Genomic DNA, 1153433 nt, shown 5'->3' with positions numbered 1-1153433 from the left:
TGTTTGTGATCTAGGGAAGCCCTTTCTAAGGTTGAACCATACCATGTTATGGTCACTGGTTGCCAGCGTTTCTCCTACCGAGACTTCTGTGACGCTTTCCCCATTCGTAAGTACCAGGTCCAGGATGGCCTGGGCCCTAGTGGGCTCTAGTACCATTTGTTTGAGCTGTACTCCCTTCATGGATGTTAATATCCTCCTGCTACTACAAGTTGTTGCTGAGAATGTGTTCCAGTCTACATCTGGCATGTTGAAGTCCCCTAGCAGGACAACGTCCCCCCGTAAGGTGATATTCTCAATGTCTTCAATTAATTCTGTGTCCTTGTCCTCCGATTGTCTTGGAGGTCTGTATACCACACCAAGGTATAGGCATTTCTCTCCACCTCTGGCCAGGTTTACCCAGATGGATTCCCCAGTGTAATTGACATCTGTGATCCTAGTTGTCTTGATGTTCTCTTTGATGTAAAGTGCTACCCCACTTTCCAACTTACCCTCTCTATCTTGGCGAAGCAGGTTGTATCCTGGTATAGTTATATCCCACCCATGAGAGTCTGTGAACCATGTTTCGGATATTGCTACCACGTCTAGGTCTGCATTTACTATTTCTGTTTCTAGTTCTAGAAATTTATTCCCTAGGCTGTGTGCATTTACATACATAGCTCTCCACTCTTTGTGTCTACTAAACTCCTTTAAAGAGTTACCCATCTGAATTAGAGTGTCTCCTAGCGAATCTTTTGCAGCAAGGGTACTTACCTCTGACTTAGAAGTGGAGTTTTGGTTCACCTCATCAGGATTGTTACTTACTGCTCCGGTATATAAATGGGTACCCTCCCCCAACTTACCTAGTTTAAAGCCCTTCGAAGCAGGCGGGCTACTCGGTGTCCGAAGACGTTCTTACCTCTGTTGGTCAGGTGGAGTCCGTCTGATCCCTGGAGTCCCTGTAGTGCCTCCCCGTGATTCAGGAATCCGAAGTTCATTTCCCGGCACCATCGTTGTAGCCATTCATTTGTCTTCAGAATACGTTCGTCCCTGTCTCTTCCCTTGCTCCTAACAGGAAGAATTGAAGAGAATACTACCTGTGCTCCTGTCTGCTTCAACCTCTCCCCCAGAGCGCCGAAGTCTCTAGCTATGCCTTCCAGAGTGTTCTTGGCAGTGTCATTCGTTCCGACGTGGATGAGCAGCATTGTGAAGTGGTCCTTGGGCCTGAGAAGCCTATCAAGACAGGCTGTCACATCTCGTATTCTGGCTCCAGGCAGACAGCAGACCTCCCTCGACTGCATATCTGGTCTGCATATTGGTCCCTCGGTGCCCCTCAACATGGAGTCCCCGATGACTATTACTCTGCGCTTCCTTTGGGGATGTTGATCAGATGTCCCCGGAACTGGAGTCGTGTGATGGGCGTCTTCCTGATTCTCGTCGGCCGTTCCTTCCTGTAAGATCTGGAATCTGTTCCTCAGGGTGAGTTGTGGGGTTGATGTGAAGCTACCCTGTGTACGAGAAAGAGAAGAAGATGAAACTAAATAAGGGGGGGGGGTCTTCTGCGCTTGCCTGTGGAGGAGGTTACTAGCTGCCAGGAGTCGGCGTCTCCAGCCATCTCCTGCACCCCAATCGGTCTCAAAGCTGAAGGTTTGGGCGTCTCGAGGATGGACTTATCGTGCACCTGCACGGTGATGTGGGACAGCTCCTGGACGACCTCATCGATGAATGCCTCATCCTCTCGGATGCTTCTCAAGCGTTTCACCTCCTCCCTCAGGTTCCATAGTTCCTGCAAGATGTCACCGTCCAGCTGTTCCACCTCCTCTGTCTGCGTAGAGACTGTGGTGTACTGCTGGGGGAAGGCCTCGGTCTGCACAGCGACCTCTGTCCACCGTCTCGGGTCTACCTCTGAGCGCAGGCCGTGGCCACCCCCTTCAACCCCTCGGTGACAGTAATGCTGTTCTTGATGGTAGTCTTAACGCTTCTTGTTCTCCCTGCCATATCCACGTTGTAAGCGAGATCTGCCGCTCTCCACGTGCTTGTATCTCTCCTCTGCTGATTTAGCTTTGTGGACCCTCCATTGGCTCGCGCCCTTTTATGGGGGGAGATCGGGTGTGTGACATCGGGGGGTGGGCGGAACTACTGTCTGCCGCTTCCCCTCTCCGAGTCTCGATCGCCTCCCACTCTCCTGCTACAGATCGCTGTACACCTCTCTTCTCCCCTTTCCAGCGATCTCTGCCTCCCAACTGCCTTTCTCTCCTCTCCGCTCACCTTGTGCAGCTTGCTCTGCCTCCCGACTGCTTTTTCCTCTCCTCGCAGCTATCTCAGCCCCAGCCTTACAAGCACCCACTCTCTCTGCTCACCACTCTCCACTTGCTTGTATCTCTCCTCTGCTGATTTAGCTTGCATATTCATTGGGGAAATCCTGAAAACCCAACTGGATTGCGGCCCTCCAGGACCGACTTTGACACCTGTGCCCTAGAGGATAGAGCCAAAGAATAGACAGCTTTTGTGACCCACCAGGGTTTATATCAGCTCACTGTTTTACCCTTTGGATTATATGGGGCCCTGGCTACTTTCCAACAAACCATGAATCACTTACTCTGACCCCATAGATGATATAGTAATTTTTTGAGACACATGGGAACAACGTGTACAAAATTTGGAGGCAATCTGTAGAACCCTTCAGCAACTAGGTCTTAAAACAAATCTATACAAATGTGCCCTAGGAAAATGGGAGGTGAAATACCTAGGGTATTGTGTTGGACAAGGGTAGGTTAAGCCATTGTCATCCTGTGTAGAGGCTATTCAAAAGGTTCTCATTACAAAAACAAAAAATACTTACAGCAATTTTTGGGTATGGTAGGATATTACCGTGGGTTTATACCCAAATTTGCCGAGGTAACCTCCAGTTTGACTGACTGAACTATTATGTAATACCTTCCTCAACACATTAACATGGATGACAGAAGCAGACAGAACATAAGAACATAAGAACATAAGAACTGCCTTCTCCGGATCAGACCTTCGGTCCATCAAGTCCGGCGATCCGCACACGCGGAGGCCCTGCCAGGTGTACACCTGGCGTAATTTATATTCCACCATATCCTTATATGCCTCTCTTAAGGAGATATGCATCTAGTTTGCTCTTGAAGCCTAGGACGGTAGATTCCGCAATAATCTCCTCTGGGAGAGCATTCCAGGTGTCAACCACTCTCTGAGTGAAGCAGAACTTCCTGACATTAGTCCTGAACCTGTCCCCCCTTAGCTTCATTACATGTCCTCTAGTCCGTGTCAAATTGGACAATGTAAATAATCTTCTCTGCTCTATTTTGTCGATTCCTTTCAGTATTTTGAAGGTCTCGATCATATCCCCACGCAGTCTCCTTTTCTCAAGGGAGAACAATCCTAGTGTTATAAGTCTGTCCTCGTATTCCAGTTTCTCCATACCCTTCACCAGTTTTGTTGCTCGTCTCTGCACCCTCTCCAGCAGTTTTATATCCTTCTTTAGGTAGGGAGACCAATGTTGGACGCAGTATTCCAAGTGTGGTCTGACCATTGCCCTATATAGCGGCATTATAACTTTCTCCGATCTACTCGAGATTCCTTTCTTTATCATGCCCAACATTCTATTTGCCTTCTTCGCCGCTGCCGCGCATTGTGCCGACGGCTTCAGGGTCCTATCTATCAGCACACCCAGGTCCTTTTCTTGTTCACTCTTCCCCAGAGTTGCACCTGACATTGTATACTCGTATTCCTTATTTTTATTGCCTAAATGCATTACCTTGCATTTCTCCACATTGAATTTCATCTGCCATTTCTCCGCCCATGTTTCTAACTGACACAAGTCGCTCTGGAGTTTCTCTCTATCATCCTGCGATCTGATTGCCCGGCATAGTTTTGTATCGTCTGCAAACTTGATGATCTCACTGGATGTTCCTTCCTCTAGGTCATTTATATAAATATTAAAAAGGATCGGCCCAAGTACCGAGCCCTGGGGCACACCACTAGTCACTTTCTCCCAGTCGGAGAACTTCCCATTTATGCCCACTCTCTGCTTTCGGTTTTCCAGCCATTTGCCTATCCATCTTTGTATATCCCCCTCTATGCCATGGCTATGTAGTTTCCTGAGAAGTCTTTCGTGTGGAACTTTGTCAAACGCTTTCTGGAAGTCCAAATATATTATGTCCACCGGCTTCCCACTATCGATTTGCTCGTTCACGGTCTCAAAAAATTGGAGTAAATTAGTCAAACATGATTTCCCTTTCCTGAATCCATGTTGACTGGGTTTCATTAAGTCATATGCGTCCAAGTGCCGGACTATGCTATCCTTGATCAGTGCTTCAACCATCTTGCCAGGGACAGACGTAAGACTCACAGGTCTATAGTTGCCCGGTTCCCCTCTCGATCCTTTTTTGAAAATTGGGGTGACGTTCGCTATCCTCCAGTCGTCCGGTATCTGTCCAGTTCTGATTGTCAGGTTTGCAAGTTTTTGCAATAACTCTCCGATTTCAACCTTCAATTCCTTTAAGACTCTCGGATGAATCCCATCCGGTCCAGGGGATTTGTCGCTTTTAAGTTTGTCGATCTGATAGTATATCTGGTCTAAGTCCACTTCAACTGTGGTGAGGCTGTCTTCTATTTCTCCTGCAAACACTTTCTCCGCTTCAGGTATTGTTGAGGTGTCCTCCTTCGTAAAGACGGACGCAAAGAAGGAATTTAGTTTGTCTGCGATTTGTTTATCTTCCTTGACGTACCCTTTTCTTCCCTGGTCGTCCAGGGGTCCCACTGCCTCTTTTGCAGGTTTTTTCCCTTTCACGTATCTAAAGAAGGGCTTGAAGTTTTTGGCCTCCTGGGCTATTTTTTCCTCATATTCCTGTTTTGCATTCCTCACCGCCTTGTGACATTTCTTCTGATCATCTTTATGTTTGTTCCAGGCTTCGGTTGTCTTTATGCATTTCCATTTTTTGAAAGAGTCCTTCTTTTCTTTTATGGCTTCCTTCACCTGTATGGTAAGCCATGCCGGTTCTCTTTTGCTCTTTGTTCTCCGATCTTTGGAAATCTTCGGAATGTAGAGATCTTGTGCTTCTGTGATAGTATTTTTCAGTAGTGTCCATGCCTGATCAACCGTTTCAAGTTTGTCCATCATCTTCTCGAGTCGTTTTTCTACCATGGCTCTCATGCTATCGTATTTACCCTTTTTAAAGTTCAAGGTGGTGGTTAAGGTTTTGGCATGTTTCCCTTTCCTGATGTGTAGTTTAAAGTTGATTACATTATGATCACTCGTTCCCAGTGGAACTATGACTTCCACTTCTGTTATCGGTCCCGTGAGGCCATTTAGGACCAAGTCCAAGGTGGCGTTGCCTCTTGTCGGCTCTTTTACCATTTGTTCCAGGAAGCAATCCCCTAGCACCTCCAGGAACTTGGCTTCCTTGCCGCAGTTGGAGGTTGCTAGTTTCCAGTCTATCCCTGGGAAATTGAAGTCTCCCAATATAATTACATTGCCTGTCTTGCATTCTTGTTTGATTTCCTCCATCATTTCTGTTCCCTAAAGGAGAGTTTGTGTAAGGGGCCTGTACTGAAGAAAGTTGACTGTAGTCAAAAATTCATACTTCAGACTGATGCCTGTGGAATAGGTTTAGGGGCGGTACTGAGCCAGGTGGAGGGAGAGAATGAGTATCCAGTGATGTTCCTCAGTAGAAAATTGTCTACAGCAGAACAGTATTCCATCACCGGAAAGGAATGTTTCAGCACTAAAATGGTATATCAGCATCCTTCAATATTATTTATCGGGATGCGAATTCACCCTTGTGGCCAGTGGCGTACCAAGGGGGGGGCGGGAGGGGCGGTCCGCCCCGGGTGCCAGCCATGAGGGGGTGCTCCCGGCCTTGACGTTCAGTCCCCCCCCCCGAAGGACCGCTCGCCCCACTGACCTTCCTGCACCACCTGTGAAGCAGCCCGCAGCAGGATCACGACATCAGCGATCCCTGAGCTGCTTGGGCGCTGCTTCCTGCGCCGCGGTTCCTCCCCCTCCTCTGACGTCAGAGGAGGGGCGGGACCGCGGCGCAGGAAGCAGTGCCTAAGCAGCGCAGGGATCGTTGACGTCGCGATACTGCTGCGACTGCTTCATAGGTGGTGCGGGGAGGCCAGGGGAGCGAGCGATCCTTCGGGGTGGGTCGGGGCATCAGGCCTTCAGGATGGGGCGGGCGGGCAGGCAGGTAGGCTTTCAAGGGGGAGGGGGGTGACAGGCAGGCATGCAGGCCTTCAAGGGAGGGACAGGCAGGCCTTCAAGGGAGGAGGCAGGCCTTTGGGGGTGTGTGCAGACCTTCAAGGGGTGCAGGCCTTCAAGGGGGAGGGACAAGCCTTCAAGGGGGGGACAGGCAGGCAGGCCTTCAAGGGGGGACAGTCCTACAAGGGGGTGGGACAGGCCTACAAGGGGGGGACAGGCCTTAGGGGGGTGTAGACCTTCAAGGGGGTGCAGGCCTTCAAGGGGGGGACAGGCCTTCAAGGAGTGGACAGGCAGGCAGGCCTTCAAGGGGGGGACAGGCCTTCAAGGGGGGGACAGGCCTCCAAGGGGGTGGGACAGGCCTTCAAGGGGGGTGCAGGCCTTTAAGGGGGGACAGGCCTTTGGGGGGGACTCTGGTTTAGAAGTACACGGAGGGAAGGGGTGTTCAAAGAGTCGTGCATATGCCAAACTTTGTGGGGGGAAGAAATAATGGGTCTGAAAATAGAGGAGAGGGAGAGAGATGATGGACCATGGGATTTAGGGAGGGAAGGAACAGAAAGGGAGAGAAATTGGACACAAGGGATGGTGTGGAGGAGGGATAGAGATACTGAATAGGAGGGTAATTGGGAAAAGAAAGTGAGAGATGGTGGACTCTGGGGTGGTGGGGAAGGAGGGAGAGATGCCGGATGAAAGGGTAGTTAAGAAAAGGTGGATCTGTGGAGGGAGATGAAAAAAAGGAAAGATACCAGACTTCCTGGGGAGGGAAGGGAAATGGAAAGGGAGGACAGAGTTGGCAGATGGATGGTTAGCATGCAGAAAGAAGAAAGAAGGAGACCCTGGCAAGCAAGTTATCAGAAGAAAACCAGAGCCTTGGACCAACAAGATTTGAAATATAACCAGACAACAAAAGGTAGAAAAATTAATTTTATTTTCTGTTTTGTGATTATAATATGTCAGATTTGAAATGTGTATCCTGCCAGAGCTGGTGTTGGACTGCAAACGTGAGCTAGGATTTAACAGAGAGAGGAAAAGTCCTTTTTCTTTCTTTATTTTATTTACACCACAGTGCCAGTGTGGTTAGGAGAAGCCAAAGGGGATGAAAAAGCTATAAAACCCACCAGGAGTTTTGAAAAAAATCACCCAACTGGGCAGGAAAATCGAATTGAAAAACCAATTCAATAGGCTGAATCGAATCGAAATTTTTTTTCCTGAATCTGGCAGCATTAGTTTGCACTACTGTCTTAGACTTTAGGACCTGGGATTGGGGAGAGATGGCATCCTCAGTACTTTATAATGCAAGTGAAACGAGGATTTGGTCAGACTTTTGAAGGGTCTGCAGAAAAAAAATATTGTATAGGCCGGGGACATGAGACAGCAGGAAATGGGAACTTTTCTTCCTTCTATTTTTGTGAATGGAAAGGCTGAGGATGTCAGAGAGTTCAGTTAAAATATGTGCTTTATAAGAAAATATAATAATGTGTTTTATAAAGTTTATAGCATTGCTGGCCTACCCAGTGAGGTGTTCCTAGTGGTGGTGGTGGCAGCATGTCAATGTGTTGAGAGGAAGAGGTGGTCTGGGAAATTCTGCTGAGCAAACTCTGGGCCCATTTCCACCCCCCAGTTAGTCCACTCCACTCAACTGGTTCACACACTGAGTGGGTCTTTGGGTGTTGTTTTGGGATTTCTTCCAGTGGTTTATCAGTATCTCCTTCTGGTCCAAGGAAGGAAACTTTGTTATCCTTAGCATTGACCTACAGAATATGTTTGTAACAACGCTGCTTGTGTGGCATTAGGCTATGTAGTGATCGAAAGAAAAAACCAGACCTTTGCACATTTTTGCACTATATGGTGGTTGTATGAGGAGATTCACATTTCCTGCACAGCTAAGTCCATGTGAAGTTACCTTGTGCTGTATTTGACATCTAGCAAGGTCTCTGTTTGAAAGGAATGATGTAAACTTAAAAATGAAGTGGCCAGAAGTTATGGTAAAAGCAGATAGTGTAGCTGGTTTTAATAAAGATTTGGACAAATTCCTGGAGGAAAAGTCCATAATCTGTTATTAAGACATGGGGTAAGTGTCTGCTTGCCCTGGATCGGTAGCATGGAATGTTGCTACTCTTTGGGTTTTGACCAGGTATTAGTGTCCTGGATTGGCTACCATGAGAATGGGCTACTGGGCATGATGGACCATTGGTCTGACCCAGTTAGGCTATTCTTATGTTATGTTCTCATCTGTAGGGGCCTTTGTTTTCACTTCTTATTTTAATGTATTTTTTTTCTGGGAACTTATCAGTGTTTTTTATAATGGGAACAAAAATGGAAGAAAATTAATGTGTGTGGGATGAGAGGGTAACTAATTTCTTCAGCTAAATAATTCAATCCACTTCAAACAGACATAGGAGAACTCACGCACCATTCACACACCCTCCAACCAAAAACGTCAAAAGAAAAAAACTGTTCGACATCCTCCTAGCCATTCAAGCTGCAACACTCGACCAACTCTACAACCAATTGACATCGACCACAGACTGCAAAACCTTCAAAAAGAAATAAAAACCCTTCTATTCAAAAAACACATAAAACCGAACTAACACAATCAGAACTGTCCCAAGCATCACCTGCGACTACTCCATATGTACTTCTGATGTCAGGACAATTCAGACATAATTTATGTTATGTTATGTTTGGAATATAAGAAAATTTTCACTGCCTGTTTCTATTCTGACCATTTATTCTGTTTCATGGTCATTACAAAAAATATTTTTTTACATGGGGGGGGTGTCAAAAAATGATGGGCCCCGGGTGCCACCTACTCTAGGTACGCCACTACTTGTGGCAGATCATTTTCCTCTCAAATAGTTACATTTAATGCTTCATAGCAAGTTTATACAGAGACCGTTGGTCAGCAATTACCCTTGATTTACACAGGCTCATGTTTATTTCTGTTTGCGGTTTAATTTGAAACCTTTTCAACCTTGGACCCCTGATGAAGGCGTGTTAATCAAAACACAGACCGTGTCAGAACCCTTGGTTTGTTGAAAGGTGATAACATTAACCGTATTTAATAATAGATATAATAAACATAGCCTGCATCTTGTACGCTTGTCTGCAGTTTTTCCTTGTTTTCCGTGTGCTGTTTTGTTTTCACTGTAGATTGTGTTGGATTTTCCCTTTGTTGTTTTTTTTACATTTAATGAAGAACAGCAGTGCTAGATTTATGCTATGGTATTTAATGCTGCAGGCCTACCAATTTACTGTTGTTCACAGGGCAGGGAAAGTCCAAGTTCATACAGATTATTTGTCCTGGGTGGTGGAGAGCACAGACTGCATATGCTCAACCTCATGGGATTGAGCTGAGGAGGTGTATGTCCCATCACAGGAGATGGGAGGATCTGATAAAGTGCCTTCCAAAGAAAAGGGGTATAGGAAGACAACCTGGGTGTAGGAAGGCCTAAATGAACTTTGGTTTCTCTCAGGGTGAAGACAGGAATCCTTCATGGGTGGTTGTAGCTGGATAGGTAAGCTATGTGGGAGGTGGTAGGGACAGGTTATCTTTTATAATCCCTTTCTAAATATTTCCTGAGTTATAGAACTGAAAGACTGTTGTACTATAATTGATCTGAGGAACATTTGCATAAAATTTCCATGCAAGAGGAACTCTGTGAACTTCTTACTGTAAAAAGGCTGATATGCCTTTACTCACTATAAGAGTGGTAGAAGCAACAACCCTGGACTGGTACATAAGATATGAGGTGTTTCTCAGACTGATAAGTACGTTTCTAACCCTAAACCAAAGGGTGGGTGAGAAACAGAAACTTCAAAGAGAGTTGTGGCTTGGAAATGAGGGAACACGGGGGGGGGGGGGAGAAAGGGCTTTTCAGAGGCTCTGTACTGCCCGTCCAGGTGAATGCTGGCACCCAGCCTAACCCTCAATAAGCCCAAACTTGATCAGTAGAGATTGGAGTGACTGAAAGATCCAGGAGAAAGCAAGAAGAACCAGGGATTGACAAGACAGGATCAGATCTGCCTTCACTCAGCCTATATTTTCAACTGCCTCTTTCCTGATTGGCCTTATCTTTCCTCCAGCAACTGGGTAGTCAGCAAGCAGATTGATCGCTCCATCTCCCATCTCTCTTGCAGTCCACAGATAGCCCCCCCCCCTCGCTGCCTCTGACTGGATGTCTGTAACCCCTCCCAAGCAAGCACTCAGGTGATCTCACTAGCTTTGCTATTTAATTTGAACCCTCTCTGGGCGGCACATGCCGCAACAAAAGAGCGCTCCTTTATGTGCCTTTTTTGGGCGCATCCATATTTTCTCTTCCTCTTATTGTATAGCTCTATTTCCTTTCTCTGTTCCCCTCCTTATGGGCTCCTATTCACTTTCTGCTAATACTCACTCTCCCCAATCTTACTCCCTTTCCCTTTCCTCTCCACACCATAAGCCCTCAATATCCTTCTTTTCCTATTCTCTCACCAGCCATCTTGTCATCTACCTTATTCACTGCACTCAAGCTCAAGCATTCTCTCTCTTCCATTCATCCATCTCATCTTCGTCATTGCCATCATTATTCCCCTTTGCTTCGACTTACTCTCTTACTCCTTCTGCTCTCTGCTGGGGATGTGAATCCAAACCCTGGCCCTCCATGCCAGCTGCTTTCCCATGTGTATAACTGCCTTAACCTTATACCTGTTCCTCTCCTTCAAACCTCCTCTCTCAAGTTTCAAGTTTATTGTATATTTGATTAATCGCTTACTCAAATTTCTAAGCGATGAACATATCATTAAAATTACATACAATTAAGGGAGCAGCAAAACAAGCAAAAACTAAGCATATGTAACATGTTAAAGACTAATATTACAAACATATAAAAACGAGAGGAAAGGATGGGTAGATAAATACAAATTGCTGATAGAAAAGAAGATAATTATGGTAAAAATCAATAGGGAGGGAATAAACAATGAACCTTAACAAGGTTATGGAAGTATAAGAAAGAATGTCACTGTGTGGTCGAAAAGAGAATATGAAGAGAGGCTAGCCAGGGAAGCACAAAATTTCAAACCGTTTTTTTAGATATGTTAAAGGAAAGCAGCCGGCAAGGGAGGAGGTGGGACCGCTGGATGACGGAGACAGGAAGGGAGTGGTGAAGGAGGAGAAAGAAGTCGCGGAAAGACTTAACATGTTCTTTTCATCTGTATATACAAACGAAGACACAACCAACATACCGGAACCTGAGCAATTCTACAATGGAAAACAAGCAGGAAAATTAACATCCATGGAAGTGAGCCTTAAACATGTGCGCAGGCAGATAGAAAAATTAAAAACTGACAAATCTCCGGGTCTGGACGGAATCCATCCAAGGGTTCTGAAGGAATTAAAGGAGGAGATAGCGGGACTACTGCAGCAAATTTGCAACCTATCCCTGAAAACAGGTGTGATCCCAGAGGATTGGAAGATAGCCAACGTTACGCCCATCTTTAAAAAGGGATCAAGAGATGACCCGGGAAACTACAGACCGGTGAGTCTGACCTCGGTTCCGGGGAAAATGGCAGAAGCACTGATAAAAGAAAACATCGATGAACATTTTGAAAGAAACGAACTTCTGCAAAGGGAGATTGTGCCTAACTTATTACACTTCTTCAAAGGAATTAACAAACGGATGGACAGAGGAGACCCCATAGACATCATATACCTAGATTTCCAAAAAGCCTTTGACAAGGTGCCTCATGAACGTCTACTCCGGAAGCTGAAGAGCCATGGGGTGGAAGGAGACGTACATAGATGGATCAGAAACTGGTTGGCGGATAGGAAACAGAAGGTAGGAGTGAAGGGCCACTACTCAGACTGGAGGAGGGTCACGAGTGGTGTTCCGCAGGGCTCGGTGCTTGGGCCGCTGCTATTTGATATATTCATAAATGATCTAGAAGCAGGGACGAAGAGTGAGATAATAAAATTTGCGGACGACACCAAACTATTTAGTGGAGCTCGGACTAAAGAGGGCTGCGAAGATTTGCAAAGGGACTTGAACAAACTAGAGGAATGGGCGACGAGATGGCAGATGAAGTTCAACGTTGAGAAATGTAAAGTATTACATGTGGGAAGCAGAAACCCGAGGCACAACTACACGATGGGAGGGATCTTATTGAATGAGAGTACCCAAGAAAGGGACTTGGGGGTAATGGTGGACATGACAATGAAGCCAACGGCACAGTGCGCAGCGGCCGCTAGGAGAGCAAATAGAATGCTAGGTATAATCAAGAAGGATATTACTACCAGAACGAAAGAAGTTATCCTGCCGTTGTATCGGGCGATGGTGTGCCTGCATCTGGAGTACTGCGTCCAGTACTGGTCCTTAAGAAGGATATGGCACTACTCGAGAGGGTTCAGAGGAGAGCGACACGTCTGATAAAAGGGATGGAAAACCTTTCATTCGCTGAGAGATTGGAGAAACTAGGTCTCTTTTCCCTGGAGAAAGGGAGACTTAGAGGGGATATGATAGAGACTTACAAGATCATGAAGGGCATAGAGAGAGTAGAGAGGGACAGATTCTTCAAACTTTCAAAAAATAAAAGAACAAGAGGGCATTCGGAAAAGTTAAAAGGGGACAGTTTCAAAACGAATGCTAGGAAGTTCTTCTTTATCCAACGTGTGGTGGACACCTGGAATGCGCTTCCAGAGGACATAATAAGGCAGAGTACGATACTGGGGTTTAAGAAAGGATTGGACAATTTCCTGCTGGAAAAGGGGATAGAAGGGTATAGATAGTAGATAGAAGATTACTGCACAGGTCCTGAACCTGTTGGGCCGCCGCGTGAGCGGACTGCTGGGCACGATGGACCTCAGGTTTGACCCAGCGGAGGCATTGCTTATGTTCTTATATAAGCTTTTTAAGTATCAAAAGCATCCTTGAAAAGAAAGCTTTTTAGTTTGCTTTTAAATTTATCTAAATTGTTTTCTCCTCTTAAGCAAATGGGAAGGGCATTCCATGTTTGAGGAGCCATGACAGAAATAAATGTTGATCATTAGACCTCAGTAATCTAGTTTGGGTATAGGGAATCAATGATTTGTAAATGAAAGCCGGAGTTTTATATAATAGAGACTTAAAGGTAAGCAGACTTAATTTATAATGTATACGATGCGCGACTGGGAGCCAGTGCGCTTTTTTAAGAAGGGGAGTGACGTGATCAAATTTCTTAGCTTTCATTATAAGTTTAATTGAAGCATTTTGAATGATCCCTTTCTTATGTGCCCTATGGAATGCTCATTCTGCCTCCAACAAACTGCCCTACATTCATGACATCTTTATCTCCCAGTCCCTCCACTTGCTTACTCTAACTGAAACATGGATTTGCCCTGAGGACTCTACTGCAGCTGCTGCCCTCTTCCATGCGGGCTACCACTTCTTCCCTCTTCCATGCTGGCTACCACTTCTTCCATACACTTCGCCCTGCTGGTTGAGGTGAAGGTATTGGGCTTCATCTCTCTGCTATTTGCAGATTCCAACCTCTTCACTCACAGCCTTTCCTTATTTGAAGTCCACTCCATCCACCTATTCACTCCCTTACCTCTGCAGATAGTGGTCATCTATTGCCCCCTAACAAGTCCTCTTCCTCCTTTTTCACTGAATTTGACTCCTGGCTTTTGAGTTTTCTTGAGTCATCTTCTCCTTCCCTCATTCTTGGGGACTTTAACTTTCACCCTGATGATCCCACTGACAAGTATGCTGCTAAGTTTCTTGCCTTAACCTCCTCATTTGACCTCCAGCTTTGCTCAACAACCCCCACCAGGATGGCTACCTCCTTGACCTCGTCTTTTCCTCCAACTGTTCTCTCTCTAACTTCTCTACCTCACTGCTTCCCATCTTTAATCACCATCTGATATCATTCACCATTACTCACCCTCCCCCTGCCCCACGCCGTCACCTCCAAGAGGTTTCAAAATTTTCAAGCCCTCTCCTTGCCTCAATTATATTATCTAAGTCTGTCCACGAGGCTGTCTCATCGTACAATTCTATTCTCTCCTCTGCTCTGGACTCCCTTGCTCTCCTTGTTTCTCACTCTGTCAGGCATACCAAACCTCAACCTTGGCTCACTCCCAGTGTCCGTTACTTACGTTCCTGCACCCACTCAAATCTCGCACATGTGCTGACTTTCTTCACTTTAAATTTATGACCAGAGGTCACGTGACATGCTCTGAGGAGGACGTGATTAGTTTTCTCTCCGGCCACCAGCCTACTTAATCTCAGCTTTTCTATTTAATCCACTCTCTTCCAGGACTACCCTGATCGCGGCACTTACTGTGCTTCCTTCATGCAGCTTGCCAGCATTTTGGGGGTTTGTTGGATGGCCTCCAAAACCCTACGGAAGGACAAGGATCGGGGCCGCGTGCAGGAGCCAAAGATGGCACAGGATGTGAGCCTGCTGGTCCGTTCTCGACGCCTACGTGGGTGGTGGCTATAACCCAGGAGGTGACCGTGGCAGTTGCCTTTATTTTAGATGCTTGCTTCCTTACCCTGGACACTAAACTGGACACGTTGCAGGGTAAATTGGAGGCAGTGGGTCACGATCTCACCCAATTCCAGCAGCAGGTGAGCAACCTGGAAGATTGCGTCGACAGCATGGTGGAGAGTCAGATAGCTTCAGGGCGCAGGTTGGAGGTACTGGAGCAGCGGCTGGATGATTTGGAGAATTGTGCCCGATGGAACAACCTTCACCTTGTGGATCTTCCGGAGACCCTGCCTGACTCGGAGCTCCGTGTTTTATTGAGCGCTGGCTGCCCGAGTCTCTGGAACTCCTGCGGAATTGAGCCCCCTGAGGGTGGAGCGTGCTCATCAGCTTGGTGCGTGGCGGGAAGGAGCTGAGAGACCATAAGCAATCATCTTGCATATCCTGAACTTTGCCCATAAGGAGGCGGTGTTGTGAGCACTTTGAGGTGGCCGCCAGCTGACTTATCAATCCCGCCGGGTGCTTTGCTTCCAGGATTACTCTTCGGGGGTGGCCTAGCAGAGGCGACGGTTTATCCCTATTTGTTCCAGATTGTTTGACCGCAAGATTCTTTCTCACCTCTGGTTTCTCTTTTTAAGTATTTTCCCCTAGCTGATGATTAGATGGATTTGCCATCTCAAACTCGCTTTCAGGGCACAGTAATTAGAGAATCTCCAGATTGGCTGTGCCATCCTTGCTATGCAGATCTGATGAGTCTTTCGACGGCTGAACTGTTGAGATTCCTGGCATCTCTGGATTTACTCACCTAGGATCTGATCAACATGGATATTCGTCCTATTTTGGTATTACGACCTAGCTTTTGAAAAGTCATGGCTGATGTGTAAGCTTTATGCGAAGCAGGTTATTTCTTCTCTTATCCAGGCGATACAGACGTCTTCACCTGTGGCTTCTGCTTCCTTTTGGAGGTTTTCCCTTTCTTGGGTACTTCTCAACATTTGCACCCTTCCAGAGTTCTTTTTTGGCACACGTGTATTGCCAAGGGCTTAGCGTTCAATTCCCTTCAGCTTCAAGTGCCATTCTTAGCTTGTTACAAGGGCTAGGTATCTTGCTCTTCGCTTACTTCTCAGCTTCATGTAGTTCAGTTCCTAAACCAAGTACGGTATATTCATACACCTCTTAGAAAGCCCTGTCCGGAGTACAGTCTTAAGGTACTTCTTCGCAGTTTACCGAAGGCTTCATTTCATCCTTGTCTTTTGAGACTCTAAAAATGTGCCATTGGACACGGGGCTTCTTGTGGCCATGGCTTCAGCTTGGCGGTTTTCAGAGTTATAGGTCTTGTTCGGCGGGGATTCCTATTTCTGATTTACAAAATCTGGGGTGTCAGTTCGGACGGTACCACAATTTCTTTCTAAGGTGTTGTCATCCTTTCTTTTATAACTCTCTCACTTTTCCTTCCTTCTTCCTGGGAGGAGAAATGGGGAGACGTGCTTTTATTCAATGCATTTTTTTGAAAGTGCGTAGTGTTCTCCGCGAGCTAGGTTTCTAACGACTTTTAGTTGTTTAGATCACCTTTTTGTATTCTTCAAGGGACAACTCAAACATCTGGCAGCGTCCAAAGCCTCCATCACTCAATGGGTCCAGGAGAACATTCTTTACGCTTGCTTGATGGCAGGGAAGCGGTTGGCGAAAGAACTTAATGACCATTCCATCAGAGCGATGGCTACTTCTTAGACTCGGTCCAGAGGTTTTTTCCTTGGAGGAGTTTTGTCTCGTGACTACTTGGTCTTCTGAGAGTGCTTTATCTCAGCATTACTGGTTGGATGTGGGGGCGCATGCGGTGGATGCATTTAGTGCTTCGGCTGTTGAGGAGGCGGCGTTTGCTTCCCACCCAGATTGAGGATTGCTTTGCTACATCCCATTGGTCTCTGGATTCATCTGCTGCTGTTGCTAAGGAAGGAAAAATTATGTTCTTACCTGTTAATTTTCTTTCCTTCAGATGCAGCAGATGAATCCAGAGCCCCACCCTTTCTGGATATTGTCTGTCGGTTTTTTCTTTTGCAACTTTCGAAGTTTGTTATTATTGATGGTTGTATTCTGTATGATTGCCTTTTGAGATTTGTTATGGGAAAGAAGTTTTTTACATGATATGCCTATTGATTGTTACGGATGCTTGGGCAAGGAGCTATACTGCAGATACAGGAGGAGTGCCAGCCAATAGGATCACCTGTTAATCAGTTTCTCTATCTCTGCCTGCTGGTAGATGTGCGCTATCCCATTGGTCTCTGGATTCATCTGCTGCGTCTAAAGGAAAGAAAATTAACAGATAAGAACATAATTTTTCCATATTTTTGCCGATCCTTTATCGTGTCTAGAAAAGCTCCTGAGGTGTTCTGGAACAAAGAAAGTATATTTCATCCCCAAATATTTGATGAGGCTTTTACATGGATATGCCAATTGAAAAGTAGCCCCCAAAATCCTTTGTTTCTTGCCTCATAAGTAGAAATAATTTCTTCCTTTCTTATGTCTCTTTATTAACATCAGGATAAACCCAAATACGCTGACCCATGAAAGGAGTCTGAGCATTATGGAAGTATAACTTCATTACAGCATTAAGATCCTGCTGAAATACAAATGAAGCAAGAAAGGTAGATCTCTCATCAATTTTTGGTGTAGTTGTTTCTAGAATTTACGATAGATTTCCCAAGTCAAGTGATTGTTCCACAGCTCATTGAGTAGCTCCTGGTATTTCACTCCTTATCTGTTTTTTGGAACCAGGCAAATAATAAATTTTATTTAAAGAAGGAATAGCTTCGGGAGTGAAGCCCAGTACTTGCTGAAGATAGTTCCTGAACATTTCAACAGGGGAAATTTCCAATGTTTTGGGGAAATTTAAAAGTTTCAAATTTAATCATCTGTTATAATTTTCTTTTTTTTTTTTTTTTTTTTAGTTCAAAACTGTTTATTGAGTTTTCAATGTACAGAAGAGAACAAAAACAAAGATGAATACAAATACAGTTCATGGTGCAAATCACATCCATATACAGAATATACTGATGGTTGTATGAATACGAGGTAATACTCTAGTACAATGCCAACATATAGTGATCACAATTGCAGTACTCATGCCCTAGATGCATTGTCTAAGAAAATAACTATTGAGGTATCAAGCAAGCTAGTGTACAAAAGCGTAAAAATGCAAGGGTTATATATTACAATATAGGAGAAGACGCTGCCATATAGCCAGAAATCTAGGCATAGAGTCAGTCCTTTCCGCATATACTTTTTCATATTTCCCTGTAAGGCAGAGAACATTCCACCACATATGGTAATCTATTTTGGTAAAATCTTTCCAGCAAAACAACACGGTCTGTATTGCCAGAGATAGCATAATAGTAAGTAAACGAGTATTGTCTGAATTCATGGGTGCAGCGATCGCTTGTGACATTATGATTAGTATAGAATAGGTCAGAGACTCTTTGATATCTAATATATCACATATTATATTCCACATTTTATTCCAATAATCCTTTAAGAGTGGGCACAAAAAAAGAAGGTGCTCTATAGTACCATCTGAGGTAGAGCAGGACCAACATAAAGTGGACATTGAGTGGTCTATCCTATGTGACAATATAGGCGTCCAAACCGCTCTGTGCAAAAGAAAGAATATGGATTGTAGTAGAGATGCTGAGCGGATGGATTTAAAAAAAAATTTGCCATAAGGACACCCAATCTATGGCATCAGAAGGTAAGTTGAGATCACTACACCATTTCACTTCCAATTCCAAGGGATCAGAGAAAGAGGTTCTTTGTAGTAGATGATACCAGGTAGAAGCTTTGACGTTACCATCTGGCAGAGAACGCAAAAATTGAAGCATATCGGGGTCCGCTGACTGCAAACCATCTTTCTGGACTGAGTGCTGTACACAATGTATTAGTTGAAGCCACCGGAAATATTGAGACCCATGTAGACCACGGTCAGTCGATAGATCTGAAAAAGATGCCCAGGCATCTTTTTTTCTGAGATCCTTCACCAGGCATATGTCACATTTTTGCCATTCCGGCCATGAGACTGGAGACTCTGCTATCTTGAACCGATCGTTGTTCCATAAGGGTAGTATGGTGGAATCCGACCATCTAGATGGGAAAGTAGAATCAGCGCTATCCACCGCTAGTTTATAAGCTACCAATATCTTATCCAGCTTGTCTGATTTGGAGAGAGTGATTCCAGCTAAGTATCTAATGCGTCTATCTCCATATAATGCATTTTCAACAGAGAGCCAAACAGGAGGATCATATGTATTAGGCCTATGATATCCCGATGTCCACTGTTTCAGGATGAAGGCTTGGTGATAATGTAGAAAACTAGGGAAATTGACTCCACCCAATATGCGAGGTGCTTTTAACTTAGCAAGAGCAATACGCGGCTGCTTGTTTTTCCACAGGAATTTTGTAAGCAGAGAATCCACTTGTTTGTGGAAGGTGAGTGGTAAATGAAAGGGTAACATAGATAATATATAATTAATCTTGGGAGCTATCATCATTTTGATCGTTTCCACTCTGCCCCACCACGTCAGAGTTAGCGGAGACCCTTTGGAGATGGAAGATTTAATAATGTCTAATATGTGCTCTACGTTAAGGAGGACAGTTTCATCAACACTCGGACCAAACAGAACTCCCAGGTATTTTATGGATGTTGCTGACCATTTCATTCCATATGAGTTTATGTCAGATTCCGCTGCCGGACAATTAAGAAGCATCACTTCGGTTTTACTCATATTGAGTTTGTACCCAGAGACTCTCGCATATCGAGCTATGTCTGATAACAGAAAAGGAAAAGATGCAGGTGTTATATAAAGTAAAATATCATCTGCATAGGCAGAGATTTTAATATCTTGCTCATGTTCTTGAAGTCTGAAACCAATAATATCAGGATTGTTACGTATTGTCTGAATCAGTGGTTCCAGTGCAAGATTAAATAGTAATGGGGATAGAGGGCATCCCTGTCTGGTGTCCCTATTAGGGTAAAAGGCATCAGATAATGTACCATTAATAAACGTTCTAGTGGTAGGCTTTGAGTAGAGTACCTTTATTTTATTGATGAAATCCTCCGAGAAGCCAAACCAGAGTAGGGTATTGAAAAGAAAAGGCCATTCAATACGGTCGAAGGCTTTCTCTGCATCTAATCCAACCGCAAGCAATTCTTTTTGCTGTTTTTGTGCTTGAGCTATGACATGTGAGAATGTTCGAGTATTGTCGCTAGATGACCGACCAGTGATAAAACCACTTTGAGTCGATGGAATTAGTTTAGTTATGACCCGTTGCAATCTATTTGACAATAGTTTAGCATATATTTTTGCGTCCACATTTATTAGAGAAAGCGGTCTGTAATTGGCAAGATGACGTGGATCTTTACCCGGTTTGGGCAGCACAATTATAGTAGCTTCGGTGAAAGAGCCAGTGACCTCTCCCGTAGAGATGAGATGTTCAAGAAATGGAAGGTAAAACGGGATCAAGACCTCTTGGAATGCCTTATAAAACTCAACCGTCAGACCATCTGGTCCAGATTTCTTGAGAGCCATTGAGTGAATAACCAGGGATATTTCAGACGGTGAGATCCGTTCATTTAGATGTTCGTTGTCAATCTCATCTAAGGTGGGGTGAGGAATATTTGCCAGAAATTCAGAAATCAATTGCGGATTATTTGACTCAGCAGTGTATAGTGACTTGTAGAAGGTCATGAATGCTTGAGAGATGGCCTTAGTTCCGGTAACTTCAGCCCCTGATTCCAATTTGATGGAGGCAATGTTAGATTTTGCCTCACGCCGTTTAAGAAGATTAGCCAATAAATGGCTGCATTTATTATTCTCAGCAAAGTAAGATGCAGATTGTTGAAATATCGCATGTGAGGCCTTGTTACTTAAGATTGAATTGTAGCGGAAGCGTGTTCTGTTCAATCTAAGCAGGAGGTCTATGTCGCAAGGTGTTTGTTGATGTTGAGATTCTAGGCTTCTAATTTCATCTTCTAGCTTATGTTGATCTTCTTTCAATTGTTTACTTTTATGAGCAGAATAAGTTATTATGATACCTCGAATGAAAGCTTTATAAGCATCCCAACAGCAAGACCAGGAAGTTTGTGCAGGAGTATAAAGCTGAAAATATTCTTGTGTTCTAGACCTTATCAACTCACAAAACTGTTCATCTTGTAAGAGGGCATTATTGAAACGCCATTGCCGTGTTTTTTGAGAAGAAGCTTTGACTTTTAGTTGAATTGTAATGGCCGCATGATCCGATATAGTGATTGGTGGAATAGCCGCATCCGTTATGGAAGAACACAAAGATTTGCTCACAAGAAAAAAATCGATCCTCGAGTACGATGAGTGGGGAGGAGAGAAGAAGGTGAAGGCCTCTGTGTCAGCATGTAAATGTCTCCATATATCCAAAAGGTGAACATAAGTTATGAGATCCTGTAATGCAAACCAAGCTTTGGTTTTCTTATACGTGCAGTTTGATTTTCTATCTATACTCGGATTCAAAACCAGATTGTAGTCTCCAGTGACAACCAGGTTAGCCGTGGATTCATCCAGAAGAGATTCATGCACAGAGTGAAAAAAGTCTGGTCTATCTAGATTCGGACCATACAAGTTAAATAAGCAATATACCTCACCTGCGCTATTAATTGTGACTTTAACCCAGCGTCCATTGAGATCATTTGAAGAGGAAATGATGGAAATATTACTGGATTTCTGAATCAAAGTAATAACTCCACCCTTTCTATCAATGGCAGGAGAATAATATGGTGGCAAGGCCCAGGGAAGAAAAACCTTAGCTGAAGCAGAAGCATCCAGATGTGACTCCTGTAACATTATAACATCGGGTTTAAGATTATCAAGATATGTTAAAACTTTTTTCAACTTAATTTTGTTATTTAGACCCTTTGCATTTAAAGATATAATTTTAAGAGACATTGCAGTTATGAAAAAGACATAAGAGCATGAGACACTGATATTCAAGTGTAAAAGGTGACCAGTAATACAGGCTTATTAAGTAAGACTAGGTGTGAGAAAGGAACCACATCAGTATATGACTCATAAAAAAATAATAGACCAAAACCATTGAGAAACATCCTGAACTGAGAAGAGTGATAAAACAGTCACTGCTATATAATAACCATGTGAGTGTAGCTGAGGGAGCCATAATGGCAGACAGATCCCAACGTGCCCTCATTAGTGTCAGAATTCAACATACAAACAGTTGTTAACAGCAAAACATTGTGCTGGCAGGAGCTAATAGCGTCACAGCATTCTCATATAATATAATATAGTAATTGGCTGTAATGTGTAGTGCAGACAGAATAACATCATCTAATACAGCAACATGTGAGAAACCATGTTATCAGACATTCAAACCTGATTGATTGGGGTAGGTGAATGTAGTTCAATAAATGAAGCCAGCTCTTCCGGGTTCATGAAGTCCTTGGTTGTATTATTCAGTGTTACTCTCATGCGAGCCGGGTAGAGTAAGCCAAATCTTGCATTTAGAGATTTCAATTGCGGTCTGTAGGAGAGAAGCAGCTTGCGTCGGCGGGCAGTAGTTTTACTCAGGTCAGGAACAAATAGGATGGTGGAACCCTCATGCTTGATTGGAGCTCTGATCTTAGCCCGCTGCATGATCTCCAAAACGTGTTGGTATCTAAGCAGCTTGAGTACAACCGGTCTGGGGCGAGGGTCTCTGGTAGAAGAGGAGGGTACCCTGTGGGCTCGCTCAATTTCAAATTCCCTATGGAAAGTAAGGTCAAGGAGCCGAGAAATTAGAGCTTCTAGATTTTTAATAAGCTCACCATCTCGGCCATTCTCCGGGAGCCCCAGGATGCGAATGTTACATCTTCGAGACCAGTCATTACTATCTTCCAGGTCTCTTTCTAATGCGGCTATGCGGGTGGCCTGTTTCCTGAAATCAGTCATCTGCACAGTGCTAGCCTCCATCTTGGATTCCAATGTGCTCACACGTGTTTGAAGCTGTGCAAAATCTTCTGCCATACCTGTTATTTTTTCCATTTATTTCATCTGTAGAGGCCTTTGTGTCTGTTACCAGCTCTTTGAGCTCTCTTAGCTCCGCCAGGATCTCGCGGCCCGAATTGCCGGTGGAAGGAGGGAGCGGCGCTTTTGATGGGGAAAGCGGCTCAGGCTTGTGCCGCTTCCCGACTTTTTTGTCCGACATCCGGTAATGATATCAGGGCCAGAAGAATGCGATTTAAGTCTATTAGACTTGCTGTGTCCTCTGCGGCTCGGTATTTGATTTTTTCAAACTGTTTGCCAAAGTATGAGGAGCAGCGCGGGAGCACGGAAATCAAGCCGTCATTTCGCTCGGGCTCAGCCATGCCTCTCCTGTTATAATTTTCTAATTGTTCTATTTTCCTGTGGATTAACAATTTGTCCTTAATTAAACTTTCATTGACAACTTTTAGAGCAGTTATTTCTTGATTAAGAGCCCCAATTCTTGATTTGTTTTCAATTTTTATATCCTCTAAAGCAGTATTTTTCAACCTTTTTACACCTGTGGACTGGCAGAAATAAAAGAATTATTTTGTGGACCGTCAAACTACTAGGACTAAAATTTAAAAACCGCGTTTCCGTCCCATCTCCTCGATCACCTCAGTAACTATAGAAAAATAGACAAATATAGTGCAAAATATGTCACATGGCTTCAAGTGGCAATCTTAGTTACAAGGGCTAGGTATCTTGCTCTTTGCTTACTTCTCAGCTTCATGTAGTTCAGTTCCTAAAAGGAGTATAGTATATTCATACACCTCTTAAGAAGCCCTGTCCAGAGTACAGTCTTAAGGTACTTCTTCGCAGTTTACAGAAGGCTTCGTTTCAACCTTGTCTTTTGAGACTCTAAAAGGCTGTGACATTGAACACGGTGTTTCTTGTGGCCATGGCTTCAGCCCAGCGGTTTTCTGAGTTGCGGGCCTTGTACGCGGGGATTCTTATTTCTGATTTACAAATTCTGGGGTGTCAGTTCAGACAATACCACAATTTCTTTCTAAGGTGGTGTCATCCTTTCTTTTATGCCGTTCTCACATTTCTTTCCTTCTTCCTGGGAGGAGGAATGGGGAGGTGAGCTTTTCATCACTACATTTTTTTAAAAGTGCGTAGCATACTCCGCAATCTATAGGTTTCTAATGACTTTTAGTCATTTAGATCACCTCTTTTTCAAGGGATGCGACAAATGTATGGCACTTTGTTGTATCCAGCGAGGCTGCGGGTCACACATAATGGTTCCACCTGCTTTTCTGCGACTGTGGTAGAGGCTCTGAATTTTGGAGGATTTTGGAATCTGGAGGATTCGGGTGGCTCCGCCTTTTCGACGGCGCCTTAATTGCCATCTTCCTACTACCAGTTGACTTTGCTACCTGCTGGACTGCCTGCCTTTATTTTTCTCTTTGTTTGGCTCTTTGCTGTCTTTGTTCGCTGCCCTCTTGACCTCCACTGTGACTGGGCTTTGGACTCCCACCTGGCTGCTACTCTGGGCACTATGCTAGAGCCGTCTCCCGGTTTCCTTTGCATCTCTGTGCCCGGTTCTGAGACCCACCTTTTCCTGGACTTGCCCTTCTGTGCTGGAATTACCTTTTGGCCTATGCCTGCCTATTGTGGCTGCCCTTCTTTGTGGCTCGCCTTGGCTTGCACCTCCTTTGGTCTGTGCTGCCGACTCTGACCTGCAGAGGCTTAAAGTGGATATTGCATTGTTGCAGGAGATACACCTTACTGACTTAGAGTATCCTAAACTATGGAGGGGTTGGGTTGAACACTGTATAACCTTTGCTGCGGTCGGGAAAAAGTGGGGAATTGCTATTCTTTTTTGTAAATCCGTGGCCTCCCAGATAACACCGGTGGCCGTTGACACAAATGGCCATTATGCCTTTTGTACAGCGGTGGTCGCAGGTGTTACAATGTTGGTTGGCTGTGTTTATGCTCCTAATACCTAGGATAAATCCTTCTATGCTGGTTTGAAGGCCCTCCTCTTGCAGCGCGCTCATCTTATTTTAGGCAGGGATTTCAACGTCGCTTGGGACTCCTCTGTGGATAAATCTCATTCCGCTCCAGGTGGTGTGGTGACTAAGACTAAAGGACTCCCCCAGTTGTGTCAGTGGCGTACCTAGCATATGTGACACCCGGGGCCCATCATTTTTTGGCACCCCCCCCATCTGTACGAAAAATATGATTTTTAATAACAATCCACAAGTTACACATGAGTACCTAGGAAAAGGCAACATCTTACATATGCAGTGAGCAGTACAACATCAATACTTGTAAAACTAAACAAGCCAGACTAGTACAGATCAATCCTACACCGTCAATCCTAACAGAAAACCATGTCTTTCGAACACACAGAACACAGAAAACATCTTTGCCTAGTATGGAATATGTCATTACAAACCCCTCCCCCTTTTATAAAGTAGTGTGTATTTTAGCCACGGTGGTAACAGCTCTGACGCTCATAGAATTCTGGGCATCAGAGCTGCTACCACCACGGCTGGTGCTAAAAAACGCTCCACAGTTTTGTAAAAGGGGGGATAAAATAGAAATACATAGACAAAGGTTAAATTGAACCAGCAAGAAGCTGGACTCTGCATACAATGCAACACCGCAGAAACAGTGACACATGTCTCCTAAAGCAATAAATAAATAGAAAATTTTTTCTACCTTTGTCTTCTCTGGTTTCTGCTTTCCTCATCTTCTTGTTACTCTCTTCCTTCCATCTACTGTCTGCCATCTTTTTGCCCTATAAGGCATCTTCTCTACTTCAATGCCCCTTCCAGAAACTGTATGCCTCCCCCTTCCATCTCTCCTTTCACCCCCCATTGGTCTGGCATCTCTCTCCTCTCCTTCCTTCTCCCACACCTCTCTTCTGCAATCCCTTTCTTCCCTCATTTTCCTTTTCAATTTATTTTCTGCATCCATCTAGGTTACGTTCTTACTACCCTCTCATCAATTTCCTTTTTTACTATCTACAGCTCGCCACCTCTTTCCCTCAGCCCCTCCAGTATTTCCCTAACTCAATCCTTTTCCCCCATCATGTGCTCTCCTTTTATTTATCCCCTCCTTCCATCATCTGCTCTCTTCTCTCTCCCCACTTCCATCATCTGCCCCTTCTCTCTCTTTCCCCCTCTTCCATCATCTGCCCCTTCTCTCTCTTTCCCCCTCCTTCCATCATCTGCCCTTTTCTCTCTCCCCACTTCCATCATCTGCCCCTTCTCTCTCTTTCCCCCCACTTCCATCAGCATCTGCCCCCTTTCACTCCCTACAACCCAATTCCATGTAGTATTGTTCCCCCTTATGTCTCTTTCTTTCCCTGCAATTCCATCAGCATCACCCCCTTTCTCTCCCTCCACCACGCATCCATACTACCCTGACCCCCTTTCTAACCCTTCACCATGATTCCATATCACCCTGACCCCCTTTGTCACCCTTCACCATGATTCCATACCACCCTGACTCCCCTTTGTCACCCTTCAGCATGATTCCCTACCACCCTGACCCCCCTTTGTCACCCTTCAGCATGATTCCCTACCACCCTGACCCCCCTTTCTCACCCTTCAGCATGATTCCATACCACTCTGACCTCCTTTCTTTCTGCATCCCAAAGGTCCCGCGATGACTGCTTCTGCTCGGGTGGAAGAGGTAAGTGGCGTCGGAGGGGGCTGGGCCGGCAGACGCAATTAGTTGCGACAAGATCCCGTGATGATTGCGGCTGCTGGTCCCCCCCCGACGTCACTTATCTCTTCCCAGTCATTGCGGGACCTTCTTCACTTCGGCGCAGCTGCCGACTCTGCTCTAAGTAAGGCAGCCGTGCTGAAGTGCTGTTTGAAGCAGCGTGGGAGGTTCCGGATCCAGCCAGCTGTGCACCCCCTTGGAGCGTGCACCCGGGGTGGACTGCCACCCTCCCCCCCCGGTACACCACTGAGTTGTGTCAACTTTTGGATCTTTTGGATGCTTGGTGACTTCATCACCCTGGGAAGCAGGATTATACCCATCTGTCTCGTGCTCACTCCACTCAATCTCGTATCGATTACGTGTTGATATCTCAGTCTCTTTTTTCCAAGGTACAGCGAGCGGAGATTGGGCCTTATGCGATTTCTGATCATGCCTGGGTATGGATGGACTGGGCTTTGGATGTGGAGTCTGGCCCCCCCCCCCGGGGTCCTGGGCCTACCCTCTATGGTTTCAGGAGGATCCTCGTTTCTTGTCTTATCTCATGAGAGAGTGGAAAGTTTACCAATTCCATAATAGCCAGCATGTGAAGGATCCCGTTTTATACTGGGAAATGGCAAAGGTGCGCTGTACGCTACTCCCCAAGCCACTCTGTGGGTTAATGGCTGTAGATCCTCATTATTTGAGATTCATAGAGGCACCTGTCAGGGCTGTCCTCTGTCCCCTTTGTTGTTTGTCCTGGCCCTTGACCCGCTTCTTCGTGATATTTACTCGAACCCGGATATTAAGGGGGTCACCCTGGTGTCTCAGAGTTTTAAAATTGCAGCTTTTGCGGACGACCTTTTGGCTCATCTGACGAACCCTAACCACTCTTTGCGAGCTCTTTTGGAAACTATTAGAGAATATGGGGATTATGCCAGTTTTCATTTGAATCTGCTTAAATCTGAGGCTTTACCCTCCTCTTTGGCTTTGAAGGCTCAGTGGGGCACCTCCTTTCCTTTACGGTGGGCTATGGGCTCTTTTAAATATTTGGGGGTGCATCTCTTCATCTCTACGACACAACTCTATTCCCTTAATATTTATCGGCTCGTGACTGATACTAGGCCTCAGCTTGAGACCTGGGGTGATCTTCCTCTGACCTTGATGGGCTGTATCGCCTTGATTCGCATGGTTATCTTCCCATGTTGGTGGTATGTGCTACAAACTTTGCTGGTTCACCTGTTGAAGAAGGATATTTCCAAATTACACAGATTATTGTCTCGATTCTGTTGGCGGTCTCATAAGCCGAAGATGCGCTTTCTTTATTTAGTGGGCAGATGGACGCAGGGGGGCCTTGGACTCCCAGATTTTGGTCTTTATAATGAAGCTTATTTGCTTAGGCACCTGAAAGACTGGTCACAGGGTACCCTTGGATTTTAAACGGGCTTTTTATGCACCTCATTCTTTCTCTAGCCTCTTGCATTTGCCTGCTCAGGAGTTTCCTGTCCTGTTCCGTTCTAGTGTTCTTTTGAGATCTATGCACGCTGTGTGGGGTAGTTTGATTGGGAGGGGACCCCCACATGATGAATCAGTTACCCTTCCGGGGGAGCTCAGCTTTTCTACTGGGTTGAGATAACCCTACTTTTCTTCGCTGGGCTGCCCGAGGCATTACTCTTGTGGAACACTTGTTGACTGCGGAAGAGAGTTTGCAACCTCTTACTACTTTGGCTGATCGTTTGGGTAGGTGTTGGGGTGATACTTTTGCCTATTGTCAAGCTAAGCACTATGTTCTCTTTCTTCCTCCAGATCGCCTCACACAGCCGATGGGAGTACATCTTCAGAGTTTCTTTGCTGGGGTGGAGATCTGTTCTACCTCGGTGTCTGTGCTGTATAAAGCCCTTTCTGGATTTGCACATCCTAAAGATGTCTCATGGATACAGGGGAATTGGGGGCAGGAGCTCCATCAAGACCTTGGCCACTGGGACATCCGGCGGGGGGTCCCTCACTTGATAACGGGAGTGATGGTTCGCGAATGCTATGTTCGAGTGATTTATAGAGCTTATTTTACTCAGGTCCAATTATATAAAGTGGTTGGCATCGATTCCCCTCTTTGTCTGAAATGTGGCGGGATCCCAATACCTTTGCTCACTCTTTTTGGGACTGTTGGACCATACAAGCTTTTTGGCAATCCATCGTCCATTATCTCCAGGGCTTATTTCGGAGTCCCATTTCGGGCACTATAGAGAACTTGGTTTTAGATCTCCCTGGGGCTTTCCGCGGCCTCCCCAAGGGGGGTCTCCAATGGTGTCGTAAGGTGTGTTACCTTGCTCGTAAGTGCATTTTGCAATCCTGGACTGTTTCTGAGCCTTCCTCTTATTGGACTTGGAGATCTCTGGTAGATACTTTGGCCGTCTGGGAGGCCCGAGAGGTGGTTGGTCGCCCTTGATGGCAGTGTAACTATCTGCTGATTTGGGGAGCCGACCTGGATTCCTTACCTCATAGAGGTCATAGCCTCCTTTTGAATCCTCTTGCTTAGCTTTACTTGTGTTCCCAACACTTGCTCCCATGGTCAGTCGCTGCCTGTCCCTTTCCTTTTTGGGGGGGGATTCCTCCTGATGTAGCCCAAGGACCACAAGAGTACGGGCCTTTGGCATTCAGGAGACCTCTTGTTCGTCTTTTGTATATTTCTGGAGGGGGGACTCTGGGGGGAGGTTGCAATGGGGGGAGGGGGGTTGGTGATTGGGTGGGGTGGGGGAGAGGGGTTGGGTTTGCTCCTTTGTCTGTTTCTGAAAATTATGTATTCGATGTTGATTCTTTGATCTTGTATTTCTTGTTCTTTGTTCTTTTCATATTTACAATAAATCAGATTTGAACATAAATTTATGATGACCTCCTTTAATTCTGCACTTACATGGGTCAAACAAGATTACTACATTCAACTAACTAACTTCCTTTCTTCCAACCCTTGTCATCTCTTTGCCACGCTTAACTCCCTCCTCAAACTTCCGACCCCTCCTCTCTCTCCCCAGATTATGGCTGATTACTTCCATGACAAGGTCCACAAGATCACCCTTGAGTTCACTACAGAGTCACATCCTTCTTCACTCTCCTGAACTTCAACCTCATACCTCCCCTTCATCCTTCACCCAAACAGCTCAGGAAGCTTCTGTCTGGCCCCGCCTGCTTGTTCCCGTCAACTACTGCTGACTTTTCTGCCTTCTCTGTAATCACAGAGCAAGAAACTGCGCAACTTCTGTCTTCAGCCAAACCTACTACATGACCCTCAGACTCTTATTCCCACCCCTCTACTCGACCCCATCTCACATACTGTTATCCCTCCCATATGCCATATTCTCAATCTATCTCTTTCCACTGCAACTGTCCCTGCTGCCTTCAAACATGCGGTAGTTAAGCCACTTCTCATAAAACCCTTGCTGGACCCTTCCTGCCTGTCCAACTATCGCCCTGTCTCCCTTTTTCCATTCCTAGTCAAGATACTCGAGCGTGCTATTCTCCGTAGCTGCCTGAAATGCCTTTCAATTCAACAGATTCTTGATCCTCTACAATCTGGTTTTCACCCTCAACTCTCCACAAAGACTGCCCTCACTAAAGTCTGCAGTGACTTGTTTATGGCCAGATCTAAGGGCCTTTACTCTATCCTTACCCTTCTTCACCTGTCTGCTGCCTTTGATACTGTAAATCACAGCTTACTCTTTGATATGCTATCCTCAGTTGGATTCCGTGATTCTGTCCTCTCCTGGTTTGCCTCCTACCTTTCCCAATGCACCTTTAGTGTATGTAATGGTGGGTCCTGTTCTGCTGCTACCCTGTTAGCGATTGGTGTACCCCAGGGTTCTGTCTTAGGACATTTTCTCTCTCTACACCTCTTCCCTTGGTGCCCTGATCTCCTCCCATGGCTTCCAGTATCACCTTTATGCTGATGACTCCCAGCTCTACCTCTCTACACCTGAAATTTCACCTAAAGTCCAAGAAAAAGTCTCTGCTTGTTTGGCTGACATTACTGCCTGGATGACTTGCTATCATCTGAAAGTATGACCAAGACTGAGCTGCTCTTCTTTCCTCCTAAACCTTCTGCTTCTCCGCCTCCTTTTTCCATCTCTGTAAATAATATTGTCATTGTTCCAGTCTCCTCTGCTCGCAACCTTGGAGTTGTCTTCAATTCTGACCTATCATTTTCTATGTATATCCAGCAAGCTGCTAAGACCTGTCGCTTCTATCTCTTCAATATCCCCAAAATTCACCCCTTCCTCTCTGAGCACACTACCCGGACCCTTGTCCAAGATCTCGTAATCTCACGCATAGATTAATAATAATAATAATTTTATTCTTATATACCGCCATACTGAAAAAGTTCTAGGTGGTTCACAACAAGCAGAGCTAGTACATGCAATGCAGATAAAATACAACAGATTAGAATAAAAGAAACTTATTAACAATTTATGTTTAAATGATTTTTATTGTGGCAGGTATGTGGTCCTGTCCCTTTAAGGCAAAGTGCTGTTAGAAGCATGGGAGGAAGCCTGCCAGGGAAATGCCTGAGTCTGCTTCCCCACCCTGGCTTAGGGGGTGTGGTCTTGAGATCTTAAAAGGCCAGGTCAGATTACAGGAAGACAGACAGAGACGGAGGCAGGAACACAGAAGGCAGCGTGACGAGAAACACAGAGACGGGGAAGCTGGAACCAGAGAAGGAAGCTGTAAGCAGGGCAAAGAAAGATGGTCTGAGCACAGACAAACTAGAAGCCCAGCTGAAAAGCAGTGCGAGTTACCTTCCAGAGATTACCCCCCTCTGACTGGGTTATGCAAGAAGAGGAGAAATCTCCTCTCAGCCCAGGAACAGAGGTTTTTTCATTGCCTGAGGATATGGAGGTTGGTGAAATCTTACTGGAATTCCAGGAACCAGCTGAGGCCATGCACATCAGGTAGATCAGTGAGTCTTGATTTTCACCTAACCTACCTGCCAGTTCATAGTCAGTAGCGCGCCGACAATGGAGGGCAGACAATTCAGTGCAAGACACCAGCGCGCCGCGGGAAAACTTAGTTTTAAAGAGCTCCGAAGTGGGATGTGAGTGGGGAATCTCCCCACTTTGCTGCATAGTGTTCGCGCTGCTGTTGGGGGGGGGGGGTTGGGGGGTTGGAACCCTCCATTATAGAGAAAATGCAACTTTTTCCGCTTTTGGGGGGGAAAAGTTCAGTTTTCTCTATAATGTGGAGGATTGAACCCCCCATATACCCCCAACGGCAGTGCAAGCAGTATTGTTTTGTTGATTTGTGGTTGCATGGTGCAGCATCTGTCTATCGTCATTCCCAGAAGTTTTAGAGTGGGTTGAATTGGGTATGTGATTGAGTTTATTATTAGGTTTGTTATGGTTGTGGTTTTACTTTTCGAGAAGTATGAATTTTATTTTGTCTGGGTTCAGTTTTAGTTTGTGGTCTTTCATCCATGTTGCCACTGTTTCTAGAGTTCTGTGTAGTGTCTGTCATGGTGGGTGTTGGCTGATCAAAAGGAAGGAGAATGGTGATGTCTGCATAGCTATAGGAGTTAAGCCTATTTTGTCTAGGCAGGTGCCGAGGGATGCAATGTAGAGATTGAAGAGTGTTGTGAAGTTTCAAATTTTATTGATGAGTTGCTGAGTCGCTTAATTTAATTTTTACTAAGCGAGTTACAACATAAAAAAAATAACATGGTTCTGATTTTTCTTTATTTGTCTTTACTCTGTAGGTCCTGGATTGTAGGAATCCTTGAAACCATGTGTTTACTTTGCCTGTGATTTCTATTGTATCTAGTATTTGCAGCAGGATGTTGTGGTCTACCAGGTCAAATGCTGCGGTGAGATCTAGTTGTATAATCAGCATTTTTTGCCTGTGCTGAGGTGTTGTCTAGCTGTGTCCATAAGGGAGCCTAGTAGTGTCTCAGTGCTGAAATTGGTTCTGAGTCCAGACTGTGTAGGGTGGAGCAAATTGTGGTTTTCTAGGTAGTTGGTGAGGAGTTTAGCTACGAGGCCTTCCATTAGCTTGACATATAGTGGAATTGAGGCTATGGGTCTGTAGTTGGATGGTAGATCTGTTGCTCCTTTTGGGACTTTCAAGATTGGGGTGACGATAATTTTGGAGAGGTCTTGTGGGAAAAGGCCATCTGTGAGCATTCTGTGGATGGCGCCACAGATGGAAGACTGAACTAGTCACGCTTCTCGTGTCTTTTTTTGATTTTCATTTAATTTCATGTAAACAGTAGCCTTTAATCGCCTTAATCACGCTTACCCGCCGGAATCCACCGACTTCTTCCCACCGCATCGCATCGGGATAGAAAGCCTTCGGGCGCCGCGGTGGAGAACCGCACGCCGCAAGCAGGAACTAAGGCAGGGAGGCGGCGGAGAGCCGAGGCCAGGATGCCGCAAAAACCATCTTTGCTGCTCTCCGTATGACATCAACCTGCCCAACATCCACCCGACCTTCAGCCCACCTGGCCTGCGCGTCTGTTAAAGAACGTCCACATGCCACGGTAGAGAGCCCACTCCGCGGCATAAAACCGAGGCAAGGGCGCGGCAGAGAGCCAGAACCAGGGCCGAGTCCCCCGCGGGAGGCCTGCAGCGGCGCCGTTCTCTTCCCCAGCACCATTGCCGCCCACAACAGTAGTGCTCCCCACCAGGACCAGGACCGAGACCACCGCGGGAGGCCTGCAGCAGCGCCGTTCTCCTCCCCAGCACCACTGCCACCCACAACAGCAGTGCTCCTCACCCGGATGCAGTGGTGGAGCAGAGAGTCACATTCTGAGGCTGATTTGGGATTCGAGCGACTGCGCTCCCAGGCGCTGCGTCGAGGAGCCGAACGTGGAGCATTACGGAGGTTGCTGCTGCCTTCGGTGGCCTTCGGTGGCATTGATCTTTATTGCAGAGCCATCGCGGTAGAGGAGAAGGAAAGCAGGAGCCCGATCCCGTGAGCAGATAATCCGCCCCCTCCCACGAACCGACGGGGGAACTTAAAAATCAACACTAATACCAGAAGGCAGGAGAGTGAAGCAGGAGCCCGATCCTACAAGCAAACAAATTGATTCGCCCACCCCCGAACCAGCGGGGAAACCTAAAAATCAACACCGATATCAGCGAGCAGGAGAGAGAAGCAGGTGCCCGCCCCTACAGGCAAGCGAATTGAGCCGCCCATCCTCCGAACCAGCGAGGAAACTCAAAAACCAAAAACCAGCACCGATACCAGCGGGCAAACTTAAAATCAACACCGATACCAGCGGGCAGGAGCCCAATCTCGCAAGCAAGCGATCCGCCCTTCCCCTGAACCAGAGAGGATACTTAAAATCAGCACCAATATCAGCAGGCAGGTGAGAGAAGCAAGAGCCCGACCCTGCTGGCAAACAAATCGATCTGACCATCCCCCGAACCAGCGGGGAAACTAAAAAAACAAACAAAAAAAAAAACAACCCAACACCGATACCAATGGGGAAACTTATAAATCAGCATCAATACCAGTGGGCAGGAGAGTGAGGCAAGAGCCCGATCCTGCAGGCAAGTGATCCGCCCCTCCCCCGAACCATTGGGAAACTTAAAATCAGTTATCTGATTCACTGTCAATTAATCATTCTATAAACGGGAAGTTACAGAAACACCAAACAGTCTTTAAAACTAGAAGGAGTCAATCTAACCTATAAGCATGCATCTCCTATTGCTCCTACTAATTTATTTAATATGCAATAACATTAAGGATGTTAAGTCACTCCATCCACAGCTATGCTCAATCCACTACCCCGCTTTACCCATTAGGTTTATAATCAACCAACAGGAAGACAGAGAAAATCATATCAAGGTAATCTCAAGCAACGGAAGACATCAGAATACACTGAAAACCACTACACCCACCAATCCTATCACATCTACTTCCGTTTCATGTGCATATCTTAACACCAGATCTGTTAGGAACAAAGCATTCTTAATCAAAGATTGGATCATCAACAAGCAAATAGCCTCTCTCTTTCTAACGGAAACATGGCTTCTGTCTGAAGCCGACCCAATAATAAATGATCTTATACCAGATAATTTTAAAATCCACAAGCTGAATCGCGAAGGGATAAGAGGGGGGAGGATTAGCAATTGTCGCCAAAGAAAGATTTATAGTCGAACTATTGGATTCCAAAATGACTAATCAATTAGAAATATTAGCCTGTAAAATAAGCAATAAGGAACTAGAAGACTCCCTTTCCTGTATACTATTCTATGTTCCGCCGAAAAGCTGGCCAAAAGCCAGAGAGGACTTCTGCAAATTCGTCCTACATAACTCGCTCACTTCATCACACAACCTAATCGCAGGAGACATAAACTTACATCTAGATGAAATAGACAATCCAGAAGCGAAAGACTTTAAAAACTTTCTTTCTTTACTCAATTACAATCTCCCTTCACCCACTCAAATGCATGAAAAGGCCATCATCTAGATATGGTAGCGATGTCCATAAAGGAAATCATAAACCCTCCCATCTCTCTCTTGAACGCTACTTGGTGCCATGATATCTGGTCCGACCATTTCACATATTATTTCAATCTAATTTGGACCTGGCTAAAATCTAAGACACGCCCACGGACAAAAAGAGAACACCTCACAAGAGGCCATATCAATCCAGAGGAATATTGGTCACAATGTAATAATAATAACAGTTTATATACCGCAATACCGTTAAGTTATATGATCTACAAGCAAAGAGAGAAGTAGAAGAAGAAGAAGTTGACTTCTATGCTGGATGAAAACTAGCACGTCCATCTTAGATAAAATTGCCCCAATACGAAAAGCAAAAGCCGCTCAAACAAATACAACAAATGGTTTGACGTCGAACTCCTAACAATGAAACAATCAGTAAGACAATTAGAGATAATCTGGAAAAAAAACGGGAAAACTGTCAGACTGAAACATCTGGAGATCCAACATAAAACTCTATAAACAACAGGTAACAGAAAAACGTAAAACTTTTTACTCATCCAAAATTAACTCATCTGAAAAGGAGCCAATACAAAAGAACTGTTCAACACAGTTTCAAATCTATTTGACACCACATGCCACACTCAACCCATGCTTATTACCAAACTACCCTCAGCAAATGAACTAGCATATTTCGACTCAAAAATCAAAAACCTAAGAAAAAACTACTTGGCAATTGCCACATATGAACACCAATCAATTGACATACCAAGAAATGAAATACCAGCGGACATGATCTGGAGTTCCTTCCACAACTTAGATTGGAATAACTACATCAAACTATATAACAAATACTCTAAATCATACTGCATCTTGGACTCATGTCCCTCAGAGATTATGAAAGCAGCTTCACTAGGCTTTAAATTATTCCTATTGAATTATCTAACCAATAACCTAAACAATGGTAAATTCCTCACCAACAATGGTCATATTGTAATAACCCCAATCCCAAAAAATTGTAAAGAATCAGCAATATCAATAACAAATTATAGACCAGTAGCATCAATTCCATTTATGGTAAAAATCATGGAAGGATTGGTACACACCCAACTAATGGAATACCTCGACCAATTCTCTCTTTTGCACGAAACTCAATCTGGTTTTAGGCCTCTATTCAGCACTGAAATAGTAATTGCGGCCATTCTGGACAATTTACATTACCTGTTCAGTAAGGGCCTCAACGCCCTAATCATGCAATTTGACATGAGTTCTGCCTTTGACTTGGTGGACCATGGAAAACTGTTACAATGCCTGGACGCAATCGGAATCAGAGGAGAATTACTGAACTGGTTTTGAGGTTTCCTTATATAACGCACCTACCAAATCCGTTTTAATCACGATCTCTCAGATACATGATACATGGAGCAATCCATCTGGCATGCCACAAGGATCACCATTATCCCCTCTGCTCTTCAATGTTTACATGTCCTCTTTGGGTGCACAACTGTCCCTGCTGGGGATAAAACTATTTAGCTACGCTGACGACTTCACGATAATTATCCCATTAACCAACTCTATCTCAGAAGTCACCCCCAAAGCAACGGAAGTATTAAATCGGATGGAGCAATGGATGACTGAATTCAGACTAAAACTAAACTCGGAGAAAACAAAATTTTTCATAGCATCGCCATACCCACTCGACACTAAGGCACCTGTGTGCATCAATAACCTTAGTTACCCCATTCAACCCACCATGAAGATATTGGGAGTAACACTAGACCAGAACCTGACCATGAAAGATCAGGTAGACTCCTTGATCAAAAAAATCTTTCTCACCCTCTGGAAGCTTCGGTCCATCAGAGCTTACTTTGATGCCTCATTTCGAATCCTAGTACAATCCCTTATACTGAGCGAACTCGATTACTGTAACATCGCCTACCTGGCACTTCCCCAGAAGTATATGCAACGATTGCAACTAGTTCAGAATGCAGAAGGTTAAATTACTTTGTGGACTGAAGAAGTTTGATCACATGACACCTTCCTATCGACTTTTACACTGGCTGCCGATGGAGGCACATGTGAAATTCAAGTTTGGCTGTTTTTGCTTCAAGGTTCTCTATGGATTAGCCCCTAAATACATAACAGACCTCTTCTCCTTCACAACCAACAGACACAAGCGAAGCTCACACCCGAACTTTGTTTCTCCACCGGTTAGAGGTTGCAAATTTAAAAGTCATCACCAACACCTTCTTGCACATCAAGCAGCATTATGGGGTAAAGACCTTGAACAATTACTCATGCCTACTACCTATGTAGAATACAGGAAATGCCTAAAAACACATCTGTTCCTGAAATACTTAGGAAACCAATCTATTCAATCTTAGTCCTCAACAAACGATTGCAAGAACTATCAATCACTAAATCTGTACTTTGTTTATTCATTCTTTATAACATTTCTAATCATTGTAAATCGCATAGAACTTCACGGTCCTGAGGTATATAAATTGTTATTATTATTATTATCCATTGCAAGAGGAGAGTGCAGAATTTTAGGCTGGAGGTTTTTAATAGGTATGGAGGGCATTGGTTGAGGTCGCAAGCTGCGTGGCTGTATTTTTTATAGAGTTTGTTAAGGTCTGACCATTGTATTGTGGAGAAGTGGGACCAGGTTCTATCTGCTGCAGCTGATTCTTTTTCTGTGGGGGGGAGGGGGGCATTGTGATCTCTTCTAGGTGGGTTAGGGTTCCTGCGAAGTTTGTCCTGGCAGTTAGTAATGGGATAACTAATGGACAGACTGGATGGACCATTCAGGTTTTTATCTGCCGTCATTTACTAGGTTACTATGTTGTTTGGACAACATCTGATACTAATAATTTTAAAACATTGTGGAAGCTTAGAAGGATTAGAGCTCATTTTTCATAAGAACATAAGAATTGCCGCTGCTGGGTCAGACCAGCGGTCCTTCATGCCCAGTAGTCCACTCTGTTATTAGTTCAAACTCTTGTTCTAGCTATCTTGGATTATTGTAACATTGTTTATTTAGGGTGTAAGCAAGGTATTTTAAGAAAACTTCAGACAGCTCAAAACACTTTGGCAAGATTGATTTGTAAAATATGAGAAAGTAACTCCCTCTATTGACATCAGTTCACTGGTTACCAGTAGAGGCTTGCTCAGAATTTAAGTTATGTACTTTAGTCCATCAAATTTTATATGGAGCAGCCCCATGGTATATGCAAGGTCTTGTTCTGCCTAAAAGAAATGTTAGAGCTGGCTTGAGGGAATATTTGATTCTCCATTATCTAAAATGTAACAAACTAGTCTACAAAACTGTTCATTTGGCCAGGTTTTCATTCTAAGCTACTAATGGTGGAATTCATTGCCTAGGGAAATAAGCTGTCAGAATAATTATTCTTCATTTAAAAAAATGTTAAAACCCATTTTATTTTGTACATTTGTCTTAAATTTGATTAGGCAACATAAATACATAGAAACATAGAAACATAGAAATAGACGGCAGATAAGGGCCCACGGCCCATCTAGTCTGCCCACCTTAATGTCCCTCCCCTACCTTTGCCCTGTGAATAGATCCCATGTGCCAATCCCATTTGGCCTTAAAATCAGGCACGCTGCTGGCCTCAATCACCTGTAGTGGAAGACTATTCCAGCGATCAACCACTCTTTCAGTGAAAAAGAATTTCCTGGTGTCACCTCGTAGTTTCCCGCCCCTGATTTTCAACGGATGCCCTCTTGTTGTCGTGGGACCCTTGAAAAAGAAGATATCTTCCTCCGCCTCGATGCGGTAAGGAGTTGCTTATTGGTAGAGCTGCTGCCTCTGCACCCAGAGGTTGTGAGATCAAATCCCTTGTGATCAGTAGTCACTTAATCCTCCAGTGCCTACCACTTTGAATGTCAGCTTTGAAATGCCAAAGCCGCAAAAAGAAGGTATACAAGTCCCCTTTTATAATTTTATTGCTTGATAACTTGGTTTTTTATTTTTGATGCTTTTTAAGATTGTAAGCCACATTGAACTCTTATAGGCTAATGAGAGATATGTGTTAATAAATGTAAATGTTGTTTGGAATAGTTGCAGGAAGAATAATAATGCCAGAGATGTATGTGGTCAGCTACTATTCTTGCAAATTATGCATGTCAACTGCTGAGAAAATTGTAAACAGGAATGGCAAACATTGTTTGAAATGTCTGTATGCAAATGTCAGAAACCTAAGAAACAAGATGAGAGAGTTAGAATATATTGCACTTTATGAAAAGATAGGTATATGGTAATAGGTATCTCTGAGACCTGGTGGAAGGAAGATAATCAATGGGACACTGTCATACCAGGGTACAAATTATATCACAGTAATAGGGTAGATTAAATTGGTGAAGGCGTAATTTATATTAAGGAGGGCCTTGAATTTAATAGACTAAAAATTTTACAGTAACACATCTTGGAATTCCTATGGGTAGAAATTCCATGTGTAAAGGGGAAAAGGATAGCGATAGGTCTGGTCAGGATAAAATAGACAGATGCTGAAATGTTATCAGAAATTAGGAAGGCTAACAAAGTGGATAATACAATAGTAATGGGTGATTTCAATTACTCACTATGGCCCTCTTTTATTAAGTTGCAGAAGATGTTTCTACTGTGGGCCAGGGTGCTAAATGGTCTGATGCTGCTCCAACACTCATAGCAATAATAAGAGTGTCGGAGTATGTAGTGTTACAGGCTGTGATAGAAACTCTACCGCAGATTAGTAAAAAAAAAAAAAAAGGGGGGTATATATAACACAATATCCAAACAACAAAGCAACCCCACAGACTATGGCTCCATGAAAAAATATGTTGAGAAAAAAGACTCGGTTTAAAAGGCGGAAAGTCCTGTTAAACTAAAGGACTAGCCCATTGTTTTTCTACCTTTTTACACCTGTGGACCGGCAGAAATAAAAGAATTATTTTGTGGACCGGCAAACTACGCTTCAGAAAACATTTGAAAACTTGGCTTTTCTCTAAAATGTAACTACTCCCTCCCTCTCCACTATACTAAGTCCCCTCTTTCTTTCCTTTTTACTAAGCCCTTCTTCTTTCCATTGGAGTTCCTTTCTTTATTAATTCCTGTAAACCATGTCGAGCTCCACTTCTGTGGAGATAAGAACATAAGCAATGCCTCTGCTGGGTCAGACCTGAGATCCATCGTGCCCAGCAGCCCGCTCACGCGGTGGCCCAACAGGTCCAGGACCTGTGTAGTAATCCTCTATCTATACCCTTCTATCCCCTTTTTCAGCAGGAAATTGTCCAATCCTTTCTTAAACCCCGGTACCGTACTCTGTCCTATTACATCTTCTGGAAGCGCATTCCAGGTGTCCACCACACGTTGGGTAAAGAAGAACTTCCTAGCATTTGTTTTGAATCTGTCCCCTTTCAATTTTTCTGAATGCCCTCTTGTACTTTTATTATTTGAAAGTTTGAAGAATCTGTCCCTCTCTACTCTCTCTATGCCCTTGATGATCTTGTAAGTCTCTATCATATCTCCTCTTCTCCAGGGAAAAGAGACCCAGTTTCTCCAATCTCTCAGAGTATGAAAGGCTTTCCATCCCTTTAATCAGACGTGTCGCTCTCCTCTGGACTCTCTCGAGTAACGCCATGTCCTTCTTAAGGTATTGCGACCAATATTGGACGCAGTACTCCAAATGCGGACGCACCATCGCCCGATACAATGGCAGGATGACCTGTTTCGTCCTGGTTGTAATACCCTTCTTGATTATACCTAGCATTCTATTCGCCCTCTTAGCAGCCGCTCCGCACTGTGCCGTCGCCTTCATTTTCATGTCCACCATTACGCTCAAGTCCCTTTCTTGGGTACTCTCCTTCAATAACATCCCTCCCATCGTGTAATTGAACCTCGGGTTTCTGCTTCCTACATGCAATACTTTACACTTCTCAACGTTGAACTTCATCTGCCATCTCGTCGCCCATTCCCCTAGTTTGTCCAAGTCCCTTTGCAATTCTTCGCAGTCCTCCTTTGTCAGAGCTCCATTAAATAGTTTAGTGTCATCTGCAAATTTTATTATCTCACACTTCGTCCCTGTTTCTAGATCATTTATAAATATATTAAATAGCATCGGCCCGAGCACCGAGCCCTGCGGAACACCACTCATGACCTTCCTCCAGTCCAAGTAGTGGCCCTTCACCCCTACCCTCTGTTTCCTACCCTCTAACCAGTTTCTGATCCATCTATGCACGTCTCCATCCACTCCATGGTTCTTCAGTTTCCGGAGTAGACGTTCATGAGGCACCTTATCGAAGGCTTTCTGGAAATCTAGGTATATGATGTCTATGGGGTCTCCTCTGTCCATTTGTTTGTTAATTCCCTCGAAGAAGTGCAATAAGTTAGTAAGGCATGATCTCCCCTTGCAGAATCCATGTTGGCTGGTTATCAGAAGTTTATTTTTTTCAAAATGTTCATCGATGTGTTCTTTTATCAGTGCTTCTGCCATTTTGCCTGGAACCGAAATCAAACTCACCGGTCTGTAGTTTCCCGGATCACCTCGTGATCCCTTTTTAAAGATGGGCGTAACGTTGGCTATCTTCCAATCCTCTGGGATCTCGCCTGTTTTCAGGGATAGATTGCAAATTTGCTGCAGTAGTTCCGCTATTTCCTCCTTTAGTTCCTTCAGAACCCTTGAATGGATTCCATCCGGACCCGGGGATTTGTCAATTTTTAGTTTTTCTATCTGCTTTCGCACATCGTCAAGGCACACTTCCATGGATGTTAACTTTTGTGCTTGATTTCCACTGAAGATTTGCTCTGGTTCCGGTATGTTTGTTGTGTCCTCGCTTGTAAATACAGACGAAAAGAACATGTTAAGTCTTTCTGTGACCTCTTTTTCCTCCTTCACCACTCCCTTCCTGTCTCCGTTGTCTAGCGGTCCCACCTCCTCCCTGGCCGGCTGCTTTCCTTTAACATATCTAAAGAACGGTTTGAAATTTCGTGGTTCCCTGGCTAGTCTCTCTTCATATTCTTTCTTGGCTTTTCGAACCACACGGTGACATTCTTTTTGATACCTCCTGTGCACTTTCCAGTTTTCCTCAGTTTTGTCTTTTTTCCATTTTCTGAATGAATTTCTCTTATTGCCTATCGTTTCCTTCACTACTTTAGTTATCCACACCGGGTCTTTTGTTCGACTCTTGTTGCACCCTTTTCTGAAACTGGGGATATACAGATTTTGTGCCTCGCACACCATGTCCTTGAAAAAAGACCAGGCATGTTCTACCGATTGCCATTTTTTGGAAGTGTTCCTAAGTTTCTTCTTTACCATTCCCCTCATTGCTTCGTAGTTTCCTTTCCTGAAATTAAAAGTTGTTGCTATGGTTGTCTTTCCTTTCGGCATTCCTACCTCAACCTTGAACTTGATCATATTATGATCACTTTTCCCAACTGTCCCACTACTTCCACTTCCTTTGCAGGTCTCCTTAGTCCATTTAGGATTAGATCCAGAGTGGCATTTCCTCTCGTCAGTTCCCTAACAAGTTGCTCCATGAAGCAATCTTGTATAGCCTCCAGGAATTCAGTCTCCCTAGCGCATCTTGAGCTTCCAAGACTCCAGTCTATCCCGGGATAGTTGAAGTCCCCCATAATGACCGTGTTACCACTTTTGCATTCTCGCTTCATCTCGGCTTCCATTTCCTCATCGATATCTCTGGTTTGTCCGGGTGGACGATAGTATAGGCCTATCTTTATTTCGGGCCCTTTCCTTCCCGATATTTTAACCCATAGTGATTCTAGCTTGTTGGTCGTCTCTGTTGTGTCCATTCTTGTCGATTGTATGCTTTCTTTTATGTATAGTGCTATTCCACCACCTTTCTGTCCTGACCTGTCCTGGCGATAGAGCTTGTACCCCGGCAGTGCTGTATCCCATATGCTTTCCTCATTCCACCATGTTTCAGAGATTCCAATGATGTCTATGTCCTCTGCATTGGCCATGGCTTCTAATTCTCCCATTTTGTTTCATAGGCTTCTTGCATTAGTATATGTGCAATTTAGCTCCTGGTATTTTGTTGCCTTCATTTCCTTTCCATGTGCTTCAGTCTTTAGTTTCTTCTCTTTTATTATATTTCTTCTAATCTCCTCTTCTGGGTTAGTTGACTCCTGTAATTTGTCTATTACTTCTTCCCAGCCTTTTTTCCCCTTGGTATCTTCACGGGATACCTTCTTCCGAATCGTCGACGCTTGGTTGACTGTCGGCTTTCCCCTTCTTCTTAGTTTAAAGCCTGTTCTATTCCCCTCCTGACGTTGTTTGCTAGAATACAAACTTAAGGTTTAGTTTAGTTTAGTTTAAAAAAAAGCACATTTTCTCCCCGTCTCTGCAAGCTTGGTCCCCGCAAACCATTTGATCCCATCCACACAAGCCTCAAGATTTTATATTGAATGTATTTTATAAAAGTATAAAAAGAAACAATATTCTGTACAATTGTCATTTTATAAATACAAATATACAGAGCAAGGACCAACAAAACCCCTGTCTCCCCTCCCCTTCACATATATCCCCTCTACTATCAAGAAAACTGAACAAGCCAAATTATTACAGAATGCTACACAGAAATATCATGCTAACAGAATACTGCAGTCACAAATAACAGGAACAGTGTTAGGGGAGTACCCCTTTGACAGAGAGAGCCCAAAGCCAGCTGGAAGCTAAAGAAGCACAGCCTGGACTTTGCAGTCCCCAGTTATGTCTCTAGCAGGATATATATTTCAAATCTGATATATTCTAATGACAAAATAGAAATAAAATGATTTCTTTCTACCTTTTGTTGTCTCTGGTTTCTGCTTTTATCTTCTTTTCACTCTTTTCCTTCCAGCAACTGCTCTGTCTCTTCAATCCAGCATCTGTCCATTCCATCCAATGTCTGCCCCTTCCAGAAACTGTCTCCCCCTGCCATCTCTCCTCTAGACCCCTCCACTTTTGGTCTGGCATTCATGATCTTCCCTCTGTTCCCTCATGGTCTGGCATCTTTCTCCTTTCATCTCTCTTTCCCTCCCCCCTGTGGTTTTTAGCATCTCTCTTTTCTCTTTCCTTCTCTGGTCTTCCTTCTTTATTTTCTGCCTCCATCTAAATTAAATTCTTTCTTACTATGCAGTCCTCAGTTTCCCTCTTTTCACTGTGTCTACCCACAGCATGCAACCCCTTTCCTTCACCCCTCCACTATATCACTAACTCTATCTTCTTCCCCATCCAGCATATGTCCTTTTTCTTTATCCCTCCTTCCATCCAGTATGTGTTCCCTTTCTCCACTTCCATTCAGTATTTGCTCTCCCTTCTCCCCACTTCCATCATCTGCCTTCTTCTCTGTCCCCACTTCCATCATCTGCCCCTTATCCCCACTTCCATCATCTGCCCTTTCTCCCCACGTCCATCATCTGCCCCTTCTCTCTCCTCCCCACTTCCATCATCTGCCCCTTCTCTCTCTTTCCCACTTCCATCATCTGCCCCTTCTCTCTCTTTCCCACTTCCATCATCTTCTCTCAATCTCTCCATCCACCACAGGACCATCTCTCTCCCTTCCTGTCACCTTTCTTTCTGATTTTGGCAACAAGATCGGCAACGCTCCCCTCCCCCCCCCGCGATGACACTCAAAATCGGCAACGGGCCTCCTTCTCCCCCAGCATCAACAGCACTTCAAATTGGCAATGCGGTGCTCAGTCCAAAGCTTCCCTCTGACTCGAACTGCCTGGGCGGAAACAGGAAGCTGAGTCAGAGGGAAGCTTTGGGCTGAGCACCGCGTTGCGAATTTGAAGTGCAGTTGATGCCAGGGGGAGAAGGAGGCCTTTTGCTTAATTTGAGTGCCGTCGTGGGAGGGGGGAGGCCCGTTGCTGATCTTGAGTGCTGGGGGGCCCGTTGCCGATCTTGAATTACAGGGGGGGGGCGCCAATGCCGCTCATCACCGTTGCAGCCCAGATGCTGCCGATGGCCCCAATCCGATCTTGCCAGCCCTGCGCGGATCGGCAGGAATTTTCTGAGGACTGTCACTGGTCCATGGACCAGCAGTTGAAGAACAGTGGACTAGCCCATATTCTTTCATCAGCATAAAAACTCCACATAGTGCAAAAACTGCTATACACTGAATACTTTCAAAGTTATAAAAACTGTATTTCCAAAGCTGTTCTGTTACTCATTTCAACAATTATATAAGATGCCTAGTTTCGTTAATGCAGAGCCATTGTATCATATCACAGTCCACTAATAACCATATTTTCAAAAATCAAAATGATCAAAAGTATCCAAAACACACTTATCGTGAAAGACACTCATGTCAAACTCTCAATAGGAATCTGGTTTTACGATGAAAAATTGCTGCTTCACAAAATACACCTTGGAATCCCTATGGGTAGAAATTCAATGTGTAAAGGCTCTCAGCAAAATTGCAAAAAGCAAAAAAAAATAAAATAAAAATAAAAGCTGACCTGTAATAAATGTGCATAACCCATGAAATGCTTCCACAACATGATGACATCATTAACTTCAGCACACGGTGATGACCAAGAATAACTCTCTCATCCAGATCAATCATAGGAAAGCCTTCAATTCCATAAACACATTTAGCCCCACAGGTATCACTGTATTTAATCTAAATATATATTTCTGTTCATATTGGCATAGCCAACATCAGACATTGCCCCAATGCTTGGAACTATGACTGGGTAAAGGTTCAGGGCATGCTAGATGACCGAGAGGTAAAAAGGGCACTCAAGGAAGACAAGGCCATAGCATTGAAACTAAATGAATTCTTTGCTTCATTCTTCATCGAGTAAGATATGGGGGAGAAATGGTATTTAATACTGATGAGGCAGAGAAACTGAAACAAATCTCTGTAACATTGGAAGATGTAATGGGGTAATTTAACAAACTGAAGAGTAGCAAATTACCTGGGCCTAATAGTATACATCCCAGAGTACTGATAGAATTGAAAAACTAACTTGCAGAGCCCCATGAACGCCTACTCCAGAAACTGAAGAACCATGGGGTGGAAGGAGAAGTACATAGATGGATCAGAAACTGGTTGGCAGGTAGGAAACAGAAGGTAGGAGTGAAGGGCCACTACTCGGATCACGAGTGGGGTCCCGCAGGGCTCGCTGCTCGGGCCGCTGCTATTTAATATATTCATAAATAATCTAGAATCAGGGACGAAGTGTGAGATAATAAAATTTGCAGACGACACCAAACTATTTAGTGGAGCTCGGACTATAGAGGACTGCGAAGAATTGCAAAGGGACTTAAACAAACTAGGAGAATAGGCGACGAGATGGCAGATGAAGTTCAATGTTGAGAAATGTAAAGTATTACATGTGGGAAGCAGAAACCCGAGGTACAACTATACGATGGGAGCAGGGGCGTACCTAGGGTATGTGGCACCCGGGGCCCATAATTTTTTGACACCCCCCCATGTAAAAAAATATTTTTTGTAATAACCATGAAACTGAATAAATGGTCATAATAGAAACAGGCAGTGAAAATTTTCTTTTATTGAACCTCATATATGTAACCATTATTCCAAACATACCATAACATAACATAAATTATGTCTGAATTGTCATGACATCAGAAGTACATGAGGAGTAGTTGCAGGTGATGCTTGGGACAGTTCTGATTGTGTTATTTCGGTTTTATGTGTTTTTTGAATAGAAAGGTTTTTATTTCTTTTTTGAAGGTTTTGTAGTTTGTGGTCGAGGTCAATAGGTTGTAGAGTTGGGGGTCAAGTGTTGCAGCTCGAATGGCTAGGAGGTTGTCGAACTGTTTTTTTCTTTTGACGTTTTTGGTTGGAGGGTGTGTGAATGGTGCGTGAGTTCTTCTATGTCTGGTTGAGGTGGATTGAATTATTTAGCTGAAGAAATTAGTTACACCCCCCCCCCCCCCCCATTCCACACACATTAATTCTCTTCCATTATAAAAAACTGATAAGTTCTCAGAAAAAAAATACATTAAAATAAGAAGTGAAAACAAAAGTCCCTACAGATGAGGACATAACATAAGAATAGCCTAACTGGGTCAGACCAATGGTCCATCATGCCCATGTCCATCATTCGCATGGAAGCCAATCCAGGTCACTAGTAACTGGTCAAAACTCAAAGAGTAGCAACATTCCATGCTACCGATCCAGGACAAGCAGATGTTTCCCCCATGTCTTAATAACAGACTATGAACTTTTCCTCCAGGAACCTTTCTTAAAACCAGCTACGCTATCTGCTTTTACCATAACTTCTAGCCACTTCATTTTTAAGCTGAGATCTTTCCTTCCAAACAGAGACTTTGCTAGATGTCAAATACAGCACAAGGTAACTTCACACGGACTTAGCTGTGCAGGAAATGTGAATCTCCTCATACACCCACCATATAGTGCAAAAATGTGCAAAGGTCTGGTTTTTTCTTTCGATCACTACATAGACTAATGCCACACATGCAGCGTTGTTACAAACATATTCTGTAGGTCAGTGCTAAGGTTAACAAAGTTTCCTTCCTTGGACCAGAAGGAGATACTGACAAACCACTGGAAGAGATCCCAAAACAACTACCCAGGAACAACACCCAAAGACCCACTCAGTGTGTGAACCAGTTGAGTGGAGTGGACTAACTGGGGGGTGGAAATGGGCCCGGAGTTTGCTCAGCAGAATTTCCCAGATCACCTCTTCCTCTTAACACATTGACACGCTGCCACCACCACCACTAGGAACACCTCACCGGGTAGGCCAGCAATGCTATAAACTTTATAAAACACATTATTATATTTTCTTATAAAGCACATATTTTAACTGAACTCTCTGACATCCTCAGCCTTTCCATTCACAAAAATAGAAGGAAGAAAAGTTCCCATTTCCTGCTGTCTCATGTCCCCAGCTTATACAATATTTTTCTTCTGCAGACCCTTCAAAAATCTGACCAAATCCTCGTTTCACTTGCATTATAAAGTACTGAGGATGCCATCTCTCCCCAATCCCAGGTCCTAAAATCTAAGACAGTAGCGCAAACTAGTGCTGCCAGATTCAGGAAAAAAAATTTCGATTCGATTCAACCTATTGAATTGGTTTATCGATTCGATTTTCCTGCCTATTTGGGTGTTTTTTTCAAACATCCTGGTGGGTTTATTTTATAGCTTTTTCACCCCCCTTTGGCTTCTCCTAACCACACTGGCGCTGTGGTATAAATAAAATAAAGAAACAAAAAGGACTTTTCCTCTCTCTGTTAAATCCTAGCTCACGTTTGCGGTCTAACACCAGCTCTGGCAGGATACACATTTCAAAGCTGACATATTGTAATCACAAAACAGAAAATAAAATTAGTTTTTCTACCTTTTGTTGTCTGATTATTTTTCAAATCTTGTTGGTCCAAGGCTCTGGTTGTCTTCTGATAACTTGCTTGCCAGGGTCTCCTTCTTTCTTCTTTCTCCGTGCTAACCATCCATCTGCCATCTCTGTCCTCCCCTTCCGTTTCCCTTCCCTCCCCCGGATGTCTGGCATCTTTCCTTTTTTTTTTTGTCTCCCTCCACAGATCCACCTTTTCTTAACTACCCTTTCATCCAGCAGCTCTCCCTCCTTCCCCACCACCCCAGGGTCCACCATCTCTCCCATTCTTTTCCCAACTACCCTCCTAACCAGTATCTCTATTCCCCCCTCCACACCATCCCTTGTGTCCAACTTCTCTCCCTTTCTGTTCCTTCCCTCCCTAAAACCCATGTCCATCATCTCTCTCTCTCTCCTCTATTTTCAGACCCATTATTTCTTCCCACGCAAAGTCCGGCATATGCACGTCTCTTTGAACCCGTCCCCCTTCCCTCTGTGTACTTCTACACCAGGGCCCCCCCTCCCCTGAAGGCCTGTCTCCCCCTTGAAGGCCTGCCCCCCCTTGAAGGCCTGTGCCCTCCCTTGAAGGCCTGTCCCCCTTGAAGGCCTGTCCCCCCCGAAGGCCTGCACCCCCCCCGACGGCCTGTCACCCCCCCCGAAGGCCTGCCTATCCCCCTTGAAGGCCTGCCCCCCCGAAGGCCTGCACACCCCCGAAGGCTTGTCCCCCCTTTGAAGGCTTGCCTGCCTGTTCTCCATGAAGGCCTGTACCCCCCCCTCCACAAGGTCTGCCTGCCCGCCCCACCCTGAAGGCCTGCTGCCCCTCCCCCCACTACCTCGAAGGACTGCTCGGCCCCACCACCACCACCACGAAGCACTGCTCATTCCCCCGGCCTCTCTGCTTCATTTCCCTGGGGAAACAGCCTGCAGCAAGATTACGCGATGCCAGCGATCTTTGCTTGCTTCGGCTGTTTCCTCCGCCACGGTCCTGCCCCTCCTCTGAAGTCAGAGGAGGGGCGGGACCGTGGCGGAGGAAACAGCCGAAGCAGGCAAAGATCGCTGGCATCGCGATCTTGCTGCAGGCTGTGTCCAGACACGACACCCGAAACAGGGGGGGGAACCGGACTGGACCGGGAGCACCCCCTCAGGGCTTGGCACCCGGGGCGGACCGCCCCCCACGCCCCCCCCTTGGTACGCCACTGGATGGGAGGGATGTTAGTGAAAGAGAGTACCCAAGAAAGGGACTTGGGGGTAATGGTGGACATGACAATGAAGCTGACGGCACAGTGCACAGTGGCCGCTAAGAGAGCGAATAGAATGCTGGGTATAATCAAGAAGGGTATTACTACCAGAACAAAAGAAGTTATCCTGCCGTTGTATCGGGCAATGGTGCGCCCGCATCTGGAGTACTGCGTCCAATATTGGTCGCCGTACCTTAAGAAAGACATGGCATTACTTGAGAGGGTTCAGAGGAGAGCGACATATCTGATAAAAGGGATGGAAAATCTTTCATACGCTGAAAGATTGGAGAAACTGGGACTCTTTTCCCTGGAGAAGAGGAGACTTAGATGGGATATGATAGAGACTTACAAGATCTTGAAGGGCATAGAGAAAGTAGAGAGGGACAGATTCTTCAAACTTTCGAAAAATAAAAGAACAAGAGGGCATTCGGAGAAGTTGAAAGGGGACAGATTCAAAACAAATGCTAGGAAGTTCTTCTTTACCCAACGTGTGGTGGACACCTAGAATGCGCTTCCAGAGGACATAATAGGGCAGAGTACGGTACTGGGGTTCAAGAAAGGATTGGACAATTTCCTGCTGTAAAAGGGGATAGAAGGGTATAGATAGAAGATTATTGTGCAGGTCTTGGACCTGTTGGGACACCGCGTGAGCGGACTGCTGGGCGCGATGGACCTCAGGTCTGACCCAGCGGATGCAATGCTTATGTTCTTATGTTATGTTCTTATTATTAGTAATATGTAATTTATCTTTAAAATCCAGCATGGTACTGGAAGATTGTAGGGTGACCAACATAACATCAATTTTTAGAAAGGGTTTCAGAGGTGATCTGGGAAATTATAGATTGATGAGTCTATTATGAAGAACAAAATTACAGAGCACATACATAAACATGGACTAATGAGACAAACCCAACATGAATTTAGTCAAGAGAAATCTTATGTCACCAATCAACTACATTTCTTCAAAAAGGTGCATAAATATGTGGATAAAGGTGAGTCGGTCGATATTTTATATCTGGATTTTCAAAAGGCATTATGTATCTCATGAAAAGCTCCTGAGGAAATAAGAAAGTCTTGTGATAGGAGATAATATCCTTATAATAATAATAATAATAATAATAATAACTTTATTCTTGTATACCGCAATACCATGGAAGTTCTATGCGGTTAACAATAGAAGAGACTGTACATTTACAGCGTTGTTACATTTACAGCGATGTTACATAAATGGCAGTGAAAATTAACAGCGAAGTTACATACATTTACAGTGAAGTTACATATTACAGCGTTTTTACAATTACAGCGATGTTGCATATATGGCAGTGAAAAGGCATGTGCTAAGAAGAGGCTGTACATTTACAGCGATGTTACAAATTATAACGGTGTTACATTTACAACGTTGTTGAATATAAGGCCGTGAAAAGGCATATGCTATGGAGGCCTGAGGGGCCTTTAGATCAAAACTGAGATTGGGTAAGAGGGTCATATCGAGGTAGAGAGGGAGCAGGGAAGGAGGGAAGGCAGAGTTAGCGGAATTTGTCGAAGAGGAAGGTTTTTAGTGACTTCCTGAACAGGTGATAAGGCGGGGAGTTGGAGATGAGGTCAGTTAGGCAATTGTTCCATTTGCCCGCTTGGAATGCTAGGGTTCTATCAATGAATCTCTTATAGAGGCAGCCTTTTAGGGAGGGAAAGGTGAATAAATGAGTGTTTCGTGTGCGAGAGGGGCCTGCTATTTCAAGATGCTCAGACAGGTAGATTGGGGAGGAGCCAGTTAGGGTTTTGAAACAAAGGCAGGCGAACTTAAAGATGATCCTTGCCTCAACTGGGAGCCAGTGGAGTTTGGTGTAGTAGGGGCTGACATGGTCATATTTTTTGAGATCGTAAATGAGGCGGACGGCTGCATTTTGGACTATTCTTAGACGTTTGATGGTGTTTTTATAGGTTCCGAGGTAAATAATGTTGCAGTAGTCTAATATGCTTAGCACCAGAGATTGAACGAGTAGTCGGAAGGCTTGGTGGTCGAAGTAACGTTTGATGGTGCGCAGTTTCCAGAGGGTGCAGAAACATTTTTTCACCTGGGCACTGGTATGGTCATCGAAGGTTAGAGTGCGGTCCAGGATGACTCCAAGGATTTTTATGGTGGGTAGGATAGGGTAATCTAGTCCATTCAGTTTGAGGGAGGTGTTTGTTAATTTATGGTTTGGACTCGCTAGGAAAATTTTGGTTTTTTCAGGGTTCAGTTTTAATTTGAATTTGGAGGTCCATATTTCTAACTTGGTGAGGATAGAAGAGATGAGTTCCGTTTCTAGAGTGAGTGAGGTGATGGGAATAATGATGGTGATGTCGTCTGCATATATGAACGATTTTAGGTTTGAGTCGGCTAGGGATCGTGCCAGAGGGGACAGGTAAATATTGAATAGGGAGGGGGAAAGAGGAGAGCCTTGTGGGACTCCACAAGGGTTACGCCAGTGGTGGGAGAAGGCTCCATTACTATGGACCTGGTAGGTACGGTTAGTTAGGAATGTGGATTAAGAACTGGTTAAAAAAAAACAACAGCAAAGAGTAGGGTTAAATGGTCAATACTCAATGGAGAAGGGTAAATAGTGAGGTAACTTGTGGAGGTTGTCTGATTAGACTAAATAGTGGTCTGTACTTGGACTAATGCTTTTTAACATATTTAACCCCCATATTGAAAAGTTTGCATTAGCTGCCAATTGAGCAAAGAATTCAATTTAAAAGTGTTGTCTTTGGTACATAAGATAGTTTATCAAACTGCCATTTTTGTTTCAATCTCTATGGGAGATTTATAAATCCCCAAGGGCATTACGGACTGAGGGGAAGATGAAATTGGTAGCACTGACAGCTAATAATGTAAGATATGTGACAACTCAACTCCAAAAGTTTTCCATTGCTGGAATATCATATTGGAACAATCTTACTGGGCATTGAGATTATGTGTCAATCGTTACAGCTTTAAGAAGATGTTGAAAACCAAGCAGTTTGTAGATGCCTATTTTTGATCTGTCTTTCCTAAAGTTGTTTTGATTACCTTAATACCATCTTTTAAACATGTTATTGAAGAATTTGTAAATTTGTTTTCCTATGTGTTGTTAATATTTTGTAGAATTATTTGTTTTGGGGGTTTTTTCTTTATGTAAGTTTATTTGGAAACTGCTGTGACTCCAGGCAGTATATTAAGTTTGGCTGAGTGTGGATGGTTGGTATGGATGTAGTGGAGTGTGTTCGTCAGCTGGGGAGGGTGGAGGTGGTTTCTGTGGGCGGTTGGTGGGGTTGGGGATGTCTCTGTTCAATGCTTGCTGAGTGGCATAAGAACACAGCTTGCTCAGCAATTCTTCTTTGGGGAGATGGGGAGGTATTGGGGGGGGGGATTCCAGTATGGGTGGAGGGTATGCAATCAGGAGTGGGCAGAGTGGGGGACGGGGGTTTATTTCCAAAACTTGTCTTGTTGTACATTGGTTTTCTCGACCTTGTTGTGCTATTGCTTTGTTCTATGTGTTTGCTGATTGTACAACAATAAAACACGATTTACACTAAATCACAACAGGATTGCGAAAAATTGTACCAGGACTTTGCAAGACTAGGAGACTGGGCATCAGAATAGCAGATGATGTTTAATGTGAACAAGCACAATGTGGAAAAGTAGAATATGAACTATACATAATGCAAGGTTCCACATTTGGAGTTACTGCCCTGGAAAAAGATCTAGGTGTCATCATTGAGGATATGTTGAAACCCTAAGCTAAGTGTGCAGCAGTAGCTAAGAAAGCAAATAGAATATTAGGAATTATCGGGAAAGGGAATGGAAAACATAACTGAGAATGTTTTAATGTCTTTGTATCATTCCATGGTGTGACCACACCTCAAACACTGTGAGCAATTCTGATCACCACATCTTAAAAAAGGTACAGAGAAGGGTAATGAAAATGATAGTGGATGGAATGACTTTCCTATGAGGAAATGCTAAAGTTTCAAGTTTATTTAAAATTTGTTATACCGCCCAATCAAGTCTTCTAGGCGGTGTACAAAAACACCAAAACAATGTGCCAAATAAAATATAATTTACACAGAAACAGACCAGCGGAAATGACAATTTTTAAAGACATTGACGAACGAGAACAAAAGGAAAGAAGGGTTAGAACTACAATTGATAGAAAGAAAGAGAACAAACAAGGGAAAGAATGACAAAGGGAGGGGGAACAGAAGGTAAAACCATTCTTGAATCTAAGTTGTCTTTAAAAGGACAGTTTAAGTTACACAACATCAAGGAAGAGAAAAGCAACTAGAGCTCTTCAGCTTGGAGAAGAAATGGCTCAGGGGAGATATGATAGATATCTATAAAATACTGGTGGAGTGTAACAGGTAGACATAATCGCTTTTTTAGTCTTTCCAAAAATATTAGAACTAAGAAACAGTGACACAGCAAGGAAGGTTGGCACCCAGGGCAGTGACACCTGGCATTGTTGCATTGTGTGCCCCCCACCTCTTTCCCGCCACCTAAATGCCTCCCCCTGTGTACTTCTTGAAATGTTCATCAGTGCGAGCAGCACCTTCCACATGCTGCTTGCACCAACCTTGACTCCCTTCTGATATCACATCCTGGTCACCTGACCAGGGAGCAACATTAGAAGGGTGCCGAGGCCGGCAGAGCAGCAAATAGAAAATAGAAATTTTTAAAGAGGTACACAGAGGGGCAGAGAGGAGAAGAGGAATCAGCCATGCACCCCCACGATGATGGTGCCAGGGGCATTCCACCCTCCTTACTACGCCACTGCTAAGAGGCATGCAATGAAGCTACTAAATAGAAAATTTAAAACAAACTAGAAAATATTTCTTCACTCACCTCTAAATTGTATAAATGGCGTCTTAAGTTATTTATTTCTTTTAAAAATTTCTATACCGTTTAAAACTAAATGATTTACATAATTTACATACATAAATTTAAAACAAAAAATGATAAAATGAACATACAAACAATCCTCAGAAATCATGACTACAAAATAATGCCATGGCTTTGCATAATAAAGATCATGAATAGTTCATCAACTCTGCCAGGGAGAAAAATTATTGACTAGAGAAAGACATCTACAAATAACTGCGTCTTAAGTAATTTTCTAAGCATGCCCTTTTCCCAACAATTTCATATCTGACCTACTAGAGAGTTTCATATCTTAACTCCTGTGCTCAACTTAATTGATTAATTGGCCACATCAGTGCTGGTAATTTGCAAATTACATCTCATAATTGATGCTAATTGGCACTAATTAAAAGTTACACAACTTGAAAAGCACAGTTCTATGGTCTAGATTCACTAATTTTCCAATCAGTGTCTGATCCGTGTGCAATTGGAGGCATGCCTACCGATTCACCAACCATCTTCATGCATATGGAGGTGATTGGAGGCACACCCCCAACCAACTGCACGGATCGGATTGAGTCGGGGAGAGCCCTGACAGTAGTGACAGGAGAAGCAGCTGTCAGGGCTCTGCCGGATTTGTTTGTTTTTCATTTATTTTAATAGGCCGAAAAACATGAGGCCTATAACAAAAAAAGAGAAAAAAAAAGCCTCCCATAAGAATTGCCATCTCCGGATCAGACCTTCGGTCCATCAAGTCCGGTGATCCGCACATGCGGAGGCCCAGCCAGGTGTACACCTGGCGTAATTTTAGTCACCCATATTCCTCTATGCCTCTCGTAAGGAGATGTGCATCTAGTTTGCTTTTAAATCCTAGAACGGTGGATTCCGCAATAACCTCCTCTGGGAGAGCATTCCAGGTGTCCGGTGTCAGGTCAAAAGCGTGCCGGGACAAAGGCGCGCACCGAAGAAAATTACTGGTTTTAGGGGCTCTGACGGGGGGGCGTGGGGGAGAACTCCCCCACTTTACTTAATACAGATCGCGCCACGTTGTGGGGGCATTGTGGAGGGGTTTGGGGGGTTGTAACCCCCCACATTTTACTGAAAACTTCACTTTTTCCCTGTTTTTCGGGAAAAAGTTAAGTTTCCAGTAAAATGTGGGGGGTTACAACCCCCAAACCCCCCACAACGCCACCGCGATCTGTATTAAGTAAAGTGGGGGGGGCTCCCCAACAAAACCCCCCGTCGGAGCCCCTAAAAACAGTAATTTTCTTCGGCACGCGCCTCCGTCTTGCGCTCAGTTGTCGGCACGCGCCTTTGTCTTCCGCGATTATGTCTATGAACCCAGGTGTCCACCACTCATTACGTCAGTGGTCTCAAACTCGCGGCCCGGGGGCCACATGAGGCCCGCCAGGTACTATTTTGAGGCCCTCAGTATGTTTATCATAATCACAAAAGTAAAATAAAACAGTTTCTGGATCATATCTCTTTAGCTATAAATGACAATATTATTATTAAGACTTAGCCAAAAGGAAAGATTTATAAACTATAAAGAGTTTTACCTCATGCAAAATTGTCATTTCTTTAATAAGACATTAACTATTTTTTTCTGCGGCCCTCCAAATATCGACAAATCCAAAATGTGGCCCTGCAAAGGGTTTGAGTTTGAGACCACTGCGTTACGTGAAGCAGAACTTCCTAATATTTCTCCTGGACTTGTCCCCCCTTAGCTTCAGTTCATGTCTTCTTGTCCATGTCACATTGGACATTGTAAACAATTTTTTTTCCTGCTCTATTTTGTCGATTCCTTTCAGTATTTTGAAAGTCTCGATCATATCCCCTCGCAGTCTCCTTTTCTCAAGGGAGAACAATCCCAGTCTCTTAAGTCATTCCTCATATTCCAAGTTCTCTATACCTTTTATTAGCTTCGTTGCTCGTCTCTGCACCCTCTCCAGCAGTTTTATATCTTTCTTTAGGTTGGGAGACCAATGTTGGACACAGTATTCCAAGTGTGGTCTAACCATTGCCCTATAAAGCGGCATTATAACTTTCTCTGATCTACTTGTGATTCCTTTCTTTATCATGCCTAACGTTCTATTTGCTTTCTTTGCCGCTGCCGCACATTGTGCCGACAGTTTCAGGGTTCTATCTATCAGTACATCCAGGTCCTTTTCTTGTTCGCTCCCCATGTGCGCCCGACCATGCACACACACACCCCCCCCCCCCCCCCCCCGACCGGCACAGCACACACCCTGACCAGTACGGTACAGCACACACACCCCGACTGGCCCGGCCCACCCCCGGCCTTACCTGACATCCCCCCTGTACCTAAAAGTTGGGAGGAGAGGTGCTCAGTCCTTCCTGTTCCATCTCCTCTGCCCTGCCTGACACAATGCCGGATTAGGCCCCGCCCCATTGTATTATGTGCTACACAGGGAGAAGCCTAATGTTTCTACCACAGGCTGGTGAGGTAAATGCTCCAGCACTCATAGGAATTCAATGAGCGTCGGAACATTTACCTCACCGGCCAGCAGTTGAAGTCTCTACCGCAGCTTTGTAAAAGCCAGCACAAATTCCTAGGGACACTCAATGAAGTTTCAGGAAAATATTTTTAAAACTAATAGGAGGAAATATTTTTTCACTCGGAGAATAGTTTAAGAAAGGTTTGGATAATTTCCTGGAGGAAAAGTCCATAGTCTGTTATTGAGAGAGACATGGGAGAAGCCACTACTTGCCCTGGATTGGTAGCTTGGAATGTTGCTACTATTTGGGTTTTTGCCAGGTACTAGTTACCTGAATTGGCCACCATGAGATAGGCTACTGGGCTAGATAGACCATTGGTTTGACCCAGTGAGTCTATTCTTATGTTCTTATATTCTTATGTTCCTTCCACCAGGTCTCAGAGATGCCTATTATATCTATTTTTTCATTTAGTGCAATATATTCTAACTCTCCCATCTTGTTTCTTAAGTTTCTCACATTTGCATACAGGCATTTCAAACAATGTTTGCCATATATATTTACAATTTGCTCAGCAATTGCTCAGCAGTTGGCATGGATAATTTACAAGAAATCACCATTTACAACTTGCTTTCACTTCTACTTTTTACTTTTAACTGCAAGCGTTAGATGTAACTGAGTAAAAGTAGTAAAAATTGGTGAAATTATTACTTCTATACATGGAATGGTAACAAAACTTTTACTTAAATCGCAGATTGTAGAGCAAGCCTGGTCTTTATTCAAGAACATGGTAAGCGAGGCGCAGAATCTGTATATCCCCAGATTTAAAAAAGGTTGCAAAAAGAGCCGAACAAAAGACCCGGCGTGGATAACTAAAGAAGTGAAGAAAGCAATAGGAGACAAGAAACATTCATTCCGGAAATGGAAAAAGGACAAAACCTGGGAGAACTGGAAAGAGCACAAGAAGCATCAAAAAGAATGTCACCCCCTGGTTAGAAGAGCAAAAAGAGAATACGAAGAGAGGATAGCCCAGGGATGCACAAAATTTCAAACCGTTCTTCAGATATGTTAAAGGGAACTATCCGGCAAGGGAGGAAGTGGGACCGCTGGATGACGGAGAAAGGAAAGGAGTGGTGAAGAAGGAAAAAGAAGTGGCGGATAGACTAAACGTTCTTTTCGTCAGTATTTACAAAAAAGGATACATCCAACGTGCTGGAACCTGAAAAAATCTTCAAAGGAGATCAAGCAGAAAAAGTAACATCCATGGAGGTAAGCCTTGAAGACGTACACAAGCAGATAGATAGATTAAAAACTGACAAATCTCCGGGCCCGGATGGAATCCACCCTAGGGTATTGAAAGAACTAAATGAGGAAATAGCAGAACTACAGCAGGTTTGTAATCTATCCCTGAAAACAGGCGTGATCCCGGAGAATTGGAAGATAGCTAATGTTACGCCCATCTTTAAAAAAGGATCGAGAGGTGACCCAGGGAACTACAGACCGGTAAGTCTGACTTCGGTTCCGGGGAAGTTGGCAGAAACACTGATAAAAGACAGCATCGACGAGCATCTAGAAAGGAATAAACTGATAAAAACAAGCCAACATGGCTTCTGCAAGGGAAGATTGTGCCTAACGAACTTATTGCACTTCTTTGAAGGAATTAACAAACAGATGGACAAAGGGGACCCCATAGACATCCTGCCATTGTATCGGGCGATGGTGCGCCCGCATCTGGAGTATTGCGTCCAATATTGGTCACCATACCTTAAGAAGGATATGGCGATACTCGAGAGGGTTCAGAAAAGAGCAACACGATTGATAAAAGGTATGTAAAACCTTTCATATGCTGTAAGATTAGAGAAACTGGGGCTCTTTTCCCTAGAAAAGCGGAGACTTAGAGGGGACATGATAGAGACTTACAAGATCATGAAGGGCATGGAGAAAGTGGAGAGGGTCAGATTCTTCAAACGTTAGAAAACTACATGAACGAGAGGACATTCGGAAAAATTAAGAGGGGACAGATTCAGAACCAATGCTAGGAAGTTCTTCTTCACCCAAAGGGTGGTGGATACCCGGAATGCGCTTCCAGAGAGTGTGATAGGACAGAGTACGGTTTTGGGGTTCAAGAAGGGATTAGATAATTTCCTGAAGGAAAAGGGGATAGAAGGGTATAGATAGAGGATTACTATACAGGTCCTGGACCTGATGGGCTGCCACATGAGCGGACTGCTGGGTATGATGGACCTCTGGTCTGACCCAGCAGAGGCACTGCTTATGTTCTTAGTTGCTTAGTTCTATATAACACTATCCTCAACCCACAGATTCCTTCCAGATCCACACACCCCTTGAATAGTGCATGCTTGAATGTGAATGCCAGAGTACCAAATAAGACAGTTATGCATGTAACTGTTAATTGGTGCTAATTTGTGCCAATTATGGCAAATTATATCTTATTATTTCTCGTTAACATAAAAACATAGAAACATGACAGCAGATAAAGGCCAAATGGCCCATATAGTCTGACCATCCACAGTAACCATTATCTCTTTCTCCCTCTGAGAGATCTCACGTGCCTATCCTAGGCCCTCTTGAATTCAGACAGTCTCTGTTTCTACCACTTCTTCCAGGAGACTGATCCACACATCTACCACTCTTTCTGTAAAAAAGTATTTCCACAGATTATTCAGGAGCCTATCACCTCTTAACTTCATCCTATGCCATCTCATTGCAGATTTTCCTTTCAAATGAGACTCGACTCATGAATATTTATATTATGTAGGTATTTAAATGTATCTATCATATCTCCCCTCTCTCGCCTTTCCACCAGAGTATACAAATTAAGATCTTTAAGTCTGTCCCTATACGCCTTATCATGAAGACCGCACACCATTTTAGTAGCCATCCTCTGGACTGACGCCATCCTTTTTATATCTTTTTGAAGGTGCGGCCTCCAAAATTGTACACAATATTCTAAATGAGGTCTCACCAGAGTCTTATACAGAGGCATCAATACCTCCTTTTTCCTACTGGCCATACCTCTCCCTATGCAACCTAGAATCCTTCTAGCTTTCGCCATCAACTTTTCAACCTGTTTGGCCACCTTAAGATTATCACATACAATCACACCCAAGTCCCGCTCTTCCATTGTGCACATTTCTTCACCCCTTAAATTGTACCGTTCCCTCTGGTTTTTGTAGCCCAAATACATGACCTTGCATTTCTTAGCATTAAATTTTAGCTGCCAAATTTCAAACCATTCTTCATATTATTCACACCATCCGGTGTGTCTACTCTATTGCAGATTTTGGTATCAACCACACAGAAGCAAATCTTACCCGACAACCCTTCAGCAATATCATTTATAAAATGTTAAAAAGAACAGGCCCAAGAACAGAACCTTGAGGCATACCACTGGTAACATCCCTTTTCTCAGAGCGATCTCCATTGATCACTACCCTCTGTCACCTTCCACTCAACCAGTTCCTGACCCAGCCTGTCACTTTGGGCAAGGGCACTCAATTTATTTATCAGATGTCTGTGTGAAACACTGTCAAAGGCTTTGCTAAAATCTAAATACACCACATCTAGTGCACATCCTCTATCCAATTTTCTGGTCACCCAAAGAAATTGATCAGGATTCCAGAAACTTGACCATTCTCTGTTTTAAAAGCGTTTCCATTAATTTTCTTACCACAGAAGTCAGAGTTACAGGCCTGTACTTCCCTACTTCTTTCTTACTTCCACTTTTGTGGAGAGGGACCATATCCGTCCCTCTCCAGTCCTCTGGTACCACTCCTGACTCTAGAGACTCATTGAAAAGGTCAGTCAGCGGAGCTACCAAAACTTCCCAAAGTTCCTTCAGCATCTTCAGATGTACACCATCCAGACCCATTGCTTTGTCTACCTTTATTTTAGCTAGTTCCTCACGATCACAACCCTCTATTACTCCTCCATCCCTGTTCACGTTTGTCTTCTGCAGTCCCACTACCGGCGCTGCCATGAACACAGAACAGAAATATTTGTTAAGTAATTCGGCCTTTTCTTTATCAGTTTCTACATATTCTTCCCTTCACCTTTGAGTCTCATAGTGGCACTTTTGCAATTCTTCCTATCACTAATATATCTAAAAAATGTCTTGTCTCCCCGTTTTACCATGTCAGCTATTTTTTCTTCCATTTGCATCTTTGCTTTCCTGACTACATGACCAGCCTTTCTTAATTTTTCCAGATATTTTTACCTGTCTTCCTCTTTCTGCAATCTTTTGTAGTTTATGAAAGCTAACCTCATATTCCTTACCTTCTCTGCTACTACTTTTGAGAACCAAAGAGGCCTTCTTATCTTCTTTCTTTTACTTACTTCCCTCACAAAAATGTTTGTCACCCTTACAATCGCTCCTTTCAGTTTTGCCCACCGCATTTACACTCCTTCCAGACATTCCCACCCAAACAACCATCTGAATAAAGTTAGTTGTTTTAAAGTCTAGAACCTTTGCTTTTGAATGAGCCCTCTCTATACCCATCTTAATATTAAACCATACCATGCAGTGATCACTGGATGCCAGATGATCAACCACTGTAACATCAGAAACACTTTCCCCGTTTGTAAGCACTAAGTCCAGTATGACTCCATCCTGCATGGGTTCCATTACCAACTGCTGGAGCAGTTCTCCTTGTAGAGAATCCAGAATATCCCTACTTCTAGAAGACCCCACAATAGGGATACCCGAATCAACATCCGGCATGTTAAAATCACCTATTAGCAAGACTTCTCCTTTTTAGCTATATTCTGAATGTCTACTATTAAATCTCTATCTACTTCTTCTGTCTGTGAAGGAGGCCTGTATATCACATCAATGTAAATATATTCACCATTCCCTCTTTCCAAATTGATCCACAGTGCTTCTTCCTTGCCCTGCAAATCCTGCAATTGTGTGGCTTTAATATGATCTTTAACATATAACACTACTCCCCCTCCTTTTCTTCCTACCGTATCTTTCCTTAACAGATTATATCCCGGTATAACTACATCCCAGTCATGCTTCTCCGTGAACCATGTCTCCCTGATCGCCACTATATCCAACCCCTCTTCTTCCATCACAGCTTCTAGATCCAGAATCTTGTTTCCCATACTTCAATCATATATACTGCTTTGCAGACATTGCCCCTTGTCCCATCTGTGTAGAGGTGTTCAGTGATTTACTTACATGAGGACTTATTCTTACCCGGAAGCTATGATCATCTTGCCCCTTCACTTCTAGTTTAAAGCCATCTTCAGTAGATTAGCCAGCCTGCCGGCAAAGCCACTTCTCCCTTCTTTGATAGATGCACACCATCCCTGCTCAGCAGCCCTTGGAAAATCATCCCATGGTCCAGGAAGCCAAAACGCTCTCGATGACACCATCCAAGTAGCCACAGTCCAATTATCAGCTCATTATTATATTAAGCTATATATGCAACTGATCTTATTCTGTAATGTGTCACAGCACCGCAAACATGGAATTCTCTACCACTTTATTTAAGGGAGGAGAAAAACCTCGACAAATTTAAAAGCCAACTCAAGAGTTTTCTGTTTATAGACGCTTTTAATCCTTAATTGAATTGCCAATTACTCTTTACAACTCCCTTTCACTTCAGTCAGCTATATATATATATTTTGTTTTCCCATCCATTCTGTGTATTTACCCTTATTGATCCCTCCTTTCCTATTATAAATTGTATTTCTTCCCCCTCTTTCCCAATGTTTCCTGTCCAAATTTGTCTAGTTTGTTTTAAATTGATTTTTAGATTTTATTATATTATTGTTAATTTTTATTATGTATTTTTTGTAAATGTAAATCGCTTAGTAGTTACGATAGGCGATTAATCAAATATTGAATAAAACTTGAAACTTGAAACTTGCACAAATTTGGGCACTAGTCATACATTTAGGCTCTCTAGAATTAGGCAATTGTTCATTAACATGAATAAATATCAAATTATCCCTCGGCTGAAAAATCTAAGACAGAGTTTTGCATTGTAAGACTCAGGCAGCTCTCATTGATCCAAATTGGGGATCTTTGACTACCTTCTCTAAAGAACACACTCTCTCCATCTCGTTTAGAAGCTTACAACCCATACTGCCTTCAGAACACATGTACTGTTTTCTTCTGGCATTGTACAACTTTCAGTGAGTTTAACCAATGTGATACCCTAACTTCCAAACTATTTTAAGACTGTGAGAATAGTGCAGAATTTCAGCACTTTAAGGTATGGGAAGAAAACAGAACAGCTGTTTTAGAAACAATACCAATATCAAGCCTCCGGAGAAGTGAATGGGCATTAACAAACTAGGAGGAGAGCCATTATGAAGGGGATGGGCTGAAAACAGGATGACAGAGTATTATTGGTAGAAAAGGTATACAGGCATTGAGATTAGTTGAGGATGAATTGAGGAAGAATGTACGAGGGTCATTTCATAAATAATGCACAGCTTGATGACATTGGGGAGTGGATGATGCAATTGCAGTAATTCTTGTTTCACTTTCACTTCAGTGCTTGAAGCAGCAGGACGTGTGCTTAGGAGGAGCTCTGTAATGTAAATATTGTGGCTGTTACAAGTGTGGGAAATGGAGGCTGCAGGTGTCTTGGGTACTGTGTCTGTTGATGATCAGAGGTTGTACATTAAGATTGAAACTCTTTGTGGCAAAAACCCGACAGAAATCCAAAGTACGTTACATGAAGTTTATGGTGAGTTAACAGTGGACCGTTGTACAGTTTCTTGGTGGGAAACTCGTTTTCGGAGTGGTCATGTGAGCATAGAAGATGATGCAAGGCCGAAATCAGCATCTGATGAACGATGTGTGATGCTCTTGAACAAGATTGTCGTGCGACATGCGAGGAACTTTCTGAAACCACAGGGATTCCTTTGACATCAGTATACTGAATTCTGACAAATGATTTAAAAAAAATTTATGTACGATGGGTCCCCCACTTCTTGACTGCTGAACAGCAGCAGAGACACCTGGACAATGCAACTGTGCTGAAACAAAGATTCGACATTGAAGGTCAGGCATTCTTGAATCGCATTGTTGCTATTGAAGAAACGTGGGTCAGAGACTTTGAGCCGGAGCTGAAATCATAAGAACATAAGAACATAAGAACATAAGAAGCGCCATCTCCGGATCAGACCTTCGGTCCATCAAGTCCGGCGATCCGCACACGCGGAGGCCCTGCTAGGTATTCACCTGGCTCATTTTATAGCCAACCATATCTTTATATGCCTCTCTCAAGGAGATATGCATCTAGTTTGCTTTTGAAGCCTAGGACTGTCGATTCCGCAATAATCTCCCCTGGGAGAGTATTCCAGATGTCAACCACTCTCTGTGTGAAGCAGAACTTCCTGACATTAGTCCTGAACTTGCCCCCCCTTAGCTTCATTTCATGTCCTCTTGTCCGTGTCAAATTGGACATTGTAAATAATCTTCTCTGCTCTATTTTGTCAATTCCTTTCAGTATTTTGAAGGTCTCGATCATATCCCCACGCAGTCTCCTTTTATCAAGGGAGAACAATCCCAGTGTTTTAAGTCGATCTTCATATTCCAGTTTCTCCATACCCTTCACTAGCTTAGTTGCTCGTCTCTGCACCCTCTCCAGCAGTTTTATATCCTTCTTTAGGTAGGGAGACCAATGTTGGACGCAGTATTCCAAGTGGGGTCTGACCATTGCCCTATAAAGCGGCATTATAACTTTCTCCGATCTACTCGAGATTCCTTTCTTTATCATGCCCAACATTCTATTTGCCTTATTTGCCGCTGCCGCGCATTGTGCCGACGGCTTCAGGGTCCTATCTATCAGTACACCCAGATCCCTTTCTTGTTCACTTTTCCCCAGAGTTGCACCTGACATTCTGTACTCGTATTCCTTATTTTTACTGCCTAAATGCATTACCTTGCATTTCTCCACGTTGAACTTCATCTGCCATTTCTCCGCCCATTTTTCTAACTGACACAAATCGCTCTGGAGTTCCTCACTGTCCTCCTGCGATCTGATTGCCCGGCAGAGTTTTGTGTCGTCTGCAAACTTGATGATCTCACTGGATGTTCCGTTTTCCAGGTCATTGATATAAATATTAAAAAGAATCGGCCCAAGTACCGAGCCCTGGGGCACACCACTAGTCACTCTCTCCCAGTCGGAGAACTTCCCATTTATGCCCACTCTCTGCTTTTGGTTTTCCAGCCATTTGCCTATCCATCTTTGTATATCTCCCTCTATGCCATGGCTTTGTAGCTTCCTGAGAAGTCTTTCGTGTGGAACTTTGTCAAATGCTTTCTGGAAGTCCAAGTATATTATGTCCACCGGCTTTCCACTATCAATTTGCTTGTTCACGGTCTCAAAGAATTGGAGTAAATTTGTCAGACACGATTTCCCTTTCCTGAATCCATGTTGACTGGGTTTCATCAAGTCGTGTGTGTCCAAGTGCTGAACTATGCTATCCTTGATCAGTGATTCAATCATCTTGCCGGGGACAGACGTAAGACTCACAGGTCTATAGTTGCCCGGTTCTCCTCTCGATCCTTTTTTGAAAATTGGCGTGACGTTCGCTTTCCTCCAGTCGTCTGGTATCTGACCAGTTCTGATTGACAGGTTTGCAAGTTTTTGCAATAACTCTCCAATTTCAATCTTCAATTCCTTCAAGACTCTCGGGTGAATTTCATCCGGTCCAGGGGATTTGTCACTTTTAAGTTTGTCGATCTGGTAGTATATCTGATCTAAGTTCACTTCGACTGTGGTGAGGCTGTCCTCTATTTCTCCTGTAAACAGTTTCTCCTCACGTGGAGAGCTCCATCTTCCCCACGACCAAAAAAAATTTGATGAGCTCAATCAAAAGTCAAACAAATGATGATCATGAAGGAATAATCATCACAGACAAAGTTCCATGTGGAAGAAGTGTCACAGCAGTGTATTATCGTGATTTTTTTGCAAAAAATATGCAGAAAAATGCACAAAACCCAACCTCAGTTGCTCTTGGCTGGACCTCTCATTCTGCACAACAATGCTCGCCTGCACATAGGGAATTTCGTCATCGAAAAATTATGCGAATACGGCTGGAAGGTGTTACCTCATGTTCCCTACAGTTCAGACATGAGTCCACCAGACTTCGACCTTTTTCCAAAGTTGAAACAACTTTTGCATGGACATCTTTTTGCATCTCTGGAAGAGCTTTCTTCTGCCGTTACCCAAGCCATTCGGCAACTGAACAAAAATGGTATCATGGATGGAATAATGAAGCTTCCTGGACGTTGGGACTCGGTCATTGCAAAGCAGGGAGACTATATTGAAGGATTGTAAAGAAATACTTGAAAAAAAATAGTGTACATTATTTATGAAATGACCCTCATATGTGGGGAAAGGAACTGGGGGAACTGAAAGTATGTGCGGGAGGAGAGTTGGGCTGAGGGAGAAATAGAGAATGTAGGGGCACATACTTCATTTTAATTACACAAGTTCTGAGTGGGCCCAAGCATGCAGGCTGGTTGCATCATTGAAGGGAAATGCCCTCAAAAGCAGATGCATTGTTGAAGGAAAACAATCCCTCCCCCTTGCCTAGGACATGTACCACTTTATTCCATGACAGTCCTGGATCTCACACTGTATAATTTTTTCCAAAGTGTTGTAATGTCTACTTGGAAAGCAGTGATCACTGAGCTGGGCCAATGGCTTGAAAATTGCAGATGGGCACCTTTCCATGACTGGCTGAGTAACTAGTATTTGCATATATATTTGAATCCAGTATGAAAGCTGAATCAATCATTTTCCCAAGCAATGAGCCCAGCCTGGTATTCATGGAGTGTGCAACATGGATGATAATGCATTGCTTCCCACAAAACCACTGCCAATCAGATAAAAATAACTATTATTTTCAGTCACAATTTTTCAGTCTCAATTTTTCAGGCCATCTCTAATTTAAAATACAGTGGTGCCTCACACAACGAACTTAATCCGTTCCAGGAGCAAGTTTGTTATGTGAAACGTTCGTTGTGTGAAACGCGTTTTCCCATAACAATACATGTTAAAAAAAATAATTCGTTCTGTAGCATAAAATATGCTAAGATGACATAAAAAAAGATAAATTTTTGGTTATTATTTTTATTTAGATACATCTAAAAACATAATTGTTTTTTAAAACAACACACATTTTTTAAATTTAAAGACAGACTAAGTAGAGTCTAATTTTACAGTGAGAGGGCAGAGTCTCAGCGGCAAAAACTGGGACTTAACTGTTCATTTTTTTTTTTTTTTCTACCGTGTTTCCCCGATAATAAGGCAGGGCCATCAAATAAGACAGCCCCCCCTTTTTAGAAAAAAATGTAAAATAAGGCACCCCCCCGCAAATAAGCCACCCACCGATACCTGCGCTTACCCGAATCGGGTGGTACGGTGGGTGACTCCGTGTAGTCCCTGGCACCCCCGACACGATCGGGGCAAGAGGGAGCTCAAGCCCTCTTGCCCCCCCGACTCCCCGACACGATCGGGGCAAGAGGGAGCTCAAGCCCTCTTGCCTCCCCGACTCCCCGACACGATCGGGGCAAGAGGGAGCTCAAGCCCTCTTGCCCCCCCGACTCCCCGACACGATCGGGGCAAAAGGGAGCTCAAGCCCTCTTGCCCCCCCGACTCCCCGACACGATCGGGGCAAAAGGGAGCCCAAGCCCTCTTGCCCCGCCGATTCCCCAACTCCCCGACAATATCGGGCCAGGAGGGAGCCCAAGTCCTCCTGGCCACGGCGACCCCCTAACCCCACCCTGCACTACATTACGGGCAGGAGGGATCCCAGGCCCTCCTGCCCTCGACGCAAACCCCCCCTCCCCCCAACGACCGCCCCCCCCCAAGAACCTCCGACCGCCCCCCCAGCCGACCCGCGACCCCCCTGGCCGACCCCCACGACACCCCCAACCCCCTTCCCCGTACCTTTCTGTAGTTGGCCGGACAGACTGGAGCCAAACCCGCCTGTCCGGCAGGCAGCCATCGACGGAATGAGGCCGGATTGGCCCATCCGTCCCAAAGCTCCGCCTACTGGTGGGGCCTAAGGCGCCTGGGCCAATCAGAATAGGCCCGGGAGCCTTAGGTCCCTCCTGGGGGCAGGGCCTGAGGCACATGGTCGGCATGGGGGCAGGGCCTGAGGCACATGGTCGGGTTGGGCCCATGTGCCTCAGGCCCCGCCCCCAGGAGGGACCTAAGGCTCCCGGGCCTATTCTGATTGGCCCAGGCGCCTTAGGCCCCACCAGTAGGCGGAGCTTTGGGACGGATGGGCCAATCCGGCCTCATTCCGTCGATGGCTGCCTGCCGGACAGGCGGGTTTGGCTCCCGTCTGTCCGGCCAACTACAGAAAGGTACGGGGAAGGGGGTTGGGGGTGTCGTGGGGGTCGGCCAGGGGGGTCGCGGGTCGGCTGGGGGGGCGGTCGGAGGTTCTTGGGGGGGGGCGGTCGTTGGGGGGAGGGGGGGTTTGCGTCGAGGGCAGGAGGGCCTGGGATCCCTCCTGCCCGTAATGTAGTGCAGGGTGGGGTTAGGGGGTCGCCGTGGCCAGGAGGACTTGGGCTCCCTCCTGGCCCGATATTGTCGGGGAGTTGGGGAATCGGCGGGGCAAGAGGGCTTGGGCTCCCTTTTGCCCCGATCGTGTCGGGGAGTCGGGGGGGCAAGAGGGCTTGAGCTCCCTCTTGCCCCGATCGTGTCGGGGAGTCGGGGGGGCAAGAGGGCTTGAGCTCCCTCTTGCCCCGATCGTGTCGGGGAGTCGGGGGGGGCAAGAGGGCTTGAGCTCCCTCTTGCCCCGATCGTGTCGGGGAGTCGGGGGGGCAAGAGGGAACCAGGCGGAGAGAGGGCAGTTAAGCGCAGTGCCTGCGCGGAAGGATGCAGCTCGGGCGACTTCGTTGTGTGAAACGAAGTTCGTTGTACGGATCAAGACATAAAGTTCGTTGTGCGCAGCGTTCGCTGTGCGAGGCGTCCGTTATGCGAGGCACCACTGTACTTTATTTTTCAACTTTGTTTCTCATGGTTAGAAGCAATAATGAACAAAGGAGATCTCTGTCAGGCTAGCAATTTAAGTAATTACATTACATTACATTAGAGATTTCTATTCCGCCATTACCTTGCGGTTCAAGGCGGCTTACAAAAGATTTATAAATGGGGGTTACAATAGAAGAACAATTGTCATTACTAGAGTAGTAAAGAGTAGATCATTTGACATTTCGAGAGTTGTTAAGAGTAAGGCGGCTTACAAAAGATTTATAAATGGGGGTTACAATGGAGGAACAATTGTCATTACTAGGGTATTAAAGAGTAGATCATTTGTCGTTTCTAGAGTTGTTAATAGTAAGAAAAGTTAGGGCTGATTCAGGAATTTCTTGAAAAGTATAGTTTTTATTTCTTTTCTGAATATCTTGTAGTCTGGGGTGGTCAACAGAAGGTTGGAGATCTGGTTATCTAGTTTTGCGGCTTGAGTGGCTAGGAGGACATCGTGTAGTTTTGACCATTCTACTTCTTTGATCGGAGGAGGTATGAACGGGGAATGTGTTTTTCTGTATCTGGTTGTGGATGCTTGGATGAGGTGGTTGTTCAGGTAGGATGGGCTGTCTCAGTTTAGGGTTTTAAATAACATGCAGTAGAATTTAAATTGTATTCTTTCTTGGATTGGTAGCCAATGTGAGTTGATGTAAGCTTCTGTGATATGGTCATGTTTCCTCAATGAGTAGATGAGTCTCAAAGCTGTATTTTGGATTGTTTGTAGTTGTTTGGTCATAGTAGCAGGGCATGGGAGGAAGAGGATGTTGCAGTAGTCCAGCAGTCCTAGGATTAGGGATTGGACTATAAGCTGGAATTGTGTTCTTTCAAAGAATTTCCTGACTAGTCTCAGATTTCTCATGATTGCGAAGGATTTCTGTATTGTTTTATTTATTTGCGGTTGCATGGTACAGCATCTGTCTATCGTCATTTCTAGTAGTTTTATGGTGGTTTGGATGGGATAGTGGATTGAATTGAGTTCTAAATTGGTTATGGTTGGGACTTTGTCATTTTCAAGGAGGATGAATTTAGTTTTGTCTGGGTTGAGTTTCAGTTTGTGATCTTTCATCCAGGTCGTAACTGTTTCTAGTGTTTGATGTAGTATATTTGTCATGGTGGACTTTGGTTGATCATATGGTATGAGAATGGTAATGTCATCCGTGTAACTATAGCAATCTATGCCTAGATTGTCCAGATATGTTCCGAGGGGGCAGTGTATAGGTTAAAGAGGGTAGGGGATAGTGGGGATCCCTGCGGTACGCCGCAGGGGTTTGACCAAGGTTCTGATTTTTCTTTGTTTGATTTTACACTGTAACATAGAAACATAGAAACATAGAAAAAGCGGCAGAAAAGGGCTATAGCCCACCAAGTCTGCCCATTCCAAGTATCCCCCCCCTGAGTTTACTCCCTTAAAGATCCCACGTGAGTATCCCATTTTCTCTTAAAATCCGTCACGCTGCTGGCCTCTATCACCTGGAGTGGGAGTCTGTTCCAATGATCCACAACTCTCTCGGTGAAGAAATACTTCCTGAAGTCTCCATGGAGCTTCCCTCCCCTGATTTTCAGCGGATGCCCTCTGGTGGTCGAGGGTCCCATGAGCCGGAAGATATCATCTTCTGACTTGATGCGTCCCGTGATATACTTATATGTTTCAATCATATCTCCCCGTTCTCTTCTTTCCTCAAGTGAGTACAGCCGCAATTTCTTTAGTCTTTCTTCATACGTGAGATCCTTGAGCCCCAAGACCATCCTGGTTGCTGTTCGCTGAACCGACTCGATCCTCAGCACGTCCTTTCGGTAGTGTGGTCTCCAAAACTGAACACAGTACTCCAAGTGAGGCCTCACCATGGCTCTGTACAATGGCATCATAACTTCAGGTCTCCTGCTGACGAAACCTCTGCGGATACACCCCATCATTTGTCTTGCCCTGGAGGAAGCCTTCTCCACTTGATTGGCAACCTTCATGTCCTCGCTAATGATCACTCCTAGATCGCGTTCCGCTGTGGTCCTAACCAAGGTCTCACCATTTAGTACATAAGTTCTACGCGGGTTTCTCTTTCCCAGGTGCATTATCTTGCATTTTTTAGCATTGAAGCCAAGCTGCCAAGTAGTTGACCATTGTTCCAGCAGCAGTAGATCGTGTGTCATATTATCAGGTAATATGCTTCTGTCTACTATGTTGCAAAGTTTGGCATCGTCGGCGAACAGTGATACCTTTCCTCTAAGTCCTTTCATCATATCTCTTATGAATAAGTTGAATAAAATCGGACCCAGGACCGAGCCCTGCGGCACTCCACTTATCACGTCCGATGCTTTGGATGGCGTACCGTTCACCACTACCCTCTGATGTCTGCCGCTCAGCCAATCCCCAACCCATGTAGTTAGTGTGTCTCCTAATCCTATCGATTTCAGCTTGTTCAGTAATCTTCGATGAGGGACGCTATCAAATGCTTTACTGAAGTCCAAATACACTACGTCCAGTGACTCTCCGGCATCCAGTTGTCTAGTAACCCAGTCAAAAAAGCTAATCAGATTAGATTGGCAGGATCTACCCTGGGTGAACCCGTGTTGGTGTGGATCACGCAGTTTTTCTTCGTCTAGGATTGTGTCAATATTCTGTTTGATCAGTGTTTCCATGAGTTTACACACTATAGACGTGAGACTCACTGGTCTATAGTTTGCTGTCTCTGTCCTGCAGCCCTTTTTGTGGAGTGGGATTACGTTGGCGGTTTTCCAGTCCGAGGGGACCCTTCCTGTGCTTAGGGAAAGATTGAAGAGAACAGATAATGGTTCTTCCAGGACTTCCCTTAACTCCCTTAGCATTCTGGGATGTAGGTTATCTGGTCCCATGGCTTTGTTTACTTTGAGTCTTTATAGTTCGTCGTAGACGCTACTGGGTGTAAATTCAAAATCTTGAAACGGGTCTTTCTGGTTATCTCCCGTCTGCAGCTGTGGACCAACTCCTGGCTCTTCTCGGGTGAATACTGAACAGAAGTATTGGTTTAGTAATTCTGTAGGTTCTGGATTTTAGGAAGCCTTCAAACCAAGAGTATGCTGTATCTGAGATACCTATTGCATCCAAGATTTGCAGAAGGATGTTATAGTTAACTAGGTCGAATGCTGCAGTCAGGTCCAGTTGTATGAGAAACATTTTTTTTCCCTGTGCTAAGTTGTTGTCTGACTGTGTCCATAAGGGAGCCTAGTAGTGTCTCTGTGCTGAAGTTGGTTCTGAAGCCAGATTGCATGGGGTGAAGTAGGTTATGGTCATCTAGATAGTTGGTGAGGAGTTTGGCTACTAGGCCTTCTGTAAGTTTGATGTATAGCGGTATTGAGGCAATAGGTCTGAAATTGGAAGGTTGGTCTGGTGGTCCTTTTGGGTCTTTTTGGATTGGGGTGATGATTTCGCTGAGGTCAGTAGGGAAAATGCCATCTGTGAGCATGGTTTGTATCCATTGCAGAAGTAGTGTACGGAATTTTACACTGGAGGTAGTAAGGAGATATGATGGACAGTGGTTGAGGTCACAGGAGGCGTGGCTGTATTTTTTGTAGAGTTTATTGAGTTCGGACCATTGTATGTTGGGAAATTGAGACCATGTTCTGTCTGTTGCAGTTGAATCTTTTTCTGTTGGGTGAATTGTGATTTTGTTTAGGTGGGATGGGGTAAAATTGAGGGTGGCTCTGGCGTTAGTAATTTTGTTCTTGAAGTGATCTGCTAAGAGGGTAGCTGAGGGGGGTGGGGTATTGTTAGTGGTTATGTAGGGTTTGGTGTCTATTAGATCTTTTAATATTTGGAATAGTTTTTTGGTATCTTGGGTTTCTGTGCCTATAAGATTTGTGTAATGAGTTTTCCTCTTGTCCTTTAGTAGAAGTTTATATTGTTTGTTAATTTTTTTCCAGGCGTTTTTTGTTTGATCTAGGTTTGTTTTTCTCCATTTTCTTTCTAATCGTCTACAATGTCTTTTAAGTTGGAGCAGTTCGTTGTCAAACCATTGGTCTAATCTCCTGCTCGTTCTGGTTTTGGTTTGTAGTGGGGCTAGTTCATCAAGAATATTGGTGGTCAGATTATTCCAGTGAGAGATGAAGTCTTTTGGGTCGCAGTCCTGGATTGTTTCATCTACTTTTGTCCAGAAAACTGTTGGCTCGATATGTTTGCGTGAGGTGTATGTTATTTTTTTGGATTTAGGTGTGGTTTTGGTCTTGGTCCAGTTGATGTTGAAATTGTATGCATGCAGATTGATAGGCTTAAAAACGATAAATCCCTGGGACCGGATGGCATCCATCCGAGGGTAATCAAGGAACTGAAAGGGGCTATAGCTGAACTACTTCAACTGATAGCCAATCTATCAATCAAATTGGGAAGGATTCCGGAAGACTGGAAAGTGGCAAATGATATGCTGATCTTCAAGAAAGGTCCTAGGGGAGATCCGAGAAACTACAGACCGGTGATTCTGACCTCGGCACCGGGAAAGATGGTAGAGACGCTGATAAAGGACCGCATCATTGATCACCTTGATGGACACAATCTGATGAGGAACAGCCATCACAACTTCAGCAAAGGAAGATCTTGCTTGACGAACTTACTGCACTTCTTCGAGGGAGTAAATAGGCAGACAGACAAGGGTGACCAGGTAGACATTGTATATCTGGATTTTCAGAAAGCGTTCAACAAGGTTTCACATGAACGACTACTTCAAAAAATTGCGAGCCATGGAATCGAGGGTGAAATACTCATCTGGATTAAAAACAGGCTGGCGGATAGGAAACAGAGAGTGTGGGTAAATGAACAATACTCGGACTGGAAAAGCGTCACGAGTGAAGTGCCGTAGGGTTCGGTGCTTGGACCCGTGCTTTTTGACATATTTATAAATGACCTGGAAATTGGTATGACAAGTAAGGTGATTTAATTTGCAGACGATACGAAGTTATTCAGAGTAGTGAAGACGTAGGAGGATTGTGAAGTCCTTCAATGTGACATAAACACGTTTGAGAAATAGGCTGCAACATGGCAAATGAGGTTTAATGTGGATAAGTGTAAGATGATGCATGTTGCTAACAAAAATCTTATACACAAATTCAGGATGTCCAGTGCAGTACTTGGAGAGACCCTCCAGGAAAGAGACTTGGGAGTACTGGTCAAGAAGTTGATGAAGTCGTCCGTGCAATGCGCAGCGGCGAAAAGGGTGAATAGAATGCTAGGAATGATTAAGGGGATCACGAACACCCTCACCTGGAATGCTGCATCCAGCACTGGTCGCCGTACATGAAGAAGGACACGGTACTACTCGAAAGGGTCCAGAGAAGAGCAACTAAAATGGTTAAGGAGACTGATAGGGGACATGATCGAAACATTCAAGATAATGAAGGGAATAGACTTAGTAGATAAAGACAGGTTGTTCACCCTCTCCAAGGTAGAGAGAACAAGAGGACACTCTCTAAAGTTAAAAGGGGATAGATTTCGTACAAACGTAAGGAAGTTCTTCTTCACCCAGAGAGTGGTAGAAAACTGGAACACTCCTACAGAGGTAGTTATAGGGGAAAACACCCTCCAGGGATTCAAGACAAAGTTAGACAAGTTCCTGCTGAACCAGAACATATGCAAGTAAAGCTAGTCTAAGTTAGGGCACCGGTCTTTGACCTAAGGTCTGCCGCATGAGCGGACTGCTGGGCATGATGGACCACTGGTCTGACCCAGCAGCGGCAATTCTTATGTTCTTATTGCTTAAGAGGTAACAAGAATTTTTTCTGGCATGTTATGGAATGGAGAAAAATCCCCTAGTCCCTAAAACAAAGCCCTTGTCAAATCAAATGAAAGGAAGATCTCAACTGAGATTGTTGCCCCAAACCAGGAAAGTGTACAAGGATAAATCAGTCTTAACCAAGAAAAAGGCAGACTTAGGTCCCATAGTACAAGACATAAGGAGAATTCCTGGCCATGGTATCAGGGCCAATCCTTTGAGAGCAGAGCTGAGCCAATCCCCTTTTGGGTATAAAGTAAAGGACTTTCAAATCTATCAATAGAAAGAGAGGAGCCCATGGAAGTGGGAGGAAAATGGGCAGAAAGGAAAAGAAAGGGGCCAGGAGGAAATAAGAACATAAGAACATAAGCAGTGCCTCCGCCGGGTCAGACCACAGGTCCATCCCGCCCAGCAGTCCGCTCCCGCGGCGGCCCAAAACAGGTCAAGACCTGTCTGAATCATCAGAAGGGGCTCCCTTGCCACCTTGGTTTCCCATTTAAGTCCTGCCTTCCTATCGAAGTCCTAGCCCTCCGGTCTTGCACATGCACGACCAGGTTAGTTTATACACATTACCTGATTTACTTCCTATACTTGTGTTACCTCCCAGCTCCTCCCTCAATATCCCACGATCCCTTTATCCCTCAGGAATCCATCCAATCCCTGTTTGAATCCTTGTACCGTATTCTGCCTGATCACTTCCTCCGGTAGCGCATTCCAAGTGTCCACGACCCTTTGGGTGAAAAAAAACTTCCTTGCATTTGTTTTGAACCTATCTCCCTTCAGTTTCTCAGAATGTCCCCTCGTATTTGCTGTCCCCTTCAGTCTAAAGAATCTGTCCCTATCCACCTTCTCTATGCCCCTCATGATCTTGAAAGTCTCTATCATATCTCCCCTGAGCCTCCTTTTCTCCAGAGAGAAGAGCCCCAGCCTATCCAGCCTCTCGGCGTATGAGCAGTGTTCCAGCCCTCTTACCAATTTTGTTGCTCTCCTTTGGACTCTCTCAAGTACCGCCATGTCCTTCTTGAGGTGCGGCGACCAATACTGAACGCAGTACTCCAGATGTGGACGTACCATCGCTCGATACGAAGGCATGATGACTTCCCGTGTTCTGGTTGCTATGCCCTTCTTTATGATGCCCAGCATCCTGTTGGCTTTTTTCGAGGCTGCTGCGCACTGTGCAGATGGCTTCAGTGATGCATCCACCAGCACACCGAAGCCATCTGCACAGTGCGCAGCAGCCTCGAAAAAAGCCAACAGGATGCTGGGCATCATAAAGAAGGGCATAGCAACCAGAACACGGGAAGTCATCATGCCTTTGTATCGAGCGATGGTACGTCCACATCCAGAAGTGGAAAACTGTCAGGAAAATCTATCTGGACTTTGAATAAAACATTAGAACCTAAGATAATACATGGTTTAAAAGTGTACCTGCTTGAGTTGCCAGAGATGGCCCTATAATGATGCTGGCTGAGGCGGAGGCCTCAGGTGGCACATTTCAGGGGATGGCATCTTGCCGCCAGCCAGCCTACTTACTTGTTGTCTCTGCTGCAATCCTTCTCTGACATCTTTTTTGCCATTGGTCCGATGTCTTTTCTTTACTGTGGCCTGCCCCAGCGGAAATAGGACATTATGTCAGAAAAGGCAGGCTGAATTACAGAGAAGACGTTGAACTGGCGGCAGAAGGGCAGCACGTGTGAATCAATATCTAGAGTTATTTATCTTTTTTTTTACTAAGGCACGCTGAAAAGTGCTGAAGTATCTAATGTGGCCCTCTTGGCGAAAAGTTTGGATACCCCTGGTCTAGACCCTTACCAAAAAGTATCTGCCCCTTATAAGGCAGTGTTGTTAAGTTTGCCTTAGATGCTGAGTCGCCACTGCCTGATTCGGAGCATAAGGTAATATAAGACATCTTTTTGTAATCCACCCCTTCAAGCACCAGTTGGGGGCAGACATTCTCCTCCACAGAGGGTTCACATCTCAGTCTTGTGTGACAGACCTGTGCAGATTCCCAGAGCTAGTGCTTTAAATTGTTTCTTCAAAACCATGTCCACCTTGCAATCTTGAGCATCTTTCAGCATAACTCCTCCCTCACTTGGGAGAGCTGTGCTTTTGATGACTTGAATCACTAGAGTCTACCTTCAGTTGATAAAACAGATGCTGGAACTCAGGTGCCATCAGGTAGAGTTTGGACATGGCTTTTGCAATCCTTAAAAATCCTTCAAGGGTCTCCCACTGCTCAGTAACTAGGGCAGTAATGTCCAGATGCACTTAAAAAGAGGAGGTTTGAGCAAAGGAGCTGCTCGTGACCACGAACTGGAAAGTGGAGGGCTGTGCCTCCAGCTTCAACTCTCCTAATAGCATCAACTATTTAATAGTGAACAGAGACTGACTTGAATAGCCTCAAAGGATCATCCCCAAATAGTGAACCAGATTCTTCCAGAACTGTCTCCGAGCCCTGAGATAAAAGAGGCATGGAGTCTGATTGCCAATCCTGCTAGTCTGGCTGCTGGAGCTAGGGGCTGTCTTGTTCTGGCCCCTTTTAAAAATGCTCTCCACATGAGATTACAAATTCTGGGAAAAAACCTTGTGAAGGGGAGATAAATGAACCCTGCAGAACCTCCGACATGGCTTTCATGGGCTCCAAGGATTCCACACATCTATGCTTTGTGCCTTCATGAAATTTGAGCTCTGGATGGGACTTTCTGCCCATTTCCTGGATGCACAGCAGTTCTCCAGCCCTGGAGGATAGGGATGGAACTAAGCATGAGGACCCTTTCTCTCCCTCATGGGCACTGTGGCACATGGTACATGGCTACTTCTCTGCTGACCATCCGGCACAAACTTCATATGAAATTGTGTCATCACACCGTGAGGAATCCATCCCTGTCGATTTTTTTTTAAATCAAGGTGGTTGGAGGCAGATTGAAGCTTCAGATAAAAAGATTGTTTATAACAGAAAATAAGAAAAATTAAACAGAGATCAGAAATACCTCTGCTCAGTTCTCTTGCACAAGAAAAAACTGAAGAGGGCACTACTCTCCACTGGCAAGTGGGAGGTGCTAAAAGTTGTAAACACACTTCTGTAAAATCCAGTTTGTGGGAATGGATTGTTTATGTTTATTAAAACTATTTATATAGCGCTTAGGCTACAAATAAGATCAAAACAGTTTACAAAATAATCCAACCATAAAATAAAAAAAAGAAATCCATGAAAAGTAGGAAAGAAAAAAATCAAACACACACCAAGTAAAATAAATAACATACGGGCTCCTGAGTAGATGCAACAGAAATGGCCATCTGAAAATCTTCCCACCCTGCGTTTGGTTAATGCATGTCAAACTTTTCTTCCATCTTTCATTCCATAGGAAATCTCCCAGTAAATTAATCACAGGCGATAATTTATTTCTAATTACCAGAATATACTGAACTAGCAAAATCTGATTGTAAATGTGCAAGTTGCTCATTATTTCTCTTTTTAAACCAGTGCATGATAAATAAAATGTCAAGATTCCACTGGCAGAAAATGTATACACAGGGGTTTATTGGTTCATTTCCTTTAGTTTCAAATTATTTTTGTGATTGGACCACCATCTAGTGGTAAATTGTCATTACTATCATCAGGATACATCTGTGCTATTTTCCTTAAAATACTCCCTGCCCTTACTCCTGTGCTGTACATATTATTTTCAGAAACTATCTGTTAACTTTATTAGTTTATGATTTGATAAATCACTTTTGTGGTTAAAACAAAATGGTTTACAATATAAATTAAGAAATAGTAAGAAATGTCATTTCATGTAAGAGTGTGAAATGGATTAGGAGTTAGAAAAATAAAAAGAACCTGATCGCATGAAGCGTGTAGGGATGGAGATCTGATAAGTTCTGATCCAGGGCATCAGAACACAGGCAAGGTTAACATGCAGGTGGTTCTGAACGCAGGCCAGGTCGGCACACCGACCTAGGCCCTGTGTGCGGATCGAGGCCTGTGTGTGGATCTAGGCCTGGGTTTGGTTCTGAGGCCCTGTTTCTCATTTCCTCTCCCTCCTGCCACGTATACATTCTAAGCAAGGACAAGGGTTGCACCTTTAGCAGAATGCTGAGGCATCCCTGACTCTGGCCACATATTAACCTGACCATACATTTACCCTTTTTCTCTTATCTTGTTTAAGCACCCTTATATGGGCAACAATCAGACTTTGCCTGAGCAAGGCTAATCAAGAGAGCTTAAGAAGCATGCATTATAACCTTTGGACTGTCACATGCCATAGTAAGATTTGAAAGATACAAAAAAGGCAACAGTGCCAAAAAGGACTCCATGAGTGTGTACGTCAGCCAATCACCGCTAACAAACCATACAACACTAACAATAAATATCAATTTAGAGATAGGGGCGCTCTCAGTGTGAGGTTTTTAGCGACGGGAGAACAAACTCCAGCGCTTCCACATACAAAGACGAAGGTGAATCACCCCCGCCTGCACACCATTATCGGGCGCCCCTTGTGTGCAAAATCAACTGTGCTGAATCAATGTCAATGAATGAATCACAAACTGTGAACTAATGAAAGAGTGAAAAACTGAAAACACACTCATAGAGTCCTCCCCAGCCTAATCCCCAAGATGCATAATGAAACCAAAGCCAACTTAGCTTTAAAACGAGCCAAATGATAATGAAGTCAATGAAGATTGAAGGAGACCAGAATAGTCATTAGATCTAAGATTGAAGGAGACTATTCTGGTCTCCTTCAATCTTCATTGACTTCATTATCATTTGGCTCGTTTTAAAGCTAAGTTGGCTGTGGTTTCATTATGCATCTTGGGGATTAGGCTGGGGAGGACTCTATGAGTGTGTTTTCAGTTTTTCACTCTTTCATTAGTTCACAGTTTGTGATTCATTCATTGACATTGATTCAGCACAGTTGATTTTGCACACAAGGGGCGCCCGATGATGGTGTGCAGGCGGGGGTGATTCACCTTCGTCTTTGTATGTGGAAGCGCTGGAGTTTGTTCTCCCGTCGCTAAAAACCTCACACTGAGAGCGCCCCTATCTCTAAATTGATATTTATTGTTAGTGTTGTATGGTTTGTTAGCAGTGATTGGCTGACGTACACACTCATGGAGTCCTTTTTGACATTGTTGCCTTTTTTATATCTTTCTAAGCACCTTTTGGCAAACGTTGAGGAGTTCATTGTGATAGTAAGATTTGAGACATATCAGAAATGTACACATTGGGAATCACTTTATTATAACTGTTATTATATATTCATATGTCACGTGAGATACTAGCTTTGATATAGATAAACAATATATTGCCTTGGTTTAATCCTCACAGTAAATGCATTATGAAATTATAACCTTGTAGAGCATTACCTAAGTAATTAATGGAGATATGATTCTCAATAAAAAGAGGGAGAGACCATTCATTTGGAGCATCTCCTCTCGACTCTAAGATTGCGTGTGTGTTTATTGTGGGGCATTCCTACAGAAGCGACCGCCCCCTGATTATTCTCCCCTTTACCTTTTATCTCTCAATGTATTTTTATCCTCCGGCCCAACAGCTCCCCTATATGTCAGTAAGTATCTCAGTCTCATGGTGGCAAGTCAAATGCACGCAAGACAAAAGCACGCGGACAAATGCGTGAAGACAAGTGAGCGCAAGACATGTGAGCGCAACGACAATTGAGCACAATAATTGCGCGCAAAACAATTGAGCGCAATGATAATTGCGCATAAGACAATTGAGCGCAATAATTGTGCACAAAGACAATTGTGCGCAATACAATTGAGCAGAAAGACAAATCAGCGCAACGACAATCATGCGCACGTTCACGTTACTATGGTTATGTTAGCTCCTTTTACGTGCTCGGAACAGCCCGCCTTCATTTCAATAGCCTCTTTGTGATTGGTTACGTTAGCTCCTTTTTTATGTGCTCGGAACAGCCTCCCTCCTTTCGCTAGCATCTTTGTGATTGGTTACATTTGCTCCATTTATACTTGCTCAGAAAAGTCCACCTTCCTTTCGCTGCCTAACTGTGTCCATTATAGGTCTTGTCTAGAACTTGCTCTATAACAAGTATTTCTCTTGCGCAGATTTCACTCGCCTTTGGTGAGAGTGATTCTACTTCCAAATTCAGATTTCACTCGCCTTTGGTGAGAGCGACACTACTCCCAAATTTCTTAATTTGCAAGGTATGTTTATATTTTTATTTTCTAACTTTTTTAACGTTGAAAGCTATATAAGATGCACGCAACATAATGGCTAGATAAGTGAGGGTATAAGAAAACACTGTGTAGCTCAAGTTTTGCTCAAAGTTTTGATGTTAGTAGCGATAAACGAGTGTAGCAAGTAATAGGGCGCTGTAGAAAAGTGCAGATCTAGGAGGGGTAAGGGGAAGATGGGAGGGAGTGTTGAAGGGGAAGGGAGGAGGGGTGGCAGTTGTTTTTTTTTTCTTTTTTTTGTTTTTTTTTCTAGGAGGGGTAAGGGAGAAGAGGGGAGGGAGGGAGGGTGTCCTTCTACGCTAACGGTTTTAGCTATATAAGATCCACGCTAGTGAATTGCAATATATAATAATAATAATAATAATATAATAATTATAATAAATTGTATGGTTTCAGCAGTGAACTGCCATAGAGATGGAAGTAATAACTTCACAGCATGGGAAAGAGCACTGGGTTCATGAAGGACATCGTTATCGTCGTGACTGAGTTTTGGCAGACGGTTCCACGTCCTGGAGGTATATGCGTCGTGACTGTGTAGGCAGAAGATAAAGGCACATGGATGGATCTTCTGTCGAGATAACGGTGCATGTGCATGCACCCAACAATGCCAAAATAGCTGCTGAAAGAATGATGGGAGAACTACGTGAAAGAGCTGTGACCACAGTTGAAAAGCCCCGACAGATCATTCTGGGGACAACAGCAGGTTCCATGTTAGAAGCATGCAGAGAACAATCAATCAAAAAAGAAAAGCAGAACATCTAGCAATGGGTAATCCCAGGTCACTAAGAGAGATCCAAATTCCTGAGCAGCTGCAGAAAACCACACGTGGTGAACAATTGCTTTTGTGGGATTCTGGTGAAAATGATGAAAGACGCATTTTTATTTTCACAACCCAAGCCAATCTTGAGGTGTTGAAGCAACATGGCCATTGATTCATGGATGGGACATTTAAAGTTGCCCCCCATTTGTTTGTACAAGTGTTTACCATCCATGCATTCGTGCACTTCCCATGGTGTATGTGTTGTTGAATAGTAAAATGGAGGAGGACTATGAATGTGTGCTAAAAAAACTGGTAGAAACCAGAAACACGTTGGCACCATTGACTATTCTCATGGACTTCGAGAGAGCAAACCTGCAAGCTGCAAGCAGAGTATTTCCAAATGCTGCAGTTTCTGGCTGTCTTTTCCATCTGGGTCAATCGTTGTGACAGAAAATTCAAGATGAGGGATTGACCGCTAACTACAGGGATGATGAGACAATAAGACTGTACACCAAAATGCTGTTAGCATTAAGTTTTGTTCCTGTTGAAGATGTTAGTGAGTGTTTTGAGGCGTTGGAGGATACCCGACCAGCTGAACTGCGCCCTGTGTATGAATATTGGGAAGACAATTACATCGGTAGATGGGGGCAAAATCGGAGAGGTGCCCCACTTTTCGCTATTTCTCTTTGGAATATGTGCTCCCATGTTGAAGATGGACTGCCTCGGACCAACAATTCGGTGGACGGTTGGCACCATGCATTCCAAACTTCGGTTTCATGTCATCATCCAATTGTCTTTAAACTCCTTGAGCATATACAGTGCGAGCAAGATCACACAGAACAGCTGGTTGCTCGTTTCCATGCTGGTAACCGTGCAGCACCCAGCAGTAAGAGCGTGTATGTGAGAGTGACTCAAAGACTAACAGCACTGCTGCCAACATATGGACATAAACCTCTTTTTCAATATCTCAGAGGTATAGCATATAATCTGGAACTTTAGAGTTTGATATTGAAGTTCAGGTTTTACTGTTGATATACTAACATCTACTGCTCTCTCCTTCTCCTCACACCCATTGCTCTTAGTCCTCCCTTGTGGTTCTGCTCCTTCTCCTGAAAGATTTTATGATGTTGACATAATGTTTGAACATATATGTTATCACAAGCCTGATTCCCTTTACGGCCTTGTGCCAGTAAAGAACCCCAGAAATCGCCTGGTGAAAATGATTAGAGCTGACCAGTATGTTCCTGCTGGGCAGGAACAGGACCAGCAAGCTCAGGCTGAGTTTAGGCAGGACTCAGTACATAGCCCTGGGAAAAACAGTTTGGTCCCTTTAAATCCTCCATCTTGGAAATTGCTGACCAAACAGGTTAGAAGGCAGCCTCAGGTGCAGAAAGCCCTTCCCCCGCGCAGGGCTGGGCATGGCACAGCAGCTCTTGAGGACTTAGAGAGCTGGCTGTCTGAGAGGAGAGGGCAGTCAAAGGAAGCTCTCATGTTGGAAGAGCCTGCACCTCCTCCAGAGCCCGCTAACGTGGAAATGTTGAACCCAGAGTGAGAAGAAGCAGCTCTGATAAACCAGGAACCTGAGGAAATGGACTGGAGTGCTTTGCCAGAATTTGTGTTTGCTGAAGAGATGGAAGTAAGCTGATTGAATTTTGGGGCTTGTGTTTTTGAAAAGTTTTCTTTTTGTGAACGTTTTGGGTTTTTGGATGTTTGACTGCTGGGACAAGGAAATGATTTAACTACTGTGATGTTTTGAAGGAAGTCACTGCTGAATAAGTTAATTCTCTGTGTATGCTAGCAGAGGGAAGCGTGCTAGTAATTTATTCTGCTTGTTTGGAAGTTGTTTTTTTTCTGTAGCCAAGATGGCTACTGCAAGCTGAGGCTTGGCTGCAGTGAGGAAATACTTGCAGTGTCCTTAGAGATGGAAAACCCTGAAGGCTGGGGCAGGATCTGCCCAACATCTGTGCAGAGGGATTTGAGGGTTCATTTTGCTCCTTGTCCTGATAAGGAGCCATTTTTGGCAAATCTGCCAACCTTCTACTCTGGAACTCTGAGGAGAAGGGAAGATCTATGGCATTGCAAGGTGATAAGATTTTTTTTCTGTTTGCATTGAGGACTACAAGAGACTGAATTAAGTTTTGTTGCAGTACTGCTACAAGGAAGTAGGACTTACCTGGGACATAAGGGCACTGATTCTCCAAAGTGCATCCCGATTTTAGGCAGCTGTAGGCGTCCTACAGCTGTCTAATCAGCCAATCGGGATGCACATTTAAAAAAAAAAAAATGCTTCCCAGGCAGGCCTGAAGGCACCTCCGGGAGCCTAGGGAGACCCGCAAGATGCCTAAGCTCGTCTAAGGGCCTTAGGCGGGTCTTAGGCTGAACCTAGGCGGCCCTACGCGTCTCCCTAGTAGATGAGAAGCTTAAAATGTAGGCCAGCAAAATGCTGGTCTACATTGTAAGTAGACGCGGCCGCTATACTTATCGCGGCAAGGGATCTTTCTGCCACTATAAGTATAGCGGGCCGCGGCCTGTCCGATCGCTGGAGGAGGGTGCCCAATCCCTCCTGCCCGAAGACGCACCCTCCCAACACTACCGACCGCCCCACCCCTGACACTACCGACCGCCCCCCCGACATTACCGATCTCCCCCCCGACAATATCGGTCGCTGGCAGGAGGGTGCCCAATCAGACCTTAGACTTAGTAGGGATGGGCGGGCCTGCTATGCCTAAGGCCTGGGCGGGATGGGTCAGGAAGGGGCGGGCCCGCCTCATTTTGACGAGGTGTGCCTACTTGCTCGACGTGCAAGACCCATCTGTAAGAACAGGTTTGGTGGAGTGGGGGTTGTTAGCGCCGGGGGGGGTGCGTCTTCGGCAGGAGGGATTGGGCACCCTCCTGCCAGCGACCGATATTGTCGGGGGGGGAGATCGTTAATGTCGGGGGGGAGCGGTCGGTAGTGTCGGGGGTGGGGCGGTCGGTAGTGTCGGGAGGGTGCGTCTTCGGGCAGGAGGGATTGGGCACCCTCCTGCCAGCGATCGGTAATGTCGAGGGGGGCGGTCGGTAGTGTTGGGGGGGCGGTCGGTAGTGTCGGGGAGGGGGGTGCGTCTTCGGGCAGGAGGGTTTGGGCACCCTCCTGCCAGCGATCGGTCAGGGGGCCACGGCCCGCTATACTTATAGCGGCAGAGAGATCCCTTGCCGCGATAAGTGTAGCGGGCTGTGTCTAATCTAACCCGATTCTCTAACCCGCGTCTGTAACATGGACGCCGGTTACAGAATCGGGGTTTAGTTTAGGCCGATTCTGAATAGGACGCCTCTCCCGGGCGTCCTATACAGAATCAGGGCCTAGGTGTCTTGCGGGCCTCGCCTTCAATATAGGCGGCCTGCCTGGGGAGCATTTTTTTTAAAAAAATGTGCATCCCGATTGGCTGATTAGACAGCTGTAGGACGCCTACAGCTGCCTAAAATTGGGACGCACTTTTAGAGAATCAGGCCCAAGGTGAACAGCTTTGAGTATTAATTAGACCAGGCTGATGAGTACAGCATTATTGAACTGTCAGTTGATGTTACTGTTATTTTTGCACTTTTGTTTTTTTCTTGCATTCTTTTTTGGTCCTGACTGGATAATAAATAAATTTAAATTTATCCTTTTGATACTTAACTGTGAGAGGCCATTCTGTTCAGTGTAAGCTATCCACCACAGGACTTCCTCCCATTTGACAAAGCACGCCGGGGCTATTTAGTGGTTGTGTGCCGGTCCCTGCTATGCCCTAAGAGACGGCCACGCTACACGTGGTATCAGGAGTGGATATAGCGCCCCCCTGTTGGTGGAAAATGTATTTTTTAAGGAAAAAAAATCTGTTGTTTTTTTTTGTTGTTTTGCTAACCATTGGATTTGTTGGAACTGTTTTGCAACTGTGGACTCAAACTGGTGGACTAGTGATTTACAGACACCGGTAGACAACCCATAGGAGGACCGGAAGTCAGCTGAGCTGTGACGTGAAAGCCGGTGATCTAGTCCTTAGGAGTGCAGTTCCAGTTTGGAGAGGCTCGGAGTCGGACGCAGGACCCTTCCTGGAGAGCAGTGGTATCCGGGAGTCGGAGTGTTCCTGAGTACCTGAGAGATAAAAGGTGCAGACTCATCAGTACTGCAGTTAAGAGTACCTAATTCAACAGGCTGTTGATAAGTATCATTCGGAGAGGCTGGTTGGATACGCTGTGGGAGGAGGGTCAGGTGAAAGTTAAAAGGAGCCACACTTGGTTGTTTTTTCTTTTTGGTTCCATTTCAGGTGTCAGAGATGGAGCAGCAGTAGGTGTTGGCCCTGATCGCTGGAGAATGCCAGAAGCAGATCCAGGAGATGCAGGACAAGCCAAGACTACTGGAACCAGGCACAGGACTGTGCGATGACACAGCACCAAGAACTCATGGCTGCTATGGGAGAACAATCAAAACTGTTTTTTCAGTTTTTGCAAGCACTGCAACAACTGATCCTGGATGTCCCGCTACCGCATCCAGTACACCAGCAACTGGTAGGAGCCAATCCTTTGGCTTGAATGCACTTAAACAAAATTACACCTAATGATGTTTAAAGGTCTGCCGCAAAAGGAAATTAGATGTCTTCAAATTATTCAAAATGCCTCTATTGAAATTATATATAAAGCCAAAAAATTTGATCATGTGTCTCCATTACTGAAAAAAGCACATTGGCTCCCAGTTGCTCATCGTATATTATATAAAATATGTCTGCTTACCTTTAAATCTTTATTATTTAAAACCCCTGCTTTCGTTTTTAGAGTTCTAATTCCATATTCAACCTCTAGACTATTGAGATCAAATGACCAACATTTGTTGGTCATTCCTTCGTTGAAAATTATTAACACGAGGCGTCATACTATTTTTTCGGTAACGGCTCCTCAATTGTGGAATGCCCTTCCACTATATATAAGAGAGGAAAAGAATTTGGACAAATTTAAGAGCAAACTTAAGAGTTTTCTTTTTAAAGATGCATTTAATGAGTAAACGGAATGCTATTGACTCTTTTTATCCATATATTTTATTTATAATCTACATTTGTTTCCCTTCCTCTTGTTTTTTACCTTAAATGTTTTTCCTTTAAACACCAATTGTAATCCTTTAATAATTTTCCCTTTTGTTTTGATATTGTTTGTATAAGTTATTATACCTAACAGATTTAGATTTAGCCTAGGATTGTTTGTATTTGTTGATTTAATTTGTCTTAACTCATGTTTGTGAGATATGTTTCCTATAATTTTGTATTTTTATTTAATGTACATCGCCTAGAACTTGGAATAGGCGAGTAATCAAATTTATAATAAACTTGAAACTTGATGCACCTGATGACTTTTTGTCAACCTTTGAAAGGACTGCCAATGCTGCTGGTTGGCCGCAGGAACAATGGGCAGCACGATTGTGTGCCGGTCCCTGCTATGCCCTAAGGGACGGCCACGCTACAATGTGTATTACATGTTTCATACATATGTTATATGTTAATAAACATTGTTGAAAAAGTTTTTCTCTTGTTTTATCTTAATATGAAATAAATAACCATGGCATTTATTGTTACTTTTATACGTGCAATTTTACAAACTAACTAATAAGGTATACAATTTAAACAATGAACTAAACACATCTAAAATCTTCCCTGGATTTTCAGCTGTTAGGTGATTACTTTTATGGTGATTACTTTTAAATGCCTACAATATTTTTCTAGGCATTTAAACTAGAAGGTGGGGGTGGTGTATGTACGAAGGACAATTATAGAGACCACCCCCGGCAAAAGAAAAGATGTGATAGTAGTAAAGGCTGTAACATAAGCAATATCAGCAACTCATTTCTTAGTATTGCAACGGAAAGTGAAACGACACAAAAATCCATACGAAAAAGGAGATTATCGCTGAAAAATAGCTGGAAAGAGATGACCACAAATGCTGGCAGTCTAAGTAACAAAGTTCATGATCTGCAAGCCCTGATGTTAGAGGCAGATCTAGATATTGTTGCTATCACAGAGACATAGTTCAGTGAATCACATGGATGGGATGCAAACATACCGGGATATAATCTTTTTAGGAAGGACAGAGATGGTCATAAAGGTGGAGGAGTAGCTCTCTATGTAAAGATCAATATCCAAGCGACCGAAATGCAAGGGACCTGGGGAGAGGAAGAAGCGATATGGATTGCTCTGAAAAGAGAAGATGGAACTTCTATCTACGTGGGTGTAGTCTACAGACTTCCGACTCAATCGCAGCAAATTGATAAGGATCTGATTGTGGATATCCAAAAGTTTGGAAGGAAAGAGGAGGTTCTGCTGTTGGGAGATTTCAACCTGCCGGATGTGGACTGGAATGTTCCGTCTGCGGAATCGGAAAGAAGTAGGGAGATTGTGGATGCCTTTCAAGAGACTCTGTTCAGACAAATGGTGACGGAACCCACAAGGGAAAAAGCGATATTGGATCTGGTCCTCACAAATGGAGAGAGTATCTCTAATGTTCGAGTGGGTGCTCACCTGGGAAGTAGCGATCATCAAACGGTTTGGTTTGATATAACGGCTAAAGTGGAGAGCGGCCACGATACTTAAAGTCCTAGATTTCAAACGTACGGACTTTAATGCAATGGGAAAGTACCTGAAGAAAGAGCTATTAGGATGGGAGGACATAAGAGAAGTGGAAAGACAGTGGTCTAAGCTGAAAGGAGCGATAAAAATGTGAAGAAAATCAATAAAAGCAAGAGAAAAAGGAAGCCGATATGGTTCTCCAACCTAGTGGCTGAGAAAATAAAGGCGAAAGAGTTGGCGTTCATGAAATATAAAAAAACCCAAGAAGAGGAGAGCAGAAAGGACTACAGGGTGAAACTGAAAAAAGCCAAGAGAGAGATACGTTTGGCGAAGGCACAGGCGGAAGAACAAATGGCTAAAAATGTAAATAAGGGAGATAAAAATTTTTTCAGATATATTAGTGAAAGGAGGAAGATAAAAAATGGAATTGCTAGGCTAAAAGATGCTGGGAACAAATATGTGGAGAGTGATGAGGAGAAAGCAAATGTGCTAAACAAATACTTCTGTTCTGTGTTCACAGAAGAAAATCCTGGAGAAGGACCGAGATTGTCTGGCAAAGTTACACGAGAAAATGGAGTAGATTCTGCGCCGTTCACGGAGGAGAGTGTTTATGAGCAACTTGAAAAACTGAAGGTGGACAAAGCGATGGGACCAGACAAGATCCATCCCAGGATACTAAGGGAGCTCAGAGAGGTTCTGGCGAGTCCTATTAAAGACTTGTTCAACAAATCTCTGGAGACGGGAGTGATTCCTGGGGATTGGAGGAGAGCGGATGTGGTCCCTATTCATAAAAGTGGTCACAGGGATGAAGCAGGAAACTACAGGCCGGTGAGCCTCACTTCAGTTGTTGGAAAAATAATGGAAGTGTTGCTGAAAGAAAGGATAGTGTACTTCCTTGAATCTAATGGGTTACAGGATCTGAGGCAACATGGCTTTAGAAAAGGTAAATCGTGCCAAACGAACCTGATTGAATTTTTTGATTGGGTGACCAGAGAGCTGGATCGAGGACATATGCTAGATGTAATTTACTTGGATTTCAGCAAAGCCTTTGATACAGTTCCTTATAGGAGGCTGTTGAACAAACTTGAAGGGCTGAAGTTAGGACCCAAAGTGATGAACTGGGTCAGAAACTGGCTGTCGGACAGATGCCAGAGGGTGGTGGTTAATGGAAGTCGCTCGAAGGAAGGAAAGGTGACTAGTGGAGTCCCTCAGGGTTCGGTGCTGGGGCCAATCCTGTTCAATATGTTTGTGAGTGACATTGCTGAAGGGTTAGAAGGAAAAGTGTGCCTTTTTACAGATGATACCAAGATTTGTAACAGAGTAGACACCGAAGAGGGAGTGGAAAATATGAAAAAGGATCTGCAAAAGTTAGAGGAATGGTCTAATGCCTGGCAACTAAAATTCAATGCAAAGAAATGCAGAGTAATGCATTTGGGGATTAATAATAGGAAGGAACCGTATATGCTGGGAGGAGAGAAGCTGATATGCACGGACGGGGAGAGGGACCTTGGGGTTATAGTGTCCGAAGATCTAAAGGCGAAAAAACAGTGTGACAAGGCAGCGGCTGCTGCCAGAAGGATGCTGGGCTGTATAAAGAGAGGCGTAGTCAGTAGAAGGAAGAAGGTGTTGATGCCCCTGTACAGGTCATTGGTGAGGCCCCACTTGGAGTATTGTATCAGTTTTGGAGACCGTATCTGGCGAAAGACATAAGAAGACTTGAGGCGGTCTAGAGGAGGGCGATGAAAATGATAGGAGGCTTGCGCCAGAAGACGTATGAGGAGAGACTGGAAGCCCTAAATATGTATACCCTAGAGGAAAGAAGAGACAGGGGAGATATGATTCAGACGTTCAAATACTTGAAGGGTATTAACGTAGAACAAAATCTTTTCTAGAGAAAGGAAAATGGTAAAACCAGAGGACATAATTTGAGGTTGAGGGGTGGTAGATTCAGGGGCAATGTTAGGAAATTCTACTTTACGGTGAGGGTAGTGGATGCCTGGAATGCGCTCTCGAGAGAGGTGGTGGAGAGTAAAACTGTGACTGAGTTCAAAGAAGCGTGGGATGAACACAGAAGATTTAGAATCAGAAAATAATATTAAATATTGAACTAGGCCAGTTACTGGGCAGACTTGCACGGTCTGTGTATGTATATGGCCATTTGGTGGAGGATGGGCAGGGGAGGGCTTCAATGGCTGGGAGGGTGTAGATGGGCTGGAGTAAGTCTTAACAGAGATTTCGGCAGTTGGAATCCAAGCACAGTACCGGGTAAAGCTTTGGATTCTTGCCCAGAAATAGCTAAGAAGAAAAAATTTAAAAAATAAAAATTTAAATTGAATCAGGTTGGATGGACCATTCGGGTCTTTATCTGCCGTCATCTACTATGTTACTATGTAAGTGAAATAAAGTGATCACATAACAGCTGTGCACATCCAATGAAACCTATACATAATTGGGTAATTATTAAAAGTGGTTATCAAACCTTGCAAATAAATGTGCACATGGTAACACTCCAAACGTGGAGTTCAAAAAAATCTAACTACTCCTGTCCACGTTAGTGTGGTTACACTCACTGACCTTCAAATGTTACTATAAACATTCTCCATCAACGTTCAAGAAATGTTGTGCATACAGAGCCTATAAAGTCCTCTCCATACATATAGGCAGATTGCTTATCTCCCTCTTATCCCCTTGTGTGTAATATATTCTGCCCTTTCCCAATAGCCCCATGTCCAGCTTTCAGACACTATCAGCCCTCTTGAACTGTATGCCACATATCATCATGCAATTACTCCAAAGCCATGCCCCAAATTCCCCCCCCCCTCTGTTTTAACTACTACACTATTATATTTACTGATTAACATATTGTGCTACCCGTTTCTTCTGCGCATGCGCATATGCGTCAGTCTCATAGCATCTGACTTGGCACCGTTCTGTTCCATAGTTATTTTATTGGGTCTCAACCAAATATGCGCAATACAGTTGCGAATATTTGATAGTAAATGACATGCATGCTGCATATTCATATATAGGCGACTCACATTAGTATCATAAGGAGCAATAAGCCAGCGCATGCATACTTCGGACATCATCTGCGCATGCGCAGTTTGGTCCCCCCACGTTGACACCTATGTATTCCTAGTTCACAGTAAACTGTTTTTGGAAGACAAACAAAGAAATTGCACGCATTTGATGTTTAACCCGTCAATTGCACGCAAAACAACGATAACTTTTAAATGAGGACAGACTTCATCACCATGCACAATGGATGCATGCTGATGTCATCACACGATTCATAGTCAAGACGTATGCGCGCCATGCTGATGCAAATTCTGTGAACATAAGAACATAAGCAATGCCTCTGCTGGGTCAGACCAGAGGTCTATCACGCCCAGCAATCTGCTCACGCGGCGGCCCATCAGGTCCAAGACCTGCATAGTAATCCTCTATCTGTACCGTTCAATCCCCTTCAATCTTCTTTTCCTTCAGGAAATCATCCAATCCCTTCTTGAAACCCAGTAGCATACTCTGTCATATCACATCCTCTGGAAGCGCATTCCAGGTGTCCACCACCCTTTGGGTGAAGAACTTCCTAGAATTGATTCTGAATCTGTCTCCTCTTAATTTTTCCGAATGCCTTCTCGTTCTTGTAGTTTTCGAAAGTTTGAAAAATCTGTCACTCTCTACTTTCTCGGTAAGTAAGACAAAACAATATATGCTTCATATTCACACATGCTTCATAATTCACACATGCTCATATTCAAATGCGTGCTTTCAACATAATATAATCTGTGCTTGACCTTTCAAATCAATAACGTTTGACGATTAACCATAGAACATGTGTTTTAGATAACCAATAGCAGCGCAGGAAGGGGAAATTTCACAATATTCACTCCCAATCAGTCATGTGAGTGGTATATAAGCTGCACAAAAATGTCATAGATGCACAGTGAATATGGCTTCCCAAGAAGTGCGAGGGTGAAAGCCCAACTTCACTGAGAGAGAAGTACTCCGTTTAACGGAGTACTTCTCTCTAAATGCGAAATTATTGTTCCCAAAGGCAGGCACAGGAACATCGTGCAAATGGACAGGGCGTGGAGGAAACTCCAGCACCTGTTCAATGCCAGTGCCCTGACACCGCGCTCAGTAAGTACCTATTAAATACATACGCGGTTTTAATATATTTATAATCAGCATGTTTTTTGCGCGGAAGCCAATAATATGTATGCATATTTCATCCACATTCCATGAAATCACGCACTGCATATTCATCCACCCGCAGGAAAATTGCGCAGTTCATAATTGCGCACCAACATTTCATTTGCGCGCTAAATATCATAAACAGCTCAAATAAAATTATTTTATTATGAAAATACAACGTTGTAAAAGTTTACACGCATGTGTAATGTGACACTACTGTGAAACATGTGATGCACACCTTATGTCCTCCACACACAACGGCAGATAGGGATGCAGTTCAGAGAGGTTAGGAGAGGGGTGTGTCCCTCCATATTTTACTTCTGTGACTTTAATATAATGTTCAACCTATCCCATATATATCATGCCTCACTCATTTCTGTCTATTATATAATAGTTGAAAGATTTGAAAAAATAGGCAAGGGAGCTCAGGCTCCATCATCCTGCCTGGGTGCAGTCCTTCAGGATGAACCTGGATAGCACTCCAGGTATGTTATAGTAACCTAAAGGTGGTGTGCAGTCATAATATCTCTGTTGACTAATAATTTTTTTTTAAGCATTAACAGTTCTTCATTTCATACATATATTTCAGACACTACATGCATTTATTTATTTCTTTAGATGACAGGGAGGAGGAGGAGGAAGAGGAAGCTGCTGCCCCTACCCTTGAGTGCCTCTTCATTCTCCCCCGCAGACGCCCCACTTCCCAACCCCCTTCCACCTCCGCCCAGTCCCTCTTCCCAACTCCCTTCCACCTTCGCCCAGTCCCTTCCCTCTTCCCAACTCCCTTCCACCTCCGCCCAGTCCCGTCCGTCTTCCCATCTCAATACCTCCACCCATAGTCCCACCCACCGACGCCCTCGCCCACCCCCATCCAAGATCCTCCTCAGAAAACACCCCAAACCCAGCCCTGCTCCTTCATTCCCAATGCCCGGTTCCCCCTCCTTCCTACGCCCTACCCCCCATTTTACCGTTGAAATTTTCCCCCACAACCTCCTCTGGGAGAGCATTCCAGGTGTCCACCACTCATTGCATGAAGCAGAACTTCCTGATATTTGTCCTGGACTTGTCCTCCCTTAGCTTCAGTCCATGTCCTCTTGTCCGTGTCACATTGGACATTGTAAATAATTTTTTTTCCTGCTCTATTTTGTCGATTCCTTTCAGTATTTTGAAAGTCTCGATCTTATCCCCTCGCAGTCTCCTTTTCTCAAGGGAGAACAATCCCAGTCTCTTAAGTCATTCCTCGAATTCCAAGTTCTCCATACCTTTTATTAGCTTTGTTGCTCGTCTCCGCACCCTCTCCAGCAGTTTAATATCCTTCTTTAGGTTGGGAGACCAATGTTGGACACAGTATTCCAAGTGTGGTCTGACCATTGCCCTATAAAGCGGCATTATAACTTTCTCCGATCTACTCGTGATTCCTTTCTTTATCATGCCTAACATTCTATTTGCTTTCTTTGCTGCTGCCACGCATTGTGCCGACGGTTTCGGGGTCCTATCTATCAGTACACCAAGGTCCTTTTCTTGTTCGCTCTTACCCAAAGTTGCACCTGACATTCTATATTCGTGTTCCTTGCTCTTTCTGCCTAAATGCAAACTTCAACTGCCATTTCTCTGCCCATTTCTCTAACTGACCCAAGTCACTCTGGAGTTCCTCGCTATCCTTCTGCGATCTGATTGCCCGACATAGCTTTGTGTCGTCTGCAAACTTGATGATCTCACTGGATGCTCCTTCTTCTAGGTTATTGATGAAAATATTAAATAAAATGGGCCCAAGTACTGAGCCCTGGGGCACACCGCTAGTTACTTTCTCCCAGTCTGAGAACTTCCCATTTATGCCCACTCTCTGCTTTCTGTTCTCCAGCCATTTGCCTATCCATCTTAGTATATCTCCCTATATTCCATGGCTTTGTAGTTTCCTGAGAAGTCTTTCATGTGGAACCTTGTCGAACGCTTTCTGGAAGTCCAAGTATATTATGTCCACCGGTTCTCCACTATCAATTTGTTTGTTCACGGTCTCAAAAAATTGAAGTAAATTCGTCAAACATGATTTCCCTTTCCTAAAGCCATGTTGACTGGCTCTCATCAGGTCATGTGTATCCAAGTGCCGGACTATGCTATCTTTAATCAGTGCTTCAACCATCTTTCCAGGGACAGACACTTATGTACTCATGTACATCACAGGATAGTTGTTATGTGATCATCTTTCTTTTCATAACCTAACAATGCGATTGCTGTATTTTATAAAAATATGATAAACTACCTTCCACTGATAAAATAGGGAAACAGGTCTCCTGAAGTAATAGCATGAGAATAATATTTTTCAGGAGGTATAAAATCCCTCTCCCCAAATGCACTCCTTCATCCCCCATAATGAAGTGGATTAAAGACCTCACAGTGGAGCGTAGTATGTTTTCCCCATTCCTATATTTTTTGCAATGTAAATGTAATAGGTACTTACTGAGCAAGGGGTCAAAGCACTGGCGTTGAACAGGCACTGGAGATTCCTCCACTCCCTGTCCATTTGTACGATGTTCCTGTGCTTGCCCTTGATGGGGAACAATACTTTCTCATTGAACGAGAAGTACTCTGTTAAACAGAATACTTCTCTTTCTGTGAAATTGGGTTTTCGCCCTCATCCCTCATATTAGTCTGTCTCCACCCTTACCAGTTTAAGTGATCATCTTTCCTTTCATTACCTAGCTTTCAACTTGTATTTCTAACAATAAATAAAACTTCATAAGTGCCATTGAACAAATTACATTGGTGCAAAAATTATGAAGGAATCTCCCTGCCCTGATAAGCTTAACAGCACCTATAATTTATTTTGTAAACTATTATGTGGTGGTCATATGGTAACATTTCAATGTTATTATTCACTCTTCACGTCATGTTTAATTGTGTTCATTAATACTTACATTGCATTTAACTTTGCCCTGAGGGACCTGTTTTGTCCATTCTATATGTTCACTGTATTATGCTTTGTTAAATGACACAGTTAAGAACATAAGAAGTTGCCTCCACTGGGTCAGACCAGAGGTCCATCCTACCCAGCGGTCCGCTCCCGCGGCGGCCCATCAGGTCCATGACCTGTAATGTGGTTCCTGACCATTCTTATAACCTACCTCTGCTTCTATCTGTACCCCTCAATCCCTTTATCCTTTAGGAACCTATCCAAACCTTCCTTGAACCCCTGTACTGTGCTCTGGCCTATCACAACCTCTGGAAGAGCGTTCCATGCGTCTACCACCCTCTGGATAAAAAAGAACTTCCTAGCATTAGTTCTAAACCTGTCCCCTTTCAATTTCTCTGAGTGACCCCTAGTGCTTGTGGTTCCCCACAGTTTGTCCTTATCAACTTTCTCTATGCCCTTCAGGATTTTGAAGGTTTCTATCATGTCTCCTCTAAGTCTCCTCTTCTCCAGGAAGAACAGCCCCAGCATTTTCAACCTGTCAGCGTACAAAAAGTTTTCCATACCTTTTATCAGTTTAGTCCAGGGGTCTGCAACCTTTAAGACATAAAGAGCCACTTGGACCCGTTTTCGAAAAGAAAAAAAAAACTTGGAGCCGCAAAACCATTATAAAACAAATCTAACACTGCATATATTGTTTCTTATCTTAATGCTATATACAGGATCACTAAATTGAAAATAAAATCATTTTTCCTACCTTTGCTATTTGGTGATTTCATGAGTCTCTGGTTGCACTTTCTTCTTCTGACTGTGCATCCAATCTTTCTTCCTTTCTTTCAGCCTCCTGTATGTTTCCTCTCCTCCAGACCTCATTCTCTCCCCCAACTTTTTCTTTCTGTCTCCCTGTTCCCCCTTCTTTCTGTCTCCGTGCCGTCCCCCAAGCCACTCGGTTTGCTGCCACCGCAATCGGGGAACAGCCCCCGCCGTCCCAAGCTTTCCCTGCAGAAGTGTTGCGCTGACCAGCATTCCGCTCCCTGACGTCAATTCTGACGTAGGAGAGGAAGTTCCGGGCCAACAAGGCATTTCTCCTCATTCCATCCAGCCTGAGCCCCATCTCTCCTTGATCCAGCATTTCCCTTCTGTGTCTGTCAGAATTACCATTCCACCTATTTTCCAGCATCACCCTTCTTTGTGTCCATCTCACCTATATCCCTATCTCACCACTTTTTCAGAATCTTCATTTGTCTCTGTCCTTATCTTTACGCCATGTTCACCATTTGCCCTTTCAATGTCTTTATCTCCCCCCCCCCACACTTTTTCAGCATTACTTCTATGTCTCTATTTCACCTCCTCTTCATGTCCCCTCTGTATCTCTATCCTTATTCAGTAGGTCCTGCTTACCCTTTCTCTTCTTTGTGTCACTATCTCCATTTTCAGCTTTCCCCCCCTTTTCCTTTAGCACCCTGTAGCTAGAATCTTTCCACCCTCCCTCCACTCCGGCCCAGCCCAGTATGAAAGATTCCCTTTTGTTTCCCTCCCCTCTCTCTTTCTCTCTCTCTTCTCCTCCCTCACCCACGAGTCCTGCATCTGGCCCTCTCCCTTCTACCTGCACCTGGCAACACCCCCCTGCTCCGCGGCTCTCTTCAGCAACTCGTCAGCAGCAGTGATCAAGACAAGCTGCCGACATCGAGGCCTTCCCTCTACGAGTCCCGCCTTTGTGGAAAAAGGAAGTTGAAACAAGCGGGACTCGCAGAGGGTAGGCCCCGACGTCAGAAGCTGCTGCTGAGTTGCCGAAGAGAGCCGCGGAGCAGGGGATGTGGCCGGAAGCAGGTAGAAGGGAGAGGGAGATAGGAAGGCTGTAGATCTCCGGAGCATGACACCGACCCCGGCCAGGATGATTTCTTTTTCAGGCGTCGCGGCGGGAAATAGCCATGCTGAGCAGTGAGCTCAGCACTACACAGATGAAAGCCTTGCTTGCTGATTGGTCCGGCGGCACGGCGGGGCGGGGCCGCCGGACCAATCAGCAAGCAAGGCTTTCATCTGTGTAGTGCTGAGCTCACTGCTCAGCATGGCTATTTCCCGCCGCGACGCCGGACTTGTAAGTGCCTGCGTGACACACTATCAGAGCCGCAGCAAAGGTGGAAAAGAGCCGCATGCGGCTCTGGAGCCGCAGGTTGCCGACCCCCGGTTTAGTCGCTCTTCTCTGGACCCCCTCAAGTACTGCCATGTCCTTCTTGAGGTGTGGCGACCAGTACTGGACACAGTACTCCAGGTCTGGGCGCACCATTGCACGATACAGCAGCATGATGACTTCCTTTGACCTGGCTGTGATACCCTTTTTGATGATGCCCAGCATTCTGTTTGCTTTCTTGGAGGCTATCGCACACTGTGCCGATGGTTTCAATGTTGTGTCCACCATCACCCCCAGGTCTCTTTCAAGGTTGCTCACCCCTAGCAATATTCCCCCCATTCTGTAGCTGAACATCGGGTTCTTTTTCCCCACATGCATGACCTTGCATTTCTCTATGTTAAAACTCATTTGCCACTTTTTTGCCCACTCCTCCAGCCTCGTCAGGTCCCTTTGCAGGTCTTCACAGTCTTCTGTGGTTTGGACCCTGCTACAGAGTTTTGTGTCATCAGCAAATTGAATGACTTCACATTTCGTCCCCGTCTCCAGGTCGTTGATAAATATATTGAACAGGAGCGGTCCCAAAACCGATCCCTGTGGAACTCCGCTCGTGACCCATTGCCAGTCTGAGTAATGGCCTTTTACTCCAACCCTCTGTTTTCTGCCTGCCAGCCAGTGTCTGATCCATCGGTGGACATCCCCTTTCACCCCATGATTCCACAGCTTCTTAATCAGACGTTCGTGGGGTACCTTGTCGAAGGCCTTTTGGAAGTCAAGGTAAATGATGTCCATGGCTTCCCCTTTATCCATCTGGCTGTTTATTCCCTCAAAGAAGTACAGTAAGTTTATGAGGCATGACCTACCCTTGCAGAAGCCGTGCTGGCTCGCCTTCAGTTGTCCATTTTTTTCTATGTGCTTGCAGATTGTGTCCTTGACCAGTGCTTCCATCATCTTTCCCGGGACCGAGGTCAAGCTCACCGGCCTGTAGTTTCCTGGGTCTCCCCTTGATCCCTTCTTAAAGATGGGCGTGACATTTGCTTTCTTCCAGTCCTCTGTGATCTCCCCAGTTTTCAAGGATAGATTACATATTTGCTGAAGTGTTTCCGCTATTTTGTTTCTTAGTTCTTTTAGTACCCTTGGGTGGATGCCGTCCGGACCTTGTGATTTGTCGCTCTTCAGTCTGTCTATCTGTCGGAGGACATCCTCTCGGCTCGCCTCTAGTTGGACCAGCTTTTCATCGTGGTCTCCGTTTATGATCTCTTCGGGTTCTAGGATATTGGATGTATCCTCTCTCGTGAAGACTGACGAGAAGAACTTGTTTAACCTGTCAGCTATCTCTTTTTCCCCCTTTACCACTCCTTTCCTGTCTCTGTCGTCCAATGGTCCCACTTCCTCCCTGGCTGGTTGCTTCCCCTTCACATACCTGAAGAATGGTTTGAAGTTTCTTGCTTCCCTTGCCAGTCTCTCCTCATACTCTCTTTTTGCTTTCCTAACCTCTCAGTGATATTCTTTTTGGTGCCTTTTGTGCTCCTTCTGGTTGTCCTTTGTTGGGTCCTTTTTCCATTTTCTGAAAGATGATTTCTTGTCACTTATCGCCTTTTTTACTGCCTTGGTTATCCACGCCGGGTTTCTAGCTCGATTCTTTTTGCACCCTTTCCTAAACCTGGGGATGTACAGGTCTTGTGCCTCATGCACCGTGCCCTTGAGTAGGGCCCAGGCTTCCTCTACGGTCTCCATCTTCCTTGAGCTGTTGCTGAGCTTTTTTCCCACCATTTTCCTCATGGCATCATAATTTCCTTTTCTGAAGTTGAGTGCTGTCGTTGTGGTTCTTTTCACCTTTGATGTTCCTATGTTTAGTTTGTACTGGATCATATTGTGATCGCTGTTTCCTAGTGGTGCTAGTACTACCACCTCCTTTGCGGGTCCCCCTAGCCTGTTGAGGATTAGGTCCAGAGTGGCATCCCCTCGCGTTGGTTCCGTGACCAGCTGTTCCATAAAGCAGTCCCTCACCGCCTCTAGGAATTTTGTTTCTCTCGTGCAATTTGAGTGTTCAATGCTCCAGTCTATTCCAGGGTAGTTGAAATCCTCCATAACCACCACACTTCCACTTTTGCATACCTGCCTCAATTCGGCCTCCAGGTCCTGGTCGTTAGCTTCTGGTTGTCCTGGTGGGCGATAGTACAGTCCCAATTTTATGTCTGCTCCATTTCCTCCTGTCAGCTTAACCCATAGTGATTCCAAGCTGTCCGCCCTGACTGTTGTTTCCATCCTGGTTGAAGGAATGGAGTCCTTTAAATACAGCGCTACTCCTCCACCCTTCTTGTGTGTCCTGTCTCTCCTATAGAGTTTGTACCCTGGTAGGGCCACATCCCATTTGTTGTCCTCAGACCACCATGTCTCTGTGACTCCCATTAAGTCTAGGTCCTCCTTACTGGCTATAACTTCTAGCTCTCCCATTTTGGTCCTTAGGCTCCTAGCATTTGTGTATAGACAATTTAAGTCCCGGTTGGTTACCTTCTCTGTTGGTTCTCCACGTGGTTTGGTGCTCCTGCTGATCCCCTCATGGGCTGCCAGTCCCCGAGCCTCGTTCTGTTCACCCTCCTCCTGTGGTGTGTCTGTTTCGCCTTCATCCCCCTCCTGTGGTGTGTCTATCCCGTCCTCTGTCTGCTTCCTCGTTTTTGGATATCCCTCTGGTTCCGGCTGTTTCCTCCTTTTCCCGCTCTTTAGTTTTATTAGTTTCTTGGGTCCCTGCAATGCGTCTTTGGGATTCTGTCCAAAAAATGTCCACTCAGTCTCGAGCCCTCTATCGCCATTTTCCGATTCAGTATCCTTGCTTGATACTGTGGTCCGATGTGTCGAGGTCAGATCGACTATCGGCTTTCCCCTTTTTATCAGTTTAAAACCATGTCTATGCTGGTCTGGATGTTGCGTGCCAGCATCCTCGTCCCAGCCGTGCTCAGGTGCAGTCCGTCTCTCCTGTAGAGCTTGTTTTTCCCCAGGAAGGTTGTCCAGTTCCGTACAAAGTGGAAGCCCTCCTCATCGCACCATCTCCTCAGCCATCCGTTTGTTGCTTGCAGCTCGATCTGCCTCCTTGCATCCACCCTCGGTACTGGCAGGATCTCTGAAAAGGCTATCTTCCTTGTCCTCAGCTTCAGTTTCCTCCCCAGGATCTTAAACTGCTCGGTCAGTGTAGTCCTATTGTAGTTCCTTCTGCTGACATCGTTGGTTCCAACGTGGATTATCACTGCTGTCTCCTCCTTCTCAACTCCCTCCAGGATTCTCTCGATTCTGTCGGAGATGCCCTTTGTCCTCGCCCCTGGGAGACATGTCACTAGGCGGACTACCCTGCCTCCTGCTATGTGACTGTCCACTTCTCTCAGGATTGAGTCTCCCACCACGATTGCAGATTTCCCCTTTCTCAGCTTCCTCCTGGGTCTCCATCTTCCTTGAGCTGTTGCTGAGCTTTTGATCCTCCAATCCTTCCTCTGCCTGTTTGGTTCCTCCGCAAGATCCTTCTCCCCTGGCTTCTGGTGGGTCCTGTCCTCCATCTGTTGGTTCCCTTCTGAGATGCTGGTGATCCTGTGTCTCTACCATCTTGCAGGCCTCCTCGATGAATCTCTCGAGCTCTCTGACCTGCTCGTTGATGTGGCTCTCTCTGGTATCCTCAGTTGCCTCAATTGCCCACGGTTCCTCTACGGCGCGGAGTCCCTCCAGCTCCTGGACTTTGATCTGCAGTCTCCCGACCTCCTTTTTTAGGCTATCCAGTTCCTGACATCGACTGCATATGTAAGCCTGCCCAGAGGGGAGTTAGACATACATGTGGCACTCGATGCAGTATACTGGAAAGCTCCGCTGGGCTTCTGCTGCCTCCATCTCTCTTTCCTTGTACCTAAAGTTCCTTGATGCGTTGGAATGTGGCCGGCGTGTAGCTAGATGGAAGAGTAGAGAGAAGAAAAGAATGAGAATAGAAGAAAAGTAAAGTTTAATTTTTTTTTTTTTAAGTAGTTATTTAAGAAGATTGAATTTGCTGCTGGGCAGCCTGGACTCCTGGCTCCTTCTCAAGGTTCCTTTGCAAAGGCGCCCTCGCTAAGGCGAGCGCCTTTGCCGCTCGCCTTTGCCGCACGCTGAACGGCCGCGCGCCGTTGGCACGCCCCTTTTTAAGGGGGGAGCCCGGGCACCGAAGCGACCTCTGACGCGGTGGGGGTGGGCGGAGCTTTCTCTCGCCGCTATCCCATCATGCTTCCGCCCCTCCTCGCTGGATTTTTCCCTCTGCCTTGCTGCCCTTGTGTCTCTCCTCTCAGCCCCGGCTTCCTCCCCTTTGTCTCCCAATTCTGCTCGCTCTCCTGCCTGTAAGTATGGAAAAGAAGCCTATTAGAATGCCGCCATGGTCTGCCTGGTGCTCTGGCTTCCTGCCTTTTAAGGGGGGAGCCCGGGCACCAAAGCGACCTCTGATGCGGTGGGGATGGGCGGAGCTTTCTCTCGCCGCTACTACGATCAAGCTTCCGCCCCTCCTCGCTGGATTTTGCTCTCTGCCTTGCTGCCCTTGTGTCTCTCCTCTCAGCCCCAGCTTCCTGCCCTTTGTCTCCCGATTCTGCTCGCTCTCCTGCTTGTAAGTAAGGAAAAGAAGCCTGTTAGAACGCCACCGCGGTCTGCCTGGTGCTCTGGCTTCCTGCCTTTTAAGGGGGGAGCCCGGGCACCGAAGCGACCTCTGATGCGGTGGGGGTGGGCGGAGCTTTCTCTCGCCGCTACCCCGATCAAGCTTCCGCCCCTCCTCGCTGGATTTTGCCCTCTGCCTTGCTGCCCTTGTGTCTCTCCTCTCAGCCCCGGCTTCCTCCCCTTTGTCTCCCAATTCTGCTCGCTCTCCTGCCTGTAAGTAAGGAAAAGAAGCCTGTTAGAACGCCACTGCGGTCTGCCTGGTGCTCTGGCTTCCTGCCTTTTAAGGGGGGAGCCCGGGCACCGAAGCGACCTCTGATGCAGTGGGGGTGGGCGGAGCTTTCTCGCGCCGCTACCCTGATCAAGCTTCCGCCCCTCCTCGCTGGATTTTGCCCTCTGCCTTGCTGCCCTTGTGTCTCTCCTCTCAGCCCCGGCTTCCTCCCCTTTGTCTCCCAATTCTGCTCGCTCTCCTGCCTGTAAGTAAGGAAAAGAAGCCTGTTAGAATGCTGCCGCGGTCTGCCTGGTGCTCTGGCTTCCTGCCTTTTAAGGGGGGAGCCCGGGCACTGAAGCGACCTCTGACGCGGTGGAGGTGGGCGGAGCTTTCTCTCACCGCTACCCCGATCAAGCATCCGCCCCTCCTCGCTGGATTTTGCCCTCTGCCTTGCTGCCCTTGTGTCTCTCCCTGAAATAAATACATTATTATACAACTACTGAGTCCTGAATTGTCATGGTCATTTATTTTAACCTCAAAAACTACAATGAGATAATGAACTTCATAAACACTTTAAAAATATATTCTGTCATGTAAAGATTATCATGCTAATATAATTAACCATTAGCTTTAACATGTTTTGTGAATTAATACAACAAAAATATCCTGCAAGATAAAAAGAAATAAATGATTACGGGTGGTAAACTTAGAATAACGTAAATATCAGAACTTAATGAATGTTACACGCATAGTAGGAGGCCTGGTTAAATTAGCATTTGACTATGAACTGGGAGAGAGGAGGGATGAATCAGATTAGCTTTGATCAGAGGAATAGACACTGCAGGCACAGGAAGATGGGACATCAAAACACAATATGTAAAGCACAATGACTTAGATTATGAATAGTGCGTTTAAACTTAGGCGTGGTTTAGACGTCCTCGCAGCGCAAGTAGCAATCAGCGATACTTAAGCGTTACATAGGCTTCTCCTAGATGTCTGTACAACGCTGAGCGCGAGTTAGATGTGGCTTTCTGAAACATTATCTAGACGTCTCTACAGTGCCATTCCAAGACACTAGATAGACGTCCCTACGATGTTATATATATTTCAGCATGTTATAATTATTTCACCATTGTAAGCTTTCACATAATTAACCCAAAGTATAGGATCATTAAAAGGATAATAAAAACACAGTATAGCATGTTTAAAGCAATATTTATAATATATTAGTTTCAGTGGGAGTTGATCTAGGAATATCAGTGAGTATATTGAAAAAATGTGACATGCTAACCTTCACTCTAATCCGCTGTGCTAGACAACAAACCATACAATAATAGCAGTTCTGATTTGATTATACTGCTTCTTATAGGTAGTAAATGGCAGTTAATTGTGCTAGGAGATAGAACACTGCCCTGTTATATCTTTTTACTTCATGATTTCAGAATTGTATACTTTACCATTATAAAAACTTAAAAAATATGCCATGTCCCGGTGAAATATAAGATGAGAAGTACTGAGTAGGAGTTGAATTCAAATTATCAGCATGGAAGGGGGAAACTTCAGATTTATGCTACACAGAAAGTTGTACAGAAATGTTATCAACTCCTATAAGAAGTGGAAAGCAAAGGACTTTGAACACCATATAGGCTTCTGACAAACCTCGTTTAAGCTCCAGAAATACTTTATAGGCAGCCTAAGTCGTCCAATGAGCTTTCTCTGGGCTTCCCAGAGACGTTATTTGAGAGAGGTTTTATACAAGTGATTCTTTGCTCTAAATAACACTCTCCTTGTCTTGAAACATTGCTACAATCAGTTCATTCTTCAGACCAGTCAAATCCCATAACTTCAATTGGCCAAGCTTAAAAACAGAATAAAAACACAGAACAAACCTAAATGTGGCTTCTAGTTCATTGCAAATGGAAGTATGAAGCTTGCACAATGATGACCTGTTGTGACATCATCAAGGTGCACCAGGAACGTAGAATGCCATAAGTAAAACACAAGCCGGGAGTTGAACTCACAACCTCCGGAAGATCAGTACAGTGCTTTTACTCTTTGAGCTACAGCACCTTTCACTCCAGTGTCTCAGGCTCCTCTGTCATATCATACCTTAGTGAACTGCTAAGGTAAAATCTGCTTAGCTATCATCTCACAGTAGGCTGAGACATAACAGTGGTAGCTCATGGTTTAAAGCGCTGCTTTCACTGGCCTGAAACCCATATTCTCAAGTATGGTTCAATAAACGTGTCATGGAGTCTAATAGTGCTGTTTTGATCGCTAGCCTTCATTCTAATCACTTGCTACTGAATGAGCTATAAATTTGTAACTTTCTATTCCGTTTAGGCGTCACATGCGAAATATTGGCGTGGATGTGAATCTCTCTGCACGCATAACTGTCCGTAGCATAACATGCCATTTTTAACCTTTTCTTATCATTATTTCAGGAATGTAAGCTTTCACATAATTAACCCAAAGGATAATGAAATCACAGTATAGCATGTTTAAAGCAATATTTATAATATATCAATTTCAGTGGGAGCTGATCTTGGAACATCAGTGTGCATATTGAAACACTAACCTTCACTCCAATCCACTGTGCTACACAGAAACTTGTATAACAATGCTATCATTAACTCCTATAAGAAGTGGAAAGCAGAGCACCATATAGACTTCTGATAGCTGTAGTTTAAGCTCCAGAAAGACTTTAACAGCATAGGTAGTCTAGGTCATCCAATAAGCTTTCTACACGCCTCCCAAAGACATTCTTTGAGAGAGGTGTTATAGAAGTGATTCCTTGCTCTAAATAACACTCTCTTTCTCATGAAACATCGCTACAATCAACTCATTCTTCAGACCAAAGGGAAATCCCATAACTTCAATTGGCCAAGTTTAAAAACAGAATAAAACACAGAACAGACTTGAATGTGGCTTCTAGTTCATAGCAAATGGAAGTAGCCAGCAGCACAATGCTGACCTCATTGTGACATTATCAAGGTGCACCTGGAAGGTAGAATGCCACAAATAAAAGACAGGCCATGAGATGAACTCACAACCTCCGGAAAATCAGGAAAGCGCTTTTACTCATTGAGCTACAGCACCTTTCACTCCAGTGTCTCAGGCTCCCCTGTCATATCATACCTTAGTGACCTGCTAAGGTAAAATCAGCTTAGCTATCATCTCAGAGTAAGCTGAGACAAAAGAGTGGTAGCTCAATGGTTTAAAATGCTGCTTTCACTGATCTGAAACCCATATGCTCAGTAAATGTGACATGGAGTCCAATAGTGCTGTTTTGATCAAACGCAAGCTCAACTTTTCTAATGCATTGTGACTTGTATTGCTAATGTGCTATTTGAGATGAAAATTTGATGGGATTGCTCTGTATCTTGTAAGTTTTATTAAAATGAGTACTGTGTCAGCTGAAGGACTTGAGGGAGTCGAACCCAACCATGCTCACACACTAACCTTCATTCTAACCACTGTGCTATTGAATGAGGAATAAAATTGAAGCTATTCTTCAATTGTACCTTTCCGTTTAGGCATCATATTTGATATATCGGCAGCCTTTTTGATGTCCTATGAATATCATAGTGGATCTTCTCGCATAGGCGTCATATGCGAATTATAGGCGCCGGTAGCAATTTTTCTTCTTATCGGCATCCGAAAGCTGTTCGCCATCATGCTGTTTTAGCGTTCTGACATCATGCATTCACCTCTTGTCTTTTTGTTTGTTTTATAACACATTTTATTAAGAGAAAATGGCAGCCAGGAGAAATCCTTATTTTACCACAGAGGACTCCAGGCTCCTAGCCAGTTTGTTCCACCCTAAGGAATATCTTTATTCATATTCAGGTGATCACTAAGAATAATGTTAAATTAGTTTGTGTATATAAACTTGTACAAAATAGTTCTTTTTACAAATATCCCCCCCCCCAAGGTGGCAGAGTGGGATTTGAACTTACAACTTCTAATTCTTCGTCAGGTTCTTTCACAATTTGTTGCTTTTAATTTTTGTGCCACATGCATGTGTTACCAAACAGCTCTTTTATAATAGAAACCTGTTGAAATCCACTTTGCGAAAAAAATATAAAAGACAAAAGATTTTAAATATTAAATGCCTGCCTGATTACACATATGTACCTATAATTTCACTTTGGCATACGTACACAGCAATCTGTTTTTAATATATATTTTAAAGATTTGATTTAAAAAAAAAGGTTTCTACTGGTTTATATGTTTCTTGTGTGGTTTTCTCGGATGTATAATCTAACAGTGCAGCAGGCGAGAGTAATGTTATGCAACTGTAGCTAGATGAGGTGAGATGATATGGAATATAAGCAGAAGGCTATGTGTGGAAGGGAAGAGAAGTGAAACCCAGGTGTGTAAAAAGGAAAATATTTCCCTACAAACCACAAAATGGAACAATACCACCTTGTCCATCCTCTCTAGTAATGCCATCTTCTTAATTATGCTATTTGTAGGCTCTGAGGTAGTGTCATTGGACTGGTGAGCAAATGGGAGACATGACAACCCCTAGTTCCCCCCCCCAATAGCACACAAACCCTGTTTGCTACCCCACTTCTCTCCTTTGCAACCTGGCCCTCATTAAACACTAGTTAAGACAAAGATCAATGTGATAACATTGATCTATTTACAGTGGGACTTAAGGAAACACTAATGCCTGAGCACTACTCAATGTATCAGAATGGGCCCTGGCATTCCTTTGCTAAGTAATCACAAGATCCATAAATGGTTTAAGAGTTTTATTGTAGAATATTATGTCATTTCATTGACACTCAAATGTACAATCCTTGCACAGTCCAGGAAAGCGGTGTGCAAGTGTAACATCATGCATCTGCAGTTCGATGAGATGGATCACAGCTACACCGGTATACAGAGTAAGCCACTCCTAGGTCCAAATCAACTGCCAGCCTACAGGAGGAAAGTGTGCTTGAATTATTAAAGTTAAATGTCAGTGCGCTTGAATTATTAAAGTTTCCTCATGGACCCCCGGTAGGATAAGGCAGATTGGAGGAAAAAGATGATGGATTCAGAGATGTAGGATGTTCTTCATTGCACTGGAAGAAACGGAAGTAAGGAGGTCAGAGAATAAAGGCCTGAGGTTTCTGCCAATAAAAGCAAGGGAAATAAATGCTGTCCTCCTTGTTACAAAGTCCATATGAGAGCTAGGAACCTACACAGACTGTTTGGAATGTTGAAGGTTAGTGGAAGTAAGCACAAATGTCTCATACCTACCTATGCACAAGTATCAGGAATAGGTCACAGGATCCGCCCGTATCACAGGAACAGCTTCACGATGAGATGCTAGCCACAGGAGGTCAGCTGGGCCAGAACACCTGCAAAGAGGGGAAGCACGTTAATAACATTGTAAAAGTCCCCCACCTCAAACTGTCAGAACACCTACAGTTACCCTATAGCTTCAGTTGAACTTGAATTATCAGCATGGAAAAGTGGGGGGGGAGAGCTTTAGTCTTATGCTACACAGAAACTTGTAGACCAATACCATCATTAACTCCTATAAGTGAAAAGCTGAGCACCATATAGGCTTCTGATAGCCGTAGTTTAACATTTTAGCAGTATAGGCCATCCTATCAGCTTTCTCTGAGCTTTCCAAAGACGTTCATTGAGAGAGGGTTTTTAGAACTATAGATGTGATTTATACTTAAAACTAAGGGGGTGTACTACACTAACACGTGCTAAACTAACACCAGCATGTGTTGATTTAGGACTTGTTGGTAAAAAACAGACAAACCAAGAGGTCCTAAACTGCTAGCTTTTACCAGGCCATCAAGAAGCATATTATGATGCCCTTGTAAGGTGACGATGAACATCTTGGACATCCAACCTGTAACAAGAATATGAAAGCTGTTAGCTATTTGAAATGTGGTCAATTCATCATAAAGCCTGCTAATGGAATGATATACAGGAGCAACATAGTGAATCAGGCCAAAAACAAAGATAGCTACATTCGATTCTCACCTATTATTCCACCTTTAATACTTGAGCTGCTACCAATTCTTGCTTTGGTGGTCAGGGACATCTGAGCTTTAACTGCTGCCTAGAGAAAGAGGCATGATCACATTCAGTCACATGAGACAGAGACAGACAGAGAGGGAAGCTTTTTGGGATTCACATAAATATACTCACCATTATCCCAAGAAATGGGCTCTTATTAGGTTGTCCCTGACCACCTGCCCTCTCCTATGCCCTCTCATACGCTCCTCTGTCTAGGTTGGATGTCCTCATCATTGTCACTGTCTTGGACCGGCTCAGGAGGGTCTGGCATCCTTCTTCTCACCACTAGGTTATGTAGCATGCAGCACGCAACAAACATCTTGGACACCTTGTCGTGGCTGTAGAGCAGTTGCACTTCTGAGCGGTGTAGACATCTAAAGCGGGACTTGAGCAACCCAAATGCACGTTCAACGATGGCCCTTGTGGTGTTCAGAGCCCGGTTATACCGCACCTCCTCCAGCTGTTGGGAACGCACAATTGGGGTCATCAACCACGCCCTCAGGGGATAGGCACGATCACCTGCAAGGAGAAAAGGGCCACATATCTGTTGTCCATTGTTCTGCATCATCCTCCAAAGTTTGCGATGACCCTGTGGTAAAATGAGAGAAAGGTGGTTCATGTAGCAAAGCTTTATTTGCAGTAGTATGTTAACTCACCAACCAGCCACCCACCGTGGATTTCTCCCCTCTGTAACCTGCCACCTAGGCTGGAGTGGGCCAGGATATAAGCGTCGTGGCAGGACCTGGGAAGCTGGCACACACATCCATCACCTCCATGGTAGCACTACAGAACACCTACATATTCATCGAATGATATGCACTCCAGTTCCTAAATTACCTTTCAGTCTCAGCAGGTGGGCTGAGTGCTACATGTGTGCAGTCTATAGCTCCCAGGACAGAGGGGAAATGTGCCAGTTCATCAAAACCCCTCATTGTGCGTTGCCGCTCTGCCTCACTAATCGGAAACTGTATATACATAGCAATACGCCTTAAAAAGACATCCAAAAACTTATTGATGATCCTGGATACAGACGGTTGACTGATGCCAGCCCCAGCTCCCAGGGGCCTTTGGAAGGTTCCTGTAGCCAAAACCCCCAGGGCTGTAGTTACTTGTACATAAACTGGATGGGAATGTCCCCTAAGAGTAGTGCGCTCCAAATCCTTCTGCAGTTGCTCACACAGATGAACTATGGTCTCCCGATTAAATCGAAAGAGACCAATACACTGCTCATCTGTCATATCAAGGAAGTTCGCCCTGGGCCTATATAATTGGAGAGCTGCCGCATGAAAGTGCCTTAACATGCTAAGCTAAAATATGTGTAAATCTCCTGAGATTATACTCTTAATTTATTGTCATTGTATTTGTTCAACTGTAGATTGTGTGAATGTAAATACATGGGGGGAGTTGAATTCCCATCAGGTTTACATGCTAAGGTTTATTCTAAGTGTTGTGCTATATTTGTTTTTATAAGTTCGGTTTTGGCGTGGTTAAATATGTAATTTACGGAGTTCATGGAGCGCGGAGCAGATGCTGCAAGCACACCCAAGCGGCACAAAAACGTCATTGCGTTTTTTGCATTGTGACATCATAGAATCGCCCATTCTTCATACGCAGTTATTTCTCCTAAAATGGCTGCCAGGAGACAGACAAATTTTTCAACCCAGGACTCCAGGCTGCTGGCCAGGCTGTTCCTGGCACACGAGCCCACTACTTTGTGGTTCCTGGCCACCGCAGGTCATACCTGCACTATAGACAATCCTGGACCCGCCTTACTCGGCGGTATAATAGAAGAGCGTCTTGTCCCAGGAAAGTAAGTATTCCTAATCAGGCTTTCACAAATAATCATGTAAAAAGTAATGATGATGGAAACCTGTCTCAATCAAATTGGTCATGTTTTTGTTGGTAAAACTTGATTCCTTTTTAAAACTACAATTGTGCATAATAAATCTTTTACATTGAATACTAAAATTAAAGCACTTCCCAAAGGAGTAGTAGTAGGATTTCAAATGACAAATTCAGCTCCTATAGCACATCTATCCCATTCACAACATGCACACAAGTAATTTTAGGGTCACCAGCATGGCATTTGTAATGGAATCATCTTGAAATCAACTTTGCCAAAGGAAAAAAATATATTAAAGTGCTCCTATGTCATTTCAAGTACCTACAACTTTCCTTTCCCACATGTATGTATCAATCTGCAGGTCTAGGGAGATAGTGGCATAACGTTTAAAGTGACAGCGTCAGTACCCTGACGTTGGGGGTTTAAAGCCACGCTGCTCCTTCTATTTTATTGCCCCTGTTGCATGATTGTAAGCTCACCAGGACAGGAAATATTGCTTGACTAGATTAATAAAGTCATGCAAACTTTAATATGGGACAGTGCTGAAAGGCTACAGCCTCAGCACCCTGGGGTTGTGGGTTCAAACCCACACTGCTCCTTGTGAGGATGGCCAGGTCACTTAATTCCACCCCCCCCCCTCCCCATTGTCCCAGGTACAGTATATAGATAATGAGGCCACCAGCACAGAAAGGGGAAACTGCTGGAGTATGTGAATACATTGATGTAAAACATGTGGCAGGAGGGGGTGGAGGCAGGCAACAAAGAGGATAAGGGCTCTTGGAGGCCAGCATATTGTGACAAATCTAGCTCTCTTCCTAGCTTTGACACAGGATCAATGTTCCCTGTAAGGATTGATGAGGTGTGTGCAAAAAAAAAAATGCATGAGAGACAAGTTACATACTCCACAAATTTATGAGCAGGCACGGAGGACGCATTTTTAAACAAATGTAGTTTATCCTTGTACTCCTTATGTATTTTTAATCATCTATGGATATGTTTGTATGTTTATTGTTCAAATGGTTTTATTTATTTCCCTAAATTTATTTTTGTTATACGCATTGAAAATATTTGATATTGCGTTTAAATCAAAATCTCAATAAACTTGAAACGAGTACCCATGAAATTGTGGGAGGGTTAAATACTCAAAACTTAGAAGAATAACAATTTACTTAAAGTTTTTGCTTCGCCAGCTTTCTGGTATCTTTACATACAGTGGCGTACCTAGCATATGTAATACCCAGGGCCCATCATTTTTTGGCACTCCTCCCATCTGTACGAAAAACATGATTTTTAGTAACAAGCCACACGTCACACATGAGTACCTAGGAAAAGGCAGCATCTTACATATTGCAGTGAGCAGTACATCAATACACCCATTGTAAAACTAAACAAGCCAGACCAGCACAGATCAATCCTACACCATCAATCCTAACAGAAAACTATATCTTTCGAACACACAGAACACAGAAAACACCTTCGCCTAGTATGGAATATGTCATCACAAACTAACCCCTCCCCCTTTTACAAAACTGTAGTGTGGATTTTAGCCACGGTGGTAACAGCTCTGACGCTCATAGAATTCTGAGCATCAGCGCTGCTACCACCACAGCTGGCGCTAAAAAACGCTCCAGTTTTGTAAAAGGGGGGATAAAATAGAAATACACAGCTTCAACGCTCTAGCTCAGGGGTGCCCAAACGTTTTGGGCTTGCGAGCTACTTTAAAATGACCAAGTCAAAATGATCTAACAACAATAAAATTAAAAAACACAAAGCACACTATACGCTGAGAAAATGTTAATTATCATTCCTATTCTGGGTTTTTTTCAGAGGTCAAGGCAGATGATTCTATGCATTGTCACCTCAGTAACAACCATACAAAAATAGACAAATATACCCCCTCTCTTTTTATTAAATCACAATAGCAGTTTTTAGTGCAGGGAACTGCGCTAAATACCCAGCGCTGCTCTCGACGCTCATAGACTCCCTGCGCTAAAAAACACTATTGCGGTTTAGTAAAAGGGGGCCATAGTGCAAAATATAGACACCATATATAAATTCAGACACATTTTGATCACTAAATTTAAAATAAAATCATTTTTCCTACCTTGTCTGGTGATTTCATGAGTCTCTGGTTGCACTTTCATCTTCTGACTATGCATCCAATCTTTCTTCCCTTCTTTCAGTCTGTATGCTTCCTCTCCTCCAGACCTCATTCCCTCCCCCAACTTTTTCTTCCTCTCTCCCTGCCCTTTCTTTCTTTTTTTTCTGTTTCCCTTCTATCTCCCTGCCTGTCCCCTTTCTTTCTCCCTACCCTCCACAAAGCTACTGCTGCCACCATCGGGGGAAACAGGCCCCAAAGCCACTGCCGCAACCATCGGGGGAAACAGGCCCCAAAGCCACCACCGTGGCTGCCCCAAGCTCTCTCTGCTTCCCACCGGGCCAACCAGCAATCCCCTGACGTCAATTCTGCCGTCGGAGAGAAAGTTCCGCCCAGCCAGGCAGCGATTGGCTGGCCCGAATTTCCTCTCCGACTGCAGCCTTAGGGCAGGTGCACAACCGGGGCAGACCGCCCTCCCCCCTTGGTATGACACCGAAGACATGGCAGCGGCTCCTCTCATGAATCCCCACCTGCGTCGGAAGTCCGATGCAGGCGGGGATCTTGAGAGGAGCCGCTGCTGCATCTTTCAACATTAAAATACAGGCTGTTTCCTCTCACCTCCGCCCGCCTTCGAGTGAGCGACAGGAGAAAGTGTATGAGCGACGCCACTGAAAATAGTGAGCGATCGCTCATGCGCTCACCTTAGAGGGAACACTGCAAAGATTATGGAAGAAGATTAGTAAACTCCAATGCAGGAGAGCTGACCAGATTGGCTCTGCTGAGGATTTTGAAAGCGCTGACTTCTCTTGGTCTAACGCTGATGAGCCAGACAGTAACTGCCAAGGAGCTATTAGGGCTCAAAGGAACCCAAGGGTTAAGAAACTACAGCTCCCAGAGGGCCAGACTCAGAACAGGAAGTGGTCACAAAGGCAGGCTCAGCTGCAGAGAGATTTGTCTCCCTTCCCCCTCTTGAGAGCATGGAGGGGGCGAATTGAAGGAAGTTAAAGCAGAGCAGCTGAGACACAGAGGGGAGGAGGAGCTGAGGAGGCTTCAGGGTGAGCTCGAGAGAAAGCTCACCTCTCCTGAACTGAATCCTGAGGAACTGAGCCACGACTGGGACATGGTAGACATGTCAGGAGTGCTTGAGACTAGAGAATGACACGGGGAGCGATCCCCGCAGCGAACCGCTGCGTGGCTGCGGTTTGGCTGCGGGTTATGGTGACCTCATTAGCAAATCGCCGCAGACGCGGGGACAAATCCTTTCACCGACCGCAAAAACGGTGAATAGATTTGTCCCCGCAGGCCAATGTCCCCCCCTCTAGGAACCGCAATTTACCTGTGTTTTCACCGTGCTCCTCATTTGTCAGATCAACCCTTCCTGCCAATAGAACCCGCCCCCCCCCGACGATCGCCCTCACTGGTAGGAGGGTGCCCAACCCCTCCTGCCGGCACCCCCAACGGCCCCCTATATCGCCAATAGGAGGGTGCCCAACCCCTCCTGCCGGTCCCTCCCCCAACAAACCCCGCCATCCCGAAACACCACCCTTAGTCTTACTTTCCAAGTTGGACCGGACAGCTCCTCGCTCGTCTGGCCAGCAGGCCTGCCTCCGTCCAAATGAGGCGGGCCCGCCCCTCCCCTCCCCTGCCTAACCCACAGGATCCTAGGGCCTGATTGGCCCAAGCACCTAAGGCCCCTCCTATAGCGGGCGTGGCTTTAGGTGCCTAGACCAATCAGGCCCTAGGATCCTGTGGGTTGGGCAGGGTAGGGGCGGGCCTGCCTCATTTGGATGGAGGCAAGCCTGCTGGCCATACGTGTGAGGAGCCGTCCGGTCCAACTTGGAAAGTAAGACTAAGGGGGTTCCGGGGTGGGAGGGTTCGTTGGGGGGGGGTCCAGCAGGAGGGGTTGGGTACCCTCCTGCCGGCGATCTTAGGGGAGGCCATTGGGAGGACCGGCAGGAGGGGTTGGGTACCCTTCTGCTGCGATTGTCGGGAGGGCCGTTGGGGGGGTCTACAGGAGGGGTTGGGTGCCCTCCTGCCGTGATCGCTGGGGGGAGGGGAGACTTGCAGCCGTAGCCGAGGTCACTATGCTAATCACGGCAGGGAGATCTTTGCCGCGATTAGGTACAGCATATAGGCTAACATTGTAAGCATTTAAAGTACATGTCGTGTTTGTTTTTGCATTGCTAGCCCCAGGGGTGGTGGAAGATTAGTGATTGAAAAACTGTATGAAAAATAACTATTTTAAATTTAGTGATCAAAATGTGTCAGTTTTGAGAATTTATATTAATTAATTTTTTCTCTGCGTGTTTTGTTTTTGTATAGTTATTAACTAATATTTAACTAAGTTTTAAAGTTTTAAAGAATGTTTCCTTTATACGTAAATAAAGAAAAGTGAATGGGATTGCAGTGGCGGTGACGGGGCGGTGAATGGGGTGGCAGTGGCGGTGACGGGGCGGTGAAGAGGATGGTGGGGCGGTGACGGGGATGGTGAGACGGGGACGGGGCGGTGACGGGGATGGTGAGACGGGGACGGGGCGGTGACGGGGACCAATTTTTTCACCGTGTCATTCTCTACTTGAGACCACAGCTGAGAGGGACCTGCAAAGCTGTGAACCGATGGACATCGGTGTGTCAACTCTGTCTACTGAAGGTTTGGAGGCAATGGACACAAACTGAGCAAAGATGGGGCAGGGTTTGGCTATTTTTGTTTCTTACCTGCTTTGCTTAATAGTTTTGAATCTAAAGTTTGGGATATGCTGGACTTTATGAGCTTATCACAGTTACTCTCTAAAACACTGCAATCCCTGAACTGGTGCATTAGACCAGTGTTTTTCAACCTTTTTACACCTATGGACCGGCAGAAATAAAACAATTATTCTGTGGACCAGCATCGGTCCGTGGATCGGCAGTTGAAGAACACTGGGCTAGTCGTGGGCCAGACCCCGCCCATCTCTACCCAATCTCCACCCCAGACCCCGCCCCCATAATAGTACTAATTGCACCTTGCATGTCCCTTGCCTCATCTGAAAGGCTTCCGGTTCAGGCGCAGGATGCCCGTAGGAGCCACTGTCTGTGGCTTTGTGCACTGAATCAGGAAGAGGGAGCTGGCTCGAAGATAACGCCGCATCGATCGTACCATGGACCGGCGGTTGAAGAACACTGTTTTGGGTCTGATGCATGTGCTGGCCCTGTGGACCGGCAGGAAATTTCTGTGGACCGGCACTGGTCCATGGACCGGTGGTTGAAGAACACTGCATTAGACGGTCTAACCTTTGTGTTTTCCCTCTTTGCACAGCTGGAGGTTAATTGGGAAAGATAAGAGTCTGCAGGAACATAAGACACAGTAGAATTCTCTTCTGTGTTGGAGGGAGAGTTCCTTTATCTGCAGGCACTCCATGAGAGAGCTACAACGCTAGCAGTTCCTTTTGTTGGTTTTGTTTCATTTGATGAACCTTTGTTTTTTTCCATACTGCAGGAGGGTTGTTTGCCCCTCTCTCCTGCTCTTTCCTAGTGAGGAAGTATTGTTTGGACTATCCTGAACACAGAAGACTGGTGAAGAGGACCGAGAGGCAAAGACAAGAGTCCAGCCCAATGTTTGTGTTTGAATTAATATTTTGAATTAGAACCAGGCTTATGTGGATGAAGCCAGGGTGACCAGGAGCTCTGTGTTTAAAGTGTGTTGCAAACTATATTGGAAATGCTGCAATTTGCTATCAATACCTGGGTGAATTATTTGGAAGTATAAAAATAAAATACATCTTGATTTTTCCTGACAATCCTGTGCATGTGTGGTTTTCTTTTCCCCTTGGCCTGATCTTACTTTGGACATTGATCCTGTGGTTTTCACCCTAGGCGGGTGCCTAGAAGGCCTGGAGGATTCCCCAGTGGTGGTGAATGCGCTGGGAGCCGCTAAGGTCACTTGGTCCACAGCTCACTGCAGTGATCAGGAGCTCGTGGATTGTGACAATATCTTTCACTCCGTATTTTATGTGATTATAGAGGTCAATACTTAAGTAAACGTGTTATGCCACTGTGCTATATGGCACTCATCATATCCCTCCCTCTCCTTTGTTTCGCTCTCTCCATTTCCAGATTGAGGATCTCAGGAAATGGGGTCGGCTGCTGAGGCGGCAGGAGCGCGCCTTCCTTGAGGGGGTGAGGGAGGAAATGCGAGCGGAAGCCGGTGAGTAATGAGAGTCTAGAGCAGGGGTGTCAAAGTCCCTCCTCGAGGGCCGCAAACCAGTCAGGTTTTCAGGATTTCCCCAATGAATATACATGAGATCCATTTGCATGCACTGCTTTCATTGTATGCTAATAGATCTCATGCATAGTTACTGGGGAAATCCTGAAAACCCGACTGGATTACGGCCCTTGAGGAGGGACTTTGACACCCATGGTCTAGAGTGTGGCTCTTTGTGATCAGCCTACCAGAATAAATACATGAAAATGCTTGATTAGCTGAAAACCATTCTTATTCATAACATCTGCGGAAAAGCTGCTATTGTGATATCATAACCGCCACCCTTCACTGTTATGTCACAATGGTTTTATGGTCTTCTACTTGCCTCACTTACTTACGCTACATTTTGATGTTTACAGTGGAGTACGTGCTCTGTGCGTCCTGTTATTAGCATTTGAAGAAAATAAAGTAGTAAAGAATGTCATGTTCAAAAGTGTTGTTTACATACCTGACTGTATCCTGTTTCCCTCTTGTCAAGCAGCAGCGCAGGCACCCCCTCAGGAGGAGGCATCGCCAGCAACCCCACCCTGGGCCCCGGAGGAGGGACACCATCAACTGATGGAGGGAGCCCCACCCTGGTCATCCCAAGATGAGGAGGAGGACGAGAAAGAATTGGGGGGAACCCCGTCTACCCCACCGCTGCCCCAAGGACCCCCGCTGGACCACCGCCTGCCCCACCGCTGCCCTAAGGACCCCCGCCTGCCCCACACTACCCCAAGGACCACCACCCCCAGGAACCCCACCACCATCCCCTGTCAGCCTTTCCCCTTCCCCCACCTATAGCCCTTCCCCTCACTCTCCTGCCCTTCCTGTTCCTGATCCCTTCCCACCCCCTTTCCTTGCTGTCTCCCCCCAGGAGCAGCCCGACCAGCCTCAGGAGGGGGTGGCCAGGCAGGTCTGGGAGGAGGTGCAGTTGTTGAGAGGGTGCCTGGAGAGGCTGGAACATGCCCTCTTTCGGCTGATAGCCGAAAGAGGGCATGGTTCCAGCAGCCATGAACCCTCTCTATGACTGCACCTCTTCCGCTCCCCTCTCCTGAGGTAGCTCAAGCTGCCCTTGGGGGGCACCCACCCTCTCTTTCCCTGCGTTATGTGGTTGTAAATAGTTTAAAAAAAAAAAAGTTAAAGGTTTAAGAAAAGTTTAAAAAGTTTATATTTGTTTATAACTTTCCTGTCTGGTTTTATCTTTGTACCATCTTCAGTTTAGTGGACAGAGTGCAAGGTAGATAGAGTTCATGAGGTACTGCCATTCCTTTTCAAAATAACAACGTGACATAAAGAAAGTTTGACAATCTTTATTGGTGTCTGTCACTCTATTACCTGCTAGCCACTCTGATATAGAATCGTTGCAGAATCCAGGAAAGAAGCAAGCAAGTGTAACGATATGCAACTGTAGATAGACGATATGAGATCCCAGCTATGATCTGCAAAGTAAGCCACTCCCGGTTGCAAAGCAGATGCCTACATCAAGAAGAGAAAATAAGACACTGGTAGAATTGTTGTTGAAGAAAAGGGCTACTGCTAGGAACAGGATATCCTAATGAGACATGTGGGTTTTTCTACCTTCCACTGAAAAAAATTCTAGAATGTTGCCTGAGTAAGACCTGGGCTTCAGTGCCTCTCTCTTATATTTTTAAGTTTTTAGTTATATTTAGTTTTCTTTGTTGATTTCTAGTTTATTTTGTTCCTTTCATATACCTTATTCATAGTTTTACAGGGTTCTGCACTTTTTTCTTTTAATTTTCACTCGGGTGAGTCAGAAAACATCTTGGAAAGGAGAAATTTGACAGTTATAGAATCGCAGCATAACTGTCTACAAACCTAAAGGCCTAGAATGGTGCATTTTCAGCAGAGGCCCTTCCTGCGTCCTTCCTTCCTTCTCCCCTGATTAAGTAGGGAATAACGGTGAGCATAAGTAGATGCTGGGGCCACACCGAAAACAGCGGCAGGCAGCAGAAGTAGCGGCGGGGACTTATGAGCACAGCTCCACCCCTTCTCCGATCCAGCAGGGACTAATGGTTGAGCACAAGGAGACGCCGGGGCCGCAACAAAACCAGCGACAGGCAGCAAAATCAGCAGTAGGGACTAAAGAGCACAGCTCCGACCCTCCCCCGATCCAGCAGGGGATAACGATGAGCATAAGGAGATGCCGGGGCCGCACCGAAAAGAGTGGCAGGCAGCAGAAGTAGCGGCGGGGACTTATGAGCACAGCTCCACCCCTCCCCCAATCCAGCAGGGGAAAACGGTGAGCATAAGGAGACGCCAGGGCTGCACCGAAACCAGCGGCTGGCAGAAGCAGAGGCGGGGACTTAAGAGCACAGCTCCGCCCCTCCCCCGATCCAGCAGGGGCTAATCGGTTGAGCACGAAGAGACACCGGGGCCGTATCGAAACCAGCGGCAGGCAGCAGAATCAGCAGTAGGGACTAAAGAGCACAGCTCCGACCCTCCCCCAATCCAGCAAGGGATAACGATGAGCATAAGGAGATGCCGGGGCCGCACCGAAAAGAGCGGCAGGCAGCAGAAGCAGCGGCTGGGACTTAAGAGCACAGCTCCGCCCTTCCCCGATCCAGCAGGGGCTAACGGTTAAGCATGAGGAGACACTGGGGCTGCACCGAAACCAGCCGCAGACAGCGGAATCAGCAGCAGGGACTTAATGAGCACAGCTACGCTCCTCCCCCGATCCAGCAGGGGATAACGGTGAGCACAAGGAGACGCCGGGGCCACACCGAAACCAGCAGCAGGTAACAGAAGCAGTGGCAGAGACTTAAGAACACAGCTCTGCCCCTCCCCCGATCACGCAGGGTTCTATACCATACTAGATATCGGATCTGAGAATGGTGGCAATTGACCGTTTAATGCAGCTGATGCACCGAGATGATAATGGCAGTTGTCTGGCTGTTGCAGAGGTCATCTGATCCAAATGACATGCCTGCATTTTAGCATTGCATTGATTCTGATCTAAATGACTAGCCTGTATTTTGGCACTCATTACTAGTTCCTGGGAAACCTCATGGCTGAAATATTGTGTGTTGGCTTGGCTACATACATCAGGGCTCAAGGAGCATACCAGCTTTCGCTCCTTGGCATATTGTCTTTATGAACTTCTAACATCAGATCCTATTGTCTGACTGGAATTTACTTTATTTGATTTTTATTCATTGTTTTCTCAGGTACTTTAGCTAGATTGTGAGCCTTCGGGACAGCTAGGGAAATCCAAAGTACCATTTTTATTTATTTTATTTTAATGTATCTTTAATCTAAACCTCACAGTATAGCGGTATATAAGAAATAAAATCAAAAATCAAATTTCTCAATCTATCCTCCTGGTTCTGGAGCTTTATGGTAACCTTCTGCTTGGAAAACTTCCATTGTAATACCAATTTTAAAAAACTTTAAGTCCAGCCAAGATGACTCATCTAACTACCGCCCCATTTCAAATCTTCCATTCCTAATGAAACTGACGGAAAAACTAGTTTTCGAACAACTATCTGACTTCATTGAATCCTCTAATGCGTTACATCCGAACCAAACAGGTTTTCGTAAATATCACAGTACCGAATATTCCATGATTGGTCTTGTCACTAACATTCACTACTTCCTTGACCATCACAAATCTGTAGCTCTCTTTTCCTTAGATCTATCCGCAGCCTTCGATACCATAGATCATGAAATTCTTCTCAATCGTCTACAATCACTAGGAGTAGAGGGCCAAGTCTTACAATGGCTAACCTCCTTTTTATCGGATTGTCTCTCTAGAGTTAAATTCAATGAATCCTATTCCGAATTTTTCCCCTCATCTTTTGGAGTTCCACAAGGATCAATACTTTCTCCTCTTCTATTCAACATTTTCCTATCCCCACTTATCACCATGTCACAGTCACTAGGATTTACAACCTTTTCTTATGCAGACGACATTCAACTGATGCACCCTCTCAATCCAGAAAACCCTGCAGAAATAAAAATTATCAATGACAAACTAGAAAAAATCAAAAACTGGCTAAACAATAACAAACTGGTTCTAAACACTCAAAAAACCAAATCCATGCTTTTCACTTGGAAAAGAGATATATCTCAAAAAATACCATTCACACTTGACAATATTTCTATAGAACCGGTACCTAAGCTAAAAATCCTAGGTGTAACACTTGATGTAGATCTATCTTATCACGATCATATCAGTGCAATAGTCAAATCATGCTTTTACAGACTACGGCTGTTACGTTCAATCTCTACATTCTTAGATACTAAATCCCTCAATATTTTAATTCACTCACTTATTATTTCCAAACTGGACTACTGCAATTCTCTTCTAATTAATATAACTCAAAAAGAAAATAGACGCCTCCAAATTATCCAAAATACAGCAATCAAACTAATCCATAACGCAAAGAAATTCGACCATGTCACCCCCTTACTAATTAAATCACACTGGCTTCCTATAACCCATAGAATTACGTTTAAAATTTTATTCCTGGTTTACAAAACTTTAACCTTCAATGAACCTCAATATATTGCTAAAATGATTGTCCCACACAAAACTTTACGTTCTCTTAGATCCTCTTCTTCACAATTGCTCTCAGTCCCCTCATTAAAAGTCATAGGCACTAGGCGAAATGATATATTTTCTGTAAAAGCCCCCTCATTGTGGAACTCCCTTCCAAATTTCATTAAAAACGAAACTGACCTCGTTGTTTTTAAGAAAATTTTAAAAACTTACCTATTTCAAGACGCGTTTGACTTATGAAATTCCACCTTTTAGCACCTTTTAGGTCCAATATTCTTTCTAACCCTTTTTTACCCAATGTGTTTCCCCTTCGATGTCATTCTCTAACAAAGAACAAGATTGTAACTTTTCCCCTTCCCTCCCACCTCCTCCTGTTCGTCTAATTTTGTCTGTCTTATGAGTAACTATTGTAAATTAATTGTATTACCACACTCTGATGGTTTTTATTACTGTACATCGCTTAGATGTTATTATAAGCGATTCATCAAATAAAGGTCAAACTTGAAACTTGAAACTTGAAACTACACCCTAAAAAAGCAGCCTGCACTGTTTTGATAAACCAGGTGTGGAAACAGGAACGTACTTCCCTATACACCACAAATATGCTCACGGCTGCACAGGTCTCAGCAAGACAAAACTGGATCTGACAATACCGCAGCAAGAACTACACTTGGCTGTCCAGGACTCAGAAACAGGAGGTTCAACCCCAAGGTCTAAATCTGCCCTCCATTCCCTGAAGCAATGTGTTAACCCCCCTTTATGTTGAGCTGGTTAGCTTACATTAATAATATGGGGTGGCACACTAATTAGATCTCACTATGGTGCAGTGGTTAGAGCAACAGCCTTAACATGCTGATGGTGTGGCTTCAAAACTCACCAAATCACTTGTAATGCTCCACTGCTCCAGGCCTATTACATAAAGTTGTGATAAATTCTTCAGCACCTGTTTAGAGCTCATTTGAGGGAAGAGAAAAAGAAAAATGTTAGGATTGTGAGCATTCCTTTTATTCATCGGAAGAGCTAGTCAGGTGTACTTCAGGTACTAACAGGTGTACTTCAGGTACTAACAGTCAAGTGAAGGATACTAGAGTAACATAACAAAGGGTACCATATATCATTCTCACTTAACTCTTTGCCCAGGTGCAAGCTGGTGTGCTGAGCTGCTCTTCTGGCCTCTGGCAAACACATTGGGGTGATGAGCATAGTCAACCTGAAATGAATAGTACAGAGGAACATGTTAGAAAGATCTATGTATCCAAAATGAAACACTGAAGTTGTGGCAGAATGTTACATCACAGTCTCCAAATAACACCTAGACTTAACAGAAGCAGGAACATACTTTTGGACTCCTTATTAGAAAAGGCATCTGCAGCTAACCCCTTTTTATAATAAGGATGCCTAACCCATTAGGCACCACTTAGGAGTTTTCCACCTGAACCATGTCCACTGAATGGAAGTGTTTCCCTCCCCCCAACACACCTGAGCTATTGTTATCAATGAGTTATTACACAGAACCATTCCTCAACTGATTTTAACCTGCCTGCAATTTGACTCTACAAATAATTAGATTTAGCTCTGAGTAAAACCTCTCAGGTGGGTGAGCACATTCATATTACTTACATATCCATTTTGCTGGCACCAAAGTTTCTAACAGCATTGGTGCTGTTGCAACTAACACACCTAGACTTTATTTATTATCACTCATTTTGTCAGCCCTGTGGAATAGAGAGAGAGATGTAGGAGATATAAGGAGAACAATTAAGTAACTTGCAATGTATATATATCATTCTTACCTGGACTTACTATCTGAGCTGCTAGCAAGCTGCTTCTAGAAATGACATCTATTACAAATTACTATAGCTGCTAATGGCTCTGTGGAATAGAGAGATTTGGGGGCAGATATATGAAAGAAAAAGGTAAAAGACTAAGAAAGAGTAAGGTCTCAAAAGTCAGCATAAGCAATAGGACAGAATAGAAAGGAAAAAACCCTACTCACCTGGACCTTCTTATACCCTAGCGTACCTATGTAGCATCTGATGTCACCCACGCTCAAGTTTTGGCGGGAAGCGTTAACGACGCCTATTGGTCGTTGAGGGGCTGCAGTTTGTTCCGCCTACTAACCATGCCCAGCACACCTCATTGGGTGTCCTATGGAAGTGTTTGTGAAAGTCTTCTATAAGTAGCTTGGAAAGCTGGCTGCATTTTGCAACATGGCTCCGAAGAGGAAATCTAATTTTCTGCCTGGAGAGTTGCAGATCCTTGTGGCCCAAGTCGGGGCCAACTATGATGCCCTCTTTGGGAGGGAAGCTGATAGCATTGGTACAGAAGGCCAGCAGGCTATCTGGAGGAGGATCTGCAGTGACATGGATGCAGTTCACCATCAGGGCCGTGATATAGAGGCTCTGAAAAAACGGTGGCGTGCCCTGCGGAGAGAGGTCCGGCGGAAGCAAGAACTGATCAATGCGCAGGGTCCTTGCGGCAACCTCCAACTGACTGTCCTGGAGAGTGAGGTGATGGACATAATGGGTCCTGGAATAGCACCTTTTGTGGGAGCCATTGATACTTCCCTGGGGCGCCAAGGTAAAAACATTTAACATAGAAGCCATTGCCTTTTGTTTTATTTTTTTTAACTCAAAATTTTCTATACTACAACAGTGCTATACAACCAATGCAACTCATAGTAATACAATAAAAGCCATTGCCTGTTTTGATACTCTTGCCAGCCTAACATATGGAATAAGTTGCCAATGTCTTAGCCTGCATACCTTGTAAATGACCAGATGCAAAGATGTACAGTATTGTGACCTGTGATGCAATTCAAATGAGGTTATCAGATGTACCGTTTTCAACTGATACCAATGTGTATTTTCTTGTCTTTTTACAGAGGCGTCCCATCCTCCTTCTGCTGCTGATAGGGATGAAAGGAAAGAGGAGGAGGAGGAGGAAGAGGCCAGGTCATTGTGCGCTGCCCCTCCTCCTCACAATACTGAAATTGAGCCTGCACCAGCGCCCCCCCCCCTTCATTCCCACAATGACAACTGGGCAGCAGAGGAGGAGGAAGAGTTGGAGGGAGACGAAGAGGTGGGTGAGGTTGGAGCCCTGGGGGAGGAGGATTTCCATCTGGGTGATGAGCTGGAAGCCCCCCCTGATGAGCACGCCCGTCTAATGGTGGAGGTTGGGAACAACATCCACCATAGACAGGGCTTGCTCATTAGGGAGGTGGCTGAGATTAAATAATCCAGGCCCAAACCATGAACCAGCACTTGGTCTCCCTGGTAGCAGAGCAGGCTGGGATGCGCTGTGCTCTGGAGGACATGTGTGGCATTCTTAGACACCTTCTCCCCCAGCTCATCACCCAAACTCACTCCCTTGGGGATCTTGAAACTCAAGCCACCTCCCAGCCCTCCTCCAGCCAAGCCCCCACCAGGCAGGGTTCCCCCCCGGCCACCCGTGCCTGGGGTCGTGGCCGGGGAAAGGGAAAAGGAAAGGGCCCCCATTAGACCCACTAAGTCCTTTTAACACTCCCAGGCCAGTCATGCCAAATGGACCCTGTGGCTCCGAAGGACCTCCTCTGCATGTAAATCACGGTTCAGTAACTGCAGATCTTTCATCCAGATATCCTCCTGGCCTGAGTGCCAATCCTCATCAGTTTCAACTCCCAATGAGGGCATCATAGTTGGATAATAACTACTACAACCTTCCAAAGATCTGCAACTCTCCAGGAACCATGTTGCCACCTTCATTCACCACTCCAATAGCAAGCGGTGGAAACAGTGCCATCTATTTGCACCCTATATTATGCATTTTTCCATCTATTATATAAACGGCAAGCCAATGGATATTTGTTTTACAATAAAATCAAACAAATAAATGAAACATATATAGCTGGCAGTGTGTTTGTGTTTCTGCATATATTTTATTTGTTAGGTGTTTCACTGAGCTACATTGCTGTATCGTATGCTTTACAGAGGTCTGTCCCAACCTTGTCATGAATCACCACCAGGCCAGTTAGGTTTTGAGGATACCCCTAATGGATATGCATGGGGGTAGATTGTATGGCTGACACCTCCATTAGATGCTGGTCTCTCATGCATACTCATATTAGGGCTATCCCTTACAATCTTCTTATCCCACCTTTCACAACCTAGCTCCCCATGCATCACCATCTGTCCCTCTATTTTCTGTTCTTCTCCTTGATGTATACCAATAGAGGGGGGGGGGGGGAGAGGAACCTACATGGCATCTTTCCTTTCCACCTCAAAACCTAGCGTTTCTCCCTACCCTCCCTCCATCCCTAGTGTCAACTTTTCACCCTTTCTGTTCCCAAATGCCCTCCCATCCCAGATCTCTCCTTGCCTCCATGACATCCACCATCTCTCTCTTTTATCTTTTCAGCATATCTCTCTCTCTCCCCTAACCTCTGTTTCTGGTCCCCGTCACTCCCCCCTCCCCCAAGTCTAGCCATTTCTAGACACCTCTCCTGCATTCAACTTAAGAAAATCATTAATATCTATCCCATTTGATGCAGTAGCCGCCTTGGTCCATAACATTTTTCCCATGTCTAAACACAGGTTCACATCCATTCCACTTGGAGTTAATTGAAAGCTGTGGGCCCCCTCTGCTCTTTCTTTTTGGTGTACTTTGCTGACATGGAAAATGGAGGTGGAGACATTGCGGGGGCAGACCATGACATAATGAAAGCAGAGAGAGTGGTGGGCGTGGGCACCTGTGTCTAACCTGGCCTGGCCCCTTCTTTTCCCTAACAATTGATTCCCCTTCACACTTAACACAAAAGCAAAGTTCTCAACAATTGCTCACACCCAACACCCAGAAAAATCCATAGAAAAAACAAATACAGATAATGGGGGTGGGGAGAAGTGGCAAAGCCATAAGGGAGTACAAAGGACAACAGCGAGGTCATAGCACAAAGTTTCATCATAGAGGAAACGGAACACCACAAGCACCAACTCACATGGGGGGTCTTAAAAGGCAAAAATTGGTGTGGCAAAGCCTTCTATATACTAAGCACACCGAATTAACGTCTGATGTCATAGGAACCGTTAGAACTTCCCGCCGAAATTATTCAAATCTGATTGAGCGACACGAATGATTAAGGGCATGGAAAATCTTTCATACACTGAAAGATTGGAGAGACTGGGGCTCTTCTCCCTGGAAAAGCGGAGACTCAGAGGAGACATGATAGAGACCTACAAGATCATGAAGGGCATAGAGAGAGTAGAGAGGGACAGATTCTTCAAACTTTCAAAACATAAAAGAACAAGAGGGCATTCGGAAAAGTTGGAAGGAGACAGATTCAGAACGAATGCTAGGAAGTTTTTCTTTACCCAGCGTGTGGTGGACACCTGGAATGCGCTTCCAGAAGATGTAATAGGACAGAGTACGGTATTGGAGTTCAAGAAAGGATTGGACAATTTCCTGCTGGAAAAAGGGATAGAGGGGTATAGATAGAGGGCTACTGCATAGGTCCTGGACCTGTTGGGCCGCCGCGTGAGCGGATTGCTGGGCACTATGGACCTCGGGTCTGACCCAGTAGAGGCACTGCTTATGTTCTTATGTTTTGCCGTTAATCCTTTCTTTCACATCTCTCAGCGTTGATACGAAGCTCTATATTCTAAACAAAGTTCCCTCTATAGCTCTATTTCTTAAGGCACTGCTTTTATCTTCCATACATCAGGGGTTCAAGTCTTGAGTGAGGTTAGCAAATAGTTTATATTAATTTTTCACCCAGGAAACCTGGAAACCCTTTACCCATGCCTTTACTTATAAATATTTTGCTTCACCTTTTATTATCTGCAGCCATTGTCTAATTTATAATGCAACCTGTTCTCTCTCATCCTAATTCCCCTCCCCCACCCCAACACCCCCCAAACTCTCAAGCCAAACTGCATTTACCAATACTAATGTCTCTAGGATCCATCTCAACACATTATCGTCCTTCAACACCTGTCCAAGCTCTCTGAAGTTTTCTTTAACTCTTATAGTTATTGCCCTATGCCTATATTACATCAAAAGAAACACATTCCTACTAGAAGGGCTTGTAGTTGAGAGCAAATTAATGTATCTCATGCACCTGTGCCTGCAGAATGCTATGAAAAACAGCAAATTCTACCACTTATGGGAGCTGTTAGGATGCTATTAAAAAGAGGGAAGATGAGGATGGAATTTGAACCAAGGTGCTTGAGAAGACAGACCTCAACAAGGCGCATTAACTTGGTGAGCCACTAATGGCTTTTTTTAGATAGGGGGGAGAGGTTTCCTCCCATGACAGCTTAGGGTATGTTAACCATGGCAGGATGTAAATAAAAGTGATCGCAAATTGCAGAATACTGTTGAAACACAGCAAAGTCCACCATATATATATGTTCCTTTGAGAGCTAATAGGAAGCTGTTAAAATGAGTGAAGGTGGGATTTGAACCAGGGGGCTTGAGAAGATGGACAATGCGCATTAACCTGGTGTGCCACAAATACTTTCTTTAGGGTAATTGTAATATCATTCCTAAGCATATGAAACATAGGCAGGTAAGTCAAGTATGATATGAAAGGGCAGTGAGATCCACCTGAGTAGAAGCTGATGTAGCTCTATGGATTAAAATTCTGTCCTAATCATACAGAGGTTGGGAGTTCAACACCCAGCACATCTTTTAATTGTGGCATACTACCTTGAAGGTGTAGCTTGATGATCTCACAATGAGGTCAGCTTTGTGAGGATGAAGAGCTCCATTTTGCAATGAAGGAAAATGCATGTTAAGGTCTGTATCTGTTTTTTTCTTTTTTTAAGCGCTGAGAAATGAAGTAATGTGTACAATAATGATATATGTCTCATCTTCTTTCTTTCCTCTCAAGAAAGAGCTGATTGCAGGACTGTTTGTTGAGAAAAAAAGGGGTTCTTTATAAGCTGGAAAACCAGAGGTGGTGTAATGAGCAAATGTTTTTATTTATGTGCTCTATTGATATGTTGGCTTATTAAATTAGGAGGGAGAAAAAAGAAGAAACAACCCATATTCAAAGTCACTATAGGAAATATCATGACGGAAGCAAGAAGTACGCCTAACTTGCGTCTAAAGGAATCGGCGGGACGAAAGCTGCAACTGCGTTGAAATGAAGAAAATACTACAGTTAGACCAGCTTTTCGTTCGCTTATATGTTAGATGCTAGTTAGACACACTGGACTGCCTAAGTAGCGTCTAAGTTGTGCCTAGCATTAACCACGCCCAGGTTATGCCCATGTCTAGAAGGTTGGACGCATCTAAGTGCTACCTCTGCGTCTAGGTTGCGCCTGCAAGGTATGAACGTCTAACCGACGTCTAAATTCCAATTAACGCTTGTTAAGACAATTAAATAGCTCGTTATCTACTTAAATCGGACGTCTAAAGCACGCCTAACTTTAGACGCACTATTCAGAATATAGGCCAATAAGTCTTGCACCCACTGGATTATGAACCCACTGAAAACACAATAAGGACCTACTACGCCTATTTACCTTACAATACAACATCCTGCACGCTATTGTCTGGTAATGGGATAAAAGTGCACGAGTTAAACTATGAACCATCTGGTGATGGGACAAAACGTGCGGGTCAAACGCGCGCTGACATAGTGTTCCCGCTGCCTTGCCATTATTACTGAAAACTGAACTTTTCCTCAGATGTCTTGCACTCACTTATCATGCACTCACTTGTCTGCGCTTGGATGTCTTGCGCGCTGAATTGTCTTGCGCTTAGATGTCTTGCGCTCACATGTCTTTTCGCTCATTTGTCCGTGCCCATTTGTTCACACGCTTATGTCTTGGCCCAGTTATCTTGCACTCACTTATCTTGCGCTTACTTATCTTGTGCTCACTTGTCTTTACGCTCACTTGTCTGCTCCCATTTGTCCATGCGCTTATGTCTTGCGCGCAACTGACTATGAACCCAGTCTCATCTACCCCCCACCTTTATTTTAACTGTGAAATCTTTTTTATTATCTTTTTAAACCAGTATTGTAAACCGTCTGGGTATATCAAGTACAGAATAAACTTGAAATTTGGAAACTTGGTCATTTCTAGCATGTCCTAAGCACCACCAAAGGCCTGGGTAAAAAAATGTAAGTCTTAAGAGCTAAGTTCTCACTGTGTGGTTTTCTGCACGATCGCTCATTCCCTGATCTGACCATGCAAATAAACTCATTAATGTTAAAATGCCATGTAAACTAGTAGAGCGACTGATGCTTTAACATGGCTTCCCAAAGTACTAAAAAAAGATTAATTTTAGTGATCCAAAAAAGTGACTGGTCAAGACCAGTTGCTTACCCCCTTTTTTTTTTAATGGACACAGATGCTATGCATATTACATATGCACAATATCTACCCCATTAGAAAAAAAAAGAAAAAAGCACACTTGCCCACTCCAATGAACCGCAAAACTATCCCCCCATGGCAGCGAAAATGGCAGGAGGGATGCCCACTTCCTCCTGCAATGATGACCCCCTGTGAAAGAAAATTGGCAGGAGGGATGCCCACTCGCAAAAAAAATTGGGAGGAGGGAAGACCACTTCCTCCTGCCAAAGGAGATAGCCCCCTTCCCTCCACTCCCAAAAAAAGGCAGGAGGGATGCCCTCTCCATCCTGCTACCGGATGCTCCCCTGAACTCACCCCCTCCTGGTATATTTGTCTATTGGAAGGAGGGAAGCACAGTCCCTCTTCCTTCAAGGCCTGCTGATCCTAAAAGGCGGGCCTTCCCTCCTTGTGCATCATGTGATGTACGGGGAGGAGCCTTAGGCATCTGAGCCAATCAGGGCCTTAAGCCCCTCCCCTGAGTGTTTAATGGTTCCCAGATCAGTCAATGATGGAGATGGAATGAAAAAAAAAAGTATATTGAATTAACTGAGAAGATGAGAAGATTAGTAGGAACTAATTTATTTATTTAGCCCGTCCTCCCAAAGGAGCCCAGAATGGGTTACAAGAGTACATTCACAGTAAAAGCGGAACAAACTTTTGTGAGAATACATAGAATTGGTGGACATAGGGGAATTAGATTACAGCATTTACAGTATAGGTATAACGCACAGACTAAAAGTGAGACTTGGTGGACACAGGACACAGTGTTTACAATAGAGACGTAATATACAGACTTAGGTACAGATGTGGTTTGAATTGCAGCATTTCCTGTATAGATGAGTATAACAGAGCTAACAAGTTTTCTTTTCAGGATAGTAATTCAAGAGATATTAGTGGTGACATAAGAGTTTTAGTGAGCTTCCATTTGATGTAATAGTCGGTCCCTTTAGGATCCATTTGGCAGGGGTGTAGGTGCGGGCTGTTAGGGAGCTGGGTTTGTAAAGAGGAAAGTTTTCTCAGCTTTCCTGAAGTTCCATTGACTGTCCAATGATCTAATGGGTATGGGGATAGTGTGCCATAATCTGGGTAAGTAATGAGAGTAAGAGCATTTTCTGGCTGTCTCAGATGACAGTGAGCGGCCAGGTGGTAGGACCAGCCATTTTTCTACTTGGGATCTCAGTGAACGATTGGGGATGTAAACTTGTAGTTTAGATGCTATGTAGAGTCATCATGTGGAATGTCTTGAAGGCTAAAACCAAGGCTTTAAAGGTGCATCGTTTTTGGATAGGCAGCCAGTGTATGGATGCTAATGCTGGGGTGACATGGTTGCGGAAGTCCAGGTTTTTCAGGAGTCGGATTGCGGCATTTTGCACACCTTGGAGACGGGACAGTGTTTTTGCGGGTAGCACGTTGAAGTAGTCTAAGCGGGATAATACAAACGCATATAGTAGTTGTGTGAAACCGCTTTCTGTAAAGTAAGCACGGATGATGATACAAATTTTGATACATGGTCTGATAGTAACAGATTTGAGTCAAGAATCACTCCTAGGCTGCAGACGTTGTCTTTAGCTGTAAGAATGTCATTCCCCCAGGAAAGGAATGGGCAGGAGTATGCACAGGTATCCTTGTGTATGTAGAGAAACTCTGTTTTTGACACATTGAGCTGTAGTTTGTTTGTAGTAAGAGATCCCAAGTATGGAGGGGAGGCAACCTATATAAATGGCTAGAATTTTAAACTGAATTCAAAATGTAATGGGGGGCAGTGATGTGGTGACAAAGTAAGGTAGGGCATTTCATAGCAAGGCAAAGAATACCAGTTGCTATGTTTCAAAGTTAGTCATTCCCATTCTCATTTTTTTTTGTGGATTTGAATGCTCTTTACATTCATCATATCCATTTCCATTTTTTAAAAATATAGAACTAAGGGTCAACATTCAAGATGCAAGTAATACTTTTTTAGTGGGCTAACAATATATCAGTGACAAGCATGCAAGAGTTATCCTTTCTTCATCAGGTACAGACTCATCTAGATCTTAGGATGTCTTCCTGGTCCACTACAATACAGTGAAAGAGGATACTGTAACAAACCCACTGCCAGCAGGGGTTTTGTTCCTGTGAAAGGTGTAAAGTTTAGACAGCCTCAGTGCAGAAGAGCTGACCAGGTCAGTACCCTGGAACATGCAGGCAATGATAGGGAAAGTTCTGCAGGAAAGCTTTGCACTCTTGTATAGAGCCTTGAAATCCTGACAGGAGACTTTTACCTGAAATGCTTGCTGTTCCTTTAAGAAAAGAGCAGGGAAATCTGTCCTCTGGCAGACCTATCAGTTCTCTAGAGCAGTGTTTTTCAACCGCTGTTCCGCGGCACACTAGTGTGCCGCGAGATGTTGCCTGGTGTGCCGTACAGTCAGGGCCGCCATCAGGGCAGTACCACCAGTCTAGGGAGAGGGGCGGTCCGCCCCACGTGGACAGAAGAGAGCTGGACGGGGGACCCGCGGAGTTCAATACATCTCGAGCCGCGAGGCTCGTCTTCTGTTCCTGCCTGCCCTGCAGCTAACATATAGCCGATCGCAAGCGTTCCCCAATGTCAGCGCTGACGTCGGAGGGAGGGCTTAAGCAAAGCCTGCCCTCCGACGTCAGCGCTGACGTCGGAGAATACTTCCGTTTGGCTATTTGTGCGCGGCAGGGCAGGCAGGAAGCAGAAGACAAGCCTCGCGGCTTGAGCTTCGTTTTGCTGAGAAAGTTGCAAAGATGGGCTGGGAGGCAAACACGGAACACAAAAGGGGGGAGGGAGTGCATTTTGGACACAAGGCATGAACTTGGGAGAGAGGAAGGGAGGGAAAGAGATGCTGAGGTGGGGGAGGGAATGGGTTTTTGGACACAGAAGGCATGGACTTGGGAGAGAGGAAGGGAGGGAAAGAGATGCTGAGGTGGGGGAGGGAATGCGTTTTTGGACACAGAAGAAATGGACTTGGGAGAGAGGAAGGGAGGGAAAGAGATGCTGAGGTGGGGGAGGGAATGAGTGTTTGGACACAGAAGGCATGGACTTTGGAGAGAGGAAGGGAGGGAAAGAGATGGTTGTGTACACGGGGAATAGAAGAAAGGAGAATTTTTGGTCATAGGGAGGGAGTGAGGTACAGATAGTGGCATACCAGGGTGGGGGGGGCGGTCTGCCCCACCCCGGGTTTACGTCCCAAGGGGATGCACAGCTGGCCACCCTCCAATGTTGTCCCTAGGCCGGCAAACTGCGGCTCTTTAGCCACTTGAGTGCCACCGCCGCCAACGGTGTTGTTGGCGGTGGCAGCATTATAAAATACTTTCTTTGTGTTTATTTGATTCCTATTCAAGAGAATTACTTTATATATAGTCAATATAGGCACAGAGTTAAATTTTTTAACATTTTCTAATGGTGGTGTGCCTCGTGATTTTTTTCATGAAACAAGTGTGCCTTTGCCCAAAAAAGGTTGAAAAACACTGCTCTAGAGAACTGATTCACCTCCCCTTAGCCAGACAGAGGGAGCTTGGTTTTGAGCTCCCTAGGGAGTCAAGTGAAGGAGAAGCTGGGAGGTGCCCAGCAGAAGGAGCAGGGGATGGAGAGAGGCAGAGAAAGACGTTTGTTTCCCAGCCAGACTGTGAGGCTAGAGGACAGGAACAGGTGAATAACATGGAGGTTATGGATTTTGAAGCACCGGGGAGTGTACCAGAGCCTAGTGTGGAACTGATGGAAATCAGCTGCTGTAAAAGTGAGTGTGCTGAGTTGTGCTATTAACTCTCTCAGGAGGACATTGCCGTGAACTGTGTTTTTGTTTTGAGTATTTGTGCCTGGAAGAAAGTGACTTGTGCTGGCAGGAGCAAACCTGCTTAGGAACTGTGACATTTGTCAGTTTGTGGGTTTTTCTTTCAAAACTAGCTCAGAGAAAACCTTGTTTGTTGCTATTTTTGTTTTGCTTGTTGGCTGGGGTTTTGGCACTGAGGTACATTTGAACAGAGGCAGATAATTAGCAGCAGTGCAGTATAACAGTTGTGCCTGGAAGCTGTTCTGAAGGCTGGAACAGCTTGTGCCTCAGAACTGTTCTTTGTATGACTACAAGTTGCTGGACTATAAGACTGAGAAGGTTATATTTGACTCTTTTGCTTCACTTACAAACAGAGTTATTTAAGAACTCTTTGGGCAAAAAGCTGCCTGATTGCAAAGAACCTGCTCAGCCCCGTATAATGGGGGCAAAATATATTGCTAAAATTAAGCATTGCTACTAGCTACCTTAAGAACCTGCCTAAAAGTATTTCTATCTTTGTATCTAGTGTCTTTACTGGCATAGTGCAGACAAAGAAGTTAAGATTGTTGGAAGTTTACCTAACTGCAACAGCTGAGGTGGCTGTTGTCCAGTTGCTGGAGGAAAAGCCGTATTTTTGTTTACTGCTGAAATTCTTTTTGATACTTTTGAAACAGTTGAATTGTTCTGTGAGAAACAGGGTGCTTTGAAACCAAACACAAAGTCTGGCCAATGGCCAAGAATAATAAATCTTTCTAAGAACTTGAACCTTTCTTTCTTTTTCTGGAAAGGGAAATACTACCCAAAATATTGGGGTTTGACCACAGCATAGCCATTGCCAGGCTAGAAGGGTACCCCAAGCTAAAGGAGACACGCCAGGCCAACATTTTGTCACAGCCCAGGTGGTCTGCTGCACTCATCAGAGACCCCAGGTTGTGACAATACTGATGTAAGCCCCCCCCTCGCTCCCGTTTAGAAGGGTGCTAGATGAACACCCTAGTCTCTGCTTGGATGGTGGGAGAAGGCATATAAACAATTTATTTGATAGGATCATTGCTGGGGCCAAGTATATAGCTAGAAAGCCGAGAAAGCTAGGCATCAGACTATCCATTCCACTCAGTAATCCGGCTGTCAACTTCTATACACAGATCCTCCTCTTTTCCTCCAGTTAAAAAAAAAAATAAAAAAGTTAGTTACAAGTTGTAGATGTTAGTATTTTTCTTTTAAGCACACATCTCCTTTTCTGAGGTCAAATGGGGAGCTTCTAGGGTTCCCAACCTGAAAGCTAAAACAAGCCAGCAACCTTCTGTAGGATCTGGTACTTGGCCTCGTGCCTCTGTGACAATACTTCTCTAGCAGTTGCCTAGATGGGACTAAAAGCAAAAAATAAAAGCAAAATCCAACTGGTTTGCAGTAAACAACAAAGAAAGCAAAACAAAGAAAAACTGCAGACAGAAGTACAAGAGGCAGGCTAAGTTTATTAAAATAATTATTAGTTATGGTTAGTGTCACCACCTATTTAAAACCAGGGAACCCGACACAAATACAAATAAAATTAATATAAAATATAAATAGATACATAAATAAGCATAATAGATAGATTTAGACAAAATATGCTTGGTGAACAACAACCATAAAGGATTAAAAGTGCGTAACGTAACGCAAACTCAAAGGGACATACAGCTAAAGTGGTGTGTATGTGTGAAATAATGTGCAAATGTCAACATGGATAAAATGTGAAGGTAATGATGTGCTGGTATCAGATGGGAACGGTGAAAGAAGACCAAGGAAAACAATAGATGATGCAGATAAAATATGGATGAAAAATTCTTACATACCCTAATTTGAAAGGTATCAGTTTGAACCGCAACAATAATAAACTTAAAAACTAAAAAAATAACGAACGAACAAATTTTTAAAGAAATGAGCAAGGAAATTTTTAAAGAATTCTAAATTTGTACATAATGATATACAATATGACAAGGATTAAAAAAATAAAAATTAAAACGCATGACTATTCTATGGTCAATAAGTGAACTAGAAAGGTAGCATAAAAAAATAATAATATGGGGGGGGGGTCTTAGGATTCTGAATGATCCCCTTTGGGTAAAAGACAAAATCACATATATGTTAATATTGTGCGAACAAAAAGACTGCCGACCCCAAATGGAGACAAGACTAAGCCTTGGATGTGGGTGCAAAAAACATAAGGTAAAATTGGGAAAAAAAGATAACCAACACCATAGAAATATTATAATGGACGATCTAGCATATCTTGAGAGGACACAGTGGGCAGGAAGTCCCACAACTAAGCTGAACATCGGGTGACAAATTAATTCCATACTCCTGGGCATGGGCGTCGGATCACAGCCAGGAAAAAAGCAAACTTACATTGTAACATATGGATGAGAAAAATGGAACGTACAGTAAAAATGCTTTTATATCAAAAATTACAATATCATCGTTATGGCAACCACGCAGGGAAGTTATTAGCCCAGTTGACAACACAGGCCCGGGGACATCGATATGTACTGGGACTGAGGATGGCATGGGATGTATGCAGCATTCTACAACACACATTGCACAGATCTTTCACGCCCATTTTCAGGAGATATATGGTCGCCAGGACTCAGGAGCCAACCCCCTTATTAGGGACTACTTAGCAGATTCTGGTTTACTACCACTCTCAGAGCCAGATGTAGAAATCCTCAACGCGGCAATTACCCCTAAAGAACTACACAAAGCAATCCAGCACCAAAGGAACTTCTCGGCTCCAGGGCCAGATGGTTTTACGGCAGAATTTTATAAACTTCTATCTGTACAACTTGGTCCCTTTCTAAGAGACTATTATTCTCAGGCAATACAGGACGGACACTTTCCTCTAGAAGCGAATGAGCCTTTAATTACTTTGATCTTGAAACCTGGTAAAGAAAGCACTGCTCCCGAGTCCTAACGTCCAATCTCTCTTTTAAATGTGGATATTAAAATCCTTTCCAAAATATTAGCTGATAGACTAGCAACTTTGCTCCCGAAAATCATCGCGTCGACACAGGTGGGCTTTGTAAAGGGAAGGCAGGCGGTGCATAATGTTCGCAAGGCACTACTATTGTTGGCACACACTCAATATCATCACTCCCCGATGCTGCTGCTTAGTTTGGATACTGTGCAAGCTTTTGACCAAGTCAATTGGATATTTCTATTTGAGGTGTTGAACTTCATGGGAATAACGGGGTGGTTTTCCACAGCGATACGCACGTTATATTCGTCACCGATGGCGAGACTACTGGTTAATGATATTATTACTGACCCAATCCTAATTGAAAGAGGCACCCGACAGGGATGTCCCTTGTCCCCTCTCTTATTCTTGTTATATTTGGAACCTTTTCTTCGCACTGTGTCCCTTCGCACTGTGTGGACTTCAGGACCACTCACTAAAAGTGTTAGCCTTTGCTGATCCCCTTTGGGTATGCTAACTAACCCTGCTCACTCCATTGAACATTTGTTACAGGCACTGAATGAATTTAGATTTTATTCGGGCTTCACTCTGAACTACCAGAAATCTGTTGCTTTAGCTAGCCCAGTGACACTACAACAGACATGGAGAGGCCGCTTTCCCTTCACTTGGGCAGCGACTTCGATTCGCTATCTAGGTATTTGGATTCCTAGAGACCTTAAGACTCTTTACGAAAGTAATATCTCCCCTTTGCTGCATGAAACGTTGCAAAACTTACAAAACTGGTCTACTTTCCCTCTATCAGTAGCGGGACGGGTGGCCCTTTTTAACATGGTGCTCTTTCCCAAATGGTTGTACCACTTCCAGGTCCTACCGCTGATTCTATCTTACACTCATAATTCACGTTTAACCAAGGGTCTCCAACGTTTCCTATGGGAGGGCAAGCGACCCCGTATGCAATTTCTTAGGATGTGTTTGCCCAGGGATAGGGGGGGGGGGTTACGGTTTATTAAATGTACGGTGGTATGCCATGGCCTGTCAGATGAGACATATTAATGACTGGTTTAGGGGGACATCTGACTTCACAGCCACTCCACTGGAGTTATCTTTGTTGGCTCCGTACCATGTCAGCTATTTTTTGCATGTGACGGATCCGAAGTTACGTCCTTTGGTGTCCCACTACCCGATATTTACGCCGGCTCGGCGAACCTGGATGTGGGTGTGTAAAACTGCTAACTTGTCTTCTGGGGTCTCATTATATTTACCCATCCAGGGCAATGGAGCCTTTCAACCTGGATTGCAAAATACCGCTTTCCAGAGGTGGAGTGTGCAGGGACTTCAATATCTTTTCCACATGTTCTTGGAGGAGGGGAGACTTGCAACCTTTGCGGAATTGCGTCAGACATTTGCTTTACAGCCTAATGATTTTTTTGCTTATTACGAGATCCGACATTATGTTCATTCTTTACCAGTAACCCACCTTACTGACGACAATAGAGATGCCCTTTCGGAACTCTTTAGCCTTTCTGCTCAACAGAGGATCCCTCTTCGTTTTCACATTGTAGGGGTCCGGGACTGCCAACCTGGCCCCAACTTGGACATTCTAGCGACAGCATGGGCAGAGGACCTGCAGTGCTCCCTTACGGCTCACCAGCTACAGCGGGTACTGACACATATCCAAAAGGTGTCTCCTAATATCACGCACTGGGAAATGCAACTGAAAATTGTTTTGAGACTCAGAACGCGCAGCCCGGATGGGGATTACGCCGTCACATTCATGCTTCCTTGGGTCACATGTTTTGGGCATGCCCCAAAATTTTACAGTTTTGGAGACACCTGGGCCACTATATCACGAGGCTTTGGGGGAGGCGCTGGCTACCGCAGCCGAGAGCATTATTTGGGTATTTCAATATAGCAACGCTCAAACCCAAGGGAATGTCAGCCTTCATATCCAGAGTTCTCTTGATGGGGAAGAAAGCAATTCTCACAAACTGGCTGTCCCGCAATCCCCCGACTTATGCCCAATGGAGATCATTGATGATAATCCATGGAACGCTAGAGCGGAGATTGATGGGAGATTTGGATCGTGGACCGGGTCGTAGATTCTGTCAGACCTGGGAATGTTTCTGGCAGGATCTCACCCCGCATGCCCGTAGCAGACTATTGAATCTTTAAGTTGGACTCGGACTCTCAATACGTGTTTTGGCACTGGACTCTTGGGGTGGGGAGGGTTAGGGAAGGGGGGGAGTAGTTGCATTGTTGTTTACTGGAAGACTATGCTACTTGTATTTGCTTGTTTATTGTTGAAACAATAAAAAATATTTGAATATAAATGAGAAAAATGGTACTATAAAAAACAGGACAGACGTCACCGATGTGGCAGGTCGCAAAAGGCTGAAGCTTCGTCGGGGCCGAGGTGCATTTGCATGATTGTGCTGTAATTTATGCTTCAATTTTTCCTCCCTCACCCTCCCAGGATGGTGTGGCATGGCGACTGCTATTTGCCGAAAATTGGACCCGTCTAGAGCAGCGGTCGGCAAGTCGGGGCTGGGACTGGATAAATCGCCGGTTTCCACTGGTGGATCCAAAATGGCGGCGGACCCGCCTGCAGCACAGCTTTCTGCTATGCAGACTGCCGGAGGCGCGTGTGGACTCTCTGAGCAAGGAGAGTTTGTCGAATTGCTGGCGATCCTTCGGAAGGATATCCTTTCTATCTGCACGGATATTAAACAGGCAGTAGTGGATATTAAACAAGATTTGCATGATATCACCCGTCGGCAGGAGGAGTTGGAGCAGCGGGTGGATGCAGTGGCGGAGGATGTAATCGACACTCAAGGTGCGGTGGCGGCCCTACAGAAAGATGGGGCGGACTTATGGGAGAAGATGGAGGATTTAGAAACCCGTACCCGGCGGTGTAATTTGCGGGTGTGTGGAGTGCCTGAGACTGATTTATATAAGGATGTGCGTAAGGTTGCACAAGCTATTTGTGAAGACCTATTGAGCCTGGCGCAAGGTGATGCTGCTGGAGGACCTGCAGTGCATATTGAACGAGCGCATCGTGCCCTGGGTCGGGCACAGGGGAATTATCCCAGAGACATTGTGATCTGTTTGTCCTCCTATGGTGTTAAAGAGACTATTCTGCAGACCGCCAGGCGACGCAGCGATTATCAATGGCAAGGGATGTCGATTACTATATTTCAAGACTTGGCTGCGGCTACCCTGAGAAAACGGAGAGAGTTTCAGGGGGTGACCCGCTCTTTGCGACAGGCTGGCTATAAGTATCGGTGGCAGTTCCCTTTTGCGATGGTCCTGACGGTTGGGACGGTTCATAAGAGGGTGAAATCCGCAGATGAGGCATGGACTGCCCTGAAAGAGCTGTTGGGTAATAAGCTGCCTGCGGAGCTGTCTGGTGCGGCCAGCGGGAGAACGGACGGGGACCGCCCTGCACGGTGGAAGCGAATGGGACCGCAGGGTTCCAGGAGAGGAGAGCTGTGCACTGCCGGGGGGCGACCGCCCTGAAGAAACAGTGTGGACTTTGTTGGACTTCTTGTAGCACGGGCCACGGCTGGAAACAAAGCAAAGCATGGAAGACCCATTTCAGAATTTTGAGTTCACAACAGCAGATGTTTACAGAGAACTGTCAAGACTCCAGGTGAACAAAGCCATGGGACCGGACAATTGGCACCCAAGAGTGCTCAGAGAGCTATGCGATGTTCTGGTGAAACCGTTTGCCATGCTCTTCAATCTCTCCCTAAGTACGGGGAGAGTCCCCCTGGACTGGAAAACAGCTAACGTCATTCCTCTGCACAAAAAGGGTTGCAGAGCAGAGGCTGCGAATTAGACCAGTGAGTCTCACATCAATAGTGTGTAAACTCATGGAAACTCTACTTAAAGGTAAATTAGACACGATATTGGATGAGGGGAATCTAAGGGATCCCTGTCAACATGGATTCACTAGGGGCAGGTCATGCCAATCCAATCTTATCAGCTTCTTTGATTGGGTGACAGGAAAGCTAGACTCGGGAGAGTCTCTGGACATAGTGTACTTGGATTTCAGTAAAGCTTTTGACAGTGTCCCACACCGTAGACTATTAAACAAGATGAAATCGATGGGGTTAGGTGAGAAACTAACTGCATGGATCAATGATTGGCTGAGTGGAAGACTTCAGAGGGTGATGGTCAACGGCACCCTCTCTGAGACATCGGAGGTGACTAGCGGAGTGCCGCAGGGCTCAGTCCTGGGACCATCCCTTTTCAACATATTCATAAGGGACTTGACCCGAGGGCTTCAGGGTAAAGTAGCACTGTTCGCCGACGACGCCAAACTGTGTAATACAGTAAGCGAAAGCAATCTCAAGGATAGTATGATGCAGGATCTGATCACGTTGGAAAACTGGTCCTCGACATGGCAGCTGGGCTTCAACGCTAAGAAGTGCAAGGTCATGCATCTCGGCAGCAGAAATCCATGCAGAATATACACCTTGAATGGAGAAACACTAGCTAGGACTTCAGAAGAACGGGACTTGGGAGTAATCATCAGTGCAGACATGAAGGCTGCTAAACAAGTAGAGAAGGCCTCATCCAAGGCAAGGCAAATGATGGGATGTATCAATAGAAGCTTCGTCAGCCGCAAACCTGAAGTCATAATGCCACTTTACAGAACCATGGTGAGACCTCATCTGGAATACTGTGTGCAATTCTGGAGGCCACATTACCGTAAAGATGTGCTTCGAGCTGAGTCGGTCCAGCGGATGGCCACTAGGATGGTCTCCGGACTCAAGGGTATCTCATACGAAGAAAGACTGGGCAAATTGCAGCTCTATACTCTAGAGGAGCGCAGGGAAAGGGGTGACATGATTGAGACATTTAAGTACGTCACTGGTCGTGTCGAGGTGGAAAATGACATATTCTTTCCCCTCGGTCACAAGGGGGCACCCGCTCAAACTCAGAGGAGGGAAATTTAGTGGTGACACCAGGAAGTATTTCTTCACAGAAAGGGTGGTGGATCACTGGAACAAACTTCCGGTGCAGGTGATCAAGGCCACCAGCGTGCTCGACTTTAAGAATAAGTGGGACATCCACGTGGGATCCCTACGAGGGTCGAGTTAAGGAACTAGGTCATTAGCACTCAGACTTAATGAGGTGGGTCAGTAGAGTGGGCAGACTTGATGGGCTTTAGCCCTTTTCTGCCGTCATCTTTCTGTGTTTCTACTTCCTGTTTCCAGGTCTTAGTTTGGGAGAGTGATTTGGGATCTCTCTGGGGGAATTGCTGTTTTGAGTTCGGGGTGCGTGGTCATTGTGGTTGTGTGGTTGATTGCGTGGGGTTGTGTGGTTTGAGTGTGAGGGTTTGGGGGAGTGTGGGGGAGGTTGGGGTGGTATGAATGGGGCTTGTCAGACTGAGCAATTGGTGGCGGCCCTGTCATTGGTGGGCCTTCCTTGTTTAGTTGGCTCCGGCCGTCTATAGGATTGGACAGGGAGGGGGGCTGGGGGAAGGGTGGGGGGTGGGGTGGGGGGAGGGTTTGGGAGGGGGTTTGGGTGGGTGGATGGGGCTGGGGTAGGTTCATTCTCATCCTGTGGGCTACACGACTGAAGGGGGGACTACAGCTGGGGGCTGGGCCGGCTGCAGCCCAGATTGCAGTGAAGGGTGTTTTTGGGACGGGGGTAGTGGTTTTGTCATGGTTACGGTGGTGACATGGAATGTGGGAGGTATTAATTCACCTATTAAGCGCTCCAAGATTTTGCAACATCTGCAACGACATAAGGTGGATGTGGCCCTGTTGCAGGAAACGCATTTAGATGCGCAGGAACATAGTAAGTTGAAATGGTGGTGGGTGGGGGATTATGTGGCGGTGGATGGGGTCGACAAGTCGAAAGGGGTAATTATTTTATTTCGTAAGGGGGTGTTGTCTAATTTGGAGGTTTTGGAAATTGACCGGGTGGGCGTTATGTTTTTTGTAGAGGGGAGATTGCTAAACAGAAATTGATTCTTGGCTGTTTGTATGCTCCCAACGTATATGATCCCCTGTTTCAGAAAAGGGTGCTGGCTGCCTTGATGCCCTATCAGGGGGAGCAGTTGCTCCTTGGGGGGGATTTTAATGCGGTTTGGGATCCTAGTATTGATTGTTCTGGGAAGGCCAGTCTGGGCCGCCTCCCTGGGGCACAGGGGTTGCAGAGTTTGAGTCACCTGCTTGATCTGGTTGATATATGGCGGGTGTTACACCCTGCTGAGAGGGATTATACCCACTTGTCAAAAGCGCACAATACACAGTCCCGTATTGATTATCTTTTAGTGTCTAGGTCCCTTTTTGGTATGGTGCGTCAGGCTGAACTTGGGGTTCCCGTTATTTCTGATCATGCTTGGGTGTGGTTGCAGTTGGACGTGGACAGTGGCAGGAACCGACGGCGGCGATGGGTGTTTCCTCTTTATCTTTATCGGAATGTTCGGTTTCAGGAGCTGTTAAGTGAGCACTGGCGATGTTATACCCAAGATAATGTGGAACATGCGGATAACCCGGTGCTCTATTAGGAGGCAGCAAAAGCGGTGTTACGTGGGGCCATCATTAGTTATACTAGTCATGTGCGAAAGATGCGAGACTGGGAGATCCTGCGGTTGGAAAAGGATTTGCGTCAGGCACGTAAGCTTTTTGGTAGCATTCGTCGGGATGTGGATAGGGCTAGGTATTTGGAAATCCAAGTGACTCTTAATGAGTTGTTACATCAGCGGACGCGTAAATCTCTGGCGTATTATAGATATCAGCTGTATCGACACGGCCAGAAAGGCGAGAAACTGATGGCCTGTTTGGTAGCGCCAGACTGGGGGGTCGAAACCGATAGTGATGCTGCAAGATTCCAGGGGGAAGAGGGTCCAAACTGATCAGGGCATCTGTAACATTTTTCAGCAATATTATCAGCATTTATATGGTGACCCGGATGGAGGTGGTTTGAGTGGCTCCCAGTATCTTCAGAATGTAAATCATCCACAGCTCAATTCGCTAGAGCGCGTGGCCTTGGAGGCTTCGGTAACGCCTGAGGAGGTGTATGCAGTGATTGTACAGAGCCCTTTGATGAAGGCTTCAGGTGAAGATGGGTTTTGGAATGAGTTCTATAAGATATTGGGAGTGGGTATAGTGCAGCCGTTGGCTCAAGCATTTAATGTTATGATACGGGCAGAGGCCTTACCAGAGCATATGAATATTGCCTGTATATTGGTTCTTCCTAAGCCAGGGAGGGACCCCACGGTGCCGGAGGCTTACCGACCTATCTCCTTGTTAAATGCGGAGGTTAAATTATTAGCAAAAATTAAGGCCAATAGATTGGCAAAGGTTTTATCCCGCATTTTGCATGAGGCACAAGTTGGATTTGTGCATGGACGGTCGATTGCTTGGAGTATGAGTAAATTATTGCTATCTTTGGAAATGCGAGCTCACCGACAACAACAGTCGATATTGGTGAGTTTTGATGCGGAAAAGGCTTTCGACCGGGTTCGTTGGGATTTTTTGTTTGCTACGTTGGAAGCGTATGGGTTTGGTGTTTTTTTTATCTTGGCTGTGCGTGCTCTTTATGCATTGCCGCAGGCGCGCATTTTGGTAAATGGTTTGGAGTCTGGTCTTTTTCCTATTCATTGTGGGACATGACAGGGATGTCCTATGTCGCTGCTCCTTTTTGCCCTGACTCTAGATCCCTTGATTAGGGACGTCTACGCAATGCCTACGGTGGGAGGGTTTCAGGTGGGGACCGATCAGTTTACGCTGGCGGCTTATGCTGATGACTTATTGGCGCATATAGTGGATCCCAAACGTTCGTTGCCGGTCTTATTGGACCTTTTGAGAGAATATGGTGATTATGCCGGCTTGCGGCTTAATTTGTCCAAGTCGGAAGTGTTGGCTTCCTCGGTTGATATTCAGGAGGGGTGGGGGACTCCGTTTCCATTACGGTGGGCTAAGGGGGCTTTTCGGTATCTTGAGGTATGGCTAGCCATGGATGTCAAGGGATTGTATAAATTGAATGTCCCGCGTTTGCTGCAGACTACACGTACTTGGTTGGAGCGTTGGCATTCGTTGCCTTTATCGTTGTCAGGGAAGATTCAGTTGCTTCGGATGATGATTTTGCCCAGATGGCTTTATTTGTTTCAGACTCTCCCCCTGCGTCTTCTTTGGAAGGTTTTGCAGACTGTGCAAGGGTTATTTTCTCGGTTTATATGGGCACGCAAAAAAGCTAAACTGTCATTGGTGTGCTTGCAGGGAGGGTGGGGGGAGGAGGGGTTGGGGTTGCCTGACTTGCAACGCTATAATTATGCTTGCTTATTAAGGCATATAGGGGATTGGATGTTGGGGTCTACTAAATTTACCCCGGTGCGGATGGAGCAGGCTTATTATGTGCCGGCTCACCTATTTTTGTTGTTGCATTTAACGCGTGGTCAGTTACCGGTGCATTTGCGCTCCAGAATGTTGGTGAAATCTTTGCAGGAGGCTTGGAGCTGGCTGGTGAGTCACCTGGATGGTGATCCAGTGGTCACTGACCAGATCCTGCTGCGGGGCCATGCTCCCTTTTCTCCGGGGAATGAAAATGTGGCTTTTGCTAATTGGGAACGGGAGGGGGTTTGGAAGTTGGAACATCTGATGACCCCGGAGGGTGATTTGGTAGGGTATGATGCGGTGCGGGGTCGGGTGGGTGATAAATGGGGTAATAGATTTGCTTACTGTCAGTTGAAGCATTTTTGGGCGTCTTTGGATCACGCTCATTTATGTACCCATATGGGTACTAGATTGCGGGATTTTTTCCATATGGAATTTGGGGAGGAACTTTCGGTTTCATTGATTGTCAAACGCTTGGCGTGGGTGGAACCGAGTAAAGAGTTAGTTCGTTATAGGAGGGGTTGGGAGACTGATTTACAGGTGTCTTTACGGGATTGGGATATTTTGGCTCATCTTAAGGAAGTTCCCTCGTTGACACGCAGTGCGGTTTTGCGGGAGTGCTATTATAGGGTGATCTTTCGTGCGTATTTAACGCCTCAACAATATTTTTACTGTTGAGGGGCTCTTAATATGATGTGTTCTAAATGTGGAGTGGGTGAAAGGACTTTTGGTCATATGTTTTGGAGTTGTAGCCTGGTTCAGTTGTTTTGGCGGGAGGTCCTGCATTTTATGCGGGCGGTGCTTCATTTTGCCTTGGAAGGCACCCCAGAGCAGTTGGTTTTGGATATCCCTGGGGCCTTGGGGTTGTTGGGAGGCACGCGCCGACTTTTGTGTCGGAAGCTTTGTCTAGTGGCGAGGAAAGGTATTTTGAAATGCTGGACTTCTGATGCTCCTCCTGGGTATTGGCTTTGGAGGGCGGACGTGCATCAATTGGCATGTTGGGAAGCCAGAGACTCGAAAGGGTCTCGGAAAAGGGGGCAGCTATTTCTGAAAGTTTGGGATCCTTATATTCGGCAATTGCACCCTAAGGGTCGCAGTCTCCTTTTGAATGATTTGGGAGAGGTGTGAGGTGGGAAGGGCTGATTGGGGGGGAGAGGCAGAGCCGTTTTGGGGGCATGGTAGGATAGTGTGTGTTGTGGTGGGGGAAGGGGTTTACCTAGTTTAAGGGGTGGCCTGTAGGTTGGGAGTTGTTTCTGGATGTATGAAGGATGGGAAGTTGGCGGGGGGGGGGGTTGAGGTGGTAGAGCATTGTTGGGGAAGGGGGGGGGGTTGGCACTGGGACCTGTATTTCCGGTGCGTGGGAATTCTAAGAGTCCAGATTTCCTGTTTCTTGGGTTTTGTAGGTCATGTGGGTCCTGGGCTACCCTTTCCTGATTGTTGTTGTGGGGAGATGGGTTGGGGGGGGATTTGGGGATAATGTTAGTGTTGTTCCTTTCTTCTGTATTGGTTTGTGATTAGTGATTTTTAATAAAAATTGTTTCAACACTAAAAAACAGGACATCTACTACAAGAGATACTACTTTAGAAGCACTGTGGCCCCGATTCTGCAAACCGTGCCTAACTTTAGGCGTGGTTTAGACATTCGATTTAAGGGTCTTAACAAGCGTTAATTGGGACTTAGACGGAGTTAAGCGTCAGGTTGGCATTCTCAGAATATAGATGCGAGTTTTTGGGAAAAGTCGTGTCCAAATATGTAGACATGGGCGTAACAACGGCTTGGTTAAGGATAGGCACCAGATAGACGCTAGTTGGGCAACAGACCGTGTCTAAACATCGCGGAAATTGTAGGTGAATGAAAAGCTGGTGTAAGTGTGGTTTCTGCTTGGGCTGAACGCGAGTTTCTATGGGCGAGTTTCTTTGGGCTTCCGAAATGATATTTTCTACATAGAATTCAGGAATCTGTATTTTCCTCTTTTTTCCCCTCCTAATAGATTTAATAAGCCACCATATCAATAGGGCACATCAATAAAAACATATTGAATGCAAAACATGGTACTTTTTTGCCCAAACAGCAAGATGATTTACTACTACTACTACTACTAATAATAACAACTTTATTCTTCTACTAGTGTTTTAGCCCGTTACATTCGTTACAGTAACGGGTGCTAGAATAGCCCTGATCCTGACTCTGACCCCACCCATGCTCTGGCTCTATCATACCCGTACCCTGCCTCCCACTGATCTCAGTCCCACCACCTCACCTTTCACCATTTCCTTTCTACCCTTTTGGCCCTCATAGATCCTCCATTGCATTTATCACCTGACAGGGTCTTTACTTACCCGAGGCGGCAGCAGCAGTCCTGACGTACCAACCTTTCCTCCCTCAGTGCCCCAAAGCAGCAGTGGTCCTACCATTTCCATCTCTCCCTACCCCCTTTCACACCCTCTACCATCTCTCTGGCCCTGTTTCACCCCTTTTGCCATCTTTCCCGTTCCCCTCTATCCCCTATTATCTCTCCTGGTCCCCCTAGTAGCCCCTCTGTCCTCATCCATCTGTCTCTCTCTCCTTTCCTCACTTGAGTCCAACATCTCTCCCTTCTCCCACTCCCTCCCCTGAATTCATCACCTCCTGCCTCTGCGGAGCTCTTGTAGCTCCTCCTCGTCCTCCTCTAGCCAAGCTTCAGCTATCTACACTGGCTCCAGCTCGGGGACAGAGAGAGAGATTAACGGGTGCTAGAATAGATGTGTCTGTGTTTCTTTTTCTCTCTCTCCTTGGCCGCTGTCTGTATCCTTCTGTCTCCCCCCCGAGCAAAGCTGTCTGCCCCCAGCACACACCTTCCCCCCAAAGCAGCCCCCTTTCCCTCTCCCTGTCTCTTCCCCCCAGAGCAAAGCTGTCTGTCCCCAGCACACCTCCCCCCAAAGCAGCCCCCTTTCCCTCTCCCTATCTCTCCATGGCCCCTTCTGTCTCCCCCCGCACACCCCTCCCCCCAAATCAGCTCCCTTTCCCTCTCTGTCTCTCCATGGCCCCTTCTGTCTTCCCCCCAGAGCAAAGCTGTTTGCCCCAAGCACACCCCTCCCCCCAAAGCAGCCCCCTTTCCCTCTCTCTCCAGGGCCCCTTCTGTCTTCCCAGAGCAAAGTTGTCTGTCCCCAGCACACCTCCCCCCAAAGCAGCCCCCTTTCCCTCTCCCTAACTGTCTCTTCCCCCCCAGAGCAAAGCTGTCTGTCCACAGCACCCTTCCCCCCAAAGCAGCCCCCTTTCCCTCCCCCTATCTCTCCATGGCCCCTTCTGTCTTCCCCCCACAGCAAAGCTGTTTGCCCCAAGCACACTCCTCCCCCCAAAGCAGCCCCCTTTCCCTCTCCCTGTCTCTCCAGGGCCCCTTCTGTCTTCCCCCCCGAGCAAAGCTGTCTGTTCCCAGCACACCTCCCCCCCAAAGCAGCCCCCTTTCCCTCTCCCTATCTCTCCATGGCCCCTTCTGTCTCCTCCAAAGAAAATAAATTATACTCTGCCCTGAACTTTTCCAGATAGGGCTGTATGTATATCAAATGCCAATAAACATTATATATTTTAAAAAAAAACCACACACGCAAAAACTTAAAAATGAGCGACATATTCTTAATGAGTGAAACCTGGCATCTCTGACAAATAGGCTGGTATGGATGAGAAGATGTAACCAGAAAGGCTTAATAAATTAGATGAGAGCATATGATAAGGAAACTGGCGTGCAAAAACAGACTGCTGTGGCTCTAGCAAGGGTGGTGGTGGTGGTAAGAGATGAAATGGACAAAGTTAAATAAGTAAAGGTAGGCGCATGCGATAAGAAACCCAGCGATGGGGGCAATAGGGTGAGGAGGGGAGGGTAAGGACAACAGTGTCCGTCGGTTGTTGGCTCAGGCCTCGCAGTGTCTACTCCCCTCCTCCCTGGCGATAGAAGCTGCAAGTCAGCGTGTGATCTCACAGACCGCAGTACAGCCGAGAGGGGAGGGAGAGAGAGAGAGCTTCAGGCGTCCAGCAGCCGCCGCGGCCGACATTCGCCTCGGGCCGCCGACAGCCGCAGAACTCATGCTCTCAGTATGATGCCGTCCGGGTTCGGCCGCTGCGGCCTGCAGCCGCCGACAGCCACCGTGGCCGACATCCGCCTCGGGCCGCTGCGGCCGACATCCGCCTCGGGGGGGAGGGAGAGAGAGAGCTTTGGGCGGACAGCAACCGCCGTGGCCGACATCCGCCTCGGGCCACCGACAGCCGCCGCGGCCGACATCCGCCTTGGGGGGGAGGGAGAGAGAGAGCTTCGCGCGCATGCGCACTCCTACCTGCGGTGCCCTACAGCTCACAGAAAACGGCGCACGCAGGTGGGAGTGCGCATGCGCGGCTTAGCGTTTTATTATATTAGATACCGCCACAATTGTGCGACTTCTAGGCGGTTTACAACTGAAGAGAGCTGGACAATCAGCGAGTTACAATATGAAGATAATTAATGAAATTACAGTATACAGAATCATGGAAAAGCAGCAATTACAATATACAGTTTGTTTAGAAATTCTGAGGGGTCCTTTTAGATAAAGTGGCGAAATACATAGTACAGTTTGTTTAGAATTTTTTCAGGGGGGACATGTTAGGAAAAATAAAAGGAAATAGTGATTGGTGTAGTTGAAGTTTAGGTGATATATTTGTCGAATAAGGCAGTTTTTATGGTTTTTCTAAAGGCGACGTAGGTCAGTCTAGCTCCATTTATGTAGTTGTCCAGCCAATGTTGTTGTTTGTTTACTTGGCAAATTTTTGTGAATCTCACTAAAATCCTTAAGATTAGGCTATCACACAAGTCTGTGAATTCTATACTACATAGTCTAGAGAAGAACCAGGGATCTCAAGTGCTCACAATCAGAAGCCTGATGTTTTTCTCAAGGCTGGTGACTTATTCGGTGAGCTATCATTGGCCCAGTTATTAAAATTATAGAGAACATAACTGGCCCGATGATAGCTCACCGAATAAGTCACCAGCCTTGAGAAAAACATCAGGCTTCTGATTGTGAGCACTTGAGATCCCTGGTTCTTCTCTAGACTATGTAGTATAGAATTCACAGACTTGTGTGATAGCCTAATCTTAAGGATTTTAGTTTGTTTACTTGGTACATAAAAGTTCTATCCAGGAAGGTTTTGTATTTACAGCCGGTAATGTTTGGATATGCGAATAGATTGCAATTTCTGGTTTGACTCGTGGGACTGTATAGTACGAAGTGTGATAATAAGTATGTGGGGGCTAGTCCCCATACTAGTTTGAAGCATATGCAAGTGAACTTGAATATTATTTGTGCTTTGACTGGCAGCCAGTGCAGTAGTCTGTAATAGGGGCTGACATGGTCACTTTTTTTAAATCCAAATATCAGTCGGACTGCTGTGTTCTGAACTAATCTAAGTTTACTCACTGTTTTTTTGGGTATACCCATATAAATGATGTTGCAGTAGTCCAGTGTAGAAAGTACTAGTGATTGGACTAGTAGTCTAAATGATAATGGGTTAAAGTATTTTTTGATGGTCTTTAATTTCCATAATGTCAGGAAACACTTTTTTACCACTGAGTTTGTGTGTTCAACCATTGTCAAATGTGTCTCCTAATATTTTTATTGTTTTGGTAATCGGGTACTCATGATCTTTTATATGTAACGTTGTTTTTGTAATTTTGTCCATTGGGCTTGCAAGGAAGACTTTAGTTTTTTTCTGTGTTTAGTTTCAGCTTGAAATTGATTGTCCAGTGTTTTATTTCGGTCATAATATGAGAAATGTATTCTGAAGTCTTGTTTGTTATGCTGTTCAGTGGGATTAAAATAGAAATGTCATCTGCGTATTGTGACAGGAATCTGGCTAGACCTGCGAGGACCAAGGAGAAAGACCCTGTAAACCCCAGTTAAAAACTCCCCAACCAGGTTTAGTAAACATCCTGATCAGGGTGAAAATCTTGTGTGGAACTTGGGGAAGGAGTCTGCCCCTTTAAGAGTGCCCAGAGCACAGGCTGAGATTGTAAAGACAGGGCCCTTTAAGAATTTGGCTAACCCTGCTAGATAGAGAGGAGAGATAGCTGGGACAAGGAGCTGAGCAGAAGCTGGGAAGGAAGCCAGTCCTTCCAATTGAACCATGGCCAGCACAAGAAAGTTTCCCTGAAGATTGAGAAATGGAGGAACCAGAAGTCCAGCTTGAGGACTAAGACATGGCATGCCAGGTGGACTATGACCTGCCTAACTGGGAGGAACACTTAATGGAGTGTGAGTAAGCTATTAAGCCCAGAAGTTTTTCCTTTTTGTTTTGAACTTTTGAATTTATGTTTTGGAGCAGCTTGTGCGCTACTCTGACTTGTGCTGGGAGTTGAAGAAGCCTGTCTCTTTGAGAGGGCAACACCTGTGGTGTGCAGGCTCACCTAAGAACATAAGAAGAACATAAGAAGTTGCCTCCACTGGGTCAGACCAGAGGTCCATCGCGCCCAGCGGTCCGCTCCTGTGGCGGCCTATCAGGTCTATAACCTGTGAAGTGGTTCCTGACCATTTTTATAACCTACCTCTGCTTCTATCTGTACCCCTCAATCCCCTAATCCTTTAGGAACCTATCTAAACCTTCCTTGAACCCCTGTACTGTGCTCTGGCCTATCACAACCTCTGGAAGCGCGTTCCATGTGTCCACCACCCTCTGGGTAAAAAAGAACTTCCTAGCATTTGTTCTAAACCTGTCCCCTTTCAATTTCTCCGAGTGACCCCTAGTACTTGTGGTTCCCCACAGTCTGAAGAATCTGTCCCTGTCTACCTTCTCTATGCTCTTCAGGATTTTGAAGGTTTCTATCATGTCTCCTCTAAGTCTCCTCTTCTCCAGGGAGAACAGCCCCAGCATTTTCAACCTGTCAGCGTACAAAAAGTTTTCCATACCTTTTATCAGTTTAGTCGCTCTTCTCTGGACCCCCTCAAGTACTGCCATGTCCTTCTTGAGGTGTGGCGACCAGTACTGGACACAGTACTCCAGGTGTGGGCGCACCATTGCACGATACAGCGGCATGATGACTTCCTTCGTCCTGGTTGTGATACCCTTTTTAATGATACCCAACATTCTGTTCGCTTTCTTTGAGGCTATCGCACATTGTGCCGATGCTTTCAATGTTGTATCCACCATCACCCCCAGGTCTCTTTCAAGGTTGCTCACCCCTAGTAATGATCCCCCCATTTTGTAGCTGAACATTGGGTTCTTTTTCCCTACCATGAATGACCTTGCATTTCTCTATGTTAAAACTCATTTGCCACTTTTTTGCCCACTCTTCCAGTCTCGTTAGGTCCCTTTGTAGGTCTTCGTAGTCTTCCGTGGTTCTAACCCTGCCGCAGAGTTTAGTCTCATCAGCAAATTTAACAACCTCACATTTCGTCACCGTCTCCAGGTCGTTAATAAATATATTGAACAGGAGCGGTCCCAGCAACGATCCCTGTGGAACTCCGCTCGTGACCCATTGCCAGTCTGAGTAATGGCCCTTTACTCCAACCCACTGTTTCCTGCCTGCCAGCCAGTGTTTGATCCATCGGTGGACATCCCCTTGCACCCCGTGGTTCCACAGCTTCTTGAGTAGTCGTTCGTGAGATACCTTGTCAAAGGCTATTTGAAAGTCAAGGTAAATGATGTCTATGGATTCCCCTTTATCCATCTGGCTGTTTATTCCCTCAAAGAAGTACAGTATGTTCGTGAGGCACGACCTTCCCTTGCAGAAGCCGTACTGGCTCGCCTTCAGTTGACCATTGTTTTCTATGTGTTCGCAGATTGTGTCCTTAACCAGTGCTTCCATCATCTTTCCCGGGACCGAGGTCAAGCTTACCGGCCTGTAGTTTCCTGGGTCACCCCTTGATCCCTTCTTAAAGATGGGCGTGACGTTTGCTATTTTCCAGTCCTCTGGGATCTCCCCAGTTTTTAAGGATAGGTTACATATTTGGCGAACTGTTTCCGCTATTTCATTTCTCAGTTCTTTTAGTACCCTTGGGTGGATGCCGTCTGGACCAGGTGATTTGTCGCTCTTCAGTCTGTCTACCTGTCGGAGGACATCCTCTCGGCTTACCTTTAGTTGGACCAGCTTTTCATCATGGTCTCCATTTATGATCTCCTCGGGTTCTGGGATATTGGATGTGTCCTCTCTCGTGAAGACTGACGAGAAGAACTTGTTTAACTTGTCAACTATCTCTTTTTCCTCCTTTACCACTTCCTTCCTGTCTCCATAGTCCAATGGTCCCACTTCCTCCCTGGCTGGTTGTTTCCCCTTCACATACCTGAAGAATGGTTTAAAGTTTCTTGCTTCCCCCGCCAGTCTCTCCTCATATTCTCTTTTTGCTTTTCTAACCACTCGGTGACAGTCTTTTTGTTGCCTTTTGTGCTCCTTCTGGTTGTCCTTTGTTGGGTCCTTTTTCCATTTTCTGAAAGATGTTTTCTTGTCCCTTATCGCCTTTTTCACTGCATTTGTTATCCACGCCGGGTTTTTTGTTCGATTCTTTTTGCACCCTTTCCTAAATCTGTGGACGTACAGGTTTTGTGCTTCGTGCACCGTGCTCTTGAGTAGGGCCCAGGCTTCCTTTACGGTCTCCATCTTCCCTGAGCTGTTGCTGAGCTTCTTTCCCACCATTTTCCTCATGACCTCGTAATTTCCTTTTCTGAAATTGAGTGCTGTCGTTGTGGTTCTTTTCACCTTTGATGTTCTTATTTTTAGCTTGCACTGGATCATGTTGTGATCGCTGTTTCCTAGTGGCGCTAGTACTACCACCTCCTTTGCGGATCCCCCTAGCTCGTTGAGGATTAGGTCAAGAGTGGCATCTCCTCGTGTTGGTTCCGTGACCAGCTGTTCCATGAAACAGTCCCTCACCGCCTCCAGGAATTTTGTTTCTCTCGTGCAATTTGAGTGTCCAATGCTCCAGTCTATTCCAGGGTAGTTGAAATCCCCCATAACCACCACACTTCCGCTTTTGCATACCTGCCTCAGTTCAGCCTCCAGGTCCTGGTCGTTTGCTTCCGGTTGTTCTGGTGGGTGATAGTACAGTCCCAATTTTATGTCTGCTCCATTTCCTCCTGTCAGCTTAACCCATAGTGATTCCAAGTCATCCACCCTTACTGTTTTTTCCATCCTGGTTGAAGGGATGGAGTCCTTTATATATAGCGCTAATCCTCCACCCTTCTTGTGTGTCCTGTCCCTCCTATAGAGTTTGTACCCTGGTAGGACCACATCCCATTTGTTGTCTTCGGACCACCATGTTTCTGTGACTCCAATTATGTCTAGGTCCTCCTTACTGGCTATAAATTCTAGCTCTCCCATTTTGGTTCTTAGGCTCCTAGCATTTGTGTATAGGCAAATTAAGTCCCGGCTGTTTACCTTCTCTGTTGGTTTCCCTCGTGGTTTGGTGCTCCTGCCAACCCCTTCATGGGCTGCCAGTCCCCGAGCCTCGTTCCGTTCATCCTCTTCCTGTGGTGTGTCTGTTTCGTCCTCATCCCCCTCCTGCGGTGTACCTATCTCATCCTCTACCTGCTTCCCCATTTCTGGATGTCCCTCTGGCTCCAGCTGTTTCCTCCTTTTCCTGCTCTTTAGCTTCATTAGTTCCTTGGCCCCTGCATTGCGTCTATGGGTTTTTTTTTCAAAAAATGTCCACTCAGTCTTGAGCCCTCTACCGCCTTTTCCCGGGTCAGCATCCTTGTTTGATACTGTAGTCCGATGTGTCGATGTCAGATCGACTATCGGCTTTCCCCTTGTCCTCCGTTTAAAGCCATGTCTATGCCGGTCTGGATGTTATGTGCCAGCATCCTCATCCCAGCCGCGCTCAGATTAAGTCCGTCCCTCCTGTAAAGCTTGTTTTTCCCCAGGAAGGTTGTCCAGTTCTGTACAAAGTGGAAACCCTCCTCTTCGCACCATCTCCTCAGCCAACCGTTTATTGCTTGCAGCTCGGTCTGCCTCCTTGCATCCGCCCTCGGTACTGGCAGGATCTCTGAGAAGGCTATCTTCCTTGTCCTCAGCTTCAGTCTCCTCCCCAGGATCTTAAACTGCTCGGTCAGTGTAGTCCTGTTGTAGTTCCTTCTGCTGACGTCGTTGGTTCCAACGTGGATTATCACTGGTGTCTCCTCCGTCTCAGCTCCTTTCAGGATTCTCTCGATTCTGTCGGAGATGTCCTTTGTCCTCACCCCTGGGAGACATGTCACTAGTCGGTCTTCTCTGCCTCCTGCTATGTGACTGTGCACCTCTCTCAGGATTGAGTCTCCCACCACGATTGCAGATTTCCCTTTTCTCAGCTTCCTCTTGGGTCTCAGGTCCGTATCAGTGACTCGATCCTCCAATCCATCCTCCTGGTTCTTATGGGTCTCTGCCTCCTCTGCCTGCTCGGTTCCCCCGCAAGGTCCTTCCCCCCTGGCGTCTGGTGGGTTCTGTCCATCATCTGTTGGTTCCCTTCTGAATTGCTGGTGATCCTGTGCCTCTACCATCTTGCAGGCCTCCTCGATGAATCTCTCGAGCTCTCTAACCTGCTCAATGATGTGGCTCTCTCTGGTGGTATCCTCAGCTGCTTCAGTTGCCCATGGTTCCTCTACAGTGCGGAGTCCCTCCAGCTCCTGGACCTTGACCTGCAGTCTCCTGACCTCCTTCTTTAAGCTATCCAGTTCCTAACATCGACTGCATATGTACGCCTGTCTCCCGGAGGGGAGGTAGTCATACATATGACACTTGATGCAGTATACTGGGAAGCTTCGCTGGGCTTCTGCTGCCTCCATTTCTCTTTTCTCGTACCTTGGTGTGTTGGAGTGTGCCCGGCGTGTAGCTAGCTGCTGCTGGTGTCCTCTCTCTCTCTGCCTGCTGCTGGTGTTCTCTGTTTCTCTCTTTCTCTGCCTGCTGCTGGTATCCTCTGTCTCTCTCTCTCTTTGTCTGCTGCTGGTGTCCTCACACTCTCTTTGCTGGTGTCCTCTCTCTCTCTCTCTCTCTCTGCTGCTGGTGTCCTCTCTGTCTCTCTCTCTCTGCTGGTATCCTCTCTCTCTGCCTGCTGCTGGTATCCTCTCTGTCTCTCTCTCTGCGCTGGTGTCCTCTCTGTCTCTCTCTATGCTGCTGGTGTCCTCTCTGTCTCTCTCTGCGCTGGTGTCCTCTCTCTCTCTCTGCCTGCTGCTGTTGTCCTCTCTGTCTCTCTCTCTGCTGCTGGTGTCCTCTCTGTCTCTACTGGTGTCGGGGGTAGGCGGAGCTATCTCGCGCCTCTTCCCTGACTATGTTCTGCCCATTCCGCCTCTGCTCCTCTCCTCTCCGCGATCTCTCTCTGCACCCTGCTCTGCTTTTACTGCTTCCTCCTCTCTGCTTTCACCTCCGATCTGCTCTCACTGCTCCTCCGCTGCCACGTGCTCGGCTCAGCCCTCCCAACCTCCTGCTGCAAGCCCGAGTGAGATCTCCTGCGTTGGCTCTCCCCTTTTATGGGAGAGATCAGCTGGTGATGTCGGGGGTAGGTGGAGCTGTATCGCACCTCTTCCCCGACTCTGTTCTGCCCGTTCCACCTCTGCTCCTCTCCTCTCCGCGATCTCTCTCTGCACCCCGCTCTGCTTTTACTGCTTCCTCCTCTCTGCTTTCACCTCCAATCTCCTCTCACTGCTCCTCCGCTGCCACGTGCTCGGCTCAGCCCTCCCAACCTCCTGCTGCAAGCCCGAGTCAACCTGTAGGGGATTTGGCTCTACCCAACAGAGACACAGTCAGAGCCAGAGCGAACATTTTACAAGAAAGTGGTGCTTGGACTGTTTTGTTAAGCCATGAGTATGGCCAGAAGACTAAATTAAGGATTTTTGTATTGATAGCCAGGACTAACTCTGAAAGCACGGTTTGTGCTAGAGCGGGACTTATTTGCTTCCTTAAGAAGAGTGAAGGAAATTCTTGGAAGTTTGTTTTTCACTCGTGCCAAATTCTGACATGGTGTTTGAAGTTTTATGTTACATTAAAGTGTTTTGTTTTGACCAACCAAGTCCTTTCCAGTATGCAATTCTTGGGAAACACTGGGAAACTGTGTTCCACTACCTTTCTTTAAACTTCAGGATGGGATTCAGCAAAGCACCTAGGCCTAGCCATGATCCTGTCCAACAAAGTGGTATCAGAATGGATTGTACTGCCTCCTAGTTGACACAGAAAATTTTATTTTTTGTGTTCCCTGCTAATCTTTTTTTTGGGGGGGACCTGGTAAACCATTTCTTTTTGCTTTTGTTCCTGCTGCTACGGTGTGTTTGGTGATCCGGCTGGAGGATTACAATGTGGGACTGACAGCTGTGGAGTGTGCGTGAGAGCGTGGCCAAGTGGCGTGGAGGACGCAGCGTAAGCCAGCAAGAGTTCCAGTTCCGGAGGAGCCAGAGACAGCAGTACTGTGGTTGGGGGATGCCCTAAGATCTCAAAGGCGCAGACTCTTCAGTCCCTAAGGTTAATAGGTACCTGGAAGGGGGCTGAAGAGGATACTTGGAGTAAGGGGATCTCCTAGCTAAATGGGGAAAGAATTCTTTGCCTTGAGGAGCCGCACTTGGTGTGCTTTTCTTGTTTGCTTTGTGTTCAGGATGGACGCCAAGCAGTTGGCCGTGATGGATGCCGGAAGACAACAGCTGACGGAGGACCTGCGTGCAATGATCCGCTCCAATCAGGAGATATGGAGAGCCAGCCAGGAGGCAGCGCAACACCGCCATGAGGAACTGATCAAAGTGATTTCTGCACAGCTAAGGACTGCTGGTTTTGGACCTACAAGCGTACAAGCAACCGTTGAGGCTAATATACCAGGCACAAGCGTCCAGAATCTGGTAGGATCTAATCATCTACAATTTTTGACTCTGTGTAAGATGGATCCGCAGGATGTGGCAGATGACTTCCTCAACACCTTTGAGCGTGTGGCTATGGCTGCAGGGTGGCCGAAGAGCCAGTGGGCCGTAAGATTGGCGCCCTGTCTGGCGGGGAAAGCTCTGTCAGCATACCAGACTCTAAGTCCAGATTATGTAACTGACTATGCCCGAGATAAGACCCACATTTTAGAAACTTTAGGTCTCACTAAAGAATATTACCGCCAACAATTTTGGGGTTCTCATATGTTACTGCAGCGCCTGCATCGCATGGCGGAAAGGTGGCTGAAGTCCTGTTTAACTGACCCACGGGCATTGTTTGCTGAGATCCTTAAAGAACAGTTTATAGAAGCGTTGCCCGAAATGGTTCAAGGGTGGGTCAAGAAGCAGGGAGGAAGAGATCTTGCTCAAGTGGTGGAAGCAACAGAAAATTTCATGGATGCCACTGCACCATACCGAGGCAGGAGGGGGTACTAGAATCCCAAGTAAAACACATTATGATAGTGAGATCAGACGAGTAGCAGCTCCCGGTATATCGCCCAAGATTAAGCGAGGAGGGCCTAGGAGGGAGGTAATATGCTATAAATGTGGGAAAAATGGTCACAGGCAAAAGGATTGTAGGCTGACTTGAAAGCAAGTTCTAGTAGGTGTCAGTGAAGCACTGGATCCTCTTACAAACACCTTGTACAAGTGGAGGGCCAAATGGTGGAAGCCTTATTGGACACAGGGGCTAACCAGTCCATGGTGGCTAGGTCCTGGTGGCGGGAGGCCATGAGGGGACAGTTAGAATCCCCAGTGGTAGGACAGGTGGGGATTAAATGTGTTCATGGAGCCACGGTGCGTTATCCCCTAAGGGAGGTTAGGGTGAAATATCAGGGACGTCTTCATAGGTTGAAGATAGCGGTGGTTCCCCGGGCCCCATACCCCTTGATTTTGGGGAAAGATTGAGGGGACTAGAATCCATGTTATCTCATAGAGAGGGGCTCGTTTCGACACGGGCCCAAGTGCATCAAGCTGAGGAAAGGAGAGACACCTCCCCGGGGGAAGAAGCCCCTCCTTTTCCTTTCCAGGAGGAGGTCTTTGGTAAGAATACTCGTACCCAACCCAGGAGACCCTGGGCGGGGAAAAAACAAGTGAAGCGCCAGTGAGGCCGAGGGTTACAGAAGGCCCAGCAGGCTGGATGTATGCCATGGTTGCCTGCGGATATTTTAGAGACCTTTCCTACCTTTAGGGAAGAACAGTGACGTGACCCTTCCCTAAGGGATAGCTGGCAACAAGTGGACCAGGGTTCAGAGAGAGGGGTCAGGTGGGTGGAGAAAAGGGGATTGCTTTATAGGGAAGTGCAGGAGGGTGAGGTTGATGTATTGGAGCAACTGGTGGTGCCGAAGGGATTCCGTGATAGGGTCCTTCAGATTGCTCATGATCACCCCATGTCCGGGCATAAAGCCCAGGAGGCCACGCGTATTCAAGTGGCTCACCGGTTTTACTGGCCCGGGATGGGGCCGGATGTGGCAGCTTTCTGTGCTTCCTATCCGTTGTGCCAAAAGCTGACACATCATGGGCGAAGTAAGGCTCCCTTAATACCCATCCCTGCTGTATAGTCTCCTTTGAGTAAGGTGGGAATGGATACTGTTGGGCCCCTGGAGAGTACGCCCAGAGGGTATCGGTTTATTTTGGTAATACTTGACTTTGGGACTAGGTTCCCATGGGCTTTCCCTTTAAGGACAATCTCAACTGGTAATATCATAAGTGAACTGATCAAATTATTTTACATGGTGGGGTTCCCGCAGGAGGTGCTTACGGATAAGGGAAGCAACTTCCTCTCCTGGGAGATGAGATGTTTCTGGGAGGCTTTCGGAGTGCGGCACCTAAAGACTGCAGCTTACCATCCCCAATGCAATGGCCTAGTGGAGCGCTTCAACCAATCCTTAAAATGGATGTTGCAGAGGCTGGGCAAAGAATGCCTTCGTGACTGGGATTTGTACCTCCCCTTAGTCCTGTATGCAGCTAGAGAGAAGGTCCAAGATTCTCTAAGGGTGAGTCCCTTTGAATTAATGTTCCGCGTGAGCGGACTGCCGGGCACGATGGACCTCCGGTCTGACCCGACAGAGGCAATTCTTATGTTCTAGATCCCCCAGGGGCCTCTTGGACCTGCTCAGAGAAACCTGGGACTCCCAGCAGGAGTCACCCTCCAACATTATATCTTATCTGGCAGACCTAAAGCAGAAGTTGGGAGCCTTGAGGGGAAAAGGACAACAGAGTTTGAAGCAAAGTCAAGCCCGTCAAAAGCGTTATTATGATAAGGGGGCCCAAGTCAGGCAACTGCAACCTTGCCAGAAAGTGTTGGTGCTATTTCCAGATGATCTGCATCGATTCCTGGCCCAATGGAAAGATCCCTATGTAGTTACCCACCAGCGCAGGCTGTGGATTATGAGGTCCGAGATTCCAGAGGACGTCATAAAACGTACCACATCAATCTGTTAAAACCGTGGAAAGAGCGACAGGCTCTAGCAGCCCAGGCAGAGGAGGAGGAGGAGGATTTCGGACCACAACTGGAGGACCTTATGCAGAAGGTAGAGATAGGGATCAACCCGAATTTGACCAGGAGCCAATTTCAAAGTGTGGAACGACTGGTGGCAGAATTTCAGGATGTGCTATCTCCTATTCCGGGATGCACCACGCTGGTTACCCATGACATCCAGACTGTGCCAGGAAAGGTGGTCAGGGTACGGCCATATAGGATGTTGGAAGCCCAAAAGAAATTGGTACAGGAGCTGGTAGAAAAGATGCTAAGCTTGGGGGTGATCGAAGAGTCTTGCAGTCCATGGAGCAGTCCTATTGTGATTGTCCCAAAAGCGATTTGGGACCCCACGATTTTGCATAGACTTTCGTAAAGTGAATGAGGTGTCAGCCTTTGATGCCTTCCCCTATTGGACAAACTCGGAACAGCCCAATACTTGTCCACTTTGGATCTTACAAAGGGATATTGGCAAATTCCCCTGACCTGTGAAGCTCAACCTAAGACAGCCTTCCAGACGCCACAAGGCCTATACCAATTCAGGCACATGCCCTTTGGCCTTCACGGGGCGGCGGCTTTTTGCCAACATGCAATGAATGAGGTTCTACGCCAGCGGTCTCAGACACGTGGCCCGCGGGCCGCAAGTGGCTCTCCAGGTTTTATTTGCGGCCCGCGGTCTGGAGGCGATCATTCTCTTCCTTTTGGAGCAGCAGCCGGCTTGTTCGTTCAAAGCCGCGGGTTGGCGGCTCCTTGCGCTATCCACTCCTGCATCGGAAGCCTCTCTGATGTCACATCAGATGCTTCAGACGCATGCACGGATCTCGCAAGGAGCCGCCACCCGTGGTTTTGAACGAACGAGCCGGCCAGACACGCTGCTGCTCCAGTGGCATACCAAGGGGGGGGGGCGGTCCACTGTTCTCCCTAGAGTGCGGCTCGCGGCTCATCTAGAGCAGTGGTGCCCAACCTGCTTCCCTTCCCTTCTCACTGCTGCCATCGGGGATCAGGCCGGCACCATGTTCTTTGATCTCCCTGCTTCTCTTCCCTGCGGGGCCGACCAACTCTTGTGGCCCGACATCAATTCTGACGTTGAGAGGACGTTCTGGCTAGCCAATCGCTGCCTGGCTGCCCGGAATATCCTTTCCAACGTTAGAATTGACGTCGGGCAGCGAGAGTTGGTCGGCCCCGTGCAGAGAAGCAGGGAGATCATGGCCTATTCCCGATAGCGGCAGCGGCAGAAGCCTATTTCGCGGCGGTGGTGGCATGGGGGAGGGCAGGAAGGAAGAAAGAAAGAAAGAAGGAAGGTGGGGTGGGGACAGGGAGCCAGAAAAAAAAAGCAAAAAATGGGGCACGGAGAAAGGAAGGAAGAAAGAAAGAAGGGGGGGAGGAAAGGGAACCAGAAACAAAGCAAAAACTGGGGCACGGAATCAGAGAAAGACAGACAGAGAAAGAAAGAAAAAGTTGGGGGAGGGAATGAGGTCTGGAGGAGAGGAAGCATACAGGAGGCTGAAAGAAGGGAAGAAGTATTGGATGCACAGTCAGAAGAATAAAGTGCAACCAGACTGATGAAATTAACAAAGGTAGGAAAATGATTTTATTTTCAATTTAGTGATTGAAATGTGCCAGTTTTGAGAAAGAAAAGATATTGAACTTTAAATGTGGGTGCTGCAGAAAAAAATAGAGTACTTGGAGGGCCGCAGAAAAAAATAGTTAATGTCTTATTAAAGAAATGACAATTTTGCATGAGGTAAAACTCTTTATAGTTTATAAATCTTTCCTTTAAAGGAAAGTTTTATAAACTATAAAGAGTTTTACCTCATGCAAAATTGTCATTTCTTTAATAAGACATTAACTATTTTTTTCTGCGGCCCTCCAAGTACCTACAAATCCAAAATGTGGCCCCGCAAACGGTTTGAGTTTGAGACCACTGTTCTACGCGGCCAACAGGCGCATGCAGCGGCCTACATGGACTGAAGGGACACGTGTAGTTTTCCTTAGGCTGTGTTTGTAACTGTAAAAAAACTAGACCCTGTTTGTTTTTCCTTCTCTTGTTGAAATACTGCAAGGCCATTTTGTTTGAAAGATGTGTGTTCTTATCTTGTTGTGAAGTGAATTCAATTGTTTTCATAATCGTATTTGCAAGAAGCTTTAGATAAGAAAAAGGCTCTGCTGACCAAAGCACCTTTAAACTTTGGCCTTTAGATAGTAAGATGCTTGTTATTTCTTTAAAGTTTCATGTGACCTGTGTCCATATATGGTTTGTATTTACGTCATATGCTGACAACACTGATTCATGTAAAATGATATAAAAAGGGTTACAGAACATTCAATAAACTGGACATGTTTGGGAGATTTTCTTGTCTCTAAGATATTGTCCCCAGATGCATCTGTCTTGCTAATGACAGAGAGAGAGTGTGGGGCAGTAATTGGGACCTAATCTTTTAAGTTGGGGGCCCGCCCGGGAGGGACAGATGACATCACCAATATTTTGTGAGTATTTCTGAATTTTTTCTGTTCTTTAATACTCACTGGTATTGGCGTCCTGTTCCCACCCTTTATTTTATGTTCAAGCTTTGGGTTCTATTACGGAGTTTTTTGGGAAAAATCTCGGGGTACTTTTGGGAAGCGCCCCTCGTGAATATAAGCAGCTGCCATTATTTTGGGAAGAATGAAATTATTTATAGAACCCCCTGCCCACTCTGTCATTTGTGAGGTTAAAAATTTTATAGAGTATAAGATTTTATTGTCTTTTATTACTGTACTTCGCTTATGCGGTAAGGTAAGCGAATATTTTTGCATTGTTATATTGTTTTTGTAATGAGTCATAAAGGTACTTAGGATTCTGCCCCTCCTAGACAGATGAGACTTGTAAGGCTTATGTTGCCTGTGTGTGTGACACTCTCCAGCTCATATCTTTCTGTGTCACCAATCCTTTCCCGTATACGTTTGCACTGTTTATATGTTTAACACTGAAGTTTTGCGTTTGCCGCTTTGAGCTGTTGGTTGAAAGTTATACCACTGCTCGACTCTGTGGCTAGTCATGGATGGTCCAAGAGTGTCTGTCCTTGACCAAATCCTTATTTTCTGAAGAAGCCTGATATAATATATTTCCGGGCGAAACGGAGATCTTCCATCTTATTGGATATTGGATTTATTGGATTATATCTATTGAGCGGGCTGGGTTGTGAAGTTCGACCCAAGCTAAGTATTTTTTCAGTATTATAATCGACAATCACTTAAGCAATAAGCACTAAAAAAAATTTGTCTTTGGTTATATCAGTCAAAATTGTTCACTTGAATAGTTTCTCTGAGAGAACATTTGATCAATGATATTCTGCACAGAAGTCTCTCCCTATGATTTGCTCTGAGGTTTGACTGCAGACACTTGAGATCTGTTCTCTTTACATAGTGAACTTTGACTGTCTGTACTCTTAAACAAAGTAAGCCTGACTATTTGTGATTTAGTGTGTTTTACACAACAACCGTAGAGACTGTGTTAACACTGAGGTAGGACATGCTGTTATGTGGAATGAATTGCAAGCGGTGTTTGAATCAGTCTAAGATCTTTCCCTCGCAGCTTGTACACAAGAACTGTTTCTTGTCTCCCTTTCAAACATACAATAGTTTGATCCTGACTAGAGAATGACACGGTGGCAGTTTACCTGCGGCCACCGCATTTTAGCCGCAGGTCACCCGCCGAAATGGGGAACGAAAACTAGCAGTTGCTGCGGCGACGGGGACAAGGCCATTCACCGCCCGTGGGGCGGTGAATGGTCTTGTCCCCGCAGTGAGGCATGAAGGATCGCGCAGTCCCCGCAGCACACACCCGTCTGCCCAATCGATCCTAGTGTTTGCCAGCTCTCTCCCTTCTCCTCATCTTAGTTTGTAGGTTTTCTTTTTCGGCGACCCGCACGCTATCAGAGAGCCGCGCACCTGCTGCTGCTCAGTTTCGATCTTCTGCTCTGATGCAACCGGAAACAGGAAGTTGCAGCAGAGCAGAAGATTGAACACTGAGCAGCCGCGCATGCGCAGCTCTTTGGGAAAGAGTGCAGGTCGCCGAAAAAGAAAACCTACAAACTAAGGTGAGGAGAAGGGAGAGAGCTGGCTAAACACTAGGATCGATTGGGCAGGCAGGTGGTGGCTGCGGGGACCGTGCGATCGCTCGTGTTCCCGGCTCAAATTGGAAGGAGGGAGTGAAAGGGAAAAGGATTCTGGGCTAAGGAGATGAAGACGGAAAGAAAAACCCACAGCAGGAAAGAAAGGGAAGGACAGGCAGGTGAGCCAGATGCTAGAAGCAAAGGGGGGGAGGGGAAGAAAGAGGGAAAAAAGCTAGATGGGGTTGAAAAGAAGAGACACACTGGTATGGAAGAGGAAGATAGGGGAAATCTGGACACAGGAAGGTAACAGAAAGAGGGAAAATTATGTGCATGGGGCATAGGGACAGTGACATAAAGGGGACATGCCATGGGGATGGTATATGGACACAGGGGGGGGGGCAATGACAGATACATAGGGGAGATATTAGAAATGGAGAAAATAGGAGCACAGAAGCGAGATGGTTTGTGGGGATGGGACAGGGACCGAGCTTGCAGGCTCCAGTGGCTTGCACAAATTACATTGTAACGTGCCATGAAAATAAGAGGGAGGAAGGTAGATAGATAGGCCACGCGAGAGGAGCTGAAGGGTAGTAGAAAGGAACAGATGGTAAAGGAGGGAGGGAAGGGTGGTGGTGGAAAGGAATAGGACAGACATTGAAGGAGGGTGGAGAGGAACAGACCCCAAAGGGAAATGTGGAAGACAGAGTGGGAAGAAGACAGATGCCAGACTATGGGGGAGCGGAGGGAAGAAGATGGGTGCTAGACCAATTGGAGGGGGGGGGGTGAAGGGAGAGGCACAGTAACAGCAAGTGGAAGACGCAGAGAGAAGACACACAGTGGATGGAAGGAATTGAATGAGAAGATGTGGAAAGCAGAAACCAGACAACAAAGGTAGAAAAAAAAATTATATTTATTTATTTATTTTTTGCTTTAGGATAAAATAGTATATTAGTTGTGTTGATAAAAATTTATAAACAAAGCCCTGCCAGCTGAACATCTCTTTCTCTAGTTCAGCAGCAGGAACTTTGATTTATAAGAAAGGAATAAACTAAATATTACAGTACTAAGGCTTATATAGATGCAGCGGGGACGGTGACGGGGCGGTGACGGGGATGGCGGTGACGGTGACGGGGCGGTGCAGAGGATGGTGGGCCGGTGACAGGGACAGATTTTTTCCCCGTGTCATTCTCTAATCCTGACTCATTTTGTGTGTTTCTTCTACGGCTGCTTCCTTTGTGTTCAGTGCTGGCAAAATTTTGTTTTTAGAAGATTAGCCAGTTGTAAATTTTCTCTGTGCTTATTTGGATACCTAGTTACTGACCTTAAGGAATGCGATTCTGGTTTTCTCTTTCTGACTGAAAGCCATATTTTTCTATTTGACAGTTTGAATTATATAAAGTACAAATGCACTTTTGATTGCCAGCCTTGATGTTGTCCTTTGCTTTCATTATCAGGGTCCGTGCATGAATGCTTTTGCCCCTTCCCCCAGACTTTCCGGTTTGGGCTTCAACTGACAATGTTGTAAGCAGTACGGTGAGAATCATGATTCCACTGATTGTCACTTTTCTTTCCTCCGGTATTATCAAAACTACCATCTCTTCTTACTCTTGTTGTCAAAGCTGATGGCATCCCCCGCTTCGTCCCAGACTTTAGGGCTGTTAATGTTTTGGTAATTCTCATTGCACCCATTGTCCCTGATGTTCCTTTCTTCTTCCTCTCCTCCATTCCACCGGCAGCCAATGCTTTTTTCTGTCATTGTCCTATAGAATGTTTTTTTTTTTTCAGTCCCTGTTGATGAGGCTTCTCAGCCCCTTTTTGCCTTCACCTTTAAGCAACAGTATACCTGGTGTGGAATGCCCCAGGGCTATGTTGACTCCCCTGTGGTGTTCTCCATTGTCCTCCGGGCTATTCTACAGCCATGGACTGCCCCTCATGGTTCTGTCCTCATCCTGTACCTCTTTTTGTGTTCCATAATTCAGGAGACCTGTCAGGCTGATAGTTTGCACCTTTTACAATGGTTGTCTGTGTGTGGTCACAAGGTGTCACGAAATAAACTGCACTGGTATAAATCTGAAGTGAAATACCTGGGTTTTGGGTGACGGGATAATCGCGCGCCAGACACCAGCGCGCCGACAATCCAGTGCCGACAATTCGGCGCAAGACAGAAGTGCGCGGGGGAAAAAGTAATTTTTAAAGAGCTCCGACTGGGGGCTTGGGGTGGCAACCCCCCCCACTTTATTGGTTAGTGTTCGCGCTGCCATTGCAGGAGGGTGTCGGGGGTGAAACCCCTCAAATTATAGAGAAAACAGAACTTTTCCTGAAAAAAATCAGAAAAAGTTCCGTTTTCGCTATAATGGAGGTTTCCAACCCCCCGAACCTCTTTCCAACAGCAGCGCGAACACTAACCAATAAAGTGGGGGGGTTGCTACCCCAAACCCCCCGTCGGACCTCTTTAAAAATTACTTTTTCCCCCGCGCGTTTCTGTCTTGCGCCGAATTGTCGGCGCTGGATTGTCAGTGCGCTGGCGTCTTGCGCGCCACTGTCTATGAACCGGGTTTTGTCCTGTCTCATGGTCAGAGGAAACTCTGCACTTTCCGCATTGCTGCTGTTCTGGGTCTGGCCCGCCCAGCTACCAAGAAAGACATGCTTACTTTTCTTGATATGATTGGTTACTGCCGCCAATGGATCTCTGATTGTTCCTTCTATGACCAGATTCTGAGACAGACCCTGGGTTCTGAAATGACTGATCTTATCAGATGGATTCATGAAATGTTGGACATTTGAAATGTGCTTTGGTTTCTAGCCCAGGCCTGGGTCTTCCTGATTATGACCATATGTTTCATCTCTTTGTTCGGGACCATTGTAACACCATGAAGGGAGAACATGGCGGTAAGTTACGCTCTGTTGCCTTTTTTTTCTACAGTCACTCCTGTTCAAGTTCAAGTTCATGGCATGCTTGCCTGCTTGAGAGCCCTGGCTGCATGTGCTATGGTGGTAGAGATGGTTACTCCTCTGACCCTTGGTCACCCCACTACCCTTCACACTTGTCACGATGTCCAAGCCCTTCTTTTAAATGGGCTCCTGGGTCTCAAGGGTGAACAGGATTCCCTTCTTCTTTTTTTCACAGCTTCAGTCCTTTGTTACCCCCCCTCTGAACTTGATGCCTGGCGTTTGGCAGGTGCCCAAAGCCGCCCTTTTGGACGGACTTTGGTACAAAGAGGGGAAACCCTGGATACCAGCTGCTAGCTCTCCCTTATTCATTGCCCAATATCATGGTATTGGTTATCGCAGTGCTCGCTCAACATTTTAACTTCTTGCTAATGCTATTTTCATTCTTGACCTTTTGCTCCTTGATACAGATATATATAGCTCGATAGCTACAGCTGGCACGTTTGTGAATTGAAAACAAATTGGAAAACACAATTCCTTTCTATTGTTTTAACTGAAATTAGGATGTTGCTAATTTAAAATGTTTTTTCTTTTTCTTAGCAATAGTTCGGATATATACATAGCCATCCCAGATCAGTTTTGGCACAGATATTTCTAATGTTTTCCAAGGGAGGACCCTTGGAAAACATTAGAATACTGCAGAGATAGAGACGCTCCAAAGAGACATTAGCTTTATGCCTTTTTCCGAATATGAGATTGTTATGATATACATTATTTGTAGTTTTGTTTTTTTATATCAATGTGTTTATTTGCAGAGTTAAATTCAGCCCTGCACACTTGAGATGGAATAATAGCTTCACGCTTAAAACTTTATGTTTTGTCTGTGTCATGCCTACTTGCTTTAGTTTAGTGGGTACCCCAGGATACATAACATTGGCCATTTCTAGAGCTCTTTATCCACTTCTTACTAGTCTAACTGCGCAATGTTCTTTTTCTTATAGCTTTCATATTCTAAATGTAGCTTAGTTAGGGGTTATATGTTTAAGAAAAAGTTTTACTTTATACAGCGTTTATTTCGTGGTGCTCCCTACATATGATCCATTCAGTGTACATTTCTGAATACATTCAGTACATCAGTATGGACTCTCTGAAGTGCCATAATAGCATAGCGGCACGCAAAAACATATCTTTTTGGAATGTTCAATTAAGAACCTTAAGTAACTGAGTATTGTATCTGTTTTGCCATAGCTATACCAAGTAAATGTATTGGTATTGTCACATGTTGCCACATTCAGTACAGGCAACATGGTTTCTCTCTTGTTTTCTATCTCTTATTTGGATCACACTGGAGTACAGCTGCTGAATATTTGGATTTTCAAGCCAGTGTATCTCTTTCTGTATGCACAGAAATCTGGCTGCTCTTCCTTTGAGATTCTCACGGGATGACCTTTCCCCGCTCCATGGGTAGACAATCCCTCAATAGTTGAGAGTAGTGATCTTCCCTTAATACAGGAGGAATACATCCAAAAGCTCATTGAAATATTAGGGCTTGTTCAAAGAAATGTGTCTTGCACTTCTCCTTTCTCTCCACAGATTCCTACCCATTTTTTCCAGCCTGGTGACAAAGTTATCGTCCAGAAGCTTTCCAAGGATAGGAAGCAGACGGATTTCCCCTTTGGCCTTCCCACTACTGTGATTGCTGTGACCAGGACCGCTGTACTCACTGAGGAGTTTCCTGTTTGGATCCACGCAAGTCGCTTGAAGAGGGTTAACCTAAAACCCCAGAAGCAAGTCTTCCCTGCGCAGATTTCACCTCCTCCAGTGGAACAACATGATGATCTCAATGCAGCATTCTACCAACTTTATCATTCTCTTACTGGCAACGCTGCTGCTAGATTTTCTTCCTGTATGGATCATTTCTAACTGTGTCTACAGGGATGATTTGTCCTGGGTCCACGACACTTTCTGCCCATACCCATCTGTAAATGACACTCCTGCTGTAAACAGCACCCCCGGCACCTCTTTGCGAACACGACGTCAAGCTGGACTCCTTCCAAGAGCTGCCCTTCAATTGGAATCCAGAAAGACAGACAGTATACTACCCTTTGTTATACTTCCAGCTGTGTGCATGTGGTCACCTTCACTTTTGAGTATTGTGACATTGTGGACTGTTCATCAATTGATATCCCAAGGCTGTGCCATTGGTCCTCAGAGATTCCTAAAACTAAAGACATATGTATATATGTGTGTTATTGACTCATCAGTTTTTCTTAAGGGATCTATCTACCTCCTCTAATTTTACCTATCCCCTTTGTGCACTGTGGCGTTCTAAATACCTTTTGTTGCCTGGACAGAAAAAGCTTGATATTGCCGTTACCATCTATAAGGGTAATTACACATATCATGTTTCTAATCTGACACAGGGTAGTTTTGAAGGTAATTTACCCCCAGGTTATTGTTCTATCTTGGAATATAGGTATGCCCCATTGTTGCAGCATCAGATTTTCACCCTAGGTGATATTTACTGGCTCTAGGGAGACTTTTGGCTCCCTGTTAAGCTACCCAGCCAGTGGATAGGTCAGTGCACTTTAGCTAAGGTTACCATGCTCCTGCATATTCTTTCTGAAGGGCACCCTTCCTATTCATATGGTTTTTCCTCTTCTCTGTCTCGACATAAATCTGATCTCCTTGGTAGTTTTGATCCGCATGTATACATAGATGCTATAGGGGTCCCAAGAGGGGTCCCAGATGAATTTAAGGCCCAAGATCAGTTTAAGGCTGGGTTTGAGTCCCTTATCCCTTTGTTACTATTAATAAGAATGTTGATTGGATTAATTAAATTTATTATAATCAGCAACGTGAACTACTCTAGGGACGCCTTGCAAGGTATTGCTGATCAATTAGGCCCCACTTCTCAGATGGTTTTCAAAATCGTATGGCCCTGGATATGATTCTAGCTGAGAAGAGGGGTGTCTGTAAAATTCTTCCCAGTACTTTATTGTGTTGCACTTTTATTCCTGACAATACAGGTCCTACAGGAAAGGTTACTATGGCCATTCAGAAATTAGAAAACCTCTTTGCTGAGCTCAAATGTAACTCTGGTTTATCTAATTCTTGGGATCAGTACTTTAGTTGAATGCAGGGTTGGGTAAAAGACCTTTTTATTGTTATAATCTCTATTATTATCTGCACTCTTGTCTCTTACGTAATTTTTCGACTGCTCATGCACTGTGTTATTTGTATTACAGCTCCTAAAACCCCTCCTCGAGAGACATATCTAGAGTACCTCTCCCTCCCAGCTCATGCTGTGCATTTATGACATCCTTTTCATGACGTAAGAGGGGATTGAAGGGACACGTGTAGTTTTCCTTAGGCTGTGTTTGTAACTGTAAAAAAACTAGACCCTGTTTGTTTTTCCTTCTCTTGTTGAAATACTGCAAGGCCATTTTATGTTTGAAAGATGTGTGTTCTTATCTTGTTGTGAAGTGAATTCAATTGTTTTCATAATCGTATTTGCAAGAAGCTTTAGATAAGAAAAAGGCTCTGCTGACCAAAGCACCTTTAAACTTTGGCCTTTAGATAGTAAGATGCTTGTTATTTCTTTAAAGTTTCATGTGACCTGTGTCCATATATGGTTTGTATTTACGTCATATGCTGACAACACTGATTCATGTAAAATGATATAAAAAGGGTTACAGAACATTCAATAAACTGGACACGTTTGGGAGATTTTCTTGTCTCTAAGATATTGTCCCCAGATGCATCTGTCTTGCTAATGACAGAGAGAGAGAGTGTGGGGCAGTAATTGGGACCTAATCTTTTCATGGACGATGTAGTCATTTTCTCCAATTCCTGGGACGACCATATGAGGCACTTAACGGGAAGTTTTGGAAGCACTACAGAGGGCAGGCTTCACGGGTGAATCTGAAGAAATGTGTTTTTGGGCAGAAGGAAGTGAAATATTTAGGCTATGTGGTGGGGAATGGCCATGTACGCCCTCTAGTGGACAAAGTACAATGTATACGAGACTTTCCTCTCCCTGAATCCAAAAGGCAGCTAAGGGGGTTCCTAGGTCTTGTAGGGTACAGCACCTTTGGCTTTCCTGCTTAAAAAGAACCCCTTTTATTCCTCACCAAACTGTGAAAGCAAAGAAAGAACATGAAAAAATGAAAATATTACATACATTACTTCATTTCTCAAAGCTTAAAAATAGAAAAACCAGATACAGACCTTAACATGCATTTTCCCTCATTGCAAAATAGAATTGTGCAGCTGCACAAAGCTGACCTCATTGTGAGATCAATGTGCATCTGCAAGGTAGAATGCCACAATTAAAAGATGTGCTGGGTGTTGAACTCACAACCTTTGGAAAATCAGCACAGGATTTTAACACATTGAGCTACACCACCTTCCACTCCAGTTTCTCTGACTCCCTTTCATATCATAGCTTACTGACCTGCCTATATATCATCTGCTTAGGAATGATATCACAGTCACCACAAAGAAAGCATTTCTGGCTCACCAAGTCAATGCACCTTGTTCCACCTTCTCAAGTTCACTGGTTCAAATCTCACCCTCACCTTCACTCATTTTAACAGCTTCCTAAACTCTCATAGGAGTGTATATATGGTGGACTTTGCTGTTTTTCAACAGCATTGTGGAATTTGCAGGCACATTTATTTAGATCGTGCCAAGGCTAGGGCATCCTAAGCTTTCATGGTAAGAAACCTCTCCACTGACTGAAAGAAGCAATTTGTGTTTCACCAAGTTAAAGCGCCTTGTTGCATCTTGTCTATCCTCTCCAGTTCACCGGTTCAAATCCCACCCTCACCTTCACTCATTTTAACAGCATCCTAACAGCTCTTATAAATGGTGGTCTTTGCTGTTTTTCATCAGCATTCTGCAGTTTACAGGCACAGGTGCATCAGATACATTCATCTGCTCTCAACTACAAGCCATTGTGTAAGAATGTATTTCTTTTTATGCAATATCCGCACAGGGCAACAGGTATAAGTTTACTAAAACTTCAGAGGGCTTGGACAGGTGTTGAAGGAAGATACATGTTTTGAGATGTATCCTAGAGACATTACTATTGGTAAATTCAGCTTGGCTTCAGAATTGCAGGTGTGGTTTCATGCCTGAAGAGTGTATGTTGGGGTGGGGGAGGGGGTTTAGGATGAGAGAACAGGCTGCTTTAGACATTTGAGAATTGCTGCAGATTATTTTAAAGCTCAACCCAAATATGTTTAAGCAAAGGAATGGCCAAAGAGTTGAAGGTTTTCTGGTAGAAAAATGAATATAAAATATTTGCTAACCGCACTCAAGACTTGAACCCCTGATGTAAGGAAGATAAAAGCAGTGCCTTAAGGCATAGAGCTATAGAGGGAACTTCGTTTAGAATTTGGTAACAGAGCCTCTACAGACTAAGCAGATGACAAATGGCTTCTTGTCAAAGCTTTGAGAAGTGAAGGAAATGATTAAAAGTCAGTACAGGTATGTTTGCCCAAACCACACCCAAAGCATGCCCAATCAGATTTGAAAGTTTTCTGGCAGGAAGTCCTAACAGTGCCTATGACATCAGACACTACTTAGGCGTGCTTAGTATAAGAAGGTCCATTGAAGCAGCATTTTCTCTTTTAGGACTCCTATTCTGTGTTATTTCTAATGCTGATTTCTGAGACCTTACCTTTCTTGATTATCTTTTAACCTTTTCTTTCCTATATCTGCCACAACTCTCTCCATTCCACAGGACCAATAGCAGCTATAGTAATTTGCAATTTTGATGTCTTTCTAACCTTTTTCATCTTTCCAGGTGAATATGCTGCACCTATGCATGGAACTCCTTGCTAGCAGCTCAGATACCAAATCCAGGTGAGAATGATATATTGCTAGCTACTTTATTAGATAAAAGCTCAGGCAGAACTGATTTCTTCTTTTGGATTCCCATTCTGTGTTATTGCTTATGGTGATTCTCCATTAACTTTTTGTTCCCCTGATATATGCCACAACTCTCTCCATTCCACAGGGTCATGAGCAGGTCTGAGAATTATTGATGATAAAATTTGGTTCCAGGTGTGTTGACTGAAAAAATACCCATGCTGTTTGAAACTTTGGTGCCAGGAAAATGGATATGCAAGTTACATGAATTTGTGGAACCTATAGCAGTGCTTTTCCTCTTATAACTAAAAGGTAACTCTTTTTAGAGTGATAATTGTTAGGCATCCTTATTATAAAAAGGAAACAGTGTTTGTGCTTCTGTTCATTCTAGCTGTTATTTTGAGTGTGCTGTGACATATTCTCTCACAAGTTCTGCTTTTTATTTTTGTCACAGATGTCTTTCTAACATTTTCCCACTTTTCTCCTGATTTCAGGTTCCCAGAGTGGTTAATGACTCCCCTTGTGTTTCCCAGAGGCCAGAGCAGGTCTGTTCAAACTGGGTTCAGCACACCAGCTTGCACCTGACCAAAGAGCCAGCAGCTCAAATACCAAAACAGAAAGAATAGGTGAGAATTATGTACTGCAACCTTTGTTTGCCCTTGTGATGAATTATATACATTTTCACAATACTAACATGTTTCACACTTTTTTCCTTCAGATGGGTGTAGTTATTGATGATTTTCTGAGAGAACAGTAAATTGGTGAGTTTTAGGCTCTCTTTTACAAAGGGGTGCTAAATCAACACATGCGCTAACTGTTAATGCGTCCATAGGATAACATGCACGTGTTAACATTTACCACATGCTTAAAGCGGTGCTGTTTAGGGCGCCGTTAGCATGTGCTAAATGTTAATGCTTGCATGTTATCCTATGGATGCATTAGCGTTAACGCATGCGTTGATTTAGCACACCTCTGTAAAAGAGAGCCTAAAACTCACCAATAAACTCTTAATTTGTCTCAATCCATCTTCCTTTTTCTACAGCCTGCCTTCTCCTACCAGGAGCAGATTATGGGACCTTCACAATTCTACCACAGTAACAACTTGGACCTAGGAGTGGCTTACTCTGCATACCTGTCATCCATCTCATCAGACTGCAGTTGCCTGATATTACATTTGCATTCTGCTTTCCTAGACTGCAATAAAAATCTTAAACCATTTTTTGCCTTGTGCTTATTTACATAAAGTAGCAGCCGGGCATTAGTGTTTCCTTAATAAGCACCACTTCAGCTACTTTGTCACATTGACCTTTGTCTTATTTTGTGTTCCACGAGGCCCAGGCTGCAAAGGAGAGAAGTGGGGAGGCCCTTAGGGGGTGGCAAACAGCGTAGCTGACATGCCTCCTGCCTCACAGCCTGCAACCAGCATATTTGAGAAAATGAGATTATGAGAGCTGGAGAGGCTGAATAAGGTGCAATGAGGTGCCTTAACTTGGTGAGCCAGAAATGGCTTCTATCGGTCAGAGAAGTTTCCTACCCTGACAACTTAAGATATGCTTAACTGTAGCCATTACGGTGTGCTTCTGGCGCTCCACTATGGAGCCGCAAGCACGCTGTAGCTACTGCAGTAACAACGCCTAAATGGAACAGTATAATCAAACCTGAATTCCTATGATTTTACGGCTCATTGTGTAGCACAGCGGTTAGAATGAAGGTTGGCCTGTTTGCCTGGTGTAGGTTTGACTCCCTCATATACTTCAGCTGACACAATACTCATTTTAATAAAAATTACAAGCTACAAACCAATCAAATCTAATTTTCATCTCAAACAGCCCAACATTAGCAATACTAAAAGCAATCAATTCCAAAAGTGGAGTTTGCATTTGATAAAAACAGTGGTATCTGACTCCATATCACATTTATTCAGCCATACTTGAGATTCTGGCTTTTGGGCCAATGAAACCAGTGCTTTAAGCTATTGAGCTAACAGTCTTTTGTCTCAGCTAACTGTGATCACTAAGCTATGATATGACAGGGGAGTCAGAAAAATTGAAATGGAAGGTGGTGTAGCTAAATGAGTAAAAGCTCTGTGATTTTGCAGAGGTTGTGGATTCAACTCCCAGCCGTCTTTTACTTGTGGCATTGTACCTTGCAGATGCAGACAGTGCAAGGCCAGCCGAAGGTAGACTGTAGGAGCTGTGCCTAGTCCTGAGCACATGGTAGCAGAGTTCTGAGCACATGGCAGAACAGTGAGCGGAGAGTGTGCTAGCAGGAAGAAGCAGAGAGAGGAGCAGAGAAGGCGGGGCTAGCAGGGGAAGAGGCGAGAGCTAACTCCGCCTACCCCTGACATCACCAGCCAAACTCCCCCCATAAAAGGGGACGAGCCAACGGCGCGCAGCCGTTCGGCGCGCGGCGAAGGCGAGCGGCAAAGGCGCTCGCCTTAGCGAGAGCGCCTTTGCGAAGAGCCTTAAGAAGAGCCAAACTACATAAGACAACGATACCTTAGGGCAACAAGCGGCCTCTCAAACACACTATCCCTTCACCCTAATCGTACAGGCTCTCATACTAACTCACAGACAGCAACCCTCTCAGACATCTCAAACTCTCAGTCTCTCAGACACCCTTATCTTTCAAGCACTAGATACCCCAATCTTCCAACTCTCAGACACCCTAACTTTCAAAATCTCACACCTGCTCACAGACAGATTTTTCTAATTTTCCTAATTCTCTTCCTTACTGACAGGCAGACCTCAAGTACAACTCAGCAATGGCAGGGAGGACAAGAAGCGCGAAGTCTACAATCAAGACCAGTATTCCAGTCGCTATGGGGATCCAGGAAGTGACCACGGACTGCGTGCAGAAGGAGGAAGACCCAGGACGGTGGACAGAGGTCTCTGTGCAGACCGAGACCATCCCCCAGCGCTACACTACAGTCTCTACACAGACAGAGGAGGCTGCGCAGCTGGATGGAGATCTCATGCAGGAACTAAGGAGCCTCAGGGAGGAGGTGATACGCCTGAGAAGCATCCGAGAGGACGAGGCCTACATCGACGGAGTCGTCCAGGAGCTGTCCCAAATCACCGAGCAGGCCCATGACAAGTCCATCCTCGAGACAAATCATCAGCTTTGAAACCAACAATTGGGATACAGGAAATGGCTAGCGGCACTGACTCCTGGCAGCTGGTGACCTCCTCCACGGGCAAACATAGGAGACCCCCCCCCCTTTTTTTCAATCTCTTCATCTTCTCCTTCTTCTTACAAACAGGGCAGCTATACATCAACCCCTCAACTCGCCCTGCGGAACAGATTCCAGATTCTTCAGGAAGGAACTGCCGATGAGGAACAGGAGCAGGAACAGGAGCAGGCCCAACACACAGCTCCATCTCCAGGGACAACTGACCGGCTCCCCCCAAAGAAGCACAGAGTAATAGTCATCGGGGATTCCATGCTGAGGGGCACCGAGGGACCAATTTGCAGACCGGATATGCAATCTAGGGAGGTCTGCTGTCTGCCTGGAGCCAGGATACGAGATGTCACCGCCAGTCTGGATAGACTATTCACGCCCCGAGACCACTTTCCTATGCTTCTTGTCCACATAGGAACCAACGACACTGCCAGGAACACACTGGAGACCATCACCAGAGACTTTGGAGCACTGGGTGAGAGGCTGAAGCGGACAGGAGCGCAGGTGGTTTTCTCATCAATCCTCCCAGTTAGAGGCAAGGGAAGAGCCAGAGATGAACGTATCCTGAGGACGAACGAGTGGCTACAGGGATGGTGCCGGGATATGAACTTCGGATTCCTAAACCATGGGGAAGCACTACAAGGACTTCAGGGACCAGACGGACTCCATCTGACCAGTAGGGGTAAGAACGTCTTCGGACACCGACTAGCCCGCCTGCTTCACAGGGCTTTAAACTAAGTAAGTCGGGGGAGGGTACCCATTCACATATTAGTGCAGAAAAGAATTATCCTGATGAGGTGAGTCGAAACTCCGCTTCCATGTCCAAGGTAAGTACCCACATTGCAAACAGTTCTTTGGGAGTCACACCGACTCGGGTAGGATACGCCTCACAGGGTCTTAGCAAACACAAGATATGGAGGGCCATGTATGTCAATGCACACAGTTTAGGTAACAAAATTCTAGAATTGGAGGCTGAAATAAGGAATGCCGACCTAGATGTGGTGGCAATATCTGAAACTTGGTTCACGGACTCACATGGGTGGGATATGGCTATACCGGGCTACAATCTACTTCGTCAGGACAGAGAGGGCAGGTTAGGAGGGGGGGTAGCTCTATACATTAAAGAGGACATCAAAACCACCAGGATCACAGATGTCAAGTACACCGGGAAGTCCCTCTGGGTAAACCTGGCAAGAGGCAGAGAAAAATGCCTGTATCTAGGTGTGGTATACAGACCCCCAAGACAACTGGAAGACATGGACGCAGAATTAATTGAAGACATAGAGAATATCACTCTACGAGGAGAAGCTGTACTGCTAGGGGACTTCAATATGCCTGATGCAGACTGGAACTCATTTTCAGCGACAACCAGCGGTAGCAGGAGGCTCTTAACCTCCATAAAGGGAGCACGTCTCAAACAAATGGTAACGGAGCCCACTAGGGCCCAGGCGATCCTCGACCTGGTACTCAGCAACGGGGAAAGTGTCTCAGAGGTCTCAGTAGGAGATACGCTAGCCTCCAGCGACCACAACATAGTATGGTTCAACCTTAGGAAAGGCTTCCCTAGATCAAACACGAAAACAAAGGTACTCAATTTCCGGGGCACAGACTTCGCACGCATGGGAGATTTCATCCATCGGACGCTGCAGGACCAAGCGGAGACCGATGATGTATAAGCTAAGTGGTTAACACTGAAATCAACCATACATGAAGCAACTAGCCGCTTCATAAAATCAGTAAATAAACGACAAAGAAACAATAAACCCCAATGGTTCACCGCGGAGATCTCGCACCTCATTAAGGAGAAGAAAAAAGCGTTTCTCTCCTACAAGCGCATGGAGAAAAGAGAGGCAAAAGTAGAATATAGGACCAGGTCTACAGCGGTCAAAATGGCAGTTAGGGAGGCAAAACTTCGAGTGGAAGAAATTCTGGCAAAAAACATTAAAAAGGGGGACAAATCCTTCTTCAGGTATATTAGTGACAGAAAAAGGAATACAAGCGGGATAGTACGCCTTAGAAGACCGGACGGAAGTTACGTGGAAGCAGATTCCGATAAAGCTGAACTACTGAATGAATACTTCTGCTCAGTCTTTACCTGTGAGGCACCGGGAAACGGTCCGCAGTTGAAGGCAACACAAAGCACAGAAGACCCGTTTCAGAATTTTGAGTTCACACCAGGTGAAGTTTACAGTGAACTGGCAAGACTCAAGGTGAACAAAGCCATGGGACCAGACAATTTGCACCCAAGAGTGCTCAGAGAATTGAGCGATGTCCTGGCGAAACCGTTGGCTGAGCTATTCAATCTCTCCCTAAGTAAGGGGAAAGTTCCCCTGGACTGGAAATTAGCTAATGTCGTTCCTCTGCATAAAAAGGGTTGCAAGGCAGAGGCTGCGAATTATAGACCGGTGAGTCTCACATCAATAGTGTGCAAACTCATGGAAACACTAATTAAAAGCAACTTGGACACGATCTTGAATGAAGGGAATCTTCGGGATCCCAGTCAGCATGGATTCACAAAGGGTAGGTCCTGCCAATCCAATCTCATCAGCTTCTTTGACTGGGTAACAAGAAAGTTGGACTTGGGAGAGTCTTTGGACGTCGTGTATCTGGACTTCAGTAAAGCTTTTGACAGTGTCCCACACCGCAGGCTGCTAAGCAAGATGGAATCGATGGGGTTAGGAGAGACACTAACTGCATGGGTCAATGATTGGCTGAGTGGCAGACTTCAGAGGGTGGAGGTTAATGGTACCCTCTCTAAAAACATCGGAGGTGACCAGTGGAGTGCTGCAGGGCTCGGTCCTGGGTCCACTCCTTTTCAACATATTCATAGGGGATCTGACTCAAGGGTTTCAAGGTAAAATAGCACTATTCGCCGATGACGCCAAACTATGTAATATAGTAAGTGAATGCAGTTTACAAAATTATATGGCGCAGGACCTGCTTACATTGGAAAGTTGGTCTTCAACCTGGCAGCTAGGCTTCAATGCTAAGAAATGTAAGGTCATGCACCTCGGAAGCGGAAATCCATGCAGGACGTACTTCTTGAACGGAGAAACTTTAACTAGGACTTCAGCAGAACGAGATTTAGGAGTAATCATCAGTGCAGACATGAAAACTGCCAATCAAGTGGAGAAGGCTTCATCTAAGGCAAAGCAGATATTGGGTTGTATCAATAGAAGTTTCGTCAGCCGAAAGCCTGAAGTCATAATGCCGTTGTACAGGGCCATGGTGAGACCTCATCTGGAGTACTGTGTGCAATTCTGGAGGCCACATTACAGTAAAGATGTGCGCAGAATTGAATCGGTTCAACGGACGGCCACCAGGATGATCTCGGAGCTCAAGGGTCTCTCGTACAAAGAGAGACTGAACAAATTGCAGCTCTACACTCTTGAGGAACGTAGGGAGAGGGGAGACATGATCAAAACATTTAAGTACCTCACGGGACGTGTCGAAGTGGAAGATGATATTTTCTTTCTCAAGGGACCCTCGGCCACAAGAGGGCACCCGCTCAAACTCAGGGGTGGAAAATTTCATGGCGACACCAGAAAGTATTTCTTCACAGAGAGAGTGGTTGATCATTGGAACAAGCTTCCAGTGCAGGTGATCGAGGCAGACAGCGTGCCAGACTTTAAGAATAAATGGGATACCCATGTGGGATCCCTACGAGGGTCAAGATAAGGAAATTGGGTCATTAGGGCATAGACAGGGGGTGGGTAAGCAGAGTGGGCAGACTTGATGGGCTGTAGCCCTTTTCTGCCGTCATCTTCTATGTTTCTATCTATGTTTCTATGCACCTTGATGATCTCACAATGAGGTCAGCATTGTGCAGCTGCACACCTCCCTTTTCAATGAACTAGAAGCCACATTCAGGTCTGTTCTGTGTTTTATTGTTTTTAAGCTTTGCCAACTGAAGTTATGGGCTTTCTTGGCTTTGAAGAATGAGCTGATTGGAGCAAAGTTTAGTGAGAAAGGAGGAGTTATTTGGAGTTTGAAACCTAAAGCTGTGATTTTCATGTGCTGTAATTAGCTAATAACATTGCTTCTTTAGGCAGTTTTAAATTCAATATGCTTGTATGGATGTGTCCTGTTTATGTGCTGGGTGAATAACAAAATAAAATGCATCAACTGTATTTAGAAGATCACTTTGGAAACGTCCAAAATCTGCCTAAACCCCATTCAGAGAAACGTCTATTTAAAGCCCAAACAAAGCTCAACAGATAACCTAGAGAAGTACCTATATAGCATCTATCCTAATGTTTTTCTGAAGCCCAAACCACGTCTATCTAAAGCCAAAAACAATGTTTAAACAGCTATGCTTCAAGGAGCTCATTTTACAGTTGTTATACAGTTTCCTATGTAGCACAGAGGTTAAACTTACACCCTTTTACACTGATGTTCACAGTTCAACTCCTAGTCAGTCAATACTTCTCACTGGAAATGAAATATTATAAATATCCTTTTAAAGATGGCATACTGTGTTACTTTTTTTGTTTTTATTATGTTAAAGCTTATAATCCTGATATAATGAAGAAAAAGAATATGACAAGGCAGTAAGATCAAGCTTGTGTTGTCTCCTGGCATCTATCCTAGAATTAACTGCCTACACGGAACAGTATAATATAACCAGAATTGCTATTCTTGTATGGCTCGTTGTCTAGAACAGCGGATTAGAATGAACATAAGAATTGCCCCTGCCGGGTCAGACCAGGGGTCCATCGTGCCCAGCAGTCCGCTCCCGCGGCGGCTCCCCCAGGTCCATGACCTGTAAGTGCTTCTTACCTAAGATGTTTATACCCTATTCATTTAATGTCCTGTAAGTAACCCTCTATCTGTACCCTGCTATCCTCTTCTCTTTCATGAAGTCATCCAGTCCCTTTTTGAACCCCAATAATGTACTCTGCCTATCACCTCTCCTGGAAGTGCATTACAGGTGTCCACCACCCTCTGAGTGAAGAAGAACCTCCTAGCATTCATTTTGAATCTGTCTCCTCTCAATTTTTCTGGATGACCTCTTGTTTTTGTTGACCCCGCTAGTCTGAAGAATCTGTCCCTCTCCACCTTCTCTATGCCCTTCATGATTTTATAAGTCTCTATCATGTTCCCTCTAAGTCTCCGCTTTTCCAGGGTAAAGAGCCCCAGCTTGTCCAACCTTTCGGCATATGAAAGGTTCTCCATGCCCTTTATCATCCTTGTTGCTCTCCTCTGGACCCTCTCGAGTATCGCTATATCCTTCTTAAGGCATGGCGACCAGAATTGAACGCAGTACTCCAGATGCGGGTGCACCATCGCTCGATATAGTGGCAGGATAACTTCCTTCGTTCTGGTAGTGATACCTTTTTTGATAATGCCTAACATTCTGTTTGCTTTCTTTGAGGCCGCTACACATTGCGCAGCCGGCTTCATTGTTTTATCCACCAATACCCCCAGGTCTTTTCTAGATTGCCTTCCCCATTACCCTCCCTCCTATTGTATAGCTATACATGGGGTTTCCTTTCCCTATGTGCAAGACCTTACATTTCTCTACATTGAAGCTCATCTGCCATCTATTTGCCCACTCACTCAGTTTGTTCAGGTCCCTCTGTAGTTCTTTGCATTCCTCAACAGTTCTGACCCTGCTGGAGAGTTTTGTGTTGTCCACGAATTTGATAACTTCACACTTTGTCCCTGTTTCCAGGTCATTGATGAATATATTGAACAGCAGTGGACCCATGTCACATTTTTTCAAGATACACTCTGATGTTCCCAGTTCAAGTCCCACTGAAAATAATATATTATAAATATCCTTTTAAAGATGGTATATTGTGTTTATATTATGTTAAAGCTTACAATCCTGAAATAATGGAACAGAATCGGTAAAAAACACAATAAAAAAAGTTTATACAAAAAAAAAAACACATTTTTACATAAGAACATAAGAACATAAGAAGTTGCCTCCACTGGGTCAGACCGAGGTCCATCTCGCCCAGCGGTCCGCTCCCGCGGCGGCCCATCAGGTCTGCGACCTGTGAAGTGGTTTCTGACCACTTTTATAACCTACCTCAAGTTCTATCTGTACCCCTCTATCCCTTTATCCTCCAGGAACCTATCCAAACCCTTCTTGAACCCCTGTACAGAGTTCTGGCCTATCACTTCCTCCGGAAGCGCGTTCCATGTGTCCACCACCCTCTGCGTAAAAAAGAATTTTCTAGCATTTGTTCTAAACCTGTCCCCTTTCAATTTCTCCGAGTGACCCCTAGTGCTTGTGGCTCCCCTCAGTTTGAAGAATCTGTCCTTATTTACTCTCTCTATGCCCTTAAGGATTTTGAAGGTTTCTATCATGTCCCCTCTAAGTCTCCTCTTCTCCAGGGAGAACAGCCCCAGCATTTTTAACCTGTCAGCGTATGGAAAATTTTCCATACCTTTTATCAGCTTAGTCGCCCTCCTCTGCACTCCCTCGAGTACCGCCATGTCCTTCTTGAGGTACGGCGACCAGTATTGAACACAGTACTCCAGGTGCGGGCGCACCATTGCGCGATACAGCGGCATGATGACTTCCTTCGTCCGGGTTGTGATACCCTTTTTGATGATGCCCAGCATTCTGTTTGCTTTCTTTGAGGCTGTCGCACATTGCGCCGATGGTTTCAGTGATGAGTCGACCATCACCCCCAAGTCCCTTTCCAGGTTACTCACCCCTAGCAGTGTTCCCCCCATTTTGTAGTTGAACATCGGGTTCTTTTTCCCTACATGCATGACCTTGCATTTCTCCACGTTAAAACTCATTTGCCACTTTTTTGCCCAGTCTTCCAGTCTCGTTAGGTCCTTTTGTAGGTCTTCACAGTCTTCCATGTTTCTAACCCTGCTGCAGAGTTTGGTGTCATCAGCAAATTTGATAACCTCACATTTTGTCCCCGTTTCCAGATCGTTAATAAATATATTGAATAGTAGAGGTCCCAGCACCGACCCCTGCGGAACTCCGCTCGTGACCCATTGCCAATCTGAGTATTGGCCCTTGACTCCAACCCTCTGTTTCCTGCCCGCTAGCCAGTGTTTGATCCATCGGTAGATATCCCCTTGCACCCCGTGGTTCCACAGTTTTTTAAGTAGCCGTTCGTGTGGTACCTTGTCGAAGGCTTTTTGGAAGTCAAGGTAAATGATGTCTATGGATTCACCCTTATCCATCTGACTGTTTATTCCCTCAAAGAAGTACAGCAAGTTCGTGAGGCACGACCTTCCCTTGTAGAAGCCATGCTGGCTCGCCTTCAGTTGTCCATTGTTTTCTATGTGTTCGCAGATTGTGTCCTTTACCATTGCTTCCAGCATCTTTCCAGGAACCGAGGTCAAGCTCACAGGCCTGTAGTTTCCCGGGTCACCCCTTGATCCCTTCTTAAAGATGGGCGTGACATTTGCTATTTTCCAGTCCTCTGGGATCTCCCCAGTTTTTAGGGAGAGGTTACATATTTGGCGAAGTGTCTCTGCTATTTCGTTTCTCAGTTCTTTTAGTACCCTTGGGTGGATGCCGTCCGGGCCTGGTGATTTGTCGCTCTTTAGTCTGTCTATCTGTCTGAGGACATCCTCTTTGCTTACCTCTAGTTGTACCAGCCTTTCGTCGTGTTCTCCGTTTATAATCACCTCGGGTTCTGGGATATTGGATGTGTCCTCTCTGGTGAAGACTGACGAGAAGAATTTGTTTAACCTTTCAGCTATCTCTTTTTCCTCCTTTATCGCTCCTTTCCTGTCTCCGTCGTCCAGTGGTCCCACTTCCTCTCTGGCTGGTTGTTTCCCTTTCACATACCTGAAGAAGGGTTTGAAGTTTCTTGCTTCTCCTGCCAGTCTTTCCTCATATTCTCTCTTTGCCTTCCTGACCTCTCGATGACATTCTTTCTGGTGTCTTTTGTGCTCTTCCTGGTTTTCCTTTGTTGGATCCTTTTTCCATATAACTAAATACATTGTAGGGACGTTCATCTAGAAGTGAAAAAAAATATTTTTGGAGACGCGTATCCGATGCCTATCTCACGTCTAAGTAATGCAAAGCGTGAGTTGCACTCCACGGACGTCTAAACCACGCCTAAAGTTAGGCGCAGTTTGCAGAATCGGGGCCTAAGTGGCCGCATTACAGGATAAAGATCTTAGTACAAAACATGCTGAGCTCAATAATTCTGAAACGGGGGAGGGGGACTGCGCAAGCTGATTACTGCTAAAAACACTAAGGAGTAAATTCTCTATAGTGCGTCTAAACTTAGGCGTGCTTTAGACGTCCAGTAAGCGCAAGTACCAATTAGGGATACTTAGATGTATCTTAGACATCTGTATAGACGCCGAGCGCGAATTAGACGCGGCTTTCTGAAACGTCATCTAGACGTCTGTATATGGCCGTTCTTAGACGCCAGATAGACGTCCCTATGATTTATATATATATATATAAAGAAGTACTCTTTACTGATTTATTATCATTATTTCAGCACTGTAAGCTTTCACATAATTAACCCAAAGTATAGGATGATTAAAAGGATAATCAAAACACAGTATACCATTTTGTAAACTATATAGTTTTTGTAATATATTAGTTTTAGTGGGAGTTGATCTGGGAATATCAGTGAGTATATTGAAAAGGATGACATGCTAACCGCTGTGCTAGACAACGAACCATGCAATAATAGCTATTCTAATTTGATTATGCTACGCCTTATAGGTAGGGAATGGCAGTTAATTCTGCTAGGAGACAGAAAACATTGCTGTGTTGTATCTTTTTCCTTTATGATTTCAGAATTGTAGAGTTTACCATTAATACAAACTAAAAAAATATGTTATGTTTAAAAGGAGAACTAGAAGATGAAACGTACCGAGTGGGTATTGAACTTAAATTATCAGTATGGAAGGTGGGAAACTGTAGATGTATGCTACAGAGAAATTTGTACAGTAATGTTATACTCACCTCCTATTAGAAGTGGAAAGGATAGGACTTTGCACACCATATAGGCTTCTGATAAACCTAGTTTAAGTTCCAGAAAGACTGGCAGGAAAGGCACCCTAAGTCATCCAATGAGCTTTCTCTGGATTTCCCAGAGACATTATTTGAGAGATGATAGTTTAGAAGTGATATCTTGCTCTAAATAACACTCTCCTGGTCTTAAAACATTGCTACAATCAGCTCATTCTTCAGACCAAAGGTAAATCCCATAACTTACACTGGCCCAACTTCAAAAAAAGAATAAAAACACAGATCAGACCTGAATGTGGCTTCTAGTTCATAGGAAGTAGCCAGCAGCACAATGCTGACCTCATGGTAACATCGTCAAGGTGCACCTGGAAGGTAGATATGCCACAAGTAAAAGACAAGCTGGGAGTTGAACCCACAACCTCCGGAAGATCGATACAGCGCTTTTACTCACTGAGCTACAGCACCTTTTACTCCAGTGTCTCTGGCTCCCCTGTCATAGCATACCTTAGTGATGTGCTAAGGTATAATCTGCTTAGCTATCATCTCAGAGTTAGTTGAGACAAAAGACTCAATGGTTTAAAGCACTGCAGTCACGGACGCAAAGCCCATGTTCTTAAGTATGGTTCAATAAATTTAACACAGAGTCAAATTATGCTCTTTTTTTATCAAACGCAAGCTCAACTTTGTAATGTATTGTCTGTAGTATTGCTAATGTGTTTGAGATGAAAATGAGATGCGATAGGTCTGTATCCTATATAATAAAACCCTAGCTGCACATGCGCACTTACCTGCGTGCTTCCGTGATCTCTGATCTGTGATCAGTAGGTCCGTGGCCAGCAGGAGTGCAGATGCGGCGGCCAGGCAACTCGGAGACACATGACACAGCCGGCGACTCCCCCCCTCCCGCCCTCACTCATCACCAAAACCATCACCGCCAAAGCCTCCTCCTTCTGCCCAGCCGGAAGGAGGGCTCTGAGCCGCTGAAGACTGTCTCTGATCAGCTTACAAGGTCCCTAAAAAATGAACTTTTTCAACTGAGGCGCGAGGCTGAGGTGACCTTTCTCCCCCGGCTCACTAAGGTTCCGTCTTGAGAAATTCAAATGCGTTGTTGAAAAAGCAAGTGACCGGAGGACGCTGGGAGAGAAGTTGAGCGGCCTGACAAAATGACATTGAGGCAGTCTGACTCTGAAGAGAACAGTGATTTGTCCTGCGTTTTCAGTGATGATGAGGTCATTAAAAAGGATTTCATTTTCTGATTCTGTGCCCTAAAATCTGAAATGAAAGAGGTACCTATGGATGTTGAGGCTGCTTTGATAGAGATTTGCCAAGAATTGAGTGAGATTGGCAGGACAGCTGAGCAGGTGGAGAATTGTGTGGATTTAGTGGAACACCTATCTGACTACTGTTTCCCAACATCAAAAGGACTAGCAATCAGGGAAAGAGACAGATAGATAGAAAGGGAGACAGAAAGAAAAGAAGAAAGACACAGGGGCAGGGAGAGACACAGAAAGACAGACAAAGGGGGCCAGGGAGAGAGACAGACAGAAAGAAAAACAGCAGGAGGGAAAGACAGACAGACATATAATTCTAGAACCCAGCGAGGGCTTCTTTTAGCCGAGGCGTCTGCTGCTTTTGCCGTTGGGTGAGAGCCGTCACTTGCTTGGTTTAGAAAAGTATGCAAGGCTGACAGGCATGCCCATTTCTGCCTTAAAATATCAGCATGAGAATAAGTGGCCACTTCATAACACTTTGGGGAGAGGCTTCTGTTTTGGGTGTGGGGGAGGGAAGTGGAGGAATGCCAAACTTATATAGTGGACTATATAGTGGACTTTGCTGGGGTTAGGGTTAGGGTTGGTGCTGTAGCTCAGTGAGTAAAAGCGCTGTACCAATCATCCGGAGGTTGTGAGTTCAATTCCCGGCTTGTCTTTTACTTGTGGCATATCTACCTTCCAGGTGCACCTTGATGATGCTTTCCACCTCTTATAGGAGTTGATTATAGTGGACTTTGCTGGGGTTAGGGTTAGGGTTGGTGCTGTAGCTCAGTGAGTAAAAGCGCTGTACCAATCATCCGGAGATTGTGAGTTCAATTCCCGGCTTGTCTTTTACTTGTGGCATATCTACCTTCCAGGTGCACCTTGATGATGCTTTCCACCTCTTATAGGAGTTGATTATAACATTAGGGTTAGGGCTAGGGTTTTTTATATATATAAAGTATATATATATATATATATATATATATATAAAGTATATATATATATATATATAGTGGACTTTGCTGGGGTTAGGGTTAGGGTTGGTGCTGTAGCTCAGTGAGTAAAAGCGCTGTACCAATCATCCGGAGGTTGTGAGTTCAATTCCCGGCTTGTCTTTTACTTGTGGCATATCTACCTTCCAGGTGCACCTTGATGAAGCTTTCCATGATGTATATATATATACCCCTTTGAAAGCTAATAGGTAGCTGTGAAAAAGAGGGATGGTGAAAGTGGGAGTTGAACCAGTGACCTTGAGAGGTTGGACCAGGCGCATTAACCTGGTGAGCCAGAAATGCTTTCTTTGAGCTGAGTGTGACATAATAGCTAATGAGATGATACATAGGCAGGTCAGTCAAGTATGATATGAAAGGGCAGTGAGATGCACCTTAATAGAAGCTGGTGTAGCTCTATGGGTTAAAAGCCTGTGCTAGTCATACAGAGATTGTGAGTTCTACACCCAGCACATCTTTTTAATTGTGGCATACTACCTTGAAGGTGCGGCTTGATGATCTCACAATGAGGTCTGCTAGGAGTCAAAACGCTGCTGTTTTATATATATTTTCTTCATGATTTCAGAATGGTATACCTTAACATTATAAAAACTAAAGCATATGTCATATTTAAAAGGAGATATATAAGATGAGTTGAACTCAAATTATCAGCATGGAAGTTTAGTTTTCATGCTACACAGAAAGTTCTACAATAATGTTATAATCAACTCCTATAAGAGGTGGAAAGCATCATCGAGGTGGAAAGCATCATCAAGGTGCACCTAGAAGGTAGATATGCCACAAGTAAAAGACAAGCTGGAAGTTGAACCCACAACCTCCGGAAGATCAGTACTTTTACTCACTGAGCTACAGCACCTTTTACTCCAGTGTCTCTGGCTCCCCTGTCATAGCATACCTTAGTGATGTGCTAAGGTATAATCTGCTTAGCTAGCTATCATCTCTCAGTTAGCTAACACAAAAGAGTGGTAGCTCAATGGTTTAAAGCGCTGCGTTCACTGACCCCAAACCCATATTCTCAAGTATGGTTGAATACATGTGACGTGGAGTCCAAAAGTACTGTTTTGATCAAACGTAAGCTCAACTTCTATAATGTTTTGTATCTGGTATTGCTAATGTGCTGTTTGAGATGAAAATGAGATGCGATTGGTCTGTATCTTGTAATTTGTATTCAAATGAGTATTGTGTCAGCTGAAGGAGTTGAGGGAGTCAAAACCGGACCATGTTCACACAATAATCTTTATTTATTGTGCTACTGAATGAATCTATTCCGTTTAGGCGTGTATACGGAAAAGAGACGTTCTTTGCGCTTAACGATCGGCGTCATCTATGCTGCAATAACGGCCTTACTGCAGATCTATAAGCACGCCTAGGGTTTGTTTTTTCAGCCAAGACTCCTGGAAAGAATTATCATCATTATCTCAGGAATGAATAATCACCAAAAGAAGAAATCAGTTTTGCCTGAGCTTTTCTCTAACAAAAGACACCTAAATAGCTACCCAAATATAATTCTCACCTAGATTTGTTCCTACAAAGATGAAAAAGGTTAGACAAACATCAAAATGATGTCATAGGCACCGTTTGGACTTCCCACCAGAAAACATTAAAATCTGAATGACCAAACACCTGACTTTTAATCAATTCCTTCCCTTCTCAAAGATTGTCCAATCCCTAGTCTTAGGTCTACTGGACTATTGCAATTCCCTCTATCTACCTTGTCCTGCCAACATGAAAAAACAACTTCAGACTATACAAAACACTGCCCTCAGACTGATCTACTCCCTGAGAAAATATGATCATATTACAACTGCCTTCCTAGACTCTCACTGGCTACCTATGCAAGCACGAATTCAATTCAAATTCTACTATTATTCAAAGCACTAAACGGCTCTGCCCCCCCCCCCCCTATCTAAACAACCGCCTAAACCAGATCCTCACCTCAAGACAAAGAAGAACTCCGAACCCTTTTGCCTTCCCTCCACTCAAGGGCACTCAGCGCAAAAAGATGTTTGATAACCTTCTGGCGACGCAAGCTGCAAAACTTAACCACTCCATCTCCAACCTGTTGACAGCAATGGGTGACTTCAAAACTTTTCGAAAATAAATCAAAACCCTACTTTTCAAAAAATTTATCCAGATATCTTAACCCAACCCTTCCCCCTCCTCCTAGATAAATTCTCCTCCAAAACCTCCACTTAAATAATCTCTTCCTCCCCAAAACACCAACCAAGTATTCAGATCCCTGAAATGTAACGTAATCTTATTTGTACTCTAACTGTAATCTATTTGTTATATCACACAGTAACGTACAGTCAATTTAATATACAATTTGCAAGTTCTTCCGGAATTAATCCAGGTACCTCTACTCCCTTGTAACCAAAAAAAAACAACAACCCAAAACTGTTGTAACTTCACTGGAAATGTCTAGTTAGCTCTTTTGTAATCCGCCTTGAACTGCAAGGTATAGACGGAATAGAAGTCCCTAATGTAATGTAATAGTACTAGAAGCCAGTTGTCATTTGCTTAGTCTGTAGAAGCTCTGTTACCAACTTCTAAATGAAGTTCCCTCTCTAGCTCTATGCCTTAAAGCACTGCATTTGTCTTCCATACGTCAGGGGTTCAGGTCTTGAGTGTGGTTAGCACATATTTGATATTCATTTTTCTACCAGAAAACCTTCAAACTCCTTAGCCATTCCTTTGCGTAATCATATTTGAGTTGATTTTTAAAATGATCTGCAACACTTCTCAGCAGCCTGTTCTCTGTCATCCTAAACCCCCCATCCCCCACTCCAACACACACTACTGCTGCCAAGCTGAATATACCAACCGGAATGTTTCTAGGATACATCTCAAAAACATGTACACCTTCCTACAATACCTGTCCATGCCCTCTGACGTTTTAGTAAACTCTTTTATCTGTTGCCCTGTGCGGATATTGCATAGCAGGAAATCCATTCCTACCACAATGGCTTGTAGCTGAGAGCAAATGAATGTATCTGATGCACAATGCTGATGAAAAACAATAAAGTCCACATACATACATACTCCTTTGAGAGCCAATAGGAAGCTGTGAAAAAGAGGGATGGTAAGGGTGGGAGTTGAACCGGCGAGCTTGAGATGTTGCACCAGGCACATTAACCTGGTGAGCCAGAAATGCTTTCTTTGAGCTGATTATGACATGATAGGTTTATACTGGTTTATGTTTCCTGTGTGGTTTTCTCGGATGTATAATCTAACAATGCAGCAGGCGAGGGTAATGTTATGCAACTGTAGCTAGATGAGGTGAGATGATATGCAATGTAAGCAGAAGGCTATGTGTGGAACGGAAGAGTAGTGAAACCCAGGTGTGTAAGAAGGAATATTTCCCTACAAACCACAAGATGGTCGATCCTCCCTAGTAATGGCATCTTCTTAATTATGCTATTTGCAGGCTCTGAGGTCATGTCATTGGACTGGTGAGCAACTGGTGAGACATGACAACCCCTAGTTCCTCCCCCCACACACACACACCTGTTTGCTACCCCACTTCTTACCTTTCCAACCTGGCCCTCAGACAAAGAACAATGTGATAAGAGTGATCAATTTACAGCGGTACCTAAGGAAACACTAATGCCTGTGTACTACTCAATGTATCTGACTGGGCCCTGCCATTCCTTTCGTAAGTAATCACAACATCCATAAATGGTTTAAGATTTTTATTGTAGAATATCATGTCATTTCATTGACACTCAAATGTACAATCCTTGCACAGTCCAGAAAAGCGGTGTGCAGTGTAACAGCATGCAACTGCAGTTTGCTGAGATGGATCATAGCTACACCGGTATACAGAGTAAGCCACTCCTAGGTCCAATTCAACTGCCAGACTACAGGAGGAAAGGGTACAAATGTCAGTGTGCTTTTAATTATTAAGGTTTCCTCACGGACCCCCCGGTAGGATAAGGCAGGTTGTAGGAAAAGGAAGATGGATTCAGAGATGCAGGATGTTCTTTCGGTGCACTGGAAGAAAGGGAAGTAAGGAGGTCAGAGAATAAAGGCCAGAGCTTTCTGCCATTGAAGCAAGGGAAATAAAAGTCGTCCTCCTTGTTACAGAGTCCATATGAGAACTAGGAACCTACACACACTGTTTGGAATGTTGAAGGTTAGTGGAGGTGAGTACAAGTATCAGAAATAGGTCACAGGATCCGCCCGTATCACAGGAACAGCTTCATGATGAGATGCTAGCCACAGGAGGAGGTCAGCTGGGCCCGAACACCTGCAAAGAGGGGAAGCATGTTAATACATTGGAGAAGTCTCCCACCTCAAACTGTCACAACACCTACAGTTACCCTATAGCTTCAGTTGAACTTGAAGTACCAGCATGGAGAAGGAGGGGGGTGCTATAGTTTTATGCTACACAAAAACTTGTAGACCAATACCATCATTAACTCCTACAAGATGTGGAAAGCTGAGCAGCATATAGGCTTCTGATAGTCGTAGTTCAAGATTTTAGCAGTATAGGTCATCCAATCAGCTTTCTCTGAGCTTCCACTATAGATGTCATTTATACCTAAAACTAAGGGGGGTGTTCAAACAACACATATGCTAACCTAACACCAGCATGTGTTGATTTACGAGTTGTTGTTGGTGGTAAAACAACAAAAAACCAAGAGGTCCTAAACTGCTAGCTCTTACCAGGCCATCAAGAAGCACATTACGATGCCCTTGTGTGGTGACAATGAAAGTCTTGGACATCCAACCTGCAACAAGAGTATGAAAGCTGTTAGCTATTTGACATGTGGGCAATTCATCATAAAGCCTGCTAATGGAATGATATACAGGAGCAACATAGTGAATGAGGCCAAAAACAAAGATAACTATATTCGATTCTCACTTATTAATCCACCTTTAATACTTGAGCTGCTACTAATAACTTCTTGCATTGGTGGTCAGGGACATCTGAGCTTTAACTGCTGCCTAGAGAAAGAGGCGTGATCACATTCAGTCACATAAGACAGAGACAGACAGAGAGAGAGAGGCTCTTTGGGGTTCACATAAATATACTCACCATTAGCCCAAGAAATGGGCTCTTATTAGGTTGTCCCTGACCACCTGCCCTCTCCTACGCTCCTCTTGCTCAGGTAGAGGCCTGCGTCTAGGTTGGATGTCCTCGTCATCGTTACTGTCTTGGACCGGCTCAGGAGGGTCTGGCATCCTTCTTCTCAGTGCTAGGTTATGTAGCATGCAGCAGGCAACAAACATCTTGGACACCTTGTCGGGCCTGTAGAGCAGTTGCCCTCCTGAGCAGTGTAGACATCTAAAGCAGTGTAGACATCTCTCTTACTGTTAAGAGCTGTTTCTTTAAATTACGACAGATTCGCTCAATCGCCAAATTTCTCAGTTTAACCTCGATAAAGATACTCATTCACTCCTTAGTAATATCAAAAATTGATTACTGCAATGCTCTCCTACTTAACATCACCCAGAAAGAAAAAAGGAGACTGCAGTTAATCCAAAATACGGCCATTAAATTAATATATAACGTGAAAAAATACGATCACGTTTCTCCATTACTAAAAGACGCCCATTGGCTGCCAATCAGCCATAGGATTACCTTTAAAATAATGTTACTAATCTTTAAAACACTAGCATCCAATGAACCACTATTTATTTCTCGATCTCTAATCCCACACTACTCTCAACGTTCTCTTCGATCATCTGGTCAAAACCTGCTTTCCGTACCCTCTTTGAAAATCATAGGTACAAGGAGATCAGATATGTTCACAGTGATGGGACCACAATGGTGGTTCATGTAGCAAAGCTTTATTTGCAGTAGTATGTTAACTCACCAACCAGCCACCCACCGTGGATTTCTCCCCTCTGGAACCTGCCACCTAGGCCGAAGTGGGCCAGGATATAAGCGTCGTGGCAGGACCCTGGGAAGCTGGCACACACATCGGTCACCTCCATGGTAGCACTACAGACCACCTGCATATTCATGGAATGATATGCCCTCCGGTTCCTAAATTGCCTTTCAGTTTCAGCAGATGGTCTGAGTGCTACATGTGTGCAGTCTATAGCTCCCAGGACAGAGGGGAAACGTGTCAGTTGAGCAAAACCCCTCATTGTGCATTGCCGCTCTGCCTCACTCATCGGAAACTGGATATACATAGCAATACGCCTTAAAAAGACTTCTAAAAACTTATTGATGATCCTGGATACAGACGATTGACAGATACCAGCCCCAGCTCCCAGGGGCCTTTGGAAGGTTCTTGTAGCCAAAACCCCCAGGGTTGTAGTTACTTGTACATAAACTGGAAGGGAATGTCCCCTAAAAGTGGTGCGCTCCAAATCCACCTGCAGTTGCTCATAGAGATGAACTATGGTCTCCCGATTAAATCTAAAGAGACCAATACACCGCTCATCTGTCATATCAAGGAAGTTCTCCCTGGGCCTATATACCCTGGTGGCCCGTCGTCGGGGTCGGCCTGGGTCTCTGCCTCTAACCTGGCCACGCCCCAGGGCCGGGGCTGGACCCCTTCCTCTGCCTCTAAGCTGGCCACGCCCCAGGAAAGGGGCCAGACCCCTTCCTCTGCGCAACAATCTATCGCTGGCAACCACATGTACGACAAACTCAAAGTAGTCAGCCATCTCTCAAACCAACACCAGACCAAAGATACCAACTGACAAGTACACAACAAAAGGGAGAAGATGGGGGAAAGGAGAAACAGTGAGATCACAGCACAAAGTCACAATATCACAAATCAAGCACCAGAAGCACGAACGCACAGGAGTCTAAAAGGAGACAAAAATATGCTGTTTTACAGTCCTCTATATACTAAGCACATCTAATTAGCGTCTGATATCTTAGGTGTCGTTAGAACTTCCCGCCAAAACATTCAAATCCGATTGGACGAAATTTGGGCGTTGTAAAACCTTTCACATGAATGAGGGTTAGGATTCATATAAAACCAGGCAATACTGGAACCTGCATTTGAAAACTGAACTTTTCAATTTTGTGTTGTATTACTAATGTGTTGTTTGAGATGAAAATTAGATGGGATTGCTCTGTATTTTGTAAGTCTTATTAAAAGAAGTAATGTGTAATCTGAAAGATGAGTGAGTGGAATGGAAATCATTCTCACAGGGTAACTTTCATTAGAATCCATGTGCCATTATAAATTTTACTCTGTTCCGCATATGCGGAAAAACGGCATCTTTTGCGTTTTGCGATCAGCGTCATTGCGGATCTATAAGCACGCCTAAGCGGCGCCGAGTGACGTCATGCTGTTTCAGCGTTGTGATGTCATAGAATTGCCGATTTTTACAACGCAATTGATTTTGCAAAACATGGCTGCTAGAAGAAGCTCCAACTTTAGCACAGCTGACTCCAGGATCCTAGCAAGCCTGTTCCTCCTGAAGGAACATCATTTTTTTAAGGTGGAAGGTCGGAGAAGGACCTTCCTCCAGTATCCTCCTGGGAGCGGCTGACCAGGAGGTACAACAGACTGGCATCCTTTCCCAGGAATGTAAGTATTCATATTCAAGTGATCAAAGAATAAAGTAAAAATATTTTCTTTTCATAAATCTGTACAGAATATTGCTTTCTTTTTAACCCCCCCCCCAAAGGTGGCAGAGTGGGATGTGAACTTACAACCTCCAGTTCTTAATCATGGTCATTCATAAAGTGCACTTTTTAATCTTTGTGCCACATGTAAGTGATTCCAAACAGCTCATTTATAGTACAAACTTATTGAAGTATTCAAGTGTGCCTGCCTGATTACATATGTACCTGTAATTTCTCTTTGCCATATGTATACAGCAATATATTCCAGCACACCCTCAGCACCTTGAGCTTGTAAGTTCATAACCATGCTGCTGCTTCTCATCTTAGCCAACCCATTTTATTGGCACACCAGGATAAGAGAAGAAGCCTGAATGCATTTATTTAAACTATTGCCATAATGGTGTACAAACCTAAATTTACTCATGTTGCTTCCTATAGCCCAGGCCGCAGCATTGTGGCCTGCTAACATCCATGTGTGCTCCCTATCCTATTATCACTGAAGGCCAGCAAATCTTGTCACCCATTTTTCTGTTATAGAGGTCAAGACATAAATAAGACAGTTAGGTCACACTGTGATATGACACTCATCCTCTCTCTCCCCCTCTCCTTCTCCATTATGCAGATGGAGGACCTCCGCAAACGTGGCCGGCTCCTGAGATGGGAGGAGCAGGCCTTTCTCAGGGGGTGTGGCGTGAACTTGCCGCTCAAGCTGGTGAGTAATAATATTGGAAACCATTCAGTGAGCACAGTAGACATAACCTTTTCATGAAATCATCTAATATAATAAAACCCTAAGCCGCGCATGCGCACTCCCACCCCATGATCCCATTTTCCATGAGCTATAGGGCCCCGCAGGTAGGAGTGCACATGCGCGCTTAGGATTCTGTGTACCATTTGTTGTTTGGTCTGGCCTGCTCCCTGCTCGCCTAGCCGTATTGTACTTTTTAGTACAATACAGCAAGGCGAGCAGGAAGCAGGCCAGACCGAAACTCCGAATTTAACTGCACGCATGCACGTGGATCTCCTCACTGTCTCCCGGATGTCAGCTTGAGGCGGCTGGAGGGCAGACGCGAGGTAAGGGGTGCTGCTGGACAGGGGAAGAAAAAGGAAGGGTGGCCTCTGCTGGACAGGGGGACAGGAAAGAGGTGCTGCTTAACAGGGGGAGATAAGAAAAAAAAAAAAAGGGAGAAGGACTGCTGCTGGATAAGGGGAGCAGTGAAGGGGTGGTGGTGGACACAGGGAAGGTAAAAGGAAGGGAGAATGGGTGGACAGACGAGGAAAAATAAAGACAGAAATACAGAAAGCGGCTAAGGAGAGAGAAAGAAATAAACACAGACACATATATTCTAGCACCCGTTAATGTAACAGGCTATGACACTAGTGACCAAAGATATGGCCTCATCAAAAACAATATGCATGAGAGAGATTTGCCTGCACTGCCTTCTTGGTATGCAAATCTCTCATGCATATCCTGAAAACCTTGTCTACAAGGAGATGTCGAGGACTGCAATTTCCCACCCTCTCTCTTAACCCCTCTTTTTCATGGCCAAATGTGGGCAAGGTGTAATAGTAGAAATCTAGTAGAACTCATTGTCTGTTGTCAAGACTTTAAGATTATGTCTCATTCCTCACAAATAGGCACTGCTTCGGCACAAGTAGAGCTAGCAGCAGGGCTTGCAGACGTCACCGGGTATTGCCTGTCTCCCAAATGTTTATAAAGTTCCTTTTAGGAGGTGCATGTTTTGCAGTTTTATTAATATTTCAAGGAAAGAAAGCAGTAAAAGAATGCCATGTTCAAAAGTTTACTTCACCTATCTGATGGTATCCTGTTTCCTTCCTGTCTAGACAAAGCAGCAGCTGCACCAACACCCCCTGAGAGTCCAGGAGCCGGCCATGGAGGCTGAGGAGGGGGAGGCTCCGGTGGCAGAGGAGCAGGCCCAGGAGATGGCGGAGGCCTGTGAGGCTGATGAGGCCGAAGCCCAAGAGAGGGCCGAAGCCCAGGGCGAGGCCTGGACGAGGGCACTGCCCAGAGGCCAGCAATCCCACACCCCTTCCCCCTCCTCGCCACCCCTTCTATTTTTAGACCCCACCCCATCCCCTTCCCTCTCTGGCTCCCCCCCAGAGCAGCATGAACAGCCTCAGGAGGAGGCCGGCCTCCTCCATGCACCCTCAACCTCTCCCACCCAGATGGTTCCAGGATTAGGGGCTGTGTTGGAGAGGTTGAGGATGATAGGAAGCCCTGATCATCCTAATTCAGGAGATCCAGTCATTGAGGGAACGGCTGGCTGGGGTGGAGCATGCCCAGGGACTCCAGGATGGGAAGGGAGGGCATGCTTCCACCCATGTGCCACCGTCCTCTCAATGACTGGCCTATTTGATACCTCCTGAATCCTCCTGAGGTAGCTCAAACTGCTCTTGGGAATTCACCCACCCTCTCTTTTCCATCCCTCTCTTCCCCTTTGTATATAGTTTTGTTTTCAAAGTTTTAAAACATATTTTATATTTAATTTAAAAAGTTTATATTGGTTTATAGGTTTCCTGTGTGGGTTCCTCTTTGGAGGTAGTGCTGAATGGGCCCTGCCATTCCCTTTAAAAATAAGAACAAGGTGACTTAGTAAAGATGTATAGGCCCTGATATGTATAATCTAAAAATATATAAGCACAAGGTGAAAAATTGTATAAGATTTTAATTTGACAGTCCAGGAAAACAGCAAGTAAGTGGAATATCAGCAGCTCCAGTTCAATGAGATGGATTGAGACAATGAAGAGTTGATTGGTTAATTTCTCTTTGTAAAAGAGAGCTTAACACTCACTCATGTACAGTTGTCTCATTAAATACCTGTGAAGGGAAAAAAAAAGTGTAGATAAGTAATCACAAGGGCAAAGAAAGGTTGCATGACATCATTCTCACCTATTTTAGTTGATGGTACTTGAGCTCTGGCCTCTTAGAAAAACACAAGGCCACACTGTGTTGGGGACAGATAGCTTTGCTCTGGGGGGGAGGTGTGTGCTAGGGGCAGGCAGCTTTGCTCTGGGTGGGGGGGGGACAGAAGGATACAGACAGCAGCCAAGGAGAGAGAGATAAAGAAACAGACACATCTATTCTAGCACCCGTTAATGTAACAGGCTTAAAGACTAGTGACTGCATATAACAGCAGGAATGCATGGCATGGTGTTCTATAAAGCCTAAATTATCATCAATTTACTATTGTCCCTGAAAGTCATCAAGGACACCTGTGTGAAGAGAACAATAAAAAAAAGAGTGAAACATGTTAGCTTTGTGAACTTTATTTCTCTCATCAGAAGAGAGACTCAGGTGTACCTCAGGTATAGTTCTAACAGTCAAGTGAAGAATAGTAGAGTAAGCAAATAAAGGTTACCATATAGCTTTCTCACCTACAACTGTTTGGCCAGGTGCAAGTTGATGTGCTGAGCTGCTCTTCTGGTCTCTGGCAAACACACTGGGGGTGATGAGCATAGTCAACCTGAAATTAAGAATAGAGAGAAACATGTTACAAAGACCTATGTCTCCAAAATTAAACACTGAAGTTGCGGCAGAATGTCACATCAGTCTCCAACACACACCTAGAAGTAACAGAAGTGCTAACATACCTTTGAACTCTTTATTAAAAAAAATAGCTACAGCTGACCCCTTTTTATAATAAAGATGCCTAACCCATTAGGCACTCATTAGGAGTTTCACACCTGAACCATATACACTGATTGGATGTCCACTGAATGGCAGTGTTCCCCCCCCCCCCACAACACACCCGAGCTATTGTTAACAATGAGTTAGTACACAGAACCATTCCTCAACTGATTTTAACTTGCCTGTAATTTGATTCTACAAAGAATTAACTTTAGCTCTATGAGTAAAACCTCTCAGATGTGTGAACACATACATATCCATTTTGCTGCCACCATAATTTCTAACAGCATGGGTGCTCTTACAACAAACACACCTTGACTTGAATGTCTTATCACTCTTTTTTGTCAGCCCTGTGGAATGGAGAGTAGGAGATATCAGAAGTAGAAGAACTATTTTAAACAATAACACACAATGAAAGTCCATAAAAAGAAGTCAGTTCTTGCTGGTTGGTTTCTTTGGTTCTATCATAGGGACACCTAAGTAGCTTACAAAATATCATTCTCACCTGGACTTACTAGCTGAGCTGACTAGCAAGCTGGTGCTGTGAAGCTGCTTCTAGAAAAGATAAAACAACATATTAGAATGATATGTAGCTGTTAATGGCTCTGTGGAATAGAGAGAGGTGGAAGGCAGAGATAGAAAAGAAAATTTAAAAGACTAAGACAGAGTAAAGTCTCAAACTTCTGCATAAGCAATAGGACAGAATAGAAAGGAAACAATACTCACCTGGACCTTCTTATACCCACTTAACCACGCCCAGCACACCTCATTGGTTGTCCTATGGGTGTGTGTATGAACATGTTCTAATGGTAGCTTGAAAAGCTGGCTGCACCTTGCAACTCTATATTCTAAGCAAAGTTTCCTCTATAGCTCTATGCCTTAAGGCACTGCTTTTATCTTCCATACATCAGGGGTTCAAGTTTTGAGTAAGGTTAGCAAATAGTTTATATTAATTTTTCAGGAAGGAAAACTGGTAACTTTTTAGCCATGCCTTTACTTAAATATATTTTGCTTCAGCTTTTATTATCTGCAGCCATTGTCTAATTTTTAATGCAACCTGCTCTCTCTCATGCTGAACACCCTCCCCCACCCCAACATCCCCCCATTAACTGTCAAGCCAAACTGCATTTAGTAATACTAATGTGTGTAGGATCCATCTCACCACATGTATCATCCTTCAACACCTGTCCAAGCCCTCTGAAGTTTGATTTAACTCATAGCTGTTGGCCAATGCCTATATTGCATCAAAAGAAACACATTCCTACTAGAATGGCTTGTAGTTGGGAGCAAATGAAAGTATCTCATGCACCTGTAGCTGCAGAATGCTGATGAGAAACAGCAAATTCCACCACTTATGAGAGCTGTTAGGATGCTATGAAAAAAAGGGAAGGTGAGGATGGGATTTGAACCAGGGTGCTTGAGAAGATGGACAAGGCATAATAGAGCACATTAGCCAGGCGAGCCACAAATGCCATCTTGCTGTTAGAGGAAAGGTTTCCTCTCATCACAGCTTAGGATGTCCTAGCCATGGTAAGGAGAAAATAGGTTTGCCTGGAAAGGGAAATGTGCACATTACAAATGGCAAAGTCCACCATGTAGACCCTGTTATAAGAGCTAATAGGAAGCTGTTAGGACCTTATTAAAATGAGCAAAGGTGGGAGTTGAACCAGGGAGCTTGAGAAGAAGGACACAGCGCATTAACCTGGTGAGCCAGAAATGCTTTCTTTGTGCTTAATGTGACATGATAGTTAATGAGATGATACATAGGCAGCTCAGTCAAGTATGATATGAAAGGGCGGTGAAATCCATCTAAGCAGAAGCTGCTGTAGGTCTATGTGTTAAACTCCTGTGCTAGTTGTACAGAGGTTGTGAGTTCTACACCCAGCACATCTTTTAATTGTCGCATAATACACTTGAAGGTGCTAGATAACAAACCGTACAATAGCAATTTTGATTTGCTTATACCGCTTCTTATAGACAGTTAATTCTGCTAGGAGACAAAACACTGCTGTTTTATATATTTTTTCTTCATGATTTCAGAATTGTATACTTTAACATTATAAAAACTAACAAAGTATGCCATGTTTAAAAGGCGAAATATAAGATGAGTTGAACTCAAATTCTTAGCATGGAAGGGGGAAAGTTTATTTTTCTGCTACACAGAAAGTTGTACAGTAATGTTATAATCAACTCCTATAAGAAGTGGAAAGCATCATCAAGGTGCACCTGGAAGGTAGAACGCCACAAGTAAAAGACAGGCTGGGAGTTGAACCCACAACCCCCGGAAGATCAGTACAGTGCTTTTACTCACTGAGCTACAGCACCTTTCACTCAAGTGTCTCTGGCTCCCCTGTCATATCATACATATCATGCTTTCACTGACCCCCAAACCCATATTTCCAAGTATGGTTGAATACATGGGAAGTGGAGTACAAAAGTGCTGTTTTGATAAAATACAAGCTCCATTTTTCTAATGTCAAACCCAGACCATGCTCACACGCTAATCTTCATTCTAAGCACTGTACTAATGAATGTATGACTGTAAGTAATCTGTTCCGTTTAGGCATCATATGTGGAAAAGCGGCGTTCTTTGAGCTTAACGATCAGCGTCATTTGTGCTGCAATTCCTTAATACATATTTGATATTTGTTTTTCTACCAGAAAACCTTCCAAATCTTTAGGCATTCCTTTGCTTAAACTTATTTGAGTTGATCCTTAAAATGATCTGCAGCAATTCTCAGCAGCCTGTTCTCTGTCATCCTAGACCTCCTCCCCCACCCCAACACACACTCCTGCAGCATAACATCCTAACCCTAACCCTGAAAAACAGCAAAGTCCACCATATATATATATATACACATATATACATATACCACTTTGAGAGCTAATAGGAAGCTGTGAAAAAGGTATGCTGAGGGTGGGTTTTGAACCAGGGAGCATGAGAAGATGGACAAGGTGTAATAGAGCACATTAACCAGGTGAGCCACAAATGCCATCTTGCTGTCAGAGGAAATGTTTCCTCCCATGACAGCTTAGGATGTCCTAGCCATGGTAAGGAGAAAATATGCTTGCCTGGAAAGGGAAATGTGTGCATAAATATGGCAAAGTCCACCATGTAGACCCTGTTATAACAGCTAATAGGAAGCTGTTAGGACCTTATTAAAATGAATGATGGTGGGATTTGAACCGGTGAGCGTGAGAGGTTGGACCAGGCGCATTAACCTGATGAGCCAGAAATGCTTTCTTTGTGTTGAATGTGATATGATCAGTCAAGTATGATATGAAAGGGCGGTGAGATGGATCTAAGTAGAAGATGCTGTAGCTCTATGAGTAAATATGCTGTGCTAGTCGTACAGAGGTTGTGAGTTCTACACCCAGCGCATTTTTTAATTGTGGCATACTACCTTGACGGTGCAGCTTGATGATGTCATAATGAGGTCAGTTTTGTGCAGCTGAAGAGCTCCATTTTGCAATGAGGGAAAATGAATGTTAAGGTGTGTATCTGTTTTTTCTCTTTTTAAGAGCTGAGAAATGAAGTAATGTGTGCAATAATGTTATGTTTTTCCTGTTCTTTCTTTGCTTTCAAAAAAGAGCTGATTGCAGAGCTGTTTGTTGAAAAACAAAGGGGGTTGTTTTTAAACAGGAAAGCCAAAGGTGGTGTAATGAGTAAATTATATTATTGTTTGGGCAGAAATGTACTTTATTATCCATGCAATATAATGTGCTCTATTGATATGGTGTCATTAAATTTATTAGGACAGAGAAAAGATGAAAAATACCTATTCAAACTCGCAATTGGAATTATAATTGCAAAAGCACAAAGGACGTCTAAGTCGCGTCTAACGGGGAGCTGGAATTATGAAAGTTGAAACTGCATTGAAATGAAGAAAAACCCACGTTAGACCAGCATTTCCTAAGCCTACATTGTAGACGATATTTAGATGCGGTCTGCCGCCTAAGTAGCATCTAAGTAGTGCATGCCCATAACCACGCCCATGTTACGCCCACGTCTACACAGTTGGACGCGAGTATCCTTTACTTAGACGTCTTCCCTGCATCTATCTTTCCTGGACGTCTAGCTAACGTCTAGCTCTCAATTAACGCTTATTAAGACCCTTAACTCCATCATTATTCAATTAATCTGGACGTCTAAAGCACGCCTAAGTTTAGACACACTATAGAGAATTTACTCCTGTATGCCTACTTTGCTCTTTTTGCATTTGGACACTCTTTCTGGCCTGAGAGAAAATGGAAAAATTATGTCCTGGTGAATTAATTTATATGTTTCTTATGTCATTTTATATTTGATCTTTTGTTAACCGCTTTGAACTTACAGTTAAGCGGTTTAAAAGTAAGATATTATGTTATGTCCTACCTGTTAATTTTCTTTCCTTTAGACGTGGCAGATGAATCCAGAGACCAGTGGGTCAGCACATACCTACCAGCAGGTGGAGATAGAGCCCTGATTTTCAGGAGTATATCTGGATGGAACTCCATCTTGCCAATCAGTACTGCTCTTGCCCAAGGATCCTGGACAATGCAGCTCAAATACTTTTCCATAAGAGAACAATAACAATAACAATAGCTAATCTACACCAACCCCAGCACTCATCCTCTCCCCACCAGGGAAGTCACCACAGAATCTAGCCCGGGTGGGGTTCTGGATTCATCTGCTGCATCTAAAGGAAAGAAAATTAACAGGTAGAACATCATTTTTCCTTTCTTAGTGCCGACAGCAGATGAATCCAGAGATCAGTGTGATGTAGCAAAGCTACTCATACTGGGTGGGGCTAAAGTGTGGCCTCTGCAACTGAAGCCCCGAAGGATGCCTCTGCTCGCTCAGCCACATCCAGGCGGTAATGCCTAGAGAAAGTGTTCGAGGATGACCATTTGGCCGCTCTGCAAATTTCCTCCATAGCAAAAACCCCTGGACTCTGCCCAGGATGTAGCTATTGCCCTGGTCAAGTGAGCATGGAGGGCTTCCAGCAGCCGTCTACCTGCTACCACATATGCAGAAGCAATAGCCTCTCGGACCCACCAGGTTACTGAAGCTTTTGAGGCCGCCAGGCCCTTCTTAGGCCCTGAAAATAGAACAAAGAGATGATCCGACCTACGAAAGTCATTAGTAACTTGAAGATAGTGTAAGAGAACTCTACGCACAACAAGCAAATGCAAAGACAGAAACCGCGACCCCCCCCCACACCTCTTCCCTAAATGCTGGAAGGAAGAGGGCCTGATTGACATGAAAAGGCAAAACTACCTTAGGCAGAAATAAAGGAACTGTCTGAATCGAGACCCCTTATTCCGAAAAACATAAGAACGGATCCCTGCAAGACAGAGCTTGCAACTCTGGCACACGCCTCGCTGAGGCCATAGCCACCAGAAAAATTACCTTCAAGGATACATCCTTGATGGTCACGGTACTCAAAGGTTCAAAAGGAGCCCCTATCAACCCCCCAAGAACCACCTTCAAACTCCAATCTGGACATGGTTTCTGCAGCGGCGGCCTAATATGGTTTACCCCCTTAAGGAACCTCACCACATCTGGCTGAGACCCTAAAGAAGTATGAGACTCCTTACCTCTGTTAAAGGCAATAGCCACTACCTGAACTCGAAGGGAATTGCATGCTAACTCTTTGGACACCCCTTCTTGCAAAAAAGAGAGAATATGAGATAAGGAAGCCTGAAAGGGCGAAAAGCAATGTTACTTATTGTAACAGTTGTTATCCAGGGACAGGAGGCAGCTATTCTCACTAATGGATGACCTCCAAGCTAACCACAATGGGATGGAGGGAAAGTTGGCAACTTAGGAGAATAAATTTTGCAATACTGTTTGGCCAAACTATTCATCCCGTCTGGAGAAAGTATCCAGACAATAATGAGAAGTGAAGGTATGAACCGAGGACCAAGTAGAAGCTTTACAAATCTCCTCAATCGGTGTCGATCTGAGGAAAGCTACAGAGGCTGCCATTGCTCTGACCTTATGGGCTGTGACTTTACTGTGAAGGGGTAATCCAGTCTGGGCATAGTAGAAAGAGATACAAGCCGCCATCCAGTTGGAGATGGTACACTTAGAGATAGGACGTCCCAACTTGTTCGGATCACAGGAGACGAAAAGTTGAGGAACAGTTCTGTGTGGCTTGGTGCGTTGCAGACAGAAAGCCAAAAGCACGTTTGCAGTCCAGAGTATGAAGGGCTGATTCTCCAGGATGAGAATGAGGCTTTGGAAAAAATACTGGGAGTAGAATGGATTGGTTGAGATGAAACTCTGAGACTTTAGGAAGGAATTTCGGATGAGTGCGAAGAACCACCTTGTCATGATGGAACACTGTAAAAGGCGGATCCGCAACCAATGCTTGAAGCTCACTGACTCGTCGAGCAGAAGTGAGGCCAATGAGAAACACCACTTTCCAAGTGAGATACTTCAGATGAGCCTTATCCATTGGTTCAAATGGAGGTTTCATCAGTTGAATAAGAACAATATTGAGGTTCCAAACCATTGGAGGTGGTTTGAGAGGAGGTTTGACATTGAAAAGTTCTTTCATGAACCTGGAAACCACAGGATGAGCAGAGAGAGGTTTCCCTTCAATAAGCTGATGGAAAGCAGCAATTGCACTAAGATGGACTCGGATCGAAGTAGACTTGAGACCAGACTGAGAAAGGTGCAACAGATAGTCCAAAACAGAAAACAAGGAGGAATGTTGAGGCTCCTTATAAGAACATAAAAACATAAGCAGTGCCTCAGCTGGGTCAGACCAGAGGTCCATCACACCCAGCAGCCCGCTCATGCGGCAGCCCATTAGGTCCAGGACCTGTATAGTAATCCTCTATCTATCCCCTTTTTCTTCAGGAAATCATCCAATCCCTTCTTGAACCCCAGTATCGTACTCTGTGATGATGAGAAAAACACCAAGCAGAAAATCTAGTCCATTTTTGGTGATAGCATTGTCTAGTAGCAGGCTTGCGTGAAGCTTCCAAAACATCCCTCACAGCTTGCGAAAACTGGAGAGGAGTTATATTGAGAAGAACCAGGCTGTCAGGTGGAGAGACTGCAGGTTGGGATGAAATAGAGATCCCTGATGCTGTGTAAGCAGCGAGGGAAACAGTGGTAGAAGGAAGGGCTCCCTGCTGCTGAGTTGAAGCAGAAGGGAGTACCAAGGTTGTCTGGGCCACCGAGGAGCAATCAGAATCATGGTGGCATGGTCGGACTTCAGCTTGACTAGAGTCTTTTGAATGAGAGGAGATGGAGGAAATGCATATAGAAAGAGATTCATCCAATCCAAAAGAAAGGCATCTGCCTCGAGGCGATGAGGAGTGTAGATCCTGGAGCAGAACTGAGGCAGTTTGAAGTTGTGGGGGTTGCAAAGAGGTCTATCTGAGGCGTTCCCTACAGAGAGAAAATGTGATGAAGGGGTGTGGAATGGAGAGCCCATTCGTGAAGTTGCAGAAGACGACTCAAGTTGTCCGCCAAGGCACTGTCCGCCCCCTGAATGTAGACAGCTTTGAGGAAGGTGTTGTGGCGAATCGCCCAATCCCAAACTTTCAGAGCTTCCTTACATGGGGAGGCTGATCCCGTGTCTCCCTGCTTGTTGACATAATACATGGTGACTTGATTGACCGTGTGAATGAGGACTACCACGTCGTGAAGCAGATGTTGAAAAGCATTGAGAGCATTGAAAATTGCTCTGAGTTCCAGGAGATTGATGTGGCATAGACGGTCTGCACTTGTCCAATAGCCTTGAGTGCATAGACCATCCAGATGAGCCCCCCCAAGCGTAAGTCGAAGAGTCGGTCGTGAGAACCTTCTGATGGGGGGGGCATGTGAAACAGCAAACCTCTGGAGAGATTTGAAGACAGCACCCACCAGCGAAGAGACTGTGTCAGAGCAGGAGTGACCTGGATGTGTCGAGACAGAGAGTCGGATATCTGCGTCCATTGAGATGCCAGGGTCCACTGAGGAATCCTGAGGTGAAGTCTGGCAAAAGGAGTCACGTGTACTGTAGAGGCCATGTGGCCCAAAAGAACCATCATGAGTCTCGCCGAGATGGACGGGTGAGAGGACACTAAATGACAAAATGAAGAAGAGCTTCCAGACGCTGAGGAGGGAGGAACGCTCTGAGTTGGATAGTATCCAGAACAGCTCCAATGAAGGGAAGAGTCTGGGAAGGTTGCAGATGGGATTTTGGAAAGTTGATCTCGAACCCCAGACTCTGCAGGAACCAGATAGTCCTTTGGGTCGCCAGGACGACTCCCTGAGACATGGAATCCTTGATGAGCCAGTCGTCCAGGTAGGGAAACACCTGAAGACCATGGTTCCTGAGCGCTGCGGCCACCACAACCAGATGAAGTAGACACATGGTGAAGACTCTGGGTGACGAGGTCAGGCTGAAAGGGAGCACTCGATATTGAAGATGAAGATGTCCCACCCGAAATCTGAGGTATTGACGAGAGGCCGGATGGATGGGAATATGAGTGCAGGCCTCCTTGAGATCTAGAAAGCATAACCAGTCGTTCTGCTCGAGGAGGGGATAGAGAGATGCCAGGGTGAACATGCAAAACTTTTCTATGACCAGATATTTGTTGAGCACCCTGAGATCCAAAATAGGGCGCAGATCGCCCGTCTTCTTCGGAACAAGAAAGTACCGGGAGTAAAACCCCTTGTTCTGTTGAGCCAAAGGAACCGGCTCGACAGCCCGGAGTTGCAACAAAGCCTGAGCTTCCTGAAGAAGAAGGGCGGTCTGGGTCAATTTGGAAGGATACTCTCTTGGAGGATGTTCCGGAGGAACTTGATGGAACTGAAGAGAGTATCCCTCCTTACGAAACTGGAAAGGGCAGAACGACGGACATTATGCTCTCCATGAGACAGTCAAAAAGGCTGAGGAGCCTTGGGGACAGCAGACGGCTGAGGCTTCTGGGGCTGCTTCTGTGAATGCTGCCTCTTCACAGGCTGACAGATGGCAGGAGCCTGTTTGGGCGGGAAACGCCGCTGGTATATCAAAGGTGGGCGAGATGGACGAGGGGGAGCAGGCTTGGGCTTCAGACAAAGGATAGATTGAAAAGATTTCTCATGGTCCGAGAGCTTCTTGGTTGCCGCCTTGATGGACTCGTCGAAGAGGTCGGTACCAGCACATGGGACATTGGCAAGCCTGTCTTGTAGATTGGGGTCCATGTAGATGGGATTGTCCTGAGCCATGCCAGGCGTCGCATGGCCACCGAGCAAGCAGTAGCCCGAGCAGATAATTCAAAGGCATCGTAGGAGGATTGCATCATCTGTAACCTAAGTTGGGACAACGAAGCCAGAACCTCCTGATACTCAAACTGGGCTCGGGAATCCAAATAGGGCATGAACTTTTGAAGGACAGACAGGAAAAATTCAAAATATGTGATGAAATGAAAGTTATAATTAAGAACTCTGGATGTCATCATTGAGTTCTGGTAAATGCGCCTGCCAAACCTGTCCATTGTCTTGCCCTCCCTGCCAGGTGGAACGGTGGCATAGACCTGGGAGGGGTGAGACCGCTTCAATGAGGACTCCACCAAGAGGAATTGATGGGAGAGTTGGGCACCATCAAACCCCTTATGGTGAACCATGCGGTACCTGGCATCTAATTTACCGGGCACCGCGGGGATGGAATAGGGTGTCTCAAGAAAGCGAACAAAGGTCTGATCCAGCAGCTTATGGAGAGGAAGCTTGAGGGATTCAGTAGGTGGTTGAGTGAGATGCATCGTCTCCAGATACTCTTTGGAAAATTTGGACCCAGTGTCCAGTTGAATGTCCAAATCCACTGCCATCTGTCGAAGAAAAGAGGAGAAAGATAGCTGGTCAGCTAGAGCAGGGCCTCGAGAAGGACTCTAGGACATCGAGGCCTCTGGTTCCAATGAGGACGGGGATCGAGATGGGGAAAACGATCCCATCGTGTCCTCGAGCTCCAGCAGAGGAAGAGGTGAAGTAGCCGGTGATGAATACTCGAGGAAAAGCTGCTTCCGATGAGGCGAGGCATGCTTGGAAGAGTGCCTCGAAGAATGTCTCGATCGATGATGCGAGCTGCGTCTGGAAGTAGGCCTCAATGCTCGAGGCGAGTGAGTCTTCGCCGAGGCCCCCAGCGAGTGGATGGGGATGGAAGCGGTGGATCGAAGCAGAGGTGGCTGGCTGGAAGCACCTCAAGGCACCCGCAAAGACTCAAGTCCTTGCATCGATGGGATTGGTTCCAATGGCGGCACTCGCAAAGACTCTGCTCCTTGCATTGAGTGAATCGGTTCCAGTGGAGGCATGGGCAAAGACTCTGCTTCTTGCGATGCATGCATCGATGCCAGACCAGACACTCGCAGAGACTCTGCTCCCTGTAGAGAGTGTGTGTATCTCTGAGACACTGGAGGCGGCTTGACCTCGCGGGAGGCCTCCGCATGCCCAGGCTGGATTTGAGAGAGAAGCTTCAGCCCCATGGTGGTAAAGAGCTCGATGAATTGCTTCTCAAGTAAGGTCTGGAACGAAGCCGGCATGGAGGGATCCGCATCAGCAATGGGACCACCTGCACGGGCTTCGCGCTCCCTTGAGGCAGTGAGAGTGCTTGGGCTTAGAAGCCTTGGGCACTTTAAGCACCACCGGAGGAATAGGCTGCTGCGCTACCTGACCTGAGGAGACAAAGGAAAGCATCGCAGCCTGTGTCGAAGACGGAGCTGGTACAAACGAAGCAGGTTTGATGAGGCTCGGAGCAGAAGATGTGGAAGCGTGGGGAGACTCAGGCAAGGCAGCTGGTGAAGCACCCTTCGATGACGACAGCTCCATTGAAGACTCCACAGTGAACAACTGCTCCCACAAGAAGCAACGACGCTTGAAAGCACGTGCTGTAAGTGTGGAGCAAGGCCGGCACGATTTCGGAAGGTGTTGAGGCCCGAGACACCGAAGACAGTGTCGATGAAGGTCCGTCAGCGAAATCGCGCGCTGGCACTTGGCACACTTTTTAAAACCGGTAATAGGCCGGGACATAGGCTGGAAAAGCTCCGCCGCATGATCGAAGCTGCGGAGCTGCGGCCACGTGGCCTGCCTGGTCGAACGGATGGAAGAAATTATTATTATTTTTTTTTTTGAAAAACAAGAAAAGGACGAAAATCAGCAATTAAGAGAAAATTAACCCAAAACTGCGGACTTTAGAAGGCATAAGTGAACGAACCACGCAGAGTCAAAGACGGACTTCTCGGCTCCGCGGAAAAGTAAGAACTGAGGAGACGCGCCCTGCGCTGGGAGGGAAGGCATTAACGCATGCACGGTGCAGGCGACTAGAAACTTTGAGTTTCTTCAAGCAAGACTGCTTGTGAGGCGTCCGCATCGGGGCTCCGTTGGATCCCTTCACCCATCAGTGCCTGCTTGTCCTGGGACAATTCCTATTCTGTTACACCAAGAGTTAAACACCCACCAGACCCTAGCATAGACCGTAGATGTAGAATTTTTCTTGGCCTGCAGAACAGTAGAAATAACCTGCTCTGAATACCCCTTCCACCTCAGCCTCGACCTTTCAATAGCCAGGCCATAAGACCAAAGCAGGAGGGATCTTCCATCTGCACCGGTCCTTGTGCGAGTAAGTCCGGTGTTACCGGGAACGAATTGAATAACTTAATCAGATCCGCATATCACGGACGGCTATGAACACTAATAATCCCGGGAAGTGCGCAATCCGATCTAATACCTGGCCTATCATCGATCAGGGAGGAAACACATACAGCAGACTGTGTGGAGGCCATGGAAAAACCAACGCATCCACCCATTCCGAGCTCTGTTCTCTGCGCCTGCTGAAGAACCGCGGGACTTTGGCGTTGCAATCTGAGGCCATAAGATCTATTTCTGGGAGCCCCCACTTACGAACAATAAACTGGAACACTTCTCGAGACAGCTCCCATTCCCCGGGATTCAACCGATTCCTGCTGAGGAAGTCTGCCTGAACGTTGTCCTTTCCTGCAATATGCGCCGCTGACAGCAGCGGAAGAAACATTTCCACCCACAGCAGAATTTTCATCTCTTGTGCCAACAACTGGCTTCTTGTGCCCCCCCTACCTGTTGATATAGGCTACTGCCTGACAAGACCCTGGTTGGTTTGTCCTGAATCAGTGGCTGAAACTCCTTCAGAGCTAGCCCTCAGTTCCAGAAGATTGATAGACCAGTGAGCCTTCATCTCACTACCCTCTAGCTCCTCTCTGCAGCTTGAGTTATCGAGCAAGGTCTTGGGTGTCATCATTGATTCCACATTGTCCTTTAATGACCACCTCCAATCCTTGGTAAAAAAATGCTTTTTCAGCCTTCACATGCTGAGGAAAGTTAGATCCTGCTTCCATCAAAAACATTTTACCCTCCTTGTCCAATCCATCATCCTTTCCAGATTGGACTATTGCAACGCTATCTACTTAAGCCTAACTAAGAAAAACCTCCACAGACTACAACGGATTCAGAATGCCGCGGCCAAGCTCATCTTCGCTAAAAATAAATTTGACCATGTCTCCCCGCTGCTGGCCAAGCTCCACTGGCTTCCGATAATCACCAGGGTCCACTATAAATGCGCCTGTTTAGCTTTCAAAATCCTACACGGTATCCTCCCTCCCTTTATCCCTCTTGGAATTCCTCAAACCCTAATACCACCAGAACCTCCCACAAATTAAAACTATCCTTCCCCTCGCTAAAAGGCATTTCCCACACAGGAAAGCTAGGGACCTCCCTCCACTTCAAAATCACTGAGCTCTGGAACAGCCTTACCTCCCCTCTTCGGAACTTGAGCTCTCTCCAAGTTTTCCGCAAGCATCTGAAAACCTGGCTTTTCTCAAAAATGTAAGTCTCCCTCCAAATTAGGAATCAAGGAAACTCTTTTATCTTGGCATCCCAAGTCCTCTAAATTTTCTTCTCACTTCTACCTCTAACCCTCTGTTGTAGTTCCTTCCTATTTCTTCTCTGTAACCGCGCCGAGCTCTACGAACATGGAGATGATGTGGTATACAAACCTAAGGATTAGATTAGATTAGATTCTCCGGGCTCCAACTGCTAGAGACACCGAGCCCCCCATCTGGTCAGGCTGGCATCCGTTGTTACTACTATCCAGTCTGTAGTGGCATGCTTTTGAACAGGTGTTCCTCTTGTAGCCACAAATGCATACTGCACGAGGCTGAATGGCTCCAGCTTAACCTTCTCTCGTAATCCTAAGACACCAGATACCACCTGGATAGGAGGAACTGCTGTAATGGCCTTAAATGGAACCGAGCCCAAGGAACCACCTCTAGAGTTGCTACCATGGAACCTAGGACCTGAACATAATCCCAAACTCTTGGATGGGGATCCTATAATAGAAGACGGATCTGTGCCTGCAATTTCTCGCCCCTGACTTGTGGCAAAAAGACTGCCCTGGACCATGTCGAAGAGGACACCCAGATGTTCCAACACCTGTGAAGGAACCAAGGAACTCTTTGCAAGTTTCAAGTTTATTAAGTATTTGATTAATCGCTTACTCAACCTATCTAGGGACTTGCAGAACTGAAAATCACTCTCTCTATGACCCTTAAACTCTCCTGATGGGATGAAGCCTGAATCAACCAATCGTCTAAATTCGTGTGAACCTGAATGCCCTCCCTGCGAAGAAATGCTGCCACTACCACCATCACTTTCGAAAACGTGCGAGGTGCTATGGCCAAGCCGAAGGGCATTGCCCGAAAATGACAATGCTGCCCTAGAATCGCAAAGCGAAGAAATCGGTGATGTGGAGGCCAAATGGGAATATGCAGGTACACTTCCTTGAGGTCCAACGCCATGAGAAACTCCTCTGGCTGAACGGCTGAAATGACTGATCTCACTGTTTCCATCCAGAAATGTATGACATTGAGAAACTGAATTACTCTCTTGAGGTCTAGCACGGGTCTGACTGACCCCCCTTTCTTGGGAACCACAAAATAAATGGAATAGCGACCCAGGCCCCATTGCTCCGGAGGCATCGGGACCACTACACCAAGCTCCAACCACCCCTGGAGTGAACTTCTCACTGCCTCTATTTTGTCCCCTGAACACCGGGATGCCAACAAAGAATCTATGACGGGACAGAAGAATTCCAACTTGTAACCTATGCAAATAATGTCGAGGACCCATTGATCTGACATTATTTTGACATTACACCAGGAAGGAGGACTGCCTCCCACCTATACGACCGACAGAAGGAGCTAACATCCCGTCATTGGGCCGGACGAGAAGATTGAGGATGGGCAGGCTGGGAAGAAATGGGTTTGACAGGACAAAATGACTGCTTTTGAGAATACCTAGACTTAGAATTATATGATGCACTAAGTGAGGCTTTGTATGTCGCCTTCCCTGGCCTATACCTCCTGGCATCCCTAAAGCGTAGCCTAGCTGATGACGACCTACTTGATCCTCTGTGACTTGGCATCACCAAAATCCTTCACTAGTTTATCCAGGTCTGCACCAAACAACAACTGGCCTTTAAAAGCAAGCCTCACTAAACGAGATTTAGAGGCAGTATCTGCTGCCCAATCTCGCAGCCACAAATGTCACCTGGAGACTACAGATAGAGCCATTGTTTCGCTGAGTCCCTGACGATATATAAAGCATCCGACAGATATGCCAGCCCTGACTCTACTTCCAGAAACTCCCGGGGCAAAGAGTCCCATGATGCCATCAGACCATCCGTGATCTGCTGGACCCACTGAAGACAAGCATAAGAACTGCACACGACTGCCTGTAGAGTCAGAGCTGTCATCCCAAAAAATGCTTTCAAGGAAGCTTCTATTCTCTTATCCTGAGGATCTCTAAGTGCCACTCCACCTTCTACAAGCACCTTTCTTAGCTATTGCGGCTACTAACGCATCTATCCTGGGCAGCCCGAAGTTCACCAAATCCTCCTGAACTACCGGAGCCCATATTCCGCAGAAATCAACTCCTGCATGGCCTCATGCACTGGAAATGACTTAGGAGGCTTCCTAATGCCTGCCATTAAGGGGCTGAGCACTGTCAAAACCCCTGGGTCTGGCTGAGAAATATGAAGGCACTCCAAAGCTTTAGAAATGAATGCTGGAAGCTCCTCTCTATGGAACAACCTCAGAACCGCCGGATCATCACCCCCTGCCCCTACCAACTCATGCAACTCTGCCTCGGGCCTGCTGGAATCTCCAGTGGTTCCAAACAAAGTGAGAGCTAGATTAGGGTGAGAATTCTGCTCTTCCTCTGCTTCTAGCATTACCCTGCGCCGCTTGGCCCTGTCTTCCCCCTCATCAACCTGAGGCTGGACTGGCAGAGCTGGAACGGAGGCATCTCCTGCCCCTTCTCCCTCTTTACTGGAGTTTCCTTTCTACAACAAAAAAGCTTTGTGCATTAAAAAGACAAACTCCGGGGAGAAAGGCAAAGAACCAAATTGCAAACCTTCAAACCCCAGTTCCCCCTGCACCTTCCCTCCCCCCTCCCCATCGGACTCTCTCAGGTAAACTGCTGTCGTCGAAGAGGCCCACTCCTGCAATGGAGCTTTCAAATCAGCAGCTGCGTCAGATGCGCGGGAAAGCATAGTTACTTACTGTAACAGTTGTTATCCAGGGACAGCAGGCAGCTATTCTCACAAGTGGGTGACGTGATCCAACGGAGCCCCAATGGAGACGCCTCACAAGCAGATTTGCTTGAAGAAAATCGAAGTTTCGAGTCGCCCGCACTGTGCATGCGCGAGTGCCTTCCCGCCCAGCACAGGGCGCGTCTCCTCAGTTCAGATAACTAGCAGAGAAGCCAACCCGGGGAGGTAGGTGGGATGTGAGAATAGCAGCCTGCTGTCCCTGGATAACAACTGTTACGGTAAGTAACTGTGCTTTATCCCAGGACAAGCAGGCAGGTATTCTCACAAGTGGGTGACCTCCAAGTTATCCAAAGTGGGATGGTGGGAGCAGGGCCGCCATCAGGGCAGTACCACCAGTCCTGCATTCAGGGGCCCGGAGCTGACAGGGGGCCGGGCTCCCCCAGGGTCCTAAGCCACAGTCTAGGGGGAGGGGCGGTCCACCCCACGTGGACAGGAGAGAGCTGGACGGGGGACCCGCGGAGTTCAATACATCTCGAGCCGCGAGGCTCGTCTTCTGTTCCTGCCTGCCCTGCCGCTCACATATAGCCGATCGCAAGTGTTCCCCGATGTCAGCGCTGACGTCGGAGGGAGGGCTTAAGCAAAGCCTGCCCTCCGACGTCAGCGTTGACGTCGGAGAATACTTCCGGTTGACTATTTGTGCGCGGCAGGGCAGGCAGGAAACAGAAGACGAGCCTCGCGGCTTGAGCTTCGTTTTGCTGAGAAAGTTGCAAAGATGGGCTGGGAGGCAAACGCGGAACACAAAAGGGGGGAGGGAGTGCGTTTTGGACACAAGGCATGAACTTGGGAGAGAGGAAGGGAGGGAAAGAGATGCTGAGGTGGGGGAGAAAATGGGTTTTTGGACACAGAAGGCATGGACTTGGGAGAGAGGAAGGGAGGGAAAGAGATGCTGAGGTGGGGGAGGGAATGGGTTTTTGGACACAGAAGGCATGGACTAGGGAGAGAGGAAGGGAGGGAAAGAGATGCTGAGGTGGGGGAGGGAATGAGTTTTTGGACACAGAAGGCATGGACTTGGGAGAGAGGAAGGGAGGGAAAGAGATGCTGAGGTGGGAGAGGGAATGGGTTTTTGGACACAGAAGGCATGGACTTGGGAGAGTGGAAGGGAGGGAAAGAGATGCTGAGGTGGGGGAGGGAATGAGTTTTTGGACACAGAAGGCATGGACTTGGGAGAGAGGAAGGGAGGGAAAGAGATGGTGTGTACACAGGGAATAGAAGAAAGGCAAATTTTTGGTCATAGGGAGGGAGTGAGGTACAGAAAGTGGCATACCAGGGTGGGGGGGGGGGCGGTCCGCCCTGCCCCGGGTTTACGTCCCAAGGGGGTGCACAGCTGGCCACCTTCCAGTGTTCTCCCTAGGCTGGCAAACTGCGGCTGTTTAGCCACTTGAGTGCCACCGCCGCCATCGGGAACAGGACGGCGCCAAGTTCTCCCTGCTTTTCCTTGTGGGGCCGGCCAACTCTTGCCACTCGCGTCAATTCTGACGTTCGAGAGGATGTTCTGGGCCAGCCAATCGCTGCCTGGCTGGCCTAGAACGTCCTCTCCGATGTTAGAATTGACGTCGGGTGGCGAGAGTTGGTCGGCCCCATGGGGAAGAGAAGCAGGGCGAACTTGGCGCCGGCCTGTTCCCGATGGCAGCAGTGGCAGCCTATTTCCCAGTGGCGGTGGCAGCATTTTCCCAATGGTGGTGGCATAGGGGAGGGCAGGGAGAAAGAAAGAAAGGGGGGACAGGAAGCCAGAAAGAAAGAAAGGGGGCAGGGTGAAACAAAGAAAAATGGGGCACGGAAAGAGAGAGAGAGAAAGACAGACATACAGAACGAAAGAGGGTGTGGAGAGAGAAAGAAGGGGGCAGGGTGAGAGAGAGAAAAACAGACATACAGAAAGAAAGGGGGTATGGAGAGAGAGAGAAAAAAAGAAGGGGCAAGGTGAAACAAAGAAAAAGTTTGGGGAGGGAATGAGGTCTGGAGGAGAGGAAGCATACAGGAGGCTGAAAGAAGGGAAGAAATATTGGATGCACAGTCAGAAGAATAAAGTACAACCAGAGACTGATGAAATTACCAAAGGTAGGAAAAATGGTTTTATTTTAAATTTAGTGATCAAAATGTGTCTGCTTTGAGAATTTATATATGCTGTCTATATTTTGCACTATGGCCCCCTTTTACTAAACCGCAATAGCGTTTTTTAGCGCAGGGAGCCTATGAGCGTTGAGAGCAACGTGGGGCATTCAGCGCAGCTCCCTGCACTAAAAACCGCTATCGCGTTTTAGTAAAAAGGGAGGGGGAATATTTTTCTATTTTTGTATAGTTGTTACTAAGGTGACATTGCATAAAGTCATCTGCCTTGACCTCTTTGAAAACCCGTGGAATATAAATGATAATTAACATTTTCTCTGCATACAGTGTGCTTTGTGTTTTTAAAATTTTATTGTTGGTAGATCATTTTGACTTGGCCACATAGGTAAGGGGGAGGGAGGTAGGGGATCTGCTGAAAGACATCTAGTAATCCTTGAAGGCTTGACTGTGCAGGGAATTATTTTTGCAAAATCATGTTTTGTTATGTGACTGGCATTATTTAGACTTTAATTTCTATGAATGAATAGAATGAAAATGATATAAATTACTTGCTTGTTTTTATGTGCGTGTGCTGAAGGAAAGTGGAGAGAGAGTGGGCTGAGGACGCTGAAGGGAAATGGGGAAGAGAGAATGGGGAGAAGACGCTGATTTATAAATTGACAATTGTACAGAATATTGTTTCTTTTTTATATTCATCCATAGCTGCATGTTAATGATGTGCTCATATGCACTTATTTATCATCATAACATATACATCATCATTAACATGCAGCTATGGATGTGTAAGGACAGGCTGAGGAGGATGGATGGGAAGGAAGGAAGGTGCACATATCAACATATCGTACATTTTTAACATGCATGATGCAGCTATAGGCAAGCAGAGGAGGATGGGATCATACAGATGTGTATGTTCAGATATGCGCTCAGATGTGTAGTTTTTTCTGATATATTTATTAAGATTACAGTATTTATAAAAACACATTTAATACTTGTTACAAAAAATATTGTGCAATTGTGATCTACTTCTGGCCTACAAAGGTCAAAAGAAATCAACTGAGATTTTACATTCAAAAGTGAATTATAGCTACTAGCACTATTATTTATTAGTTATTTATTATGCAGATGTTTGTTAGTTTGTTATTAGTTCAGTATTAGACATATGTTAGTTTAGAATAGATAGGTATAGATTAGTTTAGTTTAGGTTAGGTTAGGGCCCTGCTGAAAGAGTCTACCTTGACGTGGTTGCAGGCTTACAAATCTTTTGGTCAAAGAGTGCGGCGACAGAGAAAAGTATGTGTGTATTCGGCCCATGGAAGAAGGGGAGGTCGGGGGGGGAAGGGGTGCGTGGGGGGCCCAATAGGATTGCTCAGTAAGGGGCCCAGAAATTTCTGATGGCGGCCCTGGATGGGAGAGTTGGCAACTTAGGAAAATAAATTTTGCAATACTGTTTGGCCAAACTGTCCATCCCGTCTGGAGAAAGTATCCAGACAATAATGAGAAGTGAAGGTATGAACCGAGGACCAAGTGGCAGCTTTACAAATTTCCTCAATAGGTGTAGATCTGAGGAAAGCCACAGAAGCTGCCATTGCTCTGACCTTATGAGCTGTGAGTTTACTGTGAAGAGGAAATCCAGCCTGAGCATAGCAGAAAGAGATACAAGTTGCCATCCAATTGGAGATGGTACGCTTAGAGATAGGACGTCTCAACTTGTTCGGATCAAAGGAGACAAAAAGTTGAGGAGCAGTTCTATGCGGTTTGGTACGTTCCAAGTAGAATGCCAAAGCACATTTACAGTCCAGAGTATGAAGAGCTGATTCTCCAGGATGAGAATGAGGCTTTGGAAAAAACACTGGAAGAACAATGGATTGGTTGAGATGAAATTCAGAGACCACTTTAGGAAGGAATTTTGGATAAGTGCGAAGAACACCTTGTCATGATGGAACACTGTAAAAGGCGGATCAGTAACCATCGCTTGAAGCTCACTGACTCGTCGAGCAGAAGTAAGGCCAATGAGAAACACCTTTCCAAGTGAGATACTTCAGATGAGCCTTGTCCATTGGTTCAAATGGAGGTTTCATCAGTTGAGTAAGAACAATATTGAGGTCCCAAACCACTGAAGGCGGTTTGAGAGGAGGTTTGACATTGAAAAGTCCTTTCATGAACCTGGAAACCACAGGATGAGCAGAGAGAGGTTTCCCCTGGAGCGGCTGATGGAAAGCAGCAATTGCACTAAGATGGACTCGGATCGAAGTAGACTTGAGACCAGACTGAGAAAGGTGCAACAGATAGTCCAAAACTGAAGATAAGGAGGAAAGTTGAGGCTCCTTATGCTGAGAAAAACACCAAGCGGAAAATCTAGTCCATTTTTGGTGATAGCACTGTCTAGTAGTAGGCTTCCGTGAAGCTTCCAAAACATCCCTCACAGATTGAGAAAACTGGAGAGCAGCTAGGTTGAGAGGAACCAAGCTGTCAAGTGGAGAGACTGTAGGTTGGGATGAAGTAGAGATCCCTGATGCTGCGTAAGCAGAGAGGGAAAAACTGGTAGAAGGTATGGCTCCCTGCTGCTGAGTTGAAGAAGAAGGGAGTACCAGGGTTGTCTGGGCCACCGAGGAGCAACCAGAATCATGGTGGCATGGTCGGACTTCAGCTTGACCAGCGTCTTTTGAATGAGAGGAAATGGAGGAAATGCATATAGAAAGAGATTCGTCCAGTCCAGAAGAAAAGCATCTGCCTTGAGTCGATGAGGAGTGTAGATCCTGGAGCAGAACTGAGGCAGCTTGAAGTTTTGGGGGACTGCAGAGAGATCTATCTGAGGCGTTCCCCACTGAGAGAAGATGTGATGAAGGGGCATGGAATGGAGAGTCCATTTGTGAGGCTGTAGAAGACGACTCAAGTTGTCTGCTGAGGCATTGTCTGCCCCCTGAATGTAGACAGCTTTGAGGAAGGTGTTGTGGCGAATTGCCCAATCCCAAACTTTCAGAGCTTCCTGACAGAGGGAGGCAGAACCCGTCCCTCCTTGTTTGTTGACGTAATACATAGTGACTTGATTGTCCGTGCGAATGAGGACTACACGGTCGTGAAGCAGATGCTGAAAAGCATTGAGAGCATTGAAAATCATCCTGAGTTCCAGTAGATTGATGTGACATTGACGATCCAAACTGGTCCAATAGCCTTGAGTACGGAGACCATCTAGATGAGCCTCCCAAACGTAAGTTGAAGAATTGGTCGTGAGAACCTTCTGATGGGGGGGGCGTGTGAAAAAGTAAGCCTCTGGATAGATTGGAAGAGAGCATCCACCAGCGAAGAGACTGTGTCAGAGCAGGAGTGACCTGGATGTGTAGAGTCAGAGGGTCGGAAACCTGCGTCCATTGAGATGCCAGGGTCCACTGAGGAATTCTGAGGTGAAGTCTGGCAAAAGGAGTCACGTGTACTGTAGAAGCCATGTGACCCAGAAGAACCATCATGTGTCTCGCCGAGATGGACGGGCGAGAGGAGACCGAATGACAAAGATGGAGAAGAGCTTCCAGACGTTGTTGAGGAAGGAACGCTCTGAGTTGGACAGTATCCAGAACAGCTCCAATGAATGGAAGAGTCTGAGAAGGCTGGAGATGGGATTTCGGGAAGTTGATTTTGAATCCCAGACTCTGGAGGAACCAGATAGTCCGCTGGGTCGCTAGAACGACTCCTTGAGACGTGGAATCCTTGATGAGCCAGTCGTCCAGATAGGGAAACACCTGAAGACCATGGTTCCTGAGCGCAGCGGCCACCATTACCAGGCACTTGGTGAAGATTCTGGGTGACGAGGCCAGGCCGAAAGGGAGCACTCTGTATTGATAATGAAGATTGCCCACCCAAAATCTGAGGTACTGACGGGAGACCGGATGGATGGGAATGTGTGTGTAGGCCTCCTTGAGATCCAGAGAGCATAACCAATCGTTCTGTTCAAGGAGGGTATACAGAGATGTTAGTGTCAACATGCAAAATTTTTCTTTGACCAGAAATTTGTTGAGCACCCTGAGATCCAAATAAGGACGCAGATTGCCCGTCTTCTTCGGAACAAGGAAGTACCGGGAGTAAAATCCCTTGTTCTGTTGAGCCAAAGGAACTGGCTCGATGGCTCGGAGCTGCAGCAAAGCTTGAGCTTCCTGAAGAAGAAGGGCGGTCTGGGCAGAGGTGGAAGGATACTTTCTTGGAGGATGTTCCGGAGGAACTTGATGGAACTGAAGAAAGTATCCCTCCCTGACAATGGAAAGGACCCAGAGGTTGGTGGTGACAGTCGTCCATCGATGGTAAAAATGATGGAGACGACCTCCGATAGGGGGAAAAACGGGGAATGGCAGAACGACTGAGGTTATGCTTTCTACGAGACAGTCAAAAAGGCTGAGGAGCCTTGGGCACAGCAGGTGGCTGAGGCTTCTTCTGCTTCTGAGGATGTTGCCTCTTGACAGGCTGACGAATTGAAGGAGTCTGCTTCGGTGGAAAACGCCGTTAGTAAATTAGAGGAGGGCGTGCAGGAAGAGGAGTAGCTGGCTTCGGCTTTGGACGGAGAATGGATGCCTGTAAGTGATCTTTTGTCTAACCCTTGGATTCCTACTTCCTTATATCCTAAAAACCCTGTTCTTCCCTCTTATCTTTGCCCTTGGCTTGGCTTGGAATCACTATGGGTTAAGCTACAGGGAGGAACTGGGGCAGACATTAAAATGGGTCTGTACTACCGCCCACCAGGACAACCTGAAGAAATCGACCAGGACCTGGAGGCAGAACTGAGGCAGGTATGCAGAAGCGGAAAGGTGATGGTGATGGGGGACTTCAACTATCCAGGGATAGACTGGAGTATTGGGCACTCAAACTGCGCAAGGGAGACCAAATTCCTAGAGGTCATGAGGGACTGCTTCATGGAGCAACTGGTCAAGGAACCAACACGGGGTGACGCCACTCTTGACCTAATCTTCAACGGACTAGAGGGGCCAGCAAAGGAGGTGACAGTATTAGCCCCGCTAGGTAACAGTGATCACAACACGATCCAGTGCAGGCTAGAAATTGGATCATCAAAGGGGAAAAGAACCACAACGACAGCACTCAACTTCAAAAAAGGAAATTATGATGCCATGAGGGAAATGGTGGGAAAAAAACTCAAAGGTAACATAGGGAAGATGGATTCCGTAGAAAAAGCCTGGACCTTACTCAAGGGAACTGTGCACGAAGCGCAAAACCTGTGCATCCCCAAGTTCAGGAAAGGGTGCAAAAAAAATAGAACAAAAAACCCAGTGTGGATAACAAATGCAGTGAAGAAGGCGATAAGCGACAAGAAAGCATCGTTCAGAAAATGGAAAAAAGACAAAACAGAGGAGAACCAAAAAGTGCACAAAGAACACCAGAAGGAGTGTCACCGAGCGGTTAGAAAAGCAAAAAGAGAATATGAAGAGAGACTGGCAGAGGAAGCAACAAACTTCAAGTCGTTCTTCAGATACGTCAAGGGGAAGCAACCGGCAAGAGAAGAAGTGGGACCATTGGATGATGGAGACAGGAAGGGAGTGGTAAAGGAAGAGAAAGAAATAGCTGACAGGTTAAATGAGTTCTTCACGTCAGTTTTCACGAGGGAAGATATAACCAACATCCCAGAACCTGAAGAGAGCGTAAAAGGAGACCAAGATGTAAAACTGGTCAATTTAGAGGTAAGCCAAGAAGATGTACTCAAGCAGATAGACAGACTAAAGAGTGACAAATCTCCAGGTCCGGACGGCATTCACCCAAGGGTACTCAAGGAACTAAAAAACGAAATAGCGGAGCCACTTCGACAAATATACAGCCTATCCTTAAAAACCGGAGAGATCCCGAAGGACTGGAAAATAGCAAATGTCACGCCCATCTTCAAGAAGGGCTCAAGGGGAGACCCAGGAAACTACAGGCCAGTGAGCCTGACCTCAGTCCCAGGAAAGATGATGGAGGCACTGATTAAGGACAGCATCTGTGAACACATCGAAAACAATGAGCAGCTAAAACCGAGTCAGCATGGCTTCTGCAAGGGTAGGTCATGCCTCACAAACTTATTGCACTTCTTCGAGGGGGTAAACAGCCAGGTGGATAAAGGGGAATCTATAGACATCATTTACCTTGACTTCCAAAAAGCCTTCGACAAGGTACCACACGAAAGGCTGCTTAAGAAGATATGGAACCACGGGGTACAAGGGGTGATCCACCGATGGATCAAAAACTGGCTGGCGAACAGGGAACAGAGGGTTGGCGTAAAGGGCCATTACTCAGACTGGAAAGGGGTCACGAGCGGAGTTCCGCAGGGGTCGGTGCTGGGACCGCTCCTGTTCAATATCTACATAAACGACCTAGAGGCGGGAACCAAGTGTGAGGTTATTAAATTTGCAGATGACACCAAACTATACAGCAGGGCTCAAACCAGGGGAGACTGCGAAAATCTCCAAAAGGATCTAACGCAGCTGGAAAAGTGGGCCGAAAAAATGGCAAATGAGCTTCAACATAGGGAAATGCAAGGTCATGCACGTGGGGAAAAAGAACCCGATGTTCACATACAGAATGGGGGGAACACCGCTAGGGGTCAGTAACCTGGAGAGAGACCTGGGAGTGATGGTAGACGCAACACTGAAGGCATCAGCGCAGTGCGCTACAGCCTCAAAGAAAGCTAACAGAATGTTGGGTATCATTAAGAAGGGTATTACGACCAGGACGAAGGAAGTCATCATGCCGCTGTATCGTGCAATGGTGCGGCCGCATCTGGAGTACTGTGTCCAGTACTGGTCGCCGTACCTCAAGAAGGACATGGCAGTACTTGAGGGAGTACAGAGAAGAGCAACTAAACTGATAAAGGGAATGGAAAATCTCCCATATACCGACAGGTTGAAGCAGTTGGGACTTTTCTCACTGGAAAAGCGGAGACTTAGAGGAGACATGATAGAAACCTTCAAGATCCTGAAGGGCATAGAAAAAGTAGACAGGGACAGATTTTTCAAATTAAGGACCACCACAAGTACAAGGGGGCACTCGGAGAAATTGAAAGGGGACAGGTTTAGAACAAACGCTAGGAAGTTCTTTTTCACTCAGAGGGTGGTGGATACATGGAACGTGCTTCCAGAGGCTGTTGTAGACAAGAAAACATTAAATGGTTTCAAAGAAAGTTTGGATAGATTCCTAGAAGAAAAAGGGATTGAAGGGTATAGATAGGTATAGACCACTACTCAGGCAATGGGCCTGATGGGCCGCCGCGGGAGCGGACCGCTGGGCAGGATGGACCTATGGTCTGCCTCAGCGGAGGCAACTTCTTATGTTCTTATGTTCTTTTTGCTCCCGTGTCCTCCTTTATCTGTAGCCCTCAATCCCCTTATCTTTCAGGAATTTATCTAGTCCCTCTTTGAAACCCCTTAATGTAGTCTGTCCTATTACATCTTCCGGGAGTGCATTCCAGGTATCCACCACCTTCTGAGTGAGGAAGAATTTTCTGGCATTGGTTCTAAATCTGTTCCCTTTCAATTTCTCTGAGTGCCCTCTTGTTTTTGTAATTCCTAGTACGCTGAAGAACCTGTCCCTCTCCACCCTCTCTATACCTTTCATAATCTTGTAAGTTGCTATCATGTCACCTCTGAGTCTCTGCTTCTCCAGGGTGAAGAGCCCCAGCCTCTCTAACCTCTCAGCGTATGAAAGTTCTCCATACCTTTAATCATTTGTGTCGCTCTCCTCTGGACCCTCTCAAGTATTGCCATATCCTTCTTAAGGTATGGCGACCAATATTGGACACAGTACTCCAGGTGCGGGCGCACCATCGCCCGATACAGCGGTAGGATGACTTCCTTCGTTCTTGTTGCAATACCCTTCTTGATAATACCCAACATTTTGTTTGCTTTCTTCGAGGTTTCATTGTTGTATCCACCAACACTCCCATGTCCTTTTCAAGGTTACTTTCCCCCAGTACCAGCCCCCCCATTTTGTAGCTGAACATCGGGTTCTTTCTCCCTACATACATGACCTTGCATTTCTCTATATTGAAGCTCATCTGCCATTTGTTCACCCACTCCTCCAATGTTGTCAGGTCTCCTTGTAGTTCATCACATTCCCCTATAGTTTTAACCCTGCTATAGAGTTTAGTGTCATCTGCAAATTTTATAACTTCACACTTTGTCCCCGCTTCCAGGTCATTTATAAATACATTGAACAGCAGCGGCCCAAGCACAGACATCAGTGGGACACCGCTCGTTACCCTTCTCCAGCCCGAGTAGTGGCTCTTCACTGCAACCCTCTGCTTTCTGTCTGCCAACCAGTGTTTAACCCATCTGTATACGTCCCCTTCCACCCCGTGGTTCCACAGTTTCCTAAGTAGCCGCTCATGAGGTACCTTGTCAAAGGCTTTTTGAAAGTCGAGATATATGATGTCTACGGGGTCCCCTTTGTCCATCTGGCTGTTTATCCCTTCAAAGAAGTGTAGTAAGTTTGTTTGGCATGATCTTCCGACCCACTCAGCCTTCTCTGCAATGGTAGGGAAGGGACCTTGGTGGGCCCAGATGTTGCTCCTAAAGTTGGCCCAACTGAAGCCGCAGCAACAGGAGCAACTAGCCTTCCATCCTCAGGAGCATCAACCGACTGTGCCTAGTAATGAATTCCAATTCAACATTGATTTTGAGCTAATAATGCGTTGTGTTGAACTTAAACTATTTTTTTCAGAGAAAACATCTGAGGTAGGCAGGACCATTATTGCTCCGAAATCAGTTTGGAAACCTCCAGGTCAGATGGACGCTACTTTATCCATGTTTAAGCAACTGGTTAGTCATGATTGTAAATCTCTTTTTCAGCATCCCACTAAACAAAAATATAAATCCAATTTATCAACAGATGAACATAAAGCACTAACATCTCTTCAAAAAAATGATAAAATTATCATAAAAAATGAAGATAAAGATGGCGCTATAGCAATTCAAGACACATCGGAGTACAACCTGAAAGCTTTTGAACATCTCAGTGACACTGAAGCATATCTTCGAATCCAGCTTGATCCTACCAAACGACTATAAAATAATATACGCAATTTGACCAATAAAGGTTTAAAAGATGGATTGTTTACCAATTGAGATCATCGGTTTTTGAATAAAAAATTTCCAGTAATTCCTTACATTTATTTTTTACCGAAACTTCATAAGGACAATCGAAATCCTCCGTTTCGACCCATTATTTCAACACGTGGTTCCCTTTTGGAACCACTATCAATGTTTGTTGACGAATTCTTGAAAAAGGAGATCCCCAAATGTAAATCTTACATACGTGACTCTAAAGACTTTTTGAAAAAATTGGAATCTATAGATATATCTGAGGGTCCATTTATTATGGCAACATTAGATGTTTCCTCTCTATATATCTCAATACCTCAACAAGAAGCTTTAGAGGTAGTCAGAAATGTGTTTGAAGCACATGTTAGACCTCATGCTATCCCAACAGATTTTTTTAACATCCATCACCAGATTAGCAATGTGTGAAAACTATTTTTCTTTTGATGACAAACTTTATAAGCAAAAACAAGGTGCTGCGATGGGGGCAACGTTTGCCCCATCTATAGCCAACCTATTCATGATTTCATTTGAAAATTGTTGGATTTACCATTCTCCCTTTGAAAATCATATTCATATATGGTGGCGCTATATTGATGATATATTTCTTCTATGGACAGGCACCGAATTGGAATTACAAAATTTTGTTCATTGGCTAAATTCTTGCAATTGCAATATACAGTTTTCCATCAATTTTTCTCTTGCAAGCATTCATTTTTTAGATATTCAAATCAGCTACATGAACAATTCATTCATTACCAAAACTTTTGAAAAACCCTCTGCTAAAAACACCTTTCTTCAATATTCAAGTTGTCATCCTAAACATCTTAAAAAAAAATTACCGTTTTCTCAGATGCTCAGACTCAGAAGGAATTGCTCTGAGATTGAAGATTTTAAGATCCAAGCAAAGAACTTAAGTAATAAACTACAAGCAAGAGAATACCCCAAATCTGTTATCAAAAACGCCTACAAAAGAGCGAAATTCAACAATAGAGAATTATTACTATCTGACTCTAAAATTCCATCTACTAGTTCTGAGCATGTAATTACATGCATTTTAAAACATTCAACGTTGAGTTTTAAAATAACTAAAATTATTAAACATAGATGGGACATTGTTCAATCTCTTCCTTTTTTTCATCAGACTAATGTGAGATTTGCATTCTCCAGAGGTAAAAACCTAAAATAATTTTTGAGTCAAAAGAAAAATATTGATACATCTGCTCAAGTACTTCCAAAAGGGCATTTTAAATGTGGTCATTGCTCCTTTTGCGACTTCTCTCTTCAAATTAAAGAATTCAGTAACCCTATAAATTAAAGAATGTTTTCTTTAAAACATTTTAGTACATGTCAAACTGATTATGCAGTCTATGTAATTAGATGCCCTTGTTTGAAATTATATGTTGGTATGACCACCAGACCCTTCAAAACTCGATTATCTGAACACAAATCCAATATAAAGAGAGCTATTACTAACCTCTAGTTCAACACTACATTGATGCCTCTCATACTTTTAACAACCTTAAAGGGTTCATCATTGAAGTTATCAAAAAGAACACTAGAGGGGGTGATAAGTCTCATTAATTAAACGTGGGGAGTGTTACTGGATCTTTATGCTACAAACTTTATCCCGGTGTGGATTGAATGATAAGATTGACTGGTCAGCATTTTATTAATTTAACATCTATTAATCTAACATCTAATAATTTCAACTTAAGCTTACAAATCTTGTTAAAAATATTAAAAAAATCTTCTGAATATGATTTGAAATACTTTTGAAAGAATGCTTAGCACTTCCTCTTCTTTTGAATTTTGACGTAACACACTCTGATTGGCTCTATAAAATCTTGGCGTTCTTAGTTCTCGTCGCCATTTTGATTTCAATCTTGTGAGCCACGATTTAAAGTCGCGTTCCGTAAGTTGCAATGTTTTATGTTAAGCACTAATTTAAAGTTTATAATTTAGGTTATTAGAATAAACTCGGTGAATAACACTGCTTTTTGATTTAAGTACTGCTATATCTCTAAACCCCTTACGAAGCCGACTTGGGTGAAACGGCTGCCCCGTCGGGTTTCACAATGCAGTATCGTTGATTCATCCAGATTAAGATAAGGGCTTTTTGAACGTTATAGCACTATCTGGTTATAAAAATAAATTAAAAAAATATCTTAAAAATTGAATAGAAAAAGTTTACAAAAAATTTTAAAAATATTGACAAATTTACAACTGTTCTCTATACCTAGAAGGTAGAGCTAATGATTGAGATTTTGTCTGATCTGGAATCTTGGTAATTTTTTGCCTAATTTCAAGGTCTCTGAGGCTCCCTTCTATCTATCTAAATTATTATTAGCTGGTGCTAATCTTTTGGTGTATTTTGGCTGAGAAAGGAACCTCCGACCCACTCAGCCTTCTCTGCAATGGTAGGGAGAGTGGGGAAGGGACCTTGGTGGGCCCAGATGTTGCCCCTAAAGTTGGCCCAACTGAAGCCGCAGCAACAGGAGCAACTAGCCTTCCGTCCTCATGAGCAGCAACCAGGAACCAGAAAGCACAGTTACTTACTGTAACAGGTGTTATCCAGGGACAGCAGGCAGCTATTCTCACATATGGGTGACGTCATCAACGGAGCCCGGATGCGGATGCCTCACAAGCAGACTTGCTTAAAGAAACTAGAAGTTTTGAGTTGCCTGCACCGCGCATGCGCAAGTGCCTTCCTGCCTCAGTTCAGATAGCCAGCAGAGAAGCCAACCAGGGGAGGTGAGAATAGCTGCCTGCTGTCCCTGGATAACACCTGTTACGGTAAGTAACTGTGCTTTATCCCAGGACAAGCAGGCAGCCTATTCTTACATATGGGTGACCTCCAAGCTAACCAGAATGGGATGGTGGAAGTGTTGGCAATTTAGAATAAATTTTGTAATACTGTTTGTCCAAACTGTCCATCCCGTCTGGAGAAAGTATCCAGACAATAGTGAGAAGTGAATGTATGAACCGAGGACTAAAGTAAACTAAACTAAACTAAATCTTGGGTTTATATACCGCGCCATCTCCACATTTGTGGAGCTCGGCACGGTTTACAAGAATTGTAATGAGAAAGGAACTCCAAGGGAGGGATGGGTGAAGATCGGAGAGGGGAGAATGTTAGCGGGCTGGGATGTCAGAAGAGGAGGGAGTGTTAGGTTTTTGAGAAAAGCCAGGTTTTCAGATGTTTACGGAAGGGTTCGAGGGCACTCAGGTTCCAAAGAGGGGAGGCAAGGCTATTCCAGAGCTCGATGAATCTGAAGAGGAGGGAGGTCCCCAGTTTTCCTGGGTGGGAAATGTCTTTTAGTGAGGGGAAGGATAATTTTAGTTTTTGGGTAGGTCTGGTGGTATTAAGATTTGAGGAATTCCAAGAGAGTGGAATTAATGGAGGAAGGATGCCGTGGAGGATCTTGAAAGTTAGGCAGATGCATTTGAAGTGAACTCTGGAAATTATCGGGAACCAATGAAGCTTGGAAAGAAGCGGTGAGACGTGATCGAATTTACTTTTTGCAAAGATAAGCTTGGCCGCGGCATTTTGAATCCGTTGGAGTTTGTGAAGGTTTTTCTTCGTTAGGCTTATGAAAATAGAATTGCAGTAGTCCAGTCTGGAGAGGATGATGGATTGGACAAGAACAGCGAAATGTTTTTGATGGAAACAGGATCTTACTTTCCTCAACAAGTGTAGGCTGAAGTAGCATTTTTTTACCAGGGAGTTGAGGTGGTCATTGAAGGACAATGTAGAGTCAATGATGACGCCCAAGACTTTGCTGGAGAATTCTAGCTGCAAAGTGGAGTCAGAGGACAGTGGGATTGAGGTGGGTAGGTGAGCTAATTTTGGGCTGAGCCAAAGGAGTTTTGTCTTGGTTTCATTCAATTTCATTTGGACGGTGTGGGCCCAACATTGGAGGTTCGAGATAAAAGAAGATATGTTCTCTGAGAGATTGGTGAGGTTCGAGTCGGCCTCGAGAAGGACAAGGATGTCATCAGCGTAGGTGTAAATTGTTTCAAGGGGGGATAGATGGAAGAGTTTTAGAGAGGTCATATAAATGTTGAAAAGGATAGGAGATAAAGGTGAGCCTTGCGGGACTCCACAGATTGGTGTCCAGGGGGGGATGAGGTGCCATTCCTATTGACAATGTAGGATCGGGAACGGAGGAATTTTGAGAACCATTCAAGGACTGTAGAGGTGATGCCGATCTCGGAGAGATGGTAGATCAGAATATCGTGGTGAACAACGTCGAAAGCGGCGGAAAGATCGAATTGTAGGAGGACAGCGAACTTGTTACGGGAGTGAAGATGTTGAACCTTGGAGATTAGGGAGGTTAATAGGGATTCGGTGCTGAAATTGGGGCGAAAGCTTATTGGTAAGGTAGGAGAATGGAAAATTTCTCTAGATAGGATGAGAGTTGGGTCGATATGATGGTCTCGAGCATCTTGGTTAAAAGAGGAATATTTGCTATTGGGCGATAGCTGGATGGTGAGGAAGGGTCGAGGTCGGGTTTTTTCAATAGAGGGGTTAAGGCGATATGGCCTATTTCTGGGGAGAAAAGGCCCGAATGTAGGGCGGAGTTTAGGAGTATGGTAATGGAGGAGATGGCCTGAGTGGGTATTTCCTCGTAGAGGTAGGAGGGGAAAGGGTCTAAAGAACAATTGCATGATTTCAGTTTGAGACAGAGTTTGAGGATGAGGGATTCGGATATGTGTTCAAAGGCTGACCAGAGTCTTGTCAGTTGGGATATTGTTAGAGGCCGTTGGAGTAGAGTTGGAGTCAGTGCGAACTAGGGAGTTGTAGGAGATTGCAGGTGGGAAGGAGCAACGAAGGGTGGTGAACTTTTCATTGAAGAATTTTGCTAGAACTTCGGATGAGGGAGAGGAGGGGAGAGAGGTGGAGTCTTTTTTGGAGGTTAGAGAGCGCCAGATTTTGAAAAGTGTACTACTCTGGTTGTTGGATCTGGATATGTTCTCACCGTAGAAGTTCTTCCTAGCCTTTTTTAGTGCTGAATTGTAGAGGACCAAGTAACAGCCTTGCAAATTTCCTTCATAGGAGTAGAACTGAGGAAAACTACTGAAGTTGCCATTGCTCTAACTTTATGGGCTGTGACTCTACTGTGTAGGGGCAAACCAGCCTGAGCATAGCAGAATGAGATACAAGCTGCCATTCAGCTGGAGATGGTACGCTTAGAAATAGGATGTCCCAACTTTTTTGGATCAAAGGAGACAAAAAAATTGAGGAGCAGTTCTGTGTGGTTTGATGCATTCCAAATAGAAGGCCAAAGCACGTTTACAATCCAGAGTATGAAGAGCTATTTCTCCAGGATGAGAATGAGTCTTTGGAAAAAATACTGGAAGAGCAATGAATTGGTTGAGATGAAATTCCGATACCACTTTAGGGAGGAATTTAGGATGAGTACGGAGGACCACCTTGTCATGATGGAAGACAGTGAAAGGTGGATCAGCAACTAAAGCTTGTAGTTCACTAACTCGTCAAGCAGAAGTGAGGGCAATGAGAAGTGAGATATTTCAGATGAGCCTGGTCAGTTGGTTCAAATGGAGGCTTCATCAGTTAAGCAAGAACAACATTGAGGTAACAAACCACAGGAGGCGGTGAGAGAGGAGGTTTGACATTGAAAAGTCCTTTCATGAATCTGGAAACCACCGGATGAGTAGAGAGAGGTTTCCCTTGAATAGGCTGAAGAAAAGCCGCAATTGCACTGAGATGGACTCGGATCGATGTAGACTTGAGACCAGAATTGGATAAGTGCAAAGGTGATCCAAAACAGAAGATAAGGAGGAATGCTGAGGCTCCTGATCATGAGAAAAACACCATGTAGAAAATCTAGCCCATTTTTGGTGATAGCATTGTCTAGTAGTAGGCTTCCTAGAAACTTCTAAAACGTCTCTTACAGATTGAGAAAACTGAAGAGGAGTTATGTTGAGAGGTACCAAGCTGTCAGGTGTAGAGATTGCAGGTTGGGTTGAAGCAGAGATGCTTGACTCTGTGTAAGCAGAGATGGAAAAACTGGTAGAAGATATGGCTCCCTGCTGCTGAGTTGAAGTAGAAGGGAGTACCAAGGTTGTCTCGGCCACCAAGGAGCAATCAGAATCATGGTGGCATGATCGTTTTTCAACTTGACCAGTCTTGAGAATGAGAGGGAATGGAGGAAATGCATATAGGAATAGATTCGTCCATTCCAGAAGAAAAGCATCTGCCTCGAGGCGATGAGGAGAGTATATCCTGGAGCAGAACTGAGGCAGTTTGTAGTTGTGGGGAGCTGCAAAGAGGTCTATCTGAGGCGTTCCCAACTGTGAAAAAATGTGATGAAGAGGCGAGGAATGGAGTGTCCATTCGTGAGGTTGCAGAAGATGACTCAAGTTGTCTGCTAAGCAATTTGTCGCCCCTTGGATGTAGACAGCTTTGAGGAAGGTGTTGTGGCGGATTGCCCAGTCGCAAACCTTCAGAGCTTCTTGACAAAGGGAGGCAGATACCGTCCCTCCCTGTTTGTTGATATAATACATGGCAACTTTGTTGTCCGTCCGAATGAGGACTACCTAGTTGTGAAGAAGATGTTGAAAAGTGTTGAGAGCCTTGAGGATTGCTCTGAGTTCCAACAGATTGATATGACACCGACGGCCCGTACTCGTCCAAGGGCCTTGAGTATGGAGACCATCGAGATGAGCTCCCCAAGTGTAGGCTGAAGAATCTGTCGTGAGGACATTCTGATGGGGAGGCATTTGAAAAAGTAAGCCTCTGGAGAGATTGGAAGAGAGCATCCACCAATGGAGAGACTGCTTCATATGAAGGAATGACTGTTATGTGTTGAGAAAGTGGGTCGCAAACCTGTGTCCATTTTAGATGCCAGGGTCCAATGAGGAATTCTGAGGTGAAGTATGGCAAAAGAAGTCACGTGTACTGTGGATGCCATGTGACCCAGAAGTACCATCATGTGTTTCGCTGAGATGGAAGATTGGTAAGACACTACATGACAGAGTTGAAGTAGAGATTCCAGATGTTGTTGTGGAAGGAATGCTCTGATTTGAACAGTAGAGCAAACAAAACAAAACTGCAGAGTTGTACACGATGCAGGCAAATTTTATTTTGACAAATAAATCTTATCTAAAAACTTTTTACCAGGCAAGGGACCCAACACGGTCCGTGTTTCGCATAACCTTCATCAGGGGTCCTAATAGGTACAAATACAATATTAAAACAATCATATAAAAATATAAAATATAATAATAAAAAAATATATATAATATAAATATTGTGTGATATGATGATCCTATTTGTGCTTAAAATAAATGTGTGAAAAGAAAAAATGAAAAAGACAAAGAAAACTCCATGCATAAATATGAAAAGTATATAAAATATATATATAAAGAAGGAAGACATAAAGAGGTCCATATTTTACATAAACAAACCAAATAAAGTGTAAAGTTTGATTAATCCTAATGGACCAAAGAAAGTCAAATAAAAAGAGAAAAAAGAAAAAAAGAAAGGAGTGTAATCAGTATAGAATAAAGTGAATATCGTGAAGTGTGGTAGAGACAAGAATAAAAATAAAAAGAGAAAAGAAAATAGAAATATAAATATACAATACATACCATGGTAAAAAAGGAAAAATTGTGTCACAGATGAAATGTCACAAAAAATGTGTCATAAAAAGCTGGAGAAATAGCTATCAAGGGACATAAAGAAAAAAGCATATAAACATGGAATCATCTTAAACATATATCATGACCAAAAAAGTAATAGATAAGAAAGAATTGAACAAAATAATATATATAATATATAAATTAAAATATATAGATTAGTAATGAGTCAAACAGTCATCATAAATTGTCATATGGATTGAACAAACACAAATAAAAATTGGCTAAACAGACGGCAATAAGCCTAAAATGAACAACAATGGATATTTTTAACACCAACAAAACATATCAAATAATATTTAGCTAAAAAAACAAACAGTAAACCAATTTAGAAATCAGAAATACTCATCATATAAGAGATATTATAGGAGATATAAAGCCACCTCAAAAGCTATTGCATAATAATACTTTAAAACAAATGAATCCATACAGAAATACAGTTTTAAGGCTAGCTGCAAACGGGTTTCAAATCTGCAAACGTAGTTAAAAGTGAATACCACATAATATAAAGTGGGTAAACGCTAGATAGTGGGTAAAAAGTGTAGGCGGCAGCTAAGTATTAAAAGGAAGAGCAAGAAAAAGGAGCATGAATCGCCAAGATATTATAAAAAACTTACCGTTTGGTAGCACGCCGAGATTCGCCAAAATTACATTCAAAGTCCGTCACAGTAAAAATTGCTGTGAAGTTTCAACAGGCTATAAACGAGCTGGAGCCGTAAAGAAAAGTCATAAAAATGTCGTAAAAAATAAAAAAATAAAAAACGTCGGATCGATTATGTGAAAGACTGAAACATACTAATATCGGAAAAAACTAAATATTATAAAGCAGCAATGAAGATCCTTAATATATATAACAAATTTACATGAGAGATATACATGAAAACGGAACTAGCTAATCAACATAATTATGGGCGTGTCAGTTTAGTAGTATGTAGAGTTAAAAAAAGAAGAAGAGGGGGAGGGAGGGAGCACCAAACCATCTGAATTGCCTTAAATTGGCTGCATCGATCTGGCAAATGCATTAAAAGATCACAAATATATATATAAAAAATGATAAAAAACATAAATGTTTTTAATCATTTATTTATATATATTAAAAGATCACATTTGTGATTAAAAGATCACAAATTTTTTATATATATTTGTGATCTTTTAATGCATTTGCCAGATCGATGCAGCCAATTTAAGGCAATTCAGATGGTTTGGTGCTCCCTCCCTCCCCCTCTTCTTCTTTTTTTAACTCTACATACTACTAAACTGACATGCCCATAATTATGTTGATTAGCTAGTTCCGTTTTTCACTCTAAGTTTCTTTTCATGTATATCTCTCATGTAAATTTGTTATATATATTAAGGATCTTCATTGCTGCTTTATAATATTTAGTTTTTTCCGATATTAGTATGTTTCAGTCTTTCACATAATCGATCCGACGTTTTTTATTTTTTACGAACATAAGAACATAAGAAATGCCATCTCCGGATCAGACCTTCGGTCCATCAAGTCCGGCGATCCGCACACGCGGAGGCCCTGCCAGGTGTACACCTGTCGTAATTTATAGTCCACCATATCCTTACATGCCTCTCTTAAGGAGATATGCATCTAGTTTGCTCTTGAAGCCTAGGACGGTCAATTCCGCAATAATCTCATCTGGGAGGGCATTCCAGGTGTCAACCACTCTCTGAGTGAAGCAGAACTTCCTGACATTAGTCCTGAACCTGTCCCCCCTTAGCTTCATTACATGTCCTCTAGTCCGTGTCAAATTGGACAATGTAAATAATCTTCTCTGCTCTATTTTGTCGATTCCTTTCAGTATTTTGAAGGTCTCGATCATATCCCCACGCAGTCTCCTTTTCTCAAGGGAGAATAATCCCAGTGTTATAAGTCTGTCCTCGTATTCCAGTTTTTCCATACCCTTCACCAGTTTTGTTGCTCGTCTCTGCACCCTCTCCAGCAGTTTTATATCCTTCTTTAGGTAGGGAGACCAATGTTGGACGCAGTATTCCAAGTGTGGTCTGACCATTGCCCTATAAAGCGGCATTATAACTTTCTCCGATCTACTCGAGATTCCTTTCTTTATCATGCCCAACATTCTATTTGCCTTCTTTGCCGCTGCCGCGCACTGTGCCGACGGCTTCAGGGTCCTATCTATCAGTACACCCAGGTCCTTTTCTTGTTCACTCTTCCCCAGAGTTGCACCTGACATTGTATACTCGTATTCCTTATTCTTATTGCCTAAATGCATTACCTTGCATTTCTCCACATTGAACTTCATCTGCCATTTCTCCGCCCATGTTTCTAACCGACACAAGTCGCTCTGGAGTTTCTCTCTATCCTCATGCGATCTGATCGCCCGGCATAGTTTTGTATCGTCTGCAAACTTGATGATCTCACTGGATGTTCCTTCCTCCAGATCATTGATATAAATATTAAAAAGGATCGGTCCAAGTACTGAGCCCTGGGGTACACCACTAGTCACTTTCTCCCAGTCGGAGAACTTCCCATTTATGCCCACTCTCTGCTTTCGGTTTTCCAGCCATTTGCCTTTCCATCTTTGTATATCCCCCTCTATGCCATGGCTTTGTAGTTTCCTGAGAAGTCTTTCGTGTGGAACTTTGTCGAACGCTTTCTGGAAGTCCAAGTATATTATGTCCACCGGCTTCCCACTATCAATTTGCTCGTTCACGGTCTCAAAAAATTGGAGTAAATTCGTCAAACATGATTTCCCTTTCCTGAATCCGTGTTGACTGGGTTTCATCAAGTCGTGTGCGTCCAAGTGCCGGACCATGCTATCCTTGATCAGTGCTTCAACCATCTTGCCGGGGACAGACGTAAGACTCACAGGTCTATAGTTGCCCGGTTCCCCTCTCGATCCTTTTTTGAAAATTGGGGTGACGTTCGCTATCCTCCAGTCGTCCGGTATCTGTCCAGTTCTGATTGTCAGGTTTGCAAGTTTTTGCAATAACTCTCCGATTTCAACCTTCAATTCCTTTAAGACTCTCGGGTGAATTCCATCCGGTCCAGGGGATTTGTCACTTTTAAGTTTGTAGATCTGATAGTATATCTGGTCTAAGTCCACTTCAACTGTGGTGAGGCTGTCTTCTATTTCTCCTGCAAACACTTTCTCCGCTTCAGGTATTGTTGAGGTGTCCTCCTTCGTAAAGATGGACGCAAAGAAGGAATTTAGTTTGTCTGCGATTTGTTTATCTTCCTTGATGTACCCTTTTCTTCCCTGGTCGTCCAAGGGTCCGACTGCCTCTTTTGCAGGTTTTTTCCCTTTCACGTATCTAAAGAAGGGGTTGAAGTTTTTGGCCTCCTGGGCTATTTTTTCCTCTTATTCCTGTTTTGCATCTCTCACCGCCTTGTGACATTTCTTCTGATCATCTTTATGTTTGTTCCAGGCTTCGGTTGTCTTTATGTATTTCCATTTTTTGAAAGAGTCCTTCTTTTCTTTTATGGCTTCCTTCACCTGTTTGGTAAGCCATGCCGGTTCTCTTTTGCTCTTTGATCTCCGATCTTTGGAAATCCTCGGAATGTAGAGATCTTGTGCTTCTGTGATAGTATTTTTCAGTAGGGACCATGCCTGATCTACCGTTTCAAGTTTGTCCACCTTCTTTTCGAGTCGTTTTTCTACCATGGCTCTCATGCTATCGTATTTACCCTTTTTAAAGTTCAATGTGGTGGTTAAGGTTTTGGCATGTTTCCCTTTCCCGATGTCAAGTTTAAAGTTAATTACATTGTGATCACTCGTTCCCAGTGGAACCATGACTTCCACTACTGTTATCGGTCCCGTGAGGCCATTTAGGACCAAGTCCAAGGTGGCGTTGCCTCTTGTCGGCTCTTTTACCATTTGTTCCAGGAAGCAATCCCCTAGCACCTCCAGGAACTTGGCCTCCTTGCCGCAGTTGGAGGTTGCTAGTTTCCAGTCTATCCCTGGGAAATTGAAGTCTCCCAATATAATTACATTGCCTGTCTTGCATTCTTGTTTGATTTTCTCCATCATTTCTGAGTCAGTTTCCTCCGCCTGTCCTGGGGGACGATAGTAAAGGCCAATTTTCGTATCTGCTCCAAATTGACCAGGAATCTTGATCCAGAGTGACTCAAGCTTCTCTTTCATTTCTGTTGTAACCATTTCAACTGAATCTATTCCCTCCTTAATATATAGAGCAATACCTCCACCTTTCTGCCCTACTCGATCTCTTCTATACAGCTTGTATCCCTGTAGTACTGTGTCCCATTTGTTTTCTTCATTCCACCATGTTTTTGTTATGCCAATGATATCCAATATGTCATGTCTTACTATTGTCTCTAGTTCCCCATTTTGTTACCTAGACTTCTAGCATTCGTATACATACATCTAAGTTCCCTACGTGTTACCTTTTTGGACCTTCTACTCTTGGCCGCCCCTGTAGTTTCAATTACGATATCCTTAACTGCTCCTGTGTTATCACCCTTGTTTGCTGTGTGGTCGTCCCCTCCTGTGTCTGATTTGTCCCTTCCTGCTTTTTCTCCCTTATTTGCCGTGAGGTCGTCTTCTCTTGTGTAGGAGTAGTTTTCCTTGGCTTCTTCGTCGGGGCATCCTGCTATCCATGCCATCGACCGGTGGTCGACTGTCGGCTTTCCCCTATCTTTCAGTTTAAAGCCTTCTCGATTGCCTTCTTCATGTTGCCTGCCAAAACTCTTGCTCCTTCTTTGTTGAGGTGTAGTCCGTCCCTTCTGTAGTACTTGCTTTTTCCCCAGAACGCCGTCCAGTTGCGCACATTTTTATGACTTTTCTTTACGGCTCCAGCTCGTTTATAGCCTGTTGAAACTTCACAGCAATTTTTACTGTGACGGACTTTGAATGTAATTTTGGCGAATCTCGGCGTGCTACCAAACGGTAAGTTTTTTATAATATCTTGGCGATTCATGCTCCTTTTTCTTGCTCTTCCTTTTAATACTTAGCTGCCGCCTACACTTTTTACCCACTATCTAGCGTTTACCCACTTTATATTATGTGGTATTCACTTTTAACTACGTTTGCAGATTTGAAACCCGTTTGCAGCTAGCCTTAAAACTGTATTTCTGTATGGATTCATTTGTTTTAAAGTATTATTATGCAATAGCTTTTGAGGTGGCTTTATATCTCCTATAATCTCTTATATGATGAGTATTTCTGATTTCTAAATTGGTTTACTGTTTGTTTTTTTAGCTAAATATTATTTGATATGTTTTGTTGGTGTTAAAAATATCCATTGTTGTTCATTTTAGGCTTATTGCCGTCTGTTTAGCCAATTTTTATTTGTGTTTGTTCAATCCATATGACAATTTATGATGACTGTTTGACTCATTACTAATCTATATATTTTAATTTATATATTATATATATTATTTTGTTCAATTCTTTCTTATCTATTACTTTTTTGGTCATGATATATGTTTAAGATGATTCCATGTTTATATGCTTTTTTCTTTATGTCCCTTGATAGCTATTTCTCCAGCTTTTTATGACACATTTTTTGTGACATTTCATCTGTGACACAATTTTTCCTTTTTTACCATGGTATGTATTGTATATTTATATTTCTATTTTCTTTTCTCTTTTTATTTTTATTCTTGTCTCTACCACACTTCACGATATTCACTTTATTCTATACTGATTACACTCCTTTCTTTTTTTCTCTTTTTATTTGACTTTCTTTGGTCCATTAGGATTAATCAAACTTTACACTTTATTTGGTTTGTTTATGTAAAATATGGACCTCTTTATGTCTTCCTTCTTTATATATATATTTTATATACTTTTCATATTTATGCATGGAGTTTTCTTTGTCTTTTTCATTTTTTCTTTTCACACATTTATTTTAAGCACAAATAGGATCATCATATCACACAATATTTATATTATATATATTTTTTTATTATTATATTTTATATTTTTATATGATTTTTTAATATTGTATTTGTACCTATTAGGACCCCTGATGAAGGTTATGCGAAACACGGACTGTGTTGGGTCCCTTGCCTGGTAAAAGGTTTTTAGATAAGATTTATTTGTCAAAATAAAATTTGCCTGCATCGTGTACAGTTTTGTTTTGTTTGCTCTGGTTTGGTTTTTCACTCCAGACGAAGTTGGACTTTTGGTTCCTCCCTTTTTCTGATTTGAACAGTATTCAGAACAGCTCCGATGAATTGTAGATTCTGAGAGGGCTGGAGGTGAGATTTGTTAAAGTTGATTTCGAATCCCAAACTTTGTAAGAACCAGATAGTCCGTTGTGTCGCTACAATAACCCCTTGAGATGTTGAATCTTTGATGTGCCAGTCGTCGAGATAGGGAAATACCTGAAGACCATCCTCAGAGCTGCTGCTACCACTACAAGGCATTTGGTGAACACCCTGGGAGATGAAGCACACTGTAATGGAAATGCAGATTCCCCACCCGAAATCTGAGGTATTGACGGGAGGCCGGATGAATGGGAATATGAGTGTAGGCCTTCTTCAGATCCAGAGAGCATAACCAGTCGTTCTGCTCGAGAAGGGGATAAAGGGATGCCAGGGACAACATGCAAAATTTTTCTTTGACCAAAAATTGGTTGAGGGCCCTGAGATGCAGAATGGGCCACAGATCGCCCATCTTCTTCGGAACAAGGAAGTAACAGGAGTAAAACTCCTTGTTCTGTTGTTCCAAAGGAACTGGCTCGTTAGCATGGAGACGAATCAGAGCTTGAGCTTCCTGAAGGGCGGTCTGGGATGGACTGGAAGGATACTCTCTTGGCGGAAGGTCTGGAGGAACCTGAGTGAAATGAAGGGAGTATCCTTTCCTGATGATGGTAAGTACCCAGAGGTCCGAGGTTGGATGTAATTGTCATCCATCGATGGTAAAAAAAAAATGGAGATGACCTCCTATAGGGGGAAAAGAAGGCAGAGTCAGAACAGTGGAGGTTATGCTCTGTTTTAAACAGTCAAAAAGGCTGAGTAGCCTTAGGAGCAGCAGAAGGTTGAGGTTTTTGTTGCTTCTGAGGTTGCTGTTTCTTAAGAGGAGGGCATAAACCTTGGAAGGATGGGACCTCTTCAAAGAGGACTCGACAAGCAGGGATTGATGAGATAACTGTGAGTTGTCAAACCCTTTGCGATGCACAGTTTTAAACCTACAATCCAATTTTCCTGGAACAGCTGGTATGGTAAAAGGTGTCTCCAGGCATCGACCAAAAATCTGATACAAAAGCTTATGAAGAGGAAGCTTATGGGACTCTGCCGGAGGTTAAGGAAGAGCCAGTATCTAATTGAAGATCCAAGTCCACAGCCATCTGACGAAGAAAAGATAAGAAAGATAGCTTATCCGCTAATGCTTTGCCTCGAGAAGGACTTAAGAAAGTTGAGGCAGCCTGGGTCGAAGATGAAGCTTAGGCAGGTAAAAAGGCATCAAAAGAAAAGGGAGACTTGGACGAGGCAATCAAAACCGCTGTGTCCTCGAGGTTCGGCATTGGAGACTTCAAACGAGGAGTCGGTGTCGAAGTAGGGATAGATCGAGGATTAGTTGAAGAAGGTCGTTCTTTAGAAGTATGCCTCGATCGGTGATGAGAACTGTGCCTGGAAGCAGATCTTGAAGATTGAGGAGACTTCGCCTCGGAGACAGAAGCAGCCGACGCTATCAAAGAATGGATAGGACAGGAGGCTGTAGATCGAAGCTCCAGAGGCTTGGGGGAGGAACCTCGATGCACTCCCAAAGACTCTGCTCCTTGTAAAGAGTGTGAAGATTCCTGACGAGGCACTTGCAAAGAATCTGCTCCGTGCTTGGATGCCAGACCAGTCACTCGCAGAGACTCTGCTCCCTGCAAAGAGTGCGTAATCTCAGACTGAGGCAAAGGAAGTGGCTCGACCTCATGGGAGTCTGCTGAATGCCTAGGCTGGATGAGAGGAAGAAGCTTCGGTCCCATATTAGTAAGGAACTGAATGAATTGCTTCTCCAACATGGTCTGGAAGGAAGCCGGCAAGGATGGATTCGTGTCTGAAACCGGACCACCTGCTTTGGCTGGAGGTTCCACCGAGGCAGTGTAAATGTGCTTCGACTTGGAAGTCTTAGGCACTTTAAGCACCACCACTGAGACTTTCTGCTGAGCTATCCGACCTGAAGAAACAAGGGAAAATACAGCAGATGTCGTCGAAGAGAGAGCCGCTTGCAAATGACAAAGGTTTGATGAGGCTCAAGGTGGAAGCAGTAGAAGCAGGAGGAGTCTCGGTCGAAGGTGAGGCCAAGGGCGCCTTCGAAGTTGAGGGATCGGAGGAAGAATCCATCCTGAACAGCTTCTCCACCAAAATATGATGACATTTAAGGGCTCGAGGTTGAAGAGTAGCACAGCGCTCGCACGACTTCGGGTGATGTTCCGGCCCAAGGCACTTGAGGCACCGACTGTGTGGATCCGTAAGGGAAATCGCACGCTGGCACTGGCTACACTTCTTAAAGCCCATGACAGGCCGGGATATAGAAGGAAAAACAGCTGCCGCAAAATCAAAGCCCTTGGGCTGCGGCCGAGCAGCCTGCCCTGGCAGATGGACGGAAGAATGAAAATTTTTTTTTAAACTAGAAATAAAAGAAATAAAGTAAGAACAGCGATTCGTGAAGAAAAAAATACAAACCGCAGTTCAGAGAAGGCACAAAGTAATGAAATTAAACGCAGAGAGTCAAAGACAGACTTCTTGGCTCCGCGGAAAACTAAGAACTGAGGAGACGCGCCCTGCGCTGGGTGGGAAGGCATTCGCGCATGCGCGGTACGAGCAACTTGAAACTTCTAGTTTCTTTAAGCAAGTCTGCTTGTGAGGCGTCCGCATCCGGGCTCCGTTGATGACATCACCCATATGTGAGAATAGGCTGCCTGCTTGTCCTGGGATAATGACAACAACCATCCAACCTGATTGGCAAGAGGGAGTTCCATCCATATATACTCCTGAAAATCAGGGCTCTATCTCCACCTGCTGGTAGGTATGTGCTATTCCACTGGTCTCTGGATTCATGTGCTACTGGCGCTAAGGAAAAAACTATCTGCTTTACTCTAAGACTTTCTGTTGTATCCTTGAGTGGGGTATCCTTGTGAGTGGTGTTTTCTTTCTCACAGAGATAGCTGCTGTTGGAGTGAGAGAGGGAACTGAGGAAGCTGGAACCTGAGAGTGGAAAAGGCAGGAAGGAATGTCAGGTCTCAGGATAGGAGAATTCTATGCAAGACCCTACAAATAAATTTTGCAGAATTTTGAAATAGTGTGCACAGAATTCCGCCAGGTGTAAAATTCTAGGGCTACTCCTCCTGATACTGGTCAAGTCTCTTATTCCTCCATTGCACCAGGTACAAAATAAGTATTTTTATCTATGTAAACTACTTAGTGTGTGGTTGTTAACTACAAAAAGGCAGTGTACAAATCCCCTTCCTCCTATTTCATGCTCAACCCCAGTTCTGCCTTAACTTTATCTTCAATTGTATGCATAAAATTATTTGTAGAACCAAAGTGAATAATACATTAAAAAAGACAACTATGCATCAGCATCGGTGCTGTTCTTATAACTCCAGGGGCATTATTACTCACTGCTTCGGAAATAAATGGTTAACTGGAGATGAGCCCTGGCTTCAATCAGAAACCAGCGGTCTTCCCCCGATCTACTGGCACGCGGGTGTGGCGATCTAGCTGCATGTGAAGGTCACCAAACGCATGCGCCAGTAGATCGTGTGACTTCTGATCTTCTGGCCTGTGCACGTATCAGTGTGGGTCTAGCTCTAACTGAATTAGCTTGGGCAGACTGCGAGAGCGTCTGCGCTGAATTTATGAAGAGAATAGGAAGTGAAACTCGGATGTCTTGGAGGACCCTGGGTATGTAGTTGATCACTGAGAAACTCCTATACTCGCTTTCGTGAACTCCGCAGGAACTACTTTATTCTCTGGTGTATCTGATGCAAACTTTTTTTTCTTTAATTCGCCAGTGTTCTGCCCTCTTCTGACGCAACTTCCTATTTCCGGCAAGGTGGAACGCATCCGAGGGAGCGAGGTTGTGTCAGAGGGGGACGGGTTACCGAAGAAGGAAAGCTGCAGGATTGGTGGTGGTCGATCTCAGGTATCAGTTGACTGTGGGAGGGAGAGGTGCTGGATTGCGGACCGGGAGCGGTGGGGGAGGGAGATGCATTATACCGGGAGAAAGAAAGAGGGAGAGATGGCAAACCGGTGCTCTGGTCTCTCGAATGCCTGTGAAGAGGGGTGCTTGGCGTGTGAGATCAGCGTGTTACTTGATATTTTTGTTATTCCTTTCTATTCTTGAGAAATACGTTTGTCTATTGGTGCAAAAAGATCAGTAAGCTTCTATTCAACTACACAAAAGTATTCGGTTTGCTACTCAAAATTATCCTGATAAACTTGTTCTCTGCGTTCCTCGGTAGTAACCATCAAGACATGCTTTACATTGTAACTTTCAGTTCATTATAGCTAACCTTGTTTTGTGTGTTTGTTTTATTGGGTTTGAGTGCCTGTTTTTTGTTTTTACATCTATCTTAGATTGTCAACTCATATTAGGATAAGGTTGTTGTTTGTTGTTTTTTTTTAGTTCATTCTTTTATTTAAAAATAACAAAAAAGTAACATCAAGTAACATTTACAGTTCACAAAAGTCAGTGTTAAGTTATACACACATCAGGGAAATTGCTATGTAGTTCAGCTTATGTAAAATTGCTTATACAGAATGTAAATAAATGTCAGTAGGATTCCAAATAGTATGAGTAGACTCAGACTGTCGATATTGTAGTTTATTTGCAGCATGCTGTTCATACGGTATATAGAGACACAGAGAATTCCACCAAAAGGTAAAGTTCAATAAAGATGCAGATTTCCAATGTTGGAGAATTTGTTGAATACCAATAGATATAATATCAATCAATTTTGGCTCACATGAGCAAGAGCTAAAGCATGATTCACAATTTATCCCTTCTCTGGACATTGTAAATAAATGGTCTCAAGATCTTAACATACAACTAACGGATAAAGAGTGGACCAGATTATGGTATAAAATTAACCGTCCTTTATTATCTGCTGCACTGAAACCCAACGAGGAGAACAAGTGTGAGCATGAAATCGCACTGCTACTGCCGCGCTGTAACCAACAAGGAAACCAAGCACTTGCAGCACTTGCATGCAAAGGGCGGGAAAGTCCTGACTCCCTCAACGGATTTCTAGTCATAAATCTTAGCCTCAATAAAATATCCATTCCTTAAATGCACGTTGACCGAACGCACAGCACTAAGACTCCCAAACAGAACCTGAAGTTCAAACAACAGTAAAAAACACATACATACTCACAAGCTTGTTGTTAGGGCTGGTTGAAGCCAGTAAGAGCTGGTTGTGCAGCACTAACAGGGCAGAATGTAGCAACTGTGGTCTTTTTTTTTTTTTTTTTTTATAAACAGAGAAGGGAAAGAAGAAAAAATTGAGACCCAGTCAGACCCTCTAGCAATGGAGGGAGGGTGAGGCAGGGACCTGGGGGGGGGCCCAGGTGTAACCCCTAAAGCTGGTACCATTCAGCCGGACACCCCTGTCTCACTGAAGAGAAACCTCTACAGGAGAATAAAATTGACATCTCACTAAAGAGAAACCTCAACAGGAGAAATAATTTTCCAGTCACAGCCAGAATTCAGGAGCTAGTTGAATAGCGACCATCACCTGCTGGGAGATAGAGCATATTGAAGATACAGGATGAGTGCAAGCCAATAGGACCACCTGTTAATCAGTTTCTCTATCTCCGCCTGCTGGTAGATGTATGCTATCCCATGGTCTCTGGATTCATCTGCTGCATCTAAAGGAAAGAAAATTAACAGGTAAGAACATAATTTTTCCTTATTATCTGCTAGCATGTCCCAATCTTTACTATTCTTAATGTGGCGTGCTGTGTGGACTCCATATAAGATGAAAAAAACTAGGATAAGTTTTGGTTGATCCAATAAAACATAAACTACAGGGATTCTGGGAAAATCTAAATTGAGCCTAGCTGCTAAAATTTAACTTTTTTTTTTCAGTATTCACTTTAGCCTTGCAAAATAATGCATCTCCATTGCAGTATTGAACTGCTATAATGATAGCTTTTTATGTTTGTTCAGCATGTTTTGGACTACTCTGAGGATCCTGAGTTCTTCATTTTTATGAGAAACCTTAAAAAGAAAGGCATCTCTTCTCCTTTAGGTTAACACAGTGGGTTGGTTGTAAAATGTTCACTGTTATCATTCATGCATACAGTTGCACTAGTCATATTGTTTCAGTGACTTTCTAAGTAAACAGAAGCAGACAAAATCTCTGCTTGGTATAAAGTGTAGTACTAACATGATAATTCGCCATGGATGTGATATAATACATAATGGTAGATAATGACCTGTGTGGTCCATCCAATCTGCCCAGCGAGGTAGCTAGAGTTGTATCTGTCACTCCCTGCAGGTTACTTTTAATGGTTAAACACATGCATCACAAACAAAACATTTCACTATGATCGATGCCAACCACACAGAGTTATATATGATACAATCTTAGAACACTATGGTGGTTATTTTAGAAGCTCTATTCTTGTTTTGTACACTCCTCCCTCAATATTCACGGGGGTTAAGGGCAGAGCTGGCCCGTGAATTTTGAAAATTCACTATTAACTTTTTTTTTTAATAAATCTTTATTGATTTTTCAAAACTTAGACAATGCAATACAATTATCTAAACATAAATATTTCATAAAAAGCATTATTAAACATACAATTTATACTTATAACAATAATTTTCTCCCCCCCTTTTCCCAGATATAATACAAGAAGTCAAATTATGTAATTATAATATTATAATCAAGTAATTTTAATAATTAAAATACCTTTCCCATCCCCTCACCCTCCCCTGAATGTGTAAGGAAGTTCACCAACCACAAAAAAAATAAATAGATAAATTCATTACAATTATTATGATGTTACAAATATAGTCAATGGGCTCCACACTTTATTAAATATACTGCTAAACCCCAAACACTCTGCATTCATTTTCTCATATTTATACGTGGTACAAACATTTGTCCACCAAAACGTATAATTTAATAATAATAATAATAACTTTATTCTTCTATACCGCCACAATCTTGCGATTTCTAGGCAGTTTACAATCAAGAGAGCTGGACATTCAGCGAGTTACAATGTGCAGATAGTCAGAAGAAATACAGAGTGCAGAAACATTAAGGAAGCAAAATTATAGATATACAATTTGCTGAGCGGGAGTATATGGTATACAGATTGGAAGAAATTTCCAAGTGGGCCTGTTAGGAGAAGGCCATGCAATTCAAAAAATACAGCAAAAATTACGATATGATAACAGTAACAGTTTATATATATATCTCAGAGCCATGAAGTTCTAGGCGGACTTAAGAGGGGAGAGAGGAAAAGGGTAAGAGGTCAGGAGGACCGTTATTGAGGGGAGAGAGAAGAGCAGGTCAGTTGTTTAGGTATTTTAGGAACAGGTGTGTTTTTAGGCGCTTCCTAAATTCCTCGTAGGTAGTGGGCGAAAGCAGTTGATCTAGGTCTTTACCCCATAAGGCTGCTTGGTGTGAGAGAAGGTGATCATGGTGTTTTTTCAGTTTACAACCTCTAATTGGAGGGGAAACGAAGTTTGAATGTGTGCTTCTCTTACGTTTGTTGGTGGAAAAGGAGAAAAGGTCCGTTATGTATTTGGGGGCTAGTCCATATAGTACTTTGAAGCAGAGGCAGGCGAATTTAAACTTTACACGTGCTTCTGTCGGCAGCCAGTGCAACTGCCGGTAATAAGGTGTCACGTGATCGAATTTCTTCAGCCCGAAGATAAGTCTGACCGCAGCACTTTGCATTATTTGAAGACGTCGCATATTCTTTTGGGAGATTGCTCAAATAGGCTATGTTGCAGTAGTCAAGTTGACTTAGTACGAGGGATTGCACTAGGATTCTGAATGCTGACGTATTGAAATAAGATTTAATGGATCTTGAGTTTCCAGAGAGTGAAAAAACCCTTTCTGATTACGGAGTCCACCTGGTCTTTCATGGTTAGGCATTGATCCAGGGTTACCCCTAGTATCTTCATGGTGGGCTGAATAGGGTAATTGAGTTAATTGATGCATAGTGGGGTTTTGTTGTCAAGCGGGTGAGGAGAGTCTGTCATACCTTTTCCAATTGTGTGTAATCAATTGAATGGCTATTCCCGTCATTATCATATAAAGATGACATTTATATTTATCCAAAGAAAGCTTGACATGTAAAAGCGTACCACAAATTATGGCTTCATATGTTAAGGGAATTACTAAACTAAACTAAACTAAACCTTAGGTTTGTATACCGCATCATCTCTACACTCGCAAAGCTCGACACGGTTAACAGGAGTTAGGGTAGAAAGGAACTCCAAAGGAGGGAAGGATGAAGAGGAAAATTAGAGGACTAGAATAATTGAATCAAGAATAAGATTAATTTGTCTCCAAATTTATTTACAGAAATTAAGTGTCAAAGGACAATAATATAACATGATCCGAAGTCCCTATATCATTATGACAATGCCAATATCTATTAGACCTGGAACAATCTAACTTTTGTAAACGAACTGGGGTCCAAAAATTCCTATGCAATAAAAATAACCAAGTTTGACTCATAGATGCTGACCTTCAACCTCCAAGACCAAATTCGAGGCCAACGAGATACAGAAATACAATGGTACCTCGGTTTGCGAGTGTTTTGCAAGACGAGCAAAACACTCAGCAAACTTTTGACTCGCAAACGGAGCACTGCCCCGATCAACGAGCACTTACAGGGGATTCCTCTTCCATCTTCCGGCCAGCCTTCTACATCGGGTGCCTTCCGCAGGTTGGAGGACCTCTGTCTGGGCCTGCGCGGCCGGGTGCTGTCCCGCCTGCGCATTGTGTGTGACACGCACAACGTCAATCATCGGCGTTGTGCGTGTCGTGCGCGGCGTGCAGATGGGGCAGCGGCGCTCGGCTGCGTGGCCTTGGGTGGGGGCTCTCCAGCATGCGAGGGGCATCCGACGTGGAGGAGGCATCCCTCTGAAGGCACTGCGAGGTTCTCCAGCGACTGGCATCCCCCCCCCCGAAGCGGCACTGTGGGGGGTTCTCCAGCGGCTGGCATTCTCCCCCGAAGCGGCACTGTGGGGTTCTCCGGCGGCTGGCATCCCTGAAGTGGCACTCTGGGGTTATTCTTCAGATGACCCACGGAGGAGATGGCGCTCCGGCACCCGACAGGTATAGACCCCGGATTCTAGAACGAATCGTTGCTGTTGCCTCTATTTTATATGGGAAACTTTGTTTTGATAAACGAGCATTTTGGATTATGAGCATGCTCCTGGAACGGATTATGCTTGTAATACAAGGTACCACTGTATACTGTTTTATCTCGATGCTCCACATGTCCGAGACTATTTTTTGTTTTTTTATTCAAAAATTTAGAAATTAATTTATACCACTGGGCAACCTGATGTCCTACTAAATCTGTCTGGTAGCAAGCTGTAATAATTTTTTTAATTTTTCCATTCAGGGAACCCACTCTGAATGGCCTACTTCAACTGCAACCACCTATATTGTTGAGATCTCAGAATGCCAAATGATTGTTGTAGTTGTGAAAAATCCAGCAGTTTTCCATTAGAAATAACATCATCCAGTGTCCGAATACCTGCCTGCATCCAATTCTTCCAGGAGATCCCAGCTTGTATCTTGGAGTTTAACCGCCCACTTGTATCTTAGAATTTAACCATAAGGTCTGAAAAGTAGAATTTATTATAGGAATATCTGTTAATTTATCAATAAATTTAATTGTTTTCCATGTGTCCAATATTATTATGTTGTCCTTAGCATATCTAGGTATTCTGATACTTAATACATGAGATAATCTCATAGGAGACATAATTTTCCATTCTAGATATAGCCAATCTGGATCAGTATCATACCTGGGGGGGGGGGGAGGGGGCTGTCTGCCCCGGGTGCACGCCCCAAGGGGGTGCACAGGAGAGAGCTGAACGGGGACGACAGGGGACTCGCGGGGTTAAATATAACTCGAGCCGCGAGGCTCGTCTTCTGCTCCTACTGCCCTGCCACTCACATATAGCCGATCGGAAATCTTCCCCGATGTCAGCGCTGATGTCGGAGGGAGGGCTTAAGCAAAGCCTGCCCTCCAACGTCAACGCTGACTCGGAGAAGACTTCCAGTTGGCTACGTGTGCGCGGCAGGACAGGCAGGAAATAGAAGACAAGCCTCGTGGCTCAAGCTCCATTTTGCTGAGAAAGTTGCTAAGATGGGCTGGGAGGCAAACGCGGAACACAAAAGGGGGGAGGGAGTGCGTTTTGGACACAAGGCATGAACTTGGGAGAGAGGAAGGGAGGGAAAAAGATGCTGAGGTGGGGGAGGGAATGCGTTTTTGGACACAGAAGGCATGGACTTGGGAGAAAGGAAGGGAGGGAAAGAAAGATGCTGAAGTGGGGGAGGGAATGTGTTTTTGGACACAGAAGGCATGGACTTGGGAGAGAGGAAGGGAGGGAAAGAGATGCTGAGGTGGGGGAGGGAATGAGTTTTTGGACACAGAATGCATGGACTTGGGAGAGAGGAAGGGAGGGAAAGAGATGGTTGTGTACATGGGGAATAGAAGAAAGGAGAATTTTTGGTCATAGGAAGGGAGTGAGGTACAGACAGTAGCATACCAAGGTGGGGGTAGGGGTGGGGGCGGTCCACCCTGGGTTTACGCCCCAAGGGGGTGCACAGCTGGCCACCCTCCAGTGTTCTCCCTAGGCCGGCAAACTGCGTCTCTTTAGCCACTTGAGTGCCACCGCCGCCATCGGGAACAGGTCGGCGCCGAGTTCTCCCTGTGGGGCCGACCAACTCTCGCCACCTGCATCAATTCTGACGTTGGAGAGGACATTCTGGGCCAGCCAATCACTGCCTGGCTGGCCCAGAACGTCCTCTCCGACGTTAGAATTGACGTCGGGTGGCGAGAGTTGGTCGGCCCCGCGGGGAAGAGAAGCAGGGCGAACTCGGCGCCGGCCTGTTCCCGATAGCGGCAGTGGCAGCCTATTCCCCAGTGGCGGTGGCAGCATTTTCCCAATGATGGTGGCATAGGGGAGGGCAGGGAGAAAGAAAGAAAGGGGGGGACAGAGCTAGAAAGAAAGAAAGGGAGCAGGGTGAAGAAGAAAAATGGGGCACAGAGAGAAAGACAGACATACAGAATGAAAGAAGGCATGGAGAGAGAAAGAAAGAAGGGGGCAGGGTGAAACAAAGAAAGAAATGGGGCACGGAGAGAGAGAAAAACAGACATACAGAAAGAAAGGGGGTATGGAGAGAGAGAAAAAGAAATTAGGGGTCAGGGTGAAACAAAGAACAAGTTTGGGGAGGGAATGAGGACTGGAGGAGAGGAAGCATATTGGATGCACAGTCAGAAGAATAAAGTGCAACCAGAGACTGATGAAATTACCAAAGGTAGGAAAAATGATTTTATTTTCAATTTAGTGATCAAAATGTGTCCGTTTTGAGAATTTATATATGCTGTCTATATTTTGCACTATGGCCCCCTTTTACTAAACTGCAATAGTGTTTTTTAGCGCAGGGAGCCTGTGAGCGTTGAGAGCAGCGTGGGGCATTCAGCGCAGCTCCCTGCGCTAAAAACTGCTATCGCAGTTTAGTAAAAAGGGAGGGGGGAATATTTATCTGTTTTTGTATAGTTGTTACTGAGTTGTTGCATAAAATCATCTGCCTTGACCTCTTTGAAAACCCGCGGAATATAAATGATAACATTTTCTCTGCGTACAGCGTGCTTTGTTTTTAAAATTTTATTGTTGGTAGATCATTTTGACTTGGCCACAAAGGTAAGGGGGAGGGAGGGAGGGGAGCTGCTGAAAGACATCTAGTAATCCTTGCAGGCTTGACTGTGCAGGAAATTATTTTTGTAAAATCATGTTTTGTTATGTGACTGGCATTATTTAGACTTTAATTTCTATGAATGAATAGAATGAAAATGATATAAAATTACTTGCTTGTTTATATGTGCGTGCGCTGAAGGAAAGTGGAGAGAGAGTGGGCTGAGGACGCTGAAGGGAAATGGGGAAGAGAGAGTGGGGAGAAGATGCTGATTTATAAATTGACAATTGTACAGAATATTGTTTCTTTTTATACTTTAATATAAACAATTCAAGGCTTGTGTGGATGGAATCAGGTGTTTTGCGGGGATGGGGACCGAGCTTATGGGGATTAGTCCAATAAAATGGTATTTTTTTATTTCTCATTATTTGTTTTATTTTTATTTGTTAATTTGTAAAGTGGTGATTGTTATGTATCAGTTTTTTCAAATTTACATCTACTGTCTTTATATTTTGCACTGTATTAGAGGACATGTGTTACTGTTTTTGTGGTGTTGCATTGTATCCAGGGTCTGGTTTCTTGGCGGTTCAGTTTAACTTTTGTCTACATATTTCTATTTTTAGTTTGTGATTATTCCATATTGGGCGAGGGTGTATCTCTGTTCTGTGTGTATGAAAAGAACATGGTTTTCAGTTGGCATTGACTACAGGATCAATTGACTGTGCGGGATCTGGCTTGTTTAGTTTTACAATGTATGTGTTGGTGTTCTAATGCTCACTGCAGTGTTTAAGATGCTGCCTTTTCCTAGGTACACTCTTGTTGTGCGATATGTGGATTGTTACTAAAAATCATTTTTCATATAGATGGGGGGAGGGTCAAAAAATGATGGGCCCCGGGTGCCACATACCCTAGGTATGCCACTGATCTGGATAATGTTCCATGAGCTCGGGGAGGATCCAATACATTCCCTGGCGCATTATATAGGCCTGATGGTACCTATAAAAGTTAGGAAAATTTACCCCTCCCTCCGCAATTGGTTTTTGCAGAGATACTAAAGCAATTCTTGCATTTTTCCCCAGCCAAATAAATTTTACAAGAATACTATTTAGTTTCTTATAGAAGGACCCCCGAAAATAAACTGGTATCATACCCATTTGATAGCAAACCACAGGCAAAATCATCATTTTTACTGTTTGAACTCTCCCCCACCAAGACAAATGTAATGGGTTCCATTGCTCACACATTTCAGTGACCTTCAGCAATAAGGATTTTTCATTTACTTTTATCTTTTCTTCCAACGTTTTCTGAATCCAAATGCCTAAATATTTTATGCCCTCTTCCTTCCAAAGAAAAGGGAATTTATCAAATAATCCTTTGGAACAGTGTACGTTTAAAGGAAGAACCTCCGATTTACCCCAGTTTATCTTATATCCTGAAAATTTCCCAAATCTATCAATCAGATTAAGTAAATGTGGAATGGTTGTTTCAGGATTCCTCAAATGAAGCAAAATATCAACTGCATAAGCAGAGACTTTATATTCCCGACCTGCATAAGGAATACCCTGTATCTCCCCTGCCTGTTGAATAACTAATAACAAAGGTTCCAGAACAATATCAAATAGCACAGGAGATAGTGGACATCCCTGTCTAACTCCCCTCTCCAGACGAAAGCGTTCAGAAAAAGTATTATTAATATATAATCTGGCAAAGGGGGAGCTATACAAGGTTTGAATCATTTGTATAAATCTAGAACCCATACCAAACCAATCCATAACTTGATACATAAAGGTCCATTCTACACGATCAAAGGCCTTCTCTGCATTCAAAGAAACGGAGAAAGCCGGATCATCCATGGCTTTTGTTAAATTCAACATATGAAAAGCCAATCTAGTGTTATTAGAAGAATGTCTTTGAGCAACAAACCCCATTTAATGCATACCGATAATATAAGGGAGAGCCTTTGCCAAGCGTAAAGCCAATAACTTAGCCAAAAGTTTTCCATCCACGTTTATCAAAGAAATAGGCCTGTAATTTGAAACCAACATAGGATCTTTATTTGGCTGTGGTAAAACGATAGTTAAAGATTCTACCAAAATATCTGATATACAACCTTTAGTTAGTTGAGCCTGATATAAATTTAAAAGATAAGGTAATAGAGTAATTTGGAATGATTTGTAAAACTCTACAGTGAAACCATCACCACCTGGAGCGGATCCAACTCTAAGGGACTTCATAATTCTTTTATTGATATAGGTGCCTCAAGACCAGGGCTGCCCAAGTCCAGTCCTCGATCTACTGGCAGGCCAGGTTTTCAGGATATCCACAATGAACATGCATGAGAGAGATTTGCATACCAAGAAGGCAGTGCAGGCCAATCTCTCTCTTGCATATTCATTGTGGATATCCTGAAAACCTGGCTTGCCAGTAGATCTCGAGGACCGGACTTGGGCAGCCTTGCTCAAGACTTTCTCTTATATGATCAGGAATTTTTGGTCCCTTAATTAATTAAAAAAATTCTAAACCTTCATTTTTCTTATTTGAATAAGACTCAGAAGAATACAAAGCTTTATAAAATTCTAAATATTGTTTTAAAATACTTGTAATTTGTGGGTGAGTCTCACCTTTTTCATCTTTAATCGAACAATCTTTACTTTACTTTTTTTAGCTTTGAGATAATTAGCCAAAATTCTTCCCGCCTTATTCGAGTTTCCATAGTATAAAGCTTGCTGAGAAAACAATTCTTTTCTAGCCAGTTGAGAGGAAATCTCGTTATATTTATATTTAGCTTTTAAAAGAGCCTGTAAAATAGATTGTTCCCATTTTAAAGCCAATTGTGATTCTAATTCTTTAATTTTTTGTTCAAGATAAGAAAAATCTTTTATAAGTTGCTTCCTAATATGAACCGAATATGAGATTATTTGTCCCCTCATGGTAGCTTTAAAGGCATCCCACAAGGTCTCCAATTAAATTTCTTCTGAGGCATTAATTTGAAAAAATTCATTTTTAATTGAAATTCTTCAAGAAATTTTGAGTCTGCAAGCAATGTATTATTAAATCTCCATACAGGTCTATTAGAATCTTTAGCTTCAAATTTAAGCTCAATCCAGACACCACCATGATCCGACAAAATAATTGGATCTATGGCGGCCTTTATTACTTGATGTACTAATGTGTCTGATACAAAAACATAATCAATTCGTGAAAAGGATTTATGAACCTGAGAGCAAAAAGAAAATTCCTGATCATTAAAATGAAGAATCCTTATGTCCTTGAGTGCACATGATTGTACCATATTATCTAATCCTAATGATTTTACTATTCTACTAGGCTTTTTATCCAATAATGGATCCATCACAGCATTGAAGTCCCCTGCCACAACTATATTAGAAGCAGCCAGTGGTAGTATCAACTGTTGAAGAGTCTTAAAAAATTCATCCTGATGCGAATTAGGGGTGTATACATTAAAAAGGGCCATTTTATTTTTCCCCAAGCTCATGTCTACATGAACCCATCTACCTAGGGGATCTGCAGATTTTAATTTAAACGTTGCTAAACATTTATTACTAACTAAGATTGCTACCCCAGCTTTTTTACCCACAGCAGGGGCAAAGAAACATTCACTAATCCAACCTCCTTTTAGTTTTTTGATTGTGTCATTTAAATGAGTCTCTTGAATGTAGTATATAACAGCATTTTGTTTCTTTAAAAAATTAAGTGTTTTCTTTCTCTTAATCGGATTATTGAGGCCATTGACATTTAATGAGAATATTTTTAAAGACATCTTAGATAAATATACCAAACAATCAAATCAGATTTTTTCCGTTCCAAGTATCCCCAAAATAAATTTCCACCTGACTGGGCCTCCGCGTGTGCGGATCGCCGGACTCGATGGACCATGGGTCTGATCTGGAGATGGCAGTTCTTATGTTCTTATGATACGGTGAACTTAGTTCGAGACAACGGACCCACAACCCATCCCCCATGTCCTCTATAACCTAATGCATATAAAACATTTTTCCTATTCACCGTGAAATCTATTATTCTAAAATTTATTTCAATTCTTTTTCCCAAAATAGAATCCAAAGCCTATTTTAATATTTATAATTTAAGAAAATTATATTTTAACAATTTTTCCTACTGCTAAAAGATCAGTTTATACTGTTAAGGAAAAATGCCATCAATTCAATAATAAACAATACCTTTAAGCTATAATATTAGTCTTTAATATTTAATATTATCAATCCTTATATTAAATAGCCTTAGAGTATTTGTAACCTATGAGGTTCATAATAAAAAAACAAAAACGTCTAAAAAGTGTCCTAAATGGCTACTTGGACGATCAAAAAGCCAGATCGTCTAAGTACCCATAATCAAAGCTGGTTTTAGACATATCTAAAACCAGCTTAGGCCTTTCCCCTGCCACTAAACGCACAGAGAGAAAAGAGGCGTGTTTAGAGGAGGGGAAAGGGCGGGTGGTGGGCGGGAGGTGGGCTGACTTACACCTAGGCGGGCAGCAGGTATAATCAAAACCTTAGGCAGGTTGCCTAGTCGGCACTTATATGTTTTGACTTAGACGAAGTCAAAACAGGTCTAAGTGCCGAAAAAGGGGCCGCTTTGCTTATCGTGGCTGGTGCGATCAGCTCAGCGGCCCCAGGCCTACCCCCAACAGCAATGATTGCGGCAGGAGAGATGCCTCATCTCCCCTACCGCGATGCCATCACTCCTCTACCCGAACTGCTGCGACCCGCGGTAGTTCGGGTAGAGGAGTGATGGCATCGCGGTAGGGGAGATGAGGCATCTCTCCTGCCGCAATACATCACCCCCCCATACACAACATCGGGGCAAGAGGAAGCCTAAGCCCTCTTGCCCTGCGGCACGACCCCCCCCTCCCGATTACATTCGGGGCAAGAGGGAGCCCAAGCCCTCTTGAACCGGGCACCCGCGGCACCCCTCGATTTCGATCAGGCCAGGAGGGAGCCCACCCCCCTACACTATCGGGCAGGAGGGAGCCCAAACCCTCCTGCCCAGGCGGACCCCCTACCTCTCATCCCCCACTACAATAAGGGCAGGAGGGATCCCAGGCCCTCCTGCCCTCAACACAACCCCTCCACCCCCAATCCCACCCCCATATCTGTAAAATGTTGGCCAGACGGACGGGTGCCAAACCCGCCCGTCCGACAGGCCAGCCGGCTGCAGAATGGGGCCGGATTGGCCCAGGCGTCTGAAACCCCGCCCACAGGTGGGGTCTAAGGCGCCTGGGCCAACCAGAATAGGCCCGGGAGTCTTAGGCCTCTACTGTGGATGGGGCCTTAGGCACATGGGCTTCATCTTGCCCCGAACGTTATCGGGGGGGGGGGGTCGGTGCCGCGGGGCAGGAGGGCTTGGGCTCTCTCCTGCCCCGATGTTGTTGGGGGGGGGGGGGTTTGGTGTGGATTCTGTAACCAGTGTTGTTTTTGACAAGACACCGGTTACAGAATCCAGCTTTTAGGCGAAGGACTGGCTCCTCCTTCGCCTAAAAGCCCTTGTGTTGGACGTTTGGGGCTTAGGCGTTTTTTTGGTTCATTATGTGGTATAAGTGTAGACATCGTGGGGGTATAAGTGTAGACGTAGTGGTCTGGGCATTTAAACAGCTGAATGTAGAGGCAGGCCATTATTAAAAAAAAAACCTCCATTTGGACGTTTTTTTTGATTATGAACATTTTCTCTGCTTCTACTTTCAACGTTTAAGGCCTTAGGCCAAAAGGGGACTTAGACGTTTTTTTGATTATGCCCTTCCACGTGTTCAAATTGTAATGTTGACAAATAACATATATTTAGAGAAAGAAATAATTAAATGTAATGACCATTAACGTTTCAATATCCATTTTATATTCCTGAATTTTAACGTTGTTCACCATGACAAGTCTACCAACTCTCCGAAATAGGCATCAACTCCACAGTCTTAGATTGGTTCTCAAAATTCTTACGTTCTCATTCTTACACCGTCAACATGAATGGCACCTCATCCGCCCCCTGGCATCCAACGTGTGGAATCCCGCAAGGTTCTCCTCTTTCTCCTATTCTGTTTAACATCTATATGTCCTCCCTTAAACTCCTCCATCTATTCCCCCTAGAAACAATTTACACTTATGCTGACGATATCCTAGTCCTCCTCGAGTCCGACCCAAACCTTACCAACCTCTCGGAGAATATATCCTCCTGTATAACGAACCTCCAGTCCTGGGCCCATACTGTCAAAATGAAACTGAACAAGTCCAAAACTAAACTACTTTGGCTCGGCCCTAAACTAGACCAACTTCCCACCTCCATCCCCCTGTCCTCTGGCTCCACTCTGCAGCTGGAGTCCTCAAGCAATGTTCTGGGCATCATCATCGACTCCACTTTGTCTTTCAACGACCACCTCAATTCCTTGGCAAAAAAATGCCTTCACATGCTGAGGAAAGTAAGATCCTATTTCCATCAAAATCACTTTACCGTTCTCATCCAATCTATCATCCTGTCCAGATTGGCCTATTGCAACTCAATCTATCTAAGCCTTACCAAGAAAAACCTTCATAGACTTCAGCGGATCCAGAATGCCGCGGCCAAGCTCATCTTCGCAAAAAGTAAATTCGACCATGTCTCACCGCTCCTGTCCAAGCTTCACTGGCTTCCGATTATCGCCAGGGTTCACTTTAAATGCGCCTGTCTAACTTTCAAAATCCTTCACAGCATCCTCCCTCCCTGGAACTCCTTAAATCTTAATACCACCAGACCCACTCACAAACTAAAATTATCCTTTCCTTCATTAAAAGGCATTTTCCGTGCAGGAAAACTAGAGACCTCCCTCCCCTTCAGATTCACTGAGCTCTGGAACAACCTTACCTCCCCCCTCCGGATCCTGAGCTCTCTCCAACTCTTCCGCAAACATCTGAAAACCTGGCTGTTTTCAAAAATGTAATACTTACCCCATCTTTGGCATCCTAAGCCCCCCCAATATCCTTCTTACTATACCCTTTAACCTTCATTGGAGTTCCTTTCTCTCTCAACTCTTGTAAACCGTGCCGAGCTTTACGATTGTGAAGATGATGCGGTATATAAACCTAAGGTTTAGTTAAGTTTAAATATTTCTTCTCAAAAATTTCCCTTTATTAAATATAACCTCTTTTCTAGAAAAAAAAAAAAAATTAAATTATTCTAATTTTGAAAATTTTCTCCTTATTACAGCATAGAACTTTATATCTCAATAATTATTAAACATCTTATAACCTTCTTATTAAATAGAATAAATTATTTTATACATATAACTAGTATTTTAGCCTGTTACATTAACGGGTGTTAGCTGTCTGTCTTTCTTTCCCCCCCACTTCTCTGTGCAGCAGCCACAGCAGCATTCCCTCCCCCTCCATGTCCCTGTGCAGCAGCATTTCCCCCCACCCTACTTCCCTACAGCAGCATTTTGATCCCCCCCACTTCCCTGTGCAGCAGCCACAGAAGCAGCTTTCTCTCCCTCCACACCACTTCCCTGTGCAGCAGCATCATTTCCCTGCCTTCCCTGTGCAGAAGCAGAATTTCCCCCCCACCACACACACACTTCCCTGTGCAGCAGCATTTCCCGGCCTTCCCTGTGCAGCAGCAGCATTTTCCGCCGCCCCCTTCCCAGCCGCCGCGTTGAAATTGATAGAAAAGCGCTGCACCGCTCTACCGCTGGCTTCGGCATCTTCTATCCACTGCGGCCAACCCTAGCGGAAACAGGAAGTAGTCAGAGAGGGCGGGCCACAGTGGACAAGACCCCAATGGTTCACCGCGGAGATCTCGCACCTCATTAAGGAGAAGAAAAAAAGCGTTTCTCTCCTACAAGCGCACGGAGAAAAGAGAGGCAAAAGTAGAATATAGGACCAGGTCTACAGCGGTCAAAATGGCAGTTAGGGAGGCAAAACTTCGAGTGGAAGAAATTCTGGCAAAAAACATTAAAAAGGGGGACAAATCCTTCTTCAGGTATATTAGTGACAGAAAAAGGAACACAGGCGGGATAGTACGCCTTAGAAGACCGGACGGAAGTTACGTGGAAGCAGATTCCGATAAAGCCGAACTACTGAATGAATACTTCTGCTCAGTCTTCACCTGTGAGGCACCGGGACACGGTCCCCAGTTGAAGGCAACACAAAGCACAGAAGACCCGTTTCAGAATTTTGAGTTCACACCAGGTGAAGTTTACAGTGAACTGGCAAGACTCAAGGTGAACAAAGCCATGGGACCAGACAATTTGCACCCAAGAATGCTCAGAGAATTGAGCGATGTCCTGGCGAAACCGTTGGCTGAGCTATTCAATCTCTCCCTAAGTAAGGGGAAAGTTCCCCTGGACTGGAAATTAGCTAATGTCGTTCCTCTGCATAAAAAGGGTTGCAGGGCAGAGGCTGCGAATTATAGACCAGTGAGTCTCACATCAATAGTGTGCAAACTCATGGAAACACTAATTAAAAGCAAATTGGACACGATCTTGAATGAAGGGAATCTTCGGGATCCCAGTCAGCATGGATTCACCAAGGGTAGGTCCTGCCAATCCAATCTCATCAGCTTCTTTGACTGGGTAACAAAAAAGTTGGACTTGGGAGAGTCTTTGGACGTCGTGTACCTGACTTCAGGAAAGCTTTTGACAATGTCCCACACCGCAGGCTGCTAAGCAAGATGGAATCGATGGGGTTAGGAGAGACACTAACTGCATGGGTCAATGATTGGCTGAGTGGCAGACTTCAGAGGGTGGTGGTTAATGGTACCCTCTCTAAAACATCGGAGGTGACCAGTGGAGTGCCGCAGGGCTCGGTCCTGGGTCCACTCCTTTTCAACATATTCATAGGGGATCTGACTCAAGGGCTTCAAGGTAAAATAACACTATTCGCCGATGACGCCAAACTATGTAATATAGTAAGTGAATGCAGTTTACAGAATTATATGGCGCAGGACCTGCTTACATTGGAAAGTTGGTCCTCAACCTGGCAGCTAGGCTTCAATGCTAAGAAATGTAAGGTCATGCACCTCGGAAGCGGAAATCCATGCAGGACGTACTTCTTGAACGGAGAAACTTTAACTAGGACTTCAGCAGAACAAGATTTAGGAGTAATCATCAGTGCAGACATGAAAACTGCCAATCAAGTGGAGAAGGCTTCATCTAAGGCAAGGCAGATATTGGGTTGTATCAATAGAAGTTTCGTCAGCCGAAAGCCTGAAGTCATAATGCCGTTGTACAGGGCCATGGTGAGACCTCATCTGGAGTACTGTGTGCAATTCTGGAGGCCACATTACAGTAAAGATGTGCTCAGAATTGAATCGGTTCAACGGACGGCCACCAGGATGATCTCGGGGCTCAAAGGTCTCTCGTACGAAGAGAGACTGAACAAATTGCAGCTCTACACTCTTGAGGAACGTAGGAAGAGGGGAGACATGATCGAAACATTTAAGTACCTCACGGGACGTGTCGAAGTGGAAGATGATATTTTCTTTCTCAAGGGACCCTCGGCCACAAGAGGGCACCCGCTCAAACTCAGGGGTGGAAAATTTCATGGCGACACCAGAAAGTATTTCTTCACAGAGAGAGTGGTTGATCATTGGAACAAGCTTCCAGTGCAGGTGATCGAGGCAGACAGCGTGCCAGACTTTAAGAATAAATGGGATACCCATGTGGGATCCCTACGAGGGTCAAGATAAGGAAATTGGGTCATTAGGGCATAGATAGGGGGTGGGTAAGCAGAGTGGGCAGACTTGATGGGCTGTAGCCCTTTTCTGCCGTCATCTTCTATGTTTCTATATTAAGACGGCGAGGCCAGCGTTAGCGCGGTGCAGCGCTTTACTCTTAATTTAAACGCGGGTGAGCTGGGCAGAAGGAGGAGGCTTTTGCGGTGGTGGTTTTGGTGGTGAGTGAGGGCGGGAGGAGGGGAGTCGCCGGCTGTGCTGTGTGTCTCCGAGTTGCCTGGCCGCCGCATCCGCACTCCTGCTGGCCACGGACCTACTGATCACAGATCACGGAAGCACGCAGGTAAGTGTGCATATACGGCTAGGGTTTTATTATATAGGATATATGTATGTTAGAATTCCAAGAAATGGTATGATCAAAAGGAAACCAATTTCTAAATGGCTACAGTATTATTGTCAAGGAAACATTCAAATTCCAACTTAGTCAACATATATATTTCCTCCATTTAATCCTTTTCAAACCTTTTTGACAAATATTCTTCTTCCACTAGTTTCATCAATCTTTACAATACTTTTAACCATTTCAGTTAGTATTTTATCTACTGACTAATTAATTCTAAACTACCTTTTTTACTCCCAGTCACTGAATTTGTTTTCACATAAACAAACCCACACTAGCATTTAATATCCATGTTTTGAATTCTCTTCTCTTCTTGGTTCTGTCTATTCATCACCTCCTAGTCTGTCTATTAATTTAAACAAATAAAGAATTGGTTAAACAATCCTTTCCCTTGAAGGAAATATGGAGGCTTAGACCTTTATAAATGGACGAAGGACTATAGGCTCGGGCAGTGCCTCATAGATGTTTAGCACCAAACTTGATGAGGGTTGCCCCATACATCATATAGTCCATATAAATATTAACACTCAATCAGTGTAAATCAAAAATAATCAATGCCTTGTTAACTTTACCATCAAGGGGGAGGACAAAATGAAAAATAATGAAAAAATTAGTGAAAAAATGAAAATGAAAAATCTTGAAATAACGTTAGTAAACTCCCCAAAACCACAAATTGTGTATGAAATGGTTAAAGTGCAAGAGCTTAGAAAAATTCAAATTGTGATACTATAAAAGTTAATATTATAGGGTCACGTGATGTCATGAACGAGTGAGGACGTCTCCTCGTTCACTCCGGGGTAGCCCTGCCGAACTTTGTCAAATTAAAGATACTCCTCCGACCATATCAACGCGAGGGACACCTGGTACGATCACTAAGTATATTGACCGATATCTTACTAGGTCGCAGGAATTGATGCTGCCGAAATCCGTGAAAAAAGACCGAACACGTGCAAGACCGGTGGACCCCAAGATGGCGGCGAGTCCCGCGGCGGCGGTCTCCAGCCTTACTGAATCGGCTCTAAATGACATCAAAACGGCACTATCACAGGTCTTGGGGCCTCAAATGGAGACGCTCACAACCCAAATTGCAAACATTGAGACCTTGCTAGCTGCAGCGGCGGCCCGTACGTCGGAGCTGGAAAAAAGAGTGTCTGACCTGGAGGATTCCTCGGCAACACGGGACACGGACCTTGACGCGCTGCAGGCACAGGTTAGAGCTCAGGCTGATAAGCTTGATGATTTAGAGAACAGATCTCGTCGCTCTAACCTGCGCCTGATGGGCATCCCCGAGACGTTGTCGGAGAGCTCCCTACCTGAACAATTGGAGAGATGGCTGCGGGACGAGTTTACTATGCGACCTTGGATGGGGCCCTTACGTATAGAACGGGCGCATCGACTAGGCCCCCGACCCAGCTTGGAAACACGCCCGCGTGTTGTGATTTTGAAATTACTAAACTTCCAACACAAAGTAGAACTGCTGCGCCAGTACAGAGCCAAGAAGGATGAACTGAACTACGATGGTCATCCAGTCCGTCTGAGCCAGGACTTCTCAGTAGCTTTACAAGAACGGCGGAGACCTTACTACCCTTTATGTGCATGCCTGGCTGACCTGAAACAGCGTTTTCAATTCAATTATCCAGCTACGCTGAGGATTCAATGCAATGGAGTCTGGAAAACTTTTCAGACCCCGGAGGCGGCAGATGTCTACATAAAGCAACTGGGGGCTCCGAACACGGGAGCAGATTGAACTGTGTTTGGATACAGGCTTGGAGGGGTTGGTGACTGCATAAGACACTTGTGCTTACTTACGTTTGAAGGGAGAGTGTTCTATATATGCTATGGTTGAGGACAGATATTTGAAGGTCAGGGAGGCCCTGGGGGTGACAATTCTGTGACTCTAGTTCTCCCACATGGGGGTTCTTGGATTAGTTAAAGGGGATGGTGGGGTTGGGGATTCATTGGGGGCAGCAGCGGTATGGTTTGGGGATGTTTTCATGTATAATGCTTTTTATTTTCTATTGAATGGTTTACAGCTGAGTGGGTGGTCTGGTTGGGAGTTGACTGTGTGGTCTTGGGGCGAGGCTGGGCGCCCTGGGACACTTAATGTTGAAGGAAGTAGTGCCATTGTCGGGAGGGAAAGGGATCCTTATGGGTGATCGTAAATTGCGTATTCTTTCCTGGAATGTTTCAGGAATAACGTCCCCTATAAAACGCACTAAAATACTTTCACAATTGAAACATCATTCTGCAGATATAGCTTGCTTGCAGGAGACTAGGCTTACTGATCGTGAACATCTGAAACTTCAGAGAGGTTGGGTCGGAGAACTACACTTTGCTTCTTCACCAGGGAGGAGAGCTGGGGTGGCCATATTGATTCGCAAGGGCTTCTTAGGTAAAGTACAAGTTTTGCGACGTGACCCTCAGGGCCGGTATCTTTTGGTGAGAGTGGAGGGACCTAGTGGGACATTCAGACTATTGGTGGGCAGTGTTCCCGCTAAGCTGCGCTGGCGTGCGCTGGCGCACAAAATATTACATCGCAGCGCACAAGTTTCTCGTCACAGCGCACACACGCGTCGCAAAGGTAAGGGGAGGCTGGGGGAGGAATCGGACGTCGGGGTGGGGGTGCGAGGGTTCACGGTCCTCTGTTCTCCCTAGAGTGCGGCTCGTCTAGAGCAGTGGTGCCCAACCTGCTTCCCTTCCCTTCTCACTGCTGCCATCGGGGATCAGGCCGACACCGTGTCTTTGATCTCCCTGCTTCTCTTCCCTGCTGGGCTGACCAACTCTCGTGGCGGCCCGACGTCAATTCTGACGTCAAGAGGACGTTCTGGCTAGCCAATCGCTGCCTGGCTGCCCGGAACGTCCTTTCCGACGTTAGAATTGACGTCGGGCGGCGAGAGTTGATAGGCCCTGTGCAGAAGAGAAGCAGGGAGATTTCGGCCTGTTCCCGATTGCGGCAGCAGCAGCCTATTCCGCGGCGGTGGTGGCATGGGGGAGGTAGGAAGGAAGAAAGAAAGAAAGAAGGTGGGGTGGGGGGGACAGGGAGCCAGAAAAAAAAGCAAAAAATGGGGCACGGAGGAAGGAAGGAAGAAAGAAAGAAGGGGGGGGGGACAGGGAACCAGAAACAAAGCAAAAAAATGGGGCATAGAATCAGAGAAAGACAGACAGAGAAAGAAAGAAAAAGTTGGGGGAGGGAATGAGGTCTGGAGGAGAGGAAGCATACAGGAGGCTGAAAGAAGGGAAGAAATATTGGATGCACAGTCAGAAGAATAAAGTGCAACCAGATGAAATTACCAAACAAAGGTAGGAAAATGATTTTATTTTTAATTTAGTGATCAAAATGTGTCTGAATTTATATATGCTGTCTATATTTTGCACTATGGCCCCCTTTTACTAAATTGCAATAGTGTTTTTTAGCGCAGGGAGCCTATGAGCGTCGAGAGCAGCGCTGGGCATTTAGCACAGTTCCCTGCGCTAAAAACTGCTATTGTGGTTTAATAAAAAGGATGGGGGGCAGTGTTCCCGCTAAGCTGCGCTGGCGTGCGCTGGCGCACAAAATATTACATCGCAGCGCACAAGTTTCACGTCACAGCGCACACACGTGCTTGCAGGCAGGCGAGCTGGCAGTCAATGTAACGCGTCGCAAAGGTAAGGGGAGGCTGGGGGAGGAATCGGACGTCGGGGAGGGGGTCCGAGCAGGGAGGGGGGCGATCGGAAGAGGCGTACGGCATATGGCAGGGCGGCGAGAGGAGAATCGGGCGAGTTGGCTCATAACTTGCTGGCGCCCGATATTTTTAGCTCACAGTGAAAAAAGTTTGCTCACAACACCCGCCCGCTTAGAGGGAGCACTGGTGGGATATGGTCCAAATGGCTATCAACATGCATTTTTTCAGAATTTGGTGAATATTTGCGTCCAGGATCTGGGCTGCCCACTAATTTTGGTGGGCGACCTAAATCAAGTACATAACCCCACTATAGACCGCTCTGGGTCGACGAGTACGGCCAGAGTGAAACAGACGAAGGGTATTCCCTATTTGTGTAGAGCTTTGGGGTTGGTGGATCCCTGGAGACTACTGCATCCCTCTGAACGTGATTATACGCACCAGTTTAGAGCACACGGCACTTTTTCTAGACTCGACTACACCTTACTCTCTGAGACATTGTTTGCTAAGGTCTCGGAGGCCACGATAGGCCCTCTTGAAATATCGGATCACAATATGATCTGGATTGATGTGGCATTGGGTGGTCAGCGGGGTCCGGGGGCTGGATGGAGATTTCCCTCCTACTTACACAAAGATGCTCACTTTCAGGAATTCTTAAAAGAAAAATGGGAGGATTATTATACAAACAATGCCCAACATGTTGACCAACCAACCTTATTTTGGGATACGGCCAAGGCGGTATTGCGCGGAGATATTATCGCTTATGTCACTACTAGAACCCGTCGAATAGCACATCGCATAATACATCTTGAACGACAATTGACAGTGTTGAAACAGGACCTATTGCGCGATCCATCAGAGGCTAACAATGAGGCATACAGGGCGGTGTTGGTGGCGCTTAATTCCCTAATTCACGAACGCACCAAGAAACTATTGTTTTACCGTAAATTTCAATTTCATAAATATGGTAACAAAGCGGGGAAATTGCTAGCATCTATAACAAAAAGCTGGAAGGGATCCAGATACATACCCATGATACAGGAGAGCTTGGGGAGGTTCTTAACTTCGTCAGTGGATATCTCGGCTGGCTTTCAGAAATATTTTGAGGCCTTTTATGCGTCACCTGGTCCCTACATGGGTCCTGACGTACAGGACTATCTGGCAGATGCTGGATTGCCTCGACTGACGTCAGCCCAGAGGTCCAGATTGGACAGGCCATTACATGTACAGGAGGTGACCCTGGCAATACAAAAATTGAGATCTTGTACTGCACCGGGACCGGATGGTTATTCACCCGAGTTTTATAAGATCTTATCCCCCTATATAGGCAAACCTCTTTTGGATTATTATCTAACTATCCAGGAACAAGGGGTTTTCCCCCGTCATAGTAATGAAGCCCTGATTACATTGATCCCAAAACCATCTAAACCTCCAGAAGACATAGAATCATATCGACCGATATCTTTACTGAATGTTGACGTTAAAATACTAGCTAGAGTCCTGGCCGATAGGTTGGCCCTTATTTTGCCGTCCATCATAGTACCCGAACAAGTGGGATTTGTTCGGAATAGACATTCCACCATTAATGTCAGGCGAATACTTTTAGCTTTTTCCCGCGCACAACAAGAGCACCGCCCTTGGTTGCTTGTCGGGTTAGATGCGGCGAAGGCCTTTGATAAGGTTAACTGGCATTACTTGTTTCAGGTTTTACACTATATAGGGATTCCCGCGGGCTTCCTATCCTCTGTGCAAGCACTATACACTGGTCCGACGGCCTCAGTTTTGGTCAATGGAGTGAGATCTTCCCCCTTTGACATAGGTAGGGGGACAAGACAGGGTTGCCCACTATCTCCCTTACTTTTTCTGTTATATTTAGACCCATTGCTATGCACCCTCAAAAAGATGATATACTTATGGGTTTACCAGAGGGTGCGTCGCAATTACGGGTGCTAGCCTTTGCGGATGACCTCTTACTTGCATTAGATAACCCCCACAGCTCACTACCACGAGCGTTAGAAATATTGGATGAGTTTCACATTTATTCTGGTCTGGTGTTAAATAAGCAAAAGTCTTTGGCACTCCCCACTCTTTTAGAGGTGAGACACACTTGGCCGGGAGATTTTCCATTACAATGGGCGACTTCTTCCTTGACATATTTGGGAGTAATTATCCCCCCAAATTTGAATAGACTCTATTCAGCAAATATAATACCCTTGCTTCATCGAACCTCTAGTACGTTGAATGGCTGGCGGACATTTCCCATTTCCCTATCCGGCCGTATAGCTCTCTATAACATGATGATAGTGCCTCAATGGACATATGTCCTACAAATGCTCCCTATCATGTTAACCACATCACACATTGCACTTCATAGAATCTGCTCCTTGTGACCCTGGGCAAGTCACTTAATCCTCCGTAGCTCCAGGTACGTTAGATAGATTGTAAGCCCACCGGGACAGAGAGGGAAGATGCTTGAGTACCTGATTGTAAAAACCGCTTAGATAACCTTGATAGGCGGTATATAAAATCCTAATAAACTTGAAACTTGATAGATCCCATCTATCTAAATATTTATGGCAGGGTTAAAGAGCGAGGATTTCTTTGGCTAAGTTAATGCTTCCTGTGGATCGAGGGGGGTTGGGATTACTATGTATATCTCGGTTTAACCTTGCATGTCAAGTACGTCATATCCATGACTGGTTCTGTAACACTTCTAATTTTTCTCTACCTGTGATTGAATGTTTTTCCTTACAGCCATATCATTTTAGCTATCTTCTCCATGCTCCTTAGTTACCTGACTTACCTCAGCTGCAGTCCCATCCACTTTTACCAGCGATGTGTACAGCATGGAAGTTGTTGTGCAAGGGATTGCAGATTTCTCCACATCATACACCTTGCCTTCCATTAGTTGGAAATGGGGACTTCCTACCTGGCATGGATTCCGCAGTGTTCAGACGTTGGTCCCGCGCGGGCCTTCAATATGTGTCCCAGACCATACAAGATAATGGTTCTCCGATCTCCTTCAGTGACCTACAAACAAAGTTTCGTCTATCATCTATGGACTGGTTCGCGTATCAACAGCTTAAACATTATTTACAGTCCTTGACTCCGGCGAGGCTACAGGAGGATGTGCAAGACAGACTGCAAGAAGCGATTGCACTTACAGCTCATGAGTCCATGTCACTCCGATTCTACCACAAGTGGCTACAGGAACGGGCGGGTGAATTAGACTTTTTCGCTTTGGCTCAGAGGTGGTCTGATGACCTCCAATTGCCCATCTCCGCAGATGTGATTCGCAGAGGCATTCGCTCGGGAAAGGCCACTACTGTGTCCTCGATTGAGAGGGAACGAAATTATAAATTTATACTGCGAGCCTTCTGTACGCCCAAGAGGGCACATGTGATAGGGATAAGTGCGGACCACTGTTGCCGGAAATGTGCTGGTCCTCTGGCATCGTTTGGACATATGTTTTGGTCTTGCCCCATGATATCTTCCTTTTGGATACAGTTAGTGTCTTTGGTGGCACGACTTTGGAATTGCTCTTGGAGACTACACCCAAACTTCCTTTTCACAATGCAGATTCGATTTCACCCACCTAGACCAGGTTGTGCAACATTCTTCCGGAAAACTGTGTTGCTGGGACGGAAATGTATCTTGTTGCAATGGCTTTCACCACAACCTCCGACCATCCCCCAATGGAGAGCATTAATGTTACACCAAATGTTACTGGAACGTCGTGAAGTGATGGACCTGTCGACTAAAGCTGGACGATTGTACTCTCAATGTTGGTACCCTTTTAGTTTGACTTTTACAACTTACGTTCAAAACCAACTTTGGGGTACTTAATTGATTTCTTTTCCCCCTTTTGCTTTATCTATATTAGACTTGTTACCGCTGCTGCCAGGGTGGGTGGGAGAGTGGTTGGTTGGTTGGGTGAGTGGGGATTGGATTTGTGTGATATTTGAAAATTGTGCTATGTTTTGTTCATTGCTATGTTTGTGATTCAATAAAAACGATTTAAACATAAAAGTTAATATTATAAATCTTAGATGTTAAAAAAGTCATTAGTCCAAATTTCTACCAAACTGCCAACAGAATTACATCCATAGAAAAAAATTCACATGAAAATGAAAAATTTACAAAAAAAAGTCAATCGATAAATGTAAAGTCCATAGCACTACTTGTGTTGTGAAAAGCTCATCCAAAAACTTCATAGATTTAAAGTCCATAGCACTACTTGTGTTGTGAAAAGCTCATCCAAAAACTTCATAGATTTAAAGTCCATAGCACTACTTGTGTTGTGAAAAGCTCATCCAAAAACTTCATAGATTTAAAGTCCATAGCACTACTTGTGTTGTGAAAAGCTCATCCAAAAACTTCATAGATTTAAAGTTCATAGCACCACTGTCACTGTCACTGCTATATGCTTCCCAGTATATACCAGACAAAACTTTTTCTTTGCTTTCTGCTGTTATGCAAGACTGGCAACTTATTCTGACTTCTGCCCAATTCTTTGCCAACTGTCAGAATAATTAAGGCAGCTGAAAACATAGATTCTTAGCAATCAGCACTTTATTACTTAAAACTCCCCAACAGCTGACTGCTATCCTTCACCTAAACTACCAGCATATATTGGGTTTTTTTCCTTTCCTTATAGTACTTTCAAAAGAGTTACTGATTTAATCACTCCATTATTTATTCCTTTTCACTTTTGTACTCACAACGGCTCACTGCAGCAAATGCCTCAGGGAATGTCAGCGATCCTTCTTCTGTTATTTTTAAATTCCCTTGTCTAAATAGTTCTCTTTAGCAATCTATCTGCCATTTAGTGATACCATATGTTTTAACTCCAACAGGATCTAACACTTCCCTAACTTAGAATTGCAGCACTATTTCACACTGACAAACCTCTGCTTTCTCTCATCCTTCAAATTGTCAGAACATTGATTTCCAACTGTCAGGAAGCTTGAAGAGTGGAAAATTTTTTTCATTTCTTTTTCTTTTCTTTAAGAAAATTTAGATCTTCAAATCATTTGAATTCAGCACAGAAAAAGTTTAGTTTCCCCGGTAACACAAATCAGAGAGAGGTAATCTGATCTCTCTGTTCAGCACTGCTCTCCGCACTGATTTTACTAGGTAAATACAAGCAGATTGTTTTTGCCAGGCTATCACATAGTATTTAAGCTAAATATTTCTGCGGGAATAATACTTTGGATAAGAAAAACCTTTGTTTAAATCAGAATATAGGAATCTGGGAGAGGAGCTCAGTGATTATGCTTCCATCTTGTCTCGCAGCTAAGCCATGCCCCCTGCAAATAACTTTTGAGCCGTCTCTGACCCATCCTCGCCTTCCCCCTGTCATCCCGGGCCTTACCTAGTAAGGTCCGGGGAGGTCCTGGATACAGCTTTTCTTCCCCCCAAAAAAATTGCGAATAATCTAATCTGTTTGGAGGGAGAAGTATCCGCAGATACTGGATATTTGGAGGGAGAAGTGTCTAAAAACTAATATATTCGTGAACAATAGGCTTTTCTGTCCCTGGAGGGCTCACAGTTATAACAAAAAAGGGTATATTGGATTTGAACCTAGATTCCTTAGTTCTCAGTCAGTGGCATACCTAGCATATGTGACACCCGGGGCCCATCAGTTTTTGACCCCCCCCCATCTGTACAAAAAACATGATTTTTAGTAACAAGCCACACGTCATACATGAGTACCTAGGAAAAGGCAGCATCTTACATACTGCAGTGAGCAGTACAACATCAATACACCCATTGTAAAACTAAACAAGCCAGACTAGTACAGATCAATCCTACACCGTCAATCCTAACAGAAAACCATGTCTTTCGAACACACAGAAAACACCTTCGCCTAGTATGGAATATGTAATCACAAACTAACCCCTCCCTCTTTTACAAAACTGTAATGTGGATTTTAGCCACCGGGGTAACAGCTCTGACGCTCATAGAATTCTGAGCATCAGAGCTGCTACCACCACGGCTGGTGCTAAAAAACGCTCCACAGTTTTGTAAAAGGGGGGATAAAATAGAAATACATAGACAAAGGTTAAATTGAACCAGTAAGATGCTGGACTCTGCATACAATGCAACACCCCAGAAACAGTGACACATATCTCTTAAAGCAATAAATAAATAGAAAATTTTTTTCTACCTTTTGTCTTCTGTGGTTTCTGCTTTCCTCATTTTCTTGTAACTCTCTTCCTTCCATCCACTGTCTGCCGTCTCTCTTCCCCTATATGGCATCTTCTCTCCTTCTATGCCCCTCCCTTGAGAAAAGGAGACTGCATGGGGATATGATCGAGACCTTCAAAATACTGAAAGGAATCGACAAAATAGAGCAGAGAAGATTATTTACATTGTCCAATTTGACACGGACTAGAGGACATGTAATGAAGCTAAGGGGGGACAGGTTCAGGACTAATGTCAGGAAGTTCTGCTTCACTCAGAGAGTGGTTGACACCTGGAATGCCCTCCCAGATGAGATTATTGCGGAATCGACCGTCCTAGGCTTCAAGAGCAAACTAGATGCATATCTCCTTAAGAGAGGCATATAAGGATATGGTGGACTATAAATTACGACAGGTGTACACCTGGCAGGGCCTCCGCGTGTGCGGATCGCCGGACTTGATGGACCGAAGGTCTGATCCGGAGATGGCAGTTCTTATGTTCTTATGTTCCAGAAACTGTATGCCTCCCCCTTCCAACTCTCCTTTCACCCCCATTGATCTGGCATCTCTCTCCTCTCCCACACTTCTCTGCAATCCCTTTCCCTTTTTTCCCTCATTTTCCTTTTCAATTTATTTTCTGCATCTGTCTAGATTACGTTCTTACTACCTCTCATCAATGTCCTTTTTTACTGTCTACCTAAAGCTTGCCACCTCTTTCCCTCACCCCTCCAGTGTTTCCCTAACTCAATCCTTTTCTCCCCATCATGTGCCCTCCTTTTATTTATCCCCTCCTTCCATCATGCACTTCCATCAAGCGTCTGCTCCCCTCTTTCTCTCCTCCCATTTCCTTCCTGCAATTTGCTCCCCTATCTCTCCCATCTGCACTTCCATCCAGCATAGGCTCCCCACTACCATCCAATGTCTTCCCTTTCTCTCTCCATCCACCCCTCTTCAATTAGTATCTGCCCCCTTTCTTTCCCTCCAATATTCTTCCCCCTTATGTCTCTCCCCTTTCTCTGTACATCAATTCCATCAGCACCACCCTTCCATACCATCCTGCCCACTTTCTTTCCCTCCACCACTCTTCCATTCCAGCAGTCCTGCTCCTTTCTCTCCCTTCATGCAGCAAGGTCCCATGATGACTGTAGCTGCCAGCTGCCAGTCCACCCCACTCTGACATACTTGCTCTGGAGTGGACTCGGCAGCCGCATGCTGGAAGGCCCCGCGATGACTAGTCTGCTGGCTCTGCTCCGGAAGAAATAAGTTACGTCGGAGGGAGTGGACCCGGCAGACGCAGGGACTTGTGGCAGAGTCCCACAATGACTGCGTCTGCTGGGTCCACCCCCTCCGACGTAACTTACTTCTTCCGGAGCAGAGCCGGCAAACGAGTCATCGCGGGACCTTCCTGCACCTCAGCACGGCTGCCGACTCTGCTGCAGAGAAAGTAAGTCAGAGGTAACGTGATCATTTATTTTTTTCATCAAAAGGGGACATCTATTAATTGACTGTGTATCCTTTCATTTCTTTCTGCACTCAGGCCCAACAATTGTCCTTTTCTATTCCCTCCCTCCTTCCTTCCCGTGTCCTTAGTGCTCCCAGTGCCCCCGTCCTGTGTCCTTAGTGCCCCTAGTGCCTTCTTCCTGTGCCCATGGTGCCCCCAGTGTCTCCTTCCCGTGTCCTTAGTGCCCCCAGTGTCTCCTTCTTATGTCCCCCCACTGCCTTCCAGATTTTGTCCTGCCTGCCTACCTATCTACCTCCCTCCCTGCCGCGCTAAAGCCAGCCAGCTTGCCTGCCTATATCCTTCTCTCCCTGCTACGGAAAAAAACCCAAAAGTGCCTCTCTCCTTCCTTTCCCCCGGTCTGCGCCGCTGCAATCTTACCTCCCCGTTGCTGCTGCTAATCACCGCCGACAATACGTCTTCTTTCCAATGTCAATTCTGACGTCAATCACTGCCTGGTTGGCCCAGAATGTCCTCTCCGACATCAGAATTGACATCGGAAAGAAAACGTATTGTCGGCGGCGATTAGCAGCAGCAAAGGGAGGTAATTAATAGATGTCCGCTCGAATGGTGCCGTCAACTCCTGCAAATCTCGCGAGAACCAACAGCATCATTTGGGTGGTGGCACAGGACCAGGCAGGCGCGAGCCCCTAGGGCGGACCGGGGGAAAGGAAGTGCAGGAGGTCCTGGACCTGGCTGCCTGTGCACCCCCCCAAGCCGTGCACCGGGGCGGACTGCCCTCCCCCTTCGCTCCCCCTTGGTACGCCACTGTTCTTAGTTCACTGCAAACCATTAGGATACTTATCAGATTTCTATGCCGCTCTGTTAATAATGAGCATTGTTCCTGGATCTGCTAGATCCTGGAATCCCATTCTGGTTTTACATTCAGGGGAGAGGGAGGTGGTCAGCAACCACTAGTGCTGCCTGATTCAGGGGAAAATTTTTCGATTTGATTCATCCTATTGAATCGATCTTTTTTTTTTTTTTTTTTATTCGAGTCACTTTTCCTGCTCAATTGGGTGTGGTTTTTTTTTTTTCCCAAATGTCCTGGAAGGTTTATTTTGTATTCTTTCCACCAACGCTGGCACTGTGGTATAAACAAAATAAAAAATACTTTTTCTCTCTCTGTTAGGTACTAGTTCACGCTCCCTGTCACAGTCTGGCAGATACACATTTCAAATCTGACATATTGTAATCACAAAACTGAAAATAAAATTATTTTTATCCCAGGACAAGCAGGCAGCATATTCTCTACATGTGGGTGACGTCATCCACGGAGCCCCATTGCGGACAGCTTTTCAAGCAAACTTGATTGAAGATCTTTGAAGTTTGATAGTGCTGCATGCGTGTATGCCTTCACGCTCAAGCTAGGGGGTACGTCTCCTCAGCGTGGCCTCAGTTCTTAGTTTTCTGCGGAGCCAGAAAGCCCTATCTCTCTTCTCTGTGTTGAATCAAAGTGCCTTTCTTGCACCGCGGCTTCTTTTATTGTTTTTCATGATTGGAAGTTGCTGTGCGGCACGTTTTCAAAACGTTTTTCAACTTTTATTATTTTCCGTCTCGACTGGGGGACCCTGGTTTTCAGTCTGGCCGCCTGGCCTTGTGTGGCCGCGGCTTCAACTTTTCCCTATGTCCCGGCCTGTTACCGGGTTTAAGAAGTGTACACAGTGCGGGCGGGTGATTTCAATTACCGACCCCCACTGTTGGCGTATCCTCTGCCTGGGCTCCGACCATCCTACTGAGTCTTGTCACTCTCCAACCACAGGCTCTTCATCGTCGACGTGCCAGGATCCTCCAACTCTTTGGCCCGATGGAACAGCCTGCAGACAAGGCCTTGACCTCGGTCCCGAAGGCCTCGGCCTGGAGGGCTCCGTCTGCTCCGCCTGCTAAGGCCTCGTCCTCGGGTAAGTCTCCTCTTCCTCCCTCAGGTTTGCTACCCAAGAAGCCCACCACGGAGTCTCTGGCATCCCAGGCAGTGAGTGCTGTCCTGCCAGCTTCTACGAGACCTCCTCCCAAGCGTGCCTCCAAGTTATGGGAATACTCTGTCTCGAGGTCGCCCTCGTTGGAGCACGCTGCTGCACCCGTCCGAACAGATTCATTGGTCTCGGTGCCGATGTTTTGAGGACATGCTTAAGGCGATTCTGACCACGCAGATCTCCTCTGTTCTGGGCCAACTTGCCCCGGCCTCGACCCTGCTCCCTGCGATCCAGCCTGAACAGCCCATAGAGGCTCCCCGGGCCAAGCATCGCTGGTCTCGCCGGATGTCCTCGAGTGATTCTTCACCTGCTCCCTCGAGGCGGGCATCAACGGCCGTCCAACCCCGCTCGAAACAACATTTGAAATGGGCCTTGTCTTCGAAGCTACCGTCTGCCAAACGGCCCAGAGACTCCCCTCCTTGGCGGGGTAGATCTTCGGTGCCTCGAGGTCCCTTGAGGCTTCGGCATACCAGGTATTTCAGCGTCGACCTTGACGGTCTTCCATACCTCCTCAATCCCCGAGTCGAGGCACGTCGAGGTCGAGGACTCCCTCCTCCCAGCCGCGTTGGAGGGTCTCTTCCTCCCTTGGCTCTCCGAGGCTTGCACCCCGAGTTTCCGTCCCTTAGCAGAGCTTCTTCGGCGTTCCTGCTTGTTGACACGGATGTGCCAGAGCAGTATTCGAGGGAGGCCTCTCCCTCCTTTTCTGCTGCCCTGAGATCCAGATCCTCGATGCCTCTGGAAGGACATTCCTCTTCCAAAGCGTCCTCCTTCACTAGGTTCGTTGTTGACATGAGTAAGGCTCTTCAGCTGGATCTCCAGTCTGAATCCCGATAATACCCGGGAGTATTTGGGAGGAGATGGAATTTCCTCATCCGCCCAAGGAATCTCTGCGTCTCCCACTGAACCCAATATTGAAGCAGACTTTCTTTCGGAATTTGGAGACTCCCTATGCCATCCCTGCCATACCATCCAAGATGGAGTACTGCTTTCGGACAGTCCTGTGCAAAGGGTTTGAGAGGGCGTAGCCCTCCCATCAGTCATTGGTTGTGGAATCTTCTTTAAAGAAGTCTAACCCCTCCAAGGTCTACGCTGCTGTTGCCCCAGGCAGGGAGGGGTGCACTATAGAAAAGTTCGGCCGTCGTCTGTACCAGAACTCGTTGATGGTGAACAGGGTCCTCGATTTCAATTTCACGTCCTATCTCAAACACTGCATTAAGACCATGCCGCTTTTCCAGGATGATTTGGCTGCCCACCGCCGTTCAGAGTTTCGTCAGCTCCAGGGCACGCTGTCGCAGATTCGCCTCTATATGCTCCAAGCCTCTTATGATGCCTTTGAACTATCATCGAGGGTCACGGCCTTTGCCATCGCTAAGCGTTGCCTCACCTGGCTGCAGATAGTGGACATGGACCCAAATTTGCAAGATTGTCTGGAGAATCTCCTGTGCTTGGGCAACGAGCTCTTTGACGACTCCATCGAGGCGGCTACCAAATGCCTCTCAGAACATGAACGTTCCTTCGCCTCCTTGGTGAGACCGAAGGCGAAGGCTCCTCTTCCTAAGGCGTACAAATTGCCACCCCGGCGCTATCCTCAGAAGTCCATGCCGGCATTTTCACAGCTGCCGCCTAGGCAGCAGCAGCAGAGAGCCTCCCAAAAGCCTCAGGTCCCTGCGATGGCTAAACCAGCGCCGTTTTTTTGACAATCCTGGTTTGATGGTTTGAGCATGCTGCCCCCTTTTGTCCACGAGACTTCTCCTCTGCCTATTGGAAGTCGTCTCAGCTTTTTTTATCATCAGTGGGAGCTGATCACGTCGGACCTTTGGGTCCTTTCCATCATCCGGGAGAGGTACTCCCTTCAGTTCCTGACGGTGCCTCCAGACCTGCCTTCAAGAGAGTGTCTTTCCAACAGGTCGCAGCTTCCCCTTCTTCAGGAAGCTCAAGCCCTCCTTCGCCTCCAGGCGGTGGAAGAGGTTCCCTTGTGTCAACAGGGCACCTGGTTCTACTCCCGGTATTTTCTGGTCCCCAAGAAGACCAGGGACCTGTGTCCTATCCTGGATCTCACAGCATTGAACAAATTTCTGGGCAAGGAAAAGTTTTGCATGCTCTCTCTTCCCACTGATGGATGAGGGGGATTGGCTATGCTTGCACATCCCGATTCATCCGGCCTCTCGCAGGTTTCTAAGATTTCAGGTGGGAAATCTCCATCTCCAGTATTGGGTTCTCACTTTCGGACTTGCATCATCCCCGAGGGCCTTTACAAAGTGCCTCGTGGTGGTGGCTGTGGCCCTGCAGATGCAGGGTCTTCAGGTGTTCCCGTACCTCGACGACTGGCTCATCAAAGCACCGTCCAGGCCGGGGGTTATTGCAGCGACCCAACGGACTATTACGTTCCTTCAACGTCCGGGTTTCGAGGTCAACTTCCCCAAGTCCCAGTTATGTCCCTCTTGGTCTCTTCAGTTCATCGGAGCGGTGCTGGACATGACTCATCTCCGCTCTCTTCTGCCTCGGCAGGATGCCCTCTGCCAGAGGGTTTCTCTTCTGTCCACTGTTTCGGCCAACACATGTTGATCCTGCTGGGTCACATGGCCTCCACAGTTCATGTGAATCCTTTAGCCGGACTTCATCTCCGAGTTCTTCAGTGGACTCTGGCGTCACAGTGGAGGCAGTACCAGGATCCCGTCTCTCAACACATTGCGGTGACTCCTTCGTTGAAGAGCTCTGTCCGCTGGTGGATGCTCTCTTCCAATCTTTCCAGAGGTTTTCTTTTTCACGCACCTCCTCCGCAGAAGATTCTGACAACGGACTCTTCTGTGTACACCTGGGTGGCCCACCTTGACAGTCTCCGGACTGAGGGTCTGTGGTCCGACGCCGATCGTCGCTGTCACATCAATCTGCTAGAGCTTCGGGCCATTTTCAACCCCCTGAAGGCTTTTCGTCATCTGCTCCAAGACCGCATGGTCCTGGTTCGGACCGACAACCAGATGTCAATGTATTATGTCAACAAACAGGGAGGTACAGGATCCCTGTCTTTTTTCCAGGAAGCTGTGAGGATGTGGGATTGAGCGATACGTCACAACATCTTTCTCAGGGCAGTCTATATCCAGGGCCAGCAGAACTGCCTGGCAGACAAATTGAGCCGCCTTCTCCAGCCACACTAATGGACGCTCCATTACTCCACTCTGTGTCAGGTGTTTGCTTGATGGGGGACTCCGCAGATAGATCTGTTCGCGTCCCCCCTCAACCACAAGTTGCCTCGTTTCTGCTCCAGGATTTACTCCCCGCACCGACTCGAGGCGGATGCTTTCCTCCTGGACTGGACGGACCATTTTCTTTATGCGTTCCATCCGTTCCCTCTCATTCTGAAGACTCTCGTCCGGCTCAAGTTAGTCCATGCCACCATGATTTTAATAGCTGCTCAGTGGCCCAGACAACCGTGGTTCTCCCTTCTGCTTCGACTGTCAGGGAGCCTCTGCTTCTGTCTGTGTTTCCTTCTCTGCTGTCTCAGAGTCAAGGTTCTCTGCTTCATCACAATCTGCAGTTTACACTTAACGGCTTGGTTCCTCTCGACGTGATTCCTTCCTTCCATTTTTCACAGTCTGTACAGGATGTTCTCGAGGCCTCTCGGAAGCGATCCACTCGACAATGTTACACCCAGAAATGGACTAGATTTGCTTCGTGGTGTACTATGCATCACTTGGAGCCACTGTCTGCCTCTTTATCTTCAGTACTGGATTATCTGCTGCACTTAAGAACATAAGAACATAAGCCGTGCCTCTGCTGGGTCAGACCAGAGGTCCATCATGCCTAGCAGTCTGCTCAAGCGGCGCCCATCAGGTCCAGGACCTGTATAATAGCCCTCTATCTATACCAGTGGTCTCAAACTCAAACCCTTTGCAGGGCCACATTTTGGATTTGTAGGTACTTGGAGGGCCGCAGAAAAAATAGTTAGTGTCTTATTAAAGAAATGACAATTTTGCATGAGGTAAAACTCTTTATAGTTTATAAAACTTTCCTTTAACAGTTAAAAGGAAAGATATATAAACTATAAAGAGTTTTACCTCATGCAAAATTGTCATTTCTTTAATAAGACATTAACTATTTTTTTCTGCGGCCCTCCAAGTACTCTATTTTTTTCTGCAGCACTCACATTTAAAGTTCGATATCTTTTCTTTCTCAAAACTGGCACATTTCAATCACTAAATTGAAAATAAAATAATTTTCCTACCTTTGTTTGGTAATTTCATCAGTCTCTGGTTGCACTTTATTCTTCTGACTGTGCATCCAATACTTCTTCCCTTCTTTCAGCCTCCTGTATGCTTCCTCTCCTCCAGACCTCATTCCCTCCCCCAACTTTTTCTTTCTTTCTCTGATTCCGTGCCCCATTTTTTTGCTTTGTTTCTGGTTCCCTGTCCCCCCTCCTCCTTCTTTCTTCCTTCCTCCGTGCTCCATTTTTTGCTTTTTTTTCTGACTCCCTGTCCCCACCCCACCTTCTTTCTTTCTTCCTTCCTTCCTGCCCTCCCCCATGCCACCGCCGCCACAGAATAGGCTGCTGCCACTATCAGGAACAGGCAGAGATCTCCCTGCTTCTCTTCTGCACCGGGCCGACCAACTCTCGCCGCCCGACGTCAATTCTAACGTCGGAAAGGACGTTCCGGGCATCCAGGCAGCGATTGGCTAGCCAGAAAGTCCTCTCGAAGTCAGAATTCACGTCGGGCCGCGAGAGTTGGTTGGCCCCGCAGGGAAGAGAAACAGGGAGATCAAAGAACACAGTGCCGGCCTGATCCCCCGATGGCAGCAGTGAGAAGGGAAGGGAAGCAGGTTCGGCACCACTACTCTAGGCGAGCCGCACTCTAGGGAGAACAGTGGACCGCCCCCCCCTTGGTACGCCACTGGAGCAGCAGCGTGTCTGGCCGGCTCGTTTGTTCAAGTCGCGGGTGGCGGCTCCTTGCGAGATCCGTGCCTGCGTCTGAAGCTTCTCAGAGGTTGTGACATCAGAGAGGCTTCCGATGCAGGAGTGGATAGCGCAAGGAGCTGCCACCCGTGGCGGCTGCTGCTCCAAAAGGAAGAGAATGATGCCCCCAGACTGTGGGCCGCAAATAAAACCTGGAGAGCCACATGCGGCCCATGGGCCGCGTGTTTGAGACCGCTGATCTATACCCTTCTATCCCCTTTTCCTTCAGAAAATTGTCCAGTTCCTTCTTGAACTCCAATACCGTACTCTATATTTTTATGTTTCTATGTACTCTGCCCTATCACTCTGGAAGCGTGTTCCAGGTGTCCACCACCCCTCGGGTGCCACGATGGAGAGCCGCACGCCGCGACCAGGAACTGAGGCAGGGAGGCGGCGATGCACCCAGACCGGGACGCCGCGAGAACCACCAGTGCCGCTCTCTGCCGACATCAGACTGCCCGACATCCACCCGAACTTCAGCCCACTTGGCCGCGCACCCTGGTTGAGAGCGCCCGCATGCCGCGGTAGAGAGCCGCACTCTGCGGCATGGAATTGAGGCAGGGGCGCGGCAGAGAGCCAGGACCAGGGCCGAGGCGCCCTTCTCCTCAGCGCCGCCGTCGCCCACAATAGCAGTGCTCTCCACACGGACGCAGTGGTGGAGCAGAGAGTCACGATCTGAGGCTGGGATCTGAGCGACCGCGCTCCCAGTTACTGCGTCGAGAAGCTGAACGGGGAGTGCTATGGAGGTCGCTGCTACCTTCGGTGTTCTTCGGTGGCACCGATCTTTTTTGTGGAGCCACCGCGGTAGAGGAGAAGGAAAGCAGGAGCCTGATCCCGATCCTGTGAGCAGACAATCCGCCCCTCCCCTGAACCAGCGGGGTTAACATAAAAAAACCACTGATTTCAGAGGGCAGGAGATGGAAGCAGGAGCCTGATCCTGCAAGCAAACAAATTGATTCGCCCATCCCCCGAATCAGCGGGGAATCCTAAAATTCAACACTGATACCAGAGGGCAGGAGAGAGAAGCAGGAGCCCAACCCTACAGGCGGGCGAATTTGGTTCGCTCTTTCCCTGAACCAGCAAGGAAGCTTAAAAATCCAGCATAGTTACCAGTGGGGAAACTTAAAATCAGCACCGATACTAGCGGGCAGGAGAGAGAGGCAGCAGCCGATCTGCAAGCAAGCGATCCGCCCTTCCCCCGAACCAGTGGGAAACTTAAAATTAGCACCGATACCAGCGGGGAAACTTATAAATCAGCATCAATACCAGTGGGCAGGAGAGAGAGGCAGGAGCCCGATTCTGCAGGCAAGCAATCCGCACCTCCACCGAACCAGCGGGAAACTTAAAATCAGCTACCTGATTCACTGTTAATTAATTATCCTAGGAACGGGAAGTAACAGAAACACCAAACAGCCATTAGGACAAAAAGGAGTCAATCTAACCTACAAGCATGCATCTCCTATTGCTTCTATTTAGTATGCAGTAACATTAAAGATGTTAAGTCACTCTATCCACAGCTACACTCAATCCACTATCCTGCTTTACCCATTAGGTTTATAATCAACCAACAGGAAGACAGAGAAAATCATATCAAGGTAATCTCAAACAACGGAAAACACCAACGTACCCTGAAAAATAAAAGGATAAGGGAAGTAAAACCGATCAGAACCACTACACCCTCCAATCCCATCGCATCTACTTCCGTTCCATGTGCATATCTTAACACCAGATCTGTTAGGAACAAAGCATTCTTAATTAAAGATTGGATCATCAACACGCAAATAGCCTGTCTATTTCTAATGGAAACATGGCTTCTGTCTGAAGCTGACCCAATAATAAATGATCTTATACCAGATAACTTTAAAATCCACACGCTAAATTGCGAAGGAAGAAAAGGGGAAGAATAGCAATTGTCACCAAAGAAGGATTCGTAGTTGAACTATTGGATTCCAAAATGACCAATCAACTAGAGATATTAGCCTGTAAAATTAGCAATAAGGAACTAGAAGACTCCTTTTCCTGTATATTATTTTATGTTCCGCCAAAAAGCTGGCCAGAGAGGACTTCTGCGAATTCGTCCTACATAACTCAATCACTTCATTACACAATCTAATCGCAGGAGATATAAACTTGCATCTAGATGAAATAGACAATCCAGAATCGAAAGACTTTAAAAACTTTCTCTCTTCACTCAATTACAATCTCCCTTCACCCACTCAAACGCATGAAAAAGGCCATCATCTAAATATGATAGCTATGTCCAGAAAGGAAATCATAAACCTCCCCAATCTCTCTCTCAAACGGTACTTGGTGTAATGATATCTGGTCCGACCATTTCACATATTATTTCAATTTAATTTGGACCCGGCTAAAATCTAAGACACGCCCATGGACAAAAAGAGAACACCTTACTAGGGGCCATATCAATCCAGAGGAAAATTGGTCACAATATGATCTACAGGCGAAGATAGAAGAAGAAGGAGTTGACTTCTATGCTCACTGGATGAAAACTAGCACGTCCATCTTAGATAAAATTGCCCCAATACGAAAGAGCAAAAGCTGCTCAAACAAATACAACAAATGGTTTGATGTCGAACTACTAACAATGAAACAATCAGTAAGACGATTAGAGAGAATCTGGAAAAAAATGGGAAAACTATCAGACCAAAACATCTGGAGATCCAACATAAAATCCCTTTGGTCCGACCACAAACTATGCCACTTCTCCATTCACTGCCAACAAAAAAACACCAAAATCAGAAAAACAAGAAACACCAAAACTCACACCACTAGAGGTAAAATCGACCCAGCTGAATTCTGGTCCCTCTACGATGCTATCTCAAAACAAAACGAAGAAACGGACCAACTAATGACCTCCTGGATCAATGACAGCACAAATATTCTGAAAAAAATTGCCCCCTTAAAAACCCGCAGAATTAGATCTCCAAACCATGAGGGATGGTTTGACTCTACTACTCTAAGCTACTACAAGCAAAGAGGGAACTTAGAAGACTAGAAAGACAATGGATTAAATCCGGAACCCAAGAACACAGAGCAGCATGGAGACTCAAACTAAAAAACTATAAAAACCTCACCAAGGACAAACAAAAAAATTTCTACGCCCAAAAAATCGGAATTGTTACAAATAACAGCAGTAACCTCTTTAAACTGGTCAACAACCTCTACAACCTCGACGCCCTCACTGACAACCATGATAAAGAACCCACCTTAACCGCTAACACCCTAGCAGACTTCTTTAACTCAAAGATACAGAAACTAAGATCATCGATAACTGCCCCAGCCAATCCCCATGGGGACTTTCCAATTCTTCAAAACACAGACAGGTCCACACCAGACCCAGGGTTCAGAACTGACCTAAGCTGGAACCAATTCACACCTATCGACTGGCAAACCTTCAACAAATACTTCAACAAATATTCCAACTCCTTCTGTAGACTGGATACCTGCCCCCCTAACATTATGAAAACGGCTCCAATCCACTTTAAAGCCAACTTGTTGGCATGGGTAAACCTCCTACTATCCACTGGTAGTTTCCCAACAGAACAGGGCCACATTTCGATCACTCCAATCATAAAAAACATGAAAGAACCACCTAACACCCCGTCTAATTACAGACCGATCGCAAGCATCCCACTATTCACCAAAATAGCAGAAGGGGTGGTTAACGCCGAACTTACCACATATCTAGAAAAATTTAATATCCTAAATGACAATCAATCAGGCTTTCGCTCAGACCACAGCACCGAAACCATCATAGCCTCTCTCCTAGATTACCTACACACACTCTTCAGCCAGGGCTCCAGCGCCCTGATTTTACAACTGGACCTGAGCAGTGCTTTCGACCTAGTCGACCACCACATTCTCCTAGACTGCCTCGCCTACATTGGCATCTCCGGCCTGGTCCTCAACTGGTTCCACGGGTTCCTAAGGAACAGATCATACAGGGTATTTAAGAACAACACTTTCTCCTACTGCTGAGAAAACTCCTGTGGTGTGCCTCAGGGCTCCCCCCTGTCCCCAACCCTGTTCAATGTCTACCTCACCTCCCTAGGAAACCTCCTGCAAAGCCTCAAGCTCAAATTTTTTATTTACGCAGATGACATCATAGTCATTCCGCTAACCAGCTTCACGCCTGAGCTCCACACCTCACTTGCAAACATACTCAATCAGATAGAACACTGTATGCTATCCTACAGACTAAAACTAAACCCAGACAAAACAAAATTCTTCCTAGCAACCCCCAAAGACAAAATCAAAGACACCACAATTCAAGTAAAAGGATCCATTTTCCCCCTTGAACAAACCCTAAAAATCCTGGGAGTCACTCTAGACAAACATCTATCCCTTGAGAAACACATGGATATCACTGTCAGAAAAAGTATCTCGGTGCTCTGGAAACTCCGCACCATAAAAAAATACTTTGACGACATATCATTCCGCCTGCTAGTACAGTCCTCCATCCTCAGCATACTGGACTACTGCAATATCATTTACTTGAGCTCCACAAAGAAAACCATCAGGAGACTCAGAATGATCCAAAACACCGCTTTTCGCTTCATATTTGGCCTGAAAAAATGGGAACACATCACCCCATTCTACCACAAACTCCACTGGCTTCCACTAGAATCCAGAATCCTATTTAAATTCGCCTGCTTTTACTACAAAACAGTATTTGGTTTATCCCCAAGCTACATCACCACTCACTTCACCCTGAATCACTGCATCAAAAACTTATGCAGAACTCAACTTTTTGCCTTCCCCTCCCTAAAACTATGCCACTCAAAAAAATCCCTCGACAAAACCTTCGCCTTCCAAGCCGCCAAGCTAAACCCATGGCTAGCCCAAATAATCCTCAAGGCCCCCAACTACCTCGGCTTTAGAAAACTACTCAAAACCCACCTCTTCCCAGACAAGGATCCTTAACGCCCCTTCCTTATTAACCTACACCTTCCCCCCCAATGACCCCCCTCGCCCTACCACCCCCCAACTTCAACTTCGTTGTTCACAACTTTGATCAATTCCGGTATAGAACCGCCTGTAACTCTGTTTAATTGATGTGAACCGCCTAGAACTCTTCCGGGTATGGCGGTATACAAAAATAAAGTTGTTATTATTATTATTATAAAACTTTACAAACAACAGATAAAAGAAAAACGTAAAACTTTTTACTCGACCAAAATTAACTCATCTAATATTAGCTCAAAAGGAGCCAATACAAAAGAACTGTTCAACAGTTACAAATTTATTTGACACCACACGCCACACTCAACCCATGCATAATATCAAACTACCTTCAGCAAATGAACTAGCACAACATTTCGACTCAAAAATCAAAAACCTAAGAACTTGACAATTGCTGCATACGAACATCAATCAACTGACATACAAAGAAATAAAATACCAGCGAACATAATCTAGTGCTCCTTCCACAACTCAGATTGGAATAAATACATCAAATTATATAACAAATTCTCTAAATCATACTGTGTCCTGGACTCATGTCCCCCAGAGATTATGAAAGCAGCTCCATTAGGCTTTAAACTATCCCTATTGAATTATCTAACAAATAACCTAAACAATGGAAAATTCCTCATCAACAATGGTCATATTATAATAACCCCAATCCCCCAAAATTGTAAAGAATCAGCAACATCAATAACCAACTATAGACCAGTAGCATCTATTCCATTTATGGTAAAAATCATGGAACGATTGGTACATACCCAACTAATGGAATATCTCGACCAATTTTCTCTTCTGCACGAAACTCAATCTGGTTTTAGGCCTCTATTTAGCATTGAAATAGTAATTGTGGCATTCTGGACAACTTGCGTTACTTATTCAGAAAGGGCCTTATTCAGTAAGGGCCTCAATGCCCTAATCATGCAATTTGATATGAGTTCTGCTTTTGATTTGGTGGACCATGGAAAACTGTTACAATGCCTAGACGCAATCGGAATCAGAGGAGAAGTTCTGAACTGGTTCCGAGGTTTCCTTATATCACGCACCTACCAAGTCCATTTTAATCACGATCTCTCAGATATATGGCGCAATCCATCTGGCATACCACAAGGATCATGGCTGTCCCCTTTGCTCTTCAATGTTTGCATGTCCTCATTGGGTGCACAACTGTCCCAGTTGGGGATAAAACTATTTAGCTATGCTGACGACTTCACGATAATTATCCCATTCACCAACTCTGTCTCAAAAGTCACCCCCAAAGCAACAGAAGTACTAAATCTGATGGAGCAATGGATGACTGAATTCAGACTAAAACTAAACTCAGAGAAAACAAAATTTTTCATAGCATCGCCATACCCACTTGACACTAAAGCCCCAGTATGCATCAATAACCTTAGTTATCCCACTATGAAGATATTGGGAGTAACACTGGACCAGAACCTGACCATGAAAGACCAGGTAGACTCCTTGATCAGAAAAATCTTTCTCACCCTCTGGAAGCTTCGGTCCATCAGAGCTTACTTCGATGCCTCATCATTTCGAATTCTAGTACAATCCTTTATACTGAGTCAACTCGATTACTGAAACATCGCCTACTTGGCACTCCCCCAGAAGTATATGCGGCGATTGCAACTAGTTTAAAATGCAGCAGTTAGACTACTTTATGGAATGAAGAAGTTTGATCACAGGACACCTTCCTATCGACTCTTACACTGGCTGCCGGTGGAGGCACGTGTGAAATTCAAGTTTGGTTGTTTTTGCTTCAAGGTACTCTATGGCTTAGCCCCTAAATTCATAACAGACCTTTTCTCTTTCACAACCAACAGACACAAGCGAAGCTCACACCCAAACTTTGTTTCTCCACCGGTTAGAGGCTGTAAATTTAAAAGTCATCACCAACATCATCTCGCACATCAAGCAGCATTATTGGGTAAAGACCTTGAACAATTACTCGTGCCTTCTACCTATGGAGAATTCAGGAAACGCCTAAAACACATCTGTTCCTGAAATACTTAAGAAACCAATCTAATCAAATCTAATCAATCTTAGTCCTCAACAAATGATCGCAAGAACTATCAATCATTAAGTCTGTACTTTGTTTATTCACTCAATCTGTAACATTTCTAATCATTGTAAACCGCATAGAACTTCACGGTCCTGCGGTATATAAACTATTATTATTATTATTATGATTGGGTGAAGAAGAACTTCCTAGCATTGGTTCTGAATCTGTCCTCTTTTAATTTTTCCAAATGCCCTCTCGTTTTTGTAGTTGTCGAAAGTTTGAAGAATCTGTCCATCTCCACTTTTTCTATACCCTTCGTGATCTTGTAAGTCTCTATCATATCCCCTCTAAGTCTCCGCTTCTCCAGCGAAAAAAGCCCCAGTCTCTCTAATCTTTCAGCATATGAAAGGTTTTCCATACCTTTTATCAAACGCGTAGCTCTCTTCTGAACCCTCTCGAGTATCGCCATATCCTTCTTTAGCTAGGGCGACTAATATTGGACGCAGTACTCCAGTTGCGGGTGCACCATCGCCCGATACAATGGCAGGATAACTTATTTTGTTCTGCTTGTAATACCCTTCTTGATTATTCCTAGCATTCTATTCGCTTTCTTAGCGGCTGCTGCGCATTGTGCAGACGGCTTCATTGTCATGTCAACTATTACCCCCAAGTCCCTTTCTTGGGTACTCTCACTCAATAACAGCCCTCCTATCGAGTAGCTGTACCTCGGTTTCTGTTTCCTACGTGTAGGACTTTACATTTCTCTACATTGAACTTCATCTGCCATTTTGTTGCCCACTCCCCTAGTTTGTTCAGGTCCCTTTGTAAATCTTCGAGGTCCTCTTTAGTCCTAGCCCCATTAAATAGCTTGGTGTCATCTGCAAATTTTATTACTTTGCTCTTCGTCCCTGTTTCTAAATTATTTATAAATACATTGAATAGCAGCGGTCCAAGCACTGACCCCTGTGGAACACCACTCGTGACCTTCTTCCAGTCCAAGTATTGGCCCTTCACTCCTATCCTATGCTTCCTGTCCGCCAACCAATTCCTGATCCATCTGTGTACGTCTCCTTCTACTCCATGGTTCTTTAGTTTCCAAAGTAGGCGTTCATGGGGTATCTTGTCAAAGGCTTTTTGGTAGTTTAAGTATACAATGTCTATGGGGTCCCCTTTGTCCATCCGTTTGTTAATTCCTTCAAAGAAGTGCAATAAGTTCATCAGGCACGATCTTCCCTAGCAGAAGCCATGTTGGCTTGTTATCATAAGTTTATGCCTCTAGATGCTCCTCGATGCTATCTTTTATTAGTGCTTCTGCCATTTTCCCTGGAACCGATGTCAGACTTACCTGTCTGTAGTTCCCTGGGTCACCTCTCGATCCCTTTTTAAAGATGGGCGGGATCACGCCTGTTTTCAGGGTTAGATACAAACCTGCTATAGTAGTTCCGCTATTTCCTCCTTTAGTTCCTTCAATACTCTAGGGTGGATTCCGTCCGGGCCTGGCTATTTGTCAGTTTTTAATTTTTCTATCTGCCTGTAAATGTCCTCAAGGCTTACTTCCATGGATGTTAATTTTTCTGCTTGGTCTCCTTTGAAGATTTGTTCAGGTTCTGGTATGTTGGATGTGTCTTCTTTTGTAAATATTGACGAAAAGAACACGTTTAGTCTTTCCGCCACTTCTTTCTCCTCCTTCACCACTCCCTTCCTGTCTCTGTCATAGAGCGTTCCCACCTCCTGCCTAGCCGGCTGCTTACCTTTAACATATCTGAAGAACGGTTTGAAATTTCGTGCTTCCCTGGCTAGCCTCTCTTCATATTCTCTTTTGGCTTTTCTAACCATGAGGTGACATTCTTTTTGATACTTCCTGTGTTCTTTCCAGTTCTCAGTTTTGCCCTTTTTCCATTTCTTGAATGAATTCTTCTTATCACCTATTGCTTTCTTCACTTCTTTAGTTATACACTCCGGGTCTTTTTTGCACCCTTTTCTGAATCTGGGGATATACCGATTTTGCGCCTCGCTCACCGTGTCCTTGAATAGAGACCAGGCTTGCTCTACAGTCTGCCATTTCTTTGTGCTATTCCTAAGTTTCTTCCTTACCATTACCCTCATTGCTTCATAGTTTCCTTTCTTGAAGTTAAAAGTTGTCGCTGTGGTTCTCTTTCCCTTCGGTATTCCTACTTCAATTTTGAATTTGATCATGTTATGATCGCTGTTCCCAACGGTCCCACTACTTCCACTTCCTTTGCAGGTCCTCTTAGCCATTAAGGATTAGATCCAGAGTGGCATTTCCTCTCGTCAGTTCTCTGACAAGCTGATCCATGAAGCAGTCCTGTATAGCCTCCAAGAATCCGGTACTCCCTAGTGCATTTTGAGTTTCCAAGACTCCAGTCTATCCCGGGATAGTTGAAATCTTCCATAATGATCGTGTTACCGTTTTTGCATTCCCCTTTCATCTCGGCTTCCATTTCTTCATCGGTAGTTTCGTTTTGCCCAGGTGGATGATAGTACAGGCCCATCTTTATCTCGAGCCCTTTCCTTCCAGGTATTTTAACCCATAGCGATTCCAATTTGTTGGTCGTTGCTGCTGTGTCCACTCTGGTCGAGTGTATGCTTTCGTTTATGTATAGAGTTATTCCTCCTCCTTTCTGCCCTGACCTGTCCTCACGATAGAGTTTGTACCCCGGCAATGCTATGTCCCATTTGTTTTCTTCATGCCACCATGTTTCGGAGACCCCAATGATGTCTTATCTAGGTTCTCAGTTTTGGCCATGACTTCTAGTTCCCCCATTTTGTTCCTTAGACTGCTTGCATTAGTATATATGCAATTTAAGTCCTGGTAATTTTTTGTCTTCGTTTCCTTTCCTTGAGCTTCGATCTTTATTTTCTTCTCCTGTGCTACAGTCCTCTTATCCTCCTCCTCTGGCTCAATCTGCTCCTGTGTTTTGCCCGTTGTTTCTTCCCAGCATTTTTCCCACGTAGGCAATGCTATGTCCCATTTGTTTTCTTCATGCCACCATGTTTCGGAGACCCCAATGATGTCTATCTAGGTTCTCAGTTTTGGCCATGACTTCTAGTTCCCCCATTTTGTTCCTTAGACTGCTTTCATTAGTATATATGCAATTTAAGTCCTGGTAATTTTTTGTCTTCATTTCCTTTCCTTGAGCTTCGATCTTTATTTTCTTCTCCTGTGCTACAATCCTCTTATCCTCCTCCTCTGGCTAAATCTGCTCCTGTGTTTTGCCCGTTGTTTCTTCCCAGCATTTTTCCCACGTAGTATCTTCACGGGATACCTTTTCCCAAATCGTCGACGCTTGGTCGACTGTCGGCTTTCCCCTTCTTCTTAGTTAAGCCTGTTCTATTCCTTTCCTGATGTTGTTTGCCAGAAGTCTAGTTCCCGCCATGCTCAGGTGCAGTCCATCTCTCCTGAAGAGCTTGCTCTTGAAAACGTTGTCCTGTTCCTCATGAAGTGGAACCCCTCTTCCTCACACCATCTCCTCATCCATGCATTTATTGATTGTAGTTCCGTCTGCCTCTTCATATCTGCCATCGGTACTGGTAGGATCTCTGAAAACGCTATCCTTTGAGTCCTCATTTTCAATTTCCTTCCCAGAATCTTGAACTGTTCTATCAGTGCACTTCTGCTATAGTCCCTCCTGCTAACATCATTTGTCCCGATATGGATCATTACTGCAGTCTCTTCCGTCTCTGCTCCTTCTAGGATCTTTCCTATTTTGTCCACGATGTCCTTTGTTCTCGCTCCTGGGAGGCAGGTCACCAGTCTATCCTCTCTCTCACCTGCTATGTGGCTGTCCACTTGCCTGAGGATTGAGTCTCCCACTAGGATCACGGACTTTCCCTTCTTCAGTTTTCGCTCCGGTCACAGGTCTATGTCCTCGGAGTGCTTCGCTGCTTCTTTTTCTGGGCATCGACTAGACCATTTCTCCCTTTCCTACGGGTTTCCTCTGTAGGCATCTTCATTGGAGTCATCTTCCATTTGTTCTCCCTTCCATGTTGGTGTGTCTTCATCTTTCCTCTGATATTCGTGTTCTACCACCCTCCTCCTGTAGGCCTCCTCAATTAATTCCTTGAGCTCTCTCAATGTGTCTCCCTCTCGTGAAGTCCTCCGCTGTCCTGAGTGGGTCTTCTGTGATGTAGAGGATACCGTGCAAGAAGATAGAGGGAAAGACTCACCGGATTACAGGCAAGAGAGATCGAAAAGGACACAAGAGGGAAGGAAATGCAAGAAAGGAAAAAGTTGCAAACTCAAGTGTATGTACGCAAACGCAAGGAGCCTTACAAATAAGATGGGTGAATTAGAAGCCATAGCACAAAAAGATAACGTTGACATAGGCATCACGGAAACATGGTGGACTGAGGAAAACGTCTGGGACACTGCTACCGGGATACAAACTATACCGCAGAGACAGAGTGGCTCAAAAAGGTGGGGGCATTGCCATATATGTCAAAGAGGAAATGGAATCTGCTGGAGAGAACACGCCACAACTTACGGATAAGTTAGTCTCTATGGGTCAAAATTCCAGGAACAAATGGCCTGTAAACGAAGATCGGCATCTACTACCGACCCCCAGGGCAGTCCAAAGAAATTGATGGAGAAATGACAAACGAGATTAAACGCAACTGCAAGGGAGGCAACACAGTTATCATGAGTGACTTCAACTATCTGGGAATAGACTGGAACCTAGGCACCTCCGGCTGCATTAGAGAGACCAAGTTCTTGGATGCTATAAGCGATTGCTTCCTGGAACAACTTGTCAAGGAAAATACTAGAGGAAATGCAATTCTGGACTTAATTCTAAATGGCCTGTGAGAACCAGCACAAGATGTAGAAGTAGAAGGGACGCTGGGAAGCAGCGATCATAATATGATCCGCTTTGATCTGAACGCAGGGGAGAAACATCAGTCCAAAATGACCGCCACAGCACTGAACTTCCGAAAAGGGAATTACGAAGGGATGAGACTCATGGTAGGGAAGAACATTAAGAAGAGGATAAGCACTGTAAAAACGCTAGAGCAAGCTTGGTCCCTTTTTAAGGACACAGTCACCGAGGCGCAAAATCTATATATACCGCGTATCAACAAGGAATCCAAGAGGAAAAAGAACAAAGAACCGGCGTGGCTCACTGTAGAGGTGAAGGAAGCGATCAGAGACAAGTAAACTTCATTTAAGGAATGGAAAAGGTCAGAAACGGATGAAAACTGGAACAAGCACAAACAACATCAATGCAGGTGCCATAAGGCGGTAAAAGGGGCCAAAAGAGACAACTAGGAAAAAATAGCCAAGGAGGCGAAGAACTTCAAGCCGTTCTTTCGATATATTAAGGGGAAACGACCTGCAAAGGAAGTGGTGGGACCATTGGATGACCATGGAATGAAGGGAGCGCTAAAGGAGGACAAAGCAATCGCTGACAAACTGAACACATTTTTAGCATCTGTATTTACCGAAGAAGATGTACACAGCATGCTGGAAACGAAGACGGAAAGCTGACAGGATTGACGGTCAGTCTAGAGGAGGTATGTAGGCAGATTGATAGGCTTAAGAGTGATAAATCCCCGGGAACGGATGGCATGCATCTGAGGGTCATCAAGGAACTGAAAGGGACCATAGCTGAACTGCTTCAAATAATAGCCAATCTGTCGATCAAATCGGGAAAGATTCCGGAAGACTGGAAGGTGGCAAATGTTACACCGATCTTCAAGAAAGGTTCGAGGGGAGATCCGGGGAACTACAGACCGGTGAGTCTGACCTAGGTACCGGGAAAGATGGTAGAGTCACTGATAAAGGACAGCATCATTGATCACCTTGACGGACACGGGCTGATGAGGACCAGTCAGTACAGTTTTAGCAAAGGCAAATTGTGTTTGACGAACTTGCTGCACTTCTTTGAGGGAGTAAACAGACAGATAGACAAGGGCGATCCGGTCGACATTGTATATCTGGATTTTCAGAAGGTGTTCGACAAGGTTCCGCATGAACGACTACTTCGGAAAATTGCAAGCCATGGAATTGAGGGTAAAATACCTGGATTAAAAACTGGCTGGAGCATAGGAAACAGAGAGTGGGGGTAAATGGACAATACTTGGACTGGAAGAGCATCACCAGTGGAGTGCCGCAGGGATTGGTGCTTGGACCCGTGCTCTTTAACATCTTTATAAATGATCTGGACATTGGTACGACGAGCAAGGTGATTAAATTTGCGGATGATACGAAGTTATTCAGAGTAGTAAAGTCGCAGGGGGATTGCGAAGATCTGCAACGTGACATAATCAAGCTCGAGGAATGGATATCGACATGGCAGATGAGGTTCAACATGGTTAAGTGTAAAGTGATGCATGTCGGTAATAAAAATCTCATGCACGAATACAGGATGTCCGGGGCGGTACTTGGAGAGACCTCCCAGGAAAGGGACTTGGGAATTCTGATCGACAAGTCGATGAAGCCATCCACACAATGTGCGGCGGCAGCAAAAAGGGCAAACAGAATGCTAGGAATGATAAAGAAGGGGGGCACGAACAGATCAGAGAAGGTTATCATGCCGCCGTACCAGCCATGGTACGCCCTCACCTGGAGTACTGCGTCCAGCACTGGTCGCCGTACATGAAGAAGGACATGGTACTACTCGAAAGGGTCCAGAGAAGAGCGACTAAGATGGTTAAGGGGATGGAGGAGTTGCTATACAGTGAAAGATTAGAGAAACTGGGCCTCTTCTCCCTCGAACAGAGAAGATTGAGAGGGGACATTATCGAAACATTCAAGATACTGAAGGGGATAGACTTAGTAGATAAGGACAGGTTTTTCACCCTCTCCAAGGTAGGGAGAACAAGAAGGCACTCTCTAAAGTTGAAAGGGGATAGATTCCGTACAAACGTAAGGAAGTTCTTCTTCACCCAGAGAGTGGTAGAAAGCTGGAACGCTCTTCCAGAGGCTGTTATAGGGGAAAACACCCTCCTAGGATTCAAGACAAAGTTAGACAAGTTTCTGCTGAACAAGAACGTGCGCTGGTAGGACTAGTCTCAGTAAGGGACCTGGTGTTAGACCAGAGGGCCGCCGCGTGAGCGGACTGCTGGGCATGACGGACCACTGGTCTGACTCAGCAGTGGCAATTCTTATGTTCTTATGTTTCAGTTCATGAATCCTGTCTTTCAGTTGCCTGACTTCCCTCTTCAAGCTTTTCAGCTCCTGACACCGACCGCATACGTATGACTGCCTCCCCGAGGGGAGGTAATCATACATATGACAGACTGTGCAGAACACTGGAAAGCTCATTTTCTGGATTCCCTCTGCTTCCATTGCTGTCCGCATTTTTGGAGTAATCTCTTTTCTTTCACTGGTTCCTTTTTTGCTTGTGTGAGTGTGTGTGTTCTCTTCTGTGCCTGCTGTTTGCTACTTCTTTATTCTCTAGTTATATGTTTTCCCCTGTATCTACTCCTAATGTGCCACGTTTGTCTAGTGTCGGCTAGTGTTGTGGTGTTCTGTGTTGGTTGGTGTTCCTAAACTTAGGATAGCAGTTTGAGTGTGTCCTGCTGTTGTTACGTATGTATGTGCACTTGTTTGGTTGTTTGTTGGCTTCCTTACCTTGATTGCCCTTCCTTTGTGTCCTTGGGTGTGGTGACTCTGCCCTTCTTGAGGCTCTTCGCAAAGGCGCTCTTGCTAAGGCGAGCGCCTTTGCCACGCGCCAAACAACTATGCGGCGTTGGCTCCTCCCCTTTTAAAGGAGAGCTCGGATGATGACTTGGAGGGGGTAGGCGGTGCTTACTCTCGCCTCTGCCCCTGGATCTCTCTCTGCTTTTCCTTTCTTTCTCTGCTCCCTGCTCTTATCTCCCTACAGCTGGCTCTCTTTCTCTCTCTCTCTACTCCCTGCTCGTTTCTCTCTTAGTGCTGGCTCCTGCTCCTCGATCTGGTCTCAAATCAACGTCTATTTGAATCCACCTCAGTGCGATTGCTGCTTTTCATCAGCCGCTTGATGGGAAACTGCTCTGTCCATCCGGTGGTTTCCAGGTTTATGAAGGGTCTTTTCAATGTCCATCCTCCACTCAAGCCTCCCCCGGTGGTTTGGAATCTTAATGTGGTTCTGGCTCAATTGATGAAACCTCCCTTCAAACCCATCGATAAGGTTCATCTGAAGTATCTCACGTGGAAGGTGGTATTTCTGATTGCCCTCACGTCTGCTCGCAGAGCCAGTGAGCTGCAAGCTCTGGTTGCGGACCCGCCTTTTACTGTTTTTCATCATGACAAGGCGGTCATTCGTACCCATCCTAAGTTCTTGCCTAATGTGGTTTCGGATTTCCACCTCAATCAATCCATTGTTCTTCCTGTGGCGCTCCACACTCTTGACTGTAAGAGGGCGTTGGCATTCTACCAGCAACGCACTTGGGCTCATCGGCGGCTCCTCAACTCTTCATATCTTTTGATCCGAGTCGATTGGAGCGTCCTGTATCCAAGCGCACCACACTACTATATAAGACACCTGCTTTTATTCATAAACTTTTAATACCTTACCATCCAATTAGAACATTAAGATCAATTGATCAAAACCTATTAACAGTACCTTCATTGAAATTGATTAATACCAGGCGGCAATTTATATTTTCCATAACAGCCCCTCAAACCTGGAATGCTCTTCCAATTTTTATACGGAACGAGCAAGATTTGGTAAAATTTAAATCATTATTAAAAACATTTCTTTTTAATGACGCTTTTAACTCTTGATTTTTATTTATTGTTTCTCCTAATGTGTTTTCCTATGTTTAATCTTTTATTTGACGAATGTATTTCTTAACCTATTTTTACCCAATGTAGTATAATAAGTTTAAACCTTTGTAAGCATTGTGATTCCCAACAGTTTGTTTTGTATGTTTGTTTGTTATCTTTTAACTAAATTTGATTTGTACATCGCTTTGAATTAGAGAAAGCGATTAATCAAGAAAAATTAATAAACTTGTAAACTTGTAAACTTGTATCTAATTGGTTGGCTGCTTGTATTTCTTTCTGCTACGCTCAGGCTGGTCTCCCTCTGCAGGGTTGGGTCATGGGGCATAAAGTCAGAGCGATGGCGGTATCTGTCGCTTTCCTCAGGTCCACTCCTATTGAGGAGATCTGCAAGGCTGCCACTTGCTCCTTGGTTCATACCTTCACCTCTCACTACTATCTGGATGCCTTTTCCAGGTGAGACGGCCAATTTGGCCAGTCTATTTTGCAAAATCTGTTCTCCTAAATTGCCAATTCTCCCACCATCCCATTCTGGTTAGCTTGGAGGTCACCTACATGTAGAGAATATACTGCCTACTTGTCCTGGGATAAAGCACAGTTACTTATCTTAACAGGTGTTATCCAGGGACAGCAGGCAGATATTCTCGCAACCCACCCATCTCCCCTGGTTGGCTTCTTTGCTAGCTATCTGAACTGAGGCCACGCTGAGGAGACGTGCCCCCTAGCTTGAGCGGGAAGGCACACGCGCATGCGAGGTGCAGCACTAGCAAACTTCAAAGAACTTCAATCAAGTTTGCTTGAAAAGCTGTCTGCGACAGGGCTCCGTGGATGACTTCACCCACATGTAGAGAATATCTGCCTACTGTCCCTGGATTACACCTGTTATGGTAAGTAACTGTGTTTTTTCTACCTACCACTGTCATATCCAACATTTGTTTGTTTCCTTGCCTTGTGCCCTGGGTCAAACCTCTCTATTTCTTTCCATGTAGCATCTCTCCTTTCCTCCATTATTTATTTATTCAATTTTCTGTACTGTTTTCCCTGAACGGTACTCAAGCAAGTATTAGTGACCTGGATTGACCATCGTGAGAACGGGTTACTGGGCTTGATGGACCATTGGTCTGACCCAGTAAGACTATTCTTATGTTTGACATCCATATTTTGGATCCTTCTTAGTCCTGTCTAGAATACAGTCCCTTTCCATACGGGCATACTGGTGTTGGGATTTAAATGACCATGCAATATGGTTATCTAAATTTAGGATTTGGGAGCGTTTGTTCCAATATTTCATAAGAAAGCGGAAACCCACCCATCCGCCTTCCCCCCCCCCGCCTTTCGGTCAAGTGTTCTTCGGTCTTGGCGCTTTTGCTGGAGGGCCTTGGTTGGGTTGCTGGGGGGGGGGACCCTCAAGTTTCAGATCAGTTGTCTATTCGGGGTAATCCGCAGTTCCTTACTGGAAGCGATAACCCCATCTTTATGAGATGGTTTGGAGAGGGTTTGCTTCTTCTTGAACATTTATTGGACGCTGAGGGGGGCTATGAAATCTTGGGGAGCTCTTTCCATACTCCATTCCTTGGGGATGGGTGGTTTATTCGCCTATAAACAAATTCTGCATTTTGTGGCGTCCTTGGCTCGCCCGGGCCTATGGTTTCATTTGGGCCACCATTTTCGTCTCTTTTTTGCCTAGTTTCATGCTAGCAGCCTGACGGTGTCTGCGTTGCATGGCGCTTTACGGTGTCTCTCTCCTCGAAAGTCTTATGAGGCTTTGGGGCATTGCTGGGGGAGAGATTTGGGCATACCTGTCGAGTCTTTGAATTTCCCTTCCCTTATTAATCGTATTTCCTCGATTTCTATCAGCGCCAAACTGAGGGAATGCCAATTTCGAGTGATCTATCGAGCATATTTTCCCCAAGAGCGGGTATACAAAGCTGGGGGTGTTTCTTCCCCCACCTGCCCTAATTGTCACCAGGGATACAATTCATTTTTTTTGTGCATTTTGGGGTTGCCCTCGTGTAAAAAGTTTTTGGAGGGCCATACTCTGCTTCCTGGAACGGCTTTTTGGACAATCTCTTCCGATGTCGCCAGCGGGCTTGCTTTTGGATCGCTATGAATCTTTGAGGGTGTCTGCTCGGGGACATCGGATGTTGATCCGGAAGGCTGCTGTTATAGGAAAGAAAATCATACTTAGTGTCTGGATGCAAGCGACCGCACCTGTTTACTGGGCTTGGAGGAATCGCTCTCATAATTTGATGCTCTTGGAGCAGCGCCATGCCCGCTTATCCTTCAAGCAGAAGAAAGTTTTCCTGCAAACCTGGGACTCCTATATTCAATCGCTTTCCATTAGGGCCAGAAGTCTGGTCTTAAACTCGTTTTAGCTGATGATACCGTGTGCCCTCAGATGCTTCCCCAGGATGGCTGGTATGCTATTTGGCTGAGTGTGGATGGTTGGTATGAATAGACAAGTGAATGTGGTGTTAGTCAGGTAGGGTGGGGATCGATTCTGTGGGGGGGTGGCTGGGATAAGGTCTTGTTTAGTGCTTGCTGAGCGGCCTAAGAACACAGCTTGCTTAGAAGTCTCTCTGCTTTCTTTGCTGGTTTAGGGATATGGGTAGGGGTTAGGGGGGGAGGCTTCCAGGGTGGGTGTTTGCACTCGGGAGTGGGTAGGGTTTAGGACGGGGGGGGGGGCTTATTTTGAAAAATTGTTTTGATGTACTTTTGGTGATTTTGACCTTGTTGTACTCACGTTTTGTATTGCATATTTGCTGATTGTGCATCAATAAAACATGATTTACACTAATAAGGCGGAAACCCAAGTTTATGGTTCTCTAGAGGACTTCTCATTTGCAGGTATGTAAGCGATGGTTGGGGGCTGAATTAAGTGAGAAGGGATGGGAAAAGATTTATGCGTATATTCATAATTGCTTATCACTAATTACAGATTCATTTGGTCAATCAACTTTTATAGACAATCCAAGCCAGTTTTTAGTCCGACAGACGCCAGAGGGTGGTGGTTAATGGAAGTCGCTCGGAGGAAGGAAAGGTGAGTAGTGGAGTCCCTCAGGGTTCAGTGATGGGGCCGATCCTGTTCAATATGTTTGTGAGTGACATTGCTGAAGGGTTAGAAGAAAAAATGTGCCTTTTTGCAGATGATACCAAGATTTGTAACAGAGTAGACACCGAAGAGGGAGTGGAAAATATGAAAAAGGATCTGCAAAAGTTAGAGGAATGGTCTAATGCCTGGCAACTAAAATTCAATGCAAAGAAATGCAGAGTAATGCATTTGGGGATTAATAATCGGAAGGAACTGTATATGCTGGGAAAAGAGAAATAAGCAAAGAGACTATTAATTTGGAAATATTAATTGGGAAGAATACATACTTTGTAAACAGGTTTCTACCAGAGCCTCTAATGTAAATATAAAATATAAATACTCAGCTGATGAGAACCCCCAAGCTGTCAGCTGAGGGCTTCCTTTGCAGTTGGCCGGGGGTCCCTTTTGCCAAGCTTGGCAGGCAGCAGTAGCGTCCCTGAGTCACAGATGCTGGCACCTCAGTGGCTCATGGATGTTGCCAGCGACTGCTGTGCTTGGTGGAGGGGAATTCTGGCCGTCTCTAGAGGAGGTCCTCTGCTGGCGGTGCTTGGGGATCCCCACCAGTCACAGCAAAGGTATGCAAGTACTTCAACACTGTAGAAATAAAAACAGAAATGCATTTCCTTTTCTTTTGAACACAATGCAAAGACATCTGCTATATACATTTCCCAAAGCTAACATATTTTAGTCAATAAATTCCATTTTTTACCTTTGTTGTCTGGAAACTTATTTTTACATAAAGTTGGTCCCAGTTTCTTTTTTCCGCTTTCCCATCTTCTGTAAATTCTTCTGTTGCTGTCCTTTGGTTCCTCCTACCATGGTCCAGCATTTATCCCTTTCTCATCTTTCAACCCTGCCCACCAGTCCCGACTCCCATGCCCAACATTTCTCCTTCTATCACCCCTCTCCAGCACCATGCCACATCTCTCCCTCCATTCCCTTCACCACTATGTCCAACATTCCTCCCTCTTGCATCCATTTCAATCTGTCCCACTGTTCCCTTTCCACCACAATATTTCTCCCTCTCATCTATACCTCACTCCCTCCCTATGACCAAAAAAATCTCCTTTCTTCCATTTCCCATATACACAACCATCTCTTTCCCTCCCTTCCTCTCTCCCAAGTTCATGCCTTCTGTGTCCAAAAACGCATTCCCTCCACCACCTTAGCATCTCTTTCTCTCCCAAGTTCATGCCTTCTGTGTCCAAAAACGTATTCCCTCCCCCACCTCAGCATCTCTTTCCCTCCCTTCTTCTCTCCCAAGTTCATGCCTTCTGTGTCCAAAAACCCATTCCCTCCCCCACCTCAGCATCTCTTTCCCTCCCTTCCTCTTTCCCAAATTCATGCCTTTTATCCAAAAACGCACTCCCTCCCCCTTTTGTGTTTCGCATTTGTCTCCCAGCCCTCATCTGCAAGCAAATTACCTTAGCACTTTCTCAGCCTAATGGAGCGCGAGCCACGAGGCTCGTCTTCTATTTCCTGCCTGCCATGCCGCAGCACACATAGCCGACCGGAAGCCTTCTCCGATGTCAGCGCTGACGTCGGAGGGACGGCTTTGCTTAAACCCTCCCTCCGACGTCAGCATCTCAGCATCTCTTTCCCTCCCTTCTTCTCTCCCAAGTTCATGCCTTCTGTGTCCAAAAACGCATTCCCTTCCCCACCTCAGCATCTCTTTCCCTCCCTTCTTCTCTTCCAAGATCATGCCTTCTGTGTCCAAAAACGCATTCCCTCCCCCACCTCAGCATCTCTTTCCCTCCCTTCTTCTCTTCCAAGATCATGCCTTCTGTGTCCAAAAACGCATTCCCTCCCCCACCTCAGCATCTCTTTCCCTCCCTTCTTCTCTTCCAAGATCATGCCTTCTGTGTCCAAAAACGCATTCCCTCCCCCACCTCAGCATCTCTTTCCCTCCCTTCTTCTCTTCCAAGATCATGCCTTCTGTGTCCAAAAACGCATTCCCTCCCCCACCTCAGCATCTCTTTCCCTCCCTTCTTCTCTTCCAAGATCATGCCTTCTGTGTCCAAAAACGCATTCCCTCCCCCACCTCAGCATCTCTTTCCCTCCCTTCTTCTCTCCAAAGTTCATACCTTCTGTGTCTAAAAACGCATTCCCTCCCCCACCTCAGCATCTCTTTCCCTCCCTTCTTCTTTCCAAAGTTCATATCTTCTGTGTCCAAAAACGCATTCCCTCCCCCACCTCAGCATCTCTTTCCCTCCCTTCTTCTTTCCAAAGTTCATATCTTCTGTGTCCAAAAACGCATTCCCTCCCCCACCTCAGCATCTCTTTCCCTCCCTTCTTCTTTCCAAAGTTCATATCTTCTGTGTCCAAAAACGCATTCCCTCTTCCACCTCAGCATCTCTTTCCCTCCCTTCTTCTTTCCAAAGTTCATATCTTTGTGTCCAAAAATGCACTCCCTCCCCCCTTTTGTGTTCCATGTTTGTCTCCCAACCCTCATCTGCAAGCAAATTACCTTAGCAACTTTCTCAGCCAAATGGAGCTCGAGCCGCGAGGCTCGTCTTCTATTTCCTGCCTGCACTGCCCCAGCCACATAGCCAATTGGAAGTCTTCCCCGATGTCAGTGCTGACGTCGGAGGGAGGGAGGGCTTTGCTTAAGCCCTTCCTCCGACGTTAGCGCTGACATCGGGGAAGACTTCAGGTCGAATATGTGTGGTGCGACAAGGCAGGTAGGAAAAAGAAGATGAGCCTCGTGGCTCGAGTTGTATCGAACCCCACAGGATCCCCGCGACCTTAGGCATCCCCAAGGGATCCCCGTGACCTGAAGGGGGAACCCGCAAGATTCCCATCGACCCCGTTCAGCTCTCTAGTTTAAGTATGCACATGTGAGATTGGTAAAATTTGTTGGTTCGCTGTGAGTTGTTTTCGGGTAGATGAGCGATCTTTGGTGAGAGTGCGTTTTGGTCTTGGGGTTAGTCGGTCTTCATGTTATTTGTGTGTTAGGGTAGTAGGTGTAGGTCTGGTAGTTTGTGTATCTGTCTGTTGTGATTCGTCTGGATGGGTGGAGAATTCCATTGGTATTTGATATAGTTGGTATTGGGAAGATGTTGTTTGCTGTTGTCTTTCGGTTGGCTAGGATCAGGGCAATCAGTAATATAGCTTGTGTGTGTTTTTGTGGTGTAGTTAACATTTTGAAAGTAAGTGTGACTGGTAGTGTGATTGTATGAAACCAAATTGTAGGTTGTATGTAGGTTAGTTGGGGTTGAAGTTGTGGTAGTTTGGTTGCTTCTCGGTCGATTCGCTAAGGTGCTCATTAGTGCATCTTTGACATGCATCTTAGACAGTGCGTCGAATGGCTGTGCACCATTAGGGTTGTGTCTTAAGTGGTTTGGAGTGTTGTAGTGTTGGGGAGGGGCGGAGTGTTCTCCCATAGCTGATGAAGTCCTAGTGACTGCTATCGGAGAAAGGCAGATAGAAATTCAGACTGTCCCACTGAGCCTTCCAGCTGGCTCAACGGGTTGTAGTGTTGATGAAGTCTTCCCAACTGCTACTGGAGAAAGGCAGGTAGAAGTTCAAACTGTCCTGTTGAGCCTTCCAACTGGCTCAGTGGGTTGTAGCGTCGGGGAGCTCCTTGTTAAGAAATTGCCTTCTTTTGATAGATACATTCTTCCACAACATTTGTAGGAATTTCATCATCTCTCTCACATCCTTGCCCTAGCTAGAAGATATATGGGAAGATCTGCTTATGATCTATTTGAATTATCTTCTAGACAGAGCATCAGCTATGTAAGTAGCAGTGAGACATCTTGCATGGCTACAAGTCTCAGATATGGATATCAGTCTTCAGGACAGATTAGCAAACATTCCCTGTTTGGGGGATGAGCTGTTTGATGACTCCCTAGCATGTTTTTGCTATTTCAGCTTATCTGCGGTGTTCTTTGCTCACATGTTTAAAGACAATAGACTGTTTTCAGTCCAATTCTTTATATGTGAGTTTGCAAACCATTGGACCCCTGAGGAAGGCGTGTTCGCCGAAACATGGACCTTGTAGGGTCCAGTTGGATTTTTATCACAGTATTTTTTTATCATTGTACTTTTTAAATTGAATTTTCATGGTTTTATATGCCAGTGTTTAATAAATTATCTCCAGAACATCTGTATCCACAGTTTTTGTTTTCATTGGTGACTCTATTGAAAATACCACACAAAAGCTTACTGATCATGAGAAGCATTGGGATACTTTGGTTAAATCTAAGCCTAAGCCTTCAACTTCTAAATTTTGTAAGCCACCTTCTTCATATCAAAGGCGTTTTTCTTCAAAACCAGCTGCTCTTCCTAGACCGCAGCAGAAAAAGCAAAAACATTGCCCTCAGAAATCTTAGCAGCTCCTCAAAAGCCTGCTCAGTCTGTTTGATGGGCTTCTAGAGAGCCTAGTCATTATTCCTATTTCTCAGCCTCTTCCTCAACCAATTGGAGGTTGGCTCCAGCTGTATTTCCCCGTTGGAAACTGATAACTACAGACCTCTGGGTGCTAAAAGTCATTCGAGAGGGATATTCTCTTCACTTCATCAATATGCCTCCAGATCATCCGCTAAAATAGTCTTCTTTCAACCTTCAGCAGATGTCTCTTCTTCGGGACATAGAAAACCTCCTTCTCAATGCTGTAGAGGAGGTTCCACCTGCGCAAAGAAACCGGGGGTTTTACTCCCAGTATTTTCTCATCCCAAAGAAGACGGGAGGTCTGCCTCCAATCTTAGACCTCAGGGGCCTCAACAGGTTTCTAGTGAAGGAAATGTTTTGGATGTTGTCCCTGGCAACTTTATATCCCCTCTTAGATCACAACAACTGGCTTTGCTCTCTAGATCTCAAAGAGGCTTATACATACATTCCAGTGAATCCAACCTCCAGGAAATACCTCAGATTTCAGGTGGCACAGCACCATTATCAATACAAGATTCTACCTTTTGGCCTTGTATCCTCTCGCAGAGTATTTACCAAGTGCCTGGTAGTAGTGGCAGGGGCATTGCGGACTCAGAGTCTCCAGGTGTTCCCCTATTCTGGCTGATCAAGGATTCTACCTCTCAAAGGAGCGACTCGCTTAATAATTCTCTTCCTTCAGTAGTTGGGTTTTGAAATCAATTTTTTCAAATCCCAACTTCAGCCCTATTAGAATTTGCAATTTATCAGAGCTCTGATAAACATCATTCATCTCAGAGTGTTTCTCCCTCAGCAAAGACTAGAAAATTTGATTCAGCTTTGCACTCAGACTTCTCACCTGCCATCACTCTTGGCCAGGAAAATGATGGTACTACTGGGTCACATGGCTTTCACTGTGCATATTACTCCATTTGTGAGACTTCATCTCAGGAGACCTCAATGAACTCTTGCATGTCAGTGGTCTCAATTCAAAGCTCTCGATCCACTGTCTCAACACATTACCGTCACTCCTTCACTTTAACAATCTCTGCAGTGGATGAACTCTTCTAATCTTTCCAGAGAGTGGTTGTTCTACACACCACATCAGAAGGTTCTGACAACAGACTCATCCACCTATGCTTGAGGGGCTCATCTGGATTGTCTTCGCACTCAAGGTCACTGGTCTGCCCAGGACCGCCTTTACCATATCAGTCTGTTGGAACTCCTTGCGATCTACAATGTTCTCGAAGTTTTTCAGCACATCATCACCAACCACGTCCTTCTTATCCACACAGATAATCAGGTCGCAATGTATTCTATAAACAAGCAAGGTGACACAGGCTCTCTCTGCCTTTGTCAGGAGGCCCAAAAGATTTGGACCTGGGTGATTGTTCACAATGTATTCCTGAAAGCAATATACATTTAAGGAGAAAAGAATTCTCATGCAAACAAACTCAGCAGGTTTCTTTAGCCACACGAGTGGATGCTCAACTCTGCAATAGAGAGTTGCGCGGGGACAGAAATCCCACCCGTCCCCACCCGTCCCCACCCGTCCCCGTGAGGAATCCCTCCGTCCCCACCCGTCCCCGTGAGGAATCCCTCCGTCCCCACCCGTCCCCGCGAGGAATCCCCTCCGTCCCCACCCGTCCCCGCGAGGAATCCCCTCCGTCCCCACCCGTCCCCGCGAGGAATCCCCTCCGTCACCATCCTTCCCTATAAACTTCAGAAATAGTTATTTTATTTAATTATGCTACTGAATTAAAGGCTCTGGTAGAGACCCATTTACAAATAAGCAAAGAGACTATTAATTTGGAAATATTAATTGGGAAGAATACATACTTTGTAAATGGGTTTCTACCAGAACCTCTAATGTAAATATAAAATATAAATACTCAGCTGATGAGAACCCACAAACTGTCAGCTGAGGACTTCCTTTGCAGTTGGCCTGGGGTCCCTTTTGCCAAGCTTGGCAGGCAGCAGTAGCGTCCCTGAGTCACAGATGCTGGCACCTCAGTGGCTCATGGATGCTGCCAGCAACTGCTGCGCTTGGTGGAGGGGAGTTCTGACCATCTCTAGAGGAGGTCCTCTGCTGGCGGTGCTTGGGGATCCCCACCAGTCACAGCAAGGGCCAACAAGTACTTCAACACTGTAGAAATAAAACCAGAAATGCATTTCCTTTTCTTTTGAACACAAAACAAAGATATCTGCCATATACATTTCCCAAGGCAGATGACTCTATGCAATGTCACCTCGGTAACAAAATACAAAAATAGACAAATACACCCCCTCCCTTTTTACTAAACCACAATAGTAGGTTTTAGCACAGGGAGTTACGCTGAATGCCTCGCGCTGCTCTCAATGCTCATAGGCTCCCTGCGCTAAAAAACAATATTGCGGTTTAGTAAAAGGGAGCCATAGTGCAAAATATAGACAGCAGATATAAATTCTCAAAACAGACACATTTTGATCACTAAATTGAAAATAAAATCATTTTTCCTATCTTTGCTGTTTGGTGATTTCATGAGTCTCTGGTTGCACTTTCTTCTTCTGACTGTGCATCCAATCTTTCTTCCTTTCTTTCAGCCTCCTGTATGTTTCCTCTCCTCCAGACCTCATTCTCTCCCCCAACTTTTTCTTTCTGTCTCCCTGTTCCCCCTTCTTTCTGTCTCTCTGTCTGCCCCCTTTCTTTCTTTCTCCGTGCCCTCCCCCAAGCCACTCGGTTTGCTGCCACCGCCATCGGGGAATAGTCCCCAAGCCACCGCTGTCCCAAGCTTTCCCTGCAGAAGCGTCGCGCTGACCAGCATTCCGCTCCCTGACGTCAATTCTGACGTAGGAGAGGAAGTTCCGGGCCAACAAGGCATTTCTCCTCATTCCATCCAGCCTGAGCCCCATCTCTCCTTGATCCAGCATTTCCCTTCTGTGTCTGTCAGAATTACCATTCCACCTATTTTCCAGCATCACCCTTCTTTGTGTCCATCTCACCTATATCCCTATCTCACCACTTTTTCAGAATCTTCATTTGTCTCTGTCCTTGTCTTTACCCCATATTCACCATTTGCCCTTTCAATGTCTTTATCTCCCCCCCCCACACACACTTTTTCAGCATTACTTCTATGTCTCTATTTCACCTCCTCTTCATGTCCCCTCTGTATCTCTATCCTTATTCAGAAGGTCCTGCTTACCCTTTCTCTTCTTTGTGTCACTATCTCCATTTTCAGCTTTCCCCCCTTTTCCTTTGTTACTGCACCCTGTAGCCAGAATCTTTCCACCCTCTCTCCACTCCGGCCCAGCCCAGTATGAAATATTTCCTTTTGTTTCTCTCCCCTCTCTCTTCTGCTCCCTCACCCACGAGTCCTGCATCTGGCCCTCTCCCTTCTACCTGCACCTGGCAACACCCCCCTGCTCCGCGGCTCTCTTAAGCAACTCGTCAGCAGCGGTGATCAAGACAAGCTGCCGACATCGAGGCCTTCCCTCTACGAGTCCCACCTTTGTGGAAAAAGGAAGTTGAAACAAGCGGGACTCGCAGAGGGTAGGCCCCGACGCCAGAAGCTTGTGTCGATCGTTGCTGCTGAGTTGCCGAAGAGAGCCGCAGGTAGAAGGGAGAGGGAGATAGGAAGGCTGTAGAAGCTCCGGAGCATGACACCGAACCCGGCCAGGATGATTTCTTTTTCAGGCTGCTGCTGCCGCTGCTATCCCCCATCCGAAATGACAAAAAACAGCCTAATGCCCGCGTCGGGAAATAGCCATGCTGAGCAGTGAGCTCAGCACGTACACAGATGAAAGCCTTGCTTGCTGATTGGTCCGGCGGCTCGGTGGGGCGGGGCCGCCGGACCAATCAGCAAGCAAGGCTTTCATCTGTGTACGTGCTGAGCTCACTGCTCAACATGGCTATTTCCCGACGCGACGCCAGACTTGTAAGCTGCATGCTTGCATCGCCAGAATTTAGGTAGGTTGTTTTCATCCCCGTGGGAGTCCCGTGGGCAAGGGGGCGTCCCCGTGGGAGTCCCGTGGGTCAGGGGGGCATCCCCGTGGGAGTCCCGTGGGCCAGGGGGCGTCCCCGTGGGAGTCCCGTGGGCCAGGGGGGGAACCCGCGGGATCCCCGCGGGACCCGCGGGATCCCCGCGATCCCCGTTCCCGTGCAGACCTCTACTCTGCAATTCTGCATCACATTTTCTCTCAGTTGTTTGCATTCCCCCTCAACCCCCATTTTTGCTCCAGGCAGTACTCTCCCCAATGGCTAGAAGCGGATGCTTTTCTACTGGATAGGATGCACAAGTTTCTCTATGCGTTTCCTCCAATCCCTCTCATACAGGAGGAGGGCACCATGATTCTCATAGCTCCTCGGTGGCCCACACAACCCTGATTTTCCTTTCTACTTCAACTCAGTATCAAGGAACCAATCCCTCTTCAGATTTGTCCATCTCTTCTCATGCCGAGTCACGGATCTCTTCTGCATCCCAATCTTCAGTCATTGCACCTTGTGGCCACCAGGCCCTGGACTAAGCGGACCACAGGAAAACTGCACTGGCGTGCTGCTCAATAAGGAGCAGGCAAAATATCAAACAAAGTAGTCAAAAGGAAACCAGGTAATTAGTCAAACTCCTATCCAGGTTCTTTATTCCACACAACCAAAATCAGAATGGCAAACAAGAAACAAAAAAGAAAAACTCAAAGCGAAAATCCTGGTCAGCAGATCAGGATATACAAGGTCCCTGTGCTATAGCAAGTGCAGCACAGCTTTCTGGGCCTAGGCCTTTCTCCAACCCTAGGATTGGGCCTTGCTCAAAAGAGAGCTAATTTCACTGAGCACAGTGTAATAACTTTCACTGCATTATTTCAACCAAACACACAAATGCAAAAAGGAAAAGTTCAGGAGGCCCTCAGCTCACTGCTCCTGAGCTGGGGCAGGAGAACTGCCAAGTTTGTCTTCATAGAAATATTCAACACATTAAAATATTCCCACCCGAAGTCTTGACAAACTTCTCCTTCTTTAGAACAGTTCTCAGTCCCAAAGCAAACCAAAAGCAATGCAATTCAAAAAACAAAACATTTATCCAGCAAAACAACTTGTGAAAGCACCAGCCATAGTCCTTTATAACATTGCAGCTAAAGAGCCCTGCCCCCGCCTGGGGCCTTGCATTGGGCCTCAGCTGTTCTGTGAGCAAAAAGGAAAAAAACACAAAAAAACTCTTTCTCACTAAACTGCAGGCTGCAACACAAGCCTTGATAATTGTCCATACAAAAACTTCAAAACAGCATACAAAAAAAGTTCAGTTTTTAAAGCAGTGGCTTGTTGGAAAACTTCACAAAAAAGAAAACGCAGTTTTTCAGTTACCAGCCTTGCATGCAATACCAATTTCCATTGCTTCAGATTCTGGAAGTATTTGTTCACAAACCTCCATTGCTTCCGCTTGAGGTGTGGCCTCAGCTTCCTGGCAAGGAGCTCCATTCCCTACTTCCATCAGCTCCAGGCTATCTACTTGCTCTGGTCTGGCTGGCTGCTGAACCCAGGAATGAGGATCTTTTCCCTTCCTAGTCTTCTCTAACTCTGGATAGCAAGCTGCTGGCTTTTCAGTGTGAGAGCCCAACCCTGCTCTCAGTGTGCCTGTACTGTTTTGAAGCTCTCTTGGGCTCCCCCTGTGGATGTTGTGGTAACTGCAGGGTTTTCTCACAGGGGCATTTTGCCTAAACCTAATATTCACAGGTTTGGGGACAAACCTAGCAGAGCTGGGCTGAGTCTCCATGTCCTCAGCTTCTGAATGGTCAGAAAGAAACTCATCTTCAGTCAGATCCTCCCTAGTGTACTCCTGGAAGCTAGGCTTCTGGGCTCTGCGGGGCTTGGGAACAGCTTTCCTAGCCCTGTCTCTGACTCTCCTGGGGTTTCTAGCTGGGAACACATCAGTCACAGAGTCTGACTGGTCACAACCTGACAGCTTGGTACCTCTCAAGCTGACATCGGCGGACCTTCATCTTACCCAGCATATCAGACTCATTTTGGAAGCATCAAAAACCTGTCTAAGCAACAGTGTTATCAACACACATGGAAGCAGTTTTCCACGTGGTGTACACTTCATCATCATGATGCTAAATCCACCTCTGTATCTTCAGTATTGGATTACCTTCTACATTTATCCAAGTCAATCCTCAAGACCACTTCAATTAGAGTTTATCGCAGTGCTATCAACGCTTTTCATAGACCAGTTGACAGAAAACCTCTCACTGGTCATCCTCTTATATCCAGATTTATGAAAGGACTTTTCAACATCAAACCTCCTCTGAAACTACTTCCAGTAGTTTGGGATCTTAATGTAGTTCTTGCTAGACTAATGGAGTCTCCTTTTGAATCAATGTCCTTGGCTCATCTTAAATATCTCACTTGGAAAGTGTTTTTCCTCATCTCTCTTACATCTGCTCTAAGAGTAAATGAAATTCCAGCACTTGTGGCTGATCCACTGTTAAGTGTTTCTTCATGATAAAGCAGTGCTTCACACTCATCCAAAGTTCCTTCCAAAGGTAATCACTAAATTCCATCTCAATCAATCCATTGTGGTTCCAGTGTTTTTTCCTAAGCCTCATTCTCACCCTGGAGAAACGGCTACTTTGGACTGTAAACGAGCTTTGGCCTACTACTTACAGCGTACTCAGCCACATAGGACATCTCAACTTTTCATCTCCTTTGATCCTAATAAGTTGGGGTGTCCTGTATTCAAAAGAACTATTTCTGCCTGGATGGTGGCTTGTATTGCCTTCTGTTATGCTCAAGCTGGGCTGCAACTGGGGAGTCGTGTCACAGCCCACAAGGTCCGAGCAATGGCAGCCTCAGTTGCTTTTTTACGTTCCACTCATATTGATGAAATCTGTAAAGCTGCTACTTGGTCCTCAGTTCATACATTCACATCTGTGCGGCAGAGTTAGGTCCAGGGAGGAGTGTGAGGACCTGCAAAGGGACCTGGACAAGCTGGAAGACTGGGCAAACAAATGGCAAATGCGCTTTAACGTGGAAAAATGCAAGGTCATGCATATAGGGAAAAAGAACCCGTTGTTCAACTACAGATTGGGGGGGGGCATTGTTGGGAGACAGCAGACTTGAGAGAGACTTGGGTGTGCTGGTGGATGCATCACTGAAGCCATCTGCACAGTGCGCAGCAGCCTCGAAAAAAGCCAACAGGATGCTGGGCATCATAAAGAGGGGCATAACAACCAGGACGCGGGAAGTCATCATGCCATTGTATCGAGCGATGGTGCGTCCACATCTGGAATACTGCGTTCAGTATTGGTCGCCGCACCTCAAGAAGGACATGGCGGTACTTGAGAGAGTCCAAAGGAAAGCAACGAAACTGGTAAAAGGGCTGGAACACTGCCCATACGCCGAGAGGTTGGATAGGCTGGGGCTCTTCTCTCTGGAAAAAAGGAGGCTCAGGGGAGATATGATAGAGACCTTCAAGATCATGAGGGGCATAGAGAGGGTGGATAGGGACAGATTCTTCAGACTGAAGGGGACAACAAGTACGAGGGGGCATTCGGAGAAACTGAAGGGAGATAGGTTCAAAACAAATGCAAGGAAGTTTTTTTTCACCCAAAGGGTCGTGGACACTTGGAATGCGCTACTGGAGGAAGTGATCAGGCAGAGTACGGTACAGGGATTCAAACAGGGATTGGACGGATTCCTGAGGGATAAAGGGATCGTGGTATACTGAGGGAGGAGCTGGGATGTAACACAAGTATAGAAAGCTAACCAGGTAATAAGTATAGAAACCCAACAGGTCGTGCATGTGCAAGACCGGAGGGTTAGGACTTCGATGGGAAGATAGGACTTCAATGAGAAACCAAGGTGGCAAGGGAGCCCCTTCTGGTGATTCAGACAGGTCGTGACCTGTTTGGGCTGCCGCGGGAGCGGACTGCCGGGCAGGATGGACCTATGGTCTGACCCGGCGGAGGCACTGCTTATGTTCTTATGTTCTTATCTCACTACTGTCTTATTCAGGACTGCCATCAGAAATTTCTGGGCCCCTTACTGAGCAATCCTATTGGGCCCCCCATGCACCCCTTCCCCCCCTGACCCCCCTTTCTTCCATGGGCCGAATACACACATACTTTTCTCTGTCGCCGCACTCTTTGACCAAAAGATTTGTAAGCCTGCAACCACGTCAAGGTAGACTCTTTCAGCAGCTCCCCTCCCTCCCCCTTACCTTTGTGGCCAAGTCAAAATGATCTACCAACAATAAAATTTTAAAAACACAAAGCACGCTCTACGCAGAGAAAATGTTAATTATCATTTATATTCAGCGGGCTTTCAAAGAGGTCAAGGCAGATGACTTTATGCAATGTCATCTCAGTAACAACTATATAAAAATAGACAAATATTCCCCCTCCCTTTTTACTAAACCGCAGGGACCTGCGCTGAATGCCCCACGCTGCTCTTGAAGCTCATAGGCTCCCTGCGCTAAAAAACGCTATTGCGGTTTAGTAAAAGGGGGCCATAGTGCAAAATATAGACAGCATATATAAATTCTCAAAACGGACACATTTTGATCACTAAATTGAAAATAAAATCATTTTCCTACCTTTGGTAATTTCATCAGTCTCTGGTTGCACTTTATTCTTCTGACTGTGCATCCAATATTTCTTCCCTTCTTTCAACCTCCTGTATGCTTCCTCTCCTCCAGACCTCATTCCCTCCCCAAACTTTTTCTTTGTTTCACCCTGCCCCCTTCTTTCTTTTTCTCTCTCTCCATACCCCCTTTCATTCTGTATGTCTGTCTTTCTCTCTCTCTCCGTGCCCCATTTTTCTTTGTTTCACCCAGCCCCCTTTCTTTTTTTTTTTCTGGCTCCCTGTCCCCCCCCCCTTTCTTTCTTTCTCCTTGCCCTCCCCTATGCCATCACTATTGGGAAAATTTTGCCACCGCCACTGGGGAATAGGCTGCCACTGCCGCTATCGGGAACAGGCCGGCGCCGAGTTCGCCCTGCTTCTCTTCCCCACGGTGCCGACCAACTCTCGCCACTCGACGTCAATTCTAACGTCGGAGAGGACGTTCTGGGCCAGCCAGGCAGCGATTGGCTGGCCCAGAACGTCCTCTCCGACGTCAGAATTGACGCGGGTGGCGAGAATTGGTCGGCCCCACAGGGAAAAGCAGGGAGAACTTGGCACCGGACTGTTCCCAATGGCGGCGGTGGCACTCAAGTGGCTAAAGAGACGCAGTTTGCCAGCCTAGGGAGAACACTGGAGGGTGGCCAGCTGTGCACCACCTTGGGCATAAACCCGGGGCAGACCTCCCCCACCCCCACCTTGGTATGCCACTGTCTGTACCTCCCTCCCTCCCTATGACCAAAAATTCTCCTTTCTTCTATTCCCCGTGTACACAACCATCTCTTTCCCTCCCTTCCTCTCTTCCAAGTCCTTGCCTTCTGTGTCCAAAAACCCATTCCCTCCCCCACCTCAGCATCTCTTTCCCTCCCTTCCTCTCTCCCAAGTCCATGCCTTCTGTGTCCAAAAACCCATTCCTTCCCCCACCTCAGCATCTCTTTCCCTCCCTTCCTCTCTCCCAAGTCCATGCCTTCTGTGTCCAAAAACCATTCCATCCCCCACCTCAGCATCTCTTTCCCTCCCTTCCTCTCTCCCAAGTCCATGCCTTCTGTGTCCAAAAACCCATTCCCTCCCTTCCTCTCTCCCAAGTTCATGCCTTCTGTGTCCAAAAATGCATTCCCTCCCTCACCTCAGCATCTCTTTCCCTCCCTTCCTCTCTCCCAAGTTCATGCCTTGTGTCCAAAACACACTCCCTCCCCCTTTTATGTTCCCCGTTTGCCTCCCAGCCCATCTTAGCAACTTTCTCAGCAAAATGTAGCTCGAGCCGCGTAGGCTTGTCTTCTATTTCCTGCCTGTCCCGCCGCGCACACATAGCCGACCAGAATTCTTCCCCGACTTCAGCTCTGATGTCGGAGGGCGGGCTTTGCTTAAGCCCTCCCTCTGACGTCAGCGCTGACGTCGGGGAAGACTTCCGATCAGCTGTGTGAGCGGCAGGGCAGTCGGAGTAGAAGACGAGCCTCGCGGCTCGAGTTATATTTAACCCTGCGGGTCCCCCATCGTCCCCGTTCAGCTCTCTCTCCTGTGCACCCCCTTGGGGCTTGCACCCGGGGCGCACCGCCCCCCCTAGGTACGCTACTGGCCCGGGTCCCCTGTCTGCTCCGGGCCCCTGAATGCAGGACTGGTAGTACAGCCCTGATGGCGGCCCTGGTCTTATTCCAGATGGGATGGTCACTTTGGCCAAGCAATTTTGCAAATTTATTCTCTTAATGGCCAACTCTCCCTCCATCCCATTGTAGTAAGCTAAGAAGTCCCACATGTTGAGAATATGCTGCCTGCTTGTTCTGGGATAAAGCACAGTTATTAACCTTAACAGGTGTTATCCAGGGACAGCAGGCAGATATTCTCACAACCCACCCACCTCCCCTAGTTGGTTTCTTAGCTTGCTTATAGAACTGAGGTACCGTGAGCCTGCGTTGGGTGGGAAGGCACTCGCGCATATGCGGTACGGGCTATTGCAAACTTTCTAAATTTTTTAAAGAGGTGATGCACTTTTCAAGTGTCCATATCAGGGCTCAGTGGATGATGTCACCCACATGTGAGAATATCTGCCTGCTGTCCTTGGATAACACTTGTTAATAGTAAGTAACTGTGCTTTTTCTGATGTGCCTCACTGAAAATTGTCATACTCTGTGATTCCAGATTGGAGGCAATTTTAATCATGTGGAACAGGTAGTACAAAAATGAGCTTTACATTGTTAAAAAGTGTAAGAAATAACCTTTCATTTAGTGCCAGTTTCATTTTACTTCTCTCAGACTTTATAAGTTATGCGCCAAAAGTCATCCTACTCCACTGCTATCCCACTATCAGGTGGGGTATTCCAAGGCTCTGTCCTGGGACCTCCTTCTTTTCTCCATGTATACTCATTCTCTTGGTGTTCTGATTTCCTCCTATGAATTTTAATATTGCCTCTATGCTGACGACACCTAGATCTGCCTCTTTGAACCAGAAATCTCTATATGTAGCTTATATTCTGCCTATTTTCAAAAAGAATACTAAGCAGATTACAGAAGAGATACCGCTAACATTAAGAGGGAACAATTATATAATTAAAATACAATTCACAGGAATCCAGGCCCAAATCAGCCTGCTTGTTTGACATTGCTGCCTGAATGTCCCACTGCCACTTTAAACTGAGCATGGCCAAGACTGAGCTACTTAATCCTTCCACTTAAACCTACCTGTCCTCTCCCCCCCTTCCCCCCACACTCTCCATCTTAGTGGTTAGCACTCTCAGTCTCACTGTTTTGTCATCTCACAACCTTGAGGTCATCATTGACTGCTTTCTCTGCACAAATCCAGTAGACTGCCAAACCCTGTTGTTTCTTTCTTTATATTATCATCAAAATCTGACCCTTTTCTGAGTACATTACCAAAACCCTTATCCACACCTTTATCACCTTTCACCTAAACTACTGCAACTTGCTTCTCATAGGTCTTCCACATAATTTGCTTCTCACAGGACTTTCCCTTCAATCCATTCAAAATTCTGCTGCATGACTTATATTCCACCAGAGTCACTAAGCTCACATAACCCCTCTCCTCAAGTCATTTCATTGGCTCCCTATCCATTTCCGCAGACAGTTCAAACTCCTCTTATTGACTTACAGATGCATTCTCTCTGCTGCTCCTCAATATCTCTCCTCTAATCTCTCCCTATACTCCCTGGGAACTCCTGTTCATCAGGCAAGTTTCTTATCAGTACCCTTCTCCTTAACTGTGCCAACTCCAGATATGTGCCTTCTTTCTTGCTGCACCATATGCTTGGAATAAACTGCCTGAGTCAGTACGTCAGGCTCCATCCCTGGTAATATTCAAATCCAAACTAAAAAGCCCACTTTTTCAAGGCTGCTTTTAACTTTTAAGTCCCACTTGTTTATAAAGCACTCATGCCTGAGAAACTCCCTAATCCCCCCCTACTTTTCCTGTTTGATTAGATTGTTAAACTCTATCAAGCAAGGACTGTCTCAAATGATTTAATTTACAGCACTGTGCTTGTCTAGCAGTGCTATAGAAATAAGTAATAGTGAATATTAGGATAAGGACAGTAGTAGTAGTAATGCGCATCATGAGTTACTACAAAAATTGTAGCATTGGTTGCTTAAGGTTAGTGAACTTCTTTTTATACAATGTTTAGATGCAATTTTATTATATTTAGTCATAATTTAGCTCTTTAAAAAAAAGATAAATTAGATTCTGCTGTAAAGTTCTCTCCCAGACCCTAAATTTTGTCCAATTTGCACAGTTTTGTAGGTCTGTCTGCATACTTTCAGTAACTTTTAAATAATTGCCAAGTTAACTATTTAAAGTTTCTAAACAGAGAATCCATGGTTAAAGAAATTATTACTGATATCTTTAGAATTGGTTTGTTAAATAGATCAAGCCAACAAAGATTCTAGCCATTGAGAACTTGAAAAATATGAAATTCTAACCAATGAGATATTTAGCCCACATTTATCTGACCAGTGAGAATAACTGGACACAGGTCAAGTGATACATTCCAGTAAGACTCCATATTGACTCTGTTCACTAGTGATTTGTTATACAATATTTTAGAAATCACTGTACTAAAGTTACTTGATTCTGTTCTCTGTAAAATTTCTTAACAAATTTAATGTGATTTTTAAACTCTACATAGAAACAGAAAAATGAAGATAGATAAAGACCATATGGTTTGTCTAGTCTGCCTAACCATGCCATCTAAAATCCCCTCCTCTCCCTTAGAGATCCAACGTACTTGTCCCAAGCTTTCTTGAATATGGCTAAAATGGAGCTGCTCATCTTCCTACTTCCCCCGTTCTCTGTCTCTGTTGACAACACTCTTTTCTGCTTTCAATCTCTTGGTCATCTGTGACCTCTCTCTCCTCCACTCAGATACAACATACTGTCGCTTCTTCCTCTATAATAAACCTGTCGCTTCTTCCTCTTTAGTATTACCAAAATCTGACCCCTCCTCTGAGAGTACACTTCCAAAACTCTATCCACGCCTTCATCACCCTGTTCTTAGATTGCTGCAATTTGCTACTCTCAGGTCTTCCACTCAGCCATCTTTCTTCCCTTCAATCTATTCAAAATTCAGCTGCATGACTCATATTCTGCAAGAGCCTCTATATTCACGTTATCCCTCTCCTAAAGTCACTTCCTTGGCTCCCCATCAGTTTCCGAATACAATTCAAACTCCTTTTACTGACCTACACATGCATTCACTCTGCAGCCCCTCATTATTTCTCTTCACTTATCGTCCCTATGTTCCCCCTGTGAGCTCTGCTCAGCTGGCAGGACCTGCCTATCTATGCCCATCTCCTCCACTGCCAACTCCAGACTCTGTTCCTTCTGTCATGCTGTGCCATATGCCTGAAACAAACTGCTCGAATCCCTATGGCGGGCTCCATTTCTGGTAGTGTTCAAGTCCAAGTTAAAAGCTGTGACAAATCTAGCTCTCTTCCTAGTTTTGGCACAGGATTTAGGGAAGAAGAGTAGGAAACCCTGGGCAGGAGAGTTGTCCAGGTTGGCTCCACGGTTTGCTGAAAGCGCTGACTTCACTTGGGCTAGCTCAGGGGGTTAAGAAACTACAGCTCCCAGAAGGCCAGCCTCAGCATAGGAAGTTGTCACTGAGGCAAGCTCAGCTGCAGAAAGTTTTCTCTCCCTTCCCCCCTCTTCAGAGCAGGGAGGGGCGAGTTGATTGGGGTTAAAAGTGAGCAGCTGAGACAGAGATTGGGGGAGCCCAGGAGGCAGGAGAGCACCCTGCTCCTCCAAGGAGGTGTAGGGAACCTAGCCCTAATTGTGAAGATGTCTGATGTGCTTGAGATTGAAGCAGAGGGACAAGACCAGAGTGGTGAACCCATGGACCTTGGAGTTTCAAGTCTGCCCAGTGAGGGTTTTGATGCCATGAACCTTGATTAAGCAAAGGTGGGGAATGTGTGGCTTTGTTTTTGTTTCTTACCTGTTTTTTTTTTGCTTAAAAGTTTGAGTGAAACAGTGCTTGTATGCAAAACGCTGGGAGCTTAGCAAAGCTAATCTTGCACTGCAATGCTTGAAACGGGACATTGTACTGACTAGCATTGCAACACACACGTAGCGTTTGTCTTTTCACTCTCCCAGCCCAGCTGGAAACTAATTAGAGGCAGATTAGATTTTGTCTAACGGCAAGCACAGGAGAGCTCCTTTGTAAAAGAAGTTCCTTATCTCCAGGCACTTCATAGCAGGGCTACAACCTTAGCAGGTTTTTTTTTTGTCTTGTTGAGGAAAACTGTATTTCTGCTTTGCCTACAAGAAAGCTATTTTTGTGCCTACCTTCCACCTTTGTGCTGCTGGAGGGAATTCTGCTGAGATTATGCTAACACCCAGAAGGCTGGTGAAGAGGACTGTGATATAAAAGACTAGAGAGTCCAGCCTAAAGGGTGTATTTAAGTTGGTTTGATGTTTTTGGACATTAGAGCTAAGCTGGTATTTACTAAGCCAGAGGGGTCAGATTGGCCTGAAGTTTTATGTTTCACTAAAACATATGCATTGAAAATATTGCTATGCATTGCAAGTACCTGGACAAAGTAAACCAGGAGTATAAAAATAAAATACAGCTTTATTTTTCTGGCATGCCTGGGCAGTGTGTGGTTTTCTTTTTCCTTTTGCCGGATTTACCTGAAAACCTTGAACCTACTGTTTTACCTTAGGCAGTTGCCTAAGAAGGCCTGAAGGATTCCCTTGTTAAAGGGTTCACGCTGGGGAACAGTTAGTCACGTGGACCACAGCTCGCTGCAGTGATCAGGAGCTCGTGGGTTGTGACAAAGCCTATCTCTTTACTGCTTTCAACTCCTAACTCCTTTCACCTTGGATTCTGCATCCCCAACCCTATATGTCATTTCTGTTTTTCTGTCCAAGTTAGACTGTAAGCTCTTCTGAGCAGGGATTGTCTATTAAATTTCAAGATGTACAGTGCTGCATGCACCTTTCAGTGCTATAGAAGTGATAAATAATAGTAGTAGAATTCAGATACATCTTTTATCTTGACTACCTTCACCGGGAAGCCATTCCAAACATTCACCACCCTTTCCATGAAAATTTTTTTTTCTGAGGTTATTCTGGATCTGTCCCCTTTCACTTTCATCCTATGCCCCTTCATTCCAGAGTGTTTGTTTTGAATTGAAAGAGATTCACCTCATGCATGTTTATGCCACATAGTTATTTAAATGTCTTTATCATCCCTCTTCTATGTCTTCTGTATTTGGACCCTTTCCTGCGTACGATATTGTGGGTTGATGAATTGCAAGGGTTGCTGGTGGGAGACTCGCAATTGCGAGTCTTAGCATATGCAGATGACCTTTTGTTGACCCTGGGAGAACCAGAACTCTCCCTTCCCAGAGCATTGGACTTGTTAGATGAGTTTAATATGTATTTGGGCCTAGTGTTAATTAACAAAAATCTATGGTATTGCCTTTTTATCCCAGGACAAGCAGGCAGCCTATTCTTACATATGGGTGACGTCATCAGCAGAGCCCGGATACAGAAGCTCGCAAGCAGACTTGCTTGAAGAAACTCGAAGTTTCGAGTCGACCACACCTCGCATGTGCAAGTGCCTTCCCGCCCAGCGTAGGGCGCGTCTCCTCAGTTCTCAGTTTTCCGCGGAACCGAGAAGTCCATCTTTGACTCTCTGCATTTTACTTCGTGCCTTCTCTGAACCACGGTTTGTATTTTTTTCTTCACGAATTGCTGTTCTTACTTTATTTCTAGTTAAAAAAAAATTTTCATTCTTCCGTCCATCTGCCGGGGCAGGCTGCTCAGCCGCAGCCCAAGGGCTTCGATTTTGCGGCAGCTGTTTTTCCTTCTATATCCCGGCCTGTCATGGGCTTTAAGAAGTGTAGCCAGTGCCAGCGTGCGATTTCCCTTACGGATCTATACAGTCGGTGCCTCAAGTTCCTTTGGCTGGAACATCACCCGAAGTCATGCGAGCGCTGTGCTACTCTTCAACCTCGAGCCCTTAAATGTCATCATATTTTGGTGGAGAAGCTGTTCGGGATGGATTCTTCCTCCGATCCCTCAACTTCGAAGGCGCCCTTGGCCTCACCTTCGACTGAGACTCCTCCTGCTTCTACTGCTTCCACCTTGAGCCTCATCAGACCTTCGTCGTTTGCAGCGGCTCTCTCTTCGATGGCATCTGCTGTATCTTCCCTTGTTTCTTCAGGTCGGATAGCTCAGCAGAAAGTCCCAGTGGTGGTGCTTAAAGTGCCTAAGACTTCTAAGTCCAAGTACATTTACACTGCCTCGGTGGAACCTCCAGCTGAAGCAGGTGGTCCGGTTTCAGACGCGGATCCATCCTTGCCGGCTTCCTTCCAGACCATGTTGGAGAAGCAATTCATTCAGTTCCTTACTAATATGGGACTAAAGCTTCTTCCTCTCATCCAGCCTGGGCATTCAGCAAACTACTACGAGGTCGAGCCACTTCCTTTTCCACAGTCTGAGCTTACACACTCTTTGCAGGGAGCAGAGTCTCTGCGAGTGTCTGGTCTGGCATCTAAGCATGTGAAGCAAGGAGCAGAATCTTTGCAAGTGCCTCGGCAGGAATCCTCACACTCTTTACAAGGAGCAGAGTCTTTGGGAGTGCATCAAGGTTCCTCCGTCAAGCCTCTGGAGCTTCAATCTACAGCCTCCAGTCCTATCCATTCTTTGGTAGCATCGGCTGCTTCTTTCTCCGAGACGCAGTCTCAATCTTCGAGATCTGCTTCCAAGCACCGTTCTCACCGACAATCGAGGCCATCATAGAGGCATAGTTCCCGGCATAGTTCTTCTTCTAAAGAACGTCCCTCTTCAACTAAGCCTAGATCTACTCCTACTTCGACTAGACTGCCGACTCCTCGCTCGAGGTCTCCACTTCCGCACCTCTAGGATGCAGCGGTTTCGATTGCTTCGTCCAAGTCTCCATATTCTTTGGATGCCTTTTTTCCTGCCGAAGCTTCATCTTCGGCCCAGGCTGCCTCGATGTCCTCAAGTCCTTCTCGAGGCAAAGCATTGGCGGATCAACTATCTTTCTCATCTTTTCTTCGTCAGATGGCTGTTGACTTGGATCTTCAATTACCGTATTTTCACGTAGATAACGTGCACCTGTGTAAAACGCGCACACGGGTATAGCGCGCGGGGAACACAAATTTATGTAATAAAATGTTAATATAGCGCGCACACGCGTATACCGTGCATGCTAAAACCTCCTCCCGCCTACTCTGTACCGGCATCCTCCCCCCCGCTCGCGTCACCCCCCCTCCCCCTCTGATCCGAGATAATCTGATCCGGCATTCCCCCTGTGAACCGGCATCCTCCCCACCCCGCTCACGTCACCCCCCCTCCCCCACGATCCTACATCCCCCCCAGCACCGCAAATACAACTCTTACCTGATTGGGCACCGGCACCAGCACTAATGCACAGCATGTGCCAGTGCCAGTGCCCGAAGATCTTCCCTCGTTGGTTTGGGCTGGGCTGGGCGGTGCGAGAGAGATCCTCCTTCTTCCTCTGCCGGGCTGGACTAGGCTTTGAGCATTTGCGCATGCTCAAAACTTTCTGGTCTCGCTCTCTCCGAGATAATCAGGATTTAGATCTCACCACAGCACGGAAACACTACTAGCAACACTACTAGACATAGCCCGACAATACCTCAGTAAAGGACACAGGATCTTAATTATCCAACTAGATCTAGTTGATCACACCATATTACTCCAGATACTTGATGCAATCGGGATCTCAGGAGTGGTTTACAACTGGTTTCAAGGATTCCTTAATACAAGAACGTACAGAGTTAAGACAAACAACACGAAATCTAACCCATGGTCAAAGTCCTGCAGGGGTCTCCACTATTGCCCATTCTATTCAATCTCTTCATCTCCTCCCTCGGTACCACTTTAGACAACCTAAATGTAACATCATTCAGCTACGCAGATGACATAACTATTCTCCTCCCCTTCGAAACCCAAGACCACACCTCAACAGGACACCTGGAAATAATTCTGGATGAAGTAGAAAAATGGATGACAAACCACAAACTGAAACTAAACTCGGACAAAACCAAATTCCTAATGCTTGAAATGGACAAAAACCCATCCATAACAGACCTAGAAATTAAAGCAACCAAATACCCAATCCAGACCTCACTCAGAATCCTGGGAGTGCTGATAGACAGATGCTGCACTATGCAGACCCAAATCAACAAAACTACCCAAAAAGCATTCTTCACAATGCGCAACTTAAGAAAAATAAGGAAATTCTTTGACAAAGAACACTTCAGGATCATTGTACAATCCCTGGTACTAGGTCTTGTGGACTACTGCAATATCCTATATCTACCATGCCCCACAAACATGATCAAAAAACTTCAAACCGTTCAGAACACAGCTCTTAGACTAATCTACTCACTCGGAAAATTTGACCACATCACCAATGCCTACCTAGACTCACATTGGCTACCGATTCGAGCCAGAATTCAATTCAAACTATACTGTCTACTCTTCAAAGTAATTAACGGTACTGCACCTACCTATCTAAATGATCGCCTAAACCGTAACCTTCCACCCAGAACAAGAAGAACACTGACATCATTCTCATACCCACCACTCAAGGGTACTCATCGCAAAAAGCTTTATGATAGCCTCCTGGCAACACATGCAGCAAAACTCGAACCTTCCATCACCAGATTGTTAACCACAACATCCGACCTCAAGACATTCCGTAAAGAAATCAAAACACTGCTTTTCAAAAAGTATATACAATCTACCTAATCTCCCTCACCTCATCCCCCAAGAAATCAAAACACTGCTGTTCAAAACATGTGTTTGACGAATTTACTCCAATTCTTTGAGACCGTGAACGAGCAAATTGATAGTGGAAAGCCGGTGGACATAATATACTTGGACTTCCAGAAAGCGTTCGACAAAGTTCCACACGAAAGACTTCTCAGGAAACTACAAAGCCATGGCATAGAGGGAGATATACAAAGATGGATAGGCAAATGGCTGGATAACAGGAAGCAGAGAGTGGGCATTAATGGGAAGTTCTCCGACTGGGAGATAGTGACTAGTGGTGTACCCCAGGGCTCAGTACTTGGACCGATCCTTTTTAATATTTATATCAATGACTTGGAAAACGGAACATCCAGTGAGATCATCAAGTTTGCAGATGACACAAAACTCTGCCGGGCAATCAGATCGCAGGAGGATAGTGAGGAACTCCAGAGCGATTTGTGTCGGTTAGAAAAATGGGCGGAGAAATGGCAGATGAAGTTCAACGTGGAGAAATGCAAGGTAATGCATTTAGGCAGTAAGAATAAGGAATACGAGTACAGAATGTCAGGTGCAAGTCTGGGAAAAAGTGTACAAGAAAGGGATCTGGGTGTACTGATAGATAGGACCCTGAAGCCGTCAGCACAATGCGCGGCAGCGGCAAAGAAGGCAAATAGAATGTTGGGCATGATAAAGAAAGGAATCTCGAGTAGATCGGAGAAAGTTATAATGCCGCTTTATAGGGCAATGGTCAGACCCCACTTGGAATACTGCGTCCAACATTGGTCTCCCTACCTAAAGAAGGATATAAAACTGCTGGAGAGGGTGCAGAGACGAGCAACCAAACTAGTGAAGGGTATGGAGAAACTGGTATATGAGGATCGACTTAAAACACTGGGATTGTTCTCCCTTGAGAAAAGGAGACTGCGTGGGGATATGATCGAGACCTTCAAAATACTGAAAGGAATCGACAAAATAGAGCAGAGAAGATTATTTACATTGTCCAATTTGACACGGACAAGAGGACATGAAATGAAGCTAAGGGGGGACAAGTTCAGGACTAATGTCAGAAAGTTCTGCTTCACACAGAGAGTGGTTGGCATCTGGAATACTCTCCCAGGGGAGATTATTGCAGAATCGACAGTCCTAGGCTTCAAAAGCAAACTAGATGCATATCTCCTTGAGAGAGGCATATAAAGTATGGTTGGCTATAAAATAAACCAGGTGTATACCTGGCAGGGCCTCCGCGTGTGCGGATCGCCGGACTTGATGGACCGAAGGTCTGATCCGGAGATGGCGCTTCTTATGTTCTTATGTACATCTTCCGATGTTATTAAGTCTTTACCATCATTCTGTTATTAAGTCTATATCCTCAATCTGTATTCTCCAATGTCATGTACCCTCCTGGAAATGTCCAGTTCTCTTCTTATGTAATCCGCTTTGAACCGCAAGGTACAAGCGGAATAAAAATCACTAATGTAATGTAATGTAAGAGTGCTGCCCTTCGGCCTGGCTTCATCTCCCAGAGTGTTCACCAAGTGCCTTGTAGTGGTAGCAGCAGTTCTGAGGAACCATGGTCTTCAGGTGTTTCCCTACCTCGACAACTGGCTCATCTTACACTCCCGAGATGCCATCATTATTCTCCGCAGCGATAGTTCTTAATGTTTTCACGCTCCGGAATTTTGAACCGACAGTAGCAAAGAATCTTCTGTCGGCATCAATCTCAATACCTTCCGCTCCTGATGAAGAGAACGAAACGGAGCATTGTCGAGTGGCAGTACCTCTCCATCTTCTGGTTCATTAAGTACTCCTCGAATATCAGTGGTTTTTTACCACAGTTTCACTATGATGCTATTTGAATGTTGTTGAAGCAGAATGGCTTAATGATGTTATGAACAGCTAACCTTTATATGCATTATTACTATTTTTGACTCGTAATACAGTGGTACCTCGGTTTACGAGTGCACCGGTTTGCGAGTGTTTTGCAAGACGAGCAAAACAATTGCAAAATCAGTGCCTCGGAAACTGAGCATGGCTCGATTTACGAGCACCCCTCCCCCTCTGCGATCCGGCACCCCCCCTGCCTTGAACCGGCACCCCCCCCCCGACACGATCCGACCCCCCCGACACGATTGGGCACTCCCCCCACCACGATTGGGCACCCCCCGCCACGATCCAACCCCCCCCCGACACAATTGGGCACCCCCCACAGCTTCTTATTACTATTTGAGGGGAGCAATGCCGTTTCTCGGGGGGGGGGGGGGAACGCATCAAAGCGAGTTTCCATTATTTCCTATGGGGAAACTCGCTTTGATAAACGAGCATTTTGGATTACGAGCATGCTCCTGGAACGGATTATGCTCGTAATCCAAGGTACCACTGTATTTATTTATAGGGTTAGCCTTTTTCAATGTTTTCTTATTCATGTCTTTTATTGTTATTTATCTTCCATTTATTTTGGTTTAGTAATGTATGCATGTATTGCATAACTTTTTAGAAGATACTCTTATCATAAATAATGCACGTTGGTTTATATAACTTCATTAATTTATTTATTTATTGAAATATCCCTAACCACTGAGGGGGCTTGACACCAGGTTGTTTGTTTATTATTTCTTAGGTTGTATTTTCATGGACTAAGTATTTATTTAGCATTTGCACTTTATTCTTAGATACTAGGCAGTTATTTTTTGACACCAGGTAATTTCTTGGGAGTCTTTATATAGTTTTTTTCATAGTTCATTTCCCAGGGATGATTGTTTAACTTGATTTTCTCTTGCACTTTATTTCTAGCGTGGTTTGCACATTAAGGGCCTAATGATATATGAGGCAGTGCTCATTTAGACTTCGGTCTGATGCTGGTCATCCATGAGTCACTGCCCGAGCTCAATATTCTCCGTTGGCATTCCAAGAGCTCATACTGAGGCCCACTAAATTTATTAATTTCATTTACTTATAGATTGTTTCATTGTTACATTTTTCCAAGTTTAAACAGTCTCCCGGGGGAACCTATTCAGTTAAGCCAATTATTGATTTATTTATATTTTGGACTTATTGACAACTGTTAAGTCCTGAGGGTTAGTTTTCTTTGTGCTTGTATCATCAAAGATTCAACATCTCAAGGGGTTATTGTAGCGACCCAATGGACTACCTGGTTCCTACAAAGTTTGGGATTTGAAATCAACTTTCCCAAATCCCAACTTCCGCCCTCACAGAATCTACAATTCATCAGAGCTGTTCTGGATACTATTCAACTCAGAGCATTCCTTCCACAACAATGTCTGGAAGCTCTTCTTCAACTTTGTGATACAGTGTCTTCCCGCTCTTCCATCTCAGCGAGACACATGATGGAACTTCTGGGTCATACATGGCCTCCACAGTACACGTGACTCCTTTTGCCAGACATCACCTTAGAATTCCTTAGTGGACCCTGGCATCTGAATGGACGCAGGTTTGCGACCCACTTTCTCAACACATAACAGTCACTCCTTCTTTGAAGCAGTCTCTCCGTTGGTGGATGCTCTCCTCCAATCTCTCCAGAGGCTTGCTTTTTCAAACACCCCCCCGTCAGAAGGTCCTCACGACAAGATTCTACGACCTACGCTTGGGGCGTTCATCTCGATGGTCTCCGTACACAAGGCCACTGGACCAGTACGGATCGTCAGTGTCATATCAATCTGTTGGAACTCAGAGCGATCCTCAAGGCTTTTCAACATCTTCATGACCAGGTAGTCCTCATTCAGATGGACAACCAAGTTGCCATGTATTATGTCAACAAAAAGGGAGGCACGGGATCTGCCTCCCTTTGTCAAGAAGCTCTGAAGGTTTGGGACTGGGCAATCCGCCACAACACCTTCCTCAAAGCTGTCTACATCCAAGGGGCAAATATTTGTTTGGCGGACAACTTGAGTTGTCTTCTGCAACCTCACGAATGGACACTCCATTCCTCGCCTCTTCATCACATTTTTTCACAGTGGAGAACGCCTCAGATAGACCTCTTTGCAGCTCCCCACAATTACAAACTGCTTCAGTTCTGCTCCTCATCGCCTCGAGGCAGACGCATTTCTTCTGGAATGGATGAATCTCTTCCTCTATGCATTCCCTCTCATTCTCAAGACTCTGGTCAAGCTAAAGAAAGATCATGCCACCATGATTCTGATTGCTCCTCGGTGGCCGAGACAACCTTGCTACTCCCTTCTACTTCAACTCAGCAGCAGGGAGCCATACCTTCTACCAGTTTTTCCATCTCTGCTTACACAGTCAGGGATCTCTGCTTCATCCAACCTGCAGTCTCTACACCTAACAGCTTGGTACCTCTCATGACTCCTTGGTAGTTTTCTCAATCTGTCAGAAACATTTTAGAAGCTTCTCGGAAACCTACCACTTGACAATGCTATCATCAAAAATGGACTACATTTTCTGCGTGGTGTTTTTCTCATGATAAGGAGCCCCAACATTCCTCCTTATCTTCTGTTTTGGATTATCTTTTGTACTTATTGACTTCTGGCCTCAAGTCTACATCGATCCGAGTCCATCTCAGTGCAATTGCAGCTTTCCATCAGCCTATCGAAGGGAAACCCCTCTCTGCTCATCCAGTGGTTTCCAGATTCATGAAAGGACTTTTCAATGTCAAACCTCCTCTCAAACCGCCTTCTGTAGTTTGGGACCTCAATGTTGTCCTTGCTCAACTGATGAAGCCTCCATTTGAACCAATTGACAAGGCTCATCTAAAGTATCTCACTTGGAAAGTGACAGTGTTTCTCATTGCCCTCACTTCTGCTCAACGAGTCATTGAGCTGCAAGTTTTAGTTGCTGATCTACCTTTCACTGTCTTCCATCATGACAAGGTGGTTCTTCGTACTCATCCTAAATTCCTCCCTAAAGTGGTATTGGAATTTCATCTCAACCAATCCATTGTTCTTCCAGTGTTCTTTCCAAAGCCTCATTCTCATCCTGGAGAAATAGCTCTTCATACTCTGACTGTAAACGTGCTTTAGCCTTCTATTTGGAATGCACTAAACCATACAGAACTGCTCTTTAACTTTTTCTATCCTTTGATCCAAATAAGTTGGGACATCCTATCTCTAAACGTACCATCTCCAACTGGATGGCTGCTTGTATCTCTTTCTGCTATGCCCAGGCTGGATTACCCCTACACAGTAGAGTCACAGCCCATAAAGTTAGAGGAATGGCAGCTTCAATAGCTTTCCTCAGATCTACACCTATTGAGGAAATTTGTAAAGCTTCTACTTGGTCCTCGATTCATACTTTCACTTCTCACTATTGTCTGGATACTTTCTCCAGACGGGATAGACAGTTTGGCCAAACAGTATTACAAAATTTATTCTCTTAAATTGCCAACACTCCAACCATCCCATTCTGGTTAGCTTGGAGGTCACCCATATGTGAGAATAGGCTGCCTGCTTGTCCTGGGATAAAGCACAGTTCTTACCGTAACAGATGTTATCCAGGGACAGCAGGCAGCTATTCTCACAACCCACCCTCCTCCGCTGGTTGGCTTCTCTGCTAGCTATCTGAACTGAGGAGACGCGCCCTACACTGTGCAGGAAGGCACTCGCGCATGCGCGGTGCGGTCAACTCGAAACTTTGAATTTCTTCAAGCAAGTCTGCTTACGAGCTTCCGCATCAGGGCTCCGCTGATGACATCACCCATATGTGAGAATAGCTGCCTGCTGTACCTGGATAACACCTGTTACGGTAAGTAACTGTGCTATCTCCAGCAGTGCAGATTAAGTGGCAGGGAACATTCCCCCTTGCATGGGCTCCAGGAACTCTTACTAACTTCTAATTACTAACTTCTAATTACTATCTCTCCTGACCTTTCTGCATTTTCTGCTTTAAATATAGACCCCCTTGTATGTTCTACGCAACAGAAACTGGAGAACTGGAGGGTATTTCCACTATCCTTAATGGGAAAAATAGCATTGAATAATATGGTGTTGGTGCCTCAGTTGCTATATGTGTTTCAGATGTTACCTGTTCTGTTATCTGCTAAACATGATAAAATCATTGGAAAGTGTTTACAAAAATATTTGTGGAATGGCAAGAGAGTATGCATGTCTTTACTTCACCTGGCAAGGCCTCGGGACCGAGATGGCTTGGGATTGCGCAGTCTTCGACTGTTATCTCAGGTGTGTCAGATGAGACATCTTAATGACTGGTTCCGGGGGACTAGCCATTTTTCAGCTTCCCAACAGGAACTTTTACTTTGTGCTCCATTTCATTTTAGTTACCTCCTTTCATGTTAAGCACTTGCCTCCGAAGACCTCTTCAGCAAGGGACATTTTCTTGATCCCACTGTGACGCCTCTGGAAACTTTTGTGCCAGCAACTTCACATACCATTTCAAATGACCCCCCTATTTACCATTAAGGGGCAACGGGGATTTTGCATCTGGAATGGCACCCATATCATCTAGTTTGTGGACTGACAACGCTAACCAGTATGTTTTTCAAATGGTACATTCTAATGGGTCTTTGAAATCGTTCTATGACCTTAAAAGGGAACATGGTTGGATGGTGAAAGACTGGCTTTCTTACCTTCAGCTCTCCTCTTATATTCACTCCTTACCACGGGACTCCCTTACTGATTGGCACATGGAATCAATTTCTGAGGATTTAAGTTTGTCTGCTCAGGTACCGATCCCTTTGAAATTCCATTTCTGAGGATTTAAGTTTGCCTGCTCAGGTACCGATCCCTTTGAAATTCCATTATCATCATCTTCAAAAATGTTTGGGTGAGCTTCCCTATGAGACATATGCTACTAAATGGTCTTTGGACCTTCCCTGTACAGTGACTGCACAAATGATTAAGAGAGGGATCCCTAAAATGGCCTGTCTGACACCTAGTGTGGCATTGATCGAAATGAACTATAAATTTTTGCTCCGTTTTTTATAGGTCTCCTTATTACTTATTCCAGGCGAAGATGTGTGCCTCTGATCAATGCCTCAAATGTTCCTACTCTTCTTCTACTCTTGGACATCGGTTTTGGTCTTGTATACAGATACAAACCTTTTGGCAGCAGATCCGTCGACATATTCAGACTGTGGAACTACAAATTTGTCCTAAGACCAGTAATGTTGTTCACATTGGAACATCTTCCGCTCCCCTCTCCGAAGGGGTTCTGGAGTTTTTTGGCTCGCTCGGTGCTGTTGGGGAAAAAAGTGATTCTGCACTGTTGGATCTCCTCGGATTCTCCCATGCTCTCCCATTGGCGCACTTTGATTTTGCAACAGGCATCTATGGAACATTTACAATTTTCCTCTTTGGACACAGAATTGGGACGAACTTTTAGTCTTTGTTGGGAACCCTTTTGGCTCACTTTAACACCCAGAGGCCGTAGTCATTTGCTTAATGCATGATTTTTTCGTCATGTAGCAGACACTGGAATGGAGAACATTTATTGTGGGTATTTTTTGTGTTTCATGTTGCATTGGGAATGGGGCGAGGGGAGGGAGGGTGCTCAGGTATGTGGTGAAGTTTGGGAGAATATTGGTATTCATGTATTCTGTTGTATACCGTGTATCCATGAGTGATTTGTTTATCTTTTGGAAATTTAATAAAACATATTGCTATAAATGTCTTTATCATAGCTCTCCTCTCGCCATTCCTCCAAAGTAGACCTATTAAGATTTTTGTCTATCCCCGTACACCTTATGATGACCACTGACCATTTTAGTAGCCTTCCTGTGGACCTGTTTGCTCTAAATCAGTGGTTCCCAACCCTATCCTGGGGGACCCACCAGCACAGGGCATATTTTACATGCCTGTCACCTCCATTATATGCATATTCATTAGGGCTGTCCTAAAAACCTGACTGGCTAGTGGTCCCCCAGGATAGGATTGGGAACCACTGCTCTAAATAACTACACGCTACAGGGCTTCAAAGAAGGTCTGGACAGGTACCTAGAGGACAAAGGGATTGAGGGGTACAGATAGGAGTAGAGGTAAATTATAAAATTAGGCAGAGACCACTTTTCAGGCAGTGGGCCTGATGGGCCGCTGCGGGAGCGGACCGCTGGGCAGGATGGACCTCTGGTCTGCCCCAGCGGAGGCAACTTCTTATGTTCTTATGAACAGGCTACATCCCTCCCTTTCTATCTCTAAAGGAAGCCAAGGAAAAAAACTACCAGACACAAAGGGCCAAATTCTGTATAGGATTCCCAGATGGGCATCCCATATAGAATCAGGCCTAAGGCCACCTAAAATAAACCCGATTCTGTAACCAATGTTCATGTTACAGACGCCGGTTAGAGAATCTGGTTATTGTAGACACGGCCGCTAAGCTTATCGCGGCAAGGGATTTCCCTCCAACCCTCTCCCCCCGCTGTCCTTGAATGATGGCCAGTCGGAGGGGGAATTCCACCCGTCAGGCAGGCCCGCCTCCATCGAAATGAGGCGGGCCTTCCTCTTCCTGGTGCATTGTGGGATGCACCAGGGATGGGCCTAAGGCCTGATTGGGCGGGGCGTTAGGCACATGGGCCAACCTAAGATTCCGGTTGAGCCATGTGCCTAAGGCCTCGCCCAATCAGGCCTTATACCCCCCTGGTGCATCCCACAATGCACCGGGAAGGTCATTTCGATGGAGGTGGGCCTGCCGACCGGTGGGAAGGTTAGGCACACTCCTGTCGGTTTCGTTCGGGGGGTTGGGGGTGTGTGATGGTGAGGTGGTGTGTGTTCCGGCAGGAGGGATTGGCACCCACCTGCCAGCGATCATTGGGGGTGGTGAAGGGTGTTCCGGCAGAAGGGATTTGGCACCCTCCTGCCGCATTCGTTCGGGGGGGGGGGGGAGAACTGATGGCCGCTAAACTTATGTGACAGGGTGATTGATCTCTTGCGATAAACTTAGCGGCCACGTCTATTTACAATATAGGCCAGCATTTTGCTGTCCTTCATTGTACGCGTCTCCTGCTGGCTTAGGGAGATGCGTACAGCCACCTAGGTCCACCCATGGCTATTTTCAGGCAAAACCACGCTCGCGCCTAGCCTTAGGCGAGCTTAGACGGGCTTGCAGGCTTCACTGGTGACAGAAAGCCTGTACTTAGCATGCTGTGTCCAAATTTCTGAAGCATTTCTATCCTTCAGTCTCATCTTTTTACATATATTCCAGGCAAGGAGTGTCTTATACATATTGGGTTATGGTCCCCCTTATATCCTGCTTAATACAATTAGCACCATCAGATGGACTCCATCCCGTTTATATCTTTTTGAAGGTGCGGGTCTCCAGAATTGCACACTATGTTCTAAATGAAATCTCATCAGAATCTTATATAGGGGTATCAATATCTCCTTTTTCCTACTGGGCATACCATGTGGGCAGGGTAGTTATGTGAAGAGGTATGTTTTTATTGCTTTCCTAAAGTTGAGGAGTCCTTCGAGGGATCTAATCTGTGGGGACAGTTGATTCCAGTGATTTGGTGTGAAGTGGGAGTAGGAATGTTGTTTGATGGTTTGCTAAATAACCTTTTAAGGGCATGACCAGGGGGAGTTTTGAGGTGTATTTCATCCTGGGAGTGGAGAGACCTGTTTGGCACATACAGAGGAAGCTTGGAGAGACCCCCCAGGAAAGAGACTTGGGAGTGCTGGTCAACAAATCAATGAAACAGTCCATACAATGTGTAGCGGTGGCGAAAAGGGCGAACAGAATGCTAGGAATGATTAAGAAGGGGATCACGAACAGATCAGAGAAGGTTATCATGCTGCTATACCGGTCCATGGTGCGCCCTCACCTGGAATACTGCGTCCAGCACTGGTCGCCGTACATGAAGAAGGACACAGTACTACTCGAAAGGGTCCAGAGAAGAGCGACTAAAATGGTTAAGGGGTTGGAGGAGTTGCTGTACAGTGAGAGAGAAACTGGACCTCTTCTCCCTTGAAAAGAGGAGACTGAGAGGGGACATGATCGAATCATTCAAGATAATGAAGGGAATAGACTTAGCAGATAAAGACAGGTTGTTCACCCTCTCCAAGGTAGAGAGAACAAGAGGGCACTCTCTAAAGTTGAAAGGTGATAGATTTGGTACAAACATAATGTAACTTTTGGGTTACAGAATAAATATGTTATAGTTGACCCAGGGCAGGAGAGACCTGACAGAGGTTTTTTCCTCTAATATTTTAAAGTTAAAAGTTTTTTTGTTGTTGTCCAGCAAAGATAATGCTGTGTTTGCATGACTGATTGTTGGAATTCTAGATTGCTGATGTCTGCAACAGGTCTGATGACCTCATGTCCTCAGTAGTGCTGAGGAGAATTCTAAAACTGCCAGGGAGAGCAGTTGGGTGGTTATCAGTCTGGAAGACAAGTTGGTCTTGGTTGCCTGAGAATAGAAAAAGATTTTTGAAAAAATTTTATAGTGGATTTTTGGCTAACGTTAATTAAGTTCAAGTCTGGCCTATTTTTGTGGCAAGGGCTGTGCTTGGTTATGTCATACAGTGATTTTCTATCACTTTTGGGTTGAGGTGCAAAGCTCTTGTATTTAAATGGAATGTAGTAACAGTTAAATTAATTTTGTCCTGGTTAACATTAAGAAAACAGGATAGAAAGTATCTTTTTGACGTTGTAAGAAGTAGTGCTGAGGAAACATTTATTAATGAGTTCGGGTTATTTATGAAAACCAGTTGTGAATTGGAGTGAATTCTGTTACTAAAATATTTTGGTTTAGATAACCATTTGATTTATAACCTTGGAGATAAGCCTATAGATTAAGATACATTGTGGGTGGGAAAAAGTTTAGGGAAATTTAAATTATCCATTTTTTTTCTCTGGGTAGCTAGTCAAAAGTAAAGAAACAAATATAAATTTCAGGGTATCATAGGGTTTTGCTTCCTTTGGTTTTTTTTTAGTTAGGGAGTAGGTACTCCATTTATTGAAACCGAATCTCCTGAAAAGAAGAAGTGCTGGTACCCAACGACTCTGCAGAAAAAAAGAACACCTGAACCCTGTGAGGAAAAAGGAGTTTATACCTGGACCCTGTGAGGAAAAAATTATTTCAAAGAACTAAATTCTTTGAGAAAGATTTTATATGGAAACTTGTTCTAAAGTTATATAGATATATACATTTTGCTAGATTTGTAAAAATAAACTAACAAAAACTTTTAGAACCAGTATTTGTTTAAAAGGTTTCATTTATTGTTCACCCTGTATCTTTTATTTAGGGTAGATTTTATGCTAACTTTTCCCTCCTTTTAGAAACATTCTCACCTTGACTTATAAGGTAACCTGACTACAGATGGTGAAGAGAGTGAGCATTGATAATCAAAGAGGAAGGGGTTACAATAAGGAAGTTCTTCACCCAGAGAGTGATAAAAATCTGGAACGCTCTTCCAGAGGCTGTTATAGGGGAAAACACCCTCCAGGGATTCAAGACAAAGTTAGATAAGTTCCTGCTGAACCAGAACGTACGCAGGTAATGTTAGTTTCAGGGCACTGGTCTTTGACCTAAGGGCCGCTGCATGAGCAGTCGGACTGCTGGGCATGATAGACCACTGGTCTGACCCAGCAGCGGCAATTCTTATGTTCTTATGTTCATACTGAAAACCCACCTTTTTTATATAGCTTTCAATCCTTAACCCTACTCCTCTGCCATCCAACCCAGCCAGCTGATTAACCGTTCTCCTTAACTGTATCGATGACATCATGTTTGTCTGTCTTGCCTGTTTAGATTGTAAGCTCTTTTGAGCAGGGACTGTTTTCTTACTCTTTGTGACTCTGTACAGCGCTGCATTCATCTGGTAGCGCTATAAAAAATAATTAATAGTAGTAGTAATTACAATAGTTTGTGTGGGTTACAATGATTTTTCAGATTATGACAAATAATCTGAGCAACGTGATAATTGAAGTAGCAATCAACTTGGCTTCAATGATATGCATTGTGATGATAGTTGTGATATAGTGTATCTAGATTTTCAGAAAGCTTTTGATAGTTTCTCACGAGAGGCTCCTGAGAAAATTAAAGTGTTGTGGGATAGGTGACGAAGTTCAGTTGTGGATTAGGAATTGGTTATTGGATAGAAAACAGGGTAGAGTTAAATGGTCATTTTTCTCAATGGAGGAGAGTAAACAGTGTAGTGTCGCAGTACTTGGACTGGTGTTATTTAATTTATTTATAAACGATCTGGAACAACGAGTGAGTTTATTAAATTTGCAGATGACACTAAACTGTTCAAAGTTGTTAAAATGCATGCGGATTATGAAAAATTACAGGCAGACCTTAGGAAATTGGAGGACTAGGCATCCAAATGGCAGATGAAATTTAATGTGGACAAATGCAAAGTGATGCACATTGGGAAGAATAACCTGAATCACTGTTACCGGATGCTAGTGCCCAAGAAAAGGATTTGGGTGTCATCGTAGACAGTACGATGAAACCTGCCCTATGTGTGGTGGCGGACAATAAAGCAAACAGGATGCTAGGAATTATTAAAAAAGGGATGGTTAACAAGACTAAGAATGTTATAATGCCCCTGTATCACTCCATGGTGCGAACTCATCTGGAGTATTGTGTTCAATTCTGGTCTCCTTATCTCAAGAAAGATATAGTGGCACTAGAAAAGGTTCAAAGAAGAGCGACCAAGATAGTAAAGGGTTGGAACTCCTCTCGTAAGAGGAAAGACTAAAACAATTAGGGCTCTTCAGCTTGGAAAAGAGACGGCTGAGGGGAGATATGATTGAAGTCTACAAAATTCTGAATGGATCGATTTTTCACTCCGTCAAAAATTACAAAGACTAGGGGACACTCGAAGTTACAGGGAAATACTTTTAAAACCAATAAAAGCAAATTTTTTTTCACTCAGAGAATAGTTAAGCTCTGGAATGCATTGTCAGAGAATGTAGTAAGAGTGGATAACTTAGCTGGTTTTAAGAAAGATTTGGACAAGTTCCTAGAGGAAAAGTCCATGAGTCTGTTATTGAGAGAGACATGGGGGAAGCCTATGCTTTCCCTGGATCAATAGCATGGAATATTGCTACTCCTTTGGTTTTGGACAGGTACTAGTGACCTGGATTGGCCACTGTGAAAATGGGCTACTGGGCTTGATGGACCATTGGTCTGACCCAGTAAGGCTATTCTTATGTTCTTAATGATGGTGAAATGGGATTTTTGAAATAACCATATCTTTAGGGATATATGGAACAGGGTGTATGTGAGGGTAGCATGGATCTTTGCTGGTAGTATATTCTGTGTTTTTGCAATTTAGTATCCAAAGGAGTTATATTGGCTGTTCTATTTTATTCCTTTCAGGGATGGGAAGGGTGGTCATTCCATGTCAAGTGGACCAGGAGCCCACGCTCGACCCCCTTGAAATCCAACCAAATTTTACATGGGTGTTGTCTAGGGTCTCAAATGAAACTGCAAAATTTTTTTGATCTATCTCAATTTGGTCAGGAGCTAGGGGGGTGGTTAAACAAAAGCAATCGATCCACTCCCATGCCTAGTGTGACCTAAAATGCCAACTTTGCTTAAGCACTGCGGCAGAAGGAAACTACCTAGGAGTCTGAAATTTTGCAGTTTGGTACAACACCTTGGGGCAAGTTTCTGTGTCAAGTTTGAAATCTTTTGCGAACATATGCTTCCATTTCTACAGGTCAGCAAAGTAGGCAAAAAAAGTCACGAATGAAAATTTTGGCAAAGTTTGGCTCCATACTGCTGCTGGTAGGTAAGTCAGCTGAGGGTACAACTTTACCAGCAGACATATACCATGAGGTACTTCCAAGATTTGCAGTGAAGTGAAGCTGAAGATATGACCATTCAAAAAATATGGCTTTATTCATTTATGCAAATTTTCACTGTTTTTCAGATTGATATCTCTAATGTGTAGTTTGTTTTTATATAACATTTGAAAGAGCATGTTTTTTGCTACAGAAGCTATCCTGTTTCATCTTGGAACTGACCTTTCTTTGATGAGAATTAAAACTTCAGAGATAAGCATTAGTTGTATATGCGCACAATTTTTTAATATGGAAAAGAGGCATGTTTAACACAGACCATGTTGTATGCAAATGAAAAAAGATACATGAAGTTTCACAGTTAAGTTCAGATTGTTACTATTTTATGATCCCCTTCCCTGTATGCATGCATTTTCATATACTCACTGCCACTGGTCGTGAAGATCATGACCAAGAGTATTATACACTGAGACCACACTTATTTATCAGTTATTGATCCATTGTCTGAAAGACATTCCCAATAGTCAGATAATACCATATAAATTTCTAAGCTTTATTAAAGACAAAAAAGAAAAGTGCAAAAACCACACTTATTTAAAGTGTGCATTCATACTGACAAAGATAAGGAAATCACATAAATTTAACTCAGTTTCTTGCACATGGTTTTGGAAAGTCTGGTCAATGTTTGCCAAAATAGCTTGTGGATAAGTGTACTGTCTGCCTGATGAAGTGGTCACAGGTGCAATTAAGGCCTGCAAAAATATGCTGTTCAGGAATCCAGCATATGTGTCTGCGGGGAGGACAGTGAAATGACTGTGCAATGTTGCATTCTTGCATTGAAATTTCACATACATGAGCAATCCACCAAGAATTGTCATATATGCAAGCTAAGTATTGTCCAGGTTGAAAGCTGGATGCTTGAAAGGTAGGGACATGTTCAGGATCAGTATCAGACTCTAAGACATTGGCAATGAATGAGCTGGTATCACTTGAAATTTTTGCTAATGCAGAGTCTAGTAGTGTCATGGGCTTAAATTGGTGAATTTCTCTTGTTTCAGCCACTGTGTGGCCCATACTAAACCTTAACTTCTGAGCAGGTCTTATTGCTTCAATATCTTCCTTAGCAATGAAGAAAAATTTGATTCCCAAGACAGATTTATCGCAGAATTCAAATAGATCCCTTGGTGTCAAGATTTGGTTATTGAGAGGATGTTGTAAGCTAGCATGGGCAGCTAAACGCTTGGCTGTTCCCCCAATCCCATCACATGGAGATTTGCCATGGCTGGTGCCAAAGAAATTTCACTCAGCAGTAATTTAAAAGTCAGTATCATGGCTGTAGAGGTTAATGAAATTCTTGAAGTTTTTATATTGCATAGCAGAACCATCACTAAAGTAGTGAATATGTCTTAAGACAGACAAGACTTCCTTCAGATGCAGAATAAACTTCCTCAAAAATGCATGAACAGCAATGGTATTGTGACACAAGTAGTCACTGATCATGCATATGCATAGGCTTTGGATATCAGGATTGCAGAAGTAGACAATGAAGGGGTGTAATGTTGCTTGGCTATTTTCCCAGTGAAACCCCTGTACTGCATCCTGAATGATTAAGGAATAATTTTCAGCGAAGTCCATTAAAACAATAGTATGCCTCTCCTTTATATTTGCTTTCAGTTCCTTCAGATAAGCACTTTGGTACTTGGAAAACCTGGCTTTACTCTAACTTATAACATCTCTTCTCCTGTCTACATCCCCTCTTTTCATATGCTCTTGTAAATCTTTCTCCTCTCTCTTCCTATATTTTTAAGCTTTGTAAACCATGTCGAGCTCCACTTCCGTGGAGATGATGCGGTATATAAACTTAAGGCTTAGTTTAGTTTAGTTTAGAAATAAAATGGTGGCTGGCCAAATTAGAAATTTGTCCAATTAATTTGGAAGTGAAGTCCTCTATGGATAACTGTCGAGTTTCCAGTGTATCCCAATCAGTGTGAATCCACTGCTTTAATTCAGTGATATCATCTGGATCATGTTCACCAAAGAACTCAGTAAAATATTCCTCTGGAGGGATCTGCCCAGGACATATTTCACATTGCTGCAACATGCAGTTTTTTTGAGTACATATCACAGACAGTTTTATTCAGAAGCACCTTGTAGTCATCTGGAACTGCAATTGCTGAAAGCATAAATTTCACATTCTGGTGGATTGTGCAGACACAGACTGAATGAGTCCCTGATGAACTGACTGACACACCACTTTGGCCAAAGCTCACAGAACTTTGAGAACCCAATTTCAGGCCCATGCTGACTGCGATAGGTGGTATACAGTTCCTTCAGATTGAATAATAGCAATCTTTTCTGCTTTTGCACTTTTTCACCACTGATCCGAACAGAGACATAATCTTTTTTGCCTGGGCATATTCTAGAGATTTCATCATCTTCATAAAAATCCAGGACTTTCTGTGTAATCTGCTGAGCAAGCACTTTTCCTCTCTTTGTTGCTGGAAAGCAGGAATGCCACCCTGCTGTTTCAGCTTCCTGGCCTTTTTAACCATTCTTGTTGAAACGCCAAATTCCAAAACAGTTTTCTCAATAGTCCAGCTGTGTGGAGCAAGAGTGAAAATTTGTATTTTCTCCCTATTACTAGATAGTTCTAACTTCTGCTTCAGTTTAATCAATAGAAGATCAAAGTCAGAACACCTTTTACATTGGCCATTTTCTGGTTCTGCTTTGATATTAGTTGGAGTGAAGTCACCAATAACTGCAATTTGGTTTGCAATTGCATTATGGGCTTCAGAGAGTTTGTGTTTAGCATAACTTAAGGAATTTTGCTTGCTAATCCGTTGAATCTTTAGAGGAGAGATTCCTAGTGGTGAAAAGCTGGCATTGAGGTTTACAGATGCATTGGTAGGGTCATCACTGTTAGAATTAGACTTAGGGCTACTTAGATCTTGCAGTTTGACACGCAAGTCTTGCCTGCACCTTGGGCAAAGCTTTTGGCCTGGTTTAAACTCGTGCTTTGTGATAGCTTTTAAATGATCAGCTGCAGGAAGATCAATTGGGTGTAGTAGACCTTTGATATTGCGGTGATTCTGTTTTCTGAATGGATTATAGCAATTTTTCTGTAGAAATTCAAATTTTGTCAGAATCAAGGCTTCATGATGAGTAGAAAGTCCAGAGTGTCTTAATTAATTCTTGGTCAGGAAAAGAAAAATCAGAAGTAGCTTTCAACAGAATAGAAGATAAAATGGCTTCTGGCACTCAGAACTATCATAGATTCCAATACTGCAGGGCTCTAGCTTATTATTAGTCTCCATAAGATAAGAGACCTAAAAATACAGAATAAAAGTAAGGTGAAAAATATCAGTGTGAGAACACAATGAAAACAGAGCAAAGCAAGTTGTATATGTCAGCAAGTGCAGAGTAAATTTCCAAAATCCACACAGGCATAGCCTAGTTAACTAGGGAAAGAACCAGATGCTGCACAGAAAGAATAAACATAAAGCAACACGCCAAAGGCAAGCTTTGTCAAATAATGAAGTCATATGATATTATAAGTTCATGATAAATCTTAAAGCCAGACTTGTTCATACAGCCACTGTGCTGTGATATTTGCAAGTCAGAACATGTTCAGAAAAGCTGCATGTATCAGACATACTACTACAGCTATGTGTACATTCTTGTGAATCACATGATTATGCGTTTGGGCTTGCACGCAATAAGTAGTTCATGCAAGCCAATGTATGTTTTGACTGTCATCTTGCAAAAGTGCACAGTAAGTTTGTCAAACGCTGAGCACAGTACGAGATGAGTACTAGTGGCTGGCAAAGCTTAGTTATGAGTTTTCAGATCAATATAGTTCCACTGCACATTCACAATGAAGTGCCAAAGACCCTTCAACATAACATGTTTACGCAAGCAAGTAATGCTTATCTTTAAAACATCAATTCTCATCAAAGAAAGATTGGGTTCAAGATGAAACAGGATAGCTTCTCTAGCAAAAAACATGCTCTTTCAAATGATATACAAAAAAACCCCAACCCCCACTACACATTAGGGATAAGCAACATATCTTGAATTTGATTTTTCAACAGAGAGCCAATGTAGTTTGGTCAGTATTGGTGTAATGTGATCAAACCTTGATTTGTAGAATGAGTTTTGCTGCTGTATTCTGTATTAATTGCAGTCTTTTCTTTTGCTTCATTTGGGAGGTTTATGAGAAGTGTCCTGAAGTGATGATAGAGGAAATAGAATCTAATGTTTTTCAACTTTTTGATAGTAGTATACAATTTCTGGACTATGTTGTTCATATGGTTTTTGAATTTTAATGAGTTGGTGCCCAATCCTGTCCTGGAGGGACCATCAGCCAGTCAGTTAGATTTTTGTTCTGGACTATGTTGTTGATGTGGGTTTTTGAATTTGAATGAGTTGTCTAAAGCAGTGGTTCCTAACCCTGTCCTGGAAGACCACCAGCCAGTCAGTCAGATTTTTGGGATAGCTCTAATGAATATGCATGAAAGAGATTTGCATGTAATGAAGATGATAGGAATGCAGATCTGTTCCATGCATATTCATTAGGGCTATCTTGATAACCCACTGGCTAGTGGTCCTCCAGGAAAGGGTTGGGGACCACTGGTCTAAAGTGACCCCCAGAACCACTGTTCTAAGGCTGACTCAGTTTGTCATGTAATAGAGATGGGGATAAGATGCCCGAACCACAGTAGTTTGGTTCTTTCTGTATTTAAGGTGATTATTTTGTTACCCATTGTTTACTTTATTTATTGCTTGTGATAACTTGTTGAGGTTAGTTGAGTTCGGTCTGTGGAAATTAGGATGTCATCTGCATATGAGAATATCCATTCTCCAGGGTTTAGTTTGAATTGAGGGTGGTCATGAAGATTATGTACAGTTAGGGTGAGATAGGTGATCCTTATGGCATGCCACAAAGTGGGGTCCAGTAGTTTGAGTAGATTCCATCTTGCAGGACTCAGTATCTTCTGTTTGTGAGGGGTCCCTGCAACCATTTCAGGACATGACCAGTGATTCCAAGTTTGGGTAGTCTGTTTAGCAGAAGGGCTTGGTTTACTGTGTCGAATGCTGCTGAAATGTCAAATTGTGCCAGTAGAATTTGCTTTCCTTTCCTTAGTTCTGTTCTTATTCTGGACGTCTTTATGTTATATGAGTTACTGAACCCACGTTGAGAGGGTAATAGTAGGTTCCAGTGTATGATATATTCTTTTAAATGTGTTGCAACTGCAAATTTGATCAGCTTAGTTATGAAAGATATATTTGCAACTGGTCAATAATTAGCTATTTGGGATGGGTCTAAATCTGATCCTTTTGGGATGGGAGTAAATACAATTTCTCTGCAAGCTTCTGAAAACCATCCTTGAGCTAGTGTGATGTTTATCATCTGAGAGAGCCATTTGACTGCTTCTTTTGGCATACCAAAATATAGATATTGTGGACATTAATCCAGTTTGTAGCCCATTTTGGATAGTCTGTTAATAAGAGGTCTAAGTTCATTTGTTGTGATGGTATTAAAGTTTATCATGTTCTATCTTTTGGAATGTTGACTAGTTTGCTCTTATATGTGATGTCATCTGGTTGATTGTGAATTTATCTGTGTCATTGGCAAAAGTTGTAAATATCGCTGGACAACAATTTTTTCTAAAAGTTTTGCTTCCTTAAACTGGTGGTTATGATAGACCCCTTTAAAATAAACGCAAATATAATTTCCCACTAACTGTATCACGTGGCTAAAAGTGTTTTTCTGCTGATTTTCATTTGTACTCGGTTCATCTCGTTGCATTTGTCTGGTGCATCTCATTGCAGTGTCCAACAATAGTCAGCATTGATGGATTCCAGTTGCCCTGATATCTTTTTTTCCATAATGGCAATGTTATGGTGAAACCTTTCACCGTGTTCGTCGCTGACTGCACCAAGATTTGTGAGGAAGAACAAGTTTAAATGTAGAAAGTGCATCTTCAGCAACATGTTGCACTTCATGATTTTGCACGCTCTAAGATGGTGTTTCTCAACTCGATCGTGGAATACCCCCTTGCCAGTCAGGTTTTCAGGATATCCACAATAAATATGCATAAACTTGATTTTGCATACACTGCCTCCATTATATGCAAATTTCTTTTATGTATATTCATTGTGATTATCTTGAAAACCTGACTGGCAAGGGGACACTCCAGGATCGAGTTGAGAAACACTGCTCTAAGAAGTTTGTCAATCATTTGAATATAGTTTGGTGCTCTGTAACTGCCAAGAAAATTCTCAATGACATCCTTAAATGATTCCCAGGCGATTTTCTCTGGCCCAACAGATCTATAAATCTCTCATCATTGATGTGTCTGATCTGTGGACCGACAAAAATGACTTCCTTAATCTTGATTATTCTTGGATACATCTGTCTTAGATAAAGAAAACCTTTGCTTTGTTCATCGCTTTTATGAAATTTTTCATCAGTCCAATTTGTATGTGAAAAGGAGGCAAAAATATCTTTGTTGGGTCAACAAGTGGTTCATGTACCACATTTTTCTGTTCTGGAACCAAATGGCCAGTTCTTTTGAATGTAATGCAACTCCTTAGCGTGGCTATCCCATTCACAAATAAAACAACAGTACTTAGTATATCCAAGCTGCATTCCAAGTAGCAGAGCTACTACTTTAAGATCACTGCAGATGTTCCAGTTGTACTTTGTGTCCTGGATATGCTTTAACAGCAGTTCCATGTTTTCGTGAGTTTTTTTTCATATGTGCAGCATAGTCAAAAGGTATCGATGGGTAGACATTGCCATTGTGTAAAAAAGCAGCCTTGAAGCTTAGCATTGATGAATCTACTCCTGTGGGCAGGGCAGGATTAAGTCTTCGAGGGTCCCTAGGCACACAAATACACTGGGCCCCCATGGCCCACCCCACATATGACCCACCCCATTTATCTGATTTCTTATTTACTTCTTTATTTCCACTTGTATTTCTTTCTTTTTTTTAAATTATAAACAAACAAAGATTAGCATACCAGTGCACAGTTTTTCTTCTATGCAACAAACAAGCATTTCTGAACAAATCCCCCTTCCTTTCCTTCCCACCTACTTATCTAGGACTTTAACTCTGAACCCTTTCCATACATATATAAAAGTGTTCAAATATATTGTAAAGCAGTAATACTGTCTGAAATATAAGTCTATATTAATAACCAAGTTTACAATGCCTCTCAACTGCCTCACTCTTTCTTCTCACTGCCAAACTGCTACTGCTGCCATAAGCAGCGAAGTAACCCAGAGCTGGGGTACCCACACTTTTTTGCCTTGTGAGCTACTTTTAAAATGATCTACCAACAATAAAAAAATTAAAAAAAACCCACAAAGCACACTGTACGCAAAGAAAATGTTAATTATCATTTTTTTTTTCAAAGTTGTCAAGGCAGATGACTTTAAAATATGCAATGTCACCTCAGAAACAACTATAGAAAAATAGACAAATATAGTGCAAAATATAGACCTCAGATATAAAGTCTCAAAACTGAAATGTTTTGATCATTAAATTGAAAATAAAATCATTTTTCTTACCTTTGTTGTCTGGTGATTTCATGAGTTTCTGGTTGCACTTCCTTCTGACTGCATCCAATCGGGCCTATGGCTAGAGAGATGAGCATACACCAGGGTCACGGACCTGCGACTGGAGAATCAATAGAAGATAGACAGGACAGCAATCGTGGGGGACACTATCATCAGACAAGTTGACACCCACATAGCGAGAGGAAGACTGGATCGACTGGTGACCTGCCTACTGGGAGCCAAGGTAAAAGACATAGTGAGCCGCATCGACAGAATCGTCAACAGTGTGGAAGAAGAAAATACGGCAGTGGTGATCCATGTGTGGACGAACAACATGAGCAATAGGAACTACAACAGAGAAGTACTGAAGGACCAGTTCCAGATGCTAGGAAGGAAGCTGAAGAACAGAACGCAAAGGATAGCATTCTCGGAGATCCTGCTGGTACCCAGGGCAGATGAGAAGAGACAGATGGAGCTGTAAGCAGTCAACGCATGGATGCGGCGCTGGTGTGAGGAAGAAGGATTCTACTTCGTGCGCAACTGGATGACGTTCTGGGGGAAGAGCAAGCTATTCAGGAAGAACGGACTCCACCTCAGCAGAGACAGAATGCGGCTACTTGCAAACAACATCAAGAGAGAAGTTGAGAAGTTTTTAAACTAGGAAGAAGGGGAAAGCCGACAGTCGATCGAGAGAGAGAGAGTCGATGATTCGGGAACCAGTATTCCTTGAGGATATCGTGCAGGAAGATGGAGGGGAAGACTCACCAGATCGCAGACAAGACAGACCGAAAGGGACACAAGAGGGAAGGACATGCAAGAAGGGAACAGGCTGCAAACTCAAGTGTATGTACATGAATACAAGGAGCCTTAGAAATAAGATGGGTGAATTAGAAGCTGTGGCACAAAAGGATAATGTTGACATCATCGGCATCATGGAACATGGTGGACTGAGGAAAATGTCTGGGACATGGTGCAACCGGGATACAAACTATACCGCAGAGACAGAATGACTCAAAAATGAGGAGGCATTGCCATATACGTCAAAGAGGGAATTGAATCTACTGGAGAGAACATGCCACAACAGATGGATAAGTTAGAGTCTCTATGGGTCAAAATTCTGGGAATAAATGGACCAGAAACGAGGATAGGCATCTACTGCCGACCCCAGGGCAGTCTGAAGAAATTAATGGAGAAATGACGGTTGAGATTAAATGCAACTGCAAGGGAGGCAACGCAGTTATCATGGGCGACTTCAACTATCTGGGGATAGAATGGAACCTAGGCACTTCCGGCTGTGCTAGAGAGATCAAGGTCCTGGAAACTATAGGCAATTGCTTCCTGGAACAACTTGTCAAAGAAAAAACAAGAGGAAACACAATTCTAAATGGTCTGCGAAGTTCCGGCACAGGATGTAGAAATAGAAGGGACGCAGGGAAACAGCAATCACAATATGATCTGCTTCAACATGGAAATAGGGGTGAAACATTGGTCCAGAACAATGGCCATGGCGTTAAACTTCCAAAAAGGGAATTTTGAAAGGGATGAGACGCATGGTGAGGAAGAAGATTAAGAAGTGGATAAACACTGTAAAGACACAAGAGCAAGCTTGGTCTCTTTTTAAGAATACAGTCACCGAGGTGCAAAATCTATATATACCACGTATCAACAAGGGATTAAAGAGGAAAAAGAATAAAGAACTGGCATGGCTCACTGTAGAGGTTAAGGAAGTGATCAGAGACAAACAAAATCTCGTTTAAGGAATGGAAAAGATAAAAAACGGACGAAAACTGGAATAAGCACAAACAACATCAACGCAGGTGCCATAAGGCGGTAAAAGGGGCCAAAAGAGACTCCAAGGAAAAAATAGCCAAGGAGGTGAAAAATTTCAAGCCGTTCTTTCGATATATTAAAGGGAAACGACCCGCGAAGGAAGCGGTGGGACTGTTGGATGACCATGGAATAAAAGGAGCGCTAACGGAGGACAAAGCAATTGCCGATAGATTGAACACATTTTTTGCATCTGTATTTACCGAAGAGGATATACACAGCATACGGAAACCCATCAGGCTATATGCTGGAAGTGAAAACGGGAAACTGACAGGGTTAGTGGTCAGTCTAGAAGAGGTATGCAGGCAAATTGATAGGCTTAAGAGCGATAAATCCCCGGGACCGGATGGTATCCATCCGAGGGTCATCAAGGAACTGAAAGGGACCATAGCTGAACTGCTTCAACTAATAGCCAATCTGTCGATCAAAACGGGAAAGATTCCGGAAGACTGGAAGGTGGCGAATGTTACGCTGATCTTCAAAAAAGGTTTGAGGGGAGACCCAGGAAACTACAGACCGGTGAGTCTGATCTCAGTACCGGGAAAGATGGTAGAGGCGTTGATAAAGAACCGCATCATTGATCACTTTGATGGACATGGTCTGATGAGGACCAGCCAGCACAGTTTCAGCAAGGGCAGATCTTGTTTGACAAACTTACTGCACTTCTTCAAGGGAGTAAACAGGCAGATAGACAAGGGCAACCCAGTCAACATTATATATCTGGACTTTCAGAAGGCATTCGACAAGGTTCCGCATGAACGACTACTTCGGAAAATTGCGAGCCATGGAATCGAGGGAAAAATACATGGATTAAAAACTGGAGCATAGGAAACAGAGAGTGGGGGTAAATGGACAATACTCGGACTGGAAGAGCGTCACCAGTGGGGTGCTGCAGAGCTCGGTGCTTGGACCTGTGCTCTTCAACATCTTTATAAACAATCTGGACATAGATACGTCAAGCGAGGGGATTAAATTTGCGGACGATACGAAGTTATTCAGAGTAGTAAAGACGCAGGGGGATTGCGAAGATCTGCAACGTGACATAATCAGGCTCGAGGAATGGGCATCGACATGGCAGATGAGGTTCAACATGGATAAGTGTAAAGTGATGCATGTCAGTAACAAAAATTTCATGCACAAATACAGAATATCCGGGGCGATTCTTGGAGAGACCTCCCAGGAAAGGGACTTTGTAGTTCTGATCGACAAGTGGATGAAGCTGTCCACTCAATGTGCGGTGGCGGCGAAAAGGGCGAACAGAATACTAGGAATGATAAAGAAGGGGATCACGAACAGATCAGAGAAGGTTATTGCGCCGCAGTACCGGGCCACGGTGCGCCTTCACCTGGAGTACTGAATACAGGACTAGTCGCCGTACATGAAGAAGGACACGGTATTATTTGGAAGGGTCCAGAAAATGACTAAGATGGTTAAGGGGTTGGAGGAGCTGCCGTACAGTGAAAGATTAGAGAAACTGGGCCTCTTCTCCCTCGAACAGAGGAGATTGAGAGGGGACATGATCGAAACATTCAAGGTACTGAAGGGGATAGACTTAGTAGATAAGGACAGTTTGTTCACCCTCTCCAAGGTAGGGAGAACGAGAAGGCACTCTCTAAAGTTGAAAGGGGATAGCTTCTGTACAAATGTAAGGAAGTTCTTCTTCACCCTTAGAGTGGTAGAAAACTGGACCGCTCTTCCGGAGTCTGTCATGGGGGAAAACACCCTCCAGGAATTCGACAGAGTTAGAGAAGTTCCTGCTGAACAATAACATATGCTGATAAGGCTAGTCTCAGGGCGCTGGTCTTTGACCAGAGAGCCGCTGCGAGAGTGGACTGCTGGGCATGATAGACCACTGGTCTGACCCAGCAGCGGCAAGTCTTATGTTCTTAATCTTTCCTTCTTTCTGCCTCCTGCATGCTTCTCCTCCAGACCTCATTCCATTCCGAAACCAACATCTCTCTCTGTCCCTCCATTAGTCCAACTTTTCTTCCTTTCTCATCCCCCAGATCATTTTTCACCACTGCCCACCAGCCCCATGCCCATTTCTCCTTCTATCACCCCTCTCCAACACCATTCCACATCTCTCCCTCCCTCACCATGCCCAACATTCCTCCCCCTTGCATCACTTTCAGTCTATCCCTCTGTTCCCTCTCCACCACCATATCCAATATTTCTCCCTCTCGTCCTATTCCCCATGCTTCTCTATGCCCAATTTTCCTCTTCCTTTTTTCCTATGTGCAGCATCTCTTTCCCTCTCACTCACACAGGCCCAACTCCCTCCCTTCCTTCCTATGTCCCTAGTTCGTGTCCCCTCCCCCTCACTGCCGTCTAGTCTTTGTCCTGCCTCCCTCCCTGCCACACCGAAGCCTGCCTAAGTCTAACTGCCGGATTGGTCGGGCAGGCTGCAATTTTTTGCCTTCTATCCCAAACTTTCTCCTGCTCTCAAGGAGCCATCACCCACAGCAGGAGAGCTGCCTAGGCAAATATGCCAACCTGAAGATTCCCCCTGGCTAGAAATGTGCAAAGTACTGCAAGAAGTGTGCTGGCTGACTAGCAATCACTTCCTTCATCTCTCACATTACTGCAAACCCTGGCAGCTGAAGGCTTGAGGTCATGTCCTTAACATGGCCAGGGCTACTCTTGCACTTGTGCTCAATTACCTGCAAGCCACTGTGAGAAAAGTGCTGGGAAGAACTACAAAGGGGCAGTTCTTCAGTTAGCAAACCATCATCAAATGCATCCAGATCATCTGGGCCTGCCGATGAGAAACCTGACCTGCCTGCGCCAAAGCTTGCCTACCCGACGCCGATTCCTCCTCCCCCTCCGGTCCGCCTATGCCGCTTGCTGCAATTCCATGAAGGGAAGAGAAGGGCAAAAAGCCTTCCCCCAATATCAATTCTGATGTCGGAGAGAAGGTCAGGGCCAGCCAAGCAGCAATTGGCTGGCCCGGATCTTCTCTCAGATGTCAGAATTGACGAAGGGGAAGGCTTGTGGGCCCTTCACATCCTTTCATGGAGTTGCGGCAGCAGCAGAAAGGAGAGATGGGAGGGTCGGCAGGGTGATATCGCTGGGGGGGGGGGGGGCGGCGGCCCAGGGCGATGATGCTGCTGCCGTCAAATCCAGCGAGATTGAGGCCCAAAGAGCTCTAAAGCACCGTACCGGCGGTCCCCCCTGACCATTTCGGGCCCTAGGCACGTGCCTACAGAGCCTACCCTGTGGGTCATGCATACAACCCAAATCTGTGAACAACCCTTCAATGTCTATGGAGATACAGAGGTTTTTAAACATGTGCAAAGAAAAGAAATTTGATAAATCATCTTGGTGGCTTTGAAAGGCAGAAATTTTCATAACTGGCAAGAGCAACCACCATCCCTTCAGTCTTGAATCCAGTTTGTTTTAAATCTACTGCATAGTAGCTTGATCCCCCTAGTCCATTGGTCTCAAACTCACACCCTTTGCAGGGCCCATTTTGGATTTGTAGGTACTTTGAGGGCCTCAGAAAAAATGGTTAATGTCTTATTAAAGAAATGACAATTTTGCATGATTAAACTTTATAGTTTATAAATCTTTCCTTTGCCCTGTACACTACACCTACAGCTTCAGTCTTAATGGGGTGTGTACGGACGGTAATAGTTTCACTTTTGGACCACTTAAATAATCTTTTGAGTAAAGGAAGTAGTGTACTGGTGCTTCAGTTTGATTTGAGTAGCGTGTTTTATTTAGTCGACCATTGTAAATTGCTTGAATTTCTGGATTCTTTAGGAGTCCAGGTAAAGTATTTTCATGGTTTAAAAGATTCCTGGAATCAAGAATTTACCAGGTTAAACTTAAGGATCTACTGTCTTAGAAAAACCCATGTGGTATCCCACAGGGCTCCCCACTCTCTCCTACACTCTTTAATATGTATCGTCTTTCATTGGGTTATTGGATGAAGAAATTGGGCCTAAAGATGTTTAGCTACGCTGATGATATTACAATAATCATTCCCTGTTGTAATATGCTATCCAACAGTACCCAAGTTATCGAGTCAGTGTTAAACACAATGGAATCTTGGATGCAAGAATTAAAGTTAAAATTAAATCAGGAAAAGACTGTTTTTCTTTGCATCATCAAAAAAGATAATTCCAGAATCAACAATTAAGATCAATTCAGTATCATTTCCAATAAGCCCTACAATTAAAATCTTGGGAGTGTTTTTTGATCAGAGTCTAACTATTAAAAATCAAATAGATACTGTGGTCCTGAAGAGTTATTATACTCTATGGAAACTCTGCACTATCAGAGCTTATTTTGATGCTACTGCCTTTACACTTTTAGTTCAAACGCTATTACTTAGCATTCTGGACTACTGCAATATTATATATCTGACAAGTACAAAGAAAAACTTGGCTAGGCTGACCTTGGTCCAAAATACAGCAGTTAGAATGATTTACGGACTATTACCGTGAGCTACACTGGCTCCCAGTTGAGGCCCGGGTGATCTTTAAGTTGGGATGTTTATGCTATAAAGTCGCTTTTGGTGCTGCTCCGCTTTACCTTGTTGACAGATTTGTTACTATGATTCACGGGAACAGTAGACAATTCCATGCCCTATTTATGTTCCCTTCTGTTAAGGGCTGTACAAATAAGAAATATCATGGGCACTGTCTTTCTTATCAAGCAGCTCAATTCAATAAAAAATTCTGCCCATTGCTGACCAGATCAATATCTCATAAACATTACAGAAAACTTGAAAACTTTTCTTTTTTCTAAATTTGTAGCTAGCTAATTCTTGCGTATTGCATTATCTCTGTATTCACTCATAGCATAATCTTTTGTAAACCGCACTGAACTAAGGGTTATGCGGTATAGAAATCTGTTATTATGTTATGTTCCTATTGGCCAGGGTACTCGGCAAGGTTGCCCAATGTCACCATTGCTATTTATCCTTTACCTAGACCCCCTGCTTTGCATGTTGATTAGAAATGATGAATTAGAGGGTTTGCCAGAAGGGGATTCTCAGCTCTGTGTCTTGGGATTCGTGGACGACTTACTCCTTACTTTGGGTAATCCACAACGCTCTTTGAGTAGGGCCTTAGAGATCTTGGATGAATTTCATCTCTGTTCTAGTCTCACCCTTAATAAACAAAAATCGATTGTATTACTGACCACCACATTGTCCAACAGGGGCGGATAGGTATGTTTTCATTAAAATGGGCTACTCTATACCTGGTTTACTTAGGGGTCAAAATCCCACAGGACTTAACTCAGTTATACAAGTTGAATATTGGTCCTTTGCTTCAAACCACTTTCTGCAAACTGCGGGCATGGTGCAATTATCCACTTTCTTTATTGGGGCATATAGCTATATATAACATGATGGTAGTACCTCAGTGGCTGTACTCGCTACAAATGTTGCCGCTAATGCTGTCACAGAGGGGTGCGGCACAGCTTAACTCCTTCTCATCTGCTTTTTTGTGGAGGGGTGGCAGTGCATGCATCTACCCTGTCTACCTTGATGTTACCTAGGGACCAGGGAGGTTTGGGTTTGCTGAGTGTACAACGATTTAACATAGCCTGCCAACTTCGGCATCTTAATGATTGGTTCTGTGGTATGGTGCATTTCTCTTTGTCTGAGGTAGAGTGTGCTGTTTACAGACCTTATCATTTTAGTTATTTGTTACATGTTAAAAAACTTCCTGATTTGCCTCAGTTACACCATGATGTATTTTTGCATGCTATGCAACTGACATGGAAATGTCTCTGTAAATTGTTACATATCTCACCGCAAGTTACGCCCTGTTTGCCTATAGTGGGCAATAGTGCCTTTTACCCTGGTATGCTTCAGGCCACGTTTGCTTTGTGGGCACAGAAAGATCTTCTCTGTGTCATTATTTGTCTGACCTAACACCAGCAGTATTGCAGAAAGAGAACCAGGAAAAGATGTTGGAGGCCCTATGTCTTACAGCACAGATTCCAATTCCATTGAAATTCCATCACAAATTTTTGCAGGAAGTGGCAGGTGAGGTAAACTATACTGGACTAGCGCAGAAATGGATGCATGAATTACAGGTCTCTATAACAGCTGATATGTTGAAAAAAGGCCTCCTGCTTGGTAATAAACACTTGACACAAGCTTCAGACAAAGAACGTAATTATAAATTTGTGTTGAGGGCTTTTTACGCCCCTAATAGGGCCTATAAAGTGAAATTATGTGTGGATGATCAAAGTATTAAATGTTTGCAGGCCCATGCCACCCTTGAGCACATGTTTTGGCTCTGCTCTTGTGTGTCCCAGTTTTGGACTCAGCTTATAACTTATGTGGCACAGCTTTGGAACTGCACATGGCGATTGCATCCTAGTTTTCTTTTCACGTTGCAAGCTCACCTCCATCCTATTCGACCGGGTTGTGCAGCTTTTGTTCGGCAACTATTGTGATGGGTAGAACAAATATTCTACATTGTTAGCTCTCTCCAACCTCCCACTATTGCCCATTGGAGGTCCCTGATGATTCATCAAGTGCTAATGGAACGAAGAGATGTTCAAGACTTGGACACGAGGAAGGGCCATCTGTTTGCGCACTGTTGGACTCCCTTTTGTATGATATTGCACCCTTATATACGGAAACAGATTGGACTTAATGTGGTTGATGTCCTTCTAGATGCCTGAATTGGGCAGGTGGGAGGCCTTTACTTATAATTATGTTTTTCTGCTTCTTTGCTTCTCCATAACTTCTATGGTGACAAAATCTCCAGGTCCAACAATCAAAGCAGTACTCTATTCAACATCTGGCGCTCCCTAACCTCCAAAAAAGATCCCACCTTGCTCCCCTCCTCTCCCTCAGCCGATGTTTTAGCAAAATTCTTCAACGATAAGGTTTCTTCCTTGAGATGCTCTTTCCCTCCTTCAGTCTCTTACAACTCCCTAGTGCCCACCGATTCCACTCCCACCCTAATGGTCTCCAACCCTATCCCAGCTGACAGATCCTGGACCATCTTTGAGCGCGTATCTGAATCCCTGGTCCTCAATCTCTGCCTCAAACTGAAATCATGTAATTGCTCCTTGGACCCATTCCCCTCCTACCTATACGAGAACATTCCCGCTCAGGCTATTTCTTCTATCACCATTCTCATAAACTCTGCCCTTCAGTCGGGCCATTTCTCCCCAGAAATGGGTCATATTGCCTTGACCCCACTACTGAAAAAATCTGACCTTGACCCTTCCATACCATCCAACTTTTGCCCAATTGCAAATATCCCTCTCCTAACCAAGATACTAGAGTCCATCATTTCTTCCCAACTCTCATCATACTTAGAGAGATTCTCTATTCTTTTACCCTATCAATATGGCTTTCGTCCTAACTTCAGCACCGAATCCCTACTGTCTTCCCTGATTTCAAGGGTTCAACAACTTCACTCTCGAAACAAGTTTGCCGTCCTCCTACAATTTGACCTTTCCGCTGCTTTCGACGTTGTTCACCATGATATTCTTGATAACCAACTTTCTGAGATAGGTATCAACTCCACAGTTCTAGGTTGGTTCTCTAAATTCCTCCGCTCTCGTTCTTACATTGTTAACATGAATGGCACCTCATCCTCCCCTGGAAACCGAATTGTGGAGTCCCACAAGGCTCTCCACTATCCCCTATCCTTTTCTTTTTTTTTATAGTCAAATCTTTTTATTGAGAAAAATATAAAGTCAACAGAAATACAAATTATAATGAATAAGAGCAACTACAGAACTAAGCAGCCAATGGATGATACAAATCATAACAGTACCAAGGAATGCTGATGTAAGTATACATATCAATCAATTAGTGCAGTCACAAAATTGTTCCAGTGGAGACCATATATCATGAAAAGTCCTTTGAAAGCCTCTACACTCTGCCAAACGCCACTCATATTTGTAGCAGAGAAGTACCATATTCCACCATTGATTTGTTGGTACTGGGGATTTGCATTTCCAATGAAGAAGGATAGTCTTTATCGCTAGCCCCAGAAGAATATCATAAAGAATGGAATACGATCGAGAGAGTGGAGGCTCCAGTATGGCGGATCGTAGAATTACCCGACAATATGAGAGGTTTGTGGATAAAGAGAGAACCTGACCTATTAGGTCTCCCACCTCGGTCCAGAATGCAGTAACAAGAGGACAATCGAAAAGCATATGTTGGAAAGTTCCTAAATGAGTTCCGCAGCGCCAGCATTTATTGGAAGATGATGAAGAGACTCGTTGTTGTTTAATAGGAGTCCACAGTGATTTATGAAGAACAAAAAATAATGATTGTCTGAGAGACGCTGAATGCAGGGGTCTGTTGCATCAGCTCCACACCTGAGTCCATTGTTGCTCCGAGACTGGGCATTGGAGATCATGGATCCACTGCCGTTGGACTGGTAAAAGATCATCAGGATCAGATCCTTGGAGAATGTCATAAATTCTGGACATCAGATGAGGTTTGTCACTCCAGGAGGACAATAGAGTAGACATAGGAAAGGAGCCCCTGTGCAAACACTCTAAAGAAGAACCAAAAGCAGCATGTATACTATGAGACAATTGAAGATAACTATAGGCCTGATGAGAAGGAAGTTTGTATTTGCGCTGCAGCTGAGAAAAGGACATCAATACATGGTTGGTCAAAATGTCTCGGATATACCATATACCAGCTTTGATCCATAATGGCCAATGCACCATATGTGAGTTAATAGTAATGTTAGGATTACCCCATAATGGGGATCGGACAGTGGTAAATATCAGGTAATGAAGGGTACGTCCCAATTCAAGAATCGCCTGTTGGGTGGTATGTAGGACCTCCCAGTTGTTAAAGCAGGGAACCGTTTTGGAATAACAGGACTCAAGTAAGGTGAATGGCATTGCTAACTCCCTTTCCAACTTACCCCAATAAGGCATAGTAGCACACTTAGAAGGTAAAAACCAAATACTGGCACCTCTCAAATTTGCTGCTGTCGCATATCGTTTATATTGAGGAAAGTTTACTCCTCCCTGAGACCATGGTTTTTTAAGGGTAGATAACGCTATGCGGGACGGCTTTCCGGACCATAAGAACTTTGTCAAGATTCGGTCTATCTGCTTAAATAAGGTGGGAGGTAGAGGCAGAGGCAACATTTGCAGCACATAAAGTATTTGGGGGGGTCAGCATCATGCGAATAGTCTCCATCCTACCCCACCAGGTTAAATGTAGAGGAGACCACTGACCACAGAGTGTTTGAAGTTTGGAGATCAGAAGTTTAACATTATGAGCTACCGTATCTTGCCATGTATTGCAAAAATGAATTCCTAAATATTTAATGGTCGTAGAACCCCAAGTAAGGCCATAGGGTGCAATCATGTCCTGTGTACAATGAACATTTAGAGGTAATACTTCAGTCTTATCCCAATTAATGGTATAGCTGGAAAGGCGCCCAAATCTAGAAAGAAGACTCAGAATTGCCGGGAGGGAGTCAATTGGGTTGGAGACATACAAGAGCACATCGTCAGCAAAAGCCGACAGATGCACCTCTGTAGGTCCCACCCGTATACCTGTGATGGCTGAATCAGAATCAAGTCTACGCAGCAAAGGTTCCAGGGCCAGATTGAATAGGAGAGGGGACAATGGACAACCCTGTCTAGTTCCCCGGAAAAGTGAAAAATATGGTGATAAATATCCTTCCACATTCAATCTGGCCCTAGGATTAGTGTATAGAATACGAATCATATCTGTGAAGACCTGTCCCAGCTGAAACCACCTTAATGTATAGAACAGATATTTCCACTCCACATAGTCGAATGCTTTTTCTGCGTCCAGTGACATCACGCATGTTGGAGTGGAAATATTACGAGCCGCCTGAAGGACATGGCAAAAAACTCTAGAATTATCCGCTGTCAGTCGGCCCTTTACAAAACCACATTGAGTAGGATGGATAAGTAAAGGGAGAACTTTAGCAAGTCTGTCTGCAAGAAGTTTCGCATAAATTTTACAATCATAATTGAGTAATGATATGGGTCTGTAATTTTTCGGGAGCATAGGATCGCATCCAGGCTTGGGAAATACTACTATATCTGCTTCAACGAAAGTGCCTCCACTACTAGCAGTATTCAAGAAATCTGAATACAATGCAAATAATTTGGGTAGAATAATCTTCCGAAAGACTCTGTAAAATCTTAAAGATAATCCATCTCCCCCCGGTGCCTTGCCCATTTTCAAGCCATCAATGGCCTCCCCTATTTCCGATTCAGTGATTGGGATATTCAGCTTATCCAGCAATGTAGATGGTAATACAGGAGGGGTCATATCCTTAAAGAATTCATCAAAATCAGCTTCCATGGGAACCACCCCCGAGGTATACAAGCGCTCATAAAATGATTTGAAATGATTGGTTATTTCAGTTGGATCTGTGATGAGAGATCCAGCCGGCTTAAGTGCCTTTATGTGTCCAGCTCTTTTTTTCTGTTTGAGGTAATTTGCTAACAGCGTCCCCGCTTTGTTTCGATGCTCATAATATAGAGCCCCCTCATGCACCAATAGAACCCCAGCTCGTTCAGAAAGGATGGAGTTATATTGAAATTTAAGTTTGCGTAGTCGAAACAAAATTGAAGTAGACGGAGATAAATGATATTCCGTCTCCATCAGTTTTATTTGATTTTCCAATTCAGTAAGCTCATATTTTCTCTTTTTGTTTAGATGGGCCGAGTAAGCTATGATTCTCCCTCTCAGATAAGCTTTATACGCATCCCTTACAGTTGGAAAAGCTATTTCCTGGGTAAAGTATTCTGTTGTCCATTCTTCAACCTGATGTATAAAATCTTTATCCGCTAGTAGAGCAGCATTTAAACGCCAGGTAGGTGTAGGAGATGCAGGAGCAGATAAAGAAAAAGAAACAGAAATCGCTGAGTGATCCGAGAGAGGACAAGAAATAATGGAAGTGGAACGGACAGACGACAAGAGAGATTTAGACAGAAGAAAGTAATCCAACCTCATGGCAGAAGCATGTGGTGCGGACCAAAAAGTATATTCAAGAGTTTTCGGATGATATAGACGCCAGACATCAGTCAGTCCATATGTGTAGATAAGATGTGTCAATAACGGTACCGTAGGAGGAGGACGATACGATGACTGGGATCTTCGATCAAGATGGGCATCAAGAACTATATTCCAATCACCCCCCATAATAAAGTAGTCAGTGGATATAGCGGCCAGTTCTTTAGCTAAAGTTCTAAAAAAGTCAGTGTTAGGGATGTTCGGGCCATAGACTGTAAAGAATGTGTATCGGAGAGCATTAATTTCCAGTGTGACTGTAACCCACCGACCCTGTGAGTCGTGGGAAGAGTGTACAATAGAGTAATTAAGATGTTTGGATAATAATATAGCCACCCCTCCTTTTGAGTTCACTGTGGGAGAGAAGAAGCACTGAGAGACCCAATCACGTTTTAATTAGCAGACTCAATCGTGTTCAATTTGGTTTCTTGCAGAAAGACTACTTGAGCTGAGTGGTGTTTACAATACAGAAGTGCCCTTTTTCTTTTGATAGGATGATTTAGACCTCTAATGTTCAGGGATAACACATTACAGATAGCCATCAGGAATTATAAGGAACAATTAAACTGCACAAGTGCACATTACATCCTGGACTGTGCAAATAATACCAGATCATAGCTGCTCTGCTCTGTAAATAAAAGAAACAAACCCCACTCACACCCTCATGCAAACACCCACCCTCCCCACAATCAACCGAACTCCCCCCATCCCGCAAGACAGAAGCCTTGCAATCATCCCGCCCAACCGGCGTCCCAAGGGCCTGCGGAGGGGGAGAGAAACCACAACATGGAGGCTCAAGGCCCCACCCCCCCCCCCGGACTCCAAATTCAACATGATGAAAAAAACAGAACATATTGATCATCTACTCCAGACATGACTCTGGATAGAACAGTACTATCATGCACAAATAGTAATTCTTCATACACACACTAGAGAAACTAGGCAACAAAACAAGTAGGCAGTCAAGTGTCCATACGCTGCAGGTCCTCTTGCTCTTTCAGGAAGCGTTCCACTTCTGAAGGATCATTATAGGTTTTAGTACGATTGTTGTAAGTTATTTTAAATCGTGCTGGCGAAAGGAGGCCAAAACGCGCCTCTATAGCACGCAATCGAGGGCGTAAAGCCAAAAATTGGCGACGTTTTTCTACCGTGGCTTTAGTGTAATCAGCTGAAATGTAGATGACTTGCCCCTGCCACTCGATTTTCCGTAGCGATCTCATTTTATCCAGAATCTGGGCCACGTGTTGGAATCGCAGCAATTTCATCAGCACAGGGCGCGCCCGTTGGGAGCCGGATGGAGCTTTAGCCGGCACCCTGTGTGCCCACTCCACTTCGAGCTGCCGGTCGAATTTTAAAGAAAGCACTTTGGGAAGCCACTCCTCGAAGAAAGCACATGCTGCTGTTCCTTCAATCCCCTCGTGTAAGCCGGTGACCCGCAAATTATTCCTCCGGCTATGGTTGCCTAGGTCAGTGAGCTGATCCTTGAGAGCCCGCAAGGCCTTCCGGTCCATGGATTGATTAGAGGCAAGATCGACGATGGTCTTACATTTGCGCTCCAAGGACACCAGCTTAGTATCCATGGCTGACATCTTTTCGGTAAGGGACTGGATCTCGTGCTTAATGTCCTTAATGTCATCTTTGCTTTCAGACAGCATGTTAGAAATGTATTGTAATTGTTCCGACACCGTCAGTTCCGGATTAACACGTGGTCGCGGTGCGTCTCCCTTGACTGGAGACGGCGGGTCCTGTTTTTGGCGTTTAGCACCCGATGTACCTGCAAATGCAGCCTCGATTTTACCCTGCTTTGGGGCAGGCATCGCGCCACCAATTTTTAACGCGATTAAGCCTGGTTGGAGATGTGTGGAGTAGATAAAGTGGAGTCGGGGACGGGAGCTCCTTCCCTAAGCCTCCATCTTGTTCGGGCTCTCTAGCGCCTCCCTCTCCCCCCCCATCCTTTTCAACATCTATATGTCCTCCCTAAAACTCCTCCACCTATCCCCCCTTGAAACAATTTACACTTATGCAGACGACATCCTCATCTTCCTCGAGACCGATTCGAACCTCACCGACCTGTCTAAGAAAATATCCTCTTGTATAATGAACCTACAATCCTAGGCCCACACTGTGCAAATGAAATTGAATGAGTCCAAAACAAGACTTCTTTGGCTCGGTCCAAAACTAGATCACTTACCCACCTCCATCCCACTACCCTCTGGCTCCTCTCTGCAGCTTGAGTTCTCGAGCAAGGTCTTGGGCATCATCATTGATTCCACATTGTCTTTCAATGACCAGCTCCAATCCTTGGTAAAAAAAAATGCTTTTTCAACCTTCATATGCTGAGGAAAGTTAGATCCTGCTTCCATCAAAAACATTTTACCCTCCTTGTCCAATCCATCATCCTCTCCAGATTGGATTATTGCAACTCTATCTACTTAAGCCTAACTAAGAAAAACCTCCACAGACTCCAATGGATTCAGAATGCCGCGGCCAAGCTCATCTTCGCTAAAAGTAAATTTGACCATGTCTCCCCACTCCTGGCCAAGCTCCACTGGCTTCCGATAATCGCCAGGGTTCACTATAAATGCACCTGTTTAACTTTCAAAATCCTATATGGTATCCTCCCTCCCGTTATCCCTCTTTCTTGGAATTCCTCAAACCCTAATACCACCAAATCCTCCCACAAATTAAAACTATCCTTCCCCTCGCTAAAAGGCATTTCCCACACAGGAAAGCTAGGGACCTCTCTCCACTTCAAAATCACTGAGCTCTGGAACAACCTTACCTCCCCTCTTAGGAACTTGAGCTCTCTCCAAGTTTTCCGCAAACATCTGAAAACCTGGCTTTTCTCAAAAAATGTAAGTCTCCCTCCAACTTAGGAATCAAGGAAACTCTTATATCTTGGCATCCCAAGTCCTCTAAATTTTCTTCACACTTCTGCCTCTAACCCTCTGTTGTAGTTCCTTCCTATTTCTCCAACTGTAAACCGCGTCGAGCTCTACGAATGTGGAGATGATGCGGTATACAAACCTAAGGATTAGATTAGATTAGATATTTGGAAGGGGAGACCCTCTGTACATTTTCTGGCTGTTAGTGCTGTTACTGCTGCTCCCTGGGTGGGAGGGTGGGGGGAGGTGGTAGGGTTGGTTGCTGTTCAGTTGTAACAGTTGATTGTATTTGTGAAAAGCATATACTGTTATTGTTTGCTATGGCACTTGGATACTTTCATAATAAAAAGATTTAAACATAAATCTTTTCTTTTGGCTAAGTCTTAACAATATTATAATTTATAGCTAAAGAGACATATGATTAAGAAACTGTTATATTTTACTTTTGTGATTATGATAAACATACCGAGGGCCTTAAAATAGTACCTGGCAGGCTGCATGTGGCCTCTGTGCTGCGAGTTTGAGACCACTTCCTTAGTCCTAGTATTTTTGGAAAAAGTAAACAAACAATTCACATCTACTCTTTCCATTCAACTTAGTATTTTATAGACCTCTATCATATCACCTTGAGCCGTCTCTTCTGCAAGGTGAAGAGCCCTAGCCGCTTTAGCCTTTCCTCTTAGAGAAATCATCTCATCCCTTTTATCATATTTGTTACTTTGTCTGTACTTTTTCTAATTCCGCTATATCTGTTTTGAGATATAGGAACCATAGAGTGATACAAGGGAATTATAACATTTTCATCTTTGGTTTCCATTCCATTTCTGATAATTCCTAACATTGGTTTTTTTTTTTTTTTTTGCCACTTCTGTACATTGAGTTGAAGGTTTCAACGTATCCTCAACAATGACACCTATAAAAACATAGGACTCCTTTTATGAAGGTGCGTTAGCGATTTAACATGCGTAATAGTGTACGCTAAACTGCCAGCCACGCTAGCCGCTACCGCCTCCTCTTGAGCAGGCAGTAGTTTTTCGGCTAGCGCGGGAGTTAGTGCGAGATTAAAAGTCGCACACGCTAAAGCCGCTAACGCGGCTTCGTAAAAGGAGCTCATAGTGACATAGTAAATGATGGCAGACAAAGACCTTAACGGTCCATCCAGTCTGCCCATTAGTTATACCCATTAAAAATACATGATTAAATTAACTTGTCTCTTCATTCTTATTTCTGGGTCATAGACTGTAAAGTTCTCCTGGTATTGTCCTAGGTTCCAAATGTTGAAGTTGTCATCCAAGTTCACTCCAGCTTATCCAACCATCATGTTTGCAGGATATCTACCATAAAGTCTGGTCAGTAATGTTCCCATGTTTCAAGTTAGTGGAGATCCCAATGATGCCCTCCCCTGCCCGTCCTACACCAAATTACCACATATGGGATACAGACCGTGCAAGTCTACCAATACCAGCCTTAGCTCTTACTTTACATCCTTCGTTTTCTAATTAGAGATCCTCTGTTTATCATCATTTTTCTCTCTACCACTTCCCCTGGGAGGGCATTCTAGGCATCTACCACCCTCTCCATGAAAAATAATTTCCTAATATTGAACCTGAGACTTCCTCCTCGCAACCTCAAATTATGCACTCTAGGGAGAGAGAGAGAAACAAGATGGCGGACGGACGCTGACGGCATTCTGTGAGCTTCATGGTTTTTTTCTGAGAAAATTTCTATCATTATCGCTTTTTCCTATTTTTGGAGATGCCACATACTAAAATGAAGGGAGGGTGAGAGCTACGATGTCATTGGCTCTCTCATTCTCCCCAATACAGTCAACTTTGCTTCGATTCTTGGAGCAACAGCACGCTGCCGGACTTCGGCTTGAGAATCGGAGGGCAGAATCTGCGGAGGAACCAAGCAGGGGAACGCTCGACTCACTGGATCAGGTGTCACTCTCACCCCCGATGTTGACCCCGCCTCCTTGCCCAGCTGAGACGAGGAGTTTGGAGTTGAGCCCCGGTTATAAGGAGGAGGAAACCCACAGAACTTGATTCAGGCGGAGGCTTATCTAAAGGAGTACTGACTGGGAAGAACTATGAGAAGCCATAAAGGGTCTGGATGTGAAGGTTAGAAAGACTGCAGAGTATATGGAGGTACTTGTTACTAAATTTGATGCCTTTTCTTTGAACGTAGAAAAAGTTAAGCAAGAATGTATGCAAAAAATTCAATCTGAATCGGGAGAATTGAAAGAATTGATATCAACAATTATTAAAGATCAGAATTTTCTTTAAAGAAAGATTGAACAAATAGAGAACTTTAATTGGCGTTTAAACCTGAGGATTTTGAACTGCCCATAGATTCCAGCTTTGTCACCAATCTAAATTTTTAAGAAATTTCTTATAGAGAATTTGAATTTTCCACTAGAGTTTATTCCACCTGTTAACAAGGCTTATTTCTTACCAACTTTTAAAGGAAAAAAAAAGCCTCTGAAAATGCTTTAATTCAAAGTAGCAATGGTGTATTACAAGATCTTACAGGGATTTTGGAAGATTCCCTATTTGAACTTAAAGAGCATAGTACCTTGCTAGTGAACTTTGTATTTGAACAAGATCCCAGCTCCTGCCCAGAAATAAAGAGGGTAGCGGGGGTATTTATAATTCAGGTAGTCAGGTGGGGAGAACTTCTTGAAGAATCGGAAGGCGCCATACAATAATTGTGCCAAGCCTAAAAAGAGTGGAGCTAAATTCTTGTATTTGGGTTCTTGAAATCAGAAGGATGGCCAGAACTGTGCAAAACCTGGCAGCAGAACTATGAGAAAGAGAAATCCCGGTTTAAAGGGAAATGCTTGGGTTTTTTTTTTTTCCTTGATTGAGGCAAGGACTTGCTGGAAAAAAAGAACTTTTGTTTGTGATAAATCTTTTCCAAGCCCCATCAGGTGGTGTGGCTGCCTTAGAACCAGTGCAATTGAACTGGATAATAAAACTTGGAACTAGCAATTATTGGTGGAAGTTTCCTTTAAGAAGGTAGTAATCCCTTTTTGTGGACAGAGAATATGGATATATCCAGATGTAACGAAATCCACTCAAGAGAGATGAAGAGAATTTCTTGTAATGTGAGACGAAACGAAAGGATTGGGTGCTACTTTCCTGTTAGCTTATCCCTGTAAATGTATTGTTAAATATTTGAGTATAAGATATGTGTTCTTCCTGAACATTTAAGATCTTTTTTGGACCTTAAGAAGCTGACCGGTGGGTCCGGATGAGAATTTTTTATTTAGAGTAGCCCAGGGTTAGACTGTCTATGCCTTTTCCTGAAAATTCAACATTGTGAAAATTCTCCCTTTAAGTTAGTTTCTCTCTCCAATAGGGATAGTGGTCTAAGAAGGAGATTTATTCCAAAGTTTTTATTTTGTGTTTAATAATTTTCTTCTTCTATAATGATTTCATGTTGGAATTTACTCTGTATTACTAGAATGAGTGTTGTAACTTGTAATGATTTAATAAATGTAAAAAAATATATATATATAAAAAAAATTATGCCCTCTGTTTTTACAATTTTCTCATATCTGGAAAAGATTTGGTTCGATATTAATATCTTGGAGGAGCGTGTGGTGCAGTGGTTGGAGTTACACTCTGGGGTTGTGGGTTCAAACCCCACACTGCTCCTTGTGACCCTGGGCAAGTCGCTCAGTCCTCTATAGCCCCAGGTACATTAGATAGATTGTGAGCCCACCAGGACAGATAAGGAAAATGCTTGAGTACCTAATTGTAAAACTGCTTAGATAACCTTGATAGGCAGTATATAAACACCTAATAAACATAAGAATTGCCGCTGCTGGGTCAGACCAGTGGTCCATCATTCCCAGCAGTCCACTCATGTGGCGGTCCTCTGGTCAAAGACTAGAGCCCTAACTGACACTAGCCCTACCAGCGTACGTCCTTGTTCAGCAGGAACTTGTCTAACTTAGTCTTGAATACTGGAGGGTGTTTTCACCTATGACAGACTCTGGAAGAGCGTTCCAGTTTTCTACTACTCTCTGGGTGAAGAAGAACTTCCTTACGTTTGTGCGAAATCTATCCCCTTTCAATTTTAGAGAGTGCCCTCTCGTTCTCCCTACCTTGGAGAGGGTAAACAACCTGTCCTTATTTACTAAGTACCTTGAATGTTTCAATCATGTCCCCTCTCAATCTCCTCTGTTCGAGGGAGACGAGGCAAAGTTTCTCCAATCTTTCGCTGTACGGCAGTTCCTCCAACCCCTTAACCATCTTGATCGCTCTTCTCTGGACTCTTTCGAGTAGTACCATGTCCTTCTTCATGTACGGCGATCAGTGCTGGACGCAGTACTCCAGGTGAGGGCGCACCATGGCCCGGTACAGCGGCATGATAACCTTCTCCAATCTGTTTGTGAGCCCTTTCTTTATTATTCCTAGTATTCTGTTCACCTTTTCGCTGCTGCTGCACATTGCGCAGACGGCTTCATCGACTTGTCGATCAGAACTCCCAAGTCCCTTTCCTGGGAGATCTCTCCAAGTACCACCCCAGACATCCTGTGTCATATCTCCTCTGTCCCTCTTTCCTCCGGAGGATACATATTTAGGTCTTCCAGTCTCTTCTTATACTTCTTTTGGTTCAAACCCCTTAGCATTTTCATCACCTTCCTCTGGACCGTTTTCTTTTATATCCTTCACAAGATACGGCGTCCAAAACTGAACACAATACTCCAAGTGCGGCCTCACCAGTGACCGATATAGGGGCATCAACACCTCCCTTCTTCTTCTGGTTATTCCTCTTTCTATACATCCTTGATCCATTTCTCTAGTCACCTAGTCGTAGAATTCAGTCAGATTCATTTGGCGCAATTTACCTTTAGTAAACCCATGTTGCCTCGGATCTTATAATCCATTAGATTCTAAGAATTTCACTATCCTTTCCTTCAGCAACGTTTTCATTATTTTTCCAATAACTGAAGTGAGGCTTACTGGCCTATAGTTTCCCACTTCATCTCTGCAGCCACTTTTGTGAAGAGGGACCACATCCGCTCTTCTCCAGTCCAATGGAACCTCTCCTGTCTCCAAAGATTTATTGAAGAAATCTTTAAGAGGACGCGCCAGAACCTCTCAGTGCTTTCTCAATATCTTGGGATGGATCCTGTCCAGTCCCAATAGCTTTTGTCCATCTTCAGTTTTTCAAGTTGTTCAAAAGCACTTTCTTCCGTGAACGGTGCAGTATCCACTCCATTATCAGGTATAACTTTGCTAGCCAATCGCGGTCCTTCTCCATGTTTTTCTTCAAGTTTCAAGTTTAATAGATTTTGATTTTTACGCAATATCATATATTTCAATGCGTATTACATGTTTCCAATACATAAAAAGAGAGCAGGGTGGACAAAATAAAATAAGATAAGACATTACATACAAATCATTTTGTTCTATTACAAATTAGTACAAACTGGTACAAATGGGTAATGGGAAGAACTACAATTTATAAAAAAAAAAAAAAAAGAAACATGTAAGGTTTGAACACAAAGGATGGGATCATTTAAGAAGTATAGAATGAATTGATTGAAGATGCTTTAATCATTTGTAATGAATTCAGTCAGAATATGAGGATATTGTTTAGATTAATTGAACAGTCTATATATTAAAAGCCTTTTTTTTAAATAAAAAAAAAGGTTTTAAAAAGTGTTTACAGTTTCAGTTTGATGACCTATTTGTTTAATTCATTGGGGTCAAGATATTGTGTTTACTTGAATGTTCTATCTACATATTGAATGCATCTTTATAAAGATGCAAGCTTAAATTTGTCTTAATGATGGTTCGCCGCGTAAGTAAATTGGCAAATTATTCCACTATTGGGGAGCTAGTACTGAAAAAATGGTTGCTCTTCTGGTCCCAATTATTTTCAAAGAAGGAATAGTTAGTAAGTTTTGTTGTGTTGATCTGAGTGTTCTAAATGGAGAATAAGGTATTAAGAGTCGATCCAAGAATATTGGCTAAACGATTGTTGAATTTTTAATGTTAGTAATATGATTTTAAATGTTATTCTATGTGTAACAGGTAACCAGTGTGCAGCTTGTAAGAGTGGTGTGACGTGATCATACTTTTTTGAATTCGTAATAATTTTTATTGCTGTATTATCTGTAATCTTCTTATTTCTTTATTGGCTATACCATGGTATAAAGTGTTACAATAATCTAGCCTAGAAATGATTAGAGAATGAATAAGAATGTTGAGAGCTTCCGGTTTAAGAACTTTAGTTAATGATCTGATGAGACGTAACTTGTTGAAACAATTTTTAACTACTGAACTAATTTGGTTATGATAACTGAATTCTTGATCCAGGGTTACTCCCAATATTTTTGTTATATTTACTTGTTGGAGGGGAATATTGTTTAGTAGTATCTGAAATGAAAATTGTTCTTTTAATTCTCTTTTCCATGGGAAGAGCATCACTGATGATTTTGTTACATTCAACGCCAACATGTTGCCCTTAAGCCATTGGCTTATTTGTGTTAGCTTATTATTAATAGATATTATCTATTTTGGATCTGCTAGATTTAGGGGGTAAAGTACAGTGGTGCCTCACACAACGAACTTAATTGGTTCCAGGAGCAAGTTTGTTATGCGAAACGTTCGTTATGTGAAACGCGTTTTCCCATAAGAATACATGTAAAAAAAAATAATTCGTTCTGCAGCATAAAATATGCTAAGATGACATAAAAAAAGATAAATTTTTCGTTATTATTTTTATTTAGATACATCTAAAAACATAATTGTTTTTTAAAACAACACACATTTTTTAAATTTAAAGACAGACTAAGTAGAGTCTAATTTTACAGTGAGAGAGGGCAGAGTCTCAGCGGCAAAAACTGGGACTTAATTGTTCATTTTTTTTTTTTTCTACCGTGTTTCCCCGATGATAAGGCAGGGCCATCAAATAAGACAGCCCCCCCTTTTTAGAAAAAAATGTAAAATAAGGCACCCCCCCGCAAATAAGCCACCCACCGATACCTGCGCTTACCCGAATCGGGTGGTACGGTGGGTGACTCCGTGTGGTCCCTGGCACCCCCGACACGATCGGGGCAAGAGGGAGCCCAAGCCCTCTTGCCCCCCGACTCCCCGACACGATCGGGGCAAGAGGGAGCCCAAGCCCTCTTGCCCCCCCGCCTCCCCGACACGATCGGGGCAAGAGGGAGCCCAGGCCCTCTTGCCCCCCCCCCGACTCCCCGACACGATCGGGGCAAGAGGGAGCCCAAGCCCTCTTGCCCCCCGACTCCCCGACACGATCGGGGCAAGAGGGAGCCCAAGCCCTCTTGCCCCCCCGACTCCCCGACACGATCGGGGCAAGAGGGAGCCCAAGCCCTCTTGCCCCCCCGACTCCCCGACACGATCGGGGCAAGAGGGAGCCCAAGCCCTCTTGCCCCGCCGATTCCCCAACTCCCCGACAATATCGGGCCAGGAGGGAGCCCAAGTCCTCCTGGCCACGGCGACCCCCTAACCCCACCCTGCACTACATTACGGGCAGGAGGGATCCCAGGCCCTCCTGCCCTCGACGCAAACCCCCCCTCCCCCCAACGACCGCCCCCCCCCAAGAACCTCCGACCGCCCCCCCAGCCGACCCGCGACCCCCCTGGCCGACCCCCACGACACCCCCAACCCCCTTCCCCGTACCTTTCTGTAGTTGGCCGGACAGACAGGAGCCAAACCCGCCTGTCCGGCAGGCAGCCAACGACGGAATGAGGCCGGATTGGCCCATCCGTCCCAAAGCTCCGCCTACTGGTGGGGCCTAAGGCGCCTGGGCCAATCAGAATAGGCCCGGGAGCCTTAGGTCCCTCCTGGGGGCAGGGCCTGAGGCACATGGTCGGGTTGGGCCCATGTGCCTCAGGCCCCGCCCCCAGGAGGGACCTAAGGCTCCCGGGCCTATTCTGATTGGCCCAGGCGCCTTAGGCCCCACCAGTAGGCGGAGCTTTGGGACGGATGGGCCAATCCGGCCTCATTCCGTCGTTGGCTGCCTGCCGGACAGGCGGGTTTGGCTCCTGTCTGTCCGGCCAACTACAGAAAGGTACGGGGAAGGGGGTTGGGGGTGTCGTGGGGGTCGGCCAGGGGGGTCGCGGGTCGGCTGGGGGGCGGTCGGAGGTTCTTGGGGGGGGCGGTCGTTGGGGGGAGGGGGGGTTTGCGTCGAGGGCAGGAGGGCCTGGGATCCCTCCTGCCCGTAATGTAGTGCAGGGTGGGGTTAGGGGGTCGCCGTGGCCAGGAGGACTTGGGCTCCCTCCTGGCCCGATCGTGTCGGGGAGTCGGGGGGGCAAGAGGGCTTGGGCTCCCTCTTGCCCCGATCGTGTCGGGGAGTCGGGGGGGGCAAGAGGGCTTGAGCTCCCTCTTGCCCCGATCGTGTCGGGGAGTCGGGGGGGCAAGAGGGCTTGGGCTCCCTCTTGCCCCGATCGTGTCGGGGAGTCGGGGGGGCAAGAGGGCTTGAGCTCCCTCTTGCCCCGATCGTGTCGGGGAGTCGGGGGGGCAAGAGGGCTTGGGCTCCCTCTTGCCCCGATCGTGTCGGGGAGTCGGGGGGGGCAAAAGGGCTTGGCTCCCTCTTGCCCCGATCGTGTCGGGGAGTCGGGGGGGCAAGAGGGAGCCAGGCGGAGAGAGGGCAGTTAAGCGCAGTGCCTGCGCGGAAGGATGCAGCTCGGGCGACTTCGTTGTGTGAAACGAAGTTCGTTGTACGAATCAAGACATAAAGTTCGTTGTGCGCAGCGTTCGCTGTGCGAGGCGTCCGTTATGCGAGGCACCACTGTAATTGGATATCGTCTGCGTATGCAAAAGCGGAAAATCCAATGGATTGGCTAAGAGTTAGTAGAGGTGGCATAAAAATTTTAAATAGAAGCGGAAAGAGGATTGAACCTTGTGGAATTCCGAAGGAATTAGTGAAGTTATTAGATGTTGAATTATTGAAAATAACCTTAGCTGAGCGATCTTGAAAGTATGCTTTAAACCAATTTAGCACTTGGCCAGAGATGCCAATTGAAGACAGTCTTTTAATGAGTAGATGATGGTCTATGGTGTCAAAAGCAGCGGATAAATCAAGTGAAATCAAAAGAACTGACTTATGATGATCTAAATGGTATTGTATATTAGTTGTAAGTCCTATCATTGAGCGTTCAGTTGAGTGATTTGGTCTAAAGCCAGTCTGATTTGGATGTAGTGTGTGAATTTTTTTCTACAAAGTTAGTTACCTAATTAAAAACTACTTTTTCTATTAATTTGACAAGGAATGGAAGATTGGCTATTGGTCGGTAATTCGATTCGATTAAGGTTGTGTCTTTTGGATTTTTTATAATTGGTCGAATAGTAGCTTCTTTCCATTCTTTTGGTATATATCCTGTAGTTAAACTAGATTCTATCATACTCTGGATAAAAGGGCCAAAGAAGGAAAAATGTTGTTTTAATAGAAATGGGGAGATAGTATAAATGTCTGTACCCTTTGCGTTAATACTTCGTAGAAGAGTTTTAAGATCTTCAAAAGTGGGTATATTTGTTTAGCACATTTGCTTTGCCCTCATTACTCTCTCAGCACTCTCTCATCACCTAGATCAGTGGTCTCAAACTTGCGGCTCGGTGGGCACATACGGCCCGCAGGTACTATTTTGAGGCTTCAGTATGTTTATCATAATCACAAAAATAAAGTAAAACAGTTTTTTGATCATATGTCTCTTTAGCTATAAATTACAATATTATTAAGACTTAGGGCTCCTTTTACTAAGGTGTTTTAGGGTCTTAACGCGCGAAATAGTGTGCGCTAAATTGCCGCGTGCGCTAGACCTTAACACCAAGATTGAGCTAGCGTTATTCTAGAAGCGTATCTCGCGGTATAGCACACGGTAATTTTGTGCGTGCACTAAAAACGCTAGCGCACCTTAGTAAAAGGAGCCTCTAGTCAAAGGAAAGATTTATAAACTATAAAGATACTTACCTCATGCAAAATTGTCGTTTCTTTAATAAGACATTATCTATTTTTTCTGAGGCCCTCCAAGTATCTACAAATCCAAAATGTGGCCCTGCAAAGGGTTTGAGCAGTGACTCCTAACTTGGAACCCTGCATCATGTAGCTATTGTTTGGGTTCCTCTTTCCTACATGCATCAATGTGCACTTGCACTTGTTCACATTGGACTTCAAAATGGCAGATGATGTTTAGTCTCATAAGGTCCTCTTTTTTTTTTTCATTCCTCTTCTGATTGAACAACTTTGTGTCATCAGCAATCTTAATTATTTTACTAGTTATTCCTATCTTTATTTCATTATTAAAACGCAGCAGTCCCAGCACAGACCCCTGGGGAACCTCACCATTTACAATTGTAATATGCAGGATTCTGAGAGAACAAATTATAATCCAATGCTATATACCTCTCAGTCAATAAATTTTCAAAATAGCTAATATGAAAAACCATTCATGAAAAGTCCTTCTTATCTCGATATCTTATGTATTAAACTTTCACTCTTTAAGTCAAAGCCAATAGTTAATAGGAAATTCTCTTATGACCTGGCCAGCAGGAGGAAAAAGCCTCAGATCCCCGTATGCCACCAGTATATAACTTATGCGGGCTATATTAGAAAGGGAAGCAACGTCATCGGCTTCAAAAAACCTTCTAAAACATAGAAACATGACGGCAGATAAAGGCCAAATGGCCCATCTAGTCTGCCCATTGACAGTAACCATTATTCTTTCTCTGAGAGATCCCACGTGCCTATCTCAGGCCCTCTTGAATTCAGACACAGAGGGCCTTACTAAGCTACACCAAGGTTGTGTGATTCCTGCATCATAATTACAAAAATGACCGACAGCATTTTGCCTTGCAAACACCAACAATTCTGTTACTCCAGGTAAATTGCAGGGCAGGTACTACTACCATGTGGTTAGCTACACTTAGGTCATATAGTGCAATTAGCAGAACCTTATCGTGTTAAGTCATGCAGTTTTCACCCATTCTACACCCCATGTTTAACAGCTACTGTTATAATGCTGCAGAAATTTAGCACTGGCCTATGCTGTTAGTCTGCAGTAATTCCCACATTAAACAGCTAACAGTTTAGTAAATAGGCCTCTTGGTGTTACAACTGAAATAAAATTTCACAAAAATTGTCCTTTATTTCTGCCGGTAAGTAATTTTGATGGCATACTGTATGTACACAAATGTTTTGTTCACCTTTATCCATTTGTAGAACAACTCAGAAAAATACATTACATTACATTAGAGATTTCTATTCCGCCATTACCTTGCGGTTCAAGGCGGATTACAAAAGAAATAAAAATCGGAGGGTTACAATGGAAGAACATTTGTCCTTTCTGGAGAGGTAAAGAGTAGGTTATATAGTTTCTGTGTGGTGGGAAGAGGGAGGGGGGAAGGACGGTAAGTTTGAAATTAGGGCTGTTTCAGGTATTTCTTGAAGAATGTAGTTTTTATTTCTTTTCTGAACGTCTTGTAGTCTGGTGTCGTTATCAGTAGATTGGAGATTTAAACATAGAAAATGACGGCAGAAAAGGGCTACGGCCCTTCTAGTCTGCGCACACCAATGACCCACCCTCTAACTACGCCCATGAAGTGATCCCACATGCCAATCCCATCTTTTCTTAGTCTGGCACGCTGCTGGCCTTAATTACCTGTTGTGGAAGATTATTCCAGCGATCAACCACCCTTTCGGTGAAGAAATTTTTTCTGGTGTCCCCATGGAATTTCCCTCCCCTGATTCTCAACGGATGCCCTCTGGTTACCATGGGTCCTTTAAGAAAAAAGAGATCTTCTTCTGCTTTGATATGGCCCGTGACATATTTGAACGTCTCAATCATGTCTCCTCTCTCTCTGCGTTCCTCAAGTGAGTATAGCTGTAACTTGACCAGCCGCTCCTCATACGGAAGGTCCTTGAGTCCTGCGACCATCCTGGTGGCCATACGCTGAACCGACTCAACTCTCAGCACATCCTTTTGGTAATGTGGTCTCCAGAATTGTACACAGTATTCTAGATGGGGTCTTACCATGGATCTGTACATCGGCATTATCACCTCGGGCTTACGGCTGACGAAACTTCTACGGATACAGCCCATGATTTGTCTGGCCCTGGATGAAGCTTTCTCCACTTGATTGGCAGACTTCATGTCTTCGCTAATGATCACCCCCAAGTCGCGTTCTGCCACTGTCCTTGCTAGGATCTCACCTTTCAGGATGTAGGTCCTGCATGGATTTTTCCCGCCAAGGTGCATGACCTTGCATTTTTTGGCATTGAAACTTAGTTGGCAAGTCTCTGACCAATGTTCCAGCAGGAGTAGGTCCTGCGTCATTCTGTCGGGCACTGTGCTTTTGTTTGTTGTGCTTCCGCCTACTATGTTGCATAGTTTGGTGTCATCGGCGAATAATGTAATTTTACCTCTAAGCCCCTCAGCCAAGTCTCTTACGAAGATGTTAAAGAGGATCGGGCCCAAGACTGAGCCCTGCAGTACTCCGCTGATCAACTCCGTCGTATCGGAGGGGGTACCGTTCACCACCACCCTCTAAAGTCTTCCTGTAAGCCAGTCCCTAACCCATGCAGTTAATGTTTCACCCAATCCCATCGAACCCATCTTGCTCAATAACCTGCGGTGCGGGACGCTATCAAACGCTTTGCTGAAGTCTAGATACATGACGTCCAGGGACTCCCCTATATCCAGCTTTTTTGTTACCCAGTCAAAGAAGCCAATCAGATTCGATTGGCAGGACCTTCCCTTCGTAAAACCATGTTGATGGGGATCTCGTAGATTCTCCTCGTTCAGGATCGTATCTAATTGGCGTTTGATTAGTGTTTCCATAATTTTACTCACTATTGATGTGAGACTTACAGGTCTATAATTTGCAGCCTCTGTCCTGCTTCCCTTTTTGTGGAATGGAATGACGTCAGCCGTTTTCCAGTCCAATAGGACCTTTGCTGTACTTAGGGAAAGATTGAAGAGCATGGATAATGATTCCGCCAGAACGTCACTCAACTCCCTGAGCACCCTTGGGTATAGTTTGTCTGGTCCCATAGCTTTGTTCACCTTCAGTCTCGATAGCTCAGAATAGACACTGCTGGGCGTAAACTCGAAATTTCGAAACGGGTCTTCCGAGGGTTCCCTTGTCTGCAGCTGAGGGCCGGATCCTGGCGCCTCGCAAGTGAAGACAGAGCAGAAGTATTAATTTAATAGTTTGGCTTTATTGGAGTCCGATTCTGCATAGCTCCCGTCGGGTTTTCCAAGGCGTACTATCCCGTCTGTGTTCCTTTTTCTGTCACTAATATACCTGAAGAAAGATTTATCGCTCTTCTTGAAGTTCTTTGCTAGATTCTCCTCCATTCGCAGTTTGGCCTCTCTAACTGCTGTTTTGACCGCTTTAGACTTGGCCAGATAGTCTTCCTTGGGTTCTTGCTTCCCTGATTGTTTGTAGAAGATAAAAGCCCTTTTCTTCTTTTTTATGAGGTCCGAGATCTCCGCAGAGAACCACTGTGGTCTATTGTTTCGTCGCCGTTTACTCATTGATTTTATGTAGCGGTTGGTTGCTTCGTGTATGGTTGATTTCAGAGTCGACCAACTCACCTCTACATTGTCTGGTTCGGCATGGTTTTGCATTGTCCGATGGACGAACTCCCCCATGCTTCCGAAGTCTGTGCCCTTAAAGTTGAGGACCTTGGTAGATGTGCTTGACTTAGTGAAACCTTTTCTTAGGTTGAACCATATCATGTTGTGGTCACTGGAGGCCAGCGTGTCACCTACTGAGATCTCTGTGACACTTCCTCCGTTGGTGAGTACCAGGTCTAGTATCGCCCAATCTCTAGTGGGCTCTAATACCATTTGTCTGAGTCTGGCTCCCCTTATAGAGGTTATCTAGTTTAGCTGCTTGAGTGGCCAGGAGGCCATTGTATAGTTTTTTCCATTTTACTTCTTTGATCGAGGGGTGTGTGTTTTTCTATGTTTGATTGAGGTGGTTTGGATGAGGCGGTTGTTCAGGTAGGTTGGGCTGTCTCCGTTTAAGGCTTTAAATAACATACAATAGAATTTAAATAGTATTCTTTCTTGGATTGGTAGCCAATGTGCTTCTGTAATATAGTTGTGTTTTCTCAATGAGTAGATGAGTCTCAGAGCTGTATTTTGGATTGTTTGTAGTTGTTTAGTCATTGTAGCAGGGCAGGGGAGATAGAGGATGTTGCAGTAATCTAGTAGTCTTAGGATTAGTAATTGTTCTATAAGCTGAAATTGTGTTTTCTCGAAGAATTTCCTGACTTGTCTTAGGTTTCTCATCACTGCGAAGGATTTCTGTATTGTTTTATTTATTTGCGGTTGCATAGTGCAGCATCGGTCTATAGTCATTCCTAGTAGTTTTATGGTAGTTTGAATGGGATAGATGATTGTGTTAATTTCTATATTTGTTATGGTAGGTTCTTTGTCATTTTCGAGGAGGATGAATTTAGTTTTGTCTGTGTTGAGTTTCAGTTTGTGATCTTTCATACAGGTTGCTATTGTTTCTAGTGTTCGGTGTAGTGTGTTTGTCATGGCTGTCTTTGGTTGATCAAAAGGTATGAGAATGGTAATGTCATCTGCATAACTGTAGGTGGTGATGCCTAGATTATCTAGGTATGTTCCGAGAGATGCAGTGTATAGGTTGAAGAGAGTAGGGGATAGCGGGGATCCTTGTGGTACGCCGCAAAGGTTGGACCAAGGTTCAGATTTTTCTTTATCTGATTTTACTCTGTATGTTCTGGATTTTAGGAAGCCTTCAAACCAAGAGTATACTTTATCTGAGATGCCTATTGCATCCAAAATTTGCAGTAGGATGTTATGGTCTACCAGGTCAAATGCTGCAGTAAGGTCTAGTTGTATGAGAACCATTTATTTTCCTGTGCTGAGGTGTTGTCTGGCTGTGTCAATGAGGGAGCCTAGTAATGTCTCTGTGCTGAAGTTGGATCTGAAGCCAGATTGCGTGGGGTGAAGTATATTATGGTCATCTAGATAGTTGGTGAGGTGTTTGGCTACTAGTCCTTCTGTCAGTTTGACATATAGAGGTATTGAGGCAATGGGTCTGTAGTTGGATGGTTGGACTGTTGGTCCTTTTGGATCGGGGTGATAATGATTTTCCTGAGGTCAGTTGGGAAAAGGCCGTCAGTGAGCATGGTTTGTATCCATTACAGAAGTAGAGTATGGAATTTTGTGCTGGAGGTTGTAAGGAGATTTGATGGGCAGTTGTTAAAGTCACAGGATGAGTGGCTGTACTTTTTGTAGAGTTTATTGAATTCAGACCATTGTATGTTGGGGAATTGAGACCATGTTCTGTTAGCTGCAGTTGATTCTTTATATGTGGGAAGAATTGTGAGTTTGTTTAGGTGGGATGGGGTACAATTGAGGTGGCTCTGCCATTTGTAATTTTGTTCTTGAAGTGTTCTGCTAAGAGGGTGGCTGAGGGGGGTGGGGTATTGTTAGTGGTCATGTAGGATTTGGTGTCTGTTAGGTCTTTTAATATTTGGAATAGTTTTTTGGTATCTTGGGTTTCTGTGCCTATTAGATTAGTGTAATGTGTTTTTCTCTTGTCCTTTAGTAGTATTTTGTATTGTTTGTTTGTTTTTTCCAGGCGGTTTTTCAGGTAGTTTTTCTCCATTTTCTTTCTAGTTGTCTGCATTGTCTTTTAAGTAGGAGTAGTTCATTGTCAAGGACTGCAGGGGCCTACACTTGACCAAAAGAGGGAAGAACGTCCTGGGACGACGCCTGGCTCACTTTAAACTAGTTGAGCCGGGGGAGGGGACCCACACTCACACAAGTTGGGTAAGTAACTCGGAGGCAAGAAATCGCGCAAATACTAAAGGGGACAGAGGGAGGGAAGAAGGAAGAGTGGAAGACAAGGACTTAGTATCTGGGGTAAGCAATAAAGTCGGTAGAGTGGGGGACAAAGGAAAAGACGGAGTCTCCATCTTGGGGTCAGTGGGGAAAACTCGCATGGACAGGACAAGGCCCAACACTATGGAGCAAGACCTGCTTGTGTTGGAAAAATGGTCCAGTACTTGGCAACTAAACTTTAATGCCAAGAAATGTAAAGTAAAGCACCTTGGGAGCAGAAATCCATGCAAAACATACACTTTGAACGGTGAAAACTTAACAAGAACTACTGCAGAAAGGGACTTGGGAGTTCTCATCCGGAAAGATATGAAAGCTGCTAATCAGATGGAGAAAGCTTCAGCGAAGGCCAGACAAATGCTGGGTTGCATCAGATGGAGCTTTATAAGCCGAAAGTCATATTACCGTTATACAGATCCATGGTGAGACCTCACCTGGAGTACTGTGTCCAATTTTGGAGGCCACATTATAAAAAAGATGTGAAGAGAATGGAGTCGATACAGAGAATAGCCACTAGGATGGTCTCAGGACTTAAAGACATCCCATATGAAGAACGCCTGATCAAACTGCGCTTATATTCTCTTGAAGAGCGTAGAGAAAGGGGGGACATGATAGAAACATTTAAATACATCATGGGCCACATCAAAGTGGAGGAGGAAATCTTTTTTCTAAAGGGTCCCACGGCGACAAGAGGGTATCCACTAAAACTTAAGGAAGGAAAATTTCATGGTGACATCAGGAAATACTTCTTCACCGAACGGGTGATTGATCGATGGAATGATCTTCCCCGCCAGGTGGTCGAGGCCAGTAGCGTGCTCAACTTCAAGAGTCGATGGGACAAACAGGTGGGAGTACTACAGAGTTATGCTCAATCGATAGATACTCCAGGGAAGAAGGGTCCTTGAGTAGGCAGACTAGTTGGAGGGAGGGTTCTCGAGTGGGCAGACTTGTTGGGCTATCGGCCCTTTTCTGCCGTCATATTCTATGTTTCTATAAACCATTGATCTGATCTTCTGCTGATTCTAGTTTTGGTTTGTAGTGGGGCTAGTTCATCAAGGATGTTGGTAGTCAGATTGTTCCACTGTGAGATGAAGTCCTTGGGGTCACAGTCCTGGATTGTTTCATCTATTTTTGTCCAGAATTTGTGTGTGTGTGTGTGGGGGGGGGTCGATGTGTTTGCATGAGGTGTAAGTTATTTTTTTGGGTTTAGGTATGGTTTCGTTCTTGGTCCAGTTGATGTTGAATGTGTATGTGTAGTGGTCTGACCAGAGGGATGGGGACCATGTTCCATTAGATGTTTGAATTTCTGGGGAGGATGGTTGATGGGTCATGAAGGCTGCAATGTCAAGTTGGTGTCCTTTTTCATGTGTGGTTTGTGGGTTTAGGATTTGGAAGGATAAGGCATTGAGAAATGATAGACAGTTTTCTGCTGGTTTGGATACTTGGTCTCCTAGGATGAGGTTATATTCTGCTGTTAATGAGTTTTGGTATATGAAGTTATCAAATTCAGGTCTTACTGTGGTCCAGTTTCCTGGTGTTACGTAGCAGAGCATGCAGTTTAGTGAGTTTTTTAGAGTGGTGCTTGAGAGATGGCAAGCAAGGAAGTCCATTTGTGGGGTGGATGTTTTTTCGAGTATATTTAGGGTTAAGGAGTCCTTGATTAGGATTTCTAGTCCTCCTCCTCTGTTTTTCTCTCTGCAGGTCACTGTTATTTTGTATCCCTGAGGGCAAACTTATGTTATTCTAGGATCTGCGTCTGAGGTTAACCAGGTTTCTGTGAGGAAAAGGCAGTCAAGGTTTTCGGTTTTTATCCAGTTTTTTATATGTTCTGTTTTAGGTCCTAAGGCTCTGATGTTTAAGTAGGCACATGTTAGAGTGGTGATATCTGTTTGGAAATTGTGAGTCGTTTCAGGGTAGATGCAAAATGGCATATAGGTGGCCAGCACAGTCAGGTTTTGAATAAAAATGATTTTCTTCATTTAAAAATGGTTCGGTCCTTTTTCTTTACAAAATATTTGTAGAATCTTGTCAGTCCAATAACATCTTTCAATCCATTTTCTCACTTTGTAAATGTGATCCTAATCTATGCATGCAAAATCTATGCAAAACTTTTACTAAGTATTTAATACTGCTTGTTCAATTTGCATAGAAAAATGCCAACTTATCTTGTTTACGATCTTTGTCTTGTTCTGTGCCTCTCATCCCCTGCCAACTTTTTAGGCTAGCTGGTGTTTCATTGGGAAGCTGTGTTAGGGCCAAGGACTTGATTGCACCTTTAAAGGAGAAAGAGACACTCAGCAAGATTGAGAAGGAAGAGTTTGTGTGTCCCTCTAGAAATTATCGAAACACCCATTCTTGGCGCTGATTCCTAGTGCTCACACTAGTGGCAAAGATGGCCGTGGCACAGAGCGGGACCAGCTAAGTAACAGCACATGATGTCAGCCTTTTTCACTAACTCTGCTGAGTGCTAGTCACCTTAGTTGAACTGCTCAAACTGCCCACACGATCATTGTTGGTGTGTCCTGAAAAAATTTTAAGTTTAATACATACCATATTTTTCGCTTCATAAGACGCACCGGACCATAAGATGCACCCTAGATTTAGAGTAGGAAAACCAGAAAAAAAACATTCTGAACCAAATTGTGTACTAATATATACCAGGCTCTGCACCCTGTCTCCCCTTCCCTGCCAGGTTGTTCATTTCATTTTTCATATACACACAATATACACAGCAGATATAAATGATCAAAACTGACACATTTTGATCACTAAATTGAAAAGAAAATAATTGTCAGTTCTGATCGATGTCGCAGTCCGTATCGACATCAACATGTTCAATTGTGCTCCGGTTGTTTGGGTTCTCAGCCCTGTCGACACCGTCTCTTCTTGTGCTGCCCGGTTCAGTTTTTTATTCCGCTGACATTTTCACGTGAGTCTTCTCTGCTTTTGTTGACTCCTATTCCGTGACACCAGTTGTCCTTGCATTTACTGGTGTCGGTGTATCGATTCCTTCATGGTCTTGGTTTTGACTGGTTGAGAGGCTTGGGGTGTCTTTTGGAACTACGCCCCATCTCTCTCTGAAGTGGTGGGTGCTTCTTCATCACATGTGCTTTTTTCCCCCTGAGTAGGGGGAAAAAAGCATGACATGTTGTTTTTTTTACAGATCCATTAGGGAATTTTCTGTAACTGCATTCCTTTGGGAGTTGACTTTGTACAGAAGGTCCTTTACTTCCCTTCCTTGATCTCTATGGGGACTTTTTTGACATGCCCTTTGAAGTGGTTAACATGTGTCATTGTTTCCCTCCTGGTGGAGTTCATCCTCACAATTAGTGTGTAGGTTTCTGTCTTTCTGGGCAGAGTGGACAAAGCTGGGGACCGGTTAGCCAAATGGGCTTACTAGATTCCTTTCCTGCCTGAATGGTTTTACTTGGTATACATTTGTGTACACATTTTCAATTTCAGTACCTGTTTTTGCAGCTCTGTTTTTTACGGATCTGGTCGGCATCTAAGTGTCTCTTTTTATCATTATTCAACAGGACAGGTTATTGCATAAGTCTGCTTTGGGGAGGTGTTCCTGGGGCTGTGCTGGAACATGTTTCCTCTCCATTATGGACCTAGTAAGTTTTTCTGGCCGCATCTGTGTGGCATTTTTCATTTTCACGGCAGCTGTCTTATCAGTTTTTCATGTACTCCTACGAGCCTAGCCTCTGAGTTCTCGTCATGTGGAGGCTTTCTCCACTTAATCTTTCACCCTGTTCTCAGACTCTGTTTTCTTTTGAGTCTACTTGGGATCTTAGGTAGTCCTTCCTGTTTTTCTCCTGCTAATTCTCCTTGCAGCAGGGATCTTAAAGTCCCTCCTTGAGGGCCGCAATCCAGTCTGGTTTTCAGGATTTCCTCAATGAATATGCGTTGAAAGCAGTGCATGCACATAGATCTCATGCATATTCATTGGGGAAATCCTGAAAACCCAACTGGATTGTGGCCCTCAAGGAGGGACTTTGAGACCCCTGCCTTGCAGGGTTCTCTTTGTTCACTGGTCTTTCTCTTAATTGTCAAGGCCACTGAGTGATGGTGTTTTTTCTGGATCTCAGACCTCATGGCTCTGCTTCCTGATTATCCGGGCAGCCGCTACAGGCTCCAATTCATATGGCTTTTGAGCTGTGTTCTTCAACTGTTCTCCTTACCAGTTTTGGTTTGTTTCCTCCCAGATTCAAGGGGTATCTGCTTGTGCTGGCCACATCTATTCGATTACAGGGCCTTCTTGTTTTTCCATTTCCTGAACATCCGTTTTTTTTCCCGGTTGTTTTTTCTGTGAGAGATGGTTCAGACGTTTTTCTCACTCATCTCATTTTCTTTACCGTTTCATTTTCTGTACCCATTTTTCCTGTCTGTGTTTCTTTGGGGTACTTTTTACCTCCACTCAGAATTCTGAGAGTGTTTCTTTTTCAGATTGTTTCAATCTTCCACATGATGTTTCTTTTGAACAACAGGCATTCTCCTGTTTCTGTTATGCCACGGGTTGGACTACATTCATGTACTCCTCAGTGGTCTTTTGTTTTTCAGTGGTACCAGGTGACGGCTTGTCTCTCAAAGCTTGTATATCTTTGATCTCCTCTAGTCGCTACGGAGGTTCTCTTTTTTATTTGTTACCTCCTTGCATGGTCTTCATGCTTGCTGCATCTATTTTCTGTCTGGGGGATTTATATGGGCATTCTACAGCCTCAGGATCTTTCGACTGCCAGGCATCAGATTTTTCCCATTTTTTTCCCTAATTTTTCTTATGATATTTTAGGACCTCATAATTTTCATCATCTACTCTGTCCTCAAGTCCTCCTTCCTTGCACAGCCAATTCAGGGGTTTTACACTACATGTGATTGAGCAAGGAGTCTAGGTCTCTCTCCTGTTATGTCAGAAGGCCCTGTTTTTTGTGACCTTGGAGGTGATTGGTCATCTCTTCTTTCTGCTTTTCATGGGGAGCTGAATTTCCTAGAAGCCAATTTTAACAGTTATTTTTCTCCTGGATTGGGCGAGCATATTTTTATATGCATTCCCTTCGCTTCTTCTCCTGTTGAGCTTTTTTATCAAGCTCACAAGAGCTATTACCACCATGATGCATGGTGACCCAGTCAACATGGGTTCTCCCTTCTTCGTCTACTCAAATTTTAGGGAGCCCTTTCTTCTTCTCATTTTCCTGCTCGGTTCACTCCGACTCAGGAATCTTTGATTTTGTCCATTCTTCATTGTTTTTTCTTTGGGCTGCGTCCATTTCATTTACATCTTTCTTAGCCCATTTGTTGATTTCTGCCAGGACACCAGCCACTCGCCCTTGTTGATATCAAAAGTGGTTTCGATTTCTTTCCTGGTGTCTTTTTCTCTGCCTGTTTCCACCTTCTTATCCGGTGATATTTTTTCTTTGTTTGCTTCTAGTCTCGAGTCTATAGCTCTCAGACTTCTTTTTAATGCTATTGCATTTTTTTCCCTTGATCTGTTGAGGAGCGCCCTCTTTCTGATTTCTCCTCTGGTTCCCAGTATCATGATAGGGGTTTTTCATGTGTGTAACCACCCTCTGTCATCTGGACTATTCCTGTGGTTCTTCCTGATTGTTGATGCTACCATTTATGGCGTTAGCACCACTTGAGTTTATTACCTGGAAAATGGTTTTTCCTTCTATCTCTCACCTCTTCCAGGGGGATCAGTGAGTTTCATGCCCTGCTAGCAGCTTCCTCCTTATCAGTCTTTTATCAAGCCATGGTGCTTCTGTGTTCATGTCCACAATATCTTATACTATTTTCATTTCGCTCAGTCAGTTCTTCTGTCTGTGTTGTTTCCTGCACCTCGTTTTTCCTACAATGATCCTGGCTTTATATGTTTTGTCCTATAAGCGTTTTTTTCTCCTCCTTGTTACTCAAGTTGGAGCCGCAGTGATTTTTTTCCCAACCTTTTCTTTTGATCCAACTCAGTTTTGATATCTTATATTTCTGGGAACGATTTTCACTTGGCTGATTGCCTCCCTCTCGTTCTCCTTTCCTCAGACTGGCCTGGCACGGGGATATCGTGTCCCAGTCTCTAAGTTTAAATTCTGGCAGCTTTTGTTGTTTTCCTTATAGTTACATTACTGAGGAACTCTGTACAGCTGCCACCTGGTCCTCAGTTCATTCCTTCACTTCTCATTATTGTCTGGTTTTTTTTTTCTCCAGAGCAGTTATTATGTTTTACAATTGTATTTTCTTTGGCCAACTTTCCCACTGTCCCATCTCTGTTAGCTTGGAGGTCACCCATCAGTGAGAATATGCTGCCTGCTTGTCCTGGGATAAAGCACAGTTACTTACCGTAACAGGTGTTATCCAGAGATAACAGGCAGATATTCTATCTTAACAGAGGGACCACGCGCCTACGTCGGGCAGGAAGGCACTTGCGCATGCTTTTTCAAGTTCTTGAAGTGTCTGTACCGGGGCTTCGTCAGTGACGTCACCCATCAGTGCTGGGTAACACCTGTTACGGTAAGTAACTGCTTTTTGTGACTGGTTTTATTTTCTACAGTTAATCATGTTGGAAGCCTCGACCCTGAAGAAAATTTAATAAAACATGGACATGTTGGGAGAGGCGCTCCATGAAAAAACAATTAGATAAGTGTTATTTATTAAATTTATGAAATTAAAATTGAGATAAAAAATATAAAAGTCGACACTAAAAATAATAAATATTGAGTATTTAAAATTGAAAAGTGAAGAAAAGGATCCAGTGACGATAGTGGCTCATGTGATACATGCATGAAAAGCTGGTGAAGAGCCAGCTGAGGCTCTAGCAAGATACTTATAAGGGGTAATGTGTGTTGATTATTGGAAAATATTTGGGCATAAAACAACTGCCAGCACTTACTTGGATACTAGTGATATTCAGGCCAGTACCTGGATAAAGTTAATGCAGGTTAACTATCATTGTTAACCTGGTAACCCTTGGTTTTGTCTTTGCTGTGCCCCCAGATAGTGCTCCCTTTTATCTGAATAGTGTTGAGGTGGTAATTATCAGTGTCATTATCCGGATAATACCATGAAGGTCCATGACTGGTCTGGTGAGTGGCACTTACCCAGGTAAGAATGACTCCTACCTAGTAAGTGCTGCTGAATATCTACCCCCAAATTATCAGCTAAGCATAAATTTACTTTTTTTGCGGTGGGCTAGGGGTTTTGTGGAAGTGGGTGGAGACATGGGGTGAGGGAAGATGAGCTCAATGAGATGTTAGAAGATGTATATGTGTAGGGAGTAACTGAGTACAATAGAGTAAGAAGGCATGTGGATGCCCTGGAGACTTGTGAATCCAAACCCTAAGAGTGCATAACTTTTACTCCAGTACAGATTGTATCTTTTTAGATTGTGAGCTGGCATGAGAGACAAGATTTGACCGGATTATTGCTCAGTTTGGGTAGAATTGGGACAGAGGCAAGGCTGTTCTCAGATTCCAAAGGCTTAATGAAATTGTATTAGAAAAGAAAAGGATAAAAAAAATTGGAACAAGAGTCCTAGAGTATTTTGCCTTTCATGAGCAAGAGCAGATTTGCCTGAACGTATTACAGGGTGCATAAATCAGTCGGGGGACTCGCGAGAACAGACAGCAGTCATTCAGAGAGAGGTGCGGGCCCAGGCTAGAGCGCAAAAAGCTCACTCCTGCCTTGTGTGCTGCTGGCCGTGAGATCTGAGGCAGCCGTCCTGCGAGGGAGGGGCTCAGCGCAGGGCACGAGCGCGGAAAGCTTGCGCCTGCCAATTCACCACTGGACCACCAGGATTTAAAAAGGTGAAAGAAGGTACTGTATATACTGTAAATTTCCCTGGCATGCAGCCAGGCACTCACCTAAATTAGCCAGGCAGAGCGCTCGGCTAAAAGACGCTAGGGAGAACACTGCACATCACGATTTGTGATGCAATATTCGTTCCATAAGACGCACAGACATTTCCGCCCACTTTGGGGGAAAAAAGTGCATCTTAAAGAGCGAAAAATATGGTACTCAAATATAAACCGATCTGAATATAAAACAACATAACCTTCCCCCTCCCCCCCAAAAAAAAAGAGGAAGAAAGGTTGACGTGAATATAAACTGAGATTAGAAATTTGGGTATGTGGGTATCGTGTGTCAGTGATCATGCCACATAAATCACTAATTTTTCAGTTGGGGCTGTTTCAAGTCTAAAAAAGCTGAAGGAGAGCTGACAAATATCTTCCTATTTCTGGACTTCTATCCCCACCAGAACACCTGGCCTCAGTCACACAAGTAGAAAACAAAAAAAACCCTATTCAAATATGAACCCACAAACTGAAAATATTATTGTATACAAATGAAACCCTAATATGCCAGACTCCTGCACACAGTATACCACAAAAGAAAAAGAAAGAAAAGCATTTCTTTCTGAACAATCCAAAATATAAAAACAGATGTAAATATTCAAAATTGACATATTTAAATCGCTAAATTGAAAATAAAAACATTTCTTACCTTTATCTGGTGATTTTTATTTTTCTGATCATGTTGTTATCCCAGGACAAGCAGGCAGCATATTCTTAACGTATGGGTGACGTCACCGACGGAGCCCCGGTACGGACCTTTTTAACTAGAAAGTTCTAGTTGGCCGCACCGCGCATGCGCGAGTGCCTTCCCGCCCGACGGAGGAGTGCGTGGTCTCCAGTTTCTTCGTTTCCGCGGAGCGAAGAAGACGCATGTGGTTTCAACGGCTGTTGAACACTCCCTTTTTGCCTTCCCGCTCGCGTTATTCTAATTTTTTTCTGCTTTTTTCCTTCGGGGTTTTGTTTTCCTGTTTAATCTAAAAAAAAAAAAAAAAAAAAAAACTTTATTTTTTTCCTTATTTTTCAACAGGCCCCGGCGGGGCCTGTTGCCATCATACAAGCCTCCGGCTTTGATTTCGCTGAGGCCGTATTCCCCTTCATGCCCCCTCAGCCGGGTTTTAAGAAGTGCCAGCGGTGTGCACGCCCGATTTCCCTTTCGGACCCGCACAACTGGTGCCTACAGTGCTTGGGTCCGGAACATCGGGCTGACACCTGCACCCGCTGCGCGACTCTTCAAAAACGCACACTTAAAAATAGACAGATTCAGCAGAATCTCCTCTTCGGCACCGGTTCTGCTATGGATCCGACCCCGACGTCGACGGCACCGCCGAAATCGGCACCGTCAACATCGACACCACCTGATCCTTCTGCGGGGTCGATGGCGCCAGGTAAGCCAGCTAAGAAGCCTTCCACTTCCCTTGAGCGCCCTCCAGCCACGGCGGTGACACCGGTCCTTCCGACGTCCCGCAAATCCCGTAAGCGCTCCGCTCCGATAACGGTGAGTGCCTCTTCATCGGCCTCCTCATCACCGGAGCGTAGAGCGGCACCTATGGTACCGAAGAAAAGTAAAACGGTACCGGTGCCCCCATTGGAGGACCGTATCTCGGCCATCCTCCAAACTAAATTGCAGGAGCAACTCGAGCACCAGCTTCAGGAACTGCTTCCAACCCTGCTGGCACCGCTCCTTCCGGTACCGGTCCGGCCCGAGCCTCGCACCACTACGCCAGTGGCCACCCCCTCGGTACCGATGAACACTTCGATGCCGGTCTTATCGGCACAGCCTACGCTCCAGACCTGCACGGCGGAGGACCCATCCCGTCCCCAAGATCGACATCGATCGTCTCGGGACCGGGATCGGCACCACTCCTCCCGGGACAGAGATCGGCACCGGTCTTCATCCCCCGGCACCGTGTCCATGAGATCTGGCAAGTCCCTTTCTAAAACCCGCCATACTGAGCCGGCCATCAGGGACCCTGACTTATGGGAGCAATCCCCACTCGGTACCGAGGAGGATGCCTCTTCCACTGATGAGGAACCTTCCATGGCTGAATCCACCTCCAAACCCGAGCAGTCCTCCTTTACGAAATTCCTTCGGGAGATGTCTGGGGCTCTTTCCATCCCACTTGAGTCCGACTCCAAGAAGTCCCAGGCCTTTCTAGAAGCCTTGGATTTCGACCAACCCCCCAAGGAATTTCTCAAACTCCCCGTCCATGATATTCTGCGGGAGACGTTTTATAAAAACTTGGAGAACCCCCTTACTGTTCCAGGTGCCCCTAAGAAACTGGACAGTTTATACCGGGTCATCCCTATTCCGGGATTTGATAAACCCCAGTTGCCACATGAGAGCCTCCTGGTGGAATCCACTCTCAAGAAATCTCATGGTTCCAGTGTCTATGCTTCCACCCCTCCTGGCAGAGAGGGTAAAACAATGGATAAATTTGGAAAGCGCCTGTACCAGAATGCCATGCTGGCTAGCAGAGCCAACAATTACTCATTTCATTTTTCCTTTTACATGAAACATCTGGTACAACAACTTTCTGCTCTGCAAAAGTACATTCCTGAACGCAAGGTCCCATTGTTTCAGCAACAAATTTCTAACCTCCTTCAACTCAGGAAGTTCATGGTACGCTCAATCTATGACTCCTTCGAGCTCTCCTCCCGTGCCTCTGCTCTGGCAATTGCCATGCGACGCCTTGCCTGGCTGCGAGTATCAGACCTGGATGTCAACCACCAAGACCGCCTTGCCAACGCGCCCTGTCTTGGTGATGAACTTTTTGGGGAGTCTCTAGATACCACCACACAAAAACTTTCGGCTCATGAGACGAGATGGGACACCCTCATTAAGCCTAAAAAGAAGACTCCACCGACACGACCATACCGACCTCAGTCTTCTTACCAACGTCGTTTTTCTGCTAGGCCGCTGAATCCTCCTCAACAGCAATCTCGTCGGCCTCGCCAGCAACAACAACAGCACTCTCAGGCTCGCTCGCAATCTCACCAGACAGCTAAGCCTCTCCCTCAAACTAAGCCTCCTCAGCCCTTTTGACGCCTTTCTCCAGGGCATAGCCAGTCTTCAACCCTCGTTACCTCTACCTCAACCTATCGGGGGCCGCCTCACCATCTTTCTACGACGCTGGGAGGCCATCACATCAGACCTGTGGGTTCTAAACATCATCCGTCACGGATACTCCCTAAGGTTTCAGACTCTTCCTCCAGACCATCCTCCCGTAGAGTCTGCTTCTCACTCCTCCCAGACTCCTCTCCTCCTCAGGGAGGTCCAATCCCTCCTCCTTCTCAATGCCATCGAAGAAGTTCCACCAGACCAAAGAGGTCAGGGATTTTACTCCCGCTACTTCTTGGTACCCAAGAAAACAGGGGATCTTCGTCCTATCCTCGATCTCAGAAACCTCAACAAGTGTTTGGTCAAGGAAAAATTCAGAATGCTCTCCCTTGCCACACTTTATCCTCTTCTGTCTCAACACGACTGGCTATGTTCCCTGGACCTCAAGGAGGCCTACACTCACATCCCAATCCATCAGGCTTCGCGTCGCTACCTCCGATTCCAGATACTGACTCACCACTATCAGTACAAAGTGCTACCCTTTGGTCTCGCATCATCACCCAGGGTGTTCACCAAGTGCCTGATTGTGGTAGCGGCCTGTCTCAGGTCCCACAACCTTCAAGTGTTTCCCTACTTGGACGATTGGTTGGTGAAAGCAACATCCTCACCACTGGTGCTGCAATCAACTCATCACACCATCTCTTTCCTCCATCTCTTGGGGTTCGAGATCAATTATCCCAAGTCACATCTGCTTCCCACGCAGCGCCTTCAGTTCATCGGAGCACTTCTCGATACCAACCTCATGAGAGCGTTCCTCCCTGCCGACCGGCACCGGACACTACTTCACCTCTGTCGACAGGTGCTCCTACAACCATCCATCCCTGCTCGCCAGATGATGATTCTTCTGGGTCACATGGCCTCGACAGTCCATGTAGTTCCTCTGGCGCGACTCCATCTGAGGATACCGCAATGGACCCTCGCCAACCAATGGTCACAGACCAGGGATCCTCTTTCTCATCCCATCTCTGTGACATCGTCTCTTCAGCGATCTCTTCAATGGTGGTTGAACTCCTCAAATCTTTCCAGGGGCCTCCTTCTTCATCCGCCCCCTCATTCCATGATCATCACCACAGATGCCTCCCCCTATGCATGGGGAGCCCACATAGGGGATCTACGCACCCAGGGACTCTGGACCCCTCAGGAGCGTCAACATCACATCAATTTCCTGGAACTCAGGGCCATGTTTTATGCTCTCAAGGCCTTCCAGCACCTTCTCTATCCTCAGGTTCTTCTCCTGTGCACGGACAACCAAGTCGCCATGTACTACATCAACAAGCAAGGCGGCACCGGATCTCGTCTCCTTTGTCAGGAGGCCCTCCGAATCTGGACCTGGGCCACAGCCCACAATCTTTTTCTCAAAGCGGTCTATATCCAGGGCGAACAGAACTCCCTGGCCGACCAACTCAGCCGCATTCTTCAACCTCACGAGTGGACCCTGGATCCTCCCACTCTCCACTCCATCTTTGCTCGATGGGGCACTCCACAGGTGGACCTCTTTGCAGCTCCTCACAACCATCAGCTGCCCCAGTTCTGTTCCAGACTCTTCTCTCCACATCGTCTGGCCCCGGATGCATTCCTACTCGACTGGACGGAGCGGTTCCTCTATGCCTTCCCTCCACTTCCTCTGATGTTGCGGACCCTGTTCAAGCTCCGCAAGGACAGGGCCACCATGATTCTCATCGCCCCTCGGTGGCCCAGACAACACTGGTTCTCCCTCCTGCTTCAACTCAGCTCCAGGGAGCCCATTCCTCTTCCTGTATTTCCTTCTCTGCTTACGCAGCAACATCAGTCTCTGCTACATCCCAATCTGTCTTCCCTCCACCTGACAGCTTGGTTTCTCTCGGGCTGACCTCTCCAGAAAACCTGTCTCAGCCAGTCCGTCGCATTTTGGATGCCTCCAGGAAACCCTCCACACTCCAATGTTACCATCAGAAGTGGACCCGGTTCTCCGCTTGGTGTCTACTTCATCATCACAATCCCACCTCTCTGGCGGTGGAAGCTGTACTGGACTACTTGCTCTCTCTCTCCGACGCTGGCCTCAAGTCGACCTCAATCAGAGTCCACCTCAGTGCCATCACTGCGTTCCATGAGCCTATCCTTGGAAAACCCCTCACGGCTCATCCTCTGGTTTCCCGGTTCATGAGAGGCCTCTTCAATATTAAACCACCTCTTCAACCTCCCCCAGTCGTCTGGGACCTCAATGTGGTTTTGTCAGCCCTCATGAAATCTCCTTTTGAGCCTCTGGCTACTACCTCGCTCAAACTTCTCACATGGAAGGTGCTTTTCCTCATTGCCATCACCTCTGCCAGGAGGGTTAGTGAGCTACATGCACTGGTCGCCGACCCACCGTTCACTGTTTTTCACCATGACAAGGTGGTTCTGCGTACCCATCCTAAATTCCTTCCTAAGGTGGTTTCAGCCTTTCACCTCAACCAGTCCATCGTGCTGCCTGTTTTCTTCCCTAAACCCCATTCTCATCCTGGGGAACAGGCTCTTCACACGCTGGATTGTAAGCGTGCCCTGGCGTACTACCTTGACCGTACCAGGGCTCACCGCTCCTCTCCTCAACTCTTTCTGACCTTCGATCCTAACCGTCTGGGTCATCCTGTTTCTAAACGGACGCTATCCAATTGGCTTGCTGCCTGTATTGCGTTCTGTTATGCTCGGGCCGGCCTGTCACTGGAAGGACCTGTCACGGCCCACAGGGTTAGAGCTATGGCTGCTTCTGTGGCTTTCCTCCGTTCCACTCCTATTGAGGAAATCTGCAAGGCGGCCACTTGGTCTTCAGTCCACACATTCACTACTCACTACTGTCTGGATGCCTTCTCCAGACGGGATGGACACTTTGGTCAATCTGTGTTACAAAATTTATTTTCCTAATGGCCAACCATCCCTCCTCCCTCTCTGTTAGCTTAGAGGTCACCCATACGTTAAGAATATGCTGCCTGCTTGTCCTGGGATAAAGCACAGTTACTTACCGTAACAGGTGTTATCCAGGGACAGCAGGCAGATATTCTTACGACCCACCCACCTCCCCGGGTTGGCTTCTTAGCTGGCTTATCCTAACTGGAGACCACGCACTCCTCCGTCGGGCGGGAAGGCACTCGCGCATGCGCGGTGCGGCCAACTAGAACTTTCTAGTTAAAAAGGTCCGTACCGGGGCTCCGTCGGTGACGTCACCCATACGTTAAGAATATCTGCCTGCTGTCCCTGGATAACACCTGTTACGGTAAGTAACTGTGCTTTACATCTGTGCTCTTAACTCTGTTTCCAAGGCCTCCTTATGCATTTGCTGTTTCTTTCCTTCACGTTTTGCACTATAGCTATCTTTGGGGCACCGGTTTTCATATTCATTTTCTTCAATTTTTCTGCCTCCATCTTAAATCTCTTTCCAAATCTTCCCTTCTCCATTCATGTGCACCATCTCTTCTCTCCTCTCCTACTTCTTCTGTCCATGCGCCATTATCTCATTCCCCTTCCCTCCATCCATGTGCACCATCTCTTTCTTTCTCTTCCACTTCCCCCCCTGGTCTGTGTGTACCATCTCTTCCCTCCTATTCCACTCCCCCACCCCCGGTCTGTGTGTACCATCTCTTCCCTCCTCTTCCACTCCCCCCATGTCTGTGTGTACCATCTCTTCCCTCCTCTTCCTCTCCCTCCCCCCCGGTCTATGTGCACCATCTCTTCCCTACTTTCCACTCTGCCCCCAGTCCATATGCACCTTTTGTTCCCTCCGTCTATGTGCCCTGTTCCTTTCCTCTCTAACAACCCATTTAGTATCTCCTTTCTTCCTCCCTCTCTCCCCCTTCCACCAAAGGGGAGAACCCTACTCGGTTCCAAAGCCCCCCTCACCACAAAAACTGCAAGGAGGTTGCCGGTGCGGTAGCAATTTTCTTGTGCTGCCTGTGGCTCCTCTGCACAGTTCCTTTGCCACGGTACACCCAACAGGAAGTTGCTTCATAGTGGGGGTGGACCATGGCAAAAGAACCGTACAGAGGAAGCCACTAGCAGTGCTGGAGAATCATTTCTATCCTCCACTACCTGCTCTCCCTTGTCCCAGACCAACATCACACTTACAGTTCTGGTGATCAGGAAGTCGATGCAGGGTTAGATGCACATCCTTGAGCGCCTGCGTGTTCTCAAGACTTGCTGGACTCCCTTCAAGAATCCTGGAGAGGGCGGGAGCCAGCATGCCTTAAGCATGCGCTGACCCTCAAGGCCCCTCACCAGCCCGGCACAGAGCATTGGCATCAGCTTCCTGAGCACCAGAGCTGTAAGTGTGATGTTGGTCTGGGGCAGGAGGGAGTAAGTAGTGAAGAATAGCAGTGCTGGTCATCTATTGGGGGAGGGGGGTGGAGGAGGGAGATAGCAGTTTTGGTCATCAGATGTTCAGCCAAGATTTGGATAAATCTTCTGCCAAGTAGTCAAAGCATTATGCCAGGGGGTTGGTCCTTGACTTTGGAAAATAAAAATAAAAAACTATTCAAATCTGCTTTGAGTTGCCATAATGAACTTTTTCTTTGTTTTTTTTGTCAGATTATAACAGTAGTAATGCTAACACTAGCAAGCAAATTGAAACGGGACAATGGTGTCAAAGGAAACCGGCCCGCCAACCTCACTTCAGATTCTACTCGGAGAGTGTCCATTAGAGATAAATTACTTGTCAAAGGTAAGTGAGCCTATTATAGTTTAGAGCTGTAATGCAATATCTTCTGGATTATTTGTATTAGAAAACAAAATTAATGGACTAGCCTGGCGGCTCAATGGCTGTGTTTCATGCTTCCATAGGAAAGATTCCTGGTTAAACCTGCACCCTTCAGCTCTTCTGAGGGTGGAGATGCTCTCGGTTTACCAGCATCTCAGGCTGTTTCATATTGATCTTGAGGCACAAAGAAGCTAGAAGAACGTATTGGATAAAAAAAATTGTTTGTGAATGACTTTTGCTTCTAGTCTAATCTATAAGGTTTGGTGGTCAGGTCCCCCACAATGTGAGGTTGTAGGAGTTATGGGAGGCGCCCTTACAAACGCCAGGTCCCAGGTTCAGTTCCAGGAGTAGAATCAAATAAGAAACACAGCCAGAGGTGATTGCATAAAGAATATATTATAGAAATAGGCTTACAGAACAGCAATATTTATAAGCATTACAATTAAACATTACAATTAATGAGAGAGCAAAGCAGTTTCCCTGCCTTACAGAGTTCAGAGGAAAAGAGAGACATAGAAGCCTGAAGTTCCAGGGAGATCAAGAGAGAGAGAGAAAAAAAGATGTATGTGTGTTGCAGAGAGGAGGCTTTTATAGTTTGGAATCATATTCTGAATATAGAAAACTATTGAGCTTCAATAGAAGTTAAATCTCCCCCTCCTTAGTAAACTTGTGCTAGACAGAAGAAGAATAGGCTGAAGTCATATGTGATTTCCAGTATGTCTCTGACAATAGTTTCTGATTAACTTTAGTTATCTGTGCACCTGGACCCATTGTCCTAAGCACCCTCTTATTCAGACATTAACACATTAACACCTTTTAGCTAATCATGATTTAATCAGGGCTATTTGAAATCGTCTTTTAGGGCTATATGAAACCGTCTGCATGCACTCAGGGTCTATCTGCATTCAAGTGCCAGAGTCAGATTGATATAATTTCCCATAGGTCTTTGCTAACATTAGTTATGCCAACTGAAAATGCTGATTGCTAGCAATAGCTATGCTGACATCTCCCATACTTTTTTATTTTTATTTTTTGAAATTAAGGTAAGCTTGCGGTACCCTTCTATATACAGCCAGTCTGCATTTCACAGATGCCTCGCTTACCTCCAACATTATAGCAGCACGTCCCCTGTCCTGCAGAATCTCCAAGCTATGAAGATAAACAGTTCCCATTATGAGTTCAAACCTCTGTCTTAGGTTGTACAGTCCATCATCTGGGCGGGGAACGAATGAACGGTGCATAAGGGATGCAGGAAGCTTTCTCAGGAGGTTCAGGCATAAAGGTACCAAGATGTCATGAAAGAGTATGCAAGTATGGGATATGAGATAAAGCAATGTTACTTAGCGTAACAGTTGTTATCCAGGGACAGCAGGCAGCTATTCTCACTAATGGGTGACGTGATCTAAAGGAGCCCCGATGCGGACACCTCACAAGCATTTTTGCTTGAAGAAACTCGAAGTTTCGAGTCGCCCGCACCGCACATGCGCGAGTTCCTTCCCACCCAGACCAGGGCGCATCTCCTCAGTTCAGATAATTAGCAGAGAAGCCAACCAAGGGGAGGTGGGTGGGACGTGAGAATAGCTGCTTGCTGTCCCTGGATAACAACTGTTACGGTAAGTAACATTGCTTTATCCCAGGACAAGCAGGCAGGTATTCTCACTAATGCGTGACTTCCAAGCTAACCACAATGGGATGGTGAGAGAGTTGGCAACTTAGGAGAATAGATTTTGTAATATTGTTTGGCCAAACTGTCCATCCCGTCTGGAGAAAGTATCCAGACAATAATGAGAAGTGAAGGTGTGAACCGAGGACCAAGTCGCAGCTTTACAAATCTCCTCAATCGGTGTCGATATGAGGAAGGATATAGAAGCCACCATTTCTCTGACCTTATGGGCTGTGACTTTACTGTGAAGGGGTAATCCAGCCTGGGCAAAGCAGAAGGAGATACAAGCCGCCATCCAGTTGGAGATGGGAGATGGGACGTCCCAACTTGTTCGGGTTGAAGGAGATGAAAAGTTGAGCAATTCTGTGTGGCTTGGTGCGTTCCAGGTAGAAAGCCAAACCACGTTTACAGTCCAGAGTATGAAGAGCTGATTCTCCAGGATGAGAGTGACGCTTTGGAAAAAACACAGGAAAAACAATGGATTGATTCAGATGAAATTCAGAGACCACTTTGGGGAGGAATTTTGGATGAGTGTAAAGGACCACTTTGTCATGGTGGAACACTGTGAAAGGTGGATCCGCAACCAATGCTTGAAGCTCACTAACTCGACGGGCAGAAGTGAGGCCAATGAGAAACACCACTTTCCAAGTGAGATACTTCAGATGAGCCTTGTTAAGAGGTTCAAATGGAGGTTTCATAAGCTGAGAAAGAACAATATTGAGGTCCCAAACCATTGGAGGCGGTTTGAGGGGAGGATTGACATGGAAAAATCCTTTCATGAATCTGGAAAACACCGGATGAGCAGAGAGAGGTTTCCCTTGAAGAGGCTGATGGAAAGCAGCAATTGCACTAAGATGGACTCGTATCGATGTAGACTTGAGGCCAGAATGCGAAAGGTGCAAAAGATAATCCAAAACTGAAGACAAGGAGGAGTGTTGTGGCTCATGATGATGAGAAAAACACCAAGCAGAAAATCTAGTCCATTTTTGGTGGTAGAATTGTCTAGTAGCAGGCTTCCTTGAAGCTTCCAGGACATCTTTCACAGGTTGAGAAAACAGGAGAGGGGTTACGTTGAGAGGAACCAAGCTGTCAGGTGTAGAGACTGCAGGTTGGGATGAAGTAGAGATCCCTGATGCTGTGTAAGCAGCGATGGAAACACTGGTAGAAGGGAGTACCAAGGTTGCTTGGGCCACCGTGGAGCAATCAGAATCATGGTGGCATGGTCTGACTTGTGTTTGACTAGAGTCTTCTGAATGAGAGGAAATGGAGGAAACGCATATAGAAAGAGATTCGTCCAGTCCAGAAGAAAAGAATCTGCCTCAAGATGGTGGGGAGTGCAGAACTGAGGCAGTTTGAAGTTGTGGGGGGCTGCAAAGAGGTCAATCTGAGGAGTTCCCCAGCGAGAGAAGATGTGATGTAGGGGCAATGAGTGTAGGGTCCACTCGTGAGGTTGCAGCAGACGACTCAAGTTGTCCGCCAAGGCATTGTCCGCCCTCTGAATGTAGACAGCTTTGAGGAAGGTGTTGTGGCGAATCGCCCAATCCCAAACTTTCAGAGCTTCCTGACAGAGGGAGGCCGATCCCGTGTCTCCCTGCTTGTTGACATAATACATGGCGACTTGGTTGTCCATGCAAATGAGGAACACCTTGTCTTGAGCATGTGCTGGAAAGCGTTGAGAGCATTGAAAATCGCCCTGAGATCCAGGAGATTGATGTGGCACTGGCGGTCCGTGCTGGTCCAATAACCCTGAGTGTTGAGGCCGTTCAGATGAGCCCCCCAAGCATAAGTGGACGAGTCGGTCGTGAGGACTTTCTGATGGGAGGGCGTTTGAAACAGCAAACCTCTAGATAGATTGGAGGATAGCATCCACCAGCAAAGAAATTGTTGCAGAGCAGGAGTGACCTGGATGTGTCGGGACAGAGGATCGGATATCTGCATCCACTGAGATGCCAAGGTTCACTGGGGAATCCTGAGGTGAAGTCTGGCAAAAGGAGTCACGTGAACTGTAGAGGCCATGTCGCCCAGGAGAACCATCATGTGTCTTGCCGAGATGGACGGGCGAGAGGACACCAAGTGGCAAAGATGGAGGAGAGCTTCCAAACATTGGGGAGGGAGGAACGCTCTGAGTTGGGTAGTATCCAGAACAGCTCCGATGAAGGGAAGAGTCTGGGGAGGTTGTAAATGGGATTTCGGGAAGTTTATCTCGAACCCCAGATGTTACAGTAACCAAATCGTCTTCTGGGTCGCGAGGACGGCTCCTTGAGACATAAGAACATAAGCAGTGCCTCTGCTGGGTCAGACCAGAGGTCCATCGTGCCCAGCAGTCCGCTCTCGCGGCGGCCCAACAGGTCCAGTACCTGTGCAGTAATCCTCTATCTATACCCCTCTATCCCCTTTTCCAGTAGGTAATTGTCTAATCCTTTCTTAAACCCCATTACTGTACTCTGCCCTATCACGTCCTCTGGAAGCGCATTCCAGGTGTCCACCACACGTTGGGTAAAGAAGAACTTCCTAGCATTCGTTTTGAATCTGTCCCCTTCTATCTTTTCCGAGTGCCCTCTTGTTCTTTTATTTTTTGAAAGTTTGAAGAATCTGTCTCTCTCTACTTTCTCTATGCCCTTTATGATCTTGTAAGTTTCTATCAAATCCCCCCTAAGTCTCCTCTTCTCCAGAGAAAAGAGACCCAATTTCTCCAATCTCTCAGCGTATGAAAGGTTTTCCATACCTTTTATCAGACGTGTCGCTCTCCTCTGGACCCTCTCGAGTAACGCCATATCCTTCTTAAGGTATGGTGACCAAAATTGGACGCAGTACTCAAGATGCGGGCGCACCATCGCCCGATACAACGGCAGAATAACTTCTTTCGTTCTGGTCGCAATACCCTTCTTGATTATACCAAGCATTCTATTCGCTTTCTTAGCGGCCGCTGCACACTGTGCCATCGGCTTCATTGTTGTGTCCACCATTACCCCCAAGTCCCTTTCCTGTATACTCTCCTTCAATAATATCCCTCCCATCGTATAGTTGTACCTCAAGTTTCTGCTTCCCATATGTAATACCTTACATTTCTCAACGTTGAACTTCATCTGCCACCTCGTCGCCCATTCCCCTAGCTTGTTCAAGTCCCTTTGCAATTCTTCGCAGTCTTCTATAGTCCGAGCACCACTAAAAAGTTTGGTGTCGTCTGCAAATTTTATTATCTCACACTTTGTCCCTGTTTCTAGATCATTTATGAAGATATTAAATAGCAGTGGCCCGAGCACCGAGCCCTGCGGTACACCACTCGTGACCCTCCTCCAGTCAGAGTAGTGGCCTTTCACTCCTACCCTTTGCTTTCTACCTTCCAACCAGTTTCTGATCCATCTATGTACATCTCCTTCCACCCCATGGTTCTTCAGCTTCTGGAGTAGACGTTCATGGGGCACCTTGTCAAAGGCTTTTTGGAAATCTAGATATATGATGTCTATGGGGTCTCCTCTGTCCATTTGTTTGTTAACTCCCTCGAAGAAGTGCAGTAAGTTCGTTAGGCACGATCTACCCTTGCAGAAACCATGTTGACTGGTTATCAGTAGTTCGTTCCTTTCGAAATGTTCATCGATGTTTTCTTTTATCAGAGCTTCTGCCATTTTTCCCGGAACCGAGGTCAGACTCACTGGTCTGTAATTTCCAGGGTCTCCTCTTGATTCCTTTTTAAAGATGGGCGTAACGTTGGCTATCTTCCAATCCTCCGGGATCACGCCTGTTTTTAGGGACAGGTTGCAAATTTGCTGTAGTAGTTCCGCTATCTCCTCCTTTAATTCTTTCAGAACCCTTGGATGTATTCCGTCCGGACCCGGGGATTTGTCAGGTTTTAGTTTTCCTATCTGCCTGCGTACGTCTTCAAGGCTCACTTCTATGGATGTTAATTTTTCTGTTTGACTTCCATGAAAGAATTGCTCAGGTTCCGGTATGTTTGAAGTGTCCTCATTTGTAAATACAGACGAAAAAAACATGTTTAGCCTTTCTGCCACTTCTTTCTCCTCTTTCACAGCTCCCTTCCTGTCTTCGTCATCCAGCGGTCCTACCTCCTCCCTAGCCGGCTCCTTCCCTTTAACATATTTAAAGAATGGTTTGAAGTTTCGTGCTTCCTTAGCTAGCCTCTCTTCGTACTCTCTTTTGGCTTTTCGAACCACACGGTGACATTCTTTTTGATTTTTCCTGTGCTCTTTCCAATTCTCCTCAGTTTTGTCCTTTTTCCACTTCCTGAATGAATTTTTCTTATTGCCTATTGCTTCCTTCACTATTTTGGTTATCCATGCCGGGTCTTTTGTTCGACTCTTTGTGCACCCCTTTCTGAACCTGGGGATATATGTATTTTGCGCCTCGCTCACCATGCCCTTGAAAAAAGACCAGGCATGTTGTACCATTTGCCATTTTTTGGACGTGTTCCTAAGTTTCTTTCTTACCATTTCCCTCATTGCCTCGTAGTTTCCTTTCCTGAAGTTTAAAGTTGTCGCTATGGTTCTCTTCCCTTTCGATATTCCTACTTCAACCTTGAACTTGATCATATTATGATCACTGCTTCCCAACGGTCCCACTATTTCTATATCCTTTGCAGGTCCCCTTAACCCATTTAGGATTAGATCCAGAGTGGCATTTCCTCTCGTTGGTTCTCTAACAAGCTGCTCCATGAAGCAATCCTGTGTAGCTTCCAGGAATTCTGTCTCTCTAGCGCATTTTGAGCTTCCAAGACTCCAGTCTATCCCAGGGTAGTTGAAGTCTCCCATAATAACTGTGTTCCCGCTTTTGCTTTCTCGCTTCATCTCGGCTTCCATTTCTTCATCGATATCTCCGGTTTGTCCAGGTGGACGATAGTATAGGCCTATCTTTATTTCAGGCCCTTTCTTTCCTGGTATTTTAACCCATAGCGATTCTAGCTTGTTGGCCGTCTCTGCTGTGTCCATTTTTGTCGATCGTATGCTTTCTTTTATGTATAGGGCTACTCCACCTCCTTTCTGTCCTGATCTGTCCTGGCGATAGAGCTTGTACCCCGACAGTGCTGTATCCCATTTGTTTTCCTCATTCCACCATGTTTCAGAAATTCCAATGATGTCTATGTCTTCTGCATTGGCCATGGCTTCTAGTTCCCCCATTTTGTTTCTCAGGCTCCTTGCATTGGTATATATGCAATTTAGATCCTGGTGTTTTGTTGTCTTCATTTCCATTCCCTGCGCTTCAGTCTTTATTTTCTTCTCTTTTGCTACAATCTTTTTAACCTCCTCTTCTGGGTTAGTCGACTCTTGTAATTTGTCCCTTGCTTCTTCCCGGCCTTTTTTCCCCTCAGTATCTTCACAGGATACCTTCTTCCGAATCGTCGACGCTTGGTCGACTGTCGGCTTTCCCCTTCTTGTTAGTTTAAAGCCTGTTCTATTCCTCTCCTGACGTTGTTTGCTAGAAGTCTAGTTCCTGCCGTGCTCAGGTGTAGTCCATCTTTCCTGTAAAGCTTGCTCTTGCCCCAGAACGTTGTCCAGTTCCTCACGAAGTGGAATCCCTCTTCCTCACACCATTTCCTCATCCACGCATTTATTGATTGTAGTTCTTCCTGCCTTTTCACATCTGCCCTAGGTACTGGTAGGATCTCTGAAAATGCTATCTTCTGGGTCCTCATCTTCAGCTTCCTTCCCAGAATCTTGAACTGTTCTATCAGCTTGCTTCTTCTATAGTCTCTCCTGCTGACATCGTTTGTCCCGATGTGGATCATTACTGCGGTCTCTTCTGTCTCCGCACTGTCTAAGATCTTTCCAATGTTGTCCACGATGTCCTTGGTTCTTGCTCCTGGGAGGCAGGTAACCAATCGATCCTCTCTCCCTCCTGCTATGTGGCTGTCCACATGCCTCAGGATCGAGTCTCCCACTAGGATCGCCGATTTTCCCTTCTTCAATTTTCGCTCCGGTCTCAGGTCAATGTCCTTGGTGTGCTTCGCTCTTTCTTCTTCTGGGCCTCGACTAGCCAAATTCTCCTCTTCCTGCAGTATCCCTCTGTGTATGTCTTCTTCTAGGTCATCTGTTTCTTGTTCTCCCTTCCATGTTGGTGTCGGGGTAACTTCTTCTTTCATACGAAGTTCGTGGGATCCTTGATGAGCCAGTCGTCCAGGTAGGGGAATATCTGGAGGCCGTGGTTCCTGAGCGCTGCGGCCACCACTACCAGGCACTTGGTGAAGACTCTGGGTGACGAGGCCAGGCCGAAGGGAAGCAATCGGTATTGAAGATGAAGATGTCCCACCCTGAATCCGAGGTATTGGCGGAAGGCCGGATGAATGGGAATTTGGGTGTAGGCCTCCTTGAGATTCAGAGAGCATAACCAGTCGTTCTGCTCGAGGAGGGGATACAGGGATGCCAGAGTCAACATGCAAAACTTTTCTTTGACCAGAAACTTGTTGAGGGCCCTGAGATCCAAAATGGGGCGCAGATCGCCCGTCTTCTTCGGAACAAGGAAGTACTGGGAGTAAAAACCCTTGTTTTGTTGGGCCAAAGGAACTGGCTCGACCGCCCCCAGCTGTAATAGGGCCTGAGCTTCCTGAAGAAGAAGGGTGATCTGGGTCAAGTTGGAAGGATATTCTCTTGGAGGATGTTCCGGAGGAACTTGATGGAAATGCAGAGAGTATCCCTCCTTGACGATGGAGAGGACCCAGAGGTCGGAGGTAATCGTCGTCCATCGATGGTAAAAGTGATGGAGACGACCTCCAATCGGTGGTGAACTTGTAAACGGCAGAACGACAGAAGTTATTCCCTCTTTGAGACAGTCAAAAGGGCTGAAGAGCCTTAGGGACAGCAGACGATTGTGGCTTCTGTTGTTGATTTTGAGGGTGCTGCCTCTTAACAGGCTGATGGATGGGCGGAGCCTGTTTAGGTGGGTAACGCCGCTGGTAGATCAACGGTGGGCGTGATGGACTGGAAAGAATTCTCGTGGTCCGAGAGCTTCTTGGTCGCCGCCTCAATGGACTCATCGAAGAGGTCGGTACCAGCGCATGGGACATTGGTAAGCCTGTCCTGAAGATTGGGGTCTATGTCGATGGTTCTGAGCCACTGCAGTTGGCGCATAGCCACCAAATATGCCGTAACCAGAACCGGGAGCTCAAAGGCATCGTAGGAGGACTGCATCATCTGCAAGCGGAGCTGGGATAGTGAAGCCAGAACCTCCTGGTACTCAAACTGTGCTCCAGGGTCCAGATAGGGCATGAACTTCTGGAGGACAGAGAGGAAAAATTTGAAATATGTGATGAAGTGGAAGTTGTAGTTCAGAACTCTGGAGGCCATCACGGAGTTCTGGTAAATTCTCCTGCCGAACCGGTCCATAGTCTTGCCCTCCCTGCCAGGTGGAACAGTGGCGTAGACCTGGGAGGGGTGAGAACGCTTCAGAGAGGACTCCACCAAGAGGGATTGGTGGGAGAGTTGGGAACCGTCGAATCCTTTGTGGTGTACTATGCGGTATCTGGCATCCAATTTGCCCGGCACAGCGGGGATGGAATAGGGTGTTTCGAGGTACCGCACAAAGGTCTGATCCAGTAGCTTGTGTAGAGGAAGTTTGAGGGATTTTGTAGGTGGTTGAGGGAGATGCATCGTCTCCAGATACTCTTTTGAAAATTTGGAAGCTGTGTCCAGTTGGATGTCCATATCAGCAGCCATCTGTTGGAGGAACGAGGAAAACGATAGCTGGTCAGCCAGAGCAGGGCCTCGGGAAGGGCTCTAGGACGTCGAGGCCTCAGGATCTAATGAGGACAGGGATCGTGATGGTGAGATAAATCCCAGTGAGTCCTCGAGCTCCAGTAACGGGGGCGGAGAAGTAGCCGGTGTGGAATACTGCAGAAACGGCTGTTTTCGATGAGGCGAGGCATGTCTGGACGAGTGCCTCGATGAATGCCTCAATCGATGATGCGAGTCGTGTCTGGACGTCGGCCTCGAAGAACGAGGTGAGTGTGTCTTCGCTGAGGCCCCTAGATAGTGGATGGGACTGGAGGCCGTTGATCGAAGCAGGGGTGAATGGCTGGAATCGCCCCAAGGCACCCGCAGAGGCTCGAGACCCTGTATCGGGTGGATCGGTTCCAACGGAGGCACTCGCAAAGACTCTACTCCTTGCATCGAGTGAATCGGTTCCAATGGAGGCATGGGCAAAGACGTGCCCAGGCTGGATTTGGGAGAGAAGCTTAGGCTCTATTGTAGTGAAGAGCTCAATGAATTGCTTCTCTAGCAAGGTCTGGAACAAAGCCGGCAAGGATGGATCCGCATCAGCAATGGGTCCACTTGCTCGGGCCTCGCGTTCTTTGGGGGTAGTGTGTGAGTGCTTGGGCTTAGAAGCCTTGGGCACTTTTAGCACTACCGGTGGGATGGGCTGCTGTGCTACCTGACTTGAAGAGACCAGGGAAGGCATCGCAGCGGACGCTGGATTCGGAGCCGGCACGAACGATGCAGGCTTGTTGAGACTCGGCGCCGCAGAGGTGGAAGGCTGGGGAGCAGCGGAAGAAGTCGAAGGTGAGGGGCCCTTCGATGAAAACTGCTCCGTCGAGAACTCAATGAACAGCGATTCCTACAAAACGCAACGGCGCTTGAAAGCATGTGTGTGAGTGTGGAGCAAGGCCGGCACGATTTCGGTAGATGTTCAGGCCCGAGACACCGAACACAGCGTCGATGAGGGTCCGTTAGCAAAATTGCGCGCTGGCACTTGGCACACTTTTTAAAACCGGTGATAGGCCGGGACATAGGCCGGAAAAGCTCCGCCGCAAGATCGAAGCTGTGGGGCTGCGGCCACGTGGCCTGCCCGGTCGGACGGATGGAAGAATTTTTTTTTTTAACAAAAAAGAACGACGAAAATCAGCGATTAAGAGAAAAATATCCCAAAACCGCGGACTTTAGAAGGCACAAGTGAAAAATCTTCACGCAGAGAGTCGAAGACGGACTTCTCGGCTCCGCGGAAAAGTAAGAACTGAGGAGACGCGCCCTGGTCTGGGCGGGAAGGCATGCGAGGTGCGGGCGACTCAAAACTTCGAGTTTCTTCAAGCAAAAATACTTGTGAGGCGTCCAGATCGGCGCTCCGTTGGATCACGTCACCCAATAGTGAGAATACCTGCCTGCTTGTCCTGGGATAATATATTATGTCTGACCCTGGTATGCAATGCAATAGGCCATGCCAAATTAAAACCAAATTAGCAAGTGTCAGAGAAGATACTGGAAATTCATGTGTAACTGCCTTAAAAGCTAGAAGGAAGGTTGTGGGATATGCGTTGTAAAGAAGTGTACATGTGTTTCATTTTACAGCAAAGGAAAATCATAACAATACATAACAAAATTTGTACAATAATTAAGATAATGATAGGGTGAATTAAAACATTAAATACGTGGTTTGCAGTGGGCGAATACCCAAAGAAAAGTTCCCAAACTGAGACATGTGCGTCTCGTAGCAAATTTTCTACTTGTGCAATCTGTCCATTTTCGAAAGTGATAGTATGATTCACTTGTGTGAAGGTTTTCTTAAGTTGGTCAATGTAGGCATGGAGTTCAGAAAAGCTTAGCAGCTTGTGAAATGTCTCGTTCCCCATACCAAGAGGTAGTGGATGCAGAGCATATGAAATAGTCTGGACTGTCCATAGAATCATTAGTTACCAGAGGTGTGCAGTAGGTTCTATTGTTCAGTAAATAGGTTGAACTGTACAGCAGAGTGTTCTTAGGAAGATGGCTATCATGAATCCGTAGATCCAATGAATAGGAAACAACGAACAGGAAACATTGTGTACAGCATGTGTGAGAAGGTAGAGAAGTCTTTGCAGTCAGGGTGCAGGAAGATGAATTAGTCCAGCAGGAACCGACAGTCTCTTTAAACTGGTAAGATGTATACTTGGGATGAAATGATGTCTGTACAGGATCTGTCAGTCACTGGAAACTGGTGGTGCTCACCCTTGGGATTAAATGATGTCTGTGCATACAGGGAGGGACACACTGGCTTGAAAAGAGTCCAGATATCATTCAGCAGCTGTACTCCAGTGTGATCCAAATAAGAGATAGAAAACGAGAGAGAAACCATGCTGCCTGTACTGAATGTAGAAAGAGAGAGAGAGAGAGAGAGAGAGAGAGAGACCAGGTTGCCTGTACTGAATGTGGCAACATGTGACAATATGAATGCATTTACTTGGTATAGTTATGGCAAAAGAGAGACAATATTCAGTTACTTAAGGTCTTAATCGGACATTCCAAAAAGATATGTTTTTGTATGCTGCACATTAATATTATGGCACTTCAGAGAGACCATAATGATGTACTGAATGTATTCAAAAATGTATACTGAATGGATCATATCTAGTGAGCACCACGGAATAAACACTATAGGGTAAAACCTTTTCTTAAAAATATAACCCCTAACTAAGCTACATTTAGGATATGCAAACTATAGGTAAAAAGAACATTGCACGATTGGGCTAGTAAAAAGTGGGAAAAGAGCTCTAGAAATGGCCAATGTTATGTATCCTGGGGTACCCATTAAACTAAAACAAGCAGACAAAACACAGACCACATGGCACAGACAAAACATAAAACACAAAGTTTTAGGCATGAAGCTATTCTTACATCTGTCAAGTGTGCAGGGCTGAATTCAATTCCGCAAATAAACACATTGTTATAGAAAACCATAACAAAGATGAGTAGTACAAATAATGCATATCATAACCATCTCATATTCAGAAAAGGCATAAAGCTAATGTCTCTTTGGAGCGTCTCTATCTCTGCAGTGATAAAGAGGATCCTTGGAATACATTAGAAATATCTTTGTGCCAAAAACGGTCTGGGATGGCTATGTATATATCAGAACTGCTGCTAAGAAAAAGAAAAAACATTTTAAATTGGCAACATCCTCAAGGTCACATAAAGCAAACTTCATCCATGTTCCATTCAGGCCGACCTGGACCACATGTCTGCCACCTGGGTCCCACTGCACTCAGAGGAGTGGGCACTGCGGTGCAGAAGTCAGGTGCAGGCTAGATGTGTCTTCTTTTGTCTGCACTGTCGTGTCCTGGCATTCAGAAGCAAGGGGCAAATTCCGAAAATCAGTAGTCATGTCTAGGACAGAGAAAAATGCACATTTAGGGTTAAATTTCACAGTAATGTCAGAGTAAGAGACTGCCACTGGTACTACAGGCTTTGAAATCTTAGTTAGGGACCGAGAGTCTATAGTGAGCCTACTGGAGCCCTCTGGTTTAGCATCTGACCAAGCTGGAGAGCCACATGCTGAAGAGATAGGTCCACTCAGACCCCTCTCCTCTATTTTAATATCCTGAATTAGAGAATGACGCGGTGGCGGGTTACCCGCGGCTAGCCGCATTTAGCCGCGGGTAACCCGCCGAAACGGGGAAGAAAAAATAGTGGCCTCTGCGGGACGGGGACAAGGCCATTCACCGCCCCGTGGAGCAGTGAATGGACTTGTCCCCGCAGTGAGGCAATCAAGGATCGCGCAGTCCTTGCCATCTCCCGCAGTCCCTCCTTACCGCCGGTTGAATTTCTTCCGGTCCACGTAAAAAAAAAAAAATAGCCTCCTTCCTTTTCCCCTGCTCTTACCGCCATGCTCATGCTGCAGCTACTAAAGCCGACAGGAAGTCTTTCCGACGTCAATTCTGACGTCGGAGAGAACGTTCTGGGCCAGCCAATCGCTGCCTGGCTGGCCCAGAACCAGAACGTCCTCTCCGACTTCAGAATTGAGTTGGAAAGACTTCCTGTCGGCTTTAGCTGCAGCATGAGCATGGCGGTAAGAGCAGAGGAAAAGGAAAGAGGCTATTTTTTTTTTTTTTGAGCGGCAGGGAGGCAGCAGGCTGGCTTTGGCTAGGGAGGGAGAAAGGTAGGCAGGCAGGATTCGGGGGTGGGGGTGGGGGTGGGACAAAGTGTGTAAGGCAGTGAGAGGGACATAGGAAGGAGGCACTAGGGGCACTAAAGACATGGGAAGGAGGCACTGGGAGCACTAAATACAGAAAGGGGCACTAAAGACATGGGAAGGAGGCACTGGGGGCACTAAAGACAGGAAGGGGCACTAAAGACAAGAAGGGGCACTAAGGACATGGGAAGGAGGCACTGGGGCACTAAAGACAGGAAGGGGCACTAAGGACATGGGAAGGAGGCACTGGGGCACTAAAGACATGGGAAGGAGGCACTGGGGGCACTAAAGACAGGAAGGGGCACTAAGGACATGGAAAGGAGGCACCAGGGGCACTAAGGACATAGGAAGGAAAGAGGGAGGGAATAGAAAGGGACAATTCTTGGGCCTGAGTGCAGAAAGAAAGAAATGAAAGAAAGGATACACAGACAGAAGGAAACGCAACCAGAGACTCATGAAATCAATCACCAGATAGCAAAGGTAGGAAAAATGATTTTATTTTCAATTTAGTGATCAAAATGTGTCAGTTTTGAGAAGTTATATCTGCTGTCTATATTTTGCACTATATTTGTCTATTTTTCTATAGTTACTGAGGTGATCGAGCTTGCAGAGATGGGGCGGAAACAGAGTTTTAAAATTTTAGTCCTAGTAGTTTGCCGGTCCACAAAATAATTCTTTTATTTCTGCCGGTTCACGGGTGTAAAAAGGTTGAAAAACACTGATGTAGAGTATGCTGGCTTTCTTTTTAGCCCAGCCGCACGCGTTCAAAAAGCCGTGCTTGCGCGGCTGCTCGAGTTGATCAATCTTCTCCTCTCTTACAACTTCCTGTTTCTGATTGCATCAGAGGAGAATATTGAACAAATGAGCACCTGCACGTGCGGCTGGGCGAAAAAGAAAGCTGGCATACTCTACATCTAAGGTGAGATGGAGGGAGAGAGATGGCGGAACACTGCAATCGGTCGGGTGTCTGCTGTTATCCCAGGACAAGCAGGCAGCATATTCTTAACACATGGGTGACGTCACCGACGGAGCCCTCGGTACGGACCTTTTTAACTAGAAGTTTCTAGTTGGCCGCACCGCGCGTGCGCGAGTGCCTTCCCGCCCGACGGAGGAGTGCGTGGTCCCCAGTTTCTTCGTTTCCGCGGAGCGAAGAAGACGCGTGTGTTTTTTCAACGGCCGTTGAAACCACTTTTTTGCCTTCCCGCTCGCGCTTTTTTCCTTATTTTTTCTTTCTTTACCTTCGGGTTTATTTTTTTCTTTGATTTGCAAAAAAAAAAAAAAAAACTTTGCTTTTTTCCCTTTTTCTTTCGTTTTGCCCCGGCGGGGCCTGTTGCCAGTATACAGGCCTCGGGCTTCGATTTTGCGGAGGCTATCTTCCCCTTCATGCCCCCGCAGGTCGGTTTTAAGAAGTGCCAGCGGTGTGCACGCCCGATCTCCTTAACTGACCCACACAATTGGTGTTTGCAGTGTCTGGGTCCGGAGCATCGGGCGGATTCCTGCACCCGCTGTGCCACTCTTAAAAAGAGAACTCTTAAAAACCGAAAAATCCAACAAACTCTTCTCTTCGGTACCGAGTCGGCGATGGACTCCTCACCTTCAACGGCGGTACCTCAAAAATCGGCACCGTCGACCTCGACACCGACCGACCCCGCATCGGCGCCGCTGGCGCCAGGTAAGCCGGCTAAAAAGCCTTCCTCTTCCCTCGAGCGCCCTCCAGCTACGGTGGCGACACCGTCCTTACCGGCATCGCACCGGTCCCGCAAACGCTCCGCCCCGATCTCGGTGAGTGCCTCATCATCGGCCTCCTCATCGCCGGGGCGTGGAGCGGCATCTAAGGAACCGAAGAAAAAGAAAGCGGTTCCGATGCCACCCCTCGATGACCGTATCTCGGCCATCTTAAAGGCTCAACTCCAGGAGCAGTTGAAGAAACAACTTGAACAACTGTTGCCCACTATCCTGGCACCGCTCCTTCCGGTACCAGACCGGCCCGAGCCCCGTACCGAGCCCCCGGTGTCCACCCCTTCGGTACCGGTGAACACCTCCATGCCGATCCTTTCGGCCCAACAACTTCATGGCGATCCAGTGGTTCATTCTCAGGCCACATTGGATCCTCCTCGGCACCAGGCGGTACGGCACTCTTCTCGGGACCGAGATAGACGCCGGTCGTCCTCCCCTGGTACCGTTTCGGTGCGCTCTGGAAAGTCTTTGTCCAAGACTCGCCATACCGCGCCCTCCACCCCGGTGTCTCGACATGCACCAGAGGTCAGGGACCCTGACTTATGGGAGGACACTCCTCTCGGTACCGAGGAGGATCCCTCCTCATCTGATGAGGAACCATCGGCACCCGATGCCACCTCCAAACCAGAGCAGTCCTCTTTTTCTAAATTTCTGAGAGAAATGTCTGCTGCCCTGTCACTTCCTCTAGAATCTGACTCAAAAAAGTCTCAGGCCTTTCTAGAGGCCTTAGACTTTGAGCAACCTCCTAAGGAGTTCCTCAAGCTTCCCGTGCATGACATCCTACGGGAAACGTTCTATAAAAACTTGGAAAATCCCCTCACGGTACCGGGAGCTCCCCGTAAACTGGACAACCTTTACCGTGTCATTCCTATCCCTGGATTCGACAAATCTCAATTGCCCCATGAGTCCCTTCTGGTGGAGTCCACCTTAAAAAAGACTCAGGGCTCCAGTGTCTATGCCTCTACCCCTCCTGGCAGAGAAGGTAAGACCATGGACAAGTTTGGCAAGAGGCTTTACCAGAATGCCATGCTTGCCAACAGGGCAAACAACTATTCCTTCCATTTTTCTTTCTATCTGAAACATTTGGTCCAACAACTGTCTGCCCTCCAGAAGTACCTTCCTGAGCGCAAGGTCCCGTTATTCCAACAACACATCTCTGGTCTTCTCCAGATGCGTAAATATATGGTCCGCTCAATATACGACTCCTTCGAGCTCACCTCTCGGGCCTCTGCCATGGCCGTAGCCATGCGTCGATTAGCCTGGCTCAGAGTCTCCGACCTGGACATCAACCACCAGGATCGTTTGGCCAACGCCCCCTGTCTCGGGGATGAACTCTTTGGAGAGTCACTGGATTCCACCACCCAGAAACTCTCGGCCCATGAGACCAGGTGGGACACCCTAATCAAGCCGAAAAAGAAGGCTCCGCCTGCTCGACCCTATCGGCCTCAATCATCTTACCAGCGGAGGTTCTCAGCCAGGCCACTCAATCCGCCTCCTCAACAATCTCGGCGACCCCGTCAACAGCAGCACCATGCCCAGGCTCGATCTCAGGCCACTCAACCCTCTAAACCTTCTCAGCCTGCTAAACAATCTCAGCCCTTTTGACTCTTCTCTCCAGGGCATAGCCAGTCATCCACCCTCGCTGCCTCTTCCACAGCCTATAGGGGGTCGTCTCACCATTTTCTCAAGCCGTTGGGAAGTCATCACGTCAGACCAGTGGGTCCTCAACATCATCCGCCACGGCTACTCTCTCAACTTCCAGACTCTTCCACCGGACAACCTTCCCGTAGAGTCTGCTTCTCACTCCTCTCAAACCCCCCTCCTCCTGAGGGAGGTTCAATCCCTCCTCCTTCTCAATGCCATCGAAGAAGTACCTCCAGATCAAAGGGGTCAGGGATTCTACTCCCGCTACTTCCTTGTACCCAAGAAGACGGGAGACCTCCGTCCCATTCTCGATCTCAGGGACCTCAACAAGTGTCTGGTCAAGGAAAAGTTCAGGATGCTCTCCCTTGCCACACTTTACCCTCTTCTTTCTCAACACGACTGGCTATGTTCCCTGGACCTCAAAGAGGCCTACACTCACATCTCCATCCATCAGAACTCTCGCCGCTACCTGCGGTTCCAGGTACTACACCACCACTACCAGTACAAAGTACTACCATTTGGCCTCGCTTCCTCCCCCAGAGTCTTCACCAAATGCCTGATAGTGGTGGCGGCCTTCCTCAGGTCTCACAACCTCCAGGTGTTCCCCTACTTGGACGATTGGTTGGTGAAAGCACCTTCATCTCAACTCGTGCTACAAGCTACTCATCACACCATCTCTCTCCTCCACCTCCTGGGGTTCGAGATCAACTACCCCAAGTCGCATCTGCTTCCCACCCAGCGACTTCAATTCATCGGAGCAGTCCTGGACACCACGCTGATGAGGGCCTTTCTCCCCTCAGATCGCAAGCAGACCCTGCTCCATCTCTGCCGTCAGGTACTCATGCATCCCTCCATTCCTGCCCGACAGATGATGGTCCTCCTGGGTCACATGGCCTCGACGGTGCATGTCCTTCCTCTGGCGCGACTCCACCTCAGGACACCTCAATGGACTCTCGCCAACCAATGGTCGCAGACTACAGATCTTCTTTCTCATCCCATCTCTGTGACATCATCTCTTCAGCAATCTCTCCAATGGTGGTTGAACTCCTCAAATCTTTCCAGGGGTCTACTCTTTCATCTGCCCCCTCACTCTATGATCATCACCACCGATGCGTCCCCCTACGCATGGGGAGCTCACCTAGGCGACCTCCGCACCCAGGGACTTTGGACCCCACAGGAGCGTCGTCATCACATAAATTTCCTGGAACTCAGAGCCATGTTCTACGCCCTCAAGGCTTTCCAACATCTTCTCTGCCCTCAAGTCCTCCTCCTGTGCACAGACAATCAAGTCGCCATGTACTACATAAACAAGCAGGGCGGCACCGGATCTCGCCCCCTTTGTTTGGAGGCTCTGCGCATCTGGACCTGGGCCACGGACCGCAATCTCTTCCTCAGGGCGGTCTATATCCAGGGCGAACAGAACTCTCTGGCCGACAATCTCAGCCGCATCCTTCAACCTCACGAGTGGACGTTAGACCCTCCGACTCTGCTCTCCATCTTTGCTCGATGGGGCACTCCGCAGGTGGACCTCTTTGCAGCACCTCACAACCATCAGCTGCCCCAATTCTGTTCCAGACTCTTTTCTCCTCACCGTCTGGCACCGGATGCATTCCTGCTCGACTGGAGGGATCGGTTCCTCTATGCCTTCCCTCCACTTCCTCTGATGTTGCGGACCTTGTCCAAACTCCGCAAGGACAACGCCACCATGATTCTCATCGCCCCTCGGTGGCCTCGTCAACACTGGTTCTCCCTCCTGCTCCAACTCAGCTCCAGGGAGCCCATTCCTCTTCCTGTGTTTCCTACTCTACTTACACAGCAGCATCAGTCTCTACTGCATCCCAATCTGTCTTCCCTCCACCTGACAGCTTGGTTTCTCTCGGGCTGACCTCTCCGGAGAATCTATCTCAACCGGTCCGCCTCATTTTGGACGCCTCCAGGAAACCGGCCACTCTCCAATGTTACCATCAGAAGTGGACCAGATTCTCCTCGTGGTGTCTCCGGCATCATCAAGAACCCACCTCTTTGGCGGTGGAAACTGTCTTGGAATATTTGCTCTCGCTGTCCAACGCTGGCCTCAAAACCACCTCCATCAGAATCCACCTCAGTGCCATTACTGCGTTTCACGAGCCTATTCTCGGAAAACCCCTCACGGCTCATCCTCTGGTTTCCAGATTTATGAGAGGGCTCTTCAACATCAAACCGCCTCTCAAGCCTCCTCCTGTCGTCTGGGACCTGAATGTGGTTCTCTCAGCTCTCATGAAACCTCCGTTTGAGCCTCTTGCCACAACTTCACTCAGGCTTCTTACCTGGAAGGTGCTTTTCCTAATTGCCATCACCTCTGCCAGGAGGGTTAGCGAACTGCATGCACTGGTTGCCGACCCACCTTTCACTGTTTTCCACCATGACAAGGTTGTTCTGCGTACCCACCCTAAATTCCTTCCCAAGGTGGTCTCAGCTTTTCACCTCAACCAGTCCATTGTGCTACCCGTCTTCTTCCCTAAGCCTCACTCGCATCCTGGGGAACAGGCGTTGCACACGCTGGATTGTAAGCGTGCCCTTGCTTACTATCTTGATCGTACCAGAGCTCACCGAACAGCCCCTCAGCTCTTTTTGTCTTTCGACCCCAACCGTTTGGGTCATCCTGTCTCCAAACGGACACTTTCCAATTGGCTTGCTGCCTGTATTGCTTTCTGCTACGCTCGGGCCGGTCTCTCACTGGAAGGAACTGTCACGGCCCACAGAGTCCGAGCTATGGCTGCTTCTGTAGCTTTCCTCCGCTCCACGCCCATCGAGGAAATCTGCAAGGCGGCCACTTGGTCCTCAGTTCACACGTTCACTACTCACTACTGTCTGGATGCGTTCTCCAGACGGGATGGACACTTCGGCCAATCTGTGTTACAAAATTTATTTTCCTAATGGCCAACCATCCCACCTCCCTCTTTGTTAGCTTGGAGGTCACCCATGTGTTAAGAATATGCTGCCTGCTTGTCCTGGGATAAAGCACAGTTACTTACCGTAACAGGTGTTATCCAGGGACAGCAGGCAGATATTCTTACGTCCCACCCACCTCCCCGGGTTGGCTTCTTAGCTGGCTTATCCTAACTGGGGACCACGCACTCCTCCGTCGGGCGGGAAGGCACTCGCGCACGCGCGGTGCGGCCAACTAGAAACTTCTAGTTAAAAAGGTCCGTACCGAGGGCTCCGTCGGTGACGTCACCCATGTGTTAAGAATATCTGCCTGCTGTCCCTGGATAACACCTGTTACGGTAAGTAACTGTGCTTTTTTGTATCACTGCCTGCCTGCGCTCACGTTCCAGATCCTCCTGCATTTTTAGTGTGCACAATTGACCTGATTCGAGCTATAGGTGAACATGGGGGACACACCATTGCAAGGGAGGACAAGTCAATTGATTTATTTTATGTTCTGTTTTTACTACAGGGCAGAGGCACTGAAACAGATTCTCAGTGCAGTAGTAGTAGTGGCAGGACTCTTCTATTTTCATGGTGTTTCGCAGTACTGAGGCTTATATGGATGCTGCGGGGACGGTGACGGGGCGGTGAATGGGGTGGCGGTGAAAGGGGTGATGGTGACGGGGCGGTGAAGGGAACGGCGGTGACGGGGCAGTGCAGAGGATGGTGGGCCGGGGACGGTGCAGTGACGGGGACAGATTTTTTCCCCCTGTCATTCTCTGTCCTGAATCTCACAAATTTCCACATTTTTCTGATCTCCAGTAGGAGGCGCTCTTTTGTAAAACTGATTCCACCCCCTGTATCAATTAAAGTTAATTTATCCTGACCCTCTATGGTAGTATTAACATTGGGGTAGTCGGAAGGGTCCAATATCAAAGGTGACACATACCTCAAGCTGAATTCAGAGTCTGACTTCTTTCCCTTATCCTGCGTCTCCAAAAATGAGTCCACATGAAAGTGATAGGAATCTGGCAGGGCTGTGAAGGTTGAGTCACCTTGGTATTTAGACACAGAGAGTCAGGACATCCCTATGCACTAACACTGTTTTTCCTGGCTGTTAAATCACTTTTTACTCTGTCCAATTCTATCTGCATTGTATGTTTATCCTGTTCCCATTTCATTTTCTCATTTTCTAATTTTTCCTTTTGGTTTCTGAGTTCATGGAAGGGAATGTAAGTGGAGGAATTTCTGTAACTACCTCTGACATGCCCTCTATTTCCTGTGTGTGGTGTTTTCTTGTATTGGGGTGCTCCCTCAGCACGCCACCTTCTAGCTTCTGATACTGAAATAATTTGAGCTGGCTGGGTCTTCCACACAGATCCAATCCTGAGCAGTAAAGTGTCAAAAGGGGTAGTTTTAGGGTCCTCCGAAAACAACAGAAGGTGTTTAGTAATCTCGGGGGATAATAATTCTTATAGAAATTCTTTATGTTCTCTCTGACCATAATCTGAAGAAATGGGCCAGTGTTCATTCTCTTTAAGTACAGCGGGTATTACCCACACTCTATATGCAAACTGCTCTAGTGTATCATTTGGTAGGGGTGAAAGAGTTCTAAGAACCTGCAGGGAGGTGCATCAAAATAGTTGTTCGATGCCCATCTTTACAAACTGGTATGGATGAACAAGAGATCCAAATTTATAATAATGTGGACCAAGGGCTAGGTGCATAAGCTTATCAAAATCTGCAGTGTTCCTTTTGTATTTCCCTAGACCCCAGTGAATCAGTATGTCAGTAGCCCATTTGCACCATTCATTTATGTTAAAAGGCATAGGTCCCACTTTTTGTACTATTCATATGTCCCTGCAGCACTACAGTTACTGGAGCTATGTCACTTATAGGGGTACTATTGGTATTTCTCTGGCCTGGTAATGAATTTTCCTCCTCTTCATTTGTTGGTTCTTCTTCCTGTTCTACATCTATAGCTAGTTTACCTTTTCGCTGGCCTGCTACAAAAACGGTGTTCTGTTTCTCTATAAACTGACTACTGGATTATATGGTGAAGGTGGCCCTGGTGCAGACGGCAGAATCTGTGAAGAAACAGCATTAACCTGTCCCTGTGAGGCACATTTTGACTTTAAATACTTTAATTCTACCTTGGCCTCTTCTAATTGTTCATTTACAGCTAAAAAGGAATTTGTAGCTTGAACAATTTGAGTTCTTAGCATGAATATATTAATTTGTGCCTCATCTAAGTCTTTGGACAGCTGATGGCACTGAGTGTTCAAGTCAGTATTTTCTTGTCGGATACTAATAATTCCCTTACAGAGGCCTTGAATGAAAAGACACTTTTGTTTATTTGTTTTCTTTCTAAACTCCTGAGAATGATTAACCATTTGTTTCTGAATATCGTGCCATGTGTGTTCTGGAAAATTACCCTCATATGGACCCCCCTTCTTGTCAAAATATTTGTGTACAATATCTGTGAGTTCTTGAAAATCAAAAGGGTTCATATTTGAGGCTGCAGTCTGCCTTGGTACGTGGGCCTTGCTCATCCCTGTCTGTGTGTAGCCTTTGAGATTGAAATGCTCCCACTGATGAAGGAGGGAGACTTTAGTTAATAGGTAGAAAAACGAGGTAAAGCGTGTTAGGCAAGAGTCATTGCCATAAATAATACACTTATGCCCACACTTGCCCACACTTTAAATGCAAAGGTACTACCTGAAATTTACATGCAGAAGTTTAGCAGGAAAAAATATAATTAGTCGGTTAGAAGAGGAGAGATGCCAGCTACCAATTCCAGTGTGCACTGGGCCTTTCACCAGGGCAGAGACTGACAAGAAATAGAATTAAAAGCACAAAGGAAAAAAAAAAAGTAAAAGTTATTAGTACAGATGTGGTGTGTCTTAATTGAGTGATTGTTTTAACTTTGGACCATGCTTTACTTCAGAGCAGCTCAAATATTCTTACTTGCAACACACACTAGCAAGCCTATAATAGCAAAGCATAAAATGCAAACTGGCACAGGTAATACTACAAAGCCTTTTGATAGTAAAATCTCATCAAATATAAAACCCAAAATATTACTGGAACTTTTCACAACTGTGTCATCCAGTCTAAAACAATTTAAGGGTTCTAGAAGGACTTTTGATTTCTAACTCATTCTGTCTATCAATCAAAAATACAAAGTCTATTGATAAGTAAAATCTCACAAAGTATAAAACCCCACAATATTACTGGATGTGGGGTTTTATACTTGGTGTGTCATCCAGTCTAAAATACAATCAATCTAAGGGTTTTCCAAGGTCTTTTGATTTCTATCTCACTCTGTCTATACTGCACAAGGTCTTTTGAGTGGAAAATACCATCTCTCACCTTGTCTTCTGCAGCCAAGAATCCTATTGCACAGTGCCTACAAGAAAAAATAAAATTGAATTCTACTTACCCAGATGAAATAATCAGGAAGGACCGAGACGAGCCCCCAAAATGTAAGATTTGGTGGTCAGGTCCCCCATAATGTGAGGTTGTAGGGGTTATGGGGGACCTGACCTTACAAACGCCAGGTCCCAGGTTCAGTTCCCTCACCGAAGATTCACCAGGAGTAGAATCGAATAAGAAACACAGCCAGAGGTGATTGCATAAAGAATATATTATAGAAATAGGCTTACAATTAAGCATTACAATTAATGAGAGAGCAAAGCAGTTTCCCTGCCTTACAGAGTTAAGAGGAAAAGAGAGACATAGAAGCCTGAAGTTCCAGGGAGATCAAGAGAGAGAGAAAAAAAGATGTATGTATGTTGCAGAGAGGAGGCTTTTATAGTTTGGAATCTTATTCTGAATAAAGAAAACAATTGAGCTTCAATAGAAGTTAAATCTCCCCTCCTTAGTAAACTTGTGCTAGACAGAAGAATAGGCTGAAGTCATATGTGATTTCCAGTATGTCTCTGACAATAGTTTCTAGAACATAAGAACATAAGCAGTGCCTCCGCCGGGTCAGACCATAGGTCCATCCTGCCCGGCAGTCCGCTCCCGCGGCGGCCCAAACAGGTCACGACCTGTCTGAATCACCAGAAGGGGCTCCCTTGCCACCTTGGTTTCTCATTGAAGTCCTATCTTCCCATCGAAGTCCTAAGTCTTGCACATGCACGACCTGGTTGGGTTTCTATACTTGTGTTACATCCCAGCTCCTCCCTCAGTATCCCACGATCCTTTTATCCCTCAGGAATCCGTCCAATCCCTGCTTGAATCCCTGTACCGTACTCTGCCTGATCACTTCCTCCGGTAGCGCATTCCAAGTGTCCACGACCCTTTGGGTGAAAAAAAACTTCCTTGCATTTGTTTTGAACCTATCTCCCTTCAGTTTCTCCGAATGCCCCCTCGTACTTGTTGTCCCCTTCAGTCTGAAGAATCTGTCCCTATCCACCCTCTCTATGCCCCTCATGATCTTGAAGGTCTCTATCATATCTCCCCTGAGCCTCCTTTTTTCCAGAGAGAAGAGCCCCAGCCTATCCAACCTCTCGGCGTATGGGCAGTGTTCCAGCCCTTTTACCAGTTTCGTTGCTCTCCTTTGGACTCTCTCAAGTACCGCCATGTCCTTCTTGAGGTGCGGCGACCAATACTGAACGCAGTATTCCAGATTTGGACGCACCATCGCTCGATACAATGGCATGATGACTTCCCGTGTCCTGGTTGTTATGCCCCTCTTTATGATGCCCAGCATCCTGTTGGCTTTTTTCGAGGCTGCTGCGCACTGTGCAGATGGCTTCAGTGATGCATCCACCAGCACACCCAAGTCTCTCTCAAGTCTGCTGTCTCCCAACAATGCCCCCCCCCCCAATTTGTAGTTGAACAACGGGTTCTTTTTCCCTATATGCATGACCTTGCATTTTTCCACGTTAAAGCGCATTTGCCATTTGTTTGCCCAGTCTTCCAGCTTGTCCAGGTCCCTTTGCAGGTCCTCACACTCCTCCCTGGACCTAACTCTGCCGCACAGTTTGGTATCGTCTGCAAATTTTATAACCTCGCACTTTGCCTCCTTTTCCAGGTCATTGATAAATATGTTGAAGAGTAACGGCCCCAGCACCGATCCCTGTGGCACACCGCTTGTGACTCCCCGCCAGTCAGAATATTGGCCCTTCACTCCGACCCTCTGCAGTCTACCCGACAACCAGTGCTTGATCCATCTGTGCACATCCCCTCCCACCCCGTGGTTCCACAGCTTCCTAAGCAGCCTTTCATGTGGCACCTTGTCGAAAGCCTTTTGAAAATCGAGGTAAATGATGTCTATGGGTTCCCCATTGTCCACCCGACTGCTTATTCCCTCAAAGAAGTACAGAAGGTTCGTTAGGCACAACCTTCCCTTACAGAATCCGTGCTGGCTTGTTCTCAGTAGGCCATTCCTCTCGATGTGCTCGCAAATGCCGTCCTTGATCATAGCTTCCACCATCTTCCCTATAATTGAGGTCAGGCTCACCGACCTGTAGTTCCCGGGGTCACCCCTCGATCCCTTCTTGAAGATAGGTGTGACATTCGCCAATTTCCAGTCCTCTGGTACCTCACCAGTTTTCAAGGATAGGTTGCAAACATGCTGGATTGTGCCCGCTATTTCTTGTCTTAGTTCCTTCATAACCCTTGGGTGGATCCCGTCCGGGCCCGGTGATTTACCGCATTTTAACCTGTCTATCTGTTTGAGGACATCCTCCTTACTTACCTCTATGTGCTCCAATTTTTCGGCCTGTTCCCCACTCATGAGCTCCTCTGAGTCCGGTATATTAGATGTGAAAACCGACGAGAAGAACGTGTTCAACCTCTCAGCTACCTCTTTATCCTCCTTAATCACTCCCTTCCTATCCCCATCGTCCAACGGCCCCACCTCCTCTCTCGCTGGTCGCTTCCCCTTTACGTAACTGAAGAATGCCTTGAAGTTTTTCGCCTCCCTGGCCAGCCCCTCTTCGTATTCCCCTTTCGCTTTTCTAACCTCTCGGTGGCATTCCTTTTGGCATTTCCTGTGCGCCTGGTGATTTTCCTCCGTTGGGTCCTTTTTCCATCTCTGGAAGGATACTTTTTTGTCATTTATTGCCCTCTTTACTTCAGTTGACATCCAAACCGGGTCCTTTGATCGCTTGTTCTTGCAGCCTTTCCTGAAACTGGGGACGTACATTCTTTGTGCTTCCTGCAGGGTGTCACTGAATAGGGTCCAGGCGTTTCCCACAGTCTCCATCCTAAAGATGTTTCTAAGCTTCCTCCCCACCATTTCCCTCATAGCAACATAGTTCCCTTTCTTGAAGTTGAGCGCAGTTGTTGCGGTCCTCCTTACTATGGGTGTCCCCCTTTCTAATGTGAATCTGATCGCGCTGTGATCACTGTTGCCTAGTGGTCCTCCCACTTCTACCCCTCTTGCAGGCCCCCCCTAATCCGTTTAGGATGAGGTCAAGAGTAGCACCCCCTCTCGTCGGTTCTTTGACTAGTTGCTCCATGAAGCAGTCCCTCACAGCTTCTACAAATCCTGTTTCCCTAGTGCAGTTGGAGTGACCCGTACTCCAGTCTATTCCCGGGTAGTTGAAGTCCCCCATCACTGTTACATTTCCAGTCCTGCATTCCTGTCTCAGTTCCGCTTCCAAGTCGTGTCCGACTCCTTCTGGCATACCAGGTGGGCGATAGTACAGCCCCAGTTTTATGCCTGCACCCTTGTTTCCCGGCAATTTGACCCATAGCGATTCCAGCCCCTCTGCCTTCGTTGCCATATCCATCCCGACTGAGTGGATAGAGTCCTTTATATATAGTGCTATGCCTCCCCCCTTCTTGTGTGTCCTGTCCCTCCTGTAGAGCTTGTACCCCGGCAGCGCCACATCCCATTGATTTTCCTCTGTCCACCAGGTTTCTGCAATTCCAATTATATCTAGGTCCTCCCCCTTGGCCACGACTTCTAGTTCACCCATCTTGGCCATGAGGCTTCTTGCATTTGCGTATAAGCACCGCAGGTCCCATAGGTCCCGTCGTTTTTCCTCCACCTCTGCATTTACCTGGGCCGCCTGCCCTTGGATTTCGGGCAGTTCTCCCGTTCCCTGTGCTTCTGCTTTGCCCTCAGCCTTTACCCTCTTAGCTTTCAGCTTCCCCACATTCCTGCCACCCCACTTCCCCGCTTTTCCTCTGGGTTTTCAAGCCCTACCGGCCCCCTCCTGGGCTATCATCCCTTGAGCCTCTGTTTGATCCCCCTCGCCTTGTGGTACCTCTATATTGCCCTCAGCTTTCGCCCTCGTGTCACCCAGTCCCCCTGTGTCTCCATGCCCCTTAGTCTTCTCCCAGCAAGCTCCCTTTACCTGATGTTTCCCTCGCTGTCTGATCATAAGATCCTCCGGTCCCTCTGCTTCCTCCCTGCAGTCAGCCCGTTCAGCATCTGTTCTGGATACTGTTGTCCGAAGCGTCAACATCAGATCAGCTGTCGGCTTTCCCCATCTCCTCAGTTTAAAGCCCTCTCGATCTCCTTCCTCACATTGGCTGCCAGTAGTCTAGTTCCCGCTGTGCTCAGGTGCAGACCGTCCCGCCGGTAGAGCTTGCTCTTTCCCCAGAAGGACGTCCAGTTCCTCACAAAGTGGAAGCCCTCCTCCTGGCACCATCTCCTCAACCATGCATTCACAGCCTGGAGGTCTGCCTGCCTCTTTGCATCTGCTCTCGGTACAGACAGGATCTCCGAGAATGCTATCCTCCGTGTACTCCGCTTCAGCTTTCGTCCCAGGACCCTGAACTGGTCAGTCAGTATGGCCATGCTGAAGTTCCTCCGAGTCACATCATTCGTTCCGACGTGGATTATTACCGCAGTCTCCTCTGTCTCTGCTCCGTCCAGGATCCTCTCGATCCTATCAATGATGTCTCGTGTCTTGGCCCCTGGGAGACAAGTCACTAGCCGGTCCTCCCTTCCTCCAGCTATGTGACTGTCTACCTCTCTCAAGATCGAGTCTCCCACCACAATAGCAGACTTCCCTTTCCTCAGCAACCTCCTCTGCCTCAGGTCCGTGTCCTTGGTGTAGTGCGGTGTCTCTCCCTCGGGGTCCCGGTGAGTCGCGGTCTCCTCCTCTTGCGTGGTTCCTCCGCTAGGTCCTTCCCCGGTGTCGCCTTGTGGATCCTGGGTCTCGTCTGCCGACATCCGTCTGTGCAGCTGCTAGTCCCGTTCCTCCACCTTCCTATAGGCCTCCTTGATGAATCTCTCGAGGTCCCTCACCTGGTCCACAATGGGGCCTGCTCCGTCTGTGTTCTGGGTTGACCAGCTCGTCTCTTCTGTGGTGCGCAGTCCCTCCAGTTCCTGGACCCTGACCCTCAATCTGCCGACCTCCATCCTCAGGCTTTCCAGTTCCTGACACCGACTGCATATGTACTCCTGCCTTCCCAAGGGGAGGTAGTCGTACATATTGCACTCTGTGCAGTATACCGGAAAGTACCTCTGGGATCCTGGGTCCTCCATCGCTCTCGTAAAGTGCTGGTGTGCTCCTGCTGATTGGAGCCTGTTATTTTGTTAGCTTCAGAATCCAACTGTCGTCACTGCAGGCGCTTCACAAAGGCGCGCACTAAGGCGCATGCGCCTCTGTCGCGCGCCGAACGGCTGAGCGCCGTTGGCGCTGTGCTCTTTTAAATGTTCCCTTTCGGTCAGGGAGAGGGACGGAGCAGGGCTCCCACGCTGCCTCTCTTCGGGAACAATCTGGATACGCTGTCTCCCGCTGGTGGCCTGAAAGGGGGCCCGGCTGGCTGCTGTGCTCTTTTAGATGTTCCCTTTCGGTCAGGGAGAGGGGCGGAGCAGGGCTCCCACGCTGCCTCTCTTCGGGAACAATCTGGATACGCTGTCTCCCGCTGATTAACTTTAGTTATCTGTGCACCTGGACCCATTGTCCTAAGCACCCTCTTAATTGGACATTTTAGCTAATCATGATTTAATCAGGGCTATTTGAAACCATCTTTTAGGGCGATATGAAATTGTCTGCCTGCACTCAGGGTCTATCTGCATTCACATGCCAGAGTCAGATTGATATAATTTCCCATAGGTCTTTGCTGACATTAGTTATGCGAACTGAAAATGCTGATTGCTAGCAATAGCTATACTGACATAATCCTCTATAATAAAACCCTTACCTTCACATGCGCATATGAAATGGCGTGATCCCTGCCACCGTGATTTATGCTTCCATGCCTTGTTCCATTTGTGGTGCGTGCAACGGCAGGAGGGTGTCCTTCAAGGTGCTGCGAGGTGTCTGGCTGCTACTGCTGCACAGGGAAGTGGAGGGGGAGAGGGAAAAGGGGCTGCTTTGGGGGAGGGGTGTGCTGGGGGGCAGGCAGCAATCTTGGTTTGCTCGGGGGGGCCAGAGAGAGATAGGCAGGAGGCCTGGGAAACAGACAGAGAGACAGACAGAAAAAAAGATAGACAGACAAGGGGCCAGGGAGAGAGACAGATAGAAAGAATGACAAACAGACAGGGCCAGAGAGACAGACAGTCAGCCAGCGGCCAAGGAGCGAGAAAGAAAGACAGACAAGACAGCAGCTAAGGAGACAGAGAGACAGACATCTATTCTAGCACCCGTTAAGGTAATGGGCTTAAGGCTAGTACATTCATATTTGTTTTTCAATTGTTTTGTGTTTAAGTAATTGAGACAGTTCTTTGACAGATAAGGGCAAAGGTTTATTTAATCGAGTAACTAAAGTTGTAGAAATCTTGATTTATGCTGCTGATATTGTTGATTTCTGTTGCGGAAACACAGGCGTCCATATTTAAGCTGTTGATTCCCATTTCCCGTGAACTTGAGAACTCTTCCTCTTCTGCAGTGGAGCACAGCACCTTCCTCATTTATTCCTTCCAAAAGCGAACTCGGGTTTGTTTTGCTCTGCTCGTTTTTTTTCTTTATTTTCTCTTGGATTTTTTGAAGTTCTTTGGCGCTCAGAGGTCTCCTGCTCGGTCATACTCTGCTGGGGAAAGGACTCAGTCTCACATGGGAGGACTGATTCTCTCAGGACAGAGTTACTGTGGGGCCACCTTTTTTGTGTCCCTTTAGGAGCTAAGGGTCCATCCTCGTGGGAGTGATTTGCCTGCTGATTCAGTCCATGTGGCCCCTGAGTAAGAAACCTAGGGGTATCGGGGAGCTAAATGTGTAATTTCTCCTCCCATCGCTGCATGAGAAATCCCGGGAGTGGGAGTCAGTGGCCTTGGTCAAGCAGCCAGAAGATTTCCTTCAACGGTTGAGAATCTGAGCAATTTGAGGCAAAAATCCTTTCGCTATAGCCAGGCTGATTCAGACAAACAGGCACCTGAAGTCACAGTGAGTACTCCCATTATTCCCTTTGGGGAACATGGGGGAAGGGTCTGAAATTGGAGTTTTACTGGTTTCTGGGGTTAGTACGCGGATCCCCCTCCTCTAAAACCCTAAAATTGCTATTTTTAAAAATTTTTGCATGTAGCTCCAATGGCCTGTTTTTGTTGTGCTTTTTTTGATGATGGCCATCTTGGATTTTTAGCAATCTGAATTTAAACTCCCTTTTTTCTAGTTCAAAACCACAGGTTTTGACAAGTGATTGTCTACGTTTGATGCCCCAGGCCTTTCTAGTCCCGGATCCTGTGTCGGATATGAGGAACGGCCATGTTTCACGTGCAGTGAGAGAAAGGGGCAGGATCTTCGGACTCGGCCCCCAATTAGTCCTCCAAGGTTTTGGAATCCCTGAAATCCAGGAAGAATTGGTTGAAGGGGAAGAGATCCTGTTTAGATGAACCGAGCAGTGATGGGGTGAAATACAAATGTGTGTTGGCAGATGATGCATCTCCTCTTCTGCAGTCTAGAGTTATGCAAGAAGCTTCAGGTTCCCTGATTCAAGGCTTCTCAGACTTTGTTAGCCTTTTATGGAAAGCCTATTTAACGGGACTAGGAAGCGCTGTCCTGCCTTTGGGCATACCTATTCCGCCTAAGGGGGACCCTTCTCCCAAATAGGCATTCCTGCCTCTTACCACACCAGCTCCCAGTGTCAGTGACCCTTCAGAGCAGGATTGTTATGCTTAGAAGTCCCTTTCCATGCCTTTGCTTTTGGTGGGCTCTTCTGCGACGGATGATGTGGGATTCCTTGTGGAGTCCAGTATCCAGGGGGGAGGTGCAGCAGCGGATCACTGTGATGATCTCACCATATGTCACCTTTTCAAGTCAGCTTCAGTTTCCCATGTAATTTTTGATGCCCTGACTGTACTGAAGCTTGATGCCCATCAGCCTTCTACCTTGCAGTGCTCCATTATGTGCTGCACTAACACACAGACTAACTTTTTCCGGCTCACCTGGCTCTTACCTCCTTGGTCACTGACCAGTGGGAGAATTCTGAAGGCTCACTTAAGGTGGCCAAAGCTGTGTCTTGGCTCTATCCTATGGCTCCAGACTTCCAGCAAATGTTTGTCCAACCGAAAGTGGTCTCCACAGTGGTGCAAATGTCCAAGCGCAACCTCCCTTCCTAGTGAAGGTGGAGTGATGCTGAATGAAGCACAGGACCATAGAATGGATGCGGTCCTGAAAATACAGTTTGAAGTGCTGGCTTTGGGTATCAAAGCTGTAGCAGCTGCTGCCTCCTTGACCTGCCATACCAGACTATGAACTAGTCCCTCAGATCTTGGGGACTCTTGTCCCTACATGTTTAAGGAGGGCATAGATTATATGGCTGATGCTCTTTATGACATCATTAGAGTCCTGGAAAAGGTTTCAGCTTTCTTCATTTTGGCCTGCTGGATGCTCTGGATCAGACAGTGGGCAGACGACTCAGCCTCCAAGGCTACTCTCAACATATTACCCTTCAAGGGGCAGATTCTGTTTGGTAAAGGGCTAGATGACCTCATGGACAGTGTGGTGGATCGCCACCCCAAATCCCTCCCGGATAGTAGAAGCCGTCAACTGGTTGGAGGCAGTAATTTCGTGGTTCCAGGAGAGCTTGCCAGTTTTTCTCTGGCTACTCCTCTCAGTGACTCTTTCAGAGGTCCAGACAGAGATTTGGCAGTTATTGGCGCCAGCAATTCATGGGTTCCCATAGTGGTTCAGCCTCAAAAAAAATAGCAATGATCCCAGGAGTACGGCTGATCCTCCTCATATTAGAGAGTGGCTGTCAGCAATCAGGGACAAATGGGAACAGATCTCATCTGGCTTGGGTGCTGGACATTATCTGAGAGGGGCCCTCTCCAGATCTTTTCCGAGACTCCCTGGCTGGACGGCCGAAGAAGCAAGTCAGAGTCCAAGCGACAATGCCATAGAACCAGTTCCCATAGAAGATTGGGGGCCCAGAGACCGATCCAAGATGGCGATTGAGTCGGACGTCTGGTGGTGAACTCCGTGCCAACATCTTTTGACTTACCCCTTCTTCTCCTGTTGCCAGCAGGGCTGAATGTGTTCTCGACTCTGCTTGTCCTTAGACAGTCAGTTTGGATAATAGCGGCTTTTTGCCGCTTGTTTCTTCGTGCTTAATGGGGAAGAGGAAGGGAGCTACAAGGCCAAATCCTCTGGCAGCTGCGAGCTCCAGGAATTTGATTCAAATGACTCTGGTCGCTGGAGTGATGCGTCATCAGAGAGAGACACTGCCAGCTTTGGGAGGAACACTGGACACCATGGCGAACCTTAGCAGTGATCAGGCTTCTTTGAGCCCAATTGAAGTACAGGCTCCTCTTCAACCATGTTTCTCCTTTTTTGAGAAAGCTTCATTAGCTTCTAGTCTGCTTCAGGATTCAATTTAAATGTGCATGCATAGTAATATAGTAACATAGTAGATGACGACAGATAAAGACCCGAATGGTCCATCCAGTCTGCCCAACCTGATTCAATTTAAATTTAATTTTTTCTTCTTAGCTATTTCTGGGCAAGAATCCAAAACTTTACCCGGCACTGTGCTTGGGTTCCAACTGCCGAAATCTCTGTTAAGACTTACTCCAGCCCATCTACACCCTCCCAGCCATTGAAGCCCTCCACAGCCCATCCTCCACCAAACGCCATATACAGACACAGACCGTGTAAGTCTGCCCAGTACTGGCCTTAGTTCAATATTTAATCTTATTTTCTGATTCTAGATCCTTTGTGTTCATCCCATGCTTCTTTGAACTCAGTCACAGATTTACTCTCCACCACCTCTCTCGGGAGTGCATTCCAGGCATCCACCACCCTCTCCGTAAAGTAGAATTTCCTAACATTGCCTTTGAATCTACTACCCCTCAACCTCAAATTATGTCTTCTGGCTTTACCATTTTCCTTTCTCTGGAAAAGATTTTGTTCTATGTTAATACCCTTCAAGTATTTGAACGTCTGAATCATATCTCCTCTGTCCCTCCTTTCCTCTAGTGTATACATATTCAGGGCTTCCAGTCTCTCCTCATACATCTTCTGGCGCAAGCCTCCTATCATTTTCGTTGCCCTCCTCTGGACCGCTTCAAGTCTTCTTACATCCTTCGCCAGATATGGTCTCCAAAACTGAACACAATACTCCCAAGTGGGGCCTCACCAATGATATGTACAGGGACATCAACACCTTCTTCCTTCTACAGGCTACACTTTTCTTTATACAGCCCAGCATCCTTCTGGCAGCAGCCACCGCCTTGTCACACTGTTTTTTCACCTTTAGATCTTCGGACACTATCACCCCAAGGTCCCTCTCCCAGTCCATGCATATCAGCTTCTCACCTCCCAGCATATATGGTTCCTTCTGATTATTAATCCCCAAATGCATTACTCTGCATTTTTTTGCATTGAATTTTAGTTGCCAGGCATTAGACCATTCCTCTAACTTTTGCAGATCCTTTTTCATATTTTCCACTCCCTCTTCGGTGTCTACTCTGTTACAAATCTTGGTATCATCTGTAAAAAAAGCACACTTTTTCTTCTAACCCTTCAGCAATGTCACTCACAAACATATTGAACAGGATCGGCCCCAGCACCGAACCCTGAGGGACTCCACTACTCACCTTTCCTTCCTCCGAGCGACTTCCATTAACCACCACCCTCTGGCGTCTGTCCGACAGCCAGTTTCTGACCCAGTTCACCACTTTGGGTCCTAACTTCAGCCCTTCAAGTTTGTTCAACAGTCTCCTATGAGGAACCGTATCAAAGGCTTTGCTGAAATCTAAATAAATGACATCTAGCCTATGTCCTTGATCCAGCTCTCTGGTCACCCAATTCAATCAGGTTCGTTTGACATGATTTTCCTTTTGTAAAGCCATGTTGCCTCGGATCCTGTAACCCATTAGATTCAAGGGAGTACACTATCCTTTCTTTCAGCAAAACTTCCATTATTTTTCCTACAGCCGAAGTGAGGCTCACTGACCTGTAGTTTCCTACTTCATCCCTGTGACCACTTATGTGAATAGGGACCATATCCGCTCTCCTCCAATTCCCAGGAACCACTCCCGTCTCCAGAGATTTGTTGAACAAGTCTTTAATAGGACTCGCCAGAACCTCTCTGAGCTCCCTTAGTATCCTTGGATGGTTCCCGTCTGGTCCCATCGCTTTGTCCACCTTCAGTTTTTCAAGTTGCTCATAAACACTCTCCTCCGTGAACGGCGCAGAATCTACTCCATTTTCTCGTGTAACTTTGCCAGACAATCTTGGTCCTTCTCCAGGATTTTCTTCTGTGAACACAGAACAGAAGTATTTGTTTAGCACATTTGCTTTTTCCTCATCACTCTCCACAAATCAGTTCCCAGCATCTTTTAGTTTAGCAATTCCATTTTTCATCTTCCTCCTTTCACATGCATTATCTTTAAGCTTCTCTATGGAATATTTGATCTTTTTAGTTCCTTTTATTGGAACTCCTTCCGATCTTGCCATTTGAGGAATACACAGAGATATAAACTAGCTTTCCATTCTTTTAAGGGTATTAAATCTATAGGAAAGCTTAGTCAATCTTTTGCCTTCAAGATTGTAGAGATGTGGAATGGACTTCCTGATTTCATTAGATTGATAGGCCAGCTACAACAATTTCGTAAAGCCCTGAAAAACTCTGCTGTTTACACAACATTTAAATGGCTTAACTATAGTATCAAAGAATTGTCGATAATCCAGTTATGTTTTTTTTCTTTTATGCTCTTTTTCTTATGTACTCTAGTCTTAATTACATGTGAACCGAGTCGAGCTCCGTTGGGAGATGACCCGGTATATAAATTGAAGACTAGATTAGATTAGAGAGAATGCTCTAGAGGGAGAGGCTTTCCAGTTTACTCGCTGAGAGGGCCAGCTTGAGAGCCCCGGAGGAGCAGCGGGAGCTGAGTTGATGGAGAGTGAAGCTCCCACGTAGCCACTTTGATGACACCCAACACAGAGACTGATAAGAACTCAATTTCAGCTCCCAATAGTCAGCAGTTTGGAGAGTTAATTAAGCCTCCAATAGTCAGTTTAGACGCTCTGTGGGGGGCTATTTTAACAATGAACTCCAACCTCAAAAAGGCAGTTTTAGTTCTATGCTCAGATTGTGCTCAGGTTAATGAACATGGAATAAAATTAAGAGAACAGAGCAAAAAAATACAACACCATGATGAACAGATCAATTTGTTTAAATTGTTGGAATTGGAGACTGCTAAAGAGATCTTTTATTTATAGAAAATTAGAGCTTATAGAAAATAAACAGAGGAGAAACAATTTAAGATTCTTGAATTTTCCTAAGTCGCCATTGATTCTTGTTTTGGAAATGGTCCAGAAATATCTGAGAGAGTCCTTGCTAATTCCAGAAGAAAGTTTACCACCTATTCTTAGAATTCAACATATCTCTTCTGAGAATCTCTTCTAAGATCTCTTCTACTCCTACGGACCCACCAGGAACAGATGCAAGTGGACTGAACTTAACAAATTCTTTGGAAAGTTCCCTTGAAGTAACAACCGAGAGATCTACATTTATTGTTTTGTTTGCTTTAGAGTTTGATAGAGATTTGATTTTCCGCACATACTACATATGAACAATATGTTTTTGGGTTCAATTACAGTGGAACCTTGGTTTACGAGCATAATTCGTTCCAGAAGCATGCTCGTAAATTAAGTTACTCGTATATCAAAGCGAGTTTCCCCATAGGAATGAATGGAAACTCGCTTTGATTTGTTCTACCTCCTCCTCCTCCCCCTCCCCCCCTGAGGCTACCGGCGCTGCTCCATCACCTCCTCCCTCGGAGAGAACGAGAGCCAGAAGGCCTTGAGCAGGCGCAGATGCTCAAGGCCCAGCCCAGGCAAGAGGCGGGAGATTTCTTTCAGTAGCACAACCGGCAGATGGGGTAAGGAGCATGTTTGGGAGGAAGGGCGGGCGGATGCCGCTTTCAGCACGGGGGTGCAATGCGGTTCTCACGAGGGGGGCGTTCGCAGGGGGAGGGGTGTGATGCCGGTTCGGAGGGTGCGATGCCAGTTATAGCGGGGTGGGGGGAGGTGCTCTTGTAGTGGAACATGCTCGGTTTGCGTGACAAAAGTTTGCTAAGTGTTTTGCTCATCTTGCAAAACACTCGCAAACCGGGTTACTCGCAAACCGAGGTTCCACTGTATTCGTATATTTCCTGATATATCTCAAGAAACACAGAAGAGAAGAAAATACTTTCTGGCCTATAGACCGAGAGTCTTAGCTTTGGGTGGTTCTTTTGTCTTTAAAGTTTCCTGCTAAGTGCTGTGTTTCAACAGAAGGAAAACATTTTTTGATCCCAAACAGTTATTGCAATTTGTTGTGGCCAGAGATGTGGGGGGCTGGGGGTGACCATTGCTGCAGTGACAATATCTACAGTTTAACGAACCAGCTGCTGGAAGCTGTCTCTCTAATTTTTATTATGTCCTGATGATTCATTAATAATACTATTTTCTTAGGTCTTGGATCATGTAATTTGTGGACTAAATAATTTATACAAGTGGTACCTTGGATTACGAGCATAATCCGTTCCAGGAGCATGCTCGTAATCCAAAATTCTCGTTTATCAAAGCGAGTTTCCCCATAGGAAATAATGGAAACTCGCTTTGATACGTTCCCACCCCCCCTCCCTGAGGCGCTGCTCCCCCCCCTGCTCGCAAAGTCCCCCCCCCCCGCATGATCCGGCACCCCCCGTGAGAACAGGCACCCCCTGCCCGACCAACTTTAACTCACCCCCCCCCCCGTCTGGCACCGGCACGAGAACCGCTCCCCCCGCTTGCAAAGGCCCCCCCCACTCGAATCGGCAATCCCCCCCCCCCCCCGCGAGAACAGGAACCCCCCGCCCGACCAACTTTAACTCACCCCCCCTTTGGCACCGGCACGCAGCCCACAAGTGCTTGTGGCGCTTGAAGATCTTCTTCCCAGTCTCTGCCGGCTTTGAGGGAGAATTAGAAGGTCTTGAGCATGCTCAAAGCCGGCAGAGACTGGGAAGAATATCTTCAAGCGGCACCGGCACTTGTGGGCTGCGTGCCCCTGCCAAAGGGGGGGTGAATTAAAGTTGGTTGGGCGTGGGGTTCCTGTTCTCGCGGGGGGGGGTGCCGATTCGAGCGGGAGGGGGCCCTTTGCGAACGGGGGGGAGTGATGCCGGTTATCAGGGGGTGCTCGCAAATCGAGTCAACACTCGGTTTGCGAGACACGTTTTGCGAGAATGTTTTGCTCGTCTTGCAAAACACTCGCAAACCGGGTTACTCGCAAACCAAGGTTTGACTGTATTTAATTTCTTATAATTTAGTTTTGGCCAGGCTTAGACTGTCCACATTCTCTTATATTGTAATTCCAATCAATAATCAGGTTGATGTTCTTGTTTAAAATATAATAATTTTGAATAAAAATAAAGTAAAAAAAAAAAAGATTGGGGGCCCATTCTAGATTTGAAGTCTGAGACCCTGAAAGTTCCCTGCTTTCATGTGGAAATAGTCCATTCGTTATAGCTGTGGTAGCTCCTGGATAATTCCTTGCCTCTCTGAATTTTACAGATGTATCCTCACATCCCCATCTTTTTGGCTATAAGGAGATATCTGAGTTTTAAACTAAACTAAACCTTAAGTTTGTATACCGCATCATCTCCATAAAGATAGAGCTCGGCACTGTTTACAGGTAATTCAATAAATGAGGGAAGGACATAATAAGAAATTAGAAGTTATGAAGAGGATAGCTAGCTTTACATTTTAAATAGATAGCTTTATGTTTTAGAGAAAAGCCAGGTTTTCAGATGCTTTCAGAATAATTGGAATGAGCCTAAGTTCCGCAGCGGAGCAGGGAGGTTATTCAAAGCTCAATGAATTTGAAGAAAAGGGATTTCCCTAATTTACCTGCATACATGACGCCTTTTAACAAGGGGAAAGATAGTTTGAGTTTGTGGGCGGATCTGGTAGTGTCAGGTTTCGAAGAATTCCAGGATAGTGGGATTAGGGGAGGAAGAATGCCATGTAGGATCTTGAAAATTAGGCAGGTACATTTAAAGTGAATCCTATAAATCCCCGGAAGCCAGTGAAGTTTTGACAGAAGCTGGGAAACATGATCAAATTTGCTTTTTGCGAAGATCAACCTAGCCGCAGTGTTCTGGATCCCCTGAAATCTTTGAAGATTTTTCTTGGTTAGACTTAGATAGATGGAATTACAATAGTCCAGTCTGGAAAGAATGATTGATTATACAAGGACAGCAAAATGTTGTTGGCGGAAGCAGGATCTCACTTTCCTCAACATGTGAAGACTAAAAAAACATTTTTTTTACCAGAGAGTTGAGATGATCATTAAATGAAAGAGTAGAGTCAATAATGATGCCCAAAACTTTGCTTGAGAATTCGATCTGCAGTGTGGGACCAGAAGGTAGTGGAATGAGCATGGGTAATTGATCTAATTTGGGCCAAACCAGAGTAGTTTTGTTTTGGACTCATTCAGCTTCATTTGTACAGAGAGGGCCCAGGATTGGAGTTTTGTTATGCAAGCTGTTATATTTTCGGTGAGGTTAGTGAGGTTCAAATCTATCACAAGAAGGACAAGGATGTCATCTGCATATGTAAATAGAGTTTCAAAGGGAGATAGATGGATGAATTTCAAAGAAGACATATAAATGTTGAAAAGAATAGGGGACAGGGATGATCCCTGGGGAACACCACATAGCGATCTCCAAGGAGAAGACATGGTTCCATTCATGTTAACAGTGTAAGAGCGGGATTGTAAAAATTTTGAGAACCAGTCTAAGACTGGAATCAATGCCTATCTCAGAAAGTTGGTAAATTAAGATATCGTGGTGGACAACATCAAAGGCCGCAAATAGATCGAATTGTATTAGGATAGCAAACTTATTACGAGATTGAAGTTGTTGAATCTTTGAGATTAAAGAGGCCAGCAGGGATTCAGTGCTGAAATTGGGTCTGAAGCCATATTGGCAAGGTAATAGAATGGAGAATCTCTCTAAGTAAGATGAGAGCTGAGTGGATATAATAGCCTTGAGCATTTTGGTCAGGAGAGGAATATTTGCTATAGGACGCTAGCTGGAAGGGGAGGATGGGTCTAGATCAGCTTTTTTCAGTAGTGGGGTCAGGGCAATGTGTCCCATTTGTACGGAAAATAGGCCAGATATTAAGCTGAGTTGATAAGTCTGGTGAGAGATAAAATAGCCTGTGCAGGAATTTTTTCATAAAGGTAGGAAGGGAACGGGTCCAGGGCACATTTGCAGGATCTTAATTTGTGGCACAGTTGAGAGACCTGGGCTTTGGATACATGCTCAAAGACTGTCCAGGATCTGTCTACTTGGATAGGGTTAATGTCGCAGGGCACCAGAGAATTGTAAGTGACTGCTGATGGAAAAGAGCTTCTTATAGTAGCAACCTTTTTGTTGAAGAATTTTGCTAGGTCGTCTGCTGCTGGAGAGGAGAATAGAGGAGTCATTTTTAGAGGTTAAGGAGCGCCAAATGTTAAACATTGTGCTGCTCTGGTTATTGGATCTGGTGATTTTGTCACCGTAGAAATTCTTTCTTGCGTTTTTTAGTACTATATTGAAGAACTTGATACTGTCCCTCCAGGACTGTCTATCTGCGGGGGAATTAGATTTTTTCCATTTACACTCCAGTACTCGGCATTTCTGCTTCAGTTCTCTGTGGTACGGAAGATACCAGGGGGCCTTATGGGAATAGGAGACCGTTTTAGTAGATAGAGGGGCAAGAGAGCAGTATGTAGACTCAAAGAAGTTTACCCAGTTGTGCCAGTTGGTTTCTGGGGTTTCAGGTTTGGGACAAAAGGAAAACTGGTTGAGAAATTGGGTCCAGAACTGTTTGCTTGAAATTTTTTTACAAAAGGTAATAGATTTTGTGGCGCGGGGTTGAACCCCAAGGTGAGACAGAAGGTACCTAGAAAATGGTCGGACCAAGGGACATGTTCTCAGCGAACACCTTCGGCTAGAGTTTTGTAGTCCGTAAGGTCAAGGAAACTAATGATGTCTAGGGTGTGCCCCTTTTCATGGGTTGGAGAGGGTTCAGGAGAGGGAAAGCCCAGAGAGGTGAGAAAATTGTTGAATTCCTTCGCATCCTTGCTGGTGTTATCATCAAGGTGGAGATTGATATCACCAATAATCAGTAATCTTTGAAATTTTAGGAAAGCCTTGTTATGGTCTCGAAAACGAGTTTGGAGGATTTATTCCAAGGGATTGGTGGACGATATAGTAGCAAAATGCTCAGTGGGTGATAATGGAGATTATCATTGACTGAGGCTAGCATATATTCTAGTGGTGTGTCACTACCCTTTTCGAGGAGCTGAACGTCAAAGAATGATTTGTAGAGAAGTGCCAGACCTCTTCCTTTCCAGCTCTTTCTGGACGAGAAGAGGCCTTGATAGCCGTGGAAACAGAGTTCGTTTTGTGTAAATAAATCATCTTTTTCAATCCATGATTCCGTAATGCACAGGAATCCAGGATCAGAATCTCCAAGTAAATAATTTAATATATGAGTCTTGTTACATGCTGATCTGGCATTGCAATACATTGTCAGGACTGGAGTGAGGGAGTCAGAGGTAAGGTTGGACAAATTGGCAGTAGGTACAGGCTTTAAAGAAGCATAGTTGACGCCTCGAGGGATTTTTTTAAAGGGGTAATTTCTGGTGTGCATCTGCATGGGGATTCTGAGGCCAGGGCAGATCTCACTAACATTAGTGGAATCAGGTGTATTGGGGGGAGAGGTTTTGTGCAGTGAGTGGTATTGAGAAGTGAGCAGAGTAAGAGAAGAAAGAACCAAGGAGGTTGTTTCATGATGGAAATTAGTGGCTTATCTGAGGCTGCTAGGTAGCAGAAATGTAAAACAAAAATAAATAGACCAGTAAGAAGAGAGAAAAAGGGTTCCAGGAGCCGATTGGGAGTGAGCCTTTATTTTTAAATAATTAAATAATTTTTATAATTCTATATGCTTCAGCGCCACCTCCAATTTGTGGCGCTCCCCATCTTTGCCAAGGTGATGGTTGTAGGGGACCTATCTTTGCTGGAAGGGAGTCCGGGTGCATCCTTATCTGGATGATTGGTTGATCGCTGACAGATTGTGAGCACGCGATCCAGCAAGTGGTGAGTCTCTTACAGGACCTGGTCTGGATAGTCAACTTTCAGAAAAGTTATCTTCAGCCAGTATCTGGGAGACCTCTTTGACATGGCACAGGGCCATGTTTATATTCCCAAGCCACACAAACAGAAGCTGAGAACGCAGATCTTCACAATCTTAGCCCTTCCAAGCTTCACGGCCTAGTAGTATCTGCAGGTGCTGGGTTTGATAGCGGCCTCCTTGGAAGTGATGCCCTGGGCAAGAGCTCATATGCACCCTCTCCAATACTCCCTTCTGTACAGGTGTTCCCTGCAACATCACTTCTGCAGTTGAGGCTTTTCTGGACAGCAGAGGCAAAGTGCAGCCTGTATTGGTGGCTCTAAAGGTGAACTTGGTGAGAGGCATTCCGCTCTGAATCAACACATGGGTGACCCTCAACACCGGCATCAGCCTCAGCTATTTGAGGGCACTCTTCTATGGCTTCCCTCTCCTGGGCAAACTGTCCCAGTTGGTTAGCAAGTGGTCCATCAATCGTCTGGAACTGAGAGCTATTTGGGTGGCCTTGACAGTTTCAGTCTTTCCTGATAGGGAAAGCAGTCATGGTGTTTTCAGACACCACTGTGGTATCTTAAATAAACAGTTGGGGGGGGCACCAGAAGTGCAGCCCTTCGCTTAGAAGCTCGGATGTTGTTCCAGTGGGTGAAACTTCACTTACAGGCTCACTCGGTAGCCCACTTTCTCAGCTGGCAGACTCTGAACTCCGAAGAGTGGTCTCTGCCTCAAAATACATTTTTCCTCATAGTCCAGGTTTGAGGAAGTTCAGGCATGTATCTCATGTATGCGAAAACAGCCTGCTTCTACAGTCGTAAAGTCGAGAGTGGAAGCACAGGACTGGATTCCCTGGTCCAACCTTGACCCAGAGATCTGCTTCTCTATGTTCCCACCATGGTGGGTTGGATCATTTGCAAGATAGCCATCCATGGGTGTCTGGTGATCTTGGTGGCACTGAACTGGTCTCAAAGACCTTGGTATGCAGACCTGGTTCGTCTACAGAGAGGTAGACTCCAGAAGTTGCCTGTTAATCCAGGGCTTTTAATCAAGGCCCGGTTCCGATGGAGAAACCCGGAATGCTTTGGTCTTATGGCATGGCTTTTGAGCGCACAGTGTTGGTTCAGAAGGGCTGTTTGGAGATTGTGGTTATGACTCTCCTTAGGACCAAGAAGCCGGCAACGGTTGCAGTTTATGCTAAGACCTGGAAGACCTTCCAGTTATGGTATGCCAAGGGGCAGGTGGACCCAGAGAGAGCTCCCGTTACAGTTATCCTTGCCTTCCTGCAAGCTAACCTCAAAATGGAACATGCAGTTTGGTCCCTCAAAGTGCAGATAGCCAGTATCTATTGCTTCGGGTTCAGAGTGGCCTTCGCTCTCTGGCTTCTCACCTGGACCTTACTCGTTTTTGATGGGAGCTGTCTGGATGAGACCCCTGTTGTGCAGACCATTCCCATCTTGGGACCTCAGTGACAGTATTTTGGGTTGCCATAGTATTGGCTAGAAGGATCTCAGACTTGCAGGCTCTCTCCTGCAAGGAACCATTTCTCCATTTCATGGAGTCGGATGTTTCACTGTGCATGGTTCCTCCTTTTCTTCCAAAGGTGGTTTCCGTCTTTCATGTTAATCAGGAACTTCGTCTGCTCATCTTTCAGCCTATGTGTTTGGCCAAACAAGATAAACTTCTGTGCAATCTGGATGTGTGCAGGGCCCTGTTCATCTACCTGTAGAGGACTGACTCCAGGCTTTTTATTATCATTTTGTACTAATCAGTCATTCGAGACGGGGCAAGTCAACCTCCAAGGCTTCCATTGCCAGATAGATTTGTATAGCAATTTCCTCTTCATACATTTCTGCCAGGAAACAGCCACCTCTTTTCTGGCAGTACATTCCACCTGAGGTGTAGTGCCCTGAGTGGAATACCAGGCCATTTGTCTGATGAAATCTGCAGAACTGCTACTTTGGCTACTCTTTACACTTTTACAAAGTTCTACAGAGTGAATGTGGGGGCTCAAAAGGATGCTTCCTTTTGGGCCTTCGGTACTGCGGGTAGGCTCATCTGTCTTTCCCTAAACATATGGCACTGCTTTGGTATGTTCGCTCAAGTATGGAATCCTGTTTATCAGCAACAGAAAGAAAGATTAGGTTTGTTTTATTTATTTATTTATTCAATTTTCTATACCATTCTCCCAAGTGAGCTCAGAACGGTTTACATTAATTTATTCAGGTACTCAATCATTTTTCCCTGTCTGTCCCGGCAGGCTCACAATCTATCTAATGTACCTGGGGCAATGGGGGGATTAAGTGATTTGCCCAGGATCACAAGGAGCAGCGTGGGTTTGAACCCACAACCTCAGGGTGCTGAGGCTGTAGCTTTTAACCAGTGTGCCACACTCTTCCCTCGGTACCTGAGTTCTGTTAGGATACATAGGAGTCCATATTCCCATTGTGGACTGTTTTGAATTTCCTGATTTCTGCCTCGAACATGGCCATTGTCCGTCTTGGGACCTGTGCTATTATACCTAGGATAAAGAGCAGATGTGTTTCAGGCATTGGGTGTTTCCCTTTCTCTTTCCTCCTGGTAGGATCCCATAGACTTGCTTGTTTCCCTTAGCAGGTTGGATCTGAGTTATTCATGCAAGTGTACTTGTTAAATGTTTGATTGTTTTATTTTCTATGTTTCAGAGCAGAGCAGAATGTATTTCTTGCCAGGGAAGTTTCTTGTGCCTCTCGTTCTCTTTTCTTATGTTTTAGTGGAGTTTGATTGCTTTGGTACCAAGTGAGGAGGGTGCTATGCTCCATTGCAGAAGGAGAAGAGTTCTCAAGTTCTTAAAGAGATATCCTTCTACAGTTCATGGGAAATGGGAATCAGCAGCTCAAGTATAGACTCCTGATTATTGAGGTTAGAACCTAATCTGCCGATTGATATGTTGATGATATTACAGTTCTACTCCCTATATTGAAGTTATGAATAAACATATGGATAAAGGCGAGCCGGTTGATGTAGTATATCTAGATTTCCAGAAAAAGTTCCTCATGAGAGGATCCTGAGAAAATTAAAGTCATGGGACAGGAGGCAATGTTCAGTTGTGGATTAAGAATTGGTTATCGGAGAGAAAACAAAGGGTTAGGGTTAAATGACCATTTTTATCAATGGAGGAGGATAAATAGTGGTATGCCGCAGGGATCTTTCCTGGGACTGGTGCTATTTAACTTATTTATAAATTATCTGGAAATTGGAATTACGAGTAAGATGATTAAATCTGCAGATGACACTAAACTGTTCATAGTTGTTAAAATGCATGTGGACTGTGAAAAACTGCAGGAAGACCATAGGAAATTCTTAGGAAATTGGAAGACTGGGTGTCCAAATGGCAGATGTGAAAAATGCAAAGTGATGCACATTGGGAAAAATAATCCAAATCGTAGTTACCGGATGCTAGGGTCCACCTTGGGAGTCAGCACTCAAGAAAAAGATCTGGGTGTCATCGTAAACAATATGCTGAAACCTTTTGCCCAGAGTGTGGCGATGGCCAAGAAAGCAAACAAGATGCTAGTAATTATTAGAAAAAGAATGATAAACAAACTAAGAATATTATAATGCTTCCAGAGTCTGTTATAGGGGAAAGCACTCTTCCGGGATTCAAGAAAGGGTTGGATAAGTTCCTGCTGGAACAGAACATACGCAGGTAAGGCTAGACTCAAATAGGGCACTGAACATAAGAATTGCCATTGCTGAGTCAGACCAGTGGTCCATCATGCCCAGCAGTCTGCTCAAGCAGCGGCCCTCTGGTCCAAGACCAGCACCCTAACTGAGACTAGCCCCACCAGTGCACATTCCTGTTCAGCAGAAACTTGTCTAACTTTGTCTTGAATCCTTGGAGGGTGTTTTCCCCTATAACAGCCTCTGGAAGAGCGTTCCAGCTTTCAACCACTCTCTGGGTGAAGAAGAACTTCCTTACGTGTGTACGGAATCTATCCCCTTTCAACTTTAGAGAGAGCCCTCTTGTTCTCCCTACCTTGGAGAGGGTGAACAACCCGTCCTTATCTACTAAGTCTATCCCCTTCAGAAACTTGAATGTTTCGATCATGTCCCCTCTCAATCTCCTCTGTTCGAGGGAAAAGAGGCCCAGGTTTCTCGAATCTTTTGCTGTACGGCAGCTCCTCCAGCCCCTTAACCATCTTAGTCGCTCTTCTTTTGACCCTTTCGAGTAGTACCGTGTCCTTCTTCATGTACGGAGACCAGTGCTGGACGCAGTACTCCAGATGAGGGCGTACCATGGCTCGGCATGATAACCTTCTCTGATCTGTTCGTGATCCCCTTCTTTATCTGTTTGCCCTTTTTGCTGCCGCCGCACATTATGTAGACAGCTTCATCGACTTGTCGATCAGAACTCCCAAGTCCCTTTCCTGGGAGGTCTCTCCAAGTACTGCCCTGGACATCCTGTATTCGTGCATGAGATTTTTGTTACCGACATTCATCACTTTACACTTATCCACGTTGAACCTCATCTGCCATGTCGATGCCCATTCCTCGAGCTTGATTATGTCACGTTGCAGATCTTCGCAATCCCCCTGCGTCTTTACTACTCTGAATAACTTCATATCATCCGCAAATTTAATCACCTCGCTCGTCGTACCTATGTCCAGTTCATTTATAAAGATATTAAAGAGCACGGGTCCAAGCACCGAGCCCTGCGGCATCCCACTGGTGACGCTCTTCCAGTCCGAGTATTGTCCATTTACCCCCACTCTCTGTTTCCTATGCTCCAGCCAGGTTTTAATCCACGTGAGTATTTCACCCTCAATTCCATGGCTTGCAATTTTCCGAAGTAGTCGTTCATGCGGAACCTTGTCGAACGCCTTCTGAAAATCCAGATATACAATGTCGACTGGATCGCTCTTGTCTATCTGTCTGTTTACTCCCTCAAAGAAGTGCAGCAAGTTCGTCAAACACGATCTGCCTTTGCTAAAACCGTGCTGACTGGTCCTCATCAGCCTGTGTCCGTCAAGGTGATCAATGATGCTGTCATTTATCAGTGACTCTACCATCTTTCCCGGTACCGAGGTCAGACTCACCGGTCTGTAGTTCCCCGGATCTCCCCTCGAACCTTTCTTGAAGATCGGTGTAACATTCGCCATCTTCCAGTCTTCCATAATCATTCCCGATTTGATCGACAGATTGGCTATTAGTTGAAGCAGTTCAGCTATGGTCCCTTTCAGTTCCTTGATGACCCTGGCACGCATGCCATAGGTTCGCCATCGCTGCCCTAGAGGAAAGGAGAGACAGGGGAGATATGTTTCAGACGTTTAAATACTTAAAGGGTATTAACTTAGAACAAAATCTTTTTCAGAGAAAGGAAAATGGTAAAACCAGAGGACATAATTTGAGGTTGAGGGGTGGTAGATTCAAAGGCAATGTTAGGAAATTCTACTTTACGGAAAGGGTGGTGGATGCCTGGAATGCGCTCCCGAGAGAGGTGGTGGAGAGTAAAACTGTGACTAAGTTCAAAGAAGCGTGGGATGAACACAAAGGATCTAGAATCAGAAAATAAGATTAAACTTGACGATGTCCTCAAAGATGTAACAAAAATGGTGAACTTCATCATGGCGCGTGCTCTTAATTTTTGACAATTTCAAGCCCTTCTTGATGAGGTTCAGGCACAATATAACACTTTACTGATGTACAATAATGTCCGGTGGCTGAGCAGAGGACGAGTGTTAGAGAGATTTGTGGCCTGCTTGGAAGAAGTTAGGCTATTTATGAACGAAAAGGGGGAAGACTAGCCTCAACTCACCAACATGGCCTGGCTTACCAACTTCATGTTCTTTACAGATTTTACTAACCACTTTAATGTACTAAACAAAAAATTACAAGGCATGGGAAAAACAGCAGAAAGCATGTTTAGTGACATCAAAGCTTTTGAGAGAAAATTGCATGTTTTTGAAAAAGACCTTGAGAGTGGACAGCTAAAATATTTTCCCAACCTAAAAATACATTTGGATAATTCTACAACATTTGTGGACAGTCATAAAAAAACACCAGGAAATCCACAAAGCATATTCCACCATTGTAGCCGAAGCAAAGGAGAATTTTAGTAAAAGATTTTCTCAGTTCCGTAAGATGGAGACAACCCTTTCATTTATAACTTCCCCAGAAAAGTCCACATTTGAAGATCTTGATCTTTCCTGCTTACAGTGGTTGGATATTCAAAATTTGGAAATGGAGCTACTGGAATTTCAAGAAAGCTCTATCTGGAAAAGTAAATTCAATGACCTGCGTGCGGCTCTTGAACGTATTGAGTGTGAAAGGGTGACAAATGAAATCACTGCTAGCAGTTCTGAAAATGAAATCCTAAAAGCGTGGAATTCTCTGCCAGACAATTTTAAGTCCATGAAAGCACTTGGGATTGCTCTTCTTATTTTGTTTAGGTCATCCTATGCTTGTGAGCAGCTGTTTTCGGCTTTGAATCATATAAAATCTGATGCTAGAAACAGATTAACGGATGACATGAGTGCTGCATGTGTTGCTCTGAAATTAACGCACTGTGAGCCAAGGATTGACAAGTTATCAGCATGCATGCAACAACAAAAATCACATTAATTTTTTTCAGAGCATGCCCAATGCATATGTTTACATGAAGCAGTGTTTTCAGTTTGCAGTTAAGACACTTTCTAAGTTATTTAAATATTATTTAAAGATGTTATTTAAAAAAGGGACTTTACATGGCCCTGTTGTATTCCAATCTGGAATTTCCAATAAAAACGGTTGGTTTAATGGAAAGCTCTTTTGTTTTCTTTACATCATATTATTAGAAATGTAATGATTTAACTATTTTCTAATTTGATTGTAAATTTTACAAAAAAACATGTATAGACTCTTTGGGAATACACACCGAGTCTTGACACAGTTAACAGTTTTAAGAAGTTTATCTTTTTTTTTACTCAGGATACATTTGACATGTTATGTGAATAATACATTTAAAATATATTGTGTAACTGAATCAAATTCTTCCTAAATTCATTAAATTGAATGAAATCATTAAAACATTATAAATTGCCAATAAATTGAAATGAAAACCAAAGGATTGTGAATCAAATTGATTCTCTAACAATACAAAGATTCCAACCTTTAAAAATGATGTTACATAGTTTAGGCAACTTTATAAAGAGTTTTTAGATACTAAAATCTTGTTATTAAGGTTTAATTGACGTGCTGGCACTTTGAGGAAATTCTTTGGTTTTGTGCGGCAGTTTGGGCACTCGGGCTCAAAAAGGTTAGCCATCACTGCTCTAGGGTATACATATTCAGGGCTTCCAGTCTCTCCTCATACGTCTTCTGGCGCAAGCCTCCTATCATTTTCGTCGCCCTCCTCTGGACCGCCTCAAGTCTTCTTTCGTCCTTCGCCTTACCAATGACCTGTACAGGGGCATCAACACCTTCTTCCTTCTACTGACTTCCTTCTACTCCCTTTATACAGCCCAGCATCCTTCTGGCAGCAGCCACTGCCTTGTCATACTGTTTTTTTACCTATAGATCTTCGGACACTATCACCCCAAGGTCTCTCTCCCCGTTCGTGCATATCAGCTTCTCTCCTCCCAGCATATACAGTTCCTTCCTATTATTAATCCCCAAATGCATTACTCTGCATTTAATTTTAGTTGCCAGGCATTAGACCATTCCTCTAACTTTTGCAGATCCTTTTTCATATTTTCCACTCCCTCTTCGGTGTCTACTCTGTTACAAATCTTGGTATCATTCTGCAAAAAGGCACATTTTTCCTTCTAACCCTTCAGCAATGTCACTCACAAACATATTGAACAGGATTGGCCCCAGCACTGATCCCTGAGGGACTCCACTACTCACCTTTCCTTCCTTCGAGCGACTTCCATTAACCACTACCCTCTGGCGTCTGTCCGATAGCCAGTTTCTGACCCAGTTCACCACTTTGGGTCCTAACTTCAGCCCTTCAAGTTTGTTTAACAGCCTCCTATGAGGAACTGTATCAAAGGCTTTGCTGAAATCCAAGTAAATTACATCTAGCATATGTCCTCGATCCAGCTCTCTGGTCACCCAATCAAAAAATTCAATCAGGTTCGTTTGGCACGATTTACCTTTTGTAAAGCCATGTTACCTCGGATCCTGTAACCCATTAGATTCAAGGAAGTACACTATCCTTTCTTTCAGCAAAACTTCCATTATTTTTCCAACAACTGAAGTGAGGCTCACCGGCCTGTAGTTTCCTGCTTCATACCTGTCGCCACTTTTATGAATAGGGACCACATCCGCTCTCCTCCAATCCCCAGGAATCACTCCCGTCTCCAGAGATTTGTTGAACAAGTCTTTAATAGGTCTCGCCAGAACCTCTCTGAGCTCCTTTAGTATCCTGGGATGGATCCCGTCTGGTCCCATCGCTTTGTCCACCTTGTTTTTCAAGTTGCTCATAAACACCCTCCTCTGTGAACGGCGCAGAATCTACTCCATTTTCTCGTGTAACTTTGCTAGACAATCTCGGTCCTTCTCCAGGATTTTCTTCTGTGAACACAGAACAGAAGTATTTGTTTAGCACATTCGCTTTCTCCTCATCACTTTCCACATATTGGTTCCCAGCATCTTTTAGCCTAGGAATTCCATTTTTCATCTTCCTCCTTTCACTAATATATCTGAAAAAAATTTTGTCTTGCTTTTTTACATTTTTAGCCATTTGTTCTTCCGCTTGTGCTTTCGCCAGACGTATCTCTCTCTTGGCTTCTTTCAGTTTCACCCTGTAGTCCTTTCTGCTCTCCTTTTCTTGGGTTTTTTTTATATTTCACGAACGCCAGGAAATGCCAGGGCTTGGAGGGAAGGAGGAAGGTATGCCAGACCAAGGGAAAAGGAAGGAGGAGATGTCAGAGCATGGAGAGGGAGGGAGAGATGGAAGAAAAGGAAAGGAGAGAGATGCCGGGAATCAGGGAAGGGATGATGCCAGACCATGGGGGAAGGAAAGAAAGGAGAAGAAAGAGATGCCAGAGCAAAGGGGAGGGGGTGGTGACAGAGAGAGAAAAACAGAGAGGTGACAGAGCTGAAATCAATCATTTACAAAGGAGAGAAGGGGCACGGGATAGATAGTTTATGGAAGGAGCATAGAAAGAGGGAAGATGCCATATGAAAGAGAGAGGTCGGACACTGGATGGAAAGAGCACAGAGGGCAATGAATGGAAGGGGCGAGATAGAGAGTTAACAGTAGATGGAAGGGATACAAAAAAGGGAAACAGACACTGAATGGAAGCGTGGGGGAGAGGAGGGACACCCACTGAATGGAAGTGTGAGGGATAGAGGGAGCAGACACTGGAAGGAAATGGGGAGGAGAAAGAAAAAAGGGCACATGCAGGATTGAGGGAAGAGGATAGAGTTAGTTACTGGAAGAGGTGAGGTTAAGAGGTGGCAAGCTATAGGTAGACATAGTGAAAGAGGGAAATTGAAGACTGAATAGTAAAAAAGAATTTAGAGAGAGGCAGAAAATAAATTGAGAAGGAAGACCGGGGAAGAACAGGAGGAAGGGAGCAGAGAAAGAGAGATACCAGACCTGGGAGGAAGAAAAGAGGAAGGAGACAGATACTAGATCCGAGGGGAAAAAAGGAGGAGAGAGATATGTTAAAATCTGCTGGAAGGGAGGAAGGAAAGAAGGAGAGAAAGAGGCAGAGAAAGGGGGGGTTGTAAGCACATTAGAAAGACTACAGAGAAAAAGGCTTTGACGAAAGTGGAAAGACAGGAGGCAGATGCAGGACTTTGGGAGATTCAAACAGAGGGGGAGAGAGAGGGAGACCTGGAACAAAGGTAGAAAGGAGAACTGACACTGAATCTGGGGAGGGTAACAGAGGGAAAAGAGAGAGAGACCTGGACCCAAAGGGGATGGGGCTGGATTCTGAAAGAAATGTTGAATGCAAAAGAAAGAAAGATTGGATGCACAGTCAGAAGGAAGTGCAACCAGAGACTCATGAAATCACCAGACAACAAAGGTAGATAAAATGATTTTATTATCAATTTAGTGATCAAAATGTGTCTGTTTTGAGAATTTATATCTGCTGTCTATATTTTGCACTATATTTGTCTATTTTTCTATAGTTACTGAGGTGACATTGCATATTTTAAAGTAATCTGCCTTGACATCTTTGAAAAAACCCTGAAACTCGTAAATTATAATTAATATTTTTTCTGCGTACAGTGTGCATTGTAGGTTTTTTATATTTTATGTTTACCATTATGAATTAATAAGATATTGTGTGTATAAGAAAATGAATGGAATAAATTGGGGGTGGGGCTGGGGGTGGGACTAGGGCGGGATTGGGGGCGGGACTGAATATTAATAGATGTCTTGTTTGGATGAAAAAAATAAATGGTCACATTAGGTATGACAGAACCGTCCATACATCAAGTAATAGCTTTGAGTATAAGGCTCCCTTGGGTAATGGCTCTAATTGTGTCCTGGTTAGATTGAGCAAAAATCCCCAACAGTATGAGAGCAGAGAAGCCTGTTCTCCACAGGTGTTACCACTCTCCCTCTTTCTATATGCGTTTCCTCTCATTCAAAAGACTCTAGTCAAGCTGAAGTCCGACCATGCCATCATGATTCTGATTGCTCCTCAGTGTCCCAGACAACCTTGGTACTCCCTTCTACTTCAACTCAGCAGCAGTGAGCCCTTCCTTTTGCCAGTGTTTCCATCGCTGCTTACACAGCATCAGGAATCTCTGCTTCATCCCAACCTGCAGTCTCTCCACCTGACAGCCTGGTTCCTCTCAACATAACTCCTCTCCAGTTTTCGCAAGCTGTGAGTGATGTTTTGGAGGCTTCACGCAAGCCTGCTACTAGACAATGCTATCACCAAAAATGGACTAGATTTTCTGCTTGGTGTTTTTCTCATCATTCTGGCCTCAAGTCTACATCGATACGAGTCCATCTTAGTGCAATTGCTGCTTTCCATCAGCCGCTTCAGGGGAAACCTCTCTCTGCTCATCCTGTGGTTTCCAGATTCATGAAAGGACTTTTCCATGTCAGTCCTCCTCTCAAACCGCCTCCAGTGGTTTGGGACCTCAATATTGTTCTTTCTCAGCTTATGAGACCTGCATTTGAACCTATTGACAAGGCTCATCTGAAGTATCTCACTTGGAAAGTGGTGTTTCTCATTGGCCTCACTTCTGCTTGTTGAGTTAGTGAGCTTCAAGCATTGGTTGCGGATACACCTTTTACAGTGTTCCATCATGACAAGGTGGTTCTTTGCACTCATCCAAAATTCCTTCCTTAAAGTTGTCTCGGAATTTCATCTGAATCAATCCATTGTACTTCAAGTTTCAAGTTTATTTTTGACTTATTGAATCGCTTAATTTAATTTGCTAAGCGATTTACAGATAAAAAAATAGATACATCAGATTAATTATAAAAGGATACATAAGTTTGACACATTATCATACATAATCATAAATAAAGTCATACAAACTAACAGATACACGGGGAAAGAAAGAGTAGAACTACAATCGTATATATAAAAGAAAACATAAATGGTAAAAACAACAGGTAGGGGAGATAACGGGGAAATAAAAAGATAAAAAAGGAAAAATCTGATAATAATCCTTAATTAAGCTTATAAATTAAACGCATCTTTAAAAAGGAAACTCTTTAGACTGCTTTTAAACTGTTTCAGATCATTTTCTTCTCTAAGATACTGGGGCAAGCTGTTCCATAATTGTGGGGCTATTACAGAAAAAATATCAGGGCAACGAGTTCCAATGACTTTTAGTGATGGAACTGTTAGGAGTTTTTGATTGGTGGATCTTAAAGAGCGTGACGTACTATGAGAAATAAGTAATCTATTAATAAATTGGGGTTCATTTGTAGTCAATGTTTTAAAAACTAAAAGTAAGATTTTAAAAGTAATACGATGGGCAATAGGAAGCCAATGTGACTCGATCAAGAGCGGTGTAACATGGTCAAATTTTTTGCGGTTGTGTATTAATTTGATAGCAGTATTTTGAACTGTTTGAAGACGTTTTTTCTCTTTTTGGGTGACATTTATTAATAAAGAGTTACAGTAATCAAGCTTTGAAATAATTAATGAATTAATTAATATGTTTAGTGATTTTGGCTCTAAAAATTTGGCAATTGAGCGGATCATACGCAATTTGAAAAAACATGTTCTGACAGTGTTAGTAATGTGTTCATGGAAAGATAACCTATCATCTATTGTAACATCTAATATTTTTAGGGATCTTACTGAATTTAATTGAACGTTGTCTAGAGTAAACGGAGCATTTAAGTTTATATCTTTTTTCCAAGGGAAAAATAGTGTTTTGGATTTTTGTATGTTTAGGGCTAACATGTTTGAGCTAAGCCATTGTTTAATGTTTCCTAGTTTTCTATTTATTTCAGTTATTTCATTTTTATTGTCTGGATTCAGTGGATGAAGCAGTTGAACATCGTCGGCATAAGTGAAAGTAGTGAAGCCTATTGATTGACATAGGCAGAGTAATGGAGAGAGAATAATATTGAATAAAAGTGGTGACAATATTGATCCTTGAGGAATACTTTAATTAGAAGTATAAGGTTTCGAGACTGGCCCAGATGGGATCCACCCGAGAATACTGAAAGAGCTCAGAGACGAAATAGCGGAGTTACTCAGGCATATTTGCAACCTATCCTTGAGAACAGGGATAATCCCGGAAGATTGGAGGATAGCAAATGTTACACCAATCTTCAAAAAAGGATCGAGAGGCGACCCAGGGAACTATAGACCAGTGAGCTTGACCTCAGTTCCTGGGAAGATGGTCGAATCACTGATCAGGGAAGGTGTCATTGAGCATATAGAAAAAAATAAACTGATGAGAACAAGCCAGCACGGTTTCTGTAAAGGACAATCGTGCCAAACGAATCTACTACATTTCTTTGAGGGGATAAGCAAACATTTGGACCAAGGTAGCCCCATTGACATAGTTTATCTGGATTTCCAAAAAGCCTTCGACAAGGTACCCCATGAGCGCCTGCTGAAGAAACTGTGGAACCACGGGGTGGAAGGGGACGTCCACAGATAGATCCAAAATTGGCTGGCGGATAGGAAGCAGAGGGTAGTAGTAAAAGGACACTACTCTGACTGGAAAGGGGTCACGAGTGGTGTCCCGCAGGGGTCAGTGCTGGGACCGCTGCTGTTCAATATATTTATTAACGATCTGGAAACGGACACGAAGTGCGAAGTTATCAAGTTCGCGGACGATACAAAACTCTCCAACAGGGTCAAAACTGTTGAGGAATGCAAAGAACTGCAGAGCGACCTGAACAAACTGTGTGAGTGGGCAAAAAGATGGCAGATGAGCTTCAATGTGGAGAAATGTAAGGTCTTGCACATGGGGAAAGGGAATCCCATGTACAGCTATACGATGGGAGGGAGGGTGATGGGGAAAGGCACCCTAGAAAAAGACCTGGGGGTTTTGGTGGATACAACAATGAAGCCAGCGGCGCAATGTGCAGCGGCCTCAAAGAAAGCGAACAGAATGCTGGGCATTATCAAAAAAGGTATCACTACCAGAACGAAGGAGGTTATCCTGCCATTGTATCGAGCAATGGTGCGACCACATCTGGAATACTGTGTCCAATACTGGTCACCGTACCTTAAGAAAGACATGGCGATACTTGAGAGGGTCCAGTGGAGAGCAACTAGGATGATAAAAGGAATGGAGAACCTTTCATATGCCGAAAAGTTAGACAAACTGGGGCTCTTTACCCTGGAAAAGCAGAGACTGAGAGGAGACATGATACAGACATATAAAATCATGAGAGGCATAGAGAGGGTGGAGAGGGTCAGATTCTTCAGACTAGCGGGGACAACAAAAACAAGAGGTCACTCGGAAAAACTGAGAGGGGACGGATTCAAAACGAATGCAAGGAAGTTTTTCTTCACTCAGAGGGTGGTGGACACCTGGAACACACTTCCAAAGGAGGTAATAGGACAGAGTACAATACTGGGTTTTAAAAAGGGACTGGATGACTTCCTGGAAGCGAAGGGGATTGCAGGGTATAGATAGAAGGTTACTCTACAGGACAATATCGAAAAGTGTATGTGAGTTTTAGGGTAGGAGCACTATCAGGTCCTGGACCTGAGGGGCCGCCGCGTGAGCGGACTGCCGGGCACGATGGACCTCCGGTCTGACCCGACAGAGGCAAGTCTTATGTTCTTATGACTGTGTCTTTAAAGATAACCGTAGATGAGCGATCGGAAAGGAAAGAGTTAAACCAGTCGAGAACTTGACCACCAATTCCTATTGATTTCAATCTATCTAAAAGTAATACATGATCAATAGTATCGAATGCTGCTGATAAGTCAAGAGAGAAAAGAATTATTGAATTGTGGTGATCTAAGTGGTAGAGTATGTTAGTGGTTAATTCAATCAATGAGTACTCAGTAGAGTAATTTTTCCTAAAATCTGTTTGATTTGGATGCAGAACATTAGTTGTTTCTACAAAGTCAGTTAGTTGTTCAAATATCAGCTTTTCAGTTAATTTTGCCAGAAAAGGAATATTGGCTATGGGCCGATAATTTGTAGCGTTTTCGGGTCCGGTTTTGTAATCTTTTATTATCGGAATAATAGAGGCCTTTTTCCAGGCAGATGGCAGTTGACCTAGTTCTAAACTATTTCGGATAAGATTGTGAATATGAGGCCCAAAACAAGAAAATTTTTTTTTCAAGATTACTGGAGGAATGATTTCATCTCGAGTACCTTTTAGATTAATTCTCGAAAAAAGTTGTTTTATATCTTCTAATGAGGGGAGATTGAAAGAGAAACATTTAGCGAGTGGTAGTTGATAATCAGTGGTATCATAAGAAGGCGCCTTAGGTTTAATCGGAGCAAATGTGTTCCGAATGTCTTGTATTTTATTGTAAAAAATATCAGCAAGCTCCTGTGCAATGAGACTATTAGTTAAATTAGTGTGTGATCTTTGAGAGTTGGGGGCAAATGATTTAATTATGGAAAATAGTATAGAGGAGTTTTTTGTCTTTGAAATTTTGTTGGAATAGTAGGTTTTTTTTGTAAGATTAATTTTAGTCCTGTAATAGTGTGCATGTTCTTTGTAAAATTGTAAATTAGTAGGTGATTTATTCCAGTGTTCTTTCCAAAGCCTCATTCTCATCCTGGAGGATCAGCTCTTCATACTCTGGACTGTAAACGTGCTTTGGCTTTCTATCTGGAACGCACCAAGCCACACAGAACTGCTCCTCAACTTTTCATCTCCTTTGATCCGAACAAGTAGGGTCGTCTTATCTCTAAGCGTACCATCTCCAACTGGATGGCGGCTTGTATCTCTTTCTGCTATGCTCAGGCTGGATTGCCCCTTCACAGTAAAGTCACAGCCCATAAGGTCAGAGCAATGGCAGCCTCTGTAGCTTTCCTCAGATCGACACCGATTGAGATTTGTAAGGCTGCTACTTGGTCCTCGGTTCATACCTTCACTTCTCATTATTGTCTGGATACTTTCTCCAGAGGGGATGGACAGCTTGGCCAAACAGTATTGCATAATTTATTCTTCTAAATTGCCAACTCTCCCACCATCCCATTGTGGTTAGCTTGGAGATCACCCATTAGTGAGAATACCTGCCTGCTTGTCCTGGGATAAAGCAATGTTACTTACCGTAACAGTTGTTATCCAGGGACAGCAGGGAGCTATTCTCACGTCCCACCCACCTCCCCTTGGTTGGCTTCTCTGCTAGCTATCTGAACTGAGGAGACGCGCCCTGCACTGGGCGGGAAGGCACTCGCGCATGCGCGGTGCGGGCGACTCGAAACTTTGAGTTTCTTCAAGTAAGACTGCTAGTGAGGCGTCCGCATCGAGGCTCCGTTGGATCACATCACCCATTAGTGAGAATAGCTGCCTGCTGTCCCTTGATAACAACTGTTATGGTAAGTAACATTGCTATTTCTCCAGAATTTGGGATTCAAATTCAACTTTCCCAAATCTCAGCTGCAACTGTCTCAGAGGCTCCATTTCATTGGAGCCCTGTTGGTCTTGGCTCGACTCAATTTATAGCGTTTCTTCCTCAGCAACATCAAGATATTCTTATTCTACTTTGCCATGTTCTTATGGAACTCAAGAGTGATTTACAATGCTGTCAAAGCTTTTCAACATTTTATACAAAATCAGGTAGCACTGTATTAAGTAAACAATCAAGGAGGCACAGAATCTCTCCTTCTCTGTCAGGAGGCTCAAAAGATTCGGAATTGGGCAGTTCCTCGCAACATCTTACTCAATGCTGTTTATTTTCAAGGGGAGCAGAATTCTTTGGCAAACTAGCTCAGCTGCATTCTTCAACCACACAAATGGACTCTGAACTTGGCAGCTGTCCATTCCGTCTTCTCATAGTGGGGGACTCCTTAAGTAGATCTGTTTGCGTCTCCCCACAATCACAAGCTATCCCGCTTTTGCTCCAGGCTCTACTCAACTCATCGCCTGGAAGCAGACGGTTTTCTTCTGGATTGGACAAACATGCTTATTTATGTGTTTCCACCTTTTCCTCTTGTTCTCAAGACACTTGTCAAGCTCAAACAAGAGTCAGCCACCATGATTCTGATAGCTTCTCAGTGGTCCAGGCAACCATGGCTCTCCCTTCTACTTCAGCTCAGTATCAAGGAGTCAATACCTCTTCAAATTTTCCCATCTCTTCTCACACAGAGTCAAAGGTCTCTCTTACATCCCAACCTTCAGTCATTACACCTGACAGCTTGGTACCTCTCGGGATGAGTTCTGCTGATCTTAATCTTTCTCAACCTGTTCGACTAATCTTAGAAGCTTCCAGAAAACCAGCCACTCAGCAGTGTTTCCAACAAAAGTGGATACGGTTTTCTGCTTGGTGTTGTCGTCTTCATGAGGATCCAAAATCCATCTCCGTTTCTCTGATTTTGGATTATCTACTCCAGTTATCTGACTCGGGCCTCAAATCTACATCTATTAGAGTTCATCTTAGTGTGATCACTGCCTTTCATCAGCCAGTGAATGGTAAATCACTTACTGTTCATTCTCTCATTTCCAGATTCATGAAAGTACTTTTCAATGTAAAACCTCCAGTGGTATGGGATCTCAATATAGTTCTTGCCAAATTGATGAAGCCTCCTTATGAACCAATGTCTTGCTTTGTAAAATTCTCTGCATTCTTTTATACTGCATGCATTTTATAATTTACTAGTGTTTAAGCCCGTTACATTAATGGGTGCTAGAATAGATGTCTATCTGTCTTTCCCCTGCCCCCCTGTCTCTTTCTTCCTTTCTTTCTGTCTCTCTCCCTGCCCCATCTATCTTTTTTCTTTCTGTCTCTCTCCCTGCCCTGTCTATCTTTCTTTATTTCTTTCTATCTTTCTTTCTCCCTCCCGCTGTCTATCTTTATTTCTTTCTTTCTATCTTTTTTTCTATCTTTCGCTCTCCCTGCTCAGACCCTCACTGAATAGCCCGTTACATTAACGGGTGCTAGAATATATGTGTGTGTGTCTGTCTTTATTTCTTTCTCTCTCTGTCTTCTTATCCGCTTTCTTTTTGTCTTTCTTTTGGCTGTCCACCACCACCCCTTGCATGCTCCCCCTGTCCATTCTCCCTTCCTTTTACCTCCCCTGTGTCCGCCACCACAACCTTCACTGCTCCCCTTATCCAGCAGCAGCCCTTCTCCCTTTGTTTTACCTCCCCCCTGTCCATCAGCACCTCTTCCTGCTCCCCCTGTCCAGCAGTAGGCCTCCCTTCCTTTTCCCCCCCCTGTCCATCAGCACCTTTTCTTGCTCCCCCTGTCCAGCAGTAGGCCTCCCTTCCTTCCCACCCCCCAAGCAGTCTGCAATAGTTACATTTTTGAACTTCTGTACATTTTTTAATGTTTTCACATAAAAAGCAATCACCTCACATACATCACTGGCTCAAACTCCAACTTCCATTTCTGCTGGCATCTTTGTCTTGGGCGTGGCTCCTCCCTGGCGCTTCCAGGCCTTTCTTTTGCTTGCGCGCACTAAGCCCTGTGGGGCTCCAACACCGGCTTCTCCACCCCCTGGGCAAGTGCCGCGCTCCGCCCCTTAGCTACCCAGAAGTACCGGGCTTCACTTGCCTGCTCCCGGAGAGTAGCCCAAGAGAGAGGGTGGGAGGGGGGGGAGTGGCTGCCGTGGTGATCTGGCAGACTCCCTTGCCGGAGTTATTTTTCAGTTTAAAGGTGCCGCGGCGGCTCCTCTAACGATCCCCGCCTGCATTAGAAGTCTTCTCTGAAGCAGGTGCGGCTGGTGACAGGAGCCGCAGTGGCACCTTTAAACTGAAAAAATAACTCCGGCAAGGGAGCCGGCCAACTGGCAGTTCAAGTCGGAGCTTCGGTCTGGCCTGCTCCCTGCTCGCCTTGCTGTATTGTATTTTTTAGTTGAAAGACGTGGCGGCGGCTCCTCTCATGATCCCCACCTGCGTCGGAAGTCCGACGCAGGCGGAGATCGTGAGATGAGCCACCGCCGCGTCTTTCAACTAAAAAATACAATACGACAAGGCGAGCAGGGAGCAGGCCAGACTGAAAAACAGGACGAAAAACAGAACTCTAAGCGCATGTGCACTCCTATCTGTGGGTCCCTACAGCTCATGGAAAACCGGCGCACGCAATGGGAGTGCGCATGCGCTGCTTAGAGTTTTATTATATTAGATGTATTTCTTCCACTAGAGCCTTCAATTGCTATCTTTTTAAATAACTTGTACTGTTTGTATCTTATCCAATTGTTGTGAACCGCTTAGAACTCTCGGGTATGGCAGTATATAAAAATAAATTTATTATTATTATCTCAGATTTTGTACTTGGAAAGTTGTCTTTCTCATCTCCCTCACTTCTGCCAGAAGAGTGAGTATCGGCACACACTAGTACATATGTAATCACCAAATAATTAGAAAATATATATTTTCTTGCAAAATGATTACTGATAAAAATATAGCAGCAAATCTTATATGATTAGCTTGGCACAATCACCAAGAGTCCCAAACAAAACTTATTCTACCAAACAAGACTTTTATCCTAACCCAGCCACTAAGAGAGAAAATTCTGTCTCATCATTAGGTCCAACAGCGTTTCCAATAAGCAGGGACAATATTACAAATAAGAGTCAGAAAAATAGCTGAGCTGTAATTTAAAAGACTGATTCAAATCAATTAAGCCATCAAGTGAGAAGGGCTCGTATAAACTGTAACATAGCTCAGAGGCATGTAACTCTGAAGAGGGGGAGGTAACCCCCTCTTGGAATAAGAGTTGTATATCCAATCATAGCATAGTATTTGGTGAAAACGAGTCCAACTCTTGAAGGTGTAAATTGATTAATAACTGTATTCAACACTTAAAATAAGATGGTTTGCAAAATTTTCAAAAGTGCCAAAACAGAATAGTGATTGCATTCAGGATATGCTGAAGATTGTACTTAGCTTATATGCAAAAATGCAACTTCTCAGGGTCCCGATGCGGCCCCGTTTCGGCGTCTGCTTCAGGAGACCCCGCCAACCGAAAGTTAGATTTCTTGTCAAAAATCACACCAAGTATAAGTGCTTTAACTGTGATCTGAAATGCAAAGGCAAAAGGAATAGTAACATACACCAGATACAGGCGCTGAAGCTCAAAAGGCTACTGTAACTGTGCAAGATATTAAAATGTTAACAGCTAGCAAGTAGGCAAGAGACACAATATAAATACATACCGGTCAAAAAAACTGAAAAGTTCCATGCAACGGAGAACGCCGACACCCGCTCTGACTTTTAAAACAGAGGGGGGAGGGGAACACCCGAGCGTGAGAACGTGATGACGTCATTCATTCATATTGCAGAAAAAAGAACACTAAAGATTGTTGCTACAGATGGGACGTAGTATGGCCAAAAAAGAATCAGAGAAATGCTGCCCATTCGATTTCATTATTAAGGCCATTGGGGTGGAGGGAATGCAAATTGAAAATCCATTTTTGTTCTCTCCTCCACAACATCCGGGCGATATCACCACCTCTAGGGCTGAATATGCAATCCAGCACTGTAAATGTGAGATCCTCCAAGGAATGATTGGCTTGTTGCCAATGTTGGACCAGGGGAGCTTCCTGCACCCCTGTCCGAATGCGGCTCATATGCTCCCCAATGCGAAGTTTCAGATTACGGGTGGTGCACCCTACATAGACGAGATGGCACGGGCATGATATGGCGTATACTACGTGATGGGAGTTGCAATCCGTGTTATGCTGCGTGTACTTCAGATGAGGTGTGAGTGACATTTGTTGGATAGTAACACTGTATCGACATATTTTACAGCGGCAACATGGAGAATGTTGCCCCTGTGGAGATTGTTGAGGGAGATGACTTAAAAACTGAGAATGAGTAAGTTTTTGTTTGAGATTCAAGGATTTGGAAAAAGCAAACCTGGGGACATCAGAAAAAACTTCATTGTACTGCATGATAGACCAATATTGTTTGATGAATTTTTTAATTTGAAAAGCATGAATGGAATATGGTATAACAAACACCAGGGAGCGAGATTCAGGTTTAGCTTGTGATTGTAACAGCAAAGTCCGATTGGCATATAAGCCTCTCTTATAGGCTTTCTTAAGGACTGATGGTGGATATCCTTTTAATAAGAATCTGTGCCTTACTTCCTCTGCCTTATGCACATATTCTTCTACCTTAGAACATAATCTCCTAACACGTAAGAATTGTCATGTAGGTATATTATTCCTTAGGTGTTTGGGATGAAAACTCTCATATTGAAGTAAGTTATTTCTATCTGTAGGCTTACGATATATAGACGTCTGAAAACAGCCTTGATGTAAAATAATGTTAATATCCAAGAAAGATACCTGGTAACAATCCTTAGTCATGGTGAACTGAAGGTTAGGATCACAGCCGTTAAGCCAATCAAAAAATGCCATCAAATCAGACACTGTGCCAGTCCATACTGCAAAGACATCATCAATGTATCTTCTCCAGAATAAAATATGTAAAATATGTAAAATATTCGCTGTAAAATATGTCGATACAGTGTTACTATCCAACAAATGTCACTCACACCTCATCTGAAGTACACGCAGCATAACACGGATTGCAACTCCCATCACGTAGTATACGCCATATCATGCCCGTGCCATCTCGTCTATGTAGGGTGCACCACCCGTAATCTGAAACTTCGCATTGGGGAGCATATGAGCCGCATTCGGACAGGGGTGCAGGAAGCTCCCCTGGTCCAACATTGGCAACAAGACAATCATTCCTTGGAGGATCTCACATTTACAGTGCTGGATTGCATATTCAGCCCTAGAGGTGGTGATATCGCCCGGATGTTGTGGAGGAGAGAACAAAAATGGATTTTCAATTTGCATTCCCTCCACCCCAATGGCCTTAATAATGAAATCGAATAGCCAGCATTTCTCTGATTCTTTTTTGGCCATACTACGTCTCATCTGTAGCAACAATCTTTAGTGTTCTTTTTTCTGCAATATGAATGAATGACGTCATCACGTTCTCACGCTCGGGTGTTCCCCTCCCCCCTCTGTTTTAAAAGTCAGAGCGGGTGTCGGCGTTCTCCGTTGCATGGAACTTTTCAGTTTTTTTGACCGGTATGTATTTATATTGTGTTTCTTGCCTACTTGCTAGCTGTTAACATTTTAATATCTTGCACAGTTACAGTAGCCTTTTGAGCTTCAGCGCCTGTATCTGGTGTATGTTACTATTCCTTTTGCCTTTGCATTTCAGATCACAGTTAAAGCACTTATACTCGGTGTGATTTTTGACAAGAAATCTAACTTTCGGTTGGCGGGGTCTCCTGAAGCAGACGCCGAAACGGGGCCGCGTCGGGACCCTGAGAAGTTGCATTTTTGCATATAAGCTAAGTACAATCTTCAGCATATCCTGAATGCAATCACTATTCTGTTATGGCACTTTTGAAAATTTTGCAAACCATCTTATTTTAAGTGTTGAATACAGTTATTAATCAATTTACACCTTCAAGAGTTGGACTCGTTTTCACAAATACTATGCGATGATTGGATATACAACTCTTATTCCAAGAGGGGGTTACTTCCCCCTCTTCAGAGTTACATGCCTCTGAGCTATGTTACAGTTTATACGAGCCCTTCTCACTTGATGGCTTAATTGATTTGAGTCAGTCTCTTAAATTACAGCTCATCATTAGGTCCAGCAGATGTCAGCTCCCCCAGTAATAAATCTTACTGCGGGAGAATCCCCATTCAGTCTTTCAACACAAGGTCACTTCCCTCCAGTAACAGCCAATGCAAATGTTTGTCAGTCCTTCGTGGTGCACATTGTAAATCAGAGACAAAGTTCAGCAGTGTCCCAGAAACGAACAGTATCTGATTTTCTAGCTCTCAACTGAGAGCATAAACCCACAAGGGAAATTTTTTTTATCAGTTCTTATTATCTTCTGCATAGTGCAAAGGAGGTACACAACTATATGTCTGAGCTCCTCTAAACCCAAAATTGTCTAACTCAGGAAAAGCATGCAGATTCTTAGAGCATGCACTGTAGGAAGATTTATGGTAGATACTAATCAGTTACATAACAAATTACATCTCTGATAATGTTGTCTAGGGAAAACCATAAACTCTGATCCAGGTCCAAATTTCTTGGTCTATTTATACGACACAAAACCCAGGCTAATGAGAAATAGTTTTATTATGAAAATAGAAAAATATAATTCACAAGCCAGCTGCAATATCTAAATATTGTTCACAAAATATCTGATTACACAAATGAAACTCAGTACATAATTATCACACTACACTTGTTAGCAACTAAGTAAAACTAATTGTTACACACACTACACAATTCCTTATAATAATAATAATCCCTGATTAGCAAATGATCACAGTATCACACAGGTAACTTCACAAACCTTGTCCTATCACAATCGGATCCTTATCTAACCCAGCTGATAAGAGTGTAAATTCCGTATTCTCACCTTTTGATCAGCCTCTCTGGCGAAATTAGGTGGAAGGGAAACTTTCTTGTTAGCTTCAGGAGATGTCAGAAATCCTTTTGTTAAAGGTACACGTGTTCGTCAGTTCTGGGTAAGGCTATAATTCATTGGCAGACAAGTTCCTTTTATGCTGAATTCAGAGCTGTTTAAAGTCTGAATTAGAGAGTTGCGCGGGGACAGAAATCCCACCCGTCTCCACCCGTCCCCGCCAAAGTCCCACCCGTCCCCGTGAGGAATCCCACCCTTCCCCACCCGTCCCCGTGAGGAATCCCTCCGTCCCCACCCGTCCCCGCGAGGAATCCCCTCCGTCCCCACCCGTCCCCGCGAGGAATCCCCTCCGTCCCCGCCCGTCCATATAAACTTCAGAAATAGTTATTTCATTTAATTATGCTACTGAATTAAAGGCTCTGGTAGAAACCCATTTACAAATAAGCAAAAAGACTTTATTAATTTGAAAATATTAATTGGGAAGAATACATACTTTGCAAATGGGTTTCTACCAGAGCCTCTAATGTTTATAAATTTTTATCAACACAACTAATATACTAATTTATCCTGAAGCAAAATAAAAAAAAAGAAATATAATTCTTTTCCTACCTTTGTTGCCTGGTTTCTGCTTTCCTCATGTTCTCATTCAATTCCTTCCATCCACTGTCTCTCTTCCTTCTGCATCTTCCATTTGCTCTGTTACTGTGCCTCTCCCTTTCTTCCCCCTTCCAAATTGGTCTGGCACCCATCTTCTTCTCTCCGCTCCCCCATAGTCTGGCATCTGTCTTCTTCCCTGCCAGTGTCTTCTCCCTACTCTCTCTTCCCCATTTCCTTTCAGCGTCCTTCTCCCCCCCATCTTCCCCATGTCCTGTCAGCGTCCTTCTCCCCCCTCTGTCTTCCACATGTGCTTTCAGTGTCCTTCTCCCCCCTCTGCTTCCCCATGTCCTTTCAGCGTCCTTCTCCCTCTCTGTCTTCCCCATGGCCTTTCAGCGTCCTTCTCCACCCCCCCCCCCGTCTTCCCCATGTCCTTTCAGCGTCCTTCTCCACCCCTTTGTCTTCCCCATGTGCTTTCAGCATCCTTCTCCCCCCTCTGTCTTCCACAAATGCTTTCAGAGTCCTTCCCCCCCGCCCTTCCCATGGCCTTTCAGCATCCTTCTCCACCCCTTTGTCTTCCCCATGTCCTTTCAGCGTCCTTCTCCACCCCTTTGTCTTCCCCATGTGCTTTCAGCATCCTTCTCCCCCCTCTGTCTTCCACAAGTGCTTTCAGAGTCCTTCCCCCCCCCGCCCTTCCCATGGCCTTTCAGCATCCTTCTCCACCCCTTTGTATTCCCCATGTGCTTTCAGCGTCCTTCTCCCTCCTCTGTCTTCAAGTGCTTTCAGAGTCCTTCCCCCCTTCCTCCCTTCTTCCCCATGGCCTTTCAGCGTCCTTCTCCCCACTCCTTCTCTACCGCCCCGGGTGCAGCACAGCCGGCCAGGTCCCCTTACTTTTGTGGCACTTCCCCGACCGACTGACAACAGCCCCGGTCCGACAAACCTCCCTGCCCTTAACTGCGAATCTAAATTACCTTATTACAGCTGCTGTAAGAAGATAATTTAGATTCGCGGCTACAGGGCAGAGAGGATTGTCGGACCGGGGCTGTTGTCGGTCGGTCGGGGAAGTGCCACCAAAGTAAGGGGACCTGGCTGGCTGTGCTGCAACCGGGGCGGGGTGTGGCGGGGCGGACCGCCCCCTCCCTTGGTAGCCACTCGAACCGCGAGGCTACTCTCCTCCTTACCTGCACTGCCTGCAGCACAGAGCCAAACGGAAGTCTTCCCGACGTCAGCGCTGACGTCGGAGGGAGGGAGGGCTTTGTTTAAGCCCTCCCTCCCCTCTGACATCAGCGCTAACGTCGGGAAGACTTCCGTTCGGCTCTGTGCTGCAAGCAGAGAAGGTAGGGAGAAGAGCCGCGCGACTGAGTACATCCAGCCCCGCAGGAACCCCGCGACCCTCGGAGGCATCCCCACGGGATCCCCGCGACCCTAGGGGGTGTCCCCACGGGATCCCCGCGACCCTAGGGGCGTCCCCACGGGATCCCCGTGACCCAAAGGGGGAACCCGCGGGATGCCCGTCGTCCCCGTTCCCGTGCAGCTCTCTAGTCTGAATCTCTCTCTCTCTTAGGCAGAGAGTCACACGAGGTAACTTCACAGGTCTAATTATTAAAAGAAAAGGTCGCGTACAGAACACCTGTGGTAAGATGTGAGCTTCCTCTCATCCCGACACAGACTAATTAATTAGCACCTTCTCACTTGGATCTCATCAGATGACTTCCTCGGACCAATCCAGAAACAGAACTTGGATGAATAGCCTTTCTGTGTAAAGTATCATATAGGCTGGTAGACCCAGGGCCGTTAGACAGATAAGAACAGGATAACTTCCCCCAGAATCACACAGTCCTATAATGAAGACACAGATGGATGTCCTTGAATAGTATAACATTCTGGTACATACCCATAATGCATCAGGCAGAAACAGTAAAGATGTGTCTTCTTTCTTCTTGCAAAATTCATGCTGGAAAGTTTCTTGCAGACAATGGTTCAGAAAGATTTCTTGTAGACAATGGTTCAGGCTTTGCTTCTCAGAGAGGCCTAACCTGCAGGTGCAAATACGGAAACACCCCTACAGCACTGGTGACCCATAGAACATAAGAACATAAGAATTGCCACTGCTGGGTCAGACCAGTGGTCCATCATGCTCAGCAGTCCGCTCACGCGGTGGCCCTCTGGTCAAAGACCAGCGCTCCAACCGAGACTAGCCCTACCAGCGCACGCTCTTGCTCACCAGGAACTTGTCTAACATAGTCTTGAATTCTTGGAGGGTATTTTCTCCTTTGACAGACTTTTTGGTCACACAGAGGAATAATGAATAGTGTTATTATGAAGGATCCTCGGGAGCCAAACAGATGTGCCAAAATGATAACAGCATAAGGCACTGTTCATAACCAGAGATGAGAAGCTAGCTCTCCTCCACGTTCATATGGCAATGAAATTCCAATGATGGTAGATGTCCTTGGCTGTGCATATACAGATCTTGTAAACACATTCAGAATGCTTCAGGGATAGTGAAGATGGTTCTTGGCCTAAATTTCAGACCTGCAGTTTTCCAATAGGTAAAGCAGGAATCGCCCCTACATTTCCTTTCTTCTCATCATATTCTTGACCCGCTTTAATCGGGCTTTTACCTTCTCCATTCTTCAGAAACTGCCCTTACTAAAGTCTTTAAATGACCTGTTCCTGGCCAAATCCAGTGGCCTCTACTCTATCCTCATCCTATTCGATCTGTCTGCTGCCTTCGACACTGTTGATTACCACCTCCTTCTCGACACGGTGTCCTCACTAGGATTCTAAGGCTCTGTTCTTTCCTGGTTTTCTTCCTATCTTTCCCATTGTACCTTCAGTGTATGTTACGGTGAATCTTCTGCTGCCATCCCACTGTCTATCGGTGTACCTCAAGGCTCTGTCCTGGGCCCTCTCTTCTTCTCCATCTATACCTGCTATCTCAGTACACTGATCTCCTCCCATGGTTTTCAGTATCACCTCTATGCCGATGAGTCCCAGATCTCCCTCTCCACACCAAATATCTCTACAGGAATTCAGGCCCAAATCTCAGCCTGCCTGTCTGACATTGCCGCTTGGATGTCTCACTGCCATCTCAAACTGAATATGGCTAAAATTAAACTCCTTATCTTTCCACCTAAACTCACCTCCCCCCTCTTGCCGTTCTCTTTTTCTGTGGATAACATTCTCCTCCTCCCTGTCTCGTCAGTTCGCAATCTCGGGGTGATCTTTGACTCCTCTCTCTTTCTCTGCTCTGATCCAACAAACTGCTAAAACCTGTCGCTTCCTCCTCTATAATATTACCAAAATCCAATCTCTCCTCTCTGAACACACTACCAAAACCTTTATCCATGCTCTCATCTCCTCACACTTAGACTACTGCAACATACTTCTCTCAGACCTCTCGCGCATCCGTCTCTCACCTCTTCAATCCGTTGAAAATGCTGCTGCATGACTCATTCTGTGAGAGCCACTATTCTCACATTACACCTCTCCTCATATTATTTAATTGGCTCCCCATCCGTTTCCAAATACAGTTCAAACTCCTCTTACTGACTTACAAGTGCAATATCCCTCCTTACTTATCTCCTCCTATGCCCCCCCTCCTCCCTGTGAGCTCCGTCAGGTAAGTCCCTCTTATCAGTGCCCTTCACCTCCACTGCCAACTCCAGACTCTGTCCCTTCTTTCTTGCCGCGCTGTATGCCTGGAGAAGGCTGCCTGAATCAATACGTCATGCTTCATCTCTAGCAGTATTCAAATCCAAGCTAAAAGCCCACTTTTTGAAACTGCTTTCAACTCTTAACTCTTACTCACTGCTGTCAGATACCTATATCCATTGTATCATTTCCTCTACCAGAATCTCTCCAACTGTGGGATGTCATGTCTGTTCAAATTAGATTGTAAGCTCTTCTGAGCAGGGACCGTTTATTGTATGTTAAATGAACAATGCTGTGTATGCCTTTCAGCGCTATAAAAATGATAAATAGTAGTTGTAGTACCAGTTACTGAATGAAAAGTTAACTTTTTCACTCAAGAATACGTATTGTTGAATCTCTTTGCTGAATAAAAAAGAATAAAAATATATCCTTTTCAGTTTTTCTTTATTCTACAGGATCATATTTCTTTCTGATCAGAGTTGTTAGAATCTAATTGTGCTTTTGTTATAAATTGGGCTAAAATACAGACCATCATAGGGCATTCACAAACATTTTCTCAGCATTGTATGCTTTAAAGTTAAGGACCTACATTACAAGAAAGAATTGTTAATTAGGAAGGATGTTATATAGTGAAAAGAAAATGGTTGAATCATATCCAAAGTTTTTGAGAGCTGCATTTTAAACATTTGGGCTACTATGTTTTTTTTGTGTGATATTAATCCTTCTTGTTTTCCTTTATTACAGAGGTTGCTGAGCTTGAAGCAAATTTACCTTGTAAGTACAATTTTTATTACCCTATATTATCAAGCAAAGCATGTGAAATTGCCTTGTTTCCTCATGTTCAGAATTATAAATAGAGAAAACAGAAATGTTAAATTTTAGCGCTATTGCAATGGTGATTATCATGATAAGGAAATATAATAAATACTACTGTATTTACATAATTATATGAAAAAAAATCCTTTCTTAATTACTCTCTGACTTCTAAAAAATTTAAATCAAACTGCAAGTATTTGAGGCATTAATGAGCATGTATGATGGTGGACATTTTCTGTTAACCCAACTAATATTAATATAGTGTATCCCATGATATTGGGGAGGAAATACCCCTTAAGTTGTTGACACAGTGAAAAGGCAGCTCAGATTATATTTCTTTTGTGGAGCTCAAGGCTGTGGTCTGAGGGTAGGAGAGAGGAGGGAAGTGTGGAGGTGAAAGAGCTGCTGAAAATAAAATTGCTCTGTGCCTGAGGTGATACGAGCGAGATCCAATATACTCACTCTGTACATTTAAGGAGCTGGAACAGTGAACATTCTGGTCTTGGAGGACTGTGAGTTGAGTGTACTAGGGAAGATTGATGATATTTCCAAAGCAGTGTGTGCTATTCAAGAGAAACTGTGGTTTAAGAGTGTGGCAGGCAAGGGAGACCTGACTGCGGGTCAGCTTCTCTGAGCCAGCACATGCGCCAGTCCATGTGGTGAAGAGGTACAAAAAGGAATTAATGTTCCAGAAACATCAGTGCCTAAATGTTTATCCTGAAAATGGGGTTTATTTCTTAGATCAGTGTTCTTCAACCTTTTTACATCTATGGATCGGCGGAAATAAAATAATTATTTTGTGGACTGGCAAATTATTAAGACTGAAATAACCCCGTCCCCGCCCCGTTGGTCCCTGCAAACCATTTGATCCCATCCGCACAAGCCTCAAATAGTTATGATTTTATATTGAATGTATTTTATTAAAGTATAAAAAGAAACAATATTTTGTACAGTTGTCATTTTATAAATACAAAATCCCTGTCTCTCCTTCCCATCACATATATATATCCCCTCTACTATCAAGAAAACGGAATAAGCCAAATTATTACAGAATGGTACACAGAAATATAATGGTAACATAATACCGCAGTCACACATGACAGGAATAGTGTTAGGGAAGTGCAACTAGGGCAACTGCCCCCTGGTCAGAGAGAGCCCTAAGCCAGCTGGAAGCTAAAGAAGCACTGTCTGCTTTGCAGTCCCCAGTTATGTTTAACATCAGCTCTAGCAGGATACATATTTCAAATCTGATATATTATCCACTTAAAATTTTATTGATTTTATGAACAAAATAAAACAGTCAAATTACTGAAGTAAAAAGTACAAAGGTCCATAAAAAAAGAGTAACAAAACAGGTTCTGGACCTTTTACTTACCAATGGAGAAAGTGTCACAGAGGTCTCGGTGGGCGACACTTTGGCCTCCAGTGACCACAACATGGTATGGTTCAATCTTAAGAAAGGTTTCACTAAAACTACCACACTGACCAAGGTCCTCAATTTCAGGGACACAAACTTCCAAGACATGGGCTCCTTTGTCCATCAGGCGCTACATAGCCAAGCAGAAACCGATAGCGTGGAAGAGATGTGGTCAACTTTGAAAGCCACCATACAAGAAGCGACAAACCGCTATGTTAAATTAATAAGTAAACGGCGGAGGAACAATAAGCCGCAGTGGTTTACTGCGGAGATCTCTGGCCTCATCAAGGAGAAGAAAAAGGCATTCATCTCTTACAAACAATCGGGAAAACAGGACTTTAGAGCAGACTACCTGACCAAGTCAAAGGCCGTCAAAACAGCTGTTAGGGAGGCTAAATTCCACATGGAGGAATCTCTAGCTAAGAACATCAAGAAGGGAGATAAATCCTTCTTCAGATATATCAGTGACAGAAGTAAAAACTCAGGAGGGATTGTACGTCTTAAGAAACCAGACGGAGGCTATGTGGAAAAAGAGTCAGAAAAAGCACAGCTGCTTAATGACTACTTCTGCTCAGTATTCACCAGAGAAGCACCAGGGCTTGGCCCTCAGCTACAGACAAGGGTTGCCTCAATTGACCCGTTTAGTAACTTCAAGTTTACACCCAGCAGTGTCTACGGTGAGCTGTCAAAACTCAAGGTTAACAAGGCAATGGGACCTGACAACCTACTCCCCAGGGTGCTTAGGGAGTTGAGTGAGGTCTTGGCGGAGCCACTGTCCGCACTTTTCAACCTCTCCCTCAGTACAGGCAGCGTCCCGATGGACTGGAAGACGGCTAACGTTATTCCACTCCACAAGAAAGGCTCCAAGATGGAGACGGCAAACTACAGACCGGTGAGTCTCACATCAATAGTGAGCAAACTAATGGAAACTCTAATCAAACATCAATTGGATACGATCCTAGATGAGGAGAATCTACGGGACCCACCGTCAACACGGATTTACTAAGGGGAGATCATGCCAATCCAACCTAATCAGCTTCTTTGACTGGGTGACGGGGAAGCTGGATGTTGGGGAGTCCCTGGACGTGGTGTACTTGGACTTCAGCAAAGCATTCGATAGCGTACCACACCGCAGGTTACTAAGCAAGATGAGTTCTATGGGATTGGGCGATACATTGATGAAATGGGTAGGGAACTGGCTTGGAGGTAGACTTCAGAGGGTGGTGGTGAATGGCACTCCCTCAGAAATGACGGAGGTGATCAGTGGGGTGCCGCAGGGCTCGGTCCTGGGCCCGATCCTATTCAACATCTTTATAAGTGACTTAGCAGTACGACTGCGAGGTAAAATGACATTATTTGCTGATGATGCCAAACTAGGCAATGTTGTTGGCATTAACACAACGGACGAAGATTCAATGCCTGACAACATGATGCACAACCTGCTCCTCCTGGAGCGCTGGTCTAGGGACTGGCAACTCAGCTTCAATGCCAAAAAATGCAAAGTTATGCACCTGGGCGGCCACAACCCAGGTAAGATTTACACCCTTAATGGAGAGATCCTAACAAGAACGGTAGCAGAACGAGACTTAGGGGTGATCGTCAGTGAGGACATTAAAGCTGCCAATCAAGTGGAGCAAGCTTCATCAAAGGCAAGACAAATCATAGGGTGCATACGGAGGGGTTTCTTCAGCCGTAAGCCGTAAGTCATTATGCCATTGTATAGGTCAATGGTGAGGCTCCACCTGGAATACTATGTGCAATTCTGGAGGCCGCATTATCGTAAGGATGTGCTGAGACTGGAATCGGTCCAGAGAATGGTCACCCGGATGGTCTCGGGACTCAAGGATCTCCCGTACGAAGAAAGGCTGGATAAATTACAGATATACTTGCTCAAGGAGCGCAGAGACAGGGGTGACATGATCGAGACATTCAAACATCTCACGGGCCGCATCGAGATGGAAGAAGATATCTTCTGCTTCAAGGGTCCAGCGGCAACAAGGGGGCATCCTTGAAAAATTAGGGGCGGAATACTGCATGGGGACACCAGGAAATTCTTTTTCACTGAAAGGGTGGTTGATCGCTGGAATAGTCTCCCACTTCAGGTTATTGAGGCCAGCAGCGTGCCTGATTTTAAGGCCAAATGGGACAGACACGTGGGATCTATTCACAAAGAAAGGTAGGGGAGGGTCTTTGAGGTGGGCAGACTGGATGGGCCGTGGCCCTTATCTGCCGTCTATTTCTATGTTTCTATGTACAACCAATATTCTACTTCTGAAAAGACCCATGATTAATCAACCAAATCTATAAGAACATAAGAATAGCTTTAATGGGTCAAACCAATGGTCCATCAAGCCCAGTAGCCTGTTCTCACGGTGGCCAATCCAGATCACTAGTACCTGGCCAAAACCCAAAGAGTAGCAATATTCCATGCTACTGATCCAGGGCAAGCAGTGGCTTCCCTTATGTCTTTCTCAATAACAGACTATCCTGTGTCAAAAGTAAATATGATCGGGATCCAAGATGGCTGCATGCTAGTTTTGGCTTCTCTTACCTCTCTCCAAAACGCCAGCTAATACCGTCGCAGATATTGCCTCCTTTACAAAATGCCTCATACTAAAAGGAAAGGCACTGTTAAACCTGTTTACTCCCAGTCTAGCAACAACAGACCTTGGAATGGTATTTAACCCAACTCTCAACCCATTTTCCAGGAGAAGGGGGTCCTGCTAAAGACGTAGACGATGGAGCGTCTAGTCTTCTGGAACATGAAGTATCTGTCCCCTCCGGATTCCAGCGCACCACTTTGTCCGGCATTCAATGGGTTGCCCCAGTGGTTAGTCCAGGGGGCAGAAGTCGCAGAGCTGGACTTAAGCCTGGAGGAAGGAGTGCCCAAGGATGTGAACGCCGAGCAATCTACATCTGGAGCTCTGGCGATTTCTTCACCACCTACAACATCTCCGGTGGTGACTCTAGAGATCATTTGGCAGGCCTTGCAAAGGATGGACGGTTTACTGATTAAATCAACTCAAGAGGTACTTAATCTCTCAGAAAAAGTTGATAATCTTGCTAAAAATGTTGAGAAAATTCAACGAGATTCCACTGAATAAAATATACAGGTTAAATCTGAGATAAAAGATTTAAAGGAAGCAACAACAACTTTGATAAAAGATAAGAACTTTATACATCGAAAGTTAGAACAATTTGAGAACTTTAACAGGAGGCTCAATATTCGAGTACTGAATTTTCCTAAATCATTAGCCATTAGCCTAGCTGAATATTTCACAAAATATCTGAAATTCTTAAATTTCCTCAACAAGCTATTCCTCCTCTTAATCTATATCTATAACAATAAAATGTTAGCCGCGCATGCGCACTCTAAAGCCATATTCCCTGATCCGTCGCGGCCATGAGAGTGCGCATGCACGCTTACACGCATTGGGCTTACTACCGCTGCCACCAGCCGAGGTCTGCGCATCGTGCTTATGCTCAAGCCGCCGCCTGAACTAAAAAATGCTTTGCAATTGTTAATAAAGATAATTACAAAAAAAAGAAGGGGAAGCTGCGAGGCTGGGGGGAAGCTGCAAGGCTGCGGCGGCCTTCCTCACCTGGCTCTCACGGTGCGGCTGAGCGCTGGCGGCCGACGAAACCCTAAATGTTGACACTGAATCCAAGCCGAGGTCTATTAATTTCTGGGCGCTGTGAGCCTGCCGATGCCGGGTTTTGCAAATGGCCACCGACCAGGGCTCAACAAACACCGAACTCGACGTGCCTTCAAAGGAAGTTGAAGGTCCTGCTGGTTCTTAAGAGTAAAATAAAGCAAAAGGTCAGGAACAATAAAGTTTTTCAATAAAACTGAGTCCAACTTTATTTCCCAAGTAGCAAATTGCCACAATTTGGGCTACGAATTCAAAAACAAATATAAACAGAAAACTTGGGACTGGCTAAAAGACAGCCCACACCTTTCTTGCAGGTAAGTGTCCACAGTTCTGTTGCAGCTCTGTCTTACAGTCCCCACCATTCAAAAAGGGAAAGATAAGAGCTACAAAAACGGCCCAGCCTTTATACTGGCTCTTCACTATATCTCTTCAGTTCTCTTAGCACTTGCTGATTAGGCCTTGCTTTTAACAGGCCTTCCCCAGCCAACTTAACAAGCTGGTGGGGGAGGGGAGTAGTCGAATCCACTATACTTTTTAACTTGCCAAAAATTGGCCCCACAATCCCACCCTGAGGATCTTGTGTGGATTCTCCCCACTACTACCCCTTTCACACGGTCAGCAAAAAAGTCCCATCCAAACAGAAAAAGGCAAAAGTAAAAATGCACAAAACACACTTTCTTCAATGTCCCCAAAATAAGGCTCCAAATCCAGCCGTGAGCCTAGCACTGCTCACCCTTGTTCTTCCAGACAGTCCAAAAGAAAAATTCAAAAGCACACAAACATTCAGGAAATTCACTTAGCACTCATCCATGTGTATTTCTTCCGGTTCCATGGAAGTATCCATAAGTTCTATGGGGTCCTGGCTGGCTGGCTGGTTTGCCTCAGGGACAGTAGTTACATCTGCCATTTCAATGTCCTGGTTATGTTGGGATTCAGGAGCCCAGTCCCTTGAGTCTCCTTCCTGGGCTGACCCAGGGTAGACTGAATTGTTCCTCCTCAGCTCAGCTTCTAAAGCCCTGAGCTGGACACGCCCTAACCTGTGAGGGGGAAGGGCAACCTGCTGCTTCTGCTTAGTCTTCTGTTTAGCCTTAATTAGGCTCAACAGCTGTGAATTCTCTGAGCTAGGAGCCTGCCTTCTAGGCTGTCCCTTTTTGCAAGGCACCTCCTGTTGCTCCTGGCTATTGTCCCAATATTCCTCCCCTCCCCAGGGTTCTGGATCATGCTGGTTCAATTTGAACTCAGAACCTCCTTGTTTGTCTGAGTAGAACCTGTTACACTGATCAGCCCTTTTAAGGGTAAGGCCTGGGTTTTGAGGAGATTTATCTGGCACAAGCTTAGCCTTAAGACTGGGGTTGTGACAGCGCATAGGGCTTATGCTCAAGCTGCCGCCACGGCTCCTCTCTCGAACCGCACCAGGCGGGGATCGAGAGAGGAGCTGCAGGGGTGGCTTTGAACTTAAAAATGAGCCTCTCACGGTGCGGCTGAGTGCTGGCGACCAGCGAAACACTAATGCTGACCGAGGCTGCCTAAAAGAACAAAGTTAGGATAAATGCTAACGACTCCCCACCCTAAAAATCGCCAGTGGTGCAGCTCTACCCAGATAAACCATCAAACAGGCTGCGGCGGCCTTCCTTTCCTGCCTCTCCCACGGTGCGGCTGAACGCTGGCGGCTGGTGATCCACCTCTAATGCTCCCTCTCAGCTACTCCCACTGCCAAATAAAGGCTGTTCATACTTGGAGGCGCGGAGCCACGACGACGGGTTTGAACTCAAAAAAATAATTATAAAAATAACTAAGGGAGCCGTTAGCCTTTAAGCAGCTCCCTCTTAATTTAAGGTAAGTCTAAAAAAACGTTGCCAAAGTTAAAGTAAATTTGCGGATCTGTACTGAAGGAGTTTAAGCAACTGTGCCATGTATTTTTTTTAAATAGCAGGCGCGTTAGACAGTGGCGTACCTAGGGTATGTGGCACCCGGGGCCCATCATTTTTTGACACCCCCCCATGTAAAAAAATATTTTTTGTAATGACCATGAAACGGAATAAATGGTCAGAATAGAAACAGGCAGTGAAAATTTTCTTATATTCCAAACATAACATAACATAAATTATGTCTGAATTGTCATGACATCAGAAGTACATATGGAGTAGTTGCAGGTGATGCTTGGGACAGTTCTGATTGTGTTAGTTCGGTTTTATGTGTTTTTTGAATAGAAGGGTTTTTATTTCTTTTTGAAGGTTTTGCAGTCTGTGGTCGATGTCAATTGGTTGTAGAGTTGGGGGTCAAGTGTTGCAGCTCGAATGGCTAGGAGGTTGTCGAACAGTTTTTTTTCTTTTCACGTTTTTGGTTGGAGGGTGTGTGAATGGTGCGTGAGTTCTCCTATGTCTATTTGAAGTGGATTGAATTATTTAGCTGAAGAAATTAGTTACCCCCTCATCCCACACACATTAATTCTCTTCCATTTTTGTTCCCATTATAAAAAACACTGATAAGTTCCCAGAAAAAAAATACATTAAAATAAGAAGTGAAAACAAAGGCCCCTACAGATGAGAACATAACATAAGAATAGCCTAACTGGGTCAGACCAATGGTCCATCATGCCCAGTAGCCCATTCTCATGGTAGCCAATCCAGGATACTAATACCTGGTCAAAACCCAAAGAGTAGCAACATTCCATGCTACCGATCCAGGGCAAGCAGACACTTCCCCCATGTCTTAATAACAGATTATGGACTTTTCCTCCAGGAATTTGTCCAAATCTTTCTTAAAACCAGCTACACTATCTGCTTTTACCATAACTTCTGGCCACTTCATTTTTAAGTTTAGATCTTTCCTTTCAAACAGAGACCTTGCTAGATGTCAAATACAGCACAAGGTAACTTCACATGGACTTAGCTGTGCATACACCCACCATATAGTGCAAAAATGTGCAAAGGTCTGTTTTTTTCTTTCGATCACTACATAGCCTAATGCCACACAAGCAGTGCTGTTACAAACATATTCTGTAGGTCAATGCTAAGGATAACAAAGTTTCCTTCCTTGAACCAGAAGGAGATACTGATAAACCACTGGAAGAGATCCCAAAACAACACCCAAAGACCCACTCAGTGTGTGAACCAGTTGAGTGGAGTGGACTAACTGGGGGGTGGAAATGGGCCCGGAGTTTGCTCAGCAGAATTTCCCAGACCACCTCTTCCTCTCAACACATTGACATGCTGCCACTACCACCACTAGGAACACCTCACTGGGTAGGCCAGCTATGCTATAAACTTTATAAAACACATTATTATATTTTCTTATAAAGCACATATTTTAACTGAACTCTCTGACATCCTCAGCCTTTCCATTCACAAAAATAGAAGGAAGAAAAGTTCCCATTTCCTGCTGTCTCATGTCCCCGGCCTATACAATATTTTTTTTCTGCAGACCCTTCAAAAGTCTGACCAAATCCTCGTTTCACTTGCATTATAAAGTACTGAGGATGCCATCTCTCCCCAATCCCAGGTCCTAAAGTCTAAGACAGTAGCGCAAACTAATGCTGCCAGATTCAGGAAAAAAAATTTCGATTCGATTCAGCCTATTGAATTGGTTTTTCAATTCGATTTTCCTGCCCAGTTGGGTGATTTTTTTCAAAACTCCTGGTGAGTTTTATAGCTTTTTCACCCCCTTTTGCTTCTCCTAACCACACTGGCGCTGTGGTGTAAATAAAATAAAGAAACAAAAAGGACTTTTCCTCTCTCTGTTAAATCCTAGCTCACGTTTGCAGTCCAACACCAGCTCTGGCAGGATACACATTTCAAATCTGACATATTATAATCACAAAACAGAAAATAAAATTAATTTTTCTACCTTTTGTTGTCTGGCTATATTTCAAATCTTGTTGGTCCAAGGCTCTGGTTTTCTTCTGATAACTTGTTTGCCAGGGTCTCCTTCTTTCTTCTTTCTGCATGCTAACCATCCATCTGCCAACTCTGTCCTCCCTTTCCATTTCCCTTCCCTCCCCAGGAAGTCTGGTATCTTTCTTTTTTTTCATCTCATAGAAACACAGAAACATAGAAATAGACGTCAGATAAGGGCCCACGGCCCATCTAGTCTGCCCACCTTAATGTCCCTCCCCTACCTTTGCCCTGTGAATAGATCCCATGTGCCGATCCCATTTGGCCTTAAAATCAGGCACGCTGCTGGCCTCAATCACCTGTAGTGGAAGACTATTCCAGCGATCAACCACTCTTTCAGTGAAAAAGAATTTCCTGGTGTCACCTCGTAGTTTCCCGCCCCTGATTTTCAACGGATGCCCTCTTGTTGTCGTGGGACCCTTGAAAAAGAAGATATCTTCCTCCGCCTCGATGCGGCCCGTAAGATACTTGAACGTCTCGATCATGTCCCCCCTCTCTCTGCGCTCCTCGAGCGAGTATAGCTGTAATTTGTCAAGCCGTTTTTCGTATGGTAGATCCTTGAGTCCCGAGACCATCCGGGTGGCCATTCTTTGCACTGACTCCAGTCTCAGCACATCCTTGCGATAATGCGGCCTCCAGAATTGCACACAGTATTCCAGGTGGGGCCTCACCATGGATCTATACAATGGCATAACGACTTCCGCCTTACGACTGACGAAACCCCTTCGTATGCAGCCCATGATTTGTCTTGCCTTGGACGAAGCCTGCTCCACTTGATTGGCAGACTTCATGTCCTCACTGACGATTACCCCCAAGTCTCGTTCTGCTACCGTTTTTGCTAGGATCTCGCCATTAAGGGTATAAAACTTGCATGGATTCTGGCTGCCCAGGTGCATAACTTTGCATTTTTTGGCATTGAAGTTGAGGTGCCATGTCCTAGACCATCGCTCCAGTAGGAGTAGGTTGTGCATCATGTTGTCGGGCACTGAATCTTCGTCTGTTGTGTATTTGCCCACTACATTACTCAGTTTGGCGTCATCGGCGAATAATGTTATTTTACCTCGAAGCCAAGTCTCTTATAAAGATGTTGAATAGGATTGGGCCCGACTGAGCCCTGTGGTACTCCACTAATCACCTCCGTCATTTCGGAGGGGGTGCCGTTCACCACCACCCTTTGGAGCCTACCTCCAAGCCAGCTCCCAACCCATTTCGTCAATGTGTTACCTAATCCTATAGAACTCATCTTGCTCAGTAACCTGCGGTGTGGTACGCTATTGAATGCTTTGCTAAAGTCCACAGATCCACCTTTTCTTAACTACCCTTTCATCCGGCATCTCTCCCTCCTTCCCCACCACCCCAGAGTCCACCATCTCTCCCTTTCTTTTCCCAATTACCCTCCTATCCAGTATCTCTATCCCTCCTCCACACCATCCCTTGTGTCCAATTTCTCTCCCTTTCTGTTCCTTCCCTCCCTAAATCCCATGGTCCATCATCTCTCTCCCTCTCCTCTATTTTCAGACCCATTATTTCTTCCTCCCCCCCAAAGTTTGGCATATGCACGTCTCTTTGAAAACCCCCTTCCCTCCGTGTACTTCTAAACCAGGGTCCCCCCCAAAGGCCTGTCCCCCCTTAAAGGTCTGCCTGTCCCCCCTTGAAGGCCTGCACCCCCCTTGAAGGCCTGTCCCACCCTCTTGTAGGCCAGTCCCCCCCTTGTAGGCCTGCCTGCCTGTCCCCCCCCTTGAAGGCCTGTCCCCCCCTTGAAGGCCTGCACCCCTCCTGAAGGCCTGTCCCACCCCCTTGTAGGCCAGTCCCCCCCCTTGTAGGCCTGCCTGCCTGTCCCCCCTTGAAGGCCTGCCTGCCTGCCTGTCACCCCCCTCCCCCTTGAAAGCCTGCCTGCCTGCCCGCCCGCCCCACCCCGAAGGACCGCTCGCCCCCTTGGCCTCCCCGCACCACCTATGAAGCAGCACTACCTATGCTCCCGGCCTTGCCATTCAGTCCCCCCCCCACCACCCTCGAAGGATCGCTCGCCCCACTGACCTTCCTGCACCACCTATGAAGCAGCCGCAGCAGGATCGCGACGTCAGCGATCCCTGCGCTGCTTAGGCACTGCTTCCAGCGCCGCGGTCCCGCCCCTCCTCTGACGTCGGAGGAGGGGCGGGACCGCGGCGCAGGAAGCAGCGCCCAAGCAGCTGACGTCGCGATCCTGCTGTGGGCTACTTCACAGGTGGTGCAGGAAGGTCAGTGGGGCGAGCGGTCCTTCGGGGGTGGGGGGGGACTGAACGGCAAGGCCGGGAGCACCCCCTCAGGGCTGGCACCCGGGGCGGACTGCTTCTCCCGCCCCCCCTTGGTACGCCACTGGCGTTAGACGGTCGCCATAACAATGTTGCATCCGGTTAATAATAGGCGCGTTTCACAAGTGAACTTTCGCATTTAAATGAGTGTCAAGTGGCGGTTTGACCTACACAAGTCATTCTGTGCCTATTTCATACTTTGTACCATTTATACTCTGCCGATTTACTACAAACAACTTACTCTGTGCAACTTCCGTTATTACAAAAAAAAAGGTAGGTGATAAGACATCTCCACACACTGAAAATACACACACAGAAGGACAAGGGGACTACAGATACAGATTCAAAGAGACAGATACCAAAACAAACGCAGATAGAGAGACCAAAAGTAACAAATACAGACAGCAGCCAAAGACATAGATAGAAGGTGACAGTCAAAAAACCACACAGAAGAACAGGGGTCTAAAGAGACAGATTTAAAGAAAAAAATTAAAACTTTGGACAAGGAGAGAGAGACAAACAGAAAAAAAAACCACAGAAGGACATACATTCACTAGGACATACACACACTGAGAGAGAGACACACAGCAAAACAAAAAAAAAAAACCCACTTAAAGACAGGACAGATAAAAATAAGTATACTTGCACAAATACATAAATTTAAAAATTATATAAATGTATAAATCTACACATCTATTCTAGCACCTGCCAGTATTTGTGTGTGGCTGTTTCTTCAAGCTCACTAAGGAGTCTGCAGCAGTGTACGTGTGGCGCTTTCCCTATCGCTACAAGGAGTCTGCGTAGGACCCTGCCAGAGCTGCTCCAGAAAACTGAACACTTCTCAGATAAGACAAAACCTGTGTACTTGGGGCAGGTAGCAATTTTGATTTGGGTAAAGCAGTTGTACTAGGGGATCAGTTAGTAATCTTTCATTGGTTTGGGTGAACAGGGAGTGCTGGGAAAAGAGACACAGAGCGATCTTGCTTTGTTTTTGGGGGAGGGGTGTGCTTGCTAGGGGACAATAAACAATTTTAGGGGAGGGGGAAGGGGGTGTGGTTGGAAAGGAAAAGGAACATTCTTGCATTGTTTTGCAGGGAGAGGTGTGTTGGGGAGGGTGATTTATTCATTTCTTTGACAGAAGGTGGTGTGCTTTGTTTGGATCAGGTACTGATCTTTGATTTGAGGGGAGAAGTTTTTTTGGAAGGGGGCATTAAAAAAAAAAAAAAGTCAGTCAGGCTATACAACCATTGCCAACACTCAGTGTACCAAAAACAAGCAGTTGCATCAGTCAGTGCAAACAATAAACAGTAACAACAATTAGTGAGCCTATAGAATCAATGTATATGGCTACTGTACAAGAAAGTGGAGAGGGGGAGATAAATGCTGCATAGGGGCAGGAAGAAAGACAGATAGAAACAAAGACAAATAGTAGGAGGGAGGGAGGGAGACAGAAAATAAGAAAGACAGACATACATATATTCTAGCACCCGTTAATGTAACAGGCTTAAAGACTAGTAAGATATATTACATTCCAACTTCTGTTTCTAAGACTACTGATGAAGGAAATATAGTACAAGGTGAAAAAACAACAGATTTAAAAGATTTATCTGCTATATTAGAAGATTCCCTATCTGAAGTAAAGGAAAGAGCAACATTACTAGTTTCCTTTGTATTTGAGCAGGATTTGAATTCTGTAATTAAACTATACTTCTGAAATTCTCATTTGACTTTCTCTGGACGAAGGATTTGGATATACCTGGACATATCAAAAATTGCACAGGATCACAGAAAGGAATTTCTATCTATACGTGAAGAAGTTAAAAAGATTGGGGCTTCCTATTTATTAGCATACCCCTGTAAATGTTTAATTCGATATCTGGGGATTAAATATACCTGTTTTGTACCTTCACAATTGAGAGCCTTTCTAGATCTTAAGAAGATCTCTAGTAATTAATAGAACTGGAATAAATAGAATGTATGGGTTTGGTTAGCGTAGTCTGCTTTCTTATATAAAGATTTTCTTTTTCTTCTTTTGAACCCTCTCCATGGGTCTTTGGATGCCCATTGCTTAATTGTGGTCTAAGAAAAGAAAAAATATTTGATCTCTGAAATTTTTCTTTTTGTAATCTAGTTAATTTTTTTCTGTATTGCTGTAACAAGTGTTTTACTTGTATGTTATTGCAAATTGCAAATCATATAAAATTTAAAAATAAAAAGTAAATGTGATCACACTCTGCTCTAAACTGTTACCAAAAATGTAAAAATAATGTACCTAAACCTTTAACTAATAACCACACACCTCTTTCCCCCCATCTGCATGGAACGTTCTTTGAGAAATAAAAGGCTGTTGAGTTTCTGTTTTTTGTACATCTTCTCCTTGGATATCTGCGACGGGGCACTTGAGTTCATCCTGAATATAGCATGAAGGGTCCCAGAAGAGCAGGAAAGGAAATGGGGCTCTCATGAGAGGTCTGTATCTTTCAAATAATCCCAATAAAGCAGACATGACAAGGTGAGGAAACTGGCAGCATTTTCTTTTCTATAGCTGCTTTCATTTTTTTTGGGAGGGAAGGGATGTCAACCAATGCAGTATAATAGCAGTGTTCTCCCCAGAATTTTTTTCCAGCCGGGTGGCATGAAAAAGTAGCTGGGTGGGGCGGGATGTGGAAATTTGGTGGTAGAATAGAGTCATTAAATCTAGTGGCGTACCTAGTATATATATATGACAGCCAGTACTGATCACTTTTTAACAACCCCCTCCTCAATATAAAAAAAGTTATTTTTAGTAATAATTCATGAGTCACACAATAAGGATGCACCTAGGAAAAGGCAGCATCTTAAACACTGCAGTGAGCACTAGAACACCAACAAACACATTGTAAAACTAAACAAGCCAGATCCTGCACAGTCAATTGATCCTGTACAGAAAAGAAAACCATGTCCTTTTCATACATACTTGCCCAATATGGAATAATCACAAACTAAAAATAGAAATATGTAGACAAAAAAAAACTGAACTGCCAAGAAACCAGACTCTACATACAATGCAACACCACAGAAACAGTGACACATGTCCCCTAATACTGTGCAAAATATAAAGACAGTAGATGTAAATTTGAAGAAGGTGATACATAACAATCACTACTTTACAAATTAACAAATATAAATAAAACAAATAACGAGAAATAAGAAAATACCATTTTATTGAACTAATCCATTTTTCAATTAGGTTTCAGACGCCAAATGTTTCTTCTAAAGAGTTCAGTATACTGCTGTTATGGTATCCTGTCCTGACCTGAGCAAAGGGGTTTAGTCCAGAAAAATCTGCCTTATTTCCATTTCCTATTTATAAGCTTTTATCAATCCAGTTACTTGATTATAAGTAAAGCAACAAAAAAATTTATTTCTACCTTTTGTTGTTTCTGCTTTAATCATCATCTCTTCGCTCTCTTCTTTCTATTCAGCGTTTGTCCTCTCCCCCTTCCATGTAACATCTGCCCTCTCTCTTTGCCCCTTCCACCCAGCCTCTGCCCTCTCTCTACCCCTTCCATCCACTGTTCACCCTCACTCTCTTCTATATGGCATCTTCCCTCTTTCTATGTCCCTTCAATAAACTGTATATCCTGTACCCTTTCTCTCCTTTGTACATGATTCATTTCAGCTTCATCCCCTCCCCTGTACTCTCCTTTCCTTCCTTTCTTCCCACTCATCCCCATGATTTAGCATCTCTATCCCTTCCCTCCCCCATGTCCTGGCATCTCTCTCCTCTCCTTCTCTTCCATCTCTGCCTCCCTCTCCATGGCCTGGTATCTCCTTTCTTTCCCTCCCTCCCTCCCATGATCTTGGCATCTCTCTTCCCCCAGGCCTCCTTCCCATCTGCTTTTTTTTCTCACCTCATTTCTTGTTCAGTGCCAAACAGACAGATCAAAAAGTGGGAATGGATCTTTCACCTTCAGCTGTCTTCAATTTTTCTACCTCCTTCTCAAATCTGTTTACCTTCTTCCTTTTCCTTCATGTGCAGAATCCCCCCTCCCCCCCTTTTCTTTCATCTCACCCCACCCCCACCCCCGACCCACCTTATCCTACTCCCCAATTTCATCTTCTCCGTTGCCTGCATCCCTGCTCATTTTAACATCTAACTATGCAATTCTGTTCAATTATTACTTAACTGCATATAACTATGTTTAATTAATGTGAACCACATGTAATGATACATGTAACTATATTTAATTAATGTAAATCTGTTCAACTAATTCTTAACTGCATGCAATCCATGTTTAACTAATGTGAACTGCCTAGAACTCACTGGGTATAGCGGTATACAAGAATAAAGTTATTATTATTATTATTACATCTCCCCTCTTGTTCCCTCTCTCCTCCACCTGTAAATGCAGACTTTCTCCCTTCCTTTCATGTGCATTTTCCCTCTCCCTGTCCTCCTATCCAAATGCAGAATTTCCCCCTTCTCCCCATTTCTCTCTCTCTTTACCCCATCTAGCATCTTCCCCATCTCTCTTCCACCCTCTCTCCGACACCCAATTTTGGGTAGCCAGAAATCCAAGTTGGTGGGCATAAGAACCCCACCCCACAGGAAGTTGTGTCTGATGGAAAGCTGTGGGTCTGGTTCGAACAGTATCAGTTATGCTGCTTGCTGCTGGTGAAGGTCTGAACTTAAAAAAAATATGCAGGAGGGAGAGGTTTTTGGAGTTTTTAGCTAGCAGGGCCTGGGGATCCCGTCCAGCTAGATCAGAGATGTTTGGCTGCTGGGTGGGCCTGGGCCAACCCATGGCTATGCCACTAGGTCTATGTCTTTTCCTGCCCTGAGGGAACTGCTCCTGTTTCCCTGCCCTCCTTTGCTCCTGTCTCTCCCTGACCCTCTTGCTCCTGTTTCTCTTTCTGCCCTCCCTTACTCCTTTCTATCTAGTTTCCCTTCCACAAGCTCCCAATCAGCATGCAGCTGTGCTTTGTCCTTTCCTCACCCCATTGCCATCTCTGCTAGCCAGAATTAATTATAAGCAAAGCTGCTGCAGGATTGCAGCTCTCTGCCTGCCGGCTATTTCCTCTGGCCGGTCCTGTTTCCTCTGCTGTGGCCGCTTTCTATGTCCTCTCCCATGGCTGCTTTCTATGCCCCCCACCTCCTCTGCTGCAGAGAACCACGACTGCTTGCTCCAGGCTGACCCTGTCTCTTATTAACCCCCCCCCTCCAAATCACAACAATAAACTAAAGTTTCAAGGCACATAGACAGAGGCCCATTTACAGGCGCGTACAGTATCATGCAAGTCTCCGCGAGACGCTTTGTAGGCTTGTTCCCTCCTTTCTCGGACTCATGTGAGGTCAACGGCAAAGTTGGGACTGGACAATAGAAGATTTGCCGAGGAGCCCCAAACACAGAGACGCGAATGAGATGCAAGCCGTGGCGAGAGACAGCTATCAGGCACAGCCCCCGCCGCTTCAGCCTCTCAGAAACCCAATCCGCTTCCTTCTCCTCCACTCTGCTTTGGCTTTGAGGTCACCCACACCCACCGCGGCAAAGGAAGTTGCGGCAGCGGGGTTGCTAGCTCCATTCCAGTTGGAGGCAACTTGTTACTTCTGGCGGGGGGAGTCCCTTGTGGGGGGGGAGACCCACAGGGGAACGCTAATGCAGGGGGGAGCCCGGGCCCGTGTTGCCGTCGGGGGGGGGGGGGGCTCATCGCCGTTGCCTCATTTGTTTGCCCTCCATCAACGGGTCCCCCTGACAGTTTTGGGCCCTGGGCCTATTCGTTAATCCGGCCCTGAACGGTACCACTGTCTGTACAGGCTTCCCTTCCCTTCCCTATCTCCCCCCCTCCCCCACCCGGGACCTAACTTCCGGTTTTGGAGGGAAGAGAAGGGAAGCCGGCATGGACCTTTAGAGACCCAGAGCACGGGTTCAAGTTGCTTGCTGCCGTTTGTTTTTTTGTTTTTTTTTTAAAGTCAGGTGGAAACTTTTGGCGGCTGAACTTTCGGCAGTTCTTCAATGTTGAGCAGCGGCAGCAGCAGGATTCATGACAGTTGACAGTCGGGCGCTCACTTAAATTAGCTGGGCGGAGCGCCCGGCTATAAAAGGCACTAGGGAGAACACTGTAATAGGGTAGGCTAAACTTTCACCCACAGAATGGGGAACATATCAGGCCCCAAATTAGCACAGATTCAGCCCAGCTCCTCAGAGAATACCCCCTCCCCCGACCACAACCACCATTTAGGAAAATACAGATCTGAAGTAATGTGAGTCTGCACACACATCTATGCATAATAGAGCTTGTGCAGGTGTATTTTTATATACACAAATATAGAAAATGCTTCCATGGATGCACACGAGGAACAGGGGAAGAGCAGCTCTCAGTACTTGCCTGCCTTAGTGTCAGCACAGCAATTCACTTAGGCAGCCTTGGGGCTTTTCATGGGTTGCACCCACCTTTGAGGAAAGAGGAAGTTGCATCATCAGAGGCGGACCGCGACTCATCAAAAGCCCCAAGGCTGCTGAAGTGAATCACTGCGCTCACACTACAGGCAAGTACTGAGAGCGGAGGGGAGGAAACCCTGATCTCACCGGCCTTGCACGGACTGGCAGGAAATTATTGCACATTGATCTTGCCAGCCCTGCACGGACTGTCAGGAAATTTCTGCAAACTGGCACTGGTCCGCGGACCGACGGTTGAAGAACAGTGTCTTAGATTAATGTTTCACTCTGGTGTCGGTATAATATCCCCATATTCCTCTGGTGCTTAGAACAAAAAAGTAGTCACCATGTAATTAGGACATTCAAATAATTTCTTAACAAAGGCATATGCTTTCCGTTCATCACTTTAGTGCAGTCTCTTTACTAGAGCTTCATCAAAACAAAAGAAAATATTATCAAATGTGAGTCTTGGGCCGGCTTGAGCCTTGGCCGCACCAAGCCTCTCATTACTCAAGGAAAACTAGACTCTTCCTCTCATTATATTCCAAACAATTCAAGTAGCACCCCAAATTATTCTACCACTGAGCTCTTCAAATCTCCAGCCCAGCGGAAAGGGAAGTAACCACCCACCTTCCCAGTTCCCTTTCAGGGGTTTACTGCTGTCTCTCAGAACAAAGTTTGGCTTCCTAGATCAAAAATTTTGAATATTAAACACTTCTTTTGCAGCCACTGAGTTGCAAAAGCTCTTTAACAAACCATATGGGGGGCGGTCCAAATTGGCGGCGTGACTGGTATGCTGCTGGCAAGTCTCTGTCTTTTTTTTTCCTGACTAAGATACCGCATACTAAAAGAAAAGGCCTAGTCTGTTCCCTCACCGGCCAGAACTTCTATACCCTTGCGACAGACTCTGCTGGACTTCACTACCAAAACTCCTCTCCAGAGTGGAAAGCGAAGCTCGCTGAAATTGGCATCTCTCTCTCGCCTCCTGATCCTGTAGTTCCTCCGTGCCCTGCAGCTGACTCGTCCATGCTGTAACCCCCACTGTAGTCCGATCAGGACTCCATAGTGCTCCAAGTGGTTACACGAAAAAAATACACCAGCGTGTGACCCGGACTGGAGTCACCCTGCAGGACTGAACTGACACACTTAGGAACACAAAATATAAACCACACAAAAAGAAGTTTTAACTGAAGGTATTTCACTTTTACTTCTCCAAACATAAAAGTCAGCAATCCATACAACAAGGATGAAAAATGGCTGAAGGAAAACTTCCAGCAAAGCAAAATACCAAAATGATGGCCAAATAAAACAGCTCCAAAATAAAGTCCAAAACTTTCACTTGTTATTAACTCAGTCCAAACTGCCTCTGAGGTTTAGCTCTCCTCAGAGCTTGCACTTCCTGCTCCCAAGCAGGATTATTCACAATACAAAAATAAAGTTCTTTGCACTTGTTCTCACACTTCACAGTCCTAAAAAATAAAGCCTCCGGCAGCCAATATGCTACTGCCGGGCAAGGAGAGTGTCCCAGGTTTTGCACAGAAAAAGCACTAGTATTGGCTTTCATAATTTCCCTCCTTGGGTGTCAGCAAAACCTCTCCCTAAATGACACACCCAGCTTTACAGGAAAAACCAAAAATTCTGAGCTCTAACAATCAGCTCCCCAAAATCAAATATAGTGGTACCTCGGTTTACGAGTGCACCGGTTTGCGAGTGTTTTGCAAGACGAGCAAAACATTTGCAAACTTGGTGCCTTGTAAACCGAGCTTGCCTCGCTGTATGAGCGCCCCCCACCCGCGAACTGCACCTTCCCCCCCCCGCGATCCGGGGTTCGGGTGGGTTGGGGGATCTCAGGTTGTGGCGGGGGGTGCACGATGGCGGCGGGAGGGTGCCGGTTCGCGGGGGGGCCTTCGGGGGGAGCAATGCCGGTTCTCGGGGGGGGGGAGCAGCGCTGCTGGCCTCGGTGGGGGGGAAGGTGAGGGGTGGGAACATATCAAAGCAAGTTTCCCTTACTTCCTATGGGGAAACTTGCTTTGATATACGAGCATTTTGGATTACGAGCATGCTCCTGGAACGGATTATGCTCGTAATCCAAGGTACCACTGTAGTCCCAAAAGACAAACAGTTTCTTGAAAAAAAACCTCACTGTTTGCAGCTTGTAATTAAGCCAACTTCCATGGCCTCAGGTAAGTTTGCATCAGCTTCCACAAAGCTTTCTTGGACTTCCATCGGACATTCAGCTTCCAGCAAGGACAGTTCCTCAGCTTGTCCAGTCTCCTCCACTTCCATCGGTGTAGGCTTAGTGCACCTGCTTGACCCAGGGAGAATCTCAGGAAGAGCAGGTTTGAACCTCCTCCCTAACCGGCCTGCCTGTCTGTTCTCCACTGTGGGTTTTTGTATCTTAGGGACACGCCCTAAACTAGCTGTGTCAGCAGGACTAAATGTGGCTCTTGGGCTCCTCCAGTGGTAACCTGGATACTGATCACCTAACTCATTTCCAGACAGATCGGGCTCCCTCTGGTGGTTAATAGGAAAATTGTCAGTATCAGAAACAGAATGAACTTTGCCCACTCCTTTCTTGGCTTTCCTTTGTACCTTGCCTTCAGACCTAACTGGGACCTTGGCGGGAATAACGCCTGGATGGTCACAATGCTCGAGAGAGGCCCCAATGCCGAGATGGCTGCGGGAGCGATCTCTGGTTAGGGGAATAGGACAGAGGAAGGAGCAGCAGCGGGGAATATATTGCGACCATTTGGCTCTCTCAACCCCCCCCCCCCCCCGGAGGTGACCCTACTCGATGTTTGGAAAGTGATCCAGAGGATGGATGGAATAATACGGAAAACAGCAGAGGAAACATCTTCCTTGGTGAAAAAGGTAGACTCTTTAACAAAAACAGTTGAAGATACAAAAAAAGAAAACGAATCTAAGTTTCAAGTAGTAAATGAAAAAATAATTGCTCTTAAAGCTGTTAATACTAGTTTGATAAAAGACAAACTTTTGATACATAAGAAAATAGAGCAACTGGAGAATTATAACAGACGGTTTAACTTGAGATTATTCAATTTCTCAAAGATGTTGAAGGTTTCTTCAGTTGAATTGTTTAAAGAACTATTTAGTTCAGATTCTGCGTTTTGCTCCCAAACTTATTCCTCCTTTGAATAAAATTTACTAAGAAATTAGGAGTAAATCAAGGGTTTTCCCCTCAACCACTTGACTTGGGAAATATCTCAGAAATTTTGGAAACATCCACCACAAAAACTGAGGAAAGAGCTACCCTGCTCATCTCATTTGTATTCCAGCAAGAACTTAATGCTGTATTGAAGCTTTATTTTCATAAAGCTCAAGCTCCTTTCATGGGACAGCGTGTCTGGATTTATCCTGACGTTAATAAAGAGACACAAGAAAGGAGAAAATTATTTCTTGTAATGAGGCAAGAAGTGAAAGAACTTGGAGCCACTTTACAACTGGTCTATCCCTGTTAATGCCTCATTAAATATCTAGGGACGAAATATATCTTTTTGTTCCAGAACATCTTAGGAGCTTTCTAGATATGAAAAAGATCATCAGGGAGTAAATTGGTGTTATAGTATAAGAGATGAATTATATCCGTAAAGCCATTTCTTTTTTCATTGTTACTTGATGTTTAAATTTAAGTCCTAATAGGCCAGTGGTCTCAAACTCACGGCCTGGGGGCCACATGCGGCCCGCCAGGTACTATTTTGAGGTCCTCAGTATGTTTATCATAATCACAAAAGTAAAATAAAACAGTTTCTTGATCATATGTCTTTTTAGCTATAAATTACAATATTATTATTAAGACTTAGCCAAAAGGAAAGATTTATAAACTATAAAGAGTTGTACCTCATGCAAAACTTTCAGTTCTTTAGTAACGTAAAGCAAGAAGTGGAGATGCCCAATGAAGACTGGTGAACTTAATCTTTCTTAAAAAATCCTTTATTCATCCAAAAACTCAATGACTAAACATGTACATGTTTCGGCCAAATTGGCCTGCTTCAGGAGTCTTAAAAGTCTTCAGAATGAAGTAATCTTAAATGAAAGGACTCCTAGTTGTTCATATATCTTCTTGTGGAAATCAAATACTAGATGAAAGAAACGTTCTCGGTGTTTTTTCTGAGGCCCTTCAAGTACCTTCAAATCCAAAATGTGGCCCTGCAAAGGGTTTGAGTTTGAAACCACTAGTTTGTTTGGGGTGTAAGAAGAATTTGTATTATTACCTCAATGTTATAATATTATTTGTAAAATTTTCCATTCGTGTTTCTTTAACAAGTGTTAATGTTTGCTATCATTTTCAAATGATTAAATAAAAAAATAAAAACAAACCATATTCCAGATTAGGAATCTTATGACTTTCTCAGTCAGTGACTTATGCACTCGCACAGCTTATTTGTGGCTCTACAGAATTTGGCATAAAACACAGTCTGAACTTAGGAAGCTCGTTACTCATAACAGCATGTCATTTTCCTTTCTTTCAAGCATTTGGCTCCTGGGCCATTTCTTCTACTTCTTGGTCCTCAGAATAAATCTCTCCATAGTCCATGGGTTCGATTTGTTCACTCGTATTAGAACTTTCCTCAGAGCAAATTGATGTCTGTTCCTCTGAATCCTCTGAGTAACTTGTACCCTGATTCCAGATCCCTCTGGACCTAGCTTCTCTAGAGTGCTAGTCCTTGGAGCAGGAACAGGCTTGCTTCCTATTTTTCTTCCAATTGGGTGGTTTATGTAGCTTCCCCCTTCTGCCTGAGCTGTTTAATCACCCTCCCAGGTGTGATGACTCCAGATTGGTTATGGAGCTCTGCAGCTTGAGGCTGAGTTTGAGACTATCTGCTGATGTATGTAATGTGTTTCTAACATAACATATTTGTATACCGCATTACTCTTCAGCTCTTTGTGGTTCACAATTTGAAGAGACTGAACAAATTCAGGGAATTACAGTGCTTAATCTTTCTAGAATTTATCAAATAAATAAGTTTTCAATAGTTTCCTAAAAGATTAAGCGTTAACAATTAAGTGACTAAACTCTTCTGTGGGGGTCTGGGATTCTAACCTCTTTGGCACCCTAGTGCCAGGCTTTTGAAATGGTATCTGGGAAAACTCCTTTCCTGTGGCAGCTATGACCTAATTGGGACAATTTTTAGGCTGAGGCATTGATTTACTCATTCTGAGCTTTGGCACTGGGGCAGGGACTACATTCTCTAAAATAGGCTTGGCATTGGACACTGCAGTGCTTCCTGACTTTTCCCTGCCACAAGGGACAGCTCGTGTTGATGCAGTGTTCTGATCACTGGGGTCCAAGAGAAGATAGAAGGGACATGTGACTTTGCTATAACTTTTTTTTAATTTAAGGAGCTTTTTCAACCAGAGGTACCTGAGGTGGACTTCAGCTTTGAAAGAGCACACTGGAATTTAGAAGCACAGCATCCAGAATATGAACAGACAAATTTTCTTGATGAAATAGCATTACAGTACTTTTGGGTGCTGGAATAGATAATCTGAAAAGCACATGAGATACAACAGTTCTCCTATGGGAATTGCAGAATTTTGACTTTCATGGAGTATAGTCTGGAAAGCTCTAAGAGGAAGACTGCGTTTTTTGGAAGTGAAGACTTTTGCTTTAAGAAGGACATTCAGTCTGGGTTACTGATGATTCTGATAGTGGCTGGCACTCCTTTACTACCCTGGAGGCAACAAAGTGCTCTGTAGTCACGCGCATGATAGAGGTACTCCAGACTCTCTGAGAAACATAGTAGATGACGGCAGATAAAAACCCGAATGGTCCATCCAGTCTGCCCAACCTGATTCAATTTAAATTTTTTTTTTTTTTTCTTCTTAGCTATTTCTGGGCAAGAATCCAAAGCTTTACCCGGTACTATGCTTGGGTTCCAACTGCCGAAATCTCTGTTAAGACTTACTCCAGCCCATCTACACCCTCCCAACCATTGAAGCCCTCCCCTGCCCATCCTCCACCAAACGGCCATACACAGACACAGACCGTGCAAGTCTGCCCAGTAACTGGCCTAGTTCAATATTTAATATTATTTTCTGATTCTAAATCTTCTGTGTTCATCCCACGCTTCTTTGAACTCAGTCACAGTTTTACTCTCCACCACCTCTCTCGGGAGCGCATTCCAGGCATCCACCACCCTCTCTGTAAAGTAGAATTTCCTAACATTGCCCCTGAATCTACCACCCCTCAACCTCAAATTATGTCCTCTGGTTTTACCATTTTCCTTTCTCTGGAAAAGATTTTGTTCTACGTTAATACCCTTTAAGTATTTGAACGTCTGAATCATATCTCCCCTGTCTCTCCTTTCCTCTAGGGTATACATATTCAGGGCTTCCAGTTTCTCCTGAAGAGCCCAAAAAAGCTGCTGTTGGGAGACAGTGGCAAATTAAACCTTTGACAGGTGTGGAACATAATTCAGGTGCTGTCAATGAGTATGGTTAGAGCTGGAGTAGTTGAGAGGAGAGTGGACATGGTGAAGGAGAGATTGGTGAAGTTGGGGTGATGGTACAAGAGCAAGAGAGAGCTACAAGAGAGAGCATCCAGATAGCTTAGGATGAAGACCATTCTTAGACGTGACAATTTTGAACTGGAGTGAGTAGTTTGTATGAGGGAGCAAAATGTATGTTTTGAATTAATTGAAGAGTGAACTTGTGCTTGATGGGATGGTGAAGCTGATATGTTGGGATGTGAATGGTGAGGGTGGGGCTAAGTGCTAGAATGGTTGGAGTTCTTGTGAGAACGTGCTCAGCGTCTGAAGTGTGCATGGTAATATTACTACTAATGGATTGTTCTTGTATAATCCCACTTTATTCCAGGACCAGTGGGCTATTTCTGTATACCCGCCAAGACTTTGTAGGAAGCCTCAAACTTCAGAGGCTTAAACCCCACCCACATATACCTCATCACTGTTCCTATGAACATCAGTTTTCCTTCCTACAATCCAGGCTGTAGGAGCTTATCTTTTCTGTTTGTGTTTTATTTTGTGTGTGTTCAGTCTTTGTGTTTGCGATTTTTGCTTTCGTGCTGCAGAGGTTCCCTATGAAGACAGCTCTGACTATGGGAGATCACAGACTTTTGGAAAAATCAGCCTCTGGAGGGTTTCCTGCTTGTCAGTAAGCTCTCTGGACAGCCTGCACATTAGATCAGAGCTCAGGGACTGTAGCATTTTCAGAAGTACTACCTTCATTTGGAAAAGGAGAGGAAAGAGCACTAAATACTGAGATCTTCAATAGGTGTCTCAGAGCCTGATGTCGTCAAGAAGGCTTAGGTACATAGGCGGAAGGGGAAATACATGGAAAAACAAGACTATATTGTAATGATGGGCTGCATCTTACTATGACAGGTAAAAGAATCCTTGCTGAGACATTCAGGCAATTTGCTTCTAAGCATTTAAACTTGAAGGTGGGGGTGATGTATGTATGCAGGACACTTACGGCAAAGGTCAAGAGGTGACAGCAGTAAAGATAGCAATGTACACAACAATATTAGCAAAACCCTTCATAGCAAGGCAGTAGGCAGTGAGACTAAAACTAGACTAAAGATGAAATTGACAGAGAAAAGTAGCTGGAAAGCAGTGACCACAAATGCTTGCAGTCTACACAACAAAAATCATGATCTGTAAGCCCTAATGTTAGAGACAGACTTGGATATCGTAGCAATCACAAAGACATGGTTCAGTGATTCCCATGGATGGGATGTGAACATACCAGGCTATAATCTTTTTGGGAAGGACAGAGGTAGTCCAAAAGATGGAGGAGTAGCTCTCTATGTGAAGATTGATATCCACGTGACTGAAATGCAGGGGGCCTGGGGAAAAGAAGAAGCGATATGGATAGCTTTGAAAAGAGAAGATGGAACTTCTATCTCTGTGGGTGTTGTCTACAGACCTCCAATTCAAGCACAGCAAATTGATAAAGATCTTGTTGCAGATATCCAAAAACTGGGGAAGAAAGGAGAGGTACTATTGCTGGGCGATTTCAATCTGCCAGATGCTGATTGGAAAATTCTGTCTACAAAATCGGAGAGAAGTAGAGAGATAGTGGATGCCCTTCATTGAGCTCTGCTCAGACAAATGGTGACAGAACTGACGAAGGAAAAAGTGATACTGGATTTGGTGCTCACAAATGGAGAAAGTGTTTCTAATGTCTGAGTGGGGGCCCACCTTGGAAGTAGCGATCATCATACGGTTTGGTTTGATATAACAGCCAAAGTGGAGGATGGCCACTCAAACTTTATTTCAAACTGGATTTCAAGCGTACAGACTTCAGTAGCATTGGGGAGTACCTGAAGAAAGCTTATTGGATGGATATTAAGGAAGTGGAAAAACAGTGGTCCAAATTGAAAGGTGCAATAAAAAGAGCTACTGACCTTTATGTGAGAAAAATAAATAAAAAGAAGAAAAAAAGGAAACCAATATGGTTCTCCAAACTAGTGGTGGAAAAAATAAAGGCAAAAGAGATGGCGTTTGTGAAATATAAAAAACTCAAGGAGTACAGAAAGGAATTTTGGAAGAAACTGAATGAAGTCAAGAGGGAGATACGTCTGGCGAAAGTGCAAGCAGAAGAGCAAATGGCTATAAAGATAAAAGAGGAGATAAAAATTTTTCAGGTATATTAGAGGCAGAAAAGGAGAGAAAAAGAGAAGGAAAAGGCGAACAGGAGAGGAGTAAAGAGGGGAAGAAGGAGTAGGAGAAGGCAGGAGAAAGCAAGGGGCAAGTGGCGAGAGATAGCTCTGCCCACCCCCCAATGTCATCCAGCGGAGCTCCCCCTTAAAAGGGGAGGGGCCAGTGGTGCTCAGATAGAGACTTGGGCAGGCTAGCAGGAGGCAGAAGAGAGAAAAAGAGAAGGAGAAGGCGAACAGGAGAGGAGTAAAGAGGGGAAGAAGGAGTAGGAGAAGGCAGGAGAGAACAAGGGGCAAGCGGCGCGAAGTAGCTCTGCCCACCCCTCTATGTCATCCACCGGAGCTGCCCCTTAAAAGGGAAGAGATAGTGCTCAGACGTTTGGCGCGTGTCGAAAGCGAGCATTAAAGGCACTCGCCTTAGCGAGAGTGCCTTTGCAAAGGGCCTTGAGAAGGGACAAGCCACTGCACTTAAGAAACACCAGGGAAGGACACCTACATAGGCAAATACCACAAAGGGCAACAGGACAGACACGAACAGCAGATAAATAAATAAACACAGCAGACGCAGAGGACATACACAACAGAAGCAGAGGTAGTAGGTCTATAATTAGGATAGGGATTACACAGTAACAGCACCAAGGACGTTACACGCAGCAGAAGAAAGCATATAGGGAAGAAAAAGGAACACATAAGACCTGGGAAACAAGGAGAAGCCACTTCAGTCAACAGACCAGACAAGCGGACAGCAATGGAAGTAGCAGATAGCAGGATGATAAGCTACCCAATCTTCTGCACCGTTTGTAATATGTATGACTACCTCCACTCTTATGTATGCACTCGATGCGAGGAACTGGAGGGCCTGAAGAAGGAAGTCAAGCTACTGGAGGGCAAAGTACTAGAACTAGAAGCACTTCGAGCAGTTGAAGAGGAGATCAGAGAGGCAGAGGACACCATGGAAGAGAGGAACATCGAAGAAGTCAGGAAGTTAGAGAAGTTCATTGAGGAGGCATACAGAGAGGCCGTGGAACAACAGAGGAACTGCCAAGATACATTCCTAGAGAGTGAGGACCACCTGGTGGAAAATCACAAGGACTAGATGATACAACAGCAGGACCTTGAAACAGCGGGGGAACCCACAGGAAGACGGGTCCAGTGCAGGCCAATACCTGGAGGAGGAAAGATGGAAGTTCACCAAGGACACGGATCTGCGGCTAGAGAGACAAGAGAAGATAAAGAAGACAGCAATCATTGTGGGAGACTCCATCATCCGACAAGTCGACAGCCACATAGCAGGTGGAAGACAGAATCAACTGGTAACCTGCCTACCAGGAGCCAAGGCAGAGGATATAGTGAACTGCATTGACAGGATCATCGACAAACTATACCGCAGAGACAGAGTGGCTCAAAAAGGTGGAGGCGTTGCCATATACGTCAAAGAGGAACAAGGCTGCCCTGTGAACTTCAATAAGATAAGTTGCTCAGCATTTAATATTCTGCTCTTTTCACTGGTTTTCAGCATTATATCTGCTTAATTTCTCTTCTCCTCCCTGTTTCTTACTTAAAAAAAAACAAGCACAAAAAAATAAACCCTTCTCTTTCCTCTGTTAAATCTTATTTCCTCTTCATCTTCATAGGAATAAGGGTAAGAATTTATTAACTCTAATTAAATCCTGGTGCCTGTGGCTCAGGATGATTAAAGTAGGGAAAATCCTGTTATAAATCCTGTGTTTTAGGGTAGCCACTGATTTGTTTAAAATACTGTGTTTTAGGTGGTATGGAGCCTGTATTTTTGACTTACTAGTTTTTAGCCATTGTGTCTGCTGATTAGGTGGAGAAGGTAGGGGCTCTGATTTACTTCTAAGGTTAACTGCATTATCTTTGGGACAGTGCTGTGAACAAGGCTGCCCTGTGAACTTCAATAAGATAAGTTGCTCAGCATTTCATATTCTGCTCTTTTCACTGGTTTTCAGCATTATATCTGCTTAATAGCTCTTCTCCTCCCTGTTTCTTACTTTAAAAAACAACAACAAAAAAGCACAAAAAAATAAACCCTTCTCTTTCCTTTGCTAAATCGTATTTCCTCTTTCCCTTTCCCTTCATAGGAATAAGCGTAAGACTTATAGTCCCACCAATCCCAGGGACCACTTTTCATATATAGAGACCAAATATCAGGACTACTCAAATCAAGTCACTTCACAACCAATCAAGATGACCTTTATTCTATGCAATCACTGTGGTGCTTTTTTTCCAAGATATACTATTTGGAGGCTTAAGGCTTGCCCCATCTGTCTTCAACTTGCTAGTATTAAGGAGGAGATCTGCAAACTTAAACAGGAATTGAATACAATTAAAGCAGCTTTCATCACTCCACAAAATCATACCAACGTACCACCTCTACCTCAAAGAATAAAACAGCCCAGGAATAAAAGGGTCACAGTAGGCTCAGGAAGACTGCGACATGTAACACAGAAACATCCACCTTCACAAATATTACCTCTACAGAATTCCTTCGCTCCACTAGTGCACTGCGATACTCAAGAAAACAGAAGGGAGGTGGGACTGGAACCAATGAAGGTAACTCAAGAGAACAAGTGCACCCTAAGCACAAATAAAAAGGCCAAAACCAGAAAACTATTACTGTTGGGGGATTCCATCATCAGAGGCATTAACCTTGGAACACAAGGTGAGGAGACCAAAATAGTGAAATGTCTTCCAGGATCCTCAGCTACCAGGAATTCCAGGCAAATACTAACTATAATTAAGGAAGAAACTAAGGATTTTAACACTGATGTTGTTATCCATCTGGGAACAAATGACCTGGCCAACAACTCCACACTTGCAGCACAGAAAGCTTTTCGGGAGCTTGGTGAGGGTGTGAAAGCTTTTGTAAACACTTAAGCTTTTTCTAAAATACTGCCTGCATATGGAAAGGGAGAGCAAAGAGTGAAAAACACAGAGGACTTTAATAGATAGCTCAAAGCCTGGTGTCATCAAGAAGGCTTCGGGTACATAGGAGGATGGGGAAATACATGGAAGGACAAGAAGCTATATTGCACTGATGGGCTACATATTACTACAGCAGGAAAAAGAAACCTTGCAGAGAAATTTAGACAATATTTTTCTAGGCATTTAAACTAGAAGGTGGGGGTGTTGTATGTACGAAGGACAATTATAGAGACCACCCCCGGCAAAAGAAAAGATGTGATAGTAGTAAAGATTGCAACATAAGCAATATCAGCAACTCATTTCTTAGTATTGCAACGGAAAGTGAAACGAAACAAAAATCCATACAAAAAAGGAGATCATCACTGAAAAATAGCTGGAAAGCGATGACCACAAATGCTCGCAGTCTAAGCAACAAAGTTCATGAACTGCAAGTCCTGATGTTAGAGGGAGATCTAGTTATTGTCGCTATCACAAAGACATGGTTCAGTGAATCACATGGATGGGATGCAAACATACCGGGATATAATCTTTTTAGGAAGGACAGAGATGGTCAAAAGGGTGGAGGAGTAGTACTCTATGTAAAGATCAATATCCAAGTGACCAAAATGCAAGGGAGAGGAAGAAGCGATATGGATTGCTCTGAAAAGAGAAGATGGAACTTCTATCTATGTGGGTGTAGTCTACAGACCTCTGACTCAATCGCAGCAAATTGATAAGGATCTGATTGTGGATATCCAAAAGTTTGGAAGGAAAGAGGAGGTTCTGCTGTTGGGAGATTTCAACCTGCCGGATGCGGACTGGAATGTTCCGTCTGCAGAATTGGAAAGAAGTAGGGAGATTGTGGATGCCTTTCAAGAGGCTCTGCTCAGACAAATGGTGACGGAACCCACAAGGGAAAAAGCGATATTGGATCTGATCCTCATAAATGAAGAGAGTATCTCTAATGTTCGAGTGGGTGCTCACCTGGGAAGTAGCGATCATCAAATGGTTTGATTTGATATAACGGCTAAAGTGGAGAGCGGCCGCATAATACTTAAAGTCCTAGATTTCCAACGTACGGACTTTAATGCAATGGGAGAGTACCTGAAGCTGTTAGGATGGGAGGACATAAGAGAAGTGGAAAGACGTGGTCTAAGCTGAAAGGAGCGATAAAAATGGCTACGGACCTTTATGTGAAGAAAATCAATAAAAACAAGAGAAAAAGGAAGCCAATATGGTTCTCCAACCTAGTGGCTGAGAAAATAAAGGCGAAAGAGTTGGCGTTCATGAAATATAAAAAAAACCCAAGAAGAGGAGAGCAGAAAGGACTACAGGGTGAAACTGAAAGAAGCCAAGAGAGAGATACGTCTGGCGAAAGCACAGGCGGAAGAACAAATGGCTAAAAATGTAAAAAAGGGACACAAAAATTTTTTCAGATATATTAGTGAAAGGAGGAAGATGAAAAATGGAATTGCTAGGCTAAAAGATGCTGTGAACCAATATGTGGAGAGTGATGAGGAGAAAGCAAATGTGCTAAACAAATACTTCTGTTCTGTGTTCATAGAAGAAAATCCTGGAGAAGGACCGAGATTGTCTAGCAAAGTTACACGAAAAAATGGAGTAAATTCTGCGCCGTTCACGGTGTTTATGAGCAACTTGAAAAACTGAAGGTGGACAAAGCGATGGGACCAGACGGGATCCATCCCAGGATACTAAGGGAGCTCAGAGAGGTTCTGGCGAGTCCTATTAAAGACTTGTTCAACAAATCTCTGGAGACGGGAGTGATTCCTGGGGATTGGAGGAGAGCGGATGTGGTCCCTATTCATAAAAATGGTCACAGGGATGAAGCAGGAAATTACAGGCCAGAGAGTCTCACTTCAGTTGTTGGTAAAATAATGGAAGTGTTGCTGAAAGAAAGAATAGTGTACTTCCTTGAATCTAATGGGTTACAGGATTCGAGGCAACATGGCTTTACAAAATGTAAATCGTGCCAAACGAACCTCATTGAATTTTTTGATTGGGTGACCAGAGAGCTGAATCGAGGACATATGCTAGATGTAATTTACTTGGATTTCAGCAAAGCCTTTGATACAGTTCCTCATAGGAGGCTGTTGAATAAACTTGAAGGGCTGAAGTTAGGGTCCAAAGTGGTGAACTGGTTCAGAAACTGGCTGTCGGACAGATGCCAGATGGTGGTGGTTAATGGAAGTTGCTCGAAGGAAGGAAAGGTGACTAGTGGGTCCCTCAGGGATCGGTGCTGGGGCCAATGCTGTTCAATATGTTTGTGAGTGACATTGCTGAAGGGTTAGAAGGAAAAGTGTGTCTTTTTCCAGATGATACCAAGATTTGTAACAGAGTAGACACCGAAGAGGGAGTGGAAAATGATGACCCTCGGATGGATGCCATCCGGTCCCGGGGATTTATCACTCTTAAGCCTAGCAATCTGCCTACATACCTCCTCTAGACTGATCCTCAATCCTGTCAGCTTTCCGTCTTTGTTTCCAGCATATAGCCTGATGGGTTCCGGTATGCTGTGTACATCTTCTTCGGTAAATAGAGATGCAAAAAAAGTGTTCAGTTTCTCAGCGATTGTTTTGTTCTCCTTTAGTGCTCCATGGTCATTCAACGGTCCCACCACTTCCTTTGCAGGTCGTTTCCCCTTAATATATCAAAAGAACGGTTTGAAGTTCTTCGCCTCCTTGGTTATTTTATCCTCGTAGTCTCTTTTTGCCCCTTTTACCGCCTTATGGTATCTGCGTGATGTTGTTTGTGCTTGTTCCAGTTTTCATCCGTTTTTGACCTTTTCCATTTCTTAAATTAAGTTTTCTTGTCTCTGATCGCTTCCTTCACCTCTACAGTGAGCCACACCGGTTCTTTGTTCTTTTTCCTCTTGGATCCCTTGTTGATACGCGGTATATATATATTTTGCGCCTCGGTGACTGTCCTTAAAAAGGGACCAAGATTGCTCTAGCGTTTTTACTGTGCGTATCCTCTTCTTAATCTTCCCTACCATGAGTCTCATCCCTTCGTAATTCCCTTTTCGGAAGTTCAATGCCGTGGCTGTCGTTTTGGACTGATGTTTCTCCCCTGCATCCAAATCAAAGTGGATCATATTGTGATCGCTGCTTCCCAGCGTCCCTTCTACTTCTACATCTTGTTATGGTCCTCGCAGGCCATTTAGAATTAAGTCCAGAATTGCATTTCCTCTAGTATTTTCCTTGACAAGTTGTTCCAGGAAGCTATCGCCTACAGCATCCAAAATCTTGGTCTCTCTAATGCAGCCGGAGGTGCCTAGGTTCCAGTCTATTCCCGGATTGTTGAAGTCACCCATGATAACTGTGTTGCCTCCCTTGCAGTTGCGTTTAATCTCATCTGTCATTTCTCCATCAATTTCTTTGGACTGCCATGGGGGTCGGTAGTAGATGCCGATCTTCATTTCCAGGTCACTTGTTCCTGGAATTTTGACCCATAGAGACTCTAACTTATCCGTCAGTTGTGGCGTGTTCTTCCAGCAGATTCATAGTAACATAGTAACATAGTAGATGACGGCAGATAAAGACCCGAATGGTCCATCCAGTCTGCCCAACCTGATTCAATTTTAATTTTTTCTTTTTAGCTATTTCTGAGCAAAAATCCAAAGCTTTACTCTGTACTCTGCTTGGGTTTCAACTGCCAAAATCTCTGCTAAGACTTACTCCAGCCCATCTACACCCTCCCAGCCATTGAAGCCCTCCCCAGCCCATCCTCCACCAAACGGCCATATACAGACACAGACCGTGCAAGTCTGCCCAGTATTGGCCTTAGTTCAATATTTAATATTATTTTCTGATTCTAAATCCTCTGTGTTCCTCCCACGTTTGTTTGAACTCATTCACAGTTTATTCTCCACCACCTCTCTCGGGAGCGCATTCCAGGCATCCACTACCCTCTTCATAAAGTAGAATTTCCTAATATTGCCCCCTCAACCTCAAATTATGTCGTCTAGTTTTACCATTTTCCATTCTCTGGAAAATATTTTGTTCTACGTTAATACCCTTCAAGTATTTGAACATCTGAATCATATCTCTCCTTTCCTCCAGAGTATACATATTCAGGGCTTCCAGTCTCTCCTCATACGTCTTCTGGCACAAACCTCCTATCATTTTCGTCGCCCTCCTCTGGACCGCTTCAAGTCTTCTTACGTCCTTCGCCAGATACGGTCTCCAAAACTGAACACAATACTCCAAGTAGGGCCTTACCAATGACCTGTACAGGGGCATCAACACCTTCTTCCTTCTACTGGCTACGCCTCTCTTTATACAGCCCAGCATCCTTCTGACAGCAGCCACTGCTTTGTCACACTGTTTTTTCGCCTTTAGATCTTCGGACACTATCACCCCAAGGTCCCTCTCCCCGTCTGTGCATATCAGCTTCTCTCCTCCCAGCATATACGGTTCCTTCCTATTATTAATCCCAAAATGCATTACTCTGCATTTCTTTGCATTGAATTTTAGCTGCCAGGCATTAGACCATTCCTCTAACTTTTGCAGATCCTTTTCCATATTTTCCACTCCCTCTTCGGTGTCTACTCTGGGAACTGTAAGGGATCATAGCTGAACTGTTTCAACTAATAGCCAATCTGTCGATCAAATCGGGAAAGGTTCCGGAAGAGTGGAAGGTGGCAAATGTTACATCGATCTTCAAGAAAGGTTTGAGGGGAGATCCAGGGAACTACAGACCAGTGAGTCTGACGTCGGTACCGGGAAAGATGGTAGAGTCACTGATAAAGGAGAGCATCATTGATCACCTTGACGGACACGGGCTGATGAGGACCAGTCAGCACAGTTTTAGCAAAGGCAGATCGTGTTTGACAAACTTGCTACACTTCTTTGAGGGAGTAAACAGATAGATAGACAAGGGCGATCCAGTCGACATTGTATATCTGGATTTTCAGAAGGCGTTCGACAAGGTTCTGCATGAACGACTACTTCGGAAAATTGCAAGCCATGGAATTGAGGGTGAAATACTCACATGGATTAAAAACTGGCTGGAGCATAGGAAAGAGAGAGTGGGGGTAAATGGACAGTGCTCGAGGCGCAGGACCTGTGCGTCCCAAGGTTCAGGAAAGGGTGCAAAAAAAATCGAACTAGAAACCCAGCATGGATAACAACTGCAGTTAATAAGGCGATAAGCAACAAGAAATCATCTTTCAAGAAATGGAAAAAAGAACCAACAAAGGAGAACCAGGAAGAGCACAAAAGGCACCAGAAAGAATGTCATCGAGAGGTCAGGAAAGCAAAGAGAGAATATGAGGAAAGACTGGCAGGAGAAGCAAGAAACTTCAAACCCTTCTTCAAGTATGTCAAAGGGAAACAACCAGCCAGAGAGGAAGTGGGACCACTGGACGACGGAGACAGGAAAGGAGCGATAAAGGAGGAAAAAGAGATAGCTGACAGGTTAAACAAATTCTTCTCGTCAGTCTTCACCAGAGAGGACACATCCAATATCCCAGAACCCGAGGTGATTATAAACGGGGAACACGACGAAAAACTGGTACAACTAGAGGTAAGCAAAGAGGATGTCCTCAGACAGATAGATAGACTAAAGAGCGACAAATCACCAGGCCTGGACGGCATCCACCCAAGGGTACTAAAAGAACTGAAAAACGAAATAGCAGAGACACTCCGCCAAATATGTAACCTCTCCCTAAAAACTGGAGAGATCCCAGAAGACTGGAAAATAGCAAATGTCACGCCCATCTTTAAGAAGGGATCAAGGGGTGACCCGGGAAACTACAGGCCTGTGAGCTTGACCTCGGTTCCGGGAAAGATGATGGAAGCAATGATAAAGGACACAATCTGCGAACACATAGAAAAAAATGGACAACTGAAGGCGAGCCAGCATGGCTTCTGCAAGGGAAGGTCGTGCCTCACAAACTTGCTTTACTTCTTCGAGGGAATAAACAACCAGATAGATAAGGGGGAATCCATAGACATCATTTACCTTGACTTCCAAAAAGCCTTCGACAAGGTACCTCACGAACGGCTATTAAAAAAGCTGTGGAACCACGGGGTGCAAGGAGATATCTACCGATGGATCAAACACTGGTTGGCAGGCAGGAAACAGAGGGTTGGAATAAAGGGCCAATATTCAGACTGGCAATGGGTCACGAGCGGAGTTCCACAGGGGTCGGTGCTGGGACCTCTATTGTTTAATATATTTATTGACGATCTGGAGACCGGGACAAAATGTGAGGTTATCAAATTTGCTGATGACACCAAACTCTGCAGCAGGGTTAGGAACACAGAAGACTGTGAAAACCTGCAAAGGGACCTAACGAGACTGGTAGACTGGGCAAATAAGTGGCAAATGAGTTTTAACGTAGAGAAATGCAAAGTCATGCATGTAGGGAAAAAGAACCCGATGTTCAGCTACAAAATGGGGGGAACACGGCTAGGGGTGAGTAACCTTGAAAGGGATCTGGGAGTTATGGTTGACACATCACTGAAACCATCGGCAAGGTGTGCGACAGCCTCAAAGAAAGCAAATAGAATGCTGGGCATCATCAAAAAAGGTATCACAACCAGGACAAAGGAAGTCATCATGCCGCTGTATCGCGCAATGGTGCGCCCGCACCTGGAGTACTGTGTTCAATACTGGTCGCCGTACCTCAAAAAGGATATGGCGGTACTCGAGGGAGTGCAGAGGAGGGCGACTAAACTGATAAAAGGTATGGAAAATTTCTCATACGCTGACAGGTTAAAAAAGCTGGGGCTGTTCTCCCTGGAGAAGAGGAGACTTAGAGGGGACATGATAGAAACTTTCAAAATCCTAAAGGGCATAGAGAAAGTGAATAAGAACAGATTCTTCAAACTGTGGGGAGCCACAAGCACTAGGGGTCACTCGGAGAAATTGAAAGGGGACAGGTTTAGAACAAATGCTAGGAAGTTCTTTTTTACCCAGAGGGTGGTGGACACATGGAACAAGCTTCCAGAGGAGGTGATAAGCCAGAACTCTGTACAGGGGTTCAAGAAAGGTTTGGATAGGTTCCTGGAGGATAAGGGGATAGAGGGGTACAGATAGAACTTGAGGTAGGTTATTGAATTGGTCAGTAACCACTTCACAGGTCGCGGACCTGATGGGCCGCCGCGGGAGCGGACCGCTGGGCAGGATGGACCTCTGGTCTGACCCAGTGGAGGCAACTTCTTATGTTCTTAATACTTGGACTGGAAGAGCGTCACCAGTGGGGTGCCGCAGGGCTCGGTGCTTTAACATCTTTATAAATGATCTGGACATAGGTACGACAAGCGAGGTGATTAAATTTGCGGGTGATACGAAGTTATTCAGAGTAGTAAAGACATAGGGGGATTGCGAAGATCTGCAACGTGATATAATCAAGCTCGAGGAATGGGCATCGACATGGCAGATGAGGTTCATCGTGGAGAAGTGTAAAGTGATGCATGTCGGTAACAAAAATCTCATGCACGAATATAGGATGTCTGGGGCGGTACTTGGAGAGACCTCCCAGGAAAGGGACTTGGGAGTTCTTATCGACATGTCGATGAAGCCGTCTACACAATGTGCAGCGGCAGCAAAAAGGGCAAACAGAATGCTAGGAATGATAAAGAAGGGGATCATGAACAGATCAGAGAAGGTTATCATGCCGGTGTACCGAGCCATGGTACGCCCTCATCTGGAGTACTGCGTCCAGCACTATTCGCCGTACATGAAGAAGGACACGGTACTACTCGAAAGGGTCCAGAGAAGCGCGACTAAGATGGTTAAGGGGCTGGAGGAGCTGCCGTACAGCGAAAGATTAGAGAAACTGGGCCTCTTCTCTCTCGAACAGAGGAGTTTGAGAGGGGACATGATCGAAACATTCAAGGTTCTGAAGGGGATAGACTTAGTAGATAAGGGCAGGTTGTTCACCCTCTCCAAGGTAGGGAGAAAAAGAGGGCACTCTCTAAAGTTGAAAGGGGATAGATTCCGTACAAACGTAAGGAAGTTCTTCTTCACCCAGAGAGTGGTAGAGAGCTGGAACGCTCTTCCAGAGGCTGTTATAGGGGAAAACACCCTCCAAGGATTCAAGACAAAGTTAGACAAGTTTCTGTTGAACAAGAGCGTGCGCTGGTAGGGCTAGTCTCAGTTAGGGTGCTGATCTTAGACCCGAGGGCCGCCGCGTGAGCGGACTGCTGGGCATGATGGGTCACTGGTCTGACTCAACAGTGGCAATTCTTATGTTCTTATGTATACCCACAGAATCAAGAAGACCCCTCCAGTTAACTCAAATCAAAGAAAAAAAGGACAACGAGGGTTAGAGAAGAAACCTCAGTTAGGCTTCATGGGTTTGAAAAAAACTTCACTCGCTCTAGAGAGTGCTGACCTAATTATAGGAGTTAGGCCACTCACAACTGCAGTGTACTGAGGGTATATTCCAGCAGCTTATTCCGGGAAAGCCCAGTAACAAACACAGACATAAGCCACTGTTTCCCGGCAGAGCACCAGCGTCCGTCCATCCAGTGACTAAATTTAGGCTGTCACACGGGAACAAAGCGTCCAATCAACCCGACTAGGATAATCCCAGTTTCACTTGATCGCTGAATCAGGGGTATAGCAAAATTCAGCAAAAGATTCAACAGTAGTCCACAGTGTTTGAATCCGTCAGAACTTTAGAAATGGAGCCGGGCATTGGAATTGGAATCATTATACTGTTGTCCAGTTCATCCGCTTTCCTAATCTCTGAAAACATTTCTTCATCTGTCTGCTCATTTTGTCCCTGGGGACGGTAGTATAATCCTACCTTTATGTTCTTTCCCTTCACACAAAGAAGTTCAATCTATATTGATTCCACACTTTTATCTATGTCATGCAGAATGCTTATTTGATTTGATTCAATTCCCTCTTTAATATATAGTGCAACCCCCCTCCTTTCCGATTTGATCTAATGTATTCTTGTGATATAATTTGTACCCAGGTAACATTCAGTGCTGTATACTCTTAACTCTCCTATTTTATTTTTTAGGCTTTTAGCATTTGTATACAGACACTTCAAATTATGTTTTTTCCTTGTTATTACAGGCTGCTGAGAGGGAAAATTTTGAGTTTTTTAATCTCACGTCCTCTGAAACACTCCCGGCTTTCTTTCAGCATTATTGAAATCGCTCTGCTGGGACTCCCTAAATATCCTAAACATAGAAACATGACAGCAGATAAAGGGCAAATGGCCCATCTAGTCTACCTATCCACAGTAACCATTATCTCTTTCTCTGAGAGATCCCATGTGCCTAGCCCAGGCCCTCTTGAATTCAGACACAGTCTCTGTTTCCACCACCTCTTCCAGGAGACTGTTCTACGCATCTACCACCCTTTCCTTAAAAAAGTACAGTGGAACCTTGGTTTACGAGCATAATTCGTTCCAGAAGCATGCTCGTATATCAAAGTGAGTTTCCCCATAAGTAAGGGAAACTCGCTTGATTGGGTCCACCTCTCCCCCCGGCCACCGGCGCTGCTCCACCCCACCACATCCCCAAAAGACCCCCCACCACGGAAGCCATTGGTGCGCTTCCACATCCCCCCTCGAACCAGCATTGCCCCCCTGCCCACAAACGACACCCCCCGCGAACCGGCATCGCCCCCCCTCGCTAACCAGCATCCCCCGCCCGCCCAAACTGAAGGCTTACCCCCAATCTGGCACCGGCACGCAGCACCAACCCACAGGAGGTGCCGGTGCGTGAAAATTGTGCTGCTTGCCGGACTGGGCCTTGAGCACCTGCACATGCTCAAGGCCTTCTGGCTCCCGCTGATCTCAGAGATCCTTGGAGAGAACGAGAGCCAGAAGCAGCATGATCTTCGGGCACCGGCACCTCCTGTGGGTTGGTGCTTGGTGCCGGTGCCAGATTGGGGGTAAACCTTCAGTATGGGCAGTTGGGGGATGCTGGTTCAGACAGGGGGGGCAGGCATTTGCAAGGGGGGTCGATGCCAGTTTGCGGGGGGGGGGGGGGTGATGCCGGTTCACAGTGGGGGACTCGCAAATCGAGTCAATGCTCAGTTTGCGAGTCACGATTTGCAAAAATGTTTTGCTCGTCTTGCAAAACACTCGCAAACTGCAGTACTCCTCAGATTACTCCGGAGCCTATCCCCTCTTAACTTCATCCTATGCCCTCTCATTGCAGAGTTTCCTTTCAAATGAAAGAGACTTTACTCATGCACATTTTTATTATGTAGGTATTTAAACGTTTCTATCATATATACAGATTAAGATCTTTATGTCTGTCCCCATACGCCTTATCATGAAGACCATACACCATTTAGTTTCAATAGTATCCTTCAAGGAATACTTCACACCGAACCATCCACTCCTGGGCGACTGTTGGCTTTCCCCCACCTCTCAGTTTAAAAGCTGCTCTATCTCCTTTTTAAATGTTAGCGGCAGCAGCCTGGTTCCATCCTGGTTAAATTGGAGTCCATCCTTTCAGAACAAGCTCCCCTTTTCCCAGAAGGTTTCCCAGTTCCTAACAAATCTAAATCCCTTATCTCTGCACCATCATCTCAACCACGCATTGAGACTTCAGAGCTCTGCTTGCTGCTTGGGTCCTGCACGTGGAACAGGGAGTACTTCTGAAAATGCTACCCTGGAGGTTCTGGATTTTAACTTCCTAAATTTGGTTTCCAGATCCTCCCTACCACATTTCTCTGTCATTAGTACCCACATGTACCAAGTCAGCAGGTTCCTCCCCAGCACTGTATAAAATCTTATCTAAGTGATGTGTGTGGTCCCCCATCTTCGCACCAGGCAGAAAAGTAACCAAGTGATCCTCACGTCCTCCAGCCACCCAGCTATGTACATGCCTAATGATTGAATCTCCCACTATAAAGGTTGCTCTAACCCTTCCCTCTTGGTAAGAAGCCCCTGGAGATGCATGGAGACGTAGTTGGTATATCTTCCAATTGAATTACAATTGCTATTAAGGTCCAATGATAACTGCATACTTCAGCAACAGTTAAAATGGGTGATTTCAACTACCCCTATATTTACTGGGTAAATATGTCAGGGCATGCTAGGGAGATAAAATTCCTTGATGAAATCAAGGACTGCTTTATGGAGCAGCTGGTTCAGTATCTGACAAGAGGTGAAACAATTCTAGTTCTTAATGGAGCACATGAATTGGTGAGGGAGGTAATGGTGCTGGGGCCAGTTGATGACAGTGATCATAACATGATCAGATTTGATATAATCCCTGGAATAAGTTTATACAGGAAATCTAATACAACAGCACTTAACTTTAAAAAAGGAGACTTTGATAACATGAGGAGAATGATAAAAAAAAACCTTAAAGGTGCAGCTGCAAAGGTCAAAAATATATGTCAGGCATGGATGTTATTTAAAAATCCCATCCTGGAATCCCAGATTAGATATATTCCATGTAGTAAAAAAAAGAGGAAAGAAGACCAAATGGCAGCAAGCATGGTTGAGTGAGGTGAAGGAAGCTATTAGAGTTAAAAGAAAATCCTTCAGAAAGTAAAAGAAGGCTCCGACTGAAAATAATTGTAAATGGCACAAGGAATGTCAAGTCAAATGAAAAGTGCTAATAAGGAAGGCAAAGAGAAATCTTGAAAGAAGATTGCGCTGGAAGCAAAAACACACAATAAAAACAGTTTTAGGTATATTAAAGGCAAAAATCAAAAAGGGAAGAGAATCAGTTGGACCACTTGACAACAGAGGGATAAAAGAGGCTCTCAGGGAAGACAAGGCCATAAGATGAGAGATTAAATGATTTCTCTGCTGCAGTCTTCACTGAGGAAGAGGTGGGGCAGTCACCGGTGCCAGAAATAGTATTCAATTCTGATGAATCAGAGAAACTCATACAAATCTCCTTATTAACAATGGATGATGTAATGGATCAATTTGACAAACTGAACAGTAGCAAATCACCTGGGTCGGATGGTATACATCCCAGAGTGCTGATAGAGTTGAAAAATGAACTTACAAATAGAATTTAAAAATGAACTTGTAATTTTTCTTTAAAATCCAGCATAGTACCAGAAAACTGGAGGGTGGCCAACGTGACACTGATTTTTAAAAAGGGTTCCAGAGGTGATCCAGGGAATTATAGACTGGTGAGTCTTATGTCGGTGCTGGGTAAAATGGTAGAGAATATTATAAAGAACAAAATGACAGAACATATATGTAAACATGGATTAATGAGAGAGAGAGCCAACATAGTTTTATTCGAGGGAAATGTTGCCTCATCAGTCTACTGCATTTCTTTGAAGGGGGTGAATGAACATGTGGATAAAGGAGAACTAGTCGATATTCTGTATTTGGATTTTCAAAAGGCATTTGACAGATTACCTCAAGAAAGACTTCTGAGGAAATTTAGGTCCCAATTCCTGCCCCATACTTTCTCTCTGTCATTTGTAAGACAGATGCATCTGGGGACATATCTTAAAGACAAGAAATCATCTTCCAAACATGTCCGCTTTATTGTCAGCTTTACACCTCTTTTATATCATTTTACATGAATCAGTGTTGTCAGCATGTGACGTAAATGCAAACCATATATGGACACAGGTCAAATGAAACTTTAAAGAAAATAACAAGCATTTTTCTATCTAAAGACTGAAGTCCAAAGGGTGCTGTGGTCAGCAGAGCCTTAGTCTTATCTAAAGCTGCTTGCAAATACAGCTTATGAAAACCATTGAATTCACTTCACAACAAGATAAGAACACATCTTTTCAAACATAAAATGTCCTTGTAGTATTTCAGCAAGAGAAGGCAAACAGAGTCTGGATTTAGAGCTTTAAACACAGTCTAATGAAAACTACAAGACGTGTCCCTTCAATCCCCTCTTACGTCATGAAAATGACGTCATAAATGCACAGCATGAGCTGGGAGGGAGTGATACTCTAGATATGTCTCTTGAGGAGGGGTGTTAGGAGCTGTAATACGAATAACACATGGCATGAGCAGGCAAAAAATTACATAAGAGACAAGAGTGCAGATAATAATAGAGATTATAACAATAAAAAGGTCTTTTACCCAACCCTGCATTCAACTAAAGTGCTGATCCCAAGAATTAGATAAACCAGAGTTACATTTGAGCTCAGCAGAGAGGTCTTCTAATTTCTGAATGGCCATAGTAACCTGAATCATAGCCAAGGCCATACGATTTAGAAAACCATCTGAGAAGTGGAGCCTAATTGATCAGCAATACCTTGCAAGGTGTCCCTAGAGTAGTTCACAAAGCGTTGCTGATTATAATAAATTTAATTAATCCAATCAACATTCTTATTAATAGTAACAAAGGGAATAAGGAACTCAAACCCAGCCTTAACCTAAGCTCGGGCCTTAAATTCATCTGGGACCCCTCTTGGGACCCCTATAGCATTTATGTATATATGCGATCAGATTTATATCGAGACAGAAAAGAGGAAAAACCATGTGAATAGGAAGGATGCCTTTCAGAAAGAATATGCAGGAGCATGGTAACCTTAGCTAAAGCACACTGACCTATCCACTGGCTGGGTAGCTTAACATGGAGCCAAAAGTCTCATAGAGCCAGTAAATATCACCTAGGGTGAAAATCTGATGCTGCAACAATGGGGCATACCTATAATCCAAGACAGAACAATAACCTGGGGGTAAATTACCTACAAAACTACCCTGTGTCAGATTAGAAACATGACATGTGTAATTACCCTTATAGATGGTAACGGCAATATCAAGCTTTTTCTGTCCAAGCAGCAAAAGGTATTTAGAACGCCATAGTGCACAAAGGGGATAGGTAAAATTAGAGGAGGTAGATAGATACCATAAGAAAAACTAATGGGTCGGATAGCTAGACCCACCCTTAAACCACATGTCCATAATGTACATACCTTCATCAGTAGGTCTAGGGTTGTCAATAGTAAAAGAAAGCTTAATAATTTGTGCAGGAACACTTTTCCTATAACAGTTTCCAACCTTATGAAGGGTCATACAAGTAAGCAGTGATTTACCATTTTGGTCCACTTTTTTCAGAGTACTTTCTGGTTTATAAGCCCAGTCAGTATCAATATTCCACCCTACCGCTCCCCAGAATGCACACTTATCTCCCCAACGTGAGTCAGTAACACATATATATACATATGTCTTTAGTTTTAGGAATCTCTGAGGACCAATGGCACAGCCTTGGGATATCAATTGATGAACAGTCCACAATGTCACAATACTCAAAAGTGAAGGTGACCACATGCACACTGCTGGAAGTATACCAAAGGGTAGTATACTGTCTGTCTTTCTGGATTCCAATTGAAGGGCAGCTCTTGGAAGGGAGTCCAGCTTGACGTCGTGTTCACAAAGAGGTGCCGGGGGTGCTGTTTACAGCAGGAGTGTCATTTACAGATGGGTGTGGGCAGAAAGTGTTGGGGACCCAGGACACATCATCCCTGTAGACCCAGTTAGAAGTGATCCATACAGGAAGAAAAGCTAGCAGCAGCGTTGCCAGTAAGAGAATGATAAAGTTGATAGAATGCTGCAATGAGATCATCATGTTGTTCCACTAGAGGAGGTGAAATCTGCGCAGGGAAGACTTGCTTCTGGGGTTTTAGGTTAACCCTCTTCAAGCAACTTGCGTGGATCCAAACAGGAAACTCCTCAGTGAGTACAGCGGTCCTGGTCACAGAGATCACAGTAGTGGGAAGGCCAAAGGGGAAATCTGTCTGCTTCCTATCCTTGGAAAGCTTCTGGACGATCACTTGAAGCAGTCCAGAGGAGGGCGACGAAAATGATAGGAGGTTTGTGCCAGAAGACGTATGAGGAGAGACTGGAAGCCCTGAATATGTATACTCTGGAGGAAAGGAGAGATATGATTCAGACGTTCAAATACTTGAAGGGGTATTAACGTAGAACAAAATATTTTCCAGAGAATGGAAAATGGTAAAACTAGAGGACATAATTTGGCTGGAAAAAATGGCTGGAAAAAATGGGTAGAAATTTGTGGAGAGAAAGGAGAAGTGCAAGACACGTTTCTTTGAACAAGCCCTAATATTTCAATCAGCTTTTGGACGTATTCCTCCTGTATCAAGGGGAGATCACTACTCTCAACTATTGAAGGTTTGTCTACCCATGGGGCGGGGAAAGGTCATCCCATGAGAATCTCAAAGGGAGAGCAGCCAGATGTCTGTGCATACAGAAAGAGATACACCGGGAAAAGAGTCCAAATATCATTCAGCAGCTGTACTCCAATGTGATCCAAATAAGAGATAGAAAACGAGAGAGAAACCATGTTGCCTGTACTGAATGTGGCAACATGTAACAGTACCAATACATTTACTTAGTATAGCTATGGCAAAAGAGAAACAATATTAAGTTACTTAAGGTTCTTAATTGAACAATCCAAAAAGATATGTGTTTTTTTTTTTTTTTTTTGCGTGCTGCATATAACTATTATGCACTTCAGAGAGACCATACTGATGTACTGAATGTATTCAGAAATGTATACTGAATGGATCATATGTAGGGAGCACCACGAAATAAACGCTATATAAAGTAAAACTTTTTCTTAAATATATAACCCTTAACTAAACTACATTCAGAATATGAAAGCTATAAGTAAAAGAACATTGCGCAGTTAGACTAATAAGAAGTGTGCAGGGCTGAATTTAACTCTGCAAATAAACACATTGATATAAAAAAACCAAAACTACAAATAATGTATATCATAACCATCTCATATTCGGAAAAAGGCATAAAGCTAATGTCTCTTTGGAGCGTCTCTATCTCTGCAATGATAAAGAGGACCCTTGGAAAACATTTGAAATATCTGTGCCAAAACTGATCTGGGATGGCTATGTATACATCCGAACTACTGCTAAGAAAAAGAAAAAACATTTTAAATTAGCAACATCCTAATTTCAGCTAAAACAATAGAAAGGAATTGTGTTTTCCAATTTGTTTTCAATTCACAAACGTGCCAGCGGTAGCTATCGAGCTATATATATCTCTGTATCAAGGAGCAAAAGGTCAAGAATGAAAATATCACTAGCAAGAAGTTAAAATGTCGAGCGAGCACTGCGATAACCAATACCATGATATTGGGCAATGAATAAGGGAGAGCTAGCAGCTGGTATCCAGGGTTTCCCCTCTTTGCACCAAAGTCCGTCCAAAAGGGCGGCTTTGGGCACCCGCCAAACGCCAGGCATCAAGTTCAGAGGGGGGTAACAAAGGACTGAAGCTGTGAAAAAAGAGAGGTAGAGAATCCTGTTCACCCTTGAGACCCAGGAGCCCATTTAAAAGAAGGGCTTGGACATCGTGAAAAGTGTGAAGGGTAGTGGGGTGACCAAGGGTCAGAGGAGTAACCATCTCTACCACCATAGCACATGCAGCCAGGGCTTTCAAGCAGGTAAGCATGCCATGAACTTGAACAGGAGTGACTATAGAAAAAAAGGCAACAGAGCGTAACTTACTGCCATGTTCTCCCTTCATGGTGTTACAATGGTCCCAAACAAAGAGATAAAACATATGGTCATAACCAGGAAGACCCAGGCCTAGGCTAGAAACCAAAGCACATCTCAAATGTCCAACATTTCATGAGTCCATCTGATAAGAGCAGTCATTTCAGAACCCAGGGTCTGTCTCAGAATCTGGTCATAGAAGGAACAATCAGAGATCCATTGGCGGCAGTAACCAATCATATAAGCATGTCTTTCTTGGTAGCTTGGCGGGGCAGACCCAGAACAGCAGCAATGCGGGAAGTGCAGAGTTTCCTCTGACCATGAGACAGGACAAAACCCAGGTATTTCACTTCAGATTTACACCAGTGCAGTTTATTTCATGACACCTTGTGACCACACACAGACAACCATTGTAAAAGGTGCAAACTATCAGCCTGACAGGTCTCCTGAATTATGGAACACAAAAAGAGGTACAGAATGAGGACAGAACCATGAGGGGCAGTGCATGGCTGTAGAATAGCCCGGAGGACAATGGAGTCAACATAGCCCTGGGGCATTCCACACCAGGTATACTGTTGCTTAAAGGTGAAGGCAAAAAGGGGCTGAAAAGCCTCATCAACAGGGACTAAAAAAAACTTTCTTTAGGACAATGACAGAAAAAAAACAAACATTGGCTGCCGGTGGAATGGAGGAGAGGAAGGAAGAAACATCAGGAACAATAGGTGCAATGAGAATTACCAAAACATTAACAGCCCTAAAGTCTAGGACGAAGCGGGGGATGCCATCAGCTTTGACAACAGGATTGATAGTGGTTTTGATAATACCGGAGGAAAGAAAAGTGACAAGCAGTGAAATCATGATTCTCACCGTACTGCTTACAACATTGTCAGTGAAAGCCCAAACCGGAAAGTCTGGGGGGAGGGGCAAAAGCATTCATGCACGGACCCTGATGAAAGCAAAGAACAAGAACTAGTATGGCAGTCAAAGTGCATTTGTGCTTTATTTAATTCAGACTGTCAAAATAGAAAAATATGGCTTTCAGTCAGAAAGAGAAAACCAGAATCGCATTCCTTAAGGTCAGTAACTAGGTATCTAAATAAGCACAGAGAAAATTTACAACTGGTTAATCTTCTAAAAACAAAACAAAATTTTGCCAGCACAGAACACAAAGGAAGCAGCCGTAGAAGAAACGCACAAAATGAGTCAGGATCAAACTATTGTATGTTCAAAAGGAAGACAAGAAACAGAGGGAAAGATCTTAGACTGATTCAAACACCGCTTGCAATTCATTCCACATAACAGCATGTCCTACCTCAGTGTTAAACATATAAACAGTGCAAACGTATACGGGAAAGGATTGGTGACACAGAAAGATGTAGGCTGAAGGAAGAATGCCACACACACACAGGCAACATAAGCCTTACAAGTCTCATCTGTCTAGGAGGGGGAGAATCCTAAGTGCCTTTATGACCCATTACAAAAACAATATAACAATGCAAAAATATTCGCTTATCTTACCTTATAAGCGAGGTACAGTAATAAGAGACAATAAAATCTTATACTCTATAAAAAAAATTTTTAACCTCACAAATGACAGAGTGGGCAGGGGGGTTCTATAAATAATTTCATTCTTCCCGAAAGAATGGCAGCTGCTTATATTCACGAGGGGCGCTTACCGAAAGTACCCCAAGATTTTTCCCCAAAAACACCGTAATAGAACCCAAAGCTTGAACTTAAAATAAAGGGAGGGAACAGGTCACCAATACCAGTGAGTATTAAAGAACAGAAAAAAATTCAGAAATACTCACAAAATATTGGTGATGTCATCTGCCAATCCCGGGCGGGCCCCCAACGGAAAAGAATTTAGGTCCCAATTCCTGCCCCATACTTTCTCTCTGTCATTTGTAAGACAGATGCACCTAGGGACAAATCTTAAAGACAAGAAATCATCTTCCAAACATGTCCACTTTATTGTCAGCTTTACACCTCTTTTATATCATTTTACATGAATCAGTGTCAGCATGTGACGTAAATGCAAACCATATATGGACACAGGTCACATGAAACTTTAAAGAAAATAACAAGCATTTTTCTATCTAAAGACAAGTCCAAAGGGTGCTGTGGTCAGCAGAGCCTTAGTCTTATCTAAAGCTGCTTGCAAATACAGCTTATGAAAACAATTGAATTCACTTCACAACAAGATAAAAACACATCTTTTCAAACATAAAATGTCCTTGTAGTATTTCAGCAAGAGAAGGCAAACAGAGTCTGGATTTACAGCTTTAAACACAGTCTAATGAAAACTACAAGACGTGTCCCTTCAGGAGGTAATGTCGTTTTTTGGATTAAGAACTGGTTGAAAGACAGGAAACAGAGAGTGGGTTTAAATGGTTAATATTCTCAATAGAGAACATAAGAACATAAGCAGTGCCTCTGCTGGGTCAGACCAAAGGTCCATCTTGCCCAGCAGTCCGCTCACGCGGCGGCCCATTAGGTCCAGGACCTGTATAGTGATCCTCTATCTATACCCTTCTATCCCTTTTTTTCTTCAGGAATTTATCCAATCCCTTCTTGAACCCTGATACCATACCCTGTCCTATCACACCCTCTGGAAGCGCATTCCAGGCATCCACCACCCTTTGGGTGAAGAAGAACTTCCTAGCATTGGTTCTGAATCTGTCCCCTCTTAATTTTTTCGAGAAGGGTAAATAGTGGATTTCCCTAGGGGTCTGTGCTAGTACTGCTGCTTTTTAACATATTTATCAGTGATTTAGAGAGAGGAATAATTAGTGAAATAATGAAATTTGCTGATGACACATGTTCAAAGTTGTTAAATTACTAGAGGGTCGTGAAAAATTGCAAAACGACTTTGTGAGACTGGAAGACTGGGCATCAAAATGGCAGATGACATTTAATGTGAACAAGTGCAAAGTGATGCACGTGAGAATAAGGAACCCGAGGTATAGCTATGTGATGCTGGGTAGAGAATGACACGGGGACAAATTTTTCCCCACAGGAACTCAATTTTCCCGTCCCTGTGAGTTTTGTCGCTGTCACTGTCCTTTCCCCATTCCTCTAAGCTCTGCCTTAACCGCACTAGCCTCGAACACTGATGATTTTAAAATGTTTGAGCTTGTGCAGATGAAGACAGAGTATGCAGGAATGGGGCAGGGACAGGATGGGAAAATGAGTTTCTGCGGGGACGGGGAAAAATTTGTCTCCATGTCATTGTCTAATGCTGGGTTCTATGTTAGTAGTCATTGCACAGGAAAAGGATCTTAGTGTCATTGTTGAAGATATGTTGAAACTCCCGGCTCCATGTGTGGTGGCGGCTAAGAAAGCAAATAGAATGTTAGGAATTATCAGGAAAAGAATTGAAAGCAAAGATGAAAATGTTATAATGCCCTTGTATCACTCTATGATACAGCTGCATCTTGAATACTGTGTGCAGTTCTGGTCGTCATTTCTCAAAAAACAGTAAGACAAGTTAGGAAATTGAAGTCTTACTCCAGAATGTTTTTTTCAAACATTATGAAGCTTTTCCTGTTGATTTTTCATTATGTTCTCTATCTGATCAAATTCATACTTGGACTAAGACCCCTTAGGTCTGCTCTCAATTGTTCTGCACCTTTACACACGCTCTCTTCAACGCGCTATTCTTCACATCTTTAGATTCACTCTGGTCTTACTCTCATGCATCGCCAGTTGCACAGCACTAAGCATTCTTGGCGCTGGAATCCTTCAGTTTTTACTCTTCAAACTTTAAAAAATACTTCACTGCAGTATTCTCATATGTTGCATAATGCTAAACCTGCTGAGCCTGAGCGAGCACAGGTATTCCTGCTGAGCCGGAGCGAACGCAGGTAGGGCTGGTCATGGTTAGGGAACTGGACTTTGACCTGGAGGCTGCCACGTGAGCGGACTGTTGGGCGCGATGGACCACTGGTCTGACCCAGCAGCGGCAATTCTTATGTTCACATATTTCTCTACCATTCTTAAACACGATTTAAACCTATCTTATCTTTACCGTTTATTTTACTCACTTTCTATCTCACCCTCTCCTGTTTCATTGTCTTCTTTCACTTCTGAAGATTTTGCTTTAGGATTTCAAGATAAAATCACTAAATTACAGCAGTCTATTGCACCTGTTTCCTTGACTACAATCTGCTCTTCAATTGACAATTCTTTATCTCCAACATCTGCAGTACTGGTGGCAGCGCTTACTACTTTTAATTTTCAAAGTTGTACTTCTTTATAGAAAATAATCATGCTTTTAAAACTTACATCTCTTCCTACTGATCCTATTCCTGTTTCTCTTCTTTCATGTTTTCTCAATCCACTTTTTGAGGCATTATTATCAATGGTCAATAATAGTCTCTCTGTTAGTGATTTTCCTAAAGATTGGAATTAAGTAATTACCCCTCTGCTAAAGAATCCAAACTCCGATCCTAATATTGTAGCTAACTATAGACTAATCTCTAATCTGCCATTTGTTTCTAAAATTGTTGAAAAAGTTTCTATTCAATTATCAGATTTTCTAACAAACACTAATGTATTACATCCTCGTCGGACAGGTTTCCGCTCACATCACTCTATAGCACATTTGTCAAACACAAGGCCTGTGGAGCGAATATGGCCCACCTAGCCATTCTATGTGGCCCACAGTAATGCCCCCAAACTTCCCTTTCTCAGAGCTCAGCATCTCCTCCCTCCTGCGCCGGTCTGACATCGCCATCATACCGGAAAATCTGTCGGTTTAGGCAGCGATTCAGCAGTGTTGTCCGTGGCTCCCACTTAAGAACATAAAAACATAAGCAATGCCTCTGCTGGGTCAGACCTGAAGTCCATCGTGCCCAGCAGTCCGCTCACGTGGCGGCCCAACAGGTCCAGGACCTGTGCAGTAATCCTCTATCTATACCCCTCTATCCCCTTTTCCAGCAGGAAATTGTCCAATCCTTTCTTGAACCCCAGTACTGTACTCTGCCCTATTACGCTCTCTGGAAGCGCATTCCAGGTGTCCACCACACGATGGGTAAAGAAGAACTTCCTAGCATTCGTTTTGAATCTGTCCCCTTTCAACTTTTCTGAATGCCCTCTTGTTCTTTTATTATTCAAAAGTTTGAAGAATCTGTCCCTCTCTACTCTCTCTATGCCCTTCATGATCTTATAAGTCTATCATATCCCCTCTAAATCTCCTCTTCTCCAGGGAAAAGAGACCCAGTTTCTCCAATCTCTCAGCGTATGAAAGGTTTTCCATCCCCTTTATCAGACGCGTCGCTCTCCTCTGAACCCTTTCGATTAACGCCATGCCCTTAAGGTACGGCGACTAATATTGGACGCAGTACTCCAGATGCGGACGCACCATCGCCCGATACAATGGCAGGATAACTTCTTTTGCTCTGGTTGTAATACCCTTCTTGATTATGCCTAGCATTCTGTTTGCCTTCTTAGCGGCTGCTGCGCACTGTGCCATCGGCTTCATTGTCATGTCCACCATTACCCCCAAGTCCCTTTCTTGGGAACTCTCATTTAAAAACATATAGTTGTACCTCGGGTTTATGTTTCCCACATGTAATACTTTAGATTTCTCAACGTTGAACTTCATCTGCCATCTCGTCGCCCATTCCCCTAGTTTGTTCAAGTCCCTTTGCAATTCTTCGCAATCCTCTTTAGTCCAAGCTCCAATAAATAGTTTGGTGTCGTCCGCAAATTTTATTATCTCGTACTTCGTCCCTGTTTCTAGATCATTTATGAATATATTAAATAGCAGCGGCCTGAGTACCGAGCCCTGCGGGACCCCACTCATGACCCTCCTCCATTCCGAGTAGTGGCCCTTCACTCCTACCCTCTGTTTTCTTCCCGCCAACCAGTTTCTGATCCATCTATGTAAGTCTCCTACCCCATGGTTCTTCAGTTTCCGAAGTAGGCGTTCATGGGGCACCTTGTCAAAGGGTTTTTGGAAATCTAGATATATGATGTCTATGGGGTCTCCTTTGTCCATCCGTTTGTTAATTCCTTCGAAGAAGTGCAATAAGTTTGTTAGGCATGATCTCCCCTTGCAGAAACCATGTTGGCTGGTTATCAGAAGTTCGTTTCTTTCAAAATGTTCATCGATGTTTTCTTTTATCAGTGCTTTCGCCATTTTCCCCGGAATCGAGGTCAGACTCACCGGTCTGTAGTTTCCCGGGTCACCTCTTGATCCCTTTTTAAAGATGGGCGTAACATTGGCTATCTTCCAGTCCTCCGGGATCATGCCTATTTTCAGGGTTAGATTGCAGATTTGCTGCAGTAGTTCCACTATCTCCTCCTTTAATTCCTTCAGAACCCTTGGATGGATTCCGTCCGGACCCGGAGATTTTAGTTTTTTTAGATTTTAGTTTTTCTATCTGCCTGCGTACATCTTCAAGGCTCACTTCCATGGATGTTAATTTTTCTGCTTGATTTCCATTGAAGAATTGCTCAGGTTCCGGTATGTTGGATGTGTCTTCGTTTGTAAATACAGATGAAAAGAACATGTTAAGTCTTTCTGCCACTTCTTTCTCCTCCTTCACCATTCCCTTCCTGTCTCCGTCGTCCAGCGGTCCCATCTCCTCCCTAGCCGATTGCTTCCCATTAACATATCTAAAGAACGGTTTGAAATTTCTTGCTTCCCTGGCTAGCCTCTCTTCATACTCTCTTTTGGCTTTTCGAACCACTCGGTGACAATCTTTTTGATACTTCCTGTGCTCTTTCCAGTTCCCCTCAGTTTTGTCCTTTTTCCATTTCCTGAATGAATTTTTCTTATTGCCTATCGCTTCCTTCACTATTTTAGTTATCCACGCCGGGTCTTTTGTTTGACTCTTTTTGCACCCCTTTCTGAATCTGGGGATATACAGATTTTGCACCTCGCTCACTGTGTTCTTGAGAAAAGACCAGGCATGTTCTACCGTTTGCCATTTTTGGAAGTGTTCCTAAGTTTTTTCCTTACCATTTCCCTCATTGCTTCGTAGTTTCCTTTCCTGAAGTTGAAAGTTGTCACTGTGGTTCTCTTTCCTTTCGGTATTCCTACCTCAACCTTGAACTTGATCATGTTATGATCGCTGTTTCCCAACAGTCCCACTACCTCTACTTCCTTTGCAGGTCCCCTTCTGCTGCGGTCCACCTGGGCGGAAACAGGAAGTTGCGTGTTATTGTAGACCGAGGCAGGCGCAAAGCAGGAGGGGGAGCCATGTACAACACTGATGAATCGCTGAGGCCAGCAGACTCCTCGGCTTGGCGGCAACATCAGACAGGCACTGGAGGGAAAGGCAAGATGGGCTGTGAGGAGAGAGGGACCGGCGCTGGAGGGAAAGGCAAGCTGGGCTATGAGGAGAGAGGGAGAGGGAGACAGGCAGACAGACAGGGGGATAGATGGGATGGGAAACAGTTGGGAAGAGAAAGAGAGAGAAGTTGGATCTGGAGATGGAAAATTGATAGGTAGCTGAAAATTTAAAAAGGAGAAGGATGAGAAAGAGGGCGAGATTTGAGTGGACAGAAGCAGAAAGGAGAAAAGTTGAAAGGGAGAAATCAAAATGTTGGAGACGGGGACTGGAGCAAGAGAGAAGAGGGAAAAAAAAATGGACAGCGGACACTGGAAAGAGAATTAGAAGATAGACAACTGGGACTAAAAGCAAAATGATCAGACAACACAAGAAATAATTTTATTTTCTATTTTGTGATTTCAATATGTCAGATTTGAAATGTGTATCCTGCCAGAGCTTGTGTTAGACATCAAGCGTGAACTAGGACCTAAAAGAGAGGGAAAGTCTTTTTTATTTATTTTGTAGCCGGTGTGGGGTTGAAGAGGTTGTATCCCTATACTTTTACTAAAACTAACCCTCTCCGTTGCTGGCACGCAGCATGGGTTTTGGCAGCGGCAATTGCTCCGACGCTTACAGAAGTCTTATGAGCATCGGAGCAGCCGCCGGCGCTGGGGCCCACACTGTGTGTCAGCAAAAGAGGGGGTAAGAATCTTAATAAAAATTTGGCCCGTGATTTAGCCTGTTTTAGATTCTGCTCCTTATGTGATTTGAGTTTGACACTCCTGCTTCTACAGTGCACACACTTTTAGATCTCTTAAATCATATAAGGCAGATCTTAGATAGCAATCGTGATGTTGTTCTTTTTTCTCTTGATATGTTTGCAGCTTTCGATTTAGTAGACCATAATATTCTTCACAGTTGTATGGAAGAAATACAGGTTAAAGGGTCTGCCTTTCAGTGGTTTCAATCATATTTGTCCAATCGTACATATTTGGTTTATCACACCAATACTTTTTTTTTAAATTGAAATTTCAGACATAGTACATTCAAAAATAATATGAAACAACTAGTATTTAAGCCTGTTACATTAACAGGTGCTAGAGTAGATGTCTGGTTTTTTTTCTTTGTCTCTCTCTCCTTGGACGCTGTCTGTCTGTCTTTCTGTTTCTGTCTCCCTGGCCTAGAGAGTTGTGCGGGGACAGAAATCCCACCCGTCCCCACCTGTCCCCGCCAAAATCTCACCCGTCCCCACCCATCCCCGCGAGGAATCCCACCCGTCCCCGCGAGGAATCCCACCCGTCTCCGTGAGGAATCCCTCCGTCCCCACCCATCCCTGCGAGGAATCCCCTCTGTCCCCGCCCATCCCTATAAACTTCAGAAATAGTTATTTCATTTAATTATGCTACTAATTAAAGGCTTTGGTAGAGACCCATTTGGAAATATTAATTGGGAAGAATACATACTTTGTAAATGGGTTTCTACTAGAGCCTCTAATGTAAATATAAAATATAAGTACTCAGCTGATGAGACCCCCCCAAACTGTCAGCTGAGGACTTCCTTTGCAGTTGACCGGGGGTCCCTTTTGCCAAGCTTGGCAGGCAACAGTAGCGTCCCTGAGTCACAGATGCTGGCACCTCAGTGGCTCATGGATGTTGTCAGTGACTGCTGTGCTTGGTGGAGGGGAGTTCTGGCCGTCTCTAGAGGAGGTCCTCTGCTGGCGGTGCTTGGGGATCCCCACCAGTCACAGCATGGGTATGCAAGTACTTCAACACTGTAGAAATAAAAACAGAAATGCATTTCCTTTTCTTTTGAACACAATGCAAAGACATCTGCTATATACATTTCCCAAAGCTAACATATTTTAGTCAATAAATTCCGTTTTTTACCTTTGTTGTCTGGAGACTTATTTTTCCATAAAGTTGGTCCCAGTTTCTTTTTTCCGCTTTCCCATCTTCTGTAAATTCTTCTGTTGCTGTCCTTTGGTTCCTCCTACCATGGTCCAGCATTTATCCCTTTCTCATCTTTCGTGCCTGCCCACAAGCCCCATGCCCAACATTTCTCCTTCTATCACCCCTCTACAGCACCATGCCACATCTCTCCCTCCAATCCCTTCACCACTATGTCCAACATTCCTCCCTCTTGCATCCATTTCAATCTTGTCCCACTGTTCCCTTTCCACCACAATATTTCTCCCTCTCATCTGTACCTCACTCCCTTCCTATGACCAAAAATTTTCTTTTCTTCCATTCCTGTGTACACAACCATCTCTTTCCCTCCCTTCTTCTCTCCCAAGTTCATGCCTTCTGTGTCCAAAAACGCATTCCCTCCCCACCTCAGCATCTTTCCCTCCCTTCCTCTCTCCCAAGTTCATGCCTTCTATGTCCAAAAACGCATTCCCTCCTCCACCTCAGCATCTCTTTCCCTCTCTTCCTGCATCCTCTTTCCCAAGTTCATGCCTTGTGTCCAAAAACGCACTCCCTCCCCCTTTTTGTGTTCCACATTTGCCTCCCAGCCCTCATCTGCAAGCAAATTATCAGCAACTTTCTCAGCCAAATAGAGCTCGAGCCGCGAGGCTCGTCTTCTATTTCCTACCTGCACTGCCCCAGCACACATAGCCGACCGGAAGCCTTCACTGATGTCAGCGCTGACGTTGGAGGGAGGGAGTGCTTTACTTAAGCCCTCCCTCCGACGTCAGCGCTGACATCGGGGAAGACTTCCGATCAGCTATGTGTGCTGCGGCAGGGCAGGTAGGAAAAAGAAGATGAGCCTCGTGGCTCGAGTTGTATCGAACCCCACAGGATCCCCGCGACCCTAGGGGGCCTCCCTATGGGATCCCTGTGACCCGAAGTGGGAACCCACGGAATTCCCGTCGTCCCCGTTCCGGTGCAGCTCTCTACCCTGGCCCCCTGCCTGCCTGTATTTCTCTATTGCGCCATGCCTGCCTGTCTGTCTCTCCGTGGCCCCCTTCCTATGTCCATAGTGTCCCATCCTATGTCCTTTATGCCCTCATTGCCTCCTTCCTATGTCCTTAGTGCCCCCAGTGCCGCTTTCCTATAATCTTAGTGTCCTATCCTATGTCCTTAGTGCCCTCAGTGCCTCCTTCCTATGTCCTTAGTGCCCTCAATGCCTCCTTCTATGTCCTTAGTGCCCCTTCCTATGTCCTTAGTATCCTCAGTGCCTCCTATGTCTTTAGTGCCCTTTCCTATGTCTTTAGTGCCCCCAGTGCCTCCTTCCCATGTCCTTAGTGTCACCTCCTATGTCCTTAGTGCCCCCAGTGCCTCCTTCCCATACCCTTAGTACCCCTTCCTACGTCATTAGGGCCACCAGTGCCTCCTTCCCATGTCCTTAGTGCCACCAGTGCCTCCTTCCCAAGTCCTTAGTGCCCCCAGTGCCTCCTTCCCATGCCCTTAGTGCCCTCAATGCCTCCTTCCTATGTCCTTAGTGCCCTTACCTATGTCCTTAGTGTCCCTTTCTATGTCCTTAGTGCCCCCAGTGCCTCCTTCCCATGTCCTTAGTACCCCTTCCTATGTCATTAGGGCCCCCAGTGCCTCCTTCCCATGTCCTTAGTACCCCTTCCTATGTCATTAGGGCCCCCAGTGCCTCCTTCCCATGTCCTTAGTGCCCCAGTGCCTCCTTCCCGTGCCCTCAGTGCCTCTGTCCTGTGTCCTTAGTACTCCCTTTATTCCATGGTTATCTAACAGCCCCACTGCTTCCTTCGCAGGTCGTTTCCCCTTAATATATAGAAAGAACGGCTTAAAATTTTTTGCCTCCTTGGCTATTTTTTCTTCGTAGTCTCTTTTAGCCCCTCTTACCACCTTATGTTACTTGCTTTGATGTTTGTGCTTTTTCCAGTTTTCATCCGTATTTATCCTTTTCCATTCATTAAACAAAGTCTTCTTGTCTATGATCGCTTCGTTCACTGCTACAGTGAGCAACGCCGGTTCCTTGTTCTTTTTCCTCTTGAAATCCTTGTTGATATGTGGTATATATAGATTTTACACCTTGGTGACCGTGTCCTTAAAAAGGGACCTTGCTTGCTCTAGCATATTTACAGTGCTTCCTAATCTTCTTCCTCCCCATGACTCTCATCCCTTCGTAGTTCCCTTTTCGGAAGTTCAATGCCATGGCAGTCTTTCTGGATCAATTTTTTTTCCTGTGTAGGTTGAAGTGGATCATGTTGTGATCACTGTTTCCCAGCGTCCCTTCTACCTCTATAACTTGTGTCGGTCCTCATAGTCTATTTAGAATTAAGTCCAGAATTGCGTTTCCTTTCGGGTCATTCCATGTCAAGTGATCAGATTCTTGGAAAGTGCCCTGCATGACCATCACGGATTTTGATGAAACTTCATATGCAGAGTCCACCATGTCTCAAACGAACTTTGGTAAAGTTTTAGTTTCGCCTGTGGAATATTTGTGGAGATATAGCCATTTGTTTGACCCCATACCACAATGAAATACAGTACGACAATGACATTCTGACAACTTTGAGACACAATATCTCCCGAGCTGTGTTTCCAAAAAAACTGAAACTTAGCTACCCTGCACAACTTTTTGAGCTCTGTTCATTGCTACCAATAACAATTTTTGCCGAGCACTGATTGAATGCCTGAATTACAGTAAACTTGGCCGAAAAAATTAGTGCTCCAAAAAAAGTCAAAGTTTGACATTACTTAGCTCCCACAATAATTGAGTAATAAATGCGAAATTTGGCACATAATGTCTCAGTACAACGTTGTTTTCAAAAGTACAATTTCAACCTCCAAGCTCTTTCCATTAGTTTACAAATTAAGTGTAAAGTTGCTAATTTGTGTAAAAAGGCCAAAAATAGGGTATTTTCAGCCTGCTTTTACAGAAAAATACCTTTTAGAAACTCTTTCAAATCAGTCTCATTAGAAAGAGCATATTTCAAACCCCCTAGAAAAGTGGACTTCATTTTTCAACGCAGGTTAACAATGGCTGAAAAAGGGGGACAAAGTTGGGAGACGTTGCCACGGCAACAACCTCTATTTCAACATAGTTCTGTCATTTTAAAAGTTACAGTTTTGTATTGACGTAGTATTACTACTACTCTATTGCGTTGGTCCATGGTGACATTGTCACTACCAGTTCAAGAGTTTGAACTGGCAACCCCATCGCCATAGGGGTCACGCCCGATAGCTGTGCAATACCAGCCACGGTTGGGCCACTTCGTCCAGGTTCCCAAGCCTCGCATTTGGTTTCTTTGTCAAGGTTCCAAAGCCTTTTGTTGGTATCTTTCTGGTTCCAAAGCCAATGATTAGGGTGTCTTATCCTAGGTTCCCAAGCCTAAGTGAAGTCCACTTTGATTTTAACTGCCAGCAATCTTTATAACATTCTGTTAAATTTTTGAGCCACTTTCTTCATTGCAGTTTCTGGAAATTGATATTGGCGGCCGGATGATGTAACTGAAGGGGCACAAAGCATGCAGATGAGGTGTTGCTCTGGAACCCAACAAACGTCTTGCCTTTCTGGCCAATAAAACGAATGAGCTGGACCGTGAGGATGCATAAATTTTATCAATGCATCATTTTGTTCAATTGAGACTTCAACAACGTTGCCTATCCACCATTGATTATCGTAAGTACAGGCAACGTAGCAACCAGGAAAGATTTCGGACACTTTCAAATTTGGAATGGCAGTATCAGAAATTTTGGCAACAAAATTTATTGTGTCATTTGAAACTTAGCTGACACGAACCGAGTTTGAGTCGATTGGTACAAATTGGTGGTGCTCTCTGGTACCGGCTACTGTGCTGCTTTCATGCCATCTTTCTTCTTGAAACTTTTTGCTTTCTTCAATTTCTTCTTTTGGAACATAAATGTATTTAACTCCGTGTATATTTTGGTCACAAAAGTTAAATAGATCCTTTGGCGTCAATATTTGATCCGTTGATGGTCTTTGGAGGCTAGCCCGGGCAGCCAGTCGTTTAGTTGTTCCACCAACTCCATTACAGGGTGATTTTCCGTGGCTAGTTCCAAAAAAATTCCATTCAGCCTCAATGTTGAAATCATTTCTGTGATTGCACAAATTCACAAAGTTCTTGTAGTTTTTATATTGTGCAGCTGAGCCGTCACTGAAGTAGTATATTTTGGTAATGTTTGTTTGAGATACCAAAAATTCGATCAACTTTTGAATAAACACGTGTACAGATATCGTATCATGTTGCATATGATCAGAAATAATGCAACAGTTTACAGCTTGCAATGTGCCCACTTCATTGAGGTAATATGCAACAAAAGGATGTACCGTAGCTTGTGAATTTTCCCAGTGAAAGCCTTGGGCGGCATCCTGTACAACAAATGAGTAATTTTCAGCGAAATCCATCAAAACGATCATTTCTGTTTCTTTTAAGCCTGTCTTCAATATCTTCAAATATTCACTTTGATGTTTTGAAATGAAATGGTGGCTTGTCAACTTCCAAATCTTGCTTGCAAGTCTTTCAATAAAGTTGTCCATGGTTAGTACGCTTGTTTCTAATGTTTCACGGTCAGCGTGAACCCATTGCTTAAATTCTATTGATTCTTCTGGATCTAAATCCTTGAATATTTCTTCCAGGTATGCTGTTAGTGCTTCTTCACCAGGGCAGTTTTGACATCGTTGTAGCATACAGTCCTTGACATTTAGGTCGCACACAGTTTTTTCCATAAGAACTTTGTAGTTCTCTTTGACATTGGCGCCTTGTAGCATGAGCTTTACATTTTGATGTATCGTGCAGACACACACGGAGTGTGCACCTGATGCACCAACGGTTACACACCACTTTGGCCTGAGCTCACAGAATTTGGAAAAACCAATTTCAGTTCCGTATTTGTTACAGTACGCCACGTACAGCTCTTTTAAATTACACAACAGCAGACGCTTTTGCTTTTGTACTTTTAAACCATTGAGGCGGACTGAAATGCAATCTTTTTTGCCAGGACATATTTTGCTGAATTCATCGTCTTCGTAAAAATCTTGAACTCTATTTGCAATTTCTTTTGGAAGGGACTTGCCAATTTTTGCATCAGGTATAGAACAAATGCCTTTCTCTTTCTTTACTTTTTGGGCTGTTCTGACCATGCGCTCTGAAACGCCAAACTTCATTGCTGTTTCCTTTATTGACCAACTTTTTGGGGCCATCGTCAATAATTGAACTTTCATTGACCTGTTAGATATTGCAATTTTCTTTTTCATTTCTTCAATGAGGTCAGTGTAATCTTCACATAACTTGCATTCTACAGACTGACGAGACGGCCCAATTTCTTCAGCTGAAACTCCAGCAGCAGATGTAATCTTCTTGGCTATCACATTCTGCACACGTTCAATTTTTCGTATCACATATCCTGCTTTATCTCTACTAGCTAACCTTCAAATTTTCAATGGAGAGGTTCCTAAAGCAGTCAAGCTTTGATCAACTGCATCGGAGATGCTGATATCAAAATCGTCTGAAGATGAAGATGCTGCAGTAGCTTCACTCATTGAAACGTATTGGGCTTTGCACCTACTGCAAAGTTTCTGACCTGGCTTGATATTTATTTTTGCCACTTGTCTAAAATCATTAGACATGGCAAGATCGACTTTTAACAATCCACTTTGAACAATGTGATTTTTCTTTTCAAATGGATTACAACACGATGTTTGCTTTAATTCGTATTTGTCGAGATACTTTGCTTTGTGGTGGAGGCAGATTTGGTCTTTATCCATCAGTTCAACTTCAGAGCGCCGAGTGATAAGCAATTTTTCATCAGTTGACAAATTATGTAAAAAAATGAGCCCACATTTTTTAGAATAAAATGTGCCGTCATGACACTTTGACAACAATTTTTGCCCAATGGCACAGTCTGGCAGAAAAGGATTATTATTAGTCGATTCGTTGGCATCCATTTTAAACTGAATTAATAATAATGTGGATCTGAAAAAGAAAACAAGTTGTAATTTGTGATCTGCATGCAACAAAATTATCACCTCAATTTCTAGTTAGGAATAATCATTAATTAAGAACACTATAATTGTACCCAAAGCTTGAGTAAAAATAAACAGGGAAAAACAGTGTGAAAAGTGACATAATTATAAGTTGAAACGTAGACCGTTGCCATGGTGACATCTCCCAACTTTGTCCCCCTTTTCGGGCATTGTTAACCTGCATTGAAAAATGAAGCCCACTTTTCTAGGGGGTTTGAAATATGCTCTTTCTAATGAGACTGATTTGAAAGAATTTCTGAAAGTTATTTTTCTGTAAAAGCAGGCTGAAAATACCCTATTTTTGGCCTTTTTACACAAATTAGCAACTTTACACTTAATTTGTAAACTAATGGAAAGAGCTTGGAGGTTGAAATTGTACTTTTGAAAACAACGTTGTACTGAGACATTATGCGCCAAATTTCCCATTTATTACTCAATTATTGTGGGAGCTAAGTAATGTCAAACTTTGACTTTTTTTGGAGCACTAATTTTTTCGGCCAAGTTTACTGTAATTCAGCCATTCACTCAGTGCTCGACAAAAATTATTATTGGTAGCACTGAATAGAGCTCCAAAAGTTGTGCAGGGTAGCTAAGTTTCAGTTTTTTTGGAAACATAGCTCGTGAGATATTGTGTCTCAAAGTTGTCAGAATGTCACTGTCATACTGTATGTCATTGCAGTATGGGGTCAAACAAATGGCTATATCTCCACGAATATTCCACAGGCGAAACTAAAACTTTACCAAAGTTCGTTTGATACATGTGGGACTTTGTGAATAAGTTTTATCAAAATCCGTGATGGTCATGCAGGGAGCCCTTGATCACTTGACATGGAATAACCCGTATTTTCCATGACAGGTTGTTTCAGGAAGCAATTGCCTACAACATCCAGGAACATGGTCTCCCTACTGCAACTGGAGTTGCCTAGGTTCCAATCTATCCCTGGATAATTGAAGTCACCCGTGATAGCTGTGTTGCCTCCCTTGCATTCGTGTTTAATCTCATCCATCATTTCTCCATCAATTTCTTCGGACTGCCCTGGAGGTCAGTAGTAGATGCCGATCTTTGTATCCATTCCATTTGTTCCCGGTATTTTGGCCCATAGAGACTCTACCTTATTGTTCGTTTCCGGCGTGTTCTCTCTGGTAGACTCAATTCCCTCTCTTATGTATAGGGGAATACCCTTCCTTTTTGTCCTACTTTGTCTCTGCGGTATAGCTTATATCCCAGTAGCACAGTGTCCCAGATGTTGTCCTCATTCCACCATGTTTCCATGATGCCGATGATGTTTAGGTTATCTTTTTGTGCCATAGCTTCCAATTCCCCCATTTTTCTCCTTAGGCTCCTTGCGTTTGTGTACATACATTTAAGTTTGCGGCCTGTTACTTTCTTGCACTTCCTTCTGTCTCCCTTGCTTCCATCCCTTTCGATCCATCAGGACTTCTATCTTGTCTATGATCAGGTGAGTCTTCCCTGCAATCTTCTTGCAAGGTATCCTCTGGGTATTCTGTTTCCCGAACTATCAACTCGTGGTCAACTGTTGGCTTTCCCCTTCTTAGTTTAAAAACTTCTCAATTTCTCGCTTGATGTTGCTTGCACGTAGCCTCGTTCTGTCTCTGCTGAGGTGGAGTCCATACTTCCTGTATAGCTTGCTCTTCCCCCAGAACGTCGTCCAGGTACGCACAAAGTGGAATCCTTCTTCCTCACACCAGCGCCTCATCCATGCGTTAACTGCTTGCAGTACCGTCTGCCTCTTCCCGTCCACCCTGGGTACCGGCAAGATCTCCAAGAACACTACCTTCAGCGTTCTGGTCTTCAGCTTCCTTCCTAGCATCTGGAACTGGTCTTTCAGAGTTTGTCTGCTGTAGTTCCTATTGCTGACGTTGTTTGTCCCAACGTGGATCACCACTGCCGTATCTCCCTCTTCCGCACTGTCGATGATCCTGTTTTTGAGGCTCACTGTATCCTCTACCTTGGCTCCTGGTAGGCAAGGTCACCAGCTGATCCTTTCTTCCTCCCGCTATGTGGCTGTCTACTTGTGAGATGATGGAGTCCCCGACGACGATTGCTATCTTCTCTTGTCTTTCTGGCCGCAGGTCTGTGTCCTCGGTGCACTTTCATCTTTCCTCATCCCGGCATTGGCTTGCACTAGACTCGTCTTCCTGTGGGATCCCTCTGCTGTTTCCAGGTCCTGCTGCTGTGTCATCTATTCCTTTCTTGTTATTGAACTCAAGATGGTCCTCAATCACTGTAGGTATATCTTGGCAGTTCCTCTGTTGTTGGTGATTTTCCACGGCCTCTCTGTATGCCTCCTCGATGAACTTCTCTAACTCCCTGACTTCTTGCTCTATGAAGTTGTCTTCATCTATGAAGTTGTCTTCTTCTCATATTTCCTTCTCAACTGCTCGAACTGCTTCTAGTTCTAATACTCTGCCCTCTAGTAGTCTGACTTGCTTCTTCAGGCCTTCCAGTTCCTTGCATCGAGTGCATGAATAAGACTGCCTCCCAGAGGGGAGGTAGTCTTATATATGACAAATGGTGCAAAAAACTTGGTAGCTCAACATCCTGCTTCTATCCACTGCTTCCATTGCTGTTTGCCTGCCGGTCTTTGTCTGAAGTGGCTTCTCCTTGGCTTCTCCTTGTTTTCTTGTTCTTCCCTATATGCCTTCTCCCGCAGCGTGCGAGCAGTGTCTCAGTGATTGTCTGAAGTGGCTTCTCCTTGTGTAGGAATCTGTGTTGTTACTGTGTAGTCCATCTCCTGATTATATACCTGCTACTCCTGCTGCTTTTGTGTATGTCCTCTACATCTGCTGTGTATGACCTCTGTGACTGCTGTGTTTATTAATCTGCTTTCAGTGTCTGTTTTGTTGCCCTTGTGGTACTGGCCTGTGTAGGTGTCCTTTCCCTAGTGTTTCTTCAGAGCAGTGACTTGTCCCTTCTTAAGGCCCTTTGCAAAGGCCCCTCCCTTTTTAAGGGGGAGCTCTGGATCTCCTGCGGATGACATTCGGAGGGGTGGGTGGAGCTACCTCGCCGCAGCCCCTCACTCTGCCTCGCTCTCAGAGCTCACTGGATATTAGTGTCATTGGCCCCTTCTTTTTTAAGGGGGGAGCTTCGAATCTGCTGCGGATGATGTTCAGGGGGTGGGTGGGTGGAGCTACCTCTTGCTGCAGCCCGTCACCCTCTGCTGCTCTCACTCTTCTGCCCATCTCTTTTCCTGCCTGCCCCGCTCTTAGGGCACACTGGGTCTGAGCGCCGTTGGCTCCTTTTAAGGGGAGCTCTGGATCTGCTGTGGATGACATTTGGGGGGTGGGTAGAGCTACCTCGCCGCAGCCCCTACCCTCTGCCGCTCTCTCTCACTCATCTGCCCAACTCCTCACTCTTCTGAGGACTTATGGTGTTGGGTGACTTCATCCATGGTCCCTGGTACGGACAGTGAAAAGTGAACATAAGAATTGCTGCTGCTTGGTCAGACCAATGGTCCATCGGGCTCAGCAGTCCGCTCATGCGGCGGCCCCCAGGTCAAAGACCAGTGCTCTAAAATGAGTCTAGCCTCACCTGTGTACATCCCAGTTTAGCAGGAACTTGTCCAACTTAGTCTTGAAACCCTGGAGGGTGTTTTCCTCTACAACAGACTGCGTAAGAGCGTTCCAGCTCTCCGCCACTCTCTGAGTGAAGAAGAACTTCCTTACGTTCGTACGGAATTTATTCCCTTTCAACTTTAGAGAGTGTCCTCTCGTTCTCCCTACCTTGGAGAGGGTGAACAACCTGTCTTTATCTACTAAGTCTATTCCCTTCAGCATTTTGAATGTTTCAATCATGCCTCCTCTCAGTCTCCTCTTTTCAATGGAGAAGAGGCCCAGTTTCTGTAATCTCTCACTGTACGGCAACTCCTCCAGCCCCTTAACCATTTTAGTCGCTCTTCTCTGGACCCTTTCGAGTAGTACTGTGTCTTTCTTCATGTACGGCAACCAGTGCTGGACGCAGTACTCCAGGTGAGGGCGCACCATGCCCGGTACAACGGCATGATAACCTTCTCTGATCTGTTCTTTATCATTCCTAGCATTCTGTTCGCCCTTTGTGCAGACGGTTTCATCAACTTGTTGATCAGAACTCCCAAGTCTCTTTCCTGTGAGGTCTCTCCAAGTACCACCCCGGACATACTGTATTCGTGCAAGAGATTTTTGTTACTGACATGCATCACTTTACACTTATCCACGTTGAATCTCATTTGCCATGTTAATGCCCATTTCTCAAGCTTTATTATGTCACTTTGTAGATCTTCACAATCCCCCTGTGTCTTCACTACTCTGAATAACTTTGTATCGTCCACAAACTTAATCACCTCACTCGTCGTACCAATATCTAGATCGTTTATAAAGATGTTGAAGAGCACGGGTCCAAGCACCGAGCCCTGTGGCACCCTACTGGTGATAGTCTTCCAGTCTGAATATTGTCCATTTACCCCCACTCTCAGTTTTTAATCCACGTGTACTGTCACTTTAAGCTTCAACAAAGCTTCACAACAGCCTACCTGCATCACATGTGTACGAGTGTCTTCCTGCCCGACGTTAATTTGCGGTACCTCAGTTCTTCGTTTTCTGCAGAGCAAAGAAGCTGTTTTGGACTTCGTCTTAAAAGTTGCCTTCTCTTTGCGTTTTTTCTGTTTCCCTTTGGGTTGTTTTTTTCTCTTTCTTAACAAATTGTACCTTGCTTCAACTTCGGTACATTTTTTGTTTAATTTAGAAGTTTTTTAATTTTCCCTACTGTTTGGGCCTTGTGCCCCAGTCCAGCCTTCGGGTTTTCTCTTCAGTAGCGCAGTCATTGAGTCGTTCGATTTTGCCACTGAAATATTTCTTCTGATGTTGAAGCATTCCAGCGGATTAAAGAAGTGCACTCATTGAAACTGGGCCATTTCTCTCACTGACCCGCATAAGTAGTGCATTCAGTGTCTTGGCAGGAACATTGAGTGGATACTTGTACCTGCTGCCTTACATTGCAGACACAGTCCCTCAAAGGTCGACACGTTCAGCAGGATAAACATTTCGGGGAATGGTCTACATCCATGTCATCAGAGGACAAGACACCAACACCAATGATACCTGCATTGACACCTCCTTCAACATTGGAGTTGGTATCGGCATTGAGTAAACTGGCTAAGAAGTCAACTTCTTCCCAAAAAGCGTTGCAGGCATCATCCACATCAAGTCCCTCGATGCATGCTAAGCATCAAAACCACCGTTCTTCAATGCAGGCTGTGTTGCCTGTGAGGTGTGCCTCGTCATTGAGATCACCAACACCTCAACACCCTGCCACATCAGAGATACCAGCTGTTCAGCAAATGGTACTGGTGCAGTCCATCCAGGTTCAAATTAACGGAACTGGTGTAGTCCATCCAGGTACTGGTGCAGTCCATCCAGAACCAAATTAAGAAGCTGTTGCATCGAGAGTTTGCTGCTATAATTGAAATGCAAGTGGTACAGATGCTTACACAGTGTTCCTTGTTATCGGCCCAGTCTGAGCATGGTGTATTGAAGCCACATGGTAACAGATTTCGCTTTCCTCATGAAAACAAGCACTTCTAAGAGAGCATCAAGGTCTCATGGTACCGGATCTCATTCAGGAAACAAAAAACAGTGGAACTGATGGTTTTGATAATACCTTTATTTGAACAGGGTGCAAAAATAGTATTGAGTTATAACATGGACCCAACATGGGCCGTGTTTCGGTTGTACAAACAATCTTCTTCTGGGGTTATAAAAACAATAAACTGAATAAAACCGAACAAAATACGATTAAAATCATATATTATAAAATAATGTAAATAGATATGACAATGAATACAGTTAAAATGAGTAAGTTACAATTACAGAAGGAATAAAATATAGATAAGACCAAAAAGAAATAAAGGGAAGAGCGACTAAAGTCTTAAGGATGGGCAAAGTCACAATAAATCTGAGTAAAAACAAAGAAAATGTGCTTAGTGAAATCCCAGGAGTACTGAGCAAAAGCCCAGAGAGAACAGCAACGCGTGCTAGGTGAGATGGAAAGAAGTAATATACAGTGGAACCTTGGTTTACGAGCATAATTCGTTCCAGAAGCATGCTCGTAAACCAAATTGCTCGTATATCAAAGCAAGTTTCCCCATAGGAAGTAAGGGAAACTGCTTTGATTGGTTCCACCTCCTCCCCCCCCCCACGAGGCTACCGGCACTGCTCCATTCTCCCCCCCCCTTGAGGAATCCGATGCTGTTCCAAACCCCTCCCCGCGATCCAGCTTCCCCCCCCCCCCCCGAGCAGTCAATGACACCCTTTACCCGACTTGGCACCAGTGCCGGTGCCCGAAGATCCTCCCTCTTCTGGTGCGGCTGGGCGGTGCGTCAGAGATCCTCCTTCTTCTGGGCTGGACTAGGCTGGACTGGCTTTGAACATTTGCGCATGCTCAAAGCCTTCTGGTCTCGCTCTCTCCGAAATTGAGAGTGAGACCAGAAGGCTTTGAGCATGCGCAAATGCTCAAAGCCAGTCCAGCCCAGCCCAGACCAGAAGAAGGAGGATCTCCGACGCACCGCCCAGCCCAGGCCGCGCCAGAAGAGGGAGGATCTTCGGGCACCGACACTGGTGCCAAGTCGGGTAAAGGGTGTCATTGACTGCTTGGGGGGGGGGGGGAAGTAGGATCGCGGTGGAGGGGGGGCAACACGAGTGGGGGGGGGATGCTGGATCGCTGGGGGGGATGCCGGATCGCGGGGGGGGGGGAGCGCTCGTACAGCGAGGCAAGCTCGGTTTACGAGGCACCAATTTGCGAATGTTTTGCTCGTCTTGCAAAACACTCGCAAACTGGTGCACTCGTAAACCGAGGTACCACTGTAAATAGAAGTATGTGTCCCAAAGTGAGCAAAAATGGCAACAAAGTATACTGTATAGTGAAGTGAAAAACAAAGGATTCCTTTTACTAAGGTGCATTAGGGCCTTAACATGCAGAATAGTGTGCGCTAGACCTTAACGCCAGCATTGAACTGGCGTTATTCTAGAAGTGTACTGTGCAGTTTAGCGTGCGGTAATTTTGTGCATGCGCTAAAAACGCTAGCGCACCTTAGTAAAAGGAGACCAAAGTATAGAGAAAAACAAAATAACATAAAAAAGAAATGGATTTTGCATACTGGTACTGCTATACAATGTAAATATAGTATAAGAATTGCCAGAAAGTACCGCAGATTACTGCACTACAAAAGATGTAAAGAAACATAAGACCCATAAGGATATGGCCAATTTATAAATTAGCAAAGATGAAAATAAAAACGAATATAAAAGATTGAGGATGTAAGTGATTAAAATAAATTGAAATATTAGAGTATTAAAATAACTGGTGGAACGGGACTAAACAGGTAAAAACATATCTGTGAAGAGCAACAGTATATCGATAAGACAGAGCGTTATGTATATATAAAAGATGAACATATGAGAAGAATAAACCATAACATTTTAGAAGAAGGGAAATCATGAAGTTTTATGATCGATTTTGTGACAATGAAGAGTGAACGGCTCCAAGATAAGATGTTAGGGGACCAATTATTTGCTCACTTTGGGACACATACTTCTATTTATATTACTTATTTCCATCTCACCTAGCACTCGTTACTATTCTTTCTGGGCTTTTGTTCAGTACTCCTGGGATTTCACTAAGCACATTTTCTTTGTTTTTACTCTGTTTTATTGTGACTTTGCCCATCCTTAAGACTTTAGTCGCTCCTCCTTATGGTCTTATCTGTATTTTATTCCTTCTGTAATTGTAGCTTACTTATTTTAACTGTATTTGTTGTCATATCTGTTTACATTATTTTATAATATATGATTTTAATCGTATTTTCTTCGGTTTTGTTCACAGGTTGTTTTTATGACCCCAGAAGAAGGTTGTTTATAGAACTGAAACATGGCCCGTGTTGGGTCCATTTTATAACTCAGTACTAATTTTGCACCCTGTTCAAATAAAGGCATTATCAAAATCATCAGTTCTACTGTTTTTTGTTTACTGCTTGATTTTGTTTTTGTGGAACATATTTGGTGGACTTGTTTTGTTTTCCTCTGTACCAGGTCTCATTCTCCATGCCGTAAGTCAAGATCTACTCATTCTCAATGTCAGACTTTCTCCTTATTCCTCATATCGGTACCGACTGTCTCGCAGAAGTTCTCAGCAATCCCATTGACACCATATTCCTCAACATCATAAGATCAAACCTGCTTCTCACCATCCATGATGACACTGATCCTGAACCTGAGTTGTCTGCTCCAAAGTCATGTGGCATTCCTTCAGATCCATCTCCTCCTTCACTCAGGCATAGGTCAGCATCCGAAGGTTTGTCATTCACAAAATTCATAAGACAAATTTAAAAAGCCTTGCCAGTAAAACTGGAGACAGACTCTGAACCAAGGGTGGAACTCTTGTAGGCTTTAGATTTTGATGAGGTGCCCAAGGACTAATTAAAGTTTTCTTTTCACCATCTATTCAAGGAAATAATGTTCAAAAACTGGGATACTCCTCTCACACTATCTACAGCTCCTTGATGAATTGACTCTTTATAAGAACATAAGAATTGCTGCTGCTGGGTCAGACCAGTGGTCCATCATGCCCAGCAGTCCGCTCACGCGGCGGCCCTCTGGTAAAAGACCAGCACCCTAACTGAGACTAGCCCTATCAGCGTACGTTCTTGTTCATCAGGAACTTGTCTAACTTTGTCTTGAATCCCTGGAGGGTGTTTTCACCTATGACGCATAGGAAATGCCAAAAGGAATGCCACCAAGAGGTTAGAAAAGCAAAAGGGAAATACGAAGAGGGGCTGGCCAAGGAGGCGAAAAACTTCAAGGCATTCTTCAGTTACGTTAAGGGGAAGCGACCAGCGAGAGAGGAGGTAGGGCCGTTGGACGATGGGGACAGGAAGGGAGTGATTAAGGAGGATAAAGAGGTAGCTGAGAGGTTGAACACGTTCTTCTCGTCGGTTTTCACGAGCGAAGACAAATCTAATATACCAGACTCAGAGGAGCTCATGAGTGGGGAACAGGCTGAAAAATTAGAGCACATAGAGGTAAGTAGGGAGGATGTCCTCAAACAGATAGACAGGTTAAAATGCGGCAAATCACCGGGCCTGGACGGGATCCATCCAAGGGTTCTGAAGGAACTAAGACAGGAAATAGCGGGCGCAATACAACATGTTTGCAACCTATCCTTGAAAACTGGTGAGGTGCCAGAGGACTGGAAATTGGCAAATGTCACACCCATCTTCAAGAAGGGATCGAGGGGTGACCCCGGGAACTACAGGCCGGTGAGCCTGACTTCAATTATAGGGAAGATTGTGGAAGCTATGATCAAGGACGGCATTTGCGAGCACATCGAGAGGAATGGCCTACTGAGAACAAGCCAGCACGGATTCTGTAAGGGAAGGTCATGCCTAACGAACCTTCTGTACTTCTTTGAGGGAATAAGCAGTCGGGTGGACAATGGGGAGCCCATAGACATCATTTACCTCGACTTTCAAAAGGCTTTCGACAAGGTGCCACATGAAAGGCTACTTAAGAAGCTGTGGAACCACGGGGTGGGAGGGGATGTGCACAGATGGATCAAGCACTGGTTGTCGGAAAGACTGCAGAGGGTTGGAGTAAAGGGTCAATATTCTGACTGGCGGGGAGTCACGAGCGGTGTGCCACAGGGATCGGTGCTGGGGCCTTTACTCTTTAACATATTCATCAAAGACCTGGAAAAGGATGCAAAGTGTGAGGTTATAAAATTCGCAGACGATACCAAACTGTGCGGCAGAGTTACGACCAGGGAGGAGTGTGAGGACCTACAAAGGGACCTGGATAAGCTGGAAGACTGGGCAAACAAATGGCAAATGCGCTTCAACGTGGACAAATGCAAGGTCATGCAAATAGGGAAAAAGAACCCGTTGTTCAGCTACAAATTAGAGGGGGTATTGTTGGGAGACAGCAGACTCGAGAGAGACTTGGGTGTGCTGGTGGATGCATCACTGAAGCCATCTGCACAGTGCGCAGCAGCCTCGAAAAAAGCCAACAGGATGCTGGGCATCATAAAGAAGGGCATAGCAACCAGAACACAGGAAGTCATCATGCCATTGTATCGAGCGATGGTGCGTCCACATCTGGAATACTGCGTTCAGTATTGGTCGCCGCACCTCAAGAAGGACATGGCGGTACTTGAGAGAGTCCAAAGGAAAGCAACGAAATTGGTAAGAGGGCTGGAACACTGCTCATACGCCGAGAGGCTGGATAGGCTGGGGCTCTTCTCTCTGGAGAAAAGGAGGCTCAGGGGAGATATGATAGAGACCTTCAAGATCATGAGGGGCATAGAGAAGGTGGATAGGGACAGATTCTTCAGACTGAAGGGGACAGCAAATACGAGGGGGCATTCTGAGAAACTGAAGGGAGACAGGTTCAAAACAAATGCAAGGAAGTTTTTTTTTCACCCAAAGGGTCGTGGACACTTGGAATGCGCTACCGGAGGAAGTGATCAGGCAGAATACGGTACAAGGATTCAAACAGGGATTGGATGGATTCCTGAGGGATAAAGGGATCGTGGGATACTGAGGGAGGAGCTGGGATGTAACACAAGTATAGGAAGTTAATCAGGTAATGAGTATAAACTAACGTGGTCGTGCATGTGCAAGACCAGAGGGCTAGGACTTCGATAGGAAGGCAGGACTTAAATGGGAAACCAAGGTGGCAAGGGAGCCCCTTCTGATGATTCAGACAGGTCTTGACCTGTTTTGGGCCGCCGCGGGAGCGGACTGCTGGGCAGGATGGACCTGTGGTCTGACCCGGCGGAGGCACTGCTTATGTTCTTATGACAGACTCTGGAAGAACGTTCCAGTTTTCTACCACTCTCTGAGTGAAGAAGAACTTTCTTATGTTTATACAGAATCTATCTCCTTTCAACTTTAGAGAGTTCCCTCTCATTCTCCCTACCTTGGAGAGGGTAAACAACCTGTCCTTATCTACTAAGTCTATCCCCTTCAGTACCTTGAATGTTTCAATCATGTCCCCTTTCAATCTCCTTTGTTCGAAGGAGAAGAGGCCCAGTTTCTCTAATCTTTCGCTGTATGGCAGCTCCTCCAACCCCTTAACCATCTTAGTTGCTCTTTTCTGGACCCTTTCGAATAATACCGTGTCCTTCTTCATGTATGGCGACGAGTGCTGTATACAGTACTCCAGGTGAGGGTGCACCATGGCCCGGTTCAGCGGCATGATAACCTTCTCTGATCTGTTCATGATCCCCTTCTTTATCATTCCTAGCATTCTGTTCGCCCTTTTCACCACTACCGCATATTGCGCGGACGGCTTCATCGACTTGTCGATCAGAACTCCTAAGTCCCTTTCTTGGAAGGTCTCTCCAAGTATCGCCCGGACATTCTGTATTCGTGCATGAGATTTTTATTACCGACATGCATTACTTTACACGTGGCCACGTTGAACCTCATCTGCCATGTCGATGCCCATTCCTCGAGCCTGATTATGTAATGTTGCAGATCTTCGCAATCCCCCTGCGTCTTCACTACTCTGAATAACTTTGTATCGTCCGCAAACTTAATCACCTCACTCGTCGTACCAATATCTAGATCGTTTATAAAGATGTTGAAGAGCACCGAGCCCTGCGGCACCCCACTGGTGATGCTCTTCCAGTCCGAGTATTGTCCATTTACCCCCACTCTCTGTTTCCTATGCTCCAGCCAGTTTTTAATCTACGTATTTCACCTTCGATTCCATGGCTCGCAATTTTCCAAAGTAGTCGTTCATGCGGAACCTTGCCGAACGCCTTCTGAAAGTCCAGATATACAATATCGACTGGGTCGCCCTTGTCTATCTGCCTGTTCACTCCCTCGAAGAAGTGCAGCAAGTTTGTCAAACAAGATCTGCCTTTGCTGAAACCGTGCAATCATGCCCTAGGTTGGATAGGCTACAACTTAAGCACCAGTCTCTGCTGGTTAAATCAGCTCTCAAGAAGTCTTCCAGTGTACATGTTTATGCCAGTGCGCCACTGGGCAAAGAAGGTCACACATTGGATAACTTTGAAGATTGTCTTTTTCAAAATTCTATGCTCGCAAGTAGAGCTCTCGGTTACATTTTTTTCATGACATTCTGCTTTGAACAACTGGTAAAACTCCTTGCTGTTTTTGAGCAGTATATCCCTTTGGATCATCTTCCAGAATATCAGGAACAACTCATAATCTACACCAAACCAGTAAGTTCATGGCCCATTCCATGTTTGATACATTTGATGTAACATCCAGGGCATCAGTCATGAGACAGTTAGCCTGGCTCCAAGTCTCTGATTTTGATATCAATGTTCAAACATTCAAACGTTAGCCTGGCAAACATTCCATGCTTGGGTTAGGGACTTTTTGGAGATAAGGTAGATGAAGTTACTAAAAAACTAATAACTTGTGAGCAGAGCATGACTACTTTGTCTACTGCCAAGTCTCAACCTTCTAAGACTTACCATAGACCCTCTTATCCACCCAAGAGACGTTCTTCGGCAACTTCTTCCTTTTTCAGCTCCTCTTCAAAAGAGGCAGAAGACTGCATCCTCAAAAAACTCATTCACCGGCTATTCAAAAATTAACTCAGTCTTTTTGACATGTTTCTAGAAAGCATGGACTCAATCTTCCTTAGTTTAACCCCTCTGCAACCTGTCAAGGGTTGTCTTCAGTAATAGACTCAAGGACTCTGGTTCACTCGACAGTTGGAACTCCACATCAATCTACTCGAACTTTGGGCAGTCTGCAATGCTCTCAAGACTTATCCATCTGCGTTGGACTCTCATCACAACAGGCGCTTGGGTCTTGAAAGTAACACAGAGAGATATTCGCTTCATTTCATTATAATTCCCCCAAACATCCCTCCAAGAGAGTCCTCTTTCAATTCTCAGTAGACTTCCCTTCTACAGGAAATTCCAGCTTTTCTTAATCTCAGTGCTTACAGAGCCAGATTTCTCAGAGAAATCAGGGATTCTACTCAAAATACTTTCTAATTCCAAATAAGACAGAGGTCTTCGTCCCATTCTTGACCTCCGAGCCCTCAACATAGTCAAGGAGAACATTCACATTTATCCCTAAGGACTTTATTCCCACTTCTAGACAGAGGTGATTGACTGTGCTCTCTAAACCTCAGAGAGGTATATATACACACATTCCCATTCATCCAGCCCACAGAAATTTCCTTCGATTTTGTGTGCAATGACATTATCTTTAGTATAAGGTGTGCGGAAGCTTCTCTGACGCAACTTCCGATTGCGTCAGAAGAGAAGCTTCTGCCCACACATGCACACTACTGTTTGCAGGCTCCGACAGCTTTGAAGAAGTTATTCAAAACACGCCGCGAAGGTAAAGGGGAGAGAGGGAGATAGATAGATTCGGGTAGGTAGGAAGGAGGGAGGGGGCCGCGCAAGGGGTGATGAAGAGTGGTGAAGTGGTGAGAGGGAAGGGTGGTGGAGGAAAGGAACAGACGCTGAAGGGGGGTGGAGAGGAACAGACGCTGAAAGGACATGGGGAAGACAGTGAGGAGAAGATGCTGAAGTGAAATGGGGAACAGAGTGGAGCGAAGACGCTGAAAGGAATGGGGAAGAGAGAGAGTGGGGAGAAGACACTGGAAGGGAAGAAGATAGAGATGCCAGACTATGGGGGAGTGGATGGAAGAAGATGGTTGCTAGACCAATTGGGGAGGGGGGTGTGAAGGGAGAGGCACAGTAACAGAGCAAATGGAAGACGCAGAAAGAAGACAGATGGATGGAAGGAATTGAATGAGAAGATGAGGGAAGCAGAAACCAGAGAACAAAGGTAGAAAAATATTTTCTATTTATTTATTTTGCTTTAGGATAAAGTAGTATATTAATTGTGTTTATAAAAATTTATAAACAAAGCCCTGCCAGCTGAACATCTCTTTCTCTAGTTCAGCAGCCAGAACTTTGATTTATAAGGAAGGAATAAGCTAAATATTGCAGTACTGAGGCTTGTATGGATGCTGTGGGGATGGGGCGGGGACAGTGGTCACGGGGATGGGGCGGGGACAGTGGTCGTAGGGACGAGGCGGTGACGGGGACATATTTTTTCCCCGAGTCATTCTCTAGTATAAGGTGCTATGGTTTGGACTTACTTCATCTCCAAGAGTGTTCGCCAAATGTCTAGTTGTAGTAGCAGCATCTTTTCATGCACATGGCTTCAAAGTCTTTCCTTCTTTGGACGACTGGTTTAGCAAAGCTATATCACCTCAGACAGTCCAGTCAGATACTCAAGCTACCATAGAACCTCTTAAGCTTATGGGATTTCAGGTAAATTACTCAAAGTCTCTTCTTCAAACAACTCAAATTCTAGAGTTCATAGAAGCAGTTCTCAGTGCCACAGACCCGCTATCTTGCCCAATCAAAGTCTCCTCGAATCTGCGTCAGTCTCTCCGATGGTGATTGCAACCAGCAAACTTGTCCAGAGATTTACTGTTCCATATATTCCACACCAGCAAGTGCTAATGACAAATGTTTCTATATATGCATGGGGAGCTCACCGCAATGGTCTGTGAACCAGATCGTTTTCTCAACCAAGTCCTCCTTGTCAGAATGTACAATCAAGCAGCAATGTACTATATCAACAAACAAGGGGGTATGGGGTCTCCTCTGTCAAGAAACCTTTCACATATGGAAATATGCAATTCCACACAACATTTTTCTCAAAGCAGTATACGTGCAAGGGAAACAAAATGCTTTAATTGACAAGCTCGGTAGATTCCTGCAGCCACATCAGTGGATTCTCAATTTCACAGTTTGTTATCAAATATTCTCTCTTGTACAACTTCTCAGATAGACCTCTTTACACATCCCACCACTCACAAGTTGCCTCAATTGCTCTCCAGACTGTTCTCTGACAAATCTAGGGGAAGCAGATACATTTCTTATGGATTGGTCAACAAGTTCCTGTATGCGTTCCCACCGACTCTCAAAACCTTATTCCAACTCATCTCCTTGGTGGCCAGGACAACCATGGGTTTCTCTTTTACTTCAGTTGACGGTCAAAGATCCCATTCCACCTCTTCTGACTCATAGCCAAGGTTCTCTTCTACATCCCAATCTGCAGTCTCTACAGCTAACACCTTTCAACTTCAGCATAGAGGACTGTAATCTCTCTGCTCCAGTTATGGCTATTTTAGCTGCTTCCAGAAAACCAACTACTCAGCAGTCACAACTTCTTCAACTCTTTCTGACTCTGGGTTTAAAACTACTTCTGTCAGGGTATACCACAGAGCTATTAGGGCATTCCATGCTCTTTTTAATAATAAACCTCTAGCTACGCATCCGCTGATTTCCAGGTTTATGAACCCCTGTTCAAACCACCTCCAGTTGTTCGAGCTCTAAATGTTGTACCCACTATTTTGATGAAGCCTCCATTTCAATCTCTTGCAGCTACTTATCTTAAGTTCCAGAACTCTTCCTAAGTTTCTTCCAAAGCTTGTCACGGAATTTCATCTCAGTCAGTCCATTGTCCTACCAGTTTTTCTTTCTGAAGCCTCATTCTCATCCTGGGGAAACAGCTCTTCATACTTTGGACTGTAAGTGAGCCTTGGCTTACTGTTTAGAATGACATATTGTAAGCAGCGTGAGAAAGCGAATGAATGAAATGTAGTTGTTAAGGCACTTCCCCTGTCCTGAGGAAGATATGAAACGCGTTGGTGGGGCGTAGTGTAACAGCGACATTGCACTAACATAGCTAAGTTATCTAGGGGATAAGAAATGTTCAGTATATTACTTGAAAATGAATCAGAAAGAATGATAAATTATTGAAATGAATGAAACGACTAAGAAAACATGGAAGAGATAAAAATTCATGAATTGAGATTTTGGAAATGACTTTAAAGATATTTATTTATTAAAGAGCACAGAAACAGTATGAAAAATTAGAATTAGAAACTGTGTGAAGAATATAAAAAAGGAAAAAAAAAAGAGATTAGAATAGAGGGCACATTTGGGTGAGCCAGTGACGAGTGCTGCCACATTGTACTGCAGGAACCAACAAGCAGACAAGTGACATTCTGAGATTCCCCTTGTGTCTTTTAAAAATATTATAAGCTGCTTCATAAAGCATGATATAAATTTAAACAATCTTTGAGTGGATTGATATTATAGAGTGCCTAATAGGATTGTGATTCTCAAGATAATGGCACAGATTCAAATAACTACTAACCAGAAGACATTTAGTTTTTCGTAGAATGAACTAAGCCACACAGGACTTCTCTTCAACTCTTCATCTTTTTTTATCCTAACAGATTGGAATTCTTGTCCCCAAACTGGCTATATCTTTTTATTGCTGTACTCAGGCTGGGTTGCCGATTGAGGGACTTGTAACAGTTCACATGGTCCGAGAAATGGCAGCATCAGTAGCCTTTCTGTGTTCCATTCCCATTGAAGATATTTGCAAAGCAGTTACTTGGTCCTCAATTCATACCTTCACATCTCACTATTGTCTGGAAACCTATTCCAGATGAGATGCTAGATTCAGCCAAGCAATACTTAAGAATTTATTTTCTTCTTGAAGGCACACATTCACTCCATCCCATTTCATTTAAGCTAGGAAATCCCACATGTGAGAATATGCTGCCTGCTTGTCCTAAGATAAAGCACAGTTACTTATTGCATACAGGTGTTATCTGGGGACAGCAGGCAGATATTCTCGCATACCTTCCTAGCTCCCCTAGTTACTTCTTAGCTGATTTATGGATCTGAGCTAACATTGGGTGGGAAGGCACTTGCGCATGTGTGGTGTGGTTGCGCATGTGTGGTGTGGTTGCGCATGTGTGGTGTGGTGCATGCGTGGTGTGGTTACGCATGCATGGTGTGGTTAATCGCGAAGCTTCATTGAAGCTTAAAGTGACAGTATACCTTTCACTGTTTGAACTGAGCTCTGTGGATGACATCACCCACATGTGAGAATATCTGCCTGCTGTCCCCGGATAACACCTGTTATGGTAAGTAATTGTGCTTTTCCCATCTACTCCACATCCCCTTCCATATTAGGTGGTTCATGTGGAAACTACTACATTGCTAGTAAATTCTCATATTATCTACCTAGTGCAGCTTATTAAGTAGGACCTATGTGCATCAAATAGCAGGTATAAAATTTGTGTGCATAATTTTCCTGTATAGTTTTCAAAGTCACTTTTAAAATGGACTTGGGAAAATCTACTGCTTATTTCTAGGATGAGCAACATAAAATCTGTTCTATTCTTTTGGGATCTTATCAGGTACTTTTGACCTGGATAGGCCACAATTGGAAACAGGATACTGTAACTTGGTGGACCTTCGGTCTGTCCCGAAATGGCATCTCTTACATTTTTATGTTCTAAGGTTAAACAGTATGCATATTCTTTTTACTAAATACAAAGAAGTATAATAACTTGGGTAAAGCGTTCTTTCCTTTGATTTGCAGGTACATGTAAAGTGAATTTTCCTGATCCAAATAAGCTCCACTACTTTCAGCTTATAGTTAACCCAGGTAACCACTTTTTTCTTTACCTTTCCTGATAGTTTGTTTAAAGTAGAGCTCAACAAATGTTCACTTAATATAAGAAAAAGTCCAAAATGGCCAACAGCTGAGACCTCTCTTGCTTCTCTTTCCTTACCCTTTGAACATTGTCACTAGTGAAGTGTTTTGGGGTAGGGGAATCCCCTTATAGATCAACAGTAGTTCTAGTGCAATGTGTCTAGTAGTCCTGAATGCTAGGGCTATGAATCTCAACCCTCAAGTTGCTTGCAGAATGATATAACTCTTCTTTCAACTCTTCCTCCTCCCTAGTAGGCTTGCTCCTCCTGCCCCCTTAGTTTTTCTTCTGCAAGCAAATTGCTCAGATGTGTTTCTGATCTGCTCTGCGGCTTCATTATTTTTGGATTTGAGGCTCAGTGCCTAGAGGTTTTCTCTTGTTAGGAACTGCCTGGGAAAAGATGCAGACTCGCGCAGCAAAGGTCTGTTGCTAGCAGGATCAGCTACTGGGGACACCTGTTTAGTCAGCCTGCTGTAATGCTTTTGGAACTCGCATCCCTGATTTATCAGGAGCTTAAGCACAGGCTGGTTGACTCCTTTTTGGCTTGGCCGGGATTAATAGCGGGACGGCTGGGCTCATAGAGCAAACCTGTGAGGCAGAGTTCTTCTCCATTTGTTCCAGCTGCACTTCTGAACTGAGGCAGGAAGGCATCACATGGCACAGTGAGTAAGGCTATTATAGCCTATGGGGGAAATGGGGGGGGGGGTCTTGTAAAGTCAAATTTGAGGGTCTCTGGGGCCAAAGCTAGGGTTCCCCTCCTCCAAAACCCTGTTACCTGTAGTTTCTGAACTTCAGGAGGGCTTACCCCGAGCCATTTTTGGTTCGAATTTGCTGGCAGCAACCATCTTGGATTTTAAACAATCTTTTTTTTCTAAAGCCTCCATCTGCCTCATAACCACTCGATTCTGCTTAAAATCTATAGAGATGGACCCATCTGGCTTTTCTACCCCTGTATCATGCCAGGTTTGTGCTAGATGGTCAGCTGTTGAACATTGGTATGCTGCAGGGCATGCGGGGAGGGGTGGAAACTTTGGACCCAGCCTCCTTTGAGCCCTCCAGGGCTGGGAAAACACAGGAGGCTCGATCCCAGTGGAAGAAGCCCTTTCCATAGCCCTCTGAAGGAGATTTGTTAAAGTGCAGATTGTCACCTAGTTGGGCCCGCGAGAGCACTGCGGAGTTCACTGATGGATGGCAGCACAGCCCTGGCGTGGCTCCCAATGAGGGAAGACCCTACATAGTAGTTCAGTTCACTGATGTATTAACTAAATCAACATCAGATACACCACATATGGTTAACAGTTTTAATTCAAACAAAAAAAAACCCAACAAAGCTGACTTTCTGTCTCATCACAAAAATAGCAAAAGACAATACTTCTGCCCAGGTTCTTGGAAGCTCAAATAGCAAAAAGGAATCAACACAAAAAAAATATCCTGACCCAGGTAAGTATTGTAAAGTTCTCAGTTCAGCCCAGTCTTTAACCCTTCTTTCAAGTAATGCCAAACTCACAGTCCTCAGTTCATTATACTCCAAGGATTCCTGGACTTTAGCTTATCTTAGTCCCGGTCTTCACCAGGTCCTTTGGTCTTAAACAAGCCAAACAAAAAGACTCCAGCACTATGCAGCACTCCAGTCCTGGTGTTCCTGGAACAGGATTGCCGGGTTCACTCTCACAAAAAGCTTTTCACAAGCACCCACAAAATTACCCAACCCAAGGTCTTCTGTGAACCCAACCCCAATCCTGTAAGTTCTCAGTCTTGCTCCAGTACTCACACCAGCCACACAAAGCTCTCTCCCAGCTGGTGTGGAGTAGCTCAATTAGTGCAAAGCACTAGTTCAGTACTGCTTCCAGCCCAGCCCTAGCTGCTGTGCAACAAAAAAACAGATTTCAGAAACATGCTTTGTCAGGTCCTTGTAATCCAAAATAGTCCCAACAAAAACTCTTTAAGGCAACTTCCCAAAAGCAAAAGAATAATTCATGAGCAGGAAACTGCCAGACTCACATCCATGGGTTCCAGGGATTCCACTCCAGGTATTACAGATTCTGCCACTTCCATTTGTTCCTCTGGAATCTCTTGCTCTGCCATGCCCTGTGTTACAGGACTTTCCCAAACCATAAGTTCTGGTTTGGGTGCTTGTCCTTGCCTGGCCAGAAGGATCCTTTCTGCCAGCCCTTCCTGAGCTGTCCCTCTCAGACTCTTTGAGAACTGCTTTAAGGGAGAAGAGCCACTCCCAGTCTTACATGGCTGAGGAACTGCTTTGGAGGCTCTCTGGCTCCCTCCCAGTTCAGGGGTAAAATTACACTCTGGGAGCTGATTGTATCTCCTCAGGGAGCTTGTTTTCCTGACAGGCTTTGGCTCGGGAAAGGGAACTAGGTTTGCATCACCTTCATTCTCCTCAGGATAGGCAGCCCTGTCCTCCACAACCTTTGAGGCTCTATCTGCTTCGGGATTCCTGGTTAGGAGAGTCGGCTTAACCCCTATCCTACCCTTGACAGGGTCATCCTTGGGGATGAGAATGTCACAAGATGCATGAATGCTGCAGAACCCAGGAGGACATTCAGAGAGTCCCTGCCACGATCGAGACCCCCCTGTACAAGGCTTCATCCCAGATTTTGTGAGCTTGATGTGGAATGCTTATTTAAACTGCTGGGGCCCCCCAGCATCTGCTGAAGGCACAACAATGGTGACGGCACTAGGGATTAGTCATCAGCCTAAGCCATGTGCAGATGAGACAGACCTGGATGTCTGATCTGACATCGACTGGGAGGATGAAAGGTCCAATTCCATGTCTTTATAATAATAATAATAATAACAACTTTATTCTTGTATACCGCCATACCCAGGGAGTTCTAGGCGATTCACATCAATTAAACAAAGTTTAATAAGAAATTACAATAAACTAGATTTACAAGTAATGTAGATATTCAGGTGAGCATGAGGAGGGGAGTTTTCACAACAGATAAACAAAATTTAACAAGAACTTACAATTGATCATAATTACAAGCAATGAGGTGGTTAAGGTGAGCATGAGAGGGGGGGATTGTACAGGTCATTGGAGGTAGTGAGATGGGGGGATCAAAAAGGGGGGGGGACCACAGTGTTCTCCCCAGAAATTTTTTCCAGCCGGGTGGCATGAAAAAGTAGCCGGGTGGGGCGGGACGGGGAAATTTGGTGGTGGGAAAAATTAAGGGCTCCTTTTACTAAGCTGCAATAGCGTTTTTAGCGCATGCAGAATTGCCGCGCTACACAGCTAGAACTAACGCCAGCTCAATGCTGGCATTAGTGTTTAGCACGTGCAGCAATTCTGCGTGAGCTAAACGCGTGGTAAAACTGCTAGTGCAGCTTAGTAAAAAGAGCCCTAAATGTGTACTATTTGTATTAGTTAATTATTATTAGTTATTTTCCAATGCTCAGTATGACTGCCTTTCTTAAGGTTTGACACTTGTTCCATAATTTTTTATTACATTTAAGAAGTATGCAATTCTAGAAGTGAATAATTAGATATTTGCCCTCTTTCAAATGGTATAGAGCAGCATCTCTCAAACTTTTTAAACTCCGGCACACTAAACAGAGCAAATGTTTTTTGTGGCATACTAAATGCAGCAAATAGTTTTCATGGCTGGAAAAAATTTCTGGGGAGAACACTGATGCCCTTAGTTTTCAAGGTCCAATCATGTCAAAGCAGTTGTATAATAAAAAGAATGGATAAGATAACATGAGAAGTGAAATTGTCATGAATCAGAGGGATACATACCCTGTAGGTCCTAAAAGCAGGTTTGTGGATTAGATATAAACTATGAAGGCAGTGGTGTACTTAGCATATGTGACACCCGAGGCCCATCATTTTTTTACACCCCCCCCCATCTGCATGAAAAACATGATTTTTAGTAACAATCCACAAATCACACAAGAGTGTACCTAGGAAAAGGCAGCATCTTTCATACTGCACTGAGCAGTACAGCATCAATACACCCATTGTAAAACTAAACAAGCCAGGCTAGTACAGATCAATCCTACACAGTGAATACTAACTGAAAACCATGTCTTTCGAACACACAGAACACAGAAAACACCTTCGCCTAGTATGGAATATGTAATCACAACTAACCCCTCTCCCTTTTACAAAACTATAATGTGGATTTTAGCCATGGTGGTAACAGCTCAGACTCTCATAGAATTCTGAGCAATTACCACCATGGCCGGTTCTAAAAAAAACCCTCTACAGTTTTGTAAAAGGGGGGGATAAAATAGAAAAACGTAGAGAAAGGTTAAATTGAACCACCATGAAGCTGGACTCTGTATACAATGCAATACCACAGAAACAGCAATGCATCTCCCCTAAAGCAAAAAAAAAAAAAAATAGAATTTTTTTCTACATTGTCTTTTCTGGTTTCTGCTTTCCTCATAGTCTTGTCACTCTCTTCCTTTCATCCACTGTCTACCCTCTGCCCCTTCTATATGGCATCTTCTCTCCTTGTATTCCCCTTCCATCTCTCCCTTCACCCCTATTATTCTGGCATCCATCTTCTTCCCTTCCCTCCTCCAATGGTCTGGCATCTCTCTCCTGTTCTTCCCTTCCCTCTCCCACACGCCCATGGTCTGGCATTTCACTCTCTTCTCTCCCTTCCCCCCACTTCCATCAGCATCTGCCCCCTTTCTTTCCCTCCAACCCAATTCCATCCAGTATCCTTCTCCCTTATGTCTCTTTCTCCTTTCCCTGCACACCAATTCCATCAGCATCTGCCCCCTTTCTCTCCCTCCACCACCATTCCATACCACCCTGACCCCCTTTTTCTCCCTCTAACACCCTTCTATGCTCCTCTCTCCCTCCAAACCATCAAGGTCCCATGATGACTGCTTCTGTTGCCTCTGCCTCTGGAAGATGTAAGTGATGTTGGAGGGGGTGGGCCTGGCAGACACAGGGAGTTGTGGCAAGGTTCCGCAATGACTGCAGCTGCCAGTCCACCCCTTCCGACATCACTTACGTCTTCAGGAGGCAGAGGCGGCAAATGCAGTCATCGCAAGACCTTCCTGCACTTCAGTGTGGCTGCCAACTATGCTTCGGAATAAGTACGGCAGCCACGCTGAGGTGCAGGTGCCATTTAGAGCAGCTCGGAAGTTCTGGATCCAGCCAGCTGTGTACCTCTCTAAGGCTGGTACCCGGGGCGGTCTGCCACTGTATGAGGGGACAAAAAATAATAAAAAGAATGGATAACTTGACCGAATTAGACATGTCATTCAATTATAACCACAAAAATATGTCATAAAATGTAATTCTAAACTCAAAAGACTCCAGACGAAAAGCAGACTATAGAAAGGAAACCAGAAAAGACCGGGTAGATGAAAAGTGAAACCTAGGAAAGATCTAAATTATTGTTCAAATGAGCTTCTATTAAAACCAAAGAATAAAACCACAGCACTCAGTAAAGTAAAAAAGGGAGAGTAAAATGGACTTACTGAAAAGGTCTCTGCACTGATGAGATAAATTCGTACGCAGAATAAATGTGAACACGCGACAGTGGGGCAATGATGTTTGATCTGTTGAAAGAGGCGCCAAAACAGTGTCGTCAGTGGATTGAATGCACACTGATAGGGGAGGGGCATCGGGCTGTTAAAAAAGGCTGCTTTAATAAATAAATATTGGTGAAAAACTAAATAAAAACCAAAACCATGATAAAATGCCGAACCTGACTGCAAGTGGTAGTGAAAGCAGCATAAGGCACCCGTAGTACTGTTAGTGCCAGAGCGGACCGCCCAGCTAAAAGACCCTGGGGAGAACACTGGGACCGGGAGAGTTGGGTTGTTTGAGGGAGGGGTGAGAGAAGTGGAAGAGAGGGGATTAGGGATTTTGAGCGTGGAATAAATGAGTTTTGAGTATTTTTCGGAAATCCAGTTAGGAGTGGGCCTTGAGCAGAATTTGGGCTAGCCAAGGGTTCTGTTTGGCTGCCTGGAAGGCGAAAGTTTTGTCGAAGAACCTTTTGAGGTGACATAGTTTTAGGGAGGGGAAGGCGAAAAGATTGATTCTGCGGGAGTTCTTTTTGTTGCAGTTCAGATTGAAATGTGGGGTGAGGTAGCTTGGAGATAGACCAAAAACCGTTTTATAGCAGAAGCAAGCAAACTTGAATAGGATTCTAGATTCAAGGGGTAGCCAATGTAGTTTGTGGTAAAAAGGGGTGATGTGTTCCCATTTGTTTAAGCCAAATATAAGGCGAACGGCGGTATTCTGGATCAGTTTCAGTCTCCTGATGGTTTTCTTCGTGGAGGCCAGATAAATGATGTTGCAGTAGTCTAGGATGCTGAGAATGGAGGATTGTATCAACAGGCGGAATGAGGTGTCGTCGAAGTATTTTTTTATGGTGCGTAGTTTCCAAAGTATTGAAATGCATTTCCTGACAGTAATATCAGTATGTTTTTCCAGGGATAGATGATTGTCTAGGGTGACTCCCAATACTTTTAAGGTTTGTTCGAGGGGGAAGGCCATACCACTTGGATTGTGGTGTCTTTGATTTTGTCGTTGGGGGTAGCTAGGAAGAATTTGGTTTTGTCAGGATTTAATTTTAGTCTGTGGGATAGCATCCAGAGTTCTATTTGAGTAAGTGAGCTTGAAAGAGAGGTGAGCAACTCTGGAGTGAAACTGGTTAGTGGGATGACTATTGTAATGTCATCTGCATAGATGAAGAATTTGAGCTTGAGGTTTTGCAGGAGGTTTCTCAGGGAGGCGAGGTAGATGTTAAACAGGGTGGGGGAGAGGGGGGGAGCCCTGTGGAACCCCACAGGCATTATCCCAGCTGTATGAGAGAGAGTCATTCTTGAATACCCTGTATAATGTATTTTTTTAAAAACCGCGGAACCAATTGAGGACCTGGCCAGAGATGCCGATGTAGGCAAGGCAGTCTAGGAGGATGGAGTGGTCGACAAGGTCGAATGCACTGCTAAGGTCAAGTTGTACGATCAGGGCACTAGTGCCCTGGCTGAAAAGTGAGTGTAGGTGGTCGAATAGAGCGACTATGATGGTCTCAGTGCTGTGGTCCGGGCGGAAGCCTGATTGGTTGTCATTTAAGATACTGAATTTTTCTACTTATGTGGTGATTTCGGCATTTACTAACCCTTCTGCTATTTTGGTGAACAGCGAGATGCTCGCGATAGGTCTGTAGTTAGGCGGGGTGTTGAGTGGCTCATTTGTGGTTTTTATAATAGGAGTTGTTATTATATGGCCTTGTTCTGCCGAGAAATTTCCTGTGGATAGTGAAAGGTTTACCCATGCCAACATATTGGCTTTGAAATGAGTTGGTGCGGTTTTCATGATGTTTGGGGGGCAGGTGTCCAGTCTGTAGAAGGCTTTGGTATATTTATTGTAATATTTGTTGAAGGTTTGCCAGTCGATGGTTTCAAGTTTCAAGTTTATTAGGAGTTTATATACCGCCTATCAAGGTTATCTAAGCAGTTTTTACAATCAGGTACTCAAGCATTTTCCCTCTCTGTCCCGGTGGGCTCACAATCTATCTAACGTACCTGGGGCTATGGAGGATTAAGTGACTTGCCCAGGGTCACAAGGAGCAGTGCGGGGTTTGAACCCACAACCCCAGGGTGCTGAGGCTGTGGATCCAACCACTGCGCCACACACTCCAGCTTAGGTTCGTTCTGGATCCAGAGTCGGGTTTAGATGTGTCGGAGTCTACGAGAATAGGATAGTTTCCGTGGGGATTGGCTGAGGTTGTTATCGATGATCTTAGTTTTTGTATTTTGGAGTTAAAGAAATCTGCTAGGGTGTCGGCGGATAAGGTGGGTTCTTCATGGTTGTCGATGAGTGTCTCGAGGTTGTAGAGGTCGTTGACCAGTTTAAAAAGGTTTTTACTGTTGGTGGAGACGTTGCCAATTTTGTGGGCATAAAAGTCTTTTCGTTTCTCCTTGGTGAAGTTTTTGTAGATTTTGAGTGAATGGGTGACAGGCAGGACAGTCCTCATCCAAACAGACAACCAGGTGGCCATGTACTACATCAACAAGCAGGGGGGCACAGGGTCAGCCTCGCTCTGCAAGGAAGCCTGCCGCATTTGGGAGTTCACCATCGCCATTCAGTGCCCCATCCAGGCAACCTACCTCCCGGGGGAGCAGAACGACCTGGCTGACAGTCTCAGCCGCCAGCTGGACCCCTACGAGTGGTCTCTCAACCCAGCGGTGACGAAGAAGATCTTCAGCACCTGGGGCACACCGAGCATCGACCTGTTTGCGACAGAACTGAACACAAAATGCATGATCTTTTGCTCAAAGAGACCGACCCAGCGCCGTCTCAGTCCCGACGGCCTGTCCCTGAGTTGGAACCACGGACTCTTATACGCGTATCCACCAAAACCTCTCATACCCAAAGTCTTGCAGAAGATCCTCCAGGACAGAGCAACGGTGATCATGATTGCCCCGTTCTGGCCCCGGCAACCATGGTTCCCGTTCCTGCAACGGATACCGGTACACCCACCTCTCCGCCTCCCGATCAGCGCAGATCTCATAACACAACACGGGAGCACCACCCTCCATCACAACCTGCGCTCCCTAGCCCTGACCGCATGGATGTTGAGAGGATGAACCTACCACAAGATGTGGAGCACATTCTCATGGTAGCCAGAAGACCTTCAACCCGAAAATGCTACGGATTTGAAATGGAGAAGGTTCCGCCACTGGTGCACGAACACACAGCGAGACCCTTACAACTGCCCCATACCAGACATCCTGCAGTACCTACTGAGCCTATCTCAGATGGGCCTAAAACCTACTTCCATCAAGGTCCATCTAAGTGCGATTGCGGCGTACCACGCTGGCTTGGACAACTCACCGGTGTCGGGACACCCGGTATTCGCAAGATTCATGAAGGGACTGTCCATCTGCACCACCGGTCAGACCACCACCGCCCGGATGGGACCTGAACTTGGTGCTGCATCAGCTCACCCTCGATCCCTTCGAACCCTTGGGGGAGGCAGACCCCAGATTCCTGGCTTGGAAAACCCTCTTCCTGACCGCCATTGCATCGGCCAGACATATCAGCGAGATCCAGGCCCTGGTCCATCACCCCCCCCCCCCTACACACTGCTCCATGAGGACAGGGTGGTGCTCAGAACCCACCCCCGATTCTTGCCGAAGGTGGTGTCAGCGTTCCACATCAACCAGTCTATCATCCTCCCTGCACTCTACATTCACCCACAGGGGGGCTCGCAGCCACTACTATGTGGTCCACTGTAGCTCCAAACCGTGCTCAATAGCACACTCAGTGGCTGGCCACAAAATAACACCCTGACGTGTGGCCCGGACTGGAGCCACCCTGCAGGACCGGATTCCAAACAGGAACCAAAAAGAAAAGAAAAAAACCAGATAACAAAAGTCACCACGATTATTCTTCAATGACAAAATAATATCAGATTTTATTTCTCTTTTGTCCCAAGGTAAGTAGGCTTTCCAAAACAGATGACAAACTTGTCAGAATGTTCTTCCTTACAGTAACACAAAAAGTAGAAAACAAAACCAGCAAATAACAGTCTAAATAAAGGCATTAATTTGCTCTCAGCAATGTTTCTATTTTAGTTGTGGCAGAGGGTTTAATTGCCCCCAGCCTTAGGGTTGTCTGCTTTAAAGCAGGCAGCTTCCAAAACACAAACAAAATATAGTTCAGTGCACACATTCAGCACAAGTATCTCAAAAGTCCACACAAGCCTCTGGCCAGTTCCAGTCACTGCCAGGAAAGGAGAGTGATAGGTTTTGCGAAATAAAGCCTCTAGACCGGCCTTCAAAAATTCCCTCCCAGGGTGTTAGCAAAACCTCTCCCAAATACAATCACCCCTTAGCTTGCATTCAAAAGAAAAAATTGTTTCTTCAAACAGTCCATAAACACCAACCTCATTCACTGCTTGAGGGTGGAAGCGAAGTTCACCTGCATGGGCTCAACAAACTCAGGAGCAAACTCTGTCAGGCTTTCTTCTACATCCATGTTCTGACCTTCTAGAAAATTTAATTCCTCAGCCTGACCAGCCTCTATCACCTCCATAGGCATAGGCTTGTTGCACCTGCTTGGCTCCAGGGACTCTCTAGGGAGAAAGGGCTTAAAACCTCTCCCTAGCTGGCTTCCCTTCCTGTTCTCTGAAACAGGTTTATATACCTTGGGGCAACGCCCTGCTGTGTCAGCCCTGGCAGTGTTCCAAGGGCCTCTTGGGCTCCCCCGGTGGTCAATGTAATTATCTACCTCAGAAACAACCTGTCCCTTCCCAATTCCTCCCCGGGATTTCTTTTTTACTTCTTTTCTCTCTGTCCTAACTGGGACCTGAACAGGGAGAATACCTGGCTGGTCACAACAGCGACACCCCTTGGACTGTGTCGGACCCTGACCACCTACATTAACAGGACACAACAGACCAGACAAGCCTCACAACTGTTCGTCTCCTATGACCATAACAGGCCAGGACGGCCGGTCACCAAACGCACGCTCTCGCACTGGATATCCCAGTGCATCTCCTTCACCTACAGAAGAGCGCAGTGTGAACCGCCAGTGGGAGCCCACGCCCACCAGCTCAGAGCCGTAGCCACCACTCTGGCTCATCTACACCATACACCAATAGAGGACATCTGCAATGCAGCCACTTGGTCCTCCTTGCACACCTTTACCAAGCACTACTGCCTCGACATAGCATTCCACGCCCCGAATGCATTCGGCCAAACAGTCTTGCAAGCGGTCCTCCCCCTCCCGGGAGGGACACCAACCACTACCACTACCTTGACAAGCACTGATCAAGTAGGGGGGCACAGATACTGATTAAGTGCCAGCCAGTACTACATGTCTAGACTAGAGGTTCAATATACAAGTACTAATTGTTACACGCAATTACGAATTGTTACTGTTTACATGCTATTACGAATTGTTACTGTTGACCAGTTAGTTTTTCTCACTGTTCCTTGACGGTTATTGACCAGTTGCACTGTTCGGCGAGTATTATTGCCCAGTTAACACAGCACTTTATTAAAGAAACCTGTTTGCACAACTGAGCCTGCTTTGCCTGATTACCCTGCCCGGCTCGGCCTCCACAGCCAGGCGAGGGATGCACAGAGCGCTAAATCGCAGGTCCATTCAGTACACCCATATGTGGCTGACTCATCCTGCTTGTCCTAGGAGAAAGTGTAGTTACTTACCTGTAACGTAGGTTCTCCGTGGACAGCAGGATAGTCAGCCACACAACCCACCCGCCTCCCCATATGGCCGACCCGGCCACAGCTAGGAACATCCTGGGGATTAGGGGGAAGCAGGGGGGAAATGGGTAGGGCTCGGGCATGCCCAGTGGTGCCCGGGCACTGCACGTGCTCAGAGAAAAAAAAAAAAAAAATCTCTTTGAGCTATTGGAGAGCTTATCCGTAAATTGGGAGCTGTTGGGACAACACCCATATGTGGCTGACTATCCTGCTGTCCACGGAGAACCTACGTTACAGGTAAGTAACTACACTCTTCCAAACATTGTAACAGTTTTCTGTGGTCCACTAAATCAAATGCAAAACTCATGTCAAATTGCATAATCAAGGCATTGAGGCCCTTACTAAACAGGAAATGTAAATTATCCAAAATAGCCGCAATTACTGTCTCAGTATTAAACATAGATCTAAAACCTGATTGAGATTCATGAAAAAGTGAAAATTGATCAAGATTAATTAATGATTAATTGAGAATGGACCAAACCTTCCATAATTTTGCAGAAAAATGGAATAGATGCTACTGGTCTGTAGTTAGTTATTAAGGCTGGTGATTCTTTACGATTTTTTGGAATTAGAGTTATTATAATGTGACCATAATTAGTAAGAAATTTTCAATTTTTTAAATTGTCATTCAAGTAATTCAACAAGTTTAACTTAAAATCTAATTGAGCTGCCCTCATAATTTCTGGTGGGCAAGAATCCAAAACACAATAAGATCTAACATACTTGTTATATAATTTGATGTAATTATTCCATTCTAAATCATGAAAGGAGCTCCAGATCATGTCCACTTGTACTGCAATTCCTTGCATATTAGGTGTTTTATATTCATAAATATCACTTGTCGAGCAGATATTTCTTAAATTTGTAATTTTTGAATCAAAATGCTGAGCTAACTCGTTTGCTAGAGGTATTTTAATATTATACGTAGATTGAGTATGGTGTGTAGTATCAAATAAATTTGTAACTAAATTTAACAGTTCTTTTGTATTAATACCCTTTGAACTCAGCTACTCTTGTCCATTGAGAAAAGTGACCATTTAACCCTACCCTCTGTATTCTATCCGATAACTAATTTCTAGTACCCAACTAAACTTAGCCACCTATCCCATGACACTTTAATTTTCTCAGGAACCTCTTGTGAGCAACTTTATCAAAAGCTTTCTGAAAATCTAGATACATTATTTCAACTGGCTCACCTTTATCCACATTTTTATTCAACCTTCAAAGAAGTCAAGGAAATTTGTGAGGCAAGATCTCCCTCGGCTGAACCCATGCTGACTCCATCTCATGAAATCATGTTTGTCTACATGTTCCAAAATTTTATTTTTTATAATTGTTTCCACCATTTTGTCCGGCACTGAAGTAAGGCTTATCAGTCTGTAATTTTCCTGGATCTCCCCTGGAGCCCTTTTTAAAAATCGGCCTAACATTGGCCACCCTCCAGTCTTCAGGTAACATAAGAACATAAGCAGTGCCTCTGCTGGGTCAGATCAGAGGTCCATCATGCCCAGCAGTCCGCTCACGCGGTGGTCATCAGGTCCAGAACCTGTGTAGTAATCCTCTATCTATACCCTTCTATACCCTTTTCCTTCAGGAAATCATCTAATCCCTTCTTGAACCCCAATACCGTACTCTGTCCTATTACACCCTCTGGAAGCGCATTCCAGGTGTCCACCACCCTTTGGGTGAAGAAGAACTTCCTAGCATGGTTCTGAATCTGTCCCCTTTTAATTTTTCTGAATGCCCTCTCTTTCTTGTAGTTTTCGAAAGTTTGAAGAATCTGTCCCTCTCCACTTTCTCTATGTCCATCATGATCTTGTAAGTCTCTATCATGTCCCCTCTAAGTCTCCGTTTTTCCAGGGAAAAGAGCCCCAGTTTCTCTAATCTTTCAGCATATGAAAGGTTTTCCATACCTTTTATCAATCGTGTCGCTCTTTTCTGGACCCCCTCGAGTATCGTCATATCCTTCTTAAGGTACAGCGACTAATACTGGACGCAGTACTTCAGATGCGAGCGCACCATCGCCCGATTACAACGGCAGGATAACTTCTTTTGTTCTGGTTGTAATAACATTCTTGATAATACCTAGCATTCTATTCGCCTTCTTAGAGGCCACTGTGCACTGTGCCGACAGCTTCATTGTCTTGTCCACTATTACCCCCAAGTCCTTTTCTAGGATACTTTCACCCATTACCAGCCCTCCCATCGTATAGCTGTACTTCCATAGCAAAGCAGCAGATGAATCCAGACTAGTGGGTATAGCTCACATCGACCAGCAGGTGGAGATAGAGAACTGATTAACAGTTGGCCTTAAAGCCTGGTGTTCCTCTTGTTACTTCAGTTTTGCTCTATCTCCCAGCAGGAATGGAGCTTACTCTACTAGCTCCTGGATTCTGGCTGGGGCCGGTTTGGTGGTGTTCCTGTGGCTTCCTCTGTTGAGACTCGGTCTCTTCAGTAGGACAGAGGTGCCTGGCTGAGCGGTGCCGGCTTTGGGAGCTACACCTGGGCCCTCCCAGGTCCCTTCTCCACCCTCCCCTCCGTTGGTTTGAGTGGGTTCTTGGGCCACTGCAGGAAGTTCGTCTTGGAGTTCTTCATTCCAGTACAAAAAAAACAGCGTCTTCTTGCTTGTGCTGAGCCATGCTGTGTGGCTTGCAGTGCGATTACCAGCTGTAACCCGACTGCAGTTAGAGCGGGGACCGGTTGGTGAGTTACTGTGTTTGCTGTCTGCCTCCTCTTTAGTCAGTCGGTCGTTCGTGTTCGTTCCGGCGGTCGCGGGGGGGGGGGGGTGGAGTCAGCGGTCGGCGGCGTGGTGCCGCGTGTGTGAAAAAAAAAAAAAAAAAACAAGTTTTTTTTGAAGCGCCGGTTTTAGCGATGGCAGCAGTGGCGGCTCAGTGGTGCTCGCGCTGTGGGAAGCGCAGAGCACTGTCAGGCTTCTGCTCTGCAGGGTGTGGGGACACACCGGCAGAAGATGCCTTCCTGCAAGCGTGTGAGTTAGCCATCTCCCGTGAGGCACGGTCTACGTCCCCGGGCCTCGAGGGTGACTCGGGGGGGACTGCAAGGCTCTTCCGCGGCTGAGGGGAGGTCAGCGGAGGTCAGGGAGCCGGGGTCGCTAGGGGACAGCGCGGCTGCGCGCCCTAGCATTGATCAGGCTGGTTCAACTTTACTGGGGGTGAGTTCCTTCTCCCCGGAATTTGTTATGTTATTGCACCAAGCATTTCTGCTACAGGGCTCGCAGTCGGCCCAGTCGGTGCAGGCGACCTGTCCGTCCCTCCCGGGGCCTTCCACCTCCACGGGTTTAACCGGGGCTAATGCCGGCCCGTCTGCGGGTCCTGTACTGTCGCCTGGGCGGTCGCAGGGGGCGAAGAAACGCAGACTCGCGACCGTGGACGCTGAAGGTCATCTTCCCTTTTCACCTTTCTCCCTTCCTGAATCATTAGAGGAAGGGGAGGTCTTAGATTGGGAGGTAGAGGATCCCCCGGGCAGGGAAGTTGATGATCCTTCCGCGCTCCGGCTGTTTTATAGAGAGGAGCTGGCGTCCTTGATTTCCAAGGCTTTGCAGGGTTTAAATATCTCTCAGGAAGATGCTAAGGTGTCGGGTAACCCCCTGATGGCAGGTACACGTAAGCCACCTAGGTCCTTTCCGGTGCATGAAGCCATGCAGGAGCTGATCGCGGCGCAATGAGATACGCCGGAGGCCAGTTTACGAGTGGCAAAGGCCATGCGGCTCCTGTATCCGGTTGACCCGACCGAACTTGAAAAGTTTAGGTTACCTAGGGTGGACGCTTTGGTGGCAGCGGTAACGAAAAAGACTACCTTGCCGGTGGAAGGGGGGGTGACGCTAAAGGATGCGCAGGATAGGAAGATTGAATCTTCACTAAAAATGTCCTTTGAAGTAGCTGCGGTTACCTTACAGGCCGCTATTTGCAGCTCGTATGCGGCGAGGGCATGTTTGCAGTGGTCACAAGGGATGACCGATAATTTAATGGAGTCCGGGGGTTCTGTCCCTTCGGAACTGGCTGATTTGGAGTCGGGCTTGGCCTATTTGACAGACTCCTTATATGACATTATTCGAGCATCTGCGAAACAGATGTCTCTGTCAGTGGTATCGCGCAGATCCTTATGGCTCCGACATTGGGCAGCAGATGCTGCATCCAAGCTTAGGCTGGCGAGACTCCCTTTTAAAGGAGGTTTATTATTTGGAGAGGACTTAGAGAAATTGGTGAAAGATTTTGGGGATACCAAAACACAGCGTCTACCGGAGGATAGGGCTAGGCCCCCGGTGAGGTCCTCCTCGTCTAGACCGCGCTTCAGAGATGTGAGGCGGTCCAGGCCTGGTAAACCATTCTTCAGATCAGCATGTGGTTCTTTCTCTGCATCGAGGCCTAGGTTTCAGCAGAGGAGTTCCTTTCGTACGACGAAACCCTCTTCAGGTCAGCCAACACGTACCCCACCAAGTCGCACTCCGCAATGACGGGGGCTTGGCTCCCTCCGCCCTTCCCTTAGGGGGCCGGCTTTCGGCGTTCCGGGCGGAGTGGGCCACAATCACGTCAGATCAGTGGGTGTTGGACATTGTTCGAGAAGGGTACAAGTTGGAGTTCGCCTCTCCCGTCGAAGATTCTTTCTTGGTGTCCCCGTGCCATGGGGCGGCCAAGGGAGAGGCGGTCCGCATGACTCTTCAGGGGCTGCTCGATCTGGGGGCGGTGGTACCGGTGCCCCCGGAAGAGGTAGGCCGCGGGATATATTCCCTTTACTTCATTGTTCCAAAGAAGGGGGGGTCGTTCAGACCGGTGCTCAAAGTGGTCAACAGATTTCTCAGTGTTCGCCATTTCCGGATGGAGACGGTACGCTCGGTCATTGCGGCAGTTCGACCGGGAGAGTTCCTCACGTCCCTAGATCTCAAGGAGGCGTACCTACATATCCCGATCTGGCCTCCGCATCAGCGGTATCTAAGGTTTGCGATTCTTGGCCAGCACTATCAGTTTCGGGCAATGCCCTTTGGCCTGGCGACGGCTCCCCGCACCTTTTCCAAAGTCATGGTCGTGGTAGCAGCCTCTCTTCGCAAGGAAGGGATTCGGGTACACCCTTACTTAGACGACTGGTTGATCCGCGCCTCGTCCAGACAGGAGAGTTTGTCGGTCACTCAGAGGGTAATATCTCTCCTTCAGTCGTTAGGGTGGATCGTCAATTTTCCCAAGAGTTTTCTGTCCCCGTCGCAGTCTTTGGTACATCTGGGGGTCAGATTCGACACTGCTCTGGGGAGAGTATTTCTACCCCGAGACCGGGGAGAGAAATTGCAGGCTCAGATTCGCCTACTTCTCGGGTCGGCCAGACCTCGGGTTTGGGATTATGTGCAGCTTTTGGGCTCCATGGTAGCGACTCTGGAGGTGGTCCCCTGGGCTCGGGGCCACATGAGACCCTTACAACAGTCGCTTCTCTCTCGCTGGTCCCCAGCTTCTCTGGACTACAATGTGCGTCTCCAATGGAGTCCTCGGGCGGCTCGCAGCATGCAATAGTGGCTACACGAGTTGCACCTGTGGCAGGGCATGCCGTTAGCCACACCGGAGTGGGTGGTGGTGACGACGGATGCCAGTCTGAGGGGCTGGGGGGCCCAGTGCCTGCAAGCGTCGGTGCAGGGAGTGTGGTCCTTAGAGGAAGCACAGTGGCCCATCAATTTGTTGGAGTTAAAAGCGATCAGATTGGCGCTGAGGGCTTTTCAGTCCCTGATTCAGGACAGGCCGACCAGAATCTTTTCGGACAGTGTCACGGCGGTCGCATATGTCAATCTTCAGGGGGGCACTCGGAGTCCGCAGTTGGCCGAAGAGGCAAGGAAATTGTTTCAGTGGGCAGAAGGGCATGTTCCGCTTCTGTCGGCGGCATACATTGCAGGTCACGAAAACGTGCAAGCGGACTTCCTCAGCAGAAATCTTCTAGATCCGGGCGAGTGGGAATTGTCGGCTCGAGCGTTCGACCTGCTAGTCCGTCGGTGGGGGTTGCCAGAGTTGGATCTCATGGCTTCGTCCCGCAATGCGAAGTTGCCTCGCTTCTTCAGCAGGCGCAAGGAGAAGGGCTCGGAGGGGGTGGACGCGTTGGCCCTCCCATGGCCTCCAAATTCCCTTCTGTATGTGTTCCCGCCTTGGCCCATGATAGGGCGGGTGTTACAACGCATCTCTCTCTTTCACGGCAGGGTGATCCTGGTGGCTCCGGATTGGCCGCGTCGACCGTGGTACGCAGATCTCGTTCAGCTTTCAGTAGGCGATCGGGTGACGTTCCAGGTAACTCCGGACTTACTAACTCAGGGCCCAATCTGGATGAAAGATCCGGCCCGCTTTGGTCTTACGGCCTGGCTCTTGAGCGGTCAAGGCTAAAGAAGAAGGGCTATTCGGAGCAGGTGATTGCCACGCTTCTTAAAGCTAAGAAGATTTCGACTTCGACCTCCTATGCGAGAGTCTGGAAGATTTTTGATGCTTGGTGCGGTCGACAGGGAATCGCGCCCTTCCATGCATCTCTGGCGGCTATTCTTGCCTTTCTGCAGGAAGGCGTAGAGAAAGGATTAGCCTATAACTCTTTAAGGGTTCAGGTGGCGGCCCTTGCCTGTTACAGGGGACGGGTGGCTGGCGCGTCGCTGGCGTCGCAGCCGGACGTGGTCCGTTTCCTCAAAGGGGTTCACCATATCCGCCCGCCGGTAAGGCGAATTTGTCCTTCCTGGAATCTTAAACTCGTCCTGGGGAGGTTGCAGGGGGCACCTTTTGAACCCCTGTCAGCGGCCACTTTGAAGGATGTCACGCTGAAAACAGTGTTCTTGGTGGCAATGGCTTCGGCGAGGCGAGTATCGGAGCTTCAGGCGCTTTCTTGCAGAGAACCCTTTTTACGTTTTTCTGAGACGGGGGTGTCAGTGCGGCCGGTGCCGTCCTTCCTGCCTAAGGTGATTTCTTCATTTCATGTGAACCAGAGTGTATTCCTCCCGTCCTTCCGGAAGGAGGATTGGGGTAAACGATTTTTGTCTTTGCGTCGACTGAATGTGCGGCGTATGCTTCTCCATTATTTGGGGGTGACGAATGATTTTCGTAGGTCGGACCATCTCTTTGTATTGTTCGCGGGTAAGAACAAGGGGATGGCGGCGTCTAAAGCGTCCATTGCGCGTTGGGTCAAGGAGACGATTGCTTCGGCTTATGTGTTGACAGGTAAGAAAGTACCGGAGCACCTTCATGCTCATTCCACTCGGGCATTGGCTACGTCTTGGGCGGAGTCCGGGGGGATGTCTTTGGAGGAAATTTGCCGAGCGGCCACTTGGTCGTCGGGTAATACCTTTTCGAAGCATTATCGCTTAGACGTAGCAGCCAGTGCGGAGGCAAGTTTTGGCACTGCAGTACTGGCGGAGGCGGCATTGGCGTCCCACCCGGTTTGAGTTTGCTTTGCTACATCCCACTAGTCTGGATTCATCTGCTGCTTTGCTATGGAAGGTAAAATTATGGTCTTACCTGTTAATTTTCTTTCCTTTAGAAGCAGCAGATGAATCCAGAGCCCCTCCCCAAGTGCACTGTATGTGTGTAGGGTGTTTGTTTATGGTTTCAGTTGGGATATGGTTGGTAATTGTATTATTTAGGGGCACATTTTCTACTGGAATGAAGTTTTGTGGATGCTCATGCTCCTTTCGGGCTGCTTGGGCAAAATGCATAACTGAAGTAACAAGAGGAACACCAGGCTTTAAGGCCAACTGTTAATCAGTTCTCTATCTCCACCTGCTGGTCGATGTGAGCTATACCCACTAGTCTGGATTCATCTGCTGCTTCTAAAGGAAAGAAAATTAACAGGTAAGACCATAATTTTACCTTCAGGTTTCTGTTTCCTACATGCAAGACTTTACATTTCTCTACATTAAACTTCATCTGCCATCTCTTCATCCACTCTTCTAGTTTGTTCAGGTCCCTTTGTAAATCCTCACAGTCCTCTTTAGTCCCAACTCCACTAAATAGTTTGGTGTCGTCTGCGAATTTTATTACTTCGCACTTCATCCCTGTTTCTAGATCATTTATAAATACATTGAACAGCAGCGGTCCGAGTATCAACCCCTGCGGAACACCACTCATGACCCTCCTCCAGTCAGAGTAGTGGCCCTTTACTCCTACCCTTTGCTTCCTACCCGTCAACCAATTTTTGATCCATCTATGTACGGCTCCTTCCACCCCATGGTTCTTCAATTTCCGTAGTAGGCGTTCATGGGGTACCTTGTCAAAGGTTTATTGGAAATCCAAGTGTACGATGTCTATGGGGTCCCCTTTGTCCATTTGTTTATTAATTCTTTTGAAGAAGTGCAATAAGTTCATTAGGCATGATCTTCCCTTGCAGAAGCCATGTTGGCTTGTTTTCATCAGTTTATTCCTTTCTAGATGCTCATCGATGCTTTCTTTTATCAGCGTTTCCACCATTTTCACTGGAACCGAAGTCAGACTTACCTGTCTGTAGTTCCCCGGGTCACTTCTCGATCCTTTTTTAAAGATGGGTGTAACATTAGCTATCTTCCAATCCTCCAGGATCACGCCTGTTTTCAAGGATAGATTACAACCTGCTGTAGTAGTTCCGCTATTTCCTCCTTCAGTTCTTTCAATACTCTAGGGTGGATTCTGTCCATGCCCGATTTTAATGACAGGTTACAGATCACTAACAGCAGGTCAGCAATTTCATTTTTGAGTTCTTGTAATACCCTGGGATGTATTCCATCCGGTCCTGGTGATTTATCACTCTTTAACTTGTCAATTTGGCTTAGTACATCTTCCAGATTCACCAAGATTTCTTTCAGTTCCTCCACATCATCACCCCTGAAAACCATTTCCGGTTCAAGTGGATCTCTTACATCTTCTTCCATAAAGACCGAAGCAAAGAATTCATTCAATCTTTCCGCTATGGCCTTATCCTCCCTGAGTGCCCCTTTTGCTTCTTGATCATCCAACGATCCCACAGATTCTCTCACAGGTTTTCTGCTTCTGATGTACCTAAAAAAATTGCTATGAGTTTTTGCTTCTCTTGCAAGTTTCTCTTCATATTCTTTCTTAGCTGTCTTTATCAATCCTTTGCATCTAATTTGCCTTTGCTTGTGCTTTTTCTTATTTTCTGTATTCGGATCCTTTTTCCATTCTTAAAGGATGTTTTTTTGGCTCTAATAGCCTCTTTCACTTCATCTTTTAACCACAACAGCTCTCGTTAACTTTTCTTTCCTCCATTGCTGATACGTGGAATACATCTGGTCTTGGCTACCATGACAGTATTTTTAAATAACATCTACGCCTGGTTTACAGTCCTAACCTTTGCAGCTGATCCTTTTAACTTCTTTTAACCATTTTCCTCATATTATCATAGTCGCCTTTCGATAATTCAAGTTCAAGTTTCAAGTTTATTAGGATTTTATATACTGCCTATCAAGGTTATCTAAGCGGATTTTACAATCAGGTACTCAAGCATTTTCCCTATCTGTCCCGGTGGGCTCACAATCTTTCTAACGTACCTGGGGCTATGAAGAACTGAGTGACTTGCCCAGAGTCACAAGGAGCAGTGCGGGGTTTGAACCCACAACCCCAGGATGCTGAGGTTGTAGATCTGAACCTACATTAAATTTCTTTTGCGACGTTACTCCCGGTATCAGCTCAAATTCGATCACATTATGATCATTGTTTCCCAGCGGCCCCAGCACAGTTAACTCTCGTACTATGTCTTGCATTCCACTAAGGACTAAATCTAAAATAGTACCCCCTCTTGTTGGTTCCTGGACCAGTTGCTCCAAGAAGCAGTCATTTATGACATCTAGGAATTTTACCTTCCTAGCACTCCCTAATGTAACATTTAACCAGTCAATAATAATAATAATAATAACTTTATTTTTCTATACCGCCATAGTCAGGCGACTTCTAGGCGGTTTACATTGTAAGAAGGCTGGACATTCAGCAAATAACAAAGGTCCAATACAATAAGTCTACTTACGATACCGAACAATGAGTCTCAATACAATACAATACAATACATTACTATGAGTCTAAATACAATACAATACAGTAAGTCTAAGTACAATACCATACAGTGAGTCTAAATATTAAACAATAATCTAAAAGGGAAGCTTACGTATTAATTGGAGTTCCTGAATGCTTTGGTACTAACATATTAAGTGGAGTTCTATGGGTAGAGAATACCTGAATACATGAAAGGAGCTTCTTGAGAGAGAGAAAAGGCGTTTACAGCGGGGAAGTCCCAGTGGGGGAGGGGACAGTTTTAGTCAATGAATTTGGCGAAGAGGGCGGTTTTGATCGCTTTTCGGAATGCACTGTATGTCAGATTGGGTTCGTTTATGTAGTTTTTCAGCCAAACTTGCTGTCTGTTCGCTTGGAACTTAAAGGTTTTGTCCAGGTATGATTTGTATCTGCAGCCTGTAATCTTTGGGTATGCAAAGCTGTTTTTGTTTCTGGTTGTACGGGTGGGGTTGTATAGGATGAAGTGAGATTGTAGGTAGGAGGGTGCTAGTCCCCAGGCTTGCCTGAAACAGGTGCAAGCAAATTTGAATAATATTCGAGCTTCTATTGGTAGCCAATGTAGCTTTTTATAGTAGGGGCTGATGTGGTCACTTTTTCTTAGTCCGAAAATTAGGCGAACGGCGGTGTTTTGTATTAGTCTCAGTTTTTTTTATTGTTTTTTGTGGGATACCCAGGTAGATGAGATGGGATACCCAGGTAGTCCAGGATGGATAGGATCAGTGCCTGTACCAGCAGCCTGAATGATGTTGGATCAAAGTATTTTTTTATGGTCCTTAGTTTCCATAGCGTGAAAAAACATTTTTTCACTAGTGAGTTTGTGTGGTCAGTCATAGTTAGGGTAATTGAAATCACTCCTACTAATAACTATGTCCCAAATGAAAACAGGGGACCTCAGACACTGTAAGGGCACATATGGGCTCACACACACACAACCCAAGCACTCGAAATTAGAATAAAACAAAGAAAAGTGGAGAAAAAGCCTCAGTTCAGCTTCCTTGGCAAGAAACTCCATTTTCTAGAAAACTCTCAAAGGTTGGAAATACTTTCTCACATGTGGTGGTAATTATAGGTGGAAAAGGTAGCACTGTAGCAGCCCTCAGAGGAACCACCCACATACAAAGGGCAAGCCAAAATCAAAAAACAAATTGTGTGACCAAGATCTGTACAATAGCATAAAGTCATCAACAACTTCAAAAAAATCCCAAAGCAGAAAAAGACGGAGAAACTTAGCTGCAAAAATGGTCTGAGTACTTCACAGAGCACTTCACTCGGTACTCCACCTTTCAGACACCATAGCCAGTAATCCTGAAGGGGAAAACTCCGTTTTGCATTGCTGCTTCAGAGGTTACAGTCTTTCTGCTCTCCAGATGAGAAGTCGGGACCGTCTGTAGACCACACATTAAACACAGAGAAGTTCACAGGTTGCTGTGAAAACTCATTTATGCAGATCCTCTACAACCTCCCTCTTTGAACCAGGTTTACTAAGAGGCACTAGGCCATCATTCCCCTCAAGGTTCATCTGTGGAATCTGATCTTTTAAGAAAGTCCTCAGAGTTCAGTTTCAAACTAAGAGGTCTCTTCTCAAGGAGCACTTTTAGGTTAGGGTGAGAGGATTCACACCCCAGTGAAGTATGGTGTGCTTGGCCTGACTTAACAGTTTTTCTAGGCCTCTCTCCCACTTGCTGCTCCCCAAGTCTCAAAAAGGTCCTAAACTAATACAAAGAAGCCTTTTTATCAACAGCTCTCTCCTCAAGCAAATTTATGCAAATTATATATGCTTTTTGGCCTGCCTTCCTCCTTTGATCTGGGCTTCCAAAATATTTTTAAGCAACATCCATGACTTATTTAATCTCTCAACATTTGTAGCTTTTTCTTCAGGGTGAATTGATTTAAATCAAATTGATTTAAATCACTAATCAGAAAGACTTGATTTAAATCATGGTTTTCTGCAGACTTTCTTGCTGATATAATCTTAATATTTACAACCAGATGTCATCAGAATAGACCAGTTCTTGATATATTGCTCAAAACAATCTACTACAGAGTTCCAACTAACATCTTGTGGGGGTGTTAACTTGGTTCCACCAAGTCTTTAAAGAGCTGCTGCTGCTACAAAATGATTATTATGGAAGTATTTAGCAATTTCAATAACATTAGTCTTTATCTCTGGGACACTGAAGTCTTTGGCTAGGAGGTGCAGCAAATGAGCACTTCAATCATGTGTTATTAGCTTGGCATTCTGTTCATGCTATTCTAAATTTCTTTCCATCTTGGATGCATTTGCAGCATTGTCTGTGACTAAACTGCGTACTAGACATTTGAAATTTTGTTCCTATTTATCATAGCTTTTGCTGCTACTTCCTATAAGTATTCTGCTGTATGTGCATTTCCTGAAGTACAATTGTTTCTGCAAGAAAGAATTCCCATCTTCTGTTATACAAGCATATACAACAGGATCATTGTGAACATTACCCAAGACTTAACAAATTTTTTTTTTTTAATGCATGAACATATAACCTTATGCTACATAATTATTTATTTATTTATAATTATTTATAACCTGCCTATTCACAAATCTAAGCGGGGAACAAAATCACATACAAAGTCTTGATAAAATGTACAAACAAATTCAAAACAAACAGGTACTAAACTAGATAAAACGGCAAAAAACTGCTCTAACTCATACTGTCACATGGCTGGCTCTTAAAAAGCCAAACACAATTTTCACCTCCTTTCTGTACTGCAAAAGAATATTAGATTAGCACAATGTCAACGGTTAAGCATTCCACAGCGCTGGGCCCTGCATAGAGAACATGTATTTACAGTTCCCTGTAAGCCTCAGGGCAACTAACGATGGAATTTCAAGTTTGAAACTATATGACGACCGTAGCACATGTGAAGGACAATAGCACTGCAGGAGAGAGCAAACCGAGGATGGGCGATTGTGCTGAAGTAACTTAAACTATTATTGAATAGTTATTCTATACAGAAAAATTTCAACAAATCTTATTTAACTGTTATTGAAGCTTATGCTCAGAAACATGAAGGCGAATGTGCCACCTCACCACCCAATCATCGCATTGTTCAATACAGTGTCAGAATGATAGCAATAGTCACTATTGAATTTATAATGGTCAAACAGGCTATAAGCTTAACATCTTGTATTGATGGCTTAAGATAGAAAAACTTAGCTTTCAAAATTCACTGGTTCCGACGTGACATGTTTCGGTACTGCTTCAGGGAACCGACATTGCTCTGCTACACCACCTCAAACTTTGGGTAATGAAGTCTCTGAAATAAACATTTAAAAATTGTGTTACTTTATTTCAACATCAATTAAAACCGTGCTTATTAACGAAATACAAATCGATCCTAGCTTCAAAAGAGAAGAGACTCACCATGTAACGTCAAAAATATCACATTCTCACCATTAAGTTTTACTTCTTCCTAGAAATCCAACAGCTAAAGAGACACCGACAAGCTGTTCTTTTTAAAACTATAGCATCACCATGCAATCAGTCACATGGGAGTGTCAATGGTGTCACTACGTTCAACAAGGTAAATATCAGTTGTTCACTAAAAAGAATTTAAAGGGACCAAATGCATAAAAGATGGAAGGACGTAAAATGACCAACATCTGGCATTGAAAAATAAGCAAAACTGAAAAAGAAAGGGGCAGATCGAAAATACTTTCTTAAAGGGAATATTACTGCATCCAGCAGTGAAATGAGAAACTATGAAAAGCCCTCCATTCGATCTCGCTGTTCAACCCGTTCGGATATAATGTCCCTAATTTAAAAATCCAAGCTTGTTCTTTAGAGTATAATCTAGCTTTTAAATTGCCTCCCCGAGGCAAACTGGGGACTTCCAAGATAGAATAACGTATGGCTGACATGGGGTGTTTTTCATTAAGCCAGTGCTGGGTGAGAGGGGCCTCCAAGACTTCATTCAGTATCCTGCTAACATGTTCGCCAATTCTGGTACAGATACTTCAAATAGTGTGGCCAATGTATAACAACTGACAAGGGCACTGAATTACATATACCACTCCTTTAGTGCTACAGTTAGTGACTGCTCGCATTTTGTATTTCTTAACCCACTCTGGGACATTCATGTCATTCAAAGTGACACTGTATTGACAAACTGTACAAGTTGTACATGGTGAGTGTGTCCCCTCTGTCCCACTAGATGGGCTAATCTTAGAGCAATATTGAGCTTTGAAGATGTTGTTTTAAATTACGTGCTCGTGAATATGCAAACCTTGGTAGATCCTCAAAAATGGCATGATATTGTAAAATGCTCCAATGAGAATGAATAATCTGTTTTATTTTTAAAAGCGTTTTGTGAGTAAGGAATGACACATACTTGGGCATAAGAACATAAGAACATAAGTAGTCGCCTCCGCCGGGGCAGACCAGAGGTCCATCCCGCCCAGCGGTCCGCTCACGCGGCGGCCCATCAGGCATATTGCCTGAGCAGCTGTCCCTGACTAATTTTATATCTACCTCTACACTTATCTCTAAACCTTCCACTGCTCTTATCTGTACCCCTCAATCCCTTTTTCCTCCAGGAACCTATCCAGGTCTTCCTTGAAACCCTGTACTGTGCTATTTCCTATCACGGCCTCTGAAAGGGTGTTCCATGTATCCACCACCCTCTGTGTGAAAAAGAATTTCCTTGCGTTTGTTCTAAACCTGTCCCCCTTCAATTTCATCGAGTGTCCCCTTGTTCTTGTGGTTTCTTTCAAATTGAAAAATCTGTCCTTGTCAACCTTTTCGATGCCCCTCAGGATCTTGAAGGTCTCTATCATATCTCCTCTGAGTCTCCGCTTTTCCAGGGAGAACAGCCCCAGCTTCTTCAGTCTGTCAGTGTATGTAAGGTTTTCCATACCCTTAATCAGTTTAGTTGCTCTTCTCTGGACTCCCTCAAGCATTGCCATGTCCTTTTTGAGGTACGGTGACCAGTACTGTACACAGTATTCCAGATGCGGGCGCACCATAGCCCGGTACAGTGGCAGGATGACTTCCTTCGTTCTGGTCGAGATACCCTTCTTAATGATACCTAACATTTGGTTTGCTTTCCTCGAGGCTGTGGCGCACTGTGCCGACGCCTTCAATGTCGTGTCTACCATCACTCCCAGGTCTCTTTCCAGCTTACTGACCCCTAGCATTGATCCCCCCATTTTGTAAGTGAACATCGGGTTCCTTCTCCCTATATGCATGACCTTGCATTTCCCTACGTTGAAGCTCATTTGCCACTTTTTCGCCCATTCTTCCAGTGTCGTAAGATCCCTTTGGAGATCCTCGCAATCTACCGTGGTTTCAACCTTGCTGAATAGTTTGGTGTCATCTGCGAATTTGATGACCTCACATTTTGTTCCCGCCTCCAGGTCATCAATGAATATGTTAAACAGGAGCGGTCCCAGCACTGACCCTTGAGGAACCCCGCTCGTGACCCCTTGCCAGTCCGAGTAGTGGCCCTTTACACCAACCCTCTGCTTCCTGTCTGCCAGCCAGTTTTTGATCCATTGGTGGACCTCCCCTCGCACCCCGTGATTCCATAGCTTCCTGAGCAACCGCTCATGTGGTACCTTATCGAAGGCTTTCTGGAAGTCCAGGTAAATTATGTCTATGGGTTCACCTTTGTCCACCTGGCTATTTACCCCCTCGAAGAAGTACAACAAGTTTGTGAGGCACGACCTACCCTTGCAGAACCCATGCTGGCTCGACCTTAGCTGTCCATTTTTTTCGATATGATCACAGATGCTGTCCTTAATCAGCGCCTCCATCATCTTTCCCGGGACCGATGTGAGGCTCACCGGCCTATAGTTTCCCAGGTCGCCCCTTGAACCCTTCTTGAAGATGGGCGTGACATTAGCTATTTTCCAGTCCTCCGGGATCTCTCCAGTTTTTAGGGATAGGTTGCATATTTGCTGAAGTGTCTCTGCTATTTCATTCCTTAATTCCTTGAGCACCCTTGGGTGAATGCCGTCCGGACCTGGCGACTTGTCGCTCTTTAGCTTGTCTATCTACCTGAGGACATCCTCCTGGCTCACCTCTAGTTGGACCAGCTCACTATCTTGATCTCCATTTTCTATTGCCTCTGGTTCCGGAATGTTGGATGAGTCCTCCCTCGTGAAGACCGACATAAAGAAGTCATTTAACTTGTCAGCTATTTCTTTTTCCTCCCTCACTACTCCCTTTCTATCCCCATCATCCAAGGGCCCCACTTCCTCCCTCGCTGGTTGCTTTCCCTTTACGTACCTGAAGAATGATTTGAAATTTTTTGCCTCTCCCACTAGTCTCTCTTCATATTCCCTCTTTGCTCTCCTAACCACTCGGTGGCACTCCTTCTGGCTTTCCTTGTGTTCCTTTTGGTTGGCCTGCGTTTGGTCCTGTTTCCATTTTTTGAACGATTAATTCTATTATTTGGAGTTAGCTACACTTCCCTGTGGGAATGAAGTGCCCTTTTGAACGCCTTCTTGATTGTAGAATCTGGGTACCCTCTCTCTTTAAAATGCTCCTTCATCTCTTCAGCTTTATCAACAAATTCACTTTTTGAAGAGCATAATCGGCGTAACCTTAAAAATTGCCCTGTGGGGATATTTTTCCTTAAATGCCTCGGATGATAACTCTCATATCTCAAAAGTTTATTACGATCTGTCGATTTTCTGAAAATGGTGGTATTGAACTTGCCATTACTCAAAGATATATTGATATCCAAAAAGGACAATGGTTGGGTATCAAATTGAGCTGTAAACTTCAAGTTAGTATCTCCCTGGTTGATCCATGTCAAAAATGTAGAGAGCTCTGTTGCAGTGCCCACCCAAACTTCAAACACATTATCAATATAGCGTTTCCACCTTAGCAATTTAGTAAAATACTCAGAGGGGTAAAGATATTGCTCTTCGAATGCAGCCACATACAGGCACGCTACAGTGGGGGCCATATTGGCACCCATTGCAGTGCCCCTGGTTTGTAAAAAGAATGATTGATCGAATTGAAAGTAATATGCAGTAATATTCCCTTTAAGGAAGTATTTTCGATCTGCCCCTTTCTTTTTCAGTTTTGCTTATTTTTCAGTGCCGGGTGTTGATCATTTTACGTCCTTCCATCTTTTATGCATTTGGTCCCTTTAAATTCTTGTTAGCGAACAATTGGGATTTCCCTTGTTGAACGTAGTGATGCCATTGACGCTCCCATGTGACTGTTTGCGTGGTGATGCTATAGTTTTAAAAAGAACAGCTTGTCGGCATCTCTTTAGCTGTTGGATTTCTAGGAAGAAGTAAAACTTAATGGTGAGAATGCAATATTTTTGACATTACATGGTGAGTCTCTTCTCTTTTGAAGCTAGGATCGATTTGTATTTCGTTAATACGCACGGTTTTAATTGATGTTGAAATAAAGTAACACAATTTTTAAATGTTTATTTCAGAGACTTCATTACCTAAAGTTTGAGGTGGTGTAGCAGAGCAATGTCGGTTCCCTGAAGCAGTACCGAAACGTGTCACGTCGGAACCAGTAAATTTTGAAAGCTAAGTTTTTCTATCTTAAGCCATCAATACAAGATGTTAAGCTTATAGCCTGTTTGACCATTATAAATTCAATAGTGACTATTGCTATCATTCTGACACTGTATTGAACAATGCGATGATTGGGTGGTGAGGTGGCACATTCGCCTTCATGTCTCTGAGCATAAGCTTCAATAACAGTTAAATAAGATTTGTTGAAATTTTTCTGTTAAGGTACATAGAGTGACTATTCAATAATAGTTGACATATCCTTTTTTAGTCACTCAACATTTGTACTTTCTTTATTTTTGACGAAGTAACTTAAACAGCACACAAAGAACCTTAAATTCAACCCGCATGCCAACAGGTAGCCAATGAAGCTCTTGGAATAATCAGACTAATGTGATCAAATTTCAAGGCATGAACAAAAAGGCGTGCAGCAGCATTTTGTGCCAACTGCAATGCACGCAAAACAAATTTAGGCAGACCCAAATAAATGGAATTACAGTAGACAACAAAGGTGTAATCATCAATGTGATAATTAAAAACGAATCCTCATTTAATTTAATGATGAATAGCTTTTGGACTATAATGTATCTTAAAAAGAAAACTGTCTTTAGACAGATTTTCCTTTAAAAAAAAACCCCAAAAAAATTTATTAAAATCTGAATTAAATCCAATTTAAATTTTAAAAATCTGATTTTTTTTTAATTAAAAAAATATTGATTTGTATCTACCTTGCTTTTCTTAGTTTGTTTTTTTTAAAACCCTTTTCCTCATTTTATCATAGCTGCCACTTTGAAAGTTAAATGCTGTTGCAATAAATGTCTTTAGTTTCTAGTTATCATTCTTGCCAAGTGGCCCAAAAACTATTGTTTCTCAGTAAGTATGCATTCCAAGAAAGTCTGGATTTAAAATAAATTATCTTCTTTTTGATTCCTGAACTAGCTGCTCCATGAAGCATTCATTTATTCCATTTAAAACTTTACCTCTCTAGCATTTCCTGATATGAAATTTATCCTGTCAGTATTGCGGTAATTGGCCTGTGATTATACTAAAAAGACTGCTTTGGTGTTTTGTTTAATTAAATCAGTATATGAAATGTTACTTTTTACAAAATTGCACAAGAGGTTTTTTAGTGCTTGCCAGCACGCTGAATGCTTTGTGCTGCTCCGACAGTCCTAGAGTTCATATGAGCATCAGAGAAGTACAGAGTATTCAGCACACCAGTTGGTGCTAAAAACCTCTTGCATGGTTTTGTAAAAAGTAGGGGGGGTAGTAGAGTCAGATCTGTTTTTTTCCATTTTTTCACAATGTTGTGAATGTATATATACAGTGGAACATTGGTTTATGAGCATAATTCGTTCCAGAAGCATGCTCACAAACCAAAATACTCATATATCAAAGCGAGTTTCCCCATAGGAAATAATGGAAACTTGCTTTGATACGTTCTCACTCCCCCACCCCCCCCTTGCGAACCATCACCCCCCGCCCGAGCAACTTTAACTCACCCCCCGTCTGGCACCGGCACGCAGCCCACAGGATTCTCCGAGAATCTCGGCGAGAGGGAGAATTAGAAGGGCTTGAGCATGCGCAGATGCATGCTCAAAGCTGGCAGAGGCAGGAAGAAGATCTTCAAGCAGCACTGGCACGTCCTGAGTTAAAGTTGGTCGGGTGGGGGGTGCCTGTTCTCGCAGGGAGGGAGTGCCGATACGAGCGGGGGGGGGGGGGGAGGAGCGATGCCGGTTTTCGGGGTAGGTGCTCGCAAATCGAGTCAACACTCATTTTGCGAGACAAGTTTTGCTCGTCTTGCAAAACACTCGCAAACCAGGTTACTCGCAAACCGAGGTTTGACTGTATTCGAAAACAGTTGGGTATCACTATGATCTACACTTATCAGCAGATTATTTTTGATGATCCTTGAGTGAGTCTCTTGTTCCTTGTATTTCTTTGGAGAATTGAATCACCCTGTATTATAGTGCTGTCAAATTTGATAACTTCTCTGTTAACATTTCATCATCTGTTTCTTTTGGCCTTTTAGTCCTACTAGTATTATCTTTGCCTTCACCCCAGGCGTCCTATAGGGTTAAAACAGTTCTAAATCCTGTGACCAGATCTTCTCCAGGTCCTCCCTGGACTCTATGGTCTTCGAGCTCTTCCAGGTCCTTTCCTGACCCTCACTTGGCTCACCAGGTCTTTCTGCAGCTCCCAGTGCCATCACCGGTCTCTCCGCTGGTTGCCAACAGCCCTGCCAGTCCCTTCGGCCAATGTTCTCCTGGGTCTTATCAGGCTGCTTCCTGGGCCCTTTTGAGAGCTTCCAGTGCATTCACTGGTCCCTCTGCTGGTTGCTTGCAAGACCCCCTCAGCCTTGGACCTTTACCCTTTTGGCTCTTCCTGTGGGCCACTGCCAGTCCCTACACTCCCCAGCCTTTTGAGTCTCTCACTCCATGGAAACTTCACCTGCTTTCTTCTGCTCAGGCTTCCTCCACTAGTCAGTGACAGGAACTCCACCCTGTCACAATAATATAGCAATAAAAAACTTTATTCTGCTAGCACTGTCCCACAGCTACAACTAGCTTTAAATTTTCATAAAAATTAAAGGTAGCATGGAAATATGATTGAGATGTTTAAATAGAAACGTGTATTTTTTGTTTTCTTAGATGAAGGTTATTACCAAGCTGGGAAATTTCAGTTTGAAATTGAAGTTCCTGATGCTTACAACATGGTGGTAAGTATTTTTACTATTTGTATATTGGATATTAGATGCATGCTACTCTATCAGACACACAAAATGGACAGTCCCTGAGATTTAGAGCTTTCAGTTAGGTTGGCAAAGCATGTACAAGACCTACAAGAGTCTTTGAGTTAAGATATGCTATATCTGAAAAGATTAAAAATAGATGAGGTTAAATTGAGGAGGGACAACTTTCACTGAGCATTAACATATGTGATACAAAGGTCTGGAAATGTTTCAGTGAGAACTTTGGCAATGTAAAGTGTTAGTAATCATGCTTTCTTATGTAATTGAATCTATAGGCCTAGGGCAGGGGTAGGCAATTCCAGTCCTCGAGAGCTGGAGCCAGGTCAGGTTTTCAGGATATCCACAATGAATATGTACGAGATGGATTTGCATGCACTGCCTCCTTGAGATGCAAATCTATCTCATGCATATTTATTGTGGATATCCTGAAAACCTGACCTGACTCCGGCTCTCAAGGACCGAAATTGCCAATCCCTGGCTTAGGGTATCAATCCCAGTTTTCTCTTAAATAAACAGAGAAATACCCTCTCCTATTTAGAGCAGTGGTTCCTAACCCTGTCCTGGAGGACCACCAGCCAATCAGGTTTTTGGGATAACCATAATGAATATGCATGAGAGAGATTTGCATATAATGGAGGTGACAGACATGCAAATCTGCTCCATGCATATTCATTAGGGCTATCCTGAAAATCTGGCTGGCTGGTGGTCCTCTAGGACAGGGTTGGGAACCACTGATTTAGAGCACCGGTTGATTAATTTACTTGCGCTGGAAAAATTGAAGAGGTGAAATATTTTTGTTGCATTTGAGTTAGGTAAGAGAGGAGGGAACTTAGCACATATTTGGGAAAGCTGTTCTATGCATTTTGGATAGAAAGGTGAAAGGGGCAAAGTTGAGGTATGTCAATTAAGGAAAATAAAATGAGCAGTTTGCTTGAGTAACTATGTTTGACAAGAGATGGGCTTTAGGGAGTGAAAATGAATAGATATTAAGGGTATGTACAGTGAATGTGAATCTGCTCAGACAAATGGTGACAGAACCCACGAGGGAAAAAGCGATACTAGATCTGGTCCTCACAAATGGAGAAAGTATCTTTAATGTTCAAATGGGTACCCACCTGGGAAATAGCGATCATCGCTTTGTCCACCTTCAGTTTTTCAAGTTGGTCATAAACACTTTCCTCTGTGAACGGTGCAGAATCTACTCCATTTTCCCGTGTACTTTTGCCAGACAATCTCGGTCCTTCTCCAGGATTTTCTTCGGTGAAAACAGAGCAGAAGAATCTGTTTAGCACTTTTGCTTTTTCCTCATCACTCTCCACATATTGGTTCCTAGCATCTTTTAGTTTAGCCATTCCATTTTTCATCTTCCTCCTTTCACTGATGTATCTGAAAAAATTTTCGTCTCCCTTTTTTACATTTTTAGGCATTTGCTCTTCCGCCTGTGCTTTCACAAATTGCAAGGGCCAAGGGCAAAAAAGAAATTGGCCAACAGGACTAACAGAGAACAACGGAATCCAGAGGGACAACCGAAAATGGGGAAACAGGCTGAGGACGAAACAGACACACCACAGGAGGAGGATGACCGAGACGAGGCTTGGGGACTGGCAACTCACGAGGGGGTCGCCAGGAGTGCCAAACCACGAGGAAAGCCAGCAAGAAAGGCGAACAACCGGGACTTACATTGCCTATACACAAATGCTAGGAGCCTAGGGGCTAAAATGGGAGAGCTGGAAATCTTAGCCAACAAAAAAGGCCTAGACATAATTGGAGTCACAGAAACGTGGTGGACTGATGACAACAAATGGGATGTGGCTTTACCAGGATTCAAACTCTACAGGAGAGATAGGTCACACAAAAAGGGTGGAGGAATAGCGCTATATATAAAAGATTCCATACCTTCAACCAGGATGGAAACAACTGTAAGGGCGGATGACTTGGAATCATTATGGGTTAAGCTACCAGGAGGAACTGGAGCAGACATAAAATTGGGTCTGTACTATCGCCCACCTGGACAAACGGAAGAAATTGACCAGGATCTGGAGGCTGAACTGAGGCAGGTATGCAAAAGCGGAAGGGTGGTGGTGATGGGGGACTTCAACTACCCGGGAATAGACTGGAGTATTGGGCACTCAAACTGCATGAGGGAGACCAAATTCCTGGAGGTCACGAGGGACTGTTTTATGGAACAGCTGGTCACGGAACCAACACGGGGTGATGCCACTCTTGACCTAATCCTCAACGGACTAGGTGGACCCGCTAAGGAGGTGGCGGTGCTAGCCCCACTAGGAAACAGCGATCACAACACGATCCAGTACAGGCTAGAAATTGGACCATCAAAGGTGAAAAGAACTACGACGTCGGCACTCAACTTCAAGAAAGGGAACTATGAAGCCATGAGGAAAATGGTGGGACAGAAACTCAAAAACAACGCAAAGAAGATGGAGTCCGTAGAAAAAGCCTGGACCCTACTCAAGGGCACAGTGCACGGAGCACAGAACCTGTGCGTTCCCAGGTTCAGGAAAGGGTGCAAAAAAAATAGAACAAAAAACCCAGTGTGGATAACAAATGCAGTGAAAAAGGCGATAAGTGATAAGAAAGCATCATTCAAAAAATGGAAAAAAGACAAAACAGAGGACAACCAAAAGGAGCATAAAATACACCAAAAAGAGTGTCACCGAGTGGTTAGAAAAGCAAAAAGAGAATATGAAGAGAGACTGGCGGGGGAAGCAACAAACTTCAAATCTTTCTTCAGGTACGTTAAGGGGAAGCAACCAGCGAGGGAGGAAGTGGGACCCTTGGATGATGGGGACAGAAAGGGAGTAGTAAAAGAGGAAAAAGAGATAGCCGACAGGTTAAATGAGTTTTTTACGTCAGTTTTCACGAGGGAGGACACAACCAACATTCCGGAACCCGAGGAGATTGTAAAAGGAGAGCAGGATGAAAATCTGGTCCAACTAGAGGTGAGCAAGGAGGATATCCTCAGGCAGATAGACAGGCTAAGGAGCGACAAATCACCAGGTCCGGACGGCATTCACCCAAGGGTACTCAAGGAACTAAGAAATGAAATAGCTGAGACACTTCGACAAATATGCAACCTATCCTTACAAACTGGTGAGATTCCGGAGGACTGGAAAATAGCAAATGTCACGCCCATCTTCAAAAAAGGCTCAAGGGGAGACCCAGGAAACTACAGGCCGGTGAGCTTGACCTCGGTCCCGGGGAAGATGATGGAAGCGCTGATTAAAGACAGCATCTGGGAACACATCGAAAAAAATGGGCAGCTAAAGTCGAGCCAGCATGGCTTCTGCAAGGTCAGGTCATGCCTCACAAACTTATTATACTTCTTTGAGGGGGTAACAAGCCAGGTGGATAAAGGGGAATCCATAGACATCATTTACCTTGACTTCTAAAAAGCCTTCAACAAGGTGCCACATGAAAGACTGCTACGGAAGCTATGGAACCACGGGGTACAAGGGGAGGTCAAAAACTGGATGGATCAAAAACTGGCTGGCGGACAGGAAACAGAGGGTTGGAGTAAAGGGCCATTACTCAGACTGGCAATGGGTCACGGGCGGAGTTCCGCAGGGGTCGGTACTGGGACCGCTCCTGTTCAATATATTCATTAACGACCTGGAGGCAAGAACAAAATGTGAGGTTATCAAATTTGCGGATGACACCAAGCTATATAGCAGGGTAAATAACATGGAGGACTGCGAAGATCTCCAAAAGGATCTGACAACACTAGAACAATGGGCCAAAAAGTGGCAAATGAGCTTCAACATAGGGAAATGCAAGGCCATGCATATAGGGAAAAAGAACCCGTTGTTCACTTACAAAATGGGGGGATCACCGCTAGGGGTGAGCAACCTTGAAAGAGACCTGGGAGTAATAGTGGACACAACATTAAAGGCATCGGAGCAGTGCACCTCAGCCTCAAGGAAAGCAAACAAAATGTTGGGTATCATTAAAAAGGGTATCACGACCAGGACGAAGGAAGTCATTCTGCCACTGTATCGCGCAATGGTGCGACCGCACCTGGAGTACTGTGTTCAGTACTGGTCACCGTACCTCAAGAAGGACATGGCAGTACTTGAGAAAGTCCAGAGAAGAGCAACTAAACTAATAAAGGACATGGAGGATCTCTCATATACTGACAGACTGAAAAGGCTGGGGCTCTTCTCCCTGGAAAAGTGGAGACTTAGAGGAGACATGATAGAAACCTTCAAGATCATGAAAGGTATAGAAAAAATAGACAGGGACAGATTTTTCAAATTAAGGGGGACCACAAGTACAAGGGGGCACTCAGAGAAATTGAAAGGGGAGAGGTTTAGAACAAATGCCAGGAAGTTCTTCTTCACACAGAGGGTGGTTGATACATGGGATGCGCTGCCGGAGGATGTGATAAGCAGGAGCACGCTACAGGGCTTCAAAGAAGCCTTGGATAGGTACTTGGAGGACAAAGGGATAGAAGGGTATAGATAAGAATAGAGGTAGATTATAGGGATAGGTTTAAATGGTAAGCTATAAAAATAGTCAGGGACCACTGCTCAGGCAATGGGCCTGATGGGCCGCCTCGGGTGCAGACCGCTGGGCGGGATGGACCTATGGTCTGCCTCAGCAGAGGCAGCTCTTATGTTCTTATGTTTATGTTCTTATCTCCCTCTTGGCTTCTTTCAGTTTCACCCAGTAGTCCTTTCTGTACTCTTCTTGGTTTTTCTTATAATTCAGGAACGCCAACTCTTTTGCCTTTATTTTCTCCACCACTAGTTTGGAGAACCATGTTGGTTTCCTTTTTCTCTTGTTTTTATATATTTTCTTCACATAAAGTTCTGTAGCCATTTTTTATAGCTCCTTTCAGCTTAGACCACTGTTTTTCCACTTCTCTTATGTCCTCCCATCCTAACAGCTCTTTCTTCAGGTACTCTCCCATTGCATTAAAGTCTGTACATTTGAAATCTAGGACTTTTAGTATCATGTGGCTGCCCTCCACTTTAGCCATTATATCAAACAAAACCATTTGATGATCACTACTTCCCAGGTGAGCACCCACTCATACATTAGATGTACTCTCTCCATTTGTGAGGACTAGATCTAATATCGCTTTTTCTCTTGTGGGTTCCGTCACCATTTGTCTGAGCAGAGCCTCTTGAAAGGCATCCACAATCTCCCTACATCTTTCCAGGTTGAAATCTCCCAGCAGCAGCACCTCCTCTTTCTTTCCAAACTTTTGGATATCCACAATCAGATCTTTATCAATTTGCTGTGGAGGTCTGTAGACTACACCAACGTAGATAGAAGTTCCATCTTCTCATTTCAGAGTGATCCATATCGCTTCTTCCTCTCCCCGGTCCCTTGCATTTCAGTCGCTTGGATATCAATCCATACATAGAGAGCTACTCCTCCACTTTTTTGACCATCTCTGTCCTTTCTAAAAAGATTATATCCCGGTATGTCTGCATCCCATCCATGGAATTCACTGAACCATGTCTCTGTGATAGCAACAATATCCAGGTCTCCCTCTAACATCAGGGCTTGCAGATCATGAACTTTATTGCTTAGACTGGGAATATTTGTGGTCATCACTTTCCAACTATTTTTCAGCGGTAATGTTTTTTGTATAGTTTTATTGTTTCGTTTCACTTCCCATTGCAACGCTAAGAAGTGAGTTGCTAATATTGTTTGTGTTACAATCTTTACTACCATCACATCTTGTCTTTTGCTGGGGGTGGTCTGTATAATTATCCTTCATATATACATCACCCCCACATTCTAGTTTAAATGCCTAGAAACATATTGTCTAAATTTCTCTGCAAGGATTCTTTTTCCTGCTGTAGTAATATGTAGCCCATCAGTACAATATAGTTTCTTGTCCTTCCATGTACTTCCCTGTCCTCCTATGTACCTAAAGCCTTCTTGATGACACCAGGCTTTGAACCACCAATTGAAGTCCTCTGTGTTTTTAACTCTTTGCTCTCCCTTTCCATATGCTGGCAGTACTTTGGAAAAAGCTACAGTTTTTACAAAAGGTTTCAAGTCTTCACCAAGCTCCCAACAGGCTTTCTGAACTGCAAGTGTGGAGTTGTTGGCTAGGTCATTTTTTCCCAAATGGATATCAACATCAGCTTAAGACTTTTTAGTTTCTTCCTTAATTATAGACAGTATATGTTGGGTAATTCTAGTAGCCAAGGATCCTAGGGAGACACTTCATTATTTTAGGCTCTTTGTCTTGTGTTTCAATGTTAGTGCCTCTGATGATAGAATCCCCTAAAAGCAATAATTTATTAGCTTGAGATTTCTTACTCTTTCTTTGTGAGTGCTTTTCTTGATAAGTTGCCTTCACTGGATCCAGTTCGATTTTAGTTATTTCTTGAGCACTGCACTGCTCTAATGGAGCAAAGGAATTCTGTAGGTGCAATTGTAAGGGTGTATGTTTCCGTATCACGTGTCGCAGTCTGCCTGACCCTACTGTGATCCATTTATTTATAGATTTCATTACTCTTTGAGGAAGTGGTGGTAAATTAGTATGATTCTGTGGAGTGATGGAAGTTGCTTTGATTGCATTCAATTCCTGCTTAAGATTTCTGAGTGCCTCCTTAATACTAGAAAGCTGAAGACAAATGGGGCAAGCCCTAAGTGTCCACATGGTGTGCCTTTGAACTAAAGCGCCAAAGTGATTGCACTGAATAAAGGTCATCTTGATTGGATGGTATAGGAAGTGACTGATATATAGACAAGAACAATGCTTATCATTGATAATCCAGGGGTGGATGGAACTATTTGTCCTTAATTTAGCAGGTAACCAAGCAAATGAGAATTAGGTATTTAAGTAGTGTAAGCCCAGGGGTGGGTGGGCAGAGGGGAGGGTGGGAGGGCCTAGTCAACCAGAGATCTGTGAGCTGTGTTGGCAATGAAACCTATCTTCAATGCAATTTTCTATTAAAAACACTGTAATAGAGCCTGCCTACAGATGTACATATTCCAAGTTCCTGTCCAATGAACCAGCTGCAAAACTTAATCTGTTACTTATCCAAGTTTTGGCAATAAAAAATAAACCTTACAGAGCTTATCTAGAACCCAAGTTAGGAAAGTTTAGAAATAAAAAAATTTAGCAGTTCAAGAAAGACTCTTGTACCAGGGTTAGCCAGAAAAGGAAAGAAAAGCCTTTTTGGTTTTTTTTTTGAGGAATAGAGAGGTCTAAGTTAGAAAGCAGAACGGTATACCACAATTGGACATATAGAGAGTACAGCAGACAGATTAGAATATCAAAAGAGCACTTAACAGACTTGTGGTTCAGGTCTTCCAATGTCAGCACATGAATGAATTATTTTACATTAATGCTAGATCCCTAGCCAGCAAACTACAAATAGTGAACGACCTGATCTCTGACAATAACATCGGCCTTGCATTTTTCACTGAAACCTGGCTGAAAGAGGAGGATATCCCAGAACTCTCCCACCTCTGCCTCAAAGGATACAGTTATCTTCATGCCCCAAGACAAGCCAGAAGAGGTGGAGGTCTTGCTCTGATCTACAAAAACTCCTTTCACATTTCACTGATTGACTTGTCCACTCAACAGGACCTCGACTACATGATGTGTTCTATGGGATGAAACAACTTATTTAGCTCCATTGGCTTACTGCTCATCTACAGACCACCAGGACCATGGTAACAACCCAGGAAAAAAACTACAAGAAATCATCTCTAGCCTCACTTGCCAATACACAAGATTGATACTTCTAGGAGACATAAACATACCGCTAGAATCACCTGATGAGCCCCATGACTGCAGACTTTAAGAACTTCACTCAAGATTGCCACCTCATACTGAGCCAACCAAGCCCCACGCATATCAAAGGACATTTGCTTGACTTCATGTCTATCAACCCTCAGCATGTCACCTCCATGACCAAATGGTCACCAGTTCCTTGGTCTGACCATTATCTGCTTTCTTTCTCCATAAACCTCTACATGGGAAGCACTTCCTATAATCCCCCTAAGAAGCCAACACTCTCCAGAAGAAAAATAGACCACACACAGTTTTAGTCCACAGTCTCTACTCACCTAACAAAAAACATTGCACATACCATCAAAATGATCAACCATTGGAACATTGTCAAGCGCTTGGCTCCACAGCTTCTCTGCACAGCTGCACTCCATGAACCACAAAACCCCAAGCCTGATATACCGAAACTCTTAAAGCAGAAAAAGTCATGCCGTTAACTTGAATGACAATAGAAAAAGCACCAAACCTCACACCACATGGAAAACAGCAATCAATGCATAAATTCCATATAGCTGAAGCAAAAATAAAAAATTTTGCCACAAAAATAGAACATTAAACAACAAGATACTTTTCAACATGCACTCTCTAATGGTGTGACTGGAACTAGGTCTATCCATCACCTCATCTCAATTAAGCACACAAGATCTAGCATTTCTAGACAAAATAAAAAAGGTCTCCGAATATATAATCAAACCCAAAAATATCCCCCCCAAATACTGCTAGAGATACATAGAAAGAAACTCGGAAAAGCAGCAAAAGTCTAATAGGTTTTCAAGGGGAAAGTAACCTGTCCGAAACAGTACCTGAGCACATTTGACCTAATCAGTTAATCCATTAATTAAATTTGTGAAGTGGGGTGTCCTCAGTGTATAGGGTCAGCGATTGGAGAAGACCTCCAGCGCTCAACATGAAAGGCACAGATTGACCAACCCGTACCTGCACACCATCACTGGACCCCTCAAGTGTGCTTAAATTAAATGATAGTGCAAATAACAGAAAAGTGACAAAACTTCTTTATAAATCACACAGGCGCTGTAAACCTTCAGGAATCCCACCTGGAACCCCCCCTCCCAGCCAACTCCAGCAGATAATAAACTCAAACTTAGCTTATTGTTAATCCATGTTTCTGTAGTTACAGCAGGAAAGACAAATTAACTGTGCTTCATGGAGATCAAGTTGTCAGGTTCAACCAAGCCCGGTTTCGGAGACCAAACGTCCCTTCATCAGGATCCTATAATCAAGCTGAAGGCAAACAAATGACCAGCATCCAGAATGAAAAGCAGTTGGAACAAAAAGCTAGCTGAGAGGAGGGCGGAGCTAAACAGAACCGTAAGCATCTCCTGTTTTAAAACAGAGCAGGGAAACATCATGGCAATGAGAGCCAATCAAAAGGTTACCCAAATCACAGAATAGTATTCCACTTGACGCTGTCATTGAGTCCATAAGGCTGTACGGTGTTAAGGTGGAAGATCCAAAACTGTTCCTGTAGCTGAATACTGGCTACATTCTCCCCTATAATCACCGGGTATTTGTTCAGTAATAAACCAGGATAAATCGTAGAAGTCATGGTCATGCTCTATGCAATGGGGCACCATGGGAGCTGATAGGGTGCCTGTGTGATTTATAAAGAAGTTTTGTCACTTTTCTGTTATTTGCACTATTGAACTATCATTTAATTTAAGCACACTTGAAGGGTCCAGTGATGGTGTGCAGGTACGGGTTGGTCAATCTGCCTTTCATGTTGAGCGCTGGATGTCTTCTCCGATCGCTGACCTACACACTGAGGACACCCCGCTTCACAAATTTAATTAATAGATTGACTGATTAGGTCAAATGTGCTAAGGTGCTGTTTCGGACAGGATAGTTCCCCCTTGAAAACCCAAGAAAATATAAAACAAGTTACAAGTGTCGTCATACCTACTGACCACCACACACACAAGAAGGTCAAACATTGCCCAGCTGATCTTACCTAGACTGAATTTGACTCCCTAACAGCAGAGGTTGCCCCTAAAAAACTCTCCACACAAAGCTGTATCCTTGATACCCTTCCCTCCAAGCTACTAGCAAATCTACCCGAAGTAATTACTCATTGGCTAACAACACTTCTCAACTTTATCCTCTGCTCTGGCCACCTACTGCCTCAAATGGGTCACATAGCCCTGACCCCAAGACACAAACCACATCCAACTACAGACCAATTGCAGGAATTCCCATTCTAACTAAACTGACTGAAACCCTAGTCTGCAAACAACTCAATACATACATTGAACAACACTCCTGTTTCCACCCAACACAATATGGCTTCCGGGCCCATCACAGCACAGAGCTCCTATTCCTATTCCTAATGCTCATGGCCATTGCCAAATAAACTCTAAGCAAAGGACACCAAGCCATTCTTCTCCAGTTTAACATCTCTGCAGCCTTCGACTCTGTAGATCATGATCTTCTCCTGTTAAGACTCGCTGAAATTGGTATTGGAGAGGCCCAGTACTCAACCTGCTCCGCACCTTCCAAACCAACAGATTACATAGTATGGAAACACAATTCATGTTCCTGTGCCTGGAAATGGATCCCTTTATTGCCAGTCCTCTTCAACATATTCATTAGCTCTCTAGGTAACTACAACTTTGAAAGCGACAAACACCTCCTAACATACACAGACGATATCTTCCTTCTCATACAGTTAGACCCAGCCTTCACCAATATACCAGAAAAAAAATTGAAAACGGCAAAAGCAAAATATCTAACAGGGCCACCCACAACAAACTCAAACTAAACACATCCAAAATCAAACTGCTCTGGTTCCATTCACCACAACAAATCATTCCAAACTTGCTAAACCTACCCTTAGACACCAATATTCAAATACACGGAACCTTGAAAGTACTTGGTGTCATCCTAGACTCCACTCTCACCTATTCACCTCAAATATCCAATCTCAGAAAAAAAACAACAACCCTACAACAGTATGAAAAAACTGTGACTGATCAGGGTCTTCTAAGAGCAAAGATTTAGAAAGATACATCAAGCATTACAATTGTACCGAAAGAAATAGAAAAGACAGTTTATCTGCTTTAGAGAGTCCAGAGGAAAGAGAGAGAGAGAATGGGGAGTTCTAACTTCCCATATTATAAGTTTGAGGCTTGATCTAGAAATAGAATCTATTGAAATTAAGTACCCCTATCTTTTGTAAACTGTTTGAAACAATGGTGAATAAGGTGAGTGGGGTGTAAGAGACCTGGAGAAGAAAAAAAGGAGAAACAATCCCTCACAGCCTGTAGTCAAATGTAATTTCCAGTTCCACTCTGACAATGGTTTCCGATTACCCTAACTATCTGTGCTAGAACATGCAGCTGGGCTTGCTGTATATCTTAAGCTGTCCATCTTAAGCACTAGATATTAACATATCTTAGCTGTCTTTAGCACCTCTTTTCTGTACCAAGATCCTTTGTTACATTTAAGCACTGATGTAATTTAAGCATTCTGGGGCAATCTGAGGCTGTTTGCACTGACATGCCCTAAGGTCAGATATGAATGATATGATCTCCCATAGGCCTTTGCTAACATTGTTAAGGCCAGCAAGTTAAGGCTGGGCTGACACAAATTACCACACAACTACACAGACAGCAGCTAATACAAAACACTGCAATCAGGCTGATTTTTACACTTAAGAAAATATAGTGCGATATCTGACTATCTCCATAAGCTGCACTGGTTACCGATAGCACCCAGAATATACTTTAAAATATCCTGCATTCTGCATCAGCTATGCCACGTCAACTGAGCGGATGCAATAACTCATATCTTTTCCAAAGTCCCAATTGTCATCTGCCAGAATCTTCAGCACCTCCAAAATGATCCTCCCCTCACCAAAGGGGGTCAAATACAAATGCATATTCAACTCATTATTTATCTACGGTACATCACAACAAAAACCTAAAACAACCACCGCATGGACACAAGATTAGAAACCAGTTACCTGAGCTTTAGAATAAAACTGAAAATATTCCTCTACAGCAACCAACTTCCTACAGCATGACCCTTTAGTCTACCCAGGGTTATCCAGACTTTCTTTTTTTTTTTAAATTTTATTCATTTTAACAACATATTTTACAAGTATCCAACTTGTTCTGGTAATACAGAGAATAAGATATAAAAAAATACAAAGTAAAGGGAATAACAAATCCCATTATGTAATAAACGTTATCTCTTCCTTAGACCTCATAGACCTATGAGGGAACAAAAAAAGATAAGGAGATCTTATACTAAGAAATATATCCATAATAAAAAATAAGCTTAACGGGTTAGTCTTCCTCTGTCTTTCTTTCAATTATCCCTTCATTTCCTGGATTAGCTTCTTAGTATCCAGAAAGTCCTTAAGCTGTTCTGGAGCAAAAAAGACGTACTTTATACCAACATATTTAATTAAGCATTTACAGGGATAACTCAACAGAAAAGTAGCACCCAATGCTCTAACTTCCTTTCTCATATTCAGAAACAATTTCCTATGTTCTTGAGTAAATTTAGTCACATCTGGAAAAACCCAAATTCTCTGGCCTAAGAATACAGCTTGAGAAAACCGAAAATACATTCGCATTATGGAATTCAAATCTTGTTCAAATACAAATGATACAAAAAGGGTAGTGCGAGATTGAATTTCCAAGGATTTTTCCAACAGGTCAGATAAGTTACTTAAGTCAGGAATTTGTATATCTTCAACTTCAGAGGACTTTCCCATCTTTTTCTTATCTGGAAGGTAATAGATGCGGTTTATAGGTGGCAAAACTTCAGATGGCAATTTCAAAATCTCAGTCAAATATTTTTTAAACATCTCCCGGAGGAATCTCTATTGCTTTAGGAAAATTAAGAAACCGCAAATTTAACCTTCTGTTATAATTCTCAATCTGTTCAAATTTCCTTAAAGTATAAAGTTTATCCTTTGCCATATTCCCAGTTAATTGTTGAAGGGATGATACTTCTTTGTTAATTAAATCAATTTTTTCACTTGTGTCTTTCTTTACATGTTCTATAGATTTTGTTAAGTCGTCAATTTTACTCACAACCGTTGTAAATTCAGAAGAAGATTTCAATACAGCAGCTTCCAGTCTTTGTAGCATACACCAGATGCCATCCAGGGTTACCACCGTGGGAGGGGGAGAGAATATCTTTCCCTCTCCTTGAATAACTCGAAACTCAGCGGCTGGCAACAGTTCGGCTCTCTCTGCATGTGTCTGCAACAAGCCAACCGGGCTTGGAGACACTGAAGTCTGACGCTGGTCGCGGAGGAGGCAGGATAAACGGAGGAGACAAAGAAATATCAGGCCCAAAGGTTCCAGAGGCTCCTTCCTCTGAAGCCAAAGCAGGCTGCTCAACTCTGATAACAGATGGAGTGCTTGTTGTGAAAGAGTCCATCTTCAACTGTCCCGGCGTAGAGAGATTTGGCTGGACAGAAGCCTTCCTTTTCGTATGAGGCATAGTTAAGCAGGTATAGAACGCCGATACCCACAGGCAATTCTATAGAGGAAACAGGAAGGAAAAAGTACGACGCTCACAACAGCAACTAGCCCGCCGCCATCTTAGTTCCCCCTCCCCCCCCGGGTTATCCAGACTTTCACTGTTACAATCTTACCTCCATTAGGTCTCTTGCTAGCTCCTTGCTTGCTTTGCCCTTCTTAGAAACATGATGGCAGATAAAGACCAAGGAGATCACGTGATGCCGTAAGCAAAGGCAGTCCCATCCTGCCTGAGCTCCTGGGCCCCGAGTCCTATATTTGCAATTTCCCTGCAGTTCGGCACTTCTGAGGAACACAGACGCTTTTTTGTTATAGGGCTGGTGCAATAAAATGGCGCTGGGACAAAATTCAGAGGTGAGCCAGTTGTCCCCGAAAGCGCTCCGGGACATAACCCAGGCGGTCGTTTCGGCAATGCAGCCTAGCCTGGACAAGTTGTCCAAGCAATTGCAGCAGCTCGATGATACTCTTCGGGACACCGCCAGAGCTTGAAACACGTGCCTCTCATATAGAGGACACGCCGGGAGAACAAGTTCCAGCTATTCAGGCCTTATGGGATCTCACTCGAATTCAAGCAGAGAGACTGGAAGACTTGGAAAATAGATCCTGTAGGTCAAATTTGCAGTTCCTGGGGATCCCGGAGATGGTGACTGGCCCCTCCCTTGTGCAGACGCTGGAGAAGTGGCTGCGGGAGTGGTTTCCTTTGCGTGCGGATTTGGGCCCTATTCGCTTGGAACGGGCACACCGCCTGGATAGAGAGATAACCCGGGAAACGCGTCCGCGGATGATCATTGCCAAGTTACTCAATTATAACCACAAGGTTGAGATTTTGTGCCACTATAAACAACTTCGAGGAGGATTAAAGTTTGAAGACTCTGAGGTCCGTATTTTCCAAGACTACTCTGCGGCCTTATTGGAGAAAAGAAAAAATTTTTACCCGTTCTGTTCTACATTGGCGGAGAAAAAGCTGCGGTTTCTGTTCCTCTATCTGGCCCTTCTGCGTCTTCATCATCAGGGCCAATGGCACACCTTTGAATTTTCTGAAGATGCAGCATTGTATATTAACACTCATTTACTTCCACCACAGAATCCTTGCTTATTTTTCACTTTTTACTTTGTATATTAATATAAATTTTATCTGTTGCCCTTCCTATTGTTCTTTCCTTAAATGTTTTTACATTAATATTGATTGTAACCCTTTAATGATTTTTCCCTCGCCTTGAAATTATATGTATAAGTTAAACTATGTATAGCAAAGTTTGTATTTATTAGTTTTAATTCATTTTGAATATTGTTTGTTAGATTTGTCACCCTTATTTAATTATTTATGAAATTGTACATTGCCTAGAAAATGTGATAGGCGATTAATCAAATTTTTATAATAAACTTGGAAACTTGGAATAAACTTGATAGTGCTCTGGACTAGAATAGCTGTGGCCCACTCATTTTTCTGGTGATAGTTCCTTAGCATACTCTGATAAAGGGTCTGCTACACTGTTGGACTTCATGGAACTTTGTGTTTACCAGGTTTTGTAATTTCTATGCAGATTTATTGTTGCGATGTTCAGCTTTTTGATGTGGGGCTATTGCAGGACTATATGCACTGTTGATTTGATGGTTTGACTTGGGGTTCGGGAAGGCAACTTCCTGTGATTTCACACACCTGCAGGTCCACTCTGTTGAGCTCTGCAGATGTGTCCATTCCAGAGGGGGGGGGGAATGGAAAGAGGGGGAGGGGGCAGGGGTTTGGGAGGGCGGGAGTTGGAGAGGGTGAGCTACGGGAGGGAGATGTTTTCTTTTATATGGGATACATGTGAGCTTGTATGGGTTATATTGGACATTCTGGTATGTGAATGGGTGCCGCTCTGACTTGTATGTTCCTCCACCTTGGGTTAGGCTGGGAGCACAGGTAGGATTTTGGTGGATAGATTGGGTCAGCTTCATGTCTAGAATCTGTGACTTTTCATGGCTTTAGCCACCACTTTACGTATTGTTTCCTGGAAAGTTTGGGGAATTACTTCCCCTATTAAAAGAACGAAAATTTTGAATCAATTGAAACGTCATAAAGCTGATATTGTGTGTCTGCAGGAGACCCGTCTGACGGACAACGAACGTTCCAAATTAAAGAGATATTGGGTGGGTGAAGTTTTTGCAGCTTCTTCTCCACAGAAACGAGCGGGGGTAGCTATTTTATTTAAGAAATCCTTGCCACAGACGACCCGATTGATAAAACGGGACCCCCAGGGTCATAAGAACACAAGCATCGCCTCTGCCGAGTCAGACCACAGGTCCATCGTGCCCAGCAGTCCGCTCTCGCAGCGGCCCCCCAGGTCAGTGACCTGCAAATGATCCTCTTTTGAAGACATTTTGACCTGTATAGTACCCCTCTATCTCTATCCTTCAATCCCCTTTTCCTTCAGGAACCTGTCCAACCCCTTCTTGAAACCCGAAATCGTACTCTGCTCCACCACCTCCTCTGGAAGTGCATTCCAGGCATCCACCACCCTCTGAGTGAAGAAGAACTTCCTAGCATTTGTTCTGAATCTGTCTCCCTTCAATTTTCTTTAGTGCCCTCTTGTTCTTGTTTCCTCTGCTAGTCTGAAGAATCTGTCCCTCTCTACCCTCTCTATACCTTTTATGATCTTGTAAGTTTCTATCATGTCCCCTCTAAGTCTCCATTTTTCCAGGGAAAAGAGCCCCAGTTTCTCCAGCCTCTCGGCATATGGAAGGTTTTCCATGCCCTTTATCATTTGCGTTGCTCTTCTTTGGACTCTCTCAAGTGTCGCCATATCTTTCTTAAGGTACGGCGACCAGTTTTGAACGCAGTACTCCAGATGAGGGCGCACCATCGCCCGATATAACGGCAAGATAACTTCTTTGGTTCTGGTAGTGATTCCTTTTTTGATAATGCCCAGCATTCTGTTCGCCTTCTTTGAGGCCGCTGCGCATTGTGCCCCCGGCTTCATTGTTTGGTCCACCAGAACCCCCAAGTCCTTTTCTAGGTTGCTTTTGCCCAATACCATCCCCCTCATGCTATAGTTGTACATCGGTTTCCTTTCCCTATGTGCAAGACTGCATTTCTCTACATTGAAGCACATTTGCCATTTATTCGCCCATTCACTCAGTTTGTTCAGGTCCCTTTGTAGCTCTTTACATTCCTCAACAGTTCTAACCCTGCTGGAGAGTTTTGTGTTGTCCGAAAATTTTATAACCTCGCACTTCATCCCTGCTTCTAGGTCATTAATGAATATATTGAACAGCAGTGGTCCTAGCACTGACCCCTGCGGAACACCGCTTGTAACTGCTTCTCATTCCGAGTAGTGTCCCTTTACTCCCACCCTCTGCCTCCTGTCCTTCAGCCAATTACAGATCCATCTGTGCACGTCTCCTTCCACTCTGTGGTTCCACAGTTTTCTTAGCAGGCGCTCATGGGGTACCTTGTCGAAGGCTTTTTGGAAGTCCAGATATATGATGTCTATGGGGTCACCATGGTCCAATTGTTTGTTTATCCTCTCGAAGAAGCATAGTAGGTTCATTTGGCAAGATCTTCCTTTACAGAAACCATGCTGGCTGGTTCTCATCAGATTATTTCTCTCCACATGCTCATCGATGCTGTCTTTGATTAAAGATTCAGCCATCTTCCCTGGAACTGAGGTTAAACTCACTGGTCTGTAGTTCCCCAGGTCGCCTCTGGATCCCTTTTTGAAGATAGGTGTAACATTCGCTATCCTCCAGTCCTCCGGGATTACCCCTGTTTTCAAAGATAGGTTGCAGATCTTTAGTAGTAACTCTATTTCATCTCTGAGCTCTTTCAGTATTCTCGGGTGGATTCAGTCCGGTCCCGGTGATTTGTCTGTTTTTAATCTATCTATCTGTTTGAGTACGTCTTCGAGGCTCACCTCTATTGACAATAGTTTCTCCTCTTGGTCCCCCTTGAAGTTTTTTTCTGGATTCGGCATGTAGGATGTGTCCTCTTTCGTGAAGACTGACGAGAAGAACTTGTTTATTATCCCAGGACAAGCAGGCAGGTATTCTCACTAGTGGGTGATGTCATCCGATAGAGCCCTGATACGGACGTCTCACAAGCATGTCTTGCTTGAAGAAACTTAGAAGTTTCGAGATGCCCGCACCGCGCATGCGCCAGTGCCTTCCCGCCCGATGGTCCGGGCGTGTCTCCTCAGTTCTTTTTCTTCCGCGGAGCTGAGAAGTCTGTCTTCAATTTTGCGCCCATTGAATCTCTTTTTGCCTTCTGTTTTTGCTGCGGGTTGAGTTCTTTTGGCTCTCCTGTGCATTTGTTTCTTTCTTTGATTTCTTTAAAAAAAAAATTTAAAAAAATTTTTCTTCCGACACCGGGTCGGCCGCGTGGCTAGGGCCCTGCGCCTTCGACCTTGTGGCGGAGCTTTTCCAGCCTATGTCCTGGCCGATCACCGGTTTTAAAAAGTGTAGCAAGTGCCAGCGCGCGATTTCGCTCACGGACCCTCATCGACGCTGCTTACAGTGTCTGGGACCGGATCACTTCCCGAAATCGTGCCGGCCTTGCTCCACGTTAACAGCGAGAGCGTTTAAGCACCGCTGTCTGCTGTGGGAATCCATGTTCAAGATGGAAGCTTCGTTGGATCCGTCAGCTTCGACATCGACATCGACTGGTGCTTCAACTTCATCGGCGAAGCCCTCTGCCTCCCCGGCTGCTTCGGGCCTTCTGAAGCCGGCATCGTTCACGCCGGTTTCGGCCTCGACTTCGGCGCCGGTGCCTTCCTCCGTCTCCTCGGAGCAGGTATCGGCTCCTACAGTTCCACCGGTGGTGCTTAAAGTGACGAAGGCTGGCAAGCAGAAGCACGCGGCACTGAAAAAGCGCGGAGACCGTGCGGAAGGGCCCCCTTTTGGTGCGGATCCCTCCATATCGGCTTCATTGCGGTCCATGCTGGAGGCTCAGTTTGTGGAACTCATGACCACCATGGGACCCCGGCTGATTGCCTCGATCCAGGGTGACCTCCCCGTTCCGGTTCCGAGGGGTGGACCGCCCCCTCCTCCTCCGCTGCGCCGCACGACCTCGTTGCTCGGCGAGGAGGAGCGGCGAGCGGTGTCCGGGTTCTCGAGGCGGTCCTCAGTTAGTGCTATGCCTCCTTTGGAACCGATTCCCTCGAGGAAGGCCTCCCTTAGTGATATGCCTCCCTTGGAGCCTATCCCCTCGAGGAAAGCTTCGTTTAGTGATTTGCCTCCATTGGAACCGGTGACCCCGCCCCATAACACTGTGTGGCGTCCACCTTTGAGGCCTCCCAGTCCTGGACATAGCAGAAAGCAGGACGAGTTCTTCCGGACCCCCTATCAAGCATGGGTGGCGTCGGGGGAGGCACCAGCTCTTCCGCCTCTTCGTTCGACGGCCTCGAGTCCTATCTGCTCCTTGGAGGCTTCTGATCAGGTTTCTCACAGACGGGCTCGATCCCCTTCCAGGCATCGTGAGGGGCATCGATCCAGACACTCCTCGAGGCATTCCTCTCGACACTCGACCGTCTCGCCTCAAAAGAAATTGCCTCGGTTGGGATATGCTGCTTCGGCTGGGTCTCCTCCTCCGGGCCCGGAGTTCGAGGACCCCGAGGTTTTCTACTCACCCTGTTGCTCACAGGCCTCTATGGAGCCCGAAGCCTCGTCTTCTTCTAGCCCTTCTCGTAAACCGGCGACGGCGAACCAACTGTCTTTTTCCTCATTTCTCAGACAGATGGCGGATGACATGGACATTACTCTCGATGCTGGGTCTCGATACTCCGAGGAGTACCTCGACACCATGCACTTGCCTCGTCCTCCAGCCTCGTCCTTGCGCCTCCCTCTGCACAAGCTCCTCGACCAGACCTTCATGAGGTGCTTTGAGTCTCCTTGCTCTATCCCTGCGGTCCCTGGGAAATTGGATGCTCGGTACCGCACGGTGCATCATAAGGGCTTCGAGGGTCCTCAGCTTTCTCACCAGTCCCTCCTGGTCGAATCCTCGCTCAAGCGGTCTCATCCTGGCCAGGTCTATGCTTCAGTGCCTCCAGGACGCGAGGGCAGAACCATGGATAAGTTTGGTCGACGCATCTATCAGAATTCGATGATGACGTCCCGAGTCCTGAATTACAATTTCCACTTCGCCGCCTACTTGGAATTTTTTCTGCCTGTGCTTCGGAAATTCACACCATACATCGAGTCCCAGGCTCGGTTTGAGTTTGAGGAAGTGGTTGCTTCGCTGTCCCAGCTTCGTCTTCAGTTGATGCAATCTGCCTATGATGCTTTCGAGCTCTCGGCCCGAGCGGCGACCTGTTCTGTGGCGATGCGCCGGTTGGCCTGGTTGCGGACCATTGACATGGACCCGAACCTTCAGGACCACCTGGCAAACGTCCCGTGTGCTGGGGCGGATCTTTTTGACGAATCCATCGAGACAGTCACGAAGAAATTGTCCGATCATGAAAAGTCCTTCCAGTCCATTCTTAGGCCGAAGCCTAAGCCTCAACAGTCTCGACCCTCTCGTCCACCATTGATTTACCAGCGGCGTTATCAACCGAGACAAACTCCGCCTGAGAGGCAACCGGCGAAGCGACAACCTCCTCAGTAGGGTCAACCGAAGTCTCAGTCGCCTGCTGTCACTAAGGCCACTCAGCCTTTTTGACTGTTTCGTCGAGGGCATAACCAACCTCGTTCTGCCTCCCCCTGTTTTTCTCATCGGAGGGTGCCTCCATCATTTTTATCATCGCTGGGAGGCCATAACCTCCGACCTCTGGGTCCTTACTATCGTCAGGGAGGGATACTCTCTTCATTTCCATCGGGTCCCTCCAGACCACCCTCCAAGAGAGTATCCTTCCAACTTGACACAGACCGTCCTTCTTCTTCAGGAAGCTCAGGCTTTGCTCCGGCTTCGTGCCGTAGAGCCAGTCCCGTCGGACCAACTGAACCAGGGGTTTTACTCCCGGTACTTCCTTGTTCCGAAGAAGACGGGCGACCTGCGACCCATTTTGGACCTCAGGGTCCTCAACAAATTCCTTGTCAAAGAGAGGTTTCGCATGATGACCCTTGCTTCTCTCTACCCCCTCCTCGAGCAGAACGACTGGTTATGCTCTCTGGATCTCAAGGAGGCCTACACTCACATTCCCATTCATCCGGCCTCTCGCAAGTTCCTCAGATTTCGGGTGGGACATCTGCATCTGCAGTATCGAGTGCTTCCTTTCGGCCTGTCCTCGTCTCCCAGAGTATTTACGAAGTGTCTGGTAGTGGTGGCCGCTGCACTCCGGAACCAGGGTCTTCAGGTATTTCCCTACCTCGACGACTGGCTCATCAAGGCTCCCTCGGTCTCAGGGGTCATCTCGGTGACCCTGTCCACGATTCTGTTCCTGCAGAGTTTGGGATTCGAGATCAACTTCCCCAAATCTCATCTACAGCCTACACAGTCGCTCCCCTTCATCGGGGCGGTTCTGGATACCGTTCGCCTCAGAGCATTCCTTCCTCCTCAGCGCATGGATGCTCTTCTTCATCTCTGCCAATCTGTGTCTTCTCGCCAGTCCATCTCAGCGAGACACATGATGGTCCTCCTGGGCCACATGGCCTCTACAGTTCATGTAACACTATTCGCCAGACTCTATCTCAGAATTCCTCAGTGGACCCTGGCATCTCAATGGACTCAGGTGTCAGATCCATTGTCTCGACACATCCTCGTCACTCCTGCTCTTTGGCAGTCTCTACTTTGGTGGATGACCTCTTCGAATCTATCCAGAGGTTTGCTGTTTCACATTCCACCCCACCAGAAGGTTCTCACGACAGATTCCTCGACCTATGCCTGGGGGGCACATCTGGATGGTCTTCGCACTCAGGGATTCTGGACCAGTGCGGACCGACTCCATCAAATCAATCTTCTGGAACTCAGAGCCATCTTCAATGCTCTTCAAGCGTTTCAACATCTGCTTCACGACATGGTGGTCCTCATTCGCACAGACAATCAGGTCGCCATGTATTATGTCAACAAGCAGGGGGGCACGGGCTCGGCCTCCCTCTGCCAGGAAGCTCTCAAAGTCTGGGATTGGGCGGTTCGCCACAATGCCTTCCTCAAGGCTGTCTACATTCAGGGGAAGGACAATGTCTTGGCAGACAACTTGAGTCGTCTACTCCAGCCTCACGAATGGACTCTCCATTCCAACCCCCTTCATCAGATCTTTGCACAGTGGGGGACGCCTCAGATAGACCTCTTTGCGGCTCCCCACAACTTCAAACTGCCTCAGTTTTGCTCCAGGATCTACACTCCTCATCGCCTCGAGGCAGATGCCTTTCTGCTGGATTGGGGGAATCGCTTTCTGTATGCGTTTCCTCCATTTCCTCTCATTCAAAAGACTCTGGTCAAACTGAAGTCTGACCGTGCCACCATGATTCTGATAGCTCCTCGGTGGCCCAGACAACCTTGGTTCTCCCTTCTACTTCAACTCAGCAGCAGGGAGCCGGTCCTTCTTCCAGTGTTTCCTTCACTACTTACTCAACTTCAAGGATCACTGCTTCATCCCAACCTGCAGTCTCTCCACCTGACAGCTTGGTTCCTCTCAACATAACCCCTCACCAGTTTTCCCAGGCGGTGAGGGACGTCTTGGAGGCTTCCAGGAAGCCTGCTACTCGTCAATGCTACTCCCAAAAATGGACTAGATTTTCTTCATGGTATATTTCCAACTCTACGGAGCCTCGGCGAGCCTCTCTATCCTCTGTGTTGGACTATCTTCTACACCTCTCTCAGTCTAGTCTCAAGTCAACCTCTATACGAGTCCACCTGAGTGCGATTGCGGCTTTCCATCAGCCTCTGAAGGGGAAACCTCTCTCTGCGCATCCTGTGGTTTCCAGATTTATGAAAGGACTTTTTCATGTCAATCCTCCTCTCAAACCGCCTCCAGTGGTTTGGGATCTCAATGTTGTCCTTTCTTGACTTAAGAAACTTCCTTTTGAGCCTCTCAACAAGGCTCCCCTCAAGTTTCTCACTTGGAAAGTGATTTTCCTCGTGGCCCTCGCCTCTGCTCGCAGGGTCAGTGAGCTTCAGGCCTTGGTGGCGGACCCGCCTTTCACAGTATTCCATCATGACAAGGTGGTCCTCCGCACTCATCCTAAATTCCTGCCTAAAGTGGTTTCTGAATTTCATCTCAACCAATCCATTGTACTTCCAGTGTTTTTCCCAAAGCCTCATTCTCATCCTGGAGAATCAGCTCTTCACACTCTGGACTGTAAACGTGCTTTGGCTTTCTACCTGGATCGTACCAAACCACACAGAACTGCTCCTCAACTATTCGTCTCCTTTGATCCAAACAAGTTGGGATGCCCTGTCTCGAAGCGCACCATCTCTAACTGGTTGGCGGCTTGTATCTCTTTCTGCTATGCCCAGGCTGGATTACCCCTTCCCTGTAAGGTCACAGCCCATAGGGTCAGAGCGATGGCGGCCTCTGTATCCTTCCTCCGATCGACACCGATTCAGGAGATTTGTAAGGCTGCCACTTGGTCCTCGGTTCATACATTCACCTCTCATTATTGTCTGGATACTTTCTCCAGAAGGGATGGACAGTTTGGCCAAACAGTGTTACAAAATTTATTCTCCTAAGTTGCCAACTCTCCCACCATCCCATTGAGGTTAGCTTGGAGGTCACCCACTAGTGAGAATACCTGCCTGCTTGTCCTGGGATAAAGCAATGTTACTTACCGTAACAGTTGTTATCCAGGGACAGCAGGCAGCTATTCTCACGTCCCACCCACCTCCCCTGGGTTGGCTTCTCTGCTAGCTACCTGAACTGAGGAGACACGCCCGGACCATCGGGCGGGAAGGCACTGGCGCATGCGCGGTGCGGGCATCTCAAAACTTCTAAGTTTCTTCAAGCAAGACATGCTTGTGAGACGTCCGTATCGGGGCTCTGTCGGATGACATCACCCACTAGTGAGAATAGCTGCCTGCTGTCCCTGGATAACAACTGTTACGGTAAGTAACATTGCTATCTGTCCGCCACCTCCTTTTCCTCTTTTACCACTCCCTTCCTGTCTCCCTCATCCAGGGGTCCCACTTCCTCCCTTGCTGGTTGTTTTCCCTTCACATATCAAAAAAATGGTTTAAAATTCCGTGCCTCCTTGGCAAGTCTCTCCTCATACTCTTTTTTTTGCTATTCTGACCACACGGTGACATTCTCTCTGATGTTTCCTGTGCTCTTTCCAGTTTTCCTCGGTTTTATCTTTTTTCCATTTCTTGAAAGATTTTTTTCTTGTTTCCTATCACATTTTTAACTTCGTTGGTTAACCAAGCCGGGTCTTTTGTTTGATTCCCTTTGCTGCCTTTTCTAAATCTGGGTATATACAAGTTTTGCGCCTCGTTTACCGTATCCTTGAATAAGGTCCAGGCTTGCTCCACCGTCTGTGTTTTTCTGGAGCTGTGCTTGAGTTTTCTCTTTACCATTTGCCTCATGGCGTCATAGTTCCCTTTCTTGAAGTTGAATGCTGTTGCAATGGTCCTCCTCCCCTTTGGCATTTCTATTTCCACTTTGAATCGGATCATGTTGTGATCACTGTTTCCTAATGGTCCTACTACATCCACTTCTTGTGTAGGTCCTTTCAGCCCACTGAGGATTAAATCCAGTATAGCTGTCCCTCTCGTTGGTTCCCTGACGAGCTGCTCCAAGAAGCAGTCCCGCACAGCCTCCAGGAACTCCGTTTCCTTGGAATATTTTGAAGCTCCATGGCTCCAGTCTATCCTTGGAATAATTGAAATCTCCCATAATTATGGTGTTTGTGTTTTTACATTCTCTCCTCAATTCAGCCCTCAGTTCTTCATCCATTGCCTCTGTTTGTCCAGGTGGACGGTAGTACAGTCCCATCTTTATCTCGGCTCCCTTTCTTCCTGGTATTTTAACCCATATTGATTCCGGTCGGTCATTTGCCACTGTTATGTCCACTCTGGTCGAGTGAATGGCATCCTTTATATAAAGTGCTACTCCTCCCCCCTTTCTGGTGTGTCCTGTCTCTTCGGTAGAGCTTGTACCCTGGCAGTACTACGTCCCATTTGTTTTCTTCGTTCCACCATGTTTCCGTGATTGCTATGACGTCTAGGTTCTCAACCTTAGCCGTGATTTCTAGTTCACCCATTTTGCTCTTCAGGCTTCTTGCGTTTGTGTACATACAGTTTAAGTCTTGATAGTTTTGTTTTTTTGTTACTTCCCCTTTTGGTTTGTTGTCCTTGCCGTCCCCTTTCTGTCCTGCAGACTCCTATTTGTTGTTACTTATGTTATCCCCTTGTGATACTTTCTCATTTTCCTCCTTTTGGACCATCCCTTCCTCTTGTTTCATATCGACCCCCCCTTGTAGTAGACTTCTCATAACCTCCTCTTGATTCGTCTGGTTCTGTTGGTATTTCATCGCCTGGTTTGTGTCTTCGGTGTCCTCCCTGCTACTTCCCCACCCAGTATCCTTTTGGGATACTGTCTTCCGAATCATCGACTCCTGGTCAACTGACGGCTTTCCCCTTCTTCCTCGTTTTATATTGCTTCATGTTAACAGTGGGTATCTATTCTTTCTATCTTATGATGTGAGTATTTATGCCCCGAATGTTTATGACCACTAATTCTTTGAATGTTTGGCGGCTGTCTTGGGGCCACATGCAGGGGACCCATTGTTTCTGGCAGGTGACTATAATCAGGTTTTCGATCCCAGTTGCGATCGCTCTACCTTTTCCCTCGAGGGCGGGGACTCGTGGAATTCCATATCTTTGTTCTGCTTTGGACCTGGTGGACCCCTGGTATTTGCTGCATGCTACAGAATGCGATTATACTCGCAGATCTAGAGCGCATGGTACGCTTTCTAGGATTGACTATATTCTCACTACTAGACATTCTTTTTTGAATGTAGACTTGGCCATTATCGGACCCGCGGCCATCTCTGATCATGCTTTGATTTGGTTGGATGTAAATATTGGTTTTGGTATTCGGGGACAAACCTGTTGGCGTTTTCCTAGCTATTTGTTTCATGATACTCATTTTACAGACTTTTTGCAAAATAAGTGGACAGATTTTCTGGAGTTTAATGGCCAACATATGAACGACCCGGCTTTGTTTTGGAGTACCGCTAAGGTAGTTCTTAGGGGAGAATGTATGGCATATGTTATAGCTTATAATCGCCGCTTATCCAGGGGTATTCTCCGTTTGGAGAGGGATTTAGTAGCTGCTAAACGGCAATATGTGGCTTGTCCATCCCCGGATACTAGGGAAAATCTAATTTCCATAGAAACATCTCTTAATTCTCACATACACGAACGCACGATGAAGATACTATTTTATCAAGAATTTAAATATCATAGATATGGTAACCTTGCAGGTAAATTGTTATCTTACCTTACGAGAGGACAGCGTTTTATCATGGGGATAAAAGATGGATTGGGGGAGACTCCACCATAAAACATCTCAGATTTCCAATCTTTTCAGGTCCTACTTTCATGATTTCTATGCCACACAGGATCGAGGAGCAGGTTCCCTGATTGGGGATTACCTCGCTGATTCGGGCTTACCTAAGCTTACTGATGCTGACATTGTTTCTTTAAATGCCCCTATTACATCTAGAGAATTGCAGCGGGTGATACAGAATCGGAGGAATTATTCAGCCCCCGGTCCTGATGGCTTTACGGCCGAATTTTATAAATTGCTGTCCTCCCAGATTGGTGCTCCCTTGAGAGATTATTTTACACGAGTTATTAAACAAGGGAGCTTTCCCCAGGGTGCAAATGAGGCATGGATCACCCTAATTCTGAAACCGGGAAAGGATGCGACTTCTACTAAATCTTACCGGCCCATTTCCCTCCTTAATGTTGATGTAAAAATTTTGGCTAACCGCCTCTCTTTACTTCTCCCTGGTATCATTGGAATGGAACAGGTAGGATTTGTGAAGGGCAGACAGCCAGTACATAATGTTCGTAAGGTGCTTTTAACAATGGCCCATGCACAGGTTCATGACATTCCTTTATTATTGGTGAGTCTTGATGCAGCCCGAGCTTTTGATCAAGTTGACTGGACCTATTTATTTGGTGTCCTAGATTATGTGGGGGTGACGGGTTGGTATGTGCAGGCGTTACGGACTTTGTATGCTTTCCCGGTTGCACGTTTATTAATTAATGATACGATAACTGCGAGTTTTCCAATAGAACGTGGAACATGGTAGAGTTGGCCATTAGCCCCACTTCTTTTTCTGCTTTATTTAGAACCTTAATCCAGGATCCTGATGTGACTGGGATGGCATTTACAGATCTACATTTACAGATTTACATTTACAATTTAATATTCACGTTAACTTAATCCCATTCTTCTCTACCCCATCTTTTGCAATCCCTGGAAGAGTTTCGGTTTTATTCGGGGTTTACATTGAACTATCTCAAATCCAAGGCCTTAGCTATTCCTATTGCCCTTCAGGATACCTGGGAAGGGGAGTTTCATTTTTCTTGGGCTCCTACAGTGCTTAAATATTTAGGGGTGTGGTTGCCTCGTGACTTGTCCACGTTATATACTTGTAATGTGTCTCCGTTAATGGAGGAAACGAGGCACCAGCTTAAACTTTAGACACCTTTCCCTTTGTCAGTGGCAGGGCGGGTGGCCTTGTATAATCTATAATAATAAAATGCTAGCCGCGCATGTGCACTCTCGCCGCGTGTTCCCTGAGATCTGATCTGTTGCGCTAGGCGAGAGTGCGCATGAGCGTTGTACATCACCAGCCGACGATCACCTCCATAAGCATGCTCCCAGCCAGCCGACAATCGCCTCCACAAGCCTGCGCCCAGCCAGCCGACGATCGCCTCCACAAGCCGGGATTGGGACACAAAGAGCGCCTCCTGCCCCCCCCCCCCGGGACGAACCGAAAAACGGAGCCCAGAGGAGTCCAGCAACTTTCCGAACCGGCTCTTGCGATGACCCCGCCACCCGGGACCCGAGTCCTTTGCCGTCCCACTCTTCCCTTCCCGTGGACCTGACTACGAACCTGGCAATTCCAGCGTGTGCAGCAGTCTTCACACGCTGCTTCGGGCCCTTCTACTGCCCTGATTTGCTCTGCCGCGTCTCTGATGATGTCATCAGGGATGTGCCAGAGTAAATCAGGGCAGTAGAAGGACCCGAAGCAGCGTGTGAAGACTACTGCACATGCTGGAATCGCCAGGTTCGTAGTCGGGACCGCGGGAAGGGAAAGGGGGGTAGAGGAAACGCTAATGCTGCCGCACAGGGAAGTGGTGTGGGGGGAGGGAAATGGAGGGGGAGGGAATGCTACTTTGGACAGACAGACAGACAGAGGGAGGAAGGAAGACAGAAAGAAAAGAAGAAAGACACAGGGGCAGGGAGATACACAGAAAGACAGACAGACAAAGGGGTCAGGGACAGAGACAGACAGAAAGAAAGACAGCGGGAGGAAGAGAGAGACAGACATATATTCTAGCACCCGTTAATGTAACGGGCTAAAATACTAGTATGGTATTATTCCCTTAACGGGCTAAAATACTAGTATGGTATTATTCCCGAAATGGCTATACCGTTTTCAGGTTTTACCACTGCTGTTAACCCATGCCCACCATGTCCAACTCCCCAGAGTTTTACAATTCTCTCTTTTTTGGGGGGGGGGGGGGTAAGAGGCCGCGTATGACCTATTTGTGCATGTGTCTACCCAGGGAGAGGGGGGGGGGGGCTTTGGCTTGTTGAACATCCGCTGGTATGCTATGGCATGCCAGATGCGACATATTAATGATTGGTTTAGAGCAGCGGTCTCAAACATGCGGCCCATCCTTTTTCCAATTTAGCTGACTCGATAGCTGAAAGATGGGTTTCCTGGATAAAATAAATATCTGCCTTTTGTTGATTTAAGAAATTAAGGATCTTTTTCCTTTTAATAGGATGATTAAGTCCATTAACATTAAGAGAAAACATTTTCAAAGCCATTTTAATTGAAATTTATAGGAAAGTAACTTACCACCTTTGATTCCCTTTCAAGAATCTTTAAAACAAGACATTAAAAATCCCCACACATCCAGGATTATATATACCCCCCATCCCCTTAAAATTATAATTCATGGCCAACTTGGGATAACTTAATAGCCTCGAAATCTCCCTCCCCAATATATTTATTTCCAACCTTCCTATTTCATAAATATTGTTTAATCACAGAAATACCAATTAAATGACTAATAAACATGGATTGAATCTTATAAATATATTGTCTACTAGCCCCTAAACCTTCAAATTACATATATTATATCAATTTTCTATAATCAAAAGACATAACACATCAACTATCTTAAAATATAATTTCAGATAATTAATAAATAAGAGCTTATCTTTAGTAATTTAATAAAATTACCTAGTATTCCCTATTCCTTCTAACAGTTACTACTAAATTACCTTTCCCTCCCCACTTATTTTCTTGGCTACTTTTCTTTACAGCTTTCCTTACTTCCCTAAACCCACAGTAATACAATATAAATACAATATAAATATCTCACCTAAAACCCCCTAAAATACTATTAAATAGCAAGTCCATATTACTAATAAGATCAATTCAATCCTTCTATTATGAATTAACTTATGCACAGCTTACAGATATCTAACATTGAGAAATTAGCCTTCCATTTCCAATAAGTTGAAACTTTGACTATGTATCTTTAAGTACTTAAAGGATCAGATCAATTCTACTAAGTGTCTCACTATGTAAAAACACACAGCAATATTAAAACATACAAATTATCAGAAGATAAATAGATTATAATAATTTATTAAAGGCAATCTAATGCAAGAATAAATAAATTCTGCTTAGTCCAAGTTAAACTTTAAAGCAAAAACAATACACCAACTCACAAGTATAATATACCCGACTTCTTTTAAAGCAAATTATCTATATATGTCCAGTGAAATGCCAATAAACTCAGACAATTAACAAGCAGAAGAAACTCCCCCAGATAGAAAGAATCCACAGCAATGCATGCCACTTTTCTTCGTTTGTTCCTGTCAGTGAAATATGCAGCCTTTCCCATCGCTGCTGGATGTTAACAACTCTCAAATCATCACAAATTCAGATGACCTTTTCCACAGCAACCCCAAGCACAGGAAAGAATAATTTCCAAGAGATAAACTCCATTAAGCTTCTTAAAAGTTAACATTCCATAGCTGTATCCACCACATCTGAATGCTGACAGATCCAAAAGAGTAAACAACTCATTCTGCTTGTAAATACCGATCCATGTATGACTCCGATGTCTTGTCTTCGTAAGCAGTAAAAAAAGAAAATGTGTAGACTTTTTCAGTATTATCAACAAGTTTTAATTTGAGGAACTGTAGTCAGAAGGACGCTGATCTATCCACAGCCTGCTCCCTCAGTAAGAAGCAAATCGAGTATATGAACTTTCACCTTAGTTGTGTCACATGACAAATTTATACTCGAACTCTCAGGAGCATATCTTAGAGTAAACAATTACTCATTTAGTCAGGACCTGTCTCTCTACAATCTGAGTGTCCTTTCATATCCAAAAGAGCAAACTGTCGAACTTCAGCATAGAAGGAGCAGTGCAGCAAACCTGATCTTCAGTTCTTGTGACTCATATACAAACAAGGAGTGTTATTATAATAGCACTTATTAGGGAAGTCTCATCTGCTTGCCAGCGTTATACCCCCGCAGAGATCATTAGCACATCAGCATTCATTATTCAAAAGAAAGCCATGCAGTTATGTTCTGACTAATAGAATTCACAGCTGATACAAACAGATGGCAAACTCCCAACCATCATTTCCAACTGTTCAGAATATTAATCCTTAGCTTCCCAGAAAATGTTCAGTTCATAGGGCAATGTTGCTGAGAAATAGTCTTTTAATTGGGCTGGATTTTGATAATGGGTCATCTTATTATGATAGGTGACTTTCATTACAGCAGGGTACATAAGTCCATATTTAGCACCCAATTCCCTTAACTGCGGTCTCAATCGTAAAAATTCCTGTCAGTGATGCAGTTTTTTTTAGCAAAATCCAGAAAAAGGAAATTCTCACATCTTTCCATTTTAAATTTCTTACTCCTCTGCTGTTGACAATATTTGAATTACCTGCTGAAATCTTAAGAGCCGAAAAATTAAAGGTCTTGGACCTTGTTGCTTGTTAGTAATCTTAAAGGGGACCCGATGAGCTCTCTCTGTTTCTAATGGGTGAAGGAACTTAATAGAGAGAAGGTCAGGGATAAAAGTGGTAAGGAATTCAATCGGGTTATTCTTTTTCAAACCCAAAAGACGGATATTATTCTGTCTGCTCCTATTATTCGCCTCCTCAAGATTTTGAGAGAGACGTGCTAATAATTGGTGATCAGCCTGACATTACAGGAGAGAATCTTGTACATGTATTAGAGAGCGTTAACTGCTGGGTTAAATTAGATATTTCTTCCTTAACTCCCCCCAATTGAGCTGTAATTTGTTGCAGCACATCTTTAATAGATTTAAGATCCGATAATACTTGTTACATCGGCTCTGCTGTATCTTTAGGGAGTGGGACCTTAGATGGAGTGGGATGGTCCGGTTTTGATCTCTTGACATTACCAGTTCCAGCAAATGCTGTTTCAATCCTCGTTTGTCTCCCAGTCGACATGACAAGATTTTAAAAGCAAATTTCAACCGAATTGAAGGTTAGAAAAAACTTCAAAGCTCCTCAAAAAATGCTTTATAGTACTGAGAGAGGGAGAGCACTGGAATCACGCATTCATTTTCTGCCAAGCCAAGCTCTTCCCCTCCGATAACCAATTCCTAATCCACAACTGAACTTTGCCACCTATCCCATGACACTTTAATTTTCTCAGGAGCCTCTCATGAGGAACTTTATCAAAAGCTTTCTGAAAATCTAGATATACTATATCAACCGGCTCACTTTTATCCACATGCTTATTCACACCGTCAAAGAAGTCAAGCAAATTTGTAAGGCAAGATCTCCCTTGGCTGAACCCATGCTGACTCCGTTTCATTAAATCATGTTTGTCTGTGTTCCACAATTTTATTTTTTACAATCATTTCTACCATTTTGCCTGGCACCAAAATGAGGCTTTCTGGTCTGTAATTTCCCGGCTCTTCCCTAGAGCCCTTTTTAAAAATTGGCGTAACATTGGCCATCCTCCAATCTTCAAGTATTACAGATGATTTTAGTGACAGGTTACAGATCACTAATAGCAGGTCAGCAATTTCATTTTTGAGTTATTTTAATACCCTGGGATGTATACCATCCGGTCCTGGCGATTTATCACTTTTTAACTTGTCGATTTGGCTTAGTACATCTTCCAGATTCACCAAGATTTCTTTCAGTTCCTCCACATCATCACCCTTGAAAACCATTTCCAGTTCAGGTAGATCTCTTACATCTTCTTCCATAAAGACCGAAGCAAAGAATTAATTTAGTCTTTCCGCTATGGCCTTATCCTCCCTGAGCGCCCCTTTTGCTCCTTGATCATCCAATGGTTTCACAGATTCACTCACAGGTTTTCTGCTTCTGATGTACTTAAGAAAATTGCTATGAGTTTTTGCCTCTTTTGCAAATTTCTCTTCATATTCTTTCTTAGCTGTCTTTATCAATGCTTTGCATCTAACTTGCCAGTGCAAGTGCAGGATGAGTCGCTGGGGCTGGCACAGTTAAATTCATTTCTGGTGCGCTGCCAGCATGCGCGAGTTAACAGCCACATGGCGGTATAAATTACTGCTGAAGAGAGAAGGAAGCCAGACCACAAGGGGGACAATTGAGGCAGCGAGAGAGGGGGGGGGGGCGATGCTGATTATATCTAGACTTGCCCTCTTGATTTCCAGCTCCACCTCCCCTCCTGACTTCCTCCTCTAGCTCCACATCCCTACTGGTCTGGCCCAGCGATTCAATGTGTGCAGGGGTGGGGGAGCATGAATACCTCTCCTGCCTCCAGTAATATTCTGCACAGCCGCAGTGGTGAGGGAGGGAGACGACAAAGGTAGGGAGAATTATTTTATTTTCAATTTAGTGTTTATTTATTTATTTTAAACATATGTTTATTAGCAGTGAAGCAGCACATACATTAATTTTGATAATTTTAATCTGCTATCTTTTCCACTGCTCAGGAAGAAATACATTTGTTTATTTTTCTCTGGGGTTGTACTGCATGCAGAGTCTTGAATATTAGGGTTTCTTTTTTATATATTAGTATTTTTAGTTTTTGGCCCTGTATTTGCATAGGGGTTATCTGTGTTCTGGTAGGAATGAATGTTGAGAAGCATACAGTGTGCTTTGTGTAGTTAATAATTTTGTGGTTAACCATTATGTGTTAATAAAGATTATATTGTGTGTGTTTATATATGAAAAATGAATGGAAAAAAATTGTGTTATAATTAGTAATATTATGGGGGCGGGGTCTGGAGCAAAGATTGGGCGGGGTCTGGTCCGTGACTTAGCCTGTGTTTTGGATTTCGGCCACTAGAAGAAAGGCAGTATATTAAGAATTGAGAAATCTATTACGATCAAAAGAGCAGACAAGTGGGGAGCAGTAGTGGTCTGGGCTAGGGATAAATATCTGGAAGAAGCCCATTCTCAACTATCTATAGAAGCCAACTATAGCCCACTTCCCTCAGACCCTTCAGAAATGATTTTTGGGAAAATTTAGCGGTGGTGAATAAGGGAAGAAAATTAGGATTTGTAACAGATGCAGAATATAAATTTCTGACAAATCAGCACTATAAGGTGCCTGTTTTTTATCTTTTACCTAAGATCCACAAAAACTTGATACGACCTCTGGGTGCCTAATTGTCTCAACAAGAGATTCTGTGCTTGAGAATCTTTGTAAATATGTTGATTACTACCTTCAGGAATACCTAGGATCTGTAATCTCTCTGCTAAGAGAGATTTTCTTCAAAAGCTGCATACCTGGAATGGGCATATGCAGGATATTTCTTTTTTGGTTACAATGGACGTGGCTTCATTGTATACCTCCATTCCCCAAAAGGAAGCTCTGGAAATTTTAACAACAAATGATTGTAGGCCGCGTCCTCACTTAGTTCCTACAGATTTTCTAGTGGGCCTGAGCGATATAGCAATGACATGGAACTACTTTCTATTTGAGGGGGGGGGGGGTGTTTCAACAATGCTCAGGGATTCGATGGGGGCATCGTTTGCCCCATTGGTTGCAAATTTATTTATGGTCCATTATGAACATCTATGGGTATATCAATCTTCTTTCCAGCAATATATACCTTTTTGGGTCCGGTTCATCGTTGACATTTTCTTTATATGGACTGGTCCGCTCAATATTCTAGAGCAGTGTTTCTCAACCCTGTTCTGGGGGGACCCCCCAGCCAGTCGGGCTTTCAAGATATCCATAATGAATTTGCATGAGAGAGATTTACATACCTGTCCCTGCTAGTTGTACATTGGACAGACATCGAGAGTCTTGAAGACTCGATTGCAGGAACATAAATCATGTATACAGACTGATTGGGTTGAGGAACCTTTGGTGATTCATTGTAAACAAGCTAGACATGATTTCAATATGCTTAAATGTATAGTGCTGGAGAAATGCACACAATTGGCAAGAGGAGGTAATTGGAGAAGATTCGTACACCAGCGAGAACAGTGCTGGATCTATAATTTAAATACTGTCATATTGGAAGACTAAATAACAGGGTTGAGTGGTCAGTATTCTTTTAATAAAATTAAGATCAGAACTTCAGCCCTATATTAGCTGTTTCTTTAGGAAGCTGTGTTTCAAAGAAACATGCTGTGTTTCTAAAGGACATGCTGGGTCCCTCCCCTTCTATTCATGATTGGATATTCCTGCTATATGTGGGAGTGTTTTTCATCTCTGTAGACATGCTCTTGCAATAGACTTGACAGTATTTTCAGCGATCTGATTGGATTTCTGGTATAAGGTGAGAGTGGTTTCCTTTTGGAAGATGAGTTTGTTTAAGGATCCAATTATATCTTCAGTCTGCCCTTCCTCAACTAGCCTATTGGTGAATTCCCATGAGTGGGAGGAGTTATGTACCTCGATTTGAGGCTTTGCCTGAGTGTCTGTGAGCACCAGCCCCATTTTTCTTGAAACCGGGTGTGGATTAGCCCAAGCTTGCTGTAGCATGTGTGAGCTTAGCAGCTCGAGTGTTGTTATCCTCTGACATAGCCCTGACCAGCGAAACAGGGTCTCCCTATCGAGGTATTGGTAGGTGTTAGAAACAAGCAGCAGCATTGTGCCTGAATGAAAATACAGATAAGCTTTTCCTGCTTAGTTTCAACAGTGCTTGGTGTTAGTATACTGTAGTGTTTGCTTTTTGCTTTTGATCAGGGCTGTGGAGTCGGAGTCGAGGAGTCGGAGGAAATTTCGGGTACCTGGAGTCGGAGTCGGAGTCAGAAGTACAAAAAACTGAGGAGTCGGAGTCGGAACATTTATCTACCGACTCCATTTTTTAACTTGGCATACCAATCACGAGCGATTCTTTCAGCTATAGCACCCACTATATACACAGCACAAATGTTGCGAGCAGCTTCTGCGGCCTTAGAACCTTGATTAAAAGCAAAAAGAAGGTGGTGTCGAAAATGCTCATTTCTCTCAACTTGACATTCCATTTTAACGATCTGAAAATTAACCAGTGCTGTGGAGTCGGAGGAAATTTCGGGTACCTGGAGTCGGAGTCGGAGTCTGAAGTACAAAAAACTGAGGAGTCGGAACATTTATCTACCGACTCCACAGCCCTGCTTTTGATGCTGACTGATCCTGTGAATGAAACACTATATGGACGTTGTGATAGAATGTAATGTAATGTAATTTTATTTCTTTTATACCGCTAATCCGTTAGGTTCTAAGCGGTTTACATAACTGCAGTAAACACTGCTGTGGAGTTTTTTTGAGCCCATGAAGCATTAACTGAGGCTTTTTTGTCTACACACACTGAGACCCAATAATTTTTTATTTTTGAGGATTATAAGTAACCCTGTTTTTTGAAGGGGGAGAAAGAATAATTAGCAACTGAATGTTTTTTAAGTGTAGTGCCCCCCCTCAAAAATCAGGGTTACTTCATAACTGTCAAAAATAAAAGAATTGTCGGGTCTTAGTGTGCGTTGGTGTGCAAATGTTTGGCGCTTGATTGTCCTGCGATCACCGGGATTTCTGAGGACCCAAAGCACAAGGTTAAGTTTTCTACAGCTCCTATCAAGGTAAGGTGAATTGAGTTTTATACTTTTTTTGTCATTTAAAGATAGGATTATGCTTTCTAATCTGTTTTAAGTAATATTACAGATCTATTTGAATGTGGAATTCAGCACCTAGCCAGTGCTTGCATTGTATTGGGTCTTAAAGCTTGTATAAAAGTTTGAGTTGTCCTTTCATTTTGAAATGAACCTTTTGAGTTTAGAGTTAATCACGACAAAGTTCATTTTATCATGTTTCTTTGGGATTTATATTTCATCTCTGCTCAATTAACTGATTCATTCATTTTAATTTGCTGAATGGGAACTAGGAATTAAGGTTTAAAGTGATCCCGATTCAGGGGAAAAAAATTTTGATTCGGCCTATTGAATTGATTTTTTGATTCAGTTCACTTTTCCTGCCCAATCAGGTGTTTTCTTTTCTTTTTTTTTTTTTTTTTTGAATGGCCTGATGGGTTTTTTGGGGGTTTTTTGTAGCTTCTTCATACCCCCACCTCCATCCTTTCCAGCTCCACACTGGTGCTGTGTTGTAAACAAAACCAAAAAGACTCTCTGATAAGTCCTAGTTCACACTCTTTCTTACCCTTCTCTTTTTTTATTTTTCAGCTGCCTATCAAATTTCCATCTTCTTGAAGTTATAGAGAAATACTTTTAAAACCAATAAGAGGAAATTTTTTTCACTCAGAGAATATTTAAGCTCTGGAACACATTGCCAGAAGATGTGGTAAGAGCGGTTAATGTAGCTGGTTTTAAGAAAGGCTTGGACAGTTTCCTAGAGGAAAAGTCCATAGTCTCTTATTGTGAAAGACATGGGGGAAGCCACTGCTTGATCTGTATTGGTAGCATGGAATATTGCTACACCTTGGGTTTTGGCCAGGTACTAGTGACCTGGATTGGCCACCGTGAGAACGGGCTTGATGGACCAATGGTCTGACCCAGTAAAGCTATTTTTATGTTCTTATGACTCCCGCCTCAGCCTGACTTTTTTTTTTTTAAAGCGCCAGCAAGCGATTTGAACCCATCCTCCGGGGCTCTAACGGTAACACTATGCGTGCCGGCTTCCCTTCTCCAACGAAACCTGATTTGAATCTCCTTATTGTCTGCCTGTCTTCTTTTGTTTCAAGTTGGATTCTTTGGTGGACCGCTTGCCTTGTTTTGTTGCCAATTAACATACATGGAGTGGAACGTACCAGAAGAGTTACAGATTTGGTTGTTTATACATACATATGGGTTAAAGTTGGACGACATAGAGTGAGGCAGTTGAGAGGAGTTACAAATGTTGTTATTAATATAGACTTATGTTTCGGATAGTATTACTGCTTTACAATGCATTTGAACAAGTATATACATATGGAAAGGGTTCAGAGTTAAAGTCCTGGGCAAGTAGGTGGGAAGGGAAGGAAGGGGGAGATTTGTTAAGAGATGTTTGGGGCTTGCATAGAACTAAAACTGTGCACTGGTATGGTAATCTTTGTTGTTTCTTTTGAATTTTAACCTGTATTGTGAATCTGTGAATGTATTTCTGGCATCCCTCTGAGTCCAGATGTTGGACTTGGGGGGTGTATAGAGGGAAGAGAGAGATACTGCAGAGAGGTGGAAAGATTCTAGACGAGGGAGGGAGGAAGGAAGGAGAGAGAGAGGCAGAGAAAGACCCAGAAGAAAGGAGAACAAATGCTGGACAATGGGGGGGGGGGGGGGGGGTTGTAAGCAGAAGAAAGACAGAGAGAGAGGCCTGGACCAAAGTGGAAAAACAGGAGGTAGATGCTGAACTATGGGAGGTGCAGACAGAAGAGACAGAGGGGGGAGAGTCCCTGAGGACGAACAGAGAGATGCAGGATCATAACAGAGGAAGGGGAGAGAGGAAGGCATGTTGCCAATAGGGGTGGAGGAGAGAGAAAGAAAGGTTGGACTCATGGAGAGACAGAGATGTTGGTTGGGGAAGGGATTGAAGTCCGGAGGAGAGGAAGCATGCAAAAGGCAGAAAGAAAGAAATGCACAGTCAGAAGGAAGTCCAACCAGAAACTAATTAAATCACCAGACAACAAAGGTAGGAAAAATTATTTTATTTTCAATTTAGTGATCGAAATGTGTCAATTTTGAAAATTTATAATCTGCTGTCTATATTTTGCACTAAATTTGTCTATTTCTATAGTTGTTACTGATTGCATATATGCCTTGATCTCTTTGAAACCCCCCAAATGTAAATGTAATTTTGTTTTGTTTTTATTTTGTGGTTACCATTATGAATTAATAAGATTATATTGTGTGTACATGAAAAATGAATGGAAGAAATTACATTACAATTAGTACTATTATAATGGGTGTGGGGTCAGGGGTGGAGCTTGGGCTGGGATACTTGGTTGATATTTGTTAGACCAGTGTTCTCCCTAGAAATTATTTCCAGCCGGGTGGCACGAAAAAGTAGCCGGGTAGGGTAGGATGGGGAAATTTGGTGGTGCAAATATGGTGCTATGCAAATTACCCTTCCCTGCTCACAGTGAAGTAGGGCAGGGGTGTCCAACCTTTTGGCTTCCCTGGGCCGCATTGGACGAAAAAAAATTTTCTGGGGCCGCACAAATACTAACACTAGCTGATGAGCAAAAAAAAAAAGGCCGAGCAGGTCCCAAATTTGCAATCACTAATATAGAAGATGTACGTATCTAATAATAAACCTTCATTAAAGGAACACTGTGGAGAGGAACCCCAAAAAGCAGTAATACTTACCCTCCACGTACACCGCTGACAGTGGAAGCAGCCACAGGCTTCCGCATCTCCACTCTGATGAGCAGGGATGCGCACTCCTGGTTTTCCCATTCACTTCTATGACAGCTACTGTGAGCCTCTTCAGAGGTGAGCCTCATCAGAGCGGGGATGCTGTATCAGCTGTCATTGATGCACGTGGAGGATCGTTCAGTCAGGGTAAATATTATTGCTTTTTTGGGCCTCCCACTTTGAGCTTAGGCTCCCTCAAAATGAACATCTTCCCTGCTGGAGCTAGTAGGGATCCTCAAACCTCACCAACTGACGGCCACCTCCTCCCCCTCCAACTTCCCAAGTTCTGCAGGTGGCAGCAATATTGCAGAGCTGCTGCCTTCCCTCCTCCCTTCCCCCCCCCCCCACCTTGGCTTTCATGCATGCTTGAAAGCAGTGACAGCTTGAGGATATTGCCATTGGCTGCAAAGCTTGGAGATTTTGGGTTGTCAGACTGGAGGAAGATGTCTTCAGGTGGCAGGGCTTGGGGATCCCCAATAGCTCTAGTATTTGTAAATTGCACTCAGGCGGGGAGAAACTTTGGTGCCCATCTACTAATTTTGGGCTCCAGTCCTTCCCCCAAATCAGCTGTACAGTATATGACTACGCCACTGAATATAAAAATAATTGTGATGCACATATCCCAAAGCTAACATATGCCAGTTAATAAATTCAAAATAAAACTATTTTTTCTACCTTGTTGTCTGGATATTTTGTTTTTCCATCCTCTTGGTCCCAGTTTTTCTTTCTGATTTTTGTCTATCTTCAACTAATTCTCTTCCCAGTGTCTGCTGTCTATTATTTTCTCCTCTTCTCTCGTTCCATTTCCTTCTTATGCCTGTCTCCAATGTATTGATTTTTTTCTTTTCAGCTTTCTTAACTTTTTCTTTTCTGCCTCTGTCCACGCAAATCTTGCCTTCTTTCTCGCCTTTCTTCATTTTAAATGATCAGCTACCTCTCAATTCTCCAAATTCTCTCAGTCCCTAGCTCTCCCATTTCCCATCTCACTCCTTTCCCAGCCTCCTATTTCTTTCTTTCTACTCCCCATTATCACATTTCTACCACTCACTGCTCTCTCTCATCTTGTCATCTCCGTTTTGACCTCATCCACATGGCTCACCACTTTCAGAATCCCATCCCTCTCCCCACTGGTCAGGCTATAACTCTGTCCCTTTCTTTCCATCCCCTTTCTTATCCCAGATCTCATCCCTCCTGCCCTCCCATGGGTCCATCTCTCCTCCTCTATCCCCATGGTCCAACATTTTGCTCCCTCTCTTTTCTGTTTTTCTTCTTCCCTCCCCCTTTGATGCTGAACAATGAGATGGAGGGAAAAAAAAGAGAGATGCTGCATCTCTCTGCCTTCCATCCACAGGCCTAAAATTTCTCCCTACCTCTCTTCCATCCCCAGATCCAACTTCTCTCCCTTTCTCTTCCCAACTGCCCCCACCACATCTCTCTCCATGCGTGGCATGATAAAGTAGCTGGGTGGGGTGGGGCGGGACAGGGAAATTTGGTGGTTAGAATAGGCTCATTAAATCCAGTGGCGTACCTAGTATATATGACAGCCAGTGCTGATTATTTTTTAACAACCCCCTCCTCTCTATATAAAAAAGTTATTTTTAGTAATAATTCATGAGTCACACAACAAGGGTGCACCTAGGAAAAGGCAGCATCTTAAACACTGCAGTGAGCACTAGAACACCACACGAATTGTAAATCTAAATAAGCCTAATCATGCATAGGCAATTAATTTTGTACAGTCAATGCTAACAGAAAACCATGTCCTTTTCATACACAAAGAACACAGAAACACACTTGCCCAATATGGAATAATCACAAACTAAAAATAGAAATATGTAGGCAAAAGTTAAACTGAAAATGCCAAGAAATCAGACTCTGCATACAATGCAACACCACAGAAACAGTGACACATGTCCCCTAATACTGTGCAAAATATAGACAGTAGATGTAAATTTGAAAAAAAAAAACCCCGATACATAATCACCACTTTACAAATTAACAAATAGAAGTAAAACAAATAATGAGAAATAAGAAAATACCATTTTATTGGACTAATCCATTTTTCAATTAGCTTTCAGAGGCCAAATCTTTCTTCAAGACAGTACAGTATACTGTTATTATGGTATCCTGTCCTGACCTGAGGAAAGGGGGTTTACTCCCCATAAAAATTGCTTTATTTCCATTTCCTACTTATAAACTTTTATCAATACATAAAGCAATAAAAAATTTTTTTACCTTTTGTCGTTTCTGCTTCATCTTCTCCACTCTCTTCTTTCTATACAGTGTTTGTCCTTTATCCCTTCCATGCAACATCTATCTGCCCTCTCTCTTTGCCCCTTCCACCCAGCCTCTGCCCTCTCTCTACCCACCCCTTCCATCTACTGTCCACCCTCTCTCTCTTCCACCCTCTTTTTATGTCCTTCAATAAACTGTATATCCTGTGCCCTTTCTCCTTTGTACATTATTCATTTCAGCTTCACCCCATCTCCATTTTTCTGTCTCCACCCCCTCCACTATGCTCTGGCATATCTCTTCTCCTTTCCTTACTTCCCACTCCACCCCATAGTCTGGCATCTCTATCTCTATCTCATTCCCTTCCCTCCCCCCATGCCCTGGCATCTCTCTCTTTTCTCTGATACCTTCTTTCCTTCCTTTCCCTGTGGTCTGGCATTTGTCTCCTTAGTTTCCCTTCCCTCCCTCCATGCCCTGACATCTCTCTCCTCTCCTTCCATCCTTCCCCCTGGTCTGGCATCTGTTTCTTCCCCCCTCCCCCTTATATGCCCTGACATCTTTCCCTTCCCTCCATGGTCTGGTATCTCCTTTCCTTTCCCTCCCATGGTCTTGGAATCTCTCTTTCCTCTCCTCTCCCTTCCCTGGTCTTCCTTCTCCATCCCTCCCTCGTTCCCTCTCTTCCCTCCATTGGGTGCTGCTGCAGCATTTCTCTCCCCCCTCCACTTGGCCACACTGCAGCATTTCTTCCCCCCTCCCCCGTAGTGCCAGCATTTCTTTCCCCCCTGCAGAGCCAGCAGCATCATTTCTCTTTCTCTCCCCCCTCCAATTGGCCACAGTGCACTGAGTGCAGCATTTCTCCTCTTCCCCCCCTCCCCCCGCAGCGCAGCATTCACAATTCTTTACAGGCTAAGGCGGGAGATAGAGAAGTGAGGAAGGAAGCTTACAACTAGCTGCTCTTGCTTGCTTCGGGCCTTCCTCGCTGCCGGGTCTTGTCTTCGCGGAAACAGAAAGTAGGCAGGACCCAGCAGTGAGGAAGGCCCGAAGCAAGTAAAAGCAGCAAGTTGTAAGCTTCCCTCCTCACATCCCTATCTCCCGCCTTAGGCTCGTGCCCTCGGAGCTCTGTATAGGCGAGACTGCATACTATGCCGGCTTAGCAGCGTGCCCATGCAAAAATGGCGACTCACCGAGGCCAGAAACTCCATGGCTCTATGTTCCTCATACCAGGCGGAGTTGTTCAGGATACTCAGACTTTCCCCCACACAAAAGCTCCCCGTTGGCGCACACACGCTGCAAAATCTCACGCCGCCCGCACACATTCTACACCAGTTGCTCAAGTGAAAGTGGCTCACGTAAGCCTATTTGTCCTCTGGGGTCTCCGATGTGTGCAGTGGCCCCGCCGATGAGTGCAATGGTGTGGTGGCCTGCGTGCTGAAAGTGCCCACGTGTAAGGAGTCAGCTGTGGAATCGGAGTCAGCTGTGGGATCGAAGCCACAGTACACCGTCTGTGCACTGCTCTGCAATATTAAAAAAGTCAGGCTGAGGCAGGAGTCAAACATTGAACTTCTGACGACTCTTCAGGCTGTGCTGAGTCAGCCCGGGAAATCCCCAAACCGGTGAGAAGGTTTTTTTTTTTTTTTTTTTTTTTTTTTTTTTTAATGTTTGAGTGGGAGTAGCAGGATTTGCGACTTAGATGACAGCTGGGCGGTCATCTAAATTAGCTGGGCGGACCGCCCGGCTAAAAGGCTCTAGGGAGAACACTGTAGACCTAGGGTGTACTTGGCTTGAAGAAGATGAGAAACATTTGTCTAGGCGACTATGGAGTTCACTCAGTAAGGGCCCCTTTTACAAAGCCACAGTAGTGATTCTCCCATGGAAAATGCACTACTATATAGTCCATTCAATTCCTATGGGCTTCAGTGCATTTGTTGTGGCAGAATTGCTATCGCAGGATGCAAAGCATTAACTGATTTCAACATGAGTTTGAAGTTGGTTGAATATCTTTCTCTCAAGTATGGTAGTTTTGAAAGAAATGGAAGGTTTGATACTGGCCACTAGTTATTCGGAATAAGAGGATCTGCATTACTTTTTTTCAAGGGTGGCTTAAATGGTAATGGAGCACTGCCTAAGTGTCAAACCTTAAAAAAGGAAGTCATATTGAGCGTTGGAAAATAATTAATAATAATTAACTAATAAAAATTATGCACATTTAATTTTCTCCACCACCAAATTTCCCCACCCCACCCTGCTACTTTTTCATGCCACCCGGCTGGAAAAAACTTCTGGGGAGAACACTGATAATGGTAACCATAAAATTTTAAAAAAACTACAAAGCACACTATATGCAGAGAAAATGTTAATTATCATTTATAATTGGGGGGGGGGGTTTCAAAGATGTCAAGGCAGATGATTTTAAAATATGCAATGTCACCTCAGTAACTATAGAAAAATAGACAAATATAGTGCAAAATATAGACAGCAGATATAAATTCTCAAAACTGACACATTTTGATCACTAAATTGAAAATAAAATCATTTTCCTACCCTTGCTGTCTGGTGATTTCATGAGTCTGGTTGCATTTCCTTCTGACTGTGCATCTTTTCTTTCTGCACTCAGGCCTAAAAATTGTCCCTTTCTGTTCCCTCCCTCCTTCCTTCCTATGTCCTCAGTGTCCCCTTTCTATGTCCTTAGTGCCCCTTCCTGTGTCCTTAGTGCCCCAGAGCCTCCTTCCTATGTCCTTAGTGCCTCCAGTGCCTCCTTCCTATGTCCCCCTCACTGCCTTCCAGACTTTGTCCCACCCCCACCCCCGAAGCCAGCCTACCTCCCTTACTCCCCAGGGCAGGATTAATTCTTCGAGGGCCCCTAGGCACACAAGTACACTGGGCCCCCTGGTTCTGCCCCGCGCCTTATTTTCTGTTTATAAAAGTTTTATCAGTATAACAACAATGCTATTTTATTCTAGAACAACAAAAAAAATATTTTTTCTACCTTTTGTCATTTCTGCTTTAATCATCTTGTCTTCGCTCTTTTCTTTCTAGCCAGCATCTATCTTCTCTCTCTCTCTCTTCCATGCAGCATCAGCCCCTTCCATCCACTGTCATCCCTCTTCCTGTTCCATATGGCATCTTCCCTCTTTCTATGCTCCTTCCATAAACTGTCTATCCTGTGCCCCTTCTCTCCTTTGTACTTGATTCATTTCAGCTTTGCCACCTCTCCATTTTTCTCTCTTTGTCATCACCCCCTCATGGAAACAGGAAGTAGGCAGGACCCGGCAGAGAGGAAAGCCCAAAGCCAGTAACGGCAGCGAATTGTAAACACTGTTGCTGCCTGACGAAATTAATGACGCTAGGTCTTGGAGCACCCGGGGCAGACCGCTTATCCCCCCCCCCTTCTCTGGTAGCCAAAATGTTCCTTTTCACAAGGGCCCCGACCTGGCAGCCATTCTCAAAAGCTGCCGGAGGCTACCCCAAAGTTTTTCCTCTGCTGCAACTTCCTGTTTCTGTCAGGGCAGATCACTGCAGAGGGAAAGCTTCGGGGCAGCCACCGGCAGCTTGTGAGAATGGCTGCTGTGTCGGGGCCCCTATGAAAAGTAAGATTTAAATAAAGAAGTTTAATAAAGAAGTTAAATAAATAAGTTTAATAAAGAAGTTCGGACTGCGGGGCCCATGGCAGCTGCCCTGTTTGCTCCCCCCTAACTAGGGTTACCATATTTGTGAAGACAAAAGAGAGGACACATGACCCCACCCCAGACCACCCCCAATACAAGGAAAAATTATGTTCTTACCTGTTAATTTTCTTTTTTTTAGACACAGCAGATGAATCCAGAGACCAATGGAATAGCACACATCTACCAGCAGGTCGAGATAGAGAAACTGATTAACAGGTGGTCCTATTGGCTGGCACACCTCCTGCATCTTCAGTATTGCTCCTTGCCCAAGCATCCGTAATCATCTATATGCTTAGCGTGTAAAAAACTTCTTTCCCATAACAAATTTCAAAAGGTAATAATACAGAATACAACTATCAATAATAACAGACTTCAAAAGTTGCAAAAGAAAAAAAAAACCGACAGTCAATCTCCATAAAGGGTGGGGCTCTGGATTCATCTGCTGCGTCTAAAGGAAAGAAAATTAACAGGTTAGAACATAATTTTTCCTTCCTTAGCAACAGCAGCAGATGAATCCAGAGACCAATGGGATGTAGCAAAGCAATCCTCAGTCTGGGTGGGACGCAAACGCTGCCTTCGCAACAACCGAAGTACTAATCGCTGCCTCCGCATGCACCCCCACATCCAATCGGTAATGCTGAGATAAAGTATTCTTGGAAACCAAGTACTTGCATGACATAACTCCTCCAAGGAAAAAACTTCTGGACTATGTCCAAGTAGCTGCCATTGCTCTGGCTGAATGGTCATGAAGTTCTTCCGCCAACCGCTTCCCTACCATCAAGTAAGCGTAAACAATGTCCTCCTGGACCCTTCAAGCCGTATGTTTGTCGCATCCCTTGAAGAATACAAAGAGGTGATCTAAAGAGTCGTTAGAAACCTACAGATTGCATAGAATGCTACGCACTTTTAAAAAATGCAGTGAATTAAAGCTTGCCTCCCCATTCCTCCTCCCAGGAAGATGGAAGGAAAAGTGAGAGTGGCATTAAAGAAAGGATGACACCACCTTAGAAAGAAATTGTGGTACTGTCCGAACTGACACCCCAGAATTTGTAAATCAGAAATAAGAATCCCCGCCGTACAAGGCCTGCAACTCAGAAAACCGCCGAGCTGAAGCCATGGCCACAAGAAACACCGTGTTCAATGTCACAGCCTGCGAAGAAGTACCTTAAGACTGTACTCCGGACAGGACTTCTTAAGAGGTGTACGAATATACTGTACTCCTTTTAGGAACTGAACTACATGAAGCTGAGAAGTAAGCCAAGAGTGAAATACCTAGCCCTTGTAACAAGCTAAGATTGCCACTTGAAGCTGAAGGGAATTGAATGCTAAGCCCTTGGCAATACGCTTGTGCCTAAAAAGAAAGAATATAAATCATAGAACTCTGGAAGGGTGCCAATAAGCACATAAGCAATGCCTCCACTGGGTCAGACCCGAGGTCCATCGTGCCCAGCAGTCCGCTCACGCGGCAGCCCAACAGGTCCAGGACCTGTGCAGTAATCCTCTATCTATACCCCTCTATCCCTTTTTCCAGCAGGAAATTGTCCAATCCTTTCTTGAATCCCTGTACCGTACTCTGTCCTATTACGCCCTCTGGAAGCGCATTCCAGGTGTCCACCACACGCTGGGTAAAGAAAAACTTCCTAGCATTCATTTTGAATCTGTCCCCTTCCAACTTTTCTGAATGCCCTCTTGTTCTTTTATGTTTTGAAAGTTTGAAGAATCTGTCCCTCTCTACTCTCTCTATGCTCTTCATGATCTTGTAAGTCTCTATCATGTCTCCTCTGAGTCTCCGCTTTTCCAGGGAGAAGAGCCCCAGTTTCTCCAACCTTTCAGTGTATGAAAGGTTTTCCATGCCTTTAATCATTCGTGTCGCTCTCCTCTGGACCCTCTCAAGTATTGCCATATCCTTCTTAAGGTACAGTGACCAATACTGGACACAGTACTCCAGATGCGGGCACACCATTGCCCGATACAATGGAAGGATGACTTGATAGTACCCAACATTCTGTTTGCTTTCTTTGAGGCTGCCGCGCATTGCGCCGTTGGTTTCATTGTTGTATCCACCAACACTCCCAAGTCCTTTTCGAGGTTACTTTCCCCCAGAGCCAACCCCCCCATTTTGTAGCTGAACATCGAGTTCTTTTTCCCTATATGCATGACCTTGCATTTCTCTATATTGAAGTTCATCTGCCATTTATTCGCCCACTCCTCCAATGTTGTCAGGTCTCTTTGCAGTTCTTCACATTCCCCTATAGTTTTAACCCTGCTACAGAGTTTAGTGTCATCTGCAAACTTTATAACCTCACACTTGATCCCCTCTTCCAGGTCATTTATAAATACATTGAACAGCAGTGGCCCGAGCACAGACCCCTGCGGGACACCACTCATTACCTTTCTCCAGCCCAAGTAGTGGCCCTTCACCTCACCCTCTGCTTCTGCCTGCCAACCAGTGTTTAACCCATTTATGTACGTCCCCTCCCACCTTGTGGTTCCACAGTTTCTTAAGTAGCCGCTCATGAGGAACCTTGTCAAAGGCTTTTTGGAAGTCAAGATATATGATGTCAATGGGGTCCCCTTTGTCCATCTGGCTGTTATCCCTTCAAAGAAATGTAGTAAGTTTGTTTGGCATGGATCTTCCTTTGCAGAAGCCATGTTGGCTCGCTTTCATTAGCCCATTTATTTCTATATGCTCACAGATACTGTCTTTTATCATTGCTTCTATCATCTTGCCTGGCACTGAAGTCAAACTTACCAGTCTGTAGTTTCCTGGATCGCCTCTCGATCCCTTTTTGAAGATAGGTGTGACATTTGCTATTTTCCAATCCTCCGGGATCACCCCTGTTGCCAAGGACAGGTTGCAAATTCTTTGGAGTATTTCTGCTATTTCGGTTTTCAGTTCCTTTAGTACCCTTGGGTGGATCCCGTCCGGGCCCGGGGACTTGTCAGTTTTCAATCTGTCTATCTGCCGGAGTACATCTTCGAGGCTTACATCTAATGTCGAAAGCCCTTCCTCTGGGTCCCTGTTAAAGATTTCCTCGGATTCCGGTATATTGGATGTGTCCTCGCTTGTGAAGACTGACGAGAAGAACATGTTTAATCTGTCAGCCACGCTCCTTTTATGTCTCCATCATCTAACGGTCCCACTGCTTCCCTCGCCAGTTGCTTCCCTTTAACATATCTAAAGAAAGATTTGAAGTTACATGTTTCCTTGGCCAGTCTCTCTTCGTATTCTCTTTTTGCTTTCTTGACCACTCGGTGACATTCTTTCTGATGTTTCCTGTGCTCCTTCCTGTTTCCCTCTGTTTTGTCCTTTTTCCACCTCCGGAACGATAGTTTCTTGTCCTGTATTGCTGCCCTCAAAGCATTGTTTATCCACACCGGGTCTTATGTTCGATTCTTTTTGCACCCTTTTCTAAATCTGGGGACGTACAGGTTCTGTGCTTCCTGTATCGTATCCTTGAACAGGGACCAAGCTTGCTCCACGGTCTTTGCTTTTCCCAAGCCTTTCCTGAGTTTCCCCTTCTTGAAGTTGAGCGTTGTTGCTGTGGTTCTCTTCCCTTTTGATGTTCCTACTTCTAATTTGTACTGGATCATATTGTGATCGCTGTTTCCTAGTGGTCCTATTACTTCCACCTCCTTTGCAGGTCCCCCCAGCCCATTGAGTAGTAGGTCTAGAGTCGCATTTCCTCTCGTTGGTTCCTTGACGAGCTGTTCCATGAAGCAGTCCCGCACAGCCTCTAGGAATTCCATTTCCCTTGCATTATTTGAGTTTCCGATATTCCAGTTTAACCCAGGGTAGTTAAAGTCCCCCATTACCATGACACTTCCGTTCTTGCATTCCCGCCTTAGTTCCGCTTCCAGCTCTTTGTCTTTTGCTTCTGCTTGTCCAAGTGGACGATAGTACAGTCCCAATTTGACGTCAGGTCTATTTCTTCCTGGTAATTTAACCCATAATGATTCTAATCCGTTCGTCTCTGGTGCCGTATCCATTTTGGTCGATTGAATGGTGTCCTTTATAAATAGTGCTATTCCTCCACCCTTCTTTTGTGTCCTGTCTTTTCGGTAGAGTTTGTACCCTGGTAGCACTATGTCCCATTTGTTTTCCTCGTTCCACCATGTTTCCGTGATTCCGATGACGTCCAGGGCCTCTTTTATGGCCATGATTTCTAGTTCTCCCATTTTGTTCTTCAGGCTCCTTGCATTTGCATACAAGCAATTTAGGTCCTGGTTTTCTCCTTTCTCTGTTGTTTGTCCCTGTGATTTGTTCCCCTTGTCCCCTTTTTGAGCTGCCAGACCCCGAGTTTTTTTCATTTCTTCCTTCTTCCTTGGCGCATTCTTTTTTGCCTCAATTTGTTTCCTCAATTCCACCTGTCCCTCTAGTTCTTTCTGCTTCCCCTTGCCTTTGTTCGCCAATTTCTCTTGTTCCTCGGGCTCCAGTTGCTTGCCTATTGTTTCTATCCAGTATTTTTCCTGCTCAGTATCTTCTTTGGATACTCTCACCTGAACCGTCGACATCCGGTCGACTGTCAGCTTTCCCCTTTTTCTTAGTTTAAAGCATGTTCTATTCCTCTCTTGACGCTATTTGCTAGAAGTCTTGTTCCAGCCGTGCTCAGTTGAAATCCGTCCCTCCTGAAGAGCTTGTTCTTCCCCCAAAAAGTTGTCCAATTTCTCACGAAGTAGAATCCCTCTTCTTCGCACCATCTCCACAGCCATGCGTTAATTGCTTGTAGTTCCATCTGCCTCTTCATGTCTGCCCTCGGTACTGGCAGGATTTCTGAGAACGCTATCTTCGGTGTCCTCAGCTTCAGTTTCCTTCCCAGGATCTTGAACTGTTCAGTTAGCGCAGTCCTGCTGTAGTTGCTTCTGTTGACATCATTTGTCCTAATGTGGATTATCACTGCCGTCTCTTCTGTCTCCGCTCCTTCCAGGATCCTCTCAATTCTGTCGGTGATGTCCTTCGTACTTGTTCCTGGGAGACAGGTCACTAGTCGGTCTTCTCTCCCTCCTGCTACGTGACTGTCCACTTCTCTCAGGATTGAGTCTCCTACTATGATTGCAGAACTCCCTTTCTTCAACTTCCTCACTGATCGCAAGTCCGTGTCCACGGTATGGTTCTTTTCTTCCCCTTCAAGGTTCCATTGAGACCTCGCCTCCTCTTCTTGCACAATTTTTCCACAAGCTTCTTCATCCACGGTGTCTGCTGGTTCCTGTCTTCTATTTCGCATGGGCGTAGCTTCCTCGTTCCAGTGCTGCCTCAGATCTTGTTTCTCCACGCTCCTGTAGGCCTCCTCGATGAACCTCTTGAGCTCCCTTACTTGTTCCTCGATGTGGCTCTCTCTTGCGGGGTCTTAAGCTGTGCTGAAGGGGGCTTCCAAAAAGTGCGGTCCTTCCAGCTCCTGAATCCTGCACTGCAGTCGACCGACTTATTTCTTCAGGCTATCCAGTTCCTGACACCGACCGCATATGTATGCCTGCCTCCCCGAGGGGAGGTAGTCGTACATATGACCCCGTGTTGAGAAGTACCCAAGAAAGGAAAAGCCTCCAAATATAAGCATAAGCCACAGGTGAAGACATCTGTATCACCTGGAGAAGAGAAGAAATAACCTTCTTCGCATAACCTTTACACATCAGCCATGACTTTTCAAAAGCTAGGTCGTAATACCAAAATAGGATGAATATCCATGTTGATCGGACCCTAGGTGAGTAAATCAGGAGATACCAGGAATTTCAACAGTTCGGCCTTCGAAAGGCTCATATCCGCATAGCAAGGATGGCGCAGCCAAACCGGAGATTTTCTAATTACTGTGCCCTGAAAGCGAGTTTGAGATGGCATATCTATCCAATTATCAGCCAGGGGAAAACACTTAAAAAGAGAAACCAGAGGCGAGAAAGAAGCAACGTTGCTACCACCTCTGACTGCCATTCCCTTCGTCTGCTGAAGAAGCTAGGAAGCTTTGAATTTCGAGACGAGGCCATGAGGTCTAGTTCTAGCAGATCTCACCTTTATACAAAGAGCTGGAACGCCTGAGTAAATAGTTCCAATTTCCAGGATGTAGAAGATTTTACTACTACTACTATTTATTATTTCTAAAGCGCTGAAAGGCGTACACAGCGCTGTACATTTTAACATACAATAGATGGTCCATGCTCAGATTTTGTGGTGAGAAAGTCTATCTAAACCCTTTTCCTGTCCTGTAAAATGATACGCTGACAGAAGAGGAAGATGAGATTCCACCCATTGAAGTAGAATCATTACTTTACTCGCCAACTGAGTACATCACGTACTTTCCTGGCTGTAGAGAAATACCACTGTCATAACACTGTCCTAAAAGACCTTTATCGTCATTCTAGAAGAATGGTCTGAAATTCCTGAAACGGTAACCTGACCATCCTTCAGTCCAGAAGAATGAACGAGTACTTAGTCTCCTCTTAATACCAGACTCCTTGCGCTGAGGATTGAAGGCACTGAGGCCCCCCAGCCCGACAGCCTGGGATGTTTGGTGAATTTGAGCCAGTCCAGCAAAGACCGAGGCATGCGTTTGAAAAGATTAATCTCGCTGAACTACCAAATTATATTGAGCAATGCTTGAGGAGCCTACTAGATACTACAGTTGGAGCCTTGAGATACCGGGAACCACTGGAACAAAAGCGACTGCTGTAGCGTTCTCATGTTAAAGCAAGCCGAAGTTCCCAGTGGAGTCACCACCATAGATCCTAGAACTTGTACAGAATCCCATACTCTTGTTCTTGGTGACTGAAGAAGGCAAACCTGAGACTGTAATCTGTCGCCCCTGTCTCTGGGAAGAAACACATTCCTCTCCTATGTGAACAACATCCCCTGATATTCCAATAATTAGTACAGGAGAAAAGAGCTCTTTGGAAATTTGAAGATTCACATCCAAAGAATTGAAGAAAAGAAGTTCAAATAAAAGAAATCACCCGTTTGTGTCTGACAAATTGACCTGGCTGGAAGACATCCGAATCAAGCAGTCGTCTAAGAAAGAAAGTACCTGAATCTCCTGTTTGCGCCAAAACGCCACTAGTGCCCTCATTTTCTAAAATGTTCATGGAGCCGTGGCTAGGCCAAATGGCATCTGCCAAAACTGATAGCGCTGCTCAATGAGAGCTAAGCGAAGGTAGTGCAAATTCGGTGACCATAGGGAAATTGTAAATATTCTCACAGTTTTTCTCCGGAAATGTCTAACTCTGAGAAACTAATTTACCAGAATGAGATCCAGCCCCTGTCTGACCAGTTACCCCATCTTAGGCACTATGAAGTAAATGGAATAACTTCCCTTAGTTCCGGAAGAACTAAAACTAGTGCCCCAAGTACTAGTAACACTTAAAAGGGGTCTCGCACGAACGTAACCTTTGGAAGCTCAATACATGGTCACTTCAAGAAAGAATCTGAAATGGGAGGAGGATTCAAAGTTGCAAGCATCCTGAAAAATGCCCAAAGCCCCCTGACCTGACATCATAGTGTCTCCCCCCTCACGAGAAAGCATAAAGAGTTACCAGAGGAAGTGAAGAACCCTTCACAGTGAAAAGCAGACAGTCGGAGAACGGCTGGACAAGAGCTGTAAATTCAGGAAGAAGAAAGGCACTTTCCCCACAAAAAATCCAGCTTTGCGATGTAAGACGGAGTATGTTGGAATTCTGAAAACAGTACTAACTCCATGTAATGTTAGCCAAAAACTTACTGCCTTTAAAGTGAAGACGTACTAATGTAATCTAGAAGCTGCATTGACCGCCCCATAAAACAATCTGCATCCTAACTTTTATCAGATAAAGCTCACATCCCTAAAGAGAGCTTCATGGATGATTCCAACAGCCACATAGCATTTGCTATTCTGTGGGATTGGGAGAATAGGTAACTTGTCCCTGGTTAGAAGGAGCCACACAGCTCTTCCTGCCAGTTTGAGGGACTGTCTAGCAGATGCGACCTGAGAAATCTGTGCAAGAAGCTTTGAAACTTGCAGTCCCTGGCACACTAGAAATAGAAAAGACAGTTCAGGAATCATTCTATAGTGCTACCAGACACACTCAGCACTGCACAGAGGCACAAAGAATAAGAAAACCTCTAAACCTACATAGACTCACCCTTCAGAGACACCGAGAGAGACGAGAAGATACCCTTATGAAACACAGGGTAATCTCATGCCGCTGACATCACTGTGCAGCAATTTGCCTTCTGCCAACCCATAACGGCAAAAAACCGGGATTGGGTGGCTGAGCACAGGGCAGAATCTCTTTCTTAAGCACCGTGAGGCATAACAGTACAGTCACAATTAAAGTAGTTAAGTCTTTTCAAGCAGAGAGAGTGGGGAAACACACACACAAGGTATATCATCACAACAGTAGCAAAAGCTATTGAAACAATCCTGACGCGTATAACCCCGAAAACAGGGAAGCCGTGGAATAGTGACCTAAGTCAGCTGCAAAATAAACTCCGTGAACACTGCAGTGCGCCCACTAGTGCCAGAGACCCAAGCGCGTGCCTGTTTCATGCTGAAATGAGCTGGCTCTATCAACAATGTATTAGAAACCTACCCAGAGCCAATCATTAAAATATTTTTCCCACTGTCATGGTATAAAATGCTTAAAATGAACATTGGAGAGAAATAAATGAATGCTGCTTCGTTCTCAACTTAGTGCCTCTTGCACTCAGTCAGGAACCGGCTATGTGAAGAACACACCCGGAGCCGTCCAAATATTTACCTCCACCCGGCCGCAGGAACTGCCAAGCAGAGTCCGCCTCGGGGAGAAATCCCACTACCGCTGTGGCGCTGCTGCCAGAGTATGAAAACAAGCGCGCACCTACAACACGCAGGAAGGCACTAGTTCAGTCAATGAAGTTCTATCCATACACCCGAAACTCTTTACTGAATAAACTTCATACAAATGTAAATTTATTTGTCAGTCACTAAACCATTTTCACAACTCTACAAAATATAGCGTTTGATAAAAAAAATATTCCTTCTGTAGACTCACACTGAACCCGCAGCTCCACCACAACCAAAAACCATAAAGAAGTGCAAATAAAACATATACTCACAACTTTGTTGATAGTGCCGGGAGATGCCGGTTGCTCAGCACTATGAGGGCAGAATTGTTTAATAATCATTGTGGTCCCTTTTTTTATTTTTACAGTGAAGGGAAAGAAGAAAAATCGAGACCCAGTCAGACCCTCTATCATTGGAGGGAGGGAGAGGCAGGGACCTGGGGGGGGGGCCCAGTTGTAACCCCTAAAGCTGGCATTGTTCAGCCGGACACCCCTGTCTCACTGAAGAGAAACCTCAACAGGAGAAATAAAATCGCCATCTCACTGAAGAGAAACCTTAACAGGAGCAAATAACTATCCAGTCACAGCCAGAATCCAGGAGCTAGTTAAATAGCGACCATCACCTGCTGGGAGATAGAGCATACTGAAGATGCAGGAGGTGTGCCAGCCAATAGGACCACCTGTTAATCAGTTTCTCTATCTCCACCTGCTGGTAAATGTGTGCTATCCCATTGGTCTCTGGATTCATCTGTTGCTAAGGAATACTACTTTATCCTAAAGGAAAAAAGTAATTTTTTTTTTTTTTACCTTTGTTATCTTTGGTTAGTGCTTTCCTCATCTTCTCTTCCTTCTAGCATCTGCTCTCTCTGTTTCTTCAATCAAGCATCTGCCCCTTCCGTCCACTGTCTGCCTTCTACCCCTTCCATATGGTATCTGCCTTCTTTCTTTGCCCCACTTCCCTTTTTACATGATTCATTCCAGCTTTACTGCTCTCTTTATTTTTATCTCTCCTACACCAGATCTAGCATCTCTTTGTCCCTTTCTCCTTATTTCTTTGCTGACCTCCTTCCTAACAGCAATCTCTCTCTACTTTCTCATTCCTCTAATATCTCTCCCCTTTCCCTCATCTGATCTCTCCATTCCACCCTGATCCCTTCCCCTCCTCTAATCTCCCTACCAGCTGTTCCCTTCCTTTTTTCCTCTTCCTCCAAGCAGCACGTAGTTCAGGACTCCAGTATTTCTCTCTATTCCCCCCTCCCCTGCATTTAAGTCCCATATGCCAAAAGACACAACCCTGGGAGGGTGTGGGGGAGGGGGGGGGGGCTGACCGGGAGGGTGTGGGGTGGCTAAATTGGGCGCTGGAGGGAGGCTTTTTTTATTTTTATTTTTTGCATGGCAGGGAGGGACAGGAAGTGATTACCTGTCCCGTTGTCCCCATGCACAGCTTCTGGACGCTGTCCCTGAAAACGGGACATTTTAGTGTCCCGAAACTGTGTATGAGGACAACGGGACAGGGGATCCAAAAACGGGACAGTCCCATTCAAAATGGGACGTATGGTCACCTTAAGTATAAATTATTAATATAAGAATCCAAATTCATAAATATAATAACAGCATTAACTTTAATTCATGTTATAATATCTAAATATCATGAAATAGATAAAACATCATTACAAACATTAATAGACATAAAAGGTAATAAAAGGTATGGAGAACTTGGAATACGAGGAACGACTTAAGAGACTGGGATTGTTCTCCCTTGAGAAAAGGAGACTGTGAGGGGATATGATCAAGACTTTCAAAATACTGAAAGGAATCGACAAAATAGAGCAGGAAAAAATTTTGTTTACAATGTCCAATGTGACACGGACAAGAGGACATGGACTGAAGCTAAGGGGGGACAAGTTCAGGACAAATATCAGGAAGTTCTGCTTCACGCAACGAGTGGTGGACACCTGGAATGCTCTCCCAGAGGAGGTTATTGTGGAATTCATCGTTCTAGGATTTAAAAGCAAACTAGATGCACATCTCCTTACGAGAGGCATAGAGGGATATGGGTGACTAAAATTACGCCAGGTGTACACCTGGCTGGGCCTCCGTGTGTGCGGATCGCCGGACTTGATGGACCGAAGGTCTGATCCGGAGATGGCAGTTCTTATGTTCTTATGACATAGACATCAGCAGGAGACATATCCATGCCTAAAATAGTGATTCAATATAAAATATGTCAAAAAATAAATAAATGAACTTTAAGGTCCAAGTGTTATCATCCCAGTTTGTGAAAAATTAGTCCATAAAGTGCAGGTGCGAGTGCTTCATAAAATATTTCAAGATGACCAATTCAAAATCCACATGGGCAAATCCAACTCCAAAAACGAGCAGCAACAGTTCCACTATTGATATAGCTCCCTCAACACGAGCTGTGTTTCGAAAATATATTTTTCAAGAGGAAGAGCAGTACTGAATAGGGGAAACGCATATAGGCGAGAACACAAACAAAGTGCATAAAACATATAATAAACAAATTCATCAATCACTAGATTATCAACTACTTCAAGGCTTTCTTACCAGGAAGAGGAGAGTAACTGGATAGACCATGAGCAGCGTCGCAAACCGCCAAACAGCGGAAGATTAACTGAATAAACTGAGCTCTGCAGAGCTTTGTTAAAAAGTATCCAGCGTGATGACGTACAAGCATGGAACACAAGCCGTTGAAAGGGTTCATTCAACGTCATGACGTAACAAAATTGTAACAAGCCTGAAACACAGTCTTCCACACAGCTGATGCAGATACAGACCGTGTTTCAGGCTTGTTACAATTTTGTTACGTCATGACGTTGAACCATTTTAACTGCTTGTGTTCCATGCTTGCTACAATCTAGGTACGTCATCACGCTGGATACTTTTTAACAGAACTCTGCAGAGCTCAGTTTATTCAGTTAATCTTCCGCTGTTTGGCGGTTTGTGACTATTTTAGGCATGGATATGTTGAACAATTTATTATATGTCTAATGCTGATGTTTGTATGTCTATTAATGTTTGTAATGATGTTTTATCTATTTCATGATATTTAGATATTATAACATGAATTAAAGTTAATGCTGTTATACTTATGAATTTGGATTCTCTTATATTAATATGTTCTTGACTACTTGAGAATCTTAGTTTTATTATCTATCTCTCTATATTTTTTTGGTGTTTGTATAACAGTAGATGACGGCAGATAAAGACCCGAATGGTCCATCCTGTCTGCCCAACCTGATTCAATTTAAATTTTTTCTTCTTAGCTATTTCTGGGCAAGAATCCAAAGCTTTACCCGTTATTGTGCTTGGGTTCCAACTGCTGAAATCTCCGTTAAAACCTACTCCATCCCATCTAAACCCTCTCAGCCATTGAAGCCCTCTCCTGCCCATCCTCCCCCAAACGGCCATACACAGACACAGACTGTGCAAGCCTTAGTAATATTTAATATTATTTTCTGATTCTAGATCCTCTGTGTTCATCCCAAGCTTCTTTGAACTTAGTCACCGTTTTCCTCTCCACCACCTCTCTCGGGAGCGCATTCCAGGCATCCACCACCTCTCTCGGGAGCGCATTCCAGGCATCCACCACCCTCTCTGTAAAGTAGAATTTACTAACATTGCTCTGGAATCTACCACCCCTCAACCTCAAATTATGTCCTCTGGTTTTACCATTGTCCTTTCTCTGGAAAATATTTTGTTCTACGTTAATACCCTTCAAGTATTTGAACGTCTGAATCATATCTCCCCTGTCCCTCCTTTCCTCTAGGGTATACACATTCAGGGCTTCCAGTCTCTCCTTATACGTCTTCTGGCACAAGCCTCCTATCATTTTCGTCACCCTCTGGACCGCTTCAAGTCTTACATCCTTCGCCAGATATGGTCTCCAAAACTGAACACAATACTCCAAGTGGGGCATTACCAATGACTGTACAGGGGCATCAACACCTTCTTCCTTCTACTGTCTACACCTCTCTTTATATAGCCCAACATCCTTCTGGCAGCAGCCACTGCCTTGTCACACTGTTTTTTCGCCTTTAGATCTTCGGATACTATCACCCCAAGGTCCCTCTCCCCGTCCGTGCATATCAGCTTCTCACCTCCCAGCATATATGGTTCCTTCTGATTATTAATCCCCAAATGCATTACTCTGCATTTCTTTGCATTGAATTTTAGTTGCCAGGCATTAGACCATTCCTCTAACTTTTGCAGATCCTTTTTTATATTTTCCACTCCCTCTTTAGTGTCTACTTTGTTACAAATCTTGGTATCATCTGCAAAAAGGCAGCAATGTCACTCACAAACATCTTGAACAGGATCGGCCCCACACCGAACCCTTAGGGAATCTACTACTCACCTTTCCTTCCTCCAAGCGACTTCCATTAACCACCACCCTCTGGCATCTGTCCGACAGCCAGTTTCTAATCCAGTTCACCACTTTGGGTTCTAACTTCAGCCCTTTAAGTTTGTTCAACAACCTCCTATGAGGAACCGTATCAAAGGCTTTGCTGAAATCTAAGTAAATTAGATCTAGCATATGTCCTCAATCCAGCTCTCTGGTCACCCAATCAAAAAATTCAATCAGGTTCATTTGGTACGATTTACCTTTTGTAGCCATGTTGCCTCGGATCCTGTGAAATTGGCAATTTGTATAAGGCTATGCGCTGTATTACAGCCGAAGCCTTGAAGTCGCGTTGGGTTGCCTACTAGAAAAGTCTCCTCCGATGCAACCGGAAACAGGAAGTTACGTCAGAGGAGATTTTTCCAGCAGGCAACGCGACGCAACTTCAAGGCTCCGGCTGTAATACAGCTTATAGCCTTATAGAAATCGTCAGTTTCAACAAGAAAAGGTAAGGGAAAGGAGGGAGGGAGGGAGATGCATGGCCGGCAGGAGAGAGGGAGCTGCCGGATCGAATGCTCATTCACTGTGCGTGCTAACCATTCACCGCTCCACGGGGCAGTGAATGGCCTTGTCCCCGATCTTGCGGTGACCTTTTTTTTTTTTGGTCACCTTTTTGGTGGGTTTCCTGCGGCTAGCCGCGGGTAACAACCACCGTGTCATTCTCTACCTCTAACCCATTAGATTCAAGAAAGTACACTATCCTTTCTTTCAGCAACACTTCCATTATATTTCCAGCAACCGAAGTGAGGTTCACCGGCCTGTAGTTTCCTGCTTCATCCCTGTGACCACTTTTGTAAATAGGGATCACATCTGCTCTCTTCCAATCCCCAGGAACCACTCCCGTCTCCAGAGATTTGTTGAACAAGTTTTTAATAGGACTCGCCAGAACCTCTCTGAGCTCCCTTAGTATCCTGGGATGGACCCCGTCTGGTCCCATCGCTTTGTCCACCTTCAGTTTTTCAAGTTGCTCATAAACACTCTCCTCTGTTAACGGCGCAGAATCTACTCCATTTTCTCATTTATCTTTGCTAGACAATCTTGGTCCTTCTCCAGGATTTTCTTCTGTGAACACAGAACAGAAGTATTTGTTTAGCACATTTGCTTTTTCCTCATCACTCTCCACATATCAGTTCCCAGCATCTTTTAGTTTAGCTATTCCATTTTTCATCTTCTTCCTTTCACTAATATATCTGAAAAAATTTTTGTCTCCCTTTTTTACATTTTTAGCTATTTGTTCTTCTGCCTGTGCTTTCACCAGACGTATCTCTCTCTTGGTTTCTTTCAGTTTCACTCTGTAGTCCTTTCTGCATTCCTCTTCTTGGGGTTTTTTATATTTCATGAATGCCTTTATTTCACCTTTATTTTCTCCGCCACTAATTTGGAGAACCATATCGGCTTCCTTTTTCTCTTGTTTTTATTAATTTTTTTCACATAAATGATCGTAGCCATTTTTATCGCTCCTTTCAGCTTAGACCACTGTCTTTCCACTTCTCCCATCCTAACAGCTCTTTCTTCAGGTACTCTCCCATTACATTAAAGTCCGTACGTTTGAAATCTAGGACTTTAAGTATTGTGTGGCCGCTTTCCACTTTAGCCGTTATATCAAACCAAACCGTTTGATGATCGCTACTTCCCAGGTGAGCACCCACTCGAACATTAGAGATACTCTCTCTATTTGTGAGGACCAGATCCAATATCACTTTTTCCCTCATGGGTCCGTCACCATTTGTCTGAGCAAAGCCTCTTGAAAGGTATCCATAATCTCCCTACTTCTATCTGATTCCGCAGACGGAACATTCCAGTTCGCATCCGGCAGGTTGAAATCTCCCAACAGAGGCACCTCCTCTTTCTTTCCAAACTTTTGGATATCCATAATCAGATCCTTATCAATTTGCTGCGATTGAGTCAGAGGTCTGTAGACTATACACCCACATAGACAGAACATAAGAACATAAGCAATGCCTCCACTGGGTCAGACCCGAGGTCCATCGTGCCCAGCAGTCCGCTCATGCGGCGGCCCAACAGGTCCAGGACCTGCGCAGTAGCCCCCTATCTATACCCCTCTATCCCTTTTTTTCAGCAGGAAATTGTCCAATCCTTTCTTGAACTCCAGTACTGTACTCTGTCCTATTACGTCCTCTGGAAGTGCATTCCAGGTGTCCACCACATGCTAGGTAAAGAAAAATTTCCTAGCATTTGTTTTGAATCTGTCCCCTTCCAATTTTTCCGAATGCCCTCTTGTTCTTATATGTTTTGAAAGTTTGAAGAATCTATCCCTCTCTACTTTCTCTATGCCCTTCATGATCTTGTAGGTCTCTATCATGTCTCCTCTGAGTCTCTGCTTTTCCAGGGAGAAGAGCCCCAGTCTCTCCAATCTTTCAGTGTATGAAAGGTTTTCCATGCCCTTAATCATTCGTGTCGCTCTCTTCTGGACCCTCTCAAGTATTGCCATATCCTTCTTAAGGTATGGTGACCAATACTGAACACAGTACTCCAGGTGCGGGCGCACCATTGCCCAATACAACAGCAGGATGACTTCTTTCGTTCTGGTCGTAATACCCTTCTTAATAATACCCAACATTCTGTTTGCCTTCTTCGCGGTTGCTGCGCATTGTGCCGTTGTCCACCAGTACACCCAAATCTCTTTCAAGGTTACTTCCCTCTAATACTAATCCCCCCATTTGGTAGCTGAACATCGGGTTCTTTCTCCCTATATGCATGACCTTGCATTTCCCTACATTGAAGTTCATCTGCCATTTATTCGCCCACTCCTCCAGTTTGTTTAGGTCCCTTTGTAGGTCCTCACACTCTTCCGTAGTTCTAACCCTTCTACAGAGTTTAGTGTCATCCGCAAATTTTATAACTTCACATTTCGTCCCCGTTTCCAGGTCATTAATAAATACATTGAACAGCAGCGGTCTGAGTACAGACCCCTGCGGAACTCTGCTCGTGACCTTCCTCCAGCCCGAGTAGTGAACCTTCACTCCAACCCTCTGTCTTCTGCCTGCCAACCAGTGTTTGACCCATCTGTGTACTTCCCCTTCCACCCCGTGGTTCCACAGCTTCCTAAGTAGCCGCTCATCTTCTCTTTTCAGAGTGATCCACATCCATATCGCTTCTTCCTCTCCCCAGGCCCCTTGCATTTTGGTCGCTTGAATATTGATCTTTACATAGAGAGCTACTCCTCTAACTTTTTGAGCGTCTCTGTCTTTCCTAAAAAGATTATATCCCAGTATGTTTGCTTCCCATCCATATGATTCACTGAACCATGCTCTGTGATAGCGACAATATCTAGATCTGCCTCTAAGATCAGGGCTTGCAGATCATGAACTTTGTTGCTTAGACTGCGAGCATTTGTTGTCATCGCTTTACAGCTATTTTTCAGCGGTAATCTCCTTTTTCGTATAGATTTTTGTTTCGTTTCACTTTCCGTTGCAATGCTAAGAAATGAGTTGCCGATATTGTTTATGTTGCAATCTTTACTACTATCACATCTTTTCTTTTGCCGGGGGTGGTCTCTATAATTGTCCTTCTAGTTTAAATGCCTAGTTTAAATGCCTAGAAACATATTGTCTAAATTTCTCTGCAAGGTTTCTTTTTCCTGCTGTAGTAATATGTAGCCCATCAGTGCAATATAGCTTCTTGTCCTTCCATATATTTCCCCATCCTCCTATGTACCTGAAGCCTTCTTGATGACACCAGGCTTTGAGCAATCTATTAAAGTCCTCTGTGTTTTTCACTCTTTGCTCTCCCTTTCCATATGCAGGTAGTATTTCAGAAAAAGCTAATGTCTTTACAAAAGGTTTCAAGCCCTCACCAAACTCCCGAAAAGCTTTCTGTGCTGCAAGTGTAGAGTTGTTGGCCAGGTCATTTGTTCCCAGATGGATAACAACATCAGTGTTAAAATCCTTAGTTTCTTCCTTAATTATAGTCAGTATTTGCCTGGAACTCCTGGTAGCTGAGGATCCTGGAAGACATTTCACTATTTTGGTCTCCTCGGTTCCAAGGTTAATGCCTCTGATGTTGGAATCCCCCAACAGTAATAGTTTTCTGTTTTTGGCTTTTTTTATTTGTGCTTAGGGGGCGCTGTTCTCTTGAGTTACCTTCATTGGTTCCAGTCCCACCTCCCTCCTGTTTTCTTGAGTATCGCAGTGCACTAGTGGAGCAAAGGAATTTTGTAGAGGTAATATTAGTGAAGGTGGATGTTTCTGTGTTACATGTCGCAGTCTTCCAGAGCCTACTGTGACCCATTTATTCCTGGGCTGTTTTATTCTTGAGGTAGATTTGGTAAGTTGGTATGATTTTGTGGCGTGATGGAAGCTGCTTTAATTGTATTCAATTCCTGTTTAAGTTTGCAGAGCTCCTTCTTAATACTAGCAAGTTGAAGACAGAGGGCAAGCCTTAAGCCTTCAAATAGTGTGTTTTGGAATTAAAGCTCCACAGTGATTGCATAGAATAAAGGTCATCTTGATTGGTTGTGAAGTGACTTGATTTGAATAGTCCTGTTTATTTGGGTCTCTATAAATAGTGGTCCCTGGGGTGGGTGGGACTATAAGTCTTACCCTTAGTCCTATGAAGAGGAAGAGGAAATAAGATTTAACAAAGGAAAGAGAAGGGTTTATTTTTTGTAGGGGTTTTTTGTTGTTTTTTAAGTAGAAATGGGGAAGAGGAGAAGAGAAATTAAGCAGATATGCTGAAAAACAGTGAAAAGAGCAGAATATGAAATGCTGAAATGGCAGTTCTTATGTTCTTAGAAGTTCACAGAGCAGACTTGTTCGCAGCACTGTCTCAAAGATTATGCAGTTAACCTTAGTAGTAAATCAGAGCCCCTCCCTTCTACACCTAATCAGCAGACACGATGGCTGAAAACTAGGATTTTAAACAGAAATACAGGCTCTATACCAGATCAGTGGCTACCCCAAAACACAGGATTTTAAACAGAAATACAGGCTCTATACCAGATCAGTGGCTACCCCAAAACACAGGATTTTAAACAGAAATACAGGCTCTATACCAGATCAGTGGCTACCCCAAAACACAGGATTTTAAACAGAAATGCAGGCTCTATACCAGATCAGTGGCTACCCCAAACACAGGATTTTAAACAGAAATGCAGGCTTTGTACCAGATCAGTGGCTACCCTAAAACACAGGATTTTAAACAGAAATGCAGGCTGGGTATCAGATCAGTGGCTACCCTAAAACACAGGATTTTAAACAGAAATGCAGGCTGGGTACCAGATCAGTGTCTACCCTAAAACACAGGATTTATAATAGGATTTTCCCTACTTTAGTCATCCTGTGCCACAGGCACCAGGATTTAATTAAAGTTAATATAAGTCTTACCCTTATTCCTACGAAGAGGAAGATGAAATAAGATTTAACAGAGGAAAGAGAAGGGTTTATTTTTTTGTGTTTTTTAAAGTAAGAAACAGGGAGGAGGAGAAGAGAAATGAAGCAGATATAACGCTGAAAAACAATGAAAAGAGCAGAATATGAAATGCTGAGTAACTTAGCTTTTAGAAGTTCACAGGGCAGACTTGTTCACAGCACTTTAGGAGACCTGAATGAATCAGCGAGCCCGATTTAAAAAAAAAACAAAAAACCCAAAAAAGAATCGATTCGAATCGGCGAATCAGGCAGCACTACTGAACATACAGCTTCAGGCGCGGTCTCCTGCGTGGTAGAGTTTTGAAAGACAGGGCTCTGCGATCGACTCACTTTGCCTTTGCAATCGACTTGTTGGGCACCCCTGCCTTAGATCCTTAAGGAGCAAATTCTATAAACAATGTCCCAATTGTAGGCAGCGGTAGGTGTCATAAGGCTGTTTGTCTAGCCAATCGGGTTGCATGTTTTTTTAAAAAAACAAAATACAACAAATAGGCCACTTACACTGTAGGCTTAAGGATGCTTAAGCTTGCCAAAGGCTGAGTGTGGGTGTACTTTAGTCTGGAAGTGGCCTTGGGTGAGCTTAAAATGCTGGCCTACATTTCAAATAGATGCTGGCCGCTAAGCTGATCGCAGCAAAGAAAACTCCCTGCTGCGCTCAGCTGGGCGGCTGTGGCAGAGAACCACACTCCCGCAAGGTGGCCGGAAGGATGACACCCTGCCGCTACCCCCAAACCACCCAATACTGTGGCAGGAGGGATACCAACTCCCTCCCTCCGCCACCCCTGAATCACCCAACACTGATCGCAGCAGGAAGAATGCCCACCCCCATACCCCTCAACACTGTCCAGGCAGGAGGGATGCCTGTTCCCTCCTTCCGCTGACCCCGTCGATCCCCCAAACCTGTGACACTCCTGACATCCCCACACACCTCCAGTTGTCAGGAGGGATGCCCACTCCCTCCTGCAGCCAGCCCCATCCATCCCCCAAACCCCTGACACTCCCCCAACAACCACCCGACACTCCCCCATACCCCAACACCTCCTGGACCCCTCCCAAAACCAGCAAGAGGGATACTCATTTCATCCTGCCGGCAGGCCCGCCTCTTCCAAAATGCACCAGGGAGGGGCCTAAGGCTCTGTTTGGTCCAGATGCCTAAGGCCCCTCCCACAAGTGTTGGGGGTTCGGGGGATCGAAGGGGCTGGCACCAGGAGGGAGCGGCATCCCTCATGCCGCGGGGGGCGGAGGGTGTGTCTGTTCCCTGCCGCTCATCTAATTGCTGCTACAGGGATCAGGCACAATTTTCTAACTGGTGCCTGTGACATGGGTGCCCGTTATAGAATCGGGGTGGTTAGGCGGAGTAAAGTGTCTGCTTGTTAGAACAAAGGTGATTCTGTATAGGATGCCAGTGTGCGATTCTCAGCAGCCACTTAGGCGGCTGCTGAGACCCGCGTCTTATATAGAATTTCCCCTTAAATTTGTTGGGGTATGTATTTACTGTGGTCTTTGTGTGCATTAAATCCATATTACATTTTTTTCTTGTCTCACATTATCTTAGTTTTTCAATGAATCCTGATTTTAAGAAACTTTGTTCATCTGTGCTGCATCTTAACTAATGTGCTTTCTTGGGGTGGAATGACTCTTAATAACTATTTCTTCTTGCTTTTTTTTGTAGCCACCAAAAGTAAAATGCTTGACTAGAATCTGGCACCCAAATATCACAGAAAATGGAGAAATTTGTTTAAGGTATTAAATCTATTGCCTTTTCTATACTTCTATACCTTTTAGTTTCTGCTTAGATAAGTAGATTTTTTAAAAAAAGTTGAACTGCAAAGCAAAGTTCAAATGTTCTCATCTTAGCTTGAAGGATACATCTAAAGTAGTGAATATCTTCATTAAAAAGGGTATCTTGGAATGCAGCAGTTATTGCATTTACTGAATATACTTTGTTCCTGTCAATAGCAATTTGCTTTAAGAATCTTTGTAGTTTTCCGATTTTGAACATTTCTATCACTTTTAAATTGTCTTCTAGAACAAAAGTAGTTGCACTATGGCTGCAGTACTACTACCAGTAATGCACTTAATCTTTGGTGAATGTAAAAGTTTTCACACTATAGTGATGGCTTTTTTTATTTTTATTTTTTAACCTTCATGATATAAGCACTTATGAGGGCAAGCAGGATGCAACTATTCTTAATCTTGGGTTGTGTCATTTGTTAGGTCTTTTGGCCCAGGCATCTAAGATCCCTCCTATGGGAGGGACCTTAGGTATCTGTACCAATCAAGGCCTTAGGCCCTTCCCCAGTGCATCCCAGGAAGAGGCAGGCCTGCCGGCAGGAGGTTGTGGGCATCCCTCTTGCCGGTCTTCTTCAAAAGATACGCGAAGGGTTTGGAAAGTGAGGGGTGGGGTGTCAATAGGTGTTTGGGGGGTGTTCGGGTGTCACAGTGGAGTGTTCATATGTATCAAAGGGACCCAGCGGCAGGAGGGAGTGAGGGTGGGGTGTCAGGGTGGTCTTCTGTTTTAGTTGGCTCAGCTGTTCATGGCAAGGGTATTTTCCCCCCATCACTAGTGGCAGCAGGACTCCCCAAAGCTGCGTTTTCGGGGAGTCCTGATAGCTCAGCTGATCAGGGATTCCTATGCCATGATCTGCTCAGTGGCTGCGTCTATTTTTCGGATTTGAAATGTAAGCCAAAATTTTGCAGGCCTACATTTCAGGCGTCTGTCTCAGCTCTAGGGAGATGCTTAGGGACGCTTATACTTGCCCAAAGCTCTTCCAAGCAAAACGATGCCCATGCCCAGCCTTGGGCAAATTTAAGTGCCTAAGCATCTTCCTAGATCCATAAGAACATAAGAACATAAGCAGTGCCTCCGCCGGGTCAGACCACAGGTCCATCCTGCCCAGCAGTCCGCTCCCGCGGCGGCCCAAAACAGGTCAAGACCTGTCTGAATCATCAGAAGGGGCTCCCTTGCCACCTTGGTTTCCCATTTAAGTCCTGCCTTCCTATCGAAGTCCTAGCCTTCCGGTCTTGCACATGCACGACCAGGTTAGTTTATACTCATTACCTGATTAACTTCCTATACTTGTGTTACATCCCAGCTCCTCCCTCAGTATCCCACGATCCCTTTATCCCTCAGGAATCCATCCAATCCCTTTTTGAATCCTTGTACCGTATTCTGCCTGATCACTTCCTCCGGTAGCGCATTCCAAGTGTCCACGACCCTTTGGGTGAAAAAAAACTTCCTTGCATTTGTTTTGAACCTGTCTCCCTTCAGTTTCTCAGAATGCCCCCTCGTATTTGCTGTCCCCTTCAGTCTGAAGAATCTGTCCCTATCCACCTTCTCTATGCCCCTCATGATCTTGAAGGTCTCTATCATATCTCCCCTGAGCCTCCTTTTCTCCAGAGAGAAGAGCTCCAGCCTATCCAGCCTCTCGGCGTATGAGCAGTGTTCCAGCCCTCTTACCAATTTCGTTGCTCTCCTTTGGACTCTCTCAAGTACCGCCATGTCCTTCTTGAGGTGCGGCGACCAATACTGAACGCAGTATTCCAGATGTGGACGCACCATCGCTCGATACAATGGCATGATGACTTCCTGTGTTCTGGTTGCTATGCCCTTCTTTATGATGCCCAGCATCCTGTTGGCTTTTTTTGAGGCTGCTGCGCACTGTGCAGATGGCTTCAGTGATGCATCCACCAGCACACCCAAGTCTCTCTCGAGTCTGCTGTCTCCCAACAATACCCCCCCTAATTTGTAGCTGAACAACGGGTTCTTTTTCCCTATATGCATGACCTTGCATTTGTCCACGTTGAAGCGCATTTGCCATTTGTTTGCCCAGTCTTCCAGCTTATCCAGGTCCCTTTGTAGGTCCTCACACTCCTCCCTGGTCGTAACTCTGCCGCACAGTTTGGTATCGTCTGCGAATTTTATAACCTCACACTTTGCATCCTTTTCCAGGTCATTGATGAATATGTTAAAGAGTAAAGGCCCCAGCACCGATCCCTGTGGCACACCGCTCGTGACTCCCCGCCAGTCAGAATATTGACCCTTTACTTCAACCCTCTGCAGTCTTTCCGACAACTAGTGCTTGATCCATCTGTGCACATCCCCTCCCACCCCGTGGTTCCACAGCTTCTTAAGTAGCCTTTCATGTGGCACCTTGTCGAAAGCCTTTTGAAAGTCGAGGTAAATGATGTCTATGGGCTCCCCATTGTCCACCCGACTGCTTATTCCCTCAAAGAAGTACAGAAGGTTCGTTAGGCACGACCTTCCCTTACAGAATCTGTGCTGGCTTGTTCTCAGTAGGCCATTCCTCTCGATGTGCTCGCACATGTGTCCTTGATCATAGCTTCCACAATCTTCCCTATAATTGAAGTCAGGCTCACCGGCCTGTAGTTCCTGGGGTCACCCCTCGATCCCTTCTTGAAGATGGGTGTGACATTTGCCAATTTCCAGTCCTCTGGCACCTCACCAGTTTTCAAGGATAGGTTGCAAACATGTTGTATTGCGCCCGCTATTTCCTGTCTTAGTTCCTTCAGAACCCTTGGATGGATCCCGTCCGGGCCCGGTGATTTGCCGCATTTTAACCTGTCTATCTGTTTGAGGACATCCTCCCTACTTACCTCTATGTGCTCTAATTTTTCAGCCTGTTCCCCACTCATGAGCTCCTCTGAGTCTGGTATATTAGATTTGTCTTCGCTCGTGAAAACCAACGAGAAGAACGTGTTCAACCTCTCAGCTAGTGCCACAACAAGTGCCTACAGTGTAGGCGTCTTTTTTAAGGAGAATTTTTTTCTAGAAATTTGCTTCCTGATTGGCTGCCAGACGGCGGTAGAATGCCTATAATCAGGATGCCCATTTGTAGAATAAGACCCAGAAATTGTAAGTTTCAACAGATTTTTTAAATCTGACCTTAATTAAGATTGTTGATCTGTGATGTTATTAATTTGAACTAAGTAAATACTAATTTTAAATCCCAAGCACCTATTTGTATCTACATATAAAGTGTTGTCACAAGAATTCTTCACCAATAAAATATATCACTCACAGAGGAATATACTTTCTATAAGGAATATACTTAATTTGAGGAATTCACTACCTATTTTATGCTTAGCTCTGTATAATATTAAAAAACAAAATTTAGAATACTTAAAGACAAACTAGAAGTTTATTTTTACAGAACAAATTTATTTATAAGATTAGGCAGGTAATGCATTAAGGGCTCCTTTTACGAAGGTGTGCTAGGGTTTTTAGCGCACACACAAAATTACCACGTGCTATAGCGTTTGGTAGCCGAAAATCTACTGCCTCCTAAAAAGGAGGTGGTAGTGGCTAGCGCGCTCGGGAATTTAACACGCGCTATTGCGCGCGTTAAGGCCTTAGCGCACCTTTGTAAAAGGAGCCCTAAGTTATAATTTCAGGATCTTCACACAAGGGAAATGTGCCACAAGATAAAATATTGCTAGGGAAACAGAGTGATTGATTTAAGCTGGATAGAAAGTTACTCACTTTAGTATAGGTCTTGCTGGATGAATTTTTCAGTTGCAGATGAGAGTATGTGGCATTAGCTGGGAGCACATGGCCTGTAGAAGAGATATTGCAGCAAGATGTGGTGTATGTCCAGTAACAATCCAAAGAGAGAGCATAGGTGACTATTCTCTCCCATGGATTCTGGTGGATTGAAATCTGGTAGGCAGGAAATGTCCAATCCCTGAGGAGTCTGGCATAGGGCTAGATTCACTAAGCAAACCGATCGTGTACCAATCAGTTTGCGACCAGATTTTCCTCCGGCCCTATTCACTAACCTCTCCTGCGATCCGCTTCCAAATCGTGCATGCAAATTAGGGGAAACGCATGGCAAAGCAGACAGGGACGCAATTCACCAAAGACATTTTTGAAACTGACTGGGCTGGCTGATTAACCCAAGAAGCGACTGTTGAGAACCAGTCAAAAACGTCTTTCTGACTCTCCAGCTCCATTGAAGCCCTGCTCTCTGCTGCCCCAAATCTCTCCTGTCTGCTGCCCCGATGCTCTTCCCCAATCTCTCCTGCCTGCTGCGCCCCAAATCGCTGCCCTACTCTTCCCTGATCTCTCCTGCCTACTCTGCTCTGAGTCGCCACCCTGTTCGTCCCCAAATTTCTCCTGCCTGCCGCCCCAAATCTCTCCTGTCCTTCCCTGCACTGCGAGCCCGTGGTTTTAATCCACGGGTTTAAAGTGGGTTAAAACCACGGGCTCGCTGGGATACAAAAAAGTGTTTGTCAGGCCTGCTGGGATCGGCCACGGATCACCCAGGAAAAACAGGTTAGTGAATCTAGTCCATAGTATCCAATCACATCTCAGGGTCATTCCATGTCAAGTGATCAGATTCTTGGAAAGTGCCCTGCATGACCATCACGGATTTTGATGAAACTTCATATGCAGAGTCCACCATGTCTCAAACGAACTTTGGTAAAGTTTTAGTTTCGCCTGTGGAATATTTGTGGAGATATAGCCATTTGTTTGACCCCATACCACAATGAAATACAGTACGACAATGACATTCTGACAACTTTGAGACACAATATCTCCCGAGCTGTGTTTCCAAAAAAACTGAAACTTAGCTACCCTGCACAACTTTTTGAGCTCTGTTCATTGCTACCAATAACAATTTTTGCCGAGCACTGATTGAATGCCTGAATTACAGTAAACTTGGCCGAAAAAATTAGTGCTCCAAAAAAAGTCAAAGTTTGACATTACTTAGCTCCCACAATAATTGAGTAATAAATGCGAAATTTGGCACATAATGTCTCAGTACAATGTTGTTTTCAAAAGTACAATTTCAACCTCCAAGCTCTTTCCATTAGTTTACAAATTAAGTGTAAAGTTGCTAATTTGTGTAAAAAGGCCAAAAATAGGGTATTTTCAGCCTGCTTTTACAGAAAAATACCTTTTAGAAACTCTTTCAAATCAGTCTCATTAGAAAGAGCATATTTCAAACCCCCTAGAAAAGTGGACTTCATTTTTCAACGCAGGTTAACAATGGCTGAAAAAGGGGGACAAAGTTGGGAGATGTTGCCACGGCAACAACCTCTATTTCAACATAGTTCTGTCATTTTTAAAGTTACAGTTTTGTATTGACGTAGTATTACTACTACTCTATTGCGTTGGTCCATGGTGACATTGTCACTACCAGTTCAAGAGTTTGAACTGGCAACCCCATCGCCATAGGGGTCACGCCCGATAGCTGTGCAATACCAGCCACGGGTGGGCCACTTCGTCCAGGTTCCCAAGCCTCGCATTTGGTTTCTTTGTCAAGGTTCCAAAGCCTATTGTTGGTATCTTTCTGGTTCCAAAGCCAATGATTAGGGTGTCTTATCCTAGGTTCCCAAGCCTAAATTGGGTATCTTATATGGTTCCCAAGCCGAAGTGAAGTCCACTTTGATTTTAACTGCCAGCAATCTTTATAACATTCTGTTAAATTTTTGAGCCACTTTCTTCATTGCAGTTTCTGGAAATTGATATTGGCGGCCGGATGATGTAACTGAAGGGGCACAAAGCATGCAGATGAGGTGTTGCTCTGGAACCCAACAAACGTCTTGCCTTTCTGGCCAATAAAACGAATGAGCTGGACCGTGAGGATGCATAAATTTTATCAATGCATCATTTTGTTCAATTGAGACTTCAACAACGTTGCCTATCCACCATTGATTATCGTAAGTACAGGCAACGTAGCAACCAGGAAAGATTTCGGACACTTTCAAATTTGGAATGGCAGTATCAGAAATTTTGGCAACAAAATTTGTTGTGTCATTTGAAACTTTGCTGACACGAACTGAGTTTGAGTCGACTGGTACAAATTGGTGGTGGTCTCTGGTACCGGCTACTGTGCTGCTTTCATGCCATCTTTCTTCTTGAAACTTTTTGCTTTCTTCAATTTCTTCTTTTGGAACATAAATGTATTTAACTCCGTGTATATTTTGGTCACAAAAGTTAAATAGATCCTTTGGCATCAATATTTGATCCGTTGATGGTCTTTGGAGGCTAGCCCGGGCAGCCAGTCGTTTAGTTGTTCCACCAACTCCATCGCAGGGTGATTTTCCGTGGCTAGTTCCAAAAAAATTCCATTCAGCCTCAATGTTGAAATCATTTCTGTGATTGCACAAATTCACAAAGTTCTTGTAGTTTTTATATTGTGCAGCTGAGCCGTCACTGAAGTAGTATATTTTGGTAATGTTTGTTTGAGTTACCAAAAATTTGATCAACTTTTGAATAAACACGTGTACAGATATCGTATCATGTTGCATATGATCAGAAATAATGCAACAGTTTACAACTTGCAATGTGCCCACTTCATTGAGGTAATATGCAACAAAAGGATGTACCGTAGCTTGTGAATTTTCCCAGTGAAAGCCTTGGGCGGCATCCTGTACAACAAATGAGTAATTTTCAGCGAAATCCATCAAAACGATCATTTCCGTTTCTTTTAAGCCTGTCTTCAACATCTTCAAATATTCACTTTGATGTTTTGAAATGAAATGGTGGCTTGTCAACTTCCAAATCTTGCTTGCAAGTCTTTCAATAAAGTTGTCCATGGTTAGTACGCTTGTTTCTAATGTTTCACGGTCAGCGTGAACCCATTGCTTAAATTCTATTGATTCTTCTGGATCTAAATCCTTGAATATTTCTTCCAGGTATGCTGTTAGTGCTTCTTTACCAGGACAGTTTTGACATCGTTGTAGCATACAGTCCTTGACATTTAGGTCGCACACAGTTTTTTCCATAAGAACTTTGTAGTTCTCTTTGACATTGGCGCCTTGTAGCATGAGCTTTACATTTTGATGTATCGTGCAGACACACACGGAGTGTGCACCTGATGCACCAACGGTTACACACCACTTTGGCCTGAGCTCACAGAATTTGGAAAAACCAATTTCAGTTCCGTATTTGTTACAGTACGCCACGTACAGCTCTTTTAAATTACACAACAGCAGCCGCTTTTGCTTTTGTACTTTTAAACCATTGAGGTGGACTGAAATGCAATCTTTTTTGCCAGGACATATTCTGCTGAATTCATCGTCTTCATAAAAATCTTGAACTCTATTTGCAATTTCTTTTGGAAGGGACTTGCCAATTTTTGCATCAGGTATAGAACAAATGCCTTTCTCTTTCTTTACTTTTTGGGCTGTTCTGACCATGCACTCTGAAACGCCAAACTTCATTGCTGTTTCCTTTATTGACCAACTTTTTGGGGCCATTGTCAATAATTGAACTTCTGTTGGATATTGCAATTTTGAACCTGTTGGATATTGCAATTTTCGTTTTCATTTCTTCAATGAGGTCAGTGTAATCTTCACATAACTTGCATTCTACAGACTGACGAGACGGCCCAACTTCTTCAGCTGAAACTCCAGCAGCAGATGTAATCTTCTTGGCTATCACATTCTGCACACGTTCAATTTTTCGTATCACATAGCCGGCTTTATCTCTACTAGCTAACCTTCGAATTTTCAATGGAGAGGTTCCTAAAGCAGTCAAGCTTTGATCAACTGCATCGGAGATGCTGATATCAAAATCGTCTGAAGATGTAGATGCTGCAGTAGCTTCACTCATTGAAACGTATTGGGCTTTGCACCTACTGCAAAGTTTCTGACCTGGCTTGATATTTATTTTTGCCACTTTTCTAAAATCATTAGACATGGCAAGATCGACTTTTAACAATCCACTTTGAACAATGTGATTTTTCTTTTCAAATGGATTACAACACGATGTTTGCTTTAATTCGTATTTGTCGAGATACTTTGCTTTGTGGTGGAGGCAGATTTGGTCTTTATCCATCAGTTCAACTTCAGAGTGCCGAGTGATAAGCAATTTTTCATCGGTTGACAAATTATGTAAAAAAATGAGCCCACATTTTTTAGAATAAAATGTGCCGTCATGACACTTTGACAATAATTTTTGCCCAATGGCACAGTCTGGCAGAAAAGGATTATTATTAGTCGATTCGTTGGCATCCATTTTAAACTGAATTAATAATAATGTGGATCTGAAAAAGAAAACAAGTTGTAATTTGTGATCTGCATGCAATAAAATTATCACCTCAATTTCTAGTTAGGAATAATCATTAATTAAGAACACTATAATTGTACCCAAAGCTTGAGTAAAAATAAACAGGGAAAAACAGTGTGAAAAGTGACATAATTATAAGTTGAAACGTAGGCCGTTGCCATGGTGACATCTCCCAACTTTGTCCCCCTTTTTCGGGCATTGTTAACCTGCGTTGAAAAATGAAGCCCACTTTTCTAGGGGGTTTGAAATATGCTCTTTCTAATGAGACTGATTTGAAAGAGTTTCTGAAAGGTATTTTTCTGTAAAATCAGGCTGAAAATACCCTATTTTTGGCCTTTTTACACAAATTAGCAACTTTACACTTAATTTGTAAACTAATGGAAAGAGCTTGGAGGTTGAAATTGTACTTTTGAAAACAACTTTGTACTGAGACATTATGCGCCAAATTTCCCATTTATTACTCAATTATTGTGGGAGCTAAGTAATGTCAAACTTTGACTTTTTTTGGAGCACTAATTTTTTCGGCCAAGTTTACTGTAATTCAGCCATTCACTCAGTGCTCGACAAAAATTATTATTGGTAGCACTGAATAGAGCTCCAAAAGTTGTGCAGGGTAGCTAAGTTTCAGTTTTTTTGGAAACATAGCTCGTGAGATATTGTGTCTCAAAGTTGTCAGAATGTCACTGTCGTACTGTATGTCATTGCAGTATGGGGTCAAACAAATGGCTATATCTCCACGAATATTCCACAGGCGAAACTAAAACTTTACCAAAGTTCGTTTGATACATGTGGGACTTTGTGCATAAAGTTTTATCAAAATCCGTGATGGTCATGCAGGGAGCCCTTGATCACTTGACATGGAATAACCCCTCAGGGATTCAATTCAAACCATTTTCTGTTTCATAGCAGGGTAGTGCCTTATTGGATTTTAATAGTGTCTTTGCGAAATATTGATAAGATTGTTTTGAAACTGACGGTGAATGGTCATCCTTTCAGTCTTGAAAGGCTTAAGTTCTTGCTATGCATTATGGCTGAGCATGGCCTTATTGAATTTTATTAGTGTCTTTTATCTTGGAGTTTCATGTCCCAATACTAAGTATTGTCCTTGCAGACTGGGGATAGTTCACACTGTTACTTAAGTGATTGTGGTCTGAGGAGATACTAGGCTACACACCTGGCCATCCTCTGCTATCCACTGAATAGAGGCACTTAACACCTTCTGAAGGCACATGGCCAGAGTTTTTCAGTCTCTTTGAAAGACACATTGGTTCAGGCAATAATTTTGTAATTTTTTAATTGCTAAATCCAACAAAAAGTAATCATTTCATGCTGCAAAAACATAGCACTGAGAAGGTATAACAGATCCAATAAATTTTAGCATTATTATCCCTTATTAATTTGTTCAATTCCCTCCTTAAACTATGTTATCCCAGAGGCGTTAAAAAAAACCCAGAAGCGCAATTTGAAATTAAAGAGGTTTATTGTTTTCAAGTTTCAAGTTTATTAAAATTTTGATTTGAACGCAATATCAAGTATTTTCAATGCGTATAACAATAGTAATTTGGGGGACAAATAACAACCATTAAAACAATAAACATACAATCTTATCCATAGTTATTTGAAGATACATAAGGAATACAAGGATAAACTACATTTGTTTAAAATAAAAAAAACAAAAAAGAAAAACATTTAGGAAAGAACAACATCAAGAGGGGTATTAAAAAGTTTTTGGAGAAACTTGGTCTAAAAGTAACTGTTTTTTTTTAAAAAAGACTTAATCTTAAATGATAATAGAAAAATCATCCCAATCCTCGAGCCACCAGTTCCCCGGGAGTGGGGAGCCAGCCGGAAGTCGGCGTGAGCTCTCCCCCAGAGGCTGCAGGGAACGGTGAGATGAACATCGACTCAGGCTCACAAGGATTGCAGCAGAGCCTGAGTGTATTTGAGGATACAACAACGCTGGGATTAACTCCAATACAGGAGGGACGGAGAGGAGAGGTTCCTGTAGCTGGTGAGCCTAATATACAACTATTAAACTTGCAAACTGTTGACCTTGTAAAGCCCCAAGAAGTCACAATGGGAGCTTTGTGGGATTTGATTGCCAATCTGACTAGAACAGTAAATAGTAACCATCTTCAAATAGAGGGGAAAATAAAAACTCAAGAGAAAGAAGTTCTTCAGATAAAACAAGACTTGGGAGAATCAAAACTAGATATCCAGTGCATTAAAGATCAACTTAAATCTTCCAAGCTTCTTCAGGACACCTTAATTAAGGATAATATAAATTTAAGCAGGAAGATTGAGACATTTGAAAATTTCTCCAGGAATAATAACTTAAGATTGATTAATTTTCCACGAATTTCAACAGTGACTCCAAGAGAAATGTTAAAAAGGTATTTGCTGGAGATATTGGAAGTATCGGAAGATTCATTGCCTCCTTTCACCCAGGTCTATTATTTGCCTAGTAAAAATAAGGATCTTCAAGAAAAAACGCAGGGACCAATTGATGTATCTGCTTTACTTGAACTATCTGATAAAGAAATAGCAATACCTGCTACATTGATTGTTACCCTGGCTATTACGTTAGATAAGAATTGGCTTTTGAGATTATTCTTTAAAAATAAAGAGAAAAAGTTTCTTGATTTAAAGATTCAGATGTTCCCAGATTTGGCAAGAGATACACAAAGACGTAGAAAAGAGTTTTTATTATTAAAACCTGGTGTTTTGGCTCTTGGGGGAACTTTCTATCTTCGACACCCTTGCAAGTGTATAGTTCAATATAACTCTCAAAAATATGTTTTCTTTGAACCAAATCAGTTAACGGCCCTTCTCTCCATGTCTCGCCTGGAAAAGGGGAAAGAATGAGGGCTTGAGATATAAGGCGCCTGGAATTTCAGTTAACCACGTACCACTTATCTTTTATAATATGGTTCTTTGTTAAAATTCCGTTTAATTCACATCATGGATCAAAATGGTGGACTTGAGAGATTATACAAATATTTGATTTCTATATAATTCATTATGTTTCTATTTGTTCTTTTTGTTGTAATCACTTTCTGTACAAGATGTATCTTGATTTGTTAATTTGAAAATTATAAATAAATAAAAAAAAAAAAGAAAAATCAAAAAAGATTATCTGATCTAAGCTTCATATGCATCTTTATAAAGATAACTTTTTAGTTTGCTTTTAAATTTTTCTAAGGAAGTTTCAGCGCGCAGAAAAATTAGAAGTTTGTTCCAAAGCTGGGGTCCCAAGATAGAAAAAGTTGTGGTTCTTCTAGTGCCAATTACTTTCAATGATGGAATGGTCAGCAAATACTGATCAGCTGATCTAAGAGATCTAGCTGGGGAATACGGTATTAAATATCGATATAAAAATATAGGAGTATTAGTTTTCTGAATTTTGAATGTTAACAACGCGATTTTATATGTTATTCTGTGTGAAATCGGTAACCAGTGTGCTTCTTGCAAAATAGGAGTAACGTGATCGTATTTTTTGGAGTTAGTAATAATTTTTATTGCTGTGTTTTGTATGATTTGTAACCTTCGTATTTCTTTCTGTGTTACACCTTGGTATAGTATATTGCAGTAGTCCAGCCTAGAGATTATCAAAGAGTGAATTAACACATTAAGGGCTTTAGGTTCTAAAACTTTGGCTAAAGATCTAATGAGACGTAGTTTATAAAAACAAGTTTTACATTACTAACTACAGAACTGATCTGATCATGGTAGGATAGCTTGTGGTCCAATAATATTCCCAATATTTTAGTCGTCGTTACTTTTTGTAGTGGAAAATTGTCCAAAAAGATTTGTGCTGCAAATGTAATGTCTTTTTTCCATGGCAAGAACATTATTGAAGATTTAAATGAATTCAGGGCTAGCATATTGTCTTTTAACCATTGACTAATTTGTTTTAACTTATTATTTATGATCGTTATCTCATTAGGCTCAGCAGTGTTTACTGGATATAAAAGCTGGATATCATCTGCGTAAGCATAAACAGAAAATCCTATGGATTGGCTTAGTGTGAGAAGTGGAGCTAGGAAGATATTGAATAAGAGAGGAGACAAGATTGAACCTTGAGGGATACCATATGAGTTTGTTTAATTACTTGATGATGTATCATTGAAAATAACTTTAGATGACCTGTCCTAAAAATATGACTTAAACCAATTTGAGACTTGGTCTGAAATACCAATTGCAGATAGTCTATTAAGGAGTAAATGGTGGTCGATGGTATCAAATGCTGCCGATAGGTCAAGTGAAATCAAAAGAACCGATTTATGATGATCCAAATAATATTGAATGTTGGTTGTGAGACCTATCATTGAATATTCTGTTGAATAATTGGCTCTAAAGCCTATCTGGTTGGGATGTAATGTATAAGTTTTTTCAATGGAGTTGCTTACATGGTTGAAAACAACTTTTTCTATTAACTTAGTGAGAAATGGTAAATTGGCGATTCAGATGAGATTGAGTCTTTAGGATTTTTAATTATTGGACAGATGATTGCCTCTTTCCATTCTTTTGGTATAATCCCTGTTGTTAAACTATTTTCAATCATTGACCGAATGAAAGGACCAAAGAAGAGAAAGAAACGTTTTATAAAGGAAGGAGAAATTGAATGAGAGTCTGCACCTTTGATGTTGATACTTTGTAACAATTGTTTGAGGACCTCTAAAGATGGTATTTGAAAAGTGGTACATTTTTTAATGGGTAAAGTTGGAATTGGTTCCATATCTACATTATAGTTGCTTTTTGAGTTAATGCTATCTCTAATTTTATGAATTTTGTTTACAAAGTAATTTGCTAGGGTTTGTGCCTTTGATTTGTCTACTAATTCTGGGTTTTCTATTCTTTTTGGAACTGTAAGATTTTTTAAAATAGCGAAAAAGGCAGAAGAGTTTTCAATCTTTTTAGAATAGAAAGATGTTTTTGCTAAATTTATTTTGGTTTTATAATATGATAATTGATCTTTATATCTTTTCAAATTTTCTTGTGATTTGTTTCTTCTCCATTTCCGTTCTAATGCCCTAAGTTGTTTTTTAATTAGATTAAGTTCTTCTGTTTACCAAGGGTTTCTTATTTTCTTATGACTAATAGTTTTTGTACATAATGGGGCTAATTTTCCCATTAAGTCTTCTGTAGCTGTGGACCAGGCTTTAATTTGTTCATCGATTGGTAAAAAACAAAAGTTTTCCATTTTTAAGTTGAATGATGCAATGATTGAAGAAAGTTTAATTTTATTATAATCACGATAAGTGATTGATTTTGAACAGTAGTTATTCCTTACAATTTTAAAAAAAGAAGATTCAGGGTGATTAGTGAGTGGTCTGACCATGGGACAGAGGTAATTTTGAAGTTAGAAACAACTTCGTTCAGGGATGTAAAAGTGAGAATTGTATCTAATGTATGGCCTGGAGAGTGAGTTGGTACATTGATCAATGAAATAAGGTTTAAGTTTGAGATTAATTCTAGGAATTCTTCTGTAAAAGCATTAGATATGTCGTCTAGATGAATATTGAAGTCACCAAGTAGTATAACATTATTTGATAATGAATTAAAGTCAAATAATAATGCCTGTAAGGAGTCAAAGGTATCACGTCTCATTAGTGGAGGAATATATAAAAGCAAAAAATCAGTTGGTGGAGAAGTGTTTATTTTGAACTGTTGAAATTCAATAGATGCTCCAGTTGGCGATTGATCAACTTTAACTAATAAGGAATGTTTAAAGATGACGGCTAATCCGCCACCCTTTTTTCCTATTCTATGATGATAAATGTAAGAGTATTCTGAGGGACATGCGAAAGAAAGATACGTCTCCTCTCCTGTAGAAAGCCAAGTATCTGTTATACAGAGTATATCTAAATTAGATTGTAGTATTAGATCATTAACTAGTCTTTAAGCCCGTTACATTAACGGGTGCTAGAATAGATGTGTCTGTCTGTCTGTGTTTCTTTATCTCTCTCTCCTTGGCCGCTGTCTGTATCCTTCTGTCTCCCCCTCCCCCCCAAGCAAAGCTGTCTGCCCCCAGCACCCCCCCCCCAAATGTCTCTCCATGGCCCTCTTCTGTCTTCCCTCCCCAGAGCAAAGCTGTCTGTCCCCAGCACACCTCCCCCAAAGCAGCCCCCTTTCCCTATCTCTCCATGGCCCCTTCTGTCTCCCCCCAGCACACCCCTCCCTCCAAAGCAGTCCCCTATCCCTCTCCCTGTCTCTCCATGGCCCCTTCTGTCTTCCCCCCAGAGCAAAGCTGTTTGCCCCAAGCACACCCCTCCCCCCCAAAGCAGTCCCCTTTCCTTCTCCCGCTGACTCTCTCTCTGGCTCCCTTTCTCTGTCTGTCTTTCTGTCCCTCTCCCTGCCCCTGTGTCTTTCTTTCTTTCTGTCTCCCTCCCTCCTGCTGTCTGTCTGTCATTTTTCCCCATTTCCCTGTGCAGCAGCATTTCCATCCCACTTCCCTATGCAGCAGCAACAGCATTTCCCTCCTATCCCCCCTTTCCTGTGTAGAAGCAGTAGCAGCATTTTCCCCCACTCCCCCTTTCCCTTCTCTTACCTTCTCTTCCCTGCTCCGTTCGGCCCCTCCCCCTTCTTTTACTGCTGTTGTGGATCCGGCCTGCTCCTGACCCTCCCACCGCCGACAAACCTCGGGGCTCCAGCCACGTAGGCAGCACTTTAAACACGCTGCTTCGCGGCCTTCTACTGGCGATTTCCTCTGCCACGTCTGTCTCCGATGATGTCATCAGAGATGCGGCAGAGGAAATCGGTAGAGAAGGGCGCGAAGCAGCGTGTTTATAGTGCTGCCTACGCCGCTGGAGCCGGGAGGCGACGGAGAGGGCAGGGGGTGCTAGCGGCTGGCAGCCGCAGCTCCGGCAGGTGGAGAGCAAGGAAGGGATCGCATGTGAACTTGTCTTGCCTTGTGAGGCCAGACCGTAAGCCGCGCATGCGCACTTCCTATGGGTCGCTACAGCTCACGGAAAACGGACGCACGCATAGGAAGTGCACATGCGCGGCTTACCGTTTTATTATATTAGATTATATGAGTTTTAGTTTTAATAGATCTTACATTAATTAAACCTATTGTAAGAAATTAATTTAATATGGGGAAGGAAGTGACATCAGCATGCTGAATGGCGGCATAGCTCCTCAGTTCCCGCAGCACTCTACCTTTAATCTCTCCAATCTTGCTCCATCGGCTTTCTTTTTGGGGGGTATACTCAGCGACATTAGCTGGCGGTCTTCTGTATTCATGAGCAAATCTGGAAATTTGCTGCGCTAGGACCAGTATAAGGTCCTGACATGATCACTGGGAAAACCTCATGCCGCCATGCTTCCCAGGCTCAGATTCTGAATCTGATTCCTGTCACTCTGTGTGACCTTTTCCAGAATATTGAAACCGCCCAGAAATTCTCTTGAGTGTTGGCGACAGTTATATAAGAGATCCAAGATGAAATTAAATCTTAAAAAGCAGAAATCTTGGCGCATATAGAGGGCCTAGGTGTCAACTTGCATGAACTGGGTGACTGAGTGACATGGAGGTTAAACTTGAAAAGCATGAGGACCTCCTTACTTCACCAAAAGACCGTATAAGTAAACTATAATCAATACAATGATCTACTCTACAAAATGGATGATTTGGTAAATCAGGGACGTTGAAATAACCTGCAATTCCATGGAATTCCAGAGGGCGTTGACACTGAAGATGTACCAACCATAGTCTGGGCACTGTGTCACTTCTTACTCAGACCCGAGGGCAAGGTGCCTCCCTTGCTTCTGGAGTGTGCACACCGTTCTCAGTAGACCGTTGGAAAATCATTCCCGTGATATCATTGCTTGCTTGCTTTTTCTCATTTCGCTGAGAAGGAACTAATCCTGTGAAAAACCCACCAAAATCGTGATCGTCTCTATAACGACGACAAAATCACAGTTTTATCAGGATCTTTCTACCTATACTCTTCAACAGCAATGTGAACTGTAACCAAATCTTGATCTCTAGTACAAAACTAATAGCAAGTATCGTTGGGCCTATCCATTTGCCCTTTGCTTTTCTGCTGGTGGTAAGCTGCATCAGGTACAATTGCTGGAGAAAGCTTGGAAAATTCTTCATGAAGCTGGTTTGGCTTTTAGTGAACAACCCCCTAGCTTTGTTGCCCCTGCAACACAGGCTAGATTGCAGCATTGGCAACAGGTACCTACAAGAATCTCAGCAGAAGGGAGCCTCTACTGATTCTCTGGGAAGCTTCATTTGATGAGATAGTAGTGAGTTGTCTTGGTTTGGTAGAATTGCAACTCTTAAAATGAACTAGTTGCCTTGTATGCTCTATCTATTTCAGGTCCTTCCTCTTCAATTACCTAGAGACTTTTTGTCATCACTATAAGACCGTTTAATTCACTTTATTTGGAATAATAAGTGCCTTACCCTCCACCATCTTTTTTGTATAAAGATATATGGAAAGGTGGACTTGGACTATCTAATTTGATTTGGTACAATAAGGTTGCACAGGCTAGAACGGCTCTTGAGTGATTTCAAGCAGATGTTCATAAACTATGGATTCACCTTGAGCAGGAGCTGGTAGGTTCTCGTAAGCTTAAACATCTTTTGTGGTTTCCTCATAAATTTCAGCAGCTTCCCAGTGCTTTGCCCCCCTGCGATATATTCCACCTTTTATTACTGGTATTCTCTTTTTCCTTCTTGGGTGGCCCTTTATCTCATCAGAATCTATGGCTCATAATCCTTTGTTTTTACCAGGGTTGCATAGTGCAATTTTTTCTTGATAGTCTTTAACTGGCTTGGATACATGGGGGAAATTTTATTATGAAGATGAGTTTATACTTTTGAGGCATTATGCAGCGACTGTCACCTCATGCCTTCTGATTTTTATGTGTACACTCAGCTTAAAACCCTTTCTTACTCAACCTCACATTCGTAACATTATTTTCTAAGAGGATGCCTTTTTGGAAGACTTGTGCGAGAATTCTAAGAGCACTAGGGGCCTTATCACTTGTTTATATAAATATTTAGCATCTCGTTCTCCCTCCTTTCTTCTTCATAAAATAAATTGGGAGCGAGAGTTGGGGGTGTCCATTACTGAAGGTGTTTGGAAGATGCTAGAGAAAGCTTTGTTAAAATCATTTGTGGCTATTGTAATGAAGGAAAATGCTATTAAAGTTTTATACCATTGATATCTTACTCCTGCTAGATTACATCATATTTATCCTAATATTTCTCCTAACTGCTGGAGGGGATGCCCAGACATTGACACTATGGGACACTTGTGGTGGACGTGTCATGAAGCCCTGGCATAACACTTGCAGGTCAGCCTCTTTGATGGCACCCTGCAATCTTTTTGTTTGTGACCAAATCACCTGGCTTAACGTAAGAACATAAGAATTGCCACTGCTGGGTCACTGCAGTCCACTCACGCGGTGGCCCTTAGGTCAAAGACCAGTGATCTAAATGAGTCCAGTCTCACCTGTGTATGTTCCAGTTTAGCAGGAACTTGTCCAACTTTGTCTTGAATCCCTGGAGGGTGTTTTCCCCTATAACAGACTTCGGAAGAGTGTTCCAGTTGTCTATCACTCTTGGATTTCAAATCTCTGGTTCATCTAATCTAATCTAATCCTTAGGTTTGTATACCGCATCATCTCCACGTTCGTAGAGCTTGACGCGGTTTACAGTAGGAGAAATAGGAAGGAACTACAACAGAGGGTTAGAGGTAGAAGTGTGAAGAAAATTTAGAGGACTTGGGATGCCAAGATATAAGAGTTTCCTTGATTCCTAAATTGGAGGGAGACTTACATTTTTTGAGAAAAGCCAGGTTTTCAGATGTTTGCGGAAAACTTGGAGAGAGCTCAAGTTCCGAAGAGGGGAGGTAAGGTTGTTCCAGAGCTCAGTGATTTTGAAGTGGAGGGAGGTTCCTAGCTTTCCTGTGTGGGAAATGCCTTTTAGCGAGGGGGAGGAGAGTTTTAATTTGTGGAAGGATCTGGTGATATTAGGGTTTGAGGAATTCCAAGAAAGAGGGATAAAGGGAGGGAGGATACCATATAGGATTTTGAAAGTTAAACAGGCGCATTTATAGTGGACCTTGGCGATTATCGGAAGCCAGTGGAGCTTGGCCAGGAGCGGGGAGACATGGTCAAATTTACTTTTAGCGAAGATGAGCTTGGCCGAGGCATTCTGAATCCGTTGGAGTCTGTGGAGGTTTTTCTTAGTTAGGCTTAAGTAGATAGAGTTGCAATAGTCCAATCTGGAGAGGATGATGGATTGGACAAGGAGGGTAAAATGTTTTTGATGGAAGCAGGATCTAACTTTCCTCAGCATGTGAAGGCTGAAAAAGCATTTTTTTACCAAGGATTGGAGGTGGTCATTGAAGGACAATGTGGAATCAATGATGATACCGGAATTAGAAGAATCTCCTTCAGATATTTCCATTTCCAAGGGAGAAATAACCGGAGATTTAGGAAAATTTAATAATCTCAAATTATTCCTTCTCTGTTTATTCTCCATATATTCTATTTTTTTCTGGAAAACAGCCCTTTCTCTTATGATCTCAGTCGCTAATGATTTTATTTGAGAAATTTGTTCTTTATGTTGTTTAATAGTTACAGAATGTTCCTTCAGAGTTACTCCTTGTGCATTAACCTGGGAGCTAATAACAGCACAGTCTGAACGCACCATATTAACAGCTTTTCTAAGGTTGGAGTCCATAGTGGTTATGGCCTTCCACAGGTCATCCATACTGACTTTATCAGGCTTTACAATCTTCCCAAACTGTTCATACGAAGCAGGCAGTATCTCACCCATTCCTTCAGTGGGCGTTGTTGGTCCTGACGTGGTGGGAAATTGTCCTCCCTTCTCTTCTACTCCCACCTTCTCTCCGGGGCTTAGCATCTGTACGCTTCCCTGGAACAGCTGGTCCATCTCCTCCGATGAAGGATTCCTTCTCTCAGGTTGGGAAGGTGCCTGTCTCTGAATCGGGCTCAATGATGCCCGATCATTACTAAGGTCTGCCGATTCTCTCGGCGTTCCTCCCGAAATCAGGGAAGCCTTCGTTGGCTGGCGCGTCAATCCAGCGTCCAACGTCGTCTGCTTCATCGGTTTGAAGCTTACGGTCGCCGGAGGTCCTGGCTGCAGAGCTCCCTTTCTTTTCCCCATCGCTAAAAAGAGCTGTACAAGACAAGCAGGACAGCTCCGAAAGATAAATCTGCAAGCGGTTTAACAAACCGTTGAAAATCAGCGCGTGGGTATGAATCAGACGGCGGCAGCACATAGCTCATCGCTGCATGTCCGTCTAGATCGCCATCTTGGATCCAGCCCCCCTTGATCCCTTTTTAAAGATGGACGTAACATTGGCTATCTTCCAGTCCTCCGGGATCATGCCTGTTTTCAGGGATAAATTGCAAATTTGCTGCAGTAGTTTCGCTATCTCCTCCTTTAATTCCTTCAGAACCCTTGGATGGATTCCATCCGGACCTGGGGATTTGTCAGTTTTTAGTTTTTCTATCTGCCTGCGTACATCTTCAAGGCTCACTTCAATAGATGTTAATTTTTCTGCTTGATTTCCATTGAAGAATTGCGCAGGATGTTGGATGTGTCTTCGTTTGTGAATACAGACGAAAAGAACATGTTAAGTCTTTCTGCCACTTCTTTCTCCTCCTTCACCACTCCCTTCCTGTCTCCGTCGTCCAGCGGTCCCACCTCCTCCCTAGCCATTTGCTTCCCTTTAACATATCTAAAGAGCGTTTTGAAATTTCGTGCTTCCCTGGCTAGCCTCTCTTCATACTCTCTTTTGGCTTTTCGAGCCACTCGGTGACATTCTTTTTGATACTTCCTGTGCTCTTTCCAGTTCCCCTCAGTTTTGTCCTTTTTCCATTTCCTGAATGAATTTTTCTTATTGCCTATCGCTTCCTTCACTATTTTTGCACCCCTTTCTGAATCTGGGGATATACAGATTTTGTGCCTCGCTCACCGTGTTCTTGAGAAAAGACCAGGCATGTTCTACCATTTGCCATTTTTTGGAAATGTTCCTAAGTTTCTTCCTTACAATTTCCCTCATTGCTTCGTAGTTTCCTTTCCTGAAGTTGAAAGTTGTCACTATGGTTCTCTTTCCTTTCGGTATTCCTACCTCAACCTTGAACTTGATCTTGTTATAATCGCTGTTTCCCAATGGTCCCATTACCTCTACTTCCTTTGCAGGTCCCCTTAACCCATTTAGGATTGCATCAAGGGTAGCATTTTCTCTCGTTGGTTCTCTAATAAGCTGCTCCATGAAACAATCTTGTATAGCCTCCAGGAATTCTGTCTCACTAGGGCATTTTGAGCTTCCAAGACTCCAGTCTATCCCGGGGTAGTTGAAGTCTCCCATAATAACAGTGTTACCGCTTTTGCATTCTCACTTCATCTCGGCTTCCATTTCTTCATCGATATCTCCGGTTTGCCCGGGTGGACGATAGTATAGGCACATCTTTATTTCAGGCCCTTTCCATCCCAGTATTTTAACCCATAGCGATTCCAGCTTGTTGGTTGTCTCTGCTGTATCCATTTTTGTCGATTGTTTGCTTTCTTTTATGTATAGGGCTATTCCACCTCCTTTCTGTCCTGACCTGTCCTGGCAATAGAGCTTGTACCCCTGCAGTGCTGTATCCCATTTGTTTTCTTCATTCCACCACGTTTCAGAGACTCCAATGATGTCTATGTCCTCTGCATTGGCCATGGCTTAATTCCCCCATTTTGTTTCTTAGGCTCCTTGCATTAGTATATATGCAATTTAGATCCTGGTATTTTCTTGTCTTCATTTCCTTTCCCAGGGCTTCGGTCTTTAGTTTCTTCTCTTTTGTTACAATCCTTCTAACCTCATTTTCTGGGTTAGTCGACTCCTTTAATTTGTCCATTGTTTCTTCCCAGCCTTTTTTTCCTTCGGTGTCTTCACGGGATACCTTCTTCCAAATCGTCGACGCTTGATCGACTGTCGGCTTTCCCCTTCTTCTTAGTTTAAAGCCTGTTCTATTCCTCTCTTGACGTTGTTTGCTAGAAATCTTGTTCCCGCCGCACTCAGATGCAGTCCATCTTTCCTGTAGAGCTTGCTCTTGCCCCAGAACGTTGTCCAGTTCTTCACGAAGTGGAACCCTACTTCCTCACACCATCTTCTCATCCACGCATTTATTGATTGTAGTTCCTCCTGCCTTTTCACATCTGCCCTTGGTACTGGTAGGATCTCTGAGAACGCTATCTTCTGGGTCCTCATCTTCAGCTTCCTTCCCAGAATCTTGAACTGTTCTATCAGCGTGCTTCTTCTGTAGTCTCTCTTGCTGACATCTTTCATTCCGATGTGGATCATTACTGTGGTCTCTTCCGTCTCCGCTCCTTCCAGGATCTTTCCAATTTTGTCCACAATTTGGTTCTCGCTCCTGGGAAGCAGGTCACCAGTCGATCCTCTCTCCCTCCTGCTATGTGGCTGTCCGCATGCCTCAGGATCGAGTCTCCCACTAGGATCGCTGACTTTCCCTTCTTTAGGTTTTGCTTCGGTCTCCGGTCAATGTCCTCAGTGTGCTTCGCTGCTTCCTCTCCTGGGCATCGACTAGCCATTTTCTCCCCCTCGTGCGATGTTCCTCTGTGGGTGTCTTCTATGAGGTCATCTGCTTCTTGTTCTCCTTTCCATGTTAGTGTTGGTGTAACTTCATTGTCCATTTGAAGTTCGTTTTCTTCCACTCTCCTCCTGTAGGCTTCCTCAATGAATTTCTCGAGTTCCCTGACCTCCTCAATGTGTGTCTCATTCATGAAGTCTATAGCTGTCCGGATTGGGTCCTCTGTAGTGTGAAGTCCTTCTAGCTCCTGTATCTTGTCCTCTGGTCGCTTTACTTCCTTCTTCAAGCTTTCCAGCTCCTGGCACCGACTGCATACATATGACTGTCTCCCCTAGGGGAGGTAGTCATACATATGACAGTCTGTGCAGAACACTGGAAAGCTCATCTTCTGGTTTCCCTCTGCTTCCATTGTCGTTCTCTCTCTCTCTCTCTGCCTGCTACTGGTGTCCTCTCTCTCTCTTTCTCTGCCTGATGCTGGTGTCCTCTCTCTCTCTCTCTCTGTGCCTGTTGCTGGTGTCCTCTCTCTCTCTCTCTCTCTCTCTCTCTCTCTCTCTGCCTGCTGCTGGTGTCCTCTCTCTCTCTCTGCCTGCTGCTGGTGTTCTCTCTCTCTCTCTCTGCCTGCTGCTGGTGTTCTCTCTCTCTCTCTCTCTCTGCCTGCTGCTGGTGTCCTCTCTCTCTCTCTCTGCCTGCTGCTGGTGTCCTCTCTCTCTGCCTGCTGCTGGTGTCCTCTCTCTATCCCTCTCTGCTGTCCTTCCCTGGTGTCCTTGGGTGTAGTGACTTGGCCCTTCTTGAGGCCCTTCGCAAAGGCGCTCTCGCTAAGGCCTTTGCGAAGGCAAAGGCCTCTGCTCGCCTTCGCCTTGCGCCAAACGGCTGTGCGCTGTTGGCTCCTCCCCTATTAAGGGGGAGCTTCGAGTCTGCTTCGGGTGATGTCAGGATATGGGCGGAGCTACCTCTCACCTCAGCCCCTCACCCTCTGCCTTCTCTGCTCCCTCGTGCCTTCTTCGATGGATTTTCTCCTTTCTCCCTCCTCTGCTTGACTTCACCTGCCTACCCTGAACTCAGGCAAGCTGGATCTTCAAAGCTTTGCAGCGTTGGCTCCTCCCCTTTTAAGGGGGAGCTTCAAGTCTGCTTCGGGTAATGTCAGGGAGTGGGCGGAGCTACCTCTCGCCTCAACCTTTCACCCTCTGTCTTCTCTCTGCTCCCTCGTGCCTTCTTCGGTGGATTTTCTCCTCTCTCCCTACTCTGCTTGACTTCATCTGCCTGCCCTGAACTCAGGCAAGCTGGCAAGCTGGATCTTCAGAGCTGTGCAGCGTTGGCTCCTCCCCTTTTAAGGGGGAGCTTCGAGTCTGCTTCGGGTAATATCAGGGAGTGGGCGGAGCTACCTCTCGCCTCAGCCTTTTACCCTCTGCCTTCTCTCTGCTCCCTCGTGCCTTCTTCAGTGGATTTTCTCCTCTCTCCCTACTCTGCTTGACTTCACCTGCCTGCCCTGAACTCAGGCAAACTGGCAAGCTGGATCTTCAGAAGCTGTGCAGCGTTGGCTCCTCCCCTTTTAAGGGGGAGCTTCGAGTCTGCTTCGGGTGATGTCAGGGAGTGGGCGGAACTACCTCTCGCCTCAACCCCTCACCCTCTGCCTTCTCTCTGCTCCCTCGTGCCTTCTTCGGTGGATTTTCTCCTCTCTTCCTCCTCTGCTTGACTTCACCTGCCTGCCCTGAACGCTGGCAAGCTGGATCTTCAGAAGCTGTGCAGCGTTGGCTCCTCCTCTTTTAAGGGGGAGCTTCGAGTCTGCATTGGGTGATGTCAGGGAGTAGGCGGAGCTATCTCTCGCTCTGCCTCTCACCCTCTGCCTTTTCTCTGCTCCCTCGTGCCTTCTTCGGTGGATTTTCTCCTCTCCCGTTGGAGCTTGGTGAGGAGGTACAAAAAACTATACAGATGTGGTTCAGGGAGCTGAAGGAGGAGATGGTGGGGGTGCAAGTGGATGTAAAGGCTGCATTGGCAGAGCTTCGCGCCGATGTGGGTGAGCTTGGGTCCTGAGTATCGGCTTCTGAAGACCACGTGGAGGCGTTGTCCACTTTGGTGTCAGGAGTTAAAGAAATGGCAGGTCGCAGCTCGACAGAGCTACAAGATCTACAGGCGCAGGTGGAAGATCTTGAAAATAGATTGTGCCATTGCAATCTGCATTTTAAAGGCATACCGGAGGAGGAGGTGCATCGCGACTGCAGGCTTGTGGTGTGGGAGTTTTGCTAAAGTCTCCTAAGCACGGATAGTGTGGCTGTGCCTGACGAGATTCAGCTACAACGGGCGCATCGGAGCTTGGGATCTGCTAGAGGTCAGGGTACTAAAGACATAGCTTGCTTTACTGATTTTGCCCTGATGGAGTAGATTTTGCAAGCGGCAAGGCACCAGTCCCATTTTCGTTGGAAAGAATTGGAAGTGGGAGTATTTCAAGATCTGGCCTGGTTCACAATGCAGAAACGCAGGGCCTTTAAAGAAGTAACACAGGCTTTGCGTGATGGTGGACACAAATATCGCTGGCTTTTCCCCTTTGGAGTATGGCTTACTGTCAATGGGAGATCTCGGCGTGTGAGTACTGTGGTGGAAACTTGGTCCGCCATGCAAGAGTTGGGTTGTGTGAACATCCCGGAGCAAATACCTCTGCTGGAATCCGCTAGTACCTTGGTACCGCGTGGGACATGGACAACAGTTCTGCGCTCGGGAAAGCGCACAGCCAAAATGACGACCTGAAGTCTTTGTAATGCTACTTTACTGGACTTACTGGGACATTTTGGGCCAGGAGTATCACTGTGTGGTGTGATGTGTCTGGTCTCCATATTATTGCTGGTTTTGACACTCAGGGTGTTTATTTCCTTGCTTAATTCTCTTCTATTAGTATTGAGGTTTTTGATGTGTTATAGAGTCTGGGGAAGCTGAGGAGTTTGGGATAGTCACCTGGGGTGGATTTCACTTTCTACTGCCTGGCTGGTCCGTCGCAGAGGGAACAGCATATTGCAGGAGGTTTGGGGGGAGGAGGGACAGGGGGAGAGTGATGGTAAACTTCTTCATATTGGATCTTGGAATGTTAATGGGATGAACAGTCCAGGTAAACGACAGTATAGTATACCGTGAATTGGTTCGTATGAAGTGGGATATTTGCTTGCTTCAGGATACCCATCTGAGGATGTGGGAGTGTTACAGTCGCCCTATTTTGATCAGGTATGGACGCACCAAAGTGGGAAGACTACTAGAAAAGTGGGCTGCCTGGCAATTCTTATATGTAAGGGATTGGGTCTGGTGGTGCAGCAAGTATATAGAGATCCATTGGGGAGATGTCTGGCACTGCAGGGCACATTACAGAGCCGTTCCATTTCTGTGATTAATATCTATGGATCTAATGAGGGTCAAGCTTCATTTTACACCTCTCTTAGAGAGGTCTTGGTGAATTTTGTGGTGGGGTCGGTATATTTGGGGGGAGATTTTAACCTTACTCCGGATGGGCAGCTTGATCATTCTCAGGGGGGACTTAGGACACCTTCACGAGCCCCTCGTCGCACCTTTCTAGCATTAATGTCCTCCCTGGGTTTGGTTGACTGTTGGCGTCTGTTACACCCATCACTGAGATCTTATACCTACTACTCCCATGTCCATTGCTCCTATGCTAGGATTGATAGCCTTTGGATTCACCGTAATCAGTGGGGGGGAGGGGGGATACGGGCTGCCGAGATAGATTCCATACATATTTCTGATCATGTTCCGATTTGGGTGGCGTGTGCAGGCTTCTGGGATACTGGGGACGCTCGCAACTTCTGGAGGCTCAATGAGTCCTTGTTAAAGAATACCCAGGTGTTGCAGGAGGTGGGGGAGGCTATTGACCAATATTTGCAGTATAATGATAATGCTACTGTTAGTGATTCCATTTTGTGGGATGCCCTTAAAGTGGTTATCCGAGGAGTCTTTATTAAATGGGGAGCTTGCCTTAAGCGAGTGAGAGAAAGCCGAGCTTTATTTCTTAAGGAGAGCTTAATTGTTCTGGGCAGTGAGCATCAGCGACATCAAGATCCCAGAGTGTATGAACGGCTCCTGAAAGTGCGCAATGAGCTCTCTCTTCTGCAGATGGAGGAAATAGATTTTTACAGATTGAGATTGCATCAGACAGTGTATGAGTATAGTAATAAGGCTGGCTTGCGACTGGCCCAGTATATCAAATTGAGACAAGCCAGAGCCAACATTACCAGTATCCAGGATGCGGAAGGGATTACTCAGTGTACTGATGGAGCCATTAGAAAGGTTTTTCTCTCTTTTTATTCCAAATTGTATGGGAAGCTGGAAGGAGTACAACCAGAGTCCATCACCACCTATTTGAATAAGGTGCCTCTCCTTAGACTAGTGGTCTCCGATATGGAACGCCTTAATGAGCGTTGGGGGAGGTTGTAAGGGTTATTATCAAATTGAAACTGGGCAAGTCACCGGGCCTCGATGGGTACTCTAATATTTTTTATAGGCAATATCGGGATGTTTTAGCCCCTTTATTGGTGCGGGTTTATTAATGGAGTGCGTGAGGGTAATCCGCTGCCTCCATCTATGGGAGAGGCGGGTATCTCTGTATTGCTTAAACCGGGGAGGGACCCCTCTGGGTGTGGTGCATATCGCCCCATCTCCTTATTAAATAGTGATGCAAAAATTTTAGCCAAGGTCTTAGCTCTCTGGTTGGGGATGATCTTGCCCACACTGATACATATGGACCAATCGGGCTTTATCCAGTGGCAGCTGGTTAGTGATAATATCAGACGGACTTTACATCTTCTTTGGGCTGCACAGCGAGCTCCGGATAAGGTAGCTCTTCTAACTATTGATGCTGAAAAGGCTTTCGACCAAGTGGGATGGGAATTTTTATGGAAGGTGATGGAGTGGATGGGGTTGGGAGCTTCCTTTTTAACCTGGGTACATGCGTTTTATCGGGCCCCGTGAGCAACTAATAATAATAATAATAATTTTATTTCTTATATACTGCTATACCCTAAGTTCGAAGCGGTTTACAAAGAGGATCGTGCCGGGAGAGGGTGCAGTGTTTACAGCAGGAGACATATGTTTACAACAAGATACATATGTTTGGAACAGGATACATGTTTACAACAAGATACATATGTTTGGAACAGGATATAAGCTAGGTATTGGAACCAGAGATTTGAGATACATAAGCTTTGTGAAAGAGAATGTGCATGAGAAGTCGGATATTACAATGAATAGGATACAGGAAATTACAATGTGCATGAGATAATGGGGGATATACAGCCTTTTTTCCAATTGAAAGGGGCACGTGTCAGGGTTGCCCTCTCTCTCCATTATTGTTTGCCTTGTCGATTGAGCCCCTGGCAATTCATATTCGGGAACATTTAGAGCTGAGAGGGATTTGGGTGGGAGATCAGGAACACCGTATTGCCCTATTTGCTGATGATGTGCTCTTGTATGTGCGGGACCCAGAGTTTTCCCTACCTATTTTGATAGAACTTTTTGGGGAATATGGATTGGTGTCTGGGTTTACTGTTAATAAGGATAAATCTGAGATGTTGGGAGTCACTTTGACTCTAGATAATATCATTCATTTATCGGGGCTGTTTCCCTTTCGGTGGGCCTCGAGGGCAATTAAATATTTAGGAATTCATATCTCGAATGACCAGTCTCAGCTGTATGCTTTGAACTTTGAATTATGTCCCTATTGTTGGGCAGATTCGGGGAGATCTTCAGTGGTGGTATGGGTTGTGGTTGTCTTGGTGGGGACGCATTGCTGTTATTAAAATGAACGTTCTGCCCCGTTTATTGTTTTTATTTCAAATGTTACCCATTCCAGTTCCTACCTTAGTGTTTGAACAGATTCACGCCTTGTTTTTTAAGTTTATATGGCAGGGGAAACCGCCCCGACTTTCTCGGCAGTGTATGTGGTCACCTCGATCCTGTGGAGGACGAGCACTCCCTAATTTGTTTTGGTATTTTTGTGCGGTGCTGTTGAGATTTTTATTAGATTGGGACATAGCTAGGGGTTGCATCATTGCCTACACTATCCGCCAGCGTAAGAAGCGGGATGCTGAACTTACCTCGCTTGCGAAACAACTGAGAGAAAGCAGGGCCTACCACTTGCAACATCACTCCGACGAGGCCCGTCAGGCGTACCTTGGCTTGCGTAAACGTCTTGATACTCTTCTCACTGCCCGAGCGCTGACTCATATTGACGTTTACAAGTATAAATTATATAAATGGGGCAACCGTGCGGGGAAACTTTTGGCCAACCTTGTAAGACACGTCCGGAGAGCTACGCATATCTCTAGTATTAGAGAGGACACGTTGGTGAGGCACACGGCTGATGCTGCCATTCAGCAGCAATTTGTGCGATTTTATAGTGACCTGTATAGCGCGGGACAGTGCGACGAAAAGGCGAGGGATTTGTTCTTTCAGGACCTTGTCATTCCCCAACTTACCGACGCTCAACGGGATCTCCTTAATGGTCCCATCACTTGCTCTGAGATTACCACTGCTATTGGCAAGTTGAAGCCTGCTAAGGCCGCAGGGCCCGACGGTATGGGACCGGAGTTTTACAAAATTTTGAAACCCCATATTGGACCTGCTCTGAGTGCTATGTATGCAGATGTACAGGCCGCTGATCGCCTTCTTCCTGAACAGACTCATGCCCATGTAGTAGTTCTCCCTAAGCCAGTCTTAGGGAGTTGGTGGGGTCTTATCGACCCATTTCCCTGCTTAACCAGGATATGAAGATCCTTACTGCCATCCTGGCGGGCTGCTTGGTTACGGTGATCCCTTCTCTCATCCACCCCAATCAAGTTGGGTTCGTTCCGGGGCGCTTCTCTTCTGCTAACATTCTTAAAGCACTGGTGGCACTCCGCGAGGGTCGAGGACGGGCAGGGGATGATTTGCTGGCCAGTTTGGATGCCGAGAAGGCTTTTGATAAGGTTCTGTGGTCTTATCTTTTCTGGATTCTACGACGGTTCGGTATTACTGGGTCGTTCCACGACTGGATTGTTCGTTTTTATACTGCTCCGACCGCCCAGCTTCTCATTAATAAACGTCGTAAGGCCTCCTTTCCCCTGCGGAGGGGTACCAGGCAGGGATGCCCTCTATCGCCCTTGCTGTTCATTCTCTCGCTTGAACCCCTGGCATCTAAGATCCGAGCTGACCCAGATATTGTGGGTATTCGTGTGGGGCAGGAAGATTGTAGGATCACTCTGTTTGCAGATGACATGCTCCTCTTTGTTGGCAGGGGCCAGGCTTCTATCCCGCTTCTTACTAGCCTTATTGCCCGATACGGGTCCTTCTCGGGTCTCTGTATAAATTTCAGTAAGTCTGAGGCCCTGCCTGTATCCTCTCCTTGTGCCTCATGCTCACTGGCTACGTTTCCTTTTCGCTGGGCTACGGGAGAACTTAAATATCTGGGGATTTTCCTCAGTGCGGACTGGGCTACTGTATACAGACATAATATTGTGCTTAAACTTGCCCATATACGTGATTTATGTCTCCGCTGGGGAGACCTCCCCCTGTCTCTCTTGGGTAGGGTTGCTTTAGTAAAGATGGTCTTATTGCCAAAACTTCTCTATCCTTTGCAAATGATACTGCTCTGGCTACGGGGCAGGGAGATACAGACCTTTCAATCTTTTATTGGTTCCTTCATTTGGCATCGCCGTCGAGCCCGCATATGCTTTCGGAAGCTTACTCACAGTCGGGACCGGGGGGGCCTGGCGCTGCCTGATCTTTGTCTGTATAATATGGCCGCCCTCCTGCGTTGGGTCCATGAGCTTTTTACTTGCATGGTTCGGTTTGCTCCGGAGGGCCTCTTTGACTCCTGGGTAGCTCCGTATAGTGCTTTGGCGTGTTTGACCCTCCCTCGGTGGCGACGACCTCCGGTGGGTGGTAATTTGGTTTGGATAGATCCCTTGAGACGGGCACTGCTTTGGTGGAGAAGGAACGTTGGGCGGGGGCTGGGTAATTGGGCTTTCCAATTAATTGGCGGCAATCCGGAGTTCCCCCGGAGCGTGGGAGGGGCCAGAGGGGTGACCGCATGTTTTGGTTCGGGGTTTTGTCTAGGACATGTCTGCCCTCCGGGTGTATCGCAGTTCCCTTCCTACGACGAGCTTCGTTGCACCTGATCTTTGCCCGCCATGCCTTTTTATGCATATCTTCAGCTGCGCCACTACTTCAACGATTATCGTCGGCGGAACCCCTCAGGCTCTAGTCTCTTAAAAGTGGACCAACTTTTTCTGTCTATACCTGCACCTCTAAACTCCCTGTCTCTCTGGTATGGGATGGCTCGGGAGGAGCGGGGAGACTCTTTGCTCGTTCCATTGGCCTCTCAATGGACGTTGGAGCTAGGCGAGTCCGTTAGTGTTGACCTTTTGAAGGTTTGTTTCGCAGATGTTGTTAGGGGGGCCAGGACAGCTCAGTTGCAGGAAACCCAATTTAAGTTACTACATCGTACGTATTTTACGCGGACACGGGGAGCCAGGGCGGGCTTATGGGTATCTGATTTGTGTGTTAAATGTAAGCGATTGCGGGGGACCCTTTTGCATATGTTGCTGGAATGTCCCCAGCTGCATACTTACTGGAATGGGGTGTTGGATTTCCTGGCGGGGATAGTGGGGCAGCCCATTCAGTGGTCCTATTTACTCCTTGTCCTGGGATGCGAGGGAGCGGTGCTTGATCAGGGTCTGGGGACGGACCACTGGCGCTTTCTCTATACTGCGCTGCTGGTGGCTAAACGGGGGGTGTTCCGACAGTGGATGGACGAGTGTGCCCCTGAGTTGGCATAGGTCTCTTGATGAGGTGGCCCGCTGGGAACTCTGGGGTGCAGGGAGGGGGATGACAACCTCACAGCGGCTGTATCGTTCTCTTTGGCAGGCAGCCTTGGAGGGAGCTCCTTCGGTGTGATGGTTTTGCCCTCATTCCTTTTCTTACTCACATTTCCTTTTTCTTTCTCCTTCTTTCTTCTTTCCAATCACCTGGGTGGGGCAGGAGGCTGGGGGGGGGGGGGTTTGGGCACGGGTCTGTGAGTGTGTGTGAGTTTGTGTGGCTGTGCTTGTGGATTGGGGATCGGCTGCGTTTGGGTGAGTTTTAGTGTTTGATCTGTATGTGTGGGGGAGGGGCTCTCTTCCTTTTTCCCTTTTTTTTTTTTCTCTTCTTTGTTTAAAAAACTTACGGAAACTGGTGAACTGGGAGATAATTTTATTGTATGTTGCCTTCTGTTTGAGGGCTGACCGCTGGGGATTGGTTCTGGGGCGTGGTGTTGGGGTCTTGTCCTCAGCCCACTACTGGGGCCTCTCTGTTGTTGTTTATCTGTCTCAGCTATGTATGCCCTGTTGGCCTGCTGTGTATGTTCCTCCTTTTTTTCTGTTTAATAAAAATTATTTCAAACAAAAAAAAGATTGGGACATAGCTGAGGCAAAGATTGTAGTACAAATGGAGTGACAAATAATGGGAACCCATGTGTTGCAGTTTTGGCTCTGGTCTTCCTCATCGGAAAGGGTGATTTTCGGGGGTCAGAGTAATCATTTTCTGCAGCATCTTTTGCGTTTATGATATGAGACAAGGAGGAGATGGGGTGATAGGATGGTACCTTCCCTTCTGGGGGCATTATGCAATGAACCTCAGTTTCCTGCGGATAGAGAGAGTTCTGTCTTTTTGCATTGGGGGCGCTTTGGGCTTCAGACCTTTCGGGATGTTCTGCATAAGGGGATATTGGTGTCCTTTGCAGCATTTCAAACTAGTTGTGCCTTGCCCCAGGGGGATTTTCTAGCTTATTTACATTTTATTCATTCTCAGGGTTGGACGGGGGGAGGGGTTGGGGGGGGCTTCTGTTCACTCTGTCGCTTCTTTAGAAAATTTGTGGATCAAACTTAGGAGTTTGCCTAGGCCCATTTCAGTTCTTTACCAATATTTTAGGGGTTCTGCTCCCTTCCACCCTCGCTATAAAGCAGCATGGGAACAAGATTTGGGATGTTCCTTTTCAGAACGGGACTTGACCCAGCTTTGTACAGAAGTGGGAAAGGCCTCATCTTGTGTTCTAATCCAGGAAAATGCCTATAAGGTGCTTACTAGGTGGTACTATACGCCAGCTAGGTTGCATAAAATGTATCCTGGGGCTTCTGCAACATGCTGGAAGTGTGGGGTGGCTTTGGGAACTTTTCTTCATGTTTGGTGCAGCTTTTTTGGAGACGGGTGGTAGGAGGTTTATCGCAACTATTACAACTTGTGATCCCTTTGGTACCATGGGAATATTTATTGGGTTTAAATAGTGTGTGTGATCATTCTTGACAAACTAAACTTCACCGCTGGGGATTGGCGACAGCCAAATGTTTAATTGCTAGCCACTGGAAGCAGATTGAGCCCCCTACTATTTTGGAATGATCTCTGAAGCTCCACACTATGTGTGAAATGGAGCTTTTGATTGCTAAACGACACGGATATTATTTCTCTTCTGTTCGGACCTGGACTGTAATTCTGGACAAAGTGGACACTTTGCTTTAAGTTTATTGGGGGGGAGGATCTGGGGGATTGGTTCTGTGGAGATGACTTCCTGAAGGAACAACAGGGGGTTGTCAATTGTGGGTTGTTTCAGTTTGTTGTGTTAGGGTGGAGGGGGGTGGAGTTCAGTTGGAGGGGATATCCGATTCATTGTGTTGTAGATTGTTCTTGCTCTTTTGTGATTTTTCATTGAGACATGATTATGTTTTGCTACTGTATCTAGAGTTTATTTGTGCGTTGATATCCACATTTTCTGCTTGTATTACTTTTCAAAATTCTAATAAAATACTTCAAATTAAAAATAAATAAATAAACAATTTTGGAAGTATCTCAAGTATTATTTTTTGAGAATTTTGTTTGATCCAGGGTGTCATTGATGTGTTGATATTGTTCAGTGTTTTTTTCTGATTGTTTTTGTCTGCATTTATTAAATTTTATTAAATTTTGTCTGCATTTATTAAATTTTAACTTGATATACAAGCAATATCTTACAATATAAATACATATAGTATACACACATCACAACTGTGCTGATGGTTCTTCTCTCTCTGACACTACAAGAGTGTAATAACTGTTCTAAACGAGCAAAGTCTTACAATACGAGTACATACAGTATACAAGCGTCACATCATCACAACTGAGCTGATGGTTCTTCTCTCTCTGATGCTGCAGGAGTGTAGTGACTGTTCTAAATGAATGAGGTCATGCAATACAAGTACATATAGTATTTTGTATTAAAGTTTTGGGGTTGTGGAACGAATCGTCTACGTTTCCATTATTTCTTATGGGAAAATTTGCTTTGATATACGGGTGCTTTGGATTACAAGGATGCTTCTGGAACAAATTATGCTCGAAAAACAAGGTTTTACTGTATTTCCAAACTGACTTGTAAGATAGCTAAGCTCTCTTTCTTCTTTTATCTCATTTTTAAGTTCAATAATATTTTATTTGTTATTAGTTATCAAGCAGGTTATATGAAAAAGAACAAAAGTGGTAATAAATGTACAACCAGAATAAATTTATAGCAATAAATGTATAGATGTGCTAACAAAATAATGTATGAATTCAGTAAAATAATACATATGACAAAGGTTACTTTAATAGGGCATGATGGTTACTTCCAATGAAGGATGCCATGGTTTTTTCTAAAGAATGTAAGGATCTGTTATTAATTGCTGCAGCTCTTTCATATTTTGCTGTAATGCATAAGGCATTCCACCACATGTTTAAAAGTAACAACTGAGGTATCTTTCTAGTGTTGTATTATTTTCTTGATAACGCAGTGTAGCATCATAAGAATTGCCTCCACTGGTCCATCGTGCCCAGCTGTCTGTTCCCGCAGCAGCCCTTAGCTTAAAGACCAGTGCCCTAATTGAGTCTAGCCTTACCTGCGTACATTCTGGTTCAGCAGGAACTTGTCTAACTTTGTCTTGAATCCCTGGAGGGTGCTTTCTCCTATAACAGCCTCCGGAAGAATGTTCCAGATTTCTACCACTCTCTGGGTGAAGAAGAACTTCCTTACGTTTGTATGGAATCTATCCCCTTTTAACTTTAGAGAGTGCCCTCTCATTCTCTCTACCTTGGAGAGGGTGAACAGCCTGTTCTTATCTACTAAGTCTATCCCCTTCAGTACCATGAATGTTTCGATCATGTCCCCTCTCAGTCTCCTCTTTTCAAGGGAGAAGAGGCCCAGTTTCTCTAATCTCTCACTGTACGGCAACTCCTCCAGCCTGTTAACCATTTTAGTCACTCTTCTCTTGGCCCTTTCAAGTAATACCGTGTCCTTCTTCATGTACGGCGACCAGTGCTGTACACAGTACTCCAGGTGCGGGCGCACCATGGCCTGGTACAGCGGCATGATAACCTTCTCCGATCTGTTCGTGATACCCTTCTTTATTATTCCTAGCATTCTGTTCACCCTTTTCGCCACTGCCGCATATTGTGTGGACAGCTTCATCAACTTGTCGATCAGAACTCCCAAGTCTCTTTCCTGGGAGGCCTCTCCAAGTACCGCCCCGAACATCCTGTATTCGTGCATGAGATTTTTGTTACCTACATGCATCACTTTACACTTATCCACATTGAACCTCATCTGCCTTGTCGATGCCCATTCCTTGAGCCTGATTATGTCACGTTGCAGATCTTCGCAATCCCCCTGCATCTTCACTATTCTGAATAACTTTGTATCATCCGCAAATTTAATCATCTCGCTCATCATACCAATATCCAGGTCATTTATAAATATGTTGAAGAGCACAGGCCCAAGCACCGAACCCTGGGGCACTCCATTCGTGATGCTTTTCCAGTCCGAGTATTGTCAATTTACCCCCACTCTATGTTTTCTATCCGCCAACCAGTTTTTAATCCACGTGAATATTTGTTTTCCTCAGCAGATACAATGTTTTTTAATCTGGAGCTATCAAGTAGTGTTATACTATAAGTAATAGGTTCATTTATCAGAAATAACGATCTTATGGTATTCCATATTCCAGTGCAATAGATGAGACATTCTAGACAGTAGGGTTATTTCCCTTTAGCCGTATGCTGCAGAAGGAATTCACTCTGGATTTAAAAAGGGATGGTTAACAAGACTAAGAATGTTATAATGCCTCTGTATTGATCCATGGTGCGATCTCACCTGGAGTATTGTGTTCAGTTCTGGTCTCCTTATCTCAAAAAAGATATTGTGGCACTAGAAAAGGTTCAAAGAAGAGCGACCAAGATGATATAGCCATACTCCTCCCCTTCAACACCCAAGATCCCACCTAAAAAGAATACTGGAAGCAGTGGAAAAATGGATGTTAGACCACAAACTGAAACTGAACTCGGACAAAACAAAATTTCTACTACTTGAAAAGGACAAAATCCCATCCATATCAGAATTAGAAATAAACATCACCAAATACCCCATGCAGCCCTCTCTCAAAATCCTTGGAGTGTCGATAGATAGATGCTGCACAATGCAGATCCAATTCAACAAAACCACTCAAAAAGCGTTTTTCACCATGCGCAACCTACGAAAAATAAGAAAACTCTTCAAAAAAGATCACTACAGGATCATAGTCTAATCCCTTGTCCTAGGACTAGTGGACTATTGCAATATCCTCTACCTTCCATGCCCCACAAACTTGATAAACCAACTACAGACCATTCAAAACACAGCCCTCAGGCTGATCTACTCACTCGGAAAATTTGACCATACACTAATGCTTACCTAGACTCACACTGGCTACCAATACGAGCTCGAATTCAATTCAAATTTTACTGTCTATTATTCAAAGCAATAAACAGAATTGCACCCACCTACCTTAACAACCGTCTAATTCGCAACCGCACACCCAGACTAAGAAGAACCCAGATCCTATTCTCCTACCCTCCACTCAAGGGAACTCAGCGCAAGATGTACGACGGCCTCCTAGTGACGCAGGCAGTGAAGCTGGACTCCTCCATCTCCAACCTGTTGACAACTACAATTGACTAAATCATTCCGAAAAGAAATCAAAACTCTGCTATTCAAAAAAAACAATACAGCCTTCTTATTCCCCCCCCCCCCCCGCATCCTCCCCCTTCCATGCAAATTTCCAGTTGTCCTCCTTCCCTTCTACTAATACCTCCCCAATGACCCTTTCAAAGTAACCAACCTGGAACTACATCTTCTCAATTCTCCTCCCTTCCTCAATTTCTTCCCTCTGCCTCTACTATTTAAAGTCCCCTAAATTGAAACTCCCTATGCCTCTACTATGTAACCGTCCCCTAAATTGTAACTTCCTGGAAATGTCCAGCTATCTTCTACTGTAATCCACTTAGAACTGCAAGGTACAGGCGGAATAGAAGTTACTAATGTAATGTAATGATAAAGGGGATGGAACTCCTCTCATATGAAGAAAGACTAAAAAGGTTAGGGCTCTTTAGCTTAGAAAAGAGACTGTTGAGGGGAGATATGATTGAAGTCTACAAAATCCTGAGTGGAGTAGAACGGGTATAAGTTGATTGATTTTTCACTCTGTCAAAAATCAAAAAGACTAGGGGGACACACGATGAAGTGACAGGGAAATATTCTTAAAACCAATAGGAGGAAATATTTTTTCAGTCAGAGAATAGTTAAGCTCTGGAACGCATTGCCAGAGGTTGTGGTAAAAGTGGATAGCATAGCTGGTTTTAAGAATGGTTTAGACAATTTCCTGGAAGAAAAGTCCAAGTTTCAAGTTTATTCATGGCTTGATATACCAACCATCACATGTATCTGGGCAGTTTACAATATTAAAAATTAGAAAGGTCTAATAATATTTTTGATTTAGGTGAGATAAAATAAAAAGAGGGTAAACCTAAAACTATGACGAATTGAGACTGATTAGAAAAGAGAGGTTTTAGGGGATAGGGAAGTTTTAATTACAATGATAAATAAAAATAAAAGGAAGGGTAGAGGGATGAGGAGTAACAAGAGGGAAACGGGGATGTTGCTTCTTAAAAGCTTTTTTTTCCACTTATTTGTAGGCACCTTTAAAAAGGGCTTTTTGGAAGTCTAAGTATACGATGTCTATGGGGTCCCCTTTGTCCATCCGTTTGTTAATTCCTTTGAAGAAGTGCAATAAGTTCGTTAGGCACGATCTTGCCTTGCAGTAACCATGTTGGCTTGTTTTCATAAGTTTATTCCTTTTTAGATGCTCCTCGATGCTATCTTTTATCAGTGCTTCCGCCATTTTCCCCGGAACCGAGGTCAGACTTCAAGTTTCAAGTTTTATTTAAATTTGATGAATCACTTATTGCATACTAAGCGAGTAACAATAAAATATAGAATAAACTTATAATTAATGTACAGCATTAAAATGGGTTAAAACGGACTGACAGACAGACAGACTTGGACACATAAGGAAAAAAAAGAAAGGGAGACAGTTACAAAATTAATGATTTTCATAATTAAGAAGAAAAGAAAAAGCCAAAAAAGGAAGGAACATGTGGAGCGGTATTAGGTATGTTAAAACTGGATCATTTAAAAATTAAATGCATCTCTAAAAAGAAAAGTTTTCAGGTTGATTTTAAATCTGTTGAGATCTTTTTCTTCTCTTATATGTAGTGGTAGGACATTCCAAGTTTGAGGGGCCATCACTGAATATATATCATGGTGTCTGGTTCCAATAATTTTCAAAGAAGGAACCACTAGCAACCCATGGGCTGTGGATCGGAGAGAACGTGTCATATTATATGGGATAAGCAACCAATTTATAAATTGAGGTTCATTAGTAGATAATGTTTTAAATACTAAAAGCAAAATTTTATAGGTTATACGTTGATCTGCTATCTTTCCTGCTCAGCCCTTCTTCGGCTCCAGCCACCGCAAGGGAAAGAATTGGCCGACGTAGGAGACCAACTCCGCCCCCTACAGCCCCTGCTGAACAGTCCGCTGCTTCCACTCTGCCTGCCTGGCTTAAGTCTCCCATGTTCAAATTCCATCGTGATCTGTACAGTTTACTTGATTGCATTATAAAGGCTCTTACCCAATTAGCCATCGCTAAGCCCCTCCGCTGGAATTTGTCCAGTTACTAGTCTCTGCCCATTGCTAAGGCCCTTTTCTGACAAAAAAACACCAAAAAAAACCCCATGAGGCCACCCCTTTGGGTCCTTATACTCCTGCTCTGCTCATCTCTCAACACCTCCCTCTGCCTGAACCCTCCCTCTCCCAACCTGCTCGACTTCTCAAATAGTCACAATTCTGGCCCTGGCACCAGAATCCCCACCCTGACGCGCCCCAGGAATCACCCCACCAGAAAAACCCCCCGGAAAGTCAATCCCACCTCTCTAAAGCCTGTCCCCCATGCTAACCTCCCCTGCCATGCCTCTAACTCTCTCACCCCTGTCCCGACCCTTTACTGCAACGCCAGATCCGCATGCAATAAAATTCAAATTCTGAAGGACCTCCTTGAGGACCTTGATCCTGGATTCCTGTGCATCACAGAATCATGGATCTCAAAAGACGACCTCTTCACACAAAACGAACTCTGCACCCAGGGCTACCAAGGCCTCTTTTCACCCAGAATCAACCGCAAAGGAGGTGGCCTGGCACTCCTCTACAAATCCTTCTTTGATGTCCAGCTCCTCGAGAGAGGCACCCACGCTTCATTAGAATATATGCTAGCCTCAATCAATGATGAGCTCCGTCTTCACCCATTGGGCATCCTGTTACTATACCGTCCACCTATCCCTTGGTCCAATTCCTCTAACCTTGTCTTCGAGACCATAACTAATGCCTTTCTCAAATTCCAAAGATTACTAATCATCGGAGACGTTAATCTCCACCTTGACGACTCCACCAGCAAGGACGCGATAGAATTCAATGACTTCCTCATCTCCTTAGGTTTCTCCCCCCCCCCCCCCACATCCACTCCTACCCATAAAAAAGGGCACACCCTAGACCTCATCCAGTTCCTCGACCTCACCGCTTATAATACGTCTGCCGAAGACACCCGTTGGGAACACATCCCATGGTCAGACCATCTCCTAGGGGCCTTCTGCCTCCCCATCTTCATGTCTCATCTCGGATCCCCACCCCGATCCCCCAATTCTATTACCTTCCGGAAAAAAATTTTGAGCAATCTGTTCTGGACCAAATTCCTCAACCTTCTCCCCTCCATTCCCAAGCTTGCAGACTCTGAAAACAATTGGCACAACTGGATCGCCCTTTCCAAGTCCACCTACCACTCCCTCGCCCCCCAAACCACTAAATCCATCACCTATCCCCATAAAGCCCCTTGGTACCTTCCACTCCATAGAGACCTGAAACAAAAATGTCGAGCCTTAGAGCGAAAATGGAAAAAATCCAAATCCTCATCTGACAGACAGGCCTGGAGAGTCAATATCAAACTCTACAACTCAATATTAAAAAAAGCAAGGAAGAACTTCTATGGAGACAAGATCTCCAAATCCAAAAACCAGAATGGCACATTGTTCAACATTTGGCGCTCCCTAACCACTAAAAATGACTCCATCCTTCTTCCCTCATCTCCTTCAGCCGAGGTCCTAGCAAAATTCTTCAATGATAAGATCTCTACCTTAAGGCGCTCCTTCCCGCCCGCAATCTCCTACAATTCTCTGGTGCCCCCCGAACCCAACCCCACCCTAGCTGCTCTCAACCCCATCCCTGCCGACAGATCCTGGACTGTCTTCGAGCTCATATCTGATTCTCAGACCCTTAAACTCTGCCTCAAGTTAAAATCATGCAACTGCATCCTGGACCCATTTCCCTCCTACCTATTTGAGAAAATCCCTGCACAGGCCATCACATCTCTTACCAAACTCATAAATTCTGCCCTATTATCAGGCCTATTCTCCACTGAAATGGGACACATCGCATTGACCCCTTTACTGAAAAAAGCTGACCTAGACCCCTCCATACCATCCAACTACCGTCCAATAGCAAATATCCCTCTCCTCACCAAACAAAAATAAATCTGCCGAAAATCTGAAATTTTTTAAAGAATTATCATTCTTCTATAAAACAAAAATCAATTATGCTAAAAGATCTTATTACTCTAACAAAATTACAAAAGCAAAAAAACCCCTCTATACTCTATTCCATTTTAAAATCCTTCACTCCTAACCCACAAAAGGAAGCCAACAAAATTAATTTAACAGCCCAAGACTTGGCTAACTCTTTCTGTGAAAAAATTAAAAATATACGAAAAAACTTCGAAGTTATCGCATCTGACAACCATTCAGACATTTCAAATAATTGTCATCTTCTTTTTGCCAAATGCTCCACTTTTAACCTCCCAACCCTAGCAGACATTGAACACATCCTTCAAAAAATCAACTTAAAAGGCTCTCATTCAGAGATTATTCCTCCATTAATTTTAAAGAAATATTTCTCCTGTTTTGGCCCCTTCATACATTCCTTTATATTAAAAAGTCTCAATACTGGCATTTTGCCGCCATCATGGAAAACCGCCACAATCTTTCCCATAATAAAGGATCGCAAAACAAGCTTGGAGGACCCCGCGAATTACCGTCCCATTGCCAATATTCCATTTTTGGCAAAAATAACCGAAAGAGTAGTATTCAACCAACTGTCTGACTTTGTAGAATCCACAAACGTATTACATCCTAACCAAACAGGCTTTAGGAAGAATCATAACACAGAATATTCACTAATTGGCCTTACTACTAATATCATCTATCATTTAGACCACAGGTGTCAAAGTCAGTCCTCGAGGGCTGCAATCCAGTCGGGTTTTCAGGATTTCCCCAATGAATATGTCTTGAAAGCAGTGCATGCAAATAGATCTCATGCATATTCATTGGGGAAATCCTGAAAACCCGACTGGATTGCAGCCCTTGAGGAGGGACTTTGACACCCCTGATTTAGACCATCATAACTCCATCATACTTTTTTCCCTCGATCTTTCTGCCGCATTTGACACTATTGATCACTCTCTGCTCCTAGACAGATTAAAAACTATAGGCATTTGTGATTTAACCTTACAGTGGTTAACTTCTTTTCTATCTAATCGTTCATCTATGGTACACTTTAATAATACAATTTCATGGCAGTTCTTGAGAAAGTCCAAAGGAGGGCAACGAAACTGGTAAGAGGGCTGGAAAACTGCCCATACGCCGAGAGGCTGGATAAACTGGGGCTCTTCTCTCTGGAGAAGAGGAGGCTCAGGGGGGATATGATAGAGACCTTCAAAATACTTAGGGGCATAGAGAAGGTGGACAGGGACAGGTTCTTCAGACTAAAAGGGACGGCAGGTACGAGGGGGCACTCAGAGAAACTGAAGGGGGATAGGTTCAAATCAAATGCAAGGAAGTTTTTCTTCACCCAACGGGTCGTGGACACATGGAATGCCCTCCCGGAGGAAGTGATCCGGCAGAGTACAGTACAGGGATTCAAACAGGGATTGGACGGATTCCTGATGGAAAAGGGGATCGTGGGGTATAGACAGCTCACCAGGTCTTGTAGGTGAATGGCCGGAGGGTTAGGACTTTGATGGGAAGATAGGAATTCGATGAGATACCTAGGGGGCAAGGGGGCCCCTTCTGGTGATTCAGGCAGGTCATGACCTGTTGGGCCACCGCGGGGGCGGACTGCTGGGCGGGATGGACCTGTGGTCTGACCCGGCAGAGGCACTGCTTATGTTCTTATGTTCTTAAATCCTTTTACCCATAATTATGGTATTCCTCAGGGCTCAATTTTGTCTCCCCTACTTTTTAATATTTTTCTTTCCCCTTTACTAAGTTTATGTCAATCAATAGGCTTTACTACTTATGCTTACGCAAACGATATTCAGCTAACTCATCCCTTCAATCCAGAAAGTACTGATGAAATATATCTGATCAACCAAAAATTAGAAAAAATTAAAAATTGGCTTATCCAAAATAGATTAGCTCTAAATATAACAAAAACTAAAGCACTACTTTTTCCAATGAAACAGGGGTTGAAACTAGCGGCCCCATTTTCAATTAATAACATACATCTAAATCTAGTATCATCATTAAAGATACTTGGGGTTATTATCGACAATAAGCTTTCTTATCATGATCACATTAGCAATATTGTTAAATGTTGTTTTTACCGTTTACGTTTGATTCGTTCCATGTCCAAGTTTCTGGAACCCAAATCTTTAAACATCTTAATACATTCACTTGTCATTGCTAAGCTTGATTATTGTAATTCACTACTATTAAACATCACTCAAAAGGAAAAGAGATGTTTACAAATAATTCAAAATACTGCAGTTAAAATTATCCATAATGGAAAAAAAATTTGATCACGTAACCCCCTTTTTGATTGATTCGCATTGGCTTCCCATTAATCTAACTAAACTAAACTAAACCTTGGGTTTATATACCGCACCATCTCCACGAATGCGGAGCTCGGCACGGTTTACAGGAAGAAGGATGAGAGAGGAACTACAGTGGAGAGATTAAAGAGTTAGGTGTAAAGGGGGAAGGTGAGAGGCCTAAGAGGGGGGAAGTGTTACAGTTTTGAGAATATCCAGGTTTTTAGGTGTTTGCGGAAGAGTTGGAGGGAGCTTGAGGTTCGGAGTGGGGAAGTGAGGTTATTCCAGATCTCAGTGATTCTAAAGGGGAGGGATGACCCAAGTTTGCCTGCATGGGAAATACCTTTTATGGAAGGGAAGGATAGTTTAAAAATTTTGGAGGATCTGGAGGAAGTAGGGGTTGGGGAGTTCCAGGATAGAGGGATAACGGCAGGAAGGATGCCATGTAGGATCTTGTAGGCCAGACATGCACATTTGAAGTGGATCCTGGGGATTACTGGGAGCCAATGGAGCTTAGACAGGAGTGGTGAGACGTGATCAAATTTGCTTTTCGCGAAAACAAGCTTAGCTGCGGCATTCTGAATCCGCTGAAGTCTGTGGAGGCTGTTCTTGGTTAGACTGAGGTAGATAGAATTGCAATAATCCAATCTGGAGAGGATGATGGATTGTACTAGGATTGCAAAGTGTTTTTGGTGAAAATAGGGTCTGACTTTCCTTAGCATGTGAAGGCTGAAGAAGCATTTCTTCACCAGGGATTGGAGATGTTCGTTGAAGGATAGAGAAGAGTCTAAGGTGACACCCAGAACTTTGCTTGAGAACTCGAGCTGTAATGGGGGGCCGGAGGACAATGGGATGGAGGAAGGTAGATGGTCTAATTTTGGGCCGAGCCAAAGGAGTTTTGTTTTGGACTTGTTTAGTTTCATATGCATTGTGAATGCCCAGGATTGGAGGTTCTTTATGCATGAGGATATGTTCGTGGAGAGGTTAGTGAGGTTCGAGTCGGTCTCAAGGAGGACGAGGATGTCATCAGCGTAAGTGTAAAGAGTTTCAAGGGGGGATAGTTGGAGTAGTTTCAGGGAGGACATGTAAATGTTAAAGAGGATTGGGGAGAGGGGTGAGCCTTGTGGGACACCATAAGTCGGGGTCCAGGGGGAGGATGAGGTGCCGCTCATGTTAACCATGTAAGAGCGGGAGCGCAAGAATTTGGAGAACCAATCAAGAACTATGGAGCTAATGCCTATCTCGGAGAGTTGGAAAATTAGAATGTCGTGGTGGACAACGTCAAAAGCTGCAGAGAGGTCGAATTGTAGAAGGACAGCAAACTTGTTACGAGAATGCAGTTGCTGAACCTTAGAAATTAGAGAGGCCAATAGGGATTCAGTGCAGAAGTTGGGTCTGAAGCCATATTGGTAAGGTAAGAGGATGGAGAATCTTTCTAAGTAGGAAGAGAGCTGGGTAGATATGATAGACTCGAGTTGTCAGTCCTGAGCCATGAACCCCACCTCCCTCATGACTGAAGCAACAGTGTGGCAGCGTCCTGAGCCACAAATCCCCCCTCCCTCCCTCCCTCAAGCCCCCAAACCTCAAACAGCTAAGAGAGGAACCCCCTCCCTATCGTACTGAAGCACCAGCATGGCAGTGGTCCTGAGCCGCAGAGTCTTCCTCCCTTCCTCATGCCTCTTAGTGGCTGAAGTAGGCAGTGGTCCTGAGCTGCTCCCTCTCTCTCTTCCTTACCCGAGCGCAGCCAGTCAGCAGGTGGCAGCCTGAAAACAGGAAAAAGAACAAAGAACCGGCATGGCTCACTGTAGAGGTGAAGGAAGCGATAAAAGACAAGAAAACTTCATTTAAGGAATGGAAAAGGTCAAAAATGGACGAAAAATGGAACAAGCAAAAACAACATCAATGCAGGTGCCATAAGGTGGTAAAAGGGACCAAAAGAGACTACGAGGAGAAAAGAGCCAAGGAGGCGAAGAACTTCAAGCCATTCTTTCGATATATTAAGGGGAAACGACCCGCGAAGGAAGCAGTGGGACCGTTAGATGACCATGGAATAAAGGGAGCGCTAAAGGAGGACAAAGCAATCACCGACAAACTGAACACATTTTTTGCGTCTGTATTTACCGAAGAAGATATACACAGCATATATGCTGGAAATGAAGACAAAAAGCTGACAGGATTGACAGTCAGTCTAGAGGTGGTGTGTAGGCAGATTGATAGGCTTAAGAACGATAAATTCCCGGGACTGGATGGCATCCATCCGAGGGTCATCAAGAAACTGAAAGGGACCATAGTTGAACTGCTTCAACTAGTAGCCAATCTGTTGATCAAATCGGGAAAGATTCTGGAAGACTGGAAGGTGGCAAATGTTACGCCGATCTTCAAGAAAGGTTCGAGGGGAGATCCAGGAAACTACAGACGGTATCCAGGTGGCAGCTGTCACCTTCCGGGGTCCCGGGAAACTTGTGGAGGACCACCGACAGGCGGCAGCACGACCCGGGCGCGGCTCCCAATGTGGGAGACCTTACTGATGTCCCAATACTTTGGTTTCGCTATAATAAACACCAGCGAAAGTCAATTCAAATCAAAATGTCAAAGATTTAATTTGTTACCAAAAGGACAAAATAGAAAAAGCCCCAAAATAATACCAATTACCACTATTTTCCTTTCGTTTCAAAGACAAGAAAGATTTCTCTCCTCCAAAAGCAGTTCAATGAAAGAACAGAAGTTTCTGTATCAGATAAGTTCATATGAGTCTCAAAATAAGGTTCTACTAGCTTTCCCCAGCACTGAACCCTCAATTCAATAGGAAAAAAAACAAAAAGCTAGTCCCAAAAAGGAAAAGTCCTCAAGACTATCCTTGAGTCCTGGATTTTCAAGCATACAGTCCTGTTTCTTCACCAGGCATTTATATACTGCATTACAAAGTAAACTTCAAAAAAGAAAAGGAAAACAAAAATACAGTACTGCAGACTTTTGCTATTCCCAGCAATGGCACTTCTCCAGTCCTTTCCACTGTTGGGTAACAGAATTGCTGGTTCCCCTTTCTTAAATGGCTTTAACAAGCTCCCGCAGAATCCCAACCCTTAGCTCTTCGGGGGATCCTACCCCAATTCTGTAAGTCCCTTGAAGATAAACTGATAACAGGGAAACTGCTCCACAAGCCCAAAAGAAAACTTCCTTCAGTTTCTCCTGGCTTTTGCACAGCTGGAGTGCAGCAACGTAATCAATGCTGAATGCTGCTGCTGCAGCACTGCTCTGAGCTTGGCTTTGCAGTAGAACCAAAACTTTTACACACAACAACAAAATAGTTCTCCAGAAAACAGTCCCAACAACTATCTCCTTATAGAAACCAGTACTTCCAGTCTTTAGTGAGTGACTGCCAAGCTCACATCCATGGCTTCCACGTTCTCAGCTCCAGGCAGCTCACATTCAGCCATGTCCATGTTTTCTGGAGCATCCAGCTGCTCTGCTGGCTCTTGAGCTATGGAATCCTCCCACTCCATAGGCTCCTGTGCAAGGTCTGGCCTTTGCCTGGCCCGGAGAACCTTCTCTGCCAGGTCCTCATGTGCAGCCTCCCTTACTGACTTGGAGAGATGTTTAAGAGTGTTTGTGCCACTCCCTGTTCTAGGTGTCTGTGTTCCTAACTTTCGTGCTCTCTGGCAGAATGCAACTGGGAGCCTGATTAAATCTTCTAAGGGAGCTGGATTTTTTACTAGGACGTGGAGCTAATCTGTATTCTAGCTCCTGCTCAGGCTCAGATGGCTCAGTATAGGCAGCTCTGCTTTCAGGATCTCCTGCCTGATCATTCTCAGTCAGTCCCTGGTCTCAGTCAAAGGATTTAGTATTGGGTTTTACTCTGACATGATCGTCTCTGGAAGCGGAAATATCACACAGCACATGCCTGTCACACGAAATTGCACAGCGTGCCCTCTACGAAAGTGTCTGCCTGTCTTTAGCTAGTGTTGGATGGTGTAGATTTTGTGTTGGATGCCCTTTATGATCTCCGAGTTCTTAGTAAGGTCTCAACTTATGCGGTGTCTGCACACCAGTCTTTGAATCCATCATTGGGCTGGGGAGCGCTGCCTCCAAGTTTCCAAGTTTATTGTAAATTTGATTGAACGCTTATCAGAATACTAAGCGTTTTACAACAATAAAATAGGGGTAAACAGAATTAAAAACAACAATATTAAACAGACAAAATATACTCATGAACGCTTATCAGAGTACTAAGCGTTTTACAACAATAAAATAGGGGTAAAAACAATTAAAAACAACAATATTAAACAGACAAAATATACTCAGACAAATAAAACACAAAGTAAATGTAATAGAACAAGAAGGATAGGGGGAGAACTACAATAAATACAGGAAAGAGAATGTATATGGGAAAAAACAAAAGGACTAAGGGGTTCAATAAGAAAAGAATAGTAGCATAGTTAGCTGAAGGAATCAATAAATAGGAAGCTTTTTAAATTTGTCTAAGTTTTGCTCTGCCCAAAGATAAGTGGATAATGCATTCCAGAGTGTGGGGTTGACTCTGTTTTACCACAAATGAGCTCGCATATCCTTGGATCATTGGGTGCTGTACATCATACGTGAGGGGTACATGAGAGAGTTCTTTTATCCCAGGACAAGCAGGCAGCATATTCTCACATGTGGGTAACGTCATCCACGGAGCCCCAATGCGAATAGCCTGACAAGCAAAGTTGCTTGAAGAACTCTAGAAAATTTGCAGCTGCCACACCGCACATGCTTGAGTGCCTTCCCACCCGACATAGGGCGCTCATCTCCTCAGTTCTAGTGTTTCCGCAGAGCTGAGAAGTCCCTTCTTCAAGGTTCTGCGCAAATGACTAAGTGCCTTCACGGGATTCAATTCCTTTTGGTTTTTTTCATCTTCATTTTTCTTTTCTTTTGCTTCGTTATAGTAAAAGAAAAAACAAAACTGTTTTTTCTCTTACGCTGTTTTCGACAGCGGGCCTGTTCCGCCGCCTCGGTCTCAAACTTTGATTTGTCTGAGGCGGTTTTTCCCTCCATGTCCTGCCCGATTACGGGTTTTAAAAAGTGTAGAAAGTGCCAGCGTACAATAGCGATCACAGACCCACACAAGTGGTGCATCCAGTGCTTGTGCCTGGACCACTGTGTGGAGTCGTGTTCCCACTGTGTCATGCTACAAAAATGCACTATCAAGAACTGGCATATCCAACAAAGCAAGATCTTTGGCAGTATAGATTCTACTCTGACCAAGTCATCGACATCGGCTTCAACCTTTACGTTGGCTAAGACTACATCGATGACCAAACCATTGGGGAAGACATGGACATGAAAGACTTCAACATCACCTGATGTCATGAGGTCCAAGTTGATGTCTCCAAGTCTGTCAGGTAAGATAGCCAAGAAGTCTCCAGCTTCCTAGGCTGAGTCTCTGGCCATTCAGGCATCAAGCCAATTCATGCCAGTCACTCAGAGACCCCCCTCATGTGGCTTGCCTCCAAGTCTAGAGGAGCATCATCATCGATGTCATCCTCTCCGGAGCACACCGCAGCACCTGTAATACCAACAGCTACACCATCGGTATCGGTGCATGGTCTAAAAGATGCTCGATGATCTCTTTTGACGGGAGTTTGGTAACATGTTTGCCCCCATGTCGACACCTCCAACTCCGGTGCAGCCTGAGGGTACCCCCGTTCCTCTGATTGGTGTTGAGTCATTGACGCTGATCCTCGTCTTCGAGCCATGCTTTACGGCATCGGTCATTGACACATCGATCCCCATTAAGATCTTCGATGCAACGGAGTCTCGATCAGTATCGAGACATCGCTCCACATCGAGGAAGAAGTCAGTCTCCCCTGAACATTGACATCGATCTTCGAGGCCACGTTCATCGAGGCATGGGTCTTCTTCATCGAAACATTCCTCGGAGCGTCAGCATTCGAGACAGGGGTAAAGTCTCTAAATCTCTATCTTCTAAATCAGGGAAGCAGATGTCCAAGTCTAAGCATCTTTCCCCTGTACATTCTGCTAAGAGGAAGCTTTCAGCATCACCGGCTCTTTCTATGTCCCAACGCTCTAGGAGGCGCTATTCCTCTTCAACCATACATGAGAATTCACCATTCCACTATCAGTATGCTCAAGCAGCTTCACCTGCTTACTCAGTGCAAGAAGGTTCTCCAGTGGAGGGTTCCTCTTGTTCCACCTCACAGAGGGGATCTTCACCGTCTGAGTCAATTTCTTTTACTCGGTTCCTTCATCAAATGAGTAAAGACCTCAAAATTACTCTGGAGTCTGATTCGAAGTACACTAAGGAATTCTTGGAGGAATTGGAATTAAAGTATCTTCCAAAGGAGTCACTTAAGTTGCCTATGAATGGCATTCTTAAACATACTTTTAAGAGAAATTTAGATACTCCATATTCAGTTCCAGCAGTCCCCGTCAAAATGTTCCAGTGTAAAGGGTTTGAAAAACCTTAACTTTCCCACCAATCTTTGGTGGTGGAGTCTACTCTGAAGAAAGCTAACCCTTCCAAGGTGTATGCTATAGTTCCCCCTGGGCGTGAAGGTAGGACCATGGATAAATTTGGTCGCAGACTATATCAAAATTCTGTGATGACCACTCGAATTTTGAATTACAACTTTGTTTTCACCTCATATTTAAAATATTGGGTCAAGACTATGCCTTCATTTTTAAAATATTTGTCTCAATTTAAACATATACACCGCACTCTCATACAACTTCGAGTGTATATGTTACAAGCAGCATATGATGCATTTGAGATGACTTCACGTCACTGCTTTTTCGGTGGCCATGCGTAGACTGGTGTGGTTACAAATTGTGGATATGGATCCTAATCTCCAAAACAGATTGGCAAACATCCCTTGTCTGGGAGACGAGTTATTTGGGGAATCCATTGAGACTGCCACTAAAAGATTATCTGTGCATGAGAAATCTTTTGCTACTCTACTTTGGCCTAAGCCTAAACCTTCTGCTTCTCAGGGATATAAACTAGAGAATGACACGGTGAAAAAATTGGTCCCCGTCACCTCCCCGTCTCACCATCCTCTGCACCGCCCCGTCACCGCCATTCCCTTCACCGCCCCGTCACCGCCACTGCCACCCCATCACCGCCCCGTCACCGTCACCGCTGCATACATAAAAGCCTCAAACGGGTACGATTTTATATACTTTTCTTTATTTACATATAAAGGAAACATTCAGAAAGAAAGGTGTAGAGCAGTAGATATATAGAGGATATGCAAATGAATCTGATTAATATATATTTTAAAAACTATTAGATAACAATCATGAAATCACAGGAAACAGTACATATGGAGAAACACACATTATTGAACATTGAAATAGCATTGAACGTGAATATAGGTGAAGCAAAATTCATCGTGCCAATTTCTCCACTTCCACGATTCTTTCCCTACACTCACCCCCAAGCCAGCAGCCGATTTCACTCTGCTCCTTCCTCGATGTCCTGAACTTCATCGGGCAGCAGCAGCATTCACAATTCACTTCTGTTGCCCGCTTCAGGCCTTCCTCTCTGTCGGGTCCTGTCTTCATGAAAACAGGAAGTAGGCAGGACCCGGCAGAGAACAAGGCCGAAAAAGAAAACCGGCAAACTAAGGAAAGCTGGAGAGCAGTAGCGTACCAAGGGGGGGGCGGGAGGGGCGAAAAAGGTAATGGCGCCATGCCTTGGAGCACCAAGGCAGACCGAACCCCCGAACCTCCTCCCAGCCGAACCCCCGCCGAACCTTTCCGACTTTCCCAGCGAAAGCAGCAAACCTCCCAACAGTAGCGTCATCAGTGACGCGTCAGAGGGAGGAGAAAGCCGCGAAGGAGGTTTAATTACAGGTGTGGCAGTAGCGATTGGTCCTCTTCTTAGGGGGCGGAGTCAATGCGGCAACGTGCAAGTCGGGTTGAGGAGACAGACCACGCGAAGACAAACATGGCCGCCTGGAAAAAAATGACACCCGGTCACGACCAAAGACTCACGGTGAAAACACGGTAAATAGCGGTTCTTTGAAGGGGGTACATTGGCCTGCGGGGACAAATCTTTTCACCTGCGCCTGCGGGCGGTGAAAACTTTTTTCCCCGTGTCTGCGGCGATTTGAGTATAGAGTCTCTGAAGCCTGCAGCCAAACCGCAGGCTCCCCGCGGCTCACTGCGGGGATCTCTCCCCGTGTCATTCTCTAATATAAACCTGCTGCCTCTTATCAGTGGTGTTATCCTCCCAAGTCTGCACCATATTCCAGACCACCGCAGAAGAAACAACATCAACAGAAGCCTCAGACACCAGCTGCGTCCAAAACCACACAGCCTTTTTGACCATCTAAGCCAGAGCATAACATCTGTCTGCTCCTCTTCCCATCGGAGGTAGTCTTCACCACTTTTATCAATGATGGGAAATCATCACTTCCGACCTCTGGGTGCTCTCAATAATCAAAGAAGGATATTCTCTTCATTTTCTGCAGATTCCATCAGATCACCCTCCAAAAGAGTGTCCTTCCAATTCGTCACAGGCCCCCTCTTCTTCTCCAGGAAATGCAAGCTCTGCTCGTGCTCAGTGCCATCGAGAAAGTTCCTCTGGAACTTGATTTTACTCCTGTTACTTCCTTGTCCTGAAGAAGACTGGGTTTTTTTGGATCAATATTGGATCTCAGAGCTCTCAACAAATTTCTCGTCAAAGAAAAATTTTGGATGCTCTCTGTAGCATCCTTGTATCCCCTTCTGAATCACAACGATTGGTTATGCTCTCTGGATCTCAAGGAGGCTTACACTCACATCCGCATTCACCCAGCCTCTCGCAAGTTCCTCAGATTTCAGGTGGGAAATTAACATTATCAATACAGAGTGCTATCTTTTGGCCTAGCATCATTTTCCAGAGTTTTCACCAAGTGCCTGGTACCTAGTAGTGTGACGCAGTGGTTAAAGCTGCAGCCTCAGCACCCTGGGGTTGTGGGTTCAATCCCACGCTGCTCCTTGTGACCCTGGGCAAGTCACTTAATCCCCCCATTGTCCCAGGTACATTAGGTAGATTGTGAGCCCGCCGAGACAGACAGGGAAAAATGCTTGAGTACCTGAATAAATTAATGTAAACCGTTCTGAAGTCCCCTGGGAGAACGGTATAGAAAATTGAATAAATAAAAAAAAATAATAATAAGTTACGGACTTCAGGTTTAGACGACTGGCTCATCAAAGATCCAACGTCTCAGGGGGGTTACTGGAGTGACACAACAGAATATTTGGTTCCTGCAAAGTTTGGGATTCAAAGTCAACTTTCCCAAATCTCAACTACAGCCTTCTCAAACTCTGCAGTTCATTGGAGCTCTTCTAGACAAGGTGCAACTCAGAACATTCCTTCCACAACAGCGTCAGATGCACTCGTATAGCTTTGTTGCCAAGTGTCCACCCTCACTTCACTCTCAGCGAGACACATGATGGTTCTCCTAGGTCAGGGGTAGGCAATTCCGGTAGGCCACGTGACCTAGGACAGGGGTAGATAATTCCGGTCCTCGAGAACCGGAACCAGGTCAGATTTTCAGGATATCCACCATAAATATGCATGAGATAGATTTGCATCTCAAGGAGACAGTGTATGCAAATCCATCTCATACATATTCATGGTGGAGATCCTGAAAACCTGACCTGGCTCCGGCTCACAAGGACCGGAATTGCCTACCCCTGTCCTAGGTCACATGCCCTCTACAGTTTATATGACTCCGTTTGCCAGACTTCACCTCAGGATTCTTCAATGGGCACAGGCTTTCGACCCACTCTCTCAACACATTGCAGTAACATCTCTATGGCAATCTCTTCAATGGTGGATGCGCTCTTCCAATCTTTCCAGAGGCTTGCTGTTGCAAGTGCCCCTTCATCAGAAGGTTCTCACCACAGCCTCACCAACCTATGCTTGGGGGGCTCATCTAGATGGTCTCCATACTCAAGGGCATTGGTCCGTCACAGATTGTTAAAATCACATCAATCTGTTGGAACTCAGAGCTATTTTCAATGCTCTCAAAGCTTTTTGGCATCTCCTTCACAATCAAGTTGTGTTCATTCGTACAGACAATCAAGTATCCATGTACTATGTAAACAAGCAGAGAGGAACAGGCTCTCCCCCCTTTGCAAGGAAGCTCAGAAAATTTGGAATTGGGCAAGTCTTCACAATATTTTCTGAAAGCTGTTTACATTCAAGGAGAGAAAAATTCACTAGCAGACAAATTGAGTCTTCTGCAACTTCACAAATGGACACTCAATTCGCCATTTCTCCATTACATTTTTTCTCAGTAGGGGACTCCTCAAATAGACCTGTTTGTGTCTCCCCACAACAACAAGCTGCCTCAGTTCTGTTCCAGAATATAATCTCCTCACCGACTGGAGGCAGATGCTTTTCTCCTGAGGTGGACGAACAAGTTCCTCTACGCCAGGGATCTCAAAGTCCCTCCTTGAGGGCCACAATCCAGTCGGGTTTTCAGGATTTCCCCAATGAATATGCATTGAAAGCAGTGCATACACATAGATCTCATGCATATTCATTGGGGAAATCCTGAAAACCCGAATGGATTGCAGCCCTCTAGGAGGGACTTTGAGACCCCTGCTCTACACGTTCTCTCCGTTTTCTCTTATTCTCAAGACACTTGTCAAGCTCAAACAAGAACACACCACCATGATTCTAACAACCTTGGTTCTCCCTTCTACTTCAGCTCAGCAGCAGGGAGCCACTATTTCTACCAGTATTTCCATCTCTGCTTACACAGAGTCACAGTTCTCTTCATCCCAACCTGCAGTCTACATCTGATAGCTTGATTCCTGTCGACATGACTTCAAACCTTTAGTTCTCTCAATCTGTCAGACATTTTAGATGCTTCCAGAAAACCTGCCACCAGGCAATGTTACAACCAGAAGTGGACTAGGTTTTCTGCTTGGTGTGATCTTCATCACAAGGAAATTCAGGCTACCTCCTTGTCTTCACTTCTGGATTACCTGTTTCATTTATCTCAATCTGGCCTCAAATCAACCTCCATTAGAGTCCATCTCAGTGCAATTGCTTTTTTTCATCAGCCACTAGAGGGGAAACCTTTCTCTACTCATCTTGTGGTTTCCAAATTTATGAAAGGACTTTTTAATGTCAAATCACCTCTCATTGGGATCTCAATGTGGTTCTTGCTCACTTGATGAAGCCTCCATTTGAACCAATGTCTGCGGCTCATCTGAAATATCTCACTTGGAAAGTGGTCTTCCTCATTGCTCTCACGTCGGCTCACAGAATCAGTGAGCTACAAACTTTAGTAGCAGATCCGCCTTTCACAGTATTCCATCATGACAAGGTGGTTCTCCGCACTCATCTAAAATTCTTACCCAAAGTTGTTACAGAATTTCATTTCAATCAATCAATTGTTCTCCCAGTGTATTTTCCCAAGACTCATTCTCATCCTGGAGAAACAGCGCTTCATACTCTGGACTGTAAGCGTTCTTTGGCTTTCTACTTGCAAAGGGCTATGCCACAAAGATCTTCTCAACTTTTTGTCTCCTTTGATCCAAACAAGTTGGGACATTCATTTTCCAAGAGATCAATCTCCAGTTGGTTGATTGCTTGCATCTCATTCTGCTACACTCAGGCTGGGCTGCAACTGGAGGGTCGAGTCACAGCCCACAAAGTTAGAGCCATGGTAGCTTCTGTAGCTTTCCTTAGATATACTCCTATTGAGGAGATCTGGAAAGCTGCCACTTGGTCCTTGGTTCATACATTAACCTCACATTACTGTCTGGATTCTTTCTCCAGACGGGATGGCCATTTTGGCCAAGCAGTATTACAAAATTTATTCTTCTAAATTGCCACCACTCCCACCATCCCATTCTGGTTAGTTTCAAGGTCACCCACATGTGAGAATATGCTGCCTGCTTGTCCTGGGATAAAGCATAGTTTCTTTACTGTAACAAGTGTTATCCAGGGACAGCAGGAAGATATTCTCACAACCAACCCACCTCCCCTGGTTGGCTTCTTGGCTAGTTATCTGAACTGAGGAAACGCGCGCTTTACATCAGGCGAGAAGGCACTCGTGCATGTGTGGTGCAGCAGTCGCGAACTTTCTAGAGTTCTTCAAGCAATATTGCTTGTGAGGCTGTCTACATCAGGGCTCCGTGGATGACGTCACCCACGTGTGAGAATATCTGCTTGCTGTCCCTGGATAATACCTGTTATGGTAAGTAACTGTGCTTTACCTGTCCCTGGATTTGTTTCTGGACTCGCCAACAGGTTGGCCAGAGAAGGAGTCAAAGGCCTGCTCTATCCTGCAGCATCTCTTGAACATCCAAGCAATAGGAACTGTTCCAAAACACAAATCGAGCTGAGGCAGATCCTCATACTACGGCTTAGAGTACTAGAGACTCATTCTGGATCTCAAGTCAGTCAATTGCATCCTGTGGATTTCTAATTTCCAAATGGAACCTGTTCGCACAGTCATTGCTGCTGTTTCTCCTTGGGAATTTATTGCATACTTGGATCTCCCAGAGGCTTACCTCCATATTCCAATCTTTCTGGAGCATCATAGCTTTCTGCTTTTCCATGTTTTGCAACAACATTTCCAGTTTGCGGTTATTCCCTTTGTGCCCACGACAGCTCACCGCACTTTCACCAAGTGATGGTAGTTGTAGCAGTTTTTTTCCGCAGGCTGGGTGTCCAGGTCCACCTTTGCTTGGATTGGTTGATCGGGGCTCTGTCTCAACAGATATTTGAACGTGTGGTGGAGACAGTTGTGCCTCTGCTACAGCACTTGGGTTGGATTGTCAACTTCAAGAAGAACCAGTCGATGCTGTCATAGACCTTGGAGTATCTGGGCCTTCTTTTCAACACTCAACAGGGTCGTGGGTTTCTTCCCAAGCCATGCAGACAGAATTTTCAGCAGCAGATCAGGGGTCTCCTGAACCTTCCAGCTTCCACAGCCTGGCTTTATCTGCAGGTGCTGGGGTCCATAGCAACCTCCTTGGAGGCAGTCTCATAGGATTGAGCGCACATACATCCTCTACAGGAGTCCCTCCTCTCTTGGTGGTCTCTGCAGTATGATCCCCTTCAGATGCCGCTTCCCTTGATGGAACCAGCTCACAGCAGTCTGCACTGGTGGCTGCAGGGGGAAGCCCTCTGCCAGGGCAAGCCTATTCAGATCTCAGAGTGGATCACTCTTATGATGGCTGCCAGCCTGTCAGGTTGGGGTGCTCACTGCAGGGACCATTCCATTCTGGGGCAGTGGACTCCATGTCAGAGGCATTGGTCAATCAATCATCTGGAGCTTCGGCCAATTCGACTAGCGTTAACTTGCTCTCCAGCACACTCTGGATAGGAAAGCAGTGAGAGTGATCTCAGACAATTCCATGGTAGTGGTGTATGTCAGTCATCAAGGGGGCACAAGAAGAATGCCCATGGGCCAGGAAGCTTGCATGCTGTTTCGCTGGCCAGAGTTACATCATCTGTTTCTCTCGGCGGGCACACGTGACCAGAGTTGACAACATGCAAGCAGACTTCCTCAGTCAAAAAGTCTTGGACCCAGGAGAATGGTCCATCATGCGGAAAACATTCCATCTGATCATACAGCGCTGGGGTCAGCCTCAGATGGACGCAATGGCTTCAGCAGAGAACTTGAAGGTCAGGTGCTTCTTTATTCAAAGAATAGAGCACGGAAGCTTGTGGCTGTATGCCTTGGGTTTAACCTTGACTGACTCACAAGCTCCTCTGGTTGGTCAGGTCATCCGCCAGATAGCGACGCATCCCAGCCTTATGTTTCTAGTTGCTCTGAACTGGCCTTGTCATCTGTGGTATGTGGATCTCTTCCGTCTTCAGTGGAACAGGAAGCTCAAACTCCCTCTTCATTGCAACCTTCTCAGTCAGGGTCCATTACCCATGGAGAGCCCACAGCGCTCTGTTCTTCTGGCCTGGCTTGAGCACTCAGCCTATATCAATGGAGCCAGGTTGACCTATGGTGCTTTTCGGAAATAAATTAAGACTGCATTGTTTGATAGATTTATTTCCTAAATAGAAGTCATATTAAATTTAATAATTTTATACTGACTATCCTTGAGAAATATATTGTACTTTTACTATTTGTATTTTGTAAATCGCTGATTGTCCAGTTCTCTTCAGTGTAAACCACCTAGAAGTCGTATGATTGTGGCGGTATAGAAGAAAAAAGTTATGTTATGTTAGATGCGATTATTCAGATGTCATTTCAATGCTTTTGACGTTCCAAGAAACCCTCTACTATAGCTTCTAATCCAAAGTCTGGAAGGCTTTCCTACAGTGGAGTGCTAAGGTCTGAATGAAGCCTAAGCAGGCTCCCCTTTCAGTGGTCCTGGCTTTACTTCAGACAGGCTTAGATAAGGGTTTAGCAGTAGCCTCCCTTAAAGTTCAGGTAGCAGGCCTTTCGTGCTTCCAGACATGCAGGGGTTCTAGTTTGCTTACTGCTCATCCAAATGTCACCCGGTTTCTGAGGGGGCGCTTCATTTGCAGTCTCCGTTGCATCATCTTTTCCCTTTGTGAAATCTTCATATCATTCTTCAGGGCCTTGCGGAAGTCCCATTCGAGCTACTGAAGGGTGCTACTCTTCTGGACCTGACGATCAAGACTCTCGTTCTGGTCGCAATTGTTTCAACACTGCATATTTTAGAGATTTAGGCTTTCGTGCAGGGAATCCTTTCTCCAAGTTACAGACACAGGAGTAGTTCTCCATACTGTACCTTCCTATCTTCCATTTTCCATGTCAGCCAGGAAGTTTGTTTGCCTGTGTTTCATTCCACAAGCTTGGAAAGAAAGGATCAGATTTTTTGCCAATTGGACATCAAGAGAGGACTGACCATTAGTAAGCCACTTCATTCTGGAATTCTTTGCCCATATCCATTTGGCAAGAGATAAATTTTTCTGATGTTCCACAAAACAAGTCTTGCTTATTTTCTGAAAGATTTATGAATCTTTCACTTAGCTTTCACCTTTCTTTTTGTTTGATTATTATTAACATGTAATACAGGGGTAGAATTATAATTTTGTTTTTAATTTCTAGTGTTTAAGCCCGTTAGATTAATGGGTGCTAGAATAGATGTGTAGACTTAACAGATCACAAAATTTAATGAAAACTTACTGTGTGAGGTGTGTGTCTGTCTTTTTTTCTTTCTCTCTCTCTCCTTGGCCACTAGCTGTCTGTCTGTCTTTTTTTCTTTGTCTCTCTCTCCTTGGCTGCTGTCTGCCTCTGTGGCCCCCTATCTGTCTGTCATTCTTTCTGTTTGTCTCTCTCCATGGCCCCCTGTCTGTCTGTCTCTCTCTCTCTTGCTTTCTGTCTCTTTCCCTGTCCACTTTCTGTGTGCATCTGTCTTTCATTCTCGTGCACTACCTGCCTGTCTTTCTATCTTCATGGTACCCTGCCTGCTTGCCTATCTCTCTGTGGCGCAATGCTTGCGTGCCTTTCTTTCTGTCTCTCTCCATGGCCCACTTCTGTATCCGCCCCAGAGCAAACCAAGATTTGCTGCCTGCCCCCCAGCACACCCCCTCCACCCAAAGCATAGAAAATTTGCTCCCTGGGCCCACTTCCCTGTGCAGCAGCACCCCTTGCCTGCTCCCCCTTCCTGCAGTAGCCCTTCTCCTTTCCTTTTACCTCCTCCCTGTCCAGCAGCACCCATTCCGTTCTACCTGTCCTGCAGTAGCCCTTCTCCCTTCCTTTTACCTCCCCCCTTCCCTGCTTCCCCTGTCTAGCAATAGCCCTTCTCCCTTCCTTTTACCTCCCCCCTGTCCAGCATCACCTCTTCCCTGCTCCCCCTGTCCAGCAGTAGCCCTTCTATCTTCCTTTTACCTCCCCCCTGTACAGCAGCACCCCTTCCCTACTCCCCCTGTCCAGCATCCGCTAGTCCAGGCAATCTTGGGGCTTTTGCTAGGCCGGCCTGCCTCGCATTATCAAAGTGGGCCGGCCTAGAAAATGCCCCACGGCTATTTGATGAAACTGTGATTGCAACTGCTGCTGCTGCTGCTTGGTCAGGGGTGAGAAGAAGAGGCGTCTGATGTTTTTGTTGCTTGAGCTGTATTATGTTATTTATCCCAGGACAAGCAGGCAGCATATTCTCATACATGGGTGACATCACCGACGGAGCCCCGGTACAGGCCACTTTAAAAGTGCATCTTGTCGCACTCCTGGTACCAGGTCCTGAGTCAGATACCAGGCAGCGCGCAAAACGCTGACGCTGGTGTGCCTTCAATAATTGAAAGCCCTGCTGGTACAATAATGTTCAGGGAAAATAATGAAGGCTTTAATGAGTAAGGCAGCCAATGTTCAAAATATATGCAAAAATAAGGAAAAACAACTCAAACAGTTTACTTGCTCTGGCAATTAGCCCTGCAGTCCTGACTGCCAGGTCAGCACAAGGCTGGCCACACCCTTGCCTCAAGGTAAGTCCTGGAGTTTCTCACCAGCTTCTTTCAAGCAAAAAGAAAAACAACAACTGGAGAGTATTGCACAGTCCTGCAACAATTAACTGGTCCTGGTAAAGCATACTGTGCCTGCCTATGTTTAATCAGGCTTTCCCCTAACAACTCTAGTAAGTTGGTGGGAGTGGGGAATTGCTGAATCCATGCTTCAATAACAGCCAAAAAGGCACCCCGCAATCCCAACCCTGTGGATCTTGTGTGGATTCTGCCCCACAATCCCCACTGTGTCAATCAGTGGCTTTAACTTTTAAAACAGGGAAAAAAACCACAGTCCAAAGTCCTTTCCAGGCAGGGCAGCTTTTCCCTGCAACGTGCTTTTAAATTCTCCCACAGCCAGCAAACATACGGTTCCTTTTCCAATAACACAGTGCACTTGAAAGCAAATAAGAAAACTTAACTTTCATCCATTCTGTCCTCAACAGGTTCCAATGAAATGTCCATGGCTTCCTCTGGCTTCAAGCAGTCTGGCTGGTTTACCAGTAAGGATTCCTCTGAATCCTGCATCTCTACTTCATTTCCCTGCCTGACCTCTGGAGCACCTATCCAAGCGTCTGCTTCCTCTCTTGGCTCAGCACTGACTCTCCCTGGCTTGCACAGCTCCACCTGCCTTGCTCTGGGAGAGCCCCGTCCCCGCCTGTGTGGGGGATAGGGCAGGTTTCAGCTTTCCCTGAGCTTTCTCCTGCTCTTCAATTAACCTCAACACAACAATAAGGCAGAAATAGTCAAAAAGGGTTCACAAAGGGGGCGCTCAGGAACCAAAACTGTGCACACCACGCAAACTGCGTGAGAGCTAACAAGATAATATCAAGTGTTAAAGGTGCTCTCAGTGTGAGCAAGCAGTAACAGGAGACAAGCTCCAATACTTCAAAACTCAGGTAGAGGTAATGTAGCCCCACCCGCACACCATCACTGAGCACCCTGGGCGTGCAATAAATCAAATGAAAACGTTCACGAATCAAAAGCAAGTAAATTAACTGAGTGAATAACAGGTGAGACCTGAGCGACCCCTGAATGAACCCTACCAGCCAAAACCCCAGCGCAAAATCAAAAAAAGGTAACTTAACTGAAAAGTGAAGCAGGAACTCATCTCTGAGGCTCAAAATGAAACGCGTCCGGAAAACAGGTTCAACTGAGCTGGTTTCGGGGAAGAACCCTTCTTCAGGAACCCATGAACCCGACGAAAGAGAGTGAGGGCGGCTGGAGGGCGGGGCGGCCGAGGAGCAACGCACCCGCGCTAAAGAGCAGACAACAAGCCACGTCATACACACATACACATACAGGGCTCACACCTCATGTGATTCGGAATGGGTGATTTACATCATCATCTGCCCTTGTGAACTAATCTACGTCGGACGCATCACCAGAAAGATCAGAACCAGGCTTCAGGAACACAAGAGCCGGATTCATATCGTCACCCATTCTGCTCCCCTTGTACCTCATTGTGTGGAACATGGACACAAGTTTGCTGATCTGTCATGGTTTGTCCTTGAGCAAGTACCTAGGGGGTGTCAGGGGTGACAGACAAGCCCATTTGAACCTCCGTGAACAGTATTGGATTTTTCACCTACAGACTGTCTTGCCTAATGGACTTAATGAGAGTGTCGAATGGCACACTATTATTTAGTTTCCGTTCATTTTCTATCTTTTGTATTTTGCATTTACACCCCTGTTTTCATTATGGAATGATTGGTGCTGTTGTGTGATTGGTGTATGTGTGTATGACGTGGCTTGTTGTCTGCTCTTTAGCGCGGGTGCGTTGCTCCTCGGCCGCCCCGCCCTCCAGCCGCCCTCACTCTCTTTCATCGGGTTCATGGGTTCCTGAAGAAGGGTTCTTCCCCGAAACCAGCTCGGTTGAACCTGTTTTCCGGACGCGTTTCATTTTGAGCCTCAGAGATGAGTTCCTGCTTCACATTTCAGTTAAGTTATCTTTTTTTGATTTTGCGCTGGGGTTTTGGCTGGTAGGGTTCATTCAGGGGTCGCTCAGGTCTCACCTGTTATTCACTCAGTTAATTTACTTGCTTTTGATTCGTGAACGTTTTCATTTGATTTATTGCACGCCCAGGGTGCTCAGTGATGGTGTGCGGGTGGGGGTACATTACCTCTACCTGAGTTTTGAAGCTTGTCTCCTGTTACTGCTTGCTCACACTGAGAGCACCCTTAACACTTGATATTATCTTGTTAGCTCTCACGCGGTTTGCGTGGTGTGCACAGTTTTGGTTCCTGAGCGCCCCCTTTGTGAACCCTTTTTGACTATTTCTGCCTTATTGTTGTGTTGAGTTCAGGTTGTGGCAGTAAGTTTTGGAGTGTGTTTTGTTGTTTATCTTCAATTAACCTCAGCAGGTGTGTGCCTAAAGGGTTTAGAGCCTGTTTTCTAAGCTGAGTCTTACCAGAGCCTGGTCTAGGTTTAAAGGAGTGTTTGTCCTCATTCTATTCCAACTCCTCCCAGAGCTCCTGCTCTTGGGAAACCTCTCCAGAATCAGAGTGCTGCTTCTTGCTAGTTGGATAGCTGCTGCACTGATCAGCTCTCTTAAGCTTCAGGGCTAAGTTCCTCTGCTTCCTAGCTGGAACAAAGCTAGCTGTAGTGTTGGGCTTGTGACAATCTCCACTTTCACTTTAGAAAGTTCATGACAGCCCAAACCATGTGCGAGTGCCTTCCCGCCCGATGTAGGGCGTGCTGTCCCTCAGTTTCTTAGTTTCCGCAGAGCTAAGACAACGCGTTTTTTCAATGGCTGTTGAAATTTTTTCTCTGCTGCCTTCCCGCTCTTGCAGAATTCTTACTTTTTCGGTCAGTTTTGTTTTTATTTTCTTTAAGTTTATTTTGGTTAAAAAAAAAAGTAAAAATTTTCATTTTCTCTCTTTCGCAGGTTTGGCCCGGCGGGGGTCTGTTCGACCACCTTGGCCTCAGATTTTAATTTAGCCGAGGCCATCTTCCCTTCAATGTTCCGCCCGCAGACGGGTTTCAAAAAGTGTGACCGTTGTGCTCGCCCCATCTCTGTGACTGACCCGCATCGCTGGTGTCTTCAGTGCTTAGGGCCCAAGCACCGTCCTGAAACCTGTACCTGCTGTTCTTCGCTGCAGAAGAGGACTCTAAAGAACCACCTGATTCAGCAGCGTCTCCTGTGTCGCAACGGAAGGCAACTTAACACCACTGCCGATGTCGGCGGCACCAACCAAATCGACATCGGTGGAACCAACTTCGGTGTCGCATACCTCAGTAGGTAAGTCAGCTAAGAAGCCTTCCTCCACCCCCTCTGGACCTCAGGTCACAGCAGCAGTGAGTCAAGTCCTGCCGACCTCGAGGAGGCTCAATAAGCGCTCCGCTCTGATCTCAGTGAGTGCCTTGACATCGGCCTCATCGCCGGAGCATAGAGCTGCACCGAAGGTACCTGCCAAAAAGCCAGCGGTACTAGTGCTTACTCTCAAGCAGCAGATCTACGATTTGCTTAGAAATGAAATACATGAGCAATTACAACTGCTGGTGCTGACTCAAATTCTGCCCATATCAACACCGACTCCCCTGGTGCCAGTCCGGTCTGAGCCCTGCAGTGGAGTCTTCATCGGTGCCACCGCTTATTAAGAAGCCGACACCAATGTCTCGCCAACACCGGTCGTCTTCAACACAGATGTCACCTGAGATGACATGGCTACGGTCTGGAAAGACACTGAGGAAGTTAAAACATCTTGAGCCTTCGACACCCCCCAATCATGAATCTCCTACTAATCCTACTGATCTACCTAATAAGCGGTAATATCAAAGACGTTCACTCTCTCTACCCTCAATTACAATACATCCACCACCCTGTTCTATCCTTCCCCTACATCACCAACCTGCAAGAAGACACTACAAATCATATTAATGTAATCTCATATAAAAAAAGACACCACCATACCCTTACAAAAAGAACAAGGGAAATAAAAACCATCAAAACCACTAACTCAACAGTAAATGCTGCAACCACCTCCATCCCATGTGCATATCTTAATACCAGATCTATTAGAAACAAGGCATTCCTCATAAATGACTGGATCACCAGCAAACAAATAGCCTGCCTCTTTCTAACTGAAACTTGGTTACTATCTGAAGATGATCCTATTATATCTGATCTTCTACCAAACAATTTCAAAATCCTTACGTTAAACCGCACAGGAAAAAAAAGGAGGAGGATTAGCCATAATCCTTAAAGAAGGATTCGAGTTCGAACTTCTAGATTCTAAAATGACCGACAACCTAGAAATCCTAGCCTGTAAAATCAATAATACCCAGCTAGAAGAATCCTTATCCAGCATACTATTCTACATCCCGCTTAAAAGCTGGCCCAAAGCCAAAGAAGACTTCTGCGAATTCGTCCTACACAATTCTATCAGCCCCAACTACAACATCATCACAGGGGACATAAATTTACACCTAGACGAAGAGAACAACACAGACGCAATAGAGCTTAAAAACTTCCTAACTCTACTCAACTACAACATCCCCGTACCCACACAAACTCACGAAAAAGGCCATCATTTAGACCTAGTTGCCATGTCCACAAAGGAAAACCTTGACCCAATCATCTCTCTGACTGAAGACACCTGGCATCACGACATCTGGTCCGACCACTTCACCTATTATTTTAAGCTGATCTGGTCACACCGAAAATCTAAAACACGTCTGATGATAAAAAAAGAACATTAAACAAGAGGTTATATTATTCCAGAAGAATACTGGTCAGAATACGAACCGCAGACAGTAACAGAGGAAGGAATAGACTTCTGGGACCATTGGAATACAATCAGTACTTCCATCCTAGATAAAATCGCCCCCATACATAAAAGCAAAAGCAACGCAAACAAATACAACAAATGGTTCGATACCGAACTATTAAAAATGAAACAAACAGCTAGGCGACTAGAAAGGATTTGGAATAAAACAGGAGAACTGACAGACCGCAACAAATGGAGAGCCTACATAAAAACCTACAAACAACTGATAAAAGACAAACGCAAAGCGTTCTACTCCACCAAAATTAACTTATCATGCAAAGGTTCACAAGGAATCAATACAAAAGAGTTATTCAACATAGTCACAAACCTATTTGATACCACCCGCTACACCACACCTGAGCACAATACGAAGTTACCCACCGCGAAGGACCTAGCTCTATATTTTGATTCCAAAATTAAAAACCTAAAAAAATAACTGTATAAGCAATAACAATGTAACAGTCATCCCCGGCAACTACCAAATAGCTAACTCACATGACAATGAAATACCTACAGACATGCTCTGGAGTTCCTTTCTAGATCCAGAATGGAATACCTACACCAAACTCTACAACAAATACTCTAAATCTCACTGCATCCTAGATATGTGCCCTCTGGAGATTATGAAAGCGGCACCACCAGAATTCAAAATATCACTATTACACTACCTAACCCACAACCTAAAAAATGGGACTTTCCTCACTAACAACGGCCACATAATAATAACCCCATCCCAAAAAATAGAAAAGAATCCTCAGCGCTAATAACAAACTACAGACCAATAGCATTTATCCCATTCATTGTAAAAATCATGGAAGGACTAGTACACACCCAACTAATGAACTACCTTAATCAATTCTCTCTCCTGCATGAAACTAAATCCGGCTTTAGAAACCTATTCAGTACGGAGACTGTAATCGCTGCCATCCTAGACTATCTGCGCCTATTATTTAGTAAGGGCCTCAATGCCCTGATCATGCAATTCGACATGAGCTCTGCATTCGACTTGGTAGACCATGAGAAAATGATGCAATGCTTAGACACCATTGGTATCAGAGCTGAGGTACTAAACTGGTTTTGTGGCTTCCTCACATCCCGTTATTACCAGGTACGCTTTAACAACGAACACTCCGACACCTGGAGCTACTCATCCGGAGTGCCACAAGGGCCACTGCTTTTCAATATCTACATGTCCTCATTAGGTGTGAAACAAACCCAACTAGGAATAAAACTATTCAGCTACGCAGATGACTTTACGATCATCATCCCATTCGCCAACTCCATCTTGAAAACCATTCCCAAGGCATCCGATGCCATAAATGAGATGGAACAATGGATGACAGATTTCAAGCTTAAGCTCAATCCAGAAAAAACAAAATTCATTGTTGCCTCCCCTCACCCACTTGACAATAAAACCCCACTATGCATCAATAAACTCAACTACCCTATTCAGCCCACCATGAAAATACTAGGTGTTATTCTAGACCAATGCCTAACAATGAAGGAACAAATGGATTCCCTATTCAGAAAAGGTTTCCTTACTCTCTGGAAACTCAGAACCATTAAATCATACTTCGATATATCAACATTCAGAATCCTAGTGCAATCCCTCATACTGAGTCAGCTTGACTACTGCAACATCGCCTATCTAGCAATCTCACAAAAGAATATGAGACATCTCCAAATAATGCAAAATGCTGCGGTCAGACTTATCTTCGGTCAGAAATTCGACCATGTGACACCCTACTATCGGCAGCTGCACTGGCTACCAACGGAAGCCCGAGTAAGGTTTAAATTTGCCTGCCTCTGCTTCAAAGTACTATACGGCCTGACCCCCAAGTACATAACGGACCTTTTCGCATTTTCTAATAACAAACTCAAAAGAAACACACACCCAAAACTCATTTCCCCTCCACTTAGAGGCTGCAAAATGAAAAAACAGCACGAACACCTTCTCTCTCACCAAGCAGTCCTATGGAGCAAAGACCTAGACCAACTGCTTTCGCCCACTACATACGGGGAATTCAGAAAACTCCTAAAAACATACCTGTTCCAGAAATACCTAAACAATTGACCCCCCTCTCCCTCCCCCCTCCCTATTCCACCTGAACTTAACAGCACTGTTATAAATATAATCTGTTATCTTCATCTTATCGTAACTTTACGTTGCTATTTATCCCCAACAGGTCCTGTCGGACATTACCTACTAAAATGTACATATTACATTTTTGCTCAGCAAATTGTATTTCTATACTATTGCCTCCTGAGGTCTCTGATCTCTGTATTTCCTCTGAATATCTACTTATTGTATTTTGCTGAATGTCCAGCACTCTTGATTGTAAACTGCCTAGAAGTCGCAAGATTGTGGCGGTATAGAAGAATAAAGTTATTATTATTATTATCAAGGCTGTATCCTCTCAGGAAGTGGTCCAAGGGACATTTCAGACCATTTATTTTCTTCATGTTCTAGGATTCAAAGTCAACTTCCCCAAATCACATCTTCTTCCCACTCAACATCTGTAATTCATTGGGGCAATCCTAGACACCACTCTCATGAGAGCGTTTCTCCCATTGAATCGCCTTCAGGCTGTCATCCGCCTTTGTTAGTAATTGAATCCTCTTCAGTCCATCATTGCAAGACACATGATGGTTCTGCTGGGCCACATGGCTTCCACAGTGCATGTGACTCCATTGGCAAGACTACACCTTTGCACTCCTCAGTGGACCCTTGCATCTCAGTGGTCTCAAGCGACGGACTGTCTCTCACAGCATATATCTGTAACATCATCTCTTCTGCAGTCGCTTCAATAGCGGATGATCTCCTCCAATCTATCCAGAGGTCTCTTTTTCCACTTACCCCCTCATCACAAGGTCATCACAACGGATGCATCCCCTTATACTTGGGGGGCATATATGGATGATCTTCATGCTCAATGTCTTTGGACTGCAAAGGAGCAGAAATTTCACTTCAGTTTCCTCAAGCTCAGAGCAGTTTTACGCCCTCAAGGCCTTCCATCGTCTTCTCTGCCCCCAAGTCCTCCTTCGCACGGACTATCAAGTAGCGAAGTACTACATAAACAAGCAATGAGGCACGGGCTCTCTCCTTTTATGTCAGGAGGCCCAAAAAATCTGGACTTGGGCGACAGCTCACAACCTTTTCTTAAAGGCTATCTACATTCAAGGGGAGAAGAATTCCCTAGCAGACAACCTCACAGAATTCTTCAGCCTAACGAATGGACTCTCAACTCTGCAACTCTCCAGTTCAATTTTGCTCACTGGGGCACTCCACAAGTGGACTTTTTGTGGCTCCTCACAATCACCAGTTGCCCCAGTTTTGCTTCAGGCTTTACTCTCCTCTCCGTCTGGAAGCAGATGCCTTTCTCCTGGATTCCATCCAATTCCTCTCATGTTGAGAACTCTATTCAAACTCAAGCAAGAAGCAGCCACCATGATTCTCATTGCTCCACGGTGGCCCAGGCAACATTGGTTTTCCCTTCTACTTCAGCTCAGTTCCAGGGAACCCTACATCTTCCAGTATTTCCTACTCTGCTTACTCAGAATCAGGAATCTCTTCTACATCCCAACCTGCCATCTCTATATCTGATAGCTTGGTTTCTCTCGGGCTGAATCCATCTGCCTTACATCTTTCTCAGCTTGTCCGTCATATTCTTGATGCCTCCAGGAAACCAGCCATCCAACAATGTTATCAACAAAAGTGGACTAGGTTTTCTTCCACATCACGATCCAACTTACTTATCAGTGGATTTGGTGTTGGAATATCTGCTTCATCTATCTGATTCTGGCCTCAAATCTATATCTGTCAGAGTCCATCTCAGCACTATTATAGCTTTTCACACGCCAGTCGAAGGAAAACCTCTTACTGCTCATCCTTTGATCTTCAGATTCATGAAAGGACTTTTCAATGTAAAATCACCTGTCAAGCCTCTGCCTGTCATCTGGAATCTTAATGTGATTCTTTCCAGTTTGATGAAGCCTCCATTTGAACTAATGACCACAGCTTATCTCAAGTTTCTTACTGGAAAATTGTCTTCCTTATTGCTCTCACTCTGCCAGTAGGGTCAGTGAGTTACAAGCGTTGGTGGCAGATCCACCCTTCACAGTTTTTCATCATGACAAAGTGGTTCTGCGCACACTTCCAGAGTTTCATCTCAATCAGTTGATTGTTTTGCCAGTGTTTTTTCCTAAACCTCATTCTCATCAAGGAGAAATCACTTTACACACTTTGGACTGTAAATGGGCTTTGGCCTATTACATTGAACCTAAGAACATAAGAATTGCCGCTGCTGGGTCAGACCAGTGGTCCATTGTGCCCAGCAGTCCACTCACACGGCGGCCCTCGGGTCAAAGACCAGTGCACTAATTGAGACTAGCCCTACCTGATCGGACAAAGCCACATCGAACATCTCCCTAACTGTTCATCTCTTTTGATCCAAACAAGTTTGGGCATCCTGTTTCTAAGAGAATGATTTCCAACTGGCTGGCTGCCTGCATCACGTTCTGTTATGCTCAGACTGGACTGGCACTGGAGAGCCATGTCACAGCCCACAAAATTAGAGCTTATGGCAGCTTCTGTTACTTTCCTCAGATCTACTCCCATTGAGGAAATCTGTAAAGCTGCCACCTGGTCCTCAGTTCATACATTCACTTCTCACTACTATCTGGAGTCCTTCTCCAGACGGAATGGGCACTTCGGCCAATCTGTATTACAAAATTTATTTTCCTAAAGGCCAACACTCCCACCATCCCATTTTTGTTAGCTTGGAGGTCACCCATGTGTGAGAATATGCTGCCTGCTTGTCTTGGGATAAAGCACAATTACTTACCGTAACAGGTGTTATCCAGGGACAACAGGCAGATATTCTCACAACCCACCCACCTCCCTGGGTTGGCTTCTTAGCTGGCTTATCTTAACTGAGGGACCGTGCGCCCTACGTCGGGCGGGAAGGCACTCGCACATGCGCAGTTCGGGCTATAGTGAACTTTCTAAAGTCTTAAAGTGGCGTTGCACTTTTAAAGTGGTCCTTACCGGGGCTCCGTCGGTGACATCACTCTTGTGTGAGAATATCTGCCTGCTGTCCCTGGATAACATCTGTTATGGTAAGTAACTGTGCTTAATAATCAAAAGTTTTCTTGTATCAAGTATGTTCATTGAATCAGCCATCTGAAATAATTTTCCATCCTCTGTAATGAATACTCAATTAACACATTTTTTCATGTCTGTTTCAGTTTACTAAGAGAGCATTCAATTGATGGAACTGGCTGGGCTCCAACTAGAACGTTAAAGGTACTGTATACTTAGCATTTTTTTTTATGTACAACTCAGTATTTTCTACAATATTTATAATACACAGTCAAATTACATTATTATGATTATCGTCTACCTCTGGCGTCAGGGGCACATAGCCAATGAATGAATGCACTTGTCTGAATGAATGTACTTGTCATGTGCAGACTTCATGGGTATATAAGGTGGGATGTCAGCAAGTTGGCAATATAGCAACCGTGGCTGTTATGGGGGGAAAATGCAATTTATCAGACATTGAAAAAGGCTTGATCATCGGCTACTGGGCCAAGGGTGAAAGCATTTCAGAAACAGTAGAGTTTGTGAACTGTTCATGGGCTGCTGTGGTTAAGTGCACCATGAGTGGACGAATGAAACCTCTTTGATGACCCGACATGGTAATTGGTAATTGGGGGGGGGCAGCACGAGCCATCAATGTGAGGTGGGGAAGGAGGGGATTGGGACTTGTATACCACATTTTTGTAGTTATACAACCACACTCAAAGCAGTTTGCATAATGTGCTTCAAGCATTTTCCCTATCTGTCCCACTGGGCTCACAATCTCTAATGTACCTGAGGCAGTGGAGGATTAAGTAACTTGCCCAGGGTCACAGGGAGCAACACAGGGTTTGAACCCTTAACCGCAGGGTGCTGAGGCTGTAGCTCTAACCACTATGCCACACTCTCCTCCAAGGTGTTGTCTGTTGCGCAGGTTGGTGTGGGCCGATCAGCACATAAACATGGAGCAACTCACTGTCTAAACCAGTGGTCTCAAACCCTTTGCAGGGCCACATTTTAGATTTGTAGGTACTTGGAAGGCCGCAGAAAAAAATAGTTAATATCTTATTAAAGAAATGACAATTTTGCATGAGGTAAAACACTTTATGGGGAACATGCAAGCCTCCCCAAAGGCTTGCATGTTCCCCCCTTCTTTGCAGCATCCTCCATCTTCCTGGCCTCCCGGTCTTAGTTTCAGCTAATTACCCAACCTGCAGAGAGGATCTCCGGTGCTGTAGCGTATCATGCAGTCTGCCATCAGCCTCCGCAGCATCAGGGGCAGGATCACGGCAGAGGGAACGTGCTGCTGAGGACGACGGCAGCCTGCAAGGATCGCTACAGCACTGGCAATCCTCTCTGCAGACTGCGGTAATTATCTGAAGGTAAGAGCGGGAAGTCAGGGGGAAGCCTGAGGACGCTGCAAAGAGCAGGCAGCACTAATACAGACAGCACTAGTACAGACTGCGGGCCACAAAATAGTACCTGGCAGGCTGCATGTGACCACTGGTCTAAACGAACCAGAAGGCTTCCAGATTTGTGTTCAAAATGACTGTGCAGCAAACCCTGTTGCGAAAGGGGCCCCGGAACAGAACGCTAGAGACTGCACCCATGCTTATAAGGGTTCATCACAAAATATGACTGCAGTTTGCACAGGAGTACCAACGTTGGACTTGCACCAACTGGCAGAGGGTTGCCTTCTCTAATGAGACATGTTTTGAGCTGGATGGATGTTGGCGTGTTAGGTGTGAAACCGCTGAAAACAAGCACCCAATAACCATTGTTGGACGTACTCAAGCTGGTGGCGGCAGAGTTAAGGTCTGGGAAATGTTGTCTTGGTATGGTCTGGGTCCTTTGATACCTCTGAAAGGCACTCTCAACCGATATGGGTATCTTTCCATCCTTGCTGATCAAGTGCACCCGTACATGTTGACAGTCTTCCCTATGACCGATGGGATCTTTCAACAGGAAAATGTGACATTTCATACCACCAGAATTGTGTGTAAATGGTTTGCAGAGAACAACCAACACTTCTAGCTGCTTCCCTGGCCTCCATATTTTTCTGGCATCCATAAACTTGGAGGCTCTGCAGACTGTGGCATCACAATTCTTGATTGAGTGCTTCCCAGGCACAGTCTTCATTTTTTCCATTGCATCCAGATCTTACTGCCCTAATTATGGAGAATTGGGAGGTCCTGGAGGGCTCCCTAAGGGGAGCTAAGACAAGGCTGTATCCCATGGCTCCTAAATTTCAGCAGTTATTTGTCCAGCCTAAGGTGGATTTGCTGGCAGCCCAGTTTACTAAAAGGACTGCCCACCCTAGTGAGAGAGGCTGTAGTCTTGAAGGATGCCCAGGACCACAGGGTGGATGTTGTCTTCACATATCAGTTTGAAGCCTTAGCCTTGGGATTTAGGGCAGCCTCAGTGGCTTCTTTGTGGCACAAGCATGTCATACCAGAGTCCATTGTACCGCAGGCACGGATGGCAAGCTGTAATTGCGACTAGACATGGAAGGGATTGACTATGTGGCGGATGCCCTGTATAACATTATTAGAGTCCTGAGCACAGATCAGAGAATGGATGGGAGATTCAGCCTCTAAAGCTACCTTAAGCAGACTCCCCTTTAAGGGGCAGATGATTTTTGGAAAGGGTTGGATGTTCTTATGGCCAGTGTGGCTGATCATTGTCCTAAGTCACTTCCGCACAGTAGACCTTGGAACTCAAAGGTCTACTCAGAATAATTTTCGTGACTCCAAGCATTTTCTTCAGTACTCCAGAGGATTCTTCTCCCAGAGACTGTCACAGAGTTACAGACAAAGGTATGATAACTAGAAGTACCCAGTCCTCCAGATCATGTACCACCACAGCCTCCAAGAAGCCCCAATGATGCCAGGACTTTAGCTGAACTTCCACAGATAAGAACATAAGAATTTGCCGCTGCTGGGTCAGACCAGTGGTCCATCGTGCCCACCAGTGCGCTCCCGCAGTGGCCCCCAGATCAAAGACCAGTGCCCTGAGACCAGCCCAACCTGCTTACATTCTAGTTCAACTTTGTCTTAAATCCCTAGAGGGTGTTTCCCCTATAACAGCCTCCGGAAGAGCGTTCCAGTTTTCCACCACTCTGGGTGTAGAAGAACTTCCTTACGTTTGTACGGAATCTATCCCCTTTCAATTTTAGAGAGTGCACTCTCGTTCTCCCTACCTTGGAGAAGGTGAACAACCTGTCCTTATCTACTATGTCTATCCCCTTCAGTACCTTGAATGTTTCGATCATGTCCCCTCTCAATCTCCTCTGTTTAAGGGAGAAGAGGCTCAGTTTCTCTAATCTTTCACTTTATGGCAGCTCCTCCAACTCCTTAACCATCTTAGTCGCTGTTTTCTGGACCTTTTTGAATAATACCATGTCCTTTTTCATGTATGGCGACCAGTGCTGTACGCAGTAGTTCAGGTGAGGGTGCACCATGGCCCGGTACAGCGGCATGATAACCTTCTCCAATCTGTTTGTGATCCCATTCTTTATCATTCCTAGCATTGTGTTTGCTCTTTTCGCCGCCGCTGCACATTGCATGGACGGCTTCATCAACTTGTTGATCAGAGCTCCCAAATCCCTTTCCTGGGAGGTCTCTCCAAGTACCGCCCCGGACATCCTGTATTCGTGCATGAGATTTTTGTTACCAACATGCATCATTTTACACTTATCCACGTTGAACCTCATCTGCCATGTCGATGCCCAATCCTCGAGCCTCAATATGTCACGTTGCAGATCTTCACAATCCCCCGGAATCTTCACTACTCTGAATAACTTCTTATCGTTCGCAAATTTAATCACCTCGCTCGTCGTACCTATGTCCAGATCGTTTATAAAGATGTTGAAAAGCACGAGTCCAAACACCGAGCCTTGCATCACCCCACTGGTGACGCTCTTCCAATCCAAGTATTGTCCATTTACCCCCATTCTCTGTTTCCTATGCTCCAGCCAGTTTTTAATCCACATGAGTATTTCACCCTCGATTCCATGGCTTGCAATTTTCCGAAGTAGTCATTCATGCGGAACCTTGTCAAACGCCTTCTGAAAGTCCAGATATACAATGTCGACCGCGTCGCCCTTGCCTATCTGCCTGTTTACTCCCTCGAAGAAGTGCAGCAAGTTTATCAAACAAGATCTGCCTTTGCTGAAACCATGCTAGCTGGTCCTCATCATACAGTGTCCGTCAAGGTGATCAATCAGCATCTCTACCATCTTTCCCGGTACCGAGGTCAGATTCACCTGTCTGTAGTTTCTTGGGTCTCCCCTCGAACATTTTTTGAAAATTGGCGTAACGTTCGCCACCTTCCAGTCCTCCAGAATCTTTCCCGTTTTGATCGACAGATTGGCTATTAGTTGAAGCAGTTCAGCTTTGGTCCCTTTCAGATCTTTGATGACCCTCAGATGGATGCCATCCGGTCCCAGGGATTTATTGTTCTTAAGCCTATCAATCTGCCTACATACCTCTTCTAGACTGACCCGCTAACTCTGTCAGTTTCCCGTTTTCACTTCCAGCATATAGCCTGATGGGTTCCGGTATGCTGTGTATATCCTCATCGGTAAATACAGACGCAAAAAACGTGTTCAGTCTATGGCTATTGCTTTTTCCTCCTTTAGCGCTCCCTTTATTCCTTGGTCATCCAACGGTCCCACCACTTCCTTCATGGGTTGTTTCCCCTTAATATATCAAAAGAACAGCTTGAAGTTTTTCGCCTCCTTGGCTATTTTTTCCTCATAGTCTCTTTTGGCCCCTTTTATCGCCTCATGGCACCTACGTTGATGTTGCTTGTGCATATTCCAGTTTTTGTCCGTTTTTGATCTTTTCTATTCCTTAAACAAGGTTTTTTTGGTCTCTGATCGCTTCCTTAACCTCTACAGTGAGCCACGCCAGTTCTTTATTCTTTTTCCTCTTTGATCCCTTGTTGATACGCAGTATATATAGATTTTGCACTTCAGTTACTGTATCCTTAAAAAGAGACCAAGCTTGCTCTAGTATCTTTAAAGTGTTTATCTTCTTAATTTTTTCCCCACCATGTGTCTCGTCCCTTCGTAATTCCCTTTTCGGAAGTTTAGTGCTGTGGCCATTGTTCTGGACTGATGTTTCACTCCTACTTCCATGTTGAAGCGGATCATATTGTGATCACTGTTTCCCAGCATCCCTTCTATTTCTACATCCTGTGCCAGTCCTCCCAACCCATTTAGAATTAAGTCCAGAATTGCGTTTTCTCTTGTGTTTTCTTTGACAAGTTGTTCCAGGAAGCAATCGCCTACAGTTTCCAGGAACTTGGTCTTTCTAGCACAGCTGTAGGTGCCTAGGTTCTATTCTATCCCTGGATAGTTGAAGTCGCCCATGATAACTGCGTTGCCTCCCTTGCAGTTGCGTTTAATCTCATCCATCATTTCTCCATCAATTTCTTCGGACTGCCCTGGGGGTTGGTAGTAGATGTCTATCCTAGTTTCTGGTCCATTTGTTCCTGGAATTTTGACCCATAGAGACTAACTTATCCGTCTGTTGTGGCATGTTCTCTCCAGTAGATTCAATTCCCTCGTTGACGTATATGGCAATGCCTCCTCCTTTTTGAGTCACTCTGTTTCTGCGGTATAGTTTGTATCCCGGTAGCACTGTATCCCAGACATTTTCATCAGTGCATCATGTTTCCATGATGCCGATGATGTCAATGTTATCCTTTTTTGCCACAGCTTCTAATTCACCCATCTTATTTCTAAGGCTCCTTGCATTCGCGTAAATACACTTGAGTTTGAAGCCTGTTCCCTTCTTGCGCGTCCTTCCCTCTTGTGTCCCTTTCGGTCTGTCTTGTCTGCGATCTGGTGAGTATTTCCTTCCATCTTCCTTCAAGGTATCCTTCGGGTATACCAGTTCCCAAATCACCGACTCTCTGTCGACTGTCGGCTTTCCCCTTCTTCCTAGTTTAAAAACTTCTCAACTTCGCTCTTGATATTGCTTGCAAGTAGCCTCGTGTCATCTCTACTAAGGTGGAGTCCGTCTTTCCTGAATAGCTTGCTCTTCCCCAAAAACGTCATCCAGTTGCGCACGAAGTGGAATCCTTCTTCACACCAGCACTGCATCCACGCGTTGACTGCTTGCAGCTCCATCTGTCTCTTCTCATCTGCCCTGTTTACCGACAGGATCTCCGAGATAGCTATCCTCTGCATTCTGTTCTTCAGCTTCCTTCCTAGCATCTGGAACTGGTCTTTCAGTACTTCTCTATTATAGCTCCTGTTGCTCATGTTGTTCGTCCCCACATGGATCACCACTGCCGTATTTTCTTCTTCCACACTGTCGACGATCCTGTCGATGCAGCTCACTATGTCTTCTACCTTGGCTCCTGGTAGGCAGGTCACCAGTCGATCCAGTCTTCCTCCTGCTATGTGGCTGTCAAATTGTCTGATGATAGAGTCCCCCACCACAATTGCTGTCCTCTATCTTTTCTTGATTCTCCAGCTGCAGGTCCGTGTATCTGGTGTATGCCCATCTCTCCAACCGTAGATCCATGTCCTTCATTTCTATCCATTTCCTCTCATCCTGGCGTTCATCTTCTTGTGGGTTCCCTCCGCTGTTTCCAGATCTTGCTGTGTCCCCCATTTCCTCCTGGTGGCTGTCCATCTGGTGGTCCACATTCTCTGTATGCATATCCCGGCAGTTCCACTGGTGTTTTTCCACGGCCTACCTGTATGCCTCTTCTATGAAGTTCTCCAGCTCCCGGACTTCTTCCTCGATGGTGTCCTCTGTCTTGATGATCTATGCATCTCTGTCTTCTTCCTCCACTGCTTGAAGTGCCTCCAGTTCTAGACTCCAGGAGTCTGACTTGCTTCTTCAGGCTTTCCAGTTCTCCGCATCAAGCGCATATGTAAGACCGCCTCCCAGAAGGGAGGTGGTTATACATATGGCAGATGGTGCAGAAAACTGGGTAGCTCAACATCCTGCTTCTGTCTGCTGCTTGCATTGCTGACCACTTGCCGGATGTCGTATGTGTCTGCTGTGGATGTCTTATGTGTCTGCTGTGTCTTCTGTTTTCGCCTGGTTATGTCCTCAGTGTCTGCCTGGTTGTGTGTCCTTTGTGCCTACTTTATCCTCTGTGCCTACTGTGGCTGTCCTCTGCTTCTGCCTGGTTGTGTGTCCTCTACCAGCTGTGTCCTCTGTACCTGCTGTGTCTGCCTGGTTGTGGGTCTCTGTACCTGCTGGGTCCACCTGGTTGAATGTCTTCTGCGTCTGCTGTGGTCTTCCTCTGCTTTTCTTTGGTGGTGGTGCTCTCGGTAAGGCGAGTGCCGAACGGTTGTGCGCCGTTGGCCCCTCCCCTTTTAAAGGAGAGCTCTGGATCTGCTTCTGGTGATATCAGGAGGTGGGCAGAGCTACCTCTCGCCGCAGCCCCTTACCCCATGCCTTCTCTCCCTTCTGTCTCCTACTCTTCTCTCCCTTCTGCTTCTCTCCTCAGCCCAACTTCTCCTGCCTTCCCCGATCTCAAGGCAAGCTGGATCTGTGTGTCGTTGGCCCCTCCCCTTTTAAGGGGGAGCTCCGGATCTGCTTCTGGTGTTGTCAGGGGTGGGCGGAGCTACCTCTGGCCTAGCCCCTTACCCTCTGCCTCCTCTGCTGTTCTCTCCCTTCTGCATCCTCCTCTTCTATCCCTTCTGCCTCTCTCCTTAGCCAAGCTTCTCCTGCATGCCCCGATCTCAAGGCAAGCTGGATCTGCATGCCTTTGGACCCTCCCCTTTTAAGGGGAGCTCTGTGTCTGCTTCGGGTGATGTCAGGGGGTGGGCGGAGCTACCTCTTGCCGCAACTCCTCACCCTCTGCCTCCTTTTCTGTTCTCTCCCTTCTGCCTCCTCCTCTTCTCTCCCTTCTGCCTCTCTCCTCAGCCCGACTTCTCCTGCCTGCCCCGATCTCATGGCAAGCCCAGTAGAGGAGAACATTAGGGATTCTCATTAAGGGGGGCTCAAACACAGAAAAAGCACAGCCTGACAGAGTTTGAATACAATTTGGTCAAACAGGGCAAATGATTTATTCTTTAAGGCCTTAAGAATACTGGTAAAATTATATTCTTTCTTTCTGGAAAATATAAGTTTTGAAAATTGTTAATAAATTGGCAGCAGGGGGCGCCATTGAGCTGAGATCCAAGATGGCTGCATAAAGCTTCCTCTCCTCTCTACAGCTCCAGAAAATCGAATTGAGTACCCTATTATTTTTCAGTTTTCACACTGAAACTTCTGCATCTACATTTGAAAATGTCTGGGAGTAAATCTACCAAGACAGATCTTTCTAACGCTTCTGCATCAGGCTCAAAATGACAGAAACATGATCCTCTTTCTCCTGAAAAATCCCAGGCCAGCAAAACCTGGACTCAGCCTCAGACATGATGCTGGAAGAGCTTCGATCGCTCAAGGATCTCATTATTAAGCACTATGAAGTGACCTGTGATCTCAAACATGATTTAACCTCACTAAATGCTTCTCTTCAATCCTGCCAAATCAGAATAGAGACTTTGGAAACCAGAGCTGACACAGCTGCACTCTCCGCAGCTCAATTTGAGGATCAAAGCCAGCAAAAACTCAAGCAAATGGAGCAGGAAATTGAGGACCTTTCCAATAGAAGCAGACGGAACAATATAAGAATTATTGGTTTACCAGAATGCTCTGAAGGTTCAGATCTCACTAAATTTCTGGTTGAACAACTTCCAGCACTTCTAAATATTTCTACAGATCTTCCATTGCAATTTGAGAGAGCACACCGGACTCCCTCATTTCTCAAACAGGGTCTACTTCACCCCAGACCTGTAGTTGCTTAACTGCTTCGTTTTCCTCAAGCACTTCAAATTCTCACGGCTGCAAAGAATACTGCTAACCTTCAATTTGCAGGGAAAAGGATCCTCATCGTCCAAGATCTGGCTAGAACGACAGCTAGAAAAAGAAAATCTTTTCTGGAAATGAGAGCTCGCCTGAAATCCCTAGTGGGCACGATATGGTCTTCAATATCCAGCAAGAATGACTGTCACTCTGCACAACTCAACTCGTATTTTCAACTCACCAGATCAATTGCAGAAATACCTTTATCAAATGCAATCACAAGGAAAGTCTGCCTCATAATTTGTACGATATCCTGCACTCTGTCTTAAAATTTGCCTCCACGTGGAACCAGGACGCCATACTACCTTCCTTACCAAAGAGTAATTGCTGACATTTAATTTATTCCGCTCATATTTCACTGTACCATCCTGAATTTTATTGATCTTACCTTGCAGTACTTATACTCAAAATTGATTTTCTGATTCATCGTTGTTGTTACCTCATGCTAACTGGAAGAATTTAATAGCTTCTTTCTCTGTCTGCATACAGTATTGTTTTATCCTGCTACAGCACAGCTTGCTTGTTCTGACAAGATGCCTCAAAGAGAAATGCTTCTGCTGCATATTATTGTTCTGATTCCTCTCCTGATTATCTTCATTCTAACAACTTTTTATTGTCTGTATTTTTGCCTGCTGTTATATCTTTACTTAATATTCTAACAAATGCTTACCCTTCCAGATTCCATCCGTACATCTCCCCATTCTGTTACTGTAAGATTCAGGGCCTGCTAAATGACAGTGGCGACTCGGCTCCGACACTTTTTGTGTGGAGGTCAGGTGGCGGCTGCCATAACTGGGTGCGGCTCCATTGAAGCGATTCGAACTCGGCGTTCATTTTCCTATACCCTGCTGATGGGAGTGAGGCCTGCTGCAAGGTGGCAGTGATCAGGAACCCTATGCCGCATATGGTGGGGTTTGGATGACTGTCGCCGCCATCATAACTAACATCTGATTTACAGATTGAAACGACACGCCCATTGTTCTGAAACTCTCTAAAGAACAGAGTGATTCCATCTGCGGAGAGACTAATTGCAGCCCTGATCCCGACAGTGGATAGACTGGAATAGCGGTACTCATTTATAAAATAAATAGCCCAACCTCATTTTTCCAATTTGCTCAATTTTTATTTTTATTTTTGGATCATTAACATCACTCTAGTACTCTAACATGTTTCCACAGGTATACTCTTTATTTCAAAATTATTTGTATATATATATATCTCACCCTTTGGTTTCATGGGTGCTCACTTGTACTATTCCCAACTTATAACTAGAGGGAATGGCTTGTGTGCTCCATTCTCTGTTGTTCTCCCTATAGGTTGGAACCACTGTTGTTCCTGTTGCCGTTCGTTTTGAGACTCACAAGTACACTACAATATTTAATGCTCCTTCTGTTCGTTTATCGTGCTTACACAACTTTCTCATATAAATATAACGACTTTAACAGATCCCCATTAAGCAGTCCTAATGACTAATTCAAATCATCCTTCAATCAACATTGTATCTTGGTCTTAAAAATCACATCAAAAGGAAAAAAAATTCTTCTCCACCTCAAAAAATTTTCACCCAACATAAAATTGTTACAGGAAACCCATGTACCAGATTCTTCATACCTTATCAAAACATGTCCCTGGATTAAAACTTCTATTGATTCTCCCTCCAAGGGAAGGAAAGGTGGAGTTTCTATTCTCTTTCACAAGTCACTAAATGTTCAAATTCTACAACAATACATATAGCAGGAGACTTTAACACCTTAGCAGTTCACATTCTGGATAGACAATCTAAACAAAAATCTACTTCTGCCTTTCACTCTATGATACAGCAATTAATCCCAACAGACCCTTGGAGAATTCAACATCCCGATTCTCGAGAATATCATTCTATTCCTCCTCATTGTTTTTCTTGCATAGATTATATATTCGTTTCCCATTCCCTCCTACAATCGGTAACTTCATCGAATATTTCCCCAATCCTCATATCAGACCATACACTCATATCTGTTTCACTTGCGTTACATGGGACAGACCTTCCCCGATCTCCTTTATGGAGGTTGCAATCCTCAATTCTGGTAGAGGACAACATCCCTCACATCAAAAAATGTATTCAATAATTTTTTTATCATTAACAATAGCTCAAATGTAGCTCCTTCAACTCTCTGGGAATCAAGTTTTTCAAGTTTTTTTTCAAGTTTATTAGGATTTTATATACCGCCTATCAAGGTTATCTAAGCGGTTTTACAATCAGGTACTCAAGCATTTTAATTTAAAACAACTCTACGGGGCAAACTTATTTCCATGGCGGCATTTAAAACCAAATCGGACAAATCTGCTTTATTGCTTCTAGAATCTTCAATTAAATTAGAAGAATCCAAATACATTGCCTCCAACGATCCTCTTGTATATAACAAAATCTGCCAATTGAAATACGAATACAATAAAAAACTTTCAATCCAAGCAGGACAGGAAATATATGTTACCAAAACCAGATACTATGCTGAAAGCAATAAAGCAAGTAAAATGTTGGCCAATTATCTTAAACGAAAAACTGAAAAATTGCACGTTACAGCTATCAAAAATAAAAATGATATAACTGTTACTACCCTTCTAGATATCCTCAAAGTTTTTTCTGAATTTTATGCTACATTATATCAATCCAAATCATATTCAGAGGACTCCCATATTCAAACCTTTCTCCAAAAGCTCTCAGCACCCAAATGGAGTCCCTCTGATGTTCATTGCTTAGAAAAAGAGATCACTGAGGAAGAGATTTTTACCGCCATTAAACAAATGCCTGCTGGAAAATCACCTGGCCCAGATGGAATACCAATAGAGTTCTACAGACTCTTTAAATCCAATCTATTACCCTGGCTTCTTAAATTCTACCATCATCTTTCCCCAGACTCAGTTCTATCTACCAGATTCACAGAAGTAATTATCACTGTTATACCTAAACCTTGTGCAAAATTTTTGACCTATTTCTCTTCTCAATGTTGACTACAAAATCTATGCAAAAATCCTCTCTAATTGGCTTAAATCTATTATTAACAAGGTCATTCATCCCAATCAAACTGGATTTATGCCAGGTAGATTAATTTCTGATAACACACGCTTCTTCTTTCATGCTTCTCACATCGCACAATCTCTTTCGGCTCCTGCTCTGGCTCTTTCGATTGATGCAGAAAAAGCATTCAACAGAGTAGAATGGAAATAACTTTTTTTGGTTCTTAAATAGTTTGGTACCCCGGTCGGTCTCATCAAAATGATACAAACCCTCTATACTACTACGTCAGCTACGATCATAATGAATAATTCCTTATCTCCTTCTTTTTATTTACACTGAGGAATTCGCCAGGGTTGTCCCCTTTCTCCATATTTATTCAGTCTTGCTCTGGAACCACTTCTTATTGCATTGCGGATGAATACAGCTTTTAAAGGGCTTTCGATAGACTCTATGGCTATCAAAGTATCCGCATACGCTGACGACGTCCTTTTATATGTTACTGATCCGATCACGTCAATCCCTGTGATCTTGAACACTATTTCAGAATACTCTATCTTTTCCAGATACAAAATAAATCAACAAAAAACAGAATCCCTACCACTAAATTCATTCACACATTCTGATTCAGTTACCTCACATGGTCTGGTGTGGGTGCCAACCAAACTGAAGTATCTTGGTATAAAACTTTCCCACTCCTTAACGGACACCATTGCTATCAATAGTGATCGATTGATATCATCTATAAAAACATTAATTCATTCTTGGCACCCCCTAAATCTTACCTGGTGGGGTCAGTTAGTAATGATCAAAATGATGATTGCACCAAAGATAAATTATATTTTACAAATGATCCCTGTGCTATTCCAGATCTCTTTCTACAAAAATATAGATCGTATCCTCTCCGCTTTCCTTTGGAAACAAAAACAACCCAGACTGGCGCTGAAAAAGCTTAAATTAAAAAGAGAACAAGGAGCAGTTTTATTTCCCAATTTTCTTAGTTATCACAAAGCCTTTATTACTTAGCAGGGTCTCCATTGGTTTACGGATCACCTTACTTACACCCCTTCCAGGTATTCGCTTGAAGAACAAATATCTCAACCTGTCCACTTAAAAACATTGTTATTGGTTCCAACGTCGCTCATTAAAAACCCACTTCGGCTCTCTACATACCAGTGTTTACAGGAATTTGATAAATTGCTTGAGTTTCCTTTTCACTCATCCACACATGCCTATCTTTGGTTTAACTCCAACATACTTATTAACAGAATCCCATTCCTCTGGAAAGAATGGATTAACAAAGGTATTTATCGACTACAGGATGTCCTAATTCCAGAAAAAACGCTGATTCCTTTCTCTGACTTAAGATACAAATTTTTAATTAATGTGAAAGAACATTATAAATGGCTGCAACTTTATTACTGTTTACATCACAAAAATCTCCTACAGACTTTTCACAATCATTCCCCCTCCATTATACCTCAAGCTGCCATTCTATTACATAATGGTCATACGGTCTCAAACTTATACAAACTGCTAATACCTCAGCAGTGGAGAGTCTTCAACACATTTGGGAAAAAGATTGTGATTTCTCCTTAACCGACAAGGATTGATCTCTATTTTGGAAGAAATCCGCACGACCTCTGGCCTCCGCCAATATGTCCCAAACCTTGTTTTTCCTTTATCATAAAGCATTATGGACTCCCAACAAGCTTTCAATAGCGGGCCTCCTGCAGACGGAATTGTGGACAGGCTACAGGTTCACTACTTCATATGATTTATGAATGCCCTTATGTAATAAGATTCTGGAGAGACATATGGAAAATCATCCAAAATATTTTTGACTTTCAAAAAGATATTTCTCTCTCCATAGTAATATTCAAATCTCATGCCCTACAAGAAGTTATTGAAGAGAGACATAATAAACTCCTGAATGATCTTCTCTCCATAGCACTCAAACATATTCTTTCTAACTGGAAATCGGCCAACTCTCTCTCCTCACATCATTGGTGGCAATTGGTACTACAATATTATAAATAAAAATTAACCCTTGCAACAAAATTTACAAACACATTTTCCTTCCATAAACATTGGTCTCCATTACAAGTGTACCTACAATCCCTACCAAACAGTGTGTAAAAGTATTTATCCCAGGACAAGCAGGCAGCATATTCTTAACTGATGGGTGACAGCACCGACGGAGCCCCGGTACGGACAAATTTAGAGTGATTGCACTCTAAGAACTTAGAAAGTTCTAGCTAGGCCGCACCGCGCATGCGTGAGTGCCTTCCCGCCCGACGGAGGCGCGCGGTCCCCAGTTTCTTAGTTTCCACGGAGCTAAGCAGACGCGTGTTTTTCAACGGCTGTTGAAAAATTTTTTCTCTGCCTTCCCGCTCGCGTGTTTTTTCTCTTTTTGGAAGCTTCTCTTCCTCGTTTTATTTCTTCTCTTTATATCTAAAAAAAAAAAAGTTAAATTTTATTTATTTTTGCGGGTTCGCCCCGGCGGGGCCTGTTTTCATCATCGAAGCCTCCGCTTTCAATTTGGCGGAGGCCGTCTTTACCTTCATGCCCCCTCAGCCAGGTTTCAAGAAATGCCATCGGTGTGCCCGGCCCATTTCTTTGACCGACCCGCACAACTGGTGCTTGCAGTGCTTGGGTCCGGATCATAAGGCTTCCACCTGCACCCGTTGTGCTACTCTAAAGAAGCGCACCCTAAAGAACAGGCAGCTTCAACAGAAACTTTTGTTCGGTGCCGCGATGGCTGATCCTTCGACAGCGGCAGCGGCGTCGACGGCGTCTCAGCCACCGCCTACCTCATCGACGCCGCGCGATACCACCCCGGCATCGCACCCCTCAGGTAAGCAGGCTAAGAAGCCTTCCTCTTTGGATCATCCTCCGGTCGCTGTGGCAGAGAGTCCAGTCCTGCCGACCTCGAGGTGCCCCTGTAAACGCTCCGCCCCTATCGAGGTGAGTGCATCCTCCTCGGCCTCCTCATCCTCTGTGCGTTGAGCGGCACCGCAGGTACCGCAGAAAAAGAAAGCGATACCGGTGCCTTCCTTGGATGACCGGATTACGGCTATCCTCCAAGTCCAACTTAAGGAGCAATTACAACAACTCCTTCCTGCTCTGTTAGCACCGACCCTTCCAGTCCCGGTCCGGTCTGAGCCGCCGGTACCATCCGTAGAGCAGCCTATATTGTCAGCTTCTACCCTGTCGGTACTGGTTCATTCTGCCTCCTCGACTTCCATGCCAATTTTGTCTGCGGAACCGAGAGGTCTTCATCGGGCTGTTCAAACCACCGAACCCCCACTCCTTTCTGATCAGTCCCGGCACCGACAACTCTTAACTTACCCCGGTGCCACCTCCTTACGTTCAAATCGGTGCGTAAGACCCGGCACGCTGAGCCTTCCACACCGGACTCCCGGGGCCATGTCTCTCAGGTACGGGATCCTGATTTATAGGACGACTCTGAGGAGCCTCTGCTCTCTGAGGATGAGGTTTCTTCAGTTGAAGAGGACCCTTCTCTACGGGACCCTTCTTCCAGGCCGGAACATTTATCCTTTACCTCCTTTTTAAAGGAGATGTGTGAGTCTCTGTCTATTCCTTTGGAGGCTGAATCCAAGAAATCTAAGGCATTTCTTGAAGCTTTGGACTTTGATCAGCCTCCAAAGGAATTCCTTAAATTGTCTTTTCATGACATTTTGAGAGAGACTTTTTACAAAAATCTTGAGACACCTCTGACAGTCCCTGGTGCTCCTCGCAAGTTGGATACCTTATACAAGGTCATTCCCATTCCAGGTTTTGACAAGCCCCAACTACCGCATGAATCTTTGTTGGTTGAGTCCACCCTCAAAAAGTCTGCAGGCACTAGTGTCTATGCTTCTGTCCCTCCTGGCAGAGAGGGGAAGGCCATGGACAAGTTTGGCAAGCGTTTGTACCAAAATGCTATGCTTGCCAATCGATCAGGCAATTATGCATTTCATTTTTCCTTCTATTTGAAACACCTTATTCAACAACTGGCTTCTTTTGAAAAGTACTTACCTGAACGGAAACTGCCTTCTTTCCACCAATACACTTCCAGCCTGTTACAGCTCAGAAAATTTATGGTCCGTTCGATCTACGACACCTTTGAACTCACCTCAAGGGCTACTGCGATGGCTGTGGCTATGTGCTGTCTCGCTTGGCTTAGGGTTTACCGGAGCTTGACATCAATCACCAGGATCGCCTTGCCAATGCTCCTTGCCTTGGAGATGAGTTATTTGGTGACTCTCTCGATTCTACCACACAGAAATTGTCGGCACATGAGACTCGCTGGGACACTCTTCTCAAGACAAGAAGAAGCCTCCACCTGTCCGGCCCTTCCGCCAACAATCGGCCTATCAGCGCCGCTACTCTGCTAGACCCTTGCCATCTGCTTCTCAGCAGCAACGTCAGCAGCAACATCAGCAACCTCGGGCACAACAGCAGCAACAGGTGAAACCTCCTGCACAACCGAAGTCCACTCAACCCTTTTGACTTCGTTCTCCAGAGCCTAGCCAGTCTACTACCATCAACCCTTCTGCCTCAACCCATAGGAGGACGTCTTTCTCTTTTCATCAGCCGTTGGGAGATCATCACTTCAGACCAGTGGGTTCTAAACATCATTCGCCATGGCTATTCTCTCAACTTTCAGACTCTTCCCACCCAAAGTCCTCCAAAAGAGTCTGCTTTCACCACTCAGTCCTCCCTCCTCTTTCAGGAGGTCCAATCCCTTCTGAACGCCATAGAGGAAGTTCCTCTAGATCAAAAGGGGCAGGGATTCTACTCCCGCTATTTTCTGGTTCCCAAGAAAACCGGGGACCTCAGACCCATTCTAGATCTCTGAGATCTCAACAAATGCTTGGTCAAGGAAAAGTTCAAAATGCTTTCTCTGGCCACACTTTATCCTCTTCTCTCTCAGGGCGACTGGCTATGCTCCCTCAATCTCAAGGAGGCCTACACTCACATCCCAGTCAATCTGGCCTCCAGACAGTATCTCCGCTTCATGATCAATCGATGTCATTACCAGTACAAATTGTTACCCTTCGGTCTTGCCTCCTCTCCCAGGGTCCTCACAAAGTGTCTCATTGTGATGGCCGCTTTCCTACGCTCTCACCATCTTCAAGTCTTCCCTTACCTGGACGACTGGATAATCAAGGCTCCTTCATCTCAGGAAGTCCTTCAAGCCACCAACCAGACCATCCTCTTTCTCCAACTTCTGGGTTTCGAGATCAATCTGCCCAAGTCGCATCTCATCCCCACTCAGCGACTTCAGTTCATCGTAGCGATCTTGGACACTGTTCTCATGAGGGCGTTCCTTCCACCCAATCGCCTTCAGACCCTTCTTCATCTCTGTCAGCAGGTGCTCTCACAGCTGTCCATCTCTGCAAAACAAATGATGATACTCTTGGGTCACATGGCCTCGACAGTTCATGTCACCCCCTTCGCACGTCTTCACCTGCGCACTCCTCAATGGACCCTAGCTACCCAGTGGTCCCAGGCAACGGATCCTTGTTCACGACACATATCTGTGACATCGTCTCTTTGACAGTCTCTGCAACGGTGGTAGAAATCTTACAATCTCTCCAGAGGCCTTCTGTTCCATCTGCCTCATCATCATCTCGTCATCACCACAGACGCATCCCCATATGCCTGGGGAGCTCACTTGAACGATTTCCAAACTCAAGGTCTTTGGACTGCCCAGGAAAAGAAACATCACATCAATTTCCTGGAACTCAGAGCGATGTTTTATGCCCTCAAGGCTTTTCAGCATCTCCTCTTTCCGCAAGTTCTACTACTTTGCACAGACAATCAAGTAGCAATGTACTACATCAACAAACAGGGTGGGACGGGCTCTCGCCTATTGTGTCAGGAGGCCCAAAAGATTTGGTCTTGGGCGACAGCTCGCCATTTGTTCCTGAAAGCTGTCTACATCCAGGGAGAGCAGAATTCCTTAGCAGACAATCTCAGCAGAATTCTATAACCCCACGAATGGACTCTCGATCCCATAACTCTCCAGTCCATTTTCGCTCAATGGGGCACCCCTTAGGTGGACCTTTTTGCAGCTCCTCACAATCATCAACTGCCCCAGTTTTGCTCCAGACTCTACTCTCCTCACCGTCTGACAGCTGATGTGTTTCTCCTGGACTTGACCAATCTATTCCTTTATGCATTTCCTCCTCTACCTCTAATATTGCGGACCTTGTTCAAGCTCAAGAGGGAACAAGCCACCATGATTCTCATCGCTCCACGGTGGCCCAGGCAGCATTGGTTCTCCCTTCTACTTCAACTCAGTTCCAGGGAACCCATACTTCTTCCACTGTTTCCTACTCTGCTTACTCAGCATCAGCAGTCCCTCCTACATACCAACCTACCGTCTCTGCACCTGACAGCTTGGTATCTCTCAGGCTGATCTTGGCCCATTCACTTCTTTCACAGCCTGTCCTTTCTATTCTTGATGCTTCCAGGAAGCTGGCCACTCTTCAATGCTATCAACAGAAGTGGACCCGGTTTTCTTCCCAGTGCTTTCTGCATCATCATGATCCAACTTCACTAGCAGTAGAACTAGTGTTGGATTATCTCCTTTCTTTGTCTAACTCTGGTCTCAAATCTACTTCTATCAGAGTCCACCTCAGTGCCATTACTGCTTTTCATGAGCCAGTTCACGGAAAACCTCTTACTGCTCATCCTTTGGTTTCCAGATTCATGCGGGGACTTTTCAATGTGAAACCACATCTCAAGCCCCCTCCTGTGATCTGGGATCTTAATGTGGTTCTTTCCGCCTTAATAAAGCCTCCTTTTGAACCACTGGCTACGGCTCATTTCAAATTTCTCACTTGGAAAGTGGCCTTCCTTATTGCTCTCACCTCTGCCAAGAGGGTCAGTGAGTTGCATGCACTAGTTGCCGATCCACCTTTCACAGTCTTTCACCATGACAAGGTAGTTCTACGTACACATCCAAAGTTCCTCCCTAAGGTTGTATCTGACTTTCATCTTAACCAGTCCATTGTCCTGCCTGTATTCTTTCCGAAACCTCATTCTCATCCTGGAGAAAAGGCTTTACATACTTTGGATTGTAAGCGTGCTCTGGCTTACTATTTAGAGCGCACTAAGCCTCACAGATCGTCTCCCCAACTTTTCCTGTCCTTTGATCCAAATAAGTTGGGCCATCCTGTTTCTAAACGTACGTTATCCATTTGGCTTGCTGCTTGCATCTCGTTCTGTTATGCTCAGACAGGACTGACACTGGAAGGTTCTGTCACGGCCCATAAGGTTCGAGCTATGGCAGCGTCTGTAGCTTTCCTCAGATCCACTCCTATTGAGGAAATCTGCAAGGCTGCTTCTTGGTCCTCAGTTCATACTTTCACATCTCATTATTGTCTGGATGCATTCTCCAGACGGGATAGACACTTCGGCCAATCTGTTTTACAAAATTTATTTTCCTAATGGCCAACCTTCCCTCCATCCCCCTTTTTCTTAGCTTGGAGATCACCCATCAGTTAAGAATATGCTGCCTGCTTGTCCTGGGATAAAGCACAGTTACTTACCGTAACAGGTGTTATCCAGGGACAGCAGGCAGATATTCTTACGTCCCACCCACCTCCCTGGGTTGGCTTCTTAGCTGGCTTATCTTAACTGGGGACCGCGTGCCTCCGTCGGGCAGGAAGGCACTCGCGCATGCGCGGTGCGGCCTAGCTAGAACTTTCTAAGTTCTTAGAGTGCAATCACTCTAAAATTGTCCGTACCGGTGCTCCATCGGTGCCGTCACCCATCAGTTAAGAATATCTGCCTGCTGTCCCTGGATAACACCTGTTACGGTAAGTAACTGTGCCTTTTCAATTGATTTGTTTCAATAATTTTTCTGTGTCTCAAGTACCAAATGTAAGCATGCAAATAGACAAAGAACTTATAAGGTCCAATCAGATATTTGTACTGTTGTACTGTGACGCTCATTGATGTTTTGTTATTGTCTTTGTTTTATGTAACTTTTTGAAAACTTAATAAAATTTCATGGAATAAATAAAAATAAATTGTCAGCAGTGGTACTTAGGAATTTAAGTAAAGCCTCTTCTGGCTAACCATTGGTAGATTGGTCATTGTGAGAGTACATAAGCAAGCACCAGCTTTTGTTTTAGGGGGGGAGAGAATCCTCTCTCTCCATATGGGCCACTTGGCCTTGGAAGAGACGCCCCCCCCCCCAATACACAGAAATTGGTAATGAATGTAATTGGCAAAGTAATCTTAATTCTAATTTGAACCTCAAGTTTCAAGTTTATTTAAAATTTCTTCTCAGAGAGAAACAAGATAGCGACGAGAGCGGACGCCTGAGAGGGAGGCTCCCTCTCTTGTACTTGGCCGGCGTTGCTTTTTTTGAACTAGCAGTTCCCTTACCTCTGTATGGGTAAGAGAAAAGGAGCCCTTCGCGGCAACCCTCCGGCGGCGACAGCGGCACCGCATCTGGTGCAGTCTCCAATCGAAGGAGCCTTGGCCTGCTTGGGTGAATCTGCGGGAGCTACTTCAGGGGCAAGCCCGAATTCGTCGGGCAAACTCAGCCTGCAGTTTCAGGCGATGTTGAGCCCGGAACAGAGGCAGCCACCACCACAACTCAGAAGCAATGCAGTGCTGGGAGCTCCTGAGGTAACATTGACCCGGGAGGAGTCTTTGATCCTCAGTGAAGGAGGGCTGGTAGCTCCAATTTCGTCTGGAGCCGAAGAAGAAGTTGCAGTACACCGACAGCTAACCCACACCGCAGAAGAGGAGAGAGGAGCTTCGGGAGGAAGTAAGATCATTTTTGGGGTGCTGGAGAAGCCTAAGACAACAGATATGGAGGCTTTATGGCAGGCCATTTCAGTTATGGACGCTAATCTCAAATTGTCTTTTTCCACTTTAAACATTGATTATGGGACTATCCACTCTAAAGTGGAGCAACAGGGATTGGCCCTTAAAGATTTAAGTGAGAAAATAGAAAAACAGGAGTCAAGAATTTGTAAAATGAAAACATTGGACTTGGAATTAGTAAAAGAAAGAACATTTATTGCTAGAAAAATGGAAAGTTTCGAGAACCAATTAAGGAAAAATAATTTGAGACTCCTAAATTTTCCAAAATGTCCCTTAATTTCACCAATGGAGATGGCAAGAAAGTATTTTAAGGAAATTCTGCTTATTCCTACTGAAAGTTTGCCACCTATTGTGAGAGCTAATTACTTTCAAATTAAGAGACCTGTGGAAGTTTCCACTCCTAATGAGATTCAAGGGACAAACAATGAAAATATGAACTTAACAACTTTTCTGGAAAACTCCTTGGAGGTTATAACGGAAAAGAAAACCCTGTTAATAACTCTCACTTTGGAAAGTGATAGAGAATATGTACTGCGTTTGTATTTTCATCATATTAATGATCAGTTTTTAAGTTCTAATATTCAAATATTTCCTGATATGTCTTTAAGATCCCAGCGGTGTAGGAAAGAATTCTTGGCATTAAGGCCAAGAGTCCTTGCCTTGGGGGCAAATTTTTTGTTGAAATTTCCTGTAAAATGTTTTGTGTCTTATCAGAACAAGAATTACTTATTTTAGGTTGGATAAGATTGTTTCAATTGTTAAATTTAAATTTATTTTCTAAAAATCTCTCTCCAAAGTTTGTGGACTAAATATATTGGAAGCATAAGTGAACAACCAAAATACTGATTTAAGTGGAGTTGGTTTAGTTTTCTTTTTAATAACTTCTGTTAATCTGAAATACAAGTAGTGTATTGCTTGTTTGTATTGATAAAATTGAATAAATAAATAAGTAAAAAAAAAAAAAATTGCTTCTATTGCCCATTCAGCCTTCTAGGCAGTGTACAAATTCATAAAAACATAAAACATGTTTTAGCTAAAATACAAGTTTAAGAGGCATTGCATCACCAAACTATAACAATAACATTTGAAGACTTTAAAAAACAAAGACAAACAGGAACAAAAGATAAAAAGGCAAGAACTACATTAGTCAAAGTAAAAGAGAACAATTAAGGAAAAAACAATAGGAGGGGCTGCTAAAAATAATGTTGAACTCAATAATGTTGAACTTAATTACCCTTAAAAGGACAGTTAGGTCTCAAAGGCATCAAGAAAGAGAAATGTCTTTAGCTTCGTCTTAAAATTATTAAGAATTGATTCTTCGCGTAAGTAATTTGGGATACTATTCCAAAGAGAGAAGTAGTAACAGAGAAGATAGTAGACCTCATTGTATTTATATACTTCAGTGACAGAATAGAGAGAAGGTTATTAGCTGTCGATCTTAGGGTCTTAGAAGGATTATAAGGGGTAAGAAGATTATTAATAAATTCAGGTTGATTGTTTTGTCTGGTCTTAAATGTTAACAGAAGAATTTTATAAGTGATTCTCTGTTCCACAGACAGCCAGTGGGCTTCTTGCAAAAGGGGAGTAGCATGGTCGGATTTCTTTGCATTGAATATAATCTTTACAGCAGTGTTCTGTATTATTGTGATTAAATTACATGTCTGTGTATGCGTTACTAGCATGAAATACCCTATATTGAAGCTTGATGCGCACCCCGCGTCCTTAGAGTGCTTAAGAGGGAAGCAGAATAAGTTGCAATACCCTACTAAACAGAGAATGACCACAAATATATTGAAATTTCTCTCTTATTTAAAAATTTAAGTGATATTAAGTGAGAATTCGTGGAAGCCAGTAAGGATGCCTTTCAGTACCAAGCAGCAGCGCCAAATCATGCTCCTGCTCGTGTAGCTCAGCGCCAAAGGAACTCGTGGCAGCCAGTTAGCAGCAGGGCAGGGACTTGGAAAGTTCGCTCCTGCCTGCTGCACCTCCACCGCGGATCGCTAAGATGAGGTTCCATATAGGGCAGGGAGGGAGGTGGGGGCGGAGGAAGGGAGGGAGGGTGCAAAGTCTGATGGGGAAAGGAAAGAAGGGCGCTGGGTGCAGAGTCTGATGGGAGAGGGGAAGGAAGGAAGGGGGCTGGTGCAATGCCTAACAAGGGAGAGAGGGAAGGGTGCTGGTGCAATGCCTGACAGGGGAGAGAGGGAAGGGTTCTGGGTGCAGAGCCTGACAGGGGAGGGGAGGATGGAAGGGTGCTGGGCACAGAGCCTGACAGGGGAGGGGAGGAAGGAAGGGGGCTGTGTGCAGAGTCTGACGGCGCAGGACACTTGAATATTAAGCCAACCATTTTTCCTCCTTTTTGGAGGAAAAAGGGGGTCTTGGCATATTCGGATCGACTTATATTCGAGTATATATGGCATTCCGGAAACATCAACCTCCAGATCCGGTACCACACCATCAAAATCGTGCGTAGAAAGGGATTGGGGTTCTGCAGAGTAGTACACAAATGCTCTGTGGGCGACCAAGGAAATGCGAGGTATAAAATGTTCTAACATGTATCCAAAGGACACCTCACATACTGATCTCTTGCAATAATGCTGCCTTATAATACAGACTAAAATTGAGGACCCCATACCCCCCTATAATTTAGCCCGATAAAGCACACTACACCACACCCTAGGGGGCTTTTTCGCCATATGTAAGCAAAGACTTTACAGGAAAGTCTCTAAAAAAATCCTCAGGATGTGAAATAGGCAAAGCCAAGAATACACACAACAATTTCGGCAAGACCATCATTATGATTGCAGAGATACGCCCCATCCAACTGAGCGACAGGCCCTCCCAACGTTCTAATTCCTCAAAAATCTTATGGAGCCTTTTGGTATAATTCACCGCATATAACTGGTGATAGTCTGCCGTAAGATTAATACCCAAATATTTAATAAAATGAGATGCCCAAGAAAATGCAAACTGAGTCTTTAAATTCCGCACCTGTGGATCAGCTAACATCATATTCAAAATTTCTGATTTTTCCATATTAACTTTAAACCCAGAAAGGCTACCAAATTCCTCCAATATCCCCATCACAGACGGCAAGGACCGCTGCGATTACTGCAGCGACAACAAAATACCATCTGCATATAATAAGATTTTATATTGATGGGGCCCCACATTAATGCCTTGAATTTAGGTATTGTCAGCCTAGAGGCCTATGGGAAATTATATCAATCTGACTCTGGCATGGGAAGGCAGATAGACCCTTAGTGCAGGGAAACTGTTTTAAGTATCCCTGATATGTTTTAAGTTTCCCTGATTGAATCATGACTAGCTAAAAGGTGTTAATGTCTGATTAAGAGGGTGCTTAGGACAATGGTGCACAGATCAAGCCAGAGACTTAATCCCATCACCATGCTTGCAGGTATCTCACCCTCCTTAGCAATTAAATTAACCATTGTTTCAAACAGTTTACAAATTCTAAACAGAAAGATACTGGGGCATACAGGTTTCTATATTGAGCCAAGGTATAAAAGCCTGCTCTCTGCAACACACATATATCTCTCTTTTTCTATCAAGCTATCAGGAGAGGGGTCTTGGCCCTCTATCTCTCTTTCTATCTAGCTATCTCTTGGCTCTTTGCTTGGCACTCTGGTTCTGTCTTGGCTCTCCCTCTCTCTGTCTATCCTTCCCTTTATCTATGGAACACGAAGCTTAGACCATCCCCCTTTTCTCTCTCTGGCTCTTCCTAGAACTGCAAGCTTCTATGTCCCTCTTTGCCTCTGAACTCTGTAAGGCAGGGAAACTGCTATGCTCTCTATTTAATTGTAATGCTTAATTGTAATGATTATAAATATTGCTTTTCTGTAAGACTATTTCTATAATATATTCTTTATGCAAACACCTCTGGCTATGCTTCTTATTTGATTCTATCCCTAATGAAACTTCTGTGAAGGTATTGAACTCGGGACCGCGGATTGTAAGGCCATGTCAAACATAACTCCTCCAACCTAACATTGTGGGGGTGCGACCATCCTTACATTTTATTAAACTTACAGGTATGTGGTCAAATCCAACAGGCCAGCGGTTTTAGTGATAAGGCAAACTATTTATTAAAGGAGAGAGGGCACAACCCTGTCGCGTCCCTCTCTCCAACTCCATCGCAGGCTGCAAACTCCCATTAACTTTAAAACAAGAGAGCGGCTTATATAAAAGGCGAAGCCACTAATAATATTGCTGTCCTATTCCCATAGTCTCTAGCACTTTGAAGAGGTAGGACCAACCCACCTTATCAAAGGCCTGATCTACATTTAGGGCTTAAACATTACATAACCATAAAACGCCTAAGAATCATTCAGAATGCTGCCTTGTGCTTCATCTACAACCTCAAAAAATCAGATCATGTAAGCCCTTATTACAAAAAAACTGCATTGGCTACCGATGGAGGCAAGGATCATCTTCAAATTTGCTTGCCTCTGCTTCAAAACCTTAACAGGCTCGTCTCCAATCTACCTATTGGATCACTTTGAACGTTCAGGCCTCACCCGCACTCGCAATACCCACCTGCTTACCTTCTTATCCCTAAAGGGCTGTGTCTACAAGAGATTCCTCGATAGATCCATGGCATACCAAGCAGGCAAATGGAATAAATGTCTTACCACTTTCATCTCTAGCTCACCCTCCTACCAAACTTTCAGGAAATCAATCAAAGCCTATCTCTTTGACAAATTCCTCTGACTCCCCCCCCCCCCGGCCTTGTAACCCTGCCTTGTATCTCCGACATACCTCCGGATTTCCTGACCACTCCCGACTTGCTAAGCTAAGCTGATTGACTTATTTGTAACATCATTGTATATGTACAGTGTCTTACTCTGTTAACCGCTCTGAACTGTTAAGGTACTGTGGTATACAAAAATAGTTATTATTGTTATTATTATAAGGTATACTTTTGCTCATTTATACATAAACACAATGTTCTCCCTAGCGTCTTTTAACTGGGCGCTGCGCCCAGCTAATTTAGGTGAGCGCCCGGCTGTCATTTTGCAACCGCACCACCAGCATCAAAGCCGCGCTCCAATCCTCTTCCCTGTGCTTACTCCAGGGGTGTCCAACCCGTGGCCCGACAAGAAGTTTTGTGCGGCCCAGCTTCTCTCTCCCTCCGGCGGGTAGTTTTCTGGCCGGCTCCCTTCTGCAGTCGACTGTGGGTGGCGTCGGCTCCTCATGCGCGATCTGTGGCTGTGTCAGAAGCGTTCCCTCTGACGTCAAGACGTTAGAGAGAAGGCTTCTGAATCAGCCATGAATCACGCGCGCGAGGAGCCGACACCACCCGCAGCCGACTGCAGAAGGGAGCCGGCCAGAAAACTACCCACCGGAGGGAGAGAGAAGCTGTGCCGCACAAAACTTCTTGTCGGGCCACGGGTTGGACACCCCTGGAGTAGAGACAGGGAAGAGGATTGGTGCGCGGCTTGCAAAAAAAATGTGTCCCAAGAACCAAAGTGGCTGTAGGAGTCCTGAGACTCTGACTGGAGTTTCTGAATTATTAATTGGTGAAATTGGTGAGTATTTTGGAGTATTTCATATATGTGATCTTGAATAAATTTAGAACTTTGTATAAGGGATTGAAACCTTCATACACAGTACAAAATGGGAACAGACCAAAGTAACTTGACCCATTTCTTTAAATTTATTTCTAATTTCTGCACTGGCATCTATGACTGTTTGAATGTCAATCACTCTATCCAAAAGGAAGAAGATTAAAAATTATTCCCAGAGGATAGTTCCTCATGTAGAGGGATAAAAGTTCACTGCACACAGCTGGTGGAAATACCTAAAACCAGGTGCTCTAGAGCAGTGTTCTTCAACCGCCAGTCCGTGGACCGGTGCCAGTCTGCAGAAATTTTCTGCCGGTTCACAGGGCTGGCACGTCCATCAGGCCCAAGACAGCGTTCTTCAGCCACCAGTCCACGGTGCGATCAATGCGGCATCTTCGGGCCAGCTTCCTGAGTGCTGCAGTGCACAAAGTCATGGGAAAAGGCTCCTCCACGCAGCCTGCGCTTGAACCGGAAGCCTTCTCTCTGACATCACAATGTCAGAGGGAAGGCTTCCTGATGAGGCGCGGGATGCATGCGAGGAGCTGCTGCCCACAGCTTTGTGCAATGCAGCACTCAGGGAGCCGGCCCGAAGATGCTGCATTGATCGCAAAGTGGACCGGCCCAAAGATAACACCGGGGGGCAGGCCAGAAGACAAGGCACATGGAGGGAGAGAGACAACAACGGTAAGGGAAATGCTTTTATTTTTTTTAATTTAGTGATTGATTTGTCTGTTCAGGAAGAAATGCATTTGTTTCTTTTCCTCTGAGGTTGTACTGCTTGCAGAGCCTTGCATCTTAGGGTTTAAAAATATTAGTACTTTTAATTTTTGGTCCTGCATTTGCATGGGGTTATCTTTTTTATGGTAGGAATGAATGTTAAAAAGCATAAGGTGTGCTTTGTGTATTTTAATTTTGTGGTTAAGCATTATGTGCTGTTAATACAATTATATTGTGTGTTTATATGAAAAATGAATGGAACAAATGGTGTTACAATTAGTACTATTATGGGGGTGGGGTTTGGGGCAGAGATTGAGTGGAGATGGGCATGACTTATTCAAGTGTTCTTCAACTGCCGTCCGTGGACTGGTGCCGGTGCCCAAATAATTATTTTATTTCCGCCGGTCCATAGGTGTCAAAAGGTTGAGGAACAGTGCTCTAGAGATCCAGATCAATTGTAAATACATTTGATAACTCTTCAAAAGCATTCTAGAAATGGTCTAGTTATCTTACCTGCATAATCCTGATACCCTGCACAGAATTTATAGCATTGGTGTGGAGGAAGAGGGAAAGAGATATTTGAAGGGAGAACTGTTGGGAAGAGAGAGGAAGAAATGGTGGACTTGGGGAAGGGAGGCAGGCAGGCAGGGGGAGAGATGGGATGGGGTCAGTTGGGAAGAGAAAGGGAAAGAAGTTTGATCTTGGGATGGGAAGGAGGGAGAAATGTTAGGTATGTGGATGGAAGGCAGAGATGCAGCATCTCTCTTTTTTCCCCCTCCATTTCATTGTTCAGCATCAAAGGGGGAGGAAAGAAGAAAACAGAAAAGAGAGGGAGCAAAATGTTGGACCATGGAGATAGAGGAAGAGAGATGGACCCATGGGAGGGCAGGAGGGAAGAGAGCTGGGATAAGAAGATGCTAGGCAGGAGATGGAAAGAAAGGGACAGGGAGTTACAACCTGACCAGTGGAGAGAGGGAGGGGGATTCTGAAAGTGGTGAGCCATGTGGATGAGGTCAAAAGGGAGATGACAAGATGAGTGAGAGAGAAGTGAGTACAGTGGTGGAAATGTGGTAATGGGAAGGAAATAGAAGGCTGGGAAAAGAGTGAGATGGGAAATGGGAGAGCTAGGGACTGAGAGAAGATGGAGAATTGAGAGGTAGCTGAACATTTATAAAGAAGAAGGGTGAGAAAGAAGGCAAGATTTGAGTGGACAGAGGCAAAAAAGAGAAAAAGTTAAGAAGGCTGAAAGGGAAAAATCAATACATTGGAGACAGGCATAAGGAAAGAATGGAACAGTATTGAGAGGAGAAAAACTGGACAGCAAACATTGGAAAGAGAATTGGTAGAAGATCGACAAAAAGCAGAAGGAGAAACTGGGACCAAGATGATGGAAAAACAAAACATCCAGACAATAAGGTAGAAAAAATTGTTTTATTATGAATTTATTAACTGGAATATGTTAGCTTTAGGATATGTGCATCACAATTATTTTTGTATTCAGTGGCGTAGTTATATACAGCTGATTTGAAAGAGGGACTAGAGCCCAAAATTAGTGGAGGGGCACCAAAGTTTCTCCCTGCCTGAGTGCAATTTATAAATACTTGAGCTAGTGGAGATTCCCAAGCCCTGCCAACTGAAGACATCTTTCTCCAGTCTGGCAACTCAAAATTTCCAAGCTTTGCAGCCAAAGGCAATATCCTCAAGCTGCCCCTGCTTTCATGCATACATGAAAACCAAGGGGGGGGGGGGCAGGGAGGAGGCCCAAAAAAGCAGTAATATTTACTCTGATTAAACGATCCTCCACATGCGCTGCTTACAGCTGATTCAGCATCCCTGCTCTGATGAGGCTCACCTCTGAAGAGGCTCACCATAGCTGTAATAGAAGTGAATGGGAGAACCAGGAACGCGCATCCCTGCTCATCAGAGTGGGGATGCGGAAGCCTGTGGCTGCTCCCACTGTCAGCGGTGTACGTGGAGGATCACTCAGTCAGGGTAAGAATTACTGCTTTTTTGGGTTCTTCTCCACAGTGTCCCTTTAATGAAGGTTTATTATTAGATACGTACATCTTCTATATTAGTGATTGCAAATTTGGGACCTGCTCAGCTTTTTTTTTTGCTCATCAGCTAGTGTTAGTGTTGATGTTTGTGCAGTCCCAGAAAATTTTTTGTCCAATGTGGCCCAGGGAAGCCAAAAGGTTGAACACCCCTACCCTACTCCTTCACCGTGAGCAGGGAGGGGGAAACTTTCATAGCTTTCCAGGTCATGGGCCAACCCTCTTCCCCACTCCTACTCCTTCACTGTAAGCAGAGAGGGTTAATTTGCATAGCATCAAATTTGCAGCAACATATTTCCCCGTCCCGCCCCACCCGGCTATTTTTTCGTGCCACCCGGCTAGAAAAAATTTCTGGGGAGAACACTGTAAACATATGAACAAATAACGCCCCTCAGGGTCCCTTATCACTTTAATAACCTGTATCTGTAGCCCTTTGTCCAACAAAATAGCCACCCCTCTAGTTTTTTGTGCTGTTGGTTCATAGCATGATATATTTCTGAAAAACGCAGAGACCTCAAGGGATATTCTGCTTTAGGCAATAGATGTGTCTCCTATAAGAAAACTATGTTAGCCTGGTGATATGTCAGCTCTTTATATAACAGGTGACGCTTTACAGGAATATTGAGGCCCCGCACATTCACGGATAAAAAGCGCAAGTCCCCCATCATAACCCCAACCCTCCTCACAGCTCCCCACTACAAGCAGCTCTCCATGTCCCAATGTTAATCCTCCCTTCCCCCCTCCACCCCTTACCATCCAATACCCCCCTCCCCACACAAACACACAACTGTTGCAGAAAGCATTGTTCTTTCATGCTTACTACCATTCATGAGGAAGAATCCCTCTCCACAAAACCTCCTACAAAAAGCAGAACACACAGCACAGAAAGCCTCCCCCTCCTCCTTGTATACCATAGTCCCAACACAAATGAAGCCCACCACCACAGAATCACCGCTTAATACAATAAAAACATCTTCAAACCCTTAGTACTGGCCACCCCCAAGGCCACCCAGGCACACCCTTCAACAGTATAGATGTGCCCTAGAGTTACCACCACTCCCAAATATAACAGACCCAACAATAACCAGCATAATATCCACAAAGCATTCAAGTGCCAGGTCCTCCCTCGATCAGTTGCTGCTCCACAGAATGCCTCTTTAAGCAACCACCTACTGCCAGTGAGGACGCGGTGGCAAGCCCAGGCGTGAGGGTCCCGCTCGTGACTTGACTGTAGGTTCTAACGTAGAAGACAGGAATTGTATGCCTGGAAAAAGCTCTGTGGCCTCCTCCAAGGTCTTTACAGTTCTCAAAGTACCTTCCAGATAAAAAATTAAAGCAAAAGGATAACAGTAACAGATTTTCTTCTCATTAAGATACCATAATAAAGGTTTCAGTTCTGCACTTCAGCACAAATTAACCACTGAAAGGTCTTGATAGATTTCCAAGTCAAAAGTGTCCCAATCTCCAAAACCATAAAAATACTGGGAATCACACTGGACACTCACCTAACCATGGCTGACCACACGAACTTAGTGGTGAAAAAATGCTTTTGTACTCTGTGGAAACTAAGGACCATTAAAAAATACTTTGACGCTACATCCTTTAGATTACTGGTGCAGTCTCTGATCCTATCAATTTTGAACTACTGCAACATCATTTATCTAGGTATCCCAAAGAAAACAATACAAAAATTAAGAATAGTGCAAAACACTGCAGTTCACTTGATCTTCGGATTGAGGAAAAACGACCACATTAGCCCTTACTACAAAAGACTACACTGGTTGCCAATTCACATTACACAACCCCACACGACCAACCAGAAACCGTAACATATTTACATACCCAAAGATCACAGGCTGCAAATACAAATCCTTTCTGGACAGGTCCTTTATGTACCAAGCAAGCAAACAGCAGTCCTGGCTGGGAAATTACATTAATGGAACCAGGATGACCTACGGCGCATTCCGGAAAGCAATTAAAACCGCACTGTTTGACAAATTCATCTCCTAAACTGAAACCTCACCACTTATTAAGTTATATTCTCCCTCTGTTCAACCTCGGTTTAATATGTTTGTCCTTTTATATATTTTTTATGTAATATGCTGTACCCCTTCTTCTTGCATTCTGTAATTCGCTGATTGTCTAGCCTTCTTCGATGTGAACCACCTAGAAGTCTTTTCGACTGTGGCGGTATAGAAGAATAAAGTTATTATTATTATTATTATTAAGCTCCTCCAGACCTCTTACCTTTTGACACTATTGACCATTATTTACTCATCAATAGATTATCTTCTATTGGCATTTCAGACCAAGTATTGAACTAGCTTAAATCATATTTTCAAGATCGCTCATCAAAAGTTGTTTTCAATAACACTATATTAAATAGCTACTCCAATTCCTTTGGTATACCACAAGGTTCAATTCTCTCACCATTACTATTTAACATTTTTCTGTCACTCCTACTTACCCTTGGTCAATCAATCGGATTTTCCGCCTATGCTTATGCTGATGATATACAACTCTTACACCCATTAAATACGTATGATCCCAGTGACAAATAATATAAATACCAAGTTGAAACAAATCAGTCAATGGCTTATAGACAACATGTTAGCATTAAATATATCAAAATATTAAGTAATGTTTTTTCCATGGAAAGATAATTTAATATTTTAATCTCAAATATTTTTAGATAAAACTCCACTACAAATAGTAACAAATACAAAAATACTGGGAGTAATCCTAGACCAGAGACTTTCATCTCACGATCAGATCAGCTCAGTGGTAAAGAACTGCTTCTATAAGTTAAAGACTAATTAGATCCTTAGTGAAAGTGTTAAAACCAGAAGCCCTTAACATCTTAATCCACTCGTTAATTATCTCTAGGCTAGACTATTGTAACACATTGTATCAGGGCATAACACAAAAAGAATTGAGAAGATTACAAATTATACAAAACTAGCGTTTAAGCCCGTTACATTAACAGGTGCTAGAATAGATGTGTAGACTTTTAGCACAATGAGGCACTGAGGCATGTCTTTCTTTCTGTCTCCCTCTCCCCCTTTCTTTCTGTCTTTCTTTCTCTCTGTCTCTGTCCTAGGCCATTGTCTGTCTGCCTTTCTTTCTGTCTCTCTCCTAGGCCGCTGTCTGTGTGTCTTTCTTTCTTTCTGTCTCTCTCCTAGGCCGCTGTCTGTGTGTCTTTCTTTCTTTCTGTCTCTCTCCTTGGCCACTGTCTGTGTGTCTTTCTTTCTTTCTGTCTCTCTCCTAGGCCGCTGTCTGTGTGTCTTTCTTTCTTTCTGTCTCTCTCCTTGGCCGCTGTCTGTGTGTCTTTCTTTCTGTCTCTCTCTCCTTGGCCGCTTTATTTCTTTTTGTCTGTCTCTCTCCTTGACCGCTTTCTTTCTTTCTGTCTGTCTCTCTCCTTGGCCGCTGTCTTTCTGTCTCCTTGGCCGCTGTCTGTCTTTATGTCTCTCTCTCTCTCTCCTTGGCCGCTGTCTGTCTGTCTCCTTGCTGTCCTGGACCTGATGGGCCGCCGCTTGAGCGGACTGCTGGGTGGGATGGACCTCTTGTCTAACCCAGCAGAGGCACTGCTTATGTTCTTATGTCTCCTTGGCCACTGTCTGTCTTTATTTCTTTCTGTCTCTCTCTCTCTCCTTGGCCGCTGTCTGTCTTTTTTTCTTTCTGTCTCTCTCCTTGGTGGGTGGACATTTATCAGGATGTGGCGGCAACAACCTTGCAAAAGGGAAGGAAATGCAAGCGGTGACCACCTATCTCCGCGAAGAGGGCCTCAGATATCGGTGGCTTTATCCATTCACCTTGGCACTGATGGTGGGGAGCGCAACAAGACGGGTTCGTACAGTGGTGGAGGCCTGGTCAGTCTGGGTGCTCCTAACCTTCCTGAGAGGGGACCTGCTGGAGAGCGCGAGGAGGACCTTCCGGATGGCAGCGACAGACCAGAGGAGCAACGGCGCGGAGAGCTGGGAGCAGTGAGCCACCAGGACAGCCCATGTGAGAGAGTTGCTGACATCGCTGGACTTACCTGTTGGCCTGGCTGGCTTCTATTGTTGGGAGGCTGTGGGGGTTTTGCTTGGGAGGTGGGTGGTGGGTGTGGGCAGAGTGAGTGTGTTTCTGGGAGGGTTGGCGGAGAGGTAGGGGGGTCTGTGTGCGGCGGGGATTAGGGAGGGGGGCTAGGGGTGATATAGAGGGCAGCGGTAAGCGTGGGGCCTGCATGGTGGGCTGGGGGGTCTGTGATGGGGGTCTGTGCTGTGGTTGTGTGCTGGATGAGTGTTGCAGAGAGGGATGGAGGCTCTATTGGAGTGGGTTGTATGCGGTGGGGACCCGGGTGGAAGGTACTGCATATATTGGTGTTCCTTTTTTGGGGGTTGTTGGAGTGGTGGAGTTGCTTCTTGCTCTAGGGATCTTGATATCTGTTTGGATGGTCTTGAGATGTAGTTTTGGGTTGGGAACTGGGGGAGAGGGGGATGTTGGGTCTTATCTAAAAAAAGTCTTGTATCTGCAACCATTAATTTTTGGATAAGCAAATAAGTGCAGTCCTTTATCAGCACTACTACCATATTTCCCAGTACCGAAGTCAGACTCACTGGTCTGTAGTTTCCCGTATCCCCCCTCGAACCTTTCTTAAACATCGGCATAACATTCGCCACTTTCCAGTCTTCCGGAATCTTTCCTGATTTGATCGACAGATTGGCTATTAATTGAAGCAGTTCAGCTATAACCCATTTCAGTTCCTTGATTACCCTCGGGTTGATGCCATCCAGGCCTGTAGATTTATCATTTTTAAGCCTATCAATCTGTCTACATACCTCTTCTAGACTGACCGTCGACCCTGTCAGTTTCCCGTCTTCACTTCCTGTGTATATCCTGTTGGCTTCTGGTATATTGTATATTAGAGAATGACACAGTGGTTGTTACCCGCGGCTAGCCGCGAGTAGCCGCTGGTAACCCGCCGAAATGGGGAAAGAAAAATAGCAGTCGCTGCGGGGACGGGGACAAGGCCATTTACCGCCCCGTGGAGCGGTGAATGGTCTTGTCTCCACAGTGAGGCATCAAGGATTGAGCGGTCCCCACAGCCCCCACTCACCCAATCGTAGCATTTAGCCAGCTCCCTCCCTCCACCTCATCTTATATTACGAGTTTGCCGGCTTTCTTTTTCCCGAGCCCCACGCGTTCAAAAAGCCGCTGCATGAATTGATCAATCTTTTCCTCTGACGCAACCGGAAATAGGAAGTTGCAGGAGAGGAGAAGATTGATCGACTCGCGCAGCCACGCATGCGCGTCTTTTTGAATGCGTGCGGCTCAGGAAAAAGAAAGCTGGCAAACTCGGCATATAAGGTGAGGTGGAGGGAGGGAGCTGGCTAAACGCTGCGATCGGGTGGGTGGGGGCTGCTCGACCGCGCGATCGCGTGTGTTTCCGGCTCAAACTAGGAAGGAGGGAGTGAAAGGAAAAGAAATTCTGGGCCAAGGGGATGAAGATGGAAAGAAAGAAACCCACAGCAGGAAAGAAAGGGGAAGACGGGCAGGTGAGCCAGATGCTGGAAGCAGGGGGGGGGGAAGAAAGAGGGAAAGAAGCTAGATGGGGTTGGAAAGAAGAGACACACTGTTATGGAAGAGGTAGATAGGGGAAATCTGGACACAGGAAGGTAACAGAAAGAGGGGAAATTATGTGCATGGGGCATAGGGATAGAGACATAAAGGAAACATTCCAGGGGGGGGGGCAATGCCAGATACATAGGGGAGATATTAGAAATGGGGAAAATGGGAACACAGAAGCGAGATGGTTTGTGGGGATGGGACAGAGACCGAGCTCGCAGGCTCCAGTGGCTTGCACATATTACATTGTAACGTACCACGAAAATAAGAGAGAGGGAGGTAGATAGATAGGTCACGCGAGAGGAGCTGAAGGGTGGTAGAAAGGAACAGATGGTAAAGGAGGGAGGGAAGGATGGTGGTGGAAATGAATAGAACAGACATTGAAAGAGGGTAGAAAGGAACAGACCCTGAAGGGAAATGTGGAAGACAGAGTGGGGAGAAGATGCTGGAAGGGAAGAAGACAGATGCCAGACTATGGGGGAGCGGAGGGAAGAAGATGGGTGCTAGACCAATTGGGGGGAGGTGAAGGGAGAGGCATAGTAACAGCAAATGGAAGATGCAGAGAAGACACTCAGTGGATGGAAGAAATTGAATGAGAAGATGTGGAAAGCAGAAACCAGACAACAAAGGTAGAAAAAAAATTCTATTTATTTATTTATTTTTTGCTTTAGGATAAAGTAGTATTTTAGTTGTGTTGATAAAAATTTATAAACAAAGCCCTGCCAGCTGAACATCTCTATCTCTAGTTCAGCAGCAGGAACTTTGATTTATAAGAAAGGAATAAGCTAAATATTGCAGTACTGAGGCTTGTATGGATGCTGTGGGGACGGGGACGGGGCGGTGAATGAGATGGCAGTGGCGGTGACGGGGCGGTGAAAGGGATGGCGGTGACAGTGACGGGGCAGTGAAGGGAACGGCGGTGACGGGGCGGTGCAGAGGATGGTGGGCCGGGACCGGGGACAGATTTTTTTCCCCGTGTCATTCTCTATTGTATATATCTTCAGTAAATACAAACGCAGAAAATGTGTTCAGTTTGTCAGTGATGGCTTTGTCCTCCTTTAGTACTCCCTTTATTCCATGGTCATCTAACGGCCCCATTGCTTCCTTCGCGAGTCATTTCCTCTTAATATATCGAAAGAACGGCTTTAAATTTTTTGCCTCCTTGTGGCAATTGCTTTGTTGTTTGTGCTTTTTCCAGTTTTTGTCTGTTTTTGTCCTTTTCCATTTCTTAAACGAAGTCTTTTTGTTTCTGATCACTTCCTTCACTGCTACAGTGAGCCACGCCGGTTCCTTGTTCTTTTTCCTCTTGGAACCCTTGTTGATACGCGGTATATATAGATTTTGCGCCTCTGTGACTGTGTCAAGGTTCAAGGTTTATTAATATTTGATGAATCGCTGAATCGGTTTACAAAGCGATGTACACAATTATGGAAGAGAATAAGATTATAAAATACAAATTCATTAACATTGAATTTAAGACAAGACAAACTTTAGCTGGAGGGGAAGGAGGGCAAAAGTTACATCTGTTATATCGAGAAAAACAAGGAAAAAACAAAAGGAAACAGGATAGTTAAAAAAATTAAAAATAATTAAGTATTAAAAGCATCTTTAAAAAGGTGCGTTTTTAAGGATTTTTTAAAAGAGAGGAGATCTTTTTCATTTTTAATGTGTTGTGGACCATGCTTGTCTAGCGGATTTACAGTGCTTATCCTCTTCCTAATCTTCTTCCCCACCATGACTCTCATCCCGTCATAGTTCCCTTTTCGGAAGTTCAGTGCCATGGCTGTTGTTCTGGATTGATTTTTTGTTCCTGTGTATAGGTTGAAATGGATTATGTTGTGATCACTGTTTCCCAGCGTCCCTTCTACTTCTATACCTTGTGCCTGTCCTCATAGTCCATTTAGAATTAAGTCCAGACTTGAATTTCCTCTCATATTTTCCCTGACAAAGTTGTTCCAGAAAGCAATCGCCTATAGCATCCAGGAACTTGGTCTTCCTTTTTTTTATTGAAATTTAATGCAATTAAAAATATCAGAAGTTGTACATTGTATACAAAACAATACATTAAATCTTTATATATCTTATTTCATGATGCATACTAAAATTTTTAGTTATCTGTGATGTCTAATATAACTCAACCCTCCCCCCAATCCCGATGGAAGGATGTGTGCAGAAGATTCATAAGATGTGGGCAAGAGCTTAAATGTCAAAGGTCACTTGGGCCTATCAATTTGGGAGTTAGACCAGATTTCATATGTACTCCAAATGGTATTATAATTCTGTAATTGATTTCTCCGAAGAGCTGTTAATTTAGACATCTGCTGTATATATTGAACTTTAGCCAGGAATGCTTGTAACTCTGGTAGATTTAATTGTTTCCAGGGAGATGCCAGGACAAGTCGCCCTGCTGTCATTATCAAATGTATCCATTTCTGATGTTTGGCCCATTTCTGCTGTCTGGTAGATTTAATTGTTTCCAGGGAGATGCCAGGACAAGTCGCCCTGCTGTCATTATCAAATGTATCCATTTCTGATGTTTGGCCCATTTCTGCTGTCTGGCCCCCTATTCAACAGACAGCACTCCATGGTCTTAAGGATTGAAGTGCCTAATACTTCCTCAATAAAGGAAATTACTTTATCCCAATAAAGCTGTGCTTTAATACAATACCACCAAATATGTTCAAAATTACCTACTTCTTCACAACCTCTCATTTATCTGATCCATTCTCATACATAGCTCGCAATCGTTCTGGTGTGTAATACCAACAGTAAAACATCTTATATCCATTCTCTATCATATTGCTGGCTATTGCACCATATAAAAGAGAATGGAATATTTTAAACCATTCCTTATCAGTGTAAGTTTTACCAATGATCTTTTCCCAGTGACGTCTATATTTCAAGGGGGGATGGAGATGTTCCAATTGTGCATTATATAATCTAGTAATACTTCCTCTTCCACTCTCTTTTATCATATCCTTTCCCAGATCCGAATGTTGGGCAACAGCTAGTTCTTTTAGAACCACTTTTCTAATAAAACTTTCAATTTGTCTATAGTAGAATAAATTGCTTGGTGCAAGGCCATATTCTTCTCTTAATGATTCAAAGGGGATAATTTCCCCCTCTTCTAACATATGGCCTAATATTTTAAGCATACAGCCTTGTCTGTGGAACCGGCATAACAAAGGGGAATACCTTGATAAAGCCTTTTGGGCGAAACATAGCCTATGTTGGTGAAGAACCCCTGCTATGCTTTAATAAAGAGATGAGTACCTGATTTTCTTAAAGTATTTGAAAATAAAATAAGTATATCAAATTATAAAACCATTTATAAAAAATAAGATCGATTAAGACTTTAGTGCAATTCATGCTGTGAATGAAACTTTCTCACAGTTTGCACCGCTGAGGTCCTAAACGGGATAAATATTAATTCTAGCTAAGGCTGTATGCTTTTGATGTTTGAAACCTAGCCTTGGAAAAGTATTTACTATTGTCTTATATATCTGTATATCTAATATTTTAAGACCTTTCCTTCCCCAAAGATGAAAGGCCACATCAACTTCTCCTGGTGTAAAATTAGGCATATATATAATGCTCCCATAAAATTTCTTTTATCCCAGTAGCATCGCCTGCTTACCTGAATCCACAAATCAAGAGTATGTCGTATTATAGTGTTAATAATAAATCTGTACTAATCAAGTGGAACACACTGTCTGTCCTCCTAATAATAGGCTAATGCTCAAACCACTCGTCTAACTTGTCTTTAATAAAGATAATGTTGGAGATAATGGATCTCAACTGCCTGAGGTTATTTGCCGATAGAACAAGTTTTAGCTAATAACCTACATGCGGGCTATCATCGGTTGTTAAAAGAAGATCTGCCAATTCACTATTGTATTTAACCCTTTAGGTTGAAAGCAATGTAAGCGGTCTATATCCATTTTTGTTCTATCTGCAGTAATTTTTTTCCCCTATCCCCCCTCTTACTGATTCTGGAATTTTATCAATAAATCATACATCGTAATTGTTCAAAGGAATGATCATATGTCATATACAGTGCGCTACCAATGGTGCTTCTTTTCATTGTAAATGAAGACAAAATTTATGTTCTGTCATTCAAATTTTAAAAGGTCTAGTTGTCTTTCCAATATAAATTTTTGAATATGGACACTTAATCATATATGGTCTGTTTGCATGTGGTTTGATGTCTTAAAATTTTTTTATATTTATTTATTTATAACAATTTCAGTTTTACAAGCATATACATAACTTGTTACAGATCATGGAATATAAATTTATAGATACAAAATATAAAGAAAAGAAAATATAACTCTTATTTAGTCCACAATATAAGAGATCAAGAAAAGAAATTAAACACTGAGGAAACTGTTAATCTAATACAAAAGAGACAGAAAAAGATACACCTTCCTACAGCCGCTGGCACATCATATAGGATCAGATACGGTTACCAACCTTTCTCTCGACTCAATAAATTCTATAAGTTGTTTAGGCTCAAAAACCAGAAAATTTTTATTCTGATAGGTAACAAAACATTTTGCAGGATACTTAACAAGAAATGTTGCCCCCAGAGCCAGAGCTCTAGTCCTCAAGGCCAAGAGTTCTTTCCTACATCTTTGGGTTTTTTGAGATAAATCTGGAAAAATTCTAACATTTGAGCCTAAAAACTGTTCATTCATATGGCGGAAATATAAACGAAGAACAAATTCCCTGTCACTTTCCAAAGCAAGAGTCACAAGCATGGTAGTTCTATCAGTAACTACTTCTAAAGACGTTTCCAAAAATGAATATAAATTCATATCTGCCTGTTTGTCTACAGGCAGTTCAGCTGGAGTAGATTCCTGTTGAGGATTCCTAATATTGAAGTAATAAGCTCTCACAATAGGGGGCAAATTTTCCAACGGAATGGCCAAAGTCTCTTGAAAATATTTCCTAACCATCTCTACTGGTGAGATAATAGGACATTTAGGAAAGTTTAGAAATCTTAAATTATTCTTTCTCAATTGATTTTCTAAGTTTTCCATTAATTAGGGCTAGCCTGAAAACCTGATTGGCCTGGTGGTCCTCCAGGACAGGGTTGGGAACCACTGATCTACAGTACACCAAATGAAGCTTAACATTTTCAAAACATGGATTCCTTTGAATTATCCTCCAGTGGTTCCATATGATATTTGAAATCTGTTGTAATTCAACATTATATCTAAGCACGCATGTCTGGTATTCATCTGCAGTATTGATAGCTGTCAGGGAGGGAGATATGGAAGGGAAGGAGAGGATAGAGATGCCATGGCATGAGGGAAGGAAGGAAAGGAGAACAAAGAGGCCAGAGCATAGGGAAGGGGGTGGAGACAGAAAAATGAAGAGGGGGTGAAGCATATAGCAGTGTTTTGAATGAGCTGTATTTTGTGGACAAAGGTGGCGTGATTCCCATGTAGGTAGAGTTACAGTAATCCAGCAGGGGCAGGATCATCACTTGCACGATTAGGGCAAAATGGTGTTGGTGAAAGAATGGTTAAGAGGATTTTTTTCCAGAGGTTAGAAATTTGTGATTCCATTGTTAGTGTGGAATCTAAGATACATCCCAGGATTTGGGAACTTTTGTCTACTGTGAGGGTGTTGCCAGTTTGTAGAGTGATGTTAGTTGTTGCTGACTGTTGGGTGGTATAAAAGTAAAGAGCTTTTGTTTGGATGCATTTAGCTTCAGTTTGTGGGTTGTGGCCCAGGTTTGTATTTTTTCTGTTATCTGATATTTTTTGGATAGTGTCAGTTTGGTCATCGGTTATTGAGATGAGGAGAAGAATGTCATCCGCATATGACATAATACATTCATTCTTGAATTTGATGTTTCCAAGCAAGCTCATGAACAGGTTAAATAGGATAAGGGAGAGTGGGGAGCCATGTGGAACTCCACAGAAGGCTTTCCAGCTATTGGAGAGGAACCCGTCCTTTTTGACAATGTAGTCTCTGTTAAGAAGAAAGTCAGTAAACCAGTTTATAGCGGTATCTGCCACTCCTATCTCAGAGAGTTTCATTAGGAGAAGGTGGTGGTTGAGTCGAAGGCAGCAGATATGTCGAATTGAAGAAGTATTGCTTGCCTACCCGTGCTTAGTAACTGTTAAATATGGTGATCAGGGTGAGGATGAAGAGTTCTGTGCTTTGCTGCTGTTGGAATCCGAATTGGGAAGGATGAAAGCAAGAGTGCTGTTCAATGTATGCTGTGAGTTGTTTGCTTACATGGGTTTCTAGGAGTTTGGTAACATAGTAACATAATAGATGATAGCAGATAAAGACCCGAATGGTCCATCCAGTCTGCCCAACCTAATTCATTTTAATTTTTTTTTTTTTCTTCTTAACTATTTCTAGGCAAGAATCCAAATTCTGGGCAAGAATCCAAAGAATCCGGTACTGTGCTTGGGTTCCAACTTCTGAAGTCTCCGTCAAAGCTCACTCCAGCCCATCTACACCCTCCCAAACATTGAAGCCCTCTCCAGCCCATCCTCAACCAAAAGGCCATATACAGACATATACCGTGCAAGTCTGCCCAGTACTGGCCTTAGTTCTTCAATATTTCCTATTATTTTCTGATTCTAGATCCTCTGTGTTCATCCCATGCTTCTTTGAACTCTGTCACTGTTTTCCTCTCCACAGTACCGAGTAGAGCATTCTACCACCTCTCTGTAAAGTAGAATTTCTTTACATTGCTCTTAAGCCAGCAATAGGCCTATAGTTTACAGAGGTAGAGAGATCTGCATTTGAAGATTTTGGTATTGGAGTGAGTGCTTTTTTTCCCCATTTCTTCAGTAGTTGGCCTTGATTAAGCATGTTATTTAGGAGATTGGTAACCCAGGTGGTGATTTCTTTAGGCATTAAGGAGAGGAGATTGGAGGAGCAGCTGTCCAGGGGACTGCAACAAGTGGATAGTTTGGACATTAGTTTTGTTGGCTCTGAGATTGACAGGAGGTCCACATTTGATCCTCATTACTAGGTTCTAAAGGTTGCTCAGGTGTATAAGGAGATAGTGCTTGGGTAGTGGCCATTTTGGCTACTTCTGACTCAACTATTTTGATTTTATTGAGAGAGAAATTTGCAAAATCTTGGGCGGTAACTTTGTTGAGATGTCCTGTGGTATCCTGTTTTGTGGGTGCTGTTAATTGTCATACTAGGTGAATAATTTTTGTTGTCTAGAGTTTTGGTTCCTGTTTTGTTGGCATAAAAAATTTTCTTGGCCTCTGAGATGTTGTGTTTATATTTGTTTATTGCTGCTCTCCACAGTGTTCTTTGGTCCAGAGATTTGCTCTTTTGCCATGTTCTTTCTAGTCGTCTGCGCTGTTGTTTTTCATTTCTTAGGGTCTCGGTAAACTGGGGGGGAAGTTTTGTTTTGTTTTATTTTGCGAGGGTGAAGAGGGGTAAGGGTGTCTAGGGTATTAGTGATGGTTTTATTTCAGCTTGCTAGCATTGCAGTTGTGCAGTCTGAGAGAGAAGTCAGAGATTCGGTTAATCTGTTCCAGAAGAGATCTGGGTTTGTTTTTTCATGTACTAATTTTACCTCTCTGGTAATTTTGTTGTTCAGGTTTCCCATTATGAGGTTCAGGTTGAAGTTGGAAGGAGTGGTCTAACCAGGGGACCAGAGACCATTGGATGTCAGAGGCAAGTTAAGAGGGGGTGGATGCGAGTAAGTCGAGGGTGTGGCCATTTTATGTGTTGGGCCTGAGGGCATGATTGTGATTTGGCATTCTTCAAACAGTGTTTTTAGTTTGACGACTTCTTTGTGGCTGATTCAAGAGGCAGGTTGATATCTCCGAGAATAAGCAGTTTGGTGTGATGGCAAGTTAGGCTTGATATTATTTCTATCAATTTGGTAGTTGTTTGATTGGGAGTTTGGTGGTCTGTATACCAGAAGGATTCCTATGTTATTTAACGTGGAGTTGAGCTTGTCCTCTAGTTTACATGCTATGTATTCCAGATCTGGGTGGTTGGCTGAATCGGTCTCTGTGATGGTGTATGTGTTTTTATAGATTATTGCTAGGCCGCTTCCTCTCTTGTGTTTCCTAGGAACATGAAATATGTTGTATTCTTTGGGCAGAGATGGGGAAGTTCTGGGCTATTTGGGTCTTTTAGCCATGTTTCTGTGATGAATGACAGTGCTAGGCTATTTGTTGCAATTAGCTCATTTAGAAGGAATAGTTTATTTACCAAGTTTATTAGTTATTTATATACCACCTATCAATATTAAGCGGTTTTTGCAGTCAGGTACTTAAGCATTTTCCCTATCTGCCTTGGTGGTCTTACAATCTATCTAACGTACCTGGGGCTATGGAGGATTGAAGGGCAAATTCTATAAGACGCGCCCAAAAGTTGGCACTGTTCAGTGCGATTCGAGTAAAATTGGGTGCTGTTTAGTGAATCACGCTGAGCGGCACCTGTTTTGGAGGCACCCAAGCAAGTGCTTAAGCACGCTTAAGAGCAGTGATTCTGTCAGAAGGTGCCTAACACGTAGCCACGCCCACACCTAACATATATAGTGCTTATTTTTTTGAAGGCTGCCTAAATTTTTAGAGGATCCTTGTTACAGAATTGCGCTTTCTTGATAGGCGCCTATGTTTCAATCAGTGCTGATTAAAAAGCTTAATTGAGCTTGTTATTCAATTTAGATAGGTGCCCATCTAGGTGCCTAACTTTAGGCACTGGTTACAGAATTTGGGCCTAAGTGACTTGCCCAGGGTCACAGGGAGCAGCACGGTGTTTGAACCCACAACCCCAGGGTGCTGAAACTGTAGCTCTAATCACTGCACCACAAACTCCTCCACTTTTCCTTTATTGGTAAGAATTTTTATTGTGGTATTTTGAATATTCTGAAGACGTCTTAATTCTCTTTGTGTGATTCCCTTATATAACGAATTACAGTAATCGAGTTTTGATTAGAGACATTCTCATCAAGTTGCTTCAAAATCAACCTCTCCATGACTTTTCCAAGGAATGGAACAACAGAAATTGGATGATAACTTGACATCTGTCGAATATCTAATCCACCCTTCTTCAAAATTGATGTCACTGTGGGTTGCTTACATCTTTCTGGTAGTAAACAAGTACTAAGGGATTTATTAACTATCTTTGTCATAAATGGCCCAACCTCTTTGGCTAATTGACATATGACATTCGTATTACAAGGACCCTGCAAAGCTCTCCTGATATGCCGGCTACAGGCAATCCCAGAACCTCTGCCTCCTGTTCCGCGCCCTCTGCTAAAAAGGTGCAATGACGCCCCTCTAAAAGATTAGGGGCAGACTCTCAGCATTCCTGCCCGCCTGGGTTTGCATTTCATCCGACCAGTGGGTCTTGGACATTATTCGGTCGGGCTACGAGCTAGAATTTGCCCGGATTCGGACAGATTGGTTTGTGGACTCTCCTGCAGGTCGACTAGACAAAATGCTCAAGGTTCAGGCCACAATTCAATGCTTGTTGAATATTAAAGCTATAGAGCTGGTGCCACCCGACCGCTCGGGCTCAGGCAGATACTCTATATACTTTATCATGCCAAAGAAAGGCTCCAAAGATTAGAGGTCTATTCTGGATCTTCAGCATGTGAATGTGACTTTCAAGGTTCCACGTTTTTGCATGGAGACAGTGTGATTGGTCATTGTAATAATGGTTCCTTGTTTCACTGGATATCACGGAAGCTTACTTGCACATTCCAATATTTCCGACCCATCACAAATACTTGTGGTATAATATGTTGGAAAATCATTACCAGTTCTCGGTTCTGATCTTTGGGCTGTCAATGGCTCCCATACCTTCACCAAGGTGATGGTAGTAATGGCAGCTTACTTCTGGAAAATGGGTCTGCAGGTACACCCTTACTTGGTCAACTGGCTGATCAGGGCTTCCTTGTTGGCCGAGGGTTGGCGCTCGATTGATTAGGTGATCCAGGTGCTGGAGGACCTGGGCTGAATTGTGAACTATAGAAAGAGCAATCTGATGCCCATGCAGTCATTGGAATATTTGGGAGTTCTCTTCAACATGGCCATGTCTATCTTCCAGAAGCACGCAGGCAGAAACTGTGTACCCAGATTTCTTCTCTTCTGGAACAGCCGGCTCCTTCGGCATTGGACTATATGGTTTTTGGCAAGGGGCCACATGCATCCTCTCCAGCATGCCTTTCTCTCTTGCTGGGCTCCGCACAGAGGTGCTTTACAGACCTGTGTTCCCTGGACTTTGGACGCTCAGACCAACATGGGATTAGTGGCTCCTCCAACAGTTGTTCTGCAAGGGTGTTTTGCTACAGATTGCCTCCTGGATTGTGGTGATAATGGATGTAAGCCTTCGGGGCAGGGGAACCCACTGCAATCGTTGTCCCATCCAGGGGTGTTGGACACCCTCTCAGAGGAAATGGTCAATCAACCGGTTGGAGCTGAGAGCCGTTCAGCTGGCTCTGATGCAATTGCATAAGGCTTTAGAGGGCCAAGCACTCAGGGCCTTCTCCAACAATGCAATGACAGTAGCCTATGTCAGTCATCAGGGAGGTACCAAAACCACCCCTCTGACTCAGGAAGCCCACCTTCTTTTTCTCCTGGCACTACCAGCAGCGCATGTGGCAGGAGTTGACAATATTCAAGCCGACTTCCTCAGCAGACAAATTTTGAATCCCTGCGAGTGGGCCCTGTCCTCAGCAGTGTTCTGAACCATAATGCGGTGCTGGAATCGGCCCCGCTTCAATCTTATGGCCATGGCAAAGAATAAGAAATGGATCATTGCTTCAGTCAAAGATCTGAGCCCAGAAGCGAGGGTCTTGATACTCTAGTGCAGCCGTGGCCTCAAGAATTTCTCTTGTATGTCTTTCCTACCTGGCTCATGATTTGCTGGGTCATTTGGCAGATTGCAGTCCATCCGGGCCACGTCATTCTGATAACTCCAGATTGGCCTTGCAGACTGTGGTGCGCAAATGTGAGGCGTCTTTGGCTGAGTGCCCATCCAGACCTACATACGCAGAGTCTATTCTGCATGGAGGACCTGGAATACTTTGCTTTTACGGCATGTCTCTTGAGCAAGTAGCCTTAAAGCACAAAAGCTATTCTGATGTGGTTGACACTTCTCAAATCTAAGAAGTCATCTACAGTTTCTGCTTACGCTAAGACGTGGAAGACTTTCCACAATTTGTGCACTCAGGACCAGGTGTAGCCTTATTCAGCTCTGATCTCTGTGGTTCTCACTTTTCTTTGGGCTGATCTTGATGAAGGCCTCACTGTGGCATCTCTTTGGGTCCAAGTGGTTGATCTCTCTTGTTTTAGAGCCAGGGATCGTCATTCCTCTTTGGTGTCTCATCCTGATGTCACTAGATTTCTGAAGGGGGCTCTTCGCATCAAAACGTTGGTTAAGCATCCATTCCCTTCCTGGGACCTTAACCTGGTGCTGTCTAGCCTCATCTAGGCTCCCTTTGAGCCCCTTCAGGATGCTTCCCTCTTGCACTTGATGCTCAAGATAATGTTTCTGGTCACTGTTAGTGTGGCGTGTCTTGGAACTTCAGGCTCTTTCTTCTAGGGAACTGTTCCTTTCCATCTTGGAGACTGATGTTTCCCTACATACAGTTCCTTCTAGCCGAAGGTGATTTCGGCTTTCCATGTTAATCAGGAAATGCGTTTGCCTGTTTTTCAGTCTCCTGGTTCCAAAACACAAGATCATCTTTTGAAGAAACTTGATGTGTGCAGAGTGCTTCTTCGCTATCTGGAGGTCAATTAACAATTTTCATCTCTGACCCTCTGTGCTGACTCATTCTGTTAAGTGGGGTGCTCCTGCTTCCAAGGCCATGATTTCCAGATGGATCCATAGTGCTATTTCATCAACCTATATTCTTTCTGGGACACATTCTCCCGTTTCCGTCAAGGCACATTCTACCAGGAGTGTGGCTTCTTTAGGCTAGATTTACTAATCTACCCAATCGGGCAGATCAGTCACCAAACAAAAAGTGCAGTAGTACCATCAAATTACCAGCACTAGTTGTAATTAGGGACCATCATTGCACTACAATGTCTCTCTTTCTGCGCTAGTCACTATCAATTCAAAACGCTGTGCCCGCTCAGACGTCCGTCTCCACCGCCATCTTGATTCCCTTCCTCTAGAATTTTTCCAGTTTCGTCTATGTGTAGGCAACAATTTGACAGGTTGAATTTACCACAGACTCCTCTTTCAGAGGCAAGGAATTAGCACTAGGGGAAACCAGGATATACATGAAAAGGAACTAAAAATTTGTCAGGAAATACAAATGAAATGCACGTAACAGGTTTATAACCTATTCTAGGCATCACAATACAAAGAATACAATAAAGTAAATTAAAATAATATGCAGGATAAAACAAAGATGTCTTTCCATAGAAAAATGGAAAATACAAAATCTAGCAAAAGTTCGTTATGGGCTTATTGGATTAAGCAATAAAGTATAAATGCCGCACATAAATACAATTCATAGAGAGTAAATTAAAGTTAAAAAAAGCATACAATATGTAGTATTATGAGTCCCAAAAAATAATAATAGTCCAAAATGCTGCAGCAAAACTGGAATAAGAGGGAATGTCCAAAAGTTGAAAAGTGCATGATTCAGTGTTCATGTTCTTAGTTAGGAAGCAAGACCAACTGATTCACTGTACACTAGGGGCTCCTTTTATGAAGCCGCGTTAGCGGTTTAATGCACGTAATAGTGCGCGCTAAACCGCCGGCCACGTTAACTGCTATGCCTCCTCTTGAGCAGGTGGTAGTTTTTTGGGCGTGATTAAAAGTTGCGCATGCTAAAGCCACTAATGCGGCTTCATAAAAGGAACCCTATGAGAAGGACTTGAGCAATGTGTACATGTGGCATTAGAAATGGCTCTCGCAACACAGCGTTAGTTATTATTACTATTTGGGAAAGGAGAGGATCATGAGAACCCCATTAAATGTATTCCAGTTATTGTGGAGACATGAATAATGAAAGATCAAGAAGAAAATCACTGCAGACAATTTCAGGGTAAAGAAATATAACACTACAACTTCCAGCATCCCCCAAACACTGGCACATACCTAATACAGTCAAACCTCGGTTTGCGAGTAACACGGTTTGCGAGTGTTTTACAAGACGAGCAAAACATTCGAGCAAACTGTAACTCGCAAACCGAACATTGACTCGATTTGTAAGCCCCCACCCAACCCAACCCGACCCTGGGAACCGGCAGTATTGCTCCCTCCCTTCGTGATCGCCTCCTTCCCCCCCCCCCCCACTGACCGGCCCTGTCCTTACCCGAGCACCGCCGGTGTTCAAAAGTGCCTGCCGCAGGTTTTCTGCTGGACTGCTGCTGGGCCTTGAGCATCTGCGCATGCTCAAAGCCTTCTGGATCTCAATCTCTCTGAGATTCTCATGAGACTCGAGATAAGAACATAAGAATTGCCACTGTTGGGTCAGACCATTGGTCCATCATACCCAGCAGTCCATTCACACAGTGGCCCTTTGGTCGAAGACCAGCGCCCTGAGACTTGTCCTACCAGCATATGTCCTTGTTCAGCAGGAACTTGTCTAACTTTGTCTTGAATCCCTGGAGGGTGTTTCCCCCTATGACAGACTCCGGAAGAGCGTTCCAATTTTCTACCACTCTCTGGGTGAAGAAGAACTACCTTATGTTTATACGGAATCTATCCCCTTTCAACTTTAGAGAGTGCCCTCTCTGCAACAACTGGGTAAGGATAATGGGGAATATCTACAACTTAATGATACAGGAGACACTTCAGAGACTCTCTGGGAATGCTTAAAAGCCGTAATGCGGGGTAAAATTATTGCCCTGGGGACACATGTTCGGAGGGAATGTATACATAAGACTAGAGAGTTGTGCGATCAGATTTACATATTAGAATGGAAACATAAGGGTGGGTTATTACCATCTGATAAAGAAGCAAAACTACAACAACTTAAATTAGATCTTTAAGTGTTAGATTTGGGGATAATAAGTATTAGACTTTAATGTCTATGCCAGGAATACTTTGAAACAAATAATAGAGCAGACAGAATTTTGGCTCATAAGCTGAAAGAAAAACAACCTTGTAATACTATTACTCATGTACAAGGCCCTATGGGAGATTGTACTACTGTAGGCCAGATTCAACAAACTTTTATTGATTTTTATCAACAACTATATCAATCTGAAAATATAGTAGTAGAAGCTGACATCTGTGCATATCTGAATTCCATATAGCTACCTAGTCTTACCCCTTGGGAAACCCAGGAGCTTTCCCTCCCTATTACAGTGGAAGAATTAACATGGGCTATAAATGATACACCATTGGGAAAATCACCAGGATTAGATGGTTTTACTGCAAAATTTCATAAGATATATCGAACAATTTTGATCCCCCCATTGCTGCAATTTTTTTTAATACCTTGATAGATCGACAAGAATTGCCATATTCATGGCGACTAGCAGGTATAACTTTGATATTAAAATCTGGTAAATATACGATATCCTGCGCCTCTTATAGACCCATCTCATTATTAGATGTGGACTATAAATTATTTACTAAAATTCTAGCTAAACGTCTGCAAATATATATGCCGCAACTAGTGGTTGATGATCAATCGAGATTTGCACGAGGTTGACAGACCTTTGATAATATCCGTTGAGTCTGTCATAAATTGTGTCAAGCTGGTGGTAGAAAAGATTTGACTCTTAGTTTGGGTATCGATGCCGAGAAGGCATTTGATAGGGTTTATCGGCCTTATTTATTTCAAATGTTAGAAAAATTAGGGATATCCGGAACTTTCCTACATTGGCTTAGATTGTTATATAAGGCTCCATTGGCATCAATTAATATCAATGGCGGATATACTGAATGCTTTATTTTGGGGAGAGGGACTCGTCAAGGTTGCACTTTATCACCTGTTCTCTTCGCATTAGTTATGTAACCTCTTGCACAAATGGTGCGACAAACTCCAACTATTTCAGGTATAAATTGTGGTGGGTTAGAAACAAAAATATTATTATTTGCAGATGACATTCTTTTCACAATCCGAGATCCTTCCACCTCACTGAAAGCGATAGTAGAAGTTCTTACAACTTTCGGATAGATGTCAGGATTTCGGATAAATATGTTGAAATCAGAAATCTTGGATCTTACCTTGTCAGATTCAGATAGAGGATGGATTACTAGCAACTACTCTTTTAAATAGGTGCAACAATCTCTACGATATCTGGGGATTAATTTAACAAAAAATATAGAACTGTTATATGCTGTTATCCCCCACTTTTGAAAGCGATCTGGCAGGATATTGAAAGATGGAAACATCTTGGCTGGGTGGAGTACAAACAATAAAGATGGTGGTGTTACCTAGGTTGTTACATCTTTTTTTAAGCCCTAACAATCCCTTTACCCCAAATTTTTTTTATACAATTAGAGCGGAAGATATTCGCTTTTATTTGGCATCATAAAACTCCAAGAGTTTCATGAGCAATGATGTATCAACCTAGAAAATTGGGAGGAATGGTAGTACCACAATTTCAATATTATTATCAAGCAGCCCAATTATGATACTTAGTAAACTGGAAATGGGATAGTGGAAAATCCTGGGTATTGAGGTGGCACTCTAGGGGGCCCTATGAAATGGATAATGAATAAGATGTGTTTGTGGAGTATTTTGCGGAATTTTTCTACAAAACACGCCTGCTTTTCGTATGGTTCTGGGTAACTAGTTAGATATAAGCATGTGTTAGTTAAGGCCACGCCCAATAGAAGCGTACGAAAAGTTGGTGAATAAAAATCTGAATATGGATGTAGCCAAGGCCAGAAAAACACACTACAGATTAATATTAAGGGAAAGCATAATAATATTCTCTTTATGTATTTTGCTATTAAGCTGGATCATAGAGGAAATCAGGTATAGATATACATAAAATAGAGAGAGAGATATTAATGACTCCATTTTGGTTCTCTGTCTTTCTGTATCTTCTTCTTGGCTTTACTCCATTTTTTGTCAGTGACTTTCTATGTGTTCTTTGTTCTCTTTGTTCAGTTTTTCCCGCCTTGAGCTTCATGTGCTTAAGCCGGTTAGGAAGAGCATATTAGACTCCATATTCCAAACTGGGGTATAACAGAGAAAGCCTTCATGTATTAAGTATGAATGCAATATACCGTGTTGTGTGTGAATGGGGCCCCGAATGAATGATGTATGAATGATGTGTGAAGGTATACTAAACATGAGAGTGGGTTTTGAAAAACATATTTTAAACCTGAAGAAACTCTAAGGAGAAATCCTGAGGCAACATCTGGAAATAGTTAAAATCAGAAACGCTGTACCAGTCTTAGAGAGGCCCACCAGCATAGGAAGGGTTCTGGGACTTCTGAGTTTGTGTGTCAGTGAAACTTGAAACTGTCAGTTTTCCAAAGCAAGTATGTCATCGACACAGACAAGGGGTTTTGATTTCACCTTTTTGAGAATGACATAAAGAGTATTGGATATGTTATTATTTGTATATGCATATTCAGAAATTAAGGTAAACAAAAATATGACTTTAAAAACTATGTCTTTGAGTTTGAAAAACTTGTAAAGGAATTTCCTTTGTCTAAAGCTAAGGACAGCCTCTGTTAGTGGATTGGCTGACAAGTAATGATGTCATGCAGGAAAAAAGGTACATATTGGGGAGCAACGAATTATCAGGTTGAGATCTTTGTCAGAAAAGCCAGCGTTTGGCGTCTGTAAAGATCTCCCGATGACGCAATAACTTTTTGATGGATGTTATTGAAATAAATCAAGTTTCAAGTTTATTAAAAAAAAATTTATACCGCTTATTCAAACTTCTAAGCGGTGTACAGCAATAATAAAAGAGAAATCATTAAAAGAAACAAAACCAATTAATGTTAAAATATTATACAATACAGCAGGGGTGCCCACACTTTTTTGATTCGCGAGCTACTTTTAAAATGACCAAGTCAAAATGATCTACCAACAATAAAATTTTAAAAAAACACAACGCACACTGTACGCATAGAATTGTTAATTATCATTCCTATTCCGGGGTTTTTTCAAAGAGGTCAAAGCAGATGACTCTATGCACTATCACCTCAGTAACAACCATACAAAAATAGACAAATACACACCCCCTCCCTTTTTACTAAACCACAATTACAGTTTTTAGCGCAGGGAGCTGCGCTGAATGCCCAGCGCTGCTCTCGACGCTCATAGGCTCCCTGCGCTAAAAACCACTATTACGGTTTAGTAAAAGGGGGCCATATTGTAAAATATAGACAGCAAATATAAATTCAGACACATTTTGATCACTAAATTAAAAATAAAATAATTTTTCCTACCTTGTCTGGTGATTTCATGAGTCTCTGGTTGCACTTTCTTTTTCTGACTGTGCATCAAATCTTTCTTTCAGCCTGTATGCTTCCTCTCCTCCATACCTCATTCCCTCCCCCAACTTTTTTTTCCTCTCTCCCTGACCTTTCTTTCTTTCTCTCTTCATGCCCCCTTTCTTTTTTTCTGTTTCTCTTCTTTCCTTCTGTCTCCCTGCCTGCCCCCTTTCTTTCTCCCTGCCCTTCCCCAAGCCACTGCCGCTGCCATCGGGGAACAGGACCCAAACCGCCACCAATGGATAACAGGCCCCAAAGCCGACGTCGACGCCGCCCCATGCTCTCCCTGCTTCGATCCGACCAGCATTCCTCTCCCCGACGTCAATTCTGCCATCGGAGAGGAAGTTCCGCCCAGCCAGGCAGCGATTGGCTGGCCCAAACTTCCTCTCCGACGGCAGAATTGACGTCAGGGAGAGGAAGACTGATTGGCCCGATAGATCGCCAAGGCAAAGAGAGTCCTGGGTGATCGACTCACTTTGCCTTGGCGAGCTACCCGTCGATCGCAATCGATCTATTGGGCACCCCTGCAATACAATATCAAGTTAGTAGACTTTAACATAAACACATATACTAACTGAACACAATTGGGAAAGTAGGACTGAACTACAATCCTCGGCGGCGTTTCTTTTTCAGAGTGGAGAGAGCCGGAGAGGAGAGGCTGAGAGGTGGAAGCCAGATCGGGAAGGCAGATCCTGGGAAGGCAGAGGGGTAGAAGCCAGATCGGGGTCGCGGCGAGATGTAGCTCCGCCCACCCCCACCGCGTCAGAGGACGCATCGGCGCCCGGGCTCCCCTTTAAGAGGAAGAGAGCCAATGGCGTGCAGCCGTTCGGCGCACCGCAAAGGCGAGCTGCAAAGGCGCTCGCCTTAGCAAGAGTGCATTTGCGAAGGAGCCTAAAGAAGGAGCCAGGAGACCAGGCCGCCCAGCAGAAAATCCTAGAATGTAAGCCACAAGTACTACTTTCTTCTCTCATTCTTTCTTCTTTCTCTACTCTTTCAGCTAGCTGCACAGCATGGACCACTTTCGCACACCACATACCAAGATACCAAAAAGAGAAAGAGAAATGGAAGCAGCAGGAACCCTGAGGAGCTTCCCAGTGTACTGCATGGGGTGTCATATGTACGACTACCTCCCCTCGAGCAGGCAGGCGTACATATGCGGTCGGTGTCAGGAACTGGAAAGCCTGAAGAAGAAGGTCGGCAGACTACAGGACAGGGTCCAGGAGCTGGAGGGGCTCCGCATCTCGGAAGAACCATGCTGGGCAACTGAGGACCCTACAAGAGAGAGCCACATCGAGAAGTAAGTAAGGGAGCTCGAAAGATTCATCAAGGAGGCCTACAGAAGGGCGGAAGAGCAGGAACATAAGCAACGCGGACAGGAACCATCAGAGGGAAGACAGGAACCATCAGACACCAGGGGAGAAGGACCTCATGAAAAAATTGAGCAAACAGAGGAGGCCAAGACTCACCAGAACCCTGGGGGAGAAGTATCAAACCACACCGAGGACACAGGCTTGAGACCGAAGAGGAAGCTGAAGAAGGGGAAATCTGCAATCGTGGTAGGAGACTCAATCCTGAGAGAAGTCGACAGTCACGTAGCAGGGGGGAGAGTCGACCGGCTAGTGACATGTCTCCCAGGGGCAAGAACAAAGGATATCACCGACAGAATCGAGAGGATCCTGGACGGAGCTGAAACTGAAGAGACAGCAGTGATAATCTACATTGGAACAAACGATGTCAACAGAAGAAATTACAGCAGGACTACACTAACTGAGCAGTTCAAGATCCTGGGAAGGAAACTGAAGCTGAGGACATGGAAGGTAGCATTCTCAGAGATCCTGCTAGTAACAAGGGCAGATGTGAAGAGGCAGACCGAGCTACAAGCAATAAACGCATGGCTGAGGAGATGGTGCGAAGAGGAAGGTTTCCACTTTGTGAAGAACTGGACAACTTTTTGGGGAAAGAACAAGCTCTACAGGAAGGAAGGACTACACCTGAGCATGGCAGGAATGAGACTGCTGGCAAATAACATCAAGAGAGAAATAGAGAAGGCTTTAACTAAGAAGAAGGGGAAAGCCGACAGTCGACCTGCCGTCGACGCTTCGGACAAGAGTATCAAATGAAGATACTAAACGGGAAAAATGCTGGGAAAAAACAAAAGACGAACTACAGGGGTCCAAAGACCAAGTGAAACTAGAGAACAAAAAGAAGAGCGAACATCAGGAGCTAGAAGAACAGGTGGAAATAAGGAAACAGGCTGAGGACAAAGAAGACACACCACAGGAAGAGGATGAGCAAAACAGAATTCAGGGGCTGGCAACCCGTGAGGGGGACGGCAAGAGGAAAAAATCACAAGGTACAACAGCATGGAAAGGGAAAAACCGGGACTTAAATTGCAAGGAGTCTAAGGACCAAAATGGGAGAACTGGAAGTCGCGGCCAAAAAAGAGGACCTAGACATTATTGGAATCACAGAAACATGGTGGACTGAGGCCAACAAATGAGACGTAGTACTGCCAGGGTACAAACTCTATAGGAGAGACAGGACTTACAAGAAGGGTGGAGGACTAGCACTATATATAAAGGACTCCATTCTCTCGGCCAGAATGGATACGGCAGCAAGGGCGGAAGGATTGGAATCACTATGGATTAAATTACCAGGAAGAAATGGAGCTGACATAAAATTGGGACTGTACTATCGCCCACCTGGACAAACAGAAGCAAACGACAAAGAACTGGAAGCAGGAGTTGAGGCGGGAATGCAAAAGTGGAAGTATGATGGTGATAGGGGATTTTAACTACCCTGGGATAGACTGGAGCATTGGAAACTCCAACTACGTGAGGGAAACAGAATTTCTAGAGGATGTGAGGGACTGCTTCATGGAACAGCTAGTCAAGGAACCAATGCGAGGGGATGCCACTCTCGACCTAATCCTCAGCGGGCTAGGGGGACCTGCAAAGGAAGTGAAGGTAGTAGGGCCACTAGGAAACAGCAATCACAACATGATCCAGTACAAATTAGAAGTAGGAACATCAAAGGTGAAGAGAACCACAGCGACAACGTTCAACTTCAAGAAAGGAAGCTACGATGCTATGAGAGCAATGGTGGGAAAGAAACTCAGAAGCAGCTCAAGAAAGATGGAGACCATGGAGAAAGCCTGGTCTCTACTCAAGGACACGGTCCAAGAAGCACAAAACCTGTACATCCCCAGGTTTAGGAAATGGTGCAAAAAAAATCGAACAAACGACCCGGTATGGATGACAAATGAAGTGAAGAATGCGATAGGTGACAAGAAAAATTTGTTCCGAAAATGGAAAAAGGACCAAACCGAGGAAAACCGGAAGGAACATAAAAAACACCAAAAAGAATGTCACCGAGTGGTTAGGAAAGCAAAAAGAGAATATGAAGAGAGGCTGGCTGGGGAAGCAAGAAACTTCAAAGCGTTCTTCAGATACGTGAAAGGGAAGCAACCGGCGAGGGAGGAAGTGGGACCGTTGGATGATGGAGACAGAAAGGGAGTGGTAAAGGAGGAAAAAGAGGTAGCTGATAGTTTAAATAAGTTCTTCTCGTCGGTCTTCACAAGCGAGGACACATCCAATGTACCAGAACCCGAGGAGATCATAAGTGGGGATCAAGAAGAAAAACTGGAGCAAATAGAGGTAAGCCAGGAGGATGTCCTCCAACAGATAGATAGCTTAAAAAGCGACAAAACGCCGGGCCCAGATGAAATCCACCCAAGGGTACTAAAAGAACTAAAAAACGAAATAGCGGAAACACTCCGACGAATTTGTAACCTATCCTTGAAAACTGGGGAGATCCCGGAGGACTGGAAAATAGCAAATGTCACACCTATCTTTAAAAAGGGATCGAGGGGGGACCCGGGGAACTACAGGTTTGACTTCGGTTCTGGGCAAGATGATGGAAGCACTGATAAAGGACAGCATCTGTGAGCACATAGAAAAAAAAATGGACAACTGAAAGCAAGCCAGCATGGCTTCTGCAAGGGAAGATCATGCCAAACAAAATTACTGCACTTCTTTGAAGGGATAAACAGCCAGATGGACAAAGGGGAATCCATAGACATCATTTACCTCGACTTCCAAAAAGCCTTTGACAAGGTACCCCATGAGCGGCTACTTAGGAAACTGTGGAACCACAGGGTGGAAGGGGGACGTATACAGATGGATTAAACACTGGTTAGCAGGCAGAAAGCAGAGGGTTGGGGTGAAGGGCAAATATTCGGACTGGCAGAGAGTCACGAGCGGTGTTCTGCAGGAGTCGGTGCTAGGACCGCTGCTGTTCAATATATTTATAAACGACCTAGAAACGGGGATGAAGTGTGAAGTTATAAAATTTGTGGATGACACCAAACTCTGCAGTAGGGTTAGAACCGTGGAAGAATGTGAAGACCTGCAAAGGGACCTAAACAAACTGGAAGAGTGGGCAGATAAATGGCAAATGCGCTTTAATATAGAGAAATGCAAGGTCATGCATATAGGGAAAAAGAACCCGATGTTCAGATACAAAATGGGGGGATCAGTGCTAGGAGAAAGTAACCTTGAAAAAGACTTGGGTGTGCTGGTGGATACAACAATGAAATCATCGGCACAATGTGCAGCAGCCTCAAAGAAAACAAACAGAATGTTGGGTATTATTAAGAAGGGAATTACAACCAGAACGAAGGAAGTCATCATGCCGCTATATCGTGCGATGGTGCGCCCGCATCTGGAGTACTGTGTACAGTATTGGTCACTGTACCTCAAGAAGGACATGGTGATACTTGAAAGGGTCCAGAGAAGAGCAACGAAAATGATAAAAGGTATGGAAAACTTTTCATATGCTGACAGGTTGGAAAAGCTAGGGCTCTTCTCCCTGGAAAAGCGGAGACTCAGAGGAGACATGATAGAAACTTACAAAATCATGAAAGGCATAGAGAAAGTAGAAAGGGACCGATTCTTCAGACTATGGGGAACCACAAGTACAAGGGGGCACTCGGAAAAACTGAAAGGGGACAGGTTTAGAACCAATGCTAGGAAGTTCTTTTTCACTCAGAGAGTAGTGGACACATGGAACGCGCTCCTGGAGGTTGTGATAGGGCAGAGTACACTACGGGGTTTCAAAGAAGGATTGGATAAATTCCTGAAGGATAGGGGGATTGAGGGATACAGATAGAGATAGGTTATAGAAAGAGTATTGATAGAAGAATAAAGGGGATTAAAGGGCCTAGACAAGGAACACCTTACAGGTCATGGACCTGATGGGCCGCCGCAGGTGCAGATTGTTGGGCGCGATGGACCTCTGGTCTGACCCAGCGGAGGCAACTCTTATGTTCTTATAAAGCACACTTAGGGATAAAACAAATAATAAGTTTTTTTTAACCTTTGCATCATATGCCAGTTGGCCTGGAAACAAAGATCGGCATCTACTACTGACCCCCAGGGCAGTCCAAAGAAATTGATGGAGAAATGACAGACGAGATTAAATGCAACTGCAAGGGAGGCAACACAGATATCATGGGTGACTTCAACTATCCAGGAATAGACTGGAACCTAGGCATCTCCGGCTGCATTAGAGAGACCAAGTTCTTGGATGCTGTAGGCGATTGCTTCCTGGAACAACTTGTCAAGGAAAATACTAGAGGAAATGCAATTCTGGACTTAATTCTAAATGGCCTGCGAGGACCAGCACAAGATGTAGAAGTAAAAGGGATGCTGGGAAGCAGTGATCACAATATGATCCGCTTTGATCTGGACGCAGGGAAGAAACATCGGTTCAAAACGACAGCCACGGCACTGAACTTCCGAAAAGGGAATTACGAAGGGATGAGACTCATGGTAGGGAAGAAGATTAAGAAGAGGATAAGCACTGTAAAAACGCTAGAGCAAGCTTGGTCCCTTTTTAAGGACACAGTCACCAAGGCGCAAAATATATATATACCGCGTATCAAGGGATCCAAGAGGAAAAAGAACAAAGAACCGGCGTGGCTCACTGTAGAGGTGAAGGAAGTGATCAGAGACAAGAAAACTTCATTTAAGGAATGGAAAAGGTCAAAAACGGATGAAAACTGGAACAAGCACAAAACATCAAGGCAGGTGCCATAAGACGGTAAAAGGGGCCAAAAGAGACTACGAGGAAAAAATAGCCAAGGAGGCGAAGAACTTCAAGCCGTTCCTTCGATATATTAAGGGGAAACGACCCGCAAAGGAAGTGGTGGGACCTTTGGATGACCATGGAATAAAGGGAGCACTAAAGGAGGACAAAGCAATTGCTGACAAACTGAACACATTTTTTGCTTCTGTATTTACCGAAGATGTACACTGCATACCGGAACCCATCAGGCTATATGCTGGAAACGAAGACGGAAAACTGACAGGATTGATGGTCAGTCTAGAGGAGGTATGTAGGCAGATTGATAGGCTTAAGAGCGATAAATCCCCGGGACGGGATGGCATCCATCCGAGGGTCATCAAGGAACTGAAAGGGACCATAGCTGAACTGCTTCAACTAATAGCCAATCTGTCAATCAAATCGGGAAAGATTCCGGAAGACTGGAAGGTAGCGAATGTTACACCGATCTTCAAGATAGGTTCGAGGGGAGATCAGGGGAACTACAGACCGGTGAGTCTGACCTCTGTACCAGGAAAGATGGTAGAGTCACTGATAAAGGACAGCATCATTGATCACCTTGATGGAAACGGGCTGATGAGGACCAGTCAGCACGGTTTTAGCAAAGGCAGATCGTGTTTGACGAACTTGCTGCACATAAGCACATAAGCATGGCCTCTGCCGAGTCAGACCATAGGTCCATCATGCCCAGCAGTCCGCTCCCGCGGCGGCCCCCCAGGTCAATGACCTGTAGTGATCTATTACTCAAGAGCATTTTGTCTTGTATAGTAACCCTCTAATTGTACCCCTGGATTCCCTTACCCCTCAGGAATTCGTCCAATCCCTTTTTGAAACCCAAAACCGTACTCTGCTCAACCACCCCCTCTGGAAGCGCATTCCAGGTGTCCACCACCCTCTGGGTAAAGAAGAACTTCCTAGCATTTGTTCTAAAACTATCTCCCTTCAATTTTTTTGAGTGTCCTCTAGTTCTTGTTGCCCCCGCCAGTCTGAAGAATCTGTCTCTCTCTACCTTCACTATACCCTTCATGATCTTATAAGTCTCTATCATATCCCCTCTAAGTCTCCTCTTTTCCAGGGAAAAGAGCCCCAACTTCTCCAGCCTCTCAGCATACGAGAGGTTTTCCATGCCCTTTATCATTCTTCTCTGGACCCTCTCGAGTATCGCCATATCTTTCTTTAGGTACGGCGACCAGTACTGGACGCAGTACTCCAGATGCGGTCGCACCATTGCCCTGTACAGCGGGAGGATAACTTCCTTGGTTCTGGTAGTGATACCTTTTTTGATAATGCCCAACATTCTGTTCGCCTTTTTTGAGGCCGCTGCGCATTGTGCTGCCGGTTTCATTGTTTTATCCACCAAAACCCCCAAGTCCTTTTCTAGGTTGCCTTTTCCCAATGTCATCCCCCCCATCATGTAGTTGTACATCAGGTTCCCTTTCCCTATGTGCATAACTTTACATTTCTCCACATTAAAACTCATCTGCCATTTATCTGCCCACTCACTCAGTTTGTCCAGATCCCTTTGGAGTTTTTTACATTCCTCTACAGATCTAACCTTACCGGAGAGTTTTGTGTCATCCGCAAATTTTATAACTTCACACTTTGTCCCTGTTTCCAAGTCATTAATAAATATATTGAATAGCAGCGGTCCCAGCACTGACCCTTGTGGGACGCCACTTGTGACCCCTTTCCAGTCAGAATAGTGTCCCTTTACTCCTACCCTCTGTTTCCTGTTTGCCAACCAGTTTTTGATCCATCTGTGTATGTCCCCTTCCACCCCGTGGTTCCACAGTTTCCTTAGAAGGCGCTCATGAGGTACCTTGTCGAAGGCTTTCTGGAAGTCTAGGTATACTATATCTATGGGGTCACCTTTGTCCAAATGTCCGCTTATCCCCTCGAAGAAGTGCAGTAGGTTTGTTTGGCAGGATCTTCCCGTACAGAAACCATGCTGGCTTGTTCTCATCAGCTTATTTTTTTCTATGTGCTCATTGATACTGTTCTTGATCAATGATTCGGCCATCTTCCCCGGAACTGAGGTCAAGCTGACCGGTCTATAATTCCCCGGGTCGCCTCTGGTTCCTTTCTTGAAGATAGGTGTAACATTTGCTATCCTCCAGTCTTCCGGTATTACCCCTGTTTTCAGGGATAGGTTACAAATCTGTTGCAGTAACTCCGCTATTTCGTTTCTAAGTTCTCTTAGTATTCTTGGGTGAATTCCGTCCGGGCCTGGCGATTTGTCAGTTTTTAGCCTATCTGTTTGAGTACTTCTTCGAGGCTTACCTCCATGCACGATAATTTTTCCTCTTGGTCCCCCTTGAAGAATTTTTCCGGTTCCGGAACATTGGATGTGTCCTCTTTTGTGAAGACCGACGAGAAGAACGTGTTTAATCTGTCCGCCACTTCCTTTTCCTCCTTTACCACTCCTTTCCTATCCCCCTCATCCAGGGGTCCCACTTCCTCCCTCGCCGGCTGTTTCCCTTTCACATATCGAAAGAAAGGTTTAAAGTTCCGTGCCTCCTTTGCAAGTTTCTCTTCATATTCTCTCTTTGCTGTTCTGACTACGCGGTGGCATTCTTTTTGGTGTTTCCTGTGCTTTTTCCAATTTTCCTCAGTTTTATCCTTTTTCCATGTCCTGAAGGATTTTTTCTTATCTCCTACCACCTTCTTAACTTCTCTTGTTAACCATGCTGGGTCCTTTGCTTGATTCTTTCTGCCCCCTTTTCTAAATCTGGGTATATATCGGCTTTGCGCCTCGTTCACTGTGTCCTTAAAAAGGGTCCAGGCTTGGTCCACCGTCAGTGCCTTTCTGGTGCTGTTCTTGAGTTTTCTCTTTACCATGTGTCTCATGGCATCATAGTTCCCTTTCTTGAAGTTGCACTTCTTTGAGGGAGTAAACAGACAGATATATATTGTATATTTGTAAACAGTTGTATATATATTGTATATTTGGATTTTCAGAAGGCGTTCGACAAGGTTTCGCATGAATGACTACTTCGGAAAATTGCAAGCCATGGAATTGAGGGTGAAATACTCACATGGATTAAAAACTGGCTTGAGCATAGGAAACAGAGAGTGGGGTTAAATGGACAATACTCGGACTGGAAGAGCGTCACCAGTGGGGTGCCGCAGGGCTCGGTGCTTGGACCCGTGCTCTTTATAAATGATCTGGACATAGGTACGACGAGCGAGGTGATTAAATTTGCGGATGATACAAATTTATTCAGAGTAGTGAAGACACAGGGGGATTGTGAAGATCTGCAACGTGACATAATCAAGCTCGAGGAATGGGCATCGACATGGCAGATGAGGTACAACGTGGATAAGTGTAAAGTGATTCATGTCGGTAACAAAAATCTCATGCACGAATACAGGATGTCTGGGGCGGTACTTGGAGAGACTTCCCAGGAAAGGGACTTAGGAGTTCTGGTCGACAAATCGATGAAGCCGTCCACACAATGTGCGGCGACAGCAAAAAAGGCAAACAGAATGCTAGGAATGATAAAGATGGGGATCCCGAACAGATAAGAGAAGGTTATCATGCCGCTGTACCGGGCCATGGTACGCCCTCACCTGAAGTACTGCGTCCAGCACTGGTCGCCGTACCTGAAGAAGGACACGGTACTACTCAAAAGGGTCCAGAGAAGAGCGACTAAGATGGTTAAGGGGCTGGAGGAGCTGCCGTACAGCGAAAAATTAGAGAAACTGGGCCTCTTTTCTCTCGAACAGAGGAGATTGAGAAGGGTACATGATCGAAACATTCAAGATACTGAAGGGGATAGACTTAGTAGATAAGGACAGGTTGTTCACCCTCTCCAAGGTAAGGAGAACAAGAGGGCACTCTCTAAAGTTGAAAGGGGATAGATTCCGTACAAATGTAAGGAAGTTCTTCTTCACCCAGAGAGTGGTAGAAAGCTGGAATGCCCTTCCAGAGGCTGTTATAGGGGAAAACACCCTCCAAGGATTCAAGACAAAGTTAGACAAGTTTCTGTTGAACAAGATCATGCGCTGGTAGGGCTAGTCTCAGTTAGGGTGCTGGTCTTAGACCAGAGGGCCACCGCGTGAGGGGACTGCTGGGCATGATGGACCACTGGTCTGACTCAGCAGTGGCAATTCTTATGTTCTTACCCACCCATGAGCAAACCTGGCTGCTCAGTATGTATGGAACAGGAGTTATTGGGAGGGCTCCATTGTGGAAGATACCTTGGCTTCAATTTTCACAATTCTATAATAGCCAAGAACCGTAACCCTGTAATAAGACACACTCTTGATCTGTGGATTCAGGTACTTAGGCGATGTTATGGGGATAAAAATTATGTTATGGGAATAGCTATTATATATATGCCTAATTTTACTCCGGGAGAAGTTAATGTGGCCTTCCATCATTGTGGAAGGAAAAGTCTAAAAGTACTAGGCCAATTGTTGAAAGATGGGAAACTTGTCCCTTTTGAATTCCTGAGAGAAGAATATGGCTTTGTACCAAGTGATCTATTTTATTATAGACAAATTGAAAGTTTTATTAGAAAAGTGGTTTTAAAAGAATCAGTTGCTGCACAACAGTCGGATCTAGAGAAGGCAATGATAAGAGAGAGTGGGAGAGGAAGCATTACTAGATTATATAGTGCACAATTGGGGCATCTTCAGTCGCTGGGAAAAGATTATTGGTAAAACTTATTCTGATAAGGAATGTTTAAAACACAGGTGTCAAAGTCGGTCCTCGAGGGCCAGAATCCAGTCGGGTTTTCAGGATTTCCCCAATGAATCTGCATGAGATCTATTTGCATGCACTGCTTTCAATGCATATTCATTGGGGAAATCCAGAAAACCCGACTGGATTCCGGCCCTCGAGGAGGGACTTTGACACCCCTGGTTTAAAATATTGCATTCTCTTTTATATGGCACTAAAGCCAGCAATATGATAGAAAATGGATATAAGATGTTTTTTTGTTGGTATTGTACACCAGCACGATTGCGAGCTATGTATGGGAATGGATCGAATAAATGTTGGAGAGGATGTTCAGAAGTAAGTTCTTTTGAGCATATTTGGTGGTACTGTATTAAAGCACAAATTTATTGGGATAAAGTAATTTCCTTCATTGAGGAATTATTAGGCTATCCATTCCCTAAGACCATGGAATGCTATTTGTTGAATAAAGGACCAGAGGCCCTGCCTTCGAAGTATCAGAAATGGATACAATTGATAATGACAGCAGGGAGACTTGTTCTGGCATCTGCTTGGAAACAACCAGAACTACCAGGGCCGAGATTATTATTGGCTAAAGTACAATATATACAGTAGATGTCCAAATTAACAGCTCTTAGGAGAAACCAGCTACAGAATTATAATACCATTTGGAGGCCATATTAAAATTGGATTACTTCCCAAAATTGTGATTTATAAATCTGTGCTTACCCTATACAAATCCCCTGCACACATCCTTCCACAGGGGTTGGGGGGAAGAAGGGAGGGATGGGAGGATTGAGAAATATTAGACATTATGGATAATTTAAAAATGATAGTATTTATTACTAGTCTTTAAGCCCGTTACATTAACGGGTGCTAGAGTAGATGTCTGTCTGTCTGGGTATTTTTTTTTCTTTGTCTCTCTCTCCTTGCATGCTGCCTATCTGTCATTATTTCTGTCTGTGAATCTCCCTGTGTCCTTAGTGCCCTCAGTGCCTCCTTCCTATATGTCCATAGTGCCTCCAGTGCCCCTTTCTATGTCCTTAGTGCCCCCAGTGCCTCCTTCCTCCTCTCACCCCTCCTCCGATGCCAGCCTGCCTGCCTCCCATCCCCCTGAGCAGCATGTTTCCATGGAAACCACCCCACCCCCCGATGCCTGCCTGCCTGCCATTGAACCCCCCATCTCCGATGCCAGCCTGCCTGCCTGCCATTGAAACCCCCTCACCCCCCTCCGATGCCAGCCTGCCTGCCTGCCTTCCATTCCCCTTCCATTGACCCCCCTCATGCCAGCCTGCCTGCCTGTCTCCCACCCCCCTGAGCAGCATGTTTCCATGGAAACCACTCCATCCCCCCAATGCCAGCCTGCTATATGCCTTCTATTGAAAGCTCCCCCACCCCCTCCGTTGCCTGCATCCCCCTTCCATTGAAACCCCCCTGATGCCAGTCTGCCTGCCTGCCCGCAGCATGTTTCCATGAAACCCCCCACCCCCCTCCGATGCCAGCCTCCCTGCCTGCCTCCCATGCCTGCCTCCCATCCCCTTGAGCAGCATGTTTCCATGGAAACCACCCCCGATGCCATCCTGCCTGCCTGCCTTCCATTGAACCCCCCACTCCCCCCTCCGATGGAAGCCTGCCTGCCTCCCATCCCCCTTCCAATGAACCCCCCCCACCCCACCCCCCGATGCCAGTCTGCCTGCCTGCCTCCCATCCCCCTGAGCAGCATATTTTTAAACCCCCCCTGCGCCGACCCTAGGCACACCACTAACACGCTGGACTCCCCCCCCCCCCCCCGCCAACCCTACCCGGCACAACAGAAACCCCCGTTGACCCTCCCAGCTGACCCTCCCACTGCTAGACGGCTGACAAACCTGGCAGCTCCAGCAGCTTCCCAGGCACACTAAACACGCTGCTTCGGGTCTTCTACTGGTCTAATTTCCTCTGCCGCATCCCTGATGCCAGGTTTGTCAGCCGTCTAGCGGTGTGAGCGTCGGCTGGGAGGGTCAACGGGGGTTTCTGTTATGCCGAGTAGTGTCGGCGGGGGAGGGGAGTCGTGGCGTGTTAGTGGTGTGCCCAGGGTCGGCGGCGGTGGGGGGGAGTCGCAGCTGTTACCTGGCCAATCCTTACACGCGCGCATGCGCACTCTTGTGGCCACATCCTGACAGATCAAGACTCAGGGAACACGGGATAAAGAGTGCGCATGTGCGCTTAGCATTTTATTATTATAGATGAAAGAATGATATATAATAAATTAATGAATTGTTTAGTATACAACTGTATAAATTTAGATGTTTTTAATTGCATTACTTTTCAATAAAAGAAAAAAAAAAAAAAGAGTGCCCTCTCCTCCCTACCTTGGAGAGGGTGAACAACCTGTCTTTATCTACTAAGTCTATCCCTTTCAGTACCCTGAATGTTTCGATCATGTCCCCTCTCAATCTTCTCTGTTTAAGGGAGAAGAGGCCCAGTTTCTCTAATCTTTCGCTATACGGCAGCTCCTCCAACCCCTTAACCATCTTAGTTGCTCTTTTCTGGACCCTTTCAAGTAATACCGTATCCTTCTTCATGTACGGCGACCATTGCTATACACAGTACTACAGGTGAGGTTGCACCATGGCCTGGTACAAGGCATGATAACCTTCTCTGATCTGTTCGTGATCCTCTTCTTTATCATTCCTAGCATTCTGATCAACTTTTTTGCCGCTGCTGCACATTGTGTGGAAGGCTTCATCGACTTCGATCAGAACTCCCAAGTCCCTTTTCTGGGAGGTTTCCCCAAGTACCGCCCCGGACATCCTGTATTTGTACATGAGATTTTTGTTACCAACATGCATCACTTTACACTTATCCACATTGAACCTCATCTGCCATGTCAATGCCCATTCCTCGAGCCTGATTATGTCACTTTGCAGATCTTCGCAATCCCCCTGCGTCTTCACTACTCTGAATAACTTCGTATCGTCCGCAAATTTAATCACCTCCCTCGTCGTACCTATGTCCAGATCGTTTATAAAGATGTTGGAGAGCACGGGTCCAAGCACTGAGCCCTGCGAATCTTGGAGAGGGTGAGATCCAGAAGGCCTTGACTATGTGCAGATGCTCAAGGCCCAGCAGCAGCCCAGCAGAAAACCCGCGGCAGGCACACGGGTAAGGACAGGGCCAGTCAGTGGGAGGGGGGGAAAGAGGCGATCGCAAAGGGAGGGAGCAGCGCCGGTGGCCTCAGGAGGAGCAATACTGCCAGTTCCCAGGGTCAGTTCGGGTGTTGGCTCGGGGGTCAAGTGTCGGCTTGGAGGTCAGGTGGAACGAATCATCCGAGTTGCCATTCTGGCCTATGGGAAAAAGTTGCTTTGCTATACGAGTACTTTGGATTGTGAGCATGCTTCTAGAACAAATTATGCTCGCAAACCAAGGTACCACTGTACTAGTTTCACTTTAGCAGATTCAACATGAAATGCCCTGTGTTTAAACCAAAAGAAATCTAATACATGGGGTTCCTTTTACAAAGGTTCACTAGTGGTTTTAGTGTGCGCTAGCCGCTATCCCCTCCTTTTAAGCAGGCGGTAATTTTTTGGCTAGCGCATGCTAAACTCGCTAGCTCATCTTTGTAAAAGGAGAGCCCATGGTTATACCCAAATACAATATTCTGAATTCTAACCTATAGGATTAAACATTTTTCTTCAGCAGCCCATTAGAAAAGATTTCAAAAAAAAGCTAGATGTGTCACAAAAACACATCAACCAAGAAGTAGCTATGTGTGTGTGCATAGCAGAAAAGAGGAATACACTGGTACCTCGGTTTACGAGTGTACCGGTTTGAGATTGTTTTCAAGACGAGCAAAACATTCGCAAAATCGGCGCCTCAGAAACCAAGCATGCCTCAATTTACGAGCCCCCCCCCCACGATCTGGCACCTTCCCCCCCCCCCCGTGATCTGGCACCCCCCGCTCGCGTCACACACACCCTCCCCCCCTCGCCGCGATCCGGCAAGCCCCAGCCACCCATCCACCCGATCACATTCCTTACCCCCATTTGGCATCAGCACCAACGCACAGATCTGCCTTCTTCTTCGCGCTGTTCCTTGAGCATCTGCGCATGCTCAAGGCCTTCGGGTTCCCGTTCTCTCCGAGATTCTCGGATCTCCTAGAGATTTTGACCTACCCCAACTATCATTTCTGTGATCCTGACCTCGACCTGTCCTTGGCTAATTCTGAGCCATCCGCCCCATTATATACCCCAGCCCAGGATACTCTTTCACTACAGGAATCTAAACGACTGAACAATATTTATCAGAAACTTCTTAGACGTGTCCCCGTGTCCTTTAAATATATACAACAGGACCCTGACATGACACAACCCCAGACACTCGACAGAAATTGTGTAGGCCAGTTAATACATGACAATAATGCCATTGACATAAACTCTTTTATTTCATGTTTCAAAGAATATTGGAGATTAATTATAAATGATACTTGTCCTCCAGGCCATAATCTCTTTTTATCATTTAGTTTTGTTTTCAACAATGAACACACTGAGTAACATTAGTAACAAAATAGGTACAGTATTAAAAAAGGTGAACACAAAAGAAAAAGAAAACAAAAGTCAAAACTTATATGCTGCAATTCAAATAAGCCAACTTCCAATATATTGGCTAAATTATATTTGACAACCTAAGAAAATTATGGCTACAGTGGCATATGATGGAAAAAAGAACAAAAATAATGTGTTAAAAAACATAAATTTGAATAGCAAGGACACAGATGATAAAACCTGAAAATTAAAATAAAATGTATTTGTTCTTTCCATGGAGCTCTGGGAGGGCTTTGCAAAATCATGGTTATAATTTTTCTTTGCTTATAGTATACTTTACTAAAAACAAACAAACAAAACAGTACATGTTGCTTAAACTAGACAAACAATTTTTTAACGAGAAATCATCATCATATAATGGGTTAACAGTATAATATGTCACTGTACTCTGAAAAGGGAAGTGAAATATTCAAGAAAACATATGCAAAAACTCACAAAAAGCTAGGTACAATTTGTGTGCAATCAGGAAGTGAAGAAAAAGAGGAACTTACTGCTCTATGTACTTCGAGCAAACAAAAAATGTAAGTAATAAAATTAATATTTTTTGGATTGGTAACAATATTATTCTTACTTTTGTTTGATTTTGGAGTACTCATAAAAATGAAAATCAATAGGTATTCTCCTAAAGTGCACTGTATTTAAATCATAGTTGTAATAAGGATGTAGGACCAAGTACTTTGTGGAAGACTGCAGTTGCTAACTCTAGAAAACAAATAAGCATTAGTAATGGAGGGAAAAAGTAATGGGGAACACCCATATCCATATCTTCTTGGACCTGTAAAGGAAAAGGGCTTAACTTACAATCATCTTGTAGACTATGAACATTCATTCAACATTCATTTTTTAGACATACTTCCTATATGCATATATTTTCATTTTACAACCACAGTGCAAACACTTAACACAAATTCTTCTTCGGTAACCCTCTTACATCTTCCCTACATTGTCATTCCTTCCTATATTTCCAACCCAAATCATTTCATGTGACACTTTTATTTCTTCTCATCTAATTTCACTTTATTCCTTTATATATAAGAACAACAAAGGTTCAAAACTGTATTCAAAAACTAAAGTGTTTTTATTAATACATATGGTAACATTACGAGCTTGTAGCCAAGTGAAAATATACTTCCTCGTTCCACACCCCATCTTTTTTTTTTTAATATATATTTTCTGTAAACCACAAAAGAACAGGAAACAAGAGCTGTGTATGTAAACTGAGTAATAACATTTCTATTTGCTTCAATAAAGTACTTATTATTGATTTTCCATAATTTTTATAAGAAATCCTGTGCTTTCACGGTCCCGTAACTACAATATCTCCGTTCACAAATCGTATCCGCAAAAAATCCCAGTATTCATAATGAACAATATTTATAGCAGAATGACAGAATCTGTTAATGGTCATGGCAAACTTAAATATATAGTGAGATGGCACAAACTCCTAGAGCCCTTCTAAAAAAAAGTGTACTGTCCCTCTTGTAGGTAACGGAGAAAATAAAATCATCACAACAGAAACTAAGGGCTCCTTTTACCAAGCTGCCGCATTGAGCTGGCGTTAATTCTAGCTGCATAGCACGGGTATAGTGTACGCGCTAAAAACACTATCGCAGCTTAGTAAAAGGAGCCCTAAGGTTCAAACTCTATACTATTAACATTAATGAGTACGCGTTGGCCCAAATTTATTTGAGTAATGGCTGTCACCATACCATGTGTAAGGCAAGGCAGACAATCTCAAAAACTCATGAAAGTATTTATAGAAGGTATTTGTGCCCTATAATAATACAATCTAGGAAGACAACATCTCCCTCGTGAATAAAGAAAGCTGAGCAATTTTAGCCTGTATGTCAGTTAAAGCAGTTTCATACTCAACTAATGTTTTGAGATCATTGGGAGCTTCATAGCAAAAGGCACAGTGCAGAGCAGTGGTGTATAATCCCCGCTCAATAATGACAGGAAATATGGGTGTAGAATGGAGGACCGGGATGCCTATCCAAAGGCTTTAGACAGTAGATCTGTGCAAAACATACAGAGCATGATGGAAAGTAGTAGGAGAAATAGCAAGATGGAAAAACTGGGATTAGCTTTGCTGCATGGGGGACAAAGGAGAGGGTGCATGGGCCAAGGATGTAGAAGGCACAGAAACATCATTAAGTTGCAAGCATGTTGGGAAGGCTATGTCAAAAACATGCGTTTTCGCAGAGGGCCTGTCATAAAACTTCTATACTGAACTGATAAGTTAACTTCCTCTTGACTTTTCTTACTGCCCCTGTCTTGCCATATGATTGCAGGGCTCAAGCCATCTTTGGGTAAATCATCTCCTTATGATTTCTCTTCAGAATGCCCCAAAAGGTAGCTAGACTATCCTTGTTCAAGGAGGCAAACTGAAAAGTTCCCTAAGCTTTATTCACCCACCAAATGCAGTCATTCACGTCTCCACTGTACAGGATGGCCAGAAGGAACTGGTACAGATGGATTTTAGGTTTCTTATTATTGTGTACCAGATTTTTATGTACAAGCCCTCCATAGGCGAGCCCAGTTCAGGAAGTATTGGAGAGTTGAGTGTAGGAGTATAAGAATTAGGAAAAAGGGGTGGACAACGGACAGAATCAGGGGTGGACAGGCAAGACAGAGATAAGCTCTCAAGCAGTGTAGAAAAAGATTTTGTACGATAGGATAAAAAGAGATTGTGGCCTGGAGGACAAGTATCATTTATAATTAATCTCCAATATTCTTTGAAACATGAAATAAAAGAGTTTATGTCAATGGCATTATTGACCTGTATTAACTGGCCTACACAGTTTCCGTCGAGTGTCTGGGGTTGTGTTATGTCAGGGTCCTGTTGTATATATTGATAGGGCATGGGGACACGTCTAAGAAGTTTCTGATAAATATTGTTCAGTCGTTTAGATTCCTGTAGTGAAAGAGTATCCTGGGCTGGCAGATGGCTCAGAATTAGCCAAGGACGGGTCGAGGTCAGGATCACAGAAATGATAGTTGGGGCAGTCACTGTCAGGCAGGTCAAAATCTCTAGGAGAGGTATAAGAGTCAGGGCTGGTACGACCAGAAAAACCAGGCAGGGGATCCACAATTCCATCGAGGCCAGTGGAAGGATCAGCAGATTGTGGAGGTACATGAGAATAAGGGGGTGGGTTCAGACTGTCCAGAGCCAGACATAAGGGGTTCAGGTCAGTAAGAGGTTCTGGGAAAAAGAGGATCCCTTTCGGGGTTAATGTCATGACATAGTGCGGAGTCCTTGCATGGAGGATCCTGACAATGGGCACGGCAGAATTTCCACATGTTCTAGTTGAAATTTACCTTTTGTATGATTTGTAATAGTAATGCAGAGGGTAACAAGATCGCTCCAATAAAGGGAGCCTTCCTCCAACCATTTCCAATCATGGGAATTTTTTATGTGTGTTTTAGAGGTGTTTTAATCCACTTATCATGGAAGCGCTGTATAAGCTTATGCAAGCCGGGGTGATTATCGAGCTTAATAATATCTAAAGGTAACATAATAAAAACAAGCAATATAACTAACGTCCTGTTGCTAATATAAACAATAAATTGAAAACAAAAAAGATGCGGAAACCCTCCTTATCTTGAAATCCCTAGCTAACTAAGTAAGATAATGAAAGACATACTTACAATACACCGCAAATCTCAGGCTCTGCTCAGGTTCAAAAAGTATACCCACAGGTCACGGCTTGCTCTACCCAAGAATACAGGCTATACCCACCAGTTACATCTAACTCTGCAGGCTATACCCACCAGGCACCGCTGGCTCTGCACCGCTATCCAGCTCTGCAGGCTATACCCACCAAGCAACGCTGGCCCTGTACCGTTATATCCATCAGTTGAATATCTGTAAAAGTAAAAGGTGTTAGAGATCGCAAAGGCGAGGGCTAGAAGGCCCAAGGCCCAAGCCTCCTCCCAAACACCCCTCTATCAGTGGTCGGGGATCACCAATGAAGGCCTCTGGAAAACTTCTAAGGAAATAATCTCATGACAACCCAATTGCTGTATATAAAGTAAATTTATTAATAATAAACAAAAACCAGCTTTCATGTAGTAACAGCAATTTGAGCTAACGGATTACATACAGAATAGTTGACATATCTGATATGTGGAATCTATCCTGAAATATGAGTCAAGTGGGCTACTTTTATACTCTTTTTAGTGGCCCAAAATAGAAGATATTTCATAGTTACAAATCACATAACCACTTTCTATTGGATTATCATGTTTGTCATATTTGTTGATTGGACAGCACACATTTTGGTCATAGAGTCACATTGAAGCATTATGTCACCTAGTGCCAAATATAGCTTTTCTATTTTCCCCTGACAATGCATTATTAATGCTGAGGTCAATTTCTAGGAACAAGTCCCCCTCCCTTCGGAGCTTGATTGTGGGTCCGTCAGCACTTTTCATCTATGGTTGATAAGACTTAGGTCATCTTGACCTGAGGTCGTGTAGTTTCAGTTCTTTTCTTGTGATCTAAGTCAAACATTTTCTCGGGAAGTCCCAGGATACGCAAAGCATAGTCAGCAAATGATGGTTAGTTTCTAGGTTAAAAATGATATGCTCTTCTGTCAGCTATTATTTCTGCTGACAGGAACAGATATGATTTTTGCACTGTTCATCAGGCTTGGGTGGCTTTTTGACATAAGTCTCTCTTAACTGTCTCCCCAGAGGGCCCCATGGAGGTCCTCACCCCCAGCCTCCTGCAGGTCCCATGCCCAATTCTTCCTCATGTTCCAGACTGTTTTACTGGGTCCATAGAATTTCCGAAGGGCAGGCATTGTCATGTTGACACCCTTTGCTCCATGCTCCTGAGACTGCTCCTTGCTCCCTGCAGACAGTTCCTTCCTTTTTGCCAAAATTGGTTTCGGCTTTCCATGTCCATCCAGGAATATGTTTGCTGATTGTTCAGCTGACAGGTTCCAATCATCAGGATCATCTGCTAAAGATCATAGACATTTGCAGGGTGCTCCTATATTATTGGCAGGTCTCTAACAAGTTTTGTTTTCTGACCTCCTGTTTGGGATGGCTAATTTTATTATGTGAGGTTCTCCTGTTTCTAAGGCTCCAATTTCAAGGTGGATCCATAGAGCCATTTAGTCCACTCACATTCTTGCGGGGCAACTTTCCCCTATTTATGTTAAGGCGCTTTCTGCCAGGTGTGTAGCTTCGTAGTGGGCGGAAGCTAGATCTGTTTCTCCTGAGAAGATTTGCAGGGTGGTGAAGTAGTCTTCTCTTTGCAAGTTTGCCAAGTTCTACAGAGTGGCAGGTTGCTGCCAGACAGGACTCTGCCTTTGGGTCCTCGGTCTTAAGGGCCTGCACGGCATGCCCACCCTAGCTTTCTTGGGGGACTACTTTTGTATGTCCCTATGATCTAGACTGTCTCGCCTATTGCACTGGAATAGGAGATTATGTACTTACCCCGGTAAGCTCTTTTCCAGTAGACAGGGGAGACATTCTAGACACCCACCCTGTCCTTGCTGTGCCTGTTTCAGATTCTGATATAAGATTTCAGTCTCTTTCTTATCCAATCTGTTTCTTGGAGACTGTACAGTACAGGGATTCAAACAGGGATTGGACAGATTCCTGAGGGAAAAGGGGATCGTGGGGTACTGAGGGAGGTGCTGGGGTGTTGCATAAGTAAAGACAGCTCACCAGGTCGTGCAGGTGCAAGGCCGGAGGGTTAGGACATTGATGGGAAGATACGACTTCGATGAGAAACCTAGGGGGCCCCTTCTGGTGATTAAGGCAGGTCATGACCTGTTGGGCCGCCGCGGAGGCGGACTGCTGGGTGGGATGGACCTCTGGTCTGACCCGGCAGAGGCACTGCTTATGTTCTTATGTTCTTTGGGGTTAAGAAGAGGTTGTAAATATGTATAATCTGTTGTGGGAGTAGTTCTCAACTCCTTTGATGCCTCTGTTGGAGGTTAACGGTACTGTTTAGTTGTTTGAGCAGAACAATAGTTTAGACTGTCAATACAGGTGCCTCTACTTCACAGATGAGTGTGTCTCTCTATGCTTGGGTACTGACTACTAGAGGGCGCTAAACTAGCCTAAGATGTACACTAGAGGCAGAGTGAAAAACCTGACATGGATTTTTTCTGCAGCTCATGCGAGTAAGGGGAAATAATCATATGGTCTAGAATAGTGGTTCTGAATCCTGTCCAGAGAGATCCCCAGCCAGTCGGGTTTTCAAGATATCCCTCATGAATATGCATGAGAGAGATTTGCATACCTGTCACTTCCATTATATGCAAATCTCTCTCATGCATATTCATGAGGGATATCTTAAAAACTCGATTGGCTGGGGGTCCCCCAGGACAGGGTTGAGAACCATTGATCTAGAATGTCTCACCGGAAAAGAGCTTACCAGGGTAAGTACATAATCTCCTTATGGTAACCACAAAATTAAAAAAAATATACTGTATGCATAGAAAATGTTAATTATCAACTATATTCGGGGGGGAGGGGTCAAAGAAGTCAAGGCAGACTTTAAATATGCAATGTCACCTTAGTAACAACTATAGAAAAATAGACAAATGTGCAAAATATAGACAGCAGATATAAATTCTCAAAACTGACTCATTTCGATCACTAAATTGAAAATAAAATCATTTTTCATACATTTGCTGTCTGGTGATTTTATGAGTCTCTGGTTACATTTCCTTCTGACTGTGCATCCAATATTTCTTTCTTTCTGCCTCCTGCATGCTTCCTCTCCTCCAGTCCTCATTCCCTCTCCCAACCATCACACTCTCCCTCCATGAGTTCAACTTTTTACTCTGCCCTCTCCCCCTTCCCCTGACATTTCTCCTTCCCTCCTTTCTGCCCTCCCCATCCATCTCACTCTCTTTCTCTCTCTCCATGAGTCCAACACTTTCTGCTTCATGCACGCTTCCTCTCCACCTGACCTCACATCTCTCTATGTCCCGCCATGAGTCCAACTTTTCTTCTTCTCTCCTCCACCCCTATTGGCAACAAGTCTCCCTCTCTTACTCACTGTCAATCTGTCTTGAGAAATCCAGGCATCTCTCCCACCCCCTCTACTGCCACATCCAACATTTCTCCATCTCTCATCCCCTCATTGTTAGCTGAGCTTCAACGTGTATTTCAAGGGATTAACATCAAGGGACCTAGTCAGAGGTGATCCCTCCCATCATCCTAAATAATTTTTTCTCTCAGTTCGGGGGTCTTATCCACACATTAATAATCAATAGGTTAAAAACCAGAACACTTTCCTAACAGTAGAAAACCTCCATCATTCACCCTATCTTGAAAGAACAGAAAGTCAGCGCCATTGAATAATCAAACTACCACCCAATAGCGAAAAGCCCATTCTTGGCAAAATTGACTGAGAAATTAGTTTTCAATCAGATTTCCAAATTTATTGAATCAACAAACACTCTGCACCCACAGCAAACAGGTTTTAGGACAAATCACTCAACGGAACATTCACTACTGGGTATAACAACTATCAAATTGTATCATCTAGATCACTCCCTCCTCCGAAGACTAGAATCCACAGGGATTACAGATCAAGTTCTCAACTGGCTTAAGTCATACTTTACAAATCACCAATCAAAAATACTGTTTAACAATTCATCCTCGGATGCTTTCACTTGCCAAAATGGGGTTCCCCAAGACTCAATTCTTTCTCCTCTATTATTTAATAATTTCTTATCTCCTCTTCTTACTCTCTGCCAATCCATTGGATTCTCTGCCTTTGCTTACGCAGATGACATTCAATTGTTACACCCTCTCAATCCAGAAAAAATTAATGAAATTACTGAAATCAATGACAAACTAAATCAAATCAGATCATGGTTAAACGAGAGCCAGTTAACATTAAATACCTCAAAAACCATGTCCCAATTCTTCTGTACAACCTTCCTCTTCACTGCGTCTCCTCAATAAAAATGGTAGGGGTGACATTCGATAAAAAACTGTCATTCCACGATCACATAAGCAATGTAATCAAATCCTGTTTTTCCAAGCTTAGAATGAAACGGTCTATCTCCAAATTTGTGGAGCCAAAATCATTGAAAATCCTGGTCCACTTACTGATCATTGCAAAGTTAGATTACTGCAACAGCTTACTCATAGGAGCCACCCAGAAGGAACTAAGATGCCTCCAAATAATTCAAAATGCTGCTATTAAACTTATAACAACAGCTAGTAAATATAATCATGTAACCCCCTTGCTCCATAAGGCTTACTGACTGCCAATTAAACATCGGATTTCATACAAAATATCTTTATTCACTTTCAAAACGATGCAAACTCAATCACGCCAATTTATAGACAAATATTTGATCCCATATGAGCACTCTTAGATCTTCTGACCGTAAGTTACTCACTGTACACTATCTGCGAATAATAGGCACTTAAAGAGGAAGATAATCTAAACCATTTTAAAGCCCTGCTTAAGAGCCATTATTTTAAGGATGCTTTCAACATCTAAGTCCCACTTATATTCCTTCCATTCATTCTTTTAAAGAAGCAAGTTTCAACATCTAAGCTCCACTTGTACTCCTTCCAATCACTCTTTTAAAGAAACAAGTTTCAGTGTCCCCCTCCTATCATTTTGTCCTTACTTGTTTTCTATCCTTTTTCCAATGTATTTCTTCCCCTCTTCCTTTTTGTCTTGGTAAGTCATGTTTCAGTTGTCTTTTATTAGTCACGCCATTTGAATGGCATTGTTTTCCTCTTTTTAAAGTTTTGTCTTTAACATGTTTTATTTTTTTGTTATTTTCCCCAGTATATTTTTAAATTGTATCTCGCTTAAAAATTAGATAAGCGATATTATCAAATTTTAATAAAAACTTGAAACTTGGATCATGTGCAGCATTTTTTACCACAGCCCATCAGCCTTATGCCCATTTCTCCTATCACCCCTCTCCAACATCATGCCACATCTCTCCCTCCATCACTGTCCAACATTCCTCCCCCTTGCATCCCCTTCAACCTGTCTCTCTGGTCCCTCTCCACCACCATTTCCAACATTTCTCCCTCTCATCCTTCTCTTCCCCATGCATCTCTCCTCTCTATCTGCCCAATTTTCTTCTTTCTTCCTTTCCCCATGTGCCACCATCTCTTTCCCTCTTACTCACACACTCATGCCCAACAATTCTCTCTTTCTATTTCCTCTCTTCTATGTCCCAAGTTAGTGCTCCCTTCCTCCCTCCTTTCTGTGTCCCATGATCATGCCACCTCCCTCCCTTCCTTCTGAATTGAGTTTGTGCTCCCTCCCCCATCCCTACCTTCCAGCCGTTGTCCCAGAATCGTGTCCCCTTACTTGTTCAAGCCACACTCGGTCCATCTGCACGTGGTTAACCCACAAGCCTTGCCTCCATCATCAGCTCTGATGTCGGAGAGAAGGTTTCCGGGTCATCTACGTGCAGCGTGTGAACCGCTGCCAGCTGCGTATCCCCCTAATAAGCCGCAGAAGGAGCGAGTGCAGCAAGGTGGTAACTGGGAACCTCTCCCCATGGACCCAGAAGGCTTCCCTCCGACGTCAGCTTCACAACGGAGGGAAGCCCTGTGGGTCAGCTTCGGGAGGGAAGGAGAAGGGGAGCGGGCAGGATTCCCCAGCAGCAGCATCAACGGGTGGGGCAGACAGCAAGGAGGGAGCCCCAGTGGAGGCTGCGCGGCTTTGATGGACAGGCGGGCAGGGAATATTCTCAGCGGCGGCCATGCCACATACCCCCAACAAGCAGCCCGCATACCTCCAATGGTACGTGTATGGTGTGTTGAGAAATGCTGGATTAGACAGTGTGAATAATTTTTCTTCTTGCTTAGAAATTGACTTCTGTTTATTGTGATACAATTCATATATTACCTATACATTTTCTAAACAGAGTAACTGGCATTCCTGTTCACATTGTTGCATGTATGTACAAATAGGTGTCATATTAAACTATTTCTTTTTCTTTTTTTTTTTTCAGGATGTTGTTTGGGGGTTAAATTCTTTATTTACAGTAAGTACTATAATATATTTAAAGCAATAAGATTGTTTTATTGCTCAGAAAGTTATGTACCTTTACCCAAATCTCAGCATCCTTCTATCTTGAAAAGGGACAAACACAAATATTTATAATAATAATAATAATAACTTTATTCTTCTATACCGCCATAGTCAAATGACTTCTAGGCGGTTCACATCAAAGAAGGCTGGACAATCAGCAAATTACAGAATGCAAGAAGTGAGGGTACAACGAAAATAAAACGAAAATATGCATCTTAACTATGTAATATAGATCTTATGTATGCAACCCAAGGAATAAAGCTGGACAATCTGCGAGTTATAGGGTAAACATGAGAGTTATAGGGTAAACATATAGCTCTGGATTCTGTATAGGACTCCTAGTTTCAGAACCTGCCTAAGCAGCTCTTCAGAATCACACACGGGCATCCTATATAGAATCACGTAACATAGTAACATAGTAGATGACGGCAGATAAAGACCCGAATGGTCCATCCAGTCTGCCCAATTCAATTAAAAATTTTTTTAAAAAAATTTTAATTTTTTCTTCTTAGCTATTTCTGGGCAAGAATCCAAAGTTTTACCCGGTACTGTGCTTGCGTTCCAACTGCCGAAATCTCTGTTAAGACTTACTCCAGCCCATCTACACCCTCCCAGCCATTGAATCCCTCCCCTGCCCATCCTCCACCAAACGGCCATACGCAGACACAGACCGTGCAAGTCTGCCCAGTAACTGGCCTAGCTCAATATTTAATATTATTTTCTGATTCTAAATCTTCTGTGTTCATCCCACGCTTCTTTGAACTCAGTCACAGTTTTACTCTCCACCACTTCTCTCGGGAGCGCATTCCAGGCATCCACTACCCTCTCCGTAAAGTAGAATTTCCTAACATTGCCCCTGAATCTACCACCCCTCAACCTCAAATTATGTCCTCTGGTTTTACCATTTTCCTTTCTCTGGAAAAGATTTTGTTCTACGTTAATACCCTTCAAGTATTTGAACGTCTGAATCATATCTCCCCTGTCTCTCCTTTCCTCTAGGGTATACATATTCAGGGCTTCCAGTCTCTCCTCATACGTCTTCTGGCGCTAGCCTCCTATCATTTTCGTCGCCCTCCTTTGGACCGCCTCAACTCTTCTTACGTCTTTCGCCAGATACGTCTTTCGCCAGATACTTGGAGTATTGTGTTCAAAACTGAACACAATACTCCAAGTGGGGCCTCACCAATGACCTGTACAGGGGCATCAACACCTTCTTCCTTCTACTGACTACGCCTCTCTTTATACAGCCCAGCATCCTTCTGGCAGCAGCCACTGCCTTGTCACACTGTTTTTTCGCCTTTAGATCTTCGGACACTATAACCCCAAGGTCCCTCTCCCCGTCCGTGCATATCAGCTTCTCTCCTCCCAGCATATACGGTTCCTTCCTATTATTAATCCCCAAATGCATTACTCTGCATTTCTTTGCATTGAATTTTCGTTGCCAGGCATTAGACCATTCCTCTAACTTTTGCAGATCCTTTTTCATATTTTCCACTCTCTCTTCGGTGTCTACTCTGTTACAAATCTTGGTATCATCTGCAAAAAGGTACACTTTTCCTTCTAACCCTTCAGCAATGTCACTCACAAATATATTGAACAGGATTGGCCCCAGCACCGAACCCTGAGGGACTCCACTAGTCACCTTTCCTTCCTTCAAGCGATTTCCATTAACCACCACCCTCTGGCGTCTGTCCGACAGCCAGTTTCTGACCCAGTTCACCACTTTGGGTCCTAACTTCAGCCCTTCAAGTTTGTTCAACAGCCTCCTATGAGTAACTGTATCAAAGGCTTTGCTGAAATCCAAGTAAATTACATCTAGCATATGTCCTCGATCCAGCTCTCTGGTCACCCAATCAAAAAATTAAATCAGGTTCGTTTGGCACGATTTACCTTTTGTAAAGCCATGTTGCCTCGGATCCTGTAACCCATTAGATTCAAGGAAGTACACTATCCTTTCTTTCAGCAACACTTCCATTATTTTTCCAACAACTGAAGTGAGGCTCACCGGCCTGTAGTTTCCTGCTTCATCCCTGTGACCACTTTTATGAATAGGGACCACATCCGCTCTCCTCCAATCCCCAGGAATCACTCCCATCTCCAGAGATTTGTTGAACAAGTCTTTAATAGGACTCGCCAGAACCTCTCTGAGCTCCCTTAGTATCCTGGGATGGATCCCGTCTGGTCCCATCGCTTTGTCCACCTTCAGTTTTTCAAGTTGCTCATAAACATCCTCCTCCGTGAACGGCGCAGAATCTACTCCATTTTCTCGTGTAACTTTGCCAGATAGTCTCGGTCCTTCTCCAGGATTTTCTTCTGTGAACACAGAACAGAAGTATTTGTCTAGTACATTTGCTTTCTCCTCATCACTCTCCACATATTTGTTCCCAGCATCTTTTAGCCTAGCAATTCCATTTTTTATCTTCCTCCTTTCACTAATATATCTGAAAAAATTTTTATCTCCCTTTTTTACATTTTTAGCCATTTGTTCTTCCACCTGTGCCTTCGCCAAACGTATCTCTCTCTTGGCTTCTTTCAGTTTCACCCTGTAGTTCTTTCTGCTCTCCTCTTCTTGGGTGTTTTTATATTTCATGAACGCCAACTCTTTCGCCTTTATTTTCTCAGCCACTAGGTTGGAGAACCATATCGGCTTCCTTTTTCTCTTGTTTTTATTGATTTTCTTCACATAAAGGTCCGTAGCCATTTTTATCGCTCCTTTCAGCTTAGACCACTGTCTTTCCACTTCTCTTATGTCCTCCCATCCTAACAGCTCTTTCTTCAGGTACTTTCCCATTGCATTAAAGTCCGTACGTTTGAAATCTAGGACTTTAAGTATCGTGCGGCCGCTCTCCACTTTAGCCGTTATATCAAACCAAACCATTTGATGATCGCTACTTCCCAGGTGAGCACCCACTCGAACATTAGAGATACTCTCTCCATTTGTGAGGACCAGATCCAATATCGCTTTTTCCCTTGTGGGTTCCATCACCATTTGTCTGAGTAGAGCCTCTTGAAAGGCATTCACAATCTCCCTACTTCTTTCCGATTCCGCAGACGGAACATTCCAGTCCGCATCCGGCAGGTTGAAATCTCCCAACAGCAGAACCTCCTCTTTCCTTCCAAACTTTTGGATATCCACAATCAGATCCTTATCAATTTGCTGCGATTGAGTCGGAGGTCTGTAGACTACACCCACGTAGATAGAAGTTCCATCTTCTCTTTTCAGAGCAATCCATATCGCTTCTTCCTCTCCCCAGGCCCCTTGCATTTCGGTCGCTTGGATATTGATCTTTACATAGAGAGCTACTCCTCCACCTTTATGACCATCTCTGTCTTTCCTAAAAAGATTATTTCCCGGTATGTTTGCATCCCATCCATGTGATTCACTGAACCATGTCTCTGTGATAGCAACAATATCTAGATCTGCCTCTAACATCAGGGCTTGCAGATCATGAACTTTTTGCTTAGACGGCGAGCATTTGTGGTCATCGCTTTCCAACTATTTTTCAGCGATAATCTCCTTTTTCGTATGGATTTTTGTGTCGTTTCACTTTCCGTTGCAATACTAAGAAATGAGTTGCTGATATTGCTTATGTTGCAGCCTTTACTACTATCATATCTTTTCTCTAACCGACATCCATGTCACAGGCATCACTTAAACAATTGGGTTGCCGCTGAGCTAATCGAGGCAAGGGAATCTCCCTGCTACGATCAGTTTAGTGGCCGCAGCAGAGAACCCGTCTCCCCGCAAAGACTACCAGCAGGAGAGATTCCCAGTCCCTCCTGCCATAACCCCTGAATCCACTCCCCCACCTCTGAATGTCCGCGGCAGGAGAAGTGTCCAATTCCTCCTGCTGCCACCCCCCAAAAGATATCCAACGTGCTGGAACCTGAAAAAATCTTTAAAGGAGATCAAGTAGAAATGTTAACATACATGGAGGTGAGCCTCGAAGACATGCTCAAGCAGATAGATAGATTAAAAACTGACAAATCTCCCGGCCCGGACGGAATCCAACCTAGGGTATTGAAAGAGCTAAAAGAGGAAATAGCGGAATTATTACAGAAGGTTTTTAATCTGTCCCTAAAAACGGGTGATTCCAGAGGACTGGAAGATAGCAATTGTTACATCCATCTTTAAAAAAGGATCGCGAGGAGACCCAGGGAATTACAGACCGGTAAGTCTGATGTCGGTTCCGGGGAAGATGGTGGAAGCGCTGATAAAAGACAGCATCGATGAGCATCTAGAAAGGAATAAACTCATGAAAACAAGCCAACATGGATTCTGCAAGGGAAGATTGTGCCTAACTAACTTATTGCACTTCTTCAAAAGAATAAACAAGCAAATGAATGAAGGGACCCCCATAGACATCATATACTTGGATTTCCAAAAAGCTTTCAACAACGTACCCCATGAAAGCCTACTTAGGAAACTAAAGAACCATGGGGTGGAAGGGGATGTACATAGATGGATCAAAAATTGGTTAGTGGGTAGGAAGCAAAGGGTAAGAGTGAAGGGCCACTACTCGGACTGGAGAAGAGTCACGAGTGGTGTTCCGCAGGGGTCAGTACTCGGACCACTGCTGTTCAATGACATAGAAACAGGGCTGAAGTGCGAAGTTATAAAATCCGCTGTTGACACAAAACTTTTTAATGGGGTTAGGAATAAAGAAGACTGAAGATCTACAAAGGGACCTGAACAAACTATGAGAGTAGGCAAATAAATGGCAGATGAGGTTTAATGTAGAGAAATGTAAAGTCTTGCATGTAGGAAACGGAAACCCGATGTACAGCTATACGATGGGAGAGCTGGTAATGGGTGAAAGTAGCCTAGAGAAGGACTTAGGGGTGCTGGTGAACAAAACAATGAAGCCGTCGGCATAATGCGCAGCGGCCTCTAAGAAGGCGAACAGAATGCTAGGTATTATCAAGAAAGGTATCACAACCAGAACGAAGGACGTTATCCTGCCATTGTATCGGGCGATGGTGCACCCGCATCTGGAGTACTGCGTCCAATATTAGTCGCCGTACCTTAAGAAGGATATGGCGATGCTCGAGAGGGTTCAAAGGAGAGCGACACGACTGATAAAGGGTATGGAAAACCTTTCATATGCTGAAAGATTGGAGAAATTGAACCTCTTCTCCCTGGAGAAGCGAAGGCTTAGAGGGGACATGATAGAGACTTACAAGATCATGCAGGGCATGGAAAAAGTAGAAAGGGACAGATTTTTCAAACTTTCAAAAACTACAATAACGTGAGGGCATTCGGAAAAATTAAGAGGCGACAGATTCAGAACCAATGCTAGGAAGTTCTTCTTCACTCAAAGGGTGGTGGACATTTGGAATGCGCTTCCGGAGGGCATGATATGACAAAGTACGCAACTGGGTTTCAGGAAGGGATTGGATGATTTCCTGAAGGAAAAGGGGATTGAAGGGTATAGATAGAGGATTGGATGATTTCCTGAAGAAAAATGGGATTGAAGGGTACAGATAAAGGATTACTGTGCAGGTCCTGGACCTGATGGGCCACCACGTGGGTGGACTGCTGGGCGTGATATACCTCTGGTCTGACCCAGCAGAGGCACTGCTTATGTTCTTATGTCCCTGCTGGAAAGCCCCCCGGAGGGGCCTTAAGCGCCTGGGCAAATGAGGGCCTTAGGCCCCTCCCCGGTGCATCCCATGATACACCAAGTAGGGGAAGGCCTGCCTTTCAGTAGAGGTGGGCCTGCCGGCCGTAGGGAATAAGCATCCCTCAGACCAGCCAACTAAAAAGGTACTAGTGAGGTCCGGGGGGCTTAGATTTCTCGGGGGGAGGATTCCGGCAGAGGGACTGGGTATCCCTCCTGCCGAGGGATGTCTTGGGGGGAGGGGGTAGCAGGAGGATGCTGTTTATAGAATTTGCCTTTAATGCTTGCATGAAATACCTCTTTATTATTAAAAGTTAGTGCCGGTAAAGTTTTAGGACAGGAAATCTTATAGAGGTTGATTTTGTAACCAAGCACCTATATGAAAAGTTCCAAAAGCCACCTATTTTATAAAGATAATAAAAGTGGGAGTAATTGATGACGCTGAGCTAAGCGGCGGCTCCTTGCCACAGCTCCGCTCCCCTCGCGTCTATTTTTTGCCTAATTACTTTCAAATTTGCCTGCCCCACTCCTTTTTTTCTCCCTGGACGTATTGCTTCGGGTGTGTAACGAGACCAACGGCGCTCCGTTTGGTGGCAGTTTGGGTGAGTTATGCCCATAAAGACCCCGTGACCTGCCAAGGCTCAGAGATCGTAAGGGGCATCCAAAATAGTGTCTGCACCTTCCTCCCTGCCGAAAGTATTGCTGCAGAAAGACGCGGTCCAAGAGTTAACTAAAAACATCTCCATGGCTATAGATGAGCGCCTTACCAAGCTCCAGGCCACAGTCGATGACATCCGCAATAGCCTGGAGCATCAGGGCCAGCGCTTGCAGATGGTGGAGACCCATATCGCCGCGCAGGAGGACCGTTCCAAAACCATGGAGGTGCAGCTTCGGGCTGTGGAGGCACGCTGTTCCACCTTGCATGCCCGCCTCTAGGATCAGGAAAATCGAGGCCACCGGAATAACATTAGGCTGGTGCAGCTTGCTGAGACCCTCCACGAAGAGGAGTTGCGGGACCTTGTAGAGTGGTAGCTACCAGAGGCCTTGGGCTTATCGCCTCCAGGCACGAAGATATTGGTGGAGCATGTACACCATCTGGGACCCTGCAGGGACGGAGATGGTCGACTCCGACCCATAATCACCCAGCTCCTCAACTTCGCCGACAAGACTCAACTGATGGCGCTGTACCGGAAGAAGAGCCTGCTGGAGCATGGAGGGAAGCAGCTCCTTTTGTTTAATGACCATTCTGCAGAGGTTGCCATGAAGCAGCGCGCTTTGGCACCCTACTGTTCTGAGCTACGCAATTGGAGCCTCCGGTTTGTGGTCCAGTTCCCGGCCAGAGTGCGCATAATGGAGCCCGGTGGCCCGAAGATATGCGACACTCTGGAAGATCTGCAGGCCTATGTCCGCACCCTGGCTCCACAGGCGCCGGCTCCCTAACTGTTCTCTGGAGATCTCTGGCGCCTGACTTTGGGGCTCTTGGACTTTGCCGTCCTGGATCTTATTTGCAGCTGGGCTGGGGCTTGTTCTCGTTCCCGATGGCGTTCCGAGGCATTCCCCCCGGACACCTGTGGATGGGCTGCCTAGCATGTGTGCTTTCCTAGACATTCACAGTTTTCCCTGATGGATGTAGGTTCGTTAACCTCCCTGGGGGTGCTTTCTTTGATTGACTGCTCCATGTGCCTGTGGCCTTTATGAACGGCCTTTAGCTTTATATTCTTTTTCTATTTTTGTTTCTTATTTACTGAGGCTCCTGGTGCCAGAATGGGGTTTCCCTCTCGTGGCGAGCTGGGGACCCTTGGCTTCTTGTTTTTTTGGACATTGTATTCCTGTACCTGTTATATTGGACTTTGTTCTTGCCATAGAGACTGTTCCGCTTGCTCTGTGGGGAGATTGCTGTGGGTGGGTATTCATTTTCTTTGCGGGTGGGAGGGTGGGAACTGGAGCTTTTCTGCTTCTTTTTAGGTGGTGGTGGTAGGGGGGTTGTGGGGAATCGTTATGGGGATTGGCTGGTTGCTGGGGTAGGAGGCGGTGGGGGGGTTGTTGAATGTACTTCTGGTATGTATGTGGGGATGTGTGGCTGATGAGGAGTGAATGGGGAGGTCTCGGGGTTGGAGGTCTCCTTCTGAATGATTGGGGTTAGAACATAAGAATTGCCATCTCCGGATCAGACCCTGGGTCCATCAAGTCCGGTGATCCGCACACACGGAGGCCCCACCAGATGTACCCTGGCCTAGTTTTAGTCCCCATATCATCGTATGTTTCTCAAGGGAGATGTGCATCTAGTTTGCTTTTAAATCCTAGAACGGTGGATTCCGCATTAACCTCCTCTGGGAGAGCATTCCAGGTGTCCACCACTCGTTACATGAAGCAGAACTTCCTGATATTTGTCCTGAATGTGTCCCCCCTTAGCTTCAGTCCATATCCTCTTGTCCGTGTCACATTGGACATTGTAAATAACTGCTTCCCTTGCTCTATTTTGTTGAATCCTTTCTGTATTTTGAAAGTCTCGATCAGATCTCCTCGCAGTCTCCTATTCTCAAGGGAGAACAACTCCAGTCTCCTAAGTTGTTCCTCATAGTCCAGGTTCTCCATACCTTTCACTAGCTTTGTTGCTCGTCTCTGCACCCTCTCTAGCAGTTTTATATCTTTCTTTAGGTATGGAGACCAGTGCTGGACGCAGTATTCCAGGTCTGACCATGGCTCTGTAGAGCGGTAGTATAACTTTCTCTGATCTACTAGTAATTTCCTTCTTTATCACGCCTAGCATTCTATTTGCTTTCCTCGCCACCGCCACACATTGCACCAACGGTTTCAGGGTCCTGTCTATCAGTACACCCAGGTCCTTTTCCTGTTCGGTCTTTCCCAGAGTTACACCTGACATACTATACTTGTGTTCTTTATTTTTTCTGCCTAAATGCATCACTTTGCATTTTTCCACATTAAACTTCATCTGCCATTTATCTGCCCACTCCTCCAATTGATTCAAGTCGCTCTGGAGTTCCTCGCTGTCCTTCTGCAATCTGATTGCCCGGCATAGCTTTGTGTCGTCTGCAAACTTGATGATTTCACTGGATGTTCCTTCTTCTAGGTCATTTCTGAAAATATTAAATAAGATGGGTCCAAGTACCGAGCCCTGGTGTACACCGCTAGTCACTTGTTCCCATTCTGAGAACTTCCCATTTATGCCCACTCTGTTTTCTGTTCTCTAGCCATTTGCCTATCCATCTTAGTATATCTCCCTCTATTCCATGTCCTTGTAGTTCCTGAGAAGTCTTACATGTGGAACCTTGTCGAACGCTTTCTGAAAGTCCAAGTATACAATATTCACCGGTTCTCCACTATCAATTTGCCTGTTCACTGTCTTTAAAAAATTGAAGTAGGTTCGTCAAACATGGTTTCCCTTTCCTGAACCCATGTTGACTGGCTCTCATCAGGTCGTGTGTGTCTAGGTGCCGGACTATGCTATCTTTGATCAGCACCTCAACCATCTTTCCAGGGACAGACGTGAGACTCATGGGTCTGTAGTTGCCTGGCGCTCCTCTCGATCCTTTTTTAAATATCGGCGTGACGTTCGCTATCTTCCAGTCGTCTGGTATCTGTCCTGTTTTGATTGACCGTTTGGCAAGTTTCTGCAATAGCTCTCCGGTTTCAAATTTTAGTTCTTTTAGGACTCTCAGATGGATTCCGTCAGGTCAAGGAGATTTATCACTCTTAAGTTTGTCGATCTGGTGGTAAATCTGGTCCAAGTCCACGTCTACTGTGGTGAGGCTGTCCTGTACGACTCCCTTGAACACTTTCACTGTGTCAGGTATTGTTGCGGTGTCTTCCTTTGTAAAGACAGACACAAAGAAGGAATTCAGTTTGTCTGCAATTTGTTTGTCATCCTTGACGCACCCTTTTCCTTCCAGGTCATCCAGCGGACCCACCGCTTCCCTTGCAGGTTTTTTCCCCTTAACGTATGTATCTAAAAAAAGGCTTGAAATTTTTGGCCTCCTGCGCTATTTTCTCCTCGTAGACCTTTTTGGCAATCCTCACCACCTTATGACATTTTTTCTGAGCATCTCTATGTTTGCTCCAAGCTTCGGATGTTTTTGTGCATTTCCATGTCTTAAAGGAGTCCTTCTTTTCATTTATGGCTTCCTTCACCTCTTTGGTAAGCCACGCCGGCTCTCTTTTGCCTTTGGACATCCGCGGTATGTAGAGGCTTTGTGCTTCCGTGATAATATTTTTCAGTAGGGACCATGTCTGTTCCACCGTTATGACTTTGCCCATCTTTTTCTTGATCTGTTTTTTCACCATGGCTCTCATGCTGTCGTATCTTCTTCCCTTTTTAAAGTTTAAAGTCATTGTTGAGGTTTTGGTACCTTTCCCGACATCAAGTTTGAAGTTGATCATGTTGTGATCGCTCGTCCCCAGCGGGACCATGACTTCTATTTCCTTTGCCGATCCCGTAATGCCATTTAGGACCAAGTCCAAGATGACATTTCCTCTCGTCGGCTCTCCTACCATCTGTTCCAGGAAGCAGTCCCCTAGCACTTCCAGAAACTTTGCCTCCTTGCCACAGTTAGAGGTTCCCAGGTCCCAGTCTATCCCCGGGAAATTGAAATCCCCCAAGATAATGACATTACCTGTTTTACATTCTTGTTTAATTTCCTCTATCATTTCCAAGTCTGTCTCCTCCCTCTGTCCTGGCGGTCGGTAGTAAAGGCCAATCTTTGTCAGCATCATTGTATCTAGGAATCCTGATCCAGAGGGATTCCAGCTTCTCTTTCTCTTCCGCCATAGTCTCTCTCACAGATTCTATTCCTTCCCAAACATATAGGGCAATACCTCCACCTTTCTGCCCCACTCTCTCTTCTGAACAGTTTGTATCCCTGTAGTACTGTGTCCCATTTGTTTTCATCATTCCACCATGTTTCTGTTATACCAATGAATTCCAGTTCGTCGTTTTTTGCTCTTGCTTCTAACTCTCCCATTTTGTTTCCCAAACTTCTAGCATTCGTATACATACCTTTGAGTTCCCTATGTGTTACCTTATTGGACTTTCTAAGCTTAGCAGTATCTACTGTTTCTTCCACGGTTCCCTTTCCTGCTGCTGTGTTGTCTCCCTCATTTGCTTTGTGGTTGACCCCTCCTGTGTTTGAGTAGTTGTCCGTAGTTCCTTCTTCGGGAGCTCAGCCTCGATGTGCTGGTGACGTCAGAGGGGTGGGCGGAGCTATCTCTCGCCTCTGCCCCTCTCTCTCATGTGCCTGCTCTCGCTCTCGGCTGTCCCCTTGCTTACCCTCCTGCTCCCGACTCTTCACTCCTGACTCTCTCCGCTCTCCGCTCCCGACTCTCTTCGCTCCTGACTCTCAACTTTTGCCGGTCAGCCGCCTCCCCGCTCTCCTTGGCTTCCCGCAGTGGTCGCCGCGCCGTTGGCTCCTTTCCTTTTAAGGGGGAGCTCGGCCTCGGTGTGCTGGTGACATTGGAGGGATGGGCGGAGCTATCTCTCGCCTCTGCCCCTCTCTCTCACATGCCTGCTCTCGCTCTCGGCTTTCCCCTTGCTTACCCTCCTGTTCCCGTCTCTCCGCTCCTGACTCTCCCTTCTGCTAATCAGCCGCTTCCCCGCTCTCCTTGGCTTCCTGCAGTGAAGATTCTTTGGTATGTCCTTGGGGGTTTGGCTGGGAGGCCCTTGGGGATAATGTGACAGTATGGGGTCTTTGGATTCTAGCTGTACATTCCTCCAATAATTATGGCTGATCTTACTTGTGTTACTCTGAATGTGGCTAGTATCAACTCTCCTGTGAAACGGACTAAGGTCCTGTCCTTCTTGAAGAAAGAGAAGGTTCAGGTGGCCTTCTTGCAGGAGACCCATCTCACTGCCAGTGAACATCAGAAACTGGCACAGGACTGGGTGGATGAGGTAGCTGCTTCCTCCCATAATACCAGGCAGAGGGGGGTAGCCATTCTCATTCATAAGGGGGTTGCTACGGTCACACACAAAGTTGTACATAATCCACAGGGCCGCTATGTCATCTGGGCAGGCACACTCTCTGACAAACCTGTGGTGCTGTGTAACCTCTATGCACCCAATGTATATTCTCACTCCTCTATTCTCTTAGCTCACTTGGTAGCGCTTCTGAACTATGAGCTCTTTGTGAGGGGTGATTTCAACGTCACCAGTGATCCTTCGATTGATTGCAAACCCCCCAGGGTAGTTCAGAAAGATAACGAATGCAGGGGGGTTAATTTTTTGCTGGGAAACTAGATCTCCAGGATGTGTGGCAGGTTTACCACCCTGGCAAGGCGGACTTCACCTTCTTCTCTGGGGTGCACCACAGTCACTCTCGCCTGGACTATCTCTTGGTCCCCTCTCGCTCCACTGGGCAGGTGGTGCGCACCCACATCCTGGATGTTTCTTTTAGTGATCACGCTGCTTTCTCCATGACATTAAAGTGGGGTGGGTCCGCCCAGAACATATCTGGCGCTTCAACCCCTCCTTGTATCTGGACGATGCTTTTCATGCTTACCTCATTGAGGAATGGACCACGTATAAACAGACCAATGAGGGGGATGACGTCTCCGTTACAGTGTTTTGGGAGGCAGCAAAGGCTTACCTTCGGGGTAGCGTCATTGCCTACACTATCTGCAAACGCAAACAGCGTGATGCCGAGCTTACATCGCTAATGAAACAATTGCGGGAAAGTAAGTCCATTTGCAGCATAGTTCGGAGGAGGCCCGTCAGTCCTACCTTAGCTTGCGTAAGCGAATCGATTCTATTCTCACTGAAAGAGCTCTCACTCACATTGATGTCTACAAGTTTCAGCTCTATAAATGGGGAAACCGGGCAGGGAAACTCTTAGCGAACTTAGTTCGGCCTTCTCGGCGGGCCACACGGGTATCCCGCATTCGGGAAAGCCCTACCATGTTACATACAGATGATAAAGCTATTCAGACCCAATTTGTGCATTTTTACAGTGAGCTGAATGGCTCGGGTACCTATGATACAGCGGCTCGGGATCAATTTTTCCAGGACTTGGATCTTCCTCAGCTTGCCGAGACTCACAAGGACCTGCTGAATGCTCCTATCTCCTGCGTGGAGGTTTCCACTGCTATTGGTAATTTGAAACTCGCTAAAGCCACGGGACCTGACGGTATGGGGCCTGAGTTTTACAAGATCCTACGGCCCTACGTTGGGCCTGCTTTGTGTGCTATGTACGTGGATATGCAGTCCACAGACCGGTGGCTCCCAGAGCAGAACCATGCCCATGTGGTGGTGCTTCCTAAACCGGGTAAAGACCCTGAGCTGGTGGGCTCTTATCGGCCTATTTCGTTACTTAATCAGGATATGAAGCTTCTCACGGTTGGCGCAGGTGGTCCCGTCTCTTATCCATCCCAATCAGGTGGGATTCGTCCCTGGCCGATTTTCCTCTGGTAACATTCTCAATGTGCTGGTGGCACTACGCGAGGGTAGGGGGCGAGCGGTTGATGATTTGTTGGTCAGCCTGGATGCCGAGAAGGCTTTTGACAGGGTTGTGTGGCCCTAACTTTTTTGGATCTTACAGCGGTTTGGCATTACCGGCTTGTTTCATGACTGGGTTTTCACCTGTATACTACCCCAACTGCTCAGTTGCTTATCAATAGACGGCGTATGGACTCTTTTCCGTTGTGAAGGGGAATGCGACAGGGCTGTCCTCTATCCCCACTGTTGTTCATTCTTTCGTTTGAGCCTTTGGCTGCTAAGATTCGGGCCTCCCCCGACATTACGGGTATTCGCATTGGAGGGGAGGAGAGCAAGATTACCATGTTTGCGGATGACATGTTGTTGTTTGTTGGCAATGCCTGGGTGTCTCTCCCTTCTTATAGCCCTGTACGGGTCCTTCTCGGGCCTTTGTATTAATTTTAGTAAATCTGAGGCGATGCCTGTGTCCTCGCCTTTTGCTTCCCGCCCTTTGCCTAACTTCCCCCTTCTTGATGACACCATGCTTTGAGCCATCTATTAAAGTCCTCTGTGTTTTTCACTCTTTGCTCTCCCTTTCCATATGCAGGCAGTATTTCAGAAAAAGCTAAAGTCTTTACAAAAGGTTTCACGCCCTCACCAAGCTCCCGAAAAGCTTTCTGTGCTGCAAGTGTGGATTTGTTGGCCAGGTCATTTGTTCCCAGATGGATAACAACATAAGTGTTAAAATCCTTAGTTTCTTCCTTAATTATAGTCTGTATTTGCCTGGAACTCCTGGTAGCTGAGGATCCTAGAAGACGTTTCACTATTTTGGTCTCCTCGCCTTGTGTTCCAAAGTTAATGCCTCTGATGATGGAATCCCCCAACAGTAATAGTTTTCTATTTTTGACCTTTTTATTTGTGCTTAGGGTACGCTTGTTCTCTTGAGTTACCTTCATTGGTTCCAGTCTCACCTCCCTTCTGTTTTCTTGAGTATCGCAGTGCACTAGTGGAGCGAAGGAATTCTGTAGAGGTAATATTTGTGAAGGTGGATGTTTCTGTGTTACATGTCGCAGTCTTCCTGAGCCTACTGTGACCCATTTATTCCTGGGCTGTTTTATTCTTTGAGGTAGAGGTGGTAAGTTGGTATGATTTTGTGGAGTAATGAAAGCTGCTTTAATTGTATTCAATTCCTGTTTAAGTTTGCAGAGCTTCTCCTTAATACTAGCAAGTTGAAGACAGATGGGGCAAGCCTTAAGCCTCCAAATAGTATTTCTTGGAATTAAAGCACCACAGTGATTGCATAGAATAAAGGTCATCTTGATTGGTTGTGAAGTGACTTGATTTGAGTAGTCCTGATTATTTGGGTCTCTATATATGAAAAGTGGTCCCTGGGGTTAGTGGGACTATAAGTCTTACCCTTATTCCTATGAAGGGAAAGAGAAAGAGGAAATACGATTTAACAAAGGAAAGAGAAGGGTTTATTTTTTTGTGCTTTTTTTTTTTAAGTAAGAAACAGGGAGGAGAAGAGCAATTAAGCAGATATAATGCTGAAAACCAATGAAAAGAGCAGAATATGAAATGCTGGGCAACTTATCTTATTGAAGTTCACAGGGCAGCCTTGTTCACAGCACTGTCCCAAAGATAATGCAGTTAACCTTAGAAGTAAATCAGAGCACCTCCTTCTCCAACTAATCAGCAGACACAATGGCTAAAAACTAATAAGTCAGAAATACAGGCTCTATACCACCTAAAACACAGCATTTTAAACAAAAATGCATGTTCTATAACAAATCAGTGGCTACCTAAAACATAGGATTTATAACAGGATTTTCCCTACTTTAATCACCCTGAGCCACAGGCACCAGGATTTAATTAGAGTTAATAAAGTCTTACTCTTATTCCTATGAAGAGGAAGAGGAAATAAGATTTAACAGAGGAAAGAGAAGGGTTTATTTTTTTGTGCTTTTTTGTTTTTTTTAAGTAAGAAACAGGGAGGAGAAGAGAAATTAAGCAGATATATTGCTGAAAACCAGTGAAAAGAGCAGAATATGAAATGCTGAGCAACTTATCTTATTTAAGTTCACAGGGCAGCCTTGTTCACAGCACTGTCCAAACTTGTCCAAACCATTCTTAAAACCAGCTATGCTATCCACTTTTACCACAACCTCTGGCAATGCGTTCCAGAGCTTAACTATTCTCTTGAGTGAAAAAAAATTTCCTCCTATTGGTTTTTAAAGTATACTGTAACTTCATCAAGTGTCCCCTAGTCTTTGTAATTTTGGGCAGAGTGAAAAATCAATCCACTTGTACCTGTTCTACTACATTCAGGATTTTGTAGACTTCAATCATATCTACTCTCAGCAGTGGCGTACCTAGGGTATGTGGCACCCGGGGCCCATCATTTTTTGACACCCCCCCCATGTAAAATTTTTTTTTTTTTTTTTTTGCAATAACCATGAAATGGAATAAATGGTCAGAATAGAAACAGGCAGTGAAAATTTTCTTTTATTGAACCTCATTTATGTAACCATTATTCCAAACATAACATAACATAAATTATGTCTGAATTGTCATGACATCAGAAGTACATATGGAGTAGTTGCAGGTGATGCTTGGGACAGTTCTGATTATGTTAGTTTGGTTTTATGTGTTTTTTGAATAGAAGGGTTTTTATTTCTTTTTTTAAGGTTTTGTAGTTTGTGGTCGAGGTCAATAGGTTGTAGAGTTGGGGGTCAAGTGTTGCAGCTCGAATGGCTAGGAGGTTGTCGAACAGTTTTTTTTCTTTTGACGTTTTTGGTTGGAGGGTGTGTGAATGGTGCGTGAGTTCTCCTATGTCTGTTTGAAGTGGATTGAATTATTTAGCTGAAGAAATTAGTTACCCCCCCATTCCACACACATTAATTCTCTTCCATTTTTGTTCCCATTATAAAAAAAACACTGATAAGTTCCCAGGAAAAAAATACATTAAAATAAGAAGTGAAAACAAAGGCCCCTACAGATGAGAACATAACATAAGAATAGCCTAACTGGGTCACACCAATGGTCCATCATGCCCAGTAGCCCATTCTCATGGTAGCCAATAGTGCTGCCCGATTCAGAGAAAAATATTTCATTCGATTCGATTCACCCTGTTGAATCGATTTTTCGATTAGATTCACTGTTAATGACACCGCTTTTTAAGTTTAAACAAAGTATAACAATAAATTTCACAACAACAATAAATTTCACAAAGTACTTAAAAAAAAAAAATCACATTTTTCCATTAAAGCAGTTCTGGAGACATTTGCTTGAACAGTCTTTTTTCCCAGTCCATAAGCAAGCAATATGAAAAAGATTTCCTTAATTATCTACTCAAACATTTTTGCTATTTACTTTCATTGTACCTAGACTATTATTCAGTAGAAAAAATTTAGTTTGTTCAATCAAGCAGAACATTCACTCATAGAAGTCCAATGTCCACACAGGATTTGATTGAACAAACCAAATTTTTTCTACTGAATAATAGTTTAGGTATACTGAATAGCAAAAATGTTAAAGCCACACAGAAAAGCAGTAAAAGTCAATAGGTTCTCCAAGTGGGAACAACCTGATGTCTCAGCACTTGAGGAAAAGACCACGTAATAATGTTTATAAGATAAATCATATAAATGATTATACTGAAGCAGGGTGTCCTCAGCGTGAGAGGTAAGCGAGAGGAGAGAATTCTCCAGTGCTTTACACAATAAGGCTCCTCTGCCTGCAGTGCACACCATCATAGGACACCTCAGGTGTGCTCAAATTAATCAATGTGATAAATTAAACAGTGATAAACAATTGGTCAATCACAAGAGTGCAAGATCAAACAGGTTGTTCCCACTCAGAGAACCTATTGACTTTACTGCTTTTCTGTGTGAGTAGATAATTAAGCAAATTTCTGATAGCCTACAGAACTGATTCTCACCTTCCATCCCCAGCCCCCAAGACTTACCAGACCCCCCCTGCCGATGCATTTACTTACTGCCTGAACTGGATATTAAATCGTGGGGAAGAGAGGAGAAATGCGGGGAAAGAGCCAGCCAAAACTAGTATTTGTTGCTGCTGAGTGCACCAATCCAGGGCAAGCAGACGCTTCCCCCATGTCTTAATAACAGACAATGGACTTTTCCTCCAGGAATTTGTCCAATCCTTTCTTAAAACCAGCTACGCTATCTACTTTTAACATAACTTCTGGCCACTTCATTTTTAAGCTTAGATCTTTCCTTCCAAACAGAGACCTTGCTAGATGTCAAATACAGCACAAGGTAACTTCACATGGACTTAACTGTGCAGGAAATGAATCTCCTCATACACCCACCATATAGTGCAAAAATGTGCAAAGGTCTGTTTTTTTCTTTCGATCACTACATAGCCTAATGCCACACAAGCAGCGCTGTTACAAACATATTCTGAAGGTCAATGCTAAGGTTGACAAAGTTTCCTTCCTTGGACCAGAAGGAGATACTGACAAACCACTGGAAGAGATTCTAAAACAACTACCCAGAAATAACACCCAAAGACCCACTCAGTGTGTGAACCAGTTGAGTGGAGTGGACTAACTGGGGGTGGAAATGGGCCCAGAGTTTGCTCAGCAGAATTTCCCAGACTCCCTTTTCCTCTCAACACACTGACATGCTACCACCACCACCAACACTAGGAACACCTCACCGAGTATGCCAGCAATGCTTATAAACTTTATAAAACACATTATTATATTTTCTTATAAAGCATATATTTTAACTGAACTCAGCCTTGCCATTCACAAAAATAGAAAAGTTCCCATTTCAAGCTGTCTCATGTACACTTTTCAAATCTAACATATTGTAATCACAAAACAGAAAATAAAATTATTTTTTCTACCTTTTGTTCTCTGATCAATATTCAAATCTTGTTGGTCCCAGGCTCTTGTTGTCTTGCTTGCCAGGGTCTCCTTTCTCCGTGCTAACCATCCGTCTGCCATCTCTGTTCTCCCCTTCCGTTTCCCTTCCCTCTCCCGGAGATCTGGCATCTTTCCTTTTTTTTGTCTCCATCCACAGATTCACCTTTTCTCAACTCCCCACCACCCCAGGATCCACCATCTCTCCCTTTCTGTTCCCAACTATCCTCCTATCCAGTATCTCTATACCCCCTCCACACCATCCCCTGTTTCCAAGTTCTCTCCCTTTCTGTTCCTTCCCTCCCTAAATCCCATTATGCACCATCTCTCTCCCACTCCTCTGTTTTTAGACCCATTATTTCTAACCCCCAAAGTCTGGCATATGCACGAATCTTTGAACCCCCCCTTCCCTCTCTCCCTCTGTGTACTTTTACACCAGGACCCCCCTCCCCCGAAGGTCTGTCCCCCCTCCGAAGGGTTACACCCCACCCCTGAAGACCTGCACCCCCCCGAAGGACTTTACCTCCCACCCGAAGGTCTGTCCCCCTCTGAAGGCCTAAACCCCACCCCTGAAGGCCTGCACCCTCCCCGAAGGATTGTACCCCCCACCCGAAGGTCTGTCCCCCCCTGAAGGCCTGCACCCATCCCGAAGGCCTGCACCCATCCCGAAGGCCTGCACCCACCCCGAATGCCTGCACCCACCCCGAAGGCCTGCACCCACCCCGAAGGCCTGCACCCCCGAAGGCCTGTCCCCCCCCTTGAAGGCCTGACCCCCCCTTGAAGGCCTGCCTGCTTGTCCCCCCTTGAAGGCCTATCCCCCCTTAAAGGTCTGCCTGTCCCACCCCCTTGTAGGCCTGTCCCCCCTTAAAGGTCTGCCTGTCCCACCCCCTTGTAGGCCTGTCCCCCCCTTGAAGGCCTGACCCCCCCTTGAAGGCCTGCCTGCTTGTCCCCCCTTGAAGGCCTGTCCCCCCCTTGAAGGTTGGCACCCCCCCTTGTAGGCCTGTCCCCCCCTTGAAGGCCTGCCTGCTTGTCCCCCCTTGAAGGCCTGTCCCCCCCCTTGAAGGCCTGCACCCCCCCTTGAAGGTTGGCACCCCCCCAAAGGCCTGCACCCCCTTGAAGGCCTGTCCCACCCCCTTGTAGGCCTGTCCCCCCCTTGAAGGCCTGCCTGCTTGTCCCCCCTTGAAGGCCTGTCCCCCCCCTTGAAGGCCTGCACCCCCCCTTGAAGGTTGGCACCCCCCCAAAGGCCTGCACCCCCTTGAAGGCCTGTCCCACCCCCTTGTAGGCCTGTCCCCCCCTTGAAGGCCTGCCTGCCTGTCCCCCCCTTGAAGGCCTGTCCCCTCCCTTGAAGGCCTGCACCCCCTTGAAGGTCTGCCCCCCCCCCCCGAAGGCCTGCACCCCCCCGAAGGCCTGTCCCCCCACTTGAAGGCCTGCCTGCCTGTCCCCCCCTTGAAGGCCTGCACCCCCTTGAAGGTCGGCACCCCCCCCTGAAGGCATGCACCCCCCCTGAAGGCCTGTCCCCCCTTGAAGGCCTGTCCCCCGCCTTGTAGGCCTGCACCCCCTTGTAGGCCTGTCCCCCCCCCCTTGTAGGCCTGTCCCCCCCTTGAAGGCCTGCCTGCCTGTCCCCCCCTTGAAGGCCTGCACCCCCTTGAAGGTCTGCACCCCCCCCCCGAAGACCTGCACCCCCCCTTGAAGGCCTGCCTGCCTGCCTGTCACCCCCCCTCCCCCTTGAAAGTCTGCCTGCCCGCCCGCCCGCCCCACCCTGAAGGCCTGATGCCCCGACCCACCCCGAAGGACCATTCGCCCCCCTGGCCTCCCCGCACTACCTATGAAGCAGCCGCAGCAGGATCGCGACGTCAGCTATCTTTGCGCTGCTTAGGAGCTGCTTCCTGCGCCGCGGTCCCGCCCCCTCCTCTGACGTCAGAGGAGGGACGGGACCGCGGCGCAGGAAGCAGCGCCCAAGCAGCTGAGGGATTGCTGACGTCGCGATCCTGCTGCGGGCTGCTTCATAGGTGTGCTGGAAGGTCAGTGGGGCGAGCGGTCCTTCGGGCGTGGGGGGGGACTGAGCGGCAAGGCCGGGAACACCCCCTCAGGGCTGGTACCCGGGGCGGCCCGCCCCCCCCGCCCCCCCCCCTAGGTACGCCACTGACTCTCAGCCATCTCTTTTCCAAGCTAAAGAGCCCTAACCATTTTAGTCTTTCCTCATATGAGAGACATTCCATCCCCTTTATCATCTTGATTTAGTGCATAGAAATGAAACGAGGAATGGGGATGGGATTTCATATACTACCTTTCTATGGTTTCTATCAAAGCAGATTGCATATCATATACAGGTATTTATTTTGTACCTGGGGCAATGGAGAGTTAAGTGGCTTGTCCAGAATCACAAGGATCTGCAGTGGGTACTGAATTCCCCAGGTTCTTAGGCCATTTCACTAGCCATTAGGCTACTCCTCCACTCCTGTCTGTCTATTCATATCAAAATTCAGGGGAGGTCACATAATGGCACACTGCTGAATGGCCGAACGCAGGCACAGTTTTTGATCCTCAGCTCCAGATATAACATCCACAGCATTGCTCACACTATCTTACTTTAAGATAGATGAGCATTACATATTAATCATAGAAATACTTTACACTTATGCCGATGATATCCTGGTCCTCCTCGAGACTGAAGCAAACCTCACTAATCTCGCAGCAAACATCTCCTCATGCATAACGAACCTCCAATCTTGGGCCCTCACTGTACAAATGAAACTGAATGAGTCCAAAACGAAACTACTTTGGCTCAGCCCTAAACTAGACCAACTACCCACCTCCATCCCATTGTCCTCAGGCTCCTCACTACAGTTGGAGTTCTCTAGCAAAGTTCTGGGCATCACCATTGACTCCTCACTATCATTCAACGACCACCTCAATTCCTTGATAAAAAAATGCTTTTGTAGCCTTCACATGCTGAGGAAAGTGAGGTCCTGCTTCCATCAAAAACACTTTGCCGTCCTCGTACAATCCATCATCCTTTCCAGATTGGATTATTGCAATTCTGTTTACTTAAGCTTAACAAAGAAAAGCCTCCATAGACTCCAACTAGTCCAGAACACCGCAGCTAAGCTTATCTTCTCAAAAAGTAAATTTGACCATGTCTCACCACTCCTGTCCAAGCTCCACTGGCTTCCTGTTATCTCCAGGGTCCACTTTAAATGTGCCTGCCTAACCTTCAAGATCCTTCACGGCATCCCTCCTCCTCTTATTCTTCTATCCTGGAATTCTTCAAATCCAATTTCCACCAGATCCACGCAACACCCACACTCCATTAACCTAGCAGCCACCACTTGGCACTCCAACATCCAGTCCCTTTATAACAGCCTCGCCCAAACAAAAACAACATGAATAACCACCAACAAAACACCTGCCCCCTGGTACACCAGCGACCTCCGATCCATAAAGAGATCACCGAGGAAAGCAGAAAGAACCTGGATCAAACACCCAAATTCAGAATCCAAAACTCACTGGGAAAACATAGCCACTACCTACAAAGCCACCATCCTAGAAGCAAAGAAAGCTTACTACTCTCACATTCTACAGAAAGTCCCAGATAGGTCCAAACAACTGTTCGCCCTTACAAACCAACTCTTCACCAACACCCAAGGAAAAAAACAAAACAATCCAACTGAACTTGATAGTGAGGCTCTCTCGGATTTCTTCCAGTCCAAGGTACAAACTATCCGCAAAAATCTTGACACCTTCACCAGCATGAACCCCCATCAACATATCCCCAACCTAACCCCAATATTTTATCCTCTATCACCCTATCCCAATTTCACATGGCCATCCATGCTGAAGTTTTCAAAACCATGAGAGAACTCAAGCCCTCCGGCACCATCCTCAACCTCTGCCCATCCAGCCTTCTACTATCCACAGAAGACGCCATGGCAGAATTTATCCTCTCCATCATTAACTCCTCCCTCTCCATGGGGACAGTACCACTCAGCTGGAAGTAGGCTATTATCAAACCCACACTCAAGAATCCCACCCTCGACCCCAACGAACTTGGCAACTACCGACCAGTCTCCAACCTCCCATTTGTCTCCAAACTCCTAGAATGAATAGTGCTCCGCCGCATACATCCTTTCACAGAAGAACAAGCAGTCCTGTCTCTCGCACAATCTGGCTCCCGAAAAGGCTACAGCACAGAGTCAGTACTCCTGGATATCATAGATGACAGTTGGTCAATACTTGACAAAGGCGGTGATGCCCTACTGATGCTACTTACATTACATTACATTAGTGATTTATATTCCGCTTGTGCCTTGCGGTTCTAAGCGGACCTCAGCGCTGCCTTTGACACTGTCGACCATCACCTCCTCTTATCCAAACTCTGTGGCCTCGGAATCAAGGACTCAGCCCTCCAATGGTTCACCTCCTTTCTTCACCAAAGAACCCAAACAGTCCTACTAGGGCTGACCAAATCTGACCCCAAACCTATCAAATACGGTGTTCCCCAAGGTGCCCTTCTATCCCCCCTCCTTTTTAACCTGTACATCAGACCTGTCCTAGATATAGCCCAGAAGTACAACATCAAAATTTACTCTTACGCCGATGACATCCAGCTGCTCCTCCCACTAGGCAAAAAACGATCATCCCAAATTGATAACCTCCAACTCTGCCTCTCTGACATGAAAACCTGGATGTCAAACAACAAACTATAGCTGAATGCCTCCAAAACCAAACTCATATGGATTAGGAAAAAAGTACCAAATACACACACGCAACTATATCATATGATATTATATGCATAGGGTGATCTTTGAGTTTTGAAAATATAGGTTCTATGAGCTTCAAAGAGAAAGAGTGAGTTTAAAATATTAAAAAGTAGGAAATCTAAAAACATACAGCTTGATATAGGGATAAATTGTGGTTCTGTCCCTTCTTACCTTGTGTATTGATTAGTCTGTAAGTCTGTTGGTCTAACCCAGGGGTGCCCACACTTTTTGGGCTTGCGAGCTACTTTTAAAATGACCAAGTCAAAATGATCTACCAACAATAAAATTTTTAAAAAACACAACACACACTGTACGCATAGAATTGTTAATTATCATTCCTATTCCAGGGTTTTTCAAAGAGATCAAAGCAGATGACTCTATGCACTATCACCTCAGTAACAACCATACAAAAATAGACAAATATACCCCCCTCCCTTTGTACTAGTTTCAAGTTTATTAGATTTTAATATACCGACCATCAAGCAAATATCTGGACGGTTTACATTGGATTTAAAAAATTTACAGATAAGAATAGAAACAATTGAGAAAAAATAAAAAACAAAAGATATTAAATAATTAAATAATATATAGTGAACATTAACGACAATAACAAGACAGACTTGACAGTGAGGAAAGAGGGAATGGATGGGTAAAGTTACATTGTAAGTAAGAAAAGGAGAAAGAGGGATTAGGAAAAAACATGTTGGATGGGGGTAAGATATATTGAATGTTTAAAGGAGCAAAATTAGATAGAAAAGAATTTAAGAGGATAGATATTAAGTAGAAGAGAATGCATCTCGAAATAAGAAAGTTTTTAAGTTTTTCTTAAATTTGTCAAGGTTTTGTTCGTCACGAATTGGTTGTGGAAGGGAGTTCCACAACGTCGGAGCGGTTACTGCGAAGTTTATTTTGCGTGTGTAATAAAATTATTTTATTGACGGAATCAATAAGAGGTTTTGATTTGAAGATCTTAGAGTTCGAGTTGAGCACTGAGGGATAAGAAGTTTGTGAAGAAATAATGGCAGTTGAGAAGATTTTATTTTGAATGACAAAAGAATGACTTTGTAGGTGATTCGGTGCATCACGGGTAACCAGTGAGCATCTTTCAAAGCTGGCGTAACATGATCATATTTACCTAGGTTATAGATGAGTTTTATTGCTGTGTTTTGTATAAGTTGAAGGCGGCGAATTTCTTTTTGTGGAAGGCCGTTAAGTAGGGAATTACAGTAATCAAGGTGAGAGATTATTAGAGAGTGAACGAGAATTTTGATGGATTCGGTTTCTAGAATTGAGGTCAATGAACGAATTATGCGTAGTTTATAGAAACATGTTTTAACTACCGAGCTAATATGATCATGAAATGATAGATCTTTATCAATGGTAACTCCTAAGAGTTTGATTTTTGTCTCCATTTGAATTGGGATAGATTTGATAGAAATTTTATCTGGCAGAAATTCAGGGTTTTTGATTGAGAATAGGAGACCGCGAGATTTATCTATGTTAAGAGAAAGTTTATTAGAATGAAGCCAATCGTTTATGGTGTCCAGTTTATTGTTTATATCTTTTATGTCAGACGTTTTGGAAATATTGATTGGGTGAAGTAGTTGTATGTCGTCTGCATAGGCAAAGATCGTAAATCCTATAGATTGTGCTAAGGTTAAGAGGGGAGATAGAAAGATATTGAATAGTAAAGGGGAAAGAATGGAACCTTGCGGAACCCCATAAGTTAATGATATTGAGGGTGATGTTTCGTTTCTGGCAAAGACTTTGAAGCTGCGTTCTTGAAAGTAAGATGAAAACCAAGATAGTGCCGTTCCTGTGATACCGCACTCTTTAAGTCTGTTTAAGAGAAGCGAATGGTCAATGGTGTCAAAAGCAGCAGATAGGTCAAGTGAGATAAGAAGGACAGATTTTTGGTGGTCATGAAAGTAGTGTATGGTTGAGATAAGGCCTAGCAGAGATAGTTCTGTTGAATGGGATGAGCGGAAACCTGTTTGACAGGGATGTAAAACAAAGGTTTTTTCAATGAATTCTGATAGTTGTGTGTGTATGATTTTTTCGGTTAGTTTAGATATTAAAGGAAGATTTGCAATTGGACGGTAGTTTGTTGGGAGAGAGGGATCAAGATTATGATGTTTAATTTTTGGGAAAACAAGAGCAGTTTTCCATGTCAATGGGACAGAACAGTTGGAAAATGATTTAGATATCATTTCCCAGAGATATGGACCAAAAAAAGAAAAGAATTTTTTCAGAAGAAAAGGAGGAATGCTTTCAAGGGAAGTGTTAGCAGTATTGAGAGATTTCAATATTAGTTGTAAGTTTGCTAATGAGGGCATTGTGAATGTAGAAAAAGTACTGAATGATAGAGTAGTAGAGTCATTGGTGATATGGAGGGGGGGAGAGGATGGAAGTGTTCCAAAGTGTGTTCGGATATTCTTAATTTTATTGTCGAAGAAGTTTATTAGATCCGATGCAGTGGGAGTAGTTGTTACGGGTAGTTTTTTAGTAGAATATTTTGATAAAGATTGAGCAAGACTGAAAAGTGTTGAAGAATTTTGAGTAGAAATAATAAGTTTGGCATAGTATTCCTTTTTTGCTTGTTGAATTGTTTTTTTATAGTAAGAGGATTTTTCTCTATGAAGCAATAGGAAATTGGGAAGGTTGGTTTTTCGCCATTTATGTTCTATAGAGCGAAGTTGTCTACGTAAGATAGTAAGGTTTTCGTTATACCAGGGTTGTTTTTTATGAGTTAAGTTTGGATTACATTTATTTTTTTCTTGTTGGGGTGCTAGGGAATCTATTAGGGATTTTGTGGAAGTATACCAGCTGGAGGTTTGATCGTCAAGGGAGAGAGTAGAAAAGTCAGTAAGGTTTAGATTGAAATGGTTCTGAATGGATATAAGAGTGATTTTATTAGTATTACGGATAGTGTATGTTTCTTTTTTATTTTGATTTTGAATAATTCTTGAGGTTGAAGGAAAATCTAGTTGCCAATCAATGAGTAGATGATCCGACCATGGTACAGGATGGAATTGGATATTTTGAAATAAGTGTGAAGTAGATATGGGACTGAAAATCATATCTATTGTGTTGCCAGCTGTGTGGGTAGGCAAGGAGAAAAGAGGAGTTAAAGAAAGGTCAGAAATCAGCGTTAGGAGTTCAGAAGTATTGTGATGACTGGGCAGGTTAAAATGAATGTTGAAGTCTCCGAGAATAATGGAGTCTGGATAATTAATATTAAATTCTGAAATAGTAGAGATAAGAGTTGAGAGAGAGGTCTTGTTGACTGGAGGGGGAAGGTAGATTAGAAGAAAATTAAAAGTATGGATGAGTTGAATGGAAAATGGAAGAATTTTAACAGGGGAGGTGGCAGAGAAGTTAGAAGATTTAAGCTGGAGGGGAATGGAGATATGGTGAATAACAGCTATTCCACCACCCTTTTTATTCAAGCGAGGTTGAAAGATAGTTTTGAAATTGGGCGACATGCTTGGGTTAAATAGGCTTCTTCTCCTTGAGCTAGCCAGATTTCAGTGAGGCATAGGATTTGGAGTTTGTGTTGGATGATAGTATCATAAATGAGGTGATGTTTATTTTTTAGGGATCTTACGTTTACTAAACCAATGTTTAGTTTAGAAAGAGAACGAGGTGGGGTGTTAAGAGAGGTAGAAGAGGAACAAATTGGGATGATGGTGTACGATCTAGTCCGTATTTCAGTAGGATGGGGGAATTTCTTAAGAGGTCGGCGGCCCCAGATGGTAGTAATTGGGGACATTATTTTATTGTTAGTAGATTGAGAAATAGAGAGAGAATGCTGTGATGTGGTGTGGAGTAATGGAAGAAAGGTAGAGAAGTTAAATATTAAGAGTAGAGTTATAAGTAGAATAGGAGTAAGGAGAAAAATTTTGATAGTGGAGACTTTATTGAGAGAGTGAAATGAGGCATAAAGGAGCTGCATGAAGGAGCGCATAAAGGAGCAGGACCTGCTCCTTAAGTGCGCTCCTTTGGCGTGCGCCGCAAAGCAGGGAAATTTAAAGGAGGCTGAACTACCGGTGGTGGATAGTGGGCGGAGTCGTCGGCGCCACGATAGCAGTTTTTAGAGTGCAGGGAGCTGCGCTGAATACCCAGCGCTGCTCTCGACGCTCATAGGCTCCCTGCGCTAAAAAACTCTATTGTGGTTTAGTAAAAGGGGACCTTAGTGTAAAATATAGACAGCAGATATAAATTCAGACACATTTTGATCACTAAATTTAAAATAAAATCATTTTTCCTCTCTTGTCTGGTGATTTCATGAGTCTCTGGTTGCACTTTCTTCTTCTGACTGCGCATCCAATCTTTCTTCCCTTCTTTTAGCCTGTATGCTTCCTCTCCTCCAGACCTCGTTCCCTCCCCCAACTTTTCCTTCCTCTCTCCTTGCTCTTTCTTTCTCTCTGCCTCCCTTTCTTTTTTTTCTATTTCTCTTCTTTCCTTCTGTCTCCCTGCCTGCCCTTTTTCTTTCTTTCTCCCTGCCCTCCCCCAAGCCACTGCCATCGGGGACCAAGACCCAAACCGCCACCAATATCAGGGCCGAAAGCCAACGTCGCTCCAAGCTCTCCCTGCTTCGGCCGATCAGCATTCCTCTCCCCAACGTCAATTCTGCCATCGGGGAGAGGAAGGCTGATCGGCCCAAGATCGCGATTGACCTATTGGGAGAAATGCTGCCGGGTCCTGCCTTCACGGAAACAGAAAGTAGGCAGGACCCGGCAGCAAGAAGAGCAAATGCTTCACTAACCTGTCTCCCGCCTTAGCCCATAGTGAACGCTTGCTTCAGGGCTCTCAACATGTGCGTGCCGGCTTCCCTTCTCCCCCCCACCCCCGGACATAACTTCCGGTTTCGGAGGGAGGAGAAGGGAAGCCGGCACGCACACGTTAGAGCCACGGAGCATAAGTTCGCTACGGGCTGAAATCTCCAAGCTGGTTTTTTTGGGGGGTTTTTTAATGTTCAGCAGCGGCGGCAGCAGCAGATGACAGCTGGGCAGACCACCCAGCTAAAAGACACTGGAGAGGAAGGCTGATCGCCCGGTAGATCAGGACGGCAACACGAGTCTATCACGCGCGATCGACTCGCGTTGCCTTCCTGAGCTACTGGTCGATCGCAATCGACATGTTGGGCACCCCTGGTCTAACCCATCATTTTAAAATTTTTAATGGTATGTTTCAAGTTTCAAGTTTATTAGGATTTTATATACCGCCTATCAAGGTTATCTAAGCGGTTTTACAATCAGGTACTCAAGCATTTTCCCTCTCTGTCCCGGTGGGCTCACAATCTATCTAACGTACCAGGGGCTATGGAGGACTGAGTGACTTGCCCAGGGTCACAAGGAGCAGCGCGGGGTTTGAACCCACAACCCCAGGGTGCTGAGGCTGTAGATCCAACCACTGCGCCACACACTCCTCCATGTCTAAATATATGTTTATATTTTTTTTATTAATGTTGTATCTTGCTTAGTAAATCTAAATAAGCGATTCATCAAATTAAAATAAACTTGAAACTTGATGTATCTTGAAACTTGATGCAAAAAAACAGAACAAACATGGATACAAAAAAAACTCAGAGAGGTACCCATGAAAAGGGAAACAAATAAGGGGAATGGAGGTTCTAATATCCAGACGGAAAGTCCTGTCTCAAGGGTAATTAATGATTATAGCAATTACAAGGATTTTAAGAAAAATAATGCCTACATTTTAATAGTACGATAACGAAAGAAGAAGGAGCAGTTGTCTAATTGTTAGTGATATAATTCTTAAACAGCCTTAAAATAAGAGACCACCCACCAGAAGAGAAGACCTCAAGAACCCAACCCAGCCCCACACCACCGCCAGGAGCCGCCACTGGCCACAAAACTACCCAATAAATTGATCTCTCCCACGTTTCAAAGAACAGTCCCCACCATAGACCTATCAACTACAACCTGCATAACCGCCAATAAAACTGCAGTAAATGCACCATCCGAAAAACACACTACTCCACAAGCGAAACCCATTGCTCCCAAAACCTAGGGAAACCAGCTGCTGTAAACAACCCATCAACCCCAGACATACTACATCATGCATAACGCAGCACATCTAGAACCAATGCATCCCAGACCACCCACCGCAGCCGCCCCCCCCCCCCCCACAAAGCCGAGCACAGCATGCTTCACTCACAGAACAGCATGCCCCAGATAAACACATCTACCACAGCACTCATTGACAAATACACCGGTCACAGTCAGTCAAACCATGATAAAGACCACTCCCGAACTGCAAGGAGATCAATCCATCAGGAAACACCCATAGCCAGCAACAGCCCCCAAAAGCAGCACAAGGCAAGATCGGACCCCAATCCCAGGAGCCCCCCAGGCCCCCCAAACACAATCCATCATCAGCGAATAGCCTCCCCCACCAAAACTGTCCATCAATTAATTCTTAACCACATCTAGTAACAGGAACTAGCTTAGAATCATGTGAAGGGTAGATATCAAACGGAAGTACATACATCTAATTGTACTAGCAATTGGTAATGAAGAAATATAAGTGTACTTACATATAGGGATCCTTTTATGAAGGTGCATTAGTGCCTTAACGCGCGGAATAGCACGTGTAAAAATGCCACGCGCACTAGCCGCTACCGCCTCCTCTTGAGCAGACGGTAGTTTTTCGGCTACTACTCACTAATCTGGTGCGTGCGCTAAAAACGCTATCACTCCTTCGTAAAAGGAGCCCATAATAAAGGAGAAAACAATAAATGTATAAAGTTAAACTGTTCAAAAAATGTATAAAATTAGGTGAGACCCATAATTACTAAATAAATAATTAGAATTACACTGGTCAGACCAGTGGTTCATCGTGCCCAGCAGTCCGCTCACACGGTGGCCCTCCAGTCAAAGACCAGCACACTGAGACTAGCCCTACCTGCATATATTCCAGTTCAGCACGAACTTGTCTAACTTTGTCTTGAATTCCTGGAGGGTGTTTTCTCCTATGACAGACTCCGGAAGAGCGTTCCAGTTTTCTACCACTCTCTGCATCAGTATTAAGCAACATTCAAGCTGATGATAATTATTTGCTAAAGACCTTTGAAAATTGGATAAAAATGTCAGTGTTAATTCAAATAAAAATGTTAATTAATAGATATGAAAGAGTTAAATACGTACTTATAGGCCAACATAGTATGAAGCATATTTATGGGCACAGACATAATTTCCTTGAGAGCATTTGAAAAAAAAAAGTTAAGGTGACATGAGGAGTAAAACGTGATCAACTCTTCATTATATGGAGTAAAAATCTAAAATAAGATTTTAAAAAGAAAGGCAATAAAAATGTAAATAAATATAGAAAACCAGGCTTGCATATGGTATAAGAAATCTGATAAATTAATCAATAAAAATACAATGAAGTTATAAATGCTACAGAGAATTTAATTAACTTAAATAAATATAAAGCAAATTAAAGATACATATAGATACTTCAGTGTTCTTCCCAGAAATTTTTTCCAGCCGGGTGGCATGAAAAAGTAGCCGGGTGGGGCGGTATTGGGGAAATTTGGTGGTGGGGAAAATTAACCCCTTCTTTTATTAAGGTGCGCTAGCATTTTTAGCGCGTGCAAACCCCCACACTACACGGGAAAACTAATGCCAGCTCAATGCTGGCGTTAGCATCTAGTGTGCATGGCAATTCTGCGCGCGCTAAGCGCACGCTAAATCCACTATCGCAGCTTAGTAAAAAGAGCCCTAAATGTGTACTATTTTTATTAGTTAATTATTATTATTTTCCAATGCTCAATATGACTTCCTTTTTTAAGGTTTGACACTTGTGCCAGAATATTTTTACTAAATTTAAGAAGTATCCAATTCTAGAAGGGAATAATTAGATATTTGCCCTCTTTCAAATGGTATAGAGGTTTATAAAAGGGAAATGCGTTAATGAAGTCATTAAGTTCAATCTAACCATTTATTTCTGCATGAATTTAAACAACTTTAAAAAAAAACGATGAATATAGCTCATCCAGTCATACAAGAAATGGCTCTACAGCAGGGGTGCCCACCCTTTTTGTGTTTGCAAGCTACTTTTAAAATGACCAAGTCAAAATGATCTACCAACAATAAAATTTTAAAAAACACACTATACGCAGAGAAAATGTTAATTATCATTTATATTCCGTGGGTTTTCAAAGAGGTCAAGGCAGATGACTTTATGCAATGTCACCTCAGGAACAACTATACAGAGACAGACAAATATACCCCTCCCTTTTTACTAAACCATGATAGCGGTTTATAGCGGAGGGAGATGCACTGAATGCCCTGCGCTGTTCTCTGTGCTCATAGGCTCCCTGCACTAAAAACCACTATTGTGGTTTAGTAAAAGGAGGCCATAGTGCAAAATATAGACAGCAGATATAAATTCTCAAAACAGACACATTTTGATCACTAAATTGAAAATAAAATCATTTTTCTTACCTTTGTTGTCTGGTGAATATCATGAGTCTCTGGTTGCACTTTATTCTTATAACTGTGCATCCAATATTTCTTCTCTTCTTTCAGCCTGCTGTATGCTTCCAGACCTCATTCCCTCCGCCAACTTTTTCTTCCTCTCTCCCTGTCCCCCTCCCCTTTCTTTCTTTCTTTGTCTGTCTCTCCATGCCCCCTTTCTTTCAGTCCACCTGCCCTTCTTTCTTTCTGTCTGTCTCTCTCCCTGCCCCCTTTCTTTCTTTCTTTTTTCCTTCTTTCTTTTTTGTCTATCTTCTCCCCCTTTTTTCTGTCTCCCTGCCTGCTCCCAAGCCACTGCCGCCGTCAACAGGGAACAGGCCTCCAAACCATCGCTGCCCCAAGCTCTCCCTGCTTCCCCATACAGAAGCGTCCTCTCTCCCTTCCATGCAACATCTGTCCTCTCTCTTTGCTCCTTCCACCCAGCCTCTGCCCTCTCTCTACCCCTTCCATCTACTATCCACCCTCTCTCTGCCCCTTGCATCCACAGTCCGCCCTCTCTGCCCTTTCCATTCATCTTCCCTCTTTCTATGTCCCTTCAATAAACTACATATCCTGTGCCCTTTCTCTCCTTTGTACATGATTCATTTCAGCTTCACCCCCTCCCCTATGCTCTGGCTTCTCTCTCTTCTCCTTTCCTTCCTTCCCACTCCACCCCATGGTCTGGCATCTCCCTCCTCCCCCTCTCCCATATGCGCTGACATCTCTCCCCCCTCTATGGTGTCCCTCCTTTCCCTCCCTCCCATGGTCTTGGCATCTCTTTCCTCCTCTCCCTTCCCTGGTCTTCCTTCTCCCCTTTCTCTCCCCAATTGGGTGCTGCAGCAGCACTTCTCTTCCCCTCCCCAATTGGGTGCAGCAGCAGCACTTCTCTTCCCCTCCCAATTGGGTGCAGCAGCAGCATTTCTCTTCCCCTCCAATTGGGTGCAGCAGCTTTTCTCTTCCCCCTCCCCCCAATAATGGGTGCAGCAACAGAACATTTATCTCCCCCCTCCCCATTGAATGCAGCAACAGCAGCTTTTCTCTTCCCCCTCCCCGCTTTGGTGAAGCAGCAGCAGCTTTTCTATTCTCCCTACCCCCCCTTGGGTGCAGCAGCAGCAGTTTTTCTATTCCCCTCTTCCCCCCTTGGGTGCAGCAGCATTTCTCTTCCCATCTCTCCCATCAGCAGAGTCGCAAGCTTCCCTCTATCGCTGACCTATCTTCCATAGGTCAGCGATGGAGGGAAGCATACAACTTGCTGCTCTTCCTTTCTTCGGGCCTTCTTCGTTGCCGGGTCCTGCCTTTGTGGAAACAGAAAGTAGGCAGGACCCGGCAGCCAGGAAGGCCCGAAGCAAATAAGAGAATTTTAACTTCCTTCCGCCGCTGACCTATCTCTCGCATGCTCTGGGGCTCTAATGGTGCCACTGTCCGTGCCGGCTTCCCTTCCCCCCGGGACCTAACTTCCTATTTTTGAGGGAAGAGAAGGGAAGCCGGCACGAACAGTGGTACCATTAGAGCCCCAGTGCACGGGTTCATGTCGCTTGCAGCCATTTTTTTTGTTTTTTTTTAAAGTTAGGCGGGAACTTTTGGTGGCTGAACTTTCGGTGGCTCTTCAATGTTGAGCAGCGGCGGCAGCAGGATTTGTGACAGATGACAGCCGGGTGCTCACATAAATTAGCCGGGTGCAGCGCCCGGCTAAAAGGCGCTAGGGAGAACATTGGGTACTTATTCTTATATTTAGGAAAGTCAGGAAGTGACAAAATAAGATTCAATGAGAAATCATTTGGGAGAGACCAATCTAATTAAAATAAAGATCAGGGTAGTGAACACATTGAAGGCAAAAAGTTCACTACAGGAGCAAAATGTGGTCATTACAAATACAGATTAAACAGAGATGTACTAACATTAATAAATAAAATAAGCTAAAAAGAATAGTAATAAGAATAAGAAGTGTTGAAGACTTTTCAAAACAAACAAATCACAGCAGAAGATCCTCCTTGGTCTAGAGCAGTGGTTCCCAACCCTTTCCTGGAGGACCACCAGGCCAGTCGGGTTTTCAGGATAGCCCTAATGAATATGCATGAGAGAGATAGAAACATAGAAGATGACGGCAGAAAAGGACTACAGCCCATCAAGTCTGCCCACTCTGCTTACCCACCCCCTGTCTATGCCCTAATGACCCAATTTTCTTATCTTGATCCTCGTAGGGATCCCACATGGGTATCCCATTTATTCTTAAAGTCTGGCACGCTGTCTGCCTCGATCACCTGCACTGGAAACTTGTTCCAATGATCAACCACTCTCTCTGTGAAGAAATACTTTCTGGTGTCGCCATGAAATTTTCCGCCCCTGAGTTTGAGCGGGTGCCCTCTTGTGACCGAGGGTCCCTTGAGAAAGAAAATATCATCTTCCACTTCGACACGTCCCGTGAGGTACTTAAATGTTTCGATCATGTCTCCCCTCTCCTTACGTTCCTCGAGAGTGTAGAGCTGCAATTTGTTCAGTCTCTCTTCGTACGAGAGACCCTTGAGCCCCGAGATCATCCTGGTGGCCGTCCGCTGAATCGATTCAATTCTGCACACATCTTTACTGTAATGTGGCCTCCAGAATTGCACACAATACTCCAGATGAGGTCTCACCATGGCCCTGTACAACGGCATTATGACTTCAGGCTTTCGGCTGACGAAACTTCTATTGATACAACCCAATATCTGCCTTGCCTTAGATGAAGCCTTCTCCACTTGATTGGCAGTTTTCATGTATGCACTGATGATTACTCCTAAATCTCGTTCTGCTGAAGTCCTAGTTAAAATTTCTCCGTTCAAGAAGTACGTCCTGCATGGATTTCTTAGCATTGAAGCCTAGCTGCAAACTTTCCAATGTAAGCAGGTCCTGCGCCATATAATTCTGTAAACTGCATTCACTTACTATATTTCATAGTTTGGCGTCATCGGCAAATAGTGTTATTTTACCTTGAAGCCCTTGAGTCAGATCCCCTATGAATATGTTGAAAAGGAGTGGACCCATATAATGGAGGTGCCAGGCATGCAAATCTCCATGCATATTCAGTAGGGCTATCCTGAAAACCTGATTGGCCTGGTGGTCCTCCAAGTCCAGCACTCAGGCAATGTCGGAGCCCATCATCCAAGGCTACATCTTAATCTGCATCCACACTTCCACAACAAAGGGGTATTTACGATCTCCAGCAGAGAAGGAATTAACAAGCATAAAAATAGCAAGGTAAAGTTCAAACTCAGGAAAAAAACAGTACACAGTAAGGTAGTCAGAGGTATTTATCAAAAATATCTAGTGTATAACAACAAACGATCTTGTTGTAAATGCAGACCATGTGCAGAGATGAAAACTCTGGTGGAATCAGTGCACAAAAAAAGATAGATCCAGTAATGGAGATATTGAAAAACAAATAGTGAACAAGTATGTAGTCAAGTTAAAGTTTACAATAGAAATATATTAAGTTAAGCATTAGGTAAATATATGTAAACAAATTTGTAATGCAGGTCATAGCAATGGAATGATGCCGATGCGAGTAATTTTACCAAACAGGATTAGTTAGCAGGATTACAAAGTTGAAATTCAGGAGTGCAGAGGAAGTAGATTGAAACATTTGTTAAGGTAAAGGTGTCCAGATATTGTATTAAAGTTTCCGGCTCATCAAAGGAGCGTGTCGAGTTGTAACGAGTAATCTTCATCCGTGCTGAATATAAAAGTCCATATTGTGATCCTAGTTTTTTAAGCCAATCATGGAGAGCTAAGAATGATTTTCTTTTTTGCACTGTAGTTTTGTTTAGATCAGGAAAGAACATTAACTTTAAACCATATGTTATTGAAGATTTTAGTTTTGCTTTCTGAAGTATTTGTAATGCTTGTGGTTATCGAAGGAGCATGATAGCAAAAGATTGAGGAAATTTTTGCTGATTTGACCTCGTGGAAGGAGAACGATGAGCTTTCGATTTCCAGTTTATCAAGATGTAGATCAAATATGTTAGGTAAATCTTTTTCCAGAAAAGCTGTTGAATCATTATTTTCAATACCTTCAGTGAATCCCAGAATTCTGATATTGTTTCTTCTGGATCTATTAAGATCCTCAAGCTCTTTTAAGTAAGTCAATTTCTTTCTTTTTTTTCTCTCATTCTTAGAATGTTTTCTATATTGGTCATACATTTTGTGGCGGTTTCAGCAGATTTAATTTGTACTTTATTCTTTTGAGATTTAAGATCATTTATATCTTCTCTGAGAGCTAAGGAATTGTGGTTATCTTGGAGAATTTCTTTAATGGATAAAATTTCATCCATAATGGTTTGAAGAAAGATATCTTGTTCTGGAGCTGAAGCCATCTTAGAAGGAGACTGTGCTGCTTGTTTTTGTTGTTTTGAAGCCAGCATTGCAGCTGCAGAGGATTCAGAATTGTGTTTAATTAGTGAAGAATTAAAATAATCAAATTGAAGATTTAAAAGTTGTAATTGCAGGATTTTAAGCAAGAAACTTGAAAGCTAGTGATTCAGATGTCCATTCTTATTGAAGTTCACCAGAACCCCCTACCATGCAATCAATTGTGATTAATCATACAATGAAAATTTATAATCAATCCATTTCAATCAAATTTTAAATTGATATCTTTCTCAAGTCACCTTATCTCAAGAAAGATTTAGCGGAACTAGAAAAGGTTTAAAGAAGAGCAACCAAGATGATAAAGGGGATGGAACTCCTCTCGTATGAGGGAAAACAAGTGAATTTATTTTTTACTCAGTCAGAAATTACAAAGACTAAGAGACACTTGATGAAGTTACAGGGAAATACTTTTGAAACCAATAGGAGGAAATATTTTTTCACTCAGAGATAAGCTCTGGAATGCATTGCCAGAGGTTGTGGTAAGAGCAGTTAATATAGTTGGTTTTAAGAAAAGTTTGAACAATTTCATGGAGGAAAAGTCCATAGTTTGTTATTGAGGCAGACATGGGGGAAGCCTCTGCTTGCCCTGGATCGGTAGCATGGAATGTTGCTACTATATCAGTTTTTGCCAGATACTAGTGACCTGGATTGGCCACTGTGAAGACGGTCTACTGGGCTAGATGAACCATCAGTCTTGACTCAGTAAGGCTATTCTTGTATTCTTATGTTCTAATTTAAAACCTAAAATCAGAACCCCCCCAAACATGGCATATGAATAAGAGCTGCCACAGACTTTCTCAAAGTTAAAAATTATATATTGTCTGTGACACTTCAGCCAATCCATGCAAGATTCCTGGCATGGATTCCTAGCCATTCACGACCTGCCTTAGCTATTTTACTGTAGCAGAGATTCTCAATCCAGTCCCTGGGATACAGTCAGCCAGCCAGGTTTTCAGGATATGCATGATATAGATTTGCATAAAGTTTCAAGTTTATTAAAATTTGATGCAAATGCTTATATAAGCTTTTATATTATTTCAGAGCGAATATTATATATTAAAAATCAGGGGTAATAGAAACTCATAATTATACGTACAAGGACAAATTCTGAAGACAGACATATAGAAACAGGAGGAGAAGGGGTAGAACTACAGTATTATAGAGAAAGGCGACATTAAAGGTTAATATGATAGGTTGGGGAAGAAAGAAAGAGTAGATCATTTTTAAAATGAAAAGGTATTCCAATGTTAATATCTGTGAATGAAAGTTTTAATTTTCGAAGGCATCATTATAAAGAGAGGTTTTCAATGAACATTTAAACTTGTCTAATATAGGTTCTTCTCTAATATAGCCTGGGAGTAAGTTTCATAACTGTGGTGCGATGACCGAAAAGATCTCTGCACGTCTCGTGCCGATAATCTTTAAGGAGGGTACAGAAAGTAGATTTTGTTCGGTCGAACTTAGGGATCTGGAAAGTGTATGTGGTAACAGTCTATCTAGGAAAGTAGGAAGGCTTGACTGATAAATCTTGAATGATAATAGGGCATGGAAACTTATCTCATGCATATTCTGAAAATCTGACTGACTAGATATGTCCTGCGGACTGGGCAGAGAACCACTATACTATAGTAATAATTTTTCTGGTGCACAGGACACACGAGTCTTGACGAGTAAGTTATCTTCCCCTATCCGTGAGCTGTGCAGAAGGAATCATGTACTTTTTCTTCAGGTCTGCCTCCTTCCTCAGTCGGCTATACTGCATCTATTCAAGTTTTTCCTTCTGAACGCGAGCTGGAAGGTATCTTTCTGATCTGATCTGAGAAGTTTTGTTATTTTCGGGCTTTTTATCTGAATTCTGAGGCATCAGCCCCACTGGCAGCTTGAAGATCACAGCATCCTGGACTTGATTTATACTTGATTCAGGCAGTGATCTTCTCCATTATCCAGCTGCAATATAAGCTGAAGCAGGCAATAGCACCAGTTCAGCAAAGCACAGTGAATACAGGCTGTTATAGCCTATGTGAAAATCAAGAGGGGGTTCTCAGGACTGCAGTTTTGATGGTTTCTGGGGCTAGCTATAGCCTTACTGGGTCATACCAATGGTCCATCAATCCCATTAGCCCTTTCTCACAGTGTCCAATCCAGGTCCCTAGTTCCTGGCCAAAACCTAAGGAGCAGCAACATTCCATACTACCGATCCACTTTGGTGCAGCTTTCCTGGGTCATTTTTTTTTGTTGCCAGAATGCTGCTGTAGCGGCCATATTAGATTTCCTGACTAGATTTTCCATATTAGATTTCCTGATTCTTTAATTAAAAAAACCTCTATTTTCCTCAAATCCCCTCAATTTGGCTTAAAATCAATTATAATGGACTCCTCAGAACTTTCTACCCCTATACCATGCCAGGTTTGCGCTTAAAGGTCAACTGAGGAGCATCCATAATACTCAAGAAAGACTCAGACGACTGGAGACCAATCCTGAAAGTGCCGCGGTTCGCATGTAGATCATTCAATCAGTCATTGTGGCAGTAGCACCGAGAGAACTCTTATCCTCTTTAGATTTGATGGAGGCCTAACTTCATGTTTCCATATTCCTGGAGTACAGGAAATATTTAAGATTCCATCTACTGGGGAGACATTTCTAGTTCTCTGCGCTTCCCTTAAGTCTAGAAATAGCATCACACACATTCGCCAAGATTATGGTTGGGGTAGCGGCATATTTCCGCAAGGCAGGAATACAATTGCATCCATACTTGGACAATTGGTTGATCAGAGCCCTGTCCAAATTGGATGGAGAAAAAGCTGTGGCAAAAGTGGTCCAACTGTTGCAGAACATGGGTTGGATTGTCAACTAATGGAAAAGCCAATTAGTACTGTCCCAATCCCTGGAGTGTTTGGGAATTTGTTTCAATACAGCAGGCCGTGTTTTTCCTCGCAAACAAGATCTGGAGACAAATTTCAGACCTTTTTATGATGCCAATACTTATGGCGTGGCACTATCTACTGGTGTTGAGATCCATAGCAGCAACCATGATGGTGGTTCCTTGGGCAAAGGCTTATATGTGACTGCTCCAGGTGATCCTGACCACAGATGCCAGGTTTACATCTTGAGAGCTCATTCAAGTGGCTATCCAGTTCAAGGCCAATGGATGTCCTTTCAGACTCTGGTGAGACCTCATTTAGAATATTGTGTACAATTCTGGAGGCCACACCTTCAAAAAAATATAAAAAGGATGAAGTCGGTCCAGAGGAAGGCTACTAAAATGGTGTGTGGTCTCCGTCATAAAGCTTATGGGGACAGACTTAAAGATTTCAATCTGTATACTTTGGAGGAAAGGCGGGAGAGGGGAGATATGATAGAGACGTTTAAATGCCAGACGTAATATAAATGTGCATGAGTCGAGTCTCTTTCATTTGAAAGGAAACTCTGCAATGAGAGGGCATAGGATGAAGTTAAGAGGTGATAGGCTCCGGAGTAATCTGAGAAAATACTTTTTTACGGAAATGGTGGTAGATGTGTGGAAACAGAGACTGTGTATGAATTCAAGAGGGCCTGGGATGGGCATATGGGATCTCTTGGAGAGAGAAAGAGATAATGGTTACTGCGGATGGGCAGACTAGATAGGCCATTTGGCCTTTATCTGCCGTCATGTTTCTATGTTTCAGAGGAAATGGACGATAAACAGACTGGAGTTTAGTCATACGGCTAGCTTTATAGACGCTGTTTATAGTATGTCTTGTTTTGTTTGTTGAGTTGAGTTTTAACATATAACTTTCAATTGTTGTAGTGCCCCCTCCTGACGAAGCAGATGTGAAACTCAAGTACAGGGGTTGCAAGTCTGGATATATCTTTTTGAGTGATCTGAGTTTGGTGAAAACACGAGCGCAGGAAGCTAAATGTGACACCGTCCTTTTCAGGAATCCAAATACAACTAAGATAAGTAAAAATTGTGGTGAATAATTTACTTTGGATGTTTAGAGAGCAATTAAGAAGGCGGTGTATAGGACCTAACAGTGCTATGATAGTCCTTTCAAAAACCTGTGCTATGATGGTCCCTTCAAAAACCTGTGCACTAAGGTTGGTGATTTGAGCACTTTATTTGCACTTTACATGTACTTATATGTTTGTTATGTTTATTTGATTTTATATTGAAATTTGATTTTTGGAGAAGCTATAGTATAATATATTAACACAAGCTTTGAATGAATATTGGACTCCTTACTGGATAGTGGTCTTCTTTGACAATGCCACAGTAGCGGTTTATGTCAGCCAGCAGGAAGGTACCAAAAGTGCTCCATTAAGACTGAAGGCCCAGTTCTGTTGGGCAGAGCTCCACCTGCAGGCAGTCTCCATAGCTTATGTTGTGGGTGTGGAGAATTACAAGTCAATTATCTCAGCTGGCAGACACTGGACCTGGGGGGAGTGGTTGTTGTCCCAGGACCGGATGACATCCATCCGAGGGTCATCAAGGAACTGAAAGGTACCATAGCTGAACTGCTTCAACTAATAGCCAATCTGTCGATCAAATCGGGAAAAATTCCAGAAGACTTGAAGGTGGCGAATGTTACGCCGATCTTCAAGAAGGGTTTGAGGGGAGATCTGGGAAACTACAGACCGGTGAGTCTGACCTCAGTACTGGGAAAGATGGTAGAGTTGCTGATAAAGGACTGCATCCAGTCCACGGATTCAAAGAAACAGGACAAAGTGTTAAAGTTACTGGATGTGTGGAGAGTTCTCCGTTATCTTAAAGTGACTACTGACTTGGCTTTCCGTTCACAGTCAATACTAGTACGGCCAGGCTGGGCCATTCAGCCAGGGCCGCCATCAGGGCAGTACTACCAGTCCTGCATTCAGTGGACCAGAGCTGACAGGGGGCCCGGGCTCCCCAGCGATTTTCAGCTGGGCGCAGTGCCCAGCAAATTTAGATGCCCGCCCGGCTGTCATCTGCCGAATCCTGCTGCCGCCACTGCTTAATGCGCAGCCTGAAGAGCCGCCGAAAAACCCGCCGGACTTTAAACAAAAAAAAACCCCCAGCAAGCGACTCGAACCCGGCTTCCCTCTGAAACCGGAAGTTACGTCGGGGGGGGGGGTAGAGAAGAGAAGCTGGCATGGACCATTAGAGCCCCGGAGCATGCGGGAGATAGGCCAGCCATGGAGGGAAGCTTACTTGCTCTTGCTTACTTCGGCCCTTTCTCGCTGCCGGGTCCTGCCTACTTTCTGTTTCCGTGAAGGCAGGACCCGGCAACGAGAAAGGCCCGAAGTAAGCAAGAGCAGCAAGTTGTAAACTTCCCTCTGTCGCTGCCCTTTGGGAGATAGGTCAGCAACCAAGGGAAACTTGCAACTTGCCTTTGTCTGTAGTGAATCTGCCGGGTGTGTGAGATGGGGGGGAATGGGAGGAGTAATGCTGCTGCACCCAATTAGGGGGGAGGGGGAAGAGAAATGCTGCTTCTGCTGTACCCAATTGGGGGGGAAGAGAAATGCTGATGATACTGCTGTACCCACTGGGAGGAGGGGGAAGAGAAATACTGCTGCACCCAATTGGGGAGAGAGAGGGAAGGAGGGAGAAGGAAGATCAGGAAAAGGAGTAAAGAGATGCAAAGACCATGGGAGGGAGGGAAAAGGAGATACCATACCATGGAGTGGAAGAGAGAGATGTCAGGGCATATGGGGGGAAGCAGGGCCAGATTAAAGGATAGGCCCAGTAGGCACAGGCCTAGGGCCCAAAATAGTCAGGGGGGCCTGCCAGTGCTGTGCTTTAGGGCCTCACCCTTGCTGGATTCGCTGGCAGCAGCCTCATCATTATCCCGGGCGACCCCCAACCCGATCCGACTCTCCTATCTCTCCCTCCTTACCTCATCAGTGGCGTGCCAGAGGGAATCACGGCAGGAGAAAGCCCTGAAGCAGCCTGCTTAGAGTAGAGCAGTGCTGTTTAGAGTCTCGTGATGGGAGGGAGGGAGAGATAGGAGGGTTGTGGGGGGGGAGAGTAGCAGTCTGCCCCGGGTGTTCGACCTGGCATCATGAACTTCTTCGGCTAGCATCAGCATTTACAATTCACTGCTGTTGCCAGCTTCTGGCCTTCCTCTCTGCCGGGTCCTGCCTACTTCTGTTTCCATGAAGGCAGGACCCGACAGAGAAGAAGGCCCGAAGCTGGCAACTGCAGCAAATTGTGAATGCTGCTGCCTGAAGAAGTTCATGACGCCAGGTCATGGGTGACAGAAGGAGGAAAGGGAGCAGAGGGGGAGAGACTTGCTGCACTCAACTGGAGGGAGAAAGAAGATGAGGGAGGGAATGAAATGAGATGCCAGGGATTGGAGGGAAGGGAGGGAGGAAGAGATGCCAGGGCATGGAAGGAAGGAGGAAAGTATGCCAGACCAAGGGAAAAGGAAGGGGGAAAGGAAGGAGGAGATGTCAGAGCATGGAGGGGGGAGGGAGAGATGGAAGAAAATGAAAGGAGTGAGATGCTAGAGAATCAGGGAAGGGAAGATACCAGACTGTGGGGTGCGAATGAAAGAAAGGAGAAGAGAGAGATGCCAGAACATAGGGGACGGGGTGGTGACAGAGAGAGAAAAATGGAGAGGTGGTAGAGCTGAAATCAATCATGTACAAAGGAGAAGAGAAGGGGCACAGGATAGACAGTTTATTGAAGGAGCATAAAAAGAGGGAAGATGCCATATGGAACGGGGAGAGGGCGGACAGTGGATGGAAGGGGCTGATGCTGTATGGAAGACAGAGCGGACAGATGCTGGCTAGAAAGAAGAGTGAAGACAAGATGATTAAAGCAAAAACGACAAAAGGTAGAAAAAATTGTTTTGCTGCTTTACATAGAATCAAGTAGTATTGTATCTATTGATTAAAGTTTATAAATAGGAAATGGAAATAAGACAGTTTTGGGGTGACTAAACCCCTTTCCTCAGGTCAGGACAGGATACCATAACAGCAGGGGTGCCCAAATGGTCAAGCGCAATCGACCAGTAGATCGCAAAGGCAATGTGAGTCGATCGTGTTGCCTTGGCAATCTTTTTCTTCCTGCCTCCCTGAGCCAGGCCAGGCACATAGAAGCGCCGGACTCACAAGACTTCACTTCCGATGTCAATTCTGACGTCAGAGAGGAAGTTCTGGGCCAGCCAATCGCTGCCTGGCTGGCCTGGAACTTCCTCTCCATCGTTAGAATTGACATCAGAGGTGAAGTCTTGTGAGTCTGGCGCTTGTACATTCCTGACCTGGCTCGTGGAAGCAGGGAGAAATCGGCATGGTGGCTTAGGGGGTAGGGAAAGAATCGGGGAAGTGGAGAAATTGGCGCGATGGCTTGGGGGGCAGGGGGAGAGAGAAAGAAAGAGAGACAGAAAGAAAAGGGGAGGGGCAGAAAGAAAAAAATATTGGATTTATAGTCAGAAGAAGGAAGTGCAAACAGAGACTCATGAAATCACCAGACAAAAAGGTAGGAAAAATGATTTTATTTTCAGTTTAGTGATCAAAATGTGTCTGTTTAGAGAATTTATATCTGCAATAGCAGTTTTTAGCGCAGGGAGCCTTTGAGCAGCGCAGGGAGCCTTTGAGCAGCACAGGGCATTCAGTGCATCTCCCTGCTCTAAAAACCGCTATTGCGATTTAGTAAAAAGGGAGGGGGTATATTTGTCTATTTTTGTATAGTTGTTCCTGAGGTGACATTGCATAGAATCGTCTGACTTGACTTCTTTGAAAACCTGCGGAATATAAATGATAATTAACATTTTCTCTGCATACAGTGTGCTTTGTGGGGTTTTTTTTAATTTTATTGTTGGTAGATCATTTTGACTTGGTCATTTTAAAAGTAGCTTGCAAGCCCAAAATGTGTGGGCACCCCTGCTGTAGAGCCATTTCTTATATGACTGGGTGAGCTTTATTTATCTTTTTTTTTAGTTGTTTAAATTCATACAGAAATAAATGGCTAGATTGAACCTAATGACTTCATTAACGCCTGTCCCTTTTTTTAACTTCTATACCATTTAAAAGAGGGCAAATACTTCTTAAATTTAGTAAAAATATTCTGGCACAAGTGTCAAACCTTAAAAAAGGAAGTCATATTGAGCATTGGAAAATAATAATAATAATTTATTTCTTAAAAATAGGGCTCCTTTTACTAAGTAACGATAGTGGCTTTAGCGTACGCCAAGCATTGAGCTGGTGTTATTTTTCCCACGTAGAGCAGGGGTTTGTGCGCGCTAGACATATGTTAGTTTAGAATAGATAGGTATAGATTAGTTTAGTTTAGGTTAGGTTAGGGCCCTGCTGAAAGAGTCTACCTTGACGTGGTTGCAGGCTTACAAATCTTTTAGTCAAAGAGTGCGGTGACAGAGAAAAGTATGTGTGTATTCGGCCCATGGAAGAAGGGGGGGTCGGGGGGAAGGGGTGCGTGGGGGGCCCAATAGAATTGCTCAGTAAGGGGCCCAGAAATTTCTGATGGCGGCCCTGCATTTAGCATTTAAGGCATCTATTTCCAGATGGATTCTCATGGCAATTTTGTCAGTATACTTTAACTATGGTAAACAGCTGCCAATATCTTTGAGAGCACATTCCATGACAAGTGTAGCTTCTTCATGGGCAGAGGACCCGGCAATCCCGCCTGTTGAAGCTAGAATATTTTTCAAATTTGCCTGCATTTGTTATAAACTGTTGTCTGGATTATCTCCACATTACCTTATCTCTCATTTTGAATTGTATAGACCGGTTAAGTTTACTCATTGTACTAGCTTATTTATATTTCCGAATCCAAAAAATTGCTGTTATAAGAAATTTTTTGATAGGACCTTGGCCTTTCAAGCGGGTAAAGCTCAATCTTGGTTAGGTAATTTGATTCATCAAACTAAATCATACTCTTCTTTCAGGAAACTAGTAAAGACCTATTTGTTCAATAAATTTTTATCTGTCTAAGAACTATGCAATTATATTTGTCTTATGCTCATTGTCCAGTTGTTCTTATCTTTAAACTGCCTAGAACTCTTCCGGGTGTTGGCGGTATAGAAAAACAAAAGTTGTTATTATTATTATTGAGGAGATTTGTAGAGTGGGTACTTGATCCACATTTCACAAAGTTTTATAGAGTGGACATAGTGCAAAATGACTCCACTTTTGGGTCCTCAGTGTTAAGGGCAGGCTCATCTGTCCCATCCTAGATTCCGGTGACTGCTTTGATAGTGCACAACTCGTGAGGACTTGTATGCCCTTTGCACCAGAGTGGAACATTAATGTGGCATAGTGGTTAGAACTACAGCCTCAGCATCCTGAGGTTGTGGGTTTAAACTCCGCACTGCTCCTTGTGACCCTGTGCAAGTCACTTTATCCTTCACTGCCTCAGATACATTAGACTCTGAGCCCACCAGGACAGATAGGGAAAATGCTTGAGTACCTAATTTGTAACCTGTTCTGAGCTCCTTTGGGAGGACAGGCTAATAAAATTGAATGAATAAATGAATAAAAGTCTTTCTGGAAGCAGGGCATATGAATCCTGACATCCTGCCCTGTCAGTTAATTATCCACCTGCTGACTGTCTCAGACAAGTATGTGAATCCAGATCTTGAAATCTTCTTCCAGTCAGATATGAGAACAAAGCCATGTTATCATTACAAATGCAATTGAGAGTATACAAACTTCAGAAATGTTAGTGCTGATTGCATTCTGATAGATGGTCTGGTTGTTCCACTTTGTTTTATATGATATGTTTTGATTAACTTTGTTCACTGTACTTGTTACAGAGTAGAATAGAAGTGTCTTGTCAAAGAAGTTCCCATACCCTTCTTATGTTTTACATTGTAGTACTTATCGATTGCTTTGGTATAAACTGAAGAGATACAGTTTAAGCCACTGACAAAGGAGGCAGACCTGAAGTACAGTAGGCTCTCAACTATCCAACACCCATAGGGATTGGTGGATGCCAAATAACTGTAGGTTCTGGTTTTAGTGTGCATAGTTTCCATAACAAGTGGAAGCATTTTTTGATAAGGATGTTGGTGTGGGCTTCGAATGTCAGTTGTTGATCTAAGATGGCTCCTAGGATTTTACTTGTAGGATCAATTAGGAAGTTTCTTCCATTTAGGTTGATGGAAGGTTCGGTGGGATTGTTCGGAGGGGAGGCCATAAATATTTGGGGTTTTTCCTGTTTTAGTTTTAGCTTGAAATTTGCGAACCATTGTTCTTCTTGGTCGATGATTGAAAAGATGAAATGTCTAGTTTTGATTGATAGGGTGGAAATGAGAACTGTGATTGTGATGTCATCTGCATAGATGTAAGATTGGAGGTTCACATTGGATAGTTCTTGGCCTAGGGAGGAGATATATAGGTTGAATAGGGTGGGGGATAGGGGGGTGCCTTGAGGGACACCACATGGGTTGAAACATGTTTGGGAGTAGGTTTGTTCACTGATGACTTGATAGGATCGGTTTTTTAGGAAGCCTTTGAACCAGTTAAGTACGTGGCCCAAGATGCCTTTGGCATCAAGACAGCTGAGTAGGATGTTGTGGTCCACCAGGTTAAAGGTGCTGCTGAGGTCGAATTGGAGTATTAGTGCTCATTTACCTGAACTGAGTAGGTGTGAGATGTGATCAGTGATGGAAGCTAAGGCTGTTTCTGTGCTGTAGTGTGAATGGAATCCAGATTGGCATTTGTGAAGTGTTGGGAATTTTTCCGGATAGTTTGAGAGGGCAGCATTGATCAAGCCTTCCATAAATTTGGTGAAGAAGGAGATGTTGGCTACAGGTCTGTAGTTGGAAGTTGTGGATATGGGGTCTTTGCGGTTCTTTACAATGGATCTGATAAGGATGTGGCCAAGGTTGGTTGGGAATTTGCCGTTTGCCATTAGTTGAGAGATCCAGTCATAGAGCATGGACTTAAAGGGGGCAGGGGCTGCTCTCATGATAATGGGTGGGTAGTTGTCTAGGCGGCAGAAGGTTTTGGCATATTTATTAGAGAGCTGGAGAAATAGGAACCAGTTAGGAATTTCGAAGTGGTTCCAGATCATGTCTGCTGAGATTAAGTCAGATTGAGGGGGGGAGGGGGGCTGGGTGGGATGTTTTGGAAGGAGGTTCTACGGTTGAGAACTTTTGACTTGAAGAAATGTGGAAAGTTCTCATCGCTTGACAGTTGAATGGAGGAGGGTTGTTTTAGGTGGTCAGTTTCGAATAGTGAGTTGATTAGTTTGAAGAGTTCTTTGCTGTTAGTTGTGAAGGATCCTATTTTCTTGGAGTAAAAGTTGCGTCGTTTTTCCTTGGAGATTCTTTTGTATTTGTGCATTTTGGATCTCCATGTTGCTTTATCCTTTTCTTTTGATTGTAGCTAGTTCTGCGTCGTACCACCTGTCAATTATGTGTCATCTTTTTTTGCCTTTCTTTAGTGGAGCAATTTTGTCTAGGATTTGATTGCTGAGAGTGTTCCAAGTTGTGTTCTGAGTCTGGGTTGGATAGTAGTTCGAAATGGGACCAGAATTCAGTAGGATTGAGGGTGGGTCTGAACTAGGTTGCTGGATTGTCTTTTCTGTGTTTTGTTGATCTGTTGGGATGTGAGTTGGTCCACCGTATTTGGAAGTTGGCTCTCAAGTGGTCCGATCAAATGATGTCAGCCCAGGTAATGTTAGCTAGGCTGATGAGTGAAGAGTGAGGGTCTTTAGATGAGAAAAAGATTAAGTCTAGGTGGTGGCCTTTCTGGTGGGTGGTGGTAGTGGGGGGTATGAAGAATCCCAGGGATGTTAAGAAGGAGAATAGTTCTTTGATTATTGGGGTGTCTTTTTACTCTAGGTCAGCGGTAGGCAATTCCAGTCCTCGAGAGCCGGAGCAGGGTCATGTTTTCAGGATATCCACAATGAATATGTATGAGATGGATTTGCATGCACTGCCTCCTTGAGATGCAAATCTATCTCATGCATATTTATTGTGGATATCCTGAAAACTTGACCTGGCTCCAGCTCTCGAGGACCGGAATTGCCTACCCCTGCTCTAGGTGGAGGTTGATGTCACCGAGTAGCAGGTTGTGTTTGTCATTGGAGGTGTTAAGGAGGAGAAATTCAGAAAACTCTTCACTAGCATTGTTCCATCTGTTGGGCGGGATATAGAACAGTATGGTGTTCAGGTTGGTGGTCAGGTCATGTTTCGTGATATTTCAGGATAGAATTTCTAGGTCTTCAGTTGATTTGGAGTGTGTGGTCTGGAAGTTAAAGTGGTCTTTTAGGATGATGGCTATTCCACCTCCTCTTTTAAAGTTTCTGGAATGGGGTATGATCTTGTAGCTCCTAGGCAGGATGTCATGGATGATTGTCGTTATCAGTGATGTCAGATTATAGAGGTAAGAACTTAATCTTCCCATATTTTACATTTTTGACAGAAAGTGTGTGTGTGTGTGTGTGTGTATATATATATATATATATATATATATACACACAGTATATATACATGTGTGTGTGTTTATGTCTCTTTAATATATATAAAATAAGAATAATCATATAGCTCTACAAGATATAAAATATAAAGCAATAAAGATTTATTTTACAGAAATGTTATTTTAACCATTCAATTTTTATTGTTTTAAGTTATATTATGTGTGTTTGTGCTTTCCCCCCCCCCCCCCCCCAAAATCAGGATCTTTTGAATTTTGATGATCCTTTGAATATTGAGGCTGCAGAACACCATCTACGAGACAAGGTGAGTTGACAGCCAAGTGAATGCATTTTGTTTTCAGACCAGCCAGCACAGGATTCTGATTTTTTCAAACAGAACTGTTCTGGCTATTGCAATGGAACAAATTCACCTTTTTGTGCATATATACCAAGTGCTAAAAAAATATTTATTTTCCTCAAAGGGGGTGAAGAGTGCTAATAAGTTAGCATGTGAGACACTGCCACATGCTAATTGAATAATGCAGGGTTAGCAGGGGCCCTTAATGCCTACAAAATAGATGGTGTTAAAGATTTATAATAGCCATGCACCAATGGCACAATAAGTGTGTGGTTATTAATTTGGAAAATGGGAAAATGTGCCATTTTCCAATCACGGTACAAGTGGCCTTAGCACATGGGAAAGACCCATGTAAGGAGCACACTAAGGCTATATTTGCTGCAACTTTAGTAAAATGGCCCCTAAGTCTTCAAAATTCTCTTAGAGCGCTATAAAGAAGTACTAATCCTCAGGTACCTTGGTTATTTATTTCAAAGCAGTGATCCAGCGATAAAGAAAATATATATCCTAAAAACACAGACATAACATGCTGAACAAATTTTGTGTCATAATAAATCTCAGGAAAATACCCAGTTTTGCAAGTCTCATTATTATTTCTATAAGGCTACCATTCATGCAGCAGAAATGGATTACATTACATTAGTGATTTCTATTCCGCCATTACCTTGCAGTTTAAGGCGGATTACATAAGAATTGTCATAATAATACAGAATACATACCATGGGTTACATATGAATTGTCATGATAATATAGATACATAAGGCGGATTATATGAGAATTGTCATGATGTTTGGAGATACATAGGTGGGTTACATGAGAATTGTCTTGATGTTAGGGGTACATAAGGAGTGGTTTGAGCCTTTTGATTTGTTAGGGAGTAGATCATATTGTAGGTGGAGCTTGGGACAGATCTGGTTTTGTTATATAGGTTTTATGTATTTTTTTGAAGAGTAGGGTTTTTGTTTCTTTTTTGAAGGTTTTGTAGCCTGTAGATTACTGTTTACAACTGCTTTGTAGTAATACTAATTGGCCTAAACAGTTCTTCAAGATAGTAATTCATCTAAGATAAAGGTGATGATCATGGTCTTTTTATATATGATTTTGTTTCCTATGATCTAAATCATCTTTGGTGATGTTCTTTAGGTCCTGTTTCCTCAATGATCATCTCACTTACTCACTGGCCTAATCAATGGCCTGAGGATTTTTAATACAATACTTAGTAAGTGATCATCATTGAGAGGCTTCTTTCTTCATTCATATTTCAGTATCCTACTTTGATCCTCTGCCAGCATAGTTACTGATTCTACAGTTTAATTACATAGTAAATGACAGTAGATAAAGACCTTGAACAATCCATTCAGTCTGCCCATTAATCATAACCATTATAAATTCTTGATTATTTTTTTTTTTCTTTGATATTTCTGGACATAGACCATAAAAGTCTGCCAAGTACTATCCTTGGGTTCCAGATACTGGAGTTGACGTTGAAGCTCACTCAGGCCAATAGGCAGCGGAATGCTTTTTTGTTTGGGGGGCCCCCAATCTCCGCCCCAGATCCCACCCCCATAATAGTACTAATTGTTTTTCCATTCATTTTTCATATATACACACAATATAATCTTATTAACAATACATAATGGTTAACCACAAAATTAAATTCACAAAGCACACTGTATGTATACTTATCTTGGGACAACAGGCAGCCTATTCACACATATGAGTGACGTCATCCACGGAGCCCGGATGCGGACAGCCTCGCAAACAGACTTGCTTGTAGAAACTCAGAAGTTTCGAGTTTGCCACACTGCGCATACCCGAGTGCCTTCCCACCCAGCACAGGGCAAGTCTCCTCAGTTGTCAGTTTTCCTCGGAGCCGAGAAGTCTGTCTTTGACACTCTGCCCTGAACTTCGTTCGCTTCATGCCTTCTCTTCACCGTGGTTTGTGTTTATTTTCTTTTAGCCGAATTGCTGTGACTTTTTTCTTTCTGTTTTAGTTTTATTTTTTTAAAGTTTAATTTTTTTGTCAACTGACGGGTGGGACTGGTCGCACGCCTGCAACCTGCGGTCTTCGACTTTGCAGCGGCTATCTTCCCTCCTATGTCCCGGCCAGCCACGGACTTCAAAAAGTGTAGCCAGTGCCAGTGTACAATTTCTCTCACGGACCCACACCGCTGGTGTCTTCGCTGTCTTGGGCCTGACCATAGTCCGAAGTCGTGCGAACGCTGTGCTACTCTTCAACCTCGAGCCCTTAAACGTCATCGGGTTCAAGTGGAAAAGCTGTTCAGGATGGACTCTTCAGCTATACCTTCGACCTCTATTTCTGACTCGGTCCTGACTTCAACCGGGGGTCCTCCTGTTTCCACAATTCCGACCTCAAGTCTCATCAGACCTTCCTTGTTTGGATCGTCTTTGGCCTTGAGTACACCTGCTTTCTCGTCTCCTGAGCTTCCCTCAGGTCACATACCTAAGCAGAAGGTTCCTGCGGTGGTCCTCAAGCTATCCAAGCATCAGTCCTCCAAGCCGAAGCATGCTTCTACTGCCTCAGCAAGTGGTCCAGTTTCAGACTCGGATCCACATCAATTTGTTTGGTTACTGAGCAAATACGGTCCTGCCTTGACTCTGCCTCCTGCAGTCCAGCTTGGGCAATCAGCAGTCTCCTGCGAAGTCGAGTCCCTGCCTGTGCCTCGAGCTGAGTTTACACACTCTATGCAAGGAGTCAAGTCTTTGCGCGTGTCTGGTCTAGAATCTACACACTCTATGCAAGGAGTCGAGTCTTTGCGAGTATCTCGATTGGAATCTTCACACACTATGCAAGGAGTCGAGTCTTTGCGAGTGTCTCGACAGGAATCCTCACATTCCATACAAGGAGCCGAATCTTTGGGAGTGCTTCGAGATTCCTCGATCCAAACCACTGAATCTATGGGGTTTCGATCTACAGCTTCTAGCCCTATTCATTCACCAGCAGCACTTCCCATTTCCAGGCATAGGGCGAAGTATCCTTGATCTCACCGAGACCTTCTTTCAGGCAGCACTCTCTGCTTAGATCAAGGCCCTCATTGAGGCACAGGTCTTCTTCCACAGAAAAACCTTCCTCGTCCAGACCTCCATCCAAGCCTTCTAGCTCTTCGAGGCCTCCAACTCCTCGATCAAGGTCACCAATTGCAGACCCCGAGGACTCAACTGCTTCCAATACCTCCTCCAAGTCTGTCTATTCCTTGGATTACCAATACTCCAGAGAGGCTTCACCTTCCTTCTCCACTCGAGGCGCCTCAAGTTTCAAGTTTATTTTATAATTTGATTAATCACCTATTCCAAATTCTAGGCAATGTACAAGTCAGCAAAATACATAGTTAAAATAAACATACATAACTAACAAAGAGACTAAGTCTACAAAACATAATGAAAAACACATTTTCAAGTACAATGAGACAATAGGCAAGGCAAGGAAAGAAATACAATCTAATTAATATAGGAGCAAACAATTAGGGGTCATCGAGTCCTTCTCGAGGCCAGGCTCTGGCGGATCAGATGTCCTTTTCTTTTTTTCTTCATCAAATGTCTGATGACCTGGATATTAAATTGGACGCTGGTTCTAAATACTCTAAGGAGTATTTAGAAGAAATGCATCTGCCTCAACCTCCTGCAGAGTCACTCAAGCTTCCTTTTAACTTGCTTCTGTCTCAAACTTTCAAAAGAAATCTGGAGACTCCTTATGCTATACCTGCTGTTCCAGGCAAATTGGAATCGAAGTATAGAACTCTACATTACAAGAGTTTTGAGAATTCACAACTATCTCACCAATCCCTCTTTGTGGAATCCTCATTGAAAAGAACTCATCCTTCCAGAGTTTATGCTATAGCACCTCCTAGAAGAGAGGGTAAGACCATGGACAAGTTTGGCCGTCACCTTTATCAGAATTCCATGATGGCCTCCAGAGTCCTCAACTACAATTTTATCTTCACTACTTATTTTAAGTTCCTGATTGATCTTCTTCCAGGTTTTATGAAAAACTTGGATCAACATAGACATATGGAGTTTCTAGAGATCACTGCTACCTTGGCGCAACTCCGGTTACATCTTCTCCAGTCATCTTATGATGCCTTTGAAATTTCTTCCAGGGTCACTGCTTTTTCAGTAGCGATGCGCCACCTGACCTGGCTTCGCACCATTGATATGGACCCCAATCTTCAGGACCATCTGGCTAATATTCAGCACTGGTCGCCGTACATGAAGAAGGACATGGTACTACTCGAAAGGGTCAAGAGAAGAGCGACTAAAATGGTAAAGGGGCTGGAGGAGTTGCCGTACAGTGAGAGATTGGAGAAGCTGGGCCTCTTCTCCCTTGAAAAGAGGAGACTGCGAGGGGACATGAATGAAACATTCAAAATACTGAAGGATTAGTACCAGTTTTTCCATCTCTGCTTACACAGAGTCAAGGATCTCTACTTCATCCCAACCTGCAGTCTCTGCACCTGACAGGTTGGTACCTCTCAACATAACTCCTCTTCAGTTTTCTCAACCAGTAAAAGACATATTAGAGGCTTCTAGAAAGCCTGCCACTAGACAATGCTATCACCCAAAATGGACTAGATTTTCTATATGATGCATCTCTCATAACAAAGAGCCTTGAGATACCTCCTTCTCTTCTGTCTTGGATTATCTGCTGCACTTATCTACCTCTGGCCTCAAGTCAACATCCATTTGAGTCCATCTTAGTGCAATTGCTGCTTTCCATCAGCCTATCGAAGGGAAACCCCTTTCTGCTCATCCTGTGTTTTCCAGATTTATGAAAGGACTTTTCAATGTCAAACCTCCTCTCAAACCGCCTCCCGTGGTTTGGGTTCTCAATGTTGTTCTTGCTCAATTGTTGAAGCCTCCATTTGAACCAATATATACGGCTCATCTGAAATATCTCACTTGGAAAGTGGTGTTTCTCATTGCCCTCACATCTGCTCGAAGAGTCGGTGAGCTGTAAGCTTTAGTTGCTGATCCACCTTTCACAGTTTTCCATCATGAAAAGGTGGTCCTTCGTACTCATCCTAAATTCTTACCTAAAGTGGTTTCAGAATTTCATCTCAACCAATCCATTGTACTTCCAGTATTTTTTCCAAGGCCTCATTCTCATCCTTTAGAATAAACTTTTCATACCCTGGACTGTAAGCGTGCTTTGGCCTTCTACTTAGAACGCACCAAATCACACAGATCTGCTCCTCAACGTTTTATTTTGTCTCCTTCGATCCAAACAAGTTGGGACGTCCAATTTCTAAGTAAACCATCTCCAACTGGATGGCTGTTTGTATCTCTTTCTGCTATGCTCAGGCTGGACTACAGAATCGAGTCACAGCCCACAAAGTCAGAGCCATGGCGGCTTCAGTGACTTTCCTCAGATCCACTCCTATTGAGGAAATTTGCAAAGCTGCCACCTGGTCCTCAGTTCATACTTTCACCTCTCATTATTGTCTGGATGTTTTCGCCAGACAGGATGGCCTTTTTGGCCAGGCAGTATTACAAAATTCTCCTGAATTTCCAACACTCCTATCATCCATTCTGGTTAGCTTGGAGGTCACCCACATGTGAAAATAGGCTGCCTGCTTGTCCTGGGATAAATAACGTTATACACACTACAGGCTGGGGCTGGGGGCAGGTATTATCCAGGGACAACAGGCAGCTATTCTCACAACCAACCCACCTCCCTGGGTTGGCTTCTCTGCTAGCTATCTGAACTGAGGAGACGCACCCTGTGTTGGGCGGGAAGGCACTCGCGCATACGTGGTGCGGCAGACTCGAAACTTCTGAGTTTCTTCAAGCAAGTCTGCTTGCGAGGCTGTCCGCATCCGGGCTCAGTGGATGAAGTCACCTACATGTGAGAATAGCTGCCTGCTGTCCCTGGATAACACCTGTTACGGTAAGTAATTGTGCTTTCTTTCCTTCCCCCCTAGTGGGACCCTGCCACACAACCTCACCTTGGCTGAGGATACTTGAAACAAATAATACAGAAGCAATGCTTCTCCTTTAGAGAGCCCAAACTGCCCCTCAGACAAATAAACCAAAAATATACACAAACGCTTTCTTTCAGGCTGCAGCAGTTGTGCTTGAGGATACTTCAGGAAGCTTTTCCCAACAGACCCCCCTGAAGTATAATGCCCCCACTACCCTTGTGCTCATGGGGTAGGGGCTGGGGAACCGTCCACCCTTTGGCTTACTGGTTTAAAGTCCCCACCCAAAAGTTCCCCTATTCAGGGCTAAGTAAAGTCAGGTTACTGAATTCCCGTGCTCTTTCTGCTCGGCTTATCTCTCGGCCTTTAATTCACAAGGGGCACCTCCTCCTCCCCCTTTTCACATTCACACTTCCTTACAGTCCTGACTAAGGGATGAAGAACGCTGCACTGAGAGACCTTAACTTTCATTCCCCTCCCCCCATTCATTAACTCACTGACTGTAATTAGATAGGAGGTCCCAGGCTGCCAAACTGCAATCCATTTTGCTTCCTTCAGAGACCTCCCCCTCCATTTCCATTAGGGACTCCCCGCTCTCTGAGGCTGGATAGGAATTCCCCTCAGAGGCAGTTACCGGCCAGCCCTGCTCTGGAAGCTTTTCTCTTCCACTGAGCCTCTGCCTGGGATCCAGGGGTTTGTTAATTTGGAAGAGCTGTGTGACAGCGTGTTCTCTAGCCCTGGGCTGCGAGGAAAAGCTCCTAGCCGTTTCCTTCCTGCTCTGCACGGCTTGTCTCTCTCTCCCAGTTCCTGCTTCCCCTGAGTGTTCCCAGCTGTGTTGATTTTATGCTGCAGGCTCGTGCTCACTCCCCCTCTGGGTTCATCTTGCCTGTCAGCTCCACCCCTTTCCTTAACCCTTCCTGGGCCAGTTTTCTTTACCAGAGGTTTTACTGGAGAACTGCCCAAGGAATTAGAAAAGGGATTATAGTGCCCTAAATCAGGTATTGTGGTTTCTGTCCTTCTCTCTCTGCCTTGCCCTGCCTGTTGGCTCTTTACAATAGGAACAGAGTTAATGGGCAGCTTCCTGGGCTTAGGAATAGGGACAGCCCTTTGCATGGCAGGGTTTAAAACCGGGTTTAAACCAGTGACAGGAGCTTCCCTGTCACAGTACCTTACAAAATGTTGATCGGACAGACGGGTGCCAAGCCCATCCATTCGACAGGCCAGCCATCTCCGAATGGCTGGCCTTAGGGCCTGATTGGCCCAGGCGGCTCAATCCCCGCCCACAGATGGGGCTTGAGGCGCCTGGGCCAACCAGAATCGACCCAGTTGTCTTAGGCCCCTCCTGTGGGCGGGGCCTTAGGCACATGGACTCAACCGGACCAGGAGGCTTGGGCTCCCTCCTGGTCCCAACGAACTCGACCCGGAGGGGGGGTTGGGATCGCAGGGCAAGAGGGCTTGGGCTCCCTCTTGCCTTGATGTCGTGGGGGGGTGGATTCTGTAACTGGTGTTGTTTTTGACAGACACCGGTTACAGAATCCAGCTTTTAGGTGAAGGACTGGCTTACTGGAGGAAGGTCTTTTCAAACAAATTTGAACAATTTATTTGACTAGATGACCAGAGAGTTGGATAGAGGGAGAGCGCTAGATGTGTTGTTATTTAAATTTTAGGAAAGTCTTTGATATCATTCCACATAGGCATCTAATAAATAAACTGAGTGCCCTCAGTAGGGTTCCAAAGTGACAGACTGGGTCAGGAATTGGTTGAATGAAAGATGAGAGAGGGTAATGGTAAATAGGGGTAAATAGGGATAATTTTGTGGAAAGGTATGTTACCAATGTTGTGCCACAAGGTTTGGTACTTGGGCCTGTTCTTTTTAACATTTTTGTAAGTGATATTGCTGAAGGACTGTCTTGTAAGGTTTGCTTCTTTATGCATGTTACCAAAATCTGCAATAGGGTAGACACCTGTGATGTTGTGGATAACATAAGGAAGGGTCTAGTAAAGCTTGAAGAATGGTACAGAATTTGGCAGCTATGATTTAATGTTATAAATGCAAGTGTCGTGCATTTGGGCTGCAAAAGCCCAAAGGAATGGTATAGTTTAAGGGTTTAGAACTTTTGTGTACAACAGAGGAGCATAACTTCGGTGTGATAATCTTAAGGCAACCAAATAGATAGAAAAGGTAACATTGAAAGCTAGGGAGGTAAAATTCCTAGACATCGTAAATGACTGTTTCTTGGAGCAACTGGTCCAGGAACCGACAAGTGGGAGAGTTATTTTAGATTTTGGTCCTTGGTGGAATGCGGGGAATAGTACAGGAGGTAACTGTGTTGGGCCTGCTGGGAAACAGTGATTATAACGTGATCAGATTTGAACTGATATCTGCAGTGACGTCACTAAAGAAATCTACTGTAGTGGCATTTAATTTTCAGAAGGGCAACTATGATAAAATAAGGCAAATGGTTAAAAAGAATCTGAAAAGATCTGCGGCAAAGGTTAAGACTGTAAACCAGGCATGGATGTTATTAAAAAACTAGTCTTTAAGCCCGTTACATTAACGGGTGCTAGAATAGATGTGTCTGTCTGTGTTTTTTTATCTCTCTTTCCTTTTCCACTGTGTCCTTCTGTCTCCCTCCCCCCCCCCCCCCCCCCCCGAGCAAAGCTGTCTGCCCCCAGCACTCACCTTCCCCTAAAGCAGCCCCCTTTCCCTCTCCCTAACTGTCTCTCCATGGCCCCTTCTGTCTTCCCCCCAGGGCAAAGCTGTTTGCCCCAAGCACACCCCTCCCCTCAAAGCAGCCCCCTTTCCCTCTCTCTCCATGGCCCCTTCTGTCTCCCCCCCCCAGAGCAAAGCTGTTTGCCCCAAGTACAACCCTCCCCCCAAAGCAGCCCCCTTTCCCTCTCCCTCTCCCTGTCTCTCCATGGCCCCTTCTGTCTTCCCCCCAGAGCAAAGCTGTTTGCCCCAAGCACACCCCTCCCCCCAAAGCAGCCTCCTTTCCCTATCTCTCCATGGCCCCTTCTGTCTCCCCCCAGCACACCCCTCTCCCAAAAGCAGCCTCCTTTCCCTCTCCCCCTGGCCCCCTGTATTGATCCCCTTCTTACCCTCCCTCAATCCCGGCGTCTTCTGGCCTGCTCTTCTTCAAAGCAGCCTGCGATCGTGGTGGCTGGCTTTAGCGAACCTCGCAGGCCGTTCTCCAACTCGGTAGCATGTTACCTCTGACGCAATCCCATGCGTCAGAGGGAACGTGCTATTGAGGTTGGAGAGCGGCCTGCGAGGTTCTTTAAAGCCGGCCACGATCGCAGGCTGCTCTGAAGAGGAGGATCAGCAGCTTTGAGCGATGGTGGGAAATGTGTTCCCTGCCAAAGATGCGGGCAGGGAGAGAGAGCTTGCTTGCGCTTCCTCGCAGCAGCAGTTGGTGAGTGAGGGCGGGAGGAGGGGAGTGGCCAGAATTTTCCCTGCCGCCAGGTTCTAAAATGGAACACGGCCACGGATCACACACCACAGCGGCAGGGATCATGGTGTTTTGAAAGCACATGCGCCGGTAAGCTTTTATTATATAGGATGCCATCATGGAAGCCCAGACCAGATGTATTCCACATATTAAGAAAGGTGGAAAAAGAAGAAACGAGAGCTAGCATGGCTAAAAGTTGAAGTGAAAGAGCCAAAAAAAAAAGTCCTTTAAAACATTGAGAAAGCTAAAAAAGAATAAAAGAAGAGAAACGTACTAAAGAAGCTAAAACTTATAGTAACAATTATTTTAGGTACATCAGAAACAGCAAACCTGTGGATGATCAAGGGGCAAAAGGGATGCTTAGGGAGGATTAAGTCCATAGTGGAGAGACTGAATGAATTCTTTGCTTCAGTCTTTACAGAACATGATGTAAGAGATATGCCTGAATTGGAAATATTTTTCAAGGGTAATGATGCAGAACTGAATGAAATCTTGTTGAACATGGAAGATTAGAACACTAGCCAATTTTTTCGACACCTCATCTTTAAATACCCTAATTCATTTGCTAATAATATCAAAACTCGATTAGTGCAATTTGTTATATAAGGGAATCACTCAAAAAGAAATGACGCCTTCAGATTATAAAAATTATCACCAATAAAAGAAAATTTGATCATGCCACTCCACTTCTAAAGAAAGCTCATTGGCTGCCCGTAAACCACAGAATCCTCTATAATAAAACCCTTGCCTGTGCATGCGCTGTTGAAACGGCGTGATTCCTGCCCCCATGATTTCTGCTTCCGTACTATGTTCAATTTGCGGTGTGTGCGTGGTGGTGGAGTCTGTGGCGGTTTGATTTGCAGTGCGTAAGAGGAGCCTGCAGCGCCGATTTTAACCATTGCTGACATCGCTTCCTGCCAACGGCTGTGTGAGACCCGGGAGGAGAGGGGAGGGGGGTGAGAAATGCTACTGATGGCTGGCCTACTACAGGACAGGGGGAGCAGGGAAGGGGTGCTGCTGGACAGGGGGAGGAAAAAGGAAGGGAAAAGGGCTACTGCAGGACAGGGAGAATAGAATGGGTACTGCTGGATGGGGGGAGGTAAAAGGAAGGGAGAAGGGCTATTGCAGGACAGGTGGAGCAGGCAAGAGGTGGGTGCACAGGGAAGGGGGAAATGCTGCTGCACAGGCAAGTGGGGGGGAATGCTGCTGCTGCACAGGGAAGGGGGGAGCCAATGCTGCTGCTGCACAGGGAAGGGGGGAAATGCTGCTGCTGCACAGGGAAGGGAGGGAAGGGGGGAAATGCTGCTGCTGCACAGGGAAGGAGGGAATGCTGCTGCTGCACAGGGAAGTGGTGGGGGAGAGGGATAGGGGGCCAGGGAACAATCTTGGTTTACATTGGGGAAGGGGGAGACAGAAGGGGGCCATGGAGAAAGACAGGCAGGCAGCGCACGAGAACGAAAGACACACACACAGAAAGACAGTGGGCAGGGAAAGAGACAGAAAGAAAGAAAGACAGACAGACAGGGGGCCAGGGAGAGAGATAGAAAGAAAGATAGACAGCGGGAGGGAGAGAGACAGAAAGAAAGGAAGAAAGAGACAGGGGCAGGAAGAGACACAGAAAGAAAGACAGACAGACAGACATATATTCTAGCACCCGTTAATGTAATGGGCTTAAACACTAATATCATATAAAATAGCCTTGATAACCTTTAAAGTTCAAATGACAAAAGCACCCTCATTTTTAGAAAGAACTCTTACTCATCATATTCTGTCCCGATCATTAAGATCCGGAGACAAACCTCTTCTCTCAATTCCTTCTTTAAAAACCATCAATACTTGACAGGATACAATCTTTTCCATGACAGCTCCTCATTTATGGAATTTGCTGCCCGCTTTCCTAAGAGAAGAAACTAGTTTAGAAAGATTTAAAAGTAAATTGAAATGTTTTATTTTTAAAGATGCATTTGAACAGTAAAAGCTACAAGGTTAACAAATTATAAGTACTTTCACCTACTGTTATTTCCCTATATGTTTTTATTTTCTTACGCATTGTACTTCTACCCCTTTCCTCCTGTTCCTGTTGTTGTGCACCAGTCTACGTTTTAGTATTTTTTTCCCCAAATACTACCGTGTTTCCCCGAAAATAAGACCTAGCATCATTTTTGGGGTATTATAGACCAATAAGCCTGACTTCAATGCTAGGTAAAACAGTGTAAACAATTATAAAAAATAAAATTGTGGAACACGTAGACAAACATGATTTAATGGGAGAGATTCAGCATGGGTTCAGCAAAGGGAGGTCTTGCCTTAGCAATTTGCTTGACTTCTTTGAAAGTTACGTCCTCCTTCCACTTCTGAAGGATTCTATTTTAGCTGTAATAGCTTCCTTCACCTCAATCGTCAACCATGCCAGATGCCATTTGGTCTTCCTTCCTCTTTTTTTAATACATGGAATACAGTATATCTGGTCTGGGCTTCTGGAGTGGTGTTTTTGAATAACACCCATGCCTAATCTAAATGTTTATAGTAAAACAAACTGGCTTCAATAGAAGAAAAGGAGTGATTGAGAAGTGACCTAATTAGGCTTGAAAAACTGCTCAGAAATATGAAACTCTGAAGGGAAGGCTGTTAAACCTCCCTTGGAGAAGAGTTCACCTTCCAGTCACTGCAAACTTAACAAGTTTATGGGCACACTCAAAAACTCCAAAGATGTTTGAAAAAACAAAGTTTCAAAGTCTTTCTGTTTTATGCAAGAAATGTCTTCATTTGGTAAAAGTTAAAACTGCCACCACTGAGTTACTTAGCTCTGTTTATTGTCTTTGGGGGTCCCAACGTGGCCCCATTTCGAATCCTGCTTCAGGAGACCCGATGTAGATGAAAATCAGAGAGTAACAAATGTGGACATGTGTGAATCTACAGTTCTTCATTAGCTAAATACTTTTATTGGTCGTGATGTTCAGTTGTATCTAGAAATAAGATTTAAAAACAAGTCTGTGTGAATATAATCTCTAATTCACACTAGACTACAAAGGTTATGCAATCTTTAGGCAAAAGCAGAGGAGAGAAGCTCATAAATTGTACATACCACGGCTCTGGAGACTGACATGTAACAAACTCAAATTGCCATCAAGACGCTGTGGGCTAGCTGCTATTTAAATAGATCAGCTGAGGGGGAGGAGGGCGAAAAAATGTGATCACATGACATGCTGTCAACTTGATGGCTCTATTAAGGTTCACCATGTTGTCCGCACGCTTATGTGTAGAGGAGGCCGCATACATCGTGGCCACCCAGGACCTCCTCAACTTCTGATGCTCCAACTCCGTCAATCGTGTTTCCTGCAGACAGGCTATGTCATTTGAGCTGTGTTAAAATTTTTGTTCTTTTAATAGGGGAGGTAATGCCCGAGACATTCCAGGACACTATTCTCAAATTGTTAGCCAGCGGGTAAGTAAAGGGCATGTACATACAGCAAATAAACAATGTGTAAGAAGAATCCACCCCGGGCTCCCAGCCACACCCAGGGCAGCCAAATGGTGCTCAGGATCTGCCCGAGCATCAGCAGTACCATAGAAAATGCAACTGACATGAGTCTCATTGTCGTTTCGGAACCCACACTCTCCTGTTATCCAAAAAATTTCATCATCAGCCATATTAGCAAAGGAATCCCAACCCCCCCCCTTCCAACCCCATCTACCCCCTGTTCGCATGGTTGTGGTCACAGCTATAGGGCCGCCCCAAGGCTGTTCCAAAGGTGTGAAAGATCACAAAACTATGCCACTCCGGGCCCCGAGTCTCCCAAACAGTAAGAAGACATTAGTCATAATGTGAGCCTGTAGAATGAAAAAACATTGGGAAATCCCCAAATACAGAACATACCAATCCCTGAACTAGAACAATATAACATGGAAATGTAAACAAACTTGAATCATCGTATCAAGTTGCAGCCTAAGTAGTGGAATGCCACACTGCCCCTGAACCAGGAGAGCCTGGCGTCCAGCAGATGCAAATCCAAAGTCACACAAGAGGCAAATGGTAGGTACCGACGCGCATGCTCATTCAAGTAAGGTCCGACTGGGGCAGCACCTGGGTATTCACATAGAGAGCCACCTCAGCTGCTGCCTCAAAAACTTGCCATTGTCCCTGGTGATATATTTTCAAAGTGGCCGGGTACAAAAAAAGAAAGCGTACTTTTTTGTCAGCCAAAGAGGAACAAATTGGATAGAACTGCTTCCTGCGCTCGGTCAAGGCCACTGAATAGTCCTGAAAGATGCGCACCTCCGACTCCTCAAATGATAAAGTCTCTCGGAGTTGTTTATATTTGCACAATATTTCCACTTTGTGATTGTAATTTAAAAGTTTGGCTATTACCATGCGAGGCCTCACCTCTCTTGCCTGCTCCCTTCCCAGCCGGTGTGCCCGTTCCAGGCGGATAGACCCCAAGCCTTCTTTCTTTCAAAGAAAAGGTGCTGGTCAGCCAGACCTCCAGTACTTGTAGGAGCTTAGGTCCGGGCACTGTTTCTGGAATTCCCAAAAAGCGTAAATTCGACCTCCTCGATCTATTTTCCAGATCATCCAGTCTTTCTGCTTGTTTTGGGTCAGCACCTGTAGTTCCTGCAACGTGGTGTCATGGGCTCGCTGCATGTCATCTATGCTTGAAACCCGGGTTTCCAGAGCTGTGGTCTGGCTGGTAGTTTCCATAAGCTTATTTTCAAGTTTTAAAAGCTGCTCAGAGAGTTTGTTAATGCTAGGCTGCATTGCCACTGTCACTGCCTGTGTGAGGGCCGTCAGCGCCTCCGGCGCTATTTGCTCTATCGCTGCTGTGGAGGTGACCGGCGCCATTTTGTCTGTGCCGTGCTGCGGGCGTTCCCGATCTTTTTTCTGGGTGCGGGTGGACATCTGCGGCGCAGGAGAGGACAGAAATCTGTCCATATATTAAGTGCTGTCCCCCAACGCACCTCCGATGGCAGGCAACAGGGCGATTCGGGGCTCGAGGCCCGGGAGCTCAGGCAGCCAGCGTCTGCCTCGGCTCAGGGCATCACGTAATCTCCCCGCTTTGTGTTTTTAAAAATTTTATTGTTGGTAGATTATTTTGACTTGGTCATTTTAAAAGTAGCTCGCAAGCCAAAAAATTGTGGGCGCCCCTGATCTAGAGAATATTTCCTGACCTACTATACAAAATGATAATATCTTAAAACACTGCCACGTCCGGAATTGGTGCAGATCAGTTATGGGATAAATTTGATGCCATAACTGTTGAGGATATAAATCCTCTGGTAAAGAGCTTTTCTACACATTTTTGTGCTTTAGATAAATGTCCCTTGTATCTTTTCTCTAAGATTCCAGATGCTATAAATTCATGGTGGTTACTTTTCTTTAACAACCTGCTATCATAGAGGTCTTTACCAAAACAACAGAATGGTGACTTATCACATACTTCTAATTTCAGACCAGTTGCCAATGTACCTTTCTTAACCAAAATTTTAGAAGCATTAGTGAATAAGCAGCTTTCAAAGTTCATTGACCGTTTTTCCTGTCTGCATGATACTTACCGTAGTTTGGGTTTTGACAGTACAGAGCTGCTATTGCTAACATTAACAACTAAAGTTAAGCAATGATTGAGTCAAGGTTATCAATCTACAGTATTTTGTTACAATTTGATATCAGTGCAGTTTTTGATTCAGTCAGTCATATTTTGCTGATCAATAAATTGAGTGAGTTGGGTATAGGTGGATCTGAACTTAATTGGTTTAACAATTTTTTATAGTAAACAGGAATTATAGCATCCTGAAAAATGGAACCTTTTCTAGGAACTGGGCTTCTTTTTGTGGAGTACCACAGGGCTCTTCTATTTCTCCTATGCTTTTTAATATCTTTGAGTATTCTGTAAAAAGTACGTTTGTCATACAAAGTTTGTATGTTCTATGCTGATATTTTTTTTATTAATTCTGTTAAGTTCAAACAAGGAGGACATTTCAACTAAGATCAAGTTTCCAAGTTTTATTAAAAATTTGATTAAACGCTTATATAATTTCTAAGCAATTTACATTAAAAATAATATTTACAAAGACAAAAACAATACTAATGTTAATACTGACTGACAAGAAACATAAGTAAAGAAGGGGGAGAACTACAATTTTTTTAAAGCAAAGAAACAGTCAAGGTAAACACATTAAGGGAGGGGAAGGTTTTTTTAGCTTTATAAGGCTAGTTTCTGGTATTTAAAGTCTATCTATATATCCCTGTTAATGGATAATTACAACCAATTCTGAACTTAATTCTAAAAAGCATCATTAAATAGAAATGTTTTAGGAGCAATTTTAAATTTATCTAACTGTCTTTCTCCAAATTTGTGGAGCTATAATGGAGAAAATCTCCGCTCTTCTCGTATTTATGAGTTTCAACAATGGAATTGTTAAGAGATTTTGTTCCGCTGATCTAAGTGTTCATAAGGCAACAGCAGTCTGTCAAGAAAGATAGGTTGTTGTGTTTGCCGGATTTTACATTTCAGAAGCGTTAGTTTATAGGTTATCCTATGTGGAATTGGTAGCCAGTGGGCACTTTTTAGAAGGGGTGTGACATGATCAAACTTTTTTGAATTAGTAATGACTTTTATTGCTGTGTTCTGAATAATTTGTAAACGTCGTATTTCTTTTGGGGGCAAGTTATTGTATAAAGCATTGCAATAATCCAATTTTGAAATGACCAGAGAATGTATTAATATATTGAGTGATGCCAAATCCAGTACTTTTGTTAGAGATCTAATCATTTTTAATTTAAAGAAGCAGTTTTTGACGTTTGAGCTAATCTGATCATGATAGGCTAATTTGTGATCTAGAAATGATACCTAGGATTTTAACTGAACTGACAGGTTGAATGGTAGAATTATCAATCATAATTGGACTTTTTGTGTAAGGCCATCTTTCCAAGGAATTAACATTGTCTTAGTTTTATTGAGATTGAGGGCCAGCATATTGTCTCTTAACCAACAGCTAATTTGTCCCAATTTTGCATTCAATTCAAGTATATCATTTGAGCTCTCGGTGTCTATTGGGTACAGAATTTGTATGTCATCTGCATACGCATACATTGTTAGACCAATTGATTGACCTAGCATCATAAGTGGTGAGAAGAAAATGTTGAAAAGGAGGGGTGAAAGAACGGAGTCCTGTGGAATACCATAAGTATTTGGGGCAAAATCAGAAAATGTGCTATTAAAAATTACCTTAGATTCACGATCTGCAAGATCACTGATTGCATGAATAGAATTGGAGATTGGGCTTCTACTAATAAGTTGAAATTGAATGTAAGTAAGGCGAAGGTTCTTTGGTTTCCTAATTCACTGTCTTCTGTTCCTTCATTTCTTACTCTACAATCAGGTACTACCCTGCAAGTAGATAAAACATCCAAAATTTTGGGTATTCTTTTAGACTCTTCTCTTACATTTGAAGATCAAATTTCTAATTTATGGAGGAAGATTTTATATATTATGAGGAAACTTAGGCTAGTGAAGCCGGGCTTTTTTGAATATCATTTTGCACTGTTTGGATGTTAGTGTTACCTCAAATTGATTACTGTAATCCATAATAATAAAACCCTTAGCGCGCATATGCACTTGAAACTCCGTGCCTTCGCAGTAGGAGCCTGCAGTGGTTTCTCCAACAGCCTCCATCCTCATATGCATACTCGGCAATGGCTTCCCCCCTCCCACACCCCAGCCAGCTTGTGCCTCGACGAATGGCAAATGTCCAGGCCTCTAGGGGTCAAGGCACCACTGCCAGGCGCACAGATAGGGACTAGCAGGGTTTCCCCAGACCGAGGGTAGCCACTAGACGTGGTGGAACATGACCGCAGCTCTTCAGCATTGTGACTGGGTTCACTTGCCAGGAAGCCAAGGATCCGGAGGTAAAAGGGAGGAGAGCTGCGATCGGACATCTTGCCTGCATCTCGGGGACGCATCCTATTTACCTCCGCTGGAAAACGCAAAAAAAGCCGAATTCTCCCTCCCAACCGACTTGAAAGGAAATGACATCCTTGCAGAGCAGGAGGAGACAGAAAGAAAGAAAGAAAGACAGATAGAAAGGGGGCCAGGGAGAGAGACAGAAAGAAAGACAGACACACCGAAAGACATGGGGGCAGGGAGAGAGACAAAAAGAAAGAAAAAGACAGACAGCGGACAGGGAGAGAGACAGAAAAACAGACAGGAGACCAGGGAGAGAGACAGAAAGAAAGACAGACAGACAGGGGGCAGGGAGAGAGAGACAGAAAGACAGACAGACAGACATCTGGCTGGGAGAGAGACAGAAAGAAAGACAGACAGAGGGCCAGGGAGAGAGACAGAAAGAAAGACAGACAGTTAGTGGGGCAGGAAGAGAGACATGGGGAGAGAAAGAAAGAAAAGACGGGGGCAGGGATAGAGAGACAGATGGGGTGCCAATTCACAAAAATGGTCGCAAGATGAAGTGGGAAACTACAACTGGTAAGCCTCACTTTGGTTATTAGAAAAATAATGGAAGTGTTGCTGAAAGAAAGGATAGTGAAATTCCTAGAATCTAATGAGTTACAGCAGGGGTTCCCACACTTTTTTGGCTTGTGAGCTACTTTTAAAATGACCAAGTCAAAATGATCTACTAACAATAACATTTTTAAAAACACAAAGCACACTGTACGCAGAAAAAATGTTAATTATCATTTATATTCGGGGGGTTTTCAAAGAGGTCAACGCAGATGACTTTAAAATATACAATGTCACCTCAATAACAACTATACAAAAATAGACAAATATACCCCTCCCCTAAACCACGATAGCATTTTTTAGCACAGGGAGCTGCGCTGAATGCCCCGCACTGCTCCCGATGCTTATAGGCACCCTGCGCTAAAAACCGCTATAGTGGTTTAGTAAAAGGGGGCAATAGAAGTTTAGTAAAAGGAGGCTATAGTGGTTTAATAAAAGGGGGCAATAGTGCAAAATATAGACAGCAGAAATAAATTCAGACACATTTTCATCACTAAATTTAAAATAAAATGGACTCATTTTGATGACTAAATTTAAAATAAAATCATTTTTCCTACCTTTGCTGTCTGGTGATTTTATGAGTCTCTGTTTGCACTTCCTTCTTCTGACTGTAAATCCAATATTTCTTTCTGCCTCCTGCATGCTTCCTCTCTTCCAGACCTCATTCCATTCCCCAACCAAACATCTCTCTCTGTCCCTCCATGAGTCCAACTTTTTCTTCCTCTCTTCCTGCGCTCTCCCCTTTCTTTCGTTCTCTCTCTTTCCATGCCCCCCTTCTTTCTTTTTCTCTGTCTTTCTTTCTCTCTCCCTGCCTCCCTTTCTTTCTCTCTCTCTCCCTGCCCCCCCCAAGTCACCGCTGCCAATTTCCCCCTGCTTCCCCTATGCCAGGCCAAGCGCAAGGCCTGGCCCACAAGCCTTCCCCCCTCCCTCCCTCCCCCCCCCCCGACGTCGGAGAGGAAGTTCTGGGCCAGCCAGGCAGCGATTGACTGGCCCAGAACTTCCTCTCTGACATCAGAATTGACATCGGGGGAAGGCTGTGGGCCCAGGATAGGCTCTGCGATCGACTTGTGTTGCCTTTGCGATCTACTGGTCGGTCGCGATCGACCTTTTGGGCACCCCTGGGTTACAGGATCCGAGGCAACAAGACTTTACTAAAGGTAAATCGTGCCAAACAAATCTGATTGAATTTTTCAATTGGGTGACCAGAGAATTGGACCAAGGACATATGCTAGATGTAATTTATTTAAATTTCAGCATGGTTCCTCATAGGAGGCTCTTGAACAAACTTGATGGGCTGAAGTTGACGGCAGACACCAGAGGGTGGTGATTAATGGAATTCATTCAGAGGAAGAAAAGGTGGGCAGTGCAGAACCTCAGGGTTCGGTGCTGGGGCCGATCCTTTTCAATATGTTTGTGAGCGACATTGCTGAAGGGTTAGAAGGAAAGGTTTACCTCTTTGCGGGTGATACCAAAATTTGTAACAGAGTAGACACTGGGGAGGGAGTGAAAAACATGAAAAAGTGTTCCGCCACTTATTTCTGTCAAATGGGATGATCAGTGACACTCAGAAAAGCACACAGACAATATAAAGCATAAACAATAACACTTTATTATACTTATATATATAGATGAATATAAAAATAGAATAACATCACCGTAATCTCAGGCAAACACTCTTCCTTCACAATTGGGAATCCATGCAATTGATAGGCGAGTAGACCCAGGAGACTGTCCCTTTAGACATCTTGGATTCTGTCCCTGGAGATGTCTTGGATTCTAATGTTAGGGTCAGAATTCCAGTCTTATATAGGATGCAAACTGCGGAGTTCATAGTAAAAGCATAAACAGCTGGTCCTGCTATTACGATTAGTAAAACAGCAGGTCCTGCTCTTTTGTTCTTTGTTTTGACAACACCTAGGTCAAGGAGGTGTTGCAGAGACCGGTTTTCCATCTGTTCTTTTGATGTTATCAAGGAGGTGTTACAGAGACCGGTTTCCCATCTGTCCTTTTGATGCTGTTTGGGCAACTCCCAGGTCAAAAAGGTCAAGATAACAGATACTTGTTGTGGAAACCTTTGATGTTGTCTTGGCAACACCCAGATCAGATAAGCAGACTTGAGGAGACATATTACATAGTATGTTGAGTTCCAGTTACCCCCCTGGCCATCGCCATAACAAAAAGGATCTGCAAAATTTAGGGGAATGGTCTAATACCTTGGAACTAAAATTCAGTGCAAAGAAGTGCAGAGTAATGCATTTGGGGATTAGAAATTAGAAGGAGCTATATGTGCTGGTAGATGAGAGGCTGATATGCACGGATGGGGAGAGGGAACTTGGGGTGATAGTGTTTGAAGATCTAAAAGCAAAGACACAGTGTGACAAGGTGGTGGCTTTAGCCAGAAAGATGCTGGGCTGTATAGGAAGAGGCGTAGCCAGTAGAAGAAAGAAGGTGGTGATGCCCCTGTACAGGTCATTGGTGAGTCCCCACTTGGAGTATTGTATTCAATTTTGAAGATCGTATCTGACAAAGGATATAAGAAGACTTGAAGGGGGTCCAGAGGAAAGCGACGAAAATGGTAGGAGGTTTGCATAAAAAAATGTATGATGAGAGACTGGAAGCCCTGAATATATATACCCTAGAACAGGGGTGCCCACACTTTTTTGGCTTGCGAGCTACTTTTAAAATGACCAAGTCAAAATGATCTACCAACAATAAAATTTTAAAAAACACAAAGCACACTGTACGCAGAGAAAATGTTAATTATCATTTATATTCTGGGGTTTTTTTTCAAAGAGATCATGGCAGATGACTTTAAAATATGCAATGTCACCTCAATAACATCTTTACAAAAATAGACAAATATACTCACTCCCTTTTTACTAAACCGCGATAGCATTTTTTAGCTCAGGGAGCTGCACTGAATGCCCCCACTCTGCTCTCAACTCTCATAGGCTCCTTGTGCTAAAATCTACTACTGTGGTTTAGTAAAAGTGGGCCATAGTGCAAAATATAGACAGCAGATATAAATTCTCAAAACGGACATATTTTTGATCACTAAATTGAAAATAAAATCATTTTTCCAACCTTTGTTGTCTGGTGATTTCATGAGTCTCTGGTTGCACTTTCTTCTTCTGACTGTGCATCCAATATTTCTTCCCTTCTTTCTGCCTCCTGCGTGCTTTGTCTTCTCCTGCGTGTTTCGTCATTCCATTCCCCAACCAACATCTCTGTCCTTCCCATGAGTCCGACTTTTTCTTCCTCTGTCCCTGCCCCCCTCTTTCTTTGTCTGTCATTCTGTCTCCCTGCCCCTTTCTTTCTCTCCCTGCCCCCTTTCTTACTCTCTTTCTTTCTGTCTCCCTGTCTGTCTTTCTGCCTCCCTGTCTGTCTTTCTGTCTCCCTGTTCTGCTTCCCTGTCTTTCTGTCTCCCCTTTCTTTCTCTCCAGGCCACCGCCAGGGCTATCGTCTGGGAACAGGCCCCAAGCTACCGATGCCACTGTTGCCGCAGAGTTCTTCATTTTCCGACACGGCAACAGGCCAGTAACCTTCTCCCTGACATCAATTCTGATGTCGGAGAGGAAGTTCCGAGCCAGCCAGGCAACGATTGGCTGGCCTGGAATGTCCTCTCCGACATCAGAATTGACAGGGGGGAGGCTGGCGTGCCCGGCGCTTCTTTAGTCGCTGCTGGCCTGCTGTGGTATCAAGGAACAAGGGAGAATGCAAAAGCAATGCCTGCGATTGACTCGCGTTGCTTTTGCGATCTACTGGTCGATCGCAATCGACCTTTTGGGCACCCCTGCCCTAGAGGAAAGGAGGGAAAGGGAAGATATGATTCAGATGTTCAAATACTTGAAAGGTATTAATGTAGAACGAAATCTTTTGCAGATAAAGAAAAATGGTAAAACCAGAGGGCACATTATGAGGTTGAAGGGTGGTAGACTCAAGAGTAATGTAAGGAAATTTTTCTTTACGGAGAGGGTGATTGATGCCTGGAATGCGCTCCCGAGGGAGATGTTGAAGTTCAGAAGTTTTTAAACTAGGAAGAAGGGGAAAGCCGACAGTCGACCGAGAGAGAGAGTCAATGGTTCGGGAGCCGGTATACCCAGAGGATATATACCGCATATCAACAATGGATCCAAGAGGAAAAAGAACAAGGAACTGGCGTGGCACACTGTAGCGGTGAAGGAAGCGATCAGAGAGAAGAAAACTTTGTTTAAGGAATGGAAAAGGTCAAAACTGGAATAGGCACAAATAACATCAACGCAGGTGCCATAAGGCGGTAAAAGGGGCCAAAAGAGACTACAAGGAAAAAATAGCCAAGGAGGCGAAAAACTTCAAGCTGTTCTTTCTATATATTAAGGGGAAATGACCCACGAAGGAAGTGGTGGGACCATTGGATGACCATGGAATGAAGGGAGTGCTAAAGGAGGACAAAGCCTTCGCTGACAAACTGAACACATTTTTTGTGTCTGTATTAACCGAAGAGGATATACACAACATACTGGAACCCATCAGGCTATATGAAGACGGGAAACTGACAGGGTTGACAGACAGTCTAGAAGAGGCATGCAGGCATATTGATAGGCTTAAGAGCAATAAATCCCCAGGACCGGATGACATCCATCTGAGGGTCATCAAGGAACTGAAAAGGACTATAGCTGAACTGCTTCAACTAATAGCCAATCTGTCGATCAAATTGGGAAAGATTCCAGAAGACTGGAAGGTGGCGAATGTTACACCGAACTTCAAAAAAGGTTTGAAGGAAGATCCGGGAAACTACAGACCGGTGAGTCTGACCTCGGTACCGGGAAAGATGGTAGAGCCGCTAATAAAGGACCGTATTATATGATCACCTTGACGGACACGATCTGATGAGGACCAGCCATCATGGCTTCAGCATAAGGAGATCCTGTTTGACGAACTTGCTGCACTTCTTCGAGGGAGTAAACAGGCAGATAGACAAGGGTGACCCGGTCGTCATTGTATATCTGAATTTTCAGAAGGCGTTCAACAAGGTTCCGCATGAACAACTACTTCGGAAAATTGCGAGCCATGGAATTGAGGGTGAAATACACACGTGGATTAAAAACTGGCTGGAGGATAGGAAACAGAGAGTGGGGGTAAATGGACAATACTCGGACTGGAAGAGCGTCACCAGTGGGGTGCCGCAGGGCTCAGTGCTTGGACCCCTGCTCTTCAACATCTTTATAAACGATCTGGACATTGGTACGACGAGCAAGGTGATTAAATTTGCAGACGATACAAAATTATTCAGAGTAGTGAAGACACTGGGATTGCGAAGATCTGCAACGTGACATAATCAAGCTTGAGAAATGGGCATCAATATGGCAAATGAGGTTCAATGTGGATAAGTGTAAAGTGATGCATGTTGGTAACAAAAATCTCATACACGAATACAGGATGTCCGGGGAAGTACTTGGAGAGACCTCATAGGAAAGAAACTTGGTAGTTCTGATCGACAAGTCAATGAAGCCATACTCACAATGCATGGCGGCGGAAAGGGCAAAGAAAATGCTAGAAATGATTAAGAAGGGGATCATAAACAGATCGGAGAAGGTTATCATACCGCTGTACTGGGCCATGGTGCGCCCTCACCTGGAGTACTGCATCCAGCACTGGTTACCGTACATGCTACTTGAAAGGGTCCAGAGAAGGGCAACTAAGATGGTTAAGATGCTGGAGGAGTTGCCGTACAGTGAAAGATTAGAGAAACTGGGCCTCTTCTACCTTGAAAAGAGGAGACTGAGAGGGGACATGATCAAAACGTTCAAATACTGAAGGGAAAGACAGGTTATTCACCCTCTCCAAGGTAGAGAGAACGAGAGTGCACTCTCTAAAGTTAAAAGTGGATAGATTCCGTAAAACGTAAGGAAGTTCTTCTTTACCCAGAGAGTGCTAGAAAACTGGAACGCTCTTCCAGAGGCTATTATAGGGGAAAACACTCTCCAGGGATTCAAGACAAAGTTGGACAAAGTTCCTGCTAAACCGGAATGTACGCAGGTGAGGCTGGACTCATTTAGACACTGGTCTTTGACCAAAGGGTCGCCACATGAGCGGAATGCTGGGCACGATGGACCTCTGGTCTGACCCAGCAGCAGCAATTCTTATGTTCTTATGGTGGAGACGAAAATGATGACGTAGTTCAAAAAAACATGGGATAAACACAGAGGATCTCTAATCAGAAAATAATGGTATTTATTGAAGAACTAAGGCCAGTACAGGGCAGACCTTCACGGTCTGTGTCATGTATATGGCCATTCAATTGAGGATAGGCTGGAATGTTTCAGATGAGCTGGAGTGAGGTTCGACAGAGACTCCAGTAGATGCACAGTACCAGGCAGAACTCTGGGTTTCTGGCCCAGAAATATCTAAGAAAAAGAGCAATTTAAATTAAATCATTAAATTATAAAGGGTGTATGTTTGGGCAGACTGGATGGACCATTCAGGTCTTTATCTGATGTCATTTACTATGATACTTATAGCATATGAAAGTTTGATTTTGAAAGATATTGAGAAGTTAGAAGACAAGGGAAAGAAAATCTATTACAGTTTGACTAAGCAAGAAAAAGCAGTAATTGAGTCATTAGAAAAGGATGCGAACATAATAGTAAAACCTTCAGATAAGGGAGGGGGAGTAGTTGTGATGAATATTGAACAATGTACAAGAGAAATTAATAGACAATTGGAAGATCATAAATTCTATATGCCACTTCAAAGTGACCCAACTCTGAATATTAAGGAAAAGATTGGCAAAGTTCTCAAGATAGGGTTAGAGGGAGGTTATTTAACTAAAAAGAAATTTGAATTTTTAAATGTTGATTTTCCACGTATTCCAGTGTTCTATATCCTGCCAAAAATACACAAGTCTTTAGAAAGATCACAGGGGAGACCAATTGTCTCTGATAATGAGTCTATTTTAGAATCGCTTTCAATCTTTTTAGATAATTTTCTTGAGACCTATGATTACAAATATTCCATCATATGTTAGACACTCCTCATATATGGTTGAACTCTTAGATTGTATACAAATTGAATCTGAATATATTTTAGCTACTTTAGATGTAGAGGGGTTAAACACAACCCCAAGATGGTGCTTTAAGAGTTATAAAAGAGGCTTTGTTAAAGAATAAAAACATTTGTCAACGTATACATGTAGAATTTTTATTGACATTATCAAAAATTGTTCTGAAAGAAAATTATTTTTGTTTTGATGAGATATTTTTCTTTCTTTTTTTAATTATTTATTTATAATTTCTATGCAACCAAAAATGGTACAAGAAATACTGAAATATATATGGTTAGTCAACACTGACTGAAGAAAATGTACAAAGCAATATACAACTTATATAGTCCTCAATTCAAGGAGGTAGGCAAGACATAAACAGAAAAACCCCTGGGGAGAAGGGATATAAGTACAATTAAGACATAAAGCAAAAGAGCAATACTTAGATATTAACCTACTATTTAACTAAATTCTGCACTAAACACTTGATTCATTATGGCTGTGTTGGAATCCCTTTACTTTCCAAGAAAAAAACCTAATTGGGCAGGCTCAAAAAATATATATATTTTTCCCTTGATAGGAAATAAAACATTTGCAAGGAAATCTTAAAAGATTGCCCCCACAGAAATCACTTTAGGACGAAATTGCAAGAATTATTTCCTCCTGGATTGTGTCCATTTCGCGACATCTGGAAATATGTATACCCTTTCACCTAAAAAGGTGATTTGTTTTAAATTAAAGTACAATTTCAACAGCATTTCTTTATCCTGTAAAAATACAAGAGAGACTAACAATGTCGCCCGACCCACTGTTTCAATTTCAGAAGATTGCAATATAGTTGATACATCTAATTGCTTCTAAAGCTTTTTCTCTTTGCACATTCTTTAAATAATAAATTCTCTGCATAGGGGGAAGATTTGATTCCGGAACTTTTAAGACTGTCAACATAAAGTTCTTAAAGAGTTCCTGAGGAGACATAACTTTAGCTATTGGAAAATTAAGAATCCTTAAATTCAAGATTTTCTGTTGATTTTCCAGGTTTTCTATCTTCCTCAGAAACATCATTCTATCAGTCATTTGTTTAGTCACCAAATTTTTATTCTCAGTTGTTAATTTCTCTAGTTTAGAAAGTTCAATCTTCTGCTGCTGAGCTGAAGTCTCCAAAAGGGTTATCCTGGAAGAGGAGTTTAAGGTGATAGATATAAAATTTGTACAAACCGAGTGCAGGTTTTCAATCGCTGACCAAATAGAATCGAGTCACTGCCTGTGGTTTCTCCAGAGGCTTGAGGGGGGAGATAGCTGCCAGATTTCCTTGGGCTAGATCCCCAGAGAGCAAACTCTGGGCTCCCTCGCTCTCCCCACCACTGGTCCCCTCAGATTCCATGCTCCCAAGGTGCAACGACTCCTGTCTTAGAGTCTGCATCGCTGAAATCACTTCCGGGTCAATCTCGGGTGCAGTGCCATGCTCGATGTATTCAGCAAGCCCTCCAGCAGCGTCTGCTCTCCTGCTGTTTCGCTGGGCTTTGGGGGCGTGTACGATCCTCGCGGGCTCAGCAAAGGTTCGCTGTCCAAGCTGTGCTCTGCCCCAATCACAGCAGAGGATGCATCTGATGAGTAGGGTTGGACTGTAAACGCTGTTATTATAGTCTGTCATGTAGTTGAAGAGCTAGAGGTAGGTGGAGGAAAACCTTCTTTTAGGCATCGGAAAAGCTATGTTAGAATAAAATTCAAAGACAAAGTTGCCATATGAACGGGAGCTTTCAACCCTGCCTCTGCTCAAGACGCCATCTTGCTCCTTGAGATATTTTTCAAACAAATAAAAGGAAAAAATTTATACATGGCTGAATCTGAAGAAAAAATTTTAGCTCAACATAAATTTAAAAACTAGCTAATGATATGGGAAAGATACATTGATGACATTTTTATTCTATGGAAGGGCTCTGAGGTGGAGTTATTGAATTTTTATGAATGGATTAATATTTTAGATAAGTCTAAAATTTCAGTTGTCTTCAAATAAGGATTTAATACCTTTTTTAGATATTTTAATTTCTGTTAAAAACAGCACATTGACTACGGATGTACAGTATATAGGAAATCCACCAATATAAATAAATTGTTTTATTTTAATAGTTGTTACAATAGGGCACTTAAGAAGAATTTACCTTACAGCCAATTTTTAAGGATGAAACGATAATGTACAAAGAACTTGGCTTTTGAGAAACAATCCACTGATCTGATATGTAGATTTCAAGAGAGAGGTTATACGGTGTATGTGATCTATGAGGATAGAGAAGAATGAAGGCTAAGAATTGCAAAGAACTGTTCAAGAAATTAGAACAGGAGAATAATATAGTATGTGCATTGGAGTTCAATGGTCTATCCCAGGGGTGCCCACACTTTTTTGGCTTGCGAGCTACTTTTAAAATGACCAAGTCAAAATGATCTACCAACAATAAAAATACTAAACATATACCCCCTCTTTTACTATGGTACGCTAGCCGATTTAGCGCGTGCTAATGCGCCCATTATATTCTATGGACGCGTTAGCATTTAGTGCGCGCTAAATCAGCTAGCGCGCCTTAGTAAAAGACCCCCATATTTATTTATATATATACCGAGTGCACCTCTTCTGTCCTCCAGACCTCGTTCCATTCCCCAACCAACATCTCTCTATGTCCTTCCAGGAGTCCAGCTTTTCTTCCTCTATCCTCAACCCCTATTGGCAACATGTCTCCTCTGTTCTGATCTTGCTTCTCTCTGTTCTTCCTCAGGGTCTCTCTCCCTCTGTCTCTTCTGTCTGTACCTCCCATAGTCTAACATCTTCCCCCTCTCTTCTGCCTCCCCTTTGTTTCAGGTTTCTCCCTCTATCTTCCTTCTGCTGCAAACATTTTGAGTCCTCCCATCTTTGATCTAGTCTTTGTCTCTCTACTCTCTTTGTCTTCCCCCTCCTGAGGGCCTGGCATCTCTCTCTCCTCGGTTCAGAGTGTTTCCCCTCTCTAACCCCTCTAATAGTCCAGGATCTACCTTGTCTTCCCCCTCCCTTTTGGTTCAAGGCTGCTTTCCCACCCCTCCTCAAGGTCCTTTTGTCTCTTCCCCCCCCCCAATCTAGCGTCTCTAAGGCAATCCACCCTCCCACCGGGGTCCTCACGATGGGCACAATTTTACCTCAGCGTGCGGAGCCTCACCTCCGCTGCTTCCCTGCACACAGTGACTGTCAGGTCAGTTCTCACCTTCATTCTTCCCTCTGGGCTTACCACAGTTGAAAGTTAATTACAGCAGCCTGCAAAGTGAATGTAGCAGGCTGCCATCTGCTTCTGTAGCACGTTCCCGCTGCCGCGGTCCCACACCTCCTCTGATGTCGGGGGCGTGACCGCGGCAGAGAGAACCAGCTACAGAAGTTGACGGCAGCCTGCTACGTTCGCTTTGCAGGCTGCCGTAATTACAGTACAGTATTTTTTAAAGGTGAGAAAGTGACTGGGGGAATTCTAGAGAAAACACTGGCTTTGCGATCTACCGGCGATGCCTTTGCAATTGACCGGTAGATCGTATTTGACATTATCCCAGGACAAGCAGGCAGCATATTCTCACATGTGGGTGACGTCATCCACGGAGCCCCGATGCGGACAGCTTTTCAAGCTTGAAGATTTCAAGTTTGCTAGTGCTGCACCACGCATGTGTGTGCCTTCCTGATCCACTAGAGGGCGCATCCCCTCCTCATGGTCTTCAGTTCTTAGTTTTCCGCGGAGCCAGAAAGCCCTGTCTCTCTTCTCTGCGTTCTTATAAGTGCCTTTCTAGCACCGCGGCTTCTTTATTTTGTTAGGGAGTCGCTGTGCGTTTGTTGATTGATCGTGTATTTCTTTGTTTCAAAAAAATAAAAGGACTTTTTATTGTGTTTCTGCTGGTTCCACTGGCAGGCCCTTCTTGGGCCTCAGCCATGCGGCTAGGCCTCATTTGGCTGCAGCTGTATTTTCTTCTTCCCTGGCCTCTCTCTGGGCTCACCTCGTGTGAGCAGGATGGCCAGGACCATTTTTCCTTCGTTGGAATCGGACTGAGTAGCTTCGATCCCCGGTAAGTCTTCTTTCTTTCTTTCTGTTCTTCTAGCTGCGTTACCTCGGTAATGTCACCGGCTGAGTTTCAGGCATTCCAGGCATCGAGTGCAGTAGTGCCCGCCTCTACGAGACCTTCGAGGCGTGCCTCCTTTCATGGGAATACTCATCTCGAGGTTGCCCTTTATGGAGCGCACTGCTGTACCTTTATTACCAGTTTCATTGGTACGGTGCCGACTTCTGAACCTCGATGTGCCTCGACGTTGACTGGAGCTTCGTGCCTCGACGTCGACTGGGGCTTCGTGCCTCGACATCGACTGGGGTTTCGTGCCTCGACATCGACTGAGGCTTCGTGCCTCGACGTCGACTGAGGCTTCGTGCCTCGACGTCGACTGAGGCTTTGTGCCTCGACGTCGACTGAGGCTTTGTGCCTCGTCGACTGAGGCTTGGTGCCTCTACGTCGACTGGGGCTTGGTGCCTCGATGTCGACTGGGGCTTCGTGCCTCGATGTCGACTGGGGCTTCGTACCTCGACTGAGGCTTTGTGCCTCGACCTCGACTGGGGTTTTGTGCCTCGACGTCGTTTGAGGCTTTGTGCCTCGATGTCGACTGAGGCTTTGTGCCTCGACGTCGACTGCGGCTTGGTGCCTCGACGTCGACTGCGGCTTGGTGCCTCGACGTCGACTGCGGCTTGGTGCCTCGACGTCGACTGTGGCTTGGTGCCTCACCGCCGCCTGAGGCCCTGTGCCTCGACGTAGGAGGCGGCTTGGTGCCTTGACGTCGTCTAAGGCTTTGTGCTTCGACTATCTGCCTCGATGTCAACTGGGGCTTGGTGTCTCGATGTCGACTGAGGCTGGGTGTCTCGACGTCGACGGATGCTTTGTACCTTCGACGTCGGCTGCAGCCGTGTGCTCCGCGTCACTTGACGCTTGTGCTTCGACGGCGCCTGAGGCTTGTGCCTCGACGTCGACTGAGGCTGGGGGCCTCATTGTCGGCTGGAGATCTGTGCCTCGTCGTTGCCGGGGCTTCGTGTCTCGCCGTCGACTGGAGCTTTGTGACTTGACGTCGCTTGGGGCTTTGCCCTTTGGTTGGCGGTGGCCTTGTGTCTCGATGTCGACTGTGGCTTGGTGCCGCAACGTCGCTGGGAGCTTTATATCTCGGCAGCGGCTGAGGCTTTGGGCCTCGGCGCGACTGCGGGTTTGCGCCCCGTTATCGACGGGGGCTTAGTATCTCGACGTCGTCTGGGGCTCTGTGCCTCGGCGTCTCCGGCTCCTGTTCGAAAGGGTTCCCCGCTTTCTCTTCGGTTCATTCCGGGCAGCCGTGACGGAATCTTGTAGTATGGAGTTTGGTTGCCTGGAGGAGACTCTCTCCCTGCTCCGGCTCTATTGCTCCTGCCATGCGTTATCTCGCTTGGCGCAGAGTGTGGCTGAGGATCCGAACCTCCAGGATCGTCTCGCCACTTGCGTGAGTTCTGCGCTTCTTGAGGCCTCTCTTGCGGTGGCCGCTAACTGCCTCTCAGAACGCGACCGGTCCTTCACCTATCGGGACGCCTTCAGCTGAATCCCGTCTGCCTTGGTGGTTTGGACTCCTTCTCCGGAGGGGCCCTCCGGATACCTTTCTTGTGTTCTCGGCCTCCTTCGCAGCAGCCGCAATAGCTGCAGCAGCGCCGGGTTATGGTCCAGTCGCCGGCTTCGGCGACTCCTGGCCGTCTTTTTGACTATTCTCGCATAGCCTCTCTCCTTCTGGGATTCCTCCCCTCCCTTTGGGAGGGGTGTCTCCGTGTCTACGCACCGGGAGTATAGCCTCGCTTCTGTCGGTTGGGCATTCCCATCCTCCCATCTGCGTCTGGTCCAGGCCCTTCGTGACCTGCACTAGTTCTAGTCCGGGAGTGGTTCAGACTCTGCCCGCCCCAGTCTCGGGAGTCCGTTGGGGCGGACCTGGACCCAGTTTGTCTGCGCTCCTTCTTGTCTCGGCCTCAGGGGGTGGCCCTTGTTTGTTTATGCCGGAAGGTGGCCCCTCTCTCCTCGGTCCGCCTCCGGTCTTTTCTGCCTCGGCAGGCCGCTTGTCTGCGCTTGAGTCAGCTGGTGTCTCCGCAGTCTTCAGCCTCGGACAAGCTGATCCTTTTGGGATCATGGGTCTCCACTGTTCATGTCCCGATGTTCGCCTGGTTTCATCTTCGTGTTCCCCGCTGGACCCGAGCATCTCAGTGGTGGCAGGATCGGGATCCCGCTTCCAAGCACATTGTGGTGCCTCCCTCCTTGACACGCTTGTTTCGTTGGTGGGCCACCTCTTCGTATCCCCGCATCAGAAGGTTCTGCCGATGGACTCCTCGGCATAGGCTTAGGGGTGCATCTCAACGGCCTTCGGACTCAGGGTCTTTGGTCGGGTGCGGGCTGTCGCAGCCGCATCAATCTGCTGGAGCTCCGGGCCATTTATAATGCCGGGGTGGATTTTCATTATTGGTTGCAAGATTACGGGGTCATGGTGCGTCCCGACATCCCGGTGGCGATGTATTCTGTGACCAAGCCAGGGTGTACAGGTTCCCTGTTACTTTGCAGGGGAGCCCTTCGTCATTGGCAGGGGGCGTTACACCACTACTTATTTCTTCGGGCGGTGTATTTCCGGGGCGAGCAGCATTGTCTGGTGGACACGTTAAGTCGCCCTTCTCGGCCGCATGAATGGTCGCTCCATTCTCAGACTCTGCGGCATGTGGTTGTTCGGTGGGGAACCCCACAGGTAGTTCTGTTCGCTTCGCCCCTCACTCACTGGTTGCCTCGATATTGCTCGAGGATGTTCTCCCGGGTTCGCATCGAGGTGGATGCTTTCCTTCTCGATTGGATGGGCAGGTTTCTCTATGCGTTCCCTCCCTTTACTCTGATTCTCAGATCTTTGATGCACCTCCTGTCGGGCTGCGCCACCATGATCTTGCTGGCTCCTCTGTGGCCCTGACAGCTGTGGTTCTCCCTGCTCCTTCAGCGTGTCAGGGAGCCTCTGCTTCTACCTATGTTCCCTTCTCTGCTGTCTCAGTGTTGAGGTTTCTGTTGCCTCCCAATCTGCAGTCTCTACACTTATCAGCTTGGTTCCTCGCAACGTGCCTCCCTTCTTCTGTTTCTCTCAGTCGGTGGGGATATTCTTGAGGCTTCTCGTAGGGGCTCCACTCGGCAATGCTTTTCCCAGAAATGCTCCTGATTTGCTGCGTGGTGTGCTGAATACTGCATGGATCCACTCTCTGCTTCCTTCCCTTCAGTGCTGGATTTTCTGTTCCACTTGTCTCGGTCTGGTCTCAAATCGACATCTATCCGAGTCCACCTCTGTGCGATTGCTGCCTTTCCTTGGCCGCTGGATGGGAAGCTGCTCTCCGTCCATCTGACGGTTTCCCACTTTCTGAAGGGTCTCTTCAATGTTCATCCTCCGCTCAAGCCCCCTCCGGTGGTTTGTGATCTTAGGGTGGTCCTGGCTCAATTGGTGAAACCTCCGTTTGAACCCATTGATAACGCTCTTTTGATCTGTTTCACCTGGCGGGTGGTATTCCTGGTTGGTCTCACGTCTGTTCGTAGAGTCCGTGAGCTGCATCCTCTGGTTGCGGACCCGTCTTCTGCTGTATTTTATCAGGACGCAGTGGTCCTGTGTACTCATTACAAGTTCTTGCCCAAGAAGGTTTCGGACTTTCATCTCAATCGTTCCATTGTTCTTCCGGTCTTTTTTCCGAAGCCCCACTCTCATCCTGGCGTGGTGGCGCTTCATACGATTGACTGTAAGAGGGCGTTGGCTTTTTATCTTCAACGCACTCAGTCTCATCGGACGGTTCCTCAATTGTTTTTGTCCTTCGACCCTACTCGGGTGGGACGCCCTGTTTCCTAGCGCACCTCGTCCAACTGGTTGGCTGCTGGTTTGCTACGCTCAGGCTGGTCTCGCGCTGCATGGTCGAGTCCCGGGACATAGAGTCCGAGCGATGGCGGCTTCTGTAGCTTTCCTCAGGTCAACGCCTATCGAGGAGATTTGCAAGGCTGCCACTTGGTCTTCGGTTCATTCTTTCACCTCCCACTACTGTCTGGATACTCTGTCCAGGAGCGACGGCCGGTTTGGCCAATCGGTTTTGCGTAATCTGTTTTCTTGAATTGCCAACTTCCCTCCGCCCCTTTTTGGTTAGCTTGGAGGTCACCCACATGTGAGAATATGCTGCCTGCTTGTCCTGGGATAAAGCACAGTTACTTACCGTAACAGATGTTATCCAGGGACAGCAGGCAGATATTCTCACAACCCGCCCGCCTCCCCAAGGTTGGCTTCTTTGCTAGCTATCTAAACTGAAGACCATGAGGTGGGGATGCGCCCTCTAGTGGATCAGGAAGGCACACACATGCGTGGTGCAGCACTAGCAAACTTGAAATCTTCAATCAAGTTTGCTTGAAAAGCTGTCCGCATCGGGGCTCCGTGGATGACGTCACCCACATGTGAGAATATCTGCCTGCTGTCCCTGGATAACACCTGTTACGGTAAGTAACTGTGCTTTTTGGGCACCCCTGGTCTATCCAATGATATAGAAAAGGTTCTAAAAAAAAAAAAAACCCATTGGAATCTAATATCTTCTATGGACAGCTTTACAGGAAAAGAATTACTAGTAGCCTTTAAAAGAGGCAAGAATTTTAATTTGCTTGTATCTTCAGCCTTCTGTAGCCCGCCTTTGAATAGTAAGGAAAATAATAATTGGGACACTTTCCATGTGGCCATTGTTCAGTGTGCAATGTGAATATTACTATTAAATCCTTTAATAATCTGGTGACTGATAAAATGTTCATTTTAAGACATTTTGGTAATTGTAAGATAGAGAGAGTAGTCTATGTATGTGGTATGTATGTATGTATATAGGAAAAAAACCAAAGAGAGCATTTAACAAAAGAATAATAGAACATCCTAGTGTCATCAACAGGAAGATTTTGAATAAACCTTTAGTAGAGCATTCTTTGAATAAAAATCATAAATTTGAAGAATACCATTTTTCGTCTGATGTAGACCAAATACCTTCATGGAGAGGAGGTGATATTGATAAAACACTTTGTTATATTGAATAGAGAATGATCTTTCAATTTAAAACAGTTGTCCCATTAGTGTTAAATAAAGAATTGTAATTGGCATGTTGTATTTAATTCAAATATACCACCTCTTCTACGAAACCACGCTAGCAGTTTTTAGCACAGAGAGCCGTGCTGAATGGCCTGCACTGCTCCCGACACTCATAGGAACTCTATGAGCGTCGGGAGCAGCGCAGGCCATTCATTACGGCTTCCCGCGCTAGAAACTGCTAGCGCTGTTTCGTAGAAGAGGGGGATAGTGTCTTGAATAAGAGAGATTTACATCTTTTTAATATTGATACTAATTTGATTAATGAATTGTCATGTTATAATAGTGTTTTTTATCCTATATTTATATGTTACCAACTAATACAAACAGGGCTTTAAATCACTTAAAATGGCTTCAGCTAACTCAACAATAAATACCTGCTAACTACAAGAAGCCTTCTATTGCACTTATCATTTTTTAATTCTTTATTACCATATAATAAATATATTTATATCACACTGATTTAAATAACATGTTACCAAACCACACACTCTAAACAAATCACACTACAAAACTTTTTTCTTTATAAAATGTCTTTAGCATGTAGGAGGAGAGAGTTGCTATAGAGGTTTTGAACCTCATGCTGCTGCTGTTGTTATATGATAACATGAACTATGATAAGAGGTGAAACAACTCAGTGAAGACTTGAAGCAGTCGTGGCTCCTGAAGACTGAGCAATATGGTTGTAGAGTCCAATGGTGATACCAGAAAATACAAACTATAATCATTGTGGTTGAGCAACATGAGACTGTGGTAACAATTTGCAATACAGCAAGAGAACGTGGGATAAATTTAAAATCGGGACAATGTGGTTTTGAAAGGAACGGAAAAAGAAAAGGCTTTGTTCTAGTCCAGGTTTTCTGGCCCAATGGGGCATTCCCATTGAGCCATTTTATAAAGAAAAAAGTTTTATTGTGTGATTTGTTTAAGGTGTGTTGTTTGGTAACATGTTATTAAATCAGTGTGATATGAATGTATTTATTACGTGGTAATAAAGAATAAAAAATAAGCGTAATAGAAGGCTTCTTGTTGTTAGTAGATATTTATATGAGTTGTATATTTCATTAAGAATGGGTTATATTTATTTATACTTTTCTATTCATTTGATATCATTAATGCCCACAAATTGAATTCGTATAGTGTAAAACATTTTCATTGACAAGCTTTGCCGAGTATCTTAATATAGAATTTTTATGATATCTTTATGATGGCTCTATGGAGATTTTACAGTTAGACTGCAGTTTTTCTGAGTTATAATGTTCATTTTATTATTGAAAGTGATGTTTTATACTTGTTTTGAAAAAAGCTTTTTAGGTTAATTATAATGAGAACATAAGAATTGCCGCTGCTGGGTCAGACCAATGGTCCATCCTGCCCAGCAGTTCGTCCACGCGGCAGCCCCAAGCTCAAGACCAGTGCTCCAAATGAGTCCAATCTCACCAGTTTAACATGAGCTTGTCCAACTTGAAACCCTGGAGGGTGTTTTCCCCTATAACAGACTCCGGAAGAGCGTCCCAGTTTTCTACCACTCTCTGGGTGAAGAAGAATTTCCTTACGTTTGTACGGAATCTATCCCCTTTCAACTTTAGAGAGTGTCCTCTCGTTCTCCCTACCTTGGAGAGGGTGAACAGTCTATCTTTCTCTACTAAGTCTATTCCCTTCAGTATTTTGAATGTTTCGATCATGTCCCCTCGCAGTCTCCTCTTTTCAAGGGAGAAGAGGCCCAGTTCCTCTAATCTCTCGCTGTATGGCAACTCCTCCAGCCCCTTAACCATTTTAGTTGCCCTTCTCTGGACCCTTTCGAGTAGTACCATATCCTTCTTCATGTACGGCGACCAGTGCTGGATGCAGTACTCCAGGTAAAGTGCACCATGGCCCATTACAGCAGCATGATAACCTTCTTGGATCTGTTCGTGATCCCCTTCTTCATCATTCCTAGCATTCTGTTCGCCCTTTTCACCGCCATAGCACATTGTGCAGATGGCTTCATGGACTTGTCGATCAGAACTCCCAAGTCCCTTTCCTGGGAGGTCTCTCCAAGTACCGCCCCGGACATCCTATATTCATGCATGAGATTTTTGTTCCCGATATGCATCACTTTGCACTTATCCACATTGAACCTCATTTGCCATTTCAATGCCCATTTCTCAAGCTTGATTATGTCACGTTGCAGATCTTCGCAATCCCCCTGTGTTGTCACTACTCTGTATAACTTCGTATCATCCACAAATTTAATCACCTCGCTCATCATACCAATGTCCAGATCGTTTATAAAGATATTGAAAAGCACAGGTCCAAGCACTGAGCCCTGCGGCATCCCGCTGGTGACGTTCTTCCAGTCTGAGAATTGTCCATTTACCCCCACTCTCTGTTTCTTATGCTCCAGCCAGTTTTTAATCCACGTGAGTATTTCACCCTCGATTCCATGGCATGCAATTTTCCGAAGTAGTCGTTCATGTGGAACTTTTTCGAACGCCTTCTGAAAATCCAGATATTCAATGTCAACCGGGTCACCCTTGTCTATCTGCCTGTTTACTCCCTTGAAGAAGTGCAGCAAGTTCATCAGGCAAGATCTGCCTTTACTGAAACCATGCTGGCTGGTCCTCATCAGATTGTGTCCGTCAAGGTGATCAATGATGCGGTCCTTTATCAGCGCCTCTACCATCTTTCCCGGTACCGAGGTCAGACTCACCGGTCTGTAGTTACCTGGATCTCCCCTCAAACCTTTTTTGAAGATCGTAACATTTGCCACCTTCCAGTCTTTCCCAATTTGATCGACAGATTGGCTATTAGCTGAAGCAGTTCAGCTATAGTCCCTTTCAGTTCCTTGATGACTTTTGGATGGATGCCATCCGGTCCTGGGGATTTGTCGCTCTTAAGCCTATCAATCTGCTTGCATACCTCTTCTAGACTGACTGTCAACTGTGTCAGTTTCCCATTTTCTTTTCCAGCATATAGCCTGATGGGTTCCGGTATGCTATGTATATCCTCTTCGGTGAATACTGAAATCAAGTGAAGAAGAGTGTAAATAAATATATTTGATATTTGAAAGTGTTGAATATATTACATTTAGAACCACACATAAGAACATAAGAACATAAGCAGTGCCTCCGCCGGGTCAGACCACAGGTCCATCCTGCCCAGCAGTCCGCTCCCGCGGCGGCCCAAACAGGTCACGACCTGTCAGAATCATCAGAAGGGGCTCCATTGCCACCTTGGCTTCCCATTTAAGTTCTGCCTTCCTATCGAAGCCCTAGCCCTCCGGTCTTTCACATGCACGACCTGGTTGGTTTTTACTCATTACCTGGTTAACTTTCTATACTTGTGTTACATCCCAGCTCCTCCTTCAGTATCCCATGATCCCTTTATCCCTCAGGAATCCGTCCAATCCCTGTTTGAATCCCTGGACCGTACTCTGCCTGATCACTTCCTCCGGTAATGCATTCCAAGTGTCCACGACCCTCTGGGTGAAAAAAAACTTCCTTGCTTTTGTTTTGAACCTATCTCCCTTCAGTTTTTCAGAATGCCCCCTCGTATTAGCTGTCCCCTTCAGTCTGAAGAATCTGTCCCTATCCACCCTCTCTATGCCCCTCATGATCTTGAAGGTTTCTATCATATCTCCCCTGAGCCTCCTTTTCTCAGGGGAGATATGATAGAAACCTTCAAGATCATGAGGGGCATAGAGAGGGTGGATAGGGACAGATTCTTATATTGTTTTATAAGAAGAGAGGTATTGTAGAAAAATGATTGTTAACTAGATATCATATGTTTATGTATTTTGTAGGTTTTTATAGAGTTTCTGATATATATTAGTGTAAACTTTTAACACTCAATTCAGTGGAATGTAAGTAGTGATTGATCCTCATAAGGCATGTTGCGCTTTGGACTGCTCACAATTGTACATAAGTCACTTTTACACAATAAGTTTTTACCTATGTATATTATTATCAAATGTTCGGATCCCTTATTTGTGTTTTTAATATATATTTTAGACCCCTGATGCAGTACTTTTTGGGGCAAAACATGTCCCACATCTGGTATTTTGATTGAATAAAGTGTGTACTTGATTTCATCTGGGATCCACATTGTTGCGGATTTTGATACCTCTTTTTGGATTAACTTATCTATAGTTACACCAGAAATACTGCACCGATTGGTCCTTTAGATGTCTCCCACCCACATTCTGACTAGTCTTAACAGCAGTTCTATTTCTGTGATCACCTAGAAACAGAGTTTAGTGAGGCTTCAAGAAAAAAGAAGACACTGAATTTCAGGAAGAGAAAATGTTATCAAGTTCATTCCTTTTGAATAACCATCTTTATTTTCTTCACACTTAATTTCTCTTAGGAGGACTTTCGTAGTAAAGTTCAAGATTACATTAAGCACTTTGCCAGATGATGAAAGCACATACACTGAAGCAGATGAATTTCACATTACAGAGCTATTGAACTTGCTGCCTTTGTTACTTCAAGAAAAAAAGAGAAGAAGAAAATAAGCAGAAACCCTGGATTGAACTAGTCATATGCCAATGTTCTGCCGAAGAAGACATCAAACCTCATTAATATTGGTGTCATATGGAGACCTTGCCGTGAAAAGGCAGCAAGAAGTTTGTGCTGTTTTTTCTCAGTTGGAAAAGTCTTGTTTGCTTACTTTTCAAATGTTTGTTATTCCATACATACATTATTATCAATGAGATATCTTTGAGAATTTAAACTAAATCACTATGAAAAAATTTGTTTTACTCTACTGTTCAATAGATACGAATGTGAACATGATCTGAGTGATAAAAAAATTTCAACAATATTGTTAGTTATCAACTTTTATTGAAACTGAATTGGATTGTAGCTGAACAAAATGGCTCTGATTTTGGGGTTTTTTTTGTTTTTTTTTTCTTTATTCATTTTTAATCATTCAACAAGTGTTGAAAAGTGATACATAGGTTCAACAACAACACTTGATAAATCCATCAAGATAATAACAATTGTATATATATATAAACCCCTCCCCCACCCTCTCTTTCAATACTCTTTATCTTAATTCATTTAACCTTTTTCCTTATTACTTTTAAGCTTTTTTTTTTTTTTCAATTATAGAATTCCTTCCCCTTCCCCTCCCTTACTAACTTATGTTAAACAAATGGTGTTTATTCATTACAAAACAATGCTAATGGCTCCCATATTTTATTAAACCTTTTATAATTTCCATTTTGTTTTTTATTTTTGGACCCTGCATTTGCATTCTGCTTTTTTGACTTTTGCTGTAAATTAGAACCATTCCCTTTAGAATATGGTACCATGAACCATCATTGCATTTTCCTCCTTTATAATTATCCCTTCTAAAACAACCATCATATTGACAGTTTGTTTTTTTTTTTTACCAGAGTTTCAGACCAAGATGGACTCCAAAACCAGAATGTAGGTTCCCTAAGTCTGAGCAAATGGTATTAATGTTGAGTGATATGACTTCCTCCATATTAGGGATTGTGAGCAGTGTCTCTATAGCAGTCCCATAGACTCTAGGTAAGACATCTCCCCCAATAATCAAATCCAGTTCATCTGCTAAGTCACCAGACTAGCCCTTGTCTCTATATTTTCTGGGTATCATATCCCTTTTGATTCCTTGGTAGTTTTCAACCATGGGCTAACTCCCTCAGGATAGCTACTCTATGATCTAATCTCAGATAGGGTCTAGCAGTAGATCATGAGTAATTTACAAGCTAAGGAATTTCAGCATGATTCCAATAACATGTAAAAAAAACAGATCTTTAAAATGTTATCTTTATTTTCAGAAGGTATATTGTTCTAGGTAAAATTTCTGTACTCTTGCTACATATTTCAGTGTGGCCCTGATTGGCTTTGTCAAAATGCAACAACAAATATATTCTGAACTTGTGAATATTTTAGATATCTCATCTTTCATTATGGCATATAGAAAAAATGTTGAACCATTTCTTAGAAAATCATAAAATGCATATTGGCAGTAAGTAAGAAATATAAATGGGTTTGGATCAATAACAGAAATTAGGGGCTCCTTTTACGAAGGCGTGCTAGCGGTTTAACCCGCATAATAGCATGCGCTAAACCGCCGGCCGCACTAGCCACTCCTGCCTCCTCTTGAGCAGGTGGTAGTTTTTCGGCTAGCATGGGGGTTAGCGCGTGATTAAAAGTCGCACACGCTAAAGCCACTAACGCGGCTTCGTAAAAGGAGCCCTAGGTCTTTCATGCACATAAATCCTGTATTGGCTGATCTTTTGTAACCTATTATTTCTTTCTGGAAAAATCTTTTTTGATATGATATTAAACAGGTATGATATGAAGATCTTTGTTGACAAGTAATTTTCCGTTCTCTTTAAGAACATGTGCTTTAAATTTTAGTCTAAGAATTAAAAGGCAAATATACTCTTGGCAATTAAAAATTAATATCTAGTTGTCCCATTTATTGTGTGTTCTCAGGCAAGTCAAGCTTGTTGGGTGACAATAAAAGTTCACTATTTCTCTTCTTTTAAGAACATAAGAATTGCCATAGTGGGACAGACTGAAGGTCCCTCAAGCCCAGTATCCTGTTTCCAACATTGGCAAACCCAGGTCCCAAGTAGTAAAACAGATTTTTATGCTGCTTATCCTGGGAATAAGCAGTGAATTTCTCCAAGCCATCTCATTAATGGCCATGGACTTCTCTTAGGAAATTATACAAGTCTTTTTTTTAACCCTGCTAAGCTAACTGATTTCACCATATTCTCTGGCAATGAATTCTTGAGTTTAATTACACATTGTGTGAAGAAATATTTCCTCAGGTTTGTTTTAAATCTACTACTTAGTAGCTACATTGCATGCCCCCTAGTCCTAGTATTTTTGGAAAGAATGAACAAGCTTCACATCTACCCTTTCCACTCCACTCAGTATTTTATAGATCTCTATCATATTCCCCTGAGTCTTCTCTTCGCCAAGCTGAAAGCCCTAGCCGCTTTGGCCAGCCCTCTGATAAATACAGGTATTCCCAATTGTTTTAACATCTGGAAAGTAAATTGTAACATAATATTCAGCCACCATTCAGTGTGTATTGAAACAAAAAGTTAGCTAGAAGGATAAATTCTCCATTTCTGGGCTCCACTCAAGGCTTTTACTCCTCTTCACAAATGATTGTTCAGCTACCTAGTATTTTATTTTGCCTGTTCAGCTACCTAGTATTTTTATTTTGCTATCGGAGCACTTTAAAATCGGCAGCTGAGCTCAGGATATGATGACAATTCTAAAGAAGATAAGTACTCCTTTACTTTTCCATTGCTATGGAATGACTGGTTTTTTTAAAGGAGTAATTTGTTGATTTGTTGTGTAACATTAACATCCTGTGCTTGCATGTTTAACATATTGTATATTAATTGTGTGTATTTATATGCAAAATATTTAAAATACTTCAAAAATTTAGATTTGCAATTCTTTTTTAGTAGAAGTTTGCAGCACCATAAACACAAGTAGAAAGGAATGAGAGAAAAAGAAAAGAATATAAGAGAGTATGAAAGCCAGGAACAGCAAGAAAGATAAGAAGTGTGGTCTCAGCAAGCACCATTGCAGGAGAGGCAATTCAAGCAATACAGAGATATACTTTCTAGTTCATGCACATCTGTACTGTCTCTTCTACCTCTTTCTACCTGCTTTGAGCCCTACTTCTCTCAGACAGATCTGATTGACTATGGACTTTTTCCTCCAACCATCTACATCAGTGGTCTCAAACTCGCAGCCCCTGGGGCTACATGCGGCCCGCCAGGTACTATTTTGAGGCCCTCGGTATGTTTATCATAATCACAAAAGTAAAATAAATCAGTTTCTTGATCATATGTCTCTTTAGCTATAAATGACTATTATTATTAAGACTTAGCCAAAAGGAAAGATTTATAAACTATAAAGAATTTTACCTCATGCAAAATTGTCATTTCTTTAATAAGACATTAACTATTTTTTTCTGAGGCCCTCCAAGTACCTACAAATCCAAAATGCAGCCCTGCAAAGGGCTTGAGTTTGAGACCACTGATCTACATGATTAGTTACTTTGCGCTCCTTGTATCTTCTGACAGTGGCCTTCAGTATACAAAACCCATTCAAACTGGTGACAACTATGGTGAGCTCATTCTGCAACCTGGCCTTTGTTGTCATGTAACTCTTGGATTGTTCCTTGGACTGCTGAGTTATAGTCAAAAAGCAGGCCATTTTCCCCATTGCTTTTAAGTGTATTGAATCTTTGTAGATAGCAGTGTCTATATTCTTAGTCCTGTATCTAACAATTCAAGATGAGGAGGGAGCGTCTTCACTTTGTGAGCAAGGGACATTGACGCCTTCTTGAAAGCTCAAGGTTTGAAAAATAATTTAAAAAACATGCAAAATGACACCAGCGCAAGGTTTTAAAAATTATAATTAAGATTTATTGAGTTATTGCTTCTATTTTTCCATTATGAGATTCAAAAGAATAAAGAATAATTGCTTGCATTAACAGTTGCGCTAATGGGGGATTGTTATACAGGTAGTTGCCAAATGCTGGCCTTCTGATAACAAGCTCACCTCAGGATCTCATGACCCTCTATTACAGGGGTGTCCAATGTCGGTCCTCAAGGGCCGCAATCCAGTCGGGCTTTCAGGATTTCCTCAATGAATATGCATGAGATCTATTTGCATGCACTGCTTTCAATGAATATTCATTGGGGAAATCCAGAAAACCCGACTGGATTGCGGCCCTCGAGTACCGACATTGGACACCCCTGCTCTATTATATACTTTTGGCTCAGTGACATCATCAGTTTGACAACCAATAAAAATCAACAAAAGAGGTGTTTCAAATTAGACAAAGACAAAAGTTTCAGAAAAGTACATTTGTTTGCTTATAGTCGTTTCTGAATATAAATCATAATTTTCACTAAAGTATATTAAGAGACATTATTTGTTAAAAAGATGCTGAAATGTTCTCAGCCCTATGAACCATGCTGAAAATTAGTCAGCCTTAGAGGAAAAGAGGGCTTTCTCTCTAAACTGACAGGTTCAAATTACATAGCCATTACCACAGAAGCCTTCCTAGAAAAGGAGGAGGAGGGGCTGGTCTCCCCCTCTCTTCACTAGAAACTGTTACTCATTTCCAGATGTTTTAGGATTTCTTTAGGTTGCAAAGATATATGTTTTTTCAAAACCCATTCTTTTGTTCAATACACAGTCACACAATCACATACTTCAGTCATATTTGCTTGGCCAAGCATTCCATACATTATTTTCATTCATAACTATATTTAATTCCTGTTATATCTTAGTTTGGGACACGTTATCTTCCTAACCAATCTAAAGCACATGTGGTATTAATTAACACCACGATGCTGAGAGCAAAGACTTGGAAAACAAAATGGATTCCAAAGACTGAGAGGATATAGAAAAGACAGAGAACCAAAATGGATTCCATGTATCCTCTATGATTTCCTCCATGATCTAGCCTAACAGCAAAGTACACAAAAAGAACACCATTCTTTCCCTTATATTAATCTGTAGTGTGTTTTTCTGGCTTTAGCTATGTTTATATTTAGATTTTTATTCACCAGTTTGTCTTACGCTTCTATTGGGCGTGTCCTTAACTAACACATATGTTTGTATCTAACTAGAATTACCCAGAATCATACGAAAAATAGGCACTTTTGTAGAAAAGCTCCACAAAAATACTGCACTATCATGTTCTGATATCCATTCCATTACCGTCCCATAAACATCACCCCCTACTGGCCACGAGCCACCACTCCTCATTTGTCATCTTGTTTTCTCCTCTATTTTTATCAATACTTCCTCTAGTAGAGATCCAGAAACTTCTTGCAGCAATATCTACAAGTTGCTTTGATGGCCAGACTTTCTATGTTTGCTTTGAATGATGTTGATGTTGCTTGGTCAAAATATTGCATAACCTGTGAATATATTGATACATTGTGTGGATGGTAGTACAGCCCCATCTTTATCTCGGATCCATTTCTACCTGGTATTTTAACCCATAGTGATTCCAATTGGTCATTTGTCACTGCTGCGTCCACACTGGTTGAGTGAATGGTATCCTTTATGTATAGTGCTATTCCTCCTCCTTTCTGATATGTCTTGTCTCTTCGGTAGAGCTTGTACCCTGGCAGTACTATGTTCCATTTGTTTTCCTCGTTCCACCATGTTTCCGTGATCCCTATGATGTCTAGGCTCTCATTTTTGGCCATGACTTGGCTAAGCCTTATGAATATGTGGATCTCCACCCTTCAACAATGATGTAGAAAAAAATGAAGTAGCAACATTCATGTATAATTGTCCCAAAGTAGCTAAAAAATACATGCGTAGGTGCAGCCCAAACAGTGGGTGCAGCTACATCTGTTAGTCCAGGTTTCTCAACCTTTTCAAGCCAAGTACCCCCTAAGCCTAAGAAATACCAACCGAGTACCCCGCCCAAACTCCATCCCTGACTCAACCCCAGAATAATAATACTAATTGTAATGCAATTTCTTCCATCCACTTTTCATATACACACAATATAATCTTATTAATACATAATGGTAAACACAAAATTTAAAAAAAAACACAAAGCACACAGTACGCAGAGAAAATGTTAATTATCATTTACATTTGGGGGGTTTTCAAAGATGTCAAGGCAGATGGCTTTAAAATATGCAATGTCACCTCAGTAACAAGTATAGAAGAATAGACAAATATAGTGCAAAATATAGACAACATATAAATTCTCAAAACTGACACATTTTGATCACTAAATTGAAAATAAAATCATTTTTCCTACCTTTGTTGTCTGGTGATTTCATGAGTCTCTGGTTGCACTTCCTTTCTTTTTCTCTCTCTCATCCCCCAGATCAATTTTCACCACTGCGCATTTCTCCGTCTATCACTCTTCTCCAACACCATGCCACATCTCTCCCTCCATCACTATGACCAACATTCCTCCCCCTTGCATCCCCTTCATTCTATCCTTCTGTTCCCTCTCCACCACCATATCCAACATTTCTTCCTCCAATCCTTCTATTCCCCATGCATCTCTACTTCACTCCTCTCTATGCCAAATTTTCTTCTTTCTTTTTCCCCATGTGCACCATCTCTTTCCCTCTCACTCACACACTCAGGCCCAACTATTGTCCCTGTCTATTCCTTCCTTCCCTCCTTCCTATGTCCCAAGGTAGTGCCCCCTTCCTCCCTCCCTCTTTCCTATGTCCCAAGTTTGTGTCCCCTCCCCCTCTCTGCCTTCCAGCCTTTGTCCTTCCTCCCTCCCTGCGACGCCAAAGCCTGCCTACCCACCACTGATTCCTTCTCCCCAGTCTGCTGCCACTCAGTAGTGCTAACCGATTCACAATTCGAATCGATTCACTTCAGGTGAATCAATTCTAATTGATTTAAAAACCCTGGTGTAGAAGTGCACAGAGGGAGGGAAGGGGGAGTTCAAAGAGACGTGCATATGCCAGAGTTTGGGGGGAAGAAATAATGGGTCTAAAAACAGGAGAGGGAGAGAGATGGTGGACAATGGGATTTAGGGAGGGAAAGAACAGAAAGGGAGAGAAGTTGGACACAAGGGATGGAGGGGGATAGAGATTCTGGATAGGAGGGTAGTTGGAAAAAGAAAGGGAAAGATGGTGTGCCCTGGGGTGGTGGGGAGGGAGGGAGGAGATGCTAGATGAAAGGGTAGTTGAGAAAAGATGGATCTGTGAATGGAGAAGAAAAAAAAGGAAAGATGCCAGACTTCCGGGGAGGAAAGGGAAACGGAAGGGGAGGACAGAGATAGAAGAAGGATGGTTAGCACGGAGAAAGAAGAATGAAGGAGACCCAGGCAAGTAAGTTATCAGAAGACAAACCAGAGCCTGGGACCAACAAGATTTGAATAATGACCAGACAACAAAAGGTAGAAAAAATTATTTTATTTTCTGTTTTGTGATTACAATATGTCAGATTTAAAACGTGTATCCTGCCAGAGCTGATGTTAGACCGCAAACGTGAGCTAGGATTTAACAGAGAGAAGAAAAGTCTTTTTTGTATGTTTATTTTGTTTACACCACAGCGCCAGTGTGGTTAGGAGAAGGCAAAGGGGGTGAAGAGGCTATAAAATAAACCCAACAGGATGTTTGAAAAAAACACCCACTTGGGCAGGAAAATTGAATCGAAAAATCGATTCAATAGGCTGAATCGAATCAATTTTTTTTCCTGAACTTGGGGCTCTACCGCTTACCGCCTGCCCGCTGCTGCCGCAACTAAGGGAAAGGAAGGGCCAGGCATGTGCACCAATTGCACGCTGCTGGCCCAGAACTTCTCTCTCACATCAGAATTGATGTTGGGGGAAAGCTTGTGGGCCAGCAGCATGCAATCGCAAGTGCCTGGCCCTTCCCTTCCTGGAGTTGCAGCAGCGGGCGGGTGGCGAGCAGCGGCGGTCATCCCATGTACCCCCAACAGGTGGTCTACGTATCCCTAGGGTACGCATACCGCAGGTTGAGAAACCCTGCCGACAGTCTACCGAGAGTCGATGGTTTGGGAACTGGTATACCCAGAGCATACCGTGCAGGAAAATAGCGAGGAAGACTCACCGGATCATAGGCAAGACAGAAATCTTGACGGATCGACAGGAACACAAGAGGGAAGGAAATGCAAGAAAGTAACAGGCCGCAAACTCAAGTGTATGTACACAAAAGCAAGGAGCCACAGAGGGAGAGAGGCAAGAGAGAGACTTGGAAGGCAGGGGTTAGGAGAGGAGGAGAGCCAGGAGGGCACAGGGAGAGTGCAGAGCGAGGGGTAGCGGCGAGAGGTAGCTCCGCCCACCCCTCCGACGTCGGACCTCGGAACTCCGCCTTAAAAGGGGCGGAGCCAACGCCGAACAGTCCAGCTTGCCTGCAAGCAGCCACAGAGGGAGAGAGGCAAGAGAGAGACTTGGAAGGCAGGGGTTAGGAGAGGAGGAGAGCCAGGAGGGCACAGGGAGAGTGCAGAGCGAGGGGTAGCGGCGAGAGGTAGCTCCGCCCACCCCTCCGACGTCGGACCTCGGAGCTCCGCCTTAAAAGGGGCGGAGCCAACGGCGCGCGGCCATTCGGCGCGCGGCGACGCTCGCCTTAGCGAGAGCGCCTTTGCGAAGGGCCTTGAGAAGGGCCAGGGCACTACACCAAGGTCAGCACACAACCAGAGGCAGAGAGTGAGTGTGGGTGTGAGGTGAGCACACAACCAGAGGCAGAGAGTGAGTGTGGATGAGAGGTCACAGCAGCAGCAGGCAGAGGGAGAGAGGACACAGCAGCAGCAGGCGGAGAGTGAGAGTGGGAGAGGGGACACAGCAGCACCAGGCAGAGGGAGAGAGGACACAGCAGCAGCAGGCGGAGGGAGAGCGAGGGAGTGAGGACACCAACAGATCAGAGGAGACCAGAGTGGTGAGAGCCAGAGGAGAGAGCAGAGAGGAGAGAGCGGAACAGGCAGACGAGAGAGCGGAGAGCAAATAGACGGACCAAAGGAGCAGAGCAGAGAGCTGAGGGAGACCGGAGAGTGGAGCGGATAAGATGGAAATGGAGGCAGCCGGAATACACCAGAGCTTTCCAGTATACTGCATGGGGTGCAATATGTACGACTACCTCCTCTCGGGAAGGCGGGAGTACATATGCGGTCGATGCCGGGAGCTGGAAGGCCTGAAGTATGAGGTTGCGAGATTGCAGGCCAGGGTTCAGGACCTGGAGGGGCTGCACGCTTCAGAGGAGCCATGCCAGGCGTCTGAGGATCCAGACAGAAACAGCTCCATTGAAGATCAGGTGAGGGACCTTGAGAGATTCATCGAGGAGAGCTACAGGAGGGTCGAGGAGCAGAAGCAGCAGCAACTCAGACAGGTGTCATCAGACGAGAGCCAGGACCCACCGGAGGATGGACCTAGTGGAGAGGCCAGGAGGGCAGAGGAGGCCAAGGACCCCGAGGGAGGAGCGCCCAGATTCACCATGGACACGGACCTGAGGCAGAGGAGGCTCTTAAGGAAGGGAAAGACTGCAATTGTTGTGGGAGACTCGATCCTGAGGGAGGTGGACAGTCACGTAGCCGGAGGTCGAGAGGACCGGCTGGTGACATGTCTCCCTGGGGCCAGGACAAAGGACATTGCCGACAGAATCGAGAGGATCTTGGACGAAGCCGAAATGGAGGAGACAGCAGTAATTGTCCACGTCGGAACAAATGATGTGAGCCGGAGGAATTTCAGCATGCCTGCGCTAACAGACCAGTTCAGGGTCCTGGGAAGGAAGCTGAAACGGAGGTCACAAAGGATAGCATTCTCGGAGATCCTGCCGGTCCCGAGGGCAGATGCAAGGAGGCAGGCCGAGCTCCAGGAGGTGAATGCGTGGCTGAGGAGGTGGTGCAAGGTGGTGCAAGGTGGTGCACTTTGTGAGGAACTGGTCGTCCTTCTGGGGAAAGAGCAAGCTCTACAGGCGGGATGGCCTGCACCTGAGCACGGCGGGAACAAGAATACTAGCAGCCAACGTAAAGAAGGAGATCGAGAGGGCTTTAAATTACAGAGAGGGGGAAAGCTGACAGCTGACCTGATGATGCTTCGGACAGCAGTATCAAGAAAAGATGCTGAATGGGCTGACTGCAGGGAGGAGGACGGGGGTCCGATGGAACTCACGATCACACAACGAGGGAAACACCAGGTAACAGCAACTTGCTGGGAGAAGTCTAAGGGGAAGGGGAAAACAGAGGATTCAGGAGGACAAGATGGCACCAGGGTGCAAACAGAAGGCAATAAGGTGGAGCCACAGGGCAAAGGGGAGACACAAGGCAAGAGGGAACAAACCAAGGCCCAGGGGACGATAGCACAGGAGGGGGCTGGTACTCCCCGGGGAAAAGCGGGGAGGTGGGGTGGAGGGGACATGGGGAGGAAGAGAGTTGCGAGGGTAAAGGCGGAGGGCACAGCAGAGGCACCGGGAGCGGGAAAATGGCCCGAGACCCAAGGGAAGGCGGCCCAGGTAAAGGCAGAGGTGGAGGACAAACACCGGGACCTACAGTGCTTATACGCAAATGCAAGAAGCCTCATGGCTAAGATGGGTGAACTGGAAGTCATGGCCAAGGGGGAGGATCTGGATATAATAGGAATTACAGAAACCTGGTGGACAGAGGAAAATCAATGGGATGTGGCGCTGCCAGGGTACAAGCTCTACAGGAGGGACAGGACCCACAAGAAGGGGGGAGGCATAGCGCTGTATATAAAGGACTATATCTATTCGATTGGGATCGATACGGCAACAAAGGCAGAGGAGCTAGAATCGCTATGGGTCAAATTGCCGGGAAAGAAGAGTGCAGACATAAAGCTGGGGCTGTATTATCGCCCGCCTGATGCGTCAGAAACAATAGGACAAGACTTGGAAGCAGAACTGAGACAGGAATGCAGGACTGGAAGTGTAACAGTGATGGGGGACTTCAACTACCCGGGGATAGACTGGAGTACGGGACACTCCAACTCCACGAGGGAAGCAGGATTCGTAGAAGCTGTGAGGGACTGCTTCATGGAGCAACTAGTCAAGGAACCGACGCGAGGGGATGCTACTCTTGACCTCATCCTTTATGGATTAGGGGGCCTGCAAGAGGGGTAGAAGTGGGAGGAACACTAGGCAACAGTGATCACAACGTGATCAGATTCACATTAGAAAGGGGGTCACCCATAGTGGGGAGGACCGCAACGACTGCGCTCAACTTCAGGAAAGGGAACTATGTTGCTATGAGGAAAATGGTGGAAAATGCTTATGTTCTTATGTTGCTATGAGGAAAATGGTGGGGAGGAAGCTCAGGAACGGCTTTAGGATGGAGACTGTAGGGAGCGCCTGGACCCTTCTCAGGGACACACTGCAGGAAGCGCAAAAACTGTACATCCCCAGTTTCAGGAAAGGCCGCAAGAACAAGCGGTCAAAAGACCCGGTTTGGATGACACATGAAGTAAAGAAGGTAATCAGTGACAAGAAATTGTCCTTCCGGAAATGGAAAAGGGATCCAACGGAGGAAAATCACCAGGAGCACAGGAAATGCCTAAAGGAATGCCACCGAGAGATTAGAAAAGCAAAAGGGAAATATGAGGAGGGGCTGGCCAGGGAGGCGAAAAACTTCAAGGCATTCTTCAGTTACGTAAAGGGGAAGCAACCAGTGAGAGAGGAGGTGGGGCCATTGGACGATGGGGATAGGAAGGGAGTGATTAAGGAGAATAAAGAGGTAGCTGAGAGGTTGAACACATTCTTCTCGTCGGTCTTCACGAGCGAGGACACGTCCAATATACCGGACTCAGAGGAGCTCATGAGTGGGGAGCAGGCCAAAAGATTGGGGCATATAGAGGTAAGTCGGGAGGATGTCCTCAAGTAGATTGACAGACTGAAAAGCGGCAAATCACCGGGACCGGACGGGATCCACCCAAGGGTTCTAAAGGAACTAAGTCAGGAAATAGCGGGCGCAATCCAGCATGTTTGCAACCTATCCTTGAAAACTGGAGAGGTACCAGAGGACTGGAAACTGGCGAATGTCACACCTATCTTTAAGAAGGGATCGAGAGGTGACCCCGGGAACTACAGGCCGGTGAGCCTGACTTCAGTTATAGGGAAGATGGTGGAAGCAATGATCAAGGACAGCATTTGCGAGCACATCGAGAAAAATGGCCTACTGCAGACAAGCCAGCACGGATTCTGTAAGGGAAGGTCGTGCCTGACAAACCTTCTGTACTTCTTTGAGGGAATAAGCAGTCAGGTGGACAAAGGGGAACCCATAGACATCATTTACCTCGATTTTCAAAAGGCCTTTGACAAGGTGCCACATGAAAGGCTGCTTAGGAAGCTGTGGAACCACGGGGTGGGCGGGGATGTACACAGATGGATCAAGCACTGGCTGTCAGGTAGACTACAGAGGGTCGGAGTAAAGGGCCAATATTCTGACTGGCGGGGAGTCACGAGCGGTATGGCGCAGGGATCTGTGCTGGGGCCGCTACTCTTCAACATATTTATCAATGACCTGGAAACGGAGGCAAAGTGTGAGGTTATAAAATTTGCAGACGATACCAAGCTCTGCGCCAGAGTTAGGACCAGGGAGGAGTGTGAGGAACTGCAAAGGGACCTCGATAAGCTGGTGGACTGGGCAAACAAATGGCAAATGCGCTTTAACGTAGATAAATGCAAGGTCATGCACATAGGGAAAAAGAACCCGTTGTTCGAGTATAAAATGGGGGGGAGATTGCTGGAAGACACTGGACTTGAGAGAGACTTGGGTGTGCTAGTGGATCCATCCATGAAACCATCCGCACAGTGTGCAGCAGCCTCGAAGAAAGCCAACAGGATGCTGGGCATCATCAAGAGGGGCATATCAACCAGGACGCGGGAAGTCATCATGCCGCTGTATCGAGCGATGGTGCGCCCACATCTGGAATACTGCGTTCAATATTGGTTGCCGCAGCTCAAGAAGGACATGGCAGTTCTTGAGAGAGTCCAAAGGAGGGCAACGAAACTGGTAAGAGGGCTGGAAAACTGCCCATATGCTGAGAGGCTGGATAAACTGGGGCTCTTCTCTCTGGAAAAGAGGAGGCTCAGGGGGGATATGATAGAGACCTTCAAAATACTTAGGGGCATAGAGAGGGTGGACAGGGACAGGTTCTTCAGACTAAAAGGGACGACAGGTACGAGGGGGCACTCAGAGAAACTGAAGGGAGATAGGTTCAAATCAAATGCAAGGAAATTTTTCTTCACCCAAAGGGTCGTGGACAAATGGAATGCGCTCCCGGAGGAAGTGATCCGGCAGAGTACAGTACAGGGATTCAAACAGGGATTGGACAGATTCCTGAGGGAAAAGGGGATCGTGGGGTACTGAGGGAGGTGCTGGGGTGTTGCATAAGTATAGACAGCTCACCAGGTCGTGCAGGTGCAAGGCCGGAGGGTTAGGACATTGATGGGAAGATAGGACTTCGATGAGAAACCTAGGGGGCAAGGGGGCCCCTTCTGGTGATTAAGGCAGGTCATGACCTGTTGGGCCGCCGCGGGGGCGGACTGCTGGGCGGGATGGACCTCTGGTCTGACCCGGTAGAGGCACTGCTTATGTTCTTATGTTCTTATGAATAAGATGAAGGAACTGAAAGCTATGGCACAAAAAGATAACGACATCATTGGCATCACGGAAACATGGTGGAATGAGGAATGTGTCTGGGACATGGAATTTTTTATTTAAGGTTTTGTCGTGGTTTGGGTTTGAGGATAAATTTATTGAAATGATAAAAGTTCTGTATACAGCCCCTACCACTGCAGTAAAAATTAATAATGTCTCCAGCAGGTTCTATCCTTCTAGAGCAGGGGTAGGGAACTCCAGTCCTCGAGAGCCGTATTCCAGTCGGGTTTTCAGGATTTCCCCAATGAATATGCATGAGATCTATTTGCATGCACTGCTTTCAATTCATTGGGGAAATCCTGAAAATCCGACTGGAATACTGCTCTCGAGTACTGGAGTTTATCCCAGGACAAGCAGGCAGCTATTCTTGACTGATGGGTGACGGCACCGACGGAGCCCCGGTACGGACAATTTTAGAGTGATCTCACTCTAAGAACTTTTAGAAAGTTCTAGCTCGGCCGCACCGCGCACGCGCGAGTGCCTTCCCGCCCGACAGAGGCGCGCGGTCCCTCAGTTTCTTAGTTTCCGCGGAGCTAAGAAGACGCGTTTTCAACGGCTGTTGAAATTTTTTTATAACTTGCCTTCCCGCTCGCGTAAACTTTTGACTTTATTACTTTCTTTTATTACTTTACTTTTATTTTGGTAAAAAAAAAAAAAAAAAAAAAAAAAAAAAAACTTCTTTTTTCTTTAATTTCGGTTTTTTCCCCGGCGGGGCCTTCTGCCACCATCGAAGCCTCGGCCTTCGATTTGGCGGAAGCCGTTTTCCCTTTCATGCCCCCTCAACCGGGTTTTAAAAAGTGCCAGCGGTGTGCTAGGCCTATATCTCTCACGGACCCACACAACTGGTGCTTGCAGTGTTTGGGTCCTGAGCATCAGGCCTCTTCTTGCACCCGCTGTGCTACTTTAAAGAAAAGAACATTAAAAAATCGCTTAATTCAACAGCGTTTGTTATTCGGTGCCGAGATGTCCGACCCCGTTCCTTCGACTCCGGCTTCGGCACCGCTTCAGTCGGCACCCTCGTCTTCGACGCCGCGTGATTCCACACCGGCATCCCAACAGTCAGGTAAGCCGGCTAAGAAGCCTTCCCCGCTGGAACGTCTTCCGGCCTCGAGTGCAGTGAGCCCAGTCCTGCCGCCGGTTAGACGCCAGCGGAAGCGCTCCGCCCCTATTGAGGTGAGTCCCTCGACATCGGGCTCCTCATCTCCGGGGCGTAGAGCGGCACCGCAGGTACCGCAGAAGAAAAAAGCGGTACCGGTGCCATCCCTCGATGACCGCATTACGGCCATCCTTCATGTGCAGCTTAAGGAGCAATTAGAACGACTCCTTCCTGCTATAATGACACCGAACCTTCCGGTGCCAGTCCGCACCGAGCCATCGGTACCGGTTGTACATCAACCCGTGTCGGTACCGGTTGTCGAACCTGTCTTACCTGCTTCTACTGTCTCGGTACCGCTTCACCTAACTTCATCGGTATCGATGCCAGTCCTTGCACCGGAGCCGACAGCTCACCATCAATCGGTACAGACTTCGGCACCGGTGCGACCGATAACATCGCCTGACTCGGTATCGATGAGGTCGGGTAAGTCGGTACGCAAAACCCGACACATGCAAACATCGACACCTGAGTCTCGGGACCATTCTTCCCATGTCAGAGACCCTGATCTGTGGGGGGACTCAGAGGAACCCTTTCTTTCTGAAGGAGAATGTTCCTCAGAGGAGGAGGATTCGGCTCTCCCTGACCCATCCTCCAAGCAGACCACTTCCTCTTTCTCCAATTTCTTGAAAGAGATGTGTGAGTCTTTGTCCATTCCTTTGGAGGCTGAATCCAAAAAGTCTAAAGCTTTTTTGGATGCCCTTGATTTTGATCAGCCTCCAAAGGAATTTTTGAAGCTTCCCCTTCATGACATCTTGAGGGAAACTTTCTATAAAAATTTAGAGACTCCTTTAACTGTTCCAGGGGCCCCACGTAAACTGGATTCTCTATACAAGGTAATTCCCATTCCTGGGTTCGACAAGCCTCAACTTCCACACGAATCCTTATTTGTCGAATCCACCCTTAAAAAGACTTCAGGAGCCAGTGTATATGCATCTGTCCCTCCTGGCAGAGAAGGAAGGGCCATGGATAAATTCGGTAAGAGGCTCTACCAAAACGCTATGTTAGCAAATCGAGCTAGTAATTATGCTTTTCATTTTTCTTTTTATTTAAAGCATCTCCTTACCACCATGGCTTCCTTCGAGAAGTATCTTCCTTCAAGAAAACATCCATCTTTTCACTCCTGCTTGTCGTCTCTATTCCAACTTCGTAAGTTTATGGTTAGGTCCATATATGACACCTTTGAACTTACATCCAGAGCGACAGCTATGTCGGTGGCTATGCGCCGTTTGGCCTGGCTTCGGGTATCCGAGCTTGATGTTAACCATCAAGATCGGTTAGCCAACGCCCCATGCCTAGGGGATGAGCTCTTTGGGGATTCCATGGACTCTACCACCCAAAAGCTCTCGGCTCATGAGACGCGCTGGGATACCCTGCTCAAGAATAAAAAGAAGCCTCCTCCACCGAGACCGTACAGGCAGCAATCGGCTTATCAACGCCGTTTCACAGCCCGTCCATTGCCTACCACTGCTCAACAACCTCGACGTCAGAGGCAACAGCAACGTCAGCCTCCCCGACAGCAGCAACAGCAGCAACCTGCGAAACAACCTCCTCAGCAGAAGTCACAGCCCTTTTGACTTCTTTCTCCGCAGTATAGCCAGTATCCCTGTTCCTGTTCTCCTGCCTCAACCAATAGGAGGTCGACTTTCTCTGTTCTTCAGCCGGTGGGAAGTAATCACTTCGGACCAATGGGTCCTCAACATCATCCGCCACGGCTACTCTCTCAACTTTCAGACTCTCCCACCTCAAAGCCTGCCAAAAGAGTCTGCTTTGAACAGTCCTCAATCAGCCCTCCTTATTCAGGAGGTCCAATCCCTCCTCCTTCTGAACGCTATAGAGGAAGTTCCTCTAGATCAAAAGGGGCAGGGATTCTACTCCCGTTACTTTCTAGTTCCCAAAAAGACAGGAGATCTCAGACCCATCCTGGACCTTCGCGATCTCAACATTCATCTAGTAAAAGAAAAATTCAAGATGCTTTCTTTAGCCATACTTTATCCCCTTCTAAATCAAAACGACTGGCTATGCTCCCTCGATCTCAAAGAGGCTTACACTCACATACCGATCAATGTAACCTCAAGACCATATCTCCGATTCATGATCAATCATTGTCATTACCAGTACAAGGTGCTGCCCTTCGGTCTTGCCTCATCTCCAAGGGTATTCACCAAATGTCTCATTGTGGTGGCGGCTTTTCTGCGCTCTCACCACCTACAGGTATTTCCTTACCTGGACGATTGGTTGATCAAAGACACTTCTGCCCAAGCGGTCCTTCTGGCCACCAACCAAACCATCCAGTTTCTGCAACTTCTGGGATTCGAGATCAATCTACCCAAATCTCATATCATTCCCACTCAGAGACTTCAATTCATTGGAGCGATCCTGGACACACTCCTCATGAGAGCTTTCCTGCCATCCAATCGGCTTCAGACCCTTCAGTCTCTATGTCACCAGGTACTTCCTCTGCCGTCCATCTCAGCAAGACAAATGATGGTGCTCTTGGGACACATGGCATCCACAGTTCATGTCACACCTCATGCCCGTCTTCACCTGCGCACTCCTCAATGGACCCTTGCGACCCAGTGGTCCCAAGCGTCGGACTCTTGCTCACGACACATATCTGTGACATCATCTCTTCGTCAGTCTCTGCAATGGTGGTTGGTATCCTCAAATCTATCCAGAGGTCTTCTGTTCCATCAGCCTCCTCATCAACTAGTCATCACCACCGACGCCTCTCTGTACGCATGGGGAGCTCACTTGAACGAGTTCCAGACTCAGGGTCTTTGGTCAGCCCAGGAAAAGAAGCATCAAATCAATTTCCTGGAACTCAGAGCGATGTTTTACGCCCTCAAGGCCTTTCAACACCTTCTCTTTCCTCAGGTCCTTCTGTTGTGCACAGACAATCAGGTTGCGATGTACTACATCAACAAACAGGGTGGGACAGGCTCTCGCCTGTTATGCCAGGAAGCCCAGAAGATCTGGAATTGGGCCATAGATCATCATATCTTCCTGAAAGCTATTTACATTCAGGGGAAACAGAATTCATTAGCGGACAAACTCAGCAGAATTCTCCAGCCTCACGAGTGGACACTCGACCCTGTAACTCTACAGTCTATCTTCACTCAATGGGGCACTCCTCAGATAGACCTCTTTGCAGCTCCTCACAATCACCAGCTGCCCCGTTTCTGCTCAAGACTTTACTCTCCACACCGTCTCACAGCAGATGCTTTTCTCCTCGACTGGTCGAATCTGTTCCTGTACGCCTTCCCTCCTCTACCTCTCATGTTGAGAACCTTGTTCAAGCTCAAGAGGGAACGAGCCACCATGATTCTGATTGCTCCGAGGTGGCCCAGGCAACATTGGTTCTCCCTTCTACTTCAACTCAGTTCCAGGGAACCTTTTCTTCTTCCTCTGTTTCCTTCTCTGCTTACGCAACAGCAGGGAACCCTTCTGCATCCCAACCTCCAGTCTCTACACCTGATGGCTTGGTATCTCTCGGGCTGAACTCGACTGATACTCTTTTGTCTCAGCCCGTTCGTTCCATTCTGGATGCCTCCAGGAAACCAGCCACTCTACAATGTTATCATCAAAAGTGGACGAGGTTTTCTTCCTGGTGTCTTCTTCATCATCTTGATCCCACTTCCCTAGCGGTGGAGACGTTGTTGGATTATCTTCTTTCTTTGTCTGATTCTGGCCTGAAGTCCTCTTCCATCAGGGTCCACCTCAGTGCCATTGCAGCTTTTCATGAGCCAGTCCATGGAAAACTTCTTTCAGCTCATCCCCTGGTATCCAGGTTCATGCGTGGGCTTTTCAATGTGAAACCACCTCTTAAAGCCCCTCCGGTTATCTGGGATCTCAATGTGGTTCTTTCCGCTTTAATGAAACCTCCATTTGAACCTTTAGCTACCTCTCCTTTCAAATTTCTCACTTGGAAGGTGCTTTTTCTTATTGCCATTACCTCTGCCAGGAGGGTCAGTGAGCTTCATGCACTGGTTGCAGATCCACCTTTTACGGTTTTTCACCATGACAAGGTGGTTCTGCGTACACATCCAAAGTTTCTCCCCAAGGTTGTTTCTGAATTTCATCTCAACCAATCCATTGTTTTACCGGTTTTCTTTCCAAAACCTCATTCTCATTCTGGGGAACAAGCTCTGCATACTTTGGATTGTAAAAGGGCTCTTGCTTACTATCTGGAGCGTACGAAACCCCACAGATCAATTCCCCAACTCTTTCTGTCCTTTGATCCGAATAAATTGGGACGTCCTGTTTCTAAACGTACGTTGTCTAATTGGCTTGCAGCGTGCATTTCATTCTGTTATGCTCAGACCGGACTGACACTGGAAGGTTCTGTCACAGCCCATAAAGTCAGAGCAATGGCAGCATCTGTAGCTTTCCTCCGTTCCACTCCTATTGAGGAAATCTGCAAGGCTGCTACTTGGTCCTCAGTTCACACTTTTACATCTCATTATTGTCTGGATACATTCTCCAGAAGGGATGGTCACTTCGGCCAATCTGTTTTGCAAAATTTGTTTTCCTAATGGCCAACCTTCCCTCCATCCCTCTTTTTGTTAGCTTGGAGGTCACCCATCAGTCAAGAATAGCTGCCTGCTTGTCCTGGGATAAAGCACAGTTACTTACCGTAACAGGTGTTATCCAGGGACAGCAGGCAGATATTCTTGCGTCCCACCCACCTCCCCGGGTTGGCTTCTTAGCTGGCTTATACTAACTGAGGGACCGCGCGCCTCTGTCGGGCGGGAAGGCACTCGCGCGTGCGCGGTGCGGCCGAGCTAGAACTTTCTAAAAGTTCTTAGAGTGAGATCACTCTAAAATTGTCCGTACCGGGGCTCCGTCGGTGCCGTCACCCATCAGTCAAGAATATCTGCCTGCTGTCCCTGGATAACACCTGTTACGGTAAGTAACTGTGCTTTCCTACCCCTGTTCTAGAGGTACTAGACAAGGATGCCCTTTATCACCTGTTTTATTCAACATAGCTTTAGAACCTCTATTAATTCTCATTTGTAACAATCCTAAAATACATAGAATTAAATGTGGCAGTAAAGAAGTAAAGATGTCGGCATATGCAGATGACGTTCTAATATATACTAATCCTCAATCATTGCCTTCTATATTAGATGTTATTTCAAAATATTCGGCAGTTTCAGGATACAAGCTGAATACTTCTAAAATTGAACTTATGCCACTCAACAACCACGTTCAACGATCAGATGTCATAGATTTCAACTTTCAGTGGGCTCAGAACAAACTCAAATACCTTGCAAGGAATAAATTTTGGACCTACTATAGAGGATACCATAGAATACAGAACATAAGAACATAAGAAGCGCCATCTCCGGATCAGACCTTCGGTCCATCAAGTTCGGCGATCCGCACACGCGGAGGCCCTGCTAGGTATACACCTGGCTTATTTTATATCCAACCATATCTTTATATGCCTCTCTCAAGGAGATATGCATCTAGTTTGCTTTTGAAGCCTAGGACTGTCGATTCCGCAATAATCTCCCCTGGGAGAGTATTCCAGATGTCAACCACTCTCTGTGTGAAGCAGAACTTCCTGATATTAGTCCTGAACTTGCCCCCCCTTAGCTTCATTTCATGTCCTCTTGTCCGTGTCAAATTGGACAATGTAAATAATCTTCTCTGCTCTATTTTGTTGATTCCTTTCAGTATTTTGAAGGTCTCGATCATATCCCCACGCAGTCTCCTTTTCTCAAGGGAGAACAATCCCAGTGTTTTAAGTCGATCCTCATATTCCAGTTTCTCCATACCCTTCACTAGTTTAGTTGCTCGTCTCTGCACCCTCTCCAGCAGTTTTATATCCTTCTTTAGGTAGGGAGACCAATGTTGGACGCAGTATTCCAAGTGGGGTCTGACCATTGCCCTATAAAGCGGCATTATAACTTTCTCCGATCTACTCGAGATTCCTTTCTTTATCATGCCCAACATTCTATTTGCCTTATTTGCCGCTGCCGCGCATTGTGCCGACGGCTTCAGGGTCCTATCTATCAGTACACCCAGATCCCTTTCCTGTTCACTTTTTCCCAGAGTTGCACCTGACATTCTGTACTCGTATTCCTTATTTTTACTGCCTAAATGCATTACCTTGCATTTCTCCACGTTGAACTTCATCTGCCATTTCTCCGCCCATTTTTCTAACCGACACAAATCGCTCTGGAGTTCCTCACTATCCTCCTGCGATCTGATTGCCCGGCAGAGTTTTGTGTCGTCTGCAAACTTGATGATCTCACTGGATGTTCCGTTTTCCAGGTCATTGATATAAATATTAAAAAGGATCGGCCCAAGTACCGAGCCCTGGGGTACACCACTAGTCACTTTCTCCCAGTCGGAGAACTTCCCATTTATGCCCACTCTCTGCTTCCTATTTTCCAGCCATTTGCCTATCCATCTTTGTATATCTCCCTCTATGCTATGGCTTTGTAGTTTCCTGAAAAGTCTTTTGTGTGGAACTTTGTCAAATGCTTTCTGGAAGTCCAAGTATATTATGTCCACCAGCTTTCCACTAGTGATATCTTACAAGCAATAACTCCAAAATGAATTAGGTTAAACTATCAACTTTTCTAAATTAAAGGAATGTTTTGTACTTAGCTTAGGTGGTAGTCAGCAAGGGACAAGTTCGCCAACATGTTTCACCCTTGGGGGGTTTCCTCAGGGCTACAATCCCTAAAACACAAAACCAACCTCAGTAATGCTGAATCTCTCTCCTATATAAGTTTAACCAAAACTATTTAACTCTAATTCTTACCTTGGTTTAACTTGAACTTCACGACATGACCACCCAGTGTGTATTGCAAGATGGCCGCGGCGTGCTACTACCCTCATTAAATATAGAGAATGACACGGTGGCGGTTTACCCGCGGCTACTGCGTTTAGCCACGGGTAACCCGCCAAAAACGGGGAATGAAAATTAGCAGCCTCTGCGGGGACGGGGACAAAGCCATCACCGCCCCGTGGAGCGGTGAATGGTCTTGTCACCGCAGTGAGGCATAAATGATCATGCGGTCCCCGCAGCACCCACCCGCCCGTCGGCTCAATCATTTAACCAGCTTCCTCTCTCCACCTCACCTTAGTTTGCCGGCTTTCTTTTTCGGCAACCGGAACACTTTCAAAAGAGCCACACACGCGCGGCTGCTCAGTATTCAATCTTCTGCTCTGACCCAACCAGAAACAGGAAGTTGCAGAAGATTGAACTTTGAGCAGCTGCGCATGCGCAGCTCTTTGAAAGCGTGCCGGTCGCTGAAAAAGAAAACCGGCAAACTAAGGAGAGCTGGAGAGCAGTAGCGTACCAAGGGGGGGGGGGGCAGGAGGGGCGAAAAAGGTAATGGCGCAAGGTAATGGAGCACCGAGGCAGACCGCACCGAGGCAGACCGAAAGCAGCAAACCTCCCTCCAGTAGCGTCGGCTTTCTCCTCCCTCTGGCGCATCACTGATGACATCATCAGTGACGCGGCAGAGGGAGGAGAAAGCCGCGAAGGAGGTTTGCTGCTCTCGCTGGGAGGGTCGGAAAGGTTCACGGGGGGGAGATAGGAGGGTCAGCGGGGGTTCGGCTGGGAGGGGGGGAGAAGCGGTCTGCCTCGGTGCTCCATTACCTTCTTCAGGCAGCAGCAGCATTTACAATTCGCTGCTGTTGCCGGCTTCAGGCCTTGTTCTCTGCCTGGTCCTGCCTACTTCCTGTTTTCATGAAGACAGAACCCGACAGAGAGGAAGGCCTAAAGCGGGCAACAGCAGTGAATTGTGAATGCTGCTGCTGCCCGATGAAGTTCAGGACATCAGGACATCGGGGAAGGAGCAGGGAGAAATCGGCTGCTGGCTTGGGGGTGAGGGTAGGGAAAGAATCGTGGAAGTGGAGAAATTGGCACGATGGCTTTGTGGGTGCTAGGGGGAGAAAGAAAGAAAGGAAAAAATAAAGAGGGGGCAGGGGGAGAGAGAAAGAAAGGCAGAAATAAAGAGGGGGTCAAGAGGGAGAGAAAGAAAGGCAGAAAGAAAGAGGAGGGCCAAGGGGAGAGAGAAATAAAGAGGGAGGCCAAGGGAAGAGAGAAAGAAAGGCAGAAATAAAGAGGGGGGCCAGAGGGAGAGAGAAAGAAAGGCAGAAATAAAGAGGGGGTCAAGGGGGAGAGAAAGAAAGGCAGAAAGAAAGAGGAGGGCCAGGGGGAGAGAGAAATAAAGAGGGAGGCCAGGGGGAGAGAGAAAGAAAGGCAGAAATAAAGAGGGGGGCCAGGGGGAGAGAGAAAGAAAGGCAGAAATAAAGAGGGGAGCCAGGGGGAGAGAGAAAGAAAGAGGGGGGGGCAGGAGAAGAAAGAAGAAGGATCAGAAGAAGGACCCGAGACTCATGAAATCACCAGACAAAAAGGTAGGAAAAATGATTTTATTTTCAACTTAGTGATCAAAATGTGTCCGTTTTGAGAATTTATATCTGCTGTCTATATTTTGCACTATGGCTCCCTTTTACTAAAACGCAATAGTGGTTTTTAGCGCAGGGAGCCTATGAGCGTCGAGAGCAGCGTGGGGCATTCAGCACAGCTCCCTGCGCTAAAAACCGCTATCGCAGTTTAGTAAAAAGGGAGGGGGAATATTTGTTTATTTTTGTATAGTTGTTACTGAGGTGACATTGCATAAAGTCATCTGCCTTGACCTCTTTGAAAACCCGCGGAATATAAATGATAACATTTTCTCTGCGTACAGCGTGCTTTGTGTTTTTAAAATTTTATTGTTGGTAGATCATTTTGACTTGGCCACAAAGGTAAGAGGGAGGGAGGGAGTGGAGCTGCTGAAAGACATCTAGTAATCCTTGCAGGCTTGACTGTGCAGGGAATTATTTTTGTAAAATCATGTTTTGTTATGTGACTGGCATTATCTAGACTTTAATTTCTATGAATGAATAGAATGAAAATGATATAAAATTACTTGCTTGCGGGGACCGCGTGTTCTGGCTCACACAAGGAAGGAGGGGGTGAAAGGGAAAAAGTTTCTCTTCCTTGGAAATAGATTCTGAAGTGACCTCATCAAAGAAGACCAGCACCAAATGTACAAGAAATCCCTTAAACAATGTCAAAAGAGCCCAAAATAGAAAACTGCTACTGCCTTGAGACTCCATTATTGAAGGAATCAACTTGAAATCACAGAAGAGACAGGAAAAGGTTAAATGCCTCATGGAATCCTCAGGTACAAAACCCAATCAAATTGTGAATGAAATCAGAGCAGACAGTAAGAATTATAAAACTGATATCCATCTGGAAAAAAAGGCGTACTAGAAATAATGCCTCAGCAATACAATTTTCAGAAGTTCTATTTGCTCATGGTAAGGGAGAAGAGAGACTGCTAGTGATGGTGGGGGGACTGATAGAAGATATGAAAGAAGGGTGGTAGAAAGGAACAGATGGTAAAGGAGGGAGGGAAGGGTGGTGGTGGAAAGGAATAGAACAGACATTGAAAGAGGGTAGAGAGGAACAGACCCTGAAAGGAAATGTGGAAGGCAGAGTGGGGAGAAGACGCTGGAAGGGAAGAAGACAGATGCCAGACAATGGGGGAGCGGAGGGAAGAAGATGGGTGCTAGACGGGGACGGTGACGGGGCGGTGAAGGGAACGGCGGTGACGGGGCGGTGCAGAGGATGGTGGGCCGGGGACGGTGCAGTGACGGGGACAGATTTTTCCCCGTGTCATTCTCTAATTAAATACTCACCGGCTCAGCTGTGAATGACGCCGCTGGGCGGGAACTTACACCACAGATGGCAACGTACAACTTATGACATCACTAGACTAACATTGACAGCCAGCCGGGAGTATAGAACTTGTTTCAACTAGTAAAACCACCCCCATAAGTTTGATAAGGGAAAGAATAAGAATAAACCCCCAGAGAGACGTAATATAAGGTACAGCCACTCTAATTCCAAATTAAGACCATAGGGGATAATAGTATTGAGGCGGTAAATCCACCTCTGTTCCAAATAATTCAATTTAGCTTCCATATTACCCTCTACTCCCTGTATTGTCAAAGAATCAATGATCCTCCACTTAATCTGGTCTAACGTATGTTTTTTTGACACCCAATGCTGCACTAATGGGGCCGACCAAGTTTCTGTGGAAATCTGGGATTTATGCTCGTTTAATCTCACCTGAACAGCTCGTTTTGTGCGTCCTACATAGACAAGTGGACAAGGGCATGCTATAATATAAATGACCCAGCCTGATTTGCATGTTGTAGATTCCCTAGCATGAATGACACGCCCCGTACGGGGTTCTTGCCAGGAGCTACCTTCAATGGTTTTCTCACACCATTGACAGTGTGAACATTTTAAATGGGACCCTTGTGTCTTGGCAGAGGTTCCTTGTCAGTTCAACATCTGGCCTATCGTCCACCCTTTAGTATAGGCTATCATGGGGTACTCATCTAGCCCTCCCAAAGTTCTCAAAATTGGCCAATATACCTTACCAAATTGTCTAATATACCTTACCATGATTTTCGCCGCTTCGGAGTACGGGAGGACGCAGACGAGTGTAGTTTCCTCCACCCCCCTCGGTGATTGTCCCTGCAGGATTCTTGTAGCAATAGATCTCGATGGGCATACCGTGCCCGTAGGTAAGCCTGACGTATAGCTGTTTCCGGATACCCCCGTGAACGGAATCTATATCTAATATCTTCCGCAACTCTTTGAAATTCTGTCAGGTCAGAACATACCCTCCTAGCCCTTAGAAATTGACTCACCGGGAGATTATACTTGAGTTTGTAAGGGTGAAAGCTAGAGAAATGTAACAAGGTGTTTCTAGCTACAGATTTCCTGTACAAGGTGGTGGCAAGTCTATTACCCTCCCTATATATCAGAATATCTAAAAACTCTATTTTTGTGGTACTGAGCGCTGCTGTAAATTGTTATTTCAAGTATGAAGGAACATACTAAAAACAAATTCAGGGAGTGGCTATGGGGGCAATGTTGGCCCCCTCGGTGGCCACCCTGTTTGTGGGTAAATTCGAAGAAGAAGTAATCTATCCCTCCACCCAATACAACACTAAGATTTTATTGTGGACATGTTTTTTGGACGACATCTTCCTTTGGGATGGTACAGAAAATGATCTGCAAGAATTCATTGACTGGATCAATACTGTTGATAGTAATTTGCTATTTACAGCGACGTTCAGTACCACAAAAATAGAGTTTTTAGATATTCTGATCTATAGGGAGGGTAATAGACTTGCCACCACCTTGTACATGCATGCAAATCCATCTCATACATGTTCATTGTGGATATCCTGAAAACTTGAACTGGCTCAGGCTCTCGAGGACCAGAATTGCCTACCCCTGGTCTACACTTATGAGAGCTGTTAAAATAAGTTTCTTTTGAAGCTGTAAAAAACACTGAATAGCAGACCAGCTGCTTTCGACGTTGTTCACCATGATATACTGGTTTATCAACTCTCTGAGATGGGCATCAACTCCACAGTCCTAGATTGGTTCTCGAAATTCTTCCGCTCTCATTCTTACATTGTTAACATGAATGGCACCTCATCCTCCCCCTGGAAACCGAATTGTGGAGTCCCACAAGGCTCTCCATTATCCCCTATCTTTTCAATATCTATATGTCCTCCCTAAAACTCCTCCACCTATCCCCCCTTGAAACAATTTACACTTATGCAGACGACATCCTCGTCTTCCTCGAGACCGATTCGAACCTCACCGACCTGTCTAAGAAAATATCCTCTTGTATAATGAACCTACAATCCTAGGCCCACACTGTGCAAATGAAATTGAATGAGTCCAAAACAAGACTTCTTTGGCTCGGTCCAAAACTAGATCACTTACCCACCTCCATCCCACTACCCTCTGGCTCCTCTCTGCAGCTTGAGTTCTCGAGCAAGGTCTTGGGCATCATCATTGATTCCACATTGTCTTTCAATGACCAGCTCCAATCCTTGGTAAAAAAAAATGCTTTTTCAACCTTCATATGCTGAGGAAAGTTAGATCCTGCTTCCATCAAAAACATTTTACCCTCCTTGTCCAATCCATCATCCTCTCCAGATTGGACTATTGCAACTCTATTTACTTAAGCCTAATCAAGAAAAACCTCCACAAACTCCAACGGATTTAGAATGCCGCGGCCAAGCTCATCTTCGCTAAAAGCAAATTTGACCATGTCTCCCCGCTCCTGGCCAAGCTCCACTGGCTTCCGATAATCGCCAGGGTCCACTATAAATGCGCCTGTTTAGCTTTCAAAATCCTACACGGTATCCTCCCTCCCCTTATCCCTCTTTCTTGAAATTCCTCAAACCCTAACACCACCAGATCCTCCCACAAATTAAAACTATCCTTCCCTTCACAAAAAGGCATTTCCCACAAAGGAAAGCTAGGGACCTCCCTCCACTTCAAAATCACTGAGCTCTGGAACAACCTTACCTCCCCTCTTCGAAACTTGAGCTCTCTCCAAATCTTCCGCAAGCATCTGAAAACCTAGCTTTTCTCAAAAATGTAAGTCTCCCTCCAAATTAGGAATCAAGGAAACTCTTTTATCTTGGCATCCCAAGTCCTCTAAATTTTCTTCACACTTCTACCTCTAACCCTCTGTTGTAGTTCCTTCCTATTTCTTCCACTGTAAACCACGCCGAGCTCTACGAACGTGGAGATGATGCGGTATACAAACCTAAGGATTAGATTAGATTAAAATATGTGAACCTCCTGAGATTATGCCTATTACCTCTCATTCTTAATTTATTTTATTTATAACTTGTCATTCTTTTTGTTCAAATGTAGATTGTGTTCACTTAAGTACATGGGGGGAGTTGAACTCCCATCAGGTTTACATTCTAAGCGTTGTGCTATATAAGCATTTGTTTTTATAACTGCAGTTTGGGCATCGTAAAGTATATAAACAACGGAGTTTAGATAGCACGGCTCAGACGCCGCAAGCACGCCCAAGCGGCACCAAAAACGTCATTGCGTTTTTGGCATTGTGACATCATAGAATCACCGATTCTTCATACGCAGTTATTTCTCCTAAAATGGCTGCCAGGAGACAGCCCAATTTTAGCACTAGTGATTCTAAACTCCTGGCCAGGCTTTTGCTTCAGCATGAATATCATTATTTCGTCACCCCTGGCCATTGCAGGTCCTACCTCCATTTTAGGGAGTCCTGGACCCGTCTCACCAGGAGGTATAATAGAGAACCCTCCTGTCCCAGGGAAGTAAGTATTCTTAGTTAAGCTCTCACAAATAATAATGTAAAAAGTAATGATGATGTAAACCTGTATCAATCCAATTGGTCATGTTTTTTTTAATCTTGATTCATTTTTAAAACTATAATTGTGCATAATAAATCTTTTACATTGAATATTAAAATTAAAGCACTTCCCAAAGGACTTAGAGGGGACATGATAGAAACTTACAAGATCATGAAGGGTATAGAGAAGGTAGAGAGGGACAGATTTTTCAAACTGAAACTGGCGGGGGCAACAAGAACAAGAGGGCACTGAAGGGGCATATATTCTTTGTAAGTTTTTCTATTCTTGCTTATGTAAAAGGAACTGCTGAAACAGTTAATATTTTGCCAAGGAAAAAACCACAAGGCCTTTTCTTTTTGTGTTCTGAGCTCTGTGTCTCCATTGTGTTATGTAGTTCTTGTTTTGATAAGAAACATTTGTTACAAGAAACATTGCTAGACCTTAGACAGGACAGTATTACAGTGGCGTACCTAGGGTATGTGGCACCCGGGGCCCATCATTTTTTGACAATCCCCCCCATCTATATGAAAAATATGATTTTTAGTAACAATCCACATATCGCACAACAAGAGTGTACCTAGGAAAAGGCAGCATCTTAAACACTGCAGTGAGCACTAGAACACCAACACATACATTGTAAAACTAAACAAGCCAGATCTCGCACAGTAAATTGATCCTTTAGTCAATGCCAACTGAAAACTATGTTCTTTTCATACACACAGAACAGAGATACACCCTCGCCCAATATGGAATAATCACAAACTAAAAATAGAAATATGTAGACAAAAGTTAAACTGAACCGCCAAGAAACCAGACCCTGGATACAATGCAACACCACAAAAACAGTAACACATGTCCTCTAATACAGTGCAAAATATAAAGACAGTAGATGTAAATTTGAAAAAACAGATACATAACAATCACCACTTTACAAATTAACAAATAAAAATAAAACAAATAATGAGAAATAAAAATATACCATTTTATTGGACTAATCCCCGTAAGCTCAGTCCCCATCCCCGCAAACCACCTGATTCCATCCACACAAGCCTTGAATTGTTTATATTAAAGTATAAAAAGAAACAATGTTCTGTACAATTGTCAATTTATAAATCAGCGTCTTCTCCCCACTCTCTCTTCCCCATTTCCCTTCAGCGTCCTCAGCCCACTCTCTCTCCACTTTCCTTCAGTGCACGCACATAAAAACAAGCAAGTAATTTTATATCATTTTCATTCTATTCATTCATAGAAATTAAAGTCTAAATAATGCCAGTCACATAACAAAACATGATTTTACAAAAATAATTTCCTGCACAGTCAAGCCTGCAAGGATTACTAGATGTCTTTTAGCAGCTCCCCTCCCTTCCCCTTACCTTTGTGGCCAAGTCAAAATGATCTACCAACAATAAAATTTTAAAAGCACGCTGTACGCAGAGAAAATGTTAATCATCATTTATATTCCACGGGTTTTCAAAGAGATCAAGGCAGATGAGTTTATGCAACTATACAAAAATAGACAAATATTCCCCCTCCCTTTTTACTAAACCGTGATAGCCAGGTGCAAGCTGGTGTGCTGAGCTGCTCTTCTGGCCTCTGGCAAACACATTGGGGTGATGAGCATAGTCAACCTGAAATGAAGAGTAGAGAGGAACATGTTAGAAGGACCTATGTATCCAAAATTAAACACAAGTTGTGGCAGAAAGTCACATCACAGTCTCCAAATATCACCTAGAATTAACAGAAGCACAAACACACTTTTGGACTCCTTTTTAGAAGAAGCAGCTGCAGCTGAACCCTTTTTATAATAAGGATGCCTAACCCATTAGGCACCCATTAGGAGATTTCCACCTGAACCATGTCCACTGATTGAATGTGTGTTCCCCTCCAACAAACCTGAGCTATTGTTATCAATAAGTTCTTACACAGAACTATTCCTCAACTGATTTTGACCTGCCTGTAATTTGATTCTGCAAAGAATTAGCTTTAGCTCTATGAGTAAAACCTCTCAGGTGTGTGAACACATTCATTTTACTTGCATATCCATTTTGCTGGCACCAAAGTTTCTAACAGCATGAGTGCTGTTGCAACACACCTAGACTGAATTTCTTTTCACTCATTTTGTCAGCCCTGTGAAATGGAGAAAGAGAGAGAGTTGTGGGAGATAGGAGTACCAAAAAGTACAAGGAAAACCATTTTAAGCAATAACATAGAATGGAAGTCCTCAAAAAGAAGTCAGTTCTGCCTTTTTTTTTGTTTTTGTCATAAGGACACCTAAGTAGCTTCCAATATATCATTCTCACCTGGATTTGCTATCTGAGCTGCCAGCAAGCTAGTGCTGTGAAGCCACTTCTAGCAAAGATAAAAAAAAACATTTTAGAAAAACATCTATTACAAATAACTACAGCTGCTAAGAGCTCTGTGGAATAGAGAGTTAGGGACAGATATAGGAAAGAAAAGGTAAAAAGACTGAGAAAGAGTAAGGTCTCAAAAGTCAGCATAAGCAATAGGACAGAATAGAAAGGAAAAACCCTACTCACCTGGACCTTCTTATACCCATGCGTGCCTATGTGGTGTCTGACGTCACCCGCGCTCAGATTTTGGTGAGAAGCGTTAATGACGCCTATTGGGTGCCGTTTGGGGTGGTGCAGTTTCTTCCACCTCCTCATTGGGTGTCCTATGGGAGTGTGTGTGAAAGTGTTCTATAAGTAGCTTGGAAAGCTGGCTGCACTTTGGAACATGGCTCCGAAAATGAAATCTAATTTTCTACCTGGAGAGTTGCGGATCCTTGTAGCCCAAGTCGGGGCCAACTATGATGCCCTCTGTGGGAGGGAAGCCGATAGGATTGGCACAGAAGGCCAGCAGGCTACCTGGAGGAAGATCTGCAGTGACATGGATGGATCACCATCAGGGCCGTGATATAGAGGCTCTGAAAAAATGGTGGCGTACCCTGCGGAGAGAGGTCCGGCGGAAGCAAGAACTGATCAATGCGCAGGGTCCTTGCGGCAACCTCCAACTGACTGTCCTGGAGAGTGAGGTGATGGACATAGTGAGTCCTGGAACAGCACCTGTTGTGGGAGGTATTGATACTTCCCAGGGGCGCCAAGGTACAAACACTTTACATAGAAGCCATTGGCTCTTTATCTCATTCTTTATTAATTTTCAAAACTACAACAGTGCAATACAACCAATGCAACTCATAGTAATAGAATAAAAGCCATTGCCTGTTTTGATACTCTTGCCAGCCTAACATGTGGAATAAGTTGCCTATGTTCCATATCTTAGGCTGCATGATACCTTGTAAATGGCCAGATGCAAAGATGTACAGTATTGTGACCTGTGATGCAATTCAAATGAGGTTCTCAGATGTAACCCCTTTCAACTGATACCAATGTGTATTTTCTTGTCTTTTCGCAGAGGCATCCCATCCTCCAGCTGCTGATAGGGATGAAGGTAGGGATGAAGGGGAAGAGGAGGAGGAGGATGAAGAGGCCGGACCATCATGTGCCGCCCCTCTTCCTCAAACCTCTGAACCAGCACCAGCACCCCCCTTCATTCCCATGATGACAATAGGGCATCCGAGGAGGGGGAAGTGTTGGAGGGGAACGAAGAGGTGGTTGAGGTTGGAGCCCTGGGGGAGGAGGATTTCCATCAGGGTGATGAGCTGGAGGCCCCCTTGATGAGCACGCCCGTCTAATGGTGGAGGTTGGGAGCAATATCTACCATAGACAGGGCTTGCTCATTAGGGAGGTGGCTGAGATTAAAGCTGAGATTAAAGAAGCCACACGTGTCCTCGCCAGGGATGCCCAAACCACAAACCAGCACTTGGCCTCGCTGGCAGCAGAGCAGGCTAGTACACGCCATGACCTGGAGGACATGTGTGGCATTCTTAGACACATCCCCCAGCTCATCACCCAGACTCACTCCCTGGGGATCCTGGAGCTCAAGCCACCTCCCAGCCCTCCTCCAGCCAGGCCCCCACCAGGCAGGGTTCCCCCTGGCCACATCTGCCACCCTTGCCCAGGGTCAGGGCCGTGGCCAGGGAAAGGGAAAGGGACCCCATTAGGACCCACTATGTCCTTGTAACACACTCCCAGGGCAGTCATGTCGCATGGTCCCTGTGGCTCTGCTGGACCTCCTCCACATGTACATGCCACAGCCTCTACATCTTTCATCCAGATAGCTTCCTGGCCTGAGTGCCAATTCTCATCAGCTTCAACTCCCATAGAGGGCATCATAGTTGGAAAATAACTATTACAACCCACCAAGGATCCGCAGCTCTCCAAGGGACATAACATCCTAGGAGTCATGTTGCCACCTTAATTCACCACTCCAATTGCAAGCCGTTGAAACTGCCATCTATTTGCACCCTGGACATTTGTGTAACTTCACAGAGCTGGAAACTGCCATCTATTTGCACCCTGGATATTTGCCTTGGAGCTGGAAACTCTGCCATCTATTTGCACCCTGGACATTTGTCTAACTTCACAGAACTGGAAACTCTGCCATCTATTTGAACCATTATTATGCATTTTTCCATCTATTAGAAGGGGGAAAGGGGTTAAGAAGAGTGTGCAACGGCAAGCCAATGGATTTTTTACAATAAAATCAATCAAATTAATTAAACATATAGCTGGCAGTGTGTGTTTCTGAATATATTTTATTCATTAGGTGCTTCACTGAGCTACATTGCTGTTTCATATGCTTTACAGAAGTCGTTCCCAACCTTGTCATGAACAACCACCAGGCCAGTTAAGTTTTGAGGATAGCCCTAATGGATATGCATGGGGGTAGATTTGATGCCTGACACCACCATTAGATGCTAGTCTCTCATGCATATTCATTAGGGCTATCCCTTACAATCTTCTTATCCCACCTTTCACAATCTGTCTCCCCCATGCATCATCTGTCCCTCTCTTTTCTGTTCTTCTCTTTGATGCAGACCAATGAGGGGGGGGGGGGGTTGAACCTACATGGCATCTTTCATTTCCATCTCAAAACCTAGCGTTTCTCCCTAACCTCCTTTCATCCCCGGTGTCGGGTTTCTCTTCCCAAATGCCCTCCCATCCCAGATCTCTCATTGCCTCCATGACATCAACCATCTCTCCTTTTTATCTTCTCTCATTCCAGACCACTGTCCAGCATATCTCTCTCTCTCCTAACCTCTGTTTCTGGTCCCCGTCACTCCCCCTCCCCCTTCCCTAAATCTGGCCATTTATAGACACCTCTCCTGCATTCAACTTAAGAAAATCATTAATATCTATCCCATTTGGTGCAGTAGCCACCTTGGTCCATAACATTTTTCCCATGTCTAAACACAACTTCATATCCATTCCACTTGGAGTTAATTGGCAGCTGTGGGCCCTCCTCTGCTCTTTCTTTTTGGTGTAGTCTGCTGACATGGAAAATGGAGGTGGAGACATTGGGGGCAGAGCATGACATTATGAAAGCAGGGAGAGTGGTGGGTGTGCGCCTCTGTGTCTAATCTGGGCTGGCCCCTACTTTTCCCTAACAATTGATTCCCCTCCACACTTAACACAAAAGCAAAGTTCTCAGCCATTCCACACACCAAGAAAAATCCATACACAAAACAAATACAGATAATGGGGGTGGGGGGAGTGGCAAAGACAGAAGGTAGTACAAAGGACAACAGCGAGGTCATAGCATAAAGTCTCATCATAGAGGAAATCGAACACCAGAAGCACCAACTCACCTGGGAATCTTAAAAGGCAAAAATTGCTGTAGCAAAGCCCTCTAGATACTATGCATGCCTTATTAGCGTCTGAAGTCATAGGCACCATTAGAACTTCCCGCGAAAACATTCAAATCTGATTGGACGTGCTTTGGAAGTAGTTTTGCCAAATACAGCTGTATTGACTTTTTAATCGTTTCCTTCACAGCGCTAAGCTTGGATACGAAGCCATTTGTCATCTGCTTAGTCTATTTTAAACAAAGTTTCCTCTATAACTCTATGCCTTAAGGTACTGCTTTTATCTTCCATACATCAGGGGTTCAAGTCTTGAGTGAGGAAACCTGCAAACTCTTTAGCCATGCCTTTACTTAAACATATTTTGCTTCAGCTTTTATCTGCAACCATTGTCTAATTTTTAAAGCAGCCTGTTCTCTCTCATCCTGAACCCCCTCCCCCAACCCAACCCCCCCCCCCCCAAACTCTCAAGCCAAACTGCATTTACCAATACTAATGTTTCTAGGATACATCTCAACACATGTATCGTCCTTCAATACCTGTCCAAGCCCTCTGAAGTTTTATTTAACTCTTATAGCTGTTGCCCTGTGCCTATATTGCATAAAAAGAAACACATTCCTTGAGAGCAAATGAAAGTATCTGATGCACCTGTGCCTGCAAACTGCAGAATGCTGATGAAAAACAGCATAGTCCACCACTTATGAGAGCTGTTAGGATGCTGTGAAAAAGAGGGAAGGTGAGAATGAGATTTGAACCAGGGTGCTTGAGAAGACGGACACAGCGCATTAACCTGGTGAGCCACTAATGGCTTCTTTCAAACTGGGGAGAGATTTCCTCCCATTACAGCTTAGGGTATGTTAGCCATGGCAGGATGTAAATAAAAGTATCAGCAAACTGCAGAATGCTGTTGAAAAACAGCAAAGTCCACCATATATGCTCCTTTGAGAGCCTTTAGGATGCTGAGGGTGGGATTTGAACCAGCAAGCTTGAGAAGACAGACAAGGCACATTAACCTGGTGAGCCACAGATGGCATCTTCCTGTCAGAGAAGTAGTTTCCTCCCATGACAGCTTAGGATGTCCTAGCCAAGGGAAGGAGAAAATATGTTTGCTTGGAAAAGGAAAAATACTGATAAAAATGCCAAAGTCTCCCATCAAGACCCTCCTATAACAGCTTATAGGAAGCTATTAAAAGGAGGGAAGCTAGGATTTGAACCGGGGTGCTTAGAAGACAGACAAGGCACATTAACCTGGTGAACCACAAATGATTTATTTGCAGGGTTTGTGATATCATTCCTAAGCATATGATACATAGGCAGGTCAGTCAACTATGATATGAAAGGGCAGTGAGATCTACCTGAGTAGAAGCTGATGTAGCTCTATGGGTTAAAGTCCTGTGCTGATCATGCAGAGGTTGTGAGTTCAACACCCAGCGCATCTTTTAATTGTGGCATACTACCTTGAAGGTGCGGCTTAATGATCTCACAATGAGGTCAGCTTTGTGAAGCTGAAGAGCTCCATTTTGCAATGAGGGAAAATGCATGTTAAAGTCTGTATCTGGTTTTTCTTTTTTTAAGTGCTGAGAAATGAAGTACTGTGTGCAATAATGATATATTTTTCATGTTCTTTCTTTGCTCTCAAGAAAGAGCTGATTGCAGCACTGTTTGTTGAGAAAAAAGGGGGTTCTTTTTAAGCAGGCAAACCAGAGGTGGTGTAATGAGCAAATTATATTACTGTTTGGGCAGAAAAGTACTATGTTTTCCATGCAATATATTTATATTGATGTGCTCTATTGATATGGTGGCTTATTAAATCTATTAGGATGGGGAAAGAACATATTCGAACTCATTCTAAGAAATATCATTGCGGAAGCGGAATGCACGCTTAATCTGCGTCTAGCCATGAAAGTTGAAAGTATATTGAAAAACTTAGACCAGCATTTCGCTCGTGTACATTTCCTACGCTGTTTAGACATAATGTAGCGTCTAAGTAACGCCTATGTAGTACCCATCCTTAACTACGCCCATGTCACGCCCCTGTTACGCCCACATCTAGAAATGTAGATGCGACTACTCTTTCAACTTGCGTCTACTTTGCGTCTATGTGCTATGAACATCTAAGTGACACAGAACCGTATCTATCAATTAACGCTTGTTAAGGCCCTTAAACCGCTCATTATCCACTTAGTTCTGACTAGAGAATGACACGGTGACAAAATTCATCACCGTTCCCGTCCCTGCGGATAACTGCGGGAAATAATCCCATGTCATTTTCTAGTGTCTATTTCAACCTCAGTCCTTCTACACCAGCATTCTTCAAAGCAAAGCTTGTGGGTCAGTGGTTGTGGCCATTCATACTCTGATTCTTCCCTCTCTCTTTAAAGAATGACATGAAGATGGTTTCCCGCGGTTATCCGCGGGGACGATGATGAATTTTGTCACCGTGTCATTCTCCAGTTCCGACGTCTAAAGCACGCCTAAAGTTAAGTGCACTTTACAGAATCTAGGCATTAATGATCTTTTTACTAAGGCGTGTTAGCCGTTTTAGCACACACTAAACGCTAACGCATCCATAAACTGTAATGGACACATTAGCATTTAGTGTGCGTTAAAATGGCTAGCATGCCTTAGTAAAAGGACCTTTTAATTTTCCCCCACCACCAAATTTCCCCATCCCGCCTCACCCGGCTACTTTTTCATGCCAATGGCCAATAATATCGCACCGACAATCGCACACAGGACTTCAGCGTACCAAATTAAAAGAGTTCCTGTAAGTGTTCCAAGGGGAGGGAACCTTCCCATTACTCCCATTAAACTTATAAGTGTATGCGCTCCCTTTTGGGGGGTGGAAGGGGTGAACCCCCCATTGCAGAGGAAACTGCCATTTTACCTCGCTTTGGGGGATAATCTGCAATTTCCTCTGTAATGGGGGGGTTTCCCACATACACATACACACCCCAACGGGAGCATGAACACTTCTAAGTTTAGTGGGGGGTTCCCCCCTCCCTCAGAGCGCTTACAGTAGCTGTTTTAATCCAGTGCGCTGAAGTCCTGCATGTTTGTCCCACGCGGTTATGACACGTCACCATACCAACTGACCAGGGCATACAATTATATATACAACATTATAGGAATTACACAACATATTTTGCCTAGATTTAATAACAAATCCCATCCACTGGTCTCCCTCCATTGTAAATTTATACCACAGACATCTACTACATGCCCAATGGCTCATCCCCCTTTCATTATTACATTTTAGTATCCCAAATTGTTTTCCTAGTGTACGTGCTCTCAAATATATTATCATGGGGACCTCCGCAAAACAGGGATATAATTGTAGTATAGGCAGGCCAGGATTAATTCTTTGAAGGCCCCTAGACACACAAGTACACTAGGCCCCCTACCCCTGCCCACGCCTGCCCCCATTTATTTACATCTTTATTTCCACTCGTATTTCTTCTTTTATTTTATTTTAAAATTCAAAACAAACAATAAAGATTACCATACCAGTTCCAGTGTACAGTTTTAGTTCTATGCAAGCCCCAAACATCTCTGAACAAATCCCCCCTTCATTCCCTTCCCACCTACTTGCCCAGGACTTCAACTCTAAACCCTTTCCATACATATATAAAAGTGCATCAACACAAAGATAAGCAGGTCTAACATAAGAGTTTCTTAATCCTTTGTGTAGTTGCACTGTTTTATTCATATATTATTTTTTTATATTATTCATTTACCTTTATTTTACATCAAAAGAAATTCTTTGATAAAGAAACATAACAATATCCAATAGGTAATAAAATATTAAATATTACTTATACAATACCATGATAGCAGTCTACAACTATGGAGAGAGAATCAAGCACATATCAGGGATAGCTGATTACAACAAGAAACAAACAATATTTCATGGCATAAATACAGAGCACATCGATTGTATATTAACGGTCTGGTTGGTGACTTCAGTGGGCATCTGAGGATATGGAAGCCACTTTACCCTCCCAAAAAAATTGTAATTGATCGGGTTCATAAAAAACATATCTATTTGCTTGATAATTAATACAACATTTACATGGAAAGCGCAGCTGAAAGGTAGCTCCTAGCCCCAATACAGATTGACGTAACATTAGAAATTTTTTACGATGCAATTGTGTCCATTTAGAAACATCAAGAAATATGGCTATTTTTAAACCATAAAATTCAACATTCTCAGTCCTAAAGAATAGACGCAGAACTGCTTCTTTGTCTTGTGAAAAAACAAAGGTCACAAGCAATGTAGCCCTTTCAGAAATTTCAGAATATGAGGACTCAAGAATATTTGTTATGTCTAATTCAGTCTGTTGATTTTCTGAGTCCTGGGTCGTTGGTTTAGGAGTATTTAGAAAGTATAATTTCTGTAAAGAAGGCATTGAAGTCTCTGGATATTTTAAGACTGAAGTTAAGAACTGATGAAAAAGTTCCTTGGGTGATTGTAATCTGGTAATTGGAAAATTAATTAGCCTTAAATTTAAATTTCTATTGGCATTTTCCAGATTTTCAATCTTCCTGGTCAACATTGCTTTATCTTTAACTTGAAGATTAGAAAATTTCTGTAAATCAGAGACCTGTTTTTCAAATTTGTCTAGTCTCTGGTCTTGGTGTTGAATTTTCCCATCAATATTTTTCAATTGTAATGAAGAAGTTTGCATAGCTGTAATAGAATAGGAGCATACCTTATGAAGGCTTTCAATAGCCTCCCAGAGTGCTTCCAAGTCAATCACCGGTGGTTTCTTCAGCGGGGTCAGGAGGGAAACAGGAATCGTTGATGAAACTGAAATCTCCAAATCAAGATTAAATGTTCTGTTTCCTAAACTGCCATGAACTCCTAGTTCCCCCATTGCTGGCAATTGATGTAGTGGATCCAGCAAGACTGGAACTGCCTCCGGGGTCAGGGGTAAGCAAGACAGCGCAGCCGGAGTTGCTAATGTCCCCGTCACTTCCCGACATTCTCCCTGGGCGTGGGGGGGGGGGCTCCTGGACCATCTGGGCTAAGCAAAACTTCGCTTCCCGAAGTCGAGATCGATCCCTCTCGAGCCGGAACAACCGGGACAGCAAATGATGTTATTGCTGTCTGGCGCGTTAGCAAGGTGGCGGAGGAGGCAGGAAGATCACCCCTCTGTTTCCCTCTGCGCTTGGGCATACTGAAGAGCAAGGCATGAAAAGGTAAAAGATAATTAAATTTCTGATGCAGGGAGAGCCTCCAGCTATGCGACTAGCTCCGTCACCATCTTGAATCTCTCTCCCCTTTTTTCAAATTCTTTATTCACTTTTCCATCTTACATCAAGTGCACAATATTACATCATCTGAACTTGTACACAACACTTGAATTTCTTACTATTATCATCTTAAACACATAAATTAATTCCCTCCATCACCCACCCTTCCCACAAGTATTGTTGCTGAACTTACTTGCCATCGATGCTGGGGCCCATTGCCGTTTGAAAAAAAAAATCGGAAAGGTGGCCCGTGAAGGTGAGGAGAAGAAAGATGCCCAGGGCAGCTGCTCTGTTTGCCCTCCTTCAGCGGGACCCCTGACAAGTTCAGGCCCTAGGTATATGCCTACTGGGCCTACCCTTTAATCCGGCCCTAAGTATAGATACTCAATATATTCACAAATAGCCCTACTACATAGAGAATGACAAGGGGACAAATTTGTCCCCGTACCCACAGGAACTCAATTTCCCCGTTCAGTCCCCATGAGTTTTGTCACTGTCCCCATTCCTGCCCAATTCCTGTAAGTTCTGCATTAACTGCACAAGCCTCAAACATTTACGATTGTAAAGTGTTTGAGGTTTGTGTAGTTAAGGACAGAGCTTTCAGGAATGGGGCAGGGACAGGAAAAGAACTCACGGGGATAGAACAGGAAAATCAGTTCCCGCGGGAACGGGGAAAATTTGTCCCCATGTCATTCTCTGCTACTGCACTAGAATATGGCAAAATACGTGTTAGCCTATCCTCTATAGTTTGATGCCTTTCTGTTAATAAAAGATCCCGTTGGGCAAAACGTGTTCTCACAAAAGCCTGCATAATTGCTCTTTTTGGATAACCCCTCAATTCAAATCGCTGTTTTAATATTCTTGCATGCTTTTTAAATTCTGTCAACATGGAGCATTATCAAAAAAGAAATCACTACCAGAACCAAAGAAGTTATCCTGCCACTATATCGGGCGATGGTACGCCCGCATCTAGAATACTGCGTTCAATACTGGTTGCCGTATCTTAAGAAGGATATGGCGACACTCGAGAGGGTCCAGAGAAGAGCAACAAAAATGATAAAGGGCATGGAAGACCTTTCATATGCTGAGAGGCTGGAGAAACTGGGCTCTTTTCCCTGGAAAAACGGAGACTTAGAGGGGACATGATAGAAACTTACAAGATCATAAAGGGTATAGAGAAGGTAGAGAGGAACAGTTTCTTCAGAATGGCAGGGGAAACAAAAACAAGAGGGCACTCAAGAAAATTGAAGGGAGACAGATTCAGAACAAACGCTAGGAAGTTCTTCTTCACTCAGAGGGTGGTGGATACCTGGAATGCGCTTCTGGAGGAGGTGGTAGAGCAGAGTACGATTTTGGGTTTCAAAAAGGGGTTGGACAAGTTCCTGAAGGACAAGGGGATTGAGGGGTATAGTTAGAGGGGTACTATATAGGATAAAATGTCTTAAGTAAAGAATCACTTACAGGTCACTGACCTGGGGGTGCACGATGGACCTATGGTCTAACTCAGCAGAGGCGATGCTTATGTTCTTATAAACTGGCTGATAGGTAATATAAACTTCAACCGGTAGGGGTGGAAACTGGAGAAATGGAGTACTGTTTTCCTTTCCACGTTGGAACGAATGATGTGAGCCGGAGGAACTTCAGCATGGCCACACTGACTGACCAGTTCAGGGTCCTGGGATGAAAGCTGAAGCGGAGCACACGGAGTTTAGCATTCTCGGAGATCCTGCCTGTACCAAGAGCAGATGCAAAGAGGCAGGCAGACCTCCAGGCTGTGAATGCATGGTTGAGGAGATGGTGCCAGGAGGAGGGCTTCCACTTTGTGAGGAACCGGACGTCCTTCTGGGGAAAGAGCAAGCTCTACCGGCGGGATGGCCTGCACCTGAGCACAGCGGGAACTAGACTACTGGAAGCCAATGTGAGGAAGGAGATCGAGAGGGCTTTAAACTGAGGAGAGGGGGAAAGCCGACAGCTGATCTGATGTTGACGCTTTGGACAACAGTATCCAGAACAGATGCTGAACGGGCTGACTGCAGGGAGGAAGCAGAGGGACCGGAGGATCTTATGATCAGACAGCGAGGGAAACATCAGGTAAAGGGAGCTTGCTGGGAGAAGACTAAGGGGCATGGAGACACAGGGGGACTGGGTGGCACGAGGGTGAAAGCTGAGGGCAATATAGAGGTACCACAAGGCGAAGGGGATCAAACAGAGGCTCAAGGGATGATAGCCCAGGAGGGGGCCGGTAGGGCTAGAAAACCCAGAGGAAAAGCGGGGAAGTAGGGTGGCGGGAATGTGGGGAAGCTGAAAGCTAAGAGGGTAAAGGCTGAGGGCAAAGCAGAAGCACAGGGAACGGGAGAACTGCTCGAAATCCAAGGGCAGGCGGCCCAGGTAAATGCAGAGGTGGAGGAAAAACGACGGGACCTACGGGACCTGCGGTGCTTATACGCAAATGCAAGAAGCCTCATGGCCAAGATGGGTGAACTAGAAGTCGTGGCCAAGGGGGAGGACCTAGATATAATTGGAATTGCAGAAACGTGGTGGACAGAGGAAAATCAATGGGATGTGGCGCTGCCGGGGTACAAGCTATACAGGAGGGACAGGACCCACAAGAAGGGGGGAGGCATAGCACTATATATAAAGGACTCTATCCACTCGGTCGGGATGGATATGGCAATGAAGGCAGAGGGGCTGGAATCGCTATGGGTCAAATTGCCGGGAAACAAGGGTGCAGGCATAAAACTGGGGCTGTACTATCGCCCACCTGGTACACCAGAAGGAGTCGGACACGACTTGGAAGCGGAACTGAGACAGGAATGCAGGACTGGAAGTGTAACAGTGATGGGGGACTTCAACTACCCGGGAATAGACTGGAGTACGGGTCACTCCAACTGCACTAGGGAAACAGGATTTGTAGAAGCTGTGAGGGACTGCTTCATGGAGCAACTAGTCAAAGAACCGACGCGAGGGGGTGCTACTCTTGACCTCATCCTAAACGGATTAGGGGGGCCTGCAAGAGGGGTAGAAGTGGGAGGACCACTAGGCAACAGTGATCACAACGCGATCAGATTCACATTAGAAAGGGGGACACCCATAGTAAGGAGGACCGCAACAACTACGCTCAACTTCAAGAAAGGAAACTATGTTGCTATGAGGAAGCTCAGAAACATCTTTAGGATGGAGACTGTGGGAAGCACCTGGACCCTATTCAGGGACACCCTGCAGGAAGCACAAAGAATGTACGTCCCCAGTTTCAGGAAAGGCTGCAAGAACAAGCGATAAAAGGACCCGGTTTGGATGTCAACTGAAGTAAAGAGGGCAATAAATGACAAAAAAGTATCGTTCCGGAGATGGAAAAAGGACCCAACGGAGGAAAATCACCAGGCACACAGGAAATGCCAAAAGGAATGCCACCGAGAGGTTAGAAAAGTGAAAGGGGAATACGAAGAGGGGCTGGCCAGGGAGGCGAAAAACTTCAAGGCATTCTTCAGTTACGTAAAGGGGAAGCGACCAGCGAGAGAGGAGGTGGGGCCGTTGGACGATGGGGATAGGAAGGGAGTGATTAAGGAGGATAAAGAGATAGCTGAGAGGTTGAACACGTTCTTTTCGTCGGTTTTCACGAGCGAAGACACATCTAATATACCGGACTCAGAGGAACTCATGAGTGGGGAACAGGCCGAAAAATTTGAGCACATAGAGGTAAGTAAGGAGGATGTCCTCAAACAGATAGACAGGTTAAAATGCGGTAAATCACCGGGCCCGGACGGGATCCACCCAAGGGTTCTGAAGGAACTAAGACAAGAAATAGCGGGCACAATCCAGCATGTTTGCAACCTATCCTTGAAAACTGGAGAGGTACCAGAGGACTGGAAATTGGCGAATGTCACACCTATCTTCAAGAAGGGATCGAGGGGTGACCCCGGGAACTGCAGGCCGGTGAGCCTGACTTCAATTATAGGGAAGATGGTGGAAGCTATGATCAAGGACGGCATTTGCGAGCACATCGAGAGGAATGGCCTACTGAGAACAAGCCAGCACGGATTCTGTAAGGGAAGGTCGTGCCTAACGAACCTTCTGTACTTCTTTGAGGGAATAAGCAGTCGGGTGGACAATGGGGAACCCATAGACATAATTTACCTCGATTTTCAAAAGGCTTTCGACAAGGTGCCACATGAAAGGCTGCTTAGGAAGCTGTGGAATCACGGGGTGGGAGGGGATGTGCACAGATGGATCAAGCACTGGTTGTCGGGTAGACTGCAGAGGGTCGGAGTGAAGGGCCAATATTCTGACTGGCGGGGAGTCACAAGCGGTGTGCCACAGGGATCGGTGCTGGGGCCGTTACTCTTCAACATATTTATCAATGACCTGGAAAAGGAGGCAAAGTGCGAGGTTATAAAATTTGCAGATGATACCAAACTGTGCGGCAGAGTTAGGTCCAGGGAGGAGTGTGAGGACCTGCAAAGGGACCTGGACAAGCTGGAAGACTGGGCAAACAAATGGCAAATGCGCTTTAACGAGGAAAAATGCAAGGTCATGCATATAGGGAAAAAGAACCCATTGTTCAACTACAAATTGGGGGGGGCATTGTTGGGAGACAGCAGACTTGAGAGAGACTTGGGTGTGCTGGTAGATGCATCACTGAAGCCATCTGCACAGTGCGCAGCAGCCTCGAAAAAAGCCAACAGGATGCTGGGCATCATAAAGAGGGGCATAACAACCAGGACGCGGGAAGTCATCATGCCATTGTATCGAGCAATGGTGCGTCCACATCTGGAATACTGTGTTCAGTATTGGTCGCCGCACCTCAAGAAGGACATGGCGGTACTTGAGTGAGTCCAAAGGAGAGCAACGAAACTGGTAAAAGGGCTGGAACACTGCCCATACGCCGAGAGGTTGGATAGGCTGGGGCTCTTCTCTCTGGAAAAAAGGAGGCTCAGGGGAGATATGATAGAGACCTTCAAGATCATGAGGGGCATAGAGAGGGTGGATAGGGACAGATTCTTCAGACTGAAGGGGACAACAAGTACAAGGGGGCATTCGGAGAAACTGAAGGGAGATAGGTTCAAAACAAATGCAAGGAAGTTTTTTTTCACCCAAAGGGTCGTGGACACTTGGAATGCGCTACCGGAGGAAGTGATCAGGCAGAGTACGGTACAGGGATTCAAACAGGGATTGGACGGATTCCTGAGGGATAAAGGGATCGTGGGATACTGAGGGATGAGCTGGGATGTAACACAAGTATAGAAAGCTAACCAGGTAATAAGTATAGAAACCCAACCAGGTCGTGCATGTGCAAGACCGGAGGGTTAGGACTTCGATGGGAAGATAGGACTTCAATGAGAAACCAAGGTGGCAAGGGAGCCCCTTCTGGTGATTCAGACAGGTCGTGACCTGTTTGGGCCGCCGCGGGAGTGGACTGCCGGGCAGGATGGACCTATGGTCTGACCCGGCGGAGGCACTGCTTATGTTCTTATGTTCTATATAAAGAGGTTTGAAAGGAGTCAGTATCTTTCATAATCCACAAGTCCAAAAATTAAATATTATGAAAAGTGTATGACATTGTGAAGTGGAGATTAGGATCTTATACATTCAACCACTACATGTATATATATTTTTGCAGTTCTAACTCAGAACTAGACCACAAGAAGAAAATATAATCTAGAAATCTATACCACAATGGGATATTTGTTTTAGTACTCCAATGGATACACATATAATTCTTCAAATTTTCCCACATATAATGTTGCTACTGAAGGGGCTAGGGAGGCCCCCATCACTACACCCTGGGCCTGTTGATAAAAATGTCCATTATAAAAGAAATAACTCTTATTGATTACCCACTCTGCTAATTTTATAAGGCACTCTGTTGAAGTCCGCTGCAGACTACTTCTCAAAATTAAACTTTCTTCAATGATTTGCAAAGCTCCTCTTTGTGGTATTTTTGTATATAATGAGGTTATATCTAGCGTATCCAACCACACCTCTTGTATAGGTCACGTATAGTGATCCAAAATTCAGAGAAATTGTGCTGAATATTGCAAATAGGGAGATACTTTTCTTGCTTCAACTTTCAAAGAACAATCCATGAATTTTGATAATGGTTCAAGCACTGAATATTTTGTATTCACAATGGGGTGTCCTGGAAGAGCTTTCAAATTCCTAAGAATTTTAGGTACTTTAGGATATTTTTCCATCAAAACCTGATATGCCTTCAAAGTTAACATCCATTGTTTATATTTCTCAGTGACAAAACTTTCAGTCTCAACCATTAGATCTGTTGTAGGATCTTCCTGCAATCTTTTATACGCTTCCGCATTTGATAGCTGTCTCCTATTTCATATTGCTCTCTGGATTAAACCACTGTTGCACCGCCCTTATCCTCTTTACCAATTAGTTCGTGCAGATGTAGCGCTCCCTAGCTTCAGCACAGCCTTGTCTGAGTCACACAAAAACAGATCAAGTGTCACAGTGGTTTGTTGGCAAAAGTTGGAATCCCCTAGGATAAGGCCCACTTCCACCATTCCACTACTGAGGTTTTAAAAAGCTTCCAGGTGCGTTTAGTTACCAGTGAGACACCATCAAGAAAGACCATCACACCAAGTTGCAGTTACAATTTAACAATTTTATTGCACACCAACAATATTTCAGGAATGTTCAGGCAAACTTCGCTTTCAGAAGAATCTTCAGCAAACCAAGTGAAATAAACTGCATCACAACAATTTAAAACAGCTAAAAACACTTAAATCAGATAAAGTGCTTCAATTGTAAATTCTATTTAAAATGCATTAAAACCACATTAAAATACTTTAAAAAGCTAAATAAAGTGCAAATAATCTCTCTCCCCTTTTCAGGTTCCAGCCAGTAATTAAAAGAAAGGAACCAGAGATGAGTATTCTCTTAAGTTGTCCATCACTTTCAATTACTGTTGCTTTGTGCAATGTTGTCTTTTTCTTTTATAAGTACCACAATAAAGGAGACCCTGATTATAGCTAAGCATTTACTTCTTTTGCCTGTATGTGTCATTCAATATGCCTAACTTTGTGTTGTTTCTGCTATCAAGTTTCCAAGTTTTAATAAAATTTGATTGATCGCTTAAGCATAATACAAAGCGATGAACAAGTTTAAAAACATGTAATACAATTCTCATTACAGGGAGACGACTTCATTAACATAGGCCAACCAGCAAACAAAATGGACCCTAAGGGAAAATGAGGGAAGAAATACAATATTTTGACAGTAAAGGAGACGAGTAAGGAAAAAATGAAAGGAGGGGAAAGGCATTTAGAAACTGAACAAATTTGTCTCAGCCTAAAGAATGTGGATTTGACTACACTGCTAATGTGTTCGTGAAAGGAGTTTCTGGTCAAAGATGACCCCCAATATCTTGATAGAAGTAACAGTTTGTAGAATGGTACTGAGTAAAGTGATAGGATCGATGGTTAATTCCTTCTTTACAAGGAAAAAGCATTATGTTAGATTGGGGCTCAATATCAATAAAACTATTTGTTTCAAGCCAGTGATGAATTTGACGGAGTTTTTCATTGATGGAATGGATTTCTTTATGGTTATTGGGATCAAGGGGGTGAAGAAGTTGTATGTCGTCTGCAAAGGCAAACGCACTGAAGCCTATAGACTGGCAAAGGGGCATCAGAGGGGCAAGAAATATATTAAGTATTGTACAGGTATAAAATTTGGTTGGGCACACCAATAGAAAAGGTTTAAAAAAGAAACCTTGTTTCTTCAGGCCCTCGCCGCTCTCTTGCGTAGGATACCTGAGATGACTTTCTGCCAGCTGCCACTTAATTCAGGAATGGATCGTCAGGATCAGGAACTATTCGACTTACTGAGCAAAGGGAGGCAAAACCTTAACTCGCTCTGTGTGAATTTGAGTCATTGTCTTCTTGAGCCAAAAGGCCTAGAAACATAAAGGCCAAATGGCCCATCTAGTCTGCCCATCCAAAGTAACCATTATCTCTTCCTCTCTCTAAGAGATTCCACTTGCCTTCCTATTCCAAGCCTTCTTGAATTCAGACACAGTCTCTGTCTCCACCACTTCCTCTAGGAGACTGTTCCACACATCTGCCACCCTTTCGGAAAAAAGTATTTCCTTAGATTGCATCCTAAATCCTCTCATTCCAGAGCTTCCTTTCAAATGAATGAGACTTGACTCATGCTCATTTATGCCACATAGGTATTAAACGTCTCTATCATATCTCCCCTATCCTGCCTTTCCTCTAAAGTATACATATTGAGATCTTTTAAGTCTGTCCTCATACACCTTATGACGAAGACTACACACCATTTTAGTAGCCTTCCTCTGGACCAACTAGAGAATGATACGGTGATTGTTACTTATGGCTAGACGCTGGTAGCTACGGGTAACCCACAGGAATGGAGCAAAAAAAAGATTGGTAGCCGCGGTTACTAAGACAAGGCCATTCACCGCCCCATGGAGCGGTGAATGGCCTTGTCCCCGCAGTAAAGTATCTGCCATGCATTTCCTCCCTACCCAGCCCTCCTGGTCAGCAGCCTTCCTCACGATCATGCGGTCTAACAGCCCCCTCCCTCCTGTTCACCATAGTCCAGCCATCTCCTTCTCTTCCCCTCACCTTCACTTGCGCTTTTCAGAGTTTTCTCTCTCCGAACGGCCCAGATGCTACAGCCGTCTCAAAAGTCACGCGTGACTGCCACGAAACTTCTCTGATGTAAGCTGTCCAGGCAGAAACAGGAAGTTGCATCAGAGGAGAAGCTTTGGAGAAGGCTGGCATCCGGGCTGCTCAGAGAGAAAACCTTGATTCTGATGGGAAGGGAGGGAGATGGCCTGACGAGGGGAAGAGGTCGAGTGGCGCCCAAGGGGAGGGGAAAGAGGAACAGATGCCAAAGGGAAATAGAGAGGAGGGAGCAGACATCGCATGGAAGTGGGGAAGGAGAGGGGAGCAGATTCCAATGGTAGAGAAAGAGATGGGATCAGACGCTGGAAGGAAATGGAGAGGAGAGAGAGAGGAGAAGATGCTGAAGGGAAATGGAGAGAGGGAGGGGAGAGAGGAACAGATGCCGAAGGGAAATGTGGAGGAGAAAGAGAGGGGAGCACATACTGGATGGAAGGAGAGGATAAAGAAAAAGGGCACATGCTGGATTGGGGGACGAGAACACAATTAGTGAGATATTGAAAGGGATGAAGGGAAGAGGTGGCAAGCTGTAGGTAGACACAATGAAAGGAAAATTGAGGACTGGAAAGTAAGAAAGTAGACAAGAGGTAGAAAACAAATTGAGAAGGAAGAGCAGAAAATAAAAGGAAGGGAGAGGAGAGAGAGATACCAGAGCATTGGGGGAGGGGGAAGGAGACAATACCAGATCTGAAGGGAGGAAAGGAGGACAGAGATGCTAAAAACCACCTGGGGAGAGAGGGAGAGATGGAAGGGAAGAAGACAGAGATCCCAGACCATGGGGGGGAGCAGAGAGAAGAAAATGGGTCCCAGTCCAGTGTGGAGGGGGAGGGAGAGATGGAAGGGAGAGGCAGACAATTTCTGGGAGAGGCATAGAAATAGAGCAGATGCCATATAAAGAGCCAGAGAAAAGGTAGACAGTGGATGGAAGGAAGAAGATGAGGAAAGCAGAAACCAGACTGCCGAGTGGCTTCCCATCCCTCATAGAATTACTTTCAAAATTGCCTAACTTTTAAAACACATAAATCCAGAGAACATAGAAACATAGAAGTCTGCCCACTCTGCTTACCCACCCCCTATCTATGCCCTAATGACCCTATTTCCTTATCTTGACCCTCGTAGGGATCCCACATGGGTATCCCATTTATTCTTAAAGTCTGGCACGCTGTCTGCCTCGATCACCTGCACTGGAAGCTTGTTCCAATGATCAACCACTCTCTCTGTGAAGAAATACTTTCTGGTGTCGCCATGAAATTTTCCGCCCATGAGTTTGAGCGGGTGCCCTCTTGTGGCCGAGGGTCCCTTGAGAAAGAAAATATCATCTTCCACTTCGACACGTCCCGTGAGGTACTTAAATGTTTTGATCATGTCTCCCCTCTCTCTACGTTCCTCAAGAGTGTAGAGCTGCAATTTGTTCAGTCTCTCTTCGTACGAGAGACCCTTGAGCCCTGAGATCATTCTGGTGGCCGTCCGCTGAACCGATTCAATTCTACGCACATCTTTACTGTAATGTGGCCTCCAGAATTGCACACAGTACTCCAGATGAGGTCTCACCATGGCCCTGTACAACGGCATTATGACTTCAGGCTTTCGGCTGACGAAACTTCTACTGATACAACCCAATATCTGCCTTGCCTTAGATGAAGCCTTATCCACTTGATTGGCAGTTTTCATGTCTGCACTGATGATTACTCCTAAATTTCGTTCTGCTGAAGTCCAAGTTAAAGTTTCTCCGTTCAAGAAGTACGTCCTGCATGGATTTCCGCTTCCGAGGTGCATGACCTTACATTTCTTAGCATTGAAGCCTAGCTGCCAGGTTGAGGACCAACTTTCCAATGTAAGCAGGTCCTGCGCCATATAATTCTGTAAACTGCATTCACTTACTATATTACATAGTTTGGCGTCATCGGCGAATAGTGTTATTTTACCTTGAAGCCCTTGAGTCAGATCCCCTATGAATATGTTGAAAAGGAGTGGACCCAGGACCGAGCCCTGTGGCACTCCACTGGTCACCTCCAATGTTTTAGAGAGGGTACCATTAACCACCACCCTCTGAAGTCTGCCACTCAGCCAATCATTGACCCATGCAGTTATTGTCTCTCCTAACCCCATCGATTCCATCTTGCTTAGCAGCCTGCGGTGTGGGACACTGTCAAAAGCTTTACTGAAGTCCAGGTTAGAGAGTTGCGCGGGGACAGAAATCCCACCCGTCCCCGCCAAAGTCCCACCCGTCCCCACCCATCCCCGTGAGGACTCCCACCCGTCCCCGCGAGGAATCCCTCCGTCCCCACCCGTCCCCGCGAGGAATCCCCTCCGTCCCCACCCGTCCCCGCGAGGAATCCCCTACGTCCCCGCCTGTCCCTATAAACTACAGAAATAGTTATTTCATTTAATTATGCTACTGAATTAAAGGCTCTGGTAGAAACCCATTTAAAAATAAGCAAAAAGACTTTATTAATTTGGAAATATTAATTGGGAAGAATACATACTTTGTAAACGGGTTTCTACGAGAGCCTCTAATGTTTATAAATTTTTATCAACACAACTAATATACTACTTTATCCTTAAGCAAAAAAAAAATAATAATAATAATTTTTTTCCTACCTTTATTGCCTGGTTTCTGCTTTCTTCATGTTCTCATTCAATTCCTTCCATCCACTGCCTCTCTTATCTCTGTGTCTTCCATTTGCTCTGTTACTGTGCCTCTCCCTTTCTCCCCCCTCCCAAATTGGTCTGGCACCCATCTTTTTCCCTCCGCTCCCCCCATAGTCTGGCACCTCTGTCTTCTTCCCTGCCAGCGTCTTCTTCCCATTCCCTCTTCCCCATTTCCTTTCAGTGTCCTTCTCCCCCACCATCTTTCCCATGTCCTGTCAGGCAGCATCCTTCTCCCCTCTCTGCCTTCCCCATGTCCTTTCAGCGGCCTTCTCCCCCCTCTGTCTTCCCCATGTCCTTTCAGTAGCATTCTCCACCCCTTTGTCTTCCCCAGTGCTTTCAGGGTCCTTCCCCCCCCCCCCCTTCCTCCCGTTTACCCCATGTCCTTTCAGCGTTCTTTTCCACCCCTTTGTCTTCCCCAGTACTTTCAGCGGCCTTCTCCCCCCTTAAGCGTCTTTTCTTCTCCACTCCACCTTTCCTCCCTCCCTGCCTCCACCTTTGTGGCGCTTTTGCACCCGACCGACAACAGAACAGGCCCGGTCGGACAAATCTCCCTGTCCTGTAGCCGCAAATCTAAATTACCTTCTTACAGCAGCTGGAGTAGTGAAGCTGCTGTAAGAGGTAATTTAGATTCGCGGCTACAGGGCAGGGAGATTTGTCGGCCGGGCCTGTTGTCGGTCGATCGGGGGACCTGACCGGCTGTTCACATTCTCCGGGACGGACCGCCCTCTCCCCCCTCTTTCGTACGCCATTGCCTTCTTCCTACCTGCCCTGCCGCACACAGCCGACCAGAAGTCTTCCTGATGTCAGCGCTGACGTCAGAGGAAGGGAGGGCTTTGCTTAAGCCCTCCCTCCGACGTCAGCGCTGACATCGGGAAGATTTCCGTTCGGATGTGTGCTGCGACAGGGCAGGTAAGGAGAAGGAGACTACCCTCGCGGCTCGACCAACCCCGCTGCGATCCAACCCCGCAGGAACCCCGCGACCCTCGGAGGCGTCCCCACGGGATCCCCGCGACCCTAGGGGGCGTCCCCACGGGATCCCCGTGACCCAAAGGGGGAACCCGCGGGATCCCCGCGGGTCCCGCGGGATTCCCGTCATCCCCGTTCCCGTGCAGCTCTCTAGTCCAGGTACACGACGTCCAAAGACTCCCAAGTCCAACTTTCTTGTTACCCAGTCAAAGAAGCTGATGAGATTGGATTGGCAGGACCTACCCTTGGTGAATCCATGCTGACTGGGATTCCGAAGATTCCCTTCATTCAAGATCGTGTCCAATTTGCTTTTAATTAGTGTTTCCATGAGTTTGCACACTATTGATGTGAGACTCACCGGTCTATAATTCGCAGCCTCTGCCCTGCAACCCTTTTTATGCAGAGGAACGACATTAGCTAATTTCCAGTCCAGGGGAACTTTCCCCTTACTTAGGGAGAGATTGAATAACTCAGCCAACGGTTTTGCCAGGACATCGCTCAATTCTCTGAGCACTCTTGGGTGCAAATTGTCTGGCTTTGTTCACCTTGAGTCTTGCCAGTTCACTGTAAACTTCACCTGGTATGAACTCAAAATTCTGAAACCGGTCTTCTGTGCTTTGTGTTGCCTTCAACTGCGGACCGTGTCCCGGTGCCTCACAGGTGAAGACTGAGCAGAAGTATTCATTCAGTAGTTCGGCTTTATCGGAATCTGCTTCCACGTAACTTCCGTCCGGTCTTCTAAGGCGTACTATCCCGCCTGTGTCCTTTTTCTGTCACTAATATACCTAAAGAAGGATTTGTCCCCCTTTTTAATGTTTTTTGCCAGAATTTCTTCCACTCGAAGTTTTGCCTCCCTAACTGCCATTTTGACCGCTGTAGATCTGGTCCTATATTCTACTTTTGCCTCTCTTTTCTCCATGTGCTTGTAGGAGAGAAATGCTTTTTTCTTCTCCTTAATGAGGTGTGAGATCTCCGCAGTGAACCATTGGGGTTTATTGTTTCTTTGTTGTTTATTTACTGATTTTATGAAGCAGCTAGTTGCTTCATGTATGGTTGATTTCAGTGTTAATCACTTAGCTTCTACATCATCGGTCTCCGCTTGGTCCTGCAGCGTCCGATGGACGAAATCTCCCATGCATGCGAAGTCTGTGCCCCGGAAATTGAGTACCTTTGTTTTCGTGTTTGATCTAGGGAAGCCTTTCCTAAGGTTGAACCATACTATGTTGTGGTCGCTGGAGGCTAGCGTATCTCCTACTGAGACCTCTGAGACGCTTTCCCCGTTGGTGAGTACCAGGTCGAGGATTGCCTGGGCCCTAGTGGGCTCCGTTACCATTTGTTTGAGACGTGCTCCCTTTATGGAGGTTAAGAGCCTCCTGCTACCGCTGGTTGTCGCTGAAAATGAGTTCCAGTCTGCATCAGGCATAATGAAGTCCCCTAGCAGTACAGCTTCTCCTCGTAGAGTGATATTCTCTATGTCTTCAATTAATTCTGCGTCCATGTCTTCCAGTTGTCTTGGGGGTCTGTATACCACACCTAGATACAGGCATTTTTCTCTGCCTCTTGCCAGGTTTACCCAGAGGGACTCCCCGGTGTACTTGACATCTGTGATCCTGGTGGTTTTGATGTCCTCTTTAATGTATAGAGCTACCCCCCCCCCCTCCTAACCTGCCCTCTCTGTCCTGACGAAGTAGATTGTAGCCCGGTATAGCCATATCCCACCCATGTGAGTCCGTGAACCAAGTTTCAGATATTGCCACCATATCTAGGTCGGCATTCCTTATTTCAGCCTCCAATTCTAGAATTTTGTTACCTAAACTGTGTGCATTGACATACATGGCCCTCCATATCTTCTGTTTGCTAAGTCCCTGTGAGGCGTATCCTATCCGAGTCGGTGTGACTCCTAAAGAACTGTTTGCAATGTGGGTACTTACCTTGGGCATGGAAGAGTAGTTTCAACTCACCTCATCAGGATAATTCCTTTCTGCACTAATATGTGAATGGGTACCCTCCCCTAACTTACCTAGTTTAAAGCCCTGTGAAGCAGGCGGGCTAGTCGGTGTCCCAAGACGTTCTTACCCCTACTGGTCAGATGGAGTCCCTGAAGTCCTTGTAGCGCTTCCCCATGGTTTAGGAATCCGAAGTTCATATCCCGGCACCATCCCTGTAGCCACTCGTTCGTCCTCTGGATACGTTCATCTCTGGCTCTTCCCTTGCCTCTAACTGGGAGGATCAATGAGAAAACCACCTGCGCTCCTGTCCGCTTCAGCCTCTCACCCAGTGCTCCAAAGTCTCTGGTGATGGTCTCCGGTGTGTTCCTGGCAGTGTCGTTGGTTCCTATGTGGACAAGAAGCATAGGAAAGTGGTCTCGGGGCGTGAGTAGTCTATCCAGACTGGCGGTGACATCTCGTATCCTCGCTCCAGGCAGACAGCAGACCTCCCTAGATTGCATATCCGGTCTGCAAATTGGTCCCTCGGTGCCCCTCAGCATGGAATCCCCGATGACTATTACTCTGCGCTTCTTTGGGGAGAGCCGGTCAGTTGTCCCTGGAGATGGAGCTGTGTATTGGGCCTGCTCCTGTTCCTGCTCCTGTTCCTCATCGGCAGTTCCTTCCTGAAGAATCTGGAATCTGTTCCGCAGGGTGAGTTGAGGGGTTGATGTATAGCTGCCCTGTTTGTAAGAAGAAGGAGAAGATGAAGAGATTGAAAAATGGGGGGGTCTCCTATGTTTGCCCGTGGAGGTCACCAGCTGCCAGGAGTCAGTGCCGCTAGCCATTTCCTGTATCCCAGTTGTTGGTTTCAAAGCTGATGATTTGGGCATCTCGAGGATGGACTTGTCATGGGCCTGCTCGGTGATTTGGGACAGCTCCTGGACGACTCCATCGATGTAGGCCTCGTCCTCTCGGATGCTTCTCAGGCGTATCACCTCCTCCCTGAGGCTCCTTAGTTCCTGCATGAGATCTCCATCCAGCTGCACAGCCTCCTCTGTCTATGTAGAGACTGTAGTGTAGCGCTGGGGGATGGTCTCGGTCTGCACAGAGACCTCTGTCCACCGTCCTGGGTCCTCCTCCTTCTGCACGCAGTCCGTGGTCGCTTCCTGGATCCCCATAGCGACTGGAATACTGGTCTTGATTGTAGACTTCGCGCTTCTTGTCCTCCCTGCCATTGCTGAGTTGTAATTGAGGTCTGCCTGTCAGTAAGGAAGAGAATTAGGAAAATTAGAAAAATCTGTCTATGAGCAGGTGTGAGATTTTGAAAGTTAGGGTATCTGAGAGTTGGAAGATTGGGATATCTAGTGCTTGAAAGATAAAGGTGTCTGAGAGACTGAGAGTTTGAGATGTCTGAGAGGGTTGCTGTCTGTGAGTTAGTATGAGAGCCTGTATGATTAGGGTGAAGGGATAGTGTGTTTGAGAGGTCCGCTTGTTGCCCTAAGGTATCGTTGTCTTATGTAGTTTGGCTCTTCTTAAGGCTCTTCGCAAAGGCGCTCTCGCTAAGGCGAGCCTTCGTCGCGTGCCGAACAGCTGCGCGCCGTTGACTTGTCCCCTTTTATGGGGGGAGTTTGGCTGGTGATGTCAGGGGTGGGCGGAGTTAGCTCTTGCCTCTTCCCCTACTAGCACCGCCTTCTCTGCTCCTCTCTCTGCTTCTTCCTGCTAGCATACTCTCCGCTCACTGTTCTGCCATGTGCTCAGGACTCTTCTACCATGTGCTCAGGACTAGGCACAGCTACACTCTCCCTTCGGCTGGCCTTGCACTGTAAACTCTCTGCTGTTGGCTCGTCCCCTTTTATAGGGGGAGTTTGGCTGGTGATGTCAGGGGTGGGCAGAGTTAGCTCTCGCCTCTTCCCCTACTAGCACCGCCTTCTCTGCTCCTCTCTCTGCTTCTTCCTGCTAGCACACTCTCCGCTCACTGTTCTGCCATGTGCTCAGGACTCTTCTACCATTTGCTGAGGACTAGGCACAGCTCCTACACTCTCCCTTCGGCTGGCCTTGCACTGTGAACTCTCTGCTGTTGGCTCGTCCCCTTTTAACCATGTTCCCTCTACAGTTCTTAGATCGTCTTCCAAAAATTTACTCTTTGTACCCTCTCTTAAGACATTCTGTATTCGCCGTACATCCTCTTTTGCAGTTACTGCCTCCCTTACCTGAAACTATCTGCCCCCCTCCCATCTCAGGGAGGAATCTAACTTAAATAAATGTAAAGGAGCCTTAAAATGTTTCCTATATAGAGATGCTTCCTCGAATCTGTAAAGGCAGTTCTTGTATAAAACTCCTCTTCCTCCCTTCTATTTTTTCCTTGTTCTCTTTTCTTGACTTTATTGTAGTTCACCCTTCTCCCTTTTGTCTCTCGTTTATCTGTTTTTGTTTTAGCAATTTGTTTTTGTTGATTATTTTAAACTTGAAATGCCCCATATTTTTTAACGTTATTGTACATCACCTAGAATTAAAATAGGCGATTAATCAAATTTTTATTAAAGTTGAAACTTGTAGTATTGTAGCTGTGTTGATAAATGTTTATAAACAAAGCCCTGCTAGCTGAAGACCTCTTCCTTTAGTTTGGCAGCCAGAACTCTGATTTATAAAATGACAATTATACAGAATATTGTTTCTTTTTATACTTTAATAAAATAAGTTCAGTATAAAACTATTTGAGGCTTGTGCGGATGGGATCAGATGGTTTGCAGGGGTGGGGATGGGGACCGAGCTCACAAAGATGGGACAGACAAATTTTTTTCCCCGTGTCATTCTCTAGGGACCAATTCCATCCATTTTATATCTTTTTGAAGGTGCGGTCTCCAGAATTGTACACGATATTCTAAATGAGGTCTCATTGGAGTCTTACACAGGGGCATCAATACCTCATTTTTCCTACTGGCCATACCTCTTCCTATGCCCTAGCATCCATCTAGCTTTCATCATCACCTTTTCAACCTGTTTGGCCACCTTAAGATTATCATATATAATCACATCCAAGTCTGGATCAAGCACTTTTTGGATTTCAAGGTTTGGTCGTTTCTTTCCCTGGGATGTTCTCATCTCCTCTACTTCCAGGGCAGTTCTTCAGTTCAAGGGCAGATGAAGTCACAGTACCAATCTTGCAGGGTTCTGTAATCTGAGTCCAGCTGACTTCTCTCAACAGAGCCACTTTCCCACTGCTGGAAATCTTTGACACATCATGAACCATTTCATCAATGTACCTCTCATTTTCATGGATGCTTCTCAGTCTTGCCACCTCCTCTCTCAGTTCCTTTACTTCCTTAATGATGGATTCAAGCTGAAGACAGCTTGCACATTAACCAACCTCTGCCTGGGTAACATTTTCTGTCTGCACAGAGACAGAAGCTGTAACCTGAGCAGCAGCTTTGGTGACACAATGTTTCTCAGCCATACTGTGGTTGCAGAAGTACTTACACCTGGAAGAAAAAAGAAAGTACAGAAAAATCCTACCACAGCAATGCCCTATTCCTGGGAGAAAAATAAAATAACTTAATGTTCCTGAGCTAAATCTCCCATCAATATTAATAGATATTTAAATGTTAAAACCCAGCCAAAATGCCTTTAATGGAACACTGCTTCTCAGTAACACTTCAACTTAAGGCTTCAGCAGTGCTGTGCTGCCCAACATTCCTGAGCTAAATCTCCCATCAATATTAATAGATATTTAAATGTTAAAACCCAGCCAAAATGCCTTTAATGGAACACTGCTTCTCAGTAACACTACAGCTTTTTTTTTTTTTTTTAGTTCAATAATTTTTATTAAGTATTTTAAAGGATACAAGAATCATTTAAAGTACATAGAAACAAAATAAAGCTTTCTGTATATAGAGTATACAAATCTATGTTTAACTGTAGAGGAGCAAAGGCTCCAATTATTGAAGATGCATGTAAGGGATATATAAGATAAAGATGAGAGAGAGCAGTAAAGGAAAAAGGAAAGAAAAATGAAAGAGAGAAGAGAAGAAAAGGATAACAGGAGTGTCTAAGAAGATGAGCACACATAGGAATCTAAGAATGACCATGGAGATTTGTTATATTTCAAGTTCATGCAGGTTCGGAATGTAACTCTCTTCACATATGCATAGGATTCAAATCTATGATACATACTCAGAGAGTTCCACCAAAAAGTATAATTTAGTAGCGAAGGTGATTTCCAATTTTTTAGAATGTGCATGAGAGCAGTCACCAACATGGTATCAATGAGTTTAGATGGACAATTTGATTGTGTGAAACATGGGTGTTGAGAGCGAAGGATTACAATGTCCATAGAGATTTCTTCTGAGCAGTTAGTAATAGATTGTATGGTGTTCCAGACGTAGGTCCAAAAAGAACGGACTAGAGTACAATGAAATAACATATGATCAAGAGTTCCTTCCTCTTTCAAACAGTTCCAGCAAACAGAGTCTTGCTTTAAGTTAGCTTTCCACATGCGAAGTGGGGTCCATATTGCCTGCCACATAAGAAAGTACATTGATTGTGATACTCTAGAAGATAAAAGCGGGCGATTTGTTGATGACCAGAAAAGCTCCCAATCAATGTCAGAAAGCGGAGTGGTAAGTATTGCATCCCAGTGCTTCATAGAGTGAGGTGAAAAAGTGAAGGAGTGATCTCTTAAAATACTATAGAAGGATGCCTTGCCTTTTAATAGAGACAAAGAAGACCAGTGGTAAATAGTATTTTTGGAAGTCATATAGTCAAATCGTATATGCATAGAAGACAACACTCCAGTGAGAGAACGCCATTGTGAATAAGCAGAAGGAGGCAGCGAGTATGTAAAGCATAGTATATCGAATGGAATTAACGAGTTGAGGGTAGACAATTGATGGACAAACCATATACCTGCCCGCTGCCACCTTTTCCATGATAGAGATTTGTCGTGATTTTGAATTTTGGGATTGTTCCAAAGGGACATGAGTGGACTAACATTAATTGAGATTTCAGTCAATGTATCTATAAGATAAAGAGCATGCTGCGTTGCACCCAATAAAGAGTACCTCTTCAAGTGCCTTGGTATTGACACCGTTAGTAAGCAGGAGATGTGTAAATGCGTACATAAAAAACATTCCATTTCAAACCAGGCAGGAAGATCTTGAGTGGGAAGATCTTGAGTGGAGGAGTTAGTGAGCCAGTAAGCTCCATATTTGGCTAATGAAGCAATATAATAGTGATAGAAATCAGGAAAGTTAAGAACATCATTGATCTTAGAGGCTTTTAGTTTGGCGAGAGCAATTCGAGGTTTTTTCTTGTTCCAAATGAATTCAGATATTTTCATATTTAGCCAATGAAATAATGATTTCCGGCATAACAGAGGGAGCATAGAAAGGATATAATTAATTTGAGGGACCAGAGTCATTTTGATGGATGCTATTCTACCCCACCAGGATAAAAAAAAGTGGAGACCATTGTGATGTAGTGTTTAGAACTAGATTTTTGACTTTAGATATATTAAGATCTTGAGCATGAACCGAATCTTTATGTATTAAAATCCCCAAGTATTTCACAGCTTCATGTGACCATGAGAAAGGAAAATGAGCCAAATCTGATGGAAGTATATTATCATTTAGAGGGAAGATCTCTGATTTCTCCCAATTAACAGAGTAACCGGAAAGGAGGGAGTATTGAGTGATAATATGAATAAGATTAGGAAGGGAGAGTAAAGGGTCCCTCAGAAAAAGTAAAACATCATCAGCATAAGCTGCTAATTTAAAGTCTCGATCAGAGGAGGGAATACCTTTAATTGAGGGATTTTGTCATATAGCTGAAAGGAGTGGCTCCAACACTAAATTAAATAGCAATGGTGAGAGAGGACAGCCCTGTCGAGTACCTCTATGGAGGGGAAATTTATTGGATAAAGAATTGTTAATCCTAATACGAGCTGTGGGTTGATGATATAGCGTTTTTATCCAGTTTGTAAAAAATGGGCCAAAATTATACCACTTCAGGACACGGAAAAGGAAAGGCCACTCCACTCGGTCAAAGGCTTTTTCAGCATCGATAGCTAGGCCTATTACAGGGTCTGACATTGTTTTAGCATGAGCGTTAATATAGTGAAATAGGCGCAGGTTGTCTCCTATATATCTTTGTTTAATGAATCCTGTTTGATCTTTATGTATAAGCGACGGGATTATTTTGGTAAGTCTTAATGCAAGTAATTTTGCCATTATCTTGTAGTCTAAATTGAGGAGAGAGATGGGGCGAAAGTTTTTAACCAAAATGTCATCTCTGTCAGGTTTAGGGATTACTACAATGGTGGCCTCGGTGAAATTGAATTGCTTGTCCGGAGTGGAGTGGAGGAAGTCATAATATTTAAGGAGATGAGGAGCTAGTAGGTTGCGAAATTGCTTAAAGAATTCGTTCGTAAAGCCGTCTGAGCCAGGGGCTTTCCCAACAGGTAAGGAAGATATGGCAGTTTCAATTTCTAATATAGTTATTGGGGAATCAAGTTCCAATTTAACAGATTCTGGAATGGTCGGATGAGTTAAGGAGGTAAGAAAGGAGTCTATATCTGCTTCAGGAATGGTAGATTCGGATTGGTATAAAGAAGTATAGAATTTTTCAAATTGAGAGGAAATTAGAGATCTGGTTTTGACTAATTGACCTGATGGATTCTGAATAGCCGTTATATGTTGTCTTTTAGATTTATTTTTAAGGTATCTGGCCAAAGGACGACCCATTATATTATCTCCCATGTAATGACCAGAGTTAGAGATAAAAATATCACGCCTAGCTGCATATGAAACTAAAGTATTATATTCATATTTAAGATTTTGAATACGTTGGAAAGTATTTGGGTCATGTATGTGATTAGACATATGTTGTAATTCTAAGGTTTTGATGGAGTTTTCTAAATCTTTTTCCTTTCTCATGGACTGTTTCTTTTTCCAAGAGGCAATTTTAATCAATTCACCTCTAAGGGTTACTTTGTATGCTTCCCAGACAATGGAAGGGCAAATTTCAGGATCTTTAGAATTATTTTCAAAAAACTCCGCAGTGAAAGAATTGATTTTTTCAATAATTTCCTCGTCTAGCAGTAAGGCGTTGTTTAGCCGCCATGAGGGGGATTCCTTATGTGGGGCTGAGATGGATATATATAAAGAGATGGCAGCATGATCCGTGAGAGAGATTGGATGTATAATGGTATTGGTGAGATCTTGAATAAGAGAAGGGGATAGGAGAAAATAATCAATTCTCGAGTATGTATTATGTGGAGGTGAAAAATGTGTGTATTCTCTACCTTTCGGGTAAAGCAAGCGCCAAGGATCCACAAGAGAAAAGGCGTCCTTTAAAGCATGAAGAGCTGTGAAAGACTTGGATTTGGAGGGTTTACAAGAAGAAGATCTGTCAATATATAGATCTTGAATTTGATTAAAGTCCCCTCCCAATATAAGAGAACAAGTACCAAATTCAACTATCGCCAGCTGAAGCTCTTTGAAAAAGTCTGGGTGGTCTTTGACCGGGCCGTATATATTAAGAAAAATAAAATTAGTTGAGTGTATCGCAGCATGTACTAGACACCATCTTCCTTCCGTGTCTATTTTAAAATTGTGAATAACGGGAAACAGTTTATCATTGAGAAATATTGACACACCATTTTTCTTTTGATGAGTTGCAGGGGAATATAAGTGAGTTGAAAATCCCTTTAGTTGAAATTTCGAGGCAGCAGCGGGTAGGAGGTGGGTTTCCTGCAAATAAATTATATCAGGATGTTTATTGGATACATAATTAGCTATCTTTTTCCTTTTAATGGGATGGTTAAGACCATTCACATTAAAGGAAAAAACATGTAAATCAGCCATAATATATGATATATATTGTTGAATCATAGATTATATCTCCTCTGACCAGAAAAAATAACTGATATAATTGTAAGCTCGGGCAGACACTCCTGTCTAAGAAGAGAGATAAAAAAAAGTGTGAAAGTAAAAGAAAAGAAATCAATAACATCAGCATAGTATATGGTCAGAAAAAGAATGGACCACACTATTCTACATATTTTAAAACATTTTAAAGGTGATCCTGTGACCACGGAATAATAACACATATGGAACAACTAGTAAATTCCACACCTATTCAATAACAGAAAATTTGAGATTAGTGTGCTTAATTTAGCATAATATACGACATAGTATATACAATTCATTACGAATTATAAGAAGATGAATAGACAAAATAGACAGTGAATTTGGAACTATCCAAGCAGGATGTTATATCTCTATATTGATCAATCTAAGGTAGGTTTAAAAGATGCAAAAATAAGAAGAGTTAAACCGTTGGATCCTTCGCCAGGGCGCTGCCAGCTACTGTCACAGGTATAGAATCTACAAATTGTTGAGCAGCTATTTTGTCTGTGAAGGTGTGTGATTTCCCATCACGCCAAATGCGTAGGGATGCCGGATATATAAGTGCAAATCGCACTCCTCGATGATGAAGTATGGAGCATAGTGGTGCCATCGCCTTACGAAGGGAGGATACATGTAAAGAGTAGTCATTGAATAGTAGCAGTTTTTGTCCTTCATATTCAAGCCGGCCAGATTTCCGAAAAGCTTGCATGATAAGCTCCTTTTCTTTCCAGTTGATGTATCTAGCAATTGTTGTTCGCGGGTGGTTGTTATCACTTGTACGTTGGCCCAAACGGTGTGCCCGTTCGCATAAAAAACCAGTCGTTGGAGTCACCAGGCCAAGTTACTTTGGTAGCCAAACTTGGAAGAAATGATAGAGGTCTTGGTCTGCTTGGAGCTCAGGTAGCCCCACTACTCGTATATTATTACGACGCTGACGGTTCTCCTGAGCATCTAAACGTTCTGTCAATGCTGTCACCTGAGTCTGCAAACTAATCACACTCTCCCGTTCATGTAGTACTGCGTCCTCATTTTCAGATATCCTCTGTTCTACTGCTGTAATACGGCCAGCCTGTGTTTCAAAGCGGTCATTAATGCAGTCAACTGCTGATTGTAATTTATGAAGTTTATCTTCCAAGGATTTAATGACCATTTTTGAAATTTCCTGTGCCCATTCACTCCAGTGCATCGAGGTTGGAGTGGGAATCGGTGACGCCGCCATTTTGAGCATGGAGCAGTCAATTTTGTGTTTCGGCGTTTTCGCCGATTTTAGAAACATAGAAACATAGAAAGATGACGGCAGAAAAGGGCTACAGCCCATCAAGTCTGCCCACTCTTCTGACCCACCCCATCAAGTCTGAGTGCTAATGACCCAGTTCCCTAGCTCGACCCCCGTAAGGATCCCACGTGGATGTCCCATTTGTTTTTAAAGTCGAGTACACTGGTGGCCTTGACCACTTGCACCGGAAGTTTGTTCCACTGATCCACCACCCTTTCTGTAAAGAAATACTTCCTGGTGTCACCATTAAATTTCCCTCCTCTGAGTTTGAACAGGTGCCCCCTTGTGACCGAGGGACCCTTAGGGAAGAATATATCGCTTTCCGCCTCGACACGACCTGTGATGTACTTAAACGTCTCAATCATGTCTCCCCTTTCTCTACGCTCCTCAAGAGTGTAGAGCTGCAGTTTATCCAGTCTTTCCTCGTATGGGAGACTCTTGAGTCTGGAGACCATTCTAGTGGCCATTCGCTGGACTGATTCAGCTCGAAGCACATCTTTTCGGTAGTGTGGTCTCCAAAATTGCACACAGTATTCCAGGTGAGGTCTCACCATGGTTCTGTAGAGCGGCATTATGACTTCAGGTTTGCGGCTGATGAAGCCTCTATTGATACATCCCAACATTTGCCTTGCCTTGGATGAGGCCTGCTCCACTTGTTTGGTAGCCTTCATGTCTGCGCTGACGATTACTCCCAAGTCCCGTTCTTCTGAAGTCCTAGCTAGTGTTTCTCCATTCAAGGTGTAAGTTTTGCATGGGTTTCCGCAGCCGAGATGCATGACCTTACATTTCTTTGCGTTGAAGCCCAGCTGCCATGTCGAGGACCAGTTTTCCAACGTGATTAGATCTTGCGTCATACTATCCTTAAGATTGTTTTCACTTACTATATTACACAGTTTGGCGTCATCGGCGAACAGTGTTACTTTACCCTGAAGCCCTTGGGTCAAGTCTCTTATGAATATGTTGAAAAGGGATGGTCCCAGGACCGAACCCTGCGGCACTCCGCTAGTCACCTCCGATGTCTCAGAGAGGGTGCCGTTGACCACCACCCTCTGAAGTCTTCCACTCAGCCAATCATTCACCCATGCAGTTAGCTTCCCGCCTAGACCCATCGACTTCATCTTGTTTAATAGTCTGCGGTGCGGAACACTGTCAAACGCCTTGCTGAAATCCAAGTACACTATGTCCAGAGACTCTCCCAGGTCTAGCTTTCCCGTCACCCAATCGAAGAAGCTAATAAGATTGGATTGGCATGACCTACCCCTAGTGAATCCATGTTGACGGGGATCCCTTAGGTCTCCCTTATCCAAAATCATGTCTAATTTACCTTTGAGTAGAGTTTCCATGAGTTTACACACAATTGATGTGAGACTCACCGGTCGGTAATTTGCAGTCTCTGCTCTGCATCCCTTTTTGTGCAGAGGAACGACGTTAGCTGTTTTCCAGTCCAGGGGGACTCTCCCCGTACTTAGGGAGAGATTGAAGAGCATGGCTAATGGTTTCGCTAGAACATCGCATAGCTCTCTGAGTACTCGTGGGTGTAAATTGGCTGGCCCCATGGCTTTGTTCACCTTGAGTCTTGACAGTTCTCTGTAAACATCAGCAGTTGTGAACTCAAAATTCTGAAATGGATCTTCCATGCTTTGCTTTGTTTCCAACCGTGGCCCGTGCCCTGGTGCCTCACAGGTAAAGACAGAGCAGAAGTAATCATTCAGCAGTTTAGCTTTATCTGAATCTGTTTCTACATAACTCCCGTCTGGCGTTCTAAGGCGTACTATACCATTTGTGTTCTTCTTCCTCTCGCTAATGTACCTGAAGAAGGATTTGTCCCCTTTCGTAATATTCTTTGCTAGAGTTTCTTCCATTCGAAGTTTGGCCTCCCTGACTGCTGTTTTGACCGCTGCGGACTTTGTCTTGTATTCAATGTTCGCTTCTTTCTCCCCGGTGCGTTTGTATGAGAGAAATGCTCTTTTCTTCTCCTTGACGCGGTACGAGACCTCATCAGTGAACCATTTGGGACTCTTGCTTCTTTGTTGTTTATTTATCGATTTAATGTAGCGGACAGTTGCCTCCTGAATGGTCGATTTCAAGGTTGACCACATAGCTTCCACATTATCGGTCACTTCTTGAACCTGTAGTGTCTGATGAACGAAATCTCCCATGCGTTCGAAGTCAGCGCCCCGGAAATTGAGTACCCTTGTTCTTGTTTGAGATCTAGGGAAGCCTTTCCTAAGTTAAACCATACCATGTTATGGTCACTGGTGGCTAGCGTTTCTCCCACCGAGACCTCCGAGACACTTTCCCCGTTCGTAAGTACCAAGTCCAGGATGGCCTGGGCCCTAGTAGGCTCTAGCACCATTTGTTTGAGCTGTACTCCCTTCATGGACGCTAATATCCTCCTGCTGTCACAATTTGTCGCTGAGAGTGTGTTCCAGTCTACATCAGGCATATTGAAGTCACCTAATAGAACAACATCCCCCCGCAAGGTGATATTCTCAATGTCTTCAATTAATTCTGCGTCTTTGTCCTCCGATTGTCTAGGAGGTCTGTATACCACACCGAGGTACAGGCATTTTTCTCCGCCCCTGGCCAGGTTTACCCAGATGGATTCCCCAGTATACTTAACATCCGTGATCCTGGTTGTCTTGATGTGCTCTTTGATGTAAAGTGCTACCCCTCCTCCTAGCTTACCCTCTCTGTCTTGGCGAAGCAGGTTGTATCCCTGTATAGTCATATCCCACCCATGAGAGTCCGTGAACCATGTTTCGGACACAGCCACCACGTCTAAGTCTGCATTAACCATTTCTGTTTCCAGTTCTAGAAGTTTGTTCCCTAGGCTGTGTGCGTTAACATACATAGCTCTCCACTCTTGGTGTTTACTGAGCTCCTGATGAGTTAAAGTGTCTCCTAGCGAATCTTTTGTAGTAAGGGTACTTACCTCGGACTTGGAAGCGGAGTTTTGGTTCACCACCTCAGGATTGTTACTTACTGTTCTGGTGTAAAAGTGGGTACCCACCCCCGACTTACCTAGTTTAAAGCCCTTCGAAGTAGGCGGGCTAGTCGGTGTCCGAAGACGTTCTTACCTCTGTTGGTCAGGTGGAGTCCGTCTGGTCCCTGTAGTCCCTGTAGTGCCTCACCGTGATTCAGGAATCCGAAGTTTATTTCCCGGCACCATCGTTGTAGCCACTCATTCGTCTTCAGGATACGTTCGTCCCTGTCCCTTCCTCTGCCCCTAATAGGAAGAATTGAAGAGAATACTACCTGTGCTTCTGTTTGCTTCAGTCTCCTTCCCAGAGCTCCGAAATCTCTAGCTATATCCTCCAGGGTGTTCTTGGCAGTGTCATTCGTTCCGACGTGGATGAGCAGCATTGGGAAGTGATCCTGGGGCCTGAGAAGTCGATCAAGACAGGTGGTCACATCTCGTATTCTGGCTCCGGGTAGACAGCAGATCTCCCTCGACTGCATATCAGGTCTGCATATTGGTCCCTCGGTGCCTCTCAACATGGAGTCCCCGATGGCTATCACTCTGCGCTTCTTTTGGGGGTGCCGATCCGTTGTCTCTGGAGATGGGGATGTGTATTGATCCTGGTCCTGCTCTACGTCGGTGGTCTCTTTCTGCTCTACGTCGGTAGTCTCTTCCTGCAAAACCAGGAATCTGTTCTTCAGGTGCAGATGTGGAGTTGATGTGCCCTGGTGAGAGAAGGAGTAAGAAGGTGAAGAGATTGTAAATGGGGGGGGGGGGGTCTCCTACGTTTACCTGTGGAGGAGGTCACTAACTGCCAGGAGTCAGTGTCTCCATCCATCTCCTGAACTCCAATAGTTGGTTCCCGTGTCGTCGGTCCTGGAGTCACTATGGGAGATCCGTCACGGGCTCGTTCTGTGATCTGGGATAGTTCCTGCACTATCCCATCGATATAGGCCTCATCCTCCCTGATGCCTCTCAGGTGTTTCACCTCCTCCCTGAGGCTCCTTAGTTCCTGGGTGATGTCGTCATCCTGCTGGTCGACCTCCTCTGTCTGTGTAGAGGCTGTAATGTACTGCTGTGGGATGGTTTCGGTCTGCACGGAGTCGTCCTTTCTTGGTGCTGTGTACTCCTCCGTCTGTACGTATGCCGAGGTCAGCTCCCGGATCACCTCAGTGCAGGGGATGCCGATCTTGCTTGATGGTTTCACACTCCTTGTCCTTTCTGCCATATCAAAAGAAAAAGGGAGAGAGTGATGAGAGAGAGTAAACTAGAGTGAATGAGAGCGAGTAAACTAGAAAGAGTGGAAGAGAGAGTAAACTAGAGTGAATGAGAGAGAGTGAATGAGAGAGAGTAAACTAGAAAGAGTGGAAGAGAGAAAGTAAAATAGAGTAAACTAGAAAGAGTGGAAGAGAGAAAGTAAAAGAGAGAGTATGAGAGATAGTATGAGAGTGTGTGTCCTGTTGCCCTGGATTAGGCTCTTCTGAAGGCTCTTCGCAAAGGCGCTCTCGCTAAGGCGAGCGCCTTTGCCGCTCGCCTTCGCCGCGCGCCAAACGGCTGCGCGCCGTTGGCACTCCTCCTTTTACAGAGGAGCCCGGTCGCTAGCTGCTGACGTTGTGGGGTGGGCGGAGCTACTCTCGCCGCGACCCCGTTGGTTTCTCCTGCTCTCCGGCGCCTTGCCTCACCGCCTCCTTAGCCCAGCGCGCCTCTGCCTCGTGCTTGCAGTTCTCCCCGCCTCGTGCCTGCAGCTCTCCTGCCTCAAGCTCGCCTGCCTCCTGCAGTAGCTGCGCCCGTTGGCAGTCCTCCTTTTACAGAGGAGCCCGGTCGCTAGCTGCTGACGTTGTGGGGTGGGCGGAGCTACTCTCGCCGCGACCCCGTTGGTTTCTCCTGCTCTCCGGCGCCTTGCCTCACCACCTCCTTAGCCCAGCGCGCCTCTGCCTCGTGCCTGCAGTTCTCCCCGCCTCGTGCCTGCAGCTCTCCTGCCTCAAGCTCGCCTGCCTCCTGCAGTAGCTGCGCCCGTTGGCACTCCTCCTTTTACAGAGGAGCCCAGTCGCTAGCTGCTGACGTTGTGGGGTGGGCGGAGCTACTCTCGCCGCGACCCCGTTGGTTTCTCCTGCTCTCCGGCGCCTTGCCTCACCGCCTCCTTAGCCCAGCGCGCCTCTGCCTCGTGCCTGCAGTTCTCCCCGCCTCGTGCCTGCAGCTCTCCTGCCTCAAGCTCGCCTGCCTCCTGCAGTAGCTGCGCCCGTTGGCACTCCTCCTTTTACAGAGGAGCCCGGTCGCTAGCTGCTGACGTTGTGGGGTGGGCGGAGCTACTCTCGCCGCGACCCCGTTGGTTTCTCCTGCTCTCCGGCGCCTTGCCTCACCGCCTCCTTAGCCCAGCGCGCCTCTGCCTCGTGCCTGCAGTTCTCCCCGCCTCGTGCCTGCAGCTCTCCTGCCTCAAGCTCGCCTGCCTCCTGCAGTAGCTGCGCCCGTTGGCACTCCTCCTTTTACAGAGGAGCCCGGTCGCTAGCTGCTGACGTTGTGGGGTGGGCGGAGCTACTCTCGCCGCGACCCCGTTGGTTTCTCCTGCTCTCCGGCGCCTTGCCTCACCGCCTCCTTAGCCCAGCGCGCCTCTGCCTCGTGCCTGCAGTTCTCCCCGCCTCGTGCCTTCAGCTCTCCTGCCTCAAGCTCGCCTGCCTCCTGCAGTAGCTGCGCCCGTTGGCACTCCTCCTTTTACAGAGGAGCCCGGTCGCTAGCTGCTGACGTTGTGGGGTGGGCGGAGCTACTCTCGCCGCGACCCCGTTGGTTTCTCCTGCTCTCCGGCGCCTTGCCTCACCGCCTCCTTAGCCCAGCGCGCCTCTGCCTCGTGCCTGCAGTTCTCCCCGCCTCGTGCCTGCAGCTCTCCTGCCTCAAGCTCGCCTGTCTCCTGCAGTAGCTGCGCCCGTTGGCACTCCTCCTTTTACAGAGGAGCCCGGTCGCTAGCTGCTGACGTTGTGGGGTGGGCGGAGCTACTCTCGCCGCGACCTCGTTGGTTTCTCCTGCTCTCCGGCGCCTTGCCTCACCGCCTCCTTAGCCCAGCGCGCCTCTGCCTCGTGCCTGCAGTTCTCCCCGCCTCGTGCCTGCAGCTCTCCTGCCTCAAGCTCGCCTGCCTCCTGCAGTAGCTGCGCCCGTTGGCACTCTTCCTTTTACAGAGGAGCCCGGTCGCTAGCTGCTGACGTTGTGGGGTGGGCGGAGCTACTCTCGCCGCGACCCCGTTGGTTTCTCCTGCTCTCCGGCGCCTTGCCTCACCGCCTCCTTAGCCCAGCGCGCCTCTGCCTCGTGCCTGCAGTTCTCCCCGCCTCGTGCCTGCAGCTCTCCTGCCTCAAGCTCGCCTGTCTCCTGCAGTAGCTGCGCCCGTTGGCACTCCTCCTTTTACAGAGGAGCCCGGTCGCTAGCTGCTGACGTTGTGGGGTGGGCGGAGCTACTCTCGCCGCGACCCCGTTGGTTTCTCCTGCTCTCCGGCGCCTTGCCTCACCGCCTCCTTAGCCCAGCGCGCCTCTGCCTCGTGCCTGCAGTTCTCCCCGCCTCGTGCCTGCAGCTCTCCTGCCTCAAGCTCGCCTGCCTCCTGCAGTAGCTGCGCCCGTTGGCACTCCTCCTTTTACAGAGGAACCCGGTCGCTAGCTGCTGACGTGGGGTGGGCGGAGCTACTCTCGCCGCGACCTCGTTGGTTTCTCCTGCTCTCCGGCGCCTTGCCTCACTGCCTCCTTAGCCCAGCGCGCCTCTGCCTCGTGCCTGTAGTTCTCCCCGCCTCGTGCCTGCAGCTCTCCTGCCTCAAGCTCGCCTGTCTCCTGCAGTAGCTGCGCCCGTTGGCACTCCTCCTTTTACAGAGGAGCCCGGTCGCTAGCTGCTGACGTTGTGGGGTGGGCGGAGCTACTCTCGCCGCGACCCCGTTGGTTTCTCCTGCTCTCCGGCGCCTTGCCTCACCGCCTCCTTAGCCCAGCGCGCCTCTGCCTCGTGCCTGCAGTTCTCCCCGCCTCGTGCCTGCAGCTCTCCTGCCTCAAGCTCGCCTGCCTCCTGCAGTAGCTGCGCCCGTTGGCACTCCTCCTTTTACAGAGGAGCCCGGTCGCTAGCTGCTGACGTTGTGGGGTGGGCGGAGCTACTCTCGCCGCGACCCCGTTGGTTTCTCCTGCTCTCTGGCGCCTTGCCTCACCGCCTCCTTAGCCCAGCGCGCCTCTGCCTCGTGCCTGCAGTTCTCCCCGCCTCGTGCCTGCAGCTCTCCTGCCTCAAGCTCGCCTGTCTCCTGCAGTAGCTGCGCCCGTTGGCACTCCTCCTTTTACAGAGGAGCCCGGTCGCTAGCTGCTGACGTTGTGGGGTGGGCGGAGCTACTCTCGCCGCGACCCCGTTGGTTTCTCCTGCTCTCCGGCGCCTTGCCTCACCGCCTCCTTAGCCCAGCGCGCCTCTGCCTCGTGCCTGCAGTTCTCCCCGCCTCGTGCCTGCAGCTCTCCTGCCTCAAGCTCGCCTGCCTCCTGCAGTAGCTGTGCCCGTTGGCACTCCTCCTTTTACAGAGGAACCCGGTCGCTAGCTGCTGACGTTGTGGGGTGGGCGGAGCTACTCTCGCCGCGACCCCGTTGGTTTCTCCTGCTCTCCGGCGCCTTGCCTCACCGCCTCCTTAGCCCAGTGCGCCTCTGCCTCGTGCCTGCAGTTCTCCCCGCCTCGTGCCTGCAGCTCTCCTGCCTCAAGCTCGCCTGCCTCCTACTGGCATGTCGGGTTGTTGCGCACTAACAGGAGGGCTCACTCACCCACAACCGTCGACAGGGACCCCAGTTGAGGTGATCTGATTTGTTTTGTTTATTAGGCAGACGAGTTCAATAACTCCGGGACATTCGTGACTCCCAGGTCTCCCAATGTTGAGCAGCGCATGCGAATTCAGGTTTTTCTTTTTTTTTTTTTTTTTATCGGTTTCAGATACAAATTAAAGTTCCTTGCATCGAGTTCTCTCCGATTGTATAGAAATAAAAGATATAAAAGCACGGTTTAATTTAAAACTAGGTGCGGATGTAAGGAGCCGTTACACCATACGTGTAATCACCGCGGCAATCAGGCCACGCCCCATTTTTTTTTTTTTTTTTTTTCCTTCCTTCCTTCTTCCCTTTCTTCTTCCCCCTCGGCGGCCCGCAGTGGGCTGAGAAAAGAAAAAAAAAAAAAAAAGGGGTCAGGCTGGAAGATTGATCTTTAGTAGCACTCGAATGAGCTAAGGAGAGCAAGGCTCCTAAATGAGCAGTGCAGGGTAAATCTCTCCTGCTCGAGGGGTGGAGGAAGGAGGGACTGTGCCGAAAGTGGCTGTTGGGGGCGGGGCAAACCGCCGATCTCGGGCTCCTCCGGTGCAGTGAAGGGGGACGACTCGATCTCCCTTCCCCTTCACTGTGCTGGATCCCGAAGAGAGGACCCGCACTCAGAGCCCTTAAGAGGGCTGCAACGGCAGACCGGTGCCGAAAGTGGCTGTTGGGGGCGGGGCAAACCGCCGATCTCGAGCTCCTCCGGTGCAGTGAAGGGGGACGACTCGATCTCCCTTCCCCTTCACTGTGCTGGATCCCGAAGAGAGGACCCGCACTCAGAGCCCTTAAGAGGGCTGCAACGGCAGACCGGTGCCGAAAGTCAGTAACACTACAGCTTAAGGCTTCAGCAGTGCTGTGCTGCCCAACATTCCATGACAGTTAAGGTTAAAACTTTCCTTCCCCATGAACTAATTCAGTCAAATTGCATATAAAATATTTAGCTTTTTAGATGAGAGCTTTAATTTATTTTCTCTTTATTAGCACAACTGCTGATATTTTATTTACCATTAAATTTCAACCATCCAAAGGAACTCAGCCTAAGAAGAGAGGTTTTCAGCTTAAAAATACTGTTTCCTGGAAAATCTTCTATTAGGAATTCCTTGAATAATATTAGTTTCCCAGAGAAGAGTTTTTAAACAACTTCCCCTGCTCAATTCAGCCTCTAACTAAAATTAAGGTTTCTTCCCAGACTCTTCACAGGAACAAGAAAACTCACCAAAACCTTCTTAATTCCTCTTAATTTAAAGTACTTTTAAGTTAGCTATCCTTTAAAATTAATTTGTTCAAATATGAAGCCCACAGAGCACCTCTGGAGCCACACTTCACCATTACCCCCAGTCAGCAAAGAACCACAAATTCTTTTAAAATTCCCTGAATCTCATACAAATTGCCAATCATAGTCAAACTCTCACCAAATTATCACTTAAATTCCAATTTCCTATAAAAGAGCCCAAAAAACTATAACTCACAATACCAGCATTGGCAACAACATTCATCCTGCTTTCCAGTAAGTCCCCAACTGACCAAACATTTCACTGCATTCTTACACACACTCAGTTCCATGGAACACATTCAAACTCATACACACATCTCCATTCATACATGTACACACTTATGCATGGCTTAAGGAGCCTACTTATATCCTAAAATCCATCCTGGAGAAAGTTTCCAACTGTAGTAAATAATTAAAGGAACTGAAATTCAGCAACCATCCCAGAAACAACATGCTTAGTCTTGTTTTCTCTCCCTGCTTCTCTCCCTTGTGCACTGGCTGGAGGAGAGCAGCTACAGTTACTCCTGGCCCTCTCCCCTGCAGCTGGGACTATCAGCCAATGAGAGATCACAATTTTTGCACCTCTCTTAGGCTTCTTTTAACCCCTTCTTGACCCTATTGCTGTCTCATGCATGTACACACTTGCTTTGCACATACACCCTGCACTGCCTGTAGCCATGTGGGCCACTTAAAACATCTTCAGGGAAAACTTTGGAGGGAAGCTCTTGCTGCCACTACTGGCCCAGATGATCTTAGCCACATCCTCTTCTTTTGGTGTTTCTTTGGGAGGACTTTGGGGGACTATGGTGAGAAAATTTATTGCTTGACGACTGTTTTTCGTTTTGTTTCTTTTTCTCTCTTGGAGCACTAAGACCCTGAAACCTGTAAGTAGAGGAGAAACTAAGATGGCGGACGTCTAGCGGCTGCAATCTGATCATTGAATTTTTTTCTTCTAAAATTTCTACCTCACAATGCTGCTCTGAGACGCTGTTTGCGTTTTTTCTTGAAGTATGCCTGATACTAAAAGAAAAGGAGTAGTGAGAGAGCTGCAATCTTTGCCTCTCACCTCCTCACCGGTACAGCTGATACTGCAGTACTTTTTTGAATCGCGGACAACAGCCGACCCTCAGTCATCCCAACGATGGCAGACTTCCGCGCAGACTCGGAGGGAGGGAGCACCCGAGTCTTTGGAGTTCCAGACATCACTATCACCGCCGATGATCTCTGCACCACTCTGTCCAGTGAGTGGGGAAGGTGGGGAATGAGGGAGGAATGATGCCGGAGAAGGTAACAGGTAAAACTACACTCCAGGCTGGAGCACAGGGATGGAAGAACACTGAGGATGAGGGTTGGGAACTTCAGCTAAACACCCTGCGGTAACTCTGGAAACTATTGGGAGCCATAAGGAGACTAGATGAAAAGGTATGCAGGTACTGATTAATAAAGTGGACTCTTTTTCATTAAACGTTGAAAAGGTGAAACAGGAGTGTTTTCATAAAATTGAATCTGAGATTGTCTCATTGAAAAACTATTGCTACAATTATTAGAGAACAATCTTTAATCTCAAGGATGATTGAAAATCATAATCGTCGCCTGAACTTGAGAGTATTGAACATTCCAAAAATTCTTACTATGCCACCGATTGAGCTCTTTAAAGAATTTCTCAAAGAAAATTTGAAGTTTCCGGCTGACTGGATACCACCAATCAATAAATTGTTCTATTTGCCTATCTCAAGAAAAATCTTTGAGACAAATTAATTACCTGCAATTAAATTACCTGTGTCAGATAGTTTGCCTGTTGACACTGATTTACAGAATTTAACGGCAATTTTGGAAAGCTCGTATTTTGATATTAAAAAGAGAGCTACACTGATTGTTAGTTTTATATTTGAGCAAGATCTTAATTCTATAATGAGATTATTTTTCAAAAGCTCTGTTTCACAGTTTTGTAGTAAAAAAATTTGGTTATATCATGATGTAGCAAACAGGGCAGGATTAATTCGTTGAGGGCCCCTAGGCACACAAGTCCACTGGACCCCTGCCACACCACGCCCCCCTGCCACACCCCCATTTATTTACTCATTTTCTAATTTACTTCTTTATTTCCACTTTATTTCTTTTATTTTAAAATTCAAAACAAACAACAAAGATGACCATACCAGTGCCAGTGTACAGTTTTTCTTCTATGCAACCTCCAAACATCTCTGACCAAATCCACCCTTCCTTCCTAGAGGAAGAGATCTTCAGCTAGCAGGGCTTTGGGAAGCCCACCAATTTATATTTTGCATTTGGGTAGGAGGCATGTGGCATGGCATAAAGAAAATTCAGTACCCACCATTTTATTGGACTAATGCATTTCTCAATTAGCTTTCTGAGATTAAACCCCCTTTTTTCAGGTCAGTAAACTATACTGCTGTTACAGTATCCCTGTCCTGACCTGAGGAAAGGAGTTATGGTCTCTGAATTAGTAAAAAAAAAAAAAAAAGTATTAAAATTAGTCCAATAAACAGGTTCACATTATTTCTATTTATTTATTTATTAAAAATGTATATACCACATACAACTATGCGGTTTCCATATCACATGCATAAAATATTGTTTCCCTATGATTATCACATATAACAGACATGTCTAAACAACATCATTAATTGTCCCTGTTATAAACAGGGATAGAGCACAAATTCAATCAATTCAGAAATACAATCAAACTTAAAATCATAGAGCACAAATTCAATCAATTCAGAAATAATAATAATAATAATAATAACTTTATTCTTCTATACCGCCACAATCTTGCGACTTCTAGGCGGTTTACATTCAAGAGAGCTGGACATTTCAGCGAGTTACAATATGCAGATAGTCAGAGGAAATATAGAGTACAGAAACTTTGAGAAAGCGGAAATGTAAGCTGTACAGTTTGCTAAGCGAATATATAAAATATACAGTTTGCTAGGAAATTTCCGAGAGGACCTGTTAGGAAAAAGTCGCGAATTACAAAAAAAAAAAAAAAAATACAGCAACAATTACAATATACAGCGAAATTCGGAAGACTCTCCTCATATCCAGCCTTTTCAGAATAAAGTCCTCCGACTCTGTGGTCTGAAATACTGGTAATCCTACTTCTTGATTGACATGAAACACCAAAATGACTTTTGGCAAAAAGGATGGAACCATGCACAAGGACACTCCCCCCTCTGTGATCCTGAGGAAGGACTCAGGGCCTGAAGCTCAGACTCGTAATGGCCATGAGGAAAATGGTCTTGACTGTAAAATCCAACAAGAACACCTCCTGAATAGGCTCATATGGAGCCTGACTGAGGCCTTGCAAAACTATGTTAAGGTTCCACGACAGAAACGGTTGTTTTACCGGTAGTCTGAGCCTCAGTGCCCCTTTAATAAATCTGGCTATGTCTGGATGCGAAGCCAGAGGTGCTTTATGTTTACTGGCTCTGAAGCATGAAAGGCCTACCACTTTGTCAATACCTACTTGGAGGAATGCTAGCACCACCACAATTAAACTTTAAATCATACATTGGTGTAAAAAAAAATTCTAAAAGGCGATTATCAACTGAAATATACCTTAGCATAAGAAGGCATTGGCAAATAATTGAGTTTTCAACATTTTCTTAAAATTCATCATCCCAACACAAAACCGCAGGATACCAGGCACGGCATTCCATAGTTGTTCGCCAGCCACAGATATCATTGATGCTCCGATGTTAGCATGTATAGTCGACATTCTACCCTCCAAACTCAATTTCATCCCATTTCCATCTCTAAGCTCTGTATTAATAAATGATTATTATCACAGCTACAATGATACTTTATCCTAAAGCAAAAATAAATAAATAAAACAAATAGACACTTTTTTCTACCTTTCTTGTCTGGTTTCTGCTTTCCTCATCTTCTCATCATTCTCTTCCTTCCATCCACTGTCAGCCCTCTCCATCCAGTGTCTGTCCTCTCCTTCCATATAGCATATTCCCTCTTTCTATTTCCCTTCAATAAACTGTATAGCCTGTGCCCCTTCTCTCCTTTGTACATTATTCATCTCAGCTTCACCCCTCTCTCCATTTTTCTGGTCTGGCATCTCTATCTTCTTTCCTTCCCTCCCCCTTCCCCTAGCATCTCTCTCCTCTCCTCTTCTATTTCTGCCTGTCCCTCCATGGTCTGGTATCTCCTTTTCTTCATGTGTAATACATCTCCCCTCTTACTTGCTCCCCCTCTTTCCTCCCCCTCTATATGCAGACTTTTTCCCTTCCATCCATTTGCATTTCCCCTCTCCCTGTCCTCCTATCCATATGCAGAATTTTTCCTTTCTCCCCATTTCTTTCTCTCTCTCTCTCTTTTTACCCCTCCTAGCTTCTTCCCCATCTCTCTTACTCCCTCTCCCCAAGACTCAATTTTGTGTAGCCAAAAATCCAAGTGGGTGGGCATAAGAACCTCACCGGCAATCTAGTCTCTTCCTCTCCCACCTAGGTGATCTGGTCTCTCAATTCCTCTGTTGCCACCCTGCTGGTGGTGCCATCAGTTTAAGGGCTCTCCAGGATGGAAGAGGCTAAGTGTAAAATGAGCGAGGTGACCGGGAGCTGCACCCGCGCTACTGCTAAGTCAAGGGGCAGCAGCAACAGCTGCTACTGCCATGCATGCGCTGCCTCCAGCTAGATGGTCTGAGCCGGCGATCTGTGCGCATGCAGCCTGGAGAGTGCGAGGTAGCATTTCTGGGATTGCTGATCTGGCAGCAACCGTTCTGTTCTAAGTGGTGCTACTCCTCAGCCAAAGCTGCTCTCTGACGCTCACTGCACAGGCGGAAACAGGAAGCTGCGTCAGAGGGGAAGCTATTGGCTGAACACCACTTGCAGGAACAGTTGTTGGAACTTGCCGCAGCTGCCGGGGGGCGCTGCTGATTTTTTCCCAGGAGGGGAGCCCGGCACTGCAGATCTTTCCTGCGGGGGCTGGCGCTGCAGATCTTTCTGGGGGGGGCCCAGCGCTGCCGAAAGGAAAAAAAATCGGAATCTTGTTTGGTTCTTCATTGGGCCCCGCTGGCAACTTCTGGCCCTAGACACGTGCCTCTTGGGCCTTTTCATTAATCCAGCCTTGGTAGCAAAATTAACCCAAGAAAGGCGCAAGTTATTTCTTGCAATGAGAGATGAGACAAAGAAATTGGGTGCTACTTTTATGTTATGGGTTTGAAATACATATTTTATGCGCCCAATCAGCTAAGATCTTTTTGGACCTCAAGCGGTTTATCAGAGATGGAGTGTCTGGTTCAAATAATTAGTATTAAGCCTTTTCCTAAATTATTTCCTGTAACTTATCTCTCGGTAATTTTAATTCCTCCTTTCCTTCTGTTTGTGGTCTAAGAAAGAGCTATTTCCATAAGATTGTTATTACTTCTTAGTCATGTTGGATTATGGCTCTGCAAGTTGTTATACTTGTGAAAAAATTATAATTAATAAAATTTTAAAAAATTTTAAAAAAAGATTTTATTTGGGCTGAAGAGATCCAAAATGGCACCATAGTGGAAGGATGCACTGAATGGCCACGCTGTAGAGGTGCACTGAAAGGCTGCATTGAAAAGCCACATGAGCAGAACTCTGTGTTTTGAACACTTTTGTCTGCCATACCTTATCTCCCTATCATTTTACAATGGGGAAAAGGAGAGGAAAAGTGCAGGAGCTTCCCCCGGTGGCACCCTCCACTCTGGGACTGTGACAGTCGACTCTTGATTTCTTCCTAGCTCCAGTGGGATCAGTGACCTCTTCGGTTCAAGAATGCTTCTTCTAAACCTTTTTCTCACAACTATGGAATCCCTCAGGGTTCAATTCTATCTCTTTATTATTTAACATCTTTTTAGCTCCCTTACTCAACTTAAGTCAATCCATAGGTTTTACCACTTACGCCTACGCAGATGACATTCAATTAATTCACGTAGTCAATCCAGAAAATCCCAAAGAAGTAATTCAAATAAATCAAAAATTAGAAAAAATTAAAAACTGGCTTACTCAAAATAAATTAGCTTTAAACATATCCAAGACAAAGGCACTACTCTTTCCAATTAGACAGGACCTAAAGCTTTCCACTCCTTTTTTAATCGAAAACACTTCAATCGATTTAGTACCATCTCTAAAGATCTTAGGCGTAATATTAGATGCCAAATTTACCTACCAGGAACATATCAATAATATCGTTAAAAGTTGCTTTTATCGCTTGCATTTAATCCGGTCAATGTCTAAATATCTAGAAACAAAATCGCTAAACATTTTAGTCCATTCCCTCATAATTTCGAAACTAGATTACTGTAACTCATTGTATTTAAACATAACATATAAGGAACAAAGGCGTCTACAAATTATACAAAATATCGCCATCAAATTAATCCATCACGGGAAGAAATACGACCAGGTAACGCCTTACCTAATAAATTCACATTGGTTACCTATTAACCAAAGAATAACATACAAAATAGCTTTATTAGTATTTAAAACAACAACCACCAATGAACCACAGTTCATTGACCGCCTTCTAATTCCACAAACCTCAAATCGTTTTCTCCGATCTAATACACAAGATCTATTAATGGTCCCCTCATTAAAAACAATAGGAACTAGACGCCACGACATCTTCTCAGTTAAGGCACCGCTTGTTTGGAATACCCTTCCTTTGTATATCAGAAACTCTAAAGATCTCAACTCATTTAAAAATAATTTAAAAACATTCCTCTTTAAAGCTGCATTTAACTTCTAAATTCTCATCCTTCCATGTAAATTTCAATTCCAGTTTCTTATACCCAAATCCTAATGTTTTTACCCTCCCCCCTTCAACCCTCTTTTTCTCCGCACTAGGAATCATAATTTTGTAACTTTTTCCCTCACGTTTTTTCCACTTCACTCCAGTTTTGTAGTATTTGTCAGTATTGTCAGTTTGAAATTGCCCTGTGTTATTTATTGTAGAAATTTTATTAATATTTTTAATGTTTTACCCCAATTGTACATTTTATGTAATTCGCTTAGAAATATTAAGCGAACCATCAAATTTAAATAAAACTTGAAACTTGAAACTTCTCTTTCAGTCGCGCCTGGAGTTTTTGCATTGGGCAGCAGTTTGGAGGCGTGTTTAAGCCCTGTAGAACAAACAGCTCCCCTGCACCAGGGTGAAAGTTCAGCGTTTGACAGAGGAACCCGAGCAGGATGATATCTTCTGTGAGCAAGGGGTGCTGCCTTCTAAGGATTTGAAGTTTACTCCAGAGGAAGAAGAACAACTGATGCAAGCTGCTTCCAAAACCTTGGGTCAGGAAACAGTGAGTAATCTAATGTAATCTAAGACCCGGGTAACTGTGGTTTCAAAGAAGTGGGAAAAATTAAGACCAGACGTTGTGGCACTTGATTCACTATGCCAGTCTTCTCTGTTAAAGAAGTTAGATTCCTTTGTGGCTTATGAAGAGGGATTGGCGTAAAGTGAGGGCAGATCTCACTCGTTTTTATTGGGCTGGGAAGAAGCCGAAGATGGCTTTTGATCTTTTTCTGGGAACAGGGTCTAGTGGGGGCCTCAGGCTCCCTGATATTCATCTTTATGGTTGGGCGTGCTTACTGAGATGTTCAAGATTGAGTTCTTGAGGACTCCTTATTTACCCCTTTATTATATGAGAGGGCTCTCTACCACCACTATCAACTCTGCTCAACACGTATCTCACCCTCCAAGTTCCCTCCTCCTACCCTATATCACCCCGCCAAATAATTGTCTATCTACCCCCTCCCAAATCTAATAGATGTTACCTCGCTGTTCTCCTTACAGCATCTCTTGTTGTACACTGTCTTGAACTGAAAAGGTGTGACGGGATATAAATAAAGCTATTATTATTATCACTTTCCCATGCTTTCTGGCATTGTCCCCAAGTCCAATCTTTCTGGACTTCTATTTTTTCTTATCTAGGTAGTTTATGGGGCATATCGGTGGTGGGTTCCCCGAAGGGGGCTTTATTTGGTAATGCAGTTGCATGTAGGGTGTATGGTGTGGGGAAGGCATGCATGGTGGGTCATAAATGTATAATGCAATATTGGATGCAAGCAGATCCCCCAAGTTTTGGTATTAGAGAAACCAACTCCACGGGGTACTTTTGTATGAGGTCTAGGAGGTCCATATATCTCCTAAGCGAACCCACCTATTTCTACAGATATGGGACTCCTACCTCCAGTCTCTTTCCCTAAGAGTACGAAGCTTGATTCTTAATGATTTAGGTTGACTTGCAGTGGTCTCCGTTTTGCTTCCCAGATCCTGGGTACCTGGTCACCTTCCTTCCGGGGGGGGGGGGATTTGGTTTTATTTCTATATATACAAAATTGTTTGAAGGAGTGCTGTTGGTTCCACTGTTTGAAGGAATGGAGCTCTACTGATGTTTTATGCGGTTGTGTATCTTGGTATGTTCTTCATTGTTGTTCAACTTCTTTCCTTCAATAAAAACCGTTTGAACATAAGAAGTTAGACAAAATACAGTGGATTTGAAGAATATTTCCGAAGCTGCTTTGGTTCAAGTGCAGGTTGCTAATCAACATGGACAAGAAATAGATTCTCTAAGGGCTAGGCTCCAGGCAGTGGAGACATGTGAATCCTTGATGGTAAAATATAGAAATTATATTGCAAAATGCTTAGAGCAGTGTTTCTCAACCTTTTTACACCCGTGGACCGGCAGAAATAAAAGAATTATTTTGTGAACTGGCAAACTTCTAAGACTGAAATTTAAAAAAAAAACATTTCTGCCCCATCTCCGCGAGCTCGGTCCTTGCAAACCATCTGATCCCATCAGCACAAGCCTCAGTTATGATTTTATATTGAACGTATTTTATTAAAGTATAAAAAGAAACAATATTCTGTACAATTGTTATTTTATAAATACAAATACACAGAGCAAGGACCAACAAAACCCCTGTCTCCTCTCCCCTTCACATATATCCCCTCTACTATCAAGAAAACTGAACAAGCCAAATTATTACAGAACTAGTATTTTAGCCCGTTACATTAACGGTTGCTAGAATATATGTCTGTCTTTCTGTGTCTCTCTCCCTCCCGCTGTCTTTCTTTCTGTCTGTCTCTCTCCCTGGCCCCCTTTGTCTGTCTGTCTTTCTGTGTCTCTCTCTGCCCCTGTGCCTTTCTTCTTTTCTTTCTGTCTGCCTTCCTCTCCTGTCTGGCTTTCTTTCTATCCATCTGTCTCTCTCCCCCCCCCCCCCACACTTCCCTGTGCAGCAGTCACAGCAGCATTCCCTCCCCCTCCATGTCCCTGTTCAGTAGCATTCCCTCCCCCTCCACTACTTCTCTGTACAGCAGCATTTAGATCCCCCCTTCCCTGTGCAGCAGCCACAGCAGCAGCAGCATTCCCTCCCACCCCACCCCACTTCCCTGTGCAGCAGCAGCATTTCCCTTACCCCCCCTTTCCCTTCCCTCGGTCTTGCCTGTTCCTTTAGTCCCTTGCCGCCTCCACCCTTCCCTTCCCGCGGTCCGACAAACCTGCCGATTCCAGCAGCGTGTACAGCACTCTACACACGCTGCTTCGGGGCCTTTTACTGCCCTGATTTACTCTGGCATGTCCATGATGACATCATCAGAGATGCGGCAGAGCAAATCAGGGCAGTAAAAGGCCCTGAAGCAGCGTGTGTAGAGTGCTGCAAACGCTGCTGGAATCAGCTGGTTTTGAGTCGGGACCACAGCATCCCTTCGCGGCTGGAGTGTTTTGGGTTTCCCTTCCCGCCCCGCGTCACCGTGGCTCCTCTTGATCCCGCCAGCATCGGAAGCCTTCTCCGACGCTGGTGCGGCTGGTGAGAGGAGCCAACACGGAGAGCAAGGAGTCCAGCACTGGCATCCAGTCCTGCAGGCGAGTGGTAAGTGCTGAGAAGTAAGGCTGGGGACTCGCGCATGCGCACTCCTGCGGCCACAGACCTACTGATCATGGAAGCACGCAGATAGGAGTGCGCGTGCGCGAGGTAGGGTTTTATATGATGCTACATAGAAATATCATGCTAACAGAATACTGCAGTCACACATGACAGGAATAGTGTTAGGAGAGTGCCCCCTGGTCAGAGAGAGCCCTAAGCCAGCTGGAAGCTAAAGAAGCACTGCCTATGCTTTGCAGTCCCCAGTTATGTCTCTAGCAGGATATATATTTCAAATCTGATATATTCTAATGACAAAATAGAAATCAAATGATTTTTTTTCTATCTTTTGTTGTCTCTGGTTTCTGCTTTCATCTTCTTTTCTCTCTTTTCCTTCCAGCGTCTGCCCTATCTCTTCAATCCACTGTCTGCCCCTTCCAGAAACTGTCTGTCTCCCCCTGCCATCTCTCCTTTAGACCCCCTCCTTTGTTCTGGCATCCATCATTTTCCCTCTGTTCCCTCATGGTCTGGCATCTTTCTCCTTTCATCTCTCTTTCCCTCCCCCCTGTGGTTTTTAGCATCTCTCTCTTCTCATTTCCTCCGCTCAGATCTGATATCTCTGTCTCCTTCCCCGTTCTCTGGCATCTCTCTCTCCTCTCTTTTCCCTTTCCTTCTCTGGTCTTCCTTCTTTATTTTCTGCCTCCGTCTAAATTAAATTCTTTCTTATTATGCAGTCCTCAGTTTCCCTCTTTCCACTGTGTCTATCCACTCATGCCAGCCCTTTCCTTCACCCCTCCACTATCTCACTAACTCTATCTTCTTCCCCCATCCAGCATATGTCCTTTTTCTTTATCCCTCCTTCCATCCAGTATGTGTTCTTTTTCTCCACTTCCATTCAGCATTTGCTCTGCCTTCTCCCCACTTCCATCATCTGTCCTCTTCTCTCTCCCCATTCTCCCCACTTCCATCATCTGCCCCTTCTCCCCACTTCCATCAACTGCCCTCTTCTCTCTCCCCCTTCTCCCCACTTCTATCATCTGCCCCTTACCACAGGCCCATCTCTCTCCCTTCCTCTCACCTTTCTTTCTGATTTTGGCAACAAGATCAGCCAAGGCCCCCCTCCTGCGATGACACTCAAAATCAGCAACGGGCCTCCTCCCCCCGGCATCAACAGCACTTCATATAGGCAACGCAGTGCTCAGTCCAAAGCTTCCCTTTGAATCGAACTGCCTGGGCAGAAACAGGAAGCTGAGTCAGAGGGGAAGCTTCGGGCTGAGCACCGCGTTGACGATCTGAAGTGCTGTTGATGCCGGGGGGAGAAGGAGGCCTTTTGCCGAACTTGAGTGTCGTCGCGGGAGGGGGAGAGGCCCGTTGACGATCTTGAATGCCGGGGGGGGGGGCTGTTGCCAATCTTGAATTGTGTCATGGGGGTCGCCAATGCCGATGCCGCTCATCGCCGTTGCAGCCCAGACGCTGCCAATGGCCCCAATCCGATCTTTCCGGCCCTGACAGGAATTTTCTGCGGACCGGCACCGGTCCGTGGACTGGTGGTTGAAGAACACTGGTTTAGAGTACCTTGAAAATCAATCAAGATGATTTAACTTAAGATTTCAGAATTTTCCTAAGTAACATAACATAGTAACATAGTAGATGACGACAGATAAAGACCCGAATGGTCCATCCAGTCTGCCCAACCTTACCCTTTCTTTAAATTACTGATTTAATTTAAATTTTCCTTCTTAGCTATTTCTTAATCTCCACTGGTGCCAGCTATGGATATGTTTAAGAAATTTTTGATGGAAGTTTTGAAGATGCTTAAAAGAAAGAGCCCCTGGGACTTACTGCCTTTTTGGAATCCTCTCTAGAAGTGGTTACTTTTAGGACTACATTTCTGGTTACCTTCACTTTTGAACTTGACCGTAACAATGTTTTGAAGCTATGGAGGAGGAAGACAGAGATACAGAGATGTAGAGAACTTCAAGCAGCGGAGGAGGAGGACAGAGATGCAGAGAACATCAAGACAGGGAATACTCCATTGAGGAAGAACTCCGAGAGCTGGAAAAATTCATAGAGGAGGCATACAGGGAGGCCGTGGAGAATCACCAGCAACAGTGGAACTGCCGAGATGCACCTACAGAGAGTGTGGATCACCCAATGGACAACCACCAGGAAGAAATGGGTGATACAGCAGCGAGATCCGGAAACAGTGGAGGGGGCCCACAAGAAGATGTACCTGATGCAAGCCTATGCCAGAAAGAGAGAAAACAGATGGGAACGAAGGACACAGACCTACGTCTGGAAAGATGGACATACACCAGGGACATGGACCTGCGGCTGGAGAATGAACAGAAGATAGAGGAGATAGAGAGGACAGCAAGGACAGCAATCATTGTGGGGGACTCCATCATCAGACAAGTTGACAGCCACATAGCAAGAGGAAGACTGGATCGACTGGTGACCTACCTACCAGGAGCCAAGGTTGAAGACATTGTGAGCCGCATCGACAGGATCATCGACAGTGTGGAAGAAGAAGATATGGCGGTGATGATCCATGTGGGGACGAACAACGTGAGTAGCAGGAACTACAACAGAGAAGCACTGAAGGACCAGTTCCGGATGCTTGGAAGGAAGCTGAAGACCAGAACACAGAGGATAGCGTTCTCAGAGATCCTGCCGGTGCCCAGGGCCGATGAGAAGAGACAGATAGAGCTGCAAGCAGTCAATGCGTGGATGCGCATGTGAGGAAGAAGGATTCCACTTCGTGCGCAACTGGACAACATTCTGGAGGAAGAGCAAGCTGTACAGGAAGAATGGACTCCACCTTAGCAGAGACGGAACGAGATTACTTGCAAGCAACTTCAAGAGAGAAGTTGAGAAATTTTTAAACCAGGAAGAAAGGGAAAGCCGACAGTCGACCAAGAGAAAGATTCGATGGTTCGGGAACCGGTATACCCAGAGGATACCATACAGGAAGATAGAGGGGGAGACTCATTGGCGGATACAATGCAGGAAGATATAGGGGACAGATCACAGGTAAGACAGACCGATAGGGACACAAGAGGGAAGAAAGTGCAAGAAGGGAACAGGCCACAAACTCAAGTGTATGTACACGAACACAAGGAGCCTAAGGAATAAGATGGGTGAATTAGAAGCAATGACACAAGATAACGTTGACATCATCGGAATTACGGAAACATGATGGACTGAGGAAAACGTCTAGGACACTGTGATACCGGAATACAAGCTATACCGCAGAGACAGAGTGGCTCAAAAAGGTGGGGGCATTGCCATTTACGTCAAAGAAGGAATTGAATCCACTGGAGAGAGCACACCACAACTGATGGATAAGTTAGAGTCTCTATGGGTCAAACTTCTGGGAATGAATGGACTGGAAATGAAGATCGGCATCTACTACCGACCCCCAGGGCAGTCTGAAGAAATTGATGGAGAAATGACAGACGAGATTAAACACAACTGCAAGGGAGGCAACACAGTTATCATGGGTGACTTCAACTATCCGGGGATAGACTGGACCTAGGCACCTCCAGCTGCGCTAGGGAGACCGAGTTCCTGGATGCTGTAGTCGATTACTTCCTGGAACTACTTGTCAAGAAAAATACTAGAGGAAATGCAATACTGGACTTAATTCTAAATGGATTATGAGGACCGGCTCAAGGTGTAGAAGTAGAAGGAACGCTGGGAAACAGCGATCACAACATGATCCACTTCGACCTGGATACAGGGGCGAAATATCAGACCAGAGCAACGGCCACGGCATTGAACTTCCGTAAAGGGAACTATGAAGGGATGAGACTCATTGTGGGGAAGAAGATTAAGAAGAGGATAAGCGCTGTAAAAATGCTAGAGCAAGCTTGGTCCTTTTTTAAGGACATAATCACCGAGGCGTATGATCTTCATATACCACGTATCAACAAAGGATCCAAGAGGAAAAAGAACAAAGAACCGGCGTGGCTCACTGTAGAGGTGAAAGAAGTGATCAGAGACAAGAAAACCTCGTTTAAGGAATGGAAAAGGTCAAAAACAGACGAAAACTGGAATAAACACAAACAAGATCAACGCAGGTGCCATAAGGTGATAAAAGGAGCCAAAAGAGACTACGAGGTAAAAATAGCCAAGGAGGTGAAAAATTTCAAGCCGTTCTTTCGATACATTAAGGGGAAACGACCCCTCGAAGGAAGTAGTGGGGCTGTTGGATGACCATGGAATAAAGGGAGTACTAAAGGAAGATAAAGAAATCACTGAAAAACTGAACACATTTTTTGCGACTGTATTTACCGAAGAGGATATACGTAAGAATACTGGAAACCATCAGGCTCTATGCTGGAAACGAAGATGGGAAACTGACAGGGCTGACAGTTAGTCTGGTGGAGGTATACAGACAGATTGATAGTCTAAAGAGCGACAAATCCCCGGGACTGGATGGCATCCATCTGAGGGTCATCAAGGAACTGAAAGGAACTCTAGCTGAATTGCTAACTTGTCAATCAAATCGGGGAAGATTCTGGAAGACTGGAAGGTGGCAAATGTTACGCTGATCTTCAAAAAGGGTTCAAGGGGAGATCCGGGAAACTACAGACTGGTAAGTCTGACCTTGGTACCGGGAAAGATGGTAGAGGCGCTGATAAAGGACCGCATCATTGATCACCTTGACGGACACGGTCTGATGAGGACCAGCCAGCACGGCTTCAGCAAAGGCAGATCTTGTCTGACAAACTTGCTGCACTCCTTCGAGGGAGTAAACAGGCGGATAGACAAGGGCGATCCACTCGACATTGTTTATCTGGATTTTCAGAAGGTGTTCGACAAGATTCCACATGAACGATTACTTCGGAAGATTGCAAGTCATGGAATCGAGGATGAAATACTCATGTGGATCAAAAACTGGCTGGAGCATAGGAAACAGAGTGGGGATAAATGGACAATACTCGGACTGGAGGAGCCTCACCAGTGGGGTGCCGCAGGGCTCGGTGCTTGGACCTGTGCATCATTACACTTTTTCACCCAGAAAGTGGTAGAAAACTGGAACGCTCTTCTGGAGTCTGTCGTAGGGGAAAACACCCTCCAGGGATTCAAGACAAAGTTGGACAAGTTCCTGCTCAACTGGAAAGTACGCAGGTGAGGATGGGCTCATTTAGAGCACTGGTCTTTGACCTAGGGGCTGCTGCATGAGCGGATTGCTGGGCACGATGGACCATTGGTCTGACCCAGCAGCAGCAATTCTTATGGAAAAAGAGGCAAAGTGCGAGGTTATAAAATTTGCAGACGATACCAAACTGTGCGGCAGAGTTAGGTCTAGGGAGGAGTGTGAGGACCTGCAAAGGGACCTGGACAAGCTGGAAGACTGGGCAAACAAATGGCAAATGCGCTTTAACGTGGAAAAATGCAAGGTCATGCATATAGGTAAAAAGAACCCGCTGTTCAAATACAAATTGGGGGGGGCATTATTGGGAGACAGCAGTCTTGAGAGAGACTTGGGTGTGCTGGTAGATGCATCACTGAAGCCATCTGCACAGTGCGCAGCAGCCTCGAAAAAAGCCAACAGAATGCTGGGCATCATAAAGAGGGGCATAACAACCAGGACGCGGGAAGTCATCATGCCATTGTATAGAGCTATGGTGCGTCCACATCTGGAATACTGCGTTCAATATTGGTCGCCGTACCTCAAGAAGGACATGGCGGTGCTTGAGAGAGTCCAAAGGAGAGCAACGAAACTGGTAAGAGGGCTGGAACACTGCCCATATGCCGAGAGGTTGGATAGGCTGGGGCTCTTCTCTCTGGAAAAAAGGAGGCTCAGGGGAGATATGATAGAGACCTTCAAGATCATGAGGGGCATAGAGAGGGTGGATAGGGACAGATTCTTCAGGCTGAAGGGGTCAACAGGCACGAGGGGGCACTCGGAGAAACTGAAGGGAGATAGGTTCAGAACAAATGCAAGGAAGTTTTTCTTCACCCAAAGGGTCGTGGACACTTGGAATGCGCTACCGGAGGAAGTGATCAGGCAGAGTACGGTACAGGGATTCAAACAAGGATTGGACGGATTCCTGAGGGATAGGGGGATCGTGGGATACTGAGAGAGGTGCTGGGATGTAACACAGGTATAGAAAGCAAACCAAGTAATAAGTATAGAAATCCGACCAGGTCGTGCATGTGCAAGACCGGAGGGTTAGGACTTCGATGGGAAGATAAAACTCAATGGGAAACCAAGGTGGCAAGGGGGCCCCTTCTGGTGTCTCAGACAGGCCGTGACCTGTTCGGGCCGCCGCGGGAGCGGACTGCTGGGCAGGATGGACCTGAGGTCTGACCCAGCGGAGGCACTGCTTATGTTCTTATGTTCTTATCTGGAGATGAGGATCTCATAATTGTAATTATGGAAGGGCAAGTTCTATGCCATTCTGTATCTGAAGATAAAGTTATAAGAGAACCCAGAGGGAGGGTAGGACAAACAATGGCTTGTGGGAGGAAGAGGGAGTAGATGGAATTAGGGAGAGCATTGGAATTGGAGAGCAAGGAGAAAACTACAGATATAGAAGATAGAAAACAGAAGGAAAATGAAGACCGTTGCAGTCAGGAGGGGGGGGGGGGGGGGTTGGAGAAAAGAGAGAGTTTATCTACTACTACTATTGTTACTATTAATTATTTCTATAGTGCTACCAGATGCTATCCTAAGAATAAGATTTCCCCATCTTAATAATAGCCAATGGACTTCCCTTTTAGGAATTTATCCAATAGGCTTCTCTCCTGCTGTATCACAACACAGGCTTTCTAGCAGTGTCTGACACTGACTGGCACCCCTGGACCATTCACTTATTTATGTCAACAAAAGCCAACGCCGCTTTTACAAAATGGCTCAGCATTATTTAAGAATCCACCGGAGGGCTCATTTCAAAGTTGAAGAGCCCATTTGCATTCATTGTCGGAGGCTGCTAGAAAACTTGCTATTGACAGAGATAATCTGTTTTGATAATCCACCATTAAAATGTGTACAGGCTAAACCATCGATAAACAGTTTAGCAACACCATTAAAGTTTTGAGAATCTGGGTCCTAGTTCCTTTTCCGGGGCAGTGACTCCTAACAAGGAAACCTGCATCACATAGCTATAGTTCAGGTTCCTCTTTCCCACATGCATCACTTTGCACTTGCTCACATTAAACATCATCTGCCATTTTGGTGCCCAGTCTCACAAGGTCCTCTTGCAATTTAACATCTTTGAACAACTTTGTGTCATCAGCAAATTTAATTATTTCACTAGTTATTCCCATTTTTAGATCATTGATAAATATGTTTTAAGAACAGCGGTCGCAGCACAGATCCCTGGGGAACCCCATTATGTACTGCTGATACCTCTCTTTTGTCAATTCAAATTTAATAGAAATGTGATGAATCTCTTCTACAAGTTTTTGAAGTTTCAAGTTTTATTTAAAATTTGATTAATCGCTTAATCATACTTCTAATCGATGAACATAGCTAAAAAGTTTTACAACATTCAGAGAAAACAATATATGAAACATAGACTCGACGTACAGGAGTTACAGTACCAATGGGAAAGGGGGTGAGAAATACAATATTGGATAGGAAAGAAAACAAATAGGGGATAAGACAAAAGGAAGGGTTTGGAGGATCAGAAAGAAAAGATAAATGGATAGTTGGGTGCCTGGCATTTAACCAGACAAAAAAATAATTTAATGTTTCTTCAGAATTATTTTTTTTGTTTGGTTAAATGCCAGATACCCAACTATCCATTTCAATATGGAAAAGGATTCAACTACAGTGGCTTTCCTGGATTTAAGGATTATGAAAATGGAGAACAGAGGAGCAGGTAGCAGTGAGAGGAGGCACCGCCCACCCCCACCGCGTCAGCGCAGCGTCATCGGCCGGGCTCCTCCTTAAGAGAAAGGGAGCCGCGGCGCTGAAGACTGCACTGAGCCGCGTGTAGGCAGCAGCGGCGAAGAGACACAGGAGCCGGAGAGAGAGGTCAGAAGAGGGGAGAAGGAGAACATAAGAACTGCCATCTCCGGATCAGACCCATGGTCCATCGAGTCCGGCGATCCGCACACGCGGAGGCTCAGTCAGGTATACACCTGATGTAGTTTTAGTCACCCATATCCCTCTATGCCTCTCGTAAAGAGATGTGCATCTAATTTGCCTTTGAATCCCAGCACAGTGGATTCCTTAATAACCTCCTTTGGGAGAGCATTCCAGGCGTCTACCACTCGCTGCGTAAAATAGAACTTCCTGACATTTGTCCTGGACTTGTCCCCCCTTAGCTTCAAACCATGTCCTCTTGTCCGTGTCGCGTTGGACAATGTAAATAATTTATTTTCCTGCTCTATTTTATCGATGCCTTTCAGCATTTTGAACGTCTCGATCATGTCCCCTCGCAGCCTCCTCTTCTCAAGGGAGAACAGTCCCAGTTTCTTGAGTCGTTCCTCATATTCCAAGTTCTCCATACCTCTTATTAACTTTGTTGCTCGTCTCTGCACCCTCTCCAACAGTTTTATATCCTTCTTTAGGTTGGGAGACCAATGTTGGACACAGTATTCCAAGTGTGGTCTGACCATTGCTCTATAAAGCGGCATTATGACTTTCTCCGATCTACTCGTGATTCCTTTCTTTATCATGCCTAACATTCTGTTTGCTTTCTTTGCCGCTGCCACGCATTGTGCCGACGGCTTCAGGGTCCTATCTATCAGTACACCCAGGTCCTTTTCTTGTTCGCTCTTACCCAGAGTTGCGCCTGACATTCTATACTCGTGTTCCTTATTCTTACTACCTAAATGCATTACTTTGCATTTCTCCACGTTGAACTTCATCTGCCATTGCTCTGCCCATTTCTCTAACTGATACAAGTCGCTCTGGAGTTCCTCGCTATCCTCCTGCGATCTGATTGCCCGGCATAGCTTTGTGTCGTCTGCAAACTTAATGATCTCACTGGATATTCCGTCTTCCAGGTCATTGATATAAATATTAAATAGGATCGGCCCAAGCACTGAGCCCTGGGGCACACCACTAGTCACTTTCTCCCAGTCTGAGAACTTCCCATTTATGCCCACTCTCTGCTTTCTGTTTTCCAACCATTTGCCTATCCACCTTTGTATATCTCCCTCTATTCCATGGCTTTGTAGTTTCCTGAGAAGCCTTTCATGCGGAACTTTGTCGAATGCTTTCTGGAAGTCCAAATATATTATGTCCACCGGCATTCCACTATCAATTTGCTTGTTCACGGTCTTGAAAAATTGAAGTAAATTCATTAAACATGATTTCCCTTTCCTGAACCCATGTTGACTGGGTTTCATCAAGTCGTGTGTATCTAGGTGCCGGACTATGCTATCCTTGATCAGTGCTTCAACCATCTTTCCAGGGACAGACGTAAGACTCACAGGTCTGTAGTTGCCTGGTTCCCCTCTCGATCCTTTTTTTGAAAATTGGCGTGACATTCGCTATCTTCCAGTCCTCTGGTATCTGTCCAGTTCTGATTGTCAGATTGGCAAGCTTTTGCAATAGCTCTCCGATTTCAACCTTCAATTCCTTTAAAACTCTCGGGTGAATTCCATCCGGTCCAGGGGATTTGTCACTTTTAAGTTTGTCGATCTGATAGTATATCTGGTCCAACTCCACTTCAACTGTGGTGAGGCTGTCTTCTATTATTCCACTAAACACTTTCACTGCTTCTGGTATTTTAGCGGTATCCTCCTCCGTAAAGACGGACGCAAAGAAGGAATTTAGTTTGTCTGCAATTTGTTTATCTTCCTTGATGTACCCTTTTCTTCCCTGGTCGTCCAGGGGTCCCACCGCCTCTTTTGCGGGTTTTTTCCCTTTCACGTATCTAAAGAAGGGTTTGAAGTTTTTGGCTTCTTGCACTATTTTTTCCTCATAGTCCTTTTTGGCATCCCTCACCGCCTTGTGACATTTCTTTTGATCATCTTTATGTATTTTCCATGCTTCGGTTGTTTTCATGTGTTTCCATTTTTTGAAAGAGTCATTCTTTTCTTTTATGGCTTCCCTCACCTGTCTGGTAAGCCATGCCGGTTCTCCCTTACCTTTTGTTCTCCCCTCTTTGGAGATCCTCGGAATGTGGAGATTTTGTGCTTCTGTGATAGTATTTTTCAGTAGGGACCATGCCTGGTCTACCGTTTCAAGTTTGTCCACCTTTTTCTTGAGTCGTTGTTTCACCATGGCTCTCATGCGATCGTATTTGCCCTTTTTAAAGTTAAAGGTTTTGGTTAAGGTTTTGGCACGTTTTCTATTCCCGATGTCAAGCTTAAAGTTTATCACATTGTGATCGCTCGTCCCCAGCGGTACCGTAACTTCTACTTCTTTTGTCGGTCCCGTGAGGCCATTTAGTACCAAGTCCAGGGTGGCGTTGCCTCTTGTCGGCTCTTTTACCATTTGTTCCAGGAAGCAATCCCCTAGCACCTCCAGGAACTTGGCCTCCTTGCCACAGTTGGAGGTTCCTAGTTTCCAGTCTATCCTCGGGAAATTGAAGTCTCCCAATATTATTACATTGCCCGTCTTGCATTCTTGTTTGATTTCCTCTATCATTTCTGAGTCAGTTTCCTCCGCCTGTCCTGGGGGACAATAGTAAAGGCCAATTTTCGTGTCTGCGCTGTTTTGGCCAGGAATCTTGACCCAGAGGGACTCTAGCTTCTCTTTCGTTTCCGTCGTAGCCACTTCAACAGATTCTATTCCTTCCTGAACATATAGGGCAATACCTCCACCTTTCTGCCCTACTCGATCTCTTCTATATAAGAACATAAGAACATAAGAACTGCCATCACCGGATCAGACCTTCGGTCCATCAAGTCCGGCGATCCGCACACGCGGAGGCCCCGCCAGGTGTACACCTGGCGTAATTTATAGTCCACCATATCTTTATATGCCTCTCTTAAGGAGATATGCATCTAGTTTGCTCTTGAAGCCTAGGACGGTCGATTCCGCAATAATCTCCTCTGGGAGGGCATTCCAGGTGTCAACCACTCTCTGAGTGAAGCAGAACTTCCTGATATTAGTCCTGAACCTGTCCCCCCTCAGCTTCATTCCATGTCCTCTAGTCCGTGTCAAATTGGACAGTGTAAATAATCTTCTCTGCTCTATTTTGTCGATTCCTTTCAGTATTTTGAAGGTCTCGATCATATCCCCACGCATTCTCCTTTTCTCAAGGGAGAACAATCCCAGTGTTATAAGTCTATCCTCATATTCCAGTCTCTCCATACCCTTCACCAGTTTTGTTGCTCGTCTCTGCACCCTCTCCAGCAGTTTTATATCCTTCTTTAGGTAGGGAGACCAATGTTGGACGCAGTATTCCAAGTGTGGTCTGACCATTGCCCTATAAAGCGGCATTATAACTTTCTCCGATCTACTCGAGATTCCTTTCTTTATCATGCCCAACATTCTATTTGCCTTCTTTGCCGCTGCCGCGCATTGTGCCGACGGCTTCAGGGTCTTATCTATCAGTACACCCAGGTCCCTTTCTTGTTCACTCTTCCCCAGAGTTGCACCTGACATTGTATACTCGTATTCCTTATTCTTATTGCCTAAATGCATTACCTTGCATTTCTCCACATTGAACTTCATCTGCCATTTCTCCGCCCATGTTTCTAACCGACACAAGTCGCTCTGGAGTTTCTCTCTATCCTCCTGCGATCTGATTGCCCGGCATAGTTTTGTATCGTCTGCAAACTTGATGATCTCACTGGATGTTCCTTCCTCCAGGTCATTGATATAAATATTAAAAAGGATCGGCCCAAGTACCGAGCCCTGGGGTACACCACTAGTCACTTTCTCCCAGTCGGAGAACTTCCCATTTATGCCCACTCTCTGCTTTCGGTTTTCCAGCCATTTGCCTATCCATCTTTGTATATCTCCCTCTATGCCATGGCTTTGTAGTTTCCTGAGAAGTCTTTCGTGTGGAACTTTGTCGAACGCTTTCTGGAAGTCCAAGTATATTATGTCCACAGGCTTCCCACTATCAATTTGCTCGTTTACGGTCTCAAAAAATTGGAGTAAATTCGTCAAACATGATTTCCCTTTCCTGAATCCATGTTGACTGGGTTTCATCAAGTCGTGTGCGTCCAAGTGCCGGACTATGCTATCCTTGATCAGTGCTTCAACCATCTTGCCGGGGACCGACGTAAGACTCACAGGCCTATAGTTGCCCGGTTCCCCTCTCGATCCTTTTTTGAAAATTGGCGTGACGTTCGCTATCCTCCAGTCGTCCGGTATCTGTCCAGTTCTGATTGTCAGGTTTGCAAGTTTGTGCAATAACTCTCCGATTTCAACCTTCAATTCCTTTAAGACTCTCGGGTGAATTCCATCCGGTCCAGGGGATTTGTCACTTTTAAGTTTGTCGATCTGATAGTATATCTGGTCTAAGTCCACTTCAACTGTGGTGAGGCTGTCCTCTATTTCTCCTGGAAACACTTTCTCTGCTTCAGGTATTGTTGAGGTGTCTTCCTTCGTAAAGACAGACGCAAAGAAGGAATTTAGTTTGTCTGCGATTTGTTTATCTTCCTTGATGTACCCTTTTCTTCCCTGGTCGTCCAGGGGTCCCACTGCCTCTTTTGCAGGTTTTTTCCCTTTCACGTATCTAAAGAAGGGCTTGAAGTTTTTGGCCTCCTGGGCTATTTTTTCCTCATAATCCTGTTTGGCATCCCTCACCGCCTTGTGACATTTCTTCTGATCATCTTTATGTTTGTTCCAGGCTTCGGTTGTCTTTATGCATTTCCATTTTTTGAAAGAGTCCTTCTTTTCTTTTATGGCTTCCTTCACCTGTATGGTAAGCCATGCCGGTTCTCTTTTGCTCTTTGTTCTCCGATCTTTGGAAATCCTCGGAATGTAGAGATCTTGTGCTTCTGTGATAGTATTTTTCAGTAGGGACCATGCCTGATCTACCGTTTCAAGTTTGTCCACCATCTTCTCTAGTCGTTTTTCTACCATGGCCCTCATGCGATCGTATTTACCCTTTTTAAAGTTTAAGGTGGTGGTTAAGGTTTTGGCATGTTTCCCTTTCCCGATGTCAAGTTTAAAGTTGATTACATTGTGATCACTCGTTCCCAGTGGAACCACGACTTCCACTTCTGTTATCGGTCCCGTGAGGCCATTTAGGACCAAGTCCAAGGTGGCGTTGCCTCTTGTCGGCTCTTTTACCATTTGTTCCAGGAAGCAATCCCCTAGCACATCCAGGAACTTGGCCTCCTTGCCGCAGTTGGAGGTTGCTAGTTTCCAGTCAATCCCTGGGAAATTGAAGTCTCCCAATACAATTACATTGCCCGTCTTGCATTCTTGTTTGATTTCTTCCATCATTTCTGAGTCAGTTTCCTCCGCCTGTCCTGGGGGACGATAGTAAAGGCCAATTTTCGTATCTGCACCATATTGACCAGGAATTTTGATCCAGAGTGACTCAAGCTTCTCTTTCATTTCTGTTGTAACCATTTCAACAGAATCTATTCCCTCCTTGACATATAGAGCAATACCTCCACCTTTCTGCCCTACTCGATCTCTTCTATACAGTTTGTATCCCTGTAGTACTGTGTCCCATTTGTTTTCTTCATTCCACCATGTTTCTGTTATGCCAATGATATCCAATATGTCATGTCTCGCTATTGTCTCTAGTTCCCCCATTTTGTTACCTAGACTTCTAGCATTCGTATACATACATCTAAATTCCCTTTGTGTTACCTTTTTGGACCTTCTACTCTTGGCCGTCCCTATAGTTTCAAATACGGTATCCTTTACTGCTCCTGTGTTATCACCCTTATTTGCTGTGTGGTCGTCCTCTCCTGTGTCTGAGTTGTCCCTTCCTGCTTTTTCTCCCTTATTGGCTGTGGGGTCGTCTTCTCTTGTGTAGGAGTAGTAGTCCTTGGCTTCTTCGTCGGGGCATCCTGCTATCCGTGCCATCGACCGGTGGTCGACTGTCGGCTTTCCCCTATCTTTCAGTTTAAAGCCTTCTCGATTGCCTTCTTCATGTTGCCTGCCAAAACTCGTGCTCCTTCCTTGTTGAGGTGTAGTCCGTCCCTTCTGTAGTACTTGCTTTTTCCCCAGAACGCCGTCCAGTTGCGCACGAAGTCGAAGCCTTCTTCTTCGCACCATCGTCTCATCCAGGCGTTGATTACTTGCAATTCCCCTTGTCTCTTTCCATCCGCTCTTGGTACTGGGAGGATCTCAGAGAAGGCCACCCTCACCTCCCTGATCTTCAGTTGTCTTCCGAGTGAGCGGAGCTGGCCCTTCAGCTCTTCCCTGTCATACTTCCGCCCGCTCACATCATTTGTTCCCACGTGGATAAGCACAGCGGTGTCCTCTCCCCCTGCGCCATCTATGATCCTGGAGATCCTGTTGGTCACATCCTTCACTCTTGCTCCAGGCAGACAGGTGACGACTCTGTCCTCTCTTCCTCCTGCGGTGTGGCTGTCCACATGTCGTATAATGGAGTCGCCTACGATGATCCCCATCTTCTTTATTCGGGAGTTCCTTGGGGGGCGTAGGTCCACGTCCTTGGAGTAGGGCCAGTCTTCTTCCTCCAATGATACTCTTGAAATTGTTTCCTGTTCTTTGGGTGGGGGGATGTCTTCCTGTGCTCTCACTATTTCTCCTGGTGTGCGGTTGTCTCCTACCTCGTCTTCGGTTTCTTCTGTGTTTGCATGGGTGTCTTCTCTCCTCACATGGGTTTCTTGAGTACAGTTTTCCAGCCCTGGGATCTCTACGTGGTGCTGATGAGCTTCCTCTATGAACATTTCTAGTTCCTTGACCTCGTCGTTTGGGCTGTACTCCACTAGAATCTTCTCCTGTGCTCGGATTCTGTCTTCGAGTTCCATCACTGTTCCTTCCAATAGTCTTACCTGACATTTCAAGCTATCCATCTCCATGCATCGATTGCAAATGTATGCCTGGATCCCCGAAGGGAGGTAGTCATACATATTGCAGCCGATACAGAAGACCGGAAAGCTCACCTTCTGACTTCCTTGGGCTTCCATTTCTTGCTTCCCTCGTGTGTGCTTGTGTTCCTTGCCTGCTGCTTCCTTATGTTACTTGCCTTGCTGTGTCTTTTGTGTGTGCTGTCTCCGCTCTACCTCACCTTGATTGTATGTGTGGGATTGTTCCCTTGGCGTCTGTCTCTTCCTTACCTTCTGTGTTTGTCGCTTCTTTACCGTTCAGTCCTCCTCGGTGTTCTTGATAGTAGATACTTGATAGTAGATACTCGTCCCTTGCAAGGCCCTTCGCAAAGGCGCTCTCGCTAAGGCGAGCGCCTTTACCGCTCGCCTTCGCCGCGCGCCGAACGGCTGGGCGCCGTTGGCTCCGCCCCCTTTCAAGGGGGAGTTCGGGCTCTGACCTCGCTGACGCTGTAGTACGGTGTCCCATTTGTTTTCTTCATTCCACCATGTTTCTGTTATGCCAATGATTTCCAACTTATCATGTCTTGCTATTGTCTCTAGTTCCCCCATTTTGTTTCCTAGACTTCTAGCATTCGTATACATACATTTGAGTTCTCTTCGTGTTACCTTTTTGGACTTTCTACTCTTTGCTGTTCCTACTGTTACTTTCACGTTATCCCTAACTGCTCCAGCGGAGCGGAGCGGGTAGCGGCGAGAGGAGGCTCCTCCCACCCCCACCGCATCAGCGCAACGTCATTGGTCGGGCTCCTCCTTAAGAGGAAGGGAGCCGCGGCGCTGAAGACTGCACTGAGCCGCGTGTAGGCAGCAGCGGCGAAGAGACACAGGAGCCGGAGAGAGAGGTCAGAAGAGGGGAGAAGGAGAACAGCGGAGCGGAGCAGGTAGTGGCGAGAGGAGGCTCCGCCCACCCCCACTGCGTCAGCGCAGCGTCATCGGCCGGGCTCTTCCTTAAGAGGAAGGGAGCCAACGGCGCCCCGCCGTTCGGCGCATGGCGAAGGCGCACAGCAAAGGCGCTCACTTTAGCGAGAGTGCCTTTGCAAAGGGCCTTAAGAAGGGCCGGGTCACTACATCTAAGGACCCCAAGATAAGAAGACAATCAAGGTAAGGACACATCCACATACAAACAAGTAGGGTTAACAAACGCAGAACAAAAGGCAGAGTAGGCCCAGGGAGGACCACACATATAGGGAAACGACAGGCAAGGAAGGCACCAAAGAATAGAAGCAGGGGCAGAGGACAAGAAGCACGGGCAGAAGATAAAGTAGAGGCAGGCCAAGCAGGTAGCACACCTGCGAACATACACAAAGACAGCAACAAGCACAGAAGAACAAGATAAGGAGGAATCAAGAAAAAACACAAACACATGTGCAAGCGGAGAAGGCAAACAAGAGGCAAACATACACACGCGCATAAGCAAAGGGGAGCGGAAGACGAAGAAGGTAAGGAAGAGCCAGGCACAGGGGTGAACATACTAGCATCAGGACTCCTAAAGGGCAGACAAGAATGCAAGCCGAAGGAACACAGAAGATGAGCTTCCCAGTGTACTGCACGGACTGCCACATGTACGACTACCTCCCCTCCGGGTTGCAGTCATACGTGTGCGGGCGTTGTCAGGAACTGAAGAGCTTGAGGAGTGAAGTCAGTCACCTGAAGTTGAGGATCAAGGAACTAGAGGGACTCTACATCTCAGAAGACCCCTTCCAGACAGCCGAAGATCTCACGCGAGAGGGGCGCATCGAGGAGCAGGTCAGGGAGCTCATTGAAGATGCCTACAGGAGAGTGGAAGAGCAGGAACACGAGAAGTAGAGAGACGAGGAGGACACACAGAGCAGAAGACAAGAAGCATCTGACACCAAGGTAGAGGATACCCACGGAGGAAGTTTACTGAAAGAAGAGGAGAGGCACTCTCAATGCCTAGTATAACCAATGTTATAATATAAATTAAATACCTGATCCATTTTCCAGAGGCATATGGCCATGTGTTGTGTCAGATACTGTGGAGTATTTGTGCTGGTGTTGTGTTGTGGAATGTTGAGCCCACATTCAGCAGAGGTGCTGTTGGTAGTTTCCTAATGCAGTGCTATTTTAGTAAAGATATTGATTAGAATGTGTTGAGAATCTATGCTAATGTAAGAATGTTTCTGATTGGCTGCACAAGTCTGCAGGGACATCAACTGTCTTATGACAGTTAAACAGACTGAGTTGTCTTTGAAAAAGGGAAAACGGTTCTGGTTTTGTTCTGTGTGTAAATGAGAGTAAGTGAGATAGAAGGTGAGGTATATAAATGAAACTTTAATAAAAATTGTGTGTATGACTAACAGATTTTTGGAACAGATTTAAGGCAAATTGGTATGTGAGAAAGTTGTGTGTTGTTTTAATGTCTGTCTAAGAAAATGGAAAAATGTGAGTGAAGAGAACTCAGTCTGCTACAATAGTTAGTTTAAGGAAAATAAAAAATAGTTTAGATAGAATTCCAGTTATAGAAACTATTTTTATTTCTTTTAATCTTATTTAGTGGAACAGTTCTTAGGTATCCTGAACTGGCAGGCAAACTTAAGATACTTACATATAGGGAGTGAGGGTATTTTTCCTCTTATTTTTATTTGACTTAGAGAGGTGTAGGGAGAAGAACAGATGAAGGAAAGAGGCCTGAAGATTGAAGAATGAAGAACAAAGATAAGTAAAATTCACCAAAGACAGAAGTCATTTTAATTTCTGCTAAGAACAACTTTGCCTACCTGAAGTTAAGACTCTATGACTTTAAATGGCATTTATGACCCTGAGAACCGTGTAATATAAAGAAAGGTTTCTGTACTGTAAAGGAAACACTGTTGTTCAGTCATCAGTATGTATTAGTGATAAATAGTGAATGCTGAAACACGTTAGAATATTAGAATACTGGATCCAGTTAGGCATATGTTATTAAATTATAATGATAAGCACTTTATAACTTATTAAAAGATTTTATTTGCTTTTAACCATTTTAAAGACAAATTATTGAATTGGTGCAATAAATTTGTTTTTGCACCTTGCATCTAGTCTGGCTATTCATTACAATGTTTATAACCTTTGTATATTTTATCTGATTTTCAAAACATTTAATCCTAGCCAGTTCTCTTAAAATCCAAGTTAAGAGTGGCTAGTGTTCATTTTTCTTCTGACTTTCCTCTTTTTCTGGCTGGGTGTTGAGCTAAGCCACTTGGATAACATGACTACAGTTTAGGATCCTCAGCACTTTGGTACAGAAAAAATAGAGGGGGGTTACAGATTTGGCTTAGTCGGCAGGATTTTTGGACTAGTTTTGAGTTCAAAAATTCTGAAAAATCACATGCTGTGAAAAAGAACCTGTGTTGCAGAGGAACATTTAAGTGTGTTGTAACAATACAGGAAGTTTTGTGTATTTTTGTGCTATTTTGTTTGATAGTTTTGTTTCCAGGTCAAAACCCATTCGTTCTAACATGGAAAATCTGGAAAGACAATTGATTGAAATGAGAGGAATGATAGAAGAAATTCAGCAACAACAGCAGCAGCGACAGCAGACATCATCTCAAGTTATGAGGAATCCACAGGTTTTTAATTCAATAGTATGTCCCGGGGAGAGGAATATTCAGGATTTTTATGGATCTCCCGGTAGACCCGGAGACCTGAGTGTAGAAGAGTGGATTGAGGATACACAAAAAGTTCTTCGAATTCGTCATGTGGCCCAAGAAGACCAGTTGGATACTGTATTATGTCACATTAAGGGGCAGGCTAAGGAGACAATTAGATTTGCCTTGCCTCAGGATGTGGGTACTTTGGATCTGCTATTTGAGACCTTGAAGGAAGTTTATGGTGATCGAGTTCATTTGGGACTGCGAATAAAAGAGTTCTACGAAAGAAGACAGAAATCGGGAGAGTCAGTCCGGGAATATGCAAATCAACTGCAAAGTAAATTTTGTGTCATCAGAGACCGTGATCCTGAGAGAATAGGTAATGTGGAGATCACATTAAAAGAACAATTCGTATTTGGATTAAGAGATGACATTTTGCGGAAAATGTTGGGTCTAAAAATGGAAGAACGTCCACGGATGACTTTCAGAGAATTACAACATATAGCTATTAGGTGGGCAGATGAAGAAAAGGATAATCAAAATTTGAAAAGTCAGAAGAGCAGAAGTGATGGATTTGACAGTTTGGAAAGATGTGAGGAAGAGGTTGTCCCTACCATTTCTGGGAAAAATTTGATGAGCAATCTGTCCAATTGTCTAGATCGCTTAGAGCGTTCTCAGGAATTATTGTTAGAAACTAATCAAAGAGTTTTACGAGAACTAGAAGTTGAATCACCAAAAAGAAGAGAAGATCAGACTGAGAGAAGATTCCGAGGGTACTCCAGTAGAAATGGTGGAGGAGATGTAGTATGTTATAATTGTCATCAAGTGGGGCACATTGCTCGTAATTGTTGGAATGAGAAGAAAGATAACTCTCAAGATTCTGAGAGAGGGGCTGGGACAAATTCTCATGTTGAAAGACCAACCAGCGAAGGTCAAACCCAGAGGAACGAATCAAAGAGTGCTCCCACGAAAAATATTTTACAGAGGCCTGTCCAGATAATCTGTGAGGATAAGTGGCAAGATTCTGAATGGGAAGCCTGTAAGGAAAAGGCAGTGGAGCAATCCCCAGTAATAGATATTACTATCAATGGAATAAAAACCCGGTGTACAGTAGATACCGGATCAGTGGTATCAACTCTTATAGCAAGCTATTTTTTCAAACATTTCCCTCATCCTGAAAACATGGAAGAGGCTAGTTGGATGAAACTAACAGCTGTGAATGGCACACCATATTTGGTACTTGGATGTATAGAAGCAAAGGTGCAATTTGAAGAAAAAGATTTTCCTAACAGTTATGTTTTCATAGTGAGAGATCATCAATCACCTGAGGAGTTGGGAGAAGATTATGCACCGGGATTAATTGGTATGCACATTTTAAAACATATGGGGAATTGTCTTCCTAGGATTTTGCAATTGTCTAATAACCAGTATAAAGAGACAAAATTACAAGTGAATAGAATTTTGGCAACGATTAAGGGAGTAAAAGAATATGAAGAGGGGGCGGAGCCTAACTTCCACGGGGAGAGCACGCATGTGATAACGGCTCCTCCACACCGTGCCCGATTCTTTTATTAAAGTGCCTCTTTGGGGAAAAAAAAAGTTTAAAACCGCTGCGATTACCAGCACTGCCTTCAACCGGGAACACAAATGTCGCCTCCGAAACCAGCAAAACCGGAGCCTACTGCACCCGTGCCCCTCGGGGGTAAGGGGCCCAAGCCTGATCCAAGCACGCCGAGCACGCCGGAGAAAATGGCGCTCAAGGGAGAGGAGGCTACACTTGACCTGCTCCTTAGAGAAACGCGATCAATCCGATCAATAGTGCAGGAGCAGGTCGAAGAAACTAAACTACTCAGAGGGGAGATAGAAGCGCTGAATTCACAGTTTGTAGATGCACGCCACCGCCTTGATGCTCTGGAAGAAAAAACGGCGAATTTACAGTCTACACAAGCACTGGTTCATACACATACAAAAATGATTACCAACCTGCAAAGAGACATTGAGGACCTTTCTAATCGCAGCAGGAGATCTAATCTGAGGATTATTGGTCTACCAGAATCAACAGAGGGCTCTGATATGATTGTCTTCCTGTCTGATTTCCTGCCTAAAATATTAGGTCTAACCTTCTCTCCAGCACTGGAAATAGAACGTGCTCACCACGTGCCCTCTCATCTCTCTGCACATGCTACTGCTCCTCGTCCCATAGTAGCCAAACTGCTTAGATTTCAACATACTTTGCAGATTCTCACAGCTGCAAAAGCCAAACCTCAGCTGCTTCACCAGGGCAAAAAGCTCTTCATTGTTCCTGATCTGGCTAAAACTACAGCATTAAAAAGAAAGGCTTTCTTATCTCATCGCCAGGAGCTTAAAGACATAGGTGCCAAATATGGTCTACTGTACCCGGCTAGGATGAAAGTCACCTACAACAATCACACTACTTCATATACTGAGCCGGATGAACTAGCTGCCTTCCTTGATTCTTTGAAAATGCGCTGAAGAGGAAGGCTGCTGCTGGTTAATCTGTTTTTTCCCCTTCATAGTTGCAAATGCATTTATCTGTTTCTTTGACTGGCACATCAATTTCATGTTTCTGATAATATATGGGTGGGAGGTTTGCTAGTTGTTTCATCTGTGTTTTATCCCTGTGCCCACAGGAGCACCCTTGAATTGCTATACTGTACGCATGGCAATGGAGTCCATTTTGACTGCATTGCGTGCTAATACTTCTAGCCGTTTCTCTTTTTTCTCTTTTCTTTCTCTGTTTTTCTCTCCTCTACTTTCTGACAGGAGTGTCCTTTATTTCTTTAATTGTTATGCTGAATTTATGCCTCCACTGAGCATGGGTAGTTTCTTCTGTATTATAAGATTGCATTCTATGACTTATGACTGACCTACATGTTTTTTCTTTTAATGTGAATGGTCTGAACCACCCTATTAAAAGAAAAAAGATAACCAATTACGTTTCCAGTAAACACCCTGATGTTGTATTTCTACAGGAGACCCACCTCACACCTGCTGCCGCTCTGAAATTCCAAATTAAAGGTTACTCCACTCATATATTCTCACCTGCCACTCAGCGGAAAAAAAATGGGGTATCAATATTTCTCAATGATAAACTTTCTCCTATCATTCACTCCTCTAAAACTGATACAGAGGGCAGGTGGTGTTTAATTCATGCTGCGTTGCACTCGATGGATCTTGTATTTCTTAATATTTATGCTCCAGTTCTAGATCATCCAGAATTTTTTCATGACCTTCAGATGGCGTTGATGGAACATGCATCCTGTCCCTTAATACTAGGGGGCGATTTTAATCAAGTTCAGGATGTTTATACTGATAGATCATCATCCTGCAAACCTTCAAAATCCAGGTCCTTCGCAGCCCTACAAGCCCTTAAAGACACTTTTTCGCTAGTGGACCCCTGGCGATTGCTTAATCCAAAGGGCAGGGAGTATTCTCACTTTTCACCGCCGCATAATACATACACAAGAATAGATTTCTTTCTTCTATCCTCCTCTCTAACTCATGACCTTACAAACACCATTATTCACCCGATCTCTCTCGCAGACCATGCAGCCATTTCTCTGCACCTACTTCTCTCGGCGCCCCGCAAAGATTCTCCCTCTTGGAGACTGAATAACACTTTACTTTTAGACACGGAAATAGCTGAAAAAATAAAATCAGTTACCACCGAATTCTTTGAACTTAACTCTAAAGATCCTGAGGTTTGTCCTGCCATTGTCTGGGAGGTGTACAAAGCCACCCTCAGAGGTGAATTAATTAAGATTTCATCCTGGAAAAAGAAAAATTCCATGCAAAAAGAGAAGGAATTGGAATCCTCTATTAAAACGCTAGAATTACAACATATGTCTGCTCACTTATATGATCCGTCCATGCATCAGCGTATCCAAAACCTTAAATACGAATATAATACCTTGATTTCCTATAACGCTAGGAGAGACATTTTTATTTCATCCTCGGGTCATTACATGGGTGACAATTTGATGGGTCGTCCACTGGCCAGATATCTTAAAACTAAATCTAAACGCTTGCATATTACAGCTGTTCAAGACTCATCGGGGCTGATGGTTAAGACTAAGTCTCTGATTTCCTCTCAATTTGAACAATTTTATACTACTTTATATAAATCTGAACACTTAGTCTCTGACTCTGAGATAGATTCTTTTCTCGCTCCCTTAGATCACCCATCTTTATCAGATTCTGTAAAATTGGAACTAGACTCTCCTATTACTATACCTGAAATAGAAGCAGCAATTTTATCCTTGCCTAATGGCAAAGCACCAGGTCCAGATGGCTTCACTAATGAATTCTTCAAACAATTTCGAACTCTTCTGGCCCCTTATCTGCATACTTATTACGAATTTCTTCACTCTACACCAGAAAAACAATTTAATTTTACCGAGGCTACTATTGTAGTCATTCCCAAACCTGATAGAGATCCCACTTTGGTTAAAAATTTTCGCCCCATTTCTCTTCTTAATCTAGATTATAAAATTATGGCTAAACTTCTTTCCCTGAGACTTAATAAAGCGATTCCCTCTCTAATTCACAAAGATCAAGTAGGATTTATTAAACAGAGATATATCGGCGATAACTTACGTCTTTTTCACCATATTAATGCCCACGCTAAAACCCTTCCAGATCCTGTAATTGGCCTGGCTATTGATGCTGAAAAGGCCTTCGACCGTGTCGAATGGCCTTTTCTCTTTCGAATCCTGAAATGGTACAATTTTGGCCCCTCCTTTACGACATGGGTCGAAACCTTGTACCAACAACCCACAGCTCGCATTTTAATCAACAATTCTCTTTCTAACAAGTTTTCACTCCATAGAGGTACTCGTCAAGGATGCCCGCTTTCCCCCCTATTATTTAATTTAGCTCTGGAACCACTCCTTTCGGCCATTCGCCAGTGTCCCTTAATTAAAGGCATTCCCACTTCTTCTCGTCACATCAAGTTAGCGGCCTATGCCGATGATGTCCTCCTCTTTATCCGAGACCCTATTAATTCCCTCCCTGCTCTTGTTGACATTGTTTCTCAATACTCCCTGCTCTCTGGATACTCAGTTAATTGGGAAAAATCAGAGATCTTCCCGCTTAATGATCATATCTCTCCATCAGATCTCACTCAATTCCCCTTTCCTTGGTCGCGTGGGGCTGTGAAGTACCTGGGTGTCTTAATACATAAAGATCCAATTCACGCCCAGGATCTTAACCTGACCAAAATTAAAAATTTAGTTTTGAACACGACATCCAGATGGTCTCCACTCTATCTGTCTTGGTGGGGCAGGATTGCTTCCATCAAAATGACCCTTGCCCCGCAGATAAATTACACTCTTTCGATGCTCCCATCCTTATGTAAGAAGACATTTTTTCAATGGCTAGATAAGAAAATTTCTGAATTTGTTTGGAATAAGAAAAAGCCTCGCATTGCTCTCACTAAATTAAAAGCCTCCAAAATACATGGCGGTTTAAACCTACCTGATTTTTATTTTTATTATGTTGCATCATTGGCCAAATACGGAGCATATTGGATCACTGACCTCTGTCCCCGAGATCCTCCAGCCTGGTTTGAAATGGAGGACTTTATATGCACACCACTACATGTTTCCTGTCTGGCAACTATACCTGTTCCTAGAAACTTGAGGAGATACTCTCTGTTGAGCGCAACGCAGCATGCCCTTCATCTATTGGATGCAATCGCAGAAATTTCAATTAAAGACAGTCCATTCATGTCTATCTGGAATAATCCCAAACTCCAACACAATGGAAAGTCACTCTCATGGAAACGTTGGCAGCGGTCTGGGTTGTGGTTTCCTCATCAAATAACTACTCAATCCTCTAATGTTCCCTTTGACACACTCTGCTCCACTTACTCGCTACCACACTCTACATTTTCTCAATGGCTTATTCTCACTGGAACGTTATCTTCTTTGTCTCTACGATTTGACTTTGAATCATCCATCCACACTATACGCCACTGGTCTTCACTGGCTATACTGAAAGGTAAAGCAATCTCCCTATTTTACAGCATACTAAGAGACAATTCCTTTATTTTTTCCCCCAATTCTATGAAACACTGGGAATCCATGCTAATGACCCCTCTTTCGGATGTTGACTGGGATCTCTTTTGGTCTTCGACGAATCGTCCTCTCCTGTCCTCCAGAGTTTCACAGTCAATGTTCTTCGTCATGTGGAATGCAGTATGGACTCCTTTCAGGATGTGGAAAGCTAACCTCAAACAAGACTCTATATGCTGGAACTGTATGAAAGAGACAGGAACCCTGGATCATATGCTTTTCCACTGTACTCCAGTTCGCTCCTTCTGGGCTCGCATCTGGGACACTATGAAACGTATCACTAACTGCTCGGATGACATCTCCTTTGACACTATTATTCTTCGTTCTCAACACCCATGTTTTACTCTGTCGAACTGTCCTCCCAAACTCATTGATACTATGTTTGTGACTGCTATTATGCACATCTTAAAAAACTGGAAATCCTCTTCCTTATTGGACTATACTTTTTGGTGGAACTCTTTGAGCATGTACCATTAATATGAATCATATGCATATGAGAAGAAAAATATTGCTCGTCTTTCCATGAACATGGCACGATGTAATTCTCCCTGGAAATTCTTAGATTTTTATGTTCGTTCTGTTTCATAGACACTCCTGTCTCCTTCTTCTTCTTCTTGTCTTCTCTTTTCTATTCTTTTCTTTCCTTGTTCCTTCCTCTTTTCTATCTTGTTCTCTTACTGGCGGTCCAAGTACTTGGAACTCCTTAAAAAGTTTTGACATAACTATAGTTAATTGTAGTTGATGTTCTACTATATTAAGTGTTTTAGACTTTATTGTCCTGATGTTGAACATGTATTTTAACGTGTATTTGAACCTATACTTGGACTGTAACTTTTCACAAACATTAATAAAAAACATTGAACTAAAAAAAAAAAAAAAAAAGAATATGAAGAAACTGCTGTAGAAACACGACTGGGATTTGTAAAAACAATTGGGAATGTAAAACATATTTTATCAGCTATGACCGAGAAAGATGTGATGGGAGTATGCAACAAAGTAAAGAATATGTCTATGTGTGATATGGTACTGACTGCTACCCGAGCGATGAATCTACCATTAGGAATTATGGTAGCAAGGTCATTAGTGACACCACAAGAAGGTATGGTCCCAGTGCGCATGATTAACATAAGCAGTAAAGATATAATACTTCCATCTCGTATGCAAGTGGCTGAATTGTATAAACCGTGTGCAGTAATAAATCAAACTGAGATTTTAGAAAATGAATCAATTCTGGAATGTCAAATACAAGTGGAAGATAATGAGATTCCTCCTGTTGAAGTAAACTGGGATGAGTTGAATGCAGAGCAAAGTGGAAAATTAAAGGCCCTGCTGAAAAAACATAAAGAAGTTTTCTCATTGGATGACAGTGATATTGGTTTTACAAATATCATACAACATAAAATAAATACTGGGACAGTTCCACCTTTTAAATTACCCTATAGACGGGTTTCTCCACATTTGTTTAAGGAATTCAAAGATCATATTTATGAATTGGTAAATAAGGAAATTTTAAGGAAGACTAGTAGTCCATGGGCTTCCCCAGCAGTAGTCCTCAGAAAAAAAGATGGAAGTCTTAGATTTTGTGTGGACTATAGGAAACTAAATTCAGTGACAATAAAGGATGCCTATCCTTTACCCCGGATCGATGAAGCTTTAGATGCACTGGGATCGGCTTGCTGGTTCACCTCCCTGGATTTAACTTCTGGCTATTTTCAGTTGGGAATGGCTCCAGTGGATATAGAGAAAACTGCTGTTACAACTCCGTTTGGACTTTTCGAATGGCTGCGAATGCCTTTTGGACTGTGCAATGCACCTGCAAGTTTCCAAAGGCTGATGGAAACTGTGTTAGATGAATATGTGTATGAACTCTTACTATTGTATCTGGACGATATACTAATTTACTCAGATACGTTTGAAAAGCACTTGGATAGACTAGATAAAGTTTTTACACGTTTGAAAGATACTGGTCTAAAATTGAAGCCTAAAAAATGCAAATTATTGTGTAAAAGTGTGAAATTTTTGGGGTACATCATTTCCGAACAAGGAATTTCAACAGATTCTGAGAAAACTAAAGCCTTAAGGGAATGGAAGATTCCTGATTCAAGAAAAGCTGTGAGGAGTTTTCTTGGTTTTGCCAGTTTCTACCGCAGATTTATTAAAGACTTTGCTCAAATTGCTGCACCCTTGCATAAATTGACAGGTTCCCCAAAGAAAAATAAAACTGAGAAGCCCTTTGTATGGACTCAGGAATGTCAACAAGCATTTGAACATCTTATAGAGAAATTAAGTAGTGTTCCTATATTATCATTTCCTGATTTCAAACTACCTTTTATTGTAACAACAGATGCAAGTAATAGGGGACTAGGTGCTATTCTAAGCCAAATACAAAATGGCACTGAGCACGTTATAGCCTATGCAAGTAGAGGCTTAAGGAAAACAGAGCGAAATGATCAAAATTATAGTGCGTTCAAGTTGGAGTTATTGGCATTAAAATGGGCCACTACGGAAAAATTCAGAGAATATTTACAATATAAGAAATTTGTAGTTATCACAGACCATAATCCATTAAAGTATCTTAAGAGTGCTAAAGTACATGCTACGGAACAACGTTGGTTAGCCCAATTGGCAGAGTTAGATTTTGAAGTATTGTACAAGCCTGGACGATTGAATCGAAATGTTGATATCCTGTCCCGATTACCTAATTCACCAGAAAGTGAATTGAATGAAAAGGAATCTATAGATGGAAAGGATTCCTTGTGTTATTCCAAAACAGTAAAGAGGTGAAGTCGGATGATTCTGTACAACAGCAGAGCTATCTGGGTAAAGTTTGTACCACCAATTATCAAACTGAGACTGAAAAGCAACAAAGGGAAGATGAAGAAATAGTGGAAATAATTGAAGCAATTCAGAATAATAAAATCCCAGATTTGGAAGATCGCAGTTGGCAGTTTAAAAAACTATGGAGTCAAAGAAATAAGTTAGTAGTCAGAAATAATATTTTATATAGAAAAATATTTGATCCGAGAGACGGATGTCCTATATACCAGGTTGTGGTGCCAAGAAAATTTCATCATGATGTTTTGAGAGAATATCATGATTTTGGAGGGCACTATGCCACAGACATCACAGGAAAAAATATACGGAAAAAATATTTTTGGATAAATTTACACCAAGATATACAAAAGTGGATCTCACTATGCAAGTCTTGTGCATTCTCGAAAGAAGCCTGTCCAAAAGAGAGAGCTATGATGCAATGTTTTAATGTAAAAGAACCTTTAGAAATAGTAGCCTTAGATTTTACAATGTTAGAACGGGATTGTCATGGATTCCAGAATGTCCTAGTTATTACGGATTTATTTACAAGATTTGCAATTTCAATACCAACTAAAAATCAAACAGCCAAAACTGTTGCCAAGAAATTAATCCAAAACTGGATTACAGTTTATGGTTGTCCTCGAAGAATCCATACAGATCAGGGAAGTGCTTTTGAAGCCGAATTAATTAGAGAAGTGTGCAAGTGGTATGGGATAGAGAAAAGCCGAACTACTCCGTACCATCCAGAAGGCAATAGTAGGTGCGAACGTTACAATCGAACAATGCACCAAATTTTGAGAACATTAAGTGAACAGAAGAAAGAGAAATGGTCAGAGTATTTACAAGAAGTGAATCAGATATATAATAGCACCATTCATGGGGCAACTGGTTATATGCCAGCTTATTTGTTGTTGGGAAAAGAAAGATTATTGCCTCATAAAGAACTATTTGATCAGTCTGATTTGGACAATACTGAAATTAATTTGGATGATTGGTTCAAAGAGCATAGATTGAAACTTCAGAAGGCTCATAAATTTGCGACTGAAGCATCTGAAAAAGCTTCTCAAAATATTAAGAAGACTTATGATCGGCATTCTCGAGGAAGTCCTTTCGATATCAATGATTGGGTTTTGATAAGGAAACATAATTTCAGGCAAAGACACAAAATTCAAAATGTATGGGAAACAGAACCATACCAAGTTATACAAGTGTTGGGTGTAAAAAAAAAAAAAAAGTATACAGGCTTAAAAGTCGTGAAGGAGTAGAAAAAATATTGCACCGTAACCAATTGAAATTAGTGTCATGGGATGTATACAATGATGAACTTAAAAATATAACAAATGTACCACTATGTGTTAGATCTAAATTTGAAAAAAAACTGATGTTGTGAATAAGTCTACTGTAACTTGTCCATGGCATGTAATTCAAACAGTGCTAAATGATGATAATACGGGATGTGGAAGTTCATATTCTGATGCTTCAGAGGTACAAGAAAGTTTACAGTCAGATTTTGATAAAAACTATAACTTGAGAAAAGCAAGAGGTAACCCACCTAAATATTTGATGGAACATTATGTACTAGAATGAAAAAATATGACTGTAAAACACTGATCTTGAGATTAGTGTTACTCAAAATATGGGATGATACATTAATAAGATTATGTGTAGTTAGGTGTTAGAGGGAATTTATATTGTTTTATTTTAAAAAAATGTTTTTGTTAAACATTTTTTTTATTTGCCAGGGAGTAATATAACCAAGGTTATAATATAAATTAAATACCTGATCCATTTTCCAGAGGCATATGGCCATGTGTTGTGTCAGATACTGTGGAGTATTTGTGCTGGTGTTGTGTTGTGGAATGTTGAGCCCACATTCAGCAGAGGTGCTGTTGGTAGTTTCCTAATGCAGTGCTATTTTAGTAAAGATATTGATTAGAATGTGTTGAGAATCTATGCTAATGTAAGAATGTTTCTGATTGGCTGCACAAGTCTGCAGGGACATCAACTGTCTTATGACAGTTAAACAGACTGAGTTGTCTTTGAAAAAGGGAAAACGGTTCTGGTTTTGTTCTGTGTGTAAATGAGAGTAAGTGAGATAGAAGGTGAGGTATATAAATGAAACTTTAATAAAAATTGTGTGTATGACTAACAGATTTTTGGAACAGATTTAAGGCAAATTGGTATGTGAGAAAGTTGTGTGTTGTTTTAATGTCTGTCTAAGAAAATGGAAAAATGTGAGTGAAGAGAACTCAGTCTGCTACAATAGTTAGTTTAAGGAAAATAAAAAATAGTTTAGATAGAATTCCAGTTATAGAAACTATTTTTATTTCTTTTAATCTTATTTAGTGGAACAGTTCTTAGGTATCCTGAACTGGCAGGCAAACTTAAGATACTTACATATAGGGAGTGAGGGTATTTTTCCTCTTATTTTTATTTGACTTAGAGAGGTGTAGGGAGAAGAACAGATGAAGGAAAGAGGCCTGAAGATTGAAGAATGAAGAACAAAGATAAGTAAAATTCACCAAAGACAGAAGTCATTTTAATTTCTGCTAAGAACAACTTTGCCTACCTGAAGTTAAGACTCTATGACTTTAAATGGCATTTATGACCCTGAGAACCGTGTAATATAAAGAAAGGTTTCTGTACTGTAAAGGAAACACTGTTGTTCAGTCATCAGTATGTATTAGTGATAAATAGTGAATGCTGAAACACGTTAGAATATTAGAATACTGGATCCAGTTAGGCATATGTTATTAAATTATAATGATAAGCACTTTATAACTTATTAAAAGATTTTATTTGCTTTTAACCATTTTAAAGACAAATTATTGAATTGGTGCAATAAATTTGTTTTTGCACCTTGCATCTAGTCTGGCTATTCATTACAATGTTTATAACCTTTGTATATTTTATCTGATTTTCAAAACATTTAATCCTAGCCAGTTCTCTTAAAATCCAAGTTAAGAGTGGCTAGTGTTCATTTTTCTTCTGACTTTCCTCTTTTTCTGGCTGGGTGTTGAGCTAAGCCACTTGGATACCATGACTACAGTTTAGGATCCTCAGCACTTTGGTACAGAAAAAATAGAGGGGGGTTACACTAGAGCGAGAAGAAATGAGGAACACCAGGGACACAGACCTGCGACCGCAACGGAGGCTGAAAAAGGGGAAATCTGCAATCCTAGTGGGAGACTCAATCCTAAGGCAAGTAGACAGTCACTTAGCAGGAGGGAGAGAGGATCAGCTAATGACCTGTCTCCCAGGAGCAAGAACGAAGGACATAGTCGACAGAATTGAAAGAATCCTGGAGGGATCAGAGACGGAAGAGACAGCAGTGATAGTCCACGTCGGGACGAACGATGTCACCAGGAGAGACTACAGCAAGAATGCACTGACCGAACAGTTCAAGATCCTAGGAAGGAAACTGAAGATGAGGACCCAGAGGATAGCCTTCTCAGAGATCCTGCCAGTACCGAGGGCAGAAACGAAGAGGCAGACGGAACTACAATCAATAAATGCGTGGATGAGGAGATGGTGTGAGGAAGAGGGATTTCTCTTCATGAGGAACTGGACAGCGTTCTGGGGAAAGAACAAGCTCTACAAGAAGGATGGTCTACACCTGAGCATGGCAGGAACTAGACATCTAGCAAATAACATCAGAAGAGCGATAGAGCAAGCTTTAAACTAAACGGAAAGGGAAAGCCGACAGTCGACCTGATATCGACGGTTCGGGAGACAGTACCCAGTGAAGGTACTGAGGGGGAAAAATGCTGGGCAGACACATGTGGACAGCAACAGGTTATGGATAACCAAGGGAGATAGAAGAAGAGAGAGGAGGACATGATAAACATACTACAAGGGGAAGTCAAAAAGGAACGGGAAGATGGGAAGGCACAGGAAGAAGAAAATACGAACATGCCACATGGGCAAGGCAATAGAAACATACCACAAAGGGAGGACAAAGGAGATAAATTGCAGGAGTTGGCTGGCCAGGAAGAGGACAGAAAGAAGACTGAAGCACATGGGAAAACAGCGGGGAAGACTAAATGCCAGGACTTGAACTGCATGTACACTAATGCAAGGAGCCTAAGGAACAAAATGGTGGAATTGGAAGTCATGGCCAAAAATGAGAACCTAGACATCATAGGGATCACGGAAACATGGTGGAACGAAATGGGACATAGTACTGCCAGGATATAAACTCTACCGAATAGATAGGACTCATTAGAAAGGAGGAGGAATAGCACTGTACATAAGGGAAACCATCCACTCAACCAGTGTGGATACAGCAGCAGCAAATGGACAACTAGAGTCATTGTGGGTTAAAATACCAGGAAAAAACGGATCCGAGATAAAGATGGGACTGATCTACCATCCACCTGGGCAATCTGAAGCAGAGGATACAGAAATGGTAGCCGAGCTGAGGAGGGAATGCAAGAACGCTAACACTATAGTTATGGGAGATTTCAACTATCCCGGGATAGACTGGCGTCTTGGAAATTCAAAATGTACGAAAGAAACGGAGTTCCTGGAAGCCGTACAAGACTGTTTCATGGAACAACTGGTCCAGGCTCCAATGAGAGGGGCAGCGATCCTGGATCTGATCCTCAACGGGCTTAAAGGACCTGCAAAGGGAGTGGAAGTAATGGGACCGCTAGGAAACAGTGACCACAGCATGATTCTGTTCCAAGTGGAAGTAGGATTACCAAAGGGGAAGAGATCAAAGGGAACAGCGTTTAACTTCAGGAAAGGGAACTATGATACCATGAGACAAATGGTGAGGAAGAAGCTCAGAAACAGCTCCAAGAAAGCTCTGTCTATGGAGCAAGCTTGGTCCCTACTCAAGGACACAGTAAACGAGGCACAAAACCTATATGAACCCAGATTTAGGAAAGGATGCAAAAAGAATCAGACTAAAGACCCAGCATGGATAAACAATGAAGTAAAGACAGTGATAGGAGACAAGAAAACATCATTTCGGAAGTGGAAGAAGGACAAAACTGAAGGAAATTGGAAAGAGCACAGGAAGCATCAGAAAGAATGTCACCGAGTGGTCAGAAAAGCCAAGAAAGAATACGAGGAGAGACTAGCCAAGGAAGCACGAAATTTTAAACCATTTTTCAGATATGTAAAAGGGAAACAGCCAGCGAGGGAGGAGGTGGGCCCTCTGGATGAGGGAGACAAGAAAGGAGTGGTGAAGGAGGAAAAAGAGGTGGCTGACAGACTAAACAAGTTCTTCGCGTCGGTCTTTACAAAAGAAGACACATCCAGCGTGCCGGAACCAGAAAAAATCTTCAAGGGGGATCAGGAGGGTATATCATCATGCATGGAGGTAAGCCTCGAAGATGTTCTAAGGCAAATAGATAGATTAAAAATTGACAAATCTCCTGGCCCAGATGGGATCCACCCGAGAATATTGAAAGAGCTCAGAGACGAAATAGCGGAGTTACTCAGGCATATATGCAATCTATCCTTAAGAACAGGGATAATCCCGGAAGATTGGAGGATACCAAATGTTACACCAATCTTCAAAAAAGGATCGAGAAGCGACCCGGGGAACTATAGACTGGTGAGCTTGACCTCAGTTCCGGGGAAGATGGTCGAATCACTGATCAGGGAAGGTATCAATGAGCATATAGAAAAAAAATAAACTGATGAGAACAAGCCAGCACGGTTTCTATAAAGGACGATCGTGCCAAACAAATCTACTACATTTCTTTGAGGGGATAAGCAAACATTTGGACCAAGGTAACTCCATTGACATAGTTTATCTGGATTTCCAAAAAGCCTTTGACAAGGTACCCCATGAGCGCCTGCTGAAGAAACTGTGGAACCACGGGGTGGAAGGGGAAGTCCACAGATGGATCCAAAATTGGCTGGTGGATAGGAAGCAGAGGGTAGTAGTAAAAGGACACTACTCTGACTGGAAAGAGGTCACGAGTGGTGTCCCGCAGGGGTCAGTGCTGAGACCGCTGCTGTTCAATATATTCATTAACGATCTGGAATTGGGCACGAAGTGCGAAGTTATCAAGTTCGCGGACAATACAAAACTCTCCAACAGGGTCAAAACTGTTGAGGAATGCAAAGAACTGCAGAGCGACCTGAACAAACTGTGCGAGTGGGCAAAAAGATGGCAGATGAGCTTCAATGTGGAGAAATGTAAGGTCTTGCACATCGTGAAAGGGAACCCCATGTACGATGGGAGGAAGGGTGATGGGGAAAGGCACCCTAGAAAAAGACCTGGGGATATTGGTGGATACAACAATGAAGCCAGCGGCGCAATGTGCAGCGGCCTCAAAGAAAGCGAATAGAATGCTGGGCATTATCAAAAAAGATATCACTAACAGAACGAAGGAGGTCATCCTGCCATTGTATCGAGCAATGGTGCGACCACATCTGGAATACTGTGTCCAATACTGGTCACCGTACCTTAAGAAAGACATGGCGATACTTGAGAGGGTCCAGAGGAGAGCAACTAGGATGATAAAAGGAATGGAGAACCTTTCTTTTTTTTTTTCTTTTAGTTCAATAATTTTTATTGAGTATTTTGAAAAATACAGGGAGCATTTCAAATACATAAAAACAAAATAAAGCTTTGTGTATAAAGAATCTGCAAATATATATTTAACTGTAGAGGACCATAGCAGTAAGAAAAGCTCCAAGTATTGGAACTGCTTGTGAAGACTATATGAGAAAAAGATGAGGGAGAACAGAAATAGAAATTAAAAGAGAAAGGAAAGAAAGAAGAAAAGAGAAGAGAAGGAACGGAATTCAGGAGTGTCTACGAAGCAGAGCATACATAGGAATCCAGGAATGACCAGGGTGATTTTTTGCTCTTCAAATTCATGGAGGTTCGGAGTGTAATTTTATTCTCATATGCATAGGATTCAAATCTATGATACATACACAGAGAGTTCCACCAAAAAGTATAGTCTAGTAGCGAAGATGATTTCCAATTTTTCAGAATGTGCATGAGAGCAGTCACAAACATGGTATTGATGAGCTTAGGAGGACAGTTTGATTGTGCGAAACAGGGATGTTGAGAGCGAAGGATTATAATGTCCATTGAGATCTCTTCCGAGAAGTTAGTGATAGATTGTATGGTGTTCCAAATTTGAGACCAAAAGGAGCGGACCAAAGTACAATGAAAAAAACATATGATCAAGAGTTCTCTTCTCTTTCAAACAGTTCCAGCAAACAGAGTCTTGCTTTAAGTTGGCTTTCCACATGCGAAATGGGGTCCATACTGCATTCCACATAATAAAGAACATTGATTGTGAAACTCTAGAAGATAAAAGCGGTCGGTTTGTTGAAGACCAAAAGAGTTCCCAATCAATGTCAGAAAGCGGAGTGGTGAGTATAATATCCCAGTGTTTCATAGATTGAAGTAAAAAAGTGAAGGAATGATCTCTCAAAATATTATAGAAAAAAGATATAGCCTTGCCTTTTAATAGAGTCAATAAAGACCAATGGCGGATAGTATTTTTGGAAGTCATGAAGTCAGAAGACAGCACTCCAATGAGTGAGAGCCACTGTGAATAAATAGAAGAAGGCAGCAGGTATGTGGAGCAAAGTATATCAAAAGGAACTGACGCAGTAAGAGTAGACAATTGATGGGCAAACCATATACCTGCCCGCTGCCATCGTTTCCATGAGAGGGATTTGCCATGGTTTTGGATTTTGGGATTATTCCAAAGAGACATGAGTGGGCTAACATTAACTGAGATCTCAGCTAATGTATCTAAAAGATGAAGAGCATGCTGCGTTGAACCCAACAAAGAGTACCTTCTCAAATGTCTGGGTACTGACACCATTAGTAAGCAGGAGATGTGTAAAGGCGTGCATTAAAAGCACTCCATTTCAAACCAAGCAGGAGGATCTTGGGGATAGGAGTCAGTAACCCAGTAAGCTCTATATTTAGCTAGTGAAGCAATATAATAATGATAGAAATCCGAGAAGTTAAGACCACCGTTAATCTTAGAGGCTTTCAGCTTGGCGAGAGCAATTCGAGGTTTTTTCTTGTTCCAAATGAATTCAGATAGCTTCCTATTTAGCCAATGAAAAAACGACTTCCGGCATAGAAGAGGAAGCATAGAGAGAGTGTAATTAATTTGAGGTGCTAGGGTCATTTTGATGGATGCTATTCTACCCCACCAAGACAAAAAAAGTGGAGACCATCGAGATGTAGTATTTAGAACTAGATTTTTGACTTTAGATATATTAAGATCTTGAGCAAGAACCGGATCCTTATGTATTAAAATCCCCAAGTATTTCACAGCTTCATGTGACCATGAGAAGGGAAAATGAGCCAGATCTGATTGAAGAATGTTATCATTCAGAGGGAAGATCTCTGATTTCTCCCAATTGACAGAGTATCCGGATAGGAGGGAATATTGTTTGACAATATGTATAAGATGAGGAAGAGAGGATAGAGGGTTCCTAAGAAAAATTAAAACATCATCAGCATAGGCTGCTAATTTGAAGTCTCGATCAGAGGAGGGAATACCGTTAATTAAGGGGCTTTGTCTAATAGCAGAAAGAAGAGGCTCCAACACTAAATTAAATAGCAATGGTGAGAGAGGACAGCCCTGTCGAGTGCCTCTTTGAAGGGAAAATTTACTGGATAAAGAGTTGTTAATCAGAATACGAGCTGTGGGTTGGTGATATAACGCTTCTATCCAATTCGTGAAGAATGAGCCAAAATTATACCATTTCAGGACACGGAAAAGAAAAGGCCACTCCACCCGGTCAAAGGCTTTTTCAGCATCAATAACTACAGGGTCTGACATTGTTTTAGCGGGAGCATTAATATGGTGAAAGAGGCACAGGTTATCTCCTATATATCTTTGTTTAATGAACCCTGTTTGATCTTTATGTTTAAGAGATGGAATCACTTTGGTAAGTCTTAATGCAAGTAATTTTGTCATTATCTTGTAATCTAAGTTAAGGAGAGAGATAGGGCGGAAGTTTTTAACCAAGGTGGCGTCTCTGTCAGGTTTAGGAATTACTACAATGGTGGCTTCAGTGAAATTGAATTGTTTGTCCGGAGTGGAATGGAGGAAATCATAATATGTAAGGAGATGAGGGGCTAAGATGGTGCAAAATTGTTTAAAGAATTCGTTAGTAAAGCCGTCCGGGCCGGGGGCTTTCCCAGCAGGTAGGGAAGATATGGCAGCTTCTATTTCTGATATAGTTATCGGGGAATCTAGTTCCAATTTAACAGAATCCGATATGGTCGGATGAGTTAAGGAGGAAAGAAAGGAGTCTATATCTGATTCAGGAGCAGCAAATTCGGATTGGTATAATGAAGCATAAAAATTTTCGAATTGAGAGGAGATTAAAGATCTGGTTTTGACTAATTGATCTGATGGATCTTGAATAGCCGTGATATGTAGTCTTTTGGATTTAATTTTAAGGTATCTGGCCAAAGGGCGACCCATAAGATTATCTCCCATATAATGACCAGAATTGGAAATGAAGATATCACGCCTGGCTGTACATGAAACTAAAGTATTATATTCATATTTAAGTTTTTGGATACGTTGGAGAGTAGCTGGGTCATGTAGGTGATTAGACATATGTTGTAATTCTAATGTTTTAATAGAATTTCTAAGTCTTTTTCCTTTATCATGGACTGTTTCTTTTTCCAAGAGGCAATTTTTATCAATTCACCTCTAAGGGTTGCTTTGTATGCTTCCCAGACAATGGAAGGACAGACTTCAGGATCTTTAGAGTTATTTTCAAAATATTCTGCTGTGAAAGAATTGATTTTTTCAACAGTTTCCTCATCTAGGAGTAAAGCGTTGTTCAGCAGCCAAGAGGGGGATTCTTTGCTTGGAGCCGAGATGGAAATATATAAAGAGACGGCAGCATGATCTGTGAGAGAGATTGGATGTATGATAGTATTGGTAAGATCTTGAATAAGAGAAGAGGATAGGAGAAAGAAATCAATTCTCGAGTAGGTATTATGTGGTGGTGAAAAGTGTGTGTATTCTCTGCCTTTTGGGTGAAGTAAGCGCCAAGGATCCACAATGCCGAAAGGTTAGACAAACTGGGGCTCTTTACCCTGGAAAAGCGGAGACTGAGAGGAGACATGATACAGACATATAAAATCATGAAAGGCAAAGAGAGGGTGGAGAGGGACAGATTCTTCAGACTAGCGGGGACAACAAAAACAAGAGGTCACTCAGAAAAACTGAGAGGGGACAGATTCAAAACAAATGCAAGGAAGTTTTTCTTCACTCAGAGGGTGGTGGACACCTGGAACACGCTTCCAAAGGAGGTAATAGGACAGAGTACAATACTGGGTTTCAAAAAGGGACTGGATGACTTCCTGAAAGCGAAGGGGATTGCAGGGTAAAAGAGAAAAGCGTATGTGAGTTTTAGGGTAGGAGCACTATCAGGTCCTAGACCTGAGGGGCCGCCGCGTGAGCGGACTGCCAGGCACGATGGACCTCCGGTCTGACCCGACAGAGGCAAGTCTTATGTTCTTATGAGACCTGTTTTGAAATATCAAAAACCTCCGTCAACGATGAGCTCCACCCTCACCCACTGGGCATCCTGCTTCTATATCGCCCACCTACCCCTTGGAACAAATCCTCTGATCTCGTCCTCGAGACCATAACAAACGCCTTCCTCAAATTTCAAAGACTACTGATCATTGGGGACATCAGTCTCCACCTAGACAACATCACCAGCAAGGATACGGTTGAATTTATTAGCTTCCTCATATCCCTTGGCTTCCCCTCCCCCTGTTCCATCCCCAACCCATGAAAAGGGGCACACACTAGACCTCATTAGTTTCCTCGATCTTACCACTTACAAAACTTCAGCCGATGACATCCACTGGGAACATGTCCCCTGATCCGACCACTTCTTAGGGGCTTTCTGTCTCCACATCTTCATGTCGCATCTTGGGGGCTCCACCCCTCATTTCCAATTCCATTACCTTCCGCAAAAAAATTACGAGCGATCTGTTCTGGTCTAAATTTCTCAACCTATTCTCCTCTGCTCCTAAGCCTGCAGACTCAGAAGCTAATTGGCATAACTGGGTTGCTCTCTCCGAGTCCACCTACCACTCCCTCGCCCCTCTCTCCACTAAATCTATCTCCTATCCCCGCAAGGCCCTTTGGTACCTCCCATATCACAGAGAACTAAAGCAGAAATGTCGAGCCCTGGAGCGCATATGGAAAAAATCTAAATCACCTATAGATAGACAGTCCTGGAGAGTCAATATTAAGTTGTACAATAAGTATTAAAAAAAGCAAGGAAGAACTTCTACGGTGACAAAATCTCCAGTTACAACAACCAGAGTAGTACACTATTCAATATCTGGCGCTCCTTAACCTCCAAAAAAGACTCCACCTTGCTCCCCTCCTCTCCGTCAGCCGATGTTCTGGCAAAATTCTTCAACGAAAAGGTCTCTACCTTGAGATGCTCCTTCCCACCTGCAGTCTCCTACAACTCCCTGGTACCCACCGACTCCAATTCTACCCAAACGGTCTCCAAACCTATCCCAGTCAACAGATCCTGGACTACCTTTGAGCACGAATTTGAATCCCTGGTCTTCAAACTCTGCCTCAAACTGAAATCCTGCAACTGTTCCTTGGACCCATTCCCCTCCTACCTATACGAGAAAATTTCCGCACAGGCCATCTCTTCTATTACCAAACTCATAAACTCCGCCCTACAATCGGGCCTTTTTTCCCCAGAAATGAAAAAATCTGACCTAGACCCTTCCAGCTATCCAGCTATTGCCCAATAGCAAATATCCCTCTCCTAACCAAGATGCTAGAGTCCATCATATCTACCCAACTCTCATCATACTTAGAGAGATTCTCTATCCTCCTTCCTTACCAATATGGCTTTCATCCCAACTTCAGCACCGAATCCCTATTGATCTCTTTGATCTCAAAGGTTCAACAACTTTCATTCTCGAAATAAGTTTGCCGTCCTCCTACAATTCGACCTTTCCACCGCTTTCGACATTGTCCATCATGATATTCTCGTTTACCAACTCTCTGAGATAGGCATTAACTCCACAGTCCTAAACTGGTTCTCAAAATTCCTACGTTCTCGTTCTTACACTGTCAACATGAATGGCACCTCATCCTCCCCCTGGAAACCGATATGTGGAGTCCCGCAAGGCTCACCTCGATCTCCCATCCTTTTCAACATTTATTTGTCCTCCCTAAAACTTCTCCATCTATCCCCCCTTGAAACAATTTACACTTATGCAGATGACATCCTCGTCCTCCTCGAGACTGATTCGAATCTCACCAACCTTTCTGAGAACATAGCCTCCTGCATAATGAACCTTCAATCCTGAGCCCACACTGTTCAAATGAAACTGAATGAGTCCAAAACAAGACTCCTTTGGCTCGATCCAAATCTAGACCAACTACCCTCCTCCATCTCACTGCCCTCTGGCTCCACTCTGCAGCTTGAGTTCTCAAGAAATGTTCTGGGCATCATTATTGATTCTATATTGTCCTTCAATGACCACCTCAATTCCTTGGTAAAAAAATGCTTTTTCAACCTTCACATGCTGAGGAAAGTTAGATCCTGCTTCCATCAAAAACACTTTACCATCCTTGTCCAATCCATCATCCTTTTCAGAATGGACTATTGCAACTCTATCTACTTAAGCCTAACTAAGAAAAACCTTCATAGACTCCAGCGGATTCAGAATGCCGCGGCTAAGCTTATCTTCGCAAAAAGTAAATTTGACCATGTCTCTCCGCTTCTGGCCAAGCTTCACTGGCTTCCGATAATCGCCAGGGTCCACTTTAAATGCGCCTGTCTAGCTTTCAAAATCCTACACGGCATCCTCCCTCCCTGTATCCCTCTTTCTTGGAACTCCTCAAACCCTAATACCACCAGATCCACCCACAAATTAAAACTATCCTTCCCCTCATTAAGAGGCATTTCCCATATAGGAAAACTAGGGACCTCCCTCCCCTTCAGAATCACCGAGCTATGGAACAACCTTTCCTCCCCTCTTCGGAACCTGAGCTCTCTCCAACTTTTCCGCAAACATCTGAAGACCTGGCTATTCTAAAAAATGTGATACTTAACTCCATCTCTGGCATTCTAAGCCCTCTAAAAACTCTTCATACTTGGACCTCTAACCCTTTATTGTAGTTCCTTTCTATCCCATCTCCTGTAAACCATGCCGAGCTCTACGAATGTGGAGATTATGCGGTATATAAACCTAAGGTTTAGTTTAGTTTACCATCCTAGGGCATTAAAGGACAGTCTGCCATTTTCCCAATTCCTACGGTACAGACGTAATTGTTCCATAAGAGACGCTTATAAGAAACAAGCAAAGCAATTGCAACACAAGTTATTGGACCGGGGTTACCCTGAGAAAGTGGTGAAGTTCGCATACACGAGAGAGAAGTACATAAACAAAGATCTATTATTGGAAGAGAAGACCACAGAAATGGAAGACTGAAACCCAACATGTGTACTCAGGTTTGGTGAAGGTATCGGGGAGGTGGCTAGAATACTACGTAAACATTGGCCTATAATTCATTTGCAGAGGGCCGCAGTGTGAGCAGACTGCTGGGCACAATGGACCACTTGTCTGACCCAGCAGCTGCAATTCTTATGTTCTTATGATAGCTTATAGCTGTCATCAAAATTTTAACAAAATTTTATGTCCTTCAGATAAGTCCATAAAGGCAAGAGAGACCAGAGATGAGGGTAGTCACATTAAATATGGCAAGTGAAAAACATGTGACTCCACTGTGGAACACACTGGTAACTTTCATCATCCAAGAACTGGAGAGAAATATGTTTTACAGTACCAGACGACCTGCAACACCTCATTTGTGGTTTATGCCATAATTTGTCCCTGCCATAAAATGTACATTGGGCAAACTTCAGACCCTTCAGAGTTCGTGTGGGTGAGCACAGGAGTAGTCTGGCGTGCAACAGGCTAGATGAACCACATTACACCATGGCGAGACATGCTGCAACTGAGTTTCAATGTTTCATTATGGATCATGTGCCTCCAATGGGGAGATAGAAAGCTCACTCCGCCTAAAGTCAGGGGAACCTAATGGTCTGAACATAAAAATTGAATGGCATGTGGTGGGGTTTTTTGGCATTTGATTTTTTAACTGAGTAGAGTACCTGCGTCGTTGTGAATTTAAAGTTTCAGAGATACATCATTACAGCGGAATAGTTACCCAGTTAATTTGAGTTCTTATCTCTGACTTTGACAGGCACCAACAATTGATCAAAGACTAGCCTTCTGGTCCATTTTTTGATTCTGGCTAAAATTTACAGCAGAAAACAAAAGTAATGAAAATGGAGCTGTCAGCTATCTATACCTTCACAGCTGTTTCAGAACGTGTCCTGTGACATCAGACATTATAAACTCTGACTGATTGAGACTGACGCCATCTTTGCCACTGTGAGCGAGTGAGAAAACTGCCAAATGAGAGCGCAAGAATTGTTGAAGAATTGTCTTTACCAGCTGTTCTATAGAGTTTATTAACTGTTGACACTGCTTTTCCTGAAGGAAGGAGTCCATTGCCCTGATGCAGCTGTACAGTAAACCCCCGTGAATTCGCGGTTTATGAATTACGGATTCAGTAATTTGCGGTATTTTCTGACCACCTCTTCCTTGTACTAAAGTCATGGTTACACCAATTATAAGCTGCTTTGACACGCTATTTGGCGTATACATCAAATCTCCTGATTGGTGTAACCATGACTTTAGTACCAGGAAGAGGTGGTCAGAAAATAACACAAATGATTTTCAGCACTCGCCGGCACCCCAGCTGCCCTCTCCTGCCTTCGATCAACTCCTAAACTGCATTTGCGGTTTTTAGAAATTTGCGGGTGTTCCTGTAACGGAACCCCCGTGAATATCGGGGGAGTACTCTATAGTGAAACACCAGCTAGCTTCCATTGACAAGAGGGGACCAGGCAAAGACAGGCAGAAGATATCCAAGTCCCGATCCAGATAAGTTCTTTGTAACTTTATTGCTACTTTGAATAATTTGAACAGCCAACATGAAGAGTTCACTTTGATGTTTACTGCACAATTGTAGCCATAAATTTATATCAGGTCGGGCAGGAGGATTTTGAGCCAGTAAAGTTACTTGCTTAATACAATACATGCAACATATGGGATTCTGAGGCTCTTTTCCTCCTTTAAGTAAATTGAATTCAAAATAAGCAAAGGTAGAAGAGATTCATCACATTTCTAAGTTGATACAGTATAAGCTCATTATAATGGACTCGCTTATAATGTAACCTCGTCTATAGCGAACGAGGTCCGCTGGTCCTGGTCGTGCGCCATTATAAACATACAGAAAATCATCGCATATAACGGACTCGCATATAATGGACTTTTGGATATAACGGACAACCAATTTGGTCCTCAGAGCCGCTATTAGCTGTAATTTTCTTTGTCTATAATGGATATGCAGGCTCCACCTACAAGGTACGTGGCATGCTGGTGATATAGTATCAAAATGCAGCCCAGAAGAAAATGACAGAGTATTTTTCTTTCCAGTACAGTATGACATAATGCTTTAGAACATTTTTTAGTGTTCTGGTTTTGCAATCATTTTGTGCCATACCAATATTTTGCTGAGTTTTGTTCTTGATGTTGCTGATATGGTTGTGCGGTGACTGTTCATTGATTGAACGTTGTTTCAAGTTGACATAAGAACATAAGAACATAAGTAGTGCCTCTGCTGGGTCAGACCACAGGTCCATCACGCCCAGCAGTCCGCTCCCGCGGCGGCCCAACAGGTCATGACCTGTCTGAATCACCCCTTGGTTTCTCCTCGAAGTCCTATCTTCCCATCCAATTCTTGACCCTTTGTCCCCGCACCCCTTTCAGTACCCTACGATCTCTTTGTCCCTCAGGAATCCGTCCAATCCCTGTTTGAACCCCTGTACTGTATTCTGCCTGATCACTTCCTCCGGGAGCGCATTCCATGTGTCCACGACCCTTTGGGTGAAGAAAAACTTCCTTGCATTTGTCTTGAACCTATCCCCCTTCAGTTTCTCCGAGTGCCCCCTCGTACCCGTTGTCCCTCTCAGTCTGAAGAACCTGTCCCTATCCACCCTCTCTATGCCTCTCAAGATTTTGAAGGTCTCTATCATATCTCCCCTGAGCCTCCTCTTTTCCAGAGAGAAGAGACCCAGCTTATCCAGCCTCTCGGCGTATGGGCAGTTTTCCAGCCCTCTTACCAGCTTCGTTGCTCTCCTTTGGACTCTCTCAAGTACTGCCATGTCCTTCTTGAGGTGCGGCTACCAATACTGAACGCAGTATTCCAGATGCGGGCGCACCATCGCCCGATACAGTGGCATGATGACTTCCCGCGTCCTGGTTGTGATACCCTTCTTTATGATGCCCAGCATCCTGTTGGCTTTTTTCGCTGCTGCTGCACACTGTGCAGATGGCTTCATTGATGCATCCACTAGCACACCCAAGTCTCTCTCAAGTCCGCTGTCTCCCAGCAGTGCCCCCCCCCAAATTTGTAGTTGAACAACGGGTTCTTATTTCCTATATGCATGACCTTGCATTTCTCAACGTTAAAGCGCATTTGCCATTTGTTTGCCCAGTCTTCCAGCTTGTACAGGTCCCTTTGCAGGTCCTCACACTCCTCCCTGGTCCTAACTCTGCTGCAGAGTTTGGTATCGTCCGCAAATTTTATAACCTCGCATTTTGCCTCCGTTTCCAGGTCATTGATAAATATGTTGAAGAGTAGCGGCCCCAGCACCGATCCCTGCGGCACACCGCTCGTGACTCCCCGCCAGTCAGAAAATTGGCCCTTCACTCCGACCCTCTGCAGTCTACCCGACAGCCAGTGCTTGATCCATCTGTGTACATCTCCGCCCACCCCGTGGTTCCACAGCTTCTTAAGCAGCCTTTCATGTGGCACCTTGTCAAAAGCCTTTTGAAAATCGAGGTAAATGATGTCCATGGGTTCCCCTTTGTCCACCTGACTGCTTATTCCCTCAAAGAAGTACAGTAGGTTCGTAAGGCATGACCTTCCCTTACAGAATCCGTGCTGGCTTGTTCGCAGTAAGTCATTTTTCTCGATGTGTTCGCAAATGTTGTCCTTGATCATCGCTTCCACCATCTTCCCTATAACTGAAGTCAGGCTCACCGGCCTGTAGTTCCCGGGGTCACCCCTCGATCCCTTCTTAAAGATAGGTGTGACATTTGCCAGTTTCCAGTCCTCTGGCACCTCTCCTGTTCTCAGGGATAGGTTGCAAACATGCTGGATTGTGCCCGCTATTTCCTGTCTTAGTTCCTTTAGAACCCTTGGGTGGATCCCGTCCGGTCCCGGTGATTTGCCACTTTTTAGCCTGTCTATCTGTTTGAGGACATCCTCCTGACTTACCTCTATATGCTCCAATTTTTCAGCCTGTTCTCCCCTCATGAGCTCCTCTGAGTCCGGTATATTGGATGTGTCTTCACATGTGAAGACCGACGAGAAGAACGTGTTCAACCTCTCAGCTACCTCTTTGTCCTCCTTAATCACTCCTTTCCTATCCCCATCATCCAACGGCCCCACCTCCTCTCTCGCTGGTTGCTTCCCTTTTACGTAACTGAAGAATGCCTTGAAGTTTTTCGCCTCCCTGGCCAGCCCCTCCTCGTATTCCCTTTTTGCTTTTCTAACCTCTCGGTGACATTCCTTTTGGCAATTCTTGTGCTTCTGGTGATTTTCCTCCGTTGGGCCCTTTTTCCATCTCCGGAAGGACACTTTCTTGTCACTTATTGCCCTCTTTACTTCAGTTGTCATCCAAACCGGGCTTTTTGACCGCTTGTTCTTACAGCCTTTCCTGAAACTGGGGATGTACAGGTTTTGTGCTTCCTGCAGGGTGTCCCTGAATAGGGTCCAGGCACTTCCTACAGTCTCCATCCTAAAGCTGTTCTTGAGCTTCCTCCCCACCATTTCCCTCATGGCAACATAGTTCCCTTTCCTGAAGTTGAGCGCAGTCGATGCGGTCCTCCTCACTATGGGTGTCCCTCTTTCTAATGTGAATCTGATTGCGTTGTGATCGCTGTTGCCTAGTGGTCCTCCCACTTCTACCCCTCTTGCAGGCCCCCTTAATCCGTTAAGGATGAGGTCAAGAGTAGTTCCCCCTCGCGTCGGTTCCTTGACTAGTTGTTCCATGAAGCAGTCCCTCATAGCTTCTACGAATTCCGTTTCCCTGGCGCAGTTGGAGTGACCCATACTCCAGTCTATCCCCGGGTAGTTGAAGTCCCCCATCACTGTTACATTTCCAGTACTGCATTCCTGCTTCAGTTCCGCTTCTAAGTCTTGTCCAACTGCATCCGGCTTACCAGGTGGAATACAGCCCCAGTTTTATGTCTGCACCTTTGGTTCCCGGCAATTTGACCCATAGTGATTCCAGCCCCTCTGCCTTTGTCGCCGTATCCAACCTGACCGAGTAGATAGAGTCCTTTATGTATAGTGCTATGCCTCCCCCCTTCTTGTGGGTCCTGTCCCTCCTGTAGAGCTTGTACCCTGGCAGCGCCACATCCCATTGATTGTCCTCTGTCCACCAAGTTTTCGTAATTCCAATTACATCCAGGTCCTCCCCTTTGGCCATGACTTCCAGTTCACCCATCTTGGCCCTGAGGCTTCTTGTATTCGTGTATAAGCACTGTAGGTCCCGGCGTTTGTCACTCACCTCTGCTTTTACCTGGACCTCCTTCCCTTGAGTTTCGGGCTGTTCATCCGTTAACTGTGCCTCTGCTTTACCCTCATCCTTTACCCTCGCAAGTTTCTGCCTCCTCGTGTCCCCTCCACCCCCCTTCCCCGCTTTTCCTCGGAAATTTCCTGCCCTGCCAGCCCCCTCCCATACTATTGTCCCCTGGGCCTTGGTTTGATCCCTCTTGCCTTGTGGCTCCTCCTTATTGCCTTCTGCTTGCACTCTGGTTCCACCCCGCCCCCCTGAATCCCCTAAATTGACCTAAATTGACCTAAATAAAGTTTTTAAAAAATGCAACTCTGGATATAATGGACTGTTTTTCCAGGTCCCTTGAAGTCCATTATAATGAGATTATACTGTAGATAAATTTGAATTGACAAAAGAGAGGTATATTTTGTTGGAACCCCACTATTTACCTTTCTCCTATGAGAATATTGACCATTTAAACCTATTCTCTTTTTTCTGTCTTTCCAACCGGTTCTTAATCCATAATAGGGCATTACCTCCTATCCCATGACTTTCTAATTTCCTAAGAAGTTTTTCATGAGGAACTTTGTCAAATGCTTGTTGAAAATCCAAATACAGTACTCATCCCTGCAGCACCATACACAATGCACACTTTCCCCCATCCCTGCAGCAGCACTCATACATACATACATGCACAGACACTGTATGTTCTTAGTCCAGCAATTACACAGCACAGCACCCTTTAGCTTTTAACAGGATTCGTTATAGTCTATGTAATATAAAGTGAAAAATTGTAGCAACTATTTTTGAAGACATTCATTTTTGGAATATATTTTTCCATTTTTGTGGCACATAATTCCTGGGGTGTGCCAACTAAACTGCCCTGGCTTTCAATTAATTTATTTCAAGTTGCATCTCACAGAACAGTACCACTACAGAAATAAAATTTCAGATAGCAAATCAAATCATAATTACATAAATTCACTGTATCTGTTTTCCAAAGCTCCTCTTATTGCTTTCTGACTATATACTGTAGAGGGTAAATCATTTAATGTTCCTGAAATTTGGTTTGATGACAAGAAAATTAGATCTTGGTGAAAACCTGGCCTGTTTTCTGTCAAATTGAGTTCCAAGCTGAAGCTCAAACTTAAAATCAAAACAAAGAGCATTTTTAATGGAAGGGATTGCAATGTTGTTAAAAAAAAGTATTGTGAATTCCATTTTTAGATTGAAACACTATTTGGCATTTTTTTTGGCTGCCTGACCCTTTTATTATGCCTTCTTTTCTCATGGTACAAGAAAGAATCCTCATTCTGCCGCTGTCGTTCTCCAGCCACCACTGCTAACGCCGCCGGCTCCATGTTGGCTCTGTATGGAAATCACAAACACACAATCCAAGTGCGATACCCCTCAGTTTTTTTCCCCCCAGAACTGTCTTCACCAGACCCTCTGTCAAATATGCTTACCAGAGGTACTGATGAATCATCGCCTGCGTGCTCATTACATGGTGCACCGCCCTTCTTCAGAGACCTCCTGGTCCCCCTCTGGTTCCTCGCCAGCTCCGGACAATGGCCTCGTCTCCTGGTCTGCTATCCGCCACACTCAGGACACTGGAACCGATATCCTTGCACAGTACTGCAATGTTTAAGCCGCTTCCATTCAGCAGAATTTGTAATCCTGGTTCCGATGAACCAAACAATGTTTCCAACCAGCACAGGTAAGATGCAATGGCAATCCACTCAAGCAGTTCACAACATGAAACCAAACAATAGTAGAAAAAAAAAAAAATTTTCCACCTTTGCACTCCCAAATCTTCACCTGAAGAGGTACCAGATCCGCACTCCTGATACCAAATCTGTCACAAACACTCCTCAGCGCAGAGCTATCGTGTGACAAACACCGGGATTCTGGCGTGTCCCCTCTAACCAGGGGTACCTTCAGGACTTTTCAGTTGGCCCTAGGCAACTGCCTAGGCCTGGGAGAGACAAGGTAAGTAAGGGTTTCAAAATACCACTAGTCAAACCACGTTCTTCAAGTAAGAATAGGATGTTTATTCTGACACAGTGATCAAAAAGATGAAACATAAAACAAAGTCACTTTTGCATTTTCATTCCAAAATAAAGTCAATTGCAAAAATAAAGATATAACAAAAACATCAATCTCATGTAGGTGGTTCTTCCTGAGATCTTGTACTCTGATTCAGGAATGCTTTATAATAGTGTTCACACACAATTCAAATTTGCTCCCAGCAATAATTGTTAGAGGCATGCAACAGAAGATTTCAGCAGTCATGTAAAGTTTAGAACAAACCCTTGCTATAAACAATATTGAATACCTCCTTTGGCAATATAGCTACAGCACAGCCTTGCAAACAGCTCAGCTTTTCTTCAGCTACCTCGTGAAGGCAAAAACAAACAGCTGAGAGAGATAAGCTAATTAGCTTCTCAGGAACGGGAGCCACAGCAGGATTTTCAAAGTTCAAACATAAACTTAAATATTCCACCTTTAGGTTCTTTTCCCCAAACTTGGCTTTAAGTAAATCCAATAGTTGGAATTCAGGTAAGTATAATCCTTAAATCAAAAATCATCATAAAGCCCAAACACATAGCACATTCTTCAGGCTTGTCTTGCACCGAAGGAAAGCACAAGAAAAGAAAAAAAAAACACAAAACACTAATTGTTTCACAGTTACTCACTTCCTTCATTCAATGTCCATACATTCTGTCTGGCTCTCTAACATAGGACCAGCAACTTGTATCTCCATGCTTTCCACACAATCCGGAATCTGGAAGTTTGAGGTGGGGAGGATTTCTTCCACCTCCTGCATGGGCCAATCTGGAACTGTTGGCTCTGCTGCTTGGCTCCACGGCTCCTCACCTGCCTTGGGCTGTGGGAGTGACTCACCCTGGTCACTCGCTCCTCCTCCTCCTGCTTGTCTGAGCCTGCTTTTAAACAGCTCAGAGCCAATCCCCTTCAGCCTGTAGAGGGGGATGGGCTTTGGTTCCAAAGCAGCCTTTCCCTGCCTGGGTTTTCTAGGTGCAGCCAGTTTCTCTGTGGCTTTTCTAGCTACATTATAGACTGGAGGCTACTGTTGCCAGATCGCCTGCCTCTGCTCCAGATCACTATTGCTCTTATCATAGGGGCAAGGGAGGTCAGCCTCAAGTTGACTGCCAGAATCAATCTGGTCAGCTCTTCTGCACCGGATCCTATTAGGGGCAAAACTAGTGCTGGTGCTGGGTTTGTCACACAATGTACTGACTGGCAGAATCGAGGGTTAAGAATAATCGCCTAGCTCTAATAGTAAAGATGGGCTTTTCAAACTGTCTTTTGCCTTTCACAAGAGAGGCTGGTCAAGTAGTCAGGAAAGCTAAGATGCAAATGGAAGAAAAAAATAGTGGACACAGTAAGACATTTTACAGATATATTAGAGATAGGAAGAAGTGCAAAAATGGTATTGTGAGACTCAAAGGTGAAGGGGAGAAATATGTCGAAGCTGATAAAGATAAGAGTATAATGCTTAACAAATATTTCTGTTCTGTGTACACAGCTGAAGTGCCAGGAGTGGGACCGCATAAGACAGATACAAATAGGAATGGAGGTGTAGTAGACCCTGATCAGTTTTCAAAAGTTTGAGATAGATGGAAGATTAGATATAGACAATGTACTGACTGGCAGAATCGAGTGGAAGCGAAAGCTGGCAATGGTCAATGGAGATCTTCTAAGGAAAGGAACATTACCAGTGGTTTGCCTCAAATTTCAGGTCTTGGCCCTATTTTTTTAACATTTTTGTAAGCAATATTGCTGAAAGGCTGTCAGGTATGATTTGCCTGTATGTGGATGGTGTAAATAACATAAGGAAAGACTTAGCAAAGCTTGAAGAATGGTCTGAAATTTGGCAGATAAGATTTAATTCTAAGACATGCAAAGTAATGCATTTGGGCTGAAAAAACCCGAGGGAACGGTACAGTTTAGGAGTTGAAGAACCCTTGTGCACGAAGGAGGAGTGGGACTTGGATGTGATGGTATGTGTTGATATAAGGTGGCCAAACAGGTTGAAAAGGCAATAGGGAAAGCTAGAAGGATGTTAGGGTGCATAGGGAGAGGTATGGCTAGTAGAAAAAAATGAGGTATTGATGCCCCATATGGTGAGACCTCATTTAGAATATTGTGTACAATTCTGGAAACTGCACTTCCAAAAAGATAAAACCAGGAAGGAGTAGGTCCAGAGAAAGGCTACTAAAATGGTCAGTGCTCATAGTCATAAGGTGTACGGGGACAGACTTAAAGATCTCAGTATATATATATATATATATATATAAGAACATAAGAATAGCCTTATTGGGTCAGACCAATGGTTCATGTAGCCCAGTAACCCATCTTTAAGGTGGTCAATCCAGGTCACTAGCAACATTCCATGCTACCAATTCAAGGCAAGCAGTGGCTTCCCCTATATCTGTCTCAATAACAGACTATGGACTTTTCCTCCAGGAAAGGCGGGAGAGGGGAGAGATGATAGAGATGTTTAAATACCTATGTGGCATACATGCACATGAGACAAATCTCTTTAATATGAAAAGACACTCTTGAATGAGAGGGCATTAGCATGAAGTTAAGAGTAAGCTATAGAAATACATTTTTACAAAAATGGTGGTAGATGCATAGAATAGTCTCCTGGTAGAGATGGTGTAGACACAGACTGTGTCTGAATTCAAGAAAGTGTGGGACAGGCGCATGGGATCTCTTAGACAGCTGTAGGAGAACAACTGTCACTGTAAATAAAGATGATTGAAAAAATGAAAAAAACTGTAAAAAATGAAAAAATGTCTTTTTACATTTTTTCATTTTTTACAGTTTTTTTCATTTTTTCAATCATCTTTATTTACAGTGACAATTGTTCTCCTACAGCTGTAACTTTTTTCACGTTATGATGTCATCACGTTGCATACGGAGCTCCCCTCCCCCTCCCTCCCCTTTGCTTTAAATCAGGTGAGGCAGGCAGGGCTCTCTGTTGCTTGGAACTTTGGAAGTTTGCAATTGGTATGTACTTTTTTGAATTGTCTTGTGTTTCCCGCCTCATTTTTGCCAATAAGACATTAACTCTTCCCACAGCGTAGACTATTTAAGTATATTTTTCTACAGTTTGTGTAGTTCTGATTTAAGTTTTTGTATTTTAGATTTTCTCATGGAAAGCTGTTACTGTTGTACAGAATCTCAATGAGTACATCGTTCAATTAAGTGTTTCTGGGTCTCCTGAAGCAGAACACGAAACGGGGCCGCGTTGAGACCCCTGAGAGCTATACTTACAAGATAAGTGTTCCAAACTAGCAATCCAGTGAGATTTGTGGCATAAGAAATTACAAGCAAGTCTAATTATCAATACATGTTTTACCAGTGTTCAGAGAGTGTTTTTTCATGAACCATATGCAATGATTGAAAGGTAAACTCTTACCCCAAGAGGAGGTTCTCACCCCCTCTTCAGAGTTTCATTTCTCTGAGCGTACAGCTAATGAGTCATTCATTTTCTCCACATTGGTAATTTCTTTATTATACAGTCAGTTTCCCATTATATATAAAGATGGATGCAAGGCAGAACATGAAGGCGGAGAGAAAAACAGTCAAAGGACAAGAAGGCCCTGGAAACACAGCTAAAAGCACAGAAAAATTAAGTCACCAGACAAAAGGTAGGGGGAAATGATTTTATTTTCAATACAGTGATTGAAATGTGTCAGGTTTGAGAAAGGAAAGATGTTAAACTTTAACTGTGAGGGTCTCAGAAAAAATAGGGTACTTGGAGGGTTGCAGAAAAAATAGTTAATGTCTTATTAAAGAAATGACAATTTTGCATCTAATAGATGCTTGCACTGTCATCTTGAAATAGGGATACTGACTCATTCGTTGTTCTATTGTCCTTTGATACTTAACTTTTGAAGATCAATATGGGGACATATTAATTTGATTCTAGAGTCCACGATTCCGTTGTCTTATGAGGTGGTAATCTGAGGTACATGGTTGTCACCTAAACCTCCATTAGATAGATATAAAAGCAGATTATTTGTTATTATGACTGGGATAGCCATGCAAATGTTTACCAAGAACTGGAAAAATTGGGATAGACTTAATTTCTCCTTTTGGTAGGAATCTTTATGTTTATGCTATAAATTTGAAAAAATGAATTCAGAAATGTCATGTAATAATAAGCTATTTAAATTAACATGGGATCCATTGACAAATTTTGTTAACACTGATTAGTTGGATTATCCCCTTATTTACGATTTGTTTTGCACATTCAGGTGGGGGGTGGAAGGGAAGGGGGTTATGTATTCTGTACTATTTATTAATTACAAGGGTGATTTATGATATTAATTTTCTGGATAATTGAAAGCTCTTTGTCCTTGTTCTCAAATTTGGGTGGGAGGGAGGGAGGGAGAGGGGGAAAACATATTGTAGTATTCTTTGATTGATTGTAAGTGATGTCTGAGATATTAATTGTATGCAATAATAATAATAACTTTATTCTTTTATACTGCCATAACCAAAAATTCTATGCAGTTTACTCTAAAAATAGCTGGACAATCAGTGAAATACAATAATACAGTAAAAAATACAAATATTTGTAAAATAGAATTTCAATAATAAAACTCACTAAGGGCTCCTTTTACTAAGGTGCGCTAGCGTTTTTAGAGCACGCATGAAATTACCGCGCAGTATGCTTCTAGAATAATGCCAGCTCAATGCTGGCATTTAGATCTAGTACGCGCGGCAATTTAGCGCACGCTATTCTGCGCATTAAGGCCCTAACGCACCTTAGTAAAAGGAGCCCTAAGTAATAAACATATCAAACAAAGTGGTCTTAATTAATTTCTGAAAACTGCAATAGGATAACATAGCTTGCTGAATACATTTACCTAACCAAGATTGTTGCCTACCAGCTTGAAATGCTAGGGTCCTATCTAAGAAGGGCTTATATCTACACCCATTAATTTTTGGATAAGCAAATAAGTAGAAGTTTCTAGTTTCTCTTGATGGTCTATACAACACAAAATGAGGAAAAAGGTAAGCTGGAGACAATCCCAATATCAGCTTAAAGCAGATACAGGAAAATTTGAATAATACTCTTGCCTCCAAAGGCAGCCAATGAAGTAAACGATAATGTGGACTAATATGGTTGTTCTTTTTTAAACCAAAAATCAATCGAACATCTGTATTCTGAATTATCCTTAATTTCCTTAGAATTTTTGGGGGTGCTCCTAAATAGATGATGTTACAATAGTCTATAATAGATAAAACTAATGCCTGTACTAATAGTCTGAACAATAAAGGATCAAAATATTTTTTTTATGGTTCTTAATTTCCACAATGTAAAAAAGCATTTTTGTAACACTAAGTTTGTGTGTTCTGCTAGTGTTAAATGTGTCTAATGTGACTCCCAGAATTTTGATAGATTTAATAATCGGGTAGTCATGATCATTAAGATGTATAATTTAATGCACTGTTCTTGAATTGAAAAGTAATAAAGATGTAAAAAAAAAATAAATAAAATTTGCATGAGGTAAAAACTCTTATTCTAGCACCTGTTAATGTAAGGGGCTTAAAGACTAGTATTACATTACATTACATAACAGATTTCTATTCCGCTTGTGCCTTGCGGTTCTAAGCGGATTACAAATTAAGAGACTGTATGATTTCTGGAATAATACAGTATATAGAATCAGGAAAGTATCAAGTTACAATTGATTAGTCTGGACGTTTCCAGGAAGCATTTAGAGCATATAGTAGATAGATAGTAGGTTGTTGAAGTGAGTTGTACAATGTTTAGGTATAGTTATGGTGGTGGTGTTCGTGTGTGTATTTTCTAGTGCTATGTAGAGGTTAAGATGAAGGAAAGTATTTTTTGAAGAGATGCGTTTTGATTTCTTTTCGGAATTCCTTTATGTCTATTGAATTAATCAGTAGATTGGAGATGGTTGTGTCAATTTTTGCTGCCTGTGTAGCTAAAAGGCTGTCATATATTTTCTTGCGTCTTATACCTTTGAGAGGAGGGTAAGCGAATAGTTTTTGAGTTCTCCTTGTTCTGTGTGAGAGATTACGGTGTAGACTTTTGTTTAGGTAGCTGGGTGCTGTTCCGTGTGTTACTTTGTATAGTAGACAGTAGAATTTGAACTGGGATCTTGCTTTTATTGGTAGCCAGTGTGATTCAAGGTAAGCGTTGGTGATGTGGTCAAATTTGCTGAGGGAGTAGATGAGTCTGAGGGCCGTGTTCTGAACAGTTTGTAATTGTTTTATCATGTAGTTTGGGCATGATAGGTATAGGCTGTTGCAGTAGTCTACTATGCTTAGTACTAGGGATTGTACTACTATCTTGTATTGATCTTTGATGAAGAATTTTCTTATTTTTCTTAGGTTACGCATTGTGAAAAATGCTCTTTGGATGATTTTGTGGATTTGGGACTGCATTGTGCAATTTCTGTCTAGTTGAATTCCTAGGATCTTGAGTGTGCTTTGCATTGGGTACTTGATTGTGTTTAATTCCAGTTCTGTGCATGATGGTTTTTTTTCCTTCTCTAATAGTAGGAATTTAGTTTTTTCCGAGTTCAGTTTCAGTTTATGACTTGACATCCATTTTTCTACCGTTTCCATTATTATATTCAGGTGGTTTGTGGATAGGGGGTCTTGTATGTTGAAGGGGATGAGGATTGTTATATCATCCGCATAGCTAAATGATATTGTGTTTAGGGCATCTAGGGTGTTGCCGAGGGATGCTATGAAGAGGTTGAATAATATAGGAGATAATGGTGATCCTTGTGGTACTCCGCATGGGTTTGACCATGGGTCGGATAGATGCTCTTTTGACTTGACTCTGTATGTTCGTGTTTTGAGGAAGCCTTGGAACCAGTTGTAAACATTACCCGAGATTCCAATTGCATCTAATGTCTGGAGTAGTGTGGGGTGGTCAACTAGGTCAAATGCAGCAGAGAGATCGAGTTGAATGAGAAGTAGTTTGTTTCCTTTGCTAAGGTGTTGTCGGGCTGTGTCTAGTAGTGATATCAGTAGGGTTTCTGTGCTATGGTTAGATCTGAATCCAGATTGGGATGGATGTAGTATATGATGGTTTTCAAGGAAATTGGAGAGATATTGTGCGACTAGGCCTTCTGTTAGTTTGATATATAGAGGGATTGAGGCGATTGGTCTGTAGTTTGTGAATATCTTGTAATTTGAGTAGTATATAGAGTGGCTTGCTGGGTTATAGCTCTATACCTGTGCGATCTGTGCTGACTGCTTCCTCAAAACTGTCTCCTATTGCTTCTGCTCAGAGAGGGGCTTCCTGGTTTAAGGGTCTGTACTGTGGTCGCTATTGTTGCTGCTCAGAGAGGGGCTTTATGGGTTAAAGTTCTATAAAGGCATTTGCCATCAGTATTCTATAAAGACAAATAGGTACCATTGTCTGTTGCAGGTATCGTTGATAGGAGGATATTCACAGTTCCAGGTATATTCATATCATAATATCCTGAATTTAGCTATTTGTCTGCATGCATTTGTCTTGCATGCATTTGATTTGCCACCGATCATAATTGTAGGATAGGGCTTAATGTTTTAAAGTTCTGTACTGTGCTAGGTATTGATTATGATGAGAGTGGGGCTTACTGGTTTAAACTTCTCTACTGTTCTAGCTAGGGTGTGTAGTTGTAGTGAGGGTGATGTCTACTATGCTAGTGGGTCCTTTTTGGGCCTCTCTCCCTCCCTACCTTCCTTCCTTCTGGGCTGAGGTATAGTGATGTTGCTAATCCGTGATGGTTGTCCAGCCATACTTCTACTATTGCAGGTATTATTTTAAAGGTAAGTACAGACATATTGGGTCCTGTTTGTCATATGAATGTAAAACATTATAAATTCTAGTCTTGCATGTATTGGTTATGCTGAGGTATAGGGATTTGCTGAAACCTGAGGGTTGTGAAGCCGTTCAATCTTAGATGTATTATATTCAAGGTAAGTACAGAGGTATAGGAATTTGTATTTCATATGTATGTAATAACGTTATAAAATCTACTATTGCAGCTGTTGGAGGGATACAGACTTCTGAAATCTTGACTGTTTTCCTGCCACGGATGCAGGTATGATAGCCTCTGCCATAGCGCAGAGCTCTGCGGTCTGTATGTCTATATGCATGGCATAACCTCATATATTCTACCCTTGCAGGTTTCTTTTTTGATGGAGTACTGCAGATGTGTGTGTGTGTGTGTGGGGGGGGGGGTAACATGAATTTCACATGCATGTTATAACTCTTGCAGGTACTAGTTGTCCAGAGTCAAAGGGAGAGTACCAGTCCTGAGGGTTTCATTGATATACTTCCAGTCCTATAGGTATGATATTCTTTTGTATTTTGTACTTCCAGTCCTACAGGTATGATGTTCTTTTGTATTTCAATTGGAAGTCAAAATATCATATTATAAATTATATAGTTTCAGGGGTTATTTATTCAGAGCGAACTGCCATGGAGATGGAAGTAATAACATCACAGCGTGGGAAAGAGAACTGGGTTCACGAAGGATATTGTTATTGTGGTGACCGAATTATGGCAGATGGATCCACATCCTGGAGGTGCTTGCGCCGTGACTGTATAGGCAGAAGAAAAAAGCTCATAGATGGATCTTCTGTCGAGATAACTGTGCATGTGCATGCACTGGATAATGCCAAAATAGCTGCTGACAGAATGATGGCAGACATACGCCAAAGAGCTGTGACCACTGTTGAAAAGCCTCAACAAATCATTCTGGGGACAACAGCAGGTTCAGCGTTAGAAGCAGTTACATTATTGCCTGTATACTCATCCATGCAGAGAACAATCAGTAGAAAAAGAAAAGCAGAACATCTAGCAATGGGTAATCCAAGGTCACTGAGAGAGATCCAAGTTCCAGAGCAGCTGCAAAGAACCACACCTGGTGAACAAATTCTTTTGTGAGATTCTGGTGAAAATGATGAAAGACGCATTTTCATTTTCACAACCTAAGCAAATATTGATGTGCTGGAGCAACATGAGCATTGGTTCAAGTTGCACTTCATTTGTTTGTACAAGTGTTTACCATCCATGCCTTTGTATACAATCGTGCACTTGCCATGGTGTATGTGTTGTTGAATAGCAAAACAGAGGACTATGAACATGTGCTAAGAAAACTGGTAGAAACCAGAAACACTTTGGCACCATTGACTATACTGATGGACTTTGAGAGAGGAAGCCTGCAAGCCGCCAGCAGAGTATTTCCAAATTCTTCAGTTTCTGACTGTCTCTTCCATCTCGGACAAACCTTTTGGAGAAAAATTCAACATGAATGATTGACCGCTAATTACAGGGATGATGAGAGAACAAGATTGTACACAAAAATGCTTTTGGTATTAAGTTTTGTTCCTCTAGAACAGGGGTGCCCACACTTTTTGGGCTTGCGAGCTACTTTTAAAATGACCAAGTCAAAATGATCTACCAACAATAAAATTTAAAAAAACCACAAAGCACACTGTACGCATAGAAAATGTTAATCATCATTCCTATTCCAGGGTTTTTCAAAGAGGTCAAAGCAGATGATTCTATGCACTGTCACCTCACTAACAACCATACAAAATCAGACAAATACCCCCCTCCCTTTTTATTAAACCACGATAGCAGTTTTTAGCGCAGGGAGCTGTGCTGAATGCCCAGCGCTGCTCTCGACGCTCATAGGCTCCCTGCGCTAAAAACCTCTATTGCGGTTTAGTAAAAGGGGACCATAGTGTAAAATATAGAAACATAGAAGATGACGGCAGAAAAGGGCTACAGCCCATCAAGTCTGCCCACTCTGCTTACCCACCCCCTGTCTATGCCCTAATGACCCAATTTCCTTCTCTTGATATAGACAGCAGATATAAATTCAGATACATTTTGATCACTAAATTTAAAATAAAATCATTTTTCCTACCTTGTCTGGTGATTTCATGAGTCTCTGGTTGCACTTTCTTCTTCTGACTGTGCATCCAATCTTTCTTCCCTTTTTTTAGTCTGTATGCTTCCTCTCCTCCTGACCTCATTCCCCCCCCAACGTTCTCTTCCTCTCTCCCTGCCCTCTCTTTCTTTCTCTCTTCATGCCCCCTTTCTTTTTTTCTGTTTCTCTTCTTTCCTTCTGTCTCCCTGCCTGCCCTCTTTCTCCCTCCCTGCCCTCCCCCAAGCCACTGCCAGAACTTCCTCTCCGACGGCAGAATTGACGTCGGGGAGAGGAAGGCTGATCAGCCCAAGATCGACCTATTGGGAGAAATGCTGCCGGGTCCTGCCTTTGAGGAAAGAGAAAGTAGGCAGGACCTGGCAGCAAGAAGAGCAAATCGCAAGCTTCACTGACCTGTCTCCCGCTTTAGCCCGCAAACGGGGCTCTAACATGTGCATGCCGGCTTCCCTTCTCTCCCCCCCCCCCCCGACATAACTTCCGGTTTCAGAGGGAAGAGAAGGGAAGCCGGTACAAGCACACGTTAGGCCCCGGAGCATAAGTTCTCCAAGCTGGGTTTTTTTTTAATATGTTGAGCAGAATTCAGGAGCGGGCCAGTCAGGAGGGGAAAAAAGAGAAGGGAAGAAGGGAACCCGCTCTGCGGTCGACTGGGGTTGCCTGAGCGAGCGACCTGTCGATCGCGATCGACGTATTGGGCACCCCTGCTCTTGAAGATGGTGACTGTTTTGAGGAGCTGGATGAGAACCGTCCAGATGAACTGCGGCCGGTATATGACTATTGAGAAGACAATTATATTGGTAGAAGGCGGTGAAATGGTCGAGTTGATCCAACTTTTCCTACTTCTCTGTGGAATATGCACTCCTGCATTGAAGATGGACTGCCTTGGACCAACAATTCAGTAGAAGGTTGGCACCAAACATTCCAATCGTCTGTGTCATGCCATATCCAAGCCTCTTTAAACTGCTTGAGCACATGCAGCGTGAGCAAGATCACACAGAACAGCTGCTTGCTCGATTCCATGCTGGTAACCGCGCAGCACCTAGCAGTAAGAGCATGTATTTGAAGTAACTCAGAGACTAACAGCGCTGCTGCCAACATATGGACAAAGACCTCTGTTACAATATCTCAGAGGTATAGCATATAATCTGGAACTTTAGAGTTTGATCCTGAAGTTAAGGTTTTACTATTGCTATACTATAATTGCGTTCGCTCATTGACATAAACTTTTATTATCTCTCCCTGCATTGCTCAAGGCTCTGACATGTCCCAAGTTTCATGGTTTTTTTATGCCGATGAGGTAACCCACCCCTGTTCAGTTTACAAGCTTTGTTCTTTTCAAGGTGGTGTGGGTGGTGTTTTTAGGCGTTTTCCTTTACGTTGGGCAGGTGATATGTTGTCATAGCCTGAGCAGCGTCAGGGATAGCCACTATTAAGCTCCTACCATTTCTCCATTATAAAATGTGTGTTATTTCATTTGAAGGGTGTGTTATTTGTTTTGAAGGGTCTCAAACCCATACAATCTTCCCAACCACAAATGCTGCAAAAAGTAATTACACACTTGAAAAGGTCATTTTCCTCACTTGTTTCTGGCCCAGAAAGCCAGAGGCTTGCTCAGTACTGTGCTTAGGATCCCTCCACAGGAGTCCACATCAAACAACACTCCAGTCCATCTTAACCAATGTTACACATTGAAGCTCTCCCCAGCTCTTGAGCTCACCCCTCCCCAGCCCTTAAGTTTACTACAAAGTCACATCCTTCTCCCAAACCTACCATCCACTGCTCTGACATGCTCTGCTGATGAGGTAACCTACCCCTGCTTAGTTTACATCCTGTCCTGAACTTCAACCTCACACCTTCCATTCATCCTTCACCCAAAGAGCTCCTATATGTCCTCCCATCTACTACTGCTGACTTTTCTGCATTCTATGTAACCAGAGAGGAAGAAACTGCACAACGTGTGTCCTCATCCAAGCCTACTGTATGCCCCTCGACAACATATCACATAGTGTTATCCCATATGTCATATTCTAAATGTATCAAATATATAGCATGAAAAATATCAAACAGCTACCTCATATATACTAGATTCATAGAAACAGGAACTTCTTCCTTGTTTCAAATAGCAGCCTTTATTCACAATCTTCTTAGACCCTCAGCGTCACCACTCAGAACTCAAACGTATCACTGTTCTGAGCTTTACGTGGCAAATCGTCACTGGGTCTGTGTGTATTATTTTATATATATTATTAAGAGCTTAATTTATAATTTTGAATAGTTTTTAAACAGTTTTTAAATAGTTTTTAAATAGTTTACTTAGCTTTGTATGCTGTTTTCCATTTAGTAAATATCTATAGCAAGCAGGGTGTGCTAGCCGACATGTTTCGCGGGAACCACTTTATCAAGGCTTCACCCCTATGAAAGATGCAAAGAATAGACAGTACTTCAGTTCCAACTCTTATTTAAAAAACCTGAAATATATCCAGACTTTACACATATACAACAGGCATTAAAGGTAGGTTCTCGCTTACCCTTTCACTGTCGACCTCCTCGAATACTCTATAGAGGAGCCCGCAGCGTACTACCGACTAAATAACCGGGGAAGACATGGAAGCCAAGCCCACTTGCTGACGTGGGCTCCTGACATCACAAGAACCACCTCTTACAGTAACTCTAAATCATTTCTTGGACTCTTCCCCCTGGCTGATTATAGATGGGGATTAAACCAAAGACATCCACTCTAGTTCAATGTTTACCGTATTTTCGCGGATATAACGCGCACCATTGTAAAACGCGCACAGGGGTATAGCGCGCAGAAATCACGATGATATGTACAAAAACTTTTCTATACCGCGCTCAGGCATATAACGCGCATGCTGCCCGACTCTCCTCTGGCCACCCCGACTCTCCTTTCGCTCTCCCCGACTCTCCTCTGGCCACCCCGATTCTCCTTTCGCCCTCCCCGACTCTCCTCTGGTTGCCCCGACTCACCGTTCACCCGCCCTGACTTTCGGTGCACTGCCCCGCCTCTCCGTGCCTGTCCCCCTTGAAGTCCTGTCCCCCCTTGAAGGTCTGCCTGTCCCCCCTTGAAGGTCTGCCTGTCCCCCCTTGAAGTCCTGTCCCCATCCTGAAAGCCTGATGCCCCCCCTCGACGTCCGATTCTTCTCCCCCCTCGGCAGGACCACTCGCACCCCCACCCCGAAGGACCGCCGACTCCCCGACAATATTGGGCCAGGAGGGAGCCCAAATCCTCCTGGCCACGGCGACCCCCTAACCCCACCCCGCACTACATTACGGGCAGGAGGGATCCCAGGCCCTCCTGCCCTCGACGCAAACCCCCTCCCCCCAACGACCGCCCCCCCCAAAAAAAAAAACCTCCGCCCGTCCCCCAGCCGACCCGCGACCCCCCTGGCCGACCCCCACGACACCCCCACCCGCCTTCCCCGTACTTTGTGTAGTTGGGCCAGAAGGGAGCCCAAACCCTCCTGGCCACGGCGACCCCCTAACCCCACCCCGCACTACATTACGGGCAGGAGGGATCCCAGGCCCTCCTGCCCTCGACGCAAACCCCCCTCCCTCCAACGACCGCCCCCCCCCCAAGAACCTCCGACCGACCCGCGACCCCCCTGGCCGACCCCCCCACCCCCCTTCCCCGTACCTTTGGAAGTTGGCCGGACAGACGGGAGCCAAACCCGCCTGTCCGGCAGGCAGCCAACGAAGGAATGAGGCCGGATTGGCCCATCCGTCCTAAAGCTCCGCCTACTGGTGGGGCCTAAGGCGCGTGGGCCAATCAGAATAGGCCCTGGAGCCTTAGGTCCCACCTGGGGGCGCGGCCTGCGGCACATGGGCCAAACCCGACCATGTGTCTCAGGCCGCGCCCCCAGGTGGGACCTAAGGCTCCAGGGCCTATTCTGATTGGCCCACGCGCCTTAGGCCCCACCAGTAGGCGGAGCTTTAGGACGGATGGGCCAATCCGGCCTCATTCCTTCGTTGGCTGCCTGCCGGACAGGCGGGTTTGGCTCCCGTCTGTCCGGCCAACTTCCAAAGGTACGGGGAAGGGGGGTGGGGGGGTCGGCCAGGGGGGTCGCGGGTCGGTCGGAGGTTCTTGGGGGGGGGGCGGTCGTTGGAGGGGGGGGGGGTTTGCGTCGAGGGCAGGAGGGCCTGGGATCCCTCCTGCCCGTAATGTAGTGCGGGGTGGGGTTAGGGGGTCGCCGTGGCCAGGAGGGTTTGGGCTCCCTTCTGGCCCAACTACACAAAGTACGGGGAAGGCGGGTGGGGGTGTCGTGGGGGTCGGCCAGGGGGGGCGCGGGTCGGCTGGGGGACGGGCGGAGGTTCTTGGGGGGGGCGGTCGTTGGGGGGAGGGGGTTTGCGTCGAGGGCAGGAGGGCCTGGGATCCCTCCTGCCCGTAATGTAGTGCGGGGTGGGGTTAGGGGGTCGCCGTGGCCAGGAGGGTTTGGGCTCCCTCCTGGCCCGATATTGTTGGGGAGTCGGCGGTCCTTCGGGGTGGGGGTGCGAGCGGTCCTGCTGGGGGGGTGAATCGGGCGTCGGGCGGGGTGGGAACTATGTTTAAAAACTTTTGTATACCGCGCTCAGGCATATACCGCGCGAGGGGTATGCGCGGTACGTAAAATCACGTATAACGCGCGCGTTATATCCGCGAAAATACGGTAACCCATTTGGAATAACTGTATTTAAAGTGTAAATCCAACACTGTTCTTTGTAATTTAAACTTTCTTCAAAATTTATCCTACCCACCCTCCCTACGTCAACCTGGTCTATCACTCTCCATTTCAATTGACTTATTTCATGCCCAAATGTTATACAATGTTCCACTATAGGGGCTTGCAAAGATTTAGTTTTAATGCGGGACTTGTGCTCATTTAATCTCACATGGATAGGTCGTTTAGTGCGACCTACGTATACCAAATTGCAGGGGCATATGAGAACATATACGACCCCTGCTGTCTGACAGTTAGTGTTAGTTGATGATGTTATTATCCGTTTGGTTTGGGGGTCCTTCCATGTCTCTCCTTCAATGGTGTTAATACACCATTGGCAATGTCCACATTTATTATGCTTGCCTATGGTCCTCTCTTGTCTCCGACCAGTCTTTTGATTAATTAAGACTTGACCTATAGTTTTAGTTTTCTTGAAAGAAAACATCGGGATCTCAGCAAAAATGTGGTGAAGCTGTAAAATATGCCAGTATTTCTTCATTTGGGATATCTGTTCCTTAGCAGCTTCTGAGTAGGGAAGTACACAAATTAACCTATCTAGTTGATCTCTTTCAGTTTTTTCTGTTAGTAGAAGTTCTCTATTAGCGTACTTAGCTCTTAGGAAAGCTCTACGAATAGACTTCTCCGGATAACCCCTCTCTCTGAATCTGTTCATTAACTTATTTGAGGCCTCTCTAAATTCTTTCATTTCTGAAGAGACCCTTTTTAGTCTCAAGAACTGACTCACCAGAAGATTAAACTTCAAATGGTAAGGATGGTAGCTTTGAAAATGTAAAAGAGTATTCCTAGCTACAGGTTTTCTATAAAGACTAGTGCCTAATTTTTCATTTTCTTTCTTTATTGTCATATCCAAAAATTCAATCTTTATTTTATTATATGTAGGGGTGAATTGTAAATTAGAATCTCTAGTGTTTATCCAGGCTAAAAAGGCTTGTAATTCCTGTTCAGTCCCTGACCACAGAAAAAATATATCATCTAAAAACCTTTTCCATAGAATAATATTTTGGAAAAACTCTGAAGGATATATCTCCATCTGTTCAAAATATGCTACATACAGAGTGGCTACAGAGGGGGCTAAAGTTGCCCCCATCGCCACCCCTTGTATTTGTTGGTAATAAGTCCCTTCAAATTCAAAATAGTTATTTTCAATTACCCATTTAGTTAATTTGAGCAAAAACTTAGTACTTATTCTCTGATCATCCACCCTATGAGCCAAAATATTCTTTACTATTATTTGAGCTTTTTCTTGTGGTATTTTAGTATAAAGAGAAACCACATCTAAGGTGACCAAAAAAGATACTTGGCTTACATCTGGAATCTCAGCCAAAATCCTGAGAAGATGGGAAGAATCTTTAAAAAAAGAAGGGATCTTTTCTGTTTCTTTCTTAAGAAATATATCCACGAATTGAGATAGGGGCTCTAAAAGAGATCCTCTTGTATTTACTATTGGTCTTCCAGGAGGATTCTTTTGATTTTTATGAATTTTTGGGACAAAATAAATGTAGGGAGTACGGGGATATTTCTCTAACAAAAACTGATATTCTTTTTTAGTCAACATCCCAAGTTCATAATGTTGGGTCACCCAATCAAATATATCTTTCATCATCTGTTGGAGTGGATCTCCAGACAAGGGGGCATAAGCTGTAGTGTCTGATAATTGGCTATTCGCTTCTCTCAAATACTGATCTCTGTCTAACACGACAGTAGCTCCCCCCTTGTCAGCTCTTAAAATCATTATGTCTTGTAAATCTTTTAGTTGTAACAAAGCTTTATGTTACTGATAAGTTAGATGATATGGTATTTTCCAATGTTTTATCTTTTCATATTCAGAGATGCCTACCAATACTAAATCTCTAAATGTGGCAATAGCTGTATCTATTGGTCCCGGTGGTATCCAATGTGATTCACTTCTACAGATGGAAACCTCGTCTTCTTGTGATGTAATAGCATCTTGAAAAAACAATTTTAGTTGTAATTTTCTCAAAAATTTATAGAAAAAGATTTTTAATTGGGAAAAATCAGAACGTTGGCATATTGTGAAATTTAGCCCAAGTTCCAGCACTTCTTGTTCATTCGTTAATACTTTTGTGGAAATATTTATGACTATTGGTTCTACTTTTTCCCATTGGGCAGGATCTTTCCCCTGCCTCGTTGGATCCCTCTTGTTCTTCCTCTCGAACATGCTCCCTTTTGGCCTTGACCCCCTTCCCCCTATTCTTTGCATCTTTCATAGGGGTGAAGCCTTGATAAAGCGGTTCCCACGAAACATGTCGGCTAGCACACCCTGCTTGCTATAGACATTTACTAAATGGAAAACAGCATACAAAGCTAAGTAAACTATTTAAAAACTGTTTAAAAACTATTCAAAATTATAAATTAAGCTCTTAATAATAATAACACACAGACCCAGTGACGATTTGCCACGTAAAGCTCAGTGATACGTTTGAGTTCTGAGTGGTGACGCTGAGGGTCTAAGAAGATTGTGAATAAAGGCTGCTATTTGAAACAAGGAAGAAGTTCCTGTTTCTATGAATCTAATATTCTAAATGTAATCATTTTCCCTGCAATTGTTCCTGCTGCCTTCAAACATGCAGTAGTTACACTGCTTCAAAAAAAACATTGCTGGACCCCCTCCTGCCCATCCAACTATTGCCCTGTCTCCCTTCTTCTGTTCCTATCCAAGATACTCGAGAATGCTAAAGACTCACAGCTCTACCTCTCTACACCAAAAATTTCAGATAAAGTCCAAGAAAAAGTCTTTACTTGTTTAGTTTACATTGTTGCCTGGATGTCCTGCTGTCATCTGAAACTAAATATGTTCAAGACTGAGCTGCTCCTCTTTCCTACTGAACCCTCTGCTCCTCCTCCTCATTTTTCTATCTCTGTAAATAATACTGACATTGTTCTAGTCTCCTCTGCTCCCAAGCTCACTGGTATCCCTCAGAATCTCTGCAAAACTCTGCTAAGCAAATCATTTGCTACCTACCTTGCTACGTTCATGTCACTCTTCACCTTAAGTCACTTCTCTGGCTCCATATATGCTATCGCATACAGTTAAATATCTTATTGCTGGCCTACAAGTGTGTTAATTCTGCTGCCCCTCAATATTTCTCCTCGCTTCTCTCTCCTAATACACCTCTTTAGATAAGTCACTCTTAATGTAGCCCATCGACTCCACTGCCAATTCAAAACCTCATTCCTTTATTCTAGCTGCCCCCTATGAGTGTTTCCACAATTACAAGTTGAAGTGATGTCTTATAAATCTCATGACTACACAATACCTGAAATGCCCCTATTAGCTATTATCAGCAAGAGAAACATAACAGAAATAATAAAATGGCTTATATGTAGGCATGTTTTGGAGTGAACTGTAACTTTAATGGAAGAGATTTGGTTTGCAATATACATGGTTCTATTATATAAATTGTGGTTATATGCATTGAGGTCTCGCACACATCCTCACCTATTTCTGAGCAGTTCAGGGACATTAAAGTAAACATGCATTACCAATATTGCAACTCAGTATTTACATACCATTGCCTCCAAATCAGCCACACCTACCTAGTAACCAAGTTCTCTGTACCGTCCACCACGTCATCTCTTTTGGTGTACAAATGAAGGCCAAATGAGGTTCAGTGCTGTAAAACCCGCAGTCTAAAGATATATTTTACCCAAAGTCTGAACACCTATGTACCTTCTCCCTCAACATCTAGAAATATAACTGTTTTTTTACCTCCAGGAAGAGACTGAGACAAAACTTTGGAATAGTACTTGGATCTCTCTGGGCATAGAAAAATTGTATAGCCCACATATAAAGCAGATTTAATAGCCACCAAGAAGACAACTTTAAGAGTAAGGAGTCTTTCTTTCAATGACCAGGCACCCTCTGTTTCAAAAGGATGGCGTATCAGCATGGATAGGAACAGATTAAGATACAAAGATGGAAGAAAAGGACACATAGGATGCATGAACAATTTGGGGTCACGCAAGTCACGGACATTAGGAATGTTAGTCAATTCCTGACCTTGTAACAACCCATAATAGGCTGAGAAGACTGCAAGCTCCCTCACTTTACCTGGACAACATGTTTCAGCTCTTTGGTTCTCACACTTAAAAAGCTACAATGCAAGCTGTCTACTGGCTCACAATTCCACCAAATGGTTACACATAACAGTCATCATGGGTCTTCAGTTTCTGCAATCACCATTTCCAAATATAACCCATATATTATAAATTTCATGACTCTACAATACATGGAATGCCTCATCTTTCAAACAGTTCACAACTTTTAAAAATAGTATGCCACCACCCCCACCCCTCCTGACACTTCATAAAGTTACTATAAGATGTAGGGTTTTTCTGGCTACTCAACTCACACACAGAAAGATGCTAGACCTAATATTTATCTTTATCTCAGAAATATGTGAGGGAGAGAGCTATATTGTGTTGTCATTAAGAATGAACATAAGAGATGCCACTGCTGGGTCAGACCAGTGGTCCATCGCGCCCAGCAGTCCGATCACGCGGCGGCCCTTTTAGTCAAAGACCAGTGCCCTAACTGAGACTAGCCTTACCAGCGTATGTCCTTGTTCAGTAGGAACTTGTCTAACTTTGTCTTGAATCCCTGGAGAGTGTTTTCCCCTATGATAGCCTCCGGGAGAGCGTTCCAGTTTTCCACCACTCTCTGGGTGAAGAAGAACTTCCTTACGTTGTACGGAATCTATCCCCTTTCAACTTTAAAGATTGCTCTCTCGTTCTCCCTACCTTGGAGAGGGTGAACAACCTGTCCTTATCTACTAAGTCTATCCCCTTCAGTATCTTGAATGTTTCGATCATGTCCCTTCTCAATCTCCTCTGTTCAAGGGAGAAAAGGCCCATTTTCTCTAATCTGTCACTGTACGGCAGCTCCTCCAACCCCTTAACCATCTTAGTCGCTCTTCTCTGGACCCTTTCGAGTAGTACTGTAAACCGCGTCGAGCTCTACGAACGTGGAGATGATGCGGTATACAAACCTAAGGATTAGATTAGATTAGTATCGTGTCCTTCTTCATGTACGGTGACCAGTGCTATACGCAGTACTCTAGATGAGGGTGCACCATGGCCCGGTACAGCAGCATGATAACCTTTTCTGATCTGTTTGTGACCCCCTTCTTTATCATTCCTAGCATTCTATTCGCCCTTTTCGCTGCCGCCACACATTGTGTGGACGGCTTCATCGACTTGTCGATCAGAACTCCCAAGTCCCTTTCCTGGGAGGTCTCTCCAAGTACCGCCCCAGACATCCTGTATTCTTGCCTGAGATTTTTCTTACCGACATGCATTACTTTACATTTATCCACGTTGAATCTCATCTGCTATGTTGATGCTCATTCCTCAAGCCTGGTTATGTCACGTTGTAGATCTTCGCAATCCCCCTGCGTCTTCACTACTCTGAATAACTTCGTATCATCCGCAATTTTAATCACCTCGCTTGTCATACCTATGTCCAGATCATTTATAAAGATGTTGAAGAGTATGGGTCTAAGCACGGAGCCCTGCGGCACCCCACTGGTGACGCTCGTCCAGTCTGAGTATTGCCCATTTACCCCCACTCTGTTTTCTATGCTCCAGCCAGTTTTTAATCCACGTGAGTATTTCTCCCTCGATTCCATGGCTCGCAATTTTCTGAAGTAGTCGTTCATGCAGAACCTTGTCGAATGCCTTATGAAAGTTCAGATATACAATGTCGACTGGGTCGCCCTTAGCTATCTGCTTGTTTACTCCCTCGAAGAAGTGCAGCAAGTTTGTCAAACAAGATCTGCCTTTGCTGAAACCGTGCTGGCTGGTCCTCATCAGACCGTGTCTGTCAAGGTGATCAATGATGCGGTCCTTTATCAGTGCCGCTACCATCTTTCCTGGTACCGAGGTCAGACTCACCGGTCTGTAGTTTTCCAGATTTCCCCTCAAACCTTTTTGAAGATCAGCGTAACATTCGCCACCTTCCAGTCCTCCGGAATCTTTCCTGTTTTGATTGACAGATTGGCTATTAGTTGAAGTAGTTCAGCTATGGTTCCTTTCAGTTCCTTAATGATCCTTGGATGGATGCCATCCGGTCCCAGGGATTTATCGCTCTTAAGCCTATCAATCCACCTGCATACCTCTTCTAGACTGACCGTCTATCCTGTCAGTTTCCTGTTTTGGCTTCCAGCATATAGCCTAATGGGTTCCAGTATGTTGTATATATCCTCTTTGGTAAATACAGATGCAAAAAATGTGTTCAGTCTGTCGGCGATTTCTTTGTCCTCCTTTATTGATGTTCTAAAGTTTGTTTACATAAATTTATCTTTAGGTCAAAGATTTTATTGTGTTTACAAAAAGTTATAACAGATATTTGTATTACATTTTTCTGTTATATGTTTTTTTTAAAGTTCAATAATGTTTTATTGCATTTGAAAACAACGCAACAGAAAATACAAAACTCAAGAGCAACAAAGAGTTATAAAGTCTTGCAGGTGATAATACAATCAACAAGAATGGTAATCAGGTGAAGTTAAAAGTAATACAAGGTATCTGTAACAAGAAAGTTAAGGAGAAGTTCGTACCGAAACATACTCGGAAAAACATCCCTAGATAGAACATAAAGTAACGTAAAAGGGGAGTCAGCATAATAATATACACATTAAGAATTACAGTAATCCAAAACCAGAGACCACACTTTATGATATGTTAACATGGTAGTAGATATTTCAGCAGCAATTTTTTCATATTTAGAGTATAAACACACTGTATTCCACCAGGAAATCGGCGTAAGAGAGGATAAATCCTTCCAACAGGACAATATTGATTTGAGAGCCAAAAGGAGTAGACATTTTAGCAATCTAGCTTCAAATTTATCTAGCGGTGATTGCAAGGTGCCAGCACCATACAGAATGACAGAATAAGTGAGCACATCCAGAATAGGTAGTATCTTACATATGACAGACCAGACAGCGGCCCAGAATACCTGCAAGTGAGGACACCGGAACAGCATGTTATCAAATGTACCAATGTTCTGGAGACAAGACCGAATACTAACAAAACCCGAAAAAGGGAGATGAAATAAGGTTCAAACAAGAAAGTCTCCCAAGCCCCAAGATGGAAACTGAGATAAGGGGGAGAGACTACCTGTAGAAAGGGCAAGGAAAATACCACTCCACCTAGAGTATATATGTGAATTTTTTAGAGAGCCCTCAGTCACACAGCCCTCCTCCGGACCCCCAGAGGTAACGGCTGCCACTGGCTTACACCCAGAAAGGTGTCAACTGTGAAACATCCCCGGGCTCTCTGTGAAGAAAATGATAGTGGAGAAAATGATAGGATTAGAACGAATTTTCTCAGCTACTGACGTAAAGAAAACAAATTTCAACAATTGAGCATCATATTGTTGAAGTTCCAATTGTAGCCAGGTTGGCATAGGAAAAACAGCTGCATCCGTAATCCAATTGGAGCCTTGCTTGCATAGAAAAGTGAGATGAAATTCATACAGACTGGGAAAATTGACCCCACCATTTTCTTTGGTACATTTTAACTTTTTTAAAGCAATACGAGGATCTTTGTTATTCCATAAAAATTTGACCATTGAGGATTCAAACTGCTTGTATGCTTTTTGAGGAAAAAGAAATGGAAGCATAGACAAAATATATGTAATCTTCGGTATTAAAACCATCTTCAATGAATCCAAACGACCCCACCAGGATAACTTTAGGGGTGACCATCGAGTAGTAGTGGTAAGAATAATTTGAGAGATGTAGTCAATATTGTAAAACATAGTTTCTTGGAGTGAATCACCAAAGTACACCCCTAAGTATTTCAACTTCCCAGGAGTGTATTTTAACTGTAATGCAGAAACGATATCACCACACGTGTGCCCAGCTAGAGGCATTACCTCTGTTTTCGAGGCATTCAATTTATAACCCGAAACTGATGAGTAAGTAGTGATGGTGTGAATTATATGCAGTAGTGAGTCATGAGTAGTATATAGTTGGACATCGTCCGCATAAGCTGTCAACTTAAATGTTAAATTTGCAATCTGAAAACCTTTCATATTTGTATTAGACTTGATGGCTAGGAGAAGTGGCTCCAGGGCCAGATTGAATAAGAGGGGGGAAAGAGGACATCCCTGCCTCGTCCCTCTAGATGTGTAAAGGCATCCGTGACCACCCCATTGATTCGCAGTCGAGTCGATGGATTGGAGTATAAAACTTTGACCATTCTTATAAAGTCCGTGTGAAAGCCAAACCAAGATAAAACCTTGAACATATAGCACCACTCCACACAGTCAAAGACTTTTTCTGTTTCTAGGGCCATTGTTACTCCATTCGGCATTAAGGAGGGCGCCAGATGTATTATATGAGAGAAAAGCCTGGTATTATCACTCGCCATTCTCCCTTGCATAAAACCATTCTGATCAATACTAATTATTTTAGGCAAAACCAATTGGAGGCGAGAAGCCAAAAGTTTAGCAAACAGCTTTGCATCCACATTAATCAATGACAATGGACGGTAGTTTTGAACACACATAGGATCTTTATCAGGCTTTAATAGCACAATTATTGTGGCTTCAGTGAATGATCGAAAGGCCTCGCCTTGCTCTATGAGGTGGTTGAAGTATTATAGTAATATCGGTAAAAGTGAAGAATGAAAGGCCAGATAGAATTCAACCGGTATACCATCTGGTCCAGGAGTTTTTCGCTTGGCCATAGGCTGCAGTGTCTCCAATAGATAATCCAAGAGGATGGGCAGAATGAGAGTTTTGTTATCACTGTCATCTAACACGGGACGTTCAAGGCTACTAAGGTAGGTATCTATCAAGTCTGGACAAGGATGTTCTGAAGAGTATAGGATCTGATAGTAAGTCTGGAAATAATTACAAATATCAGAGTTATCAAGTAAAATATCATTCGTTGTAGTTTTTATAGCTGGAATGTTAGTTTTTTCAGATTTGATTTTTAAATAATTGGCAAGATGATGACCAACTTTATTATTAGTGACATAATAATTAGCCGCTTGTAAGAAAAGTTCTGAGGAAGCAGAAGTACTGAGCTTTTTGTTGTATTGATAACGCAATTTACCTTGAAGAACTTGATTGGAAATGTCGCTATAATGTGAGGATTCCAAAGCATTTCTTGTAGAGATACCTTGTCCTCTTTCTTCTTCCTGGATACAAAGGCAATGATGACACCTCTGATATATGATTTGAAGGCGTCCCGTGTAATTTTCCAAGAGGTGTCATCCACTCGATTTAAATCAAAGAATTCACATATATGGGTGTTTATGTGAGCAAGAAAGCTTGCATCCGACAGTAGTGCAGTATTAAATCTCCAAGAGCCCTTACCTATTGAAAGGGTAAGATTGTTGAGTGATATTGTGATTGCGGAGTGGTTAGAAACAGTTATTGATTGTATGTCTGAAGATTCTAATTTATTCACTAAAGAATAGCTAACTAAAAAGAAATCGATGCGTGAATAAGAAGCATGCGGTGGAGAAAAATAAGTATAAGCTGAGTCAGTAAGATGCATCAGACGCCATGCATCTATGAGCTTTAGTTGGAATAATATGTCCTGTAGAGCAAACCAGGCCTTTGATTTCCTGTACGGAACTTTGGATTTTCTATCTTTGTCTGGGCATAATATTAAATTAAAATCACCGCCCAGCACATAATGGTGTGAAGCAGAGGATCCCAGTTCAGTTGCTAGCGTCTCAAAAAAGGAAGGAGAATCCACATTCGGAGCATACACATTATATATCAGAAGCTGGGTAGACCCAATCTGTAAAGCTGTTTTGAGCCATCGACCCTCCATATCGTGTGTAGAAGAAACGATTTTGATGTCTGAGCGTTTCCTAATTAACGTTATGACACCATTTTTCCTGCCAGCTGAAGGAGAAAATAATGGAGCATAAGCCCAGGATGGGGCAACTTTCCTAGCTTCCATATCATCAAGGTGTGTCTCCTGGTAAAATACCACATCTGGTGTAAATTGTTCTGTGTACCGAAGAATCTTGAGACGTTTCATGGGATTATGCAACCCTTTTACATTTAAGGAGAAAAAGGTTAATGACATTGAGACAATATACCTTGAGTCAATAGTAGGAGGCCAGCAATAAATATGAACACAAACAGATACCAGATGTAGAAAATAATATTAAAAATATCATCTGTGGTCCAGAAAGAAAAAAAAGAAAAACACCTGTATGCATTCAAAACAGCACACACTGCAAGAAAGTTCAGAACCATATTTAACAAACTAGCAATACTATGGGTCAGAAAGCAGATGGAAATGAAATACCCCAATAAGCAATGCTACAGACGGTGATGAAATGATGAAGTGCAAAGCATCACTAGATAGGATAGAAACAAAGCACTGAATGTAAATATCTATTCCATAAGGGAACCACTCTAAGTATATGTATAAAACCAGTATGGTGAAAACATCAGGATACAGCAGCAGTAACTGAAGACACAAGACAAAAGAGAATTAGCATCAGGTTTTGTCTATTGATGTTGGCTTCACACTTTCGATGAAATCAGTGAGATCCGCAGGGTTATAGAAGTCTTTAGTCTCGTTGTGATGGGTGACATGGAGTCTCGCTGGGTAAAACATGCCAAATTTGGCTCCCATGTTCTTAAGCTGGGGCCGATAAGACAACAGCAATTTTCTCTTCTTAGCAGTTTCTTTAGCAAGGACCGGTAGAATGATGAGCTTGTTTCCTTCAAAGGATAGCGGAGAATGCAGCTTAGCATGTTTCATGATGAGAAGCACATGCTGATGTTTCATAAGGGAAACCAAGATGGATCTGGGAAACTTCTTATGAATATTATTGGGCTGCGGTAGACGGAATGCGCCATCAAAGTCCAGTTTAATGTTGTCATCCATATGTAGTAGCTGAGGAAGAAGTGCAGCTAGAAAATCACCCAGGTCACAGGCTTCCCGTCCTTCTGGAAGCCCAAGAAGTCTAAAACTGTTCCTCCTAGCATGGTTGTCAGCGGCCTCAAGCGTAGCAATGCGCGAGGATTGCTGGAACAGTTGCTTCATTTACCGACGTGCGTTTCTCCAATAAATCCGATTTCACTTGAGCCGTGGCAAACTCTTCCTTCATGGATGTAATATCTGCTCTCAAATCAGTTATGTCCTGCTTCGTATCCACGAGTAGTTCTCGAATGGAACGCAGCTCATCCAAAATGGCGGTGGTGGCCGAGTCGTCAGACTTTAGTGAGCCAGGTTTCACTGGGGAAGGAGGGTCCATTGCTTTTTCTTTTGGACGGCTTGCTCGATGCCATATCAGCAGCGTATAAAGGGGAAAATCGCCACGAGAAAGTAGCAAAAACATGCTTTTACGATTCAGTATCAGGACTCACCGCTGGAGCTCGTGCTTATGGCGTCTTATCCCATCGGACTCGCTAGCGCCCCCGAAATATGTTATATGTTAATAAAGATTGAACATTTTTGAAAACAGTTCCTTGCCTCGTTTTTTCTTAGTAATAAGTAAATTACCATGGCATTTATTGTTATTTATAACCGTGCTATCCCACAAAGTAACATGGTATATAGTTAAAACCATGCACTAAACACATACAATGGCCCATGTAATAAATAATAGTTTTTGCCCTCCAAAACATTAATTACCCTCCACTACTTCATTAGAGCTCTTCCCTTGTTTTGCAGCTGGTGAGTGGTTAATTTATTATTTCAAAATACAGCAATTACACTGCTAGGAAAGTAAAACAGTGTAATCACATAACACCTCTGTACATCCCAATTAACCTGTACATAGGGCTAGATTCACTAAGCAAACCGATCGTGTACCAATTGGTTTGCGCTCACTTTCCAACTCCGGCTCGTTTCACTAACCTTCCTCCAGACCCCATCCGCACCCGATCCGATCTGCACATGCAAATGAGTAAAAAGGCATGTAAATTTCTTAACGCATTGATTCATGAAACCATTTCATCCAAACCAACTGGCCTTTCCTGTCCAAAAAGTTACAGCTGCTGAGGACCAGTCGTTTACAGCCTCGCTGACTATTTCTGCCTAGCAACTGATACGTGCATGTTAAGAACCCCATTAAAAATATATATCTACTCCTCCAAAAATCCAAAATATATCAAAACTTTTAAATATATGTAAACTTTCATGTACATAAGCATTAGAAATATTTTTTTTATTTTTTTGGAATGCGCATAGCGAGCGTGGGCGTGACAATCGGATTTGTAATGCGCATGGCTATAAAATCACGGATTTCCCCCGTGCTCTCCTTGCGCATTGTACATTTCAAATATCAATGCCAAATAACAAAAAAAATCCAAAATTAAATAAAACTTTTATGGGCCAGCTATCCTTCCGGCTGGATTGTTGCATGCATGTGATGTCAGGGTGTCGCTAGTGGTTGCTATGTGCTTCATGGCAGATAGAGCCGCACAGCCTTCTGGGATTCGTAGGCTGTATATAACAGCGTGTGATCCCAGCGCATTCAATAGCTGTTAACTGTTGTGCCTTCTATCAACTTAACAATACTTTTCCAGAGAGAAATGGACGGCGCTCGTCGGCTACACTATCTGCTTCTTTTGGAACATGAGTATGCCGAGGAAGATGAGGCTACAGCTAGAGAAACGAGAAGGCTAGCACTTTCCTGCCCGTATGTGTTTCGTGAGCGAATTGTACTGGGTGGGATGTCGGAGAGCGCTGCATCAGGCTGTTCAAACTTCGGCACCGATACAGCCTTTAACTTCTCCTGGCACTGCTTCCTTGAGGTCGGGTAAGTCGGTACGCAAATCCCGGCACCTTGAACCTTCCACACCGGAGTCTCGGGATCGCAGCTCCCAAATTAGGGACCTTGATCTGTGGGGTGACTCCGAAGAGCCTCTTCGCTCTGAGGGTGAGTGTTCATCGGCTGATGAGGATCCTTCTGTTCCAGATCCATCCTCTAAGCCAGATTCTGCCTCTTTCACTTCTTTCTTGAAAGAGATGTGTGAATCTCTTTCTATTCCTTTGGAGGCTGAGTCCAAGAAGTCCAAAGCGTTCCTTGATGCACTGGACTTTGACCAGCCTCCAAAGGAATTTCTCAAATTACCCCTCCATGATATCTTGAGAGAAACCTTTTATAAAAATCTTGAGACTCCTTTGACCATACCAAGAGCCCCTCGTAAATTGGACTCTTTATATAAAGTCATCCCTATACCTGGCTTTGATAAGCCGCAGCTTCCACATGAGTCTCTTTTGGTGGAATCTACGCTTAAAAAGTCTGCAGGAGCTAGTGTGTACGCTTCCGTCCCTCCTGGCAGAGAAGGAAAGGCCATGGATAAATTTGGCAAAAGATTATACCAGAATGCTATGCTGGCTAACAGGTCTATGGTAATGGACTATTATCGTCTTAGCAGGGCTTTGATTTTACATCTTTATGGTGAAATTAGAGCCGACATCGATCCCCAAACTTTTCGTTCAGATGCTGTTTCTTGCCACCGGATCTTTTCAGCGAGTCATCAGCTGTACGAGTGACGTGGGACAGCCATCAGTGTCCAGATTTGTGGGACTGGTTCTGCGAGCAATTCTAAAACATGCCAGGCAGTACATCAGGTTTCCAGAGACTGTGGAGGAACAACAGCTGGTGAAACAAGACTTTTGTCGTATAGCTGGAATGCCCAATGTCTTGGGCGCCATTGACTGTACACATGTACTATTTTCTCCCCCCTATTGGACAGGAAATGATATATTGGAACCACAAGATGGGACACTCTTTGAATGTACAAGTCATATGTTTCCAAGTTCCCTAGTAGTTTCCAAGTTCCCTTCATGCTTGCAAACTCCAGCATCGGCCAGAAATTTGCAGATGGACATTTTGGACGATCATGGCTACTAGGTATGTAATCAGTGTATTCAAATAATTTCATGTCCCTAAAATGGTTGAATATTAAGTATAATAACATTCTGTCTTTTTTTTATACAGGAGATGGCGGATATGGTTGCAGTCCATGGTTAATGACCCCACTGCTAGCACCACACTCCAACGCAAGAGAAACGTTATAACGAAGCACACATCTCGACGCATTGTACCATTGAGTGGACTTTCGGGGTACTGAAGAGTTGCTTCCATGCACTGCATCTCTCTGGAGGAGCTCTACAGTATAGTCCCCATAGGGTGTCCAAAATCATAGGCGTGTGTTGTGTGCTGCATAACCTTGCACTGAACCATCATGTTCAACTTCTGGAGCCTGAGGACATGGACAATGATTTTGACATCGATCCACCTCCTATTACCAGGGATGCCAGTAATACGAGTGTCAGGCGACAGCTCATCTTGGACTACTTTTCCATTGACGAGCTGTTCTAGTATTATTTTTACCCCTTCTATTCTCTGTGCACCATTTGCAGGCAAAGCATCCTTGCAGTGAAGATATTGGAAAGTGTTCAAACATCTCATCCAGCAACATCACCTACCACAGTAACATGACCTGTATGCCAGATCACTTCGCTACATCTCCATGTTGTTTTTCAGACAGCTTTTGGACTCTCATCATTGTCCTTTTGTTTTCTATAATGTTAAATTTTGAAATACATTTTTTAATTGAGCTGAGGTGGGTGTCACTTTACTCGTCATCTGCTAGTGTGTTACGTATGATATGGAGTGTATAAGGGGTCTTTGGAAACCTTTTATGTTTTCAGAACATTAAAATCTATTTCCTTGTCACTCCACAGTCACAGGTTTTTAGGGGGACCCACAATGGATATTCAAGAGAGACATCTGCATGCAAATACCTCCCATGACTAATCATATTGACCTACATCTGTTTGATGTTTTTCACATATGAATGAATTTCTTTAGACACTCTCTTGTATGGAATCTTAAATATATTATTAAAATTATAAACACTACCTCAGATCTACCACAATAACTATTACTATGATCATGGATTTACTATTTGCCACTATTGAATATGCATGTTTATTCACCCTTCCTCCATAAGCAGCTCTGATTATAAATAAAAGCTCTCCAGCATTCTCCCTCTCTGGTCATGTTGGGCTTACAATTTATGTTATGAAGCTTTGGCAGTCCAGGATTCGGGACTTGCCCAGTGTAACAAGAAGCAGCATGACATTTGAACCCTTATGCTCAAGATGCTGAGGCTGTAGCTATGACTATAACGCCACACTATCCTTTGCATGTTGCTTAATGTTTATTGAAACCTTCTCTACTGGTGGTGTTGGTGGGCGGCGCCTAATATACGTGATTCTTTCCTCTTTATACCGTATACATATACCATACCTTCACTTGCATTATTTATCCCAAAATGTGTTGTAAAATAGCGGGTTTAAATTCCGTACAAAAAAGATCGTTTCTTTTCCTTAGCTTTACGTGAGGGATACGTTACACTGGCTGTGAAGCAGGTGCTTTTCTTCCAGTAACTATCCTCTCCTCCCTCCATGCATAGTGTTGCTTTAGCTAACCTATTGCAGCGCTCCGGGTGGAAACTCCCCCGCCCTTCACGATCTGTGGGGTATTTAAGCTCCGCACGTGCGACACGACTGCACCCTGCAAAATGTCTGCTGAGCACCTGAGGGGCTGCAAACCAAATTTTACTGAGGGAGAAGTACTCCGGCTAAGAACAAGCTCCGATCCCGTATAGGGAGGAGCGCGGCCAAATCGGCCGAAGCCAGAGCGGAAAAGATGGGAGGGGGTAGGGGGAAGGGAGGAGAAGGAAAGGCCAATCAACGAGGAAAGCGGGGGTGGGGGGGATTAGGAGAAGAGTGGGAAGCGGAAGGGAGGTCGCCCTTTCCAGATGGAGATCCTGGGAGACAGACGCGGCTTCCCTTACCTGCAAACTTTGTCTCCCAACTGCCCATCTCCAGCGACTTCGCCGTATCGGCACTGACCCGGCTACACGGCCCATCTCCAGCGACCCGGCTAACAGCGTGTACTCTCTCGAGGAGGCACGCTCGGCGTCAGGAGCGTCACCACGTCGGCCTCCCCCTGAACGGCGATTCATTAGGGTTAAAGCGAGGCCCACCGAGACGCCATCCCAACCAGCCCCAGTGTGCACCCAAGGACCCTGTAAGTGCCGCAGCACACGCAGCCAATTTAAATCCCTCTTCCTCGCCTGTAGCCCGCTATCGAGGGCCAAGCTGTAGTGGGGAGGGGTGGATTGGAAAAGCTCCGGCAGTAGTGAGGTTGATGGGCCGCTAGAGATCCGCTCCTGCCAGTGAGTCTGGGTTTGTGCGCCCTGTCAGTTCTCCTGTGCTCCTGGTTGGTCTCCATAGAGGCCTCCGACTGCGGCCGCGGCCAAGGTTTGGTTTCTCCGCCGCTGCCGACTTTAGTTCTGCACCGCGGCCGGCTGCCATGAGGGAGCAGGTCAGGCGCCCACCTGGCCATGCAGCCTGGCCGGGTCCGGCGCGGCTGGGGAGTGACGGTGGCGTAGCCACGCGTCCGAGACCGTTCTCCGGCGCTGCCGACCAGGCAGTCCTTCTAATAGCGGTGGCCCACGCGGGATAGAGGTGAGGATGGTGTCTGGTGCCTGTGTGATCTCCTGCTTCCCATTTGTGCTATTTCACCTGCACTCTTTCTAACTGTATTGAACAAAGATTTAAAGCTTGTATTCACTGCTGTTTTAGATTGAAATCTTATGCTTTGCTGGGCTATTTCTAGCTCAGCCTAATGTTCCATCAACATTTTATAAGGAATCTATAATTCCAGCCCCAGCCATCTGTTCCATCAACATATTATTATAATGATACTATAATTCCAGCCCAGCAGCATGCTACTGTGGATGATCTTTAACTCCAATAGCATTCTCCGCATTAGCAATTTGGACTGAATCTATTATGGGCTTTCTTATTAAATTTCTGCTCTAAAAAAAAAAAAAAAATGTAATGTAGACAAGAAGTCTAGGCCGCTCGGTTTTCTTTCATGCCATCATATAGGAACATTTGCAATAAGGTTATACATGACATGCTTATACCAGATCGGGTTCCACCCTACTTATGCCGGTACTTACAGTCTCATTCTCTTTGTATTTATTGCAGCCATGCCATCTCAACGTAAGCCAAGATCCAAGACACCAGCGCAGAAGAAGCCCGCGGCCAACACCCAAAGAAAGAGGAGCACATGCGCTACTACCGCGGCGGCAGCTTCTACGGCCGCACAGCCTCAGCAGGAGCTCGCCGATTTAATGGCTGAGGTACAACAGCAGATAGCTCTATATGGTGTTCACATGGTACGCCAATGACTATTAGCGGGGACTTCGACCATCCCCGGTGAGCCACCGCCAGCAACACCAGACCAAGCACGATAAGCAACACCTGAACAGACACGGCAAGCTACATCAGAACCGACACACCCGACTCCCGCTGGAGCACTGAATCCTTCCTCTTCATCTGTTGCCCACCTATCACCACGGAATACCAGCTCACAGGGTAAGGACGCAGGAAGGTCTGACCATAACAGTGGCCCCCCTTTCACGGGGGAGACAGTCCCCTCCACTAGTGGGTTGGTAGGGGATCAGCTGGCTTTAGCACAAGTTAACTTCGAGAGATCTAACACAACCCATCCCTCTGAAGCGGCAGGCATATCGTCCCCACTGGCACTAGACCCCCCAGATAGTAGAGGAAAGGACGATATTACATGTGGGGTAACCACGCTCGCATCATCGGTCCCTAGGGCACTCAAAGAAAAAATATGGAGGAGAGATTATATTGACATGTTCTCCCTACTACAGAGAGAGCCAGATGAGGACTATTATGTTGAAACGGATAGGATATACATCCAGTTAGAAAGAGGGAAAAACCCAAAATCTATAAATGCTTAGCGAACTGGATATCCGCATTTCATGTATTCATGAGTGTGGTCGTTGAGAAGGAGCCGGACATGAGTCCCCACTTAATCAGATATTCGGACACAATCATTAGGTCACATAAAAAGTATGGGGGATGGGCGTGGCTAAACTATGACATTAAATTTCGTAAAAGTATGGCCAAGAACAAGTCCATAACATGGAAGCATAGAATTTTTGATTTATGGATGGACGAGATAATAATAATAATAATAATAACAGCTTATATACCGCAATACCGTGAAGTTCTATGCGGTTTACAAAGATTAAGCAAAGGTACAAATTGATTGACTTTAAGAGGGGAGGAAGAAAGAGGGTTAATAGGACAGGAAATCCATTTTTGAGGAGAGACTGATCAATAGAACAAGTTGATCGCTATAGAGGGGAGAGAGAAGAGAGGATCAGTTGTCTAGATACTTTAGGAACAGTTGTGTTTTCAGATGTTTCCTAAATTTCTCATAAGTAGTGGGCGAAAGCAATTGTTCTAGTTCTTTACCCCATGATGCTGCTTAGTGCGAGAGAAGATGTTCATGGTGTTTTTTCAGTTTACAACCTCTCACTGGGGGGGGAAATGAAGTTGGAATGTGAGCTTCTCTTGTGTCTGTTGGCTGAGAAGATGAAAAGGTCAGTTATATATTTAGGGGCAAGTCCGTGTAGTGCTTTGAAGCAGAAGCAGGCAAATTTAAACTTTACGCGCACCTCCATTGGCAGCCAATGCAGCTATCGGTAGTAGGGTGTCACATGGTCAAACTTCCTCAGCCCAAAGATCAGTTTGACCGCTGCATTTTGCATCAATTGTAAACGCTGCATGTTCTTTTGGGAAATTGCTAAATAGGCGATGTTACAGTAGTCAAGTAGACTCAGTACGAGGGATTGGACTAGGGTTCTGAATGCCGCTGTATGGATCTGAGCTTTAATGGATCTGAGTTTCCAGAGAGTGAAAAATCCCTTTCTGATCAAGGAGTCCACCTGGTCTCTCATGGTTAGGCACTGATCCAAAGTTACACCTAGTATCTTTATGGTAGGTTGGATAGGGTAATTAAGATTATTGATACATAGTGGTGATTTGGTGTCAAGGGGATGTGGCAAAGCAACGAAGAAAGTTGTCTTTTCTGAATTAAGTTTGAGCCTAAAGGTTGTCATCCAGTGCTCCATCACGTTTATGGCTTCTGAAGCTTTAGGAATAGTTTCAGAGATAGAATTAACGAATGGGATGATGATCGTAAAATCATCTGCATAACTAAATAGTTTTATCCCTAACTGGGTTAGCTGAGTGCCTAGTGAGGACATGTAGACATTGAAGAGCAATGGAGATAGCGGAGACCCTTGTGGCACACCGGATGGATTTCTCCAGGTATCTGAAAGTTCATAATTAAAACGTACTTGATAAGTGCGGGACATAAGGAAGCCAAGGAACCAATTCAGCATCTCGTCCCTGATACCAATGGCGTCTATGCATTGCAGCAGTTTCCCGTGGTCTACTAGATCAAAGGCGCAGATTGTCTAAAATAGCCGCAATTACTGTCTCAGTACTGAATAACGGTCTAAAACCGGATTGAGTTTCATGTAGGAGAGAGAACTGATCCAGATAATCCATCAGTTAGGTGTGTACCAATCCCTCCATAATTTTTACAATAAACGGAATGGATGCTACTGGTCTGTAGTTGGATATTATAGCTGAAGATTCTTTTCGATTTTTTAGAATTGGGGTTATTATTATGTGACCATTATTAGAGAGGAGCTTCCCAGTTTTTAGATTATGAGCCAAATATTGCATCAACGATAGTTTAAATACTAAAGGTGCCGCTTTAATGATTTCTGGGGGGCATGAGTCCAGAACGCAATAGGATTTAGAGTATTTGTTATATAGTCTGTTGTAATTGTTCCACTCTAAATCTTGAAAGGAGCTCCAGATCATGTCTGCCGGTGTATCATTTCCTTGGGTGATAGGTATCAGATGATCACTAGGGTCGTTTGTTGAACAATGAATTGCGCCCTTTTCAGCCCGATAGATTTCCAGATAGGTTCCCCAGCTGGCCCCCAGGTCCGGGTGAACGACCACCAATCCAGCCGCAACACTTTCAGCGACAAGCCGGACAGCACACTGGGAGGCGTATTTGCAGTCAATTCAATAACGGCCATTGCACGTGGCCCAATGCAAATACAGACATGTCTGCACCACCTGTGGAGGCACACACCCAGCCATACACTGCAAAAATGGCAGAGACCGCAGACTGTTCACACAACCCGCCCCTCCACACATGGAAGGAGCTGGCTCCCTCCCCCATCAAGCCTAACGCATTACTCCCCTGGTTGCGGCTATACCCATGGAAGGAGGACGCACTGGCCATTGAGAAAGGCTTCACCAATGGTTTCTCTATACCTTACACAGGGCCGCTCAAACACGAGCATAGGCCCCCTAACAATGCTATCTCCTGTCATTCACACACCCAAGTAGTCCAAGATAAGATCACAAAAGAGTTACAGCTCGGTTGGATAGCGGGCCCCTTTCACTGCCCACCTTTCTCAGAGTTCATTATTTCCCCCATCGGCGTGATACCAAAAAAAGAGCCGGACAAGTTCCGGCTCATTCATAACCTCTCCTACCCGGCCGGGGCCGCAGTTAACGACTTCATCGACCCGGCATTATGCTCCGTCCAGTACACCTCACTAGACCAAGCCATATCATTCATCAAACACTCCGGCCCCAGCACCATGTTAGCAAAAGTGGACATAGAATCTGCATTTAGGCTTTTGCCAGTACACCCCTACTCTTTCCCCTTAATGGGCTTTCGTTGGCAAGGTCAGTTCTATTTTGATAAATGTATGCCCATGGGTTGTTCAGTTTCCTGTGCTTACTTTGAGCAATTCAGCACTTTCATCAATTGGGTGTTCAGCCCGATAACATCTCAGGGTTTAGCCATTCATTATTTAGATGATTTCCTATTCATCGCTCAGAGTCATCAGGACTGTGACCATTTACTGGCGTCCTTCCGTCGGCTTGCCATCCACTTTGGAATTCCTTTAGCTAAAGACAAAACAGTAGGCCCTGCGAATATACTCACATTCTTAGGCATCTAGTTAGACGTTATCAACCAGGTTTCCCGCCTCCCTGCCGACAAAATCTGTAAATTGCGCAGGGCAATACACGACATGAGTACACGGAAGAAGGCCACGTTACGCCAATTCCAAGAACTTCTGGGTTTGTTAGGGTTCACCACTAGGGTGATCCCCATAGGCAGAGTATTTGCCAGGCGCCTAGCCAGAGCGACAGCAAGTTCGTTCAAACCCCACCATCACATTAGAATCACGGGAGCTATTAGGGACAACCTCAAAATATGGGACTCATTCCTCAGCCATTTTAATGGACTTGCCTTTTGGCAATCGTCTACCGAAACAGCCGACTCAATACAGCTATACACGGACGCGGCGGGCAGCGAAGGATTAGGGATCTACTTTCAGGGGTCATGGTCCTCAGCCAGGTGGCCGACTCAGTGGCTTAGCTCAGGCATCACCAAGAACATTACATTCCTCGAGTTTTTCCCCCACATGGTAGCCTTAACCATATGGGGTGTTCAACTAGCACATAAGTCCATTATGTTTAGGTCAGACAACGCAGCAGTAGTTGAAGCCATTAATAGGTTGACCGCCAACTCCCTACCCATTATCAACCTTTTGAGACACATAGTTCTCCTCTGCTTACATTACAACATTACTATCAAATCTCAGCACATACCCGGGGCCCAAAATGTTATCGCCGATTCATTATTTCGTTTTAAGATGTCCACATTCCGGGCGTTGGCCCCGTCGGCAGACCCGCACCCGACTCCGATTCCAGAAAAAGTATGGCGATTTGGACCCCCGATGTTTGGAACCTGATGCTGCATTTGTTATCGGAATCCACACGGCGCAGATATATTCAGCTATTCGACTCCTACATCATGGTGGCAGGGACAGATTGCACGGTGCACTCCCTAGTGCACTTCATCTGGCAATCCAAGCTGGCCGGGGCAAAGAGGACTAGGGTAGCGGCCACGCTATCCAGCATTAGTTTCTTCACTAACGCTGCAGGCGCCCCAAACCCGATTAAGGCCTGCGTGGTTCGACGCATGATGAAGGGTTGGGAGCAGGAGCAAGCATCCCTCCCGGATCGCCGCCTCCTAATTTCACTCGACAATCTAGTCAAGCTCCTCCAAATATTGCCCATGGTCTGCCACGATACCTACGAAGTGGATCTCTTCCGCTGTGCCTACTCACTGGCTTTTCATGGTGCACTACACGTCAGTGAATTGGTTCCCGCTTCCAAATGACCGGGAGCGTTCAGCGGCATGCTACTAGCCAATGTTCGCTTCACGGAGAACACCTTAGCCCTAAGGATACCTAGATCTAAAACTGACCAGTTAGCCAGAGTGGCCTGGCTATCGCTAGCTGCCTCTTCCATACCCCTAGCTTGCCCGATACACAATCTGCTGCGTTATATGTCTCACAGGACGGATGGACCCGGTCTTCTCCTACTACATTCCAATGGTCCCCGCTCACCCGTTTTCAATTTGCTAGAATTTTACTAAACTAAACTAAACCTTAGGTTTGTATACCGCGCCATCTCCACACCTCTCCTTCACCAAGTTAGTTATGCAGGACAAACATTTTCGCTCTCATTCCTTCCGCATTGGAGCAGCCACCACCGCTGCCGAGAATGGCTTATCCGAACATCAAATTAAAGCCCTTGGTAGATGGAAGTCCAACGCATTTCGAAAATACATACGACCATTCTCGGCCAACTGAACTCTTCTGGTCCACTACACTCTTATCAGCTACCTAATCTCTTTCATCTGTGCGTTACAGGTTTTCAGAAGCACATTTGGATATGCGGCCACTCCTTTGTGCATTGGGCCTGGCGAGACCGGGGGGTGAGAATCTGGGGTTCCTGATGACTGAAGCAGAGGTCACCTGGATGGGCACTAGGAGAATGTTATGGGACCAGCTCATGCCATCGATCCTATGGTCTCTACGGTCCCGGTGCCTTCCACACGCTATCATCTTGCATTTGGGCGGTAATGATATCACATCAACGAACAGTGTACAATTAGTCAAAAAAATGCAGACCGATTGTTTATTCTTAGCCGGCATGCTTCCCCACACTACCTTATTGTGGTCCCATATTATACCCTAGTTAGTATGGAAAGGCACCAGATCTCACACAGCCGTGGAGAGAACTCGCAAGAAACTCAATAAGTGGATGGCAAAATTTATGCCCACTGTCCGTGGGTTAGCATTAACACATGACTTGCTAGAGGACAGCTGTCCGGGTCTGTACCACCCAGATGGAGTCCACCTCTCCGACATCGGTCTGGATATATTCACCAGTACAATCCAGGATGGCATAGAAGCTATGTTAATGCGTGCGGGGCCGCAGCCATGACACTTGGGGGGAACCTGCGATAAGCGAGGTTTCGCTATCACGGGTAGTGGCAGGTAAGCACAGCATATGGGTAGAAGGCATACATCTTTACAGTGGTTAAGACATGGGGCACGTCGCCTTGCTTGGATGGCAGGGAGGCCAGGCCATGATCTTCACAGCAACGTACCGCTGACGAGGGGACACCTCCTTGAAAAGGAAGGATCCAGTGAGCAGGGGAAGCTTATACGGCGCCCCACATTGTGTGGGGATAGAGAGGCATATGCTGTGCGCCTGATCATCGGTTGGTTATATGTTGTCTGGTGATGTACATTGCGTGTTATGCCATTTTCAGAAGTGCGGTTACAGTGTACAGTTCATCACCGTTCATGCTTGATTATTATGTTCAGTTGATAACAATTTGATGTAATTATGCTGTTATGGCTGCGGCCAAATAAATTCCACATGAGTTGATAAATGCCTGAGTGTCATCATTGTGCCACGCTAGACCATGAGGGGTAAAAGCGACAGTGCTGAGTGCACGATTTGGCAGAGCTCTTCTCTCTCAACGAGAGAATCCTATTTCCCCGAAAGGGACGAGTCCGTGATACTGAGACCATGGACTGGACCCCGCGTTTGGTAAGTAACTCGGTTATAAGCTGCATAGCTGCAGGTGTTGCATGAGTGTTATTTGTGCACAAAAAAATTTTTTTTGCACGCTGCGCTGTTGGGTTACAGGAAATATAGTATGCGATGCATGATTTATCTAGCATTTTCGATCCTTCCTTTACCGTCTTATATTTAGCTCTTTCGTACCACTTCTCCGTGTGTTTTTTTGTTATGATGTCCTGCAAGATGTCCGTTTAATGCTAGGTTGAGGATCTAAAGAATAAGGCGCGGGACCTGCGCCTTCATCACCCGCGCTGGGTCCGATACGTCAGAGGCAACCTCGATAACTCCCCAGGTAGGTGTAACTGATTTAGAAGTGTGTTCGGGGGTTTTGTGAATAGCAGTAAGACCTTTTTTGTCCTTGTTATCCTGCGTCACCGTTCTTAAAATGTCATTCGTTTTGGTGCACTTTTTTTGCGTTTGTTTATGCATAGTGTATTTGTGAGTTACATGTGGAAGGGTGCGGTTTGCCTTGTATTTTATTATTCCTTGGTCTCAGTTAGCACTGCACTGTTTGTGACATAAATGCTATTTATGTTATGAGGTTAGTTTTGAAGAGGACGGCGTGGTTAATTGGCATTTATATTTGGGTGGGGTTGCCTTTTATTTTATTATGCCTTGGTCTCAGTCAGCACTGCACTGTTTTTGAAATAAATGCTATTTATGTTATTAGGGTAGTTTTGAGGAGGAGGGGGACGTAGTTAATTGACATTTATGTTTTAAGAAATTAAGCACTGTTTTGGAAACATATGTTATGCCATGTTATTTTTTTTCTGTTCAGATGAAAGTTCTGAGGAGGAGGAGGAGGGTGCAGCGGCTGCTGCTCCTGCCCCGTACAGACCTTTCCTAATGCCGCACAGGCGCAACCTTCCACCCTCCCCCAGGCCCTCAGTCCCCCTGTCCAAATACCCCACCGTCTCAGGATGGTCCTTCAAGATGTTGTCCTGCCATCCGCCCACCCCCCCCACCCCCAAAACCTAGGATCCCCCCTCTAGGATCCCGCTGCAGAAGTGGCTCTGCCCCTGCACTGCACCTTCCTTCCCCATCCCATTCTTCTGCCCCCTCTGCCTAAACACCCCTGGTTTCTCCAAGGGCACTCCGTCCACCACAGGCCCAATCCTAGAGCGATTTGAGGGACTGAATGTCTCAAGTGGTAAGTGTTCCCCCAGCATAAATGTTGATCCTTGTCTGTAACAGTGAAAGATCAGCAAAATAATGCTATATTATTTTTGCAGGAGAGGATAGTGACTGCCAAATTGTTGATTCTCCTCCACTACCACTTTCCACTACACCCTACACCCTTCAATCTCCACCCCATTATTCCACACCAACCTCACCCATATCTTCCCACTCCCTCTTGTCACCAACCAGCCGTCTTTCCCTGGTTGATACCGCAACCTCTCCCATGACTTTCCCTGTCTGTCTTACCTCCTCCCCCCTGTAGCAGCACCCAAGACTGTGGACTGCTCCACCAACCCCATCCAGTTTCTTTCCACCTACCCCATTGCAGCAACCACTTTTTTGGACTCCGCCACCCTGACTGTCCCTCTGCTCATTTCGGCCACAGCGGTTGACATTCGTCAGGCGGTGGAGATGATGAGGATGGGGTCTGGCACGCTGGTCCAACTTGCTGAGCGTGGGAGAGCATCACTAAACAGGATGACTGACGATCTCATCCAGATTGTGTCAGAGGGTGCTCGGACCCTGAGAATGATGACAAGTGAATTGAAGCGGATTGCCAGCAACTGGATGCTGACCCACCGACCCCTCCACCCCCTTGAATGTCTCCCGCTGTTGCGGAGGGAGCTGCACCTTCCATTCTTCCTCCTGGCATCCCTTGACGCTTTCCAACTTCCCACCCTATCCACACTCCAACCCTGACTTTCCCACACCCCACTAACAAATTATCCATCCGTCCTCCACACCCCCACCCTCTACTACTCCCTTTCCCCTTTTTTCCAACCTCCACCTTCCTACAGTCTCCATACTCCCACCCCTTCCACTCCCATAAAAACAAAAAATATATAAAAAAAAACCACCTTGAACTCCACCTTCCTACAACCTCCACACTCCTATCGCCTCCACCCCATAAAAAATACAAAAGTACAAATATATACCTTCACCTCCACTATCCTACAACCTCCACACTCCCACCCCCTCCACCCCCATAAAAAATACAAAAAAAACACCTATATCCTTCACTCCCATAAAATATACCAATAAAACACATAACCACACGATACACAGTACAGCAACATATACCACACTACACTGTTGAGACATCTGGTGGTGTGCCAGTTCTGGAAAGAGTCTTCGACATTTCCGGTGAGTCTCCCTCTTGCCAGAAATGTCTCTGCCTCTGGCCTACCCTCTTCCTAAACTGACAACTTAACCTGTCTGTCCTCTCTGCAGGCTCCCTTTTGAAGCAGCTTGGACATCACTCGACCACGACTAACTACACTGCAGGTCATTGCACTCCTGTTGGCCCCATTCTGGAAAGAGTCTTCGCTGTCTTCCAGTGAGTCTCCTTCTTGCCTCAGATCTCTCTTTGCATCTCCCTCCAGCCTACCCTTTTGCTAGACTGACTACTTAACCTGTCTGTCAGGGCCACCATCAGAAATTTCTGGGCCCCTTACTGAGCAATCCTATTGGGCCCCCTCACGCACCCCTTCCCCCCCAACCCTCCCTTCTTCCATGGGCCGAATACACACATACTTTTCTCTTTCGCCGCACTCTTTGACCAAAAGATTTGTAAGCCTGCAACCACGTCAAGGTAGACTCTTTCAGCAGCTCCCCTCCCTCCCTCCCCCTTACCTTTGTGGCCAAGTCAAAATGATCTACCAACAATAAAATTTTAAAAACACAAAGCACGCTGTATGCAGAGAAAATGTTAATTATCATTTATATTCTGCGGGTTTTCAAAGAGGTCAAGGCAGATGACTTTATGCAATGTCACCTCAGTAACAACTATACAAAAATAGACAAATATTCCCCCTCCCTTTTTACTATAACGCGATAGCGGTTTTTAGCACAGGGAGCTGCGCTGAATGCCCCACGCTGCTCTCAACGCTCATAGGCTCCCTGCGCTAAAAACGCTATTGCGGTTTAGAAAAAGGGGGCCATAGTGCAAAATATAGACAGCATATATAAATTCTTAAAGCAGACACATTTTGATCACTAAATTGAAAATAAAATCATTTTTCCTACCTTTGCTAATTTCATCAGTCTCTGGTTGCACTTTATTCTTCTGACTGTGCATCCAATATTTCTTCCCTTCTTTCAGCCTCCTGTATGCTTCCTCTCCTCCAGACCTCATTCCCTCCTCAAACTTTTTCTTTGTTTCACCCTGCCCCCTTCTTTTTTTCTCTCTCTTCATACCCCCTTTCTTTCTGTATGTCTGTTTTTTTCTCTCTCTCCGTGCCCCATTTCTTTCTTTGTTTCACCCTGCCCCCTTCTTTCTTTCTCTCTCCACACCCTCTTTCGTTCTGTATGTCTGTCTTTCTCTCTCTCTCCGTGCCCCATTTTTCTTTGTTTCACCCTGCCCCCTTTCTTTCTTTCTGGCTTCCTGTCCCCCCTTTCTTTCTTTCTCCCTGCCCTCCCCTATGCCACCACCATTGGGAAAATGCTGCCACCGCCACTGGGGAATAGGCTGCCACTGCCGCCATCGGGAACAGGCTGGCGCCAAGTTCACCCTGCTTCTCTTCTCCGCGGAGCCGACCAACTCTCGCCACCCGATGTCAATTCTAACGTCGGAGAGGACATTCTAGGCCAGCCAGGCAGCGATTGGCCCAGAACGTCCTCTCCGACGTTAGAATTGACGCGAGTGGCGAGAGTTGGCCAGCCCCACAGGGAAAAGCAGGGAGAACTTGGCGCTGGCCTGTTCCCGATGGCGGCGATGGCACTCAAGTGGCTAAAGAGCCGCAGTTTGCCGGCCTAGGGAGAACACTGGAGGGTGGCCAGCTGTGCACCCTCTTGGGACATAAACCCAGGGCGGGGTGGGGCGGACCGCCCCCCCCCACCCTCCCCCACCTTGGTATGCCACTATCTGTACCTCACTCCCTCCCTATGACCAAAAATTCTCCTTTCTTCTATTCCCCATGTACACAACCATCTCTTTCCCTCCCTTCATCTCTCCCAAGTCCATGCCTTCTGTGTCCAAAAACCTATTCCATCCCCCACCTCAGCATCTCTTTCCCTCCCTTCCTTTCTCCCAAGTTCATGCCTTGTGTCCAAAACGCACTCCCTCCCTCCTTTTGTGTTCCGCGTTTGCCTCCTAGCCCATCTTTGCAACTTTCTCAGCAAAACGGAGCTCGAGCCGAGAGGCTTGTCTCCCGTTTCTTGCCTGCCCTGCCACGCACAAATAGCCGACCGGAAGTATTCTCCGACGTAAGCGCTGATGTCGGAGGGCAGGCTTTGCTTAAGCCCTCCCTCTGACGTCAGCGCTGACATCGGGGAACACTTCCGATTGGCTATATGTGAGCGGCAGGCAGGTTGGAACAGAAGACGAGCCTCGCAGCTCGAGATGTATTTAACTCCGCGGGTACCCCGTCCAGCTCTCTCCTGAGCACCCCCTTGTGGCGTACACCTGGGGCGGACCGCCCCCCCCTAGATACGCCACTGGGACCGGCACCGGTCCGCGGACCGGCGGTTGAAGAACTGTGGCCTAGGACCCTGGGGGAGCCCGGGCCCCCTGTCAGCTCTGGGCCCCTGAATGCAGGACTGGTAGTACTGCCCTGATGGCGGCCCTGCTGTCTGTCCTCTTCTCTCTGCAGGCTCCCTTTCAAAGCAGCTTGGACACTGCTCGACCACGACTAACTACACTGCAGGTCACTGCATCCTGTTGGTGGGCCCATTGTGGAAAGAGTCTTCGCTTTGTGTTACCTGTAAAGGGTTGGAACCACCAAATATTTATTCACAGTTTATGTTGCTTTTTACGTAGATGTTACATATAATTGAGTTTAAACATACCATGTTATAATTTAAATCACAGATGTTCTGTGATTCATACCTTGTGTATTCTAGTTATACTCAATGTGCTTTCAGATTCGGACATATTTTAGAGACTAGTCATGTGCAACTTCTGTTAGCCGGGTTGTTTTCTAGGTGTTTGAATGTTCATGCATCCTAATGTTTTGGGGGAACCATTCTTCTCACATGTTGTTTCTTTTTTGATATGCTAGCCCCCCTCAAAGTATCCTGCTCAGGAAGCAAACTATTTCAGCCACCACCTCAACTGTACCTCCACCCATTTCATCAACAGCTGTTGATACTATGAGGGCATTGGAGCTGACGAGGATGAGGTCATGCACGTTGTCCATATTTCAAATTGTGGGTTTGGGTCAATAAACAGGCAGACTGACGATCTAATACAGATACTGTCAGTCTGTGCTCGTATAATGAAAATGAAGCAGCCCAGCACACGCACTCAAACTTCCTTACCCGTGCCATGGGTACCCTTTATTTCCCCCTTCATTATTTACATCACAGGTGTCAAAGTCGGTCCTCGAGGGCCGGAATCCAGTCAGGTTTTCAGGATTTCCCCAATGAATATGCATGAGATCTATGTGCATGCACTGCTTTCAATGCATATTCATTGGGGAAATCCTGAAAACCCGACTGGATTACGGCCCTCGAGGAGGGACTTTGACACCCCTGATTTACATCTATGGTTCAGCCATGGTCCCTCCTTCTACCACAGGCACGATCCTCGAGTGTTTGTTTCAAGTGTTAAGTGTTCGACAGGCATAAAAGTTCATGTAGGTCCTAACCAGTCAAACAATGAGACCATGGACTGGGCCTGGAGTAAACAGTTCAACGAACGTGCATTGACCCCATGTTCAGTAAGTAACTCGTTTGTTATACACTACCATCCCATTCTTCCGCCCCCTCCGCCTAAACACCCCTGGTTCCTCCAAGGGCACTCGTTCCACCACAGGCCCGATACAGGAGCGATTTGAGGACCAGAATGTCTCAAGTGGTAAGAGTTCCCATGTCATAAATGTTGATCCTTGTCCTTAACAGTGAAAGATCTGCAAGATAATGCTCTATTATTTAGGCAGGAGAGGATAGTGACAGCCAAACTGTGGATTCTGCTCCACCACCACTTTACACTTGACCCTCCACTCACTCTTGTCAGCAACCAGCCATCCTTCCCTGGTAGATACCGCAACCTCTCCCTAGAAGTTCCCTAGCTGCGGGTGTTGCATGTTCATGCTTAGAAATGAATTTTGGGTGATGCAATTTGGATAACTCCCCAGATAGGCCTAACAGATTTTGAAGTTTGTTGGGAGGCTATGTGAAAAGCAGTAATAGCATTTTAGAAGCTGGTCTTTTCTTCATTAAAGTAATTTTTTTAGGAAGGGATAACTTTTCAAATGAGGGAAAAGTTCTCCGGCTAACAGAGCTAGTTTCTCTCAACGGGTGTTGCTTAGTTACGACCTCTGGTTCCTCCAAGCGGAACTTCAGCATGGGAGAAGTTCTGAGGCTAGCGGAGCTCTTCTCTCTCAATGAGAGAATTCTGTTTCCTCTAAAGGGAAGACTTAGGAATATTGAGACCATGGACTGGGCCTGGAGTAAACAGTTTAACAAATGTGCATTGACCCAACGTTCAGTAAGTAACTCGTTTGTTATGCGCTACCATCCCATTCTTCCGCCCCCTCCGCCTAAACACCCTAAAAAATGTTAAGAAATTCTACTTTACGGAGAGGGTAGTGGATGCCTGGAATGCGCTCCCGAGAGAGGTGATGGAGAGTAAAACTGTGACTGAGTTCAAAGAAGCGTGGGATGAACACAGAGGATTTAGAATCAGAAAATAATTATAATATTGAACTAAGGCCAGTACTGGGCAGACTTGCACGGTCTGTGTCTGTATATGGCCGTTTGGTGGAGGATGGGCTGGTGAGGGCTTCAATGGCTGGGAGGGTGTAGATGGGCTGGAGTAAGTCCTAGAGATTTCGGCAGTTGGAACCCAAGCACAGTACCGGGTAAAGCTTTGGATTCTTGCCCAGAAATAGCTAAGAAGAAAAAATTAAATTTAAATTGAATCAGGTTGGGCAGACTGGATGGACCATTCGGGTCTTTATCTGCTGTCATCTACTATGTTACTATGTCACAGTTTTACTTTCCACCACCTCTCTTGGGAGCGCAATCCAGGCATCCACCACCCTCTCTGTAAAGTAGAATTTCCTAACATTGCCTTTGAATCTACAGCCCCTCAACCTCAAATTATGTCCTCTGGTTTACCATTTTCCTTTCTCTGGAAAAGATTTTGTTCTACGTTAATACCCTTCAAGTATTTGAACGTCTGAACCATATCTCCCCTGTCTCTCCTTTCCTCTAGGGCAGGGGTGCCCAACACGTCGATCGCGATCGACCAGTAGCTCAGGAAGGCAACGCGAGTCGATCGCGGAGCCCATCCCGGGCTCCGTGATAGACTTGTGTTGCCGTCCTGATCTACCGGGCCGATCAGCCTTCCTCTCCAGTGTTCTCTCTAGGGCCTTTTAGCTGGGCGGTCCGCCCAGCTATCATCTGCTGCTGCCGCCGCTGCTGAACATTAAAAAAACAAAACAAAAAACCGGCTTGGAGATTTCAGCCCGTAGCGAACTTATGCTCCGTGGCTCTAACGTGTGCGTGCCGGCCTCCCTTCTCTTCCCTCAGAAACCGGAAGTTATGTCCGGGGGGGGGGGGGGGGAGAAGGGTAGCCGGCACGCACATGTTGAGAGCCCTGAAGCAAGCGTTCGCTATGGGCTAAGGCGGGAGACAGGTTAGTGAAGCATTTGCTCTTCTTGCTGCCGGGTCCTGCCTACTTTCTGTTTCCGCGAAGGCAGGACCCGGCAGCATTTCCTCCAATAGGTCGATCGCGATCTTGGGCCAATCATCCTTCCTCTCCCCGACGGCAGAATTGACGTCTAAGAGAGGAATGCTGGTCGGCCGAAGCAGGGACAGCTTGGGGTGGCGTCGGCTTTCGGGCCTGTTATTGGTGGCGGTTTGGGTCCTGGTCCCCGATGGCAGTGGCTTGGGGGAGGGCAGGGAGAAAGAAAGAAAAAGGGCAGGCAGGGAGACAGAAGGAAAGAAGAGAAACAGAAAAAAAAGAAAGGGAGGCAGAGAGAAAGAAAGGGCAGGGAGAGAGGAAGGAAAAGTTGGGAGAGGGAATGAGGTCTGGAGGAGAGGAAGCATACAGGTTAAAAGAAGGGAAGAAAGATTGTATGCACAGTCAGAAGAAGAAAGTGCAGTGGCGTACCAAGGGGGGGGGGGGGCGGGGGGGGCGTACCAAGCCCTGAGGGGGTGCTCCCGGTCCGGTCCAGTTACCCCCCCCTGCGCCGGGGGTCGCGTCTGGAAACAGCCTGCAGCAAGATCGCGATGCCAGAGATCTTTGCCTGCTTCGACTGTTTCCTCCGCCACGGTCCTGCCCCTCCTCTGATGTCAGAGGAGGGGCGGGACCGCGGCGGAGGAAACAGCCGAAGCAGGCAAAAATCTCTGGCATCGCGCGATCTTGTTGCAGGCTGTTTCCCCAGGGCAGTAGCGTACCAAGGGGGGCGAGGGGGAGGTCCATCCCGGGTGCCGCCTTAGGGGGGGGTGCACAGCTGGCCCGGTCCCTATCGCGCTCCTACCCTCCCAGCGAAAGCAGCATCGGCGCCATTATCGAAAAAGGTAATGGCGCCAGGCCTTGGCGCACCAAGGCAGACCGCTTCCCCCCCCTCCCCGCCGAAACCCCGCTGACCATCCTATCTCTCTCCCCCCCCCCCCCCAAGTGAACCTTTCTGACCCTCCCAGCGAAAGCAGCAAACCTTCCTCCAGTAGCGTCGGCTTTATCCTCCCTCTGCCGCATCACTGATGACGTCATCAGTAACGCGGCAGAGGGAGGAGAAAGCCGCGAAGGAGGTTTGCTGCTCTCGCTGGGAAGGTCGGAAAGGTTCACGGGGGGGGGGGGGAGATAGGAGGGTCAGCGGGGGTTCGGCGGGGGGGGGGGAGAAGCGGACTGCCTCGGTGCTCCATTACCTTCTTCGGGCAGCAGCAGCGTTTACAATTCGCTGCTGTTGCCGGCTTCAGGCCTTGTTCTCTGCCGGGTCCTGCCTACTTCCAGTTTTCATGAAGACAGGACCCGACAGAGAGGAAGGCCTGAAGCGGGCAACATCAGTGAATTGTGAATGCTGCTGCTGCCCGATGAAGTTCAGGACATCGGGGAAGGAGCAGGGAGAAATCGGCTGCTGGCTTGGGGGTGAGGGTAGGGAAAGAATCGTGGAAGTGGAGAAATCGGCACGATGGCTTTGTGCAGGCTAGGGGGAGAGAGAAAGAAAGGAAAAAATAAAGAGGGGGGGGCCAGGGGGAGAGAGAAAGAAAGGCAGAAAGAAAGAGGGGGACCAAGGGGAGAGAAAGAAAGGCAGAAATAAAGAGGGGGACCAAGGGGAGAGAAAGAAAGGCAGAAATAAAGAGGGGGTCAAGGGGGAGAGAAAGAAAGGCAGAAAGAAAGAGGAGGGCCAGGGGGAGAGAGAAAGAAAGGCAGAAAGAAAGAGGGGGACCAAGGGGAGAGAAAGAAAGGCAGAAATAAAGAGGGGGGTCAAGGGGGAGAGAAAGAAAGGCAGAAAGAAAGAGGGGGGCCAGGAGGAGAGAGAAAGAAAGGCAGAAATAAAGAGGGGAGCCAGGGGGAGAGAGAAAGAAGAAGGATCAGAAGAAGGACCAGAGACTCATGAAATCACCAGACAAAAAAGTAGGAAAAATGATTTTATTTTCAACTTAGTGATCAAAATGTGTCCGTTTTGAAAATTTATATCTGCTGTCTATATTTTGCACTATGGCCCCCTTTTACTAAACCGCAATAGAGTTTTTTAGCGCAGGGAGCCTATGAGCGTCGAGAGCAGCGTGGGGCATTCAGCGCAGCTCCCTACGCTAAAAACCGCTATCGCAGTTTAGTAAAAAGGGAGGGGGAATATTTGTCTATTTTTGTATAGTTGTTACTGAGGTGACATTGCATAAAGTCATCTGCCTTGACCTCTTTGAAAACCCGCGGAATATAAATGATAATTAACATTATCCCAGGACAAGCAGGCAGCTATTCTTGACTGATGGGTGACGGCACCGACGGAGCCCCGGTACGGACAATTTTAGAGTGATCTCACTCTAAGAACTTTTAGAAAGTTCTAGCTCGGCCGCACCGCGCACGCGCGAGTGCCTTCCCGCCCGACAGAGGCGCGCGGTCCCTCAGTTTCTTAGTTTCCGCGGAGCTAAGAAGACGCGTTTTCAACGGCTGTTGAAATTTTTTCTTAACTTGCCTTCCCGCTCGCGTAAACGTTTGATTTCTTTATCCTTTCTTTTATTTTGATTACAAAAAAAAAAAAAAAAAAAAAAAACAATCTTAAATTTTTTTCTTCAATTTCGGTTTTTTCCCCGGCGGGGCCTTCTGCCACCATCGAAGCCTCGGCCTTCGATTTGGCGGAAGCCGTTTTCCCTTTCATGCCCCCTCAACCGGGTTTTAAAAAGTGCCAGCGGTGTGCTAGGCCTATATCTCTCACGGACCCACACAACTGGTGCTTGCAGTGTTTGGGTCCTGAGCATCAGGCCTCTTCTTGCACCCGCTGTGCTACTTTAAAGAAAAGAACTTTAAAAAATCGCTTAATTCAACAGCGTTTGTTATTCGGTGCCGAGATGTCCGACCCCGTTCCTTCGACTCCGGCTTCGGCACCGCTTCAGTCGGCACCCTCGTCTTCGACGCCGCGTGATTCCACACCGGCATCCCAACAGTCAGGTAAGCCGGCTAAGAAGCCTTCCCCGCTGGAACGTCTTCCGGCCTCGAGTGCAGTGAGCCCAGTCCTGCCGCCGGTTAGACGCCAGCGGAAGCGCTCCGCCCCTATTGAGGTGAGTACCTCGACATCGGGCTCCTCATCTCCGGGGCGTAGAGCGGCACCGCAGGTACCGCAGAAGAAAAAAGCGGTACCGGTGCCATCCCTCGATGACCGCATTACGGCCATCCTTCATGTACAGCTTAAGGAGCAATTAGAACGACTCCTTCCTGCTATAATGACACCGAACCTTCCGGTGCCAGTCCGCACCGAGCCATCGGTACCGGTTGTACATCAACCCGTGTCGGTACCGGTTGTCGAACCTGTCTTACCTGCTTCTACTGTCTCGGTACCGCTTCACCTAACTTCATCGGTATCGATGCCAGTCCTTGCACCGGAGCCAACAGCTCACCATCAATCGGTACAGACTTCGGCACCGGTGCGACCGATAACATCGCCTGACTCGGTATCGATGAGGTCGGGTAAGTCGGTACGCAAAACCCGACACATGCAAACATCGACACCTGAGTCTCGGGACCATTCTTCCCATGTCAGAGACCCTGATCTGTGGGGGGACTCAGAGGAACCCTTTCTTTCTGAAGGAGAATGTTCCTCAGAGGAGGAGGATTCGGCTCTCCCTGACCCATCCTCCAAACAGACCACTTCCTCTTTCTCCAATTTCTTGAAGGAGATGTGTGAGTCTTTGTCCATTCCTTTGGAGGCTGAATCCAAAAAGTCTAAAGCTTTTTTGGATGCCCTTGATTTTGATCAGCCTCCAAAGGAATTTTTGAAGCTTCCCCTTCATGACATCTTGAGGGAAACTTTCTATAAAAATTTAGAGACTCCTTTAACTGTTCCAGGGGCCCCACGTAAACTGGATTCTCTATACAAGGTAATTCCCATTCCTGGGTTCGACAAGCCTCAACTTCCACACGAATCCTTATTTGTCGAATCCACCCTTAAAAAGACTTCAGGAGCCAGTGTATATGCATCTGTCCCTCCTGGCAGAGAAGGAAGGGCCATGGATAAATTCGGTAAGAGGCTCTACCAGAACGCTATGTTAGCAAATAGAGCTAGTAATTATGCTTTTCATTTTTCTTTTTATTTAAAGCATCTCCTTACCACCATGGCTTCCTTCGAGAAGTATCTTCCTTCAAGAAAACATCCATCTTTTCACTCCTGCTTGTCGTCTCTATTCCAACTTCGTAAGTTTATGGTTAGGTCCATATATGACACCTTTGAACTTACATCCAGAGCGACAGCTATGTCGGTGGCTATGCGCCGTTTGGCCTGGCTTCGGGTATCCGAGCTTGATGTTAACCATCAAGATCGGTTAGCCAACGCCCCATGCCTAGGGGATGAGCTCTTTGGGGATTCCATGGACTCTACCACCCAAAAGCTCTCGGCTCATGAGACGCGCTGGGATACCCTGCTCAAGAATAAAAAGAAGCCTCCTCCACCAAGACCATACAGGCAGCAATCGGCTTATCAACGCCGTTTCACAGCCCGTCCATTACCTACCACTGCTCAACAACCTCGACGTCAGAGGCAACAGCAACGTCAGCCTCCCCGACAGCAGCAACAGCAGCAACCTGCGAAACAACCTCCTCAGCAGAAGTCACAGCCCTTTTGACTTCATTCTCCGCAGTATAGCCAGTATCCCTGTTCCTGTTCTCCTGCCTCAACCAATAGGAGGTCGACTTTCTCTGTTCTTCAGCCGGTGGGAAGTAATCACTTCGGACCAATGGGTCCTCAACATCATCCGCCACGGCTACTCTCTCAACTTTCAGACTCTTCCACCTCAAAGCCTGCCAAAAGAGTCTGCTTTGAACAGTCCTCAATCAGCCCTCCTTATTCAGGAGGTCCAATCCCTCCTCCTTCTGAACGCTATAGAGGAAGTTCCTCTAGATCAAAAGGGGCAGGGATTCTACTCCCGTTACTTTCTAGTTCCCAAAAAGACAGGAGATCTCAGACCCATCCTGGACCTTCGCGATCTCAACATTCATCTAGTAAAAGAAAAATTCAAGATGCTTTCTTTAGCCATACTTTATCCCCTGCTAAATCAAAACGACTGGCTATGCTCCCTCGATCTCAAAGAGGCTTACACTCACATACCGATCAATGTAACCTCAAGACCATATCTCCGATTCATGATCAATCATTGTCATTACCAGTACAAGGTGCTGCCCTTCGGTCTTGCCTCATCTCCAAGGGTATTCACCAAATGTCTCATTGTGGTGGCGGCTTTTCTGCGCTCTCACCACCTGCAAGTATTTCCTTACCTGGACGATTGGTTGATCAAAGACACTTCTGCCCAAGCGGTCCTTCTGGCCACCAACCAAACCATCCAGTTTCTGCAACTTCTGGGATTCGAGATCAATCTACCCAAATCTCATATCATTCCCACTCAGAGACTTCAATTCATTGGAGCGATCCTAGATACACTCCTCATGAGAGCTTTCCTGCCATCCAATCGACTTCAGACCCTTCAGTCTCTATGTCACCAGGTACTTCCTCTGCCGTCCATCTCAGCAAGGCAAATGATGGTGCTCTTGGGACACATGGCATCCACAGTTCATGTCACACCTCATGCCCGTCTTCACCTGCGCACTCCTCAATGGACCCTTGCGACCCAGTGGTCCCAAGCGTCGGACTCTTGCTCACGACACATATCTGTGACATCATCTCTTCGTCAGTCTCTGCAATGGTGGTTGGTATCCTCAAATCTATCCAGAGGTCTTCTGTTTCATCAGCCTCCTCATCAACTAGTCATCACCACCGACGCCTCTCTGTACGCATGGGGAGCTCACTTGAACGAGTTCCAGACTCAGGGTCTTTGGTCAGCCCAGGAAAAGAAGCATCAAATCAATTTCCTGGAACTCAGAGCGATGTTTTACGCCCTCAAGGCCTTTCAACACCTTCTCTTTCCTCAGGTCCTTCTGTTGTGCACAGACAATCAGGTTGCGATGTACTACATCAACAAACAGGGTGGGACAGGCTCTCGCCTTTTATGCCAGGAAGCCCAGAAGATCTGGAATTGGGCCATAGATCATCATCTTTTCCTGAAAGCTATTTACATTCAGGGGAAACAGAATTCATTAGCGGACAAACTCAGCAGAATTCTCCAGCCTCACGAGTGGACACTCGACCCTGTAACTCTACAGTCTATCTTCACTCAATGGGGCACTCCTCAGATAGACCTCTTTGCAGCTCCTCACAATCACCAGCTGCCCCGTTTCTGCTCAAGACTTTACTCTCCACTCCGTCTCACAGCAGATGCTTTTCTCCTCGACTGGTCGAATCTGTTCCTGTACGCCTTCCCTCCTCTACCTCTCATGTTGAGAACCTTGTTCAAGCTCAAGAGGGAACGAGCCACCATGATTCTGATTGCTCCGAGGTGGCCCAGGCAACATTGGTTCTCCCTTCTACTTCAACTCAGTTCCAGGGAACCTTTTCCTCTTCCTCTGTTTCCTTCTCTGCTTACGCAACAGCAGGGAACCCTTCTGCATCCCAACCTCCAGTCTCTACACCTGATGGCTTGGTATCTCTCGGGCTGAACTCGACTGATACTCTTTTGTCTCAGCCCGTTCGTTCCATTCTGGATGCCTCCAGGAAACCAGCCACTCTACAATGTTACCATCAAAAGTGGACGAGGTTTTCTTCCTGGTGTCTTCTTCATCATCTTGATCCCACTTCCCTAGCGGTGGAGACGTTGTTGGATTATCTTCTTTCTTTGTCTGATTCTGGCCTGAAGTCCTCTTCCATCAGGGTCCACCTCAGTGCCATTGCAGCTTTTCATGAGCCAGTCCATGGAAAACTTCTTTCAGCTCATCCCCTGGTATCCAGGTTCATGCGTGGGCTTTTCAATGTGAAACCACCTCTTAAAGCCCCTCCGGTTATCTGGGATCTCAATGTGGTTCTTTCCGCTTTAATGAAACCTCCATTTGAACCTTTAGCTACCTCTCCTTTCAAATTTCTCACTTGGAAGGTACTTTTTCTTATTGCCATTACCTCTGCCAGGAGGGTCAGTGAGCTTCATGCACTGGTTGCAGATCCACCTTTTACGGTTTTTCACCGTGACAAGGTGGTTCTGCGTACACATCCAAAGTTTCTCCCCAAGGTTGTTTCTGAATTTCATCTCAACCAATCCATTGTTTTACCTGTTTTCTTTCCAAAACCTCATTCTCATTCTGGGGAACAAGCTCTGCATACTTTGGATTGTAAAAGGGCTCTTGCTTACTATCTGGAGCGTACGAAACCCCACAGATCAGTTCCCCAACTCTTTCTGTCCTTTGATCCGAATAAATTGGGACGTCCTGTTTCTAAACGTACGTTGTCTAATTGGCTTGCAGCGTGCATTTCATTCTGTTATGCTCAGACGGGACTGACACTGGAAGGTTCTGTCACGGCCCATAAAGTCAGAGCAATGGCAGCATCTGTAGCTTTCCTCCGTTCCACTCCTATTGAGGAAATCTGCAAGGCTGCTACTTGGTCCTCAGTTCACACTTTTACATCTCATTATTGTCTGGATACATTCTCCAGAAGGGATGGTCACTTCGGCCAATCTGTTTTGCAAAATTTGTTTTCTTAATGGCCAACCTTCCCTCCATCCCTCTTTTTGTTAGCTTGGAGGTCACCCATCAGTCAAGAATAGCTGCCTGCTTGTCCTGGGATAAAGCACAGTTACTTACCGTAACAGGTGTTATCCAGGGACAGCAGGCAGATATTCTTGCGTCCCACCCACCTCCCCGGGTTGGCTTCTTAGCTGGCTTATACTAACTGAGGGACCGCGCGCCTCTGTCGGGCGGGAAGGCACTCGCGCGTGCGCGGTGCGGCCGAGCTAGAACTTTCTAAAAGTTCTTAGAGTGAGATCACTCTAAAATTGTCCGTACCGGGGCTCCGTCGGTGCCGTCACCCATCAGTCAAGAATATCTGCCTGCTGTCCCTGGATAACACCTGTTACGGTAAGTAACTGTGCTTTGAAAGTGCAACCAGAGACTCATGAAATCACCAGACAAGGTAGGAAAAATGATTTTATTTTAAATTTAGTGATCAAAATGTATCTGAATTTATATCTGCTGTCTATATTTTATACTAAAGTCCCCTTTTACTAAACCGCAATAGTTTTTTAGCGCAGGGAGCCTATGAGCGTCGAGAGCAGCGCTGGGCATTCAGCGCAGCTCCCTGCGCTCTAAAAACTGCTATCATGGTTTAGTAAAAAGGGAGGGGGGTATATTTGTCTATTTTTGTATGGTTGTTACCGTGGTGAAAGTGCATAGAGTCATCTGCTTTGACCTCTTTGAAAAACCCTGGAATAGGAATGATAATTAACATTTTCTATACGTACAGTGTGCGTTGTGTTTTTTTTTTTATTTTATTGTTGGTAGATCATTTTGACTTGGTCATTTTAAAAGTAGCTCGCAAGCCCAAAAAGTGTGGGCACCCCTGCTCTAGGGTATACATATTCAAGACTTCCAGCCTCTCCTCATACATGTTAAAAGAGGGTTATCTATATGTATGCATATCTGTTGATGTGCTTGACAGACACAACCTTCCCCTTGCTGTGGGGGGTGGCACAATGATCTTGTAGGAGGCCATTCAGGTAATGAAGGATTTGGATGGTGGGCAACGCGAGGCTAGGTTTAACATGTGGCCTGGAAGTCAGGTGCTGAGCAAATGTTGAAGACACAGTTTCCCCCCCTATTCCTGTTACTACCTGCCACACTCAGTGCATCAGGCCCTCACATAACAGTTATAAAAGGCCAGGGTACCTTTTTGAGGCTAACCCTTGCTACCTATATGTACCCATGTGTGTTGCCATTCCCTCTTTCCTGCTGACTATATCCGGCTCAGGTTTCCATGTCTAGATAGTAAGCTCTTGGGAGTACAGACCGTCTGCTGTGTGTTCGATGTACAATAGTAGGCTAGTGTAATATAAACTATGAATAATACTGGTAGATAGTGGGGGGAAGGGTGAGGTGACAGACACGATAGGGGTGGGAGGGGGGCTTCATCTATAAAGGCAGAACACTGATGATGGATAGAAGGGATGTCCAAACTCTGGGAATGTGCATGGAGGAGGAACATGGAGAAAATAGGGTTAAAGGACAGGAGACCGAGCAGAGAGACTCTAGCACCGACACAAGAGATATACTCAGGATCAATATGAATAAAGGACACCCCCCCCCCCTCTATATTGGCCACAGATATATATATAGGTGTACCTAACCAGACCAGTGGGTGTGTCTTACCTAGCAGTACCTGGGCGGCCTATACGGGCCCATCAGTAGAACCAGTGAGGAAGAGCAGGATGGATGTTAGCGGTTGCAGGCAGGGCACACCCTGCTCCCTGTGTGGCATTGGCAGATCCTATCTGCAACCACAAACATCCATCCTGCTCTTCCACGCTGGTTCTACTGATGGGCCCGTATAGGCCGCCCAGGTACTGCTAGGTAAGACGGACTTACTATAACAGGGGCTTATCCAACAGTTGTTCAACTCATTTAGGCCCTTTTTTTCAGCCTAGACTATACAGGGAACCAACCTATAAGGGGGGGGGGGGCCCAATACTGTAGTCAGCCTTACATTCTCAATCGTGTCTCAGTTCTTAGTTGAATGGCACTGGAGGTGTATATGACAGCTACCTTTGAGCCATGAGTTATAGAATTTGGACCTCGGTGTCCACATTGGGGTGTGCCATCGTCCCCTAAGGCCAGTGTAGGCAGGCACATGGCACGGACCCTGGACATGAAAGAGTTAAATGGGTGAAGGGCCCCCCGTGACCTTGTTGCTTTAAACAATACTTGCATCCTTACCTCTCAGGGCCTCCAGCTCCTGCAGTGCCTCAGCAAGAAGGTGGGGCTGTTTTTGCCTCAGCTCCCGGGCCTTCTTTTTTAGATCCTCCATCTGCCAAACAGAGAATAGAGATGAGCTTTGCACACAAGGTAAGTGTAAGTAAAAGATGTCATATGTGACCAGCATTATACTATTTCTTCTTCCACCCACCCCCCTCATTGTACCATCATGGCTCCTATATGATTCCTTTATTGCTGGATCTTTGTTGAGACACTACACAGAGATGGCTTCACTCACAATTGAAGAACCTAGGCCATATGCCAGCTTGTCTCCTCTAGGGTGAGAGAGAAACTAGAAATGTGGCTGTTCACGAAAGGTGTGGGCAACCGCTCGGAGACTCAGGAGAGAGGTGGGAAACCCAGGTTTGCTAGGTGAAGGTACAGCAGCCCGACATACATTCTGTCTCGCTGTCCTCCATGCGGGGCTGATGGGCCTAGGCCAGGGGTGGGCATGACATGGAGTTCATTGTGGATATGTGGCAAAGCCAAATAGCTTATGGCTCTCCAGGACACTCACTGCCTACCCTTGACCTAGGCCACTGGCCCCGCACAGAGGACAGCGAGATGAAATTTATGCTGGGCCACTGCACCTTCACCTAGCCGACCTGGGTTTATCCCAGGACAAGCAGGCAGGTATTCTCACTAGTGGGTGATGTCATCCGACAGAGCCCCGATACGGACATCTTGCAAGCATGTCTTACTTGAAGAAACTCAGAAGTTTCGAGATGCCCGCACCGCGCATGCGCCAGTGCCTTCCCGCCCGATGTACCGGGCGTGTCTCCTCAGTTCTTTTCTTTCCGCGGAGCTGAGAAGTTATCTTCAATCTGCGCTGACTGAATTTCAGTTTTTCTTTGCCTTCTTTACCCGCGTTTTGGTTTATTTCTTTGAATTTACTTTCAATTTACTTTCTCTAAAAAAAAAAAAAAAAAAGTTAAAATTATTTTTTCCGGCGGTTCGGCCGGCCCGGCCTCGTGGCTGCGGCCTACCTCTTTCGACATTGCAGCGTCGATTTTCCGGCCTATGTCACAGCCAATCACCGGTTTTAAAAAGTGCAGCAAGTGCCAACGTGCGATTTCGTTGACGGACCCACATCGACGCTGCCTGCAGTGTCTTGGTCCGGACCACGTTCCGAAATCGTGCAGGCCTTGTTCCACGCTCACTGCGCGCTCGTTCAAGAGGCGTTGCTTGCTTTGGGAATCGATGTTCAAGATGGAGACTGCCAAGGATCTGTCTGCTTCTACATCTGCTGAGGTTTCGCCGGTTCGATCGAAACCTGCATCGACGACTCCCGCATCCAGCATCGTGAAGCCAGCATCGTTTACACCGGCTACGGCTTCAAGTTCGTCTACGGCGCCTGCCTCCGTCTCCTCGGTTCAGGTACCGCCTTCCACTGTCCCTCCCGTGGTCATCAAGGTGCCCAAAGCTACCAAGCAGAAGCACTTGGCCGCGAAGGAGCGCGAATACCGTGCAGGAGGACCCCCTTTCGGTGCGGATCCCTCCATATCGGCTTCGCTTCGATCCCTGCTAGAAGCTCAGTTTGTCGAGCTTATGCAGACTATGGGACCCCGGCTTATCGCCAACATTCAGGGTGACGTCCGAGCACCGGTTCCAGAGGGCGGTCCGCCCCCTCCCCCTCCCCCTCGCCGTTCGATCTCGTTGCTCGACGAGGGGGATCGGCGGAGGGCGGCGGAAGCCTCCAGGAGGGCTTCCCTTTCTGATATGCCACCTTTAGAGCCCATCACTCCTCCACGGCAACAGGGCGCTGGGGCGGCCCCTGATATTCGGAGTCCTGGGCATACTGCATCGCAGGAAGAGTTCTTCCGCACTCCATACCAGACTTGGGTGGCGCTGCGTGAGTCCGCGTCCTTGCCACCTCTGCGATCCACCGCTTCGAGCCCCATCCATTCCTTAGAGGCTTCGGGGGATCGTGCGGTGCACAGAAGATCTCGCTCCCCATCCCGTCACCGGGAGGGGCATCGATCTCGTCACTCATCTCGACACTCCTCACGTCATTCGGAGGTGTCCCCACAGAAAAAGTTGCAACGTTTGGGATACTCATCGTCCGATGTTTCCCAACCGGAGGGACCAGAGTATGAGGAACCATCTACCTCCTATTCTCCATGCCGGTCTCAGCTCTCCCTAGACCCGGAGGCTTCCACTTCGTCTAGTCCGTCTCGGCGGCCGGCCTTGGCGGACCAATTATCTTTCTCATCTTTTCTCCGACAGATGGCGGATGACTTGGATGTGACTTTGGATACTGGATCTAAATATTCTAAAGAGTATTTGGATACGATGCATTTGCCTCACCCTCCGGCGGAGACTCTTCGGCTTCCCTTGCATAAATTACTGGACCAGACTTTCATGCGCTGTTTTGAGACACCGTATTCTATCCCTGCGGTTCCCAGTAAGCTGGATGCTCGATACCGCATCGTTCACCACAAGGGGTTTGAGGGAGCTCAACTTTCTCATCAGTCTCTTCTGGTCGAGTCTTCTCTCAAGCGTTCTCACCCTTCCCAGGTCTACGCTTCTGTGCCTCCGGGCAGGGAGGGTAGAACGATGGACAAGTTTGGTAGACGAGTTTACCAAAACTCGATGATGGCGACTCGAGTGCTCAATTACAATTTTTTCTTCTCTTCCTATTTGGATTTCTTCTTGCCGGTCCTCCGCAAGTTTGTCCCTTTCATCGATGCTGAAGCTCGTTTCCAGTTTGAGGAGGTGGTGGCAACCCTGTCCCAGTTGCGGCTGCAGCTGATGCAATCCTCCTACGATGCATTCGAGCTCTCGGCACGGGCTGCGGCCTGTTCAGTCGCCATGCGTCGCCTGGCATGGCTTCGCACTATTGATATGGATCCGAACCTCCAAGACAGATTGGCTAATGTGCCTTGTGCGGGAGCGGATCTGTTCGATGAGTCTATCGAGACTGTCACTAAAAAGCTTTCGGACCACGAGAAGTCTTTTCAATCCATTCTGCGTCCTAAGCCTAAGCCTCAACAGTCTCGTCCATCTAGACCGCCTCAAATCTACCAGAGGCGTTATCAACCAAGACAGGCTCCCCTAGCGAGACAGCCTGCGAAGAGGCAGCCTCCACAGAAGTCTCAGCAGAAGCCTCAGATGCCGGCTGCACCCAAGGCCACTCAGCCTTTTTGACTCTCTTCCAGGGAGCATAACCGACTTCGTTCAGTCCCCTCCCGTTTTTCCCATCGGAGGTCGTCTCCACCATTTTTGTCATCGATGGGAGACGATCACCACGGACCTCTGGGTCCTTACCATCGTAAGAGAAGGATACTCTCTTCATTTCCAACGGGTCCCCCCGGACCATCCGCCAAGAGAGTATCCTTCCAACTCGATGCAGACCGCTCTTCTTCTACAAGAGGCGCAGGCTCTGCTTCGGCTTCGAGCCGTCGAGCCGGTGCCAGTAGATCAGCGAAACCATGGGTTCTACTCCCGGTACTTCTTGGTTCCGAAGAAGACGGGCGATCTGCGTCCCATTTTGGACCTTCGAGTCCTCAACAAGTTTTTGGTCAAGGAGCGGTTCCGCATGCTGACCCTTGCGTCTCTCTACCCCCTACTCGAGCAGAACGATTGGTTATGCTCTCTGGATCTCAAGGAGGCCTACACTCACATCCCGATACATCCGGCCTCCCGCAAGTTTCTCAGATTTCGGGTGGGACATCTACATCTGCAGTATCGAGTGCTTCCATTCGGCCTTTCCTCGTCTCCCAGAGTCTTCACGAAGTGTCTGGTGGTGGTGGCCGCTGCACTCCGGAACATGGGTCTCCAGGTGTTTCCATACCTCGACGACTGGCACCGTCGGCTCCAGAGGTCATTTCGGCGACCTTGACTACAATTTCTTTTCTGCAGAGTCTGGGCTTCGAGATCAACTTCCCCAAATCACATCTTCAGCCCACCTAGTATCTCCCCTTTATCGGGGCTGTTCTGGATACCATTCAACTTTGAGCATTCCTTCCTCCTCAACGCATGGATGCTCTCCTTCACCTCTGCCAGTCGGTGTATTCTCGCCCGTCTGTCTCGGCGAGACACATGATGGTCCTCTTGGGCCACATGGCCTCTACAGTTCATGTGACGCCTTTTGCCAGACTACATCTCAGAATTCCTCAATGGACCCTGGCATCTCAGTGGACTCAGGTGTCCGATCCGTTGTCCCGTCACATTGTAGTCACTCCTGCTCTACGGCAGTCTCTTCTCTGGTGGATGACCTCTTCGAATCTATCCAGAGGTTTGCTGTTTCACTCTCTTCCCCACCAGAAAGTTCTCACGACCGATTCCTCGAACTATGCCTGGGGGGCCCATCTGGATGGTCTACAAATGCAGGGGTTCTGGACCACTGCGGAACGACTTCATCAAATCAATCTTCTGGAGCTCAGGGCCATCTTCAATGCTCTCCAAGCTTTCCAGCATCTGCTTCATGACATGGTGATCCTTATTCGCACAGACAATCAGGTCGCCATGTATTATGTCAACAAACAAGGGGGCACGGGCTCGGCCCCTCTTTGTCAGGAAGCTCTTCGAGTCTGGGATTGGGCAGTTCGCCACAACACCTTCCTCAGGGCTGTCTACATTCAGGGGAAAGACAACGTCTTGGCAGACAATTTGAGTCGTCTTCTACAACCTCACGAATGGACGCTCCATTCCAAACCCCTTCATCAGATCTTCGCTCAGTGGGGAACGCCTCAGATAGACCTCTTTGCAGCCCCCCACAACTTCAAACTGCCTCAGTTTTGCTCCAGGATCTACACTCCTCTCCGCCTCGAGGCAGACGCTTTTCTACTGGAGTGGGGGAATCGCTTCCTATATGCGTTTCCTCCGTTTCCTCTCATTCAGAAGACTCTGGTCAAGTTGAGATCAGACCATGCCACCATGATTCTGATTGCTCCTCGGTGGCCCAGACAACCTTGGTTCTCCCTTCTACTTCAACTCAGCAGCAGGGAGCCAGTACTTCTTCCTGTGTTTCCTTCACTACTCACTCAACATCAAGGTTCACTACTTCATCCCAATCTGCAGTCTCTCCACCTGACAGCTTGGTTCCTTTCAACATAACTCCTCACCAGTTCTCTCAAGCAGTGAGGGAAGTCTTGGAGGCTTCCAGGAAGCCTGCTACTCGACAATGCTATTCCCAAAAATGGACTAGATTCTCTTCCTGGTGTATTTCCAATGCCACGGAACCTCAGCGAGCTTCCCTATCTTCTGTATTGGACTATCTTCTACACCTGTCTCAGTCTGGTCTCAAGTCTACCTCTATACGAGTCCACCTGAGTGCGATTGCGGCTTTCCATCAGCCTCTACAAGGGAAACCTTTATCTGCTCATCCTGTGGTTTCCAAGTTTATGAAAGGACTTTTTCATGTCAACCCTCCTATCAAACCTCCTCCTGTGGTTTGGGATCTCAATGTTGTCCTGTCTCATCTTATGAAGCCTCCGTTTGAACCTCTCAACAAGGCTCCACTTAAGTATCTCACCTGGAAGGTGGTTTTTCTGGTGGCCCTCACGTCAGCTCGCCGGGTCAGTGAGCTTCAGGCCCTAGTGGCGGATTCACCGTTCACTGTATTCCATCATGACAAGGTGGTCCTTCGTACTCATCCAAAATTCTTGCCTAAGGTGGTCTCTGAATTTCACATCAACCAATCCATCGTGCTTCCAGTGTTCTTTCCAAGGCCTCATTCTCATCCTGGGGAATCTGCTTTGCACACTCTGGACTGTAAACGTGCTTTAGCTTTCTACTTGGAACGCACAAAGCCACACAGAACTGCTCCTCAACTTTTCGTCTCATTTGATCCAAACAAGTTGGGACGAACTGTATCGAAGCGCACCCTCTCTAACTGGATGGCGGCTTGTATCTCTTCCTGCTATGCCCAGGCTGGTTTATCCCTTCCCCGTAAGGTCACAGCCCACAAGGTCAGAGCAATGGCAGCCTCTGTAGCCTTCCTCAGATCGACACCGATTGAGGAGATTTGTAAGGCTGCCACTTGGTCCTCGGTTCATACCTTCACCTCTCATTATTGTCTGGATACTTTCTCCAGACGGGATGGACAGTTTGGCCAAACAGTGTTACAAAATTTGTTTTCTTAAGTTGCCAAACCCATTGGGGTTAGCTTGGAGGTCACCCACTAGTGAGAATACCTGCCTGCTTGTCCTGGGATAAAGCAATGTTACTTACCGTAACAGTTGTTATCCAGGGACAGCAGGCAGCTATTCTCACGTCCCACCCACCTCCCCTGGGTTGGCTTCTCAGGCTAGCTACCTGAACTGAGGAGACACGCCCGGTACATCGGGCGGGAAGGCACTGGCGCATGCGCGGTGCGGGCATCTCGAAACTTCTGAGTTTCTTCAAGCAAGACATGCTTACAAGATGTCCGTATCGGGGCTCTGTCGGATGACATCACCCACTAGTGAGAATAGCTGCCTGCTGTCCCTGGATAACAACTGTTACGGTAAGTAACATTGCTTTCCCACCTCTCTCCTGAGTCTCTGAGCGGTTGCCCATACCTTTCGTGAACAGCCACATTTCTAGTTTCTCTCTCATACTAGAGGGGACAAGCTGGCATATGGCAGGCCAGAAAACAGCCTTAGCTATTTATTGACAGCTATGAGTGACTTTAGGTGTTTGCTTCTTATAGGTAGGGTGACTATCTTTAATCAGGACAAACAAGGTAGAGACGTGACCAACCCTTAACCCAACCTCAATGTCACTGTGCCTTCACCCCATAGTCTAAGTTAGCATCCTATGTGGCCTTTGATGCTTTTGTTTCTCCCTCCCTACTGCTGACATGATATAAGGTTGGCATAGGTCATGAAATAAAGGAAGACAGATTGACCTTTGTACTTTTGACTTGCACTCAGCTATGGCAATACATCCCCCCCCCTCTATGTAGCAACTTATAGCATCCCTACTCGGGTGGGGGGTGGGTATGTGTAAAGGTTGAGGGCACATCACCGGAATGGAGGCCTTCTTCCCACATACCATGCTGATTCTAATTCAATTTGCACGTGGCCTGTGTGCTACCCTGAACAAGGTGAGTCAGAAACCCTCCATTAAACGGCTGCCTGTCACTGTAGAATGGAAGTGTGGTGGCTGGCCTCACCCCATCATGCGTAGCTTCATCGGAGTGGCAGGCAGCTCACATGTAGATGGCATTTAAGCTGACAAAGTAGGTTGTGGTGTGTGTGTGTGGACATGAGATGAAAAGCCTTCTTTCATATATTGCTTTTATAAATATGTGTAGCTATCTGTCTGAACAATGGTCTCAATAAAGAGCATGACTGGATTAATATGTCCGTACATCATTTTACCCTGGTAACAAGGGTTGATGTTACAATCAGTGGCCCTTACTGCACAAAAACAGTCTTGCAACCGTTGTAAAGATAGAGAACCTAGGAGCAGCATTTTGCTTGGTCAGGATGAGCTACTAACATTTGAATAACTTTACTGGATCAGCCCAATGCTAGCCCCTTCTCACGGTGTGCAAGGCAGCTTCCTAGTACCAGAGCAAAACGCAATGAGTAGCAACATGACATGCTACCCATCCAGAGGTAACTGAGGCTTCTTCCCCATGTCTTCATTACAGACTATCTATGGACTTTTCCTCCAGGAATTTGTCCACACAGGCAAGGGCATCAGAGCACCGGCATGAAACTTCTTTTTAAAGTGCTCTGAGGAGGGGGGAACCCTCATCATGATGTTTGTTGTGCGGGTGCTTTACACCTTATAACAAGCTAGTCTAGTGTTGAGACTTGTTCCCTATCTGCTTATACTATGCTCTGAGCATATGGTTGTGCATGAAAAGAAAAGTGGCCTTGAGTCATCCCTTCCACTTCTGTACCCAGTGTGTGGTTCAAATCCCATGGACACTCATTGTGATAGTATGCAAATCATTTTTTCCCTCCTCCCTGACAGTCTCTATAGCCATCCCTCTCATTCATGCCCAGGCAGATACAGGACTGACTGGACAGCTGTCTCTCATACCCTTGTGTAGCAGACTTTCAACACCTTTGTATATCTCTCCCATCCCACCCCACCCCCCTCTGCATACCAGTTATGTCCCTGGTCGTCCAAGCCCTAATAGCTAATGAGGGAACTGGCTGCTGCTGGATCACCAGAGAGTTAAAAACTATTGGGGGGGGGGGGGGGAGGTACACATTAGTCAAGTTGCCTGGTCCAGAGATGGGAAGGATCTCTCCTCTCTAGAGTTCACAGATTTTACTTTGTGCCATACCATAACCCCCCCAGGCTTGACCCATTATACCCTCATACCCCCACAGACATTGGGCAGGAGGGCATCTGAGCATGCAGAAATGCAACCTCATGATATCACACACAGCAGTTTGCATTGCAAGCACAGATACCATTTTGAGGACACTTTTCAAAGCACTGACAAAGTGGACATTTCTGAAATGCTACAGGGTCAGCCCCATCCCCACACACACACATGTGCAGGAAAAGGAGGACATGTGGAGGGGGAGAATCCAGGCATCTGGTAACCCTACTCCTCTTACAGCAAAGGGCTATGGTGAGGCAGGACAAGGTTGACCTAAATAGATACCCACACCCTCATTTTTGCACTCCCCCTAAAATCTCTGTTTATATTTGATATTGTGGAACCATTTTTGGATCAGTTTCAGATTTAGGCTCATTGTAAGGAAAGTATGTATGATAAACAATTACATTAAATTACATTACATTAATGACTTCTATTCTGCCCGAACCTTGCAGTTCTGGGCGGATTATAAAAGAAACAGCTGGACATTTCCAGGAGAATTACAAGAAGATTGGAGAATTACAATTTAGAGTTACAGTTTGGGGAACTGTACAAATTAGAGTATTTAGGACTCCTTTTACAAAGCCTCAGTAGCGGCTTTAACGCACATGACTTTTCATCACACGCTACCCCCTGCTCAAGAGGAGGCAGTATGAGCTACCACACCTTCATAAAAGGAGCCCTTGGAAAGAGATGCAGATACATGGACCTACCTCATGGGGCAATTCTGCTCATCTAAGAACATAAAAACATAAGAAGTTGCCTCCGCTGGATCAGACCAAAAGGTCCATCGCGCCCAACAGTCCACTCCTGCGGCGGCCCATCAGGTGCATGATCTGTAAGGTGATTCTTGTCTAAACCCTTCACTTCCCTTTCATAGACTATCTCTACCTCTATCTGTATCCCTCAATCCTCGTATCTTTCAGGAATTTGTCCAATCCTTCTTTGAAACCCCGTATTGTACTCTGTCCTATCACATCCTCTGGAAGCGCATTCCAGGTGTTCACCACCCTCTGAGTGAAAAAGAATTTCCTAGCATTGGTTCTAAACCTGTCCCCTTTCAATTTCTCAGAGTGTCCCTTCGTTCTTGTGGTTCCCAGTAAGCTGAATAATCTGTCCCTTTCTACCTTCTCTATGCCCTTCATGATCTTGAAAGTCTCTATCATGTCTCCTCTGAGTCTCCGCTTTTCCAGGGAGAATAGCCCCAGCCTTTCTAACCTGTCAGCGTATGAAAGGTTTTCCATATCTTTTACCAGTTTCGTCACTCTTTTCTGAACCCTCTCAAGTATCGCCATGTCCTTTCTAAGGTACGGTGACCAATATTGGACACAGTATTCCAGGTGTGAGCGCACCATTGCACGATACAGTGGCATGATCCCTTCCTTCATCCTTGTTGTAATACCCTTGTTAATAATACCCAACATTCTGTTCGCTTTCTTTGAGGCTGCTGCACATTGTGCCGCTGGTTTCATTGTTGTATCCACCAGCACACCCAAGTCTTTTTCAAGGCTACTTTCCCCTAGTACTGTTCCCCCCATTTGGTAGCTGAACTTCGGGTTCTTTTTCCCTATATGCATGACCTTGCATTTCTCTGTGTTAAAGTTCATTTACCATTTATTTGCCCACTCCTCCAGTTTCTTTAGATCCCTTTGTAGGTCTTCACATTTTTCCACTGTTCTGACCCTGCTTAGTGTCATCAGCAAATTTTATAATTTCACACTTTGTCCCCGTTTCTAGGTCGTTTATAAATACATTGAACAACAGCGGTCCGAGCACCGACCCCTGCGGAACACCGCTCGTGACCCTCCTCCAGTCCGAGTACTGGCCCTTCACTCCAACCCTCTGCTTTCTGCCCGCCAACCAGTGTTTTATCTACCTGTGCTCATCCCCTTCCACCCCATGGTTCCACAGCTTCCTAAGAAGCCGCTCATAGGGTACTTTGTCAAAGCCTTTTTGGAAGTCGAGATAGATGATGTCAATGGGCTCCCCTTTGTCCATCTGGCTGTTAATCCCTTCAAAAAAGTGCAGTAAGTTCGTTTGACACGATCTTCCCTTGCAGAAGCCATGCTGGCTCGCCTTCAATTGTCCATTTTTTTCTATGTGCTCACTAATGCTGTCTTTTATCAGCGCTTCTACCATCTTGCCTGGAACTGAAGTCAAGCTTACCGGCCTGTAGTTCCCCGGGTCGCCCCTCGATCCCTTTTTAAAGATAGGTGTGACATTTGCTATTTTCCAGTCCTCCGGGATCACCCCAGTTCACAAAGATAGGTTGCAAATTTGTCGGAGTGTTTCCGCTATTTTGTTTCTTAGTTCCTTTAGTACCCTTGGGTGGATTCCGTCCGGGCCTGGTGATTTGTCGCTTTTTAGTCTATCTGTTTGAGGACATCTTCCTGGCTTACCTTCCATCATCAGAGGCATTAACCTTGGAATACAAGGCGAGGAGACCAAAATAGTAAAATGTCTTCCAGGATCCTCAGCTACCAGGAGTTCCAGGCAAATACAGACTATAATTAAGGAAGAAACTAAGGATTTTAACACTGATGTTGTCATCCATCTGGGAACAAATGACCTGGCCAACAACTCCACACTTACAGCACAGAAAGCTTTTCGGGAGCTTGGTGAGGGCGTGAAACCTTTTGTAAACACTTTAGCTTTTTCTGAAATACTGCCTGCATATGGAAAGGGAGAGCAAAGAGTGAAAAACACAGAAGACTTTAATAGATGGCTCAAAGCCTGGTGTCATCAAGAAGGCTTCAGGTACATAGGAGGTTGGGGAAATACATGGAAGGACAAGAAGCTATATTGCACTGATGGGCTACATATTACTATAGCAGGAAAAAGAAACCTTGCAGAGAAATTTAGACAATATTTTTCTAGGCATTTAAACTAGAAGGTGGGGGTGATGTATGTATGAAAGACAATTATAGAGACCACCCCCGGCAAAAGAAAAGATGTGATAGTAGTAAAGACTGCAACATAAGCAATATCAGCAACTCATTTCTTAGTATTGCAACGGAAAGTGAAACGAAACAAAAATCCATACGAAAAAGGAGATTATCGCTGAAAAATAACTGGAAAGCGATGACCACAAATGCTTGCAGTCTAAGCAACAAAGTTCATGATCTGCAAGTCCTGATGTTAGAGGCAGATCTAGATATTGTCGCTATCACAGAGACATGGTTCAGTGAATCACATGGATGGGATGCAAACATACCGGGATATAATCTTTTTAGGAAGGACAGAGATGGTCAAAAAGGTGGAGGAGTAGCTCTCTATGTAAAGATCAATATCCAAGCGACCAAAATGCAAGGGACCTGGGGAGAGGAAGAAGCGATATGGATTGCTCTGAAAAGAGAAGATGGAACTTCTATCTATGTGGGTGTAGTCTACAGACCTCCGACTCAATCGCAGCAAATTGATAAGGATATGATTGTGGATATCCAAAAGTTTGGAAGGAAAGAGGAGGTTCTGCTGTTGGGAGATTTCAACCTGCCGGATGCGGACTGGAATGTTCCGTCTGCAGAATCGGAAAGAAGTAGAGAGATTGTTGATGCCTTTCAAGAGGCTCTGCTCAGACAAATGGTGACGGAACCCACAAGGGAAAAAGCGATATTGGATCTGGTCCTCACAAATGGAGAGAGATCTCTAATGTTCGAGTGGGTGCTCAACTGGGAAGTAACGATCATCAAATGGTTTGGTTTGATATAACGGCTAAAGTGGAGAGCGGCCGCACGATACTTAAAGTCCTAGATTTTAAATGTACGGACTTTAATGCTATGGGAGAGTACCTGAAGAAAGAGCTGTTAGGATGGGAGGACATAAGAGAAGTGGAAAGACGTGGTCTAAGCTGAAAGGAGCGATAAAAATGGCTACGGACCTTTATGTGAAGAAAATCAATAAAAACGAGAAAAAGGAAGCCGATATGGTTCTCCAACCTAGTGGCTGAGAAAATAAAGGCGAAAGAGTTGGCGTTCGTGAAATATAAAAAAAAACAAGAAGAGGAGAGCAGAAAGGACTACAGGGTGAAACTGAAAGAAGCCAAGAGAGAGATACGTCTGGCGAAAGCACAGGCGGAAGAACAATTGGCTAAAAATGTAAAAAAGGTAGACAAAATTTTTTTCAGATATATTAGTGAAAGGAGGAAGATTAAAAATGGAATTGCTAGGCTAAAAGATGCTGGGAACCAATATGTGGAAAGTGATGAGGAGAAAGCAAATGTGCTAAACAAATACTTCTGTTCTGTTTCACAGAAGAAAATCCTGGAGAAGGACTGAGATTGTCTAGCAAAGTTACACGAGAAAATGGAGTAGATTCTGCGCCGTTCACGGAGGAGGGTGTTTATGAGCAACTTGAAAATCTGAAGGTGGACAAAGCGATGGGACCAGGCGCGATCCATCCCAGGATACTAAGGGAGCTCAGAGAGGTTCTGGCGAGTCCTATTAAAGACTTGTTCAACAAATCTCTGGAGACGGGAGTGATTCCTGGGGATTGGAGGAGAGCGGATGTGGTCCCTATTCATAAAAGTGGTCACAGGGATGAAGCAGGAAACTGTGAGCCTCACTTCAGTTGTTGGAAAAATAATGGAAGTTTTGCTGAAAGAAAGGATAGTGTACTTCCTTGAATCTAATGGGTTACAGGATCCGAGGCAACATGACTTTACAAAAGGTAAATCGTGCCAAACGAACCTGATTGAATGTTTGATTGGGTGACCAGAGAGCTGGATCGAGGACATATGCTAGATGTAATTTACTTGGATTTCAGCAAAGCCTTTGATACATTTTCTCATAGGAGGCTGTTGAACAAACTTGAAGGGCTGAAGTTAGGACCCAAAGTGGTGAACTGGGTCAGAAATTGGCTGTCGGACAGATGCCAGAGGGTGGTGGTTAATGGAAGTCGCTCGAAGGATGTAAAGGTGAATAGTGGAGTCCCTCAGGGATCAGTGCTGGGGCCAATCCTGTTCAATATGTTTGTGAGTGACATTGCTGAAGGGATAGAAGGAAAAGTGTGCCTTTTTGCAGATGATACCAAGATTTGTAACAGAATAGACACCGAAGAGGGAGTGGAAAATATGAAAAAGGATCTGCAAAAGTTAGAGAAATGGTCTAATGCCTGGCAACTAAAATTCAATGCAAAGAAATGCAGAGTAATGCATTTGGGGATTAATAATAGGAAGGAAGCGTATATGCTGGGAGGAGAGAAGCTGATATGCACGGACGGGGAGAGGGACCTTGGGGTGATAGTGTCTGAAGATCTAAAGGTGAAAAAACAGTGTGACAAGGCAGTGGCTGCTGCCAGAAGGATGCGGGGCTGTATAAATAGAGGCATAGTCAGTAGAAGGAAGAAGGTGTTGATGCCCCTGTACATGTCATTGGTAAGGCCCTACTTGGAGTATTGTGTTCAATTTTGGAGACCGTATCTGGCGAAGGACGTAAGAAATCTTGAGGCGGTCCAGAGGAGGGCGACGAAAATGATAGGAGGCTAGCGCCAGAAGACGTATGAGGAGAGACTGGAAGCCCTGAATATGTATACCCTAGAGCAGGGGTGTCAAAGTCCCTCCTCGAGGGCTGCAATCCAGTCGGGTTTTTGGGATTTCCCCAATGAATATGCATGAGATCTATTAGCATATAATGAAAGCAGTGCATGCAAATAGATCTCATGCATATTCATTGGGGAAATCCTGAAAACCCGACTGGATTGCGGCCCTCAAGGAGGGACTTTGACACCTGTGCCCTAGAGGAAAGGAGAGACAGGGGAGATATGATTCAGACGTTCAAATACTTGAAGGGTATTAACGTAGAACAAATCTTTTTCAGAGAAAGGAAAATGGTAAAACCAGAGGACATAATTTGAGGTTGAGGGGTGGTAGATTCAAAGGCAATGTTAGGAAATTCTACTTTACGGAGAGGGTGGTGGATGCCTGGAATGCGCTCCCGAGAGAGGTGGTGGAGAGTAAAACTGTGACTGAGTTCAAAGAAGCGTGGGATGAACAACAAAGGATCTAGAATCAGAAAATAAGATTAAATATTTAACTAAGGCCAGTACTGGGCAGACTTGCACGGTCTGTGTCTGTATATGGCCGTTTGGTGGAGGATGGGCTGGGGAGGGCTTCAATGGCTGGGAGGGTGTAGATGGGCTAGAGTAAGTCTTAACAGAGATTTCGGCAGTTGGAACCTAAGCACAGTACAGGGTAAAGCTTTGCATTCTTGCCCAGAAATAGCTAAGAAGAAAAAAAAAAAAAAATTTAAATTGAATCAGGTTGGGCAGACTGGATGGACCATTCGGGTCTTTATCTGCCGTCATCTACTATGTTACCTCTATTTGCGACAGTTTTTCTTCTTGGTCTCCACTTATGATCTCTTCGGGTTCTGGTACATTTGATTTGTCCTCGCTTGTGAAGACTGACGAGAAGAACTTGTTTAACCTGTCAGCTACCTTTACTACACCCTTTCTGTCGCCATCATCTAACGGTCCTACTTCTTCTCTTGCCGGTTGCTTTCCTTTAATGTATCTGAAGAACGTTTTGAAGTTTCTTGCTTCCCCAGCCAGCCTCTCTTCGTATTCCCTTTTTGCTTTCCTAACCACTCGTTGACATTCCTTTTGGTATTTTTTTGTGTTCCTTCCAGTTCTCCCCAGTTTGGTCCTTTTTCCACTTTCGGAACGATTTTTTCTTGTCACCTATTGCTTTCTTCACTTCATTTGTTATCCATACTGGGTCTTTTGTTCGATTTTTTTTTGCACCCTTTCCTAAACCTGGGGTTGTACAGATTTTGTGCTTCTTGCACCGTGTTCTTGAATAGGGACCAGGCTTTCTCTACTGTCTCCATCCTTTTCAAGCTGTTTCTGAGTTTCTTTCTCACCATTGTTCTCATAGCATCATAGTTCCCTTTCTTGAAGTTGAGCGTTGTTGCTGTGGTTCTCTTCACTTTTGATGTTCCTACTTCTAATTTGTACCGGATCATGTTGTGGCCACTGCTCCCTAGTGGTCCCACTACTTCTACTTCCTTCGCAGGTCCCCCTAGCCCGTTGAGGATTAGGTCGAGAGTGGCATCCCCTTGCGTTGATTCTTTGGCAAGCTGTTCCATGAAGCAGTCCCTCACAGCCTCTAGGAACTCTCCTTCCCTCGCACAGTTGAAGTTTCCAATACTCCAGTCTATCCCGGGGTAGTTAAAATCCCCCATTACCATCACACTTCCGTTTCTACATTCCCGCCTCAGTTCTGCTCCCAATTCTTTGTCGTCTGCTTCTGTTTGTCCAGTTGGGCGATAGTACAGTCCCAATTTTATGTCAGCTCCATTTCTTCCTGGTAGTTTAACCCATAAGGATTCCAATCCTTCCGCCTTTGCTGCCGGGTCCACTCTGGTTGAGTGAATAGTGTCCCTTATATATAGTGCTATTCCTCCACCCTTCTTGTGAGTCCTGTCTCTCCTATAGAGTTTGTACCCTGGCAGTACTATGTCCCATTTGTTTTCCTCTGTCCACCACGTTTCCGTGATTCCAATGATGTCTAGGTCCTCTTTTTTGGCCGTGATTTCCAACTCTCCCATTTTGGTCCTTAGGCACCTGCTTTGGTACTCCTCAATGGCATAACAAGTTTCAAGTTTATTCATATTATTTGATTGAACGCTTTTCCAAATTACAAAGCGTTGTACAAAAGATAAAAATATGATTTTAAAGAAATCACTTATACATTATATATTAATCAGACCTACAAGGGTAATTACTTTTAAAACCACGGGAAACAATAGGAAAGAGGGGAGGAAATACAATTTTTGAAGAAAAAGTACATAAAAGGGAAGTACATTAGGAGGGTAGGAAGAAGAGGATTAGTGGCAGAAGTGGGGTCGAATGAAAGAGCTATTGGAAATCTTGTTTTGAAGATGGTAGAAATCATAAAGTATTACCTCTTGAATGAAATTTATTTTTTCAGTTAAAGGCTTCTTTAAAAAGAAGGCACTTTAAGCTACTCTTAAATTTCTGCAAATCTTGTTCGAGTCTTATGTATAAAGGAAGAGAATTCCAAGTCATTGGAGCTGTTACAGAAAAAATAGAAGCACGGCGTGTTCCGATAATTTTCAAGGAGGGAACGTTGAGGAGCCCGGAAACAGGCAGGCTTGATGCCGCGCCACCAGCTTTGCCAGCAGCCGCAGGTCGGCTTTCTACATTTAAGTGGCATGTCTACAAGTATAAAAAAATGAAATACAGAATTTTTGTTAGTATGTGCAGAATAAATCCTATTAACTGTGTGTGTGTGTGTGTGTGCATGTACATGCATGCATGCACAGATGAATAAAATATGTACCCAGATTGCACTTACTGAGAAACTTGTCCTTCTGCTGCTGCTTGCCTGTCCCAAAACCTCCATTCACTTTCAGGCTATACAGAAAGGAACTTTACCAACTGTATTAAGTTTGTGGGTATGTGTGTGTGGGTGTTTTGGACTAGTGTTCATTTAAATCAAACAATAGTTCACAGCAAGGCTTCAGGCTTCATGGTCACCCTGCATCTGAGACAGATATACAGGACTATAACTGCATAGCAAGTATGTGAAGCTACTGAGTTTTGAACACTGTGCTGGAAACATATGGAAGTAAAGAGGTGCTTTTCAGCTCCACACTAGCCTTAGCATTTTGAACTGCCATTCTTGTCTATGGGCCCTAACACTTGTGACATACATTTTTGCACCTTTGCTTAGGGACATGGAGTGTGAGAATCACATGCTATAGCTTTGTAACAGTAATGACATCACAGAACAATCTAGAGTGTAGCAATGTTGAAACACACATTACCATCTATGATGTGTAGAGGAGCTATGGTGTAGTTGTAAAACTTGATGTCACCCCTACCTTCTGAGGTTCCTAGTTCAAATCCCACTGGATACTTCATTGGAGCATTTTAACTTTGGTTTTTTTTAAAGAATTATATATTAGACACCATGAAAAGAGGCTACTGCCTTAGAGAGACACAGTTGACCTGACCCAGTAAGGCAGTTGCAATGTTTGCAAGACTCACTTCTCATAGATGTTGGTCAGAGCGGGGGGCCTGGAGGAAAAGTCCACCTACAGGGTCGTTGGGCGACATACTTGTTGCTCTCGGTTCCTGGAGGAAAAGTCCCTAGTCAGTGATCTGATATGAGGAGGCAGCCAGATAGCACTCTTTGGGTTTTGCCAAAATATTAGGGAGCTGCCTTGGTGAACATGAGAAGGTCTGACCATTGACCTGACCGAATAAAGCAGTTGAAATGTTCTTCATGAGTTACATATGACAGGGATGGGCCCCAGGGTAGAGGTGTTTTTGTTTCAGTTGGTGGCCTCATCCACTGACCTCACCATTGTGGCCACCACTATAGCCCAGAACAGGGCTCTGTAGAAATCCTGGTGGCTACAACAAACAATGCACTAGCGCGTGACCCGGCATGGAGTCACCCTGCAGGACCGGACTCTTCAACAGCACTCAAAATTAAACTCAAAAATAAAGTCCCAACAATAGGGTTGCTTAGAGCAATAGTTTAGTTTACTCAACTCTTAAAGCAGGTAAGTAATTCCTCAAACTTTGTTACATTCGTCAGGATTCCTTACAGCATTAAAGGAAAAAAAACAAAACAAAACTGCCAAAACCAAAAAGGCAGGAAAATCAAACAGTTCACAGTAAAGTCCAAACTTCCTTTTACTGCTCCTTAAGTCCTAATTGCTCTTGAGTCCACAACTCAAAATAAAGTTCAGCATTTTTGTTTCCTTTAATTCCTAGCCATTAGAGAAAAATAAAGGAAAGCCTCTGGCAACCGTATATGTCTGCCAGGAACAGGAGAGTGCAACAGGTTTTGCCAAAATAAAGGCCTAGAGTTAGGCTTTCAAAAATCCCTCCCAAGGTAGAAGCAAAACCTCTCCCCACACTCTCTCAGCTTCCTCAAAACCAACATTCCAGAAAACAGCACACAAACAGTCCAAAACACACCACACTCACTGTTTGTGGCTTGAAGCCAGGTCCACCTGCATTGATTCAGGATAATTGGATTCACAGCCAGTACAAGCTTCTTGGAAGTCCATAGGCTCCTCGCTCAGAAGTGGTAAGTCTTCTGCTTGTTCAGCCTCAGTCTATTCCATCGGTATGGGTCTGCTGTCCCTGTTTGGCCCAGGTGATCCTTAGGGAGGCAAGACCTAAACTTCCTCCCTAACCGGCTTGCTAGTTTGAATGCCACTGCTGGCTTATCTACTCTAGGGGCGTGCCCTGTTCTGATTGTGTCAGCAGAAGTCCAGGGGCCTCTTGAGCTCCCCTGGTGGTGACTAGGATAAAACTCACTCCCTTCTTCCTCAGATAAAACTGGCTCCTCCTGGTGGTCACTGGCATTATCTACCACAATATACCTCTGGGAGATCCTGGGTTTTTCCTTCCGGGCTTTTGCTTTTACTTTTTCCCCCAGCTTAACTGGGACCTTGGCAGAGCCCGGGTCTGACTGGTCACACCATGTGTACAGTAAAACTGTGCTGTTCCACATACAGCCTTATATTGATAGGGACATGTGTGTTTGCACACAGTATTGTTTACTCATGGTGAGATCAAGCTGCACTAACTCACCCCTTCTCCCCCTCTTTTCCCCAAGCATAGTAATGAGCAAACAGCATGGTCCCACACACTCATGAAATGTCAGATGCAGCACCAGACACAACGTACCCTGAATAGTACTAAACAAACACCAATAGCATAGGTTGGCTAAAGGGATGGTGGTGACATTAATGTATGAGAATGATACAGTAGGACAGCATTAGGGCTAGTGACACGCTGTTGTCTGCGTGAGTAAACACCATACACACCTTTTACAGAAGCAGACTAGTGCTTTTTGTAGCCTGACCACTTCTCTCAACACTCATGGGAACCATAGGAAGAAGCACAGCTCCCACATGCTAAACAAACAAAGTTACCACAGTTTTGTTTAAGGTGTGTGTGTGTGTGTATTGGATTGCACTAAACTACTGTACTCAGGACATGGAGAAAAGTTGGCCCATAAGTTGAATAGGCAGAACACTGTTGGATTACTGCACGCTAATACCCTGCCTTTGTCACGCGCTTATTACTAACACGGAGTGCAGCGCATGATAGTGACATTAATGTGGTGACATCGCTACCGGCCCATGCTAAATAGACCAGTACTGCGCAGTATTCTAGCGTAGGCGCCTATGTGCGCTAATTTCTTTAGCGCACCTTAATAAAAGGAGCCCCTAAGTTTCCAAGTTTATTCTATACTTGATATACCATCTATCAACTTGTACCTAGACGGTATACAATACTAAAAAATTAAAAAAAAAAAGTTAAATAGATAAGACAGAAATGTACAGAATCTAGAGGATCAAGGGTTAGGCAAAATAAAATAAATCGAGATAAAATAAAAAAGGGTGGAAGAGGGTGAGGAGAAAACAAATATTAATCATGTCTATATCAATTACTGTTCTTTAATGTAACTATTATTAGATTGTAAGCTGCCTAGAAGGATCCCCAATGGGCAGGATAGTGAATAAATGAAAACATGAAGACAGACAGAGCAGTACACAACAATGTAGATAATACAGTCAGTACAATTTAACTAAGCAATTTAAGTCTAGAGAATAGATATCAAGTAACTAAACCTGCAGGAGTCTAGTTTTACTCCTAGATAGCAAATAATGGGGTATGTCTTGTAGCCGGCAAGCTCCAGGCAAGGTGTCTGGGGTTACCGGTACATGCAAACTCTTGTGAGCTGCTGCGGGCTGCACAAGGAGGTAATATTGTAGCGTTTAATGTAAGAGACACCCTCAAATGTAATAGGCACAGCTTCAATGCAAGCAGGAATTTTAATCCTCAAAACAGAAAAATTAACAGCATATTGATCAGGATCATTTTGTAGGTGCCAACCGGCTTCCAATTCATATTTCAAAACTATCTCAGAAAATAGTCTCTGTGAGAGGAAAAAAAAAAAAAAAGAGTCCAAAATCATATAGCAAAATCGTTCCTTCACAGAGTTAAGCTATCTTTCAGTTGCAGTCCATTAAGAGTCCATAGCAAAAGAAAGGAAAAGACTTCAAAACAAAAGCAATAACTTCTGGTCTATAACAATCCAGCTCCAAGTCAGTGCTGCTGTACTGACTTCTTCAGCAAGGAGCGCTGGAAAGACAGTGTGCGCCGTGTGGCCTTTAAACTGCCAATAATTAGGCCCACTATCCCACCACGAACCACGGGGCAAACCCCACTGTCTGACTATCACAGTTCACATTCATAACCAGGAAGGAGCAATATCAACTTCCCAAAAAGAAAACCAAGCTTCAAAATAAAAGTCCTTGCTCAGTTCAACAACAGAGAAAATTCACTCATTGGCAGGAGTAAGAATTATTCAGCTCTTGAAAAAAACAGGCAAAACAAACTTGCAGTATTCTTTAAGCAAACCTTTAGTTACTTGTTTTCAGGAAACAAATTTCCATGGGTGTACCTTCAGGAGCCAACACAGCACTGGTATCAGGGCTCATTTCAAGATCCATGGCAAGCGGTTCCTCCACCAGACTGAGAGGCACTTCTTCCCCAGCCTCAATTAACTCCATAGATTCAGGAGTTTGGTTGCTATCAGGAGCTCCCAGCCCTGAGTGCTGTGACCTGTCCTGCTGCTGTTACTCCCCACTCTGATTCTCCAGAAGCCTAGTTCTCAGGGACAGCAGCTTGCAGTCCCGCCCCCCACCCTCAGGTGGAAAGGATTTCCGGTTAATCACCTTGGGATGTAGAGGGGGATGGGAAACTAGCACTCTTGCTCTCCTACTCCCTCTAAAGGACCTAGAAGGAAATTCAGCTTCTGAGTCAGAAAATGGTTTAAATGGAGGTGTATGAGAAGGGTCTGGATTAGAACTGCTACCTGCACTAGGGACACTCCTAGCAGGCATAGTCTGCCTATCACAGTCTACAATTTCTTGCAATACATCCCAGACTGTGCTGTGTAACTGAACTCCTGATCTTGGTCTGACTAGCCAGCAATGAAGACTTTGGGCCTGATTCTCTAAAGGACGCCGATCTCAGTGGCCACCTATCACATGTCAATCACACATCAGCATACTTTAGAGAATCACATTTTTTTCTAGCAGATGCCTTAATGTAGGCCAGCATTTTAGAGGCCTACATTTAAGGTGTCTGTCTTGCACCTACAGAGATGCATAGGGATGCCCAATACCACTTCCGGAGAAAACCAAGCCCACACTGGCCTTGGGCATCAGTAGGTGTGCCTAGATGCCTCCAAATGCATGTGAATAATGCCTACAATGTAGGCATTGTTTTCCACATCCATTTTTTAAAAAATGTGCGTCCCGAATGGCTAGTGAGATAGCGGTAGGATGCCTACCATCACCTACAATCAGGATACTGTTTATAGAATCAGCTCCTATGTAACCTTGGTGGGGTTGGTTTTTTTTTTTAATTATTATAGTGTATCTCAATACTTTTGTATTGTTTTTATGCCCATTTTTGTATGTTAAAATGTTTTCTTTTGGGGTTACTTGGGATTTACTTCCTAAAGTGCCATTTCGTTTTTAATGGGAGAATAGATATTGTGACCTGTCAGACCCTGTGCCTGCCATGGTCCCAGTAAAGGCAGACGGGAAAGTGAATAAGAAACCCAGGAAGGGAATGTACAAAATCTGACCTGGCTCTGATCACGGTGATTTCCCGGCTGTCCACCAGGGGGAGCCGGAAATAATTAAGAAATCTCTAGGCAGTAGGTATTCAGGTCGCCACCAGGGAAGCTCTAGAGCTGCCCAGTTTCCTGCTTACTCAGCTAGATTAGGGTGTGACCCTGCATTAGAAAAGCCAGAAGTTGGGAACAGGCAGACAGGCAGGTTAGGAAGAAAGTTAAAACCTTTCTTCCCTGAGGCTCTCCCTGGGCCAAGCAGGAGCGATGGATGTACACCTATGGAGGTGGAAGAAGCTGGTGAAGCATTGAATCTGTCTTTGACTGAGGATGAAGTACCTATGGAATTTCAAGCACAACTGCCAGAGGAAGTGGTGAACTTACCTGAACCGATGGAAGTAGGCTTAACCACCAGCTGCAAGCGTTGAGCTGGAAACCATGAGTTTGATTTATGAACTGTTTTTGTACTCTGCTTTTATCTGACATTGAAGAAGCTGAAAGTGCCTTTCTGTTCTGGGAAGAGGTTTGCTGTCACGCAGGGAGGGAATTTTGAAGGCTGTGGAAAAAGCTTTTACAAGGCAAACCTAAGGCACTCTCCGTTGCCCAGCAGTACTGTTCAAACTGCTGGAGGCTTTATTTTGAGTACTGTAAATTGTATGAACTTGTGCATAGAACTACAGTTTTGTTTTTTTTGTTCCAACCTGCTTGGGAGCAGGCTGGGCTGGCACTGAGTAATTAGGAAGCTCTGAGGAGAGCATTATCTCAGGTGCATTATTTTCTGACTCTGAAAGAAAAAAAAAAGTTGGATCTTAGCTTGAACTGTTTATTTTCCTTTCTTTTGAGTTTTTGACTTTGTTGGAATTTGTGCATTGAACACTATTTTCTTTGTTTGAATCATCCTGACCTTTATGTTTTTGGAAAATAAAATTGAAATATTTACCTTCACAAGACAATAGTGTGATTTTGATTTGTATTCCTGTTTGTGTCAGTCCAATCCTGCAGGGTGACTCTAGGCCGAGTCACGCGCTGGTGTTATTCTTTTGCTTAGCCACTGGGGGCCTGATTCTCTAAAAGTGCGTCCCGATTTTAGGCAGCTGTAGGCGTCCTACAGCTGTCTAATCAGCCAATCGGGATGCACGTTTTTTAAAAAAAATGCTCCCCAGGCAGGCCGCCTATATTGAAGGCGAGGCCCGCAAGACACCTAGGCCCTGATTCTGAATAGGACGCCCGGGAGAGGTGTCCTATTCAGAATCGCCCTAAACTAAACCCCGATTCTGTAACCGGCGTCCATGTTACAGACGCGGGTTAGAGAAACGGGTTAGATTAGAAACAGCCCGCTACACTTATCGCGGCAAGGGATCTCTCTGCCGCTATAAGTATAGCGGGCCGCGGCCCCCTGACCAGGAGGGTGGCCAAACCCTCTGCCCGGAGATGCACCCCCCCACACTACCGACCGCCCCCCCCCGACATTACCGATCCCCCCTCCTCCCCCCGACAATATCGATAGCTGGCAGGAGGGTGCCCAATCCCTCCTGCCCGAAGACGCACCCCCCCCCCCGGCGCTAACCCCCACTCCACCAAACCTGTTCTTAGATGGGTCTTGCACGTCTTGAGCCGGCAGGCACGCCTCGTCGAAATGAAGTGGGCCCGCCCCTTCCCGGCCCATCCCGCCGAAGCCTAAGGCCTGATTGGCCCAGGCTCTAGAAGCCTGGATCAATCAGGCCTTAGGCATAGCGGGTCCGCCCATCCCCACTAAGTCTAAGGTCTGATTGGCCTTAGACTTCTCATTTAGACTGATTTCTCATTTAGTTACTTTATGTATTATGCTTTTATATATTCATTGGTGCACTGTAATTGAGAGCTCTGTTTATTAGCACTGTTTCTTGAGTGTTTTTATTTTATTTCATGTTGTGCTTATTCATTATTTGCCTTTATTGTTTCCTTTAATGTGTCCCTGATGCAGCCATTTCTGGTGAAACACAGCCTCATCAGGCACTTTTTGTATCCTGGGAGTACATTTAATAAAGACTGTATTATTTTATATGATCTGCTTCTTTTTTACCTATCACATTGAATCTAGTAGACTGGCTGCCTTCCTGCTTTCTTGCTTGGCTAGAGTCTCCTGCAAGAATCCTAGAATGTGCTGTGAAACTGAACTTCTGATCATTGCCTGTCTAGCCAGAAATGGGGCTTACACTAAGTGCTGTATAGCCAAGGACATATTGCATCAGTGGTGAACTTTCACCTAAATGTGCTCATCAGCTGGATCTGACTATTGAGCTTTTGTATAACCTGTGCCCTATACCCTAGTCAAAGTGACCTTGCCACTCTGGGGTGGAGTTCACAGACTTTCCTGATTTCTAAAAAATATATCTTCAGCGACATCAAGTTCTAGGAACTAAAATTTCCAGAAAATCATTCTCTAGCATGGGGAGGGGCTTGCTTATCTTCAAGGACAAGGCCTCCACTGAACCATATACTGTTAAAGGAAATGCTGGAAACCAAGATGTTAGCTGGTATTCCATCAGACCTGAAGATACCAGCTTCAGGTTTTTATCAGCTGCCTTCTCTGCACTGTGTTATTGCTGGGAGTTACTGTCTGCCTGCTGCCTCCTGTTTCATTGCTATAGGAAAGACCTCATTATAAGATTGTAATCTCTGCTGTTTTTTAACTTATGTTTGATTTACAGTAAGCTTAGCTATTGGGACTACATATGAGAGCCAACTTCTTAAGTATCAGTTCTGGAGGAATTGGCTGGTCCTCTGGCTCTGTCCTGTTTATTAACTAGCATAGGCCAGATAAGTTTTGTGCTTTCCAAAGAAGCGACATTTCTTAATTTAAGAAATAATTTATATACTGCAAATCTACAATTATTTGTAGTTTACAGCTTACGTACATAAAATACATTGACAAACAACACATTTCTTATAACATACAAATGTAAAATAAATCATGTCAATGAACGCAAGCAATTTAGTTACAGAAACGCTTGAGAAAACAGGTATGTTTTTAAAGATTTTCTAAAGTCATTCAAGGACTCAATCTTAAGTCTTTTGGAAGTGTGTTCCATAAAAATTGAATCTCTTTACAACTCTAATCTTAATTGCTTTAAATCCGGCACATCAAGTAATGCTTGGCTGCATGAACACAAAGGATGTCCTGAAACATGAACTTTTAAAGTTGCAGCTAAACAAAGAGGTTGCTGTTATACTTCACTTCATTCTTGCTCTATTTTCTATGCTTTGTATCTGAGACATGGTGTTCATGCTGCTTTCCCTTAATGTTAACGGTTTAAATAGTCCCGTTCAGAGGAAAAAGATTTTAATTTATTGTAAGCAGAAAAAGGCCCAGATAGTTTTCATACAGAAACAAGATTACCATATATACTTGAATATAAACCAACCCGAATATAAATCAAGGTAACTTTTTCCCCCAAAAGGAGGAAAAAAGGTTGACTCAAATATAAATTGGGGTGGGGGGGATGATAGAGTTAATATTCAAGAGCAATGCCTTACCTTACTCTGCCCTACCAGGCTCTGCATCCTGTTTCCCCTCCCTACTCTGCCAGGCTTTGCTTCCAGCCCCCTCACTCACTCCCATATGCCTTGTAAACCTAGGTGCCCTTTTATAAAATGACCCTTCACAAGAACATTTTAAGAACATAAGAAGTTGCCTCTGCTGGGTCAGACCAGAGGTCCATCGTGCCCAGCAGTCCGCTCACCATGGCGGCCCATCAGATCCATGACCTGAAAAGTGGTCCCCCCCTTATTCCTCTGTACCCTTCATAACCTTTCTCTACCTCTATCTGTATCCCTCAATCCCCGTGTCCTTCAGGAATTTATCCAATCCTTTTTTGAAACCCCGTAGTGTACTCTGTCCTATCACAACCTCCGGAAGTGCATTCCAGGTGCCCACCACCCTCTGAGTGAAAAAGAACTTCCTAGCATTGGTTCTAAACCTATCCCCTTTCAATTTCTCTAAGTGCCCCCTTGTTCTTGTGCTTCCCACTAGGCTGAAGAATCTGTCCCTTTCTACCTCTCTATGCCTTTCAGGATCTTGAAAGTCTCAATCATGTCTCCTCTGAGTCTCCGCTTTTCCAGGGAGAAGAGCCTCTTCAACCTGTCTGCATATGAAAGGTTTTCCATACCTTTTATCATTTTTGTCGCTCTTCTCTGAACCCTCTCAAGTATCGCCATGTCCTTTCTGAGGTATGGCGACCAATACTGGACACAGTACTCCAGATGTGGGCGCACCATCGCACGATACAGCAGCAAGATGACTTCCTTTGTCCTGGTTGTAATACCCTTCTTAATTATACCCAACATTCTGTTTGCTTTCTTCGAGGCTGCTGCACATTGAGCCGTTGATTTCATTGATGTATCCACCAACACACCCAGGTCTCTTTCGAGGTTACTTTCCCCTAGCACTGACCCCCCTATTTGGTAGCTGAACATCGGGTTCTTTTTCCCTATATGCATGACCTTGCATTTCTCTATATTAAAGTTCATTTGCCATTTATTCGCCCACTGTACCAGTTTGTTTAGGTCCCTTTGTAGGTCCTCACATTCTTCCGCTGTTCTAATCCTACTACAGAGTTTGGTGTCATCTGCAAATTTTATAACTTCACACTTCGTCCCCATTTCTAGGTCATTTATGAATACATTGAACAGCAGCGGTCCGAGCACTGACCCCTGCGGAACACCGCTCGTGACCCTCCTCCAGTCCGAGTAGTGGCCCTTCACTCCAACCCTCTGCTTTCTGCCTGCCAACCAGTGTTTTATCCATCTGTATACGTCCCCTTCCACCCCGTGGTTCCACAGTTTCCTAAGTAGCCGCTCATGTGGTACCTTGTCAAAGGCTTTTTTGGAAGTCGAGATAAATGATGTCTATGGGTTCCCCTTTGTCCAGCTGGCTGTTTATCCCTTTGAAGAAGTGCAGTAGGTTCGTTTGGCACAATCTTCCCTTGCAGAAGTCATGCTGGCTCGATTTCAGTTGTCCATTTTTTTCTATGTGCTCACAGATGCTATCTTATCAGTGCCTCTACCATCTTGCCCGGAACTGAGGTCAAGCTTACCGGCCTGTAGTTCCCTTGATCCCTTCTTAAAGATAGGTGTGACATTTGCTATTTTCCAGTCCTCCGGGATCTCCCCAGTTTTCAAAGAGAGGTTACAAATTTGTCGGAGCATTTCCGCTATTTCGTTTCTTAGTTCTTTTAGTACTCTTGGGTGGATTCCGTCCGGGCCTGGTGATTTGTCGCTTTTCAATCTATCTATCTGTTGGAGGACATCCTCATGGCTTACCTCTGTGTGCGACAGCTTTTCTTCTTGATCTCCACTTATGATCTCTTCGGGTTCTGGTACATTTGATGTGTCCTCATTTTGAAGACTAACGAGAAGAACTTATTTAACCTGTCAGCTACCTCTTTTTCCTCCTTTACCACTCCTTTTCTGTCTCCATCATCCAACGGTCCTACTTCCTCCCTCACTGGTTGCTTCTCTTTAACGTATCTGAAGAACGTTTTGAAGTTTCTTGCTTCCCCAGCCAGCCTCTCTTCGTATTCTCTTTTTGCTTTCCTAACTACTCGGTAGCATTCTCTTTGGTGTTTTTTGTGTTCCTTCCAGTTCTCCCCGGTTTGGTCCTTTTTCCATTTTTGGAATGACTTTCTCTTGTCACCTATCGCTTTCTTCACTTCATTTGTTACCCATACTGGGTCTTTTGTACGATACTTTTTGCACCCTTTCCTAAACCTGGGGATATGCAGGTTTTGCGCTTCCTGCACCGTGTCCTTGAATAGGGCCCAGGCTTTCTCTATGGTTTCCATCCCTTTTGAGCTGTTTTTGAGTTTCTTTCTCACCATTGCTCTCATAGCATCGTAGTTCCCTTTTTTGAAGTTGAGTGTTGTCGCTGTGGTTCTCTTCACTTTTGATGTTCCTACTTCTAATTTGTACTGGATCATGTTGTGATCGCTGTTTCCTAGTGGTCCCACTACTTCCACTTCCTTTGCAGGTCCCCCTAGCCCGTTGAGGATTAGGTCGAGAGTGGCATCCCCTTGCGTTGATTCTTTGGCAAGCTGTTCCATGAAGCAGTCCCTCACAGCCTCTAGGAACTCTCCTTCCCTCGCACAGTTGAAGTTTCCAATACTCCAGTCTATCCCGGGGTAGTTAAAATCCCCCATTACCATCACACTTCCGTTTCTACATTCCCGCCTCAGTTCTGCTCCCAATTCTTTGTCGTCTGCTTCTGTTTGTCCAGTTGGGCGATAGTACAGTCCCAATTTTATGTCAGCTCCATTTCTTCCTGGTAGTTTAACCCATAAGGATTCCAATCCTTCCGCCTTTGCTGCCGGGTCCACTCTGGTTGAGTGAATAGTGTCCCTTATATATAGTGCTATTCCTCCACCCTTCTTGTGAGTCCTGTCTCTCCTATAGAGTTTGTACCCTGGCAGTACTACATCCCACTTGTTCTCCTCAGTCCTCAGTTCTGTGATTCCAATGATGTCTAGGTCCTCTTTTTTGGCCATGACTTCCAGTTCTCCCATTTTGGTCCTTAGGCTCCTCTCATTTGTGTACAAGCAAATTAAGTCCTGGTTTTTTCTTTTTCCTGGTGTTTTTCCTTGCGATTTGATCCTCTTGTCGTCCCCCTCATGGGCTGCCAGCTCCCGATTTCCATTTTGTTCTTCCTCTTCCTGTGGTGCGTATTTTTCATCCTCAACTTGTTTCCCCATTTCCACCTGTCCTTCTAGCTCCTGCTGCTTGCTCTTCGTTTTGTTCTCTAGTTTCTCTCGATCCTTGGACCTCTTTAGTTCTTCTTTTGTTTCTTCCCAGAACTTTTCCCGCTCAGTATCTTCATTTGATACTGTTGTCCGAGCCGTCGACATCAGGTCGACTGTCGGCTTTCCCCTACTTCTCAGTTTAAAGCCTGCGCTATTCCTCTCTTGACGTTTGCCAGCAGCCTTGTTCCTGCCGTACTCAGGTGCAGTTCATCTCTCCTGAAGAGCTTGTTCTGTTCATTTCTTCACAAAGTGGAAACCTTCCTCTCTGCACCATCTCCTCAGCCATGCATTTATTGCTTGTAGCTCGTTCTGCCTCTTCACATCTGCCCTTGGTACTGGCAGGATCTCTGAGAATGCTACCTTCCGTGTCTTCAACTTCAGTTTCTTTCCCAGGATCTTGAACTGCTCAGTTAGTGTAGACCTGCTGTAATTTCTTCTGTTGACGTCATTTGTTCCAACGTGAATTATCACCGCTGTCTCTTCCGTGTCAGCTCCTTCCAGGATCCTATCGATTCTGTCAGTGATGTCCTTCGTTCTTGCCCCTAGTCATTCTTGCCCACTAGCTGGTCTTCTCTCCCTCCTGCTACGTGACTGTCCACCTCTCTCAGGATTGAGTCTCCAACTATAATTGCAGATTTCCCCTTCATCAGCTTCCTCCTCAGTCTCAAGTCTGTATCCTCGGTGTGGTTATGTACTTCTCCCTCAGGGTTCTGGTATTTGCCTCCTCTGCTTGTTCGATTTTTCCATAAGGTCCTTCACCCTTGGTGTCTGGTGGTTCTTGTCCTCCATCTGCTGGTTCCTGACTGCGTTGCCGAGGATCCTGTTCCTCCACCCTCTTGTAGGCTTCCTTGATGAATCTCTCGAGCTCCCTTACTTGCTCCTCAATGTGGCTCTCTCTTGTGTGGTCCTCAGTTGTCCAGTACATTTCTTTCGAGATGTGGATTCCTTCCAACTCCTGGACCTGTCCTATAGTCTACCGACCTCCTTCCTCAGGCTTTCCAGTTCCTGACACCGACTGCATATGTACGCCTGCCTTCCTGAGGATTGGTAGTCGTACATATGACACTCTGCAGTACACTGGAAAGCTCCTCTGGGTTCCTGCTGGTTCCATTTCTCTTCTCTTTTAGTCTCTTGGTGTGCGGTGTGTGAAAGTGGTCCCTGCTGTGCAGCTAGCTAAAAGAAGAGAGAAAGAAAAAGAAAAAAGAATGAATAAAGAAAGAAAGAAAGAATGAAAGAGGAAAGTAGTACTTCTGACTTACGTTCTAGGTGAATCCGCCAGGCGGCCTGATCTCCTGGCTCCTTCTTAAGGCTCCTCCGCAAAGGCGCTCTCGCCGCGCACTGAATGGCTGTGCGCCATTGGCTCGCCTCCTTTTACGGAGGGGCTCGGGCGCCTACTGGTGATGCGGTGGGGGGGCGGAGTTACTCTCGCCACTGCCCCGATGCAAAAAACAGCCTCCTGTGCTCTCCTCTCACTCTCCCTGCACTCCTCCTGCTCCTCAGTGCTCTCTCTCATGTCTCCTTCCTCTCCCTCGCCTCTCTCCCGCAGTTTACCTCTGTTGGCTCGTCTTCTTTTATGGAGGGGCTCGGGCGCCTACTGCTGACACGGTGGGGGGGCGGAGTTACTCTCACCGCTGCCCCAATGCAAAAAACAGCCTCCTGCGCTCTCCTCTTGCTCTCCCTGCACTCCTCGTGCTCTCTCTCGTGTCTCCTTCCTCTCCCTCGCAGTTTTAAAATCAAAACACAGATTTAGAGAAAATTCGGGAAGGGGGTTCTACTAAACATTAGTGCAGCAGGAGCCATATAAATAAAATTAGTAAAAGACACTCCCCTTAACTTACAATCTTTGAATGTATACATACCGTATACACTCAAATATAAGCCATGATTTTTGGACAAAAAAAATGAGGGTCTCAGCTAAGATTCAGGCCATCACCTACCCACCCCCTCCTGTACCTATTGCAGACCTCCAAGGGCCTGCCGCAAGACCTGGTGGTCCAGCGGTGGGCTGGGACATGAAGGATTTCCCCCCACCCCATCTCCCATCCCAGCCGAATCCAAAACCCCCGCGCACCCCCAACTCTTTGGCAGCCTCGCAGTGGACGGGACAGGAAGAATTCCTTCTGCCTTCCTGCCCTCCTGCTCTATTCGAGAACTTGCAGCAGCCAATCAGCCAGTGGCTTTGAATGGAGCATGAAAGCAGGAAGATCGCTCCTGCTCTGTGCACTGGCTGGCTACCAGGGACCCGAAAGGTACATGGGGAGGTGGGAGGGAGGTGCGGTTATCAATTTTGGCAGGCTCAGGAGGCAGAAGGGATTTCTCCTGTCCTGCCCACTGTGAGCCCGCTGAGGAGTCAGGGGTGCATGGGGGAAATGGGGGGGGGAGGGGTTGCAGGTTCTTTTTGGATTCGGCTAGGATGGGAGATGGGGATCCCTCATATCCTGGCCCACCAGGACCCATGGCAGGCCCGATGGAGGCCTGTAAGGCATCGGGAAGGAGGGAGATAGTACAGAATAGGGGGGGACAGGGTACAGAGCCTGGCAGAGAGTGAGGGGGGCTGGGTGCAGACCCTGGTGGGCACTTGAATATTAAGCCCCGTCTTATATTCGAGTCAACCATTTTTCCTCCTTTTTGGGACTTATGTTTGGATCAACTTTAATTCCTTATAATACTTTAAAATCGATTCATTCAATGTTCCAAGTTTTCCAAGTTTCCAAGTTTATTAAATGATTTGATTAATCGCCTTCTCTACATTCAAGGCGATGTACAAAATAATACAAATAATTATAAACATAGGTAAAATATTGTATGAATAAACAATGTTACAAAAACAAACAATTTAAAATAAAAATTAAGTTGTTACGTACTATATTGAAACAACGGGAAAGTTCATTAATGGTTACATTCTATATTAAATTCAAAATACAAAGGTAAAAACATGGGGGGGGGAAGAAAGACAGTAAAAAAAGTGGATAAAAAATAATAAAAGATCATTATTCACTAAAAGCATCGTTAAAAAGGAAACTTTTGAGCTTAATCTTAAATTTTTCAAGGTTCTTTTCTTCTCTTATATGTATTGGAAGATCATTCCAGGACTGAGGAGCTGTCACTGAAAAAATAGTGAGCCGTCTAGTATTAATGATTTTTAACGAGGGAATGGTCAATAGTTGTTGATCCTGTGATCTGAATGTTCTAGAAGTGGTATATGGAATTAAGACTCTATGGATAAAAGCGGGAGTTTGAAAAATGAGAGTTTTAAACGTGAGTAGGCATATCATAAATAAAATGCGGTGTGCTACAGGAAGCCAATGAGATTCTTTAAGTAAGGGTGTGACGTGGTCAAAATTTTTTGCTTTGTGAATTATTTTAATAGCGGCATTCTGCACAATTTGAAGGCGTCTAATTTCTTTATGAGATAAACCTTTGAATAAAGCATTACAGTAATCGAGTTTAGAGATGACTAAAGAATGAATCAGAATGTTGAGCGATTTTGTACATAAGAATTTAGAGACAGAGCGAATTTGGCGTAGTCTGAAAAAAGTAGATTTAACAACGTTACTTATGTGGTCATGGTATGATAATTTATTGTCAAATATAATACCTAAGATTTTAATATTTTGTTGTATCTGTAATGGGTTACCATTAATCGAGATTGGGGTAATAAATAAACTACTATCCTTCCAAGGGAAAAGCATCGCGTTGGTTTTGAGAATATTTAATGATAACTTGTTAGTATCCAGCCAGTGATGAATCTGATCCAATTTGTTATTTATTGCTGTTATTTCCTGTGTATTCTTGGGGTCAATTGGATGTAATAATTGTATATCATCGGCATAGGCGAATACCGAAACATAAAGTCATAAGTGGAGCGAGAAAGATATTAAATAAAATAGGAGAGAGTATTGATCCTTGAGGGATACCATATGGTAATGTGAAGTTGTTAGAGTTAGTATTGTTAAAGGTGACTATAGAGGAACGATTTTCAAAGTAGGATGTAAACCAGCTAAGGACTTGATCAGTCACACCTATGGAGTGAAGTCTGTGTATTAAAAGAGTATGATCAATGGTATCAAAGGCTGAGGATAGATCGAGAGAAATCAATACAACAGAGGAGTGGTGATCCAGATGATACAGCATAATCCGTTCCAGGAGCATGCTCGTAATCCAAAATGCTCGTTTATCAAAGCGAGTTTCCCCATAGGAAATAATGGAAACTCGCTTTGATACGTTCCCCCCCCCGATAACTGGCATTGCTCCCCCCGAAGGCCCCCCTGCGATCCGGCACCCCTCCCCCCACTTCTTACAGTCATCTGGGCACCGGCATGTCCTGTGCTTGGTGCCGGTGCCCGAAGATCAGCCTCCTCTTCTGCTGGGCCTTGAGCAGCTGCGCATGCTCAAGGCCTGCAAATTCACGTGAACTCGCAGGCCTTGAGCATGCGCAGATGCTCAAGGCCCAGCAGAAGAGGAGGCCAATCTTCGGGCACTGGCACCAAGCACAGGACATGCCAGTGCCGGTGCCCAGATGACTGTAAGAAACGGCAGGGGGGTGCTGGATCGCGGGGGGGGGGGGGGCATTCGTAAATCGAGCTATGCTCGGTTTCCGAGGCTCCGATTTTGCAAATGTTTTGCTCGTCTTGCATAACACTCGCAAACCGGTGCACTCGTAAACCGAGGTACCACTGTATTTCATCTTACAGCATTTCATAAATAATAATAATAATAATAGTTTATTTTTGTATACCGCCACACCATCAGTTCTTGGCGGTTTACACAATAAATTACAAAGTATTTAAAATACAGAGCCAGATAACAGTGTCTTATAAAAGGAAATAACACAATTCAATAAAAGATACTAACTGACAAAGTATGACCCTAACTCATTCAAACAAAGTATGCACAATACAGATAATTTATACTAAAATAGATAAGCTTCTATAAGCCTTATTGCAAAAACATAATAAAAATCCATTTATCAAATTGATATTGATATCTATTAAGTACTGTACTGTTTAAATAGATAGGTCTTAAAATCTTTCCAAAATTGCTGATAAGTGAGGGCTGGAGTAATAAGAACATTCAAGCATGTATTCATTACTCCTGCTTGAAACGCCAGAGTCCTATCTAAAAATTTCTTAAAACGGCACGCTTTCGCTGAAGAAAAATAAAACCAGCCAGTTCTACGTATATTTTTTTTCATATAAAAAATCTAAAATGAGCAACAAGATAAGATGGGGCCAACCCAAATAAGACTTTGTAGCAAATACATCCAAATTTAAACCACACTCTAGCCTCAAACGGCAACCAGTGGAGCCTTTGATAATATGGGCTGATATGATCATGTTTTTTTAGATTAAAATTCAAATGAATTGCTGTGTTTTGAATTAATCTTAATCTACTAGTTGTTTTTTTATGAGCACCCAAATAAACGACATTACAGTAATCCAGCATTGAAAGAATTGATGATTGAACTAGTATTTCAAATGATATAAAATCAAAATATTTTCTAATGGTATGTATCTTCCAAAGAGTGATAAAACATCTTTTGACCAGCAAATCTGTATGAGCCTTAAATGATAAAGTACGATCCAAAGTAACTCCTAATATTTTTAAAGTAGGAACTATTGGATAAGTTTGACCATTTACCGTAAGCAACGTTTCCGTAAGATTATCATTAGGGCTAGCTAGAAAAAAACTTTGATTTATCTGGGTTCAATTTCAATCTGAAACTAAAAGTCCAAAATTCCACTTTTGTAAGAATGAAAGAAATCTGATTTTAAATTTCTGGTGTAAATGCAGTTAAAGGAATTAGTATTGAAATATCATCTGCATAAATTAAAATTTTTACATGTAAACTATAGAGAAAATGACCAGTGGAGCTAAATAAATATTAAAGAGAGTTGGTGAAAGTGGTGATCCCTGAGGAACCCCACTTTCGTTTACCCACCAGGTGGACAACTGACCAGCACTAACAACCTGATATGACCTAATTTTTAGAAAACCTTGAAACCAATTCCATACCTTTCCTGAGATTCCAATCAAATCCAAACATGATAATAAAATGTCATGGTCAACCAAGTCGAAAGCACTGCTCAAGTCCAGTTGTAAAATTATTGCACTTGAGCCCACTTTAAACAAGATATGTATGTGATCAATTAATGAGGCCAGTACTGTCTCCGTACTAAATCCTGATCGAAAGCCAGACTGATAAATTTTGTAAAATTTCAAATTTATCTAAATAATCCACAAGTTGTACATTGACTAGACCTTCTATCACTTTAGTAAATAATGGAATAGAGGCAACTGGTCCACAATTAGCTATATTAGTAATAGATTCTTTCAAATCTTTTATAATTGGAGTAATTAAAATCTTGCCAATTTCCTTTGGAAACTTCCCCATTTCTAATAATGATATGATCCATTCAAACAGTTTTGATTTTAAAGAAAGCGGTACAGTTCTCATTAACTTTGAAGGACAATCATCACGTTGACAATTTATTTTAGCATATTTAGAAAATAATTTGCAAAAGGTGAATTAAACTGATTCCAGCACATATTAGCCCTTATTTCCTCCTTATCTTGATTTGTGAAAATTTCAAGAATTTTTTCATTTCTAGTTTGTTTTAAATGCTTTCATAAATTAATGATTTTAATTTCAAAATATTGAGCTAAAGCATCTGATGAAGGTGGATTCTCTAACCTAGATCTAGTCTTAGATTCAACATTAAAGAGATTGTTAACTAATTTAAATAGATCTTTACTATTCTTGTTTGGATTTCCCACTTTTTGAGCGTAATGTTTGGTTCGCTTCTCCTTAATCATATTTTTATAATTCCTTATCTCTAGCTTCCAGGTGTTCTTATCTTCAACTTTACCTGATCTTCTCCATCTTCTCTCTTTTTTCCTCACTATCCTTTTTTGCTTTAACAGTTCATCATCAAACCATATATTTGAAGTTCTCGTTCTCTTTTTATAAGTTTTATAAGGTGCTACTTGATCTAATATTAATTTCCTACAGTCATTCCAATCTGATAAAAAATTATTATTCTCTTGGTCAGTAGTCATCATTAAATCATAATGAGAACAGAATTCAACCTGATTAATTTGTCCTCTACTAGTAATAGTCAAGACTTTCTTAGAACGATTTTGATTTTTCACTGAGTTTTCATGCCATTCAATTTTGAAATTACAAATATAATGGTCAGACCAATTAGATTCAGTCCAAGTATCCTGGAGATATACTATTTTGGGCTCAATCTCTTCCTTTGATGAAAAAGTCACCAAGTCTAATTGGTGGCCTTTAATATGAGTTTTTCCTGGATCAGGTATAAAAAAGCCTAAGGAAGTAAGAAATTGCCATAAATATTTCACCTCTGAGTTCTCCCCCTGGTCCAGATGTAAATTTAGGCCACCCAGAATCTTAATAATAAAATGCTAAGTGTGCATGCGCACTCGCGCTGCGTGTTCCCTGATCCCTTTTCTGTCGGGATGTGGCGGCACAAGTGCGCATGCACGCCAGACAAGCTTCCTTGCTCTCCACCTCATAATATGGCCCTACCGGCCAAAGTTTCTTTAGACGCTGCCGCGGCAAGGCAGTGCGGAGCGGTGGCTGCTGGGAGGAGGCTGCGGCGGCTTCAGGCGAAAGGCGGTCTGGAGCGGCAGCTGCTGGCTGCTAGCACCCCCTGTCCTCTCCGCTATGGCCCAGGAGAGACGTGGCAGTGCAAGGCCTGGACGTCACTGCCGCGTGATGCGACGCCTGCGTGCTGCACACAGAAGAAAGCGCTGCGGCTTGCCTGGGCGGACATGTTGGTGGAGGCGGCTATGGAAGAGGGAATGGGAGCAGACACCAGCTCCCCGTGACCCGGCAGAGGCCCCACACCAGAGTGAACTCACACTGCCACCCAGAACTCCTCCCCCTCTGCTGTCCCTTGCCCCTGCCTGTCCCACAGGGCACCCTTGGCAATCATGGCCCACAATAGTTGGCCCAGACCCAAGGCAGAGGAGACACTGGAACACCAACAATGCAACAGGTACTCTAATGATGCTGGATGGGGTGAAAAAGGTGGAAATAGGAAAGGTAAAAGGGGAAATGGGAATATTGGTAGGTAAAAAAAAAGGGAGAAGGGCTACTGATGGACAGGGGGAGCAGGGAAGGGGTACTGATGGACAGGGGGAGGTAAAAGGAAGAGAAAAGGGCTACTGCTGGACAGGGGGAGCAGGAAAAGGGTTCTGCTGGACAGAGGGGAGGTAAAAGGAAGGGAGAAGGGCTACTGTTGGACAGGGGGGAGAGACAGAAAGAAAAGACAGAAAGGGGGGCAGGTCGAAAAAAAGAAAGACACACATACAGAAAGAGAGAAAGAAATGCCTAAGTCTACACATCTATTCTAGCACCCGTTAATATAACGGGCTAAAAAACTAGTTAAATTATAAGAACCAGCGATTGAATATGATAAAATAAATTCATAAAAATCATCTTTGATACAGTGCCATTTCTTTGGGGGAATATAAAATAAAGTTACCATTAAAACATTATCTAAATCAGGCCGTGCTAACAGACAAGTTATTATTTCCCAATCATTAGAAGAAAATGAATCAACCTTTACAAAATCAAAAGGATCTTTTTCCATTCTCATGGAGATGATGCGGTATATAAACTTAAGGTTTAGATTAGATTAGATTAAAATAATGGTTAAGCCTCCACCCCTTTTTCCATCTCTAGACAGAGATAGAATTCTATAGTTATCAGGTATACATTCATTTATAATTGGATCATCGTTTGATAGTAGCCATGTTTCTGTTAGGAAAAGAAAATCTAATTTTGTGTCTTCTATCCAATCTTTTATTAAGGAAGTTTAATTTCTAAGTGATCGAACATTCAAATAATTTCCATTTAAAGTAACAGTATTAGTTTTTACAATAGAGTCTTGTCGACTAACATATGTCAAATTCCTTTGTCTTCTTCTAAGATTTTTGGGTGAGCTACGATTTGAAGTAACTACTGATATCTGAAAAGGCCCATCTACAGAACAATTACGCCTAAATAATCTAAACCCAGTATAATGAACTGGGATAGGATTTAAAAGTTCAGATGTATTAGCCCAACTTTTATAACAAACTAAAAAAAAAATTCCAATTAAAAACAAGGAATTAGCCATCTTGTCAAAAAAGAATCTATTCCTAAAAAATCGGAGAGGAAATAGTCAGCAAACCTACAATTGCTATGAAAATAAAAACATCAAGGTTCTAAAATATAAACAGCTCTAAAAATAACTCCAAAATTTTTTTATCAACAACTATCGAGCTCTTCAATCAGTCTTCGCTCAATCTCTTCACTAAAGTCTTTGACATGTGCCTTAAACAGCGTGCCGAATGGCAGTCAGGTGGTGGAGAGAGGCGGAGCAATGCTCACACGCCGAATCAGGACAGGTCAGCTGTAGGCTTCTAAAAAGAGCCGCGAGTAAAGTGCCAAGTCTCAGTGCCGATGTTAAAGTGCAGATAGTAAAACTTTTTCCCGCTGGCCTTTTGAATAATCCAGCAGTCAGGTGGTGGAGAGAGGCAGAACAATGTGGCTGAGTTTGCTTCCATGGTGAGGATTTCTGCTTTCTGGCTCTCATAGGCTGTAGTCTGCTGTCTTCCTTCTGCTGTATGGCTCTGGGTTGCTGGAGCTAGAGCTGGGGCAATGGGGGGATTAAGTGACTTGCCCAGGGTCACAAGGAGCAGCATGGGTTTGAACTCACAACCCCAGGGTGCCGAGGCTATAGTTTTAACCACTGCACCACACTCTCCCCCTGGCCAAACCCTAAAATACATCAAAATATAAAATTGCATATAGCAAACAGGACACCTCAATAACAAATATCATTTTGCCAAATAGAACAGACTGGACCAATGAAAACTTCTGTGACCAGCACTCAACAGTCACCACTCCTTTTCCCTCAGCCAAACTCAGACCCTACATTTCATCTTTTTAGCATTTTCCTAAAGTTCTGTAAATTTTGCTGTTGGCGAATGTATTCTGGAAGGTTGTTCCACTCCTTGGGGCCGATACAGTGAAAAACACTCTTCCTGGAAGAGGAAAGCCTTAAATCCTGCACAGATGGAACAAACAGATCGCAATGCTCAATTGAGCGAAGCAGTTGAGCCAGCTTACACAGCAAGATGCTCTGAACCAGGTGTTTGGGGGCCAACTTCTGTAAGCACATGAATACATTAACTAGTAGCTTGTAACGTATCTTGTCCCTTACTTTCAGCCAATACAACTGAAACGACAAGGTCCTAATTTATATTAGCTTGTTCTGCTGTCCTGACTACAGCTGCATCTGGGGACAGAAAACACACACACACACACACAGATAGCCAAAGAGATGATGATTTTATTCAGAAGAACCACACATATTTATATTCCCCCCCCCCCCTTTGTACATGCGCAGTTTATAGGGAAAGAAAGTTTCGTTTCTCATAAAAAACAGAGATGGGGGAGGGAAATTTCACAACCAGTGCACATAAGATAACAAAAAGAGACAATGGTTTCTTGTGATTTCTTTTATAGCAAAATAAGCTTATAAAGAATATACCCTTACAATCCCCCCTTACATCATGAATATGACATCATAAGCATACAGCAGCAGCGTGGAGAGAAAGGTACTCTGCTAAGGTGTCTGAGATCACATATATATAGAGAAAACCTTGGAAAATAAGTATAAAGAATAAATAATTCCTTCACATGTGCAAATCACCAAGAACAGCAAATATATACATGGGGGGGGGGTCAAAGTTTCCGGGAAGGTCAGGGGTCTGTGGTAGGGACCGGTAGGTACTAGCCAGGGCTACAGTAGAGCGAGGAACAGCAGAGTTGACAATAACATGGAATCATAGGAACCAGGCAAGGCAGGCAGCCCAGAGCGAAAGTGTCAGTCAGCAGGGAGGCCACGCCAGGTTCAGAAAAGAACATGAGCCAGTGTGGTGATGCGGTCCACATCTTCCTCGAGCATGGTACCATCATCATCAAGGTCAAGGCAGTAGTTAGAAAGGTGGAACTTGCCACAGATGCCACCTTCCGCAGCCAGCAAGTAATCTAGAGACAGGCGATTCTGGTACATGGCAGTGCAAAAGTTCAAGAACAGGCTGCAAGTGAAGTATGCAGTTGAGTAGGTAGATTGGGGTCCGACAACCCCAAGAGCCATCTTTGCCCCACGTAGCAGGTCCATAAGCAGCAATGATCCATTAAGCAGGCTAGTTGTCACCCCATTTTCCAATCTGTATGGAGTGGCGAGTGCTAACTGCTTCTGGCGACCCCTATTACCGAACACAGGGGCTCCCAGGCATTCGCCGTCGGCCAGCAGTAGCAGAAAGGAACTGGGATGGATCCAAGTATACATGTAACAGTCCGGTGAACAGGCAGGCAAGGGTAAGCAAACAGGCCACAGAGTCAATATCAACCATCAAGAGCTGACCATCAGGTGTAGGAAGTTCCATGGAGCAGGTGCTGAAGAGGAGGTCCTGGTAACTTGCAGATGCAATAATGGAAGTCCGCAGGGCCCACAGTGGAAGTCGTGGGGCTGACATGAAAGAGAGGTTCTGTAAAGGCAGGTCTAGCATATCCAGCCGTGTTCATAGCCACTGTTCTCCCAGACCGGTCCCACCACAGACAAAACAATTGCTGACATTAAGATTCTGGACTATAGATTCAGCAAACTGTCCTTTTGCCTAAGGTTTGAGCAAATGTTTCATTCTTAGCAAAATGTGTTTTTTCTTATCTACAGGAGAAGCAGGAGCACTCAGCTGTGGGGGGTTCAGGACATGAGGAAGAATGACCTTGGCACAAGTAGCTAGCTTCAGAACAGGATGTAAAACGCAGAGCTCAGAACATGACCTTATAGCTGTGCAGCAGAATGAAAACTGTGGTTTGTTTGTTTTTTTATTTTATTTTTAGACACCCCTGTCTCAGCAAGGATCATATCCAGGGAGTGGGGCCTAACTGATCAGCAATATCATGCAAGGTGGCCCTAGTGTAGTTCACAATGAATTGCTGATTATAATAAATGTAATTAATCCAATCAACATACTTATTGATAGTAAGAAGGGGAATAAAAGACTCTAACCCAGCCTACTTGTGATAGGAAAAACAAAATCTACTTTCATATGTGCAGAAAAGCAGGGGAAACATAACAGAAAATAGCACATGAGACACATTCCCATAAAGGACAGGCTCCTCCATAAGTGAAGGTGTTCGCATAAGGACATTATTGGAAAGGCATTAAGCTAGAGAATACATTGGAGATAATAATGCTGCCAATTGAGAAACAGTATGAGGGGTAGTACCATGACCATAAGCAACATCAAATAACATGCATGCACCAAAATACAAAGGCACTGGGCAGGGAGGGTAATGAGGGGGCCCTCAGCACCTGCTAAAGGCATCAGGTGGTTGTGATAAACCACAAGCTGCCAGTTACAGTCAAACACTTTTAAACAGTTCCAGTCCAAGAAATGAAAAGGTTAAGATGTGGTGTTGCAGAGGTATCAGTCTCTTTAAACTGGTAAGGTCCATACTCAGAGAGAAAGGTGTCTGCACAGACAGGGAGAGACACACCAGCCTGAAAGAAATTCAGGTATCATACACAATGTTCATAAGAGGACAGGGTGATAAGTTGGTGTGGGTTGCGCACAACTAGGTAAACAATGCAAGAGAGACCATACTCAGTGTAGGGCACAAAAAACCCCATTATGCCAGAAATGTGTGAATGGAGCAGATCCAGTGGGCACCATGGAATAAACACTGCATAGAACCTTTGTCGTAATAATATAACCCCTAAGTAGCGCTCAGGCCATGAAAACAAGAACCAAAAAAGATATTGTGCAATTTAGATAGGAAACAACAAAAATGCAAAAAATGGGGATAAAAAACTCCCAAAATGGGAGTACCCCACAAACTAAACAGACAACACAGAGATTACATGGCACAAACAAACATAGAGCTCCAGTAGGCCTTAAACTAGCTGTCATCCATCATGGAGTCAGGGCTAAACTTAAATCTGTAAGAAATATAATTATACAAAAGGAAGAAGAAAAACAGCATCATAGAACCAGGCATATTTGTGTGCACACATGAGCAAAGTAGATTTCCTGCGAACGCAGTCATAAGAGATAATGCAATCAGGGACACAACTGGCTTCAATCTACGGAAATATGAAGATCTTACTAGGTAAAGCACAATACAGTGTCCAGGGTTAGGGACAGAGGTAGTATGAAGTATTGCAGTGTCAATGCTAAGAGGAAAAAAACATTTTACATCTGAAAGTGCAAGGTCATTTCAAGGTTATTTGAAACACAACTTGTTCTTCCTGTTTATTTTGTGTATTCCAACTGCCTGCCTTCACATCATCATAAGGAAACACATACCCACTGGTGAGAAAAAAGAAAAGTGATAGGGGAAACGCCCCTTTCCAGATACTGGTGGTAAATCAGTCGCCAACAAGCTGCATCTCCCAGACCTGTAAAAGAGACTTGTACAGTGTAAATTGCACTTTCCACTAGAACATATGAATTAGTATCAAAAATTATTCTCTCACTGCTGAACACATGCCCATAAACCCTTTTCCTATCTTCTCACTGATTCCCATTTAAAACAGCCTTTACGCTCAGATCAGTAACATGTTGTACAAACTTTCTTTCACATGCCTATACATTCTTTCTAAATACTAACTTCCTACTTTGAAACAGCCAGACATTTAAACTATCTAACTATTCAAACTTTCTTTTGTCCATTCACTTATGGCAAAAATCCACCTCATTTAATATCACTTTCTGATTCCTTACTGCCTCATCTAAAATCACATTCCTCATTCTCATTCATCTGTCTGAAAACACTTTCTTAATTCACATTCATTCCAAGCATAACATGCAATAAGCTTGCAGCCAGTTCTAACCAATTTCCCAACCCCTATTCTCTCCAAGCTTTTTCCTCCAAAACTAGTAGTTTAACTGACTTGTTTTGTTTTCAAAACTGCAAAATGTGCACAGTGCTGTAACTTTTGGCAATAATCCTAAGCTTAGATTTTTTTTATATGCAGGCGATAGTGTTCTTGCTGTATTTCTTCCTGAGTCCTATGCTGAATGACCCGTTCAGCTCCTCCCATCATCCCCTCTCCCCCGAGGGTTTTACAGGGAGGAGATAAATAGTTTAAGGGGTCTCATGGGCAGATGTTTTAGTTCTTTGCAATCCCCTTTGTTTTGGACATAGCCAATTGTTACTCCATCCCCCCTTCCTCCTAAAGAAAAAAAAACTCTGTGAAGAAAAAAAGGGAGGTGGCCAAAACCCCGCCTTCTGGGAAAAGAGGGGTGTGTGAAAACTCTCATTGCATTTTTTCCAGTGAACAAAAGAAAAACCAGATGCCATTTTTTTTCCTGCACAGACAGAAACCAGTAACGTAAGTCAGACACGCAACTCGGCTGAACAGAGAGCACAAACAGATTTTAAAAATACCAATTCCGTGTATTTGTGTGTGTTTTTTTTTTTTTTTTTTTTACAAGGCTCGTCTTTCTTAGGAAGGGGAGGATCCTTTCAACGTAGTAAGACAGAAGATACCGGAATATACAATGCTATAGAAAGAAAAAAGTGCATGTGAGAAAGTTTCCTCAAAACAACAGAACAGGCAAATCTGTACATTTGAATTAGTGAAATCAGTCCTTCCCAAAAGGACAGGTACTTAGTGAAATCAGTCCTTCCCAAAAGGACAGGTACTTAGTGAAATCAGTCCTTCCCAAAAGGACAGGTACTTTGTGGGGTTCCCAAAACCACCACTATAAACTCACAAAGGGTCAAAAATCTCAAGAGACTTGCCAAAAGCCTCAGTAATCAAATAAGGGTGTGGAAGAGGGCAGAGACCAGTGAGCACTAGAAAACAGATACTCACTAGACCCGAAATTCTGAAATCTCCAATCCCGGACAAGCCCCCAGCTGAAATGACAAAGTCCCAATTTATATTAGCCTGTTCTGCTGTCCTGACCACAGAAGCATCCGGGGACAGAAAACACACACACAGATAGCCAAAGAGATGATGATTTTATTCAGAAGAACCACACATATTTATAGTCCCCCCCTTTGTACATGCGCAGTCACAAGCTAATACTGGGTGTAGTTTACAGGGAAAGAAAGTTTCGTTTCTCATAAAAAACAGGGAGGGGGAGGAAAATTACATAACCAGTACACATAAGATAACAAAAAGAGACAATGGTTTCTTGTGAATTCTTGTATAGCAAAATAAGCTTATAAAGAATATACCCGTACAACAACCTTATAAAATATTGTCACATGCTCACGTCTGTCCAATTTAAATAGAGAGCATACCACTGATTTCTGGGCCACCTGAAGTGCACCCAAAACTAATTCTGGTACTCCCAAGAACACCAGACTACATTAGTCAAAAACAGATCGACTGCAACACCAGCCTAAACAATGGAGCTGCCAAATAAGGTCTAAGTCCATTGACTAACCAAAGATGAAAGTACACATTCCGAACTACTGCAAGCACCTGCCCTCTAATAGTAAGTCCTGAATCCAAAAGCACGCCAAAATACTTCACCTCCCACCTCATCAATACTCTCTCCCCCAGCACCTCAACAGCCTCCAGGACATCAGCACTGTGGACGAGCCGGCGCCTGTGGATAAGGTAGGCTCCGGTCCAAGCACACAAATACTCACACTTGACGTGCTTCCATAAAGTTGGAAGTCCTGCTGGGCTCAATGTTCATTGGTAAAGCATGAAAACAGAAATTCAAAAGAGTCAGTTTTATAGTTCATGCTACAAGTCACTTTTATTGGCGCTTATATTGGGAGCCAACTTCCATTCAGTCTGTACTCCAAGTCACCAATACAAATACCTCAAAACAAAACCAGAGTTGATGAAAAACAGTATGTCTCAGCTCTCATCTCCATATAGGTAAGTAACCAAAACACTTTACACAAACGTTTGTCATCAGTGGCCAAGATAAATCTTCAAAACAATACTGTTATCTTCAAACAGAGAGGCAGTTAGCAAGGTTGCTATTAGCACTGCCTGTAGTGCTGTGTCCAAGCCTGAGAGTAAAATAGGCTTGGCCCCAGCCAGCTCCAAAGGAGTTGGTGGGGGAGGGGAGTAAGCGAATCCACCAAAATATCTGTTAACACAGAATGCCCAAATGGCCCCACAAAACCCTTCCAGTTGTACAGTGGATTCTCCCCAAACTTACTTCCTCATTCTTCAGCATTCAAACACAAAAGTAAACTTAACAGAGCAGATTTCTTCAATTAAAGAAAACGTTTTTTCTTTTCAAAAGTTCCCCTAAAGGGAGAAGTGCAGCACTGCTCTCTTTCTTCCCTCAACTGCACACAGCTGCTGTGAAGCAGTCCCAACAATTTGCTCACCTGAGCTGGAAGAAAAAACCCAAAAGTTTCACAAACATGTATCCTATTATTCTTCCATAGGCATACCTTCAGGACAAACTGCAGATTCCTGGCAATCCATAAATTCAAGCTCTGCTGGCTGGTTAGTCTCAGGGTCAGTATCAAACTCTAGCATTTCCACATCAGCAGAGCTGTGAGGATCAGGAGCATTGTCCTGGATACCTCCTTCCTGAGCAAGCTCAGGGCAGACTGACTTCCTTCCCCTCAGAGCAGCTTCTATTACGTTCAGCCGGGCACGCCCAGTTCTCTGAGGGGGAGGGCCAGCCTGCAGCTTTTGCCTAACTCTCCCAGGAGCAGCAATCAGCTTTTGCAGCTGAGAGTTGGCAGCAGAGGAGGGAGTGTTCTCAGGCTGTTCCAGGCTGTTACATTCAGCATCTTTCACTCCCTGGAGCTCAGCTACCTGAGATTTAAAGGGAAATGAACCATCTTCCCTATTCTTTCCCTCTGGCTTGCTACATTGATCAGCTCTTCTGACAGTTGTAATAGGTTTAGACAAACCCCTGCCTGGCACAAACCGAGCTTTAAGGCTAGGGGTGTGACAGCACCCAAGGTTCTCGTAACACACAACAACTGTGTCTTCTGAATACTTAACTTCAACCTGTTACGGTACATCCAGTGTTTAATCGCTACCACTACAGATTGTAAGTGTGATGATAAAATTTCTCACAAAAGAAGAAAAAAGTCAAAGGAAATCCATGAATGCATGACTACAATTTATGGTGAGGCTGCCCCATCATCCTACAAAGTAAAATTTTGGAGCAAGCAATTTGTGAAGTAGAGCATCCATTAAAGATGACCCTCACACTGGACGGCCTGTGGAAGCAACTTCCACAGAAATGTTCAAGAAAGTTGAGGATTTAATTTTGTCAGGTTTCCCAAATAGCTGAAGAAATGGGCATCTTGGCATGTTCAACTTGGAAAATAATTCATGAAAAGTTGAGCATGTCCAAGGTTAATGCAAGATAGGTTCCAAGAATTCTGATGCCATATCAGAAGGCCACGAGGCTCCAGCACTGTCAGGAGAACTTGGAGATGATCTGTGAAGGCCAAGTGAATTTATTTCATTGTTTTGTGACTGGAGATGAGATTTGGGTCTATCAAAGAGATCCTGAGTCCAAAATGGAGTCAATGCAGTAGAAGCACAAGTCATTCCCCACCCCAAAAAAGTTCAAGACAGAAAAATCTGCAGACAAAGTCATAGCAACTGTCTTCTGGGATGATAAAGGACTTTTGCTTCTAGAGTTCATGCTGCACAAGACAACCATAACCGGGGAGAGTTACGTCAACACAATGATTACATTGCGGGAGTCAATCAAGAAGAAAAGACAAGAAAAACCCACAGCAGATATGCTGCTTCTTCAGTACAATATGCTGGTGCATATGTCACAACAATCACAAGCTGCCATCCAAGAATGTGGGCTTCAGCAGCTGAACCATCCACCCTACAGTCTTGACCTGGCTCCCTTGGATTATTTCCTGTTCTGAGTTTTGAAGAAATCTCTCCATGGACAGCGGTTATCAAGTAATGAAGACGTCAAGGAAGCTGTAATGTCCTGGTTTGAAGTAGAGAGCTGCACGGGAACGGGGATGACGGGAATCCCGCGGGACCCGCGGGGATCCCGCGGGTTCCCCCTTTGGGTCACGGGGATCCCGTGGGGACGCCCCCTAGGGTCGCGGGGATCCCGTGGGGACGCCTCCGAGGGTCGCGGGGTTCCTGCGGGGTTGGATCGCAGCGGGATTGGTCGAGCCGCGAGGGTAGTCTCCTTCTCCTTACCTGCCCTGTCGCAGCACACATCCGAACGGAAATCTTCCCGATGTTAGCGCTGACGTCGGAGGGAGGGCTTAAGCAAAGCCCTCCCTTCCTCCGACGTCAGCGCTGACATCAGGAAGACTTCCGGTCGGCTGTGTGCGGCAGGGCAGGTAGGGAGAAGGCAATGGCGTACGAAAGAGGGGGGAGGGGGCGGACCACCCCGGAGAATGTGCACAGCCGGTCAGGTCCCCCGATCGACCGACAACAGGCCCGGCCGACAAATCTCCCTGCCCTGTAGCCGCGAATCTAAATTACCTCTTACAGCAGCTTCACTACTCCAGCTGCTGTAAGAAGGTAATTTAGATTCGCGGCTACAGGACAGGGAGATTTGTCCGACCGGGCCTGTTCTGTTGTCGGTCCGGTGCAAAAGCGCCACAAAGGTGGAGGCAGGGAGGGAGGAAAGGTGGAGTGGAGAAGAAAAGACGCTTAAGGGGGGAGAAGGCCGCTGAAAGTACTGGGGAAGACAAAGGGGTGGAAAAGAATGCTGAAAGGACATGGGGTAAGGGGGGGAAGGACCCTGAAAGCACTGGGGAAGACAAAGGGGTGGAGAATGCCACTGAAAGGACATGGGGAAGACAGAGGGGGGAGAAGGCCGCTGAAAGGACATGGGGAAGGCAGAGAGGGGAGAAGGATGCTGCCTGACAGGACATGGGAAAGATGGTGGGGGAGAAGGACACTGAAAGGGAAGAGGGAATGGGAAGAAGACGCTGGCAGGGAAGAAGACAGAGGTGCCAGACTATGGGGGGAGCGGAGGGAAAAAGATGGGTGCCAGACCAATTTGGGAGGGGGGAGAAAGGGAGAGGCACAGTAACAGAGCAAATGGAAGACACAGAGAGAAGAGAGGCAGTGGATGGAAGGAATTGAATGAGAACATGAAGAAAGCAGAAACCAGGCAATAAAGGTAGGAAAAAAATTATTATTATTTTTTTTTTTTGCTTAAGGATAAAGTAGTATATTAGTTGTGTTGATAAAAATTTATAAACATTAGAGGCTCTGGTAGAAACCCGTTTACAAAGTATGTATTCTTCCCAATTAATATTTCCAAATTAATAAAGTCTTTTTGCTTATTTTTAAATGGGTTTCTACTAGAGCCTTTAATTCAGTAGCATAATTAAATGAAATAACTATTTCTGTAGTTTATAGGGACAGGCGGGGACGTAGGGGATTCCTCGCGGGGACGGGTGGGGATGGAGGGGATTCCTCGCGGGGACGGGTGGGGACGGAGGGATTCCTCGCGGGGACGGGTGGGGACGGGTGGGAGTCCTCACGGGGACGGGTGGGGACGGGTGGGACTTTGGCGGGGACGGGTGGGGACAGGTGAGATTTCTGTCCCCGCGCAACTCTCTAGTTTGAAGGTCAAACAGAATTCTTTTCATAGGGGTTATAGTTATTGCAGGAAAAGTGGATGAAGTGTATGGAGCTATCAGGGGACTATATTGGAAAAATAAAACAAAAAATTTTTGAAAACTCTTTTCTTTCCTACTGAGGTAAATAAATTATTGAACACCCCTTGTATTACTGGCAATCATGCAAGTGCTGCTATTCTATGAATTAGGCACACTATTGGCACCTAACTTAAGTCTGCCTTTTCCTGCTTTGTGCTAGCAAAAATAATTATGCCACTTCACTGTGCAGGATAGAGAGTCATAGGATAGACAGCAATTGAGTCACTATCTTTAGTGAATCTGGGCCTAAGTAGTAGATTTAAAACAAACTGGAGAAAATATTTCTTCACACAACGTGTAATTAAACTCTGGAATTCATTGCCAGAGAATGTGGTGAAATCAGTTAGCTGAGCAGGGTTTAAGAAAGGTTTGGACAATTTCCTAAAAGAGAAAAGTCAATAGGCCATTATTGAGATGGCATGGGGAAATCCACTGTTTAGTCATAGTATAAGCAACATAGAATCTGTTTTGCTACTTGGGATCTAGCTAGGTGCTTGGGACCTGGGTTGGCCACTGTTGGAAACGAGATACTGGGCTTGATGGGTCTTTGGTCTGTCCCAGTGTGGCAATTCTTATGTTCTTATGCTCCATTCTTAGCAGTTTGCACATTTGATTCCTCCACAGCATCAGATCTATTACCAATGCCTAAAGTGAACACTACTCAGCACAGTGAGATGAGAATATCTCCACTTTCCACAGCGTGGACCTGTTGTAGACATGCTTGTTTTTTGTTTTTTTTTGGGGGGGGAGGTTCATATTGCTGTGGTTTCTGATTGGCTCCAGGAACACCATACCATACTGATTTGGGACAAGGATGGACAAAGGCAAGATAATCAAATGCCTGCCAGGACTCTTGATTAGCTATGATACAAACCACACCATTGTGGTTTAACCTTTTTCTTGCTCCACTCCTAACATTAGTACAGTCTATAGGTTTTGCAGTATTTGCATATTAGATGATATACAATTATAAGTCCCCCATGATAGAGACTTACAAGATCATGAAGGGCATAGAGAAAGTGTTGAGGGACAGGTTCTTCAAACTTTCGAAAACTACAAGAACGAGAGGGCATTTGGAAAAGTTAAGAGGGGACAGATTCAAAACCAATGCTAGGAAGTTCTTCTTTACCCAGAGGGTGGTGGACACCTGGAATGCACTTCCAGAGGGTGTGATAGGACAGAGTATGGTATTGGGGGTTCAAGAAGGGATTAGACAATTTCCTGAAGGAAAAGGGGATAGAAGGGTATAGATAGAGAATTACTATATAGGTCCTGGACCTGATGGGCCGCCGCATGAGCGGACTGCTGGGCATGATGGACCTCTGGTCTGACCCAGCAGAGGCATTGCTTATGTTCTTATGTTCTTATGAGAGAGTTGTACTTTCTCAAGTCTGTTCAATGAAGGAGGGAAATACGAGTAATTAAGCACATAAAAACCATTAGGTTAATGATTAGTGTAGTCAAAACTTTTGTTGTGGTCCAACAATTAAAATACTGGGAGTTGTTCTTGATCAGTGCTTGACCATAAAGAATCAGATTGATATAGTAGTTCAAAAAGGATATTATACTTTATGGAAACTGCGCACCATTAGATCCTACTTCGAAGTTGCAGTTTTCAAAATCCTTGTTTAGTGATTACTTTTAAGCCTATTGGACTATTGTAATATTGTGTATTTGAAGAGCACCAAGAAAAACATGGCTAGATTGGCCTTGGTTCAGAATACGGTAGTAAGATTGATTTATAGCCTGAAGAAGTACGACCATGTGACATCTTATTATCATGAGCTGCATTGGCTTCCAGTGGAGGCTCGGGTAATCTTTAAGTTGGGATGTTTATACTATAAAGTTGCCTTTGGACTTTCTCCATTATACCTTGTTGATAGGTTCGATATACTGTCGCAGGAAATCACATGCTTTATTTACATTTCCTTCAGTTAAGGGCTGTAAAAGGAAGAAATATCACAAGCATACAGTGGCGTACCTAGCATATGTGACACCCGGGGCTCATCATTTTTTGACCCCCCCAACCTCCATCTATATGAAAAATATGATTTTTAGTAATAATCCACATATCGCACAAGAGTGTACCTAGGAAAAGGCAGCATCTTAAACACTGCAGTGAGCACTAGAACACCAACACATACATTGTAAAACTAAACAAGCCAGATCCCACACAGTCAATTGATCCTGCAGTCAATGCCAACTGAAAACTATGTTCTTTTCATATACACAGAACAGAGATGCACCCTCGCCTAATATGGAATAATCACAAACTAGAAATAGAAATATGTAGACAAAAGTTAAACTGAACCGCCAAGAAACCAGACTCTGCATACAATGCAACACCACAACACCACAAAAACAGTAACACATGTCCTCTAAAACTGTGCAAAATATAAAGACAGTAGATGTAAATTTGAAAAAACTGATACATAACAATCACCACTTTACAAATTAACAAATAAAAATAAAACAAATGAGAAATGAGAAAATACCATTTTATTGGACTAATCCCCATAAACTCGGTCCCCATCCCCGCAAACCACCTGATTCCATCCACACAAGCCTTGAATTGTTTTATATTGAACTTATTATATTAAAGTATAAAAAGAAACAATATTCTGTACAATTGTCAATTTATAAATCAGCGTCTTCTCCCCACTCTCTCTTCCCCATTTCCCTTCAGCATCCTCAGCCCACTCTCTCTCCGCTTTCCTTCAGCGCATGCACATAAAAACAAGTAAGTAATTTTATATCATTTTCATTCTATTCATTCATAGAAATTAAAGTCTAAATAATGCCAGTCACATAACAAAACATGATTTTACAAAAATAATTTCTTGCACAGTGAAGCCTGCAAGGCTAGATGTCTTTCAGCAGCTCCCCTCCCTCCCTCCCCCTTACCTTTGTGGCCAAGTCAAAATGATCTACCAACAATAAAATTTTAAAAGCACAAATTTGACTCTGATGGAGATGAGAAAGGAAATGAATCAGATGAACAGTAAACTGGATATAATTACCAACAGAATTGATAATATGGAAATCAGAGTAGGAAAAATAGAACAAATACAAGAAAATAAAGAAGATCATGAGATGTTAAAAGTAATGCAGAAGAGAATGATAGATTTTGAAAATCATTCTAGGAAACAGAATTTGAGAATTATAGGATTAAAAGAAAGAAGTGCTTTTAGAGGAAATGCTTCCAAAGGTTCTTTCACTCAGGATAAAAACACCAATAGAAAGAGCAAAAAAATCCCAAAATTCAGGTAAGCCAAGAACAGTAATACTAAAATTATTGAGATTCCAACATGTTCTGGATATTTTAAAAGCGGCTAGAGAAATACAAAATATAGTATATAACGACTCTAAATTGTTTTTTTACTCTGGATTTGGCTAAGGAAACTGTACACATAAGGCAAAAGTTTTTGCAGCTAAGGGAACCATTAAAAGAAATAGGAGCAAAATATGGAATATTCTATCCAGCACAAATGAAAATCACCTATAAAGATAAGTTTTATTCCTTCGATGACCCAGAAAAAGTTAAGGAGTTCCTATCTTCTCAAGAGACACCCATGAACTAAGAATTAAAATACTGGTAAGAGGAGAAATTTAGTTTGAAAAAATTAAAAATTCTGATCTTTAGATTTATATTAAGATTATATTTTTAACTTTAAATATGACCTCTATAATCGACTTTTAACTGTATTAGAATGGTTGGAATTAGAAACTTTTTTTTTTTTAATCTTTATTTATTGGATTATTCATTACAATACCTTAGTAATAAACATTCATGAATGAACACAAAAAATGCAATTGTAAATTCCCTACAAGGAACAACAAAATATATTAGGAAACTAATCAACCATATCCTAGTCCACATTATTGCTGATCGCCAGTATTTTAAAATAAATCATCAAATCAAGTCTTTCTATCTACTATCTAGGAACAGGCAAATGGCTTTTATATATATTATACATCATCCTCCAAAAGTAAACTCAATATTAGAAATTAAACTTTCAGCAAAGGTTTCTCTTTAATAAAATCTTCCACCTGGGCTGGATCAAAAAACACATATTTATCACTTCCATATGAAATCAAGCATTTACATGGAAATTTAAAAAAGAAAGTAGCTCCGACTGCCAAAAAGAAAACAGAAACATTTTAAAACAGGAGAAGATTCTAAGTTTGAACAAAAATACCTGGTGATGTAATTAATTTATTCAAGAACATGCTGACATCTGAAGAATCTAAGATAGAATCAAAAGATCTTCTGATTCTTCATTTGATCTCTGTCAGGGATTCAAGGCAGGGGAGATATGTTGATTACAGGGAGAATGTTTGTGTGAAGCCATCCATAGGAAATGGGTCGGTGAAAGATCATTGTCGCCGATTGGCTGGTTTGGGAGAAACAGTTCATTGGACAGGACCGTGATGTATGGGGCTCAGTTGCATGGCTTGGAATAAATCCGCTGCCGCGGCGTGCTTAATTGACGACGAACTGAATCGGAAAAAGGCCGGGGTGGCTGGGAGATTGGAAAAAGGAGACCAGGATGAAGGATGGCGGATATGCAGCGTTTTGATTGGTTACCCAGTTTGTGCTCATGCCCCTCAGGCCAGAAGGTGAAAAACGGAAGTTGCAGAGAACACAGAAAGATTTTTTTGATGGCCTCCAGTAACTCAATATTTGAATTTATGATGCCAAAAAGGTCCTCTCACCAGTCAGTCACTGAAGCTAAGTCTCAAAACGCTCTTGAGGCCGAGTCGACATTGCCTTCCCCTGACTTTTGCAGCGTGCTCCTGACCAGAGTCCTGAACCTGGAGTCGCTGGACACTGACCTGTTTTGAGGCATGCATTACTGGTTTCCTGCTTCTCAGAGGCTCTTTGGGGAACAAAGCGTGCATCAGGCCCTAGTTGCTGCTACAAGGTCAGTTGGTGAAGATTTCCAGACCCACTTCCTACACTGCTACTTTGTATGAGTATCTAAAAATTCCAGTCCTTTATCAAATGGATCGAACCCCCTTTGGAAACAATTTCTCAGTCTGCTCTGTGAAGGTATTTAGAATGGACAGCCCATCCTCATATTTCAGGTTTCCTTTCAGAAATCTCAGGCGTGCCCCTTGAATCACCAGTTCCAAATGCCCTCGGTGCCACCACCAGAGCAGCTCCTCGCCCAGGATATATCCTGAGGGGAAGAGCAGCTCCCGAGTGACACAGTCTTCGGGTGGGGGTTCCAGCTTTATCCTTGGTACTGGGAAGCCATCGCAATGGCCAGTAAGAAAGAATAGAATGGCTACCAATATCTTTGGACCCCTGAAGATGCAGAGTCAGCAGACTGGTATACTAATATATAGGACCACTAGTGTACATGGTGAGAAGATTTGCTGTGTTGCCCTTGAAGATTTGATTTTGTGGTATGCTGCTCTCTTATGTGTACATTCTGTTTTTAAAGGTAGAACTGAAATGATAGGTTTGTTTAATAATAAGAAATTTTAATAATAAGAATATTTTAATAATAAGAAATATCTTAACAAAACTAATTGATTGTTTTAGATGGTTTCTAATTATACTTTATTACATTTATAAGTATATTTCTATTTATGATTTGTTTCCTTGAATGAATAAATAAAATGAAATGTATGAATGGTTGAGTTATATGAAATAAATAATACATGGAGTGAAGATAGAATGAAATATTATAATGCATTTAAGTTTTATTTTATGAGATACTTTATTATATAATTGTTTCTTAAAATGAATATATAAAATGAAATGGAGGAATGGATAAAATTAAAGTTATATAAAATACTTAATATATTGAATGAAAGATTGAAAGAATTTTATAAATTAATTAAATGGAATTCCTAGTTTTAAGAGATTTGATGTATTGTAATATTGTAATGCATTTATGGTTTGAAATTAATTTACTATTTTTAAAGGGAAGGGTAAAATTAAGTCTAATGTATTTTTATATTTTTATATTGATATTGTAAACATAAGGTAATTTATATTATACATTTCTTTATTGAAATGAATTTATGAAGATTTTATGTAATGGGTTTGGGATATAGTTAAAGGAATAATTAAGGGGGGTTTAATATTGTCACAATCCTAGCTCTAAAGCTCGGCTGGTGCCAAGCATGTCTTTGACTAAACCTAACGCAGACATCCGAAGAGCTGATCATGGTGATAGGGTTGTGACAAAGAATAAGGAAAAACCTGTGTTCCCCTTTAAATCTCAGATGGCTGATCTCTGGGGAGTAGAAAACTATGGAGGTAATAGCTTGGAACAGCCACAGAAGCATTCTCCTCCCCCTGTTAACTCCCAGCTGCAGGAGCTAATTATAAGTCCTAAGAAAGCTAGGCAGAAGTTACAGGCTACCCCTCCCCCTCAGAGAACAGGGCGTGTCCGCCTCAACGCATTAGAGGCTGCTCTGAGGAGGAGACAATTAGTTTACCCTGGGCCAGCCCAGGAAGGAGACTTCCAGGATTGCTCTCCTGAGTCTCATCCATATCAAGACATTGAGATGGTGGATCCAGCAACTGACCCTGTTGCCAACTAGCTAGCATTACCAGAACCTATGGACTGCCTGGAAACTGCCAGCATGCCTGAAGATATTACTATGGAGGAAAGTTAAGTTTCCAGGTTGGGTAGTGTGTTTGTATGCTCAGCTTAGCTACCATTGATGTTTTGTTTCTCAGTTACTGTTTTCACCTGAGGGAAGAATGAGAGCAGTGCTGAACTGTTGGCTTGGTGCCTGAAGAAAAAAAAAAAAGAATTGGTTTTTTTTTTTGAAAAGCTTAAATGTTCTGAACTAGTTAAGGTTATATTTTGGTTCTTGAAGAGTGTGTGTGTGAGGAAGTAGTGTAATTGGGGAGAATCCACTTTCCATTCTTGGTTGGGATTGCGGGGCCATTTGTGGCATTCTGTTTAACAGAGTTAAGTTGTGGATTCAGCTACTCCCCTCCCCCCACCAACAACTATTAAGTTGGCTGGGGCCAAGCCTATCTTAAATCTGGGCTTGGACACCGCACTGTAGGGAAGCTATAGAAGCAGTATAATATGTGGTAACTGCCAATGTCCAAAGGGCAGCAGCATTCAGAACTGCTTGCTTCCACTTACCTGAAATACCTGCATGAAGGTGAGAGCTGTGGGATATTATTTTTCAGCTCAAATTTTACTTTGTACCTTTTTGCTTATTGTTTGGGAATACGACTTTTTGCTTATTGTTTGGGAAACGACTGAACTGAAGCCTATGCTAGGTTCAGCTCCACAATAAAGTGGGACTTGGACCTTTAAAATTGACTCTTTTGAATCTTTTGTCCTTTTATATTGAACTGTGTGACCAGCAGGACTTCCAGCGTTACTGGAAGCACGTCGGAGGTGAGCTATCTTGTGCGCTGACCGGAGCCAACGTATCCACAGACAATGGCATCGCAACAATTGGTATCAGGAGTGGGATAGAGCGCCTCTTGCTGGACATTTGGTGAACTTTGAAAAAATAAAAATAAAAAATAAATAAATCTAGGGTTTTTGGAATTTTTTTTTTTTGGCTTGTTATTTTAGTTTGTTTCTTTAGTTCCTGCCCGGGAGCAGCTGGTTCCAGACTCTTCGGTCCGTGGTGGCTGGGGGGAAGTGAAGTCTTCTCGTGAAGGAGAATATCCTGGCAGCTGAGCGGAGGCAACGTGGTGACGTTACCGGAAGAGTCTGCCCCTACCTGCGAGGAGCCGGTGTTAGAAGGCCACAGGAAGGAATACAACCGGGATTGTGAGGACAAAAACGTGGACAAGCGACTGGAGGCCTACAAACCAAGGCACAGACTCACCAATCGCTCTGGTAAGAGTACCTCAGCAAAGGGGGTTGGTGAGGGAAATAGAGGTGCTAACGTAAAGTACCGCACTTGGAGTATTTTTCTTTTTGCTTCTGTTCTAGGCACAAAGGCAGGATGGATCAGCAGCAGCTGATGGCTTTCCTATCCGCTTAGTGATCAATATAGTATGGAGTTCTTATGCTTTCAGGTGGACTTCCTGGGTCACCAGGCTGCCCAGTGGTATAAATTATTAACTGGACTTATTAAAAAAACAAACAAACACTGGTATGAGAGACATTTGGAGCATAGAGATCAAACATCAAATTTTTGTGTCTAAATGGACACAAATTTGGACTTGGAGGACAAAATGTACAGTGTCAGCATCTATGAGACAAACATGGTTTTTTCTGTTACATAGAGCATTATGGACCCCTGTTCGGATTCAAAAATTGGATAGCTCTAAGTCTAATAGATGTTGGCACTGTCATCTTGAAGAAGGGACTTTAGATCATTTGTTATTCTACTGTCCATTTGTTATGACTTTTTGGAAATCAATTTGGGACCAAATTAATTGTTTATTAGAAAACCCAGTGGCATTATCATATGATACTGTGCTGTTTGGTATGGCAATGAGAGCAAAAAGTCAGATTTCTTCAAAAAATAACAAATTATTACTTATAATGACTGGGGTTGCCATTCAACAAATTACTTATAATTGTAAGAAATGGAGTAGATTAAATTATAATTTTTGGTGGAATTCCCTATGTCACATATATAAAATGGAAAGATTTATTGCAATACAGCGAGGATGTTTTAGGAAATTTCAAGATATGTGGGAGCCATTAACAAATGATTGTACTGATTAGATGACATTTTTCCCCTTAAATTACAGGTTCAATTATGAGGGAGGAGGGGGATAATTTTATTATTTATTATATATTATACAATGTATGTGATTATATAATAGGAAGGGGTGGGAAGGGTGGGTAATAATAGCATATTATTTATCTTGATGTTTATTAAGTGATATATTTATGATTAATTTGTCTTAACATATTGATACACTTATTATACGTTTTTAAAATGAATAAAGAATTTAAAAAACCCACAAAGCACACAGAGAAAATGTTAATTATCATTTATATTCTGCGGGTTTTCAAAGAGGTCAAGGCAGATGAATTTATGCAATGTCACCTCAGTAACAACTATACAAAAATAGACAAATATACCCCCTCCCTTTTTACTAAACCGCGATAGTGGTTTTTAGCGCAGGGAGCTACACTGAATGCCCCACGCTGCTCTCGATGCTCATAGGCTCCCTGTGCTAAAAACCGCTACTGCGGTTTAGTAAAAGGGGGCCATAGTGCAAAATATAAACAGCATATATAAATTCTCAAAACGGACACATTTTGATCACTAAATTGAAAATAAAATCATTTTGCCTACCTTTGGTAATTTCATTAGGCTCTGGTTGCACTTTATTCTTCTGACTGTGCAGCCAATATTTCTTCCCTTCTTTCAGCTTCCTCTCCTCCAGACCTCATTCCCTCCCCCAACTTTTTCTTTGTTTCATCCTGCCACCTTTTTTTTCTCTCTCCATGCCCCCTTTCTTTCTATGTCTGTCTTTCTCTCTCTCTCCATGGCCCATTTCTTTCTTTCTTTCACCCTGCACCCTTCTTTCTTTCTCTCTCTATGCCCCCTTTCTTTCTCTATGTCTGTCTTTCCATGCCCCATTTCTTTCTTTCTTTCACCCTGCCCCCTTCTTTCTTTCTCTCTCTCTACATGCCCCCTTTCTTTCTCTATGTCTCTTTCTCTCTTTCCATGCCCCATTTCTTTCTTTCTTTCACCCTGCCCCTTCTTTCATTCTCTCTCCATGACCCCTTTCTTTCTCTATGTCTGTCTTTCTCTCTCTCCATGCCCCATTTTTTTTTTCTTTCTTTGTTTCACCCTGCACCCTTTCTTTCTTTCTGGCTCCCTGTGCCCCCCCCTTTCTTTCTTTCTCCCTGCCCTCCCCATGCCACTGCCATTGGGAAACATGCTGCTGCCACCGCCGCCGGGGAAAGGCTGCCACTGCTGCCATCGGAAACAGGCTGCCATCGGAAACAGGCTGGTGCTGAGTTCTCCCTCCCTGCTTTTCTTTCCCGCAGGGCCGACCAACTCTCGCCGCCCGATGTCAATTCTAACATCGGAGAGAACGTTCTGGGCCAGCCAGGCAGCAATTGGCTGGCCCAGAACGTCCTCTCCGATGTCAGAATTGATGTCAGGTGGCGAGAGTTGGATGGCCCTATGGGGAAGAAAAGCAGGGAGGGAGAACTCAGCGCCAGCTTGTTCCCGATGGTGGCAGTGGCAGCCTATTCCCCGGTGGATGGCCAGATGTGCACCCCCTTGAGGTGTGCACCCGGGGCGAACCGTCCCCCCTTCCCTCTTGGTATGCCACTGCGAGCATACTCTTTCTTATCAAATGGCATAGTATGATAAAGATTTCTGATTATTATTACTTAGATCTATTTCATATGAACATTTTAGAAAGTTGTTGAAAACCTTTCTCTTTTCTAAATTTTTGACCAATTAGATATCCTTGCATTCTTTCATAATATTCTCTGTATTTTTCCACAGCATAATCTTTTGTTAACTGCATTGAACTTATGGCTATGCAGTCTAGAAATTTGCTATTATGTTATGTTATCATATTGCACTGCTCTGAAATCCACATCACAATATTCTCTGTCATCCAATAACAGATGCCCTGGAAACCCTGGCTCTTCACAGACAGTACATGATGGCCCGGATTCTCTACAGGATGCCTGGTCTCAAAGCTGATGGGCGTCCTATACAGAATCGTGCCTAAGCCCACCTAAAAAGAACCTGATTCTGTAACTGACGTCTATGTTAGATACTGGCTAGAGAATCAGGTTGCCACTGAGCTTATCACAACAAGGGATCTCCCTACTGCAATATGTTTAGCAGCAACCCGTCTCCACCCGCCGCAAAGACTACCGGCAGGAGGGATGCCCAATCCCTCCTGCTAGAACCCCCCCTCCGGTAGATTGCATGGCAGGAGGGATGCCCAATCCCTCCGGCCTGGCAACCCCCCTATAAATCGCCAGGAGGGATACTCAATTCCTCCTGCCGGAACCTCTCCTGTAGATTGCTTGGACCCCCCCTCCACCCTCACTCGAACCCCCACTAGAACCCCTCCTAACCCCACCGGACCCCTAACCTTTTTTGATGGCCGGCCGGATCGGGGGGTGGACAGGGGTTGGGTCAGGGGGGTCCGGGGGGTTGGGTGATCTACGGGGCATCCCTCCTGCTGGCAATCTACGGGGGGATGTTGTCGGGCAGGTCGTTTGGATGGGGGAAGGGTGGCTAGTCATGGCTGCTAAACTTATTATGGCAGGAAGCTCCCTTGTCGTGATGAGTTCAGTGGCCGAGTCTACTTACAATGTAGGCCAGCATTTTGCTGGCCTACATTGTACGCGTATCCCACTGGCCTAGGGAGACGTGTATAGCTGCATAGGTCCGCCTAAGGCTACTTCCGGGCCAAACCACGCCCACACCTAGCCTTAGGCGAGCTTAGGTGGACTTGCCCTAGGCACCCAGAGGTGCCTCCAATGTAGGCGGCCTGCCTTGGGAGTTGTTTGTTTTTTTTTGTTTTTTTTTAAAACATGCATCCCGATTGACTGGTTAGACAGCAGTAGGACGCCTACTGCCGCCTACAATAAGGATGCTGTTTATAGAATCCGGACAGATATGTTCATAGTTGTGCAAGATAATGGGTGCACAGTGGAAATGATTGCTCTGCAGTTAGTTGGTATTTGCTACTGAGAAAATAACAATGCCAAATGATAGATCAGTATTAACAGATATTAGGTCACAAATTCTCAACAAACACTTCATTTCATTAAACTAAGTTACAATATTAAAAAGATTAACAATATTGTTACCTTTGCTTATGCTACAGGAAGCAATGAAACTTATAGCTCACTGGCTTTAAAGCCTGTCTAAAAGAAAAATGTTAATGTTGGAAACCTTAAGCAACCTTGGCTGCTGCCAGGGAGACTCTGCTGTCCCACTGCTCCTTCAAGATTTCATGACTGTTCTGATTACTGTTGAATCCCCATCTCTAAGGATTAAGTTAAAGGCATGGCAGCAGTGACTGTTCTGTTCTTCTGTGATCAGACTCCATACTGTGCAGAGGAAAAAAGTTTTGCATGCAAATGTGATAGTTTGTTTTCTTCCAAATCTTAAAAAGACAGGCATCACAGCAGTTTCTCCAGTTAAGGCACATATGAAATATAGTTTTGATTCATGTTCCAGGGAGTAGTTTGGAAAGACAGAAAGGGAAAGCTAGGTAGAGTCTTGTATTTTCTCCATGAACAGATTTTCTATTTAGTAAAGGAAAATCTATCTAGTAATGAGGCCAGTGTCCTCAAAAATCCTTAACTGACAATACAAAACTTTAGTCCTCCAGCAAGGAGTACTGAAGTGCTACTAACTAACCTGGGACTCGGACAATTTGAACTCCACCATCACAGTCATTTTTTAAAATGTGTCTTGGTGTTTTATTGGAGATTATAAAAAGTAAAACACAACACAGTATAGAAGAGAACAAAGCATGCTACAAAACTAGGGTTACCAGACATCTGGATTTCCCTGGACATGTCCTCCTTTTAGAGGACATGTCTGGATGGCATTTCAAAACCTGGTACTTTGTCCAGGTTTTGATGCACATGCGTGAATGCAATGTAGTGACATCACATGCATGCATGTGACATCATTGTGTCACACCAACACATGCACAGATGCCTTCCCAACAAGTGATCAGGTTGAGGGGGTGGGGCTAGGGGTGGAATGGGGCATGGATGGGTAGAACTGGGCAGGCCTGGGGGTGGGGCCACGAGTCAAGATTTTAGTTCCAGAAAATCTAGTATCCTAAACCAAACTGCAATCTGCAGAGGATATGCATAAAATTAACTCAACATGGGTTCCATAATAAAAGAAACTAGTACAATAATATAAAGAAGAGGTGTCATGCATATAAGAACATAATCATAGTAACACAGTATATGACAGCAGATAAAGATCTAAATTGTCCTTCCAATGGCTGGCCCAGACTTTCAGTCCGACGTCAGAATTGACATCGGGGGTTAGACTTCTGGGCCAGCGGCATGCAATTGCTGCACCCACCTGGCCTTTCCCAGCAAGTCGCTCCGTGCCAGCTCCCTTGACCCGCTGCTTAGCCAGGAGTCCAAACCCCCCGCCGCTGCTGCTTCTTTTATGTATCCTCACAGCGGCAGCAGCAGGAGGTAATTGAATTCAGTGGGTGGGCAGAAGAGGATAAAGGCTGGAAGGCCGTGAGGGAAGCATAGGATGGAGGGAGGAAGGGATACCGGTAATTGTTGGGCCTGAGTTGGGGGGAGAGGACAAAGGCTGGAAGTCAGTGAGGGAAACATAGGAGGGAGGGAGCAAGAGATACCGGAAATTGTTGGGCCTGAGTGGGGAGAAGAGGACACAGGCTGGAAGGCAGTGAGGGAAACATAGGAGGGAGGGAGGGAGGAATGGATAAGGACAAATGGGGAAGAGGACAAAGGCTGGAAGATAGTGAGGGGAACATAATAATAATAACTTTATTTTTCTATACCGCCATAGTCGAAAGACTTCTAGGCGGTTTACATTGAAGAAGGCTGGACAATCAGCGAATTACAGAGTGCAAGAAGTGAAAGGTTATATAAGAAATAGGTAAAGAACAGCAAATTACATCAAGTTTGGCAAGGGGAAAATATCATTGAGTGAGAGGCATCTGTTTAGGAGATGAATTTGTCAAATAGAACGGTTTTTATTGATTTACATAGAAGGAAGGAAGAAAGGAAGGGACAATTGGGCCTGAGGAAGGAAAGAAAGAAATCAACAGACAACCAAAGGTAGGAGAAATGATTTTATTTTCAATTTAGTGATCAAAATATGTCAGTTTTGAGAATTTATATCTGCTGTCTATATTTTGAACTATATTTGTCTATTTTTCTATAGTTGTTACTGAGGTAACATTGCATATTTTAAAAAGTCATCTACCTTGACATCTGTGCCCTGTCCCTGCCTACCACTAGACCACCAGAGGGGGGACAGAGTACAAAGCCTGGCAGGGAGTAGGGACAGGGTGCAGAGCCTGGCAAGGAGTGTGGTGTTGGGTGCAGAGCCTGGCAGGGAGAATTTGGTTCAGAATTTTTTTTCTTGTTTGCCTCCTCTAAATTTAAGGTGCGTCTTATGGTCAGGTGTGTCTTATGGCGCAAAAAATACAGTAAATTGGTTTTTTGATAGTTTGCCCATCCAACCACCTTGTTGTTTGCAGAAACATCGTAAAGTCTACCCAGCAACATCCTCATGTTCCAAGTTACTGTACTTCCCTCAATGTACTCCCTAGCCCACCCTATAGCGAATTACCTTATATGGAACACAGACCATGCAAGTCTGCCCAGTATTGGCCTTAGTTCTGTAATATATACTATTCATTTTCTAATTAGAGATCATCTGTGTTTATCCCACACTTTTTTTTAATACCATCACCGTTTTAATCTTCACTACCTTCTTCGGCAGGGCATTCCATGAAAAAGAATTATCTAACATTACTCCTAAGTCTACCTCCCTGCAACCTCAGTTCATTCCCTCTAGTTTTACCATTTTCCCTTTTCTGGAAAAGATTTGGTTGTATATTAATACCTTTCAATTATTTAAATATCTGTATCATATCTCCCGTTTCTCCTCTCCTCCAGATTAGACTTATTCAGGTCTTCCAGTCTCTTCTCGTACTTCTTTTGGTGCAGACCCCCCTACCATTTTCATCGCCTTCCTCTGGACCGCTTCAAATCTAGTTATATCTTTCACAAGATACAAGATGTCCATAAGCTCAAAACACTACTCAAAGACTCTGAAATCACTGTAATGCCTTCGGGACCCACACACGAAAAAGGACACACCCTAAATATACTTGCAACCATTCCCACCAATCTCAGTACTGATATCAAATGGATTCCTGTACCATGGACCGACCATTACCTTCTAAACTTTCACCTAAACCTTTCAACAGAGAACCAGAGTAACAAAGCCACCAAAGAAGAGAAACTAGTACAAGGAAGGACACAACCAAACCTCTTCTGGAACATAATAACAAACTCCCTAATCCCCCCTTCTAACTGCACTACATCAATGCTAGCAAGCTGGAATCATACCATAACCACACACTGGACACCCTCACCCCCCTCCACTCCCGAAAAACAAAGCAATATCAAACTTCCCCCTGGTTCACTGAATCACTGAGAACAGACAAGCAACTATGCAGATGACTGGAAAGGAAATGGAGAAAGAGCGGAATGCAAGAACACAGAACACTTTGGCACAAAGTAATAAATAAATACAAACTCAACATATCGTTCCATAAGGCGGTAAAAGAGGCCAAAAGAGACTACGAGGAAAAAATAGCCAAGGAGGCGAAGAACTTCAAGTCGTTCTTTTGATATATTAAGGGGAAATGACACGCGAAGGAAGCGGTGGGACCGTTGGATGACCATGGAATAAAAGGAGCGCTAAAGCAATCGCCGATAAACTGAACACAATTTTTGTGTCTGTATTTACCGAAGAAGATTTACACAGCATACCAGAACCCATCAGGCTATATGCTGGAAACGAAGACGGAAAGCGTTGATGTTTGTGCTTGTTCTAGTTTTCATCTGTTTTTGAACTTTTCCATTCCTTAAACTAAGTCTTGTCTCTGATCACTTCCTTCACCTCTACAGTGAGCCACGCCGGTTCTTTGTTCTTTTTTCTCTTTAATCCCTTGTTGATACGTGGTATATATAGATTTTGCACCTAGGTGACTGTGTCCTTAAAAAGGGACCAAGCTTGCGCTAGCATTTTTACAGTGCTTATCCTCTTCTTAACCTTCTTCCCTACCATGAGTCTCATCCCTTCATAATTCCATTTTAGGAATTCAGTTTTGGAATGATGTTTCTCCTCTGCATCGAGATCAAAGCGGATCATATTGCGATTGCTGTTTCACAGCATCCCTTCTACTTCTATATCATGTGCCAGTCCTCGCAGGCCTTTTAGAATTAAGTCCAGAATTGCATTTCCTCTAGTATTTTCCTTAACAAGTTGTTCCAGCAAGCAATCGCCTACAGCATCCAAGAACTTGGTCTCTCTAACGCAGCTGAAAGTGCCTAGGTTCCAGTCTATTCCTGGATAGTTTAAGTCACCCATGATAACTGCGTTGCCTCCCTTGCAGTTGCGTTTAATCTTGTCCGTCATTTCTCCGTCAATTTCTTCGGACTGCCCTGGGGGTTGGTAGTAGATGCCAATCTTCGTTTCCTGGCCATCTGTTCCTGGAATTTTGACCCATAGAGACTCTAACTTACTGGTCAGTTGTGGCGTGTTCTCTCCAGTAGATTCAATTCCATCTTTGACGTATATGGCAATGTTCCCACCTTTTTGAACCACTCTGTCTCTGCGGTATAGTTTGTATCCCGGTAGCACAGTGTCCCAGATGTTTTCCTCAGTCCACCATGTTTCTGTGATGCCTATGATGTCAACGTTATCTTTTTGTGCCATAGCTTCTAATTCACCCATCTTATTTCTAAGGATCCTTGCATTCGTTTGCATACACTTGAGTTTGCGACCTGTTCTTTCTTGCATTTTGTATCCTTTTGTATCCTTTGCGATCTGTCTTGCCTGTGATCCAGTGAGTCTTTCCCTCTATCTTCTTGCACAGTATCCTCTGGGTATACTGGTTCCCGAACCATCGACTCTCTCTCGGTTGATTGTCGGCTTTCCCCTTTTTCTAGTTTAAAAACTTCTCAACTTCTCTCTTGATGTTGCTTGCAAGTAGCCTCATTCCGTCTTTGCTGAGATGGAGTCTGTCCTTCCTGTATAGCTTGCTCTTCCCCCAGAATGTCATCCACTTGCGCACGAAGTGGAATCCTTCTTCCTCACACCAGCGCCGCATCCACGTGTTGACTGCTTGCAGCTCCATCTGCCTCTTCTCATCAGCCCTGGGTACCGGCAGGATCTCTGAGAATGGTCTGCGTTCTGGTCTTCAGCTTCCTTCCTAGTATCCAGAACTGGTCCTTCAGTACTTCCTATTGTAGTTCCTGTTGCTCACGTTGTTCATCCCCACATGGATCACCACTGCCGTATCTTCTTCTTCCACACTGTCGATGATCCTGTCGATGCAGCTCACTATGTCTTCTACCTTGGCTCCCGGTAGGCAGGTCACCAGCCGATCCAGTCTTCCTCCCGCTATGTGGCTGTCGACTTGTCTGATGATGGAGTCTCCCACAACGATTGCTGTCCTCTCTATCTTCTCTTGATTCTCCAGCCGCAGGTCCGTATCCTTCATTCTCGCTGCTGTGTCACCCATTTCTTCTTGGTGGTTGTCCATCGGGTGGTCCACACTCTCTCTAGGTGTCTTTCAGCAGTTCCATTGTTACTGGTGATTTTCCACGGCCTCCCTGTATGCCTCTTCTATGAACTTCTCTAGCTCTCGGACTTCTTCCTTGATAGTGTCCTCTGTCTTGTTCTCTGCTTCCTCTGTCTTGATGTTTTCTGTATCTCTGTTTCCCTCCTCCACTGCCTGAAGTGCCTCTAGTTCCAGTATTCTATCTTCCAGGAGTCTGACTTGTTTCTTCAGGCTCTCCAGTTCTCCGTCTGCTGCTTCCATTGCTACCTGCTTGCTGGTCTGCTGTGGATGGCTTCTGTGTCTGCTGTGGCTGTCCTCTGCACCTGCTGTGTCCTCTGTGCCTGCCTGGCTATGGCTGTCCTCAGCACCTTCTGTCCTCTGTGTCTGCCTGGTTGTGTGCCCTCTGTGCCTGCTGTGGTCTCCTCCTGCTCTCCTTTAGCAGTGTGTGGTTGTGTGCCCTCTGCGCCTGCTGTGGTCTCTTTCTGCTCTCCTTTAGCAGTGGCTCATCCCTTCTCAAGGCCCTTTGCAAAGGCACTCTCACTAAGGCGAGCACCTTTAACGCTCGCCTTCGACTTGTGCTGAATGGCTGAGCACCATTGGCCCCTTCCCTTTTAATGGGGAGCTTCGGTGGTCGACGTCGGGGGTGGGCGGAGCAAACTCTTGCCGATTCCTCTCTTGGTCTCCTGCCTCTGCTTCTCTCTCCTGCTCTTTTTCTCCCCTTTGGCTTCCCTCTCACTCTGCCTCTCTCTGCAACTGCTTTTCTTCTACTCCAATCAACTCCACCCTGTTGACCCCTCCCCTTTTAAGGGGGAGCTTCAATGGTCTACGTCGGGGGTGGGTGGAGCTAACTCTCACCGATTCACCTCTTGTTCTCCTGCCTCTGCTTCTCTTTCCTGCTTTTTCTCCCCTTGGCTTCCCTCTCCCTCTCTCTGCAACTGCTTTTCTCCTGCTCTGATCAACTCTGATCAACACACCCCTACTTTGAAATTCTAAGCCCATTCATTTATGGGAAGAAAAATCCCTGGATCGTTTTAAATCAAGATTAAAAACCTTCTTATTCAAGGACGCCTTCGATTTATAATCGTCTTACTCAAGGACACTTTTGATAAAAAAATCTCCTTTTAAAGCCCTTTTTGCAGTTGGAATCCCCTTCCTTCATGTGCTAACCTTCATTATCTTGCTGTTCTATAACAGATGTAGTTCTTCCCCTATCTCCACAATTGTTTCAGTATTTTTGTTTGATTTTTTTGTCGTAGTATGTCTGTTTAGACACTTGTATGATAAACGGTATATCAAAAATAAAGAAATTTGGAGACTTGGATTTTATGTAATCCCCCAATTTTAAATTTATGTACTCCGCTTAGAAGGCTGATAAGCGGATTAATAAATTTTAAATAAACTTGGATATACGAGGGGGTGCTGAAAAGTTATCAGCCCAACCAAGAAGGGTATGATGTGAAACCATGAAATGTACAAGTTATTCTACATAACACACCTTTTACGAAGGTGTGCTAGCAGTTTTAGCGTACGATACATGCTAACACCTCCATAGAGCTGGTGTTAGTATTTTCCATGTAGCGCGGGATTAGCGCACACAGCATTGTAGCACACGCTAAAAACGCTAGCGCACCTTCGTAAAAGGAGCCCTTGGTGTCTGAAGTTTCTGTAACCCTTACAAAAAATATTCGGATGTCTGGTCACTGAAATACTGCTCTGTTGCTGCAATCACCTCTGAATCACTCAAAAATGGTTATCCTTTCAAACTCATAATAAAGGAAACATGCTATAGCAGTTAGTGTGAACAGGCTGAGTGATCACCTTCCGTCCCTTCACCAACAGGTTCCTCTGGTCTTCTTTTCCTTCCACCACCAGTTTCTTCTATATGCTTCACTGCTCAACGCTCTTCAAAACATTAACTCCACTGAGCTCACTTCCCTGGTCACTCTGGCTACCAAATATCACTCCAGTCTCCACCAGTCCCTCTGGTTGCCATAGGGTCCTCTTCAACCCTCACGGGACTTACCAGTCTCTCTGCTAGTTGTCACCGATCCTTCTGTTCACTCTGGCAGTCACTCGCTAGTCACCATAAATCAAGGATCTCTAGTTCTTCTGGCTGCTTCACTATCGGTCTCTTTTACAAAGCTGCGTGGCAACAGCCCCGAAGCCCTTTAAATCTCTATGGGCTTCAGGGCCATTAGTGCAGCACAGCCGCTAGCGCGGCTTTGTAAAAGAGACTGTATGTGTCTACTAGTTGCTTCTAGTACCATTACCAGTCTCTCTGATGGTTGCCACTGCAAGTCCCTCCATCAGTCACCATCAGCCAGGTACCCCTATGGACCCTCCTGTCACTGGTCACTCCCCAAGAATTATCTTGTTTACTCAGTTTCTCCCTTAGGACACTCCTGGTCACTCAGTTTTTGGAGGCACTTCTGGTCACTCAGATACTCTCCACTGGTCATATCTGGTTGTCAATCTTGAGCACCCTCTAGTCACTCCAAGCCCTATTGGGCACAGCCAGCCAAAGTTAGGCTTACTGGGGGTTAGGCTTTTGCCAACGTTCCTCCCCTTGATGGTCACCTGAGCTCCAGAAGGTGCTCTTGCTTTTCCCAGGTCTTTGTTCTGGAACACTTGTTTTCAGCTCTCTTTTCCACTCACGGTGAGTAGAGCTCTGAGGTGTCTTTGCAGCTAGAGAATGACATGGTGATTGTTACCTGCGGCTAGCCATGGCTAGCCGCGGGTAACCTGCCGAAACGGTGACAAAAAAAGGTCACCTTGAGACCGGAGACAAGGCCATTCACCACCCCATGGAGCAGTGAATGGTGAACACGTGCAGTGAATAAGCGTGCGGTCCGGCAGTCCCATCTTTCCTGCCGGCCGGCCGGCCAGCCATGCATCTCCCTCCCTCCCTCCCTCCCTTTCCCTTATCTTCTCTTTGTGGCGAAACTGGTGATTTCTATAAGGCTATGTGCTGTATTAAAGCCGAAGCCTTGAATTCACGTCACGTTGCCTGCTGGAAAAATCTCCTCTGATGCAACTTCCTGTTTCCAGTTGCATCGGAGGAGACTTTTCCAGCAACTTCAAGGCTCCAGCTGTAATACAGCGTATAGCCTTATAGAAATCGCCAGTTTCGTCACAAAGAGAAGGTAAGGGAAAGGGAGGGAGGGAAGGAGATGCACGGCTGACCGGCGGGAGGGAGCTGTTGGACTGCGCAAAGGGTGCTGGGGATGGAGAGGAGAAGACGCTGAAGCAGCCTGAAGGGAACTGGGGAAGAAAGAGAGGGGAGAAGACGCTGGGAAATGGGGAAGAGAGAATGGGGAGAAGACGCTGGGAAATGGGGAAGAGAGAATAGGGAGAAGATGCTGAAGGGAAGAAGACAGAGATGCCAGACTATGGGGGAGCGGAGGGAAGAAGACGAGTGCCAGACCAATTGGGGGGGGGGTGAAGGGAGAGGCATAGTAACAGAGCAAATGGAAGACGCAGAGAGACGGCAGACAGTAGATGGAAGAAATTGAATGAGAAGATGAGAGAAGCAGAAACCAGACAACAAAGGTAGGAAAAAAATTTCCATTTATTTATTTATTTTGCTTTAGGATAAAGTAGTATATTAATTGTGTTTATAAAAATTTATAAACAAAGCCCTGCCAGCTGAACATCTCTTTCTCTAGTTCAGCAGCCAGAACTTTGATTTATAAGGGAGGAATAAGCTAAATATTGCAGTACTGAGGCTTGTATGGATGCTGCAGAGACGGGGACAGGGCAGTGAAGGGGAAGGCGGGGATGGGGCGGTAAAGAGGATGGTGGTCCGGGGACGGGGTAGTGACAGGGGATAGAATTTTTCCCCGTGCCATTCTCTATTTGCAGCATCTATATGCAAATGAGCTCCTTCTGCTGCTGAGACTTCTCTCTGTGCCTGCTAAGAAAACTGTGGAACCACGGAGTGGAAGGAGACGTGCACAGATGGATATGTAATTGGCTGGAAGACAGGAGGCAGAGGGTGGGAGTAAAGGGACACTACTCAGAATGGGAAGCAGTTACGAGCGGTGTCCCGCAGGGGTCAGTGCTGGGACTACTGCTGTTCAATGTATTCATTAATGACCTAGAAGCAGGGATGAAGTGCGAGGTTATAAAATTTGCAGATGACACAAAACTCTCCAGCAGGATTAGAATAATAATAATAATTATTATTTATTTCTTATATACCGCTATACCGTGAAGTTCGAAGCGGTTTACAATAAAGATACATTTGACAGTACATGGGATAGAAACGGTTTACAATAAAGATACATTTAGTCAGTACATGGGATGCAAGTGGTTTACATTAAAGATTTATTTTGTCAGTACATGGGATACAAGTGGGTTACAGTAAAGATATATTTTGTCAGTACATGGGATACAAGTGGGTTACAGTAAAGATATATTTTGTCGGTACATGGGATACAAGTGGGTTACAGTAAAGATATATTTTGTCAGTACATGGGATGCAAGTGGGTTACAATACAAGTGGTTTACTATCAAGGTGAATTTTGTCAGTGTAAGGGATACAGGTGGGTTACCATAAAGATACATTTAGTCAGTACATGGGTTACAATAAAGATACGTTTTGTCAGTACATGGGGTGCAGATGGGTTACAATAAAGATACATTATGTCAGTACATGAGATTCAAGGTGGAAAGTATAATTAGTTTCGGGCCTTGGAATTAGGGGGCGAGGTGGAAGGGTCATGGCGAGGAAGAGTTGGGTATGGGAATTTAGAATTTGTTAAACAGTTGAGTTTTCAGGGATTTTCTAAAGTCTGCGTATGTAGTGACCTCAAGTCATGGCTTTCCAAGCCATGTGTTCAGTCTAGCTGCCTGGAATGATAACATTCTATCTAGAAACTTTTTGTATTGGTAAGATTTCAAGGAGGGGTAATTAAATAGGTTTGTTCTGCGAGTGCTCTTGTTGGACTCGTTGGGGGAGAACTGGGAGATTAGGTAAGCTGGAAGAATCCCAAAGACAGCTTTGTAGCAAAAACAAGCAAACTTGAAGAGGACTCTGGATTCTGCGAGTAACCAGTGGAGTTTCTGATAATAAGGGGAAATGTGTTCCCATTTTTTTAAACCGTGGATTAGTCGGATCACGGTGTTCTGAATTAATCTCAGCTTGTTGAGGTTCTTTTTATAAGCTCCTAGGTATATGATGTTACAGTAATCTAGGGTGCTTAAGATGGATGATTGTACTAGTAAACGGAAGGACTTTTCATTTAAAAATTTTTTAATAGTGCGAAGTTTCCAGAGGACCGAAATACATTTTTTAAACAGTAGGTTTGTGTGGTTTTCCAGGGTTAGGTGTTTGTCAAGTGTTACCCCCAGAATCTTTATGGTTTGGTCAATTTTGTATTCTCGGCTCTGTAGATGAATTGAATTTTCTTTTGAAGAATGTAAAGAGATACAAAGGGACCTGAACAAACTGAGTGAATGGGCGAATAAATGGCAAATGTGCTTCAATGTAGAGAAATGCAAAGTCTTGCACATAGGGAAAGGAAACCCGATGTACAACTATAGCATTGGGGGGGATGGTATTGGGGAAAAGCAACCTAGAAAAGGACTTGGGGGTTCTGGTGGACCAAACAATGAAGCCGGGGTCACAGTGCGCAGCGGCCTCAAAGAAGGCGAACAGAATGCTGGGCATTATCAAAAAAGGAATCACTACCAGAACCAAAGAAGTTATCTTGCCGCTATATCGGGCGATGGTGCGCCTGCATCTGGAGTACTGTGTTCAATACTTGTCGCCGTACCTTAAGAAAGATATGGCGACACTCGAGAGAGTCCAAAGAAGAGCAACGAAAATGATAAAGGGCATGGAAAACCTTCCATATGCCGAGAGGCTGGAGAAACTGGGGCTCTTTTCCTGGAAAAACAGAGACTTAGAGGGGCATGATAGAAACTTACAAGATCATAAAAGGTATAGAGAGGGACAGATTCTTCAGACTGGCCGGGGAAACAAGAACAAGAGGGCACTCAAGAAAATTGAAGGGAGATAGGTTCAGAACAAATGCTGGGAAGTTCTTCTTCACTCAGAGGGTGGTGGATGCTTGGAATGCACTTCCAGAGGAGGTGGTAGAGCAGAGTACGATTTTGGGTTTCAAGAAGGGATTGGATAGGTTCCTGAAGGAAAAGGGGATTGAGGGATATAGATAGAGGGGGTACTATACAGGACAAAATGTCTTCAGTAGAGGATCACTTGCAGGTCACTGACCTGGGAGGCCGCCGCGAGAGCGGACTGCTGGGCACGATGGACCTGTGGTCTGACTCGGCAGAGGCGATGCTTATGTGCTTATATGTGCTTATGGTGGTGGGATAAATACCCCGTCATAATTAGGCTTGCATTAAAATGAGTGGTAAAATGTTTCAAACTTACAAGTAGTGAGGGCTTCCTATATAGGAGTATAATATTGCATAGGTTGTGGTAAGAGTGGATAGCGTAGCTGGTTTTAAGAAAGGTTTGGACAATTTCCTGGAGGAAAAGTCCATAGTCTGTTATTGAGAAAGACATGGGGGAAGCCACTTCTTGCCCTGGATTGGTAGCATGGAATATTGCTACTCCTTGGGTTTTGGCCAGGTACTAGTGACCTGGATTGGCCACCGTCAGAACGGGTTACTGGACTTGATGGACCATTGGTCTAACCCAGAAAGGCTATTCTTATGTTCTTATAATCATTCTAGGGCTAAAGAACATAAGAACATAAGAATTGCCTCTGTCGGGTCAGACCGGAGGTCCATCGTGCCCAGCAGTCCGCTCACGCAGCGGCCCCTCAGGTCCAGGACCTGATAGTGCTCCTACCCTAAAACTCACATACGCTTTTCGCTTTTGTCCTGTAGAGTAACCTTCTATCTATACCCTGCAATCCCCTTCGCTTCCAGGAAGTCATCCAGTCCCTTTTTGAAACCTAGTATTGTACTCTGTCCTATTACCTCCTTTGGAAGCGTGTTCCAGGTGTCCACCACCCTCTGAGTGAAGAAAAACTTCCTTGCATTCGTTTTGAATCTGTCCCCTCTCAGTTTTTCTGGATGACCTCTTGTTTTTGTTGTCCCCGCTAGTCTGAATAATCTGTCCCTCTCCACTCTCTCTATGCCTTTCATGATTTTATACGCCTGTATCATATCTCCTCTCAGTCTCCGCTTTTCCAGGGTAAAGAGCCCCAGTTTGTCTAACCTTTCGGCATATGAAAGGTTCTCCATTCCTTTTATCATCCTAGTTGCTCTCCTCTGGACCCTCTCAAGTATTGCCATGTCTTTCTTAAGGTACGGTGACCAGTATTGGACACAGTATTCCAGATGTGGTCGCACCATTGCTCGATACAATGGCAGGATAACCTCCTTCGTTCTGGTAGTGATACCTTTTCTGATAATGCCCAGCATTCTGTTCGCTTTCTTTGAGGCCGCTGCACATTGCGCCGCTGGCTTCATTGTTGTATCCACCAATACCCCCAGGTCTTTTTTTAGGGTGCCTTTCCCCATCACCCTTCCTCCCATCGTATAGCTGTACATGGGGTTCCCTTTCCCCATGTGCAAGACCTTACATTTCTCCACATTGAAGCTCATCTGCCATCTTTTTGCCCACTCACACAGTTTGTTCAGGTCGCTCTGCAGTTATTGGCATTCCTCAACAGTTTTGACCCTGTTGGAGAGTTTTGTATCGTCCGCGAACTTGATAACTTCGCACTTCGTGCCCGTTTCCAGATCGTTAATGAATATATTGAACAGCAGCGGTCCCAGTACTGACCCCTGCGGGACACCACTCGTGACCCCTTTCCAGTCAGAGTAGTGTCCTTTTACTACTACCCTCTGCTTCCTATCCGCCAGCCAATTTTGGATCCATCTGTGGATGTCCCCTTCCACCCCGTGGTTCCACAGTTTCTTCAGCAGGCGCTCATGGGGTACCTTGTCAAAGGCTTTTTGGAAATCCAGATAAACTATGTCAATGGGGTTACCTTGGTCCAAATGTTTGCTTATCCTCTCAAAGAAATGTAGTAGATTCGTTTGGCACGATCGTCCTTTATAGAAACCGTGCTGGCTTGTTCTCATCAGTTTATTTTTTTCTATATGCTCATTGATACCTTCCCTGATCAGTGATTCGACCATCTTCCCCGGAACTGAGGTCAAGCTCACCGGTCTATAGTTCCCCGGGTCACCTCTCGATCCTTTTTTGAAGATTGGTGTAACATTTGCTATCCTCAAATCTTTCGGGATTATCCCTGTTCTCAAGGATAGGTTGCAAATATGCCTGAGTAACTCCGCTATTTCATCTCTGAGCTCTTTCAGTATTCTCGGGTGGATCCCATCTGGGCCAGGAGATTTGTCAATTTTTAATCTATCTATCTGCCTTAGAACGCCTTCGAGGCTTACCTCCATGCATGAAAATATATCCTTCTGATCCCCCTTGAAGATTTTTTCCGGTTCCGGCATGCTGGATGTGTCTTCTTTTGTAAAGACCGATGCGAAGAACTTGTTTAGTCTATCAGCCACGCGGCGCGTTCCTGATTCCACCCCTCAAACTTCCGGTACATGACTCTTAAAACCAGTCACTTTGCGGTGCACGCCAAAGGAGCGCGCTTAAGGAGCAGGTCCTGCTCCTTAATGCGCTCCTTTATGCGATACTGCAATGCGTACTAAGGAGTTTTCTAAATTTCCCTTTTAAAAATAAAAAATTTACACAAAAAAATAATAAAATTTCATATCTTTGCTTAATAGCTTTTCTTTTGGGTGCCATTCTACTCGAAACAGTAATAAATAATCCTTATATCCATATTTTTGACTTTGCAGATATGGAAAATAGTTCGTCTATTCCGGTTTTTTGGGGTCACAGACCCATTCCAATTAAATCTATTCATAGGAATTCTCATTCAGTTTTGCCATCAAATTTAAAATCATTCCTTACAGATAATACATTTTCTTCTAGTTCTAAATTACCTTTAAATCTTAAGCCCCAATCGTTAAATATAGGTTTAATTAATATTCGTTCAATTAAAACAAAATTTCATCTCATTAAAGATCTTGTCATAGACCAATCGTTAGATATATTATTCCTAACTGAAACTTGGTTATCAGAAGGTGATGAAGCCTATCTTACATTTGCTTGCCCAGACGGTTTTTCTTTTTTTTATAATCATCGGTCCAATAAAAAAGGTGGAGGTTTAGCTGTAATATTTAGAGAATTCTTACTGACTCAGGTAGACAAATCTACAGGCTGTATGCCCATTGAATTTTTACATTTAACCGTACAAACAAAACCCAAAACAGATATATTGCTAATTTATCTCCCTCCACCGATAAATTCTGATAATATAGCTTCTCTGATGTCTTTACTGTTTGAATTTGGCAGTTCTTCCTCAAATCCTTTAATTTTAGGGGATTTCAACATCCATTTTGATGACCAAAATAACAATTTCACTAAAACAGTTCTTTCCTATATTAATCAATTAGACCTGTATTCATTAATAACCCAACCAACACATCAAGCAGGTCACACCATTGACACAGTGCTAATACCAACGTCGGCAAAGAACAATTTTTCCTTAAATTGTTGTCATTCAGTTCCCTGGTCTGATCATTTTTTGATTTCACTAACATATGTTAGCCTTTTTACCAGACCTAATTCTACACGACAAACAATTTCATACAGGAATTTTAAGGATCTCTCATATGATTCACTTCAATCAACGTTTCAACTAGATTTTTCAAAATCAGCTACTACTTCAATAGATGATTTAACCAACTTATGGAATAATGCCATTCAAACTACTTTAAATAAACTTGTTCCAATACAAAAAAAGATCATTTCTGCTCGGAAATTTAGTAATCCTTGGTTTACCACAGATCTTTTACTCCTTAAGAAACAATTAAGATCTCTTGAACGGAGATGGAGGAAGGATAAATCCCAGGAAAATCTCTTGACATACAGGGACCATATGAAATTTTATAAAACAAAAATTAATCAAACTAAAATGAAATACTATTCTGAAAAGATTTTTAAAGCTAAAAATCCTTTTATACTTTATAACATTCTTAACAAAATAACATCTCAGAAAATACAAAATGATTCCAATGGCATAGTCCCTTCAGCCCAAGAAATTGCTGACTACCTTACAGAGAAAATTATTAATATTAGGAAGTCATTTACAAATATCTCACTTATAAGTGATTCTGAAGAGACCAATTCAGATTTGCTATCCTCTAAATGTGCGAAATTCAAAATGCCTAGTTTAAATGAGATAGAAATTGTTCTAAAAACTCTGAATATCAAAAGTTCAAAAGCTGACCTAATACCACCTTTACTTCTTAAACAATATTTTAAAATCTTTGGACCTTTGATTCATATATTAATTACAGAGAGTTTAAATCAACATACGGTTCCCCTAAATTGGAAAAAATCATATATCCGTCCTATTATTAAGGATAAAAATGTAGGTCAAGATGAACTCTCTAATTACAGACCAATATCCACTATTCCATTCTTGGCTAAATTAACAGAAAAATTTGTTTTCAATCAGATATCTGAGTTTATAGAACAAACTAATGTGTTACATCCGAATCAAACAGGTTTTAGAAAACATCATAACACGGAACACTCTCTTCTCGGAATGACAACTTCAATTCAATATTTCCTAGATCACCATCAATCGGTGCTGTTAGTTTCTCTTGATCTGTCAGCAGCGTTTGATACAATTGATCACCAATTACTCCTTGCTAGACTTCAATCTATTGGGGTTACAGATGAAGTTCTAGCTTGGTTCACATCTTATTTTAGTGAGCGTACTTCAATAGTTAATTTCAATAATTCCTCATCCCTTCCATCTCAGATTTCTCATGGGGTGCCACAAGGATCTATTCTCTCACCCTTACTTTTTAATATTTTTCTAGCTCCATTAATGACATTATGCCAATCAGTAGGATTTCATGTTTTTGCATATGCCGATGATATACAATTATTACACCCTTTAAATAATAATAATACAGTTGAAATTTCATCTATTAATGAGAAACTTGATCATGTATATCATTGGCTAGACAAAAACAGATTGGCTCTCAATATTAAAAAAACCAATGTTATGTTATTTCCCTGGAAAGAGAATTTTACTCCTGTTCATCCGATTTCAATTCATAATGTTCCCTTACAATTAGTTAAAAATATAAAAATTTTAGGTGTAATTTTTGATAATAAATTAAATTTCCATGATCATATCAGTAACATTGTGAAAATCACCTTCTATAGATTACGTAAAATTCGTTCCATCTCGAAATTTCTTTGTGCTAAATCACTCACTATACTGATTCACTCTTTGGTGATTTCTAAACTTGATTATTGCAACTCTTTATTCAAAGGAATTGCACAATATGAAATAAAACGATTACAAATTATACAGAATACAGCAATAAAATTAATAAACAATTCCAAAAAATTTGATCATGTAACACCACTTCTCAAAGAGGCTCATTGGCTTCCTGTTAATTACAGAATCACTTATAAGTTGTGTATAATTATCTTTAAAACTTTGATTAACAAGACCCCTGCTTTTTTATATAGATCGCTTATTCCATATTCTGCAAAGAGAATTTTACGATCTAGCGAGCAAAATCTGCTAACGATCCCATCATTAAAAATTATTAATACAAGGAGACAATTTATTTTTTCTTGTATGGCACCGCAAACATGGAACGCCCTCCCTATTACTTTACGGGAGGAGAAAGACCTTGGAAAATTTAAAACTGAGTTAAAAACTTTCCTTTTTAAGGATGCCTTTTCTACATAATTTTATATTTAATAAATTATATTTATTTGGTTAAACCTGTTTTAACTATATCCCTTTTGTATTTTCCCTCAATATTTCTTCTTTACTTTAAAATTGTATTTCATCCCTCCTTTCCCTTTGTTTAACAATGTTTAAATTTAAAGTATTTTAGCCATTATTTAAATTGTATGTATTATAATGTATTGCATTGTTATTGTTCTTCGTTTTTACATTGTAAATTTTAAATGTAAATCGCTTAGAATATCCGATTAAGCGATATATCAAGTCCCATAATAAACTTGAAACTTGAAACTTGAAACTTTACCACTCCTTTCTTGTCTCCCTCATCCAGAGGTCCCACCTCCTCCCTCGCTGGCTGTTTCCCTTTTACATATCTGAAAAATGGTTTAAAATTTCTTGCTTCCTTGGCTAGTCTCTCCTCGTATTCTTTCTTGGCTTTTCTGACCACTCGGTGACATTCTTTCTGATGCTTCCTGTGCTCTTTCCAATTTCCTTCCGTTTTGTCCTTCTTCCACTTCCGAAATGATGTTTTCTTGTCTCCTATCACTGTCTTTACTTCATTGTTTATCCATGCTGGGTCTTTAGTCTGATTCTTTTTGCCTTCTTTCCCAAATCTGGGTACATATAGGTGTTGTGCCTTGCTTACCATGTCCTTGAGTAGGGACCAGGCTTGCTCCACAGACAGAGCTTTCTTGTAGCTATTTCTAAGCTTCTTCTTTACCATTTGTCTCATGGCATAGTTCCCTTTCCTGAAGTTAAACGCTATTCCCTTTGTTCTCTTCCCCTTTGGTAATCCTACTTCCACTTGGAACAGAATCATGTTGTGGTCACTGTTTCCTAGCGGTCCCATTACTTCCACTCCCTTTGTAGGTCCTTTTAGCCCGTTGAGGATCAGGTCCAGGATCGCTGCCCCTCTTGTTTTTAAAATTTTCCTTTGATTCACTTGTTTCCAGAAATTTTGTTGAGGAAATCATTTTTTAAAAAAGCTATCATTATTTCAGTCGGATATTTCAAATTGTTGCTTTTATCTTTTAAAGAATTATTAAGGAAAATAGGAAATATTGGGCTTCTGATATTATGTACTTTAATCTAGTTTTTAGAAACATCTCAGTATGGCATCTCTTCATATGCTGTCCTTGTTAGCTTTTCATCTAAACGGAATAACTTGACTGTGCTTAAATTTAATTTAAAAATACTCTCCCTTTTACAAAACCATGCTGCCAAGTAGCGTGAGCTAAATGCCAAGCTGCCTATAAGAATAGATTGGGTGGATAGGCATTTAGCTGGCGCTGCATGGCAGTGCAGCTTTGTAAAGGGGAGGGGGGAGGATTTTGTTATTTTGTGGTCAAAAAATGCAAATTTTTCTTGAAGTGAATAATGCCACAATTATGGAGAAACTTTTTCTGTTGAAAGCTAAAGCGCTAGTAATAGAAGTGAGATTTTTTAATGTACGGCGCTGTGTACATCTAGCAGTGCTATAGAAATAAGTAGTACTAGTAGGAAGAGAAGAGAAAGAAGAAGAACATATGGACACAGAGAAGTGGAAGCAGGAAAATGGGCTAGATAGACCATTGGTCTGACCCAGTATGGCTGTTCTTATGTTTCAAAAATATCCTTGTACCTTTCTCCTTAGTGCTTAAATGACATGCCCCAAGACAAATAGAAGATTCCGGTCTAATACACTAAAGATTCCTCCATTATTATCATTATTATTGATTACCTTAATGGACTAAGTTATAGGTCCTCTCCAACTAGTAGGGTTATTGGCCCTCAGATTTTGAAGTGCATGAAGTTTCGATACAGATCTAATTTGGGCTGTGGTGGATGATGATTCTGTGCTATATTTTAGCTCTGCGTTATGCTCCCTTGCTTAGTCCCTCCTGCATTATCACAACATCCATAAAGCTAAACACTTTTATTGAAACAGAAGCAGTATCTTATTTGTGAGTTGCATTTCTGGTAGCTATGTGCTTTCTTCAAAGTTATCTGATCTGTAAGTCTCAGATTATGTGCTTTATTTTATCTGAGCAGGTTTCTGAGATCCTTTTCCTCTCTTATAAATAATAGCTTTGATACGGTCAGTAATTTACTGTGTAGTTTCCTGAGATCCATTTAAGATTTGGTATTTTTCAGGATTTCTCCATGAATATGTATAAGATCTATTTGCATGCAGTTCCTCCATTGTATGCAGTTAGATCTTGTGCTTATTCATTATGAAAATCCTGAAAACCCAATCTGGCGAAAGCCAAGGTTAGACACATTTAGTTTTGCACCTCTACTGAATCCCCTGCTATAAATGTCACCACATGCTATTGCATTTGTTTAGTGGGAGGCTGTTGTAAAGAGCATTGTAGTAGTTAAGGCATGAGATAAGGGCTAGGACTAGAACAACTTAACTGCTCAGATCTGGTGTAAAGCAAACAAGAAGAATGAACAATAGAATAGATTCAGCATTTCTGTGGGAGCTGCAATATAAATTTATTTTGTGCTTGTATGTTTCTCCAGCTTGAGCACACAAGGCTACAATTAGCACTATGGCTCACTGTTCTAGTAAAAATAAATAAAATAAAACAGTGTACAATATATAAATGAGTGAGTACAATCATGTATAACATATAAGTATGCAAAAGTAAACAATTCATACAATAATGAAATAAACTAATGGGCTCCTTTTACTAAGCTGCGATAGCGTTTTTAGCACACACAGAATTTTAGCACGTGCTAAACCCACGCTACGTGGCTAGAACTAACACCAGCTCAATGCTGGCGTTAGCATGTAGTGCGCACAGCAATTTAGCGCGCGCTAAGTGCGCACTAAAACTGCTAACACAGCTTTGTAAAAGGAGTCCTGCATTTCAAATACAATTATAATAAAAGAAAGACTATTTAACTAATTTCCCTCTCCCAACACCCCCATCCATTGTAATTGAAGATATGAAAAAATATCCAAATGAAACTACCCATATTCAGTACGTAGCTGAGAACAAGTTGGCAGAGTACCATCATCTCTAAGAATCTGATACAAGTAAGAGTCATCCTCTTTTCTGCTCTAAAACCAGCTGATGACATACCAGGCTGAAATGATCCATTGCCACTTATAGGTAGCAAGGGAGTGATTTGAAAATTAATTGACAGTTTGTCACAAATTTGATGCCAAGTAATTCTTAAAGGGGCCAGAAAAAAGAAATAAGGGTTCCTCAGGAGAGCAGATTTTAATCTAGAGCAGTGGTTCCCAAACCTGTCCTGGGGGACCCCCAGCCAGTCATGTTTTCAGGATATCCTTAATGCAGTGGCGTACCTAGCATATGTAATAGCTATAAAAACACAGATATATTGAAAACCAATGTATGTAAATCAACACTTTCAATTGGTGACTACTATATTTGTAGGACAAAATAGTGATGAAGTTTTGCAGAAAAATATATATGTGTGAGACTAGTATCAACTCTAAATATGCTCAAAAAGAAGGAAAAAAGCCTCAGAAAGAGGTCCTCCCACCGCCACAAAGGTGGATGTCAAGGTGGTTAGACGGTAACCTCACAGGCAAAACCTTCATTGATGTGAGTAATTTGAGCAAAAAACTTGTGCTTCACATATATAAGTTAATAGATAGAGGAAAAACCACTTATCTTAAACTGATCGGCACACCGACGGAGGCCAGCGTTTCACCGACAAGTTGCATCAGGGTGTGACCCGACCGATCAGTCTGCAAAACAAAGAAAAACAGAGGAAACTTCAGCAATTTCTCAATAAGTTTTGACTTTTATGAATATTGACACGTACCTTAAGAGAGCGGAAACTACCGCTTCAAAAGAGTCCAAAAAAGATGGCTGCCATGGGGCGGCTTTAGAATTCTTGAATTTAAATACCCCCGGTGTGACATCACTACCGGAAGTAAATCTAAAAAGACGTAACAGCTGAGAGAACGTAACATCTAAGAAAAAATAGACAAGGTGAACCAGTGCCATAAGCCAGAAAACACAAAAACGTGCCCTTTCCACTATGTGTTACTGTTTTTCGTTTTTATCAATTTTAAGAATTTTTATTTTTATTTTATTCTTGTTTTTGTCATTGTTTTTTCTTTCTTATCTCTTCATTCATAAATCATTAATCCATGATAATTATCTTAAGATGTTATTTATGTGATGAAGGAAACCCAATACCAAAAAGAATGTAAAAATTATATGAAAAAGTTTTTATATACTGATGGATTTAGTAGGTTTAATAAAAAGCATTCCACTCGAGTCTTTGATTTAGACCGACAGGTTCTTCACTGTTTAATAAATGGATCCAAAATTGTTCAGCACGTAATAGCTGAGTTTGACGATTCAAAGTTCCTTCCTTGATATGATCAATGGCATAGCATCGTAAATCTTCAAAACGATGGTTGTGTTCAAGACAATGTACAACAAGTGAAGAACCTGTCGGTGGGAGGACCTCTTTCTGAGGCTTTTTTCCTTCTTTTTGAGCATATTTAGAGTTGATACTAGTCTCACACATATATATTTTTCTGCAAAACTTCATCACTATTTTGTCCTACAAATATAGTAGTCACCAATTGAAAGTGTTGATTTACGTACCTAGCATATGTGACACCCGGGGCCCATCATTTTTTGGCACACCATCCATCTGTACGAAAAACATGATTTTTAGTAACAAGCCATATGTCACACATGAGTACCTAGGAAAAGGCAGCATCTTACATACTGCAGTGAGCAGTACAACATCAATACACCCATTGTAAAACTAAACAAGCCAGACTAGTACAGATCAATCCTACACCGTCAATCCTAACAGAAAACCAGTCTTTCGAACACACAGAACACACCTTCGCCTAGTATGGAATATGTCATCACAAACTAACCCCTCCCCTTTTACAAAACTGTAGTGTGGATTTTAGCTACGGTGGTAACAGCTCTGACGCTCATAGAATTCTAAGCATCAGAGCTGCTACCACCACGGCTGGCGCTAAAAAATGCTCCACAGTTTTGTAAAAGGGGGGCTAAAATAGAAATACATAGACAAAGGTTAAATTGAACCAGCAAAAAGCTGCATACAATGCAACACCACAGAAACAGTGACACATGTCTCCTAAAGCAATAAATAAATAGAAAATTTACCTTTGTCTTCTCTGGTTTCTGCTTTCCTCATCTTCCTGTTACTCTCTTCCTTCCATCCACTATCTCTCTTCTCTCTGCATCTTCTATTTGCTCTGTTACTGTGCCTCTTCCTTTCTCCCTCCTTCCAAATTGGTCTGGCACCCATCTTCTTCCCTCCACTCCTCACATAGTCTGGCATCTCTGTCTTCTTCCCTGCCAGCGTCTTTTCCCAACTCTCTCTTCCCCATTTCCCTTCAGCGTCTTCTCTCTATTCTCTCTTCCCCATTTTCCTGCAGCATCTTCTCCCCACTCTCTGTTCCTCATTTCCCTTCAGCATCTTCTCCCCACTCTCTGTTCCCCATTTCCATTCAGCATCTTCTTCCCATTCTGTCTTCCCCATGTGCTTTCAGTGTCCTTCTCCCCCCTCTGTTTTCCCCATGTGCTTTCAGCATCCTTCTCCCCCCTCTGTTTTACCCTGTTTTCCTCTCCACCCCACCTTTTCTTCCTTTCTCCCTCCCTGCCCCTTACCTTCATGGCGCTTTTCCCCCCCTGGCCAGGACAACAGGCCCGGTCTAACAAACCTCCCTGCCCTGTGGCAGGCGATGTCTAAACTGCCTTCTTACAGCAGCCAGAGCGTTGTAGTTGCATATGGCTGCTGTAAAGGTCGTCTCTGATGCAACTTCCGGTTGCGTCAGAGATGACCTTTAAGGCAGAAACACGCAGCTTCAACGCTCTAGCTCAGGGGTGCCCACAATTTTTGGGCTTGTGAGCTACTTTTAAAATGGCCAAGTCAAAATGATTTATCAACAATAAAATAAAAACAAAACACAAAGCACACTGTACGCTGAGAAAATGTTAATTATCATTCCTATTCTGGGGTTTTTTCAAAGAGGTCAAGGCAGATGACTCTATGCACTGTCACCTCAGTAACAACCATACAAAAATAGACAAATACTCCCCCTCCCTTTTTACTAAAGCACAATAGCAGTTTTTAGTGCAGGGAGCTGCGTTGAATGCCCAGGGCTTCTCTCGACACTCATAGGCTCCCTGCGCTAAAAACCGCTATTGTGGTTTAATAAAAGGGGGGCCATAGTGCAAAATATAGACAGCAGATATAAATTCAGACACATTTTGATCACTAAATTTAAAATAAAATTATTTTTCCTACCTTGTCTAGTGATTTCATGAGTCTCTGGTTGCACTTTCTTCTTCTGACTGTGCATCTAATCTTTCTTCCCTTCTTAAAGCCTGTATGCTTCCTCTCCTCCAGACCTCATTCCCTCTCCAACTTTTTCTTCCTCTCTCCCTGCCCTTTCTTTCTCCCTGCATCCCTTTCTTTTTTTCTCTCTTCATGCCCCCTTTCTTTTCCTCTGTTTCCCTTCTTTCCTTCTGTCTCCCTGCCCCCTTTCTTTCTCCCTGCCCTCCCCCAAGCCATTGCCGCCACCATCGGGGAACAGCCCCCCCAAGTCACTGTGTTGGAGGCTACTCCGTTCTCTAAAGCGTCAGAGAGAGACACTGAGGAGACCGGCTCGGAGGAGAGAGCAGCAGCCTACGCGGCGCGCGAGCCATGGGGGGAGGGGGGAAGGGGGCGGAGACAGCAAGCGCCGCACGGCCAATTAACAGACAGAACCGCCCCAAACTACATAATGAAACCGAGGCCTTGAATGAGCAGCTACGCGGGTAGGGGCGATGCCAGAGGATTGGAGGCGGGGCAGCGCACTGCAAAAATGCGGCTCATGACAGCGCGCACAGATGTTGGCGTGGCAGATGGAGGGAGAGGGAACAAGATGACAGGGTGACACAGAATTGAAAGGAAGAAGGGGAAAGGAAGGTAGATCGGCCCGGTAGAATTTTCATGACCTGGCTGGCTGTGCACCCACCTAAGGCTGCACCCGGGGCGGATCTCCCCCCCACACTCCCTCTTGGTACACTAATCCCCTAATGAATATGCATGAGAGAGATTTGCATACCTGTCACTTCCATTATTTGCAAATCTCTCTCATGCATATTCATTAGGGATATCTTGAAAACCTGACTGACTGGGGGTCCCCCAGGACAGGTTTGTGAACCACTGATCTAGAGGAATGCAAAAGATAACTCAAATGATAAAGCTTCCAAAACAAAGCTCCACCGGAGTCCAAGAAAAATGAGATGTAGAAAGAAACCAATCATGTATATGTTTTATATGACAAGACTCCACAAATTGACATAAAGATAGCAAACCAAGACCACCCTTATTTATTGATAGAGCTACTGTACTCAAGGGGAGACGAGACCGACCCCCCTTTCCAAAGAAATTTTCACTGTTTTTCAGCATATCTGCTAAATTTCTCTTCTCCTCCTCCCTGTTTCTTAAAAAAACAAAAAAGCACAAAAAAATAAACCCTTCTCTTTCCTCTGTTAAATCTTATTTCCTCTTCCTTTTCATAGGAATAAGGGTAAGACTTTATTAACTCTAAATCCTGGTGCCTATGGCCAGTGGCGTACCTAGGGTATTTGGAACCCGGGGCCCATCATTTTTTGACACCCCCCCATGTAAAAAAATATTTTTTATAATAACCATGAAAAATAAATGGTCATAATAGAAACAGGCACTGAAAATTTTCTTTTATTGAACCTCATATATGTAACCATTAATCCAAACATAACATAAATTATGTCTGAATTGTCATGACATCGGAAGTACATATGGAGTAGTTGCAGGTGATGCTTGGGACAGTTCTGATTGTGTTAGTTTGGTTTTATGTGTTTTTGAATAGAAGGGTTTTTATTTCTTTTTTGAAGGTTTTGTAGTCTGTGGTCGAGGTCAATAGGTTGTAGAGTTGGGGGTCGAGTGTTAGGAGGTTGTCGAACAGTTTTTTTTCTTTTGACGATTTTAGTTGGAGGGTGTGTGAATGGTGCATGAGTTCTCCTATGTCTGGTTGAAGTGGATTTAATTATTTAGCTGAAGAAATTAGTAAACCCCCCCATTCCACACACATTAATTCTCTTCCATTTTTGTTCCCATTCTAAAAAACACTGGTAAGTTCCCAGAAAAAGAATAATAAGAAATAATAAGAAGTGAAAACAAAGGCCCCTACAGATGAGAACATAACATAAGAATAGCCTAACTGGGTCAAACCAATGGTCCATCATGCCCAGTAGCCCATTCTCATGGTAGCCAATCCAGGTCTCTAATACCTGGTCAAAACCCAAAGAGTAGCAACATTCCATGCCACCGATCCAGGACAAGCAGACACTTCCCCCATGTCTTAATAACAGACTATGGACTTTTCCTCCAGGAATTTGTCCAAACCTTTCTTAAAATCAGCAATGCTATCTGCTTTTACCATAACTTCTGGCCACTTCGTTTTTAAGCTTAGTTCTTTCCTTCCAAACAGAGACCTTGCTAGATGTCAAATACAGAAAGAACAAGGTAACTTCACAAGGATTTAGCTGTGCAGGAAATGTGAATCTCCTCATACACCCACCATATAGTGCAAATATGTGCAAAGATCTGTTTTTTTCTTTCGATCACTACATAGTCTAATGCCACACAAGCAGCGCTGTTACAAACATATTCTGAAGGTCAATGCTAAGGTTAACAAAGTTTCCTTCCTTGGACCACAAGGAGATACTGACAAACCACTAGAAGAGATCCCAAAACAACTACCCAGGCACAACACCGAAAGACCCACTCAGTGTGTGAACCAGTTGAGTGGAGTGGACTAACTAGGGGTGGAAATGGGCCCAGAGTTTGCTCAGCAGAATTTCCCAGACCATCTCTTCCTCTCAACACATTGACATGCTGCCGCCACCATCACCACCACCATTAGGAACACCTCAACGGGTAGGCCAGCAATGCTTATAAACTTTATAAAACACATTATTATATTTTCTTATAAAGCACATAAGAACATAAGAAGTTGCCTCCGCTGAGGCAGACCAGAGGTCCATCTCGCCCAGCGGTCCGCTCCCGCTTCGGCCCATCAGGCCCATTGCCTGAGCAATGGTCCCAGACTATCCCTATAACCGCTACTCCTATCTGTACCCCTCAATTTCTTTATCCTATAGGAACCTATCCAAACCTTCTTTGAAGCCTTGTAACGTGCTCCGGCCTATCACAGCCTCCGGAAGCGCGTTCCATGTGTCCACCACCCTCTGGGTGAAAAAGAACTTTCTGGCATTTGTTTTAAACCTGTCCCCTTTTAATTTCTCCGAGTGCCCCCTTGTACTTGTGGTTCCCCATAATCTAAAAAATCTGTCCCTGTCTACTTTTTCTATACCCTTCAGGATCTTGAAGGTTTCTATCACGTCTCCTCTAAGTCTCCGCTTTTCCAGGGAGAACAGCCCCAGCTTTTTTAGTCTGTCAGTATATGAGAGGTTTTCCATACCCCTTATCAGCTTAGTTGCTCTTCTCTGGACTCCCTCAAGTACCGCCATGTCCTTCTTGAGGTACGGCGACCAGTACTGGACACAGTACTCCAGATGCGATCACACCATTGCACGATACAGTGGCAGGATGACCTCCTTTGTCCTGATCGTGATACCCTTCTTAATTTTACCCAACATTTTGTTTGCTTTTCTTGAGGCTGTGGCGCACTGTGCCGGCGCCTTCAAAGATGTGTCTACCATCACTCCCAGGTCTCTTTCAAGGTTACTTACCCCTAGCTGTGATCCTCCCATTCTGTAGCTGAACATCGGGTTCTTTTTCCCTACATGCATGACCTTGCATTTCCCTACATTAAAGTTCATTTGCCATTTTTTGGCCCATTCTTCTAGCGTCGTTAAGTCCCTTTGCAGATCTTCGCAGTCTTCCATGGTTTCAACCCTGCGGTAGAGTTTGGTGTCATCCGCAAATTTAATAACTTCGCAATTTGTTCCCGCCTCCAGGTCATTAATAAATATATTGAACAGGAGCGGTCCCAGCACCGACCCCTGCGGAACTCCACTCGTGACCCCATGCCAGTCTGAGTAGTGGCCCTTTACTCCAACCCTCTGTTTCCTGTTTGCCAGCCAGTTTTTGATCCATCGGTGGACCTCCCCTTGCACCCCGTGTTTCCACAGCTTTTTAAGTAGTCTTTCGTGCGGTACCTTGTCGAAGGCTTTTTGAAAGTCAAGGTAAATGATGTCAATGGATTCCCCTTTATCCACCTGTCTGTTTACCCCCTCAAAGAAGTACAATAAGTTTGTGAGGCATGACCTACCCTTGCAGAAGCCGCGCTGGCTCTGTCTTTATGTGACTTTAGCTGTCCATTGTTTTCTATGTGTTCACAGATACTGTCCTTAATCAGTGCTTCCATCATCTTTCCCGGGACCGAGGTCAAGCTCACCAGCCTGTAGTTTCCCGGGTCCCCCCTTGAACCCTTCTTGAAGATGGGCATGACATTTGCATTTTCCAATCCTCCGGGATCTCTCCAGTTTTTAAGGATAGGTTACATATTTGGCGAAGTGGCTCTGCTATTTCGTTCCTTAGTTCCTTGAGTACCCTTGGGTGAATGCCGTCCGGACCTGCGATTTGTCGCTCTTTAGTCTGTCTATCTGCCTGAGGACATCCTCTTGGCTTACCTCTAGTTGGACCAGCTTTTCATCCCGATCCCCATTTATGATATCCTCCGGTTCCGGAATATTAGATGTGTCCTCCCTCGTGAAGACTGACGTGAAGAACTTATTTAACCTGTCTGCTATCTCTTTTTCCTCTTTTACCACTCCTTTTTTGTCTCCATCATCCAATGGCCCCACTTCTTCCCTTGCCGGTTGCTTCCCCTTCACATATCTGAAGAACGATTTGAAGTTTGTTGCTTCCCCTGCCAGTCTCTCCTCATATTCTCTTTTAGCTTTCCTAACCACACAGTGACACTCCCTTTGGTGTTCTTTGTGCTCCTTTTGGTTGTCCTTTGTTTGGTCCTTTTTCCATTTTTTGAACGATGCTTTCTTGTCACTTATCACTTTTTTCACTGCAGTTGTTATCCATGCTGGGTTTTTTGTTTGGTTTTTTTTCACCCCTTCCTGAATCTAGGGATGTACAGGTTCTGTGCCTCTTGCACCGTGCCCTTGAGTAGGGACCAGGCTTTTTCTACAGACTCCATCTTCCTTGCGCTACCGTTGAGTTTCTTTCCCACCATTTTCCTCATGCCATCATAATTCCCTTTTTTGAAGTTGAGTGCTGTTGCTGTGGTTCTTTTCACCTTTGATGATCCAATTTCCAGCTTGCACTGGATCATGTTGTGATCGCTGTTTCCTAGATTTCAAAAATAGAAGGAAGAAAAGTTCCCGTTTCCTGCTGTCTCATGTCCCCGGCCTATACAATATTTTTCTTCTGCAGACCCTTCAAAAGTCTGACCAAATCCTCGTTTCACTTGCATTATAAAGTACTGAGGATGCCATCTCTCTCCAATCCCAGGACCTAAAGTCTAAGACAGTAGTGCAAACTAGTGCTGCCCGATTCAAGAAAAAAAAATTTTTTGATTTGATTCAGCCTATTGAATTGGTTTTTCGATTCAACTTTCCTGCCCAATTGGGTGTTTGTTTGTTTTTTTTTAAACATCCTGGTGGGTTTATTTTATAGCTTTTTTACTCCCCTTTGGCTTCTCCTAACCACACTGGCGCTGTGGTGTAAATAAAATAAAGAAACAAAAAGGACTTTTCCTCTCTGTTAAATCCTAGCTCATGTTTGTGGTCTAACACCAGCTCTGGCAGGATACACATTTCAAATCTGACATATTGTAATCACAAAACAGAAAATAAAATTAGTTTTTCTACCTTTTGTTGTCTGGTTATTTTTCAAATCTTGTTGGTCCAAGGCTCTGGTTGTCTTCTGATAACTTGCTTGCCAGGGTCTCCTTCTTCCTTCTTTCTGCATGCTAACCATCCATCTGCCATCTCTGTCCTCCCCGTTTCCCTTCCCTCCCCAGGAGGTCTGGCATCTATCCTTTTTTCGTCTCCCTCCACAGATCTATCTTTTCTTAACTACCCTTTCATCCAGCATCTCTCCCTCATTCCCCACCACCCCAGGGTCCACCATCTCTCCCTTTCTTTTCCCAACTACCCTCCTATCCAGTATCTCTATCTCCCTCTCCACACCATCCCTTGTGTCCAACTTCTCTCCCTTTCTGTTCCTTCCCTCTCTAAAAACTATGGTCCATCATCTCTCCCTCTTCTCTATTTTCAGACCCATTATTTCTTCCCACCAAAAGTCCAGCATATGCGCGTCTCTTTGAACCCCCTCATTCCCTCCGTGTATTTCTACACCAGGGCTCCCCTCCCTGAAGGCCTGTCCCCCCCTTAAAGGTCTGCATCCCACCCCTGAAGGCCTGCACTCCCTCCCCGAAGGCTTGCACTCCCCCCCCGAAGGCCTGCACCCCCCCTCTGAAGGCCTGCACCCCCCCTCTGAAGGCCTGCACCCCCCTTGAAGGCCTGCACCCCCCCTTGAAGGCCTGCCTGCCTGTCCCCCCTGAAGGCCTGCCTGATCCCCTTGAAGGCCTATCCCCCCTTGAAGGCCTGTCCTGCCCTTGAAAGCCTGCCTGCCTGTCCCCCCTTGAAGGCCTGTCCCTCCCTTTGAAAGCCTGCCTGCCTGACCCCCCCCCCTTGAAGGCCTGCCTGCCTGTCTCCCCTTTGAAAGCCTACCTGTCCCCCCCCCTAGAAGGCCTGCCTGCCTTTCATCCCTCCCTCCCCCTTGAAGGCCTGCCTGCCTGCCCCACCCCGAAAGACCGCTCGCCCCCCCTGGCCTCCCTGTACCACCTGAATCAGGCCCTGAGAGGGTGCTCCCGGCCTTGAGTTCAGTTCCACCCCCTCGAAGGACCGCTCGCCCCCCTGGCCTCCCTGCACCACCTGAATCATCCCGCAGCAGGATCGCGATGTCAGCGATCCCTTTGCTGCTTCAGAGCTGCTTCCTTCGCTGCGGTCCCGCCCCTTCTCTGACGTCAGAGGAGGGGAGGGGCGGGACCGCGGCACAGGAAGCAGCGCCGAAGCAGCTCAGGGATCGCCGACATCGTGATCCCGCTGTGGGCTGCTTCATAGGTGGTGCAGGGAGGACAGGGGGGCGAGCGGTGTTTCGGGGGTGGGGGGGGCTGAACGGCAAGGCTTGGATGTGACAAATCTTGTGCGCTCCCTAGCTTTGACACAGTGGTAAAGAAGGTTGGTAGTCCCCGAGGCAGGAGAGCTGGTCAGGCTGGCCCTGGAAAGTATGAAATGCTGACTTCACTTAGACTATCCCTGGAGCTAAGAAACTACAGCTCCCAGAAGGCCAGGCTCAGCACAGGAAGCTGTCACTGAGACAGGCACAGCTGCAGAGAGATTTCTCTCCCTTCCCCCTCTTCAGAGCAGGGAGGGGCGAATTAGAGAGAGTTAAAGCAGAGCAGCTGAAACAGAGGAGGAGGAGGAGCGAGTGACCAGGGTGAGTCACTCCCACAGCCCAAGGCAGGGCAGGAGCCGTGGAGCCAGGCAGCAGAGCCAGAAGTTCCAGATTGGCCCATGCAGGAGGTGGAAGAAATCCTCCCCACCTCAAACTTCCAGATTCCTGATTGTGTGGAAAGCATGGAGGTACAAGTTGCTGGTCCTATGATAGAGAGCCAGACAGAATGCATGGACATTGAATGAAAGGAAGTGAGTAACTGTGAAGCAATTAGTGTTTTGGTTTTTTTTCTTTTTTTCTTGTGCTGTCTTTCTGTGCAAGAAAAGCCTGAAGAATTTGCTATGTGTTTGGGCTTTATTATGATTTTTGGTTTAAGTACAATACTTACCTGAATACTGACTACTGGATTTGCTTAAAGCCAAGTTTGAGCAAAAGAACCTAAAGGTTGAATATTTAAGTTTATTTTTGAACTGTGAAAATCCTGCTGTGGCTCCCGTTCCTGGGAAGCTAATTAGCTTATCTCCCTGAGCTGTTTGTTTTTGCCTTCCATGAGGTAGCTGAAGAAACGCTGGGCTGTTTGCAAGGCTGTGCTGTGGCTTACTGCCTAATGAGGTATCTAATATTGTTTGTAACAAGGGTTTGTTCTGAACGTTGCCTGACTGCTGAAAGACAGCTGTTTCATGCCTCTAACAAATATTGCTGGGAGAGAATTTAACTTGTGTTTGAACACCATTATAAAGTGCATTTCTGAATCAGAGTACAAGGTCTCAGGCAAAACCACCTGTATGAGATTTCTGTTTTGGTATTTCTTTATTTTTGCAATAAACTTTGTTTTGAATGAAATGCTAAAGTGACTTTGTTTTATGTTGCACCTTTTTGACCACTGAGGTCAGAATAAACATCTTATTCTTGCTTGAAGAACGTGGTTTGACTGGTGGTGTTTTGAAAACCCCTACTTACCTTGTCTCTCCCAGGCCTAGGCAGTCGCCTAGGGCCAACTGAAAAGTCCTGTAGATACCCTTGGTTAGAGGGGACACGCCAGAATCCCAGTGTTTGTCACACGATATCTCTGTGCTGAGGAGTGTTGGTGATAGGGAGCACCCCCTCAGGGCTTGCACCCGGGGCGGACCTCCCCCCCCTTAGTACGCTACTGCCTGTGGCACAGGGTGACTAAAGTAGGGAAAATCCTGTGTTTTAGGGTAGCCACTGATTTGGTATAGAGCCTGTATTTTTGTTTAAAATCCTGTGTTTTAGGGTGGTATAGAGCCTGTATTTCTGACTTACTAGTTTTCAGCCATGGTATCTGATGATTAGGTGGAGAAGGAAGGGGTTTGGGCTCCCTCCTGGCCCGATTGAGTAGCGGCAGCGGGGGGGGGGGGGTCGCCAGGACCAGGAGGGTTTGGGCTCCTTCCTGGCCCGATCGAGTAGTGGCGGGGGGGTGGGGGTCGCCAGGGCCAGGAGGGTTTGGGCTCCCTCCTGGCCCAAGCCAGTCACGGTGGGGGGGGGTCGCTGGGGCCAGGAGAGCTTGGGCTTAGGCTCTCTCTTGCCCCGATATTGTCGGGGGTGCTGCGGTTGGCCGGGGCAAGAGGGCTTGAGCTCCTTCTTGCCCCGATGTTGTTGGGAGGGGGGGTTGTGTTTGACATGGAAGGAGGGCTTGGGCACCCTCCTGCCTGGATGGTTGTGGGGGAGGGGATTCTGTAACCGGTGTTTTTGACAGACACAGGTTACAGAATCCAGCACATCTTCTTGCAGGACACATTGAGGGATACGAGTGACTAATGTATGCACCAGGGTTCGCCTGGCTGAGCCTCCACGTGTGCGGATCACCGGACTGGATGGACCCCAGGTCTGATCCGGTGCAGGCATTTCTTATGTTCTTATGTTCAGCTTTTAGGCGAAGGACTGGCTCCTCCTTCGCCTAAAAGCCCTTCTGTTGGACGTTTGGGGCTTAGGCATTTTTTTGTTTCATTATGGCTAAAAAGTGTAGACGTCATGTAGGTGTACTTGTAGACGTAGTGGAGATTGGGCGTTTAGTCAGAGGAAGGCCATAATCAAAACAAGGACGTTTGGTTTGGTTATGGACACTTTCCCTGCTTCTGCGTTGAACGTTTAAGGACTTAGGCCAAAAGGGGACTTAGACGCTTTTTTTGATTATGCCCCTCCACGTTTCTAGGCATTTAAACTAGAAGGTGAGGGTGGTGTATGTATGAAGGACAATTATAGAGACCACCCCCAGCAAAAGAAAAGATGTGATAGTAGTAAAGATTGTAGCATAAACAATATCAGCAACTCGTTTCTTAGTATTGCAACGGAAAGTGAAATGAAACAAAAATCCATACGGAAAAAGAGATTACCGCTGAAAAAGAGCTGGAAAGCGATAACCACAAATGCTCGCAGTCTAAGTTCAAGTTCAAGTTCAAGTTTATTATTTGATGAATCGCCTATATAAAACATTCTAAGCGATGAACAATTTTTAAAAAACGACTTTTTAGAGAAGAAGCAATTTTAAAACAATTTTAAAGCAATTTTAAAACAACAATTTAAAGAACAAACACTATTAAGACACAAGTAAAAAGTTAAAATACTTATAACGCATTATAAATTTCTTTATACATGTGGCTTAGTGACAAACATGATATAGAGGGAAAGGAGGAAAAAGTTACAATTTTCAAAGGCAGAAAAACATAAAAGAGGTAAGAACACGAGGAAGGGGGGAGAAAAGAAAAAAAATATTGAATGTCTGCATTGGCTTAATAGTTTAATTAATAAAAGCATCATTAAATAGAAAAGTTTTTAAAAGTTTTTTAAAAGAAAAAAGATCCTTTTCTTTTCTGATTTAAAGTGGCAAAGCATTCCAGGTTTGTGGAGCTATAACAGAAAACATTTCATTTCTCCTTGTACCCACAATTTTTAAGGAAGGAACAGTTAGCAGGTCTTGAGATGATGATCGAAGAGAACGAGGGGCATAATATGGAATGATCATTCTAGATATGAATTGAGGTTCATTAAAAGATAGTACTTTAAATACCAAAAAGCAACAAAGTTCATGATCTGCAAGCCTTGATGTTAGAGGCAGATCTAGATATTGTCGCTATCACAGAGACATGGTTCAGTGAATCACATGGATGGGATGCAAACATACCGGGATATAATCTTTTTAGGAAGGACAGAGATGGTCAAAAAGGTGGAGAAGTAGCTCTCTATGTAAAGATCAATATCCAAGCGACCGAAATGAAAGGGACCTGGGGAGAGGAAGAAACGATATGGATCAGTCTGAAAAGAGAAGATGGAACTTCTATCTACGTGGGAGTAGTCTACAGACCTCCGACTCAATCACAGCAAATTGATAAGGATCTGATTGTGGGTATCCAAAAGTTTGGAAGGAAAGAGGAGATTCTGCTGTTGGGAGATTTAGACCTGCCGGATGCAGACTGGAATGTTCCGTCTGCGGAATCGGAAAGAAGTAGGGAGATTGTGGATGCCTTTCAAGAGGCTCTGCTCAGACAAATGGTGACAGAACCCACAAAGGAAAAAGCGATATTAGATCTGGTCCTCACAAATGGAGAGAGTATCTCTAATGTTCGAGTGGGTGCTCACCTGGGAAGTAGCGATCATCAAACGGTTGGTTTGATATAACGGCTAAAGTGGAGAGCGGCCGCACGTTACTTAAAATCCTAGATTTAAAACGTACGGACTTTAATGCAATGGGAGAGTACCTGAAAAAAGAGCTGTTAGGATGGGAGGACATAAGAGAAGTGGAAAGACAGTGGTCTAAGCTGAAAGGAGTGATAAAAATGGCTACGGACCTTTATGTGAAGAAAATCAATAAAAACAAGAGAAAAAGGAAGCCGATATGGTTCTCCAATCTAGTGGCGGAGAAAATAAAGGTGAAAGAGTTGGCGTTCATGAAATATAAAAAAACCCAATAAGAGGAGTGCAGAAAGGACTACAGGGTGAAACTGAAAGAAGCCAAGAGAGAGATATGTCTGGTGAAAGTACAGGCAGAAGAACAAATGGCTAAAAATGTAAAAAAGGGAGATAAAAATTTTTTCAGATATATTAGTGAAAGGAGGATGATGAAAAATGAAATTGCTAAACTAAAATATGCTAGGAACCGATATTTGGAGAGTGATGAGGAAAAAGCAAATGTGCTAAACAAATTCTTCTGTTCTGTGTTCACAAAAGAAAATCCTGGAGAAGGACCGACATTGTTTGACAAAGTTACACGAGACAATGGAGTAGATTCTGTGCCGTTTACAGAGTAGAGTGTTTATGAGCAACTTGAAAAACTAAAGGTGGACCAGACGGGATCCATCCCAGGATACTAAGGGAGCTCAGAGAGGTTCTGGCGAGTCCTATTAAAGACTTGTTCAACAAATCTCTGGAGACAGGAGTGATTCCTGGGGATTGGAGGAGAGCAGATGTTGTCCCTATTCACAAAAGTGGTCACAGGGATGAAGCAGGAAACTACAGGCGTCACTTCGGTTGTTGGAAAAATAATGGAAGTGTTGCTGAAAGAAAGGACAGTGTACTTCCTTGAATCTAATGGGTTACAGGATCCGAGGCAACATGGCTTTACAAAAGGTAAATCGTGCCAAACAAACCTGATTGAATGTTTGATTGGGTGACCAGAGAGCTGGATCGAGGACATATGCTAGATGTAATTTACTTAGATTTCAGCAAAGCCTTTGATACAGTTCCTCATAGGAGGCTGTTGAACAAACTTCAAGGGCTGAAGTTAGGACCCAAAGTGGTGAACTGGGTTAGAAATTGGCTGTCGGACAGACGCCAGAGGGTGGTGGTTAATGGAAGTCGCTTGGAGGAAGGAAAGGTGAGTATTGGATTCCCTCAGGGTTTGGTGCTGGTGCAAATCCTGTTCAATATGTTTGTAAGTGACATTGCTGAAGGGTTAGAAGGAAAATGTGCCTTTTTGCAGATAATACCAAGATTTGTAATAGAGTAGACACCGAAGAGGGAGTGGAAAATATGAAAAAGAATCTGCAAAAGTTAGAGGAATGGTCTAATGCCTGGCAACTAAAATTCAATGCTAAGAACATAAGAACATAAGCAATGCCTCTTCTGGGTCAGACCTGAAGTCCATCGTGCCCATCAGTCCGCTCTCGCGGCGGCCCAACAGGTCCAGGACCTGTGCAGTAATCCTCTATCCAGTAGGTAATTATCCAATCTTTTCTTAAACCCCATTACCGTACTCTGCCCTATTACGTCCTCTGGAAGCGCATTCCAGCTGTCCACCACACGTTGGGTAAAGAAGAACTTCCTAGCATTCGTTTTGAATCTGTCCCCTTTTCCGAGTGCCCTCTTGAAGAGTAATGCATTTGGGGATTAATAATCGGAAGGAACCGGGAGGAGAGAAGCTGATATGCACGGATGGGGAGAGGGACCTTGGGGTGATAGTGTCCGAAGATCTAAAGGCGAAAAAACAGTGTGACAAGGCAGTGGCTGCTGCCAGAAGGATACTGAGCTGTATAAAGAGAGGCGTAGCCAGTAGAAAGAAGAAGGTGTTGATGCCCCTGTACAGGTCATTGGTAAGGTCCCACTTGGAGTATTGTGTTCAGTTTTGGAGACCGTATCTGGCGAAAGACGTAAGAAGACTTGAGGCGGTCCAGAGGAGAGCGACGAAAATGATAGGAGGCTTGCGCCAGAAGACGTATGAGGAGAGACTGGAAGCCCTGAATATGTATACCCTAGAGGAAAGGAGAGACAGGGGAGATATGATTCAGATGTTTAAATACTTGAAGGGTATTAACGTAGAACATAATCTTTTCCAGAGAAAGGAAAATGGTAAAACCAGAGGACATAATTTGAGGTTGAGGGGTGGTAGATTCAAAGGCAATGTTAGGAAATTCTACTTTACGAAGAGGGTGATGGATGCCTGGAATGCGCTACTGAGAGAGGTGGTGGAGAGTAAAACTGTGACTGAGTTCAAAGAAGCGTAGGATGAACACAGAGGATCTAGAATCATAAAATAATATTAAAAATTGAACTAAGGCCAATACTGGGCAGACTTGCATGGTCTGTGTCTGTATATGGCCATTTGGGGGAGGATGGGCTGAAGAGGGCTTCAATGGCTGGGAGGGTTTAGATGGGATGGAGTAGGTTTTAATGGAGATTTTGGCAGTTGGAAGCCAAGCACAGTACCGGGTAGAGCTTTGGATTCTTGCCCAGAAACAGCTAAGAAGAAAAAATAAAAAAAAATTTAAATTGAATCAGGTTGGGCAGACTGGATGGACCATTTGGGTCTTTATCTGCTGTCATCTACTATGTTACTATGTATCTCAATTCTTCAATGAAAAGCAAGAGGGAACATCTGGTAAATATACAACCATTGAGGCAATATAATCATATTACAAAGAGCAATACAACCCTTCAATGAAATTGGAAAATATCACCACAACAAAAAACGTGATTTAGTCTTATCCAGCAAAGGTTGTATATTTACCTCATGAAGCAGAGCAAGATCTTGCGGAATCATTATTCCAAGATATACTACCTTACCAGGTACCCAGGTTAAAGGAAAAGTACCATTCCATTGAGAGGGTAATGCCGAATGAAAGGGAAGAACCATCGAATTCTGAAAATTTAACTGAAAACCCAAATGAAAACCGAATTCAGCTAAATCATCAAGCAGACACAATAAGGAGTGCTCCGGATTAGATAATATGACCAAGAGATTATCTGCAAAAGCCAGAACTTTCAATTATCTACCCACAATGGATAGGCCCGTGATATGAACGTCATGCAGTAAGGTATGCAATAAGGGTTCCAAATAAATAATAAAAAATAATGGGGATAAAGGACAACCCTGGTTAGTTCCTCGAGAAATATTAAAATACGAGGAATGAATCCCATTAATAAGAATAGAAGCACGCGGGCCAATATACAGAGGGTGTAAACAATCAAGAAACCAACCTGAGAAACCTATGTGATGAAGCATTGAAAAAAGAAAAAAGAACACTCCATTCTGTCAAAGGCTTTTTGAGTATCCAAACTAGCCAAAAGTCCAGATATTCCTTGTGCCTGGCCTGTCGTCAATGCCATTAGAACTTTATGAACATGCAAAACTGATTGTCGACCACGAACTAACTTAACTTGCTGTGGATCAATAAGCATAGGTAAGTAAGTAACGAGCCTATCTGCCAAAACTCTAGCAAAAATTTTTAGTTCGACATTAAGCGGAGATATTGGGCGGTTAGAGTCAACCATATGTTGATCCTTCCCAGGTTTTGGAATTAAAGTGATTAAAGCATCTGTAACACCAAGAGGGAAGGAACTCTCTTCCATATGTGAGTTAAAAAATCGCACCAACAATCCTGGAAGATGGTAAAGCAACATCTTATAGTATTCAGCCACAAATCCAACAGGACCATACACTTTGCAGGTCAAATGGTTCGACTCCGAATTATTAAACATGAAACAATCAGTAAGACGACTAGAAAGGATCTGGAATAAAACAGGAGAAATATCAGACCGGAACAATTGGAGATCCAACATAAAGGACTACAAACAATTGATAAAAGAAAAAAGAAAAACATTCTACTCATCCAAAATTCATACATCCAATATGAGTTCAAAAGGATTCAACACTAAAGAACTGTTCAACCTGGTGACAAATTTATTCGACACCACACGCCACAATCAATTCATGCACGACATAAAACTCCCATCAGCAGATGATCTAGCTCAATACTTTGACTCAAAAATTAAGAACCTAAGGAACAATTGCCCAACAAACAGCATACCTGCACATCAAATAGCCAACATACATGAAAACGAAATACCTGTGGATATGTTTTGGACCTCCTTTCAGGATCTAGAATGGAATAACTTCATAAAACTCTATAACAAGTACACTAAATCACACTGCATTCTAGATCCCTGTCCCCCCAACATTATGAAAACAGCCCCATTAGACTTTAAACTAACACTGTGGAGTTATCTGACCAATAAGTTCAAAAACGGAAAATTCCTAACGAATAACGGTCACATTATAATCACCCTAATCCCAAAAAATCGTAAACAATCCCTAACATCTGTAACCAACTACAGACCGGTAGCATCCATTCCATTCTTCGTAAAAATAATGGAAGGTTTAGTACATACCCAATTGATGAACTACCTTGATCAGTTCTCACTACTATATGAAACCCAGTCTGGCTTCAGACCTCTGTTTAGCACTGAGACGGTGATTGCAGCGACCCTAGAATACTTACGCAACTTATTCAGCAAGGGTCATAATGCCTTAATCATGCAATTTGACATGAGCTCGGCCTTCGACCTGGTGGATCACAAAAAATTGCTACAATGTTTAGACGCAATCGGCATCGGAGGTGAGGTATTTGACTGGCGTCCCACAGGGGTCTCCATTATCCCCACTACTCTTTAACGTCTATATATCATCACTAGGCATGCAGCTGGCCCAACGGGGTATAAAAGTATTCAGTTATGCGGATGACTTTACAATCATTATCCCGTTTAATACGTCACCCTCCGAAATCACCCCCACGGCAACAGAAGCGCTAAACCTGATGGAACAATGGACCACAGAATTCAAACTGAAGCTTAATTCAGATAAAACTAAATTCTTCATAGCCTCGCCACACCCACATATCACCACAACACCACTACGCATTAACAATCTTAACTACCCTATTCAACCTACAATGAAGGTTCTGGGGGTAATACTGGATCAAGGTCTAACTATGAAAGACCATGTGGACTCCCTAGTCAGAAAGGGGTTTTTTACTCTCTGGAAACTTAGGTCCATTAGAGCATACTTCGACGCTTCAGCATTCAGAATTCTGGTACAATCCCTAATACTAAGTCGCCTTGATTATTGCAACATTACCCATCTGGCAATCACCCGGAAGCAAATGCAGAGACTACAACTGATACAAAATGCAGCAGTCAGGTTGATCTTCAGACTGAAGAAGTCCGATCATATAACCCCTTCCTACCGACTCCTGCACTGGCTGCCAATGGAGGCACATACGAAGTTCAAACTGGGATGTCTCTGCTTCAAGGTATTATCCGGTCTAGCCCCTAAATATATAACAGACCTCTTCTCATTCCCAACCAACAGACATGAGAGAAGAGCACACCAGAAATTAGTTTCCCCACCAGCCATAGGATGCAAATATAAGAGACACCATCAACAACTTCTATCATACCAAGCAGCCTTATGGGGCAAAGACTTGGAAAAACTAATTACACACACAAACAATTATGGTGAATTTAGGAAACACCTAAAAACATACCTGTTCTCGAAATACCTAGGTGACGAATCAGGACAATAGCCCCCATCGCAATCCCTCCCCAAATTAGATCTTGTAAACTGTTAACCTCTAATCTCTAACTATGAATGTTCCTTTCAATTTATGGAATTTTTCTAATTCATTGTAAACCGCATGGAACTCCACGGTCCTGCAGTATATAAACTGTTGTTATTATTTTCATTGTTGCTACTATCAGATATTCACTGCTACACTCTGTAATTCGATGTCTGCACAGTTTCTCTTCATTGTAAACCGCCTAGAAGTCGCAAGATTGTTGGCGGTATATAAGAATAAAGTTATTATTATTATTATAATGATTTAATGACCTGCTGAACTTCTACTTGCAATCAGACATTTAAAGAGTCTCTCATCTGGAGAGTTAAACTTGACAAACAGAATCTTCCAAATATGATTGTACCAATGAGGGTTGTGAAGAGGAGTTCTCAGTATACAGGCAAGAAAAATACTCACAAAAAATTCGAGAGGGGGGGGGGGGTGTCACGTGATGCAGCCTGCTTGAGCAGATGTGAGTGAGAGGAGCTCTGCCATTACCCCCCCAAAATCAGTGATTTTACCTGCTTTTCTGCATCCCCCTGGGTGATCTTTGCCTGTGTACTAGGATAGTGTCTGTCTCCCTGCCTGGAGCTGATTGAAGTACGCTGCAATGCCAGGTATGCTTATAAAATCAGCACGAAGTACCTGAGACAAGCACCCTCTGACTCCTCTCAAAATGGCGGCTGAGCCCACTACTTTTACTATCCCTGCCAGAGATTGGATCCAGGATATCACCAGGATATCACCAGCTGCGTTAGTGGACCAGTTAAACAAGATCCAATCCACTGTTGATGAAATGCATGAAAAATTTGATTCATACAGCCGATGGATCACCGATGTGGAGCAGCGGTTGTCAGCTCAGGAGGACACGTGCATGGGCCTGGCGGCACAGGTATTGGAGCAACAGAAACAGTCATCAGATCTTGTTGAAAAGCTGGAAGAATTTGAGAATCACAGCCTCCGCATTCGGGCCAGAGGAAGGAGTTAGGCAGAGCTGAGCCTAGCGATCCCAAGCACGTGGTAGCTCAGAGGAGCGGAGGAAGCTACAGGGGAGAGAGACAGAGGAGCGGAGAGCAGTGCAGCACAATCAGAGGAGGCAGAGAGAGTGAAACAGAGGGGTGGAGAGCAGATTAGCAAGATCAGAGGAGGCAGAGGGAGAAAGAGACACAGGGGCAGTGAGCAGTGAGATCGGAGGAGGCGAGAGTTAGCTCTGTCTACCCCCCGATGTCACCAGCAGCACTAGCCATTTAAGGGGAGAGCCAATGGCGCGCAGCGAAGGAGCCCTGTGAAGGAGCCAGGAGCCCAGGCAGCCCAGCAGCAAATCTAACTTGTAAAAAAAAAAATTAAAATTAAAAAAAAGTACTTTTCTTTTCTTCTCTTCTCATTCTTTTCTCTCTCTCTCTACTTTTTCAGCTAGCTGCATGCCAGGCACCACTCCCAATCAACGAGGAGCAAGGACAAAGAAATGGAGGCTATAGGAACCCAGGGGAGCTACCCAGTATTTTGCATCGAATGTCATATGTATGACTACCTCCCCTCCGGGAGGCAGGCGTACATATGCAGTCGATGTCAGGAACTGGATAGCCTGAAGAAGGAGGTCAGGAGACTGCAGGCTCGAGTACAGGAACTGGAGGGACTGTGCACCATAGAGGAACAGTGCTGGGCAACTGAGGACACCGCCAGAGAGGACCACATCACGGAACAAGTTAGAGAGCTCGAGAAATTCATCAAGGAGGCCTGCAGGATGGTGGAGGCACAGGACCACCAGCACATCAGGGGAGAACCAACAGTTGGACGACAAAATCCGCCAGACACCATGGGAGTAGGACCTTGCGGAGAATCTGGACAGGCAGATGAGGAGGAGACCCAACAGAACCCGGAGGAAGGACTAGCGGACTGCGCCACTGACACAGATCTGAGACCAAAGAGACAGCTGAGGAAGGGGAGATCTGCTATCATAGTGGGAGACTCAATCCTGAGAGGAGTGGACAGTCACATAGCTGGAGGGAGAGAGGACCGACTAGTGACATGTCTCCCGGGGGCAAGAACGAAGGACGTCATCGACA

General features: G+C 44.6%; 1 protein-coding gene across 10 annotated transcripts; it reads left to right on the top strand.

Annotated features, from left to right (window-relative positions):
- The first annotated feature begins 242025 nt into the window (after positions 1-242025).
- UBE2F (ubiquitin conjugating enzyme E2 F (putative)) lies at positions 242026-867440 on the top strand. Of its 10 annotated transcripts, none has more exons than XM_033944351.1 (13): positions 242026-242178; positions 242289-242419; positions 388849-388981; positions 458299-458328; positions 536727-536792; positions 568245-568312; positions 632732-632802; positions 694297-694650; positions 701426-701483; positions 778683-778715; positions 826947-827009; positions 839818-839872; positions 865472-867440. In XM_033944351.1, the coding sequence occupies exons 1-12, from the start codon at positions 242133-242135 to the stop codon at positions 839824-839826; spliced, it is 1062 nt and encodes a 353-aa protein (XP_033800242.1). In that variant the 5' UTR covers positions 242026-242132; the 3' UTR covers positions 839827-839872; positions 865472-867440. The 10 variants fall into 10 exon arrangements, with proteins under 10 accessions (XP_033800242.1, XP_033800243.1, XP_033800240.1 ...); XM_033944354.1 differs by lacking the exons at positions 242026-242178; positions 839818-839872 and adding exons at positions 297025-297070; positions 297162-297263 and having other exon boundaries at positions 242316-242419; XM_033944356.1 differs by lacking the exons at positions 242026-242178; positions 839818-839872 and adding exons at positions 297025-297070; positions 297189-297263 and having other exon boundaries at positions 242324-242419.
- Positions 867441-1153433: the final 285993 nt, after the last annotated feature.

The sequence above is a fragment of the Geotrypetes seraphini genome, chromosome 5, assembly GCF_902459505.1.
Source record: "Geotrypetes seraphini chromosome 5, aGeoSer1.1, whole genome shotgun sequence".
Classification (NCBI taxonomy): domain Eukaryota; kingdom Metazoa; phylum Chordata; class Amphibia; order Gymnophiona; family Dermophiidae; genus Geotrypetes; species Geotrypetes seraphini.
Note: the sequence above shows the minus strand (reverse complement) of the source record. Positions and strands in the feature narration are given on the sequence as shown.

What these genes read in the sequence shown, in the direction of transcription:
- UBE2F (XM_033944349.1), top strand. Translation starts at nt 242,133, where the DNA reads ATGAAGAGAATAGGAAGTGAAACTCGGATGTCTTGGAGGACCCTGG. An exon ending in AGATAAATTACTTGTCAAAG is followed by an intron (nt 388,982 to 458,298) that starts GTAAGTGAGCCT and finishes CCTTTATTACAG; the next exon opens with AGGTTGCTGAGCTTGAAGCA. An exon ending in AACACCATCTACGAGACAAG is followed by an intron (nt 827,010 to 865,471) that starts GTGAGTTGACAG and finishes AATTTCTCTTAG; the next exon opens with GAGGACTTTCGTAGTAAAGT.